The sequence below is a fragment of the Lissotriton helveticus genome, chromosome 12 (assembly GCF_964261635.1).
Source record: "Lissotriton helveticus chromosome 12, aLisHel1.1, whole genome shotgun sequence".
Lineage (NCBI taxonomy): Eukaryota > Metazoa > Chordata > Amphibia > Caudata > Salamandridae > Lissotriton > Lissotriton helveticus.
The window spans coordinates 643,338,711-644,492,143 of NC_136073.1; the positions used below are offsets into that span (position 1 = coordinate 643,338,711).

At 45.8% G+C, this 1,153,433-nt stretch overlaps 2 protein-coding genes across 3 annotated transcripts; one reads left to right on the forward strand and one right to left on the reverse strand.

The window, feature by feature from the left end:
- Positions 1–297,185: 297,185 nt before the first annotated feature.
- Positions 297,186–955,713, reverse strand: ZDHHC1 (zDHHC palmitoyltransferase 1). 2 transcript variants are annotated; one of them, XM_078670152.1, is made up of 11 exons: positions 955,505–955,713; positions 909,590–909,808; positions 864,209–864,384; positions 797,366–797,467; positions 681,202–681,326; positions 638,452–638,610; positions 569,810–569,931; positions 499,132–499,211; positions 415,501–415,612; positions 397,097–397,199; positions 297,186–301,235 (listed from the first exon to the last, which is right to left on the reverse strand). In XM_078670152.1, exons 2-11 carry the CDS (start codon positions 909,806–909,808, stop codon positions 300,667–300,669), a joined length of 1,767 nt encoding a protein of 588 aa, XP_078526278.1. In that variant the 5' UTR covers positions 955,505–955,713; the 3' UTR covers positions 297,186–300,666. The 2 variants fall into 2 exon arrangements, with proteins under 2 accessions (XP_078526278.1, XP_078526277.1); XM_078670151.1 differs by having other exon boundaries at positions 397,097–397,202.
- Positions 955,714–1,068,160: 112,447 nt separating this feature from the next.
- Positions 1,068,161–1,088,410, forward strand: LOC144798081 (microtubule-associated protein 4-like). Its single transcript, XM_078668852.1, has 3 exons — positions 1,068,161–1,068,180; positions 1,086,017–1,087,291; positions 1,087,341–1,088,410. The coding sequence occupies exons 1-3, from the start codon at positions 1,068,161–1,068,163 to the stop codon at positions 1,087,570–1,087,572; spliced, it is 1,527 nt and encodes a 508-aa protein (XP_078524978.1). The 3' UTR covers positions 1,087,573–1,088,410.
- The last annotated feature ends 65,023 nt before the right edge of the window (positions 1,088,411–1,153,433 follow it).

Sequence of the window (1,153,433 nt, forward strand, 5' to 3'; positions counted from 1 at the left end):
GAACGGAGAGCAGATAGAAAGGGTGTTTGTGATCAATCAAAGGATTGAAGCGTGGTTGGTGCACTACCAAAGCTGGGGTACAATAAGGGAACATTTGAGGGGTAATGAGATGGTGGTATCCAGAGGTCAAAAAAGGTGTCAGTGGCACAGAGGTATGGGGATTCTGGTCCCACAGTAAAGGGTGGACAAAAGTCCCAGCTAAATATTTCTGTCCAACCGTGAGCAAATGTTGTACAGCCTTGCTCCCTCTGTAACTTTCCCCCAGTGTCTTTAAAGCCTGCAGATGACTGGAGCAAGCTTCCCAAGGTTTTTCTTGGCCTGATACGCGGAAAGGATTGCCTGAACTTTCTAACCAAGGATACTCCAAAAGGGTGTGCTACTGACATTCTGGGACAATCCTCACTAACCATGCACATTTCCTCGTTTCGGCCATTCCTCATTACTCATTCACTCAGTCATCACAGTCCTCCACTCCGTAAGCCCTGCAAGACAAACATGAGCAAGAAGTATGTCAGCAAGCAGAAGAAAAGCCTCAGTGTGCTTTTATGTTCATACTGCTGCCCTCTAGTAATGCTACACAACAACTGCAGCATAATAATGTGACTGAGAAGAGGGCTGTCCTCTGCAAATAATGTCCTCCCATGCATACTTTCTTCTGAGACGGTCACCAGCTTGCGCTGTGATACTGCCTCCAACATCAGATCTTCAGCCGAATTCAAAAGCAGCCAATCTTAGGCTAAGGATTTTGACACTCAAAGGCCGCACTTCGGGACATCACCCTTATTTAGCAGTGTCCCAAATTGCCTGCAGTCATTCTCTATATAGAAAATGGGTGTTCGAGGGCTTTGTTGAAAGGAAGGGAGGGGATGTTTAAAGCCCCAGCCCTGCACTGCCCTGCACTGCACTGCACTGCCCAGCCCAGCCCAGCCCAGCCCAGCGCTGCCTAGTGCTGCCCAGCGCTGTGATGCTCCAGTATCTACCTGCTGCAGCAGGCATGATTAAGACCTGCTAGAGCAAAGGCTGACTTTGCTCCTTTCTGCCTCTTGAAGAAAACAACCTTTCTAGCTTCTTATTGCACCTATTATAGGGAGTTTCACTTGCCTCAATCTTTACCCATCATTTCATTAGTCAGAGCTCGTACATGACCTTTATTCCTAGCCAACCTTACAGGCACTAAACCCCTGATTTGAGCTATCGGCTCACACCAAAATGAAAAATCAGCACCATCCAATTTATTTTACTATCAGTGTAGCACCATCCTCACATTCTTGAGCTCAATTGTACCCCTGAGGACACATTTTGCTCTAAAATACACCAAACTGAAAGGACAAAGAATGAACACATTGATAAAGAAAGATAAGAAAAAAGATTTGAAATTTTGGGGTGCCACACGAGCATTGGCAGCATTTGAATGCCTGTCCTGTGAGAGCCTTTGCCACCAAAGGCACAAGACTTGCCACTGAGCTATAGCTCCTTGGTGGTCTATAACTTTGCAGTAGTAACTATAAGCAACATACAGGTCCTGGTGGCATTGCTAGTGGCTTCCATTGCACATGAAAAGGATGACCATGATATAGGGACAATTTGATAGGGTACTGACGTGAAAACTAGTGTGGTCCAGTGGGTAAGTTTCTGACTTCCAGCCGGAAACCCAGGGTTCAAATCCTGGATTCAGCACCAGGTGACTGATGGTGGCGCAGCAGAGATAAATTGGAAGTGGGTCTGCCTGGCCAATTGGTTGTAAAACATGAGTGTGTGTATAATGTAAGAGTGATGTCTCCCCTGGCGAATGGTGCATTGCAGAGTGGTTGGCAATTAAAATGGGTATGATGAGGGCAAGGGTTGGGAACATTGATAGGTAAAAAGGGGTATTCACTACTTTTTCTATTACCTGCTTTTTTAATTTCTTTTACTTACTTTTTTCATTCCTACCTTTTCTTTTCCACCCCCTGTCCTACCCAGAACCATGGCAAAGGGCCGCAGGGCTCGTAGCCAGAGCCGCAACCGCCTTCTGCAAGGAAGGCGGCGCCAACACGAGGTGCAGCCACGGGCCTTATTTGGTGAGGCGGAGGTGGCCACACTCTTTTATTTTATGTAGCGCCACCTCCCCTTAGCCCTGGCAGCAGGCAGCAGGCCAGGGTCCGGGTACGGGCTCCGGGAGAGTCGGCAGCATTGGGGAAATGTGCGCCTGGCAGTGTTTCGCTGCTCTGGTGTCCACTCCTAGCAGGTCCTGCTGGACCTGCTAGGAGTGGAGGTCCCGGGGCTTGGTGAGTAGCTATTTAATATTACTACTTTGTGTCTGTTCTTCTGCTCTGTGTTATTGTTATATCTTGCAAATATATAATTTTTCCGACCAGCAAGAATGCTGCTGCTTACATTGCAGGTAAATTACGTTCAAAATTCTTCTGTGATTGTTATGACACAGTTGCTCGGCGATACTAATCTTACTTGTTTGCAACTTTGCGCTCGCTTAGCATGATTATGTAAGAGTTTCTTTTAGAGAAATTAAGGTAGGTGATGCTAGAGAGGGATGTATGACGTTACAACGCAGGCTATTACAACGCCTGCCTTTACAACGCGATTTTTACATCGCATACCATTACAATGCATAGCGCTTTTGGGTGCTGGATAGTGAATAGTTTAATTTACTATTCCAACTCCAGTCCCCGTGGACACTAGGGAAGGTGTTGGATAGTAAATTAAACTTATTCCCTATCCTAGAGCGCCCCCCAGCGCAATGCGTTGTAATAGTTTGCGTTGTAATGACCGCGTTGTAATGGTAGTGCGTTGTAAAAGTTTCGTTGTAAGTGATGTTTACCGCTAGAGAGACTCTAGTCCTTCCTATGTCCTCCTGTCACTAAGAGATAGTGGTGAATTGATACTTAGGTTTAGTTACTTATTAGTATAAGTTGGTAATTTTGTAGTGGTCTGCGTGACGCACCCCCTGTTATGTCACATGCTGCTGAGTGCTGCTTACCCCAGTCCTTGGTAGAACCTTTTGTAGTTTGTTTATTGAGTGATAATAGGCTTAGCACTAGCAGAACATCAGCAGCCACCAACCAACAATTTGATGTATGCAAAAATGTCGGCATGTGTCCTCCATTTATGCATTTTTGAGGACTAAAATAAATGGAAATGCAGACTTAGTGAACAATTGGCCTGCCTGGAATAGGTGGGCTAGGTTAAGTGGTACTTAGACTTAGTTAGTATTCTGGAATCAGAATGGAACACTGGATTAGTGTTGATAAATAATAACTAGTCGGTCCGCGAATCCCCCAATACTACTAGTCGACAAGATCAGATAGATCATTTTTTTTGCAATTGTTGTTTCCATAAATGTTTTTTTGACCATTTTAAAACATATTTTATTTGTTTCACACCATTCATGAATGTTTGTCTCTTTCTTTCTTATATCTTTCATTCATTAATTCATAAATTCTTTATTTCGGCTGTTTTTGCCATAAAAGATTACAGAAATAAAACATTCCGTTAAAAGGAGATTATACATAGAATTCATTTAAATAGACACAGTAAATAATAAAATTCATGCACAGTATAATGTATCTTTCATGATCAGCATCCAGGGGCAAGAAGACGGGGTCGGAGTCGGCGGGAGCAGAACACCAGGGACAGGAGGAACAGGACCAGGTCCGCTCCTCTATAGAGGGCTCTGCTGCTGGCCCCAGTATGTCTTCCTGTTGTTAATAGTAATAATTATTATTCCCTAACTTTTACTGCACCTTATTTTTTCTGAACTATGTTTCTGTTTCCTAATGCTATTTTTTACAAATTCTTCTTCAATCTAGACTATCTGTTACTAAATTCTTGTTATCCCTGCCTCTAACTGCCTCCGATATGACTCTCTGTACTGTCTGTAGCTAAGCTTGCCCTGTTGGCCACTCTTTATTTAAAAGGTTTTAAATAAAACTGAGATTCATTAATAGCTCTAGCCATTGAGTCCAGTCCTTTGGGTTGTCCTCTTCTACTACTTTTAGTCTTCTTAATCTTGAGGCTTTCTTAATCTTGAGGCTTTTTCTACAATTCCCACCAGCACAATGCCCAACCATATTTTACTATTTTTGATAGGATAGGACATTCTACTACTGTTGTAGGGATTCTGCACATACAGAACTTTGCACAAGAAAATAGGACGTTTGTGATGGGAGGTTGGACCTTCTTCACACCTCAATCAGAACCCACCACAATCCCTTGACTGACTAGTTATAGTGTCTCATTACTATTAGCTATTCAAACCCCCCCAAGATACCCAATGAGTAGGCAACCCAGAACGTAACACTCCCGACCTCTCAGTCGCGGAAGCAATGCACATGCACCACCCTTTCGCTCACTCACTCGTGTAAGTCCACACCAAATATCACTGAGTCTATGTAAGTTCAAAAGGTTTATTTTCAACTGACAAGCTCTGTATGTTGTTCTATAATGCAGCACTAACAGCAAAATGCATAAGATTAAAACAATAAACATTGTTGCACTTAGTTACACTTACAACACCTACAAGTCCATAGAAGACAAAAGGCAAAATCAATCATGATAACTGAACAGTGGTGGAAGCACCACCCTCCCTTGGTAGGAATATAGTTTATATAAAATTATAAATCAAGATCTCTGAGTGAATTCTGGGGACCCCTCACCTTAGAAGAACCTAGTACTGGTTACATCAGAAGCTCTGCAAAGCTCTGGTTCGTAGAAGGGAATCTTCCGTCTGTTATGTGAAAAATGGTGCGTGTTAGTATATTGTAAGCATTTCTCAGTCGTGCCAAAAAGTGTAGCATTTTTATGGATAAGCAATATGGACTAACACCAGAACTCCATAACAAAGTGGCTTGTTTTTTGACCTTATATGCATCGCTCAGACAGTAGCAGTATGAGCTCATGTGGGCTCAAAGGCGTCTTACACAACAAGCTGCGAGGTAACGTGTGCAAAAATAAAAGACACAAAGGCAAAATGGTTGCATGGCTCGGGCTATCTAAACAAAGACTAGAATGACCCTAGGGACCATATAACACTACTAGTGCCTACTCTACTACCTGATTTGTACTAGTAATGTATGTTGAATATGTATGTATTAACTATTTTTTCAATCTTGCTAGCGAAAAATAGGGGGAGGTGTATATGGCATCTAAAAAACGTGTAATCTTTTTTCTAGGCGTACTATCGAGCACCAGTGCCGGAACCAGCGGCAAAGGCAATGTGGCTGCTGAGGGCGGAGTAGATACGGCGGTCGCAGGAGGAGCTACAGGGGGTGAGCCAACAGCAGAGGCAGGCAGTGGTAAGTTATATTCCGAATCCTTACTTATTGACATCACACTCAATGCAAGGTGTACTGTATACTGTACTGTTGAGACTTATTAAGTAAGAAGTTGTTGTGAATAGTTGAAGGCACCCTTTACTTAGCATTAGTAAAAGCATTAGCGGCGGGAGTGTTGAGTAACCAATGGCCTCTTCTATCTGACTTCAACTCAGCTGTGAAAGTTTTATGAAGAAGACTAAAAGTCAGATCAGATTACCTTGATGGATGGGTTGAACGCAAAGGGAAAGAAGGGTAGAAGGAAGAAGGACAGGCGAGATTTAATATTTATGACTGGCAGAGAAGGATACGTGGGATGCATGCATGCATAGGTGGCTGATAGGAATCAGATGCATGGGTGGTTGAATGCCTGAAACTTTTAATTACCAGCTGTTCATTTTCCAACTTACTGGCTGCCTCAGCTATCCAAGTTTTGTACCGGGCAACATCCACTTCTGAAAAAGGAATTAATGTCTTACTTTTTAGGCCTGATTTGGACTGTGGATCCAGAATTGTGGCACAAATGTAATATTCTTGTGTCAAAATCTTATTTTGGACCCTTGTATTGTCAGCTAAGAGACGGGATAAGCTCTCCACCAACTCATATGCTTCTTTTTTTTCCACCATACCTTTGTACGCTTCAGACACCTCCTTCAGCTGTTGCTCTTGCATATGCAACAATGGGATAGCTTGGCCAATAGTACAGTCCTCCTTGCTGACTTCACGTGTGAAGACCTCGAAAGGAAGAAGCCTCTCTGTCAGGCATTTAACTAGGCACCATTGGTCCATCTGAAGGGTCAAGCCTTTCACAGTAGCATCCGGCCTTCGCATGACATATTGATTGAGTGGTCTGTACTGCTCAAACAGACGGTCAAGCATGTAAAACAATGAGTTCCAACGTCTTGCCACCTCCGAGATGTGTGCTTTGACTGTCATTCTATAGTCACGTTGACTGATCCTCAGCTGCTTCCGGGCTTTAAAAGAATGGCTGAAATGAGTGCATATTCTGCGGCAGGTGGTCAGTAAGTTGCTGACTATGGGTTCTTTTTTCAGAAAGTCTTGAACTATAATGTTAATGCAGTGCGCCAAACACGGGACCCTGAAATAGGAACCAAGCGCCATGGCCTTAAGTACATTACTGCCATTATCTGTGGAAACAAAACCAATCTTAAGTCCCCTTGGGTGCAGCCATTCAAAGACCTTGCTGTGAAACTCTTCCAAAATGTTTACAGCAGTATGAGATTTCTCCATAGCGAACATGGCTACAGTTGAATGCTTCCGAGCAGCATTAAAAATCTCCGCTGTGTCAACAATACCTACTTCAGATAGCCTAACTCTAACCCACACAAAAGAAGCCCAGTGTGCAGTGATGCACATGTATTCAGTGGCTTGGCAACTGGTCCACATGTCTGTTGTCAGGTGGATTCTGTGAAGAGCAATCTGCTACAAAGATTGTCCAACCAGTTCCAGCACATCGTGATGCAGTGCTGGAACAGCAATTCTGGTGATATTGGGCCGTCTGGGAACCTTCCATTTAGGGCAGATGGCTGACATAAATTCAAGGAAACCTACCCCTTGCACAAATGAAAAAGGGAGAAGGTCCGGCACAAACATTTGAGCCAGCTTCGCATTGTATAATCGTGCCTTTGGGTGGTTGCGTTGGTACTGCCCCTCCAACCTAAGCATGCTCTCAATGGTAGGCTAGATTATTTTCCTTTGTGGTGCAGCTGTTTTCTTGAACCCAGTTAGGCTCAACTATGCCTTTTTTTCATTGCAGTGCTCGGTCGCCTTGGTGTCTCAGTTTGACTATGAGTATGCCTCTTACTGCGGTGCCACTAAGATGTTGCTGAGGATGTGGGCGGTACCACTACACTGCTGGGGACAGGGCTAGAAATGTCTCCTTCTTGTGCACCTTCCACCGCGATCATATCTTCCCCTAATTCTTCATCCCTGTTACATCACCTGCTTCGAGCGGGATTGTCTGAATCACCGCTCGACGCTTGCAGCCCACAAAGAACTACAATACCCAGAATCATAACGCGCACGTCACGTTGCCGAGACTTCCCTAAAGGCGGAAGTACAACCTGGCAACACGTCGGAAATTCTCATCGGCTGACGCGAGTGTGTTTCGTGCTTCGTGATTCCAGGGAGGTCAGGTAAGGGTGCTCTGCACCGCAGTTCCTTCAGTTGTGCTAGTTGGCTCTCTGTCCCAACTTCCATTGGTGAGCACGGTCTGTGCTCGTGTGGAGCAGGGGAGGTCTTGTCGGCTCTGCCACTATCGTTTTTGGTTACCAGGCTGGCCCCCATTGATTGACTGCTTTCCTCCTTGTTTGCCACAACACTTTATTGACATTTTGTTACTTGACAGGATGCTCTTCATTGCTCAGTACTGCCGGTGTTATCACAGGGTTCTAACCATTATCGTGTCCTGCCTGCTACAGTGCATGTACCTTGGGTCATTGGATATACTTTCATGTAAAGGTGATGCTACAACTTCGTTTGATTACCTTTACGATAGACATATATGTATATATATTTATCCTCCAGTAGAATGCCCACGCCTGATCACTACATACAGTAGAGAAGAAAGGATAATCAAATCCATCATTAATAAAAACTGGCCGATAGTCCTTAGTGACCAAGTCCTTAATACTAGATTGCCGGCCACTCCTATTGTAACTTTCAGACGTGCTAAAACAATGGGGAATTGTTTGGATAGAGCTGCACCAGAGCTCAAAATGAAAAATCTTGGCTACGACCGACACAGGGTTTCTTTAAATGCACAAGCTGCCGTGCTTGCAAATTTGGTACCACCATCTCACACTATTCGACTCCATTTAGCTCCATTTCCAAACCTATTTTGGGAAATTACTCCTGTAGAACTGACCATGCTGTATACGTTCTGACGTGCACCTGTGGGCTCAGATATGTTGGTAGCACCAAGCTCCAGGTGCATGTCAGAATACTACAGCATTTACGGGCAATTCTACACAGTGACCCGGCATATCCGGTCGCCCGACATTTTAAAAGGGCACACAATAATGACCTTTCATGCTTGAGTTACTTTGTGATTGGAGCAGTCCCGCCACAGAAAAGAGGGGGTGATCGCGAACTCCAACTCAGAAAATTAGAAAGTAGGTTCATCTTGGAGCTCGATAGTCGTTGGCCAAATGGGCTCAACAACATTGAAGAAATGCATCATTTTCTTTAAGAACTGATTGCTTATTCTCTGATACTCCTATAATTTCCTCTTCTCCTCTTGATAGTATTTTTCTCCTAGTTAGGTTCCCTATTAGGAGATACTAGATTTAGAAGAGTGGCAGAAGAAGGGTTAGGTGATCATTGAGCTCTGAGGGATTTAGAAGATCTGTACCCTCGCTTACATCTGAATATTGAAATTTCTAGCTCATTTACTTCGATATCTCTATCTATAAATTGTTTATAACAGTGTATTATGAATTGTCTTTTAACTTTTTCTACTAGTTTTTAGATCATGTTAAATTGTGTCATCATATGTTCCTAAATTATGGGGTTTGATACTATTTTTGCATATGCCCATTTTAAAATTTTGATACATTTTTGATATCCCCCCTTTTTTTTTGCTATTTATGAACTTTGAGAACCGATAGTTTAACCATACTGACATTTATGAAATTTGAAAATTCTAATACTTTATATGTATGGAAATTTATGGTATCCTTGTTTTGATGGCAATGCGGTTGACTCTTGCACTTTGCACTTTTTTATTCATACAAATTGCACTTTTCTCACTTTTTGCACTTTATTTATTGCTGCTAATGCTTAGATTTGCACATGTACATAACTTTAGCTACCAATAATCATTGAATTGTTGGGGGTTAGCAAAATTATGAGTATTGTATTTGTATAGTCTTGTAACATATTTCGTTAATTTTAGGTAATCCAGATTAGTGATTTTTAATAATACAATTGTCTTTGTACATGTTTTAGAATGATTAACATGGCTTGAATTCTTTTAGAATTACTTGGATTTAACCAGTTACGATTGTGTAAAGACGCAATGCTATACACAGAAATATATATGTACAGTATATAATCAGCAGCAATAGTACTTTTTCACTGTTTGTACTAACACATGCAACACTGGAGATCACCACCAGGGGGTGGTGACATTTTCCAAAAAATAAGTGTATAAAAGAGCATTACAAACATTACTATGTTGCAGCGTGAACAAGGGCACCTTGGCCCGAAACGCGTCGCTGGTTCTGTGGGTGATGTAGTAATAAAAATTACATCTTGCTGACTTGTTGCCCCGGTCCTCTACTTGCAGGCGTGGAAGCGGGGGCTGCGAGCGCAGAGCGTGCAGAGGAGGAGTGGAGTTTTTCATATATTTATATATATATATATATATATATATATATATATATATATATATATATATATATATATATATATATATATATATATTTATATACATATGTGCATCCATTGGATTTCAAGGTGAATTAACCTGGATATAAAAGACTAGAGCACATTGGTTTTTGTTTGTGAAACTATACCATTCATTGGGCCAAGATTCATTGTTTTTGTGTTGTTATGGCTCTATTTCAACAGGGGTACGCTGGAGTGGTATAGGACTACGCTCTATCCCTGTGAGGCATAGTAGAGTCTATTAAGGGTAGGTTATTGGTAGAACAGTTGTTTATTCAATGTGTAATGAACTAGTGAGACCATTGTACAGATGCTGATGACGTTATATGTTTTGCTATATGAATATTTTTGTTTCATCTATGTTTCCCACATTACAGCCAAAAACACAGTAACGTGTAGTGTAGTTCCTATATTCCCAATAGGCTCTGCGCATTGGAATAATAAATCCTGTAGCTTAGATGTAGGACTGAGGTCGACTAGGTCTCTACCGAATCTATTAGATTTAATTGTGAGTGCCAGCTAGCTCAGGGGTCACTGGAAACTTTCTCAAATTCACAAGAAGGGATTAGTTTCTGACAACCGCATAAACATGACATTTTTGTTTCCCAAGAATAAGAAATCAATCTCTAGAGTCGCGGAAACAATAGATAGCTATTTTACTCAGTCATTCGTGCATGCTTCATTTCACCAGAGGTGCTGAGAAAATAGAGAGACGGGCGTTTTCAATAAAAAGTATTTATTGAACAGTCTTCTTTCTCAAGCATAAGAAATATACTGCTACAATCGTAATACTGGTAATAAAGTACAGTGTACATAATACGAACAGTATTATAAAGTAGTACTGTAAAAGCATGATATGGTTTCTAAGCCATAAATTGCCTTAAAACATATAAAATACATACAGTGATAAAATGATGGCTAAAAGTACTCAACTGGTGCTTCTAAAATACGCCTACCCCGGTGTACCTGACCTAAGCCTAGCACAAGGGAAGAAGTAAGTGAGGAGTAGTTTAAGTTTAGTATTTTCTGCCAAGAATCTAATAAAGAATTCTCTATGGGTCTAATCAGCTCCGTACCTTGGTTTAGAATGAAGCAGGTCTTGTATCTCTCTCTCAGGACTCGATTTCCCAGCAACCCACAAGGGTAGCCTGGAAACACTGGAGCTGGATTTCTCGGCAGGAGAAAAGACAGAGTCTCTCAGTGCGTCAGCTGGAGGGTCGGCTTCCTTCGGCACTTGCCGCTGCAGGGCGTCGGGCAAGTAGTTAGTAGATCTGCTCCAAACCACCGTGTGTCTGCTTGGGCAAATCTAGGCATATTTATACTATGAAGGTGCAGAGTTTGACGTGTGATTGGACTTAATAACGTTATAGAAGACATAGTTCTTCAAAAACTCCATGATTTCCTAGATAAATTAGTATTCAGGCAAGGGGATGTCCCTTGCTGCTGAAGGCAGGTTTCTATAAGAAATCGTTGCTGATTCTTAGAACATAGTGGAAGTAGCCATGCTGTATTTGGGCTGCATAGGCACGATCCACGAGCTTAAGTTCAATAAAACTAAACCTGTAAGCACTGAACATATCTAAAGCTGGTGTATACAATCCCACCCAAAATACAACATACACAATTGCATTTGAAAAGGCTTGTTTGAATGTAATGAGTATAGAATAAGCAGGTCTTTATAGACATGAAGCATAGTATACATCTATCATTGAAAAATATATTCATGAAATGTCACTGAAGCTTTTTACAGAAAGGAAAAATAAATTTTTCAAGACCATCCCATATCATACTTTAAAATACCTTTTTGTTCTGATTATTAGGCCAAATATAGTCATTTAGGAAGTTCTTCAAAAGAAATCTTGTTCTCTAAGAATAGTTCTACTTTAAGCAGATTACTCTGTGCCAAAAGTTCTATTTTGGAAAAAGTTAAAATTAGTAGATTGTTTTGAAAAATGAAGGCCGAATTTCAGAGTTCAGAGAACGCTGTGTGAAATAATCAATAATCAGGAGAAAACATCAGATCATCTAGGCTGGCAAAGAAACCGTCTACCGTAGGAGGTGAAAGTGGAACCACTTCAGTTAGCAGATCAAAAGTGCAGAAGTGTGGATCATCGCCGTCAGCGTTTGATGCATTAGCAATGTCCGTAGAAGATGGTACCTGTATGCCTGTAGTTTCTCGTATCTCACCCTCAGTTAGACTTGCCGGTGAGACCTCAATGAATGCCGTCATCAGAATAGGCAGCCGTTTTGGGAAACACGATGCATGAACCGTTACTGGACCTAGCAAAGCGTCAACATCCGATCGCAGTACTGATGTAAGTGTAAGACAAATGTCCAAAACGCATTCCTGTCCGCAAAGCAGGCATCGAAGAACAGGTAAGATGCAATCTTGCCAGATTGGTCTGAACGATAGAAACCAGGTTGTGTTCAGATCTCTTAAACGAGCCAAGCCAAGAATCTGTGAAATTCTCTCACGATACCTCATGGCAAGGTGGCATCGTTCCATGGTAGTCTGGGTGTTGCTGGTAGCTGGACTTGCCATATCAGAGCAGAAGGAATAAAAATAGAATTCCTGCTACTAGTCCCAAGATGAGAGGCAGGCCGCCGAACACAGAGTGCACGAAATTTGGAAAAATGCCGAGGACTGCCACAAATGGTGTTAACAGTCCTGAAAAAATCATCTTAAATACATGGGCGATGCCGCTGGTATTAGACATATTTAAGATTTGACTTAAGATTTCTGCGAAATTTACTGGGCAGTTTGTTGATAATAATGCATGTATCTCTGCAGAAGACCTTGCAACTTGCAGATCATACGTTTCTCTAGACGAGCTCAGTGGCACATTATTTTGTAAAAGTATGACTTTCATTCTGCTTAAAGTATCAATTCGTATAGAAGAGATATTCAGTGAAGGCCATAAGTCCGTCCCTCTGTCGGCCTTGTGCGTTGGATACAATACTTGCATACAACAAGTGACCATGGACGACACACTAACTAGATAAGCTTTTGCTGGCAACATGCCACAACAGCTGTGATCATTCAGCATAACGTAACTGCCATTGGATAGTTGCCTGAAAATTGGTTCTATCACTGTGGAGGGTGTCCCGTGCAGATGGCATGAAAGGTTATTTGCAGAACGTCGCAGGCTCCTTGTAAATTAATACCTTTGCACAAAAGTGTACCGCTTAGTGAGTTCATACAATTATTACCACTAAGGAATATCTCTTTTCCCTTATTCCAACATTTATGTGTGTAAGGTAAAGTCCAGGTCGACTTAATGTATTCTTTACCCAACCTTTCTTACAGGCCCGCTGGTATATGCTGTAGACAATACTTGAACTTGAAAATTGTCACTGGTATCCTAATGGTGCCATGTATTATCCATTCAATGACAGGCTTCTCAGAAACTGTTAATGGTAATCTTTCCAGTTTTTCAATGCTCAGCACCGTATAGTCTGTTCCTTTTTGTGCCAAAGATATTTGTTTAACTGTAAGGTTAAATACAGAAAACAATGACGTTGTGTTGATTAGACGCCATGGCACATAGCCTGAACGCATATTTTGCAACGTCCAGCCCAGCTGCATTATAGAAGGTAATTGAGACTGGCCATGTTGTAACATTAGCAAGTCCTGCTCTATTATGTCAATTGCAGATAATACAATGCTGTCCAATGAATATATTCTGGAGGACAGAGTTGTTAACCCATTAGTACAGAGAGAGTTTCCTCTAAATTAATACCATCAATTTCTCGTATTCTTTCTGCAGTTTCTATTTGCGTCACTTTCCAAGCTTCGTTGTACGCAGCATATATACCAGCATATATGAAACATTTTTGCCGTGGTTTGCGAGGCCCCATTAAGAAATCTCGCAAATCATTGCCTTTTTTAAGTAAAGATAAGTGTTGTTTGATTTCCGGAAGTGTAGATTTCTGTAGCCACTCAAGGCATAGCTTTCCTACACTATAAGTAGTTACTATCCCTGGATGTTGTCTCTGGGAGTATCTTTGATCTGGCCTAGTTATTGTCAACCCCTGTGTTTTTTTCAGGAATCTATCATGACAGTTATTAATGTCTGTGGGCTAGATTAACCATTTTTTCCAATCTTGATTAGTTCTGTTCTGTTTTAAAATATAGGGTACATCTACCTCCTCTTCTGTAGTATTATCACTGTCAGATGTGGGTTTAGGTATAGACGGTTTATTTAAATCTTTTATCTTAGCTAGGCCAAGACAAGAAGTTTGTTGAACAGTGTCATTTAAAAACATTATTTGTTCTGGTATAATGCAGGCTCTGAACAGGGCTTCTAAACCTTGCACCTGCCAGTCTTTTGTGCCCCAGGCAGTTTTTGTCTCGATGTTGTCTTTCCAAAAGTCAAAACCTAATGTAGACAGCTGAGCATAAAAGTTTGCAGAATAAATTTGCTTAGTATTGGTCAACATTGTTTTCATTCCTGTTTTATTCTTATTTTTTAAATAAAATGTTTCTGGATTTGTAACATTAAACCCTGTGAAGTATGGAAACTTTTCATAGAACGTTTTTGAGCTGCCTTTTGGCGGCGTTGGACAGTGCTCCCATTGATTATATATATAAACATTTCTAGGGTTTGCAGATTTATGCAAATAATGGTGACCATAATGATTAAAACGATTCATTGTTCATAATCTGATGAACCTTGTAAGTATTTATGTTCAGTAAATTTAGCTGACATCTCTAAATCTGACATCATATTATTATTAGTCTCAAAGTCCCAATCATCAGAAAATGTGTTTGGTGCTACAAAGTCACTTAAAGAGATCTTGAACTGGTGTGGAATCTTCAGCAGCTCTACCGGGACATAGATGTCATACTCAGTTCTGTCCCATGCTATACCACCAGGTATAGGAAAGGCTGTGATGTTCACTGATGACAGATCTCTTCTTTCACGATGGGATGATTTGTGAGGTTTCAGGACCAAGTTGATTTTCTGACTTGCTGTGTCCATTGTATTATATTTTCCATCTATCATTGTTCCCAAGCTCAAAACCAGAATGAGCCAGAGGAGGAGGAAAAGTACTCCTACACAGTCCAAAATTCAATCCATGGTGAAACCAGATATATTTTCTCAAGCTGATGAAAGAGTTCTTTTATTTTTACTTTGAAAGTTTTATTTGCTAGCTCATCTTCGGGCTCACTGGGATCCTCAGAAAATGTATCAAACTTGATGAAATAGCCAGAGGCAGTTCTGTCAATTGTTGGAATTGCATCAGGATTGTTATTAATCTTTGCAGCTGCTTCTTCCCTTGTCATATTTGTATAGTCAGAGGCTACATAATTGTAGACAGGCGTTTCTAGACAAACTGTTATTTGGGTCTCAAGAGACACGAGTTCCATGGCTTTGTTGCATAGTCCTTCTTTTCTCACTGCAGGTTTATCAAAGGTGAAGTCTTTCCGTTTGAACCTCTTGAATAGTAGCGAGATTTGGTCTTCTGCTACTTCTTGGGAGTTTACTGGGCCTACTACTCATTATTGGCCACATGATTGTGGTTTGACCAGGTCGATGGACACAACTCTGTTCTCCCTTTTACCAGCAAGGGGCGGTAGTACTACTGATCTTGTTCCTTGGATTGCCAAGACAGGTACTGCTTTTCTGTAAGAAGGCCCGAATTCCTTCTTCACCGTGATCTTCTCTCTGACTAGATCCCCAATCTTTGGAATCCAGACAGGTCTTGCTGGGACAGGTGGTTTTTCTTCAGTGGATGTTGGCTTTTGTGATGTGTTACTTAGACTTCTTCTCGTTTCATTTAAGTCCTGTAAAACAGCCAAACGGTCTATGATATCAAAGGGTTTTTGTTCCACCAGTGAAGTTTGACAATCGAGGTCTTTGATTATCCTTCTAGTACCAAACAGTAATTCATACGGAGTGATTCCACCCAGAGAATTTCTCGGCAGATTGTTAAGACTACGTTGGACACTTATTAGATGTTTGACCCACCAGTCATCCAAACCTAATACCTTAGCTGATATGGATTGCTTTATGTCACGGTTTTTCTTTCCACTACCGCATTACCCTCAGGATGGAAGGGACTAGAATACCGCAATGCAACGCCCAGACTAGCCATGGCCTCCTTGTAAGCTCGAGAGCTAAACGCAGGACCCTGGTCAGAATGTAGCGTGCCGATTGCGTATGTGCCGATAAAGACTCGCTAATCCTTTATAACAGTTCTGGCGTCAGCCCGAGCGCTGTGGCCACATCCAAATAAATTTTGTCCTAGTAGTTGTGGGACCGCATCCGTTCAATATAATGTTGTCTAACAATGGTATCTGAACTGGGCTGGCTACTCTGTAGTCAGGTATCTGGTGGCTTTTGCTGCTGCGATTTCTGTTGCAGTTAGGGCAATAAATTGCGAAATTGTACACATCAACTCCCAGTCCCGGCCACCAGTATATCTTTTCTAATTCTATTAGAGATTTCAAGATCCCTTGATGTCGCAGACCCTCTCCAATATGTGCTTCGTGTACCAAAGCAGCTCTCCGATTCCTGTTTGGAATTACTCTGTCCCCCACTCCAGGGATTTGAGCAAAAGGAACGGAGTTTGCATCAATTATGTATGTATTTGTGAGTGGATAGTTTAGAGGTAACGCTGCATAGCTGCCTTCCATTGAGGTTTTTACTGCTAGTAACGTTTCACCATCTATTACTCTTTTCTAACGGGTGATTGTAGCTATGGAAGCCGTTTGCACAGCTGCCTTCACGGCTCCATCAGCCAATGAATTCCCTGCAACGTGGACGCCATCTCGTTGATGACTCAGTGTATGAATCACATGAGTCCTTTGTAGTTCTTTCTGCAAAAGAACTACTTGTTCCCAAAGCGGTTTATGCTTAATTGTGCCACCTTTAGAATTTTTGGAACCATTTTGAACCCAGTTCTACAAGTGTTTGTTGTAAGATTCAACGCAGAAATACGAATCGCACACTATTCTCGCACGGTATTTTCAAGCACCATCTTGAAAGCTTGTAGTTCAGCTCGCTGAGCTGTACAGTCTCCGAGTGATTGAGTTTTAGTGACCATAGGTCTGAATTTACCTTCGTGCCAACGACCTTTAATGATCGTGCACGCAGCACTATAGGCCTGTTTACCCCCAACTGCGGACTGCGCTGATCTGTCTGTATAGATTATACATCTGTAATGTTCTAGAGGCAGAATCTCGGTCTGCAGAGGACATTCGTACTCGTATTGTAGGAATTCTTGTGTTTTTAAGTAGGGGTCAAACACGTATTCAACGTCTGTTGCAGCAAGAGAGTTAACCCATTGTATCCATCTTGGATGTAAAGCTTTTGCATTGGGAATGCTTGCTTTTGTCACTGCCTCTAAGGCAGGTACAGGTGTAACGATCATTATGCGTTTACCCTGTGCGAGGGCTCTCTCCTTTGCTACTGCAGTTTGAACTACTGTCAGACTTTTTCTGTAGAAGTGAATTTTATTTCCGCTTGTGTGTACAAGTGTGATTTATATGCTATTGGTACCTTTTCACCTTCATTAAAAGTCAGGTACGTGTATCCGCATCTCCCTGGGATGATTCGGATCACAAGGTTGCGTGTATTATCGCATGTATCTAATTGTGTTTTTGCTAACATGTCTGTTTGCACTGAAGGCAACATTTCTGTGTGCGTTTTAGTCCAATTAGTTGGTTTGAAATTAGGTTTGATTAGTTCGTAGAGAGGTTTAACCCATTCTGCGTAGTTTAGAACATATGTTCTTCCAAAATTCAGGAAACCTAGAATTGACTGTAAGTTCTTCAGCGTTCTTGGAGTTTGGAGCAGCGCACATTTCTCTAGAAAGTTTGCTGCCAGGCTTTTGCCTTCACTTGATAACTCGTATCCTAAGAATAGGACGTTGAGGTGGGCAATTCGTGATTTCTTAAAATTGAATTTGTAGCCTTTAGAAGCAAACCCAAGTATTATGGTCTTCACTCTTTTCAAGGGCACGTCCAAATCATCTTCTGTAAAATAGATGTCATCGACGTATGATAATGCCTCATCTTCGTACGTTTGTAGTAACTCTGTTACTCTGGCTGAAAATAACCCTGGACTATTCTTGAATCCCTGGGGGAGACGGCAAAATTGTCGCCGTGTCCCCATAATTGGGAAAGCGGTCAAATGCCTGCTTTCAGGTGCAATATTTTGACAGAAAAACCCATTTGAGATGTCTAATGTGGTGTTATATTTTTTACGCACGATATTATTCATCAGTGCTGCACTTTGTGCATTTTATACTGCAAATGTTTTGCAACATGAGTTTAAGTGTCTGTAATCCAAAACTAAACGATATGAATTGTATGGTTTGGAAACAGGAAACAAAGGATTGTTCATTGACGAGGTGCATGTTTCAATCACCCCTTGGTATTCAAGTTGATTTAAAATCTCCCTGACTTGTTTCATAGCTTCTTGCTTAACTGGATACTGCCTTTGTGCAGTAGGTTGATTTTTAACTGGATTTTATGGTGAGGGGAATCCTCAACCCATCCTGTATGATTTTTATATAATGCTGGAGCTTGGGCCACAGCCCATTTTCTGGCATATGTGTATTTTTTATGAATAGGAATGTGATTTGAGAAGGCTGGCATAATTACTTCCTCGTTTAAGGGAAATATTAGGGAGACTCTGGTACGTCAGCAGTGACAATATGTGGGAAAAACACTGTTTTCCTTTGGAAGCCCTCACCCACCGACCTAGTCGGTGGCATGCTTCATCATCGGGCCCACCACAGTGGCACCGAATGTGCCCCGGGTGTGCTTCAACGCCAGGTGACTGCGGAGCTGGTATGTTGCTGAGTGTGCAGTGAAGGGGTGTGAAGGTGAGAAATTAAAATGCTATCCAGGAGGTCCCAGCACCCGAGGGTATTAGCAATATTTAATGAACTGGGCCTCTGTTAGCAGGTTAAAAAGGCAATAGGACGTTTTAAGGGAGAGTTACAATGACCTCCAGCGTCCAGTGTGGTCTACATGTTTCTGCCAGTGCCTTTGTTATAAGCTGGCTTTCCTCAGGACCAAAAAGGGGTGAAAAGTGCAAATAATAATAAACTATATTAAGTGAGTGTTGTTATTTTCTCTATGTGTCGCGCACGCTAAGGCGCTGTAGCTGTTAGAGGGGGATTCCCTCAAGCTTTTTCTGTTATTTCAATGTAAAAAGCCTCATGGGTCGCCTGGCAGAGAAAGAGACCGAGTAGTTCGGTCTGGTTCCTCCTAGGACCTATTCATCCATCCGCGGCGCCCGAAATGCCATGGGCGTGCGCGACACATAGAGAAAATAACAACACTCACTTAATATAGTTTATTATTATTTGCACTTTTCACCCCTTTTTGGTCCTGAGGAAAGCCAGCTTATAACAAAGGCACTGGCAGAAACATGTAGACCACACTGGACGCTGGAGGTCATTGTAACTCTCCCTTAAAACGTCCTATTGCCTTTTTAACCTGCTAACAGAGGCCCAGTTCATTAAATATTGCTAATACCCTCGGGTGCTGGGACCTCCTGGATAGCATTTTAATTTCTCACCTTCACACCCCTTCACTGCACACTCAGCAACATACCAGCTCCGCAGTCACCTGGCGTTGAAGCACACCCGGGGCACATTCGGTGCCACTGTGGTGGGCCCGATGATGAAGCATGCCACCGACTAGGTCGGTGGGTGAGGGCTTCCAAAGGAAAACAGTGTTTTTCCCACATATTGTCACTGCTGACGTACCAGAGTCTCCCTAATATTTCCCTTAAACTAGCTAGCCTTTATTGATTCATATATATAAACTGGGGATACAGGCTAGCTTATCTAGTCCTCTCTCTCTTGTTGATCTGTATAATTACTTCCTCGCCATGTGGGCACTCCCAAACAAATTCAGGTTGCCAGTCTTTTTCAGCTAAAAGTATGTCATAGCCCTTAGAGAGCTTCTCCCAAAAGAGCGCCCTTATTTTTCTAGTTATGTCCCCCTCCATCCGGAGTGTTACTTCATATAACTTGTGAGGTACACTAACCCTGGTGTCGGCAGTTTCAACCTGAATGCATTCATTTAAGTCCACTGTCTCCAGATGATCCATCAGGATCCTGCGAACTATTGTGACTTCTTCTGCACTGTCTAACATTGTCTGGGCCCACTCCCCGTTCTTGAGTTGTGTCCTCAAGATCCTTGGCATGTCTGACCTTTATGCGTGCTACCTTCTTTTTTGTGAATTGGGTTTTCTTATTTTTTGGAACGTGCTGTTCTTCTTTGGACTTCACGCGTTCCTCTTTCTGTTCTGATCGTCCTCTCCTCTCGGATTTCTGCGTAGAAGTCTGAAAGGCACGAGAGGAACGAGTATCAGTATCTTGATATCTATCAGGTTTTCTTAAAGTATCCCTATTTCTAAGGTTACACCTTCTTTCAGAGGGTTCCCGTTGGGGAGACTTATCTCCCTTTTGGGGAGATCTTCCTCTGAACTGAGAATATTTTTCTTTAGGAAGTGTCTGTTTAGTATTTTCCCACTTCTTTTTAGTAGTAGTGAGATTATTTTTAATAAATACCTTTTCAGGATTTTCAGTTAGCTGGGGTTTTAATGGTTTCCCTCCCAAACTATCTCTTCCTAGTTCTTCATATGATTTTTCAATAATTCTCGCAAGCTCATATGGTTGGTCTGCTATATCTGTTTCTTTTAACTTCTGGCGGATTTCCACGGATGCTGCTTCACCTTTGATGTTGGTTAATAGTATAGCCGAGACCTGTTTGAAATCTTTCAGTAATTTCATACCTAGATTTAAGGCCGGTTCTGGACCGAATTCATTTTGAATCTGTCTCAGAACGTCTGGTATCACCGCCATGGACGGTACACCATGTGTTTTTGTGTAGATTGAACCAAAGACTGTACTCCAAGTGTCACAGTCCTCCACATGTGGTGCTACCCCCATTGGTAAACAGATTGTCAGAATTCTGTGTTTCTCATGAGGTGCACTATCAGGGAATACTGCCTCAATTTGAGTAATTTTTTTGTGCTAACCAAACCGGAATTTGTTCCCTTTTGGCAGGCATTTTACCAATGACTGATTGTATAGTCTGTGGTGTGATTTTGTTTGTGTTCCCCTGATGAGGGGTGTGCTGTGGAATCCTTACAGTAGGTTATACTGTTAAGGTCCACATAACATATTGAACCAATTGTCTATGTATTTTAATTAACTGTTTCAGCTGTGCTAGCAGTTCTCATACTTTCTACGTCAGGATGTGGTGTATAGCTGGCTAGTACGGGCCATGTAGCTCCTGGTCTACCTAGTGGACCGAGCCTGGTAATGTGTTTTTCATGTTTTAGGGCACCTTTAAACCAGAGCTGATGCTCTTGGTAAGTTAATGGAATTTTAATGTCCTTGTAAGGAACGTATTCCTCGGGAGGTTCCTCTACTTTGTAGTAGTGAAACTCGTGTGTTCCCCATCTGCTGGAGGAAAGTGAATCCATGAATAGAATACCTCTGTTTGCCGATATTCATGTGCCTCTATAACAAAGATTACTTTACCACCTCTCGATGATACCCCATTATTTAGTTATTATTTAGTTTGAAAGTTATAGTTTTCCTTACGTTTACCGGGATGATTATAGCATCCGGGTCATTCTGTAGCCTATTTCTGTCATCTAAATCTGCTTGTACTGCTGCTGCAGTTAATTCTTCGTCAGAAATCATTATTTTACTGACTGAAGAGTTTGCAGAACAAGTGTCAAGGAAACAAAGATTAGGTGCACAATATTTTGGAACACTGTATCCTTACACTTTGAACAAACCAAAAACTAATACATAGGATTTTTGTCCTACTCAGTTCTGGCGGATATTAACCTTTTACCCACTCCAGACGTCTATTGGAGTTTTTTACGGGAAAAAAGGGGTCTGTGTGAAAAGCACGAGTGAGTTACTCTAGTATCTAGTGTTAAATTATCGCCTTACCAAACGTTGGGCGCCATGTAGTGTAGTTCCTATATTCCCACTAGGTTCTGCGCATTGGAATAATAAATCCTGTAGCTTAGACGTAGGACTGAGGTCGACTAGGTCTCTACCGAATCTATTAGACTTAATTGTGAGTGCCAGCTAGCTCAGAGGTCACTAGAAACTTTCTCGAATTCACAAGAAGGGATTAGTTTCTGACAACCGCATAAACATGACAACTTTGTTTCCCAAGAATAAGAAATCAATCTCTAGAGTCGCGAAAACAATAGATAGCTATTTTACTCAGTCATTCGTGCATGCTTTCATTCAATAGAGAGACGGGTGTTTTCAATAAAAAGTATTTATTGAACAGTCTTCTTTCTCAAGCATAAGAAATGTACTGCTACAATCGTAATACTGGTAATAAAGTACAGTGTACATAATACGAACAGTATTAAAAAGTAGTACTGTAAAAGCATGATATGGTTTCTAAGCCATAAATTGCCTTAAAACATATAAAATACATACAGTGATAAAATGATGGCTAAAAGTACTCAACTGGTGCTTCTAAAATACGCCTACCCCGGTGTACCTGACCTAAGCCTAGCACAAGGGAAGAAGTAAGTGAGGAGTAGTTTAAGTTTAGTATTTTCTGCCAAGAATCTAATCAAGAATTCTCTAAGGGTCTAATCAGCTCAGTACCTTGGTTTAGAATGAAAGAGGTCTTGTATCTCTCTCTCAGGACTCGATTTCCCAGCAACCCGCAAGGGTAGCCTGGAAACACTGGAGCTGGATTTCTCGGCAGGAGAAAAGACAGAGTCTCTCAGTGAGTCAGCTGGAGGGTTGGCTTCCTTCGGCACTTGCTGCTGCAGGGCGTCAGGCAAGTAGTTAGTTGATCTGCTCCAAACCACCGTGTGTCTGCTTGGGCAAATCTAGGCATATTTATACTATGAAGGTGCCGAGTTTGACGTGTGATTTGACATAATAACGTCATAGAAGACTCAGTTCTTCGAAAACTCCGAGATTTCCTAGATAAATTAGTATTCAGGCAAGGGGATGTCCCTAGCTGCTGAAGGCGGGTTTCTCTAAGAAATCGTTGCTGATTCTTGGAACATAGTGGAAGTAGCCATGCCGTATTTGGGCTTCATAGGCTCAGTCTAAATATTGTAATGATTTCTATGCCTATATAAGGAAAGTATAATCCGTATCTATATAAGGGCATGAATCAGGAAAATGTACACTAGGGTCCTAGATTCATTTACAACAAAAGAATACTTTCACACCCCTGACAGGTGGTAGATGTGTCTTGATCTACAGGTGTCATTCTGTTACTTTACAGGTATAGAGATTGTACTAGGTAATCATTGTCCCTACCGTTCGTAGGTTAGTGGTAGCGAAGAAGTGTACTTGTATTGTTCTTTTTATTTCAGGTCTCCCTCTCCGCTGTTCCATTCCTTTCCTTCCCTCACTTGATGCTCCCACTGACCTGTGCCATCATGGCTATTAAGGCTTGGGTATATCAAGAGGTGGACCCCTATGAGCAACACACCGATCCTGAGGACTGAACAGTGTGACAGAATTTCCGACCCATGAATTGAGTCCTCCTGGTTGGTTTGTGAGGGATGGCCACACTTGATGATGTTCTGATGGTTCTTACCAATGTACACGCAGAACTGGCCGCACCACGTCAGGAAACAGCTGATCTTAAGGGCAGGGTAGAGGGAATGCAACGAAACCCTTTTAACATAGGGGGCACAGCGGCAGCGCCCACCAGTGCTGTGGTTGTTGAACTACCTGTATCCATACCGCTAGCAACACCAGGCAGGTTTCGTGGGGAGTCAAGCACGGTCCAAGTGTTTTTAACTCAGGTTATGCTCCACTTCTCTTGTAAACAGAAATCATTCCCCACCAATCAAGCAAGAGTAGCCTTTCTGATCTCCTATTTAGCAAGCGATGCACCACAATGGGCAGTACCATTGGTCACTCGAGACAATCCACTTTTATATGATTGGGACGATTTCAGAACCAATTTCTTGAAGGTCTTCGACAGGAGGTCTGAGTCTTATACTGCTGATAGAGAACTAATATAGTTGAGGCAGGTCAATAAGGATCTGGTATCATATCTGAATGCCTTTAGGAGATTAGTGGCAGAAACTAACTGGCCATAAGTTAAACAAGCGGCACTATTCCATCAAGGGTTAAGGGAAGAGTTTAAGGACATCATTGCGCAAATCGATCCTCAACCTGTTACATGCGAAGATCTGATTAGTCTTGTGTTGCACCTAGACCATAAACTGAGTGAGCATAAAGGCGACCATAAGAGAAAGGAAAGGACCATACCCCCGTTTGAACGACAAAGAAATCTTGATGCCCACGGAGCTCAAGCTACAAGGCCTATGGATATTGGCACCATACGTGCAGCATTCACACAGGCAGAAAAAGATGTAAGACGTAAATAGGGCCTGTGTCTCTATTGTGGCAAAAAAGGACACTACGTGAAGGAGTGTCCTGTTAAGCCTAAGATCAATCGATTCAGAAATAAATCGGCAACGGCGGTCGTGGATATGGCTCCGGAAAACTAGTTGACTCAAGAAAAGACAAAGGGGTTTCTTGGGGAAAATCTTATCTCCCTTCTTTACGTAGTAACAATCCTGCTGAGCAGGGGCATTTGTTTATCACCTTGTTACTCTTAGTACATACAGAATGGACACAAGCTGCAGCTATGATCGATTCAAGGTCACGGGCATTTTCATGGACATGGAGGAAGCAAGACGCAGAGGTATTCCCTTAGTGCCGAAAGACGGACCTAAGGACGTCTCTGCTGTAGATGGAAGAAGACTGGACACAGGTCCAATCGGATACAATTCTGAAGGGATACAGGTCCACTATGGAGCCTCTTATTGTGAAGGGTTAACATTCAACATAAACAAGCACCCCAGTATGGGATCATTTTGGGGTTACCATGGTTGATAGAACACAACCCTGAAATCAATTGCAAAACCAGAACTGTGCTAATGAACTCACCTTATTGTATGGAACACTCTCAGGGCAGCAGCATTGGCATCTGGATTGACTATAGCAACAGCGGCTGAAAAGATTATCCAACTTCCATCTGTATATCAAGCATATACGGAGGTGTTTAATGACGTCCAGGCTGAAGAGCTACCCCCACACAGACAATATGATTGTCAGATAGACCTTGTTCCGGGAGCGATAGTGCCAAGCGGGAGAATCTACACTTTGACTGAACCCGAAAAACTCCATCTCCGGAAATACTTGGATAAATACTTGGGATTGGGGTTTATCCGTCATTCAAAGTCTCCTGCGGCTTCCCCGCATTTCTTCATATCTAAGGCTAATGGCGAGCTATGCGCCTGTATCGACTTCAGGGCATTGAATGCTATCACTGTGAAGAATAGATAGCCATAACCCCTGATCCCGGTGTTGCTTGAACAAGTAAAGAGGGCTAAGATCTACACCAAGTTGAACTCAAGGCTGCCTATCATCTGGTGCGGATGAGGGGTAGTCATGAATGTAAGACAGCGTTCAAGAACCGCTACGGACTGTACGAATACTTGGTGATGCTGTTCAGATTATGCAACGCGCCAGCAGCCTTTCAGTTTTTTCTGAACCATGTTTTACGGGAGATCCTGAACCCCTATGTGGTGGTGTACATCGACGATATCCTCATTTATTCAGAAGATGAAGACACGCACATTGGACATGTGAAAAACGTACTACAGATCCTGCGAAAGCACCACTTGTTCTGCAAACTGACCAAGTGTGAATTCCACGTGAGTACGGTAGAATTCTTTGGGGTCATGCTCACTCCACATGGGCAAGAAATGGCTGAAAGAAAGATTGTAGCAGTAAAAGAATGGCCTACTCCTCTGAATGTGCGGGGTCTACAATGTTTCATTGGGTTCGCAAATTTCTACTGTCACTTCATCAATCAGTTTTCCACATTGGTGGCCCCCATAACACAAATATTGAGAAAAACACAGTAGTTTGTATGGAATAAAGAGGTCCAGGATGACTTTGTGGCCCTGAAAACAGCTTTTGTTACCGCTCCTGTTCTGACTCAACCTAATCCAGAAAAACCATATTTCGTGGAGGCAGATGCCTCTGATGTGGCATTAGGGTAAGTATTATCCCAAAGGCACTCTTCCGGTGCAAAAAGGAACTACACTATTTCGGAAAAAGAGCTTTTGGTCATAAAGAATGCGTTTACGGAGTGGAGACACTTTCTGATGGGAGCTCAGCACGTGGTTACAGTTTATACCGACCACAGAAACCTACAGTTAATGACTGCTGCTCGACATCTCACCCCCTCGCCAGCTCCGATGGATGCTATTCTTCTCCGAATATAACTTCATTATTACCTATAGATCAGGATCGGAGAACAGAAAAGCAGATGCACTCACTAGACAATCGTCTTCCAAGGAAATGGATACAGAGCAGGAGCTTTCCATCATTAACCCCACAAAGGTTCTATGTGTGATACAACCTGATGTCTTCCTCAGGGACATTCTAAGGGGAGTGAAACGTGTACCTAGAGGACTTGGCTGAAATGCCATAAGGAATGGCAATTCAAGAATGGTTTCCCTATGAATCAAGGCCGCCTGTTGGTATCTAATGAGAGACTTAGGAAACAAGTCTTCCTTTGGTGTCATGAATCACCCAGTGCTGAACATCTTGGGGTTGAAAATATCTTAGACCTTATCAACAGACAGTTCTGGTGGCCATCTCTCAGGGTAAATGTTGGAAGTTGGATCAAGATTTGTGAAACATGTGCCAAGATGAAATCAGACCATCAACATCCTCAAGGGCTGCTGCAACCTCTTCCGACTCCCAGTTGTCCATGGGAAAACATATCCTTGGATTTGATTGTGGGGTTGCCAGTAGATAAAGGATGCACAGTAATTGTGATGGATTATTTAACAAAGATGGGACACTTTGTAGCCTGCAAGACTATCCCTATGGCTGGTCAATTAGCTCATCTATTGATGAAACATGTGTTACGTTTGCATGGACTGCCCAGAATCATCGTGTCAGACAGGGGTTCTCAGTTCACAGCTCAATTTTGGAAAGTGTGGTGCTCTTTGCTTCATATAACCACGGCCCTATCTGCGAGTTACCATCCACAAACAGAACGCCTCAATCAAACTCTCAAACAGTACTTGCGTTGTTATGTGGACAAGTGCACTGAGGAGTGGGTGGATTAACTGTGGCTAGCAGAAATAGCCTACAACAATGCCACACACAGCTCCACTAAGGTTTCCCCATTTTATTGTACTTATGGACAACATCCTAGATTCCTTCCATTTATCCATCCAACTGAAAACACCAACTTACCTGCAGAGTCAAAAAGGGTGGCTCATATCCGTGATACTCTGGTTAATACGCAAAGATACCTGAAGGCCACAAAATACAGATATAAGGCCACGGCAGACAAACACAGAAGACCTGGATCGTTGTACCAAAAAGGGTGAATGTTTTGGTTTTCAACCCGCAACATACGATTGAAGAAACACAGCGTGTTAAGCCCTAGGTATATCGGCCCCTAAAAAATTGATAAATGTATCAGTCCGGTGGCAATAAAGTTGGTAATGCAGTCTCATCTACGTATCCATCCAGTTTTTCATGTATTATTGGGACAAGATTCATTGTTTTTGTGTTCTTATGGCTCTACTTCAACAGGTGAAGTACTATTAAAATAACATAAAGGGCTATACTTACCAATAGCCCCAATCCCATTTACCAAATAATCAGTCAGTTGGCAGTGAAGAAAGTTCAATCATTATTAAGCAAAAATACTCTATAGAGGAGCCTCTCCAACCCTCACCCAGCAGGTGCGCGGAGCAGACTGTTGGCTTGTATTCAAACATGAGGTTATATACTTTTCGGTCCAACACATATAATCACTGTAAATGGAAAAAAATCAGTTGGCACTCGAGGTCCAGGGAAGCACCATATATGGCACACATGATTAGTTCAAAGCTTAACTATTTATTACTGGGAAGGTCAGGAGGGGTGACTCCCTTTCGTCTTGGTGCCAGGGAGTGTAGGCACGGCGCCTCCAGGAATGCGCTTATGGCACCCAAAACCAGATGCTACCTTGAGTCTCAGGACAATCGAGTAAACAGCCTACGTTCAGCTGCTCCCAGTAATTCAGATGAACTGGGGCTTGACAATTGCCGAGACTAACACGTGATCATAGCCCGTGTTCGAGCTTAGGTTAGAACATGGCATCTGTATGGTTCTCGGCCTACTCTATTAGCAGTAAATACGCAAGGAGCAAATAAACGTTTTCCTCCCTGCAAACGCATATATATATATATATATATATATATATATATATATATATATATATATATATATATATATATATATATATATATGTTTTCAACAAAGATTCTTCAAAGAAGACGCCGCACACTACCTCGATTGTGTTGACAGACCCTTAATCTCTTATCGTAAAGCTCCTTCTATTCAAGACACGCTAGTCAACAGCCATTTTAAAAAAGTAAAAATCTTGAGTTGGCTAGAGAAACGACAACTGGGATTCAGTAAGTGCACAACATGCAAGGCATGCACAATTGGCCAGAATATCAAAACCCTAATAGATCCAAAGGGAAGAACCTTTGAAATAAAGGACAAGATAACATGTGAATCACAATTCGTGGTCTATCAAATTGTGTGCTTCTGCGGCAAAAAAATACATTGGCTCAACAATTTGCCCACTCAAAAAGAGAATACTCGAACACACCAGAGCCATTCAAAACAATGACATGAGTTATGCGACAGCGAAACATCTTAAGACCCACCCTGGAAAAACCTGGAAAAATATGAAATATGCGGCAATCGCCATGGTGGGGGAGAACGAAAGAGGTGGTGATCGAGTTACGAGACTAAGACGCCTAGAATCGAAACTTATTATTAGGTTCAAAACTAGAAACCCGTGGGGTCTCAACACAGACGAAGAACTTTATGTACACTTATAATTTTGATGAACTGAACATTTCCAATTACAGACAACCAATCTTTGTTTCTTGAACATTTCGCCTTATGATTGATCAAAGTGCAATATATGTGACAAATAACAATATAAGATTTTTATCCTTGCGCTGTGCCAGCTGTTGATCTAAGCATTTAACGGCACAACTGGAATACAAGGCACTAAGCCTTAACTGATCCAAACAACTTAAATAGGGTCTAGGGCACTCAGCCATAAATTGCAATATATGGACACTTGGTCCTGAACTAGATCCTTTAACAATCTGTGCCTTTCTAAATGCTCAAATATAAATATATTGATAAGCTATGGCGTTATGCCAGATGCTACAGTGCAAATTGTCTAATATTCAACAATAACCTTCCAGTTGGCCGCGAAAATACCGCGATCCGGCTTGCAACAGCGCATTGCTAGTTAAAAATGTAACAAAAAATTGAAAAACCTAAAAAACTACTGAACCCACAATGCATCCTAATAGCCAAGTGGAGTTTGCATGTACTTAAGGTAAACACAAATGATGGACACGTGTTTGTTAACCGTGATCAAGGACAGTCTGCTTGTCCGAAACGCGTAGGTGGGGAACCTACAGAAAATAAATCTATAAGTCAACACAATCGAGGTAGTGCGCGGCGTCTTCTTTGAAGAATCTTTGTTGAAAACATTGTTTCGCGAGGGTACGCCTGAATCTCGCCGCCAGCACCAGCCATTGTTTTCTCCTCTCATCTCGGGACTTTTGCTTTCACATTGTTTGGTTCATGAGAGAGAGCCCAGCATTACTATTGTGCTTCAAACAAACATACGAAAAGTGTTTCGCCTTTGGAAAACCCCTTGAAATCGGAGCGGCTTTGCACGCATTGGAACAATTGCCGTCATCTGCTTTTCCTCACAGGCAGACTCTTTCAGCACGAAGAACAAATCGACACGCAAGCGAAAAACCATTTGTCATTCCACCGGTTGAGCGCCGACTGGGAGTGTCAGAGGGCACCACCAGCGACGGGAGACTCCCGGGTAAGTGAAACAACGGGAATATACACTTTGGTTTGCTGATGCGTGTGCAATGCTGTGGCGAGTGATCAACATAGTACGCTTTTGGATTACTGAAACGCACTAATTTTTGTTGCTGCTTCTGGACTGGAACCAGACATCACTTACCTCGATTTGACAATTTATTTTCTTCATTAGGAATTAATACAGGAGTATCGCACATTTAAATCTGCAAAGATCCCCATTAAACAACCACGTGTCACACAGGTCACCAACGCTATTATTGCACTTGAAAAACACTTAACTCACACTTGAAACCCAAACTTCCTCACCAATAATGGAACAACGCACAGCAAAACGCCTAGAGAAAGCGGAAAGCATCTTTATTAAAAATGTCTCTGGATCCAATTCATCAGCTGTCAAAGATATCACGAATACAAATGTCAAATTAACCACTAAGCAACTTTTTCAACAACTAGAGAAATTGCAAAGAAAAGAAATCTCTAAAAGTTGGGAAATAATAACCTTAGATAAATACACCGAGCTAGGTTTAGTTCCAAGAGGGCTACGGATCTTTACCTTACCCAACCATCCAGATACCAGCTCAGAAATGCTGGAAGAGTGGGGACAGAACAATATGGACTGTTCACGAAGAATGATCCTCATCATCTTAAAACATGCTAGAAAAGATATAGAAATCTTACATATCAAGATAAAAGAAATGGAAGATCAAATTCAAGGACAAGGAGAGAGTGAAGAAACTATTAAAAATCTACGCCAAATCATGGACAAAAACCTAGACAGACATGATAGTGAAATACAAGACAGAAAGCAACGCAAGTTTAAGCGTGATGAAGCGGACTTTGAAAATGGGACTATTTTTACTTTTGCCAAACGCTTTGAAACGCTCAAATTACAACATCAGGCGGGACCATCAAATGCACAATATGATACTACTGTCAGTGAAACTGAGTCCGAAGTAAGTGAGGGGGAACAAACCAAAGTGGCACCCAAAAGGCTTACTTTTTTAGAGGAGATGGAGATGCTCCACAAAGATCAACAAACCCCAAAAACACGGGGAAGAGGACGTGGCAGTACCAGAACAAGAGGAGGTGGAAGGGGTCAAGTGACAAACCCTACGCAAGGAGGAAAACCCGGAGAGGCCGCAAATCAAAGATACCCTCTTCGCAACAGGACATTCAAAAAATAAATAAGGCTACCAAACCTGACTCGAAGTTAATTATCAATCTATCTGATTATAAACTGACAACAACGGAAGAGACCCTCCTGAGAAAAGGTTTGACTTTTTGCCCTGATAAACACCATGATGAAGTTGAAACCAGAATCGACATTTACAAATATGTTAGAAAACTTAAGCTTAAGAAATTCTTTTCCAAGAACAAACGAGGAGAAGAACCTTCAACAGCAAGTGAGAACGCTCTAGACAAGCCACCAGAAAATGTTGTAGTTGCGCATGCAACCAGCTTACAAATTGTGTTCGAACTATCTCATCAAGTGGAGCAAACTGACTTAACCAACACCCAACTACTTTCTCAAATGGGCCACATGATAGGAGCACATCCTAAGACAAACCTTAAGAACAAATCCAAATTTTGTCCTGTTCTATACCCGGGCAACCGCATAGACGTGTTCCATGATCTGGTTGTGGCAGAACTGGAGACAATGAAAAACACTACCAACAAAAGAGAAAATGTAACCAAAAACGAACGCATTGCATTAAAAAATCTCCAGTCAAATCCAATGATAGAAATAAAGCCAGCAGACAAGGGAGGAAATATCGTGATCCTAAACAAAACTGACTACTTGGAGGAAGCCTATCGCCAACTAAACAACGGAACCAACTACAAAGTATTAGAACACAATCCAACTGTGGATATGACAAGGGAACTACACAAACGCATCGAAGCATGGCAAGAAAATGGCCTAATAAGTAAGGAAGACATTTTTTTTTTGTTAGTTAATCATCCTATAATGCCAACAATTTATTTTCTTCTGAAAATACACAAGACTCTAATAAAACCACCTGCACGCCCAATAATATCAAGCTGCGGATCACTATGCGAGAATGTAACCTCTTATGTGGATCACTTTCTGGCTCCGTTAGTACCTACTCTAAGTTCATTTATTAAAGACACTGGAGACTTCCTAAGAATCATCATGGGAGTGGAATGGCAATCAGAGTATTGGCTGGCAACCATAGACGTTGTGTCGCTATACACTTCGATCCAACATGATATAGGCATGAATGCAATAAAGTACTTCCTAAATCAGAGACCAATATCTGAATTGAGACATACCAAAATGCTACTGGACATGATGTCCTTCTGTCTGGAAAACAACGTCTTCACCTTTGACAAAAAAACCTACACACAAATCTGCGGCTGTGCCATGGGAGTTTCCTTCTCTCCAAGCTATGCCAATCTCACCATGGGTTGGTGGGAGAAGAACATAGCTTGGAGAGAAGAAAACGAGCCATACACCACGGATGTGGTTATATGGCTCAGATTTATAGATGATCTGTTCCTCCTCTGGAAGGGTACTAAACAAAAACTTACAGAATACATTGAGATTCTGAATGTGAATTTTATTTATTTATTTATTTTAAGGTTTTGTAGAGCGCGTAGTAACCCTCGAGCATCCCAGCGCTAGAACCAGAACTCAGGAGTGGAGAGGGTCGGAAGGGGGTCGGGGTTTAAGGGAAGAGAAAGGTCTTCTGAGCCTTCCTGAATTGGAGAGGATTAGGTTCAATTCTCAATCTCCGGGGAAGGTTGTTCCAGTGTTTGGCCGTGTGGACCGAGAAGCGACGTCCTCCGGACCGGGCTTTTTTGACTCTGGGGACAGTAATGAAGTTCTCTCCGCTTGAACGGAGGGCCCTGCTCGCCTTGTAAGGGATGATGAGATCCTTGAGGAGGGGAGGGCCTTTGTCATGAAGAGTCTTATGGGCCAGACAAAGGGCTTTGAAAACAACCCTTTCTCTGACTGGGAGCCAGTGCAGGAGCTTCAAGGCTGGCTTTGCTGAGGATCTGGCGGGGGTATCGGTAAGTAGGCGTGCTGCGGAGTTTTGAATTTTCTGCAGGGTGTTGAGTGTGGCTTCGGGGGCACCCAGGTAAATTGCATTGCAGTAGTCCAGTCTTACCAGAATGAGGCCCTGAATCAGCAGTTTCTTGGATGAGGCTGGGAGCAGGGGGAAGACCTTTCTGCAGGCCCTGAGGAGTCCAAAGCAGATTCCTGCCGTTTTTTTGGCTTGTGACCTGAAGCTCAGGTCTTTTTCGAGCCATATACCCAGGCTCTTGACCTCCTCCTTCGGTGTAGGGGGGTCACCTAGACAGACGGGCCAGATGTCAGGTGGCAGGGAAGGCCCTTTATGTCCGAGCAGCAGAATCTCGGTCTTGGACCCATTTAGTTTCAGTGCTGAGAGGTTCATCCAGTTGTGGATTTCCGTGAGACAGCTGCGAAGGTCAGAGGGAGATTGGTGCGGGTGTGAGAGGGTTACCACCAGCTGGGTGTCGTCGGCGTAGTTGATGATTGAGACGCCGAAAGGGTTGACCAGTTTCTCCAGCGGGGACATATACACGCAAATGAAGTGGGACTACAATTTACATCAAACATCTAAAAAAACGGAAATAGAGTTTCTTGACACAAAGATTTACATCAAAAATAATAAATTGGAAACAACTGTATTCAGAAAAAAAACATCTACGAATAGTGTGCTGCATGGAACAAGTTTCCATCCTGTCTCACTCAAACAAAGCATCCCCTATGGGGAGTTTCTACGAATGAAATGCAATTGCTCTGAAGAGTCTGAAATGGAAAACAAGTTTAAAGAAACTAAAGATAGTTTCTCCAAGCGAGGATATAAACAAGCAGATATAACTAGAGGCGAACAAAAAGCAAGAGTAAAAACGAGAGCAGACACTTTGATACCAAAAAATAAATCTACAAAGAACACAGATGAAGAGAAACCACGACTGATTCTAACATTTTCAAAGGAAAGTTACAAAATCCGCCAAATCCTGTCAAAATACTGGAATGTGCTAAAAAAGGACAGTGAGATAGGAATGCTAATTGGTGACAGACCCTTAATCTCTTATCGTAAAGCTCCTTCTATTCAAGACACGCTAGTCAACAGCCATTTTAAAAAAGTAAAAATCTTGAGTTGGCTAGAGAAACGACAACTGGGATTCAGTAAGTGCACAACATGCAAGGCATGCACAATTGGCTAGAATATCAAAACCCTAATAGATCCAAAGGGAAGAACCTTTGAAATAAAGGACAAGATAACATGTGAGTCACAATTCGTGGTCTATCAAATTGTGTGCTTCTGCGGCAAAAAATACATTGGCTCAACAATTTGCCCACTCAAAAAGAGAATACTCGAACACACCAGAGCCATTCAAAACAATGACATGAGTTATGCGACAGCGAAACATCTTAAGACCCACCCTGGAAAAACCTGGAAAAATATGAATTATGCGGGAATCGCCATGGTCGGGGAGAACGAAAGAGGTGGTGATCGAGTTACGAGACTAAGACGCCTAGAATCTAAACTTATTATTAGGTTCAAAACTAGAAACCCGTGGGGTCTCAACACGGACGAAGAACTTTACGTACACTTATAATTTTGATGAACTGAACATTTCCAATTACAGACAACCAATCTTTGTTTCTTGAACATTTCGCCTTATGATTGATCAAAGTGCAATATATGTGACAAATAACAATATAAGATTTTTATCCTTGCGCTGTGCCAGTTGTTGATCTAAGCATTTAACGGCACAACTGGAATACAAGGCACTAAGCCTTAACTGATCCAAACGACTTAAATAGGGTCTAGGGCACTCAGCCATAAATTACAATATATGGACACTTAGTCCTGAACTAGATCCTTTAACAATCTGCGCCTTTCTAAATGCTCAAATATAAATATATTGATAAGCTATGGCGTTATGCCAGATGCTACAGCGCAAATTGTCTAATATTCAACAATAACCTTCCAGTTGGCCGCGAAAATACCGCGATCCGGCTTGCAACAGCGCATTGCTAGTTAAAAATGTAACTAAAAATTGAAAAACCTAAAAAACTACTGAACCCACAATGCATCCTAATAGCCAAGTGGAGTTTGCATGTACTTAAGTTAAACACAAATGATGGACACGTGTTTGTTAACCGTGATCAAGGACAGTCTGCTTGTCCGAAACGCATAGGTGGGGAACCTACAGAAAATAAATCTATAAGTCAACACAATCGAGGTAGTGTGCGGCGTCTTCTTTGAAGAATCTATGTTGAAAACATTGTTTCGCGAGGGTGTCCTGAACCTCTCCGCCAGCACCAGCCATTGTTTGCTCCTCTCATCTCGGGACTTTTGCTTTCACGATATATATATATATATATATATATATATATATATATATGTATATATATATATATATATATATATATATATATATATATATATATATTCACTGAAAAAACCATAGGTTTCACACCAGTTATAGTTAGGAATTAGCATTTAAAAAACCTATGAAATTCACTGAAAAAACCATAGGTTTTACACCAGTTATAGTTAGGAATTAGCATTTAAAAAACCTATTAAATTCACTGAAAAAACCATAGGTTTCACACCAGTTATAGTTAGCTGGAAGTTTTACTCGCATAAAACCATTGAAATTCCCACGTTATAGTTAGTTGGACTCACTATAACTTGCGCGTGCAATGCACTGCTGATGACGTCACATATTACATCACTCATGACATGGTCAGTGACATCACTCATGACATCACTGATGACACCATCCAGTGAATGTGTGTCTTTCTGAAAAATAAATATTAGTGAGTAATGTTTAAATATTTAAATATATGTATTAATGTTTCACTTTGTGTATAAGTGGCTGCATGGGTTGGTGAGTAGCTACATGTGTAGGTATATGGGTTATTAGATGTTTTTTTAATATCAATATGAGTGTCTATATGTTTGGTGGGGGTGTTACTTAGCACATAGATGCATGAATGACTGACTCTCTGTTTGTATGTGTTTTGAATACAGCATATGTACAGGACTGTATGGGTGGATGAGTGTGTATATGTGTATGTTAGTGAGTGAATGACTGTCTCACTAGTGTCTTTATCAGTAACTACATATGTTTTAATCTAGTATATGTGAATATTGATGTATATAAGTTAGTATATGTGAGAGTGAGGGATTGTAAGAGTTCCTGTTTAAATAAGTATGTGTTTCTATAAGTGATTGTTTATGAGAGTAAGTATGTGTAAGTTTCCTTAGAAGTAAAGTGGTAGTGTGTGTATAGCTGTATATGCAAATAAATGGATGTTTAATAGTTTATTTGCATGTGTGAATATGTGTGAGAGTATCTTTTGGATGACTGTCGTTGTGTAACAGGATATATAGGTGTATCACTATATATGATGAGTGAGTATATGTATGAGTGACTACATAGAACTGTTGGTGAATGAGTGGATGTGTATATAGCTTCCTGCACCTTGGGATTCTCTTGTTCGCCCTGTGAGGACTAAAGACCTGACCTGCGTGTTTCCCCGTATTTTCTGCCACCTTTCGCGACACCCGCTCCGCGGGTGCCGCTCACCGCTTCCTGCCCCGTCCTCCCTGGTGTGAGCGGCTCCACAGTCGGTGGAGTGCAAACGCGCTCCCAGGTAGAGGTTAAAGCCAGTGATAGCGTCTGGAGCCAACCGGGGGACTGCGAGGTCCAGCAGCCTCAGCTGTACACAGCTGCTGCCTCTTCCCCCGGCGGCCACGCCCCCAGCCTCCGTGGATAACTCTGCCTGGATCTGGCTGAGTGGGCGCTTCCTGCACCTTGGGATTCTCTTGTTCGCCCTGTGAGGACTAAAGACCTGACCTGCGTGTTTCCCCGTATTTTCTGCCACCTTTCGCGACACCCGCTCCGCGGGTGCCGCTCACCGCTTCCTGCCCCGTCCTCCCTGGTGTGAGCGGCTCCACAGTCGGTGGAGTGCAAACGCGCTCCCAGGTAGAGGTTAAAGCCAGTGATAGCGTCTGGAGCCAACCGGGGGACTGCGAGGTCCAGCAGCCTCAGCTGTACACAGCTGCTGCCTCTTCCCCCGGCGGCCACGCCCCCAGCCTCCGTGGATAACTCTGCCTGGATCTGGCTGAGTGGGCGCTTCCTGCACCTTGGGATTCTCTTGTTCGCCCTGTGAGGACTAAAGACCTGACCTGCGTGTTTCCCCGTATTTTCTGCCACCTTTCGCGACACCCGCTCCGCGGGTGCCGCTCACCGCTTCCTGCCCCGTCCTCCCTGGTGTGAGCGGCTCCACAGTCGGTGGAGTGCAAACGCGCTCCCAGGTAGAGGTTAAAGCCAGTGATAGCGTCTGGAGCCAACCGGGGGACTGCGAGGTCCAGCAGCCTCAGCTGTACACAGCTGCTGCCTCTTCCCCCGGCGGCCACGCCCCCAGCCTCCGTGGATAACTCTGCCTGGATCTGGCTGAGTGGGCGCTTCCTGCACCTTGGGATTCTCTTGTTCGCCCTGTGAGGACTAAAGACCTGACCTGCGTGTTTCCCCGTATTTTCTGCCACCTTTCGTGACACCCGCTCCGCGGGTGCCGCTCACCGCTTCCTGCCCCGTCCTCCCTGGTGTGAGCGGCTCCACAGTCGGTGGAGTGCAAACGCGCTCCCAGGTAGAGGTTAAAGCCAGTGATAGCGTCTGGAGCCAACCGGGGGACTGCGAGGTCCAGCAGCCTCAGCTGTACACAGCTGCTGCCTCTTCCCCCGGCGGCCACGCCCCCAACCTCCTCCTTCTTTGCTGGCTCCAGCTCTACCGCGACGCGGGACGCGCGCGGGGCGGAGCACGGGGCGAAGACCGGGCAAAAAGCAGGCCGTTTGAGGCCGTTTGAGAACGTGAGAGTCCGGTCCGGACCCCGCCTCTTTTTTCCGCTACTGTGAGGACAACGAAATTAACTAAAATGAGTATTAGGAAAACCCGGAGTAAAACATCTTCCCTAGCCGAAGCTGGGGCCGCCAAAGGTCCAATTGACACCTATTTTGCTAAAGCGGGATCTCTACTGATCGAAGAAATCCAGGTACTGGAGCGTAGAATCTCCCAAGAGATAGACTGGGTAAGGAGATCTTCACTCGGACCAATGGCCCAAGCCAGAACCCCAGAAGAGAGACCCGGTTTGCTGACCAACGGCAAGACCGACCAGGTAACATATCTATTACCTGGTTCTCCAACCATTAACCCAGAGTCTACCATTGAAGCCCCGAGTGACCTTGAGGATATTAGCCTCATGGCCTTACCCATCATCCAACCGATACCATCACAGAACACTGAGGCAGCCTTAATCACAGAATGTAATAGCGATTGCAACAGGGGGGCTAGAGAAGGGGCAATACAAAAGAAGAAGCAGGGACAACAAAATAAAGAACACATTAGGACTGATTCTCCCAAACTTACTCAACCTAGAGACAAGGGGGGGAAGGGAGCTACCCCGGCCACTAGGCCAGGTAGGAGGGGAGGTCCAATTACTCCTAGACTGACCAATCCTACCCCACCATCAGAGGCCACTACCAACGCGCCTTTAGATACTACCTCCGATGACATCACACTGGAGGACATAGGAACACTTCTTAGGTCCCTACTGAGTCCCCTTGAGGCTAGACTGATCAAGATAGAAGCTAGATTAGTAAACATCGAAAGGGCAACCATCCAACTGGCCGATTCAAGGAAAATCAATAATAGTGGGACAATTACAGTAGAAGATGCACTGGGCCCAATGCACACTAAGGGCAGTGGACCCCCCACAGCAACAAACAACTTACTCCCACCTGTAAATCCCCCTAAAAGTTCACAAACCAAGCAAAATAAAGCCTCGCAACCACCCCTGGCTAACAAGGCACCCAGCCCAAACCAGCAACCAGCCATTGCTACTTCAAAAAAAATCCCACCACTGAAAGAGAATGTTTCCCCTCAGCCTAACATTAAGGGCCAACCACCTCCCCCTGGGGAGAAATCAAACATGAACCGGAGACCAAAATTTATAAATCTCCCACCAGAGGCGGCACCTTACACCCTAGTATTGGCGGGGGTCCCCGAATTATATTCTCCTACCTTCGAATCCGCCAATTCATTGAAAAATAAAGTCATCAACTGGCTCTCGGTAAATAGACCACTTCCGAGAGGAACAACCAGTGATATTTCCATGGCTAGGAGGGTAACGTGGGTGGGCCATACTAGCAAATCTATCAGGGGAGACTGTATATTGGTCACTTTTAGAGACCCAAATACAGCCGCGTACATTTGCACCTGGGCTTCCGATGAGGATTTTGGCAGCACTATTCAACCACTCCCCCGCTCATTTTTCTATCCCTCAAATTTGTACGACTCTGAGGACTATAGATGGGGGCACCATCAAGAGTTGCTGGAGGGTTGGGGAAATTGCCATAGGGAGAGAACTGCCCACTCACAACATAGGGGCAGACAAGCAGAGCAGCTCCCCTTATATGGGGATGAGGCTAGTTGGGAAACTGTCACAAGAAGGAGGGGGGGGATGGCAGATATAGGAGAGGATTTCCTGGCCCCCACAGAACACACTATCCTGCCTACCCATCTACCTTTAATAGATACAGTAGTCTAGAAATGGTAGACTGACTGGTGGCTGAAGAGGGGAGTGCCCCAGAAGCATCTCCCACAAATGAGATTAATATACCCCCAGCCCGTGATATTAACCCCAAGGCACTTAGCATAGCTGAACCCAGTCAATTCTCAAGCAGGACGCTTTTCATTCCATCCCCCGCTAATAAACCCATGGGCTCGAACTTTCCACCCATATGCCAACCGGTGCCTCTTGAGCCAACCCCCAGTATCTCTGTTGCTCCAGGACCATCACTTATTACCGTGATCTCCTGGAATGTGGCAGGCCTCGCTAGCAAATTAGCATGTACAGAGTGGGGTTCTTACATCAGCTCCAAAAACATACTACTCTTTCAAGAGACTTGGGCACGTGAGGAAATACCCTATCCGGGCTTTGCTTCCTTTTTCAAAGCCGCCAAATGGGGGGGCAAGGGTAGGCCGTCGGGGGGACTCACGACATGGATAGCCTCAGATTTGGGATGTCAAGCCTCCTATTTTGAGACTGCCTCCGACAACATACTGGCTGTCCTACTTGAGTGGCCAGATTCCACAAAGTTGCTAGTTATTAACATCTATTCTAGGCCTGCACCAAGACACAAAGAATCAGCGACCATAGGTGAGCTATCAGTGCTCCTAGAAGGAACTCCCACCGATTTAGCATGTGTGGTGGGAGGTGACTTTAATTGTCACTATGAACCACTGCTCGGATTACGCGATGGTCCTTCATACGAGGAAGACCTTTGTTGGTTTATCCCCGAGACAGTGGCACCATCTCCTAGGGCCTGGACCCCCTTGGCCCTGCAGATAACTGCCCTTACCCTTAACCTAGGCATAAGGGCGTGCAATGGCCGCTGTAAATCAGATATTCCCAGTAGCCATACTTACAACAAAGCAGGTAGTGAGTCTAGACTGGACTACATTATGGTTAAACTGTTTATGTGGCCAGCAATAGTAGACTTTAAAGTCACTGAAAGAACAGACAGTGACCACAATGCCCTGGAACTGACCTACACCTTGTATGTGGGGGAGGTTAACTCCCATGGATCGGATAATGGCAAGGCGGGTCTCCAACTTGAAAATAATCGGAGAAAAGTTAAATGGGAGAAAATGGTTAATAATCCAGATAGAATACCCCGGCTATACGAAAGGATAATACCATTCCTAGAGAGAGCCTTTCAGCTAGGAAGTGAAGCTTCCGATGAAACCACCAGAGGCTATCTCGCACAAATACATGCAGATACTATTTTCACCCTAGAACAGGATCTGTTCTCATCTGTAGGGAAAAGGACAGGCCCCATACCTAAGTCATCATGGTATAATGCCGCTTGTAGGGATGCTAAGACTCTCCTGCTACTTGCTATAAAGGGACGCCTAAACCGCGAAATAATCCGCGACAGGAGAAGATCATACAAAATCCTTCTCGCAAATGCGCGGGCTGAATGGGACCAAAATTATTGGGAGAATCTCACTAAGGCACTAACAACTAGAGATTCTCGTAGATTTTGGAGCATAGTAGCTAATGGTACGGAGGATTTAGCCTCCGCCATAGAGCCCAACATAGCTGAATCGGCATGGCAGAACCACTTTGAGACATTATACGCGCTAGGGGGGGAAGACCAAAACGGTGATGGTATTTTAAATACAACTAGTTCCACCGGGGCTGCTTTCACTGAAAAAGAGGTGAGGGAGGCCATTAAAAACCTAGCTGCAGGAAAAGCCCCGGGCCTCGATGGAGTCCCTGGGGATCTCTTCAAACAGGAACCGATGATATGGTCACCATACCTCACACTGATATTTAATGCAATTTTGGGGGGAATGGAGGTGCCTGATACTTGGCGGGGAGCAGAGGTGGTCCCAACTTATAAAAAGGGATCCCCCCTGCTTCCCGCGAACTATCGCCCTATCAGTCTCATTGACATCTCACAAAAACTTTTCGGTAGACTGATTTTGAATAGATTGCAGGCATGGATAGAAGAGATGAACATTCTATCTCCCTACCAGGCAGGATTTAGGCAGGGTGTGTCAACCATAGATCAAATATTTAGACTAAATCTCCTCTACTGGAGAACAGCTGTAATCGAGGGCGGAAGTCTCTACACCATCTTTGTAGATCTACGCGCCGCCTTCGATTTGGTACCCAGAAAGAGGCTGTGGAAAGTGATGGCGGAGCTAAACGTCCCAGGTGATATATTGGCAATCCTAATGAGGCTCCACCACAATAATTATGCCCGTGTAAGATGTGGCAAAGGAGGCAAGTTAACCGAAAGATTCCCCGTTCGCAGAGGGGTAAGACAGGGTTGTGTGTTAGCTCCGACCCTGTTCTGCCTCTTCGTGAACGGGGTGATTGCCCACCTAAACAGGATCGCCAATATTGATGCACCAAAGCTGACAGGCAGCAGGGTGCCTGCAATTGTCTAAATCCCCCATGGGGATTCAACGCATCCTGGACGGTTTCTTAGAATTTTGCTCTGAACACGGTTTAGAAATAAACCCACAAAAAACTAAATTTATGATCCTAAACCCTAACCCGCAAAATCGAGTCCCACCAAGGATAGGTTCTGTTCAACTAGAACGTGTGCGCAGCATAGAATACTTGGGGATCACTTTAAACGAACATTTAACTTGGACGAGTCACCAGACTAAAGTGTCCATCAAACTGGCACAGTTGGCGGGTGGCATAATGCGTCTGGCGAATAAATCTTTCTATCGCCCACTAACCCCAATTATGCACATCTACAAAATTCAAGCACGGGCGGGTGTCACATATGGGGCAGAACTGTGGGGTCACTCTCAATCACATAACTTACAGTCCACAGAAAATAAATTTTTGAGGCAGGTTGTTGCCCTTCCCCAGAGCACCCCCCTATTCCCCCTCAGACTAGACCTGGGAATCCGTCCAATAATAGAGGAGCTGGGACTCAAACCCCTAACTTTCTGGAGGCGGTTGTGGTGTAGCCCTGACCTCACAAACTATAGAGAGGAACTTCAGGAATTTTTGGAGCTACGGAACGCCAATAGGATCCCTTGGATGACCTATGTCAAGGGAATGCTAGAGGAGATAGGATACCCGGAATTATGGACGGATCCTGCAAACTCTTGTACAAAGATTCCAAAAAAGGCATTAGTGAGAGCATATTACGAACTGATGCTCACAAGAGCTATTAATGCTACGCGTGAAGGATCCTTGACACACTTGTTCCTGAAAGTGAAAGACTCTTATTGCCTTGAAAGCACTCTAGACGCAATCTCACCTGTAATAACGAGAAAACTATTTTTACAATGGAGATATGGATGCCTTCCACTAGCTTCATTTACAGCGTCATGGCAATCTCGCTCTAATGTGGCAACTTGTCCAATATGTGCTTACCAGAAGGAGGACGACGTGCACGCTGTCTTTTTCTGTAAAGGCTACGAGTGGAGTAGGAAATACTGGTTAGTCCCGCTACTTAGGAATTTGGGCTTCAGATCTTTTCAACCAGCCTACAGAGTTTTAAAATCTGACCTCTCTCCCACTCTAGTTTTCGCCTTATCGAAATTTTTGACTTCAATGTGGTACATCCGAACCCGAGCGATGAAAAGACTGGTGTAGAAGGAAAAAACAATAAGGAAAGAAGGACTAGTTGAATGAAATATATTGGATTATTTTACGATTCGTTTAAACCACTTTAAATATTGGATCACTTCATGTTTAATAAGCTTTTAAGTTGTATATATGCTATGTGTCTTTTATGATCTGTGATCGAAATAAAGATTTTTGAAATGAAAGTATATAGATGGTGGAATTACTGAATTGGTTGTTGTAACTGGTATGGGTATCTCCATTTTTTTTAACATTTTAGTTTCTATTTTTGAATATGTGTTTCAAAGTTTACATTACAGTGAAAGGAGGTCTGTCACTTTGTCACAAGGATGGTGTCATCAGTGATGTCATGAGTGATGTCACTGACCATGTCATGAGTGATATAATATGTGACGTCATCAGCAGTGCATTGCACGCGCAAGTTATAGTGAGTCCAACTAACTATAACGTGGGAATTTCAATGGTTTTATGCGAGTAAAACTTCCAGCTAACTATAACTGGTGTGAAACCTATGGTTTTTTTCAGTGAATTTAATAGGTTTTTTAAATGCTAATTCCTAACTATAACTGGTGTAAAACCTATGGTTTTTTCAGTGAATTTCCTAGGTTTTTTAAATGCTAATTCCTAACTATAACTGGTGTGAAACCTATGGTTTTTTCAGTGAATTTCAATGGTTTTTTAATAGCAAATCTCTATAGGTATAAAAAGTCAAAAAATGTATAATGAATTTTATATTGTATAATTATGTAATATTTGTATTTATTTATTTGCCCTGGAGCGCTCCCGGGGCGCGTACCGGTGAACGCACGGGTAAGCGCAATGTTGCGGCGCGCCCCGGGGCGCGTACCGTCCCGTCAGCGCTATTCTCGCGAACGAAAACAACATCGTGACGTTTCGCGTAAACGCGTGATGCGTCATATGACGCACTGCGTAAGCGCACCCGGAAGCACGCGAGTGCATACGATCGCGCAACGTCCTGACGCGCTTATGCTACGCGCCTCCCGGGCGCGCCCTGGGGCGCGACTACGGGCGCGCCCCGGAGCGTGCCCGGGGCGCGTAGCGTAAGCGCGTCGGGTCATGTGACCTGAAAATAAAACTTTTTATTGGTTCATTTTACTTTCGGTTTCCTAATGATGTAAGGCCAGGTCATGTGACCTAAAAATAACACTTTTCATTGGTTCAGACCAGTTTTCTTTTCTAAATGATGAAAGACCCCACCTTTTTTCCTCATTCTACTTTTGTGCTTTGAGAGAGGTAGACCTGCAGTTATTTCAGTAGAAAATGGCTACATTAGCTGCAGCTGCTGGAGCTTCTGGACCACCACCACCACCACCACAAGGACCACCACAACTTCACAGCGGTGGAGATGAAGAAGAGGAGGAAGATGAGGAGGAGGAGGAGAGGAGATTCGTCCGAGAGGACAATATTACATACAAACCTAAAGAGCACATCATCTGGCAGTTTTTTCCAATCCCCAAGGACAAGAAAAAAGTAAATGCGCCTAAGGCAACCTGCTTAATATGTTATCAGGAGCTGTCAAGGGGGAATCCCAACAAAAAATACTCCTTTGGCAGCCACACGATGATAAGGCATATGTGACGCAAGCATCCAAATAACTATGCAAGGGCAGAGCTCAGGGAACTGGTCAGAAACCCTGTCCAATCTTCTGCCAGCACCTCCCAAACTAATGTTCCCACCCCATCGGGACCGGAAGTTAGGGAGATATGCTCCACCATACAACCAAAATGTTCCAATTTTAAAATGGTTTGTATTTTTTGTGGACAAACGATATGCTATGGAGAGCAAAGCATCACACTTATTAACCGTGCTTGGGATAACCACAAATGCCCAAGAAAACATTAATTTGTTCCGCCTTTTGTTTTGCTCCTGTTGAGCCCTTTAGAATTCCCTGTTTTTTGTTTCTCCCCTTAAAAAATACAAAAAAAATATAAAACTGTTCAGAAAAGTAAAAAAAAGTAAAAAATGTTCAAAAAAACAATAAAAAAAATATAAAACAACAAAAAGAATAAAAAAACAGTTCTTTTTAGAACTACCTTTAATTTATAAAAATAAATCTATATTTTTGAAGAATCTCTCTCAATCTTTTTTTTCAAGGGTGCGCGTACCGGTACATGCACCGGGGCGCGCACCGGGGCACGCAACCCAAATTTTTTTTTAAAAAACATAAAGAAAGAGTGAGCATGAGGGAAGAACACAGAGACAGTAATGTTAATAGAAAAAGAGCTACAGGGAGCAACACAGAGGGATTGTTTATTACATAGTAAAAAACAGAGAAGATGTAATAGGGTGTAAGTCAGAAAAGGAAAAGGAATAAGGGAGCGAAAGAAGGGAAGAGAGAAAAAGAAGACTAAAGTAGAGGTACTGTTAGAATGTGAGTGGGTGTTGAAAATAAAAGGAAGGACAGTAAAGAATGGGGAATGAGGGGTAGTGACGGAACCGGAATAAATGAACAATGGTGAGGGAGGGTGAGAAAAGAGCAGTGAGTGTAAGTAAAGAGGAGTGAAAGAGAGTGGATAAAAGTGAATAAGGTTAAGACATGAGGAGTGACAGAGAGAAAAGAGAGAGAGAGAGTAAAGGAAGGAGTGACTGAAAGAGTCTGAGTGAAACAGGAAAGAAAGGTAATTAAGGCAGTGTGGGTGACTTATAGGGAGTCAGTGGGTGTAGGTGGGGGTGTGGGTGTGTAAGGTGTGTGTGTGGGTGTGTGGGGTGTTTGGGTGTGGGTGGAGGTGTGGGTGTGTGAGATATGTGTGGGGGGGTGTGGGTGTGGGGGGTATGTGTGTGGTGTGTATATGTGTGTGTGGGATGTGTGAGTGTGTGTGTGTCAGGAGTGTGTGTGTGGCTGTGTGTGTGTGTGTGTGAGGTGTGTGTGTGGTGTGTGTCTGGGGTGTATGTCAGAGATGTGTGTGTGTGTTGTGGGGGGGAGGTGTGTGTGTAGGAGTGAAGTAAATGATTAAGGGAAAGAGAATGAGTGAGTGAGCAAAGGAAGGGAACAGAGGGTAAAGGAAGTAAAGAATGGGGACTGAAAAAATTGAATGTAGGAGGAGAAATAAGGAAAGGAGAGTAAACATGGAGAATATGAATAAGTGAGGGAAGCAGAGTAAAGAAACAGGACTGAGGTAGGTTGAGAAAATCAAATCGTAGTGAGGTTAAATCAAAGGGTGATGACAAAGTACATTTTTTTAGTCACACTTACCATATAATAAATGTAACTTTAATTACATTTTTTTACTACATTTTGTATCTGTAAAGAGAGAAGAAAAAAGAAGTTATAATTAGTAAAATATGTATTTAAAATTGAAGATACAAATGAAGAGGTTAAAAATCGCAACAGTGTATTTAGAAATAAAGTGAGGTAGAAGGACAAAAAGAGAGAAAAAGAAATAGAAGGAGAGCAAATTACTAAGAGTAAGGCATGTAGATTCATTGACAGAAAGGAAGAGAAGAAGAGAAAAATGAACTGAAGGTAAGAAAGATACTAAAAGAATATGAGTTAGCAAAACTAAATCAGGAAACAGTAGTAAGTAAAAAGATAATGACTGAGAGGGAAAGGAGTCTAATAAAGGATGCATTTAGAAGAATGAGGAATGGAAGATAACTGAGAGTGAGTGAAGAAGAGTCATAGAGTGAAGGGATGAAGGGAGAGAGGATAATATAGAAGGATTGAGGGGAAAGGAGTGAGGAAGTTACTCGACAGAGAGACTAAGGGAAGGACTGAGTGAAGTGGAGTACAATGAGTGAGGAAAGAAAAATGAGTAAGGGAGCAAAAGAAGGAAAGAGAGGAGAAGATGACTAAAACAGTGGTACTGAGAGAAAATAATTTGGTGATGAAAGTAAAGAGAAGGACATTGAAAGAAAGGAAATGAGGGATAGTAATGGAACCAGAGTAAAAGAAATGGGATGAAGAACGATGAGAGAGGAGCAGTGAAGTTGTTGTAAAAGAAATGATAGAAGGTAGATAAACACAAGTGAACATAACACAAGAAGAGTGAGGCACTGAGGACGTAGAGGTAGTGAACGAAAAATAGAGAGAAGAGGTCAAAAGAAAGGAGCAAACAAAGATAAGCGAGGGAGAGTGGGTGATTTATAGTGATAGAGTGCGATAATATTGCTGAGTGAGTAAACAGGAATTACTAAAAGAACAAAGGAGGAAAATACGGAAAAGGAAAGTAAAGCAGAGAGACTGAAAGCTGAAAAGTTATGCAAGGGAGAGAGGCGATGCAGACAGTTGAAATGAGAATGAGGGGTTGTCAAAGAAGTGGAGTAAAGGAACGGGGGTTACAGAGAGTGAGAGAAAGACATTATAAGTGAGTAAAAAGAGCTGAAAGAGGATGGAAAAAGGAAAGTGAGTGTCAGAGAATGGGAATACAATTTAATTTACGCTATCCAAAGTATAGAATAACTTGTACAAAATGTTACATAGTTTATTTTTGCTGTTCTCAGAATATATTGAATTTCACTTAAAACAGTGAGTTCAAATTACTCATCATATGACAGCGGAAAAAAAAAACACAATCTAAAAGATTGTGTTTTTGAAAAAACCTTAGATACTGACAAATGACAAATGTACACTAATCTTTGATTGACTTACTTTTCCTTGAGGCCAAATAGTATATCATGGAGGTCCTTTTTTCGTTGCAAAGTACTCTGCTGTTCACTAAAAAATCCATTTCATCGACTTTCTAGAAGAAAAGCTCCAAGAACATCTGAAATATTTTCATTATTTTCATATACTCCTTTTTTTCAGTCATGACTCTTTACTCATTCCTGTACCTTTCCTTTTGGCCAAATAGTGTCAGATGTATGAGTATATTTTCAAATTAATTCTAAGAAACTCTGAAATTACCTTTTTTCCGACGTTCTGAAAGAAAGGCTCATACAACATTTTAACAATATTTAAGTATTTGTAAAACCATCTCTGACTCACTCATGTTCATCATTTTGTATAATACTAATATCACTTACTATGAGATCCACTTACAGTACCTATATGACAAGTCAATTTTTTATATTACCTGGATCACTTTTACTCAGAATATATTTTTAAACAGCAAAATAACCTTTATTAACTGCTCCCGTCTTCATAGGCCAATTACCTTTACTTAAATTTTGGTTGTAAAAACACTAGGTATGAATTTTTTAAGCTAAAAGGCAAACGTTGTTTGAAAGTCAAATGAGTGTCGTTACAGTGGGTCCAACCTTTACAACTTTTTAAATAGCATGTGTAATGCCCTGATGTTGTAGAAGGACCGTCATGAAAAATAATAGCTACAGTTGCAAAGGTTCTTCCTGATATTGATAACTGAGAAGCCACGAAATTTTTAATAGAAGTTGTCAATTTAGTTCCATCAGGTCTATATCGTTGGAACATTAAAATGACATACTGACCATAATTTTGTAGAAATAATGAGGACAGCATTGCAGACTTACATTGGGTACACACCATATTGTGATCCGCTGCTTTAACTAGATTATTAAAAGGCACTGATTTGCAGTCTGGTAAAGTCAAATATATAAATCTTTCAGTGTCTATTCTAGTAGTACTTGATAAAGTACAGTTGTCGCAGTCATGCTGCCATTGATAAGAAAGGCTAAAAAGATTTTTTATATCTACACCTTCATCTTCCAATACATCAAATATATACATTACAAATTCCTGACAATCCTGCTGAATATTCTGTGAAAATTGATTTTGACCAGAACATATGTCTAAAAGATTTCAAATTTCTGAAACACTTTCTATTTTTGCTCTATCACTGCTACATTTCTCAAACACGGAATTCAACAAACAGAAGAATCTTTGATACCGATTTTCAACAATCTGTTCTTGTATATTTTGAAGAAAAAAAACAACATTAACCCCTACATTAACATAGCAGTTGACACCAGAACTGTTTTCAAACTGAAATCCAACAACATCTTCAACAGAATCCTTTTTCTTTCTCCTTACAATTACAGTTTCATCTACTTTTTGTCTTTTTGCTACTACCTCACTGCAATTATTCTCATTTCTTCTTTTTCGGCCTACCACACGTTTTTCAAACAGAGGATATTGAGGCAAATGTGGAGCATACTCTCTTCTTAACCTATTGAATTCTTTAACACAATCTAGATCTGCACAAATCTTTGTTTCATCACACTCAATCAAGTACAATCCTGATAAAGTTCTGACTCGTGATAATGCCACATATGCCATACCCTCTTTAAACACAGAACTTCCAATGTTCACCAAAGCGCTATCTACACTTAAACCTTGAGATTTATGAATTGTCACCGCCTATGCCAAACAAATAGGAAACTGTTTTGGGCGAACATATAAGTCTTTCACAAGCAAAAATCTAGCTGAACAACGACAAATTTGTTCTATTTCATCAATGCCATCAAATTTAATTTTTAAAATTTCAATTCCATCTCTATTTTTGTAATTCACAAAACCAACAACATGACCCATTGCTCCATTTACCAGACCTCTTTCAACATTTAAATTCCTTCTCAAAATGATACGACAATTTAAACACACATTCAGAGTCTTTTCAAAACCAGCAGTTTTAGATATAGTCTTCTCTAATGAATCCAATTTTGATTTCAAATTTTCAGACAAAATAATCGTTGCTCCCATATGTTCAATTTTATCTATAGCTTCCAGTTTCACTATCTCTTCATTTACTAACTTTAACATTTTGTTGTTGAACATGGAACATTCTTTCAGAGTTGGCATCAAACATATGCCAGATTTCTTCTCGTTAATTTTCTTAAAAATATTCTCTGGAAGAATGTTTTCATTTGGGCACAAATTTGAAATTAATCGTCCATGTAAAGCTTCTTTCCCTTGCTGACTTACTTTTCCGACTCTTACATCTTGTAGAATATTTTTATAATCTTCATCCTTTGCCTGCCGCATATTTTGAAGCAGTTCTGCATATTTGAAGTTTAACCATATATTAACGTTTCCAATGCTTCCTAGGCACTTCCTGGTATCTTCATGCGTGAGCATTTTGAACACAGGTTGTCCTTTCACTGGAGTCAACTGCAGTGAATCTCCAAAAACAATAATATGTTTTCCTCCAAATAAGACATCATAGTCTGTTCTAAGAATGTCTTGCATTCTCAAATGCACAAAAGCAAGCATTATATTTGACACCATGCTTATTTCATCAATTTAAGAAGTTTCATTTTCTTCAGGACTCTCGAAACTTCGGAACACGCATCTCCAGATAGCTTGTGATATTGCAATTTGTTATCATGCTCCACTGGCAGCATCAGTAAACGATGTAAAGTAATCCCTTTAATATTATGTGCTGCCAGCCCAGTTGGAGCGGTAACAACACAAGATAGCGGTGATTCAGTCCTTTTCTGCAGATAAGTTGCAATTGCTTTAATCAGAAAACTTTTTCCAGTTCCCGCTTCTCCACTTACGTACAGTTGGACTGGTTTAAATGATGTACATGAGCACTCTTTTTTCTCATGAGTGAATCCATGTTCAATGTGTTCTGTGACTTCGTCATATATCTGTTTCTGCTCAAGGTTTAGTTGTTTCACCAAATCTTCTAAGTTAACTACATCATCTTGAGCTTGTTCCATAGCTCTTTCCACCTCATCCATGGCAGTGGCAGCTTCATTTTGAATAATTGGTCCTCCAAGTGGATCCTGACTCAATGAAGCAGAACTCTGACTGTCTTGAGAACTGTCTCTAGCAATCTCTGCAGCAATTGGGGCTTCTTGCTCTATTTCTTCGTTCAACATTTGCAGATAATTTGGAAAAACAGGACATTTTATGGTATCCTTGGTTGCATTAAAAAATCTTCGTAACAGAGAAAATCACCAAGTAGTTCCTCTTCTGTACGCCATGGCTCAAAGAGTTGCAAAAGAGCTAAATAGTAAAATTCCCTTTTCTCTGGATTTTCGCAACTCAATTTTCGATGATTAATCAAATGGCCTTTTTTCTGTCTCACTAGACATCCTTCACACCCAATGATAGAATATATTCCATTGTTGATATCTTCTCTGATGGTTCTCTTATAAATATAGTTTTGCAGAACTTCATACAAACAACTGTTGTCAAGATGACTACTTCTATTTGGATAGTATGTATCCAACATGTTTGTCTTCAAAATATCTGTACTTTCTGGTTCTTTCTATGCCAAATACTCTATTTCTTGTACAGATTTCAAAACTCAATTTCGTGTTGCAGCAAGACCTAGACTCACCCAAATGATGGTTCTGGATTTGGCATAGAGACTTGCTGATGACAATCGATCAGAACATTCATATGCTCCAATTTCTCGATGCGACAACATCTTCAGACTGTAGCTGTACAATTTCTTGCTTAGACTCTTTTCATGTGAAATGTCCTCCCACATTTCCTTCAGTTCTGTCTTTTCTTTTTTTGTGATGTAAGACGTCACATATCGAGCCACAGCAATAGAGTTGTCAGCAACGAATTGAATATCCATGTTAGCATTCCACATGGACAAAATCACTGGGTTGTAGTCGTTGATGTACTTGGACTCTTCGTTTCTTTTTAAATTGTATGTATTTTTTGGTGATTTCCTCGTAACAGTATGTCGCAGAGAAGACATCAAATTATTTACTCTTCCTTTAGAAATCACTGGTCGTGGAAAGCTGAAACGACATTTTGTGTAGAACTTGTCCTTGTTTCTGAATTTTCGACGACAGTACTTTCCACAACGATGGGATTGAAAGCGTAAAACTTGTTGCCTTAAACTGTTTTCTTCGGTAGTTTTCGGAACAGCACATGTTGAATACTCTTCAATGAAGCTCATCACTGTCTCATCCGAATCTGTTCCAAATTTGGGTGCATCTTTAATCCACAACAACATATGTATATGAGGAGCACCTCTCGCTTGATACTCCTTTCTCCAAAAGAAATCCAAAACCTCTCCAAGGGGAGGATTTATTTTGTTGGTAATAAAAGACATCATAGCTTCAAATCTATGATTGAAATATCGGCACACATTCACTGGATCCAAAGAACACAGTTCTCTAGCAGTTTTGAATTCTATATTTTGAATATTTGCATTTGCCTCTCATAGAAATTGAAGTAAGTCGTCCCATGCATACTCAGCACAGCTAAGAGTGAGGAACCATGTAGGAGTTCCTAAGTTTCTTAGCATACATTTCAATTCCCCATGACGACGGAACCAATACTCATTTGTACCACGCTGACATGCCATGAGATTGATTAAATGAGATTCCAAAATATTATCTTGCAGATTCACTTTCTCCATAAAGTCCCTCGCCGAAACATTTTGCAAATGTGCTCCACTTTTCAGTATATGGTTTACTGCATAAGAAAGCCCAGACAAGTCACTTTCATACAGTAGATGAAACAAATAGGGAATGCATTGACGAAACCTTGGATCTTCAGCATATAATCTTACAGTTCGATATTCAGATGCAGGAATTTGAAGTGGTCGATCGTCATATCGTCCACCTCGACCTGGTGGAAATAGCTGTGGAAAACAACGAGCTTCCAAACTTTCTTCCCATACACTAATGGGACTTCCTTTTGCTGCTTTCATTTGAAACAATTCAATTGCATTCCCCATTACTTCTTTGGAATGCAAAGGATGAACAGTATAATGTTAATCTATTTCTTCACTTCTAGACACATCAACTTTTTCAATTTGGCCACCTGAACAATCACTGTCTTCATCTGCAGCGGTTTCCTCTGCTGCAACACATACATCTTTGAATTACTCATTGTTTTTGACTAAATAGAACGTTGCCTTTTTGACTTTCCTAACATCCACTAAATCTTGCCAGATTTTCTTACTCTTTGTCGGAACCCCATTAACTAGAATAACTAAAGGTTCCTCTTCTACTTTTTCTATACCAATTGTATCAATATTTTTTTTGAAATCTAGAGGCAAATAATTAATCCTCTCTGCAAATCTGTAGGAGGCAATTTCCCTATCTTAGGCTCCATGCGAACAATTGCCTGAAAAGGATGGACACATTGAATCAAAATAGACTCATATGTATTTAAATCCATCAATTCACGGGGAATGTCTACCAACTCCAGATTATTATGAACAGCTCTAGCAGGCATTCTGTTTTGATTTAATTTATCATAACAATATTTACAAATACGCTGATCAGAACTCAAATCAAAACAATTCTCCACCCACAAATAAGTTGCAAAATCCTTCCACTCATAATTATTTATCTTTTCACTTTTTACGTATAAATCAACTAATCTAGTTTGATGCTTATAATGACTTCGTCGACAGCACACACAAGTAAAATTTGGCCTTTCACTTGATTTCACCTTAAACCTGGTAATTTCCTGCTCAAACTTTTCTGTACTTGAAATCTGTACATTGTCTTCCACATTACCTTGAATTGCTGTGTGAATTTCTACACTGTCCTCTTTTTCACCAAAATAACAAATCTCAATTTCTTCACAAATCTTCTTCACATCTAATTCAGTTCCATGCAAAAGAGCACTGTTTAATTGTTTAAGCTTAAGTGCTGGACTTTTTGCATAATACAACATTCTCACTAATTTCCTCATTTTGGTATGATGCACTGCTAACATCCTAAAATGATGAAAAACACTCTGACAGACTTTTCTAGAAAGACACGCCAGTGAATGCCCTTGCAAACCTGTGTTTTCTCTCACTCTGCAAGGATCTAAGTCTTGCAACAACTTCACTTTCTGCTTTAGACTTTTCTTACTATATGTACGTAAGAAATTACAAAACAAATCAATTAACTCCTGTCGCACACTACAAATACGACTACACTTCCAAGTGTACACTGGACCCTTAGTACGTCTCCCTAAAACTTCATCAGTTAACACCTCTTCTGGTTCTCTAGGCACAAGTTTCTCTTTTTCAATCGGACAACCGTCTTTCACTACGCTCGACCACTGGTGTCAACTGCATGCACTAAATCATTCTCCTGGAAGTAACTCTCCTCATTAAAAAATGGCTCTCAACTTGAACTGTGCATCCATTCTCCTGAAAAAACTTTACAAAAATTAGTCCGATTAATTACTCTTTTCCATCTACTGTTTGATTGAAAACATCAATTGTCTTGTTAAGTGTCCTAATTCTATTAATTATTAAAATAAAAAAAAATTTCTTAACTTCAAAAGCCTGATCAACAATCTTCTCTACACTTTTCTTTTTCTTATAAAAAGCAGCTCTCTGTTTATCTTTCCTAATGTTTTTTAACAAATTTAAAACCACCCTATTGCGAAACATTCGTTTACGAATGTCTCTAAACTGATTCTGCCTTCTATTCCTATACATATTATTCTCTCCTGCTCCAGTTGTAGGATTCTTTGAGGGTCTCTCCTTCCTTTTCAAATTTACTCTCTCATTCTCTTTTTCTACATGCTGTCCAACATTTTTTTTTTATCTAAATATGTTCCGTAAGAAAGACTTAGTTGTCTTACCAGGAGCTTTGTTCCTGTTTTTTGAAGTATTTGTTGTGGAAGAGTGCTGTAATTCCGTTGCTGTTTTTGTTTTTATGCGGTTATCATGTTTTCTTCTCCTTTGCCTTGAGGGCATCTTTCCTTACTCTTGAAATCTTGATTTCAATCTGTGTTAAAGAAAAAAATAGCACATTATAGACCACTATTACCAAACAACAAAGCAATGACAAAAAGCAAACGGTCTATTCAGGGTTACAGATCAGGTGAGGATTCTCCAGGGGTGCAGAAGAGGTGAGGCCTGTATTGAAGAGTGTAGTGGAAGACAGCACTGTCCACAGGTACAAAGAAGATGAGACCTGTGTCTAAGAGTGCAGTAGGGGATAGGCTTCATGAAGTCTAGTCCACTGCACTCTTACACACAGCCTTCACCACCTATGCTTCCCAGGAAAGGCCTCTCTCCCACTACAGTCTTGAACATAGGCCTCACCTCCTCTGTCCCTCTGGACATGCCTCACCTCATCTGCACAATCTACTTCCTAATCTGAAGTAACACAGGTGACATTATTGTGAAAGGATGAAATATATGTATTTAATTATGCAGACATTATTTATTCCTTCTATCTAATCTAAAACTCATTGATTTGCACCAAAATCGTTTTTTAAATAACATGTTAGACATACACTGCAGGTCCTATGTACAAGCATTCAGTGCCCATGAGTACAGTGGAGAGGACTGACCTCCTCTCACCCTTGGACAAGCCTTACCTCATCTGTGTCCTCTGGACAGGCCTCAATGTATTGAGTATAAATGATGGTAACTGGGTGCAGATGAGGTGATGCATGTCCAAGGGTGTAAATAAGCTGAGGCCTGTCTAAGGATACAGATTAGTTGAAGTCTATTCAGGGTTGCAGATGAGGTGAGGATTGTCTAGGGGTGCAGGAGAGGTGAGGTCTGTATTGAAGAGTGTAGTGGAAGAGAGGTCTGTCCACGGGTACAAAGAAGGTGAGACCTGTGTTTAAGAGTGCAGTGTGGGATAGGCTTCATAAAGTCTAGTCCACTGCAATCTTAAACACAGGCCTCACCACCTATACTCCCCAGGAAAGGCCCCTCTCCCACTACAGTCTTGAACACAGACCTCACCTCCTCTGTCCCTCTGGACATGCCTCACCCCAACTGCACAATCTACTTCCTAATCTGAGGTAATGCAGGTGACATTATTGTGAAAGGTTGAAATATATTTATTTAATCATGCAGACACTATTTATTCCTTCTCAAAAATCTAAAAGCCATTCATTTTCCCCAAAATCATTTTTGACATCACATTTAAGAAACACAGCACAGCACCTATGTACAAGCATTCCATGTCACTACTAAAAGTTCACACTTTTACAAAATACAATTCCTCTATGCAAACAAATCAATGTGCTTCCTACACTGAGTTAACACAGGTAACATCATTCTGAAAAGGTCAAATTTATTTCTTTCAGCATGCAAACACTATTTATTCCATCTCATAAATATAAAACCCATTCATTTTCCCCAAAATCGTTTTTGACTTCACATTTAAGAAACACAGCACAGGTCCTATGTACAAGCATTCCATGTCATTACTGAAACCTCACTATTTTACAAAATACAATTCCTCCATGCAAACAAACTCAATGTGCTTCCTGCCCTGAGTTAACACAGGTAACATCATTGTAAAGAGTCAAATTGACGCCTGTGTCTAAGAGTGCAGTCGGGGATAGGCTTCATAAAGCCTAGTCCACTGCACTCTTAGACACAAGCCTCACCACCTATGCTCCCCAGGAAAGCCCTCTCTCCCACTACAGTCTTGAACAAAGGCCTCACCTCCTCCGTACCTCTGGACATGCCTCACCTCATCTACACAATCTACTTCCTAATGTGAGGTAACACAGGTAAAATCATTGTGAAAGGGGCAAATTTATTTCTTTAAGCATGCAGACACTCTTTATTCCTTCTCAAAAATGTAAAAGCCATTCATTTTCCCCAAAATCGTTTTTCACATCACATTTAAGAAACACAGCACAGCTCCTATGAACAAGCATTCCATGTCACTACTGAAACTTCACAATTTTACAAAATACAATTCCTCTGTGCAAAGAAACTCAATGTGCTTCCTACACTGACTTAACACAGGTAACATCATTGTGAAAAGGTCAAATTTATTTCTTTAAGCATGCAGACACTATTTATTCCTACTCAAAAATGTAAAAGCCATTCATTTTCCCCAAAATCGTTTTTGACATCACATTTAAGAAACACAGCACAGGTCCTATGTACAAGCATTCCATGTCATTACTGAAACCTCACTATTTTACAAAATACAATTCCTCTATGCAAACAAACTCAATATGCTTCCTACACTGAGTTAACACAGGTAACATCATTGTAAAGAGTCAAATTGACGCCTGTGTCTAAGAGTGCACTCGGGGATAGGCTTCATGAAGCCTAGTCCACTGCACTCTTAGACACAAGCCTCACCACCTACGCTCCCCAGGAAAGCCCTCTCTCCCACTACCGTCTTAAACAAAGGCCTCACCTCCTCTGTACCTCTGGACATGCCTCACCTCATCTGCACAATCTACTTCCTAATCTGAGGTAACACAGGTGACATCATTGTGAAAAGGGCAAATGTATGTCTTTAAGCATGCAAACACTCTTTATTCCTTCTAAAAAATGTAAAAGCCATTCATTTTCCCCAAAATCGTTTTTGACATCACATTTAAGAAACACAGCACAGGTCCTATGTATAAGCATTCCATGTCACTACTGAAACTTCACAATTTTACAAAATACAATTCCTCTATGCAAAGAAACTCAATGTGCTTCCTACACTGAGTTAACACAGGTAACATCATTGTAAAGAGTCAAATGTATTTCTTTAAACATGCACACATTATTTATTCCTTCTAAAAAATGTAAAAGCCATTAATTTTTCCCAAAATCGTTTTTGACATCACATTTAAGAAACACAGCACAGGTCCTATGTACAAGCATTCCATGTCACTACTGAAACTTCACAATTTTACAAAAAACAATTCCTCTATGCAGTAAAAACTTTTTACCAAGCATTATCAAAAAGCATGACACAAAGCAACATTAAAAAACCACAATTTGCTTCCAAATCTTCTCCATAGAGTATACAAGTCTCTATGTATATTAAATGAATCATTACTCACCTTTACAAATGCTTTAGGAGATTGAGAACAGTGTCAGACACACACACCAATATTTCTTTAGCAGAGCAAAAGGTATGTACTCCAGGCACTGCAACCATGAATGGCACAGAGAACCTCTAATTCTACACACATATTGCACATGATAACCAATCAAAACTCTTCCCTCTCTATTTTCAAACCAACACCCTTCACCCCCTCAGCCTTTTCTACCTGTTACCATAGCAACTCCCTCCTCACTAAGCTCTCAGGGTTAAAAGTTTATTCTACAATGTTGCAAATGAACTAAGCAAGGATGTTTGACCTCTGAATACACCAGCTTATCCGCTGCAATCTTTCTTTAAATGACTTTTTCTTAACCATTCAAATTGCTTCTTTCACAGAACAGAACCATGCACCCTAACTTCCAGTTTTCAACTATCTGAATCCACCAATCATTGCTTGTGATTGAAGAGCACTGAAACGCCACAGTTTTTTTTTCCAAACTCATACTGTTCCAACTGCCATTTCATTCCCACACTTCATCTGACTGCACCAGAACCTCCTCTTACCATGTATTCTGTATGGATTATTGGACATAGCTACATCCACTGGGCTCAAAGGTATGCAGCTACCAGAACTTTTCACAACCTTGACTTACCAAATGTAGACATAAAATGGATTGGCCAAAGAGGACTGAGAAGTCATCAATTGATACCATTGGGGAAAACCTTTTTGCATCTGCCACACCCTAACCTCATAATTCTGCACTGTGGTGGAAATGACTTAGGCACTTTGACTGGGGTAGGTCTGGAAATGCTTTTAAAGGACACCTTTGAGCAATTGATGGCACCTTTTCCTCAAACTGCCTTGGTATATTCCAATATATGCCAAAGACAGAAATGGAAGTGGTCCAACCAATCTTGTGCACAATTTGAGAAAGCACGGAAACATGTGAATAAATCTGTTTCTGCTTACATGAGAGACTATGGAATGGGTTCAATATACAACAACAACTTGCGTTACAACATGCAAGATATCTACAGAGGAGATGGTGTGCACTTCTCAGATGAGGGGAATAGAATATTCCTCCTGAATATAAGACTGTGCATTGGAACCTACTTGTAGGTACCTAAATCAGCCACAGAACCCAAAAGCTCTTTTCAGAGCTACCCTACCTCTGATCACTCCAAATGATTATCTTTTTCTAACTTTTTTCACTGTTTTTCACTAAAGTACGCTCCCCGGTACGCTTCCCGAGGCGCGTACTGGGCGCTCCCCCCGCGAAAGTTAAAAAAAAAATTGTTTTTTTTGGGCCTATATGGGGCTCCTAAGCCCCCCTCAGAAAACCTAGGGGGTCAGGGAGTGTCTACCGTGCCCCCTTTTACCCATTCCCAACGTTGTTTGTCCTCCATCTTGTGTCTCAATTCTCCCGAAACACAAGATGGAGGACTCCCGTAGCGCTGCCGGTACGCGTACCGGGGCGCACACCGGGAAGCGCTCCCAAAAATTTTTTAAAGTTCATTTACATAAAATCCACTGGAGACACTTTCACCAAATATAGAATAGGCCCTACTACATACCAATCCCTACCATTTTCCCAAATTTGGTGGAATTCCATTAAGCCATTTGAGCTGTAACATTGTCTAAATATCCTGAGGTAAATTACATGACAAAAACACATCTGAAGTGTTAGAATTTACAACCAATTAAAATGTTACTTTCATTTTCTACTTTTTTTTCTGACATTTGATTGGTTATGTACATGAATATAAATGAAAAATGAGAGGGAAACACAGCCATTTTGACTACACTACCTGAGGTACATCTTGAAAGGATTTTCGCATTTTTTCTTCTTCACCTCTCTGTAAAGTAAGTTGATAATTTGTAAGGGGCACTTTAAGTTAATTTGTAAAAACGTTTTCTGATAGTTAATTACTGTCCCTCTGCTATAGTTATAGATAGAGATAGGCTCCTCTGTTATATTTATGGATTTACTTAGGCTTCTCTGCTATAATTATGAATTTACTTACGCTTCTTTACAGACACTTTTTTATATTTCTACTTCCTGCCTGTTACCATACACTGCCCAAAGTTAACTTCACTGTTAAAAAATCAGAACTACCTGTCTGAACTTAAACCCAACAGTGCCCTAACTCTACTGATATAGTTATTTTTTATGCAATTTACAGCAAGAAAATGGAAGATACACCACAGACCAACAATATGTCTTTCGAAATAACTGATGAGCAGATTCATTTCGAAATAACTGATGAAGAGATTGTTGAAGAAGATTTATTTGACTTCCTGGATGAGTCTCTTGACCAACAATTCATAGACTGTTTAGATAATATGGAATCATGCAGTACAAATTTGGAGGAGATTTCGGATAATGAAATGTTGCAAGTGTTATTAAATTATGAAAATTCAGAATAATAAATTAATTTTTAATAATTAAAAATTGTTTGAGACATTATTCATTTTTATATCTAATTCATGAAGTACTACCAAAATGATTATGTTTATATTATAGTATAAAGTGAAACTTACAGTATACTGTGCAATTTTAAAACATCATAAGGGTGTGTGTGTGTGTGTTGGGGGGGGGTGAGGTGTGTGTGTGGGTGTGTGGGGTGTGTGGGTGTGGGTGTGGATGTGTAAGGTGTCGGTATGGGGGTGTGGGGTGTTTGGGTGTGGGTGGAGGTGTGCGTGTGTAAGGTATGTGTGGGGAGTGTGTGGCTGTGGGGGTGTGGGGTTGTGTGCGTGTGGGTGTGTATGGGACGTACTTGTAGGTACCTAAAACAGCCACAGAACCCAAAAGCTCTTTTCAGAGCTACCCTACCTCTAATCACTCAAAATTATTTTTTTACACTACTATTTTCACTATTTTTCACCAAAGTACGCTCCCCGGTACGCTCAATGGTGCGCGTACCGGGCGCTCCCCCCGCGAAAATCGAAAAAAAAAATGTTAAAAAAAATTCACCCGCGGGACCCTTTTATGGCCCCCACATCAAACCTAGGGGGTCAGGGGGGTCTACCCTGCCCCCTTTTGGTTATTACCCCCTTTGTTTTTGCCACCTCTTGTGTCTCGATCCTACCGAGACGCAAGATGGCGGCCGCTCCGGACTGTTTGGAATGTTTACAGACACCCGAGAGCCAATCAGCTTTCCGTGCGCAAGTCGCGTGGCGAGCCCGGAGCGCTCCCCGGTGCGCGTACCGGGGGGCGCTTATAGATATATATATTTTTTTTAACCTAAATTACTCAAAATCCTCTGGAGCACATATCTTGAGACATAGCAAAGGCACATCGGGCTAACAGTCCCTACAATTTTGCCAAGTTTGGTGAAAATCCATTCAGCCGTTCGAGCTAAAAGTGAGCCCGACCGCCCTATGGAAATTAACATGGGGAAAACACGTTTATCTTGGCCCCCGCTTGACGGATCCCCCCCAAACTTTCAGGGAAGGACTGGAGCGCCGCGAGGCAAAGTTGAGGAAAATTTCAGGCAGATTCCTCAACCGGCGCCAAAGTTATTACCAATAGAATGTTACGATTTCCCTATGGAAAACAATCCTAACTATAATTACCTACTGGCGACCGCCAGTAGGTAATATATATATATATATATATATATATATATATATATATATATATATATATATATATATATATATATATATATATATATATATATATATATCAAACAAAAAGGTATGTATAGATGCATCATGCTAACATGATATAGATCTGATACTCCTTAGGTATGGGAAATCTATTTTTTTATCCCTCACAGGGGTACGCTGGAGTGGTATAGGACTACGCTCTATCCCTGTGAGGCATAATGGAGTCTAATAAGGGTAGGTTATTGGTAGAACAGTTGTTTATTCAATGTGTAATGAGCTAGTGAGACCATTGTACAGATGCTGATGACGTTATATGTTTTGCTATATGAATGTTTTTGGTTCTTCTATGTTTCCCTCATTACAGCCAAAAACACAGAAAATAATACTTTCACACCCCTGACAGGTGGTAGATGTGTCTTGATCTGCAGGTGTCATTCTTTTGCTTTACAGGTATAGCGATTGTACTAGGTAATCATTGTCCCTACCGTTCATAGGTTAGTGGTAGCGAATAAGTGTACTTCCATTGTTCTTTTTATTTCAGGTCTCCCTCCCTGCTGTTCCCTTCCTATCCTTCCCTCACGTGATCCTCCCACTGACCTCTGCCATCACGGCTATTAAGGCTTGGGTATATCAAGAGGTGGACCCCTATGAGCAACAAACTGATCCTGAGGACCGAACAGTGTGACAATCCCCAACAACAGCAATGGGTTGAGTTTTACTTTTTTTTAAGCAAAGTAGGTGATCCTCCCACTGGACATTGTGGTGTATTTTGAGATGACTAGTTTGGCCTCCAGTACCATAGTTTGTACCAAGCTTACCCCGCCTAACAGCTTGTTGACAAATTGAGCATATAGCAATGTTCTCCTCCTTACTGCTAACCACACTTGCACTGGATGTCGGATGACGTGTCCAAATGATATGTTCGCGATCTCAGGCTCTCTCTCGCTGTGGTGAATGACGTGTTCGTGATCTCAGACTCTCAGGGTGTCTGATGGTACTGCGAATGAGGTGATCACGATGGCAAAGTCTCGCGGGATAGCACGACCAGCTACCAACATCTCGTGGCACACGCAAATGAATTGGAAAACTCGTCGGCAAACGCAGGGATCCTGGTAAGTCAACCGCAAACGTGAGAACGCATTTTTAAACCATGAACATTCAAAAAATCTCTGCTACGCTACAGATCGCGGAAATTTGGACACTTCCGCGTTCTCCATGGAACGCGAAAATGCTCAAATATTGCAAATTCCGGGAGCTGAACAGAATTTGCCACCCACCCTTACAATTTGGTTTATTTTAGAGCGCAAATGTGCCCTCAGGGGGTTAAACTGAGCACAAGAATGTGAAGAAGATGCTACAATGATAGTAAAATAAATTGGATGGTGCTGATTTTTAATTTTGGTTTGAGCAGATATCTCAAATCATGGGTTTAGTGTCTGTAAGGTTGGCTAGGAATAAAGATCATGTACGAGCTCTGACTAATGAAATGATGGGTAAAGTTTGAGGCAAGTGAAACTACATTTAATAGATGCAACAAGAAGCTAGAAAGGTTGTTTCCTTCAAGAGGCAGAAAAAGGCAAATCCAGGCCTTTGCTCAAGCATGTCTGCATCATGCCTGCTGCAGCAGGTAGGTACTGGTGCATCACAGCGTTGGCAGTGCTGGCAGCGCTGGGCAGGGCTGGGCAGGGCTGGCAAGAGGCTTTAAAGATCCCCTCCCTTCCTTTGAACAAAGCCCTCGAACGCCCATATTCTATAAAGAGGATGACTGGAGGCAATTTGGGACCCTGCTAAATGAGGGTGATGTCCCCAAGTGCGGCCTTTGAGTGGCAAAATCCTTAGCCTAAGATAGGCTGCTTTTGAATTCGGCTGAAGAAGATCTGATGTTGAAGGCAGTATCACGGTGCAAGCTGGCGACCGACTCTGAAGAAATTATGCATGGGAGGACATTATTTGCATAGGACAGCCCTCTTCTCAGTCACATTATTGTGCTACAGTTGCCGTGTTGCGTTACTAGAGGGCAGCAGTCTGAACATAAAAGCACACTCAGGCTTTTCTTCTGCTTGCTGACATACCTCTTGCTCATGTTTGTCTTGCAGGACTTACGGAGTGGAGGACTGTGAAAACTGAGTGAATAAGTAATGAGGAATGGCCGGCCTATATTTGTGGTGAAGGGGGAAGGTTTGGAAGGTAAAGAGCAAGATGAAAGTGTCTAAGCATGCATGTTTGCTGAGTGATTTAGTGAGTGTATCACCTCTCTTTGAAGGCACAGTAACAGTAGCTCCGTAGTCCTCAGTTAGGGGAGGAAGCATAGATGAATATTTCTCTCAAATAAAACCACTTGCACCACCTCAAAGCTGGCAAGTGCAATATGATGCTTAGAAGTGTAAGGAGTTGCCATGTGTGGTGCATAAATATGCATGGTTAGTGAGGATTTTCCCAGAATATCAGTAGCGCACCCTTTGGGAGTATCCATAGACCAGAAAGGTCAGGCACTCCTTTCCGGGTATGAGGCCAAGAAAAACCTTGAGAACCTTGCTCCAGTCATCTGCAGGCTTTAAAGATACTGGGGAAAAGTTTCAGAGGGAGAAAGACTGTACAACATTTGCTCACGATTAGACAGATTTCTTTAGCTGGGACTTTTGACCACCCTTCACTGTGGGAACAGAATTCCCATACCTCTGTGCCTCTGACAACTTTTGTGACCTCTGGATACCACCATCTCATTACCCCTCAAATGTTCCCGCCTGGTACCCCAGCTTTGGTAGTGCACCAACCACATTTCAATCCTTTGATTGACCACAAACACCCTTCCTTTCTGCCCTCCGTTCGCATTTCATCAGTAACTCAGCTGCTGCTATCACTGTTCAGTCTCAAGTGACGGTTTTGACGCACATTGATTGGGTATGTATACAGGTACTTACCGCTCTGTACAGCCCCTCACAGCAAACGTAGATTACTCTTCTTTAAATCACAAATACATGTTCTGCCCTAACAGTAAGGCCTGGCTTTCCCTCTGTGGATTATCACCCCATAAGGAGGACACATAAATTGAAGAGCATGCAAAACTCTCTACAGACGCTGCCAATCAATGTACTGCTGCATATTTGCATGCCATGATTATTCTCCATGACCCATCCAACCAATTGCCACAGGTACCCTTGGCCTGCCCCATTCGTCTGCTCCACTGCCCCCTTTTATTTAGCTAATGTTAGTGCTCTCAGATTTCATATTGGGAATCCCTATACTGTCTGTTTGCAATAAAAAAATTCCCAAGGGTCTGTATTACATGCCGTATGGAAGGGAGCAGAGGCAGTAAAATCTTGGGGAGCCCCGCCTGTAAAAATACCACCACATGCTCCTTGTTGTACCTTACAATACCATAACCGCAGTAGGATTGTATGGTGCCCCCTAGTGTTTGGTAATTTAAACTGTCACAAACCTGTTCACCCCCCATCCCCCCTGTTGCCCCTATCCTTTTATGGGGTACACCCCATAAGGGAGGAGGGGAGCAATAAAATCTATGGATAGCCCCCCCAAATTTCCCAGAATCCATGTCATTCTGTGCTCCCTTCACCCTCCAAAGTACACCCACAAACCCCTTTTAATACTGCTCCCCCAAATTGGATTGCCCCAGAAATCAGAGAGTGTAAGGGGGTGCAGTAGAAAAAAATGGGGTACCACCTCATAAGTCCTGTTCTGTGTAATCACCCCATCTGTGTTCTGAGCAACCACTGCATGAGTTCCCACCTTTGCCCCCACTCCGCTCATGCCTCTCTTCCCCTTACGTGCCCCGGCCTCTCCATCTATGACCACTTCTTAGTCCCTTGGACACCAATCATCATCCCTTGCTCTCCCCTATACCTTTTCCCCGGCACTCTGAATCCACCCAATCTGCCTTGGCTCCTCCTACACCCCTTCCTCACTTAACACATGCTACCCCTTTTCACCTGTCAATGTTCCCGACCCTTGCCCTCATCACACCCATTTTAGTGACCAACCACTCTGCAATGCACCATTTGCCAGGGGAGACACCACTCTTACGTTATACACACACTCATGTTTTACAACCAATTGGCCAGGCAGGGCCACTTCCAACTTACCTCTGCTGCGCCACCATTAGTCACCTGTGCCGAACCCAGGATTTGAACTCTGGGTGTCTGGCTGGAAGTCAGAAACTTACCAACTGGACTATATTGGTTTGCATGTCAGTAGCCTATCAAATTGTCCCTATATAATGGTCATCCTTTTCATGTGCAATGGAAGCCACAGGCAATGTCACCAGGGCCTGCATATTGCTTATAGTTACTACTACAAAGTTATAAACCACCAAGGAACTATAGCTCAGTGGCAAGTCTTGTGCCTTTGGTGGCAAAGGCTCTCACAGGACAAGGATTAAAATCCTGCCAATGCTCTCACCATATCCTAAGAAGGTAACATTTCAAATTGTGTTTTTTTTTCATTTTCTAATTTTATTTTCAATTTGAAATGTAGAGGAGAAAAGTTGCCAGTCTATATGGCACGTGCGGCACCCCAAAATTTCAAATCTTTTCCCTTGTGACCTCCCACCAACCCCCTTTTTCTCAAAGAGGGGCAAAAGAGAAAAAGCCTTATCTTTCCTTACCAATGTGTTCATTCTTTGTCCTTTCAATTTGTTGTATTTTAGTGCGCAAATGTGTTTTCAGGGGTTAAAATTGAGCACAAGAATGTGAGGAAGGTGCTACACTGATAGTAAAATAAATTGGATGCTGCTGATTTTTCATTTTGGTGTGAGCCGATATCTCATATCAGGGGTTTAGTGTCTTTAAGATTGGCTAGGAATAAAGGTCATGTACGAGCTCCGACTAATGAAATGATGGGTAAAGTTTGAGGCAAGTGAAACTCCCTTTAATAGGTGCAACAAGAAGCTAGAATGGTTGTTTTCTTCAAAAGGCAGAAAAGGACAAAGTCAGGACTTTGCTCTAGCATGTCTGCATCATGCCTGCTGCAGCAGGTAGGTACGGGTGCATCACAGCGCTGGCAGCACTGGGCAGTGCTGGGCAGTGCCGGGCCGGGCTGGGCTGAGCAGGGCTGAGCAGGCCCGGGCAGCGCTGGGCAGGGCTGGGATGGGCAGGGGCTTTTAAAGATCCCCTCCCTTCCTTTGAACGAAGCCCTTGAACGCCCATGTTTTATAAAGAGGATGACTGCAGGCAATTTGGGACCCTGCTAAATGAGGGTGATGTCCCCAAGTGCGGCCTTTGAGTGGCAAAATCCTTAGCCCAAGATTGGCTGCTTTTGAATTCGGCTGAAGAAGATCTCATGTTGGGGGCAGTATCACCGCGCAAGCTGGCGACCATCTCACAAGAAAATATGCATGGGAGGATATAATTTGCATAGGACAGCCCTCTTCTCAGTCACATTATTATGCTGCAGTTGTCTTATATCATTACTAGAGGGCAGCAGTATAAACATAATTGCACACCAAGGCTTTCTGCTGCTAGCTGACATACCTCTTGGTCATGTTGGTCTTGCAGGTCCTACTGCAATGACTGAGTGAAAGGGGTGCCGCTCGCAGTCGTATCTTGCTGCCACCAAGGGATTTGTACCTGCTTTGCCTCATCGTGACTTTGGCTCTAACGTTCCCCTTGCTGCCTTCAAAGTGCCGCTGGACTCGGGGTTCCGGGACTGGGAGGCCCACAGGTCATCCGTCTCTCTCATCACGCGCACCTGCTGCCTCTTACCGCGACTCCTCCCTGCTGAGCCTGCTGCCTGCCGCCCTTAAAAGACGACTCGCGGCCCCTGCTCCGCGGGTGCTGCTCGCAGTCGTATCTTGCTGCCACCAAGGGATTTGTACCTGCTTTGCCTCATCGTGACTTTGGCTCTAACGTTCCCCTTGCTGCCTTCAAAGTGCCGCTGGACTCGGGGTCCGGGACTGCGAGGCCCACAGGTCAGCGCGTCTCTCTCATCACGCGCACCTGCTGCCTCTTCCCGCGACTCCTCCTTGCTGAGCCTGCTGCCTGCCGCCCTTAAAAGACGACTCGCGGCCCCCGCTCCGCGGGAGCCGCTCGCAGTCGTATCTTGTTGCCACCAAGGGATTTGTACCTGCTTTGCCTCATCGTGACTTTGGCTCTAACGTTCCCCTTGCTGTCTTCAAAGTGCCGCTGGACTCGGGGTCCGGCACTGCGAGGCCCACAGGTCAGCGCGTCTCTCTCATCACGCGCACCTGCTGCCTCTTCCCGTGACTCCTCCTCCCACCCCTATTAGAGATTGGCGCATTACGCTACCGCGGGACGCGCGCGGGCCATAGCATGGGGCTAAGCCCGGGCAAAGGGCGGGCCATCTGAGGCTGTCCGAGGTCTGTCGAGGTTGGGTTGGGTCACCCCCCTTTTATTTTATTATTTATTTTGCTTGTTTTGATGCTGTAGTTTAGCCAAGGTGGTATTGTTGTTTATTTTTGGTTGCCTTAATAATTGTTGACCATTGTCATCATTAGTTTGAATCATGCCCCTACGTTCGGGGAAAGAAGATCTGTACAAGTGCAAACGTGTAGTGGGGTGGTAACTGGCCCACTTGATGCTTTCATAACTAGGGCGACTGGTGTTTTAGAAAAGGAGATAGCCTTTGCCGAGAAACGTTTATCGCTTGATCTTAATACGGGGAAGCGCTCTTCTATAGGTCGTCTTGCAGTGGTTAGTCCGCAGGCATCCGCTATGATTCCTATTCTGCCTTTGGACACAGTATTGGTGGATGTTCATCCACAGGTTGAGAGATCATTTTTGAACTCAACCGAGGGTGGCTCACAATCCAGTGTTTCCATGGGTAGTGGGGGTGATGTTAGTGTGTTAATTGCTAGCCCAATTCAATTGGATTCTACCACTGGAGAGTATCAACGGAATGCGCCCTGCAAGAGGAAGAGAAGTAAGGGCCCTCAGAAGGGGGGCACCTCTAAAATACCCAAAACAAATAGCATGCCCCAGCCCATCTCTGTCCCCGAAATTATCACTAGTTCCCAGCCCGTATTGGTTACAACCAATTCTCTGTCCCCTCCTCAACTACCACATAGGAATTTAGTCATTAGCCCCGAGTGTTCTAGTATAGACGACCGTCTTTTGAATAAAATTGAACTATTAGTAAAAACACTCATGTTACCACTACTAGAACGAACCAGACTTATGAACTCGATACTGGACTTATTGGAGAATCTTGTAAAAGATAACACTGGTATATTAAATAAGTTAGTTAATGTTCAAGCTCCACCTCCTATTCCAACTAGTATATCTAATCCCCCGGGTGTCGCTGTTACAACTAAGCGGCTACCACAGGCTCCTGTTAAACAACCAAATATTCGGCCTGCTATAAACAATCCTGCGGGGGTAACATCTAGGGGTGGGAGCTCAAAAGCTGATATAACGCAAAATACCAAGTCTTCCACAGTTGCCCAAGCTCTGAGCCGTGCGAGGGATAATTCTAAATCGACCACTGTGTCCAAACCGAGCACCAGAGCACTGGGGACCCAAGATACGAATCCCCCTGCCTTGGGTCGGAAAGTTCATAAACAGGGCCTTCCTTGTATCGACTTACCCACTGAGGCCACCCCCTATACGATTGTTCTAACAGGGGTCTCATCCCTTAGGGAGGACAAACCTGAATCCTATGGGGACCTCAGAAATAAAGTCGTTTTGGGGTTAAATAAAAACAGACCCCTCCCACCTTCTTCTGCCCTGGAGATATTGAGTGTCAGAAGAGTAAATTGGGTGGGACCCTGCCCGATGGACCTGGAAGGCAATTGTATCATTATTAATTTCAGGGATCCTTGGGTGGTGGATTTTATACGTAGGGAAGCTAGATTTGGGAGGATGGGGGATGTGCAGTCTTTGGGCCTCAGTTATTTTTATCCCAAAAGAAATAACTTTCCCCTTGTAAACCCCCTAATACCGAGTAGAACTTATGGGAGATTTCCAATAGATAGGAATACATACACCCCATTCATTCCACATTCAATAAATCGCTTTGAAGTACTCTCTGGTTTGGAGGGTATTGATTGACTCCGTCTTGCATCGGGCGGAGAGAGTCATTCTGGTAACCTTGATCATGGGGAAACCGACCTACCTAGTATAACATGCTTAGCCAATCAGGAGGGTGGGTATATGACGATGAAGATGGATGTGGCTACTGGGAGTGTTTTAGATGGTAATTCCCCGGATGGTATTCTATCTTCTGATGGTGGGGTTCTAGGACGAGAGTTGTTGGCCTTGAACCATGAAGCCCCTTTCCCTCAGGATATGGCACTTAAAATAGCATCATGGAACATTGCAGGGCTTAAAGGGAGAATAGCCTCAGATGACTGGGCAGATTTTGTTGATTCCTTTGATATTTTATTATTTCAAGAGAGTTGGGCCCCGGAACCAATCTTTCAAGCAGGCTTTCTCAATTTCTATAAACCGGCAATCAAGGGTTCTGAGGGCAGAGCATCAGGGGGTTTAGTAATTTGGGTTAGGCAGTCCATTAGCTACAGACCGGTGGAAATTTTAGTAGAAAACCCCGATATTCTGGGGATTAAGTTATGTAGTGAAAAACATCAGGACATTATTCTCATCAATATATATGCTCAAGGCCTCCCTGGCGGGAGAAGCCCGGCTATTATCGATGAATTGGACTCCTACTTAGAATTAATTGGGAGAGATAACTTAATACTTATAGCGGGGGATCTAAACTGCACCTTCGAACCCCTGAAGAGTGAGGGTGAGGATTTGTGTTCTGAGGAAGACGCTATTTGGAACATTCCAAACTTGACACTGAATTATATCAACAAGGGTTCCGAGGCTGCCTTGCACTGGTTAGGGCTGTGCTTAGAGTGGGGTTTGAGAGCGGCCAACGGCCGTACGATTTCTGACAAGGCTGGTCATCCTACTTTTGATAATGGGACTACCAAAAGTAGAATTGATTACATTTTGGTAAAAATGGAGTATTGGTCCCTCCTGGAAGACATGGTAGTTGCTGGTCGTCCTGAGAGTGACCACAACCCGTTGTCTTTCAGTTTGAAGCTCTCTGGTGGTCCAGGCAGGTCTTCCGCAGCTATGTGTGTGACCGCAGAGGCTGTTTTAACTAATGATAGAAGGAGGGTCAGATGGTGCAGGGTTTTGGCGGATCCTGCAATGTTCGATGGCATATCCCTGGAAGCTTCATCAACCCTGAGTGCCATGCAGGATCTACCTTCTAATATGGAATTAGTTCATCAGATTAGTGATCTACATGAGCAATGATTTAACAAACTGAAGTCTCTCCTTACCCTACCTCCGAAGCTTGGGAAAGAGAAAATAATTAGCTTCAGTAAGAAAAGGTACAACAAAAAATGCAGGGAGGCATTTAGCGGGCTCAAAAAAGCCATTAAATCCAGAGAAACACTTGATATTAAATGGGCGCATCAAAAGTACAAGAGGGTACAGTGGGAGGCGAGGAGAGAGTGGGACGAGTCTTATTGGTCAGACTTATATGAGGCGAGCCTCTCCTCTAACCAGACTAAGTTCTGGGAAGTAGTTAAATGGGGTAGAAACCCAGACTCACAATCCCCAGTTAATTATGTTTCGGCGGAAGCATGGGTGGACTTTTTCTCATACCAGTTTAAAGACCCTGAACACGAACTCTGTGATGCCCCGGTGGATTGGGTCCGTGCCCCTTTGTGTATTTGTCATCCGTTGGTGTTCACGAATGATGACACCGAGTCTGCACTCTGGTTGGTTCAAGCAGGGAAGGCTCCCGGGATGGATTGCATCCCGGCTGACCTATTTAAACACGATCTCCATCTCTGGGTCCCTTATATAACTAAGGTTGCTAATGCTATTGCCAAGGGGGCAAGGATTCCCGAGTCCTGTAAAGGAGCTGAAATTCTTCCCATTTTTAAAAAGGGGGACCGATCGGTCCCTGGTAACTATCGCCCCATAAGTCTCATAGATTCCCTGCAGAAAATTGTCGCTAGGATGGTTCTTGCCAGGGTTCAAGGTTGGATGGAGATGGAGAGTATTCTCTCACCATTACAGGCTGGATTTAGATCAGGCACCAGCACCATCGACCAGGTTTTCCGATTTGTTCTGATATTCTGGAAGGTGGTGCTGTTGGGCGGAGGGACCATCTTTGCCTCCTTTGTGGACCTTAAGTCCGCCTTCGACCTTGTGCCCAGGGCAAAATTATGGGCTGTCCTGGGTAAGTTAGGTCTGCCGTCCGAACTCCTCGAAATCCTGGTAAGACTCCACGAGGGCAATTTCGCTAAGGTGAGGTGGGGGAGACAGGGGCAGGTGACGGATATTTTCCCCGTCGCAAGGGGTGTCCGTCAAGGGTGCGTTTTGGCACCTACCCTCTTCCTATTATTTATCAACCAGGTGGTGAAGTTTTTTGCAGATACTCCAACTGATGCACCCACATTGGGCGGGACTAAGTTTCCTATACTCATCTTTGCAGATGACACTTTAATCCTCTCTAAGACACGTAATGGTCTTCAAAAACCGATCAATAGATTTGAGGATTTTTGTAATCAAAATGATCTGCAAATAAACGTGAGTAAGACTAAATTTATGGTTTTAACTGAAAATCGCCCTATTAAAAGTCATGTTAACATGAATGGAGTCGCTCTCGAACAAGTGGATGTTATGACCTATCTTGGAGTGACTTTAGACTATCGTTTACGATGGAACCCACAGGTTGATGCACTCCACCTAAGAACTGAACGCCTCATGGGTTGCCTAATCCAGGAGCAAAGAATGTCTCTGACCAAAAGGGTCTTACCAGTACTAAAGATCTTTGAGGCCAAAATTAGCTCTGCAATTCTCTATGGGGCTGACCTATGGGGTTTCATGGATTTAACTCCCTTAGTACGAGCTCAAAACAAATTTTTGCGCAAATTGGTAGGTTTACCCCAATCCACACCAATTAAACCCCTTTTGTTGGATATGGGTTGTAAGCCGATAAATGAGATGGCTCGGTTCCGGCTCGTTGCATTGTGGAGACGGATCTGGACGTCGCCGGATTTTAATCTCTTCGCCAACGAATTAGCCGAAGTGAGATCAATCTTGGGTTCTGGCAATATACCATGGCTCCGGGAGGTGAAACTAATCTTGGAAAGTATGGGACTTAGCCAATTGTGGGTTAACCCGGGGTCTACTGCATACCCCTCCAAAAAAGAATATAAAGAGCTCTTCTGGGCTTCTGTTAGACACCAATTAGTTGCACTATCAGATGCCACTACCCTAACGGGTCGATTCTTGGTGCACAAATTGGATCCCCTACTTGAAGACTACTGGGATGTTATTACCAGGAGCCTGGACAAAAAATTATACCATCAGTTTAGAGTTGGGTCTCTGCCAGTAAGGTCATTTTCCAAGAAATGGGATGGTTATAAAACAGAGTACTGTCCCTGGTGTAATGACCAAAAAGAAAGTCTGGGTCATTTTTTCTTTGCCTGTCCGGCCTATGCAGCCCCTAGGATTAAATGGATTAGGCCCATTTGTAGTCAGTTGAACATTCGTGGGAGTGCAAAGGCACTAAGGATCCTAAGAACAAATACCTCAGAGATGGTGGTTATAGGAGTAGCAAAGTATTTAGGGTGGGCTTGGGTCATCAGAGCTAGACACCTCCATGCACACTGACCACTTTTTTTAAAATATGGATTTTTCTTTCATACTGAGTCTTTAAAATGTACTGTTTAATTCTTGTCTTAGAAAGTGAACTGTGTTGGATGAAATGTGATTGTTAAATTATATGTATATATGATCTGGTTTTATATCTTGTATGTAGATTGTCTTTTATGACGTATACAATCGAAATAAAGACGTATGAACTGAGTGAATGAGTAATGAAGAATGGCTTGCCTCTATTTGCGCTGCAGGGGGCCATTTTTGGAAGGTAAACAGCACAATAACAGTCTCAATGTGTAAATGTTTGCTGAGTAATTGAGTGAGTGTGTCATCTGTCTCTTTGAAGGGACATGTGAGAAAGGAACAGCACTTCCATAGTCCTCAGATGGGAGAGGAAGCACAGATGAATATTTCTGTAAAAAAACACTTACACCACTTTAAAGCTGACAAGTTTGATATGAGGCTTTGCAGGTGTAAGGATTTGCAATATTTGGTGCATAAATATGCATGGTTAGTGAGGTTTTTCCCAGAATGCCAGTAGCGCACCCTCTGGGAGTATCCTGAGGCCCAAAATGTCAGCCACTCCTTTGGGGGAATGAGGCCAAGAAAAGCTTTGGAAAGCTTGCTCCAGCCAACTGCAAGATAGAAAGATACTGGGGAAAGATTACAGAGGGAGCCAGGCTGCACAACATTTGGTCACCATCGGACAGAAATCTTTAACAGGAACTTTTGACCACACCCTCACTGTGGGATCAGGATCCCCATACCTCTGTGTCTCTGACACCTTTTTTGAACTCTGGTTAGCACCATCTCGTTACCACTCAAATGTTCCCTCCTGGTACCCCAGCTTAGGTAGTGCACCAACCACGCTTCAATCCTTTGAGTGACAACAAACACCCTTTCTATGTGCCCCCTATTTACATATTGTCAGTAACCCAGCTGCTTCTCTCACTGTCCAGTCTCAAATATCCTGTTGGATGCACATTGCTGGGGTATACAGGCATTTACTGTTCTGTACAGTCCCTTGCAGCTCACTCAGACTATACTTCTTTAAATCATAAATACATATTCTGCCTTACAGTTAGGCCTGGCCTTTCCTCTGTGGATCATACCAAACATAAGGAGGACAAATAAATTGAAGAACACGCCAAACTCTCTACAGACATTGCCAGTCCATGTACTGCTGCCTATTTGCATGCTATGATTATTCTCTATGACCCATACAACCACTTGCCACAGGTATCCGTTCCCTGTCCCATTCATCTACTCCACTGCCAACCTTCATTTAGCAAATGTTAGTGCTCTCAGATTTCATAGCAGGAATCTCTATACCATCTGTTTTTGGTCGAAATTTCCCAAGGGTATCTATAACATTCCACACAGGGGGAGGGGAGACAGTAACATCTTGGGAAGCCCCCGCTCCTGTAAAAATACCACCACATGCTCCTTGTTGTACCTTCCAATGCATAATCGCAGTAGGATACTATGGTGCCCCCGTGGCTAGTAATAGAAACTGTCACAAACCCGTCCGTCCCCTAGCCCCCTTGTTTACCTATTCTTTTGGGGTGCACCCCATAATTGGAGGAAGGGAGCAATAAAAACTGTGGTTAGCCCCCAAAAAAATTACCCAGAGTCCATGTCCTTCTCGACCCCCTAAACACTTCATAATGCACCCCAAGCCCCTTTTAATACTGCCCCCACCAAATTTGACTGCCCCCCAATCCCCAAATCAAGGAATGTAGGGGAGTGTAGCAAAAAGAATGTTGGGCTCCCCACCATAAGGCCCACCCATCCTATGTAATTGAGCCATCTGTCAAGTGAACCACTGAACGTGTGCTCATGTTTAGCCATCCTCTTGATGGGTGCCCCCGGCTCCTACTTCATCTAGGAATGCCTTTTTAGTCACTGGAACCCCAACCATCTATCTATGCTCCCCCTAATACCTCTTTTACTCCTCACTGACCCCACCCAATCTGCCTCAGCTGCTACTACACCCCTTCCTCGCTCTACCCTCCACCTCACTCAACACCTGTTACCCTATCAAACTCTTTCACACCTTGCTCTGGCCACACCCACCAACTCCCAACCACTCTGCAATCCACAATTTGCCAGGATTCACTCCACTCCCACTCTGCAATCCACTATTTGGCAGGCATCATTCAACTTTTATGCAACACACACACACACTTTACTTACCTCTGTTGTGCCGCCATCGATCACCTGCTGCCGAACCCGGGTTTGAACCCTGGTTGGAAGTCAGGAACTTACTAACTGGACCACACTGGTTTCCATATCCATAGCCTATCAAATCATCCCTATATCATGGTCACCCTTTTCATGTGCAATAGAAGCCACAGGCAATGACACCAGAGCCTGAATGTTGCTTATAGTTAATCACCAAGGAGCTATAGCTCAACGGTAAGTCTTGTGTCTCTGGTTGTGAAGGTTCTCACATGATGGGGGTTCTAATTCTGCCAATGCTCTCATAGTATCCTAATGTGGTACATTTTCAAACAGTGCTTTTTTTCATTTGCTAACTTTCTTTTTTCACATGGAAAAACTGAGGAAATAAATGGCAAACCTTTTTGGCACGTGTACCCCAACATTATAAATCTTTTCCCTCATGAACTTCTACTAACCCCCCTTCTTCTCAAGTAGGTGCAATAGGGGCAAAGCCTTATTTTCCTCTATCAATGTATAATTCTTTTTCCTTTAAATTCGGTATATTGTAGAGCCAAATGTGGACTCCAGAGGTATAACTGAGCACAAGAATACGAGGAAAGTGCTGCACTGATAGTAAAATAGGCTGTATGATGATAATTTTTCATTTTGGTGTGAGCTGATTTCTCTAATCAGGGGTTTGGTGCCTGTGAGGTTGGTTAGGAATAAAGGTCAAGTATGAGCTCTGGCTAATGTAATGATGGGCAAAGAAGCTAGAAAGGTTGTTTTCTTCACGAGGCAAAAAAGGGCAGAGACAGGCCTTTACGTCTGCAGGTCTGCATCATGCCCGCTGCCGCAGCAGTAGCAGGGGAAGGGATGGAGCATCGCTGCGCTGCGCTAGGCTAGGCTAGGCTAGGCTAGGCTAGGCTAGGCTAGGCTAGGCTAGGCTAGGCTGGGCCTTTAAACACCCCTTCCTTCCTTTGACGAACGCCCACGAACGCTCACAAACGCCCAGGTTTTTTATAGAGGATGACTGCAGGCAATTTAGGACCCTCCTAAATGATGGTGACATCACCATGTGCGGACTTCAAGTGGCAAACAGTTAGCCTAAGATAAATAGGCTGCTTTTGAATTTGGCTGATGAATCATGTGTTGGAGGCAGTATCACGGCGCAAAGCCGGCGACCGTCTCAGAAGAAAGTAAGCCTGGGAGGACATTATTTGCATAGGACAGCCCTCTTTCCAGTCCAATTATTATGCTGCAGATGCCATGTGGCATTACTAGAGGGCAGCAGTATGAACATAATAGCACACCAAGGCTTTTTTCTGCTAGCTGATATACCTCTTGTTCATGTTGGTCGTGCAGGTCCTACAGAGTGTAGGACTGCAATGACTGAGTGAATGAGTAATGAAGAATGGCTTGCCTGTGTTTGTGCTGCAGGGGGAAATTTTTGGAAGGTAAACAGCACAATGAAAGTGTCAATGTGTAAATGTTTGCTTAGTAATTGAGTGAGTGTGTCATCTGTCTCTTTGAAGTGGCATGTGAGAGAGGAACAGCCTTATCATTCTGGACCTCTCTATCAACAATAATTAGAATGGCTTTCAAACTTTTGACTCAGGAAATGCCTAAAACTCAACCTGATTAATTTCCACCTGAATACCTACTCTTCTGTTTCTCTTTACTGGCCACTAAGAGCCAGATTTAGAATTTGGTGAGCAGGGTGATCTGTCACAAATGCAGCAGAGTGCCCTGCTGTCAAAACCTCAGTCTGCCTGCTCAATTTGGACGTGCACTTACACCAGATCGCATTCAAGCAATTTTAGACATACTAGTGCATTCTAATCTGAAGGATGTCCGTGCATTCATTGGTCTGACTTCTTTTTGTAGGCAATGGATATTAGGTTTTTCACACATTGTTAAACCCTTGTTAGCGCTTTTGACTAAAGACACTCCTATGCCCCTTCCATGGACAGATGAATGCCAGTATGCTTTTCGTCAGCTACGACAAGCTCTTTGTTCTGCACCAGTGTTAGGCACTCCAGATTACACAGTATGGCTTTTACACTCTATGTTCACGAGAAAGATGAGTGTGCATTGTCAGTTTTAGAACAGACACACGGTGACAAGCAGCGTCCCTGTGCATATATTTCAGCGGTTCTTGATCCTGTTGCTCGTGCATTGCCTGGGTGTTTCCGTTCAGTTGCAGCAACAGCTGTGTCCATATGTCAGAGTGAAGGGATAGTTTTGTCACATAAATTGTTGGTGCTAGTACCCCATGCGGTTGATGCCCTTTTGAATCAGACTAAGACACAACATTTGACTAGTGCTCGCTTGACAGGATATGAATTGACACTGCTGGCCCCTCATATTACCCTGAATAGGTGTGCGACTCTAAACCCAGCTACTTTGTTGCCATATCCAGCAATTCAACCTCAATGACAGGAGTCTCATGATTGTATATTACTTACTGAGGAACAGACAAAGGGTTGTGTCGATTTGCAAGTTACGCCCCTTTCAGATGTAGATGGGGAACTGTGGGTTGATAAGTCCTGTTTGAAGTTACCAGATGGCACGACTTCAGCTGCATATGCAATTACGACACGTGAGACAGTAGTGGAGACAGCTCATATACCACAGAAGTCGGCTCGAGCAGCTGAGCTAATAACTTTGACACTGTCATATAGATATGCTTTGCCGTCATACTGTGTTAAGTTAGCATGAGCTTATTAGGAGTTTAAACGCCATTTTACCTTTCTGCTGCTTCTGCACACGGCATATATTGTTATTAGAACTTTGAGCCTAGTAGACTGTTTTGCTTCACACGAGAATAATATGTTTTGCTATTGTATCAGCCTTGCTTGGTAAGCTATGTCTGTACAGTGAGTGCCGAGGCCTTCAAGGATATTCCAACACAGTGGTTGTTGTGAGGTCTGATCTTCGCACGTTCTAGACATAACATACATGCAGCTGCGGCCAACTTTGGCTTTAGGCGCGTTTTATATTGTACTGCACAGAGCATACACACACACTTGATGATGCTTCGCATGCAGAGAGCTGGTGGAAGATGATGTGATCCCTTTCCACTAGGATCAGAGGTATGGGGCTGCCCTGCTAAAACCCAAAGAGACCTTCTTAGATATAATATAATATACTAGCAAGGGAGGGTGAGATTTAGGTGCTATTCAGCCTTCTTCCCTCTAGCATTTTAACATGCTTTCACCCTTCGTATTCTATGGACTAGTAACTATGCTGATTACTTTGTTTCTCATAATATGTTTGCTTGTATTAGCTAAGATACTGCCCTTGAGAACACTCCATTAGAAAATAAACATTTCAAATGTGCATGTGTCTTCATTTACTCCTTGTTCTGGATTGATATGGTTGTATAACGAAAGAGTGTTCATGTGTTCCACGTTACCTGAGGTGTTCTAAGTCCATGTTCTGGGTTGTCTAAACATTGGGAGTTTGTAAGAACCAATGAGACACTGATTGCTAGTCTGGTAGGGAATTTGGGGTACTAAGGTGAGTTTTGGCACACCCTAATTCACTGAGGTTCCAAGTCTCTATGCACAGTTCTGTGTAGTAGCAGAATCCCTGCGACATGGCGCCCAACCGTTGGTGGTCTTATTACATGACGCTTGAGTAGTGCTATATTCAGTCCTTAACACCTTCGCTATTGTTTCCGGTTAACAGTGGTGTCGGACAAACCTTCCTATACTTACATAGGTCTTTTCAAGCTTGATTCTTTCAAAACGGTTTCCTTGAATTACTACCCAGTTGTGCTACAAAGTTTACTTTGTGCTTCTTTATTTCTGTGTCACTATGGCCGCGGTGGACATTCCGCAGCATAGTCGCATTGCGGTGCGCAATCATTTGCAGACTTATAATGTCCCCGTGGATGGCATGGCTGTGATCATGATGGTGAGTGCGGAAGTGGCTTACTGTATGAAATATTTTACTTGTGGGTGACCTTCCCAGCTGTGAACGCAAATACCACTGTGTTCGACACGTACACTCCAACTGCTGTGCCGCAGGAGTATGCTCCAAATAGGGCACAGGAAGTTCCGATAGATGCTTGGTAGCACCGAGTTTGGGTTAATGGCGCCCCACCCCACTCTTTGACAAATCCGAGGCTAGGTCCCTTGTCCATTCCAGGCACGACTTGGCCTGTTTTGGCTGGATTTACACCTCATCCTCAGCACGGGGTGTGTACCGTTGCTGAGTTAAGATGGCTTCATGTAGTCGCAATTTGCGTGATTAGGTCGTTAGTGCAATACATTACCCGTAATCTCCCGGGCGGGGCCCCAGGTGGTGCGGCGCTTCCTGCCGGACAGGGCGGAATGAAGCTTAGTCCTGTAATGGTCAATGCTGTAATGGGCAAGCGCCCCCAGGATAAGGATGATTTTCCTTTCTAGCTTGCCGAAAAGTTTGACCAGCTGGAAGCAGTATTTCCTAACACGACTTCTGGTGAAAAACACAGGATTCTGACAATTAGCATGCCAAAAGACTTGACCCCAGAAATTGGTGACTGTGAGTCCTGGGGAAAAACATTTGCAGCAGTATATGCGAGGTGCTATGGCACTCCGTCTATGACTGTCCTTCCGACAGTCATTAAACGTGTTCCGGATGAGCATGGACCTGAGGCGGCTGTTGAATTGGGTATGCGCCTATGTGGCTCCTTTGATGTAGTTTCCAATCTCATACTTGCGAATGTCAAGGGAGATGCGGTGAACTTTCAGGTGTCCAATGCTTTGCAGGCGGTTCCCGATGCCGACAAACCCCGAAAGTTACCGAGGATTATTGTGGCGGCTTATAGGACCGTGGGCCGCAATAGCGTGGGAGTCAAGCCATTTTCACCTAAAGAGAAAAAGCAACCCCAAGGGCCGAAGTCAGAGACTGACGAACAGCCCAAGACCAAAAAAATTAATTGGCCGAAAAAACTAAAACAGGGTAAACAACAACAGCAGAAACAGGAGTCTCGTCCTGCATCTCCATTGCCTGCGCCCACAGAACTAATTTATGACTTGCGCGATGGCGCAACGATAAAATCACCTGATCGTTTTCAGGTTTCTGAACAACGCTCTCCTCGTTCTTTTCAGGAATCATCGGCCTCGCCGACCAGTGGTGGAGGAGGCGGTAGAGGTCGGGGTGGCCAGCAAGGACGCGACCAGCCCCGCCCGAAGGACCTTAAAGGCAAGCAGGACGATTCTACAACGAAAAGACCCCAGTTTCAGAAAAAGAAAGTTGCCGCTTTAACAGCGAGATATGCCACAGATAGTGAGAATGCAGCTTCGGAATCAGACATGGGCTCTGACCTTGCTGGATAGCGCAGCGGAGATTACCATAGTGCGAGAGGTCCTGTGTCCGCTACTGAAGGTGACAGCGACTGACCGTTATGTTGTTGTGGAGACAGCTGACACTAGAGTAGCTCCCCCTGATAGACTTTATGAAATAGGACTATTAGTTGAAAGTGACATACAACGTACCATAAAAGGGGTATTCTGGGAAAATCTTACGACTACCTATGACATTTTGTTAGCGGAGGCTGACTGGCCCCCGCCTTTTGTGCTCGCAGCTCCGAGAAGGGAGGAGGTAATCCTCTCCAGTTTCGCGCACACTGTCTCGAAGGAGCATGCGCTGAATTTTGCAGAAGAGTGGGCTAAAGCCCTTGCGCTGGCTCTGTACCGTACACACTGTGGTTGGGATCAATATTCCCCTCACCACGAGATTCCTTTACGGTCTATGCCACAGCCTCAACCTCAATATCCCATTAGACGCGAAGCTATGGCTTCCGTTGCGTAAATCCTTGAACAGTTGGAATATCAAGGTGTAATTGAAACATGTGTGTCACCGATGAATAACCCTCTTTTTACTGTGACCAAGCCTGACGGATCATATAGTTTGGTATTGGATTACCAGCATTTGAACTCACATTGCCGTACCTGTGCAGTACAGAATACTCACGGCTCTGCCTTAGTGGATAGTCTTGTGCGTAAGCTGTTTAAAACCACGCTTGAAATATCCGACGGTTTTTATGCCCACCATTTGGATGGTCTCAGTTCCCAATGGACCAGTTTTACGTGCGGTGGCGAACAAAAACAGTCCAAACATTTACCAATGGGCTATAAGAATAGTCCAGGCGGATTTGCTGCCCGCATAGTCTCTCTCTTGGAGAGAGTAGACCCAGGAGCGTGTTCGTATGTGGATGACATTTATCTCACAGACGACGAACTTTGGGCGCATCTGTGTCGAGTTGACCGCATAATTTGTAGCTTTGCAGACTTCGGCTACAAATTCAACTTTGCAAAGTCTCACATTGCAGAGTACACAGTGTTGTTCCTGGGCTACGAGCTCAACAATGAAGGTCGAGGATTGGCTCCTCACTTTTTCGAGAAATGCGCACAACTGCGCACTCCAACAACTCTGAAAAAATTACAGTCTTTGCTAGGATTTTTGAATTTCGGGCGAACATACATTCCTGAATATGCCCAGCTTATCAAGCCTTTGTATGCTTTGATACAACCAACTTTTACCAAATCGTGCTGGCTGCCAGAACATTCAGCTATTTTGCAATCATTGCAGGCTGATCTTTTAGAATCTAAATTCTTACTGACTCGTGATAACCACACCAATCTGGTGATAAGAATCATCCCTGGGGCGGTGGGTTTCACTTACCTTACTTTTAACGAAGGAGACACAGTACCTATTGCTTACAATTCACACTTGTACACATCGGCTGAAATGCGATTTTCCACTGTGGTGAAGGTCTTAACAGCAGTGCAGATGGCGATTCTTAAGGAACGTGCTCTGTCACGGGGAAAACTCATGTTGGTTGTTACCCCTTTTCCTGCATTGGAGGCAGTGACGAAAGCCAGCGTACCAAATTCTAAAGCTTTGCATCCACGGTGGATACAATGGGTAGCATTATTGACATCTCCGAATGTCACATTTATTTTTGATGCCTCCTTACAGTCGCAGGAATTTTTGCAATATGAATTTGTTCATCCTGCAGTTTTGGCCATGCGGCCTTTGGAGGATTTCCATTGTATCATTTACACTGATGGTTAGGCGCAGATTGCGCATGGGTCTAAACACGCATATGTTTCCACTTGCGCCATTGTGGTAGGTGCCATGGTGAACGATGAGTTCAAGTCCAGAGTCATGCACACGCAGACTCTAGGGGACTGCACCGCACAATTGCCAGAGCTTCGTGCTCTGATGCTTGCATTGGAGTACGCTGATCCTAGTGTGACGACTCTTATTGTAAGTGATTCTTACTACTGTGTCCAGTCTTACAATGAAAACCTGTTCTTTTGGATTCAGAATGATTTTCGTGATTCCAACGGTAGCACAATAAAACATAAAATGATCTGGGTCCGAGTGGCTGAGCTTAAAGAGCAGCTGCCACTCCTGTTTGTAATTCATACTCTTGGTCATCAGCGCGTGGGAGTCCATGCTGTTGGCAATTCGCTTGCCGATGAGGCAGCAAAATCAGCAGTATCGACTTATTTGGTTGCAGCGGTTACACGTTCAAAAGTAAGATTGATGATGATATCTTGGCAGCTGTTGCTGCGACTGAGAAGGGAAGTAAATATCCTAAGGGGTTCCCTCCGAAGTATACATACCACTTAAGTCCTGATAAAGTTCCTTATGAGAAAATACCTGACGTTGGGGATAGATTGATTGCCAACGCGGATCGCAGACACACATTGCTCACAGCGGCCCATGAAGTAGTTGCGTCTGCGCATGCGGGTGTTTCGGCTACTGTGACTCAGTTACAACAGCGTTTCTGGTGGCGGTGACTGTACAAACAGACACGTGATTATGTCCTTCAATGTGACATTTGCCAGCAGATTAAGCCTTCAACTGCTGCGCGTCCGCCCCAGACGCGGTAGTTAATTTCTAATAAACTACTTGGTTGTGTTTACTTAGATCACTGCGGTCCTTTTTCTTCTGATACTGCGTATAAGTATATCTTAGTAGCAGTTGATTCATGCACACGCTGTGTGTGGGTATGGCCTCACCGCAGCGCTGATTCACGGACTGTCATAAGAGATTTGCGTGTCTTTGTAGGGATTTTTGCCTGTGGTACCTTCCATTCGGATCAGGGTCCTGCTTTCGCCTCTAAGGCGTATAAGGATGCCATGATTTCGTTGGGTGTCCAAGTCAAGTTTTCATCTCCATACAGACCTGAGGGTAATAGTGTTGTGGAACGGATGAACCGTGACTTAAAGCAATCTTTGACAGCTCGAGTTTTAGGCACTGGCGAGAACTGGCTGGCCCACCTCAATGGTGTGCAGCGTGCTCTTAATAATCTCCCTAGAAGGTCTCTGGGTGGGCGGACCCCATACGAAATGCTCTTTGGTATCAAGATGTATATACCGGACCTTGACGGTCTAGACTTGGCGGCTGTTGCTGCATCCTTTGACGTAGATGAACATTGCTATGTTTTACAGACTCTACAAGAGGCGAGAAACAGTCTTGCAAATGAACATTTGCCCACCACCTCGGATGATGCGTTGCAGTTCCCGGTAGTTGGCTGGCTACCCCAAGTTGGAGAATTGGTTTGGGAGAAGATCGAAAACAAGAAAGAATTTGGTCCCTCTTATCGAGCTCCAGTTCCAGTGCTTGGTGTGAAGGGCATAAGAACAGTCATTGTACCACCACTTCCAGGTCGTAAGGAAAACAGGTATATCTCCATTGACAATGTCAAGATACGCAGAGTGGCCGATTCTTCTTAGTATGACACCGGCAGTCTCATGTCCTTCAGTTGTGAGAAATTCTGTATTGGCCACGGCTTCGAATCCTGAGCCTGAGGTTGCCCTCGAGATGCCTGCAATTTCTAGTCTTTTATTGAGTACATTGCCTGGTACTAAACTTGATGAAACTGACTATACTTACCCAACTGACTTATCAATGCCTGATTTCATTCATTCAATAAACTTTATTCGGTTCACACAATAGGAAACCATAAAAGTTATAAGTTACAAATACATTGTGGCCCACTTTAAAAATACATAATATATATTGCGGTAAGTGTATGGTCCCAAACATACAGTACAGTAATTCCAATATGCATTCAATTAATAGGCTATAAGGAGTACATTACAGTGAGAGAGATAAAAACAAATTATTTGATAAAAAATGCATCAGCCAGTTCATTTAAGTATCCAAACATTTTCTGTACCTTAACGAGCATTTCAAGAATCCAGCCACAAATGGGATACATTCTGGTTTTAACATTTGTAGATAATAAAGTGTGGGGCGTGCCTGATAAAAAAATTTGCTTTTTTAAAAGATATTTTAAAAAGTGCTTCCTAGGTGTTTCATAGAATTTACAAAAAAACATAAAGTGCAGCAAGTCCTGTGGAGACATATTGTCGCAGCCACAAGGTGCTAACACTTTACCTTTATAACACCCTCTAGGAACAGCTAATAAAAGGTGGAAATAATCCATTCTGAACCTGATTAATAAAAATCGCTCATAAGCAGAAAACGGCAACAATAGGTATGGCTCTAGATATAGAGATGTCTTAAGCAACAGGTGCTTGCAGACACTGATCTTTAACAGTTCTTTCTCCTCTCTTTGCATTTTTTTCCGCAAGATAAAAGACTGTTTTACAAAAGCCACATCTCCCCTAATGATACTATCAGGTTTAAAAAACAGGTCCGGACGCCCCAGCTCACTAAAACACCCCTTTAAGTATTTTAACCATGGGATGTAAATCATATGATCCACGCTCAAACTCTCTTTTAAAAGTTTGTGGGTAACTACAAGATGTTCATTTAGCCAGCATTTAAGCCAAAAGATTAAGGGGCGCATAGCCAGAATGTCACACAAGTATGGAAGTCCAGTTTCCTCATGGACCGTTAAGTTCGCTGTCCCTTTTGGGACACACAACAGCTGCTTTAAAAAGTGATTTTCCGTCACCTGTAAACCCTCTAAATTAGTATACCCCCATAGATCACTCCCATAGCTAGCTATAGACACACTCTTGGCTTGATAAATCTTTACCATTGCTGCCACCGGTCGATTGCCCATTTTGGCAGTAAATCCAAGTATAGCTGCATTAGCCCTGGTGACCTCTCCCCTTTTTTTATTTAACAGGGCAGCCCAATTCAGGCGATCATCCAGTAGGACACCCAGGTAAGAAAATGTCGTGGAAATTGGCACACTGACACATTTTACCTTAAAAGGGAACTGTTTTTTAGGGCGCAGCCCTACTTGCATGACGTAGGATTTAGAGTTGTTTATGGACAGATCTTTCTCTTCCATAAACCCACGAAAAGCGTCAAGCACGGTTTGTAAGCCCTTGGGGGTACGAGCCAGGAGGACTGCGTCATCTGCGTATAGCAAGACGGGCAGTCCCCGGCTTCCCACATACGGGAAATCTGCCTCTGTTTCCAACAATTTCTCTTCTAGGTCATTAATATAAAGGTTGAAGATAAAAGGGGCTAAGATACACCCCTGACGTACCTCCCTTTCGATGTTAAAATCCCTTGTTATCTTAATGTCTGTGGTGTATCTGATGTTAGCCCTTGTGTCTCTGTGTAGTTCCATCAGGAAGTCCACCAGGTTTGGCTCCACCCCCATGGCCCTCATGGATTGCCATAACTTTCCCCGATTGACACAGTCAAAAGCGGATGGAAGATCCATGAAGGCCATGTAAATTGTCCCTGGGCGCGCAATGGTGTACTTTCCCAGGATCAGGTAAAGGTTGAGGCATTGTGCCATGGTCGAATGGCCTCGTTGGAACCCGTACTGGATATCCGAAATGATATTGTTCTCTTCCGCCCAGGCAGTCAATCTTTTTAGTATGACTCCATCTATAACCTTTACAACGGAATCAATAAGGGAGATCGGTCGATAGTTCTCCCTTCTTGAACACAGGCACAATTGTAGACAATCCCCAGGATTTTGAGAACCCTTCCTTAGCTGCGGCGTTGGCCACCGCCATCAGGATTTCTGCCCATAGAGAAGGGTTAGATTTAAAAAGGTCCGGAAGGATACCGTCAGGGCCTGGTGCCTTCTTAGCTGTGAGGTTATCAATACTTTTCTCCACTTCTCTTAGTGTAAATACAAATACATCTTTACTGGCAGCTGCAACAGAGTAGATGTACTTTTAAAGATGCTGGCAAAGTGGGACACCTATTCTTCCTCTGATATATTTGTGCCCACTCCCTCTGCTCTTTCCGTGGGAAATAGGGGTCTATTGATGATGCTCCAGAATCGTGAACTGCTAGAAAGAGTCAGGGGATCTAGAAGCTCCCGCCAAGTGGCCTCCCTCAATTCCCTTTTACAGGAGGCCATCACTTTTTTATAAATGTTGCGGAGATACGGATCTGTATTCTGTTCCTGGGGAATACTTTTAATGCCGCTTTAAGATCTCTGGCGGCTTTGGAACATAGAGGACAAAACCATTTGGGGTCGCTAGATGCCCTGTTGTTCCCTGAGACTGATAGCAGACTCCCTACTTTTGAAACAATCCCTTCAAAGGCATGGAGGGTGCCCGTAGCGGTTGATTCGGGGTTCAAACAGCATGAGAATTCTACTGCGCAGGCTTCTTAAAGCATTTCATAAAACTGGGAAGGAATTACTCGAGTCCATTTCAACCGACGCCTACCATCAGTTGGCTTTAGCTTGACTGTGCCTATCACTTTGTCTTTTTTTCCCATAAGATTCCCACCCATATTGACACACACTGGGTTATGGTCACTATGGGCACTTGTTAAGATTGAAAAACCCTTTAAAGAAGAAAAAATGGTTCTAGAAAACAAAATGTGATCTATAAAAGATCCACCGCCACGACCTTTAAAGGTCGGTTCCCTTTGTTTACTAGATGGCGAAGCAAAGCTCATAGCAGAGGACAAGTCATACTTGCTGAGCATATAGTTGAGAACATTTCCTTGAACAGAATGCTCAAAGTGAAGTCCCTCAATCAATGCACAGCCCAGTGTGCCCATGGCGGTGAGTTTAGGATCACCACACGGGTGGACATTAAAATCGCCTGTTATCATGAGGTTGTTTCTATAAGGGCCACAACACTGCTCCACAAAATTATTCAGTTCGGTTATTTTGCATCCCTCGTTTCTGTGTACAGCATTATAGAAATTTATAATACATAGGCTAGCATTCTGACGCCTCAACACAATTGCCTGTATATCTCTATGGTCGGAGGAAATGGCCTTGATGTTACATCTTAGGGCCAAGGAAGTAAAAATAACCAGGCCTCCCCTCGTTCTCCCACTAATTGCTGGTATTGCAGGGACATAAAAGGATTTATACCCTAACAATGAGAGGTTGCAGTTAACCTGCCACGTCTCTTGAAGACATATTACCGAGAAGTGGCCGATAAACTGCACCCATAGCGGGTCTGAGACCTTAACGGCCAGCCCTGCGATATTCCATGATAATACATTATAATCCTGCTTCATGGCATGATTGTCAGGGGGGTCAGAGATTACCTCCCTGAGGCAATCAGCAGAGGTTATCCTAGTAAGTTTGTTATCCCCAGGCCCAGCTCTTGCAGCAAGACCCGATGTTTCTAGATTTGACACTTCGAACGTCATTTCCGAGGGAGACCCTCCACCTTTGGCAGATGCATCTGCTGGTGCACAGCTACTAGCGGTATGGGCTGGCCTGACCACATAGTCTCTGAGTCAGTCACAATCATTCAGGCCTGAGAGTGCTGCATATCTGTTTAGACCCTGTGGTAATAAAAATGATTAAAGTCGCCCCAGGTATTTTCCTTTGCTTCCCTAAAAGATGGGGTGACAGGCCTACGATGTTCCCTGTGTATGTTAGACCAACCAAGGTGCCTCGAGTTGTTTTTCCCGTGAGACTCTTTCCTATAGAAGAAACCAAGTGGCAGTATCTCAGTGCCTTGACCCCTATGAACTGCACCAAAGCTTACTTCCCTAAATAACCTCTCAACTGGCAAGGGGTTGTTCAAATTTACCACTACACATTCTCCCCCTCTTGATTTCCTGGAACTACCCACCCAGGAAACCATAATAACGTTGTGCATGATAGTATGACCTTCTTCAGTATTACAGGACAGCCAGTGTTTTACTTTATTTTTGAGTTGACCAAAATCCTCTTTTGCTCCTTCAGAGAGGGGTGGAACGTTACCCAAAATAATCACCAGCGGGGTGGATTGTGGAGGGAGATCAATAACTGGTAGATTAACCACATTTTCCATACTCTTTACTGTGATAGATTTTTCCCCAGCTTGATTTAATACTCCAAGATTTTTTCCATCCACCCCCTTGGTGTTTTCTACTGCTACTATACTCGTTGGATTTTTCCTTTCAGACTCTTTCCAGGTCTCAGTGATAGTCAGCTTTTATGGTCCCTTCGCTGTGGTAGTTGATGTTAAAGGTGTTGTATATGTTAGGCTATTACTTGTCTTATTGATTTTTTTTAATTGTGAAGCAGGACCATGGGTGTGCATGCTGGTTACAAGAGTTTCTAGTGTCTGAGTGTTACTTATGGTAGCCTGCTCCACCTTCCCCAAGTTCTCGTTTATCATCTTCATTCTTTCTATCAGAGGGAGCATAACTGACCTCATTATTTGTTCCACTTGTTCTACAAGGCCTTCAGGAATTTGTAAAGTTAAGGAAGATTGTTTAGGTGGCTGAGGCATAGGGGTGGGTAGAGTTTTAATGGGCAGTCTCTGGGGAGGGTTATTTGATATAGATATGGTAGATGTAGGTACATTCCCACATTTGCTGATTGTTTTTATTACTTTCGAACATCTACCCTTTAACGTCCTCCCCCCCGCTTCCTTTTACCAGTTTGCATAGGGCCTGAGACATGCTTTGTAGATGGGAGGTCAGTAGGAACCTTTAGGGAACTTGTTACAGGTGACCCGCTTTCTTCGGATAGGGTGCTTTCTATTGTGGTATTCACAGAAGCCCCTGGGAACGGCCCTGACCCTATGCTAACTTCTAGTAAGCTATCACCGTTTAGTATCTGGATCGCTTTGAATATAAAGATTCCAATGACAGGTGTTTTTCTATGGGAGCTATTTCGTGTGCAAGAACCACTGCAGCTCTTGTTATGAAGTTATCTAAGGTCCCAGTAATACTGCCCCAATGGAGCAAAATGCTCCTTTCTTCCTCTTTCCTGTTCGTAGTGCCATAGTCCCAAGCCCTAGTAGGCCTTATACTATCGGAGTTATCTGGGGACTAGTAGGGACTTGCAGACTATAATACTGACATACAGCAAACAATAAGTAAAAGTCTCTCTTTGGATTAGTGTCTCGTTAGAGGGGTGGCCCAGCCCAGCCTCTTCCGGCCTATGATGGCCACAGACGGTCCCGCCCTTGTCCCGGGCTTCTCCCGGTGCCGCCCGTGCCCGTCCCGCGATGCGGGAGGCGTTCTGCTGTTTTCAAGCGCCTCCGGGCGCAGCGGTGGTGTGACAGGTGCGCCGTGGCCCCCGGGGCACCTGGGTAATGCAGTTCCCGGCCCTCGCAATGCCTGATTTACAAACTTGCTTGGCCACAAAATCCAGATTTTCATTTGACACTGTTTCACACACATCAGGAAAGCCTTCACAGATTACTGTTTATGCAAGATTATTTAAAAAACATTTTTTAATTCACCCGTGGACATATATTTGGCTGGTGCTTTTTTCGATTTACCTTTTTATGTCAATTGGTTTTGTGTTTTATTTTTTCCCTATTGTCAATGGACACTATGTCGAAGAGAGAACATGCATTCGACATATCAATGGAACATTGGCACCCCATTCCTCTTCACATACTACACACAGCTTGAAGAGAGACTTGGCTTTTGTTAACATCACTGCTTGGCCTGTCCTGGATGGAATAGTATGAGATGCTGTTAGATTTCAGATCCATGGCCCCACTGAGGTTATAAATGTCCCTAATGTACTTAGAGTTAATATGGGGGATGTGGTAAACAAAATGTACGCTCTGATGATTGGGATGTTCAGGCCGTAGAAGCATTGTTTTCTGATTTGAAATATTATGCTGCTTTTGATGCTGAAGATTTGTATTTAGAATCTGCTAACTACGGTGATTTATATTGCTATCAACATTTTGGCAATCACTACCTGCATAAAACAAGTACCAGAAGGAACACTGTAAATTATACACAATGGGAGCATTGTCCAGCTCCTATACAAGGCAGTTATGCTTCCTTTTTGAAAAAGTACACTTATTTTACTGATTTTAATCAGTCAAATGCCAATGCATTTTATTTCAGAATGACTGAAAAGTCCACGTCCAAGGTTAGACTTACCGATACTAAATTATTGTACTTGTAGTCCTTTGTAGACCAGCTAGCTGTTGGGGGCTACGAGTTGTGGAAGGAAACAGTTGAACTTAATTCTGTTTGGGGTTCTAAAAGTTGGCAGGTGCAAGGCACTGAGGCTTTGCACCGTGCATGTCTCATCCCGAAACATATGTTGTTTTTGAATTCTACAATTTCACAGACCACATGCTTTGGATTGGCTACGTCTAAAAAATTAAATGCTCCCTCTTTCCCTGAATTTGAAGAATATTCAGGTTGGGGTAATACTACAAAATTTTCGATTAGAGAGTTGCAAACTCTGTTGCTAAATTCGTCATTTAACATATCCAGTTTGGGTCCCAATGGCTGGTTGCTCTGGCACAAAAGTGCTGACTCGTGCCAGCATCGTTTTCTGGGTTTGGCTCAAGGCTTTACACAGGTCAGGGTGGATCCCCGTTTTGAAAGTGACCATACTGTGACTACCTATTCTGTCGGCAAATTATGTCAGACTTGGCTGCCACATTCTACCTTGACGTCAGTTAAACTGCATTTGTCTAAACTGATTGACGATGTTGATTTGAACGATTTCATAAAAGGCCCGGCTAAAGGTAGATCTAAAAGATGGATATATGCTGTTTATAACGAGTTCTGGAAAACATCCCAGAATGAGGCGGCTACCCGCCTTAGGGCTATTGATCAAGCTAATTTAGAAAAAGTGTTAGCAGTTGTAGACAATAGCATTAACATGCTTTCTTCCCGCATTTACACGTTGGATAATATTGTGTCATCTGTTGGTAATATTGTGCGAGATAAACTGTCTGTATTGTACCATGGTCAGAATCAATTGCGTTCTATTATGCAGTTTGCAACGACCCTGCAGACACTCAAGGCCAGAAAAGTGCCATGGCATTATATGAATACCTCTTCCCTATTTGCCCCATTTGATTTGACTGATAAGCAACGTTTGCTTTCAATGAAGGATGCTTCTTTTTCCATGTTACACATTGAACGATTAGAGTCCTTACCATTTTCAGTGACAAAGGCCACTACTGCAACGTGGCTTATCCACGGGTTGATAACTCTACCGTTTCCTCTGTTCGAGTTTAAAAATTGTATGAAGTACTTTGCCATTGGTAGATACGAACCTCTTGGAAGTTCCTATCTCCATGAAGCCTGGTCAATTCCGTTTACATATGGATGCCTTAGGGAGGGCAAGGAAGTTTATTTGAATGGCGAAGAATGCACTGAAACACCGGATCACTCATTAATGTGTAGACACATGCAATTACATGGCTCCTGTAATGAAGACGAGCCTAATTTAGCCTGTATTTTGAAAGGTACCTCCGTGCCTGCTATCGTTCCCACATTCACATTACTGGCAAATGGGAGTTATTTACTGTTAAACAATGAGGATTGCTGTGGGTTAATAAAAGGCATTGCTTATGTCGTTACCGTCAGTGAGCGTGTGGTTTGCTGTAAAATTGTGATGTATCCACCCACGCATGGGAAACTGGATGTTTCTATCTAGCCGAGGATTCCGACCTTGAAAGCAGAGTTCAATAAGATGAGTTGCATAAGAGCTCTATTGTCCCAAAAAGAAGTTGCCCTCACATATGTTCGTGAAACATTTGTCCTTCACGTAGCTAACACCCGCACAGAGGTGCATGCTTTATTACATACTGACTTGCCATTACATTTCGGTAAATTAATTCACACAATCTTTAATGCATCCTCCACAACTGGGCTGGCGCACTTTTTTAAAGTGGTTAGCAGCGGCCTTGTGTCTTCGTTTCAAAGAATATTTGGGGTCTTTCCTGCTTTCTTTCATTCGATCTTTTCCAGCCTGTTTGGTGGATTTCCCATTTTACTGGCGCTGGCTGCCGGCGTTCTTTTGCTGTTTTGCTTCATTCAAAATGGATGCACATCCTGTGTTTCAAGACGGGCTGTCACGACTGGCACTGTGTCGCAACAGAATGCTTGAATACTATGGAGCGCTGCCACTCGCCACCTTAAGTGCGGCTTATGGATTAGCGTTTCGATTTTCCTATTTTACATGTGTCCAGCCTGTCTTTCATTGCCTGAGCTGCGATTTCGACTGGGCCCTGGATTTGTGTCTCTGCAATATGGTGTCTCCTGATGTGGGTTATAACCAGCTCATGAGCCCCTTAGTTGCTCATGAATTGCTTTGTTCTGACGGAGGGATTATGGCCTTTGCAGCGATGCATGGAATGCTGAGTCGTTGGAAATTATTCGCAGCGGCGCAGGATTTCTTGGCACACATCTTCATTGAGAACCCACCGAGTTGCCCTCTGATGGTGCTAGAGGCTCCGGTAATTGAAGAGCATGTATGTTCTTTCCCACTATTAAATTGGATGGCTGAACTATTTTCGGATGAGAACAGTGACTTCTTATTGGAAGCTGTTGCTGCCTATTTTGCATATTCAATGTTAGGATAAAGTATTTCATCACCATTAATTGGACATTGAACTTTTTTTTTTTTTTTTTCTGGCATATGACAATTTTCTCTGCCCCAGGCCTATTGACTTTGCCCAAGCCAATGACTAAACTTTCTTACTCATGAGGTTTTGTTTTTGGGTGTGAATTGTTTATTTTTTTTACTTGCGCAAATTTGAGCTGACTGTTGTTCTTGAAATCTGCCTTTCAAAATGTTCCCCTTATCTTATCTTATCTTATCTTATCTTATCTTATCTTATCTTATCCGTGCTCGGATCAAGGGAGGGTGTCATATAGATATGCTTTGCCTTCATACTGTGTTAAGTTAGCATGAGCTTATTAGGAGTTTAAACGCCATTTTACCTTTCTGCTGCTTCTGCACACGGCACATATTGTTATTAGAGCTTTGAGCCTAGTAGACTGTTTTGCTTCACACGAGAATAATATGTTTTGCTATTGTATCAGCCTTGCTTGGTAAGTTATGTCTGTACAGTGAGTGCCAAGGCCTTCAAGGATATTTCAACACAGTGGTTGTTGTGAGGTCTGATCTTCGCACGTTCTAGACATAGCATACATGCAGCTGCAGCCAACTTTGGCTTTAGGCGCGTTTTATATTGTACTGCACAGAGCATACACACACACTTGATGATGCTTCGCATGCAGAGAACTGGTGGAAGATGATGTGGTCCCTTTCCATTAGGATCAGAGGTATGGGGCCACCCTGCTAAAACCCAAAGAGACCTTCTTAGATATAATATAATGTACTAACAAGGGAGGGTGAGATTTAGGTGCTATTCAGCCTTCTTCCCTCTAGCATTTTAACATGCTTTCTCCCTTCGTATTCTATGAACTAGTAACTATGCTGATTGCTTTGTTTCTCATAATATGTTTGCTTGTATTAGCTAAGATACTGCGCTTGAGAACACTGCATTAGAAAATAAACATTTCAAATGTGCGCGTGTCTTCATTTACTCCTCGTTCTAGATTGATATGGTTGTATAACGAAAGAGTGTTCATGTGTTCCACGTTACCTGAGGTGTTCTAAGTCCATGTTCTGGGTTGTCTAAACATTGGGAGTTTGTAAGAACCAATGAGACACTGATTGCTAGTCTGGTAGGGGATTTTGCGTACTAAGGTGAGTTTTTGCACACCCTAATTCACTGAGGTTCCAAGTCTCTATGCATAGTTCTGTGTAGGAGCAGAATCCCTGCGACAACACGAGTGTGTGAACTTAGCACTGATTTGTGTGTGAACATCTATACAGATAACCGCTATGCTTTTGGAGTGGCTCATGATTTTGGCCTACTTTGGAAGGAAAGAGGCTTTCTTACATCCCACGGGATGCAGATAATGCACGGAGAATTAGTGCATAATCTTTTGACTGCACTCACATATCTGAAGAAAATAGCTCTTGTTAAGTGTAGCGCGCACAAGAAAGTGACTGATAAGACAGGACAAGGCAATACTTTGCAGACCGCGTAGCTCGTGAGACTGCGATGCAACGGAGTACTACATCTATGTACGTAGTGAAGTCACAAGCTGAGCGTTGGCATGATGCTAGACAAGAAGTATTAGACATACAGAGATCTGCCTCTGTGGAAGAACTTGAGCAATGGTCTAAAGAGGGAATGTTGGATGATGAGGGCTGTTGGCGCAATAAAGAGATGGATAAGTGGAAACTGCCAGTAGCTTATTTACAGCCTATGGTTCAAATGGCACATGGACCAGCACATGTTGGAACTTTAGCGATAACGAAATTGCTTACGCAAGTTTGGGAGCATCCAGAAATTGCCGGTACAGCTAAAAGGATAGTACAATCATGTTTGATTTGTTAGCAGTACAATCCTGGAAAAGGGACACAAACTCCTACAGGAGGGTTTGCTACACCAACTGCACCTTTTGAAGTTTTGCAAATGGATTATATCCAACTTGAATGTTGCAATAACTTGAAGTATGTTCTAGTGGTATGTGCCTTCAGTAAATGGATAGAGGCATACCTTACAAAGGATAATACGGCTCTCACTACAGCAAAGGTGCTCTTAAAGGAATTTTTCCCTAGATATGCTGTTTGTAAACTTTTGTGGAGTGACAATGGACCTCATTTTATTGGGAAAGTTGTTGAGCATGTCCTGAAAGGATTAGGGATCAAACAGAAGTTCCATGCAGTCTTCCACCCACAATCAGCAGGATTGGTGGAGAGGTATAACCCTACTTTGAAATTAAAATTAGCGAAAATACTGGCTTCCACGTCCTTGAAATGGCCTGATGCACTACCCCTGGCATTGTTGTCCATAAGATCTGTGCCACATTCACGATCTGGGCTTACACCATATGAACTGGTATTTGGGAGACCGATGAACATTTGGGGAGTTCCAAAGCCACGCCCCATACATGCTGTACCATGTGTTCTGATGAATGATTACTTAGCACAGTTAACTGACAGTTTGATCTCTATTCATCAACAGGTTTGAGAAGCTCTTCCTGACAGATCTACAGGTGAGGCCCATGAACTCTGGCCCTGAGACTACGTGATGATTAAGGTCTTCAAGAGGTTGAACAGCTTAGAGCCGAAGTGGCGAGGACCGGAGCAGGTGCTCCTAGCGACGAGGACAGCGGTTCGAGTGACGAACAGAAAGAACTGGGTCCATATCACTCACTGCATGCGAGTGTCGCCTATCTTGGAGAAACCTGCTGCGTTGACTGACCATCGAGAGGTTCTGGAAACAGAGAAAGGCCATGCTATTTCACCTGACGAATCTGAGGAAATCTTCCCGGACCACATGATCCCCGGAGTATCCCGATACCAACTGGGACCGAGGAAAGAGTCTGCTTTGTTGAAAAAGACTGGTTGAGCAACCGTTCTGGGTTGGTTAAACGGCGCTGATGTGGCAAGGGGGGGATCAGTCCTACATAGTGACACCCGTCTTGACCTTCAGTGAAGAAATCAACGGCTGCCCTGGACTTTAGAGCTCCAACAATTGTTTTCAACGACGAAGTGATCATGTCTGCAGGGAGATCAACTGTTGCTAAAATCAATAATAAAAATATAATTTTTGCTGTAGGGATTGTTGTTGCTATGGTGGCTATAGCAGTGATAACCTGGTTTGTTGAGAAAGTGGCCCCTGCTCGACAACTGCTGATCGCCACTACTCCAGTACCAGTTGAGCATCATTACTTTACGCTTCCCTACCATGAGCAGAAACATCGACAATCCTACCTGAACAATACGTTTATTCAGATGCTGCATCAACACTCATAACGCCACGAATACTACTGACTGTTGGGTGTGTGGGATGATACCTGCTTATCAGAAGAAAGGGGGAACACCTTTTATTCCTCTTCCTTTCTCGCATAATGGTTTGTGCTTTTAATTGCTTCTGGAAAGGAGGCAGTAGGAAGGATTAATTATCCTCTCAATAAAGTGTGTTATCCAGATAAAGATGGTAATCCTCGAGCTGAAGGGACTAAATGGGAATGGGAAGAGTATCGACCTGAGAATATTTCTATGCCATATGTTTTCCCAAATATGAGAACTATTAAGAACAATGGGCCATTTGTGATTTCTGTTACCAGAGCTAAAGCAGACTTGTGTATAGGAAGTGTTGGGAGAATTCCAGTGAGGAGAAGTGAGTGTACTGTGATTTTGACTATTGAAGGTGCCAATAACAGTAGTTTCATATCCTCACATAATACATACTTTGTCTGCGGTAATAAGGGATACTACCAACTACCTGTTGGATGGTCTGGAATATGCTATGTGTCGTTTTTGTTTCCCCCTGTGTTTTTGGCACCTGCATTGTATCTCCGAGACTTTAAGTTGTACAACGATATCTCTAAGAACAGATATAAAAGGACAACAAGTACTGAATAGGTTGACCAGACTGACACCACTCTGCAACAATATGTCAATTTTAATTTGGGCTTGTTTTTTCTTTGTGGGTGCTGCATTAAACAGCAGAAAGATAAGACAATTGACTTGTGTTGTGGAAGCTGTTACCAATCAGACAGCTATGGCACTTGGGAACATTACAGATAAGCTGCAAGTTGCGAGGATTGTAGCACTCCAAAATCGTATGGTTCTTGATGTGGTTCGAGCTGATCGACAGTGGTGCATGTCGCATCATCGGTAGCAGCTGCTGTGTCTACATTCCAGACCACTCACCTTCAGTGTTTGATGCAATCTCTAAACTGCATAAGATTTCTGCCGAGATTCACCCAGAGACTGGCACCTGGACTTTTGCCGGTTGGATGTGGACACTCTTTGTTACTTGGGGATGGAAGCTTCTGACCATCCTATGTACAATATTGGTGATACTATTTACATGCTGTGTATGTATACAATGTGGTCCAATGCTTTGCTCCATCTGTATTTCTGCCTGTACACCTGCCAAGCGAAATGTTGTAGAAATGAAAGCACAAAGTATGCTAGTATGCTAAATAAAGAGGTCACTGAAATGATGAATATTAATGTACAAGATATGAACCTAGATTATCCCAAATACACAAATGTCTTCAGCTAATGCTAAAAGGGTTGTCTGTTGTAATTTGGCAGCGATCGGGGTTAGCATTTAGCTGAAGCCATCTTGGATTTGGCAGCCATCTTGTCTGCCATGTGCTCACCATGTGCTCTGTCCTATCTTTCTGTCGTCTGCTCTTGTACTCTGCCTAGAGACAGGTTATATTTAGGGTCTGCTACTCTGTACATGCGCAGAGGAGACTGTAACCCGTGACATATGTTTTAGTCTGTAACTGTCAGGGTATTTTTACCGTAATTAGTATACTGCTAAGCTCCTCCCTATAGTTGATTGTGCGTTTCTACATGACCTTTTATGTATGTAAACCTTCTGTTTTGTACTTGTAACACCACCTTCTGAGCCCCTGTGTGGGTATAAAAGGAGCATGTTCCTTCTGTTCAGTGTGCTTCTTCATACACTACAGAAAGGTGTTGTGTGAATGTAGTTCCACCTCTTGAGGTTAATACAAGAGCTCTGTTTTGTATTGCAGTTTCTGTGCCAACTTCTTCCTATTGGTCTAAGGGCTTTGTGCAGAGAAGGACGAACCCCTAGCACTGGGTGGCCTAGCTGAGGCCCACCACGACAGGTAGACCAAGTATTCGGTCGCCAGAGACCTCTTTGCTCCATCAATAGAACAGTTCCTCTGATGGCCTGATGGAGCAGTGGCCATTGGAGGAAGGAGATTATACCACCCGCCCTATTTAGGAGGATGTAATGTGTTTGTTTTTTTGTCTGTCACTGCAAGGGAAAAAAATAATGACCCTTGCACCTGGGAGAAAAAGAGAAACAAGCTCCCACTCAACATTTAGCGACCAGATGAAAGGAGTTAAAGACAAAGAATCTGCTATTTGTGATTGATTCTCTATTGCTGCCTTCCTCTAAATCACATCCTATTTTCTCACCTTAGACCACGTACAATCCTTGATTTGCCTTCTTCAATATTTTTATTTTATTATAACACCCTTCCACTTATTGAAGTTCTTCTTTGTCTAGGTTTCCTCTATTATTATCCTTCATTATCTTGTATATTTTCATGTTTCTTTCATTAACTTTTTTCATTTTTATAGCCTGAGCCTATGTCATCTCGTTGTTGCCCCTGGTAGAAGTGCTTCTTATCCTTATTGCAGTGGTGTAACGAAACCTGAGGGGGCCCCCCTGCAAAGTACATGGAGGGGGCCCCCGACCCACCGCCCACCACTTTGCCCCACCACCCAAAAATTTGGTATATTTTTAATTGAAACCTCCAACATTAAATGAAATGCCTCTATATTGGCATACTCAAAGTTGGACTAAAAAAGTAAGAAACACTCTTAACATATAAGCTACACCATTTGTAACATTATTGTCAAGAGCAGATTATTTAACTGAGACAGGAATAAGAGCAATGCCAAGAAGTGGTTCTATTGTTTGGGGAACTGCCTATCGCTGCAGAACAAATAACATTAATAAACACATGCTGCTGATATTTTTATTTGCGCTCTGTTTATTTATTTATTTATTCAGTTATTGCCCCTTTAGCGACTGGCATCATTTATTACCATGCCGTTGTCTGTTTATTTAGTACAAATTGAACCAGGAAACATTCTGTGTAAGGCGCTATATTCTGGAATTATTTGGTCGCTGATGCATATTTTTAATGTGATCATAGCCTTTTAACAATGAAATAAGAGCAGCCAGATTGGCTATGGTCACATTAACTATGCGGGTATCCTATTCCAGTCATCCCCGGGGTCAGCAAGTAATTATGCAAAATTAGACACTACTTTTGCATACACGAAATGCGGGGCTTTTTCTCTCTCCCGGTTTACACTTTGGAGAGGGTTGTATTTCATATAAGAAGGCGGCTCCGAGTAGTTTGGGGAGTCCGCTCTCCATTTTCGTTTCATGGCTTGTTGGCTGGATGGATGAAGGAAATAAGATTAGTAAGAAGGCAGCTGATCCGAAGGTCATGGACACAATAAATACATGGGCATCACATTTGAGTTGTCCACGGGCTCATTGAGTGGTTATGTATTATTAAATACTGCTCTTCTTTGCATGAATTGTGGTCCTTTTCTCTTCCGTTTTACCATTCGGAAATGGCTGCCCATATTAAAAGTAGTTGCTCAGCCTGCCGGCTGGATGTAGGCGTGTATTTAACGACCGCGCGTCTCCATGGCGGGCCCTCGCATTTTGTGAAGAAGCCCCGAGCAGACCAGGAGACGTTGTTAGTCCCGGTAAGTGATTCTTGCGAGTACATCACGCGATTGAGTCGGCATCTTGAAAACTGTTTGGAAATTTAACTATCCTTGTGCCCTCAGACAGTGGGGGTACATTAAGCTAACTGCCATAGCATGGGTCATCACGATTTCAAGTTAGATTGGCTCTAGGCTTTTGATTGTTAAATGCATAGTTAATTTCACCTTTTGAATTTAAAGTGGGTAGTTCACTCTAGACACGTCTCGCAAATACTAGTTGCAGACGGATTGTTTTACTCTAGCAATGTTATTTTTTCTAACTCCTTAGGTAAACAGTGGAACACTCACAGGAATTTATTTCTACTGCAAGTGAGGCATGTTTTTAACTCTAGGGGATCGCATATGCTCTTTTGAGCAAGCAGGTAATTGACGATTCATACTGATTGTTAGTGCACTCTACAGTAGGAGATGGCTGGATGCTTTATTCATGCTGATATCAGCCTTTGGTTTTATCTCACGTGGGTGTGCTTATTGTCTTTAGTGTTCCTAACGAGGGGCAGGCGTGAGATGTATTCGATCCATGCCAGTGGATGAATTTGACCTTTTGGCAACTTCATGATACACAGCCTCTCATTTAATAGAGGTAATTTACCCGGTATATTGATTTGATGCATAAGCTTTGCAACTTATGATGAGGGGACCCTAGAGCCCAGTCCTAATGGACTTTGTTTTATGTGAGGCATGCACACTCTGTACATGGTGTGCGGTGCTAATATAGACAATTATATGTCATTACAGGGAGAGTGATCCTGCCCCCTGTTTTATCAGTTGCTCCGTCATTGTATCATCGCTAGACAACCAGTCAGCTGATGTGGAGAGATTGTCTCCTCCGTTGACTCACCCATGAAATTGGTGGGTATCTATATCTTACTATCCTCTTTACTATTTGAATGGGTGATGAGTGATTGGTGGATTGTGTTTTGCCATAAGTCTAATTATGTGATAATAGCACTATGTATTAATAAATTGATATTATAGTAAACTTTTATAACCATTGTTCTAGCATGTTATGTTAAATTGTATCATGTATTTGTTTCTTAGTTAGGGGCCGTATTTCTAGCATGTGTTATCGTTATTTCTAGATTACTCGTGGGGAGATTTAGAAAAATTGTTAGCCTGAGGAAGGTGGGAAATATCATATGCCACCGAAACGCGTTGCTTCCGCTTCTACCAACTGTTTGATGAAATCCTTGGTTTTTAAATGGATCAGAGGAATAATATGTGATTAGAATTGGTCCTGAACATAAAAGTGTACACTATATTCCATGCAAAGTACCTATATGTGATTGGCTTTGATAGTGTGGACTATCTCTAACCTAATCATTTTTCCTCCTTTTTTAATCATTTGTATTTCCTGTGTATTGTTTGTGTTTATGTAATTTTTATATGCATTTCTTCCCAATTTCTGATATTTGTTGTCCCTTGAATAACAAATGTGTGTATACACATACATGTTTATTCATACTATGAGATTCTTAAATGAAGTGTATGTTTTTATATAAAATAAAAGACCCATAACTTTTTGACATTTTATTTTTGAGTTCCTTTTGGTGCTATTTGAGTGCCGATTGTTTGTAATTGTAATTGTAATTGTAATTGTAATTGTAATTGTAAAGGTTTTTCTATAGCGCATGGCTACTCGGAAGCATCCCAGCGCTTGATATTTGAACAGAAGAGAAAGGGAAAAGGAGCCTTAAGTACAGAGGACCTACTTATCTAAATCTTAGGGAACAGTGCTGTTTTTAACTTTTTGCGAAATGCGAGCAGGTTGGACTCTTGACGGAGTGGTAAGGGAAGAGCATTCCACAACTTAGCCGCATTTCGCGAGAAGAGACGGCCCCCTGTTCGGGCCCTGTTGGTCCTGGGGATTATTAGAAGGTTTTGCTGGTTTGAGCGAAGATCCCTAGATGGTTTATATGGTCTGACCATATCATTTAGAATGGGAGGGCCCTTCCCATAAAGAGTTTTATGGACCAGACAAAGGGTCTTGAAATGGACCCGTTCCTGTATTGGAAGCCAATGCAGGGTCCTTAACGAAGGTGCCGCTGATGTACGGCGGCTAGTGCCAGTAAGTAGCCTTGCTGCGGAGTTCTGGGCAATCTGGAGTTGTCGAGTGACTGAAGTGGGGGCTCCTAGATAAAGCGCATTTCCATAGTCCAGCCTTGATAGAATTAGAGACTGGACTATGGTTTTTTTGGCGGCTTCGGGTAGCTGTGGAAGGATTTTTCGAATTGTCTTCAGTAGGCCAAAACAGGTAGCCACTGTCTTTCTTGCCTGGGTTTTAAAAGACAGTTCCAAATCAAGCCAGAAGCCGAGGCTTTTTATCTCGGACTTTGGGGTGGGACCAAGCCCCATGCAGGAGGGCCACAAGGTTGAATTATTAAAAGTGGCTTTTTTCCCAAGTAACATCAGCTTGGTTTTCCCACCATTTAATTTCAGGTGGGACGCGTCCATCCACTTCGCAACCGCCTCCAGGCAGCTGCAAAGATTAACCGGAAGGGGTTCCACCTGATTTAGGGAGACCACTAGCTGAGTATCATCAGCATAGCTTACCAACTGGATACCAAAGGGGGCTACTACCTCTGCTAAGGGTGCCATGTACACATTGAACAGTGTGGGGCTAAGGGAGGAACCCTGTGGTACCCCACACTGTAATGGCACTGAGAGGGAGCAGCTGGTTTCTGAGAAAACCTTGAAAGCTCTGTCGCTGAGAAAAGACCCGAGCCACTTAAGGGCCTTGCCCGTGACTCCGATCCTCTCCAGGCGAGCTAGAAGGACATGGTGGTTGACCGTGTCGAAGGCGGCACTGAGGTCCAGGAGGATAATGGCCGCGCTGCCACCTGCGTCCAAAATCCTCCTGGAGACCTCAACCACCCTCAACAGAGCTGTTTCGGTTCCCTGCCCCTTCCGGAATCCTGTTTGAGAGGGGTGCAGCAAATCATAGGTCTCCAAATAAGATGCTAGTTGTTTATTCACCCATTTTTCGGTAAGCTTATTGATGCCGGGAAGAAGGGAAATGGGGCGATAGTTGGAAAAATCATCAGGATTAAGATTCGGTTTTTTCAACAGGGCTTTTACCATGGCTAACTTCCAGTCTTGTGGTACTATACCAGATTCCAGTGAAGTGTTAACTAGGTTAGTTATGTGCTTACTGACATGGGGTAGAGCCAATTTCAAAATGGTCATGGGAGCAGGGTCAAGTGGAGAGCCGCTTTTTATAGAGTTGAACAAAGGGGGCAAAGATTCGGCACTGAGTGGAAAAAAAGATGAGAGACAAGGTGAGATGGAATCAATATCACCTATCTGGGAGGGGTTTAGTTCCACCACCGGAAGGGGAGGAAGAGAGAAAATGATATTTTGGATTTTTGTGGCGAAAAAATTTGCTAGTTTATTGCAACGAACATCAGATTCCTCAGGAGATAGTTCAGATGATGGCGGATCTGGGGCTTTTACCAGAGTTTTTACTATCTTGAACATCTCTCTAGGGGCATTAGCAGATTTCTCAATTTTGTCAGCATAAAAGGTAGACTTAGCTATATTGAGGGCAGATTTATATTGCTTTATGGTGGATCTATATTTATTTTTCTTCTCCTCGTCAAAATGTTTTCGCCACTGCCTTTCCTCCCGTTTGCATTCCTGTTTGAGGGACCTTAGGTCTGAATTGAACCAGGGCTGTTTATTAGTACCTTTTTTATTAGTAATACATTTTTTTGGGAGCACACTATCCAATGATTGCTCAATCCATTGGTTGAAATCTGTGTTCGCCTTAACGATGTTCTGATTGGCCAGCGGTTCGTTCTGCTTTAATGCTTCTATCCAATCATTGGACTCTAATTTCGTCCAGCGCCTACCTAAGGCTTTATGGGAGGGTTTAATGGGGCTGGATCTATTTATTTTCCATAAAAAAGGGATTACCATGTGATCTGACCAAGGAATAGGGTAAGGTTCAGCTGTGGTTAGTTCTGCAACGTTGGAAAATATAGGGTCTAAGAGATTCCCTTTGGAGTGGGTAGGATGCCGGGCAATCAAATGTAGTTCACAGGCAGCTAAATCTTTCGTTAATTCCATAGCAATGGTATCCAAAGGATTGTTAAAATGGAGATTCAGGTCTCCTAACACTATAAAGTTAGAGACCGTACTGGCTAGCTCCGGAGTGGTTTCAATTAGCCCTTCTACAAATTGACCTATCGGGCCAGGTGGACGGTAAATTAGAAGACCAGAGAGTGACAGTTCTGAAGATAGTGAAATGGAGAATTGTGTGTTCTCACAATCTGGGATGGCTCTGTCAGTCAGGCGACAGGTTAGGTGTTCCCTATAAAGAAAAGCGATCCCTCCACCCGCCTTCCGTCCTCTGTCCAAATGTTGGATCAGATAACCAGAGGGTAGGGCTCGGACAATATCAGGGCCGGAGGTCGTTCCAAGCCACGTCTCTGTTAGAAAGAGAATGTCCACGTCTAGGTCTTCAATTAGTAAGGAGATTTCAGTAGCATGTTTTGGTAGAGAACGGCAATTAACCAATGCCATTTTTAAGGTGACCTCAGCTTTACTTTTTCTAGGGCCCTGTGTTGTTTTAATGGTAGCCTCAGTTGCCCTAAAAGAACAATATTTGCCAGAGAGGTAGCCAAGCGCAAGGTCCACAGAGTGGCTACAGGGAGATGGAAGTGCCCTTTTTAAAGTAAGAAGTGCCAAACGTGAATATGTTAAAGGAAGTGAGGTTGATGTTTCAGGGGTCTTGGGCCGTGGGCCCGCCTGGGCGCGAACGGGCGCAAACGGGCAGGACTCTGGCACGACTCCGGCGCAGGTCCGGCGCGTCCGCAGTACGCGTCCGCTGCGCGTAGTCATGACCGTTCTTCTTATAGCGCTGCTAGAGCGCGCGATTCGCCTGGCCCCCAACCAATATGGCCACCAAGATCGAATCCCAGCCCTCGGCGTCAATGCTCGGCCGAGGGCGGTCCGGGGTAGGGGAGGGGGGGGGAAGAGCACAAAGCGCTTAGGAGCGCTGAGGGGGTCTCTAATCTCGGGCGCTTTTAATTCAAGCGCTGTCGAGCACGCTAGTAAAATGCACAGTTTAAAATGCTTTGCAATCAAGCACGAGCAACAAACAAAGTAAAAACACAACTTCTAAGGTGCTAAATAAAGTGAAAGAAAGAGACCTCCCGGCTTCCGCTTCAGGAGGGAAAGAATTCTTCTGTTGGTTATCGCTGGAGGAACAGTCCCTAATTCCTTTTTATAGCGCTGCTAGAGCGCGCGATTCGCCTGGCCCCCAACCAATATGGCCGCCAAGATCGAATCCCAGCCCTCGGCGTCAATGCTCGGCCGAGGGCGGTCCGGGGTAGGGGAGGGGGGGGGGAAGAGCACAAAGCGCTTAGGAGCGCTGAGGGGGTCTCTAATCTCGGGCGCTTTTAATTCAAGCGCTGTCGAGCACGCTAGTAAAATGCACAGTTTAAAATGCTTTGCAATCAAGCACGAGCAACAAACAAAGTAAAAACACAACTTCTAAGGTGCTAAATAAAGTAAAAGAAAGAGACCTCCCGGCTTCCGCCTCAGGAGGGAAAGAATTCTTCTGTTGGTTATCGCCAATTGTTTGGTGGTGTGGTTGATGTATAGCGTGCATCTTTAAGTGAAACCAAAGGGACCCTTTGTTTTCAGTCTTTGAACCTGGTGTCCTCTCCCTTTGGTGTAATTGGACCCCTCTCTTATACTTTTTGGAACAAAGAACAACTACATAGGGTCTGAATTAGAATTGACATTGATGGAAAATAACTTGAAAATTTTAAAGTCAAACCCAAATATGCAATTTAACAGACTTGACTGACAATATACATGAGCAGTACACAAGCTATAACCCAGTATCCTGCCAGCTCCAAGAAAATAAACTGGTGTGAATTATCTGCATGCCACATGCTTAGGTCTGTCAGGGATTTTGTATCATATTAACCACTCTATAGTATTTCAAATGAACTGAGGATGCAATTTCAATAACTACCATCAGGGCTTTATTAGTAAGCAGGGCATAAACTGGCAGGCACACAAGGCTGAGGATGAAAACTGCTTTGATGCTTCAAAACACTGATGCAGATGTGTGTCTGTATTTATCATTTCTGTATTGTAAACAGAGCTAATTACACAATTTCAGGTGCACGTATTATAGACAAATGCAAACAACACCATCTATAATGCATCATGTAGGATAAAAACAACCATATTATCAAGTACCTAATGACAGAATCTATACTAACTGTAGCTGGTGAAGCAAAGGAAAAAGTGCAAATACTTTCAAAGTGCATAATAAAAGAATCAGCAATCCAGCAATATACAAAACTCAAGCGTGTTTTATAAAGCAATCCCCCTTTCTTCTTGCATCAAGGTGAAAACTCTTTCCAAGTGTGTGATAAAAACAAATCCAGCAGTATGCAGAAATGAAGCCAGGTTGGTCAAACAATTCCCCCTTTGGTTTGTGTATGAAGGCGCAAATACTTCAAAGTGACTGGTCAAACTATAACAAGCACAATAGCATACAGAAATCAAATCTAACCAGTTTAATCAGACTATGGCCCTTTGGTTTGTGAATGAAGGCGCAAATATTTCACAATCACTTTTTAAACAATAACAAGTACAGCAGGCAGCAGCATACAAAAATCAAACCAGTTTAGTCAACCAATGCCCATTTGGTTTGTGCACGAAGGCGCAGATATTTCTATTATAAGTACAGCAGGCAGCAGCATATAAAAATCCCTTTACTGTACCCTTCCCAGGCACACACACATCTAGCGCAGAGTCACTGCTTCTGCGCAGCACTGCACATCTAGCTGAAGTAGGCCATGGGTGAGTCAAGCACACAGCAGCTGAACTTTTTAAAAAGTGAGGGGCATATTATCAAGTAAGGGCGTTACATTATCGCCGCTTTTATTGGCAGGAAACTGCCGATAAAGCGGTGATAATGGGCTTGATAATATTCTCTATGAATTTCAATCGAAGCCCATGTTAGATGTCTTCACATCTAACATGGGCTTCGATTGGAATTCATAGAGCATATTATCAAGCCCATTATCGCCGCTTTATCGACAGTTTCCTGCCAATAAAAGTGGTGATAATGTAACGCCCTTACTTGATAATATGCCCCTGAGTGAGCCTGTAGGTCTCACTCCAGTGACAGGGTAAAAAGGACCTGTTCACTACTACTGATCACAACACAGTATGCTGCCACCACCGCCCTTTTGCTGCTTAACATCTGGCGAAGGCTGTAGCCTTTCACCACAATAAGGATAGGACTTTGGGTGCCCCTCTGAACAAAATCGCATACCGTGAGACAGACATGTGTCATGGCGCACCCACATGATCAGTGCTCACCTATGAGAAAAAAATCAGCATTAGGGATCCAGACAACAGTACAGTAGGGCAATCAGGGCAGGGATACATGTCTTTAGACATGCAGAGGACTTTTCAGATAGATAGATGGATAGATGGATAGATAGATAGATAGATGGATAGATGGATAGATGGATAGATGGATAGATAGATAGATTATTTAAGGAAGGAAAAGTTATTTGTATGCAATTATGAAGGCATTTCAAGCCAGGATCAAAATCATAACTGTAGGTTTCGACAACCTCTCTCTGAAACCACAATAGTGTAGGCAAATAGTTTGTTACTCTTCTATTCAAGCCTGAAGGGGGCATGGTACCATAAATTGAGGTAACACTCCATCCCCTCTTACTTTATTGTCTATTTTGAGTTCCTGCTAAAAAAAGAGCCACTGTAGGAGAGCACTAATATTTCTCTTCAAGATTAAAATATTTAGCAATCTCTTTTGAAAGCTAAAGTGGTATTTCTCACTATGGTTATAAAAGCAGAACATGCAGCAGTCATGGGTCGTCGGGTAGGCACTCAGGGTAAGCCAATTCAAGGTGTCACCAAAACTGGTGCAGAGAAAATGAATGGGTTTAAATTAAAGGAAACATTAAGTTCCCAATTACAGGTGGTCAGGATTGAGATATCAGGATACTATCTAGCCAGAAAGAGTGATTCCAGATGGTATATCCAGATCAGAATCCTGCTGTTCTGAGTACTGGTCTCTAGAATGTGAATTAACAGGTGAACTGGGAATTACCTGGTCCAAAACAACATCTGGAGCCTCTCTTCTGTGGACAAATCTGCTTCGATTCACCATCCGCTATTAAGAGGTGATAAATGGACGCAGGACCATGTCAGCCTTTGTAGAGTGGGTAGGGCTTCAGGGGGTATTAGAGACAATGGGTACTGACGGCTTAGGAGGGCGCCAGAGAAAGTGATGTATTCTTTGGACTGAATTCCAGAAGTAAGCCAGAAGTTTTCCTAGTTTATTAATGAAATTTGGAAGTAAGCCAGGAGTACTGCAAGAATACATCAAACCTACCCATAGCAAACCTTTTGTGAATCAGGCCATATGTGAATTGAGGTCCATGAGCCAATTCACAAAAGATTTACTGGGAGAAGGTAAGACTTACACATGTAGTACTCCTATCTCACTCATGAATTGTAGACATAAGGTAGACAGTTCCTAACTTTCTCCTGCCTTCCTCACAGTATTCAAACGTAAGCCAGGAATACTACAAAAATAAGTCATAGCAAAAACCTTTGGAGATTGTGGCCTGTTTCTTTTTCTCTGCAAAGTCATTACACATAGAAAAACTCCGCAAAAGGTAAACTCGCAGATACATTTTTCATCCTGGCTAGCTTTGTTGAAAGTGAAAAAAATATATTGATATGCAGTAAAAACTATCACACTATGCAGAGACAAATTTTGTGGGATTGCAATGGGAAACTTTACAAGCATCACAAATAGAAAGAATTGGACATTTTATAAATCTTTGCAAGTTATAAACAGCACCCTTCTGCACTCTAACCCTTAAGCCTGGTTTGCATCAAATGTCATCTTTTGGCTGACACTATTACCCTACTCATTCCTTTTTTGTATGTTTTGTAAAATCAATATTAATGCACTCAGAAATTAGACAAACCAATGGCATGAGTGTCCCAAAATTACTTTTGATGCACATTAAGGGCTAAATGTAGGTGGGCAATCCTATGTAGGGAGCCCTCAAGTGAGTGCATTTTTGGTTTAAGGATTCGTTATTTACCACCAACTACAAGTTGGTGGTAAATAATGAATACCTTTAAAAAAGCAATTTTGTGCTTTTTTAACAGTGCCATGTGGCAGACATACATGCCCTCAGGGCATGTATGTGCACCACATGTGCACACATGCATGATGCAGGGGTGCAACAGGGTGTCAATGTGACACCCTGCCACCCTTGACTATGCTCCCCCTATTACCGATTCGGTATTTAGCAAATCGGTAACAGTGAATGCCTTCTCATTCATTCCTATGGGCCTCCAGGCCCATAGGAATTAATGGGAAGGTATTCCTTATTACCGATTCGGTAAATACTGAATCGGTAATAACGAATATTACCGAATGGGTAACATTTACCAATTTTTTACCTACATTCTATTTACCGATTCTTAAATACAGAATCGGTAAAATTCCGTATTTAGGAATCGGTAAATAGAAATTACCTACATCTAGCCCTAAGTAATTTAACTTAAATAAAGGGTCAGTACATACACAAATAAAGTAAAATGCAACTGAAAGCTCTTCCAGCAACCTGTTGCATAGCCTGCTGGAAACCCCTGTCTAGATGCAAGCGCTGGGATGCCTTAGGGTAGCTACGCGCTATATAAATGTTATGAATAATAATAAAGCTACAACTGACCACAAAAAACTAAACACTGCATGGTCAAGCATTACCTAAAGAGTAAACTCTCTCGATATTCAGAATTTGTATGCATCAACTCTTAGAGGACCTTTAGTACGCCTAATATAATTCAGCATTTTGGAAGATGTTTACATAATTTTCCAAGCAGAGGTTACCTGACCATTTCATGCCGTTCACAGTGAGCCAAAAATTACCCCGATGAATGGACGATTACCCAGACACTAAGGCAAACAACAGTGCATAATAAACATCTGGAAATTTCCATAGCACTGTCCATCTTTGCCTTCGGCAACACCTAGATCAAGCCTGGATTTCCAGCCAACATTTCCCAAGGCAGTTGATAGGTCTTACAGGACAATCTTTGTGTGTAGGATTAGTTAAAAGTTCAAATTGTTTTTTATTCAACATGTAAATAGGGGGTTGCTTTCAGTGTGCGCAAGGTGCCAAGCGGAGCTGCACGCAGGACTGATATGATGCTTGCATTATGAATGAAGCACTAATGTGTGTAGTTCTATATATCAGCATTTTTGTAATATACATATAGTGTCAAATTGTGTAATACAACAAAAAGAGATCACTATATTATTATGCTGTGAAGAAATAAATACATTAACTTCTTTAATTTGTGGTGTTGTTTGTCAGTGCATTTTTTTATACGATTTGTAGGTTTATTTGCAAGGCAGTAATATGTGCAATAGCACCAAATTTGAATTTCTGACTATGTGCCCCCAGTGTAATGGAAATATTTTAATGATTAGAGAAAGGATTTTTACATGAGGAAATGGAAGGAGATGTGACCTAACAGTTGCTTGCAGGCTGCTTTGGTAGTGTCAATAGGAGCAGACGCAGATGACTGGTGCTGACCATGCAGTTTACTCTGCGCACATGACCCACCCTACCCCACCCTCTAGAGCAATGCGTGATGGCGTGCAGGCGGCACACTAAATGTGTACATGCGGCACTGCGACCGAGCGAGCCCAGCCTCTGTTTCTGAGGCTGAGGGCCTGTTTTAATAATGGCCTGCTGCCCATGTACAGATCCAGTCTTTGCGGTGCATGGGCGGCAGGTCATTATCATTATTAAAATGCTCCTCTGCCTCGGTCAGAACCCCCGGCAAAATCAGACCAAAAACCTCATGAGTGGCTCCTTCCAGACAACCATATCCACTATGGTATTATTGCTGAGGAGGAAACACATAGCTGCCAAGGTTTGACATTGCTTATGTGTGACATTTTCATAGTTTCAATGTACTTGTGAGCGACATTCAACAACCAATGTGTGACAATTAGGAATGACACTTTCTCCAGAGTAAAATCAAGCAATGACATCCATGGAAACAGATAAATACCAAAAGTTACACCCATATGAGCAATGAGAAACTAAAAGAGAATCTTGAAACTTCTACAAAACACCATTACTAGTGTAGGGTGTCAGAGCACTTTACATCATACCCACATTATAGCGAGACAATAATTCATACATTTGTAATCAGTCGAAATGTTACATAAAATAGTGAGGATTAAGTTTTAGAATCACATGTCATCCATACTAGTAGGCAGTATATTTTTAAGAGTGTTGGTCTGGATTTAAAACGTACCACAGTGGTTGGTTTTTACTAAAAACAATGTATTTTTACCCAAGCTTAACCTTTTAGCAAAATTAGGATAATGAGCGGCTTGGGAAATATAATGTTCTAACCTTACCACGCAGTTTGAATACAAACTCTTCACTGCAGTTCATACATAATTGTGTTATATCACAATTGTAACTTATGAACTGTAAGGAACAAAATAATCTCTGTGACAAAAGCAGTAACCCACTGAGGTACTCACATAAAATGCACTATAGCGATCTGCATGTACACGTTCTTTGCAGCTGGCATATTAACCCTCTGTGCTACGTCAGGATGGGTGAAAACTGCCACTGACAGAATGCTGATGTTGCTCCAGCAGGAACATTATTCACAAGAGTTATCTTGGCATGATTGTAATCATTGCCAGAAAACTCCTGGAGACACAAAGAATTCGACAGAAAGTGTTTTTTGATTGTGAAAACATCATCATGGATCAAAGGGCCGATTCCCTGACTCCTTCTCACTCACAGGTGGAACCAGTATTAAAACAAAAGTAAGCAAGTTCAGCAGTGGCTGTAACTGCTTCCAGATACACAGAACACACGAGCCTCTGCACTGCAAGAAATAAAAGTGAAACCAAATTGAAAACACTCCATCAGGAGAGGGAAGCCAGACATGCTGAACATGCAGGACCCTGCACCACAACAGCTGAAATAAACGCTACTCCATTATTAGAAGAAAAAAGTTTCCTACCTTACAACTGGAACCAACTTAAAACTTTGGGAAAAGGAGGCCCCCGCACTTCGAGGAAAGCCAAGCCGATTGATTGTGTGGCTCAGCTCTGTGCTACACCATGATCCTGCTGCTTGTCGTGTCGTGACCCCAATAACGACAGACACTTAAGATTATAATTGATGGAGCTTTATTCTATGCTTCCATGCCTGTCCTCGTCCCTACTCTAACTGCCCTTTCCTTTCCATGCTCCGCCTCTTCCCCCAAACCCGATGCTCCTCCCATCCCAACTACTAGACTGCACAATATTACATCTCCCCCTTTGTTAACAAAAGAAATTTGAAACAGCTTCTAATCCATCTCCTCGATTAATCTTCTCGGCTTGACAATGTCTCTCCGTGGTCTGACACAGGGTTCACTGTTCGGCATCACATTTCCTTGTGACTGGCCCGACCACAATACGGGCTTGGTTGGGTTGTTTCCCGAACCTCAGGCTGCACCATGTCCTTGTCAAGTATTTCCTTCATACCTGGTGTGCATCTCTGAAAATGGGATGCATTGCGCGTAATTCTTCTTTGCTCCGACTCTGCCGTGATCATGGTGCCTTTGTGCTGGGTAACAGTGAGGGGTTCGTCTTTGAACCTGCAATCAGTCTTTCTGGTCTGTTCCTGCTTGACCACTACACAATCTCCAGTTTGCAAGGAGGGAGGCTTGGCATGCCGTCGGGCGTCAGCGTATATTTTCATTCGATTTTTCTCTGCCCAGTCAGCTTTAGCAGTTTCGTGGTGAAGGCGTGTCGGTGACACCGGTGTTAAAGCTCCTTCCCATGTAGGGACCCTTGTCCTGATGGGCCTACCTAACATGAGGGTGGCAGGGCACTTTCCGGTGGTCGCATGGGGTGTGGTTCGATACGCCCTTAACACTTCATTCAAAGCCATCTACAGATCCTTTTTTTCTAGCGTAGCTTGTTGAAAAGTCTTTTTCAAAGTGGCCATGAATCTCTTAATGGTGCCGTTTGCTTGGGGCCATAGAGGGGTGACCTTCCGATGATGAAAGTTCAGGTGTTTAGCAAAATCACTGAATTCATGGCTATTGGATGGAGGGCCATTGTCCGTTTTGAGTTCCTTAGGAACACCCCACGCAGCAAACACTTCATCCAAAACCGCTATTGTGCTGGATGCATTGGTGGATGACACAAATTGGGCGATAGGGAATCGCGAGTATTCGTCCATAATTGCCACCACATACCGACCAGATTTCGGAGGTCCATAGAAATCCATGGCGAGTTCCTGCCATACTCCATCCGGCAATGGAGTCATCTGAAGTGGAGCTGGAGGATCACCTGATTTGACCAGTTGACATTGTGAACAGTCTTTCAACGTGGATTCTACTATTTGATCTAGTTGCGGAAACCACACTCTCTCTCTCAAAGTCCTCTTGGTGGCAACCACTCCTCTATGACCTTCATGTGCAAGGTTGACCACTCCTTGGCGTAGTTGTCTAGGGATGACGATTCGATGGTCCCTCAGTAAGAGCCCTTCTGAGGTGGTTGATAGCTCATCCCTGACGTGACGGAAAGTTTGCATCTCGTGACGTGTCTGTGAGTCGTTCAGTTCATCCTCACTCTCATGTCTCCATCTATGTGTGCCTAACCGACGTATTACTTTCTGGAGAATATTGTCGTGGGCCGTCGCCTCCTTGATTGCTTCAAGTGGAACGGCAGGTGGTCGGGCGACACTAACCACAAAATGTATGTACTCTTCAGCCATTGACGGGCGTGATTCATGACCCGCCAGTGGATGTCTGGACATGTAGTCCACAGGATTCTCACCCTTCCCGGGTTTGTGAATGATGGTGAAAGTGTATTCCTGCAGTCTCAGACCCCACCTCTCAATGCGAGGAGGCTTCTTGGCCTTGGGGTTGCCAAAAATCGTGACAAGGGCTGGTGGTCTGTGACCATGGTAAAGTGTTTGCCAAAGATGAACTCATGGAAATGTTCACATGCCCACACAACCGCCAGGCTCTCCTTCTCGGGTTGCGAGTAAGCTTTTTGTCTGAGAGGCTGCGACTGGTGTAGGCCACAATATAACGGTGCTCCGTGTCATTGTCATATTGCGCCAGAATGGCGCCAAGACCAACAGGACTGGCGTCCACAGTGATTTCCGTCTTCCTTTTGGTGTTGAAATAGGCCAGATTGTCCGCTGCCTCCACTGCTTGTTTGATTTCTTGGAAAGCCCTCTCACAAGAGGGACTCCATGTGAATGGTTGGCCTTGCTTGGTGAGGGCTCGGAGAGGATGGCTGATTGTTGCATAGTCTTTGATGTATCTGGAGCAGTAACTGGCCATGCCCAGGAATGATCTGACGTCACTGACATCCAGGGGTCTTTTGGTGGCATTCAGCGCAGTCACTTTCTCGGTATCAGGCTTCATCCCAGCTCCTGAAAAGACGTGACCAAAGAATTTGAGTGTCGATTGATGGAACTCACACTTGTCTTTGTTCAACGTCAAGTTAGCTTTCAGAAGGGCGTGACAGACACGGTCCAAAGCCTGATCATGTTCTTGAGTGTTTGCTCCGTACACCAATATGTCGTCACTGTAATTCAGTGAGTTGGGGATGTGCCTGATGATTTGGCGGATCACTTCTTGAAAGATTTCTGCTGCGGAAGAGATTCCGAAACTTAGTCTCTTATAGCGAAATAGACCCAAGTGTGTCGCAAAGGTCGTGATGTATCTCGATTTTTCGTGTAACTCCAATTGATGATATCCCTTGTTGAGATCTAATTTGGAGAAAACCCTGGCTCCATTAAGCGCAGCTATCATGTCGCTCAGATGAGGTCCTGGGTGTCGTTCCCGTTTAATTGCGGTGTTGGGAAGTCTCATGTCCACACATAGTCTCACTTTCTCAGGGGTGCCCTTTTTGGGGACGATTACCACAGGGGACACCCATGGTGTGGGACCATCTGTTTTTTCGATGATATCCGCTTGAAGCAGTTCTTGAATATCGCCCTCCACGGCTTGTTGTAGGTGAAAAGGGACTCGCCGTGGATGTTGAGCGATGGGACGCACCTGATTGTTTATGTGTAGACGAATCAGGCAGTTATTCATTTTGCCAAGTCCTTGGAAGAGTTGTGGAAACTTCCTAATGATGTCAGGATTGTCATGAACACGATACAGTATTTCAACCAGCCTGAGTCTTTCAGCGGTGGACAAACTGAGGAGACAATCAGCCTCCGGTCCATGGATGACATGAATATAGGCTTGCATTGTTGTTGCCTCGTGCTTAAGTGTTGTGGCGAACTTCCCCAGACAGTGAAGTGGTTTTTTCGACATCCACGTAAATACTCTGACGTGGGCAGGGCTTAACGTGGGCTGCGGTCTCATATTATTGTATTCAGTCACTGGCATGTAGTTGAGTGACGCCCCACTATCAAGAACGAATTTAGTGGCATGAGTCCCCACTTCAATGTCCAGCGGAGGATATCTTTTTAGTTGATCCGGGTCTGCCACCATGCAGACATACTCGTCAGTGTATTTAGTTTCTCGAGAAGACGACCTTGAGTCCCTGGACGTTGACCGCCTGGTCCAGTGCGAGTGGTGAGCCTCTCTGCTGGAATGTGACGAACCGGAGGACGACACGGCCCAGTCTTGCACGGCCTTTACGTGATGGTGCCTTTCATCAGTTCGAGATCTGGCCTTCGCACCCTTCCTCTCCGTGTTGTAAACTCCACACATGATTTCAAAATGGTTCATGCGTCCGCATTTGCGACATTGCTGTCCCATCGCTGGGCAGGAATCGGCGTGTGGGAAATCATACCCACATCGGTAGCACTTCTTCGTCCGTTCTGGTTTCTTGGTGTAACTCGATCTGTTTCCTCTTCTTCTCGAGTCGGGGCGTTGATTACTTCAACGTGTGTGTCTGGACGCCGGTCGAGATTTTCGTTGGTGGTCACTAGACCTTCTCTGACGGTTGGAGCTTTGCGTCCAGTAGGCCTGTTCCCTTTTTTCACTCCGTCCTGTCTCCATGACCTTCGCATGTTCTTCTGCCTGGTCATGCACTCTCATCATCTCTTCAATCTCGTCGAGATTGTGACTCTTTCTCAGTAGTCGCCTGCGAAGAATTTCTGAATGACAACCATCGATGACTTTCAATCTGATGGCATCGTCGGTTGAAAAGGAGTCAAAATTGCAATACTGTGATAGTTGCCTTAATCGTGAGATGAAAGTGCTCATCATTTCTTCTTTATCTTGGCGAGCCTGATGAAACACGTACCTCTCGTAGTCCACATTTCTTTTATGTACAAACTTTTTGTTGAGTGCTTCACGTGCTTTATCATATGTTCCTTTATCATCAGTCGATAGTTCTTTAATCACTTTTCCAATGTCTTTTCCAACAAGATTGCGGAGTGCAATTAGTTTGTCTCGGTCTCTGACAACTTTCGATCCTTCTAGGTAGTCCTTGAAATCTTCCAACCATTCCTGCCAGCGAGGACCCATGCTTCCGCCCGCCACCAGTGTCAATGGCTCCGGGGGGCGTAGGTGAGAGACTATGGGCACGACAGGAGCAGCCACAGCCACGGCTGCACCACCTCCATTCCGAACAGGTGAGGTTGACATGGCTGGGTTGAGGCACTATCAACGCGCGTGCGTTCTTAGGGGCACTCACTTTGCACTGTTTCCAGCTTGCGTCAGCTACAGTCGCCATTCTATCTCTTGCTCCGACCAATGCTTGTTATGTTTTCAACAATGTCTATTTGCAGTTGTCAATGTTTGTTCTGCATGTGCCACTGGTTATCTCTTGATTTCTGACACTGCCTGACCTTAAAATGGCCGCCTGCAATCCACACATAGAGGATGTCCCAAAAGCTGCCTGACTTCAAGATGGCCGCCGTCACTGAACTCTCATGTCCCACGAGGTTTCACCTCCATTCATTCTCTCTTCAGGACTCACCGGCAGCCGGTCTCAGGGGCAGCACACTCTGGATTTCCAGATTTCCTCAGCAATTACCACAGTCAGGTAAGGTTGGGGTGGGCTCCCACCTTGCTTCATCAGGCCTCGCGCTCACACTCGGCGACAACTTGCCGAAACTCACGCATCGGGAGTGAGATTTCGATGCCGGGGGGGGGCGCTCGAGCTCCGTTTTCCACCGCGCTCAATGGCGCTTACCGGCAGACCTTTTTGGGGACAGTGTCCACCGCCAGGGACACTCTTCAGTACTTTGGGGTGCCAGGCAGAGTCGGAGTGGGCTCCCGACTTCTGCTCTTTCGGTGCTCGCCAACTTGCACGCATCGGGCGTGAGTCGCGTTTTGGCGCGATCGGGCGTTTCTTCTCTCCGGACGCCCAGGCACTTGTTTTCTCGGTTCCTCTTGGGCTTCCTCAGTCGGCTGACTTGGGAAGAGGATCACCTGCTGCTGGCCTCTCAATTTAGGCGGCAGTTTCTTTCCTTTGCAGCAGCGCTTTTCTTTTCGGACGCTGCTCGGGGCGGGATGCTCCTGCAGGGTTCTGGGGGTGGATTCACCATTCATCCCACACTCGTCGCCAGCTGTCGTGTCGTGACCCCAATAACGACAGACACTTAAGGTTATAATTGATGGAGCTTTATTCTATGCTTCCATGCCTTTCCTCGTCCCTACTCTAACTGCCTTTTCCTTTCCATGCTCCGCCTCTTCCCCCAACCCCGATGCTCCTCCCATCCCAACTACTAGACTGCACAATATTACACTGCTGGGCCGCCCTTTAGTGTCTGTCTGTCGAGGTCAGGGAGCAAAGTCAATCTCTCCCGCTGGTGGCACGGGCAGCAGCTCCTGGGGGCAGGAAATTGAAAAAAAAACACATAATGATTGATACCTGCCTGACCCCTCACGGCACGTAGAGGAAAGAATACTTCCACTGTCCTGACAGTTCAGGAGCTGCTGCACGTCGCCTCACGCTTCCATTGACCTCACTTAACCTAAAAGTTCTGCCCGCCATTTTGCAATGCAATATCAGCCAGATTTAAAGTATGCATACGTGAATACATTAACTTTTTTGGGCAGTTTATATGTAGCGCAAACTCAACCCGAAGGGTATTGGCATTACCTGAGAAGAAGGAATATCGGAAACTCTTCACAGGCGAGCCATGCCGTGACACTGACTGATGCAAGTTAATATTATACTTACGGTATTTGGACCCACAGTCAAGCCAGTCTGCATTGTGCTGAGGGGGCCCCCTAGACTGTGGGGGTTCCCCCACACCGTGGGAGCTGCAGGGGCCTGTGTTACGCCCCTGCCTTAGTGCATGTTGTTAATATTTCACCTTGGAATGCTCTCAAAGTTTCTTAAATACTCAGTGGCGCTTTTGAACACCACTATAAGGACCCATTTACTGTTTATCTTTTTTTTCATTTTAATAAAGCATGAAATCTGGTGGTCTGCCCCCAATTGGCTAGTGTATTCAACTACAGGCACAGGGCTCGAGTCGGGGTACCACGTGGGTGGATGGCATCCCCCCACTTATTTACCGGGTTTTTACCGGGTGGACGCCGTCCCCCCTGCCTAAAAGCTGGACATTCAATTAGTAGTGGGGAGGCAGGATGAAAGCAAGGGATGATTGAGTGAGAAGAGGAAGGTGGCGCCGAGAGGGGAGAAGCAGATGAACGAGGACACACAAGAGAAGAACAGAACAGAAGAATGTCCGAGAAGGGAGATTGTGCCAGCGGAGAACCAAGAGGCAGGAGTCAGGCTAAGAACAGAGGGGTGGAGTGACACTGCAAGGGCAGCTCAGGAGGAGTGCCTCAGGGCGTGGACAGAGGGGGCAGTGTCACGGTGAGAACGGAGAAAGCTGTGACATGTCTACTTCTACACATTGACCCTTCCGAGATAGTCTTACCACAGCCAGCAAATATGTGGTACCTTCGGCTCTCCAGTATGAGCGAGATACGGCTTGTTACAGCAGTCATAGTGAAAAGACCTGTAATGAGAGGGGGCTACCTTTCGTGATGTCACTTCCTATCGTGAGGTCACTTCCGGTGACCACCTAACTTGGAGCGTCCCCCCCACTTTTTTTTAGGACATGTGCCCTGGAGAGGTCCACCGCATGATCTCTTTACTGAGACTAATGCACAGATACTTTAGCAGGATACAGCATTCAGTTCCAGCACATTCTAGCTTTCACAAGCAGCACACTGAAGGCTTGAAAAGGAGCACATATGATTCCTGTTTGCATCTACAATATGCCATTAGGAATCTTAATGTTTCTGTTCCTGTCTGTAACCTCCGCCCCAGACAGAAGCAAGACCCTGTTGGACAACCTGATACCTGCTCTGGAGCAACTGGCAACATTCCTAGGGAGCAACTTCCAGTACTTCAACCTCAATGGGATTATCACTGTATTCGTATTTATATAGCACTTACTACCCCAGACTGGAATTGCTGATGGGTTAGTACAGAGAAATATGGAAATATGTTCATTTGAATGGTGTACATGTGAGTCTGTTATTTGAATTGCATAAGTTAATGGAGGGATAGAAGAGGGAAGAGTCTAGAAAGTATTATTTAGGAGATTATTATTAGTAAAATAAGGCTTGTGTGAAAAAAGTAGAGATGGAGGGAGGATAAGTCTCTAGAAAAGAATGAGGAACATCATAGTAGTAAAATGAGGATTGAGATACATGAGGGATGAATTGAGAAAGGGTTGCTTGGGCGATCACAGTGGTAAAATAAGGTTTTGGGTGAGCCAAGCAGGGATAGAGGGGGAATAGTCTACAATGTTTTTTTTTGGAGAACACAGTAGTAGAATGAGATTTGGGATGAGTTAGAGAATGGAGGTACAGGATATATGATATGTATTTATGATGCTTTTGATAATGTTCTTTCTTTATGTTTGTTTCTAATTTGTGTTTTAGGTTTTCTTTGTACCTTCATAATTATTTGTATTTGTTTTAATATTGGAAAGTTAATTGCTTACGAACAATTAAGCTGATTTCTTAGAGCATTTGTGCTAACTAGCCCAAGGAATGAGAAAACATACACAAATCTGCACATTAATTAGATAACTGGTATTCACTAGATCTGTTTAAGGTCAGTCGTTGGTTACAGATTCAAGGAAACTTGCAAAGAGACAGAGTGGGGGCAGGAGAGTTCAAATAGAGGGTGCAAGTGAGGGAGAGAAAGAGAAGAAAAGCTGAGTTCAGGAATGGATGATAGCACGAGATTGCAGAGAAACACATTAGGAATGCCAAAACCCATTGGGACAGAAGCAGAAGAAACATTTGTAACAAAGAGTGTGGAGAGAGGGAAAGAATAGACAGGAAGGGAAAAGGGAGGGATTCAGGATAGAAGAAAGGAAATATAGAAGTGAGTTATTAGAGGAGAGAGCAAAGCATGAGAAAAGAGGAAAAAATGAGAAAGAGCGCCCATACTTTCTGTCATAAAAAGGCAGGCATAGGAGCCTTCACGCTTCATTTTCAGGCTCAAGCAACCCACAATAAAAAACAAACGTAATACAGTGTTATTTCCTCTACTGGTATACATGGACTACAACTCCCATAGTTAATTGCGAACAGCTCAATCAGTCACGAGGAGGAGTGACTACAAAAGAGTATTTTCACATAGGCTCAGTAATTCCGTTGGCCTGTGAAGTCAGCTTTGTTCTGGAGTGGAGCTGAAGAAGTGAAGATTTATGGCTGCTGATTTTGGCAGCATTTCTATGTTTTTTCCATTAAAAGGCACCGTGGACTTTGGTGGCCAAAGGAGGTCTGCTTTTTCTGTCCTTCTCAAGTTTCATGTTATAGTAGCAGGGAAGGAGTTCTCTGTTGGTTCTTCAATACACACCAGCTGGTGTGTTTTCATTTTCTGAAGCACAAGGAGTGCTGGATTTATGTGAATTCATTGTGGAAGTCTCGTGACCTTTTGCACTCTAGGAGCAGCTGTTTAGCAAAGTGTGCTGGGCTTCTGACATTATATAGATAAGTGACTATTTCATTTTTTACTTTAAGATTGTTGTGCTGCTGAATCACCAGTGTGTTTTTTACTTCCTGCTTTTTTCCTAAACTCCAAAAATACAAGAGTGGTTCACCTATTTTTTGTAAGGGGAGTATTTTCCTTGTGACATTTAAACCTGGGAGATAAAAGAACACTTTGCCATTAACATTTTCTCTTGTGAGTAAATATTTACCTAAAGGAATTTTGCTTTTTGCCCATTTCGGTTCATTGGCAGCATATTTCCTATCAGAGAAAAGAAACGATTGTCTGAATGTAATGTTTGGTGACATTATTTGGTTCGTTGATGAGAATAATCATCATTGAGAAACGTACATGGGATTTAAAGTGTATGCATTGTATGTATGAAAATATATATATAGGGGGTGTTGGAATGAATTTAAGCGCGGGCTCCAGCGCCGTGCAAAGAGACCCCCGTCTTTTAAAGTTGGCTCTGACTCGCTGGTTGCCGCCGTGGCGGTGCTTGGATTTGCCTGGGGTACCGGGATATATCAGAGCCCACCACCTCGTCTGGATGATACTGTAGCGGAGTAAGGAGTCGAGGAAGAAATGGCTTCGCGCAGGGCAGGATAGCATTTCATCCTGTCCCCGTTTTCAGATGACACCAGACGCGGAGGTTGAGACGGTAGGAGACAGGAGGGAGCAGTCTGTTCTGTGGCGGCAGAGAGGGGAGTCCACTCCATACCATCACAGCATTTTTTCCTATCCCCACGCAACCATTACCAGAAATGGACATATGCAATGCATTCTGGGACTGGTAGTCGCGGTACATGATGCGACCTACCAATGGACATTTGCGATTGGTATTTGGACCGAAGGGGCGGAGCAATGCAGGACAAATGAGGTGGGGCGTGGTATTTGAATCAGGGAAATGTGCCACCACCTGTAACAATTCACTCGCGGCGCTGAAGAAGGCTGATTTTTAAGCCGAAATGCATTCGCTTGTAAGCGGGTGATAAGGAAGCCTCCTATCTGTTGTTGTGGAATAAATGCTGTTTCCACAGGTTCTCCGTTGTTGGTCTCTGCACTCTCACCGTTGGAGGGGGTGTTGGAATGAATATATATATATATATATATATATATATATATATTACCTACTGGCGGTTGCCAGTAGGTAGTTATAGTTAGGATTGATTTCCATAGGGAAATCGTAACATTCTATTTGGAGTAACTTTGGCGCCGGTGGAGGAATCTGCCTGAAATTTTCCTCAACTTTGCCTCGCGGCGCTCCGCTCCTTCCCTGAAAGTTTGGGGGGCATTTGTCAAGCGGGGGCCGAGATAAAAGGGAGGTCCCAAAACGTGTTTTTCCCATGTTAATTTCCATAGGGCGGTCGAACTCACTTTTAGCTCGAACGGCTGAATGGATTTTCACAAAACTTGGCAAAATTGTAGGGACTGGTAGCCCGATGTGCCTTTGCTATGTCTCAAGATATGTGCTCCAGAGGATTTTGAGTAATTTAGGTTAAAAAAATTATATATCTATAGCCGCGCCCCGGTACGCGCACCGGGGAGCGCTCCGGGCGCGCCACGTGACTTGCGCACGGAAAGCTGATTGGCTCTCGGGTGTCTGTAAACATGCGAAACAGTCTGCAGTGGCCGCCATCTTGTGTCTTGGTAGGATCGAGACACAAGAGGTGGCAAAAACAAAGGGGGAAATGACCATAAGGGGGCAGGGTAGACCCCCCCTGACCCCGTAGGTTTGATGTGGGGGCCATAAAAGGGTCCCGCGGGAGAATTTTTTTTTTTTTCGATTTTCACGGGGGGAGCGCCCGGTACACGCACCGGGGAGCGTACCGGGGAGCGTACTTTGGTGAAAAATAGTGAAAATAATAGTGTAAAATAATCATTTTGAGTGATTACAGGTAGGGTAGCTCTGAAAAGAGCTTTTGGGTTCTGTGGCTGTTTTAGGTACATACAAGTACATCCCACACACACCCACACACACACAACCCCACACCCCCACACCCACACACTCCCCACACACTCCTCTCACACGCACACCTCCACCCACACCCAAAGACCCCACACCCCACACCAACACCTTACACATCCACACCCACACCCACATCCCACACACCCACACTCACACACTCACACACACACCTCACCCCCCAACACACACACACACATGCACACACAGATACCTCACAGACACACCCCACACATCCCACACACACACACCTTCCCCCTCCCCCCACACACACACACCTCACAGACACATCCACACATCCCACACATACACACACATTCTACACACATACCCCCCACACCCACACACACCCCACACACACCTCACACACCCACACCCCCACCTACACCCAAACACCCCACACACCCACACCCACACACACACCTTACACACCAAGTCTCACATTATATTATATTCATTTTGGTACTATTTCATTGATTACATATAAAAAATAATAATGTCTGGAACAATTTTTAATTATTAAATATAAATTTATTGCTCTGATTTTTCAAAATTTAATAAGACTTCCAACATTATGTCGTCGGGAATGTCCTCATTTGGATTACATGATTCCATTTCTTCCACATATTTCAGAAACTCTTCATCAAGAGACTGATCCGAAAAATATGAATCGTTATTCTCTTCCTCTGGGTTGTCCTGAAGATCAAGTTCGAATGAAATATTACATTTATTTTGATCTCCTTCCATTATGTTGCTGTAAATTGCATAAAAAATTAATATATCAGTAGAGATAGGGCACTGTTGGGTTTAAGTTCAGACAGGTAGTTTTGATTTTTTAACAGTGAAGTTATCTTTGGGCAGTGTATGGTATCAGGCTGGAAGTAGAAATATAAAAAAGTGTATATCATAAAGACTAAGTAAATTGATAATTATACAAGACACGCCTAACTCCATCCATATCTATAACAGAGAAGCCTATTTCAATCTATAACTATTACAGAGGGATAGTATATAACTATCAGAAAATGTTTTCCAAATTAACTTAAAGTGCACAACATACTTCAGTTTTCAAAATAACATCTTACCTTTGAAAAAGAAGTTTAAGTTCTCAGTGAAAATCCTTTTGAAATGTACTTCAGGAAGTAGTAGTCAAAATGGCTGTGTTTCCCTCTCTTTCTTTATATATATTCATGTACATAACCAATCAAATGTCATGAAATAATAGTAGAAAATGAAAGTAACATTTTAATTGGTTGTAAATTCTAACACTTCAGATGTGTTTTTGTCAAGTAATTCACCTCAGGATATTTAGAGAGGGCTACAGGCCAAATGGCTCAATGGAATTCCACCAAATTTGGGAAAATGGCAGGGACTGGTATGTAGTATGGCCTATTCTATATTTGGTGAAAGTGTCTCCGGTGGTTTTTATGTAAATGAACTTTAAAAAAATGTTGGGAGCGCTTCCCGGTGCGCGCCCCGGTACGCGTACCGGCAGCGCAACGGGAGTCCTCCATTTTGTGTTTCGGTAGATTTGAGACAGAAAATGGAGGACAAACAACGTTGGGAATGTGTATAAGGGGGCATCGTAGGCACTCCCTGACCCTCTAGGTTTTCTGAGGGGGTCTTAGGAGGCCCATATAGGCGAAAAAAATATATATATATTTTTCGCGGGGGGAGCGTCCGGTACGCGTACCGGGGAGCGTACCGGGGAGCGTACTTTGGTGAAAAATAGTGAAAAAAGTTAGAAAAAGATAATCTTTTGGAGTGATCAGAAATAGGGGAGCCCTGAAAAGGGCTTTTGGGTTCTGTGGCTGATTTAGGTACCTACAAGTAGGTACCAATGCACAGTCTTAAATTCAGGAGGAATATTCTATTCCCCTCATCTGAAAAGTGCACACCATCTCCTCTGTAGATATCTTGCATGTTGTAACGCAAGTTGTTGTTGTATATTGAACCCATTCCATAGTCTCTCATGTAAGCAGAAACAGATTTATTCACATGTTTCCGTGCTTTCTCAAATTGTGGACAAAATTGGTTGGACCAGTTCCATTTCTGTCTTTGGAATATATTGGAATATACCATGGCAGTTTGTGGAAAAAGTGTCATCAATTGCCCAAAGGTGTCCTTTAAGACCATCTCCAGACCTACCCCAGTCAAAGTGCCTAGGTCATTTCCACCACAGTGCAAAATTATGAGGTCAGGGTGCGGCAGATGGTAAAAGGTTTTCACCAATGGTATCAATTGATGACATCTCAATCCTCTTTGGCCAATCCATTTTATGTGCACATTTGGTAAATCAAGGTTGTGAACATTTCTGGTAGCTGCATACCTTTGAGCCCAGTGAATGTAGCTATGTCCAATAATCCAGACAGAGTACATGGTGAGAGGAGGTTCTGGTGCAGTCAGATGAAGTGTAGGAATGAAATGGCAGTTGGAACAGTAGGAGTTTGCAAAAAAAAACTGTGGAGTTTCAGTGCTCTTGAATTACAAGCAATGATTGGTGGATTCAGATAGTTGAAAACTGAAAGTTAGGGTGCATGGTTCTGTTGTGTGTAAGAAGTAATTTGAATGGTTAAAAAAAGTCATTTAAAGAAAGATTGCAGTGGATAAGCTGGTGTATTGAGAGGTCAAACATCCTTGCTCATTTGATTTGCAACATTGTAGAATAAACTTCTGTGAGGAGGGAGTTGCTATGGTAACAGGTAGAAAGGGCTGAGGGGGGGGGAGGGTGTTGATTTGAAAATAGAGAGGGAAGAGTTTTGATTGGTTACCATGAGGAATATATGTGTACAATTAGAGGTTTTCTGTGCCATTAATGGTTGCAGTGCCTGGAGAACATACCTTTTGCTCTGCTAAAGAAATATTGGTGTGTGTATCTGACACTGTTCTGAATCTCCCAAAGCATTTGTAAAGGTGAGTTATGATTCATTTAGATAGAGAGTTCAGATTAAGAAGCACATTGATTTTCTTTGCTGTTGGTTTGTGTGATGCTTTTTGAAAATGCATGGTTTCTATATTTGTAAAATAGAGGATTTGTATTTTGTGAAATAGTGATGTTTCAGTAGTGAAGTTGAATGGTTGTACATAGGACTTGCACTCTGTATCTAAAATGTTATTTTAAAAATCAATTTTAGGGTAAATGAATGGGTTTCAGTAGTGAAAATGAATGCTTGTACATAGGACCTGTGTTGTGTTCCTAAAATGGTAATTGAAAAACGATTTTAGTGCAAATCAATGGGTTTGAGTAGTGAAAATGAATGCTTGTATATAGGATCTGTGCTGTGTTTCTAAAATGTTAATTGAATAACGATTTTAGTGCAAAACAATGGGTTTTAGTAGTGAAAATGAATGCTTATAAATAGGACCTGTCATCTGTTCATAAAATATTAAATAAAAAACGATTTTAGGGCAAATTAATGGCTTTCAGTAGTGAAAATGAATGCTTGTAAATAGGACCTGTGTTCTGTTCCTAAAATGGTAATTGAAAAACAATTTTAGTGCAAATCAATGGGTTTGAGTAGTGAAAATCAATGCTTGTATATAGGATCTGTGCTGTGTTTCTAAAATGTTAATTGAATAACGATTTTAGTGCAAAACAATGGGTTTTAGTAGTGAAAATGAATGCTTATAAATAGGATCTGTCCTCTGTTCATAAAATATTAAATAAAAAACGATTTTAGGGCAAATTAATGGCTTTCAGTAGTGAAAATGAACGCTTGTACATAGGATCTGTGTTCTGTTCCTAAAATGGTAATTGAAAAACGTTTTTAGTGCAAATCAATGGGTTTGAGTAGTGAAAATGAATGCTTGTATATAGGATCTGTGCAGTGTTTCTAAAATGTTAATTGAAAAACGATTTTAGTGCAAAACAATGGGTTTTAGTAGTGAAAATGAATGCTTGTAAATAGGATCTGTCCTCTGTTCATAAAATATTAAATAAAGAACAATTTTAGGGCAAATTAATGGCTTTCAGTAGTGAAAATGAATGCTTGTACATAGGACCTGTGTTCTGTTCCTAAAATGGTAATTGAAAAACGATTTTAGTGCAAATCAATGGGTTTGAGTAGTGAAAATAAATGCTTGTATATAGGATCTGTGCAGTGTTTCTAAAATGTTAATTGAAAAATGATTTTAGTGCAAAACAATGGGTTTTAGTAGTGAAAATGAATGCTTGTAAATAGGATCTGTCCTCTGTTCATAAAATATTAAATAAAGAACGATTTTAGGGCAAATTAATGGCTTTCAGTAGTGAAAATGAATGCTTGTACATAGGGCCTGTGTTCTGTTCCTAAAATGGTAATTGAAAAACGATTTTAGTTCAAATCCATGGCTTTAACATTTTTAAGAAGGAATAAATAGTGTGTGCATAATTATATAAAAATATTTGAATCTTTTACAAACATGTTACCTGTTTTACATCAGATTGGGAAGCAGACTGAGTTTCTTTGCTGTTGGTTTGTTTCCTTTTTTTGGTAATGCTTGGTAGGAATGTTTGCAAGAGATAGGAAATTTATTTTGTAAAATAGTGAGTTTTCAGTACTGAAATGGAATGCTTGTACTCCAGCAATGCATCCTTTCACATGGGGAAAGCTCCATGTGAAAGCGTTTGCCTCAGTCTTATGTCTGCTGTGAGGCAGGCGCAAGATTTTGACGCAACAGTGGCTTAAAAGTGACGCAGTGAAATCTCATAGATTTCACTGCGTCACTATTACGAGGTTTTCTGCGGAGAAATTACCCCTCTGTGTACATTACACCTGACAGAGGTATAATGTGGCGCAGAGGTTTAAAAAGTGACGCATCTACCTACATGCGTCACTTTTTAAATATGGCGCAACAAGGCACATGTTTTATGCCGCCGATGCATCACAAAAAGTGACGCATCAGTAGCGCAAAACTGACGCAGGGCTTTATAAATGAGGCTCATCTTTTTTTTGCACACTACTCCAGTTTAGTCCTGTCCACTGCACTCTTGGACACAAGCCTCACCTTTTGTGCTCCCCTGGACAGGTTTCATCACATCTGCACTCCTGCTTAGGCCTCATAATCTTTTTTTAGAATAACATTTGAAAAACAGAGAAAAGGTCATATGTATAAGCTTTTCATTGCACTACTGAAACATTTTTGGGGCAAAATAATGTATTTTACATTTTTGAGAAAGAATAAATAGTGTGTGCATGATTACATAACATTTTTTGACCTTTTCACAATCATGTCACCTGTGTTACCTCAGATTAGGAAGTAGATTGTACAGATGAGGTGAGGCATGCCCAGAGGGACAGAAGAGGTGAGGCCTGTGTTCAAGACTGTAGTGGGAGAGAGGCTTTTCTTGGAGAGCATAAGTGGTGAGACCTGTGTCTAAGAGTGCAGTGGACTAGGCTTCATAAAGCCTATCCCCCACTGCACTCTTAGACACAGGTCTCAAGTTCTTTGCACCCGTGGACAGATATCTCTTCTACTACACTCTTCAATAGAGGCCATACTTCTTGTGCACCCCTAGACAATCCTTACCTCATCTGGAACCCTGAATAGACTTCAACTAATTGGCATGCTTAGACAGGCGTCAGCTTATTTACACCCTTGGACATGCGTTACCTCATATGCACCAACTTACTATCAATTATACTCAATACATTGAGGCCTGTTCAGAGGACAGAGATGAGGTAAGGCTTGTCCAAGGGTAAGAGGAGGTTAGTCCTCTCCATTGTAGTCATGGACACTGATTTCTTGTACATAGGACCTGCACTGTGTGTCTAAAATGTTATTTAAAAAATGATTTTGGTGAAAAAAATGACTTTTAGTTTTTTGAGAAGGAATAAATAGTGTCTGCATGATTAAATACATATATTTCATCTTTTCACAATAATGTCACGTGTGTTACCTTAGATTAGGAAGTAGATTGTGTAGATGAGGTGAGGAATGTCCAGAGGGACAGACGAGGTGAGGCCTGAGTTCAAGACTGTAGTGGGAGAGAGGCCTTTCCTGGAGAACATAGGTGGTGAAGCCTGTGTGTAAGAGTGCAGTGGACTAGACTTCATGAAGCTTATCTCCTACTGCACTCTTAGACACAGGTCTCACTTTCTTTGTACCTGTGGACATACCTCTCTTCAACTACACTCTTCAATACAGGTCTCACCTCTTTTGCACCCTTGAAGAATCCTCACTTGATCTGTAACCCTGAATAGACCGTTTGCTTTTTGTCATTGCTTTGTTGTTTGATAATAGTGGGCTATAATGTGCTATTTTTTTTTTTAACACAGATTGAAATCAAGATTTCAAGAGTAAGGAAAGATGCCCTCAAGGCAAAGAAGAAGGAAGAATGAAATACGGTTCCAAACAAAAACAGCAACGGAATTACAGCACTCTTCAACAACAAATACTTCAAAAAACAGGAACAAAGCTCCTGGTAAGACCACTAAGTCTTTCTTACGGAACATATGTAGATCAAGTAAAAATGTTGGACAGCATGTAGAAAAAGAGAATGAGAGGAATGAGGGAGTAAATTTGAAAAGGAAGGAGAGAACCTCAAAGAATACTACAACTGGAGCCGGAGAGAACAATATGTATAGGAATAGAAGGCAGAATCAGTTTAGAGACATTCGTAAACGAATGTTTCGCAATAGGGTGGCTTTAAATTTGTTAAAAAACATTAGGAAAGGTAAACAGAGAGCTGCTTTTTATAACAAAAAAGAAAAGTGTAGAGAAGATTGTTGATCAGGCTTTTGAAGTTAAGAAAAAATTATTTATTTTAATAATCAATAGAATTAGGACACTTAACAAGACAATTGATGTTTTCAAATCAAACAGTAGATGGAAAAGAGTAATTAATCGGACTAATTTTTGTAAAGTTTTTTCAGGAGAATGGATGCACAGTTCAAGTTGTGAGCCATTTTTTAATGAGTAGAGTTACTTCCAGGAGAATGATTTGGTGCATGCAGTTGACACCAGTGGTCGAGCGTATGAAGTGAAAGACGGTTGTCCGATTGAAAAAGAGAAACTTGTGCCTAGAGAACCAGAAGAGGTGTTAACTGATGAAGTTTTAGGGAGACGTACTAAGGGTCCAGTGTATACTTGGAAGTGTAGTCGTATTTGTAGTGTGCGACAGGAATCAATTGATTTGTTTTGTAATTTCTTACGTACATATAGTAAGAAAAGTCTAAAGCAGAAAGTGAAGTTGTTGCAAGACTTAGATCCTTGCAGAGTGAGAGAAAACACAGGTTTGCAAGGGCATTCACTGGCTTGTCTTTCTAGAAAAGTTTGTCAGAGTGTTTTTCATCATTTTAGGATGTTAGCAGTGCATCGTACCAAAATGAGGAAATTAGTGAGAATGTTGTATTATGCAAAAAGTCCAGCACTTAAGCTTAAACAATTAAACAGTGCTCTTTTGCATGGAACTGAATTAGATGTGAAGAAGATTTGTGAAGAAATTGAGATTTGTTATTTTGGTGAAAAAGAGGACAGTGTAGAAACTGACACAGCAATTCAAGGTAATGTGGAAGAGAATGTACAGATTTCAAGTACAGAAAAGTTTGAGCAGGAAATTACCAGGTTTAAGGTGAAATCAAGTGAAAGGCCGAATTTTACTTGTGTGTGTTGTCGACGAAGTCATTATAAACATCAAACTAGATTAGTTGATTTATAAGTAAAAAGTGAAAAGATGAATAATTATGAGTGGAAGGATTTTGCAACTTATTTGTGGGTGGAGAATTGTTTTGATTTGAGTTGTGATCAGCGTATTTGTAAATATTGTTATGATAAATTAAATCAAAACAGAATGCCTGCCAGAGCTGTTCATAATAATCTGGAGTTGGTAGACATTCCCCGTGAATTGATGGATTTAAATACATATGAGTCTATTTTGATTCAATGTGTCCATCCTTTTCAGGCAATTGTTCGCATGGAGCCTAAGATAGGGAAATTGCCTCCTACAGATTTGCAGAGAGGATTAAAGGGAAGAGTTGTTTATTTGCCTCTAGATTTCAAAAAAAATATTGATACAATTGGTATAGAAAAAGTAGAAGAGGAACCTTTAGTTATTCTAGTTAATGGGGTTCCGACAAAGAGTAAGAAAATCTGGCAAGATTTAGTTGATGTTAGGAAAGTCAAAAAGGCAACGTTGTATTTAGTCAAAAACAATGAGTATTACAAAGATGTATGTGTTGCAGCAGAGGAAACAGCTGCAGATGAAGACAGTGATTGTTCAGGCGGCCAAATTGAAAAAGTTGATGTGTCTAGAAGTGAAGAAATATATGAACATTATACTGTTCATCCTTTGCATTCCAAAGAAGTAATGGGGAATGCAATTGAATTGTTTCAAATGAAAGCAGCAAAAGGAAGTCCCATTAGTGTATGGGAAGAAAGTTTGGAAGCTCATTGTTTTCCACAGCTATTTCCAACAGGTCGAGGTGGACGATATGACGATCGACCACTTCAAATTCCTGCATCTGAATATCGAACTGTAAGATTATATGCTGAAGATCCAAGGTTTCGTCAATGCATTCCCTATTTGTTTCATTTACTGTATGAAAGTGACTTGTCTGGGCTTTCTTATGCAGTAAACCATATACTGAAAAGTGGAGCACATCTGCAAAATGTTTCGGCGAGGGACTTTATGGAGAAAGTGAATCTGCAAGATAATATTTTGGAATCTCATTTAATCAATCTCATGGCATGTCAGCGTGGTACAAACGAGTATTGGTACCGTCGTCATGGGGAATTGAAATGTATGCTAAGAAACTTAGGAACTCCTACATGGTTTCTCACTCTTAGCTGTGCCGAGTATGCATGGGACGACTTACTTGAATTTCTACGCGAGGCAAATGAAAATATACAAAATATAGAATTCAAAACACCTGGAGAACTGTGTTCTTTGGATCCAGTGAATGTATGCAGATATTTCGATCATAGATTTGAAGCTATGATGTCTTTTATTACCAACAAAAAAAATCCTCCCCTTGGAGAGGTTTTGGATTTCTTTTGGAGAAAGGAGTATCAAGCGAGAGGTGCTCCTCACATACATATGTTGTTGTGGATTAAAGATGCACCCAAATTTGGAACAGATTCGGATGAGACAGTGATGAGCTTCATTGAAGAGTATTCAACATGTGCTGTTCCGAAAACTACCGAAGAAAACAGTTTAAGGCAACAAGTTTTACGCTGTCGTCGAAAATTCAGAAACAAGGACAAGTTCTACACAAAATGTCGTTTCAGCTTTCCACGACCAGTGATTTCTAAAGGAAGAGTAAATAATTTGATATCTTCTCTATGACATACTGTGACGAGGAAGTCACCAAAAAATACATACAATTTAAAAAGAAACGAAGAGTCCAAGTACATCAACGACTACAACCCAGTGATTTTGTCCATGTGGAATGCTAACATGGATATTCAATTCATTGCTGACAACTCTATTGCTGTGGCTCGATATGTGACGTCTTACATCACAAAAAAAGAAAAGACAGAACTGAAGGAAATGTGGGAGGACATTTCACATGAAAAGAGTCTAAGCAAGAAATTATACAGTTACAGTCTGAAGATGTTGTCGCATCGAAAATTGGAGCATATGAATGTTCTGATCGATTGTCATCAGCAAGTCTCTATGCCAAATCTAGAACCATCATTTGGGTGAGTCTAGGTCTTGCTGCAACACGAAATCGAGTTTTGAAATCTGTACAAGAGATAGAGTATTTGGCGGAGAAAGAACCAGAAAGTACAGATATTTTGAAGACAAACATGTTGGATACATACTATCCAAATAGAAGTCCTCACCTTGAGAACGCTTGTCTCTATGAAGTTCTTCAAAGCTATATTTATAAGAGGAACATCAGAGAAGATATCAATAATGGAATATATGCTGTCATTGGATGTGAAGGATGTCTAGTGAAACAGAAAAAAGGCCATTTGATTAATCATCGAAAATTGAGTTGTGAAAATCCAGACAAAAGGGAATTTTACTATTTAGCTCTTTTGCAACTCTTTGAGCCATGGCGTACAGAAGAGGAACTACTTGGAGATTTTCTCTGTTACGAAGATTCTTTTAATGCAACCAAGGATACCATAGAATGTCCTGTTTTTCCAAATTATCTGCAAATGTTGAATAAGAAATAGAGCAAGAAGCCACAATTGCTGCAGAGATTGCTAGAGACAGTTCTCAAGACAGTCAGAGTTCTGCTACATTGAGGCAGGATCCACTTGGAGGACCAATTATTCAAAATGAAGCTGCCACTGCCATGGATGAGGTGGAAAGAGCTATGGAACAAGCTCAAGATGATGTAGTTAACTTAGAAGATTTGATGAAACAACTAAACCTTGAGCAGAAACAGATATATGACGAAGTCACAGATCAGATTAAACATGGATTCACTCATGAGAAAAAAGAGTGCTCATGTACATCATTTAAACCAGTCCAACTGTACGTAAGTGGAGAAGCGGGAACTGGAAAAAGTTTTCTGATTAAAGCAATTGCAACTTATCTGCAGAAAACGACTGAATCACCGCTATCTTGTGTTGTTACTGCTCCAACTGGGCTGGCAGCACATAACATTAAAGGGATTACTTTACATCGTTTACTGATGCTGCCAGTGGAGCATGATAACAAATTGCAATATCACAAGCTATCTGGAGATGCGTGTTCCGAAGTTTCGAGAGTCCTCAAGAAAATGAAACTTTTTATCATTGATGAAGTAAGCATGGTGTCAAATATAATGCTTGCTTTTGTGCATTTGAGAATGCAAGAAATTCTTAGAACAGACTATGATGTCTTATTTGGAGGAAAACATATTATTGTTTTTGGAGATCTACTGCAGTTGACTCCAGTGAAAGGACAACCTGTGTTCAAAATGCTCACGCATGAAGATACCAGGAAGTGCCTAGGAAGCATTGGAAACGTTAATATATGGTTAAACTTCAAATATGCAGAACTGTTTCAAAATATGCGACAGGCAAAGGATGAAGATTATAAAAATATTCTACAAGATGTAAGAATCGGAAAAGTAAGTCAGCCAGGGAAAGAAGCTTTACATGGACGATTAATTTCAAATTTGTACCCAAATGAAAACATTCTTCCAGAGTATATTTTTAAGAAAATAAACGAGAAGAAATCTGGCATATGTTTGATGCCAACTCTGAAAGAATGTTCAACAACAAAATGTTAAAGTTAGAAAATGAAGAGATAGTGAAACTGGAAGCTATAGATAAAATTTAACATATGGGAGCAACAATTATTTTGTCTGAAAATTTGAAATCAAAATTGGATTCATTAGAGAAGACTATATCTAAAACTGCTGGTTTTGAAAAGACTCTGAATGTGTGTTTAAATTGTCGTATCATTTTGAGAAGGAATTTAAATGTTGTAAGAGGTCTGGTAAATGGACCAACGGGTCATGTTGTTGGTTTTGTGAATTACAAAAATAGAGATGGAATTGAAATTTTAAAAATTAAGTTTGATGGCATTGAGGAAATAGAACAAATTTGTTGTTGTTCAGCTAGATTTTTGCTTGTGAAAGACTTATATGTTCGCCGAAAACAGTTTCCTATTTGTTTGGCATATGCGGTGACAATTCATAAATCTCAAGGTTTAAGTGTAGATAGCGCTTTGGTGAACATTGGAAGTTCTGTGTTTAAAGAGGGTATGGCATATGTGGCATTATCACGAGTCAGAACTTTATCAGGATTGTACTTGATTGAGTGTGATGAAACAAAGATTTGTGCTGATCTAGATTGTGTTAAAGAATACAATAGGTTAAGAAGAGAGTATGCTCCACATTTGCCTCAATATCCTCTGTTTGAAAAACGTGTGGTAGGCCGAAAAAGAAGAAATGAGAATAATTGCAGTGAGGTAGTAGCAAAAAGACAAAAAGTAGATGAAACTGTAATTGTAAGGAGAAAGAAAAAAGATTCTGTTGAAGATGTTGTTGGATTTCAGTTTGAAAACAGTTCTGGTGTTAACTGCTATGCTAATGTAGTGGTTAATGTTGTTTTTTTTCTTCAAAATATACAAAAACAGATTGTTGAAAATCGGGATCAAAGATTCTGTGGTTTGTTGAATTCCGTGTTTGAGAAATGTAGCAGTAATAGAGCAAAAATAGAAAGTGTTTCAGAAATTCGAAATCTTCTAGACATATGTTCTGGTCAAAATCAATTTTCACAGAATATTCAGCAGGATTGTCAGGAATTTTTAATGTATATGTTTGATGTATTGGACGATGATGGTGTAGATATAAAAAATCTTTTTAGCCTTTCTTATCAATGGCAGCATGACTGCGACAACTGTACTTTATCAAGTACTACTAGAATAGACACTGAAAGATTTATATATTTGACTTTACCAGACTGCAAATCAGTGCCTTTTAATAATCTAGTTAAAGCAGTGGATCACAATATGGTGTGTACCCAATGTAAGTCTACAATGCTGTCCACAATATTTCTACAAAATGATGGTCAGTGTGTCATTTTAATGTTCCAACGATGTAGACCTGATGGAACTAAATTGACAACTTCTATTAAAAATTTCGTTGGTTCTCAGTTATCAATATCAGGAAGAACCTTTGCAACTGTAGCTATTATTTTTCATGATGGTCCTTCTACAACATCAGGGCATTACACATGCTATTTAAAAAGTTGTAAAGGTTGGACCCACTGTAACAACATTCATTTGACTTTCAAACAACGTTTGCCTTTTGGCTTAAAAAATTCATACCTAGGGGTCCATTATGATGACGGGCGGACTTTGTCCGCCCGTCACCATAGTGGGGAACGGGACTGCCCGCCATAAGGGTGGGGGTCCCGTGGGGGGAATTAGGATGTGCCCACCACAGTGGCGGGCACATCCTGTAGTTTTAGCATTGTGGCGGGCGGTGCACTCTGCACCGCCCGCCACAATGCTAAAAATGCTTTGTTGCATTTGCATATGCAAAGCGGCAGGTACCGCGCGGTGCCTGCCGCTTTGCATATGCAAATGTGGGGGGGTACCATAGGTACCCCCCATGTGCCCCTCGACAGTGGTGGCAACCTGGGGGCCCTGCAGGCAGCCCCCGCAGCAATCCCCGCCTGCCTTTCCGTGGAAAGGCCTCTACTTGGTGCATTGTAATATGGCTGGCGGTTTCCATTGGACACCGCCACCATATCAATCCATTACCGCCGCGGTCGCAAGGCGACCGCGGCGGTAAAGCGGCGGACGGTCTTTCTGTCCGCCGCTGTCCCCTCCGCCATCCTAATCTGGCGGAGGGGAAAACGAGAGTGCTTGTCGGGCGGATTGCCTCTGCCAGGGTGGCGGTGGCCACCGCCACCCTGGCGGAGGCAATCCACCCATCATCATAATGGACCCCCCAGTGTTTTTACAACCAAAATTTAAGTAAAGGTAATTGGCCTTTGAAGACGGGAGCAGTTAATAAAGGTTATTTTGCTGTTTAAAAATATATTCTGAGTAAAAGTGATCCAGGTAATATAAAAAAATGACTTGTCACATAGGTACTGTAAGTGGATCTCATAGTAAGTGATATTAGTATTATAGAAAATGATGAACATGAGTGAGTCAGAGATGGTTTTACAAATACTTAAATATTGTGAAAATGTTGTATGAGCCTTTCCTTCAGAACGTCGGAAAAAAGGTAATTTCAGAGTTTCTTAGAATTAATTTGAAAATATACTCATACATCTGACACTATTTGGCCAAAAGGAAAGGTACAGGAATGAGTAAAGAGTCATGACTGAAAAAAAGGAGTATATGAAAATAATGAAAATATTTCAGATGTTCTTGGAGCTTTTCTTCTAGAAAGTCGATGAAATGGATTTTTTAGTGAACAGCAGAGTAGTTTGCGACGAGAAAAGGACCTCCATGATATACTATTTGGCCTCAAGGAAAAGTAAGTCAATCAAAGATTAGTGTACATTTGTCATTTGTCAGTATCTAAGGTTTTTTTAAAAACACAATCTTTTAGATTGTGGGTTTTTTTTCCCGCTGTCATATGATGAGTAATTTGAACTCACTGTTTTAAGTGAAATTCAATATATTCTGAGAACAGCAAAAATAAACTATGTAACATGTTGTACAAGTTATTCTATACTTTGGATTGTGTAAATTAAATTGTATTCCCATTCTCTGACACTCACTTTCCTTTTTCCTCTCTTTTTCAGCTCTCTTTACTCACTCACACTGCCTTTCTCTCACTCTGTTTCACACCCATTCGTTTACTCCACTTCTTTCACAACCCCTCATTCTCATTTCAACTGTCTGCATCCCCTCTGTCCCTTGCACCACTTTTCAGCTTTCAGTCTCTCTGCTTTACTTCCCTTTTCCGTCTTTTCCTCCTTTGCTCTTTTACTAATTCCTCTTTACTCACTGAGCAGTATTGTCGCACTCTATCACTATAACTCACCCACTCTCCCTCGCTTATCTTTGTTTGCTCCTTTCTTTTGACCTCTTTTCTCTATTTTTCGTTCACTACCTCTATGTCCTCAGTGCCTCACTCTCCTTGTGTTATGTTCACTTGTGTTTATCTACCTTCTATCATTTCTTTTACAACAACTTCACTGCTCCTCTCTTATCGTTCTTCATCACATTTCTTTTACTCTGGTTCCATTACTATCCCTCATTTCCTTTCTTTCAATGTCCTTCTCTTTACTTTCATCACCAAATTATTTTCTCTCAGTACCACTCTTTTAGTCCTCTTCTCCTCTCTTTCCTTTTTTTGCTCCTTACTCATTTCCTTTTGTCACTCATTGTACTCCACCTCACTCAGTTTTTCTCTTAGTGTGTCTGTCTACTAACTACCTGACTCAATTTCCTCCAATCGTTGTATATTATCCTCTCTCCCTTCATCCCTTCACTTTGACTGTTCTTCACTTACTCTCAGTTATCTTCTATTTCTCAATCTTCTAAATGCATCCTTAATTAGACTCTTTTCCGTCTCTGTTATTATCTTTTTACTTACTACTGTTTCCTGACTTAGTTTTGCTAACTCACATTGTTTTAGTATCTTTCTTACCTTCAGTTCATTTCTCTGTTCTTCTCTTCCTCTGTGTCAGTGAATGTATATGCCTTACTCTTAGTAATTTGCTCTCATTATATTTCTTTTTTTCTCTTTTTATCCTTCTACCTTACTTTATTTCCCTTTCTGTGTCCTCCTTTCTTACTTTATTTCTAAATACACTGTTATGATTTTTAACCTCTTCATTTGTATATTTTAATTTAAAATACACATTTGACTAATTATAACTTATTTTTTCTTCTTTCTTTCACAGATACAAAGTGTAGTAAAAAAATGTAATTAAAGTTACATTTATTATATGGTAAGTATGACTATAAAAATTTATTTTGTCATCACCCTTTGCTTTAAGCTCACTAATATTTTCTCAAACAACCTCACTCCTGTGTCTTTATTCTGCTTCTCTCACTTATTCTTATTCTCCATGTTTACTCCAATTTCCCTATTTCCCCTCTCATATTCAACTTCTTTCAATCCCTATTCTTTACTTCACTTACCCTCTGTTCCCTTCCTTTGCTTCTTCACTCATTCTGTTTTTCTTAATTATTTACCTTACTCCTACACACACACCTCATCCCCCTCTCAATACATTCACACACCTCTAACATACACCCCACACACACACCTCACACACACCTCATACACACAAAAAATCCCCCCACACACACTCTTCACATACACACACACATTCCATACACACACATACATCGCACACATATACACCCCACACCGATACACTCCTCACACATACTTCACACACCCTCACCTCCACCCACACCAAAACACCCCACACAGCCACACCCACAGACACACCTTACACACCCACACCCCGACCTACACCCACTGACTCCCTATAAGTCACACACACTGCATTACTTATCTTTCTTTGCTGTTTCACTCAAACCCATTCAGGTACTGTTTTCTTTACTCTCTTTGTCCTTTCTCTTTGTCACTCCCCATGTCTTATCCTAATTCAATTTTTCACCCTCTTTCACCCCTATTTACTTACACTAACTGGTCTTTTCTTACCCTCACTCACCGTTCTTCATTTATCCCGGTTACGCCACTACCCTTCATTCTCAATTTTTTACTGTCCTTTCTTTTTCTTTCAACACCCACTCACATTCTCCCACTATCTCTACTTTAATCTTCTTCCTCTCTCTTCCCTTCTTTCGCTCCTTTAGTCATTTTACTTTTCTCACTTTCACCCTATTACACCTTCTCTGTTTTTTACTATGTAATAAGCAATCCCTCTGTGTTCATCCTGTAGCTCTCTTTCTCTTAACATTACTCTCTTTGTGTTCTTCCCTCATGCTAATTCCTTCATTAAAAAAAATCTATTTTTTTGGGGGGCGCGCCCCGGTACGCGTACCCTAAGAAAAAAAATTGACAGAGATTCATTAAAAATATAGGTTTATTTTTATAAATGAAAGGTAGTTCTAAAAAGAACTGTATTTTTTCTTCTTTTTGTTGTTTTATATTTATTTTAATGTTTTTTTGAACATTTTGTACTTTTTTTGGCTTTTCAAAACAGTTTTATATTTTTTTTATTTTTTTATGGGGAGAAACAAAAAACAGGGAATTGTAAATGGCTCAACAGGAGCAAAAAACAAAAAACGGAAAAAATTACAGTTTTTTGGGGCATTTGTGATTGTCACCAGCAAGGACGACGAGCTTCATGCTCTTTTCACCATAGGCGATGAGCTTGCCACATGCAATACATGTGATTCTAAAATCTGCAAATCGTGGTTGTATACAAGGCATCATCTCCGTTGTTTCTGGTCCCGATGGAGTGGGTTGTGTTCTTTTGGAGGTGGTCCTTGAAGACTGGGGGAGGTTACTGGCCAGTTCCCTGAGCTTTGCACGAGAATAGTTGTTTGGATGCTTCCGGGTCAAATGTCGAATCATGGTATTATTACCAAAGGAATATTTTTTGTTTGGGTTGCCCCTTGAGAGTTGTTCGCCACAGATTAGGCAAGTTACCTTGGCCGCATTCACTTTTTTCTTGCCCTCTGGGATTGAAAAAAACTCCCATACAATGTGTGACCTGGGCTTGTATGGGGTATTTTGTTCAGGCAGCCATGTTCTCCCCTCCTCCTCTTCCTCTTCCTCCTCCTCCTCTTCTTGAGCAACAATGTACTGTAGTGGTGGTCCTCTTGGTGGTGGTGGTGGTGGTGGTGCAGATGCTCCAGCTGTTGCAGCTACAGTAGCCATTTGAAAGTACAAAATAGTTCTCTCTCTATTGCTGAAACAGGTCTTCCTCAGTCAAAGGACAAAGTCAAAATAAGGAAAAAACAAAGTGTCCTGAACCAATGAGAAGTGTTATTTTCAGGTCATATGACCCGACACGCTTACGCTACGCGCCCCGGGACACGCCCGTAGTCGCGCTCCGGGGCGCGCCCGTGGGCGCATAGTGTAAGCGCGTCAAGACGTTGCGCGATCGTATGCGCTCGCGTGCTTCCGGGTGCGCTTACGCTGTGCGTATGACGCATCACGCGTCTACGCCAAACGTCACGATGTTGTTTTCGTTCGCGAAAATAGCGCTAACGGGATGCTCCCTGGTACGCGCCCCGGGGCGCGCCGCAACATTGCGCTGACCGGGGCGCTCCCCGGTACGCGCCCCGGGCAAAAAAAATTAAAAAATTACATAATTATACAATATAAAATTCATTATAAAAAATATTACTTTTCATACCTATAGAGATTTGCTATTAAAAAAAACTATGAAATTCACTGAAAAAACCATAGGTTTCACACCAGTTATAGTTAGGAATTAGCATTTAAAAAACCTATTAAATTCACTGAAAAAACCATAGGTTTCACACCAGTTATAGTTAGCTGGAAATTTTACTGGCATAAAACCAATGAAATTCCCATGTTATAGTTAGTTGGACTCACTATAACTTGCGCGTGCAATGCACTGCTGATGACGTCACATATTACATCACTCATGACATGGTCAGTGACATCACTCATGACATCACTGATGACACCATCCTTGTGACAGTGTGACAGACCTCCTTTCACTGTAATGTAACCCTTGAAACACATATTCAAAAATAGAAACTAAAATTTTCAAAAAAATGGAGATACCCATACCAGTTACAACAACCAATTCAGTAATTCCACCATCTATATACACATCCACTCATTCACCAACAGTTCTATGTAGTCACTCATACATATACTCACTCATCATATGTAGTGATACACCTATACATCCTGTTACACACCGGCAGTCATCCAAAAGATACTCTCACACATACTCACACATGCAAAAAAACTATTGAACATCCATTTATTTGCATATACAGCTATACACACACTACCACCTTACTTCTAAGGAACCTTACACATACTTACTCTCTTAAACAATCACTTATAGAAACACATACTTATTTAAACAGGAACTCTTACAATCCCTTACTCTCACATATACTCACTTATATACATCAAAATTCACATATACTACATTAAAACATATGTAGTTACTGATAAAGACACTAGTGAGACAGTCATTCACTCACTAACATACACATATACACACTCATCCACCCATACAGTCCTGCACATGTGCTCTATTCAAAACACATACAAACAGAGTCAGTCATTCATGCATCTATGTGCTAAGTAATACCCCCACCAAACCATACAAACACTTATACTGATACTAAGAAAAACATCTAATAACCCATATACCTACACATGTAGCTTCTCACCAACCCATGCAGCCACTGATACACAAAGTGAAACATTAATACATAAATTTAAATATTTAAACATTACTCACTATTATTTATTTTTCAGAAAGACACACATTCACTGGATGGTGTCATGAGTGATGTCACTGACCATGTCATGAGTGATGTAATATGTGACGTCATCAGCAGTGCATTTCACGCGCAAGTTATAGTGAGTCCAACTAACTATAACGTAGGAATTTCATTGGTTTTATGCGAGTAAAATTTCCAGCTAACTATAACTGGTGTGAAACCTATGTTTTTTTCAGTGAATTTAATAGGTTTTTAAATGCTAATTCCTAACTATAACTGGTGTGAAACCTATGGTTTTTTCAGTGAATATATATATATATATATAAAACACATAACCTGCCTTATTCTAGTACCACAAAGGTTTTGATTGAAGATTCTTTAATTTACTTGTGATTCATTTGTATTGCAGCATTTTTGTACAAATCAGCAAGGAAGGATGTATGAGACTAAATGTGGTGGATAAGGAAAGTCATTGATTCCGTAAGGCAGCACCCCATATGATAGGTATTTTTCATAGCAAAACTATACGTATGAACTATCTTTTAATAGCAGTGAGAGTGGAGACCTTAATTATCTTTATCTTTTCTTTACAGGTCTCCTTCCTTGCAGTTCCCTTCCCACAACCCTTTCCCTCACTCAATCACTCCAAACTTCTCTGCCTTTATGGTATACGGAATTGGGGGTATTGGGGGGTTGGCCCAATCTGAGCATCATTTTTGATCTCGAGGAGCTCGCATGCATACATATTCAAAACCTGTCACTTTCACTTACTCAAGCATTCATGCTTTCTTTCATCATTCATTCACCGTTTCACTCAACCATCCATCCTTTCATCCATCCATCCTTACATCCTTATTCCTCCTTACAGTCATTCATCAATCCATCTACCCATTCCCTCTCACACCCATGCATGCTTGCACTCACTTGTGCACCTACCTATCCTTTCACATTAATTATGAGATCCTGTCTGCAGAGTTGCAGGTAGCCAAGGCCCATCCAGAACTCCACCCTCGCTGTAGATTCTAAAGCTGGTGTAAGGGGGGTTGATGATGCCCGTGAGCATGCACATAAAAGCGTTGTGCACAAAGTCCAGAATAAACATATATTCTTTAATCTCGTCAGAACCCATTATATAAATTCAAATTCATGCATGTGTTCATACATATATAGCATATGCACTAGTACCGACACCCATTTTTGTATTTAGCACGATCTACCCCAGTAGGTAACTCACACTGCTGCAGATGATTAACAGGTAAAAGCAGTGAGTACACTAGCCAGATCTGGACTCTGTGGCTTACAGGTTGTGTCCCTGCAACTGCAAGCCTTGGCCACTTCTTTAAAGTGAAAATCCTATATTAATCCGAGCTCATTTGTTTTTTTTTACACCTACCACAATCTTTCATTACGCCCTAAATTCACTGCGGCCTACTGTGTTCTAAGGAATATTCACACACATCTCAGTGCTCACTAAGAATGTAATCAATGATGTCCATTAAAAGGGAGCATTTGTGTGGGAGGCTCTCAGAACTTGCTTTTTTGGCTATTTGCCTTTTATCCCTTCCCCTGCAGTTAAACTATCCAACACATCACCAGATTTAGCTCCCCTCTTTTTGACCGACTGCCTAAAATGTAACTTTTCTTGCATTTTGTAGGAAGATGGCTCTGTATATACTGTAACAAAGAGAGGTATGGTGTGCAGAGAGTCCAGGGAGTCCCCAGAGGTAAAGCAGAGGCTAAATTAGGTAAGTACAAACAGCTCTCTCCGTAGTAGCGTGGGCAAGCAGTTATGCTTATCTAGAGGGTGTGTGAAGCATTTATTGTATTCACTCAATCAAGACTGATGACACACACTTAGAGACAGAATCCAGATCAACTAGGTAAGTATAAAAAAGTATACTTGTGTTTTATTTCTACAACCAGGCAGGACTTGGCAGAGGTAAGTGAAGTATACTCTCAAAGGCACAACTTTACAGGGAAATGCAGTTGTGGTTGAATTTGCAATCATTACAGAATAGTATTAGGTTTCAAAATAGTTTAAATTACACAGTAATTACTTTTGGAATACTTTTAGATTACTTTTAAATTACATTAACTACTCTGGGTTGTATGCCTAGATACCACACCAGGGATCTCACAATACAAGGTAAGTAAGACTTTTTAAGGTTTGACTTTAGTTACTTTTTTTCATACAAAAGTTCAACTCAACAGAGACATTTTTAGGAACAAAAGGAATAACGGTTCTCAGGTAAGTTAATGACTTACAAGTGAGAGTTTTGGGGGGCTAGGACCAAGGTTCCACAAGATCTAGATAGCCATTCAAATTGCACCACCAGGGGCACTGGGGCAGCCAGGTGCAGAGTGAGGGGCCCAATGTTAGCCAATGGCAGGAAGGGGGCATATGGTCAGGGACCAGGTTACAAACAGGCCACTCGGTCATGGGAGCAAAGCTCCTGGTGTTAAGGTCAACACTGCAGGGGCCCACAATTAGCACAGGAGTTAAACCACCAGTGGCAAAGAGTCGGCCGGGTGCAGTGTGTCAAGGAGACATTGGGGACCCTGTGGATTCCAATGGAGACTGGTTTGGCAACAGGCTGAAGGCTTGGGCAGGAATACTTGCTGAAGGTGACCACCAGCTGGAGAGGTAAGTTGGGCTTTTGGGGGATACCTGGACACTGTCAAGGCCGTGGGGCATCGGCTGCACGGGTATCTTTTGGAGTCGGGTCTTTTTGGCAGCTCCAGGGCCTGTCAGGGGGAGGTTGAAGCTTAAGGGAGGTCAGGGATCACCAGATCCCAGATCAGGATCACTGGGGAGACCTCCTCATGGTGATGGGCCACTCGAACTTGGGCCATGGGCATCAGGTGCGGAGCTGCCTGGATCAAGATTCTGTGGGTGAGTCTTTGTTTGAGAAAATTCTGTGCTCACAGGAGACAGAGTCTTTAAGATGGTTGCAGAGCAGGTCATACGGGCTCTGAGGGGCTGCTGACTGCAGGATATGCTGGGGTTTCACTGTAGGCAGGTCAGAGTTGGGATAGGCTGGTTGGGCTGGGGCCAAAGCAGTTGGTGTTCTCTTCTTCCGGGTCAACAGGACTCTTCGGCGTTTCTCCTTTCTTCCTTTAATATGAGGAGGCAAGGTTTGGGGTTGCCCCTAAATATTAAATTTAAGGGTGTTACAGGGATGTGAAGGTCGGGACCAATAGGTCCGATCCTTGGGGTGAGTACACCCCCTATTATGCCACACTCCAGTGGGAGTGGGGCATGAGCCTTTTCCTAATTGGTTGGGTCCCCTCATCTACAAGATGGAGGGGACTAAGATGTGTGCTTCACCTCGCTTCCCCCACCTGAGGGGTGGGGTTGCAAAGGTGTGCACACCTCTCCTCCTGGCTCAGTTTTCCTGCTGATTCTCCCGCCCAAAGTGGGGGTCAGAACCAGTGGGAGCCAGTTGTTGGTGGCAGCAAAAGGCAGGGACAGCTTACCAAGGTGTCAGGCCCTTGAAGCTTCCCCTCTCATGGACCCAGCCCATCCTGAGGGACAAGGCATGACACCCCTGCCCAGGATGGGCTTTGTTTCTGGACCCAGAGAGCGGCGGCTCCTTACTCAGGTGGTCCAGAAACCTGTCTGGTGGTGGAAAATGGTGGGCATCCATTCAGGAACCTTACCAATGATGGTTGTTTTTCAGGGGGAAACTCTAATTTGCCATCTGTGTGCATTTTACATTAAATCCCACAATGGCATCAGTGTGCGTTTAATGTGCAGAGAAGTTTGCAACCAAACTTCGCAGGTTTTAGTAAAGCCATTATAGAGCTGTGATCTTCGTAATGACCAACTCCCTGACCATATACTCTTTATGGCTTTACTACACTTACAGTGTCTAAGAGTAGACTTTGACACTGTAGGGGAACAGGGCTAATGCCACTGTACCCTCGCCTGGGGGCAGGTGCACCCTGCTAGAGGGGTGACTAACCTAGGACCCAGACAGTAGGTTTCAGGCATGACACACAGGGATGTGTGCCATATCGACTCTTCACCCTTCTCTGCACCAAAATAGGCAGCCTTCAACGGCAGTGTGTGGGTGTTAAGGTACAGGGCCTCTAAGGGTGGCACAATAGGTGCCGCAGCCCTTAGCGGCCTTCCCTGGTCACAGTGCCCTTCGTACCCATGGTACATTTTACAAGGGGCTTACCTGTGGTCAGAGAGCTGCCAACTGTAGGTACAAAGGTACAGCTTTAGGAAAGAACACAGACCCTAGGAACCTGATTGGCAGGAACCCAGGGCACACCAACTCAAAGTGCATCACAGGCAAAAAGGAGCACTTTACTACACCTTTTACAAACACCTGAGTTCCCGGTCCACTAAGAAAGGAAATGCTTATTTTACCTGTCTAAGATTCCGCACATCCGCTGGAGCACCTAGAACATCCCCACCTCTTCTTCAAGGGGGAGGGGGGTGCGTGTGTGTGTGTGTGTGTGTGTGTGTGTGGCTGTGTGTGTGTTTTTGAAACATAAATAAAACACGTTGTTATTTGCAATGTCAATGTCAATAGCTCTAACTCGCGTAAATACGTGACCTATTGCATTGCGAGAGAATAAGCTATTGGCATTGTAAATGACAATACCATTTATCTGTTTTCAAAAGCAACACATAAATAAAAATGTTGTCATTTACAATGCCAATAGCTCTAACTTTTGCAAAGACAAGACCGTTGAATTGTAAATGCTTGTTACATCTTTCTGCTACGCAGCTCTCTGGCGCTCACTGGATGTACTACGAATTCCGATTTACTCACCTGTTATCAGGAGAGACCTCAGTGCTGCATCTTTGAACCCAGTACTGATCCTGAAAAGTAATTCTAACTGTACTTACCAGTAACTTGAATTTCCTTCCATAGACTAACATTGACTGGTTTCAATTGGAAATTCTTCTAAGTGTGGAGTTTAGGAACTATAAAATATTCATCTAAAATCATCCGAACAACGATTTCCGATTTACTCACCTGTTATCAGGGGAGAACCCAGTGCAGCATCTTTTCGCCCAGCACTGACCCTGAAAAGTAATTCTAACCGTACATACCAACAACTTGTATTTCCTTCTATAGGAATCCATTGTCTGGTTTTCACCAGAAAAGTTTCTAAGTGTCGATTCTCACAAACTACAAATATTCCTTAAAAATCGCCTGTATGACTTAAACGCATTCTTTCAACTGTTTACAGGAGATGCACCAGTGCTGGATCCAGGATCCACCACTGAGTAAGAAAAAGTAAGGATAGCACTACTTACCTGCTAAGTGAATTTCCTCCCACAGGATAACATTGGTGATTCTATGTGAAAAAGTTTTTAAGTGTCAAATACAATAATATTCCTTAAAAATCACTACTGTAACCAAAGTGCTTTTACTCAACTGTTTACAGGAGATGTCCCAGGACTGAATCTAGGATCCAGTCCAGTCTTTAGAAAAGTAATCCATAAAGTAACTAATTGCATTTAACTAGAAATCCCCATTGAGCTCAATGTTGCATTGTGCTTGAAATTGTGTTGCCCATTGCAACAACTGTAACTACTGTACTTAAAAGTCTATTGCCTATTTGCAAAGTATTTAAACTAAAGTAATCCATTCTGAGAAAATATATTTTGTAATATAATTAAAAAAAATCTAAAAATAAATAGTTTAAAAAAATTTAGTAAATCAGTATCAAAAAAATAAATATAACAATTAATACATTTAAAAACTGTCATTTACAAAACCTTTGAAATACACTGAAAAAACCATAGGTTTCAGACATGTTATAGTTAGGAATTAGCTTTTAAAAAACCTTTGAAATCCACTGAAAAAACCAAAGGTTTCAGACATGTTATAGTTAGGAATTAGCATTTAAAAAAACTTAGAAATTCACTGAAAAAAACAGGTTTTAGGGCTGTTATAGTTAGCTGGACATTTCACTTGTACAAAACCATTGAAATTCCTCCGTTATAGTTAGTTCTGCTAACTATAACTTGCGCGCCCGCAATCCACTGCTGATGATGTCACATGTTACATCATTCATGACATGGCCAGTGACCTCACTGATGACATCACTGATGACATCTCAAATGACATCACTGATGACATCATCCACGTGACAATCAGATACACCTTATCATACACTAGTATAACCTTTTATCACTCACTGTAAAATACAGAGTACCATATTTGAATCCATTGACACACCAATACAAGTTTCTAAAAACCCACTCAGTGATTCCTAGATCTATACACACATCTAATCACTTACCTATAGATTCACTCATACATGCTGTCAATGATCACTAGAACACTATCACATATATTTATACACCTATTTCGACATTACACACCAGCATACATCCTATTCACTTATGAAGTCATCCTACTCACTTATGCAAACAATGGATCATACTTACATTTACTTAGCTACACACTTATACAAACACCACTTCATTTATTCATATAGATAGTAACTCATACTTGGTGTGTTATAAAATCACTGTTACAAGTATCCAGTTATCCATACAGTCACTCATGCAATCACTGAGTCTTATGTATACTTATTTATATACAACTGTCACATACACTGCCTTTTATTTTTCTAGTTTGTTGGACATGTACCATTGAGAGATATATTTGCTTATCACCACACCCATCAGAAATTCACTCACCCAAACAACTGTTATAACATGTAGTCTTAACATCATATACCTTCTATATCAACTATTCACACATCTTTGGTCAGTCACACACACCCCACCGAACCATACACACATTCACTCTCCCATACAAATACTCAGTTAACTAATCAATAACTAATATAGACTTTCACATAGCTAGTAACCAACTGGTGCAGCAGTTTACACAACAACTGACAAAGTGATACAGATATTCACACATTTTAGTCCTTATCTAATATATTTAGTGAGACACTATAAATTAGTCAAGTAAACAGTCAATCACACTGCTACTAAATCCTCCATCCAGATATTTATATTTATATATCCACTCATTCTTCAATGCAGATTGCTATATATATAATACATATTTAAAAAACGAACCAAACCACATTCACTGGATGATGTCATCAGTGATGTCATTTGAGATGTCATCAGTGATGTCACTGACCATGTCATGAATGATGTAATATGTGACACCATCAGCAGTGGAATGCGGGCACGCAAGTTATAGTTAGCAGAACTAACTATAACAGAGTGAAATGTCCAGCTAACTACAACACCCCAAAAACCTATGGTTTCTTCAGTGAATATATATATATATATATATATACTCCAAGACTCAGCTTTGATCATGACTTTCAACACTGCACTAAACTATCTTTATACAAAACTTTTGCAGAAACTATTGTCTTTAAGAAAACACAACAGTATATTACCTTTAACTTAAAGCATGGGGTCAGGAGATCGATTGTGCTGCTCTGATTTGGGATACTTCTTTTAAAAACGTTTACATATAGGTGGCTACCAAAAGAAAAATCAAGTATTATCTGCAATTCATGTAATGGTGGGGAGCAGGACTTGGAACATTTGTTGTTCACTTGCCCAAATGCGACACTGGTAAAGGCAAGAAAAATGTTTTTACTACCAATTTATACAAAATGAAGAATTAACTCTTTACCGGAACTGATCATACAATGTAAGGCTCCCCCAAATGAGTTTTTCTGCTACAATCTATACACATTTTGAAAACCTATTTTAACTTTGTATTAGAATGAAAACCTTTCTTTTTAAACAAAACTGATTCACATTTTATTTTATGTACTGAATATTTGTGGTTCTCAGTGGAGAACTAATACAAATAAAATTAACTTTACTTAACTTGTGTCTTGCTTTATACATGTGTTAGCGACTGATATAGACATTCATATGGTTTAGGTTGTCAGTTGGTGTGTATGCGGTTGCATGGTTTGGTTAGCAACTAAATGAGGATCTATATGAGCTATTGATTGCTTGTCTGAGTATCTGTATGGGTGCCTGAGTGTGTGGGTGGGTGGGGGGTGTGACTCTTTGCATAGATGTGTGAGTGGATAATTCACTGGGTATATGTGTTCAAGTCTGTATCTGTGAAGGGCTGTATGACTGGGTGACTGTGTGTATGAGTGTCTTGGTGAGTGAATGGATGCCTCAGTGCTACATGTGTGAGTAACTGCATATGTGAAAGGCAGTATATATGAGTGTTGGACTGTATAAATGACTATATGTGAGAGTGAGTGATTGTTAGTGCCTGTATGGATCAGTGTGTGCTTGTATTAGTTATTGTATTAGAGTGTAAGTATGTGTTAGTATATGTTTAAATAAGTGAGATGGTATGTCCTGCCTGACCCCAAAATGGCGGCGCCTTAGGGACATCGGTGCCAATGACTCCCCGGACAGACTTTCAAGCTCGCGATCGGCTGCTGCCTAAGCATAGCCTGAAGAGCTCTCCTCCTGATCCCTCCTCCTGTGCCCATCCAGCGTCCGCGTTGCTGAGGCTCCTCCAGTTGGCCCCAGATGATGTGGGTCGGCTTTGTGGCGTGTTCTTCCCTCCTCCCGGGACTGCCTCCCGTTCTGCGGACAGTTGTTTTGGCGCCTGTGGTCTTTCTTCCCTGACTCCTGGTATCCGGATCAAACTCCTCTGCCCCAGCTCCTCATGGACGATGAGGCTGTGACTTTGCCGCGGACTGCCTTTCTCCCCCCGGACTTGCTGGCTTTGGCAGCCCTCTTCCTGGACTTTCGGACCTGGACCTCTGAGTTTCCCGCCATTTTCTTTTTATGACTCTCTTCTTCTACCTTTCTCCTCCACCACTTTTGCGATCTCTGACCTCCCCCTCTGTCCTAACGACCTTTCTATTGTCTCTCCAGCTGCCTCTGACACACTCCTCGCTGTCTTACTCGTTACTATCTGCTTCCCTCTCTGGTTTGTCTCACTTTCCTGCCCTTCTCTGTCCCTTCCTTGGTGCTATGACTGCATCCCCCCTCCGACCCCACCTAATGGAACTCTGCTTTTCTGTATATAGAGATAACTCTAATCACTAGTATATGCAGTAGACCTTTGTACTCTACCATTCCTATGTGACCCTTAGAGTATATCCATTTGTATCCCTTCCTTATGTATATAGAGATAACTCTAATCACTAATACATGCAGTAGACCTGTATACTCTCTACCATTCCTATGTGACTCCTAGAGTATATCCATTTGTATCCCTTCCTTATGTATATAGAGATAACTCTAATCACTAGTATATGCAGTAGACCTATATACTCTCTACCATTCCTATGTGACTCTTAGAGTATATCCATTTGTATCCCTTCCTTATGTATATAGAGATAACTCTAATCACTAGTATATGCAGTAGACCTTTGTACTCTCTACCGTTCCTATGTGACTCTTAGAGTATATCCAGTCATATCCCTTCCCTATGTATATAGAAATAACTCTAATCACTAGTATATGCAGTAGACCGCTGTGCTCTCTACCATTCCTATGTGACCCTTAGAGTATATCCAGTCATATCCCTTCCCTATGTATATAGGGATAACTCTAATCACTAGTATATGCAGTAGACCTTTGTGCTCTCTACCATTCCTATGTGACTCCTAGAGTATATCCATTTGTATCCCTTCCTTATGTATATAGAGATAACTCTAATCACTAGTATATGCAGTAGACCGCTGTGCTCTCTACCATTCCTATGTGACCCTTAGAGTATATCCAGTCATATCCCTTCCCTATGTATATAGAGATAACTCTAATCACTAGTATATGCAGTAGACCGTTGTGCTCTCTACCATTCCTATGTGACTCTTAGAGTATATCCACTTGTATCCCTTCCCTATGTATATAGAGATAACTCTAATCACTAGTATATGTGGTTGACCTTTGTATTACCTACCATTCCTATGTGACTCTTAGAGTATATCCAGTCATATCCCTTCCCTATGTATATAGAGATAACTCTAATCACTAGTTTATGCAGTAGACCTTTGTACTATCTACCATTCCTATGTGACTCTTAGAGTATATCCATTTGTATCTCCTCCTTGTGTGACTTTACATCTTGTACATTTGCATTTTTTTCTGTTTGTATCCTTTATGTAACGCATGTAATCCTAAGTCCTTATGTTTCTCAACTGGTTCCTATGTAAAGCGCTCTGACACCTTCGGGTAAAGTTTGCGCAATATAAAATCGCATAAATAAATAAATAAATATGTGTATAACTGCACAGGTGAGTTAATAAAAGTGTGATTCATTATTTCCATTACTGTCTAGGTGTGTGAATAACTATATGAATGAGAGGCGGTGTGTGAGCGCCTGTATAGATATGTGACGGGATATGATAATGCTATATTGATGGCTGACTGTATGTATGAGTGACTGTATGGGTGAATGAATGGATGTGTGTGTAGACCTAAGAATTAGTGAGTGAATATGTACTAACTGGTATTGGTGAGTTCATGGTTTTGAAAATTATAGTCTGTATTTTAGAGTGGGTGTCTCATGTTTTATATTAGGGTCTGATGAGGTACATCAGAATTTCATGTGGATGATGTCATCAGTGATGTCATTTGAGATGTCATCGGTGTAGGAGAGTAGGGTCTGCTATCCTATGGTCACCCCAATTTTTGCTTTTTGCTTCACTGGTTTTCGACTTAATGTGGCTGTGGGCCTGCTAATCAGACCCACAGCCTGCTGTTCTCTCTCTAAATTCATAACCATGTGCTATAGGTACATCACCAATTTGGTACTGGACACCTTGTCAGCCCCTGTACCATGCACTATAGGTGCTCAGGGCATAGGTGCATCCAAGGCCTACCAGGGGCTGCAGCATATCTTTTGCCACCCCTGGCTGGTACTTAAATCGACACAACTGGCTGTTCACAAAGCTGGGGCAAGGTGGTGTACTCACCCCTTGCTTAGATATAGTATACCTATGTCTAAACCTATATCTGGACACACATGCACCTATAAGTCACTCCTATGGCAGGCCTTTACAATCCTGGAGGCAGAGTGCTTGGTTTTATGTGAGATGGTGCTCTAGCATGAGCTGAGCCTGTCTGCAGTGTTCGGAACCATTTCCTTACTGCTGTTCCAGTGATACTGCCATACCATATACTCTTAAGTGCATTATAATCCTCGCGGTTAATGCTAACTTTGGTTTGGCTTTATCAAAACATGTCGTGTTTGGTGTCAAACACTTTGGAATACTACCCCCCCACCAGTCCTGGCGACGGGGGTAGCATTCCACCCTTTTAGAGGGAGAAGACATGTTACTTTTCTTAAAACGCGGTTAATCCTAACCAGAGCCTCAGCATCACAAAATGGATGCTGCTACCCCGACACAAGTCTGACCTCCTGCTGCTGACCGAAATTTGGCAGGGGAGGCATGGACAAAAGGTTTCCTGTCACAGGGAGGTGCTACACCACCCCATACAGGAGATAGTGGATTGGAGCAGGGAGGGTTGAATGAAACTAGACACTGCCTGGGGCGCACAAGGTGTCCCAGGCAAAATCCAGTCAAACTGGTTCTGGGGCACTCCAGCCCCAGATCTGGCGCGAAACTGGACAAAGGGAAAGGGGTGTAACCACCCCCTTCCCAGGTCCCACCCATAGGAGGGACCTAGCAGGTAATCCTGCCCCTTGATTTGGAATAAAGGTAGGTGCTTTGCAGATGCACATCAGATTATCCTGACTGAAACTTATGAATCGAAACTCTGGACCCTTCGACATCCCACTCGATGTGGAAGACTGAAGAATCTCCCTTGTGGTCAAGGAGTGACCACCCTGTGCAAACAGGCACCATCCAGCGCCCAACGGTTTACTTTGTTGCAGTTCCCACCGGAACTCGAGCAACAGAGATCAACAAGACCCAGCGTGCCTGCCTTGTAACAGCCTGATCCACAGTCCCTGCAAAGCTGAGACCCGTGGAGGCGACCTGAAGCATGGGGCCGGCCATCTTGGAAAAACTACGAAGCGCTGACCGTGCAGCATCCAAGGCTCCCTCAAAGCTGTGCATTGGAGTTTGAGAAGATCCAGCCCGAGCAGCTTTTGCACCGAAGCTCACCCCTCCACACTCATCGAGTGCAGCGTGGGGCCCTTTTGCATTTTCCTGCTCGACGCGTTTGTCCGGTCGCTTGCCCGTTGGCTAGTGGCCCCAGTCTCGACAAACCTTTGAATTTGCTCTCCTAGTCTGGTTGCTCCAGACTGGCCCTCGCTCCCCTGAAAAGTAGCACCCGCTCAGACCTTGCTGGTCCGAGTAAGAAGCGATCTTCGAATCCTGCGTGGGTTGCATTTGCCAAGGCCTGTTGACTCCGATCCAGAAGCCGACACCGCTGACAGCGAGAGCCTTTGTGGGACAGCTCGTGATTCACTCCAGGACATCCTCGGTGCCCCAGAGTCCATGTGGCAGCGGAGACAAGCTTCACGACAACCACCTGATTGCGCCCGACATCGCCTGGTTCCTTCCTGGTTCCTTCCTGGTCACTGGCTAGTGACCCAGACTCTGTCCCCTCTGCTTTCAGGTACTCTACATCTTCGATCTACCCTTGGATCACACCGGACACTTCTCTTCTGGACGCCTGCAGCATCTTCATCTCCAGGCACCATAGATCTTCGTGACGAAACCCGACACATCTTTGCACCTGTGCACCCGCTTCCTGTGGGTGAGGTAACTCTTGAACGCCGGTGCTCCTGTAGTGGTTTACACCTCTAGTGTTTAAGTCTAAAGTTTTGTCCTTCTAGTCCAGTCGGAAGACTCTTAAAACTGTAACTCGATAACTTTTATGTACCATTGACTTTGCATTGGTGCATGCGTGTGCTTTTAGCGCTGCACCCGAATCCCGCGGGCTACTCCCGTCCTACCTGCTGTTAGTCCAGTGTAGTCCCAGTGATTCCCAAGGCCCTAGGTCTTACCACTGCTCGAATAGTGATACTTATACCACTTTCTTGATATATGGTTTGAGTGGCCACCGGCCTCATCCATAATTGTGCAACTTTCATATGTTATATTGTGCTTTTGTTTAAACGCTTGTGCTTCTATACTCATAAAGAGTACAGGGGATTATTCTGAGAATAAATACATATATTTTTATAATATATAACTTGTGTGGTGTCCTTTCATTTGATATTACAGGATTGCATATGGTAAAACAGCTGGCTTCAAATGTCCTCTTGAGTTAAGCCTTTAGGCTGCTTAGTCCATGATACCCCTAGGATAGCTTGTCTTTAAGGTTGACTTACAACCACCACCATAAGGGATTGTTTGGACTGATATAAGGTGCCCCCAGAATTGGCGACATCATACATCAGGCCAACTTCTCACAATCGGTGATGTCACTGACCATATCATGAATGATGTAATATGTGATGTCATCAGCAGTGCATTGCGGGGGCGCGAGGTGTAGTTAGATCAACTAACTATATAGGGGATTTTCTATGGTTTTCTATGAGTGAAATGTCCAACTAACTATAACGTCCCTGGAACCTATGGTTTTTTTGGTGAATTTTTAAGGTTTTTTAAATGCTAATTCCTAACTATAACGTCTGTAAAGCCTATGGTTTTTTCAGTGAATTTCAAAGGTTTTTTAAATGTTCATTTCATATTTTAATATTTATAAAACCTATATTTTTTCAAAAATGTTTAATAATATATTGGAACTCTATTATCCTTTTTTTTTTACTTTAAAAAGTATGTACATTTTTATATCTTGAAAAAAATATGTAACAGTAGTATACCAAGCGCCATTAGCACACAAATCCCAAAATTTCTCAAAATCACGTTGGGTGCTGTCTCCTTGCGCACTGGGTGCGCGATTGCCATGTGACCTTAAAAAAAGGCATTTGATTGGTTCATAACATTTTCCATTGTAGCAGTTGGTAAACGCCACCAGTTTTAGTCATTCTCTCTACAGCATTTGATTAGACACACCTCTTCTGCTTAGAGAGCTTTTTTGAAAAATGTTTTGCTATGTACACATATTTTACACTACACACAACATGCAACCATCATCTTCATCAATATTCATGGTCTGTAAAGTAGCCTTCCACCTGTGATAGGCACACACCTAAAAGTTACATCACCAAAGTTTTCCCCAATGCCAGAGGTAACATGGTTGCATACGCTGTCCACATCTCAATGTAATGTGCTACGGCTCAGGGGCAGTATCATGCATAGATAATGAACACACAGACACAGATAGATAGTGCAAGTGGGTACGGGCACGTACGCTCTAAACCATTTTATTATCAGGGTAACATATCCAGTGACTTCTGTGCTGGATGCGTGTGGGGTGAGTTTAACCTAGCCCTCAGGGAATGGTTGCTGCTACCATCAACTATAACAGTAATCATTGGATCACACACAGAGATTCAATAATAAAAGAGTCAATAGTTTGTGCTGCAGTAAAGTAGGGACAGTAGATGTAAAATAATACAGAAAAAATTCTATCGTAAAAGAACCATACCTTGTACTATACTGATACACAGGCAATAGATCTGAAATAATACACAAAAAGATTGCATCATAAAGGGTCCAGCAGTTCTAAATAGCCACATCAAAAGCATTCAGCATGTGCACAGTCAGCGATGATGTGTGCTGCAGGCAGGCCATACTAGGAGCAATGTCTGTTGCCATCAACACTGCATCATCTGCAATAGCGACTCAATCTGAATTGTGAACACTGCTGTTTGCAGTGTAGGCCAGAGAGAGCGGTCAGCAAGGGCCCACAGCTACTTAACATGTACTTGAGCTGCCCAGTCTGTCATACACGAAGCAACAAAAAGCATGTGCGGAGCCTGCAATGATGCGTATGGTGGTGCAGACAGAGCGCACTGGAGCAATGTCTTTTCCTACAGGACTGCGTCTTCTACAATAGCGACTCAATCTGAATTGTGAACAGTGCTGTCTCCAGTGTAAATTGAAGGCAGTAGTCATACAGACATCCATGAATACGTTTTCTCACTTCCTCTTCACAAAATACAACATAAATTACAGAAAGCTCGGCAATAAGTAAATCAAAACAATTCGAATTGCTATTTCTGCTGTCCACAGTGTAGACTATTCAGCGTTCCTTTGAACTTGCAAGATGAATTTCATCATTGTAGTAAACCTATAACTCATCTTAAAAAAGTTCTTCAAGCAAGCATACTAAAAGGATATTCTGTATATTTCAATAGATGTTGTAGTTAGTTGTCTACTGGATTCTGTAATTAAACAATCACCACTCGCTCTGAATTGTGAGCCATGCTGATCGCAGTGTAGGCCAGAGGCAGTGGTCATTAACGCCTCAGCACAGCACAGACTTAGTTGCACCTGATCGCAGGGGGTACACAGAAATCATCACAGACTTTAACTTCTGACACCCTCAATCATAGAATCAAGACCCCGTTTCACTGTTTGGACCTGCTGTACCGTGGTGTTGTCCAGCGACTACAGTCAACCAAGCCCAATAATCAAGTGCAGCAGTTAGCTATAGAAGCACAGAGTCTGATGCACCTCAAAAGAGAGAGTTCTGTGAAAAGCAAGCAGCAGGTAATATCGGACACCATCCATTGTGGGATCAAGACACAGTTCCACTGTTGGGACCTAGAGTTGGTTGCACCTGGACAAAGGAAGTACCTTCATCTCCACTCTCAGATGCAGTTCTAATATTGTCCATTGTGGGATCAAGACACCGTTCCACTGTTGGGACCTAGAGTTGGTTGCACCCGGTCGAAGGGAGTACCTTCATCTCCACTCTCAGATGCAGTTCCAACATCGTCCATTGTGGAATCAAGACACCGTTCCACTGTTGGTACCTGTTCGACTACTGTGTTAGTAGTATACAGAGCACTCCACGTTGCTGCGCCACAGGCTGGGCACTGTGTGCCTGTGTTGTGGTAGCCAGCGTTGATCTTAGGAGCCTTCCGAGCTCGCAGACCTCGGTCCAGCAGCTTCCACCGGCACGTGGTGAGCCCTCTTTCACATACAGAGTTGTCAAAAGATGAACTGCGCGGCATATATGCGTCGCAGCAGCCATGACGGTTTCTCAGTACCAGTACCTGCACAGACCTGGCAGACAGGTTTTCCATTCCGTAAGAGAACCACATCCAAAGAAACATGCCTTTTATTCATACCCCTACGCTAGCCTTGCGTATGCCAAGCCAGCCCACGACACTAAAGATTTGGGGGGACACATACGCGCTACGTTTCCGTAATCTTCCCTACTGACTGTACTATCATGGTTGCGTCCACTGTCTACTTCACTCAACAGACCATCAGTGTATGTTGACATGTACATGTCTGTGCTCTACATACTCAACTCTGTCTGGCACATCCCCTCAACACTTTGCATTGTGTACTTTTATAATCAAGTATCACTTGCCACCTTCACACATACTTTGCTCCCATCTCTCCCCTCATTCTGCATTGTTTAACAGAGGTGCCATGCCACGTTTGGTTTATGTACATGGCTAGCCACGGTTCCCACAGTACTTAGTGTTGTTGTGTCTGCTAGGTGTACATGTTGTTTGTCATGTTGTATGTGATTATATAAGGTAGCGCATTTATTCACGAGCAGTGGTTTCTCTCATTTACATATCGCTGTCTTAAAGAGCATACAGAAGCTTTTCTCACAGGTGAAAAGTGCGACCACAATGGCAGTCATTCATTACTATGCAAGAATGTCTAATTGCACAACACTTCTAAGCTTACAGCCCCCAATTTGCGTGCTTTCTTAAAAGCATGCCAACTCCCACAATCAGACCAACATTCACAAAGCTTTCTAACGGCAGTTATCTGCTTCTCAATAACATGCACTCCTACGGAATGTGAGCTGCCATACTATATGTCCTTACTCTATCAAACCGAGTAACTTCCTGTGGCAATGTCTATTCCCACCCACACAAAGAAACTCCCAAACTTCAACATGGCCTTCAGTCCCTACTTTGAAAACAGATTTCATTAAATTAACCAAACTAAAGCGCTTTTGTTCAGAACAGAAGTGTCCCTCACTTCTGCAAAAAATAATTATCGACTGCAGATAGCACAAACTTCAAGTAAAATACGGTCCCTTTTAAATACGAACCTTCCATTACACTTTGTGAATTGTTACACAATTTTCAACACATCTCACACTCAAGGTATGGCACACTTTTTTAACACGGTCTCCTCCGGCCTTCTCACAGGCTTTCAAACTGTTTTTGGAATAATACCAGACTTTATTCATTCAATCATCTCTGGAATAACAGGAACAGTGCCCATAATTCTCCCTCTCTTTGCGGCCACCCTACTACTATTTTTGCTTGTAAAAAATGACTGCGCTCCCTGTGGTAACAAGCATGTCCGACAGAATACGCCTCTAAGCGAAGCTACATCAATACCGTGAAAAAACGGAACTACTTTTCGGCTGCCTGCCTCTATCTATTTTCGGAGCCAACTACAACATGACTTTTATTTACACACATGCAATCTGCGTGCAACCATCTTTTTAATGCAAAACTTGCCCATTCGACTGGCGAATGGATGTATGCCTTGCCAACATCCCAACAATCGCTCCCGATATCCAGCAGGTAATGCAGTATCTTCAAAACCATGAACTTGATTGTTCAGGCAGTGGAGCAATGGCGGATGCAACGCAAAAACGTATTGTGGCGGAGTGGGATTTCTGCGCAGCTGCGAAAGATCTCCTGCAACATGCGACCTTTCACAACATTGCAGATTGCCGGCCAATTCTAATTGCCACTCCAACATTTCGAGGAACATTACCGTCCCTTCAAGGATATGAATTGGATTGCTTCGCTTTTCTCACAGGATGGCAACAATGACCTCTTGGAACATTACGCATCTCAAGCCACTGAAGAACTTCCGCACTGCAATCTCCAAGACTGCCCAAGCCGCGGTAACAAGAGTTGCACCATTTCGAACTGAAAGGCTGGGGAAGGTAACATTCCTTTCTCCTGTTCGATGTTCCTTTGCAAAATATAGCAAGCAGCCCCAAAAGTCCCCACCTACTAAAGGATATCACTAGTCTCACTGTGCACAGAGGCATGGAGCCTACCAAGGACTGACACAGAGACTTACCTGGATTAACAGCAAATACCAGCATGCAATGTGGTGTTTACTGCAAGCCACGCCCACTATGGACGGATTTCCTCAATAAATTAAGAGCAAATCAACAGGTGAGCTTTCTGTGCCTCTGTGGACTCATGATTAAGAGGCGTTCGCCTCGAAACGCGTCGAGTATCAGTTTGCAATTTTGGACAGAGGGGAAGCGAGCTGCACTGAGGCTAATACGGACCAAGCGGTCAGAACATCGTCGAGTGCATATCTTGAGCGCAAGGGCGTTTGGAGAAACAATCTATATATATATATATATATATATATATATATATATATATATATATATATATATATATATATATATACATATATATATATATACATATATTACCTACTGGCAGTCGCCAGTAGGTATATATAGTTAGGATTTTTTTGAATAGGGATTTCTGAAAATTCTATGTTGAATAACTTTGGCGTTGATAGACGGAATTGGCTGAAATTCTAAGGAAAATGGCACATTTCGTTTCTGAGCGTCCCCTGAAAGTTTGGGGGGGTTTCGTCAAGCGGGGGCCGAGTTTTCCATAGGGCGGTTGGACTCACTTTTAGCTTGAACGGCTGAATGGATTTCCACAAAACTTGGCAAAATTGTAGGGACTGGTAGCCTGATGTGCCTTTGCTATGTCTCAAGATATATACTCCAGTGGTGTTTACGAAAATTAACTTTAAAAAATATATATTGGGCTACATTGGGCTATATATATGTTAGAGCCCAAATGTAGCCCAATGTAGCCCAAAGATGGCCACCAGAGACAAAAAAAAACAAATGTAGCCCAAATATCAGCCAGATGTAGCCCAACTATAGCCCAATGACAGAATGTCCCAGAGTGTTCTAAAGAACAACTAGAACGCTAACAGTCTTACTCATGACAAAAGTATGGCACACCTGAAGTCATCTTGATTGGAATAAAGTGGTAACACTTAATACATTTAATTTGAAAAGGAACAAAATGAGGGGTTTCATTTTGCCATAGAAATGTTATATATATATATATATATATATATATATATATATATATATATATATATATATATATATATATATATATATATATATATATATATATATATTACCTACTGGCGGTCGCCAGTAGGTATATATAGTTAGGATTTTTTCTCTATGGGATTTTTGAAAATTCTATGTCTAATAACTTTGGCGTTTGTGGACGGAATTGGCTGAAATTTTCAGGAAAATGTCACATTTTGTTTCTGAGCAGCCCTTGAAAATTTGGGGGGGTTCATCAAGGGGGGGCCGAGAAAAAAGGGGGGTCCCAAAACGTGTTTTTAACATTGAGTTTTCCATAGGGCGGTTGGCCTCACTTTTAGCCCGAACGGCTGAATGGATTTGCACGAAACTTGGCAAAATTGTAGGGACTGGTAGCCCGATGTGCCTTTTGTAGGTCTCAATATATGTGCTCCAGTGGATTTTGAGAAATTAACGTTTAAAAAAAGATATATATCTGTAACAGCGGACCAGGCAGCGTCCCAGGACGCGTACTTTTCGCGCAACGGAGCTTTGTGAAGCGAAGCTGATTGGTTCTCCGGCGTCTGTCAACATTCCAAACAGTCCGTAGCGGCCACCATCTTGTCTCTCGGTAGGATCGAGAGACAAGAGGAGGCCAAAGCGAAGGGGCAAATGACCATAAGGGGGAATAGTAGATCCTCGCTGACCCCCTACGTTTGATGTGGAGGTTTTAAAAGGGCCCCCGGGGCAAAAAAAAAAATAATAATAATAATCGAACGGCTGAATGGATTTGCACGAAACTTGGCAAAATATTAGGGACTGGTAGCCCGATGTGCCTTTGCTAGGTCTCAATATATGTGCTCCAGTGGATTTTGAGAAATTAACGTTCAAAAAAAGATATATATCTGTAACAGCGCTCCGCTTCGCGTACTTTTTGCGTTACGGAGCTTTGCGAAGCTGATTGGTTCTCCGGCGTCTGTCAACATTCCAAACAGTCCGTAGCGGCCGCCATCTTGTCTCTCGGTAGGATTGAGAGACAAGAGGAGGCCAAAGCGAAGGGGGAAATGACCATAAGGGGGCATAGTAGATCCTTCCTGACCTCTTAGGTTTGATGTACCATTTTGCCAAGTTTGGTGTAATTCCGTTCAGCCATTCAGGCTGTAGACGTATGTAAATGTCCTATGGAAAATTGCATGGGGAAAACACATTTGAAAGTGTTGAAATTTAGAACCAATTAAAATGTTACTTTGGTTTTGTATTTGTGTGTGATGAAAGTTAATTGGTTATGTATATATTTCAAATGAGAGGAAACCACAGCCATTTTGTGATACTACTGTCTGAGGTACATTTGTGAGGAATTTTTGGTGGTGAATTTCTGGTGTTTGATTTACACAGTACTAACACTTCTCCTACTTTTAAAAAGGTGAGTTGTTAATTTGTAAGGGGAACTATGTTGTACACTTGAAGATAATTTGAAAAATGTTTTCTGTTATTTATTTGCAGTCCTTCTGTTATACTAAATACTTGATAAAGTTAGTTTTATATTATGTATTACTAAAAACGATAAATGAAAGTGATTATTTTTTTCTGCAATTTACAGCAAGCAATTTCAAAATAAAATGGCTCACAATGAAGAGACCGTGGCAATTTCTTTTGAATTGTCCACTACATTGATTGAAATTGAGAGCACCAATAATGAAATATTGTCACAAGGAGGACATGACTTGTATGATTCCATTAGATTGATTGAAATGGACAGCACCAAGAATGAAATATTGTCACAAGGAGATGACTTGAATGATTCCACTACATTGATTGAAATTGAGAGCACCAATAATGAAATATTGTCACAAGGAGGAGATGACTTGTATGATTCCATTAGATTGATTGAAATGGACAGCACCAATAATGAAATATTGTCACAAGGAGGAGATGACTTGAATGATTCCACTACATTGATTGAAATTGAGAGCACCAATAATGAAATATTGTCACGAGGAGATGACTTGAATGATTCCACTACATTGATTGAAATTGACAGCACCAATAATGAAATATTGTCACAAGGAGGAGATGACTTGAATGATTTTTTTGATCAATCTCTTGATGGCGAATTTATCGAGTGTTTGGAGACCATAGAGTTACAAGAATCATCATTGGAGACTTTTCATGAGGACATTGCTGATGAGGACATGTTACTAGTTCTTTCAAATTTAGAAAATTCTGAAGAATAAATTTATATTTAGAAATCAAAAATTGTTTGAGACATTATTCATTTTTATTTTTAATTTATGAGGTTGTAGCGAAGTGATTGTAGTATAAAATGAGACTTATAGTATAGAGTGCAACATTTTTATGTTACATGGTAAGTTTACTCATATTTACTTCCCTTCTGCCACTATATTATCTCCAATGTGTATTTGACATCTCTTCTTCATCTCCGGCCTCCTTTCTCTCACTGTGTGTCTCCGATGCATCTTATCGCTGCTATTTTGTGTAATTACAGAAGAGAGTAAAATAAAATAGTTCGGAACGTGAAAAGGGGGCAAAGTAGAGTACTCCTCACCCCCTAGGCCTTTTTAGGCGGTCCCAAAAGGATCAGTTTCTGCTTTCCTGAGAGATTATGGTATGAGTTCCATATACCACAATAACTTGCATTACAACATGCAAGATATCTATCTCCTATTACCAACTTTTGGAGATATTCGCGCTAAGCGCGAATATCTCCAAAAAGTAACACCTGCCCTGAGCAGTTCTTAGCCATGTTATCCAATGGGAGGTGGATAACATGGCTAAGAGCATTAGCTCGGTAATGCATGAATATCGCTGAGTTTTTAGCGATATTCATGCATTGCGGCCGTTTATTATCGCATTTGCGATAAACCCTGATAATAGCAAGGTTTATCTTCGATAATTTCTGACGATGCTTAGTGGTAAAAAATTTGTTGGTAAGCATCGTTAGCGATAAATATCGCTTAACTTTGGTAATATGCCCCAACGTCTGTTAACGTTCGATTCGAAGGAAATGAGGAAGTGTTGAAAAACATTGTCTGCGCCATCTTGCCTTTTTTGAAATGCCACACTTTTGTCGTGCACGGCAGCCATTTTAGATGTCTTGACCAGACCCACTCTCTGCACGCTGTCGATTCGTAGCATGGCTCCTCACCCACGCAAGCATCTTCCCCAGGCACTGGTCACCACCGCTCTCTGTCTTATGCATGGGCAATAAACCTCCCCCCATCTGCGCTGCTCTTCCCTGAGAATCACACTCTGTGCCTGCCCGACACCTCCCTTTCGCCCTATTCACTACCGCACCCTCTGACACTCCTCTTCCTCTGTGTCCGATTGTCCAGGCTATCAGCTAGCCCTGCAGATGTAGTTTATGGCCCCAGCTGTAAAGAATCACCCCTCTTCAAAGGAGTTATAGTAGATCAAGGCCCACACCCGATGAGATCCGTCACACCACACGTGTTCCTACTATCTGAAAACCATCCTGTATTGTGATTGGGGAGGGGACCGAGCCTGAAGCGGAAGATTCCAGGAATGACTCTTTGTACATCAAAGTTTTTACAATTATGTGTCACATTAAAAATATATAGCACTCCAACAAAGTAGTAGGAATATAAAACTTTAATAACATATAAATATATACAACAAAACAAAAACAGTAAAAACATTTAAACAACGAAGAGACCGTGGCAATTTCTTTTGAATTATCCAATAGATTTATTGAAATTGACAGCACCAATAATGAAATATTCTTGTCAGTAGCGGTCTGTTGTGCGAATAGTTCCAAGGCAGCAGAACGCGCTGAAATCTAGATGGCACGAAGGTGATGTCTAGTAAGTTGCCGCCCAGCAAATAACGGCGTGGGGCGCCGCGGGGGTGAGTGAGTCCAGTAGGCACCACAGCTATTCTTACCGGCATTGCAGAATTACTGCTGGGGACAATGCCTGTGCTGTAGCAGGGTCACAGCAGAAACAAAAAGGATTATGTTGAAGATGTTGTTGGTTTTCAATTTGAAAACAGTTCTGGTGTCAACTGCTATGCTAATGTAGTGGTTAATGTTTTGTTTTCTCTAGAAAATGTAAAAGAGGGGGAGGCAGTCCAAAGTTCCGTTAAAAGGGCAAAGGAAAGGATCGGTGGTTTGAACTATCAGTCAAAAAGGGGAGGGGGTGCAATAATTTTTCCTACCGGGTCACACTGTGCTTTCACCGGAAGTGAGGTCTGCAGGATTCTAGTAATTCAAAGTGAGGCTGGCGCCAGCATGGGAGCGCCGACGTCCCGCGGATACAGTTTTGTCACTCCACGGGCGATCATGGCAGTCATTCCCCATCGGGGGTCGGAGACTCCCGCGGCTCCTCTAGAATCTTCAAGGTCGTGGAGGACTACGGTGGTGGAGTCAACCAGTGACCGGGCCATTTCTTTATGCTGGGCCCGCTCTTGCCAGGTCGACCGCCATTTTGAGAGTTCGGCAGCTACCGGCGATCGCGGGGTCACATGAGCGGACGGGCTCCACCCTGCCGGGCGAGACGTTGCAGCATGGCCACAGTGGAAGAACCCTTTTCCGGGCGCCTGGAGCGCTGAGGGTGCAGCTGGGAAGCCTCCACCTGGGGAGGCGGGAGAGGCCTGTTCGCACCGTCTCTCCCTCCCAGTGCACCCCACGGCGTCTCGCTTGAGATTTGTTATGGCCGGACCAGGCGATGAGGACGAGGGGGGGGGGGGTCGGAGGCATGTGCAAGACATCCCCCCCCAGTGTTGTCGCAGCCATTATTCAAGAAAGAAGAAGTGTCCCGTCCGTCTTCGGGCCGGGCTTCCGGTAGATGTCGGCCGGACGCCCCTGGCTCTGGCCCCATGAACGGGTTTCTTGGTTTATCGGCTGCAGCCGGATCCCGTCGGCCTCGGCCCCCCGACCGTTGGTGGCCGGACCGGAAGAGCATGTGGCGGGACTACCTGCAACTCTCAAGGGCCACCGCGGCCGGACTGGGAGAGAGAGGGGAGGGTCGAGGAGACATTCCCCCCCCCCTGCAACTGTTCAGCGTTGTAAAGGCAATCCCCTGGCCGGGTCCCGCTGGCCTCGGCCTCTCCTCCGGCTACACCCTACGTTAGGATCTCCTGGCCGAGGCGTGGCAGCAGGACCTGCCTTATATGGGCTGCTCCCGGCTGGGCGTAGTCGGAACCCTGCCCCACCTTGGAAGTTTCCAGAGTGGGGGCGGATGTTCTACTGACTTGCATTTTCCCTAGTCTATCGATTTTTTTGCCGTGGCAGGCGGTGGGACAGCGAGGGGTGATTTGGTTTCTCTTACTGTTTTTCTGGTCTCTCACCACTGGCATATTTTAACGTTTTCTTGTTTCTAGGACATTAATAGGTTTTATCATTACGTTATGTTATCGTTTCTTTGTTCGTTGTTTAATAAAAGTTCATGTTCATCAGTGGCCTACTGATTTTCGTTTTCCTATTCTTTTCTTTCCAGGTTGTTTCATGCTAAAGTTTCTGTTAACAGGATACAGTGATCACTTCGTTATTATTGCATATGTCCTTTTCACTAGGGGTGCTCTCTGGTCGGGCCAGATGACGTATCTCTAGTAAATGGTCCGGGTGAAACAGGTGCATCAATCAGTGGGGAGTAGATAGGCATGACAGATTACAACGGGGGAGAAAGGTCCGCATTACGTACCCTTTCACTACTTGCAAAGATTTTCCTACGTTTATTTGCAAACAGGGAATACCTCCAAAAAGAACTAATTCCCAAACAGTCAATGTTAGGACAATCAATCAATCAATGAGGAATGAAATAGGTACGACGTGTTAAAGGCTTGCGTTACCTACCCTTCACTATCTGCAAAGGGAGAGAGAATATTCCTATTCTTCCTCGTTTGCAGGCAGAGAAGATCCTTAAGAGAATTAACTTCGAACAATTCAATGCTCGATTCAAACAATCAACAAGGGGTACTGTGAACACAAATGAACGCCGCTTATGTACATATGCATTGCTATTTTCAACAGGTTGTTCCTAATGTTTCTATTTTAGCGAGGTCAAAAAGAGATCCCATTAGTGGCCTACTGATTTTGCTCGATTCCTTTTGTTTTTTTACACGATTTTTCGCTATCTGCAAAGACTAAACAGAGTATTGCGACTCTGTGCTTGTTTGTAAATAGAGAACGAACCAAAGAGAACAATCAATCAAATGGAGAGAGAAGCAGGCACGACGGATTACAAAGGGGGCAAAGGGCTGCGTTAACTACCCTTCACTATCTGCAAAGAGAGAGTACTCCTAATAGAAATGAGGGGTGGGGGGCAGCATTCAAAGCAGATCAGTGTGCATAAACACGAAAATGTTTTTACTTACCACGTACTTGACATTCGACAGCTTATGATATTTGCTATTAAAAAACCATTGAAATTCACTGAAAAAACCATAGGTTATAGACCATATATAGTTAGGAATTAGCATTTACAAAACCTTGAAAATTCACTGAAAAAACCATAGGTTATACACCATATATAGTTAGGAATTAGCATTTAAAAAACCTTATTTTACTCACACAAAACCATTGAAATTCCATATATAGTTAGTTGCACTAACTATATATCGCGCACCCGCAATCCACTGCTGATCATGTCACATATTACATCATTCATGACATGGTCAGTGACATCACTGATGACATCTCAAATGACATCACTGATGAGATCACTGATGACATCTCATTTGACATCAATGACCACAGCACTGATGATATCATTCATGTGACAATACAATGCATCTCCTCACGTTTTAATATAACCTCTGTTTCACCCAGTGTTAAATACAGAGTATAATTTTTGAAACCATTGACACACCAATACTAGTTACTACATACGTACTCACTGATTCCTACGTCTACACACACATTCACTCATTCACCCATACAATCATTCATACATACAATCACTCATCTTTACAACACTATCATATGCACTCATACACCTATACAGACACTTACACTCTGCCACTCATCCATGGAGTTACTCACACACCTAGTCAGTCCTGTAAAGAATCAATCACACTTCCATTTTCTTGTCTATACAGTTAAACATAGAGCACCTTACATTTTCAAACATATACTAACACATACTTACTTTCTTATACAATCATTGATACAAGTACACATTGATCTGCACAGAGTCACACACCTCCCAGCCAGCCACACACACACTCAGTCTCCTATAGAAATACTTGGACAATCAATCAATAACCCATATAGTTAATCATATAGCTACTGATCAACACATGCAGCAGTTTACAGAACAACAGACATAATGATGCACAAATTAAGACAGTTTAGTCACTAACCCATGCACTCAGTGAGACACATTTAATCACTCACTCATACATTCAGTCATGCACCTACTAAATCCTTCGTCCAGACACTTATACATCTACTCATTCTTCAATATGTAAAACATATTTAAACTTTACAGAAACACACAGTCACTGGATGATGTCATCAGTGATCTCATCAGTGATGTCATTTGAGATGTCATCAGTGATGTCACTGACCATGTCATGAATGATGTAATATGTGACATGATCAGCAGTGGATTGCGGGTGCGCGATATATAGTTAGTGCAACTAACTATATATGGAATTTCAATGGTTTTGTGAGAGTAAAATAAGGTTTTTTAAATGCTAATTCCTAACTATATATGGTGTATAACCTATGGTTTTTTCAGTGAATTTTCAAGGTTTTGTAAATGCTAATTCCTAACTATATATGGTCTATAACCTATGGTTTTTTCAGTGAATATATATATATATATATATATATATATATATATATATATATTACCTACTGGCAGTCGCCAGTAGGTATATATAGTTAGGATTTTTTTGAATAGGGATTTCTGAAAATTCTATGTTGATGAGCGTCCCCTGAAAGTTTGGGGGGGTTTCGTCAAGCGGGGGCCGAGAAAAAAGGGGGGTCCCAAAACGTGTTTTTAACATTGAGTTTTCCATAGGGCGGCTGGATTCACTTTTAGCTCGAACGGCTGAATGGATTTCCACAAAACTTGGCAAAATTGTAGGGACTGGTAGCCCGATGTGCCATTGCTATGTCTCAAGATATATGCCCCAGTGCTTTTTACGAAAATTAACTTTGAAAAATATATATTGGGCTACATTGGGCTATATATATGTTAGAGCCCAAATGTAGCCCAATGTAGCCCAATGTAGCCCAAAGATGGCCACCAGAGACAAAAAAAAAACAAATGTAGCCCAAATATCATCCAGATGTAGCCCAACTATAGCCCAATGACAGAATGTCCCAGAGTGTTCTAAAGAACAACTAGAGGGCTAACAGTCTTACTTATGACAAAAGTATGGCACACCTGAAGTCATCTTGATTGGAATAAAGTGGTAACACTTAATACATTTAATTTGAAAAGGAACAAAATGAGGGGTTTCATTTTGCCATATATATATATATATATATATATTACCTACTGGCGGTCGCCAGTAGGTATATATAGTTAGGATTTTTTTGAATAGGGATTTCTGAAAATTCTATGTTGAATAACTTTGGCGTTGATGGACGGAATTGGCTGAAATTTTCAGGAAAATGGCACATTTTGTTCTTGAGCGTCCCCTGAAAGTTTGGGGAGGTTTCGTCAAGTGGGGGCCGAGAAAAAAGGGGGGTCCCAAAACGTGTTTTTAACATTGAGTTTTCCATAGGGCGGTTGGACTCACTTTTAGCTCGAACGGCTGAATGGATTTCTATGAAACTTGGCAAAATTGTAGAGACTGTTTGCCCGATGTGCCTTTGCTAGGTCTCAAGATATGTGCTCCGGTGGATTTTGAGAAATTAACGTTCAAAAAAATATATATATATCTGTGACAGCGTCCCGGTTGTTGTGTTGTATGGGTGATGTAAGTACCAACATGTAGGTACCAATGAAGAGTCTAAAATTCAATGTACACCGTCTCCTCTGTAGATATTTTGTATGTTCTAATATGGGTTATTTAAATGTAAATGTGTGGAAAAGCACTTCATGCTTTAAAGCAATTGTATTTTTGAACTGATTGTTCTTTCCTCTTAGTCCTCCTCTTTGTTTTTTTTCCCACACTCTTCTTCAGCATGATAGTTGATAAATTCGTTCCCTCAAAAAATTTATATACATAAAAAAATTATATTAAATACATATAAAATATAGTTTTCCTTTAAAAGAAGAATACATTTTACAGCTTTTGATATTTGCTATTAAAAAACCATTGAAATTCACTGAAAAAACCATAGGTTATAGACCATATATAGTTAGGAATTAGCATTTACAAAACCTTGAAAATTCACTGAAAAAACCATAGGTTATAGACCATGGTGTCGATTCCGATCCGGTAAAATGCGCTCCGAATGGTCGTACGGAGAGTTTTTTCCCCGTACGAATCGTATCCGTAGACGTCCCGTACGTACGATGAAGTACGATCCGTACTAGGTGCCGAACTCCGTACGAGTCGTACAGGACTCCGTACGACTCAAATCTCCGTACGAATCTCACTCGGAACATGCTGTACGCAACATCGCGGCACGTTTTTACGACCCAGCAAGTACGATTCGTGTCGGGTACGCGCCGTACGACCCTTTTCCTACGGGAGCCGAAAACAGTCGTAAACGCAGAGTTCGCGCCGAAACAGGTACGGAACGCCCCCCCGGGTACGGCACGTACCCCCCATGATCGCAGGGGTACGCGGCGTACCCCTGTGGTCATGCAGGGTACGTGCCGTACACCCAGCGTACATGGGGTACGCACCTTACCCCATGTACAGTGGGTGTACGGCACGTACCCCATGTACGCTGGGTGTACGGCACGTACCCCGCATGACCACAGGGGTACGCCGCGTACCCCTGCGATCATGGGGGGTACGCGCCGTACGGTGTGTAGGTGATCGTGCGCTTTTCCGTACGAATCGACGTGTACCGTACGAATCGCGTACGGGTCGGCCGATCGCGATCGGAATCGTCCGGTCGTACGGCGTCTGTACGAGTCGTACGGAAACGGCTCCGGATACGATTCGTACGGACGGGGATTTTACCGGATCGGAATCGACCCCCATATATAGTTAGGAATTAGCATTTACAAAACCTTATTTTACTCACACAAAATCATTGAAATTCGCATATATAGTTAGTTGCACTAACTATATATCGCGCACCCGCAATCCACTGCTGATCATGTCACATATTACATCATTCATGACATGGTCAGTGACATCACAGATGACATCACTGATGACATCTCAAATGACATCACTGATGACAACATCCAGTGACTGTATGTTTCTGTAAAGTTAAAATATGTCTTACATATTGAAGAATGAGTGGATGTATAAGTGTCTGGATGAAGGATTTAGTAGGTGCATGACTGACTGTATGAGTGAGTGATTAAATGTGTCTCACTGAGTGCATGGGTTAGTGACTAAACTGTCTTAATTTGTGCATCATTATATCTGTTGTTCTGTAAACTGCTGCATGTGTTGATCAGTAGCTATATGAGTAACTATATGGGTTATTGATTGGTTGCCCAAGTATTTGTATGGGAGACTGAGTGTGTGTGTGGGTGGCTGGGAGGTGTATGACTCTGTGCATAGATGTGTGAGCATTTGATTCACTAGATGTATGGGTTCAAAAGTGCATGTGGAAACAGCTGTATGGGCGGTTGACTGTGTGAATGAGTGTATTGGTGAGTGAATGGATATCTCAGTGCTACATGTCAAAGTAAGTACATATGTAAAACACAGTACATGTGAGAGTTGACATATATAAATAACTGTGCATAAGAGCCAGTGAATGTGTGAGTGGCTGTATGGATCATTGTGAACTTGTATCAGGGATTGTATAAGAGAGTAAATATGTGTTAGTATATGTTTGAATAAGTAAGGTGTGTATAACTGTATAGTTGAGGAAATGGAGGTGTGATTGATTCTTTGCATGACTGACTAGGTAGGTGTGTGAGTAACTCCATGGATGAGTGACAGTCTGTGAGTGTCTGTTTACACTGAGTGTATCTAAGGTCATATTAGAGTCTGAAGAGGTTCATCGTATTATCACATGAATGATGTCATCAGTGATGTGATCAGTAATGTCAAATGAGATGTCATCAGTGATGTCATCAGTGATGTCATTTGAGATGTCATCAGTGATGTCATCAGTGATGTCATTTGAGATGTCATCAGTGATGTCATCAGTGATGTCATCAGTGATGTCATCAGTGATGTCATTTGAGATGTCATCAGTGATGTCACCAGTGATGTCATTTGAGATGTCATCAGTGATGTCATCAGTGATGTCATTTGAGATGTCATCAGTGATGTCATCAGTGATGTCACTGACCATGTCATGAATGATGTAATATGTGACATGATCAGCAGTGGATTGCGGGTGCGCGATATATAGTTAGTGCAACTAACTATATATGCGAATTTCAATGGTTTTGTGTGAGTAAAATAAGGTTTTGTAAATGCTAATTCCTAACTATATATGGTCTATAACCTATGGTTTTTTCAGTGAATTTTCAAGGTTTTGTAAATGCTAATTCCTAACTATATATGGTCTATAACCTATGGTTTTTTCAGTGAATATATATATATGTATGTATATATATATATATATATATATATATATATATATATATATATATATATATATTGATGTTGCCGTTCCCATCGATGGAATAAAGCACTTTACTTTGACTACGAAAACCCTCGTTGTGGTCTGTACCTGGTTTTGTGTTGGAGCCTATGCCTGGTTGCTTGCACTGCAGGATTGTGGAATCCATATATATATATATATATATATATATATATATATATATATATATATATATATATATATATATACAACCTACTGGCGATAGCCAGTAGGTATATATAGTTAGGATTTTTTTCCTATGGGATTTTTGAAAATTCTATGTCGAATAACTTTGGCGTTTGAGGACAGAATTGGCTGAAATTTTCAGGAAAATGGAACATTTTGTTTCTGAGCAGCCCCTGAACATTTGGGGGGGTTTCGTCAAGGGGGGGGCGAGAAAAAAGGGGGGTCCCAAAACGTATTTTTCCCATGCAATTTTCCATAGGGCGGTTGGCCTCACTTTTAGCCTGAACGGCTGAATGGATTTACACCAAACTTGGCAAAATTGTAGGGACTGGTAGGCCGATGTGCCTTTGCTATGTCTCAAGATATAGGCTCCAGTGGTTTTTACGAAAATTAACTTTGAAAAATATATATTGGGCTACATTGGGCTATATATATGTTGGAGCCCAAATGTAGCCCAATGTAGCCCAATGTAGCCCAATGTAGCCCAAAGATGGCCACCAGAGACAAAAAAAACAAATGTAGCCCAAATATCAGCCAGATGTAGCCCAACTATAGCCCAATGACAGAATGTCCCAGAGTGTTCTAAAGAACAACTAGAGAGCTAACAGTCCTACTTATTACAAAGGTATGGCACACCTGAAGCCATCTTGATTGGAATAAAGTGGTAACTCTTAAAACATTTAATTTAAAAAGGAACAAAATGAGGGGGTTCATTTTGCCATAGAAAGTATGATTAGCGAATATATGACGAAATCCCGCATGTACTATTAGGCCGCAAATTAAAATAACGAAAACTTTTAGAACAAATATGCCTTTAGCATACACTAAACAACTAAACTACCCTAAACCCTAAAACACTACCCCCAGCATGACCCTACACTACACAAACAGTACAACATTACCCTAAACCCTAAAACACTACCCCCAGCATGACCCTACACTACACAAACACTACAACACTACCCTAAACCCTAAAACACTACCCCCAGCATGACCCTACACTACGCAAACACTACAACACTACCCAAAACCCTAAAACACTACACCCCAGCATGACCCTACACTACGCAAACACTACAACACTACCCTAAACCCTAAAACACTACCCCCAGCATGACCCTACACTACGCAAACACTACAACACTACCCTAAACCCTAAAACACTACCCCCAGCATGACCCTACACTACGCAAACACTACAACACAACCCTAAACCCTAAAACACTACCCCCAGCATGACCCTACACTACGCAAACACTACAACACTACCGTAAACCCTAAAACACTACCCCCAGCATGACCCTACACTACGCAAACACTACAACACTACCCAAAACCCTAAAACACTACACCCCAGCATGACCCTACACTACGCAAACACTACAACACTACCCTAAACCCTAAAACACTACCCCCAGCATGACCCTACACTACGCAAACACTACAACACTACCCAAAACCCTAAAACACTACACCCCAGCATGACCCTACACTACGCAAACACTACAACACTACCCTAAACCCTAAAACACTACCCCCAGCATGACCCTACACTACGCAAACACTACAACACTACCCTAAACCCTAAAACACTACCCCCAGCATGACCCTACACTACGCAAACACTACAACACTACCCTAAACCCTAAAACACTACCCCCAGCATGACCCTACACTACGCAAACACTACAACACTACCCTAAACCCTAAAACACTACCCCCAGCATGACCCTACACTACGCAAACACTACAACACTACCCTAAACCCTAAAACACTACCCCCAGCATGACCCTACACTACGCAAACACTACAACACTACCCTAAACCCTAAAACACTACCCCCAGCATGACCCTACACTACGCAAACACTACAACACTACCCAAAACCCTAAAACACTACCCCCAGCATGACCCTACACTACGCAAACACTACAACACTACCCAAAACCCTAAAACACTACCCCCAGCATGACCCTACACTACGCAAACACTACAACACTACCCAAAACCCTAAAACACTACCCCCCAGCATGACCCTACACTACGCAAACACTACAACACTACCCAAAACCCTAAAACACTACCCCCAGCATGACCCTACACTACGCAAACACTACAACACTACCCAAAACCCTAAAACACTACACCCCAGCATGACCCTACACTACGCAAACACTACAACACTACCCAAAACCCTAAAACACTACACCCCAGCATGACCCTACACTACGCAAACACTACAACACTACCCAAAACCCTAAAACACTACCCCCAGCATGACCCTACACTACGCAAACACTACAACACTACCCAAAACCCTAAAACACTACCCCCAGCATGACCCTACACTACGCAAACACTACAACACTACCCTAAACCATAAAACACTACCCCCAGCATGACCCTACACTACGCAAACACTACAACACTATCCTAAACCCTAAAACACTACGCCCAGCATGACCCTACACTACGCAAACACTACAACACTACCCTAAACCCTAAAACACTAGCCCCAGCATGACCCTACACTACGCAAACACTACAACACAACCCTAAACCCTAAAACACTACCCCCAGCATGACCCTACACTACGCAAACACTACAACACTACCCTAAACCCTAAAACACTACCCCCAGCATGACCCTACACTACGCAAACACTACAACACAACCCTAAACCCTAAAACACTACCCCCAGCATGACCCTACACTAAACAACCACCACAACTCTACACTACACTAACACAACACTACACTACACAACACTACACTACACTACACAATCATTAACCCACGAAAAAATTAACACAAACCCACTTACCTCTCTCGTCATCGTGGTTTTCACAACGCAAATGCATTTACCATACATGCCTTTAAAACGTAATTCTTTGTAAAGGCATGCGCGATAAATGCACATGCGTTTTGAAACAATGCGGGATAATGGTATGCGAGGTCAATGACCTTGCGGGATAATGGTATGCGGACTGAAAGTCTGCGGGATAAAAAATGCGGGAAAATGGCTGCAAACCATGATTAGCAGCAGACTTCCCTGGTGAGCACTAGCTTTACTACAGTGATCTAATGAGCAACTAGAGTGCTAACATTCAGAATTTATGGCAAATGTGTGACACATCTGAATGCCTTCTTGGTAGAACCAAAGTAAACAAGCATTGGAAATGCAATAGATCTCGCCCTCGTTTAAGTTAAAGCCATTCTGTTTGTAATGAGGTGGCTTTTTAGCTTTGCTTTTATTAGTGTTTTTAAAACTTTCATGTAAATAACATGCATATGTATGCATATATGTATATGTATGCATGCATTTATATTTATATAGATATGCAGATTATATATGTTTATATATGTATATTACCTACTGGCGATAGCCAGTGGGTATATATAGTTAGGATTTTTTCTCTATGGGATTTCTGAAAATTCTATGTCTAATAACTTTGGCGTTTGTGGACGGAATTGGCTGAAATTTTCAGGAAAATGGCACATTTTGTTTCTGAGCAGCCCCTGAAAATTTGGGGGGGGTTTCGTCAAGGGGGGCAGAGAAAAAAGGGGGGTCCCAAAACTCGTTTTTCCCATTCATTTTTCCATAGGGCGGTTGGACTCACTTTTAGCTCGAACGGCTGAATAGATTTACATGAAACTTGGCAAAATTGTAGATATGGTTTGCCCGACGTGCCTTTGCTATGTCTCAATATATGTGCTCCAGTGGATTTTGAGAAATTAACGTTTAAAAAAATATATATATCTGTGACAGCGCTCCGGTTAGCGCCCCGGTTCGCGTACCTGACGCGTAACGGAACTTCGCGAAGCGAAGCTGATTGGCTCTCCGGTGTCTGTCAACATTCTAAACAGTCCGGAGCGGCCGCCATCTTGTCTCTCGGTACGATCGAGAGACAAGATGTGGTGAAAAACGAAGGGGGAAATGAAGGAAAGGGGGCAAGGTAGACCACTCCTGAGCCCCTAGGATTGATGAGGGGGATATTAAAGTGCCCCGCGGGGCAAAAAATAAAAAAAACATTTTTTTGCGATTTTACGCCGTAGAGGCGCGTCCCGGTACGCGAACCGGGCAGCGAACCGGGCAGCTCACCGGGCAGCTCACCGGGCAGCTAACCGGGCAGCTCACCGGCAGCGTAGCTGTCAACATTGTAAACAGTCCGGAGCGGCCTCCATCTTGTCTCTCGGTAGGTTCGAGAGACAAGATGTGGTGAAAAAAGAAGGGGGAAATGAAGGAAAGGGGGCAAGGTAAACCCCTCCTGACCCCCTAGGATTGATGAGGGGGATATTAAAGTCCCCCGTGATTTTTCGCGGTAGAGGCGCTTCCCGGTACGCGAACCGGGCAGCTAACCGGCAGCGTAACGGGAGTCCGCCATCTTGTGTTTTTGGAGCGTCCGGTTCGCGTACCGGGTAGCGTCCTGGTAAGCGTAACAAGGGGAAAACCAAGAGAAACAGTAAAAAAAAAATTAAGGGAATAGATTTCCAGCAAACTTGGCAAAATTGTAGGGACTGTTTGTTTGATGTGCCTTTGCAAGGCCTCAAGATATGTGCACGTGTGGATTTTGTCTAATTAAGGTTAAAAAATATATATATATCTGTAAGCGTGCTCCGGCACGCTTACGTTACGGGTTTTGTTTGCGCTGCAGAGCCGATACGTCACGTTTATGCGACGCGCCATGAGGCGTCTCACATGGCTACGTGATACGTCACATAATAAAGAATATATTTTACAGCTATAGATATTAGCTTTTAAAAAACCAATGAAATTCACTGAAAAAACCATAGGTTATAGACCATATATAGTTAGGAATTTACATTTACAAAACCTTGAAAATTCACTGAAAAAACCATAGGTTAGAGACCATATATAGTTAGCTGGACATTTTATTGACATAAAACCAATGAAATTCCATATATAGTTAGTTGCACTAACTATATATCGCGCACCCGCAATCCACTGCTGATGATGTCACATATTACATCATTCATGACATGGTCAGTGACATCACTGATGACATCACTGATGACATCTCAAATGACATCACTGATGACATCACTGATGACATCTCAAATGACATCACTGATGACATCATGACACACCAATACCAGTTACTACATACGCACTCACTGATTCCTACGTCTACACACACATTCACTCATTCACCCATACAATCACTCATACATACAGTCACTCATTATTACAACACTATCATATGCACTCATACACCTATGCAGACACTCACACACTGCCACTCATCCATGGAGTTACTCACACACCTAGTCAGTCCTGTAAAGAATCAATCACACTTCCATTTCCTCATCTATACAGTTAAACACAGAACACCATACTTCAGTGACATCACTGATGACATCACTGATGACATCTCAAATGACATCACTGATGACATCTCAAATGACATCACTGATGACATCATGACACACAATACCAGATACCACATACGCACTCACTGATTCCTACGTCTACACACACATTCACTCATTCACCCATACAATCACTCATACATACAGTCACTCATTATTACAACACTATCATATGCACTCATACACCTAGTCAGTCCTGTGAAGAATCAATCACACTTCGATTTCCTCATCTATACAGTTAAACACAGAACACCATACTTTTCACACATATACTAACACATACTTACTCTCTTATACAATCACTGATACAAGTACACATTGATATGCACAGTCACACACCTCCCAGCCAGCCACACACACACTCAGTCTTCCATACATCCACTCATTCTTCAATATGTAAAACATATTTAAACTTTACAAAAACACACAGACACTAGATGATGTCATCAGTGATGTCATTTGAGATGTCATCAGTGATGTCATCAGTGATGTCATTTGAGATGTCATCAGTGATGTCATCAGTGATGTCACTGACCATGTCATGAATGATGTAATATGTGACATCATCAGCAGTGGATTGCGGGTGCGCGATATATAGTTAGTGCAACTAACTATATATGGAATTTCATTGGTTTTATGTCAATAAAATGTCCAGCTAACTATATATGGTCTCTAACCTATGGTTTTTTCAGTGAATATATATATATATATATATATATATATATATATATATATATATATATGTATGTATATATATATATATTCACTGAAAAAACCATAGGTTATAGACCATATATAGTTAGGAATTAGCATTTAAAAAACCTTATTTTACTCACACAAAACCATTGAAATTCCATATATAGTTAGTTGTACTAACTATATATCGCGCACCCGCAATCCACTGCTGATGATGTCACATATTACATCATTCATGACATGGTCAGTGACATCACTGATGACATCACTGATGACATCTCAAATGACATCACTGATGACATCACTGATGACATCTCATTTGACATTACTGATGACATCACTGATGACATCATTCATGTGATAATACGATGAACCTCTTCAGACTCTAATATAACCTTAGATACACTCAGTGTAAACAGACACTCATAGACTGTCACTCATCTATGGAGTTACTCAGACACTTAGTCAGTCATGCAAAGAATCAATCACACCTCCATTTCCTCAACTATACAGTTATACACACCTTACTTATTCAAACATATACTAAAACATATTTACTGACTTATAAAATCCTGGATACAAGTTCACAATGATCCATACAGCCACTCACACATTCACTGGCTCTTATGCACAGTTATTTATATATGTCAACTCTCACATGTACTGTATTTTACATATGTACTTACTTTAACATGTAGCACTGAGATATCCATTCACTCACCAATACACTCATGCACACAGTCAACCGCCCATACAGCTGTTTCCACATGCACTTTTGAACCCATACATCTAGTCAATCAACTGCTCACACATCTATGCAAAGAGTCATACACCTCCCAGCCACCCACACACACACTCAGTCTCCCATACAAATGCTTGGGCAACCAATCAATAACCCATACAGTTAATCATATAGCTACTGATCAACACATGCAGCAGTTTACAGAACAACAGACATAATGATGCACAAATTAAGACAGTTTAGTCACTAACCCATGCACTCAGTGAGACACATTTAATCAGTCACTCATACAGTCAGTCATGCCCCTACTAAATCCTTCATCAAGACACTTATACATCCACTCATTCTTCAATATGTAAGACATATTTTAACTTTACAGAATTATACAGTCACTGAATGTAGTCATCAGTGATGTCATCAGTGATGTCATTTCAGATGTCATCAGTGATGTCATCAGTGATGTCATTTGAGATGTCATCAGTGATGTCATCAGTGATGTCACTGACCATGTCATGAATGATGTAATATGTGACATCATCAGCAGTGGATTGCGGGTGCGCGATATATAGTTAGTACAACTAACTATATATGGAATTTCAATGGTTTTGTGTGAGTAAAATAAGGTTTTTTAAATGCTAATTCCTAACTATATATGGTCTATAACCTATGGTTTTTTCAGTGAATTTTCAAGGTTTTGTAAATGCTAATTCCTAACTATATATGGTCTATAACCTATGGTTTTTTCAGTGAATTTCATTGGTTTTTTAAAAGCTAATATCTGTAGCTGTAAAATGTATTCTTCTTTAAATCCCAAAACATATTTTATATGTTTATTAATATTTTTTTTTTTAATACTTTTTTTTGTTCGCTCCCGGTTCGCGAACCGGGAAGCTTCCCGTTAGCTCACCTTGATGCCGCGACCCAGTCCGCGAACCGGTAAACGTTCCGTTAGCGCAACTGCCGCGTTAGAAATCAACATCGTGACGCGTCGCGGAAGCGCGACGTATCACGTTGTCGCGTAATGCGTCTTATGACACGCTGCGTTAGCGCACCCGGAAGTGCTCCGGTACGCGAACTGAGACACGAAGCGCAGCTCTCCGGAAGCGATCCGCGTCGCGTCGCGAAAGCGCGACGTATCGCGTTGCCGCGTAATGGGTCTTATGACGCGCCGCGTTAGCGCACACGGAAGCGCTCCGGAGCGCGAACCGAGGCGCGAAGCGCAGCGAACCGGAAGCGATCCGGGGCGCGTTCCGCAGCGCGTAACTTAAGCGTAAGAGGTCATGTGACTTGTTGATAAAACTTTTCATTGGTTCATTTCACTTTTGGTTTCATAATGATGTAAGGCTAGGTCAGGTGACCTAAAAATAACACTTTTCATTGGTTTATAAATATTGTTTTTCCCAAGTGATGAAAACCCCTCCTTCTTTCCTCACTCTGACTTTCATCTTTGTGAGAGGAAGACCATTTTTGAGACTTGAGCAATGGCTTCAATAGTTGCTTCAGCTGGTGCACCCCCACCACCACCTCCACCTCCTCATGGAAAGAGAGGACCACCTTCCCATTTTATCAGCCAGACAGAGGAGGAAGAGGATGAACTAGAGGAAGAGGAGACCGAAGGACCACAGTTCTTACAGGAGGTGCCCCGGGTTTCGTGTCGGAAAGCCAGCTTTATTTGGCAGTTTTTTTCACTCCCTCGAGGGCAAAAAAAAGTAAATGCTAGGTATGTCACCTGCCTGATTTGTAAAGACCGGTTATCTAGAGGCACTGATAAAAAATATAGCTACGGAAACCATACAATGCATCGTCACATGACCAGGTGGCATCCACTGAACTACAGCCAGGCGGAGATACGTGACATGCAAGATAACCCAACAACAACTCCTGTGGCCAGGTCAACATCACTAATATCATTGACAGCAGCAGAGGCACGGGAAACCGTGCCAAACATTCAGGAGAACTTTGCTCATATCAAACATACCTGTATGTATTGCGGTGCATTGCTGTCATGTGGTAACATGAGCATTAATTTAATAAACCTAGCTATTAACAATCACAATTGCCCTAACCGCCCCAGACAGTAATTTTTTTTTTTGCTCCTGTTGAGCCCTTTTCAATGCCTGTTTTTTGTTGTTTCCCCTCCATCAAAAACAAAAAAAAAACATAAAAATGTTCAAAAAATACAAAAAAAAGAAAAAATGTTCAGAAAAAAAAAATATATATAAAACAACAAAAACATTAAAAAAAGTTATTTTCAGAACTACCTCCCCTTTCCAAAAAAAATTGCTAGAATGTTTAGCACTCTGGCAAGCTTTTTTTTTTTTAGTTCACTTCCCCGTTCGCTTCCCGGTACGCGAACCGGGAGCGAACCCAAAAAAAAAAAAAAAAAAAAAAGAAGAGTAAGTATAAGGGAAGTAAACAGAGAGTAATGTTAAAAGAAAGACAGCTATAGGGAGTAATCCAGAGATACTGTTTAATAGATCTATTTACCGAAGAAAAGATGGAAGAGGGTATAATTGTGAAAAACAAAATAGATAAGGAAGTGAAAGAAAAAAAAGAGAGTAGAACAATAACAAAGAAGAGTTTCTTGGAGAATGTGAGTGAATGTTCAAAATAAGATTAAAACATGTGGAATAACAGAGAGAAAAAACAGAAAACAGAAAAGAAAAAATAACAGAAAAGATTAATTGAAACAGCAAAGAAATGTAAATAACATAGAACCATATCATCAACATAGGCAATAAAAGTTTTGCAGCTTTTATCAGCAGAAATGTGTCGCTAAAGCCGCTTTTGCGGCGGAAAACTGCCGCTAAAACCACTTTTGCAACAGTTTTCTTCCAATAAAAACAGCAATAATTTTATTGGCTGTGTTGATAATATGCCCCTTAGTGTGCTTGAACTACAGAGAGAAAGCATAATGAACAAGTAGTGAAAGAGTGATCAGTCAAAGACACTAAGAGTAATAGAGACGGAGTGAGTGAACAAGAGTGAGGAACTATGAGAAGAGAGGGACTGAGAAAAGGAGTGGAAGGAGTAGAGTAAATAGGTAATAGAGAAAGGAATGAGGGAAGTAGCAAAGGCAGGAAACTGAGGGTTAAAGAAATGAAGCTGTCGAACTACTAGTAGGTGAATGTGATAGAAATGTAACGAAAAGAGTACAAAACATTTACCTTATAATTGTCGTTAACTTACTCACTTTTTGTTTTTATACTTTCAATCTGTGAAAGAGAGAACAAACATTTGAAAAATATTAAAACATGTATTTAAAAATTAGAAAAGACAAGGGAAAAGATTGAAGGAGAAACAGAGTTTCTTTTCCTCATTTCACAATCACATCACCTGTGTTGCCTTTGGTTAGGTATCTCATAGTGCAGATGGAGTCTAGCATATCAAAGAGTACATAGAAGTTGAGCAAAATATACAACAATTTTGACATTTACAGAAGACTTAGCTTCTTATCTTGTTGGAGATGAAGTCAGGCCTGTCTTGCAACATGGTGCATCTTTTGCATCACTGCTGCATCGGTTTCATGTGGCACGGGTTTTTTACAGCATGACACATCTGCCTAGATGCATCAATTTGTAATTTTGTCGCCTCATAGCAAATCTTTTGCACCGCCGCTGCATCACAAAAGTGACGCACAGTGGCGCAAAAGAGGCATACACCTATCATAAATCTGTCCCTAACATTTGAAATGATTGATTCAGGATGACGATAAGGTGTGGCCTATCCAGAGGTTTGTTTAAGGTGAGGCCTACTCAGGGTTTTAGATGAAATTTACGCTTGTTGAAGAGTACAGAGGAGATAATACATGTGAAGACCTACCAATGAAGTAAGTCATGTCCACTTCACTCTTCAACAAAGGCCAGACCTCTTCTGTGTCCATGGACAGACCTAAACTTCATCTGCACAATGTCATTCGTAAACTTAGGAAACACAGGTGATGTAATTGAAAAATGTAGAGTTTCTTTTCCTCATTTCACAATCACATCACCTGTGTTGCCTTTGCTTAGGTATCTCATAGTGCACATGTAGTGCAGCATATTAAACAGTACCCAGAAGTGCAGCACTGCATGGAACAACTTTGACACTTACAAAAGCTTCAGCTTCTGCATGCCCCCTACACAGTGCTAATTATATACATTTTAAACTAATGGTATCTTGCTGGAGATGAACTGAAACCTATCTTGCAACATGGTGCATCTTTTACACAAAAGTGACCCACAATGGAGCAAAAGAGGCGCACGGCCACCATAAATCTGACCCTAACATTTTAAATGATTGTTTTAAGATGCCAATAAGGTGTAACCTATCCACAGATTTGTTTCAGGTAAGTCCTACTCAGAGTTGCAGATGAAATTTAGGTTTGTTGAAGAATACAGAGGAGAAAATACATGTGCAGGCCTACCAACCAAGTGTGTCTTGTCCACTGCACTCTTGAACAAATGTCAGACCTCCTCTGTCTCCAGGAACAGGCCTAAACCTCATCTACACAATGTGATGTGTAATGTTAGGAAACACAGGTAATATAATTGAAAAACGTGCAATTTTTTTTGCTCATTCCACAATCATATCACCTGTGTTTCCTTTGCTTAGGTATCTCATTGTGGAAATGTAGTCTATCATATGAAAGACTATGTAGAATATGAGCACTGTATGCAACAACTTTGACACTTACAGAAGCCTCTCCTTCTCCATGCCTCCTACACAGTTCTAAATGTACATCATAAATGCAAACAGTACAGAATTAATTATACATGTTAAATGGTTTATTTTTGCTGTTCTCAGAATGTATCAAATTTCACTAAAAACAGTGACTTGAAGGTATTCATCATATAACAGCGGGGAAAAAAAAACACAATCAAAATGATTGTGTTTAAAAAACCCATACAACATAACAAATCAGAATTCAGAACTCCTTAAAGTTAACTTACTTTCCATGACGTCGAAGGATGTCCTATGAATAGCTTACACTCTGTTGTGCTGTTATTACTTTCAGACCGCCACTTTCTGAAAGAAAACCTCCATCGTTTTGAAAAACATGTTACATACAATAAATGACTTCTTGCTCTCTACCACACGTTTCCACAAGGCCAAATCATGTCAGAGCCATTTATAACTCTTAGAATTCTTGTAAGCCAATCCCGTCATGTTGTATTTCCGCAACTTTCACAATAAAAATGTTGAAGATCATTTTCACAATCCTGGACTAGTAATATCTTCCCCTTCTTGCTCAGTCATGTTCTACATTTCCTATGACACTGATACTGCTTACTATGAAGCAGACTTACACTATCTCTATGACTACTACAAGTATTTAATTCTCTACATCACTTTTAATCAGAAAGCAATATAAAACAGTAGACAGCATTGCAGACTTACATTCCCTCTACTCCATGTTTTGATTGGCTGCTTCAATTAGCTTATAAAAAGAAACAGTTTTTTTGAACTCATTCAAAGTGCACTTATTTCTCCATGACGTCCAGTGTTATGGTAAGAAGTTATGTCTCTGTACTACACTTATCCTCAAGGCCAAATCGTGTAGGAGCCATTAGAACTTCTTGAAATTCCTCAGAGCACATCCCGAGATTCTTTCCCTAAAATTTTGGTTTTAAAAACACCAGGTAAGAGTTTTTAAGGTCATACGGCAATTTTTTTTTGAAAATTAAAACAGAATCATTGCAGAATGACCAGCCATTTCTAGACTTTAAATAAGCTGTGTAATGTCCTGATGATATTGAAGGACCGTCATGATATATAATTGCTGCAGTTACAAAAGTCCTTCCTGATATTGACAACTGTGAAGCCACAACATTTTTAATTAAAGTTGTCAATTTTGTTCCATCAGGCCTACATCGTTGGAACATTAAAATAACATACTGGCCATATGTTCGTATAAATAATGTGGACATCATTTCAGATTTACATTGGCTACACTCCATGTTGTGATCAGCTGCTTTTACTAGTTTATTAAAAGAGACTGATTTACTATCTGGCAAAGTTAAATATATAAATCTTTCTGAGTCTACACTAGTAGTACTTGATACCCTACAGTTCTCGCAGTCATGCTGCCATTGATAAGAAAGCCCAAACAGGTGATCTACATCTACACCTTCAGCATGCAATACATCAAGCATATACATTAAAAACTCCTGACAATCTTGCTGAATATTTTGAGAGAATTGTGTTTGGCCTGAACATCTGTCTAACAGATTTCGAATTTCAGACACACTTTCTATTTTTGTTCTATCAGTGCTACATTTCTCTAACACAGAATTTAACAAACTGCAAAATCTTTGATCAGAATTGACCACAATCTCTTCTTTTACATTTTCTAGAGAAAACAAAACATTAACCACTACATTAGCATAGCAGTTGACACCAGAACTGTTTTCAAATTGAAAACCAACAACATCTTCAACAGAATCCTTTTTGTTTCTGCTTATAATTTCAGGTTCATCGACTTTTCGTCTTTTTGCTACAACCTCCCCAGTATTGGTCACATTTCTTCGTTTCCGGCCTACCACACGTTTATCAAACAAAGGATATTGAGGCAAATGTGGCGCATACTCTCTTCTTAACCTATTGTATTCCTTAACACAATCTAGATCCGCACAAATGTTTGTGACATCACACTCAATCAAGTACAATCCCGATAAAGTTCTAACTCGTGACAATGCCACATATGCCATACCCTCCTTGAACACAGAACTGCCAATATTCACCAATGCACTGTCTACACTTAAACCTTGCGATTTATGGATTGTCACCGCATATGCCAAGCAAACAGGAAACTGCTTACGGCAAACATATAAGTCTTTCACAAGCAAAAATCTAGCAGAACAACGACCAATTAGCTGTACTTCCTCAATGCCATCAAATTTAATTTTTAAAAATTCAATTCCATCTCTATTTCTGTATTTTACAAAATCAACAACATTACCCATTGATCCATTTACCAGACCTCTTTCAACATGTAAATTCCTTCTTAAAATTATACGGCAGTTCAAGCACACATTCAGAGTCTTTTCAAAACCTGCAGTTTTAGATATAGTCTTCTCTAATGAATCCAATTTTGTTTTCAAATTCTCAGACAAAATAATTGTTGATCCCATATGCTCTACTCTGTCAATAGCTTCCAGTTTCACAATCTGTTGCTTTTCTAAATGCAACATTTTGTTGTTGAATTTGGCAAATTCTGCAAGAGTTGGCATCAAACATATTCCAGATTTCTTCTCAGTAATTTTCTGAAAAATATTCTCAGGCACATCTTGTTCTGGATATAAATTTGACAGTAATCGTGCATGTAAAGCTTCTTTCCCATGCTCGGTCACTTTTCCAATTCTAACATCTTGTAGAATAGTCTTGTAAACTTCATCCTTCGCCTGACGCATATTTTCATGCAGTTCAGCATAATTGAAGTTTAACCATATATTGACGTTGCCAATGCTCCCTAGGCACTTCCTGGTATCTTCATGCGTGAGCATTTTGAACACAGGTTGCCCTTTCACTGGTGTCAGCTGCAAAATATCTCCGAAAACAAGGATGTGTTTGCCACCAAATAACACATCATACTCTGTTTTGAGAACTTCTTGCATTCTCAAATGCACAAAGGCAAGCATGACATTGGAAACCATGCTTACTTCGTCAATGATAAGAAGTTTCATTTTCCTCAAGATTCTTGAAACTTCACAACAAGCATCTCCAGATAGCTTGTGATATTGTAATTTGTTGTCATGCTCCACTGGCAGCATCAGTAAATGATGTAAAGTAATCCCTTTAATGTTATGTGCTGCCAGTCCAGTTGGAGCGGTGACAACACAAGACAGCGATGACTCTGTCCTTTCCTGCAAATAACATGAAATTGCTTTAGTAAGGAAACTTTTTCCAGTTCCCGCTTCTCCACTCACGTACAGTCGGACAGGCTTCAACGACGTACATGAGCACTCTTTCTTGTCATGACTTAATCCATGATCAATTTGCATGGTAACTTCGTCATATATTTTCCTCTGCTCAACGTTGAGTTGTCTTTCCAACTCTTCTAAGTTAACCGCATCCTCCTGAGCATGTGCCATGGCTCTTTCCACTTCATTCATAGCAGTGGCAGCTTCATTTTCGATAACAGGTCCTCCTAGTGGATCCTGACTCAATGAAGCAGAACTCTGACTGTCCTGAGAACTGTCTCTGGCAATCTCGGCTGCAATCGTTGCTTCCTGCTCAATTTCCGCATTCAACATTTCTACATATTTGGGAAAAGCAGGACATTCTATGGTCTCCTTGGCAGCATTGAAAGAGTCTTCGTAACAGATGAAATCTCCAAGCAGTTCCTCTTCTGCACGCCAAGGCTTGAAAAGTTGCAAAAGTGCTAAATAGAAAAACTCCTTTTTTTCAGGAGATTCGCCACTCAATTTTCGATGGTTTACCAAGTGGCATTTTCTTTGCTTGACCAGACATCCCTCACTTCCTATTACAGCATACACTCCTTTCTCAGTATCTTCTTTGATGTTCCTCTTGAATATGTAATTTTGAAGAACCTCATACAGACAAACATTCTCGAGGTGACTGCTTCGATTTGGATAATATGTATCCAACATGTTGGTCTTCAAAATGTCGGTACTGTTTGGCTCCTTTTCCGCCAAATACTCAATTTCCCGCACAGGTTTCAGAACTCGATTACGCGTTGCAGCAAGACCAAGACTCGCCCAAACGATACTCCTGGACTTGGCATAGAGACTTGCTGAAGACAACCGGTCAGAACATTCGTAAGCTCCGATTTCTCGATGCGACAACATCTTCAGACTGAAACTGTACAACTTCTTGCTGAGGCTCTTTTCATGGGAAATGTCCTCCCACATATCCTTCAATTCTGTCTTCTCTTTTTTGGTGATGTAAGATGTCACATACCGAGCCACAGCCATACAGTTATCAGCCACAAACTGTATATCCATGTTAGCATTCCACATGGACAAAATCACCGGGTTGTAGTCGTTGATGTACTTAGACTCTTCGTTCCTCTTCAAATTGTATGTGTTTTTAGGTGATTTCTTCATCACATTATGTCGCAGCGAAGACATCAAACTGTTTACTCTTCCTTTAGAAATCACCGGTCGTGGAAAGCCGAAACGACATTTGGTGTAGAACTTGTCCTTGTTTCGGAATTTACGACGACAGTACTTTCCACATCGATGGCTTTGGAAACGTAGAACTTTTTCTCTTAGGCTTTTCTTCTCCTTTGCGTTTGGAACAGCACACGTAGAATACTGTTGTATGAAACTCATCACTGAGTCTTCTGGATCCGTTCCAAATTTAGGTGCATCCTTGATCCACAGCAACATATGTATATGAGGAGCACCTCTTGCTTGGTACTCCTTTCTCCAGAAGAAATCCAACACCTCTCCAAGAGGTGGATTCTTCTTATTCATGATGAAAGACATCATAGCTTCAAATCTATGATTGAAGTACCTGCATACATTGACTGGATCCAAAGAGCACAGTTCTCCGGGTGTCTTGAATTCGATGTTTTCGATGTTTCCATTTGCCTCTCGTAGAAATTCAAGTAAGTCTTCCCAGCCATACTCCGCACAGCTCAGAGTGAGGAACCATGTGGGAGTTCCTAAGTTCCTCAGCATACATTTTAAATCACTATGACGACGGTACCAGTACTCATTAGTACCACGCTGACACGCCATGAGATTAATCAGGTGAGAATCCAAAATACTGTCCTGGACATTGACTTTATCCATAAAGTCACTTGCCGAGATGTTTTGCATGTGTATACCACTTTTCAAGATGTGGTTCACTGCATATGACAGTCCAGACAGATCGCTTTCAAACAGGAGATGAAACAAATAGGGAATGCATTGTCGAAACCTAGCATCTCCTGCATACAATCACAAAGTCCGGTATTCAGAAACAGGAATTTGATGAGGTCGCTCATCATATCTTCCTCCCTGACCTGTTGGAAAAAGCTGTGGGAAACACCGAGCTTCCAAACTTTCCTCCCAAACACTAATGGGACTCCCTTTGGCTTGTTTCATTTGAAACAACTCAATAGCATTCCCCATGACTTCCTTGGAATGCAAAGGATGAACACTATAATGTTCATATATTTCTTCACTAGTAGAGGGTTCTACTTTCTCAATTTGACCAGCACACAAATCGCTATCCTCTTCCTCACTTACTTCCTCTTCTGCAACATATACATTCTTATAGTATTTATTATTTTTTTTCAAATACAATGTTGCCTTTTTAACTTTCCTAACATCCACTAAATCTTGCCATATTTTCTTATTCTTTGTCGGAACCCCATTAACTAAGATAACCAGAGGTTCCTCTTCCACTTTTTCTACTCCAATTGTGTTAATGTTTTTCTTCAAATCTAGAGGCAAATAAACAACTCTTCCCTTTAATCCTCTCTGTAAATCTGATGGAGGCAATTTCCCTGTCTTTGGCTCCATTCTTACAATAGCCTGAAAGGGATGGATACTTTGAATCAAAATAGATTCATAAGTATTTAAATCCTTCAATTCAGAAGGAATCTCAACCAATTCCAGATTATTATGAACTGCTCTAGCAGGCATCTGGTTTTGATTTAATTTGTTACAACAATAAGTACACACACGTTGATCCAATCCCAAATCAAAACAATTTTCTACCATCAAGTATGTTGTGAAATCCTTCCATTCACTATTATTTTCCCTTTCACTTTTTGCATATAAATCCACTAACTTAGTCTGATTCTTATAATAAGTGCGTCGACAACACACACAAGTGAAATTTGGCCTCTCACTTGATTTCACCTGAAACGTCGCAATTTCCCTCTGGAAATTATCTGTACTGGAAACCTGTACACTATCTTCCACATTACCCGCTTCTTCTTGGTCAATTTCAACATTCTCCTCTTTACTTCCAAAGTAACAAAACTCAAGTTCTTCACATATATTCTTCACATCTATTTCAGAACCATGCAAAAGAGCAGCGCATAATTGTTTAAGCATAATTGCTGAACTCTTAGCATAATACAACATTCTAACTAATTTCCTCACTTTATTATGATGCACTGCTAGCATCCTGAAATGATGAAAAACACTCTGGCATACTCTCCTGGAAAGACAAGCCAGTGAATGACCATGCAAACCTGTCACTTCTCTCACTCTGCAAGGATCTAATTCTTGCAACAACTTCATTTTCTGCTTCAAACTTTTCTTATTAAATGACCGTACAAAATCACAAAGCAAATTGATGGAATCCTGTCGCACACTGCAAATACTACTACACTTCCAGGTATACACAGGACCCTTAGGACGTCTTCCTAAAACCTCATTACCTAACACCTCTTCTGCCTCTGTTGTCACAAGTTTTTCTTTTTCAACTGGACAACCATCTTTCACTTCATAAGCTCGACCACTGGTGTCAACTGCATGCACCAAATCATTATCCTGGAAATAACTCTCCTCATTAAAAAATGCCTCACAGCTTGAACTATGCATCCATTCTCCAGAAAAAACTTCACAAAAATTACTACGATTAACTATTCTCTTCCATCTACTATTTCTTTTGAAATCATAAATTGCCTTGTTTAGCTTCCTAATTCTATTGATTATCAAAATAAATAACTTACGTTTAATTTCAAATGCCTGATCAATAACTTTCTCAACTATTTTTTTTCTCTTATAAAAAACCACTTTCTGTTGACCTTTCTTAATATTTTTTAACAAATTGCCAATTATCCTGTTGCGGAACATTCGTTTACGAATGTCCCTAAACTGTTGTTTCCTTCTACTATCATGCACAGAGTTATCTCTTGCTCTAGCAGTAACATTTTTTATTGGCCTTTCCTTTCCGTTTGAATTGCTTCTCTTTTTCTGGACTGAAACATTTTCTGTAGTAATATTTTTTTTACTACAGATATTTCTTATGAATGTTTTTGTACTCTTACCCGGTGCTTTCTTGGTGACTTGACAAATCTTTTTGTTAGAGGACTGCTGCTTTTTTTCATTGACCTGCTGTTTTTGACGTTTTGCAGCCTTTCTCAGTCTTTCTTTGGTTGGCATGCTGAAATCTTGAAATGATCTGCAGTTGAATCTGTGGTAAAATATAATAAAAAATGTTATTAACCACTATTACCAAACAGTAAATCAATAACAGTCATCAAAAACTTAACACACTACTTGACATTTTTACATAGAAGATTTTTTAGTGCTTGGCAAATATATAATACACAAATAGCAGAAAATAAATGGAATTTATATTCATTTTACCTCTACTATTTTATATGTGATTCTGATCTAATTTTATGAGCATATTTTAATATTTTATTGAAGACACTAGACATAACCCGTTTTTAAAGGTGTTTTTAATTTTAAATCAAACGGTTTACATTTTTACTTTTTATTTATTATAAATTTTTAAAATAAATGTTTATAGTTCCATAGGCTCAAGCACGTCAGCTTCCCATCCTATGTCATACAATTCTGACAATTCTGCATCCTCATCACGTTCTTCTTCATCCTCAGGATTTAAATCATCCAAGGGATCAACATCCACTGATGTTTCAATTATGAGTTCAATGATGAGGTCGAAATCAACTGATTGCTGATTGTCGCTCATGTTGATGTTGTCTTTATCTTTAAAGAAAGATAACAACAATGAGATGTTGCAGAGTAAGAGACAAATCTCAGAGATTATAATAGTAAAATTGTTTAACAAGAGTAACATTTTGCAGCTATTATTTAGCCATGTCCAGCGATGCTGAGGAGGTGAAGCCTATGTCCAATTTTTCAGTGAACAGGACTCATCTCTTCTTAACCTTGGATAAGCCTCACCGACTCTGTGTCCCCTGCACATACTTAAATGTAAAGGGGCAGATTTATGTTAACTGGCACATCCCCAGGGATGCACCAGTTAACGTGCACCGCTGCTCTGCCACCCATGGTGTGCCGCATTTACAATCAGATAGGACAAAGCTGCGTCAAAACCCTGCGCCTGCTTGAAGCAGGCATAGTTCTTGACGCAGCATTGTGGAGATGGGGCACCCCTGAGCCTTGCTGGAGCTGCATCCCACTTGCGATACAACTCCAGTAATGCACCACCTTTACGGCACAGATGCGTCACGCATCTGTGCCGTTTTTGCCCCATGGTGCGCCGCATTGTAAATGCAGCACACCATGGGTGGCGGAACAGCGGCGCAGGATGACTGGCACATCCCTGGTGATGCGCCAGTCATCATAAATCTATCCCTAAGCTTCTTATCTTGTTAGAGATGAACCGCCTTATGTATCATCAAACTATTTTGCATTTCCTAAATAGCGAATTTTAAGGAATAAATAGTGATTCTTTACCATTCCTAATTTGCGATGAGCAAATTGCTAATTGCAAATTACCCATTCATTTCCATGGGCCAGGAGGCCCATAGGAATGAAGGTGCAATTTGCGATTAGCAATTAGCTCATCGCAAATTAGGAATTTTTCCAAGGGTGCAGGGGTGTCTCAAGAACACCCTGCTGCACCCCTGAAAAAGAAATTTGGGGGCATATGGCGCACATACATGCCCTAAGGGCATGTATGGGCGTCATATGGCACCTTTTGTTTTTTGGAAAAAAAGCTTTTTGAAAAGAATTTGCAAATTACCACCAACTAGAAGTTGGTGGTAATTTGCAAATCCTTAATGGCATTTTTTGCATATTTTTTGTTTGATACATTTCATTTAAGGAATCGCAAAATTTGCAAATGCTTCAGTGCAATCGCAAAATAAGGAATAACAAATTTTGCTATTCCTTATTTTGCATCAAACTTCTTTGATACATACCATTTGTCTAATTAGCATTCGCAAAGGCCGAAATTCGCAGAATTTCGGCCTTTGCGAATGCTAATTAGCTTGATACATATGGCCCCAAGTGAGGCCTGTCTTGCAACATGGTGCATCTTTTGCATCACTGCTGCATCGGTTTCATGTGGCACGTTTTTTTTACAGCATGACACATCTGCCTAAATGCATCAATTTGTAATTTTGTCACCTCATAGCAAATCTTTTGCACCGCCGCTGCATCACAAAAGTGACGCACAGTGGCGCAAAAGAGGCATACACCTATCATAAATCTGTCCCTAGCATTTTAAATGATTAATTCAGGATGACGATAAGGTGTGGCCTATCCAGAGGTTTGTTTAAGGTGAGGCCTACTCAGGATTGCAGATCAAAGTTACGCTTGATGAAGAATACAGAGGAGATAATACATGTAAAGGCCTACCAATGAAGTAAGTGATGTCCACTTCATTGCGCCAGTCATCATAAATCTATCCCTAAGCTTCTTATCTTGTTAGAGATGAACCGCCATATGTATCATCAAACTATTTTGCATTTCCTAAATCGCGAATTTTAAGGAATAAATAGCGATTCTTTACCATTCCTAATTTGCGATGAGCAAATTGCTAATTGCAAATTACCCATTCATTTCCATGGGCCAGGAGGCCCATAGCAATGAAGGTGCAATTTGCGATTAGCAATTAGCTCATCGCAAATTAGGAATTTTTCCAAGGTTGCAGGGGTGTCTCAAGAACACCCTGCTGCACCCCTGAAAAAGAAATTTGGGGGCATATGGCGCACATACATTTTAAAAACATTCCTTTACCTCAAAAACGATTTTCAAGTCATAATTTGAAAACACTCCACATGGGGAAATGACTTGAAATGTCCTTAAGACACATGAAAGTGTTTTTTTAAAGCCTTTGCAACTTTTTTGGGTCACTTTTAACATGGCTATGTAACTCAAACAGTCATAATCTAAATTTACCATGCACAGGTGGGAGCATATTTACAAGGAATTTGCTCCACGGGGAAAGGTCTTTTAATTTAATATGGGAAAAATAACATCAGAGACACTGAAATGCCTTATAAAGAAGCATACACCATTATGTCCTTGTCATATATTTTAAAACCATTCCTTTTCCCCAAAAACGATTTTCAAGTCATAATTTGAAAACACTCCACATGGGGAAATGACTTGAAATGTCCTTAAGACACATGAAAGTGTTTTTTAAAGCCTTTGCAACTTTTTTGGGTCACTTTTAACATGGCTATGTAACTCAAACAGTCATAATCTAAATTTACCATGCACAGGTGGGAGCATATTTACAAGGAATTTGCTCCACGGGGAAAGGTCTTTTAATTTAATATGGGAAAAATAACATCAGAGACACTGAAATGCCTTATAAAGAAGCATACACCATTATGTCCTTGTCATATATTTTAAAACCATTCCTTTTCCCCAAAAACGATTTTCAAGTCATATTTTGAAAACACTCCACATGGGGAAATGACTTAAAATGTCCTTAAGACACATGAAAGCGTTTTTTGATTGCCTTTGCAGCATGTTTGGGTCACTTTTAACATGGCTATGTAACGCAAACATTCAAAATCTAAATTTGCCATGCACAGGTGGGAGCATATTTACAAGCAATTTGCTCCACAGGTAAAGGTCTTACATTAAAATGGGAAAAATAACATCAGAGACACTCAATTGCCTTATAAAGAAGCATACACCATTATGTCCTTGTCATAAATTTTAAAACCATTCCTTTTCCCCAAAAACGATTTTCAAATCATAATTTGAAAACACTCCACATGGGGAAATGACTTAAAATGTCCTTAAGACACATGAAAGTGTTTTTTGAAAGCCTTTGCAACTTTTTTGGGTCACTTTTAACATGGCTATGTAACTCAAACAGTCAAAATCTAAATTTACCATGCACAGGTGGGAGCATATTTACAAGGAATTTGCTCAACGGGGAAAGGTCTTTTAATTTAATATGGGAAAAATAACATCAGAGACACTCAATTGCCTTATAAAGAAGCATACACCATTATGTCCTTGTCATAAATTTTAAAACCATTCCTTTTCCCCAAAAACGATTTTCAAATCATAATTTGAAAACACTCCACATGGGGAAATGACTTAAAATGTCCTTAAGACACATGAAAGCGTTTTTTGATTGCCTTTGCAGCATGTTTGGGTCACTTTTAACATGGCTATGTAACGCAAACATTCAAAATCTAAATTTGCCATGCACAGGTGGGAGCATATTTACAAGCAATTTGCTCCACAGGGAAAGGTCTTAGATTAAAATGGGAAAAATAACATCAGAGACACCCAATTGCCTTATAAAGAAGCATACACCATTATGTCCTTGTCATAAATTTTAAAACCATTCCTTTTCCTCAAAAACGATTTTCAAGTCATAATTTGAAAACACTCCACAGCTCCTATGCACAAAAAAACCCTGTCAGTACTAATACTTCACATTTTCTCCAATTACAATTTCTCAAAGAAACAAAATCTATTTGTAAAACACTTGAGACAAAGCAACATTTGAAAAACACAACTTTCTTCATAATTTTCTCCTTAAAGAACACTATTCTCTATCTAAAGTAAAGAAATCTTTTCTCACCTTAGCAAATACTTTATGAGTTTCAAAACAGTCTCAGAAACACACCAATTTGTCTTCAGCAGAGCAAAAGGTATGCACTCTAGAGTCTGCAGCTATCAAAAGCACAGAAATGCTGTAATTCTTCACACATATCTCTCATGTCACCCAATCAAAACTCTTCCCTCACTTTTTTCAAATCAAAACCCTTCCCCCCTCTGCCCTCTCTGCTTTTTTTGCATAGCAACCACCTCTTGGAAGACCTCTGGTGTTTGCAAGTTCACACAACAATGTTTCAATTGAACTCTGAACTCTCAGTGCACCTGCATATCCAGTGCATTCTTTCATTTAATGATTTTTTCTTGACCACTCAAAATACATCTTTCAAAGAACTCATCCATGCACCCTAACTTTCTGTTTTCAGCAATCAAAATCCACCAATCACTGTTACTGCTTCATTAACACAGAAACTCCACAGTTTTTTTCATTTTAAACTCTTATTTTTTCAACTGCCATTTCATTGCCACACTTCATCTGACTGCAGGAGAACCTTCTCTCACCATGTTTTCTGTCTGGATTGTTGGACATAGTTACATCTATTGGGCTCAGAGGTATGCTGAGAACAGAAATTTACCTAACCTCAATTTACAAGATGTGGAAATTAAGTGGTTTGGCCACAGAGGATTAAAATGTCACCAATTGATACCATTGGTGAAAACCTTTATGCATTTGCCAAAACCTGACCTGTTAATTGTGCACTGTGGAGGTAATGATTTGGGCACTTTGACTGGGGTAGGTCTGGAAATGCTTTTAAAGGACACCTTTGAGCAATTAATGGCACTTTTTCCTCAGACTGCCTTGGTATATTCAAATATATGCCAAAGACAGAAATGGAGGTGGTCAAACCAATTTTGTCCACAAATTGAGAAGTCGAGGAAGCATGTAAACAAATCTGTTTCAGCTTACATGAGAGACCATGGAATGGGCTCCATGTACAACAATAACTTGCGTTACTACATGCAAGATATCTACAGAGGAGATGGAGTTCACTTCTCAGATGAGGGCAACAGAGTTTTCATTTTGAATTTAAGACTGTGCATTGGTACCTACTTATAAGTACCTAAATGTACCATAAACCCAAAAGCTCTTCTCAGAGCTACCCTACATCTGATCACTCACAATTATTATTTTACTCTAACTTTTTTCACTAATTTTCAACAAGGTACGCTCCCCGGGGCGCTACCCGGTACGCGAACCGGAAGCTAACCGCGCGAAATTTTCAAAAAAAATGTTTTTTTTCGCACATATAAGCCTCCTCAGCCACCCTCAGAAAACCTAGGGGGTCAAGATAAGTCTACCGTGCCCCCTTCTACCCATTCTGAACATTATTTGCCCTCCATCTTGTATCTTAAGTCGACCGAAACACAAAATGGTGGACTCCCGTAACGCTTAAGGTTCGCGTACCGGGGCGCTCGCCAGTTCGCGTACCGGGGCGCTCCCCGGGAAGCGCACCATCAAAAAAGGTGGGAAAGTAATTTACAGAAAAACGACTGGAGACACTCTCACCAAATATAGATTAGCTCATACTACATACCAATCCCTACCATTTTCACAAATTTGGTTGGAATTCCATTTAGCCATTTAGCCTGTAGACCTCTCTAAATACCCTGAGGTAAATTACTTCACAAAACACATCTGAAGTGTTGGAATTGACAACCAATTAAAATGTTACTTTCATTTTCTACTTTTTTTACCTGACATTTGATTGGTTATGTACCTGAATATATATAAAAAAAGAGAGAGAAACACAGCCATTTTGACTACTACTTCCTGAAGTACATTGCAAGTGCATTTTCACTGACAACTTAAACTTGTTTTTAATAGGTAAGATGTTATTTTATAAATTTGAAAGGAGAACTATGTTATGCACTTTAAATTAATTTGGGAAAACATTTTCAGATAGTTATATACTGTCCCTCTGTAAGAGTTAGACATTGAGAAAGGCTTGTTTATTATAATTATGGATTGATTTAGGTTTCTGTGCTATAATTATGAATTTACTTAGACTTCTTCACAGGCACTTTTTAATAGTACTACTTCACGCCTGAAACCATACAGTGCATATAGATTACTTCTCTGTTATAAACTCACAAGTACCTGTCTGAACTTAAAGCCAACAGTGTCCTATCTCTACTGATATATTTATTACTTTTTTATGTTACATAGGGTGTATATTAATTTTTTGACCCTGCATTGGTACCTACATATTGCTACTTAAATAAAAAAAAACAAAAAAAACCAACAAAACGAACAATCAATAAACATACAATATTTTAAAAGTCTATCATTCTTTTTTCCTCATAGTACGCTCCCCAGTACGCTTCCCGGTTCGCGAACCGGGCGCTCCCCACGCAAAAAACAAAAAAAAAATATATTTTCTTTTTTTTTTTGCCCTGCGGGGCCCTTTTAAAGCCTCCACATCAAACCTAGGGGGTCAGGGAGGATCTACTATGCCCCCTTATGGTCATTTGCCCCTTTGTTTTGGCCTCCTCTTGTCTCTCGATCCTACCGAGAGACAAGATGGCGGCCGCTCCGGACTGTTTAGAATGTTGACAGACACCGGAGAGCCAATCAGCTTCGCTTCGCGAAGTTCCGTTACGCGTAAAGTACGCGAACCGGAGCGCTGCCCAGAGCGCGCTTACAGATATATATCTTTTTTTAAACGTTAATTTCTCAAAATCCACTGGAGCACATATATTGAGACCTAGCAAAGGCACATCGGGCTAACAGTCCCTACAATTTTGCCAAGTTTCGTGCAAATCCATTCAGCCGTTCGGGCTAAAAGTGAGGCCAACCGCCCTATGGAAATTACCATGGGAAAAACGCGTTTTGGGACCCCCCTTTTTTCTCGGCCCCCCCTTGACAAACCCCCCCCAAATTTTCAGGGGCTGCTCAGAAACAAAATGTTCCATTTTCCTGACAATTTCAGCCAATTCCGTCCACAAACGCCAAAGTTATTAGACATAGGATTTTTTCCCTATGGGATTTTTGAAAATTCTAACTATATATACCTACTGGCGACCGCCAGTAGGTAATATATATATATATATATTTCTCTAATCCTGGTTTCAAAATCATAAAACAGGCACTTACTCCGTGGCATGTGAGGATCAAAGAAAGTATTACTTCCATACAATGAAACCCAGACGCGTTTCGACGGACAAGTCTGCCTTGCTCACTACATCTGGATTCATTGAGTGAGTTACCATTATATCATGTTACACTCGTGACACACAAGAGAGGTGAGTTGTCATGACAACTGGATGGGGTGAAGGACATAGAAGAGTTTGTGACAAATTGCAAGTCATGCATCATAGTGTACAAATTTAACTGTGACTGATATTTGAATTTAAGCATGATGTGGTCTACCAACTGCATATGTACATGATGGGAAACTTATTTGCTAAAATTTCACAAATAACGGTACAATGCAAGCTGCATCAGTTGACAGAGACAAAACACCCGCTGTAAGCAGTGATGGTGATGTATGCTGCGTGAGCATCCTGCTGCGATACTAACTCAAATTGGACCCATATTGACATGTTGCCTGTTTGGTCTATTGAGCTCGCCTTTTGTGATGGTATGTTCCTCCCACCTATCCACTTCGTCTGGTCTCAATGTTATGTGTACTATCATTGTGACACTGGTGCGTGTTTACCTTGTGCACTTAAACTTTCGTTTTATATATATGTATATATATGGCAGTAAACTCCTCCGTGAAAAAAGAGTTGTGACCCATGAGGAGGATTCAAAGAAGCACTTTAATGAAGAATTGTTCATAGCAAATGCATTTCGGCGTGTCTGCCTTCATCTGCGCTCCTCTCCAACTGCCTTATGTACTGTGGCGTAGGCAAACCTGCCTCGCTGAAGGTAAGAACACCTTGCTCCGACCCCCTGATGTGATTGGGCTCTCCTGTGTAGTCCTGTAAGCACGGACTGCGTATATATATATATATATATATATATATATATATATATATATATATATATATATATATATATATATATATATATATATATATATATCACGAAATCCAGAAACTCCCCAACCTCCAAACGGCGATGGAGAGTAATACGAACTCCAATTGATGTGATTCAGTTGGTTTTATTTTCTGCTTCTGTGCTTCCACAACCTGCCATTACGCGTTTCGGCCTGCCAAGCTAGCCTTGATCACATGTAGTTCAACCTACGCGAGATTTGACATTTAAATGCACACCCAGTCTGTGTCACATGGTTCAATGATAGATATAGAAAAAACATTCTACATAAACATACTTTAATCTTTGATTAAAGAGAAATGTTTGCTCCAAATATCTCTATTGTACCTGGTACACTTTTGGCTTTGCTTATAAAGCAAAATCATATTAAGTACAAATCATAAACAGTACAAAATACTGTGACTCTGTCAAAGTCATAGTACCCATTAGACTCAAGATAGCATCACGCTGAAAGGACATATTCACAATGTGCAAAATTGAGCAAAACTGTGCAAAATACGCAAATATAGTGCAAAACGTAATAATGGAAAGGTTCCTTTTAGAACTTTCTGATGGATTACAGTACAAAATACATTTTAAATAGTGCAAATTACGCCAGTGCAAACAATGTGCAAAATCCACAGCCATCAATTTAAAACCAGAAAAAGAGCCCCCAGCAAATTCATAATTATGAGCCAAGGAAGGGATGCAGTATGTATGTCATACACATTACAACAAAACCATGATAAAAATTGTCATTTAAAATGCAGAAAAAAAAAATGGAGAAAAACTGTATAATAATCAGGAGGTCTAGTAGGCTGTTTAAATTAGAGTCTATTACCCAATGTAATTTATCCTATCCGAAGATACAATCAACAAACTTCAGAAGATTCCTGGAGTGGACATCTCATCTACAAAAGATAAAAAGTACATAGTTTAAGATACAAACTAGCAATTTTAATGTACAAATTCTGTAACCAAAGGCACTTGTTCTGATGTCAGACATGTCTGCTCAAAGGCTGCCATAAAATTAAAAGAAATCAGTCCTAACAGATGTCTCTAGCTCAAAATAAAAATGTTGACATTGACATACTCTGTTATTAAAACTCCAAGGTAAGTACATAGTCCAGCAATGGTTCATAGAAAATTATGAAGGTCTTCAGAATTATTTAGACCGTTCGGAGCCTTACTGTCAAATTCCAAAATATATTTGGATTCCAGCTGTCTTAGAAGTCTTTCTCTATTTCCCCCTCTATATAGGGGGGGAATGGCATCTATCACAAAATACTTTAAGCAATTGAGATTATTTCCATGTGTGTTTTTGAAATGCCTTGCCACTGAATAGCTGGAATCATTGTTGACAATGGCCCGAAGAAGCTGTAAAATACGTGCATGTGCTTGCAATTTGGTGCTTCAATGTATGAAAGACCGCATGTACATGACAATACATATATCGCAAATTCCGTGCGACAAGTGAAATGTCCTGTGATGGGTCTTTCGTTAGGACTAAAAGGGACTTTATATTTGCTCTTGTTAACACCAAACTTGCAAGCCCTGCAAGTGGAGCATTTGAAAAACCCATTTTTGGGTTTTAGCCAGGTACTCTTACTCACATCACATGTGCTGTCCTTTTTGAGGTCTGTTTTCATAGATTTGGCCTTCCTGAATGCAATGGTGGGCCTGGTAACTAAGATAGGAGCCAGAACACCATCCGTTTGTAAGATTGGCCAATTTTTATTCATAATCCCCCTGAATTGTTTATGTTGTTTACTGAAAGTAGTGATAAATCTAGGGGTAGTGTGAATAATGGATGTGCTGGAAGATGCTGAAAGTGCCTCATTAGAAATGACTTTCCCTGTTAAATGAGACTCTCTGGACCTGATTTTCGCTTTCCTGCCTGCTTCTTTGAGTACCTTTTCACTGTATCCCCTCTTTTTAAATCTGTGACACAGGTCAACCGACCATTTTTCACATTCCTCTGTTGTACTGCAAATTCTTTTTATCCTGAGGAGTTCCGCGTAAGGGATGCTATTGATAATGTGTTGGGGATGGCTACTGGTGGCGTGGAGGGTTGTGTTGACTGCTGTCACTTTTCTGTGCAACGTAGTCTGAATGCTATTACCCTCAATGTATACTGTAGTGTCCAGGAATTCTATACTTGTCTCACTGATTTGTGATGTGAATTTCAGATTGAGAACATTGTCATTCAGTAGTTCAATGAATTCCTGTGCACTCTCAACATTGCCATCCAAAATTAAAAACACGTCGTCGATATATCTATACCATCGGATAATTCTGGTATTAAAAATCACACCATGAGTTCCTTTGAGAACCTGCTCCTCCCACAAGTGGACATGCAAGCATGCGTAGCTTGGGGAGAAGCAGGATCCCATGGCTACACCTATTTTTTGTAAGAATAGCTCTTTGCCAAAGATAAAATAATTGTTGAACAAGCACCACTTAATGAGTTCTAAAAGCATCAGATTATTTATATATATATATATATATATATAGAAGCTACAAACACCAGCCAGTTGCACTGCTCGAGTGGGTGCACACCAAGTCGGGGGTGTGCCCGAAATCAAAATGTACGCTCCAAAATCCCAGGAACATCAATCCAAAAGGAAGGCAGCACACTCAGGGGAGGTTTCACAAAGATTTAATAAGGAAACCAACAGCAACGACGCGTTTCACCTTAGGGCTTCGTCAAGTTGTGCAGAAAGCCGAGGCGCGCGTCCATTTAAAAAGGAAATCACATGCACAATCAATTACAATTCATTGAAATAAACATAGGACTGTACAAACAAATGTTTGGTCGCCATCTTGGAGTGGAGTAAATAGTCGTGTAATGCAAGCAAATAAGAAACGATAATGCTTCAAATTAAACGCCTAAACCATTGATATGCAATCGATTATAATTCATTAATCAAGCCCTGAATGGGCATTCAAACACCAAGGCGGTATCATCCGCGCATATCTTGTGAAAATTAATTTCATAAAAAGGCACATCACACAAACATGTAATCCAAATATTATCCTTATAACGCCCTGGATGGGCTTGCAACATTAAGCATGTGTTCCTAAATTCATTGGAATGTCATCAGACTTAAAAAGAGATTCATATAAAATCACAGTCAAGGAAAAATAAGGAAATACAAAATTATATGCATCTAGAGTTGTCAACCTAAATGAACAGCTAATTCTTCATGCATATTGAGGCCTAGCGGATGCTTGGTCTGTAAGTCAATGATATATCTGGATTCCAGACGTCTCAATCTAAGTAGACGGTCCCCTCCTCTAATACTTGTAGGCACACTGTCTATGCAGGTATAAGCTAACAGATCCCTGTTGCTGTTGTGCAATCTTTCAAAGTGCCTGGCCACTGGGTAGGTGTCGTCCTTTTTGGCAATCGCACGCGTATGCTCTAGCACCCTAAGTTTCACTGCGTTCGTGGTACTCCCAATATAATTGAGGCCACAGGGACAAGTTAAGCAGTAAATGGCATATGGCGTGGAACATGTTAGAAATTTATTGATTCTTTTAGGGATACTAACACCAGGTATTTTATAAGTAAGCGTCCGCTTACTAAACCTGCATGCCTTGCAGCGGCCACAAGGGTAAAAACCCTTAAGAACAGGTAGATTAGGGCTTTTTTCAGGGGCTATAAAATGACTAGATACCAGATGATTTTTTAGTGATCTCGCTTTCCTAAACGTGATCAATGGATTGGGGGGTAAGTCTGCTTTGATAGTATTATCAGATAATAAGATGTTCCAATTCTTTCTCAGGATTTTCTTTATCTGGCCTGCATTACGAGAGTAGGTAGTTATAAGTCGAAAACCACCATTTTTAGATTTAACTTTTTGTTTAGGTTTTAATAAATCTTTACGATTCATCTTTTTAACCCTCTCATAGGCCTTCCTTAGCACACTATCGCTATAACCCCTCGTTTTAAACCTCTGCATGCTTGAAAGAGCTGCTCTCTCATACTCATCTTCATTGGAATTGTTCCTCTGTATTCTAAGTAACTCCCCATAAGGAATACTCTCAACCAATGGACGGGGATGATTACTTGTGGCGAACAATGTGGAATTGCCCGCCGTTTCTTTTCTAAACAGTTTCGTCTGTATACATCCTTGATTGTCTATGTATACAGTCAGATCGAGATAATCCACAGACATGTTGCTGATTTGACCAGAAAACTTCAGATTGATATCATTGTCATTCAGGGCATCTACAAAGCCTTTGGCAGCCTCTTGCGAACAGTCTAGTATGATGAACAAATCGTCTATATAACGATACCATCTGATTATACGACTGCCCCACTCGGGATATTTTTCGCTCCAGGACGCCTGCTCCTCCCACCATCCCACGAAAAGATTCGCGAAACTGGGGGCGGAGCAGGCTCCCATCGCGACACCGGATATTTGTTGGTATAATTGTTTAGCAAACAAGAAAATGTTGTTGTTAAGACTAAACATCATAAATTCCAGCAGCATCTTATTATGCTCGTAAAATCTTATGGGACGTTTCTCCAAGAAGCTCGCCATTGCTTTGAGGCCATCCCCATGTACTATACACGTGTATAGACTGGCGATGTCAAGCACCAGCATACAATATGAGTCTTTCCAGACAATTTCTTCAACACAATTAAGAAAATGTTTAGTATCTCTTAAATACGATTTGAGGGACATTACCAAGGGAGACAGGAAAGAATCTACATAAATGGAAAGATTTTCAGTCAAACTGCCGTTCGAGGCAACAATCGGCCTACCGGGAGGATTCAACAAATTCTTGTGAACTTTCGGTAAATAATAAAAGGTAGGGATCACAGGACTCAAACACCTTAAGAACAAATATTCATCTGTGTTAAGCATATTAGCATTATGCCATTTTAAAATCATCTCATGATAGTTATTCACACTCAAATTGTACGTTTTTTCATTGATGATGGCATAGGTATTAATGTCTCCCAACAGACGAAGAGCCTCTGTTTCATATTGAGAGGCTGTGAGTATAACAATGTTCCCTCCTTTATCAGAGGGCTTGATTATCAAGCCCGAATTTTCACAAAGAGTAGTAAGTGCAAGCTGCTGTGTCTTTGAAAAATTGTTATCTTTATTGGAAGCATATTTACAAGTGGTGCGCAATCTTGTGAGATCCCTCAACACAGCATCTGAAAACGTGTCAATTGCATCTGCACCCATCATTGGCATGAAAGTGGAGGCCGGTTTGAATTCACTGGCTCCACCTTTTTGCTGTACATCCCAATTGTCAAGCATTTGAGTGTTGGTTACCTCACCATCACCAATAGTGCTACTTTCCAAACGAAGGCCTTCCATTACTCTAAGGCCTTGCAGCTCATTGCAAAAAAGTTCAGTATCCTCCGTCACAAGGGTGGCTTTATGGCGCTCACTGGGCGGTTTGAGTTTGAAAAATTTGTATAGTTTTAATTTTCTTACAAATTTAAAAATGTCAATGCGCGTTTGTGCAAATTCAAAGTTTCTCTGAGGACAGAACGATAAACCTAATTGAAGTGTCGAATTTTCATCATTCGTTAACACTTTCTCAGTTAGATTAATAATGGTTAACTTGTCCTGGGAATTGGTAGGCACTGGAATATTTATCAGTTCTTTTTCTTGAAGAACTTCTTCATGCTGCGAGTTACAGGAGGAGAACTTAAAGGATTTCTTCCAACGGCCCCCCCGCCGCGTCTTCCTCTTTGTCCTCGATTGTCCGGGGGCTTTCCTCTTCCACCCTCCAGTTGGTTGTTGCGCATTATCTCGTATTCCACTTGAAAAGGGGAAGCCTCTTCACTGCCATCTTCACTCACCAAGTCATCGGGGTTGGCATCGGACTCTGATGTTACCGATTCGACAGTTATCGGGGCGCCCATTTTTTTCTTGTTCCTTATTTGCCTTCGGGTGTTATCATACTTCTTAGCGAAGGTTAATACTCTTCCCAGTCGGTAATCGTTCTCATCCCTTTCAAACTTTTCTTCTTTTCTTTGTTTGATTTTTTGTTCATATCTTTTCAAACGCTTTTTGAGTTGTTCACGTTTATCCCCCAGACTTTCCTGGTCTTCTTCTTTCAATAGATCCTCTTCAATTTCCTTGATCTGTGTCAAAGCCTTTTCGCGATCACTCCACGCAAAACGTACTAGAATTTGCAGACTCCCTTTGCATGAAGCGGCAGTATGCTCAGCCCATGCGTCTAGCAGTTTGGGGTCTGGATTTTCGTACGCCGGGATCGTATATATGCGTAACCCTCTGGGGACACGGTCAACCTCGATATAGTTCTGTAATGAGGTTGCCTCCCACCACTTCCTGATTTCTCTTTCATACAATCGTTCTAGAGAGACCAGTTTTGTTTGTAATGATGTATTGGCCCCATTGGTATTACTCCCGCCAGCCTTTTGCGAGCTATCAGGCTTTTTCTTATTTTTAAACATTCCTTGTTCCGCCTCTCGTCTCTCTGCTTCGCTGAACATATTGAAGGTAGTGCATCCGCGACTACCGTACAATAATGCTGTATAGTCCCCTTTCACTCTGAGTTTTTTGCCCGCAGTGTTTAAAAGCAACAAAATCTTTCACATGCGCACACTGCGCCTTACCGGAAAACGAAGAAACGTCAATTAGGGCCGTTCAAGTAGACAACCACAGCGTTCTTCGATATATGGCAATGCGTGGTTATTAAGGCAAACTCGGTGCAGCCGGTAATGAATCCAGAAGCTACAAACACCAGCCAGTTGCACTGCTCGAGTGGGTGCACACCAAGTCGGGGGTGTGCCCGAAATCAAAATGTACGCTCCAAAATCCCAGGAACATCAATCCAAAAGGAAGGCAGCACACTCAGGGGAGGTTTCACAAAGATTTAATAAGGAAACCAACAGCAACGACGCGTTTCACCTTAGGGCTTCGTCAAGTTGTGCAGAAAGCCGAGGCGCGCGTCCATTTAAAAAGGAAATCACATGCACAATCAATTACAATTCATTGAAATAAACATAGGACTGTACAAACAAATGTTTGGTCGCCATCTTGGAGTGGAGTAAATAGTCGTGTAATGCAAGCAAATAAGAAACGATAATGCTTCAAATTAAACGCCTAAACCATTGATATGCAATCGATTATAATTCATTAATCAAGCCCTGAATGGGCATTCAAACACCAAGGCGGTATCATCCGCGCATATCTTGTGAAAATTAATTTCATAAAAAGGCACATCACACAAACATGTAATCCAAGGATAATATTTGGATTACATGTTTGTGTGATGTGCGTATTGCATATCAATGGTTTAGGCGTTTAATTTGAAGCATTATCGTTTCTTATTTGCTTGCATTACACGACTATTTACTCCACTCCAAGATGGCGACCAAACATTTGTTTGTACAGTCCTATGTTTATTTCAATGAATTGTAATTGATTGTGCATGTGATTTCCTTTTTAAATGGACGCGCGCCTCGGCTTTCTGCACAACTTGACGAAGCCCTAAGGTGAAACGCGTCGTTGCTGTTGGTTTCCTTATTAAATCTTTGTGAAACCTCCCCTGAGTGTGCTGCCTTCCTTTTGGATTGATGTTCCTGGGATTTTGGAGCGTACATTTTGATTTCGGGCACACCCCCGACTTGGTGTGCACCCACTCGAGCAGTGCAACTGGCTGGTGTTTGTAGCTTCTGGATTCATTACCGGCTGCACCGAGTTTGCCTTAATAACCACGCATTGCCATATATCGAAGAACGCTGTGGTTGTCTACTTGAACGGCCCTAATTGACGTTTCTTCGTTTTCCGGTAAGGCGCAGTGTGCGCATGTGAAAGATTTTGTTGCTTTTAAACACTGCGGGCAAAAAACTCAGAGTGAAAGGGGACTATACAGCATTATTGTACGGTAGTCGCGGATGCACTACCTTCAATATGTTCAGCGAAGCAGAGAGACGAGAGGCGGAACAAGGAATGTTTAAAAATAAGAAAAAGCCTGATAGCTCGCAAAAGGCTGGCGGGAGTAATACCAATGGGGCCAATACATCATTACAAACAAAACTGGTCTCTCTAGAACGATTGTATGAAAGAGAAATCAGGAAGTGGTGGGAGGCAACCTCATTACAGAACTATATCGAGGTTGACCGTGTCCCCAGAGGGTTACGCATATATACGATCCCGGCGTACGAAAATCCAGACCCCAAACTGCTAGACGCATGGGCTGAGCATACTGCCGCTTCATGCAAAGGGAGTCTGCAAATTCTAGTACGTTTTGCGTGGAGTGATCGCGAAAAGGCTTTGACACAGATCAAGGAAATTGAAGAGGATCTATTGAAAGAAGAAGACCAGGAAAGTCTGGGGGATAAACGTGAACAACTCAAAAAGCGTTTGAAAAGATATGAACAAAAAATCAAACAAAGAAAAGAAGAAAAGTTTGAAAGGGATGAGAACGATTACCGACTGGGAAGAGTATTAACCTTCGCTAAGAAGTATGATAACACCCGAAGGCAAATAAGGAACAAGAAAAAAATGGGCGCCCCGATAACTGTCGAATCGGTAACATCAGAGTCCGATGCCAACCCCGATGACTTGGTGAGTGAAGATGGCAGTGAAGAGGCTTCCCCTTTTCAAGTGGAATACGAGATAATGCGCAACAACCAACTGGAGGGTGGAAGAGGAAAGCCCCCGGACAATCGAGGACAAAGAGGAAGACGCGGCGGGGGGGCCGTTGGAAGAAATCCTTTAAGTTCTCCTCCTGTAACTCGCAGCATGAAGAAGTTCTTCAAGAAAAAGAACTGATAAATATTCCAGTGCCTACCAATTCCCAGGACAAGTTAACCATTATTAATCTAACTGAGAAAGTGTTAACGAATGATGAAAATTCGACACTTCAATTAGGTTTATCGTTCTGTCCTCAGAGAAACTTTGAATTTGCACAAACGCGCATTGACATTTTTAAATTTGTAAGAAAATTAAAACTATACAAATTTTTCAAACTCAAACCGCCCAGTGAGCGCCATAAAGCCACCCTTGTGACGGAGGATACTGAACTTTTTTGCAATGAGCTGCAAGGCCTTAGAGTAATGGAAGGCCTTCGTTTGGAAAGTAGCACTATTGGTGATGGTGAGGTAACCAACACTCAAATGCTTGACAATTGGGATGTACAGCAAAAAGGTGGAGCCAGTGAATTCAAACCGGCCTCCACTTTCATGCCAATGATGGGTGCAGATGCAATTGACACGTTTTCAGATGCTGTGTTGAGGGATCTCACAAGATTGCGCACCACTTGTAAATATGCTTCCAATAAAGATAACAATTTTTCAAAGACACAGCAGCTTGCACTTACTACTCTTTGTGAAAATTCGGGCTTGATAATCAAGCCCTCTGATAAAGGAGGGAACATTGTTATACTCACAGCCTCTCAATATGAAACAGAGGCTCTTCGTCTGTTGGGAGACATTAATACCTATGCCATCATCAATGAAAAAACGTACAATTTGAGTGTGAATAACTATCATGAGATGATTTTAAAATGGCATAATGCTAATATGCTTAACACAGATGAATATTTGTTCTTAAGGTGTTTGAGTCCTGTGATCCCTACCTTTTATTATTTACCGAAAGTTCACAAGAATTTGTTGAATCCTCCCGGTAGGCCGATTGTTGCCTCGAACGGCAGTTTGACTGAAAATCTTTCCATTTATGTAGATTCTTTCCTGTCTCCCTTGGTAATGTCCCTCAAATCGTATTTAAGAGATACTAAACATTTTCTTAATTGTGTTGAAGAAATTGTCTGGAAAGACTCATATTGTATGCTGGTGCTTGACATCGCCAGTCTATACACGTGTATAGTACATGGGGATGGCCTCAAAGCAATGGCGAGCTTCTTGGAGAAACGTCCCATAAGATTTTACGAGCATAATAAGATGCTGCTGGAATTTATGATGTTTAGTCTTAACAACAACATTTTCTTGTTTGCTAAACAATTATACCAACAAATATCCGGTGTCGCGATGGGAGCCTGCTCCGCCCCCAGTTTCGCGAATCTTTTCGTGGGATGGTGGGAGGAGCAGGCGTCCTGGAGCGAAAAATATCCCGAGTGGGGCAGTCGTATAATCAGATGGTATCGTTATATAGACGATTTGTTCATCATACTAGACTGTTCGCAAGAGGCTGCCAAAGGCTTTGTAGATGCCCTGAATGACAATGATATCAATCTGAAGTTTTCTGGTCAAATCAGCAACATGTCTGTGGATTATCTCGATCTGACTGTATACATAGACAATCAAGGATGTATACAGACGAAACTGTTTAGAAAAGAAACGGCGGGCAATTCCACATTGTTCGCCACAAGTAATCATCCCCGTCCATTGGTTGAGAGTATTCCTTATGGGGAGTTACTTAGAATACGGAGGAACAATTCCAATGAAGATGAGTATGAGAGAGCAGCTCTTTCAAGCATGCAGAGGTTTAAAACGAGGGGTTATAGCGATAGTGTGCTAAGGAAGGCCTATGAGAGGGTTAAAAAGATGAATCGTAAAGATTTATTAAAACCTAAACAAAAAGTTAAATCTAAAAATGGTGGTTTTCGACTTATAACTACCTACTCTCGTAATGCAGGCCAGATAAAGAAAATCCTGAGAAAGAATTGGAACATCTTATTATCTGATAATACTATCAAAGCAGACTTACCCCCCAATCCATTGATCACGTTTAGGAAAGCGAGATCACTAAAAAATCATCTGGTATCTAGTCATTTTATAGCCCCTGAAAAAAGCCCTAATCTACCTGTTCTTAAGGGTTTTTACCCTTGTGGCCGCTGCAAGGCATGCAGGTTTAGTAAGCGGACGCTTACTTATAAAATACCTGGTGTTAGTATCCCTAAAAGAATCAATAAATTTCTAACATGTTCCACGCCATATGCCATTTACTGCTTAACTTGTCCCTGTGGCCTCAATTATATTGGGAGTACCACGAACGCAGTGAAACTTAGGGTGCTAGAGCATATGCGTGCGATTGCCAAAAAGGACGACACCTACCCAGTGGCCAGGCACTTTGAAAGATTGCACAACAGCAACAGGGATCTGTTAGCTTATACCTGCATAGACAGTGTGCCTACAAGTATTAGAGGAGGGGACCGTCTACTTAGATTGAGACGTCTGGAATCCAGATATATCATTGACTTACAGACCAAGCATCCGCTAGGCCTCAATATGCATGAAGAATTAGCTGTTCATTTAGGTTGACAACTCTAGATGCATATAATTTTGTATTTCCTTATTTTTCCTTGACTGTGATTTTATATGAATCTCTTTTTAAGTCTGATGACATTCCAATGAATTTAGGAACACATGCTTAATGTTGCAAGCCCATCCAGGGCGTTATAAGGATAATATTTGGATTACATGTTTGTGTGATGTGCCTTTTTATGAAATTAATTTTCACAAGATATGCGCGGATGATACCGCCTTGGTGTTTGAATGCCCATTCAGGGCTTGATTAATGAATTATAATCGATTGCATATCAATGGTTTAGGCGTTTAATTTGAAGCATTATCGTTTCTTATTTGCTTGCATTACACGACTATTTACTCCACTCCAAGATGGCGACCAAACATTTGTTTGTACAGTCCTATGTTTATTTCAATGAATTGTAATTGATTGTGCATGTGATTTCCTTTTTAAATGGACGCGCGCCTCGGCTTTCTGCACAACTTGACGAAGCCCTAAGGTGAAACGCGTCGTTGCTGTTGGTTTCCTTATTAAATCTTTGTGAAACCTCCCCTGAGTGTGCTGCCTTCCTTTTGGATTGATGTTCCTGGGATTTTGGAGCGTACATATATATATATATATATATATATATATATATATATTTTTTTTTTCTCAATCAATTAAAGGGTGCCTGACGAGTTTCGGTGACTTTCACCTTCATCATAGGGCGGGGCTACAGCAAAACACGGACATTACACCGCAACCATAATGTACCCATTGCATGTATTCTCCAGTGAATTGCATGCTGGAGGTTGCAGTGTTAGATGTTGTCCCTCAGTAGGGTCCATGCTTGTGTATATTACACAACTCTCCCGAATGTTTCTCACAATGATTAAAGCCCTCCAGTGGGCTCTGAAAAGGATGTGCAGCTTCAAATCAGCAAACTTCTTCGTGCCGCGATCAGGCTGCCGATGCAGCCCCCCGACCTGAGTTTGCTCCGCCAGGTGGTGCATCCTGCACTGCAGAAGCCGGCGTATGCAAACATCTTCCAAAAGTGTCCCAGAGCATAAGGACACCACTCCACCAGAGAAGAGTTCATCAGAACCTTTTATTTTCAGAATCAGCACACCCTATCTCAATCAATTAAAGGGTCCCTGATGCGTTTCGTGACTTTAACCATCATATATATATATAATTGTATAAATTATGAGAAAAGCACGTTTAACGAAATTTACTAAACACAAAGGTTTTTTTTGTACTTTGTTGTTTTTTTAATTATTTCACAATTAATCATTTATGTATTGCCACTTAGGGTTATAGTAAGGACTAGAGGGGAAATGTGAATATATTGAATATGGTGTTCTCAGATACCTACCTTTTGGACCGGCCACAAATTCCAGTTCAGTAGTTTTTCTATGTAGTGATATCGAGTTGTATATATTTGTAGATAGTGTACATGGTTATATAGGAATTTAATATATGTTGGTATTGTATATGTATAGTGTATATATATATGTATATATATATATTTATATTTATTTTTATACGGAGTAGATAATGTTTGTGAATCTGGGGTAGTGTTTTCGGATTAGATTGTAAAGGAGGTGTAATGTTAAGCCTTGTATGATGGATTTTACAAGGAGCAATTTATGAGAACAGTGTAATATATTGCATTCATGCAGTTATATATTTTTTCATTCCCTTTCCCCTGTCATTAAGTTTGTGGATGGTGGGTGCGGTGAAGTATTTTATTTATGTTCATGCACCATGTGACTCACTTTGGAGGTGGAGCACTGCAAAGAAAAAAATGTATTTAAATGTGTGCTGACCAGGTGTATGGTGTGTGATCAAGAGCACGTGTTGCTCGAAACGCGTCACCTGAGAGGAGAATAAAATCTACCTTACTGCAGCCTGGGGTCCGTGTCTTCTATTGCAGGAGTGTTTTGCAGTGTTTGAAGACTTGGTTTCTATATATATATATATATATATATATAAAATCTCCTACTGGTAGTTATAGTTAGGACCTAGTTTCCATAGGAAACTAATTTTTTGTTTTCCCAATAACTTTGGCGCCGGTTGACGAATCTTAGCAACATTTTTAAAACTTATGGCCCACTCCGGTCCGCTCCTTTCTTGAAAGTTTCGGGGTGATTCGGCATACGGGAGCTGAGAAAAATGGGGGGTCACCAAAATGTGTTTCTCCATGTTAATTCCCATAGGAAACCTTATACACGGCTACAGCCCCAAGTGCTGAACGGAATTACACCAAAATAAAATAATATCGATGTATAGAGGCGCAGTGGATCCACGCACCCTGCCGATCACGAGCTTTACTCTAATTGGCTGTCAACACTTCAAACCAGAAAGTGTAGGCAGCCATCTTGTGCCTCGGTAGAACCGAGGCACAAGAAAAGAGAAAAAAAAAGGCGCAAAACAAAAAAAAGGGGGCAGGGTAGAAACACCCTGACCCCTAGGCCTGCTCAGGGGGTCCCACAAGTACCCTCAGGGCCAAAAAAAGCATATTGCGCTGGGTGCGCTAATCTGGCCACGAAAATAAAAAAACGAAGCACAGGCTCCCGCGCTTCGATGTTATTTATCGCCCAGGTGGGCCAAGTCCCGGGGGCAATGTTTTTATTGTAATTTGGGGCCCAAAGGGGCACCCCAGCCCCGGGGACTGCCAACCCCGGGGTTTTGTTTACATATTTGTCGGGACTCACAGCCCCCCCGCACGCCTTGCACGTTGCAGAGAGGTGTTCAGAGACCACGCCCCTTTTTACACATCTCTGAAACATAGCTCTGTGGTGCTTACTGGAGTTACCTGGTGAGCTAGTTGGATCCCAGGGACCCTCAGGATTCATGGGGACTTTATTCCCCAACTTAAAACGCGCCACGGGGTTCGTTTGCACAGTGGTGAAGGGTGGGTGCAGGGCCTGAGGTGACATGTGTGCAAACACACCCTGTAGCACATTTTAAGTTGGGGAATTAATTCCTCTTCAATCCTGAGGGTCCCTGGTGGCCAACTAGCCCACCACTTACCTCCAGTAAGCGCCACTGCACTGCGTTGCAGAAAGTTGGCTTAGGCCATGCCCCTTTTTACACCACTCTGCAACGCAGCTCTGTGGCGCTTATTGGAGGTAAGGGGTGGGCTAGTTGACCCCCAGGGACCCTCAGGTCTCAAGGGAACTTATAGTTAGGACCTAGTTTCCAAAGGAAACTCATTTTTTAGTTTTCCCAATAACTTTGGCGCTGGTTGACAAATGCTAGCGGCCACCAGGGGGTGCATTTACGCAGTGGTGCAGGGAGGGGGCATGGCCGCATGTCACAAGTGTGGAAACGCGAACTGTGGCGCATTTTAAGTTGTGGAATTATGTCCCCTTGAATCCTGAGAGTCCCTGGGGGCCAACTAACCCACCAGGTATGTCCAGTAAGTGCCGCAAAGTTGCAATTCAGAGAGGTGTAAAATGGGGCATGGCCTCGGACCACCTCTCTGCAATGCAGTTCTGTGGTGCTTACTGGAGGTACATGGTGGGCTAGTTGGACCCAGGAACTCTCAGGATTCAAGGGGATTTAATCCCCCAACTTAAAGCGTGACACAGGCTACCTTTGCGCAGTGGTAAAGGGAGGGGCGAGCCAGAGGTGACGTGTGCAAACACGCCATGTGGTGCATTTTAAGTTGGGGAATTAAGTCCCCTTTGATCCTAATGTGTTTGGAGGGGGCTGCGTTGCCCCCCTCCTCAGGCCACTTATGGCCCCTGAGACCCCAGCCACCGGGGCCAACCTTTGTTTTTTTGTTTGTTTTTTAAATTTAATTTATTACAATTTTGGGGAGGGGGGCCGCGTGGCCCCCCTCTCGGGCCACTTGTAGCCCCGGGGACCCATCCCCCAGGGCTGGCCTTCTCCATTGGGGACAGTGGGGGGTTCCCAATCCCCCCACGGTCCCGCCGGCTCCCCGCGTCCCTCGGGGGCAGGCATTGCTTTTCCAAATGCGGAGCTGCTAACATGCAGCTCCCCGTGTGGAAAAGCAATCGTCTTTGGTTTTTGGAAGAGAGAGCAGGTTTCCTGCTCTCTCTTCCAAAAACCAAAGCAGTTTGCTATGGCAGGGCGGGAGCCAAGAGGCTCCCACCCTGCCATAGCAAACAGCAGTGTCCCGGGTGTGGGCACCCCGGGACACTGCAGGAGCCGGCCCTGGGGGGTGGCGGTCCCCAGGGCCATGACAGGGCTCCATGAGGGGGGCCGCCAGGCCCCCCTCCCCACATTAAGCAAAGCCCTGGGGAGGTGGTGGTCCCCGGGGCTGGGGGGTCAGTCACAGACCCCCAATTATAATATTTAGAGCCCCGGGGAGGTGGCGATCCCCGGGGTGTGTGTGGGGGCTCAAACCCCCTACACAGGTAATTTTTTTTTAAACAAGCCCCCGGGGTGGCGGTCCCCTGGGCTGTGGGGGGCCATGAGCCCCCGCAAATATGTAAATAAAGCCTCGGAGGTGATGGTCCCCAGGGCTGCGGGGAGGGCTGTGTCTCTCCCCCCAAATATTTATAGAAAGCCTCAGGGGGTGGCGGTCCCTGGGGCAGTGTGGGTGGGATTGGGGCCCCCTCACACATTTTTTCAAATGCCCCCGGGACCTGACCCACCCGGGGGCTTTAAATTAAACAAAGCACTTCGGTTTCTTTTTTTTCAGCCGAAATTCGCGCTGGGTGTGCAATATATTTTTTTAATGCTTTTTTTGGCCCTGGGGGTCCTTGTGGGACCCCCTGAGCAGCCTAGGGGGTCTGGGTGTTCTGCTCAGGTCTTTTTTAGGACGAGGACAGAAGACCAACAGAGGGGGAGGCCAAGCAGGAAGAGGTTGAGGGAGGGGCAACCAACCTCCACAATGAGAATCCTACTCCCCCAGAGTAACACGCAGCCGGGGCAAAATCAGACCCAAGTAATATTGTGGTTAATTAGTCTGACCCTACCCTGACTGTAAGTGAAGAGAGGGTCTTAAATAAGGGGCACAGGTTTGTTCCCACACCTACACTATTCTTTTAAATGCAGGGTGGAATTCCACGAGACCATGCGTAGGATCAAACGTAAGAAGTTTTTTGCTAACAAACCACAAGAGAGTCCAACAATCTTTAGTACTAATTTAAAGAAACCCTCACAATTCTGTCCATGTCGACCTCAGTAGGTCCGGAAGTGGCAGTATTTGAAGCTAAAGTACTGCAAGACATTACCAGTTGTTAAAGATTGGAGGGATTTGTTAGCATGAGCTGAAAGCCATTTTGTATTTTGGCAGCCATTTTAGTTAGCCATGTACTCGCCATGTGCTGTTTCCCTCTTCAGAGCCTTGCACATACTCAGAAGGGCTTAGCTAGTAGAATTCACCTGCTTCTCTCATACAACTGTCAGGCTATTTTTGCTGCTATGGAGAAGTAACTATCCTCCCACTTTGTTGAGCAAGCAGATCTTGTATGCCCATATTAAGCATTGTGCATGCTTATATGAGCCAGGACCTCCCCTTGTTCTTATGCTGAAAGAAAAACCAAAGGTGATGACGGACGGAGCGTTGACAATACAAACACTCACCCCCAGTCAACTGATCTGGGTTTAATAGTTTTTTGCAATTTTCACCCCGAGTGTGCTGGGGATGCTCAGACGTGAGTCCCAGGCTCTCCACACCACTGGAGTCAAGCTATCCAGGCTGATGAAGGCTGATAGCCAGAAACCGGTCCTTGGATGCTTGATTCCGGTCTGGGAAAGACATGGCTTGGTAGTTCGGACTGGACTGTTCCCATGAGGCACAGGGTCAGAGCTGATTTGCATATAGCCACTGTCTAACCCAGGGATGGATTTAGGCCCAGATCCTTGTACTGGGGTGAATGTATGACATTGTTCTACATTCTGTCCATCAACTGTGTTTTTTGCGACTATGTAACCCTAAGCATATATAAGGCCCAGTTTTCTGTACTCTTTAGACTGCCTCATTCATTTGCTAAGGTTTCTGTGTGACGTAGTCTCTCTCATTTGAGGAGGTTAATAAAGATGTTACTTTTATATTACAGCTCCTGTGCCAATTTCTTCTTTGTTGGTTTAAAAGGACCAAGTATCAGTGAGACCCCTGAGGAGGTTTCTATGTCCTTCACAGTTTTGAAACAAATGACAATGGACCGATGTATAAAAACATGACCAAGGAAGATTGGAATGCTGTGAAGAGTTTACAAAATAACCACTCCTTAACAATAAAATCAGCTGATAAGGGCGGGGCAGTGGTTATTTTGAACTCTAAGGACTATGATGCTGAGGTCAATAGACTTTTGGAGGTACGTACTAACTATCGGCCCCTAAGTCGTGACCCTGTACAAGAACTACTAAAGACAATACGTGAGATGATGGGCAGAGCTAAAGAGAATAAATGGATTACGGTGAAGGAGGCGGAGTTCTTGGTTAATGAAAATCCCAGGACTCCTACCATTTACATCCTTCCAAAAATTCATAGGCCAATGCACCCCCCACCCGGACGACCGATTGTGTCGGGGATTCAATCTGTTTTAGAACCCCTGTTGCAATCCGCAGACTTCTTTCTTTGCGAATCGGTCATTAACCAACACTCCTTTGTAAAGGATACTACAGAGGTCTTGAACATTCTAGATGGCATGCACTTTGATCGGGAACAGGAATTTTTAGTCACCATCAATATTGAATCACTCTATACTTGCATGCCCCAGAACGCCACGCTGGTGGCAGCAGCAGGCACACTGGGGGAGCAAGAGTGGTTCTATGACGCTCCTCAGTCTTTTATAATGCAATGCATTAAATTAGCCTTAACCCGGAACTACTTTGGCTACAAAGACAAACTGTACCTTCAAATAACTGGTACATCAATGGGCGCTACTATGGCGCCTCGTCTGGCATGTATATATGTCGGACAGTTTGAGGAGCACGCCGTCCATCAATCCACCAATACCTTCCAGAGGAATTTGCGCCTCTGGAAGAGGTATATAGACGACATGCTCTGCATCTGGTCAGGTGCTGAAGAAGGTCTGTTATAATTTCTTAGCTGGTTGAACCATCAGGATCCCAGCCTTAGATTTACATGGTCTTATAGTCACAACACTGCCGTGTATTTGGACTTGGATATAGAAGCCAATGAGGATTCATTGACCACACGTGTCCATCAAAAGCCAACGGATAGGATTTCACTTCTGCTGTATGACTCCTATCACCCGAGAGGATTGAGGGACTATCTTCCTGTAGGGCAGTTCCTGCGTTATCGCAGGAACTGTTCCTCGACCGCAGCCTACATGGAGCAATCTCAGGAACGAAGTAAAAAGTTGCAGCAGAGGAATGATCCCTCTAGAACATTAAAACAAGTAAAGAAAAGAGCCCTTAGCACTCCACGTAGTGTTCTTCTAGAGAAAAATGAAAAAGAAAAAGATGAGTGTGTCCCGGTAGTTATGGCCTTTGACCCATTAGCAACTAGGATCAGGCAATCTATCCGCAAACACTGGGCACTTCTGTCTGATAAGGATTTTAAGATGCCACCCCCCAGGTTTGCTTTTAAGAGGTCGAGCAATTTGAAGGACAAACTGGTCCAAACCAGTGTTCCACCTGTACAGAAATCTAATGAGACTACCATTCCGAAAGGGCATTTCCCTTGTGGATCATGTTCGGTCTGCCCTCTGACAAAGAAAACCTCAAACTTAGTTTTAACATCAGGGAGAGAGTGGTTTCTTATTCACTTCAGTAACTGTAACACCACAAACGTGGTATACAGATTACTGTGTATGTGGTTTTCAATCTATAGGGCTCACATCAAGAAAAATTAAGACCAGGATGCAGGAACATCTGAGCACTATAAAAGTGGGTAAATTGACAACAAAATTAGTACAACACTGTCACGCAGCAAAACATAGCTTCACCTGGGTAGTACTTGAGAAAATATTTGGCAATCTACAGAATGTTGAAAAGATCCTCCTCTCTAAGGAAGCTCTGTGGATTTTTCAAGAGAAAAGTGACCAACAGGGGCTGAACAAATTTATAGAGTGGAATAGGGTTGGTTAACTTGCCCTTTGGTCTGTAATCAGTACGAGCGTGAAAGCCTTACTGTACTTTTTCTTTTTCTTTTCCTTTTGATTTGATTCGATCTAAGAAACTGTAAATGTTTGGTATCAGTGATGGTGGACCTACTGTGTGGGGGACTGATTTCCTCTGTTTCCTCTTTATGTTTCCTTCACCCTTAGAACTTAAGCAATGGGGTAGCTGTGGATTTTTTTGAGAAAAGAAAAAAGGAAAAACAAACTTTATTTATAAGGTTTTTGCAAAAAAAATCATCAGTCTAAAGAAACAGGGGCTGTGTTTAATAGTTTTTCCGATTTAGAGACGATGGTGTGACGATGAGTATGTGGCAGACGGGTTTCGATCGGCTCCACTATTATAACCCCTTCTCTCTTTCCTTTATGGTGATTTCGTGAGCTGCGTTATGCTCCGCTGTAATATGAGTTTGCTCTCTCACCCAGCTGGGTATGTTTAGATCGCTGTTGGAAGCACTAGAAAATCGCAGTTGGGAAGGTCACACATGAGGGTGAAAACGGACATATGATCGCAGCGGGTCGCAGCGGATGTTAGCCCTGCTGGTGCCGCAAGGGAAGGCTGACAGTGTGACTTTTATTGGGGCGCTTGAATTCCTTCAAACTTTTTGGAATGGTCTGTTTAATGTTTTACATTACTTTCCCGTTTAAAGATGGCGCCCAAAATATCGCGTTGGTCACGAATACACATGACTATACGCGAAAAGGTTTTAAACATTCGGCCAGATGCTGTGAAGCCACAGGAGGTGACAATATGCTCCGTGAGGCCCCGGTTGGTAAGGAGTATGGGGGTCAAAATTGAGTCATTTCTTATCCGATGCTTGGCAGCGTGACAACACGGACCTGGCGGGAGACTCTCATTTTTGCGATGCGACGGTGCAGGGTGCACAAGTCATGCTCCGCACCAGCGCACAGGAGTTAAATGCCGATATCTGCATTAAGAACTAAAATGCAGAAGTTGTGGGTATGAGCGTTCCATTGTGTGTGCAAATGGTGACCGTTACTGATAACATTTGTAATAGGGAATGGCTGAATGCCGAGGGTCCGTGCCAAAGGTCACATTAAGAAGCTGAAATAAATTGGGAATAAGATGTTGGCCATGGATGGCATTTAAGTATATTGGCATGTCTAGGCTGTATGGCATAACAACCTTATCTGTGATGAATGATTTTAAACGCTACGAATAATTTTATAAGTTACAGATATGTGAACCTGAAACCCTTATTCTATCTTTTGGGGGGTTTGGGTTTAGATTGACACAACGACTGAAGGGTCAATCTTATAGGAGGACTCACATAAGGAGATTATCTATTGGACCTCTACCTCATAAGCTTGTATGAGAGACAGAGGCTGATCGAGGGTAATTATGACTAATATCAATTCACAATATAGAATCTTTTTGGGATGAGCAGTAGGGATTCTGACGCAGTGTGTTTTGTGTTTTGTGCTTTTGCAATCGACAGTCTACCAGAACGGTATGTCCAACACTGGTGCTTTGGCGAAATGTCTGGCCCTGAAGGTATGCATGAATAGCAACCTGCCTATTTTAATTTGACAGGTCACACTTAGTGAATAATAAAGTGATTGCGATAAGAGTGTGTCTGCCAATTTTAATCACTTTTGGTCACAACGTAGAGTGTGATCTTCTGTCACTTGACTGCACCTACACTTATCTGCTTTATCTTTTTTGGACACTTTTTCTTTTGGAAAAAATTACCACCGATGATGGGAGAAGTGGGCATATCTGGTGAGTACCTACCAGTTACCCCATTGGTGGTGCGCCCATGAGGGGTCATTTTGTCCTCTGACTTTTTTTTCACAATAATTGTGTTTCATATGGCTTGCTGCTTGTTCAGGAAAACATTTTGGTACTGAATGTATTTGGAATTTGGGGAACAAGACTTCAGTGACCAACCGTTTTCTTGTAGACTGTCTTTTGAAAAAAGGTTTTTAATGAGAGGCAGAAAAAACGTGTTGCAAACTACCTCATAAGCCATAAAACAGAGGAGTAATTGTAATGTAGAAAACAGTTGTAACGTGCACACGTACTAATCGATAAAGATTTGCCTCAGAGACTGGGTCTTGGTGCATACATTATTGGAGTGTTGACAGCCAATTAACATGAAGCTTGTGATTGGGAGGGTGCGCGGAGGGTGCGCACAGGGTGCGCGGATCCATCGCGGCCATAGATATCACTAACAGTGTCTAAAGTTTCCTATGGGAAATTATTTTTTCACCACTATTTTTTGAATTTCTCAGTAACTACTGAACGGATTTACACCATTTAATAAAAGGGCGCTTTCTGAACCAAGGGCAACCTTTTTGCAAAATTTGGTGCAATTCCATTCAGCAGTTGGGGCTGTAGCTGTGTCTAAAATTTCCTATGGGAAATAACATAGGGAAAAGACGTTTTGGGACCCCCCATTTTTCTCAGCCGCGCTTGATGAATCACCCCCAAACTTTCAGGAAGAAACGGACCGGAACACCCCACGAGTTTTAAAAATTTCACGAAGATTCGTCAATCAGCGACAAAGATATTGGAAATAGAATGTTGGGATTTCCTATGAAAAATAGGTCCTAACTATAACTACCTACTGGCCATCGCCAGTAGGTAATATATATATATTCACTGAAAAAAACATAGGTTTCAGACAAGTTATAGTTAGGAATTAGCATTTAAAAAACCTTAGAAATTCACTGAAAAAACAATAGGTTTTAGGGGTGTTATAGTTAGCTAGACATTTCATTCGCATAAAACCATTGAAATTCCCCCGTTATAGTTAGTTGTACTAACTATAACTCACGCGCCCATAATCCACTGCTGATGACGTCACATATTACATCATTCATGACATGGTCAGTGACATCACTGATGACATCATCCAGTGAATGTAGTTTGCTTCGATATTTAAATAAGTATTATATATATATATATATATATATATATATATATATATATATATATATATATATATGTAGCAATCTGCCTTGCAGACTGAGTGGATGTATAAGTGTCTGAATGGAGGATTTAGTAGCAATGTGATTCACTGTCTAAGTGACAAATTTAAAGTGTCTCACTAAATATATGGGATAGTGATTAAACTGTGTGAATACCTGTATCACTCGATCTCTTGTTGTGCAAACTACTACATAAGTTGGTTACTAGCTATGTAGTCTATATTAGTTATTAATTAGTCAAGTGAGTATTTGTATGGGATAGTGAATGAATGTGTGTGTGGTTGTGTGGGACGTGTGTGACTGTCGTAAGATGTGTAAATAGTTGATTTAGTAGGTATATGAGTTTAAGACTGTATGTGGAAACAGTTGCTTGGGTGAGTGAATAACTTTATGGGTATGGTGACGAGTAAATATATTTCTCAATGATGTATGTCCAACAAACTAAAAATATAAAAGGCAGTGCATGTGACAATTGTAGTATATAAATAAGTATACATAAGACTCAGTGATTGTATGAGTGATGTATGGATTACTGTATACTTGTAATAGTGATTTTATAACACACTAAGTATGAGTTGCTATCTATATGAATACATAAAGTGGTGTTTGTGTAAGTGTGTAGCTTAGTAAATATAAGTATGATCAATTGTTTGCATAAGTGAGTAGGATGTCTGCATAAGTGAATAGGATATGTGCTGGTGTGTAATGTTGATGTAGGTGTATAAGTATGTTTAATAGTGTTTTATTGATCTTTGTTAGCATGCATGATTGGTTCTATAGGTAAGTGTTTAGATGTGTGTCTAGATGTATGAATCACTGAGGGGGTTTTTAGAAACTTGTACTGGTGTGTCAATGGTTTCAAATATGGTACTTCATATTTTATAATGAGTGTTGAAAGGTTATGCTACTGTCTGATGAGGTATATCAGTTTGACACATGGATGATGTCATCAATGATGTCATCAGTGATGTAATTTGAGATGTCATCAGTGATGTCACTGACCATGTCATGAATAATGTAATATGTGACATCATCAGCAGTGGATTGCGGGTGCCCAGGTTAACGGGGGAATTTCAATAGTTTTATACGAGTGAAATGTCCAACTAACAATAACACCCCTAAAACCTATGGTTTTTTCAGTGAATTTCTAAGGTTTTTTAAATGCTAATTCCTAACTATAACATGTCTGAAACCTGTTTTTTTCAGTGAATTTCAAAGGTTTTTTAAATGCTAATTCCTAACCATAACTTGTCTGAAACCTGTTTTTTTTCAGTGAATTTCAAAGGTTTTGTAAATGACAATTTTTAAATGTTTTAATTCTTATATTTATTTTTCTGATACTGATTTACTAAATGTTTTTAAACTATTTTTTTTAGATATTGTATTTTTAAATTACATTATAATGACATTATGTATTACATTACAAAATATACTTTCTCAGAATGAATTACTTTAGTTTAAATACTTTGCAAATAGGCAATAGAGTTTTAAGTACAGTAGTTACAGTTGTTGCAATGGACAACACAATTTTAAACACAATGCAACATTGAGCTGAATGGGAATTTCTAGTTAAATGCAATTAGTTACTTTATGGATTACTTTTCTATCCACAGGACTGGATCCTAGATTCATTCCTGGGATATCTCCTGTAAACAGTTGAGTAAAAGCGTTTTGGTTACAGTAGTGATTTTTTAGGAATATTATTGTATTTTAAAAGTTGACACTTAGAAATGTTTCACATAGAATCACCAATGTTATCCTATGGGAGGAAATTTACTTAGCAGGTAAGTAGTGTTATCGTTACTTTTTCTTACTCAGTGGTGGATCCTGGGTCCAGCACTGGTGCTTCTCCTGTAAACAGTTGAAAGAATGCATTTAAGTCATATAGGCAATTTTTAAGGAATATGTTTAGTTTGAGAAAATAGACAGAAACTTTTCTGGTGAAAACCAGACAATGGATTCCTATGGAAGGAAATACAAGTTACTGGTAAGTACGGTTAGAATTATTTTTCAGGATCAGTACTGGGCTCAAAGAAGCAGCACTGAGGTCAGTCCTGAGAACAGGTGAGTAAAATGGAATTGGTAGTTCTGCTGATTTTATAGGAATTTTTTAAAGTTAAAAAACTCCACACTTAGAAGAATTTCCAAGTGAAACCAGTCAAAGATAGCCTATGGAAGGAAATTCAAGTTACTGGTAAGTATGGTTAGAATTACTTTTTAGGATCAATACTGGGCTCAAAGATGCAGCACTGAGGTCTCTCCTGATAATAGATGAGTAAATCGGAATTCGTTGTTCGGCTGATTTTAGGTGAATATTTTAAAGTTCCAAAACTCCACACTTAGAAGAATTTCCAAGTGAAACCAGTCAATGTTACCCTATGGAAGGAAATTCACTTAGCAGGTAAGTAGTGTTATCGTTCCTCTTTCTTACTCAGAGGTGGATCCTGGATCCAGCACTGGTGCATCTCCTGTAAACAGTTGAAAGAATGCCTTTAAGTCATACAGGCGATTTTTAAGGAATATTTGTAGTTTGTGAAAAATGAAAAATTAGAAACTTTTCTGGTGAAAACCAGACAATGGATTCCTATGGAAGGAAAAACAAGTTACTGGTAAGTATGGTTAGAATTACTTTTCAGGATCAGTACTAGGCTCAAAGTTGCAGCATTGCTGTCACTCCTGATAACAGGTCAGTACATCGGAATTCGCAGTTCTGCTGATTTTACAGGAATTTTTTAAAGTTCCAAAACTCCACACTTAGAAGAATTTCCAAGTGAAACCAGTCAATGTTAGCCTTTGGAGGACAATTCAAGTAACTGGTAAGTACGGTTAAAATTACTTTTCTGGATCAATACTGGGCTCAAAATTGCAGCACTGAGGTCACTCCTGATAACAGGTGAGTAATTGGAATCCGTAGTTCGTCTGATTTTGGAGGAATATTTGCACAATGGTGAAGGAAGGGGGCGGAGCCTGAGGTGACATGTGTGCAAACACGCCCTGTGGCGCGTTTTAAGTTTGGGAATTAATTCCTCTTCAATCCTGAGGTCCCCTGGGGGCCAACTAGTCCACCAGGTACCTCCAGTATGCGCCAGGGAGCTGCGTTGCAGAGAGGTGTTAAGAGGCCACGCCCCTTTTTACAACACTCTGCAGCACAGCTCCGTGGCGCTTACTGGAGGTACCTGGTGGGCTAGTTGGCCCCCAGGGACCCCCAGAATTGAAAGGGAAATAATTCCTCGATTTAAAACACGCCACAGGGCACGTTTGCAGAGTGTGTTTGTGCGGGGCCTGGGGACAATGCCGTCTTTTATTTATTCATTTTTTTAGAGGGGTGGGGCTGTGTGGCACCCCTTCCGTTTACTTTTTTGTGGCCTTGGGGACCCTATCCCCCAGGGCCTCACCCCCAAATTATTATTTTTTTTTTTTAATTCACGGGAACGGGGCCGCTTGGCCCCACTCCCGTGGCTAATTCTGGGCCACGGGGACCCCATCCCCGGGGCATGGCCACATTTTAAAATATTTTTATGGAGGGGGATGCGTAGCCCCCCTCCTCATGCCACTTAAGGCCCCGGGGACCCCATCCCCCGGGGCCGGCCATTGACTTAAAAAAAAAAATACTTTATGGAGGAGGAGGGCCTGCGGCCTGGCCTATTTGTTGGGGATCGTGGGGGGTCTCCAATCCCCCCACGTTCCCAACCAGCTCCCCGCCTCCTGTGGGAGCCGGCATTGCTTTTCCATATGGGGAGCAGCTAATATGCTGCTCTCCATATGGAAAAGCAATCTGCTTTGCTTCATTGATGTGAGAGCAGGTTTCCCTGCTCTCGCTTCAATGAAGCAAAGGAGTTTGCAATGGCAGTGTGGGAGCTGTGAGGCTCCCGCCATGCCATTGCAAACAGCAGTGTCCCGGTGATGGGCACCCCAGGACACTGCAGGAGCCGGCCCTGTGGGGTGGCGGTCCCCAGGGCCTGTACAATGATCCAGGTAGGGGCCGCACTGCCCCCTCCCACATTTGTTTGAAGCCCCGGGGGGTGGTGGTCCCAGGGGCTGGGGGGGCCCCGAGAGCCCCCCACCCACATTGAATAAGCCCAGGGGGTGGCGGTCCCTGGGGCTGGGGTGGCCTGAGAGCCTACACCCACATTGAATAAGCCCTGGGGGTGGCGGACCCCGGGGCTGGGGGCCCCCTGGGCCCCCCATAACAATTAAAACATTGCCCCCCGGGATTTGGCCCACCCGGGGGCTAAATAGCAACGAAGCGCAGGAGCCCACGCTCCGTTTTATTTTTTTAATTTTGCCGGAAATTCGTGTTGGGTGCGGGAATCTCACCGATTCTTTTCTTTTTAAAAACTGCTTTTTTTGGCCCTGTGGACCCCCTGAGCAGGCCTAGGGAGTCAGGGTGTGTCTACCCTGCCCCCTTTTCGCGTTTTGCGGCATTTGTTTTTGGTTTCAAAGATGGCTGCCAACACTTCCTGATTTTGACAGTTGTCAGCCAATTAGCATTCAGCTTGTGCACGGCAGGGTGCTTGTAGGCTACGCTTAGGGTACGCGGACTATCCGCGGATCCTCCGTGCCCATAGATATATATGTACTTTTAAATGTCATTTTCTCAGGAACTACTGAACGGATTTACACCAAATAAAGGTCCTATGGGAAATTGCATGGGGAAAACTCATTTTGGGACCCCCTTTTTTGTCAGCCCCCGCTTGACGAATCACCCCCAAACTTTCAGGGAAGGAGCAGAACTGAGCTGGCCAAAAGTTCGGACAATTTCACGAACATTCATCAACCGGCACCAAAGTTATTCCAAATAAAATGTTGCGGATTTCCTCACTCACAGATGAAATGTGAGCATAAATGGGGAGGATGGAGGGTTGCATGTGAATCTATACAATATATCAATCCTGGAGAACCACAGTGTACAGGTAAGAAACTTTTTTTTTTCCAGTATTGTATCTTTTATGGTTTCACATGCACTGAATCCGATTAGTTAGCAGTATATCAATTATTATAAACAAACATCGGGGTGGGTAGGCGAACATCTGTGAGAAGTTGGCCTGGCATATGCTGTCCACTATTCTAGTGGGCACCTTGCACCAGTCCAAATGACCCTTATTGAGAGTAGGTTTAAAGACAACTTATATAGAAAGCTATCCTTGTGGTAGCTGTGGAGAGCAGCCTTCAGGCTAAGTCTTGAAGGAATGTAAAGCAGCTTGTTTTACCAGTCTAAAACCTTGTGAATGACCAAATGAAAGGAGAACCACACCAGGTATATATATATATATATATATATATATATATATATATATATATATATATATATATATATATATATATATATATATATATATATATATATATATATATATATATATATATATATATATATATATATATATATATATATATATATATATATATATATATATATATATATATATATATATATAACCTACTGGCGGTCGCCAGTAGGTAGTAATAGTTAGGACCTAGTTCCCATAGGAAATCCGCAACATTCTATTGGGAATAACTTTGGCGTTGATGGACGGAATTGGCTGAATTTTTCCAAGAAGATGGCCCGCTCTGCTCCGCTGCTTCCCTGAAAGTTTGGGTGGATTCAGCAAGCGGGGGCCGAGATAAAAGGGGGTCCCAAAACGTGTTTTCCCCAATGTTAATTTCCATAGGGCGGTTGGACTCACTTTTAGCCCGAACGGCTGAATGGATTTCCACCAAAATTGGCAAAATTGTAGGGACTGGTAGCCCGAAGTGCCTTTGCTATGTCTCAAGATATGTGCTCCAGTGGATTTTGAATAATTTAGGTTAAAAAAAATATATATATCTATATGCGCGCCCCGGTACGCACACCGGGGCGCGTACCAGCGCGCAACGCGAGTACGCGAGCGGAAAGCTGATTGGCTCTCGGGTGTCTGTCAACATTCCAAACAGTCCGGAGCGGCCGCCATCTTGTGTCTCGGTAGGATCGAGACACAAGAGGTGGCAAAAACAAAGGGGGAAATGACCAAAAGGGAGCAGGGTAGACCCCCCCTGACCTCCTAGGTTTGATGTGGGGGCCATAAAAGGGCCCCGCGGTGTGGTATATAAATAAATAATACCGGATCTAGGTTTGACTGGACATAGCAATAACAGATAGCTCAATAAATAAGAGTCAAGATTCGAGGTAGTAGGAGTTTGCAGGTTTAATACAGCATAAAGGACAGGAACAGGACAACCTGCACAGGAATAGGATGGCAGAGCCCGGCAGCTGCCGGGGCTGGATCTGGGATGAGCGCGCTAACTTAAATAACAATACACAAGCATATATACTAAAACAGTTGCATTATAATACATACAATAGGCGGAGCAGTGGGTGTGGTCAATAGCGGTCGCGAAAGATAAGGGTGAAAGTGGGTGTAACAAGAGGCGTATACATAGACATGTGATGTAAACGTAACAGAATATGTCATAAAGGGGGCGGAAACATGGAGGGGGCTACCTAAGGAGCCGGGACCTCTAACCTAATGGTGCGCACAAACTTGACAATGACGTGTTACTAGGAGAAGCTGGGGGCTATGACTTCTGCGCTAGGAGCAGAGACTGAAGTCTGGAGAGTCAGGGCGACATGTGCCTAAACAATATCTAGTATCTGATGTTTAGAGAACATGTTGATAGAATCCAAAAGTTATCGGGGTAAAGGCTAACAGACACTAAGACTGGTGCATGCATTATTCTACATGTAGTGCGTGATGAAGAATATTAAATGACCATTAATACAGGATTTCTCTTACATGGAGACGTAAAGGCTAGACGATGACGGAAACTATTGATGCGATTCAGTAGTTTAGGAATGCAGAGAAGGAGGGCTGGACTGATAACTAGAATCATAACATACTCTTGGCAGACTAGCAGGCAGAGCCAGGCTGAACCGGGCACTGTGAGGCAGGAAGTAAGTGAAGGGTCAGGAATACAGGTGGGGGCTGTATCGCTCCTCAGCGAGGGCTCAGGAGACAGGAGCTGAATCTGGTGTCCAGGCCCTTTTGAGGCCTAGAAACGGGGACTTTACAATGAAATAACGTGCACACTGAGAAACGTGGCAACGTAACTTTACATAGGCCTAATACTCGTAGCTTTCACGAGAACTGGAAACTGGCATACTAGAGATGGACACAACTGTAATTGCGTCTTTAATCAAACATGGGGAATACATATGCATATTAATCATGCACACATAACATAAGATGGGGAACACGTAGGGACACAGAACATGGCAAAATTTACTTTTCCACATTCCCTCCTTGTCACTACGTTTCCATCAGGAAACATCAATATTCATGATACCATCTATCATTTCATACAGTATCATTTGCTCGTCTCGAATTTTCATGGAACGGGATTTAGAACGGGACTTGGGACTAGGAATACAAGAGGTAGCACAAATGCCACAAATCGTAGGGCCACATTGTATACAGAGGCAGCAACTGAATATGATCGCTACTGCAATACCTAGAAAGGACAACACTTTCCATCCCCAGGCGGAAATTATATTCCAGAACCAACCGGACCATGTCCAGGTGCCTGGATCTGGGTGTAACATATGGGCAATTTTATGGAGTCTGGTTATAGCTGAATAAACAGACGGCGCGTTATTAGGAATGAAAATGCAGCAACTAGATCCGATGACTCTACATGCCCCGCCCCTATCGGCCAGTATGACGTCAAGGACGAGACGATTCTGGAGCACGACAATTCTCATAAAGGATTGCTCTTCGGTTAAGTTACTTAGAGCAGAAGTAGTCTCAATCACTACTGCTTCGAGTGTTCTGGTTAATCTACGTATCAGTTTACTATTCACAACAGTACCTAAATAAGGGAAGACACCTTTATTGATATCTATGTATTGTTCTATAGCAGTTTCAGTATAATCGACAATCGGGAGGTCTCTCTTGTGTCTGATATGTACTAGGTGGGAATTCCTATGATAGTCAGGTGGGGCTAGAAAAACTGGTGGCAGTAGGAAGGCAATGTAACAGGTTCCCTCCCAATCGAGGGCAGACGAACATATGCGGTCTGACCACAAACAAAATAAGAATGACGTGAAGCTTTAAAAATAGATTTCCTACTGTCACTATACTTGACAATAGTAGTACAATCACTATGTCCTACATGTACGGAACCATTCTTTTGGACACATAATTCGCCTTTGACTGGTAATACTGACATAGCAGGTAAGTCTGGAGTAGTATCAGACTGAACATTCAGGACCATGAAATTCGAAGAATAATTACCCAAGTTATAAACTTCATTTTCTAGATCTAACCCTGTTCTGTGGGGAAGACCTTGCTTGTCTGGAAAACATGTACTGTTCAGAAAGGACATATCTGTTGAAGATGACGTTAACATGGACCAGGCTCCACATGAGCCATTATGTGAAAATGGATAAGGAAAGAGTGGCAGAACTCCCTTCGGTGTCTGGAAAGGGGGGAGTCGACCACACACCCAACAATTAGTGGCATTGCTGGTCTGGTGTGAATAATGTAACATGCGGATAAAGGAATTATTACGCATAGCAAGACGATAAGATAGTTCATGAGGAGGCAGATCACTAAACGTGTGCTCTACTGTAGAAATAGAAGACTTATTTACATGAGAAACTGGAAAACACAAATAAAAAGCATAACCTGTGCAGGTAATCATGAGGCTGAAAAACAATATGAAACTTAGAAAAACGATACATCGGATTGAGTTTTGACTAACTCTCTCACTATGGGGGTCTATTTTATACATGTCAGAAACCGGTCTAACCGTTTCACCTAGGGGAGGACTTAGACAATCAAACTGGCTGACTTATTTTACTAGACCTTAATTTTAGCTTATACTCCTGTTGCGGAGTTTTCTCTAACAGGGAGGGTTTAGTATCATTGTCATTTGCGGGACAGTCCTTGAGAATAGTACTTTGGCAATCCTTAAAATCCTCGGAAATGTTCTTGGAAACAGTCTTTAATCCATAAAACTTTTTCACATGTGACAGGTGGACCCAGCCCTTCCTGCCTTCCAGCTTGACGGCAGTACGGGTGGCCAGAAGGACCTGTTTTGGCTCCTTCCAGCGGGGCTCCAGCGGACTTGAACGATCAAAGTTCCTCACAAGAACCAGATTTCCGGGAACGATCTCATGCGGTGCCACCTCGGTATTGTCTGGAAATGCGGCAGAAACCTGTGAACGACAAGAGTGTAGGGCAGACATCAAGGAAGCTAGGTAATCTGTCAGCATATTACTTGAAACATCGGTAATACTTCGGGGTCTAGGTGTACCCCACATATTAGGGGGGCGGCCGAATACGACCTCGTACGGGGACAGACCTGATCTGGAATGTGCGACCATGCGCATATAAAACAGAGCGACTGGCAGAGCTACTAGCCAGTCCACACCTTTCTCTTTACATATTTTGGCAATGCGGATTTTCAGGGTCTGATTATGTCTCTCTACGAGACCGGCTGCTTCAGGATGGCGTACACAATGGAACTTCCACTGGTACCCTAACAAAAGGGAAACGTGTTTCATGAGTTCAGATGAGAATGGCTGGCCGTTATCAGAATATACGACCCTAGGGAGTCCATAACGGGGGAAGAATTCACGAACCAACTGTTTGGCAGTGGTCGCGGCTGTGTAATCTGGGACTGGATATGCCTCTGTCCACCTGGACAAAGCGCATACAACTACAAGGACGTACTTGAAACCTCGACATCGCTCCATCTGAATATAATCCATCTGGAGAACCTCAAAAGGGTGGTCAGGGGGCTGGAATCCACCTTGTTCCACTGGAACACTTTTACCTGGATTAAACTGGCAACATATCATACAGGTACGGACTTTCTGCTTGGCTGCAGCTCGTAAATGCTTGTTGAACCAAATGTTCTGTATACTGTCTAACATAGCTTTTTCTCCTAAATGTGCTGGACTATGTGCGGTATTGATAATGACTTGAACCATTGAGTCGGGGAGAAACCATGTGGCTTTCCCCTTCGTTACCCATCCCTGATCTGTCTGGACCCCTCCTTGTTCGGACCATTTCTTGATTTCATCGGGAGTAGCATGTAACTGGATATCTATGACATCTTGAGTGGGGTCCTTAACTGTCATACAGGTAGTCGGATCTGGAGTATGTGCCTGTGTCTTGTTAACTGACATATCTGGAGTCTGTGCTGTAAGCTTGGCTGTGCGATCTGCTAGATCATTACCCTGGGAAATAGTGTCAGTAACCTTCGTGTGTGCTTTGCACTTCATGATAGCAATAGATGTCGGTAAATGTATGGCATCTAACAGAGCTTGAATAAGGAGACCATGCTGAATCTTGGTTCCATGAGAAGTCATGAAACCTCTCTCCTGCCAGAGCACTCCGAAGTCGTGTACAACTCCAAATGCGTAGCGTGAATCTGTGTAAACATTGACTTTCAGGTTCTTGGCGTGTATGCAGGCTTGTGTCAGAGCAACTAGCTCTGCTGCTTGAGCAGACAGGGTGTCAATACGGTGTGTTTCTATAACTTCAGTGTCAGTAGTCACTGCATACGCGGCTACTAGTTCTCCTGTACTTGTTCTCATACATGAACCATCCACATAAAGTGTCAGGTCAGGATCTGGTAATGGAATGTCTGTCAGATCTTGTCTTGGCTTTGTCATAATATTAACTACTTCCACACAGTCGTGTGTGGCAGGATTCGAATTAACTGACGGTAATAGTGTAGCAGGATTTAGAACGTTGCAGCGTCTGATTTCTATGTGTGGTTGGAACAGTGTCAGTTCATAACCTGTTAAACGTGCAATTGTCAAGTGCTGAGTCTGTGTTCGGTTTAAAAGAACTTCCACAGAGTGTGGAACTTGTACTGTCAAGGAATGTCCTAATACTATGGAATCACTTTGTCTGATAGCTAGTGATGTGGCTGCAACTGACTTGAGGCACGCAGGCAGAGCCTGGGCTACAGGATCTAATGTGCTAGAGAAATAAGCACAGGGCTTGTACTGTCCTGCTTGATCTTGTGTGAGAACAGATAATGCTGTACCCTCACGTTCTGTGACAAAAAGTGTAAAAGGCTTACTGTAGTTCGGTGTAGCTAGAACTGGAGCTTGGCATAGAGCTTTCTTTAGCTCATTGAAACTAAGTGTATGTTCAGATGTCCAAGGGAGGACAGTCGATACGGCTGCCTCCTGTGTCGTTAATTGTATCAGTGGTTTAGCTAGAAATGCATACTGAGGAATCCATTGTCTACAATAAGAAGTAAGGCCGATAAAAGCACGTACCTCCTTCTGGGTCTTGGGCTGAGGAAGACTCGCTATTAACTGGATACGGTCTGGTGTCAACTGCCTACCCCTCTTGGACAGTAAGTGGCCTAAATAGATCACTTGCTGGACACAGAATTGAAGCTTCGAAGGGGACACCTTGTGCCCCATCTCGGCAAGGAAATACAAGACTGTAAGTGATGCTCGCTCGCAAGCACGTTCAGAACGGGCTGTGATCAGTAGATCATCAACATACTGGAGCAGGGCAGTGTCAGCTGGCATGTGAATGTTGTCTAGTTGTCTCTTAAGTGCTTGACTGTAAATACTAGGACTTTCCGTGAAACCTTGAGGAGCTCGTGTGAACATATAGCTTCTTCCATTTAAACAAAATCCGAAAAGAAACTGGCTGTCTGGATGAATGGGGACACTGAAAAACGCGTTCTTGAGGTCTATGACTGTAAAAAATGAGGCTTCGGAATCAATGGCTGTCAATAGGGAAGAGATATCTGGGACAACTGGGTACTGGGGAAGAATAAATTTATTGAGTTCTCGAAGGTCAATCACTAATCGATATACTGGGGGTGCATTTGGATCAGTACGTTTCATGACTGGAATGATCGGAGAATTACATACATTGGAAGTAGTTTCTACAACAACTCCTTGAGCGATGAGCTCGTCAATAATTTTGGATAAGGCTGCTACAGCCTCAGGTGGCAATCTGTACTGTCTGATTCGTGGCAGGACTATACCTGGTTTGAGAGTCACACGATGGGGTGTGATTTGCATAAAACCTACATCAGTTGGACCTTGCGCCCATAGATGCTGCGGAACATTGGACAATCTTGGATCAAAATCTCGTAATACATAGTGACCCTTGAAGTCACGTAAAAACAAGCGTATTCCCTCGGGGGAACAGCAAATAACTGCACCTAATTCTTTCAGTGTCCTAATACCTAACAGATTTTCTGGACATGACTTCGTAAGTAACAGATCAGTAGTGCGGGACAATGGACCTACTTCTAGAGTAACTGGCTTAGATATCTCGTTTACAATAGGCTTTCCTGAAAATCCAAGGGAAACATTTCTAGAGCCTGAGAGCGGAGCCCCTGGAACTTCGGCGTGACTAATGGTGGTCCTACTTGCCCCTGTATCAATCAGAAACTTTCTGTCTTTCCCTAGTACTTGACTATGAACATAGGGACCTTCTTGATCTACAGGAATCTCGATGAGAGGCAAGCCTACCTCCCTCTCTAGGCTGTTTCATGAATACTGTTGATACTCCGGATACTCAGACTGTGCATACTGGTACATCTGCTGTGTAACATGCTGTGTTGCAGCAATAGGCTGTGGTGCTGGAACTGTCTGTTGTGCATTCAGTGGCTGAGAAGTCTGTGAAACTTGTTCTTGTCTAGGCGGACGTGGTCTTTCTTTAGTTTTACCAGTAGCTATATTGTGTTTCAGAACTGCACACTCGTTTATGAAATGACCTGGCTGTTTACAATAATTGCAGGTCCCTTTAACGGGAGCTGCAGGATGACTGGCTTGAGTCGGACCCCTCTTCTGACTGTCTTGTGGAACAGATTGTGCAACTAGTACTTTCATTTTCGTGTCTTTCATACGTTTTCTCTCGTGTTCTTGCTCTTCTCTGATTCTATTCTGGTGGTACTGGAGCATCTGTAACATCTGGGACGGGGTACTAGCTTGCCATGTACTTTCGACTTTCAAAACTCGATTCTTAACTTGTGGACTTGAATTCTCGACTAATTTAGTAACAAAAAGATGAGGGTACGACTCACTACTCGTCTTCAAGCCACTGTTTATAATAAAACATTTCTCAAATCTAGAATAAAAATCACTAGTGTCTTCGTCTTGTTTCTGTTTACAGGCTGAGATTGCATCCCAGTCTTCCTTTTTAGTGGCTAACAATCTGGGCAAAACTTGTATTAACAATTCAGGTAATTCTTTACATTTCTCTCCAAGACCGGTACCTGGTACTCGTATCTTATCTTCAGCTTCTAGAACTGCCCAATCGATCTTTTTCTCTCCCACCTCCCATTCTTTTTCCTTGAGTTTCTCGTATACCCCTGCGGGCAACAGGACCTTTAGCATTTTAATAATATCTGGATACGTGTATTCTCCCATACGGAGCATGTCTTTTAATTCTCGGTGGAACCCTGCTGGATCTTTGTCATGACAAGGAATTAATTTCTTCATTTCTAAGAGTTCCATCTTTGTAATTGGGGTGTAAACAAATACTCGTTGCATTTCACCATCTGCTGTCCTGACTGGGTGTACTTCTCGCAACGGATTCTGTCTATCTATGTAAAACGGTTTACTTTCTGGGGGTGAGACATGAACAAAATGCGGGTTCAGGAACGTTCTATATTTGTGGCGCTGTTCTAGAATGACACTAATTAAATCGGTACCTAAACCTTTCCATCTATACTGGAGTAACTCGTTCAGGACATCGTGTAACGGACCTGGATCAGAATGTTGACCCTCATACAGAGTAATGAGGTGCTGGATCATATACATACCCACCAGTCGTTGCTCGGCTGGGGGCAGTTTCAGAAACATTTGTGCCACTATTTCGTCTGGAAAAGTGGTAGAATCAGTAATCCATCGGACTGCTGATCGGGCTAGTTCTTGTTCATGCATAGTACTTAATTCACTATAACCGATTCGTGATTTCAGAATTTGATCGGTAGCTTGAAATACTTGTTCTAGAGAACCTTGTTCTGGTGCTGGGTGATGAAAAACTGACTTGTGTTCTAGGCGTAAATGGCGGTCTGGAAATCTAGATTTTCCTACATACGCTATTCTGGCGGGATTCTCGTCCTCTACCTCTTCAGTAGAAGAGTCATTCTCTTTCTCGCTTACTTGTGCTGCTTTACGTTGTTCGTGTAACTTTATTATTTCCTTACGAATTCTCTTGTACATACTCTCTATACTACTGATAGTTCTGTGTTTACCCTCGGCTATATTATCACTCCACCTTGTCAGGATTCTCATTTCTGTCGGATCTTTGGTCGGATAATCTTGTTCCCTTATTAAACAATTAATCAGAAACTTTAATATCATGAGCTGGATCTCAGCTTTCCTTTGGGACATGGCTTCGCCAATACTTTCTGGATCATCCCCTGTACGGATGAAACGATATATTCTGTCTAGATCTTCTTTCATATTCGGTAGGGTGTCCAAATACCCGGTCACCCGTCTTACACGGATGGAATATATAACTGTACTATCATCACCTGCAACTGGATCATAGCGGCATTCAGTAAGAGCTCGTCGGATATCTGCAACGGACTTATATTTGGGCGTACGCTGTAACGCACATTCATGTAACTCGACTAATGTTACACGTTGGTGTGGTGGCGGGGTACCAGGAGGACCTCCTCCTGCGGCCCCTAAACTGGAATCGTCGACTGATATTCTTCGTGCTGGCAGAGTGGCTGATGTGGCGGGAAGTTGTACTATGGGCTGGACCGGGGGTACCGTAGCAGGTACTCCGGTGTCTGGAGGAGCAGGAATTGCATGATTTACAGGGACTGACGGAACAGGATTTGCATATTCTGGGGCTGTGTCGTCCAAGTAGGACGAGATGAAAATATCAGCTGCGGTCGGTTTGTGACGTAGCTTGGTCGGAACTAATGGTGGCGGAAAATTACTGGATGCCTCCGGGGTCGCTTTTGGCAAGCCCTCGGCAAGAAGAGGATACATACCCTTAATGAGGGCATTCCTCTGTCTGTCTGACTGTTCGGTTTTAACTCGTTCACCTATCTCGATTAATTCCCTTTCTTGGGCTCGTTCTAAGGATTCTCTACTTAATTCTGACTTTCTGATTTCTTTTTCGGTTCTTTTATGAGATTCTTTGCGCCATAACTCGATGGCATCTTTCTGTGACTGTCTGGCTTTCTTTTTCCATAATGCTTCTTCTACTCGCATGATGCACTCGGCATCCCATGTACCCGATACGGGCCATCTATACTTTTCTTCTAACTGTTTGGTATACTCTACCCATAAATCTAGATATAATATGGCACTTATGCCATGCTTCTGATACATAAAGTGACCTGGACTGTCCCTAGGCGGGACAGGAACTGCTTCTTCTAACAGACCTTTTCTAGTTCTTAACTGACGTAGTCTGGAAAATAACGGCATGACTGAACTGTAATCTGGACACAATATAATACACAATGAACACGATAATTACACCACTTTCATACCACGACATTAAAATACATGAATGACATTTAAAAATGACAGTCTGAACAGAATACTACTTGGAACACATGAATCATTTCGGGAACAGAACTGACTAGAACAGAAACTAGATGCACTGCTGAAACAGTACGAAACTTACCGGTCTCATAAAGAGACACGTCAGGACCCGCATCCACCGAAGTGGACACTTCGTTTTGGGATCTGTGTACCACCAAACCCCACGGACCAGAGACAATTAGATTGACCCTGTCTAGATACTACCCCAGCAACGGTACTCACCGGGCAGCAAGAACGGAAGGCCTCGGACTGGACTGGACTGCTTCGACGCCGGACGGACGAACTTCGGACTTCTGTTACGGGTGGGCCTCCGGATACCTCGGACCTTGGACTCTCGGCTTGGGCTCTGGTCGGGACTCGCCGCGTTCCTCCACCGCCTCGTCTGGATGCTGGACCGCAACCTCCGTCTCCTCCGTGGGCCTGAGGGATACTTGAAGCAGAAATATCTGCACGTGGCCGGTATGGTTCCGTCACGGCTGCAGAGGGTCAGGGGGCATACGTGGCTTCACCGGCGCGTGGGGAAAGGGCAAGTCCCTATTCGGGCGCCATTATGTGGTATATAAATAAATAATACCGGATCTAGGTTTGACTGGACATAGCAATAACAGATAGCTCAATAAATAAGAGTCAAGATTCGAGGTAGTAGGAGTTTGCAGGTTTAATACAGCATAAAGGACAGGAACAGGACAACCTGCACAGGAATAGGATGGCAGAGCCCGGCAGCTGCCGGGGCTGGATCTGGGATGAGCGCGCTAACTTAAATAACAATACACAAGCATATATACTAAAACAGTTGCATTATAATACATACAATAGGCGGAGCAGTGGGTGTGGTCAATAGCGGTCGCGAAAGATAAGGGTGAAAGTGGGTGTAACAAGAGGCGTATACATAGACATGTGATGTAAACGTAACAGAATATGTCATAAAGGGGGCGGAAACATGGAGGGGGCTACCTAAGGAGCCGGGACCTCTAACCTAATGGTGCGCACAAACTTGACAATGACGTGTTACTAGGAGAAGCTGGGGGCTATGACTTCTGCGCTAGGAGCAGAGACTGAAGTCTGGAGAGTCAGGGCGACATGTGCCTAAACAATATCTAGTATCTGATGTTTAGAGAACATGTTGATAGAATCCAAAAGTTATCGGGGTAAAGGCTAACAGACACTAAGACTGGTGCATGCATTATTCTACATGTAGTGCGTGATGAAGAATATTAAATGACCATTAATACAGGATTTCTCTTACATGGAGACGTAAAGGCTAGACGATGACGGAAACTATTGATGCGATTCAGTAGTTTAGGAATGCAGAGAAGGAGGGCTGGACTGATAACTAGAATCATAACATACTCTTGGCAGACTAGCAGGCAGAGCCAGGCTGAACCGGGCACTGTGAGGCAGGAAGTAAGTGAAGGGTCAGGAATACAGGTGGGGGCTGTATCGCTCCTCAGCGAGGGCTCAGGAGACAGGAGCTGAATCTGGTGTCCAGGCCCTTTTGAGGCCTAGAAACGGGGACTTTACAATGAAATAACGTGCACACTGAGAAACGTGGCAACGTAACTTTACATAGGCCTAATACTCGTAGCTTTCACGAGAACTGGAAACTGGCATACTAGAGATGGACACAACTGTAATTGCGTCTTTAATCAAACATGGGGAATACATATGCATATTAATCATGCACACATAACATAAGATGGGGAACACGTAGGGACACAGAACATGGCAAAATTTACTTTTCCACAGCGGGGCAAAAAAAATTTTTATTTTTTTTTTCGATTTCTGCGGGGGGGAGCGCCCGGTACGCGCACCGGGGAGCGTACTGGGGAGCGTACCCTGGAGAAAAAAGAATGACAGAGTTTTTTAAACTGGTAAACTGGAGGTAGTTCTAAAAAGAACTGTTTTTTTATTCTTTTTGTTGTTTTATATTTTTTTTGAATTTTTTTACTTTTTTTGGCTTTTATGAACAATTTTATATTTTTTTTTGTAATTTTTATGGGGAGAAACAAAAAACAGGGAATTGTAAACGGCTCAACTGGAGCAAAAAAAATCAGGAAAAAAATTAAGGTTTTTTTTCTGCAGTTGTGGTTCTCTCCTGCACGGTTGATTAGGTTTATACTTTTCTCGCCACAGGAAATTGTAGTCCCGCAATAGATACAAACAATTTTAAAATCTCCAAACTGGGTTTGGTTGTTTGGGACCATCTCCCTTGCCTCTGGACCCGATGGAGTGGGTTGTTTGCTTGTTGAGGTGCTGGAAGAAGATTGGGGAGGGTTTCTGGTCAGTTCTCTGACCTCTGCCGCAGAATAGTTGTTGGGATGCCTGCGTTGCATGTGGCGAATCATGGTGTAATTGGCAAAAGAATACTTTTTGGCAGGGTTCCCCCTGGAAAGTTCAGCGCCACAGATCAGACAAGTCACTTTTGGCGCATTGACTTTCTTTAGGCCCCTTGGGAATTTAAAAAACTCCCACACAATATGCTCTCTCGGTCTATAGGGGGGATTATCTTCAGGCAGGAAGTGCCTTCTCTCCTCCTCCTCCTCCTCTTCCTCCTCCTCTTCTTCTTCACCACCAATGTGGTGTTGTGGTGGTCCTTGTGGTGGTGGTGGTGGTGCAGATTCTCCTGCTGCTGCTGCTACTGTAGCCATTTCTTAATGAATAGATACAGGTCTTCCTCAGTCAAAGAACAAAGTGAGAATGAGGAAAAAAGGTGGGGGCTTTCCTCATTTGGAAAACAAAACTGTTCTGAACCAATGAAAAGTGTTATTTTCAGGTCACATGACCCGGGCTTTCATCATTTGGAAACCAAAAGTGTTCTGAACCAATGAAAAGTGTTATTTTCAGGTCACATGACCCGACGCGCTTACGCTACGTGCCCCGGGGCACGCCCGGGGGCGCTTACGTTGCGCGATCGTATGCGCTCGGGCGCTTCCGGGTGCGCTTACGCCATGCGTCGTATGACCCATCACGCGGCTACGCGATACGTCACGATGATGTTTTCATTCACGGCAATAGCGCTAACGGGACGCTCACCGGTACGCGCACCGGGGTGCACCGTAACACTGCGCTTACCGGTGCGCTCACTGGTACGCGCACCGTGAGCGCCCCAAGGCAAACAAAAAAAAAGGAAAAATATACATAAAAAAATAGTATTACATAAATATACAATATAAAATTCATTATAAAAAATATTATATTTCATACCTATAGAGATTTGCTATTAAAAAATCTTTGAAATTCACTGGAAAAAAACATAGGTTTGAGGCCCTATATATAGTTAGGAATTAGCATTTACAAAACCTATGAAATTCACTGAAAAAACCATACGTTTCACACCAGTTATAGTTAGGAATTAGCATTGAAAAAAACCTATGAAAATCACTGAAAAAACCATAGGTTTCACACCAGTTATAGTTAGGAATTAGCATTTAAAAAACCTATTAAATTCACTGAAAAAACCATAGGTTTCACACCAGTTATAGTTAGCTGGAAATTTTACTCGCATAAAACCATTGAAATTCCCACGTTATAGTTAGTTGGACTCACTATAACTTGCGCGTGCAATGCACTGCTGATGACGTCACATAATACATCACTCATGACAGGGTCAGTGACATCACTCATGACATCACTGATGACACCATCCTTGTGACAGAGTGACAGACCTCCTTTTACTGTAATGTAACACTTGAAACACATATTCAAAAATAGAAACTAAAATTTTCAAAAAAATGGAGATACCCATACCAGTTACAACAACCAATTCAATAATTCCACCATCTATATACACATCCACTCATTCACCAACAGTTCTATATAGTCACTCATACATATACTCACTCATCATATGTAGTGATACAACTATACATCCTGTTACACACCGACAGTCATCCAAAAGTTACTCTCACGCATACTCACACATGCAAGTAAACTATTGAACATCCATTTATTTGCATATACAGCTATACACACACTACCACCTTACTTCTAAGGAAACTTACACATACTTACTCTCTTAAACAATCACTTATAGAAACACATACTTATTTAAACAGGAACTCTTACAATCTCTTACTCTCACGTATACTCACTTATATACATCAATATTCACATATACTAGATTAAAACATATGTAGTTACTGATAAAGACACTAGTGAGACAGTCATTCACTCACTAACACACACATATACACACTCATCCACCCATACAGTCCTGCACATATGCTGTCTTCAAAACACATACAAAGAGAGAGTCAGTCATTCATGCATCTATGTGCTAAGTAATACCCCCACCAAACCATACAAACACTCATACTGATACTAAGAAAAACATCTAATAACCCATATACATACACATGTAGCTACTCACCAACCCATGCAGCCACTTATACACAAAGTGAAACACTAATACATATATTTAAATATTTAAACATTACTCACTAATATATGTATTCACTAAGATACACTTAATAAGCCAGTTAACCAATCAATTTTTTTTTTAAAACATCCATTTAGACACTTATTTAAACATTTATTCTTTCATCAACTTTTACATATACATATATAAAACATATTTATTTTTCAGAAAGACACACATTCACTGGATGGTGTCATCAGTGATGTCATGAGTGATGTCACTGACCATGTCATGAGTGATGTAATATGTGACGTCATCAGCAGTGCATTGCACACGCAAGTTATAGTGAGTCCAACTAACTATAACGTGGGAATTTCAATGGTTTTATGCCAGTAAAATTTCTAGCTAACTATAACTGGTGTGAAACCTATGGTTTTTTCAGTGAATTTAATAGGTTTTTTTAAATGCTAATTCCTAACTATAACTGGTGTGAAACCTATGGTTTTTTCAGTGAATATATATATATATAAAATATGTATTTTATCTAAACACATCCCTCTAGTCTCTTTATGAGGCTATAGGCATAAGTACATACAGTAATCTTATTTAACACACAGTAAATTAGCACAATATATGATTTGCCCTCGGTACGTCACAAACCATATACTAAGTAAGTGGTATAAGAACCACGATAGACATAGAGACAAGGCCTAGGGCCGCGAATCACCATTGACTACTATGGAGAAAGTTGCGATTAGAATGTTAAAGTTTGGGGACACTTAGAAGTGGACTAGGAGCAAACCCCTTGGGAACTAGACAGTTCGAGAGTCAAGACCCACGGGAGCACTGAAGTACTCGTGTTACCTCACCCAGGGAAGCCGGGTGCATAAGTGTCTTTTCGTGTCGGGTGTCGTCGTCGTTTTCTATGGCGAGCTGCGGAAAATTGCTGCAGGCAACCAAGTGGAAAGTGTCTGGGTGGGTAAAGGATGGATCAGAGATCTGAAGGACCTGAAAGCAGAGGGGACAGAGTCTGAGTCACTAGCCAGTGACCAGGAAGGTGATGAGCAGATGCCCACCGATGTCGGGTAATTTCAGGTGCAGGTGAAGCTTGACTCTTCAGCCACGAGGATCAGGAGGCGTCGACGACAACCAGGATTCGAGCTGTCCCACGTCAGATGTTGAGTGTTGCAGTGTTGGTATCCGGATTGGACCCAACAAGCCTTGGCAACAGCAACCCACACAGAATGCAAAGATTGTCTTTGGAGCAGACGAGCAAGGTCTGAGGGACACACCCTTTGGAGGGGAGTCAGGATACATCTGGAGCAACCAGGGAAGCCCAAGAAACAAAAGAGTTACCTTCATGGGGACCCACCAATCGACGGACCAGGGATTGTGAAGGGGCTTTGAGCAGAAAAGCTAGAAACGGGCCCACGGAACACTTGTGGAGTGTAGGCCCACAATCTTTGGTGCAGATGGTGCTCAGGACTAAGAGTAGCCCAATGCACAACCTCGGGAAAGCTCGGGAAGTAGGTGCACCTGCAAATGTGTACGGTGTCCAGGAGTTCTGGTCCCACGTCTCTCGTGAATGGTGCGGGTCTCAGCTTTGCTGGGATCTCGGGTCGGCCTTGGAGATGTCTGGAAGTCCATGTCCTGTGTTGCAAATCCTTCAGGATCTGGCGGGAGCCTTGGAAATGCAGACCGGCAAGATGCTTCTTGGTGCCTGTTTGAACAGGGGAGTCACTCCTTGACCCCAAGGGAGATTCTTCCGTCTTCTAGTCGAAATAGAATGTGGAAGTTCCAGGATATATGTTGCAGAGTTTCGTCCAGGGTAATTTAAAGTCCTAAGGATTGGGTTCCTATATTTATACTAAGTTTAGGGGTTGGACTTACTCTAGAGGTTCCACATATGGGAGGACCCAGAGTGGGGGTGGTTACACCCCTTCCCATTTGTCCAGTTTCACACCAGAGCAGGAGCCGAGTACCCCTGCAACCGGTTTGAACTGGGGTGTGCACAGGGACACCAAGTGTGCCCCCATCATTGTCTGAAAAGCATTCACTGAATCCACCCACCCAGCCCCAATACACTAAAGCCTGTCTGGGGAGGTGGTTAAACCTTCCTGTAACAGGAAACCTATTGTCCAGGCCTCCCCTGCCAGAGTTTCATCCAGCAGCAGGAGGTCAGACTCGTGTCTGTGACTACAGCATCCATTTTGTGATGCTGGGGCTCTTTTAAACTATTACCGGACAGGTAAGTGTGTACATGTCTTCTCCCTCTAGAAGGGTGGAATACTACCCCCACCGCCAGAACTGGTGGGGGGGTAGGATTCCAAAGTGTTTGACAACAAACACAACATGTTTTGATGCAGCCATTCCAAAATTAGCATTTACAGCGAGGTTATAATGCACTTAACAGTATATGGTATGGCTGTATCACAGAACAGCCTCAGCGAATATATTCCAAAAGCTGCAGATGGGTCCTGCTCATGCATGGGCACCCTCTCACACAAAACCAAGCACTCTGCCTTCAGGATTGTTAAGGCCTGCCGTAGGAGTGACATAGTTTTATATGTGTCTGTCCTTAAAGGTAAATATAGGAAATATATATCTTATTAAGGGGTGCAAGCACCACCTTACCCAGGCTGCAGTAGCAGACCTGTGGTGCCATTTTGGGAAGGCTTCCCAGGGGTGGCATAATACATGCTTCAGCCCCTGGTAGGCCTCTGGGGTACCTATGCCCTTGGTACCTAAGGTACTATATACTAGGGACTCACAAGGGTAACCCAGTAACCAGTCTGGAGTGTACCTAAAGTACATGCAATCAATTTAGAGAGGAAGCAGCTAGGCTGGTGTCCTGAATAGCAGGGCCCCAGCCAGACTAAAGTCGAAAAACAGTGAAACTCCAGCAAAATGTGGGGGTAACCATAGTAAGCAGATCCTACTCTCCTACAACATCCGTGCACTGGTTCAAATGGAGGTCGCATTAACTGCGCCCTTCATAAATACTTTAATGAGTATATGGGACCACAAAAAGGTTGGTCCAGACGCCTCCTATGTCTGGGTATTGACGCAAGGTGGACTTTTATGGAAGAATGCGAGAGTCCTGCATTGGATAAGTGCAGGAGATAAGGTAGTACTTGCTCCGGAGAAGCCGAAAGTGGATGCAATGAAGGAGCAATACAAAATGAGCAAAATGTCTTCCATTCTGCAGAGTAGCACTTGAGCGTGGAAGGAGCGTGGAAGGAGCTGGAGAGATTTGCAATATTACTTTGCATTCTTCTGGAATGCTTAAGCTCCTAAATTCAGCGAAGTGAGGAGCCAAGCCGACTAATGAAGAGAGAGAATTTGAGAATGGATCACTTGGCCATTGTCCATGTGCAAAAGGTCCTCCCTTGGAGGAAAGAGAATTGGAGAGCACTCTGATAGGCGATGCAGCTCGGTGTATCAGTATTGTCTTGCCCACCCGGGGGCAATGGAAATGAGCCGGCACAGCTCCTGCTTCATGTTTTGATGGACTCGAGGAATGAGGGGAAATGGAGGGAAGGCTTCGGCAAACTTCGCTGTCCATGAGAACAGGAAAGCATCCCCACCTTGACTCCGGCTGAGGGGTTCTGCTCGCATAAAAGGTGCACTTTTTGTTGAGGTACGTAGAGAACAGGTCTAATGTTGGGTAGCCCCAGGATTGGAAGACCATCTACAAGTGCTTGTTGTTCAGCTCCCATTCGTGGCATTGCTCGAACACCCTGCTGAGAGAGTCGCCCACTGGTTGTGGACTCCTGGCATGTGTTCCACTCGTAAGGAGATGTGGTTGACAAGAAGCCACTTCCATATCTGTTGAGCTTGGAGGGAAAGTGCTTGAGATCTTGTGCCACCTTGCTACTGGAGATAGGACTTGGTGGCAGTGTTGTCCGGACAAGAACTGAAGATCTCCGGATCGGAGGCAAGAAAGCTTTCAGGCCCAAGAACACCGCCCTGCGCTCTAGAAGATTTATGTGGCATTTCAACTCTTGTTTGGACCACTTGCCTTGAACTTGCAATTCCAGGAGGCGAGCCCCCCCATCCCACCAATGATGCATCCTAAGTCATCACAAACTGAGGAACAGCATGGATGAAAGATAGGCCATGCGTAACATTTTTCCTGATCTTCCACCAAGACATCGCAGTCTTCATGACAGTCCAGATCTGAATCATGTCGCTGAACGACCCTCTGGATTGAATCCGGCTGCTCCTGCAGCTGTCGCATACGGAGACGGCAATTGGGCACCAGCTAGATCCATGAGGTTATCATCCCTAGCATAGATTTGTATTTTCTCACAGAAACGGACTTTTTTATTGAGTGAAGCTGTGTTCTCTGTTGCTGATGTAACACTCTTTCAGGAGTGGGAGAGGCTTTGCCCAGATTTGTGTTGAGGCATGCCCCCGGGAAAGTCAGAGAATTGGAAGGAGTGAGATGATTTTTCCAGATTAAGACGAAGGCCCAGAGATTGGAAAATATCCCGGCAGGCTTGAGAGGAGATGCAGGGCACCTCAAAAGTAGGAGACTTTATTAGCCAGTCGTCCAGGTAGGGGCACATCTGGTTTCCTGAACGTCTTAGAGAAGTCGCAATTGGGGCCATGCATTTGGTGAATACCCTGGGAGCGACTTTAGACCGAAGAGAAGCACCCTGAATTGGTAATGGCACCCTGCCACCTCGAACCTGAGAAACTTGGGGTGAATGGGAATGTGGAAATAAGCATTGAGAAGATCGAGGGACGACAGATAATCCCCCTTTTCCATGAGAAGAAGGATTTCCTATAAAGAGAGCATCCTGAAGGACTGATTTTGTATGAGCTTTTACAGCAATTGGTGGCCCATGACCTGCCTCCATTTTCCTGTTTACTTTTTGATAAGGAAGAAATGGGAATAAAACCCCTGATTGTGCTGATTGAAGGGTACCTTCTCTATGGCATGTTTGGAAAGGAGGATTTTTATTTCTTTCATGAGATTCGGTAGATGACAAAGCGGTACCTTCCAAAGTGGGGTAATTGGAGGATGCTGAATTAATTCTAGGGTGTGACCATACTGAAAGATATCCATCACCCATTTGTCCGATGAGATGACTTCCAGTTCTGTTATGTTATATGATTTTGATATAGCGCAAATCACCAACCGGTCTCTAAGCGCTTCTAGAGAAAAGTGAGCAAGTCACTAGAGCAGAAATGTCAGGCAGCAACGGAGGCAGGGGTTACGCAATTGTTAGCGCCTCTCTAAATAGATACTTTTTTAAGAGCTTCCTAAAGATAAGCAAAGTCGGTTCCTTGCGCAGGTACTCCGGCAGATCATTCCAGACCTGCGGGAGGAAGACGGAGAACGCTCTACCCCCTTTAGATTTAGAAGTGTACCTGGGGGGAGCTAACCTTCAAGCCTTAGATGATCGTAGAACCCGGCTGGGAACATACTTCATCAAGCGATCTTTTATATATTTGGGTGCCTCACCATAGATTGCCTAATGGGCAATACAGAGGCCCTTAAACTGCGCTCTCTGTTTAATAGGCAACCAATGCAATTTATGTAACAGAGGGTTGGCTCGTGTCTTCCTAGGGAGTCTAAAAATGAGCCTAGCTGCATCGTTCTGTTCGACCTACAGTCTCCTGAGTAGCTTCTGGGGGAGGCCAAGATAAAGGGCATTCCCATAATCCAGCCTAGAGATGACAGTGGCGGAGACGATTGACTGCAGAGAGGACGTTGATAAGAGAGGAGCAAGTTTCCGTAGATGCCTAAGTAAGCCCGTACAGGTTCCCACAACAGTGGAAATCTGACAAGACATAGACAGTTCAGAATCAATTTTCAGCCCCAGGTTTTTTTACCACCGGGACCTGTGCTGGTACTACTCCTAGTTCTGGAGGCCAAAAAATATCACACCATGGGCTATTACTTGTTGGAATAACAAGCACTTCGGTTTTATCCGGATTTATTTTCAATGAATTAGCTGTCATGCAATTTACAGTGAACCTGAGCAGGTTTTTTGCCGACTCCTGAGCCGGGCAGGAGTTATTAAGCCAGACAAGAAGTTGAATGTCATCGGAATAATTAAAGACCTGACAATCCATATGGGTCAGGGTCTCCACCAAGGGTTGCAAATGGATGTTAAAAAGGAGAGGAGATAATGTAGAGCCCTGGGGTACTCTGCAGGTTAGAGAGCCCACATCCGATAACTGCTCACCCAGCTGAACTCTCTGAGTGTGGTCTGACAGAAAAGACTTTAGCCATTGATGTACATGTCGGTTTCTACCCAGGTTTGTGAGACGGTTCATCAGTATGTTATGGCTGACCGTATCGATTGCCGTTGACAGATCTAATAAAATCAGGGCTCTCGGCTGTTTGCTAACGGCCCTAACTCTAAGCTCATCCAAGACGGACACCATCACTAGCTCTGTGCTATGATGAGCTCTAAAAGCCCACCTGTCTAGCATGGAGCAGTTGATGATCTTCCAGATACCTTGAGAGTATCTTTAGTACGTGTTGTTCCAAGATCGTAGCTAGAAAGGGGAGCTGAGAGAAGGGCCTATAGTTCTTTATGGTCAGGGTATCCGTACCAGGATTTTTCAGCAGGGGGTGACGCTAGCTTCTTTCAGATTTGTTGGTAGATAACCCAAATCTAGAGAGTTATTGAGTAGTCCCAAGACCTGCTTTTCCAACCCAGGCAGGGCCATTTGGAAAATCCTCGGAGGGCAGGGATCCGCTTGAGAGCCAGATTTGGTACGATTTGCTAGTGATCCCAAAGTAGCTGGGTCAAGACTGGGAAATTTGGGCAGCTGACTACTAGGGCAGGGAAGAGGGCTAGTCTGGTCAAGGAAACTAGAATCAGTAGGGGTTCTGGTAATTTCCGAAATGATATCTGTGACTTTCTGAAAGAAAAATTCCTGAAAGGCATCACAATCTAGGGATGTGATTGTGGATTTATTCTCAGCTTTTTGACTCAATTCCTTCAGGATGGCAAAAGTCTCTTTTTGTTTGTTTTCTGCCAGACCAATCCTTTCTTCACAGTATTCTGCTTTCCTAGCTAGGATAGCTAATTTGTAAGTAGCAAAAAGGTCTTTGTAGGCTGACTCATAGCTTTGTCGCCACCGCTTCTCAGCTTGGCGGAGATTTTGTTTCTTTTCTTTTCCCTTAGTGGTTCATTGAACCATGGGGCCCGCTTTCCTTTATCTCTGACCTTTTCTTTTCGTTTGGGTGCCACTATGTCAATGGCCTGCTGTAAATGGGTAAATAGGGCTTCACTTTCATAATCCAAATTATCCTTTTTCATACTAGGTGGCGGAATTGAGTGCAGCGTAGCTATTAGGTGATCTGCCTCAATATTTTTCCAGATTCTAACCTTCCTCCACAGATGTAGGGGCTGCGGTAATTGGCTATCACTTGGGACCCAACATCTCAACAGCGAATGATCAGACCAGATCTGATGTCAGTTATCTGTGCCCGAGGCTGTGAGGTCCAAATCAAATCAAGAGTGTGGCCTTTTACATGAGTAGGACTGTTAACCACTTGCTGCAGGTCCATCGAGAGCATAGCGGTCTCAAGTAGACCAGCTGCAGACTCTCTCTGTGTCTTGTCCCAATGTTAGTTAAAATCCCCCACTACTAGGAGACGTTTATATCTGGAACATAAATCAGTAATGATTTATGTTCCAGATTTATGTTTCAGATTTATGTTCAAAAGAAAGCTCATTAAATTAGGGGTGGTCGTAGGGGGCCGAGAGACTATGATGAGTACAAGGCAGGAGGACTTAAAGGAGATTTTTACCCCAAGATATCTGCACTGTCACCCCCCCCCCCCAGAATCCCATGATCTATTTTGCCAAAAAGCATCAAATTCTTTCGGAAGGGCTGCGACGATATCTGGGGCGGACATATCCCCTAACCAAGTTTCCGTAAGTGCCAGGATGTCTATGTCCCCATCTTGCAACAAGGAGAAGACCTCAAGATGATGCTTCTGCAAAGAACAAGTATTAAGCACCGCTACCTTCAGACCCCATGCTGTAGGGGCGTAGGTCTGTCCCTGAGTCCTCAAATGAGAAGGCCCAGCCGCCACCTCCATACTGATAGTCCTCAATAGGTTTCCAGCCAACAGCCTTGCCTGTACGTTATCCTCCAACAAGTGATTACCTAAACTAAGGGACCGTAATGTTTCTGCCGCATAAATCAGCGGGGGCAAGGGTTCTGGCCCCTGGTCCCGGCCGGGCACGGCCAGGCGCAGACGGGCTTGCCTTTGGTGCATCCGCTGAGCGCGTCCACTGTGTGTCGGCCCCATCAGCTGATTTTAAAGCTGCGGTGGGTGAGCCAGTAAAGAGAACTAGAGCAAGTCAGAAAATGGCAGCTTAAACTGTGCTCCCGTAAGTGAGTAGTACAGCCGTGACCGTCACCCTGAACTCCCTCTACACAATCAGCACTCTAGAGCTGCAGTGGACCGGGGAGAGGTGATCGGAATGTGGGAGGTAAGCAAGTTTGAAATGCCCCCAACAGTTTAAATGAAGCAAGTTAAAAGTGCCCCCAGTAGTTTAGAAAGGCAGGTTTGCAATGTCCCAAAAAGTTTTAGAGTCACATAAGATAACACAAACACGTTTAAAATTAGTCTTTCTTTAAAAAAATACACAAGCGCGAGGGCCGTCAGCGTATTCCGCTATCCAGCACTACCTGTGCTTCTCTAGGTAAGAATTTTGAAGAGGTTGGACCAAATTGTTGTGGGACTGCAGTGACAGGGTCCTGGAAAAACGCCTTGCCTTCTGTTTGTGTTTTGCATCTTTCGTCAGATTGCTTCCTCTTACGTCCTGTAGGTCGAGACTAGGACAGCGCAGCCCTGGACCTGAAAGATTGATTGTATGGTTGTTAAGTGTTCTGTGCGTAAAGCTGGAACCGCTGTTGGAATTGTGGTCTAGATGTATACTGCCCTCAAACTCTGCCTCGAAAGGACTGAAAGCGGCGCTGCTGAAGCAGGACTTGAGATTTAGCCTTGTCCGGTTTTATTTATTCCAGAGCTTCATCTATGTGCTTGCCCAACAAACACTCTATGTCGAAGGGCATATCTTAGCACCTTAGCTTGTAACTTGGGATGAAAGGGGATCGCCTTTAGCCAATCCTGGCATCGCAGTGCCAGTGTCCCTGCCATTTAACGAAAGGCAGTAGAAGAAACAACCATAGCGATCTCTATCAGTTCAGCATATGCTCTTTTCCCTTCGGACAAAATATCTTTTGCTTCCTTTCTCTTATCCTCCAGAAGATGTTCTAACAAAGAGGAAATATCCGAAAACATCTGCCGGTCATACCTTCCTAAGATGGCCATGGCATTGGAAGCCCTAATAGAGGTAGTCCCCAGAGCACAAAACCTCTTTCCAATGTAATCAAGCCGGCAATTGGGAACACGGATGAGGGATTTTGGCCCTTCTCTGTGCAGCCTGCATAATTACAGAGTCTGGCCTGGGATGGCCATTTAGGCATGTGGGCGAGTTGTCAGGGGACTTGTATTTTTTTAATCCAGTTTTGATACAACCACTTGAATAGAAGCTGGTATCTTCATCAATTTGAGGTTGAAGATGGACCCCTGCACTCCAATAATAAAAAAGACAAAGTAACTTGTAGGTATAAACGGTCTGAAGGTAAGGGTGCTCAAGGAGATCACCTCCTGTCCGTGGAGGCGCAGAAGAAATGTATAAATGACTGCCTTACAAGTGTAAGGATGGAGACTTGAGCACGCCTGAGGGCAAAATTAATTGCAGCATAAACAGACGTTGATAGGATCAATATTCAGAATTTTATTCAACCTGTGCTGTAGTCATATTTCTTCATATGACCCAAAAAATTTCTGCTACAAAGAGAACTTTACTGGATGCATAAATTGAGCTCCATCCATCAATGAGAGACTGGAATACAGCAGCTTCCTTTGACTTTGGTTTGCTCTCTCCCTGGCCTTATATTTGAAAAAACTTTGTCTTGGCATTTCTCATATATTCTGCGTGTTTTCATCTCTTTTTCATTCCATTTCATCTTGTATTTCCTCTTTTTTGTGCTCGACATTAGATTCCAGTCCACTTCTTCTGTATCTTATTTCATGTCTGGCATCTGTCTTACATTTCTCACTCCCACTTGTTCCCTGTTCACTCCTTCACCCATCCATAGTCGACCTCCGTCCCGTGACACTTCCTCTTTCATTCTCAGCTTGGCTCGCTCTGTCTCAGGTGTTCTGTACACTAACTATTCCCACACTGTTCGTTTCTTCATTATTCTCATGCCCCTATTCTTTTCTTTCATGTGTTTTATGTCATTTCTGTTTACCCGTTGTTCTTTATTTTTTGTCCTCATAAATGCCACCAGAAAATATCAACTCTAGATGGGCTTTCTCCAGGCCACTAGCACAGACCAGCTGTTCCCTCCCTGGAGTCTGTGGATAGCCAGTGGAGGTCGCCCAGAGGTAGGTCGTTTCCTAATCCAACTCCCATTCACGATGTATCTTGCCACTTTGGGAGGACAGGACCACTAACCTCTGGCATAATCATTGGACTCATTGGAGGTTATCTCTCAGACCATGCATTTAAAGCAGACCAGATCTTAATGGCGCTTTCTCCACCACACAACATGTCTAAACGACTAACCGCCATGATGTTTCTTAAGCAGTCTGCGAATCTGGGGGGGTTTACAGACTTCCACTCCCTGCATATCTCCCTCCTGGCAATAACAATGACGTAGAAAATAAACTGTAAGGTACAATTTCTGATATCATAATCAAGGGGGAGACCAAAAAGAATCAATCTAGGACTACAAATAATTGGGGATAATACAACCTCTTCTAGGAACTCACACACCTCACTCCAGTAACTCGTAATTTCAGAGCAGTCGACAAACATGTGTCTGTCGTCTGCAGCTGGAAACTTGCATCTTGGACAAAAGTATACTTCTGCTGAGAGCTTGGAGAGTTTCGCTGGAGTCCAATAAACCCTGTATAGCGTGAACAGGTGGTTTCTTCTAAGGTTGGATGGTTTTATGATTTTTTGAGAAAGTGTAAATGAGTCCGTCCAGACCTGCAGCACCTCCCCTGGGTTCTGGACTGGAAGATTGTCCCAAAGCTTGGTGGTTTCAGCTCCTAGATTGTGTTTCGCTCCCACATGTGTGTTGTACCAGAGCGCAACCTCCCCCTTCCAACCCCTCCCCCTATTGATGGATTCCAGGAATGGGATCTCCTCTTCGTTAACCCAACACTGCCTCCCCCACCAAGAAGACAACTGATAAAATTTAAATCTTGTGATGGAGCGTTCTGTTATGTTCGATAAGGATTCCCAACTTAATAGTGCCGAGTTGTTACACAGGTCCCCCCATTTCGTAAGGCCTGCCGCTCTCAAAGGGAGAGCCAGTCGATCTAATAAGCAATCTGGTGTACCAGGGGAATCCCAAATTGGGGCTTGAGAGTGATAGTAAGGTATATCCAAAATTCTACGCATTGATTGCCAAATATTAAGTGCTGTCCTTAGGAGCTTCAGACGAACCTTTTTAAAGAACTTCTGATCCCCATATTTGTAAAGAAAGAAGTCTAAACCGTGCAGCAAGTCAGATAGCATAGCCTGAAAAAGTCTACCATGGGATGAAGAGTCCAACTTATTTGCCAGAAGTCTAAAGTTCTTGAATTGAAAAGCATAACAATAAAGGAGTAAATCAGGAAGAGCCAGCCTGCCTAATTTCAGTCCTCTTCTCAATTTCCTCCAGGCAATCCTTGGTGACTTAGACGCCCAAATGAAAGAGCCAATCCTTCCTTGAAGGTTTGAAATATCCTTTTTATTAAAGTTAAGGGGGATGGAGTTAAATAGAAAGGTAATTTTTGGCAAAATTATCATCTTGACTAGATTCACTCTACCATAGATGTTAAGAGGTAGACTGTTCCATTTGGTCAGTAGCTTCCTTACTTCCTTTACCACCATCTGCCAGCTAACTATCGGGACGTCCTCTAAGTTGTGTGTAAGGTAAATTCCCAGGTATCTGATTTTTTATTTAGCTTCTGGTATCTGGGTTAAGGTGTTCCAGGTCATAATGTCTGTTTTATCTTTATTAATTCTATACCCTGACACTGTACCAAAATCCTCGGCCAAATCCAATAACCTGGGGATGGCCTCAACCGGGTTGGACGTATAAAGGAGAAGGTCATCAGCATATAATGCTGTCTTAAGCACCAAATCCCCCATTTTGAACGGTAGGATTACTGGATCTGATCTCAGGGAGCAGACAAAAGGCTCGATATAAATATCAAAGAGGAGGGGAGACAGGGGGCAACCCTGCCTCGTTCCCCTTGAGATGTTAAACCATTCAGTTAGGCAGCCGTTGACCAAAACTTTGGCCCGGGGACCCCTATACAATGTTGCAATCCCTTTGATGAATATATCTGGGAACCCGAACTTTGCCATGGTTTTCCATTGAAATAGCCAGTTAACTTGATCGAAAGCTTTTGCTGCATCGATCGCAACAATGGCGAGCGGCAATCCTCTGTCTGTTGCTATGTCTATTGCTCCTACAACTTGGAACGTAAGTTCATTAAGTTGACGGCCTGGTATAAACCCCCTCTGGTCAGGGTGGATTATGGACTTAATTATTTTTGCCAGCCTAGATGTAAGTATGCCGGAGTAAATTTTCAGGTCAGAATTAAGAAGGGAAGTGGGTCTATATGACTCTATTTTTTTGGGATCTTTGTTAGGCTTTGCTATCAAAGTGATGGTGGCTTCTGACCAGGAGGGTGGGGTGTACTCCCCCTGCAAGAAAATGTTATTGAAGAGTGCCAATAATGGAGCTAGGACTTCATCCAAATTGTCCTTATACACCTCCGTTGGCAGTCCATCCGGACCAGAGGCCTTGTTCCTGGACATCTTTTTTAACTGGGCCCGTATCTCCCCCTCGGTAATCTCAGTAACTAAAAAGGCTTTATCGGGTTCGCTCAACTGGGGTAACTCTCTCAAGGCCCACCATTTTTCCAGCTCCTCCAACCCACAACTATTTTCCTCATGATATAAATTCTCCATGAATCCTCTAGCCTCTCTCCTGATCTCAGCATCTTCTGTTATGAGCAGCTCCGAATCTCGCTGGATTAGTGAACTAATGTTGTTCCTGCTCCTCTCGGTCCTAGCCTTCCAGGCCAGGAGTAAGCCACACTTCTCTCCATATTCGAAGTTACGGAGCTTACTTACTTCCCACTTGTCCTTATTTATCTTGTCAGCTCGTGCTTTAAAGCCTGTCTGTAACTGCAGAAGCTCTTTTTCAAGAGCCGAGATCCTGCCTCTATCTTCTGTAACCGCTAACTGTTGTTCCTTCTTTTTAATCAGATCTAGATCCTTAATATCTTCTTCTTTCCTAAGTTTTCTTTTTAGTGCCATGTGTGAACCAAAAATACCCCTCAGGTAAGACTTAAGAGTGTCCCAAACTGTTTGTTCCGAGGCAGTACCAACGTTAAATGAGAAAAACTCCGACAGACTCCCTCTGATTTTAATTTTAGTCTCATCGTCTAGTAGGATAGTTCTATCTAGGGTCCACCTATACTCTGAGGGGCTAGCCTTAAAGTTAATTTTTAACTCAACAACTGAGTGATCAGACAATCCTATAGGAATATATGAGATGGAGACAATATCAGGCAAAAAAGCTCGGTCTAAAAGAAAAAAATCTAATCTGGAGTATTGTTTATACTTTTTGCTATAAAAGGAGTATTCCCTGAGGTTACCATGCTTGATTCTACAGGCATCCTGTAAAGTAAAGTCTTTCATGATATTCCTCAAGGGTAAAAGGGATTTATTTGGGGAGTTATATTTGGCATTAGAAGTACGATCTAGCTGGGGGTCCAATATAAGGTTGAAGTCGCCTCCTAATATGACTGGAGCTGAGTGCTGTATCATATACTCCTCTAACTTTCGGAGGAAGCCCGGGTTGTCTTCATTAGGACCATAATAGACAGCACATAAAAAAATAGAACTGCCAATGGAGAGAACTGCCACCAACCATCGCCCAGACTGATCGGTTCCCCAATTGTGAACCCTTATTCCTTTATTTTCACGCACAATTAGAGCTACTCCTCTAGTGGAGCCCCTTTGCTTAGAACAAAGAACTTCCTGAACCCAACTGAGTTTTGCAAATACTTGACCACACACCTCTGCTTCAAGGTGGGTCTCTTGTAAAAGGTATACATGTGCCTCAGTATTTTTAAAAAATTCACACACTCGTTGTTGTTTCTTCCGGCTTCCTATACCATTTAAATTCCAAGAGAGGAATTTATTACTAGATGCCATACTAAGAGCCGTTACCTAATATAACCACACCTATAGCTAGCGGTGGCCTGTGTTTGCATTCTGATTTTGCAACATAAGGACTTATGGCATATAAGGACGTTTTTATGTGTTTTTTACCCGCTCCCCTGTGACCCCTCCCATCCCTCCCCCCGAGGAACCTTCCCCTTCTATCCGGCGTGAACACGCCTTAGGGGGCCCCATACCCTTGAAACACCACCAAAAATAAAACATTTTTTTCCCCTTACTCAGTGCTAAAGCAAACCTTTTGCATTCCCTTTTTTTTTTGCATTTCCTACATTCATTATTCATTTATTGTTTTATTGTTTTTTTAGTTTTTTTTTTACCCCCTGTTAACAAACTATATTGTGTGAAAAGAGTAAATCTGTCCCATCCTCTTACCCATCTGCTGGTAATAGATATAAAGTGCGTGCAACCCATGTGTGCAGATACATGACATTACATGAAATTACAGTGTACTAATTAACTATCATTTGCCCTTGGACTGGCAACTGATTGTATCCTGGAAGTGACTATTTCCTCATTTTTAAAAGCAGTTCATCCACTTCCTCTGGGTGTCAACAGTTGAACATCTTATTGTTCCACATTATCTTGAGCAAAGCGGGGAATTTCATTTAGACTTGAGCTCCCAAGGAACGAAGTTCTGGCACCCTGAAGCCCAACTCCCACTGCCTATGAGCCGTCTTCCCCCCTATGTCGGATCTGATTTGATAGGGGTTGGCGCGATAGTGGAGAGAGGAACGTGCAAGACATCTACTAAGAATAAGCTCCTTTACCCTGTAAGTTTGAAAATAGACCAAAATCTTTCTAGGTGCTTTACTGTCTGGATGCAACCTAAAAGGATCTCTGTGCACCCGCTGAATCTCAGCTTCTAGATCAATATCTAAACGATCGTAATAACCTGCACACAAATCCCTTAATGTCCTCAACTTCCGCTCCTTCTGGTATTTTGAGGACTCTGAGATTGTTCCGCCGACTTTGCATTTCCAGTCTCTCCATGTCCATCGAAAGAGTTCGATTTTGTGCCTTAAGAGCTTCAATGTCCTTGGAGTTCCCTTTCGATGTTTCTGCAAGCGTGGTGACTTTACTCTCCAGCACGCTGGTTCGGGTTGCTAATCCCTCCAGCTTAGCCTCTAATGCATCAAATCTATCATGCAACCCCCTTTGGTTGCTCTCGGAGATCTCAAACTTGTCCAGCAGGTCCCCCCTCAGAGTTTGGAATAGGAAACCCAATCTATCCCCCTCAATCTCAGCCTCGACAGGCATGCCTCTAGTATGAGGGACAGGGTTGTGTATGACAGTAGTGGAGGGAGGAAAGACTGGGATGGAGGTGCGGTTAGAGCTATATAGGGGATTAAAGAGGTAGAATGGGTCGCTGAGCTCAGTGAGTCCTGGGCTATAGGTAGGGCAGGAGTTAAGCTCCCCAAGGCTGTTGGAGCATTCAGAACAGAAGACCCCTGTTCTATTAGTGATGGAGAGCTAAGAGTAAGGTTATGTACAGGATCAGAGTGTACCATAGCCTCTAAACCCTCCTCATTAGGGGGCGGCTTGAGCACTACTTACCTATTCTTCAGGGGTAAAGTGGGGGGGTAAACACGTTGTCTAGTTGGTAGGTAGCCCCCGCTTCAGCTTCAGCTTCTACTGCCTACCTCTTCTAACCCCTCGCCCCCTTTTTCCACAGCCTCCACGCTGGCTACTTTTACTCCTAGCATTACTCCTGATTGACCTCCTGGGCCTCCCTTAGATTTTACTGCTTGCTCCATTATCTTGAAATAGCTTTTAAGTGAGGGGGTGCTTTTATATGCCTGGGAGTGCTTAACTACCTTTACTGTTCCTCCTTTCCTTACTCCCCCCTTCTTCTTCTGCTTGTAGGGAGACAAAGGCGTTGGACCTCCTCTCTCAACTGTCTCAGCTAGGTCCCAGACCCCCTGCCTGGACCTGAGCTGATACCTGTTCCTTGTCTCTCCCACCTTTCCTTTGGATACAGGAGCCTCGGATCGGTTAGAAACAGCAGTGGGAACCCCCTGATTTGGTGACACCCCCTCCCTTTCACTACAGCCCTTAGCAACACAAGTCGTTTTCCTGATATCACTCTGGCAGAATACAGTTGGGACTACCCTCGATGTATCTGCCTCCATACAGGCCTCCCCGCTTGGAACCTCCTTACCGCAGTTTCTTACTGTCCAAGCTGAAGGAAGACACCAGCATACTGGACCTCTGATGCGGAAGATGAGTGCTCCCCCGGAGCGATGCCAGTGACTCCTTCGGCTGTCTCGACTCGCTCCTTGGCAGTGCCTGTCGTCCTCGAGCCCCGTACGCCCTGCAGCAGTTTTCCACAACCCGCAGTTTATACCGCGACTCGGCTCCCTCGTCTCCCACTTCCTGGCGAAGCATCGCTCAGACTCGAGCATTCCGCTAGGTCCTAGTGCTCTAGAGCGCTCCCCGCCCAACCTCCGAGCAATGGGAAACACAGGGGGGGAAACTTCAATAATGGTCAAATAATTTGCAGGAAAATGCGCTCAAATCCTCACCGCATAGTTTTCGGGAGTTCGGATCTATCTAACAGGGTAAATTCATCCAGTTGAATGCTTGTGGTGGTTTCAGAGCGCTGAGCTCCGCAGCAGCCGTCAGCCTGCCGCCGCCATGTTCCTCAGCCTAATGCCCAAGCTCTGTTTACCCGTTGTTCTAACACTTATGTTTCCAGTGGGACTCCTTGTCCCAGGTGTTCTGTACATTATCGATTTGTATACTGTTTGTTTAGTCATTACTCTGATATTCATTTCTTTCATGTGTTTTACGTCATTCACAAGTCTGTTTATCCGTAGTTTCGGCACTTATGTTTCCAATGGGACCCCCGAGTCCATTCCGGCTCTTTCCGGATTATAACACTGTTTTTTTTCATGGATCCAGTATTTTTTTCATTGATCCAATTTTTTAAATTTTTCGTTTATACTTCTGCTTTCTATGTTCTAAGTATGCATTATTATTGCTTTACACGTTTTTTCCTCTCCGATTGCTTTATTTACCGGACACTCGCTTTACTAACCCAGTCCCCTTTCTATGCTTATTAACATCGTACTTATACACATGCTCGCGTACCATCCTTGTTCATTTTCCCATACGCGCGTTTGAATCTTACAAGCCGTGGAATCTGGCATTTTCTCTACTTCATCTGGCATGGTAAGCTCCTTATCACGCTTATTTACATAGCACACGCACTGGGTTTAAATTAAGCGCTCCATGCTCGGAGTGCCGGAGATTCTTTCTCTTTTTTCACCACTGCCGCATTTTGCTACCGGTCCACTCGGTCACACTTATACGTCCTACAATATGAATTGACACGCGCTGGCAATTCTGTTCAGTTAACTACGTTTTGTACACCTTATACCTCATTCCACCACGATTGCGGTCTATTATTCTCACTTTTTACCTTTGATGGTTTCCTGGGTTTTCACTTTACTGATGTTAGACGCACATGATAACTTCTGATGCAATTTCCCTCGGGCTCCTATTACTAGCTCATATTTATTTTCTTTCCTCAGACCTATTTCCCCTGACGAAGAGGCACAATGGCAATGGGGTGATCGCTACTACAACATGCCATTGTTTGAAGTACAATACTTGTGATGATCCAGTTCCTTTAGGAATGTACATGTTTACTATAGATCATATGAAGAAATATGACCTACAGCACAGATTGAATAAAATTCTGAATATTGATCCTATCAACGTCTGTTTACTGCTGCAATTAATTTTGCCCTCAGGCGTGCTCAAATCTCCATCCTTACACTTGTAAGGCAGTCATTTATTCATCAATTTAAGGCCTTCCTGTCACAAATAATCCACTATGGGAATAGCTCTGATGGAGAGCAGAGTGCCTGGTTTGAAGTCTTACATAAAGTATTCAATCTGTTTAGTCGGCATAGGTAGATCAAAGCACTTGCATACACGCTCCAGTAGGTCATGAAAGCCACCTATGTCACCTGGTGGAGAATCTGCAAGAGGTTGGGTTAGGAGATGGAGGTATGGCAGGTATGTAGTCTTCCCATTCATCCTGCGTATCCACATCAGTATGGATTTAACCTTCCTCTACCTGTTGTTGATCCACATCCTGAATATCCTCTGTAATAACGATTGAAGGAGGTAAAACTTTCTTGCTGGTGGATTTGGGTGTACTTCTTCCTGCTAGACCAACAGGGGTTGGCTGAGGAGGCAGGGGATGTTGAGGAGCATTAGCCTTTGGAAAAGCTTGTAATAATCATTGATCATTTGGTACAAGTCCGTCACCAATGAGACAGGAACATTCACAGATGGTTCTCTAAAATGATGAGGTTATTCTTGTCTGTCATCATAGGGGTAACATTCCTGAAAAGATTCTCACTGCTATGCAGAAGAAGTATCTGCAAACAAATATTCCCCCGCTAAGTAAAAGGAAGGGTAATTGTTCTCAATGTCCTCGTCATCAGAGTCCTGACATTTGACTTTCAACTGAAAAGGATAAGCAGGGCCAAACAAACCCTCATCTTCAGACTCTAAGTCCAAAAGACGTACTGGAAGTAAAGGAGCAACGTTTGAAAAATCCTACAACAGTTTGGAATGCAGAAGGCGATTTTTACTTCCCTCGATGGGCCCGTCGGTGGCACCGTCGTAGGTGGAATCATGGTGAGCGCCATTGACGGAGCAGTGGTCGACGAAGAGATCCTCACTGACGGTGAAAGTCTCATTGATGGTAAAAGCGGTGTCGACTTTGAACATCTTGTCGATGGTGACAGTCTCGTTGACTATTATGCCGTCGTCAAAGTTAACTGCTGCCTAGTCAGCGCTTTGACCATCAACGTTGCCGTAGCCAAAGAGACTGTCAACGGTGTAGAGACTTCAGCTGGCTTACCAACGGTGATTGCTCTTGACGACAAAGCCGTCGGCAGTCGAGATGACTGATTTCTCACAGGAATCAAGGAAGCAGACACCGGTGCTGAAGAAGATTTTGAGGTCACCATCTGAGGTTTTTTGTAGTGTTTTTGCGGTATTTTTCTTGTTCCTGGGAACTGGATCTTTTTCGGTCCCTGTGATGACAAGATGAGCTGCCTTCTTTTCTTTTTTCTAGAGGAAGACTGAAGTCTGAAGCTGCTTTTTTTCTTTTGAAGCCAGAGAAGCAGCCCACCCTCTCTGTCCTTAAGGGTTTTTACCAGAAATGTTGGCAATATTTGCATTCCCTGGGTTTGTGGTCAGGGTAGAGGGAACAGACACTGTTTGTGGGGGTCCCCAGAAAACAGTCTACATTTCATTTCCCACAGGTCTGAACAACCATTTCTTGTGCTCTTGCATGTTGAAGAAATCATAAATGGAAAGTACCTTGTCTGTAGCTAGAAGCTGGAGGTCAAAAGTTGAAGAAACAAACTTTCACTGAGCAAAGCTCAGAGAGACTCCCTAACACAAGACATGCAGTAAGAAATCTGAGGTGTGGTGACCCTGGAGAGAGGGTTACCCTAAGGTCTCTGCTGGGAGTGACTGGACTTTGGATGTTCTAAAAGGAGGTTGAAAGGTTGCTAAATTGGCTTTTCTTTCCTATGGAGGTCTATGGTAATGTAGTCAGTACTGCTATTTCTACTGTTACTGTGGGACTCCCACCATGACGACCGGAAGATTCAAGCATATGAATATATAAACAATACAATACTGGAGCACTTCACATTACCAATATTGGGCACCAAAGCTTGGATCTTGGCCAATGGATGACAATCTATAACTATATGTTTATTAAATGTATGGAGATCAGCACACAATCAAATGTCTCCTGTCTTTTTGCATACAATCACAATGGGATTGACCCATTCCGATGAATCAGTTGTGCAATCACACCTTCCAATTGCAATTTTATCTAGCAGATTTTTAAGATCATGCTTGACAATCAATGGTACGGGTCTAACTTTGTGAACCACTGTAATAGCATTTTTTTTGTCTTATAAAATGCTCAAAGTTTTTGATGGTCCCAATTTTAGGATTAAATACCTCAGGAAATTTGTCAATGATATTTGTAAAATGTCTGTTGGAATCCAATTCAAGTAAAGCAATGATAGCATAATTTACCATTACAGGTGTGTCAGAGCTTCGGATCAGCATTAAGCCTAATCTGGCCAGATCTTGCCAACCAACAGTATTTTTTCTTTAAAAAAAACAAAACTTTATTTGTAAGTTTTTGTAAGAAACAAATGAACAGCAGATATTTGAGCAGAAGGGATGTAGTACATCGTCTAAATTTCAGGCAGGCACATTAATAGCAGAGCACACAATATCTGATTCACTAATACCCAATCAGAGTGCACCCATCTCTCACATTCAGACATGTCACAATCCACTAGACCTTTATTCAGTTTCCCCTTCCCCCACTGTGTGGATCTCCTTCACCCTCATCGTCCAAACGGCCGTAGTCCATGGGGGCCAAAGTACACCAGGAGTCTACATATGTTTCACTTTTAATGGCTATGTAAACATTTTTTATAGTTTCCCTCCCCAGGCACCTCAAACTCTCCACGAAGTATCCCAACATATGTGTGTCAAGGTCTCCATATGCCTTGGGATGGACATCTGCGGGGCTGATCATTTTACATTTAGCCGAAAACAGGTCACATAAAACATATCATGTGATTGTGATTGGAGCCCCAGAGTTTGACATCATATTAAGATCTCTGTTACCAATTCTTACTTCACACAGCAGGCCTTTTATCCATTTTTATACCTGTGAATCAGTGTAAAGGGTGAGTACTAACCATGATAGATCATGTGCACATTCATTGACTTGAATATCAACAGTGCGTTCATCTACATTACTCTTATTGCTTCTACGGACAATCATATAATTACCCAATTTATGTAATTTGTTGCAGTGTTTACCGAGTGCTGGTCAAGAAGGATTTACTCAAATATGTTGTGGATTCACATTTAAAACACACTGTGGCCACAAGCCTCCTCTTGAAATCCACTTGTGGACCTATCTCTTACAGACAACGCATTGATCAACTCATTATTTTGCACAGCATTGACAGGCGAAAGGTTATGCTCATTAGCCATATACTTGCTTGATATTATTGAATGCTTTTGGCAATATCTACTACTTCACTTAATGTTGGATCCCTACAGCTTAATAAGTGTTCTTGTATCTTTTCAGCGTGACAGCTATGTACAAATTGGTCTCTGATATATACTTCCAAAGATATTTCAAAATTGCAAGTTGATGCCTAATATCTCAATGATTAAATATACTCAACTCTTTCTTCCAAATTTTGTTTACATTTGAAAAAAATTAAATTGTTTCATTAGTACAATTGGTTGTTCAGTAAATTTGTTAGAGTCTGATTACAGATTCTGTGTATTCATTCCAGTTCATAAAGTCACCAGAGGGAGGGTCCACCTCAGGTAGATTGTCAAAGATCTGTTGACCCTCAGACTTTTCAAGGATGTGAAAGAAAAACTAGTTAAATGTACTAGTTGGTGTGTGTAAGCCATTTAAATAAGTACATTTTTAAAGTGGAATAATTCTCCTACTTTCTGAAAGCAGTTGGTACCTCTTTAATGTTTTAAAATAGTATAAAATGATATGTCATCCAAGTAGTAATGGGGAGTAAGTTATCAAGCTGATGTCCTTCTGAGTGTAATCAGACTTAAAATGAGTGTTAACTGAAGCAAAATGCTCAGCACTGCACTTTCTTTTGAGGTTTGTATAACCTTCAGTGGGAAGTCTTCCCAATCCAAAAAAACCGGCCACCACATCTGATCCAATGATGTCACCCCCATAACATGATGAATTACATGGATGATCATCTACTGCGCCTGAAACAGTGCACAATGACTGAGGGAGGCGGTGCGCAGATGTGTCTTCACTCAGGGTACATTCAACTGACTCACGTGACATCCTGATGTGTTGCGGCCATGCCAGCTCCTGCAATCCATGAGGTGTGCAAATTGCACCAAGACACCAGATCTGTCTAAAAGTGGGATGTGGGTGAAAAAAAGCCAACAGCAAAAAGGGAAGCTGAAGAAAATTTATCCTTGAAGATAATGGCTCTAGATCTAAGGTACACATTCATGCTAAATTGCCAAGGAACTTGTTGACAGTGGGCTTGTTGTATATTGTTTTAGATTCCGAATGGCTTTTTCCAGATTCATGCCCTTATATAGGTAAAATTCACGCTGTCCTTATATAGGCATAGAAATCTACCCCTTATTTAGGCATAGCCCATGCTACCCAAACACCTGCATGGCTACTTCCATCCGTTCACCAAACGTCACAATGATTTCTTGGGAAACCAGCTTAAGCCGTTAGGGACCCTTGCTTGAATATTGATTTTTCCAAGAACTCAGTTAGTTTTACAATGTACAACTATTCCCCAGGGGTTCATTCATGGCGTTCATATGCCGGACTTTACGTCAACTATGGCATTCCCAAACACCTTCAAGGTATAAATATACCTTCACTTGCTATGGCAAAGCACGGTGGTTCGGAGCAGTTTGACGACCTACTTGCCCAACGCAGCTCGCTACAGCAAGTGCCAAAGGAAGCCGACTCTCCAGCAGACGCACTGATCAGGAAGCTGCCCTCCTCTGCTGAGAAATCCAGCTCCAGTGTTTCTGACTCCCCTTGCGGGGTGTTGGGAAATTGAGTCCCGAGACAGAGATACCAGACCTCCTTCATTATAAGGTATGGAGCTGTTTAGAACCTAGAGAAACCTTTGGTAGATTCTTGGCAAAACTAAACCTATGCTAAAGACAATACTTACTTCTTCCCTCGTACTAGACTTAGGTTAGGTACATTGGGGTAGGCTTATTTTAGAAGCACCAGTTGAGTATTTTAGTCTATGTTATTTATATATGTATTTTTATATGGCTTAGAAACCATACAATGCTCTTACAGTATTATTTCATATTACTGTTTACGCTGTACGCATTATACTTTGCAGTCTGCCTAACGATTGTAGCAGTTCACCTCTCTTGCATGAGAAAGAAGTCTGTTCAATAAACAATTTTTATTGAAGACACCCGTCTCACTATTTCTCTGCAACTCTGTAGAAACGAAGCATGCACGATTGACTAAGTGAAATACTTATCTATTGTTTCCACGACTCTGAAGATATTTGATCCAGTCCTAGGGAAACAAAGCTGTCATGTTTATGCAGTTGTCAGAAACTAATCCCTTCTTGTGAATTCGAAAAAGATTCTAGTGACCTCTGAGCTAGCTGGCACTCACTATTAAGTTTAGTATATTCGATAGAGACCTACTTACCTAATTCCTAAGTCGTATCTTTAGGATATACTATTCCAATGTGCAGAGCCTATTGGGAATATAGGAACTACACTATATGGCGCCCAACGTTTGGTAAGTCACTAATTTAACACTAGATAAAGTAACTCAGTTGTGCTTTTCTCAGAGACCCCTTTTTCCGTAATACTCCAATAGACGTCTTGAGTGGGTTAAGGGATAAAATATCTGCCATAGCCGAGTAGGACGAAAAATCCTATGTATTAGCTTTTTTGTTTTATTTCAACGTTGAAGGATACAGTGTTCCAAAAATATTGTGCACCATATCTTTGTTTCCTTGAAACTTGCTCTGTAAGCTTTCAGTCAACAAAATGGCCGACTTAGTACTTTCCGGGGCTAGTGGAGCTACAGGCGACAACGCTGTACGAGCTTTTGACACAACAGGCTTTAATGGAGTCGACGAGGATGCTATAAGCATTCCTGAAGATTTAAGAAAAGCCATCACTATAAAACTTATACGAAATGGCCTATCAGCAAGAGGTGGTAGGGTAGTTTTTGTGATAGAGGCACATGAATATCACCAGACAGAGGTATTCTATTCATGGATAATCTTCCCTGAAGCACACCCAGTAACAAAAGTGTTTCACTTCTACAAGGAAGATGAACCACCAGAGGAATACATTCCTTTCGAGGACATTGAAATTCCACTAACTAACCATGAACATGCGCTCTGGTTTAAAGGCGCCCTAAAACATATAAATCACATTGCCAAGCTAGGTCCACTAGGTAGACCAGGAGCAACATGGCTAGCTTTAGCCAAATACAGACGCGACCCTGACATTGAAGCAATGTCGGATGAACAATTACTTAGTAATATACAACATTTAATAGAATTACACAGTTAAAGGTCTTTACTAAAAACATTCCTACTCTTCCTAAAAAGAAGTGGGAGAACACAAAACAGACTTCTAAGGAGAAGCGTTCTCATTCCAAGGAGCCCTCTGAAGGGAGGTATAACCTCAGGAACAGGGATCATTTGAAAAAACCTGATAGATATCAAGATACTGTTAGAAAATTCCTCTCGTACCTTTCAGGCTTCGTCACAGAAATCCGAAAGAAGAGGACGGTCCGAACACAAGGAAGAACACGTGAAGTCCAAAGACGATCAACACGTTCCGAAAAGCAAGAAAACTCAATTAACCAAAAAGAAGGTAGCAGGTCTAAAGATCAGACATGCCGAGGATCTCAAGGACACAACTCAAGAACGGGGAATGGGCTCAGACAATGTTTGACAGCGCAGCAGAAGTCACCATAGCTCGCAAGAATTTGAAGGATCATCTGGGGACAGTGGACTTGAATCAATACATTCAAGTTAAAACTGCAGATTCCAGGGTTAGTTGTCCACATAAGTTATATGAAGTAACACTCTGGATGGAGGGAGATATAACAAGACAAATAAGAGCTCTCTTTTGGGAGCGACTCTCTCAGGGTTATGACATTCTTCTCGCTGAACAAGACTGCACATGGCGAAGACATCATTAGGCCAGCCTTCTCCAACCACATTCCAATTCATTTAAAATATACATATGCCAGGAAATGGGCAGTAGCCCAGGCTCCAGCATTATATAAATATCATGTGGGATGGGATGAGGATTCTCCTCACCATAAAATCCAATTGAAAACTCAACCAACTGCACAAAGGCAGTATCCAGTTAAGCAAGAATCTAAAAAACAGGTCAGGGATATCTTAGATCCACTTGAATACCAAGGGGTGATTGAAACATGCACCTCATCATGAACAATCCTTTGTTTCCTGACTCCAAACCAGACAATACATATCTCTAAGTATTGGATTACAGCCATCTAAACTCTTGTTGCAAAACGTTTGCAGTACAAAATGCACACAGTGCAGCATTAATGAATAACATTGTGCGTAAAAAGTACAATACCACTTTAGATATTTGTAATGGTTTCTGCTGTCAAAACATTGCACATGAATTATGGGGACACAGTGTCACTTCTGTCGTCTCCCTCGGGGATTCAAGAACAGTCCTGGGTTATTTTTAGCAAGAGTAACAGAGTTACTTCAAACGTATGATGACGAAGCTCTATCATATGTAGATGACCGCTATCTAACAGACGATGACTTGGATAGGCACTTGAACAAGGTGAACACCATTATACTGGGCTTCGCCTCTGAAGGGTATAAATTCAATTTAAAAAAAACAAGAATTGCCCACCTCAAAGTCCTTTTTCTGTGATAGGAGTTATCAAGTGAAGGTAAAAACCTGGCAGCAAACTTTCTAGAGAAATGTTCGCTGCTCCAACCTCCAAAAACACTGAAAAACTTACAGTCGATTCTAGGTTTCCTGAACTTCGGAAGAACATACATTCTAAATTAAGCAGAAAGGGTTAAACCTCTCTACGAATTAATCAAACATGATTTTAAAATGATTAATTGGACACAAAAACACATTTAAATTTTGCGTTCATTGCAAACTGACATGTTAGCAACTAAACATTTACAAACACGGGTAAACGTACGCCACATAGTGATCTGAATCATTCCAGGACGATGCGGATTCACATAATTAACCTTTAACGAAGGAGAAAAAGTACCAATAGCTTACAAATCACACTTGTACACACAATCAGAAATGAAATTCACATCTACAGAAAAAATTCTGACAGCGGTTCAAACTGCAGTAGTAAAAGAGAGAGCCCTCACACAGGGTAAACGCATTAAGGTCGTTACTCCTGTACCTGCCTTAGAGGCAGTGATGAAAGCCAGCATTACAAATGCTAAAGCTTTACATCCGAGATGGATACAATGGGTTAATTCTCTTGCTGCAACAGACGTTGAATATGTTTTGATCCATATCTAAAAACACAAAAATTTCTACAATACGAACAAGAATGTCCTCTGACCAATGAAATTCTGCCTCTAGAGAAGTATGAATGCATAATTTATACTGACAGATCCGCACAGCCCGCTACAGGAGGTAAACAAGCATATAGTGCTGCATGCGCGATCGTTAAAGGTCATTGGCGAGATGGCAAAATCAGACCAATGGTCACTAACACACAATCTCTAGGAGATTGTACAGCACAGTGAACTGAACTACAAGCATTCAAGATGGCACTTGAAAATACGAACCGCGAATTCCCCACACTTATAGTGTGCGATTTGTATTACTGTGTTCAGTCTTACAATGAATACTTACAGAACTGGATTCAAAACGGATTCAAAGATGCAAAAGGTGGCACATCAAGCATAAGTTGCTTTGGGAAAAAGTAGTTGAGTTACGACAAGAACTACAAAACACTCACGTGATATATACACTGAGTCATCAACGTGATGGTGTTCACGTTGCAGGGAATTCATTGGCTGATGAAGCTACGAAGGCAGCTGTGCAAACGGCATCTGTAGCTGCAATCACTCATTCCAAAACAAAAATAGACCGCAAAATAATGCTATTTGTCAATGGAACAAGCAAAGGCAGCGGTGCAGCGTGACTTCATAAGTTTTCACCCAAATACTCATACATAATTGATGCAAACTCTGTTCCTTTTGCTCAAATCCCTGGAGTGGGGTGTAGAGTGATTCCAAACAGGAAACGTAGAGTAGCTTTGATACGCGAAGCACATTTGGGAGAGGGTCTGATACAGCAAGGGATCTCTAAAACGATATTAACTGTCAAAGAGATGTACTGGTGGCCAGGAATGAATGCTAACATTCATATGTTTGTCATTGATTGCATAGGCTGCAATAGAGATCGCAGCACAGAACGCCGCCAGATACCTGACTATAGCACAGCCAGCCCAGTACAGACACCATTGTTAGACAGCATTGGACTTTCTACACGCAGACGCCCCTGTGGACAAATGCATTCCCACAAATATTAAGACAAGGTTCATTTGGATGTGGCCTCAGCGCTCGGCTGGCGCTCGAACTGTTATAAAAGATTTGGGAGTCTTTATCGGCACATACGCAGTCGGCACACTACATTCTGACCAGAGTCCTGCGTTTAGCTCTCGAGCTTACAAGGAGGCCATGGCCAATCTGGGCGTGGCATTGCGGTAGCCTAGTCCATTCCATCCTGAGGGAAATTCGGTAGTGGAGAGAAACAACCGGGACATAAAGCAATCTATAACAGCTAGGGTATTAGGCTCGGGTGACAGGTAGGTCAAACATCTAATAAGTGTCCAACGTAGTCTTAACAATCTGCCAAGAAGTTCTCAAGGAGGTATCACTCCATATGAAGTCCTTTTTGGGACCAGAATGTTAGTATCGGACCTCGATTGTCAGACTTCAGAGGTAGACCATAAACCCTTTCATATATCAAAGATCGTTTAGCTGTTTTGCAGGACTTAAATGAAATAAGAACGAAACAAAGTAACGTGTTCCTGAAGCCAACAACCACTGAAGAGAAACCGACCGTCCCAGCAAGGCCTATCTGCGTCCCAAAGATTGGGGATCTAGTCAGAGAGAAGATCGCGGACAAGAAGGAATTTGGGCCTTCTTACAGACAACCAGTACCTGTCCTAGCCATCCATGGATCAAGAACAGTATTAGTGCCGCCCCTTGCTGGAAAAAAGGAGAACAGGTTTGTGTCAATCAACCTAGTAAAACTACATCATGTGGCCAATCATAAGCAGAAGGCCAAGTGGACTCCAACGATGTAGCAGACGCCCGAATCTGGCTACTATCCAAGAGGTTCAAACTGAGAAACTCATCACCTTTGAAGAATCTGCAGTGCGAAATGAAGGACTGAGCAACAAAGCTATGGAACTTTTACCTCTTGAAACCCAAATAACAGTTCATTAAGAAACGCCTGTCTACAATGAAATAGCACCTGACTATACAAATGTAACAAGTGATCAAGTGGTTCCAGCGATTTCAACGAATCCTGATGTAATCCCAACAATTGACAAAACTGCCTCTGGCTATTTCATTAACTTTGATACGTTTTTCGAGGATCCCAGCGAACCTGAAACGAAGACAGCAAAAATAACTTTTAAAGAACAAGCTACAGACCTTTTTCATCATCTGGAAAAGACTTATCTGGTTTCACCATGGATTGAACTTTGGATTGTGCTGGGTGTGCTTTTTCTTCTACTTTGGTTTTTGTCTGCAAGGTAATGGTCAGAATCCGAGAGCTCAGCTTGGTAAGAGTGTGTGTGCTCACACCTATGTCTATACATCCCAGAAATCTCCACCGTTCGTGCCAGCTAAAGGCACATATTTTGTTTGTTACGACAGAGCATATACATGGTTGCCTCCTGATTTTTCAGGCACATGTTATGTGGCATTTTTGCTTCCCCCTACGTATACAGCTGCTTTCAATTACCATAAGACAAGATATGGTAGAGGTGTTATCGATGCGAAAGATACTGTCGCACAAGAAGTTGGAGACTTCTTTAAGGGTTTTCTGCCTTTTTGGGGTCCTATGGCTAATAGTAGGAATATTCATCAGCTTACGAGAGTGGTCGAGGCCACTATAAATGAGACTGCAGGTGCCCTTAGCAATATTACAGCTGAGCTTCAAGCGGATAGTTTTAGATATTATACTTGCAGATAGAGGTGGGGTATGTAAATTGATCGGGTCTAGTTGCTGTGTTTTCATACCAGATAACGTCCCGACAGTGTACCAAGCCATCTTGAGGTTACATAAGTCCGCTGAGTCTATACATGTAGATGAAGGGAACTGATCATTGATAGAATGGTTTTGGGAACTGCTGTCCAAATGGGGATGGAAGGTTCTGATGTTTCTTGGTATGGCTTTAGCAATCCTTTTCTCGCGTTGCTTATGCATCCAGTGTGGTCCCGCCATTTGTAGTCTTTGTGCTACGATCTGTGTGAGAAGACCCGTCCCGAGAGAAGCGAAGGATAATAAGATGATGTTACAGCAACACCTTGATGACCTGATAAGAATAGATATAGACCTGGATTCAGATTGACGTGAGTTTAGGTCATTGCCTACGTAATGGCAAAAGGAGGGTCTGAGGTTCCGTGATTTCGAACCAGACTCCATTTTGTTTGAGTTGTTCGTGACGCCATTTCTGTGTTGACCTCAGTTAGGCCGTGGAGGTAACCGAACGAACAAAGTTGCATGGGCCTCATTGTTCATGTATGCATTAACAGGCCCTTTTCTGACTTGTGAGTGAATTGCAAAGATGCTGAACCCGTCACCTGAAACTGACCCTTTCACGAAGCCAATTTCTATGGCTGATCGTTGTCTAAAATTTCCAATCAATGTTCAGGATATCGTTAACTTTTAGTTTCTTGCACATATCTTATCCTACTCAACATCTGAATTGTTTCTTTCCTTACGACTTTTCATTACATGGGTAGTGCTTTCAATTATGGGTTTGTCCGGCTTGTGGAAATTGAATTTGGGACAGTCCTAATAATTAACTTTTGGGTTGGGTTACTGTAAATTGGGTTTTTGTTAATGTGATACTCATTAGAAAATGTGTCCTATTGGTTAGAATTTTGCGCAGTGGGTGTACATTTGTAATGAGAATATGGTGCATAAAAAGTGATGTCTTGCTCTATGAATTTGAGCAGTTTCCTGAGTTGTACACCATGTTGTATTGCTTGGTTTACTGTTACTAGCTGCAGCTAATAAATTTGATCTCTGACGCCACCTAGAAGTATTCCGTGTCTCTGTATTCCAAGACAGGAGAACTCCAAGACTTCGGGTGTGTCCCTGGCACCGCTGGGTTCTAAGAAAACCCGGTTCTTCAGTTGGCGCCCAACGGTGGGGCGACTTCAGCGGTACCGGTCCAAGCCTGAGGATCGTGAGGAGCCACGTGAGGAAATTCTGGAGGAAGGCCGCCACTTCATTGACCCCTGCATGTCGACGTGGACCGAAGGTCTTTTCTGCGAGGCTTCCCGCTTTGCAACGGCTACGAAGGACTGCTGCCCTGACTGTCGCCCTGTCTTGGACCTTTGATTGATCCTTTGTAAAGCGAGACGATAGACGGTCTTCTGGTGGCGTGACAGATATTTTGGTTAAGTATAAGTGGGTCGCTCCCACGACTTTGTTTTGGTTCTTGGTTTTGGTTCGGATGTTGCAATAGCCGAAGCCGAGGGGCTCGTATATTTACGAGTATATCGATAGTTGATAACCCCTTGAAGTTTGAAGCTAGACTAGTGAGCTATAAGATGCCTGGTTTTAGTAAATTTGGGAAATGGTTTAGTTGTGATTGCAACAGGGATTCCCGATTGGAGGATTTGTGTCCGATACCTCCGGTTGGAACTCCGACTTATGAGCTCTATTCAAAATACGGAGTGGGTCCTATTACTTATAATGAAGTATGGGTTCGCTATACGAAGAAAGATGGTGTTTCACGATGGCCCCAATATGGTAGTTTCGAATTAAATATTTTAGATAATCTGGAAGTTGCGCTATTTAGGAAGAAAGCCCGGCCGGCAATGTTTGACTCTTTCCGCCTCTGGCGTAAGGAAGCCAAACAGCCAGAAGTTAAGCAAGCAAAAAGAGATAGGAAAGATAAGAATATGTCAGTACTACAAGCTGCTAGGCAGTTTAAGGAAGATGGAGAAGAGCATGCGAGTGAAGTCTCAGATAGACAACGTTGTATGGCCATTGATAAATGTTATCCGGCCTTGCCGCCTTCTCCTCCGAAAGTAAGTGAAGATCTTGAATAAGATCCTTTGATCTCTCATTTACTGAGATTGCCACCCCCTTATGTGCAGGGTGCTACTGCGCCTCCATTACCCCCGGTTGTTCCACCCTTTGTTGTTCAACCTCCTGCTGTTGTTCAGCCACCCGGTGCTCCACAGATGGTTTTGCCTCCTACTGTGCAACCCACTCTAGGGTCGCCAGCTTTGCTACCAGCTTTGCCTCAAACTCCTTTGCTTTCTCCTTCTGTATCTTCGACTCCTACTGCTCTTGTCCCTACACCTCTTTTGCCTCAAAATACTTATTCTCCTGTTCTTATGTCTGCTTCTTCTCCTTTGGCTTGAAAACGAATGACTGAGACTGTTGTTAATCTGTTGTCTCCATTGTTTGGGTCACTGAATATGACCACTGTTTCGGAACGAAAGCAGAGTCGTAGTCAGCTTCCTAGTTCCGAGAAACAGACAGTGTTGGATTTGTTGGCTCGTAGATGGATTTTAAATGCTTCTAGGTATGATTTGCAAGCGGTTATGGATGTTTTCTTTCAGTGGGAGCCACCTAAGCAAAGGTACGTTTTTGATGTAATGTGTACTTTTCTTCGTCAGGAATGGGAAGATAATGAGTTGGGTCCGATTCCGCAGGAAGTGCTTGATGTTCAGTCAGAATTTGCTAAAGGGACGATAGTGGAATCTGATGTTACAGATGCCGTGGAGACGATACTTGTTTTTAGGTATAGATTACCGCTTCAGACATTGTATGAACCTGATTCCTCTGTTAGGAGGAAAGTGAAGCAGTATCCTATGAGAGATGTTCCCCCTGTATGGAGAGAGGAAGTTGTTGCTAATGTTAATCAGGGTATTCAGGCAGTACCGGCACATTTTCAGCGAGTGTGTGTACATGTCCCTTGGAAGAGAGCAGAGGTCTTGGCTCTTAAGCAGACCTTACCTGACCCCCATAAGAATCCTGCCGGTTATTACAAGGAGTTGCCGACAGTTGAAGCGTGTATTATGAATTTAGCTGACATAGATATGTTAATGGGTAATGTAGTTCTTCAACCTTTGTGGGCGAAGATTTGTCATGAGAATCATGCGCAAGAATTAGGAGATAAGTGTGCTAATATTGTTGCTGCAGATGGTCGGCAAGTAGGAGGTGCCAAACCTGAGCCCTTAGTTGCAGAATTACCTGGTAGGATTATTAATTTAATGAAAACTATGATGCCTCCTTTACGAGTGAATTGGGATAAGTTAGCAGAATGCAAACAAAAGAAAGACGAGGGTGTATCTGATTTCTTCACGAGGTTTGAGGAAACGTTTATTGATCATAGTGGTCAGGATATGAGCACTGAAGGTGGTCAAAGGTTGTTCGTGGACAAATTTGTCTTGAATTTTCTTCCCGAACTTTCTAATAAGTTAAAGGACTCTGAGAGTTCATGGGCTGTTTCTTTGTCAGCCCAGATATTGGCTACTGCACAATATTATGAGAATAGGAATAAAGATGAGAAGGATAAAGCAGAGAAGAAAACTAAAGAATTAAAGACGAAAGTTCTTTTGCAGCAAGCTTATCCGCCTCGTCTGAATCAACCTCAGTTTCAGCAACCTCCACAGTTTCAGAGATTATTACAGAAGCCTGAGCCTTATGCTCGGCGATTTTTTCCTGGACCTAATCAGTGTGCTTACTGTAGAGAGGAAGGTCATTTTAAGAATAGTTGCCCGGCTTTGTTACAGCGCGCGAATGGTGTATCTAGTCAAAGAGGTCGTGGTGGTTTCCAACAAGCTCCTAGGGGTAGGGGACGTGGTGTGTTACCCCAGAATGAGCGTTCCTCTTCCCTTCAGAATTCTGCGAATTATTTTGGCAGACAGAATGTTCCGAGCGTCCAGTCTGCCCAGTACTACGTTGAGGATTTTTGTGTTGAGAGTGAGAGTGCTGGTTATAATGATAGTTAGGACAGCCATGGGCAAAGAGAGGGAGTAGTGTCAGTTCCAGTAGACCATAGTGGACCTTATGTTGAAGTGATTACATTAGGTGTGCCAGAACCTTTTCTTTTGGATACTGGTGCGACGAAGAGTTCTATTATGCACTCTAAACTTCCTGGCGCACTTTTGTCTGGCTTGACCAATGTTTCCATAGGATTTTCAGGCGTCCCAGTTCGTAATCCGGTTTCTAGTCCTTTGTCCCTTTCTATTGGTCCTTGTGAATTGGAAGCTCCACTTATTCTAACGACTGGTTGTGGTGAGAATCTGTTGGGTTTGGACTTGCTGAAAAGACTGCATGCGACATTACATTGCCCTCCTTCGGGATTACATCTTACCTTGGGTAAGAAAGTGATTTCTCCGATGTAGTTGTCTAAAGATTGCCTTCCACTGGAATTGCGTTCTCTTCCTGATACACTTTGGGCTACAGGTCCCAATGATGTTGGTCTCTTGCAGATTCCACCCTATGTTGTTACCCTTAAGTCGAATGCTAGGCTACCTCGTATTCCCCAATATAAAATATCGAGCGATAGCGAGAGAGCTCTTCTAGCGATTGTCTATGATTTGGTTGAGAAGGGTGTAGTTGAAGAAACAAGAGGTAATGTGTGTAACAGTCCTGTTCTGCCTGTCCTTAAGCGTACTGATGCTTCTCAGCCACCTGTGTATCAGTTTGTGATCGATCTTCGAGAAGTGAATAAGATTGTGGTGCCACAGTTTCCTGTTGTCCCTGATATCACTGCTTTGTTGACTCTGATCCCTGCTTCAGCTGCTTGGTTTTCTGTTATCGACCTGAAGAATGCTTTCTTCAGTATTCCGATTGCCGAGGAGAGTAGGGATATTTTCGGCTTCTCTTTAGGAGGCCGCAGCTTCCGGTTTAAGAGAGCTCCTCAAGGTTATTGTGAAAGTCCCTCCATTTATAGTCAGGTGTTGAAAACTCAGCTTGATGATTTTGTGTTGCCTACTGGTGCTACTCTTATCCAGTATGTTGATGATTTGCTGGTTACTGCTGATGATGAAGAGATTTGTAAAAAGGCTACTCTTTCTTTGTTACGACATTTGTCTGACCTTCATCATAAAGTGTCACCTTCCAAGTTACAGAATTGCCGACAAGAAGTAACCTACTTAGGTCATCTCTTGTCGAAGGAGGGAAGAAGGTTGACCCCAGAACTAATTCAAGCGATTGCGCAAATGACTGTACCATCCACACAGAGAGAAGTGCATGCTTTTTTAGGTATCACCTCGTATTGTAGGCAATGGATCCCCAACTTTTCCCTGCTAGCGAAACCTTTGTTGGCACTGACTCTTAAAGATACTCCGTATCCTCTCCCTTGGTCTGATGATTGTCAGAAAAGTTTTTCTGAATTACGTGATGCATTGTGTTCTGCTCCGGTGTTGGGTACTCCTGACTACAGTAAACCTTTTACGTTGTATGTTCACGAGAGAGAAGGTTGTGCATTGTCAGTGTTGACGCAACAATTTGGAGCCAAGCAGCGCCCATGTGCGTGTTTTTCAGCGACGTTAGATCCGGTAGCAAAAGCGTTGTCGAGCTGTTTGAGAGCTACAGCAGCAGCGGCTGTTTCTATCTGACAGTCTGCTGGTTTGGTATTGGATAATACGCTGATTGTGATGGTCCCACATGCAGTGGATACCTTATTGAATAGGACTAAGACTCAGCACCTTACTAGTGCACGTCTGTCAGGTTATGAGCTGACTCTTTTGTCTAGCCATGTTCACATTAAGAGATGTAATGTGTTGAATCCAGCTACGTTGCTGCCGATTTCTGTAGAGACAGATGCTCAAGAACAGCATGATTGCTTTCTTCGAACAGAGGAAGAAATGAAGGCTAGAGTTGATTTGAAAGATACTCCTCTTACGAATGTTGATGGTACCCTATGGGTAGATGGGTCGTGTTTCAAGCTTCCGAATGGTGAAACAACTGCGGCATATGCCGTCACAACTTTACATACAGTTGTTGAAACAGCACGTATAGCACAGAATTCAGCACAAGCAGCAGAGTTGATTGCATTGACTAGAGCGTGTGTGTTGTCAGAAGGAAAGCGAGTGAATGTTTATACTGATAGCCAGTATGCGTTTGGTGTTGCCCACAGTTTTGGGCGTTTGTGGAGAGAGAGAGGATTTCTTACTTCCCATGGTACAAAATACAGCATGGGCAATTAGTGAATGAGCTTCTTGAATCACTTACTCTCCCAAAGCAGATTGCAATTGTGAAGTGTAGTGCCCATAAGAAAGTTGTGGATGATGTAGGTCGAGGAAATGCGTTTGCGGATGAAGTTGCGAAGGAAACGGCGAAAGACATGATGAGCCGTATGTATGTTGCAGGCCCTGCTAATTGGGTTATGGCTGGTGGAATGTGTGAAGACACAATAGAAAGTGTGAAGTCAATTCAGGCTGAAGCTACGGAAAAAGAAGTGAGTACGTGGAGAGAAAGTACGGGTATGTTGGATTCGACGGGTTGTTGGGTTGAGTTGTCGGAGCACCAGCGATGGTTGTTGCCTGACGCGTATGTGTTCCCAGTGGTTACTATGGCTCATGGAATGGCTCACATTAGTTCGAAAGGAATATGCAAGTTGTTGGCTCCGGTATGGCAGAATGCTGGAATTCCTAAATGTGCTGAGAATGTGGTGAAACATTGTATGATTTGTTTGAAGTACAATCCTGGAAAGGGAACTTTAACGCCAGCTGGTCATTTTGCTCCTCCAACTTATCCGTTTGAAGTGATACAGCTCTAGATTACATTCACATGGAGAGATGCAATAACTTAATGTATGTCCTTGTGGTTGTTTGTGCCTTTTCCAGATGGATAGAAGCCTACCCCCTAAAGGATAATACTGCTTTGTCTACAGCCAAGGTTTGGCTCAAAGAGTATTTCACTAGATATGGTTTGCCGAGAATTGTATGGAGCAACAATGGGAGTGAATTTGTGGGTCAGATCATGAAAAAAGTGTGTGCGGGTTTGGGCATCAATCAGAAATTCCATGCTGCGAATCACCCCCAGTCTGCTAGACTTGTCGAGTGCTATAATGGCACCTTGAAGCTGAAGCTAGCTAAGATACAAGCAAGCACTGGTCTTACATGGCCAGATGCCTTGCCGTTGGCTCTTTTGTCAACAAGGACGACAGTGCATTCTCGTGTGGGACTTAGCCCATACGTAATCGTCTTTGGTCGTCCGGCCAATGTTTGGTGTGTGTCAAGGCCTAAGAAGTATAGTGACATTGAGTACCCTATGTTGGTGGATTACTTACATGACTTGACTGCTAAATTACGTGTTCTCCACCAACAGGTCTATGACAGTTTGCTGACAGCTACTGCAGATCCAGGCCATACGATTCAACCTGGTGATTTTATTTTGACGAAGAATTTTCAACGAACCAAGAATTTGGAACCAAGATGGACTGGACCACATTTGGTCCTTTTGGCCACTAGAACTGCTGTTAGGGTAGCTGGTAAAAAAAACTGGGTGCATGCCACCCATTGTAAAAAAGTTCCTTTGCCCCTACTGTATGAGTGTGAGGGATGGTATAGCCGACTCTGAATGTGAAAGGATTCCTAGATTTGTACCTTTTAGTGATGCACAATTGGTATGGACTCAGTCAGAACGTGCAGATGACGAACTTTTGCAAGCTGCTGTGCCATCACATCGAAAGTTGAATACAACGGATCCAGAAACATTTTTTCAAGAGCAAACTGTGCCTGGCAAAGAGCGTTACAATCTGAGACCGAGAAAGGATAAATCAATGGACAAATAAAACTTGAATTTTTTGTAGTGAATTACACCTTGTCAGATCAAGAGACTTTTTAAACTTTTTTTCCTTTTTCGAGTCACCATCCGGACTCCGCTGCAGGGTCGCGGTACAGTCTTAAGGGGTGAGCCGCGAATTGACGAAAGGTCTGTGGTTCATGGTCGTTAGTACGATCTTGACGCACACTTAAGTGAAGAAGGTAATAGCCGTGAGCAGCACGTTAGAGGATGGAGTCTTTTGAATCTGATGTTGAGAGAACTGATTTTAAAATGAGAATGTGTATATTGGTCCGTAGCAAATGTTTTTTAATACTGTGTTTTCTAATGCTTTTGAATATTACGTTAGCTTGTGTGGGTTGGATTGTCTATGTTACACAACAGACGCTCCCAACCTACTCTTTCTTTTTCTACTGTCTCCCCACATGAGTTTCATACGTTGCCTGAACATGAACAGACACGAAGATCAGAATTTGTGAACAATTCGTTTATTCAGATGTTGCATCAGCATCAGCTAGTTGTAAATACCACGAATTGTTGGGTGTGTGGTCTTATGCCACATACGACAGATAAGGGAATGCCATATTTGGTTTTGCCTTTTTCGCCTAATGGGTCAGTATGGGCACTCCAAGCAATGTTTATCTATGCGAATGAAGCATCTCCTGTACGTTCCGTCAAAGATAATGCGAGTAAAAATGCCTTGATACAGGGAATAGTAGATATGATCAGAGATATTGATGAGTATAATGCTATCCCTAAAGATGAGGTACGAGCATATGTTGGTTGGAACAAGACTGGATATAGTATTAGTCTGACAGAGAAGGAGAGATGAAAAAGGTCTCCTCCTGTTTGGATTGTACCCCACCGAGGTCATTTTTGTCTGCAAGGTAATGGTCAGAATCCGAGAGCTCAGCTTGGTAAGAGTGTGTGTGCTCACACCTATGTCTATACATCCCAGAAATCTCCACCGTTCGTGCCAGCTAAAGGTACATATTTTGTTTGTTACGACAGAGCATATACATGGTTGCCTCCTGATTTTTCAGGCACATGTTATGTGGCATTTTTGCTTCCCCCTACGTATACAGCTGCTTTCAATTACCATAAGACAAGATATGGTAGAGGTGTTATCGATGCGAAAGATACTGTCGCACAAGAAGTTGGAGACTTCTTTAAGAATTTTCTGCCCTTTTGGGGTCCTATGGCTAATAGTAGGAATATTCGTCAGCTTACGAGAGTGGTCGAGGCCACTATAATGAGACTGCAGGTGCCCTTAGCAATATTACAGCTGAGCTTCAAGCGGATCGTCTTATGACATTACAAAACCGTATAGTTTTAGACATAATACTTGCAGATAGAGGTGGGGTATGTAAATTGATCGGGTCTAGTTGCTGTGTTTTCATACCAGATAACGTCCCGACAGTGTACCAAGCCATCTTGAGGTTACATAAGTCCGCTGAGTCTATACATGTAGACGAAGAGAAATGGTCATTGATAGAATGGTTTTGGGAACTGCTGTCCAAATGGGGATGGAAGATTCTGATGTTTCTTGGTATGGCTTTAGCAATCCTTTTCACGTGTTGCTTATGCATCCAGTGTGGTCCCGCCATTTGTAGTCTTTGTGCTACGATCTGTGTGAGAAGACCCGTCCCGAGAGAAGCAAAGGATAATAAGATGATGTTAGAGCAACACCTTGATGACCTGATAAGAATAGATATAGACCTGGATTCAGATTGACGTAAGTTTAGGTCATTGCCTACGTAATGGCAAAAGGAGGGTCTGAGGTTCCGTAATTTCGAACCAGACTCCATTTTGTTTGAGTAGTTCGTGACGCCATTTTTGTGTTGCCCTCACGTAGGCCGTGGAGGTAACCAAACGAACAAAGTTGCATGGGACTCATTGTTCATGTATGCAATAACAGGCCCTTTTCTGACTTGTGAGTGAATTGTAAAGATGCTGAACCCGTCACCTGAAACTGACCCTTTCACGAAGCCAATTTCTATGGCTGATCGTTGTCTAAAATTGCCAATCAATGTTCAGGATATCGTTAACTTTTAGTTTCTTGCACATATCTTATCCTACTCAACATCTGAGTTTCTTTCCTTACGACTTTTCATTACATGGGTAGTGCTTTCAATTATGGGTTTGTCCGGCTTGTGGAAATTGAATTTGGGACAGTCCTAATAATTAACTTTTGGGTTGGGTTACTGTAAATTGGGTTTTTGTTAATGTGATACTCAGTTAGAAAATGTGTCCTATTGGTCAGAATTTTGTGCAGTGAGTGTACATTTGTAATGAGAATATGGTGCATAAAAAGTGATGTCTTGCTCTATGAATTTGAGCAGTTTCCTGAGTTGTACACAGTGTTTGGTTGGTTTACTGTTACTAGCTACAGTTAATAAATTTGATCTCTGACGCCACCTAGAAGTATTACGTGTCTCTGTATTCCAAGTCAGGAGGACTCGAAGACTTCGGGTGTGTCCCTGGCACCGCTGGGTTCTAAGAACACCCAGTTCTTCAAAGTAAGAACATCAACTTACTCTTCAAGCCACACAAATCATCTCATCGTGAACAAAGAGATTTGTCATCAGTGAACATCACAGCCGTTCCTATACCAGGGGGTATAGCTTGGGACAGAACTGATTATGATATTTTTGGCCCATCGGAGCTGTTGAAGATTCCACACCAGTTCAAGATTTCCTTGAATGACTGTTTCATTTAGTACCTTTTCTGATGATTGGGACTTCAAGACTGTTAATAATATGATGTCAGACTTAGAAATGTCTGCAGTATTTTCTAATCATGAATACTTAGAAGGTTTATCAGATTATGATCAAATGTATTGTTATAATCATTATGGTCCTCATTTCTTGCACAAATCTGCAAACCCTAGAAATGTATTAATGTATAACCAATGGGAACATTGTCCTACGCCACCAAAGGGTAGCTCAAAAACATTTAATGGTAAATTTCCATACTTTTCAGGTTTTAATACTTCCAATCCAGAATAATTTTACTTTAAAAATATTAAGACAGGAATGAAAAGTATGTTGACGAATACCAAGCAAATATATTCTGCAGCCTTTTATGCTCAACTGTCTATATTAGGTTTTGACCTTTGGAAAGACAACATTGAGACAAACTGTCTTGGGCACAAAAGATTGCGAAGTGCAGGGGATAGAAGCTTTATTTAGAGCCTGCATCATCCCAGAGAAAATTATGTTTTCGAATGACAGTGTCCAACAGACGTCTTGTCTTGGGTTAGCCAAGATAAAAGACTTAAAGCACAAGTTACTTACCTTCGGTAACGATATATCTGTAAGAAATATTAGTTAGTGTTAGATTTCTTACCTTAGAATATCCCCAGGCGTCAGACTGGATCCGGAAAGTTTTCGTCAGCAGTACCCTTGCGCGTCGGTAGGTGTCGTCTGCGGATCCACGTCCGTCGTCGCGTCGTGATCGCCGGGGTGACGTCATCGGAGTACTTAGACGTCACCCTTGTGCGCTGACATCAGTTCTGTACATAGCTTTACGTGCCAGGAAAGCAGAGCCATGATAGAAATCGATACTGGTGCCATGAAACTAGGGCCCTGAAAGGGCTGTCCTTAACCCTAGATATCGGTTCGCAGAACAGGGAGGATGGTTGGGCGGTAAGGAATCGAACACTAACTAATGTTTCTTACAGATATATCGTTACCGAAGGTAAGTAACTTGTGCATCTGAAAGAAACAGGTTAGTGTTAGATTCCTTACCTTAGAATAGATACCCCAGAAATACCAACCCCGGTGGTGGGTCTGCGAACCAAATCACACCAGAAAGTCCTGGAGAAAGGAACGGCAGAAAAAGCCATCTCTCCGGACTTGGCTGTCCAGACAGTAGTGCCTAGCAAACATGTGCAGCGAGGCCCACGTAGCTGCCTGGCAGATGTCCTGCAAGGGGACTCACCGACCCAGGGCAGTAGTAGCCGCTGTGGCACGAGTAGAATGGGCACGCAGCCCAACAGAAGGCTCCTTTTTCACCAAGGAGTAGCAAACCTTGATGCACAAGACGACCCACCGAGAGATGGTCCGCTTGTGCACCGCCATCCCTTCTTAGCGCCCAAAAAGCTGGTTGTCCTCACGGAACTGGCGTGTGCGATCTAGATAGAAGGCGAGCGCATGTTTTGGGTTCAGACGGTGGAGCCTCTCTTCCTCTTTTGAGGTATGCGGAGGCGGAAAGAAGATGGGCAAGGTGATGAACTGCTCGATGTGAAAGGCTGTGACTACCCTGGGCAGGAAAGAAGGACGAGTCCTCAGAACTACCTTGTCCGGATGGACAGAGAGGAAAGGAGGTTTAGAAGATAGAGCCTGGAGTTCACTCACTCTCCTGGCAGAGGTGATGGCTATCAGGAATGCAGTTTTAAGAGTCAGAAGACGAAGAGGACAGTTATGAAGTGGCTCAAAGGGAGAGCACATCAGGTACGTTAGAACAAGATTCAAGTCCCACTGAGGCATCAGGAAGGAACATGTGTGTGATGCCTTTCAAGAATCTATTTACAACAGGGGATTTGAAAAGAGAAGGCTGATCAGGACGCCTCAAGAGGTAGCCCTTGATAGTGCCCAGAGCAGAGCCCTTCTGGGCAAGAGAAAGAAGGAAGAGGAGAACCTCTGAAAGGGGGCAGAGAGTGGATCCACAGCCTTTGCTGTGCACCATGCCACAAATTTGTTCCACCTGCAGGCATATACCGTTTTTGTGGGGGGACGCCTGGCTGCCAGAATCACATCACAGACTTCAGGAGGCAAGTCAAATGGCCTCAACTACCGCCGCTCAATCTCCACGCATGTAGGGGGAGACTGGACAAGTTCGGGTGGAGGACCGTCCCCTGCTGCTGCGACAGAAGGTTCTCCTGAAGAGGTAGACGAATCGGGGAATAGACGGACATGCTGAGTAGCTCTGGATACCAGTATCTTCATGCCCAGTCCGGAGCCACAAGAATAACTTGGGCCTGGTCATGCCTGATCTTCTTCAGCACTCTGGGCAGAAGTGGTATAGGCGGAAAGGGTTTACAACAGACCGCAAGTCCACTCTCGACGAAAAGCGTAGCCGAGCGAGTGCCACCTTGGAAATTCCAACACGCAGAACTGATGACATTGCGCCTTCTCTTCGGTGGCGAATAGATCCAACCAAGGCTCTCCCCACTGCTGAAAGAGACCTTGCACCACGTCCTGAGTTCAGACGCCATTCGTGATCCATCATGCACCAGCGGCTGAGTTCGTCCACCCTGGCATTCAGGAAACCAGCCAGGTGTTGAACCACCAGGGTGGCGCCCTGGTGTTCCAGCCATTGCCAGAGGCACAGAGTCTCCTGACAAAGGGTCCACGACCCCACCCCGCGCTGTTTGTTGCAGTACCACATGGCGGTGGTGTTGTCCTTGAACACCTGCACTACACTTCCCCGGACAGAGGGAAGGAATGCCTTCAGTGCAAGTCGGATCGCCCGCAGCTCCAGAAGGTTGATATGGAGCCAGGACTCCGCCGGAGACCAGAGGCCTCTGATCTCTGCCTCTCCCATGTGGCCCCCCCATCCCAGGAGGGACGCATCTGTCACCACTACATGCTCCGGTTGGGGTAGGGAGATGGATCTGCCACTGACCCAATCACGGTTCATGAGCCACCACTGCAACTGACTCGCAGTGCCCTCCGAGATCAGGATGTGGTCGGACAGGTTGCCCTGATGCTGTGCCCACTGAAACTTCAGGTCCCACTGCAGAACCCGCATCTGCCACCTGGCGTGATGCACCAGAAGGATGCAGGAGGCCATCAGCCCCAGGAGCTATTTCAAGGAACAAAGGTCCTAAGCAAATAACAATGTACACAAAATAAATAGAATATAACCAACGATGGGTTACTCTAGCCATTCAGTGTCCAGCTGGACAATGGAGTTTTATTTTTAAAATGGAGAAAATAAAGTCAGAAATACTTAGAACAGCATAAATAGTGAGGCACAAGCCTGTACCTTTAAAAAAACGGGAAGTGTGGGGGAATGGGGTAACAATACAGACAATCGAACCAAAACAGAAATACAGGCAAAGACTTTGAGCATTGGCCACCTGCATTCAGTTTTAAATAACAGCAAGTTTTGACCAAAAATAGAAACCACAACAGTTAAACACAATGGACATTTGTGGTTCTATTTAGAAATGTCGACGTTTCGATCCCTTGCTCCCTGGACTAGAAAATAACATTTGCCTGGTTCACAACATGTTTGTGCCTGTCTGGATAAAAACAAGGAGAAAAAAGGAAAGAAATATGTCCTATAAGAAACAATGACAAACATTTGACAAAAAAGTTACAGTAGGGCAGCTAATGTAAGGCATAAACACATCTAATTCTCTTTCAGACATTCATGGGCAAGCAAGGATGAATGGTCTGTGGAGTCCGGGATTGAAACACACGGAACTGATTGTGACTAATAACGGCGTGGAGCCAGATGTGCCGCAGGATGTGTGGTGTGAAGCGAATTGAGGCGTCAAGCGTCTAAGTCCCGTTGGCTTAGGTCGCAAAGGGATCTTAAGTAAGGATGACTAGGCATGAGTGGTGATGACTAATCGAAAGTGTTGGGCTCGGCGAAAGTGGTAAACAGGCACACGGGTGAGAGTTACCGAGGGTGATAGTCTATGTGCCTAATAGGCGTAATTGAGACCACAGCAATGTACGATGGTGCCGCAGTGAACGTGGCGAGACGTAACCATATTGTGCTTACCAGTCGGCAGAAGTATCAAAAAATTGAGTTTGTGACTTCGGAATAAGATCGCCACAGCTGAAAAGGGAAATTAATTAAAATTAAAAGAAACATCAAGGGCGTGGCTGTGAAAGAGAGTGAGCCGCAATAAACCGGCGCATGGGAGTGATTACCTCTGTAAGTAGCGATAACAACACGAATGGTTGTCCTGGAGGTAATGGAGGGAGAGGGCGGCAGCCGCTCTCCTCAGTACGCTCCTGTATCCAAGGTTGGGGATTGTTTTGAGTGCCGTACCGGATAAGGTATCGGGCTTGCTCCTGAAAGGGAAGTAAGTGAGCGGATAAATCGCTTAAAATAATAAGAGGAAAATGGACAGATAGGGGGCGTGCACGGGCTGGGATTAGGGCTTACCTTAGGGTTGCGTGATGGCTGGAATCAGGAGACAGCAGCGATGTGCCGTGGGGTACCTGGCGTAATAGCAGGTACTCGAGAGTGTTCGAGAATCACTGAGTTAAGTAGGGCTAAACGGGGCGCCATTTTGGATGAGACACATGGTCGGGAGAAAGAGAGGAAGGACTAACGTACACTCGATGTGTACTGTGGCAGCCATATTGGAATGGTGTGAATAAGTGAAGGGTCGTGGAGCAGGGGTGATACTGGTGAAGTGCCTGGCGCATGATTCGAACTCTCATTAATGTGTATCACATTTGGACAGTGTACCTTGATCATTACATTTAGAGAAGCAATTGCGAAAGCAATAGATATGGTAACAGTCTGGGTGACATTTAACAGAAACCAATGTACAGAAATTTACAAAATTAAAAGACATAAATGTAATGGTGATCTGAACTAATGAAAACCTTTTGTTGAGCGATTTTGCCAGAAACTGATTAAAAAGTCAGGTGTAAGAGTCTTAATGTTTTTGAAATACTTATAGCAACGTGGCCCAATCTTCGTTTCGGTTCAAGCCATTTCTGATTGAGTCAAAAAGGATTATGTATTTCAGTTCCTCGCGGTTCAGTATTTGCGCCATATTGCCTCCTCTTTGTGGCAATTTGAGTGCTTTCAAGACAGTCCACCGGATATCGTCTTCATTGTGGTTGGCATCTGTGAAATGCTCGACCAGTGGAGCGTTGGGCGTTTTGCACCTGATTCGACTTCTATGTTGCCCAATTCTGGTTTTCACCTTCTGCGTGGTTTGACCAATATAAACTTTCAGACATGGACAATGAATTAAATAGATCACATTGCAGGTGTTACAATTAGTGAATGTACGGCAGTTAACAGTGATGTTATTGAAAGTGACACTTTTTCCTTCAATGGTGAATGGACAAACATTACAACAGCCGCATTTTACATGTCCCACCATAGGTGCTAAACCCCAGACAGAGCTGAGTGTGGTATTGGGTTCAGTATTGGGTATGGCTGCTCTAACCAAATGGTCTTTCCCAGGAGCTGCAGCGTCAACCTGACCGAGACTCGGGATAAAGGCTGAAAGATCGGAATCAGAGCCTGAATATCCCAAACCCGCTGTTCGGGGGGATAAACCCGAAACTGCGCCGAGTCCAGAACCGCTCCGATGAAAAGGAGCTTCTGAGAGGGGCACAGGTGTGACGTCGGCACGTTGATGGAGAACCCCAGCAAGTGCAGGAGGTCGGCCGTAGTCTGGAGGTGGGAGACGACTGTTTGGGGTGAGCCCGCCTTCAACAACCAATCGTCGAGATAGGGGAAGACTGAAACCCCCGATCTGCGCAGATGAGCTGTGACCACCGCCATCACTTTCATGAACACCCGAGGGGCTCTGGTAAGGCCGAAGGGGAGCACGGTAAACTGAAAGTGCTCGTGGCCTACCGTGAACCGCAGGTAGTGCCGTTGGGTCGGCAGGACGGGGATGTGGAAATACGCGTCCTGCAAGTCCAACGCCACCATCCAGTCTTCTGGGTCCAGGGCAGCTAGGACCTGAGCCAAAGTCAGCATCTTGAACTTCTCCTTCCGGAGAAAGCCGTTGAAGCTCCATAGATCCCCAAAAGGGTGTAGGCCTCCTTTGCCCTTCTAGGGTACCAGAAAGTAGTGGGAATAGTAACCATGTCCTACTTCTGGCCCAGGAACGCGCTCAATGGCCCCCTTGGCCAAGAGGGCCGTAACTTCCTCCTGCAGAATTTGCAAGTGATCCCCCGTCATGCGGTGGTACTGCGGTGGCATGGCTGGAGGGTTCGCCTCGAAGGGGAGGGAGTACCCCTTTGGACGATTTGCAGCACCCACCTGTCTGACGTGATGGTGCACCAGTTGAGGGAGGTGATGGCAGACCCTGCCACCCACTGGCGTCGAATGGGCCTGAAATGTCGGAGTATGAAGGCTTAGAGGCAAATTCTGCGGGAGCGGATGTGGACTGACACTGCCGTTGTCCCCCGGCACCGCCACGGCGGTAACCATGTCTGCGATCGCGTTGAGAATGGTTCTGTGGCCTGTGGCTGGCTGGACTTGTGGGGGTGCCCCGTCCTAGGCCACGAACGGGGCGAAAAGCAGAAGTTTGCTTGCATTGGCCTAGGCCCAAGGACTTGGCCGTAGCCCTGGAGTCCTTGAAACACTCCAGCACACTGTCTGCTTTGTCGCCAAAAAGGCGACGGCCATCGAAGGGCATGTTTCTTCCCAAACTGATCGTACCTTTTGGATTCCCGATCCGGAGGAGCGGTCGGGAATGCGGTCTGGGACGTAGAGGTCTTGATCACCAGGCTCTCGGGGGTGGGGTGAACGGACAGAAAGCAGGGGTCGCCCGGAGCCGGCGTCGGGCCACGTTCCAATACACAGGGAGGCCTGTAGAGCGCTTGGACCAGGTGCCCATCAGAACGTTGTTGAGGGCTTCGTTACACGGCAGAGGAGGCTCCGAGGAGCTTGCCTGTGGTTTGAGCACCTCAGTGAGGAGGTTAGTCCTCACGGCCGCGACAGGGGGCTCAAGGCCTTGGCCGCCCTGTTCAACACCACGCTGTAAGCAGCCCCCTCAAAGCCACGGAGGGAGGAGAGACGACTCCAGTGTCGGGCGAAGTGTCCAGACCACTGGACTCCCCCAGCTCTTCTGCCCAGTCCTGGCTCAACTGGCCCTGCTGTGCCAGAGGGTCCTCAGACCCCTCCCAGTCCTCCTCGTCATCCATCTCCTGATAATCAGGCAAAATTATGGAATTGGGTCGTAGGTGAAGGCCTCACCCATCGGCGCTGGAGACGGCGCCGGTCTGACACCGGACCGGGGCGGAAACTGGGGTCGACGTCGTCCGGGGACGGAGCCGGGAGAGACACCCTCGGGGTTGGCGCCAGCAGAGGAGTCGTAAGGTTGACTGGCGATGACCCGGATACAGGCCTGGATCCTGCGGGGCCAAACTCCTCGAGAAATGTATGCAACCATATAGAGAAATTTCAAACACTTGACCTTTATCAATCCGGTTCCAGAGCAGGGCATAGTACCGAAACTGCTCTTACTCACAATGTGGATGACGCTTTGAAATCCATGGATCAAAATGTCCCCTGTCTTCTGATCCTTCTGGACCTGTCTTCTGAATTCGATATCATCAAACATGAAAACTTGATTAATCTTCTTCAACTTAGGATGGGTCTCTCGGGGCCGGTCCTAAAGTGGTTTGCCTCTTTCTTACATAACTGCACTCAAAGGATTAAACTCAACCAGTCCCTCGCATCTAGTTCTGCGGTCAGGATTGAACAATTCACAAATTCATTACCACATGTAGGCGGATGACACGAAACTGTACCTGAAGATCTCCTCTCTGGAGGACATTAAAACCTTAAATGAGGCTCTCTCGCAAACTCAAAAATTGTTAGCCCAGAACCATCTTTTGTTGAATACCCTCAAAACTAAATTCCTGCTGATTGCCCCACACAACCACTCTGCACCGGTCCGCGAATGGCTAAAACAACTCACAGCCTTTAACTGCTCCCCTCACGTGGTTGATTCCGCTAAATCATTGGGCATTACCTTGGACAAATAGCTTAATATGCAAACTCACATCAGCACCACCATTAGGGGTGCCAACTTTCATCTTAACAAAATTAAGAAACTCAAGCCTTTCCTTCCGCCAGAAGACTTACAGCCTGCAGTACAATCCCTGGTGATATCACTCCTGGAATATGGCCTGGTGTCCCTTGCAGGACTTGCTAACGTGGGCTTGGCCCCTCTCAGAGCCACGCTTAATGCATCGGCCAGGCTCATCACAGTCACCAAAAAACACAATCGCATCACACCTGACCTTTTGCAGCTACACTGGTTTGTCTATTGAAGCCAGGATCAGTTTCAAAATAGCTTGCCTCAGACATAAAGCCCTGCATTTCAACACTCCGGCCTATCTGGCAAACAAGCTTGTTTTTTCTGGATCTGGTCGGAACTTAAGAAGTATGTCCACACTACTCTTGCAACCTCCTCAATTCAAAAAGAAAAGTAAGTACAAACGTGGTTTCTCCGACCTTGCACCTAGAATTTGGAACACTCTGCCTAGAGAGGTGAGAACCAATCCCTCCACTGCCTATTTCAAGAAACAGGTCAAATGGCTTTTCCTGAGTGGACATTAACTGCATCTTAATATACTATTTCTCAAGTCCCCTTGTTGACAGATTTGACATTTCTCCCAACGTATCTTTCGCTACGTATTTTGATTGGTTGTTAAATTGTTATTTTACTCTAGGGCCCTTTCGGAACTAAAATTGAAGAATACTTTGTGGACCAATTACAGATTTGTCTTTTACTCTACTATGCTGTGACGAGCCACTATAGGATTGTTTCACTGAATGTTACGGGAAATATTTTGCACTATATGAAAACTAAACTAGTAGGGCCTTCTACCCTGTATCTGACTTTGATTGCTTACTCCTTGTTGTTTTACAATGTTGACCTCAACTGTTCTGAGTTCATGCATGCTTCTGCCTCTGTGTACAGCGCTCTGATACCTGCACGGGTCATGTTCGCCCTTTATAAAACTTTTCAAATAAAAAAAAATAAAAAAATAAGTACTCCGACGATGTCATCCTGGCGATCACGCAGACGACGGACGCGGAGCCGCAGACGACGCCTACCGACGCCTACCGACGTGCAAGGTTACTGCTGACGAAAACATTCCAGATCCAGTCTGACGCCTGGGGATATTCTAAGGTAAGGAATCTAACACTAACATGTTTCTTTCAGCTCAATCCGTCTATACCTACACCTACACCTGATAGCAGTAACACGTCAGAGGGGGAGGTCGACGTACATACTATTTTGTATCACAACAGAACAGATCCAGATTGGAAAAAATGGTTAATCTGGCCCACAGACAAAAACACCTGTCAAGATAGATTCCTGAATAAAACACGGGGGTTCAAACTCAATAGGCTGGATCCAAGATATGTTCAGAAACAACATCCAGGAATAGTAACAACATACAGTATAGGGAAACTCTGCTTGAATGGCTACAAATAGCTACACTTAGGGATGTTAAACAACACTTATCTTTACTTAAAGATGGCGCTGATCTTAGAGAATTCTTGCTAGGACTAAGAACACCGCGTCATAAACGTTTTATATATGCCGGTATATATGCTGCATATAATGAAGCACGGAAGATTACACAATCAGAGACTGCAGTAAGAATATGAGAAATTGATCATATTAACTTAGAGAAATCTCTCTCTGTGGTTGACAATGGGTTAACGACTCTGTCGTCCAGGATATATTCTTTGGACAGCATAGTATCTCTGCCATAGACATCATGGAACAGGATTTGGTCATGTAGCAACATGGTCAGTCGCAATTACGTTCCGCAACATGGTCAGTCGCAATTACGTTCTATCATGCTATTAGGCTGGACATTACAAAACCTTCGTTCAGGATATGTGCCTTGGCGTCTAATCAATACAACAACACTGTTTTCAGAATTTAATCTCACTGATAAACAGATCAAACCGGCACAGAGGGGAGCAGACTATACGGTGCTGAGCATTGAAAAACTGGAAAGATTGCCATTAGCTGTCGCTGAAAGACCAGTCACAGATTATACATGGAACAATCACTCTGCCTGTTACAATTTTCCATTTTCAGTATTGCCTAAACACATACCAGCAGGCACATATGAAAGGTTGGGTAAAGAATACGTCACGACATTCTGGGAATTACCATACACACACAGATGTTGGAGTGGGGGGAAAGAAGTATCTTAGTGGTAAAAATTGTGAAAACACACTAAGCGGTTTTCTCTTTTTTGTCAGGGTATAAGCCTACACGGGGCCTGTGATGGTTCCTCTAACAACTTATCCTGACACCTGTAAGGTTCTCCAGCAGCGGTGATTGTTCCAATTTTTGGACAACTTTCAAATGAAAGTTACATTATGTTGAGCGATCACAGCTGCTGTGGCATGTTGCCAGGGTTACCCTATCTAGTAACTGTGTCAGCCAGGGTCACTTGCTGTATGCAAGTATGGTTTCCTAAAACCAAGACAGACCGGGAGTCGCCACTTTGGCTCACTGAACATCTCTTCTATACGAATTGATACTTTAAGCAGAATGAAAGCCATTCTTTTACAGAAAACTGCGCTACTGACCTCAGCCAAAGAAACATATGATCTGCAAGTCGCAAGGACTTCTATAGAGATACATGCCCTCTTAACTACAAATTGCCCTATACCTTTCTCAAAAATATTAGGGCGTATCTTAAACATGTCTGATACGAGTGGTATTGTACATGTATTTAAGACAGTATTTTCAGGACTGTTAGCACCTTTTGAAGCAGTCCTAGGAATATTTCTAAACTTCGTGCACTCAGTGTTTGGCGGATTGCCTCTCATTTTGGGACTCGCTGGAGGGATACTATTTTTGCTCCTACTGCTGCGATATGGCAAGTCAATTCACCAGCGACACTCAGTTCACTGTGGAGACCACTCTACTGGCGATGAAGTGTTGTGAGCACATCGTCCAAATTTTGGGACTACCTCGTGTAAGAGAATTGAATACCACATGGTTTCTTTCATTCAGACCAATTTGGCAAGATTGCATCTTACCTGTTTTACGATGCCTGCTATGCCGAGAAGAATGCCTGCTAGACACCTGTCTGACTCTCCCATCAGTCATGCCAACCGATGTTGATACTTTGCTTGGACCAGTAACGGCTCATGCACTGTGTTGTCCCCAACGGCTACCAATCCTGATGACGGCATTCATTGAGATCTCACAGACGCATAATGCTACTGCTGAGGTACGAGAAATGACAGGCACACAGGTACCTTCAAATTCGAACATTGCTAACGCGACCAACGCTGACGGCGATGCTTCACATCTATGTGCGGTTGATCTTCTTAACGAGGTAATCCAACTTTCACCTACAATGGTAGACACCTTTTTCACAGACTTAGAAGACTTGATGTTTTCTCCAAATACCAACACTGACTTTTGATTTGGCACACAGTGTTCTGAGAGACTCTGAATTCAACCTTCATTTTTTCAAAACAAAGTTCTAACTTTAGAACTCTTTCTTCTCTGATTATTATTTTTCCAAATTTGTATTATTTCATTTTTCGGCACAAAGTAATCTGCTCAAAGTAAAACTATTCATAGAGAACTAGAATTCTGTGAGAACTTCCAAGGACAATATTTGACCTTGTCCTCATAATGTACAGTTATATTTTAATATGACATGAAATGTTTTTGGCTCCTTTTTCTCTTCTGTATTTACGAGCCATTTCATAAATGTATTTTCGTGATTCATTCAGAGAGCATTTTCAAATGTCAACTATATGCTTGGAATGAAACATTACTTTAATTGCGTACAGCACAAATGCTCTTTTCATGTACAACCAGTACCAATGCATTTTTATGTATTTTGGGTGGGTTTTTTAACACATCACGTTTAGATATGTTTACTGTGTTTAGAACCTAGTATTTTAGTAGAAGTCGCACATAAGAAAGTGGAGTGGGTGTTGTATATAATTTTAGATTCCGAATGGATTTTCCCGATTCATGCCCTTAGATAGGTACAAATCACGCTGTCCTTATATAGGCATAGACATCTGGCCCTTATTTAGGCATAACCCATGCTACCCAAACACAGGCATGGCTACTTCCATCTGTTCACCAAACGTCACAACCATTTCTTGGAAAGCCAGCTTAAGCCGTTAGGGACTTCCCCTTGCTTGAATATTGATTTCTCCAAGAACTCAGTTAGTTTTACAATGAACAACTATTCGCCAGGGGTTCATTCATAACGTTCATATGCCCGACTTTACGTCAACTATGGCATTCCTAAACACCTTCAAGGTATAAATATACCTTCACTTGCTATGGCAAAGCAAGTGGTTTGGAGCAGTTTGACGACCTACTTGCCAGACGCAGCTCGCTACAGCAAGTGCCAAAGGAAGCCGACTCTCCAGCTGACACACTGATCAGGAAGCTGACCTCCTCTGCTGAGAAATCCAGCTCCAGTGTTTGACTCCCCTTGCGGGGTGTTGGGAAATCGAGTCCCGAGACAGAGATACCAGACCTCTTCATTCTAAGGTATGGAGCTGATTAGAACCTAGAGAAACCTTTGGTAGATTCTTGGCAAAACTAAACCTATGCTAAAGACCAAACTTACTTCTTCTAGACTTAACTTAGGTTAGGTACATTGGGAAAGGCGTATTTTAGAAGCACCAGTTGAGTATTTTATTCTATGTTATTTATGAATGTATTTTTATATGGTTTAGAAACCATACAATGCTCTTACAGTATTATTTCATATTTCTGTTTACGCTGTACGGATTATACTTTGCAGTCTGCCTAACGATTGTAACAGTTCACCTCTCTTGCATGAGAAAGAAGACTGTTCAATAAACCCTTTTTATTGAAAACGCCCGACTCACTATTTCTCTGCAGCTCTGTAGAAACAAAGCATGCACGATTGACTGAGTGAAATTCTTTTCTATTGTTTCCACGACTCTGAAGATATTTGTTCCAGTCCTGGGGAAACAAAGTTGTCATGTTTATGCGGTTGTCAGAATTCTTGTGAATTTAAGAAAGTTTCTAGTGACCACTGAGCTAGCTGCACTCACTATTAAGTTTAGTATATTTGATACAGACCTATTGACCTACGTCATATCTATAGGATATACTATTCCAATGCACAGAGCCTATTGGGAATATAGGAACTACACTACATCCACTACTTTCATCTTTGTTGCAAAATGTTCTGAAGTGATCCAAGCCACCAAATCACTTAAAATGATAGGTTTAATTGTAAAACAAGGCACCCACTTCCAGCTGTCGACCTTCTTTGACTTCTAACTGCAATTGACCGTGAACAGGAGTATGTTGGAATCCACAGTGAGCAGAGCTGAAACATCAAATACAGTGAACAAAACCATGCCTACAAACGGTAAGTATAAAGAGCAAATGCAGAATATACAAAAACCAACAAAGTACTTAAGCTGTAATAACTACAATAACTACACTACAGCGTTTGACACAATCAGATCCTGGCTGTGCCTGGAATAATGGGAAATTCAATTTCACCAAGTTCAAAATGCATCTATTCCCTGATGCTATGCAGCCCATGGACAAACAAGAGAGGAAACTGGAAACTGTGAAAATGATCTTGCAAGACCGTGAACGGCAGGTTGCAATTTTCTCCCCAGCTAAGCTGAAAGGGACAACTGAGGATACGCGCCACGTTTTTTTGGAATGTTGAGAAGGCTTTATTCTTTTGCAATAACAGCACTGGTTGAACAGGACATGAATAGAGATCTGGCCCTGGCAAAGGATCCCACAAGTAAAAGGGATGAACAAGGAATGGGCACTGTCAACAGGATACTAAATGTAAGGTTTAGTGCGTGTAATTATTAGTCTCCTCCTGGTAGAAGGGGATTGGCTATACTTAGAGGTATAAGTGGAGGCTGTGGTTCAGAAGAGAGGTCCAAGTCAAGAATCTTCCAGAAAATTGGCTGTTTTAAGTCCCTGATATTTGAAAACAACTTTTCTTTTCTATTATCAAATAGTTGTTTCTATGAATCGATGGGTGTAAAGAGCATACCACCTTTCATGATATAATACATATTAGATTATGGAAATTGTGTCCATTTGGGTGTTGGATATCAAGCTTTCTCTAAATTTCACAGAACAATGCAACATCTGACATTTGCAGGCACAACCACAACTCCATTTCCGCCCCTCTATGCTGGGTACAGATCAGAAACATTATTATTTCACCATTGCTTTGAAGCTTAGAAATACTTGCACGACATGCTAACTTGCACTCTAAGTTCCAGTATTAAATCCATATTACACATTTCAAAATTTCAGAAAGTTAAATCTGCAATCAGTATTCGAGCAGCTAGACCCTGGAACTGGTTTTACCTAATTCTTAGAAAATTAGGCATCATATGAAATTTATAGAATCTTCAAAAATGGTCTCTTAAATAGCCAGTGCCCTATCTACTCACCCACACGCTGCATGCATTGCTTCTCACATAAACAAAAAGAATCCACAATTAGATGTTGATTTTGGTAGTCCCTACATTGGTGGGGAGCACACTGTGTTCTTTAAATACCCCTCACACACCAAAAGAACCCTTGGTATCATGCTTCATCATTGGGGTCTTCGCACCATTCTACGGGATGCGGCGTGCTGCTAACCGGCAACTACGCGGCAGCACTTTTATATTTTGGCTATGTGTGGTGCGCGTGAGGTTTCAGTGTGCTTAAGTGAGTGGTGGGTTCTGAAATGTGACAAAGTGAGGTTTAAAAAGTACCTGGCACGGGAGGTCTAGAGAAAACTTTAATGGCCCCCCGTACTGGTACTGTTAAAAAGGTGATTGGGAGGTATTTTGTATGTTAATGTATAACACCTCGTGTGTGCGTCGTCGACATGTTTCGAAGCTAGGCTTCTGCTACAGGATGGGGTGCACTACCAACGGAGCCTCAGACGGGGGAAGTAAGGCGCAGAGACTGTTGTATAGCCGGTGCAATTAGCACTTCTACCCCACCGTTTGGAGGCTCATGATGCTAAACAGTACTTTAGCAGCAAGTTTCTCAATATAGATACTTTGGAACAGACATATAGGCACATACTAGCCTTTTTTGAGTCTAATATCACTTTTCTATAAAACAACCGAAACGTTCGGAGGACGTGAGTAAGGTGGGGATCTCTGCACCCAGTCCTGAAGAAGAAGCCTAGCTTCCAAACATGTTGACGACGCACACACGAGGTGTTGTACATTAACATACAAAATACCTCTCAATCACCTTTTGAACAGTACCAGTACGGGGGCCCATTAAAGTTTTCTGTAGACCTCACGTACCAGGTACTTTTTAGACCTCACTATGTCACATTTCAGAACCCACCACTCACTTAAACACACTGAAACCTCACACGCACCACACATAGCCAAAATATAAAAGTGCTCCCACGTAGTCGCCGGTTAGCAGCACGCCGCATCCCGTAGAGGGGTGCGAAGACCCCAATGATGAAGCATGACACCAAGGGTCCTTTTGGTGTGTGAGGGGTATTTAAAGAACACAGTGTGCTACCCACCAATGTAGGGACTAGCAAAATCAACATCTAATTGTGGATTATTTGTGTTTATTTAATTATGTAGAGGGAGAATGGATCCACTTTATCTCTCCTCTCTCCTGTTATAATTAGTTTTGCTTCTCACATAACCATAAAACTTTGGTTAATGGGCTCTTTATCCGTAAATTTAACATAACATAAATGGGTATAGTCTGTCAATAAAACTTGATGAGCAAATAAGTCTTCTGCTGGATGCCACATATATGAATTCCCCAGAGCCAACCCTGCATCTTCCATCCTTTGACAGTTGATAAAATTAAGCACAGTGTCTAATAGGTAACTACAGTTCTATTACAGTGTTAGTAAAGTGAATGGACACTTCAGAGGTAAATAAAAAATGCACAATACTTAGTGGTTTTCTAAACCTGTTGTGCTGATTTGCAATTTTGTTTTAAGGCATAGTGATTGTTGTCGGACAAGTCTAAAAAAGATAATATTTTTTTACAGTGATTCAATTCTTGGAATCATGAATCAAAGTGGTAATCTGTCAAAGTATGATAAAGAGGTATACAACAAGTACGTGTGCTTCTACCGTAGATAATGCTAGTGTTATTGTCAGAGCTGGAATTCAAGCACAAGGTACAAAAAGAGCAATGTAAAACGCAAGTTGCAAAATAACTGCACAAAGAAGGAGCAAGACAAGTTGTATTAGAATTTTTTTTATTACTGTGGGGGAAAGTAATTGCTTCTTGGAATTCCAGACATTGCGTAGGTTTTGCCAAATTAATTAACATAGCCATGAACAGCACATACGTGTACTTACACGTTGTGCTATTGTTGGCTAAGATTTCCCAATCACTTGTTGTGCACTGTTGAAGAAGATGATTTGATCTCAGTTCTACGACTGCCTCTCAGAAGTGTGTATTCTATTTCATCTGCCAGGGGGTTTCAAGCGAGGACTTTCTGGCTTTCATCATTTTCTGATTTAGATGTTGTAAACAGTGGTCAGTAAGCATATACAAATTAAGGAAAAGTATATAAAAGCAACCATTAATATACAGCAGAATAGAGCTAAGTATAGCTAGGTACACTGGTTAATAAATGGGGTATCCTCTAGATCATTAAAAGTGAAGAAAGTATTTTTAGGGCACCAAAACACTTGGGTACCAAGGAGCAGGTAAAGCAGCAAGGACAGGTCAGAAAAAAGAAAAACATTTAAAACAGTAGGATTTTAGAGCTGCTCTTAAATTGCACTGCACACTCATTTTTGCAAGTCTAGGAAGGAGACAGTGCTACCATTTAATCCGAAGAACCTAATGCTAGTCAGTATTTTGATATTTCAGCACTCCAGATGGAGAGAAACATTCAATTTTGCATTTCATTGTACCAAACCATCCAGATATTTAATTGTAAAGATCATGACTAGAGCACAAATCTTGACCCTCTCTTCAATTGGGAGCCAATGGGGTCTCAGCAGAACTTGGCTAATTTGATCTCGAAGACTTAATCTAATCACCTGGCAAGCGGAATTCTGAATCTTTTGGAGATGACCCAGGAGTTGTTTTGGGTTGCCAACAAACAGTCTAGCCTTGATCAACTTATGTCCCTGGCTTTAACATTCTTGTGACATTACTCAAAATAAATGCCACAAAAGGAGTATTAACCTCTTGGTCTTTGAGAATTCCGCAGAATAGCCTAATGTAAGCCAAAACCTTGAAGAAGATGACTAACAATAGCATGGGAGCATTCATATTAAGGCAATATTGTTTAGTATGCATTATTACACACTGATCTGCCTAATTGCTTACTCACTTAATGTGTGGGACAACAAAGGGTATTTCTCATATCCCAGAATGATAAGGTGCTGCCACAGTTTTTTTTAAAATACATAGTAATTTACCTTAAGGAGATCTGCTGTTATATATCTAATTATCAGACAGAAATTAGAGTAGGCCTCAGGGTTTAATTCTGATACATAAAAAGTGAGGTATTTCTCTAGGTTTCCTTAATCTATCAAGTGGTAAAATATAGAGTCCATATCGGCAAGGATAAATGAATAACATATTGTGTTTTGCACAATCAAAAAATGAAGTAAAACCACGTTTACCTGCATATTAGTACATGGAGCAAAATAAGTTTGAACCAAACTTCGTCTGTATTAATGAAACCCAAATAAAACAATGTTGCCCTGTTTTGTTACTTGTCCAGATAACTAAGTTTTACAAATGAGGAAGATGGATCTAAGCTTGAGGATACATCAATCTACTGTGCTTTGTATGACATGAGCAGTCAATATGGTACCCAGGTAGTCTGCTTAGTTTTTACCTCAGTATAAAGTCGTTGTGGAATACGGTGTACCTGCAAAAGTAGTTAGCTCCATTCCTTATGCCAGTAGAAAACTTATTTGTAAAACGGAGTTGCTATATTTCTGCTCTGTAGAAAAAGTGACCATAATATAAACAATCATGCCAATTTGCTTGAAACTGAATTAACAGGTTGCTAGCTGTCCTCTCTACTACCACCACTACAACATATTGTTTTTGTTTTTACATTCTCATCCCTTTGTCAGACAGATTTAAAAAGTCAAAGCCAGCGGTCGTAAACAAAATCCGTAAAAATTTCTAGAGCACAGCCACTGAAAGGGAGAAGGTAAAAATATATTTATTATAATGGTAGATATTGGAATGCCAGGCATATCAACTGATATCAGTCTTCTTCTATCAACAGTGCACAATCAAATACAAGTACAGTACATCAGTCATTTGGAAGGTGAAAAGACATGTACCTTCTAAAACAAAAAAAGAAGGAAAGAGGAAAATAGCTAAAACAGATACATTATATTTGTGGAGTAAAAATTTGGAGGTTAAGATATTTCCCAACTTTTTCTGAATTTATATAGTGTTGGTCAATAACAACATGGTGTTAGTCTGCTTTTTCGGGGAACAGCACTCCAATGCTTTGTAAAAATCCTTCTAATATTGGCATTGTAAAATGCGATTTCTTTAAATGGAATAATGTACTTATCAAACAAGCTCTAAATATACTACACAATGTAGCTGCAAAATGAAGACTGTTACCTGGGCCCCAGAATCATGTACGGGCTAGCTAAGCAGTCAATATCGAAACAAGATTAATCCAACCCAGAACACACTAGTTCAAAGCAGGGCACCCAAGTGTGCAAGAAGGTCAGTCTTCAAATTCAGAGAGAGAATTAAGCCAGAGCAGAGCTAGGGTAAGGTAATCTAAATGGGCCTAGCAAAAAGGCCTTTTCTTGTGCCATGGGATGTTCCTGAGTAGAGACAATCAGTGATGTTTTCTCTGAAAATGGTTGCAAGGCTGATTATATTTCTTCTTTCAAAGAGAAGGTGATGAACTACAAGTTTAGTGAAAAATAAATCTATGCAGCATGTTATTTTTAATTGCTTGAGGATAACATGCTAGTTTCAACCAATCCTCAACACGTGTGAAAGAATACTATTGGACAATTTTCAGGATTCTTGGTAGTGGTCCTTGCGCAGGAGTTCAATGACATGTGGTAACAGTGCTTGTGGTAATTGCCCTGCTATTCAGGAGACACCCCTTAAGAGTTCAGTACAAATAAATGACACTTAAAGAGGAGTGCGTGTCTTGAAAAGCACACTCTCTTCTAACAAATTGTAACCTATGTTGCAGCAAGTCACAGTGTTACGGATGTGAGACACAGTGCTGCAAAACATTCAATAGTTTAGCCCCCAAGCACCTTTAAGGAATTAAATGTTGGCTATGTAGTAGTAACATACAACATTTTTGAACAACTCAGTACTTTCCAAAGGCCATCAATGTTCCTAGTTTTAGTACCAATGTACACCACAAGTAGACGCAAACCTTGTACAATGCAACTTCACATCAGCTTCTTCCCTTGCATGACTGTCGCATGTGCTACAGCCTTCAACAGGAAGAAAACAGCCTGGTCGTCATTCAAGAAATTGAAAGGCAACACGTTTCTCAGCATTCTGCTCATTGTGAAGGTGATGTTTTTCTTCCATGACAGTGCTCTCCCTTACAGTGCTTGACTTAAATGTTCTCAAAAAAAATTAACTGAAGACACATTCTTCAATTGCTTTCACTCAGAAGTGAATCCTTTGTCCACGAATGGGTGCTTAGATGTTTTATTTTACTACCAGGCTTTCTTTGAGAAGTATGATCTATGCCATTGTGATATGGCTGCCCACATCTGAATATTCACTTCTGACAACGATGGGTACATGAGGTCCATTATGGCTCGCATGAGGCCATTTCCTTTTGTGATGTCCAGACAGAGCTTCCTTTGGGCTTACTCTCGAGCTGAAATTAGGGTCAGGCAACTGTGCACTGCCTTCACTTACAAAGACTGAGGGCATCTTTGGGGACAGTTCAAACTTTTGTCTCGTGTCCAGGGATCGTAGGAAACTCTTCCTCTTTGAGTATTGCTCTGGAGAATTCCTGGGATTTTCACCTCTGCTTTGCCTTGCAGGAATCATGTTCTTTTGAAAGTTTCCTAAACTGCTCTTAGCATAGTGATGGCTTTTGCGGCTGTAACTCGGCACTTCGGCACTACCAAGACAGGTCTGAGCAACAGGGATCTCATCCATGGATTCAGCAGAGTCAGAGTGATAGTCTGCTGGTGGACCTGCTGCCAGGATGGGGTTATGATTGATTTGTGCCAACAAAGGTAATGATCTTGCAGGAAATGCTGAGATGGGGAGGAGACCCTGAGATGCAGCAGGCAAGGATTCTGCATGGAGAAACACAGATAAAAAAGAACAAGTGAGAACATGTTTTTTGTTATGTTTCTTCTAGTTGTAAAAATGTGCTACATGTGATTAAACTTAGGCTACAATAAATGATGTACATAAACTAATGTTCCTGCTCGTGCGCAAAATAGAAATACTGTTGGAATGTACCACAACATTTTTTTAAATGATGAACAAGTGGTCTATCATCTTTAGCTAAAACATTTTTGCTGGTTGTTTTGTGACAAAATGACTAACTGGTAACACTTCATCTTTTTGTACTGATGCATTATGAAGCACCACCACAGCCAAAATAATGAACTGTGCTTAGCTAAGAATGGAAAACAAGCATTGGCATAGCCAATAGGTCTCGCTTTTGGGACCTTATAAGTATTTTGATATGCAGCACAATATCGCTGGTGCAACATCAATTTTTGCGTGGCTAAACACTTATAAGGTCCTAAAGACGACACCTATAGGCTATACCAATGCTTGTTATTTTTTGTTCTTGGGGAAACCGGGCTAGTGCCAGGAGGGTTAAGGGTGAGTGCCAGGGAGGTGAGGAGTGAGTGCCAGGGAGGGGCAGGGTGAGTGCGAGGTGCGAAGGGTAGCTGCCAGGCCAGGGGGGTGAAGGGCTAGTGCCATGGAGGTGAAGGGTGAGTGCCAAGGGGGCGAGTAGTTAATGCCAGAAGGGACATGGGTGAGTGGCTGGCAGGGGAGGGGCCCACTCAAGTGGGAAACACTTGAGCGCATCGAAAAGCAGGGAGGTGACTGCTGAAGGGAGACGTATATTGGCACAGAGAGGCGGAGCAAGGCGCGTGCACTTGGGAGAGCGAGAGGAAAGCCAGATGGCACCTCCGCTCGTGCCTGTACGTGTGTAAGTCGGACGGAGAGAGGGAGGGAGTGAGAGAGGGAGGGAGGGAGAGCAGGAGGGATGGAGAGAGGCAGGGAGGGGGAGAGGGAGAGGGAGGGACAGAGAGAGGAATGGAGGTAGGGAGGGAAAGAGGAAGGGACGGAGAGAGGGAGAGCGTGAGGCAGGGAAGGATAGAGAGGATAGAGAGGGGGTGGGAGGGAGGTGGGGAGATAGGGAGGAACATAGAGAGGAAGGGAAGGAAAGAGAAAGGGAGTAGAGAGGGAAGAAGGGAAGAAGGGAGAGAGGAAAGGAGGGAGAGGGGGAGGGACAGAGAGAAGGAGGGATATAGAAAGGTAGGGTGGGAGAGAGGGAGGTGCGGAAAGAGGGATTGATGGAGAGAGGGAAGGGCAGATAGAGGAAAGGAGGGAAGGGGAGGAAGGGACGGAGGGCAGGTGGGAGGGAGAGAGGTTGGGATGGAGAGAAGGAGGGAGGTGGGGAGAGAGAAAGGAACGGAAAGAGGTAGGAAAGAGGAAGGGAGAGAGAGAAGAGGCGGAGAAGGGAGGGAGGGAGGAAAGTAGGTAGAGGGAGGGAGGGAGAGAGGAAGGGAAAGAGAGGGAAGGAGGGAGGAAGGAAGAGGGGGAGAGAGGAAGAGAGAGAGGATGAGAGGGAGAGAAGAAGAGAGGATGAGAGGGAGAGAGGAAATGAGGGAGGGAGAAAGGAAGAGAGAGAGTAAGAAAAAGACAGAAGGAGAAATAACAATAAAGTGAGAGGGTATATAAAGAGAGAACAAAGAAAAGGATAAGAGCTAAAGAGAGAGGAGAGAAAGCAGAATGGAAAGGGATAAGAGGAAGAGAGAGAGAGAGAGACACACATCTAGAGCAGAAGCGAGACAATGTGAAAGAGAGCAAAAGAGACCGAGAGAGAGGGAGCAGGACAGCGAGCGAGCGGGAAACAGGAGAATAAGAGAGATGACCAGCCAGAGAGGGAGAAAAGAGACGAAGAGAGAGGGGTGTAGACTCTGTGTACCTTGTGAGAGAGAGGGGCAAGTAGACGCCACAGGCAGCAGAGCTGAAAGCACTCACACAGATCCGTGTGAGAGGCACAACTTTGCAAGCGCTATGTTTCATAGTCTAACTAAATACGAAACAAAGGGCTATGCTACACAGTCTAACTAAATACAAAACAAAGCGCTATGTTTCGGGCGGCATCAGAACTGCGCACTTTTTTTGTTAAGAAGAAAAACATTTTAAAAAGCTCATCAATGGCATGCAGGCATAATTGGAAAAACAAGAGAAGGCAAGCTTTCAGAAGGGGCTGTGTCCTGTGTTGTGGCCGCGAACCGGAGCACCGGCTGTGTTTGTCAGGAAGGTTACTCAGCTTTGAAACGCTCTTCTAACACGGTTTTCTGCACCTCAGATAAATGCGTGAATGTGCAGTCTGCTTTGAACTCTTCAAGGATGAGCCTGTCTGATCAAAAGATCCGAGCTGGAGCTGCAAGCAGTGATCCTGTGCTGTGGCCGCGCGGACGTGGACAAGAAAACAAGATAAAAGAATGAGGGGTAAAGGTGGATTCGTGAGAGTGAGGAAGGACGGACATGGCGGCCAGCAGAGTGGAGTCGAAGGGACTAACATAAGAGGCGTGCTTTGTGGTGGGGGAGGGGGAATGGCAAAATGCAGACGCCGAGTGTGGCGGCCAGCACAGTGACACGATCTGTGGTAGGGGAGGGGGAGGAGAAATGAAAGGAAAGGCTGTGTTTGCGGGGAGAGAGAGGGGAGGTGCTGGTGTGGGAGGGGGGAGGTGCTGGTGTGGGAGGAGTGCTGCTATGGCAAGGCTGTGTTTGCGGGGAGAGAGAGGGGAGGTGCTGGTGTGGGAGGGGGGAGTTGCTGGTGTGGGAGGAGTGCTGCTAGGGGAGGAGAAGCCCTGGCCGTGAATGCTCGTGCATGTTCACGTGAACTGCAAGAAAACGCCGGGCTGAAACCCCTTAGTTTGAAGAGGATTTTGCCGACATGAATTCAATCCTATCCATTCCTACGGAATGGGACAGGCTCGACCTAAAAACGACTGATATTGAGTGACTGGTTCAGAGTGTCATCACAGACAACAAAAGAGAGGCTGTGGAACTAACTGCAGGCTTTGTGAACTCACTACAGTTCACAAGCACCTTGATTACCAGCTGCAGAAAGGTAACACCAGTAAGCAGCAGCCAGAAGAACAAATGATTCAACTACTATGGTAGTTTTTCTGAAGTCTATGCATCTTCCTGAAATCCCATTGCTTTATTTGCTTAGTTTATGCCACAACTTTTAGACAGACTTTAAAGACAGAAGCAACAAAAATACTGAGTTTAGGGAAATAATATTCCTATCACTCAAAAATGGGAAGGCAATATGAAATCTCTGAGAAGATACATATCCATTAGAAACAACTTTACAAAAACCTACCGAAAGGAAGTTGTTCTAATGAATCCTCTATCTTGGTATTAGTGAACCTCTCACAAATTATTTGGGGGAGGGAGGGGTCTGAGTGAAGAACACAAGGTAAAAGGGATCACAGAAGAAAGCTTTGAAGAACAGCAAAACCAAATTACAAATCCTCTTTCAAGTGAGCAACCAAACTCAGGGAAGTAGTTTCAGGAGGTGTTTCGGGTGTCACCCCCCCCCCGCACATACACACACAATTGACGCCATTTAGGGGGTCGTGTGGCGACTCCTGGCATGCCCCTTGTGACCCCTGACATTGCCTTTGTGACCCCTAGCGTCACAAGTGGCAAGATCAGTGCCAGGAACAAAAGCAGCTTGTCCTTATGGACGTTGGTGAGGGCTTCAGTCTCCTTGTTTTTTGTCAAATTTTTTAAATTATACTAATAGTGAATAATATTACATTATTTGCTATTAGTTTAATAAAAAATGGAGTACAATTAGCTGGAATATGACTTTCCCTACCAGCTCACTTCGAGCCTATGGCGAATCAAGATTATGAAAGATTCATATTCAGGCAGGCGTGACAACAGCTAGAAGAATCCCTGGAAGTGTTTTACGTGCGCTTGAAAGAGCTAGCCAGCACATGTGGTTTTCACGACGAGACAGAAGAGATAAGGGGACAGATTATTCAAGGGTGCGCCTCTCCGAAACTGTGAGAAATGATCCTAGAAGAGTCTCGAAAATCACTTTGTGGACATCCTCACCCTTGGCAGGACCGAGGAATTATCGAGAGTGCAGGCAGAGCACATGGAGGCTGCACTTCAAAAACCTGTCAAGACAAAGCCAGTTAACCCCATCACCGCCAACGCACAGAAGCAGTCAGACAAAGGAAGGAACCGGATAACATGGCCATGCGGATACTGTGGGGGACCGTCCCATCGCCCCTCGCAGTGCCCAGCAAGGGGCAAAAAGTTCACAGCTCATGGAAACAATCAGTTCACAGCTCATGGAAACATTCACTACATGAAGGCATGCCGCTCCATTAAAGGTCGCACCCCGCGATCCGTAGACACCAATATCCAGGAGGTCTAGGAAAGAAGCAATGCCTATAAATATGAATACCCTTCCTCACAGCTTTTTCGGTCATATCAAATATCCTTGCTACTGGAACAATCACATATAAAATGTTATCTTTACACACTATACATACTTTCTCTAATCCAGCCTTAATGTATTTGCCCAGATTAATCATATAGTTTGCTATATTCTGGTCCAATTCTAGTATTAGGCATATTTTAGGCAACTTCCTACCTTAAAATCTCTCTCTTTTCTGGCTCCAGTGCCTTCCTTACTTTTGCAAATACTCTGACACATGCTCCAAAGGCCACCATTCTTTGGATATAGGATGATGAACGCCCCCGTCTCAAACAAGCTTTCTGACTTGGGATTTCTTAGCACTTTAACATTATCCTCCTTAAAATGAGCCAAACTATCCTCCTCTCCTACGTCAAACATCCTTGTATCATAAAAACATAATTCTTCTTCATCACCCTTCTCTTCATCTGAAGATGGTGATTAGACAAACTCTTCTTTGGCCATCATCATAAATTATGGAGTACATTTCTGAAATGTCATATACCTATATCAATCGACTCTGTGGGGTCAAAATTGTGCCATTACGAGTTTTTCCTGTGTCCTGCGAAAACCTTTTTTTATCAAGTACGATACATTTTAGCAATTGATATTTGCAATAATAATCACACTGGGTTATTTAATGCATGCGGTCTATAGTGCATGTGCAGAACAGCAAACAGAAGCAAGTTTTTAAATCTTCAGTAAGAAATTAAGAGAAGGAGAGCAATACTTGAGAAAAATCAATCAGCAACAATGTGTCTGTCCACCACAGTGGGCCCCCAAAATGTAGAGGACTGAAAGAGCAGACAGACAATCAGACAGCTGTATTATACTCCCGAATCACACTGGAAGGTGTGTGTTACAATCACGCGATAACCTCAGCCACAAACGCACCAATAACTTTCAAGACAACGCCAAACAGTTGTCATGGAGCCCAGGACAATTGGAAAAATACATTTTAGGTTCTGAGCTGAAGGTGTTAGCCAATTAAGTCTTCAAACGCCAGAGGATTGCTATAAGCATTTCATGCTCAAAACAACCCGAAAACACACACTGCTCTGTGGAAGGATATTACAGAGAAGATAAAGGCAGTGTTTAGAAACTATATTAAGTTGAGGATGTTAAAGAGCATTACAATGACGTAAAAAGAGGGGTTCCTAAAATTGGCAACATGGGGAGGACCACAAACAAAACTGTTACTATTAACCCATGGGAGAATAAAGCATAATGCCCCTTGAACGAGTCAACAACAGAGGGCAACTCAGGACGATTGGGTATAGGCAGTAAACATAAGGAAGCAAGAATAGAGAGTTCAACATGTATGCATAAACCTACTTTGTTATTGGGTATCAAAATAAGCGCATGTAAGATAATAGCATTTGCAGACTCATTCAAGGATAGTGATTATGATTTTCAATGTATGTGTGGTGTCATGGTACATAGGTGGCTGGGTTTAAAGATCCTTCTAAATTACACAACATGCATTCTAAAAAAGTTGATTCATATATCTATTTTTTCTTAAATGCCCAAACAGTTTTTTTTCTCCAAATTCCAAGGCTTAAGGCCATTGTACAGTAATAAAAGATGAATATATATGCAAGGGTGGATCAAAAAGTATATCCAATATTGACTGTTTGCCTCAGAATTATTAGCTAAAACATTTAAAAGCAAGCAAGTGTACATCCTACGCGAAATTGCTAGTAAAAAAGATTAAAATATAAAACTCATGATGGTCCTACATTGTTATACAAATATGCCACACTCACAGAATTATTTCTCCTGACAGGTGACTAAGAGTACAAGGATTCAGATGGTGAAGAACCCACATTATGAGCATGCTCGAAACAGCCGCCTATAGCAGCCTCAAAGCTTAATAAAATACAACAAACACTAAATTAGAGGATTCTAAAGCATCCAAGTCCCATAGGTCAGGCCTTCCAGAAATCCAGCACCAGTGCTAGGATGTATAGGACTACTATGCTATCCAAGCACCCGCCTGAGTATCGTCAAGAACAATCCTTCATTCCCAAACAAAAAAACTGTAAGATTGTTCCACCTTCAAAGTCAACATTCCTAATTTAATAATAATAATAATAATAATAATTCTTTATTCGGTTAATCACATAGAAAACCATAAAAGAAACAATCAGCATAAAAGTTCATATATACGTAATTTAACAAAGACCATTTCATAAAAAACATTTGTGCAGTTAGGCAAAAGGGAAATGAGTATTCTTTGTTTAAAAAAAAAAAAAAATAAGGAAAAGAAGTTTTTGTTTCAGAAAGTCTTCAATCATTAAATCATTATGTTTTTCTTTCTTTTCCCTAGTGCAATTTGCTAAAGGTTTTTTCTGTGATTCAAAATACATTTTAAAAAGTTTAAGACCAGGTAGCAGACTTCTTCAGACTCTAAGGTTTGCAGTCTTAGGAAGGCCGGTCGACATTGTCTGAGGCCCCATCGCCTGCATAGCGGAAGTATCCAATATTTTCTGTGGGGATGATAAAATTTACAGAATAAGATGACATGGATATTGGATTGGGTTGATTTCGCGTCACAAGGACACAGAGGCAGGTTTGGGTCCCAGGCTTTGTTTAGGGGAAAGGCGACCAGTCTAAAAAAGAGGTTCAGTCTGAGCCTGGTAAGCAGCATCCTCTCGTATGTTTTGGTATCGAGAGTAAGATACGGTTGGATGCCAAACGTTTGCTGGACTGTGTTCGCGTGAACCACTGAAGGTTTTGCTGACTCGGTTGACAGTCTTAATGTTTCCAAGTGCCGTAGTGCGAGTTCCTTAAGTTCCTTTTTTGGGAGAGCAACTAATGATTCTGGATGGAGGTAGTATTTTTCGAGGCCAAGGTCAGTAAAAGAGTTTCTGATGTAGCGAAGCCATTTTATTCTGTGGGCGTGGTCAAGTGACATTATGTCGGCCACTATCGACTGTGTTAGTGTGTTGGCTTCCGAGGTCCAAATACGCCTCCACAAAAGCAATGGCTGAATTTTAAGGAGATCCTGCAAGTAAGGAATTCCCAATTCCATGTGGGAGGCGTAATTTGATGAGCCTTTTGGGGTAGCAAGAAGAAATCTTACAAATCGGTTTTCGATTATTTGGAGGGCTCCAACGTCTGTGTGGCCCCAGACCCCTGCTCCATAGAGAGCTATCGCCTGGCACTTGGCGTTGTAGATTCTTAACAGTTCAGCTGGGCGCCTCCTGCCCAGTTTCCGAGAAAAGGCCTGCAGGGCTGCTATTGAGCGCTTAAAAGTGTGGCATCTCGCTTCTACTGCTGGTTTCCATGTTAGGTTATCATCAATCAAGATCCCGAGGTATGGGTATTGTGTGGCGATCTCCAAAGGTTGGCTATCAAGAAAGATGTTTTTTTTGCCTTTCTTCGCCCTCCCCGTGATCATGACAAAAGTTTTTTTTGTGTTGACCTTTAGATCCAGGGAATTCATAAAGGTGGTATATCTGTTTAGAGAGTGCTGGAGTTCACGCGGGGTTCGAGCCAGGATGACGGCATCATCCGCGTAGAGGAGCGCTGGAATCGGTCTCTGTTTCATTTTTGGGAGGTCCTGGGCCCCCCTCAGCATCGCCTCCTCCAAGCCGTTTGTGTAGAGCGAGAAAAGAAAGGGGGCTAGGACGCAGCCCTGCCTAACTCCTCGCTCCACGCCAAATGGTGCCGTCACCTCGCCGTTCTTTCCGAACCGGACTCTGGCCGAGGCCCCCGAATACAGCTCTCTGAGAAGATCCAGCAATGAGGGGTCCACATTCATCTCTCTTAGGACTGTCAATAGTTTTGAATGTGCAACGCAGTCGAAAGCGGCAGACAGGTCTACATAGACCATGTATACCGTCGATTTCTTTGCGTGCATATATTTGGCCATTATGAGGCTGAGATTAAGTGCCTGCTCAACTGTCCCAAGGCCTTCTCTAAATCCGAATTGTAAATCCGAAATGATGGACTTTTCCTCACTCCACAATTGCAGTCTCTCCAGAATAACCCTTCCCGCCACTTTACCAAGGGAATCCAGAAGGGATATGGGGCGATAACATTTTGGGTCCTGTCGGTCCCCTTTCTTAAAGATGGGGACCATGATTGATCTAGTCCAGGAGTCCAAGATGCCCTCACTAGCTGCTGCTGTACATACTCTCATTAAGATGGGTGCCCAAAGCTCCTGGTTGCTTTTAAAAAGGTCCACAGGCACGCCATCCGGACCCGGGGCTTTTCCGGATTTGCTTTTATCCAAGGCCACCAGGATTTCTGAGATGTCGAAAGATATTGAAATTGGGTATTGTACTTCATTGTGTTGGTGAGGTGGATGGTCTGTGATTCCTTGGTCTTTGAATATTTGTTCGTAGTGAGCTATCCAAGTTCGCTCATCTATAGCCACCTCTATCTTGGGAGGGTTATTATCCGAGAAGAAGGGGGATCTGATTGTTCTCCAAAAGTCCTTACTGTTTTTTGATAGAGAGCTCTTATCTAGGTCGTTCCAGAGTTTCTCTTTCATTTGTTGTAATTTTAGTTTACGTTCCAGATTGTATTTTCTTCTCAGAAGTTGAATGTGGCCCGCATCCCTTGGTTTTTTATGGAGGGCGGTTTTTAGGTCAGTTAGAGCTCTCGTGCAGTTGTGATTAAACCAACCTTTCCTTACTGTGTGTTTATTGGTTACCTTCCCCGTAAGTAGTCTCTTGGCTAATGTCAGAATTTCTGCGAAGTTCAACAGGACCTCGGAGTGATTTAGGGCTGGGTCCAGGCAGTTAATGATGTGTGGGTATGCCTGGTTGACTAATTGTTTTGTGAATTTGTGTGGGTCAATCTTTTCCCATTTTATGGAATAGCCATTTTGTTTACGCGAAATTGCTAGTAAAAAAGATTAAAATATAAAACTCATGATGGTCCTACATTGTTATACAAATATGCCACACTCACAGAATTATTTCTCCTGACAGGTGACTAAGAGTACAAGGATTCAGATGGTGAAGAACCCACATTATGAGCATGCTCGAAACAGCCGCCTATAGCAGCCTCAAAGCTTAATAAAATACAACAAACACTAAATTAGAGGATTCTAAAGCATCCAAGTCCCATAGGTCAGGCCTTCCAGAAATCCAGCACCAGTGCTAGGATGTATAGGACTACTATGCTATCCAAGCACCCGCCTGAGTATCGTCAAGAACAATCCTTCATTCCCAAACAAAAAAACTGTAAGATTGTTCCACCTTCAAAGTCAACATTCCTAATTTGGTTCCATGACTACAGCACAGTCACAGTTAGAACTACCAATCCATGGCACAACTAAGACAAATGGCACACAAAATAAAACACGTCACAAAGGTAGCATCCACTGAGACTTCAGGGATAGACAAGCACAGCAATCACAATAGCCACAACCATTGAATCCCGGCCTCAAGTAGCAGAACCTCAACCGAGAAATTCATTACAAGTGAAACTGTAAAAACAACCACTCCACACACAGCCCTGCTCATTGAGCTGTAATCTCCGTGCATACTATGGCTAAACTGACACACCAATGGTGTCTTTAACATTACAGACCCTATCACTGACAACTCCATCATCCTCAAGATCAGTGTGCATCAGGGCAGTATCTGTTCCAGCACAATGGAGAGTTAAAAATGGGTGCCATATCAAATCTCTCCAAAGTCAAGCCTGAAGAATTGGTCCCCATGTCAGTCGAGTGTGAGCAAATGTTCTGCATGTTTGAAGCAATCAATGAGTTATTATTGCAATCAGAAACACACAAGGAAGGGAGTCCTCCACATCTGACTAGTGAACACGAAACAGTAGGAATTTCTGAAGCTGATAAAGGCGATATTAAGACACAACATATCAGGTGGCGATCACATGTACATCGCTAACTCTCAGAAGGGAAAGGCGAGACTACTGAATACTCATATTAAACAAGTAGGTTTGTCAGCCATACCAGAAATAAGAGACATCCTATGGAGGAAAGAGATATCTTCAACACAGTACAGGGAGCACTAAAGGTGCCAACCATGGACCAATGCATGTGCCTTCAATCGACTAAATACATCAGTACGTATAGTTGACAAATGGCTGAGGGTGACTAAAGGATCATTTAATACTCATGAAAGTCTGATAAGAGGCAGAAAATGGTACTGTTTCAGATGACAATGTTTTCAGCCAGGGACAGTACCATTCCATCTACTTCAACAATACCACCAACCTCGCAGACTTCACCAGAATTGTCTGAAGATGATCTGATTCTCTGGCCCGACTTGCTACATCCCCTAGTGAGCCCAGAAGAGAGAGTAATGATACCGCGAGGCTATTCATCAATGAATAGTTGCTGATCCTTTTTAGGCCTCACCTTCGCAGCGCGCATGCGCTGCAAAGGAAAAAGACCTTTTACGAGCGCTTAGGCTTCTCAGCCAAGCACGTGCACGCGTTCCATTGCCTTCAATGGCAACGCGTGCACGTCAGGATATTCACTTGCGGGAGCGCACGGCCCATCTGTTCGCAATTATCGCTTCCGCGAGTGAATCCCTCCCTCCTGCTGCCACACGAGCGCTTGTTTGTAGATGGCGCTGACATCAGCAGGCTACGACGCTGTTGGTCTCGACAGCACTGTACCTTTAAGAGACCCTAAATAGCTTCTGGTCTGGACGGGGCTGTGTGAATGAAGGAGCCGAAGTCCAGTAGGAACTGTACCCTCCTGCATGGCGCGAGATGCTTGTGGGGTTTGTCTGAGTTTAATAAAGCAACAGTATGCAAAAATGTGACGCTTTCTAAGCATGGTGGGCTGTCAGTCTTGGTATGTCTGTCTGCATGCGGCCGGCTACCTGAGAGGCGTCTGTGGCGATTCTTCGTTCTCGGGTGGAGACGCAGGAAGCCAGGGTCCCCCAGGCACCGAATCACCCCCCAGGCGCACCCCGTCCCTCTCCAGGAGGGCCACCCCGAGGGCCCAGGTTAGACACAGAGAAGGGGCCTGGAAGTAGCACTGCATGATCGACTCACGGGAACCAGGACACAGACCTTTCATTAATGGAAATATATTTGAAAAAAAAAAAGAGGTAAGAGGTTGTATGTGCGTGCCACATTCATAAGGGATGCCACTAAATATACTTATATCGGCCCTCATTCCGAGCTTCTCACTTTCAGCTCCTGGGAACGGCGACATCTCTAGGCGAAGTCGAGATAACGGTGAGCAAATCCAGGGGAATCTGCTCTGAATTACCGATGACCTGTACCCATATAACACCCGCCCCCTTTCTGCCCCTTGTTATGTGCGCCTTCACAGAGGCACTGTAGCTAATAGCGCGCTGGTCCTTTAAGGGGTGCCCTGCTATGCCCCTGCTTTGCCTGCATCTCATGTTGTCCACAAGGCCTTTCTGGGGTGTTTTATTATACTTTACAAGCCAGTGAACTCACGTTCCTTATACAAAACAGACTCCTGAGCACACAGTGCCTCGCTTTGCATGCAGCGCGCTCCACACCAAGTGTGGACGTAGTTGCATGAGTGTTGGATACGTCCGTCAGTCTGCAGAGTCGGGCGTAAATACATCTGCTGGTTGTCCAACGCACTCCTGTGAGCCTGAGGACCTGGTATTATAGGCCTGCGCGCGCAAGTGACAATCACCTGACCCCATGTACCTGCAAAGCTAGCCTTTGATTGTATGAGATCGAATTGCATCTGTGTTTTTTTCAGTTTCTTTACTAAAAAAAGAATTCTGTGACGTCATGATAATCTTGCATCTCCCGGTCCTTCGCAAGCCTTCGGTTACGTGATGTCACATCGCAGACGCGGTTCCTTTCCTAATCCACTGCCATCAGAAGGCTTGCTTGCATGATGTCATCATGCACCGACCCGCTCGTGACCGTACCTTTTAGAATGTTTGGTTGTGTGATGTCATAATGCATCACAGCCCCTTCGGTCTAGTGTTTGTGTATATATGGTGTCATAGTGAACAATATCTCCCCTCCCATCTTTTACACTATTGGATTGCGTGATGCCACAACGCTCCGTCCCTTTCATGACCACGTATTTTAGAATGCTCTACTGTGTGATGTCACAACGCACCACAGCCCCTAAAGGCACCTTTGTTCTTGTGTTTGTGAATATATGGTGTCATAGTGAACAATGCCTCCCCTCCGTCTTTTACAATGATGGATTGTGTTTTTTATTTATTTATTTATTTATTTAATGCAATTTTATATAGCGCAAACTTTACCCGAAGGTGTCAGAGTGCTTTACATATGAACTCGTTGTAAAACATATGGAATTAGGATTACATACGTTACATAAAAGATACAAACAAAAAAAATTCAAATGTACAAGATGTAAAGTCACACAAGGAAGAGATACAAACAGAAAGAAAAATTGCAAATGTACAAGTAGTAAAGTCACTCAAGGAAGAGATACAAATGGATATACTCTAAGAGTCACGGTTACACCAACCCCAGATTCAGAAAGGGCAGTTTTGGGGGCAGAGAACTCGACTGATATTTTAAGGTGTTACATTACTCAAACACTGAGGTCAAAGTAAAGTATTAAATGACTGCACCACTGCTTTTCAAGAGGACCAGGAGTCTAGTACACCTACTTCCAACCCAAATAATAGCTAACCAGGGACAGTAGGACTAACGAGGGTAAGCAACACCAATGGCCACATCTTTCAGAATGTTTGACTGTGGTGTCACAAGCACTACAGCACCTCGGAGTGCTTTAGTTCGAGTGTTTGTGAATACATGGCTGTGTAATGTGTTAGGGAACGGTATTTTCCCACCCGTCTTTTACATTGTTGGTTTGAGGGATGTAATAATGCACCGTCCCTTCCTTTTGTGGGTCTTTTAGAATGTTTGTGTGATGTCACGATGCACTACAGCACCTCGAGGCATATTTCTTCCAGTGTTTGTGACTAAATACTTGTCACAGTGAACAGCACCCCTCCCTCCCCCACTCCGTCTTTTACACTGCTGGATTAAGTGATGTCATATTCCACACCCACTCCCATGACCTCATATTTTAGAATGTTTCACTGGTGATGTCACAATGCACCACCTCACCTCATGGCACTTTTGCTTGAGTGTTTGTGAATACATACCCATGTGATGTCATAGTAAACGAGATTTCCCTCCTGTCGTTTACAGTGCTGGCTAGTGATGTCTTAATTCACTGCACCTCCCGTGTTCCCCAATGATGTCGTAATCCACTGTAACCCCGTTATCGCCTGCTAGAAAGTATAAGTGTGTGATTGTGATATACAGCACATCTGTAACTTCCCATGACGTCTATTAGAATGAGTTACTGTTTGCTATCACAAGTGAAGTACTGTAAATCCCTCGGTCTCATCATTGGAGCATCTGGGAAAAGGACATGGCGCTAAGGCCAGAGCTGCCGACTTTGAACTGGGGAACCAGGTCCGAGTCTCGGCGTCGGCTCAACGTTCTGTGATTCTGGGCAGATCCGTTATTACCAGGTGCCTAAAAAACAGGAATGTGACCTTGCGTAAGGTAGCTGTTGCTCTAGCAAAGCGTTCCAATACCTTCGAATCGAATTCGCGCTATGTAAAACTGAAGAGAAGAATCACCGTGCGCGTGTAATCCTTTCTCGCGTTTGGGACGTCATTGTAAAGAATACAAAGACTGTCATCTATACTACTATTATAAAGAGAGAACTTGCACCTTTTGGCAAGGTAAACTCGGGAACCACAGCGCCAATCCACACACACAATACATTGATGTAATCCTCAGGGTGTGTAGATGGACATAGGCTGCATAAAATAAAAAATAAACGTAAATTAAAAAACTTAAAGTTTAAAAACAAAGTAGTCCCCTAAAACAAGCGCCGGCCGCGACGTAGCGCTGACCGTGACCTACACCTGCGTGATGATGACAGGCGGGGAGGAGCGGTCACGAGCGGCGACGTGCTGCGAGGAGTGACGTGCGGCGAGGAGTGGCGCGGCGGCTCAGGTAAGGGGAGGCGGGAGGCGGTCCGGGCAAAGTCGGGGCGGGCGGGGGCCCGAGAGTGGGGGCTAAGTCCGAGCGCGGCTGAGGTAGAGCGCGGCTGAGGTAAGGCAGGAGGCGGGAGGCGGGCGGGAGGCAGGCGGGCGGGCAATGTCGGGTCAGGTCGGGTCTGGCGGGGGGGCGGACCAAACAAATGCTCAAAATGCAGCCCCCTTCTGCCCCCGTGCAACGCCGGGGCGGGCTGCTAGTTCTTATAGAAAACAATTCATTTACGACTATATGAGAATTTCACAGAAGCTTCCGAAAAATGAGTTTTTTTGTTTTTTTTTAAGTTTGAACTTTCGGAAACATTTCCGGTGAGAGCTGAATACCCATTTTAGATGAACATTTCAAAGTAAACTGCCATTTATCAAAGAAAACTACTTTCTCTTTTAAGGATATTTATGCAACATACAGAAATACCTAAAATGTTCCCAGAATTACTTGAAAACTCGTGGGATTTTCAGAGCAAAGTATTCGCACACCTTGGAGATGTGTTTTGTAACGTTGAATTCTTTAAATTGTGTTTTAATTTTTGCAGAAATGCATATTTTTGAAGAATTGTTTATAGGAAAAATAAGAGTAAATAGGGTTTTACTCCCACGGCCCCCTCTGAAGGCAGACTATCAAAGGACAACTTTTCCCCCAAAAATGAAACCCTGTGCACATTCCTTCATATCTGAAAATGCAGAGTCCACTGAGGCCTAGTAGTTAGTAAACAACTACAAGACCTTATAGTTAAAACCACTTATAGACCTTATAGTTAACACCACTATATAACAGTTAAACAAGCATTAAGTGGAATTCCTTACTGCTATGTATTAAAAAAGTACACCCAACACTGTGAAAACTCGCGTCACTGAGAAGTCTTATGACCTCCAAACACTGCATTCGGGCCGGAAATAAGTAAACATGGAAGTTTTCTGGAGTATCAATAGAATGATCCCACGTGGTTGGTGTAAAATACCTGACCCAAAGGTGGGCAGGCTATTGGTAGTTCCGATTATGTGAGTATATGTGTGTACACGCACACACAGGCAGGCTCACGCTCACACTTTCTCTGTCACCTGCAGGCTCTCTCACTCACTAAGGGTGTGCAAAATGTGCTTAATTTGCTTTTTTTTTATTTTTATTTTTTATTAACAGCAAGAGAGGTGGGAAAAAGAAAAAGGTTAACAAAGACAAAACGGATCATATCATAGCTTACAAGGGAAGAGTCATCTTAAACATAATAGACATGAAGTGGCAGAATGAACAAAAAAAAAGAATTCCGTAGTCACATTACAATCATTGGAGACAAACGAGAGGAAAAGAAGAATATTACAAGGGACGCCAAAATAACATATTGAGTTATAGATCTGAAAAGGATTAGTGCTTTAGCATTCTAAATAAAATTACCCCAAATTTTTTTGAATTTACATAAGGCTTGAACACCTCTAAGCCTCGCCAAGGCAGCTTCCATGTTATAAATTTCATTGACCAAGGCCCACCATTCCATTATATGTGAAGGTTGGGGGGAAATCCAAGCACGAGCAATGGTCAATTTTGCACAGGATAATAAGATAGTTATTAAGGACGGTTGGGGAAGAAAAACATCATGTATATCTAATAATATAAGAGAAGACGAGAGAGAAGGAGGTCTAGCCAGTTTTAGTTTCAAAGCTTGATCAAAGGCAAGCCAAAATTTGTTTAGAACGGGGCAGGAAAACAACATGTGCTCTATATTAGCACGTAACAGGTCACATTTAGGGCATTTCGTGCGATCGCTAGTTAGAGTATTTGCCGACCATTTGAGGATCATTTCAGGGGTATAGTATAACATACACGTTGTTTTAAATTGTTGCAATCTTAGACTTGATGACTGCACCAAATTATTTAAATTTGAGAGAGAGTGAGCGATCTGGTTGGAATTAATCGGGAGTCTCAATTTCCGGCTCCATTTCTCCGCCAACTTGGAGCAGTCATCAATCTTATATGAAACCAAGCAGCTATACCATTCACTGATCAAAGATTTTGTTTTGGATGAATATAAATGGTTCCATATGTCCGAATCTACAACCTCCAAGATTTTCATCTTACGAATCAGAAAGTCATAAATCTGCATATATTTGAACCTCATTTCCTCGGTCAAGTTATATACATTTTTAAGTGCAACAAAATCTAGAAAGCCCTGAGTAGCATAAAGATCCCCTAATGTGACAATTCAAAAAACAGACCATGATTTTGCTTGACCATCATTAAAAATCCCAGGAAAACCCGGGTTTCCCCAGAGCAATAATTTAGGGTGAAAAAATAAATTTTACAGAAAGACAACCTATTAAACCAAATTTTCGCAATATCCCTTGCAGTCTTAAATCTGACCCTTTTAAAGTAATTGGGGTCATTCAATCTTAGCAAAAACATTCTGGCGTCTGATTTTAACAAAATAGTATGATAGAAAAGTTGCGTGTCTGGATTAAGCAAAGAAGGCAAACGATTAATAAAAGTAGCCCAAAAGTATAATTTAAAGTCTGGAAAGTTAAGACCTCCTGTGTCTAAAGAGCCTTTAAGTAGCGTTAGAGATCTGCGTGCTTTCCTATAACTCCAGATGAAGCTGCTGAACATTCCATCAAGCTTCTTGAAAAAAGAATTATTTAAAGCCAGCGGTATAGATCGAAAAAGATAGAGAAACTTCGGTAGTACTTTCATTTTTATCATGTTAATTCTACTTATGATATTCAAGGGTAGTTTGTGCCATTTTTTCAATAAGAGAGCTGTTGATTTCACTAAAGCATCGTAATTTACTGTAATGATATCACTAATTTTAGCAGAGATTTTGACCCCTAGGTAATTAGCGGCTTGGCATATTCCCGAAACAGAGGCCGGTAGTTTGTGACTATTTGTGTTTTATTTAAATTAAGCTAATAGCCTGAGACAGTGCTAAATCTATCCGCCTCAATGGTTATACCCTCCAGTGCTTCTATGACATTAGTGGAATATATGGCTATATCGTCCGCATATGTGAAAAAACAGGGACCCCCTGATAAGGATACAATTCCTGGGTCAGGGCAAACAATTTTTGAGAATATAACACCCAGGCAACACACAAGGACTGGCAAAATTAGAAAGTAAAGCTATACTAATTAATAATGATAAAGCACTGACAACAATATAGAAAATACATTTTAATACATTTGATAAAATAGTGTCATGAAACAGTTCATTGACACAATAATTGATTTAAAAGACAATAAAAATATTCCTTTGAATAGATATCTCATTAATACATATGTTATACATAGAATAATCCCGTTGACACTAAAGATGGTTTTTCGTCTGCGCGTTTCGACACGATATTTATGTCTTCCTCAGGACATTACCATGATTATTCAATATCTGTATCTGTATCTACAGAATTCGGCGTCATAGACTGAAGTGGTGAAACAGGATAAATGCTACTGGTGCATCCTTGGTGGCTGAAATATAGCTGTTAAATAATTCAGTCACTCGTAGGCCAAAAGTGAAATGTCAAAGAAAACCACGTGAGGTCGGTTACAACAGTGGCATCATGGTTTGCTGATTCTCTGTGATGTTCGTTTGACTGTTCAGGAGATGGTCGTACTTCAGGTGTCAGCTATAGATATACGGAACCAGATGATTGCTAACGAGGAGTTCTAATCATGAGAGATTTCTAGAGCCGTTATGGCAGGCTCATTATCACTTGCTGAGTGAACAAAAATCAATAAAACATGTGAAGCGCTGACGCCTATAATTATTCAAAGGCAAGCGATAGTGGAAAAAGCATTCCGGACACCTGATTCTTTGTGGGGAGCCGACCGGCGATTGAGCAATCTATGGACGCAAATGTCTCTCGTAACGGCTCGGGCACGGTGGTAGCGTTCAAAAGACTCGATTATCTGTATAAAGATACTTGCTGGTCACTGAAATGGCGCCTCGCGTTTCGTCGGGATGAATCGTCCGCATAAGCAGTAATTTTCAATGTATGCGGTCCAGATCTATATGGGATTATTCTAGCCTGAGATTGGAGAGCAGCTAAAAAAGGTTCCATTGAAAGGGCGAACAGTAGGAGTGATAACGGGCACCCCTGCCTGGTGCCCCAAGAGATAGAAAATATAGATGAAGACAGGCCATCATAGCTTTTACTGGCGGTAGGTCTATCATATAAAGCTCTTATCCACCTGACCAGATGACCCTTAAATCCCAGAAAGGAGATTACCGACCATAGATAGTCCCACCCCACTCAGTCAAAAGCTTTTTCAGCATCTAATAAAATCATGCCGAGTGGGATGGACTCTATCTCGGCCATGTCAAAAACGGTAATAGCTGAGTTAATATGGGTCGTTGTATCCCTACCCAATACGAATCCATGCTGTTGTGGGTTAACAATCTTTGGGATTAGCGGAGCCAAACTACTTGCCAAAATCTTAGCGAAAATCTTGGCGTCGGTGTTAATAAGTGAGATGGGTCGATAGGACCCACACTCATCTGCTGGTTTATCCTTCTTTAAAAAAAAACACATAATTTTCTATATTCCATGACTTAGGAGCCAGCCCGGTAACCCCGATAGATTGGACCACCTGGGAGAAGAGGGGAATTAATTACTCAATGCATATTTTATATAATTCAATTGGAAGAGTATCTTCCCCCGCTGCTTTACCTGATGGCAAAGATAATATGGCTTGCCTAATCTCGAGCAGCGTGATCTCTTCCGATAACTGCTCCAATCCTTGGATGTTATATTTATCCTTGATGTTGTTATGTAAATAATCTAGAATATCCAGTGAGCTAGGTTGATGCTCAGGAGTGTATAAGATTTTATAAAATTCAACAAATTGAGCCAAAATCTGCGCTGGTTGATTACATTTAATATTGTTGGGGCCTCTGATACTCTTTATTAAGGTCTGAGCTCTGTCGTCTGCCACCTCATAAGCCTGAATTTTCACAATTTTGTCCCATCCTTCATATTGAGAAATTTTTAATTTTTATAATTTGGCACTGCTTTTTTCAAAGAATATTTTTTTAAGTTAGATCTATAAATTCCGAGTGTCAATCCCAATTCGGCTACATTAGAAGAGCCAGTTCGTACCGCGTCGGCCAAGAACAATTCTTGAGCTAAAATATTTGAAATCAATTTAGCATTAGTGTTTCGTCGCTCCGAATTCTGTTTAAAGATATATTGCTGGGTAAACCCCCTGATACTAGCCTTCAGAGCAACCCTAACAATATTATAGGATGCAGAATGAAGATTGATTTCCATAAACTCCATAAAATGTAATTTAAGCTGTGAAGTATAATCTGAATCAGAAAATAAATAACGGGGGCAAGAAAAACTTCTTGGGGCCGTTTGTACTTGGGGATTATTAAATATCAATAGTATTGGGTTGTGATCCGAGGAAATCTGTGGGCCGATCTCCATAGAGCTAGATTGTATAATGTTATCCGTGGCCCAGGCCATATCAATGCGAGAGCAGAGTTTATGGGATGCTGAATAGTACGTATAGCCGGGTATGTTCGGATAGATAGTACGCCATACATCTTTAACATTGTGTATCCGGCTAATATCAAGAATAGCAGCACGGACTTTATGCATACGCTGGGAGACACCCTGCCTTGTAGTATCTAATTGGTGGCTCATAATACAATTACAATCTCCCATGATAATGAGTTCCCCTTCCCAGCCCAAAAGCTCTACATTCAACTGATCGAAAACAGAATCATCGTCAACATTTGACCCATAGATGACACACAGCAAATATTTCATATTCCCTAAAGATATTTGTGCAATGGCCCATCGGCCGTTTTTGTCAGTAGCAGTTTTATGTGTTTCTATTCTGAATCGTTTATCCTTAAGGATAGCAACTCCTCTAATTAATGTTTGTTGGGTGGAACAAACTAGAGTATCATAACCCAAGTGATTTAACAGCTTCCTATCTTTATAGGCAATGTGAGTCTCTGATAAAAAGACCAGCTGAGGGTCATAAAGTCTAAGTTCTTCGAAAATTAAACGTCTTTTGTTCTTACTATTAAGCCTGGAATGTTTCGGGCCTTAATAGTATGTGCTTAATTTGCATTGGTATAGTTCCACAACAATTAAACAAACAAAATTCATGTAATGTGCAAAACTGGCATTTTGTAGCTATACTATAGCATGAAATGTGTCTTCGCAAACCAATTTGGAAACAATGACGCAGTGTGTGCAATAAAAGTAGCACATAAAACCAAGTCCTGCCAATAGCAGCTGCTCGTGTTCTGGTCGTTCACGTTGTTTCGTGAGCTCATGCTACATTTTTGGCCTGAACAGTGCGTAATTATGCAACATGATGTAAGCATAATTCCAGAAATTTTGCATGGCCCCAATAAATAAGTGTATGTAAAAAAATGTACTAATTGTTTAAGTTTCTATTGAAAACATTTTTTTTAGTTTGCTTATTACTTTGGAGTTGTTTGATTTATCTGCGCAAAACTTTCCAATCAAACAGCATAACTGAATATGTTTTGGCATGTCAAGTCTTATGCAAATGCATCCTTCTGGGGCTGGGGGCAAGAGGGTCAGAAAATCAGCTTTTCATTTTAACTCCCGAAGGCTCTTTGCTGCAGGAAAAAAGAGCTAAACAGAATTACAGATATGCTGGCATGAAACTAGCATGTTAGTCAGAAGAATGCATTTGATCAGTTTGGTTTAAAAGTAATTACTAGTTTTTGGGATATTTGCATTACAAAAAAACTATGGGTGGCCTTGGCAGGGTTTATGAACCAGGAACGTTTGTATACATTTCTCTGTATATTTGCGGGTCATTTCTCGATCCGGATCCTCGAATCCTCCAAGTATAATGAATTTCAAAAATAAAGAATTTATGACGGAAGGGGGATTTTTTGCGTATCCTCTGGTGATTCAAGCATCCAGGTAATCTGATTGGCTGGCAGCATCTGAACTCTTTTGTTGCAGTTGCCATTACAGGATGCTAGGCCGCTGAAGCCTGGATTTTGAAAAGAAAGTGACATTGGGGAGTAGCTTGGCTGGACTTGACTACAGAGTGATGTGGGGGGCTGGGGGCTGTCAGGTGGGTTACAGTTAGACAGCTATTACCCCTAAACGCAAAACAAACAAGCATTGACATAGCCAATAGGTCTCGCCTGTGGGACATTATTAAGTGTTTAGCCATGCAACAGTTGATGTTATTGCACCAAGGATATTGTGCTGCATAACGAAATACTTATAAGGTCCCGAAAGTTAGACCTATTGGCTATGCCAATGCTTGTTGTTGTTTGATTCTGCTTGTGTTAGAAAATCTTTAAGGTTAATTGAGAAGCATGACTGTAAACAGTGATTGCGATGCATCTGTTGAAATGCACAGATACATTGGTTTATGATGTACAATTATTATTATTATTATTTTTTTAATTCTGTTTATTGTTTTAGTTGTAAACAAACCATACATGTCCATCAATGGCTCCTGCAAAGATACATTAAGGCACATTTCAATTCAGTATATAGTACACTTCCATAAACATTTGTATTTCTCATCAACAATCTGTATGACACCAGATGTAGTAACAGAGAGGCATAGCACACAATACTTCACGGCGATACATAAGGGAATCGGCAGATGGCTCTACTTGTATCATCATTTTAACATTGTGTCCTTAATTAGTTAGCAGTGCAGTCCATACCCATACTGTCATTTCCACCACCCTCTGAGGTTGTAACCAGCTCTTTGTGTCCTTCATGCATGAGATGTTTCATAATGTGGAGACCACACCTATGCTGCTGCAGAATCTGCCCGCGAGTGTGATAGCAAGTATCCCTGCAGGGGGGCCCAAATGTCCTTGGGTCTCGAAGTTACGGGTAACAGTTCAGCATATGTGGATAGCTGCTCCTGACAATACACCAAGTCGTCTAGCCAAACTTTGAACTTGGGCGCCCTTCCCCTGCCCCATCGACATGCCACCCTCCTCTTTGCCATTTGTCATCAATAGTGCAAGGGCTATGTATCTGCGGTGCACCGCACGTATCGGCTTGGTGTATCCTAACAGGGCTAGTAATGGTGTCGGTTCAATATGTGTGTCCACCATATGACTCAAGGCGCCAAAAACTTGAGTCCAGTAGGCCTGTGCGCCCGGACAGTCCCAGGCCAGGTGTAGGAAGTCTGCTCCTGGGGCTTTGCATCTGTCACACCTATCATTCTCCCTCAGTTTGTATCTATTCATTCGTGCTGGGGTGTAGTATATCCTGTGCAGGAATTTGTAGTGGATTATGCAAAGTCTACTACTGGCTGAAATCTGTTCTGTCTGCGCAGAGCAATATTCCCATTGTTCCTCTGTCAACTCAAAGCCTAGTTCTAAACCCCGGCACACTCTAGCTAATACGGGTGGTTCCTCTTTCTGCGCGTGCACTGTATGGTATATTAATGATACTAAGCGCTTGGCCCCTGAGCACTGGAGGATGAGTTGTAGTGGGGCTAGGGCCTTGGGTTCAGTTGGGTCGGTGTTATGGAGCGCACTCCTTGTCTGAGTCGAATGTATAAAAATACGTCAAGCGGCGTCTGCTGCACGCCCTGAAGGACATGCTCCATCTTTCGGAACTGACAGTCATGATACAGATCACCCAAAGTTTTCATGTGTGTGCGCTCCTGGAATTTGTGAAAGACTGTTTTCTGTAGAAGGGGCATGCGGGGATGATATGTAAGCGGCAACAGTGGTGAATATAGTAGCGTGGCTAATTGTGACCATAAAGGCCTCCCAAATGGTTTCGACTTTATCCACTGAATCTTTGTTCCGCTCAAAAAAGTCTCTCACTTCTTCCCTTAGCTCTTCTTGAAAGACTGGATCTAGTAGGATGGGGGGATGCAGCCTCCAACTGTGCCGTGGGGGGCCATAATCTGCCAAGGTCAGTGTGAGTTTAACTGGTGCGTGGTCTGAGTACGTGCAGGCCAAATGCTGCGCCTGGGAAATGGCGGGGCCCAGCCCTCGGGACACCAAGAAATAATCTAGTTGTGCCCATGACGCTGCCTGTGCTGTGTAGTGTGTTCCCTCTAATTTGTGGGGGTGTGCAAACCTCCAGGTGTCTACTAAGCTGTAGGCCTCCACTATACTCTGCAAAGCCGCTCTCACCTTTGTATAGTGATGTGGTGCGGGGTTAGATCTATCAACAGTAGGGCTATACGCAACATTGAAATTCCCCCCCCCATACAATATGGTTAGATCCTATGTCAAAAATGTTTGCCCATAACTCAGTGAAAAAAAACGGATCATCTACATTAGGACCGTAACAGCAAGCAAGCGTAACTGAATCAGAGCCCAGCCGGCCCCACGCCAAGCAATATCTGCCCTGCGTATCTCATGTAGCCCCAGCCAGGTGAAAAGGCGTGTTCTTTTTAACTAGGATAGCCGTACCTCTTGCCTATGTAGAATAAGAGGAAAAGATTCTGTGTTCAGCCCATCTATTGGCAAACGTGGTAGTTCCCGGAGAGCTAATATGCGTCTCTTGCAGCATTGCAATATGTACTTGGTGCCTGTCCAAATAGGCCAATATGAGACGCTTTTTGTGCGGATCCCCTAATCCCCTGACATTACATGTAAGGATGTTCAATTTTTCCGACCTGGTGTGAGTCAGTGGTACATGTGGGTATCCATTGCATGATCTTCCCGTAGCAGAGGCAGATTAACCCAGTATTAAGTGCATAGCGTGACTTTTTACACTGTGTGCACAGCTCAGTGCCTACTCTGTCTGCCAGTAGTGTCAGATCAAAATGAGAAACATTCTGTGCCATGATGGTCATGCGTAACTGTGAACCGTCCCCCCTGTTCCCACCCCCTCACTGAAGCAACCCCAACTTGCCAGAATTAGACACCCCCCTCCCATCTCTCCCAAAACCCAAAAACATAGTAGAAAGAAAAATTGCAGCTGTATCCTGCATGCTCCATGCAGCAGACAGCAGTGGGGGAAAACCCATTGGGGGTGTTCCCAGGTGACTGCACAGATGCACCTCTTTCCAGAGCCCACCATGGGTGGTGGAGGGTCGGGCTTGTAAGGACCGAGGGTGCCCTGCGCGTGCTGGAGATAGCTTAGAGCTCCCTAACAGCTCCTCAAATAGAAGGATACATGTTGTCAGACATAGCGTCCCTTTTCCGCATACAGTACATTTTGTGACTCAGTGTAGTGATATTCAAACATGTGTCTGTGTGTCAGTTACTGTGCATCATTCTCTTTGACATCCATGGGAGACGACTGTTGCGATGATGTTGAAGGGCCGGTGTTTCTATTGCCGCGTTTCAGATGCTTCAGGAACTCCTCCACCTGTTGCGGCTTTGTGAAGAACCGCTATTTACCCTGATGTGTTACGCAAAGGCGAGCCGGGTACAGCAGTGCGTAGTCTATTTGTGCAGCTCTCAGTTTGATCTTGACATCTGTAAACTTGCGCATTTCTTCTTGGACTACTGGTGTAAAATCTGGGTAGATGGAGAAAGCATTACCGTCATAGGACAGTTGCTGCTTGCTGCAGCCATGCGGAGCGCGACATCGCAATCTCTATAGTTCAAGAGTCTCGCTATTATTGGTCTAGGTGTGGTTCCAGGGGTCAGGCGTGGGCCCAGCGTGCGATGTGCGCGTTCTACGATAAACTGAGTGGAGAAGGCTCCCTCTCCCACAGAAGACAACAATAGCTTCTCCACATACCCCCCCATGTGCCCCGTGTTTGTCGTCTCTGGAATACCTTGGATGCGGATGTTATTGCGGCGGCTTCTCGCTTCTAAGTCCTCATTCTTCGCAGCCACCATTTGTAGCAGTCTGTCCATGCGGGCAGTTTGCGCAGTTATGCTCGCCGTCACATCTTCCGTCTCCGATATGCGTCTCTCTGTTTCCACTACGCGGTCCTCATGTCCTTCCAATTTATGAGCAATCGCATCCATGCGCGAAGATATCCTGTCCACCTTGTCAACTATAGTAGCAAAACCCTGCCGCACCTCCTGCAGGATACTTTGTACTTCCGCGTTGTGCGCAACCATGCTGCTCTGCGTCTCCCCTCCGCTATCCGAGACGCGGTCCTCCTGTGTGCCACGATTGCTCCGCTTCGCTGTCTCGAAATTCAATTTGGGTTGCCGGGTGTTCGGTTTCCCCATGTTGCTTGTCGTGTGATTTCCGTACACTTGTCGCTGAAACAGTGATACACCCAATGCTTGTGTGCCAGGGCTCAAGGAAGGAGCTGTGGTCAGTAGCGCAAAATTCCCCCGAAGTGTCAGTGCCGTGTCAAGTGTAGCGTGGCCTACATGAAGCACATCCTCAATATGTGGCAGTATCCCCCCCTTCAATTCCAATGCGCAGATCCCAGGGTATCCAGTTGGGGCGTCCTAAGTCTCAGAGGATTAAGGTCTGTTCAGCCCCCAGACACGAAACAGTCTGAGCAAGAAGAGGGAGCAGCAGTTGTCCGGCCCCTCCTCCCTCGTTATATCCGATTCAAAGGGGGTGGTGTGCAGTGCCACAGGGGTCCAGTGGGTCGTTAAAGAGCACAACCTTTTCCCTCCACTGCTCTAGTCTATGCCTTCTCAATGCAATCGTGGCAATATAATGTCCAGTATCTTCTCCCCTCTGGTCCCAGCCAACTAACACTCCCTTCAAGTTCCTGGGGGGAGCACTGCCTATGGGAGCCCGCTTCTCCTCACTGGGGTGCAGTTGTTATGGCGTGTTGGACAAGTGCGGCCCTATCTCCATGTCCCTCCGCAGCCGCAGCGTTGTCGCCCATGCAGCTCCGTGAGACGACGCGCTCTCTAAGGCCGGGGGGGGGGGGGGAGAGCGATGCCGTACCCAGCGCCCCCGCTCAGGATCCCCGCTCCCCGGTAGCTCTTCACCCTGCGCTGGGCCAACGTCTCCAACGGGAAGTCGTTAGCGGGCAAAGGCGGCCTGACCTCACCGGCCCCAATGCCTGGCGGTGCAGTGGCGTTGCAACGGGCTCCCCCGCTCACCTACGTCTGTGTTCGAGTTTCTTCAGATGCCGCCACATGTATGTGGTCTATACGATTATGCCTTGCCCGACCTCATGCCACAGATATCTGGCGCCTTCCTCTGTGCAGCGCTCCGCCAGCCGTACCTCCCGAGTAGCGAGGCCTGGGCGCCTCGTGGCCAGCAGCGGGCTTGCGTGGACCTGGGGGCCGGGTCAGTGGTTCAGCCCCTTTCCCTCTGTCTCCTCGGTCAGTTTCTCTCGGCGCTGCTGCTTGGGGGAATCTGCTCCAATTTGCCCAGAACTTTCACCGAGTCTCCTATTATGGCAGAGCTTCACCTGCATGGTGTTTTAAGCTGTCACGGTTGCCCTTAAGCAGGATCATTTTAGGATAAACATGCAGGGCTGCAGGAGCCTCACCACAGTGCGGCCATTTCGCGTGTGCTCCACCTAGCACCCTCTGATGTACAATTATTTGCATGAGTGATGTAGAGTTTGGGAGAGGATGTCGCCTTAGGGCTAGAGCGGTTTGACCTTGAAGCTGGGGAACCGGGTTCGAGTCACGGCAACAACGCTCAACATCCTGTGATTCTGGGCAAATCAGTTAATGTCCCCGTGCCGTACAAAAATGAATGTGTCCTCAGGTAACGCAACTGGTGCTCATGTAAAGCGCTTTTATAGCCGATGTCTGGGGTCTAGAGTTTGACATGCTTGCGTTTACTTTGAATAACAACACTGGTTCAAGCATTACCATATTGAATGTCTTTATTGAACTTCATTTTATTTTCCTGAAACGAAACAAATAATAATAAACAAAATTAAAGAGGAGGTTGTCGGTAACGGAAAGGCACTGCCATCAAGTATTTAATGCTGCTGTTCGTTCACCGATTAATCTTCACCGCTGCTGTTTGCACTCTCTGGAAGGAGGTCACTCATGCCTCCTTATGGTCAGATTATATAGCACTGTGCACACAACAACTATGCAACACACTGTCTGGTGTGTACTCCAGGGCATCGAAATCTTGCCTTTAAGAAGTCAATGGCCCGATCAATTACATTGTTAGTCTGCACACGGTTTTAGCTGTATAAATGCTCGTGCACTGTTTGGGTCTCTAACTGGTGTCACTGCCACACTCTTGGGAGTATCCCTCGTCCATAGCAGAAATTACATTGTTGTGAGTCAGTTTTGCTGTAATTGCTGTTTAATGGCATTGAATATATTAAGCTGATTCACACTGAAGATTTTCATACAGTCGTTATACACTGATTTGGATGGACTGTGTAGGCCGCTGGACTGACTTCTCCAGGTTCACATGGAGGCCGAGCCTGCGCAACTGGTGCAGACACAGATGTAGATCGTGCTTTACCTGTACCGGAGATGGACCTTTTAGGAGCCAGTCGTCCAGGTATGGGTAGATGAAGAGCCCCTTCTTGTGAAGAAAAGCCGCCACCACTGCCATGCATTTGGTGAAGACTCGTGGTGCGGACTTGAGACCGAAGGGTAGCACCATGTACTGGTAGTGCTTGTTCCCTACGACAAACCTCAAGTACTTGCGATGTTGTTGAGCAATTGGGATGTGAAAGTACGCATCTTGCAGGTCCACCGAACACATCCAATCTCCGACCTGAAGATGCGGGCATATTTGGTGAAGCGCTAACATGCGGAACTTTTCTCTGACGATGACTTTGTTTAAAAGTCGCAGATCGAGTATTGGTCTGAACTTGTCCTCCTGATCTTTTTTGGGGACAAGAAAATATCTGGAGTAAACTCCCTTTCCTCTTTGAGCGAGAGGAACCTCCTCTATCGCTCTTTTTTGCAGTAGGACTTTTACCTCTCTTCGGAGCAAGCTTAGCTGGTGAGGGCAAGAGCTCTTTGGAGGAATGTTCTTCGGAGGCGCACGGAAAAGTAGCCTGTATCCATTGCGCAGTATATTCAGCACCCACTGATCCTTTGTGATGCTGACCCACTCTGCCAGGTGTTGTGAAGCACTTCCTCCCACTGGAGTGGGTAACGGCGCCAGAGGAAACCACTGCTCAGGCCTTGCCTCCTCTTGTGGTGTTAGAGGAGTGTTGGTGACCTCCTCTACCTCTGCCGGGTTTGCCTCGAAACTGGGATTTCCCCTGGTTCTTATTTTGGAACCACTGAGGGGTTTGAACCCTCTGTTGAGCCCCTCTCCCCCTGTTGGTCTTTCTTCTTCTCCAAACCCACCGCTTTCACTGTGTCCAGTTCCGTCTTCATTCGGGTCATTTCTTCGTCAGCATGTTCCCCGAAGAGAGCGGAACCCGAAAAGGGGAGATTAAGGATGCGATGCTGAGCAACAGACCTGTAAGGCGCAACCAGGCCGACCTCCTGGCACAAACCCCATGTGAATAGGAATGCGCCGCAAGGAAAGCACCATCCGCAGCCGTGCTGATCACCTGATTCGCCACAAGACATCCTTCTGTCACAGTCTCTTCAAAATCCTGCTGGTCTTCTTTTGGCAGCTTGGATTTGAACCTTTCCATGGAGTCCCATAAAGATCTGTCATATCGACCCAGAAGCGCAGCCGCACTAGAAATCTTAAGAGTGGATGCCGCTGAGTTGCAAACCTTGCGACCCCAGGAGTCTTGAGATTTGCTGTCCTTGTCTGGTGGGACTGAAGAGGAACCGGCAACTGCATGTGTCTTCCTCGCCGCTGCCACAATTACAGAGTCTGCTGGAGGGTCAGATTTTACAAAAACCGGGTCAGAAGAGGCCGGTTTGTATTTTTTCTGAATGCGGGCTGGCACCGCTCTGATAGCCGCTGGAGTTAGGAAAACCTCTTTGACAGGATCCATAATCCCCGGGACTAAAGGCAGCAGAGGACGGGAGATAGCTTTTTTGTGTAAAGTCTCAAAAATGACTGTCGTTGTAACCTGAGGGACAGACATTTCAATGCTCAGCTTCTGAGCTCCTCTTTGCAGGACATCTAGATACGTGCCAATGTCATCCACTGGAGAGGATCTGGACGTAGGACTGTCCGTCAACGTAGGGGAGTAGTCCCTCTTGGAAGACCTGGTAGAAGAGGTAGATGAAGTAGACGGAGTTCGTCGACGTCTACGGTGAGCACTGTGCCTCCTCTGCCGAGATCTTTTTGAACGCTCCTCAGGCCTAGGAGAGCTAGATCTGATCCGATCTTCTGAACGAGGTCCTTTTCTGGGAGATCGGGACCTTCTGGGAGATCTGATTGGTGTTCTCACAGGTGACTTGCGCCTGGGAGGACTACGCTTGTCCATCTCCTCTACCAGATCCTGAAGAGGAGACCTGTGCTGTGGGCTGGCATATTCCTGCATACGTTTGGCAGCCCCAGAATCTCTCCAATGGTCCAAAGACCTGTACCATCTAGGTGATAGTCTGATTTGCCCAGCCGAAGGGTCTGGCCGACGCTCAGGAGATTTGCGCACAGGACTTCTGGACTTTGAAGATGCAGTTGAGGAGCCAGAGGACCGTGAAGTGGAATGACGGGAAGCTGACTCCGTTACCATAACCACATCTGAAAACCTCGACGTCGAGCGATCTTCCCTCGCCGTCGAGCGCCCTCGGGGAGTCGGGGGGTCAAACAATCTCGACTTTGATTGTCTATGCGAGGATCTATGGTCCCTCGACGTCGAGCGGCGATGATCCGCCGTCGACGGAGTTCTCTGTCTTGACGTCGAACGGCAATGACCGGCCGTCGACGGAGCCCTCTCTCGAGACGTCGAACGACTATGTCCAGTCGTCGACGGAGGCTTCTCTCTCGATGTCGAACGACGATGTCCAGTCGTCGACGGAGGCTTCTCTCTCGACGTCGAACGACGATGTCCAGTCGTCGACGGAGCTCTCTGCCTCGACGTCGAACGGCGATGACCAGCCGTCGACGGAGTCCTCTGCCTCGACGTCGAATGTCTGTGCGACGACGGCGGAGGGGTATTGGGCACCCTCGACGCCGAGCGCTGACGAAACACTGACGGAGACTGCCTCCTCAACGCCGATCGACTTTTTCCTGTCGACGGCAGAGGGGTCTTGGTCCTCGACACTGAACGTCGTTTGTTAGACGACGGCGGAGGGGTCACACTTCTCGACGCCGGTCGTCGTCTGGATGACGACGGCGGAGGAGTGACCTCCCTCGACGCCGGTCGTCGCCTGATTGACGACGGCGGAGGGGTCTTGGATCTCGACGCCGACCGTCGCCCGGTTGACGGCGGCGGAGTCACCTTCCTCGACGCCGGTCCTCGCCCGGTTGACGCCGGCGGAGGGGATTTCAACGACGGAACTGGATCCTTCGATGTCGTCGACGTACCTGGTCTTCTTTTCGACGGCGAGCCCGCCGTCGACGGTAGTTTAGAAGAGAGATGATCCAATGGTGGTTCTTTTCTCAGCGCCGAGCCCGACGCTGAAGTTGAAGGGTGTGAAGACTTCTTTTTTGAAGATGTATGAGCCTTCTTGGAGCCCTTCTTCACCGGAGATCGTCCTCTTGATGACCTGTGAGCCAGGCCATAAATGCGAATCCTCTCCCTGTCCTTGAGAGTTCTTCCTGACAGGTTCTCACAATGAGGACAGGTGCCTGGATCATGATCTTCAGGCAGACACAGGATACAGACGTCGTGGTTGTCTGATTTTGCCTTCTTGTTGCCACAAGAAGGACATTTGTCAAAGAGTGAAGGCATTCTCAAAAGAAAATGTTCACCAAACTGACTGAAAAAGACAGTATCGTACTTGACTAGATGTTAAATGTCAAAGTAAGAGCAAAAGTTGTTAAAAGTGAAGTATTTTTCTGTCAAAAAACAGAAAATTAGTGGAGCTGTGTAACCAGGGTCCTTCTCTGAAGGAACCGGAAAGAACAACTGACCTAACTGTCACCCCTGAGGCATGATGGGATACTGGGGGTCATGGGTACCTTAAAGGCACGGTGTCAGTTTATTGCTATGCAGCTACAGGTTAGCTTTTCAGTCTTTTTAGACTGTGTGTTTGCAATGCAGCCTGGGAGCTTTCTATGCTTCCAGTGAGTTATGAGAATTTCTACTGCTTTCTGAGCATTAAAACAGTTTCTAAAACAAACTTTGTGTTGTTTCTCATGTTTATAATGCTTATTACTCATGTATGGTGGAAATTCTTTGCAGCATATTTCAGCTCTGTTTTTATTTTGGCTGCTATTGCATGTTTTTATATATATATGTATATATATATATACATATATATATATATACATATATATATATATATATATATATATATATATATATATATATATATATATATATATATATATATATATATATATACATATATATATATATATACATATATATATATATATATATATATATATATTACCTACTGGCGGTCGCCAGTAGGTATATATAGTTAGGATTTTTTCTCTATGGGTTTTTTGAAAATTCTATGTCTAATAACTTTGGCGTTTGTGGACGGAATCGGCTGAAATTTTCAGGAAAATGGCACATTTTGTTTCTGAGCAGCCCTTGAAAATTTGGGGGGGGTTCGTCCAGTGGGGGCCGAGAAAAAAGGGGGGTCCCAAAACGTGTTTTTAACATTGAGTTTTCCATAGGGCGGTTGGCCTCACTTTTAGCCCGAACGGCTGAATGGATTTGCACGAAACTTGGCAAAATTGTAGGGACTGGTAGCCCGATGTGCCTTTTGTAGGTCTCAATATATGTGCTCCAGTGGATTTTGAGAAATTAACGTTTAAAAAAAGATATATATCTGTAACAGCGGACCGGTTAGCGCTCTGGTTCGCGGACTTTTCGCGCAACGGAGCTTTGTGAAGCGAAGCTGATTGGTTCTCCGGCGTCTGTCAACATTCCAAACAGTCCGTAGCGGCCGCCATCTTGTCTCTCGGTAGGATCGAGAGACAAGAGGAGGTCAAAACAAAGGGGGAAATAACTATAAGGGGGCATAGTAGATCCTCGCTGACCCCCTAGGTTTGATGTGGAGGTTTTAAAAGGGCCCCGCGGGGCAAAAAAAAAACAAAATAATAATAATCGAACGGCTGAATGGATTTGCACGAAACTTGGCAAAATATTAGGGACTGGTAGCCCGATGTGCCTTTGCTAGGTCTCAATATATGTGCTCCAGTGGATTTTGAGAAATTAACGTTGAAAAAAAGATATATATCTGTAACAGCGCTCCGCTTCGCGTACTTTTCGCGTTACGGAGCTTTGCGAAGCTGATTGGTTCTCCGGCGTCTGTCAACATTCCAAACAGTCCGTAGCGGCCGCCATCTTGTCCCTCGGTAGGATTGAGAGACAAGAGGAGGCCAAAGCGAAGGGGGAAATGACCATAAGGGGGCATAGTAGATCCTTCCTGACCTCTTAGGTTTGATGTACCATTTTGCCAAGTTTGGTGTAATTCCGTTCAGCCATTCAGGCTGTAGACGTATGTAAATGTCCTATGGAAAATTGCATGGGGAAAACACATTTGAAAGTGTTGAAATTTAGAACCAATTAAAATGTTACTTTGGTTTTGTATTTGTGTGTGATGAAAGTTAATTGGTTATGTATATATGTCAAATGAGAGGAAACCACAGCCATTTTGTGATACTACTGTCTGAGGTACATTTGTGAGGAATTTTTGGTGGTGAATTTCTGGTGTTTGATTTACACAGTACTAACACTTCTGCTACTTTTAAAAAGGTGAGTTGTTAATTTGTAAGGGGAACTATGTTGTACACTTGAAGATAATTTGAAAAATGTTTTCTGTTATTTATTTGCAGTCCTTCTGTTATACTAAATACTTGATGAAGTTAGTTTTATATTATGTATTACTAAAAACGATAAATGAAAGTGATTATTTTTTTCTGCAATTTACAGCAAGCAATTTCAAAATAAAATGGCTCACAATGAAGAGACCGTGGCAATTTCTTTTGAATTGTCCACTACATTGATTGAAATTGAGAGCACCAATAATGAAATATTGTCACAAGGAGGACATGACTTGTATGATTCCATTAGATTGATTGAAATGGACAGCACCAAGAATGAAATATTGTCACAAGGAGATGACTTGAATGATTCCACTACATTGATTGAAATTGAGAGCACCAATAATGAAATATTGTCACAAGGAGGAGATGGCTTGTATGATTCCATTAGATTGATTGAAATGGACAGCACCAATAATGAAATATTGTCACAAGGAGGAGATGACTTGAATGATTCCACTACATTGATTGAAATTGAGAGCACCAATAATGAAATATTGTCACGAGGAGATGACTTGAATGATTCCACTACATTGATTGAAATGGACAGCACCAATAATGAAATATTGTCAGAAGGAGGAGATGACTTGAATGATTTTTTTGATCAATCTCTTGATGGCGAATTTATCGAGTGTTTGGAGACCATAGAGTTACAAGAATCATCATTGCAGACTTTTAATGAGGAGATTCCAGATGAGATGATTGAAGAGGAAATTACTGATGAGGACATGTTACTAGTTGTTTCAAATTTAGAAAATTCTGAAGAATAAATTTATATTTAGAAATCAAAAATTGTTTGAGACATTATTTATTTTTATTTTTAATTTATGAGGTTGTAGCGAAGTGATTGTAGTATAAAATGAGACTTATAGTATAGAGTGCAACATTTTTATGTTACATGGTAAGTTTACTCATATTTACTTCCCTTCTGCCACTATATTATCTCCAATGTGTATTTGACATGTCTTCTTCATCTCCGGCCTCCTTTCTCTCACTGTGTGTCTCCGATGCATCTTATCGCTGGTATTTTGTGTAATTACAGAAGAGAGTAAAATAAAATAGTTCGGAACGTGAAAAGGGGGCAAAGTAGAGTACTCCTCACCCCCTAGGCCTTTTTAGGCGGTCCCAAAAGGATCAGTTTCTGCTTTCCTGAGAGATTATGGTATGAGTTCCATATACCACAATAACTTGCATTACAACATGCAAGATATCTATCTCCTATTACCAACTTTTGGAGATATTCGCGCTAAGCGCGAATATCTCCAAAAAGTAACACCTGCCCTGAGCAGTTCTTAGCCATGTTATCCAATGGGAGGTGGATAACATGGCTAAGAGTATTAGCTCGGTAATGCATGAATATCGCTGACTTTTTAGCGATATTCATGCATTGCGGCCGTTTATTATCGCATTTGCGATAAACCTTGATAATAGTAAGGTTTATCTTCGATAATTTCTGACGATGCTTAGTGGTAAAAAATTGGTTGGTAAGCATCGTTAGCGATAAATATCGCTTAAGTTTGGTAATATGCCCCAACGTCTGTTAACGTTCGATTCGAAGGAAATGAGGAAGTGTTGAAAAACATTGTCTGCGCCATCTTGCCTTTTTTGAAATGCCACACTTTTGTCGTGCACGGCAGCCATTTTAGATGTCTTGACCAGACCCACTCTCTGCACGCTGTCGATTCGTAGCATGGCTCCTCACCCTCGTAAGCATCTCCCCCAGGCACTGGTCACCACCGCTCTCTGTCTTATGCATGGGCAATAAACCTTCCCCCATCTGCGCTGCTCTTCCCTGAGAATCACACTCTGTGCCCGCCCGACACCTCCCTTTCGCCCTATTCACTACCGCACCCTCTGACACTCCTCTTCCTCTGTGTCCGAATGTCCAGGCCGGTCCTAGGCTATCAGCTAGCCCTGCAGATGTAGTTTATGGCCCCAGCTGTAAAGAATCACCCCTCTTCAAAGGAGTTATAGTAGATCAAGGCCCACACCCGATGTGATCCGTCACAGCACACGCGTTCCTACTATCTGAAAACCATCCTGTATTGTGATTGGGGAGGGGACCGAGCCTGAAGCGGAAGATTCCAGGAATGACTCTTTGTACATCAAAGTTTTTACAATTATGTGTCACATTAAAAATATATAGCACTCCAACAAAGTAGTAGGAATATAAAACTTTAATAACATATAAATATATACAACAAAACAAAAACAGTAAAAACATTTAAACAACGAAGAGACCGTGGCAATTTCTTTTTAATTATCCAATAGATTTATTGAAATTGACAGCACCAATAATGAAATATTCTTGTCAGTAGCGGTCTGTTGTGCGAATAGTTCCAAGGCAGCAGAACGCGCTGAAATCTAGATGGCACGAAAGTGATGTCTAGTAAGTTGCCGCCCAGCAAAAAACGGCGTGGGGCGCCGCGGGGGTGAGTGAGTCCAGTAGGCACCACAGCTATTCTTACCGGCATTGCAGAATTACTGCTGGGGACAATGCCTGTGCTGTAGCAGGGTCACAGCAGAAACAAAAAGGATTCTGTTGAAGATGTTGTTGGTTTTCAATTTGAAAACAGTTCTGGTGTCAACTGCTATGCTAATGTAGTGGTTAATGTTTTGTTTTCTCTAGAAAATGTAAAAGAGGGGGAGGCAGTCCAAAGTTCCGTTAAAAGGGCAAAGGAAAGGATCGGTGGTTTGAACTATCAGTCAAAAAGGGGAGGGGGTGCAATAATTTTTCCTACCGGGTCACACTGTGCTTTCACCGGAAGTAAGGTCTGCAGGATTGTAGTAATTCAAAGTGAGGCTGGCGCCAGCATGGGAGCGCCGACGTCCCGCGGATACAGTTTCGTCACTCCACGGGCGATCATGGCCGTCATTCCCCATCGGGGGTGTCTGCGGGGGTCGGAGACTCCCGCGGCTCCTCTAGAATCTTCAAGGTCGTGGAGGACTACGGTGGTGGAGTCAACCAGTGACCGGGCCATTTCTTTATGTTGGGCCCGCTCTTGCCAGGTCGACCGCCATTTTGAGAGTTCGGCAGCTACCGGCGATCGCGGGGTCACATGAGCGGACGGGCTCCACCCTGCCGGGCGAGACGTTGCAGCATGGCCACAGTGGAAGAACCGTTATCTAGGTCGTTCCGAAACTGTGCAGCACTGTAGTTGTTAGGATGCCACCGCCTGGAGCGCTGAGGGTGCAGCTGGGAAGCCTCCACCTGGGGAGGCGGGAGAGGCCTTTTCGCACCGTCTCTCCCTCCCAGTGCACCCCACGGCGTCTCGCTTGAGATTTGTTATGGCCGGACCAGGCGATGAGGACGAGGGGGGGGTCGGAGGCATGTGCAAGACATCCCCCTCCAGTGTTGTCGCAGCCATTATAAAAGAAAGAAGTGTCCCGTCCGTCTTCGGGCCGGGCTTCCGGTGGATGTCGGCCGGACGCCCCTGGCTCTGGCCCCATGAACGGGTTTCTTGGTTTATCGGCTGCAGCCGGATCCCGTCGGCCTCGGCCCCCCGACCGTTGGTGGTCGGACCGGAAGAGCATGTGGCGGGACTACCTGCAACTCTCAAGGGCCACCGCGGCCGGACTGGGAGAGAGAGGGGAGGGTCGAGGAGACATTCCCCCCCCCTGCAACTGTTCAGCGTTGTAAAGGCAATCCCCTGGCCGGGTCCCGCTGGTCTCGGCCTCTCCTCCGGCTACACCCTACGTTAGGATCTCCTGGCCGAGGCGTGGCAGCAGGACCTGCCTTATATGGGCTGCTCCCGGCTGGGCGTAGCCGGAACCCTGCCCCACCTTGGAAGTTTCCAGAGTGGGGGTGGATGTTCTACTGACTTGCATTTTCCCTAGTCTATCGATTTTTTTGGCGTGGCAGGCGGTGGGACAGCGAGGGGTGATTTGGTTTCTCTTACTGTTTTTCTGGTCTCTCACCACTGGCATATTTTAACGTTTTCTTGTTTCTAGGACATTAATAGGTTTTATCATTACGTTATGTTATCGTTTCTTTGTTCGTTGTTTAATAAAAGTTCATGTTCATCAGTGGCCTACTGATTTTCGTTTTCCTATTTTTTTCTTTCCAGGTTGTTTCATGGTAAAGTTTCTGTTAACAGGATACAGTGATCACTTCGTTATTATTGCATATGTCCTTTTCACTAGGGGTGCTCTCTGGTCGGGCCAGATGACGTATCTCTAGTAAATGGTCCGGGTGAAAAAGGTGCATCAATCAGTGGGGAGTAGATAGGCATGACAGATTACAACGGGGGAGAACGGTCCGCATTACGTACCCTTTCACTACTTGCAAAGATTTTCCTACGTTTATTTGCAAACAGGGAATACCTCCAAAAAGAACTAATTCCCAAACAGTCAATGTTCGGACAATCAATCAATCAATGAGGAATGAAATAGGTACGACGTGTTAAAGGCTTGCGTTACCTACCCTTCACTATCTGCAAAGGGAGATAGAATATTCCTATTCTTCCTCGTTTGCAGGTAGAGAAGATCGTTAAGAGAATTAACTTCGAACAATTCAATGCTCGATTGAAACAATCAACAAGGGGTACTGTGAACACAAATGAACGCCGCTTATATACATACGCATTGCTATTTTCAACAGGTTGTTCCTAATGTTTCTATTTTAGCGAGGTCAAAAGAGATCCCATTAGTGGCCTACTGATTTTGCTCGATTCCTTTTGTTTTTTTACACGATTTTTCGCTATCTGCAAAGACTAAACAGAGTATTGCGACTCTGTGCTTGTTTGTAAATAGAGAATGAACCAAAGAGAACAATCAATCAAATGGAGAGAGAAGCAGGCACGACGGATTACAAAGGGGGAAAGGGCTGCGTTAACTACCCTTCACTATCTGCAAAGAGAGAGTACTCCTAATAGAAATGAGGGGTGGGGGGCAGCAATCAAAGCAGATCAGTGTGCATAAACACGAAAAAAAAAATTCTTACCACGTACTTGACATTCGACAGCTTATGATATTTGCTATTAAAAAACCATTGAAATTCACTGAAAAAACCATAGGTTATAGACCATATATAGTTAGGAATTAGCATTTACAAAACCTTGAAAATTCACTGAAAAAACCATAGGTTATAGACCATATATAGTTAGGAATTAGCATTTAAAAAACCTTATTTTACTCACACAAAACCATTGAAATTCCATATATAGTTAGTTGCACTAACTATATATTGCGCACCCGCAATCCACTGCTGATGATGTCACATATTACATCATTCATGACATGGTCAGTGACATCACTGATGACATCACTGATGACATCTCAAATGACATCACTGATGACATCTCACTTGACATCAATGATCACATCACTGATGATATCATTCATGTGACAATACAATGCATCTCCTCACATTTTAATATAACCTCTGTTTCACCCAGTGTTAAAAACAGAGTATAATTTTTGAAACCATTGACACACCAATACTAGTTACTACATACGTACTCACTGATTCCTACGTCTACACACACATTCACTCATTCACCCATACAATCATTCATACATACAATCACTCATGTTTACAACACAATCATATGCACTCATACACCTATACAGACACTCACACTCTGCCACTCATCCATGGAGTTACTCACACACCTAGTCAGTCCTGTAAAGAATCAATCACACTTCCATTTTCTACTCTATACAGTTAAACATAGAGCACCTTACGTTTTCAACCATATACTAACACATACTTACTCTCTTATACAATCATTGATACAAGTACACATTGATCTGTACAGAGTCACACACCTCCCATCCAGCCACACACACACTCAGTCTCCCATGCAAATACTTGGGCAATCAATCAATAACCCATATAGTTACTCATATAGCTACTGATCAACACATGCAGCAGTTTACAGAACAACAGACATAATGATGCACAAATTAAGACAGTTTAGTCACTAACCCATGCACTCAGTGAGACACATTTAATCACTCACTCATACATTCAGTCATGCACCTACTAAATCCTTCGTCCAGACACTTATACATCCACTCATTCTTCAATATGTAAGACATATTTTAACTTTACAGAAACATAGTCACTGGATGTTGTCATCAGTGATGTCATCAGTGATGTCATTTGAGATGTCATCAGTGATGTCATCAGTGATGTCACTGACCATGTCATGAATGATGTAATATGTGACATCATCAGCAGTGGATTGCGGGTGCGCAATATATAGTTAGTGCAACTAACTATATATGGAATTTCAATGGTTTTGTGTGAGTAAAATAAGGTTTTTTAAATGCTAATTCCTAACTATATATGGTCTATAACCTATGGTTTTTTCAGTGAATTTTCAAGGTTTTGTAAATGCTAATTCCTAACTATATATGGTCTATAACCTATGGTTTTTTCAGTGAATATATATATATATATATATATATGTATATATATATGTATATATATATGTGGGGCACATATAATATAGTGTTTCCGGGGTCCCGCACATGGGCAGGAATATTCTAATGCTTATGACTATTGATGAGGATCCCCTGGAAGAGAACAGGTAAGTCCAGTGGAGGGGAGATGAGGATAGTTCAGTGGAGGGGTAGGAGTCCGAGGGCTTGAAGTGTCAATTGAGGAGGAGATCTTTTAGTTGTATTTTGAAAATCACAAAGAAGGAGTTATTCCTGATATGCGTTGGGAGTGAGTTCCAGATTTTGGGTGCATTGCCTGAGAAGAAGCTTGTGAGGGCTATTTGCTTGTGTTTTTTTGGTGGGATGAGCAACAGAGTTGGTGCTTCTAAGATTTCTTGTCTGGCCAGCTTTAGTGAGTTTGGACGCAAGGTAAGCTGGTTTCCCAGCCTGGAGAACTTTGTGGGTAAGGCAAGCTGTTTTGAAGCAGCAACAGGCTTTGATCGGGAGCCATACAAGATTTTTCTGGGAGGGGAAGATGTGATCATGACTTTTTTGCTCTGGTGACCATCCTTGCTGCTGTATTTAATGTGGTTTTTAGGGGAGCTACGTGTGATTTTGCAGAGCCAGTGAAGGTAGCGTTCACGTAGTCCAATCTAGACAGTGCCATTGCTTTAGTGGCAGTTTTTAGGTCATACAGGGGGAGGAAGGGTTTGATTTTGTGTAGGAGTTTTAGGTTGTAGAATGCACTCAGAGCTAAAAAATATTATGTGTTGGCTCATGCCACAGTAACTAATGTTTAATGAACTAACCAAATAAGTAGGAGTTTGTAAGGTATAAGTACACACACCAAACGGCAATTAAATAAAACCTGGCAAAAAAGTTCTTGTCACTGATTAAGCTTCAACTACGCGTAGGACACCTGATTACAACATCTAGAGTGCATCTTCTTGCTTAATATTTTATCTTCCAAGCTTATTTTCATTGATACAATTTATAAAATGATTATCTCCTTATATGTTTCTCATGGATACAACACACATGTATATTTCAAAAGTAAAGAGTAGGGGATACAGCTACCAAGTAGCCAGAAATGATAGGGGTAGTAAGTCTCCATGATGTTGAGAAGGAAGCTTCTATGTAAAATCATGGCATTGTTACATCAGCAAGAGTACTTGGCACAGCAGTGGTCAACACTGTGGTTCATTTTAAGAGTGAAAGTAAGCAGTATATATGCAAATGTTGGAATCCAGCAGGTCTCCTAAGAAATCTAGTAAATGGCGGATGATGTTCATGTCTGATGTGTATATAAATACCTCTTTGTGTCAAGTTCACTGGATCCATGTCCTCTGAATTATCAGTATCCTGCATCTTTGGACACTTGGATTTTGCAACATTTCGTAAGTCAGTGTATGCTCTATTATTTTGTTCTTGCCATCGTGTTTTGGAACTACAGGCGTAACACCGCCAGCGACTAATTAGCCTCGTTGGAGCAACGCGCCGAATGCGGCTCGCTCCGGACGTTCGGATCCTCCTAATTGAAGGACACCGAAGACTTAACTTGGGTGCAACATTGTTTGCGGCCCCCATAGTTTGAAAATTAAGCCCGCTTACAACATTTACGTCCAGGATCCTAACCAGCAAATTCCTGAGGGCTGACCGCTGTCCAAACTACGGCATTGTGGTTATAACCAGGCAATTTAATTTCTGTAGTCCTGATGATGATCCCTATAATTAATGAGCTTGGGATCGAAACATCGTTGACATACTAAACAGTGCCACTGCTTTCCATTGTGTAATTTTCATGTGGTCACTATGTTGGTTAGCTTGCCTTACAGTATGATTAGCTCAAGCTTCCAATGCTCAAGTTCTTGCCTGTTATTCTTTGTGTTTTATGTTTAATGTTTGCTTGTTTTTGTCCTACATATCGGGTGGAGGATTGAGTCCCGTAGTATCATTCTTGCTTCCATTGTTAAAATATTTCTGTTTCATTGCAAATTAAATTCCTTGTCAGGCTGGACATTGAAAATTTATAGTACCCATCAAGGACTATATCATTATTATGTTTTCTGTATTTGTTTTCTAAGGACCATTGTTCTATAAAATAACTAGTATGTTGTGCAGCAGTATGAAGGGACACAACTGCGGTGCATCAATGGTGTTGTTTAGCAAAATGGGGTTTTGCCCGCAGGTTCTTATAGACAGATTATTCAACTCATCTATATTAGAGCGGATGAATGTGTGGCCAGGTGTATGAGATTTGTATTGCATGGTGCTAGTTGGTCTAATGTTGCAAATCTTTGTGCGTCATTGAATTTATTTAAATCCTCGTGTATTTGTATTATTTGGAGATAATATTAATTTATTTTGTGGTTTTTGTTTTTACCTTTTTGTAATTTACCATCTGCTGTGTGCTTCCTGGTGCTAAATGAACAAGTTAATTACCTTCAGTAATGATGTATCCAGTAGAGACATAGTCTAGCCGCAGATTCCTTAACCTGTGAATTCTCTCCAGGTGTCAGACTGGATCAGGAAAAAAAATTCTCAGCATTACCTCTGCGCGCCACGGGGTAGCGGAGCATGGCTCCGGATAAGACATCAGTGGAGGTAAGGATAACAGGTCCTGCAACGACTGTGGGGAAGGATAGCAGATCACGCAATCGGTGTGAGGTGGGGCAGAAGGAAAACAGGAATACCTATGCCGTTTCACAATCGAATAATGAGACAGACACTGCTGAGAGTAAGCAGTGGTGAGGACAGTCAAATACCTGCGATATGCTGTATATTTATCAACATCAGAGGAATTTGAGCCCCTGTCTTGGGGGTGCCTGAACCACCAGAGGCACTAGCTAGCACCATTAAATCCCCAAGCTTAGGGACAACAAGTTTCCACAAAAATCGCCAAACCTACATCTAGGCGGGAGAGGTGGCACTGCGCAGTACTGTTGTATGCGAGCAAATCCGCAAGGTGGAAATAGCCAACAGGGGAAAAAAGATCAATCTAAGGGTGACGGTTAGCCTGAGGAAATACAGAAAAACCTCCACAAGAAAACACGTCACCATTGTAACAATGGAAGGGTAGTAGGAAACAACTTCAAAGTAGTGTTGAGTACAAACTGTGTACCAATGATGCGTGATATAACCCCAAGGGGGATAAGAGGCTGCCAAGGGACATGCAGCCAAGAAACATGGTTTCCAACACAATACCAGGACATTATAACAAGTCCTGAACCACAGTGAAGGAACAGCAGTAAAAGCAATAAGCCCAAGTGGCCAATATCATATAAAGGATAAAGGAAATCGAGTGATAAGGGAATCACACAACAGGTGAATCCAAAACAAAAAACACTGGCCAGTAAGACCCTATGCAGAGTCTCAAGACAGGCGGCTAGCCAGCAGCACCAGAAGACCAGGGCAGAGACACTGATCTGGCGACTGATGCCACGAAAGGCACATAACATTGCAATAACAAGGGGAGACAGGGAGGGGGACAAGCTAAGGGTCTGGCCCTCCCCGACTAGCCCGAAACCTACACAAGGCAGGATCTGCTTGGGCTCTAAAAGGATTAACTCTATCAGATGGCATGTCCAGCAGGGCTGACTGGACAGCTTCTGAAAATACAGACGCCCGAAGCCAGGCGTGCCGACGCAATGCCACATCAGACACCATGGTTCGACCTATGGGATCTGTTGAGTCCATTCCACACCTGATATTACCGCCTGGCGACCATCTACAATCAACTGGTTCAACTTGCCCTTGTTAGCCTCTAGGAGCAAAGGTAAAAGATGTCCCAAGGAGTCCCACAAGGCATGGAGAAAGCACCTGAGGATGCAAATCGTGTTGTTGAAGCGTAACGCCGCACTAGAGGAGGACAAAACCTGTTTCCGGCAAGAATACAGCTTCCTGGACTCTCTGTCAAGGGGGAATAGGGAGGTTCTCCATTTCAGGGCACGCCGTAAAGGCCTGGGCCAAGAAGCTGCGGTGGGTCGGCTGTCCAATAAGGCAAGCAGGGTACCCTGATGCAGGGCGGTATTTGTGGGCAATAGAACAGTCGACTGGTACCCCCAACTCAGGTTGTGACCATGCCCCCAATAAGGTGTCAGAAAGTGCCTCACAAAAGATGAGTACTAGTCCAACCCCCGACTGGCCGGGATGGAGGACCTCAATAAGGGAGTCCATAACCTTCTCCACTGTATGTAGAGCTAGATGCAAGACAACAGCCACTCTTTTCAAAACTTCTGATAAAGATGAACTGCCTTCCGAGGCAAGGCCAAAAGGCAATAAAAGAGAAACATTCTCTTACACTATTTGAGTTTCCACCCCAAAGCTCAGAAAGATAATATACAGTTTAGTAAGTTCCTCCGCTTACGGAGGAACTGTACTGACCTTCAAGATTTCTAAACTCATTCTGAGGTGTTGAAAACCAAGTTAAGGGATAGGGGATATCCCAAAAAACTGATTTCTCATTCTTTTAAACGGGCCAGATTGTATGATTGTGATGCAATGCTAAATAGGCCAAAAAATACAAGAGGAAAAGCAGAGAGTTCCATTAGCAATAAAATAAAAAAAAACGCAGTAAATAGGAATTGAAATATCCTCAATGACGAAGAAAATGTTAGATTAAGAAAAAACGCCATTTGCCTATAAGAAAAATATGAATTTGCGTAGCCAGCAGGTACAGACATACACAGAGGTGCCCAAGGAAAGACAGAGAACCTTGGATCATAATATAGCCCAGGGCAATGACCAATGTATTGTGACCAAAACAATGACACATAACGGTAGAACGATAGCGGCCCACACCTTGAGTAATTGCCGTAGTAAAAATGTTATTTATTGTTTGCTTTTTCTCAAAAATTCATTGACATTTTTGAGAAAAAGCAAAGAATACTGGCAAAGTCTTGAATCTGGAACATGTTAATATTCAAATTTGAAAGACTTCTTTATTTTTAATAACTTTTTTATTATTCGCAGAGCAGTTTAAACTTTCTGTGTTTTAGCATATTGTCATATTTATACTTTGTAATGGTTTTTACTAACTATACAATAAAGTATTATTACCATACCTTATTTATCTTTTGCGTTGTCCATGTGGTTTAGCTTCTGTTGGGGAAACAGGTCGTGAACTCAGGACCAGATTGGCTGAACATAAATCAGCAATTAAGAGCAGAAAACTGAATGCCCCCTTAGTGTCACATTTCTTAGAGCATGGACATAAAGAAACTGATTTTATGTGGTTTATTTTAGAAAGGGGTTATTATGAATAGAAGAGGTGGTAACATGGAAGAAAAGCGCAAAGCCAGGGGAACAGTGGTATATATCTATTTTAAATACTATAAGGTAAGGCCTGAATTCGAGAGAGAACTGGGAGAAACTGATTAAATGATCTTGTCTATGAGACAGTTTGTAGCTGATACCTTTGAGTTTCCTTACTGTTCATAATAATCAAGCTGGAACGTGAGTCAAACACGCACACCATCTGGTGTGATGAGGTGGGTTTCTTTTGCGGGTTCTATAAATAGATTGAACACTTAGCCCTACTGGATAGATTAATTGAATATTATTGTGTATTGGTTTGTCTGTGTCCTTAACAGAAACGGCATATATGTTGCCTCACGCAGTATGCCGCAGATATGGGACACATATTGGTTATTTTGAAGCTAAATATAGGCAGCTTTTTCATGATAGTATGGTGTGCGTATGCATTATGTGTAATAATGAGGTTTCACCTTATGAATGATGCGAGGACACAGCATGTGTATTTAGTTTTCTTTATTCTCCCGGAGCGCCGGGAACAAGTTACTCACTCGGAGCCGTCCGGCGCCACACAAGATGGCCGCCTTCCGGTTCCGGCCTGGGGACTTCCGGTTCCGGCCAGGATCGGAAACAACTAGAGCGATAGCACATATCTCCCTCCTTTATGCTTTTGCAACAATACAAAACAGAACAATCTTACTTATAGTCCATATCGTAGTTCTGGAACCTCTTGGGCGTCCTCACGATTCTTCCTGCTCTCGTTCTCACTCTTCCGTCAACCTGTTCACTCTCCGATGCGCCCAGCCCAGAGCTTTCTCTCAGTCTCTCAGTTCCATTTCTTATTCCTTCCATACGCTCTTCCTCGCCTCCTTTCTTGCCTGTGAACCATCCACTACCACTCTCGCCAATGTCCCCTTCACGTTCTCTCACTTGCTCCTCCACTTGCTGTGTCCCTTCTTTAACCTGCTCTTGACTCTCTTCACGACATTCCTCTTCCATTGTATCGACATTCCTTCCTTTGCTTTCGTCCGCTTCCTTCCTCCACTGCAGGATTTTGCTACACATCGCCATTCTATCCTGCGACCATATCTTGCCATCACTAAGTAATGCTGATCTGGTGTATGGCTCTATCACTTTCAGGGGCGGTGTGAACTTGCTTTCTCCTTTCCTTCTCATGGTGGCTACCTTCACTCTCACCCAGTCTCCTTTCTCTAGTGACACTCCTTGTGCGTTCCGCCTTTTGTTGAAATGTTCAGTGTATGTCTCTTGCGCTCTTTCCAAATTCCTTCTAACCACTGCTGGTGACCACCTACTCTGTACAACCATCTGTCTCCACGCAATGTTGTCTTTGGTGAACGGCTCCCTGCCTCTCAGTATTTTAAAGGGGCTGTAGTCCGTGCTTCCTGGAGTGATGCGGTAGGCCCACAACATCTTAGGCAACTCCTTCTCCCAATCTTGCCCGTCGTTTATGGCCGCTTGGATTGTTCCCATGATCACTCTATTAAAACGTTCCACCTGACCATTGCCCGCAGGGTGGTATGTGGGGGTGTGCTTGACCTCTATCCCATTTCTGGCTGTGTAGGCCTCCCATTTGGCAGAGACAAACTGTGGACCGTTGTCACATGTTATGACTTTGGGGATGCCCTCCTTGGTGAATACTGTGTTCAAGAACAATATCACCGTATCCGTGTCTACCGTGTCCGTTACTTCCACCTCTGGCCACTTGGAGTACTTGTCAATCATGACTACGGCATATTTCTGTTTTCCTTCCCTGTTCAGGATGGGCCCCAAGATGTCTATGGACACCATCTCCCACGGTCCTCCCGGCACAGGAAACTTTCCTAACTGTGGTCTTAGCATGGTCTGGGATTTGTCCGCTTTGGAGGAAGAGTCGCACTCTCTCACATATCTCTCCACTTGGGCGTCGATGGCTGGCCACCAGTACGCCTGTCTGGCTAGGGCTTTGGTCTTCGTGATTCCCTGGTGTCCCTCATGTAGCAGGGCCATCAGGTGCTCAATGAGTCCCTGCGGGGGAATGATTTTGTCTCCTCTGAGCAGATACATGGGGTCTTCTCCCAGTGATAGTTCGTCTCTCACCTCCCAATATCTTCTCAGCGTCTCCTTCAGGTGTCTCTTCTCAGGTCAGCCATGCATGACGTATACTTTGATCACCTCCAACTCCTCATCTTGCATGTAGGCTTCCGCCCACTCTTGCGCACTGATCACCTTCTCCATGTCATGTATCTTCGCTACCACGTAGCCTTCCCATCCGGGTGCCTCCTGCTCGTGTGGCCCTTCCATGGCTGCTGCTCTGCTCAGAAAGTCAGCCACTTTGTTCTGGGGGCCTGGTATATATTCCACCTCGTATACGAAGTCCAGGAGCCGTAGCGTCATTTTGGCTATCCTTGGTGTTGCATGCGCGTGGCCATTGGATGTTAAGACCTTTATCAGTAGTTTGTAGTCGGTGCGGACCAGAAATTTGGCACCCCACAGGTACTGCCTGAAGCGCTCCATCGCCCACACCACCGCTAACATCTCCTTCTCGATGACGCTGAATCGTTCTTCAGTGGGAGCCAGGGCCCTAGACGCGAAACAGACCGTCGATTGTTCCCCATCGTCTGCTCGCTGCATCAATACTGCTCCTAGGCCCTTGTCGCTTGCATCGGTGGTGAGGATGGATTCCGCCGCCGCGTCGAACCCTTTTAGTGGAATGGCTCTGCTCATCTCTTGTTTTAAGGTCTCAAACTCCTCCTGTTCTTCCTTGCTCCATTTGAATCCGTTCTTCTCCTTCAGCAGTTGGCGTAGACAGTGGGTCTTGGTGGCGAAATTGGGGATGAACTTGCTATAGAATTCGGCCATACCCTGGAATGACCGTACGTGTTCCTTTTTCTCCGGGCAAGGAGCATTTAGTATTGCCTCCATGTTGGTCTTCTTCGGTTCTATCCCCCTCTCGCTGACTTCATGGCCCAGGTAGGTAACTGATGACACACCAAACTTACACTTGGACCATTCTGCGGTGAGCCCACTTTCTTGCAACGTGCGTAAACCCACGTGTAGTTTTTCATTGTGTTCTTGCTTGGTCTTTCCCATAACTAGGATGTCGTCTTGAAAAAACTGGACTCCTTCCATCTTGCGAAAGAGTTTGTGCATCAGGTTCTGAAATACAGCAGCCGCCGAGGCTAGTCCAAAGGGCATTCTAACAAACTTGTAACATCCAAACGGTGTTATGAACGAGGTTAGGTGGCTGCAGGAGGGGTGGAGTTTGACCTGATAGGCTGACGACAGGTCCACCGTTGAGAACCACCTGGCTCCCTTAGTTTTGGCCAGCATTTCACTTATGCGGGGAAGCGGGACTTTGTCGATGAGGATATTTTTATTCAGTTACCTGAGGTCTACACACAACCTCACCTTTTTATTTGGCTTTTGGGCGACCACCAAAGGTGACAGCCATTCAGCGCTCTCTATGGCCTGGATCACCCCGCTTTTTTCCAATCGGTCGAGTTCCTCCTGTACCGCTTCTCTACAGCGAAACGGAATGTTCCGGACCTTGTGAATGACGGGCCGTGCCCCCTCTTTCAGCCTGATGACGTGTTTAAACTTGGTCAATTCACCAATCTGTCCGCAGAACACCTCGGGGTATTCTCTTCGCCAAGCTTCCTCCTCCTGCTCCTCTTTCGTCTCCATCAGCAACACTTTCTCGATGCCTCCAGGATTTAGCATGATTCCTAGAGCTCCCTGGTCTTTCCAGTTGAGTACTGAGGGACCTTTCTCAGCCACGTAGAGTTTGCAGTTGGCTTGGCAACCCTTAAATTCGAAAAGCAACGGGCAATATCCCAACATGGGTATCTTCTGTCTGGTGTACGTAACAGGTCTCACGTCCATGGGACGTAGGTTCTCCTTCACTCTTGGCCTGAAGTTGTCTTCCCATATCTGTCGTTGGACAATCGTTATGGGGGCTCCTGAGTCCGCTATCATCTCGATTGGCACTCCTCCTATGTGCATGTTGAGTTTCGGCTTGTCCGACTCCCTGTCACCTACTTCCAGGACTTGGGCGTCGATGTAGAGGAGTTCTTCCACGTCTTCCTCCTCAGTCCGTGTCTCTTCCTCTTCCCGCTGCTCTTGGTCAATGTATTTGACAGTGGTTCCTTTGGGCTTACGACGGCACACCTCTCATAATGCCCAAACACTCCGCAGAAAGCGCACTTAGCCCTAAATGCCGGGCATGCTTTGTCGTTGCCCAAATGCGATGAGCTCCCGCACCTGTAGCAATTCGGTCTTCCCCCTTTTCCTGTCCTCAGGGTTGTTCTGCCCTGTTGCTGATCTTTCCTGGGGTCTTGTGACCTGGAGATGTCCCGCTGTCTAGGAGTGTCCCCTTTGTTGTGTAGCATGACTCGACATACCGTCGTTGCGCTTCCTCCGTCCTTCCTGGCTGCTTGTGCGCATCTTTTGGACATCTCCTCTTTCTTTACCAGGGCCCACACCTCCTTCAGCGGGGCGTCACCATTAACCCAGAGTTTTTCCTGGACGTGCGTGCTCGTCGTGTGCATTATAATTTGATCTCTTACTAGGTCGTCGTGGAGAATGCCGAATTTACACCCGAGTGCCAATTTCTGCAACGCCGCCACATATTCATCGACAGTCTCTCCGTTCTCATGTTTTCGCTGGAATTTTTTTTACCTGTCGATGGCTACGCAAACCATTGGTCTGTAATGCGCATCCAGGTCTTCTAAGGCGTGTTGGAACACCGCGGTGTCGTTGGCATCCCTCGGTTCCTTGACGATGGTGTCAAACACCCTCAGGCCCTCCGGACCCAGATTGTGTAACAATATTTTCCTTCTTCTCTGTTCTGTGTACGCAACTTCACTCTCTTCCTCCAAGGCCTCCAAATAGTTCTTGAAGTACCGCTTCCAATCCTCCTACGGCATTGAGGGTTCGCCTCTTTTGGGAAGGAAAGGCACCATGTGGGCAAGGGAAGCGGACGGAGTCGCCATCTTGCCTGCGCCCCTCGGGCCTGCCTGGGCGGGGAACCGCGTTGTTGGGTGGACTGCCCGGGGCTTGCCTGGCGTCGGTGTCTTCTTCGCTCCCCTCCCTGCTGCGTATGCTTCCTGTGGCACCGTCTGCGGTTGTGTCCGTTTGCGGTCTGCCCCTTTCCACTCTGCGTGGCCCCTCACCTCTCGTCTGCTTTTCCGCCAGCGTGTCCTGGTGCAGGGGTGCACGCGTGCGTAGCCGAGCTCCCCTCTGCCTCTACCACGGATGTGGAAGTTGCCTTCGCGCTCCTGCACGTGTCTCTGGTCGCCCCTCTTGCTTGCGTGGGGCAACGGCTGTGGCCTCAGGTGCGGGGAAGGGAGGGCCGCCGTGTCAAGTGTCCTCTGCCGCGCTCCGGGAAAGGTGGGCCGTTTTTTGGCTGATGTGCGCTCTGCTTTCGCTGCCTTTTCTTATGAGGGGCGTGCCCTCGTACCTTCTCGTGCCTTCGCCTGCACCGGGTTAGCGCTGCTCTGCCCGTGTGTAGGTTCGTTTATGCTTGTTCCATCTTCCTTGTACTTCGTTTCGTTTTTCAATTCCGGTCCCGCCTCGTCGCCATTGTAATAATGAGGTTTCACCTTATGAATGATGCGAGGACACAGCATGTGTATTTAGTTTTCTTTATTCTCCCGGAGCGCCGGGAACAAGTGACTCACTCGGAGCCGTCCGGCGCCACACAAGATTACCGCCTTCCGGTTCCGGCCTGGGTACTTCCGGTTCCGGCTAGGATCGGAAACAACTAGAGCGATACCACATTATGTAGCAATTATATAGCCAACATATGGACCTTTATTTCTTATCAGCAAGAGATCGGATATCTCAATGATAATTATCACGTTCTTCCGTTTTAATACGATAGAAGCAAGAGACCTTCTAGTCCTATCTCGAAGTTGATTACAGATATACGCTTGTAACCAAAGTGTGCACGCGATGCGTCTGACATTCTCAAATGCTATATTTCAAAATGGCGGAGGTTAAGTAACTCCCCGAGCCCCATTTCTATGTCTCACAAACGGGCAATTTGGCACAATTGTTTGCCAATCAAGATGGGTTTATAAAGGGACCCGGCCGTAAAGAAATAATGTGGTGTTTTTCGAGTACGTGCAGGAGATTTTTGAATCCCGGTAAGTGGTCGATCAGCATGCAGGTGGTTGATCATAGGACGCTGATTTGTAAGAGTACAGCATATGATTTTAAAATTAGTGGCGGGTCTTTTGTTTGGCCTATGTAAAATATTGAGACTCTCGTTCACTCAATATGAGGGCGGCACCGAGGAAAGTTTTCATTTACTAGTTAAACGCCTGATTTGCTTAGCAATTGAATTTGGATAAGGGACTTACAGAGATGTCCCGCTAAATTGCTATTTACATTTCGCCCAGTGACTCGGCATGTTGTGACAAAAACAAGAGGTTTTAGTGACTATAGGTTATCACAATTCACGGGCATAGTTAGTGTTTTTGGGAAAGGTTGAAGGTGAACGAAATATACCACATTCCCATTGTTAATCAGGTGCCGTACTGTCTTTATGGTAGACAGTGTGGATTTTATCGTTCATATGCAGGATATTCATACTGCGCCAAGCAAGAAGAGAGGAAAACCCAGAAATATTCACGGACAGGCCCGTTTGTCATCATAATTATGGTATGTTCAAAATAAAGTTTTTTTTTCCTCGTTTGAATGAAAGAGCATTAAAATACGAGATATCCGCTTAGTCTAAACATAATGGGCTTATATCGACTTATTATTTCAGAATGTCTAAAGAGTGGAGACATGTCCCCTCCTAACATCACAGCAGTAGCGAGATTTGTTTATATTATATTGCGTATCGGAAAAGGAGACTTTAACCCCTCCCATGCTCGTGACGGAACAGTTCCGTCACGAGCCTCGGGTAGGCTGTGCTGGTGACGGAACGGTTCCATCACGGCACGCTCGCCGCGCCTGCTCGGCGCGAATTCCGCGCCTGCGCTGACGTTCTAATGGGCGGGCGGGGCCGTGACGGAACCGTTCCGTCACAAGCACAGCTCACCCGAGGGCCGTGACGGAGCAGTTCCCTCACGAGCATGGGACAGCCGCGCGGCCCCGCCTCCCCCTTAGCACTGCGGCGAAATAGCCGCCGTAGCGAAGGGGTTAACAATGAATACCGACCTGTGTATACCTTGGTGGGTACCCAGTTCTTTTATATTATATCAATAGTACTAATTAGAAAGGGATGTTAATCTCCTTGCCTTTAACAATGCTTGGTGAAAACTGGGGACAAACCAGTTTATTGTCATATCCCCCACTATCAATAAATAGGTGGGTGGCTTTTTGATAACCTCGATAGACTCACTATGAGAGGTGTAACAATAAAATTTCAGCACAATTACTATGGGAGATATGTTTATATCCTAAGAAGACCGAGGTATTTGATACAGAGAGGATAGAGCTTGATCAGTCTAAGCATAGCTAAGTACATCTGTGAGTTAGTGAGACTAAGTGTTCATAATATGCTTGCGTATTTAGTCATTTCTGTGGGTTTGAATGTGTTGTGTATTGGGTCAATCGTTACCAGTCTAACAGTGCCAGCACCTCAATATTTTACATTCTCCTTTCAGACAATAATGATAAGGGAAACAGAGAAAAAGATTATTAATAATATGGTTCTAATGATTCTATTTGGAGAATAATATAAGGGTGGATAGGTTGGTTCTTATTATGGTATGCATTGTTATGTTGCAATATTGAATTGGTTTTATATATATTTTCATGTAGATAACAGTGTCGGAACAGATTAGTAGCAAGCCTGAAGGAGGTTGCACTTGTGTATGCCTCCGAAACGCGTCGCTTTTTGACCTACTTGTTGAAAAAAAGTTCCTATTATGTTTATAGTTTGATGTGCAATAGACGTATAGGACTATGAGATGAAACATTGACTGTAACTTGATTGTTTTGCAATGAACATTGATCTATTTACACTACAGTGATTTTACTCTTGTTGCATTTTAGTGCAAAAAAATTGTTTTATGTATTTTAATGACGAATTAAATATATGTATATTTTTTTTAACCAACCTAATAAATATTTTCTTAATACTTGATTTTCTGGCAACTGTAAAAATCGATCTGGTGACAATTGAGTGGAGTTTGGGGTGTGAGTCCAATTAGAATGCTGAATAAATACCCCAAAGGGAGTTTATTTTAGACCTAATAAAACAGAGGACGCATGGGATGAATCCAGCCCACTCGCTTCACTCAGTTCAGCAATCCAGCTGTTCAATATTGTAGGAGCTACACGCATTGGCTGCTCCAAGGGGGCAATCCCTGATGTTCTTCCCTCGACTGTTCCTGTGAAACATACACAGAAACCATTGGCGCCGAAAGCAGCTCCACAGACGACATCGAACGGCACCGACCCTGCACCGTACCGACGTCCACATGGGAAGGAGGAAAGGCGTTGGTCAGCGTCGCGCGGATGCAAGTGGTCGAGGCTAAACCAACCCTACTAAGCGCATACGTGTCATGCACTGACTTCGGCTCTGAGTTTTCCGGCGCCGTAGAAATAGGCACCAGCGTGGTATCCGACGTTTCGTCAAAGTCAACCGGCGTAACTAGTGGAAGCCCCGAAGGACCGTGCACAAACACTGTATCCAAGGCTGAAACTGGCACCGATGGGTGAACCCACTGGGAATTATGCTGTTACTGCAACTACAATCTCCTTGGGGCCCGAAGGCGCTCCTGAGGGAGACGAGGGCTCAAATGCAATCTGGAGAGCCTTGTAGTAATACATCATCTGGTTCCAGGTCGCTTCGGCTCCAGGAAAAGGTGGGAGGCACGAAAGCAATGCCGGAATGGAAGAAGAAGAGTCTCCGCAATCCAAATCGTGAGTCGAAGGAGCCAAAGAGGGCCAGAACTTCGATCTCTTACGACGCCGCTTACCATGAGAAGTAGCTGGAGAATGGGACCGCTGATGATGACCACGGGGGCAAGAGTGGCGCTCATGAGAACAACCCCTGGGACCTGGAGAATGACAGACGCCGAGAGGAGCTGGAGGTCTGTGAAAATCGTGCCATCCGAAGTTTCACACGCCCCTCCCGCATCACCTTCAACCGATGGCAGGCGTCACACTCGTCGGCGTCGTGATGCTCACCCAAGCACCACATACATATAGAATGTGGGTTTGTACCAGACATCTGGCGAGCGCAGGACCCACAGGACTTTAACCCAAGGGGCATAGGAATTTAACACACTGTTTCATATGCGAAAAGTTTGTCAGAGCAGGCCGAAAAATGGCTAGAGATACGCTACAGGATCCGCGTGCACCACGGAAAAAGAAGAAACGGATGTCAGCGCACTGGAGGGGACTTATATGGCTTCACTGACTTCATATCCGGATTCAACATTGTACGGAGTCATGCGACGTAGCCCCTCCCCCCCCCTCCATACAGGGCGCGCAGAGGTACGCTGACAAAACAAACATCCGGGTCCAGTCTGACGCCTGGGGAGAATTCACAAGTTAAAGAATCTGTGGCTAGATGGCTCTATCAGATATTAGTGCTATTTATGCTTCTTTTCAAAATAAAAGGTGACGTGATTGTGTATCAATTTTCGCTTGTGATGAAAGTTAATTGTGGTAAACAAAACTAATGATATTTAATGCAGAATATTCTTTTAGCAGCAATAGTTTTCAGTGTCAATTTGTATCGCATGCAATTTTAAAATATGCTTTTTAGTCTTGTAATTGCGGGAATTGCTTTCCATTACTCGTAATGAGGCCTTTGACAGGGTCCCCGAATTCTGATTGAGAAAAGCAGGTTGCTCCATATTTGGAGTGTATATCACTACAAGGAGCAAGCGGCACCCCCCTGAGTACCCTTCTGTATTCGCACCCCTCCCCGGGCATGGCCTGTCATCCCTCCAGTCTTGAGTCAGGAGAGACAAGTGCCTTTATTTGTGGGGATCCTTTATCTGTTAAGCCCAATGCTTTCCAGGCTGTTTACTGCACAGATGGTTTGGAGGTTCAGAGGAGGGGTAGGGTCAGGAAAACAACTGAATGAGGGGTTGTCTTAGAGTGTCTCTGAGTCTGGAGGGGTCCTTCCTGGTCCTTCTGGCTGTGGAGTGATCCAAGTCTGGTCGACTCTTAAGGTGATAGGGTCCGTCTCCTTGAATGGGGAACCGGAAGAAAACATCAAAAGAAATATCAGGTCACTCTCCTGGGTTTTTTCAATGCTGAAAGGGGTAGTGCTTCCGCCACCTGACCCTAGCAGTGTGGTGCCTAAGTGAGGAAAGGGATTGGTGAATTAAAGTGTGGTGCCCAGTATTCCTGCCCGCCAACCACAAAACACAAACTTGCCTGGACCCACGACCCTCCTGGGCCATGGGGAGGGGAGTCGCAGCCTGCACTTCCCCTGCTGGAGTACCGAACTCGAAGGGCGCTGCTCCCAGAGCGGTTGCCCTCTTTGGTCTTCTCCTCAGGTCTGGGCAGGACCCGTCTTCTTGTTGCTGCCTCCCCCTTCGTGTGCTCGGGTTGAGGGCTTCTCTCCGCGTTTTCTGGGTCCGCGCTGTCCTCCTTTACCCGTCTTTTTTCCTCCTCGACTTCTCCCCTCAGGACGGACACAGCGTTTTTGGCCCCTACTTCGGCACTAGCGGCTATTGGCCTATGAGTTCCGGAATGAGCATCTAGACCACTCGGTCCACTTCCTGTTTGGGGTTCATTGTCCGCCATGTTGGAGTGGTCATTTTCGTCCGGCCAGAATGGGAAACCTTCACACCTTCACGGAGAGGAAGCAACCCTGGGGGTCACTACCCGAGTCAGTGGACAAGAAGGGAGTCCTCGCTCTGATCTAGATTATGACCCCCTTAGCGTAAGAGGAGTAGTCAGTTGAAAAGACCTGGCCTCTACAGCGACGGAAAAGTCGTACGGAGGAATGTTATGTTGGAGTCGCGACGGCACAAATAAGAGAAGATTGAACATCGCAGGCAAGAGGTGTGCAACCCCCTGATATTCCATGTGATCGCGTTAAGGTCAGATGCAAGACATGTGTGGCCAGATGCAAGACAGCCATCATTCACAGGAACACCATCCGCATCACGACCAACACCGACGACACCATCGCACCGGCCGAACACCTGCACTTCCAGATCCACGTCAACCCCAAGACCACCCTCAGAGGCACCCTCATCTACAGACCCCCGGGACCACGCACACAATTCAGCGAAGACATCGCCGACTTCATCAGCCCACACGCCCTCCTCTCCGCCGACTACATCCTCCTCGGGGACCTCAACTTCCACCTGGAGAACAACGACGACCGCAACACCACCACCCTGCTGGAAAACCTCGCAAACCTGGGACTCAAGCAGCTGGTGACCACCCCCACCCACCTCGCCGTACACACACTCAACGCCGTCTTCTCATCCAGCAAAGACATCGCCTTCAGCCACGCCACAGGACTCCACTGGACGGACCACAGCTGCGTCCACTTCACCTTCAGAAGAACGACGATCCACCACCACCAGCAACAGGTTGCCCGAAGAAGCTGGAACAAGATCACAGCCGACCAGCTCGCCGCTTCCCTGAGTCAGCACCCTCCCGCCAGCTCAGCGAACCCCAGCCAGGCCGCCGACAACCTCACGAAGTGGATCAGCAACTGCGCGGACGAACTCGCCCCTCTGAGGACCCCGCCCAGCAGACCCGGCAGCAAGAAAGCCCCATGGTTCACCGACGAACTCAAGAGCTCCAAGAAGAACTGCAGAGCCCTCGAGAAAGTCTGGAGAAGGGAACCAACACCGGACAACAGGACCACCCTCAAGCTTGCCACCCGGAAGCACCACCAACTGATCCGCGCCACCAAGAAAACTGCATTCAAGGACCGACTGGACAACAACGCACACAACTGCAAGGAACTCTTCAACATCGTGAAAGAGCTCTCCAACCCCAACGCCGGAAACAACGACATCACCCCATCGCAAGACCTCTGCAACTCCCTCGCCTCCTACTTCCACAACAAGATCGCGGACATACACAACAGCTTCAGCATTCAACCATCGCACACAACGACCGCAGCAACGCCGCCCACCACCACCCTCCGCGCCTGGACTCCGATCAGCACCGATGACACCATCCGCATGATGAACTCCATCCACTCCGGATCTCCAACCGACCCCTGCCCTCACCACGTCTTCAACAAGGCCGACACCGTCATCGCACCCCACCTGCGGGACATCATCAACACCTCCTTCGACACCGCCACCTTCCCGGAGAGCTGGAAGCACGCCGAACTCAGCGCTCTACTAAAGAAACCAACAGCGGACCCCACCGAACTCAAAAATTATCGCCCCATCTCGCTCCTCCCGTTTCCAGCCAAAGTCATCGAGAAGACCGTCAACAAACAGCTGGCCGCCTTCCTCGAGACGAATGGATCCCTCGACCCCTCACAGTCTGGCTTCCGAGCCAACCACAGCACCGAGACCGCCCTCATCGCTGCCACCGATGACATCCGAGCCCTGATGGACAACGGAGAAACAGCGGCCCTCATCCTCCTAGACCTCTCCGCGGCATTCGACACTGTCTGCCACCGCACCCTAGTGCAGCGCCTCAGCAACGTCGGAATTCAGGAGAAGGCACTGGAATGGATCGTCTCCTTCCTCGACGGAAGAACACAGAGAGTCCGTCTACCACCGTACAAGTCAGAGGCCACCGAAGTCATCTGCGGCGTCCCTCAAGGATCCTCGCTGAGCCCCACCCTCTTCAACGTCTACATGAGCCCCCTCGCGCCCATCGCACGCCAACACAACCTGAACATCATCTCCTACGCCGATGACACCCAGCTGATCCTCTCCCTGACCAACGACCCCGCCGCTGCCAGAGCCAACCTTCACGAAGGGATGAAAGATGTAGCCGAGTGGATGACGACCAGCCGCCTGAAACTGAACTCAGACAAGACGGAAGTCCTCATCCTGGGCTCCTCGCCCTCCGCCTGGGACGACTCCTGGTGGCCCCCCGCCCTGGGCACCGCACCCACACCGACAGACCACGCACGCAACCTGGGCTTCATCCTGGACTCCTCCCTCTCCATGACCAGACAAGTCAACGCCGTCTCCTCGTCATGCTTCAACATCCTGCGCATGCTACGGAAGATCTTCCGGTGGATCCCCATCGAGACCAGGAAGACGGTCACCCAGGCACTCGTCACCAGCCGACTGGACTACGGCAACGCCCTCTACGCCGGAACCACCGCCAAGCTCACTCAGTTCAAGCCTGTAGGCTGGGTCCAACAAGCCCCCGTTGAACCAATCGTGGATTACCAGGAGACGTACCACCAAGAAATACAGATACAAGTGCGTCATCCCCATACCGCCATCGCAGGAGGGAATCTGGCAAACAGACAGAGCCACGCGTGTCCGTCTTCCGCTCCAGAGAAACTTGGTGATTAGACTGTCCAGTTCCCGGAACCAAGTCCTGGGAAAACAGAAGGAGGGGGCCACATTGAGGGACCAGCCCAGCTCGGGAAGAAGGGTAATCCAAATCCCCAGATATTTAAAGGACTGCCTTCAGAGTGGCATGGTAGACTGACAATCAAAGCACTCTGTAGAGAGATGCAGGGGGACCAGCACTGATTTCCCGGTATTTATCCGCAGCCCTGAGGCCTGCTCAAAAGAGTGCAAGATCTGGAAGCAATGTGGCCCGGAGGAGGCTGGGTCGGACAGGAAGACACACACCACACTATTTACATGGCATATAGTTATGTCAAGTTTGGATGGGTCACCTGCCCATAGTATTCTTATTCCGTTCTGATCTAGTTTGCACACATTTTTCCTCATGCACTGACATACACACCTTTCCTCTAGACTCAGCTGTCTCCTTGGCAGCTAGCACCAATCTGTAGCTCCAATATGACATGTCAATCAATCAATCAAGGACATTTATAGAGCGCACTACCTACCCGGAGGGTCTCAAGGCGCTTGGGGGGGGGGGGGTGCCGCTACTGCTCGAACAGCCAGGTCTTGAGCTTCTTCCTGAAGGAGAGGTGGTCTTGGGTCAGGCGCAGGTCGGTCGGGAGGGAGTTCCAGGTCTTGGCGGCCAGGTGGGAGAAGGACCTTCCTCCTGTTGTCGTTCTTCGGATGCGGGGGACGGCGGCAAGGGCGTGGCTGGTCGATCGGAGCTGGTGTTTGGGAGCGTAGAAGTTGATGCGGTTGTTGAGGTAGCTCGGGCCTTGATCGTGTAGGGCTTTGTGTGCGTGGGTGAGGAGACGGAAGGTGATCCTTTTGTTGACGGGGAGCCAGTGCAGGTCTCTCAGATGTCCGGAGATGTGGCTGCGTCGGGGGATGTCGAGGATGAGTCTGGCTGAGGCGTTCTGGATCCGCTGGAGTCTCTTCTGGAGCTTGGCGGTTGTTCCGGCGTAGAGGGAGTTGCCGTAGTCCAGACGGCTGGTGACGAGGGCCTGGGTGACCGTCTTCCTGGTCTCGGTGGGGATCCACCGGAAGATCTTCCGGAGCATGCGCAGGATGTTAAAGCATGATGAGGAGACAGCGTTGACTTGTCTGGTCATGGAGAGGGAGGAGTCCAGGATGAAGCCCAGGTTGCGTGCGTGGTCTGTTGGTTTGGGTGCGCTGCCTAGGGCGGGGGGCCACCAGGAGTCGTCCCAGGCAGAGGGTGAGGATCCCAGGATGAGGACTTCCGTCTTGTCCGAGTTCAGTTTCAGGCGGCTGTTCTTCATCCATTCGGCTACCTCTTTCATCCCTTCGTGAAGGTTGGCTCTGGCGGTGGCGGGGTCGTTGGTGAGGGAGAGGATCAGCTGTGTGTCGTCGGCGTAGGAGATGATGTTGAGGTTGTGATGGCGTGCGATGTCTGCGAGGGGGCTCATGTAGACGTTGAAGAGGGTTGGGCTGAGCGAGGAGCCTTGAGGAACGCCGCAGATGACTTCGGTGGCTTCAGATCTGAACGGAGGGAGGCGGGCTCTCCCACGTCGACGAGGACGTCACAATAGCACTGCTCTACTGGCACTTCACATGACGTCACTGGAGCCATAAGAAAACCTTGCTGGCATGCTGACGTCAGTTCTACCTATTTTTTCTGTGCCTTCGAGGCAAACGGGTAGACCGACAACATATTGCAAGTACACACTGTATGCAATATATACACAGTATATGAATGAAATAAAAAGGAAAACAGGAAAAGCTAAAGCCAAAACATTTCCTAAAAATGAGCATCATAGCAAAACAAATGATATAGAAATACAAAAATGTCATGCACAAAAACCTTATTGGTATACGTAGGTAGACAATAGGGAGGAGGGTGGGTCAGTGAGGAATCCACAGGCATATACTGTATCCACCCAAAAAAAATTCTGAACCTAAGTAACTTGTTCTTCTGATGGATACCTCTGCCTGTGGATTCCTCGCCTTTTGAATTGAATCCCCAAGCAATCCCCCTGCTGGCAAAACAAAAGGTCCTGCAGCACAGAAGATGCAAAGTGGCCAACCCTCCTCACCTCTGTATCCAAACAATAATGCTTCGCGAAAGTGTGGAGGGAGGCCCATGTTTTCGCCTTACAGATGTCTACCACAGGGACACCTCTAGCCAAAGCTGAAGTTGAAGACTTTGCTCTTGTAGAATGAGCTCTAATACCTTCCGGCGGCTCCTTCTTGGCCAATGCGTATACAGAAGATGATCCATCTGGAAAGCATTCTCTTATGGACAGCTTTGCCCTTCTTTCGTCCCACGTAACCAACGAAGAGCTGATCGTCCAGCCTCAAGTCATTGGTTCTGTCCAAGTAGAAGCTGACCGCCCTTTTAGGACCCAGGCGGTGAAGTAGATCTTCCGCCTTGGAAAGGTGAGGGGGAGGATAGAAAGTGGGTAAAGTGATGGACTGCCCTAGATGAAAAGGCGTAACCACCTTTGGCAGAAAAGCAGCTCTGGTCCTAAGAACCATCTTGTATGCATGGAGGGTTGTAAAAGGAGGCTCAAAACTGAAAGCTTGAAGCTCACTTTCCCTCCTGGCAGAGGTAATAGCAACTAGAAAAACAGTTTTGAATGTGGGAAGCCTCAACGGGCAACTATGAAGAGGCTCAAAAGGTGAACTCATCAGGAAAGTCAGAACCAAATTCAAGCCCCACTGAGTCATATTGAAGGGAGTGGGAGGAAATGAATTAGTGAGGTATTTAATGAACCTCATAACTATGGGAGACTTGAACAACGAAGAATAGTCTGGCAAACAAATAAAGGCAGATAAAGCCGACAAGTAACCCTTAACAGTAGCCACAGCAAAACCTTGCTGGGCCAATGAAAGTGAAAAACTAAGCACATCAGATAGATGGGCCTTCAAGGGATCAATCGACCTTACTCCACACCACAAACAGGTTTGGTGTATTGTCTTCTGGTCGATAAAATATTATCCACCACATCCAGTGGGAGAGAGAAAGAAATCAGGTTGCCCCTTTCAATTTCCAGGCATAAAGGTGCAGGCTCTGGAGGTGGAGGTGTAGAAGCTGCCCCAGCAAATGCGAGAGGAGGTTTGCCCTGAGAGGGAGACGGATCCAAGGGTGCGATGAGCGGTGAAGGTCTGGGTACCACACCCTCCTTGGCCAATCCAGGGTGATCAATATGACTTGAGCCCGGTCTTGGCGTACCTTCCTCAGAACCCAAGGAATCAAGGGTATGGGAGGAAATATGTAAGAAGCTGTGAGCCCCAGTCTAGCTGAAATGCTTCCCCCAATGCTCCCCGCAACGAATACTGGAGGCTGCAAAATGACGAGTAGTGCGTGTTCTCGTGAGTGGCAAACAGGGCCAACCTAGGGAACCTTCAGATCCTGAAAATGTGGCAGACCACCTACAGATGGAGACGCCACTCATGATCGGCCGAGTATTGCAGACAGACTGTTCGTACACACATTCAGCACTCCGGCCGGATGATTTGCAATCACACAAATCTGATGGTCCTGAGCCAAGGACCAGAGTCGCAAGCCCTCTCTGCAGAGACGATACAACCCTACTCCTCCCTGCTTGTTGATGTACCACATCGCGGTAGTGTTGTCCATTAGGTCCAGTACTGACTGACCGCGAAGGGAGGGAAGAAAGGCCTTGAGAGACAAATGTATCGCCCACAATTCCAGAAGATTGATATGAAGCAATCTCTCCTCTGGAGACCAAAGACCCTTGATTTCCAGATCCTTCAGATGAGCTCCCCACCCCAGAGTGGAGGCATCTGTTATCACTGTGGCCACCGGAGATGGGTGTTGAAACAGCTTCCCCTTAGACAGGTTGCCTGAAACACCCCACCATAACAGAACCGCTGCAGTGTATCCAGAGATTCTGGTCACCTCCCTGAGATCTCCGTTGTGCTGAAACCACTGCCTGCGAAGGCACCACTGGAGTACCCTCAGGTGCCAGCGTGCATGTTGACCAACAGTATGCAGGAAGCGAACAGACCGAGCAGGCGCAAGACCTTCAGGACTGGAACTTAAAGTCCCTGCTTGAAACAACGGAACCATAGCCTGAATATCTAGGATCGTCTGAGGAGGCGGAAAGGCACGATTCACAGTAGTGTCCCCTAATGCCTCTATGAACAGGTTGTGCTGGGAGGGCATCAGGTGAGATTTGGGTACATTTATATAAAACCCCAAGTCGAACAACAGCCGAGCAGTTATCTGCAGATGATGCAGCACCAACTCTGGAGACTTCGTCTTGAGCAGCCAGTTGTCCAGAAAGGGGAATACCGGAATACCCGACCTTCTGAGATGAGCCGCAACCACCGCCATCACCTTTGTGAAGACTCGGAGTGCAGAAGTAAATCAGAATGGAAGGACCGCAAATTGGTAGTGTTGGGATCCCACCGTGAAAAGGAGATACTTCCGATGCAACCTCGGGGTGGGGATGTTGAAATACGCATCCTGCAAATCGATCAACACCATCCAGTCTTCCTGCTGTAGCGCTAGAAGAACTTGAGGTAGGGTCAACATCTTGAACTTCTCCTGTTTGAGGTACAAATTCAAGGCCCTGAGGTCCAGGATAGGTCTCAACCACCCGTCCATTTTGGGGATCAGAAAATATCAGGTGTAACACATCTGACCCCTTTCTTGCTCCGTAATCATCTCTATCGCACCTTTCTGAAGCAAGGCCAGGACCTCTTGCTGAAGAAGCAGCAGATGGTCCTGTGAACACCAGCCCTGGCATGGAAGGTAAGGAGGGGGAAACCTATTTCCTACAAGATTCAATACCCAAAGACCTGATGTAACAGATTTTCAATTTTGTAGAAAATGGGACACCCAACCTCCTACAGGACCAACATGCTCCAAGATGGGGGATCTAGAGCTGCTTCCCTGTGGAACCGGTGGGTGGGGGGGGGGGGGGGGGGGGGAACAGGAGAGGAGGAGGAGGACTGCTGCTGAGCGGTCCCCGCAGGCGGCCTCTTCTCTTCCCTCTGTACGACTTCTACAGGGGGTCTGCTGCTGCTGCTGTTGTTGTTGACGTCCGCGAAAGGAAGCTGACTTTCCAAAACCACAAAACTTCCTGTAACCATAGCTCCTAAGCAGGGAATGCAGCCCTAAGTGATTCCTGGGTGATCCACGTTTCAAAAATCTTTGGCCCACCGGCACAGACAGACACAATTTTTAGATGCTATACCCATTAGCAATCTAAGCTCTAATTGGGAATTAGGCAGATCTATTGAAGTCTCTGATTTTACCCTAGCAATTGAAAATTGTCCTTCCAAGAAAGCCCCAGGACCCAATAGAATCCCCTCAGATATTTTTAAATCCCTAACACAGTTTTAAGCTCCTCTAATAACGAATGCCCTAAGAACTGCAATCACCGGGCCTATGGTTAAAACCTGGGAAGAGGTCAGTATTATTCCCGTTTTCCAAAAGGGAGATAAAAGCCAAGTACACTGCTATCTACTAATTTCACTCCTGGATAGCACAGTGACAATTCAGGTCATATTGGCCAAATTAGAAAGCAACGAGTATACTTTAGGCACTTTTGAAGGAGACGTCTGCTTCAGGAGAGAAGACTTTCCTAGTGGACCTTAAAATGGCTGCTGCCCCGAAGGGAGGTGCGGGGTCATCCGCGGAAACTCCGTCCCTGGAATGTAACATTGTAACGGGATCTGAAAAACTCATACCCTTGCAACATACTTGCAGTCCCCCACTGTCTGGCACCATGGAACTTTCTCCTCCCTGGAGTCCTTTGAAATAGACTTCAGCAGAAACCTCTGGCATTGGCTCTTTTGTTAAACTTGCGAGTACTCAGGGGCCATTACAGGTCATAGCATGGGGGGGAGTTGACAATGCAATGAGGGACGCTAAGCTGGGGGATCGGTGCAACTGTCCAATGGTACCTGCGTTTGTGCTACCTCAGCATGTGGGCTCTGATCTCCCAATTCTCTATTCCGCAACCTCAGCCCCAGCTCCTACTCAAATCAGTGGCTTAAGCAGTGACATAGACGATATTCTGGATAAGAATATGGGTGCAATAGAAGAGGCTACAGTAGCACATCTAGCAAAGCGAGACGTGCAATTGGCTATAGTAGTAAGGGCAATGTTGAGAAACTTAAAGAACCTACAAAAGACTTGCAATCTAGTAAAGCTATACCCCCATGGACGAGGAATAGGGCTCTGAGTAGTGGCACCAAAGATAGCCCGCCGCGGGACTGGGTCATGCCAAAGGGGAAGGTAAAAGCCTTAATTTCCTGATTGTCTTCCATTCATAAGGAGTCCCAATTATTGATAAAGGTGGATAAGCAACGGTCTGCCATGCCACCTCCCACAGTATCATTTAGTTCAGAAAAATGGATACCCCCCTAAGACTACATTCAATTTTTCAGGTGGCGTCCCCTCTGGTATTCCTCACCAGTTGCCACATCAGATGCTTTTGTAGTGGATGGAGCGTAGCAACCATCCATACTGGCAATATTACAGTTGTGGAGGCACAGCATCACTATGATATACAACTGCTGAGGTCTTTTAGGAGATCCAGAAAAACAAGGCGCACACCTGAGTAACCGCTAGATAGTGGAAAACAGAATTAGATGGTGTAGGCAATGGGGCGAGTGGTAATACCTCACAACCACTCAAATAGACCAGAAGACTGGTCTGCAATGAATAAGAACAACTGTGCCCCTGCACTAACACATACATAGAAAAATTTCAAAGTTTGAATTAAGTTATTCACATGTGATAGTAAGATTTGGCACATCAATCTAAACAGATAGTAGAGCTTCGTGCTTTAGTGACCAAGAACAGAGTGAAAAAATGTAATTCAATTGGTAGTCTGTTCATCGAGTATCCATTTTCTGTTTATTGTTCCGTTTCATAAGCCAACACGTGTTTCATCGCAGGGAACTACTGCGAATCTTCAGGGCTAAACAAAAAATACAAACTGTGTCTTAGCTATACAGGTTCTGTTTATATATTTTTGTCAAGACAGGGTGACTCTTAGTGTACACCGTAGTGACACAAGGCATGCTAAAACGCGTGGGGGGGTGACTTGGTGTCTTTGTGATGACAAGTCATGAATATGGTGACATATGTGACAAGGTGGAGTGTGAGGTGACAGTCGATATTTACTAATACAATTAGTGTAGCTAGTTGTCGTGCATACTGAAATACTGGCCGGTCTGAGAAGTGAAGTGGTGAGGTAAAAGATGTGTGTAGTATAAAGGACGATATCCCCAGTGACTCTTAAGTGACTTACGGAAACATAATGTATTCACAAAACACGAAATGATAGAGGTATTCCATATATGTAATAGTTCGTCCCATCCATTGATAAGCGTGCACTGTTTGGAATTAAGAAAGCGATTGAGCATAACTTGTCATAAGGAGGTCTATCCTTAATGGGTCAGAGTGCCGACTTATAGTGACAGACATACCTGGAAGAAGTGGCTTTCGAGATAGGACGAGCTTATTCAACGATAACAGAAGAGAGAGGGGGAGAGAGCCGGTCAGTACGTAGACTCTGGTTATGTCATAGACAGGAATTCATAACAGAAAGAGAAAAGATAAAGGAGGGAAAGTTACTTTTTGGAGTACGTAAAACATGAAAGAGTAAAAAAGAGAAAAATATAATAAGCCAAGTAAGCAAACGCTGGGCGTTTAATTTAAGTTCTATTGTTCAAAGAACATGTCTTTTGAGTTAAAACCCTAGTGAAAGTGGGGTGAGCAGTGTTTAAGTATTACATGGTATGAAAAGGGGGGACAAGGCTAGGTAAAATTACTAGATTCGTGGTTGACGAGTATAGACGTGATTCGGAATCTCGCTGATATTCAGATTAGTCAAAACTCACCGGGAAAATCAAAAAATTGTATTTTCGATTTTTGTAGCAAAAAGTATTAGCCACGGTTGGGGCGTAGTAAGGAATCCCAAATGTCCAAATTTTTCGAACAATATTATCTGTAGTGTGGAGATAAATCTGCAAAAGAGCAAGTAGTACAACTTGGTATAATAACCCCTTGAGCCGGTAATTGTATTGACATAGACGAGGACAGAGAGAGAGCACAAGTAAGACAATAACACCTACCTCGGTAATACGCGTGTGAGGTGAAAACCGGGAGGAGATGGGTTTTCGTGGTTTAGGCGGGTGCGCTTACAACCACAGAAGCCTAATTTAAAGAAAAACGGAGAAGGAGGGGTTTAGTCCCTGCGGACTGCACAGGCTCCACAACGTCTTTAGATTCTAGTTACCATTGCATGGGACTGCAGTAGTCGGGGGACGCAATTCGCTTACCTGAAAGGCGAGGTTCTCCCTCTTAAGGTTTCCCGGCGCCGTGTTCCGGATACGGACACGTGACCGGAAATTCCGTTCCCTTAAATGCTAATGCGTATTGGTAGGTGAAAAAAGACTAGAATGTCGCCCTCGAATCTTGAAGCAGATCGAGTGGCGGAGAAGAGAAGAAATACTACCATGATTTATTTGGTAGAGAAAATATATATCTCTGTCTTTGGAAGAAAGTATATTCCCGTAGAGGAGGGAGCGGGTTTCACCCGGCGAGCTCCGAAAATGGTGTTTAGATATTGGGCTCTCTTGCACAATAAGAATAAAGTAAAAACTTTGAGTGGCAAAATACAGGGTGTATTCTTTAATTGGGCATATAAGAGTCAAAAAGTGTGGTAAGACAAAAAAACAGCTGAAAAAACACCCAGCAAGGTGAGGATGAACAGCATAATAGAAGTTTGTTTACATGCTTGGTTATATTGATGAGTGGATATACCCTAAGATATTCTTGGTAGGAAGAGAAGTGAAACGTTGCGTTGTTAGTCTAAGCCCAGGTAGGGGCAAACTAACATTATTCTCTTTAGGAAATTGCGACTTTTGTTCCAGTCGCTACGCGGATAATTGGAAAAGTCTTGAAAGAACACTTACGTTAGCGTAGGGCAAATGGTCAATCAAAAAGAAAAAACTAAGTATACAAGCTGGTTTAGAACGCAAAAAAGAACAACAGTTGAATACCGTTTACATATCGTTACTTATGTCCATGCATATTCATATTTAAATTCCTACAAGGGAAGGAAAAGAACAACAAAAGAGAGACAGTTCAGAACAGGGTACATCATTAATTACCCAAAAAGAATTGCAGTTCTGGGTCATAATTTAAACCACACTCTATGCTACGAAGGCGCATTATCCAAGTCGCTTCTTTGCGTCTCAAAAGTAGTTCTCGGTTACCACCCCTCACATGGATGGGTACAGTTTCTATTCCATAGAAAGAGACTTGAAAATCTTCTGTGTTTGGTTGACATTTGGCTACATGTAGAGCCACTGGGTATTTGGGATCTTGCTTCAGAATGGCTCTCATATGTTCAGAGATTCTTTCTTTTAAAGATCTTATTGTGCTTCCAACATATTTCTTTCCACATTGGCATTCGATGATGTAAATAACATATTTGGTAATGCAATTTATGTTGGTTCTGATGTCGTAAACTTCTTCTGAGGGGCCTGTAAAGTTTTTAGTTTTATGTTTAGCCCACTTACACATTGGGCACAACCCACATTTGAAGAAGCCATTACTTCGTTGAGTAAGCCAGGTCGGATTTCTATCCGAACGTGGCACTGTGGGACTGAGCCTGTTCCTCAGGGTTCTTCCTTTGCGAAATGTGATTTGAGGGGTGGTTGGGATCATTTCTTTCAGTGTGGAGTCATCTCGTAGCAGCTTCCAGTGCTTGGTCATGCTGGTCCTGATTGAGTTGTGAAGAGCATTATATTCTGTGATCATTCTCACTGTATTCACTTTACTTGTTTGGGGGTCTTTAGTTTTCAGAGTATCCTCTCTCTTAATTTTGTTAATTTTGGATTTTGTTTGGGACAGGATTGTTTTAGGGTAACCGCGTTTGGCGAATCTCAAGTTCATATCGCTAATCGTTTTATCAAAATCCTTTTCATCGCTACAGTTTCGTCTTGCACTAATGAATTCGCCGAATGGTATGGATTTAATCTGATGGAAGGGATGAAAGCTGTCCGCTCTCAGAATTGCATTACAAGATGTGGGTTTTCTGTACAATTTGCTTTGTAGGGTATTGTCGATTACATAGAATTCCAGATCGAGAACTTCAATGTGCGATTTGCTCTGTTTCATGGTGAAACTAAGTTCCCCACTTGTGGGACACCCCCGCGCCGCACGGCCACCAGCTGCTGCGTGTGCCCCCAGTGCCTGCCTCTGCCTCAGCGCCGGCCTCGCTGCCGCCCTGAGCGCTCTCCTTGGTTTTTCCCCCGTATTTTTACCTGAATTTGTGCTTGTTTTTCTTCCCCAGATCGTGTGTCACTGTCTTTTTCCCCCGTATTTTTACCTGAATTTGTGCTTGTTTTTCTTCCCCAGATCGTGTGTCACTGTCTTTTTCCCCTGTTTTGACTTAAAATTGTGCTTGTTTTTTGCCGTTTCTCGTCGTGCTTTGGCCACCTCGCCGCCCCCCGCTCCCGCTTCCCGCCACCGCCTTTAGCCCCGCCCCTTTTTCTCTTCTGTTTCCCTCCCCGCTCCCGCCTCCCAGCTGCTCCGCCCACCCGCGCACTTGGCCTTAAATGGCGACCGTGCGACGCAGGTGAGTGTGACCCACTTGTGGGACACCCCCGCGCCGCACGGCCACCAGCTGCTGCGTGTGCCCCCAGTGCCTGCCTCTGCCTCAGCGCCGGCCTCGCTGCCGCCCTGAGCGCTCTCCTTGGTTTTTCCCCCGTATTTTTACCTGAATTTGTGCTTGTTTTTCTTCCCCAGATCGTGTGTCACTGTCTTTTTCCCCCGTATTTTTACCTGAATTTGTGCTTGTTTTTCTTCCCCAGATCGTGTGTCACTGTCTTTTTCCCCTGTTTTGACTTAAAATTGTGCTTGTTTTTTGCCGTTTCTCGTCGTGCTTTGGCCACCTCGCCGCCCCCCGCTCCCGCTTCCCGCCACCGCCTTTAGCCCCGCCCCTTTTTCTCTTCTGTTTCCCTCCCCGCTCCCGCCTCCCAGCTGCTCCGCCCACCCGCGCACTTGGCCTTAAATGGCGACCGTGCGACGCAGGTGAGTGTGACCCACTTGTGGGACACCCCCGCGCCGCACGGCCACCAGCTGCTGCGTGTGCCCCCAGTGCCTGCCTCTGCCTCAGCGCCGGCCTCGCTGCCGCCCTGAGCGCTCTCCTTGGTTTTTCCCCCGTATTTTTACCTGAATTTGTGCTTGTTTTTCTTCCCCAGATCGTGTGTCACTGTCTTTTTCCCCCGTATTTTTACCTGAATTTGTGCTTGTTTTTCTTCCCCAGATCGTGTGTCACTGTCTTTTTCCCCTGTTTTGACTTAAAATTGTGCTTGTTTTTTGCCGTTTCTCGTCGTGCTTTGGCCACCTCGCCGCCCCCCGCTCCCGCTTCCCGCCACCGCCTTTAGCCCCGCCCCTTTTTCTCTTCTGTTTCCCTCCCCGCTCCCGCCTCCCAGCTGCTCCGCCCACCCGCGCACTTCGCCTTAAATGGCGACCGTGCGAACGCGCAGCGTTGACGCGCAGCGGGCGCGCCGATTGTGCGCCGAAGGCGCGCCAAAGGTAAGCCCGTCTGCGCCCGTCCGCGCCTGGACCGCGCCCAGGGCCAGGACCCCTGGCCCCCACCGACGGAAGCCGACCCGACGAACCTACAGCGCCGCCGACCTCATCGCACTCAACACCGGCCGCATCCCAGGATGTCACCGAGCCGCCCCGAAGCACACCCACGGACCCTTCAGCTGCCACGCCTGCAAGTTCACCTGCATCCGGGCCTTCCCTGCACCCGCCAAGCCGAACTCCAGCAGCACCCACCTCAAGTGTATCCTGCTCAACACCCGCTCCGTCCACAGACACGCCGTAGAACTCTGGAACCTGCTCGACACCACCGTCCCCGACGTTGCCTTCATCACCGAGACCTGGATGAACGCCTCCTCAGCCCCAGACATCGCCATCGCCATCCCAGAGGGCAACAAGATCACCCGGAGGGACCGCGACAACCAGACCGGAGGAGGCATCGCCATCATCCACAAAGACACCATCCGCATCACTACCAACACCGATGACACCCTCACCACCGCTGAACACCTGCACTTCCAGATCCACACCAACCCGACCACCACCCTCAGAGGCACCCTGATCTACCGACCCCCGGGACCACGCACACGATTCAGCGAGGACATCGCCGACTTCGTCAGCCCGCACGCTCTCCCCTCCGCCGACTACATCCTCCTGGGGGACCTCAACTTCCACCTGGAGAACAACAACGACCGCAACACCATCAGCCTGCTCGACAACCTCGACAACCTCGGACTCAAGCAACTGGTGACCACCCCCACCCACCTCGCCGGACACACACTCGACGCCGTCTTCTCATCCAGCAAAGACGTCTCCTTCAGCCACGCAACAGGACTCCACTGGACGGACCACAGCTGCGTCCACTTCACCTTCAGAAGAACGACGATCCACCACCACCAGCAACAGGTTGCTCGAAGAAGCTGGAACAAGATCACAGCCGACCAGCTCACCGCTTCCCTGAGCCAGCACCCTCCCGCCAACTCAGCGAACCCCAGCCAGGCCGCCGACAACCTCACGAAATGGATCAACGACTGCGCGGACGAACTCGCCCCTCTGAGAACCCCACCCAGCAGATCCTGCAGCAGAAAAACACCATGGTTCACCGACGAACTCAAGAGCTCCAAGAAGAACTGTCGAGCCCTCGAGAAAGCCTGGAGAAGGGAACCAACGACGGACAACATGACCACCCTCAAGCTCGCCACCCGGAAGCACCACCAACTGATCCGCGCCACCAAGAAAAATGCATACAAGGACCGGCTGGACAACAACGCACACAACTGCAAGGAACTCTTCAACATCGTGAAAGAGCTATCCAACCCCAACGCCGGAAACAATGACATCACCCCGTCGCAAGAACTCTGCAACTCCCTCGCGTCCTACTTCCACAACAAGATCACGGACATACACAACAGCTTCAACAACCAACCAACGCAAGCCACAACCGCAACGACGCCACCCACCACCACCCTCCGCACCTGGACCCCGATCAGCACCGAAGACACCATCCGCACCATGAACTCCATCCATTCCGGATCTCCGACTGACCCCTGCCCTCACCACGTCTTCAACAAAGCCGACGCTGTCCTCGCACCCCACCTACGGGACATCATCAACACCTCCTTCGACTCCGCCACCTTCCCTGAGAGCTGGAAGCACGCCGAACTCAGCGCTCTCCTCAAGAAACCCACAGCAGACCCCACCGACCTCAAGAACTACCGTCCCATCTCGCTCCTCCCGTTCCCGGCCAAAGTCATCGAGAAGACCGTCAACAAACAGCTGGCCGCCTTCCTCGAGACAAATGGATCCCTCGACCCCTCACAGTCCGGCTTCCGAGCGAACCACAGCACCGAGACCGCCCTCATCGCCGCCACCGACGACCTTCGAACTCTGATGGACAACGGAGAAACAGCGGCCCTCATCCTCCTGGACCTCTCCGCGGCTTTCGACACTGTCTGCCACCGCACCCTAGTACAGCGCCTCAGCAACATCGGAATCCAGGAGAAGGCACTGGAATGGATCACCTCCTTCCTCGACGGAAGAACACAAAGAGTCCGTCTACCACCGTACAAGTCAGAGGCCACCAAAGTCATCTGCGGCGTCCCTCAAGGATCCTCACTGAGCCCCACCCTCTTCAACGTCTACATGAGCCCCCTCGCAGCCATCGCACGCCAACACAACCTCAACATAATCTCCTACGCTGACGACACCCAGCTGATCCTCTCCCTGACCAACGACCCCGCCACCGCCAGAGCCAACCTGCACGAAGGGATGAGAGACGTAGCCGAATGGATGACGACCAGCCGCCTGAAACTGAACTCAGACAAGACGGAGGTCCTCATCCTGGGCTCCACGCCCTCCGCCTGGGACGACTCCTGGTGGCCCCCCGCCCTGGGCACCGCGCCCAAACCGACGGACCACGCACGCAACCTGGGCTTCATCCTGGACTCCTCCCTCTCCATGACCAGACAAGTCAACGCCGTCTCCTCGTCATGCTTCAACATCCTGCGCATGCTACGTAAGATCTTCCGGTGGATCCCCACCGAGACGAGGAAGACGGTCACCCAAGCCCTCGTCACCAGCCGACTGGACTACGGCAACGCCCTCTACGCCGGAACCACTGCCAAACTCCAGAAGAGACTCCAGCGGATCCAGAACGCCTCGGCGAGACTCATCCTCGACATCCCCCGACGCAGCCACATCTCCGGACACCTGAGAGATCTGCACTGGCTCCCGGTCAACAAGAGAATCACCTTCCGTCTCCTCACCCACGCACACAAAGCCCTACACGACCAAGGCCCGAGCTACCTCAACAACCGGATCAACTTCTACACTCCCAAGCGCCTCCTCAGATCTACCAACCACGCCCTCGCCGCCGTCCCCCGCATCCGAAGAGCGACAACAGGAGGAAGATCCTTCTCCTACCTGGCCGCCAAGACCTGGAACTCACTTCCCACCGATCTGCGCCTGACCCAAGACCACCTCTCCTTCAGGAAGAAGCTCAAGACCTGGCTGTTCGAGCAGTAGCGGCACCCCCCCCCCCTCCCAGCGCCTTGAGACCCTACGGGTGAGTAGTGCGCTCTACAAATGACCTGATTGATTGATTGATTGATTGATTGAAACATTATTGTTGAGGTAGTCGAAAAAACCTTGTAGTAGTTCATCAGTTCCGGTCCATAGCAAAATGCAATCGTCTATGTAGCGACCCCAGAACAGAATGGAGTCAGTGTATTGACTGCTGTGTGTACCCCAAAGATGGTCTGCCTCGAACGCTCCCATGAAGAGGTTAGCAAAGGAGGGTGAAAATTTCGAACCCATGGCTACTCCTCGTTTCTGCTGCTACCATTTTTTATTAAACATGAAAAAGTTGTTTTCCAAGATTAATTTCATCATAGAAATAAGCATTTGTGTATGTGCCCAAAGCGAGGCCGGTCGTTTGGACAATATTCTAGTAATTGCCTCAATACCTAGTCTTGGATTGATGCTAGTATAGAGAGCAACTACATCCATGGTGACTAATGTCGTGCCTGGTTGCCATTCCAAATCTCCTAGCAAGCTGAGAATGTGTTTGGAGTCTTGAATATATGAGGGTAGATTTTTGACGAGTGGGCCCAGAAATAAATCCACATATTCTGCTAGTCTTTCAGTAGGACCACCGATTCCTGAGACTATCGGTCTGCCAGGGGGAAACGGTAGATCTTTATGGATCTTAGGAAGGGTGTATCGCCATGGATATGTTGGTTTTACTACTTTTAGATACATGTGTTCTTCTTCATTTAAGAGACCATCCTCTTTCCATTTCATTAGATGGTCGTTAATGGTCTTAGTGAGTACACCCATTGGGTTAGAAGCAATGGGTTCATAGCAGGAGAGGTCTGCTAGTTGGTTATTTATCTCACTGTTGTAATCATCCGCGTTCATCACCACAATATTTCCTCCTTTATCAGCCTCACGAATAATGATGGAGGGATTCAGTGTCAGTATAGTCAAAGCGTTACGCTCTCCTTTGGTTAGATTGTCTTTAAATATGAATGTTTCTTGTAATCTTTTAGTGTTGATTTTGTTAAGGTCTTCCAACACATGTCTGTGAAAATTGTCAATGCTATTACCGCCTGGTAATGTGGGGGTCCACGTGGATTTGGACTTGAGACCACTGGCTACCCCAAAGTCCATGTCTATGTTAAGTTCCTCTAAGAGCTGTCCCATTTCCATGGGGCTGTCTTCTCGTTCAGTGATTGACAATAATAGATGGACTGCTTGTATATCATTTATTGAGTGTACAACATCATCATTCAATACATCAGGAATGTTCTTGACATTTTTCTTAGCAGGGGTTTTACCCGCGAAATACTTTTTTATTTTCAAATTCCGGACAAATTTGAAGAGGTCTATTTTTGTTTGACAAAGATCACCGGTGGAGTAAGGATTGAAACTCAAACCTTTTGCGAGTAAATTAGTCATATCAAGAGTGAGGGGAAAAGAGGATAGGTTGATAACTTGCACCTCCTTATTGGTGTTATCTAATTCTTTGTTCTCCCTGATCTCAGTTTTCTGCGGTATTCGTCGTTGTCCCCCCCTGGTGCCTCTGTGGGTTTTGGAGTTAATGGACCTCTTCGGGATTGCGCCCTGTTCCCCTTGCGGATGCGTTCCATTTCTAATAAAAAAGGACTGCTATTAGCGTCTAGATTGTCTTCAATTTCTGTTTCTGGTTCGCTAGTACCCACAGTGTTTAGGGATGTAGTGCTTGATGAGATGGAGCCAGGGGCAGACGTGTTGCCCTCCGGTTTTTTGGATTTGGTGGAGGGAATCAAGGCATCATATTTTCGATCGAAAGTGAATACTCTACCGTTGCGGTAGTCACCATCGTCTCTTTTAATTTGTCTCGCTTTCCTATTCTTGATTTCTTCCTGATGTTTTAGTAAAACCTCATCAAGAATAGTATAATTTTTTACAGTTGGTTCTGGTAGGTTGAGGTCTTTTATTTCTTGTTCAAGAATAGCGATTTCTCCCTGTAGTTTTAGGGTTTTGCGGTCCGCACTTTCTATTAGAATGTCCAAAAGGACAAAAGAGTTGTTATTAACAGAGTCTTCCCATTTTTTCATTAGGTCTACATCTAGATTGTCATAGGTCGGAAAGATTTGAGAGCGTAAGCCTCTGGGTATTTGCTTTAGGCGCATATATTGTTTTAAGGTGGTAGCATCCCAACATCGTGAGTTCTCTTGCATTTTCAATTTTTCTAGTTTTTTGAATTTCTCTTTAAGGCCCTCCACTCGAGGGGGACCAGAATTGGCTGCTGCTGTAAGAGTAGGCATGCCTTTAGCTAGATTTTCAAAGAGGTCTGCTGCTACCTTATCTCTATCCATGGTGTATCGAATGCGTTTAGATTGTTAGATAGTTAACTGGTGCAATTTAAGGAGTGCTAGCGGGGGGCAGCTCACTCTGGCAATCTGTTAGTATGATATACAACTGCTGAGGTCTTTTAGGAGATCCAGAAAAACAAGGCGCACACCTGAATAACCGCTAGATAGTGGAAAACAGAATTAGATGGTGTAGGCAATGGGGCGAGTGGTAATACCTCACAACCACTCAAATAGACCAGAAGACTGGTCTGCAATGAATAAGAACAACTGTGCCCCTGCACTAACACATACATAGAAAAATTTCAAAGTTTGAATTAAGTTATTCACATGTGATAGTAAGATTTGGCACATCAATCTAAACAGATAGTAGAGCTTCGTGCTTTAGTGACCAAGAACAGAGTGAAAAAATGTAATTCAATTGGTAGTCTGTTCATCGAGTATCCATTTTCTGTTTATTGTTCCGTTTCATAAGCCAACACGTGTTTCATCGCAGGGAACTACTGCGAATCTTCAGGGCTAAACAAAAAATACAAACTGTGTCTTAGCTATACAGGTTCTGTTTATATATTTTTGTCAAGACCGGGTGACTCTTAGTGTACACCGTAGTGACACAAGGCATGCTAAAACGCGTGGGGGGGTGACTTGGTGTCTTTGTGATGACAAGTCATGAATATGGTGACATATGTGACAAGGTGGAGTGTGAGGTGACAGTCGATATTTACTAATACAATTAGTGTAGCTAGTTGTCGTGCATACTGAAATACTGGCCGGTCTGAGAAGTGAAGTGGTGAGGTAAAAGATGTGTGTAGTATAAAGGACGATATCCCCAGTGACTCTTAAGTGACTTACGGAAACATAATGTATTCACAAAACACGAAATGATAGAGGTATTCCATATATGTAATAGTTCGTCCCATCCATTGATAAGCGTGCACTGTTTGGAATTAAGAAAGCGATTGAGCATAACTTGTCATAAGGAGGTCTATCCTTAATGGGTCAGAGTGCCGACTTATAGTGACAGACATACCTGGAAGAAGTGGCTTTCGAGATAGGACGAGCTTATTCAACGATAACAGAAGAGAGAGGGGGAGAGAGCCGGTCAGTACGTAGACTCTGGTTATGTCATAGACAGGAATTCATAACAGAAAGAGAAAAGATAAAGGAGGGAAAGTTACTTTTTGGAGTACGTAAAACATGAAAGAGTAAAAAAGAGAAAAATATAATAAGCCAAGTAAGCAAACGCTGGGCGTTTAATTTAAGTTCTATCGTTCAAAGAACATGTCTTTTGAGTTAAAACCCTAGTGAAAGTGGGGTGAACAGTGTTTAAGTATTACATGGTATGAAAAGGGGGGACAAGGCTAGGTAAAATTACTAGATTCGTGGTTGACGAGTATAGACGTGATTCGGAATCTCGCTGATATTCAGATTAGTCAAAACTCACCGGGAAAATCAAAAAATTGTATTTTCGATTTTTGTAGCAAAAAGTATTAGCCACGGTTGGGGCGTAGTAAGGAATCCCAAATGTCCAAATTTTTCGAACAATATTATCTGTAGTGTGGAGATAAATCTGCAAAAGAGCAAGTAGTACAACTTGGTATAATAAACCCTTGAGCCGGTAATTGTATTGACATAGACGAGGACAGAGAGAGAGCACAAGTAAGACAATAACACCTACCTCGGTAATACGCGTGTGAGGTGAAAACCGGGAGGAGATGGGTTTTCGTGGTTTAGGCGGGTGCGATTACAACCACAGAAGCCTAATTTAAAGAAAAACGGAGAAGGAGGGGTTTAGTCCCCGCGGACTGCACAGGCTCCACAACGTCTTTAGATTCTAGTTACCATTGCATGGGACTGCAGTAGTCGGGGGACGCAATTCGCTTACCTGAAAGGCGAGGTTCTCCCTCTTAAGGTTTCCCGGCGCCGTGTTCCGGATACGGACACGTGACCGGAAATTCCGTTCCCTTAAATGCTAATGCGTATTGGTAGGTGAAAATGACTAGAATGTCGCCCTCGAATCTTGAAGCAGATCGAGTGGCGGAGAAGAGAAGAAATACTACCATGATTTGTTTGGTAGAGAAAATATATATCTCTGTCTTTGGAAGAAAGTATATTCCCGTAGAGGAGGGAGCGGGTTTCACCCGGCGAGCTCCGAAAATGGTGTTTAGATATTGGGCTCTCTTGCACAATAAGAATAAAGTAAAAACTTTGAGTGGCAAAATACAGGGTGTATTCTTTAATTGGGCATATAAGAGTCAAAAAGTGTGGTAAGACAAAAAAACAGCTGAAAAAACACCCAGCAAGGTGAGGATGAACATCATAATAGAAGTTTGTTTACATGCTTGGTTATATTGATGAGTGGATATACCCTAAGATATTCTTGGTAGGAAGAGAAGTGAAACGTTGCGTTGTTAGTCTAAGCCCAGGTAGGGGCAAACTAACATTATTCTCTTTAGGAAATTGCGACTTTTGTTCCAGTCGCTACGCGGATAATTGGAAAAGTCTTGAAAGAACACTTACGTTAGCGTAGGGCAAATGGTCAATCAAAAAGAAAAAACTAAGTATACAAGCTGGTTTAGAACGCAAAAAAGAACAACAGTTGAATACCGTTTACATATCGTTACTTATGTCCATGCATATTCATATTTAAATTCCTACAAGGGAAGGAAAAGAACAACAAAAGAGAGACAGTTCAGAACAGGGTACATCATTATGTACCCAAAAAGAATTGCAGTTCTGGGTCATAATTTAAACCACTCTCTATGCTACGAAGGCGCATTATCCAAGTCGCTTCTTTGCGTCTCAAAAGTAGTTCTCGGTTACCACCCCTCACATGGATGGGTACAGTTTCTATTCCATAGAAACAGACTTGAAAATCTTCTGTGTTTGGTTGACATTTGGCTACATGTAGAGCCACTGGGTATTTGGGATCTTGCTTCAGAATGGCTCTCATATGTTCAGAGATTCTTTCTTTTAAAGATCTTATTGTGCTTCCAACATATTTCTTTCCACATTGGCATTCGATGATGTAAATAACATATTTGGTAATGCAATTTATGTTGGTTCTGATGTCGTAAACTTCTTCTGAGGGGCCTGTAAAGTTTTTAGTTTTATGTTTAGCCCACTTACACATTGGGCACAACCCACATTTGAAGAAGCCATTACTTCGTTGAGTAAGCCAGGTCGGATTTCTATCCGAACGTGGCACTGTGGGACTGAGCCTGTTCCTCAGGGTTCTTCCTTTGCGAAATGTGATTTGAGGGGTGGTTGGGATCATTTCTTTCAGTGTGGAGTCATCTCGTAGCAGCTTCCAGTGCTTGGTCATGCTGGTCCTGATTGAGTTGTGAAGAGCATTATATTCTGTGATCATTCTCACTGTATTCACTTTACTTGTTTGGGGGTCTTTAGTTTTCAGAGTATCCTCTCTCTTAATTTTGTTAATTTTGGATTTTGCTTGGGACAGGATTGTTTTAGGGTAACCGCGTTTGGCGAATCTCAAGTTCATATCGCTAATCGTTTTATCAAAATCCTTTTCATCGCTACAGTTTCGTCTTGCACGAATGAATTCGCCGAATGGTATGGATTTAATCTGATGGAAGGGATGAAAGCTGTCCGCTCTCAGAATTGCATTACAAGATGTGGGTTTTCTGTACAATTTGCTTTGTAGGGTATTGTCGATTACATAGAATTCCAGATCGAGAAATTCAATGTGCGATTTGCTCTGTTTCATGGTGAAACTAAGTTCCCAAACATTATTGTTGAGGTAGTCGAAAAAACCTTGTAGTAGTTCATCAGTTCCGGTCCATAGCAAAATGCAATCGTCTATGTAGCGACCCCAGAACAGAATGGAGTCAGTGTATTGACTGCTGTGTGTACCCCAAAGATGGTCTGCCTCGAACGCTCCCATGAAGAGGTTAGCGAAGGAGGGTGAAAATTTCGAACCCATGGCTACTCCTCGTTTCTGCTGGTACCATTTTTTATTAAACATGAAAAAGTTGTTTTCCAAGATTAATTTCATCATAGAAATAAGCATTTGTGTATGTGCCCAAAGCGAGGCCGGTCGTTTGGACAATATTCTAGTAATTGCCTCAATACCTAGTCTTGGATTGATGCTAGTATAGAGAGCAACTACATCCATGGTGACTAATGTCGTGCCTGGTTGCCATTCCAAATCTCCTAGCAAGCTGAGAATGTGTTTGGAGTCTTGAATATATGAGGGTAGATTTTTGACGAGTGGGCCCAGAAATAAATCCACATATTCTGCTAGTCTTTCAGTAGGACCACCGATTCCTGAGACTATCGGTCTGCCAGGGGGAAACGGTAGATCTTTATGGATCTTAGGAAGGGTGTATAGCCATGGATATGTTGGTTTTACTACTTTTAGATACATGTGTTCTTCTTCATTTAAGAGACCATCCTCTTTCCATTTCATTAGATGGTCGTTAATGGTCTTAGTGAGTACACCCATTGGGTTAGAAGCAATGGGTTCATAGCAGGAGAGGTCTGCTAGTTGGTTATTTATCTCACTGTTGTAATCATCCGCGTTCATCACCACAATATTTCCACCTTTATCAGCCTCACGAATAATGATGGAGGGATTCAGTGTCAGTATAGTCAAAGCGTTACGCTCTCCTTTGGTTAGATTGTCTTTAAATATGAATGTTTCTTGTAATCTTTTAGTGTTGATTTTGTTAAGGTCTTCCAACACATGTCTGTGAAAATTGTCAATGCTATTACCGCCTGGTAATGTGGGGGTCCACGTGGATTTGGACTTGAGACTACTGGCTACCCCAAAGTCCATGTCTATGTTAAGTTCCTCTAAGAGCTGTCCCATTTCCATGGGGCTGTCTTCTCGTTCAGTGATTGACAATAATAGATGGACTGCTTGTATATCATTTATTGAGTGTACAACATCATCATTCAATACATCAGGAATGTTCTTGACATTTTTCTTAGCAGGGGTTTTACCCGCGAAATACTTTTTTATTTTCAAATTCCGGACAAATTTGAAGAGGTCTATTTTTGTTTGACAAAGATCACCGGTGGAGTAAGGATTGAAACTCAAACCTTTTGCGAGTAAATTAGTCATATCAAGAGTGAGGGGAAAAAGAGGATAGGTTGATAACTTGCACCTCCTTATTGGTGTTATCTAATTCTTTGTTCTCCCTGATCTCAGTTTTCTGCGGTATTCGTCGTTGTCCCCCCCTGGTGCCTCTGTGGGTTTTGGAGTTAATGGACCTCTTCGGGATTGCGCCCTGTTCCCCTTGCGGATGCGTTCCATTTCTAATAAAAAAGAACTGCTATTAGCGTCTAGATTGTCTTCAATTTCTGTTTCTGGTTCGCTAGTACCCACAGTGTTTAGGGATGTAGTGCTTGATGAGATGGAGCCAGGGGCAGACGTGTTGCCCTCCGGTTTTTTGGATTTGGTGGAGGGAATCAAGGCATCATATTTTCGATCGAAAGTGAATACTCTACCGTTGCGGTAGTCACCATCGTCTCTTTTAATTTGTCTCGCTTTCCTATTCTTGATTTCTTCCTGATGTTTTAGTAAAACCTCATCAAGAATAGTATAATTTTTTACAGTTGGTTCTGGTAGGTTGAGGTCTTTTATTTCTTGTTCAAGAATAGCGATTTACTCGCAAAAGGTTTGAGTTTCAATCCTTACTCCACCGGTGATCTTTGTCAAACAAAAATAGACCTCTTCAAATTTGTCCGGAATTTGAAAATAAAAAAGTATTTCGCGGGTAAAACCCCTGCTAAGAAAAATGTCAAGAACATTCCTGATGTATTGAATGATGATGTTGTACACTCAATAAATGATATACAAGCAGTCCATCGATTATTGTCAATCACTGAACGAGAAGACAGCCCCATGGAAATGGGACAGGTCTTAGAGGAACTTAACATAGACATGGACTTTGGGGTAGCCAGTGGTCTCAAGTCTAAATCCACGTGGACCCCCACATTACCAGGCGGTAATAGCATTGACAATTTTCACAGACATGTGTTGGAAGACCTTAACAAAATCAACACTAAAAGATTACAAGAAACATTCATATTTAAAGACAATCTAACCAAAGGAGAGCGTAACGCTTTGACTATACTGACACTGAATCCCTTCATCATTATTCGTGAGGCTGATAAAGGAGGAAATATTGTGGTGATGAACGCGGATGATTACAACAGTGAGATAAATAACCAACTAGCAGACCTCTCCTGCTATGAACCCATTGCTTCTAACCCAATGGGTGTACTCACTAAGACCATTAACGACCATCTAATGAAATGGAAAGAGGATGGTCTCTTAAATGAAGAAGAACACATGTATCTAAAAGTAGTAAAACCAACATATCCATGGCTATACACCCTTCCTAAGATCCATAAAGATCTACCGTTTCCCCCTGGCAGACCGATAGTCTCAGGAATCGGTGGTCCTACTGAAAGACTAGCAGAATATGTGGATTTATTTCTGGGCCCACTCGTCAAAAATCTACCCTCATATATTCAAGACTCCAAACACATTCTCAGCTTGCTAGGAGATTTGGAATGGCAACCAGGCACGACATTAGTCACCATGGATGTAGTTGCTCTCTATACTAGCATCAATCCAAGACTAGGTATTGAGGCAATTACTAGAATATTGTCCAAACGACCGGCCTCGCTTTGGGCACATACACAAATGCTTATTTCTATGATGAAATTAATCTTGGAAAACAACTTTTTCATGTTTAATAAAAAATGGTACCAGCAGAAACGAGGAGTAGCCATGGGTTCGAAATGTTCACCCTCCTTCGCTAACCTCTTCATGGGAGCGTTCGAGGCAGACCATCTTTGGGGTACACACAGCAGTCAATACACTGACTCCATTCTGTTCTGGGGTCGCTACATAGACGATTGCATTTTGCTATGGACCGGAACTGATGAACTACTACAAGGTTTTTTCGACTACCTCAACAATAATGTTTGGGAACTTAGTTTCACCATGAAACAGAGCAAATCGCACATTGAATTTCTCGATCTGGAATTCTATGTAATCGACAATACCCTACAAAGCAAATTGTACAGAAAACCCACATCTTGTAATGCAATTCTGAGAGCGGACAGCTTTCATCCCTTCCATCAGATTGAATCCATACCATTCGGCGAATTCATTCGTGCAAGACGAAACTGTAGCGATGAAAAGGATTTTGATAAAACGATTAGCGATATGAACTTGAGATTCGCCAAACGCGGTTACCCTAAAACAATCCTGTCCCAAGCAAAATCCAAAATTAACAAAATTAAGAGAGAGGATACTCTGAAAACTAAAGACCCCCAAACAAGTAAAGTGAATACAGTGAGAATGATCACAGAATATAATGCTCTTCACAACTCAATCAGGACCAGCATGACCAAGCACTGGAAGCTGCTACGAGATGACTCCACACTGAAAGAAATGATCCCAACCACCCCTCAAATCACATTTCGCAAAGGAAGAACCCTGAGGAACAGGCTCAGTCCCACAGTGCCACGTTCGGATAGAAATCCGACCTGGCTTACTCAACGAAGTAATGGCTTCTTCAAATGTGGGTTGTGCCCAATGTGTAAGTGGGCTAAACATAAAACTAAAAACTTTACAGGCCCCTCAGAAGAAGTTTACGACATCAGAACCAACATAAATTGCATTACCAAATATGTTATTTACATCATCGAATGCCAATGTGGAAAGAAATATGTTGGAAGCACAATAAGATCTTTAAAAGAAAGAATCTCTGAACATATGAGAGCCATTCTGAAGCAAGATCCCAAATACCCAGTGGCTCTACATGTAGCCAAATGTCAACCAAACACAGAAGATTTTCAAGTCTCTTTCTATGGAATAGAAACTGTACCCATCCATGTGAGGGGTGGTAACCGAGAACTACTTTTGAGACGCAAAGAAGCGACTTGGATAATGCGCCTTCGTAGCATAGAGTGTGGTTTAAATTATGACCCAGAACTGCAATTCTTTTTGGGTAATTAATGATGTACCCTGTTCTGAACTGTCTCTCTTTTGTTGTTCTTTTCCTTCCCTTGTAGGAATTTAAATATGAATATGCATGGACATAAGTAACGATATGTAAACGGTATTCAACTGTTGTTCTTTTTTGCGTTCTAAACCAGCTTGTATACTTAGTTTTTTCTTTTTGATTGACCATTTGCCCTACGCTAACGTAAGTGTTCTTTCAAGACTTTTCCAATTATCCGCGTAGCGACTGGAACAAAAGTCGCAATTTCCTAAAGAGAATAATGTTAGTTTGCCCCTACCTGGGCTTAGACTAACAACGCAACGTTTCACTTCTCTTCCTACCAAGAATATCTTAGGGTATATCCACTCATCAATATAACCAAGCATGTAAACAAACTTCTATTATGCTGTTCATCCTCACCTTGCTGGGTGTTTTTTCAGCTGTTTTTTTGTCTTACCACACTTTTTGACTCTTATATGCCCAATTAAAGAATACACCCTGTATTTTGCCACTCAAAGTTTTTACTTTATTCTTATTGTGCAAGAGAGCCCAATATCTAAACACCATTTTCGGAGCTCGCCGGGTGAAACCCGCTCCCTCCTCTACGGGAATATACTTTCTTCCAAAGACAGAGATATATATTTTCTCTACCAAACAAATCATGGTAGTATTTCTTCTCTTCTCCGCCACTCAATCTGCTTCAAGATTCGAGGGCGACATTCTAGTCTTTTTTCACCTACCAATACGCATTAGCATTTAAGGGAACGGAATTTCCGGTCACGTGTCCGTATCCGGAACACGGCGCCGGGAAACCTTAAGAGGGAGAACCTCGCCTTTCAGGTAAGCGAATTGCGTCCCCCGACTACTGCAGTCCCATGCAATGGTAACTAGAATCTAAAGACGTTGTGGAGCCTGTGCAGTCCGCGGGGACTAAACCCCTCCTTCTCCGTTTTTCTTTAAATTAGGCTTCTGTGGTTGTAAGCGCACCCGCCTAAACCACGAAAACCCATCTCCTCCGGTTTTCACCTCACACGCGTATTACCGAGGTAGGTGTTATTGTCTTACTTGTGCTCTCTCTCTGTCCTCGTCTATGTCAATACAATTACCGGCTCAAGGGGTTATTATACCAAGTTGTACTACTTGCTCTTTTGCAGATTTATCTCCACACTACAGATAATATTGTTCGAAAAATTTGGACATTTGGGATTCCTTACTACGCCCCAACCATGGCTAATACTTTTTGCTACAAAAATCGAAAATACAATTTTTTGATTTTCCCGGTGAGTTTTGACTAATCTGAATATCAGCGAGATTCCGAATCACGTCTATACTCGTCAACCACGAATCTAGTAATTTTACCTAGCCTTGTCCCCCCTTTTCATACCATGTAATACTTAAACACTGCTCACCCCACTTTCACTAGGGTTTTAACTCAAAAGACATGTTCTTTGAACGATAGAACTTAAATTAAACGCCCAGCGTTTGCTTACTTGGCTTATTATATTTTTCTCTTTTTTACTCTTTCATGTTTTACGTACTCCAAAAAGTAACTTTCCCTCCTTTATCTTTTCTCTTTCTGTTATGAATTCCTGTCTATGACATAACCAGAGTCTACGTACTGACCGGCTCTCTCCCCCTCTCTCTTCTGTTATCGTTGAATAAGCTCGTCCTATCTCGAAAGCCACTTCTTCCAGGTATGTCTGTCACTATAAGTCGGCACTCTGACCCATTAAGGATAGACCTCCTTATGACAAGTTATGCTCAATCGCTTTCTTAATTCCAAACAGTGCACGCTTATCAATGGATGGGACGAACTATTACATATATGGAATACCTCTATCATTTCGTGTTTTGTGAATACATTTTGTTTCCGTAAGTCACTTAAGAGTCACTGGGGATATCGTCCTTTATACTACACACATCTTTTACCTCACCACTTCACTTCTCAGACCGGCCAGTATTTCAGTATGCACGACAACTAGCTACACTAATTGTATTAGTAAATATCGACTGTCACCTCACACTCCACCTTGTCACATATGTCACCATATTCATGACTTGTCATCACAAAGACACCAAGTCACCCCCCCCTCGCGTTTTAGCATGCCTTGTGTCACTACGGTGTACACTAAGAGTCACCCGGTCTTGACAAAAATATATAAACAGAACCTGTATAGCTAAGACACAGTTTGTATTTTTTGTTTAGCCCTGAAGATTCGCAGTAGTTCCCTGCGATGAAACACGTGTTGGCTTATGAAACGGAACAATAAACAGAAAATGGATACTCGATGAACAGACTACCAATTGAATTACATTTTTTCACTCTGTTCTTGGTCACTAAAGCACGAAGCTCTACTATCTGTTTAGATTGATGTGCCAAATCTTACTAACACATGTGAATAACTTAATTCAAACTTTGAAATTTTTCTATGTATGTGTTAGTGCAGGGGCACAGTTGTTCTTATGCACAGCATCACTATATTTAAGTCAGAGCAAACAATGTGACAATTCAGCAGTTTTTGGCTGAGGTTTATAGTAAAGTGATGGCCCTTTTCACAGAAATGGTGGAACTACAGCAGTGTGTTACCAATGTGGAGGAAGTGGGATCTGCCACTGTAAAATCTATTGAGAATCATGATAGTCAATTGGCACTGATCCAGTCCAAAATTGATACTTTGGAGAATCGTTAGAGGAGGAACAACCTTTGTATGTTTGGAATACTGGAAGGGAAAGAAGGTGAAGATTCCCAGCAATTCATTGTGCAGTTGTATGGGAAAGCACTCCCTGATCTTATGGATCGGGACATGTACATACAAATTCAGCTGGTGCATCGGTTCCCCATAAATCTGAATACCAATACAGCTACACCTAATGCCAGGTCAGAGCATCCACGTCCAATTTTAATATATGTTGGCAACTTCCCGCTGAGGTAGGCAATCTCGCTGAATGCTCGTCCTTCCTCCACTGACTCCTATCTCAGTACGCTCAGACTTGTGCAAGACTCTGGAAGTTTTGCCAATTAAATGATCCTCTTAAGGCTGTTGGTGCTCAGGTTTTTTGCAGTACCCAGCCAGGCTCAGTAAGGATGGACGGACACGGCTTTGTTTTACAGAACAAGATGCATTGCAGGTTCTTAGTAGCCTGAGGGGGACAGCATCGTAGAGTAAGTTTCTGATTTTCAAATGTTGATACGAGTACAATAATTGAGAGCTAGTTCCCCTCAAACAGGGGTTTTGCTCAGTCTGCTGTTTTTTTTTTGTCTGGGTCGGCAAACTTTCTTTCCATTTTTTGCCGCGTGGCGGGTGGTCGTGGGGAGGGAGGCTCTCAGGGCTGCCCTTGTCCATCGATTGCTTTGGGATAGGATAGCCATCTGAATTGACTCAGTACATTCAAATATACTGAGGCAAAGAAACCCAACCCGTGTGGTCAACCCGTGTGGTCAACCTGTACAGTGGTTCAACATGATGGCCAAAAAAAGGCGAACCAAAAAACATGATCCTTCAAGTGAGAAAAAAATGAATGAGGACATAAACAAAAAGGCCCTCTACAGCTATTGGGATCCGAGGCAGAATCGTTGAGGTTTTGTTTTAAAAACGGCATAGAAAACTGAGAGACTAAAATGGATTGTGTGCATTGACCATAATGTTCAGTAATGACAAAAAATAATGAAAATGTAAGTTGAAAAGAAATAAGTAAGGACTTTTTAAAACACATAGGGCAATCAGCAGAGGTTTCAAAGAATAATAAACATATGATCAGTGGGGCTGCATTCATGTGTATGTTTAGGAAATTAGAATACTGGCTCCTTTACAACTTAACAATGCAGGAGAGAATAATATTCCCTTCCCATCATGTTGAACAGCACGTAAGTTACATTTATGAATGCCCTTGATTTGACCTTTAAATTAATATGTACTTTTAACCATAGAACAACTTAAACACAATCAAAACAAACTTTGGAAGTGTTCTGGACCCTCGTTTGCATGGAAGCGGTTTGTTCTCTGGGACAAAAAGATACAGACTGGTGCTGCAAGAGATTACAGGTAAGTGAAAAGAAAAGTGATGCAGATGTCTGTGTTATCAGTTGTACTCTTAACACTCACCATAGCTCATACTAGGCAATACTTGCACTAGTGCAAATACAGGTCACACTTATTTGCAACTTATTGTGTGCTGATGTAATATGGAATGGAACAAACACTATTTAGACTGAGCTGACATGATATTTATGCTATGCTTCTGTATAATAGATAAAATACATTTTCAAATAGAAGATGCGCCATTCTGCTTCATACCACTGACCCAGACTTCCAGATATACTAATTGGAATTAGAGATTGTGCGCTTTAATGACCATGCTCAGTGCCTCAAGTTGTTTCAATAACACAAGAAAACATTGAAAAGCGGTAATGTAATGACATATGTGAAAACGCAACATGCACTTTTGGCCACACAATATCAAACCATTTTTGTCCTGAAGTCTAGCAAGGAACCCGACGGGCAAAACAATATGCAATACCTCCTAAAAGGATTCAAATTGAAAATTCTCTAACCATAGGATTTGTCAGAGGAGATAACCAACAATAAATAAAACCTTGCCTTATACAGTCATCTTCGACACTCCATGTAATAAAGTACCTGTATAGAGGCTTTAGTGCAGGGTAATAACAATGCACTCAAAGGCTTAATGGCATTATCATGGTTTCGAAATTAGTAATTAAGCCAACAGCCTTCGTAGCAATATTTCATAATAGAGATCAGCCTTAATCAATGGCTTGCTACTATAACCAGTTTAAGTATACTGAACGGAACAGAACTTTCCCCACACTGCAAAAAGTCTTCAGTCTGCTGACTTGGAAACGAGCACCACACGCCCAAGCCCATGCTGCTGGCCAGTCCACCCCTAAGCATATTCACTGTGATGACAAATCCACACGGAGCATGGGTCTGCCTCTAATATTCACAGAGGCACCTGCAGGATCTGCATTGATTAATCAGCACTGTATTTCCCTACTGACTCTGCTAATCATGCTCCTAATTGTGTTATCTTATCTCTTTTAGGGAATATAATGGAAAACTCCGACCAGATGTTGGATACACAAATAGGCATGCTGCAATACTTAGTTGACAAGAAAAGGAAACAACAATTCAAACATCAATTATTACTATCAAAAGGATAAGAAAATGTTGCTGAAAAACATCATATACCTAAACACACCTCAATAATCGAGGATTTAATTCTACCAAAGAAACAAATGGCAACCCAAACGGGTCGGATTACACAAAAAGGAAAATAGAAAATAATTTCAGAACAAAATGTTTTTTCCCTTAGCAATGTTTTCAAAGAACCAAACAACGACAGAGACCAATATAAGGTTATTCCCTATTATCCAATCTTCAACCAGCGTAGACCTATTGATCAACTTAACATGTATCTTACAAGTAAAAAAGAAACAACAAAAATAGAAACCCCAGATAAAGCCCTGCTTGACCCAGTCTCATTAAGAAAGGAAAAGAGAGATAATATCAAGCGGAAAAGGACTAAGAATAGAGCAATAAGAAGGTTTTCGAAACGGAAGGCCCAGAAGTTAAAATTTCCGAATCTCTCATCCCTCGAACATAAAACTCCAGAAAAACAGCAAACTTTAAAATCTTTAACAAATCCATATAATAATGGCTATCTTCACTCAATAACGAAAGCAAGAAAGAATTCTAAACAACTAAATCCTCTGGCTCCAAGCTTTTCCACGGCTCTGAATGACATTGAGCCACCAGTTCTATCTTTTGTACAACAGACTGATCAGATCTCTGGGGCTACAAGTCTACAGGAACAGCAGGTCCAAACATTTTTTTTTTTTAGAATTTACCAACTTGGTCCCCTCGGGTAATGATCCACTAAACCGCGGGAGAATAATGAACCTCATCCGTAAGATCCATCCGCTAAAGTCATTAACAAGTTTGGAAATAAAACTAGTGGCTTTAGGTAAAAAACCGCAGAGGTCACTGTTGAATTCTGGTCTCATGTGATACCGGCAATAGTTTTAAAAGAAAGTGAGATCCTCCATAAAAATGGATATGATATTGCAGTCGTAAACAACAAAGAAAATCAAATGCAGGAAATATCCAAGGAAAATAAAGTGAAAAATCATCACTTTGAACGAACGTGCAGCGGCATTAAAAATCCTGTCAGGAATCCCAATGAAAATATAAACCTCTCGATCAAGAATGGAGAGAGAAAGATCTGGAATAAAAACGTAGTTAAAAAGGAGATTATACCGAAAGAAAATCACTGGTCCTGGATCTCGGAGAATTTAAACTGCCACAAACAGGGAAGAGAAAACAATGTCCCTTTTTAGCAGAAGTTTGAGTATCATATTCCAGGTTTTTTCCTGGAATATAGCAGGAAAAAACCTGGAGAAACTTGCACGGATTCAGTAAAACACTACAGTGATGGTGGCTTTACAAGAAACCTGGATAACAATAACCTTTGATCAAAAGGAGTACTTAGTATACGACATCCCAGCGGAGCCTGTTAGCCGGGTTAACGCTAAAGGTGGACTTGCAATCCTCTTACACGAAGATTTCTTTCGGGATCAGGAAGTCATCCCTATGTGTCCCACGAATAATGTATTAAGGTCAAGCACTGGAATGAACGCACAAGTTACTACTTGTGTAACGATATATCTGTAAGAGACATTAGTTAGCGATAGATTCCTTACCTTAGAATATCCCCAGACGTCAGACTGGATCCGGAAACTTTTGCGTAGCAGTACCCTTACGCGTCGGTAGGCGTCGTCTGCGGCTCCGCGTCCGGGATGACGTCGCCGGAGTACTTAGACGCCGCCCTCGCGCGCTGACGCCAGTTCTTATACATAGCTTTTCCGCGCCAGAAACGCAGAGCCATGATAAAAACCAACACTGGTGCCATGAAACTAGGGCCCTGAAAGGGGATGACCTTAACCCTAGATATCGGTTTGCAGAACGAGGAGGATGGGTGGGCGTAAGGAATCTATCACTAACTAATGTCTCTTACATATATATCGTTACACAAGTAGTAACTTGTGCATCTGAAAGAGACACGTTAGTGATAGATTCCTTACCTTACAAAAGATACCCCAGCAATACCAACCCCGTGATGGGTCTGCGAACCAATAATCACACCAGAAAGTCCTGGAGGACGGAACGGCCAAAGAAGCCATCCCTCCGGACTTGGCTGTCCAGGCAGTAGTGTCTTGCAAACGTGTGAAGCGAGGCCCACGTAGCTGCCTGACATATGTCCTGCAAGGGGACTCCCCGGCCCAGGGCAGAAGTAGCCGCCGCGGCCCGAGTTGAATGGGCCCTCAGCCCAACAGGAGGTTCCTTCTTAGCCAAAGAGTAGCATGTCTGGATGCACAACACGACCGACCGAGAGATGGTCCGTTTGTGCACCGCCCGTCCCTTTTTTAGCGCCCACGTAACCAACAAAGAGTTGGTCATCCACCCGGAACTGGCGTGTGCGATCCAGATAGTATGAGAGCGCACGTTTTGGGTCCAGACGGTGGAGCCTCTCTTCCTCTTTCGAGAGATGCGGAGGCAGAAAGAAGGTGGGCAAGGTGATGGACTGCCCGATGTGGAAGGCTGTGACTACCTTGGGCAGGAAAGAGGGTCTTGTCCGCAACACAACCTTGTCCGGATGGACAGAAAGGAAAGGAGGTTTAGAGGAAAGAGCCTGGAGCTCACTCACTCTCCTGGCAGAGGTGATGGCAACCAGGAAAGCAGTCTTAAGCATAAGAAGACGGAGAGGACAGTTATGAAGCGGCTCAAAAGGAGCGCACATCAGGTAAGTTAGAACCAGGTTCAAGTCCCACTGGGGCATCACGAAAGGAACAGGGGGGAACATATGAGTGACGCCCTTCAAGAATCTGTTAACAATCGGGGACTTGAACAAAGAAGGCTGATCAGGTAGCCTCAAGAAGGCGGAAAAGGCAGAAAGGTAACCCTTGATAGTGCCCAGAGCAGAGCCCTGTTGGGCAAGAGAAAGAAGGAAGAGGAGAACCTCAGAAAGGGGGGGCAGAGAGTGGATCCACAGCCTTTGCTGTGCACCATGCCACAAATCTGTACCACCTGCAGGCGTATACCAACTTTGTGGAGGGACCCCTGGCTGCCAGAATCACATTACAAACTTCAGGAGGCAAGTCAAATGGCCTCAACTGTCGCCGCTCAATCTCCAAGCACATAGGTGGCGACTGGACAGGTTCGGGTGTAGGACCGTCCCCTGCTGCTGCGACAGAAGGTCCTCCTGAAGAGGCAGACGAATCGGGGGATCGACAGACATGCTGAGTAGCTCTGGATACCAATATCTTCGTGCGAAGTCCGGAGCCACAAGGATAACTTGGGCCCGGGAGCGCCTGATCTTCTTCAGCACTCTGGGCAGAAGTGGTATAGGCAGAAAGGCGTACAATAGACCGCAACTCCACTCGCGACGAAAAGCGTCTCCGAGCGAGTGCGCCTTGGAAATTCCAACGCGCAGAACTGATGAAATTGGGCGTTCTCTTCTGTGGCGAATAGATCTAACCAAGGCTCTCCCCACTGCTGAAAGAGGCCTTGATGCCATTCATGATCCATCATACACCGACGGCTGAGTTCGTCCGCCTTGGCGTTCAGGGAACCTGCCAGGTGTTGAACCACCAGGGTCACGCCCTGATGTTCCAGCCACTGCCAGAGGCGCAGAGCCTCCTGGCATAGGGTCCACGACCCCACCCCGTCCTGTTTGTTGCAGTTCCACATGGCGGTGGTTTTGTCCGTGAACACCTGCACTACACTCCCTCGGACAGAAGGGAGGAATGCCTTCAGTGCAAGCCGGATCGCCCGCAGCTCCAGAAGGTTGATGTGGAGCCGGGACTCCGCCGGGGACAAGAGGCCTCTGATCTATGCCTTTCCCATGAGGCCCCCCCAGCCCTGGAGGGATGCGTCCGTCACAACTACGTGCTCCGGTTGGGGTAGGGAGAGGGATCTGCCGCTGACCCAATCGCTGTCCGTGAGCCACCACTGCAACTGGCTTGCAGTGCCCTCCGAGATCAAGACATGGTCGGACAAGTTGCCCTGATGCTGGGCCCACTGAAACTTCAGGTCCCACTGCAGAGCCCGCATCCGCCACCGGGCGTGATGCACCAGAAGGAGGCCATCAGCCCCAGAAGCCGCAGCGTCAACCTGACCGAGACTCGGGATAAAGGCTGAAAGATAGGAATCAGAGCCTGAATATCCCGAACCCGCTGTTCGGGAGGATAAACCCGAAACTGCGCCGAGTCTAGAACCGCTCCGATGAAGAGGAGCTTCTGAGAGGGACACAGGTGTGACTTCGGCACATTGATGGAGAACCCCAGCAGGTGCAGGAGGACGGCCGTAGTCTGGAGGTGGCTGACGACGGTCTGGGGCGAGCCCGCCTTCAACAACCAGTCGTCGAGGTAGGGGAAGACTGAAACCCCTAACCTGCGCAGATGAGCTGCGACCACTGCCATCACTTTCGTGAACACCCGTGGGGCGCTGGTAAGGCCGAAGGGGAGCAAGGTAAACTGAAAGTGCTCGTGGCCTACAGTGAACCGCAGGTAACGCCGGTGGGCCGGCAGGACGCAGATGTGGAAATTGGCGTCCTGCAAGTCCAACGCTACCATCCAGTCTCCTGGGTCTAGGACAGCTAAGACCTGAGCCAAAGTCAGCATCTTGAACTTCTTCTTCCGGAGGAAGCCGTTGACGTTCCGTAGGTACAAGATAGGGCGTAGGCCCCCTTTGCCCTTCTTGGGTACCAGAAAGTAGTGGGAGTAACAACCACACCCTACTTCTGGCCCAGGAACACGCTCGATGGCCCCCGTGGCCAAGAGGGCCGTAACTTCCTCTTGCAGAAGTTTCAAGTGATCCCCCGACACGCGGTGGTATTGAGGTGGCATGGCTGGAGGGGACGCCTCGAAGGGGAGGGAGTAGCCCCTTCTGACGATTTGCAGCACCCACCTGTCCGATGTGACAGTGCGCCAGTGGTGGTGGTGATGGCGGACCCTGACCCCACTGGCGTCACATGGGCCTGAAAGCACGGACTAGGAAGGTTTTGAGGCAGATGCTGCTGGGGCAGGTGTGGACTGGCCTCGCCGTTGTCCCCGACCGCCGCCACGGCGGTTTCCACGCCCACCACCGCGCTGGATGAAAGTCTGAGGCCCTTGACTGGCAGGACGTGTGGGGGTGCCCCTTCCTTGGCCACGAAAGGGGCGAAAGGCAGCCGATTGCTGGCTCGGGTCCGAGAGGCCCAAGGACTTGGCCATAGCCCTGGAGTCCTTAAAGCGCTCAAGCACATGGTCTGCCTTGTCGCCAAAGAGGGGACGGCCATCAAGCGGCATGTCCATAATGGTGTTCTGGACATCAGCCGAAAAGTTGGCGGACCTCAACCAGGCGTGGCGACGAATCGCCACCGTCGTTGCCATCGCTCTGACCAGTGAGTCCGTGGTATCCAGCCCACACCGGATGGAATACCGCACTGCATCTCGACCCTCCGCAAGGGCTTGGGTGAGTTTAGTCCAGACCTCCTCCGGGCATTGTGGCAGCACGTCTGCGACCGTGTCCCACAGAGAGTGGGTGTAACGGCCAAGAGGCATGCGGTGTTGACTGACCACAATCCCAAACTCAGGGAGGAGAATACCTTCTTTCCGTATTGCTCATACCTCTTGGATTACCAATCGGGGGGAGCCTCCGGGAATGCGGTCTGGGAGTTAGAGGCCTGGTTGACCAGACTCTCGGGAGTGGGGTGGGTGGGCAGGAAGCAAGGGTCGCCCGGAGCCGGGCGGAGGCGCCTGGCCACGTTCCTGTCTACAGGCGGACTTGTAGCGGGCTTGGACCAAGTGCCCAGAAGAACGTCTGACAAGGCCTCATTAAACTGCAGCAGAGGCTCGGCCGAGCTTGCCTGCGGCTTAAGGACCTCAGTGAGGAGGTTAGTCCTCACGGCCGCGCCAGGGAGCTCAAGGCCCAAGGCCTTGGCAGCCCGCGTCAGCACCACACTATAGGCAGCCCCCTCCTCCGTAGCCATGGTGGGAGGGGAGAAAGAAAACAGTGTCGGGCGAAGTTTCCAGACCACTGGCCTCCCCAAGCTCACCTGTCCAGTCCTGAGAAAACTGGCACTCACGTGCCAGAGGGTCCTCGGACCCCTCCCAATCCCCCTCGTCACCCATCGCCTGGTATTCAGGTGCAAAGGATGGGGCCGGGTCGTAGAAATAGAAATCTCCAAGCGGTGTTGAATGCCGCTCCGACGCCGGACCCGAATCGAGGGTAGGACCAGGGACAGCGACGTCCTGGGACGGCGCCAGGGGTGACACCCTGGGGGCCGGGGCCGGCGAGGTCGTAAGGTCGACCGGCGACGACCCGGGTCCGGAACCGGACCCGGTGGCGTCGGGACCAAAGTCGCCGACGGCGCCGGAGCACCCGGCCCGATGGGGACCAAGTCGGGACCGCTGGGCCCGAAGGCGCCACGGAACCCGACGGAGGAGTGAGCGACCTCATGGCCATGAGGAAGGACTCGATCTCCTACGGCGTCGCGTCCTGCCCAGGGACCGGCGGGTGTGGAGCAGGGCGCGATGCCTGCGGCTCCGGCGGAGCCGCGAGGGCGGTGTCGCCCGAACCCCCGGCCGCGTCGCACAAGCATCGGGGGGAGTTGGAAGAGCAATGACGCCTCTTTGACTTCTTGTGCCTCTTACCTGAGGACTTCGAGCCCGAAGACTGGTGACGACTCCCGGAGCTATGATGACTCCGACCCCGCGACCGGTCCCTTGACCTCCTCGCAGACAGGGACCTCGAGCGGCGCGGGGCCGACTGCCGGAGCTCGAGTAGCTTGCGGGACCGCTCCCGTCTAGCTTTGGACGTCAGGGCCCGGCAGTCGGAGCAGGACTTGTGGTCGGGGCCCAGACAGTGAAGGCACCGGCGATGGGGGTCGGTAACCGACATCAGTCGGTTGCAGTCGACGCAGGGTTTGAACCCGGGCATCCCTACCGGCACCGTCGGAGTCGAGAGACTTCGAAAAATTATCAAAAAGGATCGAAAAAGTTAGTCAAAGATTGACTAAGGGTACCACTTTTTCCGGAACTGCGCTTGCTGGCGCGGAAAAAAGAAGAACGGACGTCAGCGCGCGAGGGCGGCGTCTAAGTACTCCGGTGACGTCATCCTGGCGCCGACGGCGGACGAGGAGCCGCAGACGACGCCTACTGATGCGCAAGGGTACTGCTACGCAAAAGTCTCCGGATCCAGTCTAACGCCTGGGGATATTCTAAGGTAAGGAATCTATCACGAACGTGTTTCTTTCAAATTTGTGTAGTTAATTACTGTCTGAGGTGGCATGGTGAACAACACGATGAACTGGACTGTGTCCCGAGTAATTACGAGTAGCTAAAATGAATTCAAGCGCTGCCTCACCACTTTCAAAGTTCAGCAGACACTGGCTATCTGACTGATCTTTGAATATGGTGGTATTTTAATCTGTGATCTACACTTTACCAAAAAAAGGAAGTACAAAGCCACTTTCTCTCACTGAACTTCTAATTGTAAATACCAACCAATTGTAAAGTATGAACATATTCTATATACTATGAGTCTACTATTGCCAAAATGGAAAGATCCCACATCCTCACTCTGTCCATCCATTCCTGATTTTAGGTAGAGCACACCGTGTCCATGATAATTCTCCCCCAATATAAATGTTCTCTTTTAAAGTAAATTATTATTCTTTCGAGTTAGGTCTAACAAAAGAAACTACTCCAACACCATGATTACACACATAAATATGGAGCATTCTGATGCTGAAAAAAACTAGGATGATGTTGCTGGCCACTACTTACCAGGAGAGGGTGAGGGGATGATGCCCACATTACAGTCCTTGGACCGATCGTTGATCACTTCTTCTGGAACCTTAAACACTTTTTTCTTTTTTTTCTTTCTCTTCTTCTGGGTGGATACAAGGAAGGAAGGAAAGCTTTATTTGATTGCCATGTAAATAATCAAAAGTACACCAACGTTTGTTAATATCTCTTTGCCCTTTATCATTGTAACTGACAATTTCTGAGATTTAAGATCAGGGAGTTTCTAATCAAGACCATGTTTTGATTTCAACATATTTTTACTATATATGCACAGAGATCTTGTGGGACACTGTTACAAGAAGGCCTTAAATCAAGTATTTAGACTGGCTTGAGTGAGCTACAGACAAGAAAACAACAAAAACGTGTTTAATTCGGAATGTATAGATTTTTATTCATGACAAGCACATGGGGAGGTCGTTTAAGGGAAAGAGGGTGAAAGTGAGACAGATAAGTTTATATAGTTGATTAATGACTAGGTATATTAGCGGTGGCCTGTTGTTTGAGTGAGAAAGTGTAGTTTTTACTACAGTCTCGTTTTAGAAGGCATTGTAGCAAGACTTAGTCTTGTTAGACATTGTGCCTTCATCAGTGGTCAGATCTCCTCTACCAAGACTATTTCGATACTATTTAGTGACCAAAACATTTGGGACAGTAGCAGATCGTAAGTTCCTCTAGGTTTTAGAAAAAAGAAAGAATTCAGTGCAGTAATTTGGCATACTTGATAAGAGCGGGCTTGAAAAGAGAGGGCTGATCAGGGAGCCTGAGACATTGCAGAAAGGTAGCCCTTACTAGTGCCCAGAGCAGAGCCCTGCCGGGCCAGAAGGAATTAAAGGACCTCTGAAAGAGGGACCGAAAGGGGATCCACATCCTTTGCTGTGCACCATGCCACAAATTTGTTCCACCTGCAGGCGTATACCGATTTAGTGGAGGGACGTCTGGCTGCCAGAATTACATCACAGACTTCAGGAGGCAAGTCAAACTGAATCAACTGTCGCTGTTCAATCTCCACGCATGTAGGTGAAAACTGGACAGGTTTGGGTGGAGGACCGTCCCCTGCTGCTGCGACAGACGATCCTCCCGAAGAGGCAGTCGGTTCGGGGGATCCATGCTCATACTGAGTAGCTCAGGATACCAAACTCTTTGAGCCCAGTCCGGAGCCACAAGAATGACTTATGCCAGATCATGCCTGATCTTCTTCAGTACTCTGGGTAGAAGTGGTAAAGGCGGAAAGGCGAACAATAGACCGCAGCTCCACTCGCGACGTAAAGCGTCGCCGAGCAAGTGCAGCCTTGGAAATTCCAATGCACAGAACAGCTGACATTGGGCGTTCTCTTCGGTGGCAAATAGATCTAACCAAGGCTCTCCACACTGTCAAAAGAGACCTTGTACCACCTCCAAGTGAAGACACCATTCATGATCCATCAGGCACCGGCGGTTGAGTTTGTCCACACTAGCATTCAAAGAACCTGCCAGGTGTTGAACCGTCAACTAAATGCCTTGGCGTTCCAGCAACTTCCCTGATTTACTCTGCTGATCTGATCAGGGCAGACTCCGTACTGTGCTTAGTTATAAAGCCATGTTGTGTTTTATCTAGGCAGCCATATGTGATATAGGGCAATAGCTGTTAACGCACAAGTTACTTACTTGTGTAATGATATATCTGTAAGAGACATTAGATAGTGATAGATTCCTTACCTTCGAATATCCCCAGGCGTCAGACTGGATCCGGAAAGTTTTCGTCAGCAGTACCTCTGGCGTCGGAAGGTGGCGCCGTGCGGCTCCACATCCTTCGCTGGCATCGTAGGCGCCGAGATGACATCACGGAGACTACTTAGGCGTCACCCATGTGCGCTGACGTCAGTCCTGTACACGACTTTCCACGCCAGGAACGCAGAGCCATGCAAGAAACTGACAACTGGTGCCATGAAACTAGGGCCCTGAAAGGGATGACTTTAACCCTAGAAATCAGTTTGCAGAACGGGGAGGATGTGTGGGGCGGTAAGGAATCTATCACTAACTAATGTCTCTTCCAGATATATAGTTACAGAAGTAAGTAACTGCATCTAAAAGAGACACGTTAATGATAGATTCCTTACCTTAGAATAGATACCCCAGCAATACCAACCCCGGTGGTGGGTCTGCAAACAAGATCACACCAGAAAGTCATGGAGACGAGAACGGCCAAAGAAGCCGTCTCTCCGGACTTGACTGCCAAGGCAATAATGCTTGTTAAACGTGTGCAACGAGGCCCCCGTAGCTGCCTGACAGATGTCCTGCAAGGGAACACTGCATCCCAAAGCAGTAGTGGCTGCCGTTGCCCGGGTAGAATGCCTTCTTAGCCAACGAGTAACATGCTTTGATGCACAGAACGACCCACAGAGAGATGGTCCATTTGTGCATGGCCCAACCTTTTTTGGCACCCACGTAGCCCACAAAAAGTTTGTCCTCGACCCAGAACTGTTGTGTGCGCTTCAGATAGAAAGAGAGCGCACGTTTTGGGTCCAGACGGTGGAGCCTCTCTTCCTCTTTTGAAGGATGACGAGGCGGAAAGAAGGTGGGCAAAGTGATGGTCTGAACAATGTGGAAGGGCGTGACAACCTTTGGCAAGAAAGAAGGACGAGTCCTTAAAACCACTTTGTCTGGATGAACAGAGAGAAAAGGAGGTTTAGAAGAAAGAGCCTGGAGCTCACTCATTCTTCTGGCAGAGGTGATAGCTACCAGGAAAGCTGTCTTTAGAGTGAGAAGACGTAAGGGACAGTTATGAAGTGGCTCAAACGGAGTGCACATCAGATAGGTCAAGACAAGATGTAAGTCCCATTGAGGCATTTTGAACGGCACGGGAGAAAACGTGTGTGTGATGCCTTTCATGAAGCGATTAACAACCGGGGACTTAAAAAGAGAAGGCTGATCTGGAAGCCGTAGAAAGGCGGAAATGGCCGAGAGATAATCGTTGATAGTGCCCCGAGCTGAGCCCTGCTGGGTCAAAGAGAGAAGGAACAGAAGGACCTCGGAAAGAGGGGCAGAATGGGGATCCACAGCCTTTGCTGTGCACCATGTCATAAATTTGTTCCACCTGCAGGCGTATGTCGGCTTAGTGGAGGGACGCCTGGCTGCCAAAATAATATCACAGACTTCAGAAGAAAGTTCGAAAGCTGTCAACTGTTCTCGCTCAATCAATCTCCACGCATGGAGGTGGAGGCTGGGCAGGTTCGGGTGGAGGGCCGTCCCCTGCTGCTGCGCAAGAAGAAGATTCTCCTGAAGAGGCAGTCAGATTGGGGGATTGATCGCCATGCTGAGTAGCTCGGGATACCAGTATCTTCATGCCCAATCCGGAGCCACAAGGATGACTTGGGCCCAGTCGCGCCGAATCTTCTTCAGCACTCCGGGCAGAAGTGGCATAGGCGGAAAGGCGTACAACAGACCTCAGCTCCACTCGAGACAAAAAGCGTCACCGAGCGACTGCCGCCTTGGAAATTCCAACGCGCAGAACTGATGACATTGCGTGTTCTCTTTGGTGGCGAATAGATCTAAGCAAGGTTCTCCCCACTGCAAAAAGAGACCTTGCGCCACGTCCGAGTTCAGACGCCATTCGTGATCCATCATGAACCGGAAGCTGAGTTCAGAGAACCTGCCAGGTGTTGAACCACCAAGGTAATGCCTTGATGTTCCAGCCAATTATCCAGAGGCGGAGAGCCTCCTGACATAGAGTCCACAACCCTACCCTGCCCTGTTTGCTGCAGTACCACATGGCGGTGGTGTTGTCCGTGAACACCTGCACTACACTTCCCTGGACAGAGGGAAGGAATGCTTTCAGTGCAAGTCGGATCGCCCAAAGCTCCAAAAGGTTGATATGGAGCAGGGACTCCGCCGGAGACCAGAGGCCTCTGATCTCCGCCTCTCCTATGTGGCCGCCCCAACCCAGGAGGGACGCATCCGTCACCACTGTGTGCTCTGGTTGGGGAAGGGAGAGGGATCTGCCATTGACCCAATCACGATTTGTGAGCCACCACTGCAATTGTCGTGCAGTGCCCTCCGAGATCTGGATGTGATCGGACAGGTTGCCCTGATACTGTGGCCACTGGAACTTCAGGTCCCACTGCAGAGCCCACATATGCCATCTGGCATGTTGCACTAGCAGGTTGCAGGAGTCCATTAGGCCCAGGAGCCGGAGGGTCATCCTGACTGAAACTCGGGATAGAGGCTGAAAGATCGGGATCATAGCTTGAATATCCCGGACTCACTGCTCGGGAGGATAAACCCAAAACTGCGTCGGATCCAGAACCACTCTGATGAAGGGGAGCTCCTGAGAGGGTCTCAGGTGCGACTTCGGCACATTGATGGAGAACCCCAGCAAATGCAGGAGGTTGGCCATAGTCTGGAGGTGGGTGATGACTGCCTGGGGCGAGCACGCCTTCAACAACCAGTCGGCGAGATAGGGGAACACTGTGTTGGGGTTCAAGGGGGCCTGGTTCCTTCTGTCTAGTTCCCCGTTAGCGTTTTTTCTTAAAAGTGCCAAGTGCATATGCGAATTTATGGACGCTCCCTAGAGCTCGCTTTAAAAGGGGGCTGCCAACAGGAAACAGGTGCTTGGTTTCTTTATTGGTCCCTTGCCGTGTGTTTCCTGTTCCTGTGGTTCTACCTTGTTTCCCTTCCTTCGAGCTCTGTTCCAGCGGTCTTTTCTAGTGCTGGGTTTTGATCCCCTTTTTCCCCTGCTCCCTTGTTTTCCTATTCCCTTGGGCATTTCAGAACCCTTTATTGGGGTCCTGTTTTTGATCTTCGGTGACGTTCTGGGATTCGCGGCTGCGTTTCCTTTGAGTTTTAACGTCCCGTTATTATCCCTTTTTTGTACCCAAACCATCTTGTTATACGCTGTGTTTGGGTGGTTTCACGAAGGAGCTGAATAACGGCCGTTTTTGTGCTACCTTCGTGTTCTTTTTTAGATTCCAGGGGTTTTTTGGGTGTCTTTCGTATTCCCTTTGATACCATTTTCCCCTGTCCTTTTTTTGTCCTGAGAATTGTGAATTCCACCCCCTTTGTCATTCTCGGTGTTTCCCGAGGGGGCGTGGTTGGTCTGGGGTTACGCAAGAAACAACCAATACGATTGCAGTGGAAGAATTCCTGTTTCGTATCAAGCCACTCCCGTTTGTTATCTGGGGTAAGCAGGGAGGTCGGTGGTTCGTGTGTGTACTTGGCACTGGTAATAGTAGTAGGGGTGTGTTTAATCTTGTCTCCTTCTTTCATTTTAGCGTTCTCGTCTGTGTCAAGCTGTCAGCTGCCAAGAAGCCAGAGGAGACGAGTTGTGTTCCCCAAGACCTTGGGTTCCCTTGTTTTGTTACCCACCTTCTCCCGGTGTCGTGTTCTCCACCATCCGTTTTGATTGCGGGTGTTGGGGGTCACGGTGAGGGTAGAGGATTGGGACGTTCTTCACTCCTGCGGTGTTGGGCCGGTCGGCAACGGAACAGAAAACCAAGCCCACGAATTAACACACCGCCCGAGTGAAGAATGGTTGAGGAGGCAGCAGGGGGGGCTTCTTCGATGCAGGAAATCATGCAGGCTTTAGCGCACATACAGGATGAAGTCCAATCCCTGCGTCAGGAGAATCAGGAGTTACGGGGGACACTGAGTGAGGTGAAGGAAAGCACTAAAAGAAGAGGGAGGGATCCCTCCGTTAAGGCTAAGCCCCCATTGATTCAACCAGCCACATTTCAATATGAGAGGAGTGGGGGGGGGCAGAGTGGGTATCCTTCTCCTTTGTCTGTTACAGTGAACACTCCCGTGCCGGTGCCTCTAGCAGCTCCAGAGAGGTTTTCCGGGGATAGTAGCAGTTATGCTATATTTATGAACCAGTGCCATTTGCACTTCATATGTCGACCAACCGCTTTTCCTGACGACACTACTAAAGTAGCGTTTGTGATCTCATATCTTTCGGGTGCTGCAGCTAGTTGGGCGGTCCCCCTAGTAGAAAACAATGACGCTGTGTTGATTAGTTTTCCGGCCTTCAAGAACCAGATGCATAGTCTGTTTGCTAGTCATGCTTTTATGCAGGCAAGCGATGTTGAATTGTTAAAGCTCCGGCAGGATAAGCAGGATCTTTTGGGTTATGTGGCTACTTTCAATCGCCTAGTAGCAGAGACACAATGGCCCATGGCAAAAAGAACCTCTTTGTTTTATCAGGGCTTGTGAAAGGACTTAAAGGATATAGTCTCTCAGGTTGTAGACCCCCCTGAAGATTGTGTTGAGTTCATCGATTTGGTTGTCAAACTCAACCATGGTATGAGTGAAAAAAAAAGGGGGAAAGATCAGGTTTCAACCCCCAAGGACAACTATAACCAAGAGAGAAACATCTGAGAATGGGGGCGTGAAAACAGATCCTGAACCTATGCCTTTGGGTGGGGTGCGGGGTCCCTTATCCAAGGAGGAAAAGGAGCGAAGGCGCTTGTTGCAGTTGTGTTTGTATTGTGGGAGGGGTGGACACTTTGCTCGAGAGTGTCCAGTGAAACCGTCCCGGATCCCGTAGAATACGGCTGTGGCTTTCGTGGGAAGGGATTGCGAGAGTCCTTTAGTCCATGAAAGAGGTTTTTGTAACCCATATGACGTACAAGGGGCGGTTTAAAGAGTCCCGCATCATTTCACGGTATCGGCTTGCTTAGTTTACTCATCTTGTGGTAGAGCTTCCTTGTCGGTATTATTGGATTGTGGGGCCACAGGGAACTTTATGGACATTGGGTTGGCCGAGTCGTTGATGGTTCCCTGTGTGATGAAGAAACAACCTGAACCCATGAGGGCTATTGACGGCACGGAGCTAACCTCTGGGTCGATTGTACGACAAACCGAACCTTTGTTGATGACATTTGATAATGGGCATTCTGAGACGGTCTGTTTCGATCTGATTGCCGCACCAGCATTTGGGGTGGTACTCGGGGTACCCTGGTTACAGGCCCATAATCCCTGAATCGATTGGGCGCGGAGGCTGGTTACGCGTGATTCGGAGTATTGTCTTCTTCACTGTTATTGTGAGGCGACTGATAGGGTGTCTCCGTTGTCTTGTGCAGCGAGTGGTTGCGATCAGAACGGTTTGCCTCCTTCGTTTGTGGCATATAAGGAGGTGTTTGATAAGGATCAGGCGTGTGTATTGCCACCACACAGGGATTTTGATTGCCGTATTGATTTGGTTCCGGGGGCCATTTTGCCCTGTAGTAGGGTTTATGCGTTGTCGGAGCCGGAGGAGAAACATCTCCGGCAGTATTTGGATGAGATGTTAAAGAATGGGTTTATTCGGCCTTCTTCTTCGCCTGTGTCTTCCTCCATATTTTTTATACCGAAGAAGGAGGGTGATCTTCGCGCTTGCGTGGACTACAGAGCGTTGAATAAGGTCACAATAAAGAACAAGTACCCATTACCTCTTACACCGGTGTTGTTAGACCAGCTGCGACATGCCAAGGTGTTCACGAAGCTTGATTTAAGAGGCGCTTACCATCTCGTTCGCGTCCGCGAGGGCGGCGAATGGAAAACGGTGTTCCGTACTAAGTTTGGTTTGTTTGAATATTGTGTTATGCCTTTTGGTTAGTGTAACGCCCCTGCCGCTTTTCAGTTTTTTATAAATGAGGTTTTGCGTGAGTTTTTGGATGTCAGTGTGATTGTTTACATTGATGATATTTTGTTTTTTTCCCCGTCCTTTGAGGAACATGATGCTCATGTTTCGCAGGTTTTGTCTAAGTTGTTGGAACACCGTTTATTTGTCAAGCTGGATAAATGCACTTTCGGTGCGACACATGTTGAGTTTTTGGGATTCCTGATATCTGCGGATGGTATAAAGATGGATCCCTGGAAGATCGAAGCTATAGTTAACTGGCCCATACCCGCATGTGTTAAGGATATACAGGTATTTGTGGCCTCATGCCCGGTGTGTGCTGTTAGTAAGTCCTCGCACATGTCTCCGTCTGGGTTGTTGCACCCATAGCCAGTGCCTCCTTCCCCCTGGCATACGGTCAGTATGGACTTTGTGACCGATTTGCCGCTTGATTCAGGGTTTACGGCCATTTTAGTTGTTGTGGATTTATTCACAAAAATGGCTCACTTTGTTCCCTTGCCAGGGTTACCTACATTTAGAGAATTGGCTGATGTGTTTATGGCCCAAGTGATCCGACTGCCTGGGGTTCCTACTGCCATCGTTTCAGATAGAGGGGCACAGTTTGTTTCACATTTTTGGACTGCCCTGTGTCGACCATTAAAGATGGAAGTACGTTTGTCAACAGCTTACCATCCACAAAGCGACGGGCAAACAGAACGTACCAATCAAACCATGGAGCAGTATTTGCGCTGTTTGCTAACGTCACTGACGGGCAGTTGGGTATAAGCCCTTCCTGTGGCTGAGTTTGCATATAATAACAGCATGCACTCAGCTTTAGGCATGTCACCGTTTTATTGTTCAATGGGGTTCCATCCCAAGACCATTCCTATTCAGCCATCTGATAGGGTACCAGCAGTGGATTCCCTAAGTAGGGGTTTGATTGAAATCTGGAAGAAAGCCCAACAGCATTTATTTGAGTCCAAGTAGGCCATGAAAGTACAGGCAGATAGGCATAGACGGACAGCTCCTCTGTATGCAGTTGGGGATAGGGTTTGGCTATCAACGAAGAATCTGAAGTTGCCAGGACCAAGAAAATTACAGCCTCGGTTTGTAGGTCCCTTTCCTGTCCAGAAGGTGGTGAGTCCAGTTGCGATCAGGTTGGCTTTACCGGCTGAGTATGGTATTCATCCTGTATTTCACACCTCTTTGTTGAAGCCATACGTCACCACTTCTCAAGAGTTGCCACCTCTTCCTCCCGTTTTAATAGATGATAACGTGGAGTATGAGGTTAAAACTGTTATGAATTCCAAGCGGATGAAGGGACGGCTGTATTACCTAATTGACTGGAAGGGTTATCCCCCAGAGGACCGTTCTTGGGTTCCGGCAAGTAGGGTTCATGCTGCCCGGTTAGTTCGTCTGTTTCATCACCTGCACCCTGGGAAGCCAAGGCCTGTAGGGAGGCTTTCGGGAGGGGTTACTGTAGGGGTTCAAGGGGGGCTGGTTCCTTCTGTCTAGTTCCCTGTTAGCGGTTTTTCTTAAAAGTGCCAAGTGCATATGCAAATTTATGGACGCTCCCTAGAGCTCGCTTTAAAAGGGGGCTGCCAACAGGAAACAGGTGCTTGGTTTCTTTATTGGTCCCTTGCCGTGTGTTTCCTGTTCCTGTGGTTCTACCTTGTTTCCCTTCCTTCGAGCTCCGTTCCAGCGGTCTTTTCTAGTGCTGGGTTTTGATCCCCTTTTTCCCCTGCTCCCTTGTTTTCCTATTCCCTTGGGCATTTCAGAACCCTTTATTGGGGACCTATTTTTGATCTTCGGTGACGTTCTGGGATTCGCGGCTGCGTTTCCTTTGAGTTTTAACGTCCCGTTATTATCCCTTTTTTGTACCCAAACCATCTTGTTATACGCTGTGTTTGGGTGGTTTCACAAAGGAGCTGAATAACGACCGTTTTTGTGCTACCTTCGTGTTCTTTTTTAGATTCCAGGGTTTTTTTGGGTGTCTTTCGTATTCCCTTTGATACCATTTTTCCCCTGTCCTTTTTTTATCCTGAGAATTGTGAATTCCACCCCCTTTGTCATTCTCGGTGTTTCCCGAGGGGGCGTGGTTGGTCTGGGGTTACGCAAAAAACAACCAATACGATTGCAGTGGAAGAATTCCTGTTTCGTATCAAGCCACTCCCGTTTGTTATCTGGGGTAAGCAGGGAGGTCGGTGGTTCGTGTGTGTACTTGGCACTGGTAATAGTAGTAGGGGTGTGTTTAATCTTGTCTCCTTCTTTCATTTTAGCGTTCTCGTCTGTGTCAAGCTGTCAGCTGCCAAGAAGCCAGAGGAGACGAGTTGTGTTCCCCAAGACCTTGGGTTCCCTTGTTTTGTTACCCACCTTCTCCCGGTGTCGTGTTCTCCACCATCCGTTTTGATTGCGGGTGTTGGGGGTCACTGTGAGGGTAGAGGATTGGGACGTTCTTCAGTCCTGCGGTGTTGGGCCGGTCGGCAACGGAACACACTGGAACCCCTGATCTGCGCAGATGACCTGCAACCACTGCCATCACTTTCGTGAACCCCCGAGGCGCACTGGTAAGGCCGAAGGGGAGCATGGCAAATTGAAACTGCTCTAGGCCTACCGTGAACCACAGGTAACGCCGTTGGGCCTGCAGTATGGGGATATGAAAATATGCGTCCTGCAAGTCCAACGCTACCATCCAGTCTCCAGGGTCGAGGGCGGCCAAGCCCTGAGCCAGAGTCAACTTCTTGAACTTCTCCGTCCGGAGGAAGCGGTAGAAGTATGTGAGGTCCAAGATGGGACGCAGGCCCCCTTTCTCCTTCTTGGGGACAAGAAAGTAGTGGGTATAACAACCACGTCCTACTTCCGGCCCAGGAACACGCTTGATGGCCCCCTTGGCCAAGAGGACCATGACTTCCTGCTTGAGAAGCGCAAAATTGTCCCCCGACATGCGGTGGAACTGAGGTTCATGGCTGGAGGGGCAGTTTCGAAGGGGAGGGAGTAGCCCCTTCGGATGATTTGCAGCACCCACCTGTCCAAGGTAACGGAATGCCAGTGGGGAAGGTGATGGCGAATCCTGTCGCCCACCAGCATGGGGTGTGCCCCAAAGCTCGGACTAAGGAAGGCTTTGAGGCGGATGCTGCGGGAGAGGAGGTGGACTGACCCGCACACTGGCCCTCTGTCCGGCCGCGGCTGGAACCACGTCCACGGCTGCGCTGAGGTTGCTTCTGCGCAGGTTTCTGGCTGAACGAACGTGTCGGGGTGCCCCTTCCGTGGCCTCGAAAGGAACGAAAAGCAGACATGGCCGGGCACGTGGTGGAGAGACCTAAGACTTGGCCGTAACCCGGGAGTCCTTAAAAAGCTCCAGCGCACTATCTGCCTTATCGCCAAGCAGGCGAGTACCATGAAAGGGCATGTCCATAAGAAAACTTTGTACATCCCCTGAAAAAACAGCGGACCGAAACCAGATGTGGCGACGGAGGGCCACTGTTGTGGAAATCACTCTACCCAGTGAGTCCCCGGTGTCCAGTCCACACCTGATGGCGACCTTGCTGCATCTTTCCCCTCTGCAACAGTTTGGGAAAGCACTGTCCGAACCTCCTCCGGACAATGAGGCAGCACCTGCGCAACCGTGTTCCACACAGCGTGGGAATAGCGGCCCAAGAGGCATGCGGTGTTCACCGACCGCAGCCCTAAGCTGGCAGATCGAAACAGTTTCTTGCCGAACTGTTCCAGCTTCTTGCATTCCTTATCCGGCGGAGCGGTAGGGAATGCGCTTTGGGAAATGGAGGCCTGGATGACCAGGCTCTCCGGGGTTCGGTGGGTGGACAGAAAAGCAGGGTCACCCGGGGCTGGGTGATGGCGCCAGGCCACATTCTCATCCGCGGGAACCCCCGTGGGCCGTCTAGACCAGGTTCCCATCAAGACGTCAGTTAATGCCTCATTGTACAGAAGCAGAGGCTCCAAAGAGCTTGTCGCCGGCTGAAGTACTTCAGTGAGGAGATTAGTCTTGAGGGTCACTGTAGGCAGGTCAAGGGACTCAGCTGCTCTACGGAACAAGACAGTGTATGTGGCGCCCTCCTCCATAGCCACAACAGGAGGAGAAAGAAAACCAGGGTCAGAGGAGAGGTCAAGGCTACCGGCATCCTCTAGCTCTTCTGTCCATTCCTGTTCTGACTCGCACTGCTGTGCAAGAGAGTCCTCAGACCCCTCCCAGTCGTCCCTTCCTCCACTGCCCGTGGAACAAGCTGCAGTGGTGGGGGAGGGACAGGGGAATAGAAATAGTCGAACAACGCCGGTCCGGCTCCGTGTCCCAATTAGGGTCCCAACCAGGAGCAAAATTGTCTGGGAACCAAGGCAAGGGCTGTGGTGGAACGAACGGAACCCACTGGTCGGGATCGGAGCCGTGGGCGGCGCCGGGGCCGCCGGAGGTCCCTTCTCCGCCGGAGCCGCCGGCAGCAAGGGAGGGCCCTGAACTGGGACCACGGGGCCCAAAGGCGTGCTGGCGGGAGCCCGAGGCCTGAAGAGGCGGTCCATGGCTGCAAGAAAATTTTGCACCTGGGCAGGAGTCGCCGACGGACCAGGATAAGGTGGGTAGGCCTTGGGACTCACAAGCTCTACAGGAGCCGCGGGTGTGGTACCTCCGGCCCTCTCGTTTGTGTCCGGAGACCGATGGGGGATGTCAGAGAGCGGAAACGCGTCTTCGACTTCTTATGACGTCTCTTACCCGATTCAGAGTGTAAAGACTTCGACCTCGGGGAGCGATGATGATGGCATCGTGAGCGGTTCCTCGAGCGACCCCTAGACCTCGAACGACGCGAAGACGACTGCCAGGCCTCCAGCAGCTTACGGGACCGCTCCCCCAAGGCCTTTGGAGCCATGGCCAGACAGTCGGAACATGACCGGAAGTCATGGTCGCGCTCCAGACAGTAGAGACAGACGCCATGGGGCTCAGCCACTGATATCGTGCTGCGACAGGCCCCGCAGGATTTAAACCAAGGAATCCCTATGTGGCACCAGGAGTAAAAAGACTCAAAATGGAAGACAAAAAGTCTCAAAAGGCGACCCAAAAAGTGACTATGGTACGTGCTCTCACCGGATCTACACTTGCTGGCGTGGAAAAATAAAGAACTGACGTCAGTGCGCATGGGTGGCGCCTAAGTAGTCTCTGCGACATCATCTCTGCACCTACGACGCCAGCCCAACGCCACCTACTGACGCGCAGGGGTACTGCTGACGAAAACTTTCCAGATCCAGTCTGACGCCTGGGGATATTCTAAGGTAAGGAATCTATCACTAACGTGTCTCTTTCAGATATTTGTAGCATCTAAATTCGTTTTTTTTTTTTTAGGATAGGCAAAATTGATGCCCTTTTCCATAGATTAGGAAACACTCCTGTCCTGAAAATTACATTAAACACTTTTTTCCAGGTTGTCTGCTATAATATCTTGTGCCAATTTTACAACCTTCACTGCGCAAGGATCAATAGGTGAGTCTGATTTTAAGTTACCAATAAGGTCCATCACTTGCGCCCTATCAAGGTCAGAACATTTCTCAAAACAAGGTTTCCCAGAAGGCTATTTGCTACTAGTTCAGTATTAGAACTGAAAGAATTTGCCCTAATTCTACAGCTACCTACTTCATTAAAAATGCTTTCCACTTGACTAACAAAGTGCCAAACAATCTCAACACACAGGTCTTGAGTTGGCACCATTTCAGGAGTGGGTGGCATTAACACAGTGGTAAATAATTCCTTAGAATAATCTTTTACTCTCTGGATTTTTTGTTAAAAATAGATATTTTTTTCACTCCTAATCATTTCCTTATATTTACTCAAGCTATATTTGTATTTTTGCTAATCTCCAAATACGTTCCTGTTTTTTACAGATTATTTTACAGTCCTTCAGCCTGGCAGAGTACCAAGAGGCTGAGGGGCGGCTGCGTTTCCAATTAATAGAAATGGAGGGAGGTAACTGTGTACCATTTTTTCCCCAACCAAAGGTTGGAAAAACAGGCATTTACATCTACATCCTTCCCAGTTGGGGGCTTGCTAGGTTCTCTTGAAATATCAGTTGATTAACTCTATTCCTGGATCTCCCAGCTCTGCATCTGGCTATACTGCCGATTTGGGGGTCGGGTTCTAATGGTCCAATATTAAACATAATAGCCAAATGGTCTGACCAGACGAGTGGAAAGGTATCTTTAACTAAGATTAAAGGATTGTTTGAAAAACTCCCATTGAGCATATGTCCCGCTCAATGGGTTGGTCCCTTCACCCATTGTGGGAGCCCGAAACACTCCATAAGATCCAGGAGGTTGGCTGTATCCGCCTCCAAAACGGTTTCTAAATGAAAATGAAAATGAAAGTCACCTAACACTATTAGGTTGGAGGCGACTAGCCGGTCTTCTAAAAGGTCTTGGAGATTATCTACGAAGGAACGTCTTGGGCCAGGCGGCCACTAAACTATGATGCCCTTAAATTTGGTTGGGCATTTAGTTGAAATAGGGCTTCACACACAGGCAAGGTTGAGGTGGAACAATTAGCTGCAGAAGATTCTCGACTTTCATATCAAGTGTAAACATCCCATAACCTGGCTACGTTGCATTCGCCAGGCTCGGACCAGAGACCACACCAGTCCATGACTCTGTAATAAAAATTAGATTGTATCCTAGATTTTAATATACAGTGTTCGAGCTTGGCAGGGTACAATTGCGTACATATAAGATTCCAAGGAAGGGACATATTTGTTGGACAACAATGCATTCATGATTCTGCCTATTTTGGAACTATAATGATAGGAATTGATTTTAAAATTCCAAAAGGTCTCTTTTATAATAGCGTTGGTCATTTTGTCAATGGATGTGGGGTTGCTCCAACAATGGTGCTAAAGTGCGATTTGATATGCTGGAGCCAAGGAACAGAGCACGCCTTTACCGAATTCATGATTTCAACTAAAGCAGCCCTATAGTGTGATAACTCAGTAGTGGTCCACAATATAACCCAGAACAGAAGGGGTTTCAAAATGGCTACATCATTAACCCTTTTCAGGCCTTTATCAAGAAATTGTAGAATTATAGGGGTGGTTTGAGGCATGCTAAACAAAGATCTAACAAAGCTGTTTTCCTAGGAGGTCAACCCAGCGATGTTCCCTACTCCCCCAATTTCTCCCTGTATAAAACCTCAGTTTGTTTCTTTACGCAGTAAACCTCAATGACCGGGGAGACCGATTTGAGGGTAGTAGCTTTATCTCTCTTAGTAATCACAAAAGCTCTTTGAAAAGAATCAATTTGCTTTTCTGTATAAGTGATCTGGATGTAATAGATCTGTCTATTCTGACACCCAGATAATCAAAATGATCTGCTTATTGCAGAGTCAGCCCCTTCATTAAAAACCTTCCTCTAAATGGTAAGTGAGGATTAAACACCATAGACGTGGTTATTAATAAATTTAATTCCAGACCTCGAAGATCAGAGAAATCAGCAAAATTATTGCGCAATCCAGTCGAAGTAAGTGAAACCAAAAGAGCATTGTCGGCGAATAACAAAGCAGAACGGGAGTGCCACCCAATTTAGTATTGTCATAAGTAGAGTTACTTAGATCTTCTATGAAATTGTTTAAAGGTAAAACAGGGTATTTATTTATTATTATTTTTTTTAATCGCAGCCTATTTTCATTTGAGGAAAACAAGCTACATTAACAACAAAAAGTTTGCTTTATTTAGAAGGGATCATAGACACGTTGGTCTGCTGACCCCAGCAGGCCACCATCATTGTGATGGCAACGAATCACAATGGTTAGCAATATGTGACCTACTTCATAAATATGCATCAGGTAGATCAGATTTCCTACACTACGATTTGGATTTTTAAGAACCAACCTATTAGTACATAGTTCAGTTTCTAAAAATCTTAACTAGTCACAAAAAAACACATTGCAACTTGTGACCAATACTTTGCAGCTTGTAAATAGTTCAGTTCAGTTCATAGAGTCTTTATTTCGATTATAAAACCATAAAAGACATTTACAAACAATAAAAAATCGGTCCATTAAAAATACATTAAAATAAATAATTACAACATACACAAACTTTTCTCAAGATGAGTATTAAACCACAATCCAAAACTCTCAATTAGAACAGTAATTGTTATACGGGAAATAAATGAAATATAAAAATGGAAAGACCCACAGCATCCAACACTTTATACAATGGAAGGAGCGTAGACAATTCATGCTACCTCGCAGCTAAAAACACTTTAGACAAACCAGGTCAGTGAACCCTGAGTTTGTTAGCCAGAATACTCCATGCCCACCCTAGGAATTTGGCAATGGCATTAACAATGGTATCCTGAGGACATGTCTGTAAAACCCTCAAAGCTTCAATGGCAATCATTGTGCCAAGGATTAGACAAATAGGTTTAAGCCATTTCCTCCTCGGTAGGCTGTAGGCCGGGCAAACAAATAGCATATGGGGAAAAGATACTGGGTGTGACAGACACAACGGGCATAGGTCTGTCGTGGGCCTATGCCATCTACTGGAGAAGGCTCTTATAGGCAGAGAGCCTACCCTATACTGATGATAGAGCTTCCTATCCAATGGTTTTGAAATAAGATCCCAGTATGGATCAAATAACGGTTTGTGCTTTATTGATAGGAAGTCTCTGGATAGGGAAGGCCCAGTTATAGAAGGAAAGCTTTTCATCTTCATAAAATCCATATAGGCGGCCTTAAGCTCCCTTTTAGAAGGAAAAGGAGTTGAATCTGGATAATCCCACAGGTTACCCATCCCCATTGCTGTCAGGGTATCTTTAATATACTGGAGCCATCTGATCTTCGCTATTGAACCAGCTCCCTGAAATCAAGAAGAGCTCTAGCATAAAGTACAAGTTCGGGGGTGGCCCACAGCCGTCTCCAGAGGGCTATAGGCCTGAATATAGCTAGGTCCTCAATTTGATGGCAACCCAAGTCCAGAAATAAGGGCACCAGTGGGGAGGATTGCGGTAGGCCTGTTAAGGCCCTCCTAAATTTATTTTGGGCTTTAGCCAGGTGGGTTACGTCCTCGTGGCCCCATAATTCTGCGCCGTATAAAACAGCGCTTACCACTTTGGTGTTATATATTGTGAGGGCAGGGGCTATAGGTTTGGTGTGTGACAGCCTGTGTTCTTTAAGGAGGACCCCAGCAAGCTGTGCATGCTTCAAAACAAGCATGTCAATTTGTGGCTTCCAATGCAGCTTCCTGTTTAAAGTTATCCCCAGATAGGTAAACACATCTGTCTGCTCAAGAGGAACGTGATTCATACAGACTTTGCCCCTTACAACCTTTGATTTGTGGAGAACCATACATTTCGTCTTGTCCACGTTAACCACCAGCTCATGATCACGTCGGAACTCCTCAAAGCAGGACAGAGCCACCTGTAGCCCAGTTTGGGTCTTAGATAATATCAATGTGTCATCCGCAAACATGAGTAGAGGGAATTTAATTTCCCCTAGAGTTGGAGCGTCTGTGGGGCATATGGAATAATATTGCACTACCCTGTCTATGAATAGGGAAAACAAGGTAGGAGCGAGACCGCATCCTTGACGCACGCCCTTTGTCACTGGCAATTTATCTGTGACCTCTCCATGAGAACCCCATCTAACCTGGGCGTGGTTGGAATCATGGAGCTTGACTAACATCGCTAGCAGCTCCAGGGGCATCCCCACTTCTAAGAAGGATCTCACCATTTTATTACGTGGAACAAAAATGCTGACTTTATATCAATAAATGCTGCATATAATATTATGCTGTTTATTAGATCCTCTCGAATTGTGTCTCTAGTTGTTGGTTACTCTACTTTGACCCTGGATGTGTCCCATTTATCTAGCAAATTCTCACCTCATATGTTCATTGCGTGACCGTTTTTACTGTATTCTATCACGATCATGTGAAGCGCTCGGACACCTTCTGGTCTAGAGCAAGCGCTATATAAAACTTATATAAATAAATATTAACGAAGTAGGTTGCAGTTTACGACCCATTAGGAATCGGAGCCATCACAGGGATGGTTGCCTGCTGAGGTTAGAAGACCACCATATCAGCGATTGCTTTTTGATAAAGCAAATTTTTTATTTTTTAAATGCAGCCAATTTACCTTAAAAGAAAACGAGATAAGTTTAAAAAGAATTATTTGCAGTCACTTTGGGGTCTGTTGAGGACTCCTTGTCCTATGTGAATGAGTTATCACTAGTTTTAAACTGTTGGTAAAGTCTTACTGTTTGGCGACCAACATTATACATACCAGAAGGGTTCAGCATTCCTACACACGCCCCTTCCAAGTGCTGATTTGCTAATGCAATTTGGTAACACATTACCAAATCGCATTTTGTACATTTAAAATACCATTTTTGCAGTCACACACTGCCCGATTTGCCACTAAAAAAAAGCTTTGTACATCTGGCCCTAAATCTTTTAGCCTCTCATAGTGATGGAGACGGTGTGATGCTGCTAATAATTAAAGGGTCTAAAGCAGGCATTGTCAAGATCTCTAATAAACATTACGCATACAAGTATATTTTGAGGTTCCCTACATACTGAGTAATAACTCAGCAGTTTGATGGAATGTTCTTTGTGAATTGGAATAACACATGTCGCATATCTGCACCTGAATAACTTTTCTGGTGACTGTTGTTCAAATAGCAGCCATGACTCGTTACAGTGATGCATTTCCAAGTCTGATCAGTAATATAACCACAGTAACATGATGCTATACATTCAATGTGAGATATGAAAACACTCTAATGACACCTGCACTTCACACAGCTTGAACATGCCTCTGTGCTCACCTGCAGGCTCTTCTGCGGTTCTTCCTGCCGGGGGCTGAATGACGAGCTGGGTTCAAAGTCACCTTTCTGTTTATCATCTTTAATGGCTTTATTTATCTGCGAATTTGTCAGGCTGAAATCAAAATGTAATGAAAGCGATGTTCAGTATTCTTAGAAGCTACTTCCCTGGGCTTAATAATGATTTTTAGAGGGACATCAAGAACTAGTTGTGGATCTGCAAAACTTCAGTACCAACATTCTCTCTGTACAATCTCTTGGTAGCTTACCAGCTAGTTTTGCATTTTATAAGCTCTCCTACATAAGTTATCTAAAATATACAGAATACAGTTCGCACTATATCATCACTCCTTATACAAAGAATAACCATTATACCAACCCTTATAAGTATCTTATCAAACCTAGCACACGTCCCATCCTATTAGTTGATACTCATCCAGTGACAGGCAAGAGTACTGCACGGTGATTGGTGGCAGTCTCCTCAAAGGCATTTGAGCTTTCTGTGTCTTTTAAATGGTGACATTAAACGTCCATTTCCTCTGGGAACATTTTCAGGGTCCCAGAGGAGGCAGGGGTTAGTAGACCCATAGTGTAACAATGAGGGTCTTTTACCACAAGTGAAAACGCCTTCAGCACTTCACCCTCAGCGTGGTGAGGGTGAACGGTCCCTAAGGGGATATGTGGTTTGTAGCTCATAGGAGCATGTAAAATGTAAATTGATACTTGTATAGCGCACTACTCACCGCAAGGGTCTCATGGCGCTTGTACGAATACCGCTGTGGAACCCATCCTGGCTTTCCCTGTGAGGTGTCCACTCCTGGGCACCCCCAAGGTGGAGGCCAGGCATCCTTAGCGTTGTAGGGCCGTTGTGGAGATTAAGCAAGCTATTGCCCAGAGTTGCAAAGTGGGACTCCATGATTGGAATAGGCACCGAGGCGAGAATTATCAGGTCCGTGTAATTTTTGAGCCCAAGACCCGCCGAGGCGGGGAATTGAACCCTGATCCCGGGCTAGACCTCTGCATCAGGGTCTGCCGCTCTAACCATTGAGCCACACTTCTCCACCTCCATCAGCATCCAATCTCCATCAATGAATCGACGTTCAACCAGTACTTTACTGTTCACACACAACACAATACTAACTTACTAACCAGAGGGCATCAAGAGTAGGAGATCACATTCAGGCAGTACTTCGGTAATTTGGAAAGGCAGGCCATGGGACAGGCAATTCAGAGAAAGCCTTCATGGAGGGGTCTGGGTGGGTAATGTTTGCGAGGCAGTCGTATTGAACTTTGTTGTTAGCTGAGAGTACTTGGCCCCTCAATTGGCGAGTGCCATCTTGGGTTTGTTGCCACCACTGCACGGCACCTGTCTCTGTGCTGTTCAAATTGATAGACCGCGCCTGCAAGTGTTGGGCAGCAAGTTTAGGGTAGTGCTGCTCTAGGTGAGGCATGTCATGTACTGAGCGAATATTGCTGTGTCTCTGCACCAGACAACATATTTTGGGCGTAGTCTGTGACTGGTGTGCTTGGGCATGCATGGTGGTCAGGGAGGTGCAGGCAATGCCAATATCAAATGGAAAGAGGCCGCACCTGGGTTGTGCTGGTGTGCCCAAATGGACTTTGCTTCCTAGGATCTTCCTTGGGGACAATCACAAGCCCACAGATAAAAAAAGCTGCACGTTCACCCTGGGTTACAGCAGTGAGTACTTGTTCATCTAAGTTCCCTCAGACAGTGGAGAATGCTCTCATCTTTGGTACAGCACCTCTTCCAGTACTCGGGTTCATCACTGGGGATGAGAATATGTGGTCATGTTTCTTTAGTGCCTCAATAATTGCAGGCACTTGGTCTCTTAAGCGGAAACCCAAGATAGTTGGTATCTGCACTACACCATCCTTAAGGGTACTTTGGCTTCAGCAGACATGTGAGGAAACCTACAGCTTCCAGGCTGAGCAATGCAGGGCCTTCGCTAAGTCACAGCCGGCCATTTCAGACCGCCCTGCGGCATCATCTTTGCAGTCCTCCCTCTTCCAGACGGGGTCTTCATCGTGCATTGGAGGTGCCCTTGCACAGGGCAAAGGAGACACTCCCAGTAAGTTTGCAGAACTCATCAAGCTTCTCGCACCAAACCTGGTTGTGGGAGTTGGTTGTCAATTCTCCAACCGAGGAGACCCAAAAAAGCCATTAAGAGAGCGGGTGGCTTCACCACTTAACCACCACATAACTTGGTGCAGGCAACAGTTCTGGGAAAGAATGAAGTACAGAGGTGGCAGTGGTGTTCCATAAACTACCAAGAGACCCTCTGCCTCCTAGCCTTCAGTCTAATTCAAATCAGAAGGAGCTCACAAGTACTTGAGAGAAGCCATGCCATCCACATTGCTGTCAGCGGCTCCCTCCAACCCTCAATCATAGTTCCAGGACAGCAAATTAAAATGGATTCCTGTGTTGCCACAGGCATATGTAACAGGCACACTCCAGGCACAGCATAGTGTATACACACACACACACCATTCCACAAGGGTTAAAAGGGACTGGCAGACCATTAAAAAGAAATACAGGAGAGGCCAACAGGCAACTCACCTCCAGGGACAACAAGAATTTACAATGCAATAGGGCTCGCCTTCGCAAAAGTTAGAGCTATTGGCATTGTAAATGACAAACTTTTTATTTATGTGTTGGTTTTGAAAACAGATAAATAAATGGCATTGTCATTTACAATGCCAATAGCTTAATCTCTTGCAAATGCGAGACCTTTTGCAATGCAATAGGTCTCGTATTTACGCAAGTTTGAGCTATTGACATTGCAAATAACAATGTGTTTTTTTATGTTTCAAAAACCAAAACATAAATAAAAGGTCTCTCACACTGCTGTCTCTCTCACACTGTTGTCTCTCTCACACACCATGCTCTCCCAAGAACACACACACTGCTGTCTTTGTCACACACACTGCAGTTTCTCACACACTGCTGTCTTTCTTACACACAATGCTGTCTCCCACACTGCTGTCTCTCATACACACTGCTGTCTCTTACACTGTGGGTGTGGCTTGTTGGATGTAGGTTTCCAGCTCATGTCTGGAGGGTGGGCGCTACTGCTTTTCATGGCTATTTTTTTTTACATACTCCCCAGGCAATTAGCGGTAGCTTCAGAAGCTTTTGTTTTGGGGGAGGGATGTTGGGGGTCAGATCTCAGCCCAAAGCCCCGACCCCTCTTCATGACCTTGTGCCCTCATGCCTCGTAAACGCAATTGGCTTATGATTTTGTCCCTTCATAGACACACCCCCTATAAGATCCTCCCCCACCCCCCTCCCCCCATTGTGAAATGTATCTGCAAGTTGGCATGGCTGGGCAGTAATTTTGTGGCAGTCAATGGATCACTGCAAAAATGCAGCGTACAATTCATTCATTTTCCAATCCGCTGCAGGCAGAAAGCGGATCATGCAAAAACTGACATTTTGCACCTGATTCACATTTGCATACTATGGCTAAGAAAAAGAAAATAATTGCCCACACACACACACACACACACAGAGCCACACGCACACAGCCAAACACACACACAGAGCCAAACACACACACACAGAGCCATACACACACAGAGCCACACACACACAGAGCCACACACACACACACACACACAGAGCCACACACACACACACACAGAGCCACACACAGACCCACACACACAAAACCACACACACACAGAGCCACACACACAGCCACACACACACAGAGCCACACACACACAGAGCCACACAGCCACACACACAGAGCCACACACACACAGAGCCACACACGCATTTTGTTTTTTAAACACAGCTTCCTAGTATGGAGCTGAAAGAGACAAGCTGTGAATACCGAATTGTTTGCGCTTGCATTGTTGTAGATTGACCTGCTGTGCACTCTCTAGCCATCAAGTGTAGATCGGGGATACTATACTTTGTTTTTTTTCTCAAAGTCTCTCTTTTGGTTTCTTGTTTTTTTTGCTCTTTGGAATGAATTACCAGATGTGCACTGAGGTCATTTATTTTATTTCAAGGCTGCGGCTGGCTCTAGAGAGTTTCAGAGATACTTCCATGTGATATATTACGTTGCTGAATGCATCTTGTGTAGATTGCCAAGATTTATATTGCTTGCTTGACACTGTCATTTTTCTTTTTCTTGTTACAATAAACATTGGCCAGGGCAATATATTCCTCCATTCCACCCACTCCTTTCTATTTTGTATAGAATCTGAAAGAATGCGCCTGTTTTGTGTAGCGCCGATAAATGTCAACCTTGAAGCATGGAAAGACAAGCATTTGCAATGCAATAGGTCTTGCATTATTAAAGTTTGAGCTATTGGCATTGCTAAATAATGCAACACCAATAGCTCAAACTTTAATAATGCAAGACCTATTGCATTGAAAATGCTTGTTTTGTTTTTTTGCTGATGCTTCACTACACCTGTAAACCCCAAAGGCACGATCTGTTGGCTTTTCCAATGCCTGCTTCAATGAAATACAAACAGGAAAGGGCCTTCTCCCATCAAGGATTATTCTTCTGGAGTTCCCATCTTTTCACCTCATCGCTCTCAGATTATCTGAGACACCAAAATCAGTCTCTTCTGACAAACATTTGGACAGAATTATCTTTTCAACTTGCCTGGTAACCTAATCCCCACAAAACCTCAATGCTCTGTACATTCTGCATGAGGTTAAAAAAAACAAGTGAAACTGGTATTGGCAACGCGCTAAAAGGAAGCCCTGCTGTTCCTCTACCTGTGGGTCCTGGCTGTAATCCGTGCTTAGGCTCTGCTCCTGGGTCGGGGAAAGAACGCTGCTGAATCCTGCAAAGACCCTGCCACGCCACCATCTCCAATGCCGGTAACGCAGCGGTGGGGAACTACAACACCCACAATACCCAGCAGGCGCATGAATCACAGCTGTGCCCCAGGAGGCGCATACAACCATTCTGAGCCCCACGCAGCGCGGGACGCGCTAAAAGGAAGCCCTACTGTTCCTCTACCTGTGGGTCCTGGCTGTAATCCGTGCTTAGGCTCTGCTCCTGGGTCGGGTAAAGAACGCTGCTGAATCCTGCAGAGACCCTGCCACGCCACCACCTCCAACGCCGGTAACGCCGCGGTGGGGAACTACAACACCCACAATCCCCAGCGGCGCAACGAATCACAGCTGTGCACCAGGAGGCGCATATAACCATTCTGAGTCCCACGTCAGCGGCAGGATGAGGCAGGGCAGGGCCTCCTCTTCAATATCAGGCCAAAGAATGCCCTCCCGATAAGCAAAAAGGTACTGTGGGGCTTGAAAGGGGGAAGGACTTGTAACTGTACATTTGTCACTGGACTTTAGCATTGCTGTGAGATTGTTCCTCAGTTGTCAATTAGCAGGGGAGTGATACATCCACAAAAGTGATATAAGTATGGGCAAAAGGAAGTCGATGGAGGGGGGTCTTACATCTGTCCCAAAAAAGGGGAAAAAACTAGGAAAACCTCACATGCGGCCTCTAACTGAGCCCTTTCAAGAATCAAAAGCATTGTTAATGAATGTGAGGATTTAATAGCTGGGAGCTCAAGTACGATTGAAGCTGGGATTCCAGATCCCCTTTCCGACGTCCTAAAGCAACACTCTAAAAGAGTAATTCCTGCAATCTTTAGTAAAAAAGCACCATATACCCCCCCATTTGTGAAGTCCACAGTTCTGCTGAAGGGCGAGTAGAGTCCCCAAATGATAAGATCATCCTGAACATATCACCAGAGATCAGGCTTCAAGGGGAGGTGTCCGAAGCGCCACCTAGCATAGGCATTAATTGCTTTAATAGATTTGCCGTTCTAGAGGGCGATTCGGGTGATCTACCTGATAATGCAATGCAGGGCACCAGGGAACCAGACCCAGAGTTAAGCTGTGTAGGGGTTCATGGCTGTTCGAACTGCCTCTACCTGAATAGGATACTAGTGCAGAAAATGGAGAAGCTAGAGACTGAAATGGCCTTTGTTAAAAACACACTGATGGGGTTTGCACATAAGTGGAAATTGGACATGAATACTGAACCCCTGCATCAATCCCCGATTATAGCTGTAAAGAGTGGTCTAATCGCCCCTACTACCCTAATTCAAGGAGGAGGGCCCCGATCGAATGAGAGTTTAGGTCAAAAATCCTCTAACAAAAACATCTTAATGAGGCAACCCACCCCCAACACGTATGCGGGAATTATGAAATCTAGGGCTGAGGCAGATAAGGGTAAGGGTCCATACATCAACAAAACAACCACCAGTCACATGTCCTCAACGTTAAGAAAAACTAATGTAGGAGTCGATCAGGGCACTACATCACACCAGCATACCCCCACTAGAAATAAGTCTTCAGTTGTATACATGACCAAAGTTTCAAAGCTCAGCAGAAGTGCTTCCCATGAAAGTAGGGAAGCAATCCATAATAAAGCGATACACTGGCTCCGCCACGTGAGGGGGTGCAGATCAATAATCAGAGAAGACATGATTAAAGTCGAAAGGGTGTCTCTGTTCAGTTCTCGAACTGATTGCATTAAAATTGAGTTATGCAATCAAGAAATTGCGGAGAACCTGCTAGCCCTTGAGTTCTGATCTTGTCCCCCTAAACATTCAAATATCCAAATTAGACACATGCCACTCTGGACTTTAGATAGGGATCAGGACGACTCTGAACTCAATAGAATAGATTGACTAAATAATGATATCTTTCAGAACCCCCAAGGGGAAACACACATACTAGGGAAGTACGAGTCTCTGCTGCCCATTCTGTATATCACCCAAAGCCCACTCAGTGGCGCAGCCCAGGAGCGTGTCACTCAGGATATATCCACTTTGAAGAGTGACCCTGCTAAGGTAATTCAACTCCTATCCTGGAACATAGCAGGCCTTCAAAATTCTGACATGGAATGATTTCATCTCCAATAATGATGTCTGCATGTTCCAGGAAACTTGGAGTATGATCTCCTTATATAAATCGGGATATACCACCTATTTTATCCCGGCTACAAGCTCAGGGAAGGGCCGGCCAGCAGGGGGCCTTATTATATGGGTTAATGTGGCTCTAAACTGGTCCCTTAACATGAATAACTCTGCTTCAGAAGACATTCTACATTTATCAATTAAAGGTTCCCAGAACAGCAATAAGGTGGAACTCTTTAACGTATCAGCTCGAGGGACGCCAGGGGCCCAATCCTCAGCCACTATATCACTTTTAGAAACAACACTGGCGAGTATCCAGCCCCTGTCTAAAATCATTGTGGGAGGAGATTTAAACTGCACCTTCTAACCCTTAAGTGAAGATGACCTTTTGGGAATTAGCGAGGATGACGTGAAATACTCCATCCCCCCATTGAGTTTGTCCCCGATTAAAAAGTGGTCACCCAGGGCGATACAAATTAACGCCCTGACAATTGAATTCAATCTGCGAGCTTTGAATGGTAGGACCATATCGGACCCAAAAGGTGCCAACACATATAATAGAATCAACAGCCCCTCACGCATTGATTACCTATTGCTGGATATGCGGCTATGGGGAGATCTAGTGGATATGGAGGTTAAGCCATCACAGGATAGTGACCATAACCCTCTGTGTATGAAATTGAGATGGGGAGTGATTGGAAAAGCACCCAAAGCCCCGTTTTTAGTATCAAAAGAGGTAGTCCTCTCTAATTGTAATCGTAGATTGAAATGGAACAAGATCATTTGCCAAGAGGACACACTAGACAGCATTAGAGAAACAGTAAACTCAGGAAACCGAGAACTTGCTTCTCTTAATGTAATCACGGGCACCAAGCAGAGCTTACATGCAAGTAATCTTTACAAGAACATGGTGGAGAAGCTGGGACTGTTCTTTACCATAAATGATTCCAGAGGGCACAAAAGCAAAAGAAGGAAGCAAGGCAATATATGGTATACTGCTCTATGTAGGAAAAAGAGGCAGGCCATATCTCTAGCACTGCGGCAAAAAAATGTGGTAGCTCTAAGGGAGGCCAGAAAGGATTACAATAGTACCATTATTTTGGCAAAGCGGGAATGAGAGGAAGACCATTGGCAGGAACTAAAAATCGCGGCCCAATTAAAAGACTCGACCAGATTTTGGGAATTAATAAATATTTCAAAAAGAAGAGGATCAGACCCAATCGTAAACCACATCACTGCACAACAATGGCATAATCATTTTTTAAAGTTGTATTGTGGTGAGGAGGAATCAGAGCTAGAGTCAGTGCTTGGCTCCTATCTTGAACTCGGCTCGGAAAGTCTCTCTGGCCCTGATCTTTTTACTCCAAAAGAGGTTGAACTTGCCATTAAGAATATAACCCCCGGCAAGGCAGCAGGACCGGAAGGCCTGCCAGGTGATCTACTCCTATATGACCCTATAGCCTGGGCTACCTATATTAGCCTCCTGATGAACTTGATTGTACAGGGCAGTGAGATCCCCGAGTCATGGCTGGCGGCTGAGGTGGTTACAATCCACAAGAAAGGTGACAGAGAGGACCCTGCCAACTACAGGCCGATTAGTTTAATCGACGTAGTGCAGAAGGTAGTTGGCAGGGTCATTGTTTCCAGAATGGGGTCGTGGCTAGAAGAAGGGAATATCCTGTCACAACTCCAAGCAGGCTTCAGGCGGAGGGTGGGCACAATGGACCAGGTTTTCAGGTCCTTGCAGTATTCTGGAAAACTGTGTCAATCGGGAACGGCCGACTATATCTGGCCTTTATTGACCTGAAAACCGCATTCAACCTGGTGCCCCGCAACAAACTGTGGCAGGTGCTGCACGATATGGGACTCCAGAGATATCTTCTCGAATTAATCAGGAGATTACATATGGGTAACTACTTAAAAAACAGATGGGGGAGTCAGGGAGAGCTGACAGAGAGGGTTCCTGTGAACAGGGGGGTTCGCCAGGGCTGTGTGATGGCGCCGACCTTGTTCTCCCTCTTTGTGAATGGGGTGGTGGACCATTTGAGGGAGGACCCGGTTGACGACCCAGTCCTGGCGGGGGAAAAAACACCAACCCTCCTCTTCGCAGATGATACCCTCCTGATGTCCAAAATCCCTAAGGGTCTCCAGAAACTCCAGGACAGGTTTAGCTTGTTTTGTAAAGAGCGAGGATTAACAATCAATACCTCCAAAACAAAACTGATGGCATTGTCGTCATCCAAAAAACCAAAAAGGCTTAATGTTGCCCTCAATGGGACTCCCTTGGAAGTAGTCGAGGCTTTCGATTACCTGGGAATAAGGGTCAATAACAAATTGTCCTGGAACTCCCATGTATCGAAAATGCTTCTAAATCACAGGAGAGTTTCAGGAGCCATTCTTAGAGACCAGCGAGGCTCCATTAGTAGGCCCATAGCCCCAGCCCTCGCAGTATACGAAGGGAAGGCATTGGCCTCAGCTGTTTACAGCTCGGAACTGTGGGGGTTCGAGAACACCTCAGACCTGGTCAAAGCTGAGAACAAGTTCTTTGGAGATCTAGTTTCCCTCCCAGCCTCAACCCCTTTAAAGCCCCTCTTTCTTGATATGGGTAGGCGCTCAATCAAGGACATAGTTCGCCTCCATCCACTACTGTTCTGGGTGCGCCTAAGAAGGTCACCAGAATTGGGTAACTATGCAGCGGTGTTTGACGAACTCATCAACTTGAACGGCTGCAGTAAGATCCGGTGGCTGAGCAAGTTGAGGGAGCTGGTCATACGCATAGGGTTGGGTGAATCTTGGCGGTCCCAATCCCCCCCACCGAAACAGACGGCGAAGAAAATGTATTGGGATTGGGTGGAGAAGGAGGAATTTGAGGGGCAAAAGTGGGGGCCCCTAACTGATCAATTTCTGGTTCATAAGTCTGCTAGGAAGCTTGAACCATTTCTGGATTTCGTCCAATCCCCCATAGAACTCTTTTTGTAAAGTTCAGGCATGGAACACTACCATTAAACTCATTTACTGTGAATTGGAAAATCTCACAGGAGGATCAAAAGACATGCCCATGTTGCCCATGCCCTAAAGAGTCTCTATCCCATTTTTTGTTTGCTTGTAAAGCCTATAGGGGGCCCAGAGGTCGGTGGCTAAAGCCGATATGCAGGGAACTGGGCGTTAGACAACATTGTATGGCCCTGCGTATCCTCACAACAGACGTAACATCTCTGACCATTGTTTGTGGGGTTGCAAAATTTCTGGGAAAAGCCTGACAGAAAGCAGATAAAGAAGAACCTGAGAGAGATAATTAAGATATAATCCAGATTACTTGCTCCTGATTGTACCGTCATTTTATCTTTATGTCCTCTGGAGCCCTTTTTCCTTTCCCTTTTAATTGTATATAAGCCTTTTTAAATGTTTTTATGATCTGTATTTTTATAGCTATGAATTTTAATGGTTGCATGTACTGGAGTATGTTTTTTACTTTTATGATAAATTTTTATCGAATAAAGTACTACAACCAGTATTGGCAAAGCCAATAGTTCTGGGTTTAATGTACTAATGTTTGCAGGTTTAGTACACTTGAGTGAGAAACTCAGGGAGAGAGGAAGCAGGAACGTGTAGGGTAGTTGGTAGTAAAGTAGTGCCTCACCTGTTTCAATACAATCATTCAACAGGAGGTGAAATTATACACAAATAGATATTAGCACTGAGAGACAAACACTCGTCTCCACTAGACCAAGACATGACTGACAATGTGTCAAACCCATAGCCGAAAGAGACTGGTCAGAGAATGCCTATGGTTGAAATGGTGAACTCAAAAGTCTATGTTTATACTGTTAGCCATCGGAGTGTTTGATATCTGCAGAAACGTCCTTGAGTACACGTAACATACCAATCCAGGGCAGGTCCTGTAATGACGGCTCTCCCCCGCGTCCCTGTAAGAGTCTATTCTCGTTAACAGACTGACATACAATGTTGCCCCCTCACCCTATGTTGTACTAGAGGTTATCCTCTTGTGCCCGAGCAGCCGGACAACTCGAACAGTGCCTTCACGAATATCCATCTCTAACGTCAGGGTAAATGCCACTCCAGCCATTGCTGGAATCCTTCCGAGGGCCTGAGGAGAACTCCAGGGTGTGGACTGTGTGTGTGCCCTCCTGTATTGCTAGTACAAGCATGGCAGCAGCTTATCTAATGGTACGAAGTCTTTCCTTCACTGCCCAATCTAAGCGAGAACAACCCCAAAGCCAGCCTCTGGCGCCCTCCCCAGAATCATCAGTATGCGGACTAACAGGACAGCTGTGCCTCCACTGCAATAAGAACAGTCACTCACTGGTGGCAGCCCTCCTGGTGAGACATGCCTCGTGGGCCGGCACTGACGGCATGGTGGGGAGGGGAGGGAGAGAGGGATCCAGGCAAGGCTCTATACCCGCCCCGCATACCCAGCCCCATAAAGAGATGCGGGGGGGCTCCACGGCATGGTGGGGAGCAGAGGGAGGGATCCAGGCAAGACTAACTACCCGCCGCCCGCATACCTGGCCCCGTAAAGAGATGCGGGGGAGGCTCCACGCTGATCACAACTGGAGACTTCCGACTGACCATGGGCAGTGCATCTTACACTGTCAGCTTACAGCCCAGTATATGTCCACTGTACGGGGGCCTGCCTTTTACACTACCTGCTTGTATTGCATACATGTCAGCTGCACTGGTACACTTCAACCTACACTGCATGCTTACATCATAATACACATCGACTGCAATTCTGCCCTACAATAGAGATTTATATGAGCTCAGCTTGCTCACATCATGAGACTGGCGCATCGAATTTGCGAAATATATATAGAGCACTGCATGCTCACTGTATAGGACATACACAGTACAAGTGGTCACTGCATCTTACATCGCATAGTCACAGTATGAGGCTTGCATACTTCTCTGGGAGCACTGCAGCTTATCACTAAACTCACTGCCAGAATATATTATGGTACATGAACACTGCACTGGAGCACTTGGACTAGCGCTCTTTACACACACCATGAGACTTGCACTAGGCGCTTCATCGAAACAGTGAAAATGCTACCTGCTCCCATCATGAGAACTGCACACAGCACTTCAGCCATCATTGTCTGTTAATAGTGTACGTGGGTAACGTATTTTTCTTTGCAGTGACCGCACTGGCCTGGCACACTGCAGTGGGACTCTACATCTTATAAGTGAATAAAATGACTGCTCACAGCAGGAAACCTACACACTGCACATGGGCACTGCGCCTCAGTAATGAACACTCTCACTACTCATGTTGTGAACACTGCAAGCTGTGCTGGAGCGCTGAATTTACAGTGGTTTACTCACACCGTGCCAGTATTTCTGTGCTGGCACAAGCATAAGTCTCGGGCACTGCACTGGGGCTTCCACGCTACCCCGGGACGCTGTAACTTATCAGTAAACACTGCTTGCTCACACCTTTGCACTGCCAGCACGGAGTATGAGCTCTTTGCACTGCACGCACTGGATGGCATCTTTTGAACCTCAGGTCTGCGCGCGAGTTACGAGCACCCTTCCTCAGACAGGGGACTGCATGTGCTCACGCGAAGCTCACTCACCTTTCAGTACAAAGTAGACTTTTTCCAGTACCATGTTTCCTGCACCAGGGTGGCGACCCGGGCTGCCAGTCCATGCAGGGCACCGGGGGAGCTGCAGTCAGCGGTGGCACATGGGAGTCCTGCCGGCGGATCCAAGGGGGTGTCAGCAGGGGGCACGGGCACACATCCCCCGTGCCCAGTCCTGGCAGCAGAGAGCACAGGCACTGAAAGCAGTCACTACATCCTGGTGCTCGGGACCTGCAGGTCCCAGTCCAGCGTGAAGCTCTCCTCGCGGGGACAGAAGCACCGTCTATCTTTGGCCACAGATGAGCCCACGGCGCTGGCACGTGCCGCTCTATCCACAGTCCTATCAGTGAGAGCTGTGCATGGGGACATGAGCACACATAGACACTCTATCCACTCCCTGGCAGATACCGCTCTATCCACAGCTCTGTCAACTAGAGCTCTCCTTCTGGACAGAAGCACACACTAGGGCGGTCGGTCTGTCCTTCGTCGCCGGCAGGGGCCGCTCTATGGCCTGCTCCGGGTGTAGCGGCTCTCCATGGAGTTGGAAGTACACACGAAGAGTGCCGTCCTCTCCAGCGCCGGCTCTTCTACTGGCAGGGACCACGCAATTTGCTCCTGGGTCTGTAGGGAGCTGTACATGGGGATGTAAACACTCAGGAAGCACGTTATCTCCAGAGCCACCGACAGGGACGGCTCTGTCGTCTGTTCAGGTCTGAGGTGCAGAGCACACCGTGTCTGCCCTTGTGGAAACCAACACCGTGCATGTCTGCATGTTTGCATTGTTGTGGCTACGGGGCATGCCAAGAGGAAGGGCAGTGTAGACGTGCCCATGGTGGGGGAGGGGGGAGGAGGAGGCTGTGGGGGCTGGGGGGAGAGGGTACGGGATGGAGGAGAGCGTGGAAGAGGCAAAGAAGGGGAGGGAGAGATCGCGCCGGAGCTTATCTTTATGGGGCCATGTGTTTGAAAACATATGGCCCCATAAAGATAAGAATCCTTTTGCGACGGGTGTAAGTCAAGTGATCCCGTCCAAGTGGGACAGCTCAAAGAGAGAAAACTTTCGGTCACCAAGTGCTCTTTCCCAATTGCTGGCCACCGTTTAGCATAAGCGGTGACGCCGGCCAATTGGAAAGAGGGGCGGGGCTTAAAGCCCACTAGTGTAAGCTCCTCAAAAACATTAAATCTCGCGAGCGAGACTGCGCATGTGCGCAGCCACGCAGGCTCAACCTAACAAGAAAAAAACAGTCCTTTCACTATACACTGTTGCTGTAACTGTCAGTTCCCTACAGCCTGGTGAACAGATATCAGACAGGCTAGTTGTATACTGTACCACTGGAAACAGTCATCGCGCGCCACGATTTACATATTGACATAAAAAAGCCTACAGAACAGGCTTGAGGAAGAGGCACAGGCTCTCTAGAGCCATGTAGGGGACCCTTTTTCATCCTTACATCACCTTATGATCGACATTAACGATTACATTATGGATACAGTGACATTTTATTTCGACTGCTATTTTAGGATTGTAAATTATGGTACATTGTGGAACTAAACACTAGACAAAGGGCTATCCTAGGAAGGAACAGCCTGAAGAACTCCATCTTCATGAGTTGCCTGAAAGTAAGGAGTGAGGAGAGCTTAGCAGAGTACTATGATTTTATAAAACCTGTGCTAAAATATTGTGAATCCTTCTTCACAAAAACACTACAAAATGTATTTTTCTGTGTTTAACTACCTGAGCCTGAGCTAAGGGCACGGTTACGATCTCAGCAGACAGGTTACTCACCACAACAGTGACGGATATTTTGTCTGCCGAAATATAAATCCCATTATATCCTATGGGATTTAGATTTCGGCGTACGGGAGTTCCGGTACCATTGTGACAGAGTAACCTGTACGCCAGGATCAAAATCAAGCCCCAAGTCTCAGCTTCATCTTGGTCCTGGTCACAGCCATGATGTTTGTATTCATTGGTCATTCTGACACCACACCTAACCAAAATGTACACAGATGCTCTGTACTGACATGTTGTTCTCGTAGAACCAGGGAGTAAGCTTTTTGCTACTCTTAAGGTTTTTCCTGCTTATGATACTGTGTACCAATGTATTTTGTGAAATTTACATTGTAGGTATAAATAGATTTGTACTGCTATCTCCAATGACATTAGGTAAAATCACCATATTAATATTCAGTTAGGGGCTAGTTCAAGAATGATGACGTATGATTCTGTATTGTGAAGATACTGCTACATTTACAAATCTAAAGAAGGTAGTGGTGGATAGAGGGGTTGCACATCAATAACAAGATCAATTATGAATGGGCTACAAAGTATATAGTGTAATCTACTAACATGAGAAGATAGAATTGGTGCCACTCAGGGTACGAAACATCCCACTAACTTGGGTGCAGAATACACAAGTAACAAGGAGTGACTTGCGAATTAGCTTACAAAAACTAGATATACCCTGGCACTCATAACATTTGAAACTCAATTACTGACACTGTTAACTCAGGACTAGAGAGATGGGAAAATACTCTAAACACAGGTAAAAAAGGAAATTTTGTTTATCAGGACATTCACTAATTTATTTAATCGTTTTGACCTGGAGAAGAAGAAGTGTTACAAAACGTACAGAGATTGAAACACTTCGATTCGATTAGCTTTATTCGATTTCAGTAAAGAAAAACCATAAAAGCAACAACAGTACAGAAAAATACACAAAAACATTAATACATTTCATTCCATAAAAGAATTAGATGAATTTAAAAATAAATTAAATCAATAAGATGAATCGGCTAATCAATATACAAAATACAGCATGAACAAGTTAAAAAAACAGGAGAAAGTTGGCCACACAATACGGGACCCCTTGTTGCCGTCTGGAAATTACTCTATGTTATCTGACATTATGACGGCACATATAATGTTCTGGGGTAAAAGTCACTTAGAGATCAAACTGATATGGGACCATCCCCTATTTGTGGCTGCCAGGATTGCAGGTATGGTACGACATATTTATTTCTAAACTTTACAAGTACCAAGTCGCCTACAGTGTTTTTTATGAGAGGTCCTAAACAGCCCACCCTTCGGATACTTAATATGGTCCCGTCTAAATTGGAGGGCAGAGGTCTATTTTTGGTGAGCCAGTACACTACCTTATTCCTTAGGTCCTGCTGTCTCTCGAGTTTTCCCTTTGGGAGTTCAGGTATTCCTGAGAGGACACACACAATAGGAGCTGCCTCGGGTGGCAAATGTAAGTGGTTAGTTTTGTGAGGAAAAGTATCATGACTAGACACTATTCTTTTATAAGATGACTTGTCTTTATTCTGCCCAGCCCTAAGGTAAGAAGATTGTGATGGCCTAGCGGCTTTAGCGACTTTTGGGGTATTTACAGCTTTCATGTGTGGGGCAAGTGGTTGTATACTGGAGAGCTTGCTTTGTGTGATGGAAATTGGCGTATCTCTAGGGGCTGGGTGCTGTGATAGTACGGGTCCTCCCATAGATTTAGTAGCTACTGAATTGACTTTTAAAGCTTCCTCGACTCCCCTAAGCCTGTCCTCTAGGCTAGTTATTTTTTCAATCAACGGAGTTATGATTGACTTCATCATGGTTTCGAGCTCCAACAATAGGGAGGCCTGTGTAGGTGTTTTCGAAGTCGCAGTACTGAGAGTTTTTCATGAGGGTGGATTACGATGTAATTTTTGTAATTTGGCCTGACTGCCCGTGTGTATAGCCTCATCTCTCTTCCTTTTTGCAGAGAGCACCTGGTTGGGGATTACCGGTAGGAAGTTTGCTGTTGGTTGTCTTATGTAGGGCGTTACCTGTGGAGTGTAAGTTAATTGGAAAGAACAGCTAGACCCATGTTTGGGCGTAGATAATGAGGAAATTGGAGCTTTTTCTGGAACCAAATGGACGTAAGAGGTTTTGCACAATAGATTAAGTTAATCCAGTAATGATATTGCCGGGGCTATGTTGGCAGTCTGAGTCGGAGAACCCAGAACGAAAGAGGTGTCTAGAACTGGGGATCGTTCTATTCTATCTAAATCACTTGCAATGGGCAGTATAACACGCTTAAAGTACGTATCCAGTGTTCCCCTATGCAGATCACCCTGGGAGGAGAGATTTATAAGGTCCGCTTTGCAAGACATAGCGTTGGAGCTATCACCAATAAGGAAGTTTTGTACTATATCGAGAAACTTGGAAGGGGCCTCTTAGAGGGACCGGAGATGGTCAATGGGTAACAGTACCTTTAATCAGTGTTCCTGGAATAATGGCATAAGAACTAAGGGGGGTGACCCGACCCGGCCTCCTCTGGCCTTTGATGGCCGCAGATGGCCCCGCCCTTGTCCCGGGCTTCTCCCGGCGTCACCCGCGCGCGTCCCGCGACGCGGAGGGAGCAGCTCCAGTAAAGTAGCGCCTCCGGGCGCGATGTGGGCGGGAAACCAGGAAGTCCTCGCTAGGCTCGCTGGGAGATGTAGTCCCCGGCCGCGGTGATCTGGAATGCGGCGGCGGGGTGACCTACAGCATTAGCCCCCCAGTAGCGTCCAGGCAGAGAGTAAGTGTCCTGCACCTTGGGCAATAGTGAAAAGTGATTGAAATACTTAAATCCAAGTGATACAATCAAAATTAAAGTCACTACAATGATGAAATAGTGATCCAGTCCTTGATGCAGAAAACATAAAACAGCCAAACGTGTTTCATCACAACCGTGACTTTTTCAAGGCTTAAGATTGAAAGTATTTCTAGAAGAAGTTAACAGCTCGCTGGTAGTGATATTCAGTAGACTTAGGAGTAATTCAGTAGGAATCGACTTTTTAATGGACAGAAGTCTTATCTTGGCCACTCTTCGTATTAATTTCAAAAGTGGTTTGAAAGTTGTTGCTGATAGTTACGTAGTAAATATTTAGATCTATAGGTTTTGTGTAGAGTGAAGACATAGAAAGCTGTAATTCCGATTCTACCCGGCTTCTAAAGGACTATGATAAGTCCCTCATTGTTTAACCAACAACACGTTGTAGTAATCTTGTCCTGCCTGTACCGCTACGGATTCCAGAGAGTTAGAAAAAATTGGAACTAGAGTCCCATGGTGGCAGCAACAGTGTCCCTAGATTTAAGGAACATTCTTTTGACAATACGAACCTGAGCAAGACTGTCCCTCCATACCATGTTGGGGATGACATCCATAAGTGGATAACTGCTTTAGAGAGGGGCTGTAAAGTTCAGAGGGTCCCTCAAGAGAAGTAGGCAGCTATCTTGTGGCTCTCATTTGCTGACAAAGGTAGAGATAAGGGCCTCACTGTTCGAGAAGAGGATGCTGACAATTACTTAGGACTGAAGAGTGCGCTCATTGATGGGATTGGCTTAACCAATGAACAGTACAGGATTGAGTGCAGAGACACACAGAAGGCACAGAATCAAGACTGGGTAGACTTTGTGGATGGTGCTATTAAGATTCTAGAAGGCTGGTTGCTTGGCAACAAATTGAATGATTTCCAGGGATTGTACAATTTGATTATGGGGGAGCAGATCCTTAATATTTGCAAAAATCAGTTGTTGCATCAATACCTGGTTGACTCCGATCTCACTTCTCCCCAAGAATTGGGAAAGAAGGCAGATAAGTGGGTTAAACCAGGGCGAAGCAGAAAAACAAGAACTCTGGTCGTGACCAGTAGAAGCATAATTCTAAAACTCCAAATAAGGGTGGGGACAAGGGTAAATATCAAAAGTCTTCATCAGGGCCCTAGAGACCTTCATCGGGGGGGTCCAAAATCCAACAAAGGAAAAGGCAAGAGAAAACCTTGGTGTTAATTTTTTAAGATAAAGACCCATCGGACAAAAGATGCTGATTGTCCAAACGCCAAGGAAAGTCCTCCTACCACCACTGCCCCTAAGGCAACTGCGCCCCCTAGTACTAGTACAGGTGGTGGTACAGGGAACAAGGGATTAGTAGGGGTAACCTTGGGCTCTGAGGTGGGTTCTGGCCTAATCAGGACCCCAGCTCATGCTATGCTTGTCAGTGATGGTGGCATGGATATTGCCACCTTATTTGTCAGTCCCAGTAACCTGGGCAAATACAGACAGTAGCCTTTGATTAATGGCAAGGAGGCCATGGCATACAGGGACACAGGTGCAAGTGTCACTAAGGTGACAAAAGATCTTGTGGACCCTGAACAGATCATACTTGATGAGATGTACCAACTGACCAATGCTAACAATGTCAGGACTGATCATTCCTTGGCAGTTCTTAATTTCAGCTGGGGAGGGGTAACTGGCCCAAGGAAAGTTGTAGTTAGCTCAGAACTTCCAGTGGAATGCTTGTTGGGCAATTATTTGGAAACTTCAGCCTGGGCTGAAGTGAAGCTCAGGACTCATGCAGCAATGCTGGGCATCTCTACAGATGTGTTAGCTGTGACCAGGACACAAGCCAAACTGATGTCTACTGAACAGGCCTTGGATCCTGAAACGATGGACCAGGAGGGATAGGCTGTGTCCCCCCCCCCCCCGACTCAGAGAGATCAGTCTCTTGAGGGATATGACCCCAGTCCCTGTGAAGGAACTGTCTCAGATGAACTGGAACCTGATCAGGTTGAGTTCTTGGGGACAGGGGGCCCTTCCAGGACAGATCTGAGTCAGGAGCAGCAAACCTGCCCCTCTCTTGAACACCTCAAAAAGCAAGCTGCTGCTGAAAGTGTCAGTGGGTCCCACAGGATCTATTGGGATAAGGGACTCCTTTACTCAGAAGGTAGAGACCCCAATCCTGGTGCCACCAGGAGGTTGGTCCTACCTCTGAAATTTATGGGCTTCACAGTGACCCTGGCACATGACATTCCCTTGGTAGGACACCTAGGCTAAAGTAAGACTTGGGACAGGCTTGTCCCTCACTTTTACTGGCCTCACATGTCAGAGGACACCAAGGAGTGTTGTTGCTCCTGTACCATCCGTCAAGCTAGTGGTAAGTCAGGTGGTACCACAAAGGCCCCCCTAATACCACTATCTGTGGTGGGAATTGGGATTGACATAATTGGTCCCATGAACCCTCCGACTGCATCTGGACACAGTTACATTCTAATGGTGGTGGACCATGCCACTAGGTATCCAGAGGCTATACCCCTTAGAACCACCAGAGCTCCTGTGGTGGCCAGGGCCCTCCTGGGAATTTTTTCCAGAGTGGGTTTCCCCAAGGAGGTATTAACTGACAGAGGTACAAACTTTATGTCTAGTTACATCACTGCAATGTGGAAGGAGTAGTGAGTGAATTACAAATGCACCACACCCTATCACACACAATGCAATGGGTTGGTTTAAACGTTCAACAAAACCCTCAAGGGCATGATCATGGGCCTCCCAGAAAAGCTTAGGCAGAAATGGGATGTCCTGCTGCCCAGCCTTCTCTTTGCCTACAGAGAGGTCCCACAAAAGGGGGTTGGCTACAACACTTTTGAACTTTTGTTCAGGCATCCAGTTAGGGGTCCCTTGTTTTGGTGAAGGAGGGATGGAAGTTACCTCTCAAACCTCCTAAACAAGACATAGTGGACTATGTACTTGGCCTCCGCTCCAGGGTGGCTGAGTACACAAAGAAGGCCAGAAAAAACCTTGAGGTAAGTCAAGAATTGCAAAAAGCTTGGCATGACCAAAAGCGTGTACTGACAGCCAGGACAGAAAGTATGGGCGTTGGAACCTGTGGCTCTAGCAGCTCTCCAGGACAAGTGGAGTGGACCCTATACTATCATTGAGAAAAAGGGAGAGGTCACCTACTTGGCGGACCTTGGAACTCCCAGGAGCCCCCACAGTGTGCTCCATGTAAACAGGCTCAAACCCTGTGTGAACAGGTCAGACATGGGCTTGTTCATGGCTACTGATGAGGGACAGGAGGAGAGAGTGACCAATTCCATGATCTCCTCTCACAGAAGCCTGATGATGTCTCATTAGATTGTGTAGTCTTGGCAGGCAGCCTCACTGAGCTACAGCAGATTGATTGCAGGAAGGTCCTCAATCAATACCTACACATGTTCTCTTTGACTCCTAGTCAGACCACCTGGTGTACCCATGAAGTGGACACAGGTGACAGCTTACCTGTTAAAAAATAAGTTTTACAGGCAGCCTGACCATGTCAGACATTGTATCAGGACTCAGGTCTAAAAGATGCTAAAATTGGGAGTGATCGAAACCTTCAGATAGCCCTTGAGCTAGTCCAGTGGTCCCGGTACCCAAACCTCATACCCAAGGTGATGAAAGAGAAATTAGGTTTTGTGTGGACTACAGGAGGCTCAATGCAGTCACTAGGACTGATGCTCATAGACACTTTGGCCTCAGCCAAGGTCTTGAGCACATTTGACCTCACTGCTGGATATTGGCAAATCAGACTAGCAGAGGATGCCAAAGCAAAAACAGCATTTTCAACCCCTAGCATTATCAATTTGTTGTGATTCCCTTTGGCTTGAAGAATGCACCTGACACATTCCAAAGGTTGGTGAACAAAGTCCTTACAGGCCTGGAAGCCTATAGCACAGTATAACTTGAAGATATAGCTGTCTTTACCTCCACCTGGGAGGATCACCTGGTCCACCTGAAGAATGTTGTAGAGGCTCTGCAGAAAGCAGGTCTCACTATCAAGGCCACCAAGTGCCAGATTGGGTAGAGTAATGTTGTGTACCTGGGCCACCTTGTGGGTGGAGGCCAGGTTCAACCATTGCAGAGCAAAATCCAGCCCATAACGGACTGGGTTGCTCCCACTACCCAGACTCAGGTCAGAGCTTTCATGGGCCTGACTGGTTACTGCAGGAGATTTGTTAAAGGTTATGGGTCCATAGTGACTCCCTTGAATGATCTCACATCAAAGAGAATGCCCAAGAAAGTTCAGTGGACAGTTAGCTGTCAGAAGGCATTTGATTATCTCAAGCAGGCCAAGTGCACTGCTCCCATTCTGCAAAGTGGTGACTATTCCAAACAATTCATTGTCCAAACATATTCATCTGAGTTGGTGGTATGAGCTGTATTGTCACAACTTAATGCAGATGGTCAGGATCAACCAGTAGTTTTTATTAGCAGAATGTTGACCACCAGAGAGAAACGTTGGTCAGCCATTGAGAGGAAAGCCTTTGCTGTGGTTTGGGCTCTGAAGAAGCTACAACCATACTTGTTTGGCACTCACTTAATTGTTCAGACATACTATAAGCCCCTCTATGGCTAAAATAGATTTAGAATGAAAATCCCCAAACTTTTGAGGTGGTCCATTTCCCTACAGGGGATGGACTATACAGTGGAACATTGACCTGGGAGTAACAATGCCAATGCAGATTGACTCTCCAGATATTTCCACCTAGAAAATAAAGACTCAACTGGGCAAGTTTAGTCCCAGCACCTTACGTTGGGGGGGGGGGGTTGTGTAGGAAAGTAGGGTCTGCTTCTTATAGTTACCCCCACTTTTTGCTGGATGTTACACTGTTTTTGACTAGTCTGACTAGGGATCCTGCTAATCAGGACCCCAGTCTATCTGCGTTCTCCCTAAAATGTAATGACTTGTACTTAGGTGCACTCCAGATTGGATACTGGGGTTCCCTTATAAGACCCTAGTATATGGTACACAAGTATCCAGGGTATAAGTACCCCAGAGGCCTCCTATGGGCTGAAGAATGTATTATGCACCCATGAGAGGGAATGCAAAATGGAAGTACAGGTCTGCCATTGCAACCTGTGTAAGCTGGGGCTTGCACCACTTACGTTAGATATAGGTTCAACATATCTATAGGTCACTACACTTAAAACTTATAAGTCACCCCTATAGCTGGCCTTGACAATCCTGAAGGCAGGGTCCTGGGTTTTACGTGAGAGGGTGCCCCTGCATGAGCAGAGCCCTTGAGTAGCCTTCGGAGACCATTCTCCCAGGTTGTCTGTGACACAGCCAGACATATAGGTAGAGGTGCATTATAACCCCGCGGTAAATGCTATCTCAAAAATGGCTGAAACAAAACATGTTGTGTTTGGTATCAAACACCTTGGAATCATACCTCCACACCGGTAACTGGTGTGGGAGGTATGATTCCACCCTTCTGAAGTGAGCTTCGTGGGGTCACTGGTCTCTCCGGTACCAGCCTTCCCAACCCGGGCAACACAAAATTGTTGCTGCTGACCTGAGACACATTTCTACCCTCCTGCTGCTGAGCCAAGCTCGAGCAGGAGAAGGCAGGACAATAGGTATCCTGTCACAGGGAGGTGTGAACACCTCCCAGACAGGATTTAGTGTATTGGCGCTGGGTGGGTGCACTTCCAAAGTGCCTGAAAGTCTGCATCAGGGGCACACTTGGTGTCCCTGTGCATAGTCCACTTCAAACCAGTTCTGGGAGCCGTTGGCTCCTGCTATGGCGCACAACTGGACAAAGGACATGGGAGTAACCTCCCCTCTGTCCTGACCCTCCCCTAGGAGGGCCCTCTAAATCTGTCCAACCCTCTCCCGTGGGTACATAAGGGCTTACTTGGCTGTAGGACCTTAGATTTGACGTGGACAAGATTCTGAACAAGAAACCACTGAACTTAGACCATCTGGACTTCGCTGGCCTTCGACTGTGCCCGAGTTCTTCTCCCACTCCGTCCAAAGCATTTTCTGTGCCCGTGCACCATACAGGCTCCGTGCAGGACCTGTGGGGCATCAAGGACATCTGAAGAATCTCCCTTGGGGTGAAGGAGTCACTCCCCTGCATTTGCAGGCACTGTAACGCAACTGAACGGTCTGCTGATCCTGAGCTCCTGCGGACTCTGAAGGCTCCAGCAAAACAGAAGGTGGGTTCCGACGTTCCTTGAGGTAGACCTGCCCTCTCACCCAGTTTGAGGCCAGTATCTCTCATGGTGACCGCATAACCCGAACCCCTATGCACCGCGTTCTTTTTCAAGTGCATATGCTTGTTGGTGCATTGGACTCCGTGTAGTCCGTACCCTGAGCAGTATTTCCACCAAAGAACTCCGGCCTCCTCGCACCGGGTGCTCCGTGACTGGTATTTTGTGATCTTCCTTGAGGTCCCCTTGCGACTCCTGGTCATTTGGCTTGTGGGTCCTCCTGAGGGTCCTCTTGAATTCTGTTGGGTTTCCCTGGTTGCTCCAGACGTGCCCTAACTACCCATTGCTTGGTGAGTCCCCTGGACCTTGCTGGTCCACACCACAACGTGCTTGACCTTCCTGTATTGGTTGCTGTTGCCAAGGCTTGCTGGTGCTCCAGCCGGACACCAACCCCTCAGCACTCGACATCCTTCGTGGGACAGCTCGCATCTAGCTCCTGGTTGTCCTAGACGTCTCCTGGCCCTCGTGGCAGCAGAGTCAAGCATCCCCTCTTCGCACCTGAAGAACAAGTTACTTACCTTCGGTAACGCTTTTTCTGGTAGATACTATATCTGCCTGTGGATTCCTCATCTTGTGAATACCCCTTGCGTCAGCAACATTTGGAAATTCTTTTTTCGTAGCCTCGCGCCGACGTGGACTCCTGACGTCATAGAGACACGACCTCGCTCGCGACTCCGCTGATGTCACGACGCCTATAATAGGCCCACGCCGGCGTGATGACATCAGTTCCGCCCTTTTTTCCGTGCCATCGAGGCACACGGACGGACCAATGACAGTAGAAATATACAAGTATACATAGTACACAATAATCAAGGCAAAACACACAGTGTTAAGCAAAAGCAGGAAAGAAATTGGAACATTTCCTTGACAACAAAATATATAAACATTACATTACATTAACTCTGGCAAAGAAGAGTGGACAACGGGGAGGCGGGTGGGTCAGTGAGGAATCCACAGGCAGATATAGTATCTACCAGAAAAAGCGTTACCGAAGGTAAGTAACTTGTTCTTCTGATAGATACATCTGCCGTGTGGATTCCTCACCTTGTGAATAGAGTCCCACAGCAGTCCCCACTCCCGGAGGAGGGTGTCCACTCTTCTAGACCAGGAAATCCTGAAGGACAGAGCGTGCAAAATGACCGTCCCTCCTCACCTCGGAATCCAAGCAGTAATGCTTCGCGAAAGTGTGGAGGGAAGACCAAGTAGCCGCTCTACAAATATCCTCAACAGGCACACCTCTAGCCAATGCTGAGGTCGAAGATTTAGCTCTAGTTGAATGAGCCCTTATACCCTCTGGTGGTTCCTTACCGGCCAAAGAGTAGCAGATCTGTATGCAGAGGACGATCCATCTCGATAAAGTTCTTTTATGGACCGCTCTTCCTTTCTTGCAGCCAGCAAATCCAACGAAGAGCTGGTCTTCCAAACGAAAGTCCTTGGATCTGTCAAAGTAAAAGGACACCGCCCTCTTAGGGTCCAGACGGTGCAGTCTCTCTTCCTCCTTAGAAGGGTGAGGGGGAGGATAGAAGGAAGGTAAAGTAATGGACTGCCCTAGGTGGAAGGGAGTTACCACCTTAGGCAGAAAAGCAGCCCTGGTCCTGAGAACCATTCGATCAGCATGTATGGACAAGAAAGGGGGCTTGTGACAAAGAGCTTGAAGCTCACTTACCCTCCTTGCCGAGGTTATCGCAACGAGGAAGACTGTTTTAAGGGTAAGAAGCCTCAAGGGACATTTGTGGAGAGGCTCGAAAGGAGCACCCATCAAAAAGGTCAAGACCAGATTCAAGTCCCACTGAGGCACAATAAAAGGGACAGGAGGAAACTTATTAATAAGGCCCTTTAAAAACCTTAAAACCACAGGTGACTTAAAAAGAGAAGGCTGGTCAGGCAAACAGAGAAAAGCTGACAGCGCAGAAAGATAACCTTTCACCGTGGCAACAGCAAGACCCTGCTGAGCCAGAGAAAGGGCAAACTGGAGAACGTGAGACAAATGGGCCTTCAAAGGATCAATAGACCTTTCCCCACACCACGAGACAAATTTCGCCCATCTATAAGAATAGATGGACTTAGTGGAGTCACGCCTGGCTGACAAGATGACATCCACAACGTCAGGCGGGAGGGAAAAGGAAATCAGGTTGCCCCGCTCAATCTCCAGGCATGAAGGTGCAATGTCTGGAGGTGGGGGTGTAGAACCTGCCCCTCCATCTGAGAGAGGAGGTCTGCCCTGTGAGGGAGACGGAGCGGCGGGTGAGAGGAGAGGTGGAGAAGATCTGTATACCACACCCTTCTTGGCCAATCCGGGGCGACCAATATGACTTGGGCCCGGTCTAGGCGAATCTTCCTCAGAACCCGAGGAATCAAGGGTATGGGGGGAAACGCGTAAAGGAGTTGACCTCTCCAACTCAACTGAAACGCTTCCCCCAAGGCTCCTTGCATCGGATACTGGAGACTGCAGAAAGACAGGCAGTGCGCATTCTCGTGAGTGGCGAACAGGTCCACCCGAGGAGTCCCCCACATCCGAAAGATGTCGTGAACCACCTCCGGGTGAAGCCTCCACTCGTGGTCGGCAGAGAACTGCCGACTGAGACTGTCTGCACGAACGTTCAGAACCCCGGCCAGATGATTTGCCATCAGACAAATCTGATGGTCCTGAGCCCAGGACCAGAGACGCAGAGCCTCTCTGCAGAGACACTGCGACCCCACTCCTCCTGCTTGTTGATGTACCACATCGCGGTCGTGTTGTCCGTTAGGACCTGAACAGACTGACCGCGAAGGGAAGGGAGGAAGGCCTTGAGCGCCAAACGTATCGCCCGCAATTCTAGAAGGTTGATGTGAAGCAACCTTTCCTCTGGAGACCAAAGGCCCTTGACCTCCAGATCCCCCAGATGAGCACCCCACCCGAGAGTGGATGCATCCGTTATCACCGTGGTCACAGATGGGGGAAGTTGAAAAGGCTTTCCTTGGGACAGATTGCCTTCCACGCCCCACCAAGACAGATCCACTGCAGCTTCTCTGGAGATCCTCACTGACTCCCTGAGATCTCCGTTGTGCTGATACCACTGCTTGCGGAGGCACCACTGGAGCGCCCTCATGCGCCAGCGTGCATGGTTGACCAACAGAATGCATGAAGCCATCAGACCGAGCAGGCGAAGGACCTTCAGGACTGGAACGACCGCTCCATTGTAAAATAAAGGAATCATCTCCCGTATGTCGCGAATCCTTTGAGGGGGAGGGAATGCACGACATACGGTTGTGTCCAGTACTGCACCTATGAACAGGTTGCGCTGGGAGGGCACCAGGTGAGACTTGGGTACATTTATTGAAAAACCCAACCTGTACAACAACTGGGTTGTCTCCTGCAGATGATGAAGCACAATCTCTGACGACTCCGCTTTGATCAGCCAATCGTCTAGATACGGGAATACCGTAATCCCCGATCTTCTGAGATGCGCCGCCACCACTGCCATCACCTTGGTGAAGACCCGAGGTGCAGTAGTAAGTCCAAACGGAAGGACCGCAAACTGGTAGTGTTGTGACCCAACCGTAAAACGGAGATACCTCCTGTGCGACTTCAGGATTGGGATGTGAAAGTACGCATCCTGCAAGTCGAGTGACACCATCCAGTCTTCTTCCAGCAGAGCCTGAAGAACCTGAGCAAGGGTGAGCATCTTGAATTTCTCCTGCTTCAGATAAAAATTCAAGATCCTGAGATCCAGGATCGGACGAAGCCTGCCATCCTTCTTGGGAATCAGGAAATACCGGGAGTAGCATCCCTGACCCCTTTCCTGCTCTGGAACCACCTCTATCGCACCTTTTCTCAAAAGTGTTTGGACTTCCTCCTGTAGGAGTAACAGATGTTCCTCTAAGCAATATCCCTGACAAGGAGGGTAATTGGGAGGGAATTCCCGAAAGGGAAGGGCATACCCATTTTCTACGAGATTGAGAACCCAAAGATCTGATGTAACCGATTCCCAATCTCGTAGAAAGTAGGTAAGCCGACCCCCCACTGGACCCACATGATCCTGAATGGCGGATCTAGGGCTGCTTTTCTGTGGCTGGGGGGTTGGAGGAGGTGGAGGAGGAAGAGACCTGACGACCTCGAGGACGTGTTCTCTGCTTCCCTCTGTAAGACCTATACAAGGTATTCTGCTGCTGCTGTTGTTGCTGCTGCTGCTGAGCAGGTCTATACGACCGAAAGGAAGAGCGACCAAACCCTCTAAACTTTCTGGTCGTAGAACCCCTGACCTGAAGGCCAAGAGATCTAGCAGTTGCCCTGCTGTCCTTGAATCTCTCCAAGGCCGCGTCTGCCTTCTTCCCAAAAAGCCCCTCGCCATCGAAAGGCAAATCCAATAATGCAGACTGCACATCCGCTGAAAAGTCAGATGACTTCAACCAGGCTGAACGCCTCGTGGCAACCGCCGTGCCCATGATCCTTGCCACAGAATCTGTTGTATCAAGTCCACTTTGGATGACCTGACGAGCCGCTGCCTGAGTGTCAGATAAAGCCTCTTCAAAGTCCTTTCTACTAGCCTCAGGAACCTTAGGGACCAAAGAACTTATAGAGTCCATAAGAGCATGGATGTATCTTCCCATGAGGCAAGTGGCGTTAGAAGACTTCAAAGCCATGCTAGACGAAGAAAAAATCTTCTTCGCGACCTGATCTTGTTTCTTGGCCTCTTTGTCGCCAGGTACCTACGGAAAAGCCCCAACAGACTTCTTAGAGCAAGCGGCCTGAATTACCAAACTTTCAGGGGAAGGATGCGAAGATAAGAAAGCAGGATCCTCAGGAGCCACTCTATACCTCCTAGCCACACTTTTTGCAACTGCAGGAGCAGAAAAAGGCTTTTTCCAAACTTCCATTATAGGATCCTTTAAGGCATCGTTAAATGGGAGCAAAGGTTCTACTGACGAACTAGGAGAATGGAGGACCTCTGTCAACAAATTCGATTTAAACTCGACAGAGGGCAAAGTCAGACCTAAAAGTCCTGCTGCCTTCTTCATGACAACATGATAAGGTTGAACATCCCTGGAGGGGGCATCAGGTCCAGAAGGCAAAGACCACTCCGGAGAAAACTCAAGACCACTAGCATCCGCCAGGTCTTCGAAACAATCCCCTTCCAGTTCACCTTCCTCCACCTCAGAAGATGAATCATTAACTCTCTGCTCCTCCAGAAGTCGTTGAGCCTCTCTACGAGATCTCATTTTGACTCGAAGTGCAGTCGAATCCAACGCCGAATTCGACGGCGTCGGAGCCGACTTCGGAATCGAATCCGAGGGCTTGGAAGGCTGCCCCATAGAATCCAAAGGAGTCGGTGACGCCGGAACCGGGGTCGTCGACTTCGGCCGAGCCGGCGTCGATCTTGATGGAACCTGATATTGCCATAGCGGAGTCGGAGCCGGCATATATGGCATGAAGGGTGCTGGAGCATAAGAGTGAGGAACACCCAAATTGAAAGCCATAGGACCCATGGGACCCGAAGGCGCTCCAGAGGGGTACCACGACCTCGAGAAAACACCATACATCGCGTTAAAAAACGCAGAAGGGTCCTGACCTGGAGTCGGGAATGGTGGATGCTCAGGCTGACCTCGAGGCACATTAGATTCTGTTTCCTCAACAGGATTCGAAGCCCCTTCCTCAACAGGAACTCCATCGGTGTCTTCCGGAGCCAGAGATGGAGCCGGAGACGGAGCCAGAGTCGGATCCGGAACTGGAGTCGGAGAATGGACCATTGACTCCGAAGGCGAAGCCTCACCTTCCGACTCATGAGGAGGAATCACTTTCGACTTCATCCTTTTGGGAGACTTCGATCTGGAATAATGACGGGATCCGTGTCTCCTCTTCTTATGCTTCTTGTGGGAACTGGAAGCATGACCGGATGATGACTTCGAGGCCGACGCCTCTCGAGACCTTGACCTGGATCTCGACCTCGACTTCTTCGGATGCTTCGAGGATCTTTTAACCTTACTTGCTTTAAGTTTGGCAACAAGAAGTCTAGATTCCCTCTCACGAAGAGCCTTCGGATTCATCTTTTGACATGATGAACCACCATCGTCGTCATGATCCGAGCTTAAACACCAGATCCAGTCTTGGTGAGGGTCCGTAACGGACATCATCTTCCCGCATTCTCTGCAAGGCTTAAAACCGGTCTTCTTTGTCGACATGACAGTTAGAATAGAAATATCTGAGAATGGAGAATCGAAGAAACGAAGTAACAATGTACTAAGGCTACAGAGTATCCCGAAACCGTTAGCGTCGACGACGCGGAAAAAAGGGAACTGATGTCATCACGCCGGCGTGGGCGTATTATAGGCGTCGGTGACGTCAGCGGAGTCGCGAGCGAGGTCGTGTCTCTATGACGTCAGGAGTCCATGTCGGCGCGAGGCTACGAAAAAAGAATTTCCGAATGTTGCTGACGCAAGGGGTATTCACAAGGTGAGGAATCCACACGGCAGATGTATCTATCAGAAGCACCCGGCATTGGTGGGCATTCGTCTACTGTGCCCCCGGTCACCCTGAAGTGACCCAGACTATGTCCTTTCTGCTTTCAGGTTTCTTTCATCACGAATCCAACCTGGATTCCAACGGACAATTTCTTCCTTCCCGGAAGCAGCTCTTCTTTGAAGTTCTCCATTGAAAAAGACAGCGGTTTCCGACACCACTTCAGACCTATGCACCTCGCTCCCCTGGGATAGGTAACTTGGTTACTCCGGTATCCACGGGTGGGGTGGCTCTCCAACCTCCTAAGGTCCAAAGGCTTTCCTCAAAGTCCACAGAGAAGTGTCTTTAAACTTTAAAATTGTAAACACGGCTTCCCGATTGAATTGCACCGAGCCCGTGGTCGTGTTAGCACACTGTACCCGTCCTCCGTTGGGTCCCTGTTTACTCACCTTGGGTGGTTCCTTTGGGGCCCAGCGATTATACGTGTTCTAGACACTGTCTCGACTCAAGTTGTGGTTCTTATACCACTGTTTTAGTATATGGTTTGGTCTCCCCCCTGGAGCCCACTATGTATTGTGCTACTTACAACTGTTTCTTTGCCAAAGTATTGTGTGCTTTTGATGCGTCCTCGTGTAGAGGATACTAGAGAGTGTTATATAAATAAATGCATATTTTTATAACTAATGTGTGGTTCTCCTTTCATTTGATTAATACTAAAGGTGATATTCTGGTAAAACAAGCTGCTTTACATTCCTTCAACATTAATGCTGAAGGTGACTCTCAACAGCTACTACTAGGATAGCTTTCTGAAGGTTATCTTTGACCTCATACATCATAAGGGTCATTTGGACTGATGCAAGGTGCCCACTTTAATTAGTGTACAGCATATACCAGGCCAACGTCTCACACACCGAGTATATACTTTACAACGAAAATGCACTATTATTCATGTACTAATTGAGCGCCCTCTTTTAATTAGGAGTCGGAAATTCTTAAGACCATTATTTTTAAAATATGGTTAACTGTTGCGTCTTCTTGCAATTCATGTTTTGGCGAGAATCCGATTTTTAGATGTAACTGTGGGTCTGGGACGCCTCCTACAATCAGCGAGAAAAATGGAATGTCATTAATTAATTCTTTAACTAGATAAATGGGCATTTTAATACACATGATTTTTGTAATTGATGTTTTAGCTAGTATTAATTTTTAGATGGAATTGCGGGTCTAGGGTGTTTTTTTACATTCCGTGAGAAATATGAATTCATCTTTTTAACAAGTCAATTTTTTATGTTTGTGATTTAAGAATGTGGGGTTGAATTGTAATGGTTTTAAGAACAAATGTCCAAATAAACGTGGTATTTAATCTGCATTTCAAGGTTTTGTTTCTTTTTCATACAATTGTTTTTTTGTTTACACAATTTAGTGTAAACAAAGCAATAGCTAATAAAAATTGATACCCTTCTAAACACCAGTAAGATATGCTCCATTGGTCCAGGGTGATGTGCTTGAGAACACAAGCATTGGCAAAACGAAGTTTGGCTCTAAAAGGGAAAGCTATTGACTTTGCCAATGCATTTGTCATTGGGATTAAAAAGCATGCATCTTGACATGTGGATCCGTGGCTTCCATTCTTGAATGGGGTTACAGTGGATGCACTTATGTGCATCGTAACACGAGCTCCAAAATGGAAGGATAGGAGTGCGCCCCAGTGCAAACAAGCATTTGCAATGCAATAGGTCTCGCATTATGAAATTTTGAGCTATTGGTTTTGTAAATGACAATTTTTTTATTCATGTGTTGGTTTTGAAAATAGCTAAATTAATAGCTTTGTCATTTACAATGCCAATAGTTATAACTTTCGCAAATGTGACACCTATACATTGTAATGCAACATGTTTTGTATTTACGTAACTTAGATGTATTGATATTACAAATAACAATGGCTTTTCATTTTTTAAAATAATTAATACTTAAATAAAAGTGATTGTAATGTATAATGGCAATAGCTTAAACTTTTGTAAATAACTTTTGTCAAGACTATGTTCAGTGTATTTTATTGTGATGAAAATCCAAGAACAGAAGTGAAATATTAACATCTTTTTGTGACATTTGTAATAAAGCTTGAAACATTGAGAGAACATATTTGAACCAGTTGTTGTTGAATGGTTGCACAGATTGATGCTGTGGTGGCGCTGAGTGATGCTGTGGTGGTGCTGAGTGATGCCGGGGTTGCGCTGAGCGATGCTGTGGTGGCGCTGAGTGGTGCTGTGGGGGTGCGGAGTGATGCTGTGTTGGTGCAGAGTGGTGCTGTGGTGGTGCTGAGTGATGCTGTGGTGGTGCTGAGTGATGCTGTGGTGGTGCTGAGTGATGCTGTGGTGGTGCTGAGTGATGCTGTGGTGGTGCTGAGTGATGCTGTGGTGGTGCTGATTGATGCTGTGGTGGTGCTGAGTGATGCTGTGGTGGTGCTGAATGATGCTGTGGAGGTGCTGAGTGATGCTGTGGTGGTGCTGAGTGGTGCTGTGGTGGTGCTGAGTGATGCTGTGGTGGTGCTGAGTGATGCTGGAGTTGCGCTGAGTGATAATGTGGTGGAGCTGAGTGATAATGTGGTGGAGCTGAGTGATAATGTGGTGGTGCTGAGTGATAATGTGGTGGTGCTGAGTGGTGATGTGGTGGTGCTGAGTGGTGCTGTGGTGGTGCTGAGTGGTGCTGAGTGATGCTGTGGTGGTGCTGAGTGATGCTGTGGTGGTGCTGTGGTGGTGCTGAGTGGTAATGTGGTTGTGCTGATTGATAATGTGGTGGTGCTGAGTGATAATGTGGTGGTGCTGAGTGATGCTGGGGTAGCGCTGAGTGATGATGTGGTGATGCTGAGTTAATAGTCGTTTTTCCCCCTAATTTTTTATCGCCATTTCGAGAAAAAAAACCAATAGAAAAACGAGTAGGCATTACACAGAGATCAGAAGAAAATAACTTGAGCAAAACAAAACTTGCAGAAACTTTCCTTAACGCCAAACGAGGGCACAAGGGGGTGCGGTGTTCCATTTTATTTTTGTAAGCTACTCCTTTCACGGCACCCTAAGCCTGCGTGAGACAAGGTAGCGCTTCCCTCGGAGCCCACTCCTGCGCTGTGAGCAAGGAACGGAAACAAGGCCCGGCTCAGACTGATGGAAGAGCCGTCTGTGGCCAAGCAGCATGCTGCTGCCTCTGAAACAAGCCGCCGGTCCTGGTCGTGCGTTTATCGCCGAATATGCACGTGAATACCAGAGTATGCACCAGCCCACAGAGAGCCACTCAAACATAAAGCATGTTTCCCTTTGCACCGCTCCATATTTGCGTACTGTTTTGATTCCCTTTTCCCTAAGCAGATTCCTTGCTGTGGCGCAGAAAGTGTTAGAATCTGTGTGCACGTAATGCTCGTGTTCTGCTGAAATGCCGTAATCTCTTGGGTAGTTAAACAAGCATTGGCGGCCCCTTTGAAGTGAAGCTCACAAGGAGGGTTGGGACTACTGCCTACCCTTAACAAGCACTGGCAAAGCCAGCAGGTTTCACCTACGCGAGATCTATTGGCTTTGTTAATTTTTTTTTATTACATGTTGCTCAGCAGAACAAGTTGTTGTGCAACATTTCTTAAAGTAAAAAAAAAAAGCACTAAGACGTGGCCATGATTTTCTGTGTTATAGCATTTTTTTTAAATCACTTTAAGCCGTGTTTTACACCAGCTTGTGCTGCTGTGCAATTTGTAAAATAAAAATACAGACAAAGATAATAACTTTTGGACAGGGGAAACCTATTGGTTTTGCCAATGTGAGGTAATTACTCTCCCAGTCAAGGGTTTATCTTTGCATTCGGGAAATTGCAGTTCAGTTTGTCCCATTCTAAAATCAGGACAGAAATTCCTCGAATGTAAAGCATTGATGAGCTACTCCTACATGGGCCTGGGACTGTTGAGAACTCTGCTGAAAAAGGCAGGTACTTTGATCTCTCTTCTTCACATGCATATGGTGCTCTGGAGTCTAGTTTCTGAAATCCGCAATGTTTTAGGCATGGTTTTATGCTCGACATCCCTCACCACTGCCACATCACTACCCACCTGAGAGACCAGCACTGGCTCCCCGTCAACAAGAGGATAACCTTCAAGCTACTCACCCACGCTCACAGGGCGCTCCACAACACCGGACCAACATACCTCAACAGTGCACTCAGCTTCTACTCTCCCACCCGCCAGCTCCGCTCCGCCGACCTCGCCCTCGCCACAGTCCCCCGCCTCCAAACAGCGACCTCCGGCGGCAGATCGTTCTCCCACATCGCCGCCAAGACCTGGAACACCCTCGCCACCCACCTACGGCAGACCCAAGACCTACTGAACTTCAGAAGACTCCTCAAAACCTGGCTTTTCGAGCAGTAGCAGCTTTCCCCTCCCCCCAGCGCCTTGAGATCCTCACGGGTAAGTAGCGCGCTTTAAAAATGATATGATTGATTGATGGACAACCCTGTGAGCAGAGCCAAGTTCAACTGTTTCAAAGGCAACAATCAGCCTTTTAACTCTTAATGACTGCCCTCCGCATATATACAGTTGCCAGAAGATTCAATTATATTAAGGATGCAGTGCTACACTCGTGGATTTAGTGCAACATACTAATGTATTCTGGAAGTTGTAGTCCTGGCTGATCAAGCTTGAGGCCACTTAACTGACAACGGAAAACAAGGCTATGTAAAATTAAAAATAAAAGCTCAGGACCGGAGCACTTCATCCTTCATGACATTGAGTCATCTGGAAACCGTATCCACGGGTGACCTCAGGCGGCAAGTCGCAAGGATGAAGTGCCACACTTGTGTCATTAGTGCAGCACACTGATGCATTCTGGGAGTTGTGGTCTTGGTGGATCGAGCTTGCTACAATTTAACCACCATCAGTAAACAAGTATATGTAAAATTAAAAACAAAAGCCCATGACTACAACACTGTATGGTGAGGAACAGACGGATTAAATGTTCAGAAATAGCACAGAACAAATATATGTAGGAGTAAAGACTGACCTGGAAAATAGCAGGTTTCTAAACTTTAAGAACTGATGTTGCGTTAATATATGCATGTTCTAGCAATGGATTGCTTAAATCCCTCACTCTGATTTAAGGCAAGTTTGAATTCATGTGAAATTCTTGAAAAGTTTTTATTTAAAAACCACGAGAAACGTATGCAATCGTGATTTTGCGTTCCTTGCCAAATGGTATCACCAAATCTCCAAAACATAATTGAAGACAAATCTTAAGGAAAGCTCTTCAGACCCACACCCTATTGTATTTGACCGTGAAAACCAGAAGTACACTGGAAGCAAAGCTACCAAATAACTTCAGCACTATATGCTGTAAAAAAAAAAAAAAATTAAAAAAGCAAAGCGTTTGAAAGCACAATAGGAGTACCCCTTTACCCCTTGGATTTTATGCAGTTACTTTATAGTTTATGCAATACCTTGGTGGGGCTTAATAATACTCAGAATTATGAATGATGGCAATTACAAGATGGTGCATTTCACAGTCCACCCACTCATTATACGACTTGAAAACATATAGCAAGATCCCTCTAAAAGGTTTATTCCAGCAAACAGCAGCAGCAGCCTTCGCCTGTAATTTTAGGTGCTGGAGGTCAGCATGAGGTTAGAGACAGACACCTCCCCCAGAAGGCACACACCTCTTGCCTCTGCCTGGTGTGCCTAAAATGCCCTCCACTCAGACAGCTGAAGACAGCAAGACTATGAGGGCGAGAATGTGGCGTTCTGGCCAGAGCTGCAGGCTTTGGTCCTGGGGAGCCAGGTTTTTAGTCTCTGTGCCGACTTGCCATCCTGTGATTCTAGGCAAATCACTTAATTTCCCTGTGCCTATAAAAAAAATAATGTGTTGCCGTCTAATGTAATCATTGCTCATGTAAAGCGCAAGATCAATCACGTTATCTGAAAAAACAAGCGTAATCCAAAACTAAAAACAAGAGGGGGGCTAGTGTAAAGTCTGAGCACATGCTCTGTATGGAGTGCAGGCATGAAATTAAAACAACTGTAAAAAGTATTAAAAAAGAAGAGCTACGCAAATAACATGCAGTCGCCAAGCACTTGAGTACAAATTAAAAAGTAGTGCCATAAAAGGAGGAGGAAAAGTACAACAAAAGGAGTACTTGGTCCAAGCTCCACTGACAAAGAAAACAAGCATTGGCATAGCCAATAGGTCTCGCCTTTGGGACCTTATAAGTGTTTAGCCAGGCAACAGTTGATGTTGATGCACCAAGGATATTGTGCTGCATAACTAAATACTTATAAGGTCCCAAAAGCGAGACCTATTGGCTATGCCAATGCTTGTTTCATTACTGCTGCCTAGACAGTGATCATAGCTGTTAATCTTGTATTGGATGGGCAATATTGCCTGATGTGTAAAACAAGAATAATATCAGTATATTGGCATGGTTTTCATTGATTTCTGGATAATGGTTGTAACAACCATTAAGGTAATCCATGACACCGACACAGTCCTTGTTCATACTTCATGTTTTACTTAATCTTACATTCTTTAAGAGTGTGTTTTTCTCCCCATAGGTTTTTATTTTCATGCATCATGTTTACTCTTGCATTATGTGCACTGTGAACTGTTCTTCTGTGTGCCTGTGTGAGATCAGGTTGTAGGTGGGTGTTTATAACGGGTCATCAGTGACAGCTCTGGGGCTGATGATGTGGGAATTCCAGTTTCTCACAGTGCCAGTCAGTGGGTCATAAAATTGTTCAGAATACATGCTCATCCAATCCGTGGCCTCTCTGCAGATCGCACAGAGTAGTGGCCATGTGTGCCAATTCTAATTGTGATTCTGTGCAAAAGTGTTTGAAGGAGGTACATAGCTGTTGAAATATGGACAGGGAGGGAGTAAAAGAAAATGCAGTGCTTTCAAGTGAATGGGTGAGTTGTGTGGGGGATGTTGAACAAAAGGCGATGCAAAGATGTACAAGCAGAATAGTGAAAAGAGGGTGCTGAAGAGAATGGAGGTGAGGTGTCAGAGGTGCATAAGAAAGATTTGTGTAAGAAGTGGGGATAAAAATGGCATGTGCCAGAGAGACTGCAGAGAAAAGTGGTGTGCAGGGAAAGACGGGAGCAATTGAGAAAGTCATTGCTGTTACTAATTTGTCTGATTCTGCTAACAAGCATTGGCAGAGCCAATAGGTCTAGCTTGTTTTAGGTGCATGCCTCTTACCGATTATTGGTGGATACAATCGAAAGAAATTTCACAGACAGGTACCAAAATCCTGGTCGCATGGCACATCATGGGAAGCACAGGAATCTAACTTACCTGATTGAAGCCACATGCTTAATTACATAGGCAATGCCTCTTGGAAATACGCCTATTTATGCTTCTTCGGTCATGCCGGTTTACAGATCCCTCACCAACCACTTTTTCAGCCTACTTAAAGCCCTGCCAAAAATCTTCCCTTTATTACAAATGCTGACATTTTCACCACTCGTTCATAAGTTCCAACTAGTGTTTTTTCAATTACAAACATTTTTTTGCCTAGCAGCGCGCCGAGTATATGTCCCTTTCATCATTCTGGACTTCTGGGAGATGAGCGGTATATCAGGCATCCAGAGGGGTGGCTGTAGGGACACAGAGAAGCAGGTGAGAAGTTAGCCAGAAACCTGGAGGGGAAGATGAAGGCCTGGAGAGGGATCCATTGAGAGTGATAAAGAGAATGCTTGGGACATGCGAGAGGCCAATATTAAGGGGGAGGGGGGGGGGAGTGGCAGTGGATGAGAACCCGTACAGGAATCAATAGGTCAGCGAGGCCTGGGCAGCTGCCCATACTGCCCATGCCTAGTGCCTGCCCTGCTCACAAGTGTCTGGCTATTGAATTCCTTACTGAAGCATTTTGCTGCAGTCCTTTCCTCCCAATTCTCTGTTCCGCTCGGTTGATGGAAAATTGGAGTCCTTCATCTTTTTTGCAAAATGTCCTGGTTTTTGGTTCTCAAGATCTGGTCATCCTATGTAGTACTCAATTTCGTCTCATTCAAGCCCTCGTGAGGGGTGGGTTTGAGAGAGCTGAGGTAGAGACAGGAGGATAGAGGTAGAGATGTAGAGGTAGGGACAGGGTGGTGGAGAGAGAAGTGAGGTCGTGAGAAACAGGTGAATAGATGTGGCATATGGATGTGGATTAAAGGGAGGTGGGGGAGGGATGGGCGTAGGAACGTGGAGATGTTGGGAGGAAAGGAAGGAGAGAGAGGTGTGGTGGAAAAGGTGAGGTGAAGTGCGAGGGACACAAGCCACAGAAAATTAGTTCATGCAAAGAAAAGGGGTGGTAGAGAGAGGAGACAAGTAGTTAGAGAGAGGGATAGACGAGGCAGTGGTGGAGAGGAAAGTGTAGATTTCGCTGTTGGGGAGAGAGAGATAAGATTACATAATATAGAGAGACAGAGAGACATGAAGAAGAGGAAGGTGAGACAAAGAGTTGCGGAGGTACCGAGAGAAAGAGGCAAAGAAAACAGCAGGGTGTCAGGGTAAATTAAAGGGAGCCCGAGAAGTGGAGAGACGTAGAGAGGGGTGAGTAAGGTAGGGAGAGAGACGATGTAGCAAGGGTGAGGTAAAGAAAGGTAGGAAGAAAGGCTGTAAGTAGTCATAGGCATATGCAGGGAGAGGTACAGGAAGCCAGAGAAGTGTGGAGATCGAGAAAAAGACAGAGAAGAAGAGAGGGGGTGGAGAGAGAAAACGAGAATGTTACCACTAGTGTTGCACTCATTTTATCAGCACCTTCTCTCCCTCCGAAAGGTCCCTGGACAACGGCCCACTTTGCCTCATGCTTAGCATGTAGGAGGATTCCTTCTGACGGTGACCCCTGACCACACGACTGGCTTTTATATAATTCGCGTTGTCATTTAATCCACATTCTCTCCGTTTTTTATAGCGCAAACTCATCCCGTGATAGTGGAGCGCGTTACACGAGCAGCCTTACATTACACAAGGTCCCATTCATTGTATTTTTTTTTTAGTTATGAGAGATTAAATGATTTGCTCAGATTCGCGGCAAATATGGGGAAAAAAGGACCCACATCAGCTGCAAAAGAAAGTGAAATTACCGACAAATTTTATGCACCAAATTCCTGATTTCAATTCCTATGAAAGTTAACTGGAGTGCACATGCATTCGCTCCCTCCACTCACAAGTAGTCACACACATGCATGTGCAAATTCCACTCACGAGCAGTCGCGCACACTCCACTTACAAGAAGTCACACACATGCACGCGCAAACTACACTCACAAGCAGACACACACATGCACACTCCACTTACAAGCAGTCACGCAGACTCCACTCACAAGCAGTCACACACATGCACGTGCACTCCACTCACACGCAGTCACACACATGCTCGCGCAAACTCCACTCACGAGCAGTCACACACATGCACACTCCACTCATGAGCAGTCGCACACACTCCACTCACACGCAGTCACACACATGCTCGCGCAAACTCCACTCACAAGCAGTCACTCCCATGCACGGCACAATCCACTCACAATCAGTCGGACACACTCCACTCACAAGCAGTCACATACATGCAGGCGCACACTACACTCACACAATCAGTCAAACACACATGCAAACTCCACTCACGAGCAGTCGCACTTCTGCACGCGCAAATTCTACTCAAGCAGTCGCACTCGTGCACGCGTACACTCCATTTACGAGTGGTCATGCACGTGCACACTTCACTTACAAGCAGTCGCACACATGCACAATACTCGCAAGCAGTCATACTCATGTATGCACACACTCATTCACGAGCAGTCACATTCGTGCACGTGCACACTCACTCAGAAGCAGTCGCACTGGTGCATGCGCACACTCCACTCACAAGTTGTCACACTTGTGCACATGCACACTCCACTCACAAGGTGTCACACTTGTGCACGTCACATGCACAGTCCACTCACAAGCAGACACACTTGTGCACAAGCACACTCCACTCACAAGCAGTCACACACAGGAGCACTCGAGCTCTTCCACTGATGTTGTGTGAATGTTATGACATGCAAACAGCAGCCTTCAATCTGCAGGCAGAATGCGGGGTGAGCGTGCAGACATCTTTAGGAAGAGCACACTGCGGGGGAGACTCATGGTGTGAAACTCTCTGATGGATCCTGTCTGAAATGAAAACTGAAGGCCTCAGGAAACAGAGGAAAACTATGGAAGCAACAGTGTAACAATGCCCTTTCATATAAAACACGAGAAGGCCTTCTCCCGTGTGATTTAAAATGCAGCAGAGAAGACTAATGTGCACGTAATTCTAACCTGACTAACATGCAACAGCATCAGTAAGCCAGCTCCATCCACACAACTCTAAAATATGGTTGAACGAGAATCACTTCCGCTCAGTCCTTGGAATGGGAGTGGAGTCTGACCAGTGCTTCATATGTCCTGTTAGGGAATGCAGAAATCCCCATTCCAAGATAGCAAATTTTCCATTGAAGTAGATAGCTTTTTCCTAGCAAAAGCACCAACTTTGAACAAGCATCTTTTGAGCTAGCACATCACCCGATAAAACATTGGACCACTTTCACTAATCCTAGCACAGGACCGCGCGAGACCAAGGATTTGTTAATTGAAACCACTGTCTCCAGCGCAGTTTGCCTTGCTTGTTTCCAGAGTCCGCTCTATTTTAAGTAGATAAGTGAACGCTTCAGATGTTCATTCTGGGAGGCTGGAAAGCACCTGGACCACCACCTCCCATAACGCACAGAAGCGTCTAGCCAAGAGGCATGTTGCATAATACGCTCTAAGAACTAGGCACCCCGGTGAAACTATTGTTCTGTTCCGGGCCCAGAAAACTGCTGCACTGTCATTTGATATTTTCAGCCCTGTATGTGTTTTTTTTTTTTGTTTTTACTTCAAAGACCTTGACAATCACGTGAGCCCACTCAAGGTAGTCAATGTTTTCCAGTGATGGGTGGGGTCCACAAAGGATACCCTCTTTTTGACTGAAAGTGGTGTCACCTCCGAGACCAAGGTTGATGTGGTGACTGGAATTGAAAGCTTGTAGGCAGGGCAGCTTTCTCGTGGGAAAGAAAAGGGAGCGAATTGTGCTATGTTCTGAAACATTTGCATCTTAGACTATTTTTATTGGGGGGGTCGGGCTGTTTTTAATCTTAGGATGCGGCGCATTTGCTTCGGCACAAATATGGTGCAGCTCTATAGACTTTCATCCATCCCTATGCAGTAGGGTATCAGTAGTAGTTCCAGCAGAAACAATCTGGCCAAAGGCCACAAGATGGTGGCATTGGTAACATGTAGGAGTATAATAGAATAATTTAAAAGGGCTAACACAATAAGGTGCAGCGCTGTTCTTACCTGCATGTCGTTAATGGCACACTTCTATTTCTTTCATTGTCAGCAAGTCTTTCGTGTGTGTACCTCACATAATTACAGTGGCAATCTCCCTTCCACTAGAGCAGAGTTCGTCGTACAAAACCAACACATTCCAAAGTCCAAACAAGCGCAAGCGCCTCGAGCTAATAGTGGGAGAGTTGAGGGGAGTGCTGCAGAGAGCACACAAAGCGTTTCCCTTGCGGGAGCGAGCCAGGGGCACCATGTGTTTGCAAATTAATTACAAACATATGGTGTCAAAGCTCACTCCCGCAAGGGAATCGCCAAAGGTGCAGGTGTTGCCATTGAAAGCAATGCAACGTGTGCACGTTTTTGGGACACAAACTGAATCGATGGCTAAAGGTCTTTTTCCTATGCAGCGCATGTGTGCTGTGTAGGCGAGACCTAAAAATGAACACAACAGGAAGTAGCATGCTGCAATCAACAGAAAACAAAGAAAACAGAGTGGCAAGCATAAAAACAAATGGAAATTAAACCCCTTTTAGGATTTTTTTCCCCATCATACAAAAGACTTCACAAGCTCAGCGCCAGTGCTGTGCTGGCGAAACCTAAAAATGATTTTGTCAACATTCATAACGGGGGAGGGGGGGTGCATTGGGGATCCCTTCCTGTTTGAGTTACCTCTATATATGTGTAGATAGTATACTATTATTGCTTTGGGACCAGATTTTGGTCACTAAACATTATTAAATCTCGTTCGCATGAGTTTTTGGAAAGGACACACTAAACACGCCCCTTTCAAATAACGATTCGGTATATAGTTGCAAACCCACATTGTGATTCATTAACAAGTTTATAATATGACACCACAGCATGTAATGGAAGAAACCAGGCAGGGGCGTGGCCAGCAGCCGAACATGGTGGACGTGAGCTGAGCTTGCTCCATCCACAATCCCCTATAATCCTGACATAAATCCTGTTTTCCGACATAAGACCCCTACCCTCTCACCTGTATCCGGTAAGCCTGCTGTCCGGTTCCTTGTTGGCCGGCTCGGAGAGTTGTGAGCCCTACATCGCAGCCCGCATCCTGCCGCGGCGCCCCGGAGGAAACAGGGCCTGGAACAGCGTGGAAGCCTCGGCCCACAGCACTTGGAGAGGCGGACCGGAAGTGGCACAGTGTGAGAAGTTGGCCTGATGTATGATGTCCACAGTTCTGTGGGCACCCTGTATCAGTACAAACAATCCCTTATGGTGGTGGTTGTAAGTCAACCTTATAGACAAGCTATCCTAGAGGTAGCATGGACTAAGCAGCCTAAAGGCTTAACTCAAGAGGACATGTGAAGCCAGTTGTTTTACCATATGCAATCCTGTAATATCAAATGAAAGGACACCACACAAGTTATATATTATTAAAATATATGTATTTATTCTTAGAATAATCCCCACTACTCTTTATGAGCAATGAAGCACAAGCGTTTAAATAAAAGCACAGTATAACATACACAAGTTGCACAGTTATGGATGAGGCCGGTGGCCACTCAAACCATATATCAAAAAAGTGGTATAACAATCACTAATCGATCGGGGGTAAGGCCTAGGGCCTTGGGAATCGCTGGGACTACACTGGACTAACAGCAGTTAGGACGGGAGTAGCCCGCGGGATTCGGGTGCAGTGCAGAAAGCACACGCATGCACCAATGCAAAGTCAATGGTGCGTAAAAGTTATCGAGTTACAGTTTTAAGAGTCTTCTGACTGGACTAGAAGGACACAACTTTAGACTTAGACACTAGAGGTGTAAACCACTACAGGAGCACCGGCGTTCAAGAGTTACCTCACCCACAGGAAGCGGGTGCACAGGTGCAAAGATGTGTCGGGTTTCGTCACGAAGATCTAGGGTGCCTGGAGATGAAGATGCTGCAGGCGTCCAGAAGAGAAGTGTCCGGTGCGATCCAAGGGTGGATCGAAGTTGTAGAGTACCTGAAAGCAGAGGGGACAGAGTCCGGGTCACTAGCCAGTGACCAGGAAGGAACCAGGAAGGAACCAGGCAATGTCGGGCGCAATCAGGTCGATGTTGTGAAGCTTGTCTCCGCTGCCGCGTGGTTTCTGGGGCACCGAGGATGTCCTGGAGTGAATCACGAGCTGTCCCACGAAGGCTCTCGGTGTCGGCTTCAAGATCGGAGTCAACAGGCCTTGGCAAATGCAACCCACGCAGGATTCGAAGATGTCTTCTTACTCGGACCAGCAAGGTCTGAGCGGGTGCTCCTTTTCAGGGGAGCGAGGGCCAGTCTGGAGCAACCAGACTAGCAGAGCAAATTCAAAGGTTCGTCGGTACTGGGGCCACTAGCCAACGGGCAAGCGACCGGACCAACGTGTCGAGCAGAAAAATGCAAAAGGGCCCCACGCAGCACTCGTCGAGTGTGGAGTGGTGAGCTTCGGTGCACAAGCTGCTCGGGGCTGGAGCTTCTCAGACTCCAATGCACAGCTTCGAGGGAGCCTCGGATGCTGCATGGTCAGCGCTTCGTAGTTTTTCCAAGATGGCCGGCCCCACGCTTCAGGTCGCCTCCACGGGTCTCAGCTCTGCAGGGACTGTGGATCGAGCTGTTAGAAGGCAGGCACGCTGGGTCTTATCGATCTCTGTCGCTCGAGTTCCGGCGGGAACTGCAACAAAGCAAACGTCGAGGTGCTGGATGGTGCCTGTTTGCACAGGGTGGTCACTCCTTGACCACAAGGGAGATTCTTCAGTCTTCCACGTCGAGTGGGATGTCGAAGGGTCCAGAGTTTTGTTTCATAAGTTTCAGTCAGGATAATCTGATGTGCATTGGCACTGCTCCCACCTATATTCCAAATCTGGGGGCTGGATTACCTGCTAGGTCCCTCCTATGGGTGGGACCCAGGAAGGGGGTGGTTACACCCCTCTTCCTTTGTCCAGTTTTGCGCCAGGACTGGGGCAGGATGGCCCCAGAACCGGTTGGACTGGAATCTGCCCAGGGACACCTTGTGCGCCCCAGGCAGTGTCTAGTTTCATTCAACCCTCCCTGCTACAATCCACTATCTCCTGTCTGGGGTGGTGTGACACCTCCCTGTGACAGGAAACCCTTTGTCCAGGCGTCCTCTGCCAAGTTTCGGTCAGCAGCAGGAGGCCAGACATGTGTCTGTGGCAGCAGCATCCATTTTGTGATGCTGGGGCTCTGGTTAGGATTAACCGCGTTTTCAGTAAAGTAACATGTCTTCTCCCTCTAGAAGGGTGGGATGCTATCCCCATCACCAGGACTGGCGAGGGGATAGTATTCCAAAGTGTATGACACCAAACACGACATGTTTTGATAAAGCCAAACCAGAGTTGCAATAACCGCGAGGATTATAATGCACTTAAGAGTATATGGTATGGCAATATCACTGGAACAGCATTAAGGAATTGGTCCCAACACTGCAGAAAGGCTCAGCTCGTGCTAGAGCACCACCTCACATAAAACCAAGCACTCTGCCTCCAGGATTGTAAAGGCCTGCCATAGGAGTGACTGATAGGTGTCTATGTGTCCAGATATAGGTTTAGACATAGGTATACTATATCTAAGCAAGGGGTGAGTACGCCACCTTGCCCCAGCTGTGTGAACAGCCAGTTGTGTCGATTTAAGTACCAGCCAGTGGTGGCAAAAGATATGCTGCAGCCCCTGGTAGGCCTTGGATGCACCTATGTCCTGAGCACCTATAGTGCATGGTACAGGGGCTGAGAAGGTGTCCAGTACCAAGTTGGTTATGTACCTATAGTACATGTCTGTGAATTTAGAGAGAGAACAGCAGGCTGGGGGCCTGATTAGCAGGCCCACAACCACATTAAGTCGAAAACCAGTGAAGCAAAAAGCAAAAATTGGGGTGACCATAGGATAGCAGACCCTACTCTCCTACACACAGGGCCGGCCGCGGAGGAGTTGCGAGTGGCGGCTGGACGTCCCGTCTGAATTTAGCGCACCTGGTCACGGCGGATACCCACGATTGGCCATCACGCAACTGGAGACGTGACTGGCGGGTCCGGAGGCGCTGAGAGGAGGGCTTACGCCGGCCGGACTACTGCCGACCTGCTACGGGCCTGAAAATGGCGCACTGGCGCTTTGGAGGACCGCGGCGGCTGTGACCTGCACGGAGGGTCTTCTGCCCTGCCGGGATTGTGGAGAGAGGGGGAGCCTGCAGACACCACCGCGGGCACGCACTAGTGGGGGCCGACACGGCCGGGTGGCATATTGGCTGAGAGGCCTGGTTCCTGGTGAGGGCCCCGGAGCTTGTGACGGCGGTGGACGACCCGGTCATTAAAAGGTGGGGTGCCATCCTCGGACCCGTCTGCTGGTTGAGTGACATAGAAGGGGTGCCTGTGGTGCAGAGTTGCCCTGATACTGGAGCACGAGTCCGGCAGACCTCCGGGAGGACCCGCAGCCGGCACCACAGCACGGACGACCGCAGCACTCTCCCCAGGGCACTGGGGACTACTGTGGCAGGTACGGGAGGTGGGGGAGTACGCGTTGAGGACAGGGGGGATTGACGAAGACCTCTGCTGGGGCGCCGGACTTGCTGGGCGACACCCCTCCCCCCCCCATCGGCGGGAACAGTAGCAGGCACGCCACGGACCGGTCAGTGCACGGGGCCGGCGCTTTCTTGGCCACAACTGTCTGTCTGCCTCCCCATTAGACACTGGTGGTGCTCTACGTGGCGAACTCCTACCGCCCGGAGGGATTGCGGTGGTGCTCGCTGGCCATACCAGAAGCGCAGCACAGCTTCCCACGGAGCCTGCCTGTGAGCCTTGATGACGAGGTGTGCTGCCCGGACAGGGTGGAGAGACCCGGAGTGCGGACTCCTGCAAGCTGAGCGCCACTAGACACGAGGTGCAGCTGAGTATGCGGGTCCCTGAGCGGGGACGGACACTGCGGGAACCACATCCCTGCCAAGCGAGGACACCCTGAGCTGTTGGTGGCCCACTCCACGCTTGTACGGCACTGACATTCGCACTGCTCTGGCTCCCCCGGGTTGGCGGCCTATGCATACGACTCTGGGCGTTACACATTTGAGGCGGTCGGACCCTTGTGTCCCATTGCCTGGAGGCCATAGCGAGGTGTGGAGGCCGCTGCGGAGTGACATACGGCGCTGCGCTCGGGAGTGGCAGGAACGGACTGTCGGTAACTGCGCCTGGACGTGTGAGAGGCCAGGGAAGGCGACTCCTTATTGGCCTGTGGTGTACACCGCTGCGGAGAAAGATGGGCAGGAACAGGATTCCCCGTGCTGGGACACAGAACTCCGCTTCAGACGATCCGCTGACCTCCTCCAATGAGGAAGCAGTCCCACCAACGGGCGTTGATACCCACGAGGCCAAACTTGATCTCATATTAACGGAGATCAGGGCGTCCAGAGAGGCTCTTGAGACTCGAATCGACACGATGTCGACGGGACTATCGCTCCTGAAGGACGACCATAAGAAGCTGGCCGAGAAAGTGTCGGAGCACAAATTGGCACTGGCGGACCTGATTCCGCAACAGACGGAACACTCCACGAGGCTGGACAATTTGGAGAAACAGATAAAGGGATTGCGGGACAGGGTGGATGATGCTGAGGGACGCTCCCGCCGCAACAATATACGCATTTTGGGTGTGCCGGAGCGCAAGGAAGGGACAAATCCTACCCGTTTCGTGGAAGAATGGCTGAAGACCGTTGTGGACCCTGCGGAGCTCACCCAGATGTACAGTGTGGAGAGAGCGCATAGGGTGCCCCCCGACCACCTAGGCCAGGTGCTCCACCTCGCCCCCTGATAGCACATCTACTCCACTTCAAAGACAGGGATATGATACTGAAGGCTGCGAGGGAGAACGGTCCTATCAAATACGAAAACCAAACGGTCTCCAACTATCCGGACTTCACGCAGGCAGTACAACGGGCTAAAGCATCCTTTTGGGGCGTGAAGCGCGCTCTCCGAGACCGCAATGTGAAGTACGCCTTGTTTTATCCGGCACGCCTCAGGGTCATCCATGATCGCAAAACCTACTTCTTTGACACTCCGGAGGAGGCTTCGGAGTGGATGGAGGTGGCTATTACTCCGATCTCGTCCCCTCGGGGCGGCCAGGAGGTACCAGAGACGCAGAGGTCCGATGTCCAGGACACGAATCGGGCTCGCCCCCAGTCCCCGGCGGCGGAGGCAGCCCGGGATAACAGATTGGCAGGAGGCGGTGACGGAGCCCCGACGGAAGTGGCGCTGCTGACAACAAACGCCTTGGCGGAACATGATGCGACCGCTGGAACAGCCTCGAACAGCCAGGCCAGCTCTCATGCGGCAGCATCAGACACAGACGGAAGCCTGCAGTTATTTCCTCACATCACGGCGCAGATGGCAGCGGACTTCTGAACATTGGTCCTGTGGCAGCGGGTTTGGTAATGTAATGGATGTTCTCCTTGTTTCACGGGGGGTGTAGGGACTGGAACTGTTGCACCTGTAGGGGACTATGGGAACAAGACTTTCTTTTGGACAATTGTCGTGGCCGTTTGACTGGGCTCACACCCCCAGGCTCATGCACGGTCACAGTACAATTCTACCCCTGTTGGGTATTATGGTTTGGTCCTCCATGTTCCGGGGAGGGGACCTAGCAGTTGGGGTCACGTACGTAAAAACAGCACTGAAAATGTACTCTATGTGGTCAGCAGTGCTGAGATTAAAGGCGTTGGCTCAAGACGGTCACATTCGGGGTTATGACGTCTCCTAATACATATAGGGTCTGCTCTTGGAACGTGCGGGGGTTAGGTTCAATACATAAGAGGCATAGGGTACTAGCACAGCTGAACAGGCGACAGGTACACATAGCGTATCTCTAGGAGACGCATCTGAATGGGGCGGAGGGCACTAAATTATCCCAGAAATGGAAAGGCCAGCTCTACGCTACAACGTTTTCTGTCTTTTCCCGGGGGGCGGCCGTCTGGATCAGGAACTCAGTCCCCTTTAAGCCGGCTGAAGCAAGGGTGGATAAGGAGGGGCGGTATGTGTTCGTGAGGGGGATGCTGAATGGTGACTGTGTCGTGCTGGGTAGTTTGTATGCTCCGAATGTGGATCAGGAACAGTTCTTTGCGGGCGTTGGCAGAGTGTTAGCGGACTGGGCTGAGTATAACTGGATTATCGGTGGTGATTGCAATGCCGTACTGGATCTCACATTAGACAGGTCCCACCCCCCCTACATGCAACAGAGAGCAGAAAGCAGGCTATAGCGCTGACACAGTGGGCGGATGGTTGGGGATTGGACGACGCTTGGCGGATCCGTAACAAATTGAATAGAGAATATACGTACTACTCACCGCCGCATAAGCTACACACCAGAATAGACAGTATCTTCTGTTCCAGGGCGCTTACGTCTTACATTGTGAATGTGCAGCACATGGGTAAGACACTGTCGGACCACAATCCAGTGGAACTGTCTATACAGTGGGGGAGGTTGTCCACACCCATACCAACGTGGCGGCTGTCCACGAGTCTATTGGAAGACTGGGTATTCAAGTCCACCCTTCTGGACGCCAGCACACGTTACTTCCAGGAGAACTCAGGCACGGCCAGCTACCGACAGATAGAATGGGACGCCTTCAAGGCTACCATACGCGGAGTGGCGATGGGCACTAAGGTGGGCATCAAACACATGGTGCTGGATAAGCTCAGGGCAGTGGAGGATAGTCTGGCGATGTTGGAAAACGAAGCCGCTGGCACGGATGGCTCTCTCACGCAGCTACAGGAGGCCCATATCCAACATGCGGAACTCTTGGAGGAGATGCGTGTGCTGGATTACAGGGAATACACTGCGCGGCAGCACACGGAGGCGGATAGGGCAGGTGCGCTTTTGGCACGTCTGACGAAGGACACCCCGACAAATGCCCCTATTATGGAAGTCAGAGGTGCAGTCGGGGAACTGATACAGGATCAGCGGGAGATAAATGCCGCGTTCCAACGATATTATTCCATTTTATATGGCCCACACGCCCCGCTTTGGGATCAGGCCTTAGAGGGATTCTTCTCTGACTTACGTATCCCCCAACTGAGCGAAGCACAAAGTGGGGACCTGGCGAAACCTATCACACTAGCGGAAATCAGGCAGGCCATTAGGGCTCTGCCGAGGAATAAGGCGCCCGGGACCGACGGACTCCCATCGGAATTTTACCTGGCATACATTGATCTCTTGGCCCCACGTTTGCACGCACTGTACGGTGAGGCACTGCAGACCGGCGCGCTGCCGAGCACGACTCTCCAGGCCCTCATTGTATCACTTCCGAAGCCTGGGAGGGATGCCTTGCAGCCGGAAAACTACAGGCCTCTGTCACTTCTGAATACAGATTCTAAAATCCTCAGCAAGATCCTGGCGACGCGGCTCTCCTGCTATGTCCCGGACTTGATTCACCCCGACCAATGCAGGTTTGTACCGGGCAGGAGCACGGCTCTAAACCTGAGGCGCCTTAGTCAATTGATGTCCTCGGATGGTGCGGGCAGGGACGCGGAGGGCTTCATCTCCCTGGACCTCCGACAGGCCTTTGACTCACTTAGGTGGGATTATATGTTCGCGGCCATGACTAGATTCGGGATCCCGCCGGCCTATATAGCCTGGGTCTCCCTACTATACCGGAATACCGCGGCGCGGGTCCGGACCAACAGATGTATATCGGAACAGTTCGAGATAAGAAAGGGCACGAGACAGGGATGCCCGTTATCGCCCTTATTATTTATAATCGCTCTCGAGCCTCTCCTGGTGAAAGTCCGATCTGTTGCGGCTGAGGTGGGAATTACTAGACTCCGCACTCACCATGTCGTCTCGGCATATGCCGATGACATATTGCTCTTTCTCAAGGATGTGAACGGGCCGATGGAACCGCTGCCGCGGATCTTTAACAAATTCCGAGAGCTGTCGGGCCTCACGATCAATGAGGCAAAATCGTACGGGTTCGGCTGTCACGGTCCGGCGACAGAGACACACGTCCAATTCCCACCGTACAGCTTCCAGATGGCGCCCGTGACCTTTAAATATTTGGGTATCCAGGTATATCAGCAGTCACAAGATCTGCTGGATGGCAATCTAGGCAAGGCAATGGCCAATTTAAAACAGCAGGTACAGTTCTGGAACACCCTGCCTCTGTCGGTGGCAGGCAGAGTGGCTATCTCAAAGATGGTGGTGCTGCCGCGGCTCCTTTATTTTTTCACGAACCTACCGGTACTGGTGCCAATGCCCCTTTTTAGGACCCTGACCTCGCTGCTGACCTCGCTGGTATGGGGGCAGGCAGCCGCCGTATAAGCATGGCCAAACTGCAGCTCCCAACGGACGGGGCGGTCTGGGAGTGCCCAACCTGTTTGCCTATAGCTGTGCGTGTCAGCTTCAGTGGCTGGCGTACTGGCTCGCGGGCCACAACCTACAGGAACTAAGTATGACGGAGGCGGATAGAGGCAGAGGGGAGATACACCGGTTACTACTTCCTAGGGCTAAGATACCATCCACGGTACCGCCCCTTCTTAAACTGGCTGTAGCATATTGGAGGAGAGCGGTCAGGTATATGGACAGACGGACAGCATACGCGCCCTCGATAGCGCTATTGGGCATCCCCCTGGGGTCGGGTACGCTGACGGAGCGGAGGTTGCGGTCCTGGCACGATGCTGGGGTAGTGCAAATCGGGGACTTTTTCTCGGAAGGCAGGATTTTACCGAACACAGATTTCACTCGGTTGCACCACACACCAGCAGCATTATTTATACAACAAGCTCAAGTAACTCGATATATAGGAACACATTGGGCACCGGATGGGATGGAACCTGACAAGAATGCATTGATAACCATGCAATACCTTATGGGCACGGGTAGTCACCTGACGAAATGGCTGACCAACGGTATTCGCTCTGGCAGGGCTGTTTCTCTGCAGCCCCTCAAAATGCGATGGGAGGGCGACCTGGGCAGAGTACTTAGCGATAAGGAGTGGGAAAGAGTACTAAAGCTGCCTAAGCAAGTGTCCCGCAACCCAAAGTTTAAATTCATTCAACTCATGGTGGTACATAGGGCATACTTAACACCTCACAGGATACGGGTCATGTTCCCAGACGTTGCCGGCACCTGCCCCAGATGCCATCAGGAAGATGCCGACATCCTGCACATGTTTTGGGATTGTCCTAAACTGGGATACTATTGGGGATCAGTTCACCATATCCTAAACACGATAGCGCCAGGCAGGCCATACACAACTGCTTCCTACTGTCTGCTGGGGCTGGGTCACAAAGAGAAAAAACGGAGTGTGGCTACTAGATTTGTGGATTTGGTATTGTTGTTGGCAAAGCGGGTGGTAGCCATGAGATGGAAATCAGCTAGGCCACCGGACGTAGAGGCATGGAGTGGGGAGGTGGAGAGATGGGGCAAGGCAGAGGGACAGGAACTACACAGGGAAGAGCGCAGAGGCCTTAGGAAAACACCCATTTCCTTGGACTGGAACGCTCTATTTTTTTTTTTTTTGGTTAAAAACTTTTATTGAGCAATCAAATAAAAAGTACAAAGATGGGCCTACAACCACACGGGCTGGCCGCTAATAGCAACGCACAACAGAAGAAGCAAACGATCACTTCCGCGGCCAGGCACAAATCAGATACCAAGTATTGCTCAAAACATAGGACAGGACATAACAATTTTCTGTATTAAACATAAAAAACAACAACAAACTCTAAACAAGGCGAATGCACATTAATCAAGGTCAGCCCAGAAGGCGGAGGGGGAAGCCACTAATCAGGAAGACGAAAGCACAATCAATGGGACTCTGCAAGGCTGGGGGGGGGGGACAGCGGGGAGGACAGGAAAATCCTAGAACAGTATGAAAAATTTCGGGAACGCCAGCCTAGGGAGATAGGGTAACATCGGGAGTGTCAACCAAGGGAGGGGTACAAATGTCTCCACGATATTCGTTCCACTGACCCCAAATCGTCGTCCACGCCCTGGGTCTGCCCCTAGCTACATAGACGGTCTTCTCTCGGAACATGGGCCAGTCCATGTTATCCTCCCACACCGAGACGTCGGGAGGTCTGGACGCGCCCCAGAGCTGCGCAATGTCCCGCTTCGCGACCATGTATCCCAAGGTCGCCCATATGGTCTGGGCCACAGAATAGTCGGTGGGTTCCCACACATTCAACAGGCATCGTCGGGCCTCAGGCCGCAGGGTAATACCAGTCACAACAGTCATCACCGCAAGCACATCAATCCAGTAGGCTGCTACCACCGGGCACTCCCAAAGAATATGCAGAAATGTAGCACTCATCCCACAACCACGTTTGCATAAGCCATCCGGGGAAAAACCCATTACTACCAAACGCGGACCAGTTACATACACCCGGTGGAGGATCTTAAGTTGAACCAAACGAAGACGGGCGGGGATGGCGACCTCTTTCGGAGAAGAGAGTGCCGACTGCCAGTCCTCGTCATCCAAGTCCAACCCATCACCGACCCAAACCTCCCTAAGTCGGAGCAGTAAGTCAGCGCGATTATTAATCAGTTTCTTATAAATCAGGGAGATAGTGCTATCGGGCAGGTGTCCATCCAGTATGCGATCCTCAAGGGGGGAGGACTCGGGTAGGGTCACATCAGGAGTCAGAACTGAGGCCAGAGCATGCCGGACCTGCAGATATCGAAAAAACTCTCTATCACTCAAGTCATATTCGGCCTTAAGGGCCTGGAAAGACTTCACTCAACCCTTCACACAGACATCACCCACTTTACATATCCCAATCATATCCCAGCGGTCAAAGCCCTTAGTAGACCAGAGACATCCCAAACGTTCGGAAGCATAAAGCGGAGTCGCCATTGTCAGTCGATTCTCCCATCCCAAACTCACATTCGCGGTGCGCCACACATTGACTGCGGTCCTGGACGGGCCCGTAAGATGGCGCCCAGCCGATCTGGAATAAAGCGCTCTATTAAAATCCCCTCCCGGCAGCTGGAGTCTATCCATCTCAAAGGCCGGATCTCGACCCGGGGAATACATTGCGTGGTTAATGGCAGACAGCTGGGTAGCCCAATAATATCTCTTGATATCGGGGAGCGCCATGCCCCCGTCGTACCAAGGGATAGTAAGTTTCGCAAGGGCGATACGTGGACGCCCGTCCCAGATCAGTTGCCTTTGAAGACTCTCGATCTCTCGGAAATAGGTAGCGGGAACGTCGTCAAAAGAATTTTGAAGTGCGTATAGGAAACGTGGCAAAGACATCATTTTAAAAAGGGCAGCCCTGCCCAGAGGAGACAGGGGTAGTTTACGCCAGCGGGCCACATCCAGTCGCAGTCTAAGAAGCGGGGGGAGGAGATTACGCTCGAACCGGAGTGAAGAGTCCAGCGTAATAAAGATCCCCAAATACTTGAAGCCAGACTGGACAACCTGGATAGGAAATCTGTCCGGTAATGGGGGCAAAACACCCGAGAGAACATACACACAGGACTTAGCCCAATTAATAACCAGACCTGAGTTAGCACCAAACGAAGTAAGAACGTCAAATAAGACATTTAAAGATTTACGCGGGGAAGTAAGATACAGAAGAATGTCATCCGCGTAAAGCGAGACGCGGTCTTCAAAATCCGGTGACCAACGGATCCCTTTGAGTGAAGGTTCCCATCGAAGCCACGCAGCTAACGGTTCCAGGGCAAGCGCGAAAAGCAACGGAGACAAGGGGCATCCCTGACGGATCCCTCTACCAAGGCAGAAGGGGACAGAAACCCGACCGTTAACCACTACCTGTGCCAAGGGTTCGGCGTATAACAATTTCACCCAACCAATAAACTCAGGTCCGAAACCAAATTTCTCAAGAGCTGCCCAAAGATAGGGCCACTCTACCGTATCAAAGGCCATCGAAGCGTCTAGCGAAGCCAAAATGGCCGGCTCCATCAGAAGCCCCGCCCTCGCAACAGCACCGTGGAGACGACGTAGGTTAAGAGCCGTGTTGCGATGCGGGATAAATCCGGATTGATCCGGATGAACCAAGCCACCGATGACCGTCAAGAGGCGGGTAGCCAGAAGCTTAGCCAGAACCTTGGGTTCAACATTCAACAGGGAAATGGGCCTATAAGACGAACAAAGGTCCCGAGGTTTACCTTCTTTGGGAATAACAACAATCGTAGCCAGACGCTGATCATATGGGAGAATACCCCGCTCCCGGGATTCCAAAAACATGGTGCGAAGATAAGGCGCCACCTTATCAGGACGTAGCTTGTACAATTCAATTGGCAATCCATTCGGGCCCAAAGCTTTGCCCGAACGGAGTGAGCGAATGGCCGTCGCTATCTCGTCCGTAGTGAAAGGGGACTCCAAAGAGACTCTGTTTAATCGGAAACACTGGGCAGAGCTATATCACGCAACAAAAGGCGAGAGTCATCAACATCCCGTTCAGACACAGGGGAATAAACCACACGAAAATAGTCCGCAAAACATTCAACTATTCCAACCGGGTCGGTCACTCTCACACCACTCAAAGTCTGAATCACAGGCACCACACGATTCGCCCTCTCCTTCTTATTCAACCATGCCAGCAACTTACCCGCTTTGTCCCCCACATCATATAAGCGACCCTGTTGCTCTCGAAACATCAGTTTAGCCGCATCTGTAACCAAAGACCTATAAGCAAATTGTTTCAGACCCAGGGCGTGGAGTTTACCAGGTGTAACATCCGACTCCAGGTCAGCCTCTATCTCAGCAATCTCCCTCTGAAGGTCCACCACCTCCCGATTCCTCGCCTTTTTAGATTCAGCAATAAGGGAAAGGGCCTGCCCGCGAATCACTGTCTTAAAGGCCTCCCACAGGGATATCGCAGAGGGACGGACCCCTCGTTGTCTAGAAAATAGTTGTCCAAAGACTTAATCAAGAGACTGCGGGTCTCGGGGGAGGTGAGGTACCATGGGTTGATAGGAGCCACCCGACCCGCCGCCTCCACCCCCACCTCAAAACAAAGCCAGAGCGGTGAATGATCAGAGATGCCCCGGGGGAGGTGTCTAATCTCGCGAACCGCCGGCGACTGCGCTGCAGGCATCAGGAAATAATCCAGTCTAGACAAACTCCCATGGGCCCCAGAATGGAAAGTGTATTGAAGCTGAGTAGGGTGCATAAGCCTCCAGCAATCCACCAAGCCAAACGTATCCAGAAACCCGCCCAGCCACTGTTGGGCCGAAGGAGTGTCCCTAGGGGGGTGACGATCGCGTAGACCGGAGAACACAGAATTAAAGTCCCCTGCTATGAAAAGAGTACTATCAGGGAGGTCCAACAACACCCGGCCCAGATCGGAAAAGGTAGAGGTCTGTAGACCGGGGGGGCACATAAACTGCAAACAAGGAAAGGGTCCGACCCTCATAGCGTCCCACGAGGACGGTGTAATGCCCCCGATCATCAAGGATCACATCATCAATAGCCAGGGGGAGGGAAGCCCGAACAAGGATACCCACCCCCCTGGAACCCGTGGTAAACCCCGAGTGTGCGGCGAGGCGATAGCCCCACCTATTCATTGCACGACATGTATTGCCCACCAAATGAGTCTCCTGTAGAAAAACAATATCCGGAGACAAACGTCGTAGACATCGCAACACCACACCCCGCTTAATACGATCCCCCAGACCATTGACATTCCACGAAATAAACCTCAACCCGCTACCCCCCACCCCACACAGCAACGCCGAAACCCCCCCCAATGAGCATGACATCAAAAACATCATTAGCAAGATAGAATCGCCTTGATAAAACAAAACACAAACATCAAACTTCCCATCCACCCACCCCCCAACAATCAAGGAAACACCCCCCACCCTGCACCCCTGCAAGAAGCTAAAAAGCCACCCCAACATGCAGTGTGCCTGTCGCCCAAGAACCCCCATTCTACAAGAAGACCCCGGAGGAGGAAAGGCCCTGGCCCACCCGCCACCCTGATCAAGACAAATAACGAGGAGAATACACAGACAGTAGAGGTACTTAGGCATAAAATCCCAGAAGAAGTTACTCTACACGAAGACCCGGGCATAGACAAGTAGTTCAGCTCTCTACACCACCCTCAGCACCACCCGGGTGGTCGGCGGGCTCAGTCGCAGGAGGTCGGTCCGGCAGAGAGTCCAGCCAGTCATTCACTGAATCAGGCCGATCAAAGAAAAAGGTTCGGTCATTGTACTCTGTCGTGTATTTCTATAGGTTCTGAATCGATCCCCCTATTCCTGACCCTATTCTGGTTAAACTACCTAGCTAGTTAACTAACAGTCAGCCCATGAGGCAAGAAAACCCCCATGATGCAGATACCGTTATCTGACGCAGTCACACTACGGCACAGGAACGTGTTATATGATTAGGTCATAACGCTTGAGATCTAATTAGACAAGCGACATTCCTCCAGCCCCTGATAAGGCATACGACGTTCTCATAACAAATCAAACCTATGACAACCTGGAAAATCCGTGCGGCCATTGTTTTGATTTCACAGAGAACTTTTGCAAAAGAATGTGCTAACGAGCAAGTCGTATGACATCTTTATTGACGTACCTATGTCCATCCTTACGTCAATCTCGGCACCTTTAAGGTATAAATATTGCCGACCTTGCCCTATGCAAACACACGCGTGGTGACAAGACGGAGCAGCCATACTTGCCGAAGCCGAGAGCAGAAGCAGACCCCGCTGGCAGCAGCCCCGCCTTCCTGACGCGCTGAGAGACGCGCTGCTATCTCAAGCCGAGAGACCCAGCACCGGCGCTTCTGGGCAGCCCTCGCAGGCAGCCTGGAATATCGAGAGCAGAGAAAGAGATACCATTCCTCATCCATCCTAAATTCCAGGTACAGAACTGAATAACCCCTCACAGAGAATTCTTTAGTTATTCACTTGGCAAAAACAAACTTAACTTAAACTGTAACTTTCTATTCCCGCCCACGCATTAGACTTAGGTCAGGTACACGGGGTAGGCGTATTTAGAAACACCAGTTGAGTACGTTTAGTCAAATGTATATGTGTATGTAAATATATTTTAATCATTTTAAAACATCATATGGCTCAGAAACCATATCAATGTTTTTACAGTACTATTTTATACTATTGCTTTTAATGTATGCACTTTACTTAACTATAAGTATTGCAATAATATCGATCCATTTCTCTTGTACGAGAAAAGAGACTGATCAATAAATAACATCTTTCATTGAACACGCCCGTCTCTTCCTTTTCTCTACATTCTGATGAGACTAAGAATGCACGTACTGACTGAGTAAAATAATTGCCTTGTGCTCACACGACTCATGAGATTGACTCTTGATTAGGGGAGAGCAAAGTTGTCATGTTCTATGGTTGTCAGAAACTAAATCCCTTCTTGTCTAATCAGGGGAGTTAATCCTTCCTTGAACATTCGAGAAAGTTTCTAGCGAACTCTGAGCTTAGCTGGCAAACCCAAAAATTAAGTCTAGTATCGACAGTAGTAGACCTAGTTAACGTCTGGCCTAGGCCTTTACTGCTGTAGGTACTATTCCAATGCGCAGAGCCTATTGGGAAAATAGGAGCTACACTACATGGCGCCCAACGCGTTTGGAAAGGGCGATAAAACTAACGTAAGACATTTAGAGTAACTCAGTCGTGCTTTCTCACTCAGACCCCTTTTCCCAAATACTCCAAAGACGTCTGGAGTGGGTGAAAGGTTATTATATCCTCCAAAACCTCGCAGGAGGGAACTCCTATGTATGGTTTTTGGTCTAGTCAACGTTGAAGGATAAAACAGTTCCAGAATATTGTGCATCTAATCTCTGTTTCCATAAAGAAACCTGATCTGCAAATAAAAATAATACCATCCTGTCAGTAAAATGGGCGACAGTGATGGAGAAAGAGAGGCAATTAGATTAGCTACTGAAATAGCAGATGCTGATGCTACCATGCAAGCAGCAGACGCGGATATAATACTCATTCCGGTCATTAAAAGGAGATCTATAACCTTAAAACTTATAGAAAATGGACTGACACCTAGAGGTGGCACAGTCATATTCGTAATTGAGGCACACGAATATCGGCAGACAGAGGTATACTATACATGGATACATTTTCCAGCAGCAAATGCTGTAACAAAGTACTTCCACTATTACAAAGTAGAGGAACCTCCTGAAACTTACACTCCTTTCGAGGAGGTGGAAGTACCACTCAAATTCCAAGAGCATTTGCTCTTATTTGATGGCGCCCTAATACATAACAATCACATTACAAGGCTCGGTCCTTTAGGAAGACCAGGAGCAACGTGGCCGGTCTTAGCCGGATACACACCACATCCAGACATCGAAAGAATGCCTGCAGCAGAGCTGTTAATACAGCTAAAACAACTACTAAAAATTCACAGACAATTAGTTCAGTATGTAATGCGGACTTCAACAATTCAGCCAGCGATTAAACTTCCACAGCTGACCCCTCACCAGGGGAACACAAATAAAATTACACCACAGAACATCCAATCCTGCCTAGGTAAAGTTCCAGCTAAACGGGAACAGATACCATTCTGGTTGGCACAGAAAATTACCCAAATAGAGGCGGTGTTTCCTGACACCACCCCGCTGGAAAAACACAGGATTCTGACTATATGTCTCCCAATGGGAATCGCACCACACATTGAGGACTGTGACACTTGGGGTACAGTCTTTGCTTCCATCTATACAAAAACGCACGGTGTTCCATCCATTTCGGTAATACCAGATGTGCTTAAACAAATTCAAGATGAATACGGTCCAGAACCTGCTTTAACTCTTGGTATGAAATTACTAAAAGACTTCAAACAGGTTTCGGCTATATTACTAGCCAACATAAAGGGTGAAGCAGCAAACGTGGCGATCCGCCAGAGGTTAAAAGAGACAGATATAGCAGACCAACCAGCTGAAATTGCCAGAATCATAGAAAAATCCTATGAAGAACTAGGCAGAGATAGTCTAGGTGGAATACCGGTAAAACCGCAACTGACTACAAGTCCAGAAAAAATGTTTTTTAATAATAATAATAATTCACCAAAAAAGAACTGGGATGGGAACAAACAATCCAATCCTAAAGAAAAGAAATTCCAGTCCAGAGGAAGGTCTCCTAGGCGAAGAGAGAAATCTCCAAACCCGAGACAAAGGTCACCCCAGAGTGACCCCTCTGGGAATAGATATAACCTTAGAAATAGGGATAATATTAAAAAACCTGATAGATATCAAGACATTGATACACGTCCCTCTCAATCTTTTCAGAATTCCTCGCAGAAATCGGAAAGAAGAGGACGATCAGAAGAGCACGCCAAGTCCAAAGACAAGGAACCTGCTCAACTAAAAAAGAAATTACAATTTCCAAAAAAGAAGGTAGCCAGTATCAAGGTAGTTAAAAATGCCGAGAATACTGAGGACACAACTGAAAAACGGAGAATGGGCTCAGACAATGCTAGACAGCGCAGCAGAGGTGAGCATAGCTCGCAAAGTCCTTATGAATCATCTGGAGACAGTGGACACGAATGAATACCTTCAAGTGGAAACTGCAGATACCAGAGTTAGCAAGCCCCACAAAATATACGAGATAACATTACGTATAGAGGGAGATAAGACTAGGAAAATAAGGGGACTATTTTGGGATAACCTATCCAAGGGCTATGACATCCTTCTAGCTGAAAAAGACTGGCCACCAGAGTTTGTCAGGGAGTGCCCTCATGGCGAAGAAGTAATTATGCCTGCCTTCTCGAATCAAATACCGATTCATAAAAAATACACACTTGCTAGAAAGTGGGCAGTGGCCTTAGCACCTGCTTTATACAAAAATCATGTAGGATGGGATGAGGACTCTCCTCCTCACAAAATCCAGCTAAAATCACAACCAACTGCACAAAGGCAGTACCCAATTAAGCAAGAAGCTAAAAAACAAGTAAATGAAATACTAGATCAGCTAGAATACCAGGGGGTGATTGAAACTTGCACCTCACAAATGAACAATCCTTTGTTTCCGGTCTCCAAACCAGACAATTCATACCGTCTAGTTTTGGATTACCGACACCTTAACACATGTTGCAAAACTTTTGCAGTGCAAAACTCACACAGTGCTGCACTAATGAATAACATAGTGCTCAAAAAATACAAAACAACCTTGGACATCTCCAATGGATTCTTTTGTCAAAACATAGCACCAGAGAGCAGATATTTAACAGCTTTCTCAGTAAATGGCACTCAAAAACAATTCTGTCGGTTAGCCCAGGGGTACAAGAACAGCCCGGGGGTATTCTCAGCAAGAGTAACAGAATTACTACAACTATATGATGATGAAGCATTATCTTATGTCGATGACATTTACTTAACAGATGATGACTTGGAGACTCACTTGAAAAGAGTGAACACCATAATACTTGGTTTCGCTGCAGAGGGTTACAAATTCAACTTCAAAAAGTCCAGAATTGCCCATCTGACAGTCCTATTCTTAGGATATGAGTTATCAAGTGAAGGCAAAAGCCTGGCAGACAATTTCCTAGAGAAATGTGCCGTAATCCAAGCTCCTAAAACACTAAAAAACCTACAGTCAATTCTAGGCTTCCTAAATTTCGGAAGAACATACATTGCAAATTACGCAGAAAGGGTCAAGCCCCTTTATGATCTAATTAAACCAGACTTTAAAAGATCCAGTTGGACTCAAACACACACAGAAATTTTGAGATCCTTACAAACAGACATGCTAATTAAGACAAAATTAGAAACCCGTGATAATACACGCAACCTTGTGATCCGAGTCATCCCAGGGAAATGCGGATTCACATACCTGACCTCTAATGAGGGAGAAAAGGTACCAATTACATTCAAATCACATTTGTACACAAAAGCTGAACAGAGATTCAGCAACAAAGGAAAAATGGTTCAAGCAGTTCAAACCGCAATAGCTAGAGAAAAAGACATAGCTGACGGTAGACATATCACAGTCAGAACAGCTGAATCAGCATTTGAGTCATTAACAACACCATGTAATTTACCATCAACAACATTAGATCCAGAATGGATACAATGGGTGAATTCAATTACAACGGACAAAGTATACTACTACTTTGATCCAGAACTAGAAGAATTAAAAAATTTAAAATATGAAAAGACGTATCCTCTGCCAATCGACATTCTGCCTCTACGACATTACGCCTGTGTAATCTATACAGACGGACATGCTCAACCCTCCGTTTGGGGAGAACATGCATACAATCCCACATGTGAGATCACAAAAGAAGTGTGGCGCGGAGGTAAACTAAGACCTCTATTAACAAAATCACACTCAGTAGAAACTAATTCAGAACTACAAACTGAAATAATAGCTTTGAAAATGGCGCTAGATAATGCGGATCGCGAATTCCCGACACTTATAGTGTCAGATTCATATTTCTGCGTCAAAGCATATAACAAGGATTTGCAGACATGGATTCAGAACGGTTACAAAGATGACACAGATGCACCAATAAAGCAGAGACTTCTCTGGGAACAAGTAGCTCTTTTGAAAAAAGAACTACCAAAGACTCACGTGACTCACTCACTGAGTCATCAGCGTGATGGCGTTCACGTTGTAGGGAATTCATTGGCTGAAACAGCCGCAGCGGCAGCCACTAAATCGGCTCCCGTAGATCGAAAAAAGCGTACATTAAAATACATTGACGGTGAAACAATGCTGGCGGTGAAAACGTCATCAAAAGGCGACTGCTCAGCGTTACCGATCAACTATCCACTCAATTATACATACATAATCGATGCAAACTCCGTCCCTTTTGCTCGAATCCCTGGAGTGGGGGATAGAGTGATTCCAAACATGGACAGGAGACACCTGTTAATCGCAGACGCACACATGGGCGAGGGTCTCAGACACCTTAAATTAAAAGATTCTCTGGAAGAATTACAATCACGGTACTGGTGGCCAGGCATGAGCCTGCACTACACCATGTTTGTAAAAAACTGCCCAAACTGCAACAGAGATCGCAGTGGGGAGAGAAGCAGTTTAATACCTCGTCGTATCAAGGCAGATAATATTACCAACAAAAAGAATGGCTTGCGATTAACATACACAGGCTAGTTCCACTTATAATGTAGATCACCAGCACTCGGCTGACGTCCGGACTGTTATACAAGATTTGCGAGTCTAAATGGCATATACGCTAAGAGCATGCTACGTTCGACCATTTCTTTCACTCAGGCAAACCAGCCTGGGGGGGAAACATGGCCAAATGAGCACAGCCCAGCGGGAATCTTCTCACTTCCTTCCTGAGGGTATGGGATGGTGTAAAGAAAAAACCAAGGCAGAAAGCAATCTATAATAGAAAGGATATTAGGTTCGGGAGCTGGGTGGGTCAAACATCTAATAAGTGTCCAACGTAGTCTAAATAACTTGCCAAGAAATTCTCTGAAGGGATTCAGTCCGTACGAATTATTATTCGGAACTAGGATGTTGATCTCTGACCTTGATAGTCAGACTTCAGTGGTAATAGAAAAAACCTTTGATGTCAAAGACCGTTTGGCTATTTTGCAGGACTTAAACAAAACAAGAAAAGACCTGAGCAACATACAGTTGAAACAACAGCCAACAACCACTGAAGAATCACCACCTGTCCCAGCAAGACCTGTCTGGATTCCAAAAGTCGGGGATCTAGTCAGGGAGAAGATCGCGGTAAAGAAGGAATTTGGGCCTTCTTACAGAAAAGCAGTTCCTGTCTTGTCTGTCAACGGGACAAGATCAGTTGTACTACCGCCACTTGCTGGAAAAAAGGAGAACCGAGTTGTATCCATCGACCTGGTAAAACCACAACATGTGGCCGATAACAAACAGTAGGCCAAGTGGACTCCCAATAAGTAGCAGAACACCAAGGTTTGCTACCAGTACAGAGGTCCTAACAAAGAGGCTCATCACATTCGAAACGCCTAAAGAAGAACAACAAGGACTATGCAACAATGCAATAGAACTCAGACCTCTGAAAACCCAAATAAAGACATTTAGCAGAGACACACCAATCTACAATGAAGTTCCAAGTGAAAATGCAAGAAACAAAAATCCTGAACCAATTGGAACAATTGACAGAACTGCATCTGGTTACTTCATCAACTTCGATGATTCCTCTGAAGGTTTCAGCGAACAAAAGACACAGCCATCATCAAAATCCTTTAAAGACAAAGCTAAGGAACTTTTGAAACAACTGAAAGAAACATATCTGGTTACTCCATGGATTGAATTTTGGGTGGGTTTTGGTGCATTTATCCTCATACTCTGGCTCATCATGGTATTTACCTTGGGACGCTTCATTGAGGGAAAATATGCTAAAATGGACACAGCAAGTCAGAACATCAACTTGGTCCTCAAACCACACACATCTTCACACGTCGAGAAACGAGAACTTTCTTCAGAACTTTCTTCAGCCAACTTCACAGCAATTCCAATACCTGGTGGGGTAGCCTGGGACAACACTGACTATGAAATTTATGGTCCGGTCGAGATCCTGAAATATCCACACCAAATCAAGATCTCCTTGAGTGATTTTGCAAAACCAAACTCATTTGCTGATGATTGGGACTTTGAAAGTATAAACAATATGATGTCTGACTTAGTAATGTCTGCTAAATTTACAAAACACGATTATTTGCAAGGTTCTACAAATTATGATAGTATGTATTGCTATAACCATTATGGTAACCATTTCTTGCATAAATCTGCACAACCTAGAAATGTTTTAAATTATAATCAATGGGAACATTGTGCTACACCTCCAAAAGGGAGCTCTAGAACCGTTTATGACAAATATTCATATTTTTCAGGTTTTAACATAACTAATGCTGAAACATTTTATTACAAATTGTCACACAAGACAGGGATGAAAACCATGATAACCAACACAAAATTGATATATTCAGATTCATTCTTTGAAAAAATTAATACATTTGGATTTGATTATTGGGACAAAAATGTTGATTTGAAAAGTGTTTGGGGTACAAAAGAATGGCAAGTACAGGGTATAGAAGCTTTGTTTAGAGCCTGCATGATCCCAGAACAAATGATATTTTTAAATGACACTGTTCAACAAACCACCTGTCTTGGCTTAGCCAAAATCAAAGATTTAAATAACCCGTCTATTCCAAAGCCAACAATGTTTAGCAATAGCTCTGAAACAGATGAAGAAATAGACATAAACCATATACTTAACCAAAACAGAACACATCCTGATTGGAAACAATGGTTGATCTGGCCCACAGATACAAATCACTGTCAAGATAGATTCCTGAATAAAACACAGGGTTTCAAAATGACCAGGCCAGACCCTAGATATCCCCAAAGACATCACCCAGGGATAATAACAACCTACAGTGTGGGCAAATTATGCCTTCAATGGCTACAGTCTTCCACACTGCCTGAAATTAAGCAACACCTAACTTTACTTACTGATGGTGCTGACTTGCGTGATTTCATACTGGGACCACGCAAACAGCGTCAAAAGCGTTTCATAGCAGCCTCTGTATATGCAGCATACAATGAGGCCTGGAAGGTTACTCAAATTGAAACAGCAGAGAGAATACGTGAAATTGATCGTATTAATTTGGAAAAATCACTTTCTGTAGTGGACAATGGGTTAATGACTCTGTCCTCCAGAATTTTTTCATTGGACAGCATTGTGTCTTCAGCAATCGATATATTATCGCAAGACTTACTGTTATTACAACATGGTCAGTCACAATTGCGCTCTATTGTACAGCTTGGCTGGACGTTACAAAATCTGCGTTCAGGCTATGTGCCTTGGCGTTTAATCAACACAACGTCACTATTCCAAATCTTTAACCTTACTGATAGACAAATCGGTATGGCGCAGAAGGGTGCTGATTATACAATCTTGAGCATTGAAAAACTAGAAAGATTACCGATGACAATGTCAGAACGACCTGTCAGTGTGTGGTAAATAAATAAATAATACCTCTCTTTTTGACTAGACATATATCATAACAGATAGCTCAATAAATAAGAGTCAAGATTCGAGGTAGTGGGAGTTTTGCAGGTTTAATACAGCATAAGGACAGGAACAGGACAACCTGCATAGTAATAAGATGACAGGATGACAGGGCCCAGCAGCTGCTGGGGCTGGATCTGGGATGAGCGCGCTGGCTTTTAATAACAATACATGAGCATATATACATAACGCAAACACATAGCATTACATTGCAGTGGGCGTAGCAGTGGGTGGAGCTGAAGGCGTGACGCGTAGCAGTCGCGAAAGATAAGGGCGAAAGTAGGTGTAACTGGGCGTATACATAGACATGTGGTGCAAACGTAACAGAATATGTCATGAATGGGGCGGAAACATTGGAGGGGGCTACCTAAGGAGCCGGGACCTCTAACCTGATGGTGCGCGCAAACTAGCAATGACGTATTACTAGGAGAAGCTGGGGGCTATGAACTCTGTGCTAGGAGCAGAGACTGAAGTCTGGAGAGTCAGGGCGACATGTACCTAAACAGTATCTAGTATCTGATGTTTAGAGAACATGTTGATATAAACTAGAAGTTAGGAGGGGAAAGGCTAACAGACTCTAAGACTGGACCATGCATTATTCTACATGTAGTGCGTGATGAAGAATATTAAATGACCATTGAATACAGTATTTCTCTAACGTGGAGCCGGAAAGGCTAGACAATGACGGAAACTATTGATGCAGTTCAGTAGCTTAGGAATGCAGAGAAGGAGGACTGAACTGATAACTGGAACTATAACATACTTTTGGCAGACTCAGAGGCAGAGCCAGGCTGCACCGGGCACTGGGTGGCAGGAAGTAAGTGAAGGGTCGAGGATACAGGTGGGGGCTGTATCCCTCCTCAGCGAGGCTTCAGGAGACAGGAGCTGAATCTGGTGTCCGGGCCCTTTTGAGGCCTAGAGACGGGGACTTTACAATGAAATAACGTGCACACTGAGAAACGTGGCAACGTAGCTTTACATAGGCCTAATATTCGTAGTATTCACGAAGACTGGAAACTGGCATACCAGAGGTGGACACAACTATAATTGCGTCATTAATCGGACATGGGGAATGCATATGCATATTTAATCATGCACACATAACATATGATGGATGAGGCGTAGGGACACAGAACATGGCAAAATTTACTTTTCTGAGATAGTGAGACTAGAACAATCTAGAATCATCCCCCGTGGGCACTCGTTAAATCGTCTTCTGAATGAGGAAGACTTCCAGTTTGAGGTTTTTCTCAAATGTTCATTTTATTTCATGATTGACATTTAAAGTCTTTTTTGATTATTTTTGCAAACAATTTGATAATATCAGGCAATGTCCATTTCAAAATCACCAATGCATTTCGGGCATTAGATTCATGCCCTTCATCAGGGAGACGACACTACAAAAGATATATGATGAGTGACTGTTAATATATGATTAAAAACGGGTAAACAAACAGTTAAAGCAACATGGTTAACTCATTAGCATTAGGCTAAAAATGTAATGTACTAGTCAGTTGTTAAATTGGTTGGACTTCGTTGTACCAAAGACAGGTTATTGCAACAGAAAACATTCTTCGTGCCGCATTTACCGAAGTGAGCACTGGATTATTTACACCCGGAATCTAACTATTCAGGTTAGTCTTATCCCAACGTTTTTCTCACTGACCATCCCTCTAATAACGCTTTTAGACCGCGCAGACCGCACTAATAGTAAACCAGTCCCTTTACTTTCCTTCTAGACTTCGAACCTCTGATTTGGAAAGGCATGTAAGTGACACTGACACACTGTTCTTTATTTGAATGTTTTCTGTTGCAATAACCTGTCTTTGGTACAACGAAGTCCAACCAATTTAACAACTGACTAGTACATTACATTTTTAGCCTAATGCTAATGAGTTAACCATGTTGCTTTAACTGTTTGTTTACCCGTTTTTAATCATATATTAACAGTCACTCATCATATATCTTTTGTAGTGTCGTCTCCCTGATGAAGGGCATGAATCTAATGCCCGAAATGCATTGGTGATTTTGAAATGGACATTGCCTGATATTATCAAATTGTTTGCAAAAATAATCAAAAAAGACTTTAAATGTCAATCATGAAATAAAATGAACATTTGAGAAAAACCTCAAACTGGAAGTCTTCCTCATTCAGAAGACGATTTAACGAGTGCCCACGGGGGATGATTCTAGATTGTTCTAGTCTCACTATCTCAGCATTGTATTGACGTCGTGGGACCCTCGACGCCACCCTTTTGGTGCACCAGAACCCTCCCCAAATTTGGTTCAAATATCAAATAACTTTTGAGCTGTGCATCCATCCAACACCAATAAAATTTACTTTTCCACATTCCCTCCTTGTCACTACGTTTCCATCAGGAAACATCAATTTTCATGATACCGTCTATCATTTCATACAGTATCATTTGCTCGTCTCGAATTCTCTTAGAACGGGATTTAGAACGGGGCTTGGGACTAGGAATACAAGAGGTAGCACAAATGCCGCAAATCGCAGGGCCACATTGTATACAGAGGCAGCAGCTGAATATGATCGCTACTGCTAGACCTAGAAAGGACAATATTTTCCATCCCCAGGCGGAAATTATATTCCAGAACCAACCGGACCATGTCCAGGTGCCTGGATCTTGGTGTAACAGATGGGCAATTTTATGGAGTCTGGTTATAGCTGAATAGACAGACGGCGCGTTATTTGGAATAAAAATGCAGCAACTAGATCCGATGACTCTACAAGCCCCGCCCCTATCGGCCAGTATGACGTCAAGGACGAGACGATTCTGTAAAACGACAAATCTCATAGCAGATTGCTCTTCAGTTAAGTTACCTAGAGCAGAGGCAGTCTCATTTACCACAGCTTCAAGAGTTCTTGTTAACCTACGGATTAACTTACTATTCTGGACAGGGCCTATAAAGAAGAAGAAACCTTTATTGAAATCGGTATATTGTTCTAGAGCAGTTTCAGTATAATCGACAATTGGGGACTCCCTTCTATGTCTAATGTGTACTAGATGTGTATTTCTATGATAATCAGGTGGGGCTAGGAAAACAGGTGGCAGTAGGAAGGCAATGTAACAGGTTCCCTCCCAATCGAGGGGCAGACGAACATATGCGGTCTGACCACAAATAAAATATGAATGACGTGAAGCTTTGAAAATAGATTTCCCACTGTCACTATACTTGACAACAGTAGTACAATCACTATGTCCTACATGTACGGAACCATTATTTCGGACACATAATTCGCCTTTGACTGGTAGTACTGAAATAGCAGGTAAGTCTGGAGTAGTATCAGACTGAACATTCAGGACCATAAAATTCGACGAATAATTACCTAAATTATACACTTCATTTTCTAGATCTAAACCTGTTCGGTGAGGGAGACCTTGCTTGTCTGGAAAACATGTACTGTTAAGAAAAGACATATCTGTTGAGGATGACGTTAACGTGGACCATGCTCCACACGAACCATTATGTGAAAAAGGATAAGGAAAAAGTGGCAGGACTCCCTTCGGTGTCTGGAAAGGGGGGAGTCGACCACACACCCAACAATTAGTGGCATTGCTGGTCTGGTGTGAGTAATGTAACATGCGGATAAATGAGTTATTACGCATAGCGAGGCGGTAGGACAGCTCGTGAGGAGGCAGATCACTAAACGTGTGCTCTACTGTAACGTTAGAAGACTTATTTACATGAAGAACTGGGAAACACAGGAAAAATGCATAACTGGTGCAAGAAATCATAAGGCTGGAAAACAATATGAAACATAGAAAAACGATACATCGGATTGAGTTTTGACTGACTCTCTCACTATGGGGGTCTATTTTATACATGTCAGAAACAGTCTAACCGTTTCACCTAGGGGAGGACTTAGACAATCAAACTGACTGACTTAATTATTTACTAGACCGTAGTTTCTGTTTATACTCCTGCTGCGGAGTTTTCTCTAACAGGGGGGGTTTTGAATCAATGTCATTTGCGGGACAGTCCTTGAGAACAATGCTTTGGCAATCCTTCAAATCCTGGGAAATGTTCTTAAAGACGGGTTTCAGTCCATTAAAAAGTTTAACATGAGAAAGGTGCACCCAGCCCTTGCGTCCTTCCAACTTCACGGCTGTACGGGTGGTGAGGAGGACCTGTCGGGGCTCTTTCCAACGAGGCTCCAGCGGACTTGATCTGTCAAAGTTGCGGACCATCACCATGGATCCTGGAACGATTTCATGCGGTGCCACCTCGGTATTGTCTGGAAATGCAGCGGCAACCTGTGAACGACATGAGTTGAGGGCAGACATCAAGGAAGCTAGGTAATCTGTCAGCATATTACTTGAAACATCGGTAATACTTCGGGGTCTAGGAGTACCCCACATGTTAGGGGGGCGGCCGAAAACGACCTCGTACGGGGACAGACCTGATCTGGAATGTGCGACCATGCGCATGTAAAATAAAGCGACTGGCAGAGCTACTAGCCAGTCCACACCTTTTTCTTGACAGACTTTGGCGATGCGGATTTTCAGGGTTTGATTATGTCTCTCAACGAGACCGGCTGCTTCAGGATGGCGTACACAATGGAACTTCCACTGGTACCCTAACAAAAGGGAAACGTGCTTCATTAACTCTGAGGAGAATGGCTGGCCGTTGTCAGAATATACGACTCTAGGGAGTCCATAACGGGGGAAGAACTCACGAACCAACTGCTTGGCAGTGGTCGCGGCTGTGTAATCTGGGACTGGATATGCTTCTGTCCACCTGGACAAAGCGCATACAACTACAAGGACATACTTGAAACCTCGACATCGCTCCATCTGAATATAATCCATCTGGAGGACTTCAAAAGGGTGGTCAGGGGGCTGGAAACCACCTTGTTCCACCGGGACACTTTTACCTGGATTAAACTGACAACATATCATACAGGTACGGACTTTCTGCTTAGCTGCAGCTCGTAAATGCTTGTTGAACCAAATATTCTGGATACTGTCTAACATAGCTTTTTCCCCTAAATGTGCTGGACTATGTGCGGTATTAATAATGACTTGAACCATAGAGTCGGGGAGAAACCATGTGGCTCTACCCTTCGTTAACCATCCTTGATCTGTCTGGACCCCTCCTTGTTCGGACCATTTCTTGATTTCATCGGGAGTAGCATGTAACTGGATATCTATGACATCTTGAGTAGGGTCCTTAACTGTCATGCATGTAGTCGGATCTGGAGTATGTGTCATGTTAACTGGAATGTCTGGAGTCTGTGCTGTAAGCTTGGCTGTGCGATCTGCTAGATCGTTACCTTGGGAAATAATGTCAGTGACTTTCGTATGTGCTTTGCATTTCATGATAGCAATGGATGTCGGTAAGTGTATGGCATCTAACAGAGCTTGGATAAGGAGACCATGCTGAATCTTGGTTCCATGAGAAGTCATGAAACCTCTCTCCTGCCAGAGCACTCCGAAGTCGTGTACAACTCCAAATGCATAACGTGAATCTGTGTAAACATTAACTTTCAAGTTCTTGGCGTGTATACAGGCTTGTGTCAGAGCAACTAGCTCTGCTGCTTGAGCGGACAGGGTATTAATACGGTGTGCTTCAATAACTTCAGTGTCAGTAGTCACTGCATACGCGGCGACTAGTTCTCCTGTACTAGTTCTCATACATGAACCATCCACATAAAGTGTCAGGTCGGGGTCTGGTAACGGAATATCTGTCAGATCTTGTCTTGGCTTTGTCGTAATGTTAACTACTTCCACACAGTCATGTGGGTCAGGATTTGAATTAACTGATGGTAACAGTGTAGCAGGATTTAAAATGTTGCAGCGTCTGATTTCTATGTGTGGCTGGAACAGTGTCAATTCATAACCTGTTAAACGTGCAATTGTCAAGTGCTGAGTTTGTGTTCGGTTTAGAAGAACTTCTACGGAGTGTGGAACTTGTACTGTCAGGGAGTGTCCTAAAACTATGGAATCACTTTGTCTGATAGCTAGTGCTGTGGCTGCAACTGACTTGAGGCACGCAGGCAGAGCCTGGGCTACAGGATCTAATGTGCTCGAAAAATAAGCACAGGGCTTGTTTTGTCCTGCTTGATCTTGTGTGAGAACAGATAATGCTGTACCTTCACGTTCAGTAACGAAAAGTGTAAAAGGCTTACTGTAGTTCGGTGTGGCTAGAACTGGAGCTTGACATAGGGCTTTCTTTAACTCATTGAAACTAAGTGTATGTTCAGATGTCCAAGGGAGGACAGTCGGTGCGGCTGCCTCCTGTGTCGTTAACTGTATCAGTGGCTTGGCTAGAAATGCATACTGAGGAATCCATTGTCTACAATAAGAAGTAAGGCCGATAAAGGCACGTACCTCCTTCTGGGTCTTGGGTTGAGGAAGACTCGCTATTAACTGGATACGGTCTGGTGTCAACTGCCTACCCCTCTTGGACAGTAAGTGTCCTAAGTATACCACTTGCTGGACACAGAATTGAAGCTTCGAAGGGGACACCTTGTGCCCCATCTCGGCCAGGAAATACAAGACTGTAAGGGATGCTCGCTCGCAATCACGTTCAGAACGAGCTGTGATCAGTAGATCATCGACATACTGGAGCAGGGCAGTGTCAGTTGGCATGTGAACATTATCAAGTTGTCTCTTAAGTGCTTGACTGTAAATACTAGGACTTTCTGTGAAACCTTGAGGAGCGCGTGTGAACATATAGCTCCTTCCATTTAAACAGAATCCGAAAAGAAACTGGCTGTCTGGATGAATTGGAACACTAAAAAATGCATTCTTGAGGTCGATTACTGTAAAGAACATGGCTTCGGAATCAATGGCTGTCAATAGGGAAGAGATATCTGGAACAACTGGGTACTGAGGAATAATACATTTATTAAGTTCTCGTAGGTCGATCACTAATCGATATACTGGGGGTGCATTAGGATCAGTACGTTTCATAACTGGAATGATCGGAGAATTACATACGTTGGAGTCAGTTTCTACAACCACTCCTTGAGCCATGAGCTCGTCAATAATTTTGGATAAGGCTGCTACAGCCTCAGGTGGCAATCTGTACTGTCTGATTCGTGGTAACACTACACCTGGTTTAAGAGTCACACGATGGGGTGTGATTTGCATGTACCCTACATCAGTTGGACCTTGCGCCCATAAATGCTGCGGAACATTAGACAGTCTTGAATCAAAATCTCGTAATACATAGTGACCCTTAAAGTCACGTAGGAACAATCGTATTCCCTCCGGGGAACAGCATATAACTGCACCTAACTCTTTCAGTGTCTTAATGCCTAATAGATTTTCTGGACATGACTTAGTAAGTAACAGATCAGTAGTACGGGACAATGGACCTACTTCTAGAGTAACTGGTTTTGAAATCTCATTTACGATAGGCTTTCCTGAAAATCCAAGGGAAACATTTCTTGAGCCTGAGAGCGGAGCCCCTGGAACTTCGGCATGACTAATTGTGGTCCTACTTGCCCCTGTATCAATTAAGAACTTTCTGTCTTTCCCTAATACTTGACTATGAACATAGGGACCTTCTTGATCTACAGGTATCTCGATGAGAGGCAAGCCTACCTCCCTCTCTAGGCTGTTTCATGAATACTGCTGGTACTCTGGATACTCAGACTGTGCATACTGGTACATCTGCTGTGTGACATGCTGGGTTGCAGCAATAGGCTGCGGTGCTGTAACTGTCTGTTGTGCATTCTGTGACTGAGGAATCTGTGAAACTTGTTCTTGTCTAGGCGGACGTGGTCTTTCTTTAGTCTTACCAGTAGCTATGTTGTGTTTCAGAACTGCACACTCATTTATAAAATGACCTGGCTGTTTACAATAATTGCAATTCCCTTTAACGGGAGCTGTAGGATGACTGGCTTGATTCGGACCCCTCTTCTGACTGTCTTGAGGAACGGATTGTGCAACTAATACTTTCATTTTCGTGTCTTTCATACGTTTTCTCTCGTGTTCTTGCTCTTCCCTGATTCTATTCTGGTGGTACTGGAGCATCTGCAACATCTGGGACGGGGTATTAGCTTGCCAGGTACTCTCGACTTTCAAAACTCGATTTTTAACTTGTGGGCTTGAATTCTCGACTAATTTAGTAACAAAAAGGTGAGGGTATGACTCACTACTTGTCTTGAGGCCACTGTTGATACTGAAACATTTTTCAAACCTAGAATAAAAATCACTAATATCTTCATCTTGTTTCTGTTTACAGGCTGAGATTGCATCCCAGTCTTCTTTTCTAGTTGTCAATAATCTGGGTAAAACTTGTATTAATAATTCCGGTAATTCTTTACATTTCTCTCCTAGACCGGTACCTGGTACACGTGACTTGTCTTCAGCTTCTAGAACTGCCCAATCTATCTTTTTCTCTCCCACCTCCCATTCTTTTTCCTTTAGCTTTTCATACACCCCTGCGGGCAACAGGACCTTTAACATTTTAATGATATCTGGGTAAGTGTATTCTCCCATACGGAGCATGTCTTTTAATTCTCTATGGAACCCTGCTGGATCTTTGTCATGACAGGGAATTAATTTCTTCATTTCGAGGAGTTCCATCTTTGTTATTGGAGTGTATACAAACACTCGTTGCATTTCACCGTCCTCTGTCTTAACTGGATGCACTTCTCGTAACGGGTTCTGTCTTTCCATGTAAAAGGGTTTACTTTCTGGGGGTGAGACATGAACAAAATGCGGGTTCAGAAACGTTCTATATTTGTGACGCTGTTCTAGAATGACACTAATTAAATCGGTACCTAGACCTCTCCATCTATACTGGAGTAACTCGTTCAGGACATCGTGTAACGGACCTGGATCAGAGTGCTGACCCTCACACAAAGTAATGAGGTGCTGGATCATATACATACCCACCAGTCGCTGCTCGGCTGGGGGCATTTTCAGAAACATTTGTGCCACTATTTCGTCTGGAAAAGTGGTAGAATCAGTAATCCATCGGACTGCTGATCGGGCTAGTTCCTGCTCATGCATGGTACTTAATTCACTGTAACCGATTCGTGATTTCAGAATGTGATCGGTAGCTTGGAATACTTGTTCTAGGGAACCTTGTTCTGGTGCTGAATGATGGAAAATTGACTTGTGTTCTAGGCGTAAATGGCGATCTGGAAATCTAGATTTTCCTACATACGCTATCCTGGCAGTATTCTCGTCCTCTACCTCTTCAGTATCAGAGTTACTTTCTTTCTCGCTTACTTGTGCTGCTTTACGTTGTTCGTGTATCTTTATTATTTCTCTACGGATTTTCTTGTACATACTCTCCATGGCACTAATGGTATTGTGCTTACCCTCGGCTATATTATCACTCCACTTTGTCAGGGTTTTCATTTCGGCCGGATCTTTAGACGGGTAATCTTGTTCTCTTATTAGACAGTTAATTAAAAACTTTAATATCATACGCTGGATCTCAGCCTTCCTTTGAGACATGGCATCACTAATACTTTCTGGATCATCCCCTGTACGGATGAAACGATATATTCTGTCTAGATCTTCTTTCATATTGGGTAGGGTGACTAGATACTCGGTCACCCTCCTTACGCGTACTGAATATAAAACCATATTATTCTCGCCTGGGACTGGGTCATAGGCACATTCGCCAAGGGCTTGCCTGATTTCTGCAACAGACTTATTACTCTTGGGAGTACGCTGTGATGCTTGAGCATGTAATTCGAGTGCTGATAAACGCTTGCGTGGCGGCGGGGTTTGAGGAGGACCTCCTCCTGCGGCCCCTAGACTAGAATCGTCGACTGATATTCTTCGTGGCGGAGCGGGAAATTGAAATGCTGGCTGGACCGGGGGTACCGTAGCAGGTACTGCATGGGGTGCCCCGGTGTCTGGAGGAGCAGGATGTGCCTGATTTACAGGGACTGGCGGAGCGCGAGCAGGATTTGCATATTCAGGGACTGTGTCGTCCAGATAGGACGAAATAAAAATATCAGCTGCAGTCTGTTTGTGACGTAGCTTGGTCGGAACTAATGGTGGCGGGAAATTACTGGATGCCTCTGGGGTCGCTTTTGGCAAGCCCTCGGCAAGAAGAGGGTACATACCCTTAATAAGGGCATTCCTCTGTCTGTCTGACTGTTCGGCTTTGACTTGTTCACCTATCTCGATTAATTCTTTTTCTTGTGCTCGTTCTAAGGATTCTCTACTTAATTCTGACTTTCTGATTTCTTTTTCGGTTCTTTTATGAGCTTCTTTACGCCATAACTCGATGGCATCTTTCTGTGACTGTCTGGCTTTCTTTTTCCATAATGCCTCTTCTACTCGCATGATGCACTCGGCATCCCATGTACCCGATACGGGCCATCTATACTTTTCTTCTAACTGTTTGGTATACTCTACCCATAAATCTAGATACAATATGGCACTTATGCCATGTTTCTGATACATAAAGTGACCTGGACTGTCCCTGGGCGGGACGGGAACTGCTGCTTCCAGCAGACCCTTTCTAGTTTTTAACTGACGTAACTTGGAAAATATGGGCATGACTGAACTGTAATCTAGACACAATACAATACACAATAAACACGATACTTATTCCCCATTCATACCACGACATTGAAATACATGAAAAACGTTTAAAATAACAGTTCGAACAGAATACTACCTGGAAATACTGAGAACAGAACGCATAAATTTTCTCGAGAACAGAAACTGACTAGAACAGAAACTAGATGCACTGCTGGAACAGTACGAAACTTACCGGTCTCATAAAGAGACACGTCAGGACCCGCATCCACCGAAGTGGACACTTCGTTTGTGGGACTGTGTACCACCAACCCACAGACCAGAGTCAATGAAATTGACCCTGTCTAGATACCACCCCAGTAACGGTACTCACCGGGCAGCAAGAACGGAAGGCCTCAGACTGGACTGGACTGCTACGACGACGAACTTCGGGCTTCGGACTTCAGTTACGGGTGGACCTCCGGATACCTCGGACCTTGGACTCTTGGCTTGGGCTCTGGTCGGGACTCGCCGCGTTCCTCCACCGTCTCGTCTGGATGCTGGACCGCCTCCTCCGTCTCCTCCGTGGGCCTGAGGGATACTTGAGCAGAAATATCTGCCACTGCGCAGAAGAGTTCCGTCACGACTGCAGAGGGTCAGGGGGTCGGCGTGGCTTCACCGACGCGTGGGGAAAGGGCAAGTCCCTGTTCGGGCGCCATTATGTGGTAAATAAATAAATAATACCTCTCTTTTTGACTAGACATATATCATAACAGATAGCTCAATAAATAAGAGTCAAGATTCGAGGTAGTGGGAGTTTTGCAGGTTTAATACAGCATAAGGACAGGAACAGGACAACCTGCATAGTAATAAGATGACAGGATGACAGGGCCCAGCAGCTGCTGGGGCTGGATCTGGGATGAGCGCGCTGGCTTTTAATAACAATACATGAGCATATATACATAACGCAAACACATAGCATTACATTGCAGTGGGCGTAGCAGTGGGTGGAGCTGAAGGCGTGACGCGTAGCAGTCGCGAAAGATAAGGGCGAAAGTAGGTGTAACTGGGCGTATACATAGACATGTGGTGCAAACGTAACAGAATATGTCATGAATGGGGCGGAAACATTGGAGGGGGCTACCTAAGGAGCCGGGACCTCTAACCTGATGGTGCGCGCAAACTAGCAATGACGTATTACTAGGAGAAGCTGGGGGCTATGAACTCTGTGCTAGGAGCAGAGACTGAAGTCTGGAGAGTCAGGGCGACATGTACCTAAACAGTATCTAGTATCTGATGTTTAGAGAACATGTTGATATAAACTAGAAGTTAGGAGGGGAAAGGCTAACAGACTCTAAGACTGGACCATGCATTATTCTACATGTAGTGCGTGATGAAGAATATTAAATGACCATTGAATACAGTATTTCTCTAACGTGGAGCCGGAAAGGCTAGACAATGACGGAAACTATTGATGCAGTTCAGTAGCTTAGGAATGCAGAGAAGGAGGACTGAACTGATAACTGGAACTATAACATACTTTTGGCAGACTCAGAGGCAGAGCCAGGCTGCACCGGGCACTGGGTGGCAGGAAGTAAGTGAAGGGTCGAGGATACAGGTGGGGGCTGTATCCCTCCTCAGCGAGGCTTCAGGAGACAGGAGCTGAATCTGGTGTCCGGGCCCTTTTGAGGCCTAGAGACGGGGACTTTACAATGAAATAACGTGCACACTGAGAAACGTGGCAACGTAGCTTTACATAGGCCTAATATTCGTAGTATTCACGAAGACTGGAAACTGGCATACCAGAGGTGGACACAACTATAATTGCGTCATTAATCGGACATGGGGAATGCATATGCATATTTAATCATGCACACATAACATATGATGGATGAGGCGTAGGGACACAGAACATGGCAAAATTTACTTTTCCACAAGTGAATGGATAATCCACGGAATCATAAATATTCCAATCTCAACCTTCAGGTTTCAATACTGCCAAAAATATATACAGGCTGGCATGTACGAGAAATTGGGAAAGGGGTACCTTAAAACAACTTGGAACCTGCCCTATTCACATGCATGTGTCAGTAATAAAGGACAGAAAGTGTTTCTTAGTGGCAACAATTGTGCTATGTCACTAAGCGGCACGCTTCTGTGTAACGGAATTAGTTTGCACGGAGCCTGTGAAGGGAATTCATACAACCTTTCATGTCACCAGCAAGGCGCACCTGCAACTGAAATAGAACCATTCTTTCAAAGACTCTATAATGGGAGTTACATTCTTATTGTAGAACGCAGATGTTGTAGTCTTATGCCCGGGACTCCTTATCTCGTCACCACGACGGCGAAGGTCAAGTGCTGTGGACGTTCTTTGTTCCCCAGCTCCTTACCAGACAGGGAGGCAAGGGCATGGCCCGGTTTGAAAATTACTTCTATTCGAATAGATACTTTGAGCAGAATGAAAACAGTGCTTCTACAGACGCCTACAAGGCTCACGTCATCAAAAGAAACATATGATCTACAAGTCGCAAGGACGACTGCAGAGATACATACATTATTATCGACTAATTCCCCCGTACATTTCGCGGAAATCCTGAGCGAAATCTTAAATATTTCTGATACCACTGGGGTCTCAAAGGTATTTAAGACAGTATTTTCGATGGCATTAACACCATTCAAAGCCATACTGGGTATTTTTCCAGATTTCGTCCATTCGATTTTTGGCGGACTTCCCCTGATCCTGGGACTAATTGCAGGAATCCTATTCCTAGTCCTTATTTTTCGTTATGGCAACCCATGTCACAGATCAAACTCTCGCGACAATGGAAGATACGATCCTAGCCATTGGATACCGGGACCGGATATCAAAAATCCTGGGACTCTCCCGGCTTAGAGACCTAAACATGACTTGGTTTCTATCATTTCGACCAATGTGGCAAAGGTGTGTTTTACCTGTACTAAGGTGTCTGCTATGCGGAGAAGAATGCGTGTTAGACACCTGTCTGACGCTACAATCGGATGCGCCAGTGGATGCAGATACACTGTTGGTTCCTACCAAGGTTCACGCACTGTGCTGCCCTCAAAGGCTGCCAATTCTGATGACGGCATTCCTGGAATCTTCACCACTACGATTGAAGAGTAGTGAAGTTCAAGATGAAAGCAACATCAAACAGGTACGACCTTCTGTCAGCAATGCAAATCAGAATGTCAATGGAGACAATCATGCGCATGAATGCATGGTTACCCCTATTTCCGACTTAGTGGAACTTTCCCATGAAGCTGTTGACAGTTTTTTCGAAAGCCTGAATGATATGATGTTCTCTCCGGAACAGAAATAGAGACTTTTGAGTAAACTCGCACACGGCGTTCCCTGAATTCGGCCTTCAACTTTAAAAAATAAAGTCACAAGAACAATTACAATCCAGTTCACGGACAGCAATTTTTTTCAGCAAGCCCATAAAATATTTTTCTATATATTTTTTCCCCGGGACACTGATCTTCTGCTTGAAGTAAGAAACTATTCCTAGAGAACTAAGATTTCTATTTTTAGATACTTTATATAGACTTTAGCTGCCCGCTGGTATGTTCACAAATATTTTATTATGTGATGAAATGGTCTCGACTTTCCTTTCTGTATAGCTATATTAAGAGCCATTTCATGTGTATTTCTCATATACCAAAAAGCAATAATGCATTACAATGCGTGTTTATCTTTGCATTTAATTCATAGCTTAAGTGCATACAATATATATGACTGCAATTTTTCAGTATATTTGAAAATTTCGAAATGCATTTATGTATTTTGGGGTGGTAAGGTATACACTATACTCTATAGTATGTTGTACTATGTTATACTATGCATAGATTAGTAGATATGACCATAGTTAGCGTGGAGTGGGTGTCGTGTATTTCTATAGGTTCTGAATCGATCCCCCTATTCCTGACCCTATTCTGGTTAAACTACCTAGCTAGTTAACTAACAGTCAGCCCATGAGGCAAGAAAACCCCCATGATGCAGATACCGTTATCTGACGCAGTCACACTACGGCACAGGAACGTGTTATCTGATTAGGTCATAACGCTTGAGATCTAATTAGACAAGCGACATTCCTCCAGCCCCTGATAAGGCATACGACGTTCTCATAACAAATCAAACCTATGACAACCTGGAAAATCCGTGCGGCCATTGTTTTGATTTCACAGAGAACTTTTGCAAAAGAATGTGCTAACGAGCAAGTCGTATGACATCTTTATTGACGTACCTATGTCCATCCTTACGTCAATCTCGGCACCTTTAAGGTATAAATATTGCCGACCTTGCCCTATGCAAACACACGCGTGGTGACAAGACGGAGCAGCCATACTTGCCGAAGCCGAGAGCAGAAGCAGACCCCGCTGGCAGCAGCCCCGCCTTCCTGACGCGCTGAGAGACGCGCTGCTATCTCAAGCCGAGAGACCCAGCACCGGCGCTTCTGGGCAGCCCTCGCAGGCAGCCTGGAATATCGAGAGCAGAGAAAGAGATACCATTCCTCATCCATCCTAAATTCCAGGTACAGAACTGAATAACCCCTCACAGAGAATTCTTTAGTTATTCACTTGGCAAAAACAAACTTAACTTAAACTGTAACTTTCTATTCCCGCCCACGCATTAGACTTAGGTCAGGTACACGGGGTAGGCGTATTTAGAAACACCAGTTGAGTACGTTTAGTCAAATGTATATGTGTATGTAAATATATTTTAATCATTTTAAAACATCATATGGCTCAGAAACCATATCAATGTTTTTACAGTACTATTTTATACTATTGCTTTTAATGTATGCACTTTACTTAACTATAAGTATTGCAATAATATCGATCCATTTCTCTTGTACGAGAAAAGAGACTGATCAATAAATAACATCTTTTATTGAACACGCCCGTCTCTTCCTTTTCTCTACATTCTGATGAGACTAAGAATGCACGTACTGACTGAGTAAAATAATTGCCTTGTGCTCACACGACTCATGAGATTGACTCTTGATTAGGGGAGAGCAAAGTTGTCATGTTCTATGGTTGTCAGAAACTAAATCCCTTCTTGTCTAATCAGGGGAGTTAATCCTTCCTTGAACATTCGAGAAAGTTTCTAGCGAACTCTGAGCTTAGCTGGCAAACCCAAAAATTAAGTCTAGTATCGACAGTAGTAGACCTAGTTAACGTCTGGCCTAGGCCTTTACTGCTGTAGGTACTATTCCAATGCGCAGAGCCTATTGGGAAAATAGGAGCTACACTACAACTCAACTCGCAGCCTGGTCGGAAAAAGCATAGCATAGCGCAATCCCATGTCCCGGAGGCGCTTCTTGACTCCACGGAAGCCCATACGCTGTTTCTGCACCTGTTGAGAAAAGTCCGGGTAAAAGTTCACCGTGGCATTCTCAAAGGCCACCGGGCCCTTCACGCGCGATGCCTGCAGGATAGCGTCCCGATCCCTATAGTGGAAGAGTTTCGCAACAATAGGCCTCGGCGGGGCGCCCGGCTTACCCTGGCCTCCCGGAACACGATGGGCACGTTCCACTGCAAAGAATTTACTCAACCCAGACGGAGAGAGGTAGTTCTGGATCAGGTCCTCGACCAGGAGATCAACAGAGTGCGGGTCTGGATTCTCCGGAACGCCAACCACACGCACATTACAGCGACGTGCCCTGTTCTCAAAGTCCTCCAGGCGCCGGGTCATGAAATCGTTCACCCTACGGAGATTACCAATCTCCGTCTGTATCTCCGAGACGTCTGCCGTGAGGCTGGATGACTTGAGATCCAATGACTTCACCTTCTCATTGGTTTTAGATAGGTCGGCCCGAATCAAGTTCACATCAATGGCCACGGTGTCGATTTTGTGGGCCAAAGCTTCATACTGTTGGCCTATTGTTTCCTTCATGCCAGAAATGGCGCCCATGATGTCCTGCAAGGACGGCTCCGTTCACGCGTCCACAATGTGGTCAACCACACTTGGGCCAGGCAGGGCGGCTCCAGGGGACCCCTTCGAATGGGTGTAACGGTCCATAACATTGGACTGGACCGGGCCCCCACGCAGGGGCGTCTTGGTCTTCCGAGTCTCTCGGTCCCCTCTGCCCGCCATGTCGGAGACTGCGTCACCAGGAGACTCACTCGACCCGATGGAAATGGCCGCAGGAAAGTAGGGCGTCGGGACCAAAAAGCAGCGGCGAGGGTACCACTAGGAGTGAATTAGCCTGGAAGGAGAAGAAGCTAGTCAAAGGCCCGACAGCCGTCTCGTGCGCCGGACCCAGCAAAGGCCAGACTCCCCTGCCAGTTGTCTCAGTCTGAAGCAGAATCGAAACCGAAACTTAAGAGGGGGACCCACAAGTCCAATCCCCCTGCCGCTGTTGTTCAACTCCAAGACGGCCACTGTGCCGCACCCAGTCCCGGGCGCACCTCAAGGGCGGACCCCGAAAGTTCGAGTCGTCGTATCTTCGGCGCCCCGGGTCCAAATCAAATTCCAAAAATCCCAGGAAGATCAGCCCAGCGTCCTCTACACAAATCCTCGTGAAGAGTCAGGATATGTTCAGGATATCATGCCGGGAGTGGCGGGGGTCCGGAGAGCGCTGTGCTCACGCGGCCATCACGGATGCCCGCCAAGCTCCTCCCCCTGGAACGCTCTCTTGATAGAGTTTGAACAGGGAGTGCGAGACCACGACGCTTAGATTCTGTGCTGGTTTGGGTGCAAGATCGTGGCAGGGATGGGATTCACCGCCTGTGCCGAGAGTCACGCACGCACGATCACTGAACCCAGTGTGAGGTCCCCCTTGACCAAGATGCAGACCTTGGCTGAGATATATGTTGCTTGATTATGTTCATGGAAGGAGATAGAACTACCAGGAAGACATTATGTGAACGCTAGGGATGGGTCAACGCCGCTTTTGAGATTTACTATGATTGAGAAAGTGCTGAGGGGGGAGGGTAGGGAGGGAGTTTGGGAGTTGGCAAGGGTATTGAATCACTATGCAAACGGAAAATGGAAAATGGAACTGATGGTTATATAATGATATGTACACTGTACGGATGGTATGTAACAAAGGGTGTTGGAATTGGATATGCTACAGTGCTTATATGCTGTTAATAAAGACATTTTCAAAAAAAAAATGGAAGAAACCAAAGAAATCAATCAAATCAAAGGAGTGAAAATGTTATTACCGGAACCTGCAGAAGGGAAATAGGAGTCATTACTTTAGCCAACTGCAGAAAATTGATTCCATAGCAGGAACTGAGAGGTGCTAAGTATAACTCCAGTGGACATCATCCTTTTGAACTAAACCATTGTCAAGAAAGACGAAGTTCATACTGCACCAATCTACACATGTAAAATATTATGTGCCAACACTGATTACGAGTTCTTATTCAAGACAAAGTTCATTTTTCGATTAATTTAGACCTATAAACATTTTCGATCATGATTTCAGACTATGTCAAAACCTAAGTTATTTTAGATATACAGATACGAGTCAGAGGTACAGCATATTCACTAATTACCACACACTCAGACCTCTTTATGAAGAATGTTAACCGCATAAGTAAAGCTCACGCAAAATACATAGATGTGTTTCCCCTGTCCCCAAATTGGTGGCAGCCTTCCTTCCTTTTATTTGCTGGTACCGTGGTGTTTCCTTGTCTGTTCTAGTTGATCAAAAATACAGACAAATAATATAATTGTGGCAACCGAAGGTTGAAAACAGAATGGGCAAGGCCATAATCCTGAAAGTGAAACTACTGTCTTTGGAAGAGAGCCAATTATGGAAAGAAAACATAATCCGGTAAATTTGTATTTCATTCTCTTTTTGTTGAGAAGTATTAGTGATGTTTTCAATCCAAAACCACAACCTATAGCATTGTTGATGACACAAAGCGTCCTAAAGCTATGCTGCATGTAATTGGAAATGGCTGCTCACAAAGTCAACTCAAACATTAAACACTCAGTCAAAGCAGCAGACAATCAAAACTGAGGTGAAGCACACTTAAATAGATAAGTGAGAGTCTTCAGAGGGAACAAACATGGAGTATCCACAGGGTTCACTTTACTCACTCTTTTCTCGAGGAAACCGATGAGTTCTTGACTCGTATGTCTTGGTTCGAGTACATCAGGCTTCCAGCATAACTTGCATTCTGAAATGTGCAAGAAAAATGGTTTAACTAAATCTCCAAATATCTTATTTCCATTGCGTCGACTGTTGGCTTTTGAAGTGCGAATCTCAGATGCTACAGCCTCGCTGAGCTACTCGCTGAGCTACAGGAAAAATCAATGTGCAACATTACATTTACCACCAGAGTTTGGCCAATTCGAAAAATCTGTGATATGAAACACTACATACAAAGATAAAAAACAAAGAAGAAAAAGAATTAACAAGGTCAGGTTACCAAAGCAAAAGCCTCCATATCTTAATACAGCGGGTCATATAAGATTACATAGTAGGCGGGTTTAAAATGACTTCTGAAGGGACACTTCTTCTCTGCCCATTAGGCTACTTTGACCGTAACAGGAATTTGTCATGTTTAGGCATCAAAAACGAATAAAACAAATTGAAACAAGTTCATATTAAGTGAGGGTGCAGCATATTTGGAAATGCTTAAATGAAAGTGCTCTCACCGGCTCGCTTCTCCTTCTACAAAAGGATAAATACCCCAACAGAGCAGTGCTCCTGGAGCCGGCAATAAGGGGCATCTGTCTAAATGTCAGACACCGATTAAGAAATGAACAGCAACGATCTATTACTGGTGCTTTGTAGAGAGCATGACGGGCCCTATTCAGAGAGTTTTGTTGTGGCTTGTAAAAGATGTCATATGTTCAAGAAATGCTAGAAATGATACTGTTATCGGGTCCCACTAAACACTCTACGCATATTTGGCATGTGGCTACGGGCTCCTTAGGCTGGAAAAATAGATTGACTATGCCAACCCCATTATGGGACTCCGAACAGCTTGGTAATTTATGGAAGACAAAGGGCTTTGAAAAGTGGGAACTCATTGGCATCTCCACAGTTGGAGATATCTGGGGGAAAGGGAAGATCAAATTGTTCGAGGAACTGCAGAAAGAATATAAACTCGCACACTTAGAGTACTTTCGGTATCGACAAATTTGGCATTCTCTGCACTCGGCCCTGCCTGGCGAGACAGAACCCTCAGAGGCTTCCCCTCTGGAGGATAGAATAATAGATGGGCACCTTCCTGATAAGACAATTTCTTTAATATACAGAAAACTGATCAATCACAGGTCTGACTCCCTTCAAGCCTTACGAGATAAGTGGGTGCAGGACAGCTTAGAGCTGGATGAGGAAAACTGTCAGACAGCTGTGTCCTCACCTAGGGAGGTTGCAATTCCAGCTCTCCTCCGACTGGTGCAACTCAAGGTTTTACATAGAATTTACCTTACGGGACCTAGAATGGTACACATGGGGCTTTCAGACGCGGGACTATGTAAAAGGCAGTGTGGTCTAGTCGGTACCTTCATGCATATTATCTGGGAGTGTGAGCGGGTAACCACCTATTGGAGTAGCATACATAACATCATACATGAAGTACTTGGAGTTTCCCAGTCTCCCGAGGCAAGGAGGTGTTTGCTTAACATATGGGAGCCCACTGACTTACACACTTCGCAGACACAATGGGTCACTCTATGCTATATGATTGCCAAGCAATATTGCCCCGTTGTGGGGAGCAGAGCAGCCCCCTTCCGTGGAGGGGTGGGAAAGCGATATGGATTGGTCTATGTTTAGGTAAAAAACCACATACCTGGCTAGGGGACGCCCTCGGAAGTGGTCATTGGTGTGGGGGCCTTGGAACAGTTACAGGGGAGAGATTTGTACACCACCCAGGATTGCTGTACCGGAAGATTCCCCCTCCCCGTGAAGTTCAATGTAACTAAGTGTTGTATCTCCTGTATCCCACGAAGTATGCTCAGCTGCTGTGATTGACCCTCTGTACTGTATGCTATTGCTGATGTTTGTGTTAATAAAAAGAAATATATTAAAAAAAAAAGAAATGCTAGAAATGTCGGATTAATCCTCTGTGGCATGCTTGACAATCCTGGCATATGGGAGGAGAAGACCTGAGAAATACCAAGGAATTTGAAGAGAATATTCTGAAAAAAGCGAAGCCTGAAAACACGTTCGTACAAGGCAATTCCGTAATATGGTTTAAGATTATAATTATAATTAAAATCTCCCTGAACGTGGTTTCAGGTAAACAGAATTATCTAAAGCAGCTAGCTGCCTTGTGTTGAAATCAAAGATTGCATTTCAACGCTTTAAGTGAGATGGCTAGATGTGGTCGATATAACAGAGGTTGGATCCAGTAAATCCAGATGGTACTGCACCGTGGAGACAGTTGATGGCAATTCTATACAATAGCAAACAATATATTTTAGGCTTCATTAACCAGGGGCGGCTCCTCCATTTGAGCGGAGTAGCATCGCCCCACAAGCCCCAGAGCTGAAAAATAAAATGGTAATAACGTTTATTTATTACCATTTTATTTTTCAGCAACCCATCCCGAACCAAAAGTCAGGACCTCGAGAAGTTGGAGTACTCTGCTGGGTTTAGATGAGCAAACAGAAGAAGCAGAATTTGTTGCTGTATGGGTTTCATTGGAGTTTTCGGCTGGGGTATGAGGGTCCCAGGATAGGACGGTGGGCAGACAATCTGCGTTCCCATCTGGATATAGACAGGCAGTTAGGGACAAGCTGGAGGAAGAGATTTCCAAGGGCAGGATGGCAGAACCTTTTCATAATTGTCCTGCGGAGGATTGATTGTGTCTCCCATTGGAGTGGTCTCCAAGGAGGAGGAAGGTCAATGTTGTTTGATAAAACATTTGTCGTGGCTTCAGGGTAGGTCAGTGAATGATTGCATTGCGTAGAAAGTAGCGTTGGTGTCCTACTCCTCTGTAGATGTGGCCGTCACTGGCGGTGCAACAGGCCCGGGAGCATTTATGGCTAAATGTGATGTGAAGTCAGCTTTTCAGCTGCTTCCAGTACACCCAGAGAATTTCTAGCTGCTGGGTTTAATATTTGAAGGGCTAGGCCAGTGCTGCATAGTGGTAGCAGCAGGGAGCTGTGTGCTTTAAAATGGGCATGTCTCTTAGCCATGCATGCATTTGAAACTTCTCTAACCTAGCTGTCTTAGACAGTTGGTTTAGAGAGGGCGCAGCCCTGCAGTGCTCTTGCGAGCACGGAGTGAGGCAGCTCCCTCCATTCCTGGCACTTCTCTCATACTGTGAGAGCAGTGCCAGGATTGGGTAGTGCAGATTCCAGGGTCCGGAGCTTTGTGAAGACACCTAAGGGAGGAGGACGTTGCACTGCAAGCCAGAAAGGTAAGTCTATTTTCTCTTATATTTGTGCCCCCGCCCCACCACCCTCTGTACATGCCAGCTGTCACTGTCATTAACATTCCCTGTCCTAGCCCCAATCTTGTAAGGCTGAACCCATTCTACATGACTGGAGACTCCTCCATTTTCCCGGGGGAACATATGGTAGCTATAGTCTAGCACCAGTGTTCCTCTCTGACTGAAGCGGAGGGTTACTTTGGTTCTGTTCGACCCATAATGGGATTCAAGTTTAAATGTAAGCAAGGACAAAACTGCTGCCCATCATGAGCATTAATGTGACGTCCCATTCCTAGTTCCAGTCAGAACTCTGTAGAGGTGCTGGAATAATGTTCACAGTAAAGGTGCTGCCATCAATGTTACATCACAGAAGCCATAGGGCTTTTGAAAAATTAAATCACACAAAGAACAAGTGTAGCAAATAAGCCTCACTAATTCATCAGCAGAGTAGTAAGGGTGCAGTAGGTGCCCAGTGGTGCATTTTGGAACACGCTTTTGAAAATATATCAAAGCATGTCGTGATAGCGCAATGTCAGTTACAAACAGCTCATTTTCTATTGAAATGTCAATTAAATTGGCACAGACATACAGTTTGACTGATACAACTATGAGGCAAAGACATGATAATCTGTAGTAAACAGGTTTGAGCATATATTTATAATTTGTACATCTCCAAGTAAAGTGTCTTGAGTCGTTCTGATCCTATTAAAATGTTTCTATCACACTTCAAAATTACAAATGCGCCTCATTTGTGCTTTTCCTGCTGCTAGTATATTTTTTATTACGTGTACAGTTCATTTACAGGTATTTACATTTTAATTTGTTTTAGAAAAGAAAATACATCCAACTTCCTTTCTTTTTACGATCCCTGAATCCCAGCAAGATTATTACATAGTTCACGTTACAAAATCTTCTCATTTTATAGCCACCGAAACAATAGTAAAAACCAATATCCCTTTTCAAAGAACAAGCAGCACTTTGTTAAAAGACATAGCCTGACATTGAGCCCTGTCTTTGCCCGCATAGAAGATGTGACCAGGTAAAAACTAAATCTAAAGGCATCTTTATTCTCATTTTCTTTCTGAACTGCAGGATGGTTATTTCAGAGGTGCTGCAGCACTCCTGCACTCCTACTGACAGGCTGAAATAGTTTGGCTGAAAGGAAGTAACAGTGAGACCTAGAGACATAGCACAGCACTGTGGAACTGGTGTGCTGACTCCCAAAATTAAGGGTAAACATGTTGGGGAGAGTAGCTGGGCATTCCAGTATCAACAATGAGATGAGTTCTGGCGCACTCCAGTTGGCAAACACACTATAAAAACAATGGTATAATATATAACATTTGGTTTTCTTACATGTTCACTGTTTTTTCGGGTACATGTGTCCGAATTTAGTACCTACATTAAGGTGTGTTCCTGACATAAAAAAACCTGTTTTGATTATAGAAAAGTAAAGCAAATAGATTGGTCATTTTCAATCTTTTCTTCAGATTGGGCACTTTTTATATGGAGAAAAAGTGTTTTTGTAAACTGTTGATCATTTGAGTGAAGAGGAGCGTTGAGACTTTTACCGCCCGCTGAATTCTCTGAAGAAGATGGGAGTCATTTAACAAGAAGCAGATCTAAGCAGCCATCGCCTTCTGTTGATACCACTTTTATGACCGCATCTGATGTCTTCTTGCTAGCAGAACAGTCTGTGGTAAAAGCCTTGGTAATCGAGAAGGCGAAACACTTCCATCATCACAGTGCAGATCAGACTGTAGATTCTTATTCTGCCCCCTTTACAAAGAGGCGAGGAAAAAACTTTTAGCACCACTTCTAAAGGAAATCCGACCCTGTACATATATTGATGGTTTTAACTTTCTGCATACTTTGGCCACTCCTGTTATTTGCACTGCGGGATCCAATTATATTAACGGTACTATGGCTATCAGAAAGCGTTACCAGCTTTAGAGACTGAATAAGGTTGTTGGAATTGCTCATTGTCCATATTTACACTGCTGGATTTTTTCTTTTTTAACAATCTGTGTAATACTATGTTGTCCTAAACTTTTTTAGGTCTCGGAGACCTATTGCAGCCGAGTTCGCTCTCAAGGGAGGACAGAGCGGTGCACGAGCCTACCAGGGTCTGTGGACGCGCACACAGGCAGGCAGGCAGGCAGGCATACCCAGACACACACAGACAGACACACGCACGCATGCATGTACACGCACACACACACACACCCTCTCTCTCTGCCCACTCCCTCTCTGCCGCCCCCCCTCTACCCCCACTCACCGGGCTCTTTCCCTCTGCAGCGGGTCAGTCAGGGCAGCAGGCAGACTCGGTGTCTTCTCCGGCGATCTTCAGCTGATGTGCACGCCCACGCTGCGTCTCGTGCGCGCCCACCACGCTGTTTCACGCCCGTTGATGCTCAGCTTGGGATTACTACTCCTTCTAACCCGGATTTTAAATTACCATTTCTTGGTTCTCTAACTCCACTCTGTTGATTCGTAACAAACTGATATTCAGCACATTTCACAGTCTCGCTTTTGCTTCTCATAAATACAATAAGATTTTTTTAAGCAAATGTCTACCCTTCATTTGGTCCTGTGCCTATTATGCTTCGGACTATAGAGTTTTAGAAAGTGTGGTGGAAGATTCCATGATATCGGTGGCGCGCACAGTGCGGAACCTGGGTGTCATAGACATAGAAAAAGACTGCCCATGTGCCAACCTGTGTGCTGAGTGCAGAGTGTGAGTGCAGAGTAGTGAGTGCAGAGTAGTGAGTGCAGAGTAGTGAGTGCAGAGTGTAGAGTGTGAGTGTAGAGTGTGAGTGTAGAGTGTGAGTGCAGAGTGTGAGTGCAGAGTGTGAGTGCAGAGTGTGAGTGCAGAGTGTGAGTGCAGAGTGTGAGTGCAGAGTGTGAGTGCAGAGTAGTGAATGCAGAGTGCAGAGTAGTGAGTGCAGAGTAGTGAGTGCAGAGTGCAGAGTAGTGAGTGCAGAGTAGTGAGTAGTGAGTGCAGAGTAGTGAGTGCAGAGTAGTGAGTAGTGAGTGGAGAGTGCAGAGTAGTGAGTAGTGAGTGGAGAGTGCAGAGTAGTGATTAGTGAGTGGAGAGTGCAGAGTGGTGAGTGCAGAGTAGTGAGTGCAGAGTAGTGAGTAGTGAGTGCAGAGTAGTGAGTAGTGAGTGCTGAGTAGTGAGTAGTGAGTGCAGAGTAGTGAGTGCAGAGTAGTGAGTAGTGAGTGGAGAGTGCAGAGTAGTGAGTAGTGAGTGGAGAGTGCAGAGTGCAGAGTGGTGGGTGCAGAGTGCAGAGTAGTGAGTGCAGAGTAGTGAGTGCAGAGTGTGAGTGCAGAGTGTGAGTGCAGAGTGTGAGTGCAGAGTAGTGAGTGCAGAATAGTGAGTGCAGAGTAGTGAGTGCAGAGTAGTGAGTGCAGAGTAATGAGTGCAGAGTAGTGAGTGCACAGAGTGAGTGCAGAGTGTGAGTGCAGAGTGTGAGTGCAGAGTGTGAGTGCAGAGTAGTGAGTGCAGAGTAGTGAGTGCAGAGTAGTGAGTGCAGAGTAGTGAGTGCAGAGTAGTGAGTAGTGAGTGCAGAGTAGTGAGTAGTGAGTAGTGAGTGCAGAGTAGTGAGTAGTGAGTGCAGAGTAGTGAGTAGTGAGTGCAGAGTAGTGAGTGCAGAGTAGTGAGTAGTGAGTAGTGAGTGCAGAGTAGTGAGTAGTGAGTGCAGAGTAGTGAGTGCAGAGTAGTGAGTGCAGAGTAGTGAGTAGTGAGTGCAGAGTAGGGAGTAGTGAGTGCAGAGTAGGGAGTAGTGAGTGCAGAGTAGGGAGTAGTGAGTGCAGAGTAGGGAGTAGTGAGTGCAGAGTAGTGAGTAGTGAGTGCAGAGTAGTGAGTAGTGAGTGCAGAGTGGTGAGTGCAGAGTAGTGAGTGCAGAGTAGTGAGTGCAGAGTAGTGAGTGCAGAGTAGTGAGTGCAGAGTAGTGAGTAGTGAGTGCAGAGTAGTGAGTGCAGAGTAGTGAGTGCAGAGTAGTGAGTAGTGAGTGCAGAGTAGAGAGTAGTGAGTGCAGAGTAGTGAGTGCAGAGTAGTGAGTGCAGAGTAGTGAGTAGTGAGTGGTGAGTAGTGAGTGCAGAGTAGTGAGTAGTGAGTGCAGAGTAGTGAGTGCAGAGTAGTGAGTGCAGAGTAGTGAGTGCAGAGTAGTGAGTGCAGAGTAGTGAGTAGTGAGTGCAGAGTAGTGAGTAGTGAGTAGTGAGTGCAGAGTAGTGAGTGCAGAGTAGTGAGTAGTGAGTGCAGAGTAGTGAGTAGTGAGTGCAGAATAGTGAGTAGTGAGTGCAGAGTAGTGAGTAGTGAGTGCAGAGTAGTGAGTAGTGAGTGCAGAGTAGTGAGTGCAGAGTAGTGAGTGCAGAGTAGTGAGTGCAGAGTAGTGAGTGCAGAGTAGTGAGTGCAGAGTAGTGAGTAGTGAGTGCAGAATAGTGAGTAGTGAGTGCAGAATAGTGAGTAGTGAGTGCAGAGTAGTGAGTAGTGAGTGCAGAGTAGTGAGTAGTGAGTGCAGAGTAGTGAGTAGTGAGTGCAGAGTAGTGAGTAGTGAGTGCAGCGTAGTGAGTAGTGAGTGCAGAATAGTGAGTAGTGAGTAGTGAGTGCAGAATAGTGAGTAGTGAGTGCAGAGTAGTGAGTGCAGAGTAGTGAGTAGTGAGTGCAGAGTAGTGAGTAGTGAGTGCAGAGTAGTGAGTGCAGAGTAGTGAGTAGTGAGTGCAGAATAGTGAGTAGTGAGTGCAGAGTAGTGAGTAGTGAGTGCAGAGTAGTGAGAAATGAGTAGTGAGTGCAGAGTAGTGAGTGCAGAGTAGTGAGTGCAGAGTAGTGAGTGCAGAGTAGTGAGTGCAGAGTAGTGAGTGCAGAGTAGTGAGTAGTGAGTGCAGAGTAGTGAGTAGTGACTGCAGAGTAGTGAGTGCAGAGTAGTGAGTAGTGAGTGCAGAATAGTGAGTAGTGAGTGCAGAGTAGTGAGTGCAGAGTAGTGAGTAGTGAGTGCAGAGTAGTGAGTGCAGAGTAGTGAGTGCAGAGTAGTGAGTGCAGAGTAGTGAGTGCAGAGTAGTGAGTAGTGAGTGCAGAGTAGTGAGTAGTGAGTGCAGAGTAGTGAGTAGTGAGTGCAGAGTAGTGAGTAGTGAGTGCAGAGTAGTGAGTGCAGAGTAGTGAGTAGTGAGTGCAGAGTAGTGAGTAGTGAGTGCAGAATAGTGAGTAGTGAGTGCAGAGTAGTGAGTGCAGAGCAGTGAGTGCAGAGTAGTGAGTGCAGAGTAGTGAGTAGTGAGTGCAGAGTAGTGAGTAGTGAGTGCAGAGTAGTGAGTGCAGAGTAGTGAGTGCAGAATAGTGAGTAGTGAGTGCAGAGTAGTGAGTAGTGAGTAGTGAGTGCAGAGTAGTGAGTAGTGAGCGCAGAGTAGTGAGTGCAGAGTAGTGAGTGCACAGTAGTGAGTGCAGAGTAGTGAGTGCAGAGTAGTTAGTGCAGAGTAGTGAGTGCAGAGTAGTGAGTAGTGAGTAGTGAGTGCAGAATAGTGAGTGCAGAGTAGTGAGTAGTGAGCAGTGAGTGCAGAGTAGTGAGTAGTGAGTGCAGAGTAGTGCGTAGTGAGTGCAGAGTAGTGAGTGCAGAGTAGTGAGTAGTGAGTGCAGAGTAGTGAGTGCAGAGTAGTGAGTAGTGAGTGCAGAATAGTGAGTAGTGAGTGCAGAGTAGTGAGTAGTGAGTGCAGAATAGTGAGTAGTGAGTAGTGAGTGCAGAGTAGTGAGTAGTGAGTGCAGAGTAGTGAGTGCAGAGTAGTGAGTAGTGAGTGCAGAGTAGTGAGTAGTGAGTGCAGAATAGTGAGTAGTGACTGCAGAGTAGTGAGTGCAGAGTAGTGAGTAGTGAGTGCAGAGTAGTGAGTGCAGAATAGTGAGTAGTGAGTGCAGAGTAGTGAGTGCAGAGTAGTGAGTAGTGAGTAGTGAGTGCAGAGTAGTGAGTGCAGAGTAGTGAGTAGTGAGTGCAGAGTAGTGAGTGCAGAGTAGTGAGTGCAGAGTAGTGAGTGCAGAGTAGTGAGTAGTGAGTGCAGAGTAGTGAGTGCAGAGTAGTGAGTGCAGAGTAGTGAGTGCAGAGTAGTGAGTGCAGAGTAGTGAGTAGTGAGTGGTGAGTAGTGAGTGCAGAGTAGTGAGTAGTGAGTGCAGAGTAGTGAGTGCAGAGTAGTGAGTGCAGAGTAGTGAGTGCAGAGTAGTGAGTGCAGAGTAGTGAGTAGTGAGTGCAGAGTAGTGAGTAGTGAGTGCAGAGTAGTGAGTAGTGAGTGCAGAGTAGTGAGTGCAGAGTAGTGAGTAGTGAGTGCAGAATAGTGAGTAGTGAGTGCAGAGTAGTGAGTAGTGAGTGCAGAGTAGTGAGTAGTGAGTAGTGAGTGCAGAGTAGTGAGTGCAGAGTAGTGAGTGCAGAGTAGTGAGTGCAGAGTAGTGAGTGCAGAGTAGTGAGTAGTGAGTGCAGAATAGTGAGTAGTGAGTGCAGAGTAGTGAGTAGTGAGTGCAGAGTAGTGAGTAGTGAGTGCAGAGTAGTGAGTAGTGAGTGCAGAGTAGTGAGTAGTGAGTGCAGCGTAGTGAGTAGTGAGTGCAGAATAGTGAGTAGTGAGTAGTGAGTGCAGAATAGTGAGTAGTGAGTGCAGAGTAGTGAGTGCAGAGTAGTGAGTGCAGAGTAGTGAGTAGTGAGTGCAGAGTAGTGAGTAGTGAGTGCAGAGTAGTGAGTGCAGAGTAGTGAGTAGTGAGTAGTGAGTGCAGAGTAGTGAGTGCAGAGTAGTGAGTGCAGAGTAGTGAGTGCAGAGTAGTGAGTGCAGAGTAGTGAGTGCAGAGTAGTGAGTGCAGAGTAGTGAGTAGTGAGTAGTGAGTGCAGAGTAGTGAGTAGTGACTGCAGAGTAGTGAGTGCAGAGTAGTGAGTAGTGAGTGCAGAATAGTGAGTAGTGAGTGCAGAGTAGTGAGTGCAGAGTAGTGAGTAGTGAGTGCAGAGTAGTGAGTGCAGAGTAGTGAGTGCAGAGTAGTGAGTGCAGAGTAGTGAGTAGTGAGTGCAGAATAGTGAGTAGTGAGTGCAGAGTAGTGAGTAGTGAGTGCAGAGTAGTGAGTAGTGAGTGCAGAGTAGTGAGTAGTGAGTGCAGAGTAGTGAGTAGTGAGTGCAGAGTAGTGAGTAGTGAGTGCAGAGTAGTGAGTAGTGAGTGCAGAGTAGTGAGTAGTGAGTGCAGAGTAGTGAGTAGTGAGTGCAGAGTAGTGAGTAGTGAGTGCAGAGTAGTGAGTAGTGAGTGCAGAGTAGTGAGTAGTGAGTGCAGAGTAGTGAGTAGTGAGTGCAGAATAGTGAGTAGTGAGTGCAGAATAGTGAGTAGTGAGTGCAGAGTAGTGAGTGCAGAGCAGTGAGTGCAGAGTAGTGAGTAGTGAGTGCAGAGTAGTGAGTAGTGAGTAGTGAGTAGTGAGTGCAGAGTAGTGAGTAGTGACTGCAGAGTAGTGAGTGCAGAGTAGTGAGTGCAGAATAGTGAGTAGTGAGTGCAGAGTAGTGAGTAGTGAGTAGTGAGTGCAGAGTAGTGAGTAGTGAGCGCAGAGTAGTGAGTGCAGAGTAGTGAGTGCAGAGTAGTGAGTGCAGAGTAGTTAGTGCAGAGTAGTGAGTGCAGAGTAGTGAGTGCAGAGTAGTGAGTGCAGAGTAGTGAGTAGTGAGTAGTGAGTAGTGAGTGCAGAATAGTGAGTGCAGAGTAGTGAGTAGTGAGCAGTGAGTGCAGAGTAGTGAGTAGTGAGTGCAGAGTAGTGCGTAGTGAGTGCAGAGTAGTGAGTAGTGAGTGCAGAGTAGTGAGTAGTGAGTGCAGAGTAGTGAGTAGTGAGTGCAGAGTAGTGAGTAGTGAGTGCAGAGTAGTGAGTAGTGAGTGCAGAATAGTGAGTGCAGAATAGTGAGTAGTGAGTAGTGAGTGCAGAGTAGTGAGTAGTGAGTGCAGAGTAGTGAGTGCAGAGTAGTGAGTAGTGAGTGCAGAGTAGTGAGTAGTGAGTGCAGAATAGTGAGTAGTGACTGCAGAGTAGTGAGTGCAGAGTAGTGAGTAGTGAGTGCAGAGTAGTGAGTGCAGAATAGTGAGTAGTGAGTGCAGAGTAGTGAGTGCAGAGTAGTGAGTAGTGAGTAGTGAGTAGTGAGTGCAGAGTAGTGAGTGCAGAGTAGTGAGTAGTGAGTGCAGAGTAGTGAGTGCAGAGTAGTGAGTGCAGAGTAGTGAGTGCAGAGTAGTGAGTAGTGAGTGCAGAGTAGTGAGTAGTGAGTGCAGAGTAGTGAGTGCAGAGTAGTGAGTGCAGAGTAGTGAGTGCGGAGTAGTGAGTAGTGAGTGCAGAGTAGTGAGTGCAGAGTAGTGAGTGCAGAGTAGTGAGTGCAGAGTAGTGAGTGCAGAGTAGTGAGTGCAGAGTAGTGAGTAGTGAGTGCAGAGTAGTGAGTAGTGAGTGCAGAGTAGTGAGTAGTGAGTGCAGAGTAGTGAGTAGTGAGTGCAGAATAGTGAGTAGTGAGTGCAGAATAGTGAGTAGTGAGTAGTGAGTGCAGAATAGTGAGTAGTGAGTGCAGAGTAGTGAGTGCAGAGTAGTGAGTAGTGAGTGCAGAGTAGTGAGTGCAGAGTAGTGAGTGCAGAGTAGTGAGTGCAGAGTAGTGAGTAGTGAGTGCAGAGTAGTGAGTAGTGAGTGCAGAGTAGTGAGTGCAGAGTAGTGAGTGCAGAGTAGGGAGTGCAGAGTAGTGAGTGCAGAGTAGTGAGTAGTGAGTGCAGAGTAGTGAGTAGTGAGTGCAGAGTAGTGAGTGCAGAATAGTGAGTAGTGAGTGCAGAGTAGTGAGTGCAGAGTAGTGAGTGCAGAGTAGTGAGTGCAGAGTAGTGAGTGCAGAGTAGTGAGTGCAGAGTAGTGAGTGCAGAGTGCAGAGTAGTGAGTGCAGAGTAGTGAGTGCAGAGTAGTGAGTAGTGAGTGCAGAGTAGTGAGTGCAGAGTAGTGAGTGCAGAGTAGTGAGTGCAGAGTAGTGAGTAGTGAGTGCAGAGTAGTGAGTGCAGAGTAGTGAGTGCAGAGTAGTGAGTAGTGAGTGCAGAGTAGTGAGTGCAGAGTAGTGAGTGCAGAGTAGTGAGTAGTGAGTGCAGAGTAGTGAGTAGTAAGTGCAGAGTAGTGAGTAGTGAGTGCAGAGTAGTGAGTAGTGAGTGCAGAGTAGTGAGTAGTGAGTGCAGAGTAGTGAGTGCAGAGTAGTGAGTAGTGAGTGCAGAGTAGTGAGTAGTGAGTGCAGAGTAGTGAGTGCAGAGTAGTGAGTAGTGAGGGCAGAGTAGTGAGTAGTGAGTGCAGAGTAGTGAGTGCAGAGTAGTGAGTAGTGAGTGCAGAGTAGTGAGTAGTGAGTGCAGAGTAGTGAGTAGTGAGTGCAGAGTAGTGAGTAGTGAGTGCAGAGTAGTGAGTAGTGAGTGCAGCGTAGTGAGTAGTGAGTGCAGAATAGTGAGTAGTGAGTAGTGAGTGCAGAATAGTGAGTAGTGAGTGCAGAGTAGTGAGTGCAGAGTAGTGAGTGTAGAGTAGTGAGTGCAGAGTAGTGAGTGCAGAGTAGTGAGTGCAGAGTAGTGAGTAGTGAGTGCAGAATAGTGAGTAGTGAGTGCAGAGTAGTGAGTAGTGAGTGCAGAGTAGTGAGAAGTGAGTAGTGAGTGCAGAGTAGTGAGTGCAGAGTAGTGAGTTCAGAGTAGTGAGTGCAGAGTAGTGAGTGCAGAGTAGTGAGTGCAGAGTAGTGAGTGCAGAGTAGTGAGTGCAGAGTAGTGAGTAGTGAGTAGTGAGTGCAGAGTAGTGAGTAGTGAGTGCAGAATAGTGAGTAGTGAGTGCAGAGTAGTGAGTAGTGAGTGCAGAGTAGTGAGTAGTGAGTGCAGAGTAGTGAGTAGTGAGTGCAGAGTAGTGAGTAGTGAGTGCAGAGTAGTGAGTGCAGAGTAGTGAGTGCAGAGTAGTGAGTGCAGAGTAGTGAGTAGTGAGTGCAGAGTAGTGAGTAGTGAGTGCAGAGTAGTGAGTAGTGAGTGCAGAGTAGTGAGTAGTGAGTGCAGAGTAGTGAGTAGTGAGTGCAGAGTAGTGAGTAGTGAGTAGTGAGTGCAGAATAGTGAGTAGTGCGTGCAGCATAGTGAGTAGTGAGTGCAGAGTAGTGAGTGCAGAGCAGTGAGTGCAGAGTAGTGAGTAGTGAGTGCAGAGTAGTGAGTAGTGAGTAGTGAGTGCAGAGTAGTGAGTAGTGATTGCAGAGTAGTGAGTGCAGAGTAGTGAGTGCAGAATAGTGAGTAGTGAGTGCAGAGTAGTGAGTAGTGAGTAGTGAGTGCAGAGTAGTGAGTAGTGAGCGCAGAGTAGTTAGTGCAGAGTAGTGAGTGTAGAGTAGTGAGTGCAGAGTAGTGAGTAGTGAGTGCAGAGTAGTGAGTAGTGAGTGCAGAATAGTGAGTGCAGAGTAGTGAGTAGTGAGCAGTGAGTGCAGAGTAGTGAGTAGTGAGTGCAGAGTAGTGCGTAGTGAGTGCAGAGTAGTGCGTAGTGAGTGCAGAGTAGTGAGTAGTGAGTGCAGAGTAGTGAGTAGTGAGTGCAGAGTAGTGAGTAGTGAGTGCAGAGTAGTGAGTGCAGAGTAGTGAGTAGTGAGTGCAGAATAGTGAGTAGTGAGTAGTGAGTGCAGAGTAGTGAGTAGTGAGTGTAGAGTAGTGAGTGCAGAGTAGTGAGTAGTGAGTGCAGAATAGTGAGTAGTGACTGCAGAGTAGTGAGTGCAGAGTAGTGAGTGCAGAGTAGTGAGTGCAGAATAGTGAGTAGTGAGTGCAGAGTAGTGAGTGCAGAGTAGTGAGTAGTGAGTGCAGAGTAGTGAGTGCAGAGTAGTGAGTAGTGAGTGCAGAGTAGTGAGTGCAGAGAAGTGAGTGCAGAGTAGTGAGTAGTGAGTGCAGAGTAGTGAGTAGTGAGTGCAGAGTAGTGAGTAGTGAGTGCAGAGTAGTGAGTGCAGAGTAGTGAGTGCAGAGTAGTGAGTGCAGAGTAGTGAGTAGTGAGTGCAGAGTAGTGAGTAGTGAGTGCAGAGTAGTGAGTAGTGAGTGCAGAGTAGTGAGTAGTGAGTGCAGAGTAGTGAGTAGTGAGTGCAGAGTAGTGAGTGCAGAGTAGTGAGTGCAGAGTAGGGAGTGCAGAGTAGTGAGTGCAGAGTAGTGAGTGCAGAGTAGTGAGTAGTGAGTGCAGAGTAGTGAGTAGTGAGTGCAGAGTAGTGAGTGCAGAATAGTGAGTAGTGAGTGCAGAGTAGTGAGTGCAGAGTAGTGAGTGCAGAGTAGTGAGTGCAGAGTAGTGAGTGCAGAGTAGTGAGTGCAGAGTGCAGAGTAGTGAGTGCAGAGTAGTGAGTGCAGAGTAGTGAGTAGTGAGTGCAGAGTAGTGAGTGCAGAGTAGTGAGTGCAGAGTAGTGAGTGCAGAGTAGTGAGTAGTGAGTGCAGAGTAGTGAGTGCAGAGTAGTGAGTGCAGAGTAGTGAGTAGTGAGTGCAGAGTAGTGAGTGCAGAGTAGTGAGTGCAGAGTAGTGAGTGCAGAGTAGTGAGTAGTGAGTGCAGAGTAGTGAGTAGTAAGTGCAGAGTAGTGAGTAGTGAGTGCAGAGTAGTGAGTAGTGAGTGCAGAGTAGTGAGTAGTGAGTGCAGAGTAGTGAGTGCAGAGTAGTGAGTAGTGAGTGCAGAGTAGTGAGTAGTGAGTGCAGAGTAGTGAGGGCAGAGTAGTGAGTAGTGAGTGCAGAGTAGTGAGTGCAGAGTAGTGAGTGCAGAGTAGTGAGTAGTGAGTGCAGAGTAGTGAGTAGTGAGTGCAGAGTAGTGAGTGCAGAGTAGTGAGTGCAGAGTAGTGAGTGCAGGGTAGTGAGTAGTGAGTGCAGAGTAGTGAGTACAGAGTAGTGAGTAGTAAGTGCAGAGTAGTGAGTAGTGAGTGCAGAGTAGTGAGTAGTGAGTGCAGAGTAGTGAGTAGTGAGTGCAGAGTAGTGAGTGCAGAGTAGTGAGTAGTGAGTGCAGAGTAGTGAGTAGTGAGTGCAGAGTAGTGAGTGCAGAGTAGTGAGGGCAGAGTAGTGAGTAGTGAGTGCAGAGTAGTGAGTGCAGAGTAGTGAGTGCAGAGTAGTGAGTAGTGAGTGCAGAGTAGTGAGTAGTGAGTGCAGAGTAGTGAGTGCAGAGTAGTGAGTGCAGAGTAGTGAGTGCAGAGTAGTGAGTGCAGAGTAGTGAGTGCAGAGTAGTGAGTAGTGAGTGCAGAGTAGTGAGTAGTGAGTGCAGAGTAGTGAGTGCAGAGTAGTGAGTAGTGAGTAGTGAGTGCAGAGTAGTGAGTGCAGAGTAGTGAGTGCAGAGTAGTGAGTGCAGAGTAGTGAGTGCAGAGTAGTGAGTAGTGAGTGCAGAGTAGTGAGTGCAGAGTAGTGAGTAGTGAGTGCAGAGTAGTGAGTGCAGAGTAGTGAGTAGTGAGTGCAGAGTAGTGAGTAGTGAGTGCAGAGTAGTGAGTGCAGAGTAGTGAGTGCAGAGTAGTGAGTAGTGAGTGCAGAGTAGTGAGTAGTGAGTGCAGAGTAGTGAGTAGTGAGTGCAGAATAGTGAGTAGTGAGTAGTGAGTGCAGAGTAGTGAGTGCAGAGTAGTGAGTAGTGAGTAGTGAGCGCAGAGTAGTGAGTGCAGAGTAGTGAGTAGTGAGTGCAGAGTAGTGAGTGCAGAGTAGTGAGTGCAGAATAGTGAGTGCAGAGTAGTGAGCGCAGAGTAGTGAGCGCAGAGTAGTGAGTGCAGAGTAGTGAGTGCAGAGTAGTGAGTAGTGAGTGCAGAGTAGTGAGTAGTGAGTGCAGAGTAGTGAGTAGTGAGTGCAGAGTAGTGAGTAGTGAGTGCAGAGTAGTGAGTGCAGAGTAGTGAGTGCAGAGTAGTGAGTAGTGAGTAGTGAGTGCAGAGTAGTGAGTGCAGAGTAGTGAGTAGTGAGTGCAGAGTAGTGAGTGCAGAGTAGTGAGTGCAGAATAGTGAGTGCAGAGAAGTGAGCGCAGAGTAGTGAGTGCAGAGTAGTGAGTGCAGAGTAGTGAGTAGTGAGTGCAGAGTAGTGAGTGCAGAGTAGTGAGTAGTGAGTGCAGAGTAGTGAGTAGTGAGTGCAGAGTAGTGAGTAGTGAGTGCAGAGTAGTGAGTAGTGAGTGCAGAGTAGTGAGTAGTGAGTGCAGAGTAGTGAGTGCAGAGTAGTGAGTAGTGAGTGCAGAGTAGTGAGTGCAGAGTAGTGAGTGCAGAGTAGTGAGTGCAGAGTAGTGAGTGCAGAGTAGTGAGTAGTGAGTGCAGAGTAGTGAGTGCAGAGTAGTGAGTGCAGAGTAGTGAGTGCAGAGTAGTGAGTGCAGAGTAGTGAGTAGTGAGTGCAGAGTAGTGAGTAGTGAGTGCAGAGTAGTGAGTGCAGAGTAGTGAGTAGTGAGTGCAGAGTAGTGAGTGCAGAGTAGTGAGTAGTGAGTGCAGAGTAGTGAGCAGTGAGTGCAGAGTAGTGAGTGCAGATTAGTGAGTGCAGATTAGTGAGTAGTGAGTGCAGATTAGTGAGTAGTGAGTGCAGAGTAGTGAGTAGTGAGTGCAGAGTAGTGAGTAGTGACTGCAGAGTAGTGAGTAGTGACTGCAGAGTAGTGAGTGCAGAGTAGTGAGTAGTGACTTTAGAGTAGTGAGTGCAGAGTAGTGAGTAGTGACTGCAGAGTAGTGAGTGCAGAGTAGTGAGTGCAGAGTAGTGAGTAGTGAGTGCAGAGTAGTGAGTGCAGAGTAGTGAGTGCAGAGTAGTGAGTGCAGAGTAGTGAGTGCAGAGTAGTGAGTGCAGAGTAGTGAGTAGTGAGTGCAGAGTAGTGAGTGCAGAGTAGTGAGTGCAGAGTAGTGATTGCAGAGTAGTGAGTGCAGAGTAGTGAGTGCAGAGTAGTGAGTGCAGAGTAGTGAGTGCAGAGTAGTGAGTAGTGAGTGCAGAGTAGTGAGTAGTGAGTGCAGAGTAGTGAGTAGTGAGTGCAGAGTAGTGAGTAGTGAGTGCAGAGTAGTGAGTGCAGAGTAGTGAGTAGTAAGTAGTGAGTGCAGAGTAGTGAGTAGTGAGTGCAGAGTAGTGAGTGGTGAGTAGTGAGTAGTGAGTGCAGAGTAGTAAGTAGTGAGTGCAGAGTAGTGAGTAGTGAGTGCAGAGTAGTGAGTAGTGAGTGCAGAGTAGTGAGTGCAGAGTAGTGAGTGCAGAGTAGTGAGTAGTGAGTGCAGAGTAGTGAGTGCAGAGTAGTGAGTAGTGAGTGCAGAGTAGTGAGTAGTGAGTGCAGAGTAGTGAGTGCAGAGTAGTGAGTGCAGAGTAGTGAGTGCAGAGTAGTGAGTGCAGAGTAGTGAGTAGTGAGTGCAGAGTAGTGGGTAGTGAGTAGTGAGTGCAGAGTAGTGAGTGCAGAGTAGTGAGTAGTGAGTAGTGAGTGCAGAGTAGTGAGTAGTGAGTGCAGAGTAGTGAGTAGTGAGTGCAGAGTAGTGAGTAGTGAGTGCAGAGTAGTGAGTGCAGAGTAGTGAGTGCAGAGTAGTGAGTAGTAAGTAGTGAGTAGTGAGTGCAGAGTAGTGAGTAGTGAGTAGTGAGTGCAGAGTAGTGAGTGGTGAGTAGTGAGTGCAGAGTAGTGAGTAGTGAGTGCAGAGTAGTGAGTGCAGAGTAGTGAGTAGTGCGTAGTGAGTGCAGCGTAGTGAGTCGTGAGTGCAGAGTAGTGAGTGCAGAGTAGTGAGTGCAGAGTAGTGAGTAGTGAGTGCAGAGTAGTGAGTAGTGAGTGCAGAGTAGTGAGTGCAGAGTAGTGAGTGCAGAGTAGTGAGTAGTGAGTGCAGAGTAGTGAGTAGTGAGTGCAGAGTAGTGAGTAGTGAGTGCAGAGTAGTGAGTAGTGAGTAGTGAGTGCAGAGTAGTGAGTAGTGAGTGCAGAGTAGTGAGTGCAGAGTAGTGAGTAGTGAGTGCAGAGTAGTGAGTAGTGAGTGCAGAGTAGTGAGTAGTGAGTGCAGAGTAGTGAGTGCAGAGTAGTGAGTGCAGAGTAGTGAGTGCAGAGTAGTGAGTAGTGAGTGCAGAGTAGTGAGTGCAGAGTAGTGAGTGCAGAGTAGTGAGTAGTGAGTGCAGAGTAGTGAGTAGTGAGTGCAGAGTAGTGAGTGCAGAGTAGTAAGTGCAGAGTGGTGAGTGCAGAGTAGTGAGCGCAGAGTAGTGAGTGCAGAGTAGTGAGTGCAGAGTAGTGAGTAGTGAGTGCAGAGTAGTGAGTGCAGAGTAGTGAGTAGTGAGTGCAGAGTAGTGAGTGCAGAGTAGTGAGTAGTGAGTGCAGAGTAGTGAGTGCAGAGTAGTGAGTGCAGAGTAGTGAGTGCAGAGTAGTGAGTGCAGAGTAGTGAGTAGTGAGTGCAGATTAGTGAGTGCAGAGTAGTGAGTGCAGAGTGGTGAGTGCAGAGTAGTGAGTAGTGAGTGCAGAGTAGTGAGTAGTGAGTGCAGAGTAGTGAGTAGTGAGTGCAGAGTAGTGAGTAGTGAGTGCAGAGTAGTGAGTAGTGAGTAGTGAGTAGTGAGTGCAGAGTAGTGAGTAGTGAGTGCAGAGTAGTGAGTGCAGAGTAGTGAGTGCAGAGTAGTGAGTAGTGAGTAGTGAGTGCAGATTAGTGAGTGCAGAGTAGTGAGTGCAGAGTAGTGAGTAGTGAGTGCAGAGTAGTGAGCAGTGAGTGCAGAGTAGTGAGTAGTGAGTGCAGAGTAGTGAGTGCAGAGTAGTGAGTAGTGAGTGCAGAGTAGTGAGTAGTGAGTGCAGAGTAGTGAGTGCAGAGTAGTGAGTGCAGAGTAGTGAGTAGTGAGTGCAGAGTAGTGAGTGCAGAGTAGTGAGTGCAGAGTAGTGAGTGCAGAGTAGTGAGTAGTGAGTGCAGAGTAGTGAGTGCAGATTAGTGAGTAGTGAGTGCAGAGTAGTGAGTAGTGAGTGCAGAGTAGTGAGTAGTGAGTGCAGAGTAGTGAGTAGTGAGTGCAGAGAAGTGAGTGCAGAGTAGTGAGTAGTGAGTGCAGAGTAGTGAGTAGTGAGTGCAGAGTAGTGAGTAGTGAGTGCAGAGTAGTGAGTAGTGAGTGCAGAGTAGTGAGTGCAGAGTAGTGAGTAGTGAGTGCAGAGTAGTGAGTGCAGAGTAGTGAGTAGTGAGTGCAGAGTAGTGAAAAGTGAGTAGTGAGTGCAGAGTAGTGAGTGCAGAGTAGTGAGTAGTGAGTGCAGAGTAGTGAGTAGTGAGTGCAGAGTAGTGAGTAGTGAGTGCAGAGTAGTGAGTAATGAGTGCAGAGTAGTGAGTAGTGAGTGCAGAGTAGTGAGTGCAGAGTAGTGAGTGCAGAGTAGTGAGTGCAGAGTAGTGAGTGCAGAGTAGTGAGTAGTGAGTGCAGATTAGTGAGTGCAGAGTAGTGAGTGCAGAGTGGTGAGTGCAGAGTAGTGAGTAGTGAGTGCAGAGTAGTGAGTAGTGAGTAGTGAGTGCAGAGTAGTGAGTAGTGAGTGCAGAGTAGTGAGTGCAGAGTAGTGAGTAGTGAGTGCAGAGTAGTGAGTGCAGAGTAGTGAGTGCAGAGTAGTGAGTGCAGAGTAGTGAGTGCAGAGTAGTGAGTAGTGAGTGCAGATTAGTGAGTGCAGAGTAGTGAGTGCAGAGTGGTGAGTGCAGAGTAGTGAGTAGTGAGTGCAGAGTAGTGAGTGCAGAGTAGTGAGTAGTGAGTGCAGAGTAGTGAGTAGTGAGTGCAGAGTAGTGAGTAGTGAGTAGTGAGTGCAGAGTAGTGAGTAGTGAGTGCAGAGTAGTGAGTGCAGAGTAGTGAGTGCAGAGTAGTGAGTAGTGAGTAGTGAGTGCAGATTAGTGAGTGCAGAGTAGTGAGTGCAGAGTAGTGAGTAGTGAGTGCAGAGTAGTGAGTAGTGAGTGCAGAGTAGTGAGTGCAGAGTAGTGAGTAGTGCGTAGTGAGTGCAGCGTAGTGAGTAGTGAGTGCAGAGTAGTGAGTGCAGAGTAGTGAGTGCAGAGTAGTGAGTGCAGAGTAGTGAGTAGTGAGTGCAGAGTAGTGAGTAGTGAGTGCAGAGTAGTGAGTGCAGAGTAGTGAGTGCAGAGTAGTGAGTAGTGAGTGCAGAGTAGTGAGTAGTGAGTGCAGAGTAGTGAGTAGTGAGTGCAGAGTAGTGAGTGCAGAGTAGTGAGTGCAGAGTAGTGAGTAGTGAGTAGTGAGTGCAGATTAGTGAGTGCAGAGTAGTGAGTGCAGAGTAGTGAGTAGTGAGTGCAGAGTAGTGAGTAGTGAGTGCAGAGTAGTGAGCAGTGAGTGCAGAGTAGTGAGTAGTGAGTGCAGAGTAGTGAGTGCAGAGTAGTGAGTAGTGAGTGCAGAGTAGTGAGTAGTGAGTGCAGAGTAGTGAGTGCAGAGTAGTGAGTAGTGAGTGCAGAGTAGTGAGTGCAGAGTAGTGAGTGCAGAGTAGTGAGTGCAGAGTAGTGAGTAGTGAGTGCAGAGTAGTGAGTGCAGATTAGTGAGTAGTGAGTGCAGAGTAGTGAGTAGTGAGTGCAGAGAAGTGAGTGCAGAGTAGTGAGTAGTGAGTGCAGAGTAGTGAGTAGTGAGTGCAGAGTAGTGAGTAGTGAGTGCAGAGTAGTGAGTAGTGAGTGCAGAGTAGTGAGTGCAGAGTAGTGAGTAGTGAGTGCAGAGTAGTGAAAAGTGAGTAGTGAGTGCAGAGTAGTGAGTAGTGAGTGCAGAGTAGTGAGTAGTGAGTGCAGAGTAGTGAGTAGTGAGTGCAGAGTAGTGAGTAATGAGTGCAGAGTAGTGAGTAGTGAGTGCAGAGTAGTGAGTGCAGAGTAGTGAGTGCAGAGTAGTGAGTAGTGAGTGCAGATTAGTGAGTGCAGAGTAGTGAGTGCAGAGTAGTGAGTAGTGACTAGTGAGTAGTGAGTGCAGAGTAGTGAGTGCAGAGTAGTGAGTGCAGAGTAGTGAGTGCAGAGTAGTGAGTGCAGAGTAGTGAGTGCAGAGTAGTGAGTGCAGAGTAGTGAGTAGTGAGTGCAGATTAGTGAGTGCAGAGTAGTGAGTGCAGAGTAGTGAGTAGTGACTAGTGAGTAGTGAGTGCAGAGTAGTGAGTGCAGAGTAGTGAGTGCAGAGTAGTGAGTGCAGAGTAGTGAGTGCAGAGTAGTGAGTGCAGAGTAGTGAGTGCAGAGTAGTGAGTGCAGAGTAGTGAGTGCAGGTGCAGAGTGAGTGTGCAGAGCAGTGAGTGCAGGTGCAGAGAAGTGAGTGCAGAGTAGTGAGTAGTGAGTAGTGAGTGCAGATTAGTGAGTGCAGAGTAGTGAGTAGTGAGTAGTGACTAGTGAGTGCAGAGTAGTGAGTGCAGAGTAGTGAGTGCAGGTGCAGAGTGAGTGTGCAGAGCAGTGAGTGCAGATGCAGAGCAGTGAGTGCAGGTGCAGAGCAGTGTGTGCTGTTGAGTGCAGAGTGCTGTGTATTGGCAATGTAAATGACAATGCCATTTATTTATGATTTAAAGAAAAAAAAAAGAAATGTCATGAGCAATGCCAATAGCTCTACTTTTAATGATGCCGAGACCATTGCACTGTAAATGCTTGTTATTTTATGTATTGAAATTTTAAAACACGGAATTTGATGATTTCTTACTTTGTTATTCCATTTCCGATGATGTTTTACAAAGGTGTTACAAATTTCTTAAAGTGTAATGTTTTTATCTGTCAAACTTTTATAGTTCATGGAACCAAAATGAAGTTATTCTTGACTTGACTGCAGATACAGATTCTATATCTTCTGCTCAAGTAGCTCAGCATCCCAATCATGGCAAATACGTACAGAGGCAGGAACTGGATTCAATTTTGCAACATTTAACAGGTAATGTGAGTTTCCCAGAGACCAGTAGGAGGAATGAGACTGGCGACTTAATGTTCCCTCAGTGTGACAGACCTTCAGGACCTGCTGTTCCTCTTTTTTTTTGGGTGGGGGGGACGGAGTTTTATATAGCACAAACTTGACCCGAAGGTATCGTGTATTAGAGCGCTTTACATAGCCCCAGTTGTGTTACATGAGAACACATTTATTTTTGTTAGGCATGGGGAGATTAAGTGATTTGCCCAGAATCATAGGATGTTCAGCGTCATTGCAGAGACTCGGACCTGGTTCCCCAGATTCGAGGACGACCGCCCTAGCCGTTAGGCCAACTCCTCTCCTTCATGACAAAATAAAATCGTTCACCTGTATGAAAGGTGTAATCTGGATCATGTTATGCTTCCACTGTTCATGTAAAAAGATGTATTCTCAGGAAGAACCTGAGAAGGTTCTCGCACTTCCTGTGAAAAAAGACTATGCTTGCCACATTCACTGCACACATCTTCAATTAATCTTGAAGAGTTTAACGCCAGTTTATCAAGAGGATAAACTTGTAGAAGTAAGATTGAAAAGGGCGTACAATGAAAACTATTGCATGCAAGCTTGAGGTTTTCACAGCACAGTCTTTGGTTAAAGATTAAGAATCACTGACAGAGCAAAGCAGGAAGACTGCTTGGACTGGTTAGTACAAATGGAACAAAAAACACATTTCAGCTCAGATATAGCTTGTAATGGAAACAAAGCTTCAGCAGTTGCTTTGGTGCCATCAATTCTTTCAAGAAGTCATATGTCAATACAAGATCTTAAGCTGAAACAGTAGAACCAGCACTATCAAACATCCTGTTTACTAAACATAATCTGTTTGGTGACTGACTAGATCATATGTCCACCAAAGCTTTCAAAGATAGAAAACATGCTGTCTTATAAAGAAAACACAACTTCATCCTCTTTATATCATAAGACTAGGACACATGCTGCAAGCTGAGCCAGAGCACAAAGGTGGAACAACTTTCAACGTAAGAAGACGGATAAGACGTGATCTTCTGGTCAGAAATTAGAAAGTCAGAGTAAGCAACAGCATTCCTGACTACTGAAATTTCGGGGAGAATACAGAGCCAGTTTTGAGGCTCATCCAAGGCTTTCTTTCAGCCTCGGAGGCAGATGTCTTGGATCAATAGAGTTTGTAAATTTGAGAACATTATATTATAGACTGGCTCCATACATCGAGATTTAGAATGCATCCCAACGCCTGTTACCAGAGACAAGACCAAGGCTCAAGCACTGAGGAGCATTATTTAAAAAATGGCTATCGTCCTTGTTCCCAAAGAAGAAAAAAGGAAGAGGATTTTTGTTCCATTCTTTTCCTGGTAAAAACAAAAATCGACAGGAGGTTTTGCCCTCTTTTGGATCTAAAGAGTGTCAACAAAAGTGTGAGAACAACACCCTTCAAAATAGATTGTCTTCCAAATAGAATTCCTTTAGTTCAACCCAGAGTGTTTTTGGTCCCTCTCTATTTATATGGAGAATATCTGCATATACCTATTCATCAGTTACATCCAGAGTATCTGAGATTTGCGATAGTGGATCTTCATTTTCAATTTGGTTCTCTCCTGTTTGGAATGAAGTCAGCTCCCAATGTGTACATAAAAGTGCTACCACCACTGGTGAAGCACTTACATGAGAAGGGCATACTTTTACTTCCATATCTGGTAACGGGATGACTCATGCAGCGTCAAAAGATCTGGTGTTAATGAATGCAAGAGAAATTATTTGAGACCTTTAAAATAATGAGCTCCTGATGAATTGGAAAAAGACACAGTGCAAGACTCAGAACTAGATCTAGAGTTTGGGAGATGGTACTCATTTCGTCAGGGTGGCAGATGACATTACGTCTGCCACCCTGACAGACTACTATTATCCGGTTTTGGAGATCATGGCTAGCCCAGCAGTGATCCCTGTACCTTGACAGGAACCACCTTCACAGGTTTTACCTGTTGGTGGCTGACAGAAAAAAGGACGTGAAAACCATCCACTCTAAAAAGGGGCGGGGCGGTGTAATGCACTTCCTGCAATGTTCCTCGCCAACAGAGTCTCTATCTATGGAAAGCTGATCATCCTCCCATCCCTGAAAAGGGCAGGTAGACTGTCAGTTTGGTGGACTGAGAATTCTGTCGACCAAACTCTAAATCACACCATTAGTGGTCTTTGGGGCACGGTTTCAAAAAGATACTATTGTAGTTCTCCTTCCAGATCGGAGAATTCAGAAGATCAGGGAACATTACATTTAATCAGAAAAGAGAACCCAACTGTAAGAACCTGGTGTCGACCCCTGAGGGAAATGACACCAGTGCTGTCAATTATCTGTTTGTAAAGATTTGATTGTGGATGAACAATGAGGCTTGATCAAAGACCTGGAATCCAAACTCTAAGGATTTCAAGAGCACAATTCCTTGGTTATAGGACTTCAGGAACGAAATGACTTTTAATGTTTCTCAAATGATGAACAATGTATGCCAGTGGGCTAGGCTAGAGAGCAATTCAGGAGGGAAAGAAGGTGCAACGTCTTTGGTTAGAACAAGAGAAGAGACACTCGCAATAAGAACAAACAGACAAACTGACAACAATTAGTTCAAAAAGCAGCATAAGACTCTTATCTAATGTAGGCAAATATAGAAGTCTCAAATTTCTCACTGTGTAGATAAATCTCTTTCATCTCTATTTGTCATTCGTACATAGAAAATAGAAATTAAAATAGACAGATTGACAGGGACAAGGCTTCAAAGGGGCGGTGGTGTATGGGGAGACACCCCCAATAATATCTTAGTTGATCTTGCCCTGATAATGTCAGTTGTAGTGGCTGTTTGCAGCAATAGTGGTATCAAAGTCACGGTTGCTGGAGACTGGGTGGAGGTGGGCAGCCTGCATATTAATAGGAAGAGTCAAACCAGAACCAAGCTCAAGGGTCAGGGTGGAGTCTAAAAGCCTGTGCACAAGCTGAGACTTGAAAATATTTTACGCGTAAATCATGCAACATCATATAAAAACACGATAAAGTCACTTTAAAATAGGTCTTTAACATGTGGATGCGTTTCACCTTAGTACTTAAGATTACATTACTGTGTTGAGATACATTTTTGGAAGTTGTAGCTTTAAAACCAACTTAAATATTCATACATCCGCACGCCAACAATGCCACTAGTGAACTCAAATGTGATTCAACTGTGTACCTCATATGTTTCCTTCAATCGTATCCTAGATGGAGTAACATTATATATAGCCTGTTAAATCAAACACAAGCGTAAGCGGTTTTTGCATAGCATACATCCTGAACTCAGAAAAAGAAGTCTGGGTAAAATAAAATTTGTTCAAGCAGGAAAGTCAGTATTGATCCCAGAATTTTTGCTTTCACACAGTGCGATTCAGCTACATCAAAGGTCACTACATTGTTGTTAATTCTTGGAGCATGAGGATGGAATGCGGGACCAGGCGGGCATCACATGAAAGCTCAGTTCATTTTTAGGTGGAGGGTCCAAGAGGCCTTGAGATGAGCCAAAGCCAGGATTCTGGCTCTGGATTTCAGTAGTTCGCACACCTGTAAGACCAGGGCCGGCTTTAGGGCAGTGCAACTGGTTTCGGCAGCACTGGGCGCTAACCTGTGGAGGGGGTGCTGACCTCAGGGGGGGTGCTGTGTTTAGCAATAGCTTATGATTGGAGAGATGAGGGGCACTTTTGCCCGGTGGTAGTGAAAGAATCAGAGGAGGCAGTCATGGGGTGTGGGTGCGCCAAAAACGATTGTCGCACCAGGTGCCACCAGCCCTATAGCCGGTCCTGTGTAAGACATTGGGTTGCACAGTTATTTACAAAGATGAGTGTGATGTGTAGGAAGGGTTGATTGGATCCCTGCCCATCGCTCACTCCACACTGTGCTAGCTTTAGGCGATGCGATCAGTACCATTGCACCAGCGCCATGGTCAAGGGGCCTCCCTCTGCATGACAGAGTCAACGGCGATCAAAGAAGCATGCAGAGGTCTTTGTGTGCGCAACATTTTTCAGGGAATAATCACAACAGCATGATAACTGGTGCTTAATGCATTTTAGGGAAAGATCTGCCACGTGTAGTCACAGTTTTGACTCATGATATAGTAGTATAGAGGGTTAATAATGTTCCTGCTGCAAACCAAAACATGTGACATGCAGATGACAAATTACTAATTTATGTTGATAGCTCAGTGGTTTATTGCTTTTGTCACAGAGATCCTTATGTTACTTGGAGTTCAAAAGTAACAATCTTTTAAAAATGGGACACAGAGCTATGAACTGCCATTAATTACTGCATGCAAATTGAAAGGAATTGGTTTAGAATCTTATTGTTTTTCCCTCAATCTTCAAGCTTTCATTATTCTAAGGTTGCTTAAAAGGGTCCTCTAGGCAGCCATTTAATTTTATTAGAATGATACCTCAATCATGTTATGTTTATGAAGTGGATTTACTAACACTTTGTACCTGGTTTGCACTACAAAAGTGCTGAAAACCTAGTGTAAAGTGTTGCATTGGCACTTACTTTCTAGTGGAAACCCTGAATTCTGTTGAACAGTAGCCCTAAAGTAACACAACGTAGCAATATGTGCTACTGTACAACAAGGAGGCAAACCATGGGCGTTCCCATGCACTCATCCATGAATTTTGAGACTAATCCTACATTTTGTGTCCTTCAGATAGGCGTAAAGTTATTTTTATTTTCTCTAAACCTTTTGAACTTTGCCTGTGTGCTGCACCGTGAAGCGACCATACAAAGTGGTACAGTGTTAACTTTGTCAAAACATAGAATTTTGTGCCGGAAGAATACTCTTCTATTATAAAATCTAAGCTTGACAACACACAGATACCATTGCACTATTGTGCAAGGGTATGTGCCTTGGCACAATGCAGTACTACAGGGGAGAACAACTGAGCCATATCTTAGTAGATATGGTGCTGTAGAGCTCTCTCCTATTCACCCAACGCGGCGCCTGCAACTTAGGTTCCTGCACATCGTAAAAACTTAGTTAATCTGCCCCTTTGTTTCTCCAGACCAAAACTCTTAGCATATAGTTCCTTCCAGTATAGATGACATCCCTAGAAATCCTCATTAGTCTAAGTAACATTTCCTATATATTTATATACACACTAGCATGACTCATTGTTTCTGTAAAATATGTTATGATGTAAAGCACTCTGACAGTCTACATTTGGAAGACTTGCTCTATAAAATAAATACAAATGAGAAAGGGGGGAAGGAGGGGGGCGTGGCTTGGCGAGCGGCAATGGCGGTCGCAGCCTTCTAGAGCTCCCGCTTGCCCGCGCAATAAATCCTTCTCTTATCCTGGCCCGAGCCTACCTACCATACCCGGAGTGCGGCGATAATTGCTGGGAGTGTTGGCATCCCTCCGGTGTGGTCAGCGGAGCCCTGTGCGCCCTGGGCGCTGCAGGGTGACAACGAAGGAGGAGCGGCCCAGTGCGCGGCTGGGAAGCCGGGGACTCGATTGGACATACCCGCGGTGGGTCCGCCGGCGCGGTGTGACCCCCCTGTCGGCTGTGAGCGCCGTGGCTGCCCTGCGGATTGGCCGGTTGCTGTGCACGCCGGCCCTGAGTGTGGGACGGCACAATTGAGTACCAGAGAGGCGCGAATTCGTCCTGCTGGCCGCTGCGGCCTAGTGACACCCGCGAAGCCGGGGGCCTCGAGTTTCGCGACGCCCTCCTGGGGCGCGCGCTGGTTCGCGGGCCGCCTCCGAGACGACCCTTTCCTGCTCCTGAATTGAAGGCGGCCTGGAACACGGCAGGACGGCCGTGGGGGGGCCCCGTGGCGGACGAAGTATCGTGAGTACCAGCATTTGGGGCCATTACACGTCCTGTACCCAAGGTGTGCAACAAAGCCTTGCGGCCCGCTGGCAGCGTGGAAGTGGATCCTGTGGTCTGCTTCTGGCTTACCTGGGCAGAGACACGTATTCAGGGTCCTGAGGGATAGCATCAAGCGGAGGGTGAAGTCGACTGCATGAGCCTTGGCTGGGCTACATAACAGACAAAGGAGACCCCTCGTGCTATACCGGTGCTGATTCTAGGCGGTCTGTTGCTGTGAGCCTGTGGGCTGAGTGAAAAGAAACGCTGCCTAGCCCACGGGGGGACGGGGGGCCTTCAGCTACCGGCAGGTGGAGAGCTGGTTTCGGGGCCTGCCTAGACCGTGCCTGGACACAGAACTTTTCCACAGATAAGTCTATCCGGGGCCCACTGTAGGAACCCTTGCTGTTACGCGACCCTCCCCCGTTACACTTGGTGGAAGGAGCTTGAGGTCCCTAGACGGCCATTTTGGTGTGCGTAGTGGGCAATTTGCGAGAGACTTGCAGCCATGACCAGGGGAGGCGGCGGCCTCACCAAACAAGTGACGATTGACAAATTCACCGGGCCCGGTGGTGGCCCTGGACCGTCGGGAGGTGGCCAGCAAGGAGGGGGGCCAGACAACGCGGCACTAATGGCGGCCATCACCCAATCAAGAGATATGCTGGATGCCAAAATAGGGGCAGTGGGCACAGATGTCACTCTCTTGCGCCAAGACTTGCGAAATGCTGTGGCGCGGATTACGGAGGCTGAACCCAGAGTGTCGGTAGTGGAAGACGACGTGGGTACACTCAAGAAGCAGATGGCGGCAATGGAGACAGCGCAGCGGGGTCTGGCGCTCCGAGTGGAAGATGCTGAAGGGCGCGCACGCCGCAATAATCTCCGATTTATCGGCTTTCCGGAACGATGTGAGAAGGGTAATATGGAACAATTCCTCACGCAGTGGCTGGGAACCTGGCTGCCCCTGGAGGCTCTATCTAATTGCTTCATTATAGAACGCGCACACCGCGCCTTGTCACAGATGCCACCGGAGGGTGAACGGCCCAGGGCCGTAATTGCTAGACTTCTGAATTACCACGACCGGGATGCCATTCTGAGGGAAGCAAGAACCAAGGAGACCCTTCTTTATGAAAATCGCAAAATAATGATTTTCCCTGACTACACGAAGCTGGTACAGCAACAGCGCCAATCCTTCATGAACGCTAAAGCGAAGCTGCGGGGTCTTAAACTCCAGTACTCCCTGCTGTACCCAGCGCGCCTGAGGGTGATCTTCCAATCACGGACACTGTTTTTCGATACTCCGGAGGACCTCTTTAAATGGACCGATGAGACAGTTAGGATCCGGCTGAATTCTCAGCCAGGGCTGAATCCGGGCCCTTCGAGGGGGGCGTCACAAGAGCAGAGTGGTCAGGCGACCAAGCCCAAGAGGAACCGGCGATCTAGGTCGCGTAAGCGGTCGGCCTCCTTCAGCGGCGCCCAGGCCGGTAGTAGGACCGAAGACTCAGACCAGTCTGAAATGGATAACGGCCAAATATGAAGCGTCTGCGCCCCTTTGTACTCTTGTTGCTATGGGCCCTGGCCGACGTGGTATGGGCTCTTGAGGCCCGATGAGCTGGTAGCGCCATGGCTGCCTCAGGATGGGATTGTGACTGACCGCTGACCATGGGGGGGGATGGTGGGTGGGGACTCGGGGTGCATACATAGGGGCTACTACTCTCCATCGAATGTGGGAGATTCTGGGTGAGGAGTGATGAGGTTGCTGTTTTCTGGGGAGTTGGGATTCATTGGCATGGCTGGCTCAGGGTCCTCGGTTCTGGACTCGGGGACACCCCTGCCGCGACAGATACTTCATGGTTTTTTGAGGTATAGGGTGGGGGGAGGTGGGGTACGAGTGGCCGGGGACAGAGCCACTGTGTTGGGGCTGCAACATGTTCAAGATTGTGATGACATTCATTTGATGTTTGGTTCTGGGGCTCGGGGTGGGACGAGAGTTGCTCGTCATGTTATCTTGGGGTTCTGGGGCGGGTGGGTGGGACTGCACGTGTGCTCTGCTATAGTATTCCTTACAGTGGGCGATGAGTGGCAATGGCGAGGACGTTCTGTTCAGTGGGTCCCACTTGATTATGGCTGACAAGACTAATAGACTTCCTGATGCGTCTCTGCGGGTGATCACGTGGAATGTCAGGGGGATGCTCGACAAAATCAAGCGTGGGGCAGTGCTGAGATGGGGGAAAAGTGAGAGTGCTGACGTTTTCTTGCTCCAAGAAACCCACATGATGGGCTCGAAAGTGCTGGGTCTACAGAGGTTTGGCTACCATCAAGTGTTTCATGCAGGATTTTCCCGGGGATCCAGGGGGGTAGCCATTTTAATACATCATAGGGTGGCCTATGTCCATGAAAAGCAGTGGGTTGACCCTCAGGGTCGCTATATCTATGTCAAGGGCATGGTGGGCACTGAATCTGTGGTCTTTGGGAGTGTCTATGCCCCCCCCCCCCCTGCAATGGGCCCTAGCTGAGAAACTATTCACGATATGGGAGGACATCCCCGATTCCCTGGCGGTGGTTGGCGGTGATTGGAATGATGTGATGGAAGCGAGTGTGGATCGCTGGCGGCGCCGGGAGGTGGCTGAGACTGCCCCCTCCCCCGCGCACACTCGATTGCGTGCTATGACTGAGGGTCTGGGCTGGTTGGATGCCTGGAGGCATATGCACCCCACTGCACGCAAGTATACGTATGTCTCCACTGTGCATGGCTCCTATTCTAAATTGGACTGCGTGTTTGTGCCTGGCGACTGCTTGTGTAGAGTGAAGAGTGCTGCCATCTTGCCTAGGGGTCTGTCCGATCACTCCCCAGTATCGATTAGGGTGGAACTCTGTCGGCAACGCCAACCGTTTCGCTGGAGGATGTCCTCGTGGCATCTTCAACAGCCGGCCTATGTGGCACACTTACGGGAAGCATTAGACCTATATTGGCGGGAGAATCTTGTGGGAGACATTGATGCTGAGGTGGTATGGGAGGCCATGAAGCCCACTATCCGGGGAATAGACATAGCGTGGTGTGCCGCGGCCCGGCACAGGCGGCGAGAATCGATTGTTGAAGCGGCAGCACGGGTAGAAACCTTGGAGGAGCAGCACCGCATGGGGGGGATGAGGCTGGGTTACGACTCCTTCTCCAGGCTCAGCAAGCCTACGCATCTGTCCTCCTCGATGATGCGAAACAGGCATGGCTAGCTACACGTAGTAGAATACATCAGTGGGGGGACAAGTCATGTACGATGCTTCATAGGCTCTGCCAGCGCCACCTCCAGCCGCTTACGCTGCCGGGACTCACGTCCATGGACGGTGGGGTCATTACCGACCCAGTAGAACTGGCGGCGAGTTTTGCCGCATACTTTGCTACTCAGTACGCCCAATGTGATCGCTTATCGGCTGATGAAGTGATCAAATTTATCAAGGACTTGCCCCCTAAGATGGTGTCGGACGAGACCAGGAAGGCACTTGATGCGCCCCTTACGTCTGAGGAGCTGGGCGATGCTCTGGGACAGCTTAATACTGGAAAAGTCCCTGGCCCGAGTGGCTATCCGAGTGAGTTTTATAAACAGTTTCACGTACAGCTGGGGTCCCATTATCACCGGGCGCTTGAAGCGGCGCGTGAGCGTGGCTCTTTGCCCCGAGACTGGCGCCATGCCGAAATTGTAGTCTTTCAGAAACCGGGTAGACCTCCAGAGAGGCACGACTCGTATCGCCCCATCTCGCTACTCAATATTGAGGCTAAGGTGCTGGCCAGGGCTCTAGCGAATCGTTTGTCCCCGTATATCACAGACCTGGTGCATCCGGACCAGGCCGGGTTCATGCCTCATAGAGCGACGCGACATAACATTCGACGCGCACAGGCGGCGATTGATGCCATGGGAGCCACCGGGGAGCGGGCGGCTTTGTTATTGGCTGACATTGACAAAGCCTTTGATTCCGTTAGTTGGACTTACCTATTTGCCCTATTGCCCCGCCTCAATCTGGGCCCGGTCTTCCTGTCCTATATCAAACTACTGTACACGGATAATACGGCCTCGGTGCGGGTTGCGGGAGCAGTGTCGGAGTCGTTTCAAATTGGACGAGGGACCCGGCAGGGTTGCCCGCTCTCCCCCTATCTGTTCGCTCTACTAGTGGAGCCGTTGGCTGCATGGGTGCGTATGGATGCGCAACTGCGGGGCTTTGTCTGGAACGACAGCTTCTCGGATAGAATCGCCCTTTACGCGGACGACGTCCTTTTCTTTCTCACCGATCTGCGGCGCTCGGGACCGCGTGTACTAGACATTATGCGAATCTTTGGGGAAGTCTCGGGCCTGTACCTGAACCTGCGTAAGTCTACCCTCTGGGTGCTAAATGGAGATGCGGAGACAGATCATTGGTCGGTGGGACTACAGGTGGCTACACATGGCATAAAATATCTGGGGGTGTTTCTGTCCAACTTACCCAGCGTTGCCTGGGAGCGCAACATAATACCCGTTTGGGACCGAGTTCAGACGGATATCAAGACATGGTCTCGAATGCCCCTCTCTATCTCTGGTAGATCCGCAATTTTTAAGATGGTTGCGCTCCCACGTCTCCTCTATCAATTGCAGAACCATCCCTATCCCATTGCACCCCAGTGGTTCCGACAGGTCAACTCGATCTTGGGCCGCTTTCTATGGGCTGGGGGACCGGCCAGAGTGGCACTACGTACGTGCTTCTTGTCCACCTACTGCGGAGGCCTGGCCACCTCAGATATGCTGTCCTATTACCAGGCCGCTCATCTGCTTATCCTGAACGATTGGTGGTACGGCGACAGTGGGGATCCAGCCTATGCCCTGGAACGCACATTGATGGGTGACAATACACTCCACACGATCCTCTACTCGGCTCGCCTGCGCCGGAAACTGCCGAGGGTCACGAGTCTCGTGTTTGCTGTCTGGCGGCAGACTTTACGCCGCATGGGATGGTGGGGCCGATTGACCGCGGAGACTCCGCTGTGGCGCAATGGCCTATTACCCGAATTGTCGACCTTATCTGGTTTTGAGGGCTGGGATGCAATTGGGATTTCGCAGCTGGGACATGTGATGTCCGGAACGACGCTCAAATCCTTTCAGGCACTCAGCATCGAATTTAACATGCCCCAGTCTCAATTTTTTCGATATTTACAACTCCGGCACGCACTCATGCCCAGTATTGCCGATATGGATTCGCTCCCTGACTTTAGCCCTGTTGAGGCGAAGGTCTTTATGGGCGATCTGGGGGATAAGAAAGTCTCTCGCATCTATCAGACACTAGTCACTCATTGTTCCTCCACCCTTCTTCCACTAAAAACGACTTGGGAAGCTGATGTTGGCCCCCTCGATGAGGATGACTGGAGGGAGGCTCTGGAATCCCCTAAGGGAGCAGCCATTGCCATTCGATTTAGACTAATCCAATTCAAAATTCTCCATAGGGCTTATTTCACCCGTGAACGACTGTGGAAAGCAGGCTTGATTGGATCCCCGGAGTGTTTGAGATGCGGAGCTGCAGTGGGCACTTTGCTCCACACGATATGGTCTTGCCCTAGGTTGGTGGGCTTCTGGAGGGGTGTGTGGGACTGCCTGTCTGAGGTACTACACTGGACTCTTCCTCACACTCACCGACTGGGCTTACTCCACATCCTTGAGGGGGTTGGTGGAAACACTTATAAACGTCACTTGCTGCTCCTGGGATTGGTGATGGCCAAAAGAGACCTGGCCCGAGCTTGGAAGGATGTGAGAGCCCCTCCCCTGGGTGCCTGGAAGGCTGGAATGGACTTTTGTATGGGCCTGGAACGACCGATTTTTGAAGCACGTGGCTGCCCCCGCAAGCATTACAAGATATGGAAGAGATGGGCTGAGTATAGGGGGTTGATGCTAGACCCACCAGCAGAACTGGAGGAAGATCTTTAGTCGCATGTTACATGCAAGTCCTTGCATTACGCCACGAGTATCGCATCATGATTACACGCTGCAGCTATCTATACACACGTGCATGGGGGGTAGGGGGGGGCACGGGGATGGAAATGGGAGGGTTGGGTAGTTGGGGTAAATGGGGGTAGGGGAGGGCATAGTTGTATTCCACTTATAATTGCTTTCTCTTGACTGCTTATTCGGACGTTTAGATCTATGTTGTATATGTAACAGAATGCTTGGTGGTGTTCTCCTGATTGTGGGGAGCCACGCGTGCTTTTTGCCCGATCCTGCTAATAAAATTGTTGTGAAAAAAAAGAAAGGGGGGAAGGAGAGATGAACAGCAGTAGCGAGGGAATCTGTAAAGGAGGAGGCCACGGGGGAGGGGCTGGTGGGGGGAGGGCTACAAAGATTGTTGCACCAGCCACCACCAATGCTATAGCCGGTCTGGACTCCACCGCAGCAGGCCACCTGCAGGACATTAAGTGGGTCGGGTCCTGCCAGGTCTCAGATGCGGCAATAATTATAAACTTTTAAATGAGTCCCTGTTGGGTCCTAATTTTAGGTCCCTTACAGGCAAAAACAGTCCTAGAATTCCTAGCAGCAACTGTAGAAAGTCTTCAAGTAATCCATAACAGCAATGCTTTCCATGTTTATGTTACATTTTAATTTCATCTTGCTATTCCTAAGAGTATTTGTTGTTTTGTCTTCAATTGGTGTGTCTGTAGTATTTTCTTGCAACTTTTGACTCTTATGTGAGTCGAGTGGCATCTAGGTGTCTGTAAGGATTCCATTTGTGGGTGAGTGTTCATGATGGGACAAGAGTGAGAGCTCTGGAGAGGAGTCTGAATGTATTGCGAATTTCGCACAGTGCCTATCAGTGTGTCGTAAAGCTATTCAGACTTCACGTGCATGCAATCCTTGGACTCTCTGCAGAGCGTACTTCATAAGCACAATTTGTGAAGGAGGTATACAGCAGTCAAAAGATTGAACTACTACATCATCACTTTGAATGGCATCAAAGCCGCGGAACTAGAAAGATACATCAAGCATTAGCATACACTTGAAGCCGAGCAATGGACACTTGTACACCCCACTAGTACAAAACAAATTGCCATGTTCTTCAGCACACACATTTACGCACATAATCTTCATACTTCATTTATGATACCATTTCAATACTTCCTATTGAAGAAAAAGGGAGCTATCACAGGGTCACTGCTGTGTACCTCCCCTCCGTGGACAACGGTTTAATGGTCCAGGTAGTTTCAATTGTCCTTTCTTAGCTGCTAGGTATTCTGTAGCATTTTCTGCTATTTTGCAGGTTTCACATGGCCTGCTGTCCCAGATTGCTCTCTTTTCTGAAGCCTGGTCAGCTGCTGGGCGTGGGCTACTAAAAGGCTTGCTCTCGCAGCCCATCCTATGCCTGGTCTACTGATGTTAGGTATGGGCTTATGCTAGCCTGCTCTCCTGGGCCTCGCTAGCCACATCGCTCTAAGGAAAACTGGAATAGAGAAGACAACATATTCCAACATGTCCAACAGAGCTCTAATACCAGCTGGTCTTCCATTGCCAAATAATAGAAAACTAAAGTCCCTAGCCCTGTCCATTACAACTGTCTACTGTGGACAACCCTGTGTATTATTTTTAGTTGGGTACACCTTGTTTCTAGTTAGGAAATCTCAGACTCACACACTCCCCTAACATTCTTGACTAAGCTATACCCCTGTAGATTGACCAGGTATCTAACTAGATCTTCACCTACTCCCTCTATGCGTGAAATGTGAGGTGCAAGTGACTAATCACTATGTGAATCAAGAAAATCCTAAGACTCATTTTTATTCCAGGTTTTAAATGATGAGTTCTTACAGGGCTAGGTGCCCTTCCTGACACTGGAGTCAAGGTATTTTGAAGGCTATGTTCTCATCACAGTGATCTGGAAGCTACTATTACACATCAAATGAGAAAAAATTATAGTAATAATGATTCTACCAACATGGTCCGGCTCTACTTGGTTTCCTCTAATTTATTTGATGATGACTTGTCATAATAGACGTTTCTGACGGATCCATCTCTGTTGAGAGATCCTTAAGTATCACAGCATGCCCTAGCTTGCCTCAGATTGTCAGCCTAGAGATTGAAAGGTTGGCATTGCAAAAAGGTGTGATCCTGAGAGTTAGCTAGTGCCTTTAGGGGGCAGAAAGGACGTCTACACAAAAATATTACTCACCGCACTGGGCATCTTTTTATGAGTGGTGTGTTCTTAAGAATACTGATCCTCTTTTATGGGATAGCATGAACATCTTATCCTTTCGTTATAACCAAGTAAGGGGGGCCACTGTTCCATCCGAGTGCGCGCTGTGGAGTCACGCCCACACTCAGATAAGGTAAGGGGTGAAGTCAGAGATCCTAGAGAAGGAAGAAAAAGCAAGGTACGGTCTAGGACCCTCTCAAGTGAGGCAAGAGGGGGAGGGGAGAGACACTTTTTGTCTCTTGTTGCCCTCACACACCCCGAAGGATGTCATGCTTCATCATCGGGCGGTGCTCCTCATCGGGACGGCGCTGCAATGCCCTACGGGTCCCCCAAAGGGTCGCTTTTTCGGAGATCTTTTAAGAGAACAGCCGTTTGATGAATGTGGGTATGCAGACAGGGTCCTACTTTAGTGACGGTGCAAGTGGGGGGGTGGATTATTAGTGATATATGAGTTCCCCTGTCGTGTTAAAAAACCCGAAGGTTGTGTGTTACAATATGGGTAATAATGTACCCTGGGTAACAAAGTGTGGTCAGGTCGACATGTTTCGCGCTAGCGTGGTCAGGTCGATCCAGTGCGCTTCATGAGGACCAGTGCAGAGAATAATAGTGATAGTGTAGTCTAAAAAATGCAAGTGTAGGTGTAGGGGGTATCCTTTCAACAAGAATATTTAATCTGGATCAACGTCTACTCCAAATTCAATGGGATTCCATCAGGGTTTTAGAGCAAACAACGGGGGGTGGAGTGAATGAATGAGAGTTTTTTTTCGAACAAACTTTTCCATTTCCTGACATTGTACAAGTTCAGTATTACTGAGCAGGGATCTGTTATTGGTGTTGGAGGCACTGCAGAATAGTCATTTTGAACCACTGCAGTCAATGTCACTTAGGTTTTGAACTGAGGTTTTCTGTTTTGTGATGATTTCGACAGCCACATGAAATAAGGAGCTTGGTGCCCTTTCATGTAGATCTGCTCGCATCAGAATTTTCCCTGATAAATTGTTTTTGAGGTTAGGTCCAGCTTTTTTTCCTAAGGTAGTATTTTTCTTTTCAATTAGAGTTGTTGCTATCTGAATTCCATGCTGATCCTGCTTCTCTGGAACAGATTATCTGCATTTGTTTGCAGAATAGATGTATTTGAAAACAGTAACATTATTTTTGAAAAGTGAATAAACGTTTAGTACATTTTGTCCCACAAGGGAATGTTGTAAACCCACTTCCCCTACTCACAGTTGTTCGGTAAGGTCTTTTATTTCTTGCGTTTATAAAATCCAATATATCCACTTGTAGAATGTCAGTCTTTTGGGCAGAGGTTTAGAGATCATTTTTGAAAGAGATCTGGTGAGTGGTTACCCTTTATTTACATAAAGCATTATCGGGTACAAGTAGATGACTGTGACAATGCTGACTTTGGATCTAAAGGTCTTTCTACTGTGATGTAATATGCATTAAGGGCCTTATTACAACTAAGTCCTGGGACTGCCATACTCGCAGTGGCGGTCTGTCCTGCATACTATGATGATGGAGGTGGGATGGCCACAAGACCGCCGCCTCCGCCGGGATCCAGGATCCCGCTGCAGCGGTGGTGTGTAAAGGGGCTGAATACGCAGCCTGTGCTAATGCCGGCACCGGCAAGCATATTATGACCTGCATTTCCACCGTCCATTTCATGACGGGGATAGCCATGAAAAGGGTGGCGGAAATGCAGGTAAGAGGGCCCTAACAGGCCCCCGGGCGAATCTGGCCATTGGCATGCATGCGGGGGATCACATTTAGTGTCCTCTTACAATTGCACCTTCAAGCGTGCACTGTGTGGCATGCATGACATGGAGCATGCCACACCGTCCACGCATGTGCTGCAGGCTCTCTCACAGCAGTAGTAGGCTGTTTAGGCTCTCCTATGCCTAAGATACCACCAACCGCGACACCGCCGCAGCACCAGCCATCCGCCCTGGATTGAACTCCTAATCCGGCAGGTGGGTTCACCATGTGTTTGGCGGTCTTCTTGGGACCGCCGCGGGGTGGTCTCAGAGAAAGACCACCAAACTCTTAAGAAGGCCCTAAGTGTCCTTATTAAATATTATCCAGTTTTTCCTTCAAATATTGGTCTGGATCCTGGTTAACTTATAATATAAAAATTAGGTCGGCCAGGGTAAGGAGTTTTAGCTGGGATTTCTATACAGTGCTATGACTGGAAAAAGGAAAGGGATGGTGAGGTAATGACTGTGAAGCACACATACAGAACCATTGTGAAGCAGTATTCAGTCGCAAACTGAATAACGGTTGCAAAATATTGAAAATCAAATGTATGAAGCTCATTTGCAGCCCTAAATTTTGCATTACGAATGGTTACCAATTTGGTAATTTACTGACTCCAAACACCAAATCAAAAATAAGAAGTCGTTATTTGTGATTCGCTATCCATATGTTCATCACAGTCGCAAATAGCCACAAAAACAGCAAATAGCACATGCAATTCACCACCACCTCTACCCAGGTGGTAATCATGGGCAAACTATATAAAGATCCTCCTCATGATGAGGAGTAGTGCCTCCAATTTCCTTTGACCTGGGCGCTTCAGTTTTAAGCCCTTAACTTCAGAGTGTCAATCAGTGACATCTCGTCACAGAGTGGGTGGGGTCAGCAGACTCACTTACCCAATGCCACTCTGTGAAGAGTTTGGGACTACTCCCTTCCCTCATTGGAAGACATAAGGTCAGCCAATGAGAGAATGCAGTAGTCCCAACCCTCCTGGGACCTTTGAGGCTTTGCTCTAGGAGAGCTGCAGTTAAGGTAAATTGTATGTTTTTTTTATGTTTGATGCGAGCGTGTATGTATGTATGTATATGTATTTGTTAGTGAGTGGGTGCGTGTGTGAATGCATGGTTGTCAGTAAGCGTGTATGTGTGCGTGTGGGGCCCCACTCCTTGGTAAAATTACTGCCCGTCACTGGTACACATGTGCCAATATACCCACCCTCCGCCATTGAGTATCTATCCGGCAACAGGAAAAACACTCATTCAATTAATATACAAGTGGTGTATGATGCAAAACATGAAGACAGACATAGTAGCGCGGTTCCCTGGGAGCACCCGTGATCCATTCACATTACGACACAATGGCCTTCATGCAAGTCTACAAAGTGGAGAGTTTAATGATGCATACAACTATGAAGTGTAAAAATATACATTAATATTTCAGGTGATAGTGCATATGCCATACACCCATGGATAATGACTCCCAATATAAATCCATCCACAAGCAGTGAGCATCGATACAATGTGGCTCATATGAAAACCAGAGTGTGACTGAGCTCACATTTGGAATACTAACAAGCATTTGCAATGCAATCGGTCTCGCATTAGTTAAAGTTAGAGCTATTGGGTTTGCAAATGACAATGTTTCTTAGTTATGTTTTTAAGTGACATATATCCCAGCAGTAGCATAAGCAACGAAAGAAAATCCAAGAAGAAAGGAAGGGGTGCACTACCACAAGCTCTTGTTTTCTTATAGCTTATTAGACAGCAGTTTTGGGTATGAAAACATACAGGCTGTCTGTAAATGTAGGGTATGCACTTGAGGCGGTAAGTTTTGTTTGCACTGTCAGCTCGGGCCCTGGCTAGGATCTCTTTACATAACCTAGGTATGTTAAAAATTTGGAACTCAGGAGCCATGCCGACAAGTGGAGGTGCCTGGAATCTGGGTGTAGAATTTGCTGTTGGTTCATTGTCAGAAGATTGGAAAGAACTGCAGGCAGAATGTTTCGATCCAGGCATAGGAGTATAATTCTGTGTACCAGTGTTGACGTGGCCAGGCTGAAGCAATGAGAATCAGTTTGCAGGGCTTCACCTTCCTGAGGACTCTTGGGATGAGAGGAACTGGAGAAGAAAACGAAGGCAAAAGATGCCGGACCATGCAATTGAAAAGGCACTCCCCCATGATCCCGTTTGAGGAGCTGCAAACAGATAGATCCAAGTATGGTCTGCCCCAGCGAGAAGGATTTTGTCCAGGCTCTGCTGGTGTATTCCCACTTGTGGTTTGATGTGAGCCTGCTGTGTGTCTGCTATAGTAGTTTGTTTTCCCGGAACAAGCTCCGCTCGGAGGCAGGTTTTGTGTTATAGCCCAACCCATATCTTCTGCGCTTCTCTGAAAAACAGGTGAGATCTTGTGCTGCCCTGCTTGTTGATGTAGTGCATCGTCGTCATGTTGTCTGTATGGACGAGCACTGTTGAATGTTGTATTCTTGGAAGAAAAGCCTGCAGGGCCAGAAATACGGCCTTCAATTCCAGTAAATTTATGTGGTATTGACTTTAAGATTGGTGCCACCTGCCACTTACTTTGAAATCCTGGAGGTAAGCTCCCCGTCCTTCCAGTGAAGCATCTGTAGTGATTACTGAAGGGGCTGTTATCTGTTGAAGGGATTGCCTGAATTACAGATGCTTTTTTCCTGTCCACCACTTCAAGGCGTTTAGAATGCGTGGAGTATCTTTGATGATGTTGAAGGTGCCGGCGGACTGTATCCACTGCTTGTCCAGTTCCTCCTGATGGGGTCGCATTTTGAGGCAACAGAATGGGATGAGCGGTATGCATGATGACGACATCGTCCCCAAGAGTAACTGGCAAAGTCAGACTGAAAGACACTTTTTTCTTTAGATGGAACTTGTTAGCATGACAAGTAGTCGTCATTCTTCTGTGGGATACGCCTTTGAGAATACAGTGTCTAACTTGGCTCCTAGAAAGACAATTGTTTGTGATCGGTGTTGTTTGGATTTTTGTAGTTTGAGAGTAAGACCTAGTCATCGGAAGAAAGCTATGTGGGCATTCGTGGACGCTAGTGCTGCTGCCTTGGAAAATGCCTTGGTCAGCCAGTCGTCCAGATATGAAAAGACTTGATGTTGTCGTTGTCTGAGAAATGCTGTGACTGGTGCAAGGCACTTTGTAAAAACTCCTGGGTGCAGACCTGAGACCAAAAGAGAGCACCCTGAACTGGTAGTGGCATCCGGCAAGCATAAACCTTCGATAATTACTGTGCTTTGGGTGAATAGCGATGTGGAAATAGGTGTTTTGGAGGTCTAAGGTGGTCTTAAGTCACACTGGTTCAGGAGCTTTAGAACTTCCTGCAATGTGACCATCCGAAACAATTGCTTTTTTCAAGTACATGTTGCGGTTTCTGAGGTCTAAAACTTCTTTGATTAGGAAAAAACAGAAGTAGAAACCTTTGCCCCTTAGGGAGACAGGGACATTTTCGATTGCTCCTTTGCGAAACATGAAGTTCAAAGTTTATTATGTTTTGGCTCTCATTGAGGGCCACATAAAATTATACACACAATTATACATACAAATAGTAAATAAATGACGACATAAAGCAAGAAGAAAACACTACTTATCTGCGAGTGAAGCAATCATCAACGTCTCCCTGTACTTCATTAATAAATATCTAAAATCCCTTTAAAAAATTTAAAAATTCTGGAACAAAACATTTCATTTGGGGGGCAGTAAAGTGCATGGAAGAACAATTTTACATTTACAATTCCCAATTGTAAACAAATCGGTTTTAACCATTTATGGCGCAGTGGGCGCAATGCAGGACAAATAAACAAGACGTGATTACGATCCTGTACAGCATTATTACAAAAATTGCATATTGGAGATACCCCATACCATTTTGCTAAAAGTATATTGAGTGGAAGCAAATCATGTCTTAAAAGGTACCATAATCTACGGACTCTATGGGGAATATTCCAAATAAGATATTGTTGGGGTAGTTTTGGGATATATGTTTTTACCAGGGCTTCCCTTTCTTTTTGTCTAGGTTGGGCAAGTATATCCAACTTATAACAGAGTTCCCAAGATGTACTTTTTAGTTTAAACTTTAGCTCAGATGGTGAAAGTAAGAATAACGTGCTTTCATCCAGTTCAAGCAGAGATACCGCTTTTCTAAAGTTTTTTACTAACAGCGAGAACTCGTTAAAGTTGCCCAGGAGTTCCTTTTTAATAGTTTCTCTTAAGGTACCCGGTTTACCTCTGGCCAAGCAGGCTACCCATCTTACGAGGGCAACCAACCCCTGTACCCAACAACTTCGGAGTCCGAATTCCAGCCTGCATGAAGATATAGAACATGCTGTGTTAAGAGAAGAGATTTTTCTTAATACCTTTCCTTCCATTTTTTGCATAAAACCCCATTGTTTCAACTCCACTAATTCAATTCCATATAGTAGAGTTGCAGGAATTTTCGCTCTAAATACATCCAGAAAGAGGGAAAAATGCCTCTTCCCGGTAGCGTTGTACAAGGAACATAACCCCGTACCATGGGCCAGCGCTTTACGTGAGTTATGTTCAATATGGGGATTCTCACTAAGATTAGCAGATATTATTTTGCCTAAAAAGGTAAAGGTTTTAACCACCTCGAGTTTTTGTCCGCCAATAGTCCAATTATAACTACCAGACCTGCATTTTTTCTTACCAAAAATGCACATGATTTTACTTTTCGAACTATTAATTTTCATATAGTGTGCTTCAGCAAATTGGTTCAATGCGTGTAGACGATTAGATAGACCCTTCGGGGTAAAATCTAAAACAAGTATATCGTCCGCATACATTAGAATCGATATAGCTGACCCTCCAATTGACAGAGCTAGTCCCTCACAAACTGCAATGGAAGATGGAAGGTCAGCCGTATATAAAGAAAACAATATGGGCGCCAATATACACCCTTGTTTTAATCCATTCAGAGAGGGGATAGATTGAGAGAGACCCCTCTCTCCACCTTGTAGCACCTTACACCATGTGTTCGAGTGTAGAGACCTAACTAGTTCGAGTAAATATCCTGGCATACCCAATGCAGCCAGCTTTCTCCACAGCGTTGGACGGTCCACCTTGTCAAACGCCGTGGAGAAATCTATGAATGCTGCGTATACGCCACCACCTCGAACACGAGCATATTTATCCATAATCACCTGTAATAGTGTCAAGTTATCTAAAGTTCCATGCTCTTTTCGAAATCCTGTCTGTTCCATGGGTAAAATACTATTTAGATCTGCCCATTCCATTATTAACATTAAAAGACATTTAGCGAAAATTTTTCCTATTGAGTCCAATAAAGCTATTAGACGATAGTTAGAAGGCTTGTCCCGATCACCCTTTTTAAATATAGGGATTAATATACTTCCCCTCCAAGAGTCGGGGACTGTTCGTGATTTAAAGCATGCTTGAAATACAGGAAGAAGAATCCTACTCCAGATGGTAACATCTTGCTTAATTATAGACATGGGCAGTTCGTCTGGACCCATAGCTCCGGAAGAGCGCATACTCTTTATCACGGTAGCTATGGATTTCTCAGTAGGAAGTTCCATTTTATGGTCACTATTTGGGCCTGGATCCCATGTATCCCCCCCTGAGCCATTGGGTGCATATAGGGAAGTCACAAATAGAGTCCAGACATCTTCTGCAATAGCGATTGGAGTGGGAGTTGTTATTGAGCCACATCCTTTCCTTATTATGGACCAAAAATCTCTAGATTTATTGTGGGTCAAAGCCTCTCTTAACTTGATCCATAGAGAATCTTCTTTTTCTCTTTTTAGCTTAGATCTCAATCTTACCCTCCTTCTTTTTAATACGGCTAGCTGATGCTCATTTTCCCCAGATCTATTAAGGTATTGTTTCCTAACGAGTTTGTTTATCTCCTTATTTAATATTAGTAGTGAGCTAGGAGAGAAATGTGTCTTTTTAGGATTTCCCATTTTCTTAGCCATCGCGATGACTTTTTTGATAAGATTTTCGAGATGAAGGAATTCCATACCTTGCCAATGATCTAGTTCTAGTAACGTTTGGGCAAGAATATTTTGTACATCCTTCATATTGGTAGATCCCCAATAACATCTACCTGACTTACACTTAATAGAGAGACCTCTATTCTTTAAGGACCAGGGGTTAGTTTCTGGGGGAATTAATGAGACAGTTATATTAATGATTTTATGGTCACTCAAGGGAGAGTGAGAGATCACCATATCTTTAATGAAAGAGAACGTATCATAGTCCGTAATTGCGTAATCCAAAATAGATTCACCCCTAACGGATCCATGAGTATAGTTAGCGGGAGTATCAGAGGGCATCCTGCCATTTACGATAAGCCCCTCTAGGTGACTAAGTTCCTCAAGGAGAATCTTACCTCTTTTATTAGTTTTTATTTTAGTAGGCAGGAGTGCTTGAGGTATATTGTATGCTTCTTCCTTAGGTTTATTTCTAAACATGTCTAAAGTTAAATTAGACACTTTGCTATTTAAGTCCCCCACCAGTAATATATATGGGGGGTGATCAACCTCTAATAGTTGTTTAACATAGGAAAACATTCGCTTTAGAACTGTGATAAAATTATCTTCAGGGGGAATATAAGCATTTAAAATTATAAGCGAAGACCGTATGCCCACTGAGGCTAGATTAGTAATGGTTATAGATTGGAAAAGATTACTATTGTCCGTATAGTGGGAGAATTGCCATTGTAAAGAGTTAGATAACAAACAGGCAATTCCACCTTTTGCGTGGCCTTTTTTAGAGGGAATCGCAGGGGCCTCCAGGACAAAATAATCTTTCCCTCCATATGGGAGATTTTTACACCATGTTTCCTGGATACATAGCACATCTGCATTTAAAGAAAGTAGAAAATCAAATTTCTCTGGGCAATTGTACAAGCCAGCAGCATTCCAGGAGACAATTTTTAAGTGAGTGTTAAAGATGTGAAAATAGTCGTGGGTTATTCGATGTAGTATTTGATAGAACTCCTGGTAACCAGTTCCACATCTGATTGTCTTCTGTTAAAGGAATATCTATGCTATCAGGTAATGGAAGTACCTGAGAGACCATTCGTTTACCTCTAGAGACCCAAATTTTTAGGTCTTTATTGCAGGTAGGATAATCATCCTGCCCAGAGGCCAACTTTGCATTTCTTTCTCTAGAGGAAATACACAGATCACTATTAACATAAGGTAACACGTCAATTCCTCTACATTGAAAAACTTCCGCTTGTTGAAAAACAAGATTAGCAATTATTTTTGAGTAAAACTTTACCCTTGTTCGTTGCCCATTTATAGATCTTATTGGGAGAACTAAATCAATATCATTGGATAAAATTAGTTTTAAACTTTCAATCTCTTTAAAGCAGTTAAGCAACCAAGATCTGTTCAATTTTAGGTCTAAATCAAATAACGGGAGAAAATCCAGTGACAAAGTATCCACACTTACAATAGAACTTTTTACTGGCTGAATAATTGAACTCCTAGCTACTTCAGGTTGTGGCCGAAAAATGGGTGCAGATGGATTAGATACCCTTGCTACTATTGGCGTGTTTCCTGCATCTTCAACAATTAAAGCTAGGGGTTCAAGAACATTTACCACGGAGCATGGAGCTACCCCCCTCATAGTTGGTTCAGCCGGGGTACCCACACATACATCGTTAGTAATACACTCAACTCCCTCTTTAACGGAGGTATCCGATAGTGAATTATGTCCACTTTCTATAGCATCAGGCACTTCAGATATTGTATGTTTTTGAAAAATGATTTGCCTTGGTCTTTTCTTTTTGTATTTGCGTAGCTGCTTCCTGTTTTTCCCTCTAGATTTTACTTTTATGGCTTTAATAGTCGTCAAAGATCCTTCCGGTTCTTTTTTATCCTGGATAAAGATGGGAAAGAGTTCATTACCAACCGTTTGTGATACTTCTACCAAACTATCTTCCTTCACAGTGAGCACTGAATCTTTTCTCTGTAAAGGGGAAGATGAGGTAGAGGACTTAGGGGGCTTATGAATATCAACCTTTATGGACAATCCCAAAGGTGTCTTTCCCCCCAGAACATTAGTGTTATCGACGACTTTTTGAACAACAGGATCGATAGGAGGAGTAATCACATTCTCAACATTTTTAGCCAGCAATACCTGCAATATCTCGGTAACTGAAGACAAAATACAGTCGGAACTCACAGCAAATTTACCAAGTAAGAGTAATATAGAAGACAAAATTTGCTCAAGTGCTATGAGTGACTCAGAGATAGGTTTCTCATTTTTTGGGAAGCTAGATGGAGTAAAAGCACAGATCCCCGATAGATTAAATTGCGGAGATTTCAAATCACTCTGCATTGAGAGGTTATCATTGGATTTGATAGAAGGAGTGCTGCTATATAGCAGCAATCCTGAAGGCGTTACTCTAGCTGGTGTTTTACTGTCCGCAAGATGAGTCAAGGATCTCTTGTCCACATAGCGACCACAGAGTTCCAGATCGATACTAGTAGCAATAGATGCATCACCCATGTCTTCCTCCACGTTGTCTTTTCCCTTAAGAGTATTATGATAAGGTGCTTGCGAATTTATTAACATGGGATCAGAATCATCTCCATTTAATGTACATAATGGGAGGCTTACTTCATCTGGCTGACTCTGAAAAGGCGTATTTATTTCCGTCGTAGGGTCTAGCTGGTAATCTTTCTCCACATTAGATTGCAGTACCGATTGTGGTAATGTGTCTATGTCAGTTATTGTAGGAACTTCTAGGGATTTATTCATAGTTTTTTCCCAAATTTGTACCAACTGCATCTGACCTTTCAATAGTGCACTATTTTCGTGCTTTTTCCTCAGGGAAATAGATCCAGAGGTTATACAAGGTTTCTCCACTAAAACTTTCCCAGAGCGTAATTTCTTTGCCGCCATGATACCAGAAAAAAGTCTAGCCCTACAGCAGGATTCGCAGTCCCGAATAAATACACACAATTAGTAAAATATGAATCCACAGGGCGAGAGGGCGACGCTCATACAGGCAGATAGCGTATTTTGTAGCAGTAAACCAATCTGCGTGTTTTCAAATAAACAAACACAATAATAAGCTAAAACAAGATGAGAAATGTAAATACCGGGGCCCAGCCCGGCCTACCTCGGCCACAGAGGGCCCGCCCTTTGCCCGGGCTTAGCCCGGCGCCTCCCACGCGCGTCCCGCGATGCGCGGTTCTGCAGCGCAATTTGAGCCAGGTGAGGGGGGCGTGGCGGGGAGGTTCTCCAGGCCCAGATGGCTTGTGGGCGCTGATGTTTCCTGGCCTCCTTGCTTGCCAATAGCCCTCAAGAACGAGTGTTTCCCGCGAAGCGGGAAACGCGAGCAGTGAAGCACTAGCGCTGCCAAATAGCGCTACAGAGTACAAGCGCTGCCAGATAGCGCTACAAAGTAAACAGGAGCGTTGCAGTTATGGCAGCACAACGAAAGTTCTCCTCTTCTGAAAAACGGCAGCCAAACTCCAGTTCAGCAACACAGGTCTCCGCTCTTCAGCGGTTATGCAGCGCAATTTGAGCCAGGTGAGGAGGGCGTGGCGGGGAGGTTCTCCAGGCCCAGATGGCTTGTGGGCGCTGATGTTTCCTGGCCTCCTTGCTTGCCTATAGCCCTCAAGAACGAGTGTTTCCCGCGAAGCGGGAAACACGAGCAGTGAAGCACTAGCGCTGCCAAATAGCGCTACAGAGTACAAGCGCTGCCAGATAGCGCTACAAAGTAAACAGGAGCGTTGCAGTTATGGCAGCACAACGAAAGTTCTCCTCTTCTGAAAAACGGCAGCCAGACTCCAGTTCAGCAACACAGGTCTCCGCTCTTCAGCGGTTCTGCAGCGCAATTTGAGCCAGGTGAGGGGGGCGTGGCGGGGAGGTTCTCCAGGCCCAGATGGCTTGTGGGCGCTGATGTTTCCTGGCCTCCTTGCTTGCCAATAGCCCTCAAGAACGAGTGTGTCCCGCGAAGCGGGAAACGCGAGCAGTGAAGCACTAGCGCTGCCAAATAGCGCTACAGAGTACAAGCGCTGCCAGATAGCGCTACAAAGTAAACAGGAGCGTTGCAGTTATGGCAGCACAACGAAAGTTCTCCTCTTCTGAAAAACGGCAGCCTGACTCCAGTTCAGCAACACAGGTCTCCCTGCGAAACATGACTTTGACCTCTTGCTGTAGTGCCTTGAGATGCCTCTGGAGGGAGGGTTGGGGTGGGGTTGTAGGTGATTTTTTAATAGAGTGTGTCCAAATTGTACCAGGCGTAGAATCCACCGTCTGTGGTAATGGTTTGCCATTAGTGGAAGTAGCTTGAAATGTTGCCTCAAAGGCAGATGGTAGGAGAAGGAGAACGAGGAGTTGGTGCCGGAGCCTGTAAAATATCATTGGTGATGGATGATATTCTTGCCAGCACATGACGTTTTTCCCCTTTTTGATCTGAAATTAGATGATTGTGGCAGTTATCTTTGCTGAAAGTGAGGATGGTAAGACTATTTGAGGAAGAGGAAGGGTAACTTTACTGTTGAGACCCCACTCTATAGAAAGGTTGTCCTCTTCCTCGAGATCTGTGAAAAGGAGTTTTCTGGAACTGCGACGTCCCCAAAGACTTGGCAGTATCAGGGTCCACCATGATGGTTTTGAGGGCTTCCTCTACGGGATTTGCAAAGAGGCCCTCTCCTTTACAAGTTAGGTCCAAGATCTTACTTTGAACTTTTTTTTTTAAGGACTGCATGTTATGGAGTGGGCGCAACACCAGAGAAGTAAGGAAAGGGAAAAGAAGTACATGGAGGTGGGGGTAGCACAGTTGGGAGAGGGCACAATGGCAAGAGAAAATAACATAGAGCACAGGGTGGGGGAGAAGAAACACACACACAGGAGAGACAGAAAGAAAACAGTGTGGAGTGCGGGTTAGGAGAGAAGCCAACAGAAAGCAACATGTGAAAGGAAGAGAAGCACACAAGAGAGACAACTGGAAAACACATGCACTCAAGGAGTTCTTACACCTAAAGAAATGCAAGAGATCAGCACAAGGTGGGTGAAGAGAAAAGCACAAGGATGAGAGAGCAACAAGGATTAGAGGAAACCCAAGGTATAGCTGGAGAAAGCTGGAAACACATGCACTCTTGTGGAGTGCTCAAGAAAGAAGAACAAGCATGTGCAATGCAATCGGCCTCGCCTTTGGGACCTTATATGTATTTAGCTATGCAGCACATTAGCCTGGGTGCAGAAACATCTACTGTTACTTTAACATGAAGGGAGAGTAAGCACCAAGCTAAGTGACATGCCGGGTATGGGAACACATGGAGAGAAATATTGCCTTTCAGCGGGAAATGGTATAGTCCAAAGCTCTGTTTTTAATATAAAATCAGGGTCTTTGGAGGTCATATCACTGAAAATATAAGTTTTGAAAAAAATATTATTGTCTACGGGTGCTTGTGAATGACAATTTCTATGGACTGGAATCTAGAGAATGCTAAAGTGATTCTGGTATTTTACTGACCTCTGCTGGTCCTTTTCTATCAAGACAGTTAAATAGAGGCAGTTGAACAAGCAGAAATCAATCAATTCTGGTATTTTACAGAACTCTACTGGTTGTTTTCTATCAAGACAGTTAAATAGAGGCAGTTGAACAAGCAGAAAGCAATTCTGGTATTTTACTGACCTATACTGGTTGTTTTCTATCAAGACACTTAAATAGAGGCAGTTGAACAGAAAGAAAAGTCCATAAGAGGAAGCAGAAAAGTCCTAAGGCTGATCTCCAGAGCCCACAAAGTACATACACATATAAATATATACTAAAGTATATACAAGAGGTCTCGAATTCTCAACCTAAAAAAGCAGTTCCCCTAAAAGGTTGCCGTGGAAGGAACCACGTAAAAAGGCTATGCTCTAGGGGAGGAACAGACACAAGATGAAGAAGACAAGATATCAAATAAGAAGGCTGCAAATGAGAGTAACAATATTGTCAACCAATGGACAGGCTTTAAGCCCACTGTATGATCTGGTAAGCTGACAATCACAGGCTCTGGAGTAGCGATCCAGGAGAATGGGGGGTGCAATTAACTATGCTGGAGTTCAGAAGGCGAATTAGCAATAAATATGCCTTTAGATGTAGTTTTTGTCACATTTGCTGTTCTTGAAAGCCAGAGGTTAAATGTCAGGCTACGTCTTCTAACAAACTACTGCTTATTCTTTTAGCACTAAGATGGGGTTTACTTTCTATGACTGGAAAGTACGAAGATTTTGCAAAGTGAACAATGTGACAATCTTGCTTAGTACAGGGAATATGAAAGGAAAAGGCTGTAAGGTGTTACATAACACACATTTAAATACCTGTAAATGAAGTATACACATATCAGAATATATCAGTAGTTAGGAAAGCACAAATGTAGCACATGTTTTATAATTCTGAAGTGCAATGGAAATGAATTTAATAGGATCAAAAATCAAGATATTTTACATGTGCAATTGATATATTTTCGCTGAAACTCAATTTCCACAACATTATCATTTGTGAGCTGTATCATTTTATCAGTAAAACTATATGACTGTACAAATTTAGTGGCCATTTCAATGCACTGGAATCTAGAGAATGCTAAAGTGATTCTGGTATTTTACTGACCTCTGCTGGTCCTTTTCTCTCAAGACAGTTAAATAGAAGCAGTTGAACAAGCAGAAAGCAATTCTGGTATTTTACAGACCTCTACTGGTTGTTTTCTATCAACACAGTTAAATAGAGGCAGTTGAACAGAAAGAAAAGTCCATAAGAAGAAGCCGACAAGTCTAAGGCTGATCTCCAGAGCCCACAAACAGAGGTTACATGTCAGGCTATGTCTTCTAACAAACTGCTGCTTATTCTTTTAGCACTGAGATGGGGTTTACTTTCTATGACTGGAAAGTAAGAAGATTTTGCAAAGTGAACAATGTGACAATCTTGCTTAGTACAGGGAATATGAAAGGAAAAGGCTGTAAGGTGTTACATAACACACATTTAAATACCTGTAAATGAAGTATACACATATCAGAATATATCAGTAGTTAGGAAATCACAAATGTAGCACATGTTTTACAATTCTGAAGTGCAATGGAAATGAAGTTAATAGGATCAAAAATCAAGATATTTTACTTGTGCAATTGATATATTTTCGCTGAAACTCAATTTCCACAACATTATCGTTTGTGCGCTGTATCATTTTATCAGTAAAACTATATGACTGTACACATTTAGTGGCCATTTCAATGGAAAGTGTGCTACCTGTAAATGACAGTGTGCTACCAAACCATGCTATAGTAATATATTTGCAACAGAGGGCTTCAAAATGCACCACCAGGTAGGTACATTCCAGACCTTTACCACTCTCCCTCTAAACAGATGTGCTACACTTGTTTTTTGTGTGAGACTTGGATTTTTTTTCCCAGTTCCCAGGACTGATGGCAGCACCACCACTCTGAGAATTGTTCCAGCACCAGAACTGACAGTAGATATTTTCCAACCTGACAGGTTAAACCGAAAAATAGAATTAGAGAAGTTATATTTTTGTTAAAGAGGCAGTGAATCCATTCAAAATGGAAATATGGCAAACTGCACCTATGCAGTTACCTGATGCACAGATTACCATGACTTTCCATATCATTAATATACTGATCACTCCCTCTTTTTGGTAGGCGAGTATGCTAAAGCAGTTTTAAAGATGTTTTTGTTATCTTCAAATTTAAAAAAAAAAGTTTGCAGTTTCAGAACTTATAGTTTCATAGTATGGTGCAGCTGTGAATATCAACTTGCAAGATGTCCTTAATTCATGCTCTGAGAAGGGGGTGTAAACAAGCATTGGTAAATGCATTCGTTTTCGCCGATGTGATTAATACGCTGTTTTCTGTTGTAAGTTGTAGCTTGCTGAGTAGTTGTACAATATAAGGTACAGAAAGTCAGTTTAAGTGTTATCACTTGTTATATACAAAAAGGTAATATATTGTTTGTTATTAGTGGTATAGTGTGGGTAAGTATTAGAAAAGGTTTGAAAATGAAATGAAAGAAAGAAATAATAGAACTGATGTAATAGCAATATTATGTGTGTAGAGGAGTTCTGGCAACTTTTGGGCCCAGTACCACTGTTCCTGATGCACCATTCAAGTTATGCCCCTAGTGCCTGCAAAATAACTGCATTTGTTACTGCCTGTTTAGTAGTAAAATATAGCAATATATGGTATATAGAGGAGTTATGACAACTTTTGGCCCCGGTGCCACTCCACCTGCTGCACCCTTCAAATCATTATCCTATTGCCTGTAAGGTAACTGCACTTGTGATTGCCTGTTTAGTAGTAAAACATTGCAATATTTGGTATTAAGAAGGGTTCCTAGAGCTATGGGCCCCGGTGTCACTGAACCTGCTGCTTCATTGAAATCATGACCCTGGTGCCTGCAAGGTAACTACACTTGTGACTGCTTATTTAGTCATTAAATATAGCAATATTTGGTATTTAGAGGAGTTCTGACAACTTTTGGCTCCGGTGCCACTGAACCTGCTGCACCATTCGATTCAATAAGTCTTTACTTCGATACACATAATCATAAAAGACATTTATATTTAAAATATTAAACATTCCATCCTCATATTAATAAAAAACTGACACAATAGAAAAGTGAATCCACAAGTTACTCCATCCATATATACAATAAATTAATGTAAAACAGGATAAAAACTGTCAGAAGATCCCAACCCATAATACAGTGGATACCTCAGGGTAGTTGTGACCGAGTTAAAAAATAACTTTTGCTTTTCCCTTAAAACAATGATACAGTATAAAACCTTTAAGTCAAGCTTAGCTTGTATGCACGAATTGCCCACATCCAGTGAAAACATTTGGCAACAGCAATTGCAATTGGTTCCATGCTATCTGGTGTTAATATCCTTAGAGCTTCGTTACCAGTATTGATGCCCTTCGACAAACAGATGAGCTTCAACCATGTATGCCTCGGTTGTTTATACACTGGACATATGAATAGAATGTGTGCTATAGATTCAAGCTGAGTCGGACAGAATGGACATTTCGTGCTAGTCTTGGCACGCCATTTACCAGTAAATAAGTTTACTGGGAGAGTACCCACCCTAAATTGGTGATCTAGTTTCCTATCACTAAAAACTGTGATAAAATCCCAGTACCCTTCGTTAACGGTGTCATGTTTAATCTCCAGGAAATCTTTTGATAGGGGAGAACTGGTTAATGACGTAAAGTGTTTCATGGAGACCATATTCCAATATAATTCCTTAAAATCCTTTCTAGATGGAAAGACATTATTTGCGGGATTTTGCCACAAAGGATTAAGGCCCATTTCATTGTAAGTGGCCTTTGCCTGCCTCAGCCATGGAATTTTACACGCACTATTGGCATCCCTGACCTCAAGGAAAGCCTGAGCATACTGGGAGAGCTCATGGTTAACCCAGAGTCTCCTCCAGTATGCCACAGGTCTATAACGTGCCACATCCTCTATAAACTGACATCCCAAATCATATTAGAGGGGCAATAATGGAGTAGATTGTGGGAGACCAGTTATACCCCTCATAAGTTTGTTTTGAGAGTTCGTCAAGCCCCATAGTTCGGCCCCATACAGGACCGAAGTGCTAATTTTTGTGTTATAAATTTTAAGCACAGGGCGATCGGCTTTGTGAGGGAGAGGCGCTGTTCCTTTATTAAGGCACCGGCTAGTTGTGCATGTTTAAGGACCAGGTGGTCAATATGTAGTTTCCAGTTTAATTTGCAACCTAGGGTAATGCTCAGGTAGGAAAAAACTTGCGTCTGCTCTAATGTGACTTCATTCATGGCTACCTTCCCTCTTACAATCTTCTGCTAATGTAGCACCATGAACTTTGTCTTTATCCACATTAATGATAAGACCATGGTCCCGACAGAACACCTCAAATCTCGCAATCGCCGTCTAAAGACCTTGTTACGTTTTAGAAATTAACAAGGTGTCCTCTGCAAACATTAGTAGAGGGATATTCCTACCATCAAGGGTAGGGGCATCAGTAGGGTGATTTGTAAAGTACTGGATTACCCTGTTAATGTACAAGGAAAAAAGTGTTGGTGCAAGTACACACCCTTGAAAACCCCTCTGGCGATCGGGAATCTATTGGTTACCCTCCCTTGCTGCCTCCATCGTACTTGTGCAAAATTCGCATCTTTAAGTTTAATTAAGAAGGCCAGTAGATCCAAGGGCATGTCCTGTTCCGCAAAGACACTCCACATCTTAGCATGTGGAACTAGGTCGAATGCCGACTTGAGATCTACGAACGCAGCATACAGCGTACCGCCTCTAAGGATTACCACACGTCAATAAATTAAAACAAATCTAAAAACCTGATAGTACTCGTGTGTGAGCGGAACCCAGCCTGTAAGGGGGAAAGGATATCAAACTCATCAATCCAACCTTGAATTCTGCACAACACGAGCCTAGCAGTCAACTTCTGAATACAATCGATTAAACTTATGGGCCTGTAATTACCAGGATCTGAACAATCCCCCATTTTAACCCCTTCCACGCTCATGACGAGCTGGGCTCGTCATGCAGTAGCCTCCTCGCACGCTCATGACGAGCCCAGCTCGTCATAAACCAATGAGGATCACGAAATCCCAGCACAGCAGGGGAATTCCCATAGCATCCAAGAGGTTAAAAATCGGGTTAATCTCAGCACCATCCATGAATCAGGTATAGGAGAGCCATTGGCAATAGCGTTCACTAGGGACTGAATAATGGTTGCCCACACTACCTTGTCATACAAAAACAGGTCAGCAGGTACACAGTCTAACCCGGGCGCTCTACCTCTCGGGACCGTGTCGAGTGCTGTATCAACCTCCTGCTTGGTAAAATACAAGGGGAGATTGCCTACAGAGATCATGGGAAGACCATGGGACAGCTGAAATTCTCGGACAGAAGAAGCAAACTGCGTCATAAAATGTGAGACCCACAATTCCGGTGCTACATGATTTGAAGGTGGTTGGCTGGGCTTCCCCTTGCCCCATTTGACCAAGTGCCAGAAAGCAACCATATTTCTATCTTTGCTGGCGTGATCCAGCTCATTCCAATACTGCTCGTCCCATTTCCTTTTGGCCTTATGTTGCACTAGCTTGTATTCCACCCTCGCATTTTTAATTCTGTCCCTGTTTTTAGAACTTATCGCCCTAGCTAACGCTTTGTAAGCTTCCCTACATGATTTCCCGTATCAAGTGTCCACCGTGGGTCTAACATGGTTCTTAGGGTTTTGTACATTAGTTATAAAAAAGCCCTTAAAGCTTGTTAAAAAGATCAGTATGGATAGGAATAACATTAGACTCAATTTCCTGCTGTGTAAGACAGTTTTGGAGGCTCATGGCCACTAATTGGTCCTCTTTATTAAGACAGTTCGACAATTTTACTCTCCTGGTGTCGTTGCTAAGCTGCACTTCTATACCCACAGAACAATCTTCTGCGGCATAACTTCCTACCAAGCGAAGTAACAGTACCAGGGGAATATGGTCACTTTCCACCCTTTCCACAACAACCATGTCCTTTAGGGAGGACCAATATTCCTTATTAAGAAGTATGTAGTCTATACGACTACTTCGCAATCCGCTGCTGAAAGTCGGAGAGCCCTGCTTATCAGATTTCGTCCTACCATTTACAGCCCTTAACCCTTGCTCTAGACATAATACTTTTAGCTGCAATGCAGCTTCCGTCCATTTTTTAATAGGTGTTGGGGTTAATTGCGGAATATCCCATAAGAGGTCCTCCTCAAGGCCAAGGTCTACATCGTTGGTGTCTAGAGGTTCAAAGGAACAGTTAAAATCACCAGCAACTAATATGTTTCCCCCTCTTTTATATTGATCGAAGTAGGAATCCAAGAGGGCAACAATGCCAGAGGCTTTCCCTCCAGGCAACCCTCTAGCGTAAACATTAAAAATGAAGAGGTCCTCAACATCCGAATTTTAATTTTAATTAATAAAATATCATTACTATCAGTGTCCAACTGCTGGACTTTATACCTATCATTCTGTCTCACCCAGATGGTTAATCCCCCCATCGGTCTACCCCTTTGACCAGCAATGGCAGGCTTAAAAAAATGTAGATAGCCTTGTCAAAACTCAGGTTCAACTGACCATGATTCTTGAAATACTAGACTGTCGTTTTGTTCAATAAAGGATGACCAGTCTGATGATATTAGTTTATTCTTTAACCCGGCAATGTTCCAGGAAAACAAAGCCAAATTTAAGAGACCAATGCTAGATTTACTGCTTGGATATAGCCGGTTGACATCAGGGACTACACAAGGATCAATTTCGCCCACCGGTGTGCTCACTCCATCCAAGTAAGTCTCAGTTGGACTATCGTCTCCCCCAGGTCCATCTTCCCAATTATTTGAGCCCTCCGGAACATCAATTATTACTAAAGGAGGACCCTCTTGGCTCTGGATGTTCGATATAATTTCGTATTCTCCTAAATCCTTGGTAACGGGTTCCCTAGGAATAATGGAACCAAATTTAGGATCCAGTCAATCATTATCCTCCAGCGAACTAAGTGCCTCAAATCTATTGGAGGTCGGAACAGCACTATTGTGAGGGCCCAGCCTAGCGGATTCAGGGGTATCCTCTGTGTTACCCCTCTAGAATTGCAGTTTGATTGATAGAAATGACCCAGCGGGAGAACATACCGGACCATGCTCGGAGACCTGAAGCTTAGAACTACACAGTCTCCATCCAGGCCTTTATCAGAATGACCTACCCAAGCGACCCTTCAAACCATCTTAAACTCAGTAAAAAGGTGGTTTCCGAGCCCTGTCCTAGAATTTAAGAAGTGGAGGGCCGTGTTCTTAAGTGAAGACCAATGTTCCTCTTCTCTGGAATGAAGTCTCGGAACATTGGCCAATACTATGGTGTAGGGTGTTGCCTCAGATGGAATATGGAGAAAAACACCCGTCGACATATCCCCACCATGACCCTGTAATTTCCCCACTGGACCCTTTGGCCCTACCTTGCGGATCAATGGAGCGTTATGTAATGGTAAGAGTGGTATGGAGGGATTCAGGGGAATCGCTAGGGAAGATAATGGACAGGCCGCAACATGACGGAGTGACCAAGATAGATTTCCCACCTGACTAGCAGCTATAACTTCAGGCTGGCTATTCCCAAGATGAGAGGGTTGGACTTTTGTTATATGCTGCTCTATTTTGATTAATCTCTGGTCTATCACTTCTAATTTAGACATAAGGGGATCCATCAGGGCTAGCAGCTTGGCTTCCATCCATTTTAATAGATCATCTTGAGCCTCTAAGAAATCAGGATGTCGGGCCCCAGTAAGGTTGGATCTGAGCTAACTGTGCCCACCTTGGTGTTATCAGTCTCAGTTGGTGGAGCTGGGGATCCTCCCCTCCCAGATGCCACACTCTTATTCTTAGCCTGCTTTGAGACCTGATGGCTAGCTTTGGGGGCACTCCGTGCTTTTCTTTTCTTTGTCTGCTCATTATCTCCTGGGGCTAGTGTTAACTTTTGCTGCCTAGTAAGCATATTGGTCGAGGTAGCTGGAAGTGAAGAGGATGAGCTGGCCACAAGGCATGGTTTGGAAGTGCCAAACTGTGAGCTACATACAATCACAGGAGATAACTGGGGGCACGTGGTAGGGGTGGCAGACGGCTCTAGCAGTGGAAAATGCCCTACAGAAGAACATAGTGGATCCAGTGAAAGACTCCTTTCGGTCAGCTTGATCTCGTGTATTAACACGGATTCGGCCCGAGTGAGGAGAGCATCTAAAGTCCCCACCACTCCCAGCCCTGCACCCCCTTTGCGGGTCACTTTACTCATCCACAAGGAATAAAAACCCTAAGCAGTTTATAATGGATAATGTTCAGCTTAGTTATAAAACACAGTCCCTTGTGCAGTCCCTAGAGCATGAGTAGAAGCCCCCCCTTTCTATTCAGGTCCAATTACACAGGCTTACTTGGTATTCCAATGTCAATGTTCGAGGGGTGGCCCAGCCCAGCATCTTCCGGCCTCTTGACGGTCGCGGACGGGCCCGCCCTTGGCCCGGACTTCGCCTGGGCACGCCCAAGCGCGTCCCCCGCTGTGGGAACCTGTGAGCCCTTAAGAAACGCCTCCTGGTGCTTCCCTGTGACGAAAGATGCGCGCGCGCCACACAGGGAATGCTGGGAAGTGAAGTCCGGGAGGCGGGAGCATAGTGAGGACAGGTGCGGTGTTGCGGTCCCCTCCGACCGTTTCGAGCAGCAGCAGTGGCAGGTAAGTGAACACAAGAAATTGACAGACTGAGGTTACGTAGTTTTAGCCTCGCTTTGCTACAGTCTCCATTTTACGTTCAGTCGCCATTTTATGTTGCCTCACTCAGGCAGCACGGCTAACGTAAGGAAAATGGTCTTTTCTGCCACTTTCAGCTGCGCGGTGTTTTTCTTGTCGACAAGCAACCTTTGTCCTTGTGTGCAATACTGATGTCAGGGTCCGGCCGAGTTCGTAAAGCCATGTCTAGACTGATTAATCCATGTCTCTACTCCACTGTTTGGGTCCCACCATTCTTCTCTTCCTTATCTTATTTAACTGGCCTTCACTATTCTCTCCGTGTGTTCTCTTGTTACATAGCTCTCCTTTTGAAGCATTCTACACATGTTTTACCACTTGCAAACTGGATTATGGTCACCTGTGTTGATTAACCTGATGGGAGGGGAGCACACGGGGTCTGAAAGAAGGGTGTGTTTTTAGACATCTGATACTTGTTTTCGAACTATTCCTATTCGTTAGTTTTGTGTATTTTGGGAGTTGTCATTGTAAACTTGTGTTGTATAATAGACTGTGCGTCACAGATTGAAGTGGCAGTCTCTTGAGAACCTACCTGTTGGTACTTCTTAGACAACTGTGCTTAGCTGCAGCTAATAAAACTACTTTTCTACGCCTAACGGAGTGTCCAGTGTCTCTGTCGGTCAAGGCAGGTGAACTCGGGGATCTTAGGCGTGCCCTGCGCCGCTTGGCCCGTAAGGCCAGGTTCTCCAATTGGCGGCCCAACGTGTGGGCGACTTCAGCGGTAGTAGTTTTGCCCGAGAGTCGTGAGGAGCTTCGCAGGAAAATTCTGGAGGATTTCGCGAACCACGTGAGCGACCCCTGCATGTCGAAGTGGACCGAAGATCTTTTGAAGCATGGCTACTGCTTCCCGACGGCTGCTGACGACTGCTGCCCTGACTGTCGCCCTGCCTTGGCCCCTGGTGATGATTGGTATCGCGAGACGATAGACGGACATCTGTTAGCGTGAGAAAAGCATTTAGTTAAGTATTTGTGGGTAGCGCCCACTCTCTTTGTTTTGTATTTTTGTTATTCGGGTAGCGCGCTAACCGAAGCCAAGGGGTAAGTACGTTTGTGCTGTGACTACATTGTCTAAATAGATCCCTTGACGTTTGTAAGGTTAAAATGCCTGGATTTAGTAAAGTTAAGAGATTTTGTTGTTGTGCTTGTTCTGCGGACTCCCGGTTGGAGGATTCGTGTCCGATTCCTCCAGTTGGAACTCCTAATTATGAGTTGTACTCAAAGCACGGTGTGGGTCCTATAGTTTTTAATGACATATGGACCCGTTACACTAAAAAAGACGGTGTTTTACAATGGCCACAACACGGGTCATTTGAAACTGAGATTTTAGACAATCTGGAAGCGATTTTATTCAAGAGAAAAGCCCGGCCGGCAATGTTTGACTCTTTTCGCGTATGGCGCAAGGAAGCCAAACAGAAAGAAATTAAGCAAATGAAGAAAGATAAGAAAGAGCAGAGTGTGACGATTCTTCAGGCTGCCCAGCAAGTTAAAAATGATGAAACTGATCAGATGATTCAGGTGTCGGAAAGACAACATCGTATGGCAGCGGATAGATGCTACCCTGTATTGCCTACCGTTACAAAGAGTAAAAATCCTGATGACGATTCTTTCATGTCCCATTTGTTGACATTACCTCCGCCTTACGTGGTAGGAGCCAATGCACCACCATTACAGCCTGCTGCCAATGCGGCCGCTGTCCTTCCTGCACAAATACCTGTCCCTGTCATTTTGCCTCAGCCTCCTTTGCCGACAATGTCTGTACCCCAATCTCCTTTGCCTCAGCCTTCTCCATCTGTCGTTTCTTTCGCTACAGATTCTTCTTCCACTTTACAGAATACACTGTCTCCTGTCTTAGTTTCAGATTCTCCTACAGCTAGACGGCGTTTAGTTGATACTGTCGCAGGTCTGTTATCGCCTTTGCTTGGCCCTCTTTTCTTCTCTCCTGCTTCGTCTAGGAGACAATCTCGTAGTCAGTTTCCAGATTTTGAAGAACGAACTAAATTGGATTCCCTTGCTTCTAATTGGATCACGAGTCGTGTACCGTATGACACACGTGACATATTAGATACTTTTCTTCAATGGAACGCGCCCACACAGAGATACGTATTTGATGTGATGTGCAATACTTTGATTAAAGCGTGGGAAGACGTAGATCTAGACTCGCCTCCTCTGGATTTATTTGACATCCAGGATCAATTTGATAAGGGATTGATCGTGGGTCCTGCTGTGGAACGTGCTGTTCAACAACTTGTTGCTTTTAGGTCTACCGTTTTCTCTCAAAATTCTCCTGAATCTGATCTTGTGGTTCGTCGCAAGACAACACAATATCCTATGCGAGAAGTTCCTCCAATATGGAGAGATGCAGTTCCTCAAGCAGGTAATAATCCAGGTGTTCCTGCTCATTTTCAGCGCATATGGGTACATGACCCGTGGAAAAGATCGGAAGTATTGGCTCTTAAACAGTCTTTACCGGACCCTCGTAAGAATCCTGCTGGATATTATAAGGAGCTGTCCCAGACTGTTGACGCCTGTATTATGAATTTGGCTGATATTGACTTACTCATGGGAAATGTAGTCCCACAAGCTATATGGGCTAAGATTCGTAGGCAGGATCATGCGGCAGCTTTAGGTGGTGATTGGGCTGCCATTGCGGCTGCAGACGTAGGTCAAGTAGGTGGGGCTAAACCAGACGCTTTGATTACAGAATTACCTGGAAGAATCATAGATTTGATGAAGACTCTAATGCCTGCGATGCGTGTTAACTGGGATAAGTTGGCGGCATGTAAGCAAAAGACGGATGAAAGTGTCTCTGACTTCTTTACTCGTTTTGAGGAGACTTTCATCGATCATAGTGGGCAAGACATGAGCACTGAAGGGGGACAGCGATTATTCGTAGACAAATTTGTTTTTAACTTACTTCCAGAATTATCAAACAAACTGAAACAGTCGGAGAGTTCGTGGGCTGTCTCTTCCACTGCCCAGATATTGGCTACTGCTCAATATTATGAGAATAGGGAAAAGGAAGATAAGGAGAAAGCGGAGAAAAAGACTAAAGACTTGAAAACGAAGGTTCTTCTGCAACAGGCTTATCCACCTCGTTCTGCTCAACCTCTATTTTCCCAGCCCCCACAGTTTCAGAGGTTGTTGCAAAAGCCAGTTCCCTCTGTTCCTCGGGCTCCATTGGGCCCCAACCAGTGTGCTTACTGTAAGGAGGATGGTCACTTTAAGAACACTTGTCCGATTCTATTACAACGGTATGGTGGATCGTTAGCGCCACGAGGTCGTGGTGATTCTCGATCCATGTCTAGAGGTAGAGGTCGTGGTGCTCCTCCTCAGGAACAACGTCCCTCTCCTCCTCAAACCTCTGCGAATTATTTTGACCAGCAGACTTCTCAATCTGCACAATACTACAATGATGACTATTGTTACGACAATGAGAATGTTGCTTACCATACTAGCTAGGACAGCCAGAGACAAAGTGAGGGAGTCATATCAGTTCCAGTAGATCAGGAAGGACCTTATGTTAATGTTATGGCATTAGGTGTTACAGAACCATTTCTCTTGGATACTGGCGCTATGAGAAGTTCTATAATGCGTTCTAAACTCCCTGGGGCACCTTTGTCCGGCTTAACAAATGTTTCTGTAGGATTCTCTGGCGCCCCAGTTTCAAATCCTATTTCTTGTCCCTTGCCCATTTCCATTGGTCCATATGATTTGGAAGCTCCACTCCTTCTAACAACAGGTTGCGGAGAGAATTTGTTGGGTTTAGACCTTTTGAAACGTTTATATGCCACGTTGTATTGTTCGCCTTCTGGTGTACATCTTACATTGGGTGATAAAACGACTTCTCCAATGTATGTTTCTAAGAAACAACTGCCACCCGAGTTGCAATCTCTTCCAGCTAAACTTTGGGCTGTGGGTCCAAATGATGTTGGTTTGTTACAGATTCCACTGTATGTCATTACTATCAAAGATAATGTTAAGATGCCACGTGTTCCTCAATATAAGATCTCCAGTGATGGTGAACCAGCCTTGTTGGCCATTGTTCATGATCTGGTTCAGAAGGGTGTGGTTGAAGAGACTAGAGGAAACGTCTGCAATAGTCCTGTTTTGCCTATTCTTAAACGTACTGATCCTTCTCAGCCACCTGTTTATCGTTTTGTCATTGATCTTCGAGAAGTCAACAAAATTGTTGTCCCTCAATTTCCTGTTGTGCCAGATATCACGACTTTGCTTACTATGATTCCTGCTTCAGCAGTCTGGTTCTCAGTGATCGATCTTAAGAATGCTTTCTTTAGCATTCCCATTGCTGCAGAAAGTCGGGATCTTTTCGGCTTCTCTCTCGGAGGTCGAAGCTTCCGGTTCAAACGCGCACCTCAAGGCTATTGTGAGAGTCCTTCAATATACAGTCAAGCTTTGAAGTCACAACTTGATACATTTTCTTTGCCCTCAGGTGCCACTCTTATCCAGTATGTGGACGATCTATTGATTGCGGCTGATTCTGAGACTGCTTGTAAAGCAGCGACTGTATCGCTCTTACAGCATTTGTCTGATTTAAATCATAAAGTATCATCTTCCAAGTTGCAATATTGCCGACAAGAAGTTACCTACTTAGGTCATCTCTTGTCGAAGGAGGGAAGGCGATTGATTACAGAACGTATTCATGCAATTGAACGAATGCCTGTACCATTGTCACAGAAAGAAGTGCGTGCTTTCTTAGGTATTACCTCTTATTGTAGGCAATGGATTCCTAATTTTTCCCTTCTTGCTAAACCTTTGTTGGCACTTACACTTAAAGATACGCCTCAGCCTTTGCCTTGGACTGATGAATGCCAAAAGAGTTTTACAGACTTACGTACTGCTTTGTGTTCTGCTCCTGTGCTAGGTACTCCAGATTACAGTAAACCTTTCACACTATATGTGCATGAAAGGGAAGGTTGCGCATTATCAGTCTTAACGCAACGATTTGGTGACAAACAAAGGCCGTGTGCCTATTTTTCTGCAACATTAGATCCAGTAGCGAAGGCATTACCTAGTTGCCTTAGAGCAACAGCAGCAGCGGCCATTTCTATTCGTCAGTCTGCTGGACTAGTGTTAGATCATACTCTTAATGTGATGGTTCCACATGCAGTGGATACTCTTTTGAATAGAACAAAAACTCAGCATTTAACGAGTGCTCGTTTGTCTGGATATGAGTTGACGCTTCTAGCTAGTCATATACATATAAGAAGGTGTAATGTCTTGAACCCAGCCACATTGTTGCCTGTTCTGGATGTTAATAATGTACAAGATCAGCATGATTGTTTTCTTCGCACTGAAGAAGAAACGAAGGGTCGGATAGACCTTAAGGATACACCGCTTGTGGATCCAGATGGTACCCTATGGGTGGATGGGTCATGTTTCAAGCTCCCTAATGGCGAAACAACGGCTGCTTATGCAGTCACGGCGTTGTACACAGTGGTAGAAACTGCACGTATTTTGCATAACTCAGCGCAAGCTGCAGAACTGATTGCGTTGACAAGAGCATGTGTGTTGGCGAAAGGGAAAAGAGTGACTGTCTATACTGACAGTCAATATGCGTTCGGCGTTGCCCATAGTTTTGGTCGTTTGTGGAGGGAAAAAGGATTCTTTACCTCCCACGGCACTAAAATACAGCATGGTCAATTGGTAACGGATCTTCTTGATTCACTTGCCTTGCCTATTCAGATAGCGATTGTAAAGTGCAGTGCGCACAAGAAGATTACTGATGACGTGGGTAGAGGGAATGCATTTGCAGACGAGGTGGCGAAGGGAACAGCGAGGAATGTTGAAAGTCGCATGTATGTTGCAGGGCCTGCTAGATGGGTTGCAGAAGCTGGTATGTGTGAAAACACAGTGGAAAGTGTGAAAGCAATTCAGAAGGAGGCTACTGAGAAAGAATTGAGTACGTGGAAAGAAAGTACGGGAATGTTGGATGATACGGGTTGTTGGACGGAATTGTCAGAGTATCAGCGATGGTTGCTACCTAATGCGTATGTACTGCCGGTAGTTACTATGGCTCATGGACCAGCTCATATTAATGCTCGTGGTATATGCAAACTTTTAGCTCCAGTATGGCAGAATGAGGGTATTCCAAAATGTGCAGAAAATGTGGTGAAACACTGCATTGTTTGTTTGATGCACAATCCAGGAAAAGGAACTCCAACTGCAACAGGTCACTTTGCACCCCCTACATACCCATTTGAAGTACTGCAGATAGATTACATCCATATGGAGCGTTCCAATAATCTCAAGTACGTCCTGGTGGTGGTTTGTGCCTTTTCCAGATGGATAGAGGCCTACCCCCTAAAGGACAATACTGCTTTGTCCACTGCTAAAATACTCTTGAAAGAATTCTTCCCGAGGTTTGGTTTGCCGCGCATTGTCTGGAGTGACAATGGAAGTGAATTTGTAGGTCAAATTATGCAAAAGGTGTGTATAGGTTTAGGCATCAAACAAAAATTCCATGCAGCAAACCATCCTCAGTCAGCGGGTCTGGTAGAGGGTTACAATGGTACTCTCAAACTTAAGCTAGCAAAGATTCAGGCCAGCACGGGCCTTTCTTGGCCTGATGCATTACCTTTAGCACTCCTTTCTACTAGAATGACTGTTCATTCTCGTTTGGGGCTTAGCCCATACGAGATTGTGTTTGGACGTCCAGCTAATGTCTGGGGAGTCCCCAGACCCAAGGAGTATTCAGATATCCCCTATCCACTGTTGATTGACTATTTGCATGATCTCACCACTAAATTGCATGTCATTCATCAACAGGTTCAAAACGCTTTACCAGAGGCCTCTTCAGATCCCGGACACACCATCCAGCCTGGAGATTGGGTGTGTCTGAAGAACTTCCAGAGGAAAAAGAATTTGGAACCTCGCTGGGGGCCTCCAAGACAAGTCCTGCTTACAACTCGTACGGCTGTCAAGGTCCTGGGAAAAAGACATTGGATTCATGGTGTGCACTGTAAAAGGGTACCATTGCCTTTGCCTTATGACCAGTGGGTCCGAGAAGGCGTTGGTGATAGTGAGTGCGAAAAGGTACCCAAGTTTATTCCATTTAGCAGTGCACACCTGGATTGGACTAGTTCAGAGAAAGAGGACGATGATGTTTTGCAGGAAGCTGTACCTTTTCATCTGAGACTTAATACAACAGATCCCGAACATTTGTTCCAGGACCAAACAACACCCGGAAAGAGACGATACAATTTAAGAAAAAGATCCTCTGAAGACAATTAATTCTAACTTTCCTTTTCTTTACATTCTGCTAATACAGACAAGTTTTTCCTTCCCTTATCCATCAAGTTGCAGGGTCGCGGTAGGAGTCTTGAGCTGTGACCTGAATAGTGACTAGGTCAACAGGACTTGCAGTGTCATAGGACGGCTAACAATCACAGCCAAGTGATCTAGGAAGATTATCGTGAGCAACGCTTTTAGAGTAATGGATAGTACAGGGAAAGGAAGTGATGCGAAAATATTGAAGAGAGCTCATTATAAGAAGTTATTATTTGGTCGATGTGGCGTAGCATTGTGTGTTTTAGTAGGTCTGAGTAGTTTATTAGCATGCATTGGATGGCTTATTCATGTTCTACAGTTAATACCTGTTCCTATTTCTGCCCCTTTGACTCCATCTACTACTGTTTCACCCCATAAATTTTACTCACTCCCAGATCACGAGCAAATGAGAAGAATGGAATATCTTAACAATTCGTTCATTCAACTGTTACACCAGCATCAATTGATTGTAAATATTACTGATTGTTGGGTATGTGGCCTCATACCACATAATACACAAAGAGGAATGCCGTATCTAGTTCTCCTTTTTTCATACGAAGGTTCTGCTTGGGCTTATCTGGCCATGTTTTCCAATACATACCAGAATCTACTCAGATATCCTTCTGGTGGATCCTATAATGGTGGAGTGGATTTCAGTCACAGTTCGTTGATAAAGGGCATTGTAACTATGGCAAAGATTGCGGACATCATCAAGATTCCCAAAGATGAAAAGAGAGCGTATGATGGGTGGAATATAACTCGTTATACTCTTAGTCTCACTGACAAGCTTAAACAGCGGAATTCTGCACCTATTTGGGTACTACCCCAGAAAGGTCATTTATGCTTACAAATAAATGGCCAGAATACGAAAACCAAGAAAGAGAGGAGCAACTGTTCCCACACTTATGTCTATACTCCTTCTACTCCCGTACCGTTAGTGGCATCACAAGGTACATATTTTATCTGTTACGATAAAGCTTATACATGGCTTCCCACACACTTTTCGGGAACATGTTATATAGCCTTTCTCCTCCCTCCTACATATACTGCTCCTGCTGATTATCACAAGAAGAGAGTTACTAGAGGAGTAGTAGATTCGGAAGACACAGCAGGGCAAGAAGGAGGGGATTTTCTGAAAGGATTCCTTCCCTTTTGGGGTCCGATGGCCAATAGTAAAAATATCAGACAGTTGGTCCGTGTGGTTGATGCCACAATTAATGTCACTTCTGGAGCATTAAAGAATTTAACTGCTGAGCTTCAGGCGGACCGACTTATGACTTTGCAGAACAGGATGGTGTTAGACATAGTGCTTGCAGACAAAGGAGGAGTTTACAAATTGATTGGGTCTAGTTGCTGTATTTACATTCCTGATAACGCCCCTACGGTATACCAAGCCATCTCTAAGCTACATGTCATCTCTGAATCCATACACCAAGATACTGGAGATTGGTCTGTGATGGGATGGTTTTGGGGACTACTGTCCACTTGGGGATGGAAAGTACTAACTTTCCTTGGAATGATTCTAGCACTCGTCTTTTCTTGCTGTCTCTGTCTTCAGTGTGGTCCAGCTGTTTGTGGACTTTGTGCCACGATCTGTGTTTCTAAACCAGTAACACAACAGACTGAACATATTAAGATGATGGTGCAACAGCATCTTAGTGACCTCATGACCACTGACATCGACTCAGATTGACATGGGTTCCTTTTGCTTTGCCTGAGTATGGCAAAAGGAGGGTCTGAGGTTACGTAGTTTTAGCCTCGCTTTGCTACAGTCTCCATTTTACGTTCAGTCGCCATTTTATGTTGCCTCACTCAGGCAGCACGGCTAACGTAAGGAAAATGGTATTTTCTGCCACTTTCAGCTGCGCGGTTTTTTTCTTGTCGACAAGCAACCTTTGTCCTTGTGTGCAATACTGATGTCAGGGTCCGGCCGAGTTTGTAAAGCCATGTCTAGACTGATTAATCCATGTCTCTACTCCACTGTTTGGGTCCCACCATTCTTCTCTTCCTTATCTTATTTAACTGGCCTTCACTATTCTCTCCGTGTGTTCTCTTGTTACATAGCTCTCCTTTTGAAGCATTCTACACATGTTTTACCACCTGCAAACTGGATTATGGTCACCTGTGTTGATTAACCTGATGGGAGGGGAGCACACGGGGTCTGAAAGGAGGGTGTGTTTTTAGACATCTGATACTTGTTTTCGAACTATTCCTATTCGTTAGTTTTGTGTATTTTGGGAGTTGTCATTGTAAACTTGTGTTGTATAATAGACTGTGCGCCACAGATTGAAGTGGCAGTCTCTTGAGAACCTACCTGTTGGTACTTCTTAGACAACTGTGCTTAGCTGCAGCTAATAAAACTACTTTTCTACGCCTAACGGAGTGTCCAGTGTCTCTGTCGGTCAAGGCAGGTGAACTCGGGGATCTTAGGCGTGCCCTGCGCCGCTTGGCCCGTAAGGCCAGGTTCTCCAAGACCTGCGCTACAGGAGCCCTTGAGCCCTTAAGAAGCGCCTCCTGGCGCTTTCCTGTGATGCAAGATGCGTACGCCACACAGGGAATACTGGGAAGTGAAGTCCGGGAGGCGGGAGCAGCGTGAGGGCAGGTGTGGCGTTGCGGTCCCCTCTGACCGTTTCGAGCAGCAGCAGTGGCAGGTAAGTGAACACAAGAAATTGACAGACCTGCGCTGCAGGAGCCCTTGAGCCCTTAAGAAGCGCCTCCTGGCGCATTCCTGTGATGCAAGATGCGTACGCCACACAGGGAATACTGGGAAGTGAAATCCGGGAGGCGGGAGCAGCTTGAGGGCAGGTGCGGCGTTGCGGTCCCCTCTGATCGTTTCGAGCAGCAGCAGTGGCAGGTAAGTGAACACAAGAAATTGACAAACCTGCGCTGCAGGAGCCCTTGAGCCCTTAAGAAGCACCTCCTGGCGCTTCCCTGTGACGCAAGATGCGTGCGCCACACAAGGAATGCTGGGAAGTGAAATCCGGGAGGCGGGAGCAGCGTGAGGACAGGTGCGGCTTTGCGGTCCTCTCCGACCGTTTCGAGCAGCAGCAGTGGCAGGTAAGTGAACACAAGAAATTGACAGACCCCATTCGAATCATGATCCTAGTGCCTGAAAGATAACTGCACTGTTGACTACCTGTTTAGTTGCAAAATATAGCAATAATAGGTGTTTAGAGGGGTGGCTGGAGCTTGTGGTCCCGGCACCACTGCACCTGCTGCCCTATTGAAATAATGACCATAGTGTTTGCTAGATAACTGCACTTGTGAATGCCTGTTTAATTGAAAAATATAGCAATAATCAGCATTTAGAGAAGTTCTGATAACATTTGGGCCTGGTGCCACTGTATCTGCTGCACCATTCAAATAATTTCCCTGCTGCCTGCAAGATAACTGCATTTGTGACTGCCTGTTTAGTAGTAAAATATACCAATATTTGGGGTTCAGTGGAGTTATGACCACTTTTGGCCCTGAAACCACTGCACCTGCTGCACCATTTAAATCAAGCCTCTTTCAACTGCAAAGTAACTGCAATTATGACTGCCTGTATAGTAGTAAAATATAGCAATTTTAGGTATTTAGAGAAGTCTGACAACTTTTTGACCCCGGTGCCACTGCACCTGCAGCACCATTTAAACCACCCCCCACCCCTTTCCTCTGCAAGGTTACTGTAAATGTGATTGCCTGTATAGTAGTAAAATATAGCAATAGTAGGTGTTTCAACGAAGTCATGAAAAATGTTGGACCCGGTGCCACTGCTTCTGCTGCACCATTCAAATCATGAACATGTTGTCTGCAAGGTAACTGCATTTGTGACTGCCTGTTTAGTAGTAAAGTTTTGCAATAATCTGGGTTTAGTGGGGTCCCTAGAGCTTTTGGCCCAAGTGGCACTGCACCTTATGTACTATTCAAATCAAGTTCCTTTTAACTGCAAGGGAACTGCCAGTTTAGTAGTTAAATGTAGTAATATTATGTGTTTAGAGGAGTTCCGACAACTTTCGGGCTTGGTGCTACTGCACTTGCTGCACCATTCAAATCATGCGCCTGTTGTCTGCAAGGTAACTGCACTTGTGGCTGCCTGTTTTATAGTCAAATATAGCATAGCTCTTGTATATTAACTTTACTTTTAATGTGCAATGTTTATTACAACATTTAGAATTTGATCATAATAACCAAGTAGATTAAGTAGAAAAAAAATCAATCCCTTAATGCCTACAAAGTGCAAAGAAAGGTACTAAGGCATGAATAGGAAATGTCACCAACGTTCTAAGGCTAATGTATCTGCTTAACACTACGAAGTAATACAAATCAAGCCTTCCAGCATACTGTTAGACGCTGTTTGCCTTTTCCGTGGGAAGAGATTGTATCTTGACAGTGAATGGGGCTTAAACAGTGTGAAAAGCTTTAGTAGAAGTGTCAGTAATGTGTGCTGCCAAGGGAAGTTAACAAAAAAAGTTCCAAACAAAAGCGAATGAACACAGTAATTCGGCATTAGGAATTGATAAGATCCTCCTTTTAAGATGTATTAAATACAAGAGCTTTCACAAGCACAGTGCGAGTGATGTGCAGGTGAAACCTAAAACCCACGCAACTGGGCTACATTCCCTTTGAAAGCTACCAGCTCTGTCCGCTTTCAGATCATTAACCCTTTGGGCGCGGCCGCGATTCTGCACCTGTGCGGCACATTCCGATCGCGGGTGCGGTCATGACGGCCGGGAGCCGTCATCAGCGCACAAGCACTTTGTGCCATGACGGCTCCCGGCCATCATCAGCATGGAAGGGGTTAAGGGTGGCACGCAACAAATTACAATGGCCTGGCCCTGAAAGATCTTGCCACCCAGACCCAATTTGTGTGGCAACGGTCATATTCAAGAGTATTTAATTGTTAATTCTCACAACGTTCAATAACCTATAAAAATCATTCACATTATCATAATGACCATGAGAACCTAAATATTAATAATGATAACAATACTAATAGTAATAATAATAATACTTATAGTAATACTACTACTAATAAAAACTAGAATGATAATAAATAATTATACGTATTGGTCTACAATTTGCATAGCATTACAAGTTCAAGTTCAGAAATTTATATAGCGCACTACTCACCCAGAGGGTCTCAAGGCGCTTGGGGGAGGGAGGTGCATTTACTTATCACATCCAAACAAAACATTGGGCAGTGCAGAATAAGGAAGCCCCACAGGGCGCCTGTGCCATACCTGGAAAGGCACAATCCTCGGAGGAATGGAGTCCACAGCGTCTGGGTCCTTCTCACCAGCTTTCGATTCCTGCCGATGACCTTGCCGCATTATGTATTCATAGGTGCTGAGTCTGTTCCATTCTGAAAGGCAAAGGAAGAAGGGACAATCATATTTACAAATTCCTATACTTATCCTATTATCAGAATCATGTCAAAAGAGCAGAGATACCAAAAAGTGTTTTATGTAACAGAGAGAGACGTGGAACACAGTAACAAACATTTGCTCCAATACTTTCTTGCACTGTAGGAGAAATGGACAATTGAAATGCTTTAAATACAGCTCCTGTGAGCAAATGCAGTATTAACATTTATTAGAAAAACAAAAAATTATTTGTAAAGCATCATTAGTAGAACTGTATTCAGTTCTGAAGGGCATATCTCCAGAAGTACATATATACGTTAAGGACAGCTCAAATGCAAGTAACCACAATGTGCCTCATTTCGAGAGGAGGCATAAGAATTATTGCAAGAGGTTGAACGAAAGGCACACGGGCGGTAAGAAATCAGACAGTGCATTTGAGAATTAAAAAATAGAGCGAGCTCCTGGTTCTAACAGGATTTCTATTCAGATCTTAAAATCCACTCCCAAGTGGTAGGCAAGTTTTCTGTCACAGACCTTAAATACTCTTACCTATACCCAATGCCTGAATTTGCCTTTGCTCTTCTCAAAAGTGATGGTAGCCACAACATTACCTACCTACAACAAGCAATGGGAAAGCCATACTGTCTGACTTGTTTTGTGTTTATGGGTTGTACTCCATTCTATTGTATTGCAGCATGTCTATGGCACTTTCCAACCTCTTGTCCGGCCAACAGTGTTTTAGGGACCAGGAAGAAGAGTAATTTCAACTTTGAAAATGCACGGATAAGAGAAGGGTGTTGCGTGTATTGTACAGAGAGTGTGCTAAAGTCCTGATGCAGTGGCATGTGAATCTGTCTTCAGTATATGGTGCAAAGTGAACAAAGTGTGAAGTGTGCAAGCAACAAATGTAGACTGGTCAGGGTTGCGGCCTGAAGGAGTCTCCGATCCCGGTTTTGAGAAATGCCAGACTTTATTGAGCTTCTGAATTCTCAATAGATGTTAATGGGTCTTATTTTCTATGGGAGTGTATCCTTCAACTTGCTTATTTGTACTGAGAAGCACCTACCTACTATGTACATGTTCGTGAATTGGAAAAAGTATCAGGAGTGAAGTCAGATTTCACCAGCTGTTTTTCCTTTGGTTCTACCGAATTGAATTTATGGACCCCCCAAAACCGTTGTCTCATTCCATTATAGAAGTGAAGAACCCCTGAGGCCCATTTGGCACCAGGACAGGTAGGGAAATTAGCGAGTCAGAAGGCATATTCACTTTCAGGCTGGTCACACCCCCAAGGTTGGCTACCTGAAGTGAACAACGAAGGAATGATTTCAACTTCTTGTTTTTGGTGAAACTAGGAACCTTGGGTCAGGTTTATGTCCACTCCTAAAGGGAAGTGGTCATATAGGGGGTGTAGTCACCCCCGGAGAAAGTAGCCCATTGGCTATTACCTTACACTCCCCTTAACAACCCTAAATTCAGTATTTAGGAGTCCCTCTGACACCAGGAAGTCGGATTCGTCTACTGGGAAAAGAAGGACAAAGAAGAGCCGAAAATGCTATACCTGTGGACCAGCTCTGGAATTGGCACCAAACCCTACCTGCCGCTGTCCCGACAATTGCAAGGACCCGACTCGTCCAACCAGTCATTATCTCCTTGAAGTGGAGGAGCCACTTCCCTGCAGTCTGCAGGCACTGATAGCATCTGCCCAGTTCACCGTTCTGCTGACCACTGGGTCCACTGAGGAAGAAGCACCCAAGGAAAAGGACTTCATGGCTCCCAGAGGTCAGCACTGTCTTCCCAGCGAGTTTCAAACCGCTAGATACTCCAGGAACCCTCTAGCACCAATACCTTGGGTGCCAGAGCCCTTGCAGGACCAAAGGCTTGTGAGTGTCCAGTCCAGACACCAACCCTGCCAAGACTGACCTACCGATGAAGAACGTCAGCATCTTGCAGGCAAGCACCGAGTGTGGCCCTGCTGTCCTGTTTCCCCCCATCACCAGGTCAACCCCAAGAAGTGAGAGCCTCAAACTGCAAGTGACCCACTGGACAGAGTACAAGCCAACTGATGCTCCAGAGACCCTGAAGAGCTGAGTCCCCCTTTGGATTCTGTCAGACCTGTCCCCAAGTCCCCACTTAAATCCTTTTTCTTGTTGCAGGTTTTTCAATTGACTTTACTGTGTAGTGCTCAAGGCTACCATTGTGATCAGCATCTCTGCACCTGTACACACTAGGGCAGGTAAAACCAAACTGCTGGTGGTTCTATGCACCTAGGCCCCTAACCACCTTAAGTCCAAGAGGTCAACCCTAACAAACGTTTGCAAGTATACCTATGCAATGTATGTTTCTCCCATAGTGTAACATTACCGCGTTGAGGCTCATGCCTCAAATGACAGCTTTTACTATTCTACTTTTTTCTGTATAAATTATAACTCCAAAAGTACTTACCTGATTCCGATGATCTAGGTATCTAAATTAATATTTACAAGTAGAAGGGAGGACACCTGCAGTGGAGAAACCTCAAAACAAACTAGAATTGACATGCTTGGCGGAGTGGAAATGTAAGAAGTAGATCTGAGTGAATAGAACCCAGGGTGGAAGGTCGGAACACTGATTTCCAAATTGAGGAGGCTGTGCACCAATTAAATATGGGTAATAGTTCACGGACATTACATATTCCAAAAGGAACTGATCTAATCCCTAATGCAGATATTTTAAAGCTCCCTCCAGCTGCATGTCCATATGTTTTAATTTTAGCCGGAGTCCCCACCCTGAAAAGAGAACAAAATGAATCTTGGCATTACCTCAGAAATAAAACTGTTGATTGGTTAACCAAGTTAAAAAAATTCAATCCTCGAAAAATGAATGACATCTTAATGGTTCGCAGGGTTGGGTGTGTAGGTGATTCCCCCAAGAACATACAAGGGGATTGCATGGTTATAAATTTCAGGCGTCACTACATGGTTCATAATTTGTTAAGAATACACGAGGAAATCTCTAATCAAAGTACTCGCATCTATGCCTTACCCCTGGGTTACTTCTACCGGCCACCTATTGAAAAATTTGAGTCTGACAGTATTACTCCCTTACCCACCTTGAATAGATACCAGGCATTGTGATCTTTAGAGGCTGTTGATTGACTACCAACCACAGCACACACAGTGGAAGTAACATCAGTAACATTGGAAATCACGACATTAGGGAATCAGGATACTGCCTCTATTACAGCGGGATGATCTACCTCAAGGTATTTAAATAAACAGGAAGGGATCATAGGAGAGTCACAAGAGCAAAAGATGGAGGAAGAGGGTAGAACTGCATCTACAACTCGGTCCGTATTATCGAAGCCTCCAGATGCGGTTACAATAATTAGTGATACTCATATTACAAGTTGTAATTTGTCAGTTGTGCCCAAGGTAGTCACCAAAGCCAATAATAGTTCAAAGCTAAATCTCATTTCATGGAATATAGCAGGACTTAAAACCTTATAGATCCGGATTGGCATGGGTACATAGAACAGAGTGACATCTGCCTCCTACAAGAGACTTGGGAACTAGAAACCCCGCACAGAGTAGGTTATAAGACATTTAACCTGGATGCGACTCCATCTGTAAGAGGGAGGCCCTCAGGGGATCTAGTAATATGGACAAAAGTAAACGTCGCAGTTGGAATCACCCAACTTTGTATAAACTCAAAAGATATAGTAGGTGTAAAAATTACAACTAAGGATAGAAGAGTATTTCATTTATTTAATGTTTATAATAGACCTGGTCCAGCCTCAAAAGAGTCCACGATAATAGAACATTTGGACTCTATTTTAAATTCATTAAGCTCAAAAGCAGGCATAATAATAGGTGGGGACTTAAACTGTAATTTCTAACCAGTCGTAGGACTCTGTAATATTTTTGAAGATGAAGATATGCTAACAATATTCCATCACTAGATAGCACTAGCACAGTACCGTGCACTGTGGCAATAGTTGAAATTATGAAATTGGTGGTCGGACATGGACTAAGAGCATGCCTTCCATCGGATATGCCAAAAGCACATACATTTTGCAGGGGCTAATCATGCAGCAAAATAGATTAAATATTGGTATCATTTTATATCTGGCCCTATGTAATTGATTTAAAAGTGGTCCCGAGAATAGAGAGTGAACACCGTCCCCTTCAATTGTTAGTCTCTGACCGGCTTCTTCCAATTTGCTTGCAGTTTATCGAGAGCTTGGATATGATGCCTGATGACCTTGTTGTAAGTAATAATTGTCGCTCCATAAAATGGGCCCATATAATAGAAAATAATTATATACTGGCAAACATTTACAATACATTTGCCGATATTTTTGGTCCCCATATAGATCTATTATTAGGAAAAGATAAATTCCTAAAACTACATGATGATATATTGTCAGCATTGGCTGTGACAGTGACTAAAATGTCAAAAAGGGTGAATGGAGAAGGAAAAGCGTCCAGTAGTAAAGTAAACTCTTGGTATGACAAAGGCTGTCGCAAGGTCAAGACAGAATTAACAACATAAAAAAAAAAAAATGGGAATACATCCATCGTAAAGGAGATTAGGTTTAAATATAGGAAAACCATGGAGAAGGCTAAAAAAATATGGGACGATGAAAACTGGTCTGATTTGCTTAATGCAGCTAAAAACAAGGACCAATTGGGCTTTTGGAAGATTGTAGCCAAAGGGAGTAAAACAGGGAAAGAAGTCAAAGATATTTACCTTGACTCAGCCACCTGGGTTATGTTATGTTATGTTATGTTATTGGGTTTTTGTAAAGCGCCTGAATCACCCGGGGGCATCTCCGCGCTGCCTAGTCCTTTTTTTTTCCTGAAAGCGAGAGTTAAGGGTACCAAGGTGGATCAGCCATAGAGGAAGGCTTTAAGATGTTTCCTGAAAGTCAAGTATGAGGGAGACTTTCGCAGCTCTTCGGGCAGGGAGTTCCAATATTTGGGGCCTACATACGAGAAGGCTTTACCTCCCAGGCGATTACGGTAGATTCGTGGGATCACTAGTAGGGCTTTACTATTTGACCTCAGGTTGCAGGCTGATGTCCACCTGCAGATTTTGACTTGTAGATATTTTGGGCCAGTTCCCCTCATGGCTTTAAAGACCAGGCAGCAGGTCTTAAAAAAAGCTCTTTTCTTTACCGGCAAACAGTGTAGTTCTTTGAGTAAGGGGAGTGAAGGGGTACCCGGTGGACGATTCAGGACCATCCTTGCTGACGTATTTTGAATCACTTGGAGCTTTGCGAGCTGTGTAGTTCCTACTTCAGCCAGCAGTGCATTCCCATAGTCAATCCTACTGATTACCAGGGCTTACACCACTGTTCTACGATGGCTCAGGGGTAAGTATGGAATGATTTTCCGCAGCAGTCGTAGGTTGTAGTAGCATGAGCTTACAATGTTACTCACATTTTTCTTCATGGACAGGTCCTCGTCAAGCTGTATGCCTAAACTTTTCACAGAGTTTGAAGGGACTGGAGCGGCCCCCAATTCGGCTGGCCACCAGTCCTCTAGCAAAATTTCCTGTCTTTTTCCAAGAAACATCAGCTCCGTTTTCTCCGCATTTAGTTGGAGACAGGACTCAGCCATCCAGCTAGCGATAGCCAGCATTCCTTGGGCAAAGCGCGTTCTTTCCTCTTCCAGATTTTTCCCGATTGGGAAAATCAGTTGAGTGTCGTCTGCATATGAGACGACCTCAAACCCATAATGCCACACTATTCTCGCTAATGGGGCCATATATATATTGAAGAGGGTCGGACTTAAACAAGAGCCCTGTGGGACCCCTCTCTCCAATAGGTATTTTGATGATTTAAAAGGACCCATGATGACCTGTGGCTTCCTATCCGACAGTAAGTGGACCAACCACTTCAGTGCCAGGTCCCTGATCCCGCAGTCCTGGAGCCTCTCCACCAGCAGTCGATGGGACACCGTATCGAATGCTGCGGAGAGGTCCAGTAGAATGAGCATCACCGATCTCCCTTCATCCAGTGTACGCCTGATGGAATCCGTGACAGCCAGAATAGCTGTCTCTGTGCTAAAGCCCGGCCGGAAGCCGGACTGCGATTTGTCCAGAATGTTGTTGGACTCCAGATACTGGCTCACTTGGCTGTTAATGTGAGCCTCCAGTATCTTTGCCAGCAAAGGGAGTAGTGATATGGGTCTGTAATTACTTAATTCTGCTGGATCGGCTGAGGGTTTTTTGAGGATTGCGCGTACGCGGGCCTCCTTCCATGTCATGGGAATGTAGCCGCTGACCATTGAGGAGTTCAGAATCTCCTGAATGTGCGGCGCACAACTGAACGCAATCATGGCCATGACATAAGGCGGACAGACGTCACTCGGGGAACCGGATTTAGCCAATTGCAGGTGTCGGATGACTTCCTGCCGTGAAATGGGCTCAAACTGGTTGAGACCCATGGCTGGCTTGCCGTTGGAGGTACCCGGTATGGCCGCGCGAGGGGGGATCATTTTACAAGGTTGTATGCGGTACCAGATAGTGGCATGGCTGTACTAAATGATGATCTAATATTGGATACAAATGATGACAAACTAGTGTTTGACTTAGATGAAACAATAATGGCGATTAGAGCAGTAAAATCGGGGAAAGCACCAGGACCCGACAAAATCCCAGGTGATCTATTGAAACACGACACCAGAGTCTGGGGACCCTACATTAATCATCTATGCAACTCCATAGCCCCAGGTGCAGCAATACCAGAAACCTGGAAAGGGGCAGACATTTTTACAATTTTTAAAAAGAGAAACCGTTATGACCGACCTGGTGAATTACCGCCCTATTAGTTTAATAGATATTTTACAAAAGAATTTGCAAGGCACATTTTAAATCGTATAAATATATGGTTGGAGGAGAACACTGTACTTTCTAAATATCAAGCAGGTTTTAGACCTAAAGTTAGTACAATAGATCAAGTTTTTAGATTTTGTTGTTTGTGTTGGAAATATGTAAATCTAAGAAAGGGGCATCTTTATGTCGCATTAGTAGATTTAAAGGCGGCATTCATCCTTATCCCTCGGGCTTTATTGTGGAATACATTGATACGCCAAGGGTTGCCATCAAACCTACTTCAACAAATAATTAGGCTGCATGAAAATAACTATGCCAAGGTTAGATGGGGTCCAAGGGGCAAACTGACATAACCAATCCCCATAAAAAGGGGTGTTCGCCAAGGTTGCGTATTGGCACCAATCTTATTCTCATTGTACGTCAATGACATTCAAACATTTTTAAATGGCTGTAAAAACAACGCTCCAAAATGAAAGTGCGAATTTGTGCCAGCATTGTTATTCCCTGACGACACAATACTAATATCGCAAAAACACCTAAGGGATTACAATGTTTAATAGAGTTATTCCACACATATTGCAAAAGTAAAAGTCTAGAAATAAACATTAGTAAGACCAAATATATGGCCATAAATCCCCATAAAACTTTTCAGGCAAACATAAATTTGAATGGGCAAAAGTTGGAGTGCGTACAGAGTTTTAGCTATTTTGGCATTTCTTTAGATACTAAATTATCACAGAAGACCCAATTAGAAAAAAGCAAGATAACCCTGACACAAAATATGTTACCTATTATGAAAAGGCATGGGAACAGTTTTTCTAAGGCAGTCTCTCCAGCCTTGGAGGTGTTCAAATATGAAACCCAATTAGCAGCACTATATGGGGCTGAAATATGGGGACTCTTCTGTAAAAAGAATTTTGAGGTGGGGGAAAATACATATAGAGCAGTTTTAAGTCTTCCTGTTCGCACACCACTAATACCAATCACTTTGGACTTGAATATACAACGGACTGATCATTATGCAATCTTAAAACCGCTTACATTATGGGTGAGATTATGGTCAACGCCAGAGTTATTAGATTATAAGGCTGGAATTGAGGAAATTATGGAACTGGATCAGAATAGAAGTAACAAATGGCTTAGACACGTCTGTTTGTGGTTGAGAAAGATTGGTCTGTCACAGTTTTGGGACGATCCTTCTTCATTGTCTCAAGCTTCAAAAAAATTGCTAAAATCCACTTTTTTGGCCTATATTGAAAGTGTGGTTCAAGATACAGCAAGCGGGGCGTTAACTACAAGGTTCCTTTTGTTTATGGATAAGGCGAATTTCGAGCCATTTTTAGACGAGGTACGCACTGCGCTTGCCAAAACGTTATACATGAAATTTAGATATGGCGTAATGATCACTAACACAATTGTAATGAAATGGGCCAGTAAACAAAATGATAATTTGGCTGATTTATGTACTTTATGTTCAGATGCAGTCAAGGAAAATGACCTGCACGTTCTTTTCTTCTGCCCTGCATATTTGCAGGCCAGGAAAAATGGATTAAGCCGATTTGCCAAAATCTAGGAATAAGATCATGTAAAGAGGCGGAAAGAATCCTAAAAACCGAAACTGCACAAATTATTGTTTTTGGTGTCAGTAGATTCTTGTTAGCAGTTAATTTTGTAAGAGCCAAAGCAGGACTAAAACTATAGTGTTTGCCTGTTAGTCTTGACACTTTTAAATCAAGTTACTGTAAATAATAAAAAGACATGGAGAATTGTGTTTTACTATGTATTAGTATGTATGAACTCATTTATTAATTGGCAAACTCATTTCTAACGACAATATCAGAGTGCATTTTGATGGATGAAATTAAGACCAAACTATGAGTTCGCCTCTTTTTAATCGTTGATTCCTTTTTAATATATTTATATTTATAATTATGTTTTAACAAAAGGGTGCAAGGGTTATGTAGACCCCTTTCAATCAATCAATCAATCATGCCATTTGTATAGCGCACTACTCACCCGGGAGGGTCTCAAGGCGCTTGGGGGGAGGGGTATGCTACTGCTCGAACAGCCAGGTCTTGAGTTGTTTCCTGAAGGCGAGATGGTCCTGGGTCAGCCGAAGGTGGATGGGGAGGGAGTTCCAAGTCTTGGCAGCCAGGTAAGAGAAGGATCTTCCTCCAGCGGTGGCTCTTCGGATGCGTGGTACGGCTGCGAGGGTGAGGCTGGTGGACCGTAGCTGGCGGGTGGGCGTGTAGAAGGTCAGGCGGTCGTTGAGGTACTTGGGGCCCAGGTCGTGGAGAGACTTGTGTGCGTGGGTGAGGAGCCGGAACGTGATCCTCTTGTCGACGGGGAGCCAGTGCAGGTTCCTCGGGAGGCTGGAGATGTGGCTGCGTCGGGGGACATCCAGGATGAGTCGGGCGGAGGCGTTCTGGATGCGCTGGAGTCTTTTCTGTAGCTTGGCTGTGGTTCCGGCGTAGAGGGCGTTTCCGTAGTCCAGTCGGCTGGTGACGAGTGCCTGGGTGACAGTCTTCCTGGTCTAGGTCGGGATCCAGCGGAAGATCTTGCGAAGCATACGCAGGGTGTTGAAGCACAATGAGGAGACGGCGTTGACTTGTCTAGTCATCGAGAGGGAGGGGTCCAGGATGAAGCCCAGGTTGCGTGCGTGGTCGGTTGGCTTGGGTGCGGTGCCCAGGGCTGGGGGCCACCAGGAGTCGTCCCAGGCGGAGGGCGAAGATCCCAGGATGAGGACTTCCGTCTTGTCCGAGTTCAGTTTCAGGCGGCTGTCCTTCATCCACTCGGCGACGTCTTTCATCCCTTCGTTTAGGCAGGTTCTGGCGGTGTCGGGGTCTCTGGTGAGGGAGAGGATCAGCTGGGTGTCGTCGGCGTAAGAGATGATTTTGAGGTTGTGCTGGCGTGCGATGGCTGCGAGAGGTTTCAGGTAGATGTTGAAGAGGGTGGGGCTGAGTGAAGATCCTTGCGGGACGCCGCAGATGACTTCGGTGGCCTCGGAGCGAAACGGGGGGAGGCGGACTCTTTGTGTTCTTCCGGTGAGGAACGAGATGATCCACTCCAGTGCCTTCTCTTGGATACCGATGTTGCTGAGGCGCTGGACTAGGGTGCGGTGGCAGACCGTGTCGAACGCAGAGGAAAGGTCCAGGAGGATGAGGGCCACTGTTTCCCCCTTGTTGAGCAGGGTCCGGATGTCGTCGGTGGCTGCGATGAGGGCGGTCTCGGTGCTGTGGTTGGCTCTGAAGCCAGACTGCGAGGGGTCGAGGGATCCGTTCGTCTCGAGGAAGGCGGTCAGCTGTCTGTTGACGATCTTCTCGATGACTTTAGCAGGAAAAGGGAGGAGCGAGATGGGGCGGAAGTTTTTGAGATCGGTGGGGTCCGCTGTAGGTTTCTTCAGGAGGGCGCTGATCTCGGCGTGCTTCCAGCTCTCCGGGAAGGTGGCGGTGTTGAAGGAGGCGTTAGTTGGGGTGCGATGGTGGAGTCGGCCTTGTTGAAGACGTGGTGTGGGCAGGGGTCGGTCGGTGATCCGGAGTGGATGGTGTTCATCGTGCGGGCTGTGTCTTCGGTGGTCACCGTGGTCCAGGTGCGAAGGGTGGCGGTGGGGGGCGTTGGTTCGACGGTTGGGTGCGTGGGTGGGGCGCCGTACTTTTCTTATGGATAATTGCTACGCAGGTTATTAATAAATTATTCATATTTGTATTAAAAATTGCATGTGTTTTTATGTATCTTTTATGGTTTAAAGGAACCGAAATAAAGATTTTTGAATTATGAAATATGAAAATAATATAAATATCCATGTTATTTTTCTAAATTGGTCTAGAATTTCTTCTCGAGTGTGTCTCTCATTTATTGACAGTGTGTGTACAACTAATGCTCAACACTCCCCTCTGACAAGCCTACAGCAGCTCGACCACACTACCACAAACAGAGCACTTTGATATTGTTAAAACAAGCCTCTCTTTACCAATAAGGATCGCCTAGACTTTCTGCACAATGTACCTCATTTTGGTACACAATATAGAAAGCCAGCTTCCTACACTGGTGGTTCAGCAGTGGGATACGAGACTTTGCATTTGCTGTTACCACTCTGTAAGTAGGTGATACCATAACGGAATCCACAATTGACATTTGTACACATTTTCTAATCTGCACTGCTAGGGCCTTCTGTCAAATCCCCCAGTCCTCTGTATTACAAACTTAGAAAGTATACTAGACAGTTAGGTCTTAAAAAGTATTTTTGAATTTTTGTTGAATTTCTTTAAAAGGTCCCAACTGCACTAAAAATGTCCTGCACAGAGGAGATAGTCCAGGAATTCAACCTGAACACTTATATGGTCTTGGGAGTTGATTACAAAGTTGTTCGGAAAGAGTCTGAATCGGTTTTGGGAACCAGTCTCTCCGGAAAGCTTTCCGAACAATCTATTACGATTTTCGGAAAGCGTTTGGACTTTCTGAGTAGGTTCTGAATGGCATGCGGAGGAACCGAGTCATTCGAGGCCGATTCGTACAGCTCACCGGTCCGCGCTGCCAACTGAGCGATACAGATGTCAGATTCTGACAGCCTTTCCGAATATGTTGTTCTGACAGGGATTGGATGTCGGAATCTGACTTTGGGGGCCCATAGAAGGCCCACCCGTCATACTGAGCCTTCCGAATGGGACCCCTCTGTGCAACCATGCACAATGTGGCAGGCACCATGGGGTGCCCTCCACAGGGTGCACGGTTTTCCTCAGCCACCCCTTCCTTCAATGGAAGCCTGTGTATTCGGTCGGAACACAGGCTCCCATTGAAGTCAATGGAAGTCTGACCGAATCGTATTTGGAACAATTGTAATCTGTTGCTCGGACTCCCCGAATCTGATTCAGTCGGAAACCATTCTACTCCAGGCTACTCAGGACATGAAGAGCTAGATGGAGAAGACCTAGGCCCAGATGTAGGTAGGCTTTTACCGGTCGGTAACGGCCGATTTTGGCCGTTACCGACCGGTAAATGGATTTTGAGATGTAGGGGGCAGAATCGGTAAATTTACCGATCGGTAAATTTACTGATTCTGTAAATTACCGAATTCAATTTGATGGTAAAATACCGATTCCGGTGTGCATGCACATGTGTGCATGCACACCTGTGCCATATGACAGGCAGACCTGCCCTTAGGGCAGGTATGCGTGCCACATGGCACACAAACCAGTTTTGAGGGTGCTAGAGGGTGTCAAAGTGACACCCCCTGCACCCTTGTGAAATTCGGTATTTACCATGCCCATTCATTCCGTTGGGCTTCAAAGCCCATAGGAATGAATGGGCATTACCGGTCGGTATTTACCGATTCGGTAAATACCGACTTTTACAGAATCGGTAAATCCACATCTGGATTTACCTACATCTCCCTCCTTATATTTTACCGATTCATAAATACCGAATCAGTAAAATTCGGTATTTATGAGTCGGTAAAATATATTTACCTACATCTGGCCTCTAGTCCTTGAGAGACTAGCCAGAAGAGCAGCCCTGAGGCACAAATCCTGGCCATAAAAAGAGAAAGGACTGAGATGGGTCTAACACCCAGAAGTAGTGGCTACAACAAAATAAATGGGGAAAGAAAGGAACGTTTGATCCCAAAATCCCCATAGGGATTGTCCCTAAATATGTCGAAGGCGATGACATTACCAAATAGTTTACAGACTTTGAGAGAGCCTGTAAAATGAGAGGGTTACACTAGAAGTACTGGGGCTCTCTACTCTGGGAGTTGTTCTCAGGAATGTGCAGAGATAGACTCCTGACAATGGATGAGGAAGATGCCAAGTCCTATGACCTCATAAAGGATAACCAGAAAGAGGGATTTCGACTCACCACTGAGGAGTACAGGATTAAATTCAGGGAGATTCACAAAAAGCTTGAGTCAGTCAAGGGTATATTTTGTTGACTTCTCAGTCAAAACATTAGTAGGCTGATTAAAAGGCAGTAAGGTCCAAGGCTATGAAGGGCTTTAATTTGTTAATGAAAGAGCATCTCAAGTATATCTACATCAGAAAAACTGCCTTAGTACCTAGTGGATCTAGGGTTGGTCTCTCCTCAAGAGCTGGGGAAGAAGGCTGACCATTAGGTAAAAACAGGAGTGTCCAGGAAGGCCCAAGGAAGGGGTGACCAACAGACAGGGATTACTGCCCCCCCCCACCCCAGGGGAAGTTGTAGGACACAAAGGGGAAAAACCCAAAGAGTCTTTGACCCCCAAAAACCTGTTCAGTAGGGCGGGTCCAGAGACACTTCCCAATCGAAGGGTGGGTACCAGAGTAAGAACTAGGATCCAAAAAAGGCTTGGTGCCATCTCTGCAAGCTGAATGGTCACATAACTGGGGACTCTTCCTGCCCCAAAAAGGTTTCCACCAGTGCAGGGCCTTCAGGGGCAGTACGTCTCCATATGGGATCCTTGGTGTGCCCTGACCAGATCAGAGAAAACTCCAAAGCTACTTTTGTCTCAGGGGGAGGGGTGGATGTAGCTAACCTGTCTATCTAGCCCAGTAACTTAGGAAAAATACAGACAAAAGACACATATCAATGGGGTTGAAGTAGAAGCACTGAGGGATACAGGTGCAAGTGTCTCCATGGTGACCAAAAAACTGGTATCCTCAGAACAAAACGTTGCTGGAAAAACATATCTAATTACCAATGCTGATACCATTGTCAAGGTTCACGCCATGGCTGTGGTGACCTTAGAATGGGGAGGGGTTACTGGGCAAAAGAAGGCGGGTGTATCCTCTTCAATTCTATTAGAGTGTCTACTAGGGAATGATCTGGAGACCTCAGCATGGGCTGAGGTAGAGCTAAGATACCATAAAGCGATGCTTTGAATAACTGAACGGGTATGTTGAAAAAGAGGAGTTTGAGCCAGGAACAACCACCCAATGCTCCAAGAGAAAAGGCAAGAAGTCTAGGAAACCAACTTCTACTGAGGCAAAAGCTCAGGGCCACTCTCCTCTGGGAGAGCTTGGGCTTTAAACAACAGAGCTCCTGGGTCCAGGGGAACACTCTAGGGAAGATCTTTCTTTGCCAGGGACTGAGAACCTGCCCCACTCTTGAGAGCCTGAGACAGCAAGCTGATGTCCAGGAAAACGGATATGTCAGTGGCTCTCACAGAACCTATTGGGAGGAGGGACTCCTGTATACTGAGGCAGAGGCTCCAAACCTGGTGTCACTAGGAGAGTGGTAGTGCCTCAGCAGTATAGAGAGTTCTTACTCTCATTAGCACATGGTATCACCCTAGCTGAACATTTTGGCCAAAGACTTGGAGTAGGTTAGTCACCCACTTCAACTGGCCAGGCATGTCGCAGAAATTAAAGGAGCTTTTCAACTTCTGTGTTAGCTGTCAAGCAAGTGGCAAGATAAGTAGCAAGTCTCCTTAATTCTCCTGAGTGGTTGGGGTACCCTTTGAGAGGGTAGGGATTGACATCGTTGGCTCCCTTGACCCCCAAACAGCATCAGGAAACAGATTTATACTGGTGTTAATAGAAGCCACCGGGTATCCTGTAGCAATTCCATTTAGGACTGTCACGGCTTCTGCCGTTGCCAGGGCCCTCATAAGTATTTTTGCTAGAGTGGGCTTACTAAGGAGGTGGTTTCAGATAAAGGTAGTAACTTCATGTCTGCTTACCTAAAAGCCATGTGGGCTGAGTGTGGGGTGACATAAGTTTACTACTCCATATCACCCACAAATAAATGGTCTGGTTGAGAGATTCAACAAGACCATGCAAGACATGATCATGAGACTCCCTGAAAAGCTCAGAAGGAGCTGTGAGAGGTGGCACCGAAAGGAGTGGGCTTTAGTCCACTTGACCTTCCGTTTGGCCATCCTGTGAGCGGTCCACTAAGTCTAGGAAGGGAAGGCTGGGAGAAGCCTCTCAAAGAACCCAAACTGGACATAGTAGACTATGTGCTTGGCCTTCCTTCCGAAATGGAGGAAGCCAATAAAAACTTTGAGGCAAGCCAAGAGCTCCAGACGCTGCACTGGTGGAGTTCCAACCAGGCCAGAAAGTATGGGTTTTGGAGCCTGTGGCACCTAGCGCCCTCCAAGATAAATGGAGTGGTCCCTACACTATTCTAGAAAGAAAAGGAGAGTTCACCTACTTGGTGGACCTTGCCACTTCCATGAGCCCTCACAGGGTCATCCATCTGAACCGCCTTAAACCCTTTCATGACAGGGCTAATGTGGCCATGCTCATGGTCACTGATGAGGATCAGGAAGAAGAGAGTGAACCTCTCCCTGATCTTCTCTCCCACAACCCTAAAGATGCGTCTGTTGAGGGAGCCGGCTTATCAGACACCCTCACTGCCCAACAGCAAACAGACTCCAGGCAAGTCCTAATGCAGTAGGCTGAGCTCTTTCCTTTGTACCCTGGTCAGACCACCTGGAGTACACATGATGTGGACACTGGGGACAGCTTATCTGTAAAAAGAATAAACGAACGGGCAATCTGACCAAGTTTAAGGACGCATCAGAGCAAATGTCAGCAAGATGCTGGAACTAGGGGTGATTGAGCCCTCTGAGTCTCTCTGGGCCAGCCTAGTCGTCTTCGTCCCCAAACCACATTCCAAGGGAGGCAAACCAGAGCTGAGGTTGTGTGTGGGCTACAGAGGCCTCAATGCTGTCACCAAGATAGATGAACACCCCATTCCAAGAGCAGATGGTTAGGGGCAGCAACGTTTCTGGGTAATTTAGATTTGACATCAGGGTACTGGCAGACTGGGATGACCCCAGGAGCAAAAGGGAAGTCAGCATTCTTCATCACAGATAGGCATTACCAGTTTACTGTGATGCCCTTTGACTTAAAGAATGTCCCTGCCACCTTGCAAAGGCTGGTGAACAAAGCTCTGGCTGGGCGGGAGTCTTTTAGAGCAGCATATCTTGATATTACGGTCTATGGCTCCACTGTTAGGCTTACCTGATCCACCTTGGAAAGGTCCTGGAGGTCCTGCAACATGCAGGACTCACTATTAAGGTAAGCAAATGGCAGATAGGGCAGGGTTCAGTTGTATACTTGGGTCACCTTGTAGGTGGAGGCCAGGTTCAACCTTTACAGCCTAAGAGCCTGACTATTTTGGACTTGGCAACTCCAACAACCTAGACTTAAGTCAGGGTATTCCTTGGCTTGACTGGGTACAGCAGGAGGATTGTGAAGGGATATGGTACTATTGTGGCTCACCTCACAGAACTGACCTACAAGAAACAACCCAAGAAAGTAAACTAGACATTGAGCTGCCAAAAAGACTTTTAAGACTGTGAAGGAAGCCGCCTCATACTACTAATCTCAACTTTCCCTCAGGGCCTGACGGTCATTGGGGGCCAATTCAACGCTGCCATGCAGCCTTCTCGCGACACAACAGGTGTTCCCTCTGCGTCCCGCTTTGCCTATGCTAAGCACCTTTCTAATTGGTCCTCTGCCCTGGGTCTCTGCGATGCCTGGAGGGTATGGAACCCCCGCCGAGAGCACTACCCTCCACTTCGGTGGCCCACCGTACCCACTCCCGTATTGACTTGCTCCTGTTGCCGGCCACCGATTGTCAGTTGGTGTCTGGGGTTACTATCTTTCCCCGAGGTATCACCGATCACTCCCCCATCTCCCTCCATCTCGGTCGTGCCTCCGATGGAGTTTGCACGATTTGGCGGATGAACGCTTGGTTCCTGCAAGATGCGGAATTCATTGAGACCCTCGGGCTTGAGCTGAGGCACTACTTATTGCTCAACAAGGGATCGGTTCCCTTCCCGGGTACACTGTGGGAGGCTGTCAAGGCTACTATAAGGGGGGTGGGTAGAGGCTTGGTCCATGCAAAGCACACTGCCCAGAGGCCCAAGCTGCACAGTTGCAATCAGCCCAGGCTACCGCTGCAAGTGCTCGCTCCACCCAACAGCTCGCATTGCTCCGTGAGGAGATCTGTCAAATCTCTCTAGATTCAGCTAAAATGTTAAGGCGTTCCTCAGTAGCGCGTGTATACGGCTGGAGTGACAAAACAGGAAGCTACTCCATATTCTGGTCTCAAATCCCAAAGCCACTCCTATAATCCCTGAGGTCTACGACGTGGCTGGCACTCATCATTTCACCTCACATGCCATTGCCCAAGCCTTTGCAAACTATTATGCCCAACTTAATGCGGTCCGGCCTCCCGAGGCCTCCCTGGCCGACCTGATGACAGAGGCTATGACTCAGCTGCCTCGTCTTACCCAGGCAGTCTTGGAGACTCTTGATCTCCCCCTTACCCCAGAGGAGATACACGGGCCCATTTCACTCTTGCACTCCAGTAAGACGCCAGGGCCAGATGGATACCCCCAAGAATATTATGCGACCTATTGCGACTTGCTGGTTCCGCACCTGGTCGATCTGTTCAAACGTGTGGAGGAAACGGGGTCCTTCCCCCAGAGACCGACGTGACCACTATTGTGGTTCTTCCTAAGACACAACCGCTTTCCCTCTCCTGCGCGGACTACGCCCCATTTCCCTCTTCAACACCGAGGTGAAAATCTTTGCTACTGCCTTTGCTCAACGCCTCCGTCCCCTCTTGCACGACATGGTTCACCCAGACGAATTTTGCAAAAATAGGTTAATGAGAATAGTGGGATGCAAAGAACATGAAAAGAAGTAGTGGAGACGTTTATTTACTTATTTCGCGATTGTGAGAAATCTTTAATTAATTTTGGATATAGGAATGAATATGCCGCGGATGTAATAACGTTTTGACTTGTGGTTTTGATGAATATTGAAGCGGGTTCTAGACTGCTATTGGTGATACCGGTGAATAGTTTTGATAATATGATTTCACAACAGAACACTAAATATATTGTGAAATGAAAGTTTCCAGTCAATGTATGACCAGCAAATTGTGAAATTTTTACATTAGATATGAGAGTAAGGACAAACAGTCATTCCGGACGTTTTCCGCTTGCAAAGAGATGACTTTATATATGCTTAGGGGTTGCTTTGTTACAATTTTGAGTTTAACTATGACTTTGAATTCATGTAGTGGTACAGAATTCTGCTTATTTGTGATATGTACTTATTACAAGATGGCGCTCACGGTGAATTCGCCGAACTTGAAAGTATACATAAACAAGATGGTGCCGACGTGGAACGCCAGATCGGGACTACTATCCTTGGGTTACGACGTGTCTTAGAGCCGGTGAGGAGTTTATTTGCGAAATTTACGGGATAGACTCTATTATCAGAGCTGATATCGACTAGGGATACTTACTGGTTCATTTTCTTCGTTTCTTTTTTTAGAGGAACACGTACTCGTGTCTCCAAGCAACATTGATATATCGTTCCTACGATATTCAGGTGAGATGCAATACCCAACTCTTTGTACACATGATTCAGGAATGTATAACTTGGGTCTTAAATAGACTTCCTACTTTTTCTCTTCGATGCTCTAGATATACTATCTCCAGTGGGGCCATTATGGATTATTATTACATCACAACGATAAATAATAAGATCTAGGAACTAGGAGGTGAGCTATATTTGTGTTTATGCATGTATATACAATAGTGGAATGATTTAGGGTGTAGGTTGACACAAGTATGGTTACTATTTATATATTACAGATATTGATACCTACTTAATTGGGATACTTTTGGGATTTGATTTACTGAGGACTTATTAAGAGAAAAAAAGGAATATTAGAACTTGAAGCACACTATAAGGAGTGAGTACTTATTATTTTGATTTAGATAACTGGCGGTGAAAAATGGCAGTGAATTGTGGGGCAGAGATGTTGTCTGTGCTAAATAACTACAGGATATGAGTAGTATATATAAAGTGGAACTCTGATGGGATCAGAGATAAGATAAGATATTTTATTTTGCTTGATTAGTTAAAATCTTTGCAAATACATAGCAAGAAATATTCCCATTATACACAATTAAATACAATTAAAACAATAGGGGGGGGCTAGAGGGCGCACTGCGGAATGGCTGCCTGAGGTGACAGCTACGCCGGACAGACCATGGCCCTGTGTGGTTTTTGCCTATAAAAGGACATTAAATCAAAGGCAAAATGAACGTACACACCAGCGGAAGGTGCGGAGCAGCACTGGTGGAGTTTTGGTGAACGCTGGTGGTGGATTAAAGGATCGTCGGTAATAATCCTGTTTGGGTGCGCGGGGACCCCTGTGTCGCAAAATGGCATCCGCAAGAGATCCACGGGACTGCAAAGCCGGGACTGCCGTGAAACACTAAAAGAGCCGTCAGCGGGAAGGATCAGAGAGGCGGCGGCCAGGATTGCACATCATTGCGGTAACTGGGGAGAATTGCGGGACGCTAATGTGCCGACAGTCTGAAAGTGGGGACTAGACGGAGGTGGCTGACAGTGACCCAACATGGCGGCGGAGACGGCACTGGCAGGAGCAGGCAGACGAGACAGATAAGGACGCCCTGTCGCGCTTGTGCGATGTATGCCAGTAAATCAAATGAGGCGAATGAACGCTGCATGTAACAGTACAGTGCCTTTCTGCTGCTGCATAGGCGCTGAAATTAGGTGCGGTGAATGGCGAAATGCGCGCTAATGCCTGCAATCACCGGTTCGAGAGTTTGACTCACACGGGCACGGAGAGCGATTGACTATGTACCCTTGATTTTCTACGCTCCACTTGTGTCGGACCTCTGGGTCTCCTGTAGGGCAAAACTTGGGGTTTCTTGCTGTGCACTGGATTGCGGGCTGCCCCTACGTGGAGGAGGTGGATAAGGGGTCTTATGATGCTTTAAACAGTGAGCAGCAGTGCCCAGCATCGATAGGGTGGTGTGTTGTCTGATCTGTGCAGCTGTCTGAGACGTGGATTGCGTCGTGAAATTTAACCCCACGGGCCAGAAGATTCGTGAATGTGGCCAGTTACTGGATAATGCACGTTGGATGCCGGGAGAAGCACCACCTCTGTCTGGTGCGGCGGCACTGAGCTGTGACTTGAAGTGGGGACTGCTCGCAGTTGTGTCATTGCAGTACATCTCTAACGACTCTACATGCGCTGTTATGGTGTGCTTTTGCCTCGGTGCATTTCGCTGACCATTTATACAGGAGGTGGTAAGATCTAGGTGAGGCCTAGGTATTGAATCAATATGTGTGAGTAGCACCTGTCCTACGCGCTCTTCCTCCATAGTACCTGAGAGTGGTGAAACCTTAGGGGCTAACATTGCAGACTGACAGCGCAGCCACAGCTTTCTTCTGAAATAAGCCGCGGGATCAACCCTGCTGATTTAAGATAACCAGAAGTTGGGGGCCAGCAGTGCAGCCGTTGGTTAAAGAGATGGGGAAACCGGATAACCAGCAGCCGAAGCTCTCCTTTGAGTAACGGCGGACGACGCGTGGACCTGCGGCGGCCTCCAACACGGAAAAGGACACAGAAAATATCGCAGAAAGTAGTATGGAAACCATCCTTAAAGCGATACGATCAAATCTCCAAGAAATCAATGGGAAACTTGACAATCTTACCTGCCGATTAGACAACATGGCGGCGAAATTAGATAAACAAGGAGAGCGCCTGGATGCGGCAGAAACGCGTATATCAGCAGTAGAGGACGAAGCAAATACTACAGCTACCAAATGCGGCGGAATGGAAAAGGTATTGGAAGTGCTCAAGGCCAAGGCAGAAGATTTGGACGCCAGATCACGCCGCAACGTGCGAATAGCGGGTGTACCGGAGTCAACAAATACAGGCGGCATGGAAAAATATGTGGAGGATTTGTGCCAAGAGATGTTTGGAACGGAACATTTGTTTCCCCTATTTATTGTCGAGCGGGCACATAGGTCGCTGGCGCCGCGTCCTGCACCAGGGGCTCCGCCGAGACCTATAGTGGCCCGTATACTCAACTATCGAGACCGAGACAATATTCTGCGTCTGGCACGTGAGAAGAAGGACATCACCTACCAAGGTAATAAGATCGAGTTCTACCCAGATTACACCGTGGCGGTGCAACAGGCTCGCAGGGAATACACCGCTGTTAAGCAAAGGCTGAGAACTTTACAGGTCGACTACGCAATGTTATATCCAGCCCGACTAAAGGTAACCTAGGAAGGTAAGCCAACAATCCTCACGACTCCCAAAGCCGCTCAGGAATTTGTAAAAAAGATCACCGGTAAGCGTAAGGAGCAGAGGCGTGCTGAGCAACAAAATGACTCAGATTGAGCACCGGAATGGCGTAATATGATCTTGGACAGGGGCTTCGATGGATGTTGCCGTTGTGCTGAACTGTTCTTCGTGTATAGCGACGGCATATACTGAGATGGCGACGAATTGACCACTGCCAGAATGGCGAGAATGTGCTAGAAGCACCAGATTTGGTAACACGGTAATTTTAAATGGTGCTGAGATTTAATTGATACCCTGCTGTGGGGGGACTGATATTTCCCTGTTTCATAGCAAAACTTATACAGTTGCACTATTAATGATGTTCCTGGGGTGTCGCGGCAGGAATTGGGGGAGTTTCAGGATTAATCAGACGCTGCTGCCTACTACACTGTGTTAAGAAATAATCCTGCTATGCGAACACTCGAGAAGCTCATGACACCTGCCAGACATTGTGTGCTACGAGAGGTCCGTCGTAAGGACTCTTGGGCAGGGTAGTGCGCAACTATACCTTACCATAGACTGTCATGGGACGGATGACAAAGTGGGGGGTTATGTCTTTGCGTATATGCACTGCTGAGTTCAATATTGAACGGGGCTGCTGGCCGCTGGACAATTATGGAAGGGTGGCTGTAAAATGTTGTTGTTTAATGTGCCTTTACGGTCTCAAAGGGTAAGACTCACGAGGGAAAGTGTTGCTCTGTTAATTGCACTTACTGTGCTGTTATTGGCTTTAGGCCACATGCGTATATGTAGATGAAGTCTGTGTTATGTATTAAGGTCTGTCCACATCCATTAGGTTGGATGGTGTTGTGTACCCTAGGCGGGCCCCCCATCTGGGTACTCCCCACAAGGTTTATGTTTCTTACAGGGGGTGAATGCGGGGTATGGCTTCGACGAGATTGGGTTGCTGAAGTGGGTGGAGGGCGGGGGTTGGGGAAGTTGGTTGAGTTTCAAGGACTGACACACTTAAGATGCATTGCTGAGTTCCAAGGTGTATGTTTCTATGGTATTGACAAATCTGATATAACACATACAAATGCTCATATGACTGAAAGATATCGACAACGTGTTGAGAACAGCCTCATAGTTGACTATACATGACAGCTACGCATCATAAAATGCAACAAAAACAGCATATTAATATGGTCACATGGAATATTCGTGGGTTCACAAATCCGAAGAAGATTAGGCAAGTGTTTTGATAGATGGCAAGTAGACATCGCCCTACTACAGGAAACGCACATTGCCCCGTATGCACATAGTAATATAGGTCGTAAATGGGCGGAATCGATTCATAACTCCACTTACTCTTCGTATGCACGGGGGGTCACAATTCTGGTGAAGAAAGGCACGAACTTTCAGGTTGACCGGGTGTTGGGAGATAGTCAAGGCAGGTATTTCATGCTCACGGGGAAATTGAGAGGGCAGAAGATAACGTTTATAAATATATATGGCCCAAACATAGATGCTCCTGAGTTTTTCCATGAGATATGGCAGAAGTTACATGACGAGTTAGACAGTACACTAATTTTGGGTGGGGACTTCAACCTTGCTCTAAATGACCACTTAGACCGCTCGGGACCCACCACAGAGCATAAAAGAGCAAGAACTAAACTATTGGATATTATGGCTGACATGCGACTACATGATATTTGGAGGGCCCGCTACCCTGGTGTTAGAGAGGCCACACATATTAATGCAGCATACGGTAGTTGGTCCCGCATAGACTACTGGCTGGGCACAGCTAATACTCTGCTATGGGCCACCGCGATCAAGCATCTGCCCAAAACACTATCTGATCACAATCCCGTCCTTCTGACCCTCCAGATACCAAATTATCAACCACCGCCTTATCATTGGAGGTTTAATGCAAAAGCCCTGACTGACTCAATTTATGCTGACACCATAGCTACTACTGTTACAGATTATTTTCAGTTAAATGCACCGTCCACGACTGATCCCTCCTTCTTAAGGAAAGCCTTTAAAGCTACCTTGCGAGGAGTTTGCATGAGCACCACGGTCGGGATATTACGTGACATTCGGAAACAAATAGCAGACTGCGAATCTAAATTGAGAGTGCTGGAGTCGCAATATGAGCAAACACAAAACAAATCGGTATTGGGCGAAATCAGACAGGTGATGACCGATTATCAATCTTTTACCAATGATGAGCTTAAGTATGTCCATAAACGCCCCACTGCTAGGGCTTTTGGAGAGGGGGGACGACCAGGGAGAGTGTTAGCTGCTAAAATATGTGAGGGCCGCGGCCCCCCAAAGGTACTGTGGGTTCGGCACGGGGATGGGTTAGTCAGCGAAAATACGACAGATATCCTTCAAGGATTTGTAGGTACATATAGCGAGTTATACAAGTCTCAACCTACAGCGGAACCAGCTGAAGTTTTCAAGTATTTAGAGGATGTGGCAATTGCATGGCTTTCAGACAACCAAAGGGCTTATCTTTCTTTGCCAATCACGGTGGAGGAGGTTACTGAGATCATTAAATCGTTACCCAATGGCAAAGCCCCGGGTCCGGACGGATTCACGTGTGAATTCTATAAAACCTATGTCGACCTGCTCGCCCCACACATGGTTGCGATGTACGGGGATGCCTTGGAGAAAAATATATTACCTCAAACATTGCGAGAAGCACTGATTATTACACTCCTGAAACCGGCCAAAGATCCTGAGTTGTGTGACTCATATAGACCATTATCTTTAATTAACATTGACTCAAAGATTCTAGCCAAGCTGCTGGTCGCGCGACTACAACCTCTAATGACGAACCTGGTCCTACCGGGTCAGTCGGGTTTTATACCCACCAGGGCAACCACGCACAATACGCGGACATTTTTTTTGCCTTATCACATTACCTGGTGCCAGACACTAAAGCAGTGGCGGTCATGTTAGACGCCGCCAAGGCCTTTGACTCGCTTGAATGGTCGTACCTGTTAACGGTGCTTCAGAGGATGGGATTCCTGCTGTTATTTATACAGTGGGTGCAATTATTATATACGCAACCAGTGGCGAGAATCCGGGTTAATGGATACGTCTCATCTCAGATCAATATAGAGCGTGGGACGCGACAGGGATGTCCATTGTCCCCTCTATTGTTTGCTCTAGCCCTTGAGCCGCTGGCTTGTAAGGTCAGGCAAGAACATCGTGCGTCCGCTCTGCCATTTCCTAACAGGCCACTACACATATCACTATATGCGGACGATATGCTGCTTTATGTGCGAGATCCTGAGCAGAACTTGTCCCCACTGTTGCGGGAATATATCAAATTCGGGAGGCATTCGGGGCTGCAAATAAATTGGGCTAAGTCATCTATTATCCCCCTAACTGATTCTACGCTACCACACACCACAGAATTCCCATTGGAATGGCAAACGTACCCCATCAAATACCTGGGTGTTTGGTACCATAGAGACCCTGAGATGGTCATCAGAACTAATTATGGACGAGCATTAACAGCACTAGAGAATAAAGTTGCCCGCTGGGTTGTTACCTTTATCACTGGCGGACAGGGTTGCCATTGTGAAAATGGTCATATTGCCTAAACTCCTTTATATTTTTAATAACGTCCCAATAACCCCCCCTGGCGAGGTGTTCAAACGTATTCAGTCAGTGGTAATCAAACTTATCTGGGCAGGCAAACAGATGAGCGTGGAACTACGCACATTATCCTTGCCATATGCTAAAGGCGGCTTTGGTGTGCCAGATTTCCTATTATATTATCTATGTGCTCAGGCCCAGTACGCTACCTATTGGTATCATGAAATTCCATATCTGACACATACTGCGGTGGAAGAAGGCGATGTCCTGCCAACGCCCTTAACAGCGATTATAACACACCATAGACCGCCCCTGCACGCTAAAGATATCAACACAATTGACACAACTAACAAAGCGTGGGACAATCTTGGTAAACTTGCGAATAAATTACCTCTGTATGCGCCAGCTTTGCCGTTGCAACATCACCCCGCCCTATCTGTCACATGCGAGGAGGTAGGTCTGCACCAACTAAGACAGGTGGGAATAGATACTTTTGGGGACCTCTACCATAATGGGCTGTTTAAAAAACCTCAAGATTTATCATATATCACGAACTAGACGCTGCTATTTCAATGTACGTACCACAGACTCCAAGGGGCTATCAGGCAGTTGGTTTCCGGCTGAACCACCAGCCGGAAACCACCGGCTGGTGGTTCAGCCGGTGGTTTCCGGCTGAACCACCACAGTTAGACACACTGCAGCTCCTAATATCCTCGCCTAACACCACGCATTTAGTTTCGAGACTCTATACAGTAGCGCAGAATGAAATAGGTTATTCCACGAACAAGGCTATGACCAGATGGTCTTGAGATGCTTGATATCCCTCTCACAGAGGTGGAGTGGCAAACTGCCTGCTCTCTGACACAAATGCTCACGCCTAATGGGAATTTAAGAATTTTACATTTTAAATATTTACATCAGGCATACTACACACCTGCAAAACTTTATAAGTTTGGGCTACGTCTAGAGGCGAGTTGTAAAAGATGCGGTTTCGAAGTGGCGGATTTTGCTCATTTGGCGTGGAACTGCCCTAAAATCTGGGATTATTGGGAAAAGGTGACCACGCTGCTCGCTGAGATGGTGGGAGCTACGGTCAATTGTAATGTGCGCACTTGCCTCCTGGGATTGATTAATGATGTACGTGCATTGAAACGTAAATATTGTATAGTGGCATTGTTGATTGCTAAGAGACAGGTCTCTCTATGCTGGGACAGTAAAAGTACACCTAATGTAAAGCAATGGCTACATGATCTATCCTATTGTAGTGACACACTGCACACATATGAAGAGGAACTGCCAGCAAAATCAAGGCCAAAGAACTTTTGGAAGTACTTATCGGATTATCTAACTGTACATGCAAATGATTGATTATATTGGAAGTATTGATACTGTCTTATGAAGTCAGGATTTATGACCATTTTATGTGTTTTTTTATATATGTGTTAACAAAACATGTAGTACACTGGGATGACGAATGCGGTAGTGTGGAGGTCCAAGTTTACTGTTTGAAATTGGGAATTTGCTATGTTAAAACTGCAATAAAGAAATTAAAACAAAAAAAATACAATTAAAACAATTAAAAGATGCGTAATCTAAAAGTCATCAATTGCATTTTCTATATTTATACATTATTCACATAGACTCTTGCATTTCATGTAGTGCTATCTACCAATGACTACAACAACTTCCTAGATCGAATGGCACAGCTTAATCAAGACCACTGTCCAGATTGAAGATCTGGGGCCAGATGTAGGAGCCAAAATACCGGTCGGTAACGGCCGATTTCGGCCGTTACCGACCGGTATATAGAAATTGGCATGTAGGGGCCTTTATTTTACAGAATCGGTAAATTTACCGATTCGGTAAATTTACCGATTCGGTAAATTTACCGATTCTGTAAAATACCGAATCGGTAATTTTACCGATTCGGTAAATCCAAATGTAGGTGGGACTCTTCTGAGTCCCAAAGGCCTTTCAGATTCGGTATTTTACCACCCAATTCAATTGGGTGGTAAAATACCGAATCCAGGTGTGCATGCACATGTGTGCATGCACACCTATGCCATGTGACAGACAGACATGCCCTTAGGGCATGTCTGTGTGCCACATGGCACACATGCCTGTATTTGGGGTGTCAAAGTGACACCCTGTCCCCCTTTCAAATTCGGTAATTTTAACAAATCGGTATTTACCGATTCGGTAATTGGCATTGATTCCTATGGGCCTCAAGGCCCATAGGAATCAATGGCAATAACCAAATCGGTAAATACCGATTCGGTAATTACCGCATCATTCCGATTCGGTAATTTCAAAAGTAAAATTACCTACATCCCATCTACCTACTCTTAAATACCGAATCGGTATGATTCGGTATTTAAGAGTAGGTAAATCGAGATTACCTACATCGGGCCCCTGGTGATTAAAATACAGATACAGCTAAAACAAAGCATTGAGTTAATATTATATTTATAAAGTTTTTCAGCATGGTTCGGATAGCAGCAGGGTTTTAAGTCTCTTTGTTACAGTCTCAAAACATTTTGTTAGCCGACAGTTGAGCTGAACTTCAGTGGGTTTGAAGCATAGCTTCACTGCCTGCCTACAGGACCGGATGCCGTAATGCCTGAAAAAAGGGTGCAACAAGGTGCATCTTATATCCTTTAAGTTGGGGCAGTTGCAGATAACGTGGATGATGTCTTCCTTCCCAATTCCACATAGGCGACAAGTCGGAGTGCCACCTTTCCTTTCCCATGGTGGAAGATGGGGCTTAATCGCAATTACCCCCAGCCGCAACCTCAAAAAGTTTTCCTTCTTACTTATCTTGATTCCGGCACTCACATAGGCTTGGGGTTTCAGCCTTACATAGTCACTGAGCACTATCCAGCCGTGTGCCTTATTAGTGGGAATTGCTTTGTCTTCTAAGACAGATAGCATTGATGTTGTTTTTCGTTCTGCTTTTTTGAAAGAAAGATGGTCCATTGGAACGGCCCAGAGATCAGACAGGCCCAGTAACTCAATTGAATCGAGCAAGTAATCCCTGGCTGGGAATTTTTCTTGGCTGGCCAGGGCTTTCCAAAGATGGAAATTTAAAGATCCTGCCTCAGCTCTTCGGATTTTATGCCAACTTTTAACATAGGTGCTCCTCCTTTCTACCGTTTGTCTTTGAATCCCAAATTCTAACCAGATTTGAGCCGGGGAGACATATTTTGGGAGGTGGAAAATTGCTCTGTAGGCGTTAGCTATTACGACATCTAAAACTGCTGCATCTTTACCTTTTAGAGCCTCACTCCCATATGACAGTGTCGGCAGCAGTTTAGCCCTCAAGACCTGTAAAAAGGGTTCAAGCGTGAGGTCGGGGAGCTGTCTTCAATGACTTCAGGGCTAGATACGTGGTGGTCCCCTTTCTTCGGATGGACTCTAGCTGGAGTTTAAATGTGTTTTTATGATCCATTAGGATTCCCAGGTATTTATAGCTTTGTACTTGGTCCAAGCGTTGGCCATCACGGAACCAACTATTGGTCTTCTTTTTATGATAGTTGACTGCCATAATTTTCATCTTCTTGAGGTTTATTTTTAGGGAGTTCCGCTTAGAAAAACTGCTTGTCGTGTTTATCAAATGCTGAAGGCCAATTGGTGTCCTACTAATTAAAACCAGGTCGTTCGCATATAGCAAGTTTGACATTAGCTTGTTCCCCAAGTTGGGAGCATGGGATACGCAACTGTCCAACTCCCCAGGCAGGTCGGCCAAAAAAAGATTAAAGAGGGTCGGGGCCAGGACGCACCCCTGCTTGAGGCCCTTAGAGGTCTTGATACGTTTTGAGATGTATGCCCCTTCACCTAGTTTGACCCTGATCCATGTGTCTGTGTGCAGCTGTTTTAGCCGATCCAAAAGGGTGGTTGGAATACCCCAATTGTCCAGTTTTACCCAAAGTTTGGAACGGTCGACATGGTCGAAAGCGGCTGTATACTCAATGAAACACAGGAAGAGAGGCATCTTTGAAGTTTTGGCTGCATCCATTAGCAGTGTGAGAGCCAGTATGTTTGTTGTAGTTCCTTGGCCACTACGGAACCCGGTTTGATTGATGGGGATGATGGAATGGTCTGAAGCCCAAGATGTTAGCTCGTCCAAGATTGTACAGGCATAGTATTTGGCATCTATGTCGAGGAGGGCGATCAATCGGTAGTTATTTGGATCGTTTCTTTTGACTTGTTTAAAAATTGGGCTAATAATAGATCCTTTCCAAGATTCCGGAATGGTACCCGTGTTTTTTAAGCTCTTGAAAACTGGTAATAGAGCCTTGCTCCAAAAGTTGGCATCATGTTTATACAGTTTCGGAGGTATCCCGTTAGGGCCGGGCGCTCCCATGTCTCTACCCTTGGTTATTAGGCCTTTTATCTGTTTTTCTGTGGGGGCGTACCCTTCCTCTGCTATAGGGTCTGTGGGGTCTGAATCCCCAGCCATCGGGGTCCCCTGTTGCTTATGGATGTTGGTGCTGCTGACCAAGTGTGTCGCTTTTCTCTTGTTGGGGGATTCAATGACAGGTGTCACGGTATCTGCTCCCTTGTTGTTAAAGTGAGCGGAAAGGTAATCAACCCAGATGTTCTCTGCTATATTGGAACTGATTCCAGGGTGGTTCGGACGATCTATCTTATGAATTGTTTGCCAAAACATGGCACTATTGTGTTGCTTGGCATCGTGCAATAATTTGGCCCACGTTTTGTCATTCTTTTGCCTTATTTTTCTCCACTTCCTCCGTCTAAGTAGTGCCTTCGTTTGTCTAAGGGATGACTGCAGCTCCAAGTTCCCCGGTATTTTTCGCAGTTGACGAAGGGTTCGGTTTATGGTGCATTTGAGGCTCTTAGTTTCTGGACTGGAATTTACTTATTTTAATCCGTCTTCTAGTTGTCTTCATTTGGCCCCTGTCCTAGTTGCAAAATTACAACTGAAGGTCTTAATAAAGTTTTCCCATGCTGTTACAATTAGGGTACCATTTTCTTTTTCCCCCTAAAAAATTTTTTTTTGCAGAGGCTGAAAGGGCTTCAATATTGTTGACATTGCACCTTAAACGCATTAAATTAGAGACTTCTTCGGTGGCAATTGGTTTCCAGATGTCTAGTGTAGTGGCTGATCTCGCTTTCAACGTTATTTCCTGTGGAAGGTGATCGCTCTGGGCCATATCACCTATTTTGAAGGTTGATATTTTATCAAACATGGCTAATGTTACAAACGTGTAATCCAGATGGAAGGATGTTTTTGACGAGTTAAATGTGGCAGCTGGTGGAATATCCTCAGGAAATCGCCCATTCAATGCTCTTAAATTTAGATGTTCTAGTTCTTGTAACAGGTGTCTAGCCAATTTTGAGGGTTTGCTGTTATTTGCTTTACCCTGAGTCGGTATCCCCCAACGTGAGGTGAGTTCGTACACAGGGCCGTCATCTTGGCTTGACCCAAGGAGGTGTAGGTTGAAATCGCCAGAAACGATAATATGGTCAGTTTCTTGCTCTTCCATAATCCGTTTTATGTCATTTGACAGCTCCTTTACAGCCAGTTGTTTATGTTTTGGATGCACGTAGGTGTTAATTATTATTACTTCATGTATCGCTTTGTTAAATTTGAGCCTTATCTGTATTGCATGAACAGCGTTGGGTGATGTAATTTTCACCTCAATGGGCTTTGTTGACCCCATTGTATTAATTGAAGTTAACATCATTAGTCCCCCAGAACAGCGACCAAAGTTTGACCCCTTTGTTGCCGGGACAAAGTCTGAGCAGTAACCTTGGAAATCCTTGGCGTTCTCTTCCCAAGTTTCCTGGAGAAGTATTAAGTCAAATGTTTTCAAATAGTTGGCTACTTCCTGGTCGTGTAATTTGGCTCCCAGGCCGTTGATGTTCCAAATGCAGAGTTTAGTTTGTTCTTGAACAAGTGAGGCTGTCTGTGGGGTTTCACTCGCTGGTCACTTTGGACAATCTGTTAATATTGTGCGTGTTATTTGAGGCCAAACGTCTGGACCCGGCTTCTCAATTGGAATTAGTTGTCCTGAGTTTCTGCTTAACTTAGCTCCTTCTGTACGGGCCGTGAGTTTACCCTGGGTTCTACTTCTTGCCCCTCTTAGTACTGAGGTGGTATTTTGATCTGGGGCGGTGGTTGGAGCTTTTAAGAACGGAGTTGGATAAGGAGATTTCAATTCGACTAGCATTACTATACCCCAGCGCTTGAACATACTTTCCTCTTCCTTGATTTTATTTGCGATTTCACTTGAGTTCCATCTTGTCCTCGTCACCTCCTGGCCCAGGGGGTTATTATTTGAAAGGAATTCTATGGAAAGTAAATCCTTTGAGTTTATATTTCCAAGACTCGGGATAGAGTTTAAGAGTCGTAATACATTCCCTCTGTTTAATATGTCGTCTCTTCCCCGTGATATGTATTCCGGAATGAAAGTGATGCTGACCACTTCATCGGTTATCCTTTCCTTATTTTTATTAGGAGGGGTTACCTCTGATGAGATCAGATAACCAAGCCGGCATTCTTCTATTACAGACTCAGATTTTCTTTTATTGACCTGTGATCATACGTGCTAGTATGATACATGGATTAACTATAGAGGAAAATTATACTTAGATTTATTGTGTGGGTATTTCGGGCTTTTAAATACACTGTGGGCGTTTTTCTTTCTGGTGAGTGCTTTAACTTTTTAGCACCTTTTCTGAACTGTTGATTAATTTCACGGAGGGTGTGTACAACTCTCTTATCTTTTTACTATCTTAGCTACAGAGGTGAAGGTGATCTGCTTTGAAGATTATTACTTACCTGAGATTACAGGATTGTGTCTAAATATATTCTCTTGGGTTGCAGCACCTGAAACACGTGTTGGCTGCAAAGAAAATTTCAATTGGGAAATAACCAATAAATTTCGTTTGGATAAACCATCAGAACTGAATATTTGAGCCCTGGTGTTTATACTATTGGAAGTTGATATAAATATCGATTGGATAACGAATTTGAAAATAAGGACAACAAGAATTATTTGGATTACTTTAGCCATTGGACTTTGAGATCTATGTTATAACGAAATTGTGTACTCAACATTAATCATTGAGAAGTGCTCAGGGGGAATTCTTTGTGATTATTGCTGTACCCAGAGTTTTCTTTGGGTCTTGTGGGATAGATTGGTAACCTATCCTTCTCCCTTGGAAGCACTTATATGTAACGGTATCATTTATAGGATTACTTTGCCTCTACTAGCTATTGTACGCCTGAATTTACACCTGGTTACCTTCTTTTTACAATATCCAATGTGGCTTCATGCCTGCCCGGGGTACCCGGCATTGCAGACGCCGTCTTCACCTCACCCTTGCACATCGCCATCACCTCACCCCATACTTGGCCCTGCTTTTTATTGACTTTGAAAAGGCCTTTGAAACAGTTGATTGGAGCTATCTGGAAGATGTGCTGGAAGCGATGGGATTTGGCCTCCCATTTAGCCGTTTCATCCGAGTTCTGTATTCTAGCCCTAAAGCACAGGTCCTAATCAATGACTTGCTCTCGGAGGCGTTCCCCATCCAGAGGGGCACCCGCCAAGGCTGTCCACTCTCGCTGCTTTTATCTGCGCTAGCAATGGAGCCCTTGGCCTCTCTCATACGCAATGATCCCCGCATCCGGGGATCGGCCTGGGACCCCTATCAGGTCGACAAAGTCGCCCTTTACATGGAAGACGTCCTTCTTTTCTTAGCGGATCCCGAGAACTCCGGCCCGCGGTGCTTTGAACTCCTTTCTGCCTTTGAGCGAGTCTCCGGCCTGCAGCTCAACCCGGCGAAATCCACTCTGGTTCCCCTCCACTGTTCACGAGCCTGATTCGACTGGCAAACAACTATTCCCCTGCGTAGGCAGTCCTTCAAATACTTGGGAGTCTGGGTAACCTTGTTCCCAGAACTTGAATGGGCCCTCAACCTTACTTCCCTGGTTACACCAAGGCCAAGGCAGACCTCAAGTAATGGCAGTCCCTTCCTTTCAATCCCCTTGGCAGAAGTGCGCGTTTCAAAATGATGGTTCTCCCCCGCTGCCTATATATTCTTCAAAACATAACCTTTCATCTCCCAGGGAGCTGGTTCCGCAAGATTGATGTTTTTTGTGCAGAGGCGGGAGGCAGCGTATGGCCCTGGCTCACTGTCGGATACCTCCTTATTATGGTGGCATGGATGTGACCAATCTTCACTATTACTACCTGGCCACAAGACTTATTGTGGTTCATGACTGGTTCGCCGGCGGTAGGTCTGACCCGGCGTACCGTGTTGAGCTCCGGTCTATGGATTCTCCACAGCTCCAAGCCAACTTGCACGGGCACCCATACCACAATCCTTCCCCCTATTACTAGGGCAGTCCTATTGGCTTGGTGCACTGCCCTGCACCACACGAAATGGGATGGGAAGTTTACCAATACACACCCCTGTGGCATTGTACTTGGCTGCGAGAGACTTCGGACCGCATTGGGATCTCGCTTCCTGGGGAAGTCTGGGTTAGGGACCACATCAGGGCCTTCGCAGATTTGCAGCAGCGCTACTCTCTCCACGCCTCCCAGTTTTACAAATACCTACAGCTTCGGCATGCCCATTACGTCTCCCACCTTTCTCCCTGAATTCAGTCCTCTCGAGGCTCAAGTGATGATGGGGAACCTAGGTAAAGGAGGGGTGTCACGGAACTACCGCTCCCTAGTGAACAATAGCCCCGCGACCCTAGACTCACTGCGCGCCCGCTGGGGGGGGTTGTCTGGGCCCCTTGGAGGATGCAGACTGGCGGGACGCTCTCATGGCTCCTAAGACCTTGACGACCTCCTCCAAACTACGCCTAATTCAACTCTATTTACATATGGCATATCTAACCCCTGCACGTTTGTATACAGGTCGACTGCGGCCCTCCCCGAATTGCACATATTGAGACCACACTCCAGCTGACTTTTACCATATGGTCTGGCAGTGCCCCATCATTGGGTCATTCTGGGCGGGTATGGAACTAGAGCTTACACAGACCCTGGGGTGAGTGGTTCCCCATGACCCATTACGTTTGATTTTAGGTGTGTTTGATGGCCTGGATGGTTCTTGGACCGACAATCGCTTTCTTGGGACTGCAGTGGCAGTGGCGAAACAGGACACTGCTGGACTTTGGTCTCAGGCCAAGCCTCCCACTGTACGGTAGTGGAGACGGGGGGTGGATTGGTACGGGACCCAAGAGGAACCCCTCTTCGAGGCCCGGGGTTGCCCTGAAATATTCAAAAAGATCTGTGGTAAATGGTTTAATCTACTGTCTTGATTGGTGTGTGTGTTCCTATGTATTGCGATAAACTAGCACAAGAATCTAATCTGAAGCCTGCTACACAAGGGCCGGATTTTGCTCTTAATGTAATTATGTGGTTTCTTCTAAATATCAATACACTTGATTATAAAAAAAAGACTGTGAAGGAAGCAATGTGCATGGCACCCTTTCTAAAATCTACAGATTATACAACATACTACATTGTGCAGACAGATGCCTCTGAGCTTGGGATAGGGGGCAGTTCTAGCCCAGACCAACGATGATGGTCAGGACCAGCCTGTTGCTTTTATTAGCAGGAAGTTGCTCCCCAAGGAACAGCGTTGGAGTGCCAATGAGAGAGAAGCCTTTGCAGTTGTTTGGTCACTGAAGAAACTGAGACCCTACCTGTTCGGGGCTCCTTGTTCAAACTTACCACAGGTCTCACAGATGGCTAATGCAAATGAAGGGCTGATCTCCCTACAGGGCACAGACTTTACAGTGGAACACAGACCTGGGACTGACCATGCCAATGCAGATGGCCTTTCCAAGTTCTTCCAGTTAGTCTATGAAGACTCTCTTAATAAGGTTTAGTCTCATTCGCATTTGCTGTGGTTGGCGGGGGATGGAGGAGTGGGGAGGAGGAACTGTTGTGTAGGAAAGTGCCCCTTTTAGACATGGTCACCCCGACTTTTTGCCACTGGTGCTGATGTTTTTCCACTGATGTGCACTGGGTCCCTGATAACTAGGCCCCAGTGCCCTAAAAAAAACTCTACATGTTAATTGTTAACCAATTGGCAGGGCCTTTAGCACCCCTGTAAGTCCCTAATAAATGGTACCCCGGGCAGTAAGAGCATGGGTACTAAAGACGGTCCCTAAGGACTGAGCATGTATTATGACACCCTAAGTGATCCACACCCTAAGTCATGCAGACTGCCAATGCACGCTGCGTGAAAAGGTGTGAACCATTGTGAAAACACGGCATGGTACACACCCTGCGTGTCACGCCCAGAGACACTGCATGAAATATATGTAAGTCACTCCTAGAGCAGGCCTTAGAGCCCTAAGGCAGGGTGCATTATATTACATGTGAGGACATAGCTGTATGAGTAGATATGACCATGTGATGTCTAATTTTACTGGATATTACAAGTGACCAAGGAAGCCATCTTACGGATATGTACTGTGCAGTGGTCATCAAAAGTTCCCCACCTACATGATGGCTTTACTGAAACCAATGGTGTTGGTATCAAACACTTTGTCTTAATAAATATGTGCTGTTGCCAGTAGTAGATGTATTATGACCTGCACCCAGAGGACACCCTGGAGGTGCCCCCCTGAAAAACCTTCCAGTGTATAGTGTGTTGGCTGACTTGTATCGTCCAGCCTGCCATGACAGACAAGCTTCAGACGCCCTCCATGTAACAGTACCCATGCTCTCTGAGGTCATAAACCATACCTGCTACAGCGGAAGGTGTTCACACCTCCTACAGCACGATAGCGAGTGTTTTAGCATATCAGGGTCTAAGGCTTCAAAGCCTCTGCTGCCTTTGATATGCGACTCTGGCTCCCCTCTAGACATGGAAATGCCACCCCCTGCCCTGGCCCATTTAGCACCAGGATAGGTGGGAAAATTAGCTATTCAGCTGCATGTACACTCTAAGGCTGGTCACACACCTAAGGTGGTCTACCTAAAGTGAACAACGAAGGACAGGTTTCAACATCTTGTTTTTGGTGAAACTAGGAACCCTGGGTCAGGTATTAGCCCACTCCTAGAAGGAAGTGGTCATATATGGGTTTAGTTAACCTAGGGGTAAGTAGCTCATTGGCTACTACCTTACACTCTACTATATGCCCCATAATTCAGTATTTAGGGGTTCCTCTGATACCGGGAACTCAGAGTTGTCTACTGGGAACAGACGAAGGACAAAGAAGAGTTAAAAATGATAGAACTGTGGACCAGCACCGGAGCTTGCTCCAAACCCTGCCTTCCTGCTCCTGTCCCAACAACTGCATGGAATCGACTCGTTCAGCAGTTGTGCCTCCTCCCAAAGCCTTGGCGGGCTGGCAGCACTTCGCCAAACAGTCAGCATCTCCCTTGAAGTGGAGGAGCCGCTCCCCTGTAGTCTACAGGCACCAACAGCATTTGCCAGGTATACCGTTCTGCTGACCACTGGGTCCACAGAGGAAGCAGCACACCAGGAGAAGGACTTGTGGCTCAGAGAGGTCAGACCCAACTTTCCAGGGTGTTTAGAGCCGTTAGACCCTCTTGGAGTTCCCCAGCACCAATACAATGGGTACTGGAGCCCTTGCAGCAGCCAAGGCTTGGTAAGTGTCCAGTACGGACTCCGACTCTGCCATGACTGACCTACTAGTGAGGGACATCAGCATTACCGAGGCCTGTACCGAGAGTGTACCTGCTGTCCTGTTTGGCCCCATCACCATATCGACCCCAAGACGTGAGAGTCTCTAACGCAAGTGACCCACCAGACAAAACACCTCTGCACCAGAGTCAACTGACGGTGCCCATAAGCACTGCAGAATAACCGCAGTAAGAAAGTTCATAAAGACATAAATGGCATGGAAAGAACGTTACTCATGAAGAAGAAAAATTGTTAAATGACCCTAAAAAGAGCTATTGGTGGGTATATCCAGACGCAAACAGTATGTTTGATAGTTGAAAAACATAGATCAGCAGGGCATGCCATGGAGCCATACCTCTGTGTTTATAGAGTTTTATCCGAACCAAACCTGCTCTAAAATACAGAGAGTGGTCCATCACCCATGGGAAGCATAACGAAAACTCTGCAAAAAAGAGTCGAACATAACATAACATGAAGAAAGGCAGAGTGGATCTGGCAAGATATGAACCTGTGACCAAAAGGTCAAACATAAGCCCCTGCAGTGGACAATAGTCCACCAAGCTACCAGACCTGACAATAGCAACTAGTAGCATAGAACTGCTCGGAGTTGTGCTAGAGACAATACAAATACTACTAGGATATCGTCAAGATATACACTGACCTAGGAGAAATAAATACCCATCTATGTATTGACAGAAGAAAAGTAGAACACATAGATACAAGAGAAAGCCGATAAATCAGCTTGACAATACGGACAAAACAGTATAAAAGCATAGTGTGCATCCTCCACATAGGAAGGCAACAACCATACAAAACATCAGCGTAATGCAAATTGCCTGAGACACCATTATCAAGCAATAGAGTATACGTTGAATAAGACATAAAGAATGAAAAAGAACCGTGCTACATTAGCGAAAACCAAAGTGAATGCGTGGTCTGACATATGAATAGAGACCCATCCACAGAAGATCTACAAAAAAATCCCCCATACTGAAACCAGGAACATTTAATGGATTCCATATTAAAAGAATACGACTGATCTATAAAAGAAACATCAATATGTATATGTCATTCAGGGAGCACACTTTTCAAAGTGTGAACCTAACTACAAACGACTAGGGCTAAGTAAATGAGGAGAAGACTGGTCCCTTAGAGTAATGATACGGTAAGAAAATAATAAAGGCCATAAACAAAAAGAAGAAGCTATGAGGGAAACGCCTAGTCCCCTCATGGTCCACGCATATGAATACTTTCAGAGAGAAGAAAAAGTTCATAATTAGAGGGAAATGACCTTCAGATTCGGAGAAAATCTTAAGCAATAACACAAAGCGTTATAACAATCCCAATAGTCAAGAATTTTACGTACCCTTCAAAATAGAAGGAATAGAATTGTCAGAGAGACATGTTTCCTGGAGACTTATAATAGCATTGGATAGTCTAGGGAAAATAAATAATACGGCCGGATGGTAAGGGGGTGGAGTGGAGTAGCAAGGAGGAACGATGAAGGGGTTAACATTAGTTTAGATTCTCCAGCCGGAAATAACAAGTGCAGGCACGAGGAACAAAGGCACTGGAGGGGGGTGTATTATTAGTAGTGCGATTGTTAATAGGCAATCCTAGCCTGGAATACAGATTGTAATGCACGGTTCTGATACAGCTGTGCCTGAAGCGAAGTGCAAGACGGCTCAGCTTGGAGGTCGGTGACAGAAGGGGAATTACTATCACTTAATATGTCAACTGTGCAACTGTACAGTACGGATTCAATACAAGACTAGTCTCAGAGGAGGGTCTACATTAATTAGGGGGCTCAATTTGTGCTATTTAACCTCTTGCATGCTCATGACAAGGTGAGCTCGTCATGAGGCACACTGGAGCTGTGCTCATGACAAGGTGAACTCGTCATGTATAATGGGATTCAATAAATGTCAGCACAGGAGGGGAAAAGCCTTAGCAGCCAAGTGGTTAAACATTCAGGGGGATGTTGAAGGATGGTTTGTGTCTGATTAACCCCAGGAGTCCAGGGTCTCTGACAGCGCATGAAAATCCCACTTCATCCAGTCAAATGAGGAAACGACGAGGAGCTCGATAAAAGATTCCCAAAGACAATAGCCTTTCGCTGTATGCAGCTCTCTGAGAGGCAGAAGTCATGTTTCTTGAGCTGGGACAATAACACCACCACAGTCATACGACGAGACTTCCAACATCATCTCTGAAATCTTGAATTGTCTTGGATAGAATCAAACACAAAGGAGTCACCCTAGTACAAGGAAAAGGGACGAAAACGAACTCAGTTCAGTAAACGAACTAAAATAAAAGATACCCTTTTCACCTCAAATATTAATTTGTCCTTTACAGAGCGCTAGAAATGAAACACTGCTGTTGGTCAAAGGCCCCTAACATGGAAAGCCTTAGGGATTTAAATAAACAAATTATCACAATAATCCTGTAAAAGAAAAAAGCATTGACTATAAAATGGAAAGAAAATGTAAAAAGTTCTAAATCATGGGGGGGGGGGCGTGGCCAAGCCGTCAAACAAAATGGCCGCACAGCCTTGAAGCTTCGGCGCCCGATGCCCTAATACTTGCGGGAACGACACGATCCAGGTGCTATACCGCCAAGACTGCTGCAGCTACCCATAATGACAACGGGATTGCAGAGTCAGGGGCCGGAAAAACCTTAAATGAGCGCCCCCGCAGCCCGTTAATCGGAGGAGTGACGACGTGCGATTGCAAGCTGGGACCCGACCTGCCTCAGAGGCCCTGTGGTGATAGGGTTCACGGGCGAGCCTGAAGCTGGAGCTGCGGTGCTCCGTCGGGCTCCATACCTGCCTGCTTCTGCTGGGCAGAGGCGCGGAGAACAATGTGCTGAATACGGGGGCCAGCTGACAGGGGACAACACCCACTGGCGCTTGAGACCAGGTGAGTGACGGAGGCTGGGTTGCGGCGGATTGAGGATAGCAGGCATGGCAGCTGCATGTGCTGAGCTGGGAGCGCCGTGGGGCCGCTGCTGTTTCCCCTTCTGTGCCCCTCCCCCCCGGGGCTCCCTACAGCCCTCTGCTGTGCCGCAAACCACCACATGTGAGGGCTCAACTACCTTTACGGCCCGGCCAAGCAGGTCATTTAGCCTGACGACGACCCAACTTCTGCGGCACCCTGGTCATGGCCTTCTGCTGATGTGGGGCGTCGGAGTCCCATTGGTGCTACGTATTTGCAGGAATCGGGACCGGAGGTGTATTTCAACCCGCCCAGAATGAACCCCCCCCCCCTGTAGCAACTGGCCTGGGAGTCCGGTAGCAACATTTAAAATCTGAATGGCAGCCATCGCTGCCCCGGCGCTCCCACACGGGGAAGGATAACGGCGAAACCAGAATGATTAGCACTATTAAAATCCCAAACGTGCAAACGAAAACACACTTGGAATATCAGGGCTTGACACTCCAGCTCACGTCCGTGCAAATTGAGGAGATACTCCCACGCCCAACCCACAGTGATTGAGGGCGTCCGCAGTGATCTGGAGCATCATTTCTCCCGTACCGACTGTGCCGGATAGGGGGCCTAACACTGCATTGGCAATGGCCATGGCAGAGCATATCGCCACATATCGTAAAAATGGGTCATGGAGACCCAAATCAACACAAGTTGAATTTCGACAAGCAGGACACATGAGACCGCCCAAAAAACAACTCTGATAGGGGGGAAGGACCGGTGCGCCGTGAGCAGCCACATGCGATGGAAGGGGCAGCAGCCATAATGGCGGGGCTACGCGCGGGGTTCCGCGCCATAGACTCCAGATTAGATTCCCTGACTACCAGGCTTGACGGAATGGGGAGCGCCTGGAGGGCCACGCCAACAGACTTGATGCGGCCGAACAGCGTATCTCCACTCACGAAGATCAAGCCAAAGATACTACGCGCCGGTTGGAACGAGTGGAACGTCTACTTAAGACTGTAGCAATAGAGAATGAAAACCTAGAGGCTAGGTCACGGACAAATAAAATTCGTATAATGGGCCTGGCAGAGACCACAAACATCGGACGAAATGAGCCATATGTTGAATCACTGTTGACTGACCTGTTTGGGGCTGATAATTTGTCCAAAATCTTCGTCGTAGAAAGAGGGCACCATTCGCTCGGCCCATGTTCCCCCCAGGGGCCCCTTCACGGCTCATTATTGCTCGCCTGCTCAATTATAGAGACCATGATGCAATCTTGCGCTTTGCCCGGGAAAATGCGCTGGTACAATATCAAGGCACCGTCCTTTCTTTTTATCAGGACCACACACTCGCAGTCCAAGAGGCCTGTCATAAACTTGTGGAAGCAAAACACCAGCTCAGTGCGATCGGCCTGAAGTATGCCATGCTCTATCCAGCCAAGCTACAGGTGCAGGTGGACGATAAGGCCTGTTTCTTTGAAAACACTGCAGACGCACTGGCCTTTTGTAAACAACACCACAGCTCGACTCACAAAACTCCAGCCCGATCCTCTGGGCGTTCCTTGCCAGATTGACATCTTCACCACGGAATGAAGACCTCCTGCATCTGATAATTTTCATGTGTCACGATGATTAATAAGTCATTGAAATTGAGGGAGAAGCTGCAAAACATTCTAAATGTTGTACAAGTTCATGTAACACTACCATGCTTAATGCTTAGTTCAAATAATGGAAAAACAAAGTACAGGAGTAAACCCGTTAACCCAGGTGAGACCGGGTGGAAACTGTAGCAGAGCAACAATGTCTCAACTGGAAGTCATTCGGTGAGGACAATTATAATGATAGTGTAAATCACAAGAAGGGAGAACAAAGGAATGGAGACCACAAAGGGATTTTGTAAAGGGTAAAGTGATATTTGTAGGTAGTTGTAACAGCACAACAGTACAGTTTTTTTACAGTGACCATACCACACGTGTGCACTGAACGTGCTAGTGATGGTGACCGGCGCAGTGACACTGGGGTGAAAAAAACAGCGTGAACGGCGAAAGGGTCAGAACAAATAATTGTGTGGTCAATGATACAATGCAGATATGTACAAAGTCAGTATTTTGATTCAGGCTGAATTGATTGACCACAACAGCGCCAAAGTTCTGTGCTGGGTAGTTAACGGCGTTTCGACCTGATCAATTCCAGGTCATCATCAGGACAATGGTCACTAATTTTAGAGTGGTGCGGTGTAGGAGAAATGGGGAGAGGAGAAAAGGATGAGCGTTTGAGTTCCCTGGTACAGGTAAGTAGTAGAGTTGAAAGGTAGGAAAGGTCAGACAATGAGCAACTACCTGAGGGGTAGTGCAGCAGAAAATCGGGTCATGCAGGACAGCCTTGGAGGTCCAGCAAGGCAGCACACTGCGGAGAATCCACTAGTAAGAAAAGAAAGGGGTGTAAACTAAGGGTCCTGTGCGACCAAGATGGGACGATGAGGAAAAGGGGGGACGACTGGGGAAGAGATATTTAATACCTGTAAGAGATCAGTTGATGATCTGGCCTGGAGAAACAGTGGGTGATCGAGAAATCATAGCCTGTAAATGGAAGCAGGAGCTGGGGTAATGTACTGAAAACCAAGCGGATAGACAGAGGCGGGAACAGGAGGCAGGAATAGCACATACCTGGTAGGTTAGCGTACGGCTAATCAGAGGTTCCACAGGATCCGGGGAAATCACGACCTATGGGGAGAAGGGAAATAATTCCGGAGAGGAGAAAACCGGGTGGGCCACGTATGGTGACGTGGTCAGAGCTGTACCTGGGTGCAGGGAGCAGAGTGGTTCAAGGAGGCAGAGATCCAATCTCTAAGCATGCAGGAATATGGCCAATATGAGTCCAATGGACGAGTGAAACGTCCGGGTGTTTGGTAAAGTTAGTTGGAAACCGGTGAGGGAGGGCGGAAGAGATAGGAAGCAACGTGGGTCAAAACGACTAGACCGGGAGGGGAGTAACCACGTCTAGTACCCTGGGGGGACCCGTGAGAGCACGCGCTAGAAAGAGAAAAAGAAGCACCGAAAGCGGACGTGTGAAATTACAAAAAGCAATAGAGAATCTCACAATAAATGTGCATCATACAATGAATAAAAAGAAGTAATTACAATTGCAATGACGCCAAGCACATCGGTGGTTGTCCATCGCTTGTGACACGAGTAAATGATAGAGCAAAACATCCAGTAAATCAACATATTTACAAAGAATCGTGGATTAAAAACAATATTGGTAACAGGTGTACAAGGTTGAGATGTCAATACAGCAGATGGGATACACATTGATATATTTACATGATATAGTCAATTAATGTCAATAAAGTTGATGGATACAATAGAGTAGGTAAAGGGCAGACAAATGGAGTGTAGTGGCAATGAGGATCATATTCAGAGTGCACAACCAGTGTGCATGTAAGAGACAGGGCAAAAAATGAACAATGTCAGGGTGGAAAGGACTAAACGGGGAGTGGTCAAGGATGTCAAGGTACAGCAATAACCGTAATCCATTCGTCTAGCGAGTTTAGCGCATTATTGACAGTGTCACAGCGCGCAATCCATCTGCACTCGCATTTATTCAGAAGTAGTTGCAAGTTACCACCACGGATCGGAAGTTCCGGCAGTCAATCACTTGCCAAACTAAGTCAGTTTCAGTGTGGTTTTTCTCTTTGAAGTGTACAACAAGTGGTGCTGTTGCGACATTACATCTGAAGCGACTTTGGTGTTGGGAAATATGCTGCTTTACCATCTGTGTAGTTTGGCCAATGTACAATAGATTGCACGGGCAACTTATGGCATAGATCACGTTGGATGTGCGGCAGTTGGAGAATTGTTTAAGTTGTTATGTGTGGCCATTCTTGCACCGGGAAAAACTCATGGGGATTAGACAAAAACAAAGCAATATTTGATGGCAATCTTGCTATGAGGTCGGTGAGGAACGGGGTATACAGGAAGCAGGGGGGACCAGAGTGTGGGGAATGGGATCTACCTCACTAATGTCCCTAAGCTGACTCGGGTTGGGGCAGAAGACCAAGACTCATTGAAAAATAAGGTCATTCACTGGCTGAGATCCTCTCATCATTGTTATTCCATAATAAGAGAAGATGTTAAATATACGAAAAGAATCCCTCAACCGGGGGTAGCTAAAGATATGATTGAAGTGGGGTTCTTTGACAAAGCCATGATCACAGGCCTACTTGCAATGGAGTCCTGTACCATTCCTATGGAAAACACAACACTCCAAATTAAATATAGGCAACCCCAGGTCCCAGAGCCGCCACATCCAACAGTAAATTTGGGATATACCAGCCCAGACCAAGACAGAAGTAACATTATTAATGATTTGAGGTGACTACAATTAACTGTAAGTGGTTTTCAAAAAGTAGGGAATTCCCAAAATCCATCATTGGCCAAAACAGTAGGTGTGGTCGAGAGGAGGGCGAGTGAGGCTAGCTTCCGAGTGGGAACTGATAATATTCCAAATCAAAATATACTGAATAAAGCTCTTGCCCTTACGCTGACTATAGACGCTAATAATCAGAAAGCCTTGAAGTGGTCGTGGGTAGAGAGCCATCCGGAAGCCCTGGAAATGGTGAAGGAAAAATCGAGGCATCCAATCAAGGATCTGAGCGCTCTTTGTTGTAACGATGCCGTCATGACAGTAGGGTCCACCCATTTTTTTTTAAAACAAATTTTATTGATAGTTTTGAAGTCAGCAGTATATATACATATTGTTATGCAATGATGGAACGTCTGCAAGGTTCTCTCAAGTGTCCAGCCCAACCGGGCATCATGTCTCCCCTCCATACCTCCTTCCTCTCTATGACTGCCTGCCGCACTATGCGGTGCTAGCTGTATGTGATTTACATCAATGTTAACAATGTAACAATCCCCCCCCCGCCATAACCCCCCCACTACCCCCTCCCCCGCTGCTGCCGACCAACCCGCCAAGTTGCCCCTCACTGTATACATGATCTGGGTCTTAGTCAGAGCTGTATGTGCCGTGTGACAGTAGGGTCCACCCATGATCGTTTTTTTAATGAGATTTCAGTCAACCTAAAAACCCAAGCAGTAAAGGGGCCCAATGTGTTGGCAGAAAGCGTGATACTAAGTGTCCGTGGTTTAACCAAAAATGCAGGAAGGCGAGGTAAATTTCTCTGATTCAGCCATGTTCTTACAACATCCGGACTATACTCGGTGTCCTCCTTATACAAATCATGCATAAAAGATCTGGCCTTTCCCCTGATCTCATCATCTTCCTGCAATAGGACACCAGACCCTCTTTGGACCAAGTTCTTAATATGGTTCCTAACCCAATCTATCCTAGACTTCCAGGCCAACAGGGAGCCGCATTTTTCACCATAAGCGAAATGCTGTAGTTTGCTGGCATCCCATCTATCCCTTACAACTTTATCTATCCTAGCTTGGAAGTCAGCCTGCAGGGAGACCAGTTCCCTCTCTAATTTTGGGATAAGGCTTCTAGACCCAAGCGCTGCCATTTGCAGCTCCTTCTCCTTTTCCTTAATTCTCCTAAGGCTATCCGCATCAGCTTCTTTAAATGATCTACATTTGTTGATCATTAAGGAGCTCAACAGCCCCCTCAGATAGGCCTTAAAAGTCTCCCACACTATCTGAATACTGGTAGAGGCCACATTAAACCCCAAAAACTCTCCTGCTTTTACATTCACCTCAGTCATAACCCCGTTATCTAGTAATAAGGCCCTGTCCAAAGCCATCTCCTATGACACCCCTCCGGTTTGAGATTTAGGCTCACCTCTACTGCGGAATGATCTGATATCAACGCAGGAATATAGGCAATAGACTTAAGGTCGGACAACAAACTCTGATCAACTAAAAAATAGTCAATTCTTGAGTATTGCCTATATTTTTTACTATAAAAGGAATACTCTCTGGTATTCCCTTTATCGACTCTCCATAAATCCAACAGCCTAAATTCCTTGATCAGGGACTTGAGTACGGAGAAAGTTCTAGGAGGTACATTATATTTTACTTTAGATGTGCGGTCCAAATCCAGGTCGAACACTAAATTAAAGTCTCCACCAAGAATTACAGGAGCAGATGTTTCTAGCAGACTAGCCTGAAGATTCAAGAGAGAGGCTGGGTTATCCTCATTTGGCCCATAGTAGATAGCGCATACTACTAATGTACAACTGATAGAGAGAGTTGCAGTTAACCACCTCCCAGATTGATCAGTACCCCATTTTTCTACTTTAATCCCCATATTGCGTCTTATAATCAATGCTACCCCTCTTGTACAGCCCCTTTGGTTTGAGGGCAATACCTCCTGGGCCAAGCTAAACTTATTAAAACTTTGTTTACAATCCTGGGCTTCCAGGTGGGTCTCCTGTAACAAGTAAACGTGGGCCTCGCTCTTCTTTAAAAACTCACCCACCCGGGCTAGCTTCCTGGAACTTCTAAGACCATTAACGTTCCAGGAGAGGAACTTAATCTCCCGTAGCCTACTCATATCTGAGACAAATAAATACTACCCATCTTGAGTCATTAAGCTTTGCCATAATTTGGATGAGGACAATTTTCCAATATTTGCCAACCCCCCTCCCACCCTCCATCCCCCCACTGCACCCACCCCTGAGGAACCCTCCTTCCATCCTTCGGCGCTCAAAGGCCCCAGATGGAACCCTCCATGGAGCAACCCCGCGTCCACCAACGTCCCCCTACAGACACATCTCTCCTCAGTTTAGTGCCCAATAGATGTGGCATGATGGTCTCACGAAATGCTCACAAATTAACCATCCACCAATATTTAATTTATTTTATGTTTTATGTCTTTCCTTTCTTTCCCTTTTTTTTTTCCTTCCCCACTTTTTTTTTTCTCGCACCCTTATTCACCCTCACTCACACTTCCTATATTAACACTCTCACATTATCACAGCACAAAAGCAAGAACCCCTTAATAGTAGCATCACAGAACACAAAATGCAAACAAAAAGGCAGACTGGCCCTAAACTATGTCCAGCAAATGTATCCCCTCATCTGGAGTAAGAGGGCATCACCATCCTCTGGCAAGCTGAATTTGTGCATCTTATTGTTCCACATTACTTTAAGTAATGCAGGAAACTTCATTTGAACCTGCACCCACAGACTCCTGAGTTCTGGCATGCTAGAGCCTAACTCCCACTGTCTTTGTGCTGTTCTGCTACCAATATCTGAACAAATCTGATAAGGCCCCACCTCATGATGCGATGTCACCCCTTTCAGGGATCTCCCCAGGATCAGCTCTTTAACTGCGTAAGTCTGAAAGTTCACTAAGATTTTCCTCAGTGCTTTCCTATCCGGATGGAGTTTAAACGGATCCCTGTGGACGCTCTGGATCTCTGCTTCCAAGTCAATGTCCTCCCGATCTTTCAGGACTCCTTCCCTTAGCAACTTACATATGAAGGCCTTAATGTTCCCCTTTCTCTGCCCCCTCCGGGATCTTAAGGACCCTTAAGTTGTTTCTACGGGCCTGTGCCTCTAAACGCTCTAAGTCTGACTGTAGAGCACGATTTTGTGTTTTGAGTGCCTCGATATCTTTCGTATTTACAAGAACTGAATTAGAGAGGGTTTTAACCTCTGACTCCAACAAGTCTGTACGTGTGCAGATATCATCTAATTTAGACTCTAAGGCTTCACATTTGTCATGAATCCCCCTTCTGGTTTGCCTCTGAGATAGCAAACTTAGAGAGCAAGTCACCCCTCAGAGCCTGGAGAAAGGACCCCAACTGCAACACATCACAGCTTGCTCCCTCAGGGGACAGCATTACAGGAGCTCCATACCCAGGCTCTAAAATAGCCATTGGAACAGCATCGACTTCGACCACTTCCGCCAATTGCTGGATCAACTTGACAGGGGATTGAATAGGCTCTTGTGGGATCGAAGAGAGAGTAGCTACATTTAATGTGTTTGATGTGGCCACAACCGGCTGACTAGCAGGACCAATGGCAGGACTAATGGCAGAATCAATGTGACTAACCGAATCAGCACCAACTTCTGATTCCTGCACCACTGCCACAACAGCAAAACTATTCTCAAGAGGGATTGGGGGAAGGCTATCCTGGATACCCAGACCCGGTTGGTCTACTTGATCTAGTTGAATTGGTTGGTCTGGTTGGTTTGGTTTGGCTGATTGACCTGGTGCTTGTGATTTTACAGCTTGCTCCATTATTTTGAAATAGGATTTAAGGGATGGAGTAGATCTAACTGAGGGGCCGCCCTGCGCTTTACACCTCACCACTCCCCCTAGCTTAGGACCCTTCTTTTTATGGGGGGACGTGGGCACCACTCTCTTCGAACCCCCAATGGGATCCAGAGTGGCCTTTATTTTAACCCCGAGTAGGGTCTGTGACCGCAGCTGATACCTATTTTTCGCTACGGCTGCCTCCGGGAGAGACACCCTTTTTCCATTTTCCTTTCTTTTCCCCCTTCTTCCCTCGCTCAGGGAACACAAGCCCCTAGGTGCTGTGACCCCTCCTGCTTCCCCTGCTAAAATAGGGGCTAGTATGACTTGATCAATTAATGGAGCAGAAACTGAATGGGCAAAAGCCATGCACCTTGACTCACCCCCTCGCAATAATGTTTTAGCTGCTACACGCAGATAACAGCCTGGAACACGCTGTGGCTCTGTGATTTTCAGAAATAGATGTAATAAATTACCAACATTTATTCCACTGCATATGCACCAGGAACAAGTCCGTGCTGCTGCCGCCCGAGTCCGTAGCCACAACTTTGCTCGGCTGCCCCCAAATCCACAGTAGGACGCCGGCCTCCTCTGTAGCTCCGCCTCCGCCTCTGCATCCTGAACCATCCGAAACCACCCGGGCTTCCCAGCCCCTAGCGCCGCTGTTTTTCCGCCGCTGACCGTCGCCTCCAAAAAGCCGCGAGGAAAGAAAACAAAGGGAAAAAAATCTAACGCAGCACTCCCTATAGACAAGGGAAAGACGCCGCTTTCTTACCGGGCAGGTATTGTACATGTTACGTGTCCGTAGCACTTCATTTCTTCTATGTGGATGCGGCGCTACTCCCGGAGCTCCCGCAGTCGGCGTTAGCCTGCTGCCATGTTCCCCCCCCCAAAGCTTCGGACTGATTTCCATTCCCTTGCATGACTCACCTAACCGAGACAGATAGGTCATAGCTATCTACTGCTATTACAGAGGGGGAGATTATAGAACAACTTAAAAAGATGAGATGGGGTAAGGCTGCTGGGCCAGACGGGCTGCCTGTTGAGATATATCTGGGTTTGCTAGACAGGGTTGTGCCGGTTTTAAAAATTCTTTTCAACAAAATATACCTAGAGAAGGAAGCAATTCCGCCATCATGGTCAGAGGCAACAGTATCTTTGATCCTTAAGCAAGATAAGGATCCCCCAAAAATTGAGGCATATAGGCCCATCTCTTTATTAAATTTGGATCTTAAGATTTTTTTCTGGAATTTTGGCTGCCAGGATGGCTAAAATTATTAAAACTATTATACATCCAGATCAGAGGGGGTTTATACTCCGAAGGCAGCTCAATGAACTCACCTTCCAAGCCATAGGGGCAATTGACGTGGCAATTGAGAAGAAGCTGCCACTAACTCTGGTCGCAATTGATGCCGCTAAGGCGTTTGACCAGGTCAGCTGGAACTATCTCTGGGAGACCATGTTTAGTTTCGGCTTTCCGGTGAATTTTATTGAGGCTGTCAGATCCCTGTATTTAAATCCACTTGCAAAGGTTTTGGTCAATGGTATCCTCTCGGACTGGTTTGATATATCAAGAGGTACCAGGCAGGGTTGTCCCCTGTCACCCTTATTGTTTAATTTATATATTGAGCCTTTGTTTGTTCCCTTAGAGAAGATCTTTCTATTTTGCCTTTTGAGATCCCTGACCTGGAACTTAAGTTTGCCCTCTACGCGGATGATCTCCTAATGTATACATCTGACCATGGTAAAGCTATAGCCAGACTGTTTAAGTAAGCCAGGGAATTCGGTAAAGTTTCCGGCTATAAAATTAATAGAGAAAAAAACGAAATTATGAGCTGGAACTCCGGGAATGTAATACCAGGGGTAAAAGATCAGATGCGATATTTGGGGATCCATTGTAGTGTGTTTATCTAGGTACCTATATTGATACTCCTATTTCTGACCCTTGTCCGGTTATTAATTCACTAGTGTCCATACAACGGCACAGAAACCCGTTTTCAGATTAGGTCATAGCGCATGCTGTCACAATAAACAAGCACTATCCCTCCAGCCCCCTAGAAAGCACACCGAGTTCTCAAAACAAACCAAACCTCCAGCAGACCTGGGAAATCCCCCGCAGCTATTGTTTTGATTTCGCTCGAGAACTCCTGAAAAGAATGTAAGAACGACCAGTCCTTATGACATTCTTACTGACGTCTTATGTCCATCCTTACGTCAAACTCGGCACCTTTCAGGTATAAATATACGACGCTGCCCTAAGCAAACACACGGTGGTGACGAGCTTGGAGCAGCGCTACTTGCCGGAGAGCCCAGCTGATGCAGAAAGCCCACAGACACTGCCCCTCCCTTTTGACGCGCTGAAAGAGACGCTGCCTTTTCTCCTGCCGAGAAATCCAGCCTCCGGCGTTTCCAGCCGCCCTCGCGGGTAACTGGGATATCGAGTCCTGAGACAGAGATACCAACCCTCCAGCCTTCTAAATCCCAGGTACTGAACTGACTAAACCCTTACAGAGAATTCTTGAGTCAGATCCTTGGCAAATAAAACTTAACTTAAACTGCTACTTATTTACTCCCGCCCACGTATTAGGCTTAGGTCAGGTACACCGGGGTAGGCGTAATTAGAAGCACCAGTTGAGAACGATTAGTCAATGTATATATGTATGTATATCTTTTATCCATTTTAAGTATCATATGGCTAAGAAACCATATCAATGCTTTTACAGTATTATTTTATAATCCTGTTTTTACTGTATGCACTTTACTTAACTATAAGTATTGCAATAATAGCGATTCATTTCTCTTGTATGAGAAAAGAGACTGATCAACAAATAACAACTTTTTATTGAAACACGCCCATCTCTTATTTCTCTACAAACTGGTGAAACTAAGAATGCACGTACTGACTGAGTAAAATAGTTGTCTTTTGTTTTCACACGACTCTAGAGCTATACTCTTGATTAGGGGGGAGCAAAGTTGTCATGTTCTATGGTTGTCAGAAACTAAATCCCTTCTTGTCTATCCAGGGAGGTTAAACTCCTCCTTGCCTATTCGAGAAAGTTTCTAGTGAACTCTGAGCTAGCTGGCACACATAACTTTAAGTCTAATATCGCCAGTAGAAGACCTAGTTAACCACAGTCCTACGTCTATACTATTGAAGATATTATTCCAATGCGCAGAGCCTATTGGGAAAATAGGAACTACACTACATGGCGCCCAACGGTTTGGATAGGCGATAAATCTAACGCAAGACATTAGAGTAACTCAGTCGTGCTTTTTCACACAGACCCCTTTTTCCCATAAAACTCCAAAGACGTCTGGAGTGGGTGAAAGGTTAAATCCGCCAAACTTAGTAGGAGGAGACTCCTATGTATGGTTTTTGGTTTATTCAACGTTGAAGGATACAGTGTTCCAAAATATTGTGCATCTAATCTTTGTTTCCGTTGAAACCTGATCCGCAACAAAAACCCTTCTTGACAGTAAAATGTCAGAAACTGAAGAAGAAAGGGAGACAGCTAGAGTAGCAGCTCAACTCCTAGCGGAAGACACAAGTCTCCTACAGCAAGACCCGGGTGCAATACTCATCCCGGTCAGCATAAGAAAAACTATAACTTTAAAACTTATAGAAAATGGACTAACACCAAGAGGTGGTACAGTCATATTCGTAATTGAGGCACACGAATATCGTCAGACAGAGGTATTCTATTCATGGATAACATTTCCAGCAGCAAACGCTGTAACAAAGGAATTCCACTATTACAAGATAGAGGAACCTCCGGATGAGTACACCCCTTTCGAGGAGGTGGAAATACCACTCAAATACCAAGAGCACCTGCTCTGGTTTAATGGCGCCCTAAAACATAATAATCACATCACCAGGCTCGGTCCACTAGGTAGACCAGGAGCAACGTGGCCGGTTCTAGCCGGCTACACACCACATCCAGACATTGAAAAAATGTCGAAACCAGAACTTTTAGCACAGCTAGAACAACTGATTAAAATACACAGACAATTAGTCCAATATGTAATGCGGACTTCAACAGTCCAACCAACTATTAAAATTCCACAGCTGACCCCTCATCAGGGGAACACAAATAAAATCACACCACAGAACATACAGTCCTGTCTAGGTAAAGTACCCATTAAACGGGAACAAATTCCATTCTGGTTAGCACAGAAAATCACTCAAATAGAGGCGGTATTTCCAGATACCACCCCTGTTGAGAAACACAGAATTCTGACTATCTGTCTTCCAATGGGGATCGCACCACATGTGGAGGACTGTGACACTTGGGGTACAGTCTTTGCTTCCATTTACACAAAAACACATGGTGTACCTTCCATGTCGGTAATACCAGAGGTGCTAAAACAGATTCAAAATGAATACGGTCCAGAACCTGCTTTAACTCTGGGTATGAAATTACTGAAAGACTTTAAGCAGGTCTCGGCAATATTACTAGCAAACATAAAGGGGGAAGCAGCAAATGTGGCAATCCGCCAAAGATTAAAGGAAACAGATATAGCAGACCAACCATTTTAACTTGCCAGAATCATAGAAAAATCCTATGAAGAACTAGGAAGAGATAGTTTGGGTGGGAAACCAGTGAAACCCCAACTAATTGAAAATCCTGAAAAGGTATTTATTAAAAATAATCTAAACACTTCAAAAAAGAGCTGGGATGGAAATAAACAATCCACTCCCAAAGAAAAAAGATTCCAGTCCAGAGGAAGGTGTCCTCGGCGGAGAGAAAGATCTCCGGACCAAGGACACAAGTCTCCCCAGAGGGAGCCCTCTGAGAAAAAATACAACCTTAGAAATAGGGATAATTTGAAGAAACCTGATAGATATCAAGATATTGATACACGTCCCTCTCGATCTTTTCAGACTTCCTCGCAGAAATCGGACAGACGAGGACGGTCAGAGCACAGGGAAGAGCACGTCAAGTCCAAAGACAAAGAACCTGCTCATCAAAGTAAAAAGTTACAATTTCCAAAGAAGAAGGTAGCCAGCATTAAAATAATCAAACATCCTGAGGATCCTGAGGACTCAGCTGAAAAACGGAGAGTGGGCTCAGACAGCGCAGCAGAAGTGAGCATAGCTCGCAAGATCCTGATGAATCATCTGGAGACAGTGGACACGAATGAATACATTCAAGTGGAAACTGCAGATACCAGAGTTCGCAAACCTCATAAAATATATGAAATAACTTTACGTATAGAGGGAGATAAGACTAGGAAAATAAGGGGTCTATTTTGGGATAATCTCTCCAAGGGCTATGACATCCTTCTAGCTGAAAAAGACTGGCCACCAGAGTTTGTCAGGGAGTGCCCTCATGGCGAAGAAATGATTATGCCTGCCTTCTCAAATCATATTCCAATTCATAAAAAATATACACTTGCAAGAAAGTGGGCAGTAGCCCAAGCTCCTGCATTATATAAAAACCATGTGGGATGAGATGAGGACTCTCCTCCTCACAAGATCCAGTTAAAATCTCAACCGACTGCACAGAGGCAGTACCCAATTAAGCAAGAAGCTAAAAAACAGGTCAGGGAGATCTTAGATCAACTTGAATACCAGGGGGTGATTGAAACACGCACCTCACAAATGAACAATCCTTTGTTTCCTGTCTCCAAACCAGATGATTCATATCGTCTAGTTTTGGACTACAGACACCTTAACTCATGCTGCAAAACGTTTGCAGTACAAAACTCACACAGTGCAGCACTAATGAATAACATAGTGCGCAAAAAATACAAAACAACATTAGACATCTCTAATGGATTCTTTTGTCAAAATATAGCACCTGAAAGCAGATATTTGACCGCTTTCTCAATAAATGGCTCGCAGAAAATTTCTGTCGTTTGCCCCAAGGGTTCAAGAACAGCCCAGGATTATTCTCAGAGAGAGTAACAGAGTTACTACAAATATATGATGATGAGGCATTATCTTATGTCGACGACATCTATCTAACAGATGATGACTTGGATACTCACTTGAAAAGAGTGAACACCATAATACTTGGGTTCGCAGCAGAGATTCAACTTCAAAAAGTCAAGAATTGCCCATCTGACTGTCCTATTTTTAGGATATGAATTATCAAGTGAAGGCAAAAGCCTGGCAGACAATTTCCTGGAGAAATGTGCTGTAATCCAAGCACCAAGAACGCTGAAAAACTTACAATCAATTTTAGGTTTCCTAAATTTTGGAAGAACTTACATTATAAATTATGCAGAGAGGGTTAAACCCCTCTATGATCTAATAAAACCAGATTTTAAAAGAATCAATTGGACTCAAAAACACACAGAAATTTTGAGATCTTTACAAACAGACATGTTAGTTAAAACAAAACTGCAAACACGCGATAACACACGCAACCTTGTAATCCGAGTCATCCCAGGAAGATGCGGATTCACATACCTAACCTCTAATGAGGGAGAAACGGTACCAATAGCATACAAATCACACTTGTACACAAAAGCTGAAATGAAATTTAGCCCAACGGAAAAAATTCTAACCGCGGTACAGACTGCTGTAGCGAAAGAAAGAGCCCTAGCACAAGGTAAACGAATAATCATCGTGACACCAATACCAGCCCTGGAGGCGGTAACAAAGGCAAGCATTCCGAATGCTAAAGCACTACATCCGAGATGGATACAGTGGGCTAATTCCCTTGCTGCAACAGACGTGGTATACGAATTTGACCCTAATTTAAAAACACAAGAATTTCTCCAATATGAATTTGAATGTCCTCTGCCGACTGAAATTCTGCCTCTAGAACATTACGGCTATATAATATATACGGACGGATCAGCACAACCCGCAGTGGGGGGTAAACATGCTTACAGTGCTGCGTGTGCGATTGTTAAAGGTCGCTGGCACGAAGGGAAATTTAGACCACTGGTAACTAAAACACAATCTCTAGGAGATTGTACAGCTCAGCGAGCTGAACTACTAGCATTCAAGATGGCGCTTGAAAATACAGATCGAGAATTCCCCACACTCATAGTGTGCGATTCATATTATTGCGTTCAGTCTTACAATGAATACTTGCAGATCTGGGTTCAGAACGGTTTTAAAGATGCAAAAGGTGGCACAATCAAGCATAAAATGCTTTGGGAACAAGTGGTTCTTTTACAAAAAGAACTACAAAAGACTCACGTGATACATACACTGAGCCATCAACGTGATGGCGTTCATGTTGCAGGGAATTCATTGGCTGATGAGGCCGCGAAGGCAGCTGTGCAAACGGATTCCATAGCTGCCATCACCCGGTCAAAAACAAAAATAGACAGCGAAATATTACAGGCTGTCTGCGCTACGGTAAAAAATGTGATAGAAACACTCCCGAAAGGCTTTCCAGTAAAGTACTCATACATAACTGATGCTAATAACGTTCCATTTGCTCGAATCCCTGGAGTGGGGGATAGGGCGATTCCGAACATGGAACATAGGTTAGGACTCATTATAGCGGCACACGAAGGGCTTGCTTCTGTACATGCTGGCGTTTCAGCCACAGTATCATTATTAAAACAGAGATACTGGTGGCCACGAATGAGGAGACAAACTAGGAACTATGTTCTAGAATGTGAAATATGTCAAAGAATGAAGGTATCAACAGTGAAACGACCAGCCCAGACGCCCCTTCTAATCTCAGATAAACCATTAGCCTGGGTTTACCTGGACCACTGCGGTCCCTTACAAAGGGACGGCAACTATACATATATCATGGTCGCAGTGGATTCATGCACGAGATTCATATGGATGTGGCCCCAGAACTGTTATAAAAGATTTGCGAGTCTTTATCGGCACATACGCAATTGGCATGCTACATTATGACCAGGGTCCTGCTTTTAGCTCTCGAGCTTATAAGGAGGCCATGACCAGCATGGGCATTGCATTGCGGTACTCTTGTCCATCCTGAGGGAAACGGAATTGTGGAAAGAAAAAACCGTGACATAAAGCAATCTATAACAGCAAAGGTATTAGGTTCGGGAGCTGGGTGGGTCAAACATTTAATAAGTGTCCAACGTAGTCTTAATAATCTGCCAAGAAATTCTCTAAGAGGTCTCAGTCCGTACGAACTATTGTTTGGGACTAGAATGTTAATCCAGGACCTCGATAGTCAAACTTCAGTGGTTAAAGAAAAATGCTTTGATATCAAAGATCGTTTGGCTATTTTACAGGACTTAAATGAAACAAGAAAAGATCTGAGCAACATAAAGTTGAAACAACAGCCAATAACCACTGAAGAAAAACCACCTGTCCCAGCAAGGCCTGTCTGGATTCCAAAATTCGGGGATCTGGTCAGAGAGAAGATCGCGGTGAAAAGGGAATTTGGGCCTTCTTACAGAAAAGCAGTTCCTGTCTTGTCTGTCAACGGGTCAAGATCAGTAGTACTAACGCCCCTTGCTGGTAAAAAGGAGAACCGAGTTGTATCCATCGACCTGGTTAAACCACAATCATGTGGCCGATAACAAGTAGTAGGCCAAGTGGACTCCCAAGAAGTAGCAGAACACCAAAGTTTGCTACAATCACAGAGGTTCAAACTGAAAGACTAATCACACATCCGTAGTGCTATTACTGTTAGGTGTTGGTTTTGGAATAGACGGTTTATTTAAGTCTTTGATTTTTGCTAGGCCAAGACATGTAGTCTGTTGAATTGTGTCATTCAAAAATATAATTTGTTCTGGGATCATGCAGGCTCTAAATAATGATTCTGATGTCCTGATAAACCTACAGTGATTCAACAAGGACTATGCAACAAAGCAATGGAACTTAAACCTCTTGAAACCCAAATCAAAGCTTTACATCAAGAAACTCCATTCTACAGTGATGTAACCACAGACTATGCTAATGAAACAAAGCAAATACCTAAAGAAAAAAGGAATCCAGAAGCAATTGAAACAATTGACAGAACAGCATCCGGCTACTTCATAAACTTCGATGATTTTTCTGAGGATCTGAGTGAACCTGAGGAACAGCCGACAACAAAAACTTTTAAAGACAAAGCAAAGGAACTCTTTCATCAACTAAAAGAAACCTATCTGATTTCTCCATGGATTGAAGTTTGGGTATCACTAGGTGTATTTGTCCTCATACTTTGGCTCATCATGGTACTATGCTTGGGACATTTCATTGAGGGAAAATATGCTACAATGGGCACAGCAAGTCAGAATATCAACTTGGTCCTGAAACCACACAAGTCTTCACACATCGAGAAAAGAGAACTTTCTTCAGTAAACTTCACAGCCAATCCTATACCCGGTGGGGTAGCATGGGACAAAACTGATTACGAAATATATGGTCCGGTTGAGCTCCTGAAGTATCCTCATCAATTCAAGATTTAATTGAGTGACTTTGTAAAACCAAGCACATTCGCTGATGATTGGGACTTTGAAAGTATTAATGATATGATGTCTGATCTAGTAATGTCAGCTAAATTTACAGAACATGATTATTTGCAAGGTTCATCTAATTACGATCAAATGTTTTGTTACAACTATTACGGTAACCATTATCTGCATAAATCTACTCAACCTAGAAATGTTTTAAATTTTAACCAATGGGAACATTGTGGAACTCCACCAAAAGGCAGTTCAAAGACATTTTTTGATAAATATTCATACTTTTCAGGGTTCAACACAAGTAATGCAGAAACATTTTATTTCAAATTGTTAAACAAGACAGGAGTGAAAACCATGCTTACAAACACAAAATTGATATATTCGGACTCATTTTTTGAAAAAATGAATACATTCGGTTTTGATTTCTGGAACAATAACATTGAAACGAAAACGATCTGGGGCACAAAAGATTGGCAAGTGCAAGGTATAGAATCATTATTTAGAGCCTGCATGATCCCAGAACAAATTATATTTTTGAATGACACAATTCAACAGACTACATGTCTTGGCCTAGCAAAAATCTAAGACTTAAATAAACCGTCTATTCCAAAACCAACACCTAACAGTAATAGCACTACGGATGTTGAGATAGACGTATCCCATATTTTAAACCAAAACAGAACACATCCTGATTGGAAACAATGGTTGATCTGGCCCACAGACACAAATAACTGTCAAGACAGATTCCTGAACAAAATACAGGGGTTCACATTGACCAGGCCAGACCCAAGATACTCCCAGAGACAACATCCAGGGATTGTAACTACTTACAGTGTGGGGAAACTCTGCCTTCAATGGCTACATACATCCACACTGTCAGAAATTAAGCAACACTTAACTTTACTTAAAGAAGGTGCTGACTTGCGTGATTTCATCATGGGACCACGCAAACAGCGTCAAAAACGTTTCATAGCGGCCTCTATATATGCAGCTTACAACGAAGCTTGGAAAGTAACTCTAATTGAGACAGCAGAAAAAATACGGGAAATTGACCGTGTTAATTTGGAAAAATCACTTTCTGTTGTGGACAATGGGTTAATGACTCTGTCTTCCAGAATATATTCACTGGACAGTATTGTATCTTCTGCAATCGATATAATAGAACAAGACTTACTGATGTTGCAACAAGGTCAGTCTCAATTACGTTCTATTGTACAGCTTGGCTGGACGTTACAAAATCTGCGTTCAGGCTATGTGCCTTGGTGTTTAATCAACACAACGTCACTATTTAATATCTTTAACCTTACTGATAAACAAATCAGTTTGGCACAAAAGGGTGCTGACTATACAATTCTGAGCATTGAAAAACTTGAGAGATTACCATTGACAATGTCAGAACGACCTGTCATTGAATGGATAATACATGGGATAATAAATATTCCGATAACAACTTTCCAGTTTCAATACTGCCAAAAATATATACAGGCAGGCCAGTATGAAAGGTTGGGTAAAGGATACGTTAAGTCAACATGGAACTTGCCCTATACACACACATGTGTCAGTAATAAAGGACAGAGTGTATTTCTTAGTGGTAATAATTGTGAAAAATCACTAAGTGGCATACTTCTGTGTCAGGGTATAAGTTTGCATGGGGCCTGTGAAGGGACTTCAAATAACCTTTCATGTCACCAGTTCGGCACACCTGCAACACAAATAGAACCATTCTTTAGAAGACTTTCGAACGGGAGTTACATTCTAATTGTAAATCACAGATGTTGTGGCTTGCTGCCAGGAAAACCTTATCTTGTAAGCGTGACTTCCAGGGTCATGTGCTGTGAAAGAGTATTGTTCCCGAATGATGCTCCAGACAGGGAGGGAAGGTTATGGCCCAGTTTTAAAATCTCTTCTATTCGAATTGATACTTTAAGCAGAATGAAGACTGTGCTCCTACAGACGCCAACCCAGTTGACGTCATCAAAAGAAACGTATGATCTCCAAGTTGCAAGGACAACGGCAGAGATTCATTCAATGTTATCAACAAACTGCCCCCTACACTTCGCAGAAATACTGAACGAAATCTTAAATATTTCTGATACAAGTGGTATCGCAAGTGTATTTAAGACAGTTTTTTCAGGAGCTTTAACACCATTCAAAGCGATCCTGGGTATTTTTACAAATTTCGTCCATTCCATCTTTGGCGGACTTCCACTTCTGTTGGGACTCGTAGCAGGCATTTTATTCTTGCTACTCTTGCTTCGTTATGGCAAGCCATGTCACAGACAAGACTCCAGCAACAACAATGGAAGAAACGATCCTAGCTATCCGCTACCGGGACCGCATAACTAAAGTCCTTGGCTTAGCCCGGCTACGAGATCTGAATATGACCTGGTTTCTTTCATTCAGACCCATCTGGCAGAATTGTGTTATGCCTGTATTAAGGTGCATGCTATGCGGCGAAGAATGCGTGTTGGACACCTGTCTTACACTACAATCGGAAGTACCATTGGATGCAGATACTTTGTTGGGTCCAGTAAAGGCTCATGCATTGTGCTGTCCCCAGCGGCTACCTATCCTGATGACGGCATTCGTGGAGACTTCACCACTACGATTGAAGGGTAGTGAAGTACAAGATGAAAGCAGCATCGACCAGGTACGACCTTCTGTAAGCAGTTCTGATCGAGCCATCATTGAAAGCAATCATGCGCATGACTGCATGGTAGCGACATTTTCCAACCTGGTCGAACTTTCACCAGAAGCTATAGACTGTTTTTTCGAGAGTCTGTCTGAAATGATGTTTTCACCGGAACAGAGAGAATGACTTTAAACAAACTTGCACACGGCGTTCCCTGAACTCTGAATTTGGCCTTCAGTCTTTTGAAAACAAAGTGACTGTGAACAATGTTTTCTCTTCTCCCCTGAAAAGCGAAAACTTTTTTTCCAATTCCAAAATATTTACCTTTTTGGCACTTATCTTCTGCTTAAAGTAAAACTATTCTTAAAGAACAGAGCTTCTATTCTTAGGAATTCTAGAGACGTTACATTACCTCAACCTCTAGCTTATATGCAATTAACTGTGTTTATATGTGATGAGATGGTCTTGCAATTTTTTTCTGTATCAAGAGCCATTTCATGTGTAATTTCGCAAATCATTCATGCGGATATAAAATGTGCATCTCCTTTTTGAATGATTATACTGCTTGAATGCATACAGTACATATACTCATTTCGTGCATTTCGCATACGCCATTTTTCAAATACAAAAAAAAATGTTTTTGGGGTGGTTCGGTATACACATGCACTGTTAGTTATGTTTACTATTGCTTAGGTTAGTAAATATGTACATAAAATCGTGGAGTGGGTGTAGTGTGTTTATCTAGGTACCTATATTGATACTCCTATTTCTGACCCTTGTCCGGTTATTAATTCACTAGTGTCCATACAACGGCACAGAAACCCGTTTTCAGATTAGGTCATAGCGCATGCTGTCACATTAAGCAAGCACTATCCCTCCAGCCCCCTAGAAAGCACACCGAGTTCTCAAAACAAACCAAACCTCCAGCAGACCTGGGAAATCCCCCGCAGCTATTGTTTTGATTTCGCTCGAGAACTCCTGAAAAGAATGTATGAACGACCAGTCCTTATGACATTCTTACTGACGTCTTATGTCCATCCTTACGTCAAACTCGGCACCTTTCAGGTATAAATATACCGACGCTGCCCTAAGCAAACACATGGTGGTGACGAGTTTGGAGCAGCGCTACTTGCCGGAGAGCCCAGCTAATGCAGAAAGCCCACGGACGCTGCCCCTTCCTTTTGACGCGCTGAAAGAGACGCTGCCTTTTCTCCTGCCGAGAAATCCAGCCTTCGGCGTTTCCAGCCGCCCTCGCGGGTAACTGGGATATCGAGTCCTGAGACAGAGATACCAACCCTCCAGCCTTCTAAATCCCAGGTACTGAACTGACTAAACCCTTACAGAGAATTCTTGAGTCAGGTCCTTGGCAAAACAAACTTAACTTAAACTGCTACTTATTTACTCCTGCCCACGTATTAGGCTTAGGTCAGGTACACCGGGGTAGGCGTAGTTAGAAGCACCAGTTGAGAACGATTAGTCAATGTATATATGTATGTATATCTTTTATCCATTTTAAGTATCATATGGCTAAGAAACCATATCAATGCTTTTACAGTATTATTTTATAATCCTGTTTTTACTGTATGCACTTTACTTAACTATAAGTATTGCAACAATAGCGATTCATTTCTCTTGTATGAGAAAAGAGACTGATCAATAAATAACATCTTTTTATTGAAACACGCCCATCTCCTATTTCTCTACAAACTGGTGAAACTAAGAATGCACGTACTGACTGAGTAAAATAGTTGTCTTTTGTTTTCACACGACTCTAGAGATATACTCTTGATTAGGGGGGAGCAAAGTTGTCATGTTCTATGGTTGTCAGAAACTAAATCCCTTCTTGTCTATCTAGGGAGGTTAAACTCCTCCTTGCCTATTCGAGAAAGTTTCTAGTGTACTCTGAGCTAGCTGGCACACATAACTTTAAGTCTAATATCGTCAGTAGAAGACCTAGTTAACCACAGTCCTACGTCCATACTATTGAAGATATTATTCCAATGCGCAGAGCCTATTGGGAAAATAGGAACTACACTACACCATCTTGCGCAGAAGTTGATTGATATACCAAGAGTCAGCTGGGTGAAGGTGTCTAAGGAGGTGGGCGGTCTATTGTCACGTTGGGTGAATCTACCGTTAAATATTTACGGGAGAGTGAACCTGGGAAAAATGATAATTCTACCCAAATTAACATTTTTGTTTAATTCTATTCCACTTTCCTTTAACGCTAAAGACCTCTCTGCTCTCCAAGGTAAAATTGGGTCATTTATTTGGGTGACCAAGACCCAGAGAGTGTCGCATGGAAAAAGCTTAGGAGAGGGTTGGAGTTGGGAGGATTAGCTCTGCATGATTTGCTTGCGTATTGCCATGCTTTCCATTTAATTTTTTTTAGAATGCTATCAAGCAGGGCCGATTCTTCCTCTATGGGTCGTTTGTTTCAGGCTTTGTTATACGATGTACCTCAGGGACAGGAATTCTTTCTCTACAAGTTTGGGGACCCCAAGTACTACAAAAAGGTTAGATTAAAGGTTCTATCAGCTGCACTGACAAACTGGCGATATATCAGGAATATATTGGGAATTTCATATTATACATCGCAGGCCCCAATCTGGGACTCCCCGGGTACCCCGGAATGCCTCCAGGACCAACAGTCACAACCACTTAGATTAGCAGGTATCCAAGTGTGGGGAGATCTCAAGGAAGACGCACAGCTCATCAGTTGGGAGAAATTGTGCAGAATAACCAGTGGGACACTGACAAGATTCAAGTACTATCAACTGGCTAATTGGCTAAAAAAACTTACTACGTAAACGCCATTAACGAAGCCAGCCAAAAGCAAAAAACCCTGTTCACGATAGTAAAAACTTTTACCAACCCCAAAGCTCTACAGCCTGAAATCCCCCCATCCCAAGAGCTTTGTGACAGGATCTCTGATTATTTTGATGATAAAATTACCTCTATTCAAAAAGACTTCCCCCCGCCCCCTCCAACTCATAAAATCCCCGACTTGGACCAACCGTGCCTGACCGCGAATAGTCTCAAAAACTTCACTCCAGTGACTCTGACTCAGACCAGAGAAGCCATTCTTGCGTGCAAATCTGGCTCCCCCTCTGACCCCTGCCCCCCCAAGATTCTCCACCTCATCATTAATGAGGTCAATCCTTTCATCAACGAAATAATCAACCTGTCTCTCAGCTCCGGTTCTGTTCCTTCTGTATGGAAAAAAGGCATGGTTAAGCCACTTATGAAAAAGGCAAACAAATCCCCTATGGACTTGACCAACCTCCGTCCCATCACCCTGCTACCCGCCCTGGGTAAAATAACAGAACAGCTAGTACACAAAGAGCTCAAGACTTTTCTTGACTCACATAATCTACTCCATCCCCAGCAATCCGGGTTCCGGTCCAATCATTCAACTGAAACTGCCTTAATCGAACTGACCGATACCATTAAATCCCTACAAGATCAAAGAAAGAAGGCTATTCTGATCCTTCTCGACCTCACGGCAGCTTTCGATACCATATCTCACTCCATCCTCATCAATAGACTTATCGATATCGGCATCACCAACTCAGCCCTATCATGGATCAGATCCTTCCTCAGCAATAGGTCCCAAACTGTTACCCTTGGCCCTTTTAAGTCTAATGAGAAAAAGGTTTCCTCCGGAGTCCCCCAAGGATCCATCCTAAGCCCCCTCCTCTTCAACATTTACCTCATCCCTCTTCTCACTCTGATAGAATCATTTGGCATAACCGTAACTTCCTATGCCGATGATACTCAGTTGATCATCCCCCTAGACGACAACTCCAACAAAGCAGAGCTCAACCTCAAACACTGCCTAACGGCAGTTTTCCAATGGATGGACACGAACCATCTTCGCTGCAACTCAAATAAAACTGAGATCCTCCCCATTGGAAAGAATGCCTCTTTCTGCCCTGCCATGTGGTGGCCTGACAACTCGGTAGCCCCCCCTCAGACGGTCTCCTTTGCCAGAAACCTCGGGGTCATTTTTGATTCCGACCTCTCATTTGATCATCATGTCACGTCCATAGCAGGAAAATGCTTCGGCATAATCAAATCTTTGAGGAAGTTCTTTGATTTTCTCCCCCTCGACTCTAGAAAGACAGTTACAGTAGCCCTCATACTCTCACGGGTGGACTACTGTAATGGCCTTCTGGCAGGGACTAAAAAATCCACTCTCTCGAAACTTCGAAGTGTTTTACACACCGCTGCCCGCCTTGTTCTAAAACTCCCACGCAAATCATCAATCTCCACAGCCCTCAAGACCTTACACTGGCTCCCCTTGCACAAGAGAATACTCTTTAAAATTCTCATTGTTGCTTTCCGAGCCTTCAACCACACAGGTCCCGCTTATCTTATCAGACGTTTCCCTCACTATAATCCTAGTCGCTCCCTTCGATCCTCACAAGAAAACCTTATGACCTCCACCAAGTTCAACCTGAAGTCTAAAGGCGGTAAAACCCTTAGCACCCTGGCTATCAAAGCCTGGAACAGCATGCCAAGACATCTCAGACTTCAGACCCTTGAGAAACCCTTTAGGAAACTTCTTAAAACCTGGATTTTTAATCTTCCCGACGACTGGACTAAAGCTGCTATCTAGCTCCCACCCTCCTATCACTCTGTTACTTGGGCTCTAGGATTCACAGCGCCATGATGCTCCTTCCGGAGCGAACGCCGCGCTTTATAAATACCCCTCCAAAACTGTCGGCATGGTGGTCATCCCAGTTATGGAGTATTGAAGTCTCAAGTACAGTTGTGGATTCCATATCTAGGATGGGGCAATGGAAACGTGAGGTGTCATTCTGGTATGGAGCATTCATAGTAACTGGGGACTGCTTAGACGAAGAGCTGGGGAGGCGCTGGGGTAGTGTATTTTCCGAAAATGGGGTTTGTCTGCAGAAACTCTGGTGTGACTCCTTCTCTATGTTACAGGCAGTGGTTACACCAGCTAACCTTAGAAGAAACCACTTGTACACTGCTTACAGGGTGTATTGGACTCCAGGTAAATTGTCAAAAATCTCCACAACAATCTATAATTGCCCCAGATGCAAACATCCCACTGTTGACGATTTGCATATGTTTATGGACTGCCCGAAGATCTGCCACTTTTGGATGGAGGTTTTTAGTTTCCTGGAGGATGTATTGGGCCTGCAAATTGAAATAAGTGCAATGCTAATCTTTTTTGGTCTTCTGACGGATTACAGTTTGAATGCTCCAGCCTCAAGGTTTGCATTGTATGTAGTGATTGTTGCAAGGAGGGAAATTTGTAGATCCTGGAAGCTTGAGGCACCCCCTTCCTTTGCGGACTTCCTGAAGAACATTATTATGATTAGTCAATCGGATATGGCTTGTGATCCCTCTAGTGTTAATAAGATCTGGACAGCTCTAGAGATGTGGAGAGAGAAGTAAGATCAGTCCTATGATTATGCCGGAGGGCTGTTGTCCAGTCCTCCCTAGTAACAGACAGGTCCCTAGGTGTGTGAACGGGAGTGGGACATGGATGCAGCCTTACCTCTGGGAAGACTCTATCTCTCCTTCAAGCCAAACCACTAGGGCGCTCTCCAATTAGGGTTTGCATGAAGGAAGTGGAGATATTCCATCTTGAGGGTCTACCGATTGCATGTATGAGGACACAAAAAAAAAGAATGCAGGAAGGCAAAGGGGGCGCTGATTACTGCACTAAAGCAAGGGTTACATGTAGAAACTTCTATCTGCAGAGTTGAATATAAAAGGGCCATTGATAGAGCTAGAAATGAGTGGGAGGACTCCTTATGGACCTCTCTACACACTGCCCTAACAGATAGAGATCCTAAAGGGTTCTGGAGACAAGCTACACTCTGGTTGAGGGGGGAATGTCCCACTCTTGAATATATGGTTCAACCCGAGGAGTGGGTTGCCCATTCTGGTTCCCTCTATGGAGAAGACCCCTGTATAGTTAGTGAGGTATCAGCAGGGATGGCTTCATCCGGGGTGCATTAAGAGAGTAATCTGGTCATTACACCAGAAGAAACACTAACAGCAATAGTATCTTGCGTCCCGGCACGTGCCCAGGACCTGACAGAATACCTAGCGATCTCTTTAGAGACGTCAGAATGCTACGGGGTATGTATATAAATTTGGCGGCCAATTTGATATTGAAAGGTGCCCCTATTTCCCCCTCTTGGAGGACAGCTGAAAGAGTACCTATTTTCAAGAAGGGGGATAGATCTTCACCACTGACTTACAGGCCAATCAGCCTTATAGACTCACTGCAAAAGAAAAATCTGCAAACAGGTACTAGGAAGGGTCCATAAATGGATAAAGGAGGCTAACATTCTGAGTGATTTTCAGGTGGGTGTCCACCCTAAAATTAGTACACTGGATCAGGTGTTTTACTTAGTCTGTATCTACTGGAAAGAAGTGGCTATAAAGGGTGGAAAGCTCTATGTGGCTTTTGTCAATCTGCGTACAGCATTTCATCTAGTCCTACGTGAAAAAATCTGGAGGGTTCTCTATGATATGGGCATTACAACAAATATTTTAAACATTTTAATTCGCTTACACTCAGAATTCAGCACAGGTTAGGTGGGATCCTAATAGCCAAGTAACAGAAACCTTCCCGGTCAAATGCGGAGTGAGACAGGGATGCGTGTTGGCACTGACCCTTTTTACTCTTTTTATAAATGGGGCTGTCCAGTTTTTTGATAGAGATAGTTGTGTCGCCCCAAAGATAGGGCTACGAAGAGTTCCGGCATCATTATTTGCTGATGATACCCTTTTAATTTCGAAGTCTCCGCTTAGGTTGCAGCAACTTTTAAATGATTTTTTAAATTTTTGTAAGGAAAGAGGGCTTAGTCTAAACGAAACAAAGACCAAATTCATGATTTTTAATCGGGGTAGAAGAGTAGTGAAGACTAGGTCAATGTGGGCGGGCAAAACTAAATTGGAACAAGTGGAGGCATTTGACTATTTGGGGATTCGGCTTGCTCCATCCATTAATTAGCACCCACAGGTAGAAAAATCTAAATTACATTTAATACACCAATGTGCACATATAAGTAAAATGCACGGGAAACAGTTTCTAGGCAGATTGCCCCTGCCCTTGAGATTTATAAAACTAAGGTCTTGGGTGGGGCACTTTACGGTGCTGAGTTGTGGGGCACAACTGCCATAGCCTCTCCATCTACAGTAGAAAATCGATTTTTAAGATCACTCAATACCTCGACACAGCACATAAAAGCATAAAGTAAATTATAAAATGTTATCGTTCTGGCATAGGCTCTGGACGGTAGCAGAGTTGGACCCATACCGAGAGGCTTTGAAGGACCTCTTAAGACCTCCCCAGGTAGCGACTTTAAGATGGTTCCCTTGCTTACGTGATTTACTTGGGAGGTTAAAAATGGACAGCTTTTGGCTCAGCCCTGATTCCATGAGTGGTATTTCGAGGGAAGAGCTGAAAGGAATGTACTGGAAAAAAATATTCCAAATAGAACCAACAGGATATTCCACAGGGCTAACAAAAGATTTTTTGCCGAATAAATCAATTCCACTGTTTGAAGCATCAATAGAAGAAATTACTCCTCCAGAGGCAAGAAAGCTCTTTTTACAGTTTAGATATAAGACCTTACCTACCAAAGCATTTTGCTCAGGATGGAGAGCGAGTCCTTTGGTAGATGATTTATGTCCTGCGTGCAAAGCCTGTACTGAATCTATTGTCCACATACTCTTTTTCCGCCCTCACTGTGCATTGTTAAGGAACAAAAGGATAACACCCCTGTGCCGATCCATTGCTCCATGCAAAACAACAGTTGATGGACAGAATGCAGAACAATGTCATACATTCACCCCAGTACAGAGATCTGGGCCTAAATCCATCGTTTCTTTGCACTCCACACCACCCCAGTTCAGACATGGCCATATGCAAATCAGCCTTGACCCTGTGCCTCATGGGAACAGTCCAGCCCGAACTGTCCAGGACATTATTTAGAAATCTTGAGATTATTTTCAACAGATACACGTAGATTGATAGTATTTGGTATTTCTCGCTTTCTTTTTGCCATGTGGATCAGGCGGGGGAAGTTAATGCAATGAATTTACTTTAGCCGTTTTTCTGTAAGCATGACTATGTCAACTTGATAATGAATAGTTGCTACTTGGGTAGTGAAGAATTTAGTTTGACTCACAACTTTTTAGGATTTTATGAATCTTAACCATCGGTTTTACATATGCTGCTACCTTGAAAATGAATTGTTGTATTAAGTGCAGTGGAACTTTCATGAAATGTGTTGTTTTATATATTTGTACTGTTATGCACTTTTTTGGATCTCTGAGATTGTAATAAAGTACTAAACTGAACTGTAAATAAGTGTTTTATTGTAGTCAATGGTTTTTTCAAGGCTTTGAGTGATTTAGAACTTTTTTTACTTTCCTTCCATTTTATAGTCAATGCATGTTTCTTTTACAGGATTATTGTGATCATTTGTTCAATTAAATCCCTAAGGCTTTCCAACGTTAGGGGCCTTTGACCAGCGTCAGGGTTTCTTTTCAAGCGGTCTGTAAGAAGTAAAAATTAATATTTGAGGTGAAAAGGGTATCTTTTATTGTTTTCGGTGGATAGCTCAACAACATGAAACTTTTACTAAAAATTCCGAAGTTATCAGTGGCAACCTGGTCTTCGTTTTACTTGAAACTAGGTATTAATGTAATCAACACCTCAAAAATGTAGGGTGCAAAAGGCAGTAAAAAGTACACGAAAATTCACCCTTCAACGACACAGAGTTGAAGAGTGCAATACAGGTTCTCTGGGGGGTACATCATGTCCTCCATGGTGCAGGGGTCCCCAGTTCCTTCAGGGGGCTCACTATTTGGCACAAGGCCCATGAATATCTGAGCTACGCCTACGGGAGACTTAAGGGAACCTCTTTTTCTGCATGGTGGGGCAGCATCATTTTGAGTAAAGTTACACTACTATGCATGCAACACTTTTATGTGGAGTGGGGGGCAAAAGCGCCTACTGTTTATATAAATTGCCATGATGATTCTGAACATTTTGTGGCGTAAGGATTCCCAACCACATTGGCACCTGAAAACATTGCAAATAAGAAAGCTTAAGCCTCCATCCTTCTTTGACATAAAAGACTTCCCATGCACCTTGCAACAAACACTAACTGTAATTAAGATACATATTATAAGAGGTGACCTCAACAGAACACATGTGGGGGGGGTTGGAAGGCTGGGTGCTAGAACACTGGATAGATGGTGATACATACTTAGGTAGATGTGGAAGCAGAAAAGATGTCCTAAAAGAAGGACTACGAGGAGCCCCAGAAGGATAACCAGTGCAGAGAGGACCAAGATGGCAGACGCTTGTGTCTCGACGGGGGCTGCAGGCAAAAACACAAGCCAGACATCTGTACTGTTCTTTAAAACTGAAAAACAAACACAACATCGGTGTGAAAATACAGAAAAAGAACCATCGGGAAATTAAAATATTACACAGCATAGTGAGCACAACTGGGAGACGAGAACAAAAAGAGGCTTGTAAAATGATAATGAACACGTTCAAGAGACAGAACAGGGAATGAAAACGAGTATTAATGAGTATGTTCATGGTCTGTGATTCACTGCTTGCTATGGTCAGAACAAATTCACGCCACAGGCTTCTTTTGCGCGGCTGGCCAACAGTCTGAAGGTCTGTGAGTGACTGGGCGTGAAGTGTGCCCAATGGTACATTTCGTTTTTGTGTAGGAGCTGCACAAACCACACGCACTATGGCAACGTCAGAATCGAACTTAGATGCCCTATGCAGGGCGACACTGAGTGGAGTGACCTGTGGGCAGCGTGTGACAGATGCATAACGGTAACGTGGATGGCTGCACAATGTGATTTTTACATTGGGATGGGCTGGCCACCGATGTGTATGATACACTATAAAGACATCTATAGATCTTATGTGCAAGGCGGCACCGTGGTATCTGTGGTCTACAACTCAGAGGCACTGCATGGATGCATACAGTGGCCGCACAACTGCACATTCTTGTAGAATGTGAAACGGTGCTCAGCTGCAACTTCAAACGGAATGCGGGGGCTCCACAATGGCATCCTCAGAGAATGATCAACTTTCCTTACCTTCCCCCTTCCCTCCCACCTTCTCCTCATCCCTTTCCGCTTTTCCCCTTCCTTCGTACCCTTAATTGTTCTCTTATACCTCCCATCTCTCTTCAACCTCCCCTTCCTCCTTCTATGCTTCACAACCCTGTCTCCCCTCTCAGTAATTCCGTCCTCTACCCTCCCTCTGACCTTAAAGTTCCATACTGCTCCCTCAACTACCATTTAGCCCAATCCTCCCACTCTGCCTGGTGCCTGTCCCCCTACATTCACCTTTCATAGCCTACGGTACCTGTCCAGCACCTTCTCCTCTCTTCTCCCCATTCCTCTCGCCTTCCTTTGCCACCTTTCTCTCAGCCAATGATCTTTTCCAACACTGCTTGGAAATTACACACTCTAAGGGCTCTATTCTGGACCTTGTTATATCTAAAGCAGACCTGCTTACTATTGCTCCCCCTATCCATGTAGACTGGTCAGGTCACTTCCTCATTCCCTTCCATATTCACGTATCGCACGTTATAACTCTCGGCCAACCTAAAAGGGCTTCTACCTGGTTCCGCAACACTAAAAACATTGATCTTGACACTGTGTGATTCTGCTATGCGTTCATTTCCTAGACTAGACCCGAACGTGGATGTCAACGATCTCACCTCCCATTGCCTCTCAGTCCTAGCAGTCGAAATCGATAATGTCGCTCCACTCCAAATCAAAAGGAAAAGCCCACCCCTCAGCACCTTGGTTCAATAAAGCTCTCTGCGATGAAAGGAAGAACCTTAGAATCTTGGAGAAACATTGGAGACAATCTCCATCCACCTCCAATCTCTCTCATTTACGTTCGGTAAGATCCAAATACCACAAGCACATCTTCCATGAAAGATATCTGTAAGAGACATTAGTTGGTGATAGATTCCTTACCTTAGAATATCCCCAGGCGTCAGACTGGATCCGGAAAATTTTGCGTAGCAATAACCCTGCGCGGCTCCGCGTCCGTCGTCGGCGTTGTTAGCGCCGGAATGACGTTGGAGTACTTAGACGCCGCTCATGCGCGCTGACGTCAGTTCTGATACACAGCTTTTCCGCCCCAGATACGCAGAGCCATGATAGAACCAACACTGGTGCCATGAAACTAGGGCCCTGAAAGGGGATGACCTTAACCCTAGATATCGGTTCGCAGAACGGGGAGGATGTGTGGGTCGGTAGGGATCTTATCACCAACTAATGTCTCTTACAGATATATCGTTACACAAGTAGTAACTTGTGCATCTGAAAGAGACACGTTAGTGATAGATTCCTTACCTTAGAATAGATACCCCAGCAATACCAACCCCGGTGGTGGGTCTGCGAACCAATAATCACACCAGAAAGTCCTGGAGGACGGAACAGCCAAAGAAGCCATCCCTCCGGACTTGGCTTTCCAGGCAGTAGTATCTTGTAAACGTGTGCAGCGAGGCCCACGTAGCTGCCTGGCAATTGTCCTGTAAGGGCACTCCTCCACCCAGGGCAGTGATGGTCGCCGTGGCCCGAGTGGAATGAGCCCTTAATCCAACAGGGGGCTCCTTCTTAGCCAAGGAGTAACATGCCTGGATACACAAGATGATCCACCGAGAGATGGTCCGCTTGTGCACCGCCTTTCCCTTCTTAGCGCCCACGTAACCAACAAAGAGTTGGTCATCCACCCGGAACTGGCGTGTGCGATCCAGATAGTAAGAGAGCGCACGTTTTGGGTCCAGACGGTGGAGCCTCTCTTCCTCTTTCGAGGGATGCGGAGGCGGAAAGAAGGTGGGCAAGGTAATGGACTGCCCGATGTGGAAGGCTGTGACTACCTTGGGCAGGAAAGAGGGTCTTGTCAGCAACACAACCTTGTCCGGATGAACAGAGAGGAAAGGAGGTGTGGAAGAAAGAGCCTGGAGCTCACTCACTCTCCTGGCAGAGGTGATGGCAACCAGGAAAGTAGTCTTCAGAGTAAGAAGACGGAGAGGACAGTTATGGAGCAGCTCAAAGGGAGCACACATTAGGTAAGTAAGTCCCACTGGGGCATCACGAAAGGAACAGGAGGGAACATGTGGGTGACGCCCTTCAAAAACCTATTTACAATAGGGGACTTGAACAAAGACGGCTGATCAGGTAGCCTTAAGAAGGCGGAAAGGGCAGAAAGGTACCCCTTGATAATGCCCAGAGCAGAGCCCTGCTGGGCAAGAGAAAGAAGGAAGAGGGGAACCTCAGAAAGGGGTGCAGAGAGAGGATCCACAGCCTTTGCTGTGCACCATGCCACAAATCCGTTCCACCTGCAGGCGTATACCGACTTTGTGGAGGGACGCCTGGCTGCCAGAATGACATTACAGACTTCAGGAGGCAAGCAAATGGCCTCAACTGTCGCCGCTCAATCTCCAAGCTTGTAGGTGGAGACTGGACAGGTTCGGGTGAAGGACCGTCCCCTGCTGCTGCGACAGAAGGTCCTCCAGAAGAGGTAGACGAAGCGGGGGATCGACTGACATGCTGAGTAGCTCGGGATACCAGTATCTTCATGCCCAGTCCGGAGCCACAAGGATAACCTGGGCCCGGTCGCGCCTGATCTTCTTCAGCACTCTGGGCAGAAGTGGTATAGGCGGAAAGGCGTACAATAGACCGCAATTCCACTCGCGACGAAAAGCGTCTCCGAGCGAGTGCCGCCTTGGAAACTCCAACGCGCAGAACTGATGACATTGCGCGTTCTCTTCTGTGGCGAATAGATCTAACCAAGACTCTCCCCACTGCTGAAAGAGGCCTTGCGCCACGTCCGAGTTCAGACGCCATTCGTGATCCATCAAGCACCGACGGCTGAGTTCGTCTGCCCTGGCGTTCAGGGTCACCTGCCAGGTGTTGAACCACCAGGGTCACGCCCTGATGTTCCAGCCACTGCCAGAGACGCAGAGCCTCCTGGCATAGGGTCCACGACCCCACCCGCCCTGTTTGTTGCAGTACCACATGGCGGAGGTGTTATCCGTGAACACCTGCACTACGCTCCCCCGGACAGAGGGGAGGAATGCCTCCAGTGCTAGTCGGATCGCCCGCAGCTCCAAAAGGTTGATATGGAGCCGGGACTCCACCGGAGACCAGAGGCCTCTGATCTCCGCCTCTCCCATGTGGCCTCCCCAGCCCTGGAGGGACGCGTCCGTCACAACCACGTGCTCCGGGTGGGGTAGGGAGAGGGATCTGCCACTGATCCAATCGCGATCCGTGAGCCACCACTGCAACCCCTCCGAGATCAAGACATGATCGGACAAGTTGCCCTGATGCTGGGCCCACTGAAACTTCAGGTCCCACTGCAGAGCCCGCATCCGCCACCGGGCGTGATGCACCAGAAGGATGCAGGAGGCCATCAGCCCCAGAAGCCACAGCGTCAACCTGACCGAGACTCGAGATAAAGGCTGAAAGATCGGAATCAGAGCCTGAATATCCCAAACCCGCTGTTCGGGAGGATAAACCCTAAACTGCGCCGAGTTTAGAACTGCTCCGATGAAGAGGAGCTTCTGAGAGGGACACAGGTGTGACTTTGGCACGTTGATGGAGAACCCCAGCAAGTGCAGGAGGTCGGCTGTAGTCTGGAGGTGGCTGACGACTGTCTGGGGCGAGCCCGCCTTCAACAACCAGTTGTCGAGGTAGGGGAAGACTGACACCTCTAACCTGCGTAGATGAGCTGCGACCACCGCCATCACTTTTGTAAACACCCGTGGGGCGCTGGTAAGGCCGAAGGGGAGCACGGTAAACTGAAAGTGCTTGTGCCTACCGTGAACCGCAGGTAACGCCTGTGGGCCGGCAGGACGGGGATCTGAAAATAAGCGTCCTGCAAGTCCAACGCTACCATCCAGTCTCCGGGGTCCAGGGCAGCTAAGACCTGAGCCAAAGTCAGCATCTTGAACTTCTCCTTCCGGAGGAAGCCGTTGACGTTCCGTAGGTCCAAGATAGGGCGTAGGCCCCCTTTGCCCTTCTTGGGTACCAGAAAGTAGTGGGAGTAGCAACCACACCCTACTTCTGGCCCAGGAACGCGCTCGATGGCCCCCTTGGCCAAGAGGGCCGTGACTTCCTCTTGCAGAAATTGCAAGTGATCCCCTGACACGCGGTGGAATTGCGGTGACATGGCTGGAGGGGTCGCCTCGAAGGGGAGGGAGTAGCCCCTTCGGACAATTTGCAACACCCACCTGTCCGACGTGACAGTGCGCCAGTGGAAGAGGTGATGGCGAACCCTGCCTCCCACTGGCGTCACATGGGCCTGAAAACACGGACTAGGAAGGTTTTGAGGCAGGTGCTGCGGGGGGAGGTGTGGACTGGCCTCGCCATTGTCCCCGACCGCCACTACGGCGGTTTCCACGGCCGCCACCGCGCTGTTGAACATTCTGCGGCGCGTGGCTGGCAGCTCGTGTGGGGGCGCCCCTTCCGTGGCCATGAAAGGAGCGAAAGGCACCCGATTGCTGGCGTGTGGCAGAGAGGCCCAAGGTCTTGGCCGTAGCCCTGGAGTCCTTAAAACGCTCAAGCGCATGGTCTGCCTTGTCGCCAAAGAGGCGACGGCCATCGAACGGCATGTCCAGAAGAGTGGCCTGGACATCGGCCGAAAAGTTGGCGGTCCTCAACCAGGCGTGGCGTCGAACCGCCACCGTCGTTGTCATCGCCCTGCCCAGTGAGTCCGTGGTATCCAGCCCACACCGGATGGAATATCGCGCTGCATCTCGACCCTCCGCAAGGGCTTGGGCGAGTTTAGCCCGGACCTCCTCCGGACATTGTGGCAGCACGTCCGCGACCGTGTCCCACAGGGTGTGGGTGTAGCGGACCAAGAGGCATGCGGTATTGACAGACCGCAGTCCCAAACTCAGGGACGAGAACACCTTCTTCCCGAACTGTCCGTACCTCATGGATTCCTGATCGGGCGGAGCCGTCAGGAATGCGGTCTGGGAAGTAGAGGCCTGGATGACCAGGCTCTCGGGGGTGGGATGGGTGGACAAAAAGCAAGGGTCGCTCGGGGCCAGGCGGTAGCGTCTGGCCAAGTTCCTATCCACAGGCGGACCTGTGGCGGGCTTGGACCAAGTGCCCACAAGAACGTCACACAAGGCCTCATTAAACGGCAGCAGAGGCTCACTGGAGCTTGCCTGCGGTTTAAGGACCTCAGTGAGGAGGTTAGTCCTCACGGCCGCGACGGGGAGCTCAGGTAGACCGGCGACGACCTGGATCCGGAAGCGGATTCGGTGAGGTCCTGCGACGCCACGACCGAAGTCGCCGGCGGCGCCGAGGCCGAAGCACCCGACGGCGTCGGGGCCGAAGCACCCGACCCGCTAGGGCCTCCAGCCGGGGCCGTTGGGCCCGGAAGCGCCACGGGACCAGGCGGAGAAGGGAGGGACCTCATGGCCATGAGGTACCGCTCGACCTCCTCTGGCGTCGCGTCATGCCCAGGGACCCGAAGGTGTGGGGCAGACGGCGACGCCTGCGACTCCGTCGGAGCCGCGTGGGTGGTGTCACCCGAACCCCCGGCCGCATCGTGCGAGCGTCGGGGTGGGTCTGAGGAACGATGACGCCTCTCCGACCTCTCATGCCTCTTACCTGAGGACTTGGATCCTAACGACCGATGTCGACTTCCGGAGCTGCGAGGACTCCGACCCCGCGACTGGTCCCTCGAACTCCTGTGGGACCGGGACCTGGAGCGGCGCGGGCCGACTGCCGGAGCTCGAGCCGCTTGCGGGACCGCTCCCGCCTAGCCTTCGACGTCAGGGCCCGGCAGTCGGAGCAGGTGCGGTCGTCGTGTTTGAGGCCTAAACACTTGAGGCACCGGCGATGGGGGTCGGTAACCGACATCAGTCAGTCGCACTTGGAACAGGGTTTAAACCCGGGCATCCCTACCGGCACCGTCGGAGTCGAAGACTCAAGATGAGAAATTATCAAAAGATCAAAAAAGTTTAGTCAAAAAGTGACTAAGGGGTAGAGCTTCTCCGGATCTGCGCTAGCTGGCGCGTATAAAAGAAGAACTGACGTCAGCGCGCATGGGCGGCGTCTAAGTACTCCGACGCCGTCATTCCGGCGCTAACGACGACGGACACGGAGACGCAGACGACGCCTGCCGGCGCGCAGGGGTATTGCTACGCAAAATTTTCCGGATCCAGTCCGACGCCTGGGGATATTCTAAGGTAAGGAATCTATCACTAACGTGTCTCTTTCAGATAATCACAACACCCTCCTTAACACTCTTCAATAAAGAATGGGCGTGGAAGGCACAGTGCTTAAATGGTTTGCCTCATTCCTCTCGGACAGTTCCCAAATGATCAAGATAGCGAACAGTCTTTCGTCTCCATTGGTGGAAGGTCAAGGCATCCCTCAAGGTTCTATCCTTGCACCCACTTTGTTTAATCTCTATCTGGAACCATTTGGGGACCTCGTAAGTAAATCTGGGATCCACTACTATCTCTATGCGGATGACACTCAAATCTACCTCAAGGTGTCTTCCGCACATGATCTCTCACTACTCAACTCTACTCTCAACTCTATTCACAACTGGATGTTAGCTCACCAACTCATTCTTAATCCCTCCAAAACTGAATTCCTCCTCCTATCTACTTCTTTGAGTTTGAGTTTTAAAATATTTGTAAAGCGCTCATACACCAGCGGTTTCTTGGCGCTACTGCTAACCAGATCCAGGGCAAAAGAAAAGGGAAGACTGCTGGGGGTTTAATCAAAGGATTTTGTGAACAAATGGGTTTTGAAATGTTTGCGAAATTGCGGGTACAGGGCAATGGATCGCAGTTCCAAGGGAAGGGAATTCCAGAGGGTCGGGGCAAGGGTAGCAAATTTCGAACCTCCCCACTTCTTTGTCCGGTAGCGTGGGATAGTGAGGAGGGACTGGGAGGACGAGCGGAGTTCCCTGGAGGGTACATAGGGGGTGATCTCTGAGGAGATAAATGCTGGAGCCAGATTCAGTCGGGCCAGGAAGGTGATGGAGGCAAGCTTGAATTGAATTCGGGCTCGCACAGGGAGCCAGTGCAGGGATTTCAAGAGAGGGGAAGAACTGTGAAATTTGGGAAGATTGAAAACCAGGCGGGCCGCCTGGTTTTGTATCTGCTGCAGACGCCGTAAGCTATATGCAGGGATACCTGCATATAGGGCATTGCCGTAGTCTAGGCGGGACACCACCATGGCTAAGATGATGAGTTTGAGGGCAGAGAAGGTGAAGAAGCGGGACACCCTGCGTATAGTACGCAGTGACAGGAAAGAGGAAGATACCACGGAACTGACCTGGGAGTGAAGAGTGAGTTGGGAGTTGAGCTTTATGCCGAGGGTTTTAACAGAGGTAGAGGGTTCCGGAGAGGGGCCAAGAGAAGGGGGCCAGAAGAGGGGGGACCAGGGGCTGGATGAACCACCCGTCAACACCAACTCGGTCTTATCGGGGTTGAGTTTAAGGTGATTGTGGTTCATCCAGTCCCGGATGTGGAGCATGACAGATTGAAAATTCAGGACAGAGGAGGGAGAAGAGGAAAGGTTAAAGACCAGCTGGAGGTCATCCGCGTAATTAAATACGGCGACCTCCATCTGTTGAAGAGAAAAGATAAGAGGGGCCTCCTCCTGTTCAACCCAGTATGGATCAGCTGAATTTACTGAACAATAAACCCATCATTGTCAAAAGCGCTAAATCCCTAGGTGTCATACTTGACAAAAGACTCAACTTAATCCCCCACATCAACTCCATTGCTAAGAACGCACTAGACCAGCTGCGCCTTCAGTGGGGGATTATTCGGTTCTTCCCGCAGAAAGACCTAAAAACCTTGGTCCAATCGCTAGTGCTCTCTAGACTGCATTATTGCAATTCTCTTCTGACTGGCCTACCCAAATCTCACCTCTTCCCCATCAAAGCCGGCCTCCATTCAGCAGCTCGCTTTATTTCAGGGTCCAAACGAAGTGACCACATCACTCCTATCCTGTCTTCCCCTCGATGGCTTCCCATCGAGGCAAGATCTATTTACAAAACTGCCTGCATCACCCACAAAGCCTTGCACACTTCCTCCCCACGTTACCTGGTGAATAAACTGAATATGTCTGGAGGCTCGAGACCTTCTCGGAATGCGGAAAAGTTTCAGCTTGAGCCCCCCTCCTTCAGAAGGGAAAGATCGATGGCTCCTTCGTTCTCAGGTAATGCAGTGAGAATCAGGAACTCGCTTCCTCCATTGCTCCGTGCCACCACCTTTATCCGGATCTTTAAAGCCGACCTCAAATTTCTTCTCTTCCAAAGACACTTTCAGAACTAATACCTTCATTCTCAGACCCCTCTAGGAAGTTCGTTCATAATTGTAAATTTTTAATATTTTCTTGTACATTCCTCACCCTTGCTTGCTGTGTTTGATATTGTTTTCTTGCCTTCTATGGTTTTACCCTACCTCTTCTAGTCTCCTGTTTATTTTTGTAACGTTCTATTTTGTAACATTGCTCTCATGTAATGTACCTGGTTCTACTGTACAGCGCTCCGACATCTTCGGATAAAGTCCGCGCGATATAAAAATACAATAAATAAATGAATAACAAATGAATATATAGTGCTGCCGAACGATACACAGTGGGGTGTCGGGCCGTGTGTGTGGGAGGCCCAAAGGCTCATTCACGCTGTGCTGCCAGTGTGGGGCAGTACGATGGCGATACTGTGAGCTGCTGCACCCCAACAGGTATGGCTGGCTGCACAATGGCATCATCAGGGCTCCGTTCGATGGCTGCTTCATGGGATGCCCCGAAGGACCCAACAAAAAACAAGCAATGATCAAGCTCAATTGAGGGGCACACAAAACAACTCCCAAGATGCATGTGAGAGCCCCACTGAGCTGCATGGGGGGCTACAAAGACATTGCTTCTTAGTGTGTTGGGTTTAACCTTTTTATTGGTCACACATCGCACATGCTTTATACAGAGCTGTCAGCTAGTCATCTCATCCACAAGAGTCTTAAATACGCTTGGACATGAAATGGATGTTGGCAGACAAAAGTGATCACCACGAGAAACTTTAAAGAACTTAAAGCCCAACAATCCTGTTGCATTCTATCTTCTGATTCAGAGTTGTGAAGATGACAGCTTTATGTCACAACGGTAGGTGGGGCCTTGCATGCATTCGGAGCAGAAACCCAGTTGCAAGCCATGTTAAATTAAAGGAATGTTCAACCGTGCACTTTAAGGGTAGGAGAGAATATTCAGCGAATGGATTTCATAAAGTTACCCGTTGACCATATTTCTGGCATTCCTTAAATTAGCTCTCGATATCTGCTTCTGTGCCTACTGCCGGGGTTACAAAATCTCAGTCTGGGCACTTGGACGAATCCGCTACTTGAGGCTTGCATCGTCTCTTAGTTGTAATCATATTCAAGTCATCGGCATCTGTACTATCCTCATCCTTTATTGCAGCCAGGATACGTCCAGCAGGACCCAGGAACACTTATAGCATTCGTTGTAATAAAAACACGCGTTCAGACAAAAGGCAAGGAAAACACACAAGCAACAACTGCACATGGTTGAGTGCTGCTAGTTTGAAAGCATCCACCTTCAATTCATCTCCTTGAAGCTCTCAAATCTCAAACTAAGATTTCTTCAATGTCGGGCCAGTAGGACATGTTTGCAATCTACGATAATGGATCCAGTGAAACGGACTTGTAATTCGAGTTCTGCATCAATAGTGTATCATGTTTGAATGATTCTGAGCAGTCTGCTTAGATCACCGCATACAGCTCAGTAAAAGACACAATGGTGTCAAGCAACACATAGGACAGGATACATGCAATCCCATCTCCCTCATGCAGGCTCTAGATCCAGCCAATGAGGTGGGGTGCACTGCACTCCACTCCTCGCAGAGGGCATCGCACTTCAGACTTTCAATAGGACACCTGCAATCGAAGCTTAAAAATAGGTTTCATAAGAATCGAGGATTAGGAATCTATGAAAATGCAAACAATGTAGAACTGTAGTAGCACTTAAGCAACTTTCATTCTCCAGAACTGGATCTGTCATGGATTCAAAAGTTGGAATCGGACATTATATGAGTAAACCTCAGCAGGGGTGAGAAGAGGAGAACCTTACTGAAATAGATGTTGAAGGGCTACTCTGCTCTGCGCAGAATCTTTCTTTGTGTTTACACTCGAGCAGTAGTGCATCAAAAATGCATGCCTTTTCTGTGGAAGATTTTTTTAAGCATTTACATTTTGTGCAAATTAACAATATGCAGAATGTCATTTTCACATTCGAGTTCACAAGTAGATACTGATATATTACTGATGCTTTTAACACGATTTTTCTATGCTGTGTAGAAGTGCGTTTTGCTGGGTATTGCTACCTAGGCTTCAATGTGTCAGACTATAAGAGCTAGGGCGGATGTGTTTGTTCATCAATGGGGTCTTATTTCAATCTTAGCGAACAGAAAATAAACAATGTTGCGATTGCTTCTCAAGGAGTAGATGACGGTTAATATTCTTGTCCATAGGTCGACTGAGTGCTGTGGAACCATGGAATATTGGAAAAAGAAAACAGCGTTAATTATGTAGACGGGTGAGGATAATATCCTGTCACCATACCCCGTTGTGCTTAAGACGGAAAAAAGAATGTGAAAAGATGAAAAGAAAAAATAAGAGGAAGGATGAATAACCTCTTTGTCTCCTTCCAAAAGCTATACTGCCCCTATCAGATTCATTGGGTTAGCCTTTATATTCTCAGCGGGAGTATGGGACCAGTAGCTTTATTATCTTCCTTGTGCTGTAGCAAACACAGCAAATTCCAGGTCAATTACCTGGGTGTGGCTTCATGCTGTCCACTTTAATTATTTCTACAACACCCACTGACTTCTGGGATTTGTAAAATAAAGCAAAATACCTTCATGAGGTAAAGATTGTGAAAACCTGAAAACCAAATATTAGACCTGGCATCTTTTGGAGAGTTCTTTCCCCTATCTTTTTGCTTTCTTACCTCCTAGTTTGAACTCTGTTTTTAGTTTTTGCTGGTTTAGTGTCTTTGCAGACTTTCTCACTGCTGTTCAGTGTTATAGTGCAAGTGCTCCTATTCTAAATTTGATTATGGATTGGTGTTTCCATTATTGGCATATTTGATGTACTAGTAAGTCTCTAGTATAGTGCACTGAGTCCCAGGGCCCGTAAATCAAATGGGACTGCAGCACTGATTGTGCCACCCACACAAGCAACCTTTCAAAGGGTTCTCAGACCTGCCACAGCAGTGTCTGTGTGCAGTTTTTACTGCCATGTTGACTTGGCAAGTGCAGTCTATGTGAAAGGTAGGACATGTCCTGGTGTGTGTGGCACATCCTGATAGTGAACTACGGATTAATTCGTTTTTCACTGTTGAAAATCTATCTTTCCCATAGGATAAAATGGAAAATACTTGGTAACATTTAACAAGTATATCTTCCCATTGGGACATGATCGAGAAATTGAGTTTACTATGCCTGAAAACAGGATGTTAAGTGCATCTTTTGGTAAAAATGATTTTTATGTTCTGTGTTTGAAAAACCACTTTTAGAAAGTAGGAATTTATTTTTTTGCTTAGCCATCCTGTGTGCCTCTGCTGGGTTGTTGATCGACTGTTTGGCTTTGGAGTGACAGGGGCTGGGGATGTGCATTCTCTTCTGCCACGTGAGGGGAGGGTGGGGGGTGGTCGAGGTGTGTCCTGTTTTTCCTGGATGAGTCAAGGCTGAGCTGAATAGACCTGGGCTACATTTAGAGTAGTGGCAGGCGATTTCCTTGCACCTGAATGGGCCTGGTCTGCCTTGGACAATGCTGTCTCCACCTCCTGCCGAGAACCTGGGACAGAGAGGACAAACTGGTTTGGACTGAGCACAGACACTCACTGCCCAAGAAAACAAATAGAAATAGAGTATAAATATTGGGGCCAGAACTTTAGAACTCGCTTGGATCAAGGAACCTAACTAGAAGAAGAGCTGCCAGGAGGAGTACTGCCTCTTTATTGTGTTGTTGCTTTGCTGGGTTGGCCTGCAGTTGCTGCTTCTTCCTTGGGCAGTAAAAGGACTGAACTGAACTTTCTTCACTTGCGGATGGGTATCACCAAGGGCTTGAAATAGAGCTTGCCTCCTGCTCACAAAGTCTCAGGGATAGCAAAGACTTCACTTATCTCTTGGTACCGCCTTTGGAACCGTGGGTTTCAGTTGCCACAAAGGGGGAAAGCAGCCGACACAGTCACCTACACCACTGCAGGTTCTGTGCCCTGAAGGCACCACAGAGGGCACCGCTGCACTTTGCACCGTAAACCTGGTCTCACAGATGATGACTACCACCGGCGCCACCGAGCCGCTGCTTGCATTGCGACCTGCGGGCACTGCACTCACACCGTCTCGCTTCACTCCGCCGCACTGGTCTCACCGACTTCGCTACACGCTGACCTCGACAATCGTGAACGCATCATGGTTTGGAGCCACTGCTCATAAGTCACATACCGCACTGCGCCGTCGCACAACGCAATCTGGGCCTACTGACGCCAGCTCCCATCAACCGGCACTGTCGCTTGCACCGTGACATGTCAGCACCACCACAAGCACCACCTCACTCCGCATCACAACCCTGGACTCACTGATGTCGCTGGACGACCGCCACCGGGCCGCTGCCTGCACTGCGACTTGAGGACACCGCACGCTGCACCAATACACTTCACATCGCAACTGACGCTTGCCACGACTGGCCCGCACTGGCGTGGTCGGCCGGAACAAAAGATACTGTTTAGGAGTCTACTGGCACTAAAGCCGGTCCACACCGATGCGGTCGGCCGGAACTGTTGAATTTTGTTGATTTGAGCGCTGCAGTAACCCCAGACGGAGCTACCAGCCTTTACTGGAACTGCATTTCAAAGTATTCTTGCAAAGTGCATATTTTTGATCACTGTATGTTGGTCTTCTATCGTTTTGTTCCTGTTTGCACAGATAAATATTGGTTATTTTCCAAAAACCAGTGGGGTGCCCTTTTGTAGTATTTTCACTATATTACTGTTAGTTATGTGCAAATGCTTCACACACTGCCTCTGAGATAAACCTGACTGCTCGTGCCAAGCTACCAAGGGGTGAGCAGGGGTTATTTCAGTAGTGTATCCCTCTTATCCCTAGTAGAGGAATGGTCCCTATTTGGACAAAGGTGCAAACCATTGCAAACTATAGACCCCCATTTCTAACTCCAAAACTCCTAAAAACCAGTGCAACCCCCTCCCACCCTCTACCCAACAACCATACCTGACTCGGGTGCCCCCGGGACTCACCCAATATGCTGCATCTCTCCTGAATTGTGGTGGCTCTCCAGAGTCCTCCAGGTCAGACTACCAGTCCTCGCACCATTTCTCGAAACGGCTTTTCTTCCTTGTATTCCAGGGCGGGTCAGCTGCCACTTCTCTGTCCGGTGCCTTCTCCATGAGGACAGTATCCTCCCACCACGTCCTGCTCTGCCGATCCCTTTCTTTGCTCCAACACGTCTGGGCTAGAACTTCACCCCACATGGTCTGTTCCACTCTCTCTGCCTATGGTCTTCTCATAAGTCCTGCTTGATCTCCCTTGCGGGGCTGAAGCCTCCTTTTCGTCCTGCAAGTTTCTTTCGGATTGGTCCTTCAGTGCTGTAGACTCGCCTATCTGTTTAAAGAAACCGCTTTCCTTTATTGTCCTCAGTAATGCCGATATCAATGTTTGAACGCTATCTTTCTTCTTTTGGCAGGGTTCCAGACATCGATGGGGCTCACAGTGAGGTCAGTGCGGCAGACTGCAGCTAAGGGGTGGGTCAAAGAGTCATGATATCTCACACAGACCTATTGTTCAACATGGAAGTCACCCTTGTACTCCCCCTGCACGTCTCATTGTTTATAATTTTGCAGTACACGTTCATGTAGATCAATGCCAGTTTAGTTACACTGTCTTTGTTCATGCTGTTTTCCACTAACTTTCCCAGCTTCAGTCACAAACTGGAACTACATTTAAAGGTTCTTCCATTAGATCACTGTAGTCTATTAATTCTTATCAAGCTGCTGCTGTTCATGTAACTAGTTTGTTCCACCATCTCCAAATGCAATCAGCATAGAGTAGGTAGAATAATTATTCATGTAGTGGGACAAGGATTAGGTGTTAAGGCAATATGACCCTATTTTTTCCTTCAAACATTTTTATTGGCATTTATAAAACATGTAAGAAAGCAGATAAATTGTCAGCAATTTACATGTCATATGTCAAAATGATACCTAAACAGAAAATATTAAGATGTATCTTGTATATGTGGCATACCTTCGTACAGCCGTAAGCTTCTATTTTAGAATAAAAAATGATATCTGAAGTCTGCAGCATAGTCAAAAAAAGAATTTGTGTCATTGCAATGTGGCATTGTATGCTCATGAAGAAAGTGTTTTTTAGAATAATCTACCCAGTTTGGAAAGGGGTACTGGAAAATGCTGCCTGTTTAATATCAAGCTAAAATTACAAACTTGTGCAGGGTTGAACAACTCCGCATACCTGAAATATGGTCTGGGAGGGTTTGTACATAGGAGACTCAGGGGGTAGCCTGCAACTCCTCATTTGGTCTAAAAGCCGAACCTCATGCTCTCACAGTAAGCCAGTGGACAGGGGTAATGCATGGTGCACATAAGGAAAAAGAGCCTTTCATTTCCCCATCCTTCCTGTGTTTGGGGCATCTAATGTCTGTTTTTCCCCATACCCTGAAGCTCCAACAGAGGGAAATGTATACACCAGGGGTATACTTCGGAGTGGGCCTATTTCCATCATCACTGTCTTCTACACTGCTATGTGTTTCAGTCGGGAATTCCCATGTGTTCAAACCCTTTTTCCATTGCTCTGCTATGGGGTGACGCCGCAATCTTTCCAACTTCGCCAGACAGGATTCTGCTCTCTGCCCCAGCCCAGAAAGTCACATACCATTTCCATGTCCTTATCACCGGCCCACCCACAGATTTCCAGGTCATAGCAATCTGTCTTTTTGCCAGAGCCGGAAAAGTCCGGATAAGAAGGTTTCAATTGTGGGATTAAGGGAGCACCCAACAGATGTATGCAACAGTGTCAACACCTCATCCCATAAAGGGCGAAGCACGTCACAAGCGCAGGTCATATGTATAAAGTCTGTGTCATCGTGGTTACACCTCCGGCACCCGTAAGCCTCACCTCTATGAGCGATCTGGAGTCTATGGGGTGTCATATGGGTCATGTGTATGAAGTTGAATTGTATATACTTCAATATCGTGTTTCGGTACACTTTCTTAGGAGATGCAAGGATTTTGCACCATTCCAGGTTGGTGAGGTCTTGGTCCAAGATCAGCTCCCATTTTCTGCGCAGTGTTAATAATGGTGTAAAGGAAATTTCAATCAGTGAGGCGTAAAGCCATTTCACCTGCTGTCTAGAAGCACCTAGCGTAAGGCATGCAGTACTGCATGTGTCTCAGATTCTTCCTGGCTTCTACCCCACAGTGCCTTAAATCGATGGACGAATGCCTTGTATCTTAAAAATTGTCCGGGGGGAGATCACGTCCTTAACCAGGTCTTCAAAATGGGTGAAGGTTTTCTCCTGGTAACAGTCCCCAAATGTCTCTAGTCCAGAATCCGTTGATGTTTTTAATTGTTCTACTGTCAATATGGACCATGTGTCACCATGAGGTGATCCAACAAGGGGCAGGACCAGTGTGTACCTAGGGATCCCCCTGGTTTTGATTGTACAACGTTTACAACACTGGAGAGCCATGGGTTGTAGCACTGACCGGTAGGGGACTTCCATTGTTGAATCGAGTAAAGGAGGATAGATTCTAGGCTCTGTCATGTACGTCTCTTTGGTATTCACCCATTCCAACCACTGTGCCAGCCACTGCACCAGTGAGGCCAGGTAGTAGAATTCAAAGATCGGTACCCTCAGGCCTCCCTCCACCATGTGAAGCTGTAGCGTCACCAAAGTGACCCTCCGCAGACCATTTCCCCATATATGGTCTTGCAACAGGGAGTATAACTGTCTGAACCATTCCGGTGACACTTATAGCGGGAGATTGATAAAACAGTACAGCAAGTGCAGTAGCATAACCATCTTGGCCAGCAAAACTTGGAACATAATTGGTAACCGCAAAGAGGACCAAAAACCAACACAGGACCGAAGGACCTTTTCTTAAATCATCCAGAGAGTGAAAGATCTGCATGCCCAGGTATTTAAAGGTGGAGGATGCCCAGCTAAGGTCTGTGGGTAAGTTATGGGGTCGGGGCAAGACTCCACCCACAGGGAACAAGAAGGTTTTATTTTTGTTAACCCGTAAAACCGACAGGTGCTCAAATCGTCTTAGGCAGTCTAGCGCGGTGTCAAATCCCATAAGAGCGTCTTCCAGATCTATCAAAAGGTTGTCCGCATATAAGGAGATTATATGGTCATGGCTGTCAGACCCATCCTCTCACCTCTCTGTCAGAACAGTGCTGCCAAGGGATCAATCGCCAGAGCGAATAAAAGTGGTAACAGAGCGTAATCCTGTGAAGTGCCGTGGGAAATCATGTATTGTGTGAATACCGTCTTGGCCGTCCTGACCCGTGCTGTGAGACCTTCATATAGCAACTTCACCCATTTCCCCCCAACCGTCTCTGAGACCTATTCTTCTCATGTTCTCAAATAAATAATCCCAGCATAGTGTGTTAAAAGATTTTTCCAGGTCAATCGTCAGGAGGGCAGCCCGTGGTAGGTATCGCACCCCAGAGTGATATACCACAGAATACAGTCTTCGTAGATTAAAGGATGTATTTTGAGACAGGACGAACCCATTCTAGTCAGTATGTATTAGGGAGGGCATATAGCGAAGCAATCGGAGTGCCAAGAGCTTGCTAAGTATTTTAAAATCCGTGTTGAGCATAGAATGCGATCTAAAATCCACTACTTGGGTGCCCGAAACCGTTGTTTTAGGAAGTGGGACCACAAGCGTATCGCGCATGGGTCCGTCCAGTTTTCAGGGATTCAGCATAGAGAGTCACTAATCTGGGTGCTAGTCTGGAGGCATATGCCGAATAGTATTCTGCTGGGAGACCATCTGGTCCCAGCATTTTACCTGTTGCCATGCTAGTGATGGCCTCTCAAACTTCCTGTAATGTCACTGGCCCTCCAAGTGTCTTCCGGGACTGCCCGTCTAACACCTGGAGTGGAAGTAGAGCCAAAAATTCACAGAGTTTCTCCTGTGGAATTGGGGAGGGGCACAGTGTATAGATTTGCATAGTATACTTGGAATAAGGCTTTAATTGCTTCTGGTTTATAGACGGGCTCTCCAGTCTCAAACCGGATTTGAGTAATCGGTGACTCGCTGGTCTCTGGCCTAATCTGCCATGCCAGCATACGGCCAGGCCTACCTTCCTCGTCCTCTACCTTAGTAAGGTAGTTTTTATAGTCATGACATCTCAATGTTCTAGTGTCTCATTATAGAGGGTCCGCGTTTCACGCAAGTGCGCTTAGTGCAGAGTCTGTTGATCCCTGAGCATTGTCCAGCATATGTAATTTGTCTTCCAAGCTTGTTAGTTCCATGAGGAGTTCACTCTGTGCTCCTACTGATTGTCCCAAGCAGTGCCCCTTACCACTACTTTAACCGCCTCCCTTTCCACCAACCCTGTAGATGCATTCTGTGTGTTGTTGAGAAAGTAAGTGTCAATGGAGGAGCCCGGCGTCTCCCTAAAGCAGGCATCCACCAACACCAGGGGATTGAACCATCACAAAGGAATCGGGGGCACAACCCCAGTGGTTGGTGGGACATTAATAGTGGGCTGTGGTCTGTAATTGTACAATCCAGATATTCAGTATGTGTAACCGTGCTATTAAAATTGGGGGGGGCACAAGAAGGCATCTATTCTAGTGTGCTAGTGGTGCATATGTGAATAAAAGGAATAATCCGATCCCTCTAGATGTTGGATCCTCCGAGTGTCTTCCAACCCCCAATGTGTTGTCCAGTCTCAAAACCCAGCGGCTCTACGATGGGCTTGGGTTCCGGGCAGTGGGGGGTGATAACGGTCCAGGGACTTATCTGCCATACAGTTGAAGAACCCTCCAAGTAACATGGTCTCTGTTGGCAGACCTGCAATATGGGATGAGAAATCATAGAAACTGCAACTGGTCGTGATTAGGGGCATATACCCTACCAATCGTAATATCCCGATTGTACAGCCTCCTAGATATCAGCACATATCTACATTCTTTATCTATTAATATGTGCGTAGGTTCAATTGGAACTCTGGCCCGTATCCAAACCAATACCTCTCGGGCGTACTCTGTCTCAAAGATCTGGCCCCTCCTTCGTCTACATAGTTTCTCCACCACTCCTCTTAGGAGATGGGCTTCTTGTAGCAGGGCTCCTGCATTCCCCTGCGTCAAATATTTATGCACCCCATACCCCTTAAATTCCATGTCAAAAATGTCAAGGTAAGGTATGCAGGTGCCATGGACAAGCATCTCTCTCCCCCACCTCCCCCCTCCCTGCTCCCAAATAAATAATCCATGTCCACCTCCGCAAATAAAACAACAACAACCGTACAAAAAAAGAAAAAAATACCACAATAATCAACTCCCCAATCCCAGAACAGTCTAGCAATGGCCAGCCGCCCAAACTGTAGACGAACCATCGATCTCAATAGAGGACCCTGGTTAAAGAAGAGTGATCCTTCTAGGAGGGAAGGCCAAGCTCTATCAGAGCAGTTTACCGTGCGGCCCGCACCGACCCATGTTTCATTAAGGCCCTGCCAGACCATATAGAACAAGTTACCTCTGCGCGTCGGAAGGTGGCGTCGGTCGGCTCCACGTCTGTCATTGGCATTCTGTCACTGGGATGACGTTGCGGTAGTTACTTAGATGCCACCCTCGTGCGCTGACGTCAGTTCTGTACACGACTTTCCACGCCAGAAACGCAGAGCCATGCAAGGCACTGACCACTGTTGCACAAAACTAGGGCCCTGAAAGGATATCCTTAACCATAGAAATCAGTTCGCAGAACGGGGAGGATGGGTGGGGCGGTAAGGAATCTATAACAAACTGTGCACCATGCAACAAATTTGTTCCACCAACAGGCGTATACCGTCTTAGTGGAGGGACGCCTGGCTGCCAAGATAACATCACAGACTTCGGGAGGCAGGTCAAAAGACGTCAACTGCCGCCACTCAATCTCCACGCAAGGAGGTGGAGGCTGGACAGGTTTGGGTGGAGGACCATCCCCTGCTGCGACAGAATATCCTCCCGAAGAGGCAGTCGGATCGGAGGATCGATGGCCATGTTGAGCAGCTCGGGATACCAGACTCTTTGTGCCGAATCTGGAGCCACAAGAATGACCTGGGCCAAGTCGCACCTGATTTTCTTCAGCACTCTGGGCAGAAGTGGTATAGGCGGAAAGGCGTACAACAGCCCACAACTCCACTCGCAGTGAAAAGCATCGCCTAGAGAGTGCCGCCTTGGAAATTCCGACATGCAGAATAGCTGACATTGTGCGTTCTCTTCTGTGGCAAATAGATCTAACCAAGGCTCTCCCCACTGATGAAAGAGACCTTGCACCACCTCCGAGTGAAGACGCCATTCGTGATCCATAATGCACCTGCGGCTGACTTTGTCTGGCATGCTGTTCAGGGAACTTGCCAGGTGTTGAACCACCAGGAATATGCCCTGATTTTCCAGCCATGTCCAGAGGTGGAGAGCCTCCGGACATAGGGTTGTTGCAGTACCACATGGCGGTGGTGTTGTCCGTGAACACCTGCACTACTCTTCCCCGGACAGAGGGAAGGAATGCTTTTAGTGCAAGACGATCCACCCGAAGTTCCAGAAGGTTGATGTGGAGGCCGGCCTCCGCCGGAGACCAGAGGCCTCTGATCTCCGCCTCCCCCATGTGGCCACCCCATCCCAGCAGGGACGCATCCGTCACCACCGTGTGGTCTGGTTGGGGAAGGGAGAGGGATCTGCCACTGAGCCAATCCTGGTTCGTGAGCCACCACTGCAATTGTCATGCAGTGCCCTACGAGATCTGGACGCAATCGGACAGATTCCCCTGAAGCTGCGCCCACAGGAACTTCAGGTGCCACTGCAGAGACCCCATATGCCACCAGGCATGATCGACCAGCAGGATGCATGAGGCCCAGCAGCCTCAGGGTCATTCTGACTGAAACCCGGGGTAGAGGCTGAAAGATTGTAATCATAGCATGATTATCCTGGACTCGCTGTTCAGGAGGGTAGACCAGAAACCGCGTTGTGTCCAGAACTGCTCCGTTGAAGAGGAGCTTCTGAGAGGGAATCAGGTGTGACTTCGGCACATTGATGAAAAACCACCGCGAATGCAGGAGGTCGGCTGTAGTCTGGAGGTGGGAGACGACTTCCCGCCTTCAACAGCCAGTTGTCGAGATAGGGGAAGACTGAAACCCCTGATCTAGGTAGATGAGCTGCGACCACCGCCATCACTTTCGTGAACACCCGAGGGGCGTTGGTAAGGCCAAAGGGGAGCACTGTGAACTAAACATGCTCGCGGCCTACCGTGAACCGCATGTAATGCCGATGGGCCGGCAGGACGGGGATGTGAAAATAAGGGTCCTGCAAGTCCACTGCTACCAACCAGTCTTCCGGGTCGAGGGCAGATGAGCCCTGAGCAAGCGTCAACATCTTTAACTACTTTCGGAGGAAGCGGTTGACGTTCCTGATATCCAAGATAGGATACAGGACCTTGTCCTTCTTGGGAACCAGAAAGTAGTGGAAATAATAACCATGGCCTACTTCTGGTACAGGAACGCGTACGATGGCTCCCTTGGCCAAGAGAGCAGTAACTTCCTGCTGGAGAAGGGCCAGGTCATCCTCCGACATGCGGTGGTATTGTGGTGGCATGGCTGGAGGGGTAGCCTTGAAGGGGAGGGAGTAGCCCCTTTGGACTATCTGCAAAACCCACCTGTCCGACATGATGGTGCGTCAGTGGGGGAGGTGATGGCGAATCCTGCCGCCCACTGAAATGTCGGACTAGGAAGGTTTGGAGGCTGCTGCAGAGGGGGGTAGCTGGACTAGCACGCACACTGGCCCCCAGAACCACCACGGTGGTTCCCACGTCCCTGGCTGCGCGAAGGTTGGGTAACTTGCTGTGGCCTGTGGCTCTGGGCGGGACGTAGTGGGGCACCCCTTCCGAAGCCATGAAAGGTGCGAAAAGCAGACTGAGCAGGGCGGGTGGAGAGGCCCAAGGACTTGGCCGTAGCTTGTGAGTCCTTGAAACGCTATAGAGCGTTGTCTGCTTTGTCACCAAAAAGGCGACGGCCATCAAAGGGCATGTCCATCAAGGTGTTCTTGACATCCCCCGAAAAGCCAGTTGACCTCATCCAGGCTAGCGTCTAAGAGCTACCGACTTATAAATCGTTCTACCCAGAGAGTCAGTAGTATCCAGTCCACAACAGATGGCAAACTTGGCCGCATCCCTTCTGGCGGCTACAGCCTGGGAGAGCACTGTCCGGGCCTCCTCTGGACACTGAGGCAGCACCTGCGCTACCGAGTCCCACACAGAGTGGGAATAACAGCCCAATAGAAATGCAGTGTTTACCGACCGCAGTCCCAAGGTACCGGAAGAGAAAATCTTCTTCCCAAGATGATCCAGCTTCTTTGATTCCCTTTCAGGTGGGGCGGTAGGGTATGTGCTTTTGGAAGTAGAGTCCTGGACCACCAAGCTCTCAGGGGTGGGGTGTTGGGAAAGGAAAGTGGGGGCGCCCAGGGCCAGGCGGTAGCGTCGGGCAATCATCCTATCCACAGGAGCCCTGTGTCGGGCTTGGACCAAGTGCCCAAAAGGACGTCAGTAAGGGCGTCGCTGAACGAAAGCAGGGGCTCCAAAGAGCTCGCTGTTGGCTGAAGTGTGGAAATGAGCCTTTTCAGGGGCTCACCCTTATCTACGCATGTATCTAAGCCAGACTGGATGACTTGGCGAGCCGCAGCCTGTGAGTCCGCCAGCACTTCACTGAGATTCCCCCTATCTTCCTCAGACAATTTTGGAAGAAGTTGTTTGGCAGAGTCCATAAGGGCATGAATATATCTACCCAACAAACAGGTAGCATTGGTGGACTTCAGAGCCATACTAGCCGATTAGAAGACCTTTTTGGCAGATTGTTCCAACTTCTTGGAATCCCTGTCAGCAGGAGCCTACGGAAAAGCACCTGTGGACTGCTTGGAACAAGAAGCGTGCACCACTAAACTCTCAGCAGAGGGATGAGATGAAAGGAACACCGGGTCCCCTGGAGCAGGCCTATACCTTCTGGACACCGACCTTGAAACTGCAGGAGCAGAAAGAGGGTTGCGCCACACAAAAAGGATTGGTTCAGACAAGGCATCATTGAATTGTAAGAGTGGCTCAACCACAGAGGACGGAGAATGAAGCACCTCTGTGAGCAAATTAGGCTTATACTCAGCCATTGGGAGCTGAAGATCCAAGAGCTCTGCAGCCTTCCTTATCACTGTATGATAGGGTGCAACTTCTTTTGAAAGGGAAGCCTTCTGTGAAGCAAAGTCCCACTCCGGGGGAAGTATCAAGTCCACTTGCCTCACACAAACCCCCAAACATATCCTCTGTATCATCAACTTCACCTTTCTCCATCTCTTCAGCCTGGTACTGCTCCTCTTCTAACAACCTCTGCACTTCTCTCCTCGAGCGCATCTTCGGTTGCGGCGTCAGCGGCACCACACGCGGCGTTGACGGCTCCGGGAGCGGTGTTGAAGGAGGATCCGCAGTAGCAACCGGCGCTGATCGAACCCGAGAAGAAGGTTCATGGGATGGAGCCGGGTACTGCACATACGGTGTCGACCTCCTCAGAGCCGGAAAGTGCCAGGACGGCATCGTCAGCATTAATGGCATAAAGGGGGCCTGTGGAAACTGTTGAGGCACACCCAAATTAAATGCCATAGGACCCATGGAACCCGAAGGTGCACCAGAGGGGTACAAGGCCCTGTTAAACAAGCCATACATGGATCCGAACCTGGCGCCGGAAATTAAGGGCACTGAGTCGGTTCGAGATCCAAACAAGGAACCACCGGAGTCGTCGGAGCTCCAGGCGGAGCCGAAGAAGCCTCGGCATCAGCCGGATTTGACACCCCTTACGGAGACGGTGAAAATCTCGGCGTCGATTACTGTGCCGGAGTCCCCTTGTAAGATGGAGAATGAACTGGAGTCACTTGAGGAGACACTGAAGGAGAATGAGAGACAAAGTCCTTTTCTCGACGTCAAGGTGCTGGAGAAGGCGACCTCGAAACCACAGCCTTCGACGAGCGGCGCCGAGATGCATGACTCTTCTTCTTTTGCCTTCTCTTGGAGTTATCCGACGTCTGCGATCTTGACTTCGATCGTTTACGACCGCTTTTTTCTTTTCTCACCTTAGCCATATACAACTTGGCTTCCCACTCCTTAAGAGCCTTCGGGTTCATCTTTCTGCAGGAAGAAAAAGCCCTCAACGTCGTGATCTGAAGACAAACACCACAGACAGTCCTCATGAGGGTCAGTGATCGACATATGACCCCCGCACTCCTTACAGAGCTTAAAGCCAGACTTCCTCGGGGCAGACATGTCAGAAACACAGAAAGATACAATCAAAATTACAAAGTATCAAGTCAAAAGTATGGAGAGTCCCAAATAAACCGTTTGCATTGACAGCACAGAAAAAAGGGAACTGACGTCATCACGCCGACGTGGTCCTCTTATGGCTTCGGTGACGTCATGCAGAGCCACGTGCAGAGCCAAGGCATTGTGACGACCTCGTCGGTGTGGAGAGCTAGGAAAAAGTTTCAGCGGAATGCTGGCGCAGGGGATATTCATAAGGTGAGGAATCCACAGGCAGATGTATCCATCAGAAGTGATACGCAAACAAATTATGGACGGAATGCTGAATAAATCCATCCAGGGAGGACCTGGCTTGGCAGTTCGGTCTGGACTGTTCCCATGAGGCACAGGGTCAAGACTGATTTGCATATGGCTGGGTATAAACTGGGGTGGCATGATGAGCAAAATAATGATGGATTTAACCCAGATCTCTTGACTGGGGGTGAATGTATGATTTATTCAGCATTCCGTCCATCATTTGTTTGCGTAGCACAAGTAAAATATAATATACCAAGACAATATAAAAACAAAATCTGTAAAATAGAGAAAAGCAAGAGAAAAGGACAAACAAGACTCAAGGACAAGGATATATGGTATAGCAAGGTAAGAGAACACTAGTAGTACTAGAGTCTAGATCAGAAATAAAACACTTCCAATGAAAGCATAAAGGAGACACAAACAATGTATTCACTTTTACATAAATTGAATGGAAGGATGCAAGAACAGTCATCATCGAGAGGTCGGTTGGGACTCCCAGACATATAACATTATCACAACAGACAAGCTATAGTTGGAGATCCATAAGATTTAAGCCCTCTACATAACATTCACAAGGAAAACCCACGCCTTAATTCTCACTGGAATATCACACAAACCACCCCTCCTCCACTACAATAGGGAGAGGCCCCACCCTACAGACACCATGACGTTGAAGAACATGGGCCAGATGAAGTCACCCCTCCCCTATGAACGACATCTAATGGAAAACTGCTCAAAACTTTATTTTACTGCGCTCAATGAGAATCTAAACCACCAAGAAGACAAATCATTAATTAACACAGTGCTGTAAAAAATAAATGTGAAGTAAGAAAATGGATATTACAGATGCTTAAGTCAAACAGGGAAGGGAACTTTCTTTTGGAGAGCAAGGCTTATTTCCAAGCCAACGATCATGCTGCACACATCCAATGGGTCTGGAGTGTGACATTTCGGGCTTCGGCGATCTGAAAATGTGGCATGATCTCTGTGACCTTGTTTCCCTTCCACGGGATCTCCTCTCTACAGATTAATAACCATAGCCTGCTGCTTGTGGCTCTGGGTAGCTTTAGTTTAGTATTGGAAATGAGGACCTCACCTGGCTAATATAGCGGTGCGGTCCAACGTGCAGTTCATATTTGCTCACTGCAATGTTATTTCTTACAGGGATAAAACCATGATCCTCAGGGTCATGGGATAGTAGATTGCTTCAGTTGTAGAACTGGTTTTCTCTGAAGGTCAGGGGTGAGCACTGCTGCTGACTCTGAAGCATCTGAATGCTGGGCCATGCAGCATATTTCTGGCCTTACAGTGGGAAGCTGTGACTGGTTGCCTGCCACACCGCAAGCGCTGCTGCATGGGTACCAAGGCACCTGGTTTTTGGTACTGAAGTGAACTGCAGTTCCCTCTATTATGTCCATTAGATTTCCAGGGCAGACAGTAGCTAGACGGAAGGTATGCAACATAGTATTGCTTTTGAAGAGCTTGGCCAAAGATTTCTTGAGGTGGGGTCTCTGGACATCATCTGCTCTTTTGGAAAGTTCAAGTGCACCCTTCAACTTCTTTATATTCTACTATTTATTCCCCTGCTCCTACGTTTCTGCTCTCCTCTGGATCTCCTTTGTAGAAGTGAAAGAAACCAGTCTAAGGTCAAATTACCTGGATGCCATTGTTGCCATAGAACTGCTGCACACAATGAAGAAACACAATAGAAGCTACACAGTTGCTGCATTCCAGAGCACGCTTGCATGCCAGGTCTTCTTTACTTTGAATGTTTTAGGAGGGAATACTCTCCAATACCACTACCTCCTAGACATCTCAGAAGAGTCGCAACTGTCATGAATCTTAAACCTAAGATGGTCAGAGAAGGTCAGCAGCATGAAAGAATAGATGCACTTTGAGAGTAGACCTTAAAAGGGATTACAGCCATAGCTGCCTCAATTTCAGAAAACAGCAAGCTATAAATATAGAGATAAATGAAAGCTGAATCTCGGGGAGTTTGGACACATCATTGCAAAATCTAAATTGATCATTCAGTACAGAATATGAAGACGACAATCAGAAATTTCACAGACTCAAGAAAACGGAGCATAAAACGGCAGTAGGCAAAACAAGAGATATAGTTCCAAATGTGGAAACCATAATTCCCCAAAGGTTCAACTGATTGTGTACTGTTCATCTAATGATAAACTGAGCTGCTTAGTAGAGAAGAGGAAACAGATTGCAGGACATGCCGCATAAAATTTGAGAGCAGGTCACCAACACATAAGGAAAACTATTCAATTTGCAACACACAAACAAAACTCTCACAATCTACAACACACAAAAGAAAGAGTCAAGAGATTATTTAATTCTCTCCAAGCCTGAATGTAGCAACCATGAATGCTGCAAGCAGACATGCTCTCCCATCCAAACAAATGCATTCCCCCTGATCCCTGACTAAGTAACAACAAATTGCAATACCATTATCACAAATCCTTAAAGCATGAACTGGTAGAGGACATAAGGCAATTAAAATTAGCCTAGGTCAGACACAAGGTTGAGACTGGTCTGATCTAGTTAGGTAATGTAAAGAACCTCATAAGAGAGCATACACCTGACTGAAATAAAGCAACAGCTATGGGACAGGAAACTTGGTTAATGATCTAGGCAAAAGCAAAAAAACAAGCCCAAAACAGTCTTTATTAAGATTAATTCTTTGATGATATTTTCTTTTTCATTTTCTATTAGCTTGCCCAGTCCCTTCAAAATGTTAGCTGGTTAACAGGGTACAGGTACAACAAGGAGAACTTTTTTGAAATCCATTTTGTGTGACAGTCATCAAAAACACATACAGCTAGATTCATGAAAGGAAAATCGTCTCGCAAAGGGCCAGATTCTCAGAATCTGGCCCTTTGCAAGCGCAATTTTTGCATTTGGGATTCATCATCCCAAATGCAAAAATCGCTATTACAGAATTCGCATTTTAGCGAGGAATTGCATTTAAGGAATCTCTATTTGAGATTCCTTAAATGCAATTCATTAACCAATTTTAAATTGCGAATTCGCAATATTTGGCCGCTATTTACCTCGAAGTCAGACTTCGTGGTAAATAGCGAAAAAAATAGAAAAAAGCACTTTAGTGCATTATTCTCTGTTGCATGTTACACACACACATGTCCTTTGGACATGTGTGTGCGCAACACCTGTGTAATGTTGCATTTCAGGGGTGCTACAGGGTGTCCTTTGGACACCCCTGGCACCCTTGAAATCGCATCCTTATTTGCGATTAGCAAATTGCTAATCGCAAATAAGGAATAACTCCCCATTCATTCCTATGAGCTGTAGGCTAATCGCAAATAAGGAAGATGTAGGAATCGCAATATTTATTGCAATTCCTACATGAATCCCGTTTTGCAAGTCCTTAATCGCGATTCCTTATGAATTGCTATTAAAGACTCGCAAAACGGGTCTTTGATGAATCTAGCTGATAATTACCTTAGCTAACGAATGCAACTGAAAGTTCTAATTATCTTATTCCTTCCTTTTTTCAACCTCATTCACAGAAGAGCTTTACTCCCCTTTTTAGGTCTCGCCTAGACAGTGCATATTCGCTCTTCCTTCGGGACATTCTTTATCTACAACATGGGCTTCAAGCACCGGCCATCATTTTCATTGGTTTCTTATACTGTCCTTTGTAAATGCGGCTTTTGTTTGGTGAATACGCGTAGTAGTCCCTCCTTTTGGACTTTTGTATCCTCTCATGAGGACTGCCCCTGTTACATGTGCTCTTACTCTTTCGGTTATATAGGATGCTTTGAGAGCACTTTTTTGTTGGCCTGCCTCTGCTCGGGTTAAGGGTTCGGTTTTGTTTACTTCGTGCACTGGCTTGATGAAACGTTTGTGACCGCTTCATTTGCTGTGCTGGTTGCCGGTGTTTGGTATTTCAGCTTCACCCGTCACTAGCTTTCCCTGTGTCATCCTCCAGACTCCCTTCCCCCTCCCACAACAATGCTTGCCTACCCCCAACATCACCCCTCCAGGCTAGCTGCTTGTTCGTTTTGGCATTGCATCAACATTTTTAAGGTTACCTCTATTTTCTGCTACTTGCATTGGCATTTGTATTTGTTCTCCAATTCTGGTGCTGTGCATCAGAGACATATATTGTGGCTAATTTTCTTTGCGTTTTTGGATCATCATGTTTTGTGCAAAACTTGATTTTTCAGTTATCAGCATTTTTTTGTTGTGTTTTCCAATCAGCTTCACTCCTCACCTACTCTCCCCATGTCACCCCCCCCACCAACTCACCCCTCCCACACACTGCTTGCCCACCACAATCCCTCCGAGATTGCTGCTTGTTCGTTTTTGCATTGCATCTGCATTTTTAAGGTTAACTCTTTTTTCAGCTACCTGCATCAGTACTACAATTCCCCCATTCTGGTGCTGTACTTCAGAGAAATACATTGTGGCTAAATCTTTTTGGGTTTTCGGATCATCGTGTTTTGTGCAACATTTATTTTTTTCATATTTACATATTTTTTTTGTTTCCGATCTGCATGCTTTTCATATTTCCCTCCCACCCAACCCCTTCTTGATGTTGCTACATCTCCGGTGTTATTTATTCCTTTTGTTTTGGCAGTGTTATATAGCGTGAACTAGAGCACTTTACAAGAGCACCATTTACATTATATTCATGTTTTTGGTTTTTTATTAGGCATGGGACATTACATGAGAGTCTGTTGATGCTTGCCGCCCCGTACCAGCTGCTTGCTGCTTCCCCGCCCCATCTCCCACAATATTTTCTTGAACGTGCTGCAGACACTGTGTGGTCCTGGGCACATATTCATATTTCCATGGTGTTTCGGAACAGCAGCTGTGAATAAGTTCACGTTTGCCTCTTTTTCTCACTCTTGCCAGCCGCAACCACAGCAATGTTATATACCGCGAAATTGAGCACTTTACAAGAGCACCAATTACATTATATATATTTTTTAATTAGGCATGGGGACATTACATGAGAGAGCCTGTGGATCCGTGTCACCCCGTCCAAGCTGCCTGCAACTCCCCCACTCCCTGTATCCCACAATATGTTGCATAAAGCTATACAGACATTGTGTGGTCGTGGGCACATATTTGTATTTCCATGAGGTTTTGTAACAGCAGCTGTGAATGAATCTAGGAAGGTGTTTTGGAGTAGGAACAGATATTTATATAAATAGGACTTTCCTATACTGAGTTGCGGTTGCGCAACCCACGTATACCACTAAACATCACACTACAGATAAATCATCTGGCCATGCTCCTCCTAGTGGATTCATTCAGCCTATAGTGAAGAGCCTGCAGAGCTCTTCTCAAACCTGTGCTTACTGCAATAAAGGTGTGCAAGGATGAAAGCGCCACAGTGAAAAGGGTTGACTTGGGTGATGTGATGGGGGCTGAACATTAGCCCAACACAGGCCCATGGACAGCATCTGGCACCATCTCACAAGACAACTAATGCAACATTTGCATCTTTTCATTGCGTATCAGCATTTTCCTTTTGTTTCCGATCGCCATGCTATTCATAGGTAACCTCCTACCTGCCCCCTGCCCCCTGCCTCTCTGGCATTATTTATTCCCTTTTTTTAGTAGTGTTATAAAGCGCGAACTTGAACGCTTTACAAGAGAAGCAATTACATTACATACATGTTTTGTTTTTCAATTAGCCATGGGCGCATTACATGAAAGAGGCTGATGATGCTTGCCACTCCATCCAAGCTGCTTGCCGCTCGTCCACTCCAATCTCTCACGATATGCTTCTTGAATGCGCTGCAGACACTGTGTGGTCCTGGGAACATATTCATATTTCTGTGGCGTTTCTTAACGGCAGCTGTGAGTAAGTTCCGGTTTTCCACTTTCTCACTCCTACCAGCCGCAACAGAAATGTTATAGAGCATGAACTTGAGCGCTTTACAAGAGCACCAATTACAAAAGTATGGTTGTTTTCAATTACCAACATGGCTGACAAAGTTGAGGCCAAAGGAGAAGCTGCAAGGTCTGCCTGAGCCAATGCTGGGTAGCCAATGGTGCCTTTTTTCGATGTCCATTCATCATTCGACCACTGGTGAACAGTATAGCTAGAAAGGTAAGAAATAAATCGGAGGACTAGAAGTGTATGCATATTGTGTTGCACTCTGCTTAAGAAGGTGTTTATGAGATATTCCTTACTTGTGCTTTCGGTGTGATACTTCAGATTATTTGGAGGCAGTCACAATGCTGATAGCCTACTGATAGTGCGCCTCAATAGTGACTTTACGTGGTTAAACCTGTGTGGTTCCCATCAGAGGAAGGGCGAGCCTCCATATTTTTTTCATGCCTGACTATGCTACCCTGCCAACACTTACGACCTGTTTGAGTATGGTTTCATTACCTGCCCCTGACTTTTCAGTGCCTCATAACCCAGCCACGTTCCAAGATAACTTTGACCACACATGATTTTATGATGCCACTATTTCAACCTACATCTGTGCACCTTTGTTTTGATTTATAATTTACCCATTTCTGATGCTCTGCAGCTGTGACAGATTAACCACTGTACAGCTTTGCTGAACTCATATTGTAAACTGTCTAGCCCTGCATAATACATGACTACTGTTTCCTAATGACCTATTTCTACGTCTGCAGCTAGAAATTAGGTAATTGTGCATCTGAGGTGTTTTAAGCATAATTATGGATTTGCAGCCTTTTCCCCATAATCCATCATCGAACGCATATTATGTAAATTTTACCAGAAAAAGGCATTTGCTTCTAGCACAAAGGGTTCAAACATTGCTAAAAATGCAGTGACGCATATTGCCCTGCAATAAGAGCCTCTTTGCAAAGGTTGACTGGTCACCTTTTTAGGGCTCGCCTGCTGATGCGCTTCAGCGCATAGCTGGCGAAGCTCTATAGGGGCTTATCCAGTGTTTATCCACTGGCGATTCCACTGGCGATTCCTTCAAGTGCATGTGCTTTTTAGGTCATTGCGCTTGCGCAAGCCCTAAAAAGCGCGTGCACAATGCCACCAGCCGCCTGCCTGCCTGCCTCGCATTACCACATCAAAGGCAGCCCTCCGAGCGCATTTCTCACCCCCTAATTATTCACGGCCGGCCGGCAGGCACATCAAAGGCTGCTGCTGCCGTGACTCGCATTTCTCCTCCCTCCTCCCCTATCACTGCCCAGGCCGGCCGTACTTTCTCTTTACAAGGGCGCCCATTCCTGAATCACTTGAAATCTCTCCACATTATTTGCATTTTGTTAATTAAAAAAATTAACTTCAACACAGCGTTGCACATTTTTCTCGACTTCGGAAGGATGAGTCCCAATCTCATTTGTACAAAGTGTTGTAATGGGATTATTGGAGAGTTAGAGAAACGTGCTCACAAGTTACATTTTTATGCAAATCATCTGAGTAAATAAACAATAGCATGGTGCCGTTTGCGTCCTTGACTTGATCTGGTTTTTATTTTTATTTTGCTATTATTCTCACAAAGGCTAAGAAGGTCTGCCTACTTTAGTATTAAGTGCTATACGTCGCATAAGCAACAGCTAACCATTCACTCACCCATGCAACGCCACTCACCCATGCAACGCCACTCACCCACGCAACGCCACTCACCCACGCAACGCCACTCACCCACGCAACGCCACTCACCCACGCAACACCACTCACACACGCAACGCCACTCACACACGCAACGCCACTCACACACGCAACGCCACTCACACACGCAACGCCACACACGCAACGCCACACACACACGCAACGCCACACACACACGCAACGCCACACACACATGCAACGCCACACACACATGCAACGCCACTCACACATGCAACGCCACTCACACATGCAACGCCACTCAACCACGCAACGCCACTCACACACGCAACGCCACTCAACCACGCAACGCCACTCACCCACGCAACGCCACTCAGCCACGCAACGCCACTCAGCCACGCAACGCCACTCAGCCACGCAACGCCACTCAGCCACGCAACGCCACTCAGCCACGCAACGCCACTCAGCCACGCAACGCCACTCACACACGCAACGCCACTCACACACGCAACGCCACTCACACACGCAACGCCACACACACACGCAACGCCACACACACACGCAACGCCACTCACACATGCAACGCCACTCACACATGCAACGCCACTCACACATGCAACGCCACTCACACATGCAACGCCACTCACACATGCAACGCCACTCACACATGCAACGCCACTCACACATGCAACGCCACTCACACATGCAACGCCACTCAACCACGCAACGCCACTCACCCACGCAACGCCACTCACCCACGCAACGCCACTCACCCACGCAACGCCACTCACCCACGCAACGCCACTCACCCACGCAACGCCACTCACCCACGCAACGCCACTCACCCACGCAACGCCACTCACCCACGCAACGCCACTCACCCACGCAACGCCACACACACACGCAACGCCACACACACACGCAACGCCACTCACACACGCAACGCCACTCACACACGCAACGCCACTCACACACGCAACGCCACTCACCCACGCAACGCCACTCACCCACGCAACGCCACTCACCCACGCAACGCCACTCACCCACGCAACGCCACTCACCCACGCAACGCCACTCACCCACGCAACGCCACTCACCCACGCAACGCCACTCACCCACGCAACGCCACTCACCCACGCAACGCCACTCACCCACGCAACGCCACTCACCCACGCAACGCCACTCACCCACGCAACGCCACACACCCACGCAACGCCGCTCACCCACGCAACGCCGCTCACCCACGCAACGCCGCTCACCCACGCAACGCCGCTCACCCACGCAACGCCGCTCAGCCACGCAACGCCGCTCAGCCACGCAACGCCGCTCAGCCACGCAACGCCGCTCAGCCACGCAACGCCGCTCAGCCACGCAACGCCGCTCACCCACGCAACGCCGCTCACCCACGCAACGCCACTCACCCACGCAACGCCACTCACCCACGCAACGCCACTCACCCACGCAACGCCACTCATCCACGCAACGCCACTCATCCACGCAACGCCACTCATCTATATGCAAAACGAAAAATGTCAAACTCTTCTATTGCGAGACCTATTGCATTTTCAATGCTTGTTTTTGCTTCTTTCTATATTTGGGTGTTAAACTGGTACTAAATGAGGTGCAATTTATGCCCAGACAGTGTTAACAAGTTAACAAAGAATCAAGTAATACTATCAGAAAATATGCAGCATTCCACTGCATAATTTGCTTTTTCTTGACACCTAATTTAGTCAACTCTGCCACATAATTTTGCCCTCCCTTGCCACATAATTCCAGTGGCCCTGCATCCCATGAATTATTTTTAACATGCTCAGGGGTTAGCTCTTTTCTTGACTCATTTCACTGATGGCCAATTTGATATATTTAAAAAACCATGCTGTTAGTTGGCTGCATTGCGCCTTTAGACCGCTCTCCACAGCTTCCCTGAAGGAGCGTATATTCAAAAGTCTGAAGATCGGAAGAAACCAATGTTTTCTTAGTGTCAGCATTTTTTACGGATACATGTGACGTGGCTTAATGTTTCTGGTGCTGTCCTACATAGTTTTCAAAGCTAGTCAGAGTTGCATCTTAATCTCCCCTACCAATATGACTTTACAGGATATCGCAGCCTCGTTAATTGCCTTTTTAGGTTGAGCCTACAGCGCGCGCATGCGCTGTCTGCAAGACCTGATGTAATAACCGTAGGTGAGTGTAATCTGGCCTGCTGCATACAGTTGGTTTAATCATGCATCGCTCTTCTTTGCTGGCTCCTCATTGGTTAGTACTCCCAATACCTCACTTCCATTTTTCCTTCAGGAGCACCGGCCAACCACAGTTTCATTACGCTGTGGGTACGTATATCCTTAGGGGACTCCTCCTTTTATTTCCTGCTCGTTCTTTAATGAGGGCATTGGGCATTTCTTCCTTACCAGCGTCATTCTTTTGTACACATGGGGGAGTGGACGCAAACCCAGTTCCCGAGTCCCAAAGTCTGCAGCTCTGTTAGTTACACCACGCGCTCAGGTCGCTTACTTGCAAACACGATCATAAATAATCGTCATTTTTCACTGCGATTCCCTTACAATTCACATTGTTTATTTAATTGAATTGATTCCAATCTGCACGCTATTGTTCATTTCATTTCATTTTATTAGTTCCAAAGTACTGTTCTTTGTTAGCACAAAGAGAGCCAACGCTTAGAGTCAAATCATGGTGATTTTCTAAGCAAACCTAAATGAACTGCGACCTGCTTTGATTAACTCACTCCGTCCAGAACCTTCTGCCTTTTCAATGCCATGGACCTGTGACTTACTTCTTCAAGGACCTACCAGCCTTTCAAATCGAAGCCTCTGCCCCAAGCTTGACAGTCATTCTGAGGAACTGGCCTGGCGTGACTGACTAGATCACAGCCCTTGCCTGCCTTTATGAGGGGCCAGCCTGCTGCATATCGTCTTTTCCCATGAGCAGATGGCGTCCTGCCCTGGAAGGTCTTGGATGTGTGGCAAATGTTTATTTGAGTAATCACAAAAGCTCATTACAATTCCTTTTAACTTCTGTCGAAAGGGAAAGTTTGTCTGTCTGCAGGAGTCCAGCAACCGTCATACTAAGAAAAATGGCTGCACGCTCAGTTTTTGCCAAAGCCTTTTCAGGAATTTCCTATCCAGCCTCGAAGCTCATCGTGAGCTGCTGCAGACAACTTGTCAGACCCCTAGTTTGGCTGGCTCACCTCCTGGAATGGAAACTGAAGCCCAGCAGACACATGCCATGGATAGCTTTCATTCAGTCTCAATGCACAACTGTTCCCATTTAGGAATAGGAGGGGTGGGCCTACCAAGGGAAGCCAAAACTACAAGTCCAGCAATGCTGCGTGGGTTGAGGTAAAGCCAGACTTGGTAAACCTCACAGATCATACTTACCGAATGCAAAATGCAGTTTGAAATTAAAAAATATTTTCAGAACTGTGGTGCTTAGGCAAATGAAGCTTATCTAAAATGCTTCCTTTGATGAATGTATATGGCACATTTTACTATTAAATTATACCATTTACATTAGCATAAAATACCTGTGGTGTATGTTGGGTTACAACACCTCTCCAATACCCGCTCTTTATTGCAGTGATATTAAAAACACAAAGCAGGGGAAAGCGTGCTCAAATTTGTTTTTATGATAATGAACTCTGGAAAGGGCAAATAGCAGGCAAGGGTTTGCATACTTTAAGGATTCCATCCGTGTGTAACATAACTGGCAGACAGACAGAAGGAGGGAGACAGTAAGGCCTCAAATAGGGGAGAGGAGTTGGCCTAATTGCTAGGGCGCTCGACCTCGGACCTGGGGATCTGGGTTCGAGTCTCGGTAACGACGCCAAAACCTCCTGTGATTCTGGGCAAATCACTTAATCTCCCCGTGCCTGAAATGAATGTGTGTCTGTCCTCATGTAACGTAACTGGTGCTATGTAAAGCGCTCTGATACCTGATTCGGTTCGGGTCTAGTTCACGCTATATAAAACTCTGCAAAAAAAAAATATCTTTGCTGTGAAAAAAAACAGATCACCAACATCCATGCACTTTCAATGGTTGTGAGGAAAACTGTTAAATAACCTTCCAGTTTCACAATCAACCAGCATGAATAAAGAAACAGGGAAATAATTATAGGCTGCAGCCTCCCGAAAAACTTCTTTCATGCGCTTGTTAACTTTTCGTTGAGGTTTTAGATTCAATGTACAGTGATGTATGCCCCTTCTTCCTTCACCTCACTTAATGTGAAGAGCCCTTCTCAGTCTCCCATATCTCACAGATATTGGTTGTGCCTTTCCGACAATTTTTAGGGGAAGCAACGCGTTTCAATTTTGTGAAGGTGTGCACAATGAAAGGCCGCCTTTCTTTATAATTGTTTCCTCATTTTCAAACTTTGTAACACAATCCACAGAAATACACTACACACTTTACCACATAATTTCAATCAGCATAATTACACTAAACGGCACACGCTTCCACACTACACAATTCTACTGTACACATTTCCATTCCAGACCACATAATCCAACAACAAACCACATAATTCAACAACACAATTACACAACATATCTCATACATCCACACCACAGAATTTCACATCATGCCACAAAATGCATCAGCATACCACATAATTAAACTCCACAACATACCACTCGACAACACAACATACCACTCCACTTAATTCCACTCCATAACACACAATTCCACTCCAATTAATGCCAGTACTCAATACCATATAATTACTATCCACATAATTCCACTGCACACAATGCCACATAATTCCACTACACCAATCCAATCCACACCACAAAATTCCACAACTAACGGTTACAATCCAACCAACATATTTCTACTCCACACCACATACATCCACTCCAATCCAAACCTAAACATACGTGTGACATACATTATCATTTACAGCACCAATAACTAACTCACAAATGCGAGACCTATTGCATTGCAAACGCTTGTTTAATTTTATGACGGCAGTTGTTTTAAATACATCCCTGGCCAGTTTGGGGGCTCATGTTATAGAGATTTCCAAACAACAGAGTAAGCACGACCAATCCTGCGAGTCCCCTTTGGTGTTGTGAAGTAGATGCAGGTGATGAATTTCACACGCTTTGCCTGGGAAAGGCTATGAGCAGATAACGTTCACACAGAGAACGTGCCGGGGACTGGGCCGGGAGACATTTTCTCTTGGAACCAGTCCCCTTGCTGGTAACTCAGTGACTTTTGAACGCAAAGTCTGACCTCTTGACCATTTTTTATTTGCGATACCCCAAGAAGTTTCCTGTATGAAATGTATGTTCAATGTCACAGGTTTAAGGAAATTGTGAATTTATTTTTTTCATTCAGCGATTTCGCGCACCACCCGTATAGATGGTCAGCCTTTTATAGAAGAAAAAAATGGACGAATGTCAGCGATTCCATTGGTAGCAGATTGAGGGATTCTATTACAGGACCGGAGGCTTCGGATTATGCTTCTCTTTCTTATATTTGCTACTCACAGCAGCCAATGAAAAACGTTTTGTATGCAAATAAAACTACATTTCCCATGATGCTTGTACATACATCACATCCTGTATAGCCCCATAAGAGCTGCTGTACCCTGTGTCTCCTCCTCTTTCTTTGCTGCTCACGCAGGAAGTTAAGTGCTCAAGATCTATAATATGATGATGATGTATTTGTCTTCTATTGCACGTTGATTGTTAATTATTGAGATTGTCATTGTTGTGCTTATGGTTGCACGTAGATCGTGCTACGTTTTTAATTTGCTGTTTGGCACTTGTATGCGCATATCGCACTGTGGGTTGTGACTTCCCCCACCCCCCTGCCCCCCCTCCATTCTTATTTACGGCTGCGCGTTCATCGCGCTGTTTACCGAGTAATCTTCTTTTTCAGGTTCGCGCTCCCGCTGGGAGCAGTGAATAAATTAACACGACTGATCCTCTCTTACACCAAAGGTCATGGTAATGATTAATCGCTCAAAAGGCCCCTGATAGGAGCAGTTTAGCAAAGCAGTGCGCTCCCCGCCGACCTGACCAGGCTTACTTTCACTTCTTGCCGGTCTCAAAGTACCGCGCTGTCCTCGGCAGCTTATATGTACAGGTTTATAGGCCACAGGCTCCCCTCATGTTTATGTGCTTAATAACGTCATTGAGTCAATGTGGCCTAGGGGCAAGGTCTTGGACTCCTATCCTGAAGGCTCAGGGTTCGAACCCTGGTTACCCTGGTTGTGTTTTTGGAAGTTACAAATTTGTAGTTTGATTCCACTTTATTTTTAATTTGAATTCATAAAATTTAGGCTTCGGAATCTTTATTTATTTATTTATTCTCAATATTAATGCTGCACTGGCTTGTGTGTGCGTGATAACGCTATTTGATTATGCAGGTTTATAGGCCACAGGCTCCCCTCATGTTTATAAGCGTTAATACCGTCATTGAGTCAATGTGGCCTAGGGGCAAGGTCTTGGACTCCTATCCTGAAGGCTCAGGGTTCGAAACCCTGGTTACCCTGATTGTGTTTTTAGGACTTAGAAATTTGATGTTTAATTCCACTTTATATTTAAATTTGAATTCATAAAATTTAGGCTTCGGAATTTTAATTTATTTATTTATTCTCAATATTAATGCTGCACTGGCTTGTGTGTGCGTGATAACGCTATTTGATTATGCCACTCTGGCCCAGAATAAGGTCGCTCCCACGGGGGCGGAGATGTCGTGCTGTTGCTGGCAGCATTAAAAGAGAGTCACTGTGAGACAGTGGTTAAGGTGTACATTATTACTCAAAAATGTAGGTGTTGAAATCATGGATTTCGGTGATTGAGGTTTTCTGAATTAACATTACTCCGGTTACTTCCATAGGGTTTTGCTGATCACTGCGCGGTCTCGCGCTTCCCCGCCAAAGGCTTTCCCTAGTAGCCGAGTGCGGTTATGGAGTCATAACGCTCCGGTGTGCGTATCCCAAATTGGGCTACATTTGGGCGATTTGGCCTACGCACGTCGCACGCGTCCCCAGTTTGTTTTGTTTCGAGGTCTCAGTGCCTCCTGCTTTACCTGAGCAGATTTCCTGGTAGCCGCCAGGTTTTAACAATAGGCTGGCCCTCGGAGTGCGCACACGCTCCTTGTATTTTACAATGACTCCGACGCCCTTTGGGCTGGTATTGTGACTACAGCTTTGCTGAGGAGCCGCTACATTACTCATTTCTCTGTTATTAGTGTGCACAGGGTTGGCTCCCCCTCTACTCCTCCATTGAGCTGTGCTTTGCACTACTATATATATTGAATACGGATATCCCTTGAGGGTGATGATGGGATATATATGTATATATATATATATATATATTTATTGGAGGATGACAACTAACCGATAGGAGCGCAAGAGCCTCCTGACCTAATTATGTTGACACCCAAGTTCTTCCCGTTCTTGTGTGGTCAACAGGGCCTCGAGTATGACGTTACCTAACTCAGGGTGACAGGGCTTGATTGACGCCCATTTTCATTCTGCTACCACAAATCCTTGAGCATGATTTTGTTTTTGTCTACGTACTTATTATCTTTATTATTTTATTTATTATTTTTATTTCGTATTTCCTTTTCGCCAACACGTAAGGCAGCCGCGCGCGTGTGACGGGATTTAGCCTAGGGCGTTGCGACCCCCCTTTTTGGGTATAGCTGAGGAATTGCCTGACGGCGTCGCCAGGTTTCTTTTTTCTAGTCGTCTCAGAAAGGGATTCCCAGATTTGACAGGCTGCAAATCAATGTCGTAGTCAGCCACGATCGGCGATAGGCGTCGGTATGACGCCATTTGCGCCAGATCGTCCGAGAGGCGCAAAGCCTTTCATAAGATTGGACACCAGGACGCCAGATTCAGGTAGGCCCTTTGCGACAGGCCCCTATGGGACGGATTTATTATCGTTGAGTGTATACAGGGTAGACGTTTTTTGCTTGTGGTCACATTCATACTAGTTGGTCGGTTCTTTTTCCATCGTTTTTCCGCAGCTTCTGGTGCTCTCCTCCTTCCCTACAATGGCAGTTGTTCCGGTGGCGGTTCTAATGGTTGATGCGAGGTATAGGTTATCCCAAGCTCTCAGCTCTCTAGTACTCTCTGAGTACCGAGTTATTTTATCTTTCAAGTTAATTGGATACATATATGTATGGATAGGTCTATCTTAACAGGCCTTGGCCTCACATTCCAGACATCGGATTGATGTGCTGGAATAGCCCGGTTATAACCTTCATACATTTGTGGCTCTTAGTTTAGGTTTCCAGGTTTATCTCAATCCTACGCGACTCAGTGGTTGTACGACCCAATCTACAATGCGAGGATGACTTTCCGATGGTATCAGTGCAAGAGTTTCCCTTCATGTGAGTGCCACGGTAGCGGTGTGTTGGGCACCGTCATTCAAACATTTTTTTTCCGATCCTTCAGTTATTCGGGCTCTTTATCGTGCACGCCTCTGGAGGCTTACTGTTCAGCATGCACAATATCTCGACTGCGAGAACGATCAGCGGATATGGGCATATGTGTAATCTTCTTAGTGGACTAGTTCCAGGACTCAGGCCATTCTGCCGACACTTTCATATTTAGGTTGGTGCGGTATACTTCCTTAGCCTACATGACAGTGAAGGATTGTTCCATCCGGTTTCCTTGTATTTCCGACGACTGGGTCGCAACTTTCGTGCAGGGCGGACTCCATATTGAAATTCCAATGCCCCTTGGGTCGGCGGAGGCCGGCTCGGTTTACCGCCTTACCTTACAATTTTCCCTTTTTCTCATGTAGTAGCACTCATGTAGATCAAGGCAGATGCCTTTATGGTTCACCAGGGAGCTACGGCCCGCAGATTCATCGTTGCCGTTTAGTAAGCACGGATCTGGGTTTGACACATGGCAATGTGGTAAGTACAGTTTTCCCTAGGTGTATGTATTCCGACTTTGCTTTATTTACGATCAAGTTTCTGGTATCTACAATACTTTCCTGGTTTTCGAACGCGTTCATTTCGTATTTCTGGGTCCTTCCATTCCCGACATACGTTTCGGCGATAGAGGGTCGCTTTGTTGATATGTACGCCATTTGGCGGATTTGTGAGGACTGATTTCTCTTCTTGTGAATTATTTACCAAATAATGTACGGGGACTTCAGTAACGTTCATCTTATAGCGTCCATTTTGGCCGTTTTTCTGCGGCTCATTCTCGGTTCAGGGCAGGTTGCTGAACTTGCGTCGGGTTTTTCTTTCGAATTCTTTTTGGTGGCGTAAATATTCCAAACCGGACTAATTCTCGTGATTTCCTTTTTATTACCAGACATATAATAGTATGTCAACTGGACATTAAATATTGTCAGGCTGTGTTACGAAGCATTCCACCTTCGGGTGTTCCTATGGCGAGGCAAGCCCGCGTTTTACAGGTATAGTATATACTGTAGGAAGTTGCTCTGTCAGCGAGGTCTGAACTGCATGTGGTCAGGGCCTTGTCACACGAATTCGAGATAAGGCACTTTATGGGTGTTTCTTCACATGCCTCATGGCTTACAACGATGATTCTCGGATTTACTATCTGAGGTTTTCGCGTATATGTTCATATGCTTGTTGATGATTATTGACATTTTATATGTGAGTACGAGGCTATTACAGCCGATGGTTGAGGGCCTTTGGCCGGAATGGGTGTTAGAACCAATTGTGAGACGCAGTTTGCTCAAGTACAATACTTATCATTCTTGTTTTGATAATTCCCATTGTTGTGCAAGTTTTAATTCTTCTGATGGAGTTTCTCAGACTCTTTTAAACAGTGTATTATGTACCGGTGGGAGATTTAAGACTGTAGTTGTGTTAATAAGCGTTAAACTAGCATAATCCGAAGCCTCCGGTCCTGTAATAGAATCAAAAATTAGCTAGCATTCGCGCCAAGAATTTTCAATTCTATTAAGGACACGGAGGCGAGGATTATCCCACCCGGTTTATTACAGTATTGGTAATAATTACCCACCCGCATGTACTTGATATTCTGTATCAGCAGAAGTTACGGGTTTTTCCTGTCTCATTCCTTTCAGCTTCGAGTAAAGAAGAAGGAGCAGGTGTTCTTCTGGCTTAGAAGACGTAATCTTTCCAGTTTGACGATGGTTCTCCATGTTGAAGGATGTTTATTGAGACTCATATTCCGTGGAATGGACTGGATTTATTAATGTGTGGACTGTATATGTTCGAGCAAAGAAAGAGGAGGAGACACAGGGTACAGCAGCTCTTATGGGGCTATACAGGATGTGATGTATGTACAAGCATCATGGGAAATGTAGTTTTATTTGCATACAAAACGTTTTTCATTGGCTGCTGTGAGTAGCAAATATAAGAAAGAGAAGCATAATCCTCGCCTCCGTGTCCTTAATAGAATTGAAAATTCTTGGCGCGAATGCTAGCTAATTTTTGACTCTCAATGAAACGAGGCGACACTTCTGAAAGGAATATGATATGAAACGCACAGCACATATCGCGTTGTTCTGCGCGAGTGCCTGTGCACAGAGTGAGACAGCCATACCTTGAAAGCTCTCGTCCGTGCGCAGCATGGAGGGGTTGAGGTAGTACTGGATGAAAACATACGAAGCAACGATGGCAACCAGCAGCGAGCTGATGGCAGCAGAGATGATACTGTTCAGAAAAAACCTGGCAATAAACAGAAAAGAGGGAAAGTTTAGTTTCAGACTATATTAAAAGAGCAAAATGATTTTGTATGGCTGCATAAAAAGGAAGCTGCTACTGAGACACAAAAATTAAACAGGTTATTCTTCAAAACAATACACAAATCCTGGCTCTGCGTGCGCAGTATCGGATGTAGCTATGTTCTTTCTCCTCCGTATTTCTCAATACACAATGCTTCCGAACAGGGCGCTCGTCGGGAGGCCACTGCAGCCTGCACCACGCACTGCCCCTCACAGGTTCCCTTTGAAAAAGCATCATGTTCAAGGTGCAATGCCTAGCACATAAAGCACTACACAACTCCGCCCTAAAACTTTAAGATCTAGAATTCAATGGTACATGCCTAGATTCCTCCTTTGCTCAACAGTCAGCAAGACTGTTGTAGTTCTCAGATTAGCACTGGCTAGATTGTAAATAATCTTTATAGCATAATTAATTAAAATCTTTGCAAAATCGTACATTAAAAATTAGGTCACATATACCAATACATTTGTTAAAAGAGCTTCAATATACGTTAGAGTAAAAACAGTTAGTTATGAGTCACAAGTTTTATCAAATTGACTGGGGTAAAAACAGATAAAACAACTCCTGCTTTAACTATTATAATTATTGTCTATGTCCGCAGTGCAGTGCCCTGCATTGTGCTCCATTGGTACCTGATTATGATTTCCAGTTAGTACTGCGGTTTAAGGGTTGCAGCTTCTGTCATTTAAAACCAGATCTCTGTGCATGATCGGTTATATTACATTTAAATTTGACATTGCGTTTGCAATATTAACAAATTTCACCAATCTGCATGCTGATTGGATGTCACTTCCATCGAAGCTTGCTTTTAGTGCTTGCCTGCGGGTTCGGATTCCTCTCATGTTCCAGGCTGGTTTTAGTAGCAGTTTGCGCTCTTTGTCTAAGCCTCTGCAGCTGCATAACAAATGGAGGATATTGCTTTTAAATTCGCCGTAGATTTTGCCGTTTGTGGTTGTGTCTGACCTTTTCCAAGGGGGAAGGTGTTAGTTGACCGGTGAAACACCCATCCTCTTTTTCAGATAGGATTCCTTCGCAATCTTTGAGAATCCTGTTCCCAGGTAGGTTTGCGGTGCGGCCCTTGTGTAGCTCTGAATGACAAACCACCCGTGTGCTCATTTGGATATGGTAGATTTGTCTTCTTCCAAAGACAATAACTTTACTGTTTTGTTTACTAATTGTTTAAAGGTTTTCTGTGGGCCATTGATCTCCCAGAGCTCCTGTAGGGCTAAATAGTTTATTGCCGAGTGTAGGTAGACCGCAGCTGGATTGCCTTTATTTTTGTTCATCTCTTTCCATAAGTATGAGTTCATAGAACCGTTCTCTGCTCCCTTTATTTTGTACCAGCACTTTGCATAAGCCTCCTTCCTTGCTACTTGCTGTTTTTGGAGGCCACATTCTAGTCTTAGCTGGGCTGGAGACATTTATTGGGGGAGGTTAAAAATTAGTTGAATTGATTTTGACACTACTTTATCCAGAACGGTTTTGTCTCTTCCTCTCATGCATTCACTTCCGTAGGTGATGGTAGGAAGCAATTTTGCTCGAAAGACTTCTAAAAGGGGCAATAGATCAGGGCCTGTTATTTTGTACTTAATTCTTTTTAGTTCTACTGCCAGTGCAGTCCCTCTTGTTCTAATAGTTGATTTGTGTTCTCCAAAGGAACCCTTTCTGTCAAAAGTTAAACCCAGATACTTGTACTCATCGACCATCTCCAACAATTTGCCCTGAAGTTCCCAGCGACGATGCCCTTGTTTCCTTCGATTTATGATCATCACTTTTGACTTCTCCAAGTTTATCATTAGCCCATTTCTGTCTGAAAAGTTGCTTGTAGTTTTTATAAGGTGCTGAAGACCGACTGGAGTTCGACTGATCAATATTAAATCGTCTGCATACAGCAAGTTTGATATTGTTAAGCCTCCTAGATTTGGGGCATGGTGGATGCAATTGTCGAGCTCTGCTGACAGATCAGATAGGAAGAGCTTGAACAGAGTCGGGGCAAGAACACATCCCTGCTTCAGCCCTTTGGTGGTTGGTATTTTCCTCGACAGGATGTTACCGGTTCCTAGTTTTATTTAGATCCATGTGTCGGAGTGAAGTGCATTTAGTTGATTCAAAAGTTGCGGGCGATTTTCCAGTCTGATAGCTTTGACCAAAGTTTGCCCCTTTCGATGCTGTCAAAAGCAGACATATAGTCAATAAAACAGACAAATAGTGGCCTCTTGATTTTTACTGAGGCGTCAATTAATAAAGAGAGCAAGAATGTTAGTCGTTGTCCCTGTACTTCTTTGAAAGCCTGTTTGGTTAATAAGAATTAATCCTATCGTTGATGCCCATTCTGTGAGTTCTTCCATTAATAGACCTGCAAAATATATTGCGTCTATGTCAATTAGGGCTATTAACCTGTAAATCTTTGCCAGACTTTTACTGCCGTTTTTGAAAATAGGGGAAATAATAGATCCTTTCCAGGAGATTGGGATTCTCCCCCCATCCAGGATGTTTTTAAACAGGGGACGAAGTTGTTCGGCCCAGTAGTCTGGATCTTGTTTATATAGACTTGAAGGAATTCCGTTGGGCCCCGGAGCACCCTCTTTCTTGCCCCTAGAAATTCGATTTTTGATCTGTTTGATTGTGAGCAACATGAGATTCTCTTCTCCTAAGTTCTTCTGTGATTGGAGATCGCAGTTGAAGGCCATAGTGCCTTGTGTAATTTTGTCTGTTTTTTTGTTAAACTGATGCTGCAGGTACTTTACCCAATCTTCTTCTGTTATCTGTGAGTTTATTTCATAAGCCCTTGCGTTGTCTAAGTTGTTCACTGAGCGCCAGAATCTCGCGCTGTTGTTAGATTTGATGTTGTATAGCAGTTTGGCCCATGTCTTCTCTGTAGATTCATGCCTTATTTGACAAGCAATTTTGTTCTTTCTACACTTTAGTTTCCTTAGTTCTACCTGTAAGCTAATATCTGTGTGTCTCTGATGCAATTTGCGAATTACTCTGTTGATTTCCCTCTTTATTTGCCTCAGGTCATAGGCTCGGTTTGTTAGAGGGTTCTTTCTTTGTTCACTCGTCTCCACTGAGTAGACTTTGATGGTTCTTAGTCCAGCTTATGGTTACTCCTGTGTTTAATTTAGCGTTAGCTAAACTGAGGCTTTCTAAGAAGTTCTCCCAGGCCTTGATGTTATCTCCTTCATTCATTTTATTTTCTTCCCAGCAATTTTTTGCCATCTCCTCGAATTTTTCCTGATCCTTTATTTTATATTTTATTCTCTTTTGGTTTGAGGTTACTGTTAAATCCTGATTTTCAGTTGAGACGGTTTGCGCTGTACCCTGAACCTCAAGTTTGAGTTCTTGTGGCAAATGATCGCTACAGTCCATTATTCCAATCTTAAACCCGCATACTAGGTTCAGAATTGAAAGAGATATGAAGGTATAGTTTATTGCTGAGCTTGCCTCCGTGTTGTGGTAAGTTGCTGCTTGTGGGCAATCACCCGGATGTCTGTCGTTTAAAGCTATCAGCCCCAGATTAGTTAGTTCCATCAGTAGGGATTTAGATACCTTAATTTGTTTACCCCACTTACTTTCGTCCAGCGGTGAGAACCCCCATTCTAGTAGTTGTTCTTCTGCTGATTTATCATTACCGCTTTTCCTGGAGAGGGACATGTTGAAGTCTCCTGAGATGATATAATGTGGTGTTATTGCTACTGTCATCATCCTCATCAATTCTGACACTAGGGATTTTGCACCTATTTTTTTCTCTCTGGTGTGAATTAAGGTATTAACCAATACCACTTGTTGTTTAATTTTCTTGGGTCCTGCTATCTCCATCTGAATTGCGTTGATCCCATTATTTGATGTGTATTTCATTGTGAGTTCTTTAGCTGAGCTTACTGTTTTTATTGAGGCATACGTGGTTAAACCACCTTTCCATACTTCAAGCTTCTAATAGCTGGTAGGTGATATGATTTGTAGCCTTGAAGGTGGAGAGGTTCTGCCACCCAAGTTTCTTGAAGTAGGATTAGGTCGGTACATTAGTAGTTCTGTAAGCGTAATTTTTTACTCCGGGCCATTTATATTCCAGGAGCAGATTTTTAGTTGCGGAGTGTCTTCTCCTTGCTTGATAGTCTGTCATTGGTCAGGGCGCCTGTTATTGATGGTTTTTGCTAGCCAGGACCAGTCTTCTGATGTTATATTCTCATTATTTCTTCGATTGCGTAGGCTGGTGCTGTCCCTAGCTTCTACTGTGGTACTCCGTGCCCCTTTCAGCACTGATTTCGTAGATCCACCGGTTCTTATTCTTTTGAAGTGGTCCCAGTTGTGTTCTTTCTCATTTTGAAGTAGTGGTTCTGGGTAGCCAAAATTGTACTGTGGTTTTATGCGGATCCCGCATGCTTATAGTTGGCACTTTTCTTTTAAAATCTTCTCCACTGTCTCCCCTGTTGTCCAAGTGGTTTTTGATATTTCTTGCTCTGATAAGTGATTGAGTAGCACACATTCAACAGAGTCCAGATCTTGAGTGACGACGCCAGCTAGGTTGTTAGTTAATAGAGGTTAGCAGTCTGAGAATGTTGCCTCTACTTAGGATGTCTCCCCGGCCTTTGGATTTAAACACTGGGATAAATAAAATAGTTTTTGATTCTTCCCGCCCTGTGATTTCTTGGGGTGTTTCTGTTCTTCACTGTTTCCCACTCCTGTGGGTATCTAAGTGGCGGGGGGTCAACGCAGGCCTCATTTCTGTATTCCGTATAAAAACGGGATTAGCCTCGTCTACCAGCCATTTTGCAGCTATTTCCACTATAGGATCCTGCGTTGTCATCTTTGTTTTTGCATTATTTGTCTTTTTCGTGCCCGGTCTAACTTGGGCAGTTGGGGTTATTATTGTTTGCACTGGCTATATGGGGTTGTAGATCCCCCTCTTATTTTACCGCCAAAACCAAGAACTGATTGCCCCTTTATAGCAAATCAATGAAGGATCACAAGTTATTTTGGAGAAGCCTAAAACCTGCCTTTTTACTCTCTAGAACCCATCTAGGTTGTAGTCACGATTCTCTCTCTGATCTGTTTTTCAGGCTGATTGTACCAAACATGTGTTTTAAAGTATTTAATTGCAAAACTATTACAGAGAATGACTCAAAGTGATGTCATAGATCTGGTACCTTGGAATAGAGAATGCACGAAAGCCTTCTTGTAGCTATGACACCCTTTGTGTACAGCACCCGATCTAGGAATGCCTGATTACATTAGAGTTTTATTCATCCGGTCATTAAAAAAGGGGATGCTCACTTTGTTTTGCACAACAGCATCTGCTCCCTGTCTGCAATACAGCGCAGAGGCAAAGGGATTCTCTCATTTGCATGGAGCACACCCTCATGCAAATGAGGGAACGCCCCATGAAGATAGCGCTGGCACTTTATGTGCGTCAGCGCTATCGATATTACAGAAGGGACTGCACAAGCTGTCTGTGGCCCCTTCTGTAATACCAAAGTGCACCGGGGCGCACAAAGCAGGGTGCAACTGCAAGTTGCACCCTCGGAGCACTTATGTAATACGGCCCCTGATGTTCAAGATGGACCGCTAGATTGGGCTGCCTTGGATTTATTTGTGGATGGTTCATGTTTGAGAGCCATTCAATGAATTTACTAGCAGCATATGAAATGTGCACAATGACATGCATTATGGAGGAATCATACTTGTGCCATGTAACTTTGGCACAAGTGACTGGATAGATTGCCATTACTAGAACTTGCTGAATAGTCAATACATTGAGTGTTATAATCTACAGTGATAGTCATCATTGTATTGGAGTGGTGCATGATTCTGGAGAGTTGTGGTTACAACGAGGTTTAATGACTTCTTCTAACTAAGGCACCAATGTAAAATGTGCTATGCATTTTCTTAATTTAAACACATTTTATTAAGTTTCCTATAAGATTGCAATAGACAATAAATATTATAACACCACATAACTTGGTAAACATATAACAAGATGCAATGCTTAACGCATAATCCCCAACCACCCATCCACCTATAGCCGTCAACACCCAACTAGCAAACTTCATAGAAGCCAACAACATCCTGGACATCCCCCAATCCGGATTCCGCAGCAACCAAAACACCGAGACCACCCTATTTGCTGCCACCGATGACATCCGCTCCCCTCTTTGACCAAGGCGAAACGGCAGCCCTCATCCTCCTGGACCTCTTGGCTGCCTTCGATACCGTCTCCCACCGCACCCTAGCCAATAGAATCCACATCGCCGGCATCTGTGGCGAGTCCCTCGACTGGATTTGCACATTCCTTACAGGCATAACTCAACAAGTCAGACTCCCGCCCTACATCTTGGAACCAACAGAGACCAACTGTGGAGTGCCCCCAGGGCTCCGCCCTCAGCCCCACCCTCTTCAACATCTACATGGCCCCTCACACAACTATCGTCAGGAACCACGGGCTCGACATAGTCTCTTACACCGACGACACCCAGCTCATTCGCACCCTCACCAACGAACCCAACATCACCAAACAACTTCCAAGGAGGGATGAAAGCCGTCGTCACCTGGATGAAGAACAGCTGCCAAAAAATCAACTCAGAGAAAACAGAAGTCCTCATCGTTGGTACCATCCCCACCGCATGGGATGATCCTGGTGGCCCTCTGCCCTCGGAAATCCCCCCACCCAGCAACCTCTGCATGCTTCAAAAAACATTCAGATGGATCCCGCCTGAATCCAGAAAAACGGTCATGCATGCTCTCATCAGTAGGAGACTGGACTACGGCTACAATCTCTACACCAAAATCAACAAGAAACTCCTCTGAAGACTCCAGACCTTCCACAACGCCGCAGCCAGACTGATCCTCAACATCCCCCACAGCAGCCACATATTCCAACACCTCCATGATCTCCACTGGCTCCCAGTAGAAAGAATAATAACCTTTAAACTCCTCACACACGCATACAAGGCCTTTCACAACACCGGACCAACATACCTGAACAACCACCTCTCCTTCCATGCACCCAAAAGAAACCTCCGATCAGCCAACCTCTCTCTGGCCAACGTTCCACACACCTACAAGACCAGAACTTGAGGAAAATCCCTCTCCTACCTCGCAGCCTAAGCCTGGAACAACCTCCCTCTCCACCTCTGACAAACCCCCACACTGCCCCAGTTCAGGAAGGACCTCAAGACCTGACTCTTTGGATGATCCCAGTACTCAATGAAGCCCCCCCATGCCTTGAGACCCTCGCGGGTGAGTAGTTGCGCTTTACCAACATTTGACTCCAGTATGTGTGTATTACCACACATTCCCACACTATGTGTAGGAAGGTACCTTTAGACTCTGCAGAACAAAGACAAGAGAAAGAGGCAACCATTCCCATTACTCAGAGTTTGTGACGTTTGAAATACATGCAGCGGACGTATTTCAGCTGTATGAGCCGCAGTCGAGACGCAATGGATGAGCATCTTCGGGACGCACAAACCTCTGCCCAGTCTTCATCCACCAAGGCCCCGATGTTCCGCTCCCAGGCTGTACGCAGAGTAGCAAATGAATCAGTCATGTGGTGAATTAGGGACCAACAGACCTGAGTGATTTTATGTGTGTCCAATTACCCTAGATGTAGTTTGGCCTTGAGGGGGTTAGAGTCAGGGAGGGCCCTGGAGCGTCCACTTCTACGACACAAAAGCATGGTGGACCTGGGCATCATACAACCATTCATTGACGATTATTAGGTGGAATGCCTACTAATAGGACTCATTGTTGGCCATGGCGATCCCCCATCATAAGTGGATTTCAAGCATTTAGTGAGGACTATTCCGGGGGTGACTTAATTCCATAGAAAACTTCGCAACATGGACTGTTCCATCTGGAAAAAGGTGGTTTTGGAAGTGATAAAGGAACCGGGGGAGGGAGACCATCTTGAATATAGCTGAGAGGCACATGAGGGGCAAAGAAAGGCCCAACCAGGTTTTGATGTATGTCGCCAGTGCCCCTAGAAGCAGACATATTATTTATCTACCATGCTTGGGAAGGGTCAGGTGTGACAAACTCCCAAATATTAGAAGTTCTGTGTGGTTATCTGGTAGCCGGAGGCCTATCCCAAGTTCTGAGGGGGGTTGGGGGAACCAGGAAGATGGTAGACTTGGTCCTATTTATGGAGGGACCCAAAGTCTCACCAAAGATTCAGAGAATTCGTAGCAAGTGGGGGCCAGTGGTCTCCAGCTGAGTCAAGGAAATCAAGGCGTAATCACTGTAGAGTGCAACCCTATCCACAAGACCACACCCCCACTCCAACCCCCGGGCCTGTACATCGATACGAAGCTACTAGGCCGGGGTTCTATGGCGAGCGCCCCAAAAAATACTGCAGGGACAATGGACACCCTTGACACATGCTCTGTCCAATGGGGAAGGGGCTTTTCAAAAAATATTAGCTTGATCCATATTTCAGAAATATTTCACAGGATTTATGTCACAGGTGCAAAGTATGTAAACAAAACAATGCATGAAGGAAATCTTCCAAACCATGAGCCATGTACGAAAGACACCAAGTCTGATTCACAAGATTATAGTCTTTTTTTTTGTAGAAATGCCACCATTTAATGGCCTCAAATAGATTCTAGTAATTGTCTGTTTTCTCAGTGGACTGAGGCATGCCCAACAAAGAGGTGTGATGCACAGAAATTTATTGAGGAAAATGATTCATAAGTCTGGAATCCCAACTTTGATTGAGACAGATAACAGAACACATTTTAAGAACGATATTACGAAGATTGTGTGTGTGCATTGACCAGACGTTTAATTGTAGTTATCATTCCGAAGCGCTGAGCTTGGTTGAAAGGTATATTGGGGTATTGGAAGGCAGGCTGGCAAAAGTGTGTTGTTCCATTTCTTTGAAATGGGCAGATGCTTGGGTTACTAATCATTAGATGTTGTTGCAGGATAACTTAAAATGAAGAAAAAGATAGACTTTTCTTGGCAATGTAACAACAGCTATTTACAGCCAGTCCCAATTTGCTGCTTCACTTGCAGCAATTTTTACACACAGTTAAACAATGCTAGTTACAACATTTCAAACAATGAACTACTAGGCAGTTACACATTGGGTACACATTAGTTATGGAAAAACATCAGATCACCTGTGATCCTAGACTTTAATCTAATTCTCTACACATCCTTTATTGCAGTTCTAACAATGCTTAACAAACTTAGTATTCTTCTACTTTTGAATGCATGTGTATTTAGGTTGAGTGCATATTTATTTGTGTGTGTACTCTATCATTGTGCTCCTAAGACCTCTTATCAGAATCCGTGTGTTGCTGGATAACTCAATCTCCTGCTCGACAGCGTTTCGACCTGTAAGGTAATTCAGTTCATCTTCAGGAAGAGATTACAAATGTATTATCTGTGCTGCGTGGAAGTCAGGAAACGGAGTCCAGAGGGTAAAGGCTGCTCGAGGTGATGAAGATCCAAGAGATGGAACCCAGAGCGTCATATTTGTAAGAGTAATCCGGACCGGCAAGTTAATTGAAGAAATGGGCACGACTTGGTCCTTGCGAAGCCCACTAAGAAATGGGAAGAAAATTCCCCGAGCTGGTTCCGGTGTGGGGTTGAAGTGTGTGTGGGTAATTAGGAGCGCCAAGGGCGCAGAGGTACAAGCGCAAGAGGTCTGCCAAAGAACTGTCCGATCCTCAGCTGGAGATGGCAATGCCAGCGTCAGTAAGGCATTCCTTTCAACTGCTTCTCTCCTTTAAACTTTGAGTTAAAAAACTTATCAGAAACAAAATTGATTCCATTGTATATACTGTTAAACTTTGTTTTTCTCCTGCACTGTTTTTTCCCTGTTTGGTATATTTTTTCATTTTTCACTTGCGCCGTTCACCTTGTTTTTCATGAGCACAACTGTGCTCAATTATGCACAGGTTGCATCTACATTTAAATGCAATAGACTGCATCTTTTCCTTTTTTTAATCGCAGTTTGTATAAAAATACAGACCACTCTGCATTTACTGCCGTAGCTATTAATCTCTCCTTGTCTCCTTCCTTTGCAACTCTTCTGCTTGTCAAGACAAACTGGATAGCACAATACACAACTAGTAGGACCACAACAGCTGGCAACAAGGCTCCCAACAGTTCGGACATCCAGGATGGCAGAAGAGAAAACCATCTGGTAAAACAATTATCCGGGGCACCTTCTTCATCTACCATTTTCTTCTGTAGATTGTACTAAGTTTGTATAGCCTCTGACACACTCCAATGGTTCACATTGTTTGCTGGGATAAAAGTACAGCAAGCAGTTCCTATCTTGGCACATACCCCTTCTTGCATGGCCGTCATAAGGTCCAGTACATTACGATGCTGCATTAACATCATTCTCATAGCACGCAGCTCTTCCTTTATGGCATTAAATCCATCTTTTGTAGTGTTGATGCACTGGAGGAGCTCTCATCGAGTTATATGCAATAGTCAAGCTGTTGCCTTAGCCCGAACAAATAGCAGAATGCTCCCAAAGAACAGTTGTGCATCATTAAACCACAGATACTCTTGAGGAATATCGTTCCATAATATGGTGCTATAAAACTATGCAGTTCTCTTCCTTTGATGATGCAACAAAGTCGTGGGAGGGCTCAAGGGCTGTTTTGTAAAGTCAATATGTAAATTCAAGGATTTAAAAAGTCTGGGGCGTGCAAAGTGACCAATGTGCAGAGGCCACCCCAGTTTGGTTGTAACTGGGCGTGCAGTAGTTCTCCACACTGCCAATAGTAGTCCTTGAGGCTGGAGGTGCCACCCCTGCATGTTGGCTATTGTGGGACTACATTTGACATTGTGCCCTACATTCTCCTCTGAAACAAAGAAACCAACGTTAGTATCATGACTGTCTGAGAACTTACTGCACTATCTATCCAAGTGTAACGCGCAGCATTGTCATTCCATATGCACGCACACTTGTTTACTGCATCCTGACCAACATCAGTACCATTCCATAAAGACATGACTCTACAGGAAAATTTGATATCAGAATTCCAGTGATCATTGGCAAAAACTAATCCAGTGACTAAATCCTGACCTACAAACACAATCTGGGAGTAATGTATTCACTAAATAGCTATTACACTCAGTGGGCATGCGAATTGGAATTGTATCCATTGTTTGTCAAGGAGTTACTGTAAAGGTCTCATGTGCAGACGGCAATTTGGTAGCAATGGGATACAGGAAGACATCATCCCCAACAAGGACTTGTATACTCTCACTGAAGTGTACGTTTTTGACTGTAGGGTTGATGCCAGATTTAAAACATTTTGAATCCGCTCCTCTGATGGATAGGCTTTTGCTTCCCTCGTGCGAAGTATCGCCCCTAGGAATTGAAGGGATTGCGAAGGAACCAGGGATGACTTTTCCAGGTTGACTCGTTTGCCCAGGCAACAAAAGAGATCCATGCAGCATTTTAGGGAGATCTGGACTCCCTTGTAAGACGATCCTTTTATAAGCCAATCGTCTAGATATGGGAAAATGTGGTGCCCTTTAAGTCTCAGGTGAGCTGCCACCAGTGCCATGCATTTTGTAAAGACCCTCTGAGCCGATTTTAGTCCAAAAGGCAACACTTTGAATTGGCAGTGGCGGCCTTCCACTATGAAATGCAGATACTTTCTGTGATTTACATGAATCGGAATGTGGAAATAAGCAGCTAAGAGATCCAGGGATGCCATAAAATCTCTTTTGCGTAGGAGCAAGAGAATCTCCAGAAGGGAAAGCATGCAAAAAGGAATTTTCTTGATGAATTGGTTCAGATCTCTCAGGTCCATTAATTGCTTCCATTTTGATGTTTGCTTTTTCTTTATCAGAAAGAAATATGAGTAAAATCCTTTCCCTCGCTGAGGAAACGGAACTTCCTCTATTGCCCCTTTGCCTATCAGAGATAATACTTCTGCTTTGAAAGATTATAGATGTTGCTGCTGTCTGTAGACAAGAGGTTGATTTGGGGGCCTCTGTACAAATCCCAGGGTATTGCCTCGATGAATTACATCCAGTACCCATCTGTCTGTTATCGACAGCCATTGTTGCGAAAAAAGAGAGAGGTAATGGTCGTTGCCGAAGTCTGACCAAGTGGAGGGTGCCTTGATGAAGTAACTGCCGTCTATTAGTTTGCTGTGTTTTTCCCCTCACAGCATTCTTTCGACTCGATTGCTGGTGGTAAGAGGGGTTTGAGGAACGATATTGCTGGTTACTGGAATACTGTCGATATCCTTGCTGACTGTAAGGCTGGTACCTGTTGGACTGGTACGAAGATCTTTGGTTGAATTGGCCTCTAGTCCCTCTCTTCCGAAAGGACTGGAATCTGCTCTGTCTGTTATATCGACTGATGAGAGCCGAAGCATTTGCAGCTTTGATGGAAGACGCTGCCATTACTGCAAAACGCTTCCCCGCTCCATCCATTCGTCTTCCTTCTTTGTCATGGGGAGCTACAGATGTCGAGACAGGATTCTTAGATTGTCTCTGTGCTGCATGCATCACCACCGATTCTATACGTGGATGTCCAATGAAACACGCAGGTGAAGATTCTGCCGTCCAATATTTCTTCTCTATCCTAGGTACCGAGGCCGCAACAGATGCTGGTGTTTTCAAGCTCTTCAAACCTTCATCCCAGATATGTTGAATGATTGGGATTGATCTTACAGACTTCCTCGAATCCTTCGTGATATCATATAGGAAACACTCGGTTTCCTGTACTGGGAGCTGGAGCTCAAATATTTTAGCCGCTTTCTCCATAATATCATGGAATCCTCCAATGTCCTGTGGAGGAGAGTTTACTGGTGAAGGTGATGGTAATGGAGTTGTAGGCAAAATAAATTCATCCCATTCAACACCCACCAGAGTATCTTGAAGAAGTTCTCCTTCTTCTGGCTGGTCTTCTCCATCACTCTCCGCGAAATCATCCCGTATTGTGACAACTGGAGGAGATCGCAGTTCTTTAGGTGTAGGCTGAACTACTGGCACTTGGGTAGGAGTGGTTGAAGTATTTGCAGCAGGAGCATTAGCTTCGAGAAAACTACGATAGTCGTTGATCCTGTGATATAAGTCAGTCACCAGAGAGTCAGGCATTGAGATTGATTCTTCGCTCTCCTCAATATGTGGTTCTTCTTCCTCCTCATAGTCATATGATTCTTGAAATGACTCATATCTTTTAGATTCTGTTTCTGGACGATCTTTAAAGGAATAAACCTCTTGAACCTCCTGGCACTCTTTCTCCTCAGTCTCCTGACTTTTAATCTGCAGTTGAGCGGGACTGTAAGCCACACCTGTAGATCCTTCATCATCCGACTCCTGTAGATCTAGTAAATTTGATGGAGGAAGCAGAGAAATGTTTGTCCACGCCGTATACTCAGTGGATTTCTTAACCGTCGACGGTTGAAAAGATCTTAAAGAGAGAAGAGTCTTCGACTTCGGTGACTTAAAAGCCGTCGTCGACGGAGTCCCCGTCGACGAAGCTCCCGTCGTCGAGATTCGAATGGTCGCCGACGAAGTCGTCGACGGAACTGCCGTCGACGGAGTAGTCATTAATGAGGTCGTAGTCGCTGGGATCGTCGACGAGGATACTGCTCTTCCAGTCGACGTCGTCGATTTCGTAGACGGTGTAGTCTTGGTCACTGCCGTCGACGCTGCTGTCGTCATCATGATTGTCGTCGGCGGCGGTGTTGTCGTCAGCGGTGTCGTCGACGTCTTCACAGAAACCAGCGCTAGAGACACCACAGTTTTCGTTGACGAAGCTGAAGACACTACCCTCGACACTGATGGTTTCTTCAGAGGAGTCTGAGGGAGAGAAGATGAAGATGTTTCTTTTGCCTTAGTTTTCAGGTTTTTAGGATCCACTAATTCCTCTGAAGCAGAAGACTTCCTCTTTTTAGAAGACTGGCTAGTGGATTCCTCCTCTGAGTCCGAATCTGAAGTGGCCTTCTTCTTCTCAATCAATCAATCAATCAGGCAAATTTGTAGAGCGCGCTACTCACCCGCTAGGGTCTCAAGGCGCTGGGAGGGGGCGGGAGGGGGGAGTCGCTACTGCTCGAACAGCCAGGTCTTGAGTTGTTTCCTGAAGGAGAGATGGTCCTGGGTCAGACGTAGGTGGGTGGGGAGGGAGTTCCATGTCTTAGCAGCCAGGTAGGAGAAGGATCTTCCTCCGGCGGTGGATTTGCGAATTCGTGGGACGGAGGCGAGGGCGAGGCCGGCGGATCGGAGCTGGCGGGTGGGTGTGTAGAATGTGAGGCGGCTGTTGAGGTATTTCGGGCCCATGTCGTGGAGAGCCTTGTGTGCGTGGGTGAGGAGTCTGAATGTGATCCTCTTGTTGACGGGGAGCCAGTACAGGTCTTTCAGATGGGTAGAGATGTGGCTGTGACGAGGGATGTCCAGGATGAGTCGTGCAGAGGCGTTCTGTATGCGCTGGAGTCTTTTCTGGAGTTTGGCTGTGGCTCCAGCGTAGAGGGTGTTCCCGTAGTCCAGGCGGCTGGTGACGAGGGCCTGGGTGACCGTCTTCCTGGTTTCGGTGGGGATTCACCGGAAAATCTTTCGGAGCATGCGCAGGGTGTTGAAGCAGGATGACGAGACGGCGTTGACTTGCTTGGTCATCGTGAGGGAGGAGTCCAGGATGAAGCCCAGGTTGCGTGCATGATCTGTTGGCTTGGGTGCGGTGCCCAGGGCAGGGGGCCACCAGGAGTCCTCCCAGGCAGAAGGGGATGGTCCTAGGATGAGGACTTCCGTCTTGTCTGAGTTCAGTTTCAGACGGCTGAGCTTCATCCATTCCGCGATGTCTTTCATTCCTTCCTGGAGGCTGGATCTGGCGGTGGCGGGGTCGTTGGTGAGGGAGAGGATCAGCTGGGTGTCGTCGGCATAAGAGATGATGTTTAGGATGTGTTGGCGTGCGAGAGGGCTCATGTAGATGTTGAAGAGGGTGGGGCTGAGTGAGGATCCTTGCGGAACGCCGCAGATGACTTCAGTGGCCGCGGATCGGAACGGGGGAGGCGGACTCTCTGGGTTCTTCCGCCGAGGAACGAGATGATCCACTCCAGGGCCGCTCCTTGGATACCGGTGTTGCTGAGGCGCTGTATCAGGGTGCGGTGGCATACGGTGTCGAAGACTGCTGAGAGATCTTGGAGGATGAGGGCAGCAGTTTCCCCGTTGTCGAGCAGGGACCTGATGTCATCAGTAGCTGCGATGAGAGCGGTCTTGGTGCTGTGGTTTGCTCGGAAACCGGACTGTGAGGGGTTGAGAGATCCGTTTGTCTCGAGGAAGGTGGAGAGTTGTTTGTTGACGGTCTTCTCGATGATTTTGGCCGGAAAAGGGAGGAGCGAGATGGAGCGGAAGTTTTTGAGGTCCGTGGGGTCCGCAGTGGGTTTCTTCAGGAGGGCGCTCAGCTCGGCATGTTTCCAACTCTCCGGTAAGGTGGCGGATGCGAAGGAGCTGTTGATGATGTTCCGGAGTTGGGGTGCGATGATGGAGTCGGCTTTGTTGAAGATGTGGTGTGGGCAGGGGTCGGTTGGGGAGCCGGAGTGGATGGTGTTCATCAAGCGGGTGGGGTCTTCGGTGCTGACAGGAGTCCAGGTGCAGAGGGTGGTGGTGGGGGGCGTTGGTTCGGTGGTTGGGTGCATGGTCTGTGCACCGAAGCTGTTGTGCATGTCGGCGATCTTGCGGTGGAAGAACGAGGCGAGTGAGTCGCAGAGGTCTTGCTAGGGTGTGATGTCGTTGTTGCAGGCGCTGGGGTTGGAGAGCTCTTTAATGATGCTGAAGAGTTCCTTGCTGTTGTGGGTGTTGTTGTCCAGACGTTCTTTGAATGTTGTCCTTTTGGTGGTGCGGATCAGCTGGTGGTGTTTGCGGGTGGCGATCTTGAGGGCTGTCATGTTTTCTGTTGTCTGGTCGTGGAGTTAGGCTTTCTCGAGGGTGCGGCAGGTTTTCTTGGAGTTTTTGAGGTCGTTGGTGAACCACGAGGCTTTCTTGCTGCCGGGTCTGCTGGGAGGGTTCCTCAGTGGTGCAAGGTCATCGGCGCAGTTGGTGAGCCACTGTGTGAGGTTGCGGGCTGCTTCGTTGGGGTCCGTCGTGTTGGTGGGAGGGTTCCGGCTGAGGGAGGTGGTGAGCTGGTCGGCGGTGATCTTGCTCCAACTTCTGCGGGGAACCTGTTGCGGGTGGTGGTGGGTCGTGGTTCTCCTGAAGTTGAAGTGGGCGCAGCTGGGATCTGTCCAGTGTAGTCCGGTGGAGTGGCTGAAGGAGATGTGCTTGCTGGAGGAGAAGATGGGGTCAAGCGTGTGGCCGGCGTAGTGGGTGGGGGTGTTCACCAGTTGCTTGAGTCCGAGGTTGGCAAGGTTGTCCAGCAGGGCGGCGGTGTTGCGGTCCTTGTTGTTCTCCGGGTGGAAGTTGAGGTCCCCTAGGAGGATGTAGTCTGAGGAGGTGAAGGCGTGCGGGCTGGCAAAGTCTGCAATGGCTTCGCTGAATTGTGTGCGTGGTCCTGGGGTCTGTAGATGAGAGTGCCTCTGAGGGTGGTCTTGGGGTCGGTGTGTATCTGGAAGTGAAGGTGCTCGGCGGCAGTGAGGGTGTCGTCGGAGTGGGTCGTGATGCGGATGGTGTTTCTGTGGATGATGGCAATGCCTCCTCCGGTTTGGTTGGCGCGGTCCCTCTGGGTGATCTTGTAGCCATCCGGGATGGCTATGGCGATGTCGGGGGCTGAGGAGGCGTTCATCCAGGTTTCTGTGAGGAAGGCGACGTCTGGTGATGTTGTGTCGAGGAGGTTCCAGAGTTTGACGGCATGTCTGTGGACGGAGCGGGTGTTGAGCAGGATGCACTTGAGGTGGTTGTTGCTGGTGCTTGGCTTGGCGGATGCGGTGCAGGTTCGGAGGCAGGTGAATTTACAGTCTTGGCAGGTGAAGGGTCCGTGGGTGCGTTTCGGGGTGGCTCGGTAGCAGGTGGGGTTCCGACCGGCGTTGAGACGTGGAGGGTGGCGGAATTGTAAGTCCCTCGTGTGGGCTGGCATCGAGGGCCAGGGGTCCTGGTGCTGGGCGCGGTCCGGGCGCAGACGGGCTTGCCTTCAGCGCACAATCGGCGCACCCGCTGTGCGTGAACGCTGCGCATGAACGCTGCACGTACTCGTGGACTCCGCCATTTATGGCGAAGTGGGAGGCGGGCTGGGCCGCAGGGGAGCAGGGGAGCAGCGGCGGGGAGCAGGGGGAGACAAGGGTGGGAAAAAAACATGCGCGGGGACGAAGCGGCGAGGGGGCAAGCCTGAGGGCAGAGGCCCAAGCAGCACCTGCAGCCCACAGGGGGGAAGGCAGCAAAAGGCAGCAGCGGAGACCAGGGCACACGGGGGCCGTGCGGTGAGTGGAGTGACCGGGTTAGGGGTCACCCTGAAGTCTTCTGAAGCCACAACAGAAGACGTGCCTCTCTATCCCTCAAAGTTTTTGCTGAAAAGGTCTTGCAGTGTTTGCAGTCCTTAGCCACATGTTTGGGATGAAGGCAATATAAGCAGTCTTTGTGGGGATCCTCAGAATAAAGTCTGGCTTTTCCACAAGATCTGCAGGGCCTGAAAAGCCTCTTTTTAGAGCTTTTAGCCATATTAAGATACTAGATGAAGCATAGTACCTTAAATCTAGAAGGAAACTTGTCAGTTGAAAAGGTCAAAAGTTCACTCAGGAACAGAACTGAGCAGGCTCAGGGAGACTCCTCACACGAAGGCGCTTGGAAGGCTCTGCTGGGGAGTGTGATGTCAGGGCCTTCTGCTGATTGGCTGAGTTTTGGACCAAACAATAATGAGGTCTGGTTAACAAATTAGGTGATTCTCTATGGGATTTTCTATGCAGTTTTTCTCTATGGTACTGCTATGGTCATTCTGTTACCGTGAGACTCCCACCATGACGACGGGGAAGATACAAGCATGTGAATCTATGAAAGATTCAATACTGGAGAACGATGGATTAAACCCAGATCTGTGACTGGGGTTGAATGTTTTGCCAATGTGCAACATTCCGTCCATCACCTTGTGTGTTTTGCTATTTGCCCTATGTGGGAAGGGTATGTCCAGATGTGGGTCCCATGCTCACTACGCCACTGGAGTCAAGCTATCCTGGCTGATGACGGCTGATAGCCAGAAACCGGTCCTAGGATGCCTGATTCCGGTCCAGGGAAGGCATGGCTTGGCAGTTCGGGCTGGACTGTTTCCATGAGCAGAATAAATACAAGCGAAGGATAAATTATAGACAGGAATCTGTTCTATAATAAAGGAGGTGTCCAGCTGGACACTAATTTAATTGATTGAAAAAATGACAAAAAATATAAAAGACAGACAATTATAAAGTGGGATACAATCCTGTATCCTGTACATAAGACATTTAGGGAAAAGGACAAAAATAATAACATAAAAAAGAAATCAACAGGCAATTATGTATAGAGCCACTAGTTGGAAGATAACAATTTAGTCTACCTAAGCTCATGTAGATAACACAATTTTATATCACATTGGAAAGCTGATGTGTCGCTACATTAATGTAGTGACACATTTCTTTTTTATGGTATTATTTGTGTCCTTTTCCCTAAATGTCGTATGTACAGGATACAGGATTGTATCCCACTTTATAATTGTCTGCCTTTTATATTTTTTGTCATTTTTTCAATCAATTAAATTAGTGTCCGGCTGGACACCTCCTTTATTATAGAACAGATTCCTGTCTATAATGTATCCTTCGCTTGTATTTATTCTGCTTAATCAAGGGCCTTTGTTACTTGATAAAATTGCTACCCTCGGTCCTTGACTATTTATAGGGTTCCCTTGTTCCGTTGAAACGGACTGTTTCCATGAGGCACAGGGTCAAGACTGATTTGCATATGGCCATGTCTGAACTAGGGTGGCATGAGGAACAAAATAACGATGGATTAAACCCAGATCTGTGACTGGGAGTGAATGTTTTGCCAATGTGCAACATTCGGTCCATCACCTAGTGTGTTTTGATAAATTTTTCAGCAACACTTTGGTAATGCAATGCAGGAGACCAACTCCATTTCTAGGAACATTAAACATTCGGGGCTCGCCACTAGCCCAGCAGAGACCTGCAGCACACACCTTGTGAACAGATACCAAGTCCACTCATTGCTGCCTGGGACCATACCGCTGATGTCAATAAGACCTCTCAAGTTTCCTAGGCCCATACCCAAAAATGTCGGTCCATTATGGGACCAATAGTCTTGTATAGCCCAGAATAAAATCAAGACTACAAGCCCCAGAATGCAAAGTAAAAACAGACTGCATCGGGGAAACCTGTGAGGTATAATGCATGGACTGCCTAGGACCATCAACACAGGCCATATTTAGGGTTATAGGTTCACAAGCTGCTTAGAGTACACACGCGGCAGTATATCGTTTTACCAAGTGCAGCCAAAGTCTATGTAATTCAGTTTCTTCAGTAAAATGATTTTCAGCTCTCTGACTACTTCCCCAAAAATATAACTCAAGGGTAAAAATAAATCACATTCCCTATTGTAATATTTAAGGGATGGGTTGATGGAAATGAAAACCACTGAAAACTTTCCGAACATTTATGATCTAGGACTAGAGATGAGCATACTTTTAGGAACGAACCACAACACCACACAGTTCACAGTTCCTAGTAGGATACCCAGCTGTTTACCTTATTTGTTCCCATTGGATGACGGATAGAATTGGAGACATGTCAATGCATTATATCGCATTTCGTGTCCTATACTGTGGAATGAAAAAAAAACCATCCCATCCTATCAGGACATTCTGGTTTGCTCATCTTGTGGCAGAAAGCTTAGAGCTCAAACTGCAGTGCCAAGGGGAGTCACAGTGTGGTCTAGAGCCAAAAGCCAGGTGAAATGCATCCAGTAAGGTGCACTCTGGGCTCTCCTCTTCTTATTTCAAATTAGCAGAAGGCATACCTCCTATTCAAAGTACATGGCAGGCCGCCTTTTACTCTAATAATGTGCAAATGTACAAAGTGTACACCACTGCATCTGTTTTAAGATTGGTTCCATGCCATTCTGTTCCACGCAATAACATGTCGCTTACAATGTCACACATAATGGGAATGCCACAAATGAGAATACCAGAAACTTGGAAAAGTCACACACAAGCAAACTCAAAACTTGGCAGTTATGGACAGTGAGTTTCGAATTATGCCCACTTACTGTAAAGCTTACTTTCAATTACACACGGCCCAGAGATACTGATACTGACATTGTGAAAACTGCGTGCTTTCTGGTTAATAAACGATGAGTGAAGGAAAGCAATGACTCATGAAGTAAGAACTGGCGTCTAATTTGGCGAAAGCAATTGACATTTATCAGTATTATGCTGCCCTCTCGTGTTACATGGGAGTAAAACTTGTGAACACATTCGTTACCAATCTGCTCTTCTTAGGTCTGCCTACAAACAGCTTTAGTTACTTATTGTCACAACTGCACACTCTACAGAAAACTCAACATACATATACTCGAGTAGCTTTAGAACGTGGCTCTCTTTTCAACTATTTGCTAGTTTTGGCAACGCTCCTTTACGCATTGGCTTGCTAGTTTGCCCGTCATGTTTTGGGACCCGTCTGTGAATTTTCAAGACGTGTACATTTGCTTTTAGCTTGAATTGTAATGGGACTAAAGCATTTTTGTGTTGGTTTTTGCCAATGAATTTGTGATTTGTTTTATTTTCTCCAAGGTGGTCTCTTCAGGATGCCTTCAAATACTAGCCCAGGGAAGCCCTGGACTTCTAGAAGCACAGCTGCTAGGCATTAAGCCTCTGTAAATTTAATTAAGTTCTAACACATATGCTCGAAGTTCAACGTATACATTTATTTATCAAAAGATAGCATATTTTCTCTTAAACAGTGGTCATCAAAAATATATATGCACATGTATCAAAGGACATTCGTAATAAATGTAAAACAATAAACACATGAAAATATTAACAAGGCATATTTACAATTCCTGTTAATTGGTATTAACAACTCATCAATAATTGTTATTCAAAAACAATAACCAACATCCCAATGCATTTCGGGTTACGTAATGAACCCTTCTTCAGGGGATTAATTATATACAATCAAAAAGTACAATCTTCCTTAAATGATTGGTCTCTCGAAGTGCAGATTCGACAGGATCTAAAAAACAGCAACATGCCAAACTGTATTGAGTTTTTCCATATGTACAAATGTTCATCACAAAAGAACGTTCTGGAGTAACACTGAGAGGAAAGAGCCAAGCGTACACGCCACCAAAAGTTAACACCCGTGTCTTACGAAGCAATCAATAAATGTGAGAAACAAACATGCAAGACAACTACTTAATGAAAAATAATGAGAATCAAACATGCTACACTCTCAGAGGTAAGAAGAAAGACTACACGACGTGACGTCAAAAAGAACATGCTGATGACAATTTCACCAAGTGAGTAAAAGTATTCAATTTTCTGCCCTTAAGTGAGAAAACACTCTTTTAATGTAAAAGAATATATACACTCGTGTTTAACAGCCTCTCGTTTATCCATAAGCTTATCCAACGTAAATAGCCTTTTCTTTGCCAAAACCTAAACAACAAGTGGGCGAGAGCCTTTCTCAATTATCGTGCAATATGTTTTAAATACCGGCATGAGTGTAGCTTCAGAAACTGTCTTACCGCCAACTTCAAAACGAGATCACACGCTGTTCAAAAGTGGTCGCTCAGCAACATTCTGTATGTTGAGAAAAAACTCATAGTGAGTTTAAGGCTGTGAGACTAACGACCTTACCAAATGAAACTGCTATTATCTTGTTCGCAAATCGACCTGCCGCCTCCAGCAACGGCGTCCTGAGTGAGTCTACCGGTGCGAGTCCGCCCTACCGATCACGTGGTGCGGAACTCGCCCGATGGATACTACGTTAGTCAACACAAAGAAGGGACTGTAGTCACACAACTTTGTTTTTCCTCTCTAGTCATGGCGATTGTGGTGCGCCCTGCAGCCTTAGAGCTGTAAAACAATGAGTGCGTCTGTCTATGGACCAAAAGTGAACCCATTCAAGGTTTACTTAGGAAATCGATAATTCATAAATACAATATCCCAAGTTAAATCAGAGGAATAACGGTCAAATACACTCATTCATAGGATTATGCACAGATGTGTATTGAAATAAACTCAGAGGTAACCTATGCTATACTACCATAAACACTTACTGTATTCCTACGCTAAATAAAAGAGTGCTGAGTTGAAAAAGTGAAGGTAAAAAAAGAACTATTGCAGAAAACAATTAGATGATTTATAAAAAGGCTGAGAAAAAGAATGAGAAAGAAAAAGAATAAGTGAGTGCCAAGACTCAGTGTTCCCCCTTACAATCTGAAATACGTTAACATATGAAATTTAGAGAAAGCACAAAAGTTCATAATGATCATTTAAACCATTTGGATTAATAGTTCCTAAAATTTTTATCCGGTTTCCCTTCTGGCTAGAAGTGTATGCAAATCCAATCCTGGGGAGCGTTCTATGCGTTCTAAGACTGTGTACCTGAGCTGGGGAATTGTGTGATTAGCTTCTACCCAGTGTCTGGCCAATGGGGAGGTTGTGGTGCGATTCCTAATTCGACTTTTGTGCTCTACTATTCGAGTCTTTATTTTTCGACTTGTTCGTCCCACGTAAACTAGTCCGCAGGGACACTTGATCGCGTATACAACTCCTTCCGTGTTGCAATCTGCATTGTGTCTTAGTTTGATGCTCGCACCCGATTGCGGGTGCGTGAATTGATCACCTGTGATAACATTACCACATTGTCCACAGTTATAACATTTCATCATGCCCCTCTCTCTTTGTCTTACAGTTCGTTTTGGAGGTTTCAAGAATTCCCTTAGATTCTTGGTTCTGGTATGTGCGAAAAGGGGACTACCATGAAATACTGTTATAAAATCAGGTTCATTTTCGATAAGTTCCCAACGGTTCCTAATTATTGTCTTGATCTGTGTAGCTTGCGTTGAGTTCTTAAGAACAAATACCTCACGTTGCATGGGTACTTTCTCCTTGGATGTTAAAAGTTCATCACGAGTTTTTCTTGACGTGATCTGAGCAGCTTCACTAAGTATTTGATCTGGATAACCTCGCTCTTTGTATTGTTGCATTTGTTTAGTAATCTCTTCCTTACTTTGTGCATCATCTGATGTTATCCTCTTAATTCGCATCATCTGCGAAATCGGAAGATGTTTTTTCAAGCTGTACGGGTGTGCGCTCGTGAAAAGCAACGCGTTGTTGACATCTGTTGGCTTCCTATATACAGACGTGGATAACCCGGTTGATGTTTTACTTATTTCAATATCTAGAAAATGAATCTTCTGTTTTTCAATGCTATGTGTGAACTGGATGCGGGGGTTCAATTCATTCAATTTGCAAATACTCTCTTCCAGTGCTTCTCTCGTACCTGTCCAAATGACTAGAATGTCATCAATGTACCTCAAGAAAACAGCTGCATGTCTTTTCCACATCAAATTAGATAGTATGTATTGGTCCTCGAAATGAGCCATGTAGGTATTAGCGTATGACGGTGCTCCGGGAAAACCCATCGCTGTCCCAGTACGCTGAATGAAAAAGTTGTCCTTCCACACAAAATAGTTGTTATAAAGTGCAAAATGTAGTAATTCTAGGAGAAAAACAGCTTTATCGTGATCAATTTCTGAATGTAACAATCGCCATTCTATTGCCTCTAGTCCTTCTTTGTGTGCTATAGAGGTGTATAGTGCGACTACATCAATTGTACAGAGCCAGATGTCATTCACAAAGAGATGTTTTTGTGATTCCAATTTCAGTAGACAGTCTGCTGTGTCTTTAACGTATGTCTTCCAGGATTGGACCAGCGGTTGTAGATAAAAGTCAAGGTAATATCCTAGAGACTCGTGGATAGAACCGCACCCTGCTACTATAGGTCGAAAAGGTGGTTTAGTTTTGTGCTTGTGCACCTTCGGTAGCATGTATAAGGTCGGAATCTTGGGTGCAGAGTTGAAAAGAAATTTCTTAGTGTTCTCGTCTATGATGCCAGATTCTAAAGCTCTAGACAGGAACTCATCCAGTATTCTCAGTAATTCATTTGTTGGATCTTGTTCCAAAGGAAGGTAAGTGTCTCTATCTTGTATGTGTTCCATTACACTCTTGTTGTAAAAGTCAGTGTCGAGCACCACTAGAGCTCCTCCTTTATCTGCTGGATGAAATGTTACCGAAGAATCTTGTCTCAACTTATTGAGAATGCGTCGTTCCTTGGGACTCAAATTTTGGTGTTGTGTTGAGCCATATTTGATTGATTCCAAATCCTTTTTAACCAGGGACTCAAAAGTGTCAAGAGTCTTATGGGAGACTGGTGACAAAAATCTGCTTTTTGGTCTGAATTTTTTCTGTTCCATCGTAAGTTCTTCTTGACTGGGGTTGATAGTGAAAAACCACCTTAATCTTAGTTTACGCATGAATTTAAAAAGGGCTACCTCCGTCTCTAATGCATTGGACGTGTAAGATGGAACAAAGGAGGTTCCTTTGTTGAGTACCTTAATCTCTTCCATGGTTAACTGTTTAGATGAAATGTTAATTACCAAGGAATTCACTTCTTCACAGTCCGCTGTGGCCTTCCTTGCTCTTTGTGCGCCTTTGGTTTTTCCACGCCTTGTGTTTCGTCTTGTATTGTTGATGTTTTGTCCGGTGGAATTTTGGTCATGGGGCCCTCCCCTAAAAAAGGTCCACTACTTGTTGAGGTGGTAGCTGTAGTTTCTAAATTTGGGGCTGTGAAATGTGTCAAGGTAGCAGGAGGCCTCTGCATCGTTAGGTCCTCATCTGGTACTATGCTTTCTTCAGACGACGTGGCATCCGGTTTTTTGAAAACCCTCTTTTGTGCATATTTTTCGGCCCAGGTGTAAACCTCGTCCAATTTGTAATCGATCGTGTCCCTTCGGAACTTACGTATCTTCCTTTCGTGTACTTCCTTTGCATGCGTGTCAAGATTTTTGTTTATCTTCTCAAGTACTTGATTCCAATTCTCGTTCTCCATCCGGTTACTTATTTCGTTCTTTAATTTATTGATGTCAAACAGTAGTTCACCTAATAGTGACGATATCTCTTCTATTATGAGCAAAATCAAATCGAGCGAACATTTATTCAGAATTGCGTTCCAACGAGCCATAAAGGATTTATTATATTTAAAGAGCATTGGGCGTAGAGCAACCCTTAAGCCTCGGGGTATACGCTTGACTTTGTGATATTCTATCAACGTGGTTGCGTGTAATCTTTGGTTCACTTCTTTTCTCATTAAATATTCGAGTTGTTGTAGACTCACTCAGGACGCCGTTGCTGGAGGCGGCAGGTCGGTTTGCGAACAAGATAATAGCAGTTTCATTTGGTAAGGTCGTTAGTCTCACAGCCTTAAACTCACTATGAGTTTTTTCTCAACATACAGAATGTTGCTGAGCGACCACTTTTGAACAGCGTGTGATCTCGTTTTGAAGTTGGCGGTAAGACAGTTTCTGAAGCTACACTCATGCCGGTATTTAAAACATATTGCACGATAATTGAGAAAGGCTCTCGCCCACTTGTTGTTTAGGTTTTGGCAAAGAAAAGGCTATTTACGTTGGATAAGCTTATGGATAAACGAGAGGCTGTTAAACACGAGTGTATGTATTCTTTTACATTAAAAGAGTGTTTTCTCACTTAAGGGCAGAAAATTGAATACTTTTACTCACTTGGTGAAATTGTCATCAGCATGTTCTTTTTGACGTCACGTCGTGTAGTCTTTCTTCTTACCTCTGAGAGTGTAGCATGTTTGATTCTCATTATTTTTCATTAAGTAGTTGTCTTGCATGTTTGTTTCTCACATTTATTGATTGCTTCGTAAGACACGGGTGTTAACTTTTGGTGGCGTGTACGCTTGGCTCTTTCCTCTCAGTGTTACTCCAGAACGTTCTTTTGTGATGAACATTTGTACATATGGAAAAACTCAATACAGTTTGGCATGTTGCTGTTTTTTAGATCCTGTCGAATCTGCACTTCGAGAGACCAATCATTTAAGGAAGATTGTACTTTTTGATTGTATATAATTAATCCCCTGAAGAAGGGTTCATTACGTAACCCGAAATGCATTGGGATGTTGGTTATTGTTTTTGAATAACAATTATTGATGAGTTGTTAATACCAATTAACAGGAATTGAAAATATGCCTTGTTAATATTTTCATGTGTTTATTGTTTTACATTGATTACGAATGTCCTTTGATACATGTGCATATATATTTTTGATGACCACTGTTTAAGAGAAAATATGCTATCTTTTGATAAATAAATGTATACGTTGAACTTCGAGCATATGTGTTAGAACTTAATTAAATTTACAGAGGCTTAATGCCTAGCAGCTGTGCTTCTAGAAGTCCAGGGCTTCCCTGGGCTAGTATTTGAATGTTTGGTATTGAGGAGGGAGTCAGGCACACAACCCTCATTCTAGTAAGCACGCTAAGATTTTTTCAAAACCCACATAACCTATCTTTACAATTGATTACGGGTGTGCAGACCCACCCCACACAAGGAATTTTATACTCTTCAGGATGCCGCCACATGGGCCTCCTTAGGCCACTCCTGCCGTTAACATCATTTTTCACCGACTCTTCTGTTCCATGGAAACAATCATGCCCCCCCCCCCCCATGCTTCTCCCCTTTGGGGTCCCTACTCATCCGTTTTCTGCCCCCTCCTCACCTCAGCCAATCCGCTCGTGTCACACCCTGGCACCTCATCCCCTCGCGCTCTATCTGCCCACCGGGAATGCGCCACTCAGATCACAGCGATCATACAAAGATCTTCATTTGTGCATTTGTGCTCACATTACAGCCGCAGGTGCTATGTGTTGGAGAGTTAATGGGCTCTCTCTCCTACTTAGGAGAGAGAGCCCATTAACCTGCTCCATCTCTCCGCTTCACTTTTCTTTTAATAATACCAGCCAGTGTTTAATAAAATTCCTTTTTTCCACTAGGCCAGGTATTTTTTAACGACCCACACTTATATCACTCCTGACCCCACTGACACTCACTCCCAACACATAGCACCTCCATCTAAAGGTGCTCCGGCGTATCCGCTTGTCGCAGCACTGCCCCGCCCCGCAGCGGGACGGGAAGACCCCGATGATGAAGCATGACACCAAGGGCCCTTTTGGTGTGTGAGGGGTATTTTAACAAAGATGGTGTATTCCAATGACATCTGGATACACATCCACCCAATGTGAGGTGGCCCTTTTTGATTAACCTTTATTCCTGATAAGAGGAGGACGTGCCCACCTCGGTGCCCACCGGCACCACCTCTTCACTCCCTCTTTTGATTTCCTTAATAATTCACGTTGCCAGTGATTTCCGTAAGTTACATTGCTTATACTTTTGTTTTTCATCATTCTTGTTTAATTACATTATAGGGACAATTCACAAAGGTATTCATGAGTTCAGAAATGGATTAATTGAAATACTACTTGACTGCCGAGGTGATCTCCGCAAGCTCGCTGGACAACCCGAAGCTTCTCTTCTTTTTTGCACGATACCCTAATTATTTCCAGAACCTAGATGGGGCTCCAAAATCTTCTGGATTGTTTTCTAGCATTTTGCGGGGATTTCGGGTTGGAAATTAATGTCATGAAGACTAAATTCATGGCATTTAATCCACACAAGACATTTAGGGGCATGGTCAAAATGGGTGCTACCCCATTAGAGCAGGTGAAACAATTTGAATATGTGGGGTAAGGCTGATGAACTCACTATCATTGGACACGCAAGTTGCAAAGAGCCACTTATCTCTTCAACATGCAAGCTCAGCATTAATTAAAAAAACAAACCAGAAACTGTCAATTTATAGGCCAGTTGCCCCAGTTATCAAAGTTTATAAAGCGAAGGGCGTTGGCGCCGCAATATAGGGTGCGGAGCTATGGGGTCAAAGCAATGTAGGTACCACTGAAAAAGCGAAGAATGTTTTTATGAGATCAGCTCAGGAACTTCCCCGAAATGCCCCCTTGACTCCCATGCGCTTGGATTTGGGGCTAAAAAATCTAGCACATGTGATCGCCTTAGGCCCCTTGCCTTCTGGGTCTGAATATGGTAAAAAAAAAAACTCGCTACTTCCCCATAGACAATCACTGCTTGATGTGATGGCATTAGATACCAAAGGGAATATCCTGGATGCACAGACTAGGCATGATTGAGCTCTGGACCAATCCTGAGAGCATTAAGATAAAATCCTTGACTAATCTAAAAAGAGATATTGGTATTATATTAATGAGTAATGGTTAAAAGGGGGTAACATCGGGGACTTAACAAGAGGTTGGATTTTAAAGACAACATGTATCAAGAGGAATAACATAGAACCCCCGTTAGCAAAATCCTTTTTTTTTAAATTCAGATCTGGTATTTTGCCAGTAAATGGAAGGGCTCCAATATTTCCTCCACTTGCTCTATATACACATGGCTAATCATAAAAATGTACACCACTTTTTGTTTTCCTGCCTCGAGTAGACTGAGATCAGAAGGAGTTGGCTAATTCAAATATGCCAAAATGTATCAATGAATCGTTTAAAAGACATTAGAATCCTCAGAAGTGATCGCTCAGAGTGGCTAATATTCGCCCTAAGTATCTGCTGTATGCCTGGTGATTAAGAATCAGGAAGATTTAAAAATGTTTTATATAGCATTAAGAATTTTACCAGAATGGGCTAACCAATATGATTCCACAGTATTAGGACTGGTTAATGTTGCACCAATTTATTGACCAAATATTAGTGTATACAATATTAACTGACTAATTACTGTGGGTCTGATCCAGAGCAGTTGTCTCAGGACTAGTCCATTTCTCAAATTGTTTTGATCTTAACCCACAGGTTTTTTATATGTTACTGAGAATGATAGTAAATTATTGTACATCTGTGAAAGTGATTGAGCTTTTATGTTTTTTTTGTAAAAACCGACTAAAGATATTTCTACTACAGGAAGAAGTATTCTTGTAGAATTTAGTCAAACTGTTAAATGCCTTTGTGAATTGGTCCATACACAACTCTAATAAGAATACTCATGTAGTTAGAACTAGAACATGACCCCTTGCCCTTTTAATAATTGGAAGTTGGACATTTACAGCCAACTCACAAAGGCGTTTGTGAGTATGGCAAGTAGTACTACTTCACATACTTAAATGGCAGATTGTACTGGCTTCTGTTTCTTTAAATTACACTAATTCAAACATCAATTCCACTGCCTAATTACCTCATACCAAAGCATTAACAAGCACTTTGACCTACTGACTTTGCAAATGCTTGTTCGTTCAGTGAAAAGTGCTGTTATCCAAAGTTTAAAAAGAAAAAAGATAATCAAACACAGTTTTAAAATTCTAATGATGGTGGGGACGGTGCCTGTAACTTCCGAGTGAGTGTTCAGCAGGGGTTTCCATATCAAGACAGTAGATGGTCATCTCACATTTGAGCCACAATGTGGAAAACTTTGTGCTCATCATGTGAGCTTTCCCTACCACTGCACTATTATTCAGGACTGTCCTTGTGTGTCAGTGCATCATTGGGACAGAAGCAGTAGACTAGGTGGGCAAGCCAAGTAAGGCTCGGGTCTCGCTGGCACGGGCTGGACAACTGGTGAGCCAAACCAAAGTCTAGGCAATCAACTCACGCATTTCATTTATTCCTTGCTAAGGCAGTTTTAAAAGGCAAACACCATGACACGCATGACTTCGGAGTGCATTAAATATAAAAAGATGGGCTTTTTCTGCTGTGTCTAGGGGGAAACTGAGAAGCAATCGGCATGGGTCTCATTAAATACCCATTAGCTGTGCGTTCCGTCACATGATAGACTGATACCACTTGGTTCTTTCATGGCAGTGTTGCCAGGGCGTCGGAGATGGGAAAAAGTCTGTGCATAAAACCGTTTTAGCAGATGTCAATGTAGTGATTCAATCTAGGGTACTAAAGTAACCCCAGGTGGCATACTACGCCTCTGTAGGGATCACCGAACCCATGTTAGTGGATTCCTTTTGTTTATGCATACTACGCCTCACCAGCGGAGTTTTACCACCTCTGCGCTCCGCTGGGAACACGAAGTTGAGGCAAAAGCGGGGCAGTTCACGCAACATGTAAACGTTTTGGGAGAAGGAGGACGGCAAGGAGGAGAGCTGTGAAACCTTAAAAACAATCTCTCATTTTCTAATTTAGCTGTGCTTCATTCATACTCACCTTTGGCTGCGTAAACATGCAAAGTCAGCACAAAAGAACAGCTGATGTCTGCACTGTGGGTTTCTTGTGTATTTTAAACAATAGTAAAGTCTTAGATAAAGTTTGTTCAGATAGATGCAAGTTACACAAGGCACCAAGGTTGTTGATTCTTACCAATTGTCTCATTTGTGTGTTCTTCCCAGAGCCTTATTTACCGCTGGGCGTTTCTTGTCTGTGTTTTTCACTATATAAACCCATGTAATCATAGTTCAGTGTGTTCTATCCTCGGTATCTTGATACTGGTCGAATGGAAACCCATTCCTGAATGACGGAATAAATTACCCATGGTTTGACTCCGCTCCAGTGTTGTTTCCTCCTTACTTGATAAGAACCAGTGGCGAAGTGGTGATCCCTGCAGGTTATAGATTAATCTGCTCCACAAATTGGCGCCCATACGTGGGTCCCCAGCAAGGGCTTGCAGTCGGACCAGGGGAGGAGATCAGGTCGGTAAGACGAACTTCGCTGAGGAGCGCACCACCTGATGAGATTAGTGTTGCTTGTGGTCCAAGGTGATTTTTACGCTCTCCAACTCTGATCTTCCTGGCATCTGCTAGCCTTGACTGGGGCCTTTGGATGGTCATTTTTGGATCAGGGAGGATCGATAGGTGGGAGGCGAAGACTACGCATGAGGTAAAACTGTATTGAACCGGTTCATTTGGTTTGGATCTATTTGATCTTTGCTTGACTTGGTATTCGTCTTGACTTGGTATTTGATTGGTAATCTGTTTGGAATTCAGTAATCCATTCAGACTCTGTTTTGAATTTTGAAACCTAGGTTCTGTTTGGTATTTTGAGATCTAAGTTTTGTTTTGAGACTTGCTATTTGTTTTGATTAACATTTTTTCTTACAGGTAAATGTGAGAATATTTTTTATTTCTCTCTGTTTATAAGTTTGTTTTCCTCTTATATAACATGCCTGTCCTTAGCACCCTTTGGAAGTTTTGTTGTTGCTGCTGCGATAAGCAGAGCATTTTGGAAGCAAGTCAGCCGGCGCCACCAGAAGGTATGCCAAATTTTGAGATGTACATCAAATATGGTATGTGTCCCATCATGTATAATACATCATGGAACAAATACACAAAAGGGGATCCCCAGCTGAGATGGCCATTATAGGGAACTATGGACCCTCACAAACTTGAGTATTTAGAGAATCAGTTGTTTTTGAAGAAAGTTTGGCCGGCCATGTTTGACAGTTTGCGTATGTGGAGGAAAGAAGTAAGGGAGCGGCAGCTCAAGGCAGAGAAGGTACAAAGGAAACAAGAAAGGAAAACAGAGCATCAGAAGTATAAGGAATTGAAGGATAAGGAAGTTCAGGAGAAAAAAGAATGTTTAGAAAGGGAGCATAAATTATTAATATCGAAGGAATATATAGTTAGACCAACTGTAGCAATTCAGGTCCACCAAGAAGATGTGGATTCAGATATTGATGGATTGTTGATAGAACGACCCCATATGTACCTTTAACACCTCTTCCCCCTGGACTCCTAAATATCGCCCCCCCCCCTTGTGCCCCCGGTTCCACCTCCTTTGCCTGCAGATGTTCAGCCCATTTTCTAACCAGTACTGGTACATTCCTTACCCCCTCTAACCCAGGCTACTGCACCCCCATACCAACCTTCTGCGCCTCCACCTCAGGCCATGGCATTTGAAATGTCTAATGATTCTGTACTTCCAGCATCTGTTCTAACCCCTCGAGTTGTTCGCTATACTGTACCTCAGTTTCTTCGGGATGCAATAAGATTGGTGGTATTACATTGGTTAAGTGATTTAGAAATAGAAGTAGAAGACATGATAAACAAGATTCAGAATTTTTCTGAAGGCGAGCTTCTTTGCCTTATAAATAAGCTTTCTAATCAACATATGGTTGGGAGATGATTAATAGACAGTGTCAGATAGGACCCTTCCATGTAGATAGAATTAATAATGCCATAGCAACGATAATTGGATACTGTAATGAACTCTCTTCCTCTCCCCGAATAGTACCTATGAGAGAAGCTGCGCCATAGTTCATTCCTGAAAGAGGGAATGCAGACGATGATGACCCACATAGTGCTAATGCTAGAGCCCATTTTTTGTATAATTTGATATATACGCCCTGGAAAAGGACGGATGCACTCACTTAAAGCTACTTTACCAGACATACAGAAAAATCCTAGAGGATTTTATGATGATGTACAGGCAGCTATTGATTCTTGTATTATGACTTTAGCGGATATTGATATGTTTTTTGGTATGATCCTACCACCTAATATGTGGCGACCTACTCGGAAACAGGATTATGCTTTTGATTTGGGAGGAGATGGGACTGCCATTAAAGCAGCTGATGGGGATAGGAAACCTGGTCAGAAACCTAGTCAGCTTATACTGGATCTTCCTGGTAACATACTTACTTACATAAAACGATGGTTCCAGCTAGGAAAATAGATTGGGCACTCATTACTGCTTGTAAACAAAAAACAAAAACAGGGAGAGGCCGTCCCTGATTTCTTTACTCGCTTTGAGGAAGTGTTCCTTGATTTTAGTGGACAAGATACATCTACACCTACAGGTGCACATTTATTTGTAGATAGATTTGTCGGAAATTTGCTTCCTGAGATATCAGTTCGCTTAAAGAACTCTGAAAGCACAGGGGCTTCAGTGACTCCAAAAGCTATATTAGATATGGCTCAGTATTACCAGAATCAGGGTACCACTGAGCAAGAACGAAAAGAAGGAACATTAAAAGAATTGAAAACTAAGGTGATGATGGTTCAGGCCTATGGACCACAAGGTCGAGGTCGTGGCCAAAATTATGGTCAGAACTATAGACAAATGCCTCCAGTAGGGCCACCGCGTAGACAAACTCCACTATGGCTAGATCAATGTGCTTATTGCAAAGAGAAAGGACATTGGCGTTCTGAATGCCCTGTTTTACCTGCTGGTGGAAGAGGAAGGGGACAGGTGAATAATAATCAAGGGACTTCAGCTCCCTGACAACAGCCACAGCAGGTTCAAGCTCCAGTAATGAATAGGTCAGGAAATTATTTTGATTATCGAAATAATCAATATTCTATGGAGGATTGGGAATCAGAGGAAGCTGGGGGAACACATTTTGCCTAGGACAGCGTAGGACAAGGATGACCAGTTGAGAGACCTGTAGATCAGTCAGGGCCCTATGTAACAGCAACCATACTTGGGAAGGAACAGAAGTTTTTAGTGGATACAGGGGCAACACGTAGTGCAATACCTCAGAAACTGGTCCCTGGGACACCCTTGTCTTGCCAAGTGATCACATCGATAGGGTTTGATGGAACCCTAACTCCTAGCCCTGTATCCCAAAAACTACCCTTGCAGGTTGAGAATTTCATCACTACATCCCCCTTTTTATTTCCCCCACATGCTCCAGATAATCTGATGGGACTTGATCTTTTGAAATATTTCCATGCTACTATACTTTGATCCCCATCTGGAGTACGTGTCATTTTTGGCGACAAGATATTGCCTAAACGACATAATTTTTCTGTCCCTTCATGTGTTTGGGCTACTACTGACACAGATGTAGGAAGAATGGATATCTCCCCAGTACATATACAGGTTCGGGAGGATGCTTCCTTACCAAGGGTCCCGCAATATAAAATATCAAAAGAAGGTGAAGATGCATTGATGTCTATCATTGATGACATGATACGTATTGGAGTTGTTGAGGAAATTTCCTCCAATGTATGCAATCGCCCCATTCTTCCCATTCTAAAACGGGGCGATGGAACAGGAGATAAGATTTACAGATTTGTGATCGATTTGAGAGAGGTCAATAAATTAGTGATCCCTCAATATCCTGTTGATATTACGACTTTGTTGACATTAATTCCACCGACAGCAACTGTATTCTCCGTTATTGACCTCAAGAACGCCTTTATCTCTATTCCTATACATGAAGACAGCAGGTATCTTTTTGGGTTTTCATTACGAGGTCGTTCATTTAGATTTTGTAGGGCTCCACAAGGCTATACCGAAAGCCCTAGTATTTACAGTCAAGCACTTAAACGACAGTTGGATGAACTTCTTTTGCCACCAGGAGTTACACATATGCAATAGGTCGATGACATTTTGCTAGCTGCAGACACAGTTGAGCATTGTAAAGAGGCAACTCTCTCTCTTTTACAGCACTTTGCTGTCAAGGGACATTACGGGCTCGATTCACAGAATGAATTTAAGACTAAATCCTAAACTTACTACTATTTGGTATTCACAGAATGCACTTACTACTTTCGGGATTCACAGAGTGAACTTACTACTTTCGGGATTCACAGAATAAACTTACTACTTTCGGTATTTACAGAATAGATTTAAGACTACTAACTCTAAGTCCGAACTCGGGCCGGAAATTCCGGCCCGGAGGCGGAGCTTGCGGCCCAGAGGCGGAGCTTGTGGCTTGGAGGCGGAGCTTCCGGTTCGGAGGTGGGGATTTTAGCCATGGCTGATTGATTTCTAATTACACCCGCTTTTTAAAAACTTGTAAATATTTTAGAGGGAGCTTTTTTATATCAGCCCCTACCTGGAGCGAGAGTTACATCGCCCCAGGTCTCTCTCTCGCATCCCACAGCGCCACTGTTGCCAGGCGCCAGGCACTTCCCGAGAATCTTCAGCCGCCATCTTGGCCTGGGGAAGGCTCGCGATAGAGATCTCCGCCCCTCCCGCCCTCCCAGGATACTTAAGGGTCTGATTTCCTAGCGCTCGTGATACCTTGCCATAACTCACCCTTGAGGCGGAAGCCGGGGGTTCTTTGCGCTCTCTTGCGCGCTGTCATTATTGTGCTTACAGTCGGTGTTATTGATTTCTAATTACACCCGCTTTTTAAAAACTTGTAAATATTTTAGAGGGAGCTTTTTTATATCAGCCCCTACCTGGAGCGAGAGTTACATCGCCCCAGGTCTCTCTCTCGCATCCCACAGCGCCACTGTTGCCAGGCGCCAGGCACTTCCCGAGAATCTTCAGCCGCCATCTTGGCCTGGGGAAGGCTCGCAATAGAGATCTCCGCCCCTCCTGCCCACCTCCCACCCCGTCAGATGCATATAAACAACCGACCTGCCCGTCCGCCCAGCGGGCGCGCCGGCGGTGCGCCGAAGGCGCGCCAAAGGCAAGCCCGTCTGCGCCCGTCCGCGCCCATACGAGCCCAGGGCCAGTCATTATGTCAAATTCAGCAAGCACCTCTCGCATTTATTCCCGAGATTCATTACTTCGTGCTCGCTCTGTGCCACCCTCATATTGTACTTCATTTCAAACGAACCCTCCACCTTTTACTCACTGTACACTCTGCCACCCCTCCAACCAAGTAGCGGTAAAACACACACTACGTCTGGGTCTTTTGAATTGTAGATCTCTCCCTAGGCACTCGCTTGAGGTTAACCTCCTCATTTCTGAACAGGAGTTGGACATTTTGTTTCTAACAGAAACATGGCTTACGCAAGGTTCAGAAGCAGATATGGTGAACGCCCTTCCCCCTGGCTTTTTAATCCTTACCCAGGACAGGCCACTGGGTCGAGGAGGAGGCATCACCATTCTGTATAAGAATTCACTGACCTGCAGAACCCAGAAAGGGGAGGTGGAAGACTGCGAGAGCTGCAAGTTCTCCTTCCAAATCTCTCACACTGTCGCAATGTCGGGGCTGTTAGTTTATCGCCCCCCAGGAAATATTGGAAACTTTGCCAGCTCACTTATGGAAACAGTAATGGTCTGTGCCGCCTCTGCCACTAATTTCATTACCCTGGGAGACCTCAATCTCCACTTCGACGACCAGGAAGACCGGTCGGCGACTGCCCTCCTGCATGATCTTAGAACCTGCGGGGTTGATCTTATAAATTTGGAGCCCACTCACAACAGGGGCCATTTGTTAGATTCCATCTTTGCAAATATCTCCACCATGAAAGCAGCCCCTCCCATCCCCTTGCCATGGACGGATCACTTTTTGATCCCTTTCACCTGGGAAATTAAAATTGAGAACTTCTCTCCCCCTAGTGTTGATGCACCAGAAAGACCTTGGGCCAGGCTATCTGCGGAAAATTTTTCACGAAGCCTGGAAGCCTCACGCCCACCGCTTCCACAGGATCCTGTCCTAGCAGAAGCAGATCTCTGTAGGTGGATGTCGAACACACTAGATGCCGTCCTCCCTAGGAGATCGGCAGGAAAAAAGCAGAAAATACTACATACTGCCCCTTGGTATACACCCGAATTGAGGGTTATGCGGAGGGCATGTAAAAAACTAGAGCGTGCCTGGAGAAAAAACTGGGAAGTAGCTAGTAAGACGGAATACCGATCAGCGATAAGGAGCTACAAGCTCTCTATCCGGCTAGCCAAAACTCAGTTCTTTGAGGAGAAAATCAGTAATGCCTCAAACTCCTCAAGAGAAACGTTCTTGGTGGTTAAAGAACTCTTGAGGGTTCCCACACCTTCTGCCCCCTCGGAGAATTTGGAAAACAAATGCAACAATTTGGCAGAGTACTTCCACTCAAAAATTGAAAAAATGTTGAGCTCCCTACCTCAACCTAAGATAGGTCCTGAGCCTTTGGAGAATGAGAGCTTGCCCCAGAAGATCTTGGAATCCTTTGGCCCAATTACTCATGATGAATCCCTTAAAGTCCTCCTTTCCATTAAGAGTGGCTCCCCCCGGGATGTCGTCCCCATGAGAATTCTTAAAATGATCGCCCCTTCCATTGTGGAGCCCGTCACCGAAGTTATCAACGCCTCACTAGGCGCGGGTATTGTTCCTCCCAATTGGAAGAGCGCAATAGTAAAAGCTCTCCTAAAAAAACCTAGCCTGGACCCCTTAGACATGGCTAACTACAGACCCATCTCGCTCCTCCCGGGACTCAGTAAAATCACGGAAAAATTGGTTAACTCCCAGTTGTCCAATTTCCTTGAGTCCAACGGTGTGCTGAGAAGCTCCCAAACAGGTTTTCGCCCGGGCCAAGGCACTGACACCGCCTTGCTGGCAGTCACGGAGGAGTCACGCTGCATTTTGGATTCAGGAGAATCAGTGGCAGTGATCCTCCTGGACCTTAGTGCAGCATTTGACACTGTCAACCACCGAGTGTTACTCCAGCGACTGTCAGATGCTGGAGTGAGGGGGACTGCGCTGAACTGGCTCAGGTCATTCCTCAGCGAAAGATCCTTCCAGGTCTGGGAAGGGGGCGCACGATCGGCATCCACCCACCTCCATTGTGGTGTGCCTCAGGGCTCATCCCTGAGTCCCACACTATTTAACGTGTACATGGCCCCTCTGGAGGATGTGGTGGCTCCTTTTGACATCAAGACCGTGAGCTACGCCGACGACACCCAACTGGTGTTCGCCCTCTCCCAATCCACGGATAACTCTCAGACACTTCATGCCTGCCTTTCAAAAGTCCATTCCTGGATGGGGGGACTCAGCATTAAAACTGAATGGGTCTAAAACGGAGATAATGCTGTTGGGACTTAAAAATCCCTCTCTTCCCTGCTCGGCTTGGCCTAGTTGCTTAGGATCTCCTCCCGAACCCAAGGCTGAGATCAAGAGCCTGGGCATTTGGTTGGAACAAGACCTTTCTTTTAGGACCCAGGCCTTTAAACTAGCTGGTCTCTGTTTTGGCCTCCTCCGATCGGTACGTAAAATACTGCCCCTGATTCCTCCTCTATCTCGGAAACTTCTAATCCAGGGTCTGATCATGTCCAGGCTGGACTTTAGTAACGCGATCTACCTTGGTGCCCCTGAGGCTACTCTGAACAGACTCCAACAAGTTCAGAACGCGGCCGCTCGAATGCTATATAACATCCCCATGTCTCGCTCGGCCAAACCAGCTCTGAGGGCCCTACACTGGTTGCCCATACGGGAAAGGGTGAAATTTAAATCCCTCTGCCTTGCGCACAAAATCTTGCAAGGCAAAGGTCCCCCAGCCCTGCAAAAGATGGTGGTCCCATATAAAGCCGGCAGAAGCTTACGCTCGGACCAGCAACACCTGATCAGTGTCCCCAGAGTAAAAAAGGCCCGATCAGGAGAAAGGAGATTCTCCGTTAATGTCGCTGCCCTTTGGAATGCCCTCCCCCTAGGTCTACGCGCGGAACCTTGCATTTTGCGTTTTCGAAAACAGTTGAAAACCTTTCTTTTCTGCTAAATCTCCTTTTCCCCTCTGCTCATAATAATACTCTATTTGGCAAAGCGCTGGGATGCTCCAGGGTAACCGTGCGCTGTACAAAACCGATTTAATAATAATAATAATCTCCACCTCTGGGCCGCAAGCTCTGACTCCGGGCCGGAAGCTCCGCCTCCAAGCCACAAGCCCCGCCTCCGGGCCGGAAGCTCCACCTCCGGGTCGGAAGCTCTGCCCCCAAGCCGGAAGCTCCGCCTCCGGGCCGGAATTTCCAGCCCGAGTTCGGACTTAGAGTTAGTAGTCTTAAATCTATTCTGTGAGTACCGAAAGTAGTAAGTTTATTCTGTGAATCCCGAAAGTAGTAAGTTCACTCTGTGAATCCCGAAAGTAGTAAGTTCACTCTGTGAATCCCAAATAGTAGTAAGTTTAGGATTTAGTCTTAAGTTCATTCTATGAATCGGGCCCAAAGTCTGTAAGAATAAGCTGAAATATTGTCAATCTGAGGTCACTTATTTAGGTCACCTCTTGTCTAAGAAGGGTCGCACTCTGACTAAAGACAGGATTTAAACTATCCGAAAAATTCCTATTCCAAGTACACAAAAAGAAGTCAAGGGCACTTACTGGTATTACTTCCTACTGTAGACAGTGGATCCCAAACTTCTCCCTAATTATTAAACCTCTTTTGTCCCTTGTTACCAAAGACACTCCCTCTCCTCTACCATGGACATCTGAATGTCAGGAAGCATATCAGCAGCTTCGCGCATCCCTTTGTTCTGCTCCAATGTTAGGCACTTCAGATTATGCAAAGCCTTTCACATTATATGTACACGAGAGAGAAGGAGGTGCATTGTCAGTTTTGACACAGCCATATGGTAATAAGCATCGTCCCTGTGCTTATTTCTCATCTGTATTAGACCCAGTGTGTAGGAGAGTAGGGTCTGCTTCCTATAGTTACCCCCACTTTTTGCTGTGATTCTCTGGTTTTTCTACTTTAGTCTGGCTGTGGCCCTGCTAATCAGGCCCACAGCCTAGCTGTTCTCTCTCTAAATTGATACCATGTACTTTAGGTACATACCAGATTAGTTACTGGGTCACCATTGTGAGCCCCTGTATAGTGTACCCTAGGTACTCAGGGCATAGGTGCACCCTAGGCCTACCAGGGGTTGCAGCATGTATTATGCCACCCCTGGTTTGCCTTCCGAACTGACACCACAGGTCTGCTCTTACAGCCTGGGTAAGGTGGTGTAATCACCCCTTACTTAGATATAGTATACCTATATCTAAATAGGCAATAATTATGATTAAATGAAGCATGAAAGCAGGCTGCATTCTTAAGCCAGGTGGCCGAGCGCTGTTGCGTGACCTCCCGCTGCTCCAGGGCACTTTGGTTGAAAATATTTACACGGCGGCCCGTCCATGGGGAGGAACACCATTGCCAAGCTGGGAAGAAATGAATATCCAGTTGGCTGAGGCTTTAGTTTTGCACTGTTCGAGACTTTGTGGCACAGCTCTCGATATGCTGATTGAGCCTGCTTTGGTGAGTCATGTCCTACTAAGGAAACGAAAAAATGCTTTAAATCGAACAAACATTTGAACTTACCATAAGAGGAACATGTATGCTCACATTGTGGACTCTGTGTCCCAGAAGGCATTGAACTGACTGCACAAAACATACGCCCACTGGGGGCCTGATTTGAATAAATTAATTGCAAATACGTCAGTGTGAGCCTCAAATGAATGTTTGTAGCTGCCCATGAAGAAGGGGTCCAGTACCTTGTAAAAAGGCAATAATTATGATGAAATGAAGCATGAAAGCAGGCTGCATTCTTAAGCCAGGTGGCCGAGCGCTGTTGCGTGACCTCCCGCTGCTCCAGGGCACTTTGGTTGAAAAAAAAAATAATATATATATATATATATATATATATCTATATATATCTGGTGGCCTTGAGCGCTAAATAAATCGTTTTTAGCCCATAACGGACGTTGGAGTGGCGTGGCTTTCTTTTCCTTTACTGCTGTGGCGGCTGCTGCGTGCTGGTTGGGTGAGAGAGCTGCATTCGTGCATATATATATATATATATGACACATATACACCTATAAGTCACTCCTATGGCAGGCCTTGACAATCCTGGAGGCAGAGTGCTTGGTTTTATGTGAGAGGGTGCCCTAGCATGAGCTGAGCCCTTCTGCAGCTTTCGGAGCCATCTCTTTATAGCAGTTCTATGATATAGCCATACCATATACTCTTAAGTGCATTATAATCCTTGCGGTTAATGCTAACTTTGGTTTGGCTTTATCAAAACATGTCGCGTAAGGTGTCAAACACTTTGGAATACTACCCCCCCCCCCCCGCCAGTCCTGGCGGCGGGGGTAGCATTCCACCCTTCTAGAGGGAGAAGACATGTCGTTACTGGTAAACCCGGTTAAAGTTAAACAGAGCCTCAGCATCACAAAATGGATGCTGCTGCCACAGACATGAGTCTGCCCTCCTGCTGCTGGACGAAACTCTGGTAGGGGAGGCTTGGACAATAGGTTTCCTGTCCAGGGAGGTGCTGGCACCTTCCCAGACAGGCTTTAGTGTATTGGGGCAGGGAGGGCTGCATTCAGTGAATGCTTTCCAGACACTGCCTGGGGCACACAAGGTGCTCCATGCATTTCCCAGTTCAAACCGGTTGCTGGGGCACTCTGCCCCAGCTCTGGCGTGAAACTGGACAATGGGAAAGGGGTGTAACCACCCCCTTCCCAGGTCCACCCATAGGAGGGACCTTAAAGGTAGTCCAGCCCCTAAACGTAGTATAAGTATAGGATCCCAGTCCATAGGACTTTAGATTACCCTGGACGAAACTCTGAAACATAAATCCTGGACCTTCGACATTCCATTTCGACTGCAAGACGGAAGCCATCTCCCTTGTGGTCAAGGAGTGACCACCCTGTTCAAACAGGCACCAACAGCAACTTTGCTGGTCTGCATTTTCGAGGCTCCCACCGGATCCCGAAGAATCTGCGACACAGGACACGGACTTCCAGACATCTCTGACCCCGACCTTCGCTCACAGCAAAGCTGAGACCCGTGGCGGACACGAGAGACGTGGGACCGGAACTCCTGGACATCCTGCATTTTGCAAGCTGCACTCACTTCCCGAGGTATCCCGAAGTTGTGCATTGAGGTGCTTGAAGCCCCCGCCCCAAGCACCATTTGCACTGAAGCTCAGAGGCCCACCCCACCCTCCACGAGTGTCCTGTGGGCCCCGCTTTTGCATTTCAGCTCAACGCGTCTTCCCTGTTCCTAGTCCGTTGGCTAGTGAGCCACCGGAAGACTAACTTTTGAATCTAACTTGCTTTCCTGGTTGGTACAGGCTTGCTCCAGCTTCCCTACAAAGGAGAAGCGCCCCAGACCTTGCTGGTCTGCAACAAAGCCAATCTCGACATCCTGCGTGGATTGCGTTTGCCAAGGCTTGTTGGGTCCAATCCGGATACCAACACCGCAGTCAACTAGATCCTTCGTGGGACAGCTCGAATCCAGCTCCTGGTCATCGTCGTCGCCTCCTGGACCTCGTGGCTCAAGAGACAAGCTTCACCTTTTCACCTGAAATCACCCGACATTGGCTGGCAGCTTTCCTTCGCCATCCTGGTCACTGGCAAGTGACCCAGACTCTGTCCCTTATGCTTTCAGGTTCTTCAGATCTTCGATCCACCCTTTGATCCACCCGGACACTTTTCCTCTGGTCGCTTGCAGCACTTCTTTGCAGCTCTCCATTGAAATCGGCGATGAAACCCGACATCAAAAGACACCTATGCACCCGGCTTCCGTGGGTGAGGTAACACGAGTACTCTGGTAGTCTTGGGTATTGGCCCTCCTAGTGTCTAAGTCTAAAAGGGTTCTATCGTAGTCCATCCGGAAGTATCCTTAAATTGTAAATTTGTAACTTGCTCGTTTCCCATAGAAAGTCAATGGTACCCGCGGCTGTCTTTAGACACTGCACGCGTCTCCCGTGGGCCTCCTACTTCCTAACCCTTGGTTGTTCCTAGAAGCCCCAGCGATTCCCTAGGCCTGCTTTCTATCTCAGACGTGGTTCTTATACCACTATTTTAGTATTTGGTTTGTGAGGCCACTAGGGCAAAACGTATACTGTGCAACTTATCGTATGCTAATTAAGATCCTTGTAATGTACTTTGACCTCTGACCTCATAAAGAGTACAGATGGGTTGTGTTTAGAATAAATACATATATATTTGATATATACCTTGTGTGGTGTGCTTTCATTTGGTACTCAAGGGATTATAATTGGTAAAACAACTAGCTTCATTCGCTCTCTGAAGTCTTAGCCTTAAGACTGCTCGTCACAGCTACCCCTAGGATAGCTTTCTATAAGGTTGACTTTACAACCACCATCAATAAGGGTCTATTAGACTGGTGCAAGGTGCCCACTAGAACTAGTGGACATCATATGCTAGGCTAACTTCTCACACAGTGGCCATAGTACTTCCAGGTTGTCTCAGAGCAGTTGCTGCCACAGCGATTTCTATACACCAATCTGAGGGGATAGTGTTGAGCAGCAAGCTTTTGGTTATGATACCCCATTATGTGGATGCACTCCTGAATCAGACTAAGACTCAGCACTTGACTAGCTAGACTTACAGGATACAAACTTACGCTTTTGGCACCTCACATTACACTCAAGAGATGTTTAACATTGGACCCAGCTACATTGCTACCTTTGCCAGCTGAACAGGAGCATGATTTGCAAGATTGCATTTTCCTAACAAAAGAACATACTATGGGAAGAATAGATCTAAAGGATAGACCTTTGTTAGACTCTGAGGGAGAACTATGGGTGGATGGCTCTTGTTTAAGTTTATCTGATGGCACCACCTCTGCATCCTATGCCATAACTACATTACAGACTGCGTTGGAAACAGCCTGTATCCCACAAAAATCTGCCCAAGCCGCTGAACTCGTTGCACTTTTGAGGGCTTGTGAACGTAGTGAAGGATTAAGACTGAATATTTATACAGATAGTCAGAATGCATTTGGCGTGGCACACAATTTTGGCAAACTCTGAAAGGAACGGGGATTCCAAACCTCCCATGGCTCTAAAATACAACATGGTGAATTGGTAAATAGTCTTCTTACTGCCTTGACAGTGCCAAAGAGTGTAGCCATTATCAAATGTAGTGCCCACAAGAGATTTCCCACTTCACTGGCCAGATAATCGAATACCTGATGAAGGGTTTAGGGGTGAAGCAGAAATTTCATGCTGCTAATTATCCCCAGGCAGCGGGTTTGGTAGAAAGATATAATGCCACCCTGAAAATCAGTTTGGCAAAAATTCAAGCAACAACAGGCCTTAAATGGTCAGATGCTTCACCACTTGCTTTGCTATCTTTTCGTTCCATCCCACACAGTAAGATTGGACTTTCTCCCTATGAGATCATCGTTGGTAGACCTATGAATATATGGGGACCCCAAAGACCAAATATGATTAAAGAAATACAGTACCCTGTTTTGAGTGATTATGTTAGAAACTTGACTGAAAAACAGTTTCTGATTCATCAGCAGGTGCGTGAAGCTATTCCAGACAGATCAGAGGGTCTGGCTCATGGTCTCCAACCAGGGGACTTTGTCTTCCTCAAGAACTTCCAGCGTTCTAAGAATCTAGAGCCTCGTTGGAAGAATGTCGAGCAAGTACTGCTGGCAACCCGAACTTCTGTCCGTGTCACCAACAGACGTCACTGGACCCATGCAGGGCACTGCAAAAGGATCCCAGCAACTTTTCTCCAGGCAGAAGGCAGGAATGATCTAAAGGACATTTTGCAGACTCAGAAAAGCATTGCTCCTCTGAACGAAGACACTCTGTTCCCAGATCAAACTGTGCCATCGGCATCAAGGTATGATCTACGACCAAGGAAGGGAAGGAGCAGATAGAGATACCGGAGGGTCGATTTCAATTAGTGAAACAGTTCGGCTGAGACACGGTGGGATCATAAAATCGGCTGAACTAGGTTCAGAGGGGGTTGTGATACGTGTTCAGTGTTACCTGGATCTCTCTCAGACCTGTGGTGTATTGATACAGAGAAGTAGACACGCAGAGACCGGGATCCAAGTTGCAATTGCAAAACAAAGACAAACCTCTGTGTATGGTGATTTTGATTATACTCTTGGTAATCTTGGCAGCAGTTTTTTGGACTATGGAGAAAGTGATTCCGGCCCAAACTTGATTACCCGCTACTACTCCTGTCCCCACAGAACACTTTTATTACACTCTTCCCTACCATGAAAAAAAGCACTGGATGTCCTACCTCAAAAACACCTTTATACAAATGCTACATCATACCCACAATGCTACGAACACTACCAACTGCTGGGTGTGTGGAATGATGCCAGCTCACCAGAAGAAGGGAGTAACGCCTTTTATTCCCTTGTCATTCTCACAAAATGGTTCCTGTACAGTTCGCATTATAATGGGGCACTGAAAGAAGTCACAAGGTTTTTGCTGATGTGGGTAGACTCAATGCCCAGCTAAACAGGGTTTGTTATCCCGATGAAGAAGGAGATCCCCAAGCCAAAGGAACTGTATGAGAAATGGAGGAATATCGCAGAGGAAATTCCTCCACCAGCTATGTCTTCCCCAACACCCAAACAGCTAAGGGTAATGGGCCTCCTGTTATCGCTGTAACCAGAGCCTGAGCAGAACTTTGTGTGAGCAGTATTGGCAGTATTCATGTGGGAAAAAGTGACTGTACCACTGTTTTAAATATTACTGGGACAAACAACAGCACTTTATTTGTGGAAATAAGGGTTACTACCAATCAATCAGTCATTTGTAGAGCGCACTACATACTTGCGAGGGTCTCAAGGTGCTGGGAGGGGGGGTGCTACTGATCAAACAGCCAGGTCTTGAGTAGCCTCCTGAAGGTCAGCAGGTCTTGGGTCTGTCATACGCTGTCAGTGGGAGGGTGTTCCAGGTCTTGGCGGCGAGGTGGGAGAAGGATCTCCAGCCGGTGATTGTTCTTCGGATGCGAGGGACGGTGGTGAGTGCGAGGTCAGCGGAGCTGGTGGTTGGGGATGTAGAAGGAAAGTCGTCTGTTGAGGTAGGCTGGGCCGGTCTTGTGGAGTGCCTTGTGTGCGTGGATGAGGAGCTTGAAGGATATCCTCTTGTTGACGGGGAGCCAGTGCAGGTTTCTCAGGTGGGGGGTGATGTGGCTGTGGCATGGTGCGCCGAGGATCGGTCGTGCAGAGGCGTTTTGGATGCGTTGCAGTCGTTTGATGAGCTTGGTCGGGGCTCCTGCATAGAGGGCGTTTCCGTAGTCGAGTCTGCTGCTGACGAGGGCCTGGGTGACTGTTCTTCTTGTATCTGTCGGGATCCACCTGTAGATCTTGCAGAGCATGCGGAGGGTGTTGAAGCAGGAGGAGGAGACTGCGTTGACTTGCTTGGTCATGGAGAGCGTGGAGTCTAGGATGCTTCCCAGGTTGCGTGCGTGGTTGGTGGGTGTCGGGGCTGCCCCAGTGCCATCGGCCACCAGGAGTCGTCCCAGGCTGAAGGGTTGGATCCGAGGATGAGGACCTCCGTCTTGTCTGTGTTCAGCTTCAGTCGGCTGATCTTCATCCAGTCAGCAACAGCCTTCATTCCTTTGTGGAGGTTGGATTTGGTGGTGATGGGGTCCTTGGTGAGGGAGAGGATCAGTTGAGTGTCGTCGGAGTAGATTATGTTGAGGTCGTGCTGTCAGGCGACGTGTGCCAGCGCGGCCATGTAGATGCTGGAAGAGTGTCGGGCTGAGGGAAGATCCCTGGGGTATGCCGCAGATGATCTCGGAGGCTTAGGATCGGAATGGGGGGGAGGCGGACGCTCTGGGTTCTGCCGGAAAGGAAGGAGGTGGTCCATTCTAGAGCCTTGTCTCGGATCCCTACGACGTGGAGGCGTGCGCGTAGTGTGCGGTGGCAGACGGTGTCGAAGGTGACGGCGAGGTCCAGGAGGATGATGGCCGCGGTCTCACCGTTGTCCAGCAGGGCCTAATGTCGTCGGTGTCGGCGATGAGGGCAGTCTCAGTGCTGTGGTTGCTGCGGAACCCTGACTGAGAAAGGTCCAGGATTCTGTTCTCTTCGAGGTATCGGGTTAGCGGTCTGTTGACAATCTTCTCGATGACCTTGGCCGGGAACGGAAGCAGAGTGATGGGCCGGAAGTTCTTGAGGTCTCTTGGGTCCGCCTTGGGTTTTTTGAGTAGGGCGTTGATGTTGGCGTGTATCCAGCTCTCTGGGAAGGTCGTGGTCTCGAGGGAGAGATTGTTGATGTCGCACAGATGGGGCTTTGTTGAGGATGTGGTGCGGGAATGGGTCTGACGGGGAGCCGGAGTGGATTGTGCTCATGGTCTTGATGGTGTCATCGATGCTCACGTTGGCCCAGGCTAGCAGGGGGTCGTGGTCGATGGTGTGCGGAGAGTCTGTTCTGTTGATGTCTGTTGGGGCTGTCTGGGTGTTGAAGTTGTCGTTGATGTCTGCTATTTTGCGGTGGAAAAAAGTGGCGAGGGAGTCGCACAGGGCTTGCGACGGCGGGATGTCGTTGGTGTTGGAGCTGGGGTTGGAGAGTTCCTTCACGATGTTGAAGAGCTCCTTGCTATTGTGTGCGTTGTTGTCGAGACGGTCTTTGAAGGAGGTCCTCTTGGCAGTCCTGATGAGGTGATGGTGGTTGCGGATGGCGTCCTTGTGGGTTGCGTGGCTGTCTGGAGTCTGTTCACTGTGCCATTTCTTCTTTATTTTCCAGCAGGCTCACTTGGAGGCTAGGAGTTCTGGGGTGAACCAGCTGACCCTCTTGCTGATGTCTCTGTAGGAGGGTTTCTTCAGCGGGGCGACGGTGTTGGCGCAGTCGTCGATCCAACGTCTGAGGCTGTGGGCAGCGTCGTCGGTGTTGAAGGGTTCGGTGGGTGGGCTGAGAGCGAGGTTTGCGTGTAGTTGGTCTTCGGTGATTTTGCTCCGGCAGGGGATCTGTTGGGTGTGGTGGTGTGTGGTGGGTTTCTGGAAGGTGAAGTGGAAGCAGCGGTGGTCGGTCCAGAGGAGTTCGGTGGTGTGGCAGATGGAGACGTGGGAGCTTGAGGAGAAGGCTGGGTCGAGATTGTGGCCGGCGACATGGGTAGCGTTGTGACGAGTTGCCTCAGTCTGAGGTTGGCGAGGTTATCGATCAGGGTGGTGGAGTTGCTGTTGTTGTTCTCAAGGTGAAAGTTCAGGTCTCCGAGGAGGATGTAGTCGGTGGAGGCCAGGGCGTGCGTGCCGCGATGGAGTCGCTGAACTGGGGTCCGGAGGGTCCGGAGGGTCTGTAGACGAGGGTGCCTCTGAGGGTGGAGTTGGGGTCTGTGCGGATCTGGAAATGCATGTGTTCGGCATAAATGGAGAGTAAATGGAGAGTTGAATAAGAAGGTGAAACGCATTTTGTAAAAGCAACTCGGCATTTTGTAAAAGTAACTCAGTGTGTAATTGTTTAGTGGAGAGTTGTGCTAATGTCAAAGTTTAAATTATGTCAGATAAATTAATGTTGTCTATTCTATTGTTGTTTGTAGATACCCCCGAAGAAGGGCGTGCAAACGCCCGAAATGCATTGGGTCAATAAAATCCTGCCTTTTGATGAACTCCGTGCTTCAGTACTTGTTCTTGGAATAAGGTCCGGATGGACAAACTTGAACATGTGAAATAATTGAAAATTTGCACATTTCCTTGCGTGTGGAATTGAAGAGTAAAAATGGAATAACATAAGAAGAGCAAATAATAATTATGATTAAAAATTGAGTAAGAAGGAACATATTACTCAAGTTTGCATGGAATTTGGGGCGGAGTGTCGTCCCAAAACGTAGTGACACCTACACCTAGCCCACTTTCACAGTCACTTGAATTCAGACTTGACAAATTCACTTCAGCTTGTCCATTTTTTCCTTTCCCCTACCACACCTGACAATATTGTGGGTATCGATATACTTGAAAATATTCGTGCCACAATACGTTGTTCTCCGGAAGGTGTGCGTGTTATTTTAAATAACAATTATTCAATGGTTGAATAAACTATGTGCGGCTTGTGAAATGCAGGATAAGAGGAAATGAGCGAGTTAGAAATAGGTCATAGACCTATTATGGATACGTAGTCAAGGGTTAATATGTTCTAAAATCACATGATTGAGTCTGAAGTGATAATTTGAATGCTGCAAACCATAAACGGTGAGACTGATACATCAGTTAAGAATATTTTGACATGACGATAGTACAGAAAAGAGCACAAGCTACAAACTCTGTTTAAGTCTGATATACATATTGAGCAGCTCCATGACGAAAATGAAGTGGATTGCTGCAATGGTAACACATTCTTTTTTAACATTTTGTACAGTTCATTTAGGAATAAAGAGAGATAGTTGAGGGTGGTGCGAAAAGTTGCATCATGGGGATTTGATAGTAAGGCATGCAGGAGAAAAGTGAGTGCTATGACTATGACATATTTCTAACTCACTCATTTCCTCTTATCCTGCATTTCACAGTCCACACATAGTTTACCATACCGCCCCCGTTACTACACTTCCGGAGGGACACTCCTTTTTTCCAGTGAGCGGTCTAGCTGTTCCGCGTGACCTGCGCTTAAAACACACTTCCGGCCCTCATACTCGCTCTCCGACACACTCCTGCGAGAGACGAGCAACGACGTGGACCCTGAACCACCAGGTATTTCTACAACTACCAATAGACTGACGAGGCGTTACTTTACAGGATGGCCTTCCCCAAACCCTCGCTCACACCGATACCTGACTTCATTTTACTTTCAGGCTCCATTCTACTACGGATGAACCCGTCCGTTTTTTCCCTTCACCTCATTACCAGACTGCCATACCGGCTTGCGATAACCCACGTACCGGGTTGGAATTATCACCGGTCTTTAAGTAAGTAACCCAACCATGGGATTTACTTCTGGTGAGACACATGTGCCACAGCCCCGTATTAATTATAGTTTTGTCGTTACTCTTTAACCATTGATTCCTACTACAAGCGCTTTAAGTTAGGCGGCTTACTTGTCATTTGGCACCTATTTTCATACCATTTTACTCACACACGGGACTCGTACCGATGATCCCATCTTCTCTAGCCACACGATGTAGACTGTGAACATAACCTCTATACTAATTTGACCACATTGGTTCCGCCCTCAGGCTTTTAGTAAACTCAGCGCCTGACTCTATGCAAACGCAACATTTTATATCGCCTGGGCTTAATGCTGGTCCCTAATTTTGATTAATGTTTTTCGAAATGTCATTTTCTTATTTGTTTGTCACCCTCAACGCGCATGTGCCCACTTTTGCACCTTAGCACGGGTTTAGATAATTCTGAGACCGCAAGTGTTTACCGTGTGGTTCTGAAAATCTGGACCCTATTGTTATCCCCATATCGAGGTCCAATACCCGTGTCACAAAATATCAACGTACCATGACGAATTTAGTGTCCAAGAACCGATAATGATTAGGACATCATTCCTATGTATTTGCGTGACAATCGAGGGTTGCCAACACCCCTAAATCGTAATTTCCATCCCAATCCCTTAGACTCCATTTTGTGAACGGCATCCATCTTACGTCTTGCCCTCATGTTAAGTCAATTAAAGGTCGAGCTTGATCCAAAAGGACACGTCCACCTTCCCCTGACTCCCCCTGACCTGTCCAAACTGACTTCATTGCCTTAAGCCAAAACTGTTTGGGCGGCTCCCCGCCCAGTGGCCGAATACGATAACATCGACACATAACATTCCACAAACCATTTACCCCATACAGAACATGCTTTCTACAAACATGCACCTGTCCATACTTCTTCTTTATGGCCAGTTTTATGACTGGGTGGTACCTGCCTTTATTGGTGTTTCATCGATATCTGATGGGAGTCCCGGATCTTGCTGGGTAATCTGTCACGAACTGGACATCTAAAATGTGGGCTTGCTTACGTGACGCCGCACTTTGTATTATTGCAGAAATATGTTTACAGCCATATCATAAACTCAAGAATTCTTGCTTGAAGCCATTATTTCTGTATAAAAGGAGAAGACTGGTTCTGTAAAAACGAACACGTACAGTCTCCTGAGAATACATGACCCGTGTTTGTCGTGCTTCTAGGACAAGTGTTACTTGGTAGCTACCAATAAAACTTGATCTCTGACTGCGACTAGAAGACTCATTGTTTCTGTGGCCCGAAACAAGGGAGAACTCGGAGGTCATCGGGTGTTATCCCCTGGCACCACCGGGTTCCTAAAAACCCGGCACCTCAGTTGGCGCCCAACTCGGGGCGATATCAAGCGGCGACGGTCCAAGCCAGATGTTCGTGAGGAGCTTCGTGTGAAAATTCCGGAGGACGGCCAGCCACTTCAGCGACCCCTGTATGTCGACGTGGTTCCGAAGGTCTTTGCTGCGAGGTTCCCCGCGTCCCGACGGCTACGAAGGACTGCTGCCCTGACTATCGCCTTGTTTTGGACCCAGTGATCCTTGGTAGAGCGAAACGATAGACGAGTCTTCTAGCGACGTCACCGATCTTCAAATACTTCAGTTAAGTATAAGTGGAGCGTCTCCCAGTCTTTAGTTTGTCCTTAGTTTTTTGGTATCCTTGAGATACGACTTGATTTGGCACTTGCAAGCCCCAAAGCCGAAGGACTCGTGTTTTCACGAGAAATATCGTAATAGATAAACCTTTGAAGTTTGAAGCTAGACTAGTGAGCGAAGATGCCTGGTTTTAGCAGACTTGGAAACTTGTTTTGTCTTGGTTATAATAAGGATTCCCGATTAGAGGATTCCTGTCCGGTTCCTCCAATTGGAACTCCAACGTATGAGCTCTATATAAAACATGGCGTAGGTTCTATCACATATAATGAAGTATGGATAAAATACACCCGTAAGGATGGTGTTTTAAAATGGCCCCAATATGGTAGTTTCGACTCAGAAATTCTAGATAACCTAGAGGTCAAACTGTTCAAAAAGAAAGCCCGACCGGCGATGTTTGACTCTTTCCGCTTATGGCGCAAAGAGGCCAAAGAAAAGGAAATTAAATTAGAAAAGAAGAATAAGAGGGAAAGGGGTATTTCAGTAATACAAGCCGCGATAAAATTTAAAGACAACGAAGAGGATCGAATAAGTGAGCAGTTGCACAGGCAACGTAAAATGGCAATAGATAAATGCTATCCTGTTTTACCATCTCTTCAGCAAGAGACAGTAAAAGAGCGTGAGAAAGATCCATTAATGACGCATTTGCTGAATTCGCCACCACCCTATGCGCAAAATGCCACAGCACCTCCGCAACATTTAGTTGCACCTCTGGTAGCTGTTATACCAGCTCCTCTACAGCACTCACCAGCTACTCTTCAGCTGGCTTCTACTCAAGGCTCACCAGTCACATCTACTTCTCCTACTGTTCCTTCTACAACTTCGCCTAGCGCACCTTCTATTTCTTCCGATACTAGTTCTGCGAACGCTTCTGTTTCTGCTTTGCGTGACTCTGTTCTGACACCAGTTATTCCTCCACTTTCACCTTCCGTCTGGCATAAAACGGCCAGCATTGCTACTAACATTCCTTCACCACTTTTTCGGTCGCCTAAAACGACCCCTAATACGGGACTAAGACAGTTACGAAGCCAAATGCCTGATTATCGAGAGAGGGAATGCCTGAATAAGTTAGCACGGAATTGTGCTCTGGATACAGCCAGATATGATGTAGAGTCCGTCATGAACGTTTTCCGTCAATGGGATGAACCGACGCAAAGATATGTTTTTGAACAGATGTGTGTTCTTCTGTGTGAGGATTTGGAAGATAATGGTCAAGAGAGCAACGCTCGAGAGTTGTGTAATGTACGATTTAAATTTGGGGAAGGCATGATTGTAGGTCCCGATGTCGACAAAGCAGTTGAGGTATTATTATCATATCGAAGCACAGGTGGTAACTCTGGGTCATCGTCTGAATGTGGTACGTCTAGTAGGAAAAGAGCGAGACAGTACCCCATGAGAGAGGTTCCTCCTGTTTGGAGGGAAGGTGATGCGAATGCTAATCCACCAATTCTGCCCCATTTCCAGCGTGTATGGGTACATGTCCCATGGAAAAGATCGGAAGTATTAGCACTCAAGCAGTCACTACCTGACCCTCGTAAGAACCCAACTGGGTATTATAAGGAGTTATCGCAAACTGCAAGCTCATGTATAATGAATTTAGCAGATGTAGACATGTTATTTGGGAACGTTGTTCCACATCCCTTATGGAGCAAGATACGTCATACGGATCACGATCAGGAACTAGGTGACTCATGGGCGAACATTGCGATTACAGATGCTAGACAAGTCGGTGGTTTTAAACCTGAGCCGTTAATAGCTGAACTTCCCGGTAGAATTATAGCATACATGAAGACAATAATGCCTGAAGTACGCGTAAATTGGGAAAAGCTATCAGCATGTAAACAAAAGAAAGATGAGAATGTGTCTGACTTTTTCACAAGATTTGAGGAAACATTCACCGACCACAGTGGTCAAGATATGGCTACCGAGGGTGGCCAAAGATTGTTTGTGGACAAGTTCGTACATAATTTGCTCCCTGAACTATGTAATAAACTAAAAGACTCTGAGAGTGCTTGGGCTGTCTCTACGTCAGCACAGATTTTAGCTACAGCCCAGTACTATGAAAATAGGCGTAAAGACGAGCTAGACAAGGCAGATAAAAAGACGAAAGATTTGAAAACTAAGGTTCTCCTCCAGCAGGCCTATCGGCCTCGCACGGCTAGTCAGCCCGACTATCAACCACGACAGCAGTACTCGAGGAACGCGCAAGGTAACGAGTTTTCCCATCAGCGTCCTACATATGGCCCGAATCAATGTGCGTATTGCAAGGAAGAGGGTCATTTTAAGGATAATTGTCCGGCTCTTGCGCGACGTTTAAACGGTGGTCAAGGTGTAAGGGGGAGAGGTGTTCAGCATGCCCCTGGAGGTAGAGGCCGTGGAAATTTCACTCAGAATACAACTCCTTTTCCGCCTCAGAAGTCCATGAATAGCTTTGACCAACAGAATAGTTCATCGTCTAAGTCAGCTCAGTACTATGCTGACGACTATTACACTGAACACGAAAATGAGGGTAACGATTGCTAGGACAGCCATGGACAAAGAGAGGGAGTTGTCTCAGTTCCGGTAGATCAGAATGGACCTTATGTCGAGGTGATTACCTCAGGAGTGTCAGAGCCATTTCTGCTGGATACTGGTGCTACAAAAAGTTCTATCATGCACTCGAAACTTCCTGGCGCACCTTTGTCTGGCGAAATGAATGTCTCAGTAGGTTTCTCTGGCGCCCCTGTTAGAAACCCGATCTCTAGTCCTATATCCCTTTCTATTGGCCCATGCGAATTAGAAGCACCCCTCATTTTGACAACAGGTTGTGGTGAAAATTTGTTAGGTTTGGATTTACTAAAAAGGTTATATGCGACTTTGTACTGTTCTCCTTCGGGAGTACAACTTACTTTAGGCAAGAAGGTCATTTCTTCGATGTATTTATCAAAGGAAAATATTCCAACTGAATTATTGTCACTTCCTGATATACTCTGGGCTAATGGTTCTAATGATGTAGGTCGTTTGGAGATAACACCATATGTCATAACGTTGAAAGCCGACGTTAGGTTGCCACGTATTCCCCAATACAAAATATCTAGCGAATGCGAAAAAGCGTTGTTGAAAATTGTCCATGACTTGATTGATAAAGACGTCATCGAAGAAACAACAGTCCGGTTTTGCCCGTCTTAAAACGTACTGATCCTTCACAACCCCCTGTGTATAGGTTCGTGATCGACCTCAGAGAAGTAAACAAGATAGTTATCCCACAGTTTCCAGTCGTCCCCGACATTACTGCTTTATTGACAATGGTTCCAGCTTCAGCAAATTGGTTCTCGGTGATTGACCTGAAGAACGCTTTCTTCAGTATCCCGATTGCCGAGGAAAGTAGAGATATTTTCGGATTTAATTTAGGAGGACGAAGCTTCCGCTTCAAGTGCGCTCCTCAAGGCTACTGCGAAAGCCCATCAATATTCAGTCAGGCCCTGAAAACACAATTAGACACGATTGTTCTACCAAGTGGTTCAACTCTGATTCAGTACGTAGACGATCTGCTGATCGCTGCAGACACTGAAGAAATTTGCAAGAAAGCTACGTTATCATTATTGCATCACTTATGTGACATGAAGCACAAAGTCTCCCTTTCCAAACTACAATTCTGCCGACAAGAAGTAACCTACTTAGGTCACGTCTTGTCGAAGGAGGGAAGGAGACTGACACCAGAAAGAATACAGGCAATTGCAGAACTAAATGCCCCAAGGACACAGAGAGAAGTTCGAGCTTTTTTGGGCATTACATCGTACTGTAGACAATGGATACCGAATTTCTCACTACTAGCTAAACCCTTGCTGACACTACTCCGTAAAGATACCCCCAATCCTATTCCCTGGTCTGAAGATTGTCAGACGAGTTTTCACAAGTTGCGTGATGCATTGTGTTCAGCCCCTGTGTTGGGAAACCCCAACTACAGTAAGCCTTTCACATTATATGTCCATGAGAAGGAAGGCTGTGCATTATCAGTCTTAACACAACATTTTGGGAACAGACAACGCCCATGCGCGTATTTTTCGGCAACTCTGGATCCCGTGGCTAAGGCACTACCAAGTTGTCTGAGAGCCACCGCCGCAGCAGCTGTCTGCATCCGACAGTCCGCTGGATTAGTCATGAATAGTACTCTGATCGTTATGGTTCCGCATGTAGTAGACATTTTACTGAACAGGACGAAGACACAACACCTTACTAGCGCTCGACTATCCAGTTACGAACTTACGTTGCTAGCAAGCCACATCCACATAAAGAGGTGTGATACACTGAATCCCGCAACGTTATTACCCATTTCGACAGGAACCGACAAGATTGATAAACATGACTGCTGTTTTAGGACAGAAGAAGAGACAAAAGGGAGAGTAGACTTACAGGACACTCCCCTTCCTGAATGCAATGATACTTTATGGGTTGACGGTTCATGTTTCAAATTACCGAATGGTGATACGACTGCCGCATATGCCGTAACAACATTACACACCATTATAGAGACCGCACGTATTTCCCACAACTCTGCACAAGCTGCGGAAATTATTGCACTTACCAGAGCATGCGTGTTAGCAAAAGGAAAGCGAGTGAATGTGTACACGGACAGCCAATACGCCTTTGGCGTGGCTCACAGTTTTGGGAGATTATGGCGTGAACGTGGTTTTCTTACCTCACATGGTGCAAAGATACAACATGGTCAGCTAGTTAATGAGCTCCTTGAGTCACTGACCATGCCACTACAAGTTGCCATTATGAAATGCAGTGCACACAAGAAAATTCAAGACGATATTGGCCGCGGGAATGCATTTGCAGACGAGGTTGCGAAAGAGACCGCAAGGGACACGATGAGTCGAATGTATGTTGCAGGTCCCGCTAGATGTATTGCTGATGTGGGAATGTGTGAGGACACCATTGAAAGCGTGAAATGTATACAAGCTGAGGCAACTGAGGATGAGTTGAATGAGTGGAGAAAAAGTAAGGGTAGATTGGATGCGAATAGCTGTTGGGTCGAATTATCGGAACACCAGCGATGGCTACTACCTAATGCATACGTACTTGCAGTAGTAACAATGGCTCACGGCATGGCACACATCAGTTCGAAAGGAATATGTAAGCTATTGGCCCCAGTATGGCAGAATAGCAATATACCAAAATATGCAGAAAATGTGGTCAGAAACTGTATGATATGCCTAAAACACAATCCCGGTAAAGGAACTCCAACTCCAGCTGGTCATTTTGCGCCACCTACGTATCCGTTCGAGGTTTTGCAGCTCGATTTCATTCACATGGAAAGGTGCAACAATCTAAAGTATGTGCTCGTTGTTGTCTGCACCTTTTCAAGGTGGGTGGAAGCGTACCCCCTTAAAGACAATACTGCTTTGACAACTGCCAAAGCTCTTGTCAAAGAGTTCTTCCCGAGATTCGGTATGCCTAGAATTTTCTGGAGTGATAATGGAAGCGAATTCATAGGACGAGTGATGAAGAGAGTGTGTGAGTGTCTAGGCATACACCAGAAATTCCACGCTGCAAATCACCCCCAATCAGCTGGATTAGTAGAGTGCTACAATGGCACTTTGAAACTCAAGCTAGCCAAGATCCAAGCCAGTACAGGTCTTAAATGGCCTGACGCCTTGCCCCTAGCACTCTTGTCAACTAGGATGACTGTCCATTCCAGATTAGGTCTTAGCCCCCACGAGATAGTGTTTGGCCGCCCAGCCAACGTCTGGGGCGTGCCAAGACCAAAGAAACTCCGTGAAATAGAACACCCCGTACTGCTTGATTATTTGTGCGAATTGACAGCTAAATTGCGTGTTTTACACCAACAGGTTCACAGTTCCTCTCCGCCAGCCTCTGACGATCCAGGTCATACCATCGAACCCGGCTCGTGGGTCCTGGTGCGGAACTTCCAGCGCACCAGCAACGGACAGCCGAGGTGGACCGGACCGTATTTGGTGCTTCTTTCTACGAGGTCAGCCGTTCGGGTGGACGGCAAAAAGAACTGGGTGCATGGGACCCATTACAAACGGGTCCCTCTGCCCCTTCCATACGACCGGTGGGTCGATAAAGGACTTGCCGACTCTAAGACTGAATCCGTACCTCGTTTCATCCCTTTCAGCGATGCACGTTTAAAAGAGACTGGTACCGAAAAGGAGAGTGATCGTATTTTGCAAGGACGTGTGTCACCATCTATGCAATTGGACACTACCGAACCTGAGACATTGTTTAAAGACCACACCGTACCTGAGAAGCGACGATATGACCTGAGATCCAGCCCCAGAGACTAATAAAACCTTGATCTAATGTGATTTCCCTTTTCCCCCCAAGAACTATTTTTATCTTCCAGCTCTCTCGTCCCAGGGAACTAGCTCATTTTTGATTTTCGAACCGCCATCCGGTTCCGCTGCTAGGGTCGCGGTTGAAGTGTCGGGAGTGCAACCAAGGAAGTTTTAGGTCCACGGTTCTGGTTGGTCCGAGGGAGTCACCCCGGACCGAACAGAGCGCGCTCCCTGGCAGAATCGACCTACCACCGCGGGCAGCAAGTAGAGGATGGAGTTTCCAAGGGTAGAGAGACCTGTCAAACTTACGAACTTTGAAAAACAATTGTGTACTATACTGTCCAAGAGAAGGTTTTTAATAATATGTGTTCTAATGCTGTTTAGCGCTGTGATGCTTTTGATTGGTTATGCTCTATTCGTATTTCGAGTTTCCCTATTCTCAAATGACACTCTGCCAACGCCTCCTCCCACTCTCTCCCCACACTCTTTTCACCCTCTACCTGAACACGAGTCTGCCAGAAGGCTCGAATTTGTAAATAACTCTTTCATCCAACTCCTGCACCAACACCAGTCTATAATGAACACATCAAACTGTTGGATATGCGGACTCATGCCGCACACGACTGATAAGGGTATCCCGTACTTCATCCTGCCATTTAGTTATTATGGTTCTCTGTGGGCTTTTCAGACCATGTTCCTATTCGCCCTAGAACCATACCCGACCCGTTCCACTGAGAGCGATTCCAGTAACAAGGCACTAATAGCAGGGATAAGAAATATGAGTAGGGATATCGACACATATCTGACTATCCCCAAAGATGAACTGACCCCATACACTCGTTGGAACGTAACCAAACATGGCATTTACCTGATCAAGAGCCAGGCAGCAAAGAAATCCCGCCCAGTTTGGATAGTGCCCCACCGAGGTCACCTATGTCTACAAGGTATTGGTAGGGATCCTACAGCACAGTTAGGAAAGAGCATTTGCACGGAAACATATGTGCTCGCCTCCCGAACTTCCCCTATACTCTTAGCAGCCAAAGGCACGTATTTCGTCTGCCACGACCAAGCCTATACATGGTTACCCCCTGACTTCTCAGGCACGTGCTTCATCTCATTTCTGCTGCCTCCTACCTACACGGCCAGAGCAGATTACCATCGGACAAGGACAGCTAGAGGTGTCGTGAGTAAAGACGACACCGCGGGTCAGGAAGTCGCTGACTTCGCAAAAGGTTTTCTGCCATTTTGGGGGCCTATGGTGAACAGCAGGAATATTCGCCAGTTAGCAAGGATAGTTAAATCCGCCGTGACTACAACGGCCGGAGCACTTGGCAATTTGATGACCGAGCTTCAGTCGGATCGACTTATGACCCTTCGGAACCGAATTGCCCTTGATATCATACTCGCCGATCGTGGTGGTGTGTGTAGAGTCATCCAATCCAGTTGTTGCATATTCATCCCTGATAATGCACCGACAGTATACCAGGCCATCTCTAAACTACATGAAATATCTGGTTCCCTTCACGTTGAGAAAGGGGATTGGTCCTTGCCAGGGTGGTTCTGGGGACTGATCGCTGCCTGGGGATGGAAAACGCTTATCTTCATTGGGATGATCTTAACACTTCTGTTTATGTTCTGCCTATGTGTCCAGTGCGCTCCTGCACTCTGCGGCCTCTGTGCTACTTCATGTGTACGGAAGCCTGCGTCAAGGGACGAACTGAGCAACAGAATGATGTTACAGCAGCATCTCCACGAATTCCTTCATACAGATTTAGACTCAGATTAACGAGTTATTGCCTTACATAAGGGCAAAAGGAGGGTCAGTGGTTCTGAAAATCTGGACCCTATTGTTATCCCCATATCGAGGTCCAATACCCGTGTCACAAAATATCAACGTACCATGACGAATTTAGTGTCCAAGAACCGATAATGATTAGGACATCATTCCTATGTATTTGCGTGACAATCGAGGGTTGCCAACACCCCTAAATCGTAATTTCCATCCCAATCCCTTAGACTCCATTTTGTGAACGGCATCCATCTTACGTCTTGCCCTCATGTTAAGTCAATTAAAGGTCGAGCTTGATCCAAAAGGACACGTCCACCTTCCCCTGACTTCCCCCTGACCTGTCCAAACTGACTTCATTGCCTTAAGCCAAACCTGTTTGGGCGGCTCCCCGCCCAGTGGCCGAATACGATAACATCGACACATAACATTCCACAAACCATTTACCCCATACAGAACATGCTTTCTACAAACATGCACCTGTCCATACTTCTTCTTTATGGCCAGTTTTATGACTGGGTGGTACCTGCCTTTATTGGTGTTTCATCGATATCTGATGGGAGTCCCGGATCTTGCTGGGTAATCTGTCACGAACTGGACATCTAAAATGTGGGCTTGCTTACGTGACGCCGCACTTTGTATTATTGCAGAAATATGTTTACAGCCATATCATAAACTCAAGAATTCTTGCTTGAAGCCATTATTTCTGTATAAAAGGAGAAGACTGGTTCTGTAAAAACGAACACGTACAGTCTCCTGAGAATACATGACCCGTGTTTGTCGTGCTTCTAGGACACGTGTTACTTGGTAGCTACCAATAAAACTTGATCTCTGACTGCGACTAGAAGACTCATTGTTTCTGTGGTCCGGAACAAGGGAGAACTCAGAGGTCATCGGGTGTTATCCCCTGGCACCACCGGGTTCCTAAAAACCCGGCACCTCAACCGTCGCTACAGTGTTTTGTTTGTTTTACCAAACACCTCAGCTTATAACACCTACTCAGTATGCTGGCCAGGTGAATCACTCATTAATCCCCACCCAGTTTCCGAATTCCTTGCAAATAACTACTTTTTATGCCTTCCAAGTGAATTAAAAACTCCAGATACCATGTGCCCTTCTACCTGTACGGATCAATACACGCTCTCTTTATTTTCTGTTAGTTCTTCCCCCTGATTTTACCGGTCTCCATAGGGTTTCCACTTTAAATAGGGTGTTATTTGTAGCCACCTCACAAAAGGTACTCTCACCATGCTTTTCATGATTTTACTGTTATTTACTCTATTTCTAATTTATTCTTTCACGCCATATTGTTTCCCAGCCCTGAAGAGTCACAGGCATTAACCTGTTGACGAAACACGTGTCGGCTAGCGTTGTTTTTTACATGAAAATCTTCATAAAAACCATCCCTATAGAAAATCACCGGTGTCGACCACTTCATTATCTACAAATGTATTAACTTGTGATCATACATGTGTGCCCAGGATTGTGTTAAGATTTCATAGGTGCCAGTGTTGACAATTAAGTTGTGGTGCTGAGCACTGGAAACCACACGCTCAAATTAAGCACTAGTGTTGTTCCGGAGACTGAGAGACCCAACAAATATTGGTACAGTTGCAACCAAGTAGGAGTACAGCCTTCTGCTTTTCACATCAGTTTTAAGCATTAGCTAAAGTGCAGAAAGGCAATGTGCTACTTGATCCAAGGAAACCCCGGCTGATACAGACTATGAGAGCCCCCCACTCCTCCAGAAGTGAAGGTCAGGAAGAAGAGAAGCACAGTGAGGAGAAAGCCCCAGTTAGAAGGCAAAGGAGCTGGTAAATAATGCTACTTGGAGATAGTGGCTAGAATTACTAATAAAGTTAAAGGTTTCAAGCGGCTGCTTCTAAAGAAAACAAAAGTGACGGCTCCTCCACTAAGGCAGAGGGGCTTCCCGCCCCCATCTCTTGGAGCAGTGAAAAAGGGACAATAAAATCATATAACAGAAGTGGTCTCACTCGTGAGTGAATATACTTGTTATTTTGAATTTCAGTTTCAGTGTCAATCTCTATTTTGTTGGTCTGAAGCACCCGTGGACAAAGATAAGGGTGAACCCTGCATCGGTTTGCCCCTAAAAAGGCACATTTCCACAAGCTAAGTGGTTGTTTACCCTTTAAAGAAATTAATTTGTTGGGTTGGAGCAGAGCGGATTTCCACAGAGTTTGTTTTTTTACTCCGTGTAACTCCGCAGAGTGCCATTCCGCATACTCCACCCAGGGTTATACTAAAGTGAAACATAGGAGTTCAAGACAGAAGCCATTTTTAAACATGAAGGACTTCATCATGTGTTTACAAAATCAGTGGGGGCCCACCCTTATGGACGTCGAGGTTCAGCTGACCTTGTTTCAGCATTTTTGTTTTATTATACCAGTTTTGAATAATAACCTATTATATATAAAAAAAAGTCTGATCCTCGCAGTCAGGGGCAGTCTGCCTGGTGGCTAGTGCAGGCGCATCAGACAGACTGTCGAAGGCTGGCAAGTCCCAGCCCATGCCTCATGGCCGTTCCATTAGTGTCACGCAGCAGCATCACAGGGACAGGTAGCCATGTGTGCTTTAGACCTGAGCCCTCCTCTGCTCAGGGCCACTTGTTGTGACCTCCTCCTCTTCCACCTCATTACAAGGGTGTGGGATCAACAGGAACCTCATTGAACACACACCACCCTGTGGTGACATGGGAGAGGGTGAGAAGAAGCTAGTAGCTGGTGCCTAAGCATTATTGCCTGGACTCCAGCTTTCCATTTCCTATGTCAGTGCTCAACGCGCGAAGGAGCTGGTCCTGCTCCGATTGTCTACCTAGCACAGGCAACTGAAGTGGACCTGTGCAGGCAGTTGAAGACGAGAGAAAATGCTGCATGTGTGCATGGATGGCTGTTTGTGTGAACGTGAGAGTGAATGGCTGGGAGTGAGTGTGAATACGGATACATGACATTACAAGTAAATAAGAGAAAATGAGAGTGAACAAGAATGCCCGTTTACTTACCAGTAAAGTTCATTGCTCTGAGTCTCACCTCTCCGTCACAGCCCTTACATATAGGAGAGTCAGCTCCTCCTTGCAGCCTTGGTCAAGGAAACCCAAAAAACACATACAGTTCCCATCTCCTCCCTCTAGGGCACACCCACCTCCTGTGGAATATAGAACCTCTGACCTCACAACGAGAAACCCTGTAATCCAAATCCATTGTAACCGAACACCGGGAGGGAGGGATGGGAACAAGGACTGTGACAGGGAAATCATAGACTCGGAGTAATTAACTTTTCCGGTAAGTAACCGGTCTTTATCTCCTCGTCCGACCTCCCCATCACAGTCCTTACATATATGAGCATATACCAAGCATAACCGGCTTCATACAATACCGGTACAGAAAAACAGAAAAGCATCACAAACGCTACAGTCGTGCACAGAAGTAATGGTGAACAGAACACAGCACAGCAGCACCAAAACTTGCAGAAAACCACACCGCCCACCACTAATCTTGTTAGATTAGACCTGTGTATGCTCACGTAATGCCATGTTTTAGTTAGCATTCGCTGCACCATTTTCTTCTTAGACTCCATTTTTGTATGCTGATTGAAACTCATCTTTCTTAGTTCTGAGAAATGCCCTTCGCTAAGTTTTGTTTCTGCAATAAAGACTGTTAGTGCTAGCGCAAAGCTTTCCCACTCGATAAAGGTCCTCTCTAACCTGTCTGGTGGCTTGATCGCAGCCCAGGGTGAAACGGTCTTGGACTGTGCTGGGTTGTGCAAGATATGAGACAGAAAACCTTTTTTTTTTTGTCTTTTACTGTCCGGTTACATCTGCCTGGAAAATTCTACTGTGGGTGTGTTCTTGTCTAACCATGAAATGTACATAATGTATCTCTAAGCTTATTTTTCTTTAGTTCCCTCTGTAGCACTCTCTCGAGACTGTGCAGACGGGGCCCTGCTCTGAGCGTAAATGAATAAACCGCTATTGGTATATATTCTCCACTGTCTCTTTGACTCTTCATTTGAAACGGAAGGCTGAGAGGTGGTCAGTGGTGACCCGGGTGGCTCCTAAGCGGGTAACTTCCTTCAATCTGTAAGTGACAGAAAGGTGCATGGGGAACTCCAAGCGGGGTCCTGCTGATACCTACTGTGAAGGCACCCCACAAAGTCACTCAAGAAGCAGGCATCCCACACGTAGAGCGACCCCGAATGGAGCCAAGCACATACACACCTATCTATGGACTTGAAGCTGCAACAACAGCCCACAACAACCACCAACTGAGAGTAGACACAGAAGGCCTCAGACCCTTTCCCCCTTTCCAGCCAAACCATAAGGAACAGCAAGTGAACCCAAAGCATGAAAGGATGAGCAAGAGACAAACAACCCGGCTCACATCCAAACTGTGCATAAGAACCTCATCCTCAGGCGGAGGGCTAGAACAAAAAACAATCAAGAGCAGGTTCATCCAGAAAGGTATTCTGGCGCAGAATAACAGATGGGAATTGAGATCTAACTCAATGGTACTCATTCCATCGACCCACCAAAAAAATCACCATGAGGGGGAGAAACGGAAGAAAAACCTCTACCAAAGGCTCAAAGGTGCCAATTGCAAGGCCAGCAACCCCAATGGCACATCCCAAAAAGAAGACTGTGACCTCACCACTGGGTTCCAGAAAAATAACCCCACAAGAGACCAGCCACCAATGGCAGCATGCCACACACTCAGGATCTCCGGAAGCCCAGGGGCAGCCCACTGAGTACACAACGGGGAAACTGCCAAACCCCAACAAAACAGTCAAGAAGTAAGTCCAAGAAACCAATCCTGTACATTGGAAAAGCCAACTGACGTTTCTCAGAACACCATTTCCGAAAAGAAACACAACCCCCGGCAGAAGATGATCTCTAAGCCGGTGACCAGAAATACAGAATAAAGAGTGCAATCTCAGGATAACAAACCAAAAACACAAGGTCCAGCCACCCAACAGCCAGCCCGCCAAGTGTAATCAGGCTAGACCTCCGCGAGACAGAAAGGGATATCACAGCGGACATGGACACAGGGGAAACCTCCAACATGGCAAAGCTGCCAACCGCAACAACACAGGGAACCAAGGCCCCCCGCCAGAGCCTGGAACTACTAGACCCACAGAAGCTTTGTCCCGGATAAACCAAATCAAATCCCACAAAGAAACACAATTGGAGGAAAGGCATACATCAAGCCCCTCCCCGAGAAATGACAGTGCACCTACCGCCCAAACCATGCACGTCAGACCCAATGCAGAATTGGGTCCACAACATGGCGCCGAACCACAAACAGATCTACTTGGGGAACCCCAAACAATTGAACCTGGACCCCACAAAACACTTCCAATCCCAATTCCAACCGGACCGGGAAGGAAATATCCAGCTCAAGAATCGGCGGACAGCACCACAGGAAAAAGAACCACATTCAGAGACAGACACCATTTTTTATGAGTATTTTGTTTTGAATGCAAAGAATCAATAATCTTGCTTTCAAGCTTCTGCAAATATTTGCATCTAATCAAAGGGCATTCTGAGAGCATTATACATAGCCTAATAATAGTAGGAAAAAAAAGCATTTTGCAAAACTACATTTAACATTTCAGGTACCTTTTCTTTGCAGCATCATTTAGTAAAATGTGTTTATGCATTCTAGTATCTCCCAAAAATATTCATAATGGAAAATCAGTGTAACCAGTTTCAATAAGATGATGGGAAATATAAAAATAAACAAGCTTTGGCAAATCCAGTAGGTCTGAAATTGGTGGTCAGCTTTTTAGTTTTGTCAATGTGAGACTTATTTTGGCTTGGTTTTTGTAAAACCTTATTGTGTCGGAGCTGCCAGTCTCTCACCATTATAACAAACATTGGCAAAAGCAAAATTTGTTTTGGGTCTAAAAAAAAACACACTGCCACAATGCATTAAGTGCAGCCAAATGGCTTTCATCAATTCACAAGAATTTACAGCAGTAGGGCAAGAAATGTTACTCCTAGAAAATATTTGTGAACTGCATTTTAGCATGAGCAAATATGCATGTGTAGCTCATGTGGTTGTAGGGAAAGTGAAAGCCACATGCAAAGGCCAATGGAATGTGTGGGTGGAGTCCGACCCACATGGAGAAGTCTCTGGGAAGTCTGGAGTGATTCCAAGAGGCCCTCTCCTAGGGCAGCACATGCGCGCTGCGCTAGACTCGACCTAAACATAGAGCTACTCTGCCAAGCGAAAATAAACACAACTGACTTTTTTTTACAGCCCGGCGCTGCGGGGAGAAATTAAATGCAGGCTCACTTGTCATGCGTTCTCATTCAGGGATAGATCTGGGAGCCCCATGCAGGCAGTGCCACTCTTCACAACGACTATCAACCAGTGGCCGCCAGCTGGATCGCTCTCCTTCTGCCAAGGTCCTAAAAGCAAGAGGCTGCTTCTCAGCTGTAGCGAGAGCATCACCCTTTGAAATCAGCGTAAGGCTATTTTTACAATTATTGACAGTATTATGCATTGAAAAAACAAGCAATTTTGCCAACTGCAACTTGTGTCACTGTTTGTAATCAACAAACCCTTGGTAAGGCAACTTTTTATGGCTGTATCAGGTAAGGGATTGCGTTCACTTCTACAATGGGGTCCATTCCCACTTCACAACACTCACTTTGCACCAAGGATCTCGAAATATGCAACACAATGCCATTGAGTGCTGCAATGCTTCTTTGTGTTCTTAGATGTGCTTAAAACGAGGACTGTGAGTGGTGTGGAAGGCTTAAGTGAGGCATTCGGACCACCACGAAATGTGTGTGCAAGCTTACTTGCAACTGAATTATGTATAGCCCTGAGAGTAATGAATAATGGTAGAAGTATTATTGGGCCCTTTGGAATGTCACGTTTCGCGTTCTGCGAGGTCTAGGCCATGTTCCGCTTTTCCGATATCGTCTGTGTTAAGTGCTTCATGCCTTGTGGTTATTTTCTTTTTTTTTGTCCTCATTTGCCACCTAGGTTTAGATGTGCAATCTGCAGGTATACAAGCAAAGTGCTGCCTCAGTTCTTTCAACTGGTAGGGATAGAAGTGGAACGGGGGGGCTCATCCCTCAGCATTAGTGCCTAAACCAGCAAAGATCGCCAAACAAAAACCTTACATGGTGTCAGGAGTGCAGCCAAGATACTACTGAAGCATCTAACCACGGCTATACCCAAGAATGGGAAAAATGGCTAAATCATTGGACCTGGGGGGAAAAAAAACAGTGACTCAATGCTCCTACTTCAAGAGATGCCAGAAAGATCTTTTGTCACGGTTTCCAGCTCTGGCCAAGTCCAACCTAGAGACCTGCAAGACCGAGGTGTACCAGTCATTAATTGAGGGAGGTAGAGAGTCTTTCCATTTCTTACATATTTCCCTCCTAGCAAGAAGGATAGAATAGAAAATCAACTTCTTAGCCGACATGGGAACCCCTTCTATAAGACCAAAAATTACCGAGGTTAGGTCAAAAACAATATTGGTACCAACTGATATTGAAAGAGTCTTACTTATAGCGTCCCAAAATTGGGACAAAAAAGGGCACTCGAAGAACATGTGAGTATTCGCTGCGGCCAAAAGCCCACATCTCGCACAAGCCACCTTGTTTCTCTGATTGAATTTAGAAAGTCGTAGGGGTGAATAGCATGCACAGTGTATAGTGAATAGATGGTTTCTACGTAACCATGCCGGCTTGACAATATCCCACATCATTTTACATGATGTACTCCAAAGGTCTTGCAGGCTGGAGTTACTCATATGAGATGACCAAAGCTGATCTGGTAACATGAATTCACCATCCAGTTCTTCCAAAATTAGATTATACCAAAATGAAATCTCCTTCTTGGCGGGTGGCTTGTCAACTAGAAGGGTGATAAGCTGACTATATCCACCCAAGGGAAATTTGGTTCCACGAGAAGATAAAGCGTCATATGCTCTAGACCAGCTGGATATTTGCAAATATTTAAGTCTGGCGAAGTCTGGGCCAATTTTGTTTCTTAAACACTCCCAAGATAACAGGGCTCCGTCAACGAATAATTCTCCCCACATCAAGAGTCCAGCATCTCTCATGGATAGAGCAAGTGTATCTCCCAACCAAGCCGGACTATCAGGAAGATCCCACAGGGGCGTCCTACTTCCATAGTACCCTATTTTTATAGCTTTTGTTAGCTGGGCCCAAATCTTTGCCATACCCCGTAAAATTTTCAGTTTGACTTTTTTTAAAAACTTGGGATCTCCAAATTTAAAGAGGAAACTGGACTGACTCACCCCCTCTGCCTTCAACAGTGTAGAATACATATAACCCAGTCTATGGTCGGATGGATTCTTTAATAATATCCTAGCATGAGATAGCTGGAAGACCCAGGCATAAATCTGGAGATCAGGGGCAACAAGTCCCCCCTTATCCCTACGTCTCCTGATTTTTTTCCACGAGATTCTCGGAAGATGTTTATTCCAGATAAAGGTGTTAATTTCGGCCTGTAATCTTTTAATGAGAGAAGGTTCAAAATATAAGGGAATAATGTAAAATAAAAAAGTAATCTTGGGCAAAATAGAGATTTTAACAAGATTAATCCTACCCAGTAGTGATAAGGGGAGATGAGCCCAATTTTGAAGCAATTTACGGCATTCTTTAGCCACCTTCGAGAAGATATTAGTGGCGATCTGGTCTATATCTCCAACAACGTTAAGGCCCAGATACCTCATCTCTTTTCCCGGCCGTATGCCAGAGCTAAAAGAACTCTGGTCAATGTTCCAGGTCATCATCTCAGTCTTTAATGTATTAATCTCATAGCCGGACACTTCCCCAAATTCCGAAGCCAGCTTGAATATTGCAGGAAGGGCCGAATGAGGTGCGGACGTAAAGATGAGGATATCGTCCGCATATAGGGCCACCTTTCTCTCCCAACCCCTATATAAAAAACTCCTTGATGTTAACACTGTCCCTCAAACTCTGGGCAAATGGTTCGGCATATAGGTCGAACAAGAGTGGGGAGAGCGGGCAGCCCTGCCGTGTTCCCCTCGAGATGTTAAAGGGGTCAGATAATACCCCATTGACCAGAACGCAGGCACTGGGGTTCCGGTAAAGAAGACCAATTGTGCGGCGAAATCTTTCTCTCACACCGAATTTTGCCAAGGCCTCCGACAGGTACAACCAATTGACCCTGTCGAAGGCCTTGGTGGCATCCAATGTAAGAACCGCCAAAGGGAGAGATTCCAAAACAGCCAGATCTATGACCCCTATTAAGTCAAATGTTAGTTCAAAAAGCTGTCGCCCTTTGACGAAGCTCTCCTGATCTAGATGTAAGATCTTGGGAGCAACTAAGGCCAGTCTATTAGCGAGAATGGAAGAGGATATCTTGTAATCCCCATTTAATATAGAGATTGGTCTGTACGAACCACATGTTGTTGATGGCTTCCCAGGTTTTAGTATTACAGTAATGGAAGCATTGTCCCATGACACTGGAGGAGGCACCCCATCCAATAAGATCTGATTAAACAAAATTGCCAGAAAGGGGACAAGTTCCTGCTCCAAAGTTCTATAAATTTCCACAGGTAGGCCATCTGGCCCAGACGCTTTCCCCTTCTTGACATTCTGAATGGCTTTCCTCACCTCGTCTTCCGAGATTTCGCTGTCTAACATCTCGCTCTGATTGACAGAAAGACGTGGGAGGGTGATTTTACTAAGCCATTCTTTAATGGTAACAGGGTCCAATTTTTTGTCCTCATGGTAGATAGCTTGAAAATATTCTCTAAAGGCTGATCTAATGTCAACATCCCCAGATAAAGGTACATCATTAACGTTGATCAGGTCAATGTTGTTACAGACATGATCCGTTTTAGCTTTCCATGCCAGAAACTTCCCAGCCCCCTCCCCATACTGAAAATGGGCAATCTTACTGGCCTCCCATCTTTCTTGTATCCTCTGGTTAAGAATCGAGGCTTGTTGACCCTTTAAGGAAAGCAATTTCTCGCGCAGAGATGTTAAAACAGCGTCCGTGGTAGTAGCACTAGTATCAATCTCTAGCTGAACCATAGCTATATTCGCCTCCACCGAGGCTACAGCTTCTCTATACTCTCTCCTTCTATAGGCAACCTTAGCTGTAATAAGGCCTCTCAGAAAAGCCTTAAGAGAGTCCCAGGCTACTCCTATACCAGCAGAACCCACATTTACCTTAAAAAACTCCGCTACTTCGGTCTTTAAAAAAAGCACATCTTCAGGGGGAGAGTAGCGAGCGATCAAAGGACCAACAGCTAGATCATCAAAGACCCGTCTTGCGAGTCTTTAATAGCGATTCATAAGGAATCGCTATTAAGGACTTGCAAAACGGGATTCATGTAGGAATAAAATATTGCGATTCCTACATCTTCCTTATTTGCGATTAGCAAATTGCTAATCGCAAATAAGGAATAACTCCCCATGCATTCCTATGGGCCTACAGGCCCATAGGAATGAATGGGGAGTTATTCCTTATTTGCGATTAGCAATTTGCTAATCGCAAATAAGGATGCGATTTCAAGGGTGCCAGGGGTGTCCGGAGGACACCCTGTAGCACCCCTGAAATGCAACATTACACAGGTGTTGAGCACACACATGTCCAAAGGACATGTGTGTGTGTAACATGCAACAGAGAATAATGCACTAAAGTGCTTTTTTCTATTTTTTTTGCTATTTACCACGAAGTCTGACTTCGTGGTAAATAGCGGCCAAATATTGCGAATTCGCAATTTAAAATTGGTTAATGAATTGCATTTAAGGAATCTCAAATAGAGATTCCTTAAATGCAATTCCTCGCTAAAATGCGAATTCTGTAATAGCGATTTTTGCATTTGGGATGATGAATCCCAAATGCAAAGATTGCGCTCGCAAAGGGCCAGATTCTCAGAATCCGGCCCTTTGCGAGCCGATTTCACGTTGATGAATCTAGCTACAAGTCCTTACCGGCTCTGCTAAAGGGGTCGTGAGTTCCAACAGTACTGCCGAGTGATCTGATAAGTGAAGGGGTAGGTATTTATTGGCCTTAACAACATCAACCACTCTCTGATTAATTAGTATAAAATCTATTCTCGATTGGTGGTGGTACTTGTAATTCCTAAAAGAGATGCCCTGTTGTTGGCCTGCCCTTACTCTCCAGATACCCACGTACCCATATAGCTTCATTGCATCCAACAAGAAGGCTCTTGACTTCAACAGGACCCTAGATCGATTATTATGAGACTTGTCTAAGATGGGATCTAAAACAATATTAAAATCCCCAGCAAATATTACAGGCTCAGGGAAGGACAAGAGATGAGAAAAGATGATTTTCAGGAAGGATGGATCATCTTGATTGGGACCATAGTACCCAACCATGGTCAGTTGAGAGCCCAAGATAGAAAGAGAAGCAATAACCCATCTACCTTCAGGGTCCACTTTTGAGTCTAGAAGCTTAACCTTAGGGTATTTCTTGAAAATGAGCGATACCCCTCTGGAGGTCAAAGACTGAGAAGTAGAGATTGCAAAGTCGATCCATTTATTGACCTTAACTAACGCATCAATTTCCACCTGAACCAAATGTGTCTCTTGGAGGATGATGACCTGGGCGTCTGAGTCGCGAAGATACTGCAAGAGCGTTCTGGCCCTAGATTTAGTTCTTAATCCATTAACGTTCCATGATATTATCTTTAAGCTAGTCATCACAACCGTCCCATACTCCGCCCAACCTCAATTTGAGACAGGGATCAATGTTAAACTGACCTGCCCCCTTAGAGATTAGCAACGCAAAACAAAGACTCGTATAATCAACAGAGTGCAATACGACATCAAATTGACAAATGAGGAATTTGCTATGAAATTTTTGCCCCCCCTAACCCCGTGCCCCCTCCACCCTCCGCCCCCCCCTCCCATGGAGAACCCGTGGTGTATCTAACCGGATCAAGTCCAGTAGATGGCACCCCTACCTCAGGTTACCGCTACCCCCCCCAAACCCTGAACCAAAGAAATCCCTACCTAAGTGAAAGTAGTGCATCAAAGAGAAAAGAAAAGATATGTGTAGTTGTTAACAAACGTACTTTTTTTTTCAATTTAATATTTTATTATTTTCATAGTTTTATACTTTTAGATTCATTTGTTTGTTATATCTATTCCATATGACTATAAACATCTGTGATAATAATCACATACTCTAATTTGATTTAATTTGATCTATGTCAATAAGAGATCCAAATCCTATTTACCCGACGCGTTATTGCCCAGATCTAAGAGGAGCTCATCAGCGGCTTGAACTGTCCTGATGTTGAGCATTTTGTTATTATGCATCACCCTTAATGAGGCCGGAAATATAAGCTGAGCTGTAGCCCCCAACCTCTTAAAGGCGTCTAACCGCCTACCAAACTCCCATTGCTTTTCCAGCGTAATCCTAGATAAGTCTGACCTAATAATAAAGGTAAACCCCTTGCCGGGTAGTGACTTCTGCTTTAGAGCTAGATTTAGAACCTGTTCTTTAAGGGCATGAGTGTGGAAGTTAACCAAGATTTTACGCGGTTTCGACCTTTGTGGATTCTGTTTAAATGGATCCCTATGGACCCTCTGGATGTCTGTGGCTAAAACCTCCAAAGATTGATCCAAAGATAATGATTCTTTCAATAGATGGACAACAAACTTCTTAACATCAGAACCTTCAGATCCCTCTGGAATGTTAAGAATGCGAATATTGCCCCTTCTGGCATTATTTTCCAACACCTCCATCCTGTCAAGAAGGGCCTGATCCTCCTTCTTAAGTTTACCAATGTCCTCTACAGCCTTATCCAAGTGTATCGACCTCGCACCGACGGTCTCTTCCAACACCCCTGTCCTAGATGTTAACCCATCTATTTTGTTATCCAGGGACTCACAATAGTTCCGAATCTCCAGCTGGATTGTTGCAGACTCCTGAAAGCCTCTTTTTATGTCCCGGACAGGGTTGAAAACATTGCCAGCAAGGAGGCAGCCGTAATACCGCCTTCCTCCAAGGATGGAGCGAGATCCGGAAGTTGCTGCTGAGCCAGATCAGTGAATATAACTGGTAAAACTGGTAAATCTGGTCCCCCTGTTTCAACCTCTGTGCCATTCCTCCCTGTATGCGCGAGTTCCACTAGGGGGGGGGGGGGCGAATGGGTCGCCTGGCCTATCTCCTACTACGGCCACATGCCCATCACAGACGTTATCACTCACCACACTCTCCCCCACTTCTAAGGAGGTTAAAACGGCATCAATAGGAAGGTTAGTAGATGAGAGCTTTTCTATCGATGACAAAGTTGTACAATCAAAAGGCCCGTCTATACCAGCCGCAGTGGTTAGTGTAGTGACCTGGCCAACATCACCAGGTGGAAAGTGATCAGGGGGGGATTGGTCAGCAGGGACTGAAACTAGATTGTTTTGAGTGGCCATCCCTGGTTTTGAAAGTATAGGTATGCCCTGATTGTCAGTGAGGTGCAAAACCTGTGGGACTACTTTAAAGTACGAGCAAAGGGAAGGCGTAATTTTAGAGCCTACATCAAGCGCAGTAGTAGTAAGATTGCGTTTTGGTAAGACCTTTCCTCTCACTTTCCCTCTATCACCCTTAGCTTTGACTTCAGTCGAAAGATATGAAGAGGTTCTCTTACCTCCAGGGGATAATACAGCGTTGCTATCTAATTTTTCGCTGGGGGCGGGCTCCCTCGATTGTACTCTGACCAGCGTCTTGCCCCTCCTGCGGTAGTTTCTCCCCTTACCTTTAGACTGCTGCTGCTGACGGTATTTCTGAAAAATTAAAGACAAACCCTCCTCCTCGGAGTCTCCTGAGTCTCCTGAAACAGTGTCGACTTCAGATTCTTTCTCTCTTCTCGACACCACTGGGCACTCCTGCGGCTTTTGCACCTTCCACTTTGTCCCGTGAGCAGGACCCCAAGAGTCGACCCTTAGCAGCGCTGGCACATGAAGCGCGCACCAAACTGCGTGCCTTCCTTCCACGCCGCAGCTCCAGGGCTGCCGAGGACCACAGCCGCAAAACCAGCGGGGCTCCCAGGGGGGTAGAAACAGCAAGGAGAGAAACTGCACGGCTGCCGCCTCCGTCTTCACCAGCAGCCCTTCCAGCAGCCCTTCCAGTGCCGAAAACGCTGCCGAGGAGTCCAGTCATAGAAACGGAAAACAGACCTCCCACGGGGGTATATCAGACAACGCCTACAAAAGCTCAACCAAGGTTTTTTACCGAGCATCGCCCGATATTTTACTTTTTTATCTCATAATACCCCTGTAACGCTCAGTAGGAAAGTTTATGTCATTGAAAATTGTCAAGGTGCAGGGTTCAGGCGGGGTGAACGGCAACCCGATTCATGCAGCACCACGGCAGCTCAGCCGTCTGTCGCCATGTTCTCCCCCCGCCTTGTGGTTATTTTCATTGTATGCAACGACCAGTGGTTAATTTTTGTGACACTGTTCTACGTGGTATTTGATAAGAACCAACCATGCATCGTGCTATGTGCTAATCGTTTTGTAATGTTTGTCAATCTGTGCTGCACATGGAAATGCTGTACATTTATTTTTTTGTGCTCAATACGATATAAGATGTGTGCAATACATTTGTATACAATGCTGAGCACTAACCAACTCAGTGCATTGGAACTATTATCAATAACAGCTTACCCAATTCACGCATATGAACCTTACAAGAATGAAACCCAAAGAGAGCCAAACCAAAATTTTAACATACATGTGCAGGTATTGTTCGTGCACAGTTGTGAGCTGTTCCTATTGTGTCTAGGCAGTTACTCTCAGTCCGCTCTGTATTATAAGACGGCTACACCAATGGAAAGGAAACTATAGCCCACTAGCCCAGCATGTATAATAATGCAAAGTACTCGCGTTTAGGTTAACTATATGTGCATTTATTCCGGAGCGCCGGGGCTGTGCTTCTACTAGCGGTCGGTGCCAGCAAACAATCATGGCCGCCTTCCGCTTCCTGTCCTACCCCTTCCTGTTCCTGCCTGGAACAACTAGAACGCTACTACATATCTCCCCCCTTTATGCACAACAACAAATTTACAAAAGTCTTACTTCCAGTCCATTTCATAGTCTTTGAATTTCTCCGGTACCTTAACTCTTCTTCCTACTCGGGTTTCCACTCTCTCTTCCTTTCTCTCTCCTCCTGCCTTCTTGTGTTCCATCCACTCTCTCGTACCTTCTTCTTCTCTGTCCTTTGCTCTCTTCTCACTTCCTTCTTCGTTTCTGTTTCTTTCTCCTGTCGACCTTCTCCTTCCTCTTTCCTCACCTTCTGTTTGTCCTTCTGCACTCTCGACGTTCTCTCCTTGTCTTTTACCTTCTTCACCGACGTTCTCTCCTCATCCTTCTCCACCTTCACTTACTCCTTCTTCGAAGACCTGCTCAGCTCCTTCTTCCATCTCATCTTCCCATTTCAGTATCTTGCTGCACCTTGCCATTCTGTCCATAGACCATATCTTTCCGTCGCTCAGCAGGGCTGACCGGGCATAGGGTTCCACTACTTTGAGGGGAGGTGAAAACTTGCTTTCCCCCTTTCTCTTCATGATGGCTAGCTTCACCCTCACCCAATCCCCCTTGTCCAGTTCTGTACTTCGAGTGTTACGTCTTTTGTTGTAATGAGCAGTGTAGACATCTTGCGCTCTCTCTAAATTTTTTCTGACCACCGCCGGTGACCACTTGCTCTGTATCACCAATTTCCTCCATGCTGTGTTGTCTTTGGTGAAGGCTTCTCTACCTCTTAAGATCTTAAAAGGACTGTATCCTGTGCTCCCTGGTGTGATGCGGTATGCCCAAATCATTTTCTCTAGCTCCTTCTCCCAGTCCAAACCATCTTCAATGGCTGCCTGTATGGTGCCCATTATCACTCGATTGAAACGCTCCACTTGGCCGTTTCCCGCCGGGTGGTAGATCGGGGTGTGCTTTACTTCGATGCCGTTTCTGTTGGTGAAAGCGATCCATTTTTCCGAAGTGAATTGGGGACCATTGTCGCAGGTGATGATCTTTGGGATGCCTTCGCTGACAAATGTGGCACGCAAGAAACGTATTACCGCCTCGGTGTCCACTCGTTCCAAGACTTGTAGTTCGGGCCACTTGGAATACTTATCAATTGCAACCACCACGTACTTCTGAGTACCCTCCTTGTCTAGGACTGGCCCCATTATGTTCACTGACAACATCTCCCATGGGCCATCCGGGATCGGAAATCTTCCCAAAGGCGGTCTCATCATGCTCTGGGACTTGTCTGACCTTGCACAAGACTTGCATGTGCGCACGTGCCGTTCTACTTGCACGTCGATGGCAGGCCACCAGTATGCTTGTCTGGCCAAAGCTTTCGTCTTCGTGATACCTTGGTGACCTTCATGCAGCAAGGACATCAAACGCTCCAAGATGTTCCGGGGCGGTACTACCTTGTCACCCCGGAGTAGAAACACCGGGTTCTCTGCCAACGACAGTTCCTCTCTGACCTCCCAGTATCTCTTCAGTTCCTCCTTCAAGTGTCTCTTTTCTGGCCATCCATGGACTACGTATCCTTTCACGGCCTCTAGGTCGGTGTCTTCCTTGTAGGCCTCTTCCCAGTCTTGGGCGCTTATCACTTCCTCAGTGTCTTGGATGGTGGCTACCACGTAACCTTCCCACTCTTGCCTTTCTTCACTCCTTGCCTCGTCCATGGCTGCCGCCCTACTCAGAAAGTCGGCCACTTTGTTCTGTGGCCCCGGAATGTGCTCAACCTCATAGACAAAGTCCAATAGCCGAAGGGTCATCTTGGCGATTCTCGGTGTAGCATGATCATGTCCGCTTGATGTCAGGACACGAACTAAGGGCTTGTGATCGGTTCTCACCAGGAACTTGGCTCCCCACAAGTACTGCCGGAATTTCTCTACCGCCCAGACCACCGCTAGCATTTCTTTCTCCACCACGCTGAACTTCTCTTCATTGGGCGCCAACGAGCGTGAGGCGAAGCTGACCGTTGACATCTCTCCTGACTCCGCTCTCTGCATCAGTACCGCTCCAAGGCCGCGGTCGCTGGCATCCGTGGTGAGAACGGATTCTGCCTTCGGGTCGAATCCCTTGAGGGGAATGGCTGTGCCCATTTCTTGCTTGAGCTCATCAAACTCCCTTTGCTCTTCCTTTCCCCACTGGAATCTGTTCCTTTCCTTGAGCAGTTGTCGTATATAGTGTGTCTTCGTTGCAAAATGAGGAATGAACTTGCTGTAATACTCGGCCATTCCCAGGAATGACCGAACATCTTCCTTCCTTTCCGGAGTGGGCGCCTCCATTATGGCTCTCATGTTAGTCTTCTTAGGGGTTATTCCTTGTCCGCTCACTTCATGGCCAAGGTACGTGACAGATTGGACTCCCAAATTGCATTTTGACCATTCAGCAGTCAACCCGTTGTCTTGCAGTCTTTGTAACACCTTGTGTAGCTTTACATTGTGATCTTGCTTCGACTTCCCCATTACCAGAATGTCATCCTGGAAGAAAAGGACATCTTTCAGGTCCTTCAAGAGTTTGTGCATGATCTTCTGGAAGACCGCCGCGGCTGAAGCTAGGCCGAAAGGCATCCTCACGAACTCATAGCACCCGAACGGTGTGATAAATGAAGTGAGGTGGGTGCACGACGGATGAAGCTTCACTTGATGGTAGGCCGACGACAAGTCCACCGTGGAGAACCATGTGACATCTTTTGTTTTCGCCAACATTTCACTGATGCGCGGTAAGGGGAATTTGTCTATGACAATGTTCTTGTTTAACTCCCTTAAGTCTACACAGAGACGTACCTTGCCGTTAGGTTTCTGTGCCACAACCAGGGGAGAGAGCCATTCTGCGCTCTCAATCGCCCTGATGACGCCTTCCCTTTCCAGCCTGTCCAGTTCTGTCTGCACGGCCTCTCTGCTGCGGAACGGGATGTTCCTCACTTTGTGCACCACTGGCACCGCTCCTTCTTTCAGCTTGATGAGGTGCGTGTATTTTCCCAGTTCACCGATCTGTCCGTTGAAGACTTTGGGATACGTCGTCTGCCACAGCTGCACATTTTCTTTGACCTCCATATCCATGAGTAGGATATTCTCAATGCCTCCCGGGTTGAGCTGAATCCCCAATGCTCCTTGGTCCTTCCAACTCAACACGGACGGGCCTCTTTCCGCGACATACAGCTTGCACTGCGCCTGGCGGCCTCTGAACTCAAATATGAGTGGACAGTATCCTAACATGGGGATCTTTTGCCCGGTGTACGTAACTGGCCTCACATCCATGGGTAGAAGGGTTTCTTTAATTCTTGGCGCAAGGTTGTATTCCCAGACCTGTCTCTGAACGATGGATATGGGCGCTCCACTGTCAGCGATCATCTCCAAGGGTATCCCCCCGATGTGCATGTCGAGCCGAGGTCTATCAGCGTTGGAGCTATCCATTTCTAGTATCTGGACATCAATGTACAGAATTTCCTCCTCTTCCACTGTGTCGTCTTGATCGCTGGAGTCATCTCGCCACTCTTGGTCCACTAAACGCACCATGGCGATTTTGGGTTTCCTGCGACACACCTTCTCGTAGTGTCCAAAGATGTTGCAGTAGGAGCATTTGGCCCTGAATGCGGGGCACGCCTTGTCGTTTCCCAGATGGGCATTGCTACCGCACCTGTAACACTGGTTTTTTCCTGCTTTGTGCGACTTGCTGTCCGCCTGTGGTCTGGCGGCAACGTCAGCTCTACCTCCTCCATAGTTCTTCCGCGTTTCGTTCTGCTTCCAACGGTCACTTCTATTTGGCGCCATTATTTTGCATACCGTTTGTGAATCCTGGGCGTATCTCTTCGCTGCCTGAGCACACCTTCTCGATAGCTCAGCCTTCTTGACCATCGCCCAGATTTCCTTGAGAGGAGCGTCGCCATTTACCCCCAGCTTCTCCTGTATGTGAGAGCTGGAAGTATGCATGATTATCTGGTCCCTGATGAGTTCATCATGCAGGCCCCCAAATTTGCACGTGAGGGCTAACTTCCGCAATGCCACAACGTACTCATCTACAGATTCACCGCTCTTTTGCTTCCTCTGGAAGAAGTTGAATCTGTCAATGGCGACACACACCACAGGTCTGTAATGTGCGTCCAAGTCCTCAATAGCATGATCAAACACCTCAGTGTCCCCCGCTGCTCTCTCACCTTTCACGATGGTGTCGTATATCCTGAGCCCTTCTGGACCTAAGTTGTGAAGCAAAATCTTCTTTTTCCTTTTGCTCGTAAATGGGGTGTCACCCTCCTCCTCCAGCGCTTCTAGATAATTAAGGAAGTACCTCTTCCAGTCTTCCCACTTCCTTTCCGGTTCTCCACTTTTGGTTAGGAATGGCACTAACTGGGTGAGAGACGTGCCCTGATTTGCCATGGTCGGTGTGTTTCTCCTGGTCTTTGCTGCAACGACCGCCCGTCTGGCCGGACTGCCTGGGGCGTCCTGTTCCCCTTCGTCTTCCTCCTTGATCTCTCCTTCGCTGTCCTCCTCTTGTCTACTCCTAGAGGGGGTGGCTGTAGCCTGCAGTTCGCCTCTTGTCCCTGGGCGGGATGAGCTCGCTGTCTCCGCCAGCGTGTTCCTGCTCTGCCTGGGTGCCTGGACACTATCTGTATTCCAATGGGGTATTCCCTGGTACCTTTATGACTCCCAATGGTGTTCTCAAGTGCCCCTCCGTGTATTTGTCCACTGTAAGCGTGACCCCACTGGGCAGTATGGTCCTCAGAGCCCTGGAAGTTGATTTGGGCTCTTAATAGGCTTGATGTAGTGCAGGCGTCCCTTCGCGTCAATTTCCTGCTGCCTCAGCTCCTCTGCCGCGCTCCGGTGCTTATTTTTACTATCTCACGCTAGATGCGTGTGATCGCGAGGGTCGCGTGTGTAATCGGGCATGATATCCCGTTCCTCGTCGCCATTATAATAATGCAAAGTACTCGCGTTTAGGTTAACTATATGTGCATTTATTCCGGAGCGCCGGGGCTGTGCTTCTACTAGCGGTCGGCGCCAGCAAACAATCATGGCCGCCTTCCGCTTCCTGTCCTACCCCTTCCTGTTCCTGCCTGGAACAACTAGAACGCTACTACAGCATGCTTACTGTTAAAATAAAATAATAAGATTTTCGCATCATGCGTGTTGTAGTGGGGGAGGAAGGGAGTTCTGCAGTCATATTTTTAAACCGGAGTTTAAACTGTTCATAAGCACTCTCGAAGTTCAGCAGTAATTTATTATTACTTACAAAAACTAAGGGCGCAGTACCTTATGTTGCTAATAGAGGTCCCTTTGCAACTCTACAGGGACATCTAGTAACAGTGTGTTAGTGCACCCTTTTCATGCTTCGTGCATTTTATTTTAATTCTTATGCTACTGCTAGTATATTCTTTCACATGATCATTTGCAGCACCAGTAGCTTAAAATTTCAGTAATGCGAGACCTATTGCAGTGCAAATGCTTGTTTTAGTTGTTTGAAGCTTCCAGTGCAAGTGACCATATTCTCAATCCCTCACAGGGTCTCAAATGTTTGGAGCTAAAGTGAATGGATCGAGGAATAGGACATTACCTCTCCTCTACACATTATTCCTGATCTAGATATGGGATGTTAGCACCACTTAAAATCTTTTATCGCGGAAACTTCAGATTTGAGAGTCTCTTAATTGTGTTTTAGGTACTAGCAGGTTCTTCTAGGATATATTGTAACATTGTCCACAAACATAAATAGGAGCAACTGCACATTATGATCCGTGATTGCTTGACCATTAGTAAATTATCCAACAGTAATGGAATGTTTAGAAGAGCTCGGTCTCAGCGTGGTACATGAAGTACCAAAAGTGCACAGTGTGATGACCGCTAAATATAAACAGGCCCAGATTAGTTCAAGCTTCGGACAGGGATGATCAACAACGTTCTAACTGGTGATGACATTCATTTCACTTTGCATCCATCTCTCTGTTTCCTTGTATATTATATTGTATTGGTAAATTGCGCTCCCTGCAGAATTGACACATTGACATGACATCCATGTACAGTTTTCTTTTTACATGCACATGGAAACACATGCCATTAGACTGCAACACGTATTGAACATCTTTTAAAAAAAAAACAAATAAATGTACCAGTACTGAAAAACATCCAACTGCTTCGGTGGAGGGATGGTAGGAGTTGTATTGATAAACCTATCCTCCCAATATTGATCAAGCTACAATGTCATAATATGTCAAAAGGTGCACTCCCTGAATCACAAAGCTAGCCAGAGTTACTATGCTCTGTTCGAAGTTCTTCATTCTATCTAACAAGACATACAAAGCAAATAAAGTTACTAAGCCTGCTTCTATATGTATCCAGTTTAAGAAAGTGGATTATTGTTTGGGATGAGCAACTGACCACGTCAGGGAACAAAACAAAACTTCTTGTCAGCATGAACCCTCAAAGTCACTAAATTAACATTAGTACAATCCCCTGGTAGATATGACACAGAGGGCAATATGTCAAGTATTTAGCACCAAAACGGCAATTACATCAAAATACCAAGCAATAATAATCCCAACCTGGATTAGAAAAATAGCATAAAATGCAATAAAGAAAAATACACCAAAATGACAGAAATCAAAAAGGGAAAAAGAGGAACTAGAGATAAAAATGTCTAACGTTTTATGAAGAATTGGAGCCAAAAATGATTAAGCACTAATGATGGTCGATAGTCAGGGAACTGGGTGTGATTTGAGGTCGACTGCCATGAAGACCGGATCAGATACACCGAGTGGATTAGTCCCGGTGGAAGTCAGAAAGCTTTTGAAAAAAAAATGTAAGTCCCACTTCAGAAAGGTGCCTATTAAGCACGTTAACACTGTGATCCTTTACATTTTACAATCTAGCACTTTGTTCACCTACCAGGCACTTTAAAACTTGAGGTAGTAACAGTACTGTAATCGCCTACTAGAACTACTGTGGATATGGATAATGAGATTGTTGTAGCAGTCTTTTAAGGATTGATGAATTTGAATGTGGTTTTTGCCAATTGGGTTGGTGCATCTGATTTTAATTGTAAAAGTTTTAATTAACCGACCAATAAATTTATTCATTCATTCACTTCAGAAAGGACTTTGTCACTTTTGTTTGGAGAAAAGTAAGCTGAACCTTATTTATACCATTTGTGAAACTGAAGGCCAGATACCTACCTGAAGCGGTTGATCCCACTGGTGCGCTAGAAATTTTTTAAAATATATATTTTTCTTGAACAAGCTCATCATACAATGCAAGTCTGAAACGTCTTTGCAAGCACAAAATCACAATTCAACATGTGTAATTACATTGTAAAGCGGTTGAGGCACAATTCCTAAATGGCTCAGGGACTTTCTAGCAATACTCCATTCAGTGTGGGGTGTGAGTCGCCCATTTTCTACAACATCACAGTACATGGTAATTGTTACAGCACACAAGTGAGTCATGACCCCAATGATGTACCCTATAATCCTGCCAAGGGGTCCATATCTTCTCCCAATTTCTAGGACACCCTCTGCTTTTGTAGAACACTTCCTCCGCCCTCTGGCACCAGTCCAAATCAGCCTCCCATTCTGCCACAGCCACGCTATATTCCAAACTGCAACTCCTACTGCCAACGCCAGCCAGAGCTTAATATGTCAGGGCCAGTCTTCCTCGCCCTGAACCATCAAAAGCAACCATTTAGCATCCATAGGCACCCTCACTGCCAGGACCCCAGTCGTCCCCTCCTGCCAATATTTGTAGATCACAGGACATTCCAAAAGGATGTGATAAAAGGATCCCTCTTGCGCACAACCTCTCGCTAATTGTGATGTCCCTACTGCCCCCAGTTTATGTAGCAGAGTACGTGGGTAGTAAGAACGATGCAAGACTAAGTTGTATTAGCCAGAATCTGGCTCGAATCGCTATGTTTCGGGGACTCTGTAGTGCTTCTACCCTTTCTTCATCATCAATGTTGCCTATGCCTTCGGTCCAGGCATGCCTGAGGGACCCCAAGGGGTCGGGAGATTATCTAAGTCCTAATGGAGAACGCAACTGTTTTGCCACCGAACGAAACACCCGTCAGCTGTTTTTCTTTTGAAATGTATTTCTGGATTAAGAATTAAAACGGCGCATTATGCCCTGAAAAGATATTTTCCGGAACATTATTATTGATCATAAGGCACAGACCTCCTCACAAGCCCAACTTTGTTGTTGTTTAGGAGGTGTGGAGATACTTTTCCCAGTTGGTCTCGCTGAAGTTCTGGTGGAAAAGTTTAAAAAAAATTCCAAACTTGCTTCTGGTGCACAAACAACCACAGGAGTACACTTCTAGGGCCCCAGACCTCAGGGGAAGGTACTTGGGAGGCTCTCAGGCGGTCAGGCAGAATAAATAGCGAAGTCCAGGCCATTGGTAATTAGGCATATCAGGGAAAGGACTTCTGCAGCTCCTCGTTTCCCTGTAGCCACACAAGAGGTTAGCCAACTGGCCGGTGGAGCCCACTTCCTTGTCCTGGGTATGAGAGAAACTGGTCTAGTCCTTCAGGGCTCCTATCGGGTCACAACAGCAGGTCTAGTTCTCTACAGATTGTCTGCAGGTTCAGTAACTGCTCTTCAGAGGGTTCCTTAGGGTGCCACATTTATTCATTTATTGTTGTCAATAGCTAGTGGGTGAGGGTTACTCCTGGGCACTCCTTAACCAATATGGTAAACGTCCCAAGCCCTGGCTGTCCTAATTTTACTGCAAATGGGCCCTATGTGGAATGTGTTAGGGCAACAGTAAATAATTAAATACATTAATAAAAAAAACTCCCACACGACCTTTATTGCTTCGATGTGGGCCTACTAAGGCTCCATGGGCTAACCAAAAACTAAATCCTAAACAGGTACATACTTTTGTATATCTATTATGTATTTATAAAAACATGTAAATATACTTTTGCAAAGGAAATTTCCTTTTTCATATTTCATTTGATAGTACAAAATTGTATAGTTAAAACATGTTATGAAATCTCATATGTACTAGAGATTCTGTCATGCAATGTCTTCACCTCCTGACTTACATTGTGATATAAATATAACAGATTGACAAAAAGAAAGCAAGTGACAAGAGAACAACAGTAAGAAGGAGTAGTTTCTATCCTGTAACTCCAGTTCTGTAGTAGGGGTATCTCTGTTATAGTCATAATCTAGTGAATAGTCCCGCCCATGTGCGTGGACCCCGGCAATCAAAAATAATCTCTTAAATTGTCAAAAAATTGCAGAACTGCAAAGACACTTAAGAGAAAATTTAAAGACAAATAATGCAGCCTATATCCACAGGCTACACTGTCCAGTACTTCAACTAGAAATTCCACCAAAAATCCACAAACAGCAAAGCCTGTCCAGATTTCCCTTGCTTTTACTGCAAAACCCCTCAAAAATGATAGAGAGGAAGGCCTGGACAGACAAGCCCCATAGGCTGCCATTATGTGGCTTAAATAGGATACTGTGCCTTTGAGAGAATCTTCCAGAACTTTCTCCCAGTATCCCAGAATGCATAGCAGGTCCAACTTAGTTTCAGTTCTTTTTGAAGGCGTAACACGCCCAGACCTGTCGCATTCCGTAAAGGAACATGTTTCTCCACCGGGGAGGCGGGAGGGCGCTTATGACTATAACAAGAGATACCCCTACTACAGAACTGGAGTTACAGGACAGAAACTACTCCTTCTGTAGTTGGGGATCTCTGTGTATAGTCATAATCTAGTGAATAGAATGGCAAGACCATCCCCACACCAAAGCGGCGGTGGAGAAAAAAGAAGTAACACCACTATTGTGCGAACAGATTTCGCAGCGAAGCCTGTCCAACCTGAGCATCTGCCCTGGCATCAGTGTCCAAGCAGTAATGCTTAGCAAAGGTATGAACCGACCTCCAAGTGGCCGCTTTGCAGATTTCTGCAATCGGAACATTACGGAGCAAGGCTGTCGTGGCAGCTTTGCCCCTGGTGGAATGAGCCTTAGGCTTACCCCCTAAGGACTTATTAGCTTTTTGGTAACATAGCTGTATGCAGGACACAATCCACCTAGAGATAGATTGCTTAGAGGTCGCAAGACCCGTCCTGACTGATCCATAATTGACAAACAATTGGTCCGACCTACGAATATCTTTGGTCTTATCCAGATAAAATTTCAACACCCTTCTAACATCCAGGGAATGTAATGACCTTTCCGCTGGAGACGAAGGATTCTGAAAAAACGTAGGCAAAGTTATGGTCTGGTTAACATGAAAATCAGAAATAACCTTGGGAAGAAATTTAGGGTGAGTACGCATAACAACCTTAGCAGCATGAAATACAGTATAAGGTTCTTGGCAACACAGCGCCTGAATTTCACTCACCCTGCGGGCCGATGTAATGGCCACGAGGAACGCCGCCTTCCAGGACAGGTGCTGCAACGAAGCCTTATGAATAGGTTCAAAAGGTTCCTTCATCAATCTGGACAGCACCACATTCAATTCCCATGAAGGCGAAGGAAGCCTGACAGGAGGGAACACCTTCTTCAAGCCTTCCAAAAAGTCTTTGATCACAGGGATCTGGAAAAAGGAAGTCTGTGAAGGGCATTTCCTGTAGGTAGTCAAAGCAGCAAGATGAACCTTAATAGAATGGACATTAAGGCCAGACTGCGCCAACTGTAGAAGATAAGGAAGGATGACATCTTCCTTGCATGTCGGGTCATAGTTCTTGGACTTGCACCAGATACAAAACTTCTTCCACTTGTACGCATAAGAAGTCCTAGTGGAAGGTCTCTTAGACTCCTTCAGTATGTCCATACAATCCGCAGGAAGATTCAAATGGCCATATTGCACTATCTCAGGAGCCATGCCGCCAAACTCAAAGACGAGAGGTTGGGGTGCAACATCAGCCCCCCGAACTTCGTGAGAAGGTCCGGCCTGCACGGCAGCCGCATGTGAGGAAGGAGAGACCGGTGAAGCAGGTCCGTAAACCACCACTGTCTGGGCCATTCCGGGGCAATCAGTATCATCCGTGCCCTGGACTGGGGCAGCTTGATGAGAACCGTCGGAATCAGGAGAATGGGTGGAAAAGCGTACAGAAAGCTGTTCGACCAGTTGATCCATAACGCATTCCCCAGCGTCCCCGGCTGGTAGTACCTGGAGGCGAAGTCTCGGCATTTGCTGTTTTCGGCGGTGGCGAACAGATCTATGTCTGGAGTCCCCCACCTTGCGAAGACTTCTCCTAGTACTTCGTCGTTTATGACCCATTCGTGGTTCTCCTGAATCAGTCTGCTCAGGGCGTCTGCCTGAACATTCTGCACACCTGGCAGATGTGTAGCCGTGATCGTCAGCCCTCGAGCCAGAAGCCAGTGCCAGATCGCCTGCGCCTCCTGCGACAGAGTGCGCGATCTCGAGCCTCCCTGCTTGTTGAGGTAGTACATCGTGGTCGTGTTGTCCGTCTGTACAAGCAGAGAGTCGGTCTGGAAGGACGGATGAAAAGCCTTCAGTGCCAAGTGAACAGCTCTGAGTTCCAGGAAATTGATATGGTACGTGGACTCCGTCGGGGACCACGTCCCTTGAATCTGTAGGTCTCCGGAGTGCGCTCCCCAGCCCTGGAGAGAAGCATCCGTCACGATAGTCTGAGTGGGAATGTCCTTGTGAAAAGGGACCCCTCTGAGGAGATCCTCCTTCGAACACCACCACCTCAGAGACTGAATAGCATGCTGAGACAGTCGTATCTTGTCGTCCCAAGATCCTTTCTTCTGATCCCACTGATCCTCCAAGCACTCCTGCAGCGGTCTCATGTGAAGCCGTGCATGTGGCGTCAGGAAGATACAAGAGGCCATCGATCCCAGTAGAGAAGACACCGTCCTCACCGTCGTGGATGGAGTGGTCATAAGAGCCTGAGCCTTCCGAAGGAGTGATAAACGTCGCTCTTCCGAAGGAGACACGCTTGCTGACAGCGTATTGATGGAGGCTCCCAAGTACTGAATGCACTGGACCGGAGTCGGAACCGACTTGGCCATGTTGATGTGCAACCCCAATTTGTTCAACAGAACGCACGTCTTCTGGAAGTGAGCTTGCGCTTCCGCGAAGGAGGAGGCCTTGATCAACCAGTCGTCCAGGTACGGGTAGACAAACACCTTGTTCTTCCTCAGGTGTGCAGCTACCACAGCCATGCACTTCGAGAACGTCCTCGGCGCAGACTTCAGTCCGAATGGCAGTACTGTGTATTGATAATGATTGGCGCCGACTCGGAACCGCAGGAACTTCCTGTGTTTGTGTGCAATGGGCACATGGAAGTACGCATCCTGGAGGTCTATGGCACACAGCCAGTCTCCCGGTTGCAGCTGAGGATAAATCTGATGCAACGACAGCATGCGAAATTTCTCTCTGCGAATCATTTGTTTGCCTGTCGCAAATCCAGAATGGGCCTGAACTCGTTCTTGTCCTTTTTTCGAACCAGAAAGAACCGGGAGTACAGACCTCTTCCTCTTTGAGACAGAGGTACGACTTCGATAGCCCTTTTCCTTAACAGGATATCGGCCTCCGCCTGGAGCTCGCGCAGCTGATACTGAGAGCCGGCCGGAGGAATCGATGGGGGAGGGCTGATGAACCGAAGACTGTATCCATTGCAAACAATATTCAGCACCCACTTGTCCTGAGTAATTTTTCTCCACTCTGCCAGAAAAGATTGAATGCTTCCCCCCACCGGAGCGGGTAACAGTTGACGGGGAAGTAAGTGCTCAGGGCCTAGACCCGGCCTGGCCCTTAGTCGCTGGTGCCGACTGATGGCCTCCTCTGCCCCTCTGGCGTTTCTGGAATGGTCTTCTGAACTGCTGCTGTTGTTGTTGCTGCTGTTGTCCAGAAGATTGGCCACGCCCTCTGCCTTGACCACCGAACCGCCGTTGGAACGGGCGGTACGTCTTCTTGGTCTCCTTGAACTTCTCTAAACCCACCGCCGTGAGCGTTTCAGCTTCCGCCTTCATGCGGGCCATCTCATCGTCCGCGTGCTTCCCGAACAGGGTTTCGCCAGAGAATGGCAGATTAGCAACCCTCTGCTGAGCGTCCGGTTTCAAAGACGTAAGGCGGAGCCATGCATGTCGTCGCTGGTTAATTCCGTGGCAGAAACCATGCGCAGCCAGAAGAGAAGAGTCAGCTGCAGCGCTGATGATTTGGTTCGACACCAACATCCCTTCGTTAAGCACCTCCTGGAAGTCTTCCCGCTTGTCCCGCGGAAGAAGCTCCACAAATTGTTGAAGTGATTCCCAGAGGGCTCTGTCATACCGACCCAACAAGGCAGTGGCACTAGCTGCCTTCATTGAGGTCGCCGAGGTCCCACAAACTCTTCTACCAGACGAATCCAACCACCTTGATTCCTTGTCTGGCGGAACCGTGGAGGACGGTGTGGTGGCATGTTGCTTGCGCGCCGCTGTCACAATCACCGAGTCTGGAGGAGGCTCCAGCCTCAGAAAGGCCGGGTCCGAGTCAGGAGCTCGGTATTTCTTCTGCAGCCTCGAAGGTGCTGCCTTAGTCACCGCTGGCGTGAGGAAGAGGTCCAGGGCCGGTTCTTCCAGGCCAGGCACCAGTGGCAGTAACGGCCGAGACAAGTGCTTCTGATGGAGCGTCTCAAAGATGACCGAGGTCTTCGGGGTGGGCACTGTCAAAGTAATGCCCAATTTCGCTGCCCCCCGTAACAGCACTTCCTGGAAGGACACCAGATCGTCGACCGGCGAGACTCGCGTGTCCGGCGAGCCTGACAAGGTCGGGGAGTAGTCCCGGGTCCCAGACGACCTGGTCCTTGAACGAGACCTGTGTCTCCTGTGGCGCCTTCTAGATCGTGTTGAAGACCTATGGCTCGAACGTTCCCTCCTCCTGGAGCGGGAGCGCGATCTCCCAGCCCGTGGGCGCTCCACTGGTTTCCGTGGAGGCGTCCTCCGTGGTTTGTCCTGAGGCTTCGGGGTAGGCGTACCCTTAGGAGGTGTCGGAAGTAGAGGCAGGGACACCGACCTCGGTGGCCTATGAGGAGGGACTGGAGGCAGAGGCCGCTTCTCCGGAGACGGAGGAGGCAGGGAGGGGAGCGGCGGCTTAGCCGGTGGAGCCTCTTTCGGTAGAGGAGGAGGAGGAGTTACAGGCCTTGGCGGGGTATAGACCACCGAGTACCTCGTGCCCGATGACTTCTTCGAGGGAGGGGCCTGCGATCCAGACTCTCCCGAGCGTGAGCGACGCCTCCTACGTCCGTCACCAGATCCAGCGTGACTTTTGGCGCCAGAATCCCTCTTGCGCCTCTTAGAGGAGGTTGAGATCCCAGGTGACGCTGATCTCTTCCTGCTCGACGTCGAGCGTTTTCCATGCTTGGAACGGCCATCTCTCGACTCTGGCGTCGAACGGCGTCTCCTCGACGTCGAGTGCTTCTTCCTTCGACGCTGATCGTCGCCCCCTCGACGACGAGCGGTCAGACTTCGACGGCGAGCGTCGACTCTTTCTCCTCGAAGACCGCTTCCTCGCGGTCTTCGACGCCGAGGATCCCCTCGACGTCGAACTGGTCGACGGCGGTGTCGCTTCGACGGCGAGCGCCGGTGTCTTCGTCGACGGCGATGCCTCGACGTCGACGACGAGGACGTCGACGACGCCGTCGGCCGTGACTTCGACGGCGGCCTGGTCAGGTCTCTCGACGTCGAACCCCCACGCTGTCTCGACCCGGAGCCCCGGGGAGAAGGGGAACACACCGCCGTCATCCCTCTCGACGTCGTCGTCGATGCTATCGACGTCGACGGAGACCGGGACCTTTTGCTGGTCTTCCTGCCTCTGGGGAGCCCCCCAGAGGCCTCAGCAGGGGCAAAGGGAGCCTTCCCAGCCTGCCCAGACCCACCTGCAGCCTGCAGACGCCTCTCTGTCATGCCTCACACGTTCTCCTCCTCCTGCACTGTCCCTTTAATCAGCCACTACATAAGCCTCTCTGACCCATGGAGCGACGCTTCACGTTCTAGCGTCTAGCTCCGTTGGTTTCTTCCGTCCTGCTGTAATTTGCCTGACTTCCGGTTTTTGAGCTTTCAGCATTTTCCCCGAGGGAGCTCCTGGCCCACGTGTCATTTTCGGGCTCCTTTTCATTCCCCCTCCCTTCTTGGGTTCCAGCCCTCCTTGAGCGTTGTATCCAGTTAACGCTCGCTTGTGGAATCCCTTTCACGGTGTTTTCCGTGATTCTGCAGTTGTTTAGCCCTGCACGGCAGCCAGACCTTTCTCTCCGCCTCTCTGCCGGGCACTACCTCCCTGCCGCTGTTGTCTTCCTCTGCTCCGCCCTTCAGCCGGGTTTATGCTCCGCTGACGGGCCGGGCTTTCTCTCCTTTTTTCCCCCCACTGGAGTTGCTTCGCCCGGTATGCCGGTCTTGGTATCCGCTGCCCGGCTGGGTTTACTACAGTGCTCCTAATAGTTAGTTAGTTAGGTTTTGCTTTGCACAGTGTGTCATTTCCTTCCATTCCCTCGTTTACCTATCCCCTGTCCAGCCTTTTATTGAGGTATTCAGCTATCTCGGGACATCTCTTATTTTGGCTGTTGATGCTTGCGTGGACCAGAGGGGATTTCATATTTCTACACTTCTAGAATCACGGTAACAGCGCAATAGCGCTGCATATTCAAATAATTACGTATTGTGATTTATTACAGTATTTTGAATCTATATGTTTGTTTCCATAGATGTTAATACTGCTATCCTGTGTGTTGGTACAAGAGTTGGAGAGTTCCATCTGTATTTTATAAGAATAAGACGAGCATTACACAAACACCTAAGTGAGCAGTGTTTTGGTCCTTATATATTATACTGCGTATATTTCAGGCACCCTGTACTTATTGATGTACCATCTTTTCCTATAGCTTCAAAAGAAGTCCTTACAAGAGGTTCATCCACTACCCTTCTACGACATTTGAGCTCCTACACGCATATACAGGGTAGGAGAGGGTCATATAGGTCACGGTTGTATTGTTTTGTAGAATATTGCTATATGCAGATACATGTTCTTACTTCTTTGTGTTACAGGCCAACTCCTTACCTAACACTTCAGTGAAGCAGCAAATACATCCTGTCTGAAGAGTACCATCACACATTTTTCCCCCCAACCTTTCCTTGTTTTGTTTCCCTGTTTTCCCCTGGCGCGCCTCTCGAGCTCTAGTGCTCGATAGAGTCGGAAGGCCGCAGGGGAAGGCTGTGGATTTATCTTCGGACTCCTGACGCTCCTGCGGAATCATCGTGTATCCTTTACACTCTCCTCCCGGCCTTGGAGCCTGATCTTCTGTCTTTCCCTCAGGGTCCTTGTAGAAAAGGCCTGGCAGATGTCACAATCCTCAGGGACATGCTCATCAGGGAGGCAAATAATGCAGACGTCGTGTGGATCAGTCTTGGCCTTCTTCCTTCCACATGCTGGGCACTTGTCGAATAAGGCAGGCATTTTAGATCCCTAAAAGCCTGAACAAACACACAGAAGTGAACAGGAAACACCAAGAATCAAAGCAGAACACTTTTTAAACCAAAAAAGTGACAAAAACTCCAATAAACCCTTGAAAAAGGGAGAGCTCAATGCACAGGGTCCTGTAAGCAGGAGCCGGAAAAAAGAACTGAAACTAAGTTGGACCTGCTATGCATTCTGGGATACTGGGAGAAAGTTCTGGAAGATTCTCTTAAAGGCACAGTATCCTATTTAAGCCACATAATGGCAGCCTATGGGGCTTGTCTGTCCAGGCCTTCCTCTCTATCATTTTTGAGGGGTTTTGCAGTAAAAGCAAGGGAAATCTGGACAGGCTTTGCTGTTTGCGGATTTTTGGTGGAATTTCTAGTTGAAGTACTGGACAGTGTAGCCTGTGGATATAGGCTGCATTATTTGTCTTTAAATTTTCTCTTAAGTGTCTTTGCAGTTCTGCAATTTTTTGACAACTTAAGAGATTATTTTTGATTGCCGGGGTCCACGCACATGGGCGGGACTATTCACTAGATTATGACTATACACAGAGATCCCCTACTACAGAAAACATGTATCTATGAATACAAAACCTACCCCCTGTACACTCAACCACACCTGTCCTTTTCACCTCATGCACACTAACCCACTATCATGCTCTCATCTCATACATAACCTGCCCAACCAAACACATACACTGCTGGTATGAACGGTGACAATATAACTAGAAACTCTCCATTGTGGTGTTGTGGGTTGGGAAAGGCACAACCAGGTCAACGCACGTTTCTTTGGAATTTGCTATTTATATCCACCTTCATCAGGACCACCCTTTTATTTATTTTGAGGTGAGTGGGCTTGAGTTACCATCAAAGTACCCACAGCTCCGTAATTTCAGCCATGTAGAATATAAATGTATCCACCACACAGTCAAGAAGTCAGTCTCAGTATTTCTATGTAGCTACGTCTGTTAAGTGGCACAGGCATCCAATGTTGTAAAACCGGAACAGTACTCCAATATGTATACCTTCAAAATGGCCTACTCTCAAATCCCTTAATGTCGGACTTCGAAGTGTTCATTGATAGATGCTGATATACCATAGAAGCCCGTTCGCATATAATGCCGTAACTCAACCGTGTCACAACCGCTGCTGGATGCGTGTTAGAAAAGATGTCAGAACTACTCCAAGATAGCCAAGGGCTTCAGCCACACTAAATTTGGACTTTGAGAGCTGAGGGTGTGTAAGGAAGTGTACCATGGAATTTAATAGTGTTCTCCCACGTATAACACTAAAATCCAGTTTGAAGCAGGCCCTGAACACACAACAACAAAAATAAGACAGAAGTCTGGTAAAACAAAGCAGGGTGTTTCAGCACCCAGACTGCGAATTTTCAAGAATTGTGTTCTGATCCTATTTTGATAACACAGGCAAAACTAGTTTCCAGAAAAAGGCAGAAAATCTGGGATAACCATGCAGACGTGGCAGATTTCCTACATTGGTTATGTCTGACATTTTCACTGTAATTACTCTAATTACTCTTCTACAAGTGTTAGTATTGTCTTAGTGTATAGTGACATTTTAAAGCACAAAACTACTGTACAGTGTCAGGTATCCCCTTACGGTCACATTTGAGATGAGAATGTCCTCTTGGTGAATGAGCTTGCACCCCTGCCCTGAGTGCTCAACTGTTGGTGACTCTGGTACCCTGACTTACTTTCGTCTTAGCGTCGCACAAATCTAACGTGCAGAGGCCTGTCCCTGACAATGGGAGGTCCAGTGCCTGTCCTGTGACTTAGAGGGTTGCAGCACTTTTACCCTCATAGCGGACAGAGGATTATTATCCCTTTTCTAGTTTAGGCACATACAACGCATTGGTGGTAGCGTACCGTGTTTTCTGAATCCATAGTGTGACCAGACTTTTTTTTTTGATCTATGGAGTGTGGCCCTTAGGCCCTTCTTGGGTAAAGTTCTGCTCTTATGTGAAACCTAGAACCCTGTGCTGGCATAGTGTTTGCGTGTTGAGTGCGTATGCAAATATAGTGTGTCTGAATACTCCTGTGGTATTCGGACTGTGTGTATAAGCTTGAGGGCTTAAGCCAGTGGGGTCCTGTTTGAATGCCTTTGTTAAAGCATGGCACAAGATGGAGGGTGAGGGATGCTTCCCCAGACAGGGGAATTTTATTGCTTGCATCCTTGTGGCTGAAGGGTGGAGGCAAACCCTGAAGTGAGGACAGTGGAGACGGGGCTACCTCGCAAATCATATGAAGACCTTGTTAATACAGGGCAATAACCAGGAACACACCCTTGCAGATACATGCATGTGCACAGAAGAGGGCCCCCAACGTACACAGCGTTGGGATCTTTTCACTAAAGCTCATTGCGCAGCATTGGATCTGGTCTGGTGAATGGCCACACATGCCAAATACACTGCTTTCGCTCATCATCTGTCCTCGACCACAAATGAGGCAATGAACAAGTGCCAGGGCAGAAAACCTCAACACTGACGCAAACACCAGCACTTAAAACCAAATCTGCCCACAAATCACAATGGGGATATGATCAAGGTCAGTGATTGTACATTTGAACCAGTGAGAAACATTAATCGCATCTGAGCCTAATTCAGGTCTCTACTAGAGACTTTTGGGGATAATAACCCATAGGGTCACCCAGGCTAGAATAGAGCCTTAAATAGAGGAAGGAGGTAGCACCCAAGAGGGCAGGGGGAGAATCATGTTTTTGATGAACATCCAGTATTCACAGTTAGATTGAGTAGCACTTATTTCTGTGGTGTGATTAAAGGTACCTAAAACCTTAAAATCACTGGGTTGGACATTGAGCTATTGTGTCTGTTGCTTGATAATTCAGTTTGAAATTTTTAATTTTTGCCCCCATGCACTATCTCCCTGAAAAGCCTGTGACTGCTCGTCCTTGCTACCCTGAGGGTCACGTGCAGAAAGTGTTGTGGGTTGGGCCAATTCGCAGAGCCATAGTAGGACACACCACAGGACACCAGTGGCAAATGACCTAAGCCGCCGGGTTTTGGGTTTAGTAGCTCATAATTGCCCCAAATGGGGACTGACAATGATAGCACACTAACAGGTCCCCTGCATCTATTAACAAGGGCCCTACTAATAACGAAACTAATATCCATTTCCACCTAAAGAATTTGTACATAACAGATGCTATTTTTTAGAAATACTACAGACCAATAAGTTGTCAACAAGACATGACCCAACTCTTAACCGTTTCAAGTGCTCAATAAGAATGCTCCATGCAAGTATGCTTGTTCCTACAGTTGCTTGCGTGTGGTCCTCTGGCATGTAGGACACATTATGCCAATCCTGATTCTGTATATATCATCTTTATTGCTTGATTAATAAAAATCATTGCAATCACAGCATCTTCACATCTCATAATGTTAAGAACTGAATTAATTAATAACAAAATCATTGCAATCAAAGCATCTTCCCATCACATAATATAAAAACTGTACCCTATATACTATTTAAAATTTTACCAATACAATCAAATCAAACCACTGAACATCGATAATTACAACAACATAATATTGCACATTTTACATTTTAAAGTGATAGAGTGCACAACGTACTATTTCCCTATGCATAATGAAAAAAACACAAAGAATACCTCATTCATTTCTACAGCAAAATAGTACACGTGATACATTTCAAAGTGCTACTGTGCAATAATTGCGATGACTATCATATTAAAACAATGATCAAGTGCATCAAAGATTACTGAAAAGGCGAAATTTCTATTGTACATTTCTTAAACAAGTTACATTTTAAAGTGCTAATGTGCAGTAATTGCAACAACCATCATATTAAAACAATATTAAAGTGCAACAGCATGCGAAAATATGAGTATTTGCAAGTTCACTTTCCCTCCAACCACTTTTTTCCCCAACTCTGGAAGAAGGTTTAAGTCTGCCATTATCAGGAGTAAATTTAAAAAATGACAGTACGCAAATTGCCAAAGACGGGTGCATGTCACGCCTTTCCTGTAAACGTTCACTCCCATGGCCTTTGGGTCTCGGGAGCGAACAGCGGCGTGCAGGCTGGCAGCTGATCATGGATCAGGTTACTAATTTATAGCGTGGTCGCTTTCACTTTCGCATCCGCGCTTGTTGTGTGTTGGTTTCTACTTTCTGCCACCACTCAAGGCAAACCAGGTGAGGAGAAACGTGTATTAATTTTACAGAGCTCTTTATGATTTGAGTTGCATGTGAGCACAGTGGGTTGTGCGGTGGTTCTTCACATATTTATTTTATGTTTACATAGGACTAACTTTCACAGTCACATGTTAAAGCTCAGCCATGAAGCGTTCAACGCAGGCAGCATGCACGGCAAGGAGGCACCGTGCAGACCTCTTATTCGCCAGCCTCTTATGGCGTTTTCACATAATACCACTCAGTGCCACACAATTACTCTACTCAATGCAATATAAAACCCTCCACATAATATCACTCAGTGTCACATAATTACACACCACATAATTACACTCTACTCAATGCAACATAAAGACACTCCACATAGTACCACTCAGGGCCACATAATTACACGCTACATAATTACACTCTACTCAATGTAACATAAATACACTCCACAAAAATACCACTCAGTGCGACAGTTACATGCCAAATAATTACACTACTCAATGCAAGATAAATACACTCCACATAACACTCAGTACCACATAATTACACGCCACATAATTACACTCTACTCAATGCAAAAAAGATAGACTCCACATACCACTCAGTGCCACATAATTTTATGCTACATAATTACACTGCACTCAATGTAACATACACTCCAAATAATACCACTCAGTGCCACATATTTACACTCTACTGAATGCAACATAAATACACCCCACATAATAACACTCACTGCCACGTAATAACACGTCACATAATTACCCTCTACTGAATGCAACATACACTCCACATAATACCACTCAGTGCCACATAATTACACTCTACTCAATGCAACATAAATACACTCCACATAATACCCCTCATTGCCACATAATAACATGCCACATAATTACACTCTACTCAATGCAATATAAGTACACTCCACATACCACTCAGTACCACATAATTACACACCACGTAATTGCACTCTACTCAATGCAACATAAATGCACTCCACATAATACCACTCAGTGCAAGTTATACGCCACACAATTACTCTACTCAATGCAACACAAATACACCCCACATACCACTCAGTGCCAGATAATTACACTGCATTCAATGCAACATACAATCCAAATAATACCACTCAGTGCCACATAAGTATACGCCATATAATTACACTCTACTGGCTGCAACATACACTCCACATAATTATACACCACATAATTACACTTCACTCAATGCAACATAAATACACTCCACATAATACCACTCAGTGCCACGTAATAACACGCCACATAATTACACTGTGTACTCAATGCAATATAAATTCCCTGCACATAATACCACTCAGTACCAAGATATTTCCTAGCAACAAGCATCATAACAATGCAAATGACAATGAAATATGAGAAGGTAATGTCCAAAAATATTTTCGGTATACATAGGTAGAAATGAGGAATCCACAGGCATATACTGTATCCACCAGAAAAAGCGTTACTGAAAGTAAGTAACTCTTTCTTCTGATGGATACATTTGTCTGTGGATTCCTCACCTTTTGAATTGAATCCCCAAGCTGTCCCTCTCCCGGAGAAGGGTGTCCACCTACCTATACCAAAAAATCCTGCAGCACAGAACGTGCAAAATGGCCGTCCCTCCTCATCTCCGAATCTAAGCAATAATACTTGTGAAACTATGTGGAGGGAGACCCAAGTTGCCGCCTTACAGATGTCAACCACAGGAACACCTGTAGCCAAAGCTGTAGAAGAAGATTTAGCTCTAATAGAATGAGCACTAATACTTTCAGGTGGCTCCTGCTTGGCCAAGCCGTAGCAGATCTTGATGCACAAGATGATCCACCTGGAAAGCGTTCTATTGTGGACAGCTTTGCCCTTCATTCTTCCAACGTAACCAACATAAAGCTGATCATCCAGCCTCAAGTCCTTGGTGCTGTCCAAGTAAAAGCTGACCGCCCTTCTAGGGGCCAGGAGGTGAATTCTCTCCTCCTCCTTGGAAGCGTGAGGGGGAGAATAGAAGGTGGGTAATGTGATAGACTGCCCTAGATAAAAAGGTGTAACCACCTTAGGCAGGAAAGCAGCTCTGATCCTAAGAATCACCTTGTCTGCATAGAGAGAGGTAATAGGAGGCTTAGAGCCTGAAGCTCACTTACCCTCCAGGCAAAGGTAATAGCTATCAAAAAAACGGTCTTGAATGTAAGAAGACTAAACGGACAACTATGAAGAGGCTTAAAATGGACAACCCATCAGGAAAGTAAGAACCAGATTTAAGTCCCACTGAGGCATAATAAAGGGAGTGGGAGGAAATCTATTAGTGAGGCCCTAATGAACCTCATAACTATGGGAGACAAACAATGATGGTTGGTCTGGCAAACAAAGGAAAGCTGATAAAGCAGAAAAGTAGCCCTTAACAGGCACCACAACACAACCGTGCTGGGCCAAGGAAAAAGAAAAACTAAGAACATCAGAAAAATTGCCCTCAAGGGATCAATTGAACTCTCTCCACACCATTTAACAAATCTGGCCCATATACAGGAATAGACAGATTTGGTGGAGTGTCTTCTGGCAGATAATATAACATCCACCACATCCCGCGGGAGAGAGAAATAACTCAGGTTGCCCCGTTCAATCTCCAGCCATGTAGGTGCAAGCTCTGGAGGTGGGGGTGTAGAACCTGCCCCTGCGACTACGAGAGGAGGTCTGCCCTGAGAGGGAGACGGAGCCGAGTGTGCGATGAGAGGTCAAGAAGGTCTGTAAACCACACCCTTCTTTGCCAATTCGGGGCGATCAATATGACTTAGGCCCGGCCTTGGTGAATCTTCCACAGAACTGGAGGAATCAAGGATATGTGAGGAAATGCTTTGTGTTGGACCCGGCCTCGTGGCGTGGTCCTACCCCTCCCGCATGGCGGGCCTCGGACGACATCGGCCTTCCATCCAGCCCGGGTCGGCCCTGGGCACCCCTCTGCACGACCTACAGCCCACCAGATCCGCCACCCGGCGGTCCGCAACCACTGACACGGCACACTCGGGACGCCCCAGCATTACCGGTCCGGTGCCCACCACGGACCCATATTCCAGGCCCAACGCCATCTTGGGCCCCTCGCGTCACCGACACGTGGTCCCGGCCCAGCCGCGGCCACAGCCCCAGCGAACCCGCCATCGAGGCACCAAGAACCTCCGGGTGGTCGAGTGGCCACTCAACCAGAGACAAGGAGGAGGGAGTTTCGATGGCTCTCCCCCCCGTCCCCGGACGCCTGGTATCGATCGTCCTCCGGCCTCCCTGGGCGCTGGCTCCACCCCCCTGCTGGGTGTCTGGACACCATCATCCCGGCCCCTCTGACCCCCAGGCGAGAGGGTCCGGACATCAAAGGCCTCCAGACCTATATCTGGGCCAGCCCCGGAGTAGGACGGCAGTTGTATCCCGGAGTCCAGAAGCCCTGCTGACGCTGATGACTGACCCTGAGACGAACTCACCTCGCTGAACTACTTTGGAACCTGCTGGCGCTGCCGCGATCCACTCGCTGAACCACCTTGGAACCTGCTGGCGCTGCCGCGGTCCACTCGCTGAACCACCTTGGAACCTGCTGGCGCTGCCGCGGTCCACTCGCTGAACCACCTTGGAACCTGCTGGCGCTGCCGCGGTCCACTCGCTGAACCACCTTGGAACCTGCTGGCGCTGCCGCGATCCACTCGCTGAACCACCTTGGAACCTGCTGGCGCTGCCGCGGTCCACTCGCTGAACCACCTTGGAACCTGCTGGCGCTGCCGCGGTCCACTCGCTGAACCACCTTGGAACCTGCTGGCGCTGCCGCGGTCCACTCGCTGAACCACCTTGGAACCTGCTGGCGCTGCCGCGGTCCACTCGCTGAACCACCTGGGAAACCTGCTGGCGCTGCCGCGGCCCAACCTCTCGGAACCCCCCAGCTCGAGGATTGAGAGCTGTGCGTAGGGTCCCCTTGCAACCGACCATCTATAAGACTGTCCCGCTACCTCACCCCTGGTTACGAGACTTTCCAGATCCCTAGACCTACTGTATATATTGAATCAATACTTTTTGCCAGATAAAGCTTGAAAACTCTATCTACGTGTCGTGTACTTTTGTAGTGGTGTGGGTACTCTGTTGTACGATTCTAGGAGAGGGCCCTCACGCCGGAGGCCTCTCGACATCGCTCGGCCCCATCTCTAAAGGAGGGGTAGACCTAGGGGTGGTCAGTCAGACACCTTCTGCCGCTCCTGGGTTCGCCTTTCTAACATTGGTGGCAGCGGTGGGATCCGAGCCCACGCAAAATCGTACAGAGAGGGATCCACCCACTACAGCGAAAAAAACACACGGAGACCATGACGACCCAAGGAACAAATCCACCCACCGAATTCCAGAAAGAAAAGATGGAAGAATACAGCCACAAAGAACTAAAACAATTCTGTAAAGAGATGGGTATCGCTACCACTGGGCTGAGCACAAAAGAGGACTTCAAATTGGCCCTACAAGCCTGGGTGGAAACTCGAGACGGGCCACCCCAAGAGGAGAATAGCCCGAATGGACAACCAGAAACCAGAGCACCCTCGACGGGGGAAAGAACCACAACCCTAAACGCGGACCCCATATATGAAGACGCTCGAGAGCGAGAGCGCAACCGGCTACACGAATTGGAGCTCGCAAGACTCCGGCTAGACGGAGAACTCCAGCTAGCGGAGAAAAAGATAGCCCTCGAGCAGCTACGGTTGGAGGGGGATCTAGAAGAAAAACGGAGACAATGTGACCTCAAAGAAAAACGATTAGCCTATGAACACGAACGAGGCCTGAAAGAACTCGAAATCAAAGCCAAGCTAAAAGACGATAGCGCAGCCGGGGCCAAGACCTCGGCCCCTCCTGTGGACACCAAGGGTTACCTACCAAAAGATGTAGTCAAAGAATACTACAAAAACGACGACATCCAGCAGTGGTTCAAAGCCTACGAGGTGGCCATGACCGCCCATCGGGTGCCCCTAAAGGACTGGGGCACCGGCCTATGGGGAAAGTTCGTCAACGAAGGGAGGGACGCCCTGCTGGAACTCCCTGACACCGAAATGACTTCCTATGAACATATGAAAACGGCCCTACTCACACGCTACGGACTCACCCCCGAAATGTACCGGCAGAGGTTCAGAGACTGCAGAAAAATCCCCGGTACAACTTGGGTAGAATATGTGAACTTTTTTAGCAGAGCCTTCGAGGGATGGGTCAAAGGCAGTCAGGTCACTACCTACCAGCAGCTGGTCGACCTTATAATATGGGAGCACCTCTCCAACAACTGCTTCATTGAACTACGACAGCACCTCCTCGACAGCAAGTTGACCGAGCCGCGAAAACTAGCGGTCGAAGCAGATCGGTGGGCGAGCACCCGGGTCCACCGGAACCCCACAGGAGAATATGGACGAGGGTCCCCGGGGAACCACCGGCCGCGAGGCGGCGGGACCGGTATCAGCCGAGGCCGAGACCCCCCGCCGGGGTCTTCGCCCGCCTCCGCTACCCCGGCCCCCGGCCCGAGGGGGGCCCCTCCATCCCGACCGGGGCCACGCCCCAACGTTACGTGCCACCGATGCCAGCGGCTGGGTCACTATGCCAATGATCCTCTCTGCTCCATGAATCAACGGCCCGGCGCCACCGGCCCCCCCGGTCGCCAAATCACTGCAGCCGCCCTGAGCGAAGAGCAAGATGAAGGAGAAGAGGTCCCTATGGAACCAGAAGAATGGGAGTCCGCGGCCATGTGCCTCGCCTCCCTGGGCGACAAAGACATGATCCCCCGAGACCAGATTCCGATCAACACCCAGAAGTACCGCCAGTGGGTCACTATCAACGGACGCCGGGCCGAGGCTCTCCGTGACACGGGGGCCAGTATAACTGCCGTCCGCTGCCATCTGGTGACCCCAGAACAAATCTTGCCACACGTTCTGTGCCCTGTCCGGTCAGCGGACAATTCCGAGAGCCTGTGCCAGATGGCCCGCATCCCCTTCGAGTGGGGAGGAGTGTCTGGCATGCTGAAAGTCACCGTCCGAGACGATGCCCCAGTAGACTGCCTCCTAGGGAACGACCTGGAAAGTTCCCCCTGGGCACAGATCGAACGAAGAGAGCATCTGGGAATGCTAGGCCTTCCTGAATGGGTTTGCGTAACGACCCGATCTATGTCCACCCGGGACGCTGCCCCCCCGAAAACAATCTACCCGAAGAACCGGAATGGCCGGCACCTCCGCCACCCGCCACTACCACAACCGAACCCGAACCAGGGCCGCGGGGCCCCAGCCATGAAGAACTTCCCGAGCTCGGGCCCCTTCCCGAACTAGCCCAGTGGCGCCAAGAGGGGGGCCCCACCCGTGAGCAGTTCCGTCAGGAACAAAGGACCTGTCCTTCCCTTGAGGGACTCCGACAACAAGCCGCCACACAAGCCACCGGAGCCCCCTCGGGGTCCCACTGGATCTATTGGGACCAGGACCTCCTGTACAGCGAACAGAAAATCGCAGAGCTGGGGGCCGGCCGAGTGCTCGTCGTCCCTCTCCCCTTCCGAGACTTTCTCTTAAACCTGGCACATGATGTTCCCCTCGCTGGGCACCTGGGGCAGGACAAGACCTACAGCCGCCTGGTTACCCACTTTTATTGGCCGAAGATGCGCAGCGATGTGTACAACCACTGCCGAACCTGTCCGACCTGCCAAGCCAGTGGAAAGAGTGGGGGGAAAATCAAAGCCCCACTCCAACCGTTTCCTGTGGTGACCACTCCCTTCGAGCGAGTAGGGATCGACATCGTGGGGCCCCTGGATCCTCCAACCTCTCAAGGGCACCGCTTCATCCTCGTCCTGGTGGACCATGCCACCCGCTACCCAGAAGCTATCCCTCCCCGGACTATCACAGCCCCCGTTGTGGGGCGAGCGCTCATGGGGATCTTCTCTAGAGTTGGCTTCCCCCGAGAGGTCGTAAGTGATCGGGGCACAAACTTTATATCCAAATATATGCGGTCCCTATGGCAACAGTGCGGGGTCGCATATAAATTCACCACCCCGTATCACCCTCAAGGGAATGGACTAGTGGAGCGGTTTAACAGGACCCTGAAGGGAATGATCAACGGCCTGGAAGAACCCCTCCGGCGCAAATGGGACGTTCTGCTGCCGTGCCTCCTGTTCGCCTACCGGGAGGTACCCCAGAAGTCCCTGGGGTTCAGCCCCTTTGAACTATTATATGGACACCCTGTACGAGGCCCCCTCAGCTTGGTCAAAGAAGGCTGGGAGCTGGCCTCCCCCGATGCTCCACCTGATGTTTTCCGATACCTCTTGACTCTCCGCAACCAGACTCGGAAGTTCCGGGAACTCGCCGAGACAAACCTAAGGGCCAGTCAAGAGGAGATGAAGCGCTGGTATGATGAAAACGCCTCGTCCATTGAATTCGAGCCGGGCCAGAAGGTCTGGGTCATGACCCCAGTCGACCCCGGCGCCCTCCAGGACAAATGGACAGGGCCCTTCCGTGTGGTGGAGCGCAAGAGCCCCGTCACCTACCTAGTGGACATGGAGTCCCCCCGGAACCCCCTCCGGGTCCTCCACGCCAACCGGCTCAAGCCCCACTTTGTCCGCACCGAACTGAGCCTGTTGCTGGCTACCGATGACGGAGCAGAGGACGACTCCGAGCCGCTACCAGACCTCCTGAGCACCTCCGAGAAGGATGGTTCGGTCGAGGGGGTCTCCCTCTCTCCCACGCTGACCCCCAACCAGCGCCAGGACTGGCAGAAACTGCTGGGTCAATTTGCGAACTTATTTTCCCTCACCCCCGGGGTCACCCAGTGGTGTGTTCACGACATGGACACCGGGGATAGTCCGCCCGTGCGGCACCGAGCCTACCGAGTCCCCGACCGAGTCCGGGGCTGCATCCAAGCCGAAGTTTCCAAAATGCTGGCCCTAGGGGTAGTCGAACCCTCAGACAGTCCATGGGCCAGTCCCGTCGTCCTGGTCCCTAAGGCCGCCGCCCCCGGGGTGCCCCCGGAGCTGCGGTTCTGTGTCGACTACCGGGGACTGAATGCCGTCACCAGGACCGACGCCCATCCCATTCCCCGAGCGGATGAACTGATCGATCGCCTGGGAGCCGCCCGGTACCTCAGCACCTTCGACCTCACGACCGGATACTGGCAAATCGGCCTCACTCCAGGAGCACAGGAACAATCCGCATTCTCGACCCCAGATGGCCACTACCATTTCAAAGTGATGCCTTTCGGCATGAAAAACGCCCCGGCCACCTTCCAGAGACTTGTAAATAGGGTGCTGGCGGGACTGGAAGAGTTCAGTGCCGCCTATCTGGACGACATTGCAGTGTACAGCCTTCAGTGGGATGAGCACCTGTCCCACCTCTGGAAGGTCCTGACGGCCCTCCAACGGGCCGGACTAACAATAAGAGCCAGCAAGTGCCAGATCGGTCAAGGATCCGTGACCTATCTGGGACACCAAGTGGGGAGCGGCCAAGTGGCTCCCCTTCAACCCAAGATCGACGCCATCCAGGCCTGGGAGCCCCCCGTCACCCAGACCGCCGTCCGAGCCTTCCTGGGGCTCACGGGGTACTATCGGCGGTTCGTTTTACAGTGTATTTGTGTGATTTTAATACCCTCTGCACTTAAAAAAACCTTGGCTTTACCTGTCTAGAGCTTAGCGGCAGACTGCCTGTTGCTTCGCTCTCAGATCAGATCGCGTCCTGCCGCCATTTCCTGGTCGCTGCCAGACACGCCCACCGCGGCTGGCCACGCCCCCCCTTCCCAGTTCGTATAAATTGAGCGCCAAAGCGCCAGCGCCTCATTGTATCCCGAGAACACTCCTGAGGCGGAAGCCGGGAGTAGCTAACTTTTAAAACTTGTGTCTGATTTTACAGTGTATTTGTGTGATTTTAATACCCTCTGCACTTAAAAAAACCTTGGCTTTACCTGTCTAGAGCTTAGCGGCAGACTGCTTGTTGCTTCGCTCTCAGATCAGATCGCGTCCTGCCGCCATTTCCTGGTCGCCGCCAGACACGCCCACCGCGGCTGGCCACGCCCCCCTCCTACACACTGACCTCGACTATAAATCATGAGTTCTTGCAGGAAGCGCAGCGGACGAGCGCAGCGGGCGCGACGATTGCGCGCCGAAGGCGCGCATAAGTCAAGCTCGTCTGCGCTCGTCCGCGCCTCGGCAGCGCCTGGTGCGTCTCCCGATGCTCCTGTCCCCCCGTCCATCACCAGCCCTTCGCATCTGGCGCGTGAGTCTTTACTCCGTCTCAGAGATTACGCTCATGAAGGCCATCTTTCCTTCACAGACACTGCCTACCCTCTGCACGACTTTGCCTGCAAGGGTTTATTGTCAGGTGGCCTGTTGAACGTCAGGTCATTGCCTAAACATGCCAACGAAATCTCACAGCTCATTGACAACCACCATCTCGACGCTCTATTCCTGACTGAGACCTGGACCCACTCCGATTGTAATATAGAATTGGATTGGGCTTGTCCACAAGATTTTAAAATCCTGCATCTCCCTAGACCAAAGGGGCGGGGTGGTAGAGTCGGCATAATATATAGAGCCTCTTGGTCCATAAAAACCCTTGATATGGACCCAGTGGCCGGTATGGAAATACTTGGCCTCTCAATCGACTGCCACTCTGGAACAACTTTCACGGCTGTGATATGTTACCACCCGCCGGGAGCCTTCAATTCCACACAGCAGCAGTCGCTCCTTACCACCCTTACCAATATGGCTACCTCTCATAATAAGCTGATCGTTCTGGGCGATTTTAACCTATGGCCTAATGGCAGCCTGGACTCTGCTCTCTACAATCTTCTACTTTCCTGCGAAAGTATGGGACTTTTCCAGCTGGTCCATAAACCTACACACTCCGCAGGGCACCAGCTCGATCTAATCTTCTCCTCTCCCCAGCTAGTATTCCTGAGCGACATTCTGCCTATCTGCTGGACCGACCATGCGCTTATTAAATTTTATATTGCCGGCAGCAGGGCCAGCAGACCGTCGCTCAGCACCAGCCCTGATTATCTGTATAGAGACTGGAAAGCTCTGGATAAACTAAGACTGACCGGCCCCGTATTTGAGGTGGAAGACAGCTTCTCCACCGCTCAGTCGGTGGAGGACAATTACTTGTCCCTCTGCACAAGGATATTCAACACCTCCGAATGCCTCGTCCCTCAGAAAAAGGGCAAACCTAAGAGAAGAGTACCTGCCCCATGGTTCGATGACTCTTTGAGAGCCCTCAAACTAGCCTGCAGACAATCAGAGAGAAGATGGAGGCAAGGATACTCTGATACTAACAAAACTCTTTGGAAAGATAACCTCCGGGCGTACAAAACTGCCATTGCCCATAATAAGGCCAACTATTACTGTTCCACCATTACCAACGCCTCTAATAGTTCGAAAAGCATTTTTCAGATACTTAAAAGTTTAACCCATCCAGACTGTGTCACTTCAACGCAGTCTCCCACCCAAGCCCTTTGTGATAATCTTGCAGCATTCTTCATTAATAAAATCAACACCATCATTCAAAACCTGAAGTCCCCCCCCTCTCTGGGAGGCCCCAACATCCAGGGAGCCAGCACCAGCTCTCAAAACCCGTCGCCGGTAGGCTCCAGCTTGACGGCCACATTACGGGAATTCCCCCCTATCCCTGTTTCCGAGTTTGAAAGACTGGCGCTTGGAATCACCTCGGGTTCCCCGCTCGTCCCCCTGCCTCCAAAAATTTGGAAAAGTTTTGGAACTGAACTTTTCGGCACCTTGCGCCAAATATGTAACCAGTCTTTGCACTGTGGCTATGTTCCAACCTCGTGGAAACAGGCGCTGGTTACCCCACTCCTAAAAAAAACCCTCCCTGAGCCCAGATTGTCTATCTAACTACCGACCCATCTCCCTACTGCCATTTCCAGCGAAAGTCGCCGAACGATGGGTTAGCTCTTGCCTTTCCAGTCACCTAGAGCAGAACAACTTTTCAGACGATCTCCAGTTCGGCTTCCGTCCTGCCCACGGCACCGAAACAGCGGTCTTGACAGCCATGGAGGACCTTCGCATGCGTGCAGACAGGGGCCAGCCTGTAGCATTGATACTGCTGGACTTGTCTGCCGCATTCGATACGGTCAACCACAGTACGCTGCTGCAGAGACTCGGTGAAGCAGGGGTGGATGGCACAGCGCTGCTCTGGTTTCACTCCTACCTGCGGAACAGGAAACAGGCTGTCTCCCTCCCCCCATTTCAATCCACCTTCGCACCTGTGCCCCAGGGAGTTCCCCAGGGCTCCTCCATCAGCCCCATCCTTTTTAACGTGTACCTCATACCGCTGATCACGTTAATTAAGTCTTTTAGGATAAAAACGATTAATTACGCTGACGACACGCAGCTCATTCTCTCCTGGGAAGGAGAAGATTCCATCCCTTTAACCACCTTCCATGACTGCCTAAGAGAGACGGCTGGGTGGCTCCACAGAAACTCCCTCCAATTCAACTCCTCCAAAACAGAGGTTCTGTTCTGCGCTGGCACCAATGTACCTCGCCAGTTTCCGAGTGACTTCTGGCCTCCAGAGACAAGAGACAAACCTCAGCCAGTCTCCTCGGTCCGCAACCTGGGAGCCATGCTCAATAACAAGCTGAATATGGAAACCCAGGTAGCAAAAACAGTGGGGATTTGTACAGCCCTGCTACGCTCCCTGCGAAAAATCATGCCACTTCTCCCTGCACAAGCCCGGGCATTGATAGTCAGGTGTACGATTCTTAGTCGCCTTGACTATTGTAATGCCCTGCTCCTTGAGTCCCCAGTCACGCTGCTGGACCGACTTCAAAGAATTCAATCTGCCGCCGCCAAGCTGGCCCTTGGCTGGACGAGAAGGTCTTCGGCCACAGCAGCCCTGGCCGAGCTACATTGGCTACCTTTAAAGCAGCGTGTGGCTTTCAAGTCCCTCTGCATCGTTTTCAAGGCTCTGCACGGACTTGGGCCCAAACCCCTGCAAACTCTGTTTCTGTGGTACACTCCTACCAGAGACCTACGATCATCCTCGGCCTGTCTGGTAAAGGTGCCCAGATACAATAAAGCCAGAACCGGGGGTAGATCCTTCAGGGTCGCAGCGGCCAAATTATGGAACAGTCTGCCCATTGACATTCGCCAGATCTCTCAACTTCTTCCATTTAGAAAACGCATCAAGACCTGGCTCTTCCCCTAAGTCTATCAGCCTGCTAGTTACCCCGGTCTCTTATCAGTAGAGTATTCTCTAGCGCCAGGAAGCCTGCAAGGTATCAGCTGCGCTCTACAAATGCTCAAAATAAAATAATAAAATAAATAATAAAAGACTACGGGAGCATTGTGGGGCCCCTCACAGAACTAACCTCCAAGAGACTACCCCCGAAGGTACACTGGACCCCCGAGTGCCAAGTAGCCTTTGAGGCACTAAAAACTGCCATGTGCACCGCCCCGGTGCTCCAGGCCCCCGACTACAGCCGAGAGTTCATCGTCCAAACTGACGCTTCGGAACACGGCGTTGGGGCCGTCCTCTCCCAAATGAACTCGGACGGAATCGACCTTCCGGTGGCCTTCATCAGCCGGCGCCTGCTGGCCCGAGAACAACGATGGAGCACCATCGAGAGGGAAGCCTTCGCCGTCGTATGGGCCCTAAAGAAGCTCCGGCCCTACCTCTTCGGCACCCACTTCCGAGTGCAGACCGACCACCGGCCCCTGCGGCGGTTGATGCAGATGCGGGGCGAGAATCCGAAGTTGCTACGTTGGTCCATCTCCCTCCAAGGGATGAACTTCACCGTGGAGCATCGCCCTGGCAACGACCACGCCAACGCTGACGGCCTCTCCAGATTCTTCCGCCTTGGCGAGGAGAATCCCCAAGAAGATGGGTGACTCTCCCCTGCCTTCAGCTGGGGGGGACATGTGTTGGACCCGGCCTCGTGGCGTGGTCCTACCCCTCCCACATGGCGGGCCTCGGACGACATCGGCCCTCCATCCAGCCCGGGTCGGCCCTGGGCACCCCTCTGCACGACCTACAGCCCACCAGATCCGCCACCCGGCGGTCCGCAACCACTGACACGGCACACTCGGGACGCCCCAGCATTACCGGTCCGGTGCCCACCACGGACCCATATTCCAGGCCCGACGCCATCTTGGGCCCCTCGCGTCACCGACACGTGGTCCCGGCCCAGCCGCGGCCACAGCCCCAGCGAACCCGCCATCGAGGCACCAAGAACCTCCGGGTGGTCGAGTGGCCACACAACCAGAGACAAGGAGGAGGGAGTTTCGATGGCTCTCCCCCCGTCCCCGGACGCCTGGTATCGATCGCCCTCCGGCCTCCCTGGGCGCTGGCTCCACCCCCCTGCTGGGTGTCTGGACACCATTATCCCGGCACCTCTGACCCCCAGGCGAGAGGGTCCGGACATCAAAGGCCTCCAGACCTATATCTGGGCCAGCCCCGGAGTAGGACGGCAGTTGTATCCCGGAGTCCAGAAGCCCTGCTGACGCTGATGACTGACCCTGATACGAACTCACCTCGCTGAACTACTTTGGAACCTGCTGGCGCTGCCGCGGTCCACTCGCTGAACCACCTTGGAACCTGCTGGCGCTGCCGCGGTCCACTCGCTGAACAACCTTGGAACCTGCTGGCGCTGCCGCGGTCCACTCGCTGAACCACCTTGGAACCTGCTGGCGCTGCCGCGGTCCACTCGCTGAACCACCTTGAAACCTGCTGGCGCTGCCGCGGTCCACTCGCTGAACCACCTTGGAACCTGCTGGCGCTGCCGCGGTCCACTCGCTGAACCACCTTGGAACCTGCTGGCGCTGCCGCGGTCCACTCGCTGAACCACCTGGGAACCTGCTGGCGCTGCCGCGGCCCAACCTCTCGGAACCCCCCAGCTCGAGGATTGAGAGCTGTGCGTAGGGTCCCCTTGCAACCGACCATCTATAAGACTGTCCCGCTACCTCACCCCTGGTTACGAGACTTTCCAGATCCCTAGACCTACTGTATATATTGAATCAATACTTTTTGCCAGACAAAGCTTGAAAACTCTATCTACGTGTCGTGTACTTTTGTAGTGGTGTGGGTACTCTGTTGTACGATTCTAGGAGAGGGCCCTCACGCCGGAGGCCTCTCGACATCGCTCGGCCCCGTCTCTAAAGGAGGGGTAGACCTAGGGGTGGTCAGTCAGACACCTTCTGCTGCTCCTGGGTTCGCCTTTCTAACACTTAAAAAAGATGAAAGCTTCAATTTAGTTGAAACGTGTCCCCCAACTCTACCCGCATTGGATACTGGAGACTGCAGAACGACATCCAGTGAGTGTTCTCATGAGTGGCAAACAGGTCCACCGGAGGAAACCCCCTCAACCAGAAACTGCAGTGAACCACCTCTGTGTGAAGCCGCCACTCGTGATCGGCTGAGTGCTGCAGACTGAGACTGTCCACACGCACATTCAGCACTCCGGCCAGATGATTTGTAATCACACAAATCTGTTGGTCCTGGGTCCAGGACCAGAGCCGCAGAGCCTCTCTGCAGAGACGATACAACCCTACTCCTCCCTGCTTGTTGCTGTAACACATCGCTGTAGTGTTGTCTGTCAGGACCTGAATTAACTGACCGCGAAGGGAGGGAAGAAAGGCCTTGAGAGCCAAATGTATCGCCCGCAATTCTAGAAGATTGATATGAAGTAATCTTTCCTCGACCAAAGACCCTTGACCTACAGAGACCCCAGATGAGCTCCCCACCCTGGAGTGGAGGCATCCGTTATCGCCATGGACACCGGAGAAGGAGGGTGAAACAGCTTCCCTTGAGAAAGGTTGTCCGAAACACTCCACCATAAGAGCTCTGCTGCAGTGTCTCGAGATTCTGATCACCTCCCTGAGATCTCCATTGTGTTGAAACCACTGCCTGCGGGGGCACCACTGGAGAGCCCTCATAAGCCAGCCTGCATGGTTGACCAACAGTATGCAGGAAGCGAACAGACTGAGCAGGCGTAAGACCTTCAGTACAGGAACAGCCACTCCCTCTTGAAACAATGAATCATAGCCTGGATGTCCAGAATCCTCTGAGGAGCGGAAAGGCATGATTCACAGTAGTGTCTAATACTCCCCCTATGAACAGATTGCACCAGGTGACATTTGGGTACATTTAATCAAAAAACCCAAGTCGAATAGCCGAGCCGTGGTTTACAGACGATGCAGCACCAACTCGGGCAATTTCGTTTTGAGCAGCCAGTCATCCAGATAGGGGAATACTGGAATCCCATACCTTCTGAGATGAGCCGCAACCACCGCCATCACCTTGGTGAAGACCCGAGGTGCCGAAGTAAGTCCACAAGGAAGGACTGCAAACTGGTAGTGTTGAGATCCCACCGTAAAACTGAGATACTTCTGATGCAACTTCAGTATGGGAATGTGGAAATACGCATCCTGCAAATTGAGCGACACCATCCAGTCTTCGTGCTGCAGCGACCGAAGAACTTGAGCTAGTCTTAGCATCTTGAACTTCTCCTGCTTGAGGTAAAAATTCAAGACCCAAAGGTTCAGGATTGGTCTCAACCGCCCGTGCTTTTTGGGATCAGGAAATATCAGGAGTAACACCCCTGACCCCTTTCCTGCTCTGGAACCACCTCTATGGCACCTTTCTGTAACAAGGACAGGACCTCCTGCTGCAGGTGCAAAAGATGGTCCTCCAAACACCAGCTCTGGCGAGGAGGGTAAGGAGGGGGAAACGCCTGGAAAGGGAGGGCGTACCCATTCTCTACAAGATTTAAAACCCAAAGATCCGATGTAACAAATTTCAAATTTTGTAGAAAATGGGACACCCGGCCTCCTACAGGACCAACATGTTCCAAGATGGGGGATCTAGAGCTGCTTCCCTGCGGATGCAGTGGGGGGGGGGACAGGAGAGGAGGAGTAAGACTGCTGCCCCGCAGACGGCCTCTTCCCTTCACTCTATACGACTAGTAGAGGGGGTTCTGCTGCTGCTGACGGCCTCGAAAAGAAGCCACTTTCCCGAATCCTCGAAATCTTCTGTAACCCTAAGCCCTAGGCTGGGACTGAAGGACTGAAGGCCTAAGGATCTCGCAGTAGCCTGCTATCCTTGAAACGATGCAGAGCAGAATCCGCCTTTGTTCCAAAGGGAGATCAAGCAGAGTGGCTTGCACATTTGCAGAAAACCCTGAGCTTCTTAACCAGGTGTGCCTTCTAGTAGCCACCGAAGAGCCCATCACCCTGGCGACTGAATCCACTGTATCCCGACCGGATCACCCGTCGGGCTGCAGCCTGTGTATCAGACAACATCTCCAGAAAGTGAGCTTGAACTTCCTCAAGTAGTTTAGGAGCCACATCTTTGGCTGTGTCCATCAAAACATGGATAGATCTTCCCAACAAGCATGTGGCTTTGTAGATTTTAAAGCCATGCTTGCCGAAGATGAACACTTTTTTGCCGACTGCTCCAGCTTTTTGGAATCCCTATCCCCCGGGGTGGAAGGGAAGGATCCTGCAGCCTGTTTGGACGAACATGAAGGTTGAACCACCAAGCTATCCGGTAAAGGGTGAAATGAAAAAAAGGCTGGATCACCAGGAGCAGCATTATAGCGCCTTGCCACAGTCCTGGATATTGCCGAGGCCGACATAGGTTTTTGCCACACTTCCAAAGTCTGCTCTGTCAAAGCCTCATTGTATGGAAGCAAAGTTTCCACTACAGAAGGAGAGTGCAAAACTTCAGTCAGAATGTTGGACCTGACCTCTGCAGTGTGTAAATGCAGATCTAAAAGGTCAACCGCCTTCCTCATAACCGTGTGATAAGGAGCCATATCCTGAGAAAGCAGTGTCTTAGGGGAAGAAAGTTCCCACTCTGGGTAAGTCTCCAAACCACTTGCCTCCTGCAGACCCTCAAAGTCATCCACCGAGTCCTGAATTTCCCCCTCCCCAGCCTGCTCCTGCTGTCCCTGGAACTCCTCTTCTTCCAACAGCCTCTGAGCCGCTCTCCTGGAGCAGATTTTTTTGGCATCTGCGTCAGCGGCACCATGTGTGGCGCCGGTGACATTGGAGCAGGTATCGAAGGAGGTCCCTCGTTAGCAGCCATCGATGGCACATAAAGCCGTTAAGGAGACTTCCAGGATCGGCGTCAAATATTTCTGCGCTGGGAAATGCCATGATGGAGTCAGACATGAAGGGCAAGAAAGGTGCCTGGACATAGTCCTGGGGGATGCCAAAATTATAAGAGAGTGGACCCATGGAGCCAGCCAGCGTGCCGGAAAACATCGCATTTAAAAAAAATGCTACGGATCAGCACCCGGACCCTGGACAGGGTGGGTATGGATCAGGAGCCGCCTGGTCTGTATCCGACCGAGGCCGTGAGGCAGGTTGTGGCAGCAACACCGGGTACACCGGAGCCAGAGCAGGTGACGCTGGAGGTGCTGGAGAAGCCTCTCTGGGCGTCGGCGAATCTCTTGGCGCCTGAGAATGGGCCAGAGTTGCTTGCCGAGAAGGAGAGGGAAAAGGCGAGATTACATCTTTACCATAACACCTCTGGACCCGAGAAGCCGACCTCGAAGACTAGCCTTTCGAAGAACGATGCCGGGACCCCTGATGACGCTTCTATTTGTGCTTATTCTAAGACATTGAGGTGTGCGGGGTCGTCGACTTTGACTTGGATCTCTTGCGGCCTCTCTTCTCCTTCCGTGCCGGGGCCATGAACAACTTCGCCTCCCTCTCCTTAAGAGCCTTCATCCTTCGACAAGATGAACATCCCTTGACATCGTGATCAGATGACAGGCACCAAAGGCAATCTTCGTGGGGGTCTGTGATGGACATAATACCCCCACATTCCCTACAAGGCTTGAACCCTGACTTATTTTCTGTAGCCATCGCACTGCTACACCACAGCTACTGAAACTGAAACAATGTAAATCTACAGAAATGGAGAGTCCCAGAAAATCCGTTCTGCTTCGATATCGCGGAAAAAAGGGAACTGACATCAGTACGCCGACGGGGTCTTCTTATGGCTCCGGTGACGTTATACGGAGCAGAGCCGTGCAATTTTGACGTCTTCGTCGATGTGGGAAAACTAAGAAAAATGGTTCCGTGGAATGCTGGCCCAGGAGAAAATTCTAAAGATGAGGAGGCAGATGTACCCATCCGTACCATTGTGCATACCTTGATCACTTCTAAACTGGACTATTCTAATAGTCTATATTTCGGACTCTCTTCCTTGCTTATACATCGTCTTCAGATTATTCAAAATGCTGCTGCCTGACTGATCCTGAAACTTCTCCCCTGGTGTTATATCTCTAATCCCATGTGTCCGCTTCACTGGCTGTCGATTGGCAAAAGGATTCAGTTTAAGGCCCTCACTTTTTCTTTCAAGATTTTTAACTCCAGAGCCCCTCTATACCTTAGGTGCTGGTTCAAACTTTCATCCCAGGTGCGATCCCTTCGCTCTAATAATCTTAAGCTTTTTAAAACCCCTTGTATGGTCAAATCCAGAAGTGGTGGTCGTTCATTTTACTATCTGACAACCAGACTGTAGAATGCCCTTCCTGTGTCCTTGAGAAGTTGCCCCTCTGAAACGGTCTTCAGGAAAAGAATCAAAAACGCTTCTCTTCGACTTTGCCATAAACTCCTCCTTTGCTGGTGTTGCCCTTAATTCAGTGGACACTCTTATAGTTAGCACTGGGACATCTTTTTAGGTAGCTGTGCGCTCCATAAAATCAATTGTATTGTATTGTCACAGTGAGAAAAGAATCCACATCTGGCAGAAACCTCCATTTGGCAGTACTGAAAGCATGTCTGGCACTCATCAATAGCCATTAGCTAGGAGTTTCAAGTGAAACACAACATTGAACAGGTTGGAGACAGGGGCGGCTACTCCGTTATGGTGGAGGAGTGTAACCCCACTGCTGAAAGGCAGCAAATTAAAAATAAATTATAATAACACTATTTTATTCGCATTTTATTTTTCACTTACTCAGCCGAGTCTGCCAAGTCTAGGGTGAGCGGACCATGCTCTGCGTCAACAGCAGCCAGGCCCAGGGAGTGGGCCTGGGAGTCGCACTTGCATTTCTCCAATTCAGCTGTCTTGCACAGCCGGGTGGGAGAAAAGGCACCGGTTCCCTGTCCCTAACTGAATGGCTCTTCAGCCCGCTCAGCCCAATCCTGGCACTTCTCTACTGCATGAGAACAGCGTCTGGATTTGTTAGGGAGGGGAGCAGAGGAGCACTGAGGTGGCTGAAGCAGAGAAGCATCAGGGAGGTGTCCGGGAGCGGCAGGTAAGTTCTTTTTATTTTTTATTATTATTATTTCGACCCCCCCCCCACGCTGCCCCACCAAGGTTTACTGCAAGCAGCTGCCACTGGTTAGAGATACAGGGTGTGGAAGAGGTGTGGCGCAGAGGCCAGGGTGCCCAACTCCGGACCACAGGGTTCACGGTTCGATCCCCGGCTCAGATGGCAGGTTAGCCCAGCACCATGTGACTCTGGGCAATAACTTGCTTAATCTTCCAGGCGGCCCCCAGCACCGGGACAACTCTCAGGAAGTAGCTGTGCACTTTACAAATGCTGGCATTTACATTTAAGATTGAGTGCCTCAATGCCAATGATTTCCCAGATGTTGAGCAATGGTGATGCATGAACATCAAGAGCTCCTGATGAAAACTGTGTTGAAAACTTTGAAATACGTGGAATGGAAAATGTCAAATCGGAAGTGACAAAAAAAATGTGTTTCTTTCTCGCTTACCTCCTGGATTTTCTCTCTGTGGGTCTATTTTGGATTTGAGGGCTGAGTCACAGCGTAAATGCATCCTTCCCTATAGACCCATTTTTTTAACTGCTCTGACGGCTTCAAGCTTTCCAATAAGCCTAATACCTTCCCTGCCATACAGGCTTCTTCTGGACATTTTAAAGAATACTTCACACTCTATAGTGAAATGGCAAGTAGGGTGTCACACCACAAACTAGTTGGAGGTGCGATCAAATGGTTTACCTACCAAATGTAGGGTGCTTCACAAAAAGCGAAGGTGTATATATACACACACACACACACACACACACAAAAATCTCACTCTTTCAAAATGAAAAAGAACAGACTTAGAGTTGCCAGTATAAGACATCGTGGGATAGGAAGCCTCTAGACAAGACGCTTTACAATCCTCCAAATGTTATGCCGGTCAGGATGATTTTTTCTTAATTTGTAGACATTAGGCGGTAGTTTTCACTTTTAGGGTGTGGCAAAAAGCACTGGGAAAATGAGCTAGCAGGGGCAACTGACACTAGAGACCCCTCTGTGGAATTAAGTCTCTTTGGAGGACCTCTAAGGGCTGGACCATAGGACATAATGCGGCATGATTGGATATCGGAACGGTATCTGGGGGTCGCAGGGGTTACTTCCCTTCACAGACTTACAGAACCAGTATGAGCTGGCAGATACACAACATTTCTGCTATATGCAGAGTCGCCATGCCCTCCAGGGATACCGGGACCTGCTGAATGTGATGGCGGAGTTCAGACTCCTCTCAGCTTCTCTGTGAAAACATGTATTTTCCCAACTTAGCGGGCAACGGTGGTAGTAAGAAGTTGATGGGAAATAGAGATGGGTGTCCTGACTGACGAGAACTGGGGGGTGGGGAGGATGGCGGAGGCATACAGCCACCCATTCGAAGTCACCATTAAATCAGGATACAGATTAGTGAAGCTAAAAATCTTACATCACAATTACCACACCAGAACGAGATTATTCCTAATGGGAAGAGCTGAGAAGTGTTTACATGGATGCGGCCAGAGTGGGACACCGGTACATACCCTTTGAGATTATGTAGTCTGTAGTTTTGGTCACAGTTAAGAAAGTGGCTGTCATCAGTCATGGAGGAACCATTGACCTTCAACAGGACAGCTGTGTACTCTGTGAATATAGGGGAGACGGGGGAGCAAACCCTACCTAAAAACACCCTGCTGCAGGAGGGACATAGCCAGGAAGTGGGGGAGGTGCCCACAATATTCCAGTCGCGGACAGGAGAGGATTGGTGCATGCAGGCTGAGCGCACAATATACAAGAGCAATGGCTGCCCACGGACATTTTACAGGGTTGGAGGCCCATGGGAGGATTATAGGGACTTTAATTGACTTTAAAGATTGCCAAGCGGTCAGCTCAAATCGGTCACGTATAGGGCCCAGACCGACAAAGTGTGTATCATATCAGTGTCAAAGAGTTTTGCTGCGTTTCTTTGATCAAAGTACAAAGCCTAATAAAACGATTGTTCGCCATTACTAAAGGGTTACAAAAGTTCACTTAAAAAGCTGTACATCCATAACATAAGCACTTTGTGGTACAGAGGGCACATTGACAGCCAAAAGTAGTAGCTTGAGGTAAATGAAATAACCTTACCAGTAATTTCGGCCCCCCACACAGTTGTTTAGCCATTTGCAGTGGTGATCAAAATTGGAGACACATTTATTACAAGAACTGCAGTGCTTGGACTTCGGACTCCTATGAAAAGAACATTTTATATGCTAAATAAATAATACTGTCATGAGAATTAACATTAAAAGAACAATGCCAACGAAAGTAGCGTTTTTTCAGTGTAGTCACGTGTCTGGTTAACAAGAATAAACATTTGTGCATACTTCAGCAAAGGGTGAAGGCTTTAAAATGAACTTTGACCGGAAATGATTTTTGAATGCGAGCTGACAGAAGTGACATCAGCCTCACCATCAGTATCTCAATAATGCTCTCAGAAGGCAAGGGCACTTCTTTGCTGACCTCAGCTAGAGGGAAACAAGGAGTGCTACAGAGGCAGACTTTTTGCAGATTAGAGAACTATTAAAAGAAGGGAGCGAAATGATGTGAATATCAATAGAGCAGTTCAATTCATATTTTTTATTATAAATGAAAAAAAAAAAAATTGGCCACATGCCCAGTAACCTGCTAGCTCAGTTAGCTACATCTTGAACCTGGTAGCATAAGGATTGTTTTCAAATATGGTGACATTAGCCAACAAAACCAGTGGCAAGAGACTGGTCAGCCTGAATAAAATTAATACATACAAAAATAAACAACAACTGCGGATGGAACAGTGATGTTTTCTGGTTGACATGGGAATGCCCCCTGCATGATGTCCAGTTGAATCCCAATTTTGAGTGCCCAATTAAGATTCTCAGTTTTCCCGGTCTCTGGATTTTATGGGGGGTGAGTGAATTAATGCTATCTATCTATCTATCTATCTATATATATTTACCAGTTCTACCACGGGCGGAGTTTCCGCACACACTCACGAATTAAGGCTTCATAGGCGTCGCTTTAAATTTAATCAGCATGCCAGTAGCACTACGCGCTTCAGTTTCAACTGAGACCTTATTCACGAGCAAAACAATTTCAGGAAGCAGATTTTTTTTCTTTTTTTTTTTTTTAAATGTGCACGACAACCTCATTGCATCATTTCCTGCAGCCTTGTGCTAAGCATTCTGCACACTGTAGTGCACAATTTTTTTAGGTAAACTAATTTACCGTGAATCGCAACAAAAATAATACAAACAATTAATTCTAAAACCACAGATGTTACCTCATCCATTCAAACCCCATTTGAATTATAATTTGCATTATTTCGACTGGTCTTGTGTACCCAGCTGCTCTTACATTGTCACAAATCCTGCCCTCCAGTGGGCATACTCATTTGTACTTATACAGATTTTTGCCCTCTAGTGGGCTACATGTGCAGCTATTCATTGATTTTGTACATCTTTCTCTTCTCGTTCCTTATTGACTGGTCACATATACTATCATACATTTTTTCAATTCAATTTTACAAGTATGGTTTTTATCATTAATCAAAGAAAAATTTAAACTAGTGTTGATTTTAACCCTTACATAATCGCTATTAACCTAAGTGAGTCATAAAATACAGGATGCATATTTTTTACAGTTAATTTCAGAATCATTGGGGATTAGCAATTGATATTTATAAGTGTGAATGCAATTGAAGTAATCTTGAAACTTTGAAGCAACGCCTATGAAGCCTTAATTTGTGAGTGCGTGCGGAAACTGTGAGAGAACTAGTAGAAACGGCGTGGCTCTGCAGTACCGCATTTCGCACCGCTGAAGAGCGCCCATTTATCAGGAGGAGGGCCGCTGTTGAAAGGATATATATATATATATATATATATATATATATATATATATATATCCGCTATAAGATTACTCGTGAGTTCAAAGAATAATCATCCGGCACTCCAGGTAAAGTTATATACACTTTTGGTGCTTTATTTCAACAAGGGTAACATCTACGCGTTTCAACAGCCACTGCTGCCTTGTTCACAATATATACACACACACATACATACATATACACACACACATTCCTAGGCTTGGTTTTGACCTACTCCAGGGGGCTCCAACCTTTTCTGTAACAAAAGCTATTCATGTTCAATGAAAATTGTACAGAGCAACTAATATTATTAGTAGTGTAATAGTGACCACATCAGAGGCCACCCAATGCAGAATTTCTTTTTTTTTTTTCTTAAAAAGCCTTTGTCGGGGGAGGAGCCAAGATGGCCGCCGCAGCGGACGTGTAGGCTCCCGGCTCCGCGAGTTCTCGAGCCCCGCTCTGAAATCCTGATTATCATCCTGAGGTCGCGCTGCAGCGGGGTGTTGGTGATTGCGCGCTGTCCTCATTCGTGTTCCCCTGGGGTTTCTACCTGCCTGGTAACTGGAGTTATTCGGGAAGTTGTTTGGTGGCCTCCGCAGCCCTGAAGCCGGGACCTACGCAGCTGAATGCCGCCGGGTTCTAATTTCTCAACACCGGCCAGCCGGGCCTGTTCGGAGCTGGCCCTTTAGGACGCATTGACTGCCGACGGGGAGCAGGAACAGAATTTCGCTGCTGGGGCGCAGCTCCTCGCACCACGCGACTGGGGTGCATTTGCGAGATGGGGACTCGCTGGGCATACTTCTTCTTTGTGTAAAGCTGGAGGTGAGCAGTATCGACCCCATTTTCGAACTTGCCCGGTCTTTGCGGACCACCCCCGAATTTGCCCCAGCCTTGAATTGATTAGGGGATGGCTGTTACCGAGGATCGCTCCTTAGAGGTCTGCCTTGTTGGCATCGGTACCTTGGACTGCTGCCTGCCGGTGCCGTCCTCGCCCCCATCTTATTGTCATTCTCCCTCCACGGTGGAACCGTTTGCTGGCTCCCTGCACGAGATAGGCTGCAGTACCCTGCCTATCGCTGTGATGTGTGATGGGGTGTGCGGGTCATCTCGTAACGAAGTGATGTGGGGTCCCCAACCTGAGCTATCCTGTGGCATCATTCTCGCTGCTCTTGGGGACCTACGATCTGCGTGGAGGGATGGTTACCGAGAGCTGGGTGAGAAGCTTGATGGCGTTGCGTGCACTCTGAAGCGAATATGGCTGGACTGCTCCCAGTGGGATGGCGATTTGCCTTCTCCAGTTCCTGAGGTGGCTACTATGTTTCCCCGCGAGTGCGGAGGGGAGCGGATTATCCCTGATAGTGTTGTTGCCTGCGGACGGCCGTCTGCCAGCTCCTGTGGCGCTGCAGTGTATCTCTCCCGCCTGGGGGCTGAGACTTCGTTCACGGTATCGTCGCTATTGCCCCGAACAATGCTTTTGCGGCTGTTAGCCCCTTTGACTGCATCCTCCCTCCAAGCCCCACGATCCTTGCTGTGGACTGTGTGTCATCGGACGAACCTGGGGATGATGTTTGTCGGTGAAGATGGACCTATTGGTAACGGGCGGCGTCCATTTTGTGTTCACAGACCTCTCTTCTGCCATGCGTGGACATTTTGTTTCTTTGTGTTGGGTGGGACGGGCTTCCCACAGGGGCCTTGTTTAGGGGGGCTCGCACGAACGGGCCAGGGCTAGGTGCTCCCTTTCATAGTTGATGGCTGCTTGGCTGGCGGAGGATCGGATTGATATGTCCCAATGTAACATTCAGCTGCGCTGTGTTTGATGACTCTCCCCATTCATTACCGTAACTGTTGCTTATTATTGTTGCCATTTACTCTTGGGGTGGAGAATGAACTTGTGGCTTGGGAGACCGGGAGCTCATATGTATGACCCTCCTCCGATTTATAGGGTTTCTTCTTCTTTTCTTTCTTCCTGTTCTGTGTCTATATTTCGGGTATTCTTTATTGGGCGACAGACACACTGCTAGGGGGGGGGTAGGCCGTAGCCTCTGCATGTGTGTAGGGTGGGGGGTGAGGAGGGGGGGCTTTTATTTTGTCCGTTTTCAGTTCCTATGGGCCTTATTTTTTCTCTTCCTTTTTTTATTTATTTATTTATTTATTTATTTAAGCATTTGTAAAGCGCGAAACGAAGGCCCGTGGGCATCTCGGCGCCGAGTAACTGCAATGTTTTAACCAACAAGGGGACCGGGAGATCATTGATTAAAAAGCCAAGTCTTGAGGCTTTTTCGGAAAGACCAGAGAGACGTGCTGGTCTTGATCGAGTGAGGCAGTAAGTTCCAAAGTTTTGGAGCAGCCACAAGAAATCTTCTGTCACCCCAGTTGACAGATTTGGTTCGGGGGAGCACCAGATCCAGAGAGCTGGAGGAGCGCAATGCTCTAGATGGACAGTAAGGAGTAAGGTTCTGAGTAAAGAAAGCTGGGGCAGTGTTATGCAAGGCCTTATAAACCAGGCACAAGGTCTTGAACTCAATCCTCTTCCTCACCGGTAACCAGTGGAGTTGTTTCATGGTGGGTGAGACCGGGTGGAATTTGGGGATTCGCCCAAGGAGCCTGGCGGTCGCGTTCTGAATGGACTGCATTTTTGTTAGCACTCTCTCCTGGGCCCCTAGAAACAGCGCATTGCAATAGTCTAGGGTGGAAAGCACCAGGGAGCTTACCAGCGTTTTTGCCATGTTTTCAGGTAAGAAGGGCAGAATTTTTTTGATGAGCCTGAGTTTATAAAAGGCTGAAGAGGATATCTGGTTGGCGTGTGGAAGGAAGTTCAGATGATTGTCGAACATGACTCCCAGGTTCCACACTTTGTCAACCGGGACTGGGGGTTGGCCCATGGATGACGGCCACCAGAGGGGGGACCACTCCGGAGAAAGGTTGCCAAAAATTACGACCTCCGATTTGTCGGAGTTCAGCTTCAGACAATTATGAGACATCCAATCACCGATAGCCGACATGCCTTGATTAAATATGTTCGCTTTCTGAAGCCCATCATTTTTAACGGCGAGGACCAATTGGGTGTCGTCAGCGTATGAAGTGAGGCTCATCCCGTGTTCCCTGATGACATTGGCAAGGTCCGACACATAAATGTTGAATAGTGTCGGACTAAGGGATGAGCCTTGGGGAACTCCACACGGAAGTGACAATGGGGGAGATTCAAAAGGTCCCACAGTGACGACCTGGGTCCTGTTGGCCAGGAAGGAGGCAAGAAGATTTTTGGCATTACCTTGAATGCCAATGCCTTCGACACGGTCGACCAAGATGGTATGGTCGACCGTGTCAAAGGCCGCCGACAGGTCTAATAGTATCAGGACGGCGGTGCCTCCCGCATCCCGAATTGATCTGATGTCATCCGCCGCTTTGACCAAGGCCGTCTCGGTTCCGTGAAAGCGACGGAACCCGAACTGAGATTCGTCAAGGCAGTCGTTTTCCTCGATGAAAGCGGAGAGTTGGACATTCATAATTTTTTCCACTATTTTTGCTAATAGAGGAAGACTGGCGATGGGGCGATAGCTTTTGAGTTCTTCTTTGTCAAGGGTGGGTTTTTTAAGCAACGGTTTGATTAGGGTTTTCTTTAATGTCTCGGGGTAAATGCCAGAGTTAAACATGGAGTTGCAGATGTTGGTTATGGAGGGTAAGACTGCATCCATGATTGGTCTCAGGACCTTCAAGGGACAAGGGTCGAGAGCCGATCCCGATTTGATGGTAGATATGATATTTAGTACCTGTGGACACGTGACCTCGCCAAACTGCGAGAAAGTGGGTCCTTCAGGTAGAATAGGTGGTCTGTGAGAGAGAGTGATGTTATTAGCGAAAACCCTGTAGATGTCATCAACTTTGTTAAAAAAGAACTTTGATAAAGCATCACAAAGGGTTTGGGACGGGGGGGGTGAGATCCACTGGGAAACCCGCTAGTTGTTTGGTGGTCTCGTATAAACATTTGTTGGAATTATGAGCGGTTTCGATTTTGTTGCAATAATATTTTCTTTTTGCGTCCATGATAAGGTGTTTGTATTTTGCTACCGAATCTTTGTATAGGAGTTTGGCTTCGGGTGTGTAATCCTTCCGCCAACTCCTCTCTCTGTTGCGGCATTGTTGCTTTTGGGAGCGCAATTCCTGTGAATACCACGGAGCAGAGGGGGTAGATCTATTGCGTGACCGTTGTTTAACTGGGACCAGATCTTTTGCTGCTGAGTTCACCCAGTTGTGGAATTGGGACGTGGCGTTGTTGGGGTTCGAAGATAGCGTGGGGCGGGTATCTTTAAGCATGCTTTCCAGCCTGCAGACATCTAGATCGTCCCATGCCAAATAAGGAGGACAGGGATTGTGGTAGGATGTATCTCCCAAGGAGTCGCCCACAAGAAGTGAGGTCAGAATGAGATGATGATCTGACCAGGTTAAAGGAAGTATTTCTCTAAGTTTGAGGCCCGGGGCATTGGAAAAAATGCCATCTAGTGAGTGACCTCCTTCGTGCGTGGGGGAATAAACCAGAGGGGATAGACCAAAGGTGGACATGTCAGCTAGAAACATGGCTGTGTCAGGGTTGTCGGGTACATCAAAATGGAAATTAAAATCACCTAGTATGGTGAAGGAGTTCTCCAGCGCGGATGTTTCCAAAAAGGAGCTATGGGCCCTCAGGAAGTCACATCTGGGTCCCGGAGGTCGGTAGAGAAGGATCCCTTTAAAGGTGTAAGAAGGGGTCAGTTTTATTGCGAATTCTAACGCTTCGCAAGAAGTCTGGGGAATAGGGGTATGCCTTACGATGTACGTGTCACGAGCAATGATAGCGATGCCACCGCCTTTTTTCTTGGTTTGTCTATCCAATCTATATGTGGTGAACCCTGCAGGGACGGCTATGACAAGATCCGGATCGGAGGCTTGTCCCATCCAAGTTTCCGTCATAAACAGGATGTCTATTTTATAGTCCTGTATTAGTTCATGAATGTCCTGGCTGTGTTTACTCAGCGAACGGACATTTGTGAGCGCAATGGTGTAGGATTCCATAGGAACGTGCTTACCTATCTGATGAGAAGTGCGAATGGGTCGTAACGTAGCGTGGCAGCCTGGGCAGTATGCAGCAAGCTTTTTGGCATTGGGATGGAATATGCAACATAAATGATTGGTCGTGGGGCGTAGGGACCTTAGTTGAGCAGCAGAATAGCGGAGTTGGGGGGTTAGAAGGGATGAACCAGGGGGGGTGGCCCTGGGCCCGGGCCAGGCGCGGACGGGCGCAGACGGGCTTGCCTTTGGCGCGCCTTCGGCGCGCCGCCGGTGCGCCCGCTGCGCCCGCCCGCTGCGCGGTCGGGCGTGTCTGTCATTAATATGCATAGTGGGGCGGGGCGTGAGGAGGGTGGGAGTGGCGCAGAGCAAGCCGGGCAGCCTTCCCAAGTCAAGATGGCGCCCAAAGTCAAGCAGATAACTTCCCAGCGAGATGAAGCGTCGCTGAGGGCAGAGAATGAATCCGAGCCTCGGCAAATTAGTCTTGCCTGGGTGGTGGGGCGGGAATTAAAACAGAACTATTTAAAATATGTACAGGATTTTAAGATACATCAAAACACATTAGCAGTCAATGGTTTTAAATTCAGAATTACACGGAGTACACAGAGCTAAACCTCCGGCTTCCGCCTCAGAGGAACAACATAACAATTTAACAACTTAACTCCTTTTCTCTTCTTCTTTTCTTCGGGTCAGTAGGGTGGCTTGGTGTGGGGTGGGTACGGACTGGCGCGAAATATTTTGGTGGTAGTTTATCCTTCCATTGCTATTTATGTGCCGATATTTTGCTTATGTTCCTCTGTTCGTTAGATATCCTTTGGTAGGCGTTGCCCACTCTTACTCTCGCTGGACTGTATGGTTACTGATCCTTCTCTGTTTCTATCCTTTTACGTATATTGTTAAAATTTTAAAATGAACCTTAATTCTCCTGTTTCTCGGCAGTCTGATGTTTTTCAGTGTAATTCTGAATGCTTGCTACTTTGTATTGATGTACTGCTGAGTCACCGTATAACTTATGAAAGTGCTTAGACAGACGTCGAGGCCGGCCGGGTGGTTGTAGGCCCGTAAATGTTTGATGATACTGCACAATAAAGGTTTTAAAAAAAAAAAAAAAAAAGCCTTTGTCCATTTAGAATGCTTTAACATAGGCAATTCGTAACACCCATAGCTGCAGTGCTCTTGGCACCCAGGTAATAGTAATAGTAATAAGTCTCCAACACTACATGATTAATTACTCCAATATCAGCTTTCACGATATTTTGGGAATTCAACCAATTTAAAAACAAATAAAAAAAAATTGCTTCAGTTTATAAAATACAAAAATTTACATCTCAAATACACACTTTTCAATTTTGAAATAAATATATTAATTATATTAATCCAGCCATGCAAATGATTATAATGTAGTAGGCTGGCCTGCTTACAGGAGAGCTACTCAAAGATAGCTGGAGAGCTACCAGTAGCTCACGAGCTACTCTTTGCTGAGGCCTGACCTACTCTCTCTCTCTCTCTCTCTCACCGGTTCACATGCGTAGCGTGACTGTGGCAGCATACTTTGTTTAGCAGGGATTCTAGTGTGAACAAGCTTTTTTACCTGTGTCATATGAGTGAGAGCCAACCCGCTCACTTGTAGAAATTTCAACTGCTAAAAGCAGATCTGAAATTCCAGCACAGAGTTTGAGTGCCTGGATGAATGACTGTATGAGAAGCCTTTTAAACACTGCAAAGAGTGGCTTACTGAACCAGAGTGAAACAGGTCGCAAGGTTCTATTTTGTAAGTCTCTGGCCTATGTATGTGCACAAGATGGAGGTCAGGTTGCTTTCCCAGTCAGTGCAATCTGCACACTGAAGGGACGCAGCATGGCTCCGCATGCAACTCCACGTGACGTCATCAGAGCCATAAGAAACCCTTGTTGGTGTGTTGACGTCAGTTTAGACCCATTTTTTTGTGCCTTTGAGGTGAATCCAACAATACCAATGTGAAAGCACATGGTAGGTCTCAAACAAAAGACAAATATATCCACATAAAATATATGCACACACATATATATATTTATATAATTTCATGAATATAAATAAAATATACAACCTATAAATCTCCATATTTTTGGCATATGCAGACAAGCAAAAGGAACGTGGGTGGGTAAGTGAGAAATCTGCAGGTAAATAATGTATCCACCAGAAAAAGCATTACCGAAAGGACAAAACATAAAATATCAGATAAATGGGCTTTTAAAGGTTCAACGGAAATTTCTTCACACCACTTAACAAATTTCGCCCATCTGTCAGCATAAACCGACTTGATGAAGAGTCTTATGGCCAATAATATAATATCGCTCATGTCAGGAAGAAGAGAAAAAGAACTGAGGTTACCCCATTCAATCGCCATGCATGTTGGTGTAGGCTCTGGGGGCGAAGGTTTAGAACCTGCCCTTGCATTTGCGAGAGGAGATCTGCCCTGTGAAGGAGACAGAGTGGAGGTCACAGTGAGAGGTGAAGATCTGTGTACCACACCCTTCATGGCCAATCCAGGGTATAAATATGACTTGGGCCCGGGCTGGTGAACCAGAGGAATCAAGGCTATGTGGAAAAATGCGCAAGACAGTTGGGAGAGCGTCCTCCAGTGCTCCCTGCATCGCATCCTGGAGGCTGCAGAATGACCAGCAGTGCGTGTTCTTGTGAGTGGCAAAAAAGTCTATCTAAGGGGTCCCCTATAGCTAGAAAATGATTTGTACCATTCCGGATGGAGAAGCCATGGGTGATCAGCTGTAAAATGCCGACTGAGACAGTCCGTACATACGTTCAGAACTCCAGTCAAGTGATTTGCCATGACGAATATTTGATGGTCCTGAGCCCAGAACCAGAGTCGCACAGCTTCTTTGCAGAGAGAATATGACCCTACTCCTTTGGTTTGTTTATGTACCACATCACAGTAGTATTGTCTGTTAAGACTTGAACTGACTGACCATGAAGAGAAGGGAGGAAGGCTTTGACAGCCAGATACATTGCCCACAATTCCAACAAATTGATATGCAACAATCCTTCTTCTGGAAACCATAGACCCTTGATCTCCAGATCCCCCAGATGAGCTCCCCACCCTAGAGTGGAGGCATCAGTTGTTACTGTGGCCCAGGGAGGTTTAGGGTGAAATGGCTTCCCTTAAGACAGATTTCCAGGCACACCTCTACAGTGAAGGTCCGCTGCAGATCTGTGTCGATGGCTCCGAAGATCTAACCCTACTCCTTGAGATCTCCGTTGTGCAGCAACCACAGCCTGCATAGGCACAACTGGAGGACCCTTATATACCAGCGGGAATATGTGAATAACAGAATGCAGAAAGCCCTCAGACCTAGCAGGCATATGACCTTCAGGACTGGAACCATAGCTCTATTGTGAAACATCGGAATCATAGCCTGAAAGTCCAGAACCCTCGGAGGAGAGGGTAGGCTCTATTTACCTTAGTGTCCAGTACTGCCCTTATGAAGAGGGTTAGCTGAGAAGGCTCTAGGTGAGATTTGGGCATATTGATGGTAAAGGCCAAGCTGAACAACAACTGCATAGTCAACTGCAACTGATGCAACACAAGCTCTGGAGTCTTGGCCTTGATCAGCCAATCGTCCAGGTAAGGGAGTACTGGTATTTCCCACATCCCGAGATGCGCTGCAATGACTGCCATCTCCTTTGTGAAGACTATAGGCTCAGAATTGAGACCAAATGGTAATACCGCAAACTGATAATGTTGAGTACCCACTGTGAAACTGAGACACTTCCTGTGCAATTGCAGAATAGGGATGTGAAAATACTCATCCTGCAAATCGGTCAAGGCCATCCAGTCTTCCTGAACCAGCACAAGAAGCACCTGTGCAACGGTCAGCATCTTAAACTTTTCCTGCTTGAGGAATCAGTTCAAAACCCTGAGATCAAGGATCGGCCACAAACAAGAGTCCTTTTTGGGAATCAGGAAGTACCAGGAATAGTATTCCTGACCTCATTCCTTCTCTGGAACCAACTCTACTGTGCAGTTCTTTTTTTAACAACTCTTTTTATTGACAAATCGCATAGAAGATACAGTTCTCCGTACCCCGGAGGGACTGTGGCAAATACAGTACAGCATAATCAGCGATTCAGTTTACATTGATAATTAAACAAGGGAAAAAAAAAAAAAAAAACCCAGCTCCCCACCCCCGCTATCCTGACCCACCCCTCCCCTTACCCATCCCCTGCACGGCGTCTCTCTCGTTCTGCAGCTAGTGTATATACATGACAGTAAAGTATTAAACATCTCCCTCATGTGCCCGTCGCCTCCGCCCCTTCAACATCTCTAGTCGGTGCCGGAGGTTCCAGCCACAGGCCTCTGTAGTCCGCCCATCTTTTCCAGATTTTATAATGTTTTGTAGGGCAGCCTCTGGCCTCAAATATCGGCCGCTCAAGACCCATACAGAAGTCCAGGCCCTTTTTCCACACAATCACTTTGGGGGCACTGGGATCCTTCCACGCCTGGGCCACATCCCTTTTCGCCACCGTAAGTCGCAACAGAAGTAGGTGTCTCTTATAGATGTTACCCCCAACCCCTTCAAGGACATGGAGTAGGCCTAGCTTAGGCGTACGGGGGAGGTCCCAGCCCAGCACTTCCGACAAGCAGTTCCACACACCCGTCCAAAATCTCACCAGACCGGCACAATCCCACACTGTATGCAAAAAGTCCCTACTGCGTGAGTACACCTCAGACACGTCGGGAACTCAATCAGGCCTGCCCTCCACAACCTCTCCCTAGTATAATAAGCGCGGTGAAGATATTTAAATTGTATAAAGCGCAGGCGCATGGCAATAGCCGCTCCCCTGGGGGATTCAATGGCTTCTCTCCAGTCTTCCTCCTCTAGATCCCCCACATCTCTCACCCAGCGATCACGCAGTGACTGTAGATCAGAAGAGCAGTGTGTAACTAATGTCTGATAGATTCTAGAGATTTTCTTCTCTCCCAGGTCCCCCATGAACAGCTTCGCCTCTATTGGGCTGAATTCGGGCAGGGTGTCTAATCCCTCTAGTGCAGGTGTGATGGCATGTCTAAATTGTAAGTATCTGAAGAACTGTGTCCGGGGCATACAAAACTCCTCGCTAAGTTCTTGAAATGATTTAAGCGTTGTGCCCCTCAAGACATGTCCCAGCGTGGATATCCCTATCAGGTCCCACCCGTGAAAGCCCCGCAATTGTGTTAGTGCCGGCAGTTGCCCATTGTGCCATAGTGGCGTCTCTTCCGTCAGCTTCCCCCACCATCCCATACGACGCAGTGTCTGCCGCCATATTTGAAAGACCACCTGGGTCGCCCCTGGCAGCCTCCTTCTCAGCCTTGCAGAGTACAGAATCGTGTGCAGTGTATCTGGGTCTATCAGGTATCTTTCCAGGGCATATGCAGGGTCCCTTCTATCATTGTACCACCATTCATTCAGAACGACAAGGTGGGAAGCCTGATAGTATGACAGCATATCCGATGTCGCCAAGCCACCACAGTACGTGGACAAGAAGCTGGTACGCAAGGCCACTCGTGCCGCTCCTCCGGCCCACAGGAATCGGCCCAGTGCCGAATTAACCTGTCGGAACCATTGCATTGGAATGCAATATGGATGATTCTGTAGTTGATACAATAGGCGCGGGAGGGCAACCATCTTAAAAATGGCCGACCTGCAGTAGATGTTAAGGGGCATACGAGACCAGCTCTTCATATCTGTTGTACCCTATCCCACACTGGGGCGACATTTCGTTCCCAAGCAATTGTCGGTGACACCGTCAGGAACACCGCCAGGTATTGAACACCTCCTATTGCAATCTGCAGTGGCGATGCCCACGGCCCAATTTCCATGCGGCTATCTAGTAGCCAAAGGGTGGACTTCCGGGGGTTGAGGTACAATCCCGAAACCTCTCCAAAGATTTTCATTACCTCCAGAACCCTAGGCCCGGATCTATTCACGTTGGTAAGGAAGAACAGGACGTCGTCTGCATATAATGCTATCCTGTCAGACGGTCCCTCCTCCCATTCAAAACCCCTCAGCTGTGCATCCACCCGGACCCACGCCGCCAATGGCTCCATAGCAAGAGAAAACAGGTATGGTGAGAGCGGGCATCCCTGTCGGGTGCCTCGCCCTATAGGGAAGGCCTCCGATGTCGCTCCAGCCACCCTCACCGAGGCTGTAAGATCGGTGTACAGCAATCGTATGTATGATATGAAGCGTGGTCCCAGGTTGAGCCGTGTCAGAAGAGCGAACAAGTATGTCCAGCTCAAAGAGTCGAATGCTTTGTCAATATCGGCCAATAGCAGCGCCGCCTGGTTCCCAGTCCTACTCATCGCCTCTATTGCCACATGGGCCCGTCGAATATTGTGTCTCGTCGCTCTGTGAGGCATAAATCCCGCCTGATCTGGATGGATCAGGTCCATGATGTATGGGAGGAGGCGATTCGCAAGCTCAGTATTTAGAAGGGAGATCGGCCGGTAAGACTCGTGGCGGTCTGGGGGTCGCCCTGGCTTGAAAAATGAAAAAAAAATGAAAAAAAGATTTGTTAAGCGCGGTTGCTGCCCACGGGCGTCCAAGCGCTGAGTTAAAGCAGAGAAGTGACGGAGCAGGGAGATAAGGACTAGAGGGGTTTGGCGAACAGTACTGTTTTCAGCTTTTTCCGGAATGAAAGCAAATCAGGGGTAGACCGAAGAGAGAAGGGGAGGGCATTCCAAAGCTTGGCGGCGTTCAGCGAGAACAGCCTACCCCCGGACCTGGCTCTCTTCACTCTAGGAACAACTGCCAGGAAAGCATCCGTGGACCGAAGGTTCCTGTTTGGGTGGTAGGGGATAACAAGGTTGTTGTTGATTGCTGATCCGGTCTTCCAAAAGGCCCGATGCGCAATGCACAGCGCCTTGAATGCCACTCTTTGCCTCACTGGCAACCAGTGCAGGCTTTTCAGTCCAGGTCTGGCTGACTGGGTTCGTGGAATCTGGAGTAGGGTACGTGCAGCGCAATTTTGTACCACCTGCAGCTTCCGGAGGGTCATCTCAGGGGCCCCTACGTATAGAGCATTGTTTGAGTCCAAGCGGGACTGGATGAGGCCTTGTACTGCCACCTTTTTGGCCTCTAGAGGCAAAAGTGGGAGGACCTTCCTCAAGATTCTGAGTAGGCCGAAACAAGTGGCGGACAGCTTGGTGGCCTGGGTGGAGAAGGAGAGCTTTTTGTCTAGCCATACTCCCAGGCTCTTGACACTTTCCTTGGGGGTGGGGGGAACACCCAGGCCGCAGGGCCACAATGAGGTGAAAGGTACTGGCGAAGCTGGGCCTAGGAGCATGAGCTCTGTTTTTCCTCCGTTCAGTTTGAGGGAGGAGTTGGTCATCCACTCCTTCACGTTCTCTAAACATTTCAACAGACCAACCGAGGATTGCCTGTTGTTCTCTTGGGCCAATAAAACCACTAGCTGGGTGTCGTCGGCGTACGACACGATTTTAATGCCGTACGGTTCGACTACCCCAGCCAGTGGTTTCATGTATACATTAAATAGTACAGGGCTCAGGGAAGAGCCCTGCGGTACTCCGCAGCTGAGAGGCCTACTGGATGATGTTGTATCGCCGTCGAAGATCTGAAAAGATCTATCAGCTAGGAAGGAGTCGAACCACCTTAATGCATCACCTGAGACTCCGATGTTATGGAGACGGTTCAGCAGGGTGGCATAGCTGACCGTATCGAAGGCAGCACTTAGATCAAGGAGGATCACTGCCACTGATCCTCCCTGATCCAGTATCCTTCGAGATTCTTCGGTGACTGCTAATAAGGCGGTTTCAGTCCCATGCTTTGGTCTGAAGCCTGTCTGGGACGAATGTAATAGGGAGTGGTTCTCCAGAAACTGGACCAACTGGGCATTTATGTATTTCTCCAGCACCTTGCTAGCCCAAGGGAGGAGTGAGATGGGGCGGTAGTTGGAGTGATCATCAGGGTCCAGGTTGGTTTTTTTTAGCAGCGCCCGTACCATGGCTTGCTTCCAGGCAATGGGAACTGCGCATGCAGATATGGATGAGTTTAAAAGTTCCAGGATTACAGGCAGGGTAGCTTCCCTGCCTGCATCAAGATTCCTGGAGGAGCTGGGTCACATGGAGAGCCCGACTTAACTTGGCGTGCCACTTTGTCTAAGGTGTCAAGGTCCCGGAGGGGAAAGTGATCAAGAGTTGGCTGGTCTGGGGAGAGGGAAATTTTCAGGTGAAGTGAATCCGTCGCCTCCTGGTTTGAGGCTGTAATTGGAAAGGTGGAGTAAATTTTTAACACCTTATTATGAAAGAATTCCGCCAGCTCATTGCATTGATCTTGAGTCTTGATCGGATGGGGGACAGTGATGACACTGGTGCATTGTTTTATTATGTGGAAGATTTCCTTGGGCTTTGATTTGGCTTCCAGGATTTTGTCGGAGTAGTAGGTTACCTGGGCTGACCTAACCCCTTCTCTGTAAGCTTTGATCGCCTCTTTGTAGGATGCCTTTTTTTTCCGGGAGAAAGTCTAAACGCCAGGCTCTCTCTCGTTGCCTGCAAAGGCGTTTTAGCTCTCTTAGCGAGTCGGAAAACCAAGGAGCTGATTTCTGCGTTCTCTTTGAGGACGTTCTGCGAAGAGGGAGGAACGAATCCAAGGATTTCGTGATCCAGCCTACATAGTTTCCGTTTGCCACGTTGGGGTCTGGGCAGGGTGGCGGACGGGTGGAGTCCAGATCATGCATTCAGGATTCCACGGGGAGTTTTGACCAGTTTCTCCTAGTTGTGGTTTGAGGGGGTAATTGAGGGGCTTTGTGGGTGACCCAGGTAAACGGGACCAAAAAATGGTCCGACCATGGGAGGGGGGTGGGTTGGTCAACAATTAGATCAGTGCAGTTACTGAAAATAGGGTCTAGTAGGTTGCCTTTTTCATGGGTCGGGGCTGTGACCAATTGGGCCAGTTGAAGAGCTCCAAGGTCATCTGTTAGCTCCTTAGCAATGTGGTCTGAAGGGGAATTAAAATGGAGATTGAGGTCTCCTAAAACCGTATGATTGGCAGACGATAGAATTCTTTTCGCTATAATCTCAGGGAGAGATCTATGGAATAATTTTGCAGACTCGGGGGGGCGATAGATCAAAGTGCCGGAGAATGAACTGTTTGCGTGGAACTCTATGCAGAATTCCACACTCTCGCAGCCAGGGATAGTTTCTGCTGTAGTGCGGCAATGGTACTGGTCCTTTATTATGATGGCCAGACCACCCCCTCTCCCTTCCGGTCTGTCTAGTCTGAGGATGTGATAGCCAGCGGGTAAGGCTGAGACTATATCAGGCTCCGATTGAGCCGTGAGCCAGGTTTCTGTCAAGAAAATCGCATCTAGCTTGTGCTCCTCGAGCAGCATGGCAATTTGTGTGCAATGCTTTGGCAGTGATCGGCAGTTTAATGCGTACATGCAATTTTTCTGAGCTGTGGCCAACGGGGTGTTACGAAAGGAGTGTTTGCAGTCCGGGCAGCGGGGGGGAAGCTCTGTAGGAGCAAATATATGCATGCACTGGACAGCAGCTGTTCTTCCTATGCTGTATAAGGCTGTCGAACTATATGTCCTGCCCTGGAGAGTGGGGGAACCAGGGTTTGTGGCCCCTGGTCCCGTCTGGTCGCGGACGGGCGCAGACGGGCTTGCCTTTGGCGCACCGCCGGCGCGCCCGCTGCGCCCGTCCGCTGCGCCTCCGAAACCAGCACATCCCTATATGACGGTATAAGGGGGCGTGGCCTATTCCAATGGGTGTGGCCCTGGTGTCCCGGCGATTCGCCTGCCACCCGCTGCAGCGCCTGACTCGGCTGCGCGGGGAGGGAGTCACGTGGGGAGCCAAGAGGTAGACTGTAATTCTATTTTTAAAAACACAGTATCACAATAACAATTTTTAAAAGTAATCTTTAAAAATCCTGCTCTCGGCTTTCCGCCTCAAGAGCTCTACTTACAACAAGCGCTGGCGAGAAGGGCGCGCTTTTGTAGTGGAAGGGGGCGTGGCCTATTCCAATGGGCGTGGCCCTGGTGTCCCGGCGATTCGCCTGCCACCCGCTGCAGCGCCTGACTCGGCTGCGCGGGGAGGGAGTCACGTGGGGAGCCAAGAGGTAGACTGTAATTCTATTTTTAAAAACACAGTATCACAATAACAATTTTTAAAAGTAATCTTTAAAAATCCTGCTCTCGGCTTTCCGCCTCAAGAGCTCTACTTACAACAAGCGCTGGCGAGAAGGGCGCGCTTTTGTAGTGGAAGGGGGCGTGGCCTATTCCAATGGGCGTGGCCCTGGTGTCCCGGCGATTCGCCTGCCACCCGCTGCAGCGCCTGACTCGACTGCGCGGGGAGGGAGTCACGTGGGGAGCCAAGAGGTAGACTGTAATTCTATTTTTAAAAACACAGTATCACAATAACAATTTTTAAAAGTAATCTTTAAAAATCCTGCTCTCGGCTTTCCGCCTCAAGAGCTCTACTTACAACAAGCGCTGGCGAGAAGGGCGCGCTTTTGTAGTGGAAGGGGGCGTGGCCTATTCCAATGGGCGTGGCCCTGGTGTCCCGGCGATTCGCCTGCCACCCGCTGCAGCGCCCGACTCGGCTGCGCGGGGAGGGAGTCACGTGGGGAGCCAAGAGGTAGACTGTGATTCTATTTTTAAAAACACAGTATCACAATAACAATTTTTAAAAGTAATCTTTAAAAATCCTGCTCTCGGCTTTCCGCCTCAAGAGCTCTACTTACAACAAGCGCTGGCGAGAAGGGCGCGATTTTGTAGTGGAAGGGGGCGTGGCCTATTCCAATGGGCGTGGCCCTGGTGTCCCGGCGATTCGCCTGCCACACGCTGCAGCGCCTGACTGGGCTGCGCGGGGAGGGAGTCACGTGGGGAGCCAAGAGGTAGACTGTAATTCTATTTTTAAAAACACAGGATCACAATAACAATTTTTAAAAGTAATCTTTAAAAATCCTGCTCTCGGCTTTCCGCCTCAAGAGCTCTACTTACAACAAGCGCTGGTGAGAAGGGCGCGCTTTTGTAGTGGAAGGGGGCGTGGCCTATTCCAATGGGCGTGGCCCTGGTGTCCCAGCGATTCGACTGCCACCCGCTGCAGCGCCTGACTCGGCTGCGCGGGGAGGGAGTCACGTGGGGAGCCAAGAGGTAGACTGTAATTCTATTTTTAAAAACACAGTATCACAATAACAATTTTTAAAAGTAATCTTTAAAAATCCTGCTCTCGGCTTTCCGCCTCAAGAGCTCTACTTACAACAAGCGCTGGCGAGAAGGGCGCGCTTTTGTAGTGGAAGGGGGCGTGGCCTATTCCAATGGGCGTGGCCCTGGTGTCCCGGCGATTCGCCTGCCACCCGCTGCAGCGCCTGACTCGGCTGCGCGGGGAGGGAGTCACGTGGGGAGCCAAGAGGTAGACTGTAATTCTATTTTTAAAAACACAGTATCACAATAACAATTTTTTAAAGTAATCTTTAAAAATCCTGCTCTCGGCTTTCCGCCTCAAGAGCTCTACTTACAACAAGCGCTGGCGAGAAGGGCGCGCTTTTGTAGTGGAAGGGGGCGTGGCCTATTCCAATGGGCGTGGCCCTGGTGTCCCGGCGATTCGCCTGCCACCCGCTGCAGCGCCTGACTTGGCTGCGCGGGGAGGGAGTCACGTGGGGAGCCAAGAGGTAGACTGTAATTCTATTTTTAAAAACACAGTATCACAATAACAATTTTTAAAAGTAATCTTTAAAAATCCTGCTCTCGGCTTTCCGCCTCAAGAGCTCTACTTACAACAAGCGCTGGCGAGAAGGGCGCGCTTTTGTAGTGGAAGGGGGCGTGGCCTATTCCAATGGGCGTGGCCCTGGTGTCCCGGCGATTCGCCTGCCACCCGCTGCAGCGCCTGACTCGGCTGCGCGGGGAGGGAGTCACGTGGGGAGCCAAGAGGTAGACTGTAATTCTATTTTTAAAAACACAGTATCACAATAACAATTTTTAAAAGTAATCTTTAAAAATCCTGCTCTCGGCTTTCCGCCTCAAGAGCTCTACTTACAACAAGCGCTGGCGAGAAGGGCGCGCTTTTGTAGTGGAAGGGGGCGTGGCCTATTCCAATGGGCGTGGCCCTGGTGTCCCGGCGATTCGCCTGCCACCCGCTGCAGCGCCTGACTCGGCTGCGCGGGGAGGGAGTCACGTGGGGAGCCAAGAGGTAGACTGTAATTCTATTTTTAAAAACACAGTATCACAATAACAATTTTTAAAAGTAATCTTTAAAAATCCTGCTCTCGGCTTTCCGCCTCAAGAGCTCTACTTACAACAAGCGCTGGCGAGAAGGGCGCGCTTTTGTAGTGGAAGGGGGCGTGGCCTATTCCAATGGGCGTGGCCCTGGTGTCCCGGCGATTCGCCTGCCACCCGCTGCAGCGCCTGACTCGGCTGCGCGGGGAGGGAGTCACGTGGGGAGCCAAGAGGTAGACTGTAATTCTATTTTTAAAAACACAGTATCACAATAACAATTTTTAAAAGTAATCTTTAAAAATCCTGCTCTCGGCTTTCCGCCTCAAGAGCTCTACTTACAACAAGCGCTGGCGAGAAGGGCGCGCTTTTGTAGTGGAAGGGGGCGTGGCCTATTCCAATGGGCGTGGCCCTGGTGTCCCGGCGATTCGCCTGCCACCCGCTGCAGCGCCTGACTCGGCTGCGCGGGGAGGGAGTCACGTGGGGAGCCAAGAGGTAGACTGTAATTCTATTTTTAAAAACACAGTATCACAATAACAATTTTTAAAAGTAATCTTTAAAAATCCTGCTCTCGGCTTTCCGCCTCAAGAGCTCTACTTACAACAAGCGCTGGCGAGAAGGGCGCGCTTTTGTAGTGGAAGGGGGCGTGGCCTATTCCAATGGGCGTGGCCCTGGTGTCCCGGCGATTCGCCTGCCACCCGCTGCAGCGCCTGACTCGGCTGCGCGGGGAGGGAGTCACGTGGGGAGCCAAGAGGTAGACTGTAATTCTATTTTTAAAAACACAGTATCACAATAACAATTTTTAAAAGTAATCTTTAAAAATCCTGCTCTCGGCTTTCCGCCTCAAGAGCTCTACTTACAACAAGCGCTGGCGAGAAGGGCGCGCTTTTGTAGTGGAAGGGGGCGTGGCCTATTCCAATGGGCGTGGCCCTGGTGTCCCGGCGATTCGCCTGCCACCCGCTGCAGCGCCTGACTCGGCTGCGCGGGGAGGGAGTCACGTGGGGAGCCAAGAGGTAGACTGTAATTCTATTTTTAAAAACACAGTATCACAATAACAATTTTTAAAAGTAATCTTTAAAAATCCTGCTCTCGGCTTTCCGCCTCAAGAGCTCTACTTACAACAAGCGCTGGCGAGAAGGGCGCGCTTTTGTAGTGGAAGGGGGCGTGGCCTATTCCAATGGGCGTGGCCCTGGTGTCCCGGCGATTCGCCTGCCACCCGCTGCAGCGCCTGACTCGGCTGCGCGGGGAGGGAGTCACGTGGGGAGCCAAGAGGTAGACTGTAATTCTATTTTTAAAAACACAGTATCACAATAACAATTTTTAAAAGTAATCTTTAAAAATCCTGCTCTCGGCTTTCCGCCTCAAGAGCTCTACTTACAACAAGCGCTGGCGAGAAGGGCGCGCTTTTGTAGTGGAAGGGGGCGTGGCCTATTCCAATGGGCGTGGCCCTGGTGTCCCGGCGATTCGCCTGCCACCCGCTGCAGCGCCTGACTCGGCTGCGCGGGGAGGGAGTCACGTGGGGAGCCAAGAGGTAGACTGTAATTCTATTTTTAAAAACACAGTATCACAATAACAATTTTTAAAAGTAATCTTTAAAAATCCTGCTCTCGGCTTTCCGCCTCAAGAGCTCTACTTACAACAAGCGCTGGCGAGAAGGGCGCGCTTTTGTAGTGGAAGGGGGCGTGGCCTATTCCAATGGGCGTGGCCCTGGTGTCCCGGCGATTCGCCTGCCACCCGCTGCAGCGCCTGACTCGGCTGCGCGGGGAGGGAGTCACGTGGGGAGCCAAGAGGTAGACTGTAATTCTATTTTTAAAAACACAGTATCACAATAACAATTTTTAAAAGTAATCTTTAAAAATCCTGCTCTCGGCTTTCCGCCTCAAGAGCTCTACTTACAACAAGCGCTGGCGAGAAGGGCGCGCTTTTGTAGTGGAAGGGGGCGTGGCCTATTCCAATGGGCGTGGCCCTGGTGTCCCGGCGATTCGCCTGCCACCCGCTGCAGCGCCTGACTCGGCTGCGCGGGGAGGGAGTCACGTGGGGAGCCAAGAGGTAGACTGTAATTCTATTTTTAAAAACACAGTATCACAATAACAATTTTTAAAAGTAATCTTTAAAAATCCTGCTCTCGGCTTTCCGCCTCAAGAGCTCTACTTACAACAAGCGCTGGCGAGAAGGGCGCGCTTTTGTAGTGGAAGGGGGCGTGGCCTATTCCAATGGGCGTGGCCCTGGTGTCCCGGCGATTCGCCTGCCACCCGCTGCAGCGCCTGACTCAGCTGCGCGGGGAGGGAGTCACGTGGGGAGCCAAGAGGTAGACTGTAATTCTATTTTTAAAAACACAGTATCACAATAACAATTTTTAAAAGTAATCTTTAAAAATCCTGCTCTCGGCTTTCCGCCTCAAGAGCTCTACTTACAACAAGCGCTGGCGAGAAGGGCGCGCTTTTGTAGTGGAAGGGGCGTGGCCTATTCCAATGGGCGTGGCCCTGGTGTCCCGGCGATTCGCCTGCCACCCGCTGCAGCGCCTGACTCGGCTGCGCGGGGAGGGAGTCACGTGGGGAGCCAAGAGGTAGACTGTAATTCTATTTTTAAAAACACAGTATCACAATAACAATTTTTAAAAGTAATCTTTAAAAATCCTGCTCTCGGCTTTCCGCCTCAAGAGCTCTACTTACAACAAGCGCTGGCGAGAAGGGCGCGCTTTTGTAGTGGAAGGGGGCGTGGCCCTGGTGTCCCGGCGATTCGCCTGCCACCCGCTGCAGCGCCTGACTCGGCTGCGCGGGGAGGGAGTCACGTGGGGAGCCAAGAGGTAGACTGTAATTCTATTTTTAAAAACACAGTATCACAATAACAATTTTTAAAAGTAATCTTTAAAAATCCTGCTCTCGGCTTTCCGCCTCAAGGGCTCTACTTACAACAAGCGCTGGCGAGAAGGGCGCGCTTTTGTAGTGGAAGGGGGCGTGGCCTATTCCAATGGGCGTGGCCCTGGTGTCCCGGCGATTCGCCTGCCACCCGCTGCAGCGCCTGACTCGGCTGCGCGGGGAGGGAGTCACGTGGGGAGCCAAGAGGTAGACTGTAATTCTATTTTTAAAAACACAGTATCACAATAACAATTTTTAAAAGTAATCTTTAAAAATCCTGCTCTCGGCTTTCCGCCTCAAGAGCTCTACTTACAACAAGCGCTGGCGAGAAGGGCGCGCTTTTGTAGTGGAAGGGGCGTGGCCTATTCCAATGGGCGTGGCCCTGGTGTCCCGGCGATTCGCCTGCCACCCGCTGCAGCGCCTGACTCGGCTGCGCGGGGAGGGAGTCACGTGGGGAGCCAAGAGGTAGACTGTGATTCTATTTTTAAAAACACAGTATCACAATAACAATTTTTAAAAGTAATCTTTAAAAATCCTGCTCTCGGCTTTCCGCCTCAAGAGCTCTACTTACAACAAGCGCTGGCGAGAAGGGCGCGCTTTTGTAGTGGAAGGGGGCGTGGCCTATTCCAATGGGCGTGGCCCTGGTGTCCCGGCGATTCGCCTGCCACCCGCTGCAGCGCCTGACTCGGCTGCGCGGGGAGGGAGTCACGTGGGGAGCCAAGAGGTAGACTGTAATTCTATTTTTAAAAACACAGTATCACAATAACAATTTTTAAAAGTAATCTTTAAAAATCCTGCTCTCGGCTTTCCGCCTCAAGAGCTCTACTTACAACAAGCGCTGGCGAGAAGGGCGCGCTTTTGTAGTGGAAGGGGGCGTGGCCTATTCCAATGGGCGTGGCCCTGGTGTCCCAGCGATTCGCCTGCCACCCGCTGCAGCGCCTGACTCGGCTGCGCGGGGAGGGAGTCACGTGGGGAGCCAAGAGGTAGACTGTAATTCTATTTTTAAAAACAGTATCACAATAACAATTTTTAAAAGTAATCTTTAAAAATCCTGCTCTCGGCTTTCCGCCTCAAGAGCTCTACTTACAACAAGCGCTGGCGAGAAGGGCGCGCTTTTGTAGTGGAAGGGGGCGTGGCCTATTCCAATGGGCGTGGCCCTGGTGTCCCGGCGATTCGCCTGCCACCCGCTGCAGCGCCTGACTCGGCTGCGCGGGGAGGGAGTCACGTGGGGAGCCAAGAGGTAGACTGTAATTCTATTTTTAAAAACACAGTATCACAATAACAATTTTTAAAAGTAATCTTTAAAAATCCTGCTCTCGGCTTTCCGCCTCAAGAGCTCTACTTACAACTTGCAGAACACCACAATCTCCGCATGCCTCCAGTCTGCTGGCAGTAGGCCATCTTCCCTTGCTGCCTCCAGGGCCGCCCTATAGTGCAGTCCGAGCTGGAGATGGTATCGTTTGAAAAATTTGCTCAGGAACCCATTGGGTCCTGGGGCTTTACCGGTGTTAAGGTCCCCCAATGCAGTACCCAGCTCCTCCGCCGACAGGGGGCTCTCAAGGCGCTCCCGTACATCGTCCGGTAGCGCTCTAGGTGGAAGATCTACTATGAATTTGTCGACATCTGGCTATGGGAGACGTTCCTGCGAGGCATATTGGGTCGCGAAGTAACGCGCAAAGCTCTCCGCCAAATCTCTCGGGGCTGAGATCGTGGCACCAGTAGCGTCTTTGAGGCCCGGCAGCGCCTGAGCCCGAAAGGTGGCCTGACAGAGTCTATATAGCATCATGCTGGACTTGTCGCCCCACTGGTAAATTCTGCTCCTCGTCGCCAGCCACACCTGCCGAGCCTCGTCCATCAGCAGTGACGCATATGTTTGCTGCGCCAGAAGAAGCTGACCTACTTCCTCCTGACGGCCCGCTACTCCGCATTGGGTTTCCAACAATTCAACGGTCGCTGCGGCCTATACTAACTTCTCTTTCCGTTCTCGGCGCGCTACCGCACACCAGTCTATGTCCACCCCTCGGAGCGTTGGCTTTAGGGCCTCCCAAATCGTCCTCGCATCTGACACAGAACCTAAGTTCTCGTCCCAGTAGCGTGCAATAGCCTCCCCCATCTTCTGCTGATAGGCCTCTTGCTGTAGGGTCCAAGGCGAGAGGCGCCATCTAAATGGTTGCCTCTCTTTGCCAAGAGCGATCTCTATCATGACTGGGGAATGATCCGATAGTCCACGCGTAACCCTGTGTATCACGGCGGTAGGGACAAAGATATAATCTAGTCTTGAAAACGAGTTGTGTACCGCCGAGACATCTGAATATTCACGTTCATGTGCGTGGAGGTAGCACCATGTGTCCACCCATCCCATGCCATGTACCATGTTACCCAGTTTGGTGGGAGCGTCTGTAGTAGGTTCGCCCCTGGGCCTAAGCCGTTCCACTCGGCTATGCATAACGTCATTCCAGTCACCTCCAATCACCGCCGGCCCCTCCGGGATCTCGGCCCATATCGTGAACAGTTTCTCAATTAAGGTCCATTGGAGCGGGGGCGGGGCATACACACTCCCAAGTATCAATGGCTCTGTGCCCAGCATCCCTTGTATGAAAGCATATCTACCCTGTGGGTCAAGCCATTGTTTCGTGTGGACATAGGACAGTCTACCGTGTACCAGAATCGCCACCCCCTCGTGACCCCTGCATGATAAACTTGGTCATACCCATATCTCTGCAGGCTGAGCGTTTTGTTGCCCAGTAGGTGCGTTTCTTGCAACAGTAGTATATCTGCTTTCTCTCTTTTCCCCAGCCTTAACACCGCACTCCTCTTGATCTTATCAAGCATGCCTCGCACATTCCAACTCAACACCTTCATGGAGGCACCTGCGGGCCTCAGCACATGAACCTCAGCCATCATCAAGACGCAAACACAGCATCAGGCATAGCAACTGGCACAGAGGGCTTGAACATAGCAGCAACATTACTCGAGACAACCATGTGCAGTACAACTCCCTTCCCCCTAACCCCTCAACCTCCCGTCTCCCCCCTCTCCCACTCCCCCTTCCCCAGCAATTCAATTGAAGCATCTCCGTCATCAACTCTTCATCAACTCACCCACCGCCCCCCCATACCTCAGCAACAACATTGAAGTACCTGTCGCGGGACAGCAGGTGCCTAGCCCCCAACGGGAGGCCGAGGACCCCCTACCCCAATGGATCCCCATGAACAGTCCACCCCAACTCCCACTAACCTCCCCTAAAGCGAACTTTAATCAAGGGGGAATCTATCCGCCCTTAAGACTACCCCCCCCCCCCTTAGTCGCCACCTTTACCGGGCACAGTCTCGTTCATGCAGTGATCATTGTCCATTTCTCCAGACAGTGCCAGCGTTTCGCCCCAATACAGTCCCATCCTACCAGGCATCGCTGATGTCCATATCCGCCGCCACACCACTTAGGCATCGTTCAAATGTTCAAGGATCGGTCTGCGGTGGAGTCGGAGTTTTCTTCTTCCCATCTGCAGCTTCTCCTGAGACGGAGCCCCTCCTAGATCTGGACCTCCAATTGCTTGCACACCGTGAGCGCCTGGGGGCCTGCCGCCGCGTCCCGCTTGAGGAGGAATCTGAGTCGCGGCCCGGAGGGGTATGTGTTCTCACTCTCTCATCTGTCCAATGGAATACCTCCTCCGGGGTGTCGAAGAAGTGCGTGCGGGACTTATACACCACTCTTAGACGGGCCGGGAATAACAGAGCATAGGGAAGCTTGAGATCGCGCAGCCATGCCTTGGCCGCCGTAAACGATTGTCTCTGCTGCTGTACAAGCCGAGTGTAGTCCGGAAAGATCAGGATCTGTCGATTTTCGAACATAAGGGGTTCCTTTGCTCGGGCTTGTCGTAGAATGGTGTCGCGATCATGGTAATTCAGCAATTTTGCAATCACTGGTCTTGGGCGTGCTCCCTCCGGCGGTTTCTGTGTGAGGGCTCTATGCGCACGTTCAACCACAAAGCATTTGGAGAGGGAGTCCGGCGGGAGCCAACCCTCCAGCCATTGGGTCAGGAACTTTTCCATACTGCCCTTCTCGCACCTCTCCGGAAAGCCCACAAAGCGCAGGTTGTTCCTCCGGGCCCTCCCTTCGGCATCCTCCGCCCGGAGTGTCAGGCCTTTCTGAATCCCCTCCATGGCTGTTACCTTCCGCTTTAGGGTCGCCACATCGTCCTCCACACACGAGATCCGTGCTTTCGCCTCCGTGATGCGGGCCACTGCATTCCGCAGGTCTTGGCGGAGTAGTGTGACATCTGCCCCCACAGCGCCTATCTTTGCGTCCAGGATATCCCGAGATTGAGTGATCGCCGCCATCAGGGCAGCATTGTCCGGCCCTGAGCTCTGCTGGCCCCCGGCGGCCCCAGCACTCCCGCTCCGCCCCGTGTATTTGTCCATGGGACCCTGTTTCGAGGTCCCACCTCCACTCCCGCCTCTTGTAATCGTGAGCGGCGGCCGGGGCGCTGGGCACGGGTTGTATCGTCCGAGTTTCGGATTTCTACACCAGGTGGTCAGTTTGCCGAGCTATGCTTCAAGGATCTAGCAGGTGTCGGTTCGGCGTCTGGTCCCTTTATCGCTCCCGCCTCTGGGGGTCCCCCCGTGGCCCCCACCGGGGAGCTACGGCCACACTCCGGACAAATGTCTGTGCGTACCCCCGTATTCCTTCTGACCCCAGGGTCTGCTGTGTTCACTGCACCTGATGTGTGCGCTCCCACTGCCTCCTTCGGGGTCCGGTCTGACCCCCTACCTCACAATGTAGTCGACAGAGCAGGAGTGGCGCCGCCGCAGGTTGCCCCCTGTTCCACTCCCATTGGGCTTCGGACCTCTCGGTCCCACCACAGCAAAGCTCGGTGCCGACCGGCCTCCAGGGGATGAGCACGTAGTACAGGGCACTGGCCCCACTCAGTATTCTCCAAGCTTTCTCTCCACAATGTCGCTCTCCGGGGCCCCTTGCCGCAGCCTATCTGTGGGGCAATGCTCACTCACGTCTCCCACAGTATTAGTCGTCCACCACCAGGCACCATCCAGTATTCCTGCCCCCACAGTACCAGCACAGGGCAGCCATCTCCTGGGTCTCTCCATGGCGTCGCCAAAATCGAGCTCCAGGCCTCACATGTGCCGCTAGGCCCAGCCGCTTCACGACATCCACAGCTTCACCACAATGTATGGGATCCACACGCCCCACTGGTAAAGGCCCGGTACCTGTCCGCGGGTGCTTTCACACGAGTCGCCAGGACCGCTGGGCCACTCCTGCCCCTCCGGGCCCGGTCGCGATGATCGCGGCCGCCCGCGGCGTCCACGGCCCGGGAAGCGTCAAAATCAAGGTCCCGGCTCGGCCGCGTCCAGCTAGGCCGCAGCGCGCTCTCCGCCGCCGCTCGTCACCGGGAGGTCCCAGCGCCCTGGAAACACCACCGGAGGATCTCCGGCATGGAACACCCCACCTCGTCGTCTTAGGCAGCGGCAAGGGTCAGGGGGGACAGGATAATTCACCGGATTTATGAGCGGGCAGGACGGAGCTCGTTCAGGCTGCGACCGCCATGCGTGCCCGCCAAGCCACGCCCCCCCTACTGTGCAGTTCTGAAGTAGGAATTTAAACTCCTGCTGGAGGAGCAGAAGATGTTCTTCTGAACAAAAGCATTTTTGGGGAGGAAAGTAAGGGGTAAACTCTTGGAAGGGTCGGGCGTTCCCATTTCCCCCAAAATCCAAAACCCAAACATCCGTTGATACAGATCTCCATTGAGGTGAAAAATAGGCCAACCGTCCTCCCACTGGACAAACATTGTCGAAGATGGAGAAACTAGGGCTGCTTTCCTGTGAAAAGAGGAGGAGGATGGCTGATGGGCAGCCCCATGCTGTCAGCCTCTGCTTCGTCTCTATAACTCCTGTGTAGGGATTTAGAGGGCTGCTGCTGCTGGTACTGGCCTCTGCCTCAAAAGGAAAAGTTCTGGCCTAACTCCCGGAACCTCCGATACTGCCAGTTATCTTTAGGCTGCGAATGAAGGTCCAAAAAACTTGCTGTTGCCTTACTTCCCTTGAATCTCTCCGAGGCCAAATCAGCCTTGGCACCAAATAGCCTTGAACCATCAAATGGTAAATCCATTAAGGTAGCTTGTACACCTGGCGAGAAACAAGACCTCCCCCTAGACTAAGCATGTCTCCTTGTGGCAACTAAAGACCGTATTGCTCTTGCAACAGAATCAACTGTATCTAAATTGGACTGAAATACTCGGCTGGCAGTTGCCAGACTAGCTTCAGTAATTCTGAAAAATGCCCCTGAACTTCATCAGGTAATTTTAGGACCACTGCCTTGGCTGATTCCATTAACGCATGGATGTATCGTCCTAACTGATTTTGGAAAAGGGGGGTGGTGATGGACAGAGTTTCCGAATGATGCAGAATACTCTTACCAAGTCAAGAGATCATGGTTTTAATCCATCACCGTTTTTTAGCTCAATGCACCATCCCAGCTCAGAACCTGGCTATATGCAAATTAGTCTGTTCCTGTCCCAGTGCATGATGGGAACAGGGCAAACCAAACTACCAAGCCAATTCTTATACTGGTAAGGAAACAAGCTTCCGGGGACCGGTTTCTGGCATCACAGCCTTCTTCGGCCCGGCTTGCTTGAATCCTGATGGTGCAATGAGCAAGGGACTCACGTCTGAGCATACCCTCCCACACATAGTATGGATAAACCGATTTTGGAAAAGGGGGGTGGTGATGGACAGAGTTTCCGAATGATGCAGAATACTCTTACCAAGTCAAGAGATCATGGTTTTAATCCATCACCGTTTTTTAGCTCAATGCACCATCCCAGCTCAGAACCTGGCTATATGCAAATTAGTCTGTTCCTATCCCAGTGCATGATGGGAACAGGGCAAACCAAACTACCAAGCCAATTCTTATACTGGTAAGGAAACAAGCTTCCGGGGACCGGTTTCTGGCATCACAGCCTTCTTCGGCCCGGCTTGCTTGAATCCTGATGGTGCAATGAGCAAGGGACTCACGTCTGAGCATACCCTCCCACACATAGTGTGGATAAACCGATTTTGGAAAAGGGGGGTGGTGATGGACAGAGTTTCCGAATGATGCAGAATACTCTTACCAAGTCAAGAGATCATGGTTTTAATCCATCACCGTTTTTTAGCTCAATGCACCATCCCAGCTCAGAACCTGGCTATATGCAAAAAGATTGAGTGATCGCCGCCATCAGGGCAGCATTGTCCGGCCCTGAGCTCTGCTGGCCCCCGGCGGCCCCAGCACTCCCGCTCGGCCCCGTGTATTTGTCCATGGGACCCTGTTTCGAGGTCCCACCTCCACTCCCGCCTCTTGTAATCGTGAGCGGCGGCCGGGACGCTGGGCACGGGTTGTATCGTCCGAGTTTCGGATTTCTACACCAGGTGGTCAGTTTGCCGAGCTATGCTTCAAGGATCTAGCAGGTGTCGGTTCGGCGTCTGGTCCCTTTATCGCTCCCGCCTCTGGGGGTCCCCCCGTGGCCCCCACCGGGGAGCTACGGCCACACTCCGGACAAATGTCTGTGCGTACCCCCGTATTCCTTCTGACCCCAGGGTCTGCTGTGTTCACTGCACCTGATGTGTGCGCTCCCACTGCCTCCTTCGGGGTCCGGTCTGACCCCCTACCTCACAATGTAGTCGACAGAGCAGGAGTGGCGCCGCCGCAGGTTGCCCCCTGTTCCACTCCCATTGGGCTTCGGACCTCTCGGTCCCACCACAGCAAAGCTCGGTGCCGACCGGCCTCCAGGGGATGAGCACGTAGTACAGGGCACTGGCCCCACTCAGTATTCTCCAAGCTTTCTCTCCACAATGTCGCTCTCCGGGGCCCCTTGCCGCAGCCTATCTGTGGGGCAATGCTCACTCACGTCTCCCACAGTATTAGTCGTCCACCACCAGGCACCATCCAGTATTCCTGCCCCCACAGTACCAGCACAGGGCAGCCATCTCCTGGGTCTCTCCATGGCGTCGCCAAAATCGAGCTCCAGGCCTCACATGTGCCGCTAGGCCCAGCCGCTTCACGACATCCACAGCTTCACCACAATGTATGGGATCCACACGCCCCACTGGTAAAGGCCCGGTACCTGTCCGCGGGTGCCTTCACACGAGTCGCCAGGACCGCTGGGCCACTCCTGCCCCTCCGGGCCCGGTCGCGATGATCGCGGCCGCCCGCGGCGTCCACGGCCCGGGAAGCGTCAAAATCAAGGTCCCGGCTCGGCCGCGTCCAGCTAGGCCGCAGCGCGCTCTCCGCCGCCGCTCGTCACCGGAAGGTCCCAGCGCCCTGGAAACACCACCGGAGGATCTCCGGCATGGAACACCCCACCTCGTCGTCTTAGGCAGCGGCAAGGGTCGGGGGGGACAGGATAATTCACCGGATTTATGAGCGGGCAGGACGGAGCTCGTTCAGGCTGCGACCGCCATGCGTGCCCGCCAAGCCACGCCCCCCCTACTGTGCAGTTCTGAAGTAGGAATTTAAACTCCTGCTGGAGGAGCAGAAGATGTTCTTCTGAACAAAAGCATTTTTGGGGAGGAAAGTAAGGGGTAAACTCTTGGAAGGGTCGGGCGTTCCCATTTCCCCCAAAATCCAAAACCCAAACATCCGTTGATACAGATCTCCATTGAGGTGAAAAATAGGCCAACCGTCCTCCCACTGGACAAACATTGTCGAAGATGGAGAAACTAGGGCTGCTTTCCTGTGAAAAGAGGAGGAGGATGGCTGATGGGCAGCCCCATGCTGTCAGCCTCTGCTTCGTCTCTATAACTCCTGTGTAGGGATTTAGAGGGCTGCTGCTGCTGGTACTGGCCTCTGCCTCAAAAGGAAAAGTTCTGGCCTAACTCCCGGAACCTCCGATACTGCCAGTTATCTTTAGGCTGCGAATGAAGGTCCAAAAAACTTGCTGTTGCCTTACTTCCCTTGAATCTCTCCGAGGCCAAATCAGCCTTGGCACCAAATAGCCTTGAACCATCAAATGGTAAATCCATTAAGGTAGCTTGTACACCTGGCGAGAAACAAGACCTCCCCCTAGACTAAGCATGTCTCCTTGTGGCAACTAAAGACCGTATTGCTCTTGCAACAGAATCAACTGTATCTAAATTGGACTGAAATACTCGGCTGGCAGTTGCCAGACTAGCTTCAGTAATTCTGAAAAATGCCCCTGAACTTCATCAGGTAATTTTAGGACCACTGCCTTGGCTGATTCCATTAACGCATGGATGTATCGTCCTAACTAACAGTTTGTGTTGGCCGACTTCACGGGCATTCTACCAGATGAAAACACCTTCTTTGCAGACTGTTCCATTCTCTTGGATTCCCTATCTGCAGGAGTCGTTGGAAAAGACCCTGGAGTCAACTCTAGGAGCAGGAAGCTTGCATCACCAAACTTTCAGGTGTAGGATGTGTTGACAAGAACAAACAGTCCCTTGGAGCAAGTTTATACCTCCTTGCAATGGGCCTAGACACTGATGCCGATGACACAGGCTTCTGCCAGATGTCAAGAATAGGCTCAATGAAAGGCAGCAAAGGTTCCGATGATGAAGTTGAAGAATGTAATACGCTGTTAACAAATTACTTTTGAGTTCAGTAGATGACAGAGTTAACTCCAGCATCTCAGCTGCCTTCCATATCACAGCATGATATGGTGTAACTTCAGGTTGGGAATGCCTTTTTTCAACAATAATTCCCATTCAGGAGAAGTATCCAGACCACCTGATACCTCCATGCCTTCAAGCTCTGGGTCCAAAAAGAGTATTTCACCTTCTTCCACATCTGATTTTCACCATACCAGTACAATTCCTCCTCAAGAAGCCTTTGTGATTATATCCGAGATCTGTGTTTAAGAACCAGCATTGATGACGGCACAACTGTGACAATCAGCAGTGGCGTGGGGGGACTTCAGCACCTGCTCAAAGAGGTCAGAGGCACCGGAGTGCAGATGTGAGATGCCAGTATGGATTTTGCGGCGCAGGAGACTCTTGCCTAACCTCTTCCCTCGGTGCTGAGGTCACCCTTCTCAGCGTTGGAGGGGGGCAGTTAACTTAAGCCATCGGCATAAATGACAAGAGTAGAGCTTGCTGGTTCTGTACCGGAAAACTGGACCCATGGGGCCAGCAGACGTACCAGCTGGAATAAACAACCATACAAAATCCTGGGGTCTGTAGAAGTGTTGAAGAAGTGTGAAACCACTACTAGCTGTTTAAGCAAATAAAGCAAAGCCCGTGTGAAACGAAAGAAATAAGCCCAACACAACTAACCTTGGGCATATCCCTTTACAGAACGAAATCCCTCACTCACCAAAGGTGACATGCTTCATCATTTGGGATTCTCCTACCAGAGGAAAAACCTAGTTTCTCTGGGGGCTACAACCCCCTCTCAGAGAGGGAGGAGCTCAGGGATGTTTTAAGGTCAGTATTGGATATGATAAATCCACAAACGAAGAGCTAATAGTATGAGTGAGGGCGCAGCGCAAAAAAAATCTTTTTTATTAAACTGCGAGGAAAGTGAACTTAAAACTAGCTCAAGAACGTCAAAAACCCTTTATTATGAGACTTACTTTTCCAGGATTAAAAACTCAGTGCACCAACGGTCTATATTCAAAACCGCGGTGGTGGACAGACAACTACTTGGTCAACATGTTTCAGCCATTGTGCCTAAAAGTAGGCTAGGCTTTCATCAGGACCTATGATGCTGCTGCAAAAAATGTGCATGTGAAAAAACACAAAAGGATACAAGGACACAAATCTTCTTGATGTGCCTGTAACAAAAGCATTACCTACAAACAGAAAACAATAAAGATGTAAAGATGTAATGTTCGTACGTGTATCAACAACATTTGTTGCGTTTCACATGGAGAAACCATCAAAAAGCAAGTATGAACTCACCCGTACTCACTGGGTAAGTCACCACACCTCAACCTGGCAACAGCTCAGGAAAGGGGCACCTCTCTAGAAAAAACGGTAGCAACTAATAGTTAGTCATAACATACCTTAGGACCTAACAGGAGTGTCACAGAACTATGTATACCCCCACTAAGTAAAAGTGTAAGAAGCCAGACTCACAGAGGGAAACTTGCATATAAAGGGTTAAGATATGAGAGACTCTTAGACTAGTTGGCTTCGATAGTCTAGACTTAATCAATATGGTCTAGTTAGCACTGCCTACATCACTCGCGTAGCTAGGGAGGGGTGAGGGGGACGGACCGCCCCAGGCGGCACTGTTTTGGAGGCGGCAAGCACGCACTTGTGGCCCGTTACGGCGGCCTTAATGATTTATTTGGGGACACTCACTGTCTGACACTTTGTCAGTCAGTGTCCCCAGCCCCCAAATAAATTATTAAGGCCGCCACAACGGGCCACCAGTGCCGCGCCCTCGCGCGGCAGTTTAATGAAGTGCAACTGTGCAAGCAAACTCACCTGCTTGCAACTGCTGCCTGCAGTGCACGCACGTTGCACGCATGGGGGTGTGGTCGCAACCGGGTCACTCCGAAGTCAGGATGTCTCTCTACAGCATGTAGGGCTGGCCCTTGCAAAATAACATTAAAGTATAAATAAACCCTCTGATGCATTACCTAACCAGGAAATAGCGCCACCGCCGATGCACAGCCTCCCCCCGGGGCTCATGGCAAACTGAACGCCCCCTATTGCAGCAGAACTCACTACGGTGTTTTAACCCCCTCCTGGTGTCCCAGGTCAGTATGGCAAGATTGCAGACTTCCTCCTGCTGCTGCTGGCTGTTGCACGCTTCAGTTCATGATAACAAAGTTTCAGGCTGCATAATCATGGCCGAGCCGACGCTTGCCACTGGAGCAGTTGCCGCGGCCACACCGAGGCTGCAAAACCGTAAGTTACTGATTCAATTACATTTACCTAAAATAGCCCTACAGCGAGCAGCTACCATAACACCAGTAACTCACTGCATGTCCCGTTACGGAGACACTAAGAGCCCAATGTTCAGATTGGATTGGAATGACCCTGTGACCTGCAGCCCGCCAGCTCGATCCGTCACCGCGGGGCAGGGCAACAGACAGTGATGCACTCACCATCTTCGCCCACATATCCTGTTACTAGAAGTAAAAGAGACTGAGGGAGTCAGGTTTTCTGTCTTCTTCCTTCACTCGGACCACTTAATCCCTTGATTGAAATAAAATCTTCTGTGACTAACTAGAGATTTAGAATAAAAACGCAGAAAACTTGGCTGGTCAGACGAGCTTATGTGTAAATAACTAGGACAACAGTAGTGGCCCCCTCTACCCCAGCACAGAGACCCTTTTGGTGGCAAGTGATCTTTAACATAATAGGTTCACTAAATGGATGTGCAATAAAAAAAACTAAAAACTATAAACACGTAATGATTCAAAACCATGAATCACTCGAAACACTACAGCGGGCCTGAGAACTCCTGGTATGAAACGGGGGTTATTAACAAGGCTGCCAGGCAACAAAACCTCTTGGCACTATCTCCCGAGCCACTGTGGGCAGCACATAGATTCCTAAAGAATTGGCCCGAGATATCTCCTCCGAGGAGCAAGATAGCACCGGCAGCCCTAATCAGTGTAGAGACAGCGCCAGCGTGCAGTGACCGCACTGGTGCCTGTCAACTTTCAGCACGGCGGCGTCACTTGAGTTTCTGTTGCTCAAACGGGTGTCTTTTCTGATATTTAGGTTTCCCTCATCACGTGATTTTGCTCGTGATAAAGAGTCACTCACAGACATTGAAATGTCACTCATAATTACAGTAAAATTATGAAAATCTCACACATAGCAATCTGAAACCTTGGCAGCTATGTGCATTGGCAATGGCAGTGTGTGCTGCTCCTGCGTGTGTCACGGTAAAGTAAATGCTGATCCAGCGAGCAGACCCAACGATCCAACGGCAGCTGAGTGAACCACACTGACCCTGACGAGTGGTTTCTCAGCAGCCCAGACAACACACCACCACTATGATTGCACTTCACTTCTGCGCAGAGCTGCGCTGAGCCCCAGAAGCATGCCAGACTGCTGTGTTTTCCGTGGGAGTCATTGCGACCTTGAGGCGGCCCGTTACTGAATAGTGAGTTCCTAATGATATCGCTCTGCTCAATAACATTCTCTTTTAAATTAATAGTGAAGATGTAAAGAGATTTTTCAGAGCCTTTGTGTAGGTTTGTTAAAAACCTCACATCTTGGGAAGAACTACAAATCTTGCTACTTCCTTATTTCTGTTAGAAAGTTATGACTTTTACGACAAATTAAACTGCACATTTACTCATTTACCATTAGCAAAATTGATCTGTCAAAGAAAGCATTGCAGGAAAGAGGTTGGGCCTGATGTACAATGTTTTTGCATGATGTGTGAACTGAAGTAAGTGTGCCTTCTTACAGTTTTCTTTGCTCAAATGGGTGTAATTTCTGATATTTATGTTTTGTTGTTTTTATTGCTTGATTTTCCTTGCAAAAAAAGTGTCACTCATAGTTGTTGAAATGTCACTCATAATTATGCTGACATTATAAAAATGTCACACTTAGCAATCTAAAATCTTGGCAGCTATGTTATGTCCGGCCTGCTGTTGTTACCTGTACTTCCAGTGCCAGCTGTGCCCCTGAACGTGCACAAACCATGAGCTGAACATTGCAGGCATTGCCCTGCAACTGCAGAAACGTCGACATGGCCACCGGTTGTACAGTGGGGTGTCGGACAACATTCCATAAAGTATAGAACCCTGCAAATGCTCGTAATTTCTACGTTTTTATTTCTTTATTTGAAATTTTATACCACACGCAGACAACATTAAAGTACTCTACAGTTATTTTTTTACAAAAAAATATGAGAAATTATTCCAAATAATTAACATATATATTTAGAAAGAAATGTTCAGGATGATGTCAGAGCATTTTGCAATTTGTAGATACATATTCTGAGAAATGCATCCAAGTCATACAATCCATGTTAGCAAAGATGTGTTGTCTTATAGTGAACGTTAAGTCGTCAGTTTGTTCTTCACGCTACAATATTTGATTTAAGAATTGAACTGCATATGTGGCGGTGCTGGTGCTGAAGAGAGCTGCAATTAAATGTCTCAAACGTAAGTGTTAGTGTGGTGGCAGTCTGTGTTTTCTCCTTCGCACTGCCGGTCACCGGTGTATTTAACTGTGTAGCCTTGGACCGTGTCATGTATGTGCATGTAACTTGCATGATCAAGGTAACTATTAGCGGCAATACTACGTGTCTCTCAGTCCTTTTTCCCCAGCCCTCTCCCCCCCCTCCCCAGGGGCGGCAATCCGAGGGATAGCCCCGGACACCACAAGCTCTAGCTATGCCTCTGGCCTGCATACCAAGCTCCTATAAAGTTAAAAAGTCATCAGAAAGACTTTTAATTCAAATAACCAGCCGGCAAGAATACAGACAAGTTTTGCCATAAAAAATGTAGAAAATGTCTACCAACCCCCTAAAGAAAGGACACCTGAAAGTATGTGAACATCAGTTTGAGGCTGGACTGTGATTGTAACATAGTTACTGCAAAGTCACAAGTAAAGGCGACTTAAACACAAGTCTCTTGTTGGCTTAAAGCCATCCCCCTGCTTTCTATTTGTTTGGTTTAGTGTCCTTTAAAAATCCTTGCTTGCTAGTGGTCAGTCCTGCCTCTTTGTCCCTCCTTATTCTCTTTCATTCCTCCCAGGCAGCAGGGACCAAGAGCTGAATCATTACGCTTTGATTGTATATATGCTCTTTAGGGGACTCAATTATTCTTGGGTTCCTGCTCAGCGCCAGAGCTACTTGCATTTTATGACCTTGTCAGTGCTCTGAGATCTGCCTTTTCAATAAACAGGCATGAATAGGCTTCCTGGTTGCACAGCTGTTCCCCCCTGCCTTTCGATTTTGAGCACGATAGAAAATAGGCCTTTTATTTACTCAGCAGGGACATGTGAAGCAGTTTGACAGCACAATTTAACATAACACCAGCAGGAAATTTGAGAGTTTTTCTTCTTCAAGAACATGCTCACTCACAGCCAATCGCTGTGTAGAGTTGCCGTGGAATGTGTGGCGGTGACTAGACTGTACCAAACCTATATGTGGAGGAAGATAACAAGCATGCTTTTATCCACATTCAGCAGCACAGTATGTCTCTCTTTGAATGTTAACAATATAGCAATTAAAAAACAAAGAACTTGTGCCTTTAGTCAAAGTAAAGCAGCATTTTAGTGGAACATTTCCCCCGCCCTGCTACTCCCGGTCTTGTAGATCCCATTGCAAGCCCCCTTCAGCTCTTCTCGGGCTCAGAAAGTGGCAGACAGCTGGGCAGGGCAGGGTGACTGTTTGTGGCTTTCTTGGCCAGGCTCTCGCTTCTCACTGTCAGATGATTGTTTAACGTCCTACAAGTGGGGCTGACAGTTATTCACTGCAAGTTATCTTCATAGCTGGGAAAGTGGCACATCTTTAAAATTTGTTTAATTTATTTCGGCAAAAAAGTGTTGCTCACATTATTCATTTGGCAGCTAGTGGATACAAATATGTCCGGTGTGTTTCTTGATTTAACACAGATAACCTCCCTTCCTTCAGTGCCCCACCCCCCACAATCTGGAATTACTGGTGTGTGAACAGCGAGCAGGAATGTTACTGTCATCACCTTTCTTGTTGCTGGGAGTGCACGCGATCGCATGCCATATTGGTTTACTTCTTTCTTTTTGTGTGCCTGTTACGCATGGAAGCGGAAGTTTGGGAGATCAGGGAAAGGGGTTAATGAGGGGGCGCCGAGAGAGAAGGCCCTGATTTCTCTGTAAATACTTTACCTTCAGAATCACTGCTGAATCTTAAAGCATCTTTGTGTGGAAATTATTTTTGAAAGTAAAAGCCTAGGCTCCCATGTGGGCTTTAGTATTACCACTCCTGTCTTTTTTTGGATACTTTAATATCCCAGGTTAAAGGAAGCTAAGTGTATGTGCAATAAAGCTTTCCGCGTAGTTTTATATCTCCAAAATGAAGCCAGAAAATGTCAGATCATATTTATAGTCCATGCTGTATAATACTGAAACAGGCATTTAATTTTGACCAGTAATTTACTTTCCGTTTACCGTATAGGTTACTGTCCTGCCTTGTTTTTAGACATGTATGTGCTAAGACCGGATCCATTACAGTTTTGACCTTTTTTTTATCTGACATTGGCATTTACTTAATTTATTTTTTTAACATATTTTATTGATTTTCTTATTGGTACAACTTTCACAAATCACCAGTATACATCATAACAAGTCGGCACCGCCTAGTTTGACCACTAGGCACCACAAATCGAAGACAGCAATTAACAATGAGACAGATAGCTGTGGTTACCAGTGGCTTAGTCCCTCAAGATTAACATACAGTATTTACATTACTTTTTAGGGCTCGGGCCTACGTCACACTGCGTAGCAGTGTGGGCAGAGCCCAAGAGTCCTGTAGTTAGCATCTCCGAAAAGCTACCTAAAAGATTCCTGGCTGCTCGTGATTTTTCGTCCTTCTTTTTGCCAGCTGCATGGCGATTGGGCCTCACATGCGTGGTTTTTTTTTTAGAAGAGAGCACGCAATAGGCCATAGGCGGTAGAGTAGCTCCGCCTATTGCATATTGTGTGCGGTCACGCGCACAAGAAGGCCATATATCTTCAATTATCTCTGCGTCACGGCCGAGATAATTGAAAACATATGCCTGCAGTGGCGCGCGCGCGTGCGAGGCCGAGGTTTTTATTTTTTTATTTTGATGTCGTGCGTTTTTCGACGAAGTTTAACTCAATTCCGATTGTGGCATGTAACTTTAATAGTGATTGAAATTTGCTTTTGCTTGTATGCATTCTGATGTTAAGTGTGCTGTCACTGAGTGCAGAAGTGGCCTGCAGTGTGCCGTAAATACTGACTGAAGCCCAGGTCCACCTTGCACTGTGACATTCTTGCATCGGATGGCTGCAGACCATCAGCTGGCGGTGTCGAACTCGAAGCCCAGACTCGAGTGCGGAGCCTCCTGTCGGCTTTTGTTATTCTGCCAGCAGTGGAATGTACCATTCTGCTTGAGAAGGGTGCGGGTGAAACGCAAGTGTTATCGGAGGCCAGGAGCCGGACTGCACGCCTCGTGGAGGGAGTGCACTCCGCGGTCTTGTAAAGGAGGCAGCTTCTGGGCTGTGAAATTCCATCAGGCAGAGGAAGTGAGCGGGAGGGGTCGGCTGCCTCCTTGCCGGCTCCATTGGTCGGAGCGCATGATGTAATAGGTTACAGTGCAGCCAGCCCCTTGTAGCTTTTAAAATGCATTTCAAAAGAGCATCACAAAGGGAGCCGTGTGCTTTACTAATAACGGAGCTTAGCCGGTGAAACGGCATCACCATGTACACCACGGTGTTGGAGATGGGCGACCTGGAGCGAGATTACCACAAGGTGGAAGCCCATTGTGGCACTAAGCTGATGTTTTACATAGAGATGGACGCCCCAGGTAAATGCGGCACTATTCCCGATTGCCTCCGCTCATGCTGCACAGTCTCACCGAGCTTCAGATAGATCTGCATTGTTCTTTTGTCGAGAAATCGGTGTGCTTTCTTACACATTTGAGTGTAGAGAAATTGACTGTTTTGCTGGGAATGGTGAAGCAAACTGACATTTGTCTGTATAGATTTTATGGCTTAAGTCTGGATGACTTTACTTCGTGTATTTTCTAGTTCTTTGCTGACCGTGTAGGAGCACATTGATTGTGTGAACTATTTGCTCTTTTCTAAAAAAAATCGATCTTTTCTTGGATGGCATCTCTAAACAGATAGTCATAAGGTGCCATTTGTAATCCTTTGTAACCTAAGAACATGAATATTTATAGGCAGTGCTGCTTAATATCTAGCGCATGAGGGGCAGGTTCTTTAAACAGATCACTGGAGCGAACATTAGATGTGCCCCCCTGTACGGGCTACTGGATGGCTGCCCATTTAGTGGGCCTGCAGTCTTTCACTGACACCGTACCTCCCGGATTCTATCCAAACTTATAAACTCTGATAGGGACTTCTCTGTAGGACAAAATACAATATTGCATTATCTTGAACACTGGTAAGTTACAGTGACTCTGGGTCTCCCATGGGAAGCTATTATCCAGCACAATATCCTTGGTGCAACAACATCAACTGTTGCATGGCTAAACACTTATAAGGTCCCAAAGGCGAGACCTATTGGCTATGCCAATGCTTGTATTAAGGGACATGAATATTGACAGGGCGTGAGGGATTATTTTAAGAAACATGAATATTGACAGGGCGGGAGGGATTTTAAATTTGTGTGTGTGAAATATGTATGTGTGTGTATATATGTGTGTGTGTGTATATATATATATATATATATATATATATATATATATATATATATATACATACACATACAGGCAGGATTTGGTTCCCCCATGCACTCTACTGGACTATATATCCCAGCATGCATCATTCTCGAGGATGCAGTCCTCTTTCACTGTTTAAACTGTCACATCCAATCGCAACAGATTTCCTGTTTAAATCGACATCATGTCAGAATGTGCAGTTGGACTTTTAACAAGCTGATGAAGGCAGCACGCCGAAAACGCGTTTCTTGTTAATAAAAGCACTTCTGATGGGGTCCTGTGAGTGCGGCGTTTCTTTTCTGAAACTGGAGCTTTGATTTACGTATGGGTCACCGCCATACTAGCTGCACGCGTCCATGAGAGTGCGAGGATTGCCTTTGGTGAACTTGGGGAGCGGAATATATATATATATATATATATATATATATATATATATGTGTGTGTGTGTGTATGTATATATATATATATATATATATATAAATAAATAAATAGACATAAATATATATATATGTGTGTGTGGATACGCAGGAGAACAGAAATATTACTCTATGAATACATTCGCCGAGGTAAATCTCGCTTTGATACGTTGTAATTTGAGTGCAGCGTGAGTGCAGCGTGAGTGCGAGAGTGACAGTGAGTGCGAGAGTGACTGAGAGCAGAGTGAGTGTGAGAGTGAATGAGTGCAGAGTGAGTGCCAGAGTGACAGTGAGTGCAGAGTGACAGTGAGTGCAGAGTGAGTGCAGAGTGAGTGCAGAGTGGCTGTGACTGCAGAGTGAGTGCCAGAGGGACTGTGAGTGCAGAGTGACTGAGTGCAGAGTGAGTGCCAGTGACTGTGAGTGCAGAGTGAGTGCAGCGTGAGTGCGAGAGTGACAATGAGTGCAGAGTGAGTGCGAGAGTGACAGTGAGTGCAGAGTGAGTGCAAGAGTGACTGTGAGTGCAAAGTGAGTGCAGAGTGAGTCCAGAGTGAGTGCGAGAGTGACTGTTAGTGCAGAGTGAGTGCAGAGTGAGTGCCAGAGTGACTGTGAGTGCAGAGTGAGTGCCAGAGTGACTGTGAGTGCCAGAGTGACTGCAGAGTGATAGTGACTGCGGAGTGACAGTGACTGCAGTGTATGAGTGTGCAGGGTGAACACATGGATAAAACACATTGCCATTTACAATGCCATTACCTCTAACTCAAAACAATCCGAGACCTATTGCATTTCTAATGCTTGTTTTGAAAGCTCTTATGTTAATTAGACATGGTTTGTCACTGAAATGTGAAAATACTGTTCCTCTTACATGATACTTTATTGTATTTAATCTTCTTTTAATAATTTGTTTTCACAACCCTCAATGCTAGACTGGAATTCAGAACAAGCATTGGCATAGCCAATAGGTCTCGCCTTTGGGACCTTATACGTATTTGGTTATCCAGCACAATATCCTTGGTGCAACAACATCAACTGTTGCATGGCTAAACACTTATAAGGTCCCAAAGGCGAGACCTATTGGCTATGCCAATGCTTGTATTAAGGGACATGAATATTGACAGGGCGTGAGGGATTTTTTAAAGAAACATGAATATTGACAGGGCGGGAGGGATTTTAAATTTGTGTGTGTGAAATATGTATGTGTGTGTATATATGTGTGTGTGTGTATATATATATATATATATATATATATATATATATATATATATATATATATATATATATATACATACATACATACAGGCAGGATTTGGTTCCCCCATGCACTCTACTGGACTATATATCCCAGCATGCATCATTCTCGAGGATGCAGTCCTCTTTCACTGTTTAAACTGTCACATCCAATCGCAACAGATTTCCTGTTTAAATCGACATCATGTCAGAATGTGCAGATGGACTTTTAACAAGCTGATGAAGGCAGCACGCCGAAAACGCGTTTCTTGTTAATAAAAGCACTTCTGATGGGGTCCTGTGAGTGCGGCGTTTCTTTTCTGAAACTGGACCTTTGATTTACGTATGGGTCACCGCCATACTAGCTGCACCCGTCCATGAGAGTGCGAGGATTGCCTTTGGTGAACTTGGGGAGCGGAATATATATATATATATATATATATATATATATATATATATATATATATATATATATATATATATAAATATATATATATATGTGTGTATGTATATATATATAAATAAATATACATAAATATATATATATGTGTGTGTGAATACGTAGATGAGATTTTGCAAAGCGCAACAGCTACCTCGCGAGGAGGTGTCCCGGGAGATGTAGTGAACAAGGCGGATTTGTCCATCGAAACGCGTCTGGCATGTTATAAACAATTTCTTTGAGCTAGCACATCCCATGCCTTTTGCAGTCTGGATGAGGATCGAATTAGTTTGAATAATGTGCAGAGTTGGATGTCCTTTCTGTGTGTTTGCAGGGGGTGTCCCACTGTGTTTTGTTTTCTAAGAAACTTGTCTTAATATAGCGCCTTTGCGCACTGTCTGGGCTTTTAGGTGTTACTAAACTGAGGGAACTGGCGAGTGCCATCCGAGAGAAGTCTGTGCGCTGTTTTGTGGATAGTTAATAGAGGTGTAACCACTGGAGGTTCAGCCGCATGCTGGGAGAAGCATAAAATGTCCACGTTCACGTTTGGCTGTCTGTGACGTGCACTGGAATAACAAAGAGCGCTGAAGTGCACGAGTGTTGCCTGAGCTGAGCTTGCAGACGAGTGAGTGGAGATACCCTTCTCCACACAGCCTTTAATAGTAGGTCATAAATGTGCAGTTTTTTTTTTGACTGATAAAGCAACTTTCACATGGGTGCCCAATTTGATGCACCCAGGATCACGCGGCATGGCATAACTTGGCAGGGAGGATAAGAAGCCGTGGGTATTGTTGCCACATTTTGACCAGTCATTGGGTCGTATCTTTTCACATCCGGGCTATCAAAGATTAAACCACTAAGCTCTTGATACATACAGCGCCTAGAGGTGCTGCCTTTTGTTCTCTGCCACCCATACGCATTGCCTCATAATCGGTGTACACTTTCGGTGTGCCTGGAAGCGTGGTTGAGAAAAGGGGGGAAGCTGCGTGCAATACCTTGGTACCCAGCCCTGCTGGGAGGGCATAGGTGGAGGATGGAGAAAAGCAAAAAGGAGAGAGAGAGATAAACATGAGCTGGAAGTAGAAGCATTCGTTTGAGAAAGCGATTCGGAGAAGAAGCACCTCAGGGTGAGACCATCACAAAAGGGGTTCGGAGAAGCACACGGGTGAAAGAGCAACAGAAAGCTCAGGGGGGGGGGAAGAGAATAACATTGTGGAGACAGCTGGAAAAACGCTGATAATCTAAAAAAACAAGGGAGAGAGGCTGAGTGCTGAAAGCAAAAGAAAAAAAAACAAGCCAAGCCACGAAAGGGAAAGTGATCGGACAGAGGCAGAGGGGAAAGCACAGGAAATAAAAACAAGCAACTTAATGACCCGTGACGGAGGAGACAGATGGCGGCTGCGCGCGTGCATGTGCACGCAAGCTTTAGGCCTGCAAAAGCCTCTGGTAGGTAGCACTTTCTTTTTACCCCTTTACTAAAAGTCGAGCAAGCAGCACATGCGCTGCTCTAGGCTCGACCTAAAAAGTGTCTCTATTTCACGGGAAACTCAGTAATTGATTGCTACATATCTGAAGATAATTTAGGTCTGGATCGAATTTCAATTTTTATGCTTCTGATCACGTTCAAAGGCCATCTTTGCATTAGAGAAGTGCAGGATTGGCTCAGAACATGCAGTCTACATTAACAGTATGCTGCACTTTGCTGCATGCGCTTTGTATAGATGCATGGTATGTGCTTGCTGCATCAGTCTGGAAAGGTCATCCCTATTTTCAGCAAGAATTGCTGCCCAGCCCATTTGGAAGCTCCTCTAGCAGAAGCATCATTGATAATGGGGCCTGGATTCACGTAGGGTTGTTTACTTTCTCAGCACTGTGGGAGAGCAGCAAGGTAGTAATTTGTAGTAAGGTTGTCCAGGGCCTTCGGTGCGCAATTTGTCATTTGTAGACCTCTAGGCAGTGCTGCAGCTGCCTCTCTGGTCCCAGTGGTAATTCCTCCTTCTTAGTCCTCTAGGCAGTGATGCTTGCTGCTTCTCGGGTCCGTCGGTAATTCCTCATTCTAAGTCCTCTATGGAGTACTGCTAGCTGCTTCTCTAGTCTTATTGGTAATTCCTCATTCTATGTCCTCTAGACAGTGCTGCAGCTGCTTTTCTGATCCGTCGGTAATTCCCACATTTTAAGTCCTCTAAACAGTGCAGCTACCTGCTTATCTGGTCTCATCGATAATTCCACATTCTATGCCCTCTAGACAGTGCTGCAGCTGCTTCTCTGGCCCCAGAAGGAATTCCTCATTCTAAGTCCTCGAGGAAGAGCTGCAGCTGTGTCTGTTCCCAGTGGTAATTCATCAGTGTTAGTCCGCAAGACAGCACTGCTAGCTGCTTAGCTGGTCCCAGTGGTAATTCTTCAATCTACGTCCTCAAGTCAGTGCTGCAGCTGCTTCTCTGGTCCCACCAGTAACTCTCCATTCTAAGTCGTCTAGGCTATGCTGCTAGCTCCTTCTCTGGTTCCGTCGCTAATTCCTCATTCTTAGCCCTTTGGACAGAGCAGCAGCTGCTTCTCTGTTCCCAGTGGTAATTCTTCATTCCTAGTCCTTTACAAAGTGCTGCTAGCTGCTTCTCTGTTCTCTTCAGTAATTACGCATTGTACATCTGCTAGACAGTGCTGCAGCTATGTCTCTGTTGTCAGTAGTAATTCCTCATTCTTAGACCTCTAAGTAGTGCTGCAGCTGCTTCTCTGGTACCGTCATTACTTCCTCATTCTAAGTCATCTAGGCAGTACTGCTAGCATATTCTCTGGTCCCAGTGGCAATTCCTCATTCTTGGTCCTCTAGGCAGTGCTGCTAGCTGCTTCTCTTGTCCAGTCTGTAATTCTTCATTCTAAGTCCTCTATACAGTACTGGTAGCTGCTTCTCTGGTCTCATTGGTAATTCCTCATTCTATGCCCCCTAGAAAGTGCTGCAGCTGCTTCTCTGGTCCAGTCGGCAAACCCCACACTTTAAGTCCTCTAAACAGTGCAGCTACCTGCTTCTATAGTTTCATTGATAATTCCTCATTCTAAGTCCTCTAGGAAGTGCTGCAGCTGCTTCTCTGCTCCCAGTGGTAATTCTTCATCCTTAGTCCTCTAGACAAAGCTGCAGCTGTGTCTGTTCCCAGTGGTAATCCCTCATTCTTAGTCCACTAGACAGTGCTGCAGCTGCTTCTCTAGTCCCGTTGCAACTCCTCCATTTTAAGTCCTCTAGGCAGTGATGCAGCCATGTCTATGTCCCCAGTGGTAATTCCCCAATATTAGTCATCGGTACAGTGCTGCAGCTGCGTCTCTGAACCCAGTGGTAATTCCTCATTCTCAGTCCTCTGGAAAGTGCTGTAGTGAAGTCTCTGTTCATACATCCACTACACTCCAAACCAAAACACAGGGGTAAAACACATAGTCATTTACAACACCATTAGCTCTAACTCTCATAATTGTGAGCACTATTGCATTGAAAATGCTGGTTAAAGATTGGTGTTAAGAGTTCTAGTCTCATCTTTGGCACCAGAACTGCAGAAGAGAAGATGTAAAATGGTTGAATTCCGATAGTTACACTATTTGCACTGCTGTGATTCAAGCGCAACACTGACCCAACGTTTTCGGAGGTCTTTTGATGGAAATAGCAGGAAACACATTTTTATGATGCAGTCTCGTTTTGGTTATTTAGTGTTTCGTTTAGATAGAGTTGCATGGTTAAAATGTTGTTTGAATTGCTTTAAAAAAATCAATCAGCATACTTAACATTGATGGGAGTGGTGTATTCAATGGCTCGTCAAATGAGCTTTAGTTCTGTATTTCAGCTGGTTTTGAGAGCTGCTTTTAATCCCATGTTGCTCCAGTCACAGGTGAGTTTCCAATCTGCAATGGCTCGGTTTAGCTTTGTGACCCATGGGTTAGGGGAACCATCCTTGGCTTTGAGCATTGTTTGCAGGTAATATTTCAAGTTGTGAGTTTTACAGACTTCTATTTTCTATATAACATTACAGGTTTGGTAGGTAGACTTTGCGAACAATTAATGCTTTTTATCAGATATGCATTTAGTAAACCCATCAAAAACAGGACTTTGAAATGTAATATATATATTGATTTAAACGGCAACTGCTTATACAGTAGGGTGTTTGAAATTCATCAAATTAGTAACACTTCAATTATTGACCTTGTTGATGGTTCTGTAATACGAGAATCAGAAGATTGGGCTGTTTTGGTGTCAAGGTAAAATGGTTTTGACTGTGTGGCATGGTTGGTTGGTGGGGAGAGTGGTCCAGGTCTTGGCAGCGAGGTGAGAGAAGGATCTGCCGCCGGTGGTCGTTCTTCGGATGCGGGGGATTGTGGCGGGGGCGAGGTCGGCGGAGCAGAGCTGGCAGGCGGGGGTGTAGAAGCTGAGTCGTCTGTTGAGGTATGCTGGTCCTGTATTATGGAGTGCTTTGTGTGCATGGATGAGGAGCTTGAAGGTTATCCTCTTGTTGACGGGGAGCCAGTGTAGGTCTCTCAGTGAGGTGTGATGTGGCTGCGGCGGGGATGTCGAGGATCAGACGTGCAGAAGCGTTCTGGATGTGTTGCAGCCGTCTCAGGAGCTTGGCCGATGTTCCTGCGTAGAGGGTGTTTCGGTAGTCTAGCCTGCTGGTGACGAGGGCATGGGTGACCGTTCTTCTAGTTTCTGTAGGGATCCACTTGAAGATCCTGCGGAGCTTTCGGAGGGTGTTGAAGCAGGAAGAGGAGATGGCGTTGACTTGCTTAGTCATGGAGAGGGTGGAGTTGAGGATGACCCCTAGGTTCCGTGCGTGGTCGGTGGGTGTCGGGGCTGTTCCCAATGTTGTCGGCCACCAGGAGTCGTCCTAGGCTGAAGGGGTGGCGCCGAGGACCCCTCCTTTTCGTCAGAGTTCAGCTTCAGCTGGCTGTTCTTCATCCATTTGGCGACGGCCTTCATTCCTTCGTGGAGGTTGGTATTTGCGGTGTGAGGGTCTTTGGTGAGGGAGAGGATCAGCTGGGTGTCGTCGGCATAGGAGATGATGTTGAGGTCGTGCTGTCGGGCGATGTGGGCGAGGGGTGCCATGTAGATATTGAACAGCGTCAGGCTAAGGGATGAGCCCTGGGGTACGCCGCATATGATCTTGGTGGCATTGGAATGGAAGGGTGGGAGGTGGACACTCGGAGTCCTGCCGGAGAGGAAGGATGTGGTCCAGTCCAGGGCCTTCTCTTGCATCCCTGCGTCGTGTAGGCGTGCTCGTAGTGTGCGGTGGCAGACCATGTCGAAGGCGGCTGATAGTTCTAGGAGGATGACGGCTGCTGTTTTGCCATTGTCTAGCAGGGTCCTGATGTCGTTTGTAGCGGCAATGAGGGCAGTTTTGGTGCTGTGGTTGCTGCGGAACCCAGACTGGGAGGGGTCCAGGATGCTGTTCTCCTCGAGGTAGTGGGTCAGTTGTTTGTTGACGATTTTCTCAGTGACCTTCGCTGGGAGCAGGGAGATGGGTCGGAAGTTCTTGAGGTCTTTGTGGTCCGCCTTGGGTTTTTTGAGTTAGGTAGTTGATCTCGGCGTGCTTCCAGCTTTCCTGGAAGGTTGTTGTCTCGAAGGAGATGTTGATTACTTTCTGGAGATGGGGTGCGATGGATGTACTGGCTCTGGTGAAGATGCGGTGAGGGCAAGGGTCTAACGTGATCCGGAATGGAAGGTGTTAATGAGCTCGCTGGTTTCCTCGTCGTTGATGCTGGTCCAGGAGAGCAGGCGGCAGGTGCAGGTGGTGGTCATGGGGACGGTGGTTGTCGGGCGGTTGAGGTTTTGAAGCGGTCGTGGATGTCGGCGATCTTGCGGTGGAAGAAGGTGGCCAGTGAGTCGCACAAGTCTTGCGAAGGTGGGATGTCGTTGGTGTTGGAGCAGGGGTTGGAGAGTTCCTTCACGATGTTGAAGAGCTCTTTGCTGTTGTGTGCGTTATCTAGGCGATCTTTGAATTACGCCCTGTTGGCGGATCTGATGAGGTGATGGTGTCTGCGGGTGGCGTTCTTGTGGGCTGCGTAGCTGTCTGGTGTTCGATCGCGGATCCAGTTCTTCTCCAGTTTTCCGCATGTTCGTTTGGAGGCCTGGAGGTCTTTGGTGAACCAGGTGGCTTTGTTGCTGGTGTGGCTGTTGGAGGATGTCTTCAATGGGCGAGAATGTTAGCGCAGCCGTCGATCCACTGCCTGAGGTTGCTGGCGGCGCTGTCGGGGGTCGGTGGGTGGGCTCTGTGCAAGGGTGGGGGTTAACTGGTCTTCGGTGACTTTGCCCTGTGGTTCTCAAAAATCCGGACCCTGGTGTTTTCCCGATATCGAGGTCCAATACCCGTGTCACAAAACCTCAACGCACCAAGACGATTTTGGTATCTATGAACCGATAATAATTAGGACATCATTCCTATGTATTTGCGTCACAATCGAGGGTTGCTAACACCCCAAAATCGTAGTTTCCGTCCCCATCCCTTAAACTCCATTTTGTGAACGGCATCCATCTTGCATCTTGCCCTCATGTTAAGTCAATTAAAGGTCGAGCTTGATCAAAAGGGACACGTCCACCTTTTCGTGACTTCCCCCTGACCTGTCCCAACTGACTCCATGGCCTTCGGCCAAACCTGTTTGGGCAGCTCCTCGCCCAGTGGCCGAATATGATAGCATCAATACATAACATTCCACAAACCATTCACACATACAGACCATGCTTTCTGCAAACATGCACCTGTCCACGTTCCTTGTTTATGGCCAGTTTTATGACTGGGTTGTGCCTTCCTTTATTAAGGTTTCATCGATATCTGATGGGAGTTCCAGGCCTAACTGGGTAATCTATCAACAAACTGGACATCTAAAATATGGGCTTGCTTACATGACTCTGCTCTTTGTATTATTGTAGAAATATGCGTATAGCCATATCATAAACTCAGGAATTCTTGCTTGCAGCTATTATTTTTGTATATAAGGAGACGGCTGGTTCTGTAAAAACGAACAGTCTCCCGAGAACCTACTCTCCGTGCAGTGTACTTCTGGGACACGTGTTACTTGGTAGCTACCAATAAAACTTGATCTTTGACGGTAACTAGAAGACTCCGTGTTTCTGTGGTCCGGAACAAGGGAGAACTCAGAGGTCCTCGGGTGCTACCCCCTGGCACCACCGGGTTCCTAAAAACCCGGCACCTCAGTTGGCGCCCAACTCGGGGCGATATCAAGCGGTGACGGTCCAAGCCAGATGTTCGTGAGGAGCTTCGTGTGAAAATTCCGGAGGACGGCCAGCCACTTCAGCGACCCCTGTATGTCGACGTGGTTCCGAAGGTCTTTGCTGCGAGGTTCCCCGCGTCCCGACGGCTACGAAGGACTGCTGCCCTGACTATCGCCTTGTTTTGGACCCAGTGATCTTTGGTAGAGCGAAACGATAGACGAGTCTTCTAGCGACGTCACAGATCTTCAAATACTTCAGTTAAGTATAAGTGGAGCGTCTCCCAGTCCTTAGTTTGTCCTTAGTTTTTGGTATCCTTGAGATACGCTTTGATTTGGTACTTGCAAGCCCCAAAGCCGAAGGACTCGTGTATTCACGAGATATATCGTAACAGATAATCCTTTGAAGTTTGAAGCTAGACTAGTGAGCGAAGATGCCTGGTTTTAGCAGACTTGGAAACTTGTTTTGTCTTGGTTGTAGTAAGGACTCCCGATTAGAGGAATCTTGTCCGGTTCCTCCAATTGGAACTCCAACGTATGAGCTCTATGTAAAGCACGGCGTAGGTCCTATAACATATAACGAAGTATGGATAAAATACACCCGCAAGGATGGTGTTTTAAAATGGCCCCAATACGGTAGTTTCGACTCAGAAGTTTTAGATAACCTAGAAGTCAAACTATTCAAGAAGAAAGCCCGGCCGGCGATGTTTGACTCTTTCCGCTTATGGCGTAAAGAGGCCAAACAGAAGGAAATTAAATTAGAAAAGAAGAATAAGAGGGAAAGAGGTATTTCAGTAATGCAAGCCGCGATAAAATTTAAAGACAACGAAGAGGATCGAATAAGTGAGCAGTTGCACAGGCAACGTAAAATGGCAATAGATAAATGCTACCCCGTTTTGCCATCTCTTCAGCGAGAGACAGTAAAAGAGCGTGAGAAAGATCCATTAATGGCTCATTTGCTAAGTTCGCCACCACCCTATGCACAAAATGCCACGGCACCTCCGCAACCTTTAGTTGCACCTCTGGTAGCTGTTATACAGGCTCCTTTACCGCACTCACCGGCTACTCTTCAGCTGGCTCCTGTTTCTCTGGCGCAGCCTCCTCAAGGCTCACCGATCACATCTACTTCTCCTACTGTTCCTTCTAAAATTTCGCCTAGCACACTTTCTAGTCTCTCTCATACTCGTTCTACGAACATTTCTGTTTCTACTTTGCGTGACTCTGTTCTACCACCAGTTATTCCCCCACTTTCGCCTTTCGTCTGGCATAAAACGGCCAGCATTGTTACTAACTTTCCTTCACCACTTTTTCGGTCGCCTAAAACGACCCCTAACACGGAACGAAGACAATTACGAAGCCAAATGCCCGATTATCAGGAAAGGGATTGTTTGAATAAGTTAGCACGAAATTGGGCTATGGACACAGCAAGATGTGATGTAGAGTCTGTCATGAACGTTTTCCGTCAATGGGATGAACCAACGCAAAGATACGTCTTTGAGCAGATGTGTGTTTTTCTGTGTGAGGATTTGGTAGATAATGGTCAGAAGACCAACGAGCAGGAGTTGTGCAGTGTACGATTTAAATTTGGGGAGGGTATGATTGTAGGTCCCGACGTTGAAAAAGCAGTTGAGATATTATTATCACATAGAAGTACGGGTGGTAATTCTGGGTCGTCCTCTGACAGTGATACATCCAGCAGGAAAAGAGCGAGACAGTACCCCATGAGAGAGGTTACCCCGGTCTGGAGAGAAGGTGACGCAACTGCAGTTCCACCGGTCCTGCCTCATTTCCAGCGTGTATGGGTACATGTCCCCTGGAAAAGATCCGAAGTTTTAGCACTCAAGCAAACACTACCCGATCCCCGTAAAAACCCGACTGGGTATTATAAGGAGTTGTCCCAAACTGCCAGCTCATGTATAATGAATTTAGCGGATATAGACATGTTGTTTGGGAACGTTGTTCCACATCCTTTATGGAGTAAGATACGTCATGCAGATCATGACCAAGAATTAGGTGACTCGTGGGCGAACATTGCGACTACAGATGCTAGACAAGTCGGTGGTTTCAAGCCTGAGCCGTTAATAGCTGAACTTCCCGGTAGAATTATTGCGTACATGAAGACACTTATGCCTGAAGTATGCGTAAACTGGGACAAGCTATCCGCGTGCAAGCAGAAGAAAGACGAGAATGTGTCTGACTTTTTCACGAGATTTGAGGAAACTTTCACTGACCATAGTGGTCAGGATATGGCTACCGGGGGTGGCCAAAGATTGTTTGTAGACAAGTTTGTACACAATCTGCTTCCCGAACTGTGTGCTAAACTAAAAGATTCAGAGAGTGCTTGGGCTGTCTCTACGTCAGCGCAGATTCTAGCAACAGCTCAGTACTACGAAAACAGGCGCAAAGACGAGCTAGACAAGGCAGACAAAAAGACGAAAGATTTAAAAACTAAAGTTCTTCTCCAACAGGCCTATCGGCCTCGTATGGCTAGCTAGCCCAATTATCAACAGAATAAGCAGTATTCTAGAGACGCGCAAGGAAACGAGTCTTCCCACCAGCGTGTTCCGTATGGCCCGAATCAATGTGCGTATTGTAAGGAAGAGGGTCATTTTAGGAGTAATTGTCCGGCTCTTGCGCGACGCTTAAACGGTGTTTCAGGTGTAAGAGGGAGAGGTGTTCAACATGCCCCCAGAGGTAGGGGCCGTGGAAATTTCTCCCAGTACACAGCTTCTTTTCCGCCTCAAAATTCCATGAATAGCTTTGACCAACAGAATAACGCATCGTCTAGGTCAGCTCAGTACTATGCTGACGACTATTACACCGAACACGACAATGAGGGTAACGATTGCTAGGACAGCCATGGACAAAGAGAGGGAGTTGTTTCAGTTCCAGTAGACCAAGATGGACCTTATGTCAAGGTAATTACCTCAGGAGTGTCAGAGCCATTTCTGCTGGATACTGGTGCTACAAAAAGTTCTATTATGCACTCAAAACTTCCAGGCGCACCTTTGTCTGGCGAAATGAATGTCTCAGTAGGCTTCTCTGGCGCCACTGTTAGAAACCCGATCTCTAGTCCTATATCCCTTTCTGTTGGCCCCTATGAATTGGAAGCACCCCTCATTCTTCCAACAGGTTGCGGTGAAAATTTGTTAGGATTGGATTTGCTAAAAAGGTTGTATGCGACTTTGCACTGTTCTCCCTCGGGAGTACAGCTTACCTTAGGGAAAAAAATCATTTCTCCAATGTATTTGTCGAAAGAAGGTATTCCAACCGAATTGTCATCACTTCCTGATATACTGTGGGCTAATGGTTCCAATGACGTAGGTCGTTTGGAGATAGCACCGTATGTCATAACTTTGAAAGCCAACGTCGGATTGCCACGTATTCCTCAATACAAAATATCTAACGAATGCGAGAAGGCGTTGTTAACGATCATTTTTGATTTGATCGATAAAGATGTTATTGAAGAAACAACAGGGAACGTTTGTAACAGTCCAGTTTTACCGGTCTTAAAACGTACTGATCCTTCACAGCCCCCTGTGTATAGGTTTGTGATTGACCTCAGAGAGGTAAATAAGGTAGTTATCCCACAGTTTCCAGTTGTCCCCGACATTACTGCTTTATTGACAATGGTTCCAGCTTCAGCAGACTGGTTCTCGGTGATTGACCTGAAGAACGCTTTCTTCAGCATCCCGATCGCCGAAGAGAGTAGAGACCTTTTCGGCTTCAATTTAGGAGGACGAAGCTTCCGCTTCAAATGCGCTCCTCAAGGCTACTGCGAAAGCCCATCTATATTCAGTCAGGCACTGAAAACACAACTAGACACAATTGTGCTGCCAGATGGGTCAACTTTGATCCAGTACGTAGACGATCTACTGATCGCCGCAGACACTGAGGAAATTTGCAAACAAGCCACGTTGTTATTATTGCGTCACTTATGTGACATGAAGCACAAAGTCTCCCTTTCAAAGCTGCAATTTTGCCGACAAGAAGTAACCTACCTAGGTCACATCTTATCGAAGGAGGGAAGGAGACTGACACCAGAAAGAATACAGGCAATTACAGAACTAAGTGCCCCAAGGACACAGAGAGAAGTTCGAGCCTTCTTGGGCATTACATCGTACTGTAGACAATGGATACCGAATTTCTCACTACTAGCCAAGCCCTTGCTGGCACTACTCCGCAAAGACACGCCTAATCCTATGCCTTGGTCTGAAGATTGTCAGACGAGTTTCCACGAGTTGCGTGTTGCATTGTGTTCGGCCCCTGTGTTGGGAAACCCCAACTACAGTAAGCCTTTTACATTGTATGTCCACGAAAAGGAAGGTTGTGCATTATCAGTCTTAACGCAACACTTTGGGGACAAACAGCGCCCATGCGCGTATTTTTCGGCAACTCTGGATCCAGTGGCTAAGGCACTGCCAAGTTGTCTAAGAGCAACCGCCGCAGCAGCTGTCTGCATTCGACAGTCTGCTGGACTAGTCATGAATAACACTCTGATCGTTATGGTTCCGCATGCAGTTGACATTTTGCTAAATAGGACCAAGACACAACATCTTACTAGCGCTCGACTATCCAGCTACGAACTTACCCTGCAGGCAAGTCACATCCACATAAAAAGGTGTGATACACTCAACCCCGCTACGTTATTACCCATCCCGACAGAGACAGACAAGATTGACAAACATGACTGCTGTTTCAGGACAGAAGAAGAGACAAAAGGGAGAGTAGACTTACAGGACACTCCCCTTCCCGAATGCAATGATACTTTGTGGGTTGATGGTTCATGTTTCAAGCTGCCGAATGGTGATACGACCACAGCATACGCCGTAATGACATTATACACCATTGTAGAGACTGCACGCATTTCCCACAATTCTGCACAAGCTGCAGAGCTGATCGCGCTTACTAGAGCATGTGTGTTGGCGAAAGGAAAGCGAGTGAATGTGTACACTGACAGCCAATATGCCTTTGGTGTGGCTCACAGTTTTGGGAGATTGTGGCGTGAACGTGGGTTCCTTACGCCCCATGGTGCAAAGATACAACATGGCCAGCTAGTTAATGAGCTCCTTGAGTCACTCACCTTGCCCCTACAAGTCGCCATTATAAAATGCAGTGCACACAAAAAGATTCAGGATGATGTTGGCCGCGGAAATGCATTGGCAGATGAGGTTGCGAAAGAAACTGCAAGGAACACAATGAGTCGGATGTATGTTATGGGTCCCGCTAGATGGACTGCTGATGTGGGAATGTGCGAGGACACCATTGAAAGCGTGAAATCGATACAAGCTGAGGCCACTGAGAACGAGGTGAATGAATGGAGAGAAAGCACAGGTAGATTGGATGCGAATGGTTGTTGGGTCGAACTATCAGAACACCAGCGATGGCTATTACCTAATGCATACGTACTTGCAGTAGTAACGATGGCTCACGGAATTGCGCACATCAGTTCGAAAGGAATATGTAAACTATTGGCCCCAGTATGGCAGAATAGCAATATCCCAAAATATGCAAAGAATGTGGTTAAAAAGTGTATGGTGTGTTTGAAGTACAATCCCGGTAGGGGAACCCCAACTCCAACTGGTCATTTTGCGCCTCCAACGTACCCGTTTGAGGTTTTACAGCTCGACTTCATCCACATGGAGAGGTGCAACAACCTAAAGTATGTGCTCGTTGTTGTCTGCGCCTTTTCAAGATGGGTGGAAGCGTACCCCCTTAAGGCCAATACCGCTTTATCAACTGCCAAAGCACTCGTCAAAGAGTTCTTTCCGAGGTTCGGTATGCCTAGAATTGTCTGGAGTGATAACGGAAGTGAATTCGTAGGATGCGTGATGAAGAGAGTGTGTGAGTGTTTAGGCATCCACCAAAAATTCCACGCTGCAAATCACCCCCAATCAGCTGGATTAGTAGAGTGCTACAATGGCACTCTAAAACTCAAACTAGCCAATATCCAAGCCAGTACAGGTCTTAAATGGCCTGACGCACTGCCTCTAGCGCTTTTGTCAACCAGAATGACTGTCCACTCCAGATTAGGACTTAGCCCCCATGAGATCGTGTTTGGCCGCCCAGCCAACATCTGGGGCGTGCCAAGACCCAAGAAACTAAGTGAGATAGAACACCCCGTACTACTTGACTATTTGTACGAATTGACAACTAAATTGCGTGTTTTACACCAACAGGTTCACAGTTCCTCTCCACCAGCCTCGGACGATCCAGGTCACCTCATCGAGCCCGGCTCGTGGATTTTGGTGCGGAATTTCCAGCGCACCAACAACGGACAGCCGAGGTGGACCGGACCGCACCTAGTGCTGCTTTCAACGAGATCTGCTGTTCGAGTGGAAGGCAAGAAGAACTCGGTACATGGGACCCACTGCAAACGGGTCCCTCTACCCCTTCCATACGACCGGTGGGTCAACAAAGGACTCGCCGACTCCGAGACCGAATCCGTACCTCGCTTCATCCCTTTCAGCGATGCACGTTTGAAAGAAACTAGTACTGAAAAGGAGAGTGATCATATTTTACAAGGACTTGTGTCGCCGTCTATGCAACCTGAGACGCTGTTTGAAGACCACACCATACCTGGGAAACAACGGTACGACCTGCGGTCTAAACAAAGAGACTAATAAACGATTGACCTAATGTGATTTCCCTTTTCCCCTAAGAACTATTTTTTTGATTTTTCAGCTCTCTCGTCCCAAGGGAACTAGCTAATTTTTAGATTTTTCGAACCGCCATCCGGTTCTGCTGCTAGGGTCGCGGTTGAAGTCTGGGGAGTGCAACTGGGAAGTTCTAGGTCCACGGTTCTGATTGGTCCACGGGAGTTACCCCGGACTGAGCAGAGCGCGCTCCCTGGGAGAATCAATCAACCACCGCGGGCAGCAACTAGAGGATGGAGTTTCCAAGGGTAGAGAGACCTATCAGACTCACGAACTTCGGAAAACAGTTATGCACAATACTGTCCAAAAGAAGATTCCTGATGCTATGTGTTTTAATGTTATGTAGCATACTTGTGTTTTTTACTGGTTATACTCTATTCGTATTTAAAGTTACCTTTTCGAATGACACCCAGCCACCATCTCCTCCCACTATTTCTCCACACTCCTTTCACCCTCTACCTGAACACGAGTCTCCCCAAAGACTCGAATTTGTAAACAATTCTTTCATTCAGCTCCTACACCAACACCAGTCCGTAATGAACGCATCAAACTGTTAGATATGCGGACTTATGCCACACACAACCGATAAGGGGATCCCATACTTCATTTTGCCATTCAGCTACTATGGTTCTCTGTGGGCTTTTCAGACCATGTTCCTATTCGCCCTAGAACCGTACCCGACCCGTTCCACTGCGAGCGATTCCAATAACAAGGCACTAATTGCAGGGATAAGGAATATGAGTAGGGATATCGACACATATCTGACAATGCCCAAAGATGAACTCAGTCCCTACTCCCGTTGGAACGTGACCAAACATGGGGTTTACCTGGTCAAGAGCCAGGCAGCAAAGAAATCCCGCCCAGTTTGGATAGTGCCCCACCGAGGTCACTTATGCTTACAGGGTACTGGTAGGGACCCCACAGCACAGTTAGGAAAGAGCATTTGCACGGAAACATACGTATTTACTTCCCGAACTTCCCCTATACTTTTGGCAGCCAAAGGCACGTATTTCGTTTGCCACGACCAAGCCTACACGTGGTTGCCTCCTGATTTCTCAGGTACATGTTTTATCTCATTTCTGCTGCCTCCCACCTACACGGCCAGAGCAGATTACCATCGGACAAGGACAGCTAGGGGTGTCGTGAGTAAAGACGACACCGCGGGTCAGGAATTCTCTGACTTCGCAAAGGGTTTTCTGCCATTCTGGGGGCCTATGGTGAACAGCAGAAATATTCGCCAGTTATCGAGGATAGTTGAATCCGCCGTGACTACGACGGCCGGAGCACTTGGCAATCTGACAACCGAGCTTCAGTCGGATCGACTTATGACCCTTCAGAACCGAATTGCCTTAGACATCATACTCGCCGATCGTGGTGGTGTATGTAGAGTCATCCAATCCAGTTGTTGCATATTCATCCTTGATAACGCACCAACAGTATACCAGGCCATCTCCAAACTACACGAAATATCTGGTTCCCTTCACGTTGAGAAAGGGGATTGGTCCCTGCTGGGGTGGTTCTGGGAGCTGATCACTGCCTGGGGATGGAAAATTTTGATCTTCATTGGGATGACCTTGGCACTTCTGTTCATGTTTTGCCTATGTATACAGTGTGCTCCTGCACTCTGTGGCCTCTGTGCTACCTCGTGTGTACGGAAGCCTGTGTCACGGGATGAGCTGAGTAACAGAATGATGCTACAGCAACATCTCCACGAATTTCTTCATACCGATTTGGACTCAGATTAGCCTGAGTTATTGCCTTATATGAGGGCAAAAGGAGGGTCTGTGGTTCTCAAAAATCCGGACCCTGGTGTTTTCCCGATATCGAGGTCCAATACCCGTGTCACAAAACCTCAACGCACCAAGACGATTTTGGTATCTATGAACCGATAATAATTAGGACATCATTCCTATGTATTTGCGTCACAATCGAGGGTTGCCAACACCCCAAAATTGTAGTTTCCGTCCCCATCCCTTAAACTCCATTTTGTGAACGGCATCCATCTTGCATCTTGCCCTCACGTTAAGTCAATTAAAGGTCGAGCTTGATCAAAAGGGACACGTCCACCTTTTCGTGACTTCCCCCTGACCTGTCCCAACTGACTCCATGGCCTTCGGCCAAACCTGTTTGGGCAGCTCCTCGCCCAGTGGCCGAATACGATAGCATCAATACATAACATTCCACAAACCATTCACACATACAGACCATGCTTTCTGCAAACATGCACCTGTCCACGTTCCTTGTTTATGGCCAGTTTTATGACTGGGTTGTGCCTTCCTTTATTAAGGTTTTATCGATATCTGATGGGAGTTCCAGGCCTAACTGGGTAATCTATCAACAAACTGGACATCTAAAATATGGGCTTGCTTACATGACTCTGCTCTTTGTATTATTGTAGAAATATGCGTATAGCCATATCATAAACTCAGGAATTCTTGCTTGCAGCTATTATTTTTGTATATAAGGAGACGGCTGGTTCTGTAAAAACGAACAGTCTCCCGAGAACCTACTCTCCGTGCAGTGTACTTCTGGGACACGTGTTACTTGGTAGCTACCAATAAAACTTGATCTTTGACGGTAACTAGAAGACTCCGTGTTTCTGTGGTCCGGAACAAGGGAGAACTCAGAGGTCCTCGGGTGCTACCCCCTGGCACCACCGGGTTCCTAAAAACCCGGCACCTCAGTCCCAGCAGTGGCGGGGCATCTGTTGGGTGCGGTGGTGCGTGGTGGGCTTCCTGAAGGGGAAATGGATACAGCGATGGTCGGTCCAGTGGGGTTCGGTGGTGTGGTCGAAGGAGATGTGGGGGCTTGTGGAGAAGATGGGGTCAAGTGTGTGGCCGGCGGCGTGGGTGGGTGTTGTCACAAGCTGTCTGAGTCCGAGGTTGGCGAGGTTGCCGATCAGGGTGGTGGAGTTGGTATCCTTGTTGTTCTCGAGGTGGAAGTTCAGGTCCCCAGGGAGGATGTAGTCCTTGGAGGCAAGGGCGTGTGTGCTGATGAAGTCGACGATGGAGTCGCTGAACTGTGGTCGGGGTCTGTAGATGAGGGTGGTGTTGGGTCAGTGTGGATTTGGAAGTGCAGGTGTTCTGCGGTGCTGAGGGTGTTGTCGAGGATGGTAGAGACTCTGAGGGTGTTCTTGTGGACGATCACGACTCCTCCTCCTACTCCGTTGGTGTGGTCCCTGCGGGGGATCTTGTAGCCTTCTGGGATGACTATAGCGATGTCGGGTGCTGAGGCGGGGTTCAGCCAGATCTTCGTCAGGAAGGCGACGTCTGGGGAGGTTGAATCGATGAGGTCCTAGAGTTCGACGGCGTGTTTGCAGGCGGAGCGGGTGTTGAGGAGGATGTAACTGAGGTGGCTGGGTCCTTTGGTTGGTGGTATAGCGGGCCGGAAGCTGGTGAAGCTGCAGTTCCGGCAGGTGAAGGGTCCTTGGGTGCGCTTCGGGGTGGCCCGGTACCAGGTGTGGTCTTGTCCGGGGTTGAGTGCGTGGAGGGTTCTGGCATCATAGCGGAGTCGGGCGTCGTGGGGGCCAGGGGTTCTGGCGCTGGGCACGGTCCAGGCGCAAATGGACTTGCCTTAGGTGCGCTTTCGGCGCGCCAGCTGCGTGCATTCGCTGCTCCGCCGCCATAAGAATGGGAGGTGGGAGGGAGGAGCAGCTGGGAGGGGGTAACGGACGAATGGGAGAGGGAGTAAGGGGCCGCAGCGACAAACGGGCACAGGAGAAAGGCAAAACAAGCTCAAGCACGGGCAAAGGCAGGAGACTAGCACTGAAAACAAAATAACGGCCACAAGCAAGATACCAAAATGCAGTCACAGAGCACAATTAAAGCGGGAAGAGCAAACCTAAGCGGGGGGCGGGGCCGCAGGGGACGCAGCGGCGGGAAGAGGGACCGGCGAGGGGACAGGAGGCAGACGGGCACAGGGAAAAGGCAAAACAAGCACAGGGAAAAGGCAAAACAAGTACTGAAAAGCACAGGCAAAGGCAGGAAAACAAGCACTGAAACAAAATAACGGTCACAAGCAAGGTATAAGATTACAGTTACAGAGCACAATTAAAGCGGGCAAAAAAGCAAACCTAGGGCCTACCACTGGCCACTAGGGATGAGGCGCAGGTGGTAGCCTGCGGGTGGAGGCGGGCCTCCAACTCCGTCAGCAGAAGCAGCTGGGCAGAGACACAGGAGCAGTTAGGTGGAGCTGCGCGACGTGGGAAGCGACCTGCCTGGAAACAGGGTCAAGGGTCGCTCCTATTGACCACAGTATTTGCTATATGAATACTTAATTTGCAAAATACCATGAGAAAAGTTTTATAATCACAAGCATTGCTAAGTGTCCAAAATTATCAATATTCAATATAAATTTAAGCAAACCGCTTTACTAGCGCAGAAATCATCTTAAATAACTAGTCATTTTAAGTTTTTCTTACGTTTGTGAACAGAGGTTTGCAAACCCCAGAAATAATTTAATAGGTGGCCCAAGCAATACATGCCTCTGATGAATTGCATTCATCATTGCTTTGTGCACCAAAATAGATTGCTCACCCACAATAGTGCCAATATTTTGTGTGCTTCTTGAACTGGCAGTGGGTTTATGTAATTAGCCGGGGCTCAGGGATGAAGTCCCCAAGGGAGATATTGGCTTGGGGAGTTGCGTGTTTCCCTCCCCATGAAAAAAGCTGGGTCACGAGGGATGGGGTCCCTGTGGTCAAATCGTCCTGGGAAGGTGGGCTGCCCTAAGGGAACTATAACTCGTACCCTCGCCATGCACTGCTAATTACCCCACATATTACATCACTCATAACATCTTCTATGACATCACTGATAATATCACTGCACCATTTGCTGTCAAATTATTGATGAGAAAACTGTGCATGGCGGGGGCACGAGTTATAGTTACTTTAGAGCATGAGTTATATTTACTTGAGATACGAATCATAACTGCTGAATTCGTATGGGTTTGTGTGTGTAAAATCTGAACCGAATTATAATGTCCCTGTAACCTGAGAGAAAGTGAGAGCGATTTTTTTTTTATCTAACAAAAAAGTTGTTTTATTAAAGAAAAAAAACACAAACACAAGCTAAGATCTTATTACCATTCCTAATTATAACATTGTTTTCACCTTCGTTCTGTTCAATGAACACTCGGTTGTGTCCTCATATTTAAACTTGAGCATACGTGCAACCCCCTTGCGCAACCTGTGGCCCACTGGCCACGGTGTGAACTGCTTTTGGTCATGCGCAGCAGTGAGGTTGGCAGCAAAGCTTGGCCTCCAACCAGGCCCTGCACCCAATCCTTCGGGAAACCCAAACGGCTGGTGCACAACCAGGTGGTTGGCCACAGGGTCTATCTGGTTATGCACAGCGTTCTGTCATGCACAGCAAGGGGTTGGTAAGATGATTTTACCTCTGGCCAAGGTCGGTGCCCAACCCCCACAGGCACCAAACCTCCCCACTGCACACAGCGTTACCAATGGGCACCTGTGGGTTTGACCTGTGCTCAACCCACTGCAGGTGGCCAATACCCACAGGGCACGGCCTGGGCCTGCACAATGGCGGTTTAACACAGGGTTTGGTCTATGTCCAAATCCTTGATTTTCTTTTTTTTTTTCTTTCTGCTCATATTTTTTAATTATTTTTGTTTCTGGGGTACCACAGTACCAAGTCTACTATGATACAGGGGGCTGCAATGCCCCCCAATTATTTTTTTGTCTTAAACAGTGTTCTTTTGGGACCAACACCCATCCCCAACATGGCATGCAAACGTAAGGAATTAAAAAAAATTCAAGTACTACTGGACAGAGTCCAGAAGTCTTGTAAAGGCAGATGCAACATTATATTCAGAGTTGCAGCCAGCAAATCGGATTTCTCCGTAATGTAAATGAATAGTAATGTGGTACAGAAACGGCTAATGAGAGAAAAGGCTGCTTCAGTCAATCACAAGGCCCTATTTTTTTTTGGTAGCGCTGGACTCCCATTGGACAAACAACGAGTCATATCCAACTTTAGTTAACCCCTTCAAGCCCAACCCAAGCCCAACGCAAATTTCTCAAAAATGTCCGAAAGGATTTATACCAACTCACAAAAAGCACACTTGCAGAGTAAAGTTCTAACTTTTTGCATAATTTGGTGCAACTCCATACAGCTGCTTTTTTCTTTATCGGACAGCAAAGACTTTTGGACCCCCCCCCCCCCCCCTCCTCCTCCTCCCCCCCCTCCCAATGGAAACTGGCCAACAATCCAGACACATTGGTGACTGCTACTGTATTAGAAATGTATATGTGTGTGTGTGTGTGCATGTATGTATATACATACATAAATACACACACACAAACACACATGTATGTTCACAGCAAAGAAACAAAACGCTTTAGGTAACTTTATAGCTAGGAGTTTAATGCAGATTGAAGTAAAGATTTAGTTGCTTGAGACAAAATGTTCAGCCGGGAATCTTCAGCTGTCATGCCTAACCCAGTTTCCCATATGTCTATGTAAGCTAGTTTTGGGCACTGGCGTTTTTGGTGCAACACTCTCTCAGGACCATACAAGCAAAACAGGTATAAAATCATTTGACGATGGTTCCCGTCCCTTACCGGCTTACATGGCACGTTCAGTTTTGTTGATGTGCGATGGAAGACAGCTGGGTAGAGAAGAACAATGATCTACCAGATTATTATTTCCGTGTTTTTTGGAGACAGACCACGGCATCAGTTTGCACGCCAAATACGACCTGGGAAAGCCTGAAAAGTTATCGTTACAAGGAGGTGTGCATTGTACTACTAATATATTTATTGTAGAGAAGAACAGTGACCCATTTTTGGTGATTCTGCAAACTGGTACCGAGATTTTGGGAAAGATGAGCGAACAAATTAAATGTGTAACAGCTGATGACCTCTCCCTTCACCCCTCAACAATGCTCCTAGGAGACACTGTGGAATGGTCTCTTTGGCCAAGATCGGCAAGAAATGGGGCTTTAATATCTGCTCCTATGCGAAGGACACGCAGTTGCTGATAGCCATTGAAGAAGGGTACGAGGACACAAGGAGCAATTTGATTAACTGTCTTTCACAAACGGCAAATTGGATGACAGATCACTGTCTGAAGCTAAATGCTGAGAAGTCCGAGATACTGCTTTTCGGCAGAGCTCACCTTTTTTAGGATGCAACCTGGTGGTCCCAGTCACTAGGATCTGCTCCAGAGCCGAAACGGGTTGTAAACAATGTGGGCATCCTGGTGTACAGTGCATTAATAACCATGCAAGATCAAGTCTGAGTTCTGTGTGGGAAATGTGTTGCCATGCTAAAGCTACTAAGAAGACTTTTCTTATGGATTCCTTTGGACTGTAGGAAAACTATCACCCAGGCCTTATTGACCAGCAAACTGGATTATGGGAATGTGCTCGATGCTGGCATGGCAGATTACTTATTCTCTTGACTGCAGGTGATTCAAAATGCAGCTGTAATACAATGCCTGAAGGAGCTTCACTGGCTGCCCATGCGCCATGTTGAAGTTCCTGTGCTATGAACATAGAGCCAGCCTAACACGAACTTGGCCCCAGAATCCTGCAGGACAAAGTCGAATTTTATGTTACCTCACGAAACCGGAGGTCTTGCTATCACGATCTGGCTAAAACCAAACGCATAAAGAAAGTTGGAGGGGGGGGGGAAATCGCTCCTTCTCTTATCTGGTGGATGCTCACTGGAATGAACTTCCTTTAGACCTTCACCTCACTGACTATATGATGTTTAGGAAGAAACTTAAAACACAACTATTTCTTAAGAAGTAATTCTGACGCCTCGCAGTCTATCGCTGAGGTTCCATCTGCTGACGTCTCCGGCATCTAATCATTTTCTTTACAGGTTCTTAGCTCGCCTAGCGCTGTGATATCCCTTGGAATGAGCTTTGCGCTCTATAAATATATATATTTTTTTAAATGACTAAGTGTCCGTTGACCACCCATAAGGGAAAATTGCTTACCTATAAGCTTCTGGCAGCTCGCCACACTATTGCCCATTAATGGAAAAAACCCAACTTCCCAAATGAACATGTAGCAGTCCAAACTATGGACATTATATGCAATGAAGAAAATGATGGACAACCATTGTGAAAGATTAAGGGGCAGATGTACGACAGTTTTTTGCAGTCGCAAACGGGAATTCAGACCCTTTGCAACTACAAAATTGGTCAGTCCCATGTACAAACCTTATTTTGCGAGTCGTTAACCTATTAGCGACTCACAAAATATGGTTTGCGACTCGCTAAAAGGAAGGGGCGTGTCAAGGGCACCCCTTCCTTATAGCGAGTCAGACTACAAAGTACTATTGTTTTGCAACCACATTTGCGGTCGCAAAACACTCGCAGTTTCCCACCTGCTTCAAGTGGGTGGTAAACCATTCGCAAACAGGAAGCGGTCACCAGGGGACCCCTTCTCCTTTGTGAATGGGTGCGCAAATATTTTTTAAGAGCAGGCAGTGGTCCCAGGGACCACTGCCTGCCTGTAATAAAATCAAACTGAAAAATTCAATTTTTCTTTTTTTAACTGCATCCCGTTTTCCTTTAAGGAAAACGGGCTGCATTTAAAAAAAAACTACTTTATTTCAAAAAAGCAGTCACAGATATGGTGGTCTGCTGACCCCAGCAGGCCACCATCCCTGTGAGTGCTAGCCATTCCAAATGGGGACACAAATTGAGCTTGCCTCATGAATATTGAGGAGGCATGCAATTTGCGACCCCATTGAGAACCGCAAACAGTGTGAGCCACTGTTGGACATTCAGTTTTCCGAGTCGCAAATTGCGAGTCGCAATTCTGCGCAATTTGCGACACGCAAAACTGAAAGGTCGTACATCTGAGGAAATTTGAAAAGACATGGACTCGGTCAGTCTCTGCTTTTGAGGTAGGTACAGACTAAGAGACTAAGAGGAGGGACAAGGCACACTCCACAGATTAGGTCTCGGCTGGCCAATTTCTTCATCCACATAAAAGGGTGCAGATAATGTAATTTAATCATGAAATCAATGCTAAGGTTTTATTCTGCAATAAGACGCAGACTAACTGCTAGATGCATCAACGTTCGATTTTGCGAGTCCTTAATTGCGAAGTTTAAGGATTCGCATTTAGGGACTCGCAAAATCAAATGCATGTAGGATTTGCTAAAATATTAGCAATTCCTAAATATTCCTTACCTATATATTACAAATATTATAAATAAGGAATGACATCTCATTGATTCCTATGGGCCAAGAGGCCCGTGGGAATGAATGGGGAGGAATTCTCAATTTGCGATTAGCAATTAGCTAATCGCAATTTGAAAATGCGATTTCAAGGGTGATGGGTGTCCAAAGGACACCCTGTTGCACCTCTTAAATTGGCCATGGACACTGGTATTGCGCACACACATGTCCCAAGGACAGTGTAACATACATCTTTGAAAGATGCATTTTAGTGCATTTTTCACAGTTTTCGCTATTTACCATGAAGTTTGATTTCACGGTATATAGCGACCCCTATCAGCGAAATCGCTAGCTATTTTACATTCATGCATTGCATTTAAGAAATCTCAATTTGAGATTCCTTAAATGCAATCCCAAATAGCGATTTATGCATTTGGGATGATGCATCCCAAATGCATAAATACCGGTCGCAGAGGGGCAGATTCTGAGAATCTGCCCCTTTGCGAACGGTATTTCGCTTGATGCATCTAACTGTATAATCTCACAGTTTAAAGCCAACCTTACTACTCGACTGCTGTAGTCCTTATGTGAAGCCTCAACTTTTGCCTGTGAAAACAATATTTTATTTCTTGGGGTTTACGTACATGTGCCTCAAAGTGCTATTACTTTTTGCTTTGTCTCGACTGTACACAAACAGACAAAGTTTTGATGGAATCAAGTGCTGAAGTTAAGTGTCTGCTACACAAAGGACGAAAAAAACATATGTACACCCTACCCCAAAATAGCTCCTCCTTACATGCAACACATTTCTTAAACCATTTTTTTGTACCACTCAATTGAATTCATCCTTATGTTTTCATTCCTCTTAGGGGGAGGAAGAGAGGGTCTATAATAGGCTGAGGATGTAAAGGTGTAGGTGAGGTTATGGCAAGGAAGAGGCAGTGGCTGCTCATCCACTAAGGTGGAGGAGTGTAGACCCCATGCTTCAGCTGCAAGCTAAATAAAAAATTAAAAAATTATAATATTAGTTATTGTCATTTTGTTTTTATTCAGCTTGCAGCTGAAGTCAGGCGTTTGGGGCTGGGCTCCTAGCGTCACAGGAGGAGGAGTGGTGGCAGCATTTAAGGTGTGCATGATGCTTTGGCCATTCGTCCCAGGCCGACCAAAGCATTATGCGCACTCTACATGTTCTCCACTGAGGCTGTATTATAGCCTGGGTGGAGAACATGCACAGACAGCCAGCCCCGGTCTGAGTGCCGAACCACGGTGCTCAGATCAATCACAACGCTGCTAAGCTAGCATAGTGACTGGTCAGGGGATTCTCTGAGTATGTGTCCTTCCTGTCAGGAGGACGGAGAAGAAGAGGTGGCGGCCATCGGTAAAGAGGTAAGTGCTTTTCATTTTTGTAATTATTTCCCCCCTTCCTCGTCCCCCCAGCCCCCCACAACCCCTGGTCAGTAGCAGTTGAAGAGGATATACTAGAGCTACATTCGCTCCAACACCAATAGACCACCAAGCAACAAACCTTAAGAGATAGGATTCTCGAACTTACACATCTACTTCGCACAAAAAGCAGTGGAAATTTTCAATAACATGGGCGTGTTTGCTACGATCGAACACAGGCATACGGTGGGGCCGGTTCTTGCCACGGACATTGTCATCTGCAGGGTCAACAGAAATGGCAGCAAGGTGGACTATTAAATGAAATAAAAACATCACACCGGTACACTGAAAGTGTCAAGTTAAGGAGCATAATTTTTAAAACCTTACCGAAAAAGGGAAAGCAGATGTTTAGGTGTTTCAATTTAACAATAAAATTAAAAAATAAAAATAAAGCACACCATTGGTCTATAAAGCACCACTTTCCATTCATGATATACAAGTTATGTTCTGTAAAATCAAAAACAGACTGCAGTGTCATGACATTTACACCAATTAATTTTGCCGCATTTACGTACCACTAATTACTATGCTTAAGAGACTAAATGAAGAGTTGGGTCAGCATGTGGCATGTATTTGAGCAAATACCAATGAGTAGTCTGTGTTGATGGACACAAGCAATTCAGAGTAGTCTTTAGTTCCCACCACAACTAAGCCTTAATGGGCTTTGGAATGTAGGTGACTATTGTCAAAAGGTTCCGATTTCAGAATTCTTTTTGAAAGTTTACACAAACTAAGAATCATCAAGAAAAGGAAAGACAATAATAGTAAAACAAAAACAAAATGCAGCTAAGTTCTTCTGAAAGTATGGCAACATGCATGGTTACATGTAGATAACACAGAAGAGGGAATTAACTCACATATGCATTGTTCATATGAAAATATGTTTACAGAGGAAAACGGAAAGAAAAAGCAGAACAACAAGAGACATAATTTTACAAATTAAAGTAGTTACCTCTCCAGCGAGCCACTTTATTAACGTAAGGAGTGTGTTGTAATACTGTAATTTCAGTGACTTATATTAATGCAATGTATATTGTAATGTCAGTGGCCTATATCTGTGGCAATGGTGGGTGTGGAATGTGAGAGGACCATTTGTATGGCTATATAAATAAAGTTGTGGTGGTTTAATTATTTCAAGATATTTATCTAACTTGTTACTTAAAGGGTAACTTGGTGAAATTCAGTGGTGTAGTTGGGCTAAAATTAGTTCTGCGCCTCTAATATATCGAACATATTCCCACCATTATGACTAGAGACATTTTTCAGACCTTTCCAGTTGTTTAGAATCATTTTGTGTGAACATCAAAGCCATTAAAAGTGAGTCCATTTTGTCCAACTCTGACATCTCATATCCAAAGAGACCTATAACTGTGTGGGAGAGGCTCTTTGGAGGTGATAAATGTTATACGTTTATGAATACATTTTGTCCCAAAACAAACATATGTGCTTAAGGACGCGAACAATCAATGTGCAACTCTAACAGTTATTAGTTGGTTATAGACCCAACTTATGTAGCCTTTCTCAAGTTAAGTCAATTCACTTTATTTCAGTCGCAAATGTGACCAAAAAAGCAAATATAAAAAAAAAACAAGAACAAACACATTACAATTCAGATTCAGAAATATCTTTATTTCGGTTAATATTTCACCATAAAAGACGTTCATAACATACAATTAAAACTGATTGTACTAAAAAAGGTTTATACAGCAAATTGTAAAATTTATAAAAACAGCTTTTAGAAAAATCCAAATTGCACCCTGTTAGCCTGTGTGCAGAAAAATCAGTTAACAGCTCTAAGGCATTTCCTTCTGATAAACCAGAGAGCGCCCAGGTACTTAGCCACTGCAAACACGATGTGGTCAGACAAATCAGTTTTAAGGACTCTAAAAGCGGCCATGCACTTCTCAAATCCCAGATTCCTGCATAAGGGAACAATCCAGTACTTGCGGATCTCTCGGTAGGCGGGGCAAAAAAAGAGAATGTGAAGTTCGGTTTCATCCGAGGTTTTACATGCTGGGCAAGTACTGCTTGCATCGTCACTCCAGTTAGATGTAAATGTTCTGATAGGGAGGGACCCATGTCTCCACTGTAGGTATAGTTTCCTAAGTAGAGAAGGGTATACTTTATCCAGGGTTGGTTCCAGGTTATACTTGGCCTTGAAGGACATAAAGGAGACTGTCAGAGTCCCGAGGTTTTGTTGGTTAGAAAGCAGCGATAGTTTGCTATCTCGGTATGTCTTGGCAAGCTCCTTTTTAGAAATGAGTTGGCACGTAGTCAGGGGATCGGACCACAATTTAGAAAGGCCCAAACCCTCCAGTTCCAGTTTGATGAAATTGAGCCATTTAATTTTTCCTGCCCCCGAGATAGCAAGGACATCCTGGAGTCCTTGTCTATAGCTGTCCAATTCTGGAGTTGACCATAATCTGCGCCAGAAGGCCAGCGGGCGGAAGGCCAGCTCATCATCAAGCGGGCAAAGGCCTAAATCCATCCTGAGAGGAACAAGGGGGGTGCTCGGTGGTAAACCAACTAGGTTTCGGATAAATTTGTTTTCCACTTTCAGGAGGGCTGATGTTCCAATGTGGCCCCAAAGTTCAGACCCATAAATTACAGCCCCCTTGGCCTGGGATCTATAGATCTGCATTGGTGGGCCGATGGGCCTGATTGTGGATTTGTTGTTTGCCAAGAGCTTCATAATGCCCCCCGATTATTGCGTCAGTTTGAGTGCTGCCTTCTCTAGATGCGTGTTCCAAGTAAGTTTGTCGTTTAGGACAATGCCCAGGTATTCAAAGGTTTTCACTCTCTCGAGCCTGATGTGTGCAATGCTGGGGCTAAAGTGGAATTTCTGTGGGGGGTTGAGGACCATGAATTTTGTTTTGATGGCATTAATTTCCAATCCATGGGCCTCACAGAAATCCATGAAGCCATCGAGAATGCGCTGGATGCCCATTGCCGACTTAGATAACAGCAAAGTGTCGTCGGCAAACATGATGGCTGGAACCCTTTTAGCGGCTAGTTTTGGGGCATCAGAATTGGGTACGCCCTCTAGGTGAGAGATAACCCCATTGACATAAAGGCAAAACAGGGTCGGTGCAAGCACACAACCCTGTCTTACCCCCCTGCCAACGGGGAACCTCTCAGACAGTGCACCCATCCTGCCACATCTCACCTGGGCAAAGTTAGTGCTGTGGAGGCGGATTAACATTTTTAACAAGCCTTCAGTAACCCCCAATTTTGCAAGGACCTCCCACAGCTTGTTCCGGGGGACCAGGTCGAACGCTGCCCTCAGGTCCACGAATACAGTATAGAGACTGCCACCCTCCAACGGCACCGTTTTCCAATAAATGAGGACAAGCCGGAAGACCTGGTCGATGGTAGAAACCTTCTCCCTGAAACCTGCCTGAAAGGGGCTCAGGATGCTAAAATCCCTGATCCACTCGTGCAGGCGGTTTAACAACAGCTTTGCAAAGAGTTTTTGGGACACGTCAATCAGGCTTATTGGCCTGTAGTTGGTCGGGAGCAGAGGAGACCCCTTCTTAAAAATTGGGACTATCTCAGCCCCCGACCAAGTCGGAGGGATTGGCATGCCTTCCAAAATGGAGTTAAATAGCACCCTGAGGTAGGGAACCCATACCTTTGGCTCGTGTTTGTAAAGGTCACCTGGAAGCCCGTCCAGGCCCGGCGCCTTGCCAGCCGCCAGTGTCGAAATTGACATGGTGATTTCCTCTATACTAAATTCATCCATGTCAGTTGCTCTGTTGTTGGTGGAGTGTAGTACTTTATCGGGTTCGTTCGACACCTGGTCACTGCTATGTGGTTCATATAGACTTTTGAAATGTTCCTCCCAGACAAAGGGTGCTATATTAGCCTCTACAGCTTCAAGTGGTTCAGCCGAGCCGTGCCTAACTATCTGCCAGAAAGTCCGTGCGTCTCGACGTGCAAGGGCAGCTGTCAATTTGAACCAATTCCCCTCATCCCAGTCTATTTTGGCATCACGGAGGGCTAGTTTGTAGGCTAATCGTCTCTTCCTGATTACACTTGTAGTGTCTCGCGCCTTAAGTGATTTTAGTAATGCGGCTTTTGCTGCCCCGCAAGAGGCATTGAACCAAGTGGCTCTTTTCAGCTTGGGCCTAGAAGGCCTGGCCACTGGGTTCAGCACCTCTGCGAGGTTAGTGCATAACTCGGAGTGAATTTTACCAAGTTCAATCATTTGTGCCGGCTTATATAAGGGGGAATTAGATGCCCCAGAATTAGCTGTGGAAACGAATTCAGATTCGCTAGCTGAATGGTGCATACAACGCTCTACCTTTTCCAAGGCAGGAACAACCAATGCATAGAGTCTCCCGATGTTACTTTAGTTTTCCAGCAATTTGGCCCATTTAATTCTGCGCCTATTGCTGGTTAATGCAAGGTCTGACTGTGGTGCGGAATTATCGTCAACCGTATCTATTTGACCACCGAGAATCTCGAATTTTAATGAGAGCAGATTGTGGTCGCTATCGAGTCTGGGAATTACACCAAAATCTTTCACTTTCCCCCAATCCCTAGTTGGAACCATTATGTAGTCGATTCGTGACTCATGTCCCAATCTATTAAAGGTGTTTTTAGGCGGGATATCACTTCTAGTCCTGCCGTTACAAGCCCTCAACGAGTGACTAAGCGTGAGGGACATTATCTGGGTGGCAAGTGGGGACCAGGCCCTAATCGTTGAGTCTGCCAGGGTAGGGATGTTCCACAATTCGTCCTCCTCACTAGATATACCCACCAGATAGTCGGGGAGCGGTTCATACTGCTGATTAAAGTCTCCAGCTACAATTAATGAGGAGCAGAGATTAAGTGTGTCGAGGAACTGCGCTAGGTCCTCGACTGGTCCCGAAGTCGCTGCAACCCCCACCGTTCTTGAGTAAATATTAATCAGTGTGACTTTCCCTCCACCTGGCCATTCGAGGGAGACACACTGGAAGTCCGAAGAATTGGTTTCCAAGTGTGTGGCCCTACATCCCAAATGGGACCCAACCCAGGTCGAGAGTCCTCCTGATGGTCGGCCCTTTCCTCCCCATTTTGCTTCGATGTCAAAAGTAGCAAAACCCGGCCGGGAATATTTTTCTATTGCCCATGTCTCTTGAAAGAGACATACGTCGTACCCTTCAATGAGATCCCCCCAGTCAGGCGTGTCTACTTTGTTAGATAACCCAGCGACATTCCAGGAGAGAATGGAAATTACTCCCGTAGCCTCTGATATACTGTTGGTGGCTAATAACTGGGAACAATCATGTGCGGAGAGTTTGCCATATTGTTTAGGTGGGGGGTCGTCCAGTGGAACGTTATTCAGTTTAGGGCTGTATGATATAGGGAGGCTGTCTTTATCAATCGTATGGAATTCCGATTTTGATGGCTTTGGTGGGCTGGTATTAAGCCTACCTGGCCCTACTCTAGATTTGTGAGCCATCGCCTGGTTTGATATTGGAGGAAAAGTTAGACCACCCATGTATGCTTTTGGTGGAGTTGGAGTTATTGGTTGACCCGTTGGATGGGACTGGGAGCTTGATGGAGTAGGTGTGGAGGGTACGATGATTAGCGAATGTGGGCGTCAATCCACCTCCTCAAGGCACCCGTATCTATTGAAAATCGGTGCCCCATTCCAACCGCCGGGTGCATCCACCCAGTAGTTGCTTTGCCCTCCCCATGTACAGTTCCTCTCCAGGTTCCTTCCCCAATTCCCCCCCTGGGTTGAATGGGGGCGGGGTGGGTAAAAGAAAGTAAGGGGTCTGGCTACTATTGTAGAATTTGAACTATGGTTGGTCAGGAGTAAATGGCGTGTGCAGTATTTAAATCCTCAAAGGTGACAATCACGCAGTCGCCACTGCTGGACTTGTGCGTGGTGCCTACCCAAGGTACCCTACGCACCATGAGGATTTTACTCCTTAGGTGGGTGGGTATTGGCTTATTGACGTCGAACCAGTGGATCACCTTGTTCTTTAAGGAAGCAAAGTTTTCCTGCTGGTTATGCGTCAATTCTGTGACCCCTGTCAGCACTACAACATAAGAGCTAACCTCAGGAGGGAGATCTACATAGCCCCTTGAACGTATGTAACTAGTACTAGCTCTCTGAGATGTAAGATGGTTAGGGTTCTGGCCATTTAGTCTCGGGTTTAGCTGACCTGTCGAGGATGGTACCCTTTGGCCTGGCGTGGCTGGAGGGGGTGGCGGAGGGTTTGCAACCGCCGGTTGAGTGGTGGGCATCATTGCCCTATTAGAGGGGACATTGGTATTTACCTTGCTCCGAGGTTTTGGAATTGGTTTGGCCTTAGAAGTAACAGTGGGAGTGACAGATGAAGGTACAGCAGGGGAGGGAAGTGGGGTAGCATTGGTGGGTCCCGCTAACTTAGCCTTAGTGGCCGCCAGTGAATTAACAACAGCTGGAATTGCAGGAATGGGGGGTGCTATGAGAGGTGAAGTTCCATGATGGCAGGTTAGTTTGTTATTCTGCATGGTAATGGTTGCCATATTTAAAATACTTTTTTCAATTTCCAAGAGCTGTGTTTCTAAATGTGTAAATCTCACTTCCAGGGGGGAAAGAAGTTTTTTAAGTGTTTCCCAAACGATAGACAGAAACTCGACGTCCTTTCCTTTAATGGTACAGAGCGGAGCTCAGGTGGTATCACTTTCTATCGTAAGATCGTTGTTTTCTTGAGTGACTACCGAGTGTGGAGAAATATTTTCCGGACTTGTTACCAAGGGAAAGATGGCAGTCTTTGGAGAGGGAGCTAGGGGAGCCTGAGGTGATACCTTAGTAAATAGCTGGGCCTTAGCTATTTTGGCCTTTTTCCTTGAGTATGCCGAGATGTTTTTACGCTTCCTTTTATTATGTAGTCCATTTTGTGGCGTGCGAGATTTTCCGCCTTTTGATAGCGTTGCAGTGTTAATTATTACTTTGGGGAATAGACCCGCCTCGGCTTCCTTCTTTTGCTCAACAGTTTCACCTAAGTTGAGTTGTGGAGAAAGGGTGAATTTTGATGTAGATTCCCCCTGTGGTGAGGGAATACTAGCCGGTTGCGGTTGATGAATGTCGACATGTGTGACGATCAGGGTAGGAGCAGTGCCATGTGGGCGCTCAGGTGTTTTGGCCCATGCAATAGACCCGAGGGAGGATTTTTTGGCAGCGGTTAACTCCACAGACAGTCTTCTGGCGGCTTCTAATTCTAAGGAGACCCTGTGTTGCATTTTTGTAATTTCACTGTCGATTGCACTGTGGGTTCTAGTGATAAAGTCATCCAAGGTGCCGTTTTTCAATTTGGATTTGGCCGCTCTGTCTCTGAACTCGCGGGTTGCCATGGCGGTCACAAAAGAGATTCCTCGAAGAGGATAGGAGTGGGGAAGAGCGGTAGGATCAAATGGTCAGGCCCAGTCCAGTCTCTACCTGCCTCTAACGGCCTCAAACGGCCCAGTCTTTGCCCAGTCTTCGCCCGGGCTGCGTCCCGCGCTGAGGGAATTAGGAATTGTAATATAGGGGGCGTGATGGGCGGGGGGCGGGCCAGCAGGGAGAGCGGACCGGAAGCTAGCCGTCGGTCTTGCAGGGACTTCTGGGTATTGAAGTCCCCGCACGCTCGCAGCCCCGCTGTAGCCTCACGCCCGGTTCCGCCTTACCGCCACAGACGATGGTCCCCGGAGAAGATGTCCCGTCACCCACAGGGCGAAGCGGCACCCGCAAAGCGGGTGCGGCGAGGGGTGAAGATGGTGCGCTGATGCGCTGAGCAAAGTGCTGCTGTGCCTCGCTGATTAAGACCAAGAGCCTCCGCTGTCTAACAAGTTAAAATACAATTTTGATAAAAACCAGTTGCATGCACGAAATGTCATGAATTGATTTACATAGTAAAGAGAATAAAATACACACTTAATATTGTCTTACATAGCAGGCTAATACATATAAGGTGCAAAGAATATTGCCACAGTTTCAAAGCTGTTTCAACAGGATGAGAATTGCTATCACCATGAACTAAGACTTTCAAGTTAAAACAACAGTGATTTCCTTCTTCTAACTCCACATTTTAGGAAAGAACAAATGTTAACACAATTGGATGGGAAATCAAGGTGTAGCAGATACACCAGGGCTAGTCTAGAGGTTCTAATACCCGCTTTCTTACAATCGGTATTAGCAACCATTTTGTAAGATAAGCATAACATTTGCAAAATAAAGTAAAATGCAACAGACGTTGTGTGGAAAATTCATCACAGGGCTTTGAGGGCTCGAACTGGCCAAAGGGAAACGGAGGTGGCACAACACAAATCCTAGCCTAAAACTAGGGAGCAGTTGTCTATTCTAGGAGCCATCAATCCATTCTAAATATGGTTCCAGGGATAGAGAGGTATAAATCTCCACGTACTCTTTGAAAGACCATGTGTTCGTTTAGTGTGTAAAATTCCAGTCCCTCTTTAACCAGTTTATTTGAAATCTATCTCCCCTCCTTGGACGTTTTAGACTCCCAAGACTGAGAGGTTACAATGTTTTGCTAGATTCTAGTTTGCTTCATTATTCTCGTTTGCTTCATTTGGCCAGGATAGTGTCTTCCCTTATCTATCACGTTTACGAGATCCAGGTTTGAGAAAATACATTTTAAGGGTTCGAGTGGGATGTAATCCAATCTATTCATCCCACCCACATAGGACTGGGCTTCAGAATAATAGTGGCATTTGTCCCTGCCCTTTGAAAGTTAAATGTACTCTTACGCATATTCTTATGGATTGTTTTTTTTATCTCGCAAATCGGATCAAGTTTTTAAGACCTTTGTTTTTTAAATATGGCGCTTTTCATAGGAACAAAGCGGTGGAGTTATTGTCTGAGATGCGATATTTAGATGTGGCAGTTGGGATTGCTCGTTTTTTACGATCCGTTATACAGAATTTAAAAAATGAAATGTAATGGGGGTGGGGCAGTGAGGAGGGGGTTAAGTTTTCAATTGTTAAGTGTGTTTTTAGAATGTTTTATGGACAATTGTGTATAATGCCAGAAACCGGTCCTCGGTAGCTTGTTTCCGGTCCAGGGAAGGCATGGCTTGGCAGTTCGGGCTGGACTGTTCCCATGAGTCACAGGGTCAGACTGATTTGCATATGGCCATGTCTGAACTGGGGTGGCAGAGTGGGCTAAAGAACGGTGATGGATTAAACCCAGATCAGTTGACTGGGGGTGAGTGCTTGTATTGTCAACGCTCCGTCCATCATTTCCTTTGGTTTTTCAATTGTGTATATAAACTTGTTTTTGAACGTAAAAAAATTATGTTTTGCTAGAACCGCGAGAACATCGTTCTTTTTTAATAATAGCAGAAGAGCAAATTCTCTCCCTTTCCAAACGACCAAAGATGGATACTTCTTGATCTATAATTTTAGTTTCTGATATAAACACAATGTCCTTCTTAGTTTTATATAGATAATCAGCAGCTTTCCTCCTTTTTACAGGATGGTTAATACTTTTGACATTTGATGAGATCTTAAAAAAAAGTCACTTTTGTGTTTGACCATGAGAGTATGGAACAAAGGGTATTGACTTAGGTGAAATATGTTAGGATAAAGCTTCTCTGGACAGAAACACAGCATGCAGGGTATATATGTTATCAATTAAGACTGAAACAGACTTAGATGATTTAGGTTCTTGTGAAGTGTGCATATGTGGGTTGTTCTTTAAAAAGGACTACCATGTTACATCAGTCTTTGTTAACTTTGCTACCTCTGTTAGATAGGCAAGTATCAGGGAAAGTCAAGGAATATGGATTCATACCTACCGGCACCATAACAGGCATATGCGGTGCTGGTACCGCTATACTTTTTCTGAGTTGTGCCTCCCTGTTCCGCTACATAGAAGGCTGTCGGTAGGCTGATGGGTGATCTCATGAGCCTGGTGAGCTGGGTCTTCCCTCAGGCCATCCAACATGGAATTTTTTGCGCAAATTCTCATCCCTTGGTCACCGTAACATCCTGCTTCAGATTCCGGTTGTGAGCATGACAGTACTCTGGCCGTCGCTGGGAATAGTGACGATGAAGGGAGAGCAGATTGCAGAGCTCCTGACTAAAGCGGCAATCTTCCTCTTCACTTCAACAAGCCTCCTGCCAATAGATTATGGAGTGACTGTGGAATGCAGTTTGTTGCCCATCACTTGATCCCTGCATCTTACTCAACTAAACCAAATTGATGTTGGTCTTCTGCAACTATAGTTTAAGGATTTCTGATGCATGTGCCTTATTTTGTTCTTCCTAACCAAATATGTCTGTACACTTCAGCTGCTTCAAAACTAATTTCTCAGATCTTTGCAGAGTACATCCTGCACCTACTTCTTTGTTAATATTAGTTGGCTTATCAAACGTGAAAATTCAACTTATGCTCCGACATATGCAGCAGTAGTTACAATCAATATGAATTCAAAATAAAAATTCCACAGAATAGCAGAAGCTTCCTGACCTATAGAAACATTTTTCTTATGGATTCTTACTTCGAACTGCAGATTTCACAACTTTTGAAAATTCACATGCATCAGATTGGATGCAGAGATTTATCAAGAACTAGGTCCTGTGTGCCACATGTTAGTACTGTGTGAGTGCAGCAGTCGCATCAGACCAGAGGTGATGGAATGGAGCAGCAAATAGATGCGACTCTTATGGAGATGTGTGTTCCTTTCTTTCGAGCTCATTGACACAGATCACAGCTCCACTACCTTATTTGTTGGTGTTCCGAGGTTTTTCAAAATCCATAGACCATGTGCTAGGGAATTAAAAACGTCCCCCACCGCCCCCAAATAACAATATTCAAGCTGTGCCATGACTGCAGGAGCAGATGTCAGTCTCAGACTCACATGCAAAGTGTCTCTAGTGTCTGGACTGAGGTCACAAATAAATTGTGTGATAAGGGAACCCTGATGCACCCAAAGGTGTACAGAGAACAGGGAACACAGTTATAACTCGCAACATAAGGTGGCTGCATGTTAAGTAACGATTCTGCTCCAAGTCACTGGCTGTTCCAGTGCCAAACCGTGGTCCCACTCAAAGTCTCAGGTAAATAAAATCTAAGGTGAATCACCAGCACATAGCTAAATGGGAGTAGTCTCCTTCTTGGCACTCAAAGTCATACAAGAAACTGTGCTGGGGCACTCGAAGAGTCATTTCTCTTTAGTATCTACATGGACCCTAAATTTCCCAGGTTGTTGTTGAGCCCACTGCAGGCTGAGGTCCTCAGTGGTTATACATTGCTACCAGCCCTCATCTCGTTTACCTTTGGGCCCTCTGTGTCCTCGAGGCTTCCAGCCACACTTCTAACCCATGAAGACACCAGTCCTGATTTCCACTCTGGTCCCATGGTAGTGCAGCAGTCAAATTTGCCAGCATCCGTGCCAGCTCTGGTTTCGTTGCCGGTCTCCATCCTATAGCCAGGCCTATGTCAAACTACGAAATCAAGAGTGCAGCCAACATTAATTGAACCGGACTTCTAACCAATTCCACAACACCAGTATTTACAGCAGTTGGAGGCCTTGTTCTGCTCCAACAACTTACACCCCTTCATTATAAAGATGCAGGGCTTTATATGTACCTTCAGAAGGAAACTGATCTGAAATCATCAGACTGACCACCAACAGAAGAAACTGATTTCTTTACAGCTGTGGTATGCAGGGCAGGTCTCTGGTGGCCTGGACGCTTTATCCTCAGTTTAGTCTGTGGTACAAAGTACCACTTTAACCACTTTAATCACTTGACTCTCAAGGTAACGAGGCAAAGTAAGTTGAGGCCAACTCAGGGGGTGAAGAGAGCTAGGAACTCAACAATACACAAAGTAATGCTCAATAAATAAAACTATCTCTGTGCCACTGTCTAGCTTGAGATACCAGAAAGTGATAATGTCACAACATTATCTACTGTGCTATATTTGGGCCTGAATCGGATTTGAGAAAACTAGATACCAATTGTATTCTATCGCCCAGTCTTCTAACTTGTCCAACAAGAACCTGGCATAGACTTTGGCCTCAATGCTTTAAAGACAATTAGCTGACAGTTCGCAGAATCAGCCCACTCGCCCATTTTTATAGAGAGGATGCAATATTGAGCCTCCCAGGAATCCAGGACCTGTGAACACTGAAGTGATGCCCTAAATAATGAAATAAATGAAGTTGCCAAGTAATCTAAATATGATTTCAACAGGAAACTTAGCAGACCATTAGGACTAGGCTCGCCACAGAACCTACATTTTTCAATACTTTTTTCATAGATTTTGGGATTATTATTACATCTTTTCAAACTCTGCTTTTTGTCTCTGGTTCTTTTTTTGGATTAAAGCTGAAAAAGAACCATTATCAGGATCAATACCCTGATTTTGTCTAGAGTTTAGTAATTTAGGCCTCAAACGCTAAAACATCCATGATATTCTCCCCAAAGGAGTCATGCATATCATCTAGAGTATTAATGCACTGCCAAAATGTAACCTGATCCTGAAGTCGAGAGCTTATAAACAAGCTGCCATTGAGTCCTGTAATAATTTCTCTTCCCAGACTATTTCATTATACCATTTTCTAAGATTAACTAATTTAAATGTAATCCCTAAATCAATGTTTTTATGTTTCCTCTGTAGGGCTCTATGGTCCAGCTTTTTGTATAAAATTGTCTTTGGTCTTCCAATTTAGTTTTTGTATTAGTACCATCGCCGTGCACCAAATAGTAATTTATCAAAGGAGTGGTCTTGGAACAGTGAGCTGTAAGATTTAAGAATTCAGCTACTGACAAAAATATCCTTAAGAATTTTTGTATTTGCTAATAACGGCCATTCTTTAACTTTGAGTCAACTTATCATTTAACCTTTTCAAATATTGGGAATCCTCCATTTTCCTTCAGAATTAAAATGTATCAGCAACTCGGACAGTACAACTGAAGCTGACTTTTTGTAAATGGTCATTTTCTACTCTGAGTAATACTTTAAAGTCCAAAACACAATTTGAACAAAGAAAATGAAACCAAGGTATAGTCCAGTACCACCCAACTTCTAGGGGAATGGTCATTATAGCCAGAAGGTAGGTCAGATTTCACAAGGCCATTCAATGACCTAAGGTGATGTGCAAGAAAGATATCAACAAATGTCTCTCCCTAAATGTCACACCTCTATTCTATTGCACGTCTCCTGCCTATACCAATCAAAGACGCCAGCATACTTGTAAGTTCAGCATCACTACCACAACCCATCAACTTTAAGGTAAAGTCCCTCTAATAATTAAGTCAGTGGCAGAGTATATAAAGTTCAACTTCCAAGGAAAACATTATTATAATGTTCGATCGGGTGTATGATTGTTCAAATAAACATTAAAACCGTAAGATTTTTTTTTTACTACAAAGGCAATCATTAAGCAATTACTGCTTGTATAAATGAATTAATTTGCGTTGAGAGATGTTGACATACAATTGGACAGTCTTATGGGTTGTATTCCTTAGTAACAACTCTTGTTTGCTGGAATAACATTTGTTGGGCATCAACTCAGCACTAAAGGGTATAAGCTCCAAGTTTCTTGCAAACACAGAAAATTAGATTCTGCGAGTAATTACAAGTCCCTCTATTCTATAGTAGTTTAACAAGACCTGCAGCATTCTAGGACATTAATGTGCAAGTAGACTTTGATGGAGGTAAGATCACCGAATGATTGTTAGGAGATTTGTTACATGTGCTGTTTTGGTGCACCCACAAGAGCATATGGTAGTCTGCTCCAGTCCTCTAGCTCGCATTTGATTAAGGGGCAGAATCTGCATCACAATGTTATGCTCAACAGTAGAGTAACAATACATGTAGGGAGCTTCAAAAATAAAAGCGGAAATCCAAGCCACCAGTTGCTCCTTTTAGTACCGTCACTTTTCCCAAGGGAAGGAGCCATAGACTCATAATAATCATGGGACTAATGGTTTGCTCAAAGCTGAAGAGTACAGCTGTGTGTACTTCAGCCTCTTATTTTTAATTGTTATTCTCCATTGGGTGAAAAATCCTTTTATTAGTACAGACAAGTTCAACTACTTCTCTGTATTGGCCTTGTTACTTGAGTGAATACTTTATTAACACCGCGTCAATAGGGAGTAGAATCAATTCACAATATATAGTCTAATTTAAAGGCAATAAATAAGGTACACAAGAATTTAATTATAAAATATGACCTTTATTTAGCATAACTTCTTTGCCTCCAATCTAAAGATCAATGTATTTTCTTTTCTCTGCTAGTGTTTTGTTTTTGCAGATGTATGGTGACATAATGTGATTGTGTGCAGTGCCTGAGGGCTATTTTGTATTAAAAAATTACCTTTGCAACTCTAGTTAAATGCTTTTAAAGAATACTGCCAGGCAAAGATTTTAGTTGTAAATATGGATAAAACAAAGATTTTATGTTTTGGTAAGAGAGACAAAAATTTTAGTTGGTATCTAGGTCAAATAAAACTGGAAATTGTAAAAGAATATAAATATCTGGGCCTTTGGTTCGACAGCTCCCTAAAATGGTGTACCCACCTAGAAGCCCAAAAAACAAAAGCTTTTTCATCCATCTGTGGGCTGAAAAAATGTAATAACTGACTGTACCGCGTCCTTCCTCTCCGGCAGAACCCAGAGCGTCCGTCTCCCACCTTTCCGGTCAGAAGCCACCGACATCATCTGCGGCATCCCCCAGGGCTCATCCCTCAGCCCGACGCTGTTCAACATCTACATAGCCCCCCTCGCACAAGTGGCCCGCCACCACAACCTCAACATCATCTCCTACGCCGACGACACCCAGCTCATCCTCTCCCTCACCAAGGACCCCCACACCGCCAAAACCAACATTCACGAGGGCATGAAGGCCATCGCCGACTGGATGAGGAGCAGCCGTCTGAAACTGAACTCTGACAAGACTGAGGTCCTCATCCTCGGACCCACCCCCTCAGCCTGGGACGACTCCTGGTGGCCGACCGCTCTAGGGACAGCACCGACACCAACCGACCACGCACGCAACCTAGGATTCATCCTCGGCTCATCCCTCTCCATGTCCAAGCAAGTCAACGCCATCTCCTCTTCCTGCTACAACACCCTACGCTTGCTCCGCCGGATCTACATATGGATCCCGACCGAAACCAGAACAGTGACACAGGCCCGCAGGTCAGCAGCAGACTGGACTACGGCAACGCACTCTACGCGGGAATCTCAGCCAAACACCAACGGCGGCTACAACGCATACAAAACGCCTCCGCCCGACTGATCGTCAACGCCCCCCGCCGCAGTCACATCACCCCCCTCCTGAGAGACCTGCACTGGCTCCCCATCAACAAGAGGATCACCTTAAAGCTCCTCACCCACGCACACAAAGCACTCCACAACGCCAGACCAGCCTACCTGAACAGCAGACTCAGCTTCTACACCCCCACCCGCCAGCTCCGATCCGCCAGCCTCTCCCTCGCAGAGGTCCCCCGCATCCAACATACGACCGCCGGCAGCAGATCCTTCTCTTACCTCGCCGCCAAAACCTGGAACACCCTCCCAACTCACCTACGACAGACCCAAGACCTACTCGCCTTCAGCAGACTCCTCAAGACTTGGCTCTTCGAGCAGTAGCGGCACCCGCACCCACACCCCCACACCTCCCCTCAGCGCCTTGAGACCCTCACGGGTATGTAGCGCGCTTTTTCAAGTACCCTTATTGATTGATTGAATAAGGACTATAGGGATGTCGCATAAATCTATGTTAAAAGCTTATGAAGCTATGATCCCACCCCAAGTACTGTATGGGGCAGAAGTTCTCCTTCTAAGTGGTAAAGGAGGGTGGGATCGGGATGAGGGTAAGGTAAGATTCTGGAAATGCCAGAATCCAGGGGGAGTGCAGAAAGTCTCACACTGATGTAGTGAGGAGATGCGGCACAGTAGTTTAAAATGGGCAATGGAAGCGAGAAGGAAAATCCAGGTAAAAACAGGGAGTTTAAATGTGAGTTCAATACAGCACTCCCTTGATGTAGAATTTACAAAGTCTTCTCTCAGGTACCAAGGCAAGGAGCAGTCAAGGAATAATGACCTACAGTACCTGAGGAAGAAAAATAAATAAATAAATTCAAAAAAAAAAAATCAAAAAAAGAAATCGGTCTAATGCATAATAAATTCATGGATAAATGCTGCATGGTATTCATACTTAGAAACTCTGCCAAACCATGGGCTTAGGTGCAAAATCCTAAGGACACGGATTGGCATTAACCCATGGTTAATGGAGGGAAAAATAAAGGCAGAAAGGTTACACCCAGATGGAACATGGAACATGCAAATGTGGTCTTGGGACCAGATCGGAAATTTTGCATTTTTTGCTAGATTGCCTTGCAGTTTTACACCTGAGAAAATTGTTTTGACGCCCAGTATTTTTAATATGGAATAAGGTCACGAGCCCAAGCTATTGTGTTACTGACAGAAATGACAAGTCTTGATATTGCTATTGCACTAGGAAGCTACATGAAAGGCCTAAACCGATTTGTATGGGATAAACTTAAGCAAGGGTAGAAATTGCATTTATTTGTAAAATCTTCCTACTCTGAGTATATAAACATCGAAGCTTAAAGAACAGTTATAGCTCCAATGACTCTAATCAACCACTGCTAATGAGGAAGGATGTTGATAATGTACCCCTTTTAAATTAGAGTATCAATGGTACTGCAGTCTAATCATTTTTAATGCTATTTTAACTATTTAACTGTGTATATAAGATTGAAAACGTCAATGCTACTAGGGGAGAAGGTGGATACCGAACCCTTTTAACAATGTACTAAGCTAAGCTAGTTCTAAAAAATCGTATGGTTTTATTTGTTTATGAGATTCTTTTGTGTATGGTTTTATTGCTTACGAGATCTTTTTCTGTTTAAAGACTATGGTCTAAATAAACGGAGTTCTCTCTCTAAATACTCTTTGGCTATATGCCTATTTGATTTGAAATCGTCAAAGGTATCAGTGGCTTTATGCAGAAGAGAAGTGTACTTATAATTCTTGGTTGCTAGTCCGCCTTGCTTCTTAGTATCCCATATCTGGATATTTTCAAGTTGAGTTGGATTGGCTCAATTAGATTAAGAGGCTACTGCACTTATACACTTTGCTTAATTATGCAGGTACTAGTTGTATTTTGTTTATCTCGATTCAGTGCATTTTGTAATGGGGCTAGCCCCTCCTGTTTAATAATCTGATTATTAGTGCAGTCTATTTTATTACCAGATTGCCAGTCACACGTTGAGGGGAACTCATCTAGTTTTGCTGTGGAGTGAGACCAAGTAGATGACTGGGTACTTTCCAAGACAGATTTTAACTTTTGATTTGCTGACATTTTCCTAGAAAATAAAGAAAACATCTTCATCTCTTGCATTCATATCAGGGATGTGATTAATTTTTTGCTGATTAGTTTTTGATTGATTTATATAAGGTTTCCTAATGTACAACTTTTTCTTTTCCTTCCTGCACAGAGGCTTTGGTCGTTCTTTTGTTTTTTCTAGTATGAAAATGGTTTCACTCATGTTTTGAACTGCAGTATCACCAACTAATGTTTCTAACCCAATAGCGTTAGTCTCTTTCTTGACTTTTCTTTTGAGGACCAGAATGTTGCTTTACTAGACACTCATCTATTTGTTGTTAGACATCATTTCATGTTGGAGATTTAACTTCTAAATTATATCAACTAATGATTTCTACAACAATCATAAAGTGCAAAGTTAATCGCAAATTCTTGGGCAAGCGTAACTCAGAGAAGATCAATAGATGAAGGGAAATAGAATTTGCCTGTAAAGTAGCTAGCACACATTTAGGCAGGCAACATAATTTACATAAGACTGCGGCTAGTCTACTTTGTCTGGTTGCCAGTTAAGAACTTCAGTTACTGCATGCTAATGTTGAATCTTTAGATCACAGGGCAGTGTCATTTATATTAATTAATGTCAGTCTCTTACTGCAGAGTGAGGAGGTCCTGGAAGCTGAAGTAACACTTCTAAGTGATTACCCTACAACTAGAATCTGTAAGCCCAGATGGTCTACAATAAGGCTCCCTATACTGTCACCCTTATACCCCTCATCACATAAAGATGATTGATTAATGTAGGTAATTATCTCCAAAGTAGAACATTTCAGGAATTATGGTCTTTTAACTGCTAACTTTAGAAGATAAATATCTTATTAGATACCTTACAATAATGACATCCAAGTAGAGGCAGATTGGCTTGTCCCTTACCTTGAGGCCCAAGGATGCCCCATACACGTGCAGCCATTGTACAGCTCCGGAGGCTATTTTGTTTTAAACATCCTCAATCCAATCAGACGCACTAAGCAATCTTTTGACGCCCTCCTTTTAACTCAAACACTTCATTGTTTTGCAGAAGCTACAAAGAAACAGAGGCCTTTCTGGTGGGGATAGAGCATGGGGGTGCTTGTAAAAAGAACAAAGGCAACTGGAAAGTGCAATTAGTTTGAACAGGTCAAGAGGAACGCTGCTCTGGAGTCAGTGTTTTTAAACAATCTCTGCCCATCAGAAGCACTTAAGCAACGTTTTGGCTTCTCCACCTATCCTCTCACTATCTTCACACATCACATAAGCTGAAAAGTAATGTCAGACTTCCTGATGAGGATTGTATGAAAAACAGTCAGATAATAACACGAGACTTGGCGCTCAGACTGTAGCGCGGGTGGCAGTAATGGGCAAGAGCCGAGTTTTGGTTATAGTGGGGTTTATTTGAGAAAACAAGAAGTCCGTACAAGTCTTTCTCCTAGGGACTCTCTGTGGTGAACGACTTCGTTCTCTCCTCCTCCTCCTCCTCCTCCTCCTAGCGCTTTCTTCCTCCCTCTTTAGCAGTGCGGGACTTCTCCGGGGACCGGGCGCTGAGGGCTCCGTGTTGCTGGGGGTGCCGGGGGTGCCGGGCGTGGATGGCTCCGTCGTGTAGTGCAAAGAGCTTGAGGCGTACCGGAGAAAAGACAGAGAGGACACATGTCAGTCCTTTTATCCAGCACTGTACATGTGAAGGGGAAAGGGAGTGAGGATGCACCACCAGTGAAGTAATTACGGCGTTGTGAGGGGGGGTTGGTGCAGGGAAGGAACCGGCTACCGGAAAAAAGGGGAACTAGGTCACGTCACGGACCCGCCCTTTCTCCCCACCCAGCCCACTATACGACCTCGTACCTGGGTGAGTCACACACCTCCAGGCGTGCGGCTGGGCGGCTCGTGTTGCCGATGGCCTCCTGGCTCCCGCGCCGCCGACGGGACTTCTCTCTTCCTCCGACTCTCCGTAGATGGTATTCCGGTCTCTGTACGTTCTCCAAATCCTCCAACTACAGCTTCCTCCGCCAACTCCTCACTCGACTCCGCTCTCCTACGCCTCCGGTGATCAAGCACACCTGTTCTGCCTCGTCCGCTGCTTTTGACGTGGCTATCGGCTCCACCCACTCTCCGAGATCCCCCCAGTTAAAGGGACCGACGTCTTCGTCATCTTCTGGTGGATAGTATAGTCCTGCTGTGCTCGTCCAGTCATTATGCTGTGAAGAGAAGAGGGGGGGGTCATGGTATGAATCCCCGTAAGGGGGTCTAGAGTCCTTGTTCCGCTGGGGGAGCGGTCTTCCCTCGCTACACAACATCCCCCCTGGACACTTCCGTTCGGGGAATGGATGTCTGGATAGGAAGTCAGCCCCCGTGTTCTTAGACCCTTTGCGATGACACACTTTGAATGAAAAAGGCTGCAAGGTCAGAAACCACCTCATGACCCGGGCATTGTTAGACTTGGACCTGGACATCCACAGCAGGGGTGCGTGGTCCGTGTAGAGGGTAAACGGATGGCCCTCCAAGTAATAGGCCAATTTCTCCACCGCCCATTTTATGGCTAAACATTCTTTTTCGATTGTAGGGTATTTGATTTCCCGTGGAAAAAGTTTACGACTGATGTACAGGATGGGGTGGTCCAGTCCGTCTTCCCGGACTTGGGACAACACCGCCCCATCCCATAATCCGAAGCGTCTGTGTGTAGGGAAAAGGGACGGGTGTAGTCAGGGGAGGAAAGAACAGGGGTGGAGGTAATAAGGCACTTCAGGGTGTGGAAAGCCTCTAGCATTTCGATAGTGGGTGTGGTTAATACCGACTGCTTAACCTGCTGTTTTAACATGTCGGTGAGGGGGGAGGCTAGCTGGGCGAATTGTGGAATGAACCGGCGGTAATAACCTATGAGTCCCAGGAAGGCCCTCATTTTGCGTTTGGTACTGGGGAAGGGGGTGTCCGCTATCGCCCTCACCTTTTTTATTTGCGGTTCTATAAGACCGTGCCCTAATACATATCCCAAGTATTTCATCTTTTGGTAGGCCAGGCAGGATTTCTTGGCGTTTACTTTCAGCCCTGCATTTTCCAATGTTAGGAATATCTGGTGCAGATGTTTCAGGTGGGTGTTCCAGTCTGGACTGTAAATAACAATATCATCCAGCTAGGCCGAGGTGTATCCGGACATGTCCTTCAATATGGTGTTCATCAGCCGCTGAAAAGTAGCGCTGCCCCATTAAGTCCGAAGGGTAGAACCGTGAACTCGTAATGTCCCTCCGCTGTGGAGAATGCGGTTTTCTTGCGATCCTCCTCCCTCAGGGGTACCTGCCAGTATCCCTTGGTCAGGTCCAGCGTCGATATATACTTAGCCTCCCCTAGTTTTTCGATGAGCTCATCGATCCACGGTATGGGGTAGGCATCGAACGTGGAGATCTCGTTTAAGGCGTGAAAATCCATGCAAAATTTTCGAGAACCGTCAGGTTTGGGAATCATGACGATGGGACTGGACCAGTTGCTTTTTAAAGGCCGTATTACTCCGATTCTCAGCATATCTTGCACTTCTTTCCGAATGTCCTGCCTCCGAGCTTCCGGGATGCGGTATGGTTTGATTTTGACGATTTTTCCTGGAGGAGTCTCTATGTGGTGTTCCGCTAGGTCGGTCTTTCCTGGCAAGTCCGAAAACAAGGAGGCGTGCTCCCGTAGTGTTGCTTGTAGGCCTTGGATCTCCTCCATTCCTAGTTCCTCAATGATGACTAGCTGGGTGACCGTGGACTGCGGGTCTGATCTAGCGGGGGGGGGGACGCGAGGTGTACCCCTTTCGGAGGGGGGGCCCGAGCCACTTACTTCTTGAACATATTGAAGTGATATATCGGAGTCTTCCGGGGGCCCACTTTCAGCTTGTAGCTGGTATTGCCAATGGTGGATATCACCTGGTACGGTCCGACCCATTCCGCTTTGAATTTTAGGGTGGAGGAGGAGAGTAGTACTAGGGCCCAATCGTTCGCCTTTAATCGCCTCCATTTCTTTCCCTAGTCGTACACGGTTTTCTGTCTCGTCTGGTTTCTTTCCAGGTTGGTATAGGCAAGGTCGTGTAGTTTGCCTAGTTTGGACTTCAGACTTTGTACGTATTCCAGGGTCCATAACGTTTCCTCAGGCGACTCCTGTTCCCATGCTTCCCGGGTCATTTCCAGCAGGGAACGCGGCTGCCTGCCGTATAGAAGCTCAAATGAGGAGAAACCCAGGCTGCTCTGGGTCTGGCTTCGGATTACATACAGGGCCAAGGGCAGTAGTTGGTCCCACTCTGTTCCGCTTACCTCCAACATTTTCCTGAGAGTGGTCTTTAGCGTTCTGTTATAGCGCTCCACCAGTCCGGTCTGCGGGTGGTAGACCGCCGTTCTTATTTGTTGTATATGCAAGACCTGACACACCGCCTTCATCAAACGAGAGACGAACGGGGTCCCCTGGTCTGTTAGGATTTCTTTGGGGAAGAACACGCGTGAAAACAACTCCAGCATCCTATCTGCTACTTGTTTGGTTGTTGTTGTGGTCAAGGGGAAGGCTTCAGGGAATCTTGTCGCGTAGTCGACTACAACCAACACATGTTGGTGTCCTTTTCGGGTCTTGGGCAACGGTCCGATGAGATCCATCCCCACTCTCTCGAATGAGGTCCCTATTATGGGGAGAGGCTGTAGAGGGACCGCAGGCGATCTGGTCATGTTCTTCCTCTGGCAGATTTCACACTCCTGGCAATAGGTCATAGTGTCTTTGTATATTCCGGGCCAGTAAAAGTGGCGCAGAATATTCTGGGTGTTTTTTTCTGCACCCGTGTGGCCAGCCACCAGATGGGCAAGTGAAAAAAACATCATTTGCTCCCTGAAGGAGACAGGCACCAGAAGCTGTTCGGGGTCCTCTCTCTGCCCTGGTCTATAGAGAAGTTCGTTTTTAATAAAGAATCTAGGGAACCGGGGGGGGGGGGCTCCTCGTCTTAGTCCCTGTGGGCACTCTCCCATGCATTATATAGTGAGGGGTCGTTGATCTGTGCGAACCGGAAACTACGATCCAGGACCCAGGGATCCGGGGAAACGAAAGCTGGGAGCGGGTTTTGTTCGGTTTCTTCTTGTCTTGGTTTTTCGGAGGGGTAGGTGTTAAGCTTTGGCGGAACTTATGAAGGAAAGTCGGGTTGTCAGTGCCTATTATAAGATCTTGTAGCAGGGTTTCTGTTCTCCCACAGAACTGTGCACAGAGGATTGGAACCTCAGCGAATTAGGGTGGCCCAAAACTCACCTTAGTACCCAACAAACCCCTTACCGAGCTAGCTACAGTGTCTCATTGGTCATAACAAACTCCCAATGTTTAGACAAACCAGAACATGAGCTTACAATACCTCAGGTTACGTGGAACACATGAGCACTCTTTCGTTATACAATCATTTCAAACCAGAACGTGGAGTAAATGAGGACACGTGAACATTTGAAATATTTATTTACTAATGCCGTCTTCTCAGGCGCAGTATCTTAGATAATACAAGGAAACATTATCAGAAGCAAAGTTATCAGCATAGTTACTAGTCCATAGAAAGCAAATGGTGACAGCATGTTAACATGCTGTAATGAATAAGAGTTAACAACACTTATTTCTCACCCTCCCTAACACACATATTATATTAATAGCTAAGAAGGTCTCTTTGGGTTCGAATAAGGGCGGGCCCATACCTCAGGATCCTAGAATGAAGAGATCACATCAGCATACACCAGCTCTCTCTGCATGCGAACAGCATCAAGTGTGTTTTTGTGCCTCAAGCAAAGCAATATAAAACCCGCCTAAAGGCCAAAGTTGGCAGAAGCTGCACTTATGTTATCTCTAAGAAGGCGCGAAGATCAGACCTCATAACAATTCAGTATCTTGTTGTTCCTGAAGCTTCAGCACTCCCAGTACAGACATAGTTTATTGAGCAAAGCTGATATCAGAGTAATAACATATTATTCTCATGTAAACCACAACGAACTACTAGGTTGAAAGCTAAATCAACAATTAAGTGTCGTGTGCAGAAGCAGCAAAAGGAAAAATGGTGTTTAAACATGTAATGTGCCTATGCTAACTTAACGCATTATAAAGATATATAGTAGCTATATGACACCCCCCCATGATCCAAGGACGGATAAGATAAGATAAGATAAGGGCAACTTCATGAAAGCAGAGTTCAAGAACCATGAACAACCTTATAAGTTTGAAAAACTGCAGCAATCAAATCAAAATATAAAAATGTCACAAGCACTCAAGCCAATAGGACGGGGAGGTGAAAAAACGCAAAAAGGTGGGGCATCATCATAAACCAAGAAGTCTTTTCAAGGCAAGACCGAATATGTAAAATATGCAGCTACAGCCTCCAACAGGAAATCACCGTCTTCATCCGAAAACAGTTCAGCCATCCAATTCAAAAGAGGAAAAGAGCAAACGTGTTCTCCTAACACTGGAGCCTCTATTACCATCAGAGGACAACTCGGAGGGTTTTCAAGAAAGCTCATTGCCAAGAAATCCTGCGCTGCTGTAAGAACGTTCCAAGGACCCATTAGTCCATGCATCGCTGCTAAGGCCATAATCCTGTCGCCAGTACAAACCAACTCGTGAGTAACGATGGGACTCATCAGCTGATTAAAGTCGACTTTAGGAGAAACCGGTCCGCAGAGACACAAATCAATGGCCCAATCGAAGTCACAGCTTAGGCAGTGAAATACAGCCTGGACACACGTGAAGTAGGAAAATCGAAACGATAATCCATATGCCGTGCTTAAAATCGCAAGTGGCAGCGTGCCATAATATTCAAGCATTCGGTCCCGAAACAGCGCTAGGAGGGGCTGGGCTGCTCCTTCCACACGTGGGGCATCCATATTTAAGGAAGCAAACAACCACTAGAACGGCTGCCGCTAGTGCCAGGATAACCGGGAATCCACCAAATAAACTCGAAAAAATGGAATGGAAGAAAGCAGGGATGACTCCAAAGATTTTTTCAAATGAAGTTACAAGACCACTGCTAACAGACTTAAAAAAATGCGCCAGCCCATTTGTGGAGGACGCGTTGAAGATAGAATGTACCATCTCGCTGAAATGCAACGGTAAATCAGTATTTAAAAGGGCCTGAACCTCTGTCCGGGTATTAGCTATGTGAAGAACGAAAGTTTCCCTAGCCGAACTCAAGGCCACTTCTTTCTGGGACAATAGAGCCCTTATTCTGCTCATGCCGCTGAATTCTGCTTTCAAGGTTGGGATGCGTGGCCAAATGGAAAACTCCCTATTTTCATGTGTGGGTGGGTACAGGACATTTCTGCAGCAAACGACACGCTCATTTACGGTTACCACATAAGCTACCGCTTTAATCAACCCGCAACAATCTTCATTATTTAAAAGTAAATAACTTCCGTTTCCCAACAAGGTAAACGTCGGGGCGATTGCAGGTACTGGAGTCCCTTTTAAAACACAGGCTAAATTAGGCCGGTCTTGGTTACAAGAGCCGTGCAATTGTATATGCCTACACATCAGCGAATGGTCTGGTGTTTCCGTACACTCCTCCCCATTCAGATAAACCTCCTGGCCGTCTCTCAAACATCTATAAGTGAAAGGAAGGGACCAGACTTCATGGAGAAATGAACTACCTAAGGGCTCATAGCGACCTATGGCAACATATCGCATACAATTTGTAAATGTATACAGTGCAAAAGGCAAAGTTATTAAACCGTGGATAAGCCACGTTGCATCGTTGGCCTCTGCCACAGAAAAAGGCAAGGACTCCAATTTCTCAATATGTAACATAGAAAATGAAGCATCCCGCATGGAAAGCAAGCGCTGCTTGTCAGTCAAATTAAAGGGAGAAAAGAGAGAAGAAACATTCATGTATGTGTATGTATGTATAGTATGTATATGTATGTATAGGCATTTATATAGCGCACTACTTACCCGTAGGGTCCCAAGGCGCTTCGACCGCTGCGAAACCCTTCCTGGCTTCCCTGAGAGATGGTCCCTTAATGGGTATCTCCAGGGTGAGACCAGGCATCCCCGGCGGTCTGGTGGGGCCGTTAGTGAAGATGAGGCAAGCTAATGCCCAGAGTTGCCGAGTGTGAACGCTGATCAGAGTGGGCACCGAGGCGAGAGAATTATCGAGTCCGCTGACCCTGGTCCAGAAACCTGCCGCGCCGGGAATCGAACCCTGGTCCCGGGCCGTCCTCTGCTCTCGGGTCTGCCGCCTCTAACCAGTGAGCCACACTACTTCACACTACTACTATGTCCATGGCACCTTGCCAGCCTTCAACGTTTGAAGGGTCCATGCAAATTGCATGACAGAACGTAATTGATTCTGACCATGGTACAACACAGACACATCATCATGCACAATATCCACTACAGAAGACACAATATTATCTAAAGTGTAAATGCGGGAAGAAAGCATGTTAATACTATTATCTACCACAGCAAGCACCTTTTCTAAATTCGCCTGATCTATAGCTCTAAGGCGTGTCGCAGCCTCAATCTGTGATGTCTTCCAGATTTCATTCCTGATCTTTGGACTGGGTAAGAGTGGTCTGCTTAATTCAGACCACCCCATTTTCTGAATCATTTTGTCCACCATAAGCGTGGAAGGGTATACTCAGACATGAGTCCCTTGCTCACTGCTCCATCAGGATCCAAGCAAGCCGGGCCGACGACGCCTGAAATGGCAGAAACCGGTCCCCGGAAGCTTGTCTCCTTTCTGGTGAAGAATTGGCTTGGTAGTTTGGTCTGCCCTGTTCCCATGATGCACTGGGCCAGGGACAGACTAATTTGCATATAGCCAGGTTCTGAGCTGGGATGGGGCAGTGAGCTAAATAACGGTGATGGATCAAGCCCTGATCTTTGGACTGGGTAAGAGTGGTCTGCTTAATTCAGACACTCTGTTCATCACCACCCCCTTTTCTGAATCATTTTGTCCACCATAAGCGTGGAAGGGTATACTCAGACATGAGTCCCTTGCTCACTGCTCCATCAGGATCCAAGCAAGCCGGGCCGACGACGCCTGAAATGGCAGAAACCGGTTCCCCGGAAGCTTGTCTCCTTTCTGGTGAAGAATTGGCTTGGTAGTTTGGTCTGCCCTGTTCCCATGATGCACTGGGCCAGGGACAGACTAATTTGCATATAGCCAGGTTCTGAGCTGGGATAGGGCAGTGAGCTAAATAACGGTGATGGATCAAGCCCTGATCTTTGGACTGGGTAAGAGTGGTCTGCTTAATTCAGACACTCTGTTCATCACCACCCCCTTTTCTGAATCATTTTGTCCACCATAAGCGTGGAAGGGTATACTCAGACATGAGTCCCTTGCTCACTGCTCCATCAGGATCCAAGCAAGCCGGGCCGACGACGCCTGAAATGGCAGAAACCGGTCCCCGGAAGCTTGTCTCCTTTCTGGTGAAGAATTGGCTTGGTAGTTTGGTCTGCCCTGTTCCCATGATGCACTGGGCCAGGGACAGACTAATTTGCATATAGCCAGGTTCTGAGCTGGGATGGGGCAGTGAGCTAAATAACAGTGATGGATCAAGCCCTGATCTTTGGACTGGGTAAGAGTGGTCTGCTTAATTCAGACACTCTGTTCATCACCACCCCCTTTTCTGAATCATTTTGTCCACCATAAGCGTGGAAGGGTATACTCAGACATGAGTCCCTTGCTCACTGCTCCATCAGGATCCAAGCAAGCCGGGCCGACGACGCCTGAAATGGCAGAAACCGGTCCCCGGAAGCTTGTCTCCTTTCTGGTGAAGAATTGGCTTGGTAGTTTGGTCTGCCCTGTTCCCATGATGCACTGGGCCAGGGACAGACTAATTTGCATATAGCCAGGTTCTGAGCTGGGATGGGGCAGTGAGCTAAATAACGGTGATGGATCAAGCCCTGATCTTTGGACTGGGTAAGAGTGGTCTGCTTAATTCAGACACTCTGTTCATCACCACCCCCTTTTCTGAATCATTTTGTCCACCATAAGCGTGGAAGGGTATACTCAGACATGAGTCCCTTGCTCACTGCTCCATCAGGATCCAAGCAAGCCGGGCCGACGACGCCTGAAATGGCAGAAACCGGTCCCCGGAAGCTTGTCTCCTTTCTGGTGAAGAATTGGCTTGGTAGTTTGGTCTGCCCTGTTCCCATGATGCACTGGGCCAGGGACAGACTAATTTGCATATAGCCAGGTTCTGAGCTGGGATGGGGCAGTGAGCTAAATAACGGTGATGGATCAAGCCCTGATCTTTGGACTGGGTAAGAGTGGTCTGCTTAATTCAGACACTCTGTTCATCACCACCCCCTTTTCTGAATCATTTTGTCCACCATAAGCGTGGAAGGGTATACTCAGACATGAGTCCCTTGCTCACTGCTCCATCAGGATCCAAGCAAGCCGGGCCGACGACGCCTGAAATGGCAGAAACCGGTCCCCGGAAGCTTGTCTCCTTTCTGGTGAAGAATTGGCTTGGTAGTTTGGTCTGCCCTGTTCCCATGGTGCACTGGGCCAGGGACAGACTAATTTGCATATAGCCAGGTTCTGAGCTGGGATGGGGCAGTGAGCTAAATAACGGTGATGGATCAAGCCCTGATCTTTGGACTGGGTAAGAGTGGTCTGCTTAATTCAGACACTCTGTTCATCACCACCCCCTTTTCTGAATCATTTTGTCCACCATAAGCGTGGAAGGGTATACTCAGACATGAGTCCCTTGCTCACTGCTCCATCAGGATCCAAGCAAGCCGGGCCGACGACGCCTGAAATGGCAGAAACCAGTCCCCGGAAGCTTGTCTCCTTTCTGGTGAAGAATTGGCTTGGTAGTTTGGTCTGCCCTGTTCCCATGATGCACTGGGCCAGGGACAGACTAATTTGCATATAGCCAGGTTCTGAGCTGGGATGGGGCAGTGAGCTAAATAACGGTGATGGATCAAGCCCTGATCTTTGGACTGGGTAAGAGTGGTCTGCTTAATTCAGACACTCTGTTCATCACCACCCCCTTTTCTGAATCATTTTGTCCACCATAAGCGTGGAAGGGTATACTCAGACATGAGTCCCTTGCTCACTGCTCCATCAGGATCCAAGCAAGCCGGGCCGACGACGCCTGAATTGGCAGAAACCGGTTCCCCGGAAGCTTGTCTCCTTTCTGGTGAAGAATTGGCTTGGTAGTTTGGTCTGCCCTGTTCCCATGATGCACTGGGCCAGGGACAGACTAATTTGCATATAGCCAGGTTCTGAGCTGGGATGGGGCAGTGAGCTAAATAACGGTGATGGATCAAGCCCTGATCTTTGGACTGGGTAAGAGTGGTCTGCTTAATTCAGACACTCTGTTCATCACCACCCCCTTTTCTGAATCATTTTGTCCACCATAAGCGTGGAAGGGTATACTCAGACATGAGTCCCTTGCTCACTGCTCCATCAGGATCCAAGCAAGCCGGGCCGACGACGCCTGAAATGGCAGAAACCGGTCCCCGGAAGCTTGTCTCCTTTCTGGTGAAGAATTGGCTTGGTAGTTTGGTCTGCCCTGTTCCCATGATGCACTGGGCCAGGGACAGACTAATTTGCATATAGCCAGGTTCTGAGCTGGGATGGGGCAGTGAGCTAAATAACGGTGATGGATCAAGCCCTGATCTTTGGACTGGGTAAGAGTGGTCTGCTTAATTCAGACACTCTGTTCATCACCACCCCCTTTTCTGAATCATTTTGTCCACCATAAGCGTAGAAGGGTATACTCAGACATGAGTCCCTTGCTCACTGCTCCATCAGGATCCAAGCAAGCCGGGCCGACGACGCCTGAAATGGCAGAAACCGGTCCCCGGAAGCTTGTCTCCTTTCTGGTGAAGAATTGGCTTGGTAGTTTGGTCTGCCCTGTTCCCATGATGCACTGGGCCAGGGACAGACTAATTTGCATATAGCCAGGTTCTGAGCTGGGATGGGGCAGTGAGCTAAATAACGGTGATGGATCAAGCCCTGATCTTTGGACTGGGTAAGAGTGGTCTGCTTAATTCAGACACTCTGTTCATCACCACCCCCTTTTCTGAATCATTTTGTCCACCATAAGCGTGGAAGGGTATACTCAGACATGAGTCCCTTGCTCACTGCTCCATCAGGATCCAAGCAAGCCGGGCCGACGACGCCTGAAATGGCAGAAACCGGTCCCCGGAAGCTTGTCTCCTTTCTGGTGAAGAATTGGCTTGGTAGTTTGGTCTGCCCTGTTCCCATGATGCACTGGGCCAGGGACAGACTAATTCGCATATAGCCAGGTTCTGAGCTGGGATGGGGCAGTGAGCTAAATAACGGTTATGGATCAAGCCCTGATCTTTGGACTGGGTAAGAGTGGTCTGCTTAATTCAGACACTCTGTTCATCACCACCCCCTTTTCTGAATCATTTTGTCCACCATAAGCGTGGAAGGGTATACTCAGACATGAGTCCCTTGCTCACTGCTCCATCAGGATCCAAGCAAGCCGGGCCGACGACGCCTGAAATGGCAGAAACCGGTCCCCGGAAGCTTGTCTCCTTTCTGGTGAAGAATTGGCTTGGTAGTTTGGTCTGCCCTGTTCCCATGATGCACTGGGCCAGGGACAGACTAATTTGCATATAGCCAGGTTCTGAGCTGGGATGGGGCAGTGAGCTAAATAACGGTGATGGATCAAGCCCTGATCTTTGGACTGGGTAAGAGTGGTCTGCTTAATTCAGACACTCTGTTCATCACCACCCCCTTTTCTGAATCATTTTGTCCACCATAAGCGTAGAAGGGTATACTCAGACATGAGTCCCTTGCTCACTGCTCCATCAGGATCCAAGCAAGCCGGGCCGACGACGCCTGAAATGGCAGAAACCGGTCCCCGGAAGCTTGTCTCCTTTCTGGTGAAGAATTGGCTTGGTAGTTTGGTCTGCCCTGTTCCCATGGTGCACTGGGCCAGGGACAGACTAATTTGCATATAGCCAGGTTCTGAGCTGGGATGGGGCAGTGAGCTAAATAACGGTGATGGATCAAGCCCTGATCTTTGGACTGGGTAAGAGTGGTCTGCTTAATTCAGACACTCTGTTCATCACCACCCCCTTTTCTGAATCATTTTGTCCACCATAAGCGTGGAAGGGTATACTCAGACATGAGTCCCTTGCTCACTGCTCCATCAGGATCCAAGCAAGCCGGGCCGACGACGCCTGAAATGGCAGAAACCGGTCCCCGGAAGCTTGTCTCCTTTCTGGTGAAGAATTGGCTTGGTAGTTTGGTCTGCCCTGTTCCCATGATGCACTGGGCCAGGGACAGACTAATTTGCATATAGCCAGGTTCTGAGCTGGGATGGGGCAGTGAGCTAAATAACGGTGATGGATCAAGCCCTGATCTTTGGACTGGGTAAGAGTGGTCTGCTTAATTCAGACACTCTGTTCATCACCACCCCCTTTTCTGAATCATTTTGTCGACCATAAGCGTGGAAGGGTATACTCAGACATGAGTCCCTTGCTCACTGCTTCATCAGGATCCAAGCAAGCCGGGCCCACGACGCCTGAAATGGCAGAAACCGGTCCCCGGAAGCTTGTCTCCTTTCTGGTGAAGAATTGGCTTGGTAGTTTGGTCTGCCCTGTTCCCATGATGCACTGGGCCAGGGACAGACTAATTTGCATATAGCCAGGTTCTGAGCTGGGATGGGGCAGTGAGCTAAATAACGGTGATGGATCAAGCCCTGATCTTTGGACTGGGTAAGAGTGGTCTGCTTAATTCAGACACTCTGTTCATCACCACCCCCTTTTCTGAATCATGGTACAACACAGACACATCATCATGCACAATATCCACTACAGAAGACACAATATTATCTGAAGTGTAAATGCGGGAAGAAAGCATGTTAATACTATTATCTACCACAGCAAGCACCTTTTCTAAATTCGCCTGATCTATAGCTCTAAGGCGTGTCGCAGCCTCAATCTGTGATGTCTTCCAGATTTCATTGTAAACAGCATATATCCATCTTTTTGATCTACCACTAGCCGGGCCCTTTATTAAATCATAGAAATCCACATCATCATTCAGCTTTGCAAGATGTAATTTAACTGCAGACAATTGAGGATGTTTTAACCAATTCTGACATAATTTGCCCACAGAGTAAGTCGTGACAGAATGCTCGATTTCAAAACGTGGATCAGGTCTGACCTGTGTAAAGCCATCAGATAAACCCAGAAAACGGTGCTGGCATGAATCGGCACTTCTGTGCCACAGCAGCCAACCTTTTGGATCCATACTGGAAATGTTAAAGGATGAATTTAACAACAGGGTCTGCAAGTCCCTAATCGAATACTGAGTATAATTACTCCAGCCAGAATATTCCTCTAACTCAGGGATGGTCGGAGAATTCAATTTTTTAGAAGTAGCCAATCCAAAGCAAGTTGTCTGTGAAATAGAAGAATTCAAAAACAACATCTGATTCGGGATGAGACAAGCACGGTGCAAAGCCTCAGTGCCTTGTACCTGCCAGCTTTTAGAACCCCAAACTGATTTTAGGTCAATAGTATCCTTCCACAATTCATAGCCGCCAACAGCCAGCTGATCAAGAAAGAACTTCGAATACAATAATTTGGTATCGGTAAGTCTAACCTTGGACATAGGCTTCGGTGTCATTTTGAAATAAAAGGACTCGGGATTGGACTGATCGAAGTCAGTAAAATAACTGTACTTTTTCAAAAAAGTACTCGAACTGCCTTGTTTAGGAGCTGGGCAATGCTCCCATTGTGTATAATTCACAGTATTCCTTCTGGACGCTGTTTTATGTAAGAAGTGATTGCCAAAATGTTGAAAGCAAAACAAATCACCATAATTAGCAGACTCTAAGTACAAATCTTCCGCATCAAAGGCAGCATAGTATTTTAAATCAGAAAACAAAGACTCTACGGCCTGAACATCCCAATCATCAGAACGTATGTTTTGTTTCACCACATCCCCCATGTTAACTCTAAGCACATTGGGGACATTAACAACCTCGGTAGGGCCATGAATTTGAAACCTAACGGCATCCCACACTATCCCATCAAGGACAGGCCAAGCAGTGATGTTAACAAATGTCAAGTCTCTTTTCAATCTGTGTGCAGAATGCGAAGAGGAAAGGGGGGCCAAAGTTCCATTCAGATGTCGAATGCATGTTCTTTCTTCGACATAGTGTCCATTCATAAGACGGAAAAAATAAAACACAATCCCAATTGACATAAAAAGGTAAATTGAAAAAAGCACCAGCCAAATATATGTCCAAGGCGGAATTAAAAAATGTTTTTTAAACAAGCTGGCATAAACTGCAAAACGTGAGGGTTTCTTCGAGGCATTGGAAACAGTGTCAAATGAAAATCTGGATTCTGTGGCCAAACGGGCTTGCAGGTCAGGCATGGACAAGTCAGTGGGGTAAGTATAGTCTGTTTCAGCAAGGTCTGTACCGGGCAAAGTACTTAATAAAGGACTGGAAATAGCAGGCAACTCGATTGCCACTTCAGTTTCATGATTAGAAGCAGTGGGCAAAACTGAATTTCTCACAATGGAAGGACAGGAAACAGCCGGTGTCATGCTAAGAAGAATCGGCCACTCTGTGTATCTTGACATTGTCAATTGAGATAAACCTGTTTTCCTTACGACCAGGAAGTGGTGGTAAAATGACTGTTCTTGTGCCTTTCACTCCAAGCACTGGAACCGGAGCTCGATAGGAAGGACCAAATTCTTTCTTGTTGTCGATCTTCTCTCGAACCAGTTCTCCAACTCGGGGTAGCCAGCCGACTACCGGGATCTGCAACGCAACATCCGACGTGGAGGGCAAATGTTCCTTTGCAAGACTGTCTCTGGTCTTTTGTAGATTCTGTAAAACAGTACAATGTTCATCTACGACAAAGGTTGTGGCGCGAGCCACGCAGTCTAGACCGTCAAGGTCAGGGACGAACATCTTGATGCCAAAGAGCATTTCGTATGGGGTCCGCCCACCCAGAGACCTTCTAGGGAGATTATTAAGAGCACGCTGCACGCCATAGAGGTGGGCTAGCCAGTTTCTGCCAGTGCCTATAACTCGAGCTGTCAAAGATTGCTTTAAATCACGGTTCATTCGCTCCACTACACCGTTACCCTCAGGTCTGTAGGGAGATGAAAACTTGACTTGGACCCCCATCGAATTCATGGCATCCTTATACGCCTTAGAGGCGAAAGCCGGACCCTGATCCGAATGGAAGGTACCACAGGCAAAAATCCCTACAAAGATGCGCAAATCTCTAATGACAGTCCGTGAATCAGCACTGCGATGGGGCCAGACCCACACAAAGCGTGTGCATGAATCAACTGCAACTAAGATGTACTTATACGCAGTATCAGATGAAAAAGGACCGCAGTGATCTAAATAAACACAACCTAGCGGTTTATTAGAAATGTACAACTGAGTCTGTGGCGGACGCGCAGCAGTCGAAGGTTTAATCTGCTGACAAATGTCACAAAGAAGGACATAATCACGCGTCTGTTTGTACAGTCCCCGCCACCAGAAACGTTGTTGTAAATGAGTTACAGTGGCTGAGACGCCCGCATGCGCAGACGCCACACCTTCATGAGCTGCTGTAATCAAGTCTGCCCTGCAATCCGAGTTGGGAATCAAACGTTCACCAACATCAGGAATTTTCACAAAAGGAACCTTTTCGGGACTTAAGTGGTACGTGTACTTCGAAGGGAACCCCGTAGGATGTTTACCTCCCTTCTCAGTGGCAGCAACCGCCGCCAAGATGTCACTATCAATCTTACTTTTGGACCGTGTAACTGCTGCAACTAAGTATGTAGACACTGCTGATTTCGCTGCTTCATCAGCAAGCGAGTTACCGACAGTGTGGACTCCAACACGCTGGTGGCCAAGAGTATGAATAACAAAAACGAGCGGCAACTTAGCCTTAAGCTCCGCCACTCGAACCCAGATCATCTTATGTTTTATTGTGCTACCCTTGGAATCACAAAATTCATTCTGAATCCAAAAGAACAAGTTATCATTGTAAGACTGGACACAGTAGTAAGAATCACTTACAGTAAGAGTTGTAACACTAGGATCTGCCTACTCCAACGCTAGTAAGAGAGCACAAAGCTCTGCCAATTGTGCGGTGCAATCTCCCAGTGGCAACGTGTGCACTTCCCTGGAGATGAACTCATCGTTCAACATAGCACCGACCACAATGGCGCATGCGGAAACGTAGGCATGTTTAGAGCCATGCGCAACCTGCCCCGAACCATCAGTGTAAATGATACAATGGAAGTCCTCCAAAGGTCGCATAGCTAGAGGAGCAGGATGAACAAACTCATACTGCAAGCACTCTTGCGACCGCAATGAGGCGTCAAAAATAAACGTGACATCCGTGGACGTCAAGGACGCAGCCCACTGAATCCACCGAGGGTGCAAAGCTTTTGAATTTGTTACACTGGCTTTCGTGACTGCCTCCAAATGAGGACAGGGTGTAACAACCAACATGCGTTTCCCCTGTGACAGAGCCCGTTCCTTAAGAATAGCCATCTGCACAGCTGTTAAAACCTTTTCCACAATGGGAAACCGCATCTCAGCCGAAGTGTACAAGTGTGACTTGTAAGCAATAGGTACTATGTCTCCTTCATTAAAAGTGAGGTACGTGAAACCCACTGTCCCTGGTATTATTCTTATCACCAGGTTGGTATGGTTATCACGAGTCAGTAAGAACTTAGAAGCGAGCAGATCAGCCTGCAAGGACTGCAAGATGGCTGAATGCTCAGGCAGCCAGCATGATTTGGAAAAAGTTGGTTGTATCAAAGCATACAAAGGCTTGATACGCTGGGCATATTCCGGAATGTATGTCCTCCCGAAATTCAAAAGCCCAGTAAAGACTGTAATTTTTTCAGTGTTGTAGGAGCGCGCAACTGTGCGCATTTTTCCAAGAAGTGAGGAGCCAAACCTCTACCTTCATTGTTGAGCTCATAGCCCAGAAACAACACTGTGTGCTCAGCAATGTGCGATTTTGCAAAGTTAAATTTGTAACCCATGTCTGCAAAGTTACAAATAATAGAATTTACACGACACAGATGCTCCCAAATTTCGTCGTCTGTGAGATATGTCATCCACATACGAACAAGCATCCGGGTCGAGTGCCTCCAAAATAGAGACTATGCGTGCGGTAAATATACCAGGACTATTCTTATAGCCCATTGGGAGACGCCGGAATTGTTTTTGGACCCCAGCGCATGTAAAACTGGTCCATTGGAAGCTAAAGCTGTCCAATCTGTGGGCATAGAAACCGTTGGATATGTCAAGCGTTGTTTTAAAACGCTTACGCACTAGACTATCCACTAGGGCAGAGCCGTGAGTATTCTGTACTTCACAGTTACGGCAATGCGAGTTCAAATACCGGTAATCCAATACCAAACGATATGATCCGTCAGGCTTGGTCACAGTAAAAAGAGGATTATTCATCGGTGACACACACACATTTCAATAACTCCCTGATATTCCAATTGTTCAAGGATTTCCGCGACGGAAGCCTTGACTTCACGCCGAATGGGATATTGAGGTTGAGGCTGCGGCTGAGACCGCAATGGAATTTCGTGGCAAGGGGATCATTTGTCCCAACCACATTGGTTACGGTACAGAGCCGGTGCGAGAGCCCGAGCCCACTCTTCTGCAAAATGCTGCGCATGCTCTTTCGAGACAGTGTTCGCGAAACTGGGGAGGATCACCTCGTCCCCTCGCGGCGCCGCGAGCACAAAAGGTGGGGGCCAGTCAGCCTCAGAAAGCAAAATATCATACGTAGAAGACAGATTTTCCCAAAATACCCCTTTGACGGTACGCTGTATGTCACCTTCAATTAACAGGACAATTTCATAAAGTCTTTCAGGGGGAGCAAGTCTCGTATCGGCTGTTTCTATTACAACGTAGACATCAGTCGCTGTCACCCTCAGTAGTGGACGCAGCGCCTCTCTCACTATGGTAATCTCCGCCGCGCTGTCCAGCAAGGTCAGAGCCCACGTCAGATTCCGAAGCCGCGTTCTCACTATCTGTGGCATATCGATGCGCTGTTAAGGCCGCGACTTTCTTTTTCGCAAACTGCGGTCTTTTAGGCGTAAAATCCTCCTGCTTCGCTGCGCCGTCTGTCTGGCGGGACTGGCCACGTCCTTGTTGGCCACCACGTCCCCTACCGCCTCCTCCACCACCGGTCTTCGGGGCCGATGAGTCCTGAAAGGAACGAGGAGAGCGTTGTTCAGAAACCTGAAATCTATCAGGTGATTTAATCATCGCGCGATCGCGCAAATCATATACTCTCTCTGTCGGCGCAGGAACTTGTGGCGCAGGATACGAATCCTGAGTCTGCTGTTGTTGCTTCCCCTGTTTCTGTTTTTTAGGCCAATTCTGTTTATTGGACTTGGGCTGGACATCTGCTGTAGCAGACTGCCCGTGGTTGTTTTTTCTCCTTGACAGGAAAATATTTCAGACCTTTACTTGTGCAACCTATAGTTTTATATGCGGCCACAACAATCTTCGCTAACTGTCGGGGTTTTTCGGCATCGGGTAGAGCAGCCAAAGCATTCGACACCTGAAAGTTCACCGCATCTCCCTTTATATTGGAGAGGATGAGATCGCTAACAATCTCAAAAGAACCACACAGGCGCATACCCAATTCAACCGCTGCTTCCGGTCCGTGATCATCCTGAACACGCTTAACGATCGTAGGCAGTACGGACATTGACGGGGTGCCAAAACACCTCGTATAAACGGCCGCAAAAGTTTTTCCCCAACTTTCACAGTCAACGAGTTCAGGAGTTAAATCCTTAGGCAAAGTAATCGTCAACATTCTATGTTTATCAGCAGGAGTAGAATTCGGAAACACAGCCTCCAGTTGGTCAAATTTCTCGGCAAGCCAGAAAGGGAAATCATCTTTATCATCGGGACGCTTACCAAAAACCGAATTGACCATAACCGGATTAAGTCTTAAACCGCCATGTTCCGCCTGAACGGCCGGACCCCCCGGGGGACCTCCCGGGAGATGACGACCTATGTATTGCACTAATGCACGAATCACGGCAATCGAGACAACATGCAGTCTGCGAATATCCACAGGGGGACAAGCGCCGTGATTCGGGTGCGGGGTGAATCCACCCAATGCAGGCCAATTTGTGCCTGGAATGGACAATGGACCCAACCTCGCAGCGGATAAAGAGTGGGGAAGGGCGCCATCAAACCAAACGCGATGCTGCCAATGATCAATAGGTATTTCCAGTGCCCTGTACGGTGTATATTCAGCCGGTACAGGTGAGGGTGTGTAGGTGTGGAACACGTTAGAATTAGCGTCCACTTCCGGAAACGTTACCCACGAATAAAACAGTTCGAATGGGTATGCCGGATCTGCACACACCACCAAAATCACAGCCAAGCCATCTAACGGGACTTGGTAAGCCTGTAAATGGTTGCGCACCGCAATGCGACTATGCTGCGGGATGACCACAGCCTGCGCCATGATTGCACTGGAATAACAGAAAAAACAAAGGAAACTTTGTAGCACAACTGGGTAGTAATTCAAAAGAAACCGTTTTAGATAGAATCAAGCTTGAAAAGACCTATTTCAAAAAATAGGTAGGTTTCACCGACACCACCGTTTTCCGGAAACGACAGTGAAGGGGTTAAGGTTTGAACGATATACTACTCGAGTGTCATGATATAAGTCCACCAACGTATGGGCGCCATGTAGCAGGGTTTCTGTTCTCCCACAGAACTGTGCACAGAGGATTGGAACCTCAGCGAATTAGGGTGGCCCAAAACTCACCTTAGTACCCAACAAACCCCTTACCGAGCTAGCTACAGTGTCTCATTGGTCATAACAAACTCCCAATGTTTAGACAAACCAGAACATGAGCTTACAATACCTCAGGTTACGTGGAACACATGAGCACTCTTTCGTTATACAATCATTTCAAACCAGAACGTGGAGTAAATGAGGACACGTGAACATTTGAAATATTTATTTACTAATGCCGTCTTCTCAGGCGCAGTATCTTAGATAATACAAGTAAACATATTATCAGAAGCAAAGTTATCAGCATAGTTACTAGTCCATAGAAAGCAAATGGTGACAGCATGTTAACATGCTGTAATGAATAAGAGTTAACAACACTTATTTCTCACCCTCCCTAACACACATATTATATTAATAGCTAAGAAGGTCTCTTTGGGTTCGAATAAGGGCGGGCCCATACCTCAGGATCCTAGAATGAAGAGATCACATCAGCATACACCAGCTCTCTCTGCATGCGAACAGCATCAAGTGTGTTTTTGTGCCTCAAGCAAAGCAATATAAAACCCGCCTAAAGGCCAAAGTTGGCAGAAGCTGCACTTATGTTATGTCTAAGAAGGCGCGAAGATCAGACCTCATAACAATTCAGTATCTTGTTGTTCCTGAAGCTTCAGCACTCCCAGTACAGACATAGTTTATTGAGCAAAGCTGATATCAGAGTAATAACATATTATTCTCATGTAAACCACAACGAACTACTAGGTTGAAAGCTAAATCAACAATTAAGTGTTGTGTGCAGAAGCAGCAAAAGGAAAAATGGCGTTTAAACATGTAATGTGCCTATGCTAACTTAACGCATTATAAAGATATATAGTAGCTATATGACAATCTTCGGGAAGGGAAGATAGGACCCCAACTCTGACGGTGTGTGGTTCTCCCTGTGGGGGTTCTAGAGGAATGTTTGCGACCGGGTACTGTTTCACATCCCCATGCACACATCATATACTCACCCTCTCCTGCGGGATGTACTGGGATTGGTCAACATGCTGGGACTGTATAACGGTGATGGATCAAGCCCTGATCTGTTGACTGGGTAGGAGTGTTCTGATTAACTCAGATACTCTGTCCATCACCACCCGCTTTTTGTAATTATTTTGGCCACCATGAGTGTGGAAGGGTATGCTCAGACATGAGTCCCTTGCTCATTGCACCATCAGGATTCAAGCAAGCCGGGCCGAAGACGGCTGTAATGCCAGAAACCGGTCCCCGGAAGCTTGTTTCCTTTCCAGTGAAGAATTGGCTTGGTAGTTTGGTCTGCCCTGTTCCCATGATGCACTGGGCCAGGGACAGACTAATTTGCATATAGCCAGGTTCTGAACTGGGATGGTGCAGTGAGCTAAAAAACGGTGATGGATCAAGCCCTGATCTGTTGACTGGGTAGGAGTGTTCTGATTAACTCAGATACTCTGTCCATCACCACCCGCTTTTTGTAATTATTTTGGGACTGTATTACCGACTGCCTACAACCCGAGTCTAACAAGGCCTGAATGTGGGACCCGTTTATCCTTACACTCACACAAAAGCTGTTCCCCATCTCCGCCGAATACAAGACCGTCTTCGGGAGGTACCCAACCTCCATGGGCTCTTCGGGGACCTTTCGGCGAGGACATAAGCGGGCTATATGTCCCCAACTGCCACACTCAAAGCAGTGGGGACCGCTGGGTCCAGGGGGTTCCGGCCTCCAGGGTCGGGGCGGTTCAATGTTTTTGGGCGGCCGTTTCTCAATCTTCGGGCCTAGACGTACATTCTTCTCTGGCTCCCAGGAAGGGGTCTTAGGCTGAGCACGGGAGAAGGTGGCAGCCATCTCTATGGCCTGTGTGGTGGACAAATTGTGATGTTGGCGTAGCCATTTTTGGGTGGCATACGGCAACGCTTCTAAGTATTGCTCAAGATAAATACGGTCCATGATTTCATCTTTTGTACTCACATTAGGAGTGAGACACTTATCCGCAGCCATCTTTAGTCTGACAAACAAAGTCTTAGGGTTTTCCCCCAGGGATCCCCTCTCTTTCCTAAATCTCAATCGATAGGCCTCGGCATCAAGGCCTAAGTGGTCCAGGATAATCCGCTTGACGTCTGCATATGGTGTGTCTCCGGTCGGGTTGGCCACTTGATAGGCCGCTTGGGCCTCACCTACCAAAAGCGGGGCCAAAAAGAAGGGCCACTTCGCCACAAGCCGTCCACACGCCCTGGCGGCCCTCTCAAAATTCAACATGAATGAGTCTGGGTCCTCACCCGGTTGGTACTTCTGTAGAGAGACCCCGGCCGTCCCATGTGGTACCCCTCGATCCTCACTTCCTCCTGTTCTTGGCCAACTCTTAGAGGGTTCACCAGTTTTGGAGGTCATTGCTTCTTTCATAATTTCTCTGTCGGCCTGGGCAGAGTGTATCTGCTGTTCCATTACCCATTCTAGGCGTTCTTGCCCCTTTATTACTTGCTGCACTATTACGTCCATCTTTTCTATACAGACGGAAGGGTTGCCCGTATTCTCCACCAATGTAGCGCGGGTGGCAGTAATGGGCAAGAGCCGAGTTTTGGTTATAGTGGGGTTTATTTGAGAAAACAAGAAGTCCGTACAAGTCTCTCCTAGGGACTCTCTGTGGTGAACGACTTAGTTCTCTCCTCCTCCTCCTCCTAGCGCTTCCTTCCCCCCTCTTTAGCAGTCCGGGACTTCTCCGGGGACCGGGCGCTGAGGGCTCCGTGTTGCTGGGGGTGCCGGGCGTGGAGGGCTCCGTCGTGTAGTGCAAAGGGCTCGAGGCGTACCGGAGAAAAGACTGAGAGGACACGTGCGAGTCCATTTATCCAGCACTGTACATGTGAAGGGGAAAGGGAGTGAGGATGCACCACCAGTGAGGAATTTACGGCGTTGTGAGGGGGTGGGTGGGGGGGGGGGGGGGTAGGTTGGTGCAGGGAAGGAACCGGCTACCGGAAAAAAGGGGACCTAGGTCACGTCACGGACCCGCCCTTTCTCCCCACCCAGCCCGCTATACGCCCTCGTACCTGGGTGAGCCACACACCTCCAGGCGTGCGGCTGGGCGGCTCGTGTTGCCGATGGCCTCCTGGCTCCCGCGCCGCCCTGACGGGTCTTCTCTCTTCCTCCGACTCTCTGTAGATGGTATTCCGGTCTCTGTACGTTCTCCAAATCCTCCAACTACAGCTTCCTCCGCCAAGTCCTCACTCGACTCCACTCTCCTCTCTCCTACGCCTCCGGTGAACAAGCACACCTGTTCTGCCTCGTCCGCTGCTTTTGACGTGGCTATCGGCTCCGCCCACTCTCCGAGATCCCCCCAGTTAAAGGGACCGACGTCTTCGTCCTCTTCTGGTGGATAGTATCGCCCTGCTGTGCTCGTCCAGTCGTTATGCTGTGAAAAGAAGAGGGGGGGGGTCATGGTATGAATTCCCGTAAGGGGGTACAGAGTCCTTGTTCCGCTGGGGGAGTGGTCTTCCTTTGCTACACAGACCCATTTCTCATTGGAAGATATTGATCCAGAGTGCTTCAGGTGGACAGAACAGAAAAGTGACGGGGAATGACTGCTGTGCTGATACAGAGTACTCAAAAGATTATTATGCGGAGCTAAATTACTCCTTTCGTGATGAAAAGTATCAGCCTAAATCAAGATCCTAGGTGCAATACATGGGGTGGGGGATAATTATTTGTTAGTCACACTTATTGTGGTGAGTCCCATGGATAGAGATGTTCAGAAATGGACTGAGAAGCAAGCTTATATACGTACTAAGGATTAAACTCGTCATGGCATAGTAGTTATACTGATGATTCATGAAAATAGAGCGAATTCTGTGCAAACCAGATGTGTGAGAACAGTGTGCTTGAACATAAGTACAATGAGATTACAGTATTTTTTCAATCCATTGAATGCCTTACAGTTCATGTTTTCCTCTATCAATATTGAATTCCTTAGAAACCTGTGTAATAAAAAACAAAGTTGCTTTACGTTGGAGTGGCCCTAGTAAAGTGTTCTTATATTCTTCATTCACATCCCCATCCTTGCACAGATTTAGGGACCAACTAAAGTTGATAATATTTTAATCTGGACAGCCTTTGGTTTGCAATGTTACTAAACAAGTCCCATAAAAATAGTTTGTTGTTTTGCAATAGTTGACCCTATTTCTCAATGCCTTCTTCCAATAGTGGGGCCGACAGACTATTCTTAAGGCAAGCAGGCATGCCTGGAGAATTTCAAATAGGGGCACTGGCACTATAATACGGGATCTTGAGTCTTCCTGAACTGATACCATAATTCGCAGGCAGATCTCAGAACATTTAGTTTGACTTTATTGAAATATTTGGGATGCCCAAACATAAAGAAAACCGTTGCCGCCCTGGGGGACATTTTTAGACATGGCTTGGAGAAAAGGAGGGAAACAAGAGGATCCAAACAAGAGAGATCTTACATCTTTAGTTGGAAAGCTCAGCAATAAAAACGATAAATCAGAACTAGCGATACCCCTGAGTATTTTTGTTTTGAGTATCTTAGTTTCCTCCAAACAATCCTCATCCCTTTATTGGAACAGAGAAAGCTGGTTATATCGACTTCTATAGCTTCTAGTGCTTTAAGATTAAAAGATAAAGGAACGCATCAAGAATAAATATGTACATTTTGGCAAAATTGACATTTTTACCAGGTTAGAGCGACCCAAAATTTAGTGGGAGACTAGCCCATGATCTTAGTAGAGTTCCTGTCTCTTTCCTTTTTAACTCAAGATTTACCTGGGTCAATCTATTGATGTTATGTGTAATTTGTACACCTAAATATCTAATTTGTTGTTTAACCAATGGGACTACTTGATTGTGTATTCCAGGCCATGATTTCGTTTGGGAATTAGTTAAATACCTGGAAATCCTCCCGAAATCCACCAAATGTTGCTCCAACCTCGGCAAGATGTTAGGACTTTCCCATGTAAAGATCATCAAGTCATCCGCATAGCGGGCTACTTTTTTCACCTACCCCTCCCATTCAAACGGAGCAAATATTTCACTAGCCCTGATGTTACAAGCCAATAGTTCTATATATAGGTCAAAAAGTAAAGAGGAAAGGGCACATCCCTGTCTAGTTCCCCGCTCCAACTTGATTGAATTAGTTAGATTTCCATTCACTACTATCCTCGCTGTAGGGGTCTTACACATATTACTAATGGCCCTTGCAAATTTGTCCCCTAGCCCAAAGATGTGAATCATATAGCGGAAACTGGGCCAGCTCATCCTGTCAAAGGCTTTGGCCGCATTGAATGCAAAGATAGTAAGAGGTAGTTTAGTAGCTGAGGCGATGTCAATTGCACCAATCAGCTCATGAGGTAAATCATGCAGCTGATGACCCCTAATAAATCCCTCTGATCAGGTTTAACCAGAGAGCCCATCAAAGGATTCAACCTCCCTGCTAAAATTTGCGCAAAGATTTTACAGTCGCAGTTCAATAGGGAGATGGGCCTATAGGACTCGCATCTTTTTGGGTCTTTGGTAGGCTTCAAAATTAGGGCGACAGCCACCTCTCCCCAAGATTAGGAATCGGAGTATCATTGGAGAAAATACTATCAAATAATTTCACTAAGACAGGGGAAAGTTCCTCACCAAGAGAAATAAAAAACTCATTAGGTATACCGTCTAGCCCTGCGGCCCTACCTATTTTTAGATGTTTCATTGTAACCTTAGGTTCTTCTAGGGAAATATTTTCGTTCAACTGTAGAGCTTGGTCGTCAGCCAGTGAAGGTAGTGTTCTTCTATCAACATAATTTTTAATTTAAGAGTCAGATACTACCTGATCTTCTGTATCACGCTTGGAAGAGGGACTCGAATGCTTGCTCTATTTTGGTGTTCTCCAATCAAACCTCCCCTGATTCTGCATTGGCAATCTCCTTAATTATATTCCTTGTGTGGTTGAAGCGAGATTTCCAAGCAAGAAGCCTCCCACATCCTTCTCCATATTCATAATTAGCTAATTTGCTAGCCTCCCATCTCCTCCTAGTGATATTATCTAAATAATCTGCTAGGGCCCGCCTTTTGACTATGACCTGCTCTTCATTATCTTCTTGGGTAGCATTTCCACTGAGGGCTCTGGCTATTAGTAAAAGGAGAGGCCCCACTAATGCCTATTGAGGGGCCCTGGAGAAGAGACCTGCCTTTGAGCGACGTAACATCTTTATGGCAAGTATTGATGCACACTTTATGGAGTGTTGTTAAAGCTGCCCCTCTTAGGAGAAACCACCTGTTTACACTCCATAGAGCTTACTGGACCCCAAAGAGGCTCACAAAGCTAGGGGGTGAAGGTCTGCCTGAAGTGCGCCTTGGGGAACGTGGACGATTTGCATATGATTCGGCAGTGTCCGCGGATCCAGGGCTTTTGGTACAACGTGGGTAAGACTATCTCAGAGGTCCTGGGGCAAGATATCAAGGTAAGCCTGGCTTTGGGTATCTTTGGAGTACGACCAGAGGAGAGTCTGAGCTGTAAGCTTTCCATGCTCCAAGCCTCGCTGTTATTTGTTTTAATCCTTCTAGCAAGAGAAATTTGTCTAAAATGGGTATTGTCTCCGCCCCCAGTATTTTTGGAATGGGTTGCCTCAGTTAAAAGAGTTTATAATTTGGATCAGGGTTGTTCATCAAGAAAAAGAACCAGATTTTGGGGGCCTAGGAGGATTGGGCTAGCAAACTCGATAACTCAACTCCCTAAAAATAGTCCAATGATTACGAAATAAGTGAGAATAAGGGAAGGAGGCTGAATCTGGGGAAGGTTGCTATGCTCCTCCTCATCTCCTCCCCCAGGAGTCTTGTGGTTGGCTATTCTAGGAACCTTAGAGGTGATAAAATAACACACAAGGCTGTGAACTCCCTCTGTATGAACCGGGAAAGAGCCTTTAACTGCTTAAAAACAATCCACTTATTCATGAATGAGGACAAAACAAACAAAATAATAAAAAAAAGTTGCAAAATGAGGGCACTGGCAAAAGTAACTGTTAAAATCATAACTCATGCAAATTGAAAATGCTGATCAAAATGCTGGCCTGAAAATAACCCGCAAATGAACAGAAGCTCTCGGGAGACCTGACACATATTGCTATAACATGGAAGACCGTGTACTCAGATTCTACAATTCTACCATGCTTAAATATGATTCTGTATGACACCAAATTGAACTAATGGATTGTTTTACATGACAAGTCGATTGCTTTAACACCTCATTACATGGACAAGCTTTTTTTCATCAGAATGTACACAATCCTGTAAATAAAGTAATGTTAAAAGAAAAGTCCACATTCCTGTAAATAAAGTATTAATGTTAACATTTCATACACTGGTAAAGTTGTGAGCCTTCTAAGTAGGAGTATTAGTAAAGGTGTCTCTGGAGGGTATGTGAGAAACCACATCTCTTTCCATTACAAAAGGATACAATGTAGCCAGCAGGCACCCAGTGATGAGGCAGGAGTGGTATAAGAATGCCGAAGTAGACCACAGAGAAGAAGAAGTAGGTGAGCCAGGCGAGTATCTGTAAAGGGTGTGGAGGCCAGCTCCACCCATTTGTTCTGCAGGTCTGTGGGGGTTCCTCAGAGTGTGTCTGTGCGCTCTGCTCTGGTGCTGTCTTATTATGGTGTTTAGTGCAGATGTTCATCTAAAAAACAAAGACAGTAAAATTATGCCACTGATTATTACACGGAAATCCAAATAATGATGATGCTCGTCAGAATGAGCGCTTCATGAGACTTCACAAAAGATACTTTCACTGTACTGCAGCCCCTTTGTTAGGTCTCGCCTGTCGATGCGCATGCGCATCGAGCAAGGCGAGAGTATTGCGAGTTATCCACTCTTTATCCACACTGCAAGGAATCGTGGCGATTCCTTGCAGTGCCCGTGACTTTTAAGGTCAATGCGCATGCGCATTAAGCTTATGCGCATGCGCATTGACCTTAAAAGTCACGGGCGCGTGCATGTCCGTCTTTGTTTACCCGCTCCGCCCCCTCCCGCCGTGTCGCCTTGCCTACTCTCTTCCACAGCCTCCCCCAGCTCCGCCCCCTCACTACTTGATTGCACGGCCGCTAGGCCGTGCCTCCCCTACTCTCCTCCCCCCTCCTCCTCTCCTCCCCTGCCTGCCTGGGGTAATATCAGCACGAAGCCAGAGAGCAGGTCTGTCGGGACTGGGTGCCCGTCTCCGAGCTGCAACCAGGCCGCTCACCCCCCACCCCCATTACCCGACGGCGTAGGCACCAATCTCTCCACACTTCCGTGCCTCAGCCTGAAAGCGCCATCCCGACGACATTTATTTAAAATGAAAATGACGGTTAATTTTTATATATTCGTACCCGATGTGGGCCCAGCTCTAGGTACACAAAGTTAATGCCCCAATTCAAGTGCGCCTCTCCACCCTACTACAGTAGGAAGATCACATTACTTCCTGTCATTAGGGGGCACCAAGTTCTCAATTCGGGTAAGAAAATAGAACCTCAGCTCGACTTGGAAGTTAACCATGACTATTCGCGATCATGCAATAAATTGAGGCCCGGAATGGAGCCACCGTGCTTATACCCGCTGGATTTCGTCACCCTCACATGCTCACTCTTGCTCGCCCTGGGATGGGGTATGAGGGTCGGGCTCACCTCGATTGAAAGTCTCCGGCGTCGCGAGGCATATCTGAGCTCACTCAGTCCGTCTTGGGAGCGGCGATCTTGAGTTGTTGCCGGGGGCGCCTCACTCCCTCGTCGGACTCATCCCTCCGTTTCATGGGGCCGTCGCTCCAACTTCAACAATCCACTATATTTTAAAATGGTGTCCTGAATGCGCTGCCCTTGGACGCCCCTCCGTCCAGTGCCAGATTGGAAGTGAGACCGGTTTCAGATTTGGAGCCGCCCCCCCCCCCAGGCCAAGTGCAGATCTGGTGTGAACTGGATTAAAACGGTAGGCCCAGGAGCCGCCTCTCCCCTCAGGAAGTGCGCTCCCTGGGTGCCCTTGTGTGGGAGATGAAAGAGACGGGAGGGGGGCAATTCAGAGGTTCACTTCCAAAGCTAAACTGATTAGAAGTATTGTGCGAGGGCCTGAGACCTGCAGGGGGTCTGTGTGCAGCCCAGCCCCCTATCCCGGCTCACCCCAGTTCACACCTGGGGCTATGGAGATACCAGTGTGTCCCAGCCCCCTCTCACACCTATCGGTGCATACAGTGTCCAGCACGGAAGATGGGCACAGCCAACACGTTCAGCACAATAAAGATGGCGCTGATAAGAAGTCCCAAAATAAAACCAACCGACAATTCAAACGCAGGGCGTTGATCCCAGGCCAGTGCCCTACAAGGACCAATCACTGACGGTGCTGATACTGGACAGATTTGCAAACTGCAACCAGGCCCGTGCCTCGGCGTTGACCTTAATGAAACTCAACATAGACTACACCTGGGCAGTGCTGCAAGGGGCCGTCCACAAATTGCACCTTACTCCGTCTGACCCACTTACAAGGAGCTATCTAAAAATTGCACCCTGCCCATCTTCTGGACAGTGTTACAGGAAACGTCGTCTAACTGGACCTGCTGCTTCCTCTGGGCATTGCTGCAAGATCAGTACAGAAACTGCACTCTATTCCACTTGCCCCCTACCGCAAGGGGCGATATAAAAACTGCACCATGCATCTTACCCGAACAATGATGCATGCTGCATCTTAAGCCTTATCTGAGCATTTGTTCACGGGGCAGTTAACAGAATCCAATTACACATAACTCCGCCTGACTCCTGCTGCAAGGAGCCACATCCAAACTGTACCATGCTTGCAGCTGCAGGAGGCACGCCAGTCCAGGGGCTCTGCCTTGTACGGAAACATGATGGGTGCATGTACCCATAAACTAATTCCGGGCAAAACTGCACGGGCCCAGCTGCAGAGTGCTGCCACAGGTCCACATGTGCACAGCAGAGGCCACGTATTTGCTAACTGCTCATTCACAGCTGCCCAGGGTCGGACTGGTTTATAGGCAGGGCCACTGGTATTTTGAGACAGGAGCGGGCCAAATTATGCGGCAGAGTTGAGTAAATTGTGCGGCAAGGAAAGGAAAATTATGCAGCATAATGTGGTACATTTGTTAATAGTTTCACTACTTTATTTTGTACTTTCACACTTTTTAACATTGTCTGGGCATTGGGTGCACATCATTAGGACCAGTTTAACACCCAAATATAGCAATAAGAAACAGAAAGGTGACCTGGCAAAAGGCGCTCCACTGCACGGCAACATGTGTCACTGCGTTTTTAGTAACTTTTGAAACATTTACACTAGAAACAACATTTGTTTTGTTAAAATCTACAGATAATGTGGAAAATGCAGCAAATCTATAATTAGGTGGAAATTGTCACAACTGCACAGTTGCATAATTTCAGTGGCCCCGCTTATGGGGCAACAAGGCAGTACCAGATGGGCTGATCTGACAGGTCAATGTGAGGACCATTTTTTGTTGTTGTTTGTGGACAACTACAGGTCACAGAATTCAAAGAAAAAACCTGGACTGAAGCAGCACATCACATATGGACCAGGGAAACATGGCAGGGTAAACTCCTAAGTCTGTATTTTCTGACAAAATGGAAAGTATTGCTACACCGCACTGCACTACGCTATAAAACTTTGCTTTTTACAGAGTTCTCAAGTTTCCCAGCTCCATACATGATTAGCTCATCCAATAGAAGTTTTATCCTTTGCCGTCTGGGATTTGTAGTACTGTTGATTCTATTATAAAATCAGGATTGCAAGTGCCAAAACACAAAGAAAATAATCTGAACAGGATAACCTACTCACACTTGGACCTAGGAAACTTGAAAGCACTACTGTCTACGAGCTAAGTCTTGGCATTGACACGGTGCATTGCTCTCTAGTTTCCCAGGTGTATCCGAGAGTTGGGCTTGAAGTACAAATTTATTCTTTGACTTCTGTGACTTATAGTCCTGATGTTGTGTTGGGCTAAACATGACTACAAACAGAGGTATTGCGAGTTATCCACTCTTTATCCACACTGCAAGGAATCGTGGCGATTCCTTGCAGTGCCCGTGACTTTTAAGGTCAATGCGCATGCGCATTAAGCTTATGCGCATGCGCATTGACCTTAAAAGTCACGGGCGCGTGCATGTCCGTCTTTGTTTACCCGCTCCGCCCCCTCCCGCCGTGTCGCCTTGCCTACTCTCTTCCACAGCCTCCCCCAGCTCCGCCCCCTCACTACTTGATTGCACGGCCGCTAGGCCGTGCCTCCCCTACTCTCCTCCCCCCTCCTCCTCTCCTCCCCTGCCTGCCTGCCGCTAGAAAGCAAACAAAATGTTAGCGGTAGCAAGCAGCAGTATTGCTCGATACCCCGACCTCTTCCGGTGAGAATATTAATGGTGTTATGCTTTGGCGACTTTAAGAACGGACACATCTTTCTTGTCGGATAATGATTTTGTCCCTTTGTTTATTATATATGTCGGAGTGTTCCCGGCTTCGAGTAAACAGCTGACACCTATCCTGAGCAGGCCCAGCTGTCCCGTCGGTGACCAGCCGTTACCATTCCTCAGTTTAGATTTCAAGTTTATTAAATAGAAGGCGCTCCCGTACTTTCCACCTCTCGAGTCCCAGCGCCGCCGCTGTCGCCGCGCAGCTCGTGTGCTGCCAGGTTCATTATCCCTTCGGCTCGATGCTTCCCACGTTTGATTGCAGCTCCCATGGAACGCGTTGGGCCCACTGGTGAAACCCGATCTCCCGCCTTCTCAGGAGCTTGTGTTCCAGCCGCGTCGTTTGTCCTCCCCTACTCTCCTCCCCCCTCCTCCTCTCCTCCCCTGCCTGCCTGCCGCTAGAAAGCAAACAAAATGTTAGCGGTAGCAAGCAGCAGTATTGCTCGATACCCCGACCTCTTCCGGTGAGAATATTAATGGTGTTATGCTTTGGCGACTTTAAGAACGGACACATCTTTCTTGTCGGATAATGATTTTGTCCCTTTGTTTATTATATATGTCGGAGTGTTCCCGGCTTCGAGTAAACAGCTGACACCTATCCTGAGCAGGCCCAGCTGTCCCGTCGGTGACCAGCCGTTACCATTCCTCAGTTTAGATTTCAAGTTTATTAAATAGAAGGCGCTCCCGTACTTTCCACCTCTCGAGTCCCAGCGCCGCCGCTGTCGCCGCGCAGCTCGTGTGCTGCCAGGTTCATTATCCCTTCGGCTCGATGCTTCCCACGTTTGATTGCAGCTCCCATGGAACGCGTTGGGCCCACTGGTGAAACCCGATCTCCCGCCTTCTCAGGAGCTTGTGTTCCAGCCGCGTCGTTTGTCCTCCCCTACTCTCCTCCCCCCTCCTCCTCTCCTCCCCTGCCTGCCTGCCGCTAGAAAGCAAACAAAATGTTAGCGGTAGCAAGCAGCAGTATTGCTCGATACCCCGACCTCTTCCGGTGAGAATATTAATGGTGTTATGCTTTGGCGACTTTAAGAACGGACACATCTTTCTTGTCGGATAATGATTTTGTCCCTTTGTTTATTATATATGTCGGAGTGTTCCCGGCTTCGAGTAAACAGCTGACACCTATCCTGAGCAGGCCCAGCTGTCCCGTCGGTGACCAGCCGTTACCATTCCTCAGTTTAGATTTCAAGTTTATTAAATAGAAGGCGCTCCCGTACTTTCCACCTCTCGAGTCCCAGCGCCGCCGCTGTCGCCGCGCAGCTCGTGTGCTGCCAGGTTCATTATCCCTTCGGCTCGATGCTTCCCACGTTTGATTGCAGCTCCCATGGAACGCGTTGGGCCCACTGGTGAAACCCGATCTCCCGCCTTCTCAGGAGCTTGTGTTCCAGCCGCGTCGTTTGTATGGCCTTTCTCACTTTCACCGGCTAATGCTTTATTTATGTAGCGTGCTGTCAGCACTGGAGGCTGCAGCAGCCGGTTCCACGCGTTCTTGCAGCTTTTGTTAATGCAGGAGAGGTGATTGAGGCGCTGCGCATGTTCACCCTCTCACGTCCCCCTCGCCCCACAGACCCCAGCCAAGGGAGCTCCCAGTATAGAGCGGAGGGGCCCCTCAAATTCATCCTCTCCCCTCCCCCTCGCCTCACAGACCACGGCCAAGGGAGCTCACATTGTAGAGCGGAGGGGCCCCTCATGTTTATCCTCTCACGTCACCCTCAACCCCTCACCCTCACTCACCCTCAACCCCTCACCCTAACTCACCCTCACCCTCACTCACCCTCAACCCCTCACTCACCCTCTCACCCTCAACCCCTCAACATCAACCCCTCACCCTCACTCACCCTCACCCTCACTCACCCTCACCCACCCTCACTCACCCTCACCCTCACTCACCCTCACCCACCCTCACTCACCCTCACCCTCACTCACCCTCACCCACCCTCACCCTCACCCTCACTCACCCTCACTCACCCTCACTCACTCTCACCCTCACTCACCCTCACTCTCACTCACCCTCAACCCCTCACCCTCACTCACCCTCAACCCCTCACTCACCCTCACTCACCCTCACCCACCCTCACCCTCACTCACCCTCACTCACCCTCACTCACCCTCAACCCCTCACCCTCACACAGTGCAATAGGTCTCGGAGCATTTGAGTTAGAGCTTTTAGAAATGTTTATGGCTTTTTTTTTTAATTCTTTAGCATTGGCTACAGGAAACAAAAATGCTAAAGATTTACACAAAAACCCATAAACAATTCTAAAAGCACTAACTCTAATGCTGCGAGACCTATTGCATTTCCAATGCTTGTTTTTATTATTCACTGCTCTACATAAAATAAATAGATATTAAGGATATATTAAAATGTCTGCAACAGTGACTCACAGTTCCACACGTAACAATGCCATCGATAAACTACCCCATAGCTCTAGCCATCACTTTAGAGGAGGTACACTGTGCAATAAAAGCCAGTAAGTGAGGAAAGGTTCCCGGCCCCGACGGGGTACCTATAGATCTTTTTAACTTTAACACTGACTTACGGGCCCACTTTTAACACAAGTGTTAGCGGCCTGCTGTGCAACTGGATGAAAAAAACCTGGCCCGAATCTATTGTGGTTCCTATATTAAAAAAAGGCGGCAGGCAGAATCCAGCGTGCTACCGCCCAATATCGTTGCTGGGTTCTTTGGTCAAGGGTGCAAGCGTATAGTGCTCAACCGGCTTCAAGAATGGGCAGAGGACAACAATGTTTTATCAGACCTTCAGTTTGGTTTCCGGGAGGGTTTGGGTACACTTGAACACAGACTCAATCTCAATATTTTAATGGAAAAGTACACAATGTCAAGAAAGGGAAGATTGTACTTGCCTTCGTAGACCTTACGGCCGCCTTCGACTGTGTTGTCCATGAGAAATTATGGAATATTCTAGCCAGTATGGGGTGGAGGCACCATTAATTCACTTCCTAAGGCAGTTGTATAGTAATGCACAGGCCCAGGTTCGGTTCTAAAGGAGAATGTACAGCACTGTTCAAAGTGGAGAAGGGGGTTAGGAAGGGCTGCGTCCTGGCACCTTTTCTATTTAGCCAGAAACCGGTCCTAGGATGCTTGATTCCGGTCCAGGGAAGACATGGCTTGGCAGTTCGGGCTAGACTGTTCCCATGAGGCACAGGGTCAAGACCGATTTGCATATGGCCATGTCTGAACTGGGGTGGCTTGGTGAGCAAAATAACGATGGATTAGACCCAGATCTGTGACTGGGGGTGAATGTTTTGCCATTGTGCAACATTCCGTCCATCATCTTGTGTATTTTGCTGTTCACCCTATGTGGGAAGGGTATACCCAGACGTGGGTCCCTTGCTCACTAGGCCACTGGAGTCAAGCTATCCTGGCTGAAGACGGCTGATAGCCAGAAACCGGTCCTAGGATGCTTGATTCCGATCCAGGGAAGACATGGCTTGGTAGCTTGGGCTGGACTGTTCCCATGAGGCACAGGGTCAAGACTGATTTGCATATGACCATGTCTGAACTGGGGTGGCTTGGTGAGCAAAATAACGATGGATTAAACCCAGATCTGTGACTGGGGGTGAATGTTTTGCCATTGTGCAACATTCCGTCAATCATCTTGTGTGTTTTGCTGTTCACCCTATATGGGAAGGGTATACCCAGACGTGGGTCCCTTGCTCACTAGGCCACTGGAGTCAAGCTATCCTGGCTGAAGACGGCTGATAGCCAGAAACCGGTCCTAGGATGCTTGATTCCGGTCCTGGGAAGACATGGCTTGGCAGTTCGGACTGGACTGTTCCCATGAGGCACAGGGTCAAGACTGATTTGCATATGGCCATGTCTGAACTGGGGTGGCTTGGTGAGCAAAATAACGATGGATTAAACCCAGATCTGTGACTGGGGGTGAATGTTTTGCCATTGTGCAACATTCCGTCCATCATGTTGTGTGTTTTACCTTTTCTATTTACATTGTACACCAATGGCTTGGAGCAATCCTAGGTAGAGAAGTGCTGTGATCTACCTCAGATATCTAGCCGCCTTCTACCTGTCCTTCTCTACGTGAACGACGCTGTAATAATGGCTTGAACACCAATGGGTCTACCACGGGCACTTGATAATTACAATGAGCATATGACAAACGTAGGCCTGAGAGTGAACACTACCAAAAGCTTTTATAATAAGATGTGGGAAAGGCAGTATGCAGTGCAGAGATATTTACATTGATAGTAAAAAGGTGGAAACTACCACTACATCCCCCTCTCTAGGCATTTTATTCGATCACAAGGGATCATGGTGCCAGGCCGTCAGATTAGAAAACTACTCTTTATGAGAGCAATGACAGCCCTGGTTAACTTTTCAAGGAAACTAGGAAGAAGCCCCCCAGTTGAGCTGCTCCATATTTATCGAGCTAAATGCGTTAGTACAGCCATATACGTGCCGGAATATGGGGATACTGTAATGTAATTCGAATCCAGAAGGTTGAGAATGCCTTTTTAAGATTTTTGCTAGCGGTCCCACGTAGCACTTCAACCTACTTATTATTATTATTATTATTATTATTATTATTTAATCTTGTAAAGCGCGTAGTCACCCGGAAGTATCCCAGCGCTGAGGAACCTAGAAGACAGGAAACTGAGGACTAAGGCTGAGTTTACGAGAAAAACATAGGGGTTAGGGGAAAAGATGTGTCTTTAATCGTTTCCTAAAACGGAGGTATTGGGGATCCAGACGAAGACCCCGAGGGAGGGAGTTCCAAAGACGGGCCGCATGGACCGAGAACCGTCTTCCTCCTGATCGTGCTTTCCTAAACCTTGGGGTATTGATCAGATTTTCTGCATTAGAGCGAAGGGATCTTGTGGCTATATAGGGGGTAATGAAATTCCGGAGAATTGGAGGGCCTTGATTGTTCAAGGTTTTGTGCACCAGACACAGGGCCTTAAATTTAATTCTCTCCCTTATGGGGAGCCAATGCAGGAGTTTGAGGGCAGGCTTGGCCGATGATCTGGCCGGGGTGTTGGTAATGATCCGGGCAGCAGTATTCTGGATCCTCTGCAGTTTATTCAATGTTGCTTCCGGTGCACCCAAATAGATCGCATTACTATAGTCCAGTCTAGATATGATAAGACCCTGGACTAATAGTTTCTGCGATTTCGGAGGAAGGAGGGGCAGGACTTTCCTCAGGGATTTTAGCAGACCGAAACAGGTCCCTACGACCTTTTTCGCTTGTGGGGCGAATGAAAGTTCCGAGTCGATCCAGACACCCAAACTTTTCACCTCTGTCTTTGGGTCTGGGGGGGGTCCTAGACATGTTGGCCACATGTCCAGAGGAAGTGAGGTTCCTTTTGGACCGAGTACAAGGACCTCGGTTTTTGCCCCGTTTAATTTTAGCATTGAAATGTTCATCCAGTGATGGACCTGCGTGAGGCAGTTAAGAAGATCGGCTTTCTGTTGTTTAGGATGGGACAGTGACACCACTAATTGTGTGTCATCAGCATAGCTGATGACACTCACTCCGAAAGGGGTGATGACCTCCTCCAATGTGGACATATAGATGTTGAATAATGTAGGGCTCAGGGAGGAGCCCTGAGGCACACCACATTGGAGGGGCATTTCGGAGGAACGGGCGTTCTTCTCCCAGATCTGATAAGATCGTTGTGTCAAGAAGGATGAGAGCCAGGATATGGCTGTGCCTTCTAGACCAACTCTTGCAAGCCTTTCGATGAGGAGCTGGTGGTCAACAGTGTCGAACGCTGCACTAAGGTCGAGGAGGATCACTGCCACTGATCCTCCACCATCTAGCAGCGTTCTGGCTTCCTCTACCGCCGCCAGGAGGGCGATGTCCGTGCCCTGTCCAGGTCGAAAGCCCGTCTGGGAGTTTTTCAGTTTGTTGTTAGCCTCTAGATATTGCGAAAGTTTCTTATTGATGAGTTTTTCCGCAATTTTACTTACTCCTGGGAGTAAGGAAATGGGCCGATAGTTCGCCAGGTTTTCGGGGTCCAGAGTGGGTTTCTTCAGTAAGGCCTTTACCACCGCCTTCTTCCAGCTCTGGGGCACAACTCCCTGTTGAAGTGACGTGTTAATCAACTGAGTAAGGGCCGGGATGATAGAAGGGGCTACCTCTTTAAGAATCCGAAGAGGAGCAGGATCTCTGGGGGAACCACTCTTCATAGAGTTAAGCGTCGTCCGCACTTCATCTGGGGTGACCTGGCCCCATGTGGATAGGCCGGTGGGAGAAGTCGGGTATGGAAAAACGGTTTCTTCCCTCGGGCATAGGGGAGGAATTGAATCCAGGATTAATCGGATTTTGTCCTGGAAAAAGTTAGCCAGTTGTTGGCATTTCTCTTGGTCAGCTTTAGGGTCAGAGGGGGGTCCACGATCTTGTTCTGGTGGTTTTGAGAGTTCTTTTAGGATAGCAAATGCTTCCTTCCCGGAGCCACCTGCTCTCTCTATTCTCTCCTACATCTGCAAAGCATTACTAGGGTTACCATATATCTCAGATATAATAAAAGCTCAACCGGTTCTGCTATGGCATCGGGTTTGGTCCTCAGCTAAAACAGCATTTGATCGCAATGTCATAAAAGATAGCCTCAAACCAGATCATTCACTAGAGATTTGTTGGCTAAAATATATAAAATACTTCATGAATGACTTTGGCCAACCGTAATACTATGACTAACCCCTTTCCATGGGCTCCAACTCCAGAAAGGCTTAAAAAAAAAATGTTGTATGAAGCACCTAGATTTGCCGATGAGGCATCACGACCCACGGTACAATTGAACCAAATGCTTTTAAGTACCTTTGGTATAAAGCCTTATTTAATTAACACACCAAGTGGGTACGATAGACTCGTTTTGACTTGTTTTAGACTTGGTATTTTCCACCGTTTGGTAAGCTTCCCAACCACAAATGACTGGTCCAAAACTTTAAGCAAATGTCCGTGTGACTAAGTGCCTCCACAATCCTCAATGCACGTAGTACTATCCTGTAAATGTTATATTGCACAAAGGAGGAGGTTGAATAAACCCATTTCAAAACTGTGAGTGTGGGAGGACGAGATTGGTAAGGGACCTCACTCCGCTGGGGTGCTTTCTTACAGTGAGGTTTGAAGCAATGCCGCCCAGTCTTCTTTGCACAGCAGCTTTAAGAAAATGAATGTTTCTCAAGATATATTGCTCTATTTTTAAAAAGTACAATTTAGCGCAGGAAAACCATCTACAATTGTAATCACAATGTAAGTTGTCAGGATTTAGCGTTAACTGATTTTAGTTCTTTTTTAGAACGTGGACGATTTAAGATCAATTTTAACAGAGTATTTTAATGTGTTACTTGTTTTTAAAACTGTACGCTTTTATGGCTTTTTGATTTTAAAATAGAATAAAGCTTATTTGACTTCACTCACAGTTTTGTTTTGCTCATAACTTTGACAACGTTCGACTAATCTGCTCAAAACTTCCCAAAGAAAGTTAACTGAGCTGGTTCCAGCATGCCATGCTTAACCCCTCCCTAGTGCTGCCGTCGGCCAATGGCCGACGGAGCCCCGCCCACCTAATAGAACGCCCGCACCGCGGCGGAAAAACCACCGCGGTTAAGGCGTTAATGTAGATCTCCCCAGAGGTTGTGGAAAAAAAAAATGTACTAACTCCCTTGTGAATCTTTGTTTTCATCTACGAAAAAAAAAAACAGTTACAGAACGAAAAATGTCCCCACCATCGTCACAGAAAGTTTCAATTCTATTAAGGACTCGGAAGCGAGGATTATGCTATATAATCTTTACTTTGCTGGTTATAAATTTGAACAGCAGACATTTTAACATAAGCTTCACTATAAGAAAAAGCATTCCTATAAGTTCTTGGGATAGCACAACATTAACAACCTATCAGGTCACGGCAGTCCAAATTTGGTTCATTGTTAGTATCCATGCTGCCTTTTTTCGTCCCACGAATCACGCTACCATCGGTTGCTCATGAATCCTGTTTGGAACCATCATTCCCTATGGAAGCAAAGAAACCAGGAAAGTAATTGAAACAATGTTTCCAAAGAGAAACAATCCACCTCATATCAACACAATGATTATGAGCAAGAAAAAACAATAGTCAATTAGTAGAGGCATTTCAGAATACCCAGCTACTTACTAACAACGGGAAGGGAATAAATTGAAAACTTCTTGCTGGGTGGGATATTCCTCGCCTCTGAGTCCTTAATGGAATTAAAACTTTCTTGTACAATAGCTAGGAAAGTTTACATTAAATGTCAGGGCCCAAGGCAAGGATTATGCTGGTTCAAAGTTTGCCTACCACCAAGTGTGCTACAACCACCACCGGCTTGAAGTAGAGCCTCTTAAAAATGGAATCTGAGGACCAGTCCGCTGTAATCATGAGGTCCTCCAAACGAGCACCAAGCTGAAAAGCTTTTGAGGCCATCGCTCCCTATTGTGAATGTGCCCTGAACACTCCCATATTTATGCCTGCATTACCCAACAGACCCAATGGGCCACCGTGGGTGAAGATATCACTTTATGTGGCTTCCACAGGGCACTCAGGAGTTGCTGCTTGCCTGCCTGGCGAAGCTCCTCCATCATCATCTTATATGCTTTCAAGCACTGCACGCCACTCAGTTTGGGAGATGAATCTAGTGTTCGACTTAGTTCACCTGCTGACTGTAAAAGAAACTCCATGTGGGGAAAATACTTTACTTGTAACATCCAGGGCTCAGACTGTCTGAGGCCATTCTACATGACACTAGGCATCACAACATGGCCAATTTGGCTAAAAGTTTTTGCCCCGCCAGGAATCTATTAAGTTGCCATGAGAATAACAGAATGAGGACTTGATGAATATCCCAGAGAGAGGAGTACTGAGGCTCCAGCGGTAAAGGAAGGGTAATGCACTGCAACAATCTCCACATGAAAGGATGCTTTCCCACTGGATATCCCTCAACTGGAACATGGTCCGCCGGTATGGAGAGTGAAAAGCACTGATAGACCAATAGGTCAAACCCTCCTCTGACAAGTCAGTCACGAAGTTGAGTATCTGGACTACGTCTGCAGCCAAGGAATCCAAGTTCGGTCGTATACACCAACCTATCCAGCTCATCCAAGCCGAGCTATACTGTTTAACCATGCTATCTGTCCAGGCCTTGGATAAAACAATATCAGCCGGTCTTGAAAATCCCAGGATTTCCCACCTTTCCTGTAATCCGCCACGCCATCAGTCGTAGGGAGCCCTTCATCACCAATCGGCGTGGCACTTGGTTCAGATCAGGGAGAAGAGTCTGAAATAGGAGGGAGAAGGATTGGTAAAGAAAGTTCCATCAGAACTGGGAACCAAACTTGAGACCTCCAAACGGTGTCACCAGGACCACCTCCGCCAGTTGCCTCCACACCTAAGCCAAAACCCTTGAGATCACTGAGAATGGGGGGAGAATGCATAGCCCCTCTCGAGTCCAATCCTGAATGAATGAGTTGATCACCATCTCCATGAGATCCCGTCTCCAGCTGAAGAACAGGGTCAGATGATCTAGGCGTGAAGCAAACAGGTCTATTGTGAAGGGGCCCCACTTGGCCGACACCGTGAAGACCCACGGGCCCAGATTCCAGAGACTCGATTCGTGGAAATGGCAGGAGTGCCAGTCTGCCACCTGATTCGCTTGACTGTGGAGCTACCCGGCTGTGACCGATACATGATGGGCAAGGCAGTGCTTCCAGAAGTCTTTTGCCAGGTCCAACAGGGCTTTCAACCTAGTCCGCTCCAAGGTGATTGATGTAATGTACTGTGGATATATTGTCCATCTTGAGGAGGACGCAAGACAGAATTTTTTCCTTGGTCTAGCACTAAACCACGAAGGAACGAGCGAGGAATTCCATGTAGTTGATGCGCAACCTTTGTTCTTGGTGTGATCAGATCCCCACTGTGCGTGCCCCAGTCTGAGCTGCGGCACCGGACTCTATGACCAGGTCTGGATTGGAACTGAAAATCGCTCCCCCATTGCAGGCCTTTAGGTGGGAGAGCCACCAATGAATCTCCTCTCTTGCCTCCTCTGATAAGGGCACCAACTGAGAGTACGTGATTACCTTTGGCAGATGATGGGCCTTGAGACGTTGCAACGCACAATGACGCAGTGGCCCTGGAAAAAATAAAATTCCCTGAATTAATGATAAAAGTAGTCCCACCAGTCTTGCTAGCATTCAGAGGGAAGTTTACTGTCTGGAGAGAGCTTTCCGCAACTCATGATGAATCTTTTCCACCATCCAGGATGAAAGACTCAATCTGGCTATCGAGGAGTCCATCACAAAACCCAGGGACTTGTTCAAGTTGATAACAAATTCCAGAACCTCTAAGGAGGTCCACCGTCGTTTGCAGCTGTATAGACAACTTCTTGGGACATTGACTCATAATGAGCATATCGTCCAGGTAAAGGATGATCCTCATCCCTAGTGCGCGCAGGTGCTCTACCAATGGTTTGAGGACGTTTGGGAAGCACCACAGGGCGGAATGAAGTCTGAAGGTGAGAGTAGTGACCTTGAAGGCCTGGCTTCGCCAGATAAACTGAAGCAAACAGCGATGGGGCGGAAAGATTGGAATAGTCAGGTATGCGTCTTTTAGGTCCAGACGTACCATCTAATCAACCGTTTGGAGTATATTTCTGAGGAGATGGATCCCCTCCATCTTGAAGAAAAAGTTACTTGCCTCTGGTAATGCATTTTCTGGTAGAGATAGTCTAGATGCAGATTCCTTAACTTTTGAATTCTCTCCAGTATCCAGCCTGGATCCGGAAAATTTCTCAGCAATCACTCTGCACGCCGGAGGACGACGTTGTATGGCTCCGTAATGATGTGGACTCCAGTTGTGATGTCAACTGAGTCTTACAAGTCCCCCTCTGGCACACGGACATCCGTTTCTTCTGTGAAATCTTTAGCACAAAAACACGGAGCCACTATAGAAACTGGCTGTGGAAACTGTGTGCCAAAATATATTGATGTATCTCTGAATGAACAATTAGTAAGTGGTGATAAATGGTGTATTAATGCCCAGAAAAAGGTCTGTAAGGAAAGACCAGATGTTTTGTCAAAGCACATAGTCAGGCAAAACACTGACCACTGATGCATAAACCAGTGCTGTAAAAGGAAATACCTTTTACACTACAGTTTAAGTTTGAGTTTAAAATATTTATAGAGCGCACGTTCACCGGCGGTTTCATGGCGCTATAGAGTACTGAGCCCAAAAGGACAGGAAGATCGAGAGGAAGCAGAGAATAAGAACGTTATGATAAGAAGGCTTGTGAGAAAAGAAACGTTTTTAGTGCCTTTCGGAAGTGTGAGTATTGGGTGGAAGATCTAAGGTGAACAGGGAGAGAGTTCCAAAAGGCAGGAGCAAGTGTGGAGAATTTCGTGCCTCCCCACTTTTTGCGCTTGAAACGTGGAACTGTCAACAGTTGTTGGGAGGATGAACGCAGTTCCCTGGCAGGGGCGTAGGCTTTAATTTCCGAAGAGATAATGGGCAGGAGCTGCGCCGACCCGGGCCTGAAAAGTAATGCGGCCCATCTTGAACTGAGCTCGTTCTCGGATAGGGAGCCAGTGCAAGGACTTGAGGAGAGGAGTGACGTGGTGGGATTTGGCCAAGTTGTAAACCAGGCGGGCAGCCTGGTTTTGGACCAGCTGTAATCGTTGCATACTATAAGCTGGCAAGCCACAATATAGAGCGTTGCCATAGTCTAGGCGAGAGATTACCATCGCCAGGACTATGAGCTTGAGGGCAGAGAGAAAAAAAACGAGAGACTTTACGGATGGTGCGGAGTGAGAGGAAAGAAGAGAAACCACTAGACTGACTTGGGAGTGCAGAGTGAGTTGGTCGTTCAGCTTAACCCCAAGAGTTTTTACAGAGGAGGATGGAGAAGGGGGGGGACCTAGAGAGGGGGGCCAAAAGAGAGAGGACCAGGGACTGGAGCAACCACCTGTCAAAACCAACTCAGTTTTGTCTGGGTTTAACTTCAGGTGGTTGTAATTCATCCAGTCCCGGATAAAGGTCATAACAGACTGGAAGTTGATCATGGACTCAGGGGATGGGGACAAGGTAAAAATAAGCTGAAGGTCATCCGCATAATTATAGACGGAGACCTCCATTTGTTGAAGGGCAAAAATGAGAGGGGCAATGTACAAGTTAAATAAAAGAGGGGAAAGGGAGGAACCCTGGGGGACCCCGCATTGTACTTTGCAGAAGTCCGCCGAGAAGTCGCCCAGGCGCACTGCCTGGGTGCGGTCCCTCAAGAAGGAGGACAGCCAGACCAAGGCCGAGCCTCGAATCCCCGCCGCCCTGACACTGGAAAGTAAGATGGAGTAGTCAACCGTGTCAAAGGCGGCGGAGAGCACGAGGAGGATCAGGGCCTGGGGGTGGTTAGTGTCCATACCCTCTCTGAGGTTGTCGAGGACCGATAGCACCACGGACTCCGTGGAGTGTGCGGGGCGGAAACCAGCCTGACGGGGGGCTAACACCCTGTTCTCCTCCACAAAGGTACTGAGTGCTTGGTCACGTGGCGCTCCAATACCTTCCCCAAAAAAGGCAATAAGGAGATGGGGCGGTAGTTGGCAGGAGCGGAGGGGTCAGCGCCAGCTTTTTTAAGAATAGGAACGATGATGGCCGATTTGAGAGGTGGAATAACAATGCCCTGGGACAGTGAACTATTGAGAAATTTAAGGGGGGGCTGCACACACACCGAGTAGATGTGCTTAAGAATGTGAGCAGGGCAGGGGTACAAAGGGGAGCCTGATTTGACCATAGGCAGGAGGGAAAGAAAGGACTCTCCTGTCAGAAGGGGGAAGGAGTCAAGGCGTGCCCCGACTGACGGGCACTGGGGGTTGACAAAAGAGGGGGGGGGAGGAGGAATGTTTGCTTTGATATTATAGATTTTGTCCAGAAAGAAAGTGTTAAGGGAGTCACATAAATCCTGGGAAGGGGAGGGTTTGAGGGTAGCTCTGTCAGAGTAGGCGAGGTCGTGCACAATAGAGAAGATTTCTCTAGGCTGATTTACGGCGGCCAGGATTTTTGAAGAGAAGTAAGCATTCTTGGTGGCCAAAATTGCTTTTTTGTACAGAGACAGGAGGGCGATATACTGAATTTTAAGATTGGGACAATAATCTCGCCTCCAGGTCCGCTCAGCACGGCGCAGTTAGTTCGCAGAATGGGAAGGATGTGTAAGGAAGGCGAAACGGAATCTGCGACTAGACTATGTCTCTACCAGATTATGCAAAACAAAAGGTAAGGAACATGTTCATCTGATAGAGACGTCTAGTCACAGATACCTTAACTTTTGAATAAAATACCATTGCTACACCCCACCTGGAGGAGGGTTTGCAAACCAATCCTTCAAGAGTTCCCAGAGAGAACAAGCCAGTCGAAATCCACAAGACACCAGAGTGATGTCACTGACCATGTCATGAATAATGTAATATGTGACATCATCAGCAGTGCATTGCGGGCGCGTGAGTTATAGTTACCACAACTAACTATAACAGAGGAATTTTTATGGTTTTGTACAAGTGAAATGTCCAGCTAACTATAACACTCATTAAACCTATGGTTTTTTCAGTGAAGTTCAAAGGTTTTTTAAATGCTAATTCCTAACTATAACGTCTCTGAAACCTATGGTTATTTCAGTGAATTTCAATGGTTTTTTTAAATGCTAATTTTTAAGCGCAATAGTAGTTCTACCAATTGTTTTTACTGAATTTCCATGGTTTAACTGTTTCTTTATAAATATTTTATTTATTAAACAACATTATATATTTTTCTGATAATTGCAAAAAAAATTAAAATAAATTTAAAAACAATTATTTCTAATTTTTTTATTTTAATATATTTATATAATTGTCTTTTTTAATGTATTTTTCAAATTTTTTGGGGGAGTTGCGTACCCAAAGCGTACCTACCGCAGCGGGTCCGCATATTGTAGCTGCCATTTTGGAAAAGTCGTGAAGGATCCGCGTATGGCGAGCGACGAGTGCGTGATTTTTTTTCAGTTACGTCATATTCGTACAATGTTATGTGGTGTGCGCGACCATTATGCAACCGGTCCGCAACTCCTGCTCCCGCGCATTAGCGATACATGCGTATTGCGGTACGTGACGCTTGCGTGGTGGCGGGCCCCACGTGACGTCATATACGTGCTGGGGCCCGCTGGGTGCGCAACTCCCGCAAATGTTTTTGAAAACAGATTTTATTTGTCTGCACAAATACAAATGCATAGCCCCGAGCTCCGGAGTCTATTGCACCCAGCAGTAAAGCAAGTATAACACCGTCAGACGTTTTCATAAAATGCAAACACCCCCCTCACCCAATCCCTCCCCCCCAGGTCGCGCTGCTACCGTACACTAGATCACAAAGAACAATAATATAAACAGTGAAGACACGTCAGTTCCATCTGAGCACCACCGATGTACTCCAGCGACCCCCCTCAGTTAGATTGTCGGAAGGGTATCACTCTCCGGTGGGGGATCCAAGTCCAGCCCCCTGTAATCGGCCCACTTTTTCCAAATCCGAAAATGCTTACGGGGGCATCCCCTGGCCAGAAAGATGAGCTGCTCCAGCCCTATGCAAAAGTCCATGCCCTTCTTCCAAGCAGCCAGGGGCGGGGCCTGAGGTGCCTTCCAGGCTCTAGCAATAGCTAGTTTAGCCAAGGTTAGACCAAGCAACAATAAGTGGCGTTTGTAGCGGTTACCCCCAACCCCCTCCATAACATGTAATAAGGCCAATTTCGGATCTCTAGGCAGCTCCCATGCCAGTACCTCTGATAAGCATCGAAAGACCCCAGTCCAGAACCTATGCAGCGCCGAGCATCCCCATGTGGTGTGTAAGAGTGTGCCTACCTCCGACCCGCACCGCAGGCAATGAGGGGAACCTATCATACCTGCCCTACATAGGCGCTCCCTGGTGAAGTAGGAGTGGTGTAGGTATTTGAATTGTATAAGCCTCAGGCGTGTGGAGATCGCCGCCCCCCTAGGACTCGCCAGGGCCTCCATCCAGTCTTCCTTCTCTAGCTCCCCGACCTCTCTCACCCACGCTGCCCGCAGCCTCTGTAGGTCAGGGGAACAATGTTGCACCAGGGACTGGTATATACGGGAACGTTTTTTGTCCGGCAGGTCCCCCATAAACAGTTGGGCCTCGACGGGCTAAAGTCTGGGAGAAGGTCAATGTCTGTCAAATATGGTGTGTCAGCGCATGTCGGAATTGAAGGTACCGAAAGAATTGGGAGCGGGGCATCCCAAATTCATCCTGCAGGTCTTGGAAGGACTGCAGGGTATCGCCCGACATCACATCTCCCAAGGAGGAGATGCTTATTGCGTCCCACCCACCGAAGCCCCTAAGGGTCTCCAAGTGGGGCAAGCGGCCATTGTGCCAAAGAGGGGTCTCCCGAGTGAGTACATTCCACCAACTCATTCGACGCAGCGCCTGCCGCCAGACCGAGAAGACCACTTGCGTGGCGGATGGAAGGCCCCGCCGAAGCAACGCCGAGTCACGTGGCGCTCCACTGCGTAAGCTGGATTGCCCCTGTCACCGTACCACCAGTCATTGAGGACCAACAGATGTGCTGCTTGGTAGTACGAAAGTATATCCGATGTGGCAAGGCCCCCCGCGTAAGTAGACAGAAAGCATGTCCGTAGCGCAACCCGTACCGTCCCCCCCCCCACAGGAACCCGCTCAGCGCTGAGTTGACTTGCTGAAACCAGTGAGGCGGAATAGGGTATGGGTGGTTCTGTAAATGGTACACGAGCCGTGGGAGCGCCACCATTTTGAATATGGCCGACCTCCCAAAAATGGACAGTGGCATACGAGACCAAACCTTCAGATCTTCCCGTGTGTGATCCCAAACCGGAGTACGGTTACGCGCTCGGGAGACGCCCGCACTCTCAGACAAGTAGACTCCCAGGTACTTCGTCCCCCCAGAAGCCAACTGCAGGTCTGCCCCCACTCACCGATCGGCCGCCCTTCCTGTGAAATGTTTTATGTTCTAAAATGATATGTATGTACGTGTCTTTAATGTACATATTAGGGCAAAAGATTATCTAAGGTATTCATAAAAATAATATATTTCTACTTGTAATAAACGTATATTATTTTTAAATATATTTTCGCGAAGTCGCGCCGGATGCGTGCTTCATGAGCGCATGGTGCGGGGATCCCATGTGACCTAAAAAAAAAAAAAAAAAAAGATTTGATTGGTTCATAATATTCCCCACTGTAACTATTGAAGGACCCCACCCATTTTAATTATTTTGTTTGGAGCAGTTGATGAGAGACATCTCTTCTTCTTCCAGAGCTGGTTTTGGAATTTTGTTGGGGTTTTTAAAAAATTGCATTTGAGAAATGGCATCTGGTTCGCAAGCTCCTCATCATTCTTCAGATGAAGATATCTTGGAGGAAGATCCACCCAAGCAGAGGCCTGAATCAGTGGTATGGAAATTTTGCATTTTTCCTCCCGGAGAAAACAAAAGTCAGCACAAGAAAAGTCACGTGCTTGCTGTGTGACAGGGTTCTGTCGTGAGGCAGTGACAAGAAATACTCCTGTGGAACAGCGAGTATATATAAACATCTGCGGACAATTCACCCGAAGAATCTGGCACAAGAAGAAATGAGGCGTGCAGCAAAAAATCCACCACCAGGCATTGCTAGCACCACCGGCGCCTCCACCTCAGCACCACCAATAGACATTCGCCCAGAATTTGCTTTTCTGCAGCAGCTCTGCACTAAGTGCAAAACCATCATCTGTTATGCTGAACAGTCAGTGGACGCAATTTGTGCAGCTCAACTGAACCACAAATGCACATTTTTTTATTTTTGGAATGATGTTGAATTCCAAAAGCTAACTGTTTACTTAGTTCCTTTTTTGTTCAATTTTTAAAAACACCAAAAAAGTATAAATTTGTTAAAAAACTACAAAAAAATAGAAAACAAAAAACAGAAGAAAAAAAAAGTTCAGAACTACCTTATCTGGTTTAAAAAAAGAACTATAATTGCATGGTAATGTCTGAAAGTTTGGTTGAATGTATGTGTAGAGCATGATTGACTGAAAGAGTGCATTAGTACTGTATGGTGAATTTATAGGGGCAGAACTATGAGGAAGTGCTGCAGCGTGACACTGCAAGCCCTTTAGCTGCTCCACGCTGCGGCACTTCTGAGGCACAGGGATGTGACATATTCACATGAATATGTCGAAATTCTGTGCTCCCTCTGTACTAGCACACAAACTGCAGCTATGCAGTGACGCAGGCACCCTTGCACCATGGTGCAAGGATATCGGTGTCGTGGGGAGATCGTTTTTTTGTGCAGGAAGTCGTTCCTTCCTGCACAAAAACAATCACTAAAGGCATTTTCCTCCTTCAATGTGTGCTGTGTAATGCAGCATGCATTCAAAGAGGAAAAAACTAGGGGAAATGAAAACATTTCTCCTTGGTGTGCCTCGCTACACCACCTCTAGGGTGGCACACCATTCACACGTATCTAGAGGATTTACACTTTCTCGTAAGTCTTGAGATGTGTTATTACATGGGTGTTGTGTGGGAACAGACACAGCAACACCCATGGAACACCCCTTCAATGCAAAGTGCTGCGTTTGAATGGATTGTATTTTCAAGGAGAGGAAAAGCTACGCAGGGTGGCTTTTCTTTTCCTTGTAAATATGGAGGAGTCCCCAGCGCCATCACTACGTTACAAAAAGTGACGTACTGGTGCCGCAGGGGGCCTTGTAAATCTGTCCCATAAGTGCTTAGGTATTGGCAGAGTGATACAATAAGAACAAAGTGCTGGATGGCTGATTGACAAACTGCATGAGACGGACAGGAGGTATCCTAGGCTGCATGAGTACGACTTCAGTATTTAGTGGAGTGTACCAATAGTATGTATCTGCTTAGAGGTTTGTAGGGATTGTGCACAGAATATTGTATGTGTACTTGTGTTGGTGCCTAGGTCATTCTATAAGAACATCACTAGTAACTAGAATGATGGTAGTGCTGCAAACATAGTGCTCAGTTAATTTATAAGTGCACGCGGCGTCGTACATGACGTCACACGGAAGGGTTGATGTGACACGTAACGTCAAAGCGCATTCGTAACGTATGCGCGGGGACGCGCAGAGTACGATGTTGCTGTACAAAGTATGGTGCAATCACAGTACGCGTACCGTACGATTACAAAAAAACAATAAAAAAGGAATTATATACAATTTAATTGTAATATACTATTTAAAAATGTAATCAATAAAACAAATTGAATTTAGTTTTGTTATTTTACAGAAAGAATGTGAAATATAATTTAACAAATGAAATAAATATAAATATTTATAGTAAAAATGTAAGAAATTAGTATAAAAAGAAAAATATAATAATTAATACATTTAATAATCATCATTTACAAAACCTTTGAGATTCACTGAAAAAACCATAGATTTCACACACGTTATAGTTAGGAATTAGCATTTAAAAAACCTTGCAAATTCACTGAAAAAAAAAACCCATAGGTTTCACACAGGTTATAGTTAGGAATTAGGGCCGGGGGCCCCCGCACACCGCTGATTCCGCAGAACGCTGAGACCTCACCGGAGCGGGCATCGCCAGAGACCTAGGAGGTGGGGAGCCCCCGACCGGGGCGGAGAGGTAACGGCCAGGATTCCCGTCTGGCATCCCCGGGCACAGGTAAGAGGCTGTGATAAGGCCAGGAGGCCATCGGGCCAACGGGGGCCACCACCGGCGAGACATCGGCGGAACGCCCTAAGCTGCACCATTTCAACCTAGGCTCCTGATCTTCCGACACCCAGATGTCTTCTTTGAGGGGAAAGAAAGACAGGACCCTAAAAGACATGTTAACCAGACCTACAGTAGGGGGGACAAGTCCTCCCCTACGAAGCACCAACAACTCAACTCTGGGAGCGACGAGACCCCGATCACACGCTCCTTTCTGGAGTCCTTGTTTAACACCCTATGGGAGGAGTTCCACGCACTTAAAAGCGAGGTAGCTAGCGACGTGAAGGAGATCTGGCGGGATGTTGACGAGATAGGCAAAAGAATAGCTGCAGTGGAAGGACAGTAGCACCCCCCCGGGATGAAGAAGTGACAATACTTCAGCAGGAGGTGATTCGCCCGAGGGAGCAGCAACTGGACCTCCAAACCCACACAGTGGACCTCGAAAATCGCTCTTGGCGAAACAATACAAGGGTGAGGGGAGTGCCTTCGGACGCAGAAGGCACGGGCATGGTACGCTACCTGCAGGAGCTGTTCCAGGACATTTTGGGAGCTGAACCCTCCATGAAGTTCCGCACTGACCGTGCTCACAGAGTGGGGTTGAAAAGACGGGCTCCGGTGCCCCCACCTGAGATTCTCGCTTTTCTGCCAGACTACCCCCTTAAGGAACGGATTCTTCGGGGGGCTCGAGCGAAGCAACCACTGAAGTATTTGGGACAACCCATTGCCCGATATCGGGACTTGGCCGCCAGCACCCTACAAAAGAGGCGGGAGTTCAAGGAAGTCACTGTCAATCTTCGAGACAAGGGTGTAGCCTATTCATCGGGCCACCCGTTTTGCCTAATCTTTAAATGGGAAGGCAAGCTTCAACAAATCAGTTCCCTTAAAGAAGCCTGTAAGTTAGTTGGTCTCGCCCATTCTGGTCCGGGGGAGTCAATCAGCCCGAAACACCGCCCTGCAAGATTGAACTGGCACAGAGTCAGAAAGAAGCGACCTCCGGTGGCTCCTTTGGGCCTGATCCCGACACCATGGCGCAGGAGCAACAGGCGGCTCTTGACACAGTCCTGAAAGACACCGCGTGACAGGAGGACTCATGAGTCCTGGAGGGGCTGCAATAATGTTGTGAGATAAGCTGGGTGGGGGGCTTTCTGGGATCGGAGAGGCTTGGGCTACGATATGTCCCTATTTCCTTCTTTTTCCAGAGACCCGCGTCTCCATGAAGCAGGTAATGGGCATTATGAGGAAAGGTGGGTATTTGAGTGGGGGTGGGGGGGTTGGGACACTGGTGTGCTACAAGTTGGCGATTGGATGTCGCCACAAGGAGGCTGGCAGTCACAGTTTAAGACGAGGGAGGGAGTGCATTTGGACAACGGGGGGGGGGAGACCCAATTGATTCAGCGAGAAGACCGGAATGGGACCCCATGACACACTACCCTCTCTGCACATCGTCACCCTAAATGTTAAGGGCCTCAACAATCCTATTAAACGAAAGGCTATACTCTCCTGCTTAGAGAATTTGGGGGCGGGCATGTGCCTGCTACAGGAGACACACCTTCTCCCCAAAGACTGGCACCGCCTGAGGTCTAAGGCATATCCCCAGCAGTTTTTCTCATCATTCCAAGACAAGAAAGTGGGGGTGGCTATACTGGTAGCTAGGGGCTTTGCTGGGATAGTTAGAGATAAAGGGGCAGACAAAGGGACGTCTCTTGGCCTACAGATTTGAGGTGTGGGGTGCCACCCTGGTGGTGGTGTCCATCTATGCCCCCAATTTGGGTCAGGAGAAATCTTTGAAGGCGGCCTTTTCTGAGGTCCTGGGGCGCAGGAGAGTTGGACACTCAGTCCGTCAAAATTACCTTTATTCGGCTTTTTAAAGCCATAAAAGTGCAACACAATAAAAAATATATCATAAAAAATCCTGCTCAAGACAAAGTTCATAATCTGCGGCCCCCTTATGCAACAGCAAAGTAAAATGCATGGCATCATATTATATAACAATTAATAGGAGGTTAAAACGCATATCATAAAAGCAATGACCAAATATAAATAAGAGATCAATCACCATAGCATAGTTCAACTTGAAAGTACAAAATAAAATTCGCCCCACACACACTTGCTCATAATTACAATTAATGAAAATGTATTATATATTTTAAGAGGAAAAAATTACATAACACGATTAAAACCAATATCCACAGACGACCTCAGGGACAACCTATTCCTAAGTCTAATCGCCCCTGATAAAACGCTGGCTACCTCAAAACAAACCATAGGTGACGCTAGTGTTTGAAGGTAGACCAACGCCGGCCTAACCTGTACAAAATTGCAACTTTTAAGCAAAGAGAAGATAAACTTTCTGCGCAATGGATTGTAATATTCGCAGAAAAACATTATATTGAGCGTATCTTGCTCCGAGAAGTTGTCACAGGGACAGGGTTTTAATGTGCCCTCCCCAAAGTAACCTTTGGGGAAGGCTAGTTGCCAGAGAACCATATTCAATCTAAATCTTGTTAAAACAAACAAATGATACGGTTTATTGATATATGATAGATATGGTTGCATATGTTTTTTCAGTTTGTTCTCCTCCCTTCGTCCCTTTCGTCTATCCAGGAACTGCTGCTTAATGTATCTGATGGCCAGTTTACCCAGAGCAATGGGACTCAAAAATAAGTCTGGGCAATCAAGAATTTCCATTTGGTCCTTAATGTATTTCAAACAAGGGATCTCTAACACCTTATCTAGAGTAAGACAGTCTCGTATGATCAGTTGATTTAGGTTAGGAACTGGTTGGGCCCAGATTCTCAGCCAGCGTAATAAAGGCGCAACCGCAATCTGATCCGAGATAAAATCCGCTCCCAGTTCCTCATGTATATTAAAAATGGAGGTTGATGCGGGGACCGAAAGCAGTTTACGCATAAAGATGTTCTCTGCCCCCTGGATTACTTTCACATCTGTGTAGCTCCAAATATCACTGCCGTAAGTAGCCATGGGGATACACTTGGCATTATAGATCTTCATGAGTGCGGGCAGTGGTTTTGATCCTACTCTTTTAGCAAAGTCTAGAGTAGCCCCCGATGCTCTAGCTAGCACATTCTTTTCATGGACACGCTGCGTATGCCAAGTGAGTTGGTCTTCAAAAAGGACTCCTAAGTAGGGGAAAGCAGGGACTTTTACTAGCTCAACTCCCTTGCAATAGAATTTAGCCTACGCTGCCCTCCTCGAACCTAGAGTCATAGCATGCAATTTTTTTAAGGTTAGTAATTAAGTCCAATGACTCCATAAAATCTGTAAAACAATTTAAAAGGAGTTGCAGCCCCCTTGCAGTTCTGGACATTAAAACCGCGTCGTCGGCATACAGGAGTGCGGGAATCATTTTAGTACCGCCTCTGGGTAGGTCTTTAGAGCAAGAAACCAGAGAATCCCCTAGTTTGTTGATATAGAGGGTGAAGAGTAAGGGGCCAATATGCACCCCTGCCGGACCCCTCTTTTTACTGCCCAAGAGTCGGTAAGGAGGCCCTCTTCATTAAAGCGTGCCGCTGCTGTTGGGTTTTCGTGAATGGAAGCCAGAAATGAAATCAGATTAACATCTAGCCCTATGTGTCGGAGAATCAGCCACAGCTTGGACCTATTAAAAAGGTCAAATGCCGAGGTTAAGTCCAAAAAGGCATGATGAAGATCCTCGCGCTTTGCAACTGTATACTCCCCTATCACCAAATGGAGGTTAAGGCATTGTTTCAAAGTACCTCTCCCCTGCCTAAAACCATATTGGAGGTCGGAAACTATACTTGCTTGTTCAAGCCACTCTGTTAAAACACTCCAAAACAACTTTCCCCATGATTTTGGCCGTGGAGTCAAGGAGCGAAATAGGCCTGTAACAAGCCGGGTCACCCCATGACCCCTTTTTGAAGATTGGTACAATAACCGCTTTTACCCATGATGGGGGAAAGCCAGACACGCAGGCTGCATTAAAAACATGAGTTAACATATTGGCACTCATCGGAGGGGACTTTAATTTAGTCGAGGACACGGTGGCGGACAGATCGCAACAAAGATATGCACAAATAGGGGAATTGTCACAAGAAGCAGTGGTTACAATCCATGGGGATCCTGGATATATGGAGGGAGGCACACCCACGGACCTCAAAGTTTTCCGTTTATTCGCATGCCCACGGTTCGTATGCACGGCTAGACCATATACTAGGCACATCGGAGCTGCAGCGTCTCGTCCAGGAGGTAGAAATTGTCCCAGTAGCTCTCTCCGACCACAATGGCGTTACAGTGTCCCTAGAGATACCCCGCCCGAGACACAGACCAGGGGGCTGGAGATTAAGGGAAACCATGCTGCATAGATCAGGGGTGAGAGCAGATACTTAAATGCATCACAGACTATCTCACACTAAACGATTCCCCTGACGTTCCTATTACTGCTTTGTGGGGAGGCCTTAAGGCGGTGGTGCGTGGGGAACTCATAGCTATAGCAGCAGCCGAGAACAAGGAGCACAAAACAAAATGGGGGCAGCTAACGGTAGGGGTTCTGGAACTGGAAAGGGTGCACAGCAGGATGGGAATGCCAAGGGTCTGGCGGCAATTGAAAGCGGCGCAGGTTCAACTGGAGTGACTTGATTTAGACAGGGCGGAATATGCCGCAATCCGGCTCAAACATTCTTACTACATTGGAGGGGACAAAACGGGGCGTATGCTGGCGAGCAAGTTGTGGGCGCGCACTCAGCGCTTGAAGATACAGGCCATCAAGTCGAATTCGGGACTCGCGGAGGAGAGCGACAATGGGATTGCAGAAGCTTTCCGGCCATTTTATGCTGAGCTTTATCAAAGTGAGGCGCCGTTCCGCTCTTATATTGCAGTTCATTTGCAAAATACCCACACGACTGCATTGCTTCCGGGACTAGCGGAATCATTAGATGTCCCAAAAAGGGTGGAGGAAGTGATAGGGGCGATTTCTCGCCTCAAGCTCTTTAAGTCACCGGGCCCGGAAGGTTACTCGACCGGGTTTTATGAAGCTTTCTGCCAAGTTTTGGCTCCACTTCTAACAAGACTGTTTAACTCTTTCACAGGACCTGGAGCGATCCCGTCAGAGATGCTGGCAGCATCTATAGTGATTTTGCCAAAGCCAGGGATAGATGCAACAGTGTGTGGTTCCTATCACCCAGTGTCGCTCTTGAACGTTGACCTGAAGTTATTCACGGGTATTCCTGTAGCCCGTCTGGGCCCGCTCATGCCGGGCATCATTGAGCCAGACCAAGCTGGCTGCATCCAGAACAGACGAAGCAGCAACAATACCAAGTGCATTTTACATTTGGTTGATAAAGCCCACCATACGAATATGAATGCTCCTCTCCTGTCGGTCGATGCAGAGAAAGCATTTGATCGGGTGGATTGGGACTAGACATGTATAAAATCTTTATTTGGATAAAAGAAAAATATCCTTAAAAGCATTACAAATTAGATCCACAAATCGATACATTATAATTAAAAAAAACTTCAAAACGTATATATATATATATTTTTTTTTCACAATTGAACAGTAAAAATCTATCGACACCTGTTACTCGAGTTATATTACACCTTAAAAATTAAAACAATTGAGTATTAGGCAGCGATAACACTTAGCAAAGAGCAGGGGGAAATTATGTACCGGCGTTTAACAACTAAGACTCATAATTTTATACTTAAAGCTAAAATGCAGCTTGGGATGGGTCGCTGGTCGGGACAGCGCGGGGGATTGCTGCTCCTTACGCCTTTGCTGTGAAGATGCGATAGGCGTCCCGAATATATGTTGTAATGGCGATGTTCAGAGCTATGTTTTCTGGGCACAGAGAGGTGATAATTGCCTGTCTACAGGTCCGAACACCCAACCTGTTCCACTCTACTCTGAGTTTACGTCTACGTTGGGACGTAAGTGCGGGGCATAAGCAAACCACGTGCTCTAACGTTTCAGTTGTCATGCCGCACCCTCTGCAAGTTAAATCTTCCGTGGTACGCTGCCATGTAGGCAGATCTTTTAAAAAACGCCAAACCCCCAATCTTATGGCCAGAAAACTCCGCTTTAAATGCAATGAATAAGTACAGAAGAGGTAAGTAGCCGGAGATATGCGCCCATAAGACTTCATAACTGACCATGCGTGACTGCGTCTGCGGAGTAGCTCTTTGTCCATAATAAGTGAGCACATTCTGACGCTCTTTTTGATACATGTTTTAAATGCTGTCATGCTGGGATTGAGAGCCCATAGATCACCCGCCGCCATTTCGCGGATAGAGTCTGTAAAAAGGCGGCCATACGAGCCCCCAGGGTTCTTCTGACTGATCTCCAACCAGACTAGAGACTCTAAAGTGCCTATAGCTGCTTTTCTAAGTTTGTGGCAGAAGTTTAAATATGTGCCGGTGTTGAAAGCCTCTTGATTTAATAAGCCCAGTTCTAGCCTGATCTGGGCAGCGGAGGCAGATTTGGGCAAATGTTATGTTATGTTATGTTATGTTATGTTAATAACTTTTATTCAGCGCACAGCTGCCCCAGCGAAGGGGCGTCCTGGCGCCTGATCAAGTACCACAACATAACAGATCGCCACTGAGAAGAAGAAATTAATTAACGGAGGTGAACAGATGGGTCTTAATCGCCCGTCTGAAAAGAGTCAGGCTATTCAGGGCACGGATATGGACAGGAAGAGAGTTCCATAGTCCAGCCGCCATAACACAAAAAGAACGACCTCCTATCCTACTCAATCTGAATCTAGGCACGTTCGCTAGGTAGAGAGATTCCGACCTGAGAGACCGCCTGGGGACATATGGGGAAACAAGGCCCATCAAGGCGGGGGGAGACGAGAGTTTCAAGATCTTAAATGTCAAACAGAGTGCCTTAAATTTGATTCTCTGTCTGACCGGCAGCCAATGCAGGGAGGTCAGGACTGCCGATACAGAGCACCGTCTCGGGAGGCCTACAATGGCCCGCGCAGCGGCATTCTGTACTCTCTGCAGTCTAGTCGCCTCAGCCTGATTAACGCCGAGTAACAGAGCACTCCCATAGTCCAGCCGGGAAAGAATGGAGGCTTGGACAACCAGTTGCCGAGTAGGGGGGTCGAAGAATTTAAGGACCGGTCTCAGTCCTCGCAGAATCCCATAACAGGTGGCTGCGATCTTCTTAGTATGGCTGGTAAAAGAAAGGTTGGAATCCAGCCAGACCCCCAAGTTCTTCACTTCGGCCGCTGGAATGGGAGTCACCCCCAGCTCAGGAGGCCACCATTGATCTCCCCACGAATCCGCTTGCTTTCCTAAAATCAGGACTTCGGTTTTCTTGGCGTTTAACTGTAAACAGTTAATACGCATCCAGTCCGCCACGGCAAGAAGCCCTGCGCGAAACCTGGGGGCAGTCACCTCAGGGTCCCCACTGAGTGTCACCGCTAGCTGCGTGTCATCGGCATAAGATGTCATGGTTAAGCCAGATTGTCTAACTACGGCAGCTAGCGGTTTCACATACAAGTTGAACAGCGTGGGGCTCAACGCCGAACCCTGAGGGACTCCTAACCCCAGAGGATGGAACGAGGACTGACCAGGAGGAATGGCCACTTTAAAAAACCGGTCCGAAAGGAAAGAGCGGAACCATTGAAGAGCCTTGCCCTCAAGTCCCACTTCCTCCAACCTCCGCAACAAAATGCCATGAGACACAGTATCAAATGCGGCGCTCAGATCTAACAAAAGGAGCGCCGCTGTCTGCCCCACATCCAGCACCGAACGGAGATGTTCGCTCATAAAGAGCAGAGCCGTTTCGGTGCTGTGTTGTGCCCGAAAGCCATTCTGACTCTCGTCAAGAATATTATTACGAGAGAGATGGGCAGACAAGATGGAATTTACATGTGCCTCAGTGACCTTGGCGGTCCAGGGCAGGAGGGAGATGGGGCGATAGTTCTCAGGGAGCAGAGGGTCTAGACTAGGCTTCTTCAATATAGGGCTGACCACAGCTTGCTTCCAAGAAGCAGGAACCACGCCTTCCGTAAGTGAAAGATTAATCAGGTCCAGTATGGGTTCACGACACAGGGGCGGGAGGAGAGTGATAAGCTCTGGCTTCAAAGGATCTAAAGGAGAGCCCGATTTAATTTTGAGGCTCAGGGTGTCAAATGCCTCAGCCGACATAGCAGGCAAGGAGGACAGAGGTTCACAATCTGGAACCCCAACAGGCCTGGGCTCAGCATCGGGCACAGCTGGCATAAACCCTCGGTAGATTATCTGCACCTTCTCCACGAAAAAGGATGCCAAGCTTTCACAATGAGAGTCCGTGCAGATTTCTAGCGAGGTGGCCCGTTTACCCATCAGATCTTTAAGCACCTTAAAAATTAATTTAGATGGATTAGGGCTGTTGGAGAACTCAAACGCATAATATGCTGCCCGGGCTTGACAGATAGCTCTGTGATAGCTCTTAAGCTGGGTAAAGTACAATGATTTCAGTGTGGGGTCAAAAGACTTCCTCCACGCCCTCTCCGCTTGTCGGCAAGTTCTCTTGAGCTCAGCAAGGGACTCATTATACCAAGGACTGCGGGTTTTAGCATGACATTTCGACCAACGCATTGGTATAAGAGAATCGAGGGCAGTACGGACCCAAGCACAGAACTGTTCATATCCCTGTTCAACATTCGACAGGTTGCCCAAGGGCTGTGCCTCGAGAATATTAACAAACTCCTCCATTTTAAGCTTACGCCAATTTCTTTTGAAGGTCAATCTGTCCACAGGTTTAAATTGGTGATCATCCAGAGGGCATGATACTTTAACCAATAGATGATCAGTCCAGCCCACCACCATCGGGTCAGATGCCAAAGCCCGGTCCAAGGTGGTAAAAAAGGGGTCGAGAATGTGACCTCCTCTGTGGGTAGGGGCAGTGACAAGTTGGTTCAACTGCATGGCTTCCAGATCCGCTATCAAAGAGCTGATAGATAAAGAAGATGTCTGATCAAGATGTAGCACTTTTTTGTAAATCTTGGTCACAAGTTGGTTCATAGTTGTGTTTAGCTTACCCCTAAATATTTCATTACCATACGTAAGGGTGGGTCCGATTTTTGCTCTCAAAATTTCCAGTATGAATGAGAGGGTTGGACCGGACAGCTCTTTAGCAAGCTTAGATAATGTGACCTGTAGGATCGTGACTTTTACTGCAATTTCGTCACACTGCTTGGAGAAGTTACCCCTGGAATCAAAGTGGACCCCTAAGTATTTATATGAGCGGCTTGTTAGATTATTATTGTTATATGACCACGCACCGCCTCCATTGCGTTTCCTGCCAAAGGACACAACTTGGGTTTTCTTTAAGTTTACCTCAAGTTGGTTCTTAATAGTGTAACTATGTAGCCTGTCCAAAAGCCTTTGAAGCCCGACCCGTGTAAGGCTAAAAAGAACCAGATCGTCGGCGTAAAGAAGATTGCTTATTGCTACGCCTCCAACCTTAGGGGGGTGGCTGTTTATTTCATCAAGTGTGACCGGTAGGTCTGCAATGAACAAGTTAAAAAGGAGGGGGGCCAGCACGCACCCCTGTTTGACTCCTCTGGTGGTCATGATTTTCCGTGAGAGGTGCGTGCCGGACCCCAGCTTCACCTGAACCCAGGTGTGTGAGTGGAGTTGGATTATCGCATCCAGGAGTTTTTCAGGGATCCCCCATTTTTTCAATTTACCCCATAGAGCTGCCCTTGAGACCCGGTCCAACGCTGCTTTAAAATCAACAAAACAACAGTGCACAGATCTTGATGATAAAAGCGTCTTGTCGATGATTATTGACAATGTGAGCAAGTTAGTCTGGGTCCCTGAATTGGCAGTAAAGCCTGTTTGGTTCATTGGTAACAAATCACGTTGTTCTGCCCATCCCTTCAGCTCCTTCAGAAGAATGCCTGCGTAGTGCTTTGCCTCGATGTCAAGTAGGGCAATTAGTCTGTAATTGCTTGGCATGGCACGGGAGCCTGATTTATGGATTGGGTGAATTATAGCCCCACGCCAGGAATCTGGAACAGTTAAAGACCTAAGCACAAAGTTAAACAAGGTGGTTAAGTGCCCCGACCAAAGAGCTTTGTTGGATTTGAACAGTCTCTGAGGCAAACCGTTTGGGCCCGGGGCCCCATCCGATCTTGCTTTTGACACAGCGTTGACGACCATTTCTTCGTTGATCTTGATGTCATCTGTACAATAGCCTTCACAGTTTGTATTCTTGGGTCTGCAGATACTTTGGGGTGCTTCAGCCGCTTTACAGGGGCTGGTTCCTGTTCTCACTGTGGTTTCCGGGGACCTAAAGTGGTCGGTCAGGAAGGCGGCCCAGTCTGACTCCTGTATGTTTGCCGACCCAACTTTTGATGCCCCCGAGTTGGAACGGTTGATCAAGGCCCAAAATGTTCTCGCATTGCGGTTTTTGCTTTCCCAAAAGAGCTTGGCCCATAGCTGGTTTTGATGTAGACGTTTGTCTTTTTGTGAGGCCATCCTGAATGATTTTTGCGCTAATTTGTACACATGACTGAGATCATTATTTCCTGGGGATTTTGTAAGTGCCCGCAGGGCATTGTTCCTGGCTTTCTTCAATGCCCTCGACTGGGTTAAGAGTGAGAACTGCCATATTGTGCTGGCGTTGTGATGGTGCTGTTTAACAGGAAAAAGAGTGACCAGTTGTACGCAGAGATTCGTCCATACGGCAATCGGGGAAGCCGTCTGATTTGTGTCCCCATTGATAAGAGCCAAACTTGTCTTCATGATGTTAGGGCTTATATCATCGCTCCATTTTAAACGCCTCAGATTCTCGGTGTAAATCCCAATACAAGTACTTAAGGCAGACGAATGGTACTCTGGCTTTATGTTAAGAGTGATGACCTGTGGACGGTGATCACTTTCCCGTCGTGGTAGAATGCTGAAGCTGGCCAGGTGGTAAAACAGGTCTGAGTTGCAAATAGAGAAGTCCAAAAAGGTTTTCTTGTGCCCGTTTGTCCAGGTCCAATTTGGGGGGGTGTCGCCCGGTGTCCTTCCGTTCATTACCAGGTGTCCAGCGCTAAATAGTTGCAACACGAGGAGCTCACCCAGTGCACAATGGACTTGATTTGGAGGCTTAGATTGGTCTGGCACCTCGAGCTGAGTAAATGGGGAAAGTCCGTCAAGGTCTGTAGGTTTGCCCTGGAAAAGATTTGTGTTGAAGTCCCCAGTTACTATGCAGTCCGAATCGGGGTGGTCAGCGGCCAAATCGCTCATGATAGTGGATAAGCGTGCCAGATGTCCTTTTTTTGTCCGCGTACTTGGGTTGATATACACGTTAAGTAGGAGGAGTGAGCGTTGCTTGTACCATGATTTAATTTTAACCCCAAGTAGCCAGTCTTCCTCAAAGTTTAGCGGAACAATCGGGCCTTTTAGGGAGTTTGAAACATAAATTGACAGTCCCCCTTTTGGGTGGCCATAGCGGCAGGCTCTGATTCCTGGCTTCCATAATTCAATAAACCCTGTGACTGGTGAGCTTTGGGTGGCCCATGTTTCTTGCAGGGCAATTAGTGCATGCCCGTATATGAAGGAATGAGTCTCTAGATTGGTTAATTTGTGCTGGAGGCCACTGATGTTCCATGAACACAATGTGAAAACGGGGTCTGTCTTTGTCTTTGTCTTTGTCACAGTTTTTTGTGGGTATGGTTGTACCGGTGCTTTGTGGTTTTGCTCCACTGAAGGCACATCCTGTGGTCAGACTATTTTCCCGCGAGACAGGACGGCTGGAAGCCATCCCCATCCCTGGATGTTGTCGGGGTCGTGTCCCCCGGTAAAGAGGGGTGTCTGTGTTTCTGCGATCCCCAGCGCATTTTTTAGGATTGAATAAGGCTTAATTTTGTTGCCAGCTGGGAGACTTTCTGCTTTTGTTCCTACTCCTGGCCGATTTAAAAGCACTGAGGGGTAGCCGGGGGTGGAGTACGGATAAATTCTAATGCCCCAATCCCGGAAGGCAGCTTTATGGTCCATAAACACTCCTGCCCAGTAGGATGATCTAAATGACACCAGGGTTGCCTCAGAAGGTTGGGAGCCCCTTGGGGGCAAGAATTCAAATGAGTCTATATCATTCGATAATAGTGCTTCAAACCCTGGGATGTCGTTTACTAGTTTTAATATATTTGACCTGTTAAGGGTATCATACCTCCCCCTTGATTTATATTCGGGGACTAATAGGATCGTAGTATGTTTTAGGTCACTTTTGATCCCTGTGAGGCCGTGGGTTTTGGTTGAGCTAGGGGCTTTTTCAAGGGGGGCCCCTATGTCTACTCTTTGATGGGGAGGAGGCGGATGTTGAGATTCTGGCCATGTTACCTGCCTGGTCTGCAGATTAGTTAGTTTGTGAATAAAGATTGTTTTTAAAGGAATGGTGTCTGTATTGAGTTTTTCTTGCTCTGCCAGAGAGGGTTGAAGGGCTGGTTGAGGATGTAAATTTATGCCTGTGTGCCTCGAGATGGAAGGATCCTTGAGTGGTGCCCTTGGTTTTTCTATATCGGGCTGCGGATCAGGTCCCTCTATTTCTGCAGGAGTCCCTGAGGGGCCAGATGGAGTACTTGGGGCACGACCGCTTGAGGAGGGATTTTGACCGGGACTTAGGGATTGGCCCCCTAGTGGATCACTGTGTGCTGCCTTTATAGGGGATGGAGGTGTTGATGAAATGTTTGCACCTGCCTTCTTAGAAGTCGTTGTAAAAACGGGGAATAGTTTCTGGGGGGCAGATGTTTCTTTGACTTTAAGTTCATTTCTATGTTTGCGTTGGCGTTTGCGCTCCCTCTTGGAAAGAGGAGGCATAGGAGCGGACTGTATTTCTGAGTTGGGGGATTCAGTGGTCCCCAGGCTACCTTGTTGCTCTCCCTCATTGGGGCTGGAGTAGTTTACTAGCCCGGATGGGACCGGAGCTAGGATCAGTGAGGGCATTTGATGTAGGGGTAGTGTTGTTTGGTTATTGCTTTCGCCTAGCTCGGGATCTTGCTCCCCACTTCTCTGGGGAGCAGATGCAAGGAATGACTGGATGTTATCGGTTTCTAAACACGAGTTTATAGCGGTTTGTGATTTCTTGTGTAGATTTTTTATCGAGCCGCCTTCTTTCAGCTGCTTAACCTCGTCTATAACGATGGTGAGGATGGCTGGCAGAGAAGTGAGTGAGTCAATAATTGGAGAACAGCAGCAAACCGACTGTACTAGTTTTGAGGACGATTGTGCGTCGATGATTAAGTTGTTTAATTTGTCTAGTTTATTGTCGATCCCTGCTGTGAATACTGCTAGCGTGTTCAATAAGTCAACCTGCGTGTCCAGTTTATCTGAGTGGTAGTTTAATGCAATAACTGTCGATTGGAATGTTTGAAGTAGCTGGGGCCAAAGACTCTGTGTAGTAGGTACTTCTTGCTGTTTAATTATTTTCGGGCTTGGAGCGGAAGGGGTTTGCGGATTTTTCAGAAAGAAGGACAAGTCCGCCAGGTTGTAATCGTTTATATCAGGTTTGTAGAATGAGTTAGGTGTGGCTATTTTTGCTGTTAGTGGTGAGAGCAGGCATTGTTGTTGGTTGGGCTTGACCGGACTTCCCTTTGGAGGACTGTTGGTGTCCAGCTGGAGAGAGATTTCAACGTCATTATTAGATGCCTGGTTGAAAAAATTGTGAATTTGCGGAAAAGTTAATTGGCGCTGAGAAGCTGAAATAACCTCCTTTAGGATGTTGGAATATTGAGATGACTGGAATGGTGAGGTCACTAGCTGACTTGCTTGAGGGAGTGCGTCGGTGGTTGGCGGCCCCACGGACTGTGGGGTGCAACCTGCCTCTTGTTTGTTGGAGGCAGGTGGTCGTTGGGGCTGTATCAATGGGAGGTGGTTGCCTGATGACAAATCTTCCGCCGGGGCTAGACTCTGGTCGTTAGGTTCAGACCCGAAGATGAATACTTCTTGGTCGGAGGCCGAGGTTTGGTGGTTGTTGAAAACAGCATTTGCGGTGAGAGTGTGTTTAACTTTACCGATTTTGCCAAATATCCTGAATGGCCTATGATGCCGGAGATCGTAGTCTCCCCCAGTTGAGGGGGAGAAGTGGCCATTAGTGCACCCGGCGCTTTTTTAAAGTAGTCTAGTAGCGACCGAGAATTTAGCTCGCTCAAGGCTTGAGCCGGACCGAGGATCTTGTTGTTCTTCCTGAGGTGTTGCTTCCCAGATACGGGCAAATTTTGGGGCTTCGGTGAATTGCGAGGGCTCGTAAGAGTGGTTTCGAGGACAGCCTCCGGTTTTGCCTTCTTCCTTTTTGTTGCTAAGGCAGTTGTTTTTCTTACTCTCCCCGATCTCATTGCTTATGTTGAAAGGCCAGGTCGCAAGGGACCGCTGGTGGTAAGACCAATAGGATGGTGACTTCTTCTGGTGTTTCCGGTCTTCCCTTGGGAAGTTCTGCTAGCTGCTGGCTCCTAAATTGAACGTTAAGACGTGAGGAGAGATGGGAGGCAAAATCCCCTTTTGCCTCTCTGGATGTCAAAATCTTGCTTGTCTATCTTGTGTCGGGGAGGTCCAACTGCCCAGGAGACTGCTATTACTGCTGTTGTTGCCGTTGTGTGCTGTATGTGCGTGAGGCAGCCTCCCACTACCCCCTGCTCAGACCTCACCCCCCCCCAGCCGCCCACCCTGCCACCTGTAACCACCCAGTAACTGGACCAGCCACTACGGGGACCGAGGAACTGTGCGTGGCACCGAGCCACCGCCTCCCCTGATGTGAAACTACGGCCACGTGAGGGGGAGGGGTACGTGTGCCCTCACAGCCCGGTCACCGATGAATGGCGGGCACCGGTCGAGCGGCCACAGGACGAGGGAGAAGCAGGGGAGGAGTTCAGCGAGACAGGGAGCGAGGAAGGCAAGGGATAGCGCCCAGAATGGACAACCCAGCGGGGGGCGGCACACCACAAGCGGAGCGAGCGCTGACGAGCCGAGCCGGGCGGGAGGAAGAGCTACTACCCTGAAAGCCGCCAAGGGCTTGAGGACCGTGGCGGCAGTGACCCTTAGGGGTTAAACTGGAGGTATGGGCCGGTATAGGCAGAGTTTTGGCAGAGTAGCGGTCTAGCAAGAGCTGAGCCGGGGAACACGTTCAGACAGGGCTCAGCCGTGGCTTGTAAGTGACTACCCACGGCTGCCCGTGGCTGTATGGCACTCGCGCTGTTAGGCGCCACCACTCCCGCCACTCCCCCCCTCAGCTTACCCAAGCTCTGCTACTACCGCCTCGATGCCTCAATGCCGTGTTCACCCTGACCGCAGAGCCCCGGTCACCTTTGTGCACGCCGTCCCGTCGGAGCCTCCGCGTCTCACTCCTCCTCGCACAGCTCGCCCTCGCCAACGCCCACGCCCTCCTGCAGCTAGCCACGCCTCTGCCGTCTCAACACTCGCGCACAGCAGAATGAAACAGAGACATAAGGGACTATCTAGATCAGGTTCTGGTGCACTTCGTCTTGGGGACAGGTTCAGGGACTGGGTGTCGAGCTGCTACAATGCACCCACTGCGACTATTAGAGTCAATGGGGTCTCATCTCACCCTTTTGAGATCCAAAGGGGCACGCAGCAGGGTTGTCCGCTCTCACCCCTCCGTTTTTCACTAAACATAGAGCCGTTGGCCCAAAAGATTAGAGACCCCCCGATATTTGGGGCATCCCGTTCGGTGGGGAACAATACACGATTAGCCTTTATGCTGATGACATCACATCCCTGGAAGACCCAGAGCATTCGTTCCCAGCTTTCCTACAGGAACTAGAAACCTTTGGACAGATATCGGAGTTCCGGGTCAATGGTGGGAAATCAATGGTTCTCTGGCTGAAGCGCCAAGGGGCAGGGTCCACGTTGGGAGGGACTACCTACAGATGGATACAAGTCATGACATCCATGCCGTATCTGGGCATTGAGTTAGCCCGCTCCGTGGCTCGCACGGTTAAGTTGAATTACTCCAAACTACACTCCCTGATCACTACGGAGCTTCATAAATGGAAACTTCACCCACTGTCACTATTGGGAAGAGTGGCGGCGATCAAAATGTCGATCCTCCCCAAGGCCTTATATCGGTTTCAGACACTCCCAGCGTGGCCCACTCCGGGCATTCTCCATAGGATACAGCAAGGGATACATCAGTTCATATGGGCAGGGGCCAGTCCCAGGATGCGAAAAGACCTGGGCTATCTCCGTTCTGATGAGGGGGGTCTGGGGATTACGTGTCTATGGGACTACTTTAAGGTGGCACAGCTTGGGCTCTTCGTGTAATGGCAGCGGCCAGAAGCGGAAAAAGGATGGCTGTTCCAGGATAGAGCGTTGGTAAAAATCCCTTTCCTCAAGCGAGCCGATCGACCCCATAATCTGCAGGGATCCCCCATTACGCACACGCAACTCCGGGCTTGGGATGGGGTGGCCACTAGGAACATCTTTCCCCTCGCCCATGACTCCATTGTTGGAGAACAGGGACTTTGCGCCAGGGCTGGACAAACTAGCATTTTTGGGGTGGACGGGAACTGAATGCAAAGCTGCAGGTCATTTCTTCGACCTAGATGGCATAGTGTCCTTCCCAGACCTTAAAGCGTTTTTGGGCCTCCTTGAAACGGAACGGTTCCACCACCTGCAGTTGCGGCATTGGCTTCTCCAACCAGGGGTGAGGCCGAAGGTTAGCAGGAAATTGACCAAGTACGAAAGGTGTAACCAAAGCAAATGGGTGGTAGTGATTCCTCAACAGGGAATGTCCGCACATTCAGTAACACATTATAGTCATAGATACATTTAGCGTGAAACAATCAAAGAATTCTATTAAAACTGTACAGGCGGGTGCTTGCTTTGCCCAAAACACCTACCACCTAAAGGTGTTTATTCAGCACACAGCAGTGCGCAACAACATATATACCAAAAATTGAGACTCCAGCAGCACTCCTTTAAGTCACATACAAGTCATGATTCGTAAAGATCACAGATATTGGGACCTATAAAACATATCCCTATACTCAAGAGCGGACAAGACCCAACTTCATTAATCTAAATCAGGCATCCAGACAAAACAATATTCTCGCTGTTCAGCAGTCTTTATTCAAGCTGTATAAAATGTTTCGTTAAAATTTTCCCAGCACACGGTAGCCATCATGTGTTTCGTCTTATACTATAATTAATTCACAGCTGTGTCACACAAAATAAGACAACACAGCGGATAGCGTTAGCGGGCCAACAAGTTTTCTCCTTCAATCTGTCCTTCCTAGTCTTGTAACGTGTAGCATAACATCTATACGTTGGGTCTTCCATGTACGATTTATCACCTAACACACACCCAGTTTATCACACTCTTCCCGGCGCTTCATTTATCTCACCTGTTGCGAGTGCAACCAAAATACGCTGCATCCCTCCAAGTCGTGGTGTGTTCGTCGGTATGAGTCTCAAAACTGCCAAACGGCTAGGTGATAAATCGTACATGGAAGTTCCACAACGTATAGATGTTATGCTTGTTGGCACGCTAACTCTATCCGCTGTGTTGTCTTATTTTGTGTGACACAGCTGTGAATTAATTCTTGTGGCCCATGACTGATATATTTGCAGCTTTTAGCATCGTCTTGTAACCTGCCAGATTTCGCCTGTACGAGGGGATCCTCAGGACGACTGGGTTTCAAGAATCTGGGCCCGCAAGCCACCTTGTGCAGTCTTAGGATTTCAATTTTTCAACCTGCCAAAACCACTTTTGATAATTGGAATCCTGGTGACGACGGTTTTATAACATTTTGAGCGGGGCTGGCGTACTCGACTCCGGATACGGGTTCCTTGACGTAATTGGGTACAGGATCGTCTATGCACCATTTTTCAGCTATGGCTGGATTGACTTGGATGTTCATGCCTTGAAAAAGGCTTCCCTAATAACTTGACGGCATCGTCAGCATACTGGAGCAAAGAGGAAGGTCTCCTGGCTACTTTGGGCATGTTCAAGGCCATGTCAGTAAGCATCTTTCCCAGTCAGGTAACATGCATTTACACTGTTTAGCTAAATTCCAGGGATAATATTTTTATCTGTCATAAATCACCTTGGCAGATGTACAAATTGTATGTGTAATACATAAAGCAAAAGATGTTAATGAATCATAAAGCAGCTTCCTTTTTAGTAAACACAAAGACATTAGGATAGTACTATTTACAGAAATGAACACCATTTCTATACAAGTTGCAGTTTCTATTGATATCTAAAGACAACAAGCAATGGCAATGACAATAGATCACAACTGATACCAAGGTGCAGACCCATAACAACGTTAGCTTGTTTTTGCCATCATTTATGTCAAAAACCATGAAAACATCATAATTAATTCGTACACACATTCAGCAGCCATCTTCCAATGTTATCTGTTAGACTTTATCATAAAAACGTCTCCAAGATGGTTACAGTGCATGCGTACATCCATCCTATTATGTTATAATTTAATATGCTTCTAAGGTGTTTCTATTCTAAGGTGGCCAAGAACTATTTCAAAAGGTAGATTAACAACAACGTATGAGCGGACTGTCAGGCAAGCAATCAGATGGAATTGTGCAACGGTGGGCTCTCACAAATAAGCCTTTGTCAGTGCTTATTTTGTTTCTGAATGGTTTTGTATGAAGGCATAAAATGTAAAAACATGCATTGATTAAATTATATTGTTTTACATATCGGAGCACATATTGAATCCATACTTCCTAGTACTAGAGGGGACTACCTATTGTGCAGACGTGCACATTGTGCTGAGCAGAAGACCATCTCTCAAAGCCAGGTAAGCTAAAAGGTCAAGTGGGCCTGTGTCCTATGCTGTATCCTGAGGAAGGCAGAAGCACAATGTCAATGGTACTACTGCAGGGCAGGCAAATAGTAAGATGGCGGTTGCCATTTCCCTTAAAAAAGAAACACAACAAAAAAAAAACACAACAACATTAAAACAAGCAGCCATTGGCAAAGCCAATAAGTCTCGCCTGTGGGACCTATTGTCTTTGCCAATGCCAGTTGGCAACGCCATTCTGCATGGCCGATATCAAAAGGACATTTTGTTCAGTATAATGACATGGCCAACAACGTCATTTCATAGCTGTGTGAATAGTGAGCACTCATATGGATCTATGAAAGGATGCAGGTGCAGTTTCTTCTTTTATTTTCCGAGATCACTAAATAACAAAGATAAGGAATTGAAGTAGCGTGAAAGTGCTTTTTCAGGGGGAGGGGATGGAAGCACGACTCCCCTAAAGTGGTCCCCTTTACACAGCAGCTACTCTCGAGTCCAATCTCTCCTTATGATGAGCACTTTCTGCTTTAAAAAGGACTTCCACCCTGAAACAGCCTGTGGTAGCCGAGACTTGGTTGCCAGGTCCTAGGGAAGGTGTAGGACGCTCCCCCTAGCCCCCTCGAGTGCCGGGGAACTCAATTGCCACCACGCTTTTCCCCACCTTCCACCAGGCAGAGCAGTGGTCTAAGTTGTACAGTGCAGTCTAGCCCACAGCAGCCAAGACGTCAGTCGCAAGAGGAACAGGGAAATTGAACATGGGAGACCAATGGGGGATAGACCCAAAAACAGCACATGGGGCTCTCGCGTAAAAAGTCAAGGAGGGCCTCAGGAGTCCAGGCCACTGCAGTGTGGGGGAGTACCCCTGTGTGATCCACGCCATCCCGGCCCAGGACACATTCAGGAGACCCTTCTCAGAGGCGCTGCTGGGATTTCAGTTTTGAGGCCACTGGCTCCACATCTCAGCCAACCAGAGGCAACGGGACAAGACACAATCCAGGCTCACCCACAGTTGGAGAGTTACCGGTAGGCCCAGCCCCCACCCACACAACAGGGCTTCTGACCACCGAGGAGAGATGCGAGTGGCTGTCCCTAGCAGTCGTCAGCAAGACAGCCCACCATCTGGGCCCCCCAATAAGCAGGTACCTTTGGAGCTTCCCTGGGGCTCTCAGTAGCGACGGGCCGCAGACGCCCGTAGCACCACTGCCCAGCTCGTGGTTCTAGGCCCCAGTTTGCAGGAAAGAGGCAGCCCCTTATCCCCCCCTCAATGCACCGCTTGGGGGGAGGCCACTGGTGCGGCCGTCAGCAACCACCGCTCACCAGATTTCTCGCTGTCCTCCTGGCAAGATGGCAACACGGAGCAACCAGCAGACGCGCTGGGCTTCAGCAGGTAGCGCCACCTAATGCGTGCCCCACTACTTCTCGCTAAGGCCATGGGAATATACACCGTCCTACCACTTTCTCATGCCCTTTAGGTTGCCCCGGTGCTGTAGATGGCACTGGATGGGCCCCGGTGATACGGAGAGCAGGCGAGACACATCCCACTCCATACCCTCAAGGCCACACACCCCTGACCAGGATTTTTAATGCTATACTGACATATACCCTGCAGGCCACATCAACCAAAAGTAAGACTGAACACACCTTGAAGGTGCATTTCCTATTATATCAAGAGGACTTCCTCAATGCAACAGTCATGTTGTGTCACGCAAAGTGATGGCTGTCAAGAAAGTGCTATAATAACATTTCTATATTTTCCAAGATGCCGGTTTGCCAGAAAAAAGTTTGCCAACACGGCACAATTTAAAAAAACAAATAGTGACAGAGGAGGGGGCATAAGAGTCCGAGCAACAGAAATAGAAGGGGCAAAAAGCAGCAAGAAATAGCGAGAGGGAGAGCCCTCTCATAAATATAAATCAGAAATTATAGTTTAAATATAAAATGTAAATAATTACATGATATCAGCAGTAGAAGAACACAACTCATCAAAAGTGCCAGCAAAACAAGAAACACGCATGCACTGCCACTTGAAGGACGTTTTTATGCAGTTCTATCTGTAGTACACACACAACATTGGTATTGTCTGCGTGGACTGTTGATGCATTTGAAGCCTTTAGTTCGGCAAAGAATTGCACAGTACCACAGAAGACGCATGAAAATGTATGACATGCTACCAGAACAAGATCTATTAAAAAATAAATGCATAAAACTACCAATAGCTTTGACAGAAATCATACAAAGATCATGGTAAAACCATATTAAAACTAGGGAAAAGTTTTAAGCATTTTGCAAACATAAAAGTAACGATATTTAATACAAGACCTTAACAGCAATAACAGGACAAATGTGCAGTTCACTTGTGATAAGGATCCCACTAGCCTTATGTACTCAGGCTATAACAAGTCAGGTAGGACTTGCGTGACATATTGAGGCCGTGAAAATCTCATGGAAATTGTCATTTGGGAGTAGAGATTAGGTGTCTTAAATAGCTTCTACCATAATAAGCAATGTTCTGTCTGCCTCGAAATATAAAAAAAAAAATAAGGTTTGGCCATCATCCCTGTAGGCGCTGGGAACAGCTAAAATCTTACACCATAATAGCAAGCCCATGGGTGGGTTGAACGGGGAAAACCTCTTTTTCATGAGATAATGTGTCCCAGGATAAGATGCAACATAGCATTTCAAAAATACAGTCAATTACGTAAGGACAGACTCAATAAGTGAGTTCTAGGGCAGAATTACAGATTTTTACAAAAATTTGAAAGGGTACAATATAGAAACTATAAGTGCAGAGGCATAAAGTTATTGTCATTTAGGTTTGCCATATTAGGGCCGTACAGAATAACAGGCAAACCCAAAAATGTGTCCAAGTCCCAAATGACCTACAAATCAATTTAAAAAACAAAATAAATAAATATCTGACTGTATCCCAAGTAGCAATCGAAAAGGTCTCTGCCTCACCCCCAAATATCATATTTGGGGGTAAGCCAGAGAACTTTTCTTTTCTAGCGGAAATTCATTTATTTTATAACGGAAATTGTAGTGTCTTGTGAGTTAGAGATGATGAGATTAATTTGGTTCCTGACGGACTCCGTAGAACAGCAATGTAAGTGCGTGATGGAAGGTGATAGAATTCATGATGTAGAATAGTATTTATGCTGAAGAATAAAGACATGTAATGTCAAGCTCAGTCTTTAGCATGATCATTTGCACATACCCAGGTGGGGATAGGACGCTACAGAAATGTTCACTTAGAAAATAGTGAAAACTGCTGATTCATCATCATGGTGTGAGCACAAGAGGTTTTAGAAAATCAGAAAACAGAATTAATAAGCGTCACACTGTCTTAACATCAAAGCATTATCCCACTACATGAGTGTTAATTCGGCCCCCTATGTGCTAACGACATCCAGAGATGGCAGAACAAACTAGTAACAAATCAACAGTGAACTATTGTGAATGTCCTGGTTACTTACCAGTAATCATCATTACTCCGAGTATAGTCGCCCTCGCCACATGAGTTTCCATCCCTCTCTCCCTGTCTGGTTATCGGCTTCATGTGTATGCTTGGTAGTTTCAGGCTGCAGGGTTGGGCCGGCCTGCCTCTTATGGAGGTCATGGGTGAGATAGGTCGGCCATATTGGGGAGGCAAGGGAGGATAACTTTTTGGGGGTTGGTGTGGAGATGAAGCTCACTTTGTTAGTCATGTGGCGGGGAAGACTTACGAGGAGGTAATGAATGCAATACAGCTGGCAGAATAATCCTTGAAGGTCGAAACAGTACTGAGCCCATCATGTCATTTGGAAATAAACAAACAACTTTGCTTAACAATGAAAAAGAAATAATAAACAGTGAATGTGCAGGGTGAGACATCCATTTTGAACAAGATGGTGTGGTGGCCTACTGAACATAAGCCAAGAGAAGGTACTTTAGTAGGTCATATGAAAATTGTATAATAGGCAGTAACATTAGATATGCGTACACATGGGAATTTGAGCGCAGATCCATATTCTGCACATTGCTATTAATATGCAATTGTATTAATGTGCAAAAAAAATCTACACCCACATCTCCTGCACGCTCAGCCACCACCAGTGCCTCCTATTCTCATTTAAAAGGCTGCGACAGTTTATCAAATTAAGGTAAAAACCTATTAGTAAAATCAAACTAGAGGTGATAAATCAATCTTAATACTAGCACAATCAGTAGCTGACAATGAAAACAATTAACACATACGTAAGCATCAACAAATTAAACAAAACATTATTTGCTCTTCAATTTATGAACACTCCCACAAACCAAACATACTTGCCACCAAATTGGTGAAAAAGAAACATACTGAAGACCGGAGAAAAAAACTTCTTCTAAGTACATATTTAACATCACTGGTGTGCATAGACGTGAGCACCAAGCCTGCAATGCTCTCACACTTGCCAACATAATTAGGTACTCACCGAGGGATTGATTGCTTTACTAGGCCTTAGAGTGGAACAAGCAGAACAAAATAAGACAGGTTTACTCCATCAGTAAGAAAAGTAGCCTAACCCGGGGATAAATCATCTTTCAGCTCCTTCCACGGACCAATAATGAATTCAGACTGAAGTCCGTTGCTCATAATTTAAAGGATAGCATTTTGATCGGGATTTTACTACTTCCGGATCGCATAGTAACCAATCCAACGACTGAACATATTCTGTGAGTGGAAGATGATGCATATGCAAAGATACCTAGGATTGGAGCTTCTGGGAAAAATCAACCAATCCCAGTGAGCCGCACAGGATTTCGAAGTGGGGATTGGCTTCGGAATTTGGACTGGTATAAATACGAGCAGTCCTACGAGAGTAGGCAAGTGCTGTCTCTGCCTCTAGCCCACTCGGGCATTTTAAAGGATAGTATTTGACCGTAGTTTTAGGACTTCCGGGTAGCATAGTAACCAATCCCACGACTGAACACATTCTGAAAGGTGGAAAATGCTGCTAATACGTAACGTTACCTAGGATTAGAGCTTCTAAGGAAATTCAACCAATCCTAGTGAGCCGCACAGGATTTCGAAGTGTTGATTGGCTGCGGAATTTGGACTTGTATAAATTCGAGTGTCCTACGAGAGTCGGTAGGTGCTGTCTCTGCTTGCAGTCCAGCTGGGCTTAGCTTGGAGGTTCACCTGAGATTAGTTGAGGAATAGGCGGTGATATCCTGTCTCGTTCTGGGCCGGGCACTCCTCGGTGCTGTCGCTTGTGGTTCTGTATCCTGATTTGGGGGAGGAGGGAGGCAGGCATTGACAAGTGGACTCTCTCTCCTCCCTCACACTGGCACTCTCTCTTACTGAAACTGTGGAACATGGTTTGACTCCTTGCGTTTGCTAAGCATCCTACGATTATGGAGGAATCACTTAATTTCGTGCCTTAAAAATGAGACTCAGACCTCATGTAATATAATTTGGTGCTTAGAAGCGCTCTAATGTCCTTGGCCAAGTTTGCTCCATGTGCATGTATATGTATATATATATATATATATGTATATGTATATATATATATATATATATATATATATATATATATATATATATATATATATGATTTCGTATCAGTTATCGCAATATCACACACTCTCAGGACAAAAGACGTAGCCTCCAAGTACAAAACAGTGTTGTTTTAATTCACAACGCGTTTCGCCATAACGATGGTTTGATCACGTGATAACTGATACGAAATCATTGGATTGCTGGTGTTATGGGTCTAGTTGTTAAATATGGCAGTCTGTTCCTATTGGGCGTTGGGCGCGCGGACAGCTGTCAGTGTCTGCGTATATAACTGACGTCACGGACCTTGGTCCGACACACACACCGTGACTATGTTCAGTCACCGCTCATCGCAAGCTCTTTCACTTGACGAATAAAGTTTCTAAAAATCATTCCATACTTCTGGAATTTCTTCACCATTCTACATTCCACAACATATGGCGACGAGGACGGGGTACGATTAATTGGCGAGCTTGTGGATGAGTTGTCTTCCAGCTTCGTGTACATTTTTACAAAGCAAGTGACGATATTCATTCTTCTTCATGAGTGAAGTCATTATTCTAATTCATTCTTCGTTATTTTTGGGCGTTCGTGAAGCGGCATAAAGGTTCCTGCAGGTGGCAGTGTTGAATAAAGAACAGTGGTTGACGAAAGAATATTGCGTGGGATTATCACACTTGCCGAGCTGCTTCAAGATTAATTTCAGGCAAGTTCAGAGCGCTTCTTCTTGTCAACAGAACCTTCATCTGTTTGATTTTGTTTTTTTTTCTTTCGACTTCTTTGTTCGCAGCGAGTGTGTGGTAAATCAAGTGAGGTGAAGTGCGTCGAATCTTCAGTCACAATTGACGGTTTCGTCAGCGCAACTGTCACCTGTCAACCGCCTCAGCTGTGCGGCAACCATTCATTGCTCATACGTCATTACGTCTATCTCGTAGGTAACGCGACGCCATTTTGGGTGCTTAATTCACATTGAAATGCATAGCCTTGCCGTTACGCTCACAGGATATTCAAGGTATTATCATTAAATGCGATATATTTCGAAGTCAATTGTCAAGATCACTTGCTGACAAGAAATTAAGAGTTCATCGGTATAGTTCAGAGGAATATGGGGTGGTGCCAGTAATATAAAACCGTGTCAAGTCTTTGCTTCCCAAAATAAATTGTAGGTCATTTTATTCATTGGGAATTTTTTTTGGGGGGGAACTGAAAGAAGACTGTGAACTGTACAATCTAGTTTTTTTTTTTTTTAAAACAAGAGAGTTCAATTAGAGATTCACATTTAGAGATTTTTGAATTTTCGTGTTCTTTCTTGTCTCCAAGGATCATTCATTGTTGTTCACTACATGGTTAAGTATAAGCCAGGTAGTTTTAGCATTTAGGTCTTTCGACAACAAATAAATGAACATAAGTCACAGTTCCAGCGCTTAGCAGAAAAGAAGGTAATCTTATACATGTAATTGGTTTATTAGTTTTATTAAGTGAATAATCTTATTCTCTAATATAAACTGTCAAATTCTAATTGCATATTTCAATTGGTTGTTAGTACTCTTCAACTGTAAATAACTGTTTAAATACTGTGATACAGCATTATATAAATAGTGTTTCTATTCTGTTAAAACCAATCAATAGTCAAAATTGATATCAGTATCAAAAAAGAGTTAGAAGAGGAAAATCGAGTCATGGCCAACGAAAGTATTTTCAATGCCCCAGCACATTTCCTAGAAGTTCCAGGTAAACCGGTGACGAAATGGAAGATATGGTACAAGGCTTTTGAAAATTATCTGGTTGCGATTAATGGCAAGAAATTTGACGCCGAACGTAAAAAAGCTATTCTTTATGGACTTTTAGGAGTCGCGGGCCAAGAAATTTTTGAAAGCCTACCAGAGTATGAGCCTGTTCCGGGACAGTTTATTCCCCTTGACGAATTTCAGGAGGCTGTAAAAAGGTTGGAAAAACAATTTGACGAAGAAGAGAACATTATGGTGGGCAGACATCGATTTGCATTAAGGAAACAATTAGAATCAGAAAATGTGGAGGAATATATATAGGAAGTTTAAGAGTGTTAGCCACTAAGTGTGATTTTGGTGACATGGCAGATATGTACATTCGTGACCAATTTGTATTTCATTGTTTCGAGCGTAAAATTCAGGAGAGATTACTTGCCTGTAAGAAACATACATTGTCTGAGGTGGTAGATATTGCCAAGGGCATCGAACGGTCACTTGAAGGTAGAAAAGACTTATCTAAGATAAATGAGGAATCTTGTTCTAGTGTGTCTTATGTAAACGACAGAAGGCGAAGAGAATGTAGTAATGAAAAATCCTATAGTTCAAACTATAATGTAAATTCTTCTCCCATCGTATGTTTTAGATGTGGTTCCCTTAACCATAAAGCTCATTCCATAAGTTGTCCTGCAAGTAAGAAAAGGCCTAAAGGTAGGAACTTTCCCAAGTGTTTGTGGAAAATTTGACCAAAAGTACAAGGGCAGTACAGACATTAATCTAGTAGATGATTTTGATGAGAATATGTGCTCCAACATTATTATATAGCTTATGTCACAGTTTTAGATGAGGGTTCATTTCTCTCTATTCTCTCCCATCAGATATTTGTTACAATGTTTATGTCTACATGTAGGTAAGTCTATTATATATCCTGTCTAATATAGTGCAGAAAACGTTTCATGCAGAAGATAGCAGGACATACCATCAGGTCGGGCAGAGTAGATTACAGCAATTCTGAAGAACGTATAAGTAGTTAAAAACATAACGGTCTTAAATCGTTAATGTTGACCTTTAGACTAACATATTCATTTCAAACATAGATGGTTCTAAAAGAGGCCAAGAAAGAATATATGTGGAAATGGAAACCTGTTCTACAGTTCAAGGGATCTTCCGTTTGAAATCATCTTGCACGTGGAACAGGAAGCTGATGTTCATAAGGATGGCTTGCTGTAGACAAGATCTTCTTGTGCGAGGTTGCTGCACCAAGAATTCTCGTATTGCCCAGAGACCCCTCCATATAACTTTCAAAAACTAAGAACTTTTTGGCAGTTCATAGAACTATTATCGGACAGTATTTCACTGGTTGTGGCTCCTATGCCATTATTCAAAGACAGTTACACTAACAATTGTCTATTGTGATAATTAAGGGAGGGATCGGTCTGTCAGTCTTCCACTTATAGATTTATTTATATGTCTCCTCTATTTATCCAGGCAGTTTTAGTATAACATAGTTTTTAGTTTTTCATACCTTTAGGACCCCCCCCTTACCAAGCCTAGCTGAATAGTACCTGGGGAATTTTATATTAACAATTACTCATTTCCATTTAATGTGTAGTTTTTCATAGGTGCCTATAGGGGTCCAAGGGACTTACCATGTTTACCATAACTCCTTTCAACTGTTGTATGTATGAGTAGGAAATTGTTTAATTATTTCTCCCATAAAAAGGGAGATGTTATGGGTCTAGTTGTTAAATATGGCAGTCTGTTCCTATTGGGCGTTGGGCGTGCGGACAGCTGTCAGTGTCTGCGTATATAACTGACCGTGACTATGTTCAGTCACCGCTCATCGCAAGCTCTTTCACTTGACGAATAAAGTTTCTAAAAATCATTCCTTACTTCTGGAATTTCTTCACCATTCTACATTCCACAACAGCTGGTTAACTCTGCCGGCGTACACGCCACCCTTCTTGGGTCACCAGGGGTCCGGAAGGAGTAGTTTGCCTTGTGGATATATATATATATGTTTATATCCAAGCAACAGTTGTTCTTCAATACTTTGTAAACAACACACTGTAGCCCATTCAGTTCCTTAGTGAAATTTATTCAGGCATAATCACCCGACGCGTTTCACAGCAGCAGCTGCTTGTTCATGGGTACGGGTACTAACATACTCAATAAAGTTATATGTTTCATTTACATCATGTGATAATTCTCACCAAAATGTGAAGACAGACTTCGTGACAAAAACTTGCGTATCGTGATATACATTGTTACATTTTTAGAGTCAAAATATTGTGCACAAATTTAATTAATAAATGTTAAGCATGTGCGGACATATATCATTATCATTTTTTCAAGCCGGTGCTGGGCCGTCAAAATAAAACACCAACTGGCCACGTATTACAAATTAAACATGTCTAATGAGCATTGAGTCACTGTTTATGCAATTTATACATCATTGCAAAACAAAATAAAGTGAAAATAAAATTGTCATTTTTAAATCCCAATTACAGCCTCGAACACCCGTCATAAGCAATCAAAAGAAATTCATGTTCCGCGCCTATATGAGTTGAGCCACGGGAACTGTGTAATTGATTTGCAGAGTTCTCTAAGGATATAAGCACACCTCTATTGCCCAAGTGGGCTGAATTGTCATAAAACCAGTATTGCCATGTTTTGCAGCTTTACAGTTCAATATAGCGTGCATTACCCTGTGAACTGGTAATGAAGCTTAGAGCTTGACCTAGCTCATTAAAGTCAAAGGAGTATTTAATTCATTTCATTTCAAATAAGCTTTATTTGATAGCAAGTATCATAAAAGCATTTCACAGTCATATAAAAGATTATAACATTTTGCCTGTGTACATTAAAGAAGTGACGTGCGATTGGATATTGCTTATCGTGGTGGGTTATTGCCCTCAGGTGTTCCAGCACTCTCTTTTTGGCTTTGTGTATTGTGCTCCCTATGTAATACTTATTACATGGACACCTGAGGGCATATACTGCAAACTCAGTTTCACAGGACAAATGTTTTTTAATCCTGAACGTGCTACAGTCATCTGACAGCTTAACTGTCTTACAACTGGAGCAGTATTTGCAGGCCTTGCACCTGCCACATACATAGAAACCCTGTACAGCTCCAGTTGATTTTTTAGTAATCTTAGTTAGCAAAGCAGGGGACATCATGTCTTTCAAAGACTGTGCTTTTCTGCAGGTAATCTGTGGGGAGCTATTGATACATTTTTCTAAGTCCGAATCTGTTTGTAATATGCTCCAATGTTTTTCTAAACATTTCCTTTGACCTAATCATTTGTTGCTATAGGTAGTGATAAACCTTACAGTATCTGATTCACATCTTTCCATAAGGGATTTTTTTTACTTGTAACAAATCCTCTCTGTTCCTCAAGTCCACCCTTTTGCATGCAGTCTTTATGCAGGCCTTACTATAACCTCTTTCATTAAATGGTTTGATCATTACATTTTTCTCTGATTCATAACTTTGCACCGTACTACAGTTTCTTTTAGCCCTTAAAACTTCCCCATAAGGGATACTCTGTACTAAATTACTGGGGTGGCAGCTTCGTGCATGTAGTAAGCTGTTTTCAGCTGTACTTTTGCGGTGCACAATGGTGTCCAATCTTCCATTGCATACTTCAAGCATCACATCTAAAAACTCCATCTTATGTGAACTGATGTGACTTGTGAATGATAAATTCAGATTGTTCTTATTCAATGTAATTACAAACTCTTCAGCTTCACTTTTTGTGCTTTCCCAAATGCAAAAGATATCGTCAATATATCTGGACCATACCCTTACATTCTTCTGATACATATCAAGCACTCGGACAACCTGCTCCTCCCACCAGCCAAGGTGGAGACACGCAAAGCTGGGGGCGAAGCAGGTTCCCATTGCTGTTCCGAGTACTTGTCGATACATCTTGTTATCAAAAAGGAAAACATTATTAAGGAAAAAATGAAAGTGGATATATATATATATATATACAAAGCACCCAATCCAGGAACCGTCGAACTCCAGATGCATCGGAGCGCTTCAAGGCAAGGAAAGAGGAGCCGACCCAAGGTTTGCAGTGAGCAATTTAGTTTTTATTCGGTGAAGCTCGCCCTGCCATCATAACGTTTCGGCCTTCACAGAGGCCTTGGTCACATGACGCAAATGAGGGAGGGGGACTATTTAAAGTGCTAGTGCAAATGAAATAAGGGATGAAATTGGTCAATCCAATACTCAGTTAAACAGCCACAGAAAGAGGACACATTAACTACATAAATGTACAGTTTGCCTCTCGTTGCTACACATCAACTAATCTGCATAGAATGTTAAAAAATGTAAACATCGCACTTGAATCTTCTCATACATGAGGACATAAATTATCTAAAATGTAGATAAAATCATCTGTTACCAAAGGAAAATTAGACCTCAATGGCATAAAACACACACACATATTACAAGCTCGTAATTTTGTCAAATAAAAAAACGGCTTCAGTAATGCGCAAAATACGCCAGGCAACAAAGTGCTAGTGCAGCAACAAATATCTGACACCACATAACATGGTGTCAAATAAATTTGGTAACATAGAACCTGAAATAGGCAACATTGTGCAAATATGCAAGTGGCTTGACTGTTTTTAACAAAATGTAGCCCCAGTGGGCTCATACTCATGTATCAACCTATGTGCAAAACCCTGAGAGTGCAGCAAAAAGTGTGAAAGTGCATGTGAATAAAAAGTTTTTTTTATATATATATAAAGTATTTTATGATTGCATAAAATAGTCAAACACATAGTGTTGACTGATTGTTTTTTGGTAAGCATATTCAGCAAGTGACTACGGTTTAAAGAACGGCAATGAGGTTAAAATACAGCGGCCTGACCTTACATTCTTCTGATACATATCAAGCACTCGGACAACCTGCTCCTCCCACCAGCCAAGGTGGAGACACGCAAAGCTGGGGGCGAAGCAGGTTCCCATTGCTGTTCCGAGTACTTGTCGATACATCTTGTTATCAAAAAGGAAAAAATTATTAAGGAAAAAATGAAAGTGTATATTTATTTATTTATATATATATATATATATATATATATATATATATATATATATATATATATATATATATATATATATATATATATATATATATATATATATATATATATACATACTTTTTTTATTGATAAAATAAGTAAGTCTGTTCATGGCTAAATGCCAGCCAAATCTTTTTGGCTGGCCTTGTCATGGGTATAAAATCCTACCCAGCTCAGAGAGCATGCAAAGGAATAAGCCACACACGGAGCTCTTAATTGTTTGTTTTTATTTCTCAGCATACAATAAAAAATTTGCTAGCATTCGAGCCAAGAATTTTCAAATTTATTAAGGACATGGAGGCGAGGATTATGCTATCTCTTTCTTTACTGTAAAACAAACAGCAGCCAATTAGCACATTTTTTACATTACAACTAACATTCCCAGAATGCTTAGCGTACGTTTCATAACAACCATAGAGACTAGCCCAATATATGGGTCTTGCCCCGTGAGCACTTCCTCTTTCTTTGCCCAACGAGCAGTGTCCAACTTAAAGTGTTCATCATCCACAGAAGATTTTCGGGAAACAATGTGAACTGGAACTGTGAAACAAATACATCCATAAAGCTCCAAACAATAGATTATTCACCTTTCTGGTCAGCACCTGAAATAGAAGGGAGACTCGTAATAACTGCAATAACCTTTGTCTCAGGGAGGGTGAACATGACAATAACACTATAAATTGCAATGTGGGCGGGATAATCCTCGCCTCCGTGTCCTTAATAGAATTGAAAATTCTTGGCGCTAATGCTACTAAATTGTTTATTCTATCACAGGACTGGAGGCTTCGGATTATGCTAGTTTAACGCTTATCTGTTTTAGATAAGCGTTAAACTAGCATAATCTGAAGCCTCCAGCAACATCGCCTACAGGTTTATAATAAAACTGTTTAAACGTAGAACTAGACGACCAGTCAGCCGCTTTCATGATATCATGGATACTGGTACCAAGCATAAAGGACTTTGAGGCCATGGCGCCTCCCGACTGAGTGCGCTCAAAACAACTCTGTGCCAATAAATCTGGCAATCGTAGCAGAGGTAACAGGCTTGAAAGGCTTTTGCAAAGCTATTAACAGTATTGAACAAACCACAGGCCTGATGGACCGGGTACATTCTTCATATGCTTTGAGGCACTTTATTTCACACAATTTTGCATTTGATGGAAAAGCATTGTAATCAATAGATTTAGAAAAGGTTTTTTTGCGTCTTGTAATCACAAAAGACACTCCCTCAGGAGAAAAAATCCTACCCTCCAGATCCAATACTCTAATATCAGAAACATGTCTACAAGAAGATAAGCAAAGGAGCATAGCCAATTTAGCGGACAATTGTTTCCTTTATAAGTTTGCATTATCAGGCCATGTATCAAACAGATTTAGTACCATTAAGAAGAATACTTAGCCTTAGGTGGATTCGCTACCTGTATTCCTTTCAGGAGTTTACAAATCACTGAATGCATACCTACTGGTCTGCCCTCTATCTGGATATGTCCTGCTGAGATGGCTGACCGGACGGAAGTTATTGACCGATCTGTATGATAAACCCTCTTCCGCATTTTTGAAAAGAAAATTCACAATTTGGGAGAGTTCTGCCTCCACGGGATCCAGGTGCCTCTCCAGGCACCGACCAAACCAAGCTCGCCATGCGGAAGAATAAAGTTTTCTGGTTGAAGGAGCCCAGGCCTGATGGATGAACTCTGAAGCTTCCTTCGAAAGTCCTGGCAACGACCACTGTTGCTTGAAAGCCTCTAGGCCATCATGTGTAGTTGCCTCTCGAGAACTCAAGGATGCAGCTCCCCCTGAGGGTCCTGGAGCATTGTCGGAAAAAACGGAAGGAGGAGAGGGAAGTTGCACGCTAATTCCAGAAGTACTGGGAACTAAGGCTGCGAATTCCAAATCAGAGTTATCAACACAATCTCCGCCGATTGAAGAACAATCTGATTGGCCACCCTGGGAATCAGGACAAAGGGTGGAAACCAGGGCTTAATTTGTAAAATATTAAGTGTCAGGGCTCTGACAAGGAGGCACAATCCATTGCCCTTATCATCACTACCAAAACAACTACTAGCCATCTCTCCTGCATGTAAATGCAACCGTTCACATTATTCCAGGTCCCCAAAGTTAAAGGAATGGCTGGGGAGGTAGGTGTAGGAGAGTTGGGTTTGCTTCCTATGGTTACCCCCACTTTTTGCTGTTTCACTGGTTTTTCGACTCTAGTATGGCTGTGGCCCTGCTAATCAGGCCCACAGCCTAGCTGTTCTCTCTCTAAATTGATACCATGTACTTTAGATGCATACCAGATTGGTTACTGGGTACCCTTATGAGCCCCTGTATATGGTACCTTAGGCACCCAGGGCATAGGTACCCCAGAGGCCTAACAGGGGCTGCAGCATGTATTGTGCCACACCTGGTTAGCCTTCCAAACTGACACCACAGGTCTGTACTTATAGCCTGGGTAAGGTGGTGTAAGCACCCCTTACTTAGATATAGTATACCTATATCTACCTTATATATAGACACATAGTAACCTATATGTCACTCCTATGGCAGGCCTTTACAACACTGAAGGCAGAGTGCTTGGTTTTGTGTGAGAGGGTGCCCTAGCATGAGCTAGGCCCCTCTGCAGCTTTCGGAACCCTCTCCATATAGCTGTTCTATGATATAGCCATACCATATACTCTTAAGTGCATTATAATCCTCGTGGTTAATGCTAACTTTGGTTTGGCTTTATCAAAACATGCCGTGTAAGGTGTCAAACACTTTGGAATACTACCCCCCTACCAGTTCTGGTGGTGGGGGTAGCATTTCACTTTTCTAGAGGGAGAAGACATGTACATACTGGTAAACCCGGTTAAAGTTAAACAGAGCCCCAGCATCACAAAATGGATGCTGCTGCCACAGACACGAATCTTCCCTCCTGCTAATGGACGAAACTCCAGCAGGGGAGGCCTGGATAATAGGTTTCCTGTCCAGAGAGGTGATAGCACCTCCCCAGATAGGCTTTAGTGTATTGGGGCAGGGTGGGTTGCATTCAGTGAATGCTTTTCAGACACTGCCTGGGGCACACAAGGTGCTCCATGCATTTCCCTGTTCAAACCGGTTGCTGGGGCATTCAGCCCCAGCTCTGGCGCGAAACTGGACAAAGGGGAAGGGGTGTAACCACCCCCTCCCCAGGTTCACCCATAGGAGGGACCTTAGAGTTAGTCCAACCCCTAAACTTACTATAAGTATAGAACCCCAGTCCCTAGGACTTTAGATCACCCTGGACGAAACATATATCTTGGACCTTCGACATTCCATATCGACTGGAAGACGGAAGAAATCTCCCTTGTGGTCAAGGAGTGACCACCCTGTTCAAACAGGCACCAACTGCATCTTTGCCGGTCTGCATTTTCGAGGCTCCCGCCGGATCCCGAAGAATCTGCGACACAGGACACGGGCTTCCAGACATCTCTGAAGCTGACCCGAGCTCCCAGCAAAGCTGAGGCCCGTAGCTGACATGAGTGACGTGGGAACCGAACTCCTGGACATCCTGTATTTTTGCAACTGCACCTACTTCCCGAGGTATCATGAAGTTGTGCATTCAGGTATTTGAAGCCCCTAATCCGAGCACCTTTTGCACCGAAGTACAGAGGCCAGCACTCCACGAGTGACCCGTGAGTCCCCTTTTTTCACCGCAGCTCGAGGCGCCTTCGCAGTTCCTAGTTCGTTGGCTAGTGGGCCCCCACAAAGGCCATACCTTTGATTCTTGAGCTTTCCTGGTTGCTCCAGACGTGCTCCCACCCCTCTCCAAAAGAGGAGTCCCTCAGACCTTGCTGGTCTGCACCGAAGCCAATCTTGTCATCTTGCGTGGGTTGCTGTTGCCAGGGCTTTTTGGGTCCAATCCGGATTCGGACGCTGCAGTCAGCTAGATCCTTCGTGGGACAGCTTGAATCCAGCTCCTGGACATCGTCGACGCCTCCTGGTCCTCGTGGCTGCAGAGTCAAGCTTCACCTCTTTCACCTGAAAACACCCGACATCGGCTGGCATCTTCTCCTCGCCATACTGTCACTGGCTAGTGATCCAGACTCTGTCCCCTCTGCTTTCGGGTTCTTCCCATCTCCGATCCACCCATGGGTCCACCCGGACACTTCTCCTCCGGTCGCCTGCAGCATTTCTTTACAGCTCTCCACAGGAATCAACGACGAAACCCGACACCAAAAGACACCTATGCACCCGGCTTCCCTGGGTGAGGTAACACAAGTACGCCGGTGCTCCTGTGGGTCTTGACTCACGAAGTGTCCTAGTCTAAAAGGGTTCCATCGTAGTTCACCTCTAAGTGCCCTTAATCTTTAAAATTGTAACTTGTTTGTTCTCCATAGAAAGTCAATTGTGATCCGCGGCTGTGTTTAGACACTGCACGCGTCCCCTGTGGGCCTCCTGCATCCTAACCATGGGTGGTTACTTGTAGCCACAGCGGTTCTAGGCCTGCTTTCTAACTCTCATGTATATGAGTTTGTGAGTTCCCTAGGGCATAACGTATACTGTGCAACTTATCGTATGCTAATTAAGTTCCTCGTATTATACTTTTACTTCTGAGTCCAGAGGGGTTGTGTTTAGAATAAATACATATATATTTGATATATACCTTGTGTGGTGTGCTTTCATTTGATAATTCAAGAGATTATAATTGGTAAAACAACTAGCTTAACTCGCCTCTAAGTCTTAGCCTGAAGGCTGCTCTCCACAGCTACCACTAGGATAGCTTTTTATAAAGGTTGACTTTAAACCTACCATCAATAAGGGTTGTTTGGACTGGTGCAAGGTGCCCACTAGAATAGTGGACATCATATGCCAGGCCAACATCTCACAGTAGTTATTAGCATTTTTAATGGATATTGTATTCCTAAACAACTCTTGTTCTGCTCATCTCTAAATTAGATGAGCAGCGCCACCATGTGGTAGACTGTTCTAATTTTTGTGTTGACAATTAGGTGCCGGTGCCGCGCACTGGAAACCAATAAAGTGCCGGTGCTGAGGACCGGAAAGCACTGGCTCAAATTAAGCACTAGTGGAAACGCATAATTGAGGGATATTGACCATCCTGTGTGAATGCATCCGTGGCCATCTCCAACGGATCCGGTCACCAACTGAAGAATGTCTCCAGCTGACAGTTCAGTCTGGAAGCAAACAGGTCTGTGTTGAATGGACCCCAAATTGACTGAGTCATGTGGAAGAGCGATGGATGAAGTTTCCAGTCTCTGTAGTCTTTCAAGTGACGAGAGTTCCAATCCGCTATTGCATTGTCTTTGCCCGGAAGGTATTCCGCAATAACCGTTATTTGATGGGAAAGGCAGTAATACCAGAAGTCCTTGCCGATCTCCGCTAATATTGTTTATATATCTCACTGCTGAGATATTGTCCATCTGTCAAAGAATACAGCAAGAAACGTTCTTGGGTGAGAGCGTGCGCATCACAAACGATCCCGCCAGAAGCTCTAGACAATTGATGTGTAACTCTAATTCCGGAGGTGACCGTCTGCCCCCTGTCGGGATGGTCCCACACCGTGCTCCCCAGCCCGGCTGACTGGCGTCCATTTCTATTACTACCTCCGGGTGAGGTCCGAAGATTGCTCGCCCGTTCCAGGTTTCTACATGTGCTAACCACCACCTGATCTCTTCTCGGGCGTCCTCCGTGAGGGGACTATAGTCCGAGTAAGAGAGGCCCTTCTGAAGATGCCGTACTTTGAGGCATTGTAGGGCTCGGTAATGAAGGGGTCTGGGAAATATAGCCTGTATAGAGGAGGTCAAGAGACCCACTAACCATGCAATCTCTCGGAGTGACATCATCTGGGAATCCAGCGTCTTTCACAGTTCCCTCTTGAGATCTCTCAATTTGTGGTTGGGTAAGAGTAGTTGGGCTGACTGGGACTTGATTACAAACCCCAGAATTCTATAGACTCGGTTGGATTCAGCACCGATTTCGTTCTGTTTATCACAAACCCCAAGTTTTCCAAGAGTGACATTGTCTTGTGAAGATGTTGGCTCGCTAATTCCTTGGAGAGGGCCATGATCAGGATATCGTCGAGATATATTATCAGACGAATACCCTGCTCCCTGAGGAGCGCTATGACAGGTTTCATCAGCTTGGTAAAACACCAAGGAGCTGAGGAAAGACCGAAAGGCAGGACCAAGTATTCCAGTCGTCTGCCTCGCCATAGGAATTGTAAGAATCTCCGATGAGGAGGAATAATTGGAACTGTCAGGTAGGCATCTTTGAGGTCTAGGCGGACCAGCCAATCCCCTTGCCTCAAAATGTCTACCAAAAGGTGGATTCCCTCCATCTTGAAGAGTCTGTAGAGGACAAAACAATTGAAATCCTTCAGATTGAGGACTAAACGATAGCCACCGCCTCTCTTCTGGACTAAGAAGACGTTGCTGCAGAAACTCCCTGGTTTGTCCTTGCAGTAGGCCACCGTGTGTTTTTGCAGCAATTCTACCTCTTGATCTATAAAAGTCATGTCTAGTTGGGAAAAATACAGAGGAGAGGGAGGTATACTTTTCACTGGTGTGTGGTAAAAATCTATGCGGAATCCCTGCACCGTCTGCAGTACCCAGGAGTCCTGAGTTATCTGTGACCAATTGTGCAGAAACTGTTGAACTCGACCCCCCAGAGGATAAGATAATAGAGACATTGGGCTCACCTGCTGTAATTTGGGGTTGGAAATTCCCTCTCGAACTGCCGCAATGAAATCTACGTCTGTTTTGGCGTCTGGCGGGATAAAAGGTGCCACCTCTGGTGGTGTCTTGAAAGTCCCCTCGACTGCAGGCATATCCTCCTCTGGTAGGGCCTTGATAGTAAGGACGGCCTGGCGAGCGGTCCCTTCCTCGTCCGTCCCTTACAAAAAGGCGAGTTTGGAAAAGTCACTTAATGCTGGTCTGAACTTTATCTAGGGAAGTGAAGGTCCCCACGTAGTTGGAAAAATCCTTTACAAATTTGTCACCAAAAAGCAACCCTTCTGCTGCTGCAAGTTCGGTCAGGTTATTGTCCATTCTCATGAGCAACGATTGACTGCGCTCAGCGGATATGGCACAGTTAGCGTTTCCTAAGAAACAAACAGCACATTGTGTCCATCCCGCAAGGATGTCAGGATCAATGAGAGCTCCAGTTTCTTTGGCTACCAATGCCAACTCCAAGATTTTTGCCAGAGGACCAGGGGTATCCAAGAGCTTGTCTTGGCATCTACACCAGGCTCTATCAATACCTTATTTAGGATCTTTGGCAAAGTTCTTCAGAAATGCCAACATGTTGAGATCTATATCTGGTGTTTCCGCCACTTTGTCTGGGATGTCTGGGCGTGGACACTCAGATTGTAGCCAATTCCTGACTTCTCTATCAAAGCTACATCTGAGATTTTGGTGGAGATAATCTGAAACTTCCGGTGGAGGAGCCCACTCTGAGGACCTAGGATGAATAATGTCCATTGGGTTAAAATCAAAAGGAGACATAGATTGGTATATGGGCATTGACTGGGGTTTACTAGAACACCTCTTAGCCTTTTTCTTTTTAGGGGAGATGGTTTTCCCCGTAGAATCAGTGTATGTATCCGTGTCTGTTGTCGTGTTGTAAAGCTTGCTAGATGAAAAACGGCTGGGGCCAGCCGTCTCCGCGAATTGATGGTCAGTTGTGGGAGGCTGGGGCAAATTAATGAAAGCTTGGGCATGCGGCCAACTTTTTGTTGCAGATTTAGATTTAGCGCCAGGGGAACCTGCTGCAGGTTCTTGGGAAAGCATACCATGCTTTTTAGCAAATTTTTCAAGCTGCGCTGTAATCGGTTTGAGGGCACTTCCACTGCTTTACTCACAGACTGTTGCACAAATGCATCCAAAGCATCCACAAGGTTCTCTTCCAGAGGAGTTGCGTGCGCCTCCTCATAGTACCTGTATTCGTCCTCCTCGAAACAGGCCCAGTCTTCCATCGCAAAAGGAATAACAACTGAATGCGATATAGACTTAATTGAAAAAATGAATATCAATTCCAAAGGGATCAGTCAAGGGGGAGCTACCCTGTGTACAATTGAACTTAAAATTTAAATATGCTCCTCAGCAAAGCTGTAATCAGTGTTAAGCAGCCCACTATAGGCATCACCAGCCAAATAATATAGATATAAAAGCCTGCATACGGCTTGGGCCTTCCAAATTATAACCAGCCTCGGATAGGCGTCAGCAACGGGACTCAGGAGACAGCCAGCACTGAAAGCTCACTTTAAAATGAGTGCGAGAAGGAAAAATGGAGATTGGGCTACACGGGGCCCAAAATGAACCCAAAAGAAGCCCAACTGAGCTACACACGACCGGCTGGGATTTCAGAGAAAAAACGCGGAGCTGAATTAGGGAAAGTGCCACTGCCTCTAACGGGACTTGCGCTGAGTGAGAGCAAGGGAAACAGGTTAGTCGGATGGGGGCGAGCGGCGGAATTGCCGCACCCACCACCGTTCGAGAAACTGTGGCATGAGCGTTACGGTGCTCCAAGAGGCTCAATTGAAATTACGCGCTAATACCAACAACAAGCACTACCAAAATCACACAAGCGCTGCAGCGCTCAAGTATTTCAGGATTAATGACAAGGTCAAATAAATATACATCACTCACATAAGAGGGGAGCGGGTAAAAAACTGGACTCCACTACCCCGAACCCCCTGAGACGGTATGTAAACACAAGAAGGGGTAGGGAGGATAAAAAATATACAGCAAACAACACGAGACAGGCAAAACAAATCTGTTTTGAAAACTGCCCTCACTCACACACGAATGTGTGTGACATGCTTCATCATCGGGTCTGCTTACAAAACGCCCTGGCGTAGCCATGCTCAGGGTGGAGCATAGGGGAGGGGGAAAAAAACAAAAAGACAAAATAAGACGCAATTACAAGACACAACACATATGTGACAGAGATAGTGATAAAACAGTGAATATCACCCTGTGACTGGGTATAGTGATAGAGCAAAAGTGCAGCATGAAAAAGTGCTTTAAAACTGGCTTGTGGATACCCTATGGACCTTTATTTGTAGGTTCCACGTCCAGGATTAAAAATGTGAAGGATGGGCCCTGTTTGGGGAGAATATTAAGTTCTCACAACACCCCTCCTTGAACTGCTTGTGCCAACATGTTTCGACCGACTTACTGTGCCAAAAAACTGGTCACCCCGGTCTTCTTCAGGACGTCTATCTCTCCCAGTCCTGATACCCACCTCACCTCAGTCCGGCCAATGGGTGGTAAAAAGATTTCTCCAGATCATCAATCGATCAAAACGTGTGGAGGAAATTCCGCCGTCACGGAATGCAAATGCTGGAAAGAAGCACAATAAATGATATGCTTACATGTATCATGCATGTTTTTGGACACCATAGAAGATATACATCCGTCTTGTGTCTATACGATGTCCCTCTCAATAACAAGGTAAAAAGGGCTATTATATTAAATTAAACAGGCCCCTAGAGTGGCTCGTGAAAACACTCACCACCTTACATGCCATAATCAGGTATCCCTAAAAAATGTTTATTAAAATATACTGCTGCATGAGAGGATACCACCCCCCCTTAAAATGCACGAACTCCTGCAGTTAATCACACAAGCTGGCATACATCTAAGCTAGTGAAATTACAGCCATCTGTACCCGACTCGCATGGACATATTGCCCGCTTTTGCCCGCAGAAGGAAGAGCCCATGGAGGTAGGGCTGGCGAGGAACTATGTCTGTCTCACCACTGATGCCAGTCCTCCTCCTTTCCGTTGTCCCGTGAAGATCGACGGGCACCCGATGATGGCCCTCGCCGATTCAGGCTGCAGACAAAGCGTCCTGAGACCCCAGGAGATGCCAACCCCTATTGGGCCTGTGACCGGTACAGTGGACATCCAATGTGTGCACGGTGACACAAAGAGGTATCCCACCACCAGGATCCGAGTACAACACACCACGGATGAAGGAAGCCTGCTTACAGTGGGGCTGGTGCCAAATCTACCGGAACAAGTCATCCTGGGTAGCGATTATAGCGGTCTCCCCCATCTGCTCCACGATGCTACGGACTCCTTAGAGAAGTGGTGGACAGAAGCTCCTTTTGCTCGAAACCCTCCCCCGGTAGAGCCAACAACCAAAACCCCGAAGTCCAGGGGCCAAAAGAAGAAAGAGAAGAGGACCCACACCACAGCCTATCCTGTTCAGTTGGATAACCATCCTTGGGAAACCGACCGGGAGTATCGTGCTGCCCAACAAGAAGACCCGCTGTTACAGGACGCATGGGGGCGTGCCTTGGAGAACGAAGACCCACTGCAAGTATGTCCTTATTTCTTCAAGAAGAACGGTCTGCTGTACAGGAAGGGCGGACCCCGACAACCCCCTCAGCTACTCGTTCCCGGTCTCTTTCGTGATAAAGTACTGTTCTTGGCTCATAGCCATTTGCTAGGGGGTCATTTCGGGGATGATAAAACAGGACAGACCATTTTGGAAAAGTTCTACTGGCCTGGTGTATATAAACAAGTTGGTCAATACTGTCGTGAATGCCCTGTGTGCCAGAAGAACAGCCGGTACCGGCCTCCTAAAGTACCCCTCCAACCTCTCCCTCTCATCGATGTCCCCTTCAGCAGGGTAGGGATGGACCTTATAGGCCCCATGTTACCCTCAAAGAGCGGGTGTAGGTATGCTCTTCTCTTGGTAGACTACGCCACCCGGTTTCCCGAGGCCGTTCCCTTACGCCACCCCAGCACCCAGAACATTGCTAAAGCTCTCATATCCATCTTCACCCGGGTGGGGTTTCCCCGTGAGATATTGACTGACCAAGGCACTCCTTTTGTCTCCTCCCTTATGCGCCAGGTATGTTCCCACCTGGGCATCAAACAAATATGGACCTCTGCTTACCACCCCCAGACCGACGGGCTGGTGGAACGGTATAATGCCACCCTTAAGAAACTGCTAGGCCTAGAGAGCCGCCGGTCGGAAGAAATGTTACCCCTGCCCTATTCGCTATAAGATGTAAAGTCCAAAGCAGTACCGGTTACTCCCCTTACGAGCTCCTGTATGGGCGGGCACCCAGAACCCTTTTGGATATGGCTCGGGAGGCCTGGGAGGCCGAGCCAGACCGAACGCGACCTCTACCTGAATACGTAGCAAACCTTAAAACCCACTTAGGGCAAATCAGAGAGATAGTAAGGCAAAACATGGTGACCGCTCAGGCAACCCAAAAACACCAGTACGATCGGGGAACCAAGGCGCGGTCCTTTGTCCGCGGGGACCTAGTGTTGTTATTCCGTCCTCCGACCACAAGTTGCTAGGTCAGTGGCAGGGGCCATATCCCGTCCTCAGACGAGTGACTCCGGTCACATACGAAGTCGAACTGGACAGCACCCGCAATCGCACCCAGATATACCACATAAACCTCCTGAAGAAATGGGAGGGGCCTCGACCTGTCCTGGCCGGCACACGGGACCAGAAACCCGTGCCGTTTGAGTGTTGTCTGGACCCCGATTTGCCCGACAGCAATAAACAAGATCTAAGAATCGCCTTATCCCCATTACAGGCGGTCTTCTCCTCCATACCAGGGCACACAACCGTTATCGAGCATGCCATCCCCACGGAACCCGGAAAAACCGTGAGACAACGGCCTTACCGGGTCCCTGAAGCACGCCGGACGGTCATCAGAGAAGAAACCAACCAGATGTTACGAATGGGCATCATAGAACCCTCCATCAGTAGCTGGAACTCGCCCATTGTCCTAGTCCCCAAACCAGATGGCTCCACGAGATTCTGCATAGACTTTCGGGAAGTTAACAAAGTCTCCAGTTTCGATACCTATCCTCTACCGAGGGTGGATGAGATGGTAGAACGTATAGGCAAAGCCAGGTATATAAGCACCCTGGATCTCTGCAAGGGTTACTGGTAGATCCCCCTGAAAAAGGAAGACAAGATAAAAACGGCGTTCTCCACGCCGGATGGCCTGTTTCAATTCAGGGTAATGCCCTTCGGGCTTCATGGGGCCCTTGCGACGTTTCAGAGGGCCATGAACATAGTCCTACAACCACATGCCCGATATGCAGGAGCCTACCTGGATGACATTGTCATCTATAGTGACGATTGGCAAGAGCATTTGTCCCACTTGAAACAAGTAGTAACATCCCTTGGGAAAAACGGGTTCACCATCAACCCGACCAAAACCACTCTCGCTGCCCAAACCGTAAAATACCTGGGTTATCTGCTTGGGGAGTGCGTTATCCGACCTCAGGATAACAAAATAAAAGCCATCCAGGCCATTCCGTTCCCACAAACAAGGAAAGACCTCCGTGCCTTCCTCGGTCTGTTAGCTACTATAGGAGGTTCATCCCTAATTTTTCCCAAACCGCCGTCCCCTTAACAGACCTACTAAAGAAAAGTACGAAAACAGAAGCAGTGCTACAACACCCCACTCCCCTGTTGTTGCAAGCCTTTCACAGACTCAAGCAGTCCCTTGTGTCCGAACCAGTACTGATCAGCCCCGATTACACACTACCATTCATCCTACAAACCGATGCCTCAGACCAGGGTTTGGGAGCCGTCCTATCCCAAACAGACCAGACTGGGGTAGAAAGGCCTATCCTCTACCTCAGCAGAAAACTCTTCCCTCGGGAACTGAATTACGCCGTAGTCGAAAAGGAGGCCCTTGCCATTAAATGGGCAGTAGAAAGCCTTCGATATTACCTGGAGGGCCGAGAATTTATCCTGTACACGGATCATGCTCCATTGGAATGGATGGCCCGAAACAGGGGCCACAACGACCGAGTGCTTCGGTGGTTCCTATCCCTGCAACCCTACAGATTCAAAACTTTGCACCGAAAAGGGGCAGAACAGGGCAATGCGGACTATCTCTCCCGTTATCCCCCACCTACCACCCACACAAGAAAGACAGCTAGGGAAAGGGGATGTGGAAGGGGAGTGCCTCTCACCACAACAGGGCGGCGCCCGAGCAGGGATTCCATGGCCTCTGATCCCGTCCCTCCCGCGTCCCTGACGACCAGGACTCCTCCTCTCTCCCTTTCCCTGCAGGAAGCGGAGCAACCAGCGGGGTCGCGCAACGAACCGGAAGTGATCTCCTGTGACCCCGGAAGTCCCGCCCCCATCTCCGGCCCGACACACAGAAAAGCCGACGACGAAGAGAGGAGAGCGTTCCAGGCGGCGGACTCGTGGCAGGAGACAGCGTGCAGAGAACCGGAGGAGGAGAGCGGAAGGAGTGTGAGGAGCGACGACGAAGAAGAGGAGGACGTATGGACCGAAGATTGGTGGAGTCCTCAGGAGGTTGCTGGAGAGCGGCCGCGACTCGCTGGAGAGTTGCGGCGGGGCACGTGAGTACACTGTTATCTTTTCTCCGTGCCTCTCTGTAGGTAGATGTAAATATAGCTGTACATAAGTATTCACCACTGACAGATCACCAATGCACTGTATATAATAGTTAGTCGTGTCACTTCACTTAACGCTTTGTACCATAGCCCCTGCACTCCTCCCTCACCTCTGCACGCTCTTCCCCTTCCCCTTTCTCTGTCCCCCTTCTCTGAGTCCTCCCTTACCGTCCCCGTCCTCACTTTCTCTTTGGCCCACTCACAACCCGGGTGTTGGCGATAGTACTCCGACAGTCCAAACCAAAAGGACTAACCGCCCTGTTCTCTCTTTCATTCCCCTCCGAGGCGAAACCGGATTCCGTCTGACGACCAGAAGACATCCCGAAGACCTCTTCCCTCGGACGGCCCACCCAGTCGAGAGCAACCCTGTCCAGCCGACGCTTCGGGAAAAGACTTTAAAGCATCCAGACTCACACCCTCTTCAACCCCTTTTGACTACCCTGATACCGAACTATAATAAAACAGCTACAATAGCGCAATACATCCGGCCTCCACGCCTGTTATTCCGGTCCGCACCTACCCCTAGTCCACAGTTCCTCAAAAAAGAAAAACACTTTTGCTGGAGAGGTCATCTTTTTTGGGAACATTTTTCACTCCCACAGTGGAGGGAGAGAAATAAAAGGTTAAAATTGTGAAAAATAACTAAAGCAAGAAAGAGTGGGTCAAAAAGAGGCGAGATTGATTTTATTCAAACCCAAAACACATTAGCGCCACTTTACAGAGTTTGCTGGTGAAGCGCTACTTTCGTTTTCATGTCTTTCTATGAACAGCACAGTTTTTCCTGTGTGGGGAAGTGCACCATTCCTGGATGTACTGCAATACCTGTTTGATGGGTGGATTGGAAAACAAAATGCATACCGCGGCTCTGTATTCACAAATGCAGTCTTGTCTTTTTAAACCATACTGCTTATGTTTTGTAAGGATATAAGCAATGGACATTGAAATGGGTCTCTGTGGTCATGTTCCCAACTTTTCATGCAAAAGCACTCACTGATTTCTGAATAATAAGTGCAGAAGCGTTTAGGTAACCAATTTGTTCCTTCTCACATTCCACATGCCTTTACTTAATCTTGCATTCCCTATGAGTGTTTGCTTTTTCCAGGATGTTGTCACTTTTTTTTAGGCAGCATATTAGTCTACTCTAGTGCGTAATTTGAATTGAGTCGCATCCTGGTATTTATAGCGGGTACAATTGGATTGTAGTTGAAGGCAGTGCGAGTTTCCCTCAGTGAGGCAGTATGGTGTTCAGTGGGGAAGGATGTGGCACTATGGCCAGAGCTGCTGACTTGGGAACTGGGGAACCAGGTTCAGCCTTCATAACCAGACCACTCGCCTGAGGGAGCACATTCCCGTGCTACCCCTTAGAAGGCCCTCTAGACCTTAGAAGCCATGGTGTCCTAGAAGCAGCAAGTGGACCCTAGCGGTGGCAAGTGCAGGTTAACCTTGAAGGCCTGTCCACCACAATCCCTATTCAAGCTCACCTCAAGTCTTTTTGGAAGGACTATGAAGCAGCACACCCTAGAGTGACAGTGACTCTGTCACTAAGGTCACAGAACCCTTGAGCAGGGAGGCACTAGGGCAGTTTGACCAGTGGGATTGCACCGTGTGCTGACTTTAGGTGGGGGTGTTATGTTTGCAAGTATATTATGGTTTTAAAAGCGCTGCTACCTCCTTCCTGGCCTCCAGCACTTTTCAGCAACAATAGAAATGTCATGATAACTCCAGTGATTAATGTTCTTCCTAGAGAGAGATGGAGTTTTGGCAAGTGGAAGTTTTGACTCGTGAAAAGGTAGCACATAGGGTTAATGTGCCTGCTGCAAAGAACAAGTACCATGCAGATCACAAAGTGTACATAATGTAAATAGGTCAGTGGGTTACTGCTTCTGTCAGTGAGATCCTTTTGTTACTTAGAGTTTATAAGTCAACATTCTAGCAAAGAACAGTGAGCTATTAACTGTCATCTAAGAGCTGCATACAAACTGCAAGGTATAAATTAGAGAGTTATGTTTTCCCCCAGTCTATGGTTATCTTAATGTTGCAAAAAGGGTTAATTTTGATAGAATTCAATTCTGGTTATTAAAGAGAACCCCCAATTACATTCTAAATTCAGAGTTTTTGTTTCTCTAGACCAATCACTAATAAACTATAATGCCTACTAGTATGGTTGTCTTGTGACTCCTACACCTTGTAGTCCCTTGTCTTATGTAATATTTCCTATACAGTGATTTTCACACATATGATCGAATATCTCTGTGTAATGTGTGTAATATAAAATTCTCTGACACCCTACACTGGTATTCATGGCTCTGTAAATCATGTTAAATGCATCTGAGCGAGAGTGTGGGTATCAAGACTTGAAGGGCACTGTTAAAGGGTGGCAGTGAGGGAATCCGTGGCAGAGGAAGTCATTGGGGGCACCAACAAACATTGTCGCACAGGACTCCACAAGCGCTAAAGCCGGCCACTTCCATTTCTACAGTTCTAACCCCAAAACAAAAATGTTGATTTGAAAACCCCTTGAATCTGCAGCATACCTTCAAGTCAATGTGTGATTTAGCAGTGGTCTCAGTTGTCCTAGGTATTTTTTTAATGTACAATCTTAATTTGTTTGCAATGGTGTCTTGTAATTCTGTATTATATGTGTTATGTTTTTGCACTTAACATAATTCTGGTAAGCAAAGAGCCCACACACACAAAAAGATTTTCCTAGGACTCTTAGCATGTGCGTGTGGGATACTGGGAAGAAGATTTATGTTAAAAAAAATTACTAAGTATTAATGTCATCCGAAGGTGACACAATAATGGCACAGAATGATAAGGGAGCCTTTTGAAATTTGTGAATATATCCATGTTGTGAGAGGTTTTCTCTTGTGTAATTTTATATTTTGAATGATCTTGCTCCTCATTACCTCAACAGGATCTCTCCCCTTTATGAGACTGAATTTGCCTTTTTATCATGCACTCATCTGGAAACAATCAGTTAACATGGAGTAAAAAACATCTATCTTTTTTAGACCTACAACTAGGTTTTCCATCCAATGTGACAAATGTAATCCATTTATTACAGTTTTAAAATATACAGACTTATTTAATTTGCACATTTATATTTTTGTCCTTATTACTGATATCCATGTTAGGTCTCTTTAGTGATGCCTAATGAAAATCAATAGTCCTACGAAGTCACTTTCTGTGATGTCACTTCTTGTGATGTTACATGTAAATTAGAGGGGCCTCACATCTTCCCTTTTGCCCGGGGCCCCAGAAGTTCTAGGACCGGCCCTGCAGAGTGATAGTAAACTGGCTATATTTATTTTATTCACACCCAAACTCCTTAGCGCCACTTTTACAGAGTTTGCCAGTGAAGCGCTATTTTTGTTTTCTTGTCTTTGTTTTCCCTGGGCTTGCCACTAGTGCACCACTCCTGGAGGTACTGCAATGTGTGGCTTGGAAAACAAAATGTGTACTGCGGCTCTGCGACCAGGGATGTGGTCTTTTTATCATGCTACTTACGTTTTGTAAGGATGTAAGCAATGGACATTGAAATGGGTCGATTCAGGGCACTGTAGTCATGTCCTTAATCTTTGGGGCAAAAGCACTCACTGATTTCTGAATAGGGAGTACAAAAGCGATACAGTAACCATGTTGTTCCTGTTTACATTTCACATGGTTTGCTAAATTTTGCATTCCTTATGCGTGTTTGTTTTTTCCAGGCTCTTGTTACGCTTTTTTTTTGTAGGCCGCATATTTCTCTTGTCTAGTGCATAATTTAAATTGAGCCGCATCTAGGTGTATATAACTGGCAACAATAGTGTTGTGGTTGACGGCATTGTGAGTCTTTCCAGTGGGGCAGTATGGTGTTCAGTGGTGGAGAGGATGTGGCACTATGGTCAGAGCTGCTGAATTTGGAACTGGGGAACCAGGTTCAGCCTTAATAACCAGTCCACCAGACCACTCGCTTGGGAAAGCACAATCCCATGCTAGACCTTAGAAGGCTTCGCAAGACCTTAGAAGCCCTAGTGTCTTAGCACCAGCAGGTGGGCACTAGCATGACAAGTGTAGGTTAACCTTGAAGGCTTGTCCACCACAATCCATACTGAAGATCACCTCCAGTCTTGCAGGCAGACCTATGAAGCAGCACACCCTAAAGCAACAGTGACTCTGTCACTGAGGTCACAGGACCCTTCAGAAGGGCCAGCTCTAGGGGCGGTGCAACCGGTGTGACCGCACCGGGTGCGGACTTTGGGTGGACAAAAGGGGGTGGTGATGGACGGAGCATCTGAACCAATCAAACACTCACACGCAGTCACCAGATCTGGGTTTAATCCCTCACCGTTCTTTAGCCCACTCTGCCACCCCAGTTCAGACATGGCCATATGCAAATCAGTCTGACCCTGTGCCTCATGGGAACAGTCCAGCCCAAACTGCCAAGCCATGCCTTCCCTGGACCAGAAACAAGCTTCCTAGGACCGGTTTCTGGCATTTCAGCCGTCTTCAGCCAGGCTTGCTTGAATCCAGTGGCAAAGTGAGCAAGGGACTCACGTCTGAGCATACCCTGCCAACTTATGGTGAACAAAGCGGTACAAAAGGGGGTGGTGATGGACGGAGCATCTGAACCAATCAAACACTCACACCCAGTCAACAGATCGGGGTTTAATTCTCACCGTTCTTTAGCCCACTCTGCCACCCCAGTTCAGACATGGCCATATGCAAATCAGTCTGACCCTGTGCCTCATGGGAACAGTCCAGCCCGAACTGCCAAACCATGCCTTCCCTGGACCGGAAACAAGCTTCCTAGGACTGGTTTCTGGCATTTCAGCCGTCTTCAGCCAGGCTTGCTTGAATCCAGTGGCAAAGTGAGCAAGGGGCTCATGTCTGAGCATACCCTGCCAACTTATGGCGAACAAAGCGGTACAAAAGGGGGTGGTGACGGACGAGCATCTGAACCAATCAAACACTCACACCCAGTCAACAGATCTGGGTTTAATCCCTCACCGTTCTTTAGCCCACTCTGCTACCCCAGTTCAGACATGGCCATATGCAAATCAGTCTGACCCTGTGCCTCATGGGAACAGTCCAGCCCGAACTGCCAAACCATGCCTTCCCTGGACCGGAAACAAGCTTCCTAGGACTGGTTTCTGGCATTTCAGCCGTCTTCAGCCAGGCTTGCTTGAATCCAGTGGCAAAGTGAGCAAGGGACTCACGTCTGAGCATACCCTGCCAACTTAGGGCGAACAAAGCGGTACAAAAGGGGGTGGTGATGGACAGAGCATCTGAACCAATTAAACACTCACACCCAGTCAACAGATCTGGGTTTAATCCCTCACCGTTCTTTAGCCCACTCTGCCACCCCAGTTCAGACATGGCCATATGCAAATCAGTCTGACCCTGTGACATGAGTCCCTTGCTCACTTTGCCACTGGATTCAAGCAAGCCTGGCTGAAGACGGCTGGAATGCTAGAAACCGGTCCTAGGAAGCTTGATTCTGGTCCAGGGAAGGCAGGGCTTGGCAGTTCGTGCTGGACTGTTCCCATGAGGCACAGGGTCAGACTGATTTGCATATGGCCATGTCTGAACTGGGGTGGCAGAGTGGGCTAAAGAACGGTGATGGATCAAACCCAGATTTGATGACTGGGTGTGAGTGTTTACTTGGTTCAGATGCTCCATCCATCACCACCCCCTTTTGTACCGCTTTGCTCGCCATAAGTTGGCAGGGTATGCTCAGACATGAGTCCCTTGTTCACTTTGCCACTGGATTCAAGCAAGCCTGGCTGAAGACGGTTGGAATGCCAGAAACAGGTCCTAGGAAGCTTGATTCTGGTCGAGGGAAGGCATGGCTTAGCAGTTCGGGCTGGACTGTTTCCATGAGGCACAGGGTCAGACTGATTTGCATATGGCCATGTCGGAACTGGGGTGGCAGAGTGGGCTAAAGAACGGTGATGGATCAAACCCAGATCTGTTGACTGGGTGTGAGTGTTTGATTGGTTCAGATGCTCCGTCCATCACCACCTCCTTTTGTACCGCTTTGTTCGCCATAAGTTGGCAGGGTACGCTCAGACATGAGTCCCTTGCTCACTTTGCCACTGGATTCAAGCAAGCCTGGCTGAAGACGGCCGGAATGCCAGAAACTGGTCCTAGGAAGCTTGATTCTGGTCCAGGGACGGCATGGCTTGGCAGTTCGGGATGGACTGTTCCCATGAGGCACAGGGTCAGGCTGATTTGCATATGACCATGTCTGAACTGGAGTGGCAGAGTGGGCTAAAGAACGGTGATGGATCAAACCCAGATCTGTTGACTGGGTGTGAGTGTTTGATTGGTTCAGATGCTCCGTCCATCACCACCCCCTTTTGTACCGCTTTGTTCGCCATAAGTTGGCAGGGTATGCTCAGACGTGAGTCCCTTGCTCACTTTGCCACTGTATTCAAGCAAGCCTGGCTGAAGACGGCTGAAATACCAGAAACCGGTCCTAGGAAGCTTGATTCTGGTCCAGGGAAGGCATGGCATGGCAGTTCGGGCTGGACTGTTCCCATGAGGCACAGGGTCAGACTGATTTGCATTTGGCCATGTCTAAACTGGGGTGGCAGAGTGGGCTAAAGAACGGTGATGGATCAAACCCAGATCTGTTGACTGGATGTGAGTGTTTGATTGGTTCAGATGCTCCGTCCATCACCACCCCCTTTTGTACCACTTTGTTCGCCATAAGTTGGCAGGGTATGCTCAGACGTGAGTCCCTTGCTCACTTTGCCACTGGATTCAAGCAAGCCTGGCTGAAGATGGCTGGAATGCCAGAAACCGGTCCTAGGAAGCTTGATTCTGGTCCAGGGAAGGCATGGCTTGGCAGTTCGGGCTGGACTGTTCCCATGAGGCACAGGGTCAGACTGATTTGCATATGGCCATGTCTGAACTGGGGTGGCAGAGTGGGCTAAAGAACGGTGATGGAACAAACCCAGATCTGTTGACTGGGTGTGAGTGTTTGATTGGTTCAGATGCCCCGTCCATCACCAACCCTTTGGTACGACTTTGGGTGGAGGCATTATGTTCACAAGTATAATATGGTTTTAATAGCGCTTGCGGCTGCCGCCTTCCTGGCCTCCAACAATTTTCGGCAACAATAAAAATGTCATGAGGACTCTGTTGATTAATGTTCTTCCTAGAGAGAGATCGGAATTTTGTCTAGTGGAAGTTTTGACTCATGGAAAGGTAGCTCAGAGGGTTAATGTGCCTGCTGCAAAGAACATGTACCATGCAGATCACAAAGTGCACATAATGTAAATAGGTCCGTGGGCTACTGCTTTTGTCAGAGAGATTCTTATGTTACTTGCAGTTTATAAGTTAAAATCCTAACATAGAACAGTGAGCTATTAACTGTCATCTAAGAGCCACATACAAACTGCAAGGTATGAATTAGATTGTTATGTTTTTTCCCCAGTCTTTGATTATCCTAATGTTGTAAAAAGTGTTCCTTTGGACAGAAATCAATTCTGATTATTAAAGAGAACCCCCTGCCATGGTATTACGTTTTAAATTCCGAGTTTGTGTTTCTCCAGACCAATCACTATTAAACTATACGGCCTACTAGTATGGTTGTCATGTGACTCCTACACCTTGTAGTCCTTAGTCTTATGTAACATTTCCTATACAGTGATTTACACACATATTGATTGTCTCTGTGTAATGTGTGTGATGTAAAGTGCTCTGACACCCTACAATGGTATGAATGAGTGGCGCTGTAAATCAAATTAATTGCACCTGATGAGAGTGTATTAATGGTGACTTTAAAGGCACTGTAAAAGGGTGGTAGTGAGGGAATCCATGGCAGAGGTGGTCACTGGGGGGGGCACTAATAAACATGAATGCACAGGGCACCACCAGTGCTAAGGCTGGCCCTGCCCTTGAGGCCAGTCTGCCTCACCTATAGGTACCTCCATTGGCCTTGTTTCAGCAGTAGTAGCAGCAACTCACCAAGGATCGGCAATGCAGGATTTGCAAGCACACCAAACTAAGTTGCAAACTTTACAGTCTCTCTGCTTCATTCACAAGCACTTTTAACATGTGCTGCCTGCTGTGGGGCCACTGGAATTAATTATGCGGCAAAGGAGGACATAAGTTTGCCACAGTGTTGACTAAACTATGCATAAAAAAGGCTGCAGCGTAATGCAGTATATTTTCTGGTATTTTATTATTTTGACGTGTACACATGCTAACAGTCTCTGGAAAGATTTTGTCTTATTAGTGCCAGTGTAACATACAAATGCAGCATTGAGAAAGGTGATCAGTCAACCTTTGAAATAGGCCAGCCACTCCGCAGCAACACAAGTCACATTTTTTATAAACTTTTGATATGTTTATTTATTTATTTATTTATTTGTGGGTTTATACCGCGCTTGAATCGACTCCCGAAGGAGTATCTCTGCGCCCAACGCCAGTGAACAGATGGAAGAGAGGAAGACAATCCACTTAAAGATGCTAATACTGGAACAGGAATGTTTTCAACCTTTTCCTAAAGGTAAGGTGGTCCGTACACTGCCTAAGCGGGAGGGGAAGTTTATTCCAGAGTGCTGGGCCAATAGCTGACAAGGCTTTACCACCCTGTCTGATCTTTTTTACCATAGGTACTCGGAGAAGGAGCTGGTTACTGGACCTGAGAGTACGGGCAGGGTTATATGAAAGGAATTTGTCCGCTAGGTATGAGGGTCCCAGGCCGTGTAAGCCCTTATGGACTACGCAGCAGGTCTTAAACTTAACCCTTTAGCGGATGGAGAGCCAGTGAAGTTTTTCTAAGAGGGGTTTTGAGGGAGATCTGGGAGGGGTGTTTAGGACTAACCATGCAGCAGTATTCTGTACCACCTGAAGTCTACCAAGTACTCCATCATTTGCTGATGCCAACAGCCCGTTGCAATAATCTAAACGACTAAGCACCAGGGCCTGCAACAAAGTTTTCCTAGTGGAGTCTGGGAGAAGGGGGAATACTTTACGGAGGAGTCCTATCACATGAAAGCAAGATCCCACCGTGTTGTTTACATGCTCCTTTAAAGATAGATCCTGATCCAATCGTATCCCCAGGTTCTTCACCACCTGCTTGGGGCTGGGGGCAGGACCTAAATCGTAGGCCACCAGTCAGGGGTCCATAGCATTTTGGCATCCCGAAAAGCATAACCTCGGTCTTTCCCACATTACACTGTAGGAAATTCGAGGTCATCCACTGGGAGACCGCTTTTATGCCTTCGGAGAAGGATTTTTAACCTCGATGGTGAGGGATTTGAATGGGAAAAGGAGCTGAGTGTCATCAGCGTATGACACTGTGATGAAACCAAAAGCTCTCATAATCCTAGCCAGGGGGGCCACATAAATGTTAAACAGAGTAGGGCTCAAACATGAGCCCTGTGGCACCCCCTTTGTGATCTCTACCGCAGCCGATCGATAGGCGCCCATGTTGACACATTGAGTGCGGTCTGATAGGAAGCTCCTCAACCAGGCCAGTGCCAAACTCTCAAGGCCAATCTCAGCAAGACGCCTGAGCAAGATGTTATGAGATATGGTATCGGACTACCGAATATCCCTTGTCCTGGTACATGCGGAGATCATCTGTTACTGAAAGAAGTGCCGATTCAGTACTATAATTCGGCCTAAAGCCGGACTGGGAGTAATCCAGGCTCCCAGTACATTCGATAAAGCTCGAAAGATGTTTATTCACGTGCTTCTCCGTAAGCTTGCTCAAGTACAGGAGCAGAGATATGGGCCTGAGGTTGGACATATCAGTCCAAGGGATAGAGGAGTTCTTCCGAATAGGTCTCACCAGTGCCTTTTTCCACTCCAGTGGAACTCGGCCCTCGACAAGCGAGAGGTTAACAAGGGACTGGATCACATAATCGAGCACCTTGCCCACCACTGGCATAATTCTGGCCGGAATGGGGTCGGATGGACAGCCACTCTTGATTTGACCCATAAGATCCTCCACCTCCTTCAAAGAGATAGCAGGAAACTTGGTGAGCACATCAGAGTTGACTAGATACTTGCCCTGAGATAATGCTACAGGCCAACTTGTGGATACATTAGAGTTAGTGATTTTGTCATATATCCTATCAATTTTGTTGGTGAAGTAATCAGAAGTATCATCACATAATTGTTGTGATGATAGATCGGGGCTTTTGCAAACTACTGGTTTTGTAAAAGTTTGCAGAATCTGATACAGAACCTTGGAAGCATTGCCTGCTACCATAAGTTGGGAGGCAATATGGTTCTTGCGAGCCGCTCTAATGGCCTTGTGATAAGAAGTCAAGGCAGTACAGTAACAATTTCTATCAGCCTCCAAATGAGACGATCTCCAGACCTTTTCAAGCTTCCTGCACGCCCGTTTGAGAGACCGTAATTGATCAGAAAACCACACTTCCTGCCTTTGTGCAGGCGTGGCTTACAAAGTTTCAGGGGAGCAATGGTTTCTACCGCCGTATGGATGGCAAGATTATATTTGGATAAGGCCGTCTCGATATTCTCAGTGTGTGTGAGGTGAGGCTCTACAAACGTCTCCTTAAAAACCTCCTGTGTCATTTTATGCCATTGCCTCCACCACAAAGGAAGGGGCAGTGGCTTGCTAAGGGGTTTGGCCAAATTAGGCATCATAAATTCTAAAATAGAATGATCTGTCCAATTGACCTGCTTGGGAGGATAGCATACAATTTTAGGCAAATTGGAGAGGATTAAGTCTAATGTGTGTCCTGCCTGATGGGTAGGGCCGAATTATGCTGTGTTCGACCTAGTAATGAAGAAAGATCTGCCAGTAATGACTGGGCCTCCACATTATCCTGCAATTCACTATGGACATTGAAATCCCCTAAAAGTAAAAAGTCACTGCCCGGATTGACATAAGGGGCCAGTGCTTCCACTAAAGAGACGGAGAAGTGTGTACAAAGGCCAGGGGGCGATACACTAAGGCCCCTTTCCAACTGGTCCTTGCCAAAATATTGATCTTAAAGATCATCAATTTTATATCCGAGGTGCAGCACTGATCAAGTATGGAAATGGTATGCCATCTCTATGAACTATGGCAATACCACTCCCCGTCTTGATGGGGCGATCTAACCTAACTATTTTGTACCCTTCTGGGATACCCAGGGTAATGGCAGGAACCGAGTGGGGTTTTAGCCACGTCTCCGTTAGAAAACATAAATCAGGTTGAAGAGTTGAAATAAGGTCCCAAACCTCCGTATGATGTTTGGGCATGGATCTAATATTACAGAGCAAATTAGTCCACCATAAATGCGTGTTAGAGATAGCCCTAGAAGGCGCTCCTAATTGGTGATAGTCATCATATGGCACCTGAAACTGACAGTGCCGACAGGAAAATGGTCCTTCCGGAAAAAACCCAACTTCCCTGGCACAGCCCGTTAAAGGAACGCTCTGTAGGTCTAATAGAGCTTGGGATGAGTAACTAACCTGTTTAAGAGAGAGGCAACCTCTGTCTGAAGTTCTAAAGGCCATGGCCCCTGGTCCCGTCCTGTCACGGACGGGCACAGAATGGCTTCTCTTTGGCTTGTCTTAGGCGCGTCCTTAGGCGCTCCCCTGCGTGCGACCGCTGTGCACCCGTGGCGACGAGAGGGCTAAGTAGCCCATCCTGTCCAACAGCTAGAGCGCTAACCGCTCCAGTGGGCGGAAGTACCTGGCTCTCCCTGTCCCGCCCTCCGCTCAACGGTACTGGTTACCGAGTCGGACCGGGGCGGGCAGGCTGCAACATCGAGCACAGGCTTCCCTTAGGTGAGTGTCGGCCCCTCAAATTCCCCTTGTGGCACAAATGATATTAAACGGCCAGAAGTGAAAATGCAGTAGACACTAATTAAAAGTTGATTCAGCAACAATATTAAAAATTCAGCAACAATTTTAAAAATGAAGAATCATGAATCAGTATAGCATCAGGAAAGCACCATTAGATTGCGCTCTAAAGTGACTCACTAAGCGCGAAGCGGGTCGGGGAGACTCTGCCACTGTCCTCCCTACCGCAACGCGCCCGCAGCTCCTCGGCGCCTAAGTAGCCCTTCCTGTCCAACAGCTAGAGCGCTAACCGCTCCAGTGGGCGGAAGTACCTGGCTTTGAGCTACAAACAATTTATTAGTTTAAATGGTCAGATCATGTTGCAGATCTTGCATTATGAGGCAAATATGGCAGAGCCATAATTATATAGAAAATATTTGCTAACTAGGATATTTTGCCATTCATGTTTGAACTGTGGAGAAGTGTGGCTCACTGGTTAGAGGAGGCAGACCCTGAAGCAGAGGTCAGACCCGGGACCAGGGTTCAATTCCCGACGCGGCAGGGTCTTGAGCCCAAATATCCACGGACTCTATAATTCTCGTTTCGGTGCCTACTCGAGTCACGGGTTCACACTCTGCAGCTCTGGGCATTAGCTTGCTTAATTTCCACTACGGCCCCCCCGCGGCGGGATGCCTGGCTTTCACCTTGGGGATGCCCAGTACGGGTATCTCACAGGGAAAAGCCAGGACGGGTTCCCAAGGCAAGCGCCGAGATGCCTACGGGTAATCGAGCGCTATATAATAACGCATAATAATAATAATAATATAACTGCTGTTGTGCAAAAAGAGAGAAGTGCTGAGGACAGAAACTCCATGGCTCAGAGACAAATGGCTTGTGCTTCTACATTTTATCGTATTTGGGACAGTCTGGGATTAGAAGCATACCCCACTTTCTAAATGTATTTTAATATCAATAACTCATTATAACCGTAAATAATTATGTGTATCCATTGGTTGATTAAACTGGGCAGTGAAATGCCAAACAGATACTAAAAATTGGGAGGTTTGCGCATTCTGGCCACACCTCCGGCTCCGCCAACTGATCCAATCCTTGGGTTATTCCTGCTCTCTGATTCTCCGCCCACAATTCACCTACTTTTTTCCCCCCACTTCGACCACTGCTTAACACCTCCCAGCAAGTTATGTAATTCATTTTTGAGTTCTCTCAGAACCGCAGGGGTCCTAGCGCACATAGTCTAATGCAGGGCACAAGTTGGGAGTACATGCACGTACATAGCGCTCACCCACTATTTTAACAGGGTGGGTGCTGTACCCCCTGCCAAGAACTTGGGCCCCCCAGAAATATGCTGAACTTGTCTCGGTGTAAGTTTCAGACACCGGGAAACGTTCTGCAGCGCCTGTAGGTTTCCTGCATTCCCTTCCCAGCAGCAACGCGCAGGCAGTGAGGGAGCTTTTTATTTCACCATCAGCTGGGCTGAAGTTGAGGGGCCATCAGGCCTCCTTTTGTTTGAATATCCTGACTGGAGGTGGCCTGGAACCTCACACTTAAATGTACATATAACAGACTGGAAACAAAGGCACACAGCTTGTTATCTCTTCACAGGTATTTAAGAGAGGAACGCTTTTTGCCTTTGTTCAGGCCCTGTATATAGGAGATGCATGCACTGTAAGAATGTCAGGTGTGTTGGTCTGTTCCAGTAGTAATACAAATAACAATTTCAATAGCACTGTATTATTTCTTTTATAGCACTATGCACAAGTAATGTTTATTTCACTGCATACTGCCTAACCTCGTTAGTCCCCCACTTTTTTAGGACTTTTTCCCTGGTCTAATGACACTACATCTCCCCGTTGTTAAATTAAAATTACAAACAATTGTCACGGACTCCGGCAGTGAAGCTAAGCTCGTGGCAAGATGGCGGGCGAATGCTCGGCTGTGTGAGCAGGTCCACCTCACCTGGATGAACCACCTCCTTTGAAGCCTCTTTAGGCGGACCCCTTGCTGTTTGATCCGGCAGACTGAGTTGCGTTTATCGCTCGCCTCTGATGTCTCAAATGCTAAGATTTTTGCTGTACTCCACAAACTCCTCGAGTGCCATATTGAAAAGAATTCGGCGTGCCCCCGCTTTGTACCTGCCGATCTTCTTACATAGCACAGTCTTTCCCTGTAAGCATCATCCCAGGGGCCTCCGTGGTGGTATGGCTCCGAAGGTTACCGCTAAGACGGCGGCTGCAGCCGCGTGGGCTCGCTCCACCATCAGTGCTCGACTGAGCAGCCCTGCAGAATCGGACGCCGCCTGAGCCTCACGGGAGGGCGCCGCCTTCAGACATGGCCCTCTGAACAGCGGACAGGTTGCTTCCATTGCTGGCTCAACGGTAGCGAACAGCAAAATTAAGCAAACTTTGCCCGCACTCTTCAAGAATGCAACAAGCAAAGGCAAAACACTGGCAAAAGGTAATACATCAGTTGATACCAGTGGGAGGAAGCTGGTACACTCAAACCTAGCACAGTCTGACAATGGATCAAAAAAGTTTAATGGATCAAAGACATTAGGGGGCAGCGCTATTCAGAATGGGGGTGCTGAGCAGGGGGTTACAACGGTGCAAGATGACTTACTGCAGCAGGGGCTTACTACAAAGTCCATGGCGTCTGAAAATGAAAGTATAATGAGAACCACCTTCTCCCCCTGCTAATCTCCCTAAGCACAATGATAATATTATTTGTGATCCCAACCATACTACTGATGGGGGAGAATCCTCTAAGGAATTTGAGGGGGGCGAAAATTTATTTTCCTTGTCAGAACACACGGGGTCTTCCGTGGATGAGGAGGATGACCTTGATAAAGACTGGACCGACGATGGTAGCGATGCTGGTGACTGGCGATTGAACGAGCTCCTTAGTGGTGAGGCGTCACTCCGTAGTCCACCTACAGTATTAAAAGCTAATAACTTAAAAACCCAGGATGAATTAAACAAGGCCTCCACCATATCTGGCTCATTATCATGGGACAGCCCGCTCTCTGCGCCAACTAGTTTGGCTGAATGCACTATAATCCAGGGTCAGAATGTACCATTTAATCAGGATGAGCTACCACCAGGAGAGATAACACTAGCTGTTATCTACCAGACCATCCTGGCGCAGCGAGAGGAGTCCCGGCAAGAAAATGCTCGAACACAGGGGGCTTGTCGTAGAGTTCAAAATTCTATCCGTAGAGTGGCCAAAACTTGTACGGACATATCCACTAGAATTGGAGAGGCCGAGGGGAGGATTTCTGACTTAGACTTAGAGGACGCCCTAGCAACACAGAAGGCTGCAACGGATATGATCGAGTCACAAAAAGATGATATCTTATGGAAGCTGACTGATTTAGAAAATAGGGCTAGGAAGAACAATCTTAGGATTCTGGGGGTCCCTGAGGGCTGTGAAGGAGGGGATGTCAGGCAATTTGTTGCGGAGCTATTTACAGAAGCATTTCCTGATGTAAAGCAAAGGGACTGGCAGCTCGAGGTGCAACGAGCTCATCAATTCCCCTTTAAGCAGAAACCGAAATCAGGATCATCTGGGGATAAACCCAGAGCAATTTTGATTTGCCTTAATAACTTCCTGGCGAGGGAGAAGATTTATGACCTAGCTAGACCCAATAGAAAAAAAGTTGGGAAAGGCTGTGAGTTTTTTTTTTTCGCCCCGATTTTTGCCCGGCAACGGTTGAGCGGAGATGGCAGCTCCTCCAGCTGATATCTCCATTTCAGCTAAAGGGGGCCCTAGCCTTTTTACCTTTCCCCTCTAAACTGAAAGTAATGTACCAGGTTCAGACCAGATTCTTCCTTTCCGAAATTCAGGCCAGGGAGTATTTGGTTACTATATAATCAAGATGGTTGTAGGCCTAGCTTTTGCCTCTCCAAATGCTTTTTCTATGTTTTCTTTAGATACTAGTCTCAGGGGGTCCTAGGAGCTGCGTTATTTTTTTAATCGCTTGCAGGGGGGCCACCCCTATACTGTTTCCTTTTTTTTGTTTTGTTTTCTTAGCTATTGCAATCGACTCCATTTCTTAGCTATAGCTAGAAGGAGGTGAGGGGATCCAGGTGAGAAGGGACCATTGGCTCATACCATCACAAGGACCTTGGTCCTGTTGCCTGCTAAGGGGGTTGTAGGGGGTAGGGGGTCGGGGGTAGTTTAAGGGGAAGGGGTGGGCTTTAGGGGGAGGGGTGGGTGGTTCAAGTCTATCACGATTTTGGCATTTTGTGTCTGTCGTGGCTCGAAATTTGATTAAGGTTGCTTCAAATCAATTCATGTTCTCAAAAAAATGGAAAATGCACTGTCAGGGTTACATTTTTCTTTTGGTGCCAATGGGGCAGGGTAAACTTACTTTAAGTTCATGGAACATTTGCGGACTTAATGATCCTAAAAAACGAGCATTATTTTCTAAAATGGTTAACGCTATGCAATTAGATGTATTATGTATACAGGAAACTCATATACCTTGGGGGAGGCGTGACTGTTTAAAGCTACCAGGATATGACCTAATCTCTTGTTCCAAACAGACTTCCATGATCAGGGGCGTTACTATCTTAATAAAGTGAGGAGTGGGCATCTGCACTAAGGTCCATGAGGACAAGATGGGTAGATGGACTACTGCTGAAATTTTAGTTGATAACAGATCATTAACAATTTGTACGGTGTATGGGCCAAATTAAGATGACCCTGAAGTGCTTAAATATCTAAACGTGTAATTAGCCAGTTGGCCTGCTACTCTCTTTCTCTGTGGTGATATGAATATTAACCTGCCTAGCAATTTTAATTTGGCAGGCGATTCTACGTATACTGGTAGAAAACCCAGAGTGTTTAAGGCTTTACAAATTCTAGTGCAAGAACATGGCTTAATTGATCTATGGCATCTTCACAACAAAGCTTATGATGGGTACACTTACTATTCTGCTCCCCACAACAAAATGGTTCGATTGGATAATTTTTTTATCTCTGAACAAGTGGCAGGCACAGCTTCTATTTTTGCCCCTCCCAGACTATTGTCAGATCATAATACGTTGGTTGTGGAATGCCCTTGGACCCGCACATATAGAGCTCCAAGGATCTGGACGTTTGAAAGGAAACTTTTGTCTAATGAGGCATACCAGGTCCATATGAGAAAATGGTTAGTAGAATTTTTGGATGTCAATAGGGGACAGCATCTGATCGCATGGCCTGGGTGCATTAAAGGCCGCAGTTCGTGGGGAGACCAAGAGTTTTGCTGCCCATCGTCGGAAGGTAGCACAGGAGTTGGTCAAGAATCAAATCGAGGAGCTTAGGCTAGCAGAGTTAGAATTAACATCTATAATTAAGAATGGGTTTTATATAGAAGAGTGCCAGCAGAAGGGTGCTATATTAACATCTAAACTCTTGGAGTCTTTTGGTCAGGACTTGGCAATTAAATATCTCCAATATCATACTTCAATGTTTGAATATGGAGAGAACTCTGGGAGGCTTCTGGCTAAGAGCCTTCAACAGAAAAATGTACAGGGTCGTATCATTAAAATTCAGGATGAAGACGGGGTTGTCCAGGACACCCAGGAGGGCGTGGCCGATGTGTTTCAGAAGTATTATTCAGTACTCTATACTGAAGACAGCAGGGACACTCAGTGGGAGTCTGAGATTGAGGATTTTTTTACTAGGATAGGATACCTCAAAGATTTCAAATGAGCATAATGAATGTCTATAGGCCCCTATTTCATGGGAGGAGGTCAAACCAGCGGTCAAAGCTTTTGCCAATGGAAAGGTGTCTGGACCTGATGCCATTCCCCTGGAATTTTTTAAGACCTTCCTTGGGGAGGTTCGTCCCGACTTATTAGCTATCTCAGGGCTGTGCAGGAAGGTATTGTTCCCAATTCATGGCCTAAAACAACCATTGTTCTATTTTAAAAAAAGGGAAAGCCTGAGCTGAGTCCGTCATCCTACCGACCTATTTCATTAATAAATAGTGACAGTAAAATATACTCTAAGATTATGGCGCCAACACGGTTTCATTCCGGGAAGGGGCACTGCGGACCACGTCCGGCGTGTCATAGCTCTCCTGGACTGGGCCCAGGCAACGGGTTGATCCTGTTGGACGCCGAGAAGGCGTTCGACAGGGTCTCCTGGGGGTTCTTGTGGGCCGTGCTTCGGTGGAAGGGCTTTTGCAACAAGTTCATTCAGGCAATCCGACATTATACATCTCCCCAGTAGCGGTGCTTCGTATCTCTGGTCAGGAGCTTGGGTACTTCGATATAAGTAGAGGCACTAGGCAAGGGTGCCCTTGCTCACCCTTGCTTTTTGCCCTATAGATCCGTTTCTGAGTAGAATAGAAGGACATGTGCGGATCTCGCCTACTATAATCAAAGGTATAGAATATCATGCGTTGGCTTATGCTGACGACATTGTTGTCTTAACTTCACATGTCCTTTCCGCATTTCTGCCTCTCAAGGCGTCTGCGGAACAATTTGGATTAGTCTCGGGGTACAAGCTAAACGTGGCAAAAACTCAGAAAGTGCAAACACCCAACATGCCATACTCCGATGCCCCAGTGGTTAGTGAAGCAATTTATTTGGGAGTAAAAATCACTGCTGCTGTAGAGTCCATTCCGGATCTGAACATTTTACCGATGGTTAAGGCTGTAAACACCAAGCTAGAACGGCTGGATCACTTACATCTATCTCTTTATGGCCGCTGCAGCGTCCTTAAAATGCTGGTGCTCCCAAAATTCTTGTATCTTTTCCGGACGTTCCCTCTAGAATTATCTCAAAAAAGTTTGGAGAAGGCCAATCGGGTTTGCTATAGATTCCTCTGGGGGTACCGCCAGTCGCAAAGAGCAGCTAAGTAGGTGTGTCTCCCACGCGATCGGGGGTGTTGGGCCATACCCAACTTGGTATTATATTATTGGGCAGTGATGGTTCAATTTCTTGGACTACCTCTGTTAGGGGACAGTGTGCAGGTCCAGCCATGCAATAGACCTACTGTTTATGAGCTGGGTCTCGGTTCTAGTGCTAAGGGTATATTGATGCAAGTGTTGGCGCCGAAACTTTCTATCCCTAACATAAATATTTATACGCCATTTAAATCCGCTAGACTCCTACCAGGTATCTTCCAGGACCAGACAACTCTTAGATGGCAGGCATTAGGTATACATGTTATAGGAGACTTAGTGGGGGCTGGACAAGTACTATCTAATTAGTCTTTGAAGGACAAGTACCAGCTGAACACTCACGATTTTAAAAAATATTTACAGCTTAGAAGCTTTATCCTTAAGAGCCTCACAGTATCTCCTTTAACGTTGGACAATCATCTGATTTTTGGGCTGGTTCAAAACAAGGCTAGAATTGGGACTGTCTATCAATACTTATTATCTAATCTTCCGGATGACCTTGAGGTGCAAAATCTTAAATGGGAAGGTAAACTCGGTAAGACTGGTGTTGATGTGAGACCTGCATTGGAGTTAGCTAGTGTTGCTTTGGTCTCTGGAAGTCTTCAAACTCAAAGCTACATGGCATTGTTCGATTTATATTATACGCCTGTAAAAATAGCAAAATGGGGTTGTAGAAAGGGCGACAGTTGTGCAAGATGTGGGTTGCATGCAGCGGACTCTATCCACATGTTTTACTCCTGCCCGAGTCTGCGTGGATTCTTGTCTGATGTTGAGCGATTTATTAATGCTACACTTAATATCCCGTGCTCATTGTCCCCAGAGATGGTGATAATGGGGGTGGAAGACTCTGCTGCGCCCAAGCACTCTTGGCATATTTCCGCTTTTCTGTTTGTAGCTATGTCGTTAATTCGTCTCTGCATCACATCGCAATGGCTAAGTCCTGAACACCCACATTCATTAATTGGAGAGACAGGTTGTTAGCTATTTAAAACTTGGAGTCCTCAGTGTTTACATTAAAGGGCAGGCGCAGACAGATGCTAGCTTGTAAGATCTGGGCCCCCGTCGAGGGTTGGTTAAAATAATGTCGGTTTTTATGGTACATGAGCTGAGTACCCTTATATGTTATTGCTCCATGAACTATGTGTTTTGTATTAGCTTTGTATTAGGGTAGCTTTACTGCCCCATTATATTGTCCATTCTGATGCATTAATCTTTTTTTTTTCTTCTTTTTCTCTAATTACGATGTTGTTTATCGCCTATGAAATTTGATGTATGTATTTGTTTTGATTGCCACGGTCTGATTTTTCTTTCTCAAAATAAAAAAACATTAAAAAAAACAAAAAAACAATTGTCACATCATATCTCTTCAATGAGGAGTTGAGGCGCTCTACTAGTCGGCCAGACCGAGTGGTATGAGGTGGTTGAGATGCACTCTGGTTGTGCACCGATAGCACAGGTTGTGATGCTTAATCTGGACTGTCAGACGGGTTGCCTCATTCGTGATTGCAGGAGCTGACGAACTTCAAGGTACGTGCTTAAAGTGCAACGAGTCCTGTGTGATGGACTTTGCCTGATGCTGCGCCATCACCATAGGTCTTTTTTTACGTCACAACCCTCAAAGGATTGATATAATTTGGAGTGTCTGTTTTCCACTATAGTATTTGCTTGAGCAGGACCCAGTCATCTTTGTCGAAGGCTGTTTACTGAGTTTGTCGATGACGGTCATCATATTTTTTCATCTGGCACTTCCATGAAGTATCCATGACCTGAACCATATCTGCATTTAAAGATCGGTCTACTGTCCACTGGGGCAGTGTCGTTCCGATGGCTCTCCCAAATAACAAGGTGGCAGGACTCTTGCCAGTTGTGGATTGAGGAGTTGAACGATTGGCACAAAGGGCTTGACACCGGGCCTGGTTTAACTGCAATCTCTCCATCAATGCTCGTTGAATTACCCGTTTAAGAGTACCCGTGAATCGTTCCACAGCACCATTAGCTTGAGGCCACAGAGGTGTGCTCTTTTGATCCTTGACATTTAATGTGACCAGAAATTCCATGAATTCTTTGCTATTGAATGGCAGACCATTGTCAGATTTGAGAATGGTGGGGATACCCGATGCTGCAAAGATGTCACACGGCCGCTCGATTACCTTGTCATGGGTAGTTGACAATAAGTCCTCTAACATAGGAAAACATGAATACTCATCGATGATTACCATGAGATTATGTCAGTTTTTTACATTTCCAAAGAAATCTTCTGCAATTTTTTCCATGCATGTGCAGGAAGATCAGACATTGTCAGAGGCTTTGGAAAACAGACAGTTGCAAAGATTACACTCTTTTAGTCCTCTCTCCATTCGAAGAACCACACTCAGTCTCTTAGGGCTCTTTTGGTAGCTACAACGCAATGATGTCCTTCATGGACTAGTTTAAGGTTTTGCTCTCTTAAGTTATCAGGTATGATGATTCGTTAGCCTCTCAATACTACACCTTCCTTGCTAATGGGCAGTTCATCCCATACATTTTAGAATTTTTGGAATTCAACGTAGTCATCAAAAGTCAAGCATGCGTCTTCCTCGATTGAGTTTATGTCTTTGAGGGTAAGCATGTTAATATGAGCATTAGTAGCAGCAATGATCTGTTATATGAATAGGGCTGCAGGTTTGCTGCCCCTCACAATGAAGTTAATATACTCCTCAGCCATTTCGGATGTTCAACTGTGCCATTGCAATGGTACTCGTGAAAAGTATATAAGTAACAAAAAGGGGGAGAGAGAGAGTTACCGTATGGATTCGTTCTCCCTAAACGTATATGTATAAACAAAGAGAATCCAACTGTGAAAAGAGAGTGTTGGTGTGCCCTACAATGGTGGGGAGCACACAGTGTTTGTAAAATACCCCTCACACACCAAAAGGACCCTTGGTGTCATGCTTCATCATTGGGGTCTTCGCACCCCTCTACGGGATGCGGCGTGCTGTGACCTACGACTACGCGGGAGCACTTAGTTTGGTATCTATGTGTGGTGCATGTGAGGGTTTTTTCAAAGGAAGTAAAGTGCCTGAGTGATGGGGTTATATAAGTAGGTGAAAATTAAAAAGGACCTGGCTCGTGGGGTGGACACAAAAATGTAATGGGCCCCGGGCTGGTACTGTTAAAAAGTGAGATTGTAGGTGTTTATGCAGTACTACGTGCAATACCTCCTGTGTGTGTCAACATGTTTCGGGGTCTGGGCCCCTTCTTCAGGACGGGGTGCACAAATCCCCTACCTTACTCACGTTTTTCTATTAAAAAATCTGTTAATATTACAGAAAAGATAAGTGTAGTGCAGGTTACAATGTACCTACAGCTCAGTAATCGATGTTTCTGCTAATCGCAAAACCTGAAAGAAGGAAAAAGGGTCTTATTGTCCGCTCTCCCAAATTGAAAGGTACAGTGACCTGTAAACACAAATACAAATATATGTAATAATATATAGTGTGGGCTGCTATCTCTAGACACAGAGTGTCATACTACTCGTGATGTCGAGCCCTGTGAAAGAAAAGACATAGACATGACAAACATACAGCAAACATTAAACACACACTCTAATGTTAATAATACTTTGGTTTCAGTGTCTTAGTTATATTCGGGAGGGTTCAAAAGAAGAAATATGATTGATCCATACTTGATCATTCCATCTGTAATGCCTCATGAGCCTTTTAAAAGTGGGTAAAATCGTGCCCTGCTGCTACCTGTAAAAGAATCACCCTTTTAGAGTCCCGTTTACTTACATCTTTGTTGGTAGGTATCCACAAACCATTTGTCGGCTGAAAAGTAATCAGCAGGGTCCTGATCTTTACCCAGCTTGTGAACAATTGCATAGTCATACTCTTGCAGTCGCAATCCCCATTTCTCAATGTGAGGGAAGCATCTTGGGTTTCGGGTTTCCAAATATAGAGGTTGATTACGATGGCAGACGGAAGGACGACCGCCGGCCAGTAGTATGCGGAAAATGCATTCAACAGTCCGCAATCCACGGATAGTCCGTCCACCATAATAGGATGGGAAGCAATGCCAAATTTCCGTACGCCGCAGAAATATGTGTACCGCCGCGGAAACTCACCCGACCCCGCGGCGGAAGTAACCAATCCAGAGACACCGCCATACGGAATGACGTCTCTACCGTCCTCACAATCACCATGGCGGAAAACACACAGCAAATTGTTGCAGAAAAACCACCAGCCCGAACACGGCGGAACCACCACTGCTGAGAGGCAAAACATTGCAGAGAGACCCACCACAGGCAGACCACAGTCATGGACCTAGCCCTACACGCATTCCCGGTACTCTTCGTGCTCCACCACCAGCAAGTCATGGACCGTCGCCGACGACGACGCAGGTATGCAAACACACAACACACACACCACGCATGTGTCCAAGCCCCTGCTCACAACAGAACCCCAGGTCTGGACAGGAACACACATACATACACCCCCAGCAAAACATCCTGGCTACAACTGACCCCACGTGCCCTGAACACGCACCGCGAACAAACAGCCACACCACGGACAATGCAACGTAGCAGATCAGACGACGGATATCATACCCACAATCAACTAGGCAGGCAGGCAGGAATGGCTACACCACACAGCTCCCAGGCTCACATACACACACCAACACACAAAGGCATAGCACACATAAGGAGACATGCTGGCCCACCCTCAGGCCAACACCACACCTACCCCACTAACAGACAGGGGCCCATACACCACACACCACAAAAATCAACCCTGCTGCACACACATCAAGAACCAACACACACACGATGAGCCCTGACATGTTGACTGTCAAAGTCGAGACTGAACAACCTCTTGGGTAGCCACAAATCATGACTGTGACACCTGCACCATATGAAAAACATCCACATAACCTGCAGTGTATGGGAAGCCACTGTTGTCCCAAAATAAGACTCAGAGAGCCTCCCCCACCCTTACACAGTCCACAGCCATATTGTACTGACTGTCACCCCTGCCAAACGAAAGTAAACAGTGCTGGGCAATGGTCATGTCAAAGTGGCAGACACAGCATGTACGACAGCAGCAATATATCAAAAATGCAAGGAGACAACCAGGAATGACACAGATAAACCACAACACAGGATTAACTTGCTTTATTGCACAGCACAGAGGTTGACTTTGTGAGTAGGCAGGAGCATGCACACTGAATAGAACAGAGCAGGTCCATCTGAGGCAGCACATGAGAGGGCACAATGCAGCATCCTAACAGCAACAGGGCAGTGTTCACAAAAGAGCAGGTACATCTGAGGCAGCACATGAGAGGGGCAAAGAGAATCAACAGTCCATGGCACAGAACAGAGCAGGTACATCTGAGGCAGCACATGAGAGGGCACAATGCAGCATCCTAACAGCAACAGGGCAGTGTTCATAACAGAGCAGGTACATCTGAGGCAGCACATGAGAGGGCACAATGCAGCATCGTAACAGCAACAGGGCAGTGTTCACAACAGAGCAGGTACATCTGAGGCAGCACATGAGAGGGGAAAAGAGCATCAACAGTCCATGGCACAGAACAGAGCAGGTCCATCTGAGGCAGCACATGAGAGGGGAAAAGAGCATCAACAGTCCCTGGCACAGAACAGAGCAGGTACATCTGAGGCAGCACATGAGAGGGCACAATGCAGCATCCTAACAGCAACAGGGCAGTGTTCATAACAGAGCAAGTCCATCTGAGGCAGCACATGAGAGGGCACAATGCAGGATCGTAACAGCAACAGGGCAGTGTTCACAACAGAGCAGGTACATCTGATGCAGCACATGAGATGGGCAAAGAGCATCAACAGTCCATGGCACAGAACAGAGCAGGTCCATCTGAGGCAGCACATGAGAGGGGCAAAGAGAATCAACAGTCCATGGCACAGAGCAGAGCAGGTACATCTGAGGCAGCACATGAGAGGGCACAATGCAGCACCCTAACAGTAACAGGGCAGTGTTCATAACAGAGCAGGTACATCTGAGGCAGCACATGAGAGGGCACAATGCAGCATCCCAACAGCAACAGGGCAGTGGTTCATAACAGAGCAGGTCCATCTGAGGCAGCACATGAAAGGGGCAAAGAGCATCAACAGCCATGGCACAGAACAGAGCAGGTACATCTGAGGCAGCACATGAGAGGGCACAATGCAGCATCCTAACAGCAACAGGGCAGTGTTCATAACAGAGCAGGTACATCTGAGGCAGCACATGAGAGGGCACAATGCAGCATCCTAACAGCAACAGGGCAGTGTTCACAACAGAGCAGGTCCATCTGAAGCAGCACATGAGAGGGGCAAAGAGCATCAACAGTCCATGGCACAGAACAGAGCAGGTACATCTGAGGCAGCACATGAGAGGGCACAATGCAGCATCCTAACAGCAACAGGGCAGTGTTCATAACAGAGCAGGTCCATCTGAGGCAACACATGAGAGGGGCAAAGAGCATCAACAGACCATGGCACAGAACAGAGCAGATACATCTGAGGCAGCACATGAGAGGGCACAATGCAGCATCCTAGCAGCATCCTAACAGCAACAGGGCAGTGTTCATAACAGAGCAGGTACATCTGAGGCAGCACATGAGAGGGCACAATGCAGCATCGTAACAGCAACAGGGAAGTGTTCACAACAGAGCAGGTACATCTGAGGCAGCACATGAGAGGGGCAAAGAGAATCAACAGTCCATGGCACAGAACAGAGCAGGTACATCTGAGGCAGCACATGAGAGGGGCAAAGAGCATCAAATGTCCATGGCACAGAACAGAGCAGGTCCATCTGAGGCAGCACATGAAAGGGCACAATGCAGCATCCTAACAGCAACAGGGCAGTGTTCATAACAGAGCAGGTACATCTGAGGCAGCACATGAGAGGGCACAATGCAGCATCCTAACAGCAACAGGGCAGTGTTCACAACAGAGCAGGTCCATCTGAAGCAGCACATGAGAGGGGCAAAGAGCATCAACAGTCCATGGCACAGAACAGAGCAGGTACATCTGAGGCAGCACATGAGAGGGCACAATGCAGCATCCTAACAGCAACAGGGCAGTGTTCATAACAGAGCAGGTCCATCTGAGGCAGCACATGAGAGGGGCAAAGAGCATCAACAGACCATGGCACAGAACAGAGCAGATACATCTGAGGCAGCACATGAGAGGGCACAATGCAGCATCCTAACAGCAACAGGGCAGTGTTCATAACAGAGTAGGTACATCTGAGGCAGCACATGAGAGGGCACAATGCAGCATCGTAACAGCAACAGGGAAGTGTTCACAACAGAGCAGGTACATCTGAGGCAGCACATGAGAGGGGCAAAGAGAATCAACAGTCCATGGCACAGAACAGAGCAGGTACATCTGAGGCAGCACATGAGAGGGGCAAAGAGCATCAAAAGTCCATGGCACAGAACAGAGCAGGTCCATCTGAGGCAGCACATGAAAGGGCACAATGCAGCATTCTAACAGCAACAGGGCAGTATTCATAACAGAGCAGGTCCATCTGAGGCAGCACATGAGAGGGCACAATGCAGCATCCTAACAGCAACAGGGCAGTGTTCATAACAGAGCAGGTCCATCTGAGGCAGCACATGAGAGGGCACAATGCAGCATCCTAACAGCAACAGGGCAGTGTTCATAACAGAGCAGGTACATCTGAGGCAGCACATGAGAGGGCACAATGCAGCATCCTAACAGCAACAGGGCAGTGTTCACAACAGAGCAGGTCCATCTGAAGCAGCACATGAGAGGGGCAAAGAGCATCAACAGTCCATGGCACAGAACAGAGCAGGTACATCTGAGGCAGCACATGAGAGGGCACAATGCAGCATCCTAACAGCAACAGGGCAGTGTTCATAACAGAGCAGGTCCATCTGAGGCAACACATGAGAGGGGCAAAGAGCATCAACAGACCATGGCACAGAACAGAGCAGATACATCTGAGGCATCACATGAGAGGGCACAATGCAGCATCCTAGCAGCATCCTAACAGCAACAGGGCAGTGTTCATAACAGAGCAGGTACATCTGAGGCAGCACATGAGAGGGCACAATGCAGCATCGTAACAGCAACAGGGAAGTGTTCACAACAGAGCAGGTACATCTGAGGCAGCACATGAAAGGGGCAAAGAGCATCAACAGCCATGGCACAGAACAGAGCAGGTACATCTGAGGCAGCACATGAGAGGGCACAATGCAGCATCCTAACAGCAACAGGGCAGTGTTCATAACAGAGCAGGTACATCTGAGGCAGCACATGAGAGGGCACAATGCAGCATCCTAACAGCAACAGGGCAGTGTTCACAACAGAGCAGGTCCATCTGAAGCAGCACATGAGAGGGGCAAAGAGCATCAACAGTCCATGGCACAGAACAGAGCAGGTACATCTGAGGCAGCACATGAGAGGGCACAATGCAGCATCCTAACAGCAACAGGGCAGTGTTCATAACAGAGCAGGTCCATCTGAGGCAGCACATGAGAGGGGCAAAGAGCATCAACAGACCATGGCACAGAACAGAGCAGATACATCTGAGGCAGCACATGAGAGGGCACAATGCAGCATCCTAACAGCAACAGGGCAGTGTTCATAACAGAGTAGGTACATCTGAGGCAGCACATGAGAGGGCACAATGCAGCATCGTAACAGCAACAGGGAAGTGTTCACAACAGAGCAGGTACATCTGAGGCAGCACATGAGAGGGGCAAAGAGAATCAACAGTCCATGGCACAGAACAGAGCAGGTACATCTGAGGCAGCACATGAGAGGGGCAAAGAGCATCAAAAGTCCATGGCACAGAACAGAGCAGGTCCATCTGAGGCAGCACATGAAAGGGCACAATGCAGCATCCTAACAGCAACAGGGCAGTATTCATAACAGAGCAGGTCCATCTGAGGCAGCACATGAGAGGGCACAATGCAGCATCCTAACAGCAACAGGGCAGTGTTCATAACAGAGCAGGTCCATCTGAGGCAGCACATGAGAGGGCACAATGCAACATCCTAACAGCAACAGGGCAGTGTTCACAACAGAGCAGGTCCATCTGAGGCAGCACATGAGAGGGGCAAAGAGCATCAACAGTCCATGGCACAGAACAGAGCAGGTACATCTGAGGCAACACATGAGAGGGCACAATGCAGCATCCTAACAGCAACAGGGCAGTGTTCACAACAGAGCAGGCACATCTGAGGCAGCACATGAACGTGTGTCATGTGGACAGTCCCATGTACAATAATAATGCAAGGGTGGTTACAATGGACATTCCAGACATCAAGTACAATGAGGTTTTAGTGATGGCAACTGCACCTTACAGCACAGAATCAGGTGGACTGTGGGACCTCGTAGTTTTGGACACAGTAGCAGGATCTGATACAGGAGTGTGACACACAGCCACAGCACTAGTGACTGACACATGAGCCATAGACCCAGACACACTGGCAGGACCGGATACAGGAGTGTGAGACACAGCCACAGCTCTAGTGACTGACATATGAGTCATAGACCCAGACACACTGGCAGGACCGGATATAGGAGTGTGAGACACAGCCACGGCTCTAGTGACTGACACATGAGCCATAGACTCAGACACACTGGCAGGACCGGATACAGGAGTGAGAGACACAGCCACAGCTGTAGTGACTGACACATGAGCCATAGACCCAGACACACTGGCAGGACATGTCCCTGGACAGTGACCAACAAATAACATGCCAGCATCTGAGACATGAGAGTGGCGGACACACACAGTGGCAGTACCTGAAACAGGAGAGGGCACAACTGACACAGTGCTACTACATGAGGCATGACAGCGAACAACAGACACAGTGCCACTATCTGACACGTGAGCGTGAACTGCAGCTGACCCACTAGGACCACTGAAATGATGAGTTACAGGGCTGTATGGGCCAGGAGGCAGGGTGGCTCTGGGAGCTGGGGACAGCTGTACTGGAGCGACATTGGGGTGGTCAGGTGTCACCGGTGTGTGTTTCCGTTTCTTTGGGATATGTAAGGGCACCCTGGACATGACTGGACTGGTAAGTGGTGTGGGCTCATCTGAAACATCACACATCAAAGGTGGGTCATGTGCTGGTGGGGGTCTGCCCTCTGGGGATGTGCTGGACCCTGCTTGACGCTTGCTCTGGCCCTGCCTTCTGCCCTCTGCATCATGTGTAATGGGGGATGCAACAACAGTGTACTCCTTCCTCTGCATCACCGGGGTGTGGAGGGGAGTAGAGGTATGGGGCGACTCCACCTCTGACACATTTGCTTTACGTTCCTTCACTAACACCAGCTTCAGGGGACGCAGGGGTGATAGCTGCCTGTCATTGGTGGATGTCCTGTCCCTGGGAGAAGCCTTGGCCCTGGGATCTGCCTGCTCCCTGGGAGGTGCCTTGTCTGTGGGAGTGTCCCTGTCCTTGGGAGGTGCCCTGCCCTTAGTAGTGTCCCTGTCCTTGGGAGGTGACCTGTCCTTGGGAGGTGCCCTGTCCTTTGTAGTGTCCCTGTCCTTGGGAGGAGCCGTGTCCGTGGGTGGTGTCCTTTCCTTGGTGTGTGCCTTGTCCATGAGATGTTACTTTGCCTTGGGAGTACTTTTTGAGGGGTATGCCTGTGTGCCCTGTGAATCTGTGTCCCCCAACACCCCTTGAGGATCCTGTGTGTCAACTCCAGGGTAGCTGATGTCGTGTTCTGTGAAAGATTTCACTTTCCTAGGGGATGGTGTCTGTGGCCTCCGTTGCCTGCCTTGCTGCCTATGCCTGCTTCTAGTGCAAAACCCAGAAAATGAGGCCTGTTCAGAAATGTCACTCTCCCCTGAGACAGTAAGTGGTGTGGATGGGGGAGCTGAAGTAGTACCTTGTCCATGTGACTGTTGAATGCCTGCCATCACTGTGTTGGATAAGGACTGTACTGTTCTGTGGAGACCAGCAACATCACCATGCATCCCCTCCATGAATGCTACCACCTGCCCCAACTTCCTATCGTGGTCCAGGAATGCATAAATCATGTTTGTCTGCCCTACACACAGCTGGCGCAGCAGATTACCGCCTCAGCACTAAGGGCAGTTTGTGTCACAGGGGCAGGAGCAGCGGTGCCTGCACCAAAGGCCACTCTGCGCCCCCTACTCTGGCGAGCACGAGCAGTACTTGTTGCAGTTGGTGGCAGTGTGGGCCCAGTGTGCTGTGTACCTATTGAAGTTGTAGATTGTCCACTCCCTGTGTCTAACAACAGTGCTGACTCACCACCGCTGTCTGAAGATGAGGACGATGGGGTCTCCTTATGTGAGTCCTCAGGGATAGTTCTGTCCCCCTCTCCGGGCTGCTCTCTTCAGTCTCAGTTTGCGTGTGTGTGATCTCAGATCCAGATGCATTGCCACCACTAAGCTCCGTCGTATGTGGGTCAGTGCCCTCGTCCACAGCTGAAAGAGAAAGAAAAGAGGTATACCTAAGTACCACACCCACGTACTGCAAATTACAAAATACAAACTTTCTTGCCTGCTGACCAACATGTAGCACCCATCCTGCACATGAACCACCCCTACCAGACATCCTCATGTCAGAGAATTAGTGGGCCCTGTGACACATGTACATGAAAGAAACATGGCAAGTGCATGCAGCCCACCACACATGTGATGGCATGGGACCACAGACCTGAATGGCATGTCCTGGGCCCCTGCACTACAATGCAACTGGTATGTGCAGCTGGCTGACATGGATGCTAACTCTCACTCTGCTAATGCCACCAACACGCAATAACATCACACCATATACACCACGGATGTCACTACTGTGTCTGACCAGCAATACATGCATGCAGTCCCAAGTCACAGACCCATTCATTGTGCTTACCACTAGTTTGCTGCTGCTCCCCTCTCAACCGTGCAGACAGGTCAGGATGGGTCACATCCATGATACGTAGCATCAGAGGGTTCATGGTACGTCGTGCAAGACGGCCTGATCTTGGAATCATCCCCAGTGCCATCTCCGCCACAGTCTTGCTGAGCCTGGAGATATCGTCCCACTGCTTGTGGCAGTGTGTGTGTCGCCTGTTGCACACCCACACTGCCCATACATCATGTGCTATGGCCCTCCACACGGCCTTGCGATGGTGCAGCTTGACCTACCATAATGGGAGACAAGAGGGGGCAAGTCAGTGAACAGTTGGCCGTTCACACAGATAGAAGTTACAGGTATCTGTCTGCAGCCAAGCACAGTACAACGTATGGGACGGACAGGTCGATATGGCATTATTCCATCATGCAAAGCAGGTGAGGTACACACCCACAAGATATATGTGATCGGTTGTGACCCAGCACAGCCGCAAGACTACACATGTCATGTTTGTGACTCCCCAAAGATAACAATTTGCAGCATAGAGGTCGATCAGTCAATGGCAGAACCAGGAACACATCACAACGTGCCTGGGGTGCTGGGGCATACCCACACTGACTCCAACAGAACACCTCCCAGATTTTAGAGGCCAGGAGTTAGGGACCACCTCATGCACACCAACATGTTCCCCACTGCACTTACCACCTGTCCTGGGGCACCGTAGAGCCGTTCATAGTGGCGGAGCACATCGTACACAAGGACCTCCAGCTCCTCTGCACTGAATGGACGGGACCGGATCTGTCCAACTCTCGCCATGGCAAGGTCCAGGACACTGGCACAACAGCAGCAGTTGGTGGAGTGGGCAGCAGCAGCAGGTAGAGGTGATGGGTGCCAGCAGCAGGTGGTGGAGTGGGCAGCAGCAGGTAGAGGTGATGGTTGCCGGCAGCAGTTAGTGGAGTGGGCAGCAGCAGCAGGTCGAGGTGATGGGTGCAGGCAGCAGTGGCTGGAGCAGTGGATGTGTGGTGCTCAAACTCACATATTTATAGGGCGATTTCAGTGGCACACGTCAGCAGCAATTGGTGTTCCCGGGTTGCCTCATTCAAAATGAGCCAATGACTGGTCCCGCTGTGGCGGTGCACGGCTTCCGCTTTTTCAGAAATCGCTTACACGTCCTGCGGTACCTCTTTCCATTGGCTGCATGTGCAAGGACCATCACGGTCACACACCGCCAACTGCATGTGCGCGCTACCGCTATGGTGCATCATTTGAAAATCAACACTCACTGGCATCGAAATGGCTGAGCACGCATTCCGCGGGGGCGGGGCAGGCTAACAGATACATTTGACTGTGCAAGTGGAAATGGCAGTTGGTATCCCCCCATTCAGTCACATAGCGGCACCCACCGCCGGGTCTGTGCGGTTACCTACCGCAGGGTCTGGGCGGTGGGTGCCAATATGTCTATTGATGTCACCGTGGCATGGATGGCCATGGCCGGTTACCTACCGCAGGGTCGGTGCGGTTACCTACCGCCGTGTCCGGGCGGTGGGTGCCAATATGTGTATTGATGTCACTGTGGCATGGATGGCCATGGCCGGTTACCTACCGCCGGGTCCGTGCGGTTACCTACCGCCAGGTCCGGGCGGTGGGTGCCAATATGTGTATTGATGTCACCGTGGCATAGATGGCCATGGCCGGTTACCTACCGCAGGGTCCGGGCGGTTACCTACCGCCAGGTCCGGGCAGTGGGTGCCAATATGTGTATTGATGTCACCGTGGCATGGATGGCCATGGACGGTTACCTATCACCGGGTCCGTGCGGTTACCTACCGCCGGGTCCATGCGGTTACCTACCGCCGGGTCCGGGCAATGGGTGCCAATATGTGTATTGATGTCACCGTGGCATGGATGGCCATGGACGGTTACCTACCGCCTGGACACTGCGGTAGGTAACCGGCCATGGCCATCCATGCCACGGTGACATCAATGCACATATTGGCACCCACCACCCGCACCCGGCGGTAGGTAACCGCCCGGACCCTGCGGTAGGTAACCGGCCATGGCCATCCATGCCACGGTGACATCAATGCACATATTGGCACCCACCGCCCGCACCCGGTGGTAGGTAACCACCCGGACCCTGCTGTAGGTAACCGGCCATGGCCATCCATGCCACGGTGATATCAATACACATATTGGCACCCACCGCCCGGACCCGGTGGTAGGTAACCGCCCGGACCCTGCGGTAGGTAACCGGCCATGGCCATCCATGCCACGGTGACATCAATACACATATTGGCACCCACCGCCCGGACCCGGCGGTAGGTTACCGCATGGACCCGGCGGTGGGTGCCGCTATGTGACTGAATGGGGGGATACCAACTACCATTTCCACTTGCACAGTCGAATGTATCTGTTAGCCTGCCCCGCCCCCTTGGCCTTGCACAAGAACATTGAAATCATCATGGACCCTGCAGACCAACAGGTTGCTCCGCCTCCCATTCCACCCATGTCCAGCGATGGCGATAGTGGGGAGGATAGAAGGTGTGGACCAGAGACGTCAGCTCATTGACCGCTACTTTCCTTGAATGTGAGTAAGTACGTCTTGTGCTGATGTTCAATGCGTGATGTATGTTTGCTGGTGATGTGTGGATGTGGTGTGTGAATGCTGCCTTTTCTGGTATGTTCTGTTCACAAATGGGTGTGGGAGATGGTGTACATGCAATGCTCCCTGATGTGTGTCCTGTGATCCGCTTAATTTGTGATGTGGTTTGTGGGATGTTGCAGTACGGTGTGGTGTGATTCAGTTTCCTGACCTGTGCTTGTTGTTCTCTCATTATCCCTAGGTCACTCCCACAGAGCCATGGTTCTGAAGAACATTGATCCCTGCACCTGGTAATGACAACTACTAAGAAAAAACCTGTGTTTAAAACATGGAGGTCACACAGCCTTGAGTGTTTCCGTGGTGTTTATTTGTGTCAGTACCTATTTACAAAATGGTGGTGGAGGGGAAGAGTGAGTTGAAGGTCATGTCAGATGATCCCACTGTGTAGACACCATATTGTGTGGTGTTAACCTAGTCCAACAGTCATGTGCCAATGCATGGCATTGTGGGGCAAGATAGTTCACAGAGTGAATGCCAGGCTCAAGGTATGTTGACGTCAGTGCCGGCCCCTCTTCTGGCGGGTGGCTGGTGCATTGCCACTGCTCTGTCCTGGATCCAGCCTCGGACGGCCCCTCCGTCTTCGAGCCGGAGTGGACCCAGCTGTGGGGGCAGGTTGTTCGGGGGACACCTCCCTGTCAGTGGCCTCAGGTGATGGTGGTGGTGGTGGTGTCCTGTCCCGCTGGCCACTTGGGTGAGGGGGAGGTGGTGTGTTGGGGGATAACCACTCCCTCCAAACAGATGTTTGCTGGCCCATGAGGTCCACTATTTGTCCCATACGGTTGTCCATGGACCTCAACAGCTGGCGGGTCTCAAGTGAGTCTTGGCGCGCACAATCCGCCTGTGCCTGGGACCGCTCGTACGATGCATGCACTCTTGAAATGAGATTCAGGGTCTCGGTACTAGGATAAGGGGGGTCTTGTCCCCCACCAGGCCTTGCACCTGCCCTCCTGTCCGGAACCTGTGTCCTCACCTGTGTCCTCACCCGTCCACTCTCCCTGCTAGCCTGTGATGTTGATGGTCTGGCATCTTCCAATGGGTCAGGGAGGGTGGCACAGGCAGGAATGGTGGTGGTGGTGGTGGTGGTGTTAGCTGCACAGGCACAATGGCAGAAGTTGCTGTGGTTCCACTGGCCAAAGTGGAGGGGGCAGGGATGTCCGGGGAACCTGATGGCCCAGGGAGTGTATGCGGACCGGCATCGCCCTCCGCATCCGCGGTGTCCAGGGAACCATCACCAGAGTGTCCATGCTGGGATGGGGGCGACTGGTGCTGGCGGTTGCTGGCTTATCCTGCCAGTTCTCGGTCACCTGAGGGACAAAAAATGTAAAATCAATGCTGTGGACATGACAGGTTTGTTGTTGTTACATTACAATTTCCTAGGGATTCAGGACATGGCTGTTGATGTCATCACATTGGTGTGGCACACAGTACTGGGCATTATGGTGGTGTGGAGGTGGGGAGACAATACTTGGATATGTGTAGTGCTGTTCTGCTATTGGTTGGTACCCCTGGACTCTGTGTAGCATTGGAGTCATTTTGACATGGTTGGTGTTGTTCAGCAATGTGCACTAGGGCATGTTCACCAGGGCTGTGGACAACCTACCTTGCTACTGTACCTGGTCTAGTCACTGTCATAAGAGGCATGTGTTGGTCTTTCATGTGGATGGTCTACCTTGTGTTAGTGGCAAGATTTGGACATTGCATCCATGTGCCTTGTGTCAGGACACACATTGTACTTGCTGTTGTGGCTATGTCAAGTCTCACATCTTACACAGACTGCCTACTACATGGATTGTGTGGACTGCCACCATGTCTGAGTTTCCCCTTGCAAGTTCTTTGATGTGTGCAGATGTGACGCTTCTCTTCCATGTGTCCAAGGGTCTGTTATGATCCTTATGTGGACATATGGTACTTGTTTGTTGTTCGACGAATGCAGTATGTAGGCACTGTGTGCTCACCTGTCCCATGTTTTATGTCACATTCTCACCATGGAGTTACTACGTAGCCATGTGTTGTGTTGCTCCTAGCTGCAATCATGAGGGTGGAGGGTGCACATTTATATTTGGAGTACAGACTTCCCCCTCACACCCACCCCTCCCTGTGAATATGGCAACCTACCTGTAAGTTTGAAGAGGGAGATGCACTGGTCAGCACATGGTGGGGGGACTCCATTTGGCTCTGGGGTAGGACATTGGGGCCTGTTGGGAGTTGTAGTGCTGGCCTCTCACCCACCCTCCCTCCCTGTGGACATGGGGGCCTGTTGGGAGTTGTAGTGCTGGCCTCTCACCCACCCACCCTCCCTGTGGACATGGGGGCCTGTTGGGAGTTGCAGTGCTGACCTCTCACCCACCCTCCCTCCCTGTGGACATGGAGGCCTGTTGGGAGTTTTAGTGCTGGCCTCTCACCCACCCACCCTCCCTGTGGACATGGGGGCCTGTTGGGAGTTATAGTGCTGGCCTCTCACCCACCCTCCTTCCCTGTGGACATGGGAGCCTGTTGGGAGTTGTAGTGCTGGCCTCTCACCCACCCACCCTCCCTGTGGACATGGGGGCCTGTTGGGAGTTGTAGTGCTGGCCTCTCACCCACCCATCCACCCACCCACCCACCCTGTGGACATGGGGGCCTGTTGGGAGTTGTAGTGCTGGCCTCTCACCCACCCACCCACCCACCCTCCCTGTGGACATGGGGGCCTGTTGGGAGTTGTAGTGCTGGCCTCCCGAAGAACCCTCCCTCCCTGTGGACATGGGGGCCTGTTGGGAGTTGTAGTGCTGGCCTCTCACCCACCCTCCCTCCCTGTGGACATGGGGGCCTGTTGGGAGTTGTGGTGTTAGCTGCTTGACCACATGCATGCCTGGGAACGTAGGAGGCTACATTTGTGGTTGATCATGATGGGTGCATTTGAGCCCTGGGGGTTCACAATTGGGTGACTGTGTGGTCCACATGCATGGATTGGAGACTGGGAGATGTGTCTTAGCAGTTGTGCGAGACAGGACATTACTGTGTGATGGTGGTCATTTGGTTTGTACTTACCAGCCTCCACTCCCTCGTCTATTCCTTCCAGGCTCTCAGGGTGCATTGTGGCTAGCACCTTCTCCTCCCATTGGGTGTATGGTATTGGATCAATGGGAGGGCCACCGCCAGTTTGGTGTGCCCGCAGGTGGTTCTTGGCCCTGATGCCTTTCACCCTTGCCTTGAGGTCATGCCACCGCCTCTGGATATCGTGTTTGGTGCGTGGCACGGTCCCTGAAGCATTCACTCTGGTCACTATCCTGTCCCACATTGTGGTCTTGTTTGCCAAGGTGGTCTGCTGGACTAGGGTACCAAACAGATGTGGTTCTACACGGATGATTTCATCCACCATGACCTTCAACTCACTCTCTGTGAACTTTGGGTTTTTCTTGGGGGCCATGGTGTGTGATGTGCAAGGTGTTGGCGGTGTTGGTTGTGCAGGTGTGTGGTATGTAGGGATTGTGGTGTCGGGGTTGGTGTGGTGGGTGTGTTGGTGTGCAGGTTGTATGTGTGTTTGTGTGTGTCAGTTGTGTGTGATGTGTACCTCTTTCTTGCAGCTATGCTGTGATGCAAAGTATTGTGGTGATGGGAGGGATTCCTTTTATAATCTGTGTGGTGGTTGTGTTCCAATGGTTTTTTGCAGTCAGGTGTTCTGTGGGTCTGGAGACTTGGATGCTCTTGTTTGTGCTGGGGGTGTGTCATTGGGGCGTGGAGTTTGTGGGGGTGGGTTTTCCAGGTAGGTGTGTGTCCTTTTTTTATGGTTTACTATTTACTTCCATCCGCCATTTTTGTTTCGGTTTGACGGCAGAGGTGATGTTCGTTTGGTTCTTCCGCAGTCAAGTTCCGTTTGTCGATTAATTTTTTCCGCGGCGGTCGTGGACGGTGGTGAGTTCCGTTGGGTTTGCGGGGTTATCCTAATCGTGCGGCCGGTCCCTCCACAGGCCTTGCGGAGGTTGAGTCTGTTTCCGCGGGCGTTGCGTCCGCGGCGGACGGTTTTTCTGTGGTACCGTCCACGTGCGGCGGTCTTTGGTGTGATCCGTCCGCCACGGTCGGTGTGTGCTGCTGGAAAAATCCTAATCGCACCGGCAGTTTGTCCGCGATGCGGTCGGGAGTATTTTTCCCGCGACCATGGCGGTTGGACACGTTTCCGTCCGCCATCGAAATCGGCCCCATAGTGAGCAGCGTTTAGTGATTGGTAATGATAGTGAAACACTTTCTGTATAGAAATACATGAACATGTTTGCAGGCCACAATACAGCCAGATTCTCCTCCGGCTGAGAATAGGCACGTTCTCCGACTGGCGTAGACTACAATGTGTCTCTTAGCATTTAGTTGACCACATTTAGTTGACCATTATGTTGAGCAAGGATTATCCCCAGCACTACCAGTCTCGCATTGACTGTGATCTCAAAGTGTAACTTTGGGTCAAAGCAGGCTATCTTGGTTGCATTTTCGACCACATGTTTTATTCTTTCTAAGCTTTGATCACATTCAGCAGGCCATTGGAAAGGGACATCTCATTTTGTTAAGTCTCTCAATTGAGCACTCACATTAGCAAAGTCCCAAATGTACCTTGAGTAATAACTGGACATGCCTAAGAAGGATCGCAGCATGATGACATCTTGTGGGGGTAGGTAGCTGATGATTTGTCTGGGTCAGGGGTCATTCCCCCATCAGAGAATATATGCCCCAAAAATTTTAGTTTGGTATTGTGAAACTCACACTTTGCTGCATTTAGTGAGATCTGCATCAGCAAGTAACTGGCCCACTTGTGTAAGAACCTTGTCATGCTCCTTTTTCATTACCCCAAATAGCAGTATGTCATCACAGTACTTAAAAGCATGCATGACAGGTTGAATTATTCGCTGTATAACATCCTGAAATATTTCTGCAGCTTACGGCTCTCCAAATCTCAACCTTTTGTATCTAAACAAACCAACATGAGTCAAAAAAGTTGTGATATACCTGTAGTTCTCTTCCAACTCGGGTTGATGGTACCCCATGTTCAGTTCAAGACAGGAGGAGTCTTTGGCACTGTTCAGTTGCATGTGATCATGTCGGCTATGTGTGAACCAGGATGTCTTCACCTCTCAATTGCTCTGTTGGCCTGACACATAGGAACACTGATGCGCACTGCCCCACCACTGTCCTTTTTTGGCACCACCACTATGGGCGAAACCCAGGGCATAGTACCAGTGGATCTCTCAATGATGACATGTTTCAACAGCATTTCTAGTTCTAGTTCTTTCTCAAATGCTTCTTGCAAGTGGAAAGCTACCCTGTGGTGCTGCTGGGCAACAGGGCAAATGTCCTAATTTATTATTTGTATTTACTTTTTATTTTTAACAATTAACCCATCTCCACTGATTCCCCCTTCTATAGATCAAAAAGAGAAAAATCATTCATTGCATTTAACCAATATGACATCTAAACATAATCAGTATTATCGCATGTGATTTCCAACAGGGATAAATTGATAGTGCCAACACAATACAGTACAGTGATATGTCCAGCATGAAATAAAATAACAATATAATGCAGAGCTTAATTCCTCCCCTTCCTAAACATTCAAAACCACAAACTGATCCATGGGTGGACAACATAATAAAAAGAGAGTGTATGTACAGCATGTTTAGCTATATAACAAAGATAGGGCTTCAGGGCAGAAAAGGCCTACATTTAAAAATAATTAGTAGTATTAAGTGCCAGTGCAAGAGGTAGAATGAAGTGCTCGCTCCCTTCCATCCAGAACCCATCTGGAAATAAAAAACATGATTAAAGTGACAATGTAAATTTTATACTAAATACCCTTGACTTCCTAACTTGACAACTAAAGTGCTACAGAGAAATCTATATCAAATCTGGTCAGTAGTATAGGTTGTACACTACTCGTCACCATGTATTTTTTTACAGGTGGCCATGTCCCCTTGGCCATGCCCCCTTTAAAAAAATGTGAAAAAAAAATTGGGAAAAAAACATTTAACAAAACATTTGGGGGGGGAAAAAATATATAAATATATATATATATATGTAAAAAAAACAGGGAACGTATAAAACAAGACATGCCCGGGCATGTTTGGACATCGTTTTATACGTTGTTCAAACATGCCCAAGCATGTGTTATTTTAGGGTTTTTTATGGGGCTCCGTAAGTCGGATATAGGGAATGTAGCGACGAATTACAATGATATTTCATAAATTTCATATCATCACATTATTGAAAAGAACGATAATGCATTTTAGATAAAATTGCTTTTATTAAATGTAAAATCAAAGCTCAGAGAAGTTTTATTTTGGGGTAGTATTTGCAATTTAATTGAAATCATGTTTTACATAACAGAAAATCACATTTTATGTTATTACAGTTTTATGATATGGAATTACGTATACTTGACAACATTTTAGTGACAATAGAAAAATTGAAAGAAATTCCAGCTTATGAAATAATGAGGTAACGGGAGTTATCAAATAAATTATGCTCAGGGGCATATAAATCACAGTATCAAAAGCAAACATAAAATCAGCGGAAGTTACATAAAAAAGGAATCACATCTTTTTTTTTGGGGAACCTGATAATCACAATAGCTATAATACAATTATAATGTATAGAAAACACATATTACAGCTTATTATTAATGAGGTAACAGAAGTTATCAAATAGATTATGCTCGAGGGCATATAAATCACAGTATCAAAAGCAAACATAAAATCAACGGAAGTTACATAAAAAAAGGAATCACATCTTTTTTTGGTACCCGATAATAATCACAATAGTTATAGTACAATTATAATATATAGAAAACACATTTCCCAGCTTTTATTAATGAGGTATCGGTAATTTTGAAATACATTAAGCTCTGTGTCATATAAATCACAGTATCAACAGCGAACATAAAATGAGGTACATAAAAAATCAAGAAACCAAAAAGCATATTATCAGCACCCAGTAATGCCCCGGTTACTTACCGGTAATCTTCATTACTCCGAGTCCATGTCTTCCTCGCCACAGTAATCACATATGAGCCTCCAGCTCCACACAGAACTCCAAGTAAAAAATAAAAGAGCAGCGCTCTAGTCTCCCCTCCCTCCTCCAATATGGCCCCAGAGGCTTCATCCAATCCTATAAAAGGATACATATCAACCAGCTCGACCTGAAAAACCAAGCCGCAGACATGAAGCCACCACCAGGGCCGGGAGGGAAGGGAAACTATACTGTGGCGAGGAAGACATGGACTCGGAGTAATGAAGATTACCGGTAAGTAACCGGGGCATTACCTCCTCGTCCTGTCTTCCTCGCCACAGTAATCACATATGAGCCGATACCAAAGCAATCAGCTTCATGTAAGGAAAACAGACCACACCAACAGTGCAGCGAAAACATATTGTAATATACAGAGGCACAACAACCCAAAAAAAAGGACAACCTCTCAAGGTACCCCAGCAGACAAAACAGAAGAGGCAAACGAAACAGAACCCCCACCCCCAAGTTGGAGGCGGTAATGGGACATGAAGGTATGCGGAGAAGACCACTTAGCAGCCCTGCAAACATCCTCCATAGACACCCCTGTGAAAGAAGCCCAGGATACAGCAACAGATCTGGTGGAACGACCCTGAACAGGAAGAGTCGGAACCACAGAGACCGAAGCATATGCCAATAGAACGGCCTCCTTAATCCACCGACTGAACGTGGACAGGGAGGGTATCAGACCCTGACGCGACAAATCAAAATTGACAAACAAGTCGTCAACCGTACAAAAGGAAGAGGTGCGAGACAAAAAAATCAGCAAGGCACGACGAACATCCAAGAGGTGCAAAAGGGACTCCTCAGCCGAGGAAGGATCAGGACAAAGAACCGGAAGAACCACCTCAGCGGACCGGTGGAAAAAAAAAGAATCCACCTCAGGAACAAAGGCAGGATGAGGGCGTAAGACCACATGGGCCGCCAAAACCAACAAAAATGGGGCAGAGCGAAGGAAAGCACCCAACTCACCCATACGTCTGGCAGAGGCAATCGCCACAAGAAACACCACCTTGAGAGTCAAAAACTACAAGTCCACAGACTCTAAAGGTACGAAAGGAGCCAACCGCAAGGAACGCAAAACCTAAGGAAGGTCCCAAGGAGGAGGACACATGTGAGGATGGGGGCGCTGGAAAGAAAGAGACTTAAAAAGTCGAGCAACCAACGGAGAAATGGAAACCAAAGGCAGGACATGAAATGCCCGAATGGTGGCCCAATGAGCCCGAAGGGTCGAATTTGCCAATCCCAACACAAACCCATCGCACAGAAAGGCCAGAATGCGGGCCGGATCCAAAGAACCCAGTGAGAGCCCACAACACACCAAGAAGAAAAACGATCCCAATGCTTGGCGTAAGATTTAAGCGCAGAAGGCCTCCGTGACTGCAGAATGACCCCAGCCACAGCCACCGAACAACCCACACGCATCAGAGACTCCCTCACAAGAGCCAGGCCTGCAGACCCAGGGAACGGAACACAGGCAGAGGAAGAAGAGGATCCATCAGAGGATACGGCACGAATGGCAAGGCCCACCCCGGAGACACAGCCAAGTCCACCAGAAGGGGAAACCAAGGGCGACGCTTCCAACAAGGAGCAACCAGAAGCACCAATGACCCCTCCCGCTTGATCTTATGTAACACAGCAGGAAGCAGGGGAACAGGGGGAAACGCATACAGCAGACCCTTCGGCCACAGGAACGAAAGAGCGTCCACCCTCCAGGCATCCCGGCAAGGCAAATTCGTGCAAAAACAACGGAACTGGGCATTGTCCGGGGAGGCAAACAGGTCCACAATCGGACAGCCAAACAGCATGCGCAACCTCCTGAACATCCACCACGTGAGAGACAAGGACCCCATGGAAGGAAAACACCCGGCCCAGACAATCCGCCACAGTGTTCTCCGCACCAGGCAGGAAGATGGCAGACAGGGACTCCAGATGCACCGCCGCCCAAGAACCAAGCCGACGGGCCAGGCAACCGAGGGAGCGAACCCTGCACCCTCCTTGATGGTTCACATAAGACATCACAACCAGATGGTCCGTCCGGACCTGCACGTGGTGACCCTGAACAAGATCCGAGAAGTCCAACAGACCCAGAAGGACGGCCTTCAGTTCCTAGTAGTTGGAGGAACAAGACAACACCGACTGAGGCCAAATCCCTAGAGTCGTCGAAGCCCCCAGCGTAGCACCCCACCCCAGCAGGCTGGCAACGGCAGTGACCACGCGGGTGGGAACAATCAGAAAGGGGCGGCCCTTGGACAGAAGACCCACATCCAACCACCAACTCAGGACCACCCGAACCTCCTCCGACATAGGAACCAGAACACCCATATCGAGGGAACAGGGGACCCAAAGCGACAAAATGTGGGACACCACCGGGTACATATGGAGGCGAGCCCACGGCACCGTCAACAACGAAGCTGACAGCAGACCCTGAACCCGTAACCACAGGCTCACAGGATGAGAAAAACCCCACCAACAGGGAACGAACAGCAGACATCAGGGACAGAACACGGGGAGGGGGCAGGAACACCATCCCCAACTGAGTCTTGAACAGAGCCCCAATGAAAACAATGTTTGTGCAGGAACCAGGGAGTACTTCGGCACATTCACAAGGAACCCATGATGCGCCAGGACATGGCACACCTTCTGGACATGCAACTCCGCCGTAGGAAGAGAAGAAGCAGAAATAAAAATGTCGTCCAGATAAGCAAACACAATAACGCCCCCCTCCCGCAAATGTCCAATAAGAGGAGCCAGAATCTCAGTAAAGATCCGGGGAGCAGAGCAGAGCCCAAGGGGCAGTACCTGGAAAAGGAAAATGACGACCCAGCACGCAAAACAGGAGAAACTCCGAGAGGCTGGATGAACAGGGATATGCAGATAAGCATCTCACAAGTCGATCGAAGCAAGGAAGACGCCCTGAGACATCAGAGAAAGAACAACCAAAGCGAAACCAATTCGAACTTCATGTGAGGGATGCAATCATACAACCACCTAAGGTCCATCACCGGCCGAAGAACCCCAGTGCGCTCGGACATCAGGAACAGGATGGAATACACACCCAACCCCAATCGATCGCGGGGAACAGGAATCACCGCCCTTTTGACCACCAGGGAATCGATGCCGTTCCAAAAGCGCCAATCTCCGTACAGGGTCTCTGGGACAAGGCGGGGCCCTGAAACAGTCAGGGGGAGTCTGGGAAAAACCAAGACGAACACCCTCCGAAACCACTCGAAGAACCCGCATGACCGACACAGTCTCGCGTCAATAGTCAATGAATCAAGGGAGACGACCCCCAACCGGGCCGAGACCAGGAGCGAGCCCTACATGATTAGGAAGTGGGAGCGGAGGAGGCAGAAGCACCAGAGAACCGGGACTCGCCAAAGGAAGGAGTACCCCGACCACGCCCCCTCCCATGAAAGGGCCGACCAACCAAGAATGACCAAAAGCATTCAGGGAACCAAAGGCATGGAAGCGATCAGTACGCCCAGGAGCAAGGATCATACGGTCCTCCGCAGTCAACTCCACCATGACATCCAAAGGAGGATCAAACAACTAAACACCCGAAAAAAAGGATCATCATCCGGAGAATATACAGCGCAGCACCATCTATCCAGGAGCGAAGAACAAAGGAAAACATCAGAAAGCTGGCGCACCCGCAGCTCCAACATCGCCAGAGTAGAAGAATAACTACCCATGGTGAATAGGCAAAACACCCCTGATAGAAAAACAATGCAGCTGCAAAAGTGCGCTTCACCGCACCAACCATTACTCACAGCAAAATCCCGCAGCGGGTATCGTGTACACAAAAACGTGAAAACGAACCCCTGACCACATACTACCATACATGTATCCATATCAAAACAGAAGAATGTATAGGCAAAGAATCAGTCTCAGGGCGCTGATACCGCGAAAACAGATCGTCCACTAGATCCACCAAAGATGCAGGAAACACCAAGTTCACACAAATGTAACCCAGCACCACCATCAGGCATCACCCAGCACAAAGCGACCTCGGACATCAACGTCCACAACAGCGACAGAATCAGCAGCAGTAGCGCCATCCACCTTCGCCTCATCACCAGGAGGAACAGGCACCTGACCCTGCAATGCCGTAGCCATAGCAGAAGTAATCAAAGCTGCAACAATTCAAAAGAATGAATTGCCACCTCTGACCCAGAAGTCCCTTGCAAGGACCCAGGAGCAGGAAAGTCTAGAGAACCACGCCCCATCATATCCACACACGAGTGGACGAGTGGAGTCAACACAAGCAATGAACAGGACAACATGCCTGGCCGAAAAATGCCCTGAGGTTGCTAGGCAACCACATAAATCAACCCACGCATGACTACAATAACATAAATGCATTGAAGAAGAGCCGCGCGCATGCGCAAAAAGACAGCCATATACCGCCTTGCGTGGTCGGAGAAATCCGAAAGCTGATCGCAGCTAAAGAATATGCCCAGAACAGTAGCAGGCAAGGAATGCGGCCGGGAGCCTCCGGCCCCCACAACAAGCGCACCCGGCCCCGGCAGCAGGGAGGGAATGTGACCGGGAGCCTCCGGCCCCCACAGCAAGCACACCCGGCCTCGGCAGCAGGGAGGGAAATGCGACCGGGAGCCTCCGGCCCCCACAGCAAGCGCACCCGGCCTCGGCAGCAGATAGGGAAATGCGACCGGGAGCCTCCGTCCCCCAGAGCAAAGGCACCCGACCGCGCAACGCCCGCTCAGCAGGACGCGCGGTCGGAAACAAAAAAAATAAAAACGGCTTCCAGGAACCCATGCGTCCCGCAAAACAAGCCGAAAGAACAAGCCCAGAAGTCCGCTAAAGCAGGACGAGAGGCAAGAATGGCAAAAGAAGGGGGCAAGAAAAATTAAAATTACGAGACAAATGAAAAACACAATCCACAAAGTGCATAGAAAAACAACACTAGCACAACACTACTACCCCCAAACTCAATACCAAAAGGGCAGAAGGGGATAGCTCAAGCAGAATCCCAGCTCCACTCACCTGACCAACAGGTAACACAGCACTCGGAGAAGTGCAGAAAAAAAGAACAGGTCGAGCTGGTTGATATGTATCCTTTTATAGGATTGGATGAAGCCTCTGGGGCCATATTGGAGGAGGGAGGGGAGACTAGAGCGCTGCTCTTTTATTTTTTACTTGGAGTTCTGTGTGGAGCTGGAGGCTCATATGTGATTACTGTGGCGAGGAAGACAGGACGAGGAGGTAATGTGCGGTATGGCCACCAAGCATAAAATCATATATAACTACAAGGTTTGATAAAAACGAGTTAGCTACATAAAACAATATTTAGTTACCACTGTAATAATCACAGATCTCTATTATAAATCGAGGGTGCTATTCAGAAAACCAAGGCAATCTCTTGAACAGTTTTCTTTTTTTGGGGTGGGAGTGCTTGGACGGGGTGGTTATGAGGTCATGAGCATTATCAGAGGTAACTCGGTAGGCATGCGAGGGTGCTCTATGAGGGGCATGTGAAAATGGGGATGCGGGGGAGAAGGAATAACAAAAGGTGCAACAGCGCCTCGTATATCTTCTAAGTAGATACGATGACCACTGTTGCCTAGCACCAATGTCAGAATGTTCAGTTCTGCTAGGCTCTGCATGAAGGCATCCCAACTGACAGGCACTTTATTATTAGCGAAGGAGTGTGTTTGGGTGGCACCTCTGACCAAATCGTGCAGGTTTGAACCGCGTACAACATTACCTTTATAAAGAAGTTCCCCCTTATTATTCCAGAAAGCGATGTCTTATTTTGATGAATTTTATTAAGAGGTATTTCGGCTTTCTTTTTGTGCCGGGGGTTAACATTGTCAATGACTTCATTAACTATATTAAAGGCTGGCGATTCTGGTTCTTTGACGGTAGAAACGGGGGGCTCTTGACTTTCAGGCATGAATAAAGTCAGGCCCTCTTTTTTCCTTTTACCATGATGGACAAAGTTCAGATACTTTTGAAGGATAGAGGTATAAAGCTTGGCCTTTTCGTGCACTGGTAAATCGCTACGCTGAAGAATTTCACGCATCTCAACGTCCAACAGATCGGTGGCTGATTTTCTAATGTCAGTATCTGCGCTTGGGGGACTTCGCATTCTGTCTAGCTGATGTTTAGGAACGAGATACATTTTTTCAATGTGTGCCATCACCGGCGGTGCAGCAGGCCTGAGAGAAGTGGAATAGCAATGCCTAGCAGCAACCCAATGAAGCACCCAGACTGCTTGACAAGACTTTTTTTAGTTTTAATAGAGATCCTTTTATTGCTCAGTTTTTTAACAAGATTACTTTTCTTTTTAAGCACTCGGATCTGCTGAGGACTCAGAGGGACATTACCCTTCAAGGTATTTAGGGCTATTTCTGAAATCGCTGCTACTAAATCGTCAGACGCCGAGCATAGAAGAGCTTTCCTTTGTTGCGGGGATGAGACCAACAGTCTTAAAAGAGCTAGATTGCGCGCTATCCAGCTGGACATGGTCATGAGAGTGTCGGCGCTCTAAACTGGGGCGATGCTTTCTATTTATCTTCTTTTTATAGACGGGTAGGACTTTTTTTAGAGTATAAGCAACCGGAAGATCTGGTGGGAAAAGCCCGGTCTCTAATCTGTAATCCTCTGGCGTGCTGACGTTTAAATCTACAAAAAGATACCCATAGGGGCTCTGAGTGGCATCCTCAAAGGCTTCTAGAAAGAAACTAGAGCGACCCAGGTACACCTGTCTGGCTAGAGTAGTTATTTGAAGCTTGTATGGGTTTTTTTTAAAAGCACCATGTACTTGGTGTTCAGAGCGATGGTTTGCGAGCTCTTGCCTTGGCAGAACACATTTTGCACAATTTATAAAATGCTAAGATTCCTATGGTGAACATACTGAGTAAAAGCTTTTTCAATTTAATCGCTGGCACAAGCAGAGGCCATTAGGTCATCTACAATTAACATATTAACACTAGAGGGTGGAAATAAAATGTCATCATTTAAGGTGTCGGGGAGCCCCTTGACAAATTTGAGGTGTGGAAGCTTTTGCGAGAGTTCTTGATAGAGCCGCTTCCAACAGGAATAGGCCCACACTACGTTGGTGGGTGGCTGGGTCTGTCAAAGCTAACCACGTCGTCCCTTACCTTGTCTTGACTGATGTTCTCTTGGAAGACGTGGATGATTTCGCAGGGACGCAAGGGACCAACTTCCCTAATCACTAACTAAAACTCACTGACTTAAATATGCACAGCAAGGTTTAAACTAGAATTTAGGGAGGAGGGCCGGTACTGGGCGTTGAGGAGATGACTGTGGATCTTGCTGTCGACCTGCGAGGCAACAAGCACCAAGACTTTAGTATTCTGTCCTTAGAGTCAACGTTCCTAAACTTTCCTAGACCCTCCACAACAATCTCTATTTAATTAGAGCCCCTAAAATCAAGTGATGCTTTTCTGAGGTCCCCCTACCTGCAATCAGCAAGTTGTAGGCCTTCGCCCAGTAAGTCTTTGTAGGGATGTAGGGTAGTTGTGATGAAGTCGTCAGATGTCCTTTAGGATAGTTGTTTTACTGGTGTGATGTCAACTTGTTCATCTGGAAGTTCACACAAAGAAAGAAAGGATTAATTCACTATTCTTTAAGAGGCCCTTTGCATTCTTTCTATCTCTTCCTAAGACTTACTTGGCATTAACCTTTGCTTCTTGGTCTCGGGTTTCTAGTTCTGTTATTAGTGCTATAAAAGAAGCATAAAACAAAGACACACCAAATCCTACGTAGCTTCTTGGTCTCGGGTTTCTAGTTCTGTTATTAGTGCTATAAAAGAAGCATAAAACAAAGACACACCAAATCCTACGTATCTTTCTTCAAACACACAATTGTCAAATAAAATCAGAAAGTTCTTGGTAAATCTCTTCACAATTCAACACTCGTAAATGATTGGCAAATAGTTCTCAAATATACATAGGCAAAAATGTCCCAAGTCTCTTTCTTTGTGAAGGCTTTCACAAAGTATTGTTCCAAAAATTCTGTTGTCCTTTCTTGCGAAGGGCGCCTTAAATCAAGTAAAAGTACTTAGCTTTTAAACTTAGTTGTTGAGGTTTCAAAATCCAGGAAATATGAAGCACCGCCGTGGAGTCCTGCCAGGATAGAATTCTCCTTCAGGTGAGCTCCTCCGTCTGACGCGACCTTCTCCGAGGGAAATCCGAAGGCAAAGCGCCTTCCAGAAGGCTGGGTGCGGTTTAAATACCGGACCGCACCCAGCCGCTCCCAGTCACGCTCTGTGAACGTGCGCGGGGACGCTGCATGCAGTCCCGGCTCTAGCGCGCACCGAATGGTAGCGTGTAGGGATGCGAGGAGAGATCTGTGAGACCTTCGCGGGGGCATAGTCTCTCACGAAGCCATACGCGAAGGTCATAATGCAAATACAATGCGCTCTTAACCTCAATAACCACACAAGGCAAACAATAGTTTACAAGCAAAAAGGCAAAAGTAAAGGCATGGTTAGCAAAACCTTAAGAAGGTGGTAAACATGCATTACAGAAGAAGTATATGTAAACACCAAATCACACTGACTAGAAGCGTGCGTGGAGCACGGGACAGGGGTGGGTTTTCATAAGGGGGAATCAGCACATGTCTTAGGATATGTGTGCTAAGGGTAAGTGGAACCATGACAGGGTCATCATTTGATGCGCATTTTCCAAACTTTTTTTACAAAATACCTTTTACCAGAATTGGAAGGACCTGCGAGGATACATGAGAACAGATGCTGTAATCTAATATCCATACTTTAAACAACCTTTAATAAACTATACAACCCAAAGCAGAAAGCCTTTTCTCACTAGACCGTGTTTACACAGAGGCAGGATGAATCTTAAAAGCCGTAGGGCAGGGTTTTATAGTCATCTTTAAGAATGCGCTTATCATATACATCCCTCAAGGTTTTGCGAAGAGGGCGTGTCTCAATATCCCAAAGTTTTTTTAAATTCTTACGATGCATGGGTGTTGCACTACTAAGCTCCCATCTTCTGGAACACCTTCACTTCTTTCGGTGTGCTTAGCATATTGAGTGACCAGCTCTTTCAAGTTTTGAAAATTAACTTTTTCACGGTTCTGAACATTGAGGGTGATCCCCTTCACCTTCAAGCAGATTTTACTGCCTGATAAGCGGTAACCGTAGATTTTGGGTCCGGAGGAAACAAACTCTGTGATGTGTTCATCGGAAGGTGTTTCGCTAGTGAGTTCCCCAAGATAGTCACCCAACGGGGTGTTAACATCACCCTCTTTGCTCACGAAAATCACAGAGTCTGTGTCGGGGTAAAGACAGCGATCCTGAAGCAACTCCAGGAGCTTGTACAACTCTAATCTAGCATAAGCGGTGGTGAAACTGGCAATAAAAATTTTAGCGTTACACGAAGGCGGGTAATGTTCTTTGGTATACCGCCGGCACACACAAGCGGTATCATCATCTATGAACTTGCAAGATGACACCTCGCAGTAGGTAGTAAAAAAGTACTTATCAAATTTTCTGGCTCTGTCACTAGAGTAGTTTCTGAACGGTCTTCTCTCTGCCCCAGTTTTCCCCATAGAGAATTGAGAAACAGTTTAGCAATTTGTCTTTTAGTGGGTTTATTAGAGCGCAAACGAATACCCTCTTTCTGAAAATATTCCCTTCGGTTTTTCCTCATTATCGGTACACCACTGGGGATAACCCGAAGCTTCTTGCTTGTCTCTAAGGTGCAAATTGATCTAGTCGGTCAACAGATCATGAGAAACATTTTCAAAATGCCATATCTCGTAAATTCGATCTATCACATAGCCTTTTTTCAGTGCTACATTCACTTCTACAGCGCACCAGTGCCGGTCAGAGCACGTTCAGCATCAGGGTGTTCACACTGGGAGGTCTGTCTGGCTTCTGTGCAGCAGCGGCACAGGGTAAATAGTAATTTGCCCTCTAATCTGTAAGGAAGCACAGGGAAAAAAAAGTCCTCTCGGCGGTTGAATTCTACATCTGATTAGACCGAAATACCTTTGGGGGTCTCCAAAATTTTTATAAAGGATCTTAGGATGTCCTACAGGGTAGACTTTTGTCTTGTTTACAAATGAGTATAAGCTGGTAAAATCATAGTAAAAAATCTTTTCATCACCAGAGGCCTTTCGATAAAGAGCAATGGCGTTGGTTCGTCCTCCGTAGAGAGAATCACTTAATTAGAACCACATGTTAGAACATTGCCCGGGGCACAAGTCTCATTCGTTTTACTTTGACAGCCTGGGCCAAGCTGACCTCCCTGATAAAAAGCATTTAACCTTTGAGAGAGAATCCTATTAGACGCGCATATTCAAAGGAGCTAGAAGCTTATAGAAAAAACAACAAAACACTTCTTACCAGCAATTCTTGTTCATCAGACATGATGAAGGCAAAAACAACAATTGATGGACAGAATGCAGAACAATGTCATACATTCACCCCAGTACAGAGATCTGGGACTAAATCCACCGAGCTGGCCGAGCGGCTGCGCAGCCCCATGGCGGCCCCCGCCGGCCGGTACTGCCCCAGCGCCGGGCCGGGCGTCACGGCGCTATCATCCGAGGACACGCCGGCGAAGGGGCCCCGCGGCCGGGCCCCCGAGCTCTGCTTGGCCCCCATGCCCGGCAGGGAGATCCGGCCTCCTCGGGCTGCAGAGCCCGGAATGAGAGCAATCCAGCGAGGGCCTAGGAGTCGGCTCCGATCATCCCCGCCGTCAGCGGCTCGGCAGACACAAAGCGGCCCCGCCCCGGCACCGGCCCCCAGGGCGCGGGGGTGCCAGTCATCCGCCCTCGGGGCATGTGGCTGCCCGCAGCCAGCGCCCCCGCGGCACGGACATGGGGCGCCGGGGCCCTCGGGCGTGCAGGGGGGCTCTGGGCCGCCGGGGCTCGTCTGCTCCTCCGCTCTCTCCGGCCCCGCGGCGGCGGCTGCTCCTCGGGCCGGCGGCTTCCCTCCCTCCGCTGCTAGCTCGCGCTCCGTGGATCCCTCTGTGTTTGCCCTGGTAACAGCCGGGCTCCCTGGCCTCCTGCCAGACCTCACTGGCTGGCGTCTCAGCTGCTGTCTCAGAGCCGACTCTGTCTGCTAGGAGTGCTGTCTCTCAACAGTTGCGGCTGGGGGCTGCGCTTGTAGCCCCCTCTCCACATCCCAGTTGCTCTTTCTCTTCGCACATGACAGGGCATTAGGTTGTTGCTGGCGGTCTGTGGTTAGCTCAGCTGCTATCTCTCAGGGAGCTGGTTGCTAAGCCTGTCTCTGGCCGCCCGGTCTCCACTCCCTCCGTTAGACGGCTGACTTGTCGGGCATGTTTCTGCTACCAGCGCATCTAGCTGCCGCGCTTTTTACCTGCTAGTACTCGCTATAATTTTAAGTCTATTTGTATCTGCATTTTAGATCCCGCGGCGCTTTAACGCTTACCTTGTTAGCGCTCACCCTCTTGGTCAGATCTCCCTTACCACTCTTTGTTCTGTCGGCGTCCGTAGGCCGGGGAATCTTTTGAGGCATACCGGCACATAATTGCTCACTTCCTCGCATTCGGCGGGGTTAGACAGACTTAGTCGGGTCCGCCATCTTGGGTTGGGTAGTGAGGCGAGGCACTCCGCGGCTATCTTGCGTAAGGCAAGAGGCTAGTAGGCGGTCCTCCGCACTCTGGGGTGCTACTAAAGGAACCTTGAAGCAAGGTCTGCCAGAACCTGCTACCAGCGCATCTAGCTGCCGCGCTTTTTACCTGCTAGTACTCGCTATAATTTTAAGTCTATTTGTATCTGCATTTTAGATCCCGCGGCGCTTTAACGCTTACCTTGTTAGCGCTCACCCTCTTGGTCAGATCTCCCTTACCACTCTTTGTTCTGTCGGCGTCCGTAGGCCGGGGAATCTTTTGAGGCATACCGGCACATAATTGCTCACTTCCTCGCATTCGGCGGGGTTAGACAGACTTAGTCGGGTCCGCCATCTTGGGTTGGGTAGTGAGGCGAGGCACTCCGCGGCCATCTTGCGTAAGGCAAGAGGCTAGTAGGCGGTCCTCCGCTCAGCGTAATAGTACTTTAGGATGGGTAGATCGACGCGCAGCGCTCGCGCGCAGCGGGCGCGTCGTAGGCGCGCCGGAGGTGCGCCAGAGGTAAGCCCGTTTGCGCCCGTTCGCGCTACGGACGCGCTTAGGGCCGCTGCCTCTGGCCCCTCCGGCCCACTTCGTATCGCCTACTCTCGAGCGGAGCTACTTAGGCTCAGACCTTGCCAGAACCCGGCTAGGCAGCCGACTAACAGGCGAATTTCCTGTGGGTTGCTTAATGTCAGATCCCTCTGCAAGCACTACACGGAAATCGCCTTCCTAATCGAATCAGAAAAACTCGATGTCCTGTTTCTTACAGAAACGTGGACCCGGGAGGACTGTGAGGTTGAGTTGGGCTTAGCCTGCCCCTTAGGCTATAAAATCAGCCATACCCCTCGCCCACTCCATCGGGGAGGGGGAATCGAGTTCATTTACAAAGACTCGTTGACCCTCTCCCAGCTAAAGATCCGAGAGGTACCTGGATTCGAACTGATGGGTTTTACAGTCAAACAGCAGGAGTTGATGCTTTGTTCGGGTGTCCTGTGTTATCGTCCCCCGGGACTGGCACCCTCCATATCGCTCCTTACTGATCTGATCTACGAACTCTCTAGTTCCCATTCCAAACTATTGATTCTTGGTGATTTTAATTTGTGGGCAGGTGGTTCACTGAACAATGCACTTCTCTCCCTTAGTCAAGCCTGCTTGGATATTAAATTGGAACAGCTGGTGAATGCCTTCACGCATCGGAAGGGTCATATCCTGGACTTGATATTTGCGGACCCTCAATGAGTTTCAATGGAGGATATTAAGTGCCAGTGCTGGACAGACCACTCTCTGATTCTGTTCTCTCTTTGTTCAGAGGACCACACCTTGCGTGAGGTAGGACTACCGCAAGCTAAGCTAGAGAGACCTTGGTCCCGAATCCTGAAAACCTCTCCACTACCAAATATCTTAGGTAGGGACTTTAAGCTTGGCAATACAGCTGAAGAGAGTTATACTCTCTTCTGCCAGTTGATCTCGAGCTCACTGGATCAGTTGGCACCCCTCCGGAAGTCACGAGGGAGGGTAAATCGAGCTAGCCCTTGGTATACGAGTGAATTACGCCAGCTTAAACTCGACTGTAAACGTGCAGAAAGGGCGTGGAGAAAACAGTATTTAGAGTCGGTGAAAACTGTGTTCCGGACCGCCTTACATAAATACAAGGCCCAGATCAAGATGGCTAAAGCGACCTATCTTGAAGCCACCTTGAATCAGGCCTCAAATAAGGCACAGGCCCTTTTTAAAATCGTTAGGGACCTTGCCCACCCTACGTGTGTGGCCAGCTCCGTTCCCTCATCGCAAGCCCTTTGTGACTCACTTGCTGATGCTTTTGAGGAGAAAATCTGTAGAATCCTGGAGGGTCTGCAGGACCCAGCTAATTCCGCCCCTGGTTTGGGAGCTCCGGAAGTGATGGCCAGTCGACCCCCGCAGAGGGTTAGTCACCTCTGTTTGGAAGCTCCGGCCACGCCTTCCAGTCGACCCCGTCCAGAGAGCCGGGCCCTCAGTTTGGGAGCTCAGGTGAGTGAGGCCAGTCGACCCCAGCTGAGTGGTTCCCCCCTTCCCGCTCTGGACCAGGCCCTCAGCTTGGGAGCTCCGGTGACTAAGACCAGTCGACCCCAGCTGAGTAGCTCTTTCCTTTCCTCCTCGGACCAGGCCTTCAGTCTGGGAGCTCCGGCGAGTGAGGCCAGTCGACCCCAGCTGAGGAGCTTTCCCCTTCCCTCCTTGGAGGAGTTTGGCAGCCTAGCCCTTACGATCTCATCTGGCTCGCCTCTCGATCCTCTCCCTCCAAAATTCTGGAGGTTGTTTCAGGAGGAACATTTTCAGCCTCTGCACTCCATCTGTTGCCAGTCGTTCGAAACAGGAACTGTACAGGGTTGTTGGAAGAAGGCAGTGGTATCCCCGCTCTTAAAAAAATCTACGCTTGACCCTGCTTGTCTTTCCAACTACCGGCCAATTTCCCTGCTTCCTTTTCCAGTCAAAATCATGGAAAAATTGGTCACCCGCACTCTGTCCGGCTTCTTAGAAGGGAACGCCTGGCTGGATGAGACGCAATTCGGCTTCCGCCCAGCTCATGGGACGGAATCCGCGTTAGTGACCGTGTTAGACAATCTGCGGGCGCGAGTCGATAGTGGTCGAGCAGCCTTTTTGGTGCTGCTCGACATGTCGGCCGCGTTCGACACGGTCAGCCATCCTACCTTAATATAGAGGCTGGAAGAGTGCGGGGTCAAAGATAAGGCCAGGGACTGGCTAATTTCCTACTTGGACGACCGTCAGCAACGGGTCTCGCTCCCTCCCTTTAGTTCAGAGGAGCGGAGGGTAGGACAAGGAGTACCTCAGGGCTCAGCCATCAGCCCGATACTCTTTAATATTTACCTCCGCCCCTTAGTCCAGCTCATTAAATCTTTTGGGATCTCCGCATTTAATTATGCGGATGATACCCAGCTGGTCTTTTCACTCGAGGGACAGGATGCAGTCCCGCTGGAGACCTTCCATCGGTGCATGCAGGCTACAGCGGAATGGCTGCGCTTGAACTCGTTACAGTTCAATGGAACCAAGACAGAGGTCCTGTACTGCTCTAACGATCGAGTTCCCAGAGATATCCCAAACGACTTCTGGCCCCAGTCTTTTTCAGATACAGTGTCAGCCGCACCATCGGCGCGTAATTTGGGTGTCATTTTTGGGCCCAACTTGCAGTTAGATCTGCACGTAAACAAGACTACGTCAACGTGCATGATGTTTATCCGCATGCTGCGCAAGGTTTTACCCCTTCTCCCTGAGCAAGCTAGACCTGAAGTAGTGCGGAGCACCATCTTGAGTCGACTCGACTACTGCAACGCACTACTTCTGGAAGCCCCGGTAACACTTCTGGGCAAGCTCCAAAGGGTACAAAACCTTGCTGCCAAACTTGCCTTATCCCGCCCCTACTACAGCTCCTCTACGGCCGCGCTACAGGTACTCCATTGGCTTCCGGTCCATCTACGTGTCCGTTATAAAGCAGCATGTATTGTGTTTAGAGCTATCCACGGCTTGGGCCCGATCCCTCTGCAAAGAATGTTTGCCTGGTATCTTCCATCTCGAGCTCTTCGGTCCTCTTCATCTAGGCTACTAGTAGTCCCGCGGTTCCAGAGAGTGAGGATGGGTGGTCGTTCGTTCAGAGTAGCGGCGGCCAAACTCTGGAACTCCTTGCCAATATCCTTAAGGAGTCTCGAAGATCTCTCAGCCTTCAGAAAGGCATTGAAAACTTACCTCTTCCCTAGGACAGGCTAGCTGCTGAAGTCGCTGGTTCAAGGTTCAAAGCGCCAGGATGCCCTTGGTGGTGACAGGCTTGCCCTATATAAATATACCACAATACAATAGCAGAGACCAAATGGCCACCGGCCAAACAGACAGCGCTATTCCACCAGGGATTGAGCGAAGAGCTGAAGGACGTGATCGCGCAGATTGACCCCCAACCAGCGCATTGCGAAGACCTGATCAGCCTGGCACTGCGCCTAGAACATCGACTAAGCGAACGCCGGGGTGTTGGACGAAAGAAGGATAAGCCCCCATCCGCTTCGGGCCATCCCGGGTCCACCGAACCGCTTCTGGCTCCTCGGAATGAACCCATGGATATAGGGGCTGTCAGAGCCAGCCTAACGGCGATGGAGAAAGAGTCCCGCAGGAAACAGGGCCTTTGTTTGTACTGCGGAAAGAAGGGGCACTACGTCCGCGAGTGTCCGGCGAAACCAAGAACAGGTCGTTCACGCCCCAGCCGACTGTCCACAGCGACAGTGGAAAAGGGGGCGGAAAACTAACGGGCTCCCGGAACAAAGAAGGGGATTCCTGGAGTCATGGATACATCCCTTCCATACAGCGGCGCGACTTGACCAATTCTAGACATCTATTCATTCCTCTGCGTATAAGAGTGCAGGAGGAGTGGGTCTCTGTCTCAGCGATGGTGGACTCAGGAGCCACGGGGTTGTTTATGGATGAGAAGGAGGCAGAACGAATCAGGGTCCCGCTTCTACCCTGTTCGGTCCCAGAGGATGTTTTTGCGGTGGATGGGCGCAGGTTGGTTTCAGGGCCCATCAGTCACCACACGGGGAACAGGGAGGTGCGTTACGGACCACAACACCAGGAGGTCATGGACTTCAATATCATCTGTGCCCCGCAGTATGGAGTCATCTTAGGGTTACCATGGCTGAAGAAACATAACCCTTCCATCGACAGGGAAAACCAGAACATACGGATGGACTCCCCTTACTGTTCCCGGTTCTGCGGAATGTCCTCAGAGCGCCCAGTAACGGAGAAGACACAGGGGTATGCGGTGGCCACGGCAGCCGGGAAAGAAGTGACACTCACAAGAGCATATCAGGAATACCAGGACGTCTTTAATGATATGCAAGCGGAGACGCTTCCTCCACATAGGGTCTATGACTGTCAGATCGATTTGATCCCTGGGGCCAACATCCCTAGTGGGAGACTGTATGCGTTATCGGAGCCCGAGAACAACCACCTCCGTTCCTATTTAGATACAATGCTTAGGTTGGGGTTCATAAGGCCATCAAGATCACCGGCAGCCTCCCCTCTTTTTTTTATCCCAAAAGCCAACGGAGAACTGCGCGCTTGTGTGGACTTTAGGGCATTGAACGCCATAACCGTCAAGAACAGATACCCCCTGCCGCTCATAAACGTACTCTTGGAACAAGTCAAAGGCGCAAAGGTGTACACCAAGCTGGACTTGAAAGGGGCATACCACCTCGTCCGCATGCGTGGTGGTGACAAATGGAAGACGGCTTTCAAAACGAGATTCGGCCTCTTCGAATACAAAGTGATGCCCTTCGGGCTTTGTAATGCCCCTGCGGCGTTTCAGTTCTTCCTGAACGATGTGCTAAGAGACATCTTGGACGTGTACGTCGTCGTCTACATAGACGACATACTAGTGTATTCTGAACAATGAGGACCATGTGAAGCACGTGTCATCGGTCCTACAGATACTACGGGAAAACTCCCTAAACTGCAAGCTCAGCAAATGCGACTTCCACGTCACATCAGTGGAGTTCTTAGGGGTAATGCTAAGCCCTAACGGCCAGACGATGGCCGAAAGGAAAGTGAAGGCTGTTGTGGCCTGGCCGGCCCCTAAGAACGTTAAGGAAGTGCAAAGCTTCCTTGGCTTTGCCAACTTTTACCGGAGGTTCATTGAGGGGTTTTCTGGTATGGTGGCTCCCATCACACATTTACTAAGGAAATCGTCTACCTTTCTGTGGGACGCAGGAGCGCAGGGAGCCTTTGAGGCGTTGAAAAGAGCCTTCATAACTGCTCCTGTGCTGGCCCATCCTGACCCGGATCTACCGTACATCGTGGAAGCGGACGCCTCAGATCTGGTGGTAGGGGCCATCCTCTCGCAAAGGAACCAGGGGACAGGAGTGCTACATCCGGTGGCTTTCATGTCTAGGAAGCTTAACGATGCCGAGAGGAATTACCATGTAGCCGAGAAGGGGCTGTTGGCCATCAAGGACGCCTTCTCGGAATGGAGGCACTTGCTGATGGGGGCCAGGCACGTGGTCACGGTGTTCACAGACCACAGGAATCTCCAATTCATGACCGCGGCCAGGCAGCTGTCTCCGCGTCAGCTGAGGTGGATGCAGTTCTTCTCCGGTTTCCACTTCACCATCACGTACAGGCCAGGTACCAAGAACAAGAAAGCAGATGCTCTATCAAGACAGACCAGCAGTGCGGAGCGTCCCTCGCCGACCATCAGGTCCATAATCTCTCCGGGTGCCGTGGTAGGAGCGATCCAGCCGGGGGCATTCCTCCGTGAAATCCAAAGAGGTATCGCACCTTCGAGTGGAGGACATGGCTTCGCCGACACGAAGAATGGAGGGTTAAGGACGGGATACCGGTAAAAGGCGGTTGCATCCTGGTTCCCACGGCTATACGGAGGAAACAGGTGTTCGTGTGGTCTCACGAGTCACCTACCGCAGGACATTTCGGGCTGGAGAAGACGGTGGACTACGTGTTGCGTCAGTTCTGGTGGCCTTCAGTAAGAGCTGATGTTCGTGGATGGGTCGCCGCGTGCTCAGTTTGCGCAGCCATGAAATCGGATCACAGGCGACCCCAGGGACTCCTACAACTTCTACCAACCCCTGTACGACCATGGGAACGCATTTCCTTGGACTTCATAGTAGGAATGCCGAAGGACCAGGGGTGTACCGCCATTCTCGTTGTGGTAGATTACCTCACCAAGATGGGTCGTTTCATCGCCTGCAAAGGGGTACCAACGGCGGGTCAACTGGCTGTCACGCTCCTGAAAGAGGTGGTGTGCGTCCACGGCCTACCCAGTGTGATCATGTCAGACCGCGGTTCGCAGTTCACGGCCCGGTTCTGGAAGTCTTGGTGTTCTGCTCTTCACGTTACTACGGCATTATCCACCAGCTATCATCCCCAGACAGACGGCCAGACAGAACGCCTTAATCAAACCATAAAGCAGTATCTCCGCTGTTTTGTCGACCAGGGCAAGGAGTGGGTGGATCAACTGTGGCTTGCTGAAATCGCATACAATAACGCCACTCACAGCTCCACGAAGGTGTCGCCTTTTTACTGCAACAATGGTCATCATCCCAGGTTCCTTCCGCTGGTCCATCCTGTGGCCAACTCGGGAGTGCCTGCAACCAACAGAAGGGTAGCTCACATCAAGGACACGATTTTGAGTACCAGACGATGTTTGGAGGAGGCCAAGGAGGCGTACAAGGCGTATGCAGACCGGAGACGGCGGCCGGGTCCGCTTTACAGACCGGGGGATTTTGTGTGGGTTTCATCCAGGAACCTGAGATTCCGCAAGCGCAGCGTGTTCCACCCGCGCTTTGTCGGGCCTTACAGGATCAAGGCTTGCCTCAGCCCTGTGACAATGAAGTTGGAGCTACCGGCCAGCATGCGGATCCATCCGGTGTTTCACGTGTCACTGCTCAAACCGGCACGCTCGGCCAGGCGGTCTGTCCCATCTCCGGTTTTGGTGGATGCCGACATGGAGTACGAGGTCGACGGCATCAGGGATTCCAAATGGAGCAGGGGCAAACTCTGGTATCTGGTTGCGTGGAAAGGTTATGGGCCGGAGGAACAGTCGTGGGAGTCGGTGTCCGGGTTGTGCGTGCCACGTTTGGTGTCCGCGTTTCACAGGAAGCATCCGGACAAACCAGGCCTGGTTGAGGGGCCGTTGGCTGAAGGGGGATGTACTGTTAGGACACAGAACAGTGAGACTGGAAAGACGGCGCTGCCCGTTCACTAACCGAACTACAACCCCCAGATCAAACATGACGGGAACTATCCTACCCAGCATGCTTAGCGCGGCGCATGCGCAATGCACACAGGCGGAAGTGCCGGCATAAAACGGACTGAGGAAGCAGAGGCAGCCGTCGGATATTCCGTGTCCACAGTAGGAATCTGTGCGTCTACATAGGTGAGCCTTAGTTAAGAGGAGCGACTCTTTGCCGAGACTGTCGCGCTTTTGCCCTTGTCCCCGCTCGAGGGTTTCGAGCTCTTGGACCCGCGCATATCAGCGCCACTGCACCCTGTCCCCGCTCGAGGGTTTCGAGCTCTTGGACCCGCGCATATCAGCGCCACTGCACCCTGTCCCCGCTCGAGGGTTCGAGCTCTTGGAACAGCGTGAAGCCGCGCCTCTAACCCCAGTCCCCGCTCGAGGGTTCGAGCTATTGGAACAGCGCGAAGCCGCGCTTCTGACCCCAGTCCCAGCTCGAGGGTTTCGAGTGGTTTGAACTCGTGCCCCAGGAGCAAGCTGAGCTTCAGTCCCCGCTCGAGGGTTATCGAGCGCACTGTTCCTGCGCACAGACATACTACGTGCCACTGTCCCCGTTCGAAGGTTATCGAACGAGCGGGATTGGACCTCCTGCTTACGTTTGTTTTTCGGTCACTCTCGAGGATTATCGAGCGGGCTAAAACCTTTGTTTCCATTATCCTTTCACTGTTGCCCTCTGTTGGATGGTGTCGGGACCGACATCAATGCGGAGGACGAACTAGGAAAGAAGCTGTGCTCTCCCCCTCTAACCAAGTTCGAGTGGCATTGCCGGCCACTTCTTAGCACGGTGTCCTCTGTTGGGGAATGCCGGGACCGGCATTCGTGCAGAGGACGGTTGGACGGAGTGTAGCCCACAACATCGGCTCCCCCCCGCTCTTGACTTATTGCTTTGCAGCGTTTCGTGTTATCAACTTGTGTGATTAAAACTTGGTTTTGCCCCAAAACAACAAGCCTTTTTGTGTCTGTACTGGTCTTGAAGGCCTGAGGATTCTACCTTTCTCAACCCCGGGGTAACCAGGGAGTTACATGTAGAGAGCATGGGACTCACATCTGAGCATACCCATCCCACTCGGGGTGACAAAGGCAAAAACAACAATTGATGGACAGAATGCAGAACAATGTCATACATTCACCCCAGTACAGAGATCTGGGCCTAAATCCATAGTTTTTTTGCACTCCACACCACCCCAGGTCAGACATGGCTATATGCAAATCAGCCTCGACCCTGTGCCTCATGGGAACAGTCCAGCCCGAACTGCCAAGCCATGTCTTTCCCGGACCGGAATCAAGTATCCAAGGACCGGTTTCTGGCTATCAGCCTTCATCAGCTTGGATAGATTGACTCCAGTGGTAAGGAGAGCATGGGATTCACGTCTGAGCATACCAATCCCACTTGGGGTGACAAAGGCAAAAACAACAATTGATGGACAGAATGCAGAACAATGTCATACATTAACCCTAGTACAGAGATCTGGGCCTAAATCCATCGTTTTTTTGCACTCCACACCACATCAGGTCAGACATGGCTATATGCAATTCAGCCTCGACCCTGTGCCTCATGGGATCAGTCCAGCCCGAACTGCCAAGCCATGTCTTTCCCGGACCGGAATCAAGCATCCAAGGACCGGTTTCTGGCTATCAGCCTTCATCAGCCTGGATAGCTTGACTCCAGTGGTGTGGAGAGCATGGGACTCATGTCTGAGCATACCCATCCGACTCGGGGTGACAGATGCAAAAAACAACAATTGATGGACAGAATGCAGAACAATGTCATACATTCACCCCAGTACAGAGATCTGGGCCTAAATCCATTGTTTTTTTGCACTCCACAACACACCAGGTCAGACATGGCCATATGCAAATCAGCCTTGACCCTGTGCCTCATGGGAACAGTCCAGCCCGAACTGCCAAGCCATGTCTTTCCTGGACCGGAATCAAGCATCCAAGGACCAGTTTCTGGCTATCAGCCTTCATCAGCCAGGATAGCTTGACTCCAGTGGTGTGGAGAGCATGGGACTCACGTCTGAGTATACCCATCCCACTCGGGGTGACGAATGCAAAAAACAACAATTGATGGACAGAATGCAGAACAATGTCATACATTCACCCCAGTACAGCGATCTGGGCCTAAATCCATCGTTGTTTTGCACTCCACACCACCCCAGGTCAGCCATGGCTATATCCAAATCAGCCTCGACCCTGTGCCTCATGGGAACAGTCCAGCCCGAACTGCCAAGCCATGTCTTTCCCGGACCGGAATCAAGCATCCAAGGACCGGTTTCTGGCTATCAGCCTTCATCAGCCTGGATAGCTTGACTCCAGTGGTGTGGAGAGCATGGGACTCACGTCTGAGCATACCCATCCCACTCGGGGTGACAAAGGCAAAAACAACAATTGATGGATAGAATGCAGAACAATGTCATACATTCACCCCAGTACAGAGATCTGGGCCTAAATCCATAGTTTTTTTGCACTCCACACCACCCCAGGTCAGACATGGCTATATGCAAATCAGCCTCGACCCTGTGCCTCATGGGAACAGTCCAGCCCGAACTGCCAAGCCATGTCTTTCCCGGACCGGAATCAAGCATCCAAGGACCGGTTTCTGGCTATCAGACTTCATCAGCCTGGATAGCTTGACTCCAGTGGTGTGGAGAGCATGGGACTCACGTCTGAGCATACCCATCCCACTCGGGGTGACAAAGGCAAAAACAACAATTGATGGACAGACTGCAGAATGTATGACATTGTTCTGCATTCTGTTCATCAATTGTTGTTTTTTGCATTTGTCACCCCGAGTGGGATGGGTATACTCAGACGTGAGTCCCATGCTCTCCACACCACTGGAGTCAAGCTATCCTGGCTGATGAAGGCTGATAGCCAGAAACCGGTCCTTGGATGCTTGATTCCGGTCCGGGAAAGACATGGCTTGGCAGTTCGGGCTGGACTGTTCCCATGAGGCACAGGGTCAAGGCTGATTTGCATATGGCCATGTCTGACCTGGGGTGTTGTGGAGTGCAAAAAAACAATGGATTTAGGCCCAGATCTCTGTACTGGGGTGAATGTATGACATTGTTCTGCATTCTGTCCATCAATTGTTGTTTTTTGCATGTGTCACCCCGAGTGGGATGGGTATGCTCAGTCGTGAGTCCCATGCTCTCCACACCACTGGAGTCAAGCTATCCAGGCTGATGAAGGCTGATAGCCAGAAACCGGTCCTTGGATGCTTGATTCCGGTCCAGGAAAGACATGGCTTGGCAGTTCGGGCTTGACTGTTCCCATGAGGCACAGGGTCAAGGCTGATTTGCATATGGCCATGTCTGACCTGGGGTGTTGTAGAGTGCAAAAAAACGATGGATTTAGGCCCAGATCTTTGTACTGGGGTGAATGTATGACATTGTTCTGCATTCTGTCCATCAATTGTTTTTTGCATTTGTCACCCCGAGTGGGATGGGTATGCTCAGACGTGAGTCCCATGCTCTCCACACCACTGGAGTCAAGCTATCCAGGCTGATGAAGGCTGATAGCCAGAAACCAGTCCTTGGATGCTTGATTCCGGTCCAGGAAAGACATGTCTTGGCAGTTCGGGCTGGACTGTTCCCATGAGGCACAGGGTCAAGGCTGATTTGCATATGGCCATGTCTGACCTGGGGTGTTGTGGAGTGCAAAAAAACGATGGATTTAGGCCCAGATCTCTGTACTGGGGTGAATGTATGACATTGTTCTGCATTCTGTCCATCAATTGTTGTTTTTTTATTTGTCACCCCGAGTGGGATGGGTATGCTCAGACGTGAGTCCCATGCTCTCCACACCACTGGAGTCAAGCTATCCAGGCTGATGAAGGCTGATAGCCAGAAACCAGTCCTTGGATGCTTGAATCCGGTCCAGGAAAGACATGTCTTGTCAGTTCGGGCTGGACTGTTCCCATGAGGCACAGGGTCAAGGCTGATTTGCATATGGCCATGTCTGACCTGGGGTGTTGTGGAGTGCAAAAAAAACGATGGATTTCGGTCCAGATCTCTGTACAGGGGTGAATGTATGACATTGTTCTGCATTCTGTCCATCAATTGTTGTTTTTTGCATTTGTCACCCCGAGTGGGATGGGTATGCTCAGACCTGAGTCCCATGCTCTCCACACCACTGGAGTCAAGCTATCCAGGCTGATGAAGGCTGATAGCCAGAAACCGGTCCTTGGATGCTTGATTCCGGTCCAGGAAAGACATGGCTTGGCAGTTCGGGCTGGACTGTTCCCATGAGGCACAGGGTCAAGGCTGATTTGCATATGGCCATGTCTGACCTGGGGTGTTGTGGAGTGCAAAAAAACGATGGATTTAGGCCCAGATCTCTGTACTGGGGTGAATGTATGACATTGCTCTGCATTCTGTCCATCAATTGTTGTTTTTTGCATTTGTCACCCCGAGTGGGATGGGTATGCTCAGACGTGAGTCCCATGCTCTCCACACCACTGGAGTCAAGCTATCCAGGCTGATTAAGGCTGATAGCCAGAAACCAGTCCTTGGATGCTTGATTCCGGTCCAGGAAAGACATGTCTTGGCAGTTCGGGCTGGACTGTTCCCATGAGGCACAGGGTCAAAGCTGATTTGCATATGGCCATGTCTGACCTGGGGTGTTGTGGAGTGCAAAAAAACGATGGATTTAGGCCCAGATCTCTGTACTGGGGTGAATGTATGACATTGTTCTGCATTCTGTCCATCAATTGTTGTTTTTTGCATTTGTCACCCCGAGTGGGATGGGTATGCTCAGACGTGAGTCCCATGCTCTCCACACCACTGGAGTCAAGCTATCCAGGCTGATGAAGGCTGATAGCCAGAAACCAGTCCTTGGATGTTTGATTCCGGTCCAGGAAAGACATGTCTTGTCAGTTCGGGCTGGACTGTTCCCATGAGGCACAGGGTCAAGGCTGATTTGCATATGGCCATGTCTGACCTGGGGTGTTGTGGAGTGCAAAAAAACGATGGATTTAGGCCCAGATCTCTGTACTGGGGTGAATGTATGACATTGTTCTGCATTCTGTCCATCAATTGTTGTTTTTTGCATTTGTCACCCCGAGTGGGATGGGTATGCTCAGACCTGAGTCCCATGCTCTCCACACCACTGGAGTCAAGCTATCCAGGCTGATGAAGGCTGATAGCCAGAAACCGGTCCTTGGATGCTTGATTCCGGTCCAGGAAAGACATGGCTTGGCAGTTCGGGCTGGACTGTTCCCATGAGGCACAGGGTCAAGGCTGATTTGCATATGGCCATGTCTGACCTGGGTTGTTGTGGAGTGCAAAAAAACGATGGATTTAGGCCCAGATCTCTGTACTGGGGTGAATGTATGACATTGCTCTGCATTCTGTCCATCAATTGTTGTTTTTTCCATTTGTCACCCCGAGTGGGATGGGTATGCTCAGACGTGAGTCCCATGCTCTCCACACCACTGGAGTCAAGCTATCCAGGTTGATGAAGGCTGATAGCCAGAAACCGGTCCTTGGATGCTTGATTCCGGTCCAGGAAAGACATGGCTTGGCAGTTCGGGCTGGACTGTTCCCATGAGGCACAGGGTCAAGGCTGATTTGCATATGGCCATGTCTGACCTGGGGTGTTGTGGAGTGCAAAAAAACGATGGATTTAGGCCCAGATCTCTGTACTGGGGTGAATGTATGACATTGTTCTGCATTCTGTCCATCAATTGTTGTTTTTTGCATTTGTCACCCCGAGTGGGATGGGTATGCTCAGATGTGAGTCCCATGCTCTCCACACCACTGGAGTCAAGCTATCCAGGCTGATGAAAGCTGATAGCCAGAAACCGGTCCTTGGATGCTTGATTCCGGTCCAGGAAAGACATGGCTTGGCTGTTCCGGCTGGACTGTTCCCATGAGGCACAGGGTCAGGTCTGATTTGCATATGGCCATGTCTGACCTGGGGTGTTGTGGAGTGCAAAAAAACGATGGATTTAGGCCCAGATCTCTGTACTGGGGTGAATGTATGACGTTGTTCTGCATTCTGTCCATCAATTGTTGTTTTTTGCATTCCTCAGACATGATGTTCAAAAATAAAAGCCGTGCTCAGTCGTCAAGGGCTGAAATCTTTCAGGGTTTTCAGCTTTTCATGCGCCTGACGTGGTGGATGAATGAAGGAGTCACCGGCAGCGTTGGTTGGAGCGTCGTAGCTTTCCTGAGCGCTCTAGCCAGAATGTTCTCACAGACCTCACGTTTTATATCTAAAAACTGACAGTTTACGCCACAATTCACAATACTACGTGTGTCTTCATGTGTTAAGAATTAAACGGTACACCCCTCTAACATTCTAGGCCCATATATGGACAATATCCTCTCTAAGCATTTCTGAATGATAAGATCAGCTGCGTTTTAACATGGCCACGAGGTGCTGAAAAAAAGTCAAACCCTTATGTGAAGTTAGGCCCTTTTTTTTTCTTTTTTTTCTTTCATTTTTTCATTAATTTTTTGCAGCCCCTTGGCTCTATGCCTTATATACATACAATACCCCCTTTAAGCATTTCTAAATTATATGAACAGCAGCGTTTTAACATGGTGACGTGGTGCTGAAAAAAGTCAGACCCTTACGTGAACTTAGGCCCTTCTGTTTTCCATGCATTTTTTTAATTAATTTTTTTGCTCATTCATTTTGTTGCCCCTGACTCTAGGCCTCATATACATACAATACCCCCTCTAAGCATTTCTGAATGAATATAAACAGCTGTGCATTAACATGGTGACGTGGTGCTGAAAAAAGTCAGACCGACACGAAAAGTTAAAGCCATTTTTCAAGCATTTTATTTAGATAAATTTATATCTCAGGGTAAAATGTTCAGTACAAATGAGCTTTTAAAAAGACCTTGCAGAGGTCTGCTAGTTATCATAAATACAGCACACACGTATATTATGAGTGAATGAAATACAATTTTGGAGTGGTCTCTTATCTACACCTCCACTTTTCAATCTGCGTAATTCTCTCATCACAAACCTTGTTACAAGAGCATCATTTGCGTTTAAATCTGCTGAATACATTTTTTAAATGCTTTCAAAGTCTACACCGCTGCATCTATGATATAAATAAAACAGACAATGTGCCCCAGAGGTGAATGATGCGTCGTCCTGAATCTGGTTTTCGCTAAATATTATGCGGTCTGCAGAGTTTCTTTTAAAAAATGTCCATATGGTATCGGGGTACGGATAACTGTTTGGTGGAAACCCGTATGAGTCAAAAAACTCTGAGTCCTTATCCGTTCAAAATATTGCTAACCAGTTCCGACCCCGTCAATCTTTACCATCTGTATTGACTATTAAATGAAGCGGGCGTTGATGTTTACTCAGATACAGCGGTAGAGTGTCAGCTGGAAATACACTCAAAAATGAATGTTTAGCAGTCTCGTCTTTGGCGAGAAAACGTTCCAGTTGCAACGTATTCATCACATTTACCCCCAGATGCATCAAGCACCAATTCTGCGAATTCTAATTTGCGAAAAATACCGAATCGCAAATAAGAATTCGCAGAATGGGATGCATCAAACAATTCGTCCCAAAAATGCGATTCGCAGTCGGCCGCAATCGTCGAATGCAAATTTCGTAAAATCGCACAAAAATCGCAGAATCTCCTGTTACCCATGCTGAAATTGCGATTTCGCAATTAGCGTAATCGCAAATTGCGATCTCATCGCAAAAACGGGAAGTCGCATTTTGAGCACAATGATGACATCACAACCAGGAAGTAGGCAGTTCCCTCACTCATTCTGAACACAGAGCTGGAGAGAGGAGGAGGCACAGCACTGAACTCTATCAGACACACCCTGCAGCCCCACAACAGGACATACATCTAACTCCAAAATGTCCGAGGATGCAGCAGGAACCAGTGCAACTGGCAGGAAAAGAAAAATAAAAGTTTTGGAACAGGAGCTGGAGTTCCTGATCCAGGGAGTCAGTAGGGACCATGATAAGCTTTTTGGGAAGCAATCCAGGAAGGTGCCTGAAGCAGACAAAAGGCGCATTTGGCAGCGCATCAGGGCGAAGGTAAACGTCGTAAGTGTGACCCAGCGCTCAATTGACCTAAAGAAGAGGTGGTATGACCTCAGGGGCCTTGCCAAAGAGCGTATAGCAGAGAGGCGGAGGGAGCAACGGGCCACGGGAGGAGGAGACCCCACAGTTGCGGGCAACACTCCACTCGAGGACCTTGTTGAGGATACCATCAACCCAGCAGCCTGCGTGGGGGTCACTCAGCTGGACACCTCCCGACCCACACAACAATCCCAAGGTAAGAGCCATGCAACTGCGACCCCGTCCCCTAACAATGCCCATGCCCCCAGAGCTAGCCATTTGATAACCCCAGTAATGCAGTCCATGCACATCAGAAATGCCCTATTGCATTGTGGGACCTGTAGTGTGACAATAGTTCCCTTATAGCCACACGCAGCCAGAACTGTCAAGTGAAACATATCCCTAAAGCCAGTCAGGGAATGCAAGCCTACATGCATGTTGCAACATCCCATGTGCCAGATTCACATAATTAATCGTGCACCCATTTACATCACAGGTGCTGCAGAACCAGAGAGCACAGACAGCGAGGCACTCCAAATTCAAGTTCAAGTTCGGGTATTTGTATAGCGCACTGCTCACCCAGAGGGTCTCAAGGCGCTTGGGTAAGGGGTTCATTATTTGTCGAATAGCCAGGTTTTAAGTTCTTTTCTGAAGGAGATGTGGTTTTGAGTAAGGCGGAGGTGAGTGGGGAGTGAGTTCCAGGTCTTGGCAGCAAGGAAGGAGAAGGATCTGCCACCCATGGTGGATTTTCGGATGCGCGGGACAGCGGCGAGGGCTTGATTGGACGATCTAAGTTGGCGGGTGGGTTTGTAGAAGGACAGTCGAGTGTTGAGGCATTCGGGTCCTAGATTGTAGAGGGCCTTGTGTGCGTGGGTGAGGAGGCGGAATGTAATTCTTTTGTTGACGGGAAGCCAGTGAAGGTCTTTTAGGTGTCCGGTGATGTGATCTTGGCGAGGGATGTCTAATATGAGTCTCGCTGATGCGTTTTGGATGCGTTGGAGTTTTTTCTGTAATTTTGTTGTGATTCCGGCGTATAGTGTGTTACCATAATCCAGTCGACTCGTGACCAGTGCGTGGGTGACAGTCTTTCTTGTCTCGAGGGGATCCAACGGAAGATCTTTTTGAGGATGCGAAGTACGTTGAAGCAGGAGGATGAGACTGCGTTGACTTGTCTGGACATCGAGAGAGAGGAGTCTAGGATGAAGCCAAGGTTACGTGCATGGTCTGTGGGTGTGGGTGCTGTGCCCAGAGCGGAAGGCCACCAAGAGTCGTCCCAGGCAGAGGGGGAAGATCCTAGGATGAGCACCTCCGTTTTGTCTGAGTTGAGTTTTAGGCGGCTATGTTTCATCCATTCGGCTACTTCTTTCATGCCTTCGTGAAGATTGGTTTTGGCGGTGTTAGGGTCTTTGGTGAGGGAAAGGATTAGCTGGGTGTCGTCGGCGTAAGAGATTATGTTGAGGTTGTGTTGACGCGCGATGGAGGCGAGTGGACTCATGTAAACGTTGAAGAGGGTGGGACTGAGTGACGAACCTTGTGGTACGCCACAGATGACTTCAGTGGCCTCAGAGTTGAATGGGGGAAGTCGGACTCTTTGAGTTCTCCCAGCGAGGAAGGAGGTGATCCAGTCCAAGGCTTTTCCTTGTATTCCGATGTTGCTGAGGCGTTGAATAAGGGTGCTGTGGCAGACTGTGTCGAAAGCGGCGGAGAGGTCGAGTAGAATGAGGGCCACTATTTCACCGTTGTCCAGTAGTGTTCGGATGTCGTCAGTTGCTGCAATGAGGGCGGTTTCGGTGCTGTGTTTGGCTCGAAACCCCGATTGAGATGGATCGAAGGAGTTGTTGAATTCAAGGAAGGCGGCGAGCTGGTTGTTGACGGCTTTCTCGATGACTTTGGCCGGGAATGGGAGGAGGGATATGGGTCGGTAGTTTTTAAGTTCAGAGGGGTCTGCTGTGGGTTTCTTCAGAAGGGCACTGAGTTCGGCGTGTTTCCAGCTTTCTGGAAAGGTGGCAGAGTTGAACGAGCAGTTGATGACATCACGGAGATGGGGTGCGATGATGGAGTCCGCTTTGTTGTAGATGTGGTGGGGGCAGGGGTCAGTTGGCGAGCCAGAGTGGATGGAATTCATTAGGCGGATGGTGTTTTCAGTGGTGATTGGGTTCCAGGCGGTAAGGTTGTTAGATGGCGGAGTAGGATCTGAGGGGGGTGGGGAGGGTTGAACGCCGGGAGTATTCTCGAAGCTGTTGTGGATGTCGGCAATTTTGTTGTAGAAGAAGGAGGATAACGCATCGCAGAGGTCTTGGGAGAGAGTGATGTCGTTAGATGCTGCGGTGGGGTTGGTGAATTCTTTGACGATGTTTAAAAGTTCCTTGCTGTTGTGAGTGTTGTTGTCGAGACGATCCTTGAATTCTAATTTCTTGGCGGATCGAATCAGTTGGTGGTGTTTGCGGGTGGCTGCCTTGAGGGTGGACATGTTGTCGGTGGTTGGGTTTTTTCTCCATGTTTTCTCCAGGGTGCGGCAAAGCTTCTTGGATTTTTTAAGGTCATCATTGAACCAGGGAGCCTTTTTGCTGGCTGATTTGATCTGGTGTTTTTTCAGGGGTGCTAATTCGTCAGCACTGTGGGTGATCCATTGCTTGAAATTGGTGGCCGCTTGGTGTGGGTCCAAAGAGAGGGTGGGAGGGTTTTGGTTGAGTGATGTGAGGAGTTGGTCGGAGGTGATTTTGTTCCAGTTTCTCCGAGGAATAGGTTGTGGGCGGTTGTGGGTCAGGGTGGTTTTGTAGCTGAAGTGAACACAGCTGTGGTCTGTCCAGTGGAGAGCTGTGGTGCGATCAAAGGAGATGTGCTTGCAGGAGGTGAAGATAGGGTCGAGCGTGTGTCCGGCTACATGGGTGGGGGTGTCAACAAGTTGTTTGAGTCTGAGATTGGCCAGGTTGTCCAGAAGGGTGGTGGTGTTGCTGTCGTGTTTGTTTTCAAGGTGGTAGTTGAAGTCTCCTAAGAGAATGTAGTTCTCGGAGGCGAGGGCATGTGGGCTGACGAAGTCGGTGATGTCATCGCTGAATTGACTGCGGGTACCTGGAGGCCTGTAGATGAGGGTGCCTCTAAGTGTGGTCCTAGGGTCGGTGTGGACCTGAAAGTGGAGATGTTCGGCGTTTGCAAGATTATCATCGGAGCTGGTCGTGATTTTGATGGTGTTCTTATGGATGATGGCGATGCCTCCTCCTGTTTGATTGGTGCGGTCTTTACGGGTAATCTTGTAAGCGTCCGGTATGGCTATGGCGATGTCGGGTGCTGATGATGTGTTCATCCATGTTTCTGTAAGGAAGGCGATGTCCGGTGATGCAGTGTCGATTAGGTCCCAGTGTTCCGTTGCGTGTCTGTGGACCGAGCGGGTGTTGAGCAGGATGCACTTCAGGCGGTTAGAGTCGGAGCTTTGTGTGGAGGAAGTGGATTTGGTGAGGGTCCTGAAGCAGTTGAACTTGCAGGAGAGGCAGGCGAATGGGCCGTGGGTACGTCCTGGGGTGGTTTCGCAGCATTGTGGTGCGCGTCCGGGGTTGAGGGCGAGGAGAGTTGCGGCATCATATGTGACTCTGGTAGGCAGGGAATGGCGGGGACCAGGGGGTCTAGCATTGGGCACGGTCCAGGCGCGGACGGGCGTAGACGGGCTTACCTTTGGCGCACCTTCGGCGCGCATTGGGCGCGACCGCGGCGCGTAAACGCTGCGCGCAAAAGTATCAGACACAAGTGGATGGTGGAGGGGGAGGGGCAAGGGAGGGGCACCTGGGAGGTGGGATCTGGGAAGATATCCGGTCAGGGAGTCAATAACAACAAACACAAAATGTCTGCCAGCCAAAGCGGACCAGGATTGGGGGCACAGTCAGCGTTAACGCGATCTTAATCCAAGTGCACAAATCAGATTCCCAACACAAAACCAGAGGTAGCGTAGCGCTAATGGAGATATATGCAAATCAGTCTGCAGCCAAGCAATTAAGCGCTACGATACAGATGCGCTGCTGAACGAAAACAAAATGCAGTCAGGCAATTAAGCGCTGCGATGCTGAATGATAACAAAATGCAGTTAGACAATTAAGCGCTACAATACAGATGCGAGGCTTAATATGGTAATAGCGGATGTGGGAGCGAGGCAGCAGATCGCAGTGAGTTGCTCAAGCGTTACGATACCACCAGGCAGGTAGGGCGGGGATCGGTGTGAGGAGCGGCCGCCTCCGTTGGAAACTGGACGGTCACAGCGCAGAAATTGGCAGAGCAGCCTGATAGTAACAGTGGGAGGGAGGGGTAGCTGGGAGGCGGGATCTGGGAGGATATCCGGTCAGGGAGTCCCCAGGGGAGACGGAGGGAGAGAGCCATCCTGCCCCACGACCTGGACCGTCACACACACCTGCACCAGTACCACCACCTCCCCATGTGGACAGAGCCACCCCTGCAGCCACAGGAGGAGTGCAACCACCCCATGCGTCACACATGGCAGTGGAACAGGCCACACCACCACCCAGGAGGCAGACAAGCCGCACAGCCACTGTGCGGTCGCAGTCAAGCGGCCAGTTGAGGCAGCAGCGCAACGTGGCAACACAAGCTGACAGGGGGCAACATGCCCAAGATCCAGGGCTTGGGATCGAACGCCGGATGCTAGCTGTGCAGCGCAAGCAGGCACAGCATATGGCAGCCAGGCAGCTGCAGCTGTACAATACTGCGCGCAATGTCAACCAGCTCACCGAAAGCGTGCAGGAGTTAACGGCTGCAGTGAGGGAGAACAGCCAACTGATGGTGTTGCAGCAGGACCTCAACCGCCGCCGCCACCGCCAGCTGCTGACCCGGCTATCAGCATATACCAGGTCGAATCACCTGATCGGGAATGCAACGTCCCAACTGTCACGCCGGTCCCTGGCAATGCAAATACAAATGGTGCAATGCTGCCAGGATGTTGCAAGGGCCCTGGAACAGGCCACAACTGCAGTCCAAAACCAGCAGGTGTGTGGCCATGGCCTTGCAAGGGGGGGGTGATGATGCCAGTGAGGGCACATCCAGTCTGACCAGCCTGTCCGTGCCGGTGGTAACAGAACGCCGCCGCAGTACCAGGCCCTGTGCAGCATCACGGCCGGATACTGGCGAAGTGGATGTGGAGAGGCGACAGGGTGCGTCCGGCCAGAGGCGCCAGTGACTGACTGAACATTAGCAGCAGTACCATGCTGATGTACCAAGCACGCCTGCTCTGCAATCATGTGGCTGTATGACACAATACATTACTCATGTTTTTTTAACAAAAAAGTAATTGATAGATCTTGTTCACAAAATTATAAGAATTTATTTCAAACGCGATTCCTACTCATGTCATTATTTCATGTTGCATGTATGAGTGCAGTGTTGTGTGAGGGGTATGGGTGCACTAGAAATAATTCAGTGTGATGTTGTTGCGGCGCCTGTGTCCTTCAGCAGGATTCTCCCCGCGTGCATGATGCACATGTGCAGGTGGGCGGTTGTCCCCCTCAGTCTCACTGCTAGAGATCTCCACAGGTATCCTCCGCTTGATAGCAATATTGTGGAGTATGGCACACACGGCCACGATGCGGCAGCAGACCTCAGGCTGGTATTTGAGGGCCCCACCAGTCTTATGTAGGATGCGGAATCGGCTCTTTAACATCCCAAATGTCCGTTCAATGACATTTCTAGTGTGAATGTGCGCAGCATTGTAACGCCGTTCCTGTGGTGAGGCAGGGTTGAGGTATGGGGTGAGGAGATACTCACGGAGGCCGTAGGCGCTGTCACCTGAAGGATAGGAGCAGAGGGTCAGTGCCTGTTATGTGCAGCTACATGGTCTTGACGTACTGTATGTGGGCATGTGTACTTACCTAGGAGAGGTCCTTCGCCAAAGTCACCCATGGCCAAGCGGGTGTGTATGTCGCTGTGCCTGAATATGAAAGAATCATGCATGCTCCCCGGGTATTGGGCCACTATGTCGGTGATGATTGTCTTTGCATTGCAGACCATCTGGATGTTGAGTGAGTGGTAGGGCTTGCGGTTCCGGTACATGTATTCTGTCTCAGCGGGTGGGCAGATGTGGATGTGGGTACAGTCAATGCATCCAATTACATGGGGGAATTGCGCAGTGTTATAGAAGTCAAGCTTTGTTTGATTTAAGTCCTGTTGGGTGGTTGGGAAGGTTATGTAGTGGTGTATCTGGGTCAGCATGGCGTCCAGGAAACTCTGTAGGCAGAGTGACAGTGTGCTCTAGGAGATCCCCCATGCAACTGCAACTATCCCCTGGAAGCTTCCGGAGGCCAGGAGGTGCAGGCAGCACAGGACCTGGACATGGGTGGGCACGGCATTGGTCCTCCTTGTTGGGTGCTGCATCAGGGGGTCAAGGTCTCTGATGAGCTACGTTATCATTGCCCCATTCAGCCTGTATTTGGAGTAGATCTCCTCTTCAGTTTGGCCCAGGAGTGTTATCCGCAACCAGAAGATGCGCTCCTGGATCCTGCGTTGGTTCCGGGCTGCAGCCTGGAGCCTCAGCCGCCTTGCCATGATGTAGAGACCTGGCATTGTGAATGTCCTCATGCTCCTACTGTGTCTCCTTAAGTGTGTTTGTTTCATCATGCACCTGTTCCTTGTTAGTTATTTTTATTTTTTTTTCCAAATGAACCTCATGGTTACCACCTGGTTTGACTTCTCCTTAATTTGCGACTCGCATTTAGCGATTTTCGTGTTTATCGCAATTAGCGATTTTTGATGAATTGTATTTGCGATTTATTTGCGAATTCGCAAATTAATTTGCAGAATAGGTGAAGATTCGCTGTTACAGATTCGCTAAGGGGGGTTCCACATTGATTCTGGGAATTTATGTTTGTGAATTCGCTATTTGGTGGTTTTTTACTTCATGAATTGCGGGAGCGGAAATTGCGATCGCAATAGCTGTTTCGCAGCTATTGCGATCGCAATTTCGGTTGATGAATCTATGCCATAGTCGATTAGTACTTCTCTCCTATGGTTGATCTGTATAACATTCTGAAACACAGCGTAAATCAGGAGGTTTATGGTAGACTGCAAAGCGGCGCTAAAGCGGAGCTCCAGACGCACGTTGCCTGATTTTTGTATCGAGAAAATGGCCGCCTCCAGCGTCGTTGTCGGGGCTTAGATCGAAAGCCAACATAGAATAGCCTTTAGTGTACTTTATGCGGTCCATAAAGAAAGGTTGGTCCGACGCGTACTTCCCGGCAACCTGCAGCACGCCCAAATATTCTCTAGCCACGCCCCCAGTTTCAAACAAAGGCATGTATGGTTTTGCAGGTATAGCTTGAACGTCTACAGAGAGACTGCTGTGAGATATATTATAATGCTTAAAATTAAAAGGGTTTTTTCCATATTCACCGCTAAATGCAGCGTTATCGACCAGCGCTACAATTACAGTTCTTGGCAAAAATCCAAAGAAAATATTCTCTGTATTCGATAGTAGAGCTCCAGCCGGGATGCTGAACACCTTAAGCTCCACTCTTTCATTGGGGTACTTGGCATTACTGGTTAACAGAGTCTCGGCGTGAGCTAAAGGTACCACAGGGCTCACTTTGACGCGTTTCACAAATAGTGACGCTGATAAGATATGCACTTTGTAATTTTCAGCGTCTCCGCTCATTAAGCAAAAAGTGTCTTTATTTCAAATAAGTTTAATCTTCACATATAGACCGTTAAGCATTAATTTGTCTTGGAAAAATAAATCGCTGTGTAATTGACCAAATAGTTCCACTTTACGACTTCAGGATGTAAAGGTAGCTCTACTCTTAAACCCTGCATTAGTGCCATTTAAAGTCGTGTCCTAGTGCTCTCCAGCGGTGTCTCTATAGAAGAGACCTGCTGAAAGTTGGCGTTTCAAAGCGGGGTCCCCATAGTTAAATACGGTGTCTAAATAAGCCCTGTCTGGGTACGAGTTGTTTGACTCGCAGATGAGTTGGTCGCCGAGGCTCACATCCAGTTGGTTAAAGAGTGATGCTATGGGGTATGGAGAAAACGCCACACAGGCATCAGCGTCCAGATCAGAACCGTCGGCGTTAATAATTTTGCACGAAAGATAAATCAGCATGGCTGAAAGGTCCAGGTAGTCATCCGACCGTTCTATGAAGAACTCTAAGGAGGCGGTATGTGACAGGGCCGAAAGTGGCGCTACTTCGAAGTATAGAGAACTTTCAATACTGGTTTGCGTTGGTGGTACTTGGAATAGGTCCAACTCAGACTTTGCGCATTCCTGGGAACCACAGGGGACGGAGGCCATGGTCCGCTTTTAAAATATGTTGCCCTTAGAGAATCGTTTTTTTCCCCGTCTACTCCGGGTCTTAAGCGATCTCTTTTGAGCCGGTCGACGGCGCTTCGCATCCCTTTAAAGGAACGCTGGTGGGCCCCTTAGTGACACCTCCCTTTTTCTCTTCCTGCCTCTTTCAAGATAGATTAAACCCGAACCTTCTTGACCCGTTTTGTTGAACTTTTTCATCACCGCACCCGAAACGCGCCCTACAACGTCTCTGGCAATTTTTGATGCCGCTGTTTTCACATGCGGTTTTGCCAGTTGGAATCCTCTTCTTAAAAGCGGCACCGCTTTTCTGAAAAGACTTCTGAATATACCACCAACACCCGCCCCATACATAATAGGAGCCCCATGGAACCCCGGGAGCCCTGAGCCGGCTTGCGCTCTATAGTAATCCCTATAGAGCGATGCATCGCTGTAATTTTCAGGTAAAATCATTATTCTAGTACACTTCACCGCATGACGGTCGGAAATGAAGCTTCACTATGACTTTACCCACTTTAAATCTTATATTAGCATTCAAATCGTCCTTCAGTTCCAATGTTATCGTGTGGAAATGTTTTTTGCCGAACGCAACATAGTCTCTTTTGGTGTAAATGATGTTTATAATGCTATTATTTCTGCCTGTGATTTCCACACACCGGAGGAGCGGTACATAGCTATCCCCCACTCTCTGATGCTCTATCACGTCACAGTATACAAACATCATGTAAAACCCTCCGTGTACATGTGTGAAGGCTCTGTCTGCTGCTGATGAGTGGTGAACGTTAGGCGTCAGCCCCAGCACTCGCCCCAGTTTTTCATGCACCAAAATACCGTAGTCTTGCACATTCCTGAACTGTACTTTTCTAAGTCGCGGCTCATACGTTAAACTGAAATCTATAAGTTCTGTGATGTTAACAACGGATTTATTCATTACGTCTACAATGTCTCGTATGTTGTCATAGTGACCCGGCGGGAAAGAAAGTTCATGGGCGCTTTCCTTCTTGCATACCACTGTAAATCTAAAATCCTCGGTTTCAAAAGTATCCCACGTGTGCGGGTACTGAATTTCTGTTAGGGCTACCTCCCAGTCGCCTTATAGATGTATAGGTTTCTCTAGTTTCACTGTAAAATTTGAAATTGTATTAGGGAAAGTGTCCAGAGATGCGTTACTCTGGAGCGTCAGATAAAAAGGTCTGACCTCCATGGCGCTTCCAAGGTACCTAAATGCCTATACCGGCTGTTGTAGACTTTTTATATCCTTTAATTTTTTTAATTAATTTTTTTTCTCATTCATTTTGTTGCCCCTGACTCTAGGCCTCATATACATACAATACCCCCTCTAAGCATTTCTAAATGAATATAAACAGCTGTGCATTAACATGGTGACGTGGTGCTGAAAAAAGTCAGACCGACACGAAAAGTTAAAGCCATTTTTCAAGCATTTTATTTAGATAAATTTATATCTCAGGGTAAAATGTTCGGTACAAATGAGCTTTTAAAAAGACCTTGCAGAGGTCTGCTAGTTATCATAAATACAGCACACACGTATATTATGAGTGAATGAAATACAATTTTTGAGTGGTCTCTTATCTACACCTCCACTTTTCAATCTGCGTAATTCTCTCATCACAAACCTTGTTACAAGAGCATCATTTGCGTTTAAATCTGCTGAATACATTTTTTAAATGCTTTCAAAGTCTACACCGCTGCATCTATGATATAAATAAAACAGACAATGTGATGTTAGAAGCGGCTGTCTCTAGTTGGCAGAGGTATACACTTCTGACAAATAGGGACACACCTTTTCTAGTCAGGGCAAGGGGATCACACACTTAGATAACCCCTGCTCACCCCCTTGGTAGCTTGGCAAAGCAGACAGGCTTATCTCAGAGGCAGTGCGTTAAGCATTGATGACCACATACAGTAATAAAGTGAATACACTACAAATGGACACAACACAGTAGTATTATAAAAATAAGGATTTTTATATAAGGCTTAGCACAAGACCAAATAACGACAAAAATATACCACAATCTTAATAAATACTCTGGAAAGGAAAAATAATAGTTCAAGCGTAGTTTCTTCTTAGCACAAAGTCTTTAGTATCAAAAGCAACTCTTCTTCTTTAAGACACAGTTCTTGGCAACAATGTAACCCACACGGGAGTCACACGACGTCGAGGCAAAGTTAATCCAAAGGTTCGGCGTCGACCGCGAGGAGCGCTACGTCGAGCCCGGAGTCGCACAGACCCCCACAACACAGTACCTTGGAAAAGTGAAGCACTCGATGATCAGCGGCATCGAGATGTCCGGCGTCGCGTCTTCGGCGTCGATCGGGCCTCGGAGTCGGGGCGATCTGCAGCGGCGTCGACCGAAGTCAGGCAGGAGCAGCGCTCACGAGATGAAGCAGGATACGGCGTCGTCGATGTCGATGTTGCAAGAGTGAGCAGCGCTCACGGCGTCGAGAGGGCTCGAAGTCGATGCGATCAGCAGCGGTGCAGACACGAGGTCACTTGGAGCTGGAGCCGAACTCACTACTCACTGGCGTTGTTGCTGGCGTCGATCGGGCCCGGCGGCCGGCGTCGAGGAAGCGGGACACTGGAGCCGTTACTCACGATGTCGGGCTGAATTCGGCGGCGTCCGTCGGCGTCGAGATTGCTGGATTCTTTCAGAGGTGCTGGATTCACAAGTTCCAGCAAACAGCACTTTAAGCAGATGAAGTCCTTTAGCCCTGTGACTTCAACAGGAGACTGGCACTCTTCCAGCCCTTGGAGATTTTCTTAGCAAAGATTGAGAGTACACACACAGTTCCTCTCTCCTGGTTCCTTGGCAAAAATAAAGAAGCAATGCAGGATTCCCCCAACAAATAGCACTCTGGCAGAAGGGGTAGGCAGTCCTTAGATCAGCAGGCTTCTTGTCCTTGGTTCAGGTTTCCTTGTCAGAAGTGATCTAAATTCTTGGTTCAGGGGTCCTTCTCTTATACCCCTTTTTGGCTTTGATCCCTTTGTCCATGCAGGGGAATTTCCCCCCATCTTGGGTTTGTTGTGGGTGTTGCCAGGCCGAAGCACCTGGCCTATTCACTGTGCAGGGCAGAGTCTTCAGCCACCCAGCAGGAGCGGAGCCAGCATTGTCACTGGCAGGGGCAGAGCCATCAGTTGCCCGGCAGGAGGTGGGCCAGGAAAGTCCCAGGCAGGCACAGAGTCATCAGTCGCCTGGCAGGGGGGCGGAGCCAGCATTGTATCAGGCAGGGCAGGCTATGAGGAGCTACTCTTCCCCTACTCTCAATGCAAATGCCCCACTCACCCCACACTGACTCATTCAGACCTCTGGAGCCACCCAGCTCCTGTCACACGCACACCAGAACCAGCAGAGACCGGTAGACAGTTAGACAAGAAAATAGCTACTTTCTAAAAGTGCTATTTTCAAACACAGAGTCCAAAAACCATCCACACAAAAGGATGCGTTATTAAACCCTGAGTTCAGGGATACCAAACTCGATATTGCACCATGCTCCCAAGCCCGCTAGGATTATAGCATTAATAATCCTGGCAGCCCATTCTAACTTAGGGAGAGCAGGTTACCTTACAATAGTGAAAAACGAATAGGGCTGTAATTCACTATTAGGACATGCCAACCTTGTCAGGCTTGTCCTACCTTATGCTTACAATGCACCCTGCCCTTGGGCCTACCATAGGGGTGACTAACATGAAGTTAAGGGAAGGTTTAGGGACTGGCAAGTAGGTGTACTTGCGCAGTCCTCGTGACAGTCAGACTGCACGTGGTCTAGCAATGGCAGACCTGTAGACATACTTTTACTAGGCCGCTCTTGTGGGTGGCACAACATGTGCTGCAAGCCCACTAGCAGCATTTGTATTTACAAGCACTGGCACTCCTGGTGCACTCTACTAGGGACTAATAGTAAACCAAATAAGCCAAACATGGAAGTCAATCAATACAGCAATTTCACATAGGGAGCACTTGCACTGTGGCACTGATCAGCAGTGGCACGGTGCCCAAAGCAATATACCAGCAAAACATCGTAAACAGAGGAGGCAAACAGAAAAAATGGAGGAGAGACTCATGCCAATGATGTCAGGTCTAACAGTGCCCCAGAGGTGAATGATGCGTCGTCCTGAATCTGGTTTTCGCTAAATATTATGCGGTCTGCAGAGTTTCTTTAAAAAAATGTCCATATGGTATCGGGGTACGGATAACTGTTTGGTGGAAAACCGTATGAGTCAAAAAACTCTGAGTCCTTATCCCTTCGAAATATTGCTAACCAGTTCCGACCCCGTCAATCTTTACCGTCTGTATTGACTATTAAATGAAGCGGGCGTTGATGTTTACTCAGATACAGCGGTAGAGTGTCAGCTGGAAATACACTCAAAAATGAATGTTTAGCAGTCTCGTCTTTGGCGAGAAAACGTTCCAGTTGCGACGTATTCATCACATTTACCCCCAGATGCATCAAGCACCGATTCTGCGAATTCTAATTTGCGAAAAATACCGAATCGCAAATAAGAATTCGCAGAATGGGATGCATCAAAAAATTCGTCCCAAAAATGCGATTCGCAGTCGGCCGCAATCGTCGAATGCAAATTTCGTAAAATCGCACAAAAATCGCAGAATCTCCTGTTACCCATGCTGAAATTGCGATTTCGCAATTACCGAAATCGCAAATTGCGATCTCATCGCAAAAACGGGAAGTCGCATTTTGAGCACAATGATGACATCACAACCAGGAAGTAGGCAGTTCCCTCACTCATTCTGAACACAGAGCTGGAGAGAGGAGGAGGCACAGCACTGAACTCTATCAGACACACCCTGCAGCCCCACAACAGGACATACATCTACCTCCAAAATGTCCCAGGATGCAGCAGGAACCAGTGCAACTGGCAGGAAAAGAAAAATAAAAGTTTTGGAACAGGAGCTGGAGTTCCTGATCCAGGGAGTCAGCAGGGACCATGATAAGCTTTTTGGGAAGCAATCCAGGAAGGTGCCTGAAGCAGACAAAAGGCGGATTTGGCAGCGCATCAGGGCAAAGGTAAACGTTGTAGGAGTGACCCAGCGCTCAATTGACCTAAAGAAGAGGTGGTATGACCTCAGGGGCCGTGCCAAAGAGCGCATAGCAGAGAGGCTGAGGGAGCAACGGGCCACGGGAGGAGGAGACCCCACAGTTGCGGGCAAGACTCCACTCGAAGACCTTGTTGAGGATACCATCAACCCAGCAGCCTGCGTGGGGGTCACTCAGCTGGACACCTCCCGACCCACACAACAATCCCAAGGTAAGAGCCATGCAACTGCGACCCCGTCCCCTAACAATGCCCATGCCCCCAGAGCTAGCCATTTGATAACCCCAGTAATGCAGTCCATGCACATCAGAAATGCCCTATTGCATTGTGGGACCTGTAGTGTGACAATAGTTCCCTTATAGCCACACGCAGCCAGAACTGTCAAGTGAAACATATCCCTAAAGCCAGTCAGGGAATGCAAGCCTACATGCATGTTGCAACATCCCATGTGCAAGATTCACATAATTAATCGTGCACCCATTTACATCACAGGTGCTGCAGAACCAGAGAGCACAGACAGCGAGGCACTCCAAATTGAGGAGACCCCAGGGGAGACGGAGGGAGAGAGCCATCCTGCCCCACGACCTGGACCATCACACACACCTGCACCAGTACCACCACCTCCCCATGTGGACAGAGCCACCCCTGCAGCCACAGGAGGAGTGCAACCACCCCATGCGTCACACATGGCAGTGGAACAGGCCACACCACCACCCAGGAGGCAGACAAGCCGCACAGCCACTGTGCGGTAGCACTCAAGCGGCCAGTTGAGGCAGCAGCGCAACGTGGCAACACAAGCTGACAGGGGGCAACATGCCCAAGATCCAGGGCTTGGGATCGGACGCCGGATGCTAGCTGTGCACCGCAAGCAGGCACAGCATATGGCAGCCAGGCAGCTGCAGCTGTACAATACTGCGCGCAATGTCAACCAGCTCACCGAAAGCGTGCAGGAGTTAACGGCTGCAGTGAGGGAGAACAGCCAACTGATGGTGTCGCAGCAGGACCTCAACCGCCGCCACCACCGCCAGCTGCTGACCCGGCTATCAGCATATACCAGGTTGAACCACCTGATCGGGAATGCAACATCCCAACTGTCACGCCGGTCCCTGGCAATGCAAATACAAATGGTGCAATGCTGCCGGGATGTTGCAAGGGCCCTGGAACAGGCCACAACTGCAGTCCAAAACCAGCAGGTGTGTGGCCATGGCCATGCAAGGGGGGGGTGATGATGCCAGCGAGGGCACATCCAGTCTGACCAGCCTGTCCGTGCCGGTGGTAACAGAACGCCGCCGCAGTACCAGGCCCTGTGCAGCATCACGGCCGGATACTGGCGAAGTGGATGTGGAGAGGCGACAGGGTGCGTCCGGCCAGAGGCGCCAGTGACTGACTGAACATTAGCAGCAGTGCCATGCTGATGTACCAAGCACGCCTGCTCTGCAATCATGTGGCTGTATGACACAATACATTACTCATGTTTTTTTAACAAAAAAGTAATTGATAGATCTTGTTCACAAAATTATAAGAATTTATTTCAAACGCGATTCCTACTCATGTCATTATTTCATGTTGCATGTATGAGTGCAGTGTTGTGTGAGGGGTATGGGTGCACTAGAAATAATTCAGTGTGATGTTGTAGCTGCGCCTGTGTCCTTCAGCAGGATTCTCCCCGCGTGCATGATGCACATGTGCAGGTGGGCGGTTGTCCCCCTCAGTCTCACTGCTAGGGATCTCCACAGGTATCCTCCGCTTGATAGCAATATTGTGGAGTATGGCACACACGGCCACGATGCGGCAGCAGACCTCAGGCTGGTATTTGAGGGCCCCACCAGTCTTATGTAGGATGCGGAATCGGCTCTTTAACATCCCAAATGTCCGTTCAATGGCATTTCTAGTGTGAATGTGCGCAGCATTGTAACGCCGTTCCTGTGGTGAGGCAGGGTTGAGGTATGGGGTGAGGAGGTACTCACGGAGGCCGTAGGCGCTGTCACCTGAAGGATAGGAGCAGAGAGTCAGTGCCTGTTATGCGCAGCTACATGGTCTTGACGTACTGTATGTGGGCATGTGTACTTACCTAGGAGATGTCCTTCGCCAAAGTCACCCCTGGCCAAGCGGGTGTGTATGTCGCTGTGCCTGAATATGAAAGAATCATGCATGCTCCCCGGGTATTGGGCCACTATGTCGGTGATGATTGTCTTTGCATTGCAGACCATCTGGATGTTGAGTGAGTGGTAGGGCTTGCGGTTCCGGTACATGTATTCTGTCTCAGCGGGTGGGCAGATGTGGATGTGGGTACAGTCAATGCATCCAATTACATGGGGGAATTGCGCAGTGTTATAGAAGTCAAGCTTTGTTTGATTTAAGTCCTGTTGGGTGGTTGGGAAGGTTATGTAGTGGTGTATCCGGGTCAGCATGGCGTCCAGGAAACTCTGTAGGCAGAGTGACAGTGTGCTCTAGGAGATCCCCCATGCAACTGCAACTATCCCCTGGAAGCTTCCGGAGGCCAGGAGGTGCAGGCAGCACAGGACCTGGACTTGGGTGGGCACGGCATTGGTCCTCATTGTTGGGTGCTGCATCAGGGGGTCAAGGTCTCTGATGAGCTTCGTTATCATTGCCCCATTCAGCCTGTATTTGGAGTAGATCTCCTCTTCAGTTTGGCCCAGGAGTGTTATCCGCAACCGGAAGATGCGCTCCTGGATCCTGCGTTGGTTCCGGGCTGCAGCCTGGAGCCTCAGCCGCCTTGCCACGATGTAGAGACCTGGCATTGTGAATGTCCTCATGCTCCTACTGTGTCTCCTTAAGTGTGTTTGTTTCATCATGCACCTGTTCCTTGTTAGTTATTTTATTTATTTTTTTCCAAATGAACCTCATGGTTACCACCTGGTTTGACTTCTCCTTAATTTGCGACTCGCATGTAGCGATTTTCGTGTGTTTATCGCAATTAGCGATTTTTGATGAATTGTATTTGCGATTTATTTGCGAATTCGCAAATTAATTCGCAGAATAGGTGAAGATTCGCTGTTACAGATTCGCTAAGGGGGGTTCCACATTGATTCTGCGAATTTATGTTTGTGAATTCGCTATTTGGTGGTTTTTTACTTCATGAATTGCGGGAGCGGAAATTGCGATCGCAATAGCTGTTTCGCAGCTATTGCGATCGCAATTTCGGTTGATGAATCTCTGCCATAGTCGATTAGTACTTTTCTCCTATGGTTGATCTGTATAACATTCTGAAACACAGCGTAAATCAGGAGGTTTATGGTAGACTGCTAAGCGGCGCTAAAGCGGAGCTCCAGACACACGTTGCCTGATTTTTGTATCGAGAAAATGGCCGCCTCCAGCGTCGTTGTCGGGGCTTAGATCGAAAGCCAACATAGAATAACCTTTAGTGTACTTTATGCGGTCCATAAAGAAAGGTTGGTCCGACGCGTACTTCCCGGCAACCTGCAGCACGCCCAAATATTCTCTAGCCACGCCCCCAGTTTCAAACAAAGGCATGTATGGTTTTGCAGGTATAGCTTGAACGTCTACAGAGAGACTGCTGTGGGATATATTATAATGCTTAAAATTAAAAGGGTTTTTTCCATATTCACCGCTAAATGCAGCGTTATCGACCAGCGCTACAATTACAGTTCTTGGCAAAAATCCAAAGAAAATATTCTCTGTATTCGATAGTAGAGCTCCAGCCGGGATGCTGAACACCTTAAGCTCCACTCTTTCATTGGGGTACTTGGCATTACTGGTTAACAGAGTCTCGGCGTGAGCTAAAGGTACCACAGGGCTCACTTTGACGCGTTTCACAAATAGTGACGCTGATAAGATATGCACTTTGTAATTTTCAGCGTCTCCGCTCATTAAGCAAAAAGTGTCTTTATTTCAAATAAGTTTAATCTTCACATATAGACCGTTAAGCATTAATTTGTCTTGGAAAAATAAATCGCTGTGTAATTGACCAATCAGTTCCACTTTATGACTTCAGGCTGTAAAGGTAGCTCTACTCTTAAACCCTGCATTAGTGCCATTTAAAGTCGTGTCCTAGTGCTCTCCAGCGGTGTCTCTATAGAAGAGACCTGCTGAAAGTTGGCGTTTCAAAACGGGGTCCCCATAGTTAAATACGGTGTCTAAATAAGCCCTGTATGGGTACGAGTTGTTTGACTCGCAGATGAGTTGGTCACCGAGGCTCACATCCAGTTGGTTAAAGAGTGATGCTATGGGGTATGGAGAAAGTGCCACACAGGCATCAGCGTCCAGATCAGAACCGTCGGCGTTAATAACTTTGCACGAAAGATAAATCAGCGTGGCTGAAAGGTCCAGGTAGTCATCCGACCGTTCTATGAAGAACACTAAGGGGGCGGTGTCTGACAGGGCCGAAAGTGGCGCTACTTCGAAGTATAGAGAACTTTCAATGCTGGTTTGCGTTGGTGGTACTTGGAATAGGTCCAACTCAGACTTTGCGCATTCCTGGGAACCACAGGGGACGGAGGCCATGGTCCGCTTTTAAAATATGTTGCCCTTAGAGAATCGTTTTTTTCCCCGTCTACTCCGGGTCTTAAGCGATCTCTTTTGAGGGGGTCGATGGCGCTTCGCATCACTTTAAAGGAACGCTGGTGGGCCCTTTAGTGACACCTCCCTTTTTCTCTTCCTGCCTCTTTCAAGATATGTTAAACCCGAACCTTCTTGACCCGTTTTGTTGAACTTTTTCATCACCGCACCCGAAACGCGCCCTACAACGTCTCTGGCAATTTTTGATGCCGCTGTTTTCACATGCGGTTTTGCCAGTTGGAATCCTCTTCTTAAAAGCGGCACCGCTTTTCTGAAAAGACTTCTGAATATACCACCAACACCCGCCCCATACATAATAGGAGCCCCATGGAACCCCGGGAGCCCTGAGCCGGCTTGCGCTCTATAGTAATCCCTATAGAGCGATGCATCGCTGTAATTTTCAGGTAAAATCATTATTCTAGTACACTTCACCGCATGAAGGTCGGAAATGAAGCTTCGCTATGACTTTACCCACTTTAAATCTTATATTAGCGTTCAAATCGTCCTTCAGTTCCAATGTTATCGTGTGGAAATGTTTTTTGCCGAACGCAACATAGTCTCTTTTGGTGTATATGATGTTTATCATGCTATTATTTCTGCCTGTGATTTCCACACACCGGAGGAGCGGTACATAGCTATCCCCCACTCTCTGATGCTCTATCACGTCACAGTATACAAACATCATGTAAAACCCTCCGTGTACATCTGTGAAGGCTCTGTCTGCTGCTGATGAGTGGTGAACGTTAGGCGTCAGCCCCAGCACTCGCCCCAGTTTTTCATGCACCAAAATACCGTAGTCTTGCACATTCCTGAACTGTACTTTTCTAAGATGCGGCTCATACGTTAAACTGAAATCTATAAGTTCTGTGATGTTAACAACGGATTTATTCATTACGTCTACAATGTCTCGTATGCTGTCATAGTGACCCGGCGGGAAAGAAAGTTCATGGGCGCTTTCCTTCTTGCATACCACTGTAAATCTAAAATCCTCGGTTTCAAAAGTATCCCACGTGTGCGGGTACTGAATTTCTGTTAGGGCTACCTCCCAGTCGCCTTATAGATGTATAGGTTTCTCTAGTTTCACTGTAAAATTTGAAATTTTATTAGGGAAAGTGTCCAGAGATGCGTTACTCGGGAGCGTCAGATAAAAAGGTCCGACCGCCATGGCGCTTCCAAGGTACCTAAATGCCTATACCGGCTGTTGTAGACTTTTTATATCCGTTAATTCACTCTCAGAAACCCAACTATTAAATTTATCAGGCCAACTCCTCCATTTAACTAGGCACTGCCTTCTCGCACCGCTCCCCTTCTTTGCCAAAATGTTCTCAATATGGTACACGCGATCTTGATCCTTTTTTATTTTTTGTAGCTCTTCTTTGTAAAAACATCCTTCAACTTCCTCCCCCGAGTAGTCTTTTAAGTTGAAAACTGTAACGCCTGAATGCGTAGAAATCTTGTCTATCACAAAGATCTCATCTGTAAACGTCTACTCATACCCCTTTTGAAATACCCCCTTGCATCTAGTCACCCTAACAAGACCACCTTTTTTGAACGTGCTTTTTGGAACAGGATTGTTATTGAACGCGGACCCGTACACAGTTCTCCAAATTTTCAACTCATTTTGCTGGGTTACTTCTACCGGGGCCGTCTTAATGGTTCTATGATAGCTATGATTGTAGCTTTCAATAAAATCTTGTAAACGATCTATATAACAAAACGTGTTGTATGCTGTAAAATACCTCCAAATTCGAGCCTTTGAGAGTTCTGTTGAATCTTTCTACAATCGCCGCCTTAACTTCGTTGTTTGTGACAAAATGTTTTACCCCATACCGCTTCAGCAGAGCTTTTAGCGTCTTGTTTTCAAACTCATTTTCTCTATCTGTTTGTAACTTTTTAGGGATTCTTCCGCTGCTGAAAATGTAATCAAACACTTTTGTCACCGAACTCCCTGACTTTTCCTTCAAACCAACTGCGAATGCATACTTTGACAGTACGTCTATCACGGTTAATATAAATTTTACACCATCATTAACCGCTGCGTGTTCACGGACATCTAGAAGGTCTGCTTGCCATTGATGATTTAAGCCGCTGACTAAAACACGACGTCTTTGAAAGCGCTTGCTGGACCCCTTATGTAGCGCTTATGTAGCGTGTAGGCATCTTTGCCCGATAACCAGTCACGCACCTGTGTTCTTTTAACAGCGTTGTTGTGGATTTTGCTCTCCTTGTACAAGGCGTCTACACCGCGAAAACTACCAACCTTCAAGAGGTTGTAATAAACTCTTTTGAAAAGCGTCTGCATCGTCGCGCTTCTTGAACTAAAATACTGCAACCCCTACTCCCACACCGCTACTCTATTAATTCACGTTTATTTTATTCATTATTTTTCTTGATCATATAATCAGGACTAGAAGCCGGTTTATGCTGCAATAGTAGATTATTTATTAAAACATGAATTAAACAGCGTATGATTTAAACTGTGTAATATATGAATGTACAACGCTATAAACTATAACAACAACTACATAGATATTTAACGCAATGCTCTAAAAAACTCATGACGTAGAAGCAATATGTTGATTTTGCTAGCTGTGTACGGTATCTGTCTTCTTGCATCTTCCCCACACCCCCTCATGAAGGCTTGACAATACAAATCGGATATTGTAGTCATGAAATTGAAAACTATTTTTTATTCAGAGTAGTGCCTAGGGTGCAAAATATCCACGTGATATAATTGTCGACGCAGTCTTCGAGCACGTCGTCAACGTCCAAGAAGTGTTCGCTGTTTTCAATGTTGTAAAAGCCTCTAGGTTTCTGACTCAGCTCTTTTTCAAACTCTTCAATTACTTCCCATCGCTTGTTACGGCATAGCGAGGTCGGGTGAAACACAGGTTTGGGGTACGGCATCTTTGCTCTGATCAGAAAATAAAAAGCATCTTCCACGCATTTAGCACTCGGTCGCACCCCGATCTCGACCATGTGTCGAAACAAACTTTCCTGCAACAGAAAAACGCACATACATAATAGTAGCGAACACGAGCATTAACATGTTTTCATTCATGCGACATTAATAAATGTCATGTTCTGCGGTTTTAAACTCCTACAAAGATACTTGATCTTAAAATATCTACGATAATTCTTCTTCCTCAATTGCTGTTTCATTATCGATCTTATGTCTTCATCACCTGCCTCATACATACTTTTAACATTCTCTGATGGTGACTGTAACTCTTTTAATATACTTTGAAACATTCACAGTCATCTTAATACAATCGGTGGGTAGAAACATTTCTTTCACGCCAAAGACCTCCCCCATTTCGCTACCGTAATTTTATGGGGGTCCAGCTTACAACATAGTATACGTATCAACCTATCTTCATATTCACAACCCATCGTGAGACAGTCGTGATGCAACTGACTCGGGTCATCAATTTTACAACCTTTGCAATCGTCGTTCCACTCCGCCTTTAAGCACAATTTTATGATCGCGGCTATCGCGGTCAAAAGTGTGTAATACTGTTCTGTGCCCCAACTTTCACCACGACAAAGTTGTACAATTGCGTCTAGGCGCTTACAGCTGCAGTTTTTATGCGTAATGGCAAGTTTTTCTGTCTTAAGCAGCAGAGACATGAAAAATGTAGAAATGGATGTGTAACGTCCATAGTCGTGCTAGCGGTTTTGTCGCCTGGGGCTTTTCCTCCTCTCTTTTGCTGATAAAAAGAAAAAAGGGGTTTTCGACCTCAACCTTCCTCATAACTACACGCCTCATCATCACACTCTTAAACGCCCCATAGGTTTGCTGAAAAATCGCAGTTCGTACTTACTTTTTCGTTTTCCAACTTCACACTTTTCTTTTTGAGCATCCGTTGACTTCTCTGGCTCGTTTAGATTCTTCTCCGGAATCCATCTCTGTACAGTCGCTAAAGTCCTCGGGTTCAGGCACTTGCAGGTAAATACCCTCATCTTCTTCCCTCGGTTCTGGTCTTCCACTGCCATCTGTAGCATCAGGGGTATTGTTTGGTGTTTTACCAAGACGCCCAGCCACCTCTTCACCGGCACCGGTCTCAGGGTTTATATTCAGCAGCGCCGTCTCCGCGATGCCCGTTTCTGGCTTTTTATTCAGTAGTGTTGACGCCATCTCAGCCGTAGTATCCTCAGGCGTTGTTGGAGCGCGATTTTCCTTATCACTATTGGCGCGTTCTGCTGCGTCATCTGCTACATTTGCTGCTTCCTTCAGCATCGCTGTAATAGTTTCTCCAAGGGGTCCAGCTTCCACGCTACTGCAAGACATTCTCAAAGTTGTCTTAAAGGTCGAGTTTTCTTTGTCGGAAAAAAATTGGGGTTTCTTAACACACTGTCCTCAGAATGCTGGCTTCCATCCTCTGTGAACATGCTAGACACGCCCCGGTATGTTTGTAGACTTGTATTTCACACTACAACCACTTATTAGCAAGCCCCCCCTAGCATGCTTGGTCATTTTACGCGCTTTTGATTTTGTCGACGTATAATTTTATATGCCTTAATTCACAAAACCTAAGTTATCGTTTCATACTTTTTTTATATATATATATATATATATATATATATATTTTTTTTTTATATATATATATATATATTTTTTTTAATTTAAATGTTTTTTTTAATGGGTTTTTTTCCCAAAAAAATTCAAATTTTTTTAAGGGGGCGTGGCCAAGGGGGCATGGCCACCTGTCAAAAAATACATGGTGACGAGTAGTGTACAACCTATACTACTCTGGTTAACCGCATGTTCACCAAAAAAAGCCCCCCATATCTTTTTATGGCATTGTTTATTATTCATGCAAGCGTGATACCAATATTTCTAATGTAAGTTATCATTTTCTTACTTAACCATTCCTCAAATGTGGACTTCTCGAAGGACTTCCAATGGCTAGTAATAATGGAATGTGCCACTAAGGTTGAGCTATAGATAAATTGAGTGCATTGCTTTCCAAACTGTGAGGGGTTGATGAGGCACAACAAAACAGTGAAGGAGAGGGGTTTGATCTAGCATACCACCTTGGTTGAAATACAGTGGAAGATCTGAGACCAAGACTCAGAGAGGGCACCACTTGACATAAACATATGGCCCCAATCGCCCACATCCTTGCACCTGGGGCATGTTCTAACAGAAGTGTGAAATATTTTATTAAGCTTCTCTGGACTGTAGTAGGGCATTCGCGCATTAAAGAGCCTTACCCTATGTCAATTTGCCCCCCCAATAGCAAGAAGCTGTATTGAAAATTCTTCATCCACCTATCCCCTTTAATCTCTATCTCTGTCCGTTCCCTCCATTTTGTCCTGATATTAGTGGTAACAATAGAGCTGTCCGGCCAAAGTTCCATGTACCAGAAACTCATTAACTTCGCGCGGCCAAAACAGTTTCTCAACCAGCCCGGCAGATCAATAAACTTCAGGTAGAGATAAACTATTAAGGACCAAGACCATTTGTCTATACGAAAACAGCAAAGACACCTCATAAGTAGTGTCATGGGAGCATATCTCAGCAACTGTTTTTACTCTGTACTGATCTAACAAGTCTCCGATCTTAAACAGACTGATCTTTTCCCACTTCTTAACAATCATGGGCGAAAGGGAGGGAGAGATAAATCAAACATAGAGGAATATTGTTGTCTTGTCATTAGCGTGATAAATCACGCCACAAATCATTTTAAGGTTATTGCTATCAACATGAGTCTTTGCACTGGAGTTTTACCATCTGGGTATTTCCACAATCTCTTTTAGGTCCAACTCGATACTTTCACCTACTCAGTGTGGTCTGCTTACCAGAGGGTCTGGCCATCAAGTACCATGTTCTGTGCCTCCCTCCCCCCATTTCTGACTAACTTACCATGCCGCAAGGCACCCCAAGGTAAGTACATGGTCTGCTACCGAGCTTTAGTCAGGTGTGGCCTTTGAAACTTCCTTAAGCTCCTTTTATTTAATTCCTTTACCGCAGACCGTTGTTGCTGCAACAGTCCTGTTGTTGAATGTGAATGGGTGGGTCATTGCGCAGCACCCGTCCCAAAGTGATGAGCAGGCATGGGCACTTAAAACATTTTTTAAGGGGCTCAGCTACCGCAGGGTGAATTTTGAATCTTGCCCGGACTTCCCATTGGCCGGCGGATTTCCTGCCTTTTGTGCCTGTTTTGCGGCTGGTTTTTTACCTTGCCTCCTCTTTCCTTGCTTGGGGCGGTGCCATTTCCTGGCCATTGTCTGTCTCTCTGGGACCCACATTCTCTGACATTGGCGCCATTTAGAATGCCAGCCCCTGTCAGTCCCATGTCAGCAGCGGTTGCAAAACTGAGTATGCATGCCCTGAATGAGGCTCCTTGAAGACATCAATTGGAGCTTGCACTAATACTGTTTTTGTATTTTATTGTCTCCATGAATGATCCTTAACTCTGCAATGATTTAAAAGCAGCCCATGTGTTAATCAACGCAGCAATGCCTATGATAAAGGTTAAGGGGCAACCGTTGACCTTTATTGTAATCTTGGGGCAATGCCCAAACGAATTCTCTTGTTTCATGTCATGGTTTGCCTATGTCTTTCTTTCTTCTTTGCAAGCAGCCAAACCTACATTTGCCTGTTTTTCCTTGGTCGACAACATCATTGCACCTCCATCTTCTTCACTGGCGCTTGATAATGACGTTGACGGGCCAATGTAAGATGAACTTGACGGCGATCCACTTTTTCTGGGTTCTACTTGTCGTAACTGATCTTGCTTTTTAGCTTTGTGGGTGTGGTGAGAATGCTTCAGGAACCATCTGGTGTCCATTTTCTCTTCATGCTATGACGTAGTTAGTTTCTCCTTGCAAACCGTTATGAAGTATCTTTCTGTACCACAACCTCTGCATGTTTGTCCTGTTGCTGGACTTTAGTCTTCATGGGGAAATGGAAACTCATATCGTAAACACAGCATTTTCTTCTTTGAGGCATCGACCTTTTTATGACCAACGCTGATTCATTTTTCGCTGTTTCAACTTCCATATGAATGGCTCATCGATCTGCTCTATCTTCGGCTCTTGCAGCTTTTAGAACTTTCTCCAAGCTGAGCATCTTTCTCAATTTGCATCTTCTGAAGGAGTCGGAAAGACAATCATCAATGACTCAAAGATTTGTGGCTTCACCATTAAATTCACTAAAATTGGATTTGGATTTTGGATTTGGATTTATAAAGCGCGTAGCTACCCGAGGGCGTCCCAGCGCTATAGTATCAGCTTAAAGTGCTCCTGAGGTGAAATTATTGGGGGAAGAGCCAGGTCTTCAGTAGCCTGCGGAATGACAGCAGGTTGGTTTCTCTACGGATGTTAAGGGGCAGGCTATTCCAGAGCTTGGGGGCGTTGTAAGCGAAGTGGCGACCTCCCGTGCGCGCTTTTCTTATTCTGGGGATGCTGGCAAGGAAAAGGGAGTCCGACCTGAGCTGTCTGGTGGATTTATGAGGTTTGATGAGTGGTTTTAGTATGGGTGGGCCTTTGCCTTGTAAAATTTTGTGGGAAATGCATAGGGTCTTAAAAGCGATACGCTCCTGGATGGGGAGCCAATGAAGAGCTTTGAGAGAGGGTTTAGCCGAGCATCTTGATTTCGTTCCAGTAAGGAGTCTTGCTGCGGCATTCTGAGCGTGCTGAAGTTTTTTGATGACAGCTAAAACTGCAGTGTTTGATCAGCACATCAAGACTTTCAACAAACTCATCCATTGTTTGACCAGTTTGTTATCTCGCTTGATAGAAAATGTGCCTTTCATAGTTGACATTCGGCATCAGATTGAACTTGGCTCCCAGCTCATTCTCTCCCTCACCAAGGACCCACACACCGCCAAATCCAACCTCCATGAGGGAATGAAGGCCGTCCCTGACTGGATGAGGAGCAGCCGTCTGAAGCTGAACTCGGACAAGATGGAGGTCCTCATCCTAGGACCCACCCCCTCAGCCCGGGACGACTCCTGGTGGCCGACCATGATGGGAACAGCACCAACACCCACCGACCATGCACGCAACCTAGGATTCATCCTCGACTCCTCCCTCTCCATGTCCAAACAGGTGAACGCCGTCTCCTCCTTCTGCTACAACACCCTCCGCATGCTCCGCAGGATCTACAAGTGGATCCCGATCGAAACAAGAAAAACGGTGACACAAGACCTCGTTAGCAGCAGACTGGACTACGGCAACGCACTCTATGCAGGAATCCCAGCCAAACACCTACGACGACTACAACACATCCAAAACGCCTCTGCCCGACTGATCGTCAACGCCCCCCGCCGCAGCCACATCACCCCCCACCTGAGAAACCTACACTGGCTCCCCGTCGACAAGAGGATCACCTTCAAGCTCCTCACCCACGCACACAAAGCACTCACACAACACCGGACCAGCCTACCTGAACAGCAGACTCAGCTTCCACACCCCCACCCACCAGCCTCGCCCTCGCCGCTGTCCCCCGCATCCAACGTGCGACCTCCGGTGGCAGATCCTTCTCCTACCTCACCGTCAAGACCTGGAATGCCCTCCCTACCCACATACGGCGGACCCAAGACCTACTCGCCTTCAGAAGACTCCTCAAGACCTGGCTCTTCGAACAGTAGCAGCACGACCCCTCCCCTCAGTGCCTTGAGACCCTCACGGGTAAGTAGTGCGCTTTACAAGTACTCTGATTGATTGATTGAATGCTGCTTTGAACTGATGGTACGATATTGCATCGGTCTGCAAGACTTTCTTCAGCACTTCTTTCAGTCCGTCACAGACAAGGTTCTTCAAATATTTAATGATTTTCTTATCATCTACTTCTCCTAGGGCATCCATGAAGTCATCAAACTTTACGATCCTTTCAGTCCACCTGGCGTCAATATTCTGCTTCTTAGCAGTGTTGAATGGCGGTTTCAGAAACACAGCTGCATTGTACTTTGCACTCTTTTCTACTGCCGTCGAGAGCATATGTTATTCACCCTGCAGCAGCATTTCTTCTGGGTCAATACCTTCTGCAAACACTGCCCGATCTGAGCTCTTAAGCCTCCATCTTCTTTCTTGGCGGTAAGTGACTGTTTAGTCTCTTGTGTTTGCTTGTCACTGTCTTTAGGTTCCTGCATTGTACTTGGTTGTGTTTGCTTTGTATCGATTATGGCTCTGTGTTATGATGTGGCGCAATATCTCTTCTTTTGGCCTTACCAGAGTTTTCTGGCAGGCTTTTCGAATGTGCTCCTCCCCAGGGCCTTCAACTCTTTTAAGGGCCATGTGTGGGCTGGAGCGGGGCTTCAACTCCATACACACCACACTCAAACTTCCCATCAACTTGGGTGCATGTGGCGCTTGTAGGAGAGTAGGGTTTGCTTTCCTATGGTCACCCCACTTTTTGCTTCACTGGTTTTCGACTTAGATGTGGCTGTGAGCCTGCTAATCAGACCCACAGCCCTGCTGTTCTCTCTCTAAATTCACACCATGTACTTTAGGTGCATCATCAATTGGGAATTGGGTCACTCTTATGAGTCCCTGTACAGTGTACCATAGGTACCCAAGGCATAGGTGCACCCAAGGCCTACCAGGGGCTGCAGCATATCTTTTGCCACCCCTGGCTGGCCATCCAAACTGACACAACTGGCTGATCACTCAGCTGGGGCAAGGTTGTGTAATCACCCCTTGCTGAGATATAGTATTCCTATATCTAACCATATATCTAGACACATATACACCTATAAGTCACTCCTATGGCAGGCCTTAACAATCCTGGAGGCAGAGTGCTTGGTTTTATGTGAGATGGTGCTCTAGCATGAGCTGAGCCTGTCTGCAGCTTTCGGAACCATGTCCTTATAGCTGTTCTAGGATATTGCCATACCATATACTCTTAAGTGCATTATGAACCTCGCGATTAAATGCTAACTCTGGTTTGGCTTTATCAAAACATGTCGTGTAAGGTGTCATATGCTTTGGAATACTACCCCCTCGCCAGTTCTGGCGACGGGGGTAGCATTTCACCCTTCTAGAGGGAGAAGACATGTTGTTCCTACTAATCACGGTTAAAGTTAACCAGAGCCTCAGCATCACAAAATGGATGCTGCTGCCACAGACACAAGTCTGACCTCCTGCTGCTGGGAGCCCTTCCAGCGAGGGAGGCGTGGACAATAGGTTTCCTGTCTTGGGAGGTGCTAGCACCACCCCAGACAGGCTATAGTGTATTGGGGCAGGGAGGCCAGAATGAAATGAGACACTGCCTGGGGAACACAAGGTGTCCCATGCATAGTCCAGTTCAAACCGGTGCTGGGGCACTCCAGCCCCAGCTCTGGCGCGAAACTGGACAAAGGGAAAGGGGTGTAACCACCCCCTTCCCTGGTCCCACCCATAGGAGGGACCTAGCAGGTAATCCAGCCCCTAAATTTGGTATATAGGTAGGAGCTGAGTCCCAAGACTTTAGATTTATCCTGACTGAAACTCTGAAACAAAACTCTGGACCTTCGACGATCTACTTTGCAAGAAGACGACTGAAGAATCTCCCTTGTGGTCAAGGAGTGACCACCCTGCACAAGCAGGCACCATCAAGCGATCAACGGTTTGCTTTGTCGACACTCCCGCCGGAGCCCGAGCACAGAGCCTGACAAGACCCGGACTTCCAGACTTCCAACAGCCTGATACACAGCCACAGCAGAGCTGAGACTCGTGGAGGAGACGAGAGACGTGGGACCGGCCATCTTGGAAAGCTAGCGAATTGCTTTCCGTGCAACTTCTGAGGCACCCTCGAAGTTGTGCATTGGGGATTGAGAAGCCCCAGCCCCGAGCACCAACTGCACCGAAGATCAGCCCTCCACACTCCATGAGTTCTGCGTGGGGCCCTTCTGCATTTTCCTGCTCGACGCGTCTGTCCGGTCACTTGCCCGTTGGCTAGTGGCCTCTGTGACGACTAAACCTTTGATTTACAATGCTGGTCTGGTTGCTCCAGACTGGCTCTGCTCCCCTGAAAAGGAGCAGCCCATCAGACCTTGCTGGTCTGATTAAGAAGCCAGCTTCCTTTTCTGCGTGGGTTGCCTTTGCCAAGGCTTGTTGACTCCAATCCGGAAGCCGACACCGCCGACAGTGAGATCCTTCGTGGGACAGTCCGTGCCCAGCTCCTGGTCGTCGTCGACACCTCCTGGTCCACGTGGCTGCAGAGACAAGCTTCACGACATCACCTGATCGCATCCCGACATCGCCTGGTTCCTTCCTGGTTCCATCCTGGTCACTGGCTAGTGACCCAGACTATGTCCCCTCTGCTTTCAGGTACTCTTCATCCTCGATCCACCCTTGGATCCAACCAGACACTTCTCTCCTGGTCGCCTGCAGCATCTTTTTCCAAGGCTCCATAGGAATCAGCGATGAAACCCGACACACTTTGACACCTATGCACCCGCTTCCTGTGGGTGAGGTAACGCGAGTACTTCGGTGCTCCTGTGGGTATTGACTATCCTAGTGTCTAAGTCTTGTGTAGCTTTTCCCTAGTCCAGTCGGAAGTGACCTAAAAGACCTACAGCCTGATTCATGAAGCGAAATAGCGCCCGCAATGGCTGCGAAAACGCAATTGCGGGTGCAAAACACGGAATCGGCATTCAAGTACGAAATAGCGAAATCGCTAAAAAATAATAGCGAGCGGAATAGCGATTACGCTGTAAAAGTCGCAGACTCCGGGAAGTCGAGCATTAGAGATAATGAAATAGCGACCAACCACGGAATCTGCGAATTGAATAGCGAAACGCAAGATTGTCTCAATCGGCATTCATGAAAGAAATACATTAGCGAAAAATCGCTAAATCGCACATTAGCGCGGCGCAATTTAAGGACAACTCAAAGCAGGTGGTAACCATAAAAGCCATGATTAACCAAAATTAGAAAAACTGTTAGCCAATCACCAACAGGTCCAGGCCTGACCAATCACACATAAGGACATTCAGCAGCAGCAATAGGCGTTCCACAATGCCTGGGATGTACATGGTGGTGAGGCGGCGAAGGCTACAGCGAGCAGCACGGAGGAGACGCATGAGGCAGGCACGGATTTACCGGCAGCGGGTCACCTTGCTGGGGCAAACCAGAGAACAGATTTATGCTAAATACAGGCTGAATGGGGAAATGATCACCTGGCTGATACAAGAACTCGACCCCATCATGCAGCACCCAACAAGGCGAAACAATTCTGTGCCCACACATGTGCAGGTATTGTGCAGCCTGCACCTCCTGGCATCCGGCAGTTTCCAGGGCATAGTAGCCGCTGCTGGGGGGATTTCCCAGCCCACCATGTCACGCTGCCTCCACACTTTTGTTGACGCCATGCTCACCCAGCTCCACCGGCACATCACATTTCCCACGAGCCAACAGGATTTGGACCTCACAAAACTACAATTTTATAATGTTGCCCATTTTCCCCATGTCCTTGGCTGCATAGACTGTACCCACGTCGCCATCTGCCCACCAGCTGCCACGGAGTATATGGACCGCAACAGGAAGTCGTACCACTCCCTCAACATACAGATGGTCTGCAATGCCAAGACCATCATCACTGACATTGTGGCCCAGTACCCAGGGAGTACCCATGACTCCTTTATCTTCAGGCACAGCGGACTCCACACACGACTGATCAGGGGAGAGTTTGGGGAAGGACACCTACTTGGTAAGTACACTTTGTCGACAATGTCACATTGCTATGAAGTAACTGCGCTGCACAGGCAATCAACATCTGCTCCTCTCATTCAGGTGACAGTGGCTACGCCCTACGGGAATACCTCCTGACCCCTTACCTCAACCCTGCCACACCTCAGCAACGCCGCTACAATGTTGCGCACATCCGGACAAGGAACTGTATTGAAAGGACATTTGGCCTGCTCAAGAGCAGGTTCCGTATACTGCACAAGACAGGTGGGGCCATGTATTACAGTCCTGCAGCGTGCTGCCGCATTGTGGCTGTCTGTGCAATGCTTCATAACATTGCAACCAAGCGCCGGATACCAGTTGACATCTCAGGCAGTGAATCTGAGGGGGACGACCGGCCACCAGCACATGCGCACCATGCACGCGGGGAGAACCCAGCTGAAGGCCACAGACGTCGCAACCACATCACAGCTAACAATTTCTAGCCCACCCCCTTCCCCCACCCCACATATCACAATTGCATGCAAACTGTAATGATTACACAAGGCGTATGTGTGCACCAAAATAAATGTATTTGTTTGAATCACAAAAAAATAAATGGGTCTTCGTAACAACTATATACAAAAAGCAGTATTCATGCATACTGCATGAGACGCTCCATGGCAGGCTTAAGTTCAGCCTGCGCCTGTGTCCCTGACACAATGTCATTGGCGCCTCCGGCGCACAATTCCCAGGCGCCTGGGAGCCTCTTCCTCTTCCTGGGCAGCTGGAGGTGGGGCAGCCCTTGCGCTGCGCCTAGGTGGGGGGGCCTGCGTGGCAGAGTGGCTGCTGACACTAGAGGCACCCTCACTAGCATCATCACCCCCCACAATTGCCGGAATCACAGGTGCGTGCAGTGCGGTGACCGCGGTTGTCAAATGCTCCAGCACCCGGGTAATATCCTCGCAGCACTGGACGAGTTGGTGCTGCTGGGTTAAGGAGCGGCGCGCAAGCAGGGTGGTGGCATTTGCCGAGGCATAATTGGAGCGGCTGTAGGTGGACAGCCGGCTCAGCAACTGGTGGTGGCGCCTGCTAGCAACACTTCGGTGCTTCACCAGCGCTGCAGTGTTGTGTTCCATAGCCGTCGTCATGCGGTCAATGGCCGCCGTCATGCGGTCCACCCTCTCGCCCACTCCCGCCACATTGCGGCCGATCTTCTGCAGCTGGAGCTGGATGGCTCCTTGCTGCTGCGACTGGCGCTGGTGTAAACGCAGCATGCGCCGCTCCACACTCATGCATACGTGGAAGTGGCCATTGCCCCTCCTGGTGGTCGGCCGCTGTGTAGCGGATGTGGCTGGCCCAGATGGTGGTGGACGAGCTGCAGGTCTTGCAGCAGCTGGTGTTGCAGGTGCGGCAGGTGTGGTGGGTGGCCTGGCCTTGGCAGCCGGTGGGCCTGAGGCGGATGCAGCAGGCAAGGTGGGTGGCCTGGCCTTGGCAGCCGGTGGGCCTAAGGCGGATGCAGCAGGCAAGGTGGGTGGCCTGGCCTTGGCAGCCGGTGGGCCTGAGGCGGATGCAGCAGGCAAGGTGGGTGGCCTGGCCTTGGCAGCCGGTGGGCCTGAGGCGGATGCAGCAGGCAAGGTGGGTGGCCTGGCCTTGGCAGCCGGTGGGCCTGAGGCGGATGCAGCAGGCAAGGTGGGTGGCCTGGCCTTGGCATTCGGTGGGCCTGAGGCGGATGCAGCAGGCAAGGTGGGTGGCCTGGCTGCTGGTGTTGGCGCTGGCGCAGGGGCTGGTGGCTGGGTAGCAGGTAGGGATTCCTCCTCCTGGGCCTCCTCGTCGATCAGCAGCCTCTCACTGTCGCTGCTAACTCCTGCACCTGTGAGGGTAAGTGGATACTCATTAGGTGCATGTGACTGTCAGACGTGCAGATGTTACATGCATGCTGGGTGTCATTCCCTGGGTGGCTGTGTATTTGCGCACTTTGGAACCTTTCGGGCCGCATTGTGGTAGTACTACATTGTGGACATACTACGTCTCCCACAATGCTTCAGGGCATTTCCTGATGCACGGCATGACTAAGGGCCAATGAGTGAGCCTATTTGGTCATGGGCGGTCATAGGGGACAGGGTCGCAGTCGCATGCCACTTACCTTGGGTGTCTTGGGTGGGGCGGGAGGAGTCCAGAGGGGTGACGCCAACACACGCCTCCCTCTCCAACGTGTCCTCTACCCGGTCCTCCAGGGGGGTGTTGGGTGGGACAGTCGGGCCACCACCTCCGGTGCCTGATGCCTCACCAAGGCGCTCCGCAACCCTCTCCTTGGCACGCCCTCGGAGGTCGTACCACCGCTTTTTTAATTCCTCCAGGGACCTGTCCGCAACTCCCACAGAGTTCACGCTTGCGGCAATCCCCACCCAGATCCTCCTCTTCTCCTGCTCTGGGACCCTCCGGGAGTTTGCACCAAACAGCTGGTCGTGGTTGGCCACCACACCCTCTATGAGGTTCTCCAGCTCCTGTTCTGAAAATTTCAATTTGCGCTTTCGGCCAGCGCTGTTGCTGGGTCCGGGCTGCGGGTCGTCTGACATAGCGGTCGCTATTTCGGCGGGGTCGGGATGCGCAAACGGCGGGTTGGTGGCAGCTTTCCGTCGTGGACAGTCGACTGATAGCGTCACTGTGGTGTTTGGGGGTGGGATTTGGCTGCTTCCTGGTTGTGATGTCATCACGGTGCTCGGAATGCGTCTTCCCGTTTTCCAGATCCCGCGAGAATGCGACTCGCAATCCCGTGCAATCGGGATTGCGAGCGCAATCTCGTGCGACCGGGATTGCGAGTCGCAATCCCGATCGCAGGTAGCCGGAAATAGCGATTATTCTGCGTTTTTTGTGGGTCGCTAACGGCTTTAGCGCCCGCATGCGAGTCGCTATTTTTTCTCCGAAAAGTACATGAATGCCGTTTTGCGTTTCCTCAATAGCGAGTCGCTATTGATCGCTATTAGGGACACGCAAAACGGCCCGTACATGAATCAGGCTGCTAGTTTCCATTTCTTTTTTTCCCATTCTAACTCTATGGTAACTCGCGTGCGTGTAAAGACACTGCACACGCATCCCGTGGGCCTCCTGCTCCCTAACCTTTGGTAGTACAGTGTAGCCCCAGCGATTATACAGGCCCTAGGCCTATCCTTTGTTCGAGACGTGGTTCTTATACCACTATTTTAGTATATGGTTCGAAGTGCCCCTAGGGCATTACTGTATTTTGTGCAACTTATTGTATTATAACTGAGTATCTTGTTATGTGCTTGTGCCTCTGACCTCATAAAGAGTTCAGAGGATTGTGTTGGAAATAAATACATATATATTTTGATATACAACCTGTGTGGTGTCCTTTCACTTGGTATTAAAGGGGTTACATATGGTAAAACAGCTGGCTTCACATGCCCTCTTGAGTTTAGCCTAAGACTGCTTTGTCCATGCTACCACTAGGATAGCTGGTCTATAAGGTTGACTTTACAACCATCACCATAAGGGTTGTTTGGACTGGTGCAAGGTGCTCACTAGAATAGTGAACATCATATACCAGGCCAACTTCTCACAGCGCTCACAAGCAGTTTGCTGTAACATTGCAAACTCTCAGGAAGGGTAGTCTGATTTCTTCAGGGTACATATTCCACCCACTTTGCAAGTTATAGCGTCCTCCCCGGTCCCAGGAGAATGCAAAGGAGTATGCCACACCAGGAGCTTTGGATTGTACGTCTTTATTCCTCAGCTTACAATTGCACACTGCACTCTCATTACATCATGACAGATAATAACCACACCATAACACCTCCCAGCAAGTTACATAATTCCTTTTTGAGTCTGCCCAGAACCTCAAAGGTCCTGGTGCACATAGCTTCACAACACTACATCGGGGGATGAGGCCGCGCTTAGACTGCCACACCAAGTGGCAGTTCTTTAAGGTGCTATGGAATTTTTAGGGTTTGCTAAAAGACCGTTTGTTATGTGACAGTGGTTCAGTTTGCACTCTGCCGACATGTTTACTAACCCTTGGCATACAAGACAGCATGGCAAATGTTTTTGCCATGACTGACTGAGAAATTCATATTCTGCAGGGCACTCATACTCGGGGAGTTTTTCAAAATCGTGGACGTTCAGGAGCAGGGCTGCATTCTGCTTCCGTAACCAAAGCATATTATTTATTCCATTTGTTATTGCAGTTTTTCACAGCAGCTTGAACTGGACTCAGCATTTGCGGGTGGGACTCATCAACAGTGATTGCTGCAGATATGAGAGCATCATTGCGGTCAGTGGTAAAATTAATGTTTTCTCCATATGCTAAGCAAGAACAACTGCACCAGGAACCCTTCTAGAAATGGAAGGCTGTTAATACCCTGACCCTGTCTCAAGCCGCCTATCAAGGAGTCTGCTACCATACCCCTCTCCTGCCCACTGATATCACCATAAGAGAGGCTGTACTGCAAAGGAAATCACTGTTTGAATACTCCTGGTTGCTAGCTAATTTGGAATTCTTATACAAAGACATGAGTTCCATTCTACCATGGTATTCCCATATCTATGACTCATTGCCCCTAGAACTAAAGTATAATGTTCTAAAAGATGATCTGGTAACCTAATGAACAACCTATGTCCATCTTCAAGAAACCCACCCATGTAACAAGAATACATGATAGCATCCCTTTTTTGCATCTGCACAAGACAGACCTTTATAAAGATCATATACTGAACACGGATGTATGTATAAACTTGGAAATAAAGAACAGGCATTTAGGAAATTAAAGAAAGGGAATTAAAATAAAGTAAAAGAAGAACATAAGCCCAAAGCTTAAATGAAATTAGCTTAAAATATTTTTACTCAGGCTTTTTTATTCTTCTTTACCCATCACTATTACTCACCTGTGCCTTACCCTCACTTTTCTCACCATGCCCAGCATCACAGGTTACTTTTGATGCTTTATACGTTAGTGACATGCTCCATGTTCCTGTTGTCCATTTTCATCACATTCTCTGTCACTTCTACAGTGATCCTTGGGCTTAAAAATTGCGATTTTCCTTTCCTACCCAACCAAGGTTTCATTACGCACACCTAATCTCCATAATGACAACTAACTTTCCATACTTTTGATCATTATACCTATTTTTATATTTTTGCTGGTACCTCACAATCTTCACACTAAACTCATGATTTGCTTTAGAACCACCCTCCTTGCCTTTAAACCATAGAGAACATTTTGATCTTGGCATTTTGTAACAGCTTTTGAAGTAGCGTGTTGAGCCCAGAGCTCTTCTTGTTAAGTAGGCTTTGGTATACTTTTTCCACTAACATTTGGATACAAGCCTTGACCATTCAATTCATTATCTCCTCTTATCTATTGGCTTGGGGAAAAACAGTGCTGTTCTGAGATAAATACCTCTGAATGCCTATCATGATCCCCTTTGTAAAGCACCATCCATATCACCTAAGCGAAGGCCTATTCAGACCCAATTACACGTTTTTATCCATAAAACCTCTACCTCACTCTGCAAAGCCCAATTCAGACATCCTCTCTACAAGTTCTTATCCATAAGACCTCTACCCCACTCTGCAATGTCCAATTCAGACATCCCCTCTAAAGCCTGATATTTCCTCCTCAAAAACCTACCCAAGTAAACTCTAAAGTACATTGCATCCCTCTTTTCAAAACAACATTATATTTCAAATCTTAACCACTCCTTTTTCTGAAAGGTCAGATCCAGTCCCTCTTCCTGAAATCTAAATCCACCTTCTCCGTTAGGAAAGTGCATCTAGTCCCAGTTAGACGTTTCATCCAGCTCCGGTTGTTTGATATCATGTACCCCTTTTAAAAATTCCCATACAATCTTGAGATGACATTTGATATGCAGTGAGCCCCTGTTCAACCCCCTCCTTGAAAGCTACAGGCCCTGTCTACGGTTATCACAAACCACTACATTACCAGTATTTTCAAGTCGTGGCTGGTAAAAAAAGAAATAATGAAATTCAACAAAAGTTTGTATTTTTTATCCTTTGAAATATAAACTTTCAACAGCAAATAAAATAAGAAATCACTTTAGGCTATTTCTAGTGATCTTGAAATATCCAGGACTACTCTATGGGACAAATTTGGCAACAAGCCAATGTGAGGATAATCTTCCTTTCATGCACTTACCACCGTTTTCTGTGTTGATGCGCTTACGATGCTTAGCCCACCACAAAAATTCATGTATATATGATAACTTTCACCCTAGCCATACCACCAATATGGCTACACCATTTGCCGCTTATTTATCGTCTACACAGCACAATAGATATCGGCATTCAAACTGTTTTGTGAATATGTTACCATACTAAGACTCTCCCCTGTATGTGTGTTTTGTCATACTTGTTGTATGTCCAGTAATGCTCTAAGAGGGAATCCCCCTCACACGTGTAAAGCACCTTAGTGAGTGCTACACATTTTTCAAAATTACACAATCACTTAAAATTAAGTAATTTGCACCTACACACTTTGGTCCTGAGGAAAGCCTGTTTTAATCATAAAGGCCTGGCTGAAACATGCAGACCACACCTGGATGTAGGATACCCTAATTAACACTCCTATAACATCCAGCAGGCTTTTTTTTTTTGTTGTTGAAATTTCATGTTACATTTTAATGTCATTTTATTAGAAATCATGCAAACATTTTTTATATAAAAAATACAAGTGCAATAAGAATTGTGTGTGTAAATACAGATTCTGGGATACTGTGTCATTGTCGTCGTTTCCAAGAAAAATCTTTTCTAAACCAGGAGAGGCTGGGTCTTCACCTCCCTCCTGCTTCCCGGCTCCAGAGCTTCCTACAGGCTGAAAAGTTTTCACCAAACAGCGTAAACCTCCAACTTCCCTTAATTTTGATCCCCAGTTTTAAAAGTGGTGTTGACTTTAAATTACAGTTTCTGAATAGCCAAGAACAACATTTTAATTGTATTTACATTCCATTCTTTTTAGTGTCATCCACAACACATACAGTATGTTAGATGTCCAAACCACGATAGTACAGAACTTAACTCCGTATCAAAGCTGTGACTAGATTTTATTTGCAAGTCTTCCTAATCTGCGACCTCAAAAACACATACTGCTGAGGTTCACATCGTCTACGCTCTACCCCACTGCTTACCAACTGGATTACCCAACCCAAAACACCATTCCACATAAAAAAACTCCAATCAATGCACACTGGATGTCAAACGACTGCATTAGCAAGGTCCTCTCCAAATAAAAGAGTGTATTAAATAAAATCTCAAAGAGAGAGCATGTTGGCAGGTCGAATAAAATTGACATGTTGGTACAACAATGTGAATGGATCAATCATTTAAGTGTGCCTCTGAACTGAGGTACCACCATATTTAAAGGAAACCATTTATATCCACCGGGGCTTCAGGGAGAGCTTTGTCACCAACTCTATTGGCTTTGGAGGTAGCCTTAGGGGAGTGCCGTGGAGACTCTCTAATTATGGTCATGGGGGACCTTAATTGTACATTCGAGCCCCTGTTGACCGATGAATCTTTGGACTTGTATGACGAAGATTCAAGGAGAGGTGTCCCGTCACTTGATCTTCCAATTGTAAATAGATGGACCCCCAGAATTATTCAATTAAATTCCCTTACACTTGAGCACGGCCTGAGAGCAACTAACGGGAGAACACGCTCAGACCTAGCGGGGGCACACACATATAATAGGGTAGGTCACTCATCCAGGATAGATTATATCCTTTTAAACTTTCTTTTGTGGGCCCACATGAAGGATATGATAGTTCTACCTTCCCTGGATAGTGACCACAACGCACTTTCATTATCCTTAACATGTTGGTGGAGGGAGAGTGGCCCATCTTGTGGAGATCATGATATATCTGAGCTAAGGTCATCGGGAGGGGTGGTTCCCTCAAACTGCCTAAGACGCTTAAAATGGGACAAAGTGGCAATCGATGAAGAAAAACTTTCATGTATTAGAGCTATTACCACTGCAGCCTGTGAGCTTCTGGAAAATGAGCCTGTCAGCCCAAATAAAATCTCAGCAATGTTTAGCGAGGTCTCGACGTCGATTGGGGACCTATTCAAGGTAAAAAGAAAAAAGGGAAACAACAACTTTGATAAGCGACAGGGCAAATTTGGCTGGTACTCGACGGAGTGTCGCGCAGGAAAGAGAGCACTAATATTGGCAGTAAAAAGTGGAGACGCATCATTAATAGCCATCAAACGCAAGAGCTACAAATCCGAGTTAAAGGCAGCAAGGAGAGACTGGGAAGATGCATTTTGGCAGGAACTCCGTGTCGCCAGTGTAGAAAAAAATGCAAAAGGTTTTTGGGACTTAATACGAAAGAAAAACAGACCCCTAGACACTGTCATCACATGCAATATAACTGAGGATCTGTGGTATTCACACTTCTCAAAACTGTATACAGCATCTGTAGCAGAAGCGATGGATTTTCCACTACCACAGATCTCTCGAAGTGATGGGAGTTTCGAGGAAAGTCTGTTTACTAGGAAAGAAGCGGAAGGTGCTATAAAATCTCTTGTTCCGCGTAAAGCGGCTGGTCCCGATGGCCTTCCTGGCGACCTGCTTCGCGCAGACTTAGGTGATTGGGGTATGCTAATTGCATCAGTATTAAACGCGGCTATGGCAGGCGCCCCCCTGCCCGACTCATGGATGGCCGCCGAGGTGGTCCCCCTGCACAAGAAAGGCTCAAGAGACGACCCAGCAAACTACAGGCCGATTAGCCTAATAGATTGTTCACAAAAAGTAGCGGGCAAGGTCCTTTTAGCCAGAGTTCAGCAGTGGGCAGACGAAAATAAGATTCTCTCGGATTTCCAGGCTGGGTTCCGAGCTGGCACAGGAACAATAGAACAATCGTTAAGGCTGCTCATGATCCACTGGAAGGTCGTTACGATTGGGAAGGATACCTTATATCTGGCCTTCATCGACCTTCGTACGGCCTTTGATTTGGTTCCCAGAAACAACCTATGGAAGGTTTTGTGTGACCTTGGCATGCCACCCTACTTGCTTCATTTGATCATGAGGTTCCATGAAAAGAACTATGCCCAAATACGCTGGGGGCCGAATGGACAAAAGACCCCAAGAATAGATGTGAATAGAGGTGTGCGGCAAGGTTGCGTACTTGCCCCAACTCTATTCTCTCTTTATGTAAATGGGGTGGTGGACTACTTGACCAGGATACCAGCAGATGCACCCCGCTTGGCAGGCCGTTTAATTTCCACTCTGCTTTTTGCGGATGATACTTTACTTCTGTCAAAATCCCCAATGGGCCTTCAGCAGCTTCTCTCTGGTTTTGACGATTTTTGCAAGCAGAGAGGACTCTGTATAAATACAGATAAAACAAAGTATCTTATTTTGAACCCCCCGCAAAAACTTGGCCCTCCTCCAACACTGGGGTACGTTCCACTAGAAAGGACCAAGACGTTCGACTATCTGGGCATCCGGCTGGTGGACTCCATGAAATGGGACTATCACTTGACCAAAATGTTGCTGAGTTTGAAAAGAGTGACCGGGGCTCTGCTGAAAGAGCAGAGAGCAGCTTCCACAAAACCAATAGCAGCAGTAATGGACATTTACTCGGCCAGAGGCGTAAGTGCCGCTCTTTATGGGGCGGAACTCTGGGGAATGTCAAATATGAAAGAGCTTACTCGAGCTGAGAACATCTTCTTGAGAAGTTTGATGTCTCTCGGCCCGTCTGTCCCCATTCTGCCATTGCAATTGGACATGGGCTGTCGGGCGATTGAAGACCAAGCAAAGTTACGCCCCTTGCTTCTGTGGGCCCGCATCTGGAGAGTGCCTGAGCTCTCAAGTTATGCGGATGGCCTGCGGGAGATAATCAAATCTACAGGTTGGGCAAAAATAAAATGGCTGAGAGACATTAAAGCACTACTTGCCAATCTGGGGCTGGAAGAAGCATGGCATCAACAGACAGCCCCGCCCAAATCAATGTTAAAACAACTTTATTGGACATGGGTGGCAAACAAAAGAAACTCTTCTGCAACGATTTGCAAAACGACTAGAAATTTTGTGGAGTTCAAAGATGTCCCCATTAGAGAATTGTATTTGGATATTATCTCAGCCCCATGGGAAAGATCCCTGTATTTCAAATTTAGAATAGGTCTTCTCCCTGTAATGGAACTCACATGCCACTGGAAAATTCCTTACCAGACTGCTCCATGGTGCCCCTTCTGTCCACAGCGTCGTGAATCTGTCCCTCATTTGTTATTCGAGTGCCCTGCCTATAAGGTTCCACGGATGAAATGGTTAAAACCCATGTGTCTAACCTTGGGCACAAGACATTGCAATGTGGCACTAAGGATATTACTCTCAGACACTCGCACTTTTTTTGCATGCGCCACCTCGAAGTATCTTGGGTGGGCATGGCGGATTCGGTCAAAAAGACTTAGGCAAATTGTTTAATCATGTTTTATTTCCTTGGTCTGTTTCTTAAACATACCTCTTTTAGGTAATTTATATGATTCTCCCCCTAAAAATTATAGTAAAAATTGCTGATTTTTATCAGGCAAGGGGTTTTTTACACTTTTTATGCTTCAAAAAGAATTTTATATGTATGTATGCTTTTTAAGATATTTTTATGTCGAAATAAAGCCTATTTGACTATGACTATGACTATTTATATCCACCATCTAATGGCAAAGGGAGGAGGGCATGTCAGAGAATTGACTCTCTATAAAGGGTCTCCTAATGTGATGTGACTGGAGTTTTCTGCTTAAATCAACTTCACCATCAAGATTTCTTTAAACACCATGTGTCCACTGATTTGCCACCAGAAATACCAGTAGCCTTATGCCTCAGGAACAACTGTCTGCATTGCCGGTAACTCATCTTAAGAAGCCACAAAGTGTGTCAGTCCAAAGAACATGAGTAACGCAGACTGATAACCCAGGGGACTGGAGGAGTTGACCAAAGCCTTCTCATGTCTATGCTAAGACATACCAATAGTGCTTGCACAGGCATTGATTTATAAATCATTTTAAAATCCAAAGTGCTTTAACTCGGCCCCCTTTGTTAGACTCAGTTACTGGCCAATGCTTATTGATGTTTCTGCTGTTGGTAAGAGCCCTGTCCCAGAACACATACAGAACTCTCATCCGTAGCTGAGGCCATTTCAGGAAGTATCACCGCTCCGCCCAGCAAAGAGCTCCCACCAAGTCCAGAGAAGAAAGCGAAGGCTTCAGCAGTCGCTGCCTCAGCCAAGCCTGCAGCTGCCAAAGGCAGATCAGCCTCCACCACGACCCCCAAGCACTCTACGCCTCCCCCAGACAAAAAAACAGGTAGCCTTGCTCCAGTTGCTTCTTCCACTCCCAAACGGCCTGCGTCCAGCTCTGCACGGTCCTCCAACTTAACACCCAAGGATACTTCCACGCCTCGGTCTTCCACCTTCTCGCCCAAGGAGATGAAACCAAAGGGTCTAAACTTCAAAAGTCCAGCTAAGAGCCCAGAAGAGAAGACACCAGTTACTAAGGCATCTGCAGCAGGAACCCCTCGTGCTGCTGTGAAACCTGCTACTGGGACGCCCAAAGCAGCAATGGTTCCAGCAGTCGCTGTCGCCTCCACCACACCCAGAAGGCCAACAACTATCAAGACTGATGCAAAGCCTGTAGAGGCCAAAAAGGCAACGCCGACTGCCAAATCAGCTGATTTGAGCCGACCGAAGACTGCCCCGGTTACTACTGGGAAGAGCAATGCCACTACCCCAAGCTCCCCAGGAACAAACTATGGGCCTGCAGCTCCTGTCAACCGGCCCAAGCCTGCAAAGCCTTTGACGAAAACCATCCCAGAATCCAATTCTACAACAGATGGCAAGAAAGTACCTTCAGCCAAAGCCCCCGTCTCTAAAGTTAACGTGGTACCCAAAACAGCACGCCCAGGCTCGGTACCAGCCCCTGACCTAAAGAACATTCGCTCTAAAATTGGTTCAACAGATAACCTGAAGCACCAGCCTGGTGGTGGCCGGGCAAAAATAGAGAAAAAGCCAGAATCTGTGGGGGCACCCCGAAAGCCCGCTGCCCCCCTTCCAGTAACTAGAACAGCCACCACTAAAACGACTGTCTCGAAAGAGACTGCACAAAAAGATACTAATGGGAGAGTTGCAAAACCGGCACCAAGCAAAAAAGTACAGCCAGTCAACGCCCCCAAATCCAGACCGGGCAGCGCCAATGTGCAGATCCTAAATAAGAAGGTTGACACCTCAAAAGTCACCGCCAAGTGTGGTTCCAAAGTAAACCTGAAACACAAACCAGGGGGAGGTGATGTCAAAATTGAAAACCATAAAAGCAATTTCAAGGACAAGGTGCAGTCGAAGGTGGGATCGCTAGACAATGTGGGTCATGCTCCAGCTGGAGGCAAAGAGGGTAGTGACCAAAGGGAAACTCAGAACTTCGACAATCAGATACAAGAAACAAATTGAATCGCACAAGCTCATGTTCCGTGAAAACGCCAAGGCCCGGACGGACCACGGAGCGGTCATCGTGTACCAGTCACCCAACCTTTCCAGCGGCACTTCCCCGTGGCGTAGCACATCCGCCAGCGAGAGCCTCAGCTCTGATGTCGCCTCACCTCTGCAGCCGCCTCCGGCTCCCCTCCTAGACGTTGCTACTCCTGCTTTTCCTCTGCCAGGCTTGTGACTCTCTCCTCTTAGCCACTCCCTCTGCTTGTAGCAATTTTCCAACTTAGCCCCTCTAATTCCGGTATTTATTTTAAGGGAGTAGGCTCTCGTTCTGACTTGCGGGGAAAGGTTTTTAGCATAGTTAGCAGTTTTTCTTCCCCTCCTCTGTGGCGAACTATAGACTTTTGAAGGGGATCTCTAGTATTTATGAGGCTCAGAGTCTGGCATCTGTTGTGCTCCTTCATATGTAGTTAAATTACTCTTTGGAGTGTTGCCGCTCCAAAAGTCATGCTGAAAGCCATACAGATATCTGTAGTACTCATGGGCAGAGCAAAAACAGCATTCAAGGACCCAGTTTGTTAGAGAGGATGGTAGATAAATCCCATTGGTGACTTAGTCTGTTAAAATGAGACTTAATGTTTGCCTTTGCTACAAATTCCATGAGTTAGAATCATACCTGGATTACTGGGGCTGAGCTGTAATCTTTTCTTGTTTTTTTTATTTATCTCCTTGCTGCTTAAGTTTCTGGAATTATTATTTAATAAATAAAAATATGTATTGCCCTCACACACACACACACAAACACTGTGTAGACTGTTTTACCGCTAGACATTAGACTTTTCATTGTGATGAAGTGTTGACAAATGGATTCTTGTGCTTATGAACCGTGCAAAGTTTTTTCCATCCCTCATTTCCCTAGCAATAGAACTTAAAAAAAAAAACTTTATCTGCTGCTGCAGTGCTGGCTTCCTATCGACATATCGAGCTGTTGTAACTGTGTTCATTTTTACTTTTAAACGTCATGACAAGATGGTGTGCTTTCGTGGGATGAAGCCATGTATTTTAGTGAAGGTTTCGAGTATCCAGCAGCCTTTTTAATGCTAACAGTGACCCAGTTATTAAAATATAATTTACCCTCGGGTACTGGAACGCCTGTATAGCTTTTAAATGTTCACTTTCACGTCACTACACTGCACACTCAGAAACATACCTGCTCCGCTGTATTCAGGCGTCGAAGCACACCCGGGACACACTCGGTGTCACTGGGTGGGCCCGATGATGAAGCATGCCACCAACCAGGTTGGTGGGTGAGGGCTTCATGAACAAACAAAAGGGTTTGTACCCTGTCTTACAGTCTTGAGTCTATGTAAATTCACAAATAGGCTAGTCCTTTTTGATCTCACATATTTTCTTGCTCAGTCATCCTGTGTGCTCTGCTGGTATGTGGATAGCCTGTCTGGGTTTTGGATGACAGAAGGCTGGGGGGGCGGAGGGGCTCCAGATGGACTAGGTAGGTCAGGAAAGTGCTAAATAGAGCTGGGCTACTAAGGGGGAAGGGGGAGAAGATTTCCTTGCACCTCAAAGGGCCTGGTCTGCCTCTGACAAATGACGTCTTCACCTACTGCCAGGAATTCACTCCAGAGAAGGTCCAACTGGTTCTGGCCGGGCACAGACACCCTCTGCCTGAAAGATGAAAGGAGTTCTGGACATAAATACTGGGTCCCAAACCCCTGAACTTCAGAACTCATCTGGAACAAGAAGACTGCCATGAGGGAGAAGCTGCAAAAAGGAACGACTGCTTTGCTGGGTGCTTTGCTGGGCTGACCTGCAGTGGCTGCTTCTGCTTGGGCAGTGAAAGGCCTGGACTGGACTTTCTGCAATCCAATGTGTTAGTCTCTCCAAGGGCTTGACGTAGAGCTTGCCCCCTGTTCACGAAGTCTCAGGAACAAAAAAGACTACAAGCTCTTCTACCCGCAGCACTGGGGAATGTGTGCTTTGTGCTGCTATCAGAGGAAAAGCAACTCGACGACGTCTACAACACTGCTGCCGACTCCATGTCCCGAAGGCACCCCAGAGGGCACTGCCGCACCGCAACCTTGGTCTCACCGACGCCGTCTGTTGATGCCCCCACCAAGCCGCTGCTTGCACCGCGACCTGGGGCCACCGCACTCCGCACCGCCTTGCTTCATGCCAAAGCTTTGGCACCGCCACAATGTCGAACCGTGACCTTGGTCTCACTGATGACACCTGTTGATGCCGCCAACGAGCCGCTGCTCGCACCGCAACCTGTGGGCACCGCACTCCACACCGCCTCAGTTCATGCCGAAACTTTGGCACCGCAGAGAGCACTGCCGCAATGCCGCACTGTGACCTTGGTCTCACCGACGCTGCCTGTTGATGCCGCCACCGAGCCGCTGCTTGCACCGCGACCTGTGGGCATCGAACTCTGCATCGGCTTGCTTCATGCCGAAGCTTTGGCACCGCAGAGAGCAACCCTGCACCGCGACCCTGATCTCACCGACGATGCCTGTTGATGCCCCCACCTAGCCGCTGCTGGCACCGCGACCTGTGGGCACTGCCCTCTGCACCGCCTTGCTTCACGAGGGCACCTTGGCCTGCCTGACACCGCCACTTCCCAACAAAATCGATGCCGCTGCTTGGACCGTGGTTCAAAGGCACAGCTCATAAGTCACACGACGCACCGCCCTCACCCCGCACTGCAGCCTTGGCCTACCGACGCTGGTGCCATTGACTGCAGTTAGTCAGTCGACGACAGCGCTTCAGGAATGGTAACGCCGCTGCTTGCACCGTGGCCTGCTAGCACTGTGAAGAGCACTGCCTTCACCTCGCACCGCGACCCTGGTCTCACCGACGACACCATGTGGCGCTGCCACCAAGCCACTGCTCGTACCGCGACCTAGGGGCACCGCAAGCCGCACCGCTGTCCTTCACACCACAGCACCTGACGCCTGCCGGCGGCAGCGCTTCTGAGTCCACCAGAGAGGAGCTCGACCTGCAACACGAGTGACTTCAAGGGTCTCAGTGCCCTGCATTTCTCACAGGTACTGTTTGCGGGTCTTCCCGACACCGTAGCTGGCCCGCGACCACACGACCAGCCAGAACTGTTGGATTTGTTGTTCACGACGCCGTGGTAGCCCAGACAGAGCTACCCACACAAGGAGCTCTTTTTAATCAGCGTATTTTTGGAACTGTGACCTTTTAAGTATAGTATTGTGGATTTTTATCGTATTTGGTCTTGTCTTAAGTATATAAAAATTTGATATTTTTCTAAACTGGTGTGGTGTCCTTTTGTAGCGTTTACCCTGTTCTACTGTTGGTTATGTGCAAATGCTTTACACACTGCCTCTAAGATAAGCCTGGCTGCTCGTGCCAAGCTACAAAGGGGGTGAGCAGGGGTTATTTTAGAAGTGTAATTCCCTTATCCTGACTAGAGTGGTGGTTTCTGCCTCGCTTTGGAGCAAGTCTCAGGTAGCCAGAAATCCCATTTCTAACAATTGTCCAAAGCCTAATTATTACAGGCAAGATGAGGGGATTAGGTCTCTGCCGCTAGGGTACTTCTATATCCCACACCAAGCCCCCGCAACTAGCGTGCACACATGTCACGGTCAGGGGTTGTGGAAGCAGAACCATCAGCATTCAAGACAGTGGCACCAACTCCCCAGACCACTATTATATAATATACCCACAGAAAACCGATTTGGGGTCCTAGAATAGGTTGACTGACTCACAGTAATCCAGTGCCCTGAACAGGCAACTAATTGCCAGAAGGAAAATAAGGAGAGGGCCATTGTTAACAGGGTATCACACCAGCCAATCATCAAGCCTGGGCTAGGTGTAGGTGGGTTTAAGGAGTCCCCTGTTATATACCTTCCCAGCAGGGATAGACCGCAAATTGTGCAGGCCCAACTGAGATGGGTCAGTCGCTTAATTACGTTTTTTTACGCCCAACCCCAGGTTTGTCACAAACCGTGTCAAAGGCCACACCCCTGCACCCTCACTAGCCCCCACCCCTCCAGTACTTGTAGCTGATAGCATTGAGGTCCCCATTAGAACCATGGCGATTAGACTAAGTGACCAACCAAATGAAACCAGGCCATTCAATGTTAATCCTAGGTTACCCATGTCTGCTAACTACGTAGTCCCAATTAAGTTAAGGGTTTTATTCTGGAACGTTGCAGGCCTTAGAAATAAATTGGATAACCCTGACTGGTGGGTCTTTGTGGACCAACATGACATTTGTATGTTCCAGGAAACCTGAGATAGGGAGGAGGCACAGCGGGTTGGCTTTGCATCTTTTTGTATAGCCACAACCACCAGGGGCAAGGGCAGGCCCTCGGGCTGTCTTTGTATATTGGTAGGGACCCATTTAGGCTGTTTAGTTAAACAGCTGGAGTTTTTTTCCAATGACGTCCAGTGCATTCTCCTAATCTTTACACCGAAGGTCAGAATTGCTCTCGTTAATATCTACACCAGGCCTGTTAGTAACAGCCTTGAATCACAGACCATCGACCATCTAGTTGCTTCTATATCTACTATCCCCAATAACCATTGGACAGTTATCAGTAGAGATTTTAATTGCCAGTTTGAGCCCCTGAATGATCTTAATGGGGGAACTCCCAGTGAAGAAGATCTACACTGGGCTGTTCCAGGGGTAAACATCCTGCCAAGAAAGGCCTGGACACCTTTGGTGCTCCAGATCAAATCCTCACATTGAATCATTCTCTAAGGGCATTTAATGGCCGAACAAAATTGGACATGCCAGGGAAACATAATTTGAATCACCCAGGTCACTTCTTCATCATAGACTACATCCTCGTTGACATCAGGATGTGGCAGCAGGTGGTGGACTTTGCTGTCTTCACCCAACATTACCCCACAATTTGCCACGGGTTCCACCACAACTTACCCCTCTATCAATAGCTATAGGTGAGGTGAGTTCACCACATTTTCCAAACCTGATTTGGGCATAATTCCTTCATGCAAGCGCCTAAGCATGTGACAAAGATAAAATGGTACCCCCAGCTCACTAAGGACAGCCCACAGTTTGTCTCTAGGTACTAGATCGAATGCAGATTTTAAATCCACAAAGATCAAATAGAGGTTGCGCCCTCTATGGTCACTGTTTTCCAGTACAAGAGTTCGAGCCTAAAAATGTGGTCAATGGTGGACCTGTTTTCCCTAAAGCCAGCTTGAAGCAGGCTCAATATTTTAAATTCATCCATCCAAATTTGAAGACGGACCAACAATACCCTGGCAAAGATTTTCTGACTAACATCGATTAGACTTATGGGCCTATAGTTAGAGGGGAGAAGCAGTTAACCCTTTTTATGGACTGGCAACATTTCTGCGCCAGCCCACGTTGCTGGAATAGCCATTCCCTGTAGTATGGCATGGTTGGCTCAGTGCGAAAGAGGTCCCCTGGGATCTTGTCAAGGCCTGGTGCTTTGGAAGGGGCAATTTTGCTTATGGCACTGTTTATCTCTGTAAGAGTTATCTCCGGGGCCTTAAAACAGGTATTCTGCAGTGGAGCGATATCCTTCGCTGTGTGGCTACCCTCTACCTCAAGCCTTCTGTACAGGGCCTCGAAGTGTTCTTTCCATTTACCTGCTGCAATGTTTGGTTCAATAGCCAACTTCCCTTTGTTACTGCCTGTGTTAACTATACGCCACAAGGTCTTCATATCAAGGCGGTTAGGGCCTGCTCAGGGACTCCCATTTGTCCAGCTCCCATGCTTTTTTGGCTAAGGTGATACTAACTTTATAGAGCGCCCTTTTTTCTCTGATTAGGGATCTATCTTTTGATTTAATTGTCTTAATCAATGCTAACTTAGCCCTCCGACAACTATCCTTTAACCACGGATGTTTGGCCTTTCTGAAGCCACTAGGATGTGACGGGGGAAAAAGATACCAGCTAAAGTAGATGTGATCATCTCGTAGGTCTTTGCAACAAAAGCGAGGGAAACGATAGAACCATCACTAGAAATGGACTGTTCCGCTGCCACCAAACATGGGATAACTAAATCATACAGGCATCTTGAGCTGTGGAAGTACTTAGACGACATGTTGGTTGTTGATCGCCTTGAGAGCGATCACAACCCTCTATGTTTGACTTTCTCATATTGGAAAGTGCCAGTCGCACTAGAGGAACTGAGCAATGTAATTCCCCAAGCTGTCCTCCTCACAAATGACAAGCGCCACTTGAAGTGGGCCAAAGTAGCCCAAAGCCAGTCAAACCTTGATTTTATCTTAAAAAATCTAGAACGAGCTACCAAGGAACTGAGCGCCTGCGTTGTCCATGATGCCTCAACTTTAGGGAGAGATAGTGTCATCAAGGTGCACGAAACTCTGTTTTCTCAAATAAAGGGCTTATTTTTGAAAACACACAACCCAAATAAAACCCCAACCAACCATTCCCCTAGGTGGTATAACAATGATTGTAGGAAGGCCCGGCTAGACCTAGGAGAGGCTATTAAAACCGGTTCTAGTGCCAGTGTTCGCCTAGCCAGGAGCATGTATAAAATTGTCATACAAAAATCTAAGCGCGCCTGGGATGAAAAAAGGTGGGGGGAACATAAGGAGGCCAGCACAATCAGGAATTCCAAACAATTTTGGGATTTAGTAAAATGGGGGTCAGGAGGCTGCCCTGAAAAGCCTCAAAACTGGGTAGCCCAAGGGGACTGGGTGCCCCATTTCATGCCCCAATATGCTAAAGGGCAGGACTTGCCCGCGGAGCAGAGAGAGAGAATGGAATACATCCCCTGGGTGGAAGACGCGTTCTCCATCAGGGACATTGAATGTGCGCTAGACTCCATTACACCTGGTAGAGTGCCAGGAATTGACGGTGTCCCAGCTGATATCTTCCTGCACGACAGAGAACCATGGGGAAAGTACATTCTACTATTGGCAAATTCGATAGCCAAAGGTTCACCAATACCTGAATCGTGGAACGGGGCAGAAATAATCCCTGTTTTTAGAAAAGGCGATAAGTCCCTCCCAGGCAATTATCGCCCTATCAGCTTAATTGACACCATCCAAAAGATTTATGGCATATTGGTACTAAACAAAGTTCTTGAGTGGGAGCGCGAGATACGAATATTGTCTCACCTTCAAGCAGGGTTCAGGGCCTGCATAAGCACAGTAGACCAAGTCCTACACTTTGCCATGCATTATTGGAAGGTTGTCCAATTGGGGGGGGTAGTTTATATGCTGCCTTCATTGATTTGCGGGCCGCCTTTGATCTCGTTCCGCGCACACACCTTTGGCTCGTACTGGAAGATATGGGCATGCCTCCCACCCTTCTTTCCCTGATTGTGAAACTACATGAGCATAATTATGCCCAAATAAGATGGGGACCTCCTGGAAGTGTCACCAACCAGTTCCCAGTAGAGAGAGGAGTGCGCCAAGGCTGTGTGTTAGCCCCAACGCTCTTCTCTCTCTATATCAATAATGTGGCAAATGTCTTGATTGAGGCAAATGTTGATGCTCCAGTCCTAGCAGGCGCCAAAGTACCTATCTTAATGTTCGCCGACGATTATTTCTAAGACCCCGAGTGGCTTGCAAAAAGCGCTTGGGATCTTTGAAGCCTTTTGTATTAATCATGGGCTTGAAATCAATGTTTTAAAATCAAAATTGATGTCTTTTAACCAGCATAAGTCATTCAGAGGGAAAATATTAATGAATAAACTACCCCTGGAACAAGTAAAATCATTCTTATATCTGGGTGTAACCATCCAGCATGACCTGCGATGGAATGAACAGATAGACTTTGCAGCCCTAAAACATAGGCAACTTGCAGGGGCATTGAACAGTGAACACACCAAGTCCTTAACTAAACCAGTGGCCCCTGCAATTATGGTCTATAAAGCTAAGGCTATAAGTGCAGCCCTTTATGGTGTGGAAATCTGGGGGCACGGGAACCTAAATAAGTTAACATGTTCTGAAAATAGTTTTTTGCGTAAGCTTACCATGCTACCACAGAGTACCCCCATGGGGCCTGTCTTTCAGGACCTAGGCATGAAACCAATAAAGATTATCGCAAACCTTCGCCCAGTATTATACTGGAGGCAAATATGGGTTACGCCGGAACTGGAAACATTCGCAAGGGGCCTACTTGATATCATTAAAAGTGATGTCTTCCACCAGATAAAATGGCTCTCTGGAATTGGAGCGATTCTCAGGGAGCTGGGACTGGTGGAGACATGAGAGGACCCGACGAATGCCACATTTCCGTCAAAAAAAGAATTAAAGAACATGTATTGGGGAATGATATTCTCCAAATTGCTTAGGACCACTCCCCCACTTTCACTAACCGGGGTTTTTATGGAGTTCAAGGATGAGACGTCATTCGAGTCATTCTGGGACGACATAATCAAACCACTGGACAGAAAGCTTTATTTTCAATTGAGACTTGGCAGTATTCCTGTCAGAGCATTCACATCCAGGTGGTCTAGTGGTGGAAATGCCTCATGTCCATTCTGCCCGAATTCCAAGGAAACAATTAGCCACCTGCTCTTCGAATGTCAAGCATACTCTTCCCCGCGCAGAGTATGGTTGCGTCCAATGGCCAAATTGTTGGGCACTCGGAGTGGACTACTGGCCCTTAGAATCATTTGCACAAACGCCAGCCCCCTAATATATATAGCAGTTGCCAAATTCTTGGGATGAGCATGGGTCATTAGAAGCAAATGTCTAATGGGATAAGTAATTTTATGATTTTTGATGTACTCAGCTTTGATGACATTTTTTATTCTGAAGATTTTTAGCTTTTGTAGCATTTCTGTGTAAATTTTATCTCTATTTCTATCACATGAATTGTTTTAAAATGTATTGCTTTTATGACAATCGTCGAATAAAGCTTGTTTGAATGACTAAATCATACAGGGAAGCCATCTTGGCACGCTTGCTGAAAGACTGACCACCGGACCTTTCTTCTGTCATTTGTCAGAACTAGCCTATCATCTGGCGGTGTGTGTAAACCTGAAACTTCTTCACTCATTGGTAATTCTACTGCCATAATCAGAGCATTATGATTAAGGCTCCCTATTTTCCGTTTTTACGGATTTTTACAGATAAATACAGACATAAAACAATGCGCTTTTCTGTCTGCATTTATTTAAAAAAAAGGATAAATACAGAAAATGTGTTTTCGTCGTGCTATCTTTCATGAATTTAGCCCAATAGCTAAGCAGATGGACAGAATTGGACATTAAAAAACTAGATCAAATTTCTTTAAATAGCTGCATTTGTCTACATACATTTGTGGTATAATGCTAATATTTGTCAGTGGATGTACTGGTATGTAATATATGGCAAATTAAAAAGCTAAAACACAACAGACATCAAAGTATGACTGCGCATCTATCATTTAAATAAATATGGAAATGTACAGTTTTACAACTTCATTTATACGCAAAACGCAAAATAAATATAGATAAATACAGATAAAATGGCCCAAAAATAAATATGGATAAATACAGACGGAAATGTAAAAATAAAAAATACCATAAACCCGGGAGCCCTAATTATGGTTGTGGGCTCGCGCCCACCCTTTTTTGCCTCTTTATAAATGCTCTGTAGACACATTGAATTCAGGGAAGGATAACGATGCACCCAATCTAGCCCGTAGGAAAATACCAGCAATGATGTTTGCCGACCACACTCTGTTGCTCTCAAAGTCACTGATGGGCATACAGAGGATCCGTGACAACTTCAAGGCCTTCTGTGAGAGTAGGGGACTTGAATTAACTGTTTAAAGACCAAGTATATGGTCTTTAACCCAACTTGCTCTACTCGCCTGAATTCCAGCATGCATGACATACCACTGGAGAGGGTATCTGTTTTTTAATATCTCGGGGTCACCTTTACTGAAAAAATGGACTGGGGCCCAAATTAATAAAACCATTCTGAAGCTAGCACAGAACTCAGGAGGATTGATCAAGCTATTCAGGAACTCTTCTTTTAAAGCTATTGGGCCTATAGTGGAAATTTAAAAACTGCAAACAAGGGGGTCTGCTATGTACGGGCTGAACTTTGGGGGTATAGCTCTCTGAGAAATATCATCAGGACTGAGAATTCTTTTGTTAGGCAGCTCTTTGGTCTTACCCTCAGTTCTCCCCTTACACCACTTCATTTGGATCTGGAGGTACGGCCAATTGCAGATGAAATTGCCCTAAGACCCCCAGGCTTCTGGCGTCGATTATGGGTAACCCCGGAACTGGCCGTGTATAGGGATGAGCTAAAGGAGATCTTGTATGGCGCTAGGAAAATACAGTGGTAAGCCTATGTTAGAGACACATTTTTGAACATGGCAGAGCAAGTCTATGGTATCACCCTGAGGTAGCCTGCGCTGTAGTTTCCAGAAACGAACTTGTCCAGAGTTACAGGGGGACCAACTGCTCAGCAACAGGTTTGTTAACAGCAGCGTTTCTGAGAATAAAAGATCAGTACAGCCTAGAGTCTGCCCTGGGTGAGATAAAACCTGTGCTAGCAAGGAAATTGTACATCCAATTCAGGCACGGGGTACTTCCACTGCACCCCTTCTCCAATAAATGGGCAGGCACACTTCCCCTAGGCTGTACAGCCTGTAACAATACAGAGGTGTCAGAGTTGCATGTTTTCTTCTTCTGCCCTGGCTTTAGAAAATCAAGACACCGCTGGCTGATCCAATTATGTAGAAACCTGGGGTCTCAACACTGTGTAGAGGTATTTAGATTACTAAAATCCAACACTGCATCCCCAATTGTATTTGCAGTGTCACGCTTTCTACTCTCCATGTGGAGTGTGCGCAGGTCACTTCTGAAAAACACTATATAGGGCAAAGCTGACCAAATTTTCTTCACTTTTTAGCCGGGCTGGGTTCACTCTTTTAAACAGTTTTTATATTTGATTTTAAGTTGGTTTTTTAGCATTTTAATCCTACGAAATGTATTAGTGCCATTTATGTTCGATAATTGTACACTTTTTCTTTTTAATTGGTTTTTGCCTTTGCTGTTATGTATCTGGTCAGTATAAAAGGGCGTGAGATAAAAGCAATAATGTATGATTGTAACCTCAGATTCTGGGGTTTTAAGATCTTGTTTTTGAGATTGCTTTTATTTATTGTTAATTATTGCACTTGCACTTTTATAGTCTATTGACCGAAATAAAGTATTTTTAATTGAATTGATATGCATTCCCATGCATGTCCAGAAACTTCATGTGATTATATGGCTGGTACTGTACGTGTCATTTCCAGTTTTGACTGCATTATAGTACCTATGTCATACATAAAGGTACGATTTAACAAGGTTCTTGCAAAGATGACATTTGCTGTCTTTCAACATATGGATATGTGCTGCAGCTGTGCTAGAGCCTTTTGAAGGAGTACCATAGTGATGTACTCCTTGGCATACCTCCCTTTGAGTTGGCTAGCATCTTTGATGTCTGCCATGGCTTACTCTGTTTAGCTTACCTCTATTTGTCCTCTGTTGTACTAGGCTTAGGGCTGCTTGGAATATAAGTGTACAATGACATGCACTCAGCAGCACCGACAGGTAGACTACACAAGTTAGTTTGTGGACCAGTATGGATAAATACAGATGTATGTAGGCTAACTATTTACTGGTGTATGTTTACAGAGGTGCTCCGGAAACCATTACCTGAGTATAGTATGTGAATTTTTTAGATGCACAGCATCATCCACGTCAGCTACATGTGTGTAGTTAGGTAGTGTTGCTGCTCAGCTAGTGGATGTGCTAAAGGGCCAACAGGTGCATGTTTAAGAGTTTTACATATATGTATGACTCAGCCAGCCTAACCAATGTGTCTCATCCAGGCATATCAGCTGTGTCATCTGAACACTTACAACTTGAAAGGACACATGTTATGTTATGTTATGTTATTTTATTTTATAAAGCGCGCAGATGCCGCAGCCAAGAGGCGTCCCGGCGCTTAGGAAATGGTAAAAAACACAACACGGAAATAATAAAACCAGAAAGAAGGACTAAACAGTGGAAAATAAAAAGGTCTTCAAGGCCTTTCTGAACGGAAGCAGATCAGGAATGGAGCGAAGAGAGGCAGGCAGAGAGTTCCAGAGAGCTGCCGCCATCACAGAGAAAGAGCGTCCACCCATCCTTGCTTTTTTAAAACGTGGCACTACAGCAAGGTTTGTCCCTGAGGATCGAAGGACTCTGGAAGGCACATAGTGACAGATTAGTTGTGACAGAATGGGGGGAGAAGCTAGCTTCAGGATTTTAAAAGTTAGGCAGAGAGTTTTGAATTTAATTCTTTGCCCAACGGGCAGCCAGTGAAGATCCTGGATAGTGCGGCGTGCAGAAACAAACTTTGGAAGGCCAACCAACATCCTGGCGGCCGCATTTTGCACCCGCTGTAGGCGAACTAATTCTGCTTGATTAGCGCCCAGGAACAGGGAGCTGGCATAGTCTAGTCTAGCCAAGACCGTAGCCTGAACAATAATCTGTCTCGTGTCAGCATCGAAAAACTTAAAAATAGGTCGCAGACACCGCAGGGCACCGAAACAAGTACCGGCAACCCGTTTAGTATGGGTGGTGAATGAAAGTTTATCATCCAACCACACCCCAAGGTTCCTGACTTCAGCCACTGGAGTGGGAACAGGGCCCAATTCAGCTGGCCACCACTGATCGCCCCAAAGCTCGCTTTCCCTACCAAAAATAATAACCTCGGTTTTAGAGGCATTCAGTTGGAGGCGATTGTTCGCCATCCAGCCCGCCACAGCTTTTAACGCGGACTGAAAAGTGGCCGCATCCATGTTGGACTCCCCATTAAGTGCCACCGCCAGCTGCGTGTCATCGGCGTATGACACCATGGAGAGACCAAAGCTATGGGCAACCTCAGCCAACGGTTGAACATATAAATTAAATAAGGTAGGGCTTAGGGCCGACCCCTGCGGGACACCCTGCGAGATCGGGCGAGGAGCAGAAACAAAAGGGGGAGTGGACACTTTGAATGTTCGATCAGTAAGAAAAGATCGAAACCACTCGAGCGCTCTCTCTCCAAGTCCGGCCTCCTCGAGGCGATGTAGGAGGATCTGATGGGACACCGTGTCAAATGCGGCACTGAGATCCAATAGGATCAGTGCCGCCGTTTGACCTTGGTCCAACATCATCCTGATGTTCTCCACCACCGCTAGAAGAGCCTTGTAAATGTACTGTGGTGTAGTTGCTTCTCATATATAGGTATAACAGTTTAATGATGTGCTGTACTTGTTAGGTCTTGTAGGTGGACCACCCACTTACACAGAGGGTGAGATGTCAAACTTCAGCAATATAAACTTCACCATTGAGTTCCTTCATCTGTGTAATAAGTGCAGTGCAAGGAGTGAGTGTGTAGTCAGCTGATTAGGGAATTGCCTGATTCATTGCGCATCCTACTGACTTCTTTAAGAGGAGTACTAGGTCAATGGAAGATGTGGTAAAGGGTTCTATGTGTCTCAGCATCATACTAGTGTTGTGGAGAAAAAGTTGCCTATCTGGATATGACAACATGGAAGTTGTGTGTGAGGGGAGCCATATTTCAAGTGTCAGACAATGCCAATGTATGTGGTAGTGGAAGCATAATAGACCATTATTAAGGTATGATTGCTACAGTATGCAGTTCATCTGCATATGCATATGCAGATATATTGTGTACATGTATTCAGTGGTGGCATGGTCAACTGTAGAGTGGCATCATGTCAAATATGAAATTAATTATATGCCACTGTATGATGTACGGTACATTTCCTGCACCCACTGTTACATGTCATGCCTACAAAGTTATCTGTATAAGCAGACATGTGTCCTGAAAAGGCTCTTTGTCCCATCAATTCCAAATCTTTGTGACACAATAAATGTGCTGTCAATACATGACACATCTAAATGTGTTGAATGCCTATGACAAACACCATTGCAGGATGCCCAAGGTACACCAATACACAGTCAATGTGAAAATATGTACCATTCCATAACTACTGAAACATGTATGTTTTTAAAACATACTCTGTATGGAGATGGTCACCATAACTTCTGCCTATGGTGTTGGTATTGCACAGTCTATCAAGTGTGTTTCCTTTGCAAATAGCCCCATCTACATCTGATATGCTAGGTGTAGCGATGTGTGTAGGCAATCAAAGCAGCAAGATGGATGTTGGCTGTTGGGACAGCCTATGACTGACATACAATGTTAAACATTTTCCACAGACAATATGACCCCAGAGGAATTGCGCAATTTCCAAAAGTGGAAGGTGCTCTATCAGCACATCAAGCGGGTGGCAAAATGGTACAGGGCCATGAAGCGCCGTACCAGACCGAAACGGGCCAGGGGCAGTGGTCTGTGTTCCCAAGGGGCCCACCAACCGCCAGCAGCAGAATTTTTGCCAGCCAATCCCAACAGACTGCAGAACCATCACAGGCTGCAACAGCCAGCACATCTAAGAGTGAACCTTTACAGGCAATGCCACCCACACAACCACCCACAGGAGGACCGTCAAATTTTAAGGCAGACACATGCTAAGAAGTAACTCAATCTACGCATGGCAGTAGTTGAAAACAAGGTGGACCAGGCGTAACTGATATTAATCTACGCATGGCAGTAGTTGAAAACAAGGTGGACCAGGCGTGCCCTGCTACAGGACATCAATCAGGCAATGGGACAGGGCAATCGTTAGTTGATGTGTGTTTTAGGTTAAAAAAATACCTAAAAAATGTCACTTTAAAAATCCAAACAAATATACATTTGTTTAGGTTACATCTGTAGGTAGTTGATGTTAGGCATAGTTAGTTTTGTCCTGTGGTAAAATGTGACTTGAGGGGGGAGGGGGGTTGATGTTTAAAATGTCGTGCTAAGTGTGTAGGTTAAGCTAAGCTACATTTAGGTAGTGTTAAGTTTAGATAGGATTAGGTAGGGTAGGATAGGTCTTTAGCATTGGATAGATAGGTATAGAAATAGATACTTTTCTATTTCCATGAAATCTACTAGTTTGATACATATATGTGTATGTTGTGATTTACTGTGCATCAGTGATTTATTGTGCTCATCTGAAGTTGTATACTTGCCATAGTCTTAGCTTGCAGTGTCTGGTAACATAGGTGAGTGGGCTTCTGATCTGTGGACAGGGATCTGTCATACTTCCCATTACTTCACATGATCTTACATGCAGACATTGTAGACCAGGGGACGTGGATTCATCGAGGCATGATGACAGAATGCTCATTTTGTAATCACATACAAGATCAATGTGAGTAGCCAATGGAACATGTATTGGAGGAATGTTGTGCCCTATTACTTCTGCACATATAGTTGATATATGAACTGATACACTGATGGCTGCCTCATAACTCTTAGACCTGCTATGTGTACTTGTCAACCCTATGTGGTGTTTTATGCTAGAAACCATGGGTTGACATGACAGTTATGGGGTGACTGATCTTACCATTCACATAGACTGCATGACACTAGTTGCAAATATTGTTTCCACCTTGAGTATGCACTTAATGCTCATCACACAATATGTGCTAACAACATTTGTCAAAGTCTCACTGCCTAGCATTGTCCCAGACTCTGCTGATACAAGGATGTCCCTTTTCACTGATAAGCCAATGGTTACCCTTGTCCTGACTCATTGAGACAGACAGCACACAGCTTGTACTTTTTGGTGCATTTATTTAAATGTGCAATTTTAGTTTGGTCTCTGTGAGGAAGACCCTGCCCCTTTACCCCTGGCGAAGCATAACCCGTCAAACATAACCTCCTCTCACCTGCCTTTCTCATCCCAGCATGCCAGCGACAAGCAGCTCTGACCACTCTTCCCCTGGAAGAAACAAAAAGAAAGGGTTGCCCCTACAACCTTGACACCGATGACGTCAGGAGGGGACAGACTTATCCACACTAGGAACCAACATGGGGCTGAAAGCAAGGATAAGACCAATGTCACAGGAATGGGAGGTGGTGACAGGAGAGGAACCCGGACGACACGGAGCAGGACATCGGGCTACCGAGGAGACGTAGAGAAGAGGAGACGCTGTATATGCCAGCATACCCGGAGCCCAGCGTGAGCGTGAAGCGGGGCATGAAAGAAGAAACACCCTAACCTGCAATTGAGATGGTAGAAACAGAGGAGGAGGACGAAGCTCCAGAAGATTTGGAGTGAAGACTGGTGGTCACCCCGGGAGGAGTGAAGAGGCCGTCGCAACTCCGGAGAGTTGTGGCTTCTACAGTACGTGACGGGAGGGGGGGGAGAGGAGAGGCTCCGGAACAAATAAAGAGGGAAGTCTCTGGTTATTGTGACCCCACGGCCCTTTTGGTTTTTATTTTCGCTTTTTTGTTTTTATTTATTTATTTTTTGTTTATTGGTGTAATCTTGTTATAGTCGGCTCAAGGAGGAGGCCAAACAATTTATTTTCAAGGCAAGACGCCATAGAATTTCAATGAAAAATTTATCTTTTGGGGACAAGGGTCTCTCGGTTCAGCTAATTCAAATAAAAGTGCAAAGTTACCGATAAGCAAAGGGGGGGAACACCCTGCATGACCACACGTTTCCTTATCTTTGGCACGATCCCCAACCATAACCTCACGTCCCAAAAGATGATCCTACTGCTCTACTCAGAGAAAGAACGAGATAGAGAGAGAGAGAGGGAGTGTGAGAGAGAGAGAAAAAGAAACAAGGGGAGCACGTAATCTTCTTGTCACCTCACTTAATCTCTGGCTGCCACTCCTAGGTGTGATACTGGTCTCTATCCTACATCCAGAAAACCAGTATTGTTATACTTACCACCATCTCCCTGTCTTCTTTCCCGAGATCCCAGGGCACACCACTGAAGAAGGCTTGACCTAAGGAAAAGAGGAAGGGAAGCAGTGGAATTAGCAATAGAAGAACTGAATGCATTTTACAACCGGCAACGCCCAAAAGACTTTTGTTTGTTTTTAAGCGCATTTACCCAATAAACGCCACGATTGAGAGAGACATCAAGCCTCCTAGATTTGTTTTTAGCCCAGCCCCACAGAATAACAACCCCAAAGAATGTTTAAAGCCAGTGGATGTCCAGACAGAGTCCTTGTGGGGGACATGTTGAGGATTAGGAATGCATCAGTCAGGAGGATGACCGCAGTGTCATTAGGGAGGATAGGTCACATTGTCAGTCCACAAATGTACAAGGTGAAGAGGGCAAAGTCAAAACGGGGACAGTAACAGCAGACGGTCCCTGGCATGTTGTTCAGCACAGGGCTAAGAAGAAACTGTGCATAGGACACAGATGAATGATACCGCAGACTTTTCTTTGGAAAAATGTACCATCCACATCTTCCTCCTCTTATGTGTGTGGTGTCTCCTGGGAGGGAGGTATTGTAGATGGGGCCGGCGAGAAAGGCGCACAGACACATCAGCGGCGGAAGATGTGGATCCCATGCCTGCAGCAGCATTTATCTGTGCCAAAACATGAGGTATCACTGCAGTGAGGAGGATCTGCTGGTTTTGCAAAACAGCAGCAACATCGCAGTGGTAGGCAGCCATGTGGGAGTCCTGCTTTTGCTCCATGGTCTCCAAGATGGTTCGTATAGCCCCTAGCTCTTTAACCACATTAATGGTGTCACTTTGGCAGGGCACCAGGGCAGGGCAGTTGTTGATGCCTTTGCTCATGCCACCAGCTATATAGCCAGGGACTGCTGGAGGCCATGGAGCGGTGAGTAGGTGCCTCTAATGGCAGCAGAGTTGTCCCTGTTGGGACTGAGGCACCCATGGACCTCCTCTAGGGTGGAAGTCAGGAGCTCTATCCCCACCTGCATCAGATCTGCCAACTCCCACTGGACTTCTACCACAGTTCATTGGAAGTTGATCTGTGGGTCCTCGGAATCCAGGGGCGTGTGGGTGGTGAGAGGTAGTGCTTGTTGGTTGTTAGGCAGAGTTGTGGAGACGCCACAATGTTGCTGACTCTTACTGGATCCAGAGATGGTGTCCCAGTGGTGCTGGCCAGGAGGCAAGGGTTTATCCTCTTTCTAGTAAAGGGGAAATGCTATTGTTGTTGTCTGCTACATGTTGACATGGTTTTAAGCAGTTGATAAACAAAGTGCATGACATCAAACTTTCTATTCTCCATTGATACATAGTACAGCTGTTACACTAGGCTGTGGATGGCAAATAGTACTGTATACTACTTTTACATGTCAGGACCTCAGCATTATGATCAGTGCCAAGTCTGAGTGGATGGGGCCTATCCTAGAAGTCATAATGGAATCACTGATCATCATGCTCTTTCATCATCTGCTGAGTTGGTCATCTGCAGGTGTCATACATCTCTTTGATGTATTACACACATGTGTATGTGTCCATTGACCCCTCTGGCTGTTTCAAAGAATGTCCTGACAGCAGACTTACTGCCACACAGTGATTGGAGCCTGATCAAATGTAGATTCTCCAGTACTTACACCACCTACAGCATGTGTGGCTACCTACAACAATCTCACATGGCATGCTGTTACAGGGTGATGTAACAGGCAGCACCTCAGATGGTAGTGTTTTTGGAAATAGTGAGATGTACATTCCAAGGGCAATTTCCACAATATTTCGACACAACTTGGCAAAGCAGGCATTTTGGCTACGCATCCAAGCGTCATTGCACATTCACAGGACAGCACCATACTCACATGGATTGTGAGCACCCCTTGTGTATTCCCCTTAGCTGGCAATGATGTTGACAGGCACGCACCAACACAGACCACTTTGAGCCATGGTGCAAGTGTGCCTGCTGTGGTGCATGTGGTTGTGTGCCCGACACCAACCTCCCACCCCTCCTTTTATGCAGTTCAGACACACGAAGTAGCTCTTTACTCTTCCTTCTTTTATTGCACTAAGGGGTATGTTAACACCACATACTCTGTATAATATGTATGTATATAAGTCTCTGGGGGAGGGGTTGTGGCTAGGTTGGGTCCTTTTCTTTGGCTCTTCTGGGCTCTGTGCTCCTGGCTTCTTCCCGGAGTGTCAGGCGAGCATTGACACAGAAAATAAGAAAGAAAACACAAAAAAAGTTTCAGGCTACTGTTGTAAACTTCAACAGAGAAAGGGGTAGGGAAAAGTGCACCACCACCAGAGCCCTAACGTTGTGGGTGCCTGGTGAGGGATATTGGTGCTCACTCCCTGGTGCCCTTTAAACGTGCCCATAACCCTTTAACAGTAAAAGTGCATGCGTTTGGCACTTGCCTCATCCCACGACCCGCCTGGGCTGTAGTGATGGAAGACCCAGCCTCCACGTCCTCAGGGAAAGCAGCAGTCTTGTGGGCAGAGCTCCCTGAGCGGTATCGGTCTTCTCGTTCTTCCTCCCGGTTGGTGAGTTCGTCCTGCGTCTTCTTCCCGGCTCCGCTCCAGACGACGTCCTCCTCCTCTGCTTGACTCCCTCTGTTCGCTCTCCACTCTTCCTCAGGGACCAGTCGTGTGGTCGCCTCTCCTCCTCCTGAACTCCACTCGATCACCTCCTCCACTTTCGGGCTGGTTGATAGCGGCGGCCATGTTGGGTTGGTCACCGTCAGTGACAATGTCCATATCCCCATGTGTAGGTGATGGAGCAGGGGTTTTGCAAAATGAAACCTGCTCGAATTGATACCCCCATAATAGGTATTAACAGTAAGTAGTTCTAGATAAATTAACGTACACCCAACGTGAACACAAGGGAAACTGCTTTGCGCATGCCAGAACTAACATGTAAATGAATAATATCGTAATAACTTTTGAGCTTTGAAAAAAAACGAAGAAGTTGCATGAAAAGGCTGCACGTGCATCAGTATTTGCATGCTGCATCTTGCTTTTGGAATAATAATTATTGCCGCTTTTTGCATTAAGTTTCTGCTAGGTAACATTAATGGGGAATAGTACAAGGTGGGTGGTGAACAGTGAGGGTTTCATTATCATATAAATAATAAATGTTCATTTTCATTTACTTTAGTGTGCTGGATGAATCAGCCATCTTCCTAAACTTGGCAAAAGTGGGAGAGGGAAGTTTTGAGGAGCGAGTGCCCTCTGTCAGAAGCAAGACAGAATGTGCTGTGCACCGCAAATGACATGAAAAGGGTGAAGGCCAGATTGATGAAAGACTGCCAAATGATTTCCAAGTCGTGAGACTGGAGACACATTCAGAACAAGATGCTTAAGAATGAATAAAAATTGTTTAAATTTGTATCACATGAGGGGAAAACTAACTAAGATCCAACCCCTGGGAACTATTATAAAACAATGAATTTGTTGAATTAAAGGTGAAGTCACAGATGTGTGACAACGCCACCTCCTAAATCCACCAATCCCTTTGCGAGCTGATGATAGTTTGCAACAATTGTGGGATGGACATGTAAAATTTAGGGTATAATTGGGGTGCTTTTAGGGGTGTGGTTTGAGAGCTTAGGGTGGCAGGAGAGAAGAGGGAAGATGCATCGCTGTACGTTGATTTGCAGAGAGGCCTAGCTCTTCTTGACCTGTCCTGTTCCTGCCCCTTTGTATCCTTTGTTCCTCGATCCTATTTCAGTGAGCCCCCACCATCTCCGAGGCCAAGGGGGTGGCTTTTTTACCGATAGGTTTGTATCTAGCCTAACTCATTTTCAGAATGTAATTATTGATGCGTTGTCTCTGTAACTTTTGTCTCTCCACCTTTTGTCTCTCCACCTATCCACTCCGTCAATTATATATTTGATGTGTATTATTTAGATGAAACTATTGTCTCTTCATCTATCCCCTCCATTAGGCGTATTATGTTTCGCATATAGTTTTGCTGAAACTCTTGTCTCTAAGTCTATCCACTCCTTCATTGCATAAAGTCATTGTTTTTTTGGATGAGTTTGTATTCATTTAGGGTTGCATATATAATTTAATCTATCGTGAAATTCAGTGTTTGTAATTTTGTGACCAAATGCAGTTGAGCATTAACCCTTTATATTTGAGATAAAATTCCCTATTAACTATTCAGAGAGTCTGTGATCATTTTATTGTCTAAATGATTAGTAAGATAGTAGTTATCATTGCCATCAACTATTCAACTAATTGGTCCATCGACCAAGTGGAAGGAACATTGATGTAAAAATTTAGTTATGAGGTCTCATTTAAATCAATGAAAAGAAAAGCATTGAACATACGTATAAATTGACCCCAGCGCATCAGGGATTCTGGGTGAATGTGTATGGGCCATTGTAGCATGATGTTGAGTATTGATCCCTGATCAATTATTGGTGTGGAGCTGGATTAGTTTCTCGGTAGCAGAGGACGGTTTCATTATTGATTAGTTTGATAATGATTATTGATTATATGTTCTTAACATGAAAAGTTAGTGTCATGTTCTATTTTGTCTAGACGTACAGGTACAGAGATACCTGAGGAATCCCGGGAATGGAATTTAGCTTGAAGTAAGCAGAAGAACAGTGTGGTAGAGAAACCATACTGCAGAAGTAATTTGTCTGATTGTAATAATACCTAAAAGCTACAGAGGGCTGTAGGTGTTATATTAGGGACGTTTTCGTATGAGAGTAGAGTGTTTGCAATAGCGAAGGGTCCCCTTCCAAAAGTCTAGCCTTATCCCCAGGAAAGTAACAAGACCTCTGTTCACAACAGAAAGTCCTCTTGTGAAATTTCGGCTTTATTCCTAGAGAAGTAGTAGGTCCTCCCAGAGCTTGTAAGAAAAGTGAGATAACGCTGGTCGTTATTATTACTCATAGTGTAGGAAAAGCTCTTTGAACGGTGAAGACTGTCTCTTTATTCAGTGGAGCAGACAAGGTAGCATTTTCTTTGTGTTATTACTAATCGAATTTTAATTAAAGAAAACAGAAGAAAAATATTGCCGTAATATTTTGTGACGGGCGGGTCAGTAGAAGGAGTAATACTGACGTCAGAAAAAGCAGCGCTGACATTGGCCCGAGATCAGGTGTATACTGAGCTGTGATTGGTTGGTTGGTGTGAGCCACACTAGCATTGGTTGAGACTTTGCTTACGCAACAGTGCTTTGATTGGTTGATAGGTGTGGGTCGCACTAGTATAGAACGAAAGTTGACCAATAGAATAAGTGAAATTATGGACAAGCTGTTTTTGTTTATTCATGATAAGACCAATTAGCGGAAGGAGTCAGAAAACGAAGTTGATGCAGAGAATAAAGAATTTCTTTAAAAAGGACAAATCCGATTCCACCTCCCAAGATGCCTGCTTCTTTTATGATGTTAGAACAAGGACATCATACATGTATGGGGTTGGAGAATTGGGTTGAATATACAAAGGATGATGGTGTGATAGCTTTCCCTCAGCATGGTAAATTTAAAGTAAGGATATTGCAGAATCTGAGAAATCGAATGAATTCATTAGAACCGAATCCTAGATTGACACAGTACGAAGGCTTGGAAGAATGGGAAGTTGAGGCATTTGAGAGAGAAATGTATAAGATTGGTAACAGAGGTTATCGGAGTATGATGTTCAGATATCCTTTTGAGAATAGGGAAGAAAAGCTGAATAGATGGCAGAGAGCTGTGGTAACGGAAGGGTTATACCCAGTTTTAACCATTGATGAGCAGACTGGAGGTAAATGTAAGGAGAAAAGGAACCATATAGAGGCTCCAAGTGTAAGAGGTGATATGAATGAATCTGATGACGATGAATTGATTGAGGTCATAATGAACAAAACACCTCCACCTTATGAAGAGAATCTAGGGGTGGTAACTCGAAGTGCACCACACATGGGAACCCCATTGACTCCACAAGTCTCAGATATAGCAAAAGTAGTAAAGGAATATGAAGCAAGACTGTTGAATAAGGCCAGGTTGGAACAGGTCCAGAAATTGAATCAGTTGAGTTGGTGTGCAGAAGCATTGACAGAACCAGTAACAATTGGTCCTGTAGTTCTGTTGTGTGGAGATAGACAAAATGGGCCCATTAGGATGTCGGGCGAATTGCCCCCGCCAGGCTGGCGGTAGGTGGTGAGGTGAGGAGAGGTGGGGGTGCACATGGGGGGTACCTGTGGTACCCCCTTCATTTGCATTTACAAAGCGGCAGGCACCGCGGGGTGCCTGCCGCTTTGTAAATGCAAATGCTGAAATGCATTTTTAGCATTGTGGCGGGCGGTGCAGAGAGCACCACCCGCCACATTGCTAAAAATACAGGATGTGCCCGGCACTCCGGCGGGCACATCCTAATACCCCCCTCGGGACCCCCGCCCTTATGGCGGGCGGTCCCGAATACCGACAGGATGGCGGGCGGACAACATCCGCCCGTCATCCTAATGACCCCCAATGTGTCTAAAGTGCATGCATTGGTTGTACCAGGAAGTAGCATCAGGAGTGGTGTGAATGAGGAAGGAGAGGCAAATGCGAATTATACATTGTTAGATCTTCCCGTTTGTGAGTTGATAACAGAGACCCCACAAAGAAATATACAATTAGACCCAAGGTGAATAGGACCAAATGCAACTCCAATAGCAGGGAGTTCGGCAGGTCCTTTACCAGAAGAATTAAATAATTGGATAATAGAAATAACAAAGCCAAAACCTCAACCACAGAGTATAAATGTGAGTCAGTTGAAAGTAGATTTGGAAGAAATGATTATTGGTACAATAAATCCAGATAGATTAGGGACCTACCGAGATTAAGAGTTGTTGTTTTGTGTAAAAGTATTACCAGAAGAGCAAGGAATTTATTTGAGAAAATATCTGAAGCTGCTAGTGAGTATGGAGTAGCCATAAAAAAGTCGAAGGTGTTGCAGAAATCGTACAGGTTGGCTTTCAATGACAAGGATTTAGAATGTTTGAATGCGCCTGGAAAAAGCTTGCAGATAAAGGAAATAATTAATATTCTGAAGAAATGGGGAGATGTAGATGGCTGGGAAAATAGGTGGACAAAAAGAAAGGAAGAAGCAGCTAATAAAGGAGGGTCCATGTTTCCTATGAAAGAACCAGAGCAGGTTGAAAGGGCGTGTCCGATGAGAGAAGTACCAGGTGGTGGATATGTTCATGTTCTATGGTTGAGACAGAATATATTATCTTTTATGAATGATTTTCCCAGGTTACAGGAGAAATCCGTTGAATGTCATAAACAAGTAGAAAGGTTTGTGAAGGTCTCGAAGGTTCTGATAAAAGATTTAGATGGGTTGTTTGAGATTGTTGTTCCAGCTGATTTATGGACAGAGTGTAAGATCACCGTTGATTGGGCAAAAGATGAATATCCTAAAGATGCTAAAACAGGTGCATCATCAGAGCAGGTGATGAAAAAGTACAATCAGGTAATCACGTTTCTAAAGGGAAAAGATTCCCCTAAGGAAACAGATTGGGTTCAAATTGACAGGACTAACCAGGAACCAAAAGAGTCGGAACATGCCTACTATGAGCGGTTGTTGCAGGTATTTAAACAGTATAGTGGATTTGAAAACATTGGAGACAAAGATATGGGACAGTTCGTGTATCGTTTTGTGTTTGGATTAAAACCAGAAATTAGTAATATAATTCAACAGCATTTGATTAGCTGGCAGAGCAAAATGATAGACAACATTTTGAGGTATGTCAAATATTGTAGTGAGGACATTAAATCAAGACACAAAAAGTTAAAAGAGAAAAAGATGTGGGCACAGGTGAAAGTGGAAGAACAGCAAGAAGCTAATAATAGTCCTCAAACTAGTAATCAGACGAGTGATCAGAGTCAGAATGGACAGAATTTCAGTGGAGGTAAAGGAAGGGGAAAAACTAGTAAAGAAGAAGCTATGAAGAAATGTCCATGTCATGCGTGCGGAAAGCTTGGACATTGGAGGAATAAGTGTAGATCTGCCAAAAAGATTAATGAGGGAAATCAACATTTAATTCCACAGATGCAGAATTAGGTGGATGTAAATTAACAGAAGCAGATAGTTGCCCAACAGTTACAGGTGCCACAAGCTCCCATGCCAACTAATATTAATGCTCAAGAGGTACAGTGTGAGCACTGGATATCACGGAGGGGACCAGCTTGGTAAGAATCAAGGTGTGATTCCGCAGTTTTGGGTGCAGTGTAATGTGAGTGATTCAGACTCATCTCAATGACGGTGTGTGAGGGGGAGGAAGAGTGCGTACTTGGTGCATCTTTGGTGGTAGATCAGTCAGGTTCATTTGTTGACGGAAAGGTGGAAGCTAATGATATTACATTCCTAGCGGATACTGGCGCAGAAATGCCAAACCTACCCGTCTCGGGAGAAACTATCCAAGTTGTATGAGTCTCGAATAAACATATTAGAACGCCAGTCACAAATCCAATAGAAGTTCATATTGGAAACTTCAGAGACATGCATCACGTTGTGGTATGTGACTCGAACCCAGTAAATCTCTTGGGAAGGGATTTGCTATGTAAAATTAACTGCACCATCAATTGTATACCAGATGGCATTGCATTTCAGACACCGGATGAGGATGTTAAGTTTAAAATGATGTTAGCAAAGCAAGGAACGGAAGTGAATGAGTTGTTTTCACTTCTCATAGAAGAGAATTTGCCTGACGACTTAAAAATTGCAGTGAGTTCAGATGTGTGGGATTTTACAGGAAAAAAATTTGGCTTAATGACAAAGGTAGATCCAATTCAGATAATAGTGAAGGATGGTGTGGTGTATAAGAACACACCTCAGTACAAAAGGAGTCCAAAATTGATTGTAGGAGTTGCACCGGTGATTGACCAAATGATTAAACAAGGAGTTTTAAAAGAAATAATGAGCAGTCCTTGTAATTTGCCTATCATAGGTATCAAAAGCCCAGTGGAAAGTACCGGATAGTGCAGGATTTACGTAAAATTAATTAAATTGTAGTCCCATGTTGTCCAGTAGTAACAAATCCGGCCGTGGTTCTTTATCAAATTCAATGTGATGCAGAATGGTACACAGTAATTGATTTGTGTCAAGCATTTTTCCCTATTCCTTTGCATCCGGAAAGCCAGTATTTATTTGCGTTCTGGTTCGGAGACTGTGTCTTGGCATAGTGCCGCGTACCTCAAGGGTACACAGAGAGGGCCTCAATCTTTAATCAGATCTTGAAAAAAATGTCTGGAAACTCTAGTCATGCCAGGAAATTCGGTTTTGGTTTAATACATTAATGACATATTGGTGGCATCAAAAACACGAGAGGCCTGAGTGACAGACACAGTTGCCCTTTTGAACCATTTAGCAGAAGGAGGACACAAAGTGTCCCCAGCAAAATTTCAATTTTGTGAACTGGAAGTACAGTACCTTGGACATAAAATAGAAAAGGGAGTTAGAAAGGTAATGCCAGAAAGAATCAGTGTGATCAAACAGATGAGTCCACCCAAAACACAGAAGAGGTACAAATGTTTTTGGGAATGGTTGGATACTGACGTAAGTGGATATGTGGATTTTCACTGATTGCAAAACCTCTACTTAGGTTGACACGAAAAGATGTGAAAGATCCGATTGTTTTGGATGATGAAAGTATGGATGCTTTTATAAAGTTGAGAAGCAGTCTTTGTCGAGCACCTGCATTGGGAATGCCAGAGTATACTAAAGAATTTGCGTTGTACTGTTGTGAGAGAGATGGATGTGCACTCTCAGTCCTAACTCAGAAACATGGAAAGGCACGACGTCCAGTAGCATATTTTTCTGCTACTCTGGATTCAGTGGTTGCAGTGTTGCCAGGATTTTGAAAGCAGTAGCAGCTACTTGCATGAGTCTGGAATGGAGTGAACCGATTGCGATGGGTTGCCCAGTCAAAGTGTACGTGCCACATTCTGTTGAGATTCTTTTGACTCGTACCAGAACCCAATATCTTACTTCTAGTCAGCTGACTAAGTACGAGAGAGTGATTCTGGGTGCTGAAAATGTGACTGTGGTAAGGTGTACTACAGTGAATCCAGCAACTTTATTGCCTAATTCTCGTTGTGAGCAGGTGAGAGAGGAAGCGGATCATGATTGTTTGGATGTGACAGAATTATGCACCAAGCCTAGGCCCAACACTGAGGATAGTCCATTGGAAGAATCAGACTGTGAGATATTTGTGGATGGATCATGTTTGAGAAATGAAAGAGGTGAATTATGCATTGCCTATGCGGTTTGCACCATAGAAGGAGTTCTTGAAGCATCCTGTCTGAAAGAAGTAAACTCCGCCCTGATAGCTGAGCTAATAGCTCTGATTAGACCATTCAAAATTGCCAAAAGCCTGAAAGTAACAATATTAACAGACAGCCAATACGGATTTGTAATTGTACATGATTTCTGCCAGCTATGGATGCAAAGGGTATTTTTGACTTCCTCAGGTTCCCCTATTAGAAAAGGTAAAACTGTAAAGGAACTATACAATGCCTTGCAATTGCCCAAAACAATTGCAGTGGTCAAATGTGCCGCATATAAATCAGAAGATGATTATGTGATGAAGGGCAACAGATATGCCGACCAAATAGCATGTTACTGTGCACGAAATACAATGGCTCTAAACAGATAAATTGAAAGGGGAAATACCGAATGCCATCTTACGTTCACACCCACATGGGATGAAGTTAGGCGGATGCAAGAAGAGGCAAGTGATTAGTAAAACGAAATGTGGAACATTACAGGCTCTAGAAAGAGAGCAGGTGATGAATTATGGGTTTATCAGAATGAAAGACCAGTTTTACCAGACTCTTTACTTTCCCACATGGCCAGGGTTTACCATGGAAATGCCCATATTGGAAGAGATGCAATGATCAGACTCTTCAAGCAAACATAGTATAATCCGAAGTTCAGGGTCATTGCAGAGAGCCTTTGCCAGAGGTGTATAATATGTCAGCAGCAAAATACAGGCAGAAAGACAGTTGTTAGTTGGGGACGAATTGAGAGAGCAGGAGGTCCATTTACCAGACTCCAGCTTGACTTCATTGAACTTCCCCCTTGCAATGGGCTGAAATATGTGCTAGTTATCGTTTGCTTGTTCTCTCATTGGGTGGAAGCCTAGCCTATGAAAAGGAATGATAGCCTTACAGTAGCTAAACTACTTTTGAGAGAGCTGATCCCTAGATTTGGAATTCCAGTCACTTTGGAAACAGATAGAGGAACACATTTTATTAATGGGATATTTAGGCTAATTTGTGCAGCATTTAAAATTGAGCAGAAGCTGCTTTGTGCCTATTGACCCAAAGCATCTGGAGTGTTTGAGCAAGTCAATGGCACTATAAAATCTAGGTTAGGAAAGGTGTGTGCATCCACATCACTTAAATGGCCTGACGTTTGCCCCTGGTGCTGATGAGTCTAAGAAGTATTCCTGAAAGAAATACTGGATTGAGTCCCCATGAAATTATCATGGGAAGAGCAATGAGACAGGCATATATACCAGCGACCAAACTGATGAGTATATCTGATGATCTGGTGCTTGACTATTGCAGAGGATTGGCTGAACTAGCATGTTCTGTGTCTCACCAGGTTGGAGAAGATGCCACAATAATACATCAGAATCAAGTTAATAATCTGAGTCCTGGTGAATGGGTTTTCATCAAGAAGCACGTTAGAAAGTCGTGTTTAGAACCCAGGTGGCATGGACCTTATCAAATCATACTTGTGACGACAACGGCAGTGAAGTGTGCTGGCTTGCCTAATTGGATTCATGCAAGCCATACCAAACGAACCCTAGATCCACCGGAAAGACAAAAGGAGCAACAACTGGTAAATCAAAAACAAAGACCAGTGGCTGAAGCGTGTGAAGCTGATGAATCTAGAGTAACAGATTTTGACGAACAAACAGATGGTGAACAGCCGAACACAAGTCGAGTAGAGTGGGCGAAAGATGCTAAGATTCAAGAGACTGCCGGTGAGCCAGAAAGAAGTGAGTTCACTGTTGATCCAAAAGAAAGTGAACTCCAAGCTGAACCAGAAACAAGCTAAACTGTTTTTGAACCAGAAGGAAGCAAGTTCACAGTTGAAAGAGAAGTTATTGTCGGATCAGAAGAACCCGAAGAAGCTGAAATTCAGGAAAGGGAACAGTCAGAGGAAAGGGCAAATAAAAGAATCTGTGAACCAGATGAGGAAGGTAAAAAAGTGGTCAAGGCAAAGAAAATGTGATAATTGGCCAAGTGGAGTGAAAAGATTAAAGTACACTTTTGTGAAAAGAAGGTTAAGAAAAAGACCAGAACAAAGTAATGAGGTCTCAAGTCAAACAGAACAAGAAGAGTCAGGGAAAGAATTAGTACGAAAAACAAGAAGAGTAAGAATTTCAAGCAAGAAATATAGAGCACCTGAATGGACATACGTCATTTTGGAAGAAATTGAAAGCTCAGGTCCGAGTGAAGAAAGCGACAATTCTGACACTGAGCAAGTTGATGAAAGCAAACTGTGACCCTCCTAACAGAACTGTTGAAAATTAAGGTGCAACCTTGCTGATTAAAAGAAAGCAAAATAAAGACTCAAAGCAGGCAGAAGAAAAAGAATAAAAGAAGGGGGTAAAAGACTAAAAGCCTTGAAGTGTAGGATGACACTACTATTTTTAAAAATAATTTTTTTAGAACTCATAGGTAAAGATAGATGTTTACTTTTTATAGAGACAAAATGGCTGAAGCAGAAATGACCAAACTTCCAAAATCTAGTCTAAAACTTAGGTGTATTAAAGTTTGCTTGTGTAGTGTCTTTCTATCAATTTTTATGTGGTTATTATTAACTGTCCTCATACCTATTCTAATGATAACTGATAACAGAAACAATACTAATGATGTAATAAGTGAAATAATGAATGATGTCACTAATGAAACCCAGAATACTAATGTAGTACCATTTGATGGAAGCATTCTCCATGATGATAAATCAATTAATTATTTCTCATTAAATGTCTTTACTAAATCACTTTATGAATCTATAGAAACCATGAATGTGAGTGATTGTTACGAGTGCATTGCATTACCTTCATCTGTCTCAGAAGGGGTGACCTATCACCCCCTTCCTTTAACATATGGTGTGTCTTGCAGCATACTTACAAGCCTGTTCTATGTTACGGGGAAGCTTGAGTACCACTTTTCCAAAATAGATTTCGTATTTTCAGAAATACCTGTTATCAAAGTACTGAATAAAGTTTTAAGTTGTAAAAAGCACGATATATGGGAGACTTTTTCCATATTACTAAAACCTTAGACAGAGAATATGCTTATAAGAATTACTTAAGTCCGAGTTTGCGGGTTGAGGAAAAGGTCTTTGTAGAATTAGTAGAAGACAGAAGAGAGAGTTTCCAAAAGAAAGCTGCTGAACAGAAGTCCCAGGTACCACCATGGGAATTTAGAGAAGGAAATTATGATAAAGGCGAGAAGTACGCTGCAATGTCCCCGGACTGGTCCAAGAGGGGAAACATTTGTTTGCTTAGAACGAAAACTAACTATAACAATTATTTTATTGGTTCTAGTGAACGTGAGCTTACTTTCCAAATTATTGGAGGTTGGGGATTGAAAGGTGGAACTGATCCTGTTTTTCCTGGAGTCTATTATGTGTATGGTAAGAAAGCCTACTATACGTTGCCGGCACATTGGTATGGAAGTTGTTATTTTATGTTATTGGTATTTGTATAGCGCATGGCTACCTGGAAGCATCTATACCCGGAAACATCTTTACTTTTGTCTTTCCGAAAGTATACCACATGGATTGAAGCAGCCAGAAACTGAATGAAGTAAAGCAAGGACTAACACGTAACAAAAGAGCACGTTTTACAGAAATAGTAGGTGATATTTTCGGTGCACTGATACCCTCAGTTGGAGTCGTTCTGAATTCACACAAAATTCAAAAACTGTCCACAGTGGTTGATCATTTATCTACAGATACTGCTGGTGGATTCTTGATGATTGACACGGAAATGGTTGCAATCAGATCAATGATTTTGCAAAACCTACTTCCCCTTGAGATTCTATTGGCAAAAGAGGGTGGAGTCTGTGGTATGTTGAAAGTCCAACATTGCTGCACATATATCCCTGATAAGAGTAAAGGAATTGAGGGATATATAAAGAATATTATGAAATTACATGAAGATTTGACCGAACTGGAGGTTGATGGTGTTTGGGAGAGACTTGGTAAGAGTTTCTTCTCTATAGTTAAATGTTTTTCTACCTTTGGAAGTAGTTTATTAGGAAAAATAATAATGCCAATAGTCTCAGGAGCCATAGTAGCCTTAGTAATAATAACAACATATAAGTGTTGTAAGTGTAAAAGTGAAAGAAAAGAAGTGACAGAAATAAAGAATCAACGAAGAACAAGAAAGAGAAAAAGAGAAGAGATAGAATTAGAGGAGATGAAAGGAGAGTACTAGGACTTGATGAAAGATTTAGAAGAGGGTGACATAAAAAGAGAGAATACAGAATTTTAAATGAATGAAGATGGTACTTGGCATGGTAGGTATTTTTATGATGCCTCCAAAAAGCCATCAACGGGGGGAATTGATGGAGCAGAGTTTCGCAATAATGAAACCTTCTAGAATTGATAACTCCATAATACGTACTAACAGTAAGTAGTTGTAGATAAATAACGCCTTAACAGACTACAACTACCACTGCCCAGTGGGACTACATTGTGGATTACAGCCTCCACAAATCTTTGCCACCAATAATTGCTTTTTCCAGGAGGGAGGGGCGACTAGACGAGCTCATAAGTGCCACAGCACCACCGCGGTGCGGGACACCTTAACAGATCACCACTACAACTGCTGCTGCCCTGTGGGACTACATTGTGGACTACAGCCTCCACAAACCTCAATACTTGCTTCTTCCAGGAGGGAGGGGCGACTAGACGCACTCATAAGCGCCACAAAACCACCGCGGCGTGGGACACGCACAGGCCCGTCATCGCCCTGAGGAGGGTGGGCTGGGCCAGAGCTCTTGGTTTTGTCAATGACCTTGCTCGCCGGGATAGTGTGAATTGTTATCAACTCAAACATCTTTGTGTGGGTGAGTTGTTTATACTATTCTATTGTTGCCTATGGGTGTGTTCTTCATGTCAAAGTACTTTTTCTGCCAGTAAGATCGAAGGTTGCTCAGCCCATCGGCTTTTTCACAAGGATAAAGACTAGTTGTGCAGAATCAAATTCAACGCATGGATAGAGACTAAATAAGGAACATAAATATAATATCTGTCTGCGTCTGTAGAGTTATTCTGCTAAAATGGGTAAAAGGAAAGCTATAAGTCATCAGGCTAAGACACAGCCAAAGCCAGGGGGGTTCCAGTTTAACTTTATTGAATTATATCACGGGGGCAATGTGGGCCATAGAAAAGGAGATTATCTCGGTGGAGGAGGCCATGAATTCGGCAAAGACAACCACTGTATCAGGCCTGATTGCCGATGTGACTCCAAAGGACTTATGTATTCCCCTGTCAGAAGCATCTAGAAACTAAGATGTCAGAAAATGGTTGCATAATGTATGTACCTGATGACATCTCTGTAAGCGATCAGGAAAGTAACACCCAACCGCCTACAAAACGCCCAAGAAACCCAGATCTCTCGCCCAATATAATAGAGGAATCAAGATCAGATCCAACACCACTGCTTCCCACATCCTGCAAAAGGGCTCCAAAAAAGGATAAAAACCTTCCCATACTTAAACCAGGCAATAAACAATAACCTAATGCTAACGTATTTACTCAGAGCGACATCGTTAGATTAAATGTTAAATTGGATGCATAGGACACCTACCTTCGAGATGCCTTAACTAAGTTAACCGGCAGAATCGGCGTGCTGGAAGGCATATTAGAAAAATGCTCATCATCAGTTAAATTCCATGAATAAGGCTACTAATGGCAATATAGCGATACAGAAAAGGGGGTGGTGATGAACAGAGTGTCTGAATTAAGCAGACCACTCTTACCCAGTCCAAAGATCAGGGCTTGATCCATCACCGTTATTTATCTCACTGCCCCATCCCAGCTCAGAACCTGGCTATATGCAAATTAGTCTGTCCCTGGCCCAGTGCATCATGGGAACAGGGCAGACCAAACTACCAAGCCAATTCTTCACCAGAAAGGAGACAAGCTACCGGGGACCGGTTTCTGGCATTTCAGCCTCTTCGGCCCGGCTTGCTTGAATCCTGATGGAGCAGTGAGAAAGGGACTCATGTCTGAGTATGCCCTGCCACACCTATAGTGGCCAAAAACGATACAGAAAAGGGGGTGGTGATGAACAGAGTGTCTGAATTAAGCAGACCACTCTTACCCAGTCCAAAGATCAGGGCTTGATCCATCACCGTTATTTATCTCACTGCCCCATCCCAGCTCAGAACCTGGCTATATGCAAATTAGTCTGTCCCTGGCCCAGTGCATCATGGGAACAGGGCAGACCAAACTACCAAGCCAATTCTTCACCAGAAAGGAGACAAGCTACCGGGGACCGGTTTCTGGCATTTCAGCCTCTTCGGCCCGGCTTGCTTGAATCCTGATGGAGCAGTGAGAAAGGGACTCATGTCTGAGTATACCCTGCCACACCTATAGTGGCCAAAAACGATACAGAAAAGGGGGTGGTGATGAACAGAGTGTCTGAATTAAGCAGACCACTCTTACCCAGTCCAAAGATCAGGGCTTGATCCATCACCGTTATTTATCTCACTGCCCCATCCCAGCTCAGAACCTGGCTATATGCAAATTAGTCTGTCCCTGGCCCAGTGCATCATGGGAACAGGGCAGACCAAACTACCAAGCCAATTCTTCACCAGAAAGGAGACAAGCTACCGGGGACCGGTTTCTGGCATTTCAGCCTCTTCGGCCCGGCTTGCTTGAATCCTGATGGAGCAGTGAGAAAGGGACTCATGTCTGAGTATACCCTGCCACACCTATAGTGGCCAAAAACGATACAGAAAAGGGGGTGGTGATGAACAGAGTGTCTGAATTAAGCAGACCACTCTTACCCAGTCCAAAGATCAGGGCTTGATCCATCACCGTTATTTATCTCACTGCCCCATCCCAGCTCAGAACCTGGCTATATGCAAATTAGTCTGTCCCTGGCCCAGTGCATCATGGGAACAGGGCAGACCAAACTACCAAGCCAATTCTTCACCAGAAAGGAGACAAGCTACCGGGGACCGGTTTCTGGCATTTCAGCCTCTTCGGCCCGGCTTGCTTGAATCCTGATGGAGCAGTGAGAAAGGGACTCATGTCTGAGTATACCCTGCCACACCTATAGTGGCCAAAAACGATACAGAAAAGGGGGTGGTGATGAACAGAGTGTCTGAATTAAGCAGACCACTCTTACCCAGTCCAAAGATCAGGGCTTGATCCATCACCGTTATTTATCTCACTGCCCCATCCCAGCTCAGAACCTGGCTATATGCAAATTAGTCTGTCCCTGGCCCAGTGCATCATGGGAACAGGGCAGACCAAACTACCAAGCCAATTCTTCACCAGAAAGGAGACAAGCTACCGGGGACCGGTTTCTGGCATTTCAGCCTCTTCGGCCCGGCTTGCTTGAATCCTGATGGAGCAGTGAGAAAGGGACTCATGTCTGAGTATACCCTGCCACACCTATAGTGGCCAAAAACGATACAGAAAAGGGGGTGGTGATGAACAGAGTGTCTGAATTAAGCAGACCACTCTTACCCAGTCCAAAGATCAGGGCTTGATCCATCACCGTTATTTATCTCACTGCCCCATCCCAGCTCAGAACCTGGCTATATGCAAATTAGTCTGTCCCTGGCCCAGTGCATCATGGGAACAGGGCAGACCAAACTACCAAGCCAATTCTTCACCAGAAAGGAGACAAGCTACCGGGGACCGGTTTCTGGCATTTCAGCCTCTTCGGCCCGGCTTGCTTGAATCCTGATGGAGCAGTGAGAAAGGGACTCATGTCTGAGTATACCCTGCCACACCTATAGTGGCCAAAAACGATACAGAAAAGGGGGTGGTGATGAACAGAGTGTCTGAATTAAGCAGACCACTCTTACCCAGTCCAAAGATCAGGGCTTGATCCATCACCGTTATTTATCTCACTGCCCCATCCCAGCTCAGAACCTGGCTATATGCAAATTAGTCTGTCCCTGGCCCAGTGCATCATGGGAACAGGGCAGACCAAACTACCAAGCCAATTCTTCACCAGAAAGGAGACAAGCTACCGGGGACCGGTTTCTGGCATTTCAGCCTCTCCGGCCCGGCTTGCTTGAATCCTGATGGAGCAGTGAGAAAGGGACTCATGTCTGAGTATACCCTGCCACACCTATAGTGGCCAAAAACGATACAGAAAAGGGGGTGGTGATGAACAGAGTGTCTGAATTAAGCAGACCACTCTTACCCAGTCCAAAGATCAGGGCTTGATCCATCACCGTTATTTATCTCACTGCCCCATCCCAGCTCAGAACCTGGCTATATGCAAATTAGTCTGTCCCTGGCCCAGTGCATCATGGGAACAGGGCAGACCAAACTACCAAGCCAATTCTTCACCAGAAAGGAGACAAGCTACCGGGGACCGGTTTCTGGCATTTCAGCCTCTTCAGCCCGGCTTGCTTGAATCCTGAAGGAGCAGTGAGAAAGGGACTCATGTCTGAGTATACCCTGCCACACCTATAGTGGCCAAAAACGATACAGAAAAGGGGGTGGTGATGAACAGAGTGTCTGAATTAAGCAGACCACTCTTACCCAGTCCAAAGATCAGGGCTTGATCCATCACCGTTATTTATCTCACTGCCCCATCCCAGCTCAGAACCTGGCTATATGCAAATTAGTCTGTCCCTGGCCCAGTGCATCATGGGAACAGGGCAGACCAAACTACCAAGCCAATTCTTCACCAGAAAGGAGACAAGCTACCGGGGACCGGTTTCTGGCATTTCAGCCTCTTCGGCCCGGCTTGCTTGAATCCTGATGGAGCAGTGAGAAAGGGACTCATGTCTGAGTATACCCTGCCACACCTATAGTGGCCAAAAACGATACAGAAAAGGGGGTGGTGATGAACAGAGTGTCTGAATTAAGCAGACCACTCTTACCCAGTCCAAAGATCAGGGCTTGATCCATCACCGTTATTTATCTCACTGCCCCATCCCAGCTCAGAACCTGGCTATATGCAAATTAGTCTGTCCCTGGCCCAGTGCATCATGGGAACAGGGCAGACCAAACTACCAAGCCAATTCTTCACCAGAAAGGAGACAAGCTACCGGGGACCGGTTTCTGGCATTTCAGCCTCTTCGGCCCGGCTTGCTTGAATCCTGATGGAGCAGTGAGAAAGGGACTCATGTCTGAGTATACCCTGCCACACCTATAGTGGCCAAAAACGATACAGAAAAGGGGGTGGTGATGAACAGAGTGTCTGAATTAAGCAGACCACTCTTACCCAGTCCAAAGATCAGGGCTTGATCCATCACCGTTATTTATCTCACTGCCCCATCCCAGCTCAGAACCTGGCTATATGCAAATTAGTCTGTCCCTGGCCCAGTGCATCATGGGAACAGGGCAGACCAAACTACCAAGCCAATTCTTCACCAGAAAGGAGACAAGCTACCGGGGACCGGTTTCTGGCATTTCAGCCTCTTCGGCCCGGCTTGCTTGAATCCTGATGGAGCAGTGAGAAAGGGACTCATGTCTGAGTATACCCTGCCACACCTATAGTGGCCAAAAACGATACAGAAAAGGGGGTGGTGATGAACAGAGTGTCTGAATTAAGCAGACCACTCTTACCCAGTCCAAAGATCAGGGCTTGATCCATCACCGTTATTTATCTCACTGCCCCATCCCAGCTCAGAACCTGGCTATATGCAAATTAGTCTGTCCCTGGCCCAGTGCATCATGGGAACAGGGCAGACCAAACTACCAAGCCAATTCTTCACCAGAAAGGAGACAAGCTACCGGGGACCGGTTTCTGGCATTTCAGCCTCTTCGGCCCGGCTTGCTTGAATCCTGATGGAGCAGTGAGAAAGGGACTCATGTCTGAGTATACCCTGCCACACCTATAGTGGCCAAAAACGATACAGAAAAGGGGGTGGTGATGAACAGAGTGTCTGAATTAAGCAGACCACTCTTACCCAGTCCAAAGATCAGGGCTTGATCCATCACCGTTATTTATCTCACTGCCCCATCCCAGCTCAGAACCTGGCTATATGCAAATTAGTCTGTCCCTGGCCCAGTGCATCATGGGAACAGGGCAGACCAAACTACCAAGCCAATTCTTCACCAGAAAGGAGACAAGCTACCGGGGACCGGTTTCTGGCATTTCAGCCTCTCCGGCCCGGCTTGCTTGAATCCTGATGGAGCAGTGAGAAAGGGACTCATGTCTGAGTATACCCTGCCACACCTATAGTGGCCAAAAACGATACAGAAAAGGGGGTGGTGATGAACAGAGTGTCTGAATTAAGCAGACCACTCTTACCCAGTCCAAAGATCAGGGCTTGATCCATCACCGTTATTTATCTCACTGCCCCATCCCAGCTCAGAACCTGGCTATATGCAAATTAGTCTGTCCCTGGCCCAGTGCATCATGGGAACAGGGCAGACCAAACTACCAAGCCAATTCTTCACCAGAAAGGAGACAAGCTACCGGGGACCGGTTTCTGGCATTTCAGCCTCTTCGGCCCGGCTTGCTTGAATCCTGATGGAGCAGTGAGAAAGGGACTCATGTCTGAGTATACCCTGCCACACCTATAGTGGCCAAAAACGATACAGAAAAGGGGGTGGTGATGAACAGAGTGTCTGAATTAAGCAGACCACTCTTACCCAGTCCAAAGATCAGGGCTTGATCCATCACCGTTATTTATCTCACTGCCCCATCCCAGCTCAGAACCTGGCTATATGCAAATTAGTCTGTCCCTGGCCCAGTGCATCATGGGAACAGGGCAGACCAAACTACCAAGCCAATTCTTCACCAGAAAGGAGACAAGCTACCGGGGACCGGTTTCTGGCATTTCAGCCTCTTCGGCCCGGCTTGCTTGAATCCTGATGGAGCAGTGAGAAAGGGACTCATGTCTGAGTATACCCTGCCACACCTATAGTGGCCAAAAACGATACAGAAAAGGGGGTGGTGATGAACAGAGTGTCTGAATTAAGCAGACCACTCTTACCCAGTCCAAAGATCAGGGCTTGATCCATCACCGTTATTTATCTCACTGCCCCATCCCAGCTCAGAACCTGGCTATATGCAAATTAGTCTGTCCCTGGCCCAGTGCATCATGGGAACAGGGCAGACCAAACTACCAAGCCAATTCTTCACCAGAAAGGAGACAAGCTACCGGGGACCGGTTTCTGGCATTTCAGCCTCTTCGGCCCGGCTTGCTTGAATCCTGATGGAGCAGTGAGAAAGGGACTCATGTCTGAGTATACCCTGCCACACCTATAGTGGCCAAAAACGATACAGAAAAGGGGGTGGTGATGAACAGAGTGTCTGAATTAAGCAGACCACTCTTACCCAGTCCAAAGATCAGGGCTTGATCCATCACCGTTATTTATCTCACTGCCCCATCCCAACTCAGAACCTGGCTATATGCAAATTAGTCTGTCCCTGGCCCAGTGCATCATGGGAACAGGGCAGACCAAACTACCAAGCCAATTCTTCACCAGAAAGGAGACAAGCTACCGGGGACCGGTTTCTGGCATTTCAGCCTCTTCGGCCCGGCTTGCTTGAATCCTGATGGAGCAGTGAGAAAGGGACTCATGTCTGAGTATACCCTGCCACACCTATAGTGGCCAAAAACGATACAGAAAAGGGGGTGGTGATGAACAGAGTGTCTGAATTAAGCAGACCACTCTTACCCAGTCCAAAGATCAGGGCTTGATCCATCACCGTTATTTATCTCACTGCCCCATCCCAGCTCAGAACCTGGCTATATGCAAATTAGTCTGTCCCTGGCCCAGTGCATCATGGGAACAGGGCAGACCAAACTACCAAGCCAATTCTTCACCAGAAAGGAGACAAGCTACCGGGGACCGGTTTCTGGCATTTCAGCCTCTTCGGCCCGGCTTGCTTGAATCCTGATGGAGCAGTGAGAAAGGGACTCATGTCTGAGTATACCCTGCCACACCTATAGTGGCCAAAAACGATACAGAAAAGGGGGTGGTGATGAACAGAGTGTCTGAATTAAGCAGACCACTCTTACCCAGTCCAAAGATCAGGGCTTGATCCATCACCGTTATTTATCTCACTGCCCCATCCCAGCTCAGAACCTGGCTATATGCAAATTAGTCTGTCCCTGGCCCAGTGCATCATGGGAACAGGGCAGACCAAACTACCAAGCCAATTCTTCACCAGAAAGGAGACAAGCTACCGGGGACCGGTTTCTGGCATTTCAGCTTCTTCGGCCCGGCTTGCTTGAATCCTGATGGAGCAGTGAGAAAGGGACTCATGTCTGAGTATACCCTGCCACACCTATAGTGGCCAAAAACGATACAGAAAAGGGGGTGGTGATGAACAGAGTGTCTGAATTAAGCAGACCACTCTTACCCAGTCCAAAGATCAGGGCTTGATCCATCACCGTTATTTATCTCACTGCCCCATCCCAGCTCAGAACCTGGCTATATGCAAATTAGTCTGTCCCTGGCCCAGTGCATCATGGGAACAGGGCAGACCAAACTACCAAGCCAATTCTTCACCAGAAAGGAGACAAGCTACCGGGGACCGGTTTCTGGCATTTCAGCCTCTTCGGCCCGGCTTGCTTGAATCCTGATGGAGCAGTGAGAAAGGGACTCATGTCTGAGTATACCCTGCCACACCTATAGTGGCCAAAAACGATACAGAAAAGGGGGTGGTGATGAACAGAGTGTCTGAATTAAGCAGACCACTCTTACCCAGTCCAAAGATCAGGGCTTGATCCATCACCGTTATTTATCTCACTGCCCCATCCCAGCTCAGAACCTGGCTATATGCAAATTAGTCTGTCCCTGGCCCAGTGCATCATGGGAACAGGGCAGACCAAACTACCAAGCCAATTCTTCACCAGAAAGGAGACAAGCTACCGGGGACCGGTTTCTGGCATTTCAGCCTCTTCGGCCCGGCTTGCTTGAATCCTGATGGTGCAGTGAGAAAGGGACTCATGTCTGAGTATACCCTGCCACACCTATAGTGGCCAAAAACGATACAGAAAAGGGGGTGGTGATGAACAGAGTGTCTGAATTAAGCAGACCACTCTTACCCAGTCCAAAGATCAGGGCTTGATCCATCACCGTTATTTATCTCACTGCCCCATCCCAGCTCAGAACCTGGCTATATGCAAATTAGTCTGTCCCTGGCCCAGTGCATCATGGGAACAGGGCAGACCAAACTACCAAGCCAATTCTTCACCAGAAAGGAGACAAGCTACCAGGGACCGGTTTCTGGCATTTCAGCCTCTTCGGCCCGGCTTGCTTGAATCCTGATGGAGCAGTGAGAAAGGGACTCATGTCTGAGTATACCCTGCCACACCTATAGTGGCCAAAAACGATACAGAAAAGGGGGTGGTGATGAACAGAGTGTCTGAATTAAGCAGACCACTCTTACCCAGTCCAAAGATCAGGGCTTGATCCATCACCGTTATTTATCTCACTGCCCCATCCCAGCTCAGAACCTGGCTATATGCAAATTAGTCTGTCACTGGCCCAGTGCATCATGGGAACAGGGCAGACCAAACTACCAAGCCAATTCTTCACCAGAAAGGAGACAAGCTACCGGGGACCGGTTTCTGGCATTTCAGCCTCTTCGGCCCGGCTTGCTTGAATCCTGATGGAGCAGTGAGAAAGGGACTCATGTCTGAGTATACCCTGCCACACCTATAGTGGCCAAAAACGATACAGAAAAGGGGGTGGTGATGAACAGAGTGTCTGAATTAAGCAGACCACTCTTACCCAGTCCAAAGATCAGGGCTTGATCCATCACCGTTATTTATCTCACTGCCCCATCCCAGCTCAGAACCTGGCTATATGCAAATTAGTCTGTCCCTGGCCCAGTGCATCATGGGAACAGGGCAGACCAAACTACCAAGCCAATTCTTCACCAGAAAGGAGACAAGCTACCGGGGACCGGTTTCTGGCATTTCAGCCTCTTCGGCCCGGCTTGCTTGAATCCTGATGGAGCAGTGAGAAAGGGACTCATGTCTGAGTATACCCTGCCACACCTATAGTGGCCAAAAACGATACAGAAAAGGGGGTGGTGATGAACAGAGTGTCTGAATTAAGCAGACCACTCTTACCCAGTCCAAAGATCAGGGCTTGATCCATCACCGTTATTTATCTCACTGCCCCATCCCAGCTCAGAACCTGGCTATATGCAAATTAGTCTGTCACTGGCCCAGTGCATCATGGGAACAGGGCAGACCAAACTACCAAGCCAATTCTTCACCAGAAAGGAGACAAGCTACCGGGGACCGGTTTCTGGCATTTCAGCCTCTTCGGCCCGGCTTGCTTGAATCCTGATGGAGCAGTGAGAAAGGGACTCATGTCTGAGTATACCCTGCCACACCTATAGTGGCCAAAAACGATACAGAAAAGGGGGTGGTGATGAACAGAGTGTCTGAATTAAGCAGACCACTCTTACCCAGTCCAAAGATCAGGGCTTGATCCATCACCGTTATTTATCTCACTGCCCCATCCCAGCTCAGAACCTGGCTATATGCAAATTAGTCTGTCCCTGGCCCAGTGCATCATGGGAACAGGGCAGACCAAACTACCAAGCCAATTCTTCACCAGAAAGGAGACAAGCTACCGGGGACCGGTTTCTGGCATTTCAGCCTCTTCGGCCCGGCTTGCTTGAATCCTGATGGAGCAGTGAGAAAGGGACTCATGTCTGAGTATACCCTGCCACACCTATAGTGGCCAAAAACGATACAGAAAAGGGGGTGGTGATGAACAGAGTGTCTGAATTAAGCAGACCACTCTTACCCAGTCCAAAGATCAGGGCTTGATCCATCACCGTTATTTATCTCACTGCCCCATCCCAGCTCAGAACCTGGCTATATGCAAATTAGTCTGTCCCTGGCCCAGTGCATCATGGGAACAGGGCAGACCAAACTACCAAGCCAATTCTTCACCAGAAAGGAGACAAGCTACCGGGGACCGGTTTCTGGCATTTCAGCCTCTTCGGCCCGGCTTGCTTGAATCCTGATGGAGCAGTGAGAAAGGGACTCATGTCTGAGTATACCCTGCCACACCTATAGTGGCCAAAAACGATACAGAAAAGGGGGTGGTGATGAACAGAGTGTCTGAATTAAGCAGACCACTCTTACCCAGTCCAAAGATCAGGGCTTGATCCATCACCGTTATTTATCTCACTGCCCCATCCCAGCTCAGAACCTGGCTATATGCAAATTAGTCTGTCCCTGGCCCAGTGCATCATGGGAACAGGGCAGACCAAACTACCAAGCCAATTCTTCACCAGAAAGGAGACAAGCTACCGGGGACCGGTTTCTGGCATTTCAGCCTCTTCGGCCCGGCTTGCTTGAATCCTGATGGAGCAGTGAGAAAGGGACTCATGTCTGAGTATACCCTGCCACACCTAAAGTGGCAGGGTAATGGCAATATAGGGCAGATTATCCCAGAAGGTGGTAACAGGGCATGTACCAGCCCTCTATGTACGACATTCACTAATAATACAAAATCTAGACAGGTTCCTTGTGAAAGGGACCTCCCTGTACAGCATATGAATCCTGCCACTTTGTATCCCTCAGTAACTGTAGCATCAGTGAGGCCCTTGCAAACTCATAAGCTCTCTGATAACACTATAGCACCGGTAACTGAGAGCACTCTCTGGCCAGTATTAGTACTGACAGATCATCGATCTCAGCAAGCGCATACGAGTCCAAAACGACCTATTTGGATTTACCTCCTGATGTAACCCCTTACACAGTAGTGCTGGCTAATGTGCCCAGGCTACCTCCTGGGGAGATGGAGTCATGGGACACATTGAGAAAGAAAGCTTTATTCTGGTTGGGAAAGAAAGCAGGCTTAACAGAGAAACTTTTTGCTGAATTTAGAATGGGCAGAAGAATAAGTTGGATTCGGAGAGAACGTAAGAACCTGTATGGTGACTGTGTGGTACTGAATTTTATAACCCCGAACCTGGTACAAACGATATTAAGTAGGGCAGGTCAATGTAGACATTAACCTAGTCCCTTTGGGTTACTTTTATCAGCCTGCCATTAATAATTATATCAATGTTACTAGTGGCTTCCAAAAAGTCAATCAAGGCTTTTTATATAATATCCCAGTTCACAACCGATTCAATATTCTTCCAAGCTTAGAAGAGGTAGACTGACTAACATCAGCAGGTATTCGGCATGATGCAACAATAGTAAATACCCAGCTCCCCGCACAAGTTCTATGTCTTGATACCCAGCCCTTACAACCATCAATTGTTCCAATTAGCAATCAGCCTACACTACTCGATTTGTCGTTATCGACTGGTAGGGTCCTTAATAGGGGGGGCCTATGTACCTATATCTCTAATCGTACGAACATAAGGAAAATTGCACAGAATGTTACAGCCACATATTTCCAACTTATTACCATTGATGTTGATAAATCTCTTAGTATTACCTTACTGAATTTTTGTAACAGCGTTCCCCGTGAACTGATTGAGAAGGTATTAAGAAGAATAAGTTATCAACAACGTGAGTTAACTTATCGGCTTCCTGTGACCAAAGGGGTAAGCAAGGGGTGTGTTTTGGCCCCTACCCTCTTTTCTTTGTTTATTAACAATGCTATTTCTTATTACTCTGATTTCCCAACCGATGCACTTACTCTTGCTGGTACGAGGGTCCCACTGTTAATGTTTGCAGATGATACTTTGATTTTATCTAAAACACAATCGGGTCTGCAAAGAGCCCTCGATAGATTCACTTTATTTTGCAATGACCACAAACTAGTAGTTAATGTCGATAAGACTAAGTTCATGGTGTTACATAAACATAAAATTGTGAAAGGCAGAGTAGAAATGAATAGCGCACCTCTGGAGCAAACTGACACCTTTACGTACCTGGGCGTAACGATGGGTTAGAGGATGAACTGGAACCGTCAGATAGATTTGCTAGCCCTCAGGCATAATGAACTAGCAGGGGCCCTCTTAAAAGAGTAACGGCGGTCTTATACCAAACCGATAGGCTCAGCATTAGCTATATAGAAAGGGAAAATCAGGGCTTCCATAATGTATGGTGCAGAACTATGCGGCTTCAAAAATATAGCACCCTTAGTTCTAGCCAGAATAAGTGTTTGAGAACTTTGACTGGCCTTCCCCAATCATCGCCCCTTAAGCCTCTATTCTTAGATTTGGGCAGCATTTCCATTGAGGAGGCTGCGGGATTTAGACCATTAGCGTACTGGAGACGGCTATGGACAACCCCTGAGTTATTACCCTATGCCAAAGCAGTCAAACATATAAGCTTCACTGATATGTCCTTGAAAATCAGCTGGCTGAAGAACATTAAGGTCAAGCTATTTGACATGGGACTCAGACACCTGTGGGAGGACCAAGAAGGGAATCAGTTTCCATCAAAAAATGATTTCAAAGCTCTATATAGGGACATGGTCTGTCTTAAGTCCATGTCACTGGTGGACGGTGCCTCCCTAACAGGCCTCTTTTTAGATCCCAAGTATGAATACAGGTTGGAGCCTTATTGGGATGTCATTACAAGTCCTGGCGACAGGAAACTGTATCACCAATTTAGAGTGGGCAACCTCCCCTAAAAACCTTTTACGGTAAGCTGTGGAGATAGAGATACAAAATGCCCCACTTGCACATCTCAGGAAGAGTCTATACTTCATGTCTTATTTGTGTGCCCTGCATATAAGGGTCGCCGTAAAAAATGGCTAAAACCAACCTGTCTAAATATTGGTACAAGATCATGCCAAATAGCATTGCAAATTTTAAAGACAGACACAAGAGAACCTGTGGTTATAGGTATGGCTAAATTCTTGAGCTGGACATGGGCCCTCAGAAGGAGTAGTTTGGTTGGCAGCGTATGCCCTATTTTGTTCTAATGAAATGAAGATTATTATGCTTGTTGTTTCCCTTGGTGGGTATTTTGGGTATATTGTCCGATGTTGTTCCCTTTTTGATATAACTAATGAATGTATATTTTTATTATTTTTAACTTATCAACTTTTATCAACTTTTATTAATAATTGTATTTTATAAAGTCTGGCACACCTGTTTTATATAAATGTATTTTTATGTGTCTTTTATGGTTGAAAAATATCGAATAAAGACTAATTGAATTTAATTGAATTGAATAAGTTATCATCTACATAGTTTACAGGCATCTATAACAGAGGATTTAGTTATCATTCGGGAAGGGATTTTAATACTACTTTATGTCAACAGGTTGATGGAGGTGTCTGTGGTATTTCGATAGACGAAGATACGTATTTGCATAATTTACCACATAATGCCTATGGGGACTTACTAAATGAAATTGTCTTCAACGTCGATTTCGGTTTTGCTAATAATTTAACTTTGCCACCATTTACAGCTAATTTTAATATTTGCTTGCCTGAGTAAGAGCGCGCTGCGCGGTAGCGCATTTGATCCTCTGTGCAGTTTTTTACATTTCATTTGCGCCGTAGTTTTGGGGTTTGTTTTAGTGGGACCACTCACCTGCATTTTAAATAGTAACTTCACCGCTGTTTGGCGGGTCCCGGGTCCCGGGTCCCGGGAGACGAATTTGGGTGGGTGACATCTTGGGGGAGGAAGGGTCGTGTTTGGCCGCCATCTTGGTCAGCACTCTAGCTCTAGCGGGTCTCGCCGGACGCTTCGCCGCTACATAAGACGGAATAGAAGGGGGCTATTCCCTCCAAGGTAACTTTGCCACCATTTACAGCTAATTTTAATATTTGCTTGCCTGAGTAAGAGCGCGCTGCGCGGTAGCGCATTTGATCCTCTGTGCAGTTTTTTACATTTCATTTGCGCCGTAGTTTTGGGGTTTGTTTTAGTGGGACCACTCACCTGCATTTTAAATAGTAACTTCACCGCTGTTTGGCGGGTCCCGGGTCCCGGGAGACGAATTTGGGTGGGTGACATCTTGGGGGAGGAAGGGTCGTGTTTGGCCGCCATCTTGGTCAGCACTCTAGCTCTAGCGGGTCTCGCCGGACGCTTCGCCGCTACATAAGACGGAATAGAAGGGGGCTCTTCCCTCCAAGATAACTTTGCCACCATTTACAGCTAATTTTAATATTTGCTTGCCTGAGTAAGAGCGCGCTGCGCGGTAGCGCATTTGATCCTCTGTGCAGTTTTTTACATTTCATTTGCGCCGTAGTTTTGGGGTTTGTTTTAGTGGGACCACTCACCTGCATTTTAAATAGTAACTTCACCGCTGTTTGGCGGGTCCCGGGTCCCGGGAGATGAATTTGGGTGGGTGACATCTTGGGGGAGGAAGGGTCGTGTTTGGCCGCCATCTTGGTCGGCACTCTAGCTCTAGCGGGTCTCGCCGGACGCTTCGCCGCTACATAAAGCTGCCAATGCTTACGCGCAGCGGTTGCGCGCAGCGTGCGCGCTATAGGCGCGCCGGAGGCTCGCCAGAGGTGAGCCCATCTACGCCCATCCGCGTCCAGCCGGGGCCTGGGGCCAGGACCCCTGGCTCCCGCAGGCAGTATTCCAGAGGTGAGCTGTTGGACATAAATCAGGGGTGTCTATATCCTAGCCAGATATGTATAGACGTACTCAGCCAGGAAGGTCTGCTGAAACGTCATGGTGTTAACATAGGTCTTAATACAGTCTGCCTGGCACAAGATTTGTGCTATGGGCTCTTAAATACACGTTCTCTACAGAAGCACAATCTGGAAGTGTTCTCCCTATTACAGGATGGAGAGTTAGACTTCCTGGGCATCACGGAAACGTGGTTAGAGGACTCTTCAGTGCCAGATTTGGTAGCCTCTATGCCGTCTAATTTTGCATCATTTTGCCTTAACCGAGCAGACACTAAGAGAGGGGGGGGAGTAGCCCTTCTCTACAGTACACGCCTGAGGGGCGAAAGACTGTTTGCTGAGAACTTGGGAGGGGCAGAGGTCTTGGGCGTTAAGCTCAGGCTAGGGATGGACTGCTGGATAGTCATACTAGTCTACCGACCCCCCTGGGCGTTGCCGGTTTTCCCAGATCTTTTCCTGGAACTGGCCCAGGATGTTCGATCCCGATATAACAACATAATCATCATGGGCGATCTAAATTTCCATTGGGATAAGTCCCCTAGGGAAGGACAAGCGAACCAGATGGATGTAGCGCTCAGGTCCTTTGGATTGGCTCAGAAGGTAATGGGCCCTACGCATGAGAAGGGCCACACTTTGGATCTTGTCTGGATTACAATCCCAGAACATGGCCGGGACCACGGACCAGCGGAGGCACAGCCTTGTGCTTGGTCAGACCATTATTTGGTGAAAGGCAGGATATCGGCTGTTGAACAGAAGGGGAAGCCCGGAGTAGGATGGAAGGTTGTGAGGAAATGGAAGCACATAGATGGGGATGATATGGTAGCTCATCTCCTTGCTCGTCCTCCGATTAATAAAATGGATCAGAATCCAGATACTATCTATTAAGATGTGACGGGGAGGACCCGGACTCGGGCCCCCCCGGCTTACCTTTACCTGTGTCCCCTCTTTTTGTGCAGCACACAGACACCTGGAAAACAACTGACGACCGGATACTTCCTCTACAGGACACGGAGGAGCCGTGTTACTTTAACTGGGCGGAGCTGGACCCTGAACCCGCCCGCCGGCTGGAGATAAATGAACGCCCCAAACAGACGCAGGTGTGTATTACACCCGGAGGAGTCGGAGAGTGGTGGCGTGAGAGTGGAGCGGAGTGGAGCAGGACGGAGGACGGAGAAACGGAGATTGCAGACAAGGAGGAGTCGGGAGAGAAGAGGAGGAGGTCGGGAGCGGAGACGAGTGTGGAACATCAGCTGGAGGAGTCGGGAGAGCCGAGGAAGAGGTCGGGAGCGGAGACGTGCAGAGAACATCTGACAGCGGAGGCGGGAGAGGCACCACGGAAGACGGAGACCGGAGCCGAGGGGAGAAAGACCCGTGACTACTGCGACAAGCCGGGAGACCAACGGGAAGGCGCATCGCCCAGCCACAGGTACGGTCAAGGTTCACGGGATGGGCGGGCCGTAAGTGGGGTAAACCTCCGTGACACCTTCCTACGACCTTCGGTGCACCAAACCCCCCCCTCACTTTACCGGCACCTTAGTCTTGAAGAGCACGTGTGGTCCCTCACTCCCCTTCCCCGAGCACGCACTTAAACCATAGCCTAATATTGGTTTCTTTCTGTTTTGGGCGGCGTTCCTGACGGGAGTGGAGACGCGGCGGATTCAAGGCCTACAACACCCAGAAGGCATCGGGAGTTCCGATGGCAGGAAGCGGCAAAACAAGCAGCTGAGGACGCCGACAACCCGCTCCCATTCTACAGAGTACCTGTACAAAAGAGGAGACAATATAAAACAATAAAACCCTCGCTACCTAGATCTCCCGTGTCAGTAAGTTTGTTTGGGAACCCAGCCAAAAGCCCACAAAAGATCTAATAGATAAATTAAACAGGGTCGTGGACCTTGTGGCACCGGCTCGACGAATGAAGCTGGTAGATAGAGGAGCAGGGGCCCCGTGGTATAATGAATCCCTTAGGGGGAAAAAGAGGGCACTACGGAAAACTGAGAGAGCATGGCGGAAGGGCTATAGCCTTAACGCACGGAGTGCGTACGTGCAGGAGCTCACCTCTTATAAACAGGCGATCTTGGGAAGGAAAGCTGAGTTTTATGAGGACAGGATCTCTAGAGCCTCAGATCCACAGAGAGAAATTTTTAAGGTCCTTAACGAACTCAGGAAAAACAAGGAACAGAGTACGGAGTTTCAGCAAGATGATTGCCAAAAATTTCAGGACTATTTCTCCAAAAAGACTGAAGATCTCCGATCGGAAATTGCCACCACTCCGATTCTGGACTGCCCTTTACAGACAGTCCCAGTCATCCATTCGGTTGATGACCCTTTGGCTATCCTGCCCTTGATTACAAAGGACAGATTGACTAATCTTGTGGGGCGGGTTAAATCTGGCTCCCGGGCCGACCCCTGCCCCCCGGAGGTTTTCAAACTAGCCATGCCAGGCATTGAAGAAGACGTCTTAACTCTCCTTAATAGTTCCCTGCAATTAGGTCAGGTCCCCACCTCCTTTAAGGAGGCCCGGTTGGTACCCCTGCTGAAAAAGTCGGGAGCAGACGTAAAGAACCTAAAGAACTTTAGGCCGATTTCTCAGCTTCCATTCTTGGCCAAGGTCTTGGAGCAGCACGTTCTTACGTCTCTTACTGACCACATGGAGAAAAATGGCCTACTTGAGCAAAATCAGGCTGGGTTCCGTGCGCATCACAGCACAGAGCTAGTGATGTTATCCATCTTAGATGAGTTACGGAACAGAGCGGACAAGAAACTTCCTGGGGCCCTGGTGCTATTGGACCTCTCCGCGGCTTTTGACACCGTGTGCCATAGCCAATTGCTGATGCGGCTGAGGGACGCTGGTATCCAGGGCACAGTACTTGTCTGGCTATCTTCTTTTCTCCAGGGGAGAACTCAGAGAGTTCAATTGGCAGACTTGTCTTCTACCACGTTGCCAATTATCTGTGGTGTTCCACAGGGCTCTGCCCTTTCCCCCCTTCTATTTAATGTTTATTTGCAACCTCTGATATCGGCCCTTAACCAGATGGACTGTCAAGTCTATAACTATGCTGACGATACCCAGATCGTAATACAAATGGAGGACTGTCCGGACGCATATGAAAGAATGCAGAACATCCTAAGATACACTACTAATTGGATGTCTCTGAACTCTTTGAAAATCAACCCGGACAAGACAGAGGTGTTGCCAATTACAACTGCAGGCAACCCATGGAGCGATCGGTTCTGGCCAGAAGATCTTGGTACACCGCCAGAACCCGCAGTAGTTGTAAAAAGTCTGGGTATCTCCCTTGACGGTAGCTTGTCGTTGCAAAGACAAGTCTCTGGGGTGGTGGGCACTTGTGTAGGTTTGCTTCGACAACTCAGGAAAATCTCCTCACTCTTGTCCTTTACCACCCTAAGACGTGCCGTCTCTGCTATGATCCTAGGGAGGATGGATTATGGAAATTCAATCTATGCAGGGCTCCCTCAAAAACAGTTGAACCGCCTTCAGATCGTCATGAATGATGCGGCCAGGCTGATCTTTAAGAAACCTCGGAGATCGCATGCCTCCCCTCTATTGCGTGAACTCCATTGGCTTCCGGTTAAACAGAGGGTTCTGTTTAAAGGGCTTTGTATTACGCATAAGGCCCTGTATGGGAAAGCGCCAGGTTACATCAAAGCTCGTCTGGCTTTATACAAACCCGGCAGACGGCTGCGCTCTACAGATGCCTCTCTGTTAGTTCAACCGCGCTACAAACTATCTACCCTCGGGGGCCGCGCCTTCTCTAACCTCTTCCCAGCTGTCTGGAACAACCTACCCACGGAATTGCGCAAAGAATCCAACTTGTTGCCGTTTCGAAAGAAATTAAAAACAGTGCTTTTTCAGCAAGCATGGGGTGTGCTGTAAATCTTGACTATTGGCTGTGGAATTGGGTGGCATTATGTACCTAGAAAGCGCTTAGAGACCCCGGGGTGATTATGCGCTATATAAATTAAATAAATAAATAAATAAATAAAAATGCTCACCACCGATTCCTTTTAGCCCTATCTTTAATGGCAGTGGTATATTTTCAACTATAGATTTAGTCTTATTGTCATGTAGACCTCCTTCGAGAGCCCAAACTTTTTGTACCCATGCGATCCCTTTGAGTGACCACTTCCTATTAAGTGTTAGCCTACGAGTTCACAGTAATGTAAGAAACCCGAATAATAGTCCAACTCTTATTGCTCGGAACATAACCCTGAGTAGGTTAAAAGGGTATGCGCTTCGCTGGGTAAATGTGGACTCCAAAGAGCTTATAAAAAAGGTTGTGTCTAGATGTATTGATACTTTTCTTGTTTCCCTAAATGAAACTACCCCTCATAGTGACATCATAAAAGGCTTATCTAAAATATCAGACCACATCACAAAAGAGCTATTTGTGAAATGTAATAAAAAAGCCATGAAAGGAACAGGGTGGTTTGACTCCAAATGTACTAAGGCTTACTTAAAACTTAAACATGTTCTCCACAACCCTGTTAGAAATCGAGTGGATATCAAAGAGGCCAGAAGGGAATATAGGCAGGTACTAAGAGACCGGAAATATGCATTAAAGGAAGAAGCTTGGCATGACCTTCATAGAGCCTCTGAGAACAGAGACATGTCAGCTTTTTGAACGGCTGCCAATGCTCCCTTCTTGGTAAACAAAGATACAGCATCGATTGAGATAGCTATCAGTGAGACTGAATGGGTGGCACATTTCTCAACACTGTATAATAATCCATTTGGCGACCAATCTCGAGATACAGGCATAGCCAACGACCCAGAAATACTCCCAAGTAATAAATAAATTGACATATATTTTGATCTTGCCGAGGTTAACCAGGCTATTATGTAAAGTGCAGGAGGGAAGGCACCTGGACCCGACGGTATCCCGTCGGACCTTTTTAAATCTAACATCTTGTTATGGGGACCACTCCTAACCCAAGTAATTAATGCATGTTGTTCGACATGTTTTCTGCCAACATGGTCCGAATCAATCCTGGTGGCAATTTAAAAAAAAGGGAGAATCCAGCATGCTACAGGCCAATCTCGCTGCTGGATTCAACTGTCAAAATTATTGACCGGGTTCTTTTAACTAGATTACAGGACTGGGCTGAGGAGCATTCGATTGTTAGCGTTACGGTTTTTGTAAGGGTCTGGGTACTGTGGAGCAGGACCTTCACTTAAATATTCTTTTAGGCAAGTATACAAAGGCAAAAAGGGGCAGGTTGTATCTGGCATTGATTGATAACTGTGGCCTTTGATTGTGTCATTCACAAGAAGCTCTGGAAATGTTGTATAGGGAATGGGGTGGAAAATTCACTTATTTTATTCATTACACAGAAGAAAAGACCACAGTTCGCTATGGAGCTGGGGGGGGGGGGGGGGTGCACAAAATCATTCAAGATAATGCGAGGTGTAAGACAAGGATGTGTCCTGGCACCCTTTCTCTTTACACTCTATATGAACGATCTAGGAGCTGTATTAGTGAAGGAGTGCCAGGACCTGCCGCTAGTTGATAAACGCCCTTTACCCGCACTTCTGTACGCGCATGACGCAGGTCTTATGGCCTGCACTCCGCTGGGCCTTCAACGGGTAGTTAACAGTTTTGTTAAGTTCATGTCTGACTTGGGTCCTACTGTTAATACCTCGAAAACATTTATTATAAGGTGTGGGGCAGGCAGCAATAAGAGCAGGCACTTCCATATAGATGCCAGAAGGATAGAATGTTCTAAACATTTTCTTACCTAGGGATTCTGTTTGATCGTACAAACACTTGGACAGAGGCAATTAAAGCCAGAAGATTGCAATTTATAAAGGCCCTGGCAGCCCTATCTAACTTTAGCAGAACATTGGGTAGTGGGCCCCAGAGAGAACAGCTCCAAATTTATAAAGCTAAGTGTGTATCAGTTGCCACCTACGTTGCTGGTATATGGGACCATGCTGAGGTTAACTCCCTACAGATCGCAGAGAACACCTTCATTAGATCTCTGTTGGCTGTCCCTGACAGTAACTCCACGTATATTTGTCACACAGAGTTGGGGTTGCCATATTTAGTGGATATTATAAAGATCCAGCCGGTTTTACTATGGCACAGGATCTGGACCACTGAGGAAACACTTCTTAATCGCCAAATTCTGAACGACAGCAGGGGGTTAGATAGGGCTATGCAAATTAGCTGGTTAAAATATTTAATGACATTTAGACTGAATCTTGGTCACCCAGAGTATTACAATGATCCTAAAACCATGAGCTCCGTCATAGGAAAGATCTTAAAATTATATGCCTGCTCTTGCTGGACGAAAAGAGAAACAGTACTGAAATGATAAAACCAACCGTTCAGGCACATCATCTTATTTTAACTACTTTCTATATGCAACCAGATATAAGAATTGTCACAGGTGAATATGATAGGTTTTTGTTAACCAGTTTTAGATTAGGCATATTAGACAGAACAACTAGTTTCCCTGAACTGAACGACTGGTCGAGACCAATGTGTAAATGCCCCTGCGATGATGTATCGTCACAATCGACATTGCATTTATTTTTCCTCTGTAAATTCCATTCACAGAATTTATTTATTTATTTATTTATTTTAAGGTTTTATAGAGCGTGAACTTGACCCATGAGGGTATCAGAGCGCTCTACATATACATATAGCATAATACAGAAAGAGGGGATCTGTACATCAGAGAGCTTACAGGGACGATGGGTCAAGGGGAAGGCAGGATATCACATAGGTACAGTACGATAGGTATAGGGAAAACTATACATCCGGTCATATTAAAGAGAACAGAGTCATACAATAGGCAGGCTAATACACAAGTCCTGTACAGGGTCCCAGGATGAAGCAATAGTCTCTCAGGTGACTGTGGAACGGGTTTATCCAAGGAATTTACCCATGAGGAAGGATTTAGTCTCTTTTTTGAAGCGTGCCAGGGAAGGGATTCTTCTGATATCGGGGGGGAGGGAGTTCCATATTCTTGGCGCGGTCCCGGTGAAAGCCTGATTGTAGGTTTTTATTTTCCTAAAGCATGCAGGCCGGAGGAGGAGGGCATTGGACGATCGTAGGTTTCTGCTTCCACCTGATATCACCAGTTTTTGTGCAAGATACGCCGGGGAGTTAGAGTGTAAGGCCTTGTGCGTGATGAAAGCCATTTTGAGGTGGATCCTAGCCTCGAAGGGAAGCCATTTCAAAGCTCTCAGGTGAGGGCTGATATGGTCAAATTTTCTGGAGCCTGTAAGAAGTCTGGCGGCTGCATTGAGGCAGGCTTTTAAGGGAGCCAGCGAGATCTTGGGTAAGCCGGAGAGGGTGGAGCAACCATATTCCAGTCGAGAGATTACTAGTGATTGGACTGCTAGTTTTAGGTCAGAAGGGTCAAGAAAGGGTTTTCAGTTTCCAAAGGTAGCTCAGGTGGAATCTGGCAGATTTGGCCATTGCGTTGATGTGGTCTCGCATGTTTAGGTTGTAGTCCAAGGTAATTCCCAGCGATTTAGCCGAGTCCACAATGGTAGGGGAACAGTTTAAGGCTGTGATGGCTTTAATCCATGACTGGATCTCGGGGTTGCTCTTGGGCGGGGAGATTAATAGGAACTCAGTTTTCTTGGCATTGAGTTTGAGTTGGTTGGAGGAGAGCCATCTGACGGTCAGCTTCAGGGCCTTATTTAAGGTGAGGATCTCCGCAAGAGAAGAGATTTTTATTTAGATCTGAGTGTCATCAGCATACATGTGGAAGGAGATATTTGCAGTACGGAGGAGTTCGGCAAGGGGTTCTAAATAGAGATTGAAAAGGGTGGGGGACAACGTTGAGCCTTGAGGGACTCCCACCGTGACCACGTAAGGAGCAAACAGATCGCCATTGATTAGGAATCTCTGGGAACGGTTTTGGAGGTAGGAACTAAACCAGTCCAGAACCGTGCCATCTAATCCCATCCTCAATTTGAGGCATTCGAGTAGCATCTCGTGGTTGACCGTGTTGAAGGCCGAGGATAGATCAAGGAGGATTAGGAGACAGGTTTTGTCTTGATCAAGGGCTTGCAGAGCGTCATCAACAATGTGGAGCATGGTTGTTTCAGTGCTATGACCCGGTCGGAAGCCGGATTGGCAGTCGTCAAGTAGATGGAAGAAGTTGATGTGGTGGTTAAGCTGTGTTTGTACACACTTTTCCAGCACTTTGGCCAGGAGAGGAATGTTGGAAATTGGTCTGAAGTTGTCTGGGGACACTGGGTCCAGTGATGGTTTTTTCAGATGGATTGTCCCAATTTTAAGATCACTTAGTTTTAGGCCCTGCCACCCGCACTCTTGGCTCTACAATCCCTAGAGAATGAATTTATTATTGCTTCCATTTCTGTGATCTTGAAAAACATTATTAATTGTAGGAAAACGATTATTATGTGACAAGTCACGAATGTGATAAATCGGATGGACCATGGTTTTAATCAAAATGAATTCCTGATATTGTATATATTACATTTTTATGAATTGATAATTTTATTGTATTTTATGTGCTATAATGATCGTCTTATTCAAGAAATCAAATAAAGTTTTATTGATTGATTGATTGAATTAACATACACCGAACATGACCACAAGGGAAACTGCTTTGTGCATGCCAGAACTAATACATAAATAAATAATATTGTAATAACTTTTGGGCTTTGAAAGAAAACGAAGAAGTTGCATGAAAAGGCCACTTGTGCATCTGCATTTGCATGTTGCATCCTGCTTTGGAATAATAATTGATGCCGCTTTTTGCACTAAGCTTATGCTAGGTAACATTAATGGGGAATAGTGCAAGGTGGGGTTGTGAATAGTGAGGGTTTCATTATCATAAAATTAATAAATGTTCATTTTCATTTACTTTAGTGTGCTGGATGAATCAGCAATCTTTATAAACTTGGAAAAAGTGGGAGGGAGAAGTTTCGAGGAGTGAGTCCTCTCTGTCAGAAGCAAGATAGAGTGTGCCGTGCACCGCAGATGACATGATAAGTGTGAAGGCCAGAACGATGAATGACTGCCAAATAATGTCCAAGTCATGAGAACAGAGACACATTCTGCGGAAGATACTAAAGAAGGAATACAAATTCTTTACATTTGTATCACATGACGGGAACCTCACAGCCTTGGGCAGAGATAACAGACATTAGCCCCTGTGTCTGGTCTGATCATTCGCTACTTAGATGTTGGGTACCGAGTGATAGCCAATTATTGCAGTCCCCACCCTTGTGGAGAAAGGCGAGAATTTGGAAAAATATCTAGGCAGATCATTTAACAGCTACCCTGCACTCAATTCCGCCCCCAAGGACGAAAATAGTCAACATGGACCAGGAAAGCGAAGCCTTATTGACCCATTTACATCAAGCTATAGATATAGTGGCACCAGAAAGGAAAAAAAAGTCAGAGACAAAGGAAAGGGGGCCCCATGGTTCAATGAACCACTGAGAGAAAAAAACATCTCCGCCAAGCTGAGAGGCAGTGGCAAAAAAACTATGATCCAGCAGAGTTAAACGCCTACAAAGCTCTTATTTCCGTATACAAATCAGCCATCTTAGCAAGGAAAGCTGAGTACTATGAGGGAAGGATTATCGTGGCAGAGAATAAACAGAAAGAGACTTTCACTATTTTGAAAGAATTGAGCCAAAAAGCCGAGAAGAAATCTACAGTCGCTTCTTGAGATTGTGATGTCTTCCAGGATTTCTTTCTTCAGAAAGTCAAAGACATCATTTCGGAAATTGCTAAAATCCCCACTGACCTTAGCTCCCTCCATCAGACCCACCCCCCTCCCTGTCCTGGCAGTCAATTTACTAATTTCCCTAAAATTGACTCAGTCCCCTTAGCATCATTAGCAAACCACACCAAATCAGGTTCTCGAGCAGACCCTTGCCCTCCAAGAATCTTTCAAATGGCCCTGCCAGGGCTGGAGAAGCCTATCTCTGGGTATGGGCTACCTACCAACTAATCTAAAAGAAGCCAGGGTCACCACCCTGTTGAAAAAACAAGGTGCAGATGCTTTGACTCTAAAGAACTATAGACCACTTTCACAGCTCCCCTTTCTGGCCAAGGTGTTAGAACAGCATGTATTAAAGACACTCTCGAATTACTTGGAGGACCACCAGCTACTCCAAGCCAGACAGGCGGGCTTTAGAGCTCATCATAGCTCAGAGCAAGTGATGCTGTCCGTTCTTTTTTTTATTTTTTTTAAATGTTTTTATTCAAACCAAACTTGACATTGGCAACCGTGAAAGGTAGCAAATAGTCATTTCACATTGATGCAGTTATATATGTTTAAAACATCAATTATTATTTACTTTTGGGGAAATAAATCCCAAACGAGTGGGAGATAAAAATTCTTTAAACAGCCAGAATTCTATATTAATGGATCATACCCAACTTACATATATCAAGAACAATTCTTATTCAGTCAGTCAATATATTTCAAATTTATTTTCAGCATTTATAAAAAACAAATTCAAATGCAAAAAAGAAGAAGCTGCGAGATGCAGTAAGTGTAAAAGAGGGTGCTCAAGTCAATTGGAGTGGAGTAGTGTGGCTCACTGGTTAGAGGCGGCAGGCCTGAGAGCAGAAGTCAGCCTGGGACCAGGGTTCAATTCCCGACGCGGCAGGGTTGTGGACCTTGGTCAGCGGACTCGATAATTCTCGCTTCGGTGCTTACTCTAATCAGGGGTTCCACTCGGCAACTCTGGGCATTAGCTTGCCTAATCTCCACAATGGCCCCACCAATTCCGGGGATGCCTGGCTCCACCTTGGGGACTCCCAGCAAGGGACCATCCCACAGGGAAAGCCAGGACGGGTTCCCCAGAGTTATACAGCGCCGGGACGCCCCGTTGCTGGGGCAGCTGTGCGCTTTACAAGTATACTACATTTACAATTGAAAAGGAAAGTAGTTCAGAAGACAAATTTCATAATTTATGTTCAACTAAAATTACAATGCTTCTAGTTGGACAAACAAAGAGGCCTACCCATACAAAGTTATATACATTAATTATAATACAAGGAAGGGACAAGGACAGGGGAACTAAGGTGCAGGCCTCGTGTTCCGGGTCCATCAGATATACCAACATGTCGTCAGCATAGAGCGAGAGACGGTCTTCCCATCCCCCCGCGGTCCACTCCCCTCAGTAGCGGGGTTGTTCTAATCATTGTTGCTAGGGACTCTAATACCATTGCAAATAAAAGCGGCGACAAGGGACATCCTTGGCGCGTCCCTCTTGCCAGTTGTATTTTGTGGGATATATGGCCGTTAGCCGTAACTTGAGCCACCGGTTTAGTATATAAAAGTCGTATCCACGCTCTGAATTTAGGGGCCAAAACCCATATGGGACAGGACAGCAAAGAGATATTGCCATTCTACCATGTCAAATGCCATTTTCGCGTCTAATGACAGTATCACCGCCGGTTCCGATAACTTCGAAGCCCGTGCCAGTACCCCATGTACGCGTCTGAGATTGAGGGCTGTATTCCTGTTTGGCATAAAACCCGACTGGTCGGGGTGAATTAACTGTGGGAGATGGGACATCAATCTATTTGCTAATAATTTTGCCAAGATTTTGGCTTCTGCATTTAGCAGTGATATTGGGCGGTAGGAGGTGCATCTGTCGGAGGTTTACCGGGTTTTGGAATCGCCACTATTGTAGCGATTCGTTGGTCCATTGGGAGTTCTGCGTTTGCTAAACTTTCGTTGTACATTGCTAACAGAGGTGTGCTTATAGTCTCAGTCATGAGCTTGTGCCATTCTATGGGGACCCCGTTGGGGCCCAGTGCTTTTACAGATTGTACCGAGCGGATTGCCGTTTGTATTTCGTCAAGTGTTAAGTCTGCCTCCATTGCTAAGGCTGCTTCTGGTGCAGGTGTTGGCATCTCTATGTGTCTAATTGATTCCACTGCCTCAGCCTCCATCAAGTCTCGGTCTGAAGTGTATACCTCCATGAAATACTCTGCCAGTGTGTATACTATGTCCTCTGGATGCTTTTGAAGTATCCCCTCCCGTGATCTTAACTGTTGTATTCCCCTGGAGCCTTCCCCTCTTTCATCTAGCCAAGCCAGCATTTTACCTGCTTTGTCTCCTATTATTATTATTATTATTATTATTATTACACTTATTAAGCGCGCAGCTACCCGGAGGTTTCCCGGCGCTAGAGCAAACTGATCAGTGATAGGCGCGAGGGACATTAGTTGTTGAAAAGCCAGGTCTTTATTCCCTTACGGAATTTCAGAAAGCACGATTCCGTGCGCAAAGACTGAGGAAGAGAATTCCATAGGGATGGGGCCAACAGAGCAAACGAGCGGCCACCCATTTTGGCTCTGTTGATGCGCGGAATTTTAAATTTGTTATGCGACAAGGACCTAAGTGTGCGGGGGGGAACATATTGCTGAACTAGAGCAGCAAGGTAGCGCGGGGCTCTATCAGTCATGATTTTATGCATGTAGCAGAGTGCTTTAAAATGCACTCTGCTTTCAATGCGCAACCAGTGCAGGTTCCGCCTGTGGTGGGTGACCGAGGATCTGGCAGGAAGGTGACAGATCAGGCGGACTGCCATATTCTGAACCACCTGGTATTTTCTGGTTACCTCTTTGGCAGCCCCTAAGAGCAGGATGTTCCCATAGTCCAGGCGTGAGATGACAAGGGCCTGGACGACGGTCCTCAGGGTGTCTGTAGGCAGCATCCAAGTGATCTTTCTCAGCCACCTGATGATGGTCGTACAAGTGGCTGCAACTTTCACAACATGATGTTTGAAGGTAAGTTGGTTGTCGAAGATCACACCGAGATTGCGAGCAGACACTGATGGAATGGGTAGAGGACCCATCTCCGTAGGCCAATGGTGTGGGCCCCAGAGAGAGGTGTCGGGGCCAAACAAGAGCAGCTCTGTTTTATCCCCGTTAAGCTTCAGTTTGTGCTTTAACATCCAGTCCGATATATGCTTCAATCCAATTTGAAGAGAGGAGGAAGGGAGGTTTTTATTAGTCGATAGGGAATAGATGACTTGAGTGTCATCGGCGTAGGAATAAATTGTAAGGCCAGCCTGTTCAGCCAGGAACGCAAGAGGCCTTACGTAGAGGTTAAAAAAAAGGGGACTAAGGATGGAACCCTGGGGAACACCGTGAGCGGAAGGGAGGGTGGATGAAGCAGAGGAAGAGGAAAAAACCTGAAACGTGCGATCAGAAACGTACGTCATATATTCTGTGCGCTGTTGCCGTGATGTTATCAACTGTTCAGCTTTTCAGGTGTTCTCTATACTGTTGCTGACGGATGCTCAGGGAGTGTGCCTTTTCTGGTGTGGGGTCTGCCATGTGTGCTGTGTCTGCTGCTTGCAAAGCCAGTTCTAACTCCGCCATGTTCCTCTGTTGTGCCCTTTTGTACCCAGTAATTGAGGCAATTGCTTGACCCCTGAGGACTGTCTTATATGCTTCCCAAACTATTGACGGTGAGTCTACTGACGTTGTGTTTTCTTCAAAATAATGCTTAGTGGTTTTTTTAAGTTCCTTCCTAATGATGGGTACCTTAAGGTAGTTTGGGTAAATAGGATATAGTCTTTTACGAGATTTCTCCCGGCATGAGAGGGTTAGTATTACCGGGGAATGATCCGAGATGCCCCTAGGCCTTATTTCTAGTTCCTCGACACTTTGCAGCCCAGTGTTCAACATCAGGAAGTAATCTATCCGCGACAGACTATTATGCACTGCGGAGTGGTACGTGTACTGACAAGCTGTAGGGTGCATGACCCTCCAAACATCTACCAGCCCCATGGCCTCTATGAAGCCCTGGATCCGGGAGGGTCCCGACATCTGAGGTCGAGCAGGGAATCTGTCTAGAGTGGTGTCTATTGTAGTGTTGAAATCCCCTCCTATAACCAGGTCGCCTTCTGGCAGGGCGAGTATGAATTCGCCCAGTGCAGGCAGCGCCACTGATTGGAGTGCCGGACATATGTAGACTGATATTATGCTCAGGAGTCTGCCCTCCCACTGCTCTTGTATCGCTGCAAATCGTCACTGATCATCTATCTTACTCTGCAATACTATGAATGGAGAGGTTTTTTATCAGGATCCCTGTCCCCCTTGATCCCGAGGAGAATTCTGAGTGTGCCGCCATTTTGTACCCCCACCTGTCCAGAGCCTTGCATGCCTTCCCCGTGAGGTGCGTCTCTTGTAGAAGTACTAGCGCTGGGCCAAGTCGTTTTAGGGCCTGCAGTACCAGTCCCCTCTTTATTTTATCGCCTAGTCCTCTTACGTTCCATGTTACTATCCGTAGAGGTGTCACTGGGGTCTCCCGTGTCCTATCACAAGCCTCGTTAAGTTGTGAGTCTAGCGCCATGAGTGTAGTGCATAGGGATGAGGAATCGTTCCTCCGTTAGAACATCACTGCACCTGCCAGTCAGTCGCCCTTGTAATGTGTCAACACTGCCAATGTATGCTGTAACCCATGGAGACAAAATATCTACACCTTCGCCCTCCATCCCTCCATCCCTCCCATCCTCCCTGCCTCCCTGCTTGACCTGTCAACCATTCGTGTTTCGAATCTGTAAGTCTTGCCAACATAAACAATATTCAAACTAAACAGAATGCAAACAACCCTACCTCTTAACCCTCCCGCCCTCCCTGCCTCCCTGCTTAACGGACTTACAACCGCCCGCCCCCCCAACTTAGCAGAGTGCTTCTTCCCATCCCGAACCATTGTACTTGCTTGTCAGGGTTAAGGGTCCGGTGGGCGCAGCAGCCCTTCCTGCTCTCCAAGGCCCGTCCAAGGCCAGTGTTTATAGTCGGCTCGGCCATTGTCATTTACGTTCACTGTTGGTGTCTTGGGAATCGAATGTTCAGGAGTGTGGATCTTGGTCGACCCCTTCTGCTGCTGTTCCTGACGAGTGATCTGGTCGTTTGGACACTTGTGTTGCGGAGTGTTCCTCGTCCATCCTGCGGTGTTGGTTCCTGCTTCCACGACGGGGTCCTTCTGCTTGTCTCCAGCCCTCGAGCCAGTCGTATGTCGCTTCCGGTGTCTCAAAGAACCAAGTTTTTCCCTCTGCTACCACTCTGAGCCGTGCTGGGAACAGCATAGAATATGGCAACTCCTGTGCCCGCAGTGCCTTTTTGACTTCCATGAAACTTCTCCTACGACGAGAGACTTCGGCCGTGTAATCCGGGAAGAAGGCAACTGTTGCGCTCTGTACTCTAATTGGTGGCGAGATTCTCGCTGCTTGCAGGATTGCATCCCTGTCCCGAAAGTTAAATAGTCTGGCTAGCACCGGTCTCGGGGCTGCTCCAGGTTTCGGTTTGCCGCCAGGGACCCTATGTACCCTCTCCACTGAAAAGAAATTGGACAATCCCTTGGGCTGCAGTCTCGTCTTCACTGGTTTCTCTACATAAAGGTCCATTGCTTGTTTACCTTCGCTCTCTGGAATTCCAAGTATGCGCACGTTGTTTCTTCTCGAGCGCCCTTTCCAATCATCCAGCTTTTCCCTCAGTATCCTGTTCTCTGTTTCAATTCGTGACAGGGCCTTTTGTAGCTCTGATGTGTCTTCCACTAGTGACTTGGTGACCACCTCCACCTCTTTTACCCTGTCGGCCATTTTCTGGAAGTCCGCCCGCAGCAGCGAGACATCCGTTGAGATCGTTCCTACCGTGGCTTGAACGCTCGACAATGCTTTCATTATGTCTTCCAGCGTGACCTTCTTCGCCCCTTCGTTGTTCGTCGCTTTGCCCGTAGATGGGCGCCCCTCCGTAAGAGGCGGGAAGCTTCTGTCATATGCATATTTGTCGAGCTTGGCCTGCGTGGTCAGATTCCACGGGCCCCTTCCCGACGTGGCTTGTTCACTTGTGGGCAGGCAATCCGCCGCGCAGTAACAGACAGTCTCTTGTGCGTCAGATCCGTGAGTTGTTAATCGTTCTCACCACTGGGATTGATGTAGTGGTTTGTTGTGGCAGTAGTTCTCGATCGCCAAGGACTCTCAGCTTGTGGCTTTAGTGGGTCTGGGTCTCGGATCACCTTTGATCATCCCGCCATATTGCTGCTCCGTTCCACCAATGGCGCGTATCTGACTGCGCCCCAGTTACGGGGTGTTAGGACTTCCAATGCCGGTTTGTGCTTGTCTGGTCTTTTTTTTTTGTAACTGGGTAGCCACCCTATGTGGGGGGAGGGGTGGGAGACTCACCCGCGTTGGGCCTACTTCGCTGGATTAAGGGAATTGCGTGGTGCTCGGTCGTCTCTTTGTCCCCTTCAGGTTCGGGCTCATGGCTGTCCCACTGTCGCTGGTTCTTACCGCCACTGTTCTATTGTGTTTGTAAGGGGTCGTGCTGCACTCTTCACCTCGGCGCCTGTGAGGAGCGTCTCACTTGTCTGGAAAGGCTGTGTGTCCTTCACCACTGGTACTTTGCTTACTGCGCGATTCCAGGCTCCTCCCTCCTCTCTGGGTCTCACACTAATTTAGGCCCCGGCTTCTAAGCAGCAGGTAGGCCGGTGCTAGGCGTCTCTCCTTCCCCGTCTTGGCTCTTCACCTCCCGCGGGGGGTCCATAATCCGCGATCTCTGCAGCGGCACTATTTTCCTTCTCGCCGAATGCTGGGGGGTGTCTCCGTCCCACCGCTGTGTTGTGCGGCTATGTTCCCTTCCTCCCGGGGCCGGTGCTCCCGGCCGTCATACTGCCCGCGGGCCCCCTAATGTGCTCTGGCCGCTACTCATAACGTTGTGGTCGTGTCTGCTGCTGCTGATGGGCCCATCTGAAGGTTGCGATTGCGCTGGGTGTGAATGCAGCCTGTATCGAGCTGTTTGCAGCGCCCCGTCTCACCTCCGTTGCGTCCCTGAGCCTTGAATAACTTTAGGCCGTGGTCTTTATGTGTCGCGCAGGCCGCCACAGATCGTCGCAGATCACCGATCGTTCTAATGGATCCCGACACCGAATTCGCTCCGGAGTGTCACTGGCCGCTTGGTCCTAGACCTCAGGACAAGCCTATGGAACACTGCAAAGTTGCGGATTAGTAGACGGATTGGTGTGAAGGGCTGAGTTTTCCCCGGAGCTCTTCCACTACACAGCCATCTTAATCGGCTGCTAGCCACGCCCCTCATGCTGTCCGTTCTTGATGAGCTCGGAGTTATGGCTGACAATAAACAGCCGAGTGCCCTGATTTTATTAGATCTATTAGCGACATTCGATACGGTCAGCCATAACATACTGTTGAACCGTTTTACCAATCTGGGCATCAGTAGGCAAGCATACCAATGGCTAAAGTCATTTCTGTCTGACCGTTCTCAGAGGTTCAGCTGGGTGAGCAGACATCGGACTTGGGTACCCCAGGGCTCTGCATTATCTCCACTCCTCTTTAATATCGATCTGCAACCTCTTGTGGAGACTTTGACTCACATGGACTGTTAGGTTTTTAATTACGCCGACGATACTCAACTCCTTATCCGGCTTAATAACTCCCGCCAGGCCCAGGAGTCGCAATACAAAAGGGGTGTGAGTGTTTGATTGGTTCAGATGCTCCGCCCATCACCACCCCCTTTTGTACCGCTTTGGCCGCCATAAGTGTGGCAGGGTATGCTCAGACGTGAGTCCCTTGCTCACTTTGCCACTGGATTCAAGCAAGCCGGGCTGAAGACGGCTGGAATGCCAGAAACCAGTCCTCGGAAGCTTGTTTCCGGTCCAGGTAAGGCATGGCTTGGCAGTTCGGGCTGGACTGTTCCCATGAGGCACAGGGTCAGACTGATTTGCATATAGCCATGTCTGAACTGGAGTGGCAGAGTGGACTAAAGCTGATGGATCAAACCCATATCTTTGGACTGGGTGTGAGTGTTTGATTGGTTCAGATGCTCCGCCCATCACCACCCCCTTTTGTACCGCTTTGGCCGCCATAAGTGCGGCAGGGTATGCTCAGACGTGAGTCCCTTGCTCACTTTGCCACTGGATTCAAGCAAGCCGGGCTAAAGACGGCTGGAATGCCCGAAACCGGTCCTCGGAAGCTTGTTTCCGGTCCAGGGAAGGCATGGCTTGGCAGTTCGGGCTGGACTGTTCCCATGAGGCACAGGGTCAGACTGATTTGCATATAGCCATGTCTCAACTGGGGTGGCAGAGTGGGCTAAAGAACGGTGATGGATCAAACCCAGATATTTGGACTGGGTGTGAGTGTTTGATTGGTTCAGATGCTCCGCCCATCACCACCCCCTTTTGTAAGGCCCAGGAGTCGGCCAAAAAGCTGCTCAGATTCACAGTGAACTGGATGACGGCCAACTCATTGAAAATATATCCTGATAAGACCGAACTGCTCGTCATTCCAACAAGTAATAGTCCCTGGTGTGATCTTTTTTGGCTTCCGGAAATAGGTGCAGTTCCGGTAGCAGTCCCGGTTGTAAAAAGCCTGGGGTTGAAAATTGACTCTGAATTATCTATGTCCTGCCAGGTTACCACGGTGGTGGGAACCTGTATTGGACTACGCAGGCAGTTACGGAAACTTGCTCCTCTCCTGTCAACATCTTCGTTATAGTCAATTGTCTCCGCCATTGTCATCTCTAGGCTGGATTACGGGAATGCCCTTTACATTGGCCTCCCCCAGAAACTTATCAGGAGATTGCAGGTGGTGCAGAATAATGCAGCCAGGCTCATTTTTATACTTCCTAGAAAGACACGCTCTACCCCTCTGTTATATAAACTACACTGGCTTCCCATTAAACAGAGAGCGCAGTTTAAGGGTTTATGTATTGCCCACAAGGCAATTTACGGTCAGGCACCCAAGTATATAAAAGATCGCCTGGAGAAATATGTTCCTGCCGGACTCTGCGATCATCTGAGGCCTGCCGTTTAGCTCCTCACAGGTACATCTCTAAATCTAAAGGGGGTAGAGAGTTCTCTGTTTCCCTCCCGCAAATCTGGAATGATTTGCCGGAGCATCTACACAGGGAATCGGTTCTTCTCACCTTTAAGGGACAACATTTAAAAAGTTCCTATTTAGAGAGGTGTTAACAACTGCGTAACTTCTGCCACCGCTGCTGCCATTCCATTTCTGCCCTAGTGATTTGCTCACTTTTCTCTAGAAGCGCTTAGAGACCTGAAGGTGATTTGTGCTATATGAAAGGCATATAACATAACATCAAAACACACAAGATGATAGACGGAATGTTGCACATTGCCAAAACATTCACTCCCAGTCACAGATATGGGTTTACTCCATTGTTATTTTGCTCACCATGCCACCCCAGTTCAGACATGGCCATATGCAAATCAGTCTTGACCCTGTGCCTCATGGGAACATTCCAGCCCGAACTGCCAGGCCATGTCTGACCTGGACCGGAATCAAGCATCCTAGGACCGGTTTCTGGCTATCAGCCATCATCATCCAGGATAGCTTGACTCCAGTGGCGTAGTGAGCACGGGACCCACGTCTGGGCATACAATTGCCACATAAGACGAACAGCAAAACACACAAGATGATGGACGGAATGTTGCACATTGGCAAAACATTCACCCCCAGTCACAGATCTGGGTTTAATCCATCGTTATTTTGCTCACCATGCCACCCCAGTTCAGATGTTGGCCATATGCAAATAAGTCTTGACCCTGTGCCTCATGGGAACAGTCCAGCCCGAACTGCCAAGCCATGTCTTC

What these genes read in the sequence shown, in the direction of transcription:
- ZDHHC1 (XM_078670151.1), bottom strand. Translation starts at nt 909,808, where the DNA reads ATGAACATCTGCACTAAACACCATAATAAGACAGCACCAGAGCAGAGC. An exon ending in CACGGACGAGAGCTTTCAAG is followed by an intron (nt 638,611 to 681,201) that starts GTATGGCTGTCT and finishes TTTGTTTTTCAG; the next exon opens with TTTTAAAGAACAGTACAGAT. An exon ending in TCGGTTTCCTCGAGAAAAGA is followed by an intron (nt 415,613 to 499,131) that starts GTGAGTAAAGTG and finishes TTTTGATTTCAG; the next exon opens with CCTGACAAATTCGCAGATAA.
- LOC144798081 (XM_078668852.1), top strand. Translation starts at nt 1,068,161, where the DNA reads ATGCCGCAAGGCACCCCAAG. An exon ending in ATGCCGCAAGGCACCCCAAG is followed by an intron (nt 1,068,181 to 1,086,016) that starts GTAAGTACATGG and finishes GCCCTGTCCCAG; the next exon opens with AACACATACAGAACTCTCAT. An exon ending in GGTCATGCTCCAGCTGGAGG is followed by an intron (nt 1,087,292 to 1,087,340) that starts CAAAGAGGGTAG and finishes GACAATCAGATA; the next exon opens with CAAGAAACAAATTGAATCGC.